The sequence below is a fragment of the Ornithorhynchus anatinus genome, chromosome 1 (genome assembly GCF_004115215.2).
Source record: "Ornithorhynchus anatinus isolate Pmale09 chromosome 1, mOrnAna1.pri.v4, whole genome shotgun sequence".
NCBI lineage: Eukaryota > Metazoa > Chordata > Mammalia > Monotremata > Ornithorhynchidae > Ornithorhynchus > Ornithorhynchus anatinus.
Window position 1 is genome coordinate 14,012,678 of NC_041728.1, and position 1,153,433 is coordinate 15,166,110.

The window sequence follows — 1,153,433 nt, forward strand, 5'->3', positions numbered from 1 at the left end:
CTGTGGGCAGATAGAAGGGTAGTCCTGATTGAGGTAGGACCTTCTGGGGTCAATTCCAGCTCTAAGATTAATATGCAAACACACCAGTGACCTGTGACCCAGCCCCATGACAAACATCAGCTTTGCGGCCTGCAAATTCGCTCCTCTAATACCAGCTTACTCACTCTGTCCTGATCTTGTCCTATCTCCCTTTCCCACATCCTCCCTCTAGCCTGGAACTCCCTTCCCTTCCGTGAAGACCAGACTACCACTCTTCCCACCTTCAAAGCATTTTTGAGGTCACATCTTCTCCAAGAGACCTTTCCCGATTAAGCCTTCTCTTGCCAGGCTCCCTTTCCCTTCTGTGTTGTCTATGCACTCGGATCTGTAACCTTTGGGCTTTTGATATTCACCCCACTCTCAACCCCACAGCACTTATGTGCACATCTTTAAATTAACATAAATTATTTATTTATCTTAATGTCTGCCTCACCCTCTAGACTCCCTGTTGGATGGGAATGCATCTGCCAACTCTGTTGTATTGTACTCTCCCAAGCACTTAGTACAGGGCTCTGCATATAGTAAGTGCCGGGAACATTGCGCTCCCCTTCTCGATCCTGGGGACATTGTGCTCCCCTTCTCGGCCCCAAGGACATTGTGTCCTCGGGGGACATTGTGTCCCCCTGCTCGGGCCCGGGGACATTGTGATCCCCAACCGCTCCCCCACTCCGCCCGAGGCGGCCATTTTAGGAAGCCCCCACTCTGCCTGAGGTGGCCATTTTGGGAAGGCCTCACTCCCTCTTCCCTCTTGAGGTGATTCATCCCTCCCGCCCCCGCCCCGGGCGACGACGTCCTTGTTCTCACCATGTTACCTTACCTTAGCCGCCGCCTACGGCCGCCACCCACCCCGGACAACCTCAGGGCCCCCCCGCCGCCACAGGGTTATTTGGTCATGAGCTCTGGGACTCTCTCGGCCGCTGGCCGCTTGACTTTGAGTCTGATCGGGTAGGGTCGGCTCGTCCCCCGACCCTGGTCATCGCCTGCTTATTAACACTATTGTAGTGTGCCTTACCGTAGCATGTTGCTATATTTGCGGTCTCGCTTTTTATTGTTTATTGTCGTCAGATTTTGAATTTGATCAGGTCGCCCCTTAATCGAGTCTACCCCCGACCCTGGTCATCACCCCTTTTATTAACACGACTATATTGTATCATACTGTATCATGTTGCTATATTAGCACCACTGTATTGTATCATATTGTATCATGTTGCTATATTACCGATTTCGTTTATTACTGTTTATTGTTGTCAGTGCTGCCACCCACCTCTCTGGCCTCGCCATGTCCCTCCTCTCCCCCTCCCCCCTCCCGCCCCTTCCTATCCTCCCCTTCCCTTTCCCCTTCCCCTCTCTCGCTCAGCTCTTTCCCGCTCTCTCCTCTGTCTCCTCCCCCCCTCCTCTCTCCCGCCCTAGAACCCCACTTTACCAGCGCTACCCCTCTTCCCCCTCCCCCTACTCTTCCCCCCACCAAACCCCCTCTTCACCCCCTCCCCCCTTCTCTCTTCCCCACCCATGCCCCATCCCAGTCCTCTTGTCCCACCGCCACCCCTCATCCCCCTCTCCTCGTCCAGGGCCCCGCCACCTCCTTCCCATCCAAACCCTCCCCTCCCCCCGCCCTTCCCCCCCTCCTCCCCTTGCACCCACAGCTACTTTCAAGTGTGGCCTCTGGAACCCCCGCTCTATTACAGGCAAGCTACCTTTCATCCATGACCTTTTCCTCTCCCGCTCTCTCCTCCTCCTCGCCCTTTCGGAAACGTGGCTCTCTCCCGAAGACACGGTCTCCGCCGCCGCTCTCTCCGGCGGAGGCCTCTCCTTCTCCCACTCCCCCAGACTCACCGGTAAGGGAGGAGGCGTCGGCTTCCTCCTCTCGCCCCGATGCCGCTTCCGCACTATCCCTCCTCCCCCCTCCCTCTCCTTCCCCTCCTTCGAAGCCCATATCATTCGCCTCTACCACCCACTCCAGTTACTTGTCGCCGTCATCTACCGCCCTCCCGGTCCCACCTCCGACTTCTTCAACCACCTTGACCCCTTTCTCACCTTCCTTCTCTCCTTCTCTCTGCCCACTCTGATCCTTGGAGACTTCAACATCCATACGGATGTACCCGACGACTCCTCTGCCGCCCGCCTGCTATCCCTCCTCGACTCTGCCGACCTCCTCCTCCACCATACCGCGCCCACTCACCGACTCGGTCACACCCTCGATCTCGTCATCTCCTACCGCTGCACTATCTCCTCACTCACCAACTCTGAAATCCCTCTCTCTGACCATAACCTTCTCACCTGCCTCATCTCTCACACTCCCTCCCCCTGCAGATCTTCGCTACTGCCCCACAGAGACCTCCGCTCTCTCGATCCCATCCGTCTTTCCAATAGCATCTCGCCTCACCTTGCCGCCCTGTCCTCTCTTCCCACTCTCGACGATCAGGTCTCCGCTCTCAACTCCACCCTCTCTACTCATCTCGACTCTCTCGCCCCCCTTTCCCTCCGCCGCTCTCGCTCCACTAACCCACAGCCCTGGATCACCTCCTCCGTCCGCCTCCTACGCTCCTATGCTCGAGCTGCTGAGCGCTGCTGGCGAAAGTCCAAGCACCAAGACGACCTCACACACTTCAAATTTATCCTTTCCTGCCTTAACTCTGCCCTCTCCTCCGCCAGGCAAAGCTTCTTCTCCTCCCTCATCGACACCCATGCCCGTCACCCCCGCCGATTGTTCCGGACCTTTAACTCTCTCCTTAGGCCCCCTGTTCCTCCCCCTCCCCCATCTCTCACCCCTAATGATCTGGCCACCTATTTCCTCACGAAAATCAACACGATCAGGTCTGAGCTCCCCAAAGTCACCCCTCCGCCTCTCCCCTCCCCCCCAACAACCCCCTCCCCTACTTTCCCATCCTTCCCTGCAGTATCCTCAGAGGAGATCTCCTCCCTCCTCGCAAGTGCCACCCCCTCCACCTGCGCCTCGGACCCCATTCCCTCTCACCTTCTTAAAACCATCGCCCCTGCCCTCCTCCCTTCCTTAACTTCTATTTTTAACCACTCAATCTCCAAGGGCTCCTTCCCCTCTGCCTTCAAACATGCCCACGTCTCCCCCATCCTAAAAAAACCCGCTCTTGACCCCACTTCCCCCTCCAGTTATCGTCCTATCTCCCTACTACCCTTCCTTTCCAAAATCCTAGAACGAGTCGTCTACAATCGATGCCTAGAATTCCTTAACTCCCATTCTCTCCTAGACCCCCTCCAATCTGGCTTCCGTCCCCTCCACTCTACCGAGACTGCTCTCTCTAAGGTCACCCATGACCTCCTTCTTGCCAAATCCAATGGCTCCTACTCCATTCTGATCCTCCTTGACCTCTCTGCTGCCTTTGACACTGTCGACCATCCCCTCCTCCTCCATACCTTATCTCACCTTGGCTTCACGGACTCTGTCCTCTCCTGGTTCTCCTCTTACCTCTCTGGCCGGTCATTCTCGGTCTCCTACGCTGGAGCCTCCTCCCCCTCCCATCCTTTAACTGTTGGAGTTCCTCAAGGGTCAGTTCTTGGCCCTCTTCTGTTCTCCATTTACACTCACTCCCTCGGTGAACTCATCCGCTCTCACGGCTTTGACTACCATCTCTACGCAGATGACACGCAGATCTACATCTCCGCCCCTGTCCTCTCCCCCTCCCTTCAGGCTCGCGTCTCCTCCTGCCTCCGGGACGTCTCCACCTGGATGTCGGCCCGCCACCTAAAACTCAACATGAGCAAGACTGAGCTCCTCATCTTCCCTCCCAAGCCCGGTCCGCTCCCAGACTTCTCCATCACCGTGGATGGCACGACCATCCTTCCCGTCCCGCAGGCCCGCAATCTCGGTGTCATCCTTGACTCGTCCCTCTCGTTCACCCCACACATCCTATCCGTTACCAAGACCTGCCGGTTTCACCTCTACAATATCGCCAAGATCCGCCCTTTCCTCTCCACCCAAACGGCTACCTTACTATTACGGGCTCTCGTTATATCCCGGCTAGACTACTGTGTCAGCCTTCTCTCTGACCTCCCTTCCTCCTCTCTCGCCCCGCTCCGGTCTATTCTTCACTCCGCTGCCCGGCTCATCTTCCTGCAGAAACGATCTGGGCATGTCACTCCCCTTCTTAAACAACTCCAGTGGTTGCCTATCGACCTCCGCTCCAAACAAAAACTCCTCACTCTAGGCTTCAAGGCTCTCCATCACCTTGCCCCTTCCTACCTCTCCTCCCTTCTCTCTTTCTACCGCCCACCCCGCACGCTCCGCTCCTCTGCCGCCCACCTCCTCGCCGTCCCTCGGTCTCGCCTATCCCGCCGTCGACCCCTGGGTCACGTCCTCCCGCGGTCCTGGAACGCCCTCCCTCCTCACCTCCGCCAAACTGATTCTCTTTCCCTCTTCAAAACCTTACTTAAAAATCACCTCCTCCAAGAGGCCTTCCCAGACTGAGCTCTTCTTCCCCCTCTACTCCCTCTGCCATCCCCCCTTTACCTCTCCGCAGCTAAAGCCTCATTTTCCCCTTTTCCCTCTGCTCCTCCACCTCTCCCTTCCCATCCCCACAGCACTGTACTCGTCCGCTCAACTGTATATATTTTCGTTACCCTATTTATTTTGTTAATGAATTGTACATCGCCTTGATTCTATTTAGTTGCCATTGTTTTTACGAGATGTTCTTCCCCTTGACGCTGTTTAGTGCCATTGTTCTTGTCTGTCCGTCTCCCCCGATTAGACTGTAAGCCCGTCAAACGGCAGAGACTGTCTCTATCCGTTGCCGACTTGTTCATCCCAAGCGCTTAGTACAGTGCTCTGCACATAGTAAGCGCTCAATAAATACTATTGAATGAATAAATACTATTGATGATGGTGGTGATGGTGTATCGGTGGTTGGAGATCAAGGCTGAATTGCTCCATAGGTCGCCATCCGTGAGGAATCAAACAAGAATAACTTCATCTGCTGTCTGAGTAGATCAAGATGTTCAGAGAATCCACCACGATAGCGATAGCATCCCATTCACACCTAGGATAATCATAATAATAGCGACTGTATTTGTTGAGCACTGTACTGTCAAGTACTGTACAAAGTGCTCAATAAATGTTATTGAATGAATGAATGAATGAATACAACGCCCTGTGGTAAATGCAAGGTAATCAAGTCAGACCCAGGCCCTGTCCCACATAGGACTCTCAGCCTAAGGGGAAGGGAGAACAGGTATTTAAACCCTGCTTTAAGGATGAAGAAATGGAGGCATAGAGAAGTTAAATGACTTGCCCCAGGTCACACAGCAGGAAAGTGGAAGAGCCAGGATTAGATCCAAGTCCTTTGACTCCCAGTCTGCTGCTTTTCCCCCAGGCCACACTATTCAAAAACATCCACTACAGAACTTGACTCCGGTCAAGGTTTGGAAATGGGTGGCTTGGCACCGAGGACCATAGTTGGCAAAGGGGCCTGAGTCATGACATCTTCGTGAACCACAGTCTCCCTGACACAAGAACACAAGAAAGAAGAGACAATCCAGGACAACACCCAACTCTGATCGAGGAAGTTTGGTTTCTTCCAAGGGTTTTTACCCTTGGGGAGAGAGGCTGCCTTTTGCTGGGAAGAGTTCAGCCTCTGCCACTTGTCTGCTGTGACCTGCTCACAGTAAACACCCACTAAATAACAACTGCTTCATTGATTGATCTTGGGCAGCTCACTTCTTAAACTCCTTTCTGTCTCAGTTTCCTCATCTGTAAAATGGGGATTAAAAATACGTATTCTCCCTCCTCGTTAGGCTGGGAGTCCAATGTGGGACAGAGGCTATCTGACCGGATTGTACTTAGTACACTTCTTGGAACATAGTAAGTGATTCACAAATACCAGTATTATTTTAATACTACTAACGGTATTAGTCTTATTAGTAATATCATTACTTGACACAAGAGAAAGCAACTATTCACCTTACAGCTGAGTCATCTTGCCCCGGTAGCTATAGGCAGTCCTTCACTTGAGGCGTTCTGAGTTAAGACAAATGGCATTAAAAACATTTCTAAATTTACTTTGCATTTCAGCTTTACAATGCATCAGTTTTAACTTTAAAACACTAGCATCCATTGCGGTACAAGATGTGCAGAGTTGGGGGGGAAAGTGGGCAAATGGGAGCCATGGGAAAACAGAATGTCCTAGTGGATAGATCCCGGGCCTGGGAGTCAGAAGGACGTGGGTTCTAATCCCAGCTGTGCCCCTCCTCCGCAGTGGGGCCTTGGGGGAATCACTTAACTTCTCTGCACCTCAGTTCCCTCATCTGAAAATTGGGGATTAAGACTGTAAGCCCTATGTGAGACAGGGACTGTGTCCACCCCGATTACCTTTTATCTAACCCAGTGCTGAGAACAGTGTCTCACACATAGTAAGTGCTTAACAAATACCATCATTATTATTATGCAAAAATCAATCTAACAAATGTATTTATCAAGCACCTATTATATCCCAGCACCGTACCATGAAACAACTTTGGCTGAGGCCAAATTCTGAAAGGGGTCAATATATAAACCTATTGAGAACTTATTCCATACAGATTACTGTACCTCTAGACTGTAAACTCTTTGTGGACGGGGATTGTGTTCAATTATTGTTGTACAGTACTTTGCATACAATAAACACTCAATAAATATGATTGAATTGAATTGAAGTGAACTGTAATAATAATGTTGGTATTTGTTAAGCGCTTACTATGTGCAAAGCACTGTTCTAAGCACTGGGGTAGATACAGGTTGTCCCACGTGAGGCTCACAGTTAATCCTCATTTTACAGATGAGGTAACTGAGGCACAGAGAAGTTAAGTGACTTGCCCACAGTCACACAGCTGACAAGTGGCAGAGCCGGGATTCGAAACCCATGACCTCTGACTCCCAAGCCCGGGCTCTTTCCACTGAGCCATGCTGCTTCTCTAAACTGTACTAAACGTTTGGGAGAATACACAATGTACAGAATAAAGAAGTAACACATTCCCTGCCCACAGGAGCTTATACTTTAATGGTGGTTGCGAAGATATTAGCAACACACTGCCCTATTACTTTGCCTTAAATCTGCTCGCTCTCTCTCTTAACTATACACCTAAACTGTGATCTCTTCTCTAGACTGTAAACTCCTTGTGCCTATCAGTTCTGTTATATTGTACTCTCCCAAGCGCTTAGTACAGCTTGCTCTAGATGCAATAAGTACTCAATAAATGAAATTGCTTGAGTGAATGGATGATTACCTGAACCCTTTTCATATCAAGATCATATTTAACAGGAAGCAGAGTGGTCTAGTGGATAAAGCATGGGCCTGGAGTCAGAGGACCTGGGTTCTAATCCCCGATCTGCCAGTTGTCTTCTATGTGTCCTTGGGAAAATTACTTAATTTCTTTGTGCTTCAGTTTCCTCGACTGCAAAATGGGGTTTCAATACCTGTTCTCCCTCCTACTTGGACTGCCATCCTCATATGCGACATTAACTGTATCAGTCTGATTAACTTGTAACTAACCCAGCACTTAGAACAATGTTTGAGACACAGTAAGTGCTTAACAAGTATGGTGAAAAACAAGTGTTTTCGCTGTCATTTTCCACACTTGTGGACTTCTCCCATTGAATTGTATGCTCCTAGGGGACAGAGATAATGCCTTCTACTTTTACTGTGGAACAGTGTAAAAAGCACAGAATTAGGAATCAGAGGCTCTAGGTTTTAATTCCAGTTCTGTGTCTCCTCTGCGACATCGAGTAAGTCACTTTGCTGTACCTCAGTTTCCTCAGCTGTAAAATGGGAATTAAATACTTGTTCTCCCTCCACTTTAGATGGTGAGCCCCATGTGGGACAAAGTCTGTGTCTGATTTGATTGTATTATATCTGCCCCAGCAATTAGTGCAATGCTTGGCATGTGTCAGTTAATCTCTCTAGACTGTAAACTCATCTCTTTAAATTGTAAATTCATAGTTTGCCAGGAGTCTGTCCGTTTATTCTTGTATTGTACTTTCCTAAGCTCTCAGTACATTGTTCTGCGCTCAATAAATTCAGTTGAATGAATGAATGAATGAATGAATGAACACTAAGAGCTTAAAGGATACAAATTAATCGATGGTATTAATTGAATGTCTCCTTTGTGTAAAATACTGTACTAAGAACTTGGGAGAGTACAGTGCAATAGAGTTGGGTAGACACAATTCCTGCCTACAAGGAGGGAGAGGGAGAGACAGATGGTAAAATAAATTACAGAAAGAGGAAATGGCAAAGTGTAAGAATATGAAAATGTGTGGTGGGACTGAGGTGAGGTGAATATCCTGTGGTTGGGGGTAGAGAGCTAAGTAAACGGGCAGTGTGAAAGAGAGTGCAAGTAGGGGAAATTTGGGTTTACTCATGGAAGACTTCTTGGAGGAGATGAGATTTTAGGAGGATTTTGAAGGTGGGGAGCGTGGTGGTCAGTCAGATATGAATGAAGACCACGTTCCAGGCCAGTGGGAGAAGGTGTGCAAGGGGTCTGTAGCAAGATGGGCAAGATCGAGGTTCGGAAAGTAGGTTGGCATTAAGGGAGCAAAGTATGCTCCCTGGGTTGTAATAGATCTGCAAGGTAAGGTAGGAGAGGGAGAGCTGATTGAGTGCCCTAAAGCCAGTGGTAAAGAGTTTCTGTTTGATGCAGAGATGGTGGGCAACCACTGGAGGTTTTTGAGGAGTGGGGAAACATGGACTGAATATTTTTAGAAAAATGATCTGGGCAGCAGAGTACAGTAGGGGTTGGAAAGGGGAGAGACAAAAGGCAGGGAGGTCAGAGAGGAGGTTGATGCAGAAGTCAAGGTGGTATATGGTAAGTGCTTGGATCAGCATGGGAGCAGTTTGGATTAATCAATCATTCAATGTAATTTTGAGCACTTTTTGTATGCAGAGCTCTATATTAAGCACTTGGGAAAGTACAATACAATGGAGTTGGTAGATATGATCACTGCCCACAAGGAAGAAGCAGCTTGGTGTAATGGCTGGAGCACAGGTCTGGTGGTCAGAAGGACCTGGGTTCTAATTCTAGTTCCAACGTTTCTCTGAGGCTTGAACTTGGACAAGTCATTTAACTCCTCTGTGTCTTAGTTACCTCATCTGTAGAATGGGAATTAAGACTTTGAGCCCCATGTAGGACACAGTCTGTGTCTAATCTGATTATCTTGGATCTCCTCTAGTGCTTAGTACAGTGCCTGGTGCATATTAAGTGCCTAACAATTACCATTTTTAAAAAGGCAGATTGTAGAGATATTGTGAAGGTACATCTGACAGGATTTGGGTAACATTAATATTTTCGTTCAATGAGAGAGATGAGTTGAGGATAATGTAAAGGTTAGGAGCTTGTGAGACAGAAGATGATGGTGTTTATAGTGATGGGAAAGTCACAGGGAAGACAGGATTTGGATGGGAAGATGAAGAGTGTTTGGACAGGTTAAGTTTGAAGTGTCAGTAGGACATCCAAGTTGAGATGTCCTGAAGGCAGCAGGAAATGTGGGACAGCCAAGAAGGAGAGAGGTAAAAGCTGAAAACATAGATTTGGAGAATCATCCATGTAGAGATGGTAGCTGAAGCTGTGGGAATGAATGATTTCTCCAAGGGAGAAGGTAGAGATAGAGAATAGAAAGAGACTCAGAACTGAGCTTGGAGGGACTCCCACATTTAATAATTAAGAATAATTAATAATTGTTGTATTTTGTAATTGCTTACTGTCTGCCAAGCACTGTTCAAAGCGCTGGGGTAGAAACAAGGTAATCAGGTTGTCCCACGTAATCCCCATTTTATAGATGTGCTAACTGAGGCACAAAGAAGTTAAGTGACTTGCCCAAGGTCACATAGCAGACAAGTGGAAGAGCTGGGATTAGAATCCACATCCTCTGACTCCCAAGCCTGTGCTCTTGCCAATAGGCCATGCTGTCTCTCATTCAGAAGATGGGAGGCAGGAGGAGACTGCGAAAGAGATGAGAAGATGCTATCAGAGAGATAGGAAGAGAACCAAGGGAAGAAAACGTCACTGAAGTGGATACTGTTTCCAGGAAAAAGAGGTGGTCCATAATGCCAAAGGCAGCTTGAGAGGCTCAGGAGGTTTAAGATGGGGTAGAGGCCATTTTTCAAATTTTGACTTTGGTGCAGGCAGTAAGGGGCAGGCAAAAGTCCAAATTGTCCAATTCTCATAAAGAAGAAGGCTTGAGCCAGGCTTGGTTGGGCCTTGAAAATCCAGCAAGGCAGAAATCTAACTTAACAGAAGTAATTGTGGTATTGTGTCTGTTGTGTGCTGAGCATTGTGCTAAGTACTGAATTCAAAAAAATACAATCAGATCAGACTCCATCCTTGTAGCACGGTGGATCACAGTGTGAGGAGCAGAGAGAATAGGTACTGGATTCCCATTTTACAGATGAGGAGACTGAGGCACAGAAGTGTGAAGTGACTTGCCATTGAGCACACAGCAGGCAAGCTTGCTTTGGGCAGGGAACGGGTCTACCAACTCTGTTACAGTGAACTTTCCCGAAGGCTTAGTAGAGTGCTTTGCACTCAATAAGCACTCAATAAATGCAACTGAACGAAGTGCTTTGCACTCAATAAGCACTCAATAAATGCAATTGATTGAAGTGGTGAAGCAGGGATTAGAAGTGAGATTCCCCTGAATTTATTTCAGTGAGTTTTTAAAATTGTGAATCAGCCTGGCCCATCAGTGCCTAACGTGAGCTCCTTGCAGGGGTAAGGGGACTGTTTTGGGATCTGCTGACGTCCTCTGTCACCCAGATCCAGCCCAGGGTGGAACTTCAACCAGCTCGTTTGACTGGCTGGGCTCCAGGACCTGAGTATAGATGATTCTGTTGTGTCTTGTGGTTTCAAGGTCAGTGTCAGTGGTGCGATGAAATGATTTCAGAAGCTGCTCAAGTCAGAGCTGTGGTTACATCCAACCTCTTGCCTCACAACCCCTTTTGGAGAAATCCTACCCAAAGAAACACTGAGAAATCCTACATAAAGAAAAGACACTGAAACCTACCTGATCTGAATCTAGTATTCCCTAAGGGAATCAATAGAGTATGCAGCGCCCCACCACCCCCAGACAGTAATTGTTCTGTGGGCCAGGAACACGCCTACCAACTCTGTTGTATTGAACTCTCCCAAATGCTTAGAACAGTGCTCCACACACAGTTAATTGTGCAATAAATACCGTTGATTAACTGATTCCATGAACCTACCCTCAATCTTTTCTGATTCTCACTGAAGGCAGCTAGCCTCCTCTGGGACACAATTTAAGAAGATCCTTTCACTCAGAGTTCATGAATCTTCATGCCAAGTCTAGTCAATGGAACCGTGTTACCTCTCTGATAAACGGATTGAATTGAAATGAGATATACCTGCATCACACAAAGGAAGAACACAGCACAACTTGCCAATCTCACTCCCAAAAGTCAATAGGGTTAAGTAGAGTTGAATCGCTTGAAGATTCAATATCAAAGATGAAGAAATGCACTAGAAAGTTACTTGAGATAGAACATAGCAATTTATAATATCTGTTGCTCTCTACGGGCCTTTTCTTAAAGCCTCAGAACACTTTACAGAGTCACCCATCGCATTCAGTACATTCAGAACAGGATCCCTTCAAGTGCCACTGAAACCATGCCATCTTGAGGTAGCACATAGGTGTTCCAGCACCCGTACTTGGGAGTAGCTGGGAGTGGAGAGGGGAGGAGGAGAAGGAGGAGAGGAAAAGAATGAGGAAGGGAAGGGGAAGAGAAGAGATGGAGAGGGAGACGGGGAATAGAGGAGAGGAGAGGAGACAGGGACAGTGGAGAAGAGAGGGAAAGGGAGGGGAAGGGAGGAGAAGGAATGGGGAGGGAAGGGAGAGGAGAAGAGACAGGGGAAAAAGGAGATGGAAAAGGACAGGAGAGGAGAAGGGAATGGAAGGAAGGGGAGGAGATGGGAGAGGAGAGGATGGGAGAGGAGTGGAAAGGAGGAAGTGAGGAGGGAATGAAGAAAGGAGGATACATGGATAACATATCTCTCTCTCAAAGATCTGACCTCCCCAGTGGCACAGCCACTCCCAGGCCAGAGTTAATTAGCTCATAGCTGCATACAACTGGACTATATAAACTGGAAAGGGGGAAAGCTGGGCTGTTTTCACACAAGGTCAAGGCCATATTGGGGTGAGCGGTCCTGTGCTACAGGAGATGGGAATAGGCCCTTTCCAAAGCTTCTATTTCTACCCATGATTCAATTCTGACTCAAAATGAAGTGTGCCACCTACTGAATCATCCAAACCACTTCCTGTGCAGCAAGGGAGTTTATTCTGGGTGGGCAGCTGTCCAAGTCTGCCCTGCCCTGACCCTGCCTGGCTTGTGGGAGGGAGCCAAGAGTTCGGCCTGAGGCATTTTAGCAGCCGATTCCTCAGACCGGAGATTATTATATTACATGTGTTTGGCTTCTTACTCAGGGGTCTGCTGCAATAGAAAAATGAACGTACGCATCCGCAAGCCAAGTGTCTCTGTTAGTCATCTTATATTTCTAATTCTTCAGTGCTATGGATTCTGGGTGGCCCATTTCCAGAATCGCAGTTTTTCAATCAAGGAATAGTATTTCCTGAATGGTTTCGGTGTGCAGAGCACTTCTACTAAGCACTTGGGAGAATACGTCAGAGTTAGTAGATACAATCCCTGACCTCAAGGAGTTTACAACCTAGCAGGAAACGACTGACCTAAAAATCAATTATAGCTAGTTAGCGAAGGAAATTTAAAGATAGGTATGTAAATGCTGTTGTGGTGGAGGAGAGCAGTTGGTAAGAATGGGATGCTTAGAGTGTGAGGACTTAAATACATAGGGTCACACTCCAGGTAGGGTGGGGGGAAATAGCTTGGGCAGATGAGAGATTAATCAAGGAAGGCTACCATTAATCAAGGAAGGCTACCCAGAGGAGATGTGATTTTTTTTTCAGAAGATGGGGAGAACAGTGATCTGATGGATGTAAAGAGGGAGAGGGTTTCAGGCAGAAGGGAGGGTGTAAGCAAGAGTCAGTGGTGAGAAAGATGAAAATGGGGCTCACTTTTGTCGGTTTCTACTCTCCCCGGTATTTCTGTGAGTCCTGGAGAGTCAAGGAAGACTTCTGACTCGGGACACCCAGAGGCGAAGAAAATTTGGCCTCACCATTTCCTATATGATTGTGTGGTTGAGGCTTCAGCTGAACCACATGTAGGGGGAACCAGAGTTTGCTGTGCTGTGTTGGTGTGGTTAGGCCTATGCCGTGGGTGTGTTGCTGCATCAAAGGATGACTTAAAGGACATTGGCCCTTTGAGCCCAGTGTCTTAAAAGGAAGTAGATAAAGCACATAGGAGAATAAATCATTGAGTCATTTTGTAGCCTATATTTAATAATGATGGCAAAATAACAGTGGTCATGAGATGATGGATATTTAGACACACAACTGGATACATGATTACCGTGTCATATTTTTTTTAATAGTATTTGTTAAGCACTTAATATGTGCCAGGCACTGAACTAAATGCTGAAGTAGATACAAGATAATCGGGTTAGACATAGTCCCTGCCCAACTCAGGGCTCACAGTCTTAATCTACATTTCACAGATGAGGTAGCTGAGGCAAAGAGAAATGAAGTGACTTACCCAAGGTCGCGCAGCAGACAAGTTGTAGAGCCATGATTGAAAGGTTAGGCCACTCTGCTTCTCGTATAAGAATTTTTCACTTAGTAGAAGTGAAGAGTCTTCACTGTAACAATTTAACTAGTCTAATGATTGTGATAGAACTAAACAAGCAAATAATTATATCAAACACTTCATTTCAGTAGCCTGAAATGTTTCGTACCTCTAAAATAAGGGAATTTGTTAAAAGCTCACTATGTGCTAAGCACTGTGAGTAAAAACAAAATAATCACATCGGCCCCAGTTCCTGACCCATCATGGCCTGACAATTTACAAATTTAAAATCCATCCTCTCTCACCCCCCGAACTTCTACACTTTGCCAGCTGTCCTATCCTTGGAAGGATAAAAGTTTTATCTAGCCTCTTTTAAAATGTCACTTAGAAAGTCAGATGTCACAGAAAAGTGCATTGAACTTTGAATCAAACTTTTTTTTTCCACCAGAGTTTTGGCCTCAGTTGAAATAACTTCAAGGAAAACTATTTCCTTGGCAGAAAAATATCCTCTCCCGATTCTTGTATGTTTTATTTTGATTTTCCTTGGTGACCAGAGGTCAGCCACATCCCTCCAAAGCCCAGACTCCAAAATTTGAATCTGTCTTTCCTGAGTTCTGAGTCCCTCAGTGTTCTTCGTGAGCCAAGGGTGAGGTAATGAATAGAACAAACATCTTGGGGACTCATTAGCGTGGTCCCACACCCACATCTCAAGCCGCTTTCTGTCCGAGTCCCATTCCTTTTCCACCACCCCAATGTCCCCAGAAGACTCTTTCTTAAGTTAGGGGTTGCAGAGAGACATTAAACTGATGCATGGGTTAGAGCAGAAGGGTCTTGTTTGTTTGGACCTAAAGAAAATCAGGCCTTCCCAGCCCTTTTTTGCGTGGAAATCCATAGGGGGAGCAGAAACTATGAGCAGATTTGCTGTAAGAAGAGGTTTGGTATTATTTAGTTGAGAGAGACTGGGGAGTAGGGAATGAGGTGGGAGCCATAAGGAAGGAGAGACAGGTAATAATAATAAAAATAGTAATTATGGTATTTGTTAAGTGCTAAGTACTGTTCTAATGGCTGGAGTAGATACAAAGTAATCAGGTTGTCCCAGGTGGGGCTCTTAGTCTTAATCCCCATTTTACAGTTGAGGTAACTGAGGCACAGAAAAATTAAGTGGCTTGCCCAAGGTCACAGAGCAGACAAGTGGCGGTCCGGGATTAGAACCCACATCCTCTGACTCCCGAACCTTTGCTCTTTCCACTAAGCCACGCTGAAGCAGTGTGGTGTAGTGGATATAGCACGGGCCTGGATGTCAGAAAGTCATGGGTTCTAATCCGGGCTCTGCCACTTGTCTGCCGTGTGATCTTGGGCAAGTCGCTTCACTTCTCTGTGCCTCAGTTACCTCATCTGTGAAAGGGGGATTGAGACTGTGAGCTCCACGTGGGTCAGGGCCTGTGTCCAACTCAATTTGCTTCTATCCACCGAACACTTAGTAAGTATTTAATAAATACCACAATTACTGTAATTATTACACTTGGTAAACGGAGACAGAACTAACGCGGCCTTTAGGGGCCAAGTAGAATTTTTGAAGGTCAAATAGTTTTGAAGAAACCAATTTTCCATATTGAGCTAGACCTCAGAATTAGGAGCTTGGTTCCAATCCTGGCTCCACTGCTTATCTGCTGTGTGAACTTGGGCAAGTCACTTCACTTCTCTGTGCCTCAGTTACTTCATCTGTAAAATGGGGATGAAAGCTATGAGTCCCACGTGGAACGTGGACTGTGTCCAACCTGATTAGCTTATATCTGCCTGGCACATCATAAGCACTTAAAAAATACCATAAATAAATTAGTACAACTGCTTCTTCCCTTCTTGGTTGTGACTGAGTTGCTTTCTCCCTGAGTTTTGCCTGAATGATGTGGTCAGCTTGAAGCAGCTCAAAGGTAGAATGTTGTGATTTACACCCACAAAATGGAATCAACCTTTGCCCTTGAAACAGGGACCTAAGGAGTTCAAGAGCAATCAGTGTTTTCCAGCCAAATCCATTGTACAATTGTAAAGGAAAACTCATCCTAAAGGGTTAGGCTTGGTGATAGAAAATTATGGTGGAGGGTGAGGAGAAGGACAGAAGGGCAGATAAGGACATCTGAAACAAACTCATCGCCTGTTATAGGAGGAAGAGAGGCTTGGATTCCCTTCTACAAGCTGAAGACCAACTGCCCACAATCTCGTAGTCGTGTGTCACAGCTGGGCTTGATACACCCCTAATCCTGTGCTTCTTTTGAACTGCCCTCCCTAGACAGAGCAGGTTGGTAACCTCCTCTTATTTTTGTTTTTTTGTGGCATTTGTTAAGCACTCACTATGTGCCAGGCACCATACTAAGCACTGATGTAGATACAAGGTATCAAGTTGGACATAGTCCCTGTCCCACATGGGATTTATAGTCTTAATCCTCATTTTACAGATAAGAGCATGGAGGCACAGAGAAGTCAAGTGACTTACCTAAGGTTATACAGTGAACAAGTGGTGGAAGCAGATTAGAAAACCCAAATCCTCTGACTCCCAGGCCACTAGGAAACGCTTATGGATAGGGAATGTGTCTACCGACTCTGTTGTACTGTACTCTTCCAAGTGTTTAGTACAGAACTCTACACACAGTAAGAGTTCAGTAAATAATTGATCATCTGAAGACTAAGAGAAGTTATTTCTTCCTAGAGCTTCTTAAAGGTGGGCAAAAGCTCCTAGAGTTTCAAGAGAGACCAGATGAGGTTTTGGGGGCCTGAGGCCTGGCCATCCAATTTAGCTCCTTCTCTGGTATAGTGAGTACTCTTTCCTTTCTTTGTTCTACTTGGGAGCTATTTGAGATAGAGTGGCTGCTTACTCTTCTGCCTGACTGAGATCCCGAAAATGAGATCTAGAAATGAGCTGTGTTGAAGAGAGCATATTCTTCAGACTGAAGAATCTCTCATTATCTCTGCTCATTGAAGGGTTCCAGTCAACCGGGAAAAGAACATTAGAAAATCGTTGGAAGTATTGTGCGTATTCAGGTGGTCACTGGATGATAATGAGCTCGATTTCACTTGAAGAAAAGCCTGAATGTCTGTGTATGTGTGCAAGGATGCAATTGCCGTCAAGTCTAGATAAAAGTTCGAATCTGCTTCAAATACTGACGAAACGCTTCGAAACTGAGTTTTATCCTTAAATGAACACAAATGTCTGACTCTCAAGCCTCTCTTTTTCTTTCTCTTCTTGGAACTTTCCTGAATTGGTTCCATTATTCAGGCAAAACGAAATGAGAGAAATGAATGTAAAGAGGCAAAATAAAACTCTAGCAAACTGAACAACAAAGCAGTCACTCTGTTCTTCCCTGTTGTGGATTTTAACTCCTTTGGGTGCCTCTTTATTGGGAAAAATAGTTCTGGGAAGTCAAGCATCAAACTAATCCCCAAACTAATATCCAATAATTAACCATCAATAAATCCACAGTATTTTTCTGAGCGCTTACTGTATGCAAAGCACTGAACTAAGCACTTGGGAGAATCAATAAATTCCTATCATTGCCATTTGACATTTTACAGAAGCAGCAGGGCTCAGTGGAAAGAGCCCGGGCTTGGGAGTCAGAGGTCATGGGTTCTAACCCCGGCTCCGCCACTTAGCTGTGTGACTTTGGGCAAGTCATTTAATTTCTCTGTGCCCTCAGTTACCTCATCTGTAAAATGGGGATTAAGACTGTGAGACCCACGTGAGACAACCTGCTAACTTTTTATCTACCCCAGCGCTTAGAACAGTGGTTGCCACATAGTAAGCGCTTAACAAATACCATAATTATTATTATTTGAGAACCTCGATTTTAGAAAAATCTACTCAGTAGTGCTGAGGTTGGGTTGAGAGCCAGGATAAGGACTTGGGTTAGGTTAAGAGTTAGGATCTTTAGCTGGTTACTCATCTTTCCCCACACTGGGAACCTCAGGAGTTAATGTGAACAACTTCTTTCCACTACCACTAAGAAAAGATAGCCTGGCTTGCTAAGATTATGTAATCAATCAATCAATCAGTCAATCAGTGGTATTTATTGAGCTCTTTACTGTGTGCAGAACACTGTACTTAGCGCTTGGGAGAGGACAATGAAATAGAGTTGGTGGACATGTTCCCTGCCCACAAGGAGCATATAGTCTGGAGACTGGATTGGACTGTAATAGATTAGAGATTGAGGAGAAGTAGAGTGGCTTGGTGGAGAGAGCCCGGGCTTGGGAGTCAGAGCTCGTGGGTTCTAATCCTGGCTCCGCCACTTGTCAGCTGTGTGACCTTGGGCAAGCCACTTAACTTCTCTGTGCCTCAGTTACCTCATCTGTAAAATGGAGATTAAGACTGTGAGCCTCACATGGGACAATGTGATTACTGTGTATCTACACCAGTGCTTCGAACAGTGCTTGGCGCATAGTAAGCTCTTAACAAAAACCATAGTTGTTATTATTATTATTATTGCCTTACCCTTTCCTCCACGTGGATGGTCCTCTTAGCTTTTCTGAGTCCTTCCGCCCAGGAAGCCAAATAAATTAATCATTCATTCATTCATCCAATCGTATTTATCGAGTGCTTACTGTGTGCAAAGCACTGTACTCAGAGCTTGGGAGAGTACAGTAATACAGTAAACAGATACATTCCCTGCTCACAACGAGCTTACAGTCTAGAGGAGGTATCTCTGTCATTCCGGTTCCACAGTCCCCCACCCCCATCCCAATTTTGATTTTGTCTGCAACATCTCCAACTTTGCAGGGTCCCACCAGAGACCTTGCTGCCGCTGCCGATTCCACTGCCGAAGGTTCTCTCTGTGGCTGTCTTGTGACTGTCAATCATACCTCACGGGGCTGCAAAGCTGGGAGGCTGCCGCCCAACTGGGGCAGGGTGGGCAGAGGGAAGCCAGTAGTGACAGTGAAAGATGATGAAGAGAAGGGGCAAGGGATTCAGACTTTCACTTTTGCATCCTGAAGGGACCAGGCTGACCAGGGTGGCGGGAGTTAGTTCCCCACTGGAAGGTTGTAGCTTTGGAGCTGCAGAAAAATAAATCAGTTTCAAGAAGTGATAAGGAATTTAGGGGAGAGTGTGAGGGGCCTGAGACAGCAGGAGGACAAGTTCTGAGTGAGAGAGGGGAAGCAGAAAAATCATGGGAACAGGGAATGGTTTGGGTTTGGAGAAGAAGGAAGGGGGCCACTACTGTAGTGAGCTCTCAAAAGTGGAGACCCAAGCTTTAATTATTTCGAGAGGAAATAATTTCCACCAGGCTGACATAAAATTCTTTAACTTTTTTTTCCCCACAGCTCTTCTGATAACCAAGTTTTACAATTTGTAATCAGTACCTTCTGATAGATAGCATCATATTTCTAGCAAACTTTTTACATCAACTGTCTAGGAGCCTATTAATTCTACAATCTTATTTTTCTCACTGAACTTTTTCCAGTACCTCTTCTTCTTTGGAAAACATGCCAAAGATAGGGAAAAAAAACCCACAAAGATTCACAAAACAAACAGAATATAATCAACTAAGGTGGAAAAAAAAACAATAAAAATGAACACCGCAGAGTCTAGGCCCTTCACAGTACCAAACAAAGTACCAAACAGAGTCTAGGCTAATGTTTACACATCAGGCAGAAGAATATTACTGTTTTTATTTTCCAGGTGGATAACCAGAGAGAAAGAGAAGACATGTCACCTTCTCAAAGTGGTAGGATTAAAGAGTTAACCAAGGTAATATCCCTTATCTCTTTCACATTATAGATCCATCAAACTCAATTAATAAGGAATTTTCTGGTTGCTAGGCATTGTAAAAGGGAAGCTATACTAATGAGAGCTCCAAAAGGTTATTGGAATCAGAAGGTAAACAAATGCATTTGAAACTGGACTTCTAACTGAATTTCTACCTGACAGAGACAGGGTGACACTGAAGACATAAACAGAGGATGGGGAACAGAAATTGACAACAGTAGGCAAACTATTACGAGAACAAAGGCACAATTTTAGTAGATGTAAAAATGGAAAGACATTCTGACAAGAATTCATTCAAACTGAAGTCTATTCCCTTGACAAAATGTATTTTCTCTCTGGGACTTCTGAATAAATTAATTCAATGCCCTTTGTCTCCTCTCATGGAGATAAAGTGGGGTGTTGGAGGTTTGGCTTAAGGACTAGAACTTTGGCAATGGTAGGAAATACTAGAGCCACGGACCAGAGTGGTGGTGGTGATGGTGGTCGTAATAGAAATAGTAGAGGTTTAGTCATAATAATAGTATTCATTTGAGCTCCCACTGCTTGTGTTATGCTACAGCTATACTAAGAGCTTGGGAAGAACCAAATAAGCACGTGACACATTCCCTGCCCACATGAAGCTTATGTTCTCATGGGAGAGACATAAAAGAATCTGAGCAAGTGGATGATGGAGGGTAGATATGAAAGGAGATGACCCAAAGATCTCTTCTTTCGGGAACTCATCAGAAAGGCCAGTCCCTTTGCTACGGTTCTCTCTGATGACCACTCACTTTATCTTTCCCTCTGACCACCTCTGGGTTCAAGACCGAAAAGGATCTGGCTTTCAAATGCTTTGTCATTTTGGTTCGTCCACTGCTACTTAGTATTGGCAGTTGTAGGCAAGCAATTCAATGGTATTGGTGCCCAAGATTGTGAAGGGGACATTTTTATGGAACTATTACAACTTGACCCTGCCTGTCAGTACAAACATAGATAGTAAGCTCTTTTGTGGGCAGGGATCATGTCTACCAACGCTATTGAATAGTACTCTCCCAAGAGCTCAGTACAGTGCTCTGCACACAGAAAGGGCCCAATAAATACCATTGATTTATGGATAGAAATATCTACTCTTAGTTCTCCCCAGTCAATCAACCAATCGATGGTATTCTTTGGTCGCTTACTTGGTGCCAAACACTGTACTAGGTGTTCAGGAGAGAGCAGTACAACAGAGTTGGGAGTTTCTTTATTCACAAGGGGCTTGCGTAGGCAGTGATATCAGGCAGTTTGAATGAGTCACTCTCAGAAATGTGCAGGCCTTTTTGCACTGGCCACTGAAATGCCAGTTGGACTCACCTTCTGGGCTGATTCTTTGTTTTATGTTCAAGCAGACATGCAAGGAAGCAAAATAAAGTGGAGTTTTACCTCAGTACTGTATTTTATTTATCAGAAGCTCAGCAAAGATCTAGCGCAATGAGGATTTTACAAAAACAGATTTCACTATTGTTACCGTTTTTTCCAACCACCTGTCCTTTAAGGGTTAATACTTTAGCATTACGGTTTTGGGTCTCTTTTTAATGTCAACTTTCTCACACTGATGATGTCTTGGGATGTTAAGAAATCCCTTGAGGCAGAGAGGAAAAATCAGTGACGCAATCTTTCTCTGTGAAGTGTGATTTCACAATTTGTTTTTCAATCTGTTGGTCTGCAAAAAAAGAAGGACCATGTATTTCAACATCCATATGAAGTGGTGCTTAAAGTACTGGGAACAAACTCATAATGTTAAAAAACATCTCTGCTGGGATGGGAGGATGAAGGAGTTTTCTGGTTTTGTTTTTTTGTTTCTTTTCCTGCCAGTTGTTCACCATTTCCTTCTGATGGCGGTAAATGTGGCTTTTGCAGATTTACTCACAGCTTGCTTTATTGGAGCATAGAAACCTTAAGCCACAAAGAAAAAGAATTTTTTTTCTTCTTCTCTCAAGGGATCACAGCCCCAACTTGTAAAAGGAAATTCAATGCACCATAGGCACTAAACCAAATAGAGAACTTACTTCATCCCAGTATGCTTACCTAGGAAATAGTTTTCCACAATTAACTTTCAGAAGTAAGTGAACCTCAGCTATGTGAAGATAGAGCTGAAAGATTAGCCACTAATTGCAGGGAGTGATATGAGGAAGCTGCCCGGTCCCTTTCAATACTAAATGGCTCATTTTCTGTCTTTTAGACATAAGAAATTATCATTTATTTAATCAGAGAAAACTTCTGTTCCTCATCCCTTCCTACTAGGTTTTAAGGTGATCCCTGAACCTCCTTCAAGGACTCCTAGAGACACTGTTAACCCTGGATTTATCATTTTACCTCCCAGAGACACTAGTCTTATTGCCCCTCGATAGACGACTAATTATACCATTTTAAAGCAACTGTTAAGCTGTAAAGGTAAATGGGGTCATCATAAACAAGGAGGAGAGACACACGATGAAGCAAAGCCTTCAACGATGTGGAGCAGCAATGGACAGTTGGAAGTCAGGTTAGCTTGTATAGAGAAACTAGAAATGAGGTGGTTATAGAGTCTAAGCTCATTGTGGGCAAGGAAAGTGTCTAGAAACTCTGTTATATTGTTTTATTGTACTCTCCCGAGAGCTCATGCTGAAAGCTCAATAAATACAACTGATTGATTGAGAAGAGCAGCTTCTGGAATATTGCAATATTAAGGGGGAGAAATAAAAATAGCTCCAGGCACATTGGGCTTAATCAATCAATCGGTGGTATTTATTTAACACTTACTGGGTGTGGAACACTGCACCAATCACTTGGGAGAGCACAGTGCAACCGAGTTGGTTGACACCAGCCTATATCTCAAAGAGCATTCGTCAGCAGAAGAAGGGGCAATCATTACTTGGAGAGAAGTGAGGAAGGTATTGTCAATCATGATTTAGTCTTATCCATCTCAACTGACCTCTGGCATTATTTTCCACACACACCCTCACATAGTACCTGGATCTGGGCTTGACTTCCTCTGATCCATGATTCTGTTGCAGAAAGCATATCTTGGTCCATGATGCCCAGATGAGAAAGCAAAAATAGGGGGAAAAATCCAGAAATAAAGTCAAGGATCGCATTCATAAAAACAAGTGAAAAATGACTGGCAATAGCTCATAAAAGGATAATTAAGTCATATGCCAATGGTAAGCAAAACTCTTTTTACCATTTCAATTAACCCTATGACCTATGTGTTTGAAAGCAGCTAGAAGTCTCTGTGGATAATAATAATACTACTTGCGTTATATATTATTAGTAGTAATAACAATAATGATAATTGTGGCATTTGTTTGGCCCTTGCTCTGTGCCAGGCACTGTGCTAAGAGCTGGGGTAGATACAAGAAAATCAGGTTGGACACAGTCCCTGTCCCTCTTGGGGCTCAGTCTTAATATTTCTTAAGTGTTTTCTATAAACCAATCAATCAATCCATGGCATTTATTGACCACTTACAGTGTGCCAAGCACTGTACAAAGTGCTGGGGCAAGTACAATGTAACAGAGTTGATGGATATGATCCCTGTCCACGAGGAGCTTACAGTCTACAAGATGAGACATAAATTAGAAAGATTATGGAGAGGGGAAAGAGTAGGGTCTATTACTATTTACACAGGTATTATGGGGCTGGGGTGAGTATCAAAGTACTTAAAATGTACTCAGGCAATTGCAGAGTTGAGAGAGAGAGGGAATGGCAGATGTGGGAATAAAGGGCTTAGTCTGGGAAGGCTTCTTGGAAGAGCTCTGATTAGAGAAGGGTTTTGAAGGTGGGGAGAGAGTGGACTGTCAGATATGAAGTGGGAGTTTGGAGGGAGAATGTGGGCAAAAGGTCAGTAGCAGCATAGACAAAGATCGAGGTGAAGAGAGCAGGTTGGTGTTAGAGGAGTAGAGTGGACAGGTTGGGTTTCTGTAGTAATAAGCGAGGTGAGATAGGAGAGGGAGAGGTGATTGAGTGCCATAAAGCCGATGGTAAGGAGTACGATGGAGAAGTGGATCTGCATATTTATTGAGCACTTACTGTGTGCAGAGAATTGTACTAAGTGCTTAGAATGTACAGTTCGGCAACAGATAGAGACAATCCCTGCCTGACAACAGGCTCACATAGTTCTTGATCATTATAGTAGCAGTTTGGATGGAGAGGAAAGGGTGGATTCTAGGGATGATGTGAATTGATAGGATTTCTTGACAGGATGAATGAGAAGGATGAGTCAAGGATAATGCAAAAGTTTCAGATTTGTGAGACAGGGAGGATGGTGGGAAAGTCAGGTGAAATTTGAGGTATTGGCGGGAAGAGGAAATGTGAGCCTTCAGAGAAGGAGGGTGATCAGGGATGAAGAGGTAGTTTTGGGAATCATTGGTATAGAGGTGGTAGAGAGGTGGTAGTTGAAGCCATGGGAATGAATGAGTTCTCCAAGGGAGTGGGTGTAGATGGAGAATAGAAGGGGAACGAGAGGATGGGGGGCAGAGGAAGAGGCTACGAAAGAGAGTGAGAAGGAGCGATCAGAATGAAGAGAAGAACTCAGAAAGAAGAGGAGAACGAGGAGAGGACCACATCAGTGAGTCAAGGTTAGATAATGCATCTAGGGGAAGGAGGTGGGGTAGCACAGAAGCACTGTGCTATGCGCTGGCAAAGGCATAAACTTAATCCAATCAGACACAGTCTAAAGAGAACATATGCTCATACTCTGTTGCTTTCCCTACCTGGAATTTAGTTTAATGTCTGTTTCCCAAGCTAGATTGTAAACTCCTTGAGGGTAGGAATCATGTCTACCATTCTAGAATAGACATGAATGGCAACCCAACCCCATCTCATTAAAGCCCCCCTTTCCTCTCCCCTGCCCTTCACTTTACTGGAGGATGGGGTGGGTGTCTGTTTTGTCAAATGGATAGGTAGGCTTCAGTCAAAACTAAAAGGTCACTGCCCTTCCACTACCTCAGTCAAGCATCATGGCCAAGTGAGCCACTCACACCAACCAGATCATGGGTTCTAATCTAAGTTCCGCCAGTTGTATGCTGTGTGACCTTGGACAAGTCACTTCACTTCTCTGTGCTTCATTTACCCCATCTGTAAAATAGGGATTGAGACTGTGAGCCCCACGTGGGACAGGGACTGTGTCCAACCCGATTTGCTTGTATCTACCCCAGCGGCTAATACAGTGCCAGTGCCTGGCACATTAGAAGAGCTTAACAAATATCATTATTATTATTATTATTATTCTTTGAGAAACCACCATGGACTAGTGGATAGAGTATGGGCCTGGGAGTCAGAGAACCTGGGTTCTGATCCTGGCTCCTCCGCTTGTAGTCTATGGTGCTTTCTCACCTAATAACAATAATAATAATTATGGTATTTGTTAAGCTCTTACTATGCTCCAGACAATGTACTAAGCATCTTGCCCAAATGGTCTGGTGGATAGAGCATGGGCCTAGAAATCAGAGTTCCTGGGTTCTGATCCCAGTTCCCCAACTTGTCTGCTGTGTGACTTTGGGCAAATCGCTTCACTTCTCTGAGCCTCAGTTACCTCATCTGTAAAATGCGGATTAAGATTATGAGCCCCATCTAGGACATGGACTGTGTCCAACCTGATTATCTTGTATCTATCCAAGTGCTTAGAATGGTGTAGCACATAGTAAGCACTCAAAAAATATAAAAACAAAACCACAACAACTAAAAAAAAGTGGACTGGAGGCACGACCCGTTTTGGCAATGGGAGATGGTCGGTTTTCCTGCTTCCCACCTTCTGTCCAGAAATCGGAAATACAAATATCCAGTGGACTACCACAAGCACGGGAGCCAGAAAGTCTGTGTTCTAATCCCAGATCACCACTGAATCACTGGGTGGCCTGGAGCAATTCACCTAATTTCTCTTTGTTCACTCTTACCTCAACTGCAGATGGGGAAAAAATAAATCAGCCTGGTCTATTTCTCAGAGATGTTGGGTTGGGTAAATGTAGTGACTGCAGAGCATTTTGAAAATGCAAAGCTCTATGTAAATGTGGAGTACTATAATTATTATTCATCTTGCCCGTCTTACTCATGACAGCCACTCACTGTGGGCTGGTGAATGGATTTTCTTGGATGCCAAATGCTGATATCAGCAGTTGGTCCAGAGAGTGAGACTGTAGTTCCTCACTAGGGAATCAGGAGTTTCACTCAAGGCCTCACCTCCGGTTGAATACTGAATCCACTTTCTCTAGTTTTTAAAGCCAAAGAATGTTTTATCGGCTATGTCAGGGAATGAAGAGCTCTATGATCAACCCACAGTCACTGACAAACTTTCTTAGCTAGTCCACAGAAGAGACTATATAGTATAGTACTCACGAATGTATTCCTTCCCAAAGTGACAGGGCACAATTACAATAATAAAAGTCAAAATCATGGACACAATGACAATAGCTGTACTTTGAATCTGCATGGCCCTTTAATCTTCAAAGCAGCTTCTCTTGAATTATTTCATTTTATTCTCACAGCATCCCCGGGAGGTAGAGAAAAACATTATTTACCATCATGTGAACAAGCGTGCATTTGATTTCTACCCTGTTGACTCTGATTTCCAGAAAATAACCTTGTTGACCTGTGGAATAATCCAGAAGCATAAAAGAACATATAAAGGTGATAAGAACATCTGTATAAGGCCTGCATCAGTGGCCAGGTTTTGTCTGTAACTAATTTATTTACAGGAATGTCAGTCTCCCCTTCTAGACTGTAAGCTCGTTGTAGTCAGGGAATGTGTCTGTTCATTGTTATATGGTACTCTCCCTAGCGCTTAGTACAGTGCTCTGCGCACAGTAAGCACTCAATTAATACAATTGACTGACTGACTCGTTCCCACAGTTATGAATGTCTTTACTGATGGGTTTCCACTTGTCCCTGCATGTCAAAAAAGAGGAATGGAAGTCCAACCAAGGACTTCACATAAATCCATATCTAACCAGGTGAAAAAAGGTAAATGATTTTTTCTAAAGGGGCCAGAATAGCAATTTTTCCATCCTGATATATGCCTGATTTCTCACATCCAAAATAGATTTCCCACCTCCATCACTGTCAAGCATGATTTGGCCTGGCAGTGGGGCTACAGAGTGAAGCCAGAAATATTGGCCAGAAAGTTTGTCCACATCCAAATGGTTGATCAGTGGGCGCAGCCAACGTCAGCAATTTTGTGTTTTTCTGAGAAGAGAGTTTGGAACCCAGACTCTTTTTCTGCCTCTGCAATGAGAAGCAGCTTGGCCTAATGGAAAGAGCACGGGCCTGGGAGACAGAGGACCTGAGTTCTAATCCTGTCCCTGCCACTTGTCTGCTGTGTGACCTGGGCCGAGTCATTTCACTGCTCTAGCCCTCAGTTTCCTCCTCTGTTCTCCCTCTCCTGTAGACTGCAATGCTCATGTAGGATAAGGACTGTGTTTAAACTGCTTATCTTGTATCTACTCCAGAGCTTAGTATAGGGCTTGGCACTTAGTAAGCACTTAAACATTATTTTATCGTTATTATTATTTAAATTTTTTTTTTAAACTACGGTATTTTTTATGCACTTACTATGTGCCAGACGCTGTACTAAGCACTGGGGTGGATACAAGCAAGTCAGGTTGGACACAGTCCCCGTCCCATGTACGGCTCACATTCTCAATTCCCATTTTATAGATGAGGTAACTGAGGCACAGAGAAGTGAAGTGACTTGCCCAAGGTCACACAGCAGGCAAGTGGCAGAGCTAGGATTTGAACCCAAGACTTTCTGACTTCCAGGCCCATGCCCTATCCACTATACCATGCTGATTCTCTAATTATTATTATTACTATATCCTCTCCCAGCGTGATGCCCCTTCTGTTCAGGACCCCCTTTTTGAATGAGGAGTTAGTTTCTCCCTGCTCCAATTCTGTCCCTTTGGCTATGTTAAAGACTGTGAGATTTTGACCCAGGGAAAAATACACTAGACTACTTTTACTTAAAATAAAATATGAATGAAGGGACACTAACCCAAATTTGCAAAACTTCCCCTTCCTTCTAATGACTGAGAGATGGAGGATTGAAGGAGGGAAGAGGAGAAGGGGAAAGGGAGAGGTTAAATTTGCCCAGCATTGTGGGGTAGGAGGAGTATTTTAGATCCCAAGGTGCTGTGAAGGTTTAACTGTGCACACTGCATCTTGGGTTTTCCAGTTTTTGGTTGTTGGTATATTTCTGGTATTTGTTAAGCAGGTATTATGGGCCAGGCACTGTTCTAAGCACTGGAGTAGATACAAGACAATCAGATTGGACACAGTCCATGTCCCACATAAGACTCACAGCCTTAATCCCCATTTTGTAGATGAGGTAACTGACAAACAGAGAAATTAAGTTACTTGCCTAAGGTCCCTCAGCAGACAAGAAGCTGAGCCGGAATTAGAACCCAGGTCCTTCTGATACCCAAGCCTGTGTTCTAGTCACTAGGCCACGCTGCTTCTCTGCTTCTTCAATGCTTTAGTTCAAGCACTGAAGATGAAAAAGGTATGCTGTGACACAGGGTGAGGAATAATAATAATAATAATAATAATGGCATTTGTTAAGCGCTTACTATGTGCCAAGCACTGTTCTAAGTGTTGGGGGGGTACAAGGTAATCAGGTTGTCCCATGAGGGGCTCACAGTCTTAATCCCCATTTTACAGAGGAGGTAATTGAGGCACAGAGAAGTTAAGTGACTTGCCCATGGTCACACAGCTGCTACATGACGGAGGTGGGATTAGAACCCATGACGTTTGACTTCCAAGCCTGAGCTCTTTCCACTGAGTCATGCTGCTTAGAGCAAATTCCATTGCATCTTTCTCTAAAATTGCCTGAGCAGTCTCCCAAAATCTGGACCTCTTCCAGCTAGTTCAAGATGTGGGATTAACCTACCTTAGGGACTAGAGTAGGTAGATTCATCACTGCTGTCTGCTGTGTGACCTGGGCCAAGTCATTTCACTGCTCTGGCCCTCAGTTTCCTCCTCTGTTCTCCCTCTCCTATAGACTGCAGGCCTCATGTGGGATAAGGACTGTGTTTAAACTGTTCCTCTCTCCTCTGAGATAAGGTAGCCCAAATTTCCAAGAGCCTTTCTGAAGTATGGGCTAGTGAAAAGAGCATGGGACTTGAAGTCAAGAGACCTGGCTTTTCATTCCAGGTCCTCTAGTTACTGGCTGTCACTAATCTTGGGGCAAGTCACTTATCTTTTCTGTGCCTAAGTTTCCTCATCTGTAAAATAGGGGGAAAAAACCTGTCTTCCCTTCCTCTTCAACTGTGAGCCCAGTGTGGGACAGGGACTGTGTCTATGATTTTTTTTTTAATCTACCCCAGCCAAAGCACAGTGCTTGTCACCTAGTAAGTGGGGCTAAACTTAAAGTCAAGTTTTGAGAACAACCTGGGGATGCTCCCTAAAAGAAGTACCCTTCCTCAGTGGGAGAGAAATAAAGGTTTGGCCACTTCAGGTGAAGTTGGGTACGTCTTGTCTACCAGTAGCTACTCTTACTGTAACTTAATACCTTCTCAGGGTCGCACCTGGAGAGTTTCCAGTACTCTACCAGTCTTGGCTACTGGAGGGAGAGTCAAGCAGAGGCCTACCTATTCCATTCCTTGCTTGGCCAGTGGCCAGTGAGTGGAAGGCAACCTGCTACAAGTCAAAACTCACCTGTCCTGGGCAGCAGCGGCATGGGAGAGAGTCGAGGGCAGAGACTCGTTTACTGCACAGAAGGAGGCTTTGGTAAACTGCTACTGTATTTTTCCCAAGAAAACTCTATGGATCCACTACCAGAATGATTGCAGATGGAAGTGGGGTGTTCTGGGAGAGATGGGTCCAAGGCGTCGCTATGGGTCAGATATGACTCAACAGCATAAGACAACAACAATAACCATAATTTAATAATAATTGTGGTATTAGTTAAACACTTACTAGTACCAAGCACTCTACTAAGTGCTGGGTTAGATCCAAGAAATCTGGTCAGGCACAGTCCCTTTCCCACATGGAGCTCAGAATCTAAGGGGGAAGGGAGAACAGGTATTTCACCAGAACTTTACAGATGAGGAAACTGAGGCACAGAGAAGTTAAGTGACTTGCCCAACGTCACACAGAAGGCAACTGGAAGAACAGGGATTAGAACCCAGGTAATCCGACACACAGTCTCGTGCTCTTTCCACTAAACTGCACTATTCCCCATTAGGCCACATTGGAACTGAAGCTTATTTTCCCCTGTTGACTTCATAAAGATGAGATCTTTATTCTCATTCTTAAATTTTAATGAACAGCCCTGTCCAGGAATCTTAGTCCATGGTAACAAGGTTGAAACTCTGGTCAAAATCCTTCTCTCTCATTGGAGTCATTTCTGAATCTGGGAGAAATGGAAAGACTGACTCAGTTCGTTTTAATTGAATGACTAGCAGATGATCTTTGAGACGTTCAAAGCTCTGTTTCATATGAATGGCTCGCTTGTGGTGTTCATGCCAGTTCTCTTATTGAAAAGTTTGTAGATTTGTGCATATACAATATATACAAACGTCTGCATCCAGTTCTTTCTTAAATCGGCCTGCCTGCATTTATAACACTCCATCCGGTTGGCCCTCTGAGACTTTGCTCATATTCTGGAAGTGTGGGACTTTTATGGCTCACTTTATGGCACAAGATCAGCATTTGTTCCTTGGCGTGGATTCTGTCCTTGCCTTTTCGGAAAATCTGGGATGGAATTCTATCCCTGAATTTTATTCCCTAAACCAAATATGGGAAACTTTTATGTCATACTGTAGTCTTAACGTGATTTTTAAAACAGTTTCAGGTTTCATTCCTAGATCTTTGTTTTTCTTATATTGATTTTCACAACAAAGATTGGGCTGGGTTATTTTTGTTGTGTTTTTTTCTTGTGGTAGTGTTGACCAGTTGAGAAAATGGTAGCATTGAGCGCTTTCTATGTGGAGTAGATACAAGATCATCAGGCAAGACACAGTCTCTGTCCTCCAGGGGTTCACAGTCTTGAGTAGGAGGGAGAACAGACATTTAATCCCATTTCACAAATGAGGAAACTGAGGCACAGAGAAATTAAGTGATTCACCCAGCAGGAAAGTGGTGGAACAGGGACTAGAACCCAGGTCCTCTGACTCCCAGACCCTCTGTCTCCGGGGCTCTTTCCATTAGGCCACATGACTTCATGCCACTCAACAAATGAACAGATCTGAAAATGTCAGAGTAAATCTGCACACTCTGAAGCATTCTTCAAGGCTAGTCAGTTGGAATTTTAGTCAAATTTCCTCTGGCTAATGCCATTCACAGAACATAAAATAGCCCGTTAAACTCCACACAATTTTCCTGTAAAATAAAACTGCAGTAATGTCAATTTTTACCCTAACAAAAACACTAAGCAAATAGGATCTCACAATCTTCCCTTTCCTCTGTTAGCCATAACTTCATAATGTAATCCCCTGAAAAAAGTTTCAATGCTAACAAATCTTTTTTAAGGTCAGATCCCCTGAGATGAGCACAGTGGGGATGTTTCGATAGATTCTTATACTCCAGTGGACCATGAATCAAAGTCTAAGACTTAGAGAGGCTAGTTCTCTCTCAAACTGATTTCCATACCAGCGTTCTGGTTTATTGGGTTTTTCTTTCCTGAGTCCCCGCTCTCTTCCCTAGCTTTCTCTCCTCTGACCCTTCTGTAAATCTAAGAGGCGGCCCATGCCAGCTGGGATTTTTCAGACCAGGGACTGGAGAGAGGTTTAAGGGCAAAAATTCCTGCCACTCCAGTGATTTCCCTCCTCAAACTGGCCCTCACTGGGTTGAGAAGCAGTGTGACCCCAGAGAAAAAAATACAGGACTGGGAGTCAGGAGGCCTGGGTTTTAATCTCAGCTCTACCACTTGCTTCTGTGTGACCTAGGCAGGTCTCTGTGCCTCAGTTTTATCGTCTAGGAAATAGGAATGAAAAATCTCTTCTCCTCCTCCCTTAGACGGTAAACCCCAACGTGAGACAGGGATGGGTCCGAGCTGATTGTATTTTATCTACCCCAGCATTTAGTGGAATGCATAGCATATAGTAAGCTCTTAACAAATACCACCATTATTATTAATTACTGAGCCCAGATTTATCCAAAGAGTATTTATTTAAGGAAGGTGGTTTCCTGGAGAGGCCAAATATTTCACTCTCTTAACTTCATTCATTCATTCATTCATTCATTAATTCATTCAATAGTATTTATTGAGCGCTTACTATGTGCAGAGCACTGTACTAAGCGCTTAGAATGTACGAATCGGTAACAGATAGAGACAGTCCCTGCCCTTTGACGGGTTTACAGTCTAATCGGGGGAGGCAGACAGACAAGAACAATGGCAATAAATAGAATCAAGGGGAAGAACATCTTATTAAAGCAATAGCAAATAAATAGAATCAGGGTGATGTACATCTCATTAACAAAATATGAAGATATATACAGTTGAGTGGACAAGTACAGTGCTGAGGGAATGGGATGGGAGAGGGAGAGGAGCAGAGGGAAAGGGGAGAGAAGAGGGTTTAGCTGTGGAGAGGTGAAGAGGGGGTAGAGGGAGCAGAGGGAAAAGGGGAGCTCAGTCAGGGAAGGCCTCTTGGAGGAGGTGTGCTCTAAGTAGGGTTTGGAAGAGGGGAAGAGAATTAGTTTGGCGGAGGTGAGGAGGGAGGGCATTCCAGGACCGCGGGAGGATGTGGCCCAGGGGTCGACGGTGGGATAGGTGAGAACAGGGGACGGTGAGGAGGTGGGTGGCAGAGGAGCGGAGCGTGCAGGGTGGGCAATAGAAAGAGAGAAGGGAGGAGAGGTAGGAAGGGGCAAGGTGATGGAGAGCCTTGAAGCCTAGAGTGAGAGTGAGGCCACAGAATGGATGTCTGTCCCTAATTGACTATGTGGTGAATGCAGCTGATTATCTGGCTCTGAGTTGGGCACTCTTCAAAGCAGGGTAAGATGATGCTGTCCCTGCCCACTAGAAGCTTCCCACTAAAACAGCTAACCTCAGATGAAATCATTCAGAAGCATGGTCCGCTCAACTGCAGAACCACTGGCCAAGACACCAGCTGGACCAGAGACAGAACAAGTGTTTTCTCAGCAATAGAGAAGGAAGCGAGTGAGTTGCAAGAGTAACCCCTATTGGAGCACTAGAGGACTCTGGGGGCTGTGGATTGGGGGGTGGGGGGAAGTCACGAGCATCCTGCAGGTACCAGATAGACCGTTCTAGTGATATTGAGAGACGTGTGAGGGCGGGGGACGAGAGAAAGTGAACTCAAGAAACTGGGACCCTCAAACTGACAAATTCAAGAATCAGTCGGTAGTAGAATAGCCCCCTCTCAGGATGGCACCTGGAAAATTTCCAGTACTCTACCAGTCTTGGCTTTGGGAGGTTTGGGAGGGAGAGAGGCATACCCATTCCATTTCTAGCTTGGGCAGTGGCTAGCGAGTGGAAGGCAATCTGCTATAAGTCAAAACTCACCTATGCTGGGCAGCAGTGGCATGGGAGAGAGTCAAGAGCTGAGACTCAAGTTTACTGTGTTGAAGAAGGCAGTGGTAAACCATTTCCGTATTTTTACCAAGAAAACTCTATAGATGCACTACTAGAATGATTGCAGATATAGGTGGGATGTTCTGGGAGAGATGATAATAATAATAATGATAATTATGGTATTTAAGTGCTTATTATGTGCCAAGCACTGTTCTAAGCACTGGGGTAGATACAAGGTAATTGGACTGTCCCATGTAGGTTTCACAGTTTTTATCCCCATTTTACAGATGAGGTAACTGAGACATAGAGAAGTTAAGTGGCTTGCCCAAGGTCACACAGCGGACAAGTGGCGGTATCCGTGGAGACGCTATGGGTCGGAGAAGACTTGACGGCATAAGACAAAACAAAACAATAAGTAATAGAATGTACTTAATGTGTGCAAAATACTGTACTGGGAATAAATACACGGATGAGAGTTAGACTTGGTCCCTGGATCTTCAAGGGCTCCCAGTCTAAAACCTGGGAAGCATTCTCCCTTCTAGACTGTAAGCTCATTGTGGGCAGGCAACATGTCTACCAGCTCTGTTGTATTGTGCTCTCCCAAGTGCTTAGTACAGTGCCCTGCACACAGTAAGCGTTTAATAAATACCATTGCTAATGAGGATGAGGATGAGCAGACATGAGAGGAAAGATGAAATAGAATAACTAAACAGTATTTAAAAGAAGTTCAGAATCTGTCAAGTTCAGGGTGAAGGGGACCTATAAGGGCCTCAGGGAGTGGTCACCCAGGTCTCTGAATGTCCAGTCAATCAATCAATCGTATTTACTGAGTGCTTACTGTGTGCAGAGCACTGTACTAAGTACTTGGGAAAGTACAATACAACAGAGTTGATAGACAGGTTTCCTGCCCAAGATGAGCATCCAAAAGCTTCTTGAGGTTATAAAATTTGTAGAAGACAAAAGCACTTAACAAAAGTTAAGAAAAAGAAAACAAAAACAGAAGAAATAACAAAAATTTCTTCTGCTGAAATACCTGGGCCCTGGTATCAATAGCAGTATTAGACACGATCCCTTCTCTTCAGGAGCTTGTAGTCTAAAGACAGAGATGGACATTAAGAGCTTACAGGAGGGGAGAAGAAACAATATTTCTACTAAACTTAGAGTAATGTGGAGAAGCTCCAATTTGGGTGTTTATAGGGAAGTAGTAAGTTCAGAATAATCACTTTAACATTAAGCACTGTTGCTGCAAAAAAAGGAAACCGTATATATTAGAGATACAGCCCCTAGCCTGGGACTGTATAAACACCCTGGTTTATATCAAATGCTTCTCGAGCCTCCAGAGCTGTGAAATTCACCAAATGGCACTAAGCCAAAGTTCTTCACAGATAAAACCAGAATTGGGATTTGCTTTTATTAGCAAACACAGTTCATTTCCAAGAGGGTGGTCAGGAATGCCTTTTCCAGATACTTGGCCTTGAGAGTGGAAACATCAGAACAAGCTTTAGCGTTTAAAGCTGGGTGACTAGTCCATGTGTCATTTTCGGCACACATTTTATGGATTCAGGATGCTTGGGTTTCATTTTTTAAATGAGAACTATAAACAGATCAGCAAAGAGCCCTCCTACCAGAAAAAAGAAAGGGATTGACAACGGTGAAAACCGATAGGGCCTCAGTTTGGAGGAAACACACGGGATTACAACATCCACCCAAACAGCTTCTACCATCTGTTAAAGCTCAATTCCCTTTAGTGGTAAATTACTGGTTTCTTCAGACTCTCGGTGTCACATGTGTGTGATGGGTTAAGAGCTATTACTTGGAGCATTTGACAATGCAGCCTTTTTTTTTTCTGCAGGGCACAGGGGTCTTGCCTGGAAGTTTCGGATCATTTCTTTAGATGCCTTCCGGTTCACTGAACTGCAGCTTTGTGTGCTTTCTCCAGTCACGTAGTACTGAAAGTGACTCAGTGCTGACTCACTGAATTCACTGCCAGTGGATTTCCCAGTTGGTCAGCTGTTCTGCCTCAGCCTATCCCAGAAAGTATGAAAAACACTTCTCAAATTGCTGTCTCTCTCAATTCTCTTTGGCACAACGTGCCAGCCAGCCTGGAACTGTTTTACACGTGGCCCCCCTCATTTCAGAGTTATCGAATCCTGCGGCCCAACAGTATTCTGAATTAGTTTCCTCTGTTTGTCTAGCAGGCCTCCCTTTCTCAGAAAAACCTAAAATGGCTTCGCCAGCCAAATACTTTAAGGAAAATCTTGCTTTTGGGTAGTATTTGCAGAATTTGCTTCCACAGCAAAGATTGTCCGTGCCCAAAAATGGCTCCAGTATTTTTTCTTAAAGATCCGTTCTCCTCTCCTTGACAATTCTATGTGTTTTAGGGTTATCTCTGCGATGCACCAGATAATTCATGTTGGCACCAACCTACATCTGTAGTGACGCACATCAGATTTGTACTTGGCACAGAGTACTGGCACAACCTGACTGACATACAGTAGGCCCGGAGAGCCCAGGATGCCAGGATTTGTTGAGCATTTCACCTTCAGATTAGATGTCATTTCATTCCTCATCTGTCATCACCCCCAATAAGTCTGGGGATAGGTTACAACAACTAGCTGATTCAATCCATTTCTATGCCCTGATTCCCCTTCCTCCAAATTGTTTCAGTTGGGAGAACAGCTGAGTGATTAGAGGGTAGGTGTCTCTGCTGGCAAGAACTATGGAGGCATGGTGGCCTGGGAGAGAGGGCACAAGATTGGAAGTTGGGAGGCCTGAATTCAAGTCTTAGCTATGTCCCTGGCCTGCTGTGTGACCTTGAGCGAGTTTCTTAACCTCTCTGGGGCTCAGTTTCCTCACCCGTAAAATTGATTGCGATCCCCATGTGGGACGGAGACTGCCTCCAATCTCATTACCCTGTATTTGCCCGAGTGCTTAGCCCATGGTAAGTTCATAATAAATATCCTAATTATTAATAAGGCTTTAAGACAAAATTCTGATTTCACACGAGCCACCCTCTAGAAATTATTTTGCCCTCTCCCCACATTTTTCATGTAAGGTGCTCATAATTCAAAATGTGCTCATGTATAGTACGCCTTTGGCTATTAAACCATACATTAACCTAGTCAAGTCTTTGAAAAAGTAGTTTAGAAGTCACACTAAGAGATAAACTCACTGGTAACTGCCCATCTTCCTCAGACCATTAATGACACTGAACTGATTAAAGCTTGTTGGATGTCGCTATGTCAAAGAGACTTACACATGTATTAACCATCTTTCTGGTGAACATTCTGAACGTTAAGATGACAACAAGAAATGAATCATTTTAAAAATGGGTGCTTCTAGATATTTAAAGAGACAGTAATGAGCAGAGGAACATTTATGGCATTTAAAAATGCAAGGACCATAATGTGTGAGTTTCAAAGTCTGACTTGTATCTTTTCTTCGACTTTCCTGCCCATTTAACTATTGAATGATTTTTCATTCTCTAGATACCATGGTCTTTAACTATTCCAAACCTCAGGGAAGGTGCACAGGACACATATGATCGGCACTGACCCTCTCTTGGATGTGGCAAAAGCTTAATCCTGGAGTTAAGAACACACCAGCTAGGCAGAACCTGATCATTTGTTTCATTAATAACAATAGTGATGAAGATGGTATTTATTCAGTGTTCACTATGTGGCAAGCATCACATTACTATTAGTAGATTGACATTAGCGGGTCAAAGTTTGCAAGCTGGATTGTAGTAGGAGAGTACTGAGGTGAGGTGGGAGGAGGCAAGGTGATGGAGTTCTTTAAAGGCAATGGTGAGGAGTTTTTGTTTGATGAGGAGGTGGATGGGCAACTGCTGAAGTTTTTTGATGAGCAGGGTGATATGTCCTAAACGATTCTGTAGAAAAATGATCTGGGCAATGGAAGAAGAATGGACTGGAGTGGGGAGAGACAGGAGTCTTGGAGGTTAGCAAGGAGGCTGATGCAGTAATCCAGATGGGATAGGATGAATGATTGTATTAACAGATATTACATTAACAAAGAAATATTATATCTTTTTGCTTAAACCACTGAAAACTAGAGTCTGAATTATATACCAGTTCTAAACTACTAGGTGTAATTTTCAACCTTTCTATCCTTTAAGTGTCAAACTCCCTTCTTCAGGCTGCTGTAAAAAAATCTTTTGAATGGATAGGCTGAAAAATCACATTTCTTATTCTGAACCATTATTTCTGGAAACAAGAGCTAGAAAACATATTGGGCTCCACTTCCCAAGAGTAATCTCCTTTCTAATATATTAGTCTCACACTGTTCAGGTCCTATTTATAGGATAGACTGATGACTCAGTTTGCACATTTAAAGAGACTGGTGGGAATTCTCAGATCTGCAGTAACTGTCGGGGCCATTAATAGCACCTTCATTGCTTCATGGTGCACCTCCCTGCCAATAGTTTCTGGCAGTATTGACATTTAACCATTAAATGAGGAGCTCTTTGCAAGAAGAAGATTGGTTTGATCATTTTAAGGGCTTATGCTGATTCAGTGAATTGAAAACTAACTTCCTCCCTTCCACGAATTTCTTTTGTTCTAGATTCATTGCCTATTGCTCAATTTTGGCCATCCAGTTGAGTGGGTAAATGGGGATGGAAAATCAGAAATAGCTCTTTGTCACGGAGAAGTTTTTAAGATATAAGAACCGGCCCAGGATGCGTGACTGAACAAAATTGGTCTGTACTCTGCTCTCAAGTGAAAGCAATGGATTAGTTTGAAAATACAATCAGTTTAATTGATTGTTATTATGTATTCAATTCCTTCCTTGTAGGATTTATCCTCAGGATTTCTCCTCTGACTCTTTCATCTATTTGGCAATTCGTGTCTGCCTGCCTCCCCTATGGGACCAGAGGTTCTTCGAGATCAGGGTGCTTTTTTTTTTCTTTTTTATGGTATTATTAATCACCTACTGCATTCCAGGCACTGTACTAAGTACTAGAGTAGACATAAGCTAGCCAGGTTGGACACAGTCCATGTACCAGATGGGGCTCACAGTAGTAATCCCCATTTTACAGATGAGGTAACTGAGGGCTGGGAAGATAAGTGTATTGTCCAAGGATGCACGGCAGAAAAGTGGCAGGGCCAGGATTAGAACTCAGGTACTTTTGATTCCCGGACTGATGCTCTATCTATTAGGCCACACTTCTCCTCGATGAACTTGCGAAGACCTGCAGTGGAGACTTCCATTGTATGTTTTCCGAGCACCTAATGGAATGGTCTGAATACTACCCATGTTCAATAGATAATGGTGATGATAATGACCGTAATGATGGTTCTTTATTTTCCCTAGGTCTTTATCCATTTGTTACTCCCGTAGTATTAAAGGTAATAGTAAGAGAAGAAGCAGAAATAGTCATAGTGATTTTCATTCAATCACATTTATTGAATGCTTACTGTGTGTGAAGCACTGTACTAAGCGCTTGGAAAATACAATTCAGCAACAAATAGAGACAATCCCTGCCCACAATGGGATCAGTCTAGAAGTAATAGCAGTAGTAACAACATTTTCTTGGTGTGGTGCTTGGGAACTAGAGAGCAACATAGTGACAGGTTCCCTGCTCACATGGAGCTTATGTTCTAATGGAGGTGTTAGACATGAATGTATCTACCATAGGATTGGACAAAATAAATAACTGAAGAGACGTGTGTGAATGAGTTGCTATTGGAGGGTGCAGATTAGTACAAAAGTGCAGTAGGTCTCCGTATGTAGTAAGCACTCAATAAATATGATTGATTGATTATTAACAATAACCCCACACATACGTTTGTGTTACTATTGCTGTGAGAAGAGTTACAGGAGGTTCTCCATCCTCTATTCTTCCACTGAGGTCTTTGGCATGGTCCAATAATCCATTCTGCCCTTTTGCTGCTTAGAAGACTTTAAGCAAACAACAGGTGGTTTAGAAAATAGCCAATCAAAAGACAATAATTCTTCTCCTTGAGGATCAGTGCCAATGGAAAACAGTGACCTGAAATGCAAATCTCAGCCCTGACATGAGGAGAATCTAATGCCACAGCTGTTTTCTTCAAGAACTGTCACTCATCGTGTTTTAATTTCACAGTTTTGAATTAATCTTTTTCTAAATTCAGCACTGGGGGGAACAGGATGAGAGCAGGTGCCCTGTAAAGGAACCAGATTGGCATTAGCGGGGGTATTTTCCTTTGGGGTGATGGTTTTAACACTTCAATACTTCTCTCTTAAAATATATGCAGGACAGAGATCTTAACTAGCTCCTAAACCTACCAGGGCTTCTAGAGAATTTCATCTCATAGACTCAGTCAAAAAGGCGATGTGATTCAGTCTCTTCCCATGCTAAAACCAGATGATTTTTCCAGCCTCTTTCTTAGTCTGTCGGTGCATCACTGGCATCGCATTGGAAAGAACACTTGACATTGGTCCGGGCGCTGCCAATGTGGTGGAATTTAGCACTGGTTTAAGGTTCCATGTGTCCAGTGAACACCTTTGTTCGTGTGAAGTTTCACCAGAACCAGCTACAGACTTTACTCACCGTCAAGTAACAGGACAAAATGATAAAGCAGTGGTGTCTGGGAACAGAGTCATCTGGCGGGCGTTGAAGCAATGCGTTCAGTTTCACAACTCCAACAGGGAGGACAAGTGACGAGATTGGATGACCTCAGGAAACTCAAGGAGCCGCTGTCTGGAGAACCGGAAGGTAGTACCTGCCAGACTAAATGTTTTAGAGGCAGAGAGAAGCAATATCCCAGAAATACCAGTTCTCCTATACCTTGGGGGCTGCGTCCTTGCAGAATGCCACACTAAGGAAAATTCAGACATTCAGTGTCCAATTCCATCTACACGGGCACAACATTTCCTTCCTGTTGGGCGGTATCTGCACCAGTCCTGGAAGTAAGGCACAATGTGACAGAGCTCAGCTCCAGTTCAAGAAAAGTCCTGGAATGTCCATCAGCAAGAAAAATGCTTTGTCACTATGGCTACTGAGGTCGTGGTGGCAAGTGGTGGTGGTGGCCCATTTGGCCACTTGAAGCAGAGAGAGGCGGTGAGTGGCCTAGTAGAAGTAACATAGGCTGGGATTTAGAGGACCTGGGTTCTAATGCTGGCTCTGCCACTTGTTTGACTCGCCATTATGGGCAAGTCACTTAACTTCTCAGTGCTTCGATTTCCTCATTTGAAAAATAGGAATTAAATACTGGTTCTCCCTCTCCTCTAGTTTTTGAGCTCCACTGTGGTCAGGGAATGTATCTGTTTGTTGTTGTACTCTCCCAAGCACTTAGTCCAGTGTTTTGCACACAGTAAGCGCTCAATAAATATGATTGAATGAATGAATGAATGAATGGGACAGGCATGGTGTCTGATTTGATTATATCTATCCCAGCACTTGGTATATAGTAAGTGATTAACACATACCACAATTATTTTAATCAGTACTATTAAATGTGAAAATACATAAACCAAGTTAATTTCTTCTAGTTGAGGTAGTTAAGATTTAATTAAAAAAACTTCAAATTATTTGCACATGGAGGTTCAAAACAAATCTCTAATTAATCTCTTTATTGAATGATTTATTGTAGGAGTATTAAAACCAAATAAATAACTATTTTTAATAGTTATATTTACATTTAATTGCAGCATGGCCTAAAGGATAGAGCATGGGCTTAGGAGCCAGAAGGATCTGGGTTCTAATCCCAGCTCCCCCACTTGTCTGCTGTGTGACTTTGGGCAAGCCACTATGCTTCTCTGTTCCTCAGTTTCCTCCTCTGTAAAATGGGGAATAACACTGTGAGCCCCATGTGGGACATGAGCTGTGCCTAAACTGACTATCTGGTATCTACCCCAGTGCTTAGTAGAGTGCTCACATAGAAGGCACTTAACAAGCACCATTAAAAAAAAACTTGATGATGACTGTAAGTTCATTGTGGTCAGGAAATGTGTCTACAACCTCTGTTATTTTATACTCTCCCAAGTGCTTAGTACAGTGTTCTACATGCAGCAAGTGCTTAATAAATATGATTCATTAATTGATTGAAATCACTGACAAATGAACTTCTGAAATTTTGAACTGTAACTATTAACTCAGTCCCCTCATAGGCAATCCAAAATGCCTAAATCTAGTGTCCTTTGAGTGAATTATTTTCCTAAGACCAGACACTCAAGTTTTATCGTAATTTATGTGCCTTAGCCACTCTGTCCTGTCCTTGAAGAATGTGAAGATATTCTGATGATGAAAGAGAATATGTCACCATTGTTAGAGCATGTCAACTGTAGGACAAAGGGGTCTTAAATTAAGAATCCAGGTTCTAGAATAGAGTCCTTACTATATGCAGAATCAGTCCATCAAGTAATCAAATTTACTGATTGTTTACTGTGTGCAGAGCACTGTCCTAAGCACTTAGGAGAATACAATATAACACTATAATAAGTGCTGGGAGAGAATACAAAGGTGAGAATTAGACATAGTCCCTCTCCCTACCCTTCATGGGGCTGACAATATAAAAGTTTGAGTAAGTCATTAAAAATGAATTATGAGAAACACATGTAGGACTACAGTACATTTATTCAACACCCACACCCCCAGCCCCATAACAATTATTTACATATCCATAATTTATTTGTATTGATGTCTGTCTCCCCTGTAGACTGTAAGCTCCTTTGGGGCAAGGAATGTGTCTGTAATATTCTTATAAGTCTATATCTAATAATAATAATAAAAAATAATGTTGGTATTTGTTAAGCGCTTACTATGTGCAGAGCACTGTTCTAAGCACTGGGGTAGATACAGGGTAATCAGGTTGTCCCACGTGAGACTCACAGTTGATCCCCATTTTACAGATGAGGGAACTGAGGCACAGAGAAGTTAAGGGACTTGCCCACAGTCACACAGCTGACAAGTGGCAGAGCCGGGATCTCTCTCTCTCTCTATAAACATATATATAGATATAGTTGTCTTGTTGTGTTGTATTCTCCCAAGCACTTAGTGCACACAGTAAATGCTCAGAGCATGGGCTTGGGAGTCAGAGATCCCGGGTTCTAATCCCACCTCAGCCACTTGTCTGCTGTGTGACCTTGGGCAAGTCACAACTTCTCTGTGCCTCAGTTACCTCATCTGTAGAATGGGGATTGAGACTGTGAGCCCCACGTGGGACAAACTGATCACCTTGTATCTACCCCAGTGCTTAGAAAAGTGCTTGGCACATAGTAAGTGCTTAAAAAATACAATAATAATTGTTATTATTATTATTACAGTATCGTGGCAAGGATAAACAAATACAAGTTCAACTGTCAAACACCAATAAACTCTAGAGTTCATAATTGTACTTTAAACATTTTCTATGTGAAAGAGTTTTTTCGACTCTCCTGGATGAGCTGCCTTGTGTGTTTTTCCCTTGCACAACTTTCACTGTCATATTTTCCAAATGATTGTTAAGATGACTCAGTTTTAATGAAAAGAAATCAAGACAACTTGGTGATTTCTTTGGCAAGACTAGTAGATATGATATATTTCCACTCTATAATTTAAACCTGAGTAGAAGCACATAAACATAAAAATAGCCACAGCTGTTGTAAAAACTTGCCCTCTGCTCAGTTTGCTTATGTCACCCGAAAAAAACAACCATTGGAGCTGTTAGAATTAGTCTTCTGAAATCACCCAAATGAGTATATGGTATTTGTTCCTTCATCTCTAAACTTCAGAAAGACAGTAACTAATACTGCACATATCTTCAATCCTCAGTATCAATCAATGATATTTACTATGTGGAGAGCACTGTAAAAAGTGGTTGGGAGAGTATACTGTGGCATACACTGCTTTATGAAGGAAATATTTTAAACATTTAAAACATCCTCACAGGGAGGTATTTTCTGAGTTATGAATTTGTGTTAATTTTTTTCCACCCTTCTCACAGTCTTTCCCATCCCGTCATTTTGTTAAGCTCCTTCCTCTCTTCTGTATTCCATCTTTGGACTGGGCCAAGAACGTTTGATGTAAATAGAGCAGAAGACATCTGCATTACCTTCTTTAGGAGAAGAGCACTAACATTCAAATTCTAGTGCCCTTCCACCAAACCCCCTGACGTACCAGTGACAAAATAGGATCACAAAACAACGGGGCCTCGGAACACAAGCATCAACACGATACTCGTCATTGGGCAGGGTTCATGAAGAGAATGGACAGGATACACAAACATCTGCATTCTTGTAAGCTGAAACGAGGTAACTGTAAACAGGAGGGCAGAATGAGCACATTAAAGATAAGCGAGAGCATGATAATATAGGGTTTAGAATGTAACTTGACTCTTAATCTACCGATGTGAGGTACCTGCAAGTCACAGCATCCTCTCGTCCTCCAGGGTGTGTAGTGGTTAAGAAAATACTCATTGTTTGGGTATGCTAGGGCATGAAACTCAACCATGGGCCTTACACACCCAGGGTGTGAATGTACTAGCTTGTGAACCCACAGCCCAGAGTCTATTATTTTCATTATGAAAGGACTTGTTGAAAAACCAATATAGAAAATGTCTGTGGACTTGAAACAAAGCAAAGTGAACTTTTCCAGGCCTAGCATTTATGTTTACAACCTCATTAGCATCCTAACTGGAAGTTATCATCAGCACCAGGGCTGGAAGGCATTTGCATATTTATTTAGCCACCTGCTTTTGGCTACACCCTTGCATATTACATCAGTCAGATCTCTATGCCCTCCTATACAGGAATTTCAAGTGAATAGTTGGAGAGATTAATGAAGACGGGGCTGGAGATTATAAGATTCTTGGGGGCAGGGATCATGTCTTTCAATTCTATTGCATTTTACTCTCCCGAGTGCTCAGTAGAGTGCTCTGCTCACAGTAAGTGCTCAAAAAACCTCATTGATGGATTAGCTGATGGTATAAAAGCTTTGAGAGCTTCACTATACACTGGAGATTTTTGAAGTAGGTGACTGAAGGACCAAAGGTCTCAGAATTAAATTTGAATTCAAAGAAAGATGACTTTAATGAAATCCCAATTGGAATATACTGAGTGCTTACTGTGTACAGAATACTGCATTAAGAGTTTGGGAGTGTATGATAGAGTTAACAGAGATGATCCCTGCCCTCTATGAGTTTATCATCTAGTAGAGGTGACAGACTCCCAAGTGCTTAATACAGTACTCTGCATATTATAAGTGCTTAATAAATTCCATTGATTGATAGATTGATTGACAGGGAAGTGGGAGAGTATAAGGATGTATACATTCGTGCTGTGGGGGTGGGGTGAGTATCAAACTACTTAAGGACAGACCCTAATAGAAAGGCGATGCAGAAAGGAAAGAAAATAGGGTGGGGAGATGGGAAGTTAATCAGGGAAGACTTTCAGAAAGAGATGTGATTATAGGAAGGCTTTGAAGATGAGGAGAGTAGCGGTTAGGGTATGATGGAGGAAGGAGTTCCAGACAGGAGGGAGGGACATGAGCCGAGGGCCAACAGTGAGAGCTGCCTCATTTCACACTCCCACTGCATGAATTTAGGTTTTAAGTATCAGTCTGCCGAGTCAACTACTTTCTAGCTCTTCTGAGGTCTTCTTCTCACGTCCCTGTAGCGGACTGACAGGAATATTTACCATTTGGGTGTCCAGTGGTGCCTAGATTTTTTTCCAGTTTAGAAAAAAGCAGCTGCGTTAAGCACCAATAAAGCCCAGGTACAGCTTTGAGGCCTGGCCTAGGCCTGTTAAACGTCAGATCTGGCACGGATCTGCCCTTTTAGATATCGACTTGGACTGAACTCAGGGTCTCAGTCATGACAGGGCTCTCTTTCTCAGGAGACTAAGTCAGTCCTGTGGAAGCCCGGGAGTGGAAAGCCAGCATAGTTAGGGTTGGAGTAGGTCTTTTGGTTCAACCTCAGAGAACTCCCAATAGGCAACAGGCCCTTGGTCTGCGAGATCATTTTAGGGGTAAGGGTTGGATAAAATATTTTGCAAGTGCCACCTCAGACTCCCCAGAATTGGAACTGTCAATCTAGCGCACCCACAGCCCAGAATACCACTGACCTCCCAGCCACGGGCGACGGTGGAGTGTACCTCAATGGATTGTAAATCCCATCTTCTGACTGCCAGCCTTCGCGGGACTGTCCTCTTCTCTATCCCTCCTGCTCCTGTTTGTTGGGGTAAGGGGCTGGACTGGTAGTATCAAAAACATGCATCTGCTCAACTGATCGATGGTCTTTATTGAGAGCTTACCGTATATGCAGAGCACTGTACTAAACGCTTGCGAGGGAACAATACAGTGGAGTTGGTAGCTACGATCCCTGCCTTCAAGGAGTTTATCTCTAGTGGGAGAACAGTCTCTTCCCAAATGACTCCAGCAGGAACCTGACAATGCCACCTTCCCAGGTCTCCTTATAGTGCCTTGTTTTAATTTCCCCTTCACCCACCTTCTGCCTCAGCTTTCATTCCTTCATTTCCCCCCTCCTGATTATTCAGCTTAATATTATCCTGGTGTAATTTAATTGGGTGGTGCAACCATCCTAATGTTTCTGCTTATTCATATTTATTTCTAATTGTCCTGCCCCTCCCAAGTATATCAGAAGCTTCTCCAAGGCAGGGGCCATGCCTTCTCCTTCCTCCGTAACTCCTCAAGTGTGCCACAGATACTCCAGACTGTTTTTTATCAGCCTTTCCGATGGCCCTCTAATCATTTCCTGGTGGGGCCCGTCCCCGTTTCTGTAGGTCCTATAACTTTACGCCATATTAGCTACATTTAGCACAGACACTGCATCCTCAGATGTAGGTTTTAAGGTACATTTTACGATACGCTGTATGGTACTCCTGGAGCAAGAGTGTGTTCGTGGTTAAAACATGGCCCTGGGACTCAGAGGACCTGGGTTCTAATTCCTGCTCTGCCACTCATCTGCTATTGGACCTTGTGCAAGTTACTTCACTTCTCTGGGCCTCAGTTACAGCATCTGTAAAATGGAGATTAAGACTGTGAACCCTGTGTGGGACAGGAATTGTGTCCAACTGCACTACCTTGTATCCACCCCAGATCTTAGAACAGTGCCTGGCACATAAGCCTGGTAAGCGCCTAACAAATGCCGTTTAAAAAAAATAAAAAGACAGAGACAAAAGTAGGGACTGATCCCAGGACTCCACTGCAGGCTGCGTGAAGGCAGCTTCATCTTCTGCTCTTTCCACGTCCCTGCCCCCGACCAAACTGGACATGCCACCCGTGCCACCTTTTAAATCATTTCATGGGCATGTGAGCTACGAGTCTTTCCAGACCTCGGACTTATCCGGGTTGCTTCGTATGAGTGTCAGGGCCGAGAAGTGGACTTGGGAGTGGGCACTAGGGGGGAGTCAGATTCTGTCATAGGTCTCTGGGGTTGGGAGGCGGCACCATGATGGATCATAGTTCAACCCTCTGCCTAGAGATTGATATAATTAACCGGCTGCCCAGACAACTCAGTAAGCCCACCTAATGCCTCTTGCACAAATTTGTACCGCCTTCCCGGACCTGCTGGGCAGATAGGGAGGAGTATTTATTCTAGTAACTTTCCCAAGGCTACCCAATCAGTCAGAAGGAGATTTAACCCTTGGATTTGGGCATCCTGGGATCTTTACAAGGCATTCAGACAATTGGCTCCTAAATTGAACAAACCCAGTGTGTAATGAGATGGTTTGCTCCTTTTTATTTCTTTTAACTTGGGGTTAAAAGATGCCACTACCTACTAAATGCAAATTACAATTCAATTAGAGGATGTGCAAAACATGGGATTAAAGTTGTATATTGCACATCCTTACCCTCCTGTTAAATTAGGGGTGGCTAAATGTACACAGGGCAAATATAATTCAACTTGCTCCATGACTACCAACAGCGTTACTTTCACCTGGCTGACTTCACAGCCATCCGCCCTTCCATACTTGCCTTACTCATCGTCTCTGGGCCTTGGATGAAACTTGTTTCCAGGTCAGCAAGACCTTGTCACAGAGGTTGGCTACGCCTACATACTTTGGGGCAAGAATGATTTCATTTAGGAAAAACTATATTCTTAAAGGCTGAGTCACATGGTGAGAGATCTTGCTCCAGAGCATGGATTCAAGCCCTTGAAGGGGCTGAAAATCTGGGGCCCAGGTTGATTTGACCTTGGCCAAGTTTAATCTTGGGAGTGTGAGGCTATTATTCAGATTAATGGTCTGGCCAGACAGCCCCTGACCTTACAGCCTGAGAGGCTGCATGGGCACAATTGCTCCTGAGGCTGCTGGGATCGCTAGGGTAGGGGATGTCCCAGCATTCCTGATTCTTAGAGCATGTGTACTCCTGGCACTGTCACACTGGTCAATGGCCCAGGCAACTCCTTCAACACTAGCTCCAACAGGTCTGAAATCGGGAGGGAGAAAGTAGGGCCAATCCTCTCTGGCCCAAGCTCTGACTATCTTTCCGAAACCCTTCCCTGGGGTTGGCCAGGAACCGCAGGAGGGCCGTGCTGACTCAATCCTAGGTCAGTCCAACTTTATCTCAGCTATATGTTGGCAAAACTGACCCTCCTGAGTTTAGGATCCAGAAAAATCTTGCTGTGGCAATTTAGACATACACACATAGGCATGTACACACACACACACACACACACACACACACATCAAATAGATCAGAATATTCATCTTTAATCAATCAGTGGCATACATTGAATGTTTACTGTGTGCAGAGGACTGTACTGGGAGAGTACAATTTAATAGTTGGTAGACATGTTCCCTGCCTCCGAGGAGCTTGTAGTCTAGAGGGAAGACAGAGAGTATAATACATTGTACATAACTGTTGTGGGGTGACTATCGAGTGTTTAAAGACCCAAGTGTGTAGGTGAAGCAGAAGGAAAAAGGAGTTGGGGAAATGAGGGCACAGTTGGGGAAAGCCTCTTGGAAGAGATGTAATTTTAATTACATTTTGAAGGTGGGAAAAAGATCATCTGTTGGATATGAAATAGCAGGGAGTTCCAGACTAGAGGCAGGGCATGGTCAAGGGATAGGCGGCAAGGTAAGATCTAGGTACAGTGAGGAAGTTGGCTATAGAGGAACAAAGTGAATGTGCTGGGTTGTAGTAGGAAATCAGCAAGGTAAGATTGGAGGAGCAGGGTGAGTGCTTTAAAGCCAAAGATAGGAGTTTCCGTTTGATGTGGAGGGGGATGGGACAACCACTGGAGTTTCTTGAGGAGTGTGGAGATGTGGATCGAACTTTTTCTAGAAAAATTATTTGAGCATCAGAGTGAAGGGAGGACTGGAGTGGGGAGTGACAGGAGGCAAGGAGGTCAGCACGGAGGCTGAAGAAGTAAATGTGGAATATGATAAATGTTTAGATCAGTCTGGTGGAGGGTTTGGTGAGGTTCTTGTTGGCCAGTAATTCCTGTAAATAAGTTGTAAATAACATCTGCTGCATCCAATTCAGCGTGGCTCAGTGGAAAGAGCCTGGGCTTGGGAGTCAGAGGTCATGAATTCGATTCCCAGCTCTGCCACTTGTCAGCTCTGTGACTGTGGGCAAATCACTTAACTTCTCTGTGCCTCAGTTACCTCGTCTGTAAAATGGGGATTAACTGTGAGCCTCACATGGGACAACCTGATTACCCCATTTCTACCTCAGTGCTTAGAACAGTGCTCTGCACATAGTAAGCACTTAACAAATACCAGCATTATTAATCTGCCTCCCCAGTTCAATAATGTCTCTGATTACCTGTTCTGGGTTCTTTTCAATGACCAAAAAATCTGCTACAAACCGTGGGCAGAGCTTCCTCGAAAATCCACTCACTGTTGATTACTTAACTGCAGCTCAGGTGGCATTACCAGTGCTTCTCACCTGTAGCACATCAGCCAAAATAACCAGACCAGGTAGAAGACACCCCAGAAAGGAGGTTATATCCCAGGCCGCTGCCTATTCTATGGAGACCATTTCTAGAGATCTCAGGGACTCAAAGTAAGGACTCTAAGCTACAAGAAATTCTCCTCCTGTAGCCATGGCACTCTACTGGCTTTTCCATAATTGTAAAGGTCTGAGGGAGGAATTTGAAAAAGAGTAAGGACTCTAGACTGTAAGCTTGTGAGCAGGGAACATATCTACCAATTCTGCTATATTGTACTCTGTCAAGTACTTAGCACAGTGTTCAGCACACAGTTAAGTGCTCAAAAAATACAACTGATTGTTTTTATTTGCCCTGGGCTTTCACACTGTTTTAGTCTTTGATTGCTCATTCACTCCTGATGTGTTTACCTCCAGCCCACTCTCCTCAATTTATATCTTTGATTGTGAGAACCTTGAGATCCAGGGACTGTCTAATGTAAACCAGTATATTCTTTCTCAGCACTGAGTAGTGGTCTGCACTCAGTGACCACTTAGTAAACATTATTATTACTACTATACTACTAATATCCTGGGGGTCCCCTGAACAGCCCTCCCAGGGCTGAGCCCCAGCTCCCAACCCCTGGCTGACTCCCCACTCTCTGCCCTGCTCAGGTTCCTAGGGTCCCCTCCCCCCCCACCCCGGGGGTGGGGGGAACGCAGGCCAGCAGGAGTCAGTTCTTGGGGAACAGCCCAGTTCCTTTTGGATGGCTCAGGGAGGGCGGAACCCAGACCTTGGCAACTTAAACAGTTAGTACTTTAGCCAGGATTGAGCAGCAAGCAAAGTGGAGTCTACTCGAGGAGGGGTTTGGGGGATTAGCCTACGACCGGGGGCAGATGTGACTCTTGGACACAGTGGCCCACCGTGGGGCCCATCCCTCCTCGGGCTCAGGCACCCCACGGAGGGTGTTAGGCCTGCACTGACGATAGGCTCGGATTTTCCTTTAGGACACTTTGGGAGGACAGTGCCCTTCTCATCCCACCCCTTTGGATCGGAAATGGCTGCCTCTCCCTTCCATCCATGCCCTTCTCACCCCACTCCTTTGGACCGGAGTTGGCTGCTCCTCCCTTCCCTCGTGGGACAGTGCCTGGGTCCAACCCAATTTGCTTGTATCCAGCCCAGCGCTTAGTAAAGTGCCCCACACATAGTAAGCGCTTAACAAACACCCTCATTATCATCACACCACACGGGCTTGGGAGTCAGGGGTCGTGGGTTCTAATCCCAGATCTGCCACTTGTCAGCTGTGTGGTTTTGGGTAAGTCACTTCTCTGTGCCTGTGACCTCATCTGGAAAATGGGGATTAAGACTGTGAGCACCACGTGGGGCAACGTGATTACCTTGTATCTCCCCCCAGCGCTTAGAACAGGGGTCAGGACATTGTAAGCGCTTAATAAATACTATCACTATTATTATTAGCCCCTCCCCACCCTTGTCGCCCCACCCCTTTGAATCGGAAGGGGCGGGGGAAAGCGGGCTGGGCTTATTTAGCCTTGATTGGGGGGAAGGGGCCTGTACACGCCCAGCGGGGCGAGCTGCAGCCCCGTGGGATCGCCTAACCCCGTGGCGAGGTCCCGGGAGCAGCCCCATCTCTGGCCTGGTGGAGTGGATTATTATTATTATTATAATGACGATGGTATTTAAGTGCTTACTATGTGCCCAGCACTGTTCTAAGCACTGGGGTAAATAGCAGGTAATCAAGTTATCCCACGAAGGGCTAACAGTCTTCATCCCCATTTTTCATATGAGGTAACTGAGGCCCAGTGAAGTGATTTGCCCAAAGTCACCCAGCTGGCAAGCGACAGAGTCTGGATTAGAACGCACAACCTCTGACTCCCAAACCCGTGCTCTTTCCACTAAGCCACGCTGCTTCTCAAAAGTACATGTTAAGTAGTATTGTTATAGTACTTGTTAAGCGCTTCCTATGTGCCACACACTCTTCTAAGCACTGGGGCAGATAGAAGGTAACCAGGTTGTACCACATGGGGCTCACAGTCATCGCCTTAATCCCCTTTTTCCGGAGGAGGTCACTGAGACCCAGAGAAGTGCTGTGACTTGCCGAAGGTCACCCAGCAGACAAGTGGAGCGGTGGGGATTAGAACTCAAGACCTGCACCTGTTCCCGAGCGGCCTCCAGGTGAGTGACAAACGCCATTGCCCACCCCCAACGGTGGGGGGCGCCGGAGAGCGCACGGGCAGCCCTGCCTCCATAGCAACCACTGCTGCCCCCCCATAGCAACCACCAGCCCCCCTCCTCGTGCTCCCCAAAAACCTGCCCCTCTTTGCTATGGATCCAAACCTGATTATTACAATAATAATAACAACGATGGTATTTAAGTGCTTCCTATGTGCCAAGTACTGTTTCAAGCGCTGGGGCAGATACAAGGTCATCAGGTAGGGCTCCCAGTCTTCATCCCCATTTTACAGATGAAGTAACTGAGGCCCAGAGAAGTCAAGCGACTTACCCGAAGTCACACAGCTGACAAGCGGCAGAGCTGAAATTAGAACCCACGACCTCAGACTCCCAAACCTGTGCTCGGTCCACTAAGCCATGCTACTTCTTTCCTTATTATCATTACAATAATATTTATTAAGCACTTACTATGTGCCAGGCACTACTGTAAGTGATGAGGTGGATACAAGCAAATCGGGCTGAACGCAGCCCCAGTCCCACATGGGGTTCTCAGTCTCCCCATTCTACAGATGAGGTCACTGAAGCCCAGAGGAAAAAAAAAAAATGTTGGTATTTGTTAAGTGCTTACTATGTGCCAAGCACTGTTCAAAGCGCTGGGGTAGATACAAGGTGATCAGGTGGTCACAGGTTGGGCTCACAGTCTTCATCCCCATTTTACAGATGAGGGAACTGAGGCACAGAGAAGTGAAGTGACTTGCCCAAGGTCACCCAGCAGACAAGGGGTAGAGCTGGGATTAGAACCCATGACCTTCTGACCCCCAGGCCCGGACGCCGTGCTGCTTGCTGTCCTAATCCTCCCAGAGACCTTTTGAGCTTGGGAGTCAGAGGTCATGGGTTCTAATCCCAGCTCCACTGCTTGTCAGCAGTGTGACCTTGGGCAAGTCACTTAACTGCTCTGTGCCTGTTACCTCATCTGTAAAATGGAGATGAAATCTGTGAGTCTTATGTGGGACAACCTGATTACCTTGTTTTTACCCCAGCGCTTAGAACAGTGCTTGGTACATTGTAAGTGCTTAACAAATACCAACATTATTATGTACCATGTGCAGAGCACTGGACTAGGCACTTGGAAGAGTACGTTACAGCAGAGTTGGAGGACACGGACCTCACATCAAGGATCTCGGAATCTAGACTGACGCCTAAAGCCCCCAGTGTCCGTGTTCGTGTACCAACACAATGCTTAGTACAGTGTTCTGCACACGGTAAACACTCAGTAAATACCATTGGCTGACTGACCACAGTGCTCCGCAAAAGTGGCGTCCTCACCGCTGCCCTCTCATGTGGAAAGAGGGAGGAAAAGGGAACTGCTTGTTTTTCTTTCCTTCCCACTCTCTTTTTCTCTTTGCCCCTCATTATTTCAGTATTACTCCTTCACAATTAACTATGCTATGTTCCTGCCCTCTGTGTATCAACTGCTTAAAAGTTTTGTTTTGTTTTGGTTGTTCTGCACAAAGGTGACCATCCTGGGTTTGTGTTTGTGATTTGTTCAGAAGGCAGTAGCAATCTTGGGAGTAGCTGTAGGATTTATTGAAAACCTTAAGTGTGAAGAGACTTGTACGAGGCAGTTGGGGAATAGTCAATAGAAGGATAAATTGCTATCAAAAATTTTACAATCTAATTGGGTAGCAAATAGCTAGAAATCAATGAGTAATAGAGAGCACGAAAATAGATGTGAATAAACATTATTCTGGCATTTTTTCAGTACTTAATATGTGATAAATAGATGGAAAGCTTGAGGGAATGATATGAGCAGCGGAACCTGGGCGTCTTAATTAGTGTTGCAATGTTGGTACCGCCTTAGGAAGCAAAACATGCAAAACTAATATAATTTGTTAAAGGCTTGCTATGTGCCACACTCTGTACTAAGCTCTGGGGTAGACACAAGCCAATCAGGTTGGACGCAGTCCATGTCCCACGTGGGGCACACAGTCCTAATCCCCATTCCACAGATGAGGTAATTGAGGCACAGAGAAGTCTAGTTTCCCGCCCAAGGTCACACAGCCAATAAGTGTCAGAGCCAGGATGAGACCCCAATTCCTTCAGACTCCACGGCCTGTGCTCTAGTCATTAGACCACACCGCTTTACCACCTGATTACTGCATGCAGAGCACTGTATTAAGCGCTTGGGCGAGTATATTTCAACAGAGATAGAAGACATGTTCCCTGCCCACACAAAGCTTATGGTCTAGAGCGGGAAACAGGCTGTAGTGTAAATAAATTACTGATATATACATAAATTGGGTGGGGTGAATATCAAATGCTTAAAGAGTACAGATTCAAGTGCCCAGGTGACACAGAAGGGAGAGAGAACAGGGGGACAGAGGACTAAAATGGGGAAAGCCTCTTGCCAATGTGTGCCAGTTTTTAGACTATTTAGAATTTGCTCTTTATGCAAATACCAAGAGATTCTCCAACTCCCCGGATTGGAAAGGTGCTAACATATTTAGGACGCCTGAATGGGAACCCTGGGTTGAGCCCCTAAGTTAGTGGATGCCAAAGCCTTAAATAACATGTCCTGAAGTGTTAGTGTCTGACTCATTTAAAACAATTATATAGGTGCATTATAGTTCTTCTAGCATGATTTTGAAATATCAAGGTCAACATTTAATACCTTGCTCAGTACAGCCTCTGTTGTCAAAAAATAGTGTCAAAAGCCAGAATTAGGACTGGCTTTTAGCAAAGCTGGTTTTTCTCTTCCAGAACTCTGCCAGTCTATGCCAACAGCTATACTATACTCACTGATTTTTTTTGGATGCTAGTGAGTACTGAACAGCACTGTTCTATGCCAAAAGTGACAAAATACGTTGCTGCAGGAGAGTCAGACTGTGACACGTGAGCGTACTATACAGGAATCAGTCTGGTGGCAGAGAAGGTGTTCAAAGGGTAATTTGGCCTTGAGTAAAGACATGTTGTACAGCTCAGCTCCAGTTGCCCTAGTCTGGACTGAATTCAGTTTAACAGATGTTAATATAAATAAATTACAGATACGTACGTAAGTGCTGTGGGGCTGGGAGTGGGGGATGAAAAATGGAAGCAAGTCAGGGTGAGGCGGAAGTGGTGGGAGAAGAGGAACGGGAGGGTTTAGTCAGGGAAGGCCTCTTGGAGGAGGTGTGTCTTCAATAAGGCTTTGAAGTGGGGGTGAGTAATCGTCTGTTGGATTTGAGGAGGGAGGGTGTTCCAGGCCAGAGGCAGGACGTGGGCTAGGGGCCCGCCATGAGATAGTTGATATCGAGGCACGGTGAGAAGGTTAGCACTAGAGGAGCGAAGTGTGCAAGCTGGGTGGCAGTAAGAGTAGTGAGGTCAGGTAGGAGGGGATAAGGTGTTGGAGTGCTTTGAAGCCAATGGCAAGGAGTTTTTGCTTGCTGTGGGGGCAGATGGGCAACCACTGCAGTTCTTTGAGGAGTGGGGAAACATATCCTGAATTTCTTTTGTAGAAAAATGATCTGGGCAGCAGAGGGAAGTATGGACTGGAGTGGGAAGAGACAGAAGGGGGAGTTAGAGGACCTGGTTCTAATCCTGGCTCAGTCATCTGTCTGCTGCATGATCTTGGGTGAGTCATTAACTATTTGGTCCCTCAGTTTGCCCATCTTCAAATTGGGATTGAAATAGTTGTTCTTCCTCCTCTGTAGACTGTGAGCACAATGTGGGACAGGGACCGCGTCTGATCTGATTATGTTGTATCTTTCCCAGGGCTCGATCCATAATTGTGGTATTTGTAAAGGGGTTACCTGGGGTCAAGTACTGTTCTTAGTGCTGAGGTGGTTACAAGATCATCAGATTGGACACGGTCCCTGTCCCATATAGGGCTCACAGTCTAAGAAGTACAGGTATTGAATCCTAATTTATAGATGAGGAAACTGAGGCCCAAGAAGTTGAGACTTGCCCAAGGCCAACGGGCAGGCAAGTGGCGGAGCCAAGATGAAAACCCAGATCCTCTGACTCCCAGGCCCATGCTCTTTCCACTAGATGAAATGTGAGGAAACCGAGTCACAGAGACATGAACGGCTTGCCCACAGTCACACAGCAGGCAAATGGTGGAGCTGGGATTAGACTTCATATCCTTTGATTCCCAGGCTGGTGCTCTTTTCCCTTGGCCCCACTGTCACCGGTTAATAATAATAATGTTGGTATTTGTTAAGTGCTTACTATGTACTATGCACTGTTCTAAGCCCTGGGGTAGATACAGGGTAATCAGATTGTCCCACATAGGGCTCACAGTCTTCATCCCCATTTTATGTATGAGGTAACTAAAGCACAGAAAAATGTTGGTATTTGTTAAGCGCTTACTACTTGCAGAGCACTGTTCTAAGCACTGGGGTAGATACAGGGGAATGAGGTTGTCCCACGTGAGGCTCACAGTCTTCATCCCCATTTTACAGATGAGGGAACTGAGGCACAGAGAAGTGAAGTGACTTGCCCACAGTCACACAGCTGACAAGTGGCAGAGCTGGGATTCGAACCCATAACCTCTGACTCCCAAGCCCGGGCTCTTTCCACAGAGCCACGCTGCTTCTCAGCTCATTCCCCATCCCACCAGACCCCTATTTTCCATTTTTTGTTATTTCCTGGGATTGACACAATATCAGTTGCTGGTCCTTGAGTGACTATTTCATGGAACCTTAAATATGGATGGTTCATTTCCAACGTACTTTAAATGAGGTTGGCACACTTAAGTCGTCATAGTTGCATTCATTGGTTCCCACTTGGTGCAGAGCACACTTCTAGGCACTTGAAATAGTGACATGTTTCCTGCCCACCCAGTGCTTAGACTCTATGGGGGAGTGTGTTCTTTTGATGGCCCCAGTTTCACGCACATTTCACACACATCTATTCAGTGAAGCTTGCATTTGCATTTTCTGAACAGCTGTGTTTCTTTAATTCTGTAGACGTTCAGTTATTTAATCTCTCCTTTGCATATATCTAGAGTTCATGTTTCTGCTAAATAATTGGAAAATCATGTGCCACAAATATTCCCAGAGGCTTTGTGATAAAATCTAAGTCAATTCTGCAAGCGTGGTTATTGCACATCATTTTGTGTGGGATTAACGGCGGTGGAGAGCCCAATACGTTACATGTGATTTTAAGGGATTGAAAATACTTTACTCTTGAACTTTGAGCCAGTTTTCTACTGATGCTCATCTTCACCGAGGCCCTTGTCTGAATTTTAGAAATGAGATCGTTTTTAGCTGTCAAGAAAAGAACTTGAAAAATGACCTAAAATATGAAAAGCTTGATCTCCCCTTCCATGGTTCAAAAATAATCAAATCAAATGTCAGGAATGGACTTTTCTAAATGAAGAAAAGTTATATTAACATTTTCCCTGATTCCCTAGTTTGTTTTTTCTATACCTGTCCAGACCAGCACAGTCTGCAAGCCATCACCAGCTGGAAGTCCGTTCCATGTCTGTCTCTCTCTCTCCCCCTGACCCCCCTACCTGTCACCCCCTCCCCCAACAGGGCGGCTCGGCCAGCCCTGGGCCTCGTTGTTGGGGTGGTGGTGTCGAAAGCCCAAGAACCCCTCAAATGTGGCACCCGTCCACCCATCAGTCAGAGGTACTTACTGAGCGCTTTCTGGGTACAGCACATCTTAATAAGCACCTGGAAGAATACAAGGCAACCGGGTGGTTGCTGGTGGTTTGACCATCTGGGCTTTAGGGGCCTCTGGGTTTCCTGCATCTTGGAAGTGAGATTGTGGGGTTCCCCACAAGTGCCTGGATGCTGCGCATCCCAGCTCCTGGGCCTTGAGGTACCCCCACCCCGCACACGTGCGCTTCAACCTTTCCCCCGCCCTCTCCATACTTGGGAGAGGCAGGCGCTGGTCTAGTTGGACCTGGTAGGTGGAGAAACTGAAGCCGCCAGAGGGCAAGTGGCATCGGTACTTAGAACAGTGCTTGGCACATAGTAAGCGCTTAAGAAATACCATTATTATTATTACCACGGTCACGTCATTGAGTCGGTATCAAGTTCATTTCAGGAAGCCCCATGGCTCTGCTGGCAAGGTGAAGTGCCAGGGATTCAGCCGTGGCTGGTCATCTTAGGTTGGACAACCAGCCAAGCCAATTTGGGTTTGTTAGTTTTTTAGTAGTATTTATTAAATGCTTACTGTGTGCCAGGTGCTATGCTAAGTGCTGGGTAGATACAAGTTAATCATATCTTCATTCATTCAATCGTATTTATTAAGTGCTTTCTGTGTGCAGAGCCCTGTACTAAGCACTTGGAAAAGTACAATACAGCAATAAAGAGTGACAATCCCTGTCCACAACAAGCTCACAGTTGGACACAGTCCATGTCCCTCATGGGGCTCACCGTCTTAATCCCCGTTTTACAGATGAGGTAACTGAGGTACTGAGAAACCAAGTGACTTGCCCAAGGTCATCCAGCAGACAAGAGGCAGAGTCAGGATTAGAACCTAGGTCCTTCTGAATCCCAGGCCTGTGCTAGGTCACACTGCCTCTCCCCCTCCTCCCAGAGGGATAATTGTCCCCCTTGGTTATATGAAAGAAAACCAAGGCAACATCTGTTCCAGGGATGCCATGCATGCAGCTAGAACTCTGTTTGGAAGATCTAGAGTCCAGTGCAGCTCCAATTATCCCATTTTAGGAAGGACAGTACTAAAACCCCCTCAACTCCCGAACGGACAGACCAGGAAGTCAGCTGAAAGGATTACGAAGGGTTCAACTCTCTCGCACCGTGCTTGACCTCGTCTGCCTTCAGCTCTGTTGACCATCCTCTCCTGGTTTTGCCAATGCAGAAGTCATCTGTGGTTTTTTTCCTCTTATAAGAATAATGGTGGTGCTTAAGTGCTTACTATGTGCCAGGCATTGTACTAATTGCTAGGGTAGATACAAGATAATCAGGTTGAATGCAGTCCCTGTCCCACATGGAATTCACAGTCTAAATTGAAGGCGGAGGATTTAATCCCCATTTTACAGATGAGGTAACTGAGGCACAGAGAAGTAATGTGACATGCCCAAGGTCACCCAGCAGCTTAGCGGCGGAACTGGGAATAGAGCTCAGGTCCTCTGACTTCCAAGATGGTGCTCCTTTCACTAGGCTTCACAATTTCATCCCATCTCTCTCTGGCTTCATTTCAGGCTCGTTAGTCGGTTCTTCTTCTACCTCTCCTCCCTTAGTTAAGGGGGGGGGGTCCCCCAAAGGTCCTGCTCCAGGTTTCCCGCTCTTCTGACCCCTCTGCATTCACTCTTTCACTTCCATGGCTTCAGCAACCCTATCTGGACAGATTCCTCCGAAGGCAAAGCTCCTTCCTGCTACACCGTATTGCATTTCTTCCTGTTCCCAGGACATCGTCACCTAGATGGCCTGCCAACATCTCAAACTGAACATGTCAAAAACAGAACTTTTCACCATCTCTTCTAAAAGCATTCCTCCTCCTAACTTTAGCACCTCTGTCCAAGAAATCTGGAGCCTTGGTGTCATCTTCAGCTGTCATATTCAGCTCCCATGACAAATCCTGAAGGTTTTTCCCCCAGAATTTCTGATATCCACGGCTTCCTCTCTAAACGACCATGTTTCAAACTCATGATTAGCTTACCGTATGAGTTTCCTCACCGGTCTCATAGCCTCCAGTCTCTCCCCATTTGTATTCCACCCTGCCCTGCTGTCTGAATTACCTTCCTAAAGTTATATGGGGGTGTGGTGTGTGTGCGTGCGTGCATGCGTGCGCATTACGCTCCCAATTACTCTCCACATGCCCACTCCTGTCCCTGTTTAGGAAGAAGGTTTTTGGAGAGTTGTAGAGCTGGAAAGTTGAGCCTCCTAAGGCTGCTGCCTGAAAAGTGTTAGGCCTGACTCTAGTAATAATAATAATGGTATTTATTAAGCACTTAGTTTGTGCCAGGCACTTTTCTAAGCACTGGAGTAGATACAAGATAATCCAGTTGAACACACTCCCTGTCCTACATGGGGCTCCCTGTCCTCTACCTGACTTTCCCATCACTGTGGACGGTACTACCATCCTTCCCGTCTCACAAGCCCTCAACCTTGGTGTCATCCTTGACTCTACTCTCTCATTCACCCCACACATCCAATCTGTCACCAAAACCTGCCACCTTCACAATATGGCCAAGATCTGCCCATTCCTCTCCATCCAAACTGCTTCCTTGTTGGTAGAATTTCTCATCATATCCTGACTGGATTACTGCATCAGCATCCTTTCTGATCTTCCAACCTCCCGTCTCTCCCCGCTTTAGTCTTTACTTCACTCCGCTGCCCGGATTATCTTTCTACAGAAACATTCTGGGCATCTCACCCCCTCCTCAAAAATCTTCAGTGGTTGCCTAGTAACCTTCATATGAAGCAAAAACTCCTCACTATTGGCTTCAAAGCTCTCTATCACCTTGCCCCCTCCTACCTCACCTCTCTTTTCTCCTTCTACAGCGCAGCCCACACACTCCGCTCCTCTGCCGCTAACCTCCTCACCGTACCTCGTTATCGCCTGTCCCACTGTCGAACCTTGGCATGTCCTACCTCTGGCCTGAAATGCCCTCCCCGTTCACAACCGCCAAACTAGCACACTTCCCCCCTTCAAAGCCTTACTGAGAGCTCACCTCCTCCAGGAGGCCTTCCCAGACAGAACCCCCCTTTCCTCTTCTCCTCCTCCCCATCTCCCCTACTCCTCCCCTCTGTTCTACCCCGCTCCCGGCTCCACAGCACTTGTGATTATTTGTACGTGTTTATTATTCTATTTATTTTATCAATGACGTGTATTTATCTACAATTCTATTTATCTATTTTGATGCTATTGTTGCCTGTCTACTTGTTTTGTTTTGTTGTCTGTCTCCCCTTTCTAGACTGTGGGCCCGTTGTTGGGTAGGGATTGTCTCTATCTATTGCCGAATTGTACTTTCCAAGCACTTACTACAGTGCTCTGCACAAAGTAAGCATTCAGTACATGCGATTGAATGAATGGGGCTCACAGTCTTAATCCCCATTTTACAGATGAAGGAACTGAAGCATGGAGAAGTGAAGTGACTTGCCCGAGGTCACACATCAGATAAGTTATGGAGTCAGGATTAGTACCCATGATGTTCTGACACCTAGGCCAGTGCTCTATCCACTAGACCGTACTGCTTCTCGCCTCTGATAGCATCACAACGTATCCAAAATTCAACATCAGATGATGCTTGATTCAGGTGGTTAACAGTACTGGTCATCACAGGAAGCATTGGTGCTCCTCTCTCCTCGCAACCAATCCATAATAATAGTTAATAAGTCAATCGTATTTACTGAGCACTTATTGGGTGCAGGGCACTGTACTAAGCACTTGAGAGAGTACAATATAACGGACTTGGTAGTTACATTCCCTGACTACAAAGAGCTTACAGCCTAGAAGGGCAGACAGACGTTAATGCAAACCCATAAATTACTGATATGTATATAAGTGCTGCGGGGCTGAGGGAGGGGTGAATAAAGGGAGCAAAGCCAAGGGCAAGGGAGTGAGAGAAGAAGAAATGAGGGCTTGGTCAGAGAAGGCTTCTTGGAAGAGTTGTGCCTTCAATAAGGCTTTGAAGGTGGGGAGAGTAATTGTCTGTTGGTTATGAAGAGGAAGGGCGTTCCAAACCAGAGGCAGGACTTGGACGAGGGGTCGATGGCAGGATGATAGTTGTTTGTTTAAGTGCCTACTGTGTACCAAACACTGTGCTAAACCCAGGGGTATGTGGACTCAGTAAAGGCAGGCCTAATAAATATTATTCATCATAATTATAATAATAATAATTGCTAGGTTAGAGAGTGTTCTTTATGTCTCTTCTATATCTATTTTTATCTTGTCTCTCCTTTTTTTCCTCTTTAGAAAAAGAAAAATAATCATCAGTTCCTCTTTTTGGGGGGAAGTGATTTTGTGGATGAACCACTTTCTGAAGGTCAGGAGAGTTCATAAAGCAGACGAGGCTGATTAGTGTGCCACTGGTTTTGCGAATGGCTTTGTCCTGCCACAGCTTCTGTTAACCACAGAAGCTGTTAACCTTCTTGGCTGATCCTCTGGTCACCAGGCAGCCACCGGGGTAAGCCGCGGTCTGGGGCGTGGAGTGCCATGAGGTAGATGATCCAATTTAATCACAGTCTGTTTTATTAGCTCTTGTTCAGGAGGTAATTTGTCCAAAACTTAGACTTTGTATTCCTCAAGTGTCTTAGGTACTCTTTCAAGTCTCCTAGATACTGGGTGAAAAGAACCTTTGGAATTTCCTCGTTTCTATTTGCCTGTAATCCATCCACTTAGCCATCCTCAGAACTTGATGTGCATATTGGTGTCTTGATTCCACCTAGTTATTCATTTTGGGTTAGGGAGTTACCAGTTGTATCCATAGTATCTCCCTTGTTCCCATTTTGCACATATATTTTGCAGTTGCCAATCTCACCCATTAAATTGTCAGGTTCTCGAAGTGAGGGAGCATATCTTCTTTTATTGCATGATCTCAAGAATCTGGTATAAGACTATGTACAAAGTAAGCACTCAGTATTGATAGGGCTATTGATTTGCCAAAATCCAAGACATGGTAGTAAGTGGGCAAGATGAAGTAGTGTGTGCAGGCAATTATCTGGATCATGCTGGAAAAAAGAATTTTCAAAAAACAGCTGAAGATTTTTGGCCCTGAATTACCCAGTGTGTTAATTGAACTAGCCATAAGACTCTTCAAATAGTCACTTCAATTTACTAGTGTTGGCTGGCATAATTGAAATAAACCTGAAACTGGTTTACTTTCTAAGAAAAACTTGGAGCACTTAGCCTCGTTACCCTTCTTGTCACCTCAATCCTCCTGTTCACCTGTCTGTTCTAATGATGATTTTCTGGAATATCTGGGCCAACTGTAGTCACTTTTCTATTATTCCAAGAAATGATTAGTTCAGCGCTTTAATGAATGTCAGAAACAAGTACTGTTGATGAATATGTAGAATCCAACCTCAAGTAGTGTAGGTGGAGTTCTCCAAAGGTTTTGGTGTCTTTATTACAATAATAGAGTTGTAATACTAATAATTATATTTATCAAGCACTTAACCATCCACTGAGGTAACTGCAAGATTATCATCCCTTTACCACTCAGGGTTTATTATTCATCTCACCCTCATTTTAGGCATGAGGAAACTGGGGGCCAGAGAGTTTATATGGCCTGCTTAAAGTGACTCATCAGGCCAGTGACAGGGCTGGGATTTGAACCTGGGTCTACTGACTCCTAGGTCTGGGCTCTTTCTCCAGAGGCTAAGTTGTTCCCATATCCAACTGAGCAGAAATTTCCAGAGTTCCTTTAAAGAACTTGCTGTGCCAGAACAAATGGCTTTTACTATTGAATTAAAAACACACTGCATAGTTGTTCAAGATATAATTTTCTGAATGTCATGTAACCAGAGCCTGAGAATGCTGAAGAAGACCAGGGCCTTAGCAATGCAACCAGTGAACTGAGGCAGAAGATAAACTCTAACTTTCCTTACTAAACTATTTCAGGCAAAAGAGAGTTTTCTCTGGATGAAAGAACTGGGGTCATTTGGCCAGTGTTATTTGGTTATCTGCCTAGTTTGCTTGGATAGACTTAACCAGTGTTTTTTCCTGAAGTAGGTCAGTGGCTCTGCCTTGTCTGCTGTGTGACCTTGGGCAAATCACTTAACATCTCTGTGCCTCAGTTACCTCATTCATTCAATCATATTTTTTGAGCACTTACCATGTTCAAAGTACTGTACTAAGTGCTTGGGAGTAAAATGGGGGGTTAAGACTGTGAGCCCCAGGTGGCACAGGGACTGTGTTCACCCTGATAAGCTTGCATCTACCCCGGTGCTTAGTACAGTTCCTGGCACATAATACAAGCTTAACAGATGCCATTAAAAAAAGATAATTTTACATATATCTTCCAAAGGCCATTTTCTCAAAATGTTTCTAAGAAGCACTGGTACAGTAGAAATAATATTTATTAAGCACTTACTGAGTGCAGAGCACTGTACTAAGAGCCGGGAGAGAATACACATTTTGGGATTAGACCTGGTCCCTGCCCCTCCGGGGGAGCTCACCATCCTTACTTTTCCCTGTTCTGTTTCTTATTCAGGGTATAGAAGACGGCCATTCATTTTTGCACATGATTCCCCTGAAAGTAAATCATTGTCTATCAATGCCCAAAAAACTCACGTACATTCCCACCGTACACAAGTCAGTGCTGTTCTCTACTGCGTCACTATAGCTGCCAGTTATAGGGCTTGATGCTGTTTTCAGTTTGGCCTCATTGACTTTTTTTTTAACTGTATTTGTTAAACACTTATTACGTGCCAGACTCCGTACTAAACACTGGGGTGGATAATCCCAGACTGAGCCCCCCTTTTCCTCTGCTCCTCCTCCCCTCCCCATCGCCTGACTCTTTCCATCTGCTCTACCCCACCCCTGCCCCAGAGCACTTGTGTATATACGTACATATTTATTGTTCTTTTTATTTTATTAATGATGTGTGTCTATAATTATGTTTATATTGATGCTGTTGATGTCTGTTTACTTGTTTTGATGTCTGTCTCCCCCCTTCCTGGCTGGGAGCCCATTGTTGGGTAGGTAGGGATTATCTCTATTTGTTGCTGAATTATATTTTCCAAGCTCTTAGTACAGTGCTCTGCCCACAGTAAGCGCTCAATAAATACAATTGAATGAATGAATGAATGAATGAATAATTGGGCTAGGCACAGTCCTAATCCCACATAAAGGTTCATAGTCTTAATGCCCATTTTACAGATGAGGTAACTGTACCTTGCCCAGGGTCATAGTGGAGTCAGGAGTAGAACTCTGGTCCTCTGACTCCTAGTCTTGTGCTTCGTCCACCAGGCCACACTGCTTCTCTATGCCACTGGCAAACAAAATAACAATCGTGGTACTTTTTAAGCACTTAATCTCTGCTGAGTATTATACTAAACACTAGGGTAGGTACACTATAAGCAGATGGGACCCAGTCCCTGACCAATCGATCAGTAGTATTTTCGAACACTTCCTGAGTGTAGAGCACCGTCCCAAGTTCTCGGAAGAGTAAAATACTGTTGGCAGTCACAATCCCTGCTTTTCAAAGAGCTCACAATCTCACTGGGGGAAACCGGCATTAAAGTAGATTACAGGTAAGCGAAGCAACCAACTATAAATACCCAGAGGGTGGGGTCAGTGGCTAAATGCTTACAGAGGTGGGACTAAGTACATGGGGTGAGGCAGCAGGGAGGAAAAATAGGGTGGGAGGGAGAGTTTAGTCGAAAAAGGTTTCCTGGAGGAGATATGATTTCAGTAGGGCTTTAAAGATGGGGAGAGTGCTGCCTTGTCAGATATGAAGGGGGAAGGCGTTTCATGCAGGAGGGAGGGCACGAACAAGGTGTCTGTGGCAGGAGAGGCTAGAGTGAGGGACAGTGGGTAGGTTAGTTTTAGAGGAGTGAAGGGAGCAGGCTGGTGTGTAGTGGAAGAGGAACGAGGTGAAGAAGGGAGACAGCTGATTGAGTTACTTTGAATTCAGTGGTGAGGAACTTCTCCTTGAATAATAATAATAATGGTATTTGTTAAACGCTTACTATGTGCCAAGCACTGTTTTAAGCACTGGGGTAGGTACAAGGTAATGAGGTTGTCCCACGTGGGGCTCACACTCTTCATCCCCATTGTACAGTTGAGGTAACTGAGGCTCAGAGAAGTGAAGCGACTTGCCAAAAGTCACATAGCTGACAAGTGACGGAGCCAGGATTAGAACCCATGACGTCTGACTCCCAAGCCTCTGCTCTTCATTCAGTAGTATTTACTGAGAGCTTACTATTCATTCAATAGTATTTATTGAGCGCTTACTATGTGCAGAGCACTGTACTAAGCACTTGGAATGTACAAATCGGTAACAGAGACAGTCCCTGCCCTTTGACGGGCTTACAGTTTACTGTGTGCAGAGCACTGTACTAAGCACTTGGAATATACAATTCAGCAACAGATAGAGATAATCCCTGCCCAGTGACGGGCTCCCTGCCCAATGAAGGGCTCTTTCCACTAAGCCATGCTGCTCCTCGAACGGAGATGGGTGAGCAACTATTGGGGGCACTTGAAGAGTAGGGAGTCCCACATGGGGCTCATAGTCTAAGGGAGTGGGGGAACAGGTACTTCATCCCCATTTTTACATAGAGAGAAACTGAGGTACAGAAAAGATAAGTAATAATAATAGTGGTACTGGTCCAAGGTCACACAGCAGGCAATTCGGGGAACCAGGATTAGAATCCAAGTCTCCTGATTCCCAGTCCTGGGCACTTTCCACTAGGTCCTGGCCACGGGTGGGTAAAACAAAAACCAAAGAGAGTTTCTAGGAGAGGTAAGGAGTTAGCCAGAATGGAGCTCATTAGATAAGTCAGAAGGAGGTCATCAGAGACATTAATAAGTGTAACCTCAGTAGAGAGAAAAGGGGGAGATCCAATTTGCAGGGGTTTGCGAAGAAGTCAGTAAAGAGGAAGTGGAAGTCCCATGTGTTTGAAGGCCATTCAATCAATCGATCAGCCAATCAGTAGTGTTTATCGAGTGCTTACTGCAAGAGGAGTATTGTTTCAAGAGCTTGGGAAAGTACAATACAACAAAGTTGGTAGATGTGATCCCCGCCTACAAGGAGCATATAGTCTACGGGGGAGAGAGACATTAAAGTACACTGGGGTTAGGAGAAATAGTAGAGCCTAAGAATATTTACCCCAAGTACTGTGGGGCTTCTCCTCTCAGGGTCACATCTGGAGAGTTACCAGTCTCGGCTATGGGAGGGAGAGTCAAGCGGAGGCCTCTCCATTCCATTCCTAGCTTGGCCAGTGGCTAGAGAGTGGAAGGCAGTTTGCTACAAGTCAAAACTCACCCGTGCTGAGCAGCAGCGGCACGGGAGAGAGTCGAGGGCAGAGACTCATTTATTGCACGGAAGGAGGCATTGGTAGAGTATTTTTACCAAGAAAACTCTATGGATCCACTACCAGAACAATTGCAGAGGGAGAGCAGGGCGTTCTGGGAGAGCTGTGTCCGTGGTGTAGCTATGGATTGGAAACGACTTGATGGCAGACAAGATGAGACAGGACTGTGGGGCTGGGTAAAGAGGAAAAGAGGCAAAACTCTTTGATACTCACATATCAAAGGGAGCGGGGGACAGGAGCAGTTGGAGAATACTGTGGGTTTGAAGGGTGGCCTTTTTCTCTGTTAGGACAGGCTGTAAGCTCCCCTCTAGACTAGAGAAGCAGTGTGGCTCAGTGGAAAAAGCACAGGCTGGGGAATCAGAGATCATGGGTTCAAATCCCAGCTCCACTGCTTGTCAACTGTGTGACTTTGGGCAAATCACTTCACTTCTCTGTGCCTCAGTTACCTCATCTGAAAAATGGGGATTAAGACTGTGAGCCCCACATGGGACAACCTGATAACCTTGTATCCTCCCCAGCGCTTAGAACAGTGCTTTGCACTTAATAAGCGCTTAACAAATGCCAAAGTTATCATTATTAGACTAAGCTCCTTTTGGGCAGGGAACAGGTCTGCCAAGTCCATTGTATGGTACTCTCCCAAGTGCTTAGTACAGTGCTCTGCACACAGTAAGTCCTCGATAAATGCCATTGATCATCTAGGAAGAACTATTGTTGGAAACCAAAGGGGGTTGGAGAGAGTTTGGGTTGGGGACAAGGGGGTGCTCAGAGGTGCTTGGGTGTCTTTGTGCGAAAGTCCAGCCTCGCAGAGGAGTATGCAGGTAAGTGGTAGCTTGTTCATTTGAACATCAACACTGACACAGGAAGCCATTAAAGTCCAGGGAAATTCATGAAGAGAGCAATCTGGGTCTTAGGTCCAAGGTCATAACAGTGAGCTTACCCCCACCATCTTTTTCATTTCCCTCTATAACTCATCTTTTGACCTATCAATAATAGTGATAATTACGGTACTTATTTAGTGCTTATACAGTGCCAAGCACTGACATATCTCCAAGATGAAGCAGCATGGCACAGTGGATAGAGCACAAACCTGGGAGCCAGAAGGTCTTGGGTTCTAGTCCCAGCTCTGCCACTTGTGTGCTGTTTGACCTTGGGCAAGTCACTTCACTTCTCTGGGCCTCAGTTACTTCATCTGGAAAATGGGGATTAAGACTCATTTTGCAGATTAGGAAACTGAGGCCCAGAAAGGTCTCAGAGCAATCTGGAGACAGAGCTGGAACTGGAACTCAGGTCTCCTGGTTCCCAATCCCACTCTCTTTGCTTCCCAACAGGTCCCTATACAACTCGAGGCACTGGCTGCTGATGTCTTCTTCCCGTTGATCCCTCTCTTTTAATCCCAGTTGAATTATGTTGTTTAGGGGTGAGGAAATTCCTGTCTTTGATTGTTGGTACCTTCTCCGGCAGAGAAATCCATTCACCCTGTTTCCCTGGATCTCATTGAACCCATAGTCTGCTTATTCCTGGGGGCCAGTTATCAGCCAGGTTCTATTTCCAGCAGGTGATCGCTGATGCTATATTTGGTGCGAGTTTGCTTGGGTTTAACACACTTGACTTTAATAAGATTATTAATGTCAGCTTTCTGAGCAGTGATAGTTTGAGGGAGCCTTCATGCACTCGTGTTTCCACGCAGAGACTGAGCACTTAGATCAGATTTCAGTCGGAGTCTCCTGCACCCAGCCCAGGGCAGCTGTCATTCTCCCCTCACCTTTTAGATCTGGCAGGGAATTTTTTTTGACACCAAAGATTCCCATCTGTGCCTTGCCTCCGCAGGGTTGTGCTGTTAGTCACATGCCATGAGTAAGCAGAGTGTGCTTTTGGGTCCGTGGCAAGAACCCTCTTCTCTCATGATCAGTGGCCCACACTCCAGCCTGGGTAGGTGGACCAGCAGTTTCCTCCCCACTCTCTGCTGTGCTCACTTTAAGTGCTGGGGGGGAGGCAGAATGAGGGGGAGGGGCACAGAGTGGAGGTGATACACCCCTTCCAGACGATATGTGCTTGTGAGGCAGGCTGTGCTCCTCAGCCTGCCTGCGGGCTTTATAGATTTGGGCTCCTTTATCCCTCCCAAAGTGTGTCTGCATAGGGCAGAAAGCTATTAGAGAGTGTCTGCCTTGGGTTCCCCTGCTACTGTGTCCACTGCTCTGGGACTGGAAGAAGAGGTTAAACGGGGCTGGCAAAAGAGGGTGCCCAGCTCAGAGTCTCCTGTGGACCAACAACCATGCCTCACCCAGGAGAAGCCTCACCTGCTTCCAGACTTCCTGCCTTGACACCCCTCCCCCTTCCTGCTGGAAATGATTGGCTTTTTCTTTTTTAAAGAAGAAAATTACTTCCTGGTTGAACCTGATGTGCTAGGTTGAAATAAAATGGTCATTTTTAGGACAAGGCATTTAAAATTGAAGACACTCTCAGTTCAATCATCTTAAAAAAAACCAACACCTTGAAACCAATTCGGAGTCACATGTTCTCTCCAGGAAACAAGGATGCTTTGTCTCCCCTAAAATCCCCTAAGAACAGCCCCAATTACTCTTCATTTGGGACAAAGCATGCTGGGTCCCTTTATTCCCAGAACCAGAGGCTCTCACTGGCCAAACTGCTCTTGGGGAGACTCTAGGCCCCCAAGGAACACTGTGATTGGCGGGGAACCACACAAACAACCGAAAAGACATTTTCTCTCATTTACTGCGGTGCCATTACTTGTCTTGGTCCAGTTGGTTCACTAATAGGAATGGGAATCCCAGTCTAATTCAGCGGGAAATGCACAGCCTTATGAGGCAGGGGCCCATTTTCCCCTAGGTCCCGTAAGCATTCCCGGGAGTTTTGAGTAACTGGGTACATGATAAAACAGTCTTTCCCGAGAACAGCCTAGAAATAGTTGCCCCTCTTCGTCCCCTTAGCCAGAGTGGAGCTCCCAGCCCCACAGCTGTGGTCATGAGGTCGGCATCCACCTTTCAGAGCTAGGTAGGCCCGGGACCTCACCTCCTCGCACTCTCAGAAAGGTTAGGCAAGAAGAACATGCGTCTTTCTAATCCTTTGGGGGCAAAAACCTAAGCGTCAAAATGGTCTCATGATATTGGCTTTTTGACAATTGCAGTAATTGCTCTGAAGCAGGAAACTACATGGTCAGATTTTTTTTTTCCATCCCCCACATAGTCTACCAGTGACTTGTCAGAGTTGGAACACACTGACCCAAGGACATTGGAATCATTGCAGTGAACACACTGTACCTATGTTGTCTCTTGGAGTCAAGGACCTCTGGTATGGTTCAGAAAGAAGGCTCTAGCTAGCCCGGAGGAGCTTTTAGAATTTCTCTTCCACAGTGTCCAAACATCTCTTGGGAAATGCAGACTGACCAACACTCAAGGAATTGCTGTTTGCTACTGGGTCACTATATACCAACTATTGAATCCCGAGGTATAAAAAAGTCCTCTGACCACAGGAATCTGGGAGTTCCAGGCCCATAAACGTTTTTGCTTAGAATTGAGACCAAAGTGAATTTTGGAGATGAACTTATCCTGTGCGAGTTTGTTTGGCTAGACTCAGGGTAAAGGTGTGTGTTCTCGCCTTAGATGAACATGGCTCTCCAGAGTCAGTGCTTTTTGCATCTCTCCCCTAGCCTCTCCTCCTTTTTCTGTTTTCTCATTCAACATCATCCTCTCCTGCCTCTGACCGAAAGAGATAGGAATGAAGAACAGTGCTTGTTCAAAGGTTCTCTGTAAAATGCCCCAGGCTCTCTGGAAGTTACATAGATCAACTAAATAAATCTTCTGTATTGTTTTGTGTCTTGGTGCAGCCAAGTGTACAGTTTGTGCCCTTCCTGGCATGACCCCTTCTGACCCATGTACTCTCTTGCCGATTGAGATCAGTTGGGCAAGCTCTGTCTGTGAGACAGGTTTCCTGAGAACTGGTTGGAGCCAGTCTTCGTGGTAAGAGCAACCAATTATGAAACCAAACTCCTCCCGGAGGGTATTTTCTTTGTGGTAGGTTTGCAGGTACACAGAAAGACTCCTCTGCTTGAAAAGTTGAAATGTTGTCTCTTCTTGCTCTGGTCTCGTCATCCAAGAGGCCCGGGCCTGGCCTGGATTGGTTGGTTGGGGGGTGGAGTGACAGGCTGGTTCTGACAGCTTTTCGGCCGACTGGCCTAATTTTGTGAAATCGGTACATTCATTGTTATAAAATCCCGGAGTGTTTTTCTACTGGATGAGGACTCAGCTCCACAGATACATTCTAGAACATGAAAGTCGTTTGAGTTGTTGTTCCCCCTTTTAACGCTGTGGCTTATTTGGGGGATATGCTTAATTGGAGCCATGCTGGGCTTTCCTAAAATATTCTTCAATCATATATTATCAAATTATCATAAGACTTTAATCATCAGTTAGTGACGTTTATTGAGTGCTTACTATTTGCCAAGCACTGTACTAAGCGCTCTGGAGAGTACAAGATAACGGACTTGGGTAGACCTGTTCCCTGCCCACAGTGAGCTTACAGTTTAAAGGGGGAGACAAGCATTAATATAAATAAATGAATTACAGATGTTATCCATAATTATTATTCACATTTATTAAGTGTTGCTGTATAAAGGAGGGCAACAGGATGAAACAGAATAATTGCTGCCTACCATTGGGTAGAATAATAATGTTGGTATTTAAGTGCTTACTATGTGCAAAACACTATTCTAAGTGCTGAGTAGATACAAGGTAATCAGGTTATCCCACTTGGGGCTCACAGTCTTCATCCCCATTTTCTTGATGAGGTAACTGAGGCACAGAGAAGTTAAGTGACTTGCCCAAAGTCACACAGCTGATAAGTGGCAGAGCCGGGATTAGAACCCATGGCCTCTGACTTCCAAGCCTGTGCTCTTTCCACTGAGCCATGCTGTGGAGGGATCAATGTGATTGATAAAAGTCAAGAGAGGTTGCAAGCATGAACAGTGAAAATAGCGGTGGGGGCTGGGAGTCAGGAGGTCTTGGGTTCTAATCCCAGCTCTGCCACTTGTCTGTGTGACCTTGGGAAAGTCACTTCACTTCTTTGTGTTTCAGTTCCCTCATCTGTACAGTGGGGATTAAGACTGTGAGCCCCAAGTGGTACAGGGACTTGTATCCACCCCAGCACTTAGTACAGTGTCTGGCACATAGTAAGCACTTAAAAATACTATTGTTATTTTATCATCGTTATAATTCAGACCTGGGAGTTGGCAAGCAACGCGTGACAGAAAGCTATTGGTCAGTCAATCAGTGGTATTTATTGAGCACCTATGCTGTACAGAGCACTATACTAAACACTTGGGGGAGTACAGTAGGATAAATAGACTTGATCCCTGCCCTCAAAGGGTTTATAATCTGGCGGGAGGCAGAGATTAACAAAAATTATGGTTAGAGGAAGCAACCGAGTAAGTACATGAGTACTGTGCTGGGATGAGTGCTTACGTACTTAGGAGATGCAAACTCAGTTGTATGGGTGGCGCAGGGAGAGAAAATGGGATGGGGAGAAGAGAGGAGAGCCAATTGAGTGCCTTAAACTGGCATTGAGGGTTTTCTGTTGGATGTGGAGAGGGCCGGGCAACCAATGGTGGTTTTTGAGGAGTGGGGAGACGTATGCAGAACGTCATTTAGAAAATGATCAGGGCAGCAGATTAAATAATGGACTGGAGTGGGGAAGTGATTGGAGGCAGGGAGATCAGTCAGGAGGTTGATGCAGCCTTCTCAATCATTTCACTCCCTTTGACCTCCTTTCCCTTCTTGCTTCTTGGATAAGTACTTGGGTATGTCTAGGCCTAAGTAAATGGGTGAGGGCATGGGTGTGCTTGAGCTCAGGAGAAGGATTGTGGATTCCCATCCCTAAAGGATCAGAAGTGGGACCTGTGATTGGCTTGGAGAAGGAAGTCATCATGGAGGGAGGTGAGAGTGAGAGAGATCTAGAGAGAACTGGGTAGAAGGGCTGGCCCCACTCCCATTACCAAGATTCTCTAGCCAGGCTGGACTAGCAGTTTGCCTGTGGATAGCCTCATTTGCCTGTGTCCAGTGTATGGCTGTTGGGAGAAAGGGCATCCATCATGAGAAGAAAAATAGGACATGAAATACATCCAGAGATGGGAGAGGGTGGTGAGCAAACAAACGTGTTGGGCTTCGGGGACAGAGCCGACAGATGTGCATTTGTCTCCTGCCAGGGCCCGGTTCTTGCTGCTGCTTTCAGAACGCATTCAGAATGATTTTTTCTTAGGCGGTGTTTCTATTTTCAGGACAGTAAAACCGGGAACAGGTGGAGTTTTTGACCTCCTACTTTCAGGACTATTTGTGTACAGTGAAGGGGCCGTGAATTATTCTAGTGTTTATGTTCTTTGAGCTGGGGGGAAATGGTTGTTCCAGTTGGCCTGTGGTGCTATTTAGATTCACTGAAGAGAAATGCTCAATAGTGTTTTTGAACCCAATATGATGTTTCCACTTGGTGGTTGCTCTCAGATGAAGTCAGTGTCTCCATGAGGGGATGGGTGGTAGCTGCGATAGCAGAGGTCAGCCTGGGCTTTAATTGAGAGGTCTGCTCTGGAGAACCCTGAGAGAAAACCAGAAAGCTCAAAACACAGTCTCGGGGTGTGGATTTGCTATTAACTTGTCTTACTTTCAAATAAGATGCTCTTTTTCCCCTTTATTCTTAAATTATGAGCTAGGAGTCACATCTGATTCTCACCCATGTGTTCTTTTCCAGTAGACACCTAATATCACCACTACTATCACCAAATCTTGTCAGTTCTACCTTTGCAACATTGCTAAAATCTACCCCTTCTTCTCCAGCCAAACTGCTACTATGCTGATATAATAATAATAATTTTGATGATATTTGTTAAGGGCTTACTCCTTGTTGAGCACTGTACTAAACACAGGGGTAGATTCATGACGATCAGGTCGAACTCAGTCTCTGTATCACATGGGGCTTACAGTCTAAGTAGGAGGAAAAACAGACACTGAATCCCATTTTACCGATGAGGATACTGAGGCATAGAAAAGAGAAGTGACTTGCCCAAGGTCACACAGCAAGAGCTGGAGCTGGGATTAGAACTCTGGTCCTCTGACTCCCAGGCCTGTGCTCTTTCCATTAGGCCACACTGCTTTATCCAACTCTTTACTGTATGCAGAAGGTCACATAAAACTATATAGAGCATTTTTTCCTTCGACAATGATCAACAAGCTACCTTAGGAAAAAGCTGTGTCTCTGAAGTCCTCTGGCAAAATGTAGCCCTCTAGTCCAGAAGTCAGAACCTCAGGATCTTGGAATAACTGATTTAACAGGAGAGCAGTTTTTATCATTTTCTTGCCAGTATCTTTTTAATTGTTGCAAAATGTCTATTATTTACCAATTGGTCTCTGTTTATGGCCCTCATTTAGAAAGAGTTTGTTGTTATTGGGTGGTTGGCAGAGATTAACACCCCTATGATAAGCAACAAGTTTCCCCCTCTTTGGTTGAAGCCTGTGGTTTACGAAGGCTCAAGTGCTGTATTCGTACCTAGGGGCCAACTTTGGTCCTCAGTGCCTGAGGAGTGGGAGATTAGTTCCATGGCAGCTTTCACTTTCTCAGGAACCCCGCGGGTAGTCCAGTCTGAGTCCGGGGTGAATGAATGGGTTTGGCATGCTGACGGGCATTCCCTGGGCGGCAGAAATCACCATACTGTCATGTGACCCTCTGGGGTTCACCATTCCAGAACTCCAGCGCACTGAATGGCTCTTTCCACATTCCAGCATTGTTGTGGGCAATCACCAATCTCATTGATTCCTTTTTAAATAGATGTAACTGCATGAAATGTAAATCAGTCACTAGATCAGTGGTATTTATCAAACACTGAAGTTGGCAGACACATCCCTCACCACAACAAGCTTTCAGTCTACAAGGAGAGAGAGCGACGCTAATATAAACAAATGAATTACAGATATTTTCGTGAGTACTTTCAGTCTAGCGAGGGAACAGATATTAATATAAATAAGTAATTTCAGTCTAGAGGGGAAACAGATATTAAAATAAATAACTGAAAGTATATAATTACATAAGGGCCTAACAGAGTCTAGCAGACAACATTCTCATTTTGCTCTGCGCATAAGTGCTCAATAAATACCAGGGATCAATTGGTTTAGGCAAAAATGTAGATGGTTCATTTACTTTCTTCTGAATTTTCTTCCAAATACTTATGCAAACCATGTTTTTTCCCCAATAATTCCAATATTGATTCTAAAAAAGAGTATTTTTCTCCTCATAGCTCTTCCCTAAGAAAAGTTTTGAGCATTCTGGGGAACTTTGAATGTTGTTTGTATTTTTATATGGTGACAAATTCAAATGGTATTAGTTTAGGGACTGTTTTATTTCTGATCATTCTGTGAACTCTATAAAAGCTGTATCGAAACACTGAACCATAAGATGTTGTGTAACATTATCTGAAACCCGTGAAAAGTGGACATATTAAGGTAAAAATGTCAATAAGGATTCTACTGGCATTGAGAATGTGAAATTGAGTTCATTACCAAAGTTCCAGTGCAAGGTTTGATTCCAGGTACTTTGCACTTTTCTCATAAGGGCTCAGCTCAGTTGTGAGTGGGAATTGCCTTTTTCCAAAGTGATAATTAAGCCCATTCGGAAGAACGATCTTGTTTCTGTTTAAGGGAGATGTGGCTTCCTTTAGAGTGGATTATCATTCATATTTAATGAGTGCTTACTGTGTGCAAAGCACTGTACTAAGAGCTGGGGAGAGTACAGTATGATAGAGGTGGTAGACATGTACCCTGCCCACAACAAGCAGTCTAGAGGGGAAGAAGGATCACTCAACACTCATGGAAAATTTAGGCTAATGAAGGGGGCTGGCTTCAATCTGCTTTCCCAAGTTTATGCTGATGGGCCTAAAGGGAGCTGAGTATGGATATGCCAGCTGGGTTAATTGGACAAGTTGCGATGTTTTGCTGGTCTTGTGACATTGTCTTCTGATCATCCTTCGGACTGCCAAGCTACAGTTCTCCCCTGCATGTCGAAGTCGTCCAAGTAGTTATCTTTCTCTGAATTGTCTCAAGTTCTCCACGTCTTTCTTTACATAGGAGGTAATAGGAACTCTAGGAAATGTCTGCAGTGCTGAGGACCCTGCGGAAATGGTTTCATGGATCCTCTGCACATTGTCCACCCTCCCCTCTTTCTTATATTGCTATTAATATGTAGTGGCATTTATTAAGCACTTATGTGCAGAGCACTGTCCTAAACGTTTGGGAAAGTACAACACAACAGAGGTGGGAGAGGCAATCCCTGTCTTAGAGCCTAAGTATACAGAGATAGTAGATGTGTCAAAAACTGGCCTCTGTATTTGAAGATGAGGCTACTGATGGTCTTATCCCTGTGGGAGAGACTATCTAGAGAGGTCTATGTGGGATGGAAATGAGCAAAGCTAGGTCCTTGTTGCACTGAGGAGTTTGTCCCATATCTGGTCTGTCTCTGTTTTCTAGCTTTTGCTTTAGAACTCCCTTTCTCCTGATTTTTGGCTTTCCACACTTGCTGTCTGCGAACTAGCCTGCTGTCACTTCTCAACACCTCAGTTTCCTCATCTGTTAAATGGGTATTCAAGCCTTGTTCGCTGTAGCGCTTGGATCCTGTGGGACAGAGACTGTGCCCAGTGTGATTATCTTATGTTGATCCCACACTTAGCATAGAGTAAAACCATAGTAAGCTGTTAACAAATACTAGTGTGATTATTGGTGATCTCTCAATGGGGCTGTAGCATATCTTTGAAATGATATTTTTTCCCTCTGGGGTTGGGTGGGCCCCTCCCCGACCCTATCCCCCTATAGCAACTGTTTGGGTATTGTGCTGTCATCCATTCTCTTCCCATATCCTGCCCAGCAGAGTTGTGTTGCCATGAGCCTTGTTTGTTGCCTTTCAGGACCCTGGTCATCTTATCCTGCCATGAGATGTTGAGAATGTTCTGTATATGATACTGATAAAATGCTCCAGGAACTGGGTGTGCCTTGTGTGATGGGTTCAGGTCTCACAGCCATTTAGAAGGTTGGACACCAGAGCAGCCTGATAGTTTCAGCTTGGTATGGAGCTGGGTGTCCTGTTGTCATCAAACTGGGTCTTCAAAGGCCAGGCTGGCCTTATGAGTTTTGTTTTTCATCTCTTTGTCTTTTTTATCGCTTTATATTGATTTATGGGTTCCATCTAGGCAGCAAAATTATGTGACTAATTTGAGTTCTCTGTCATGGAAACCTTTGGTTATTTGTTGGGTTTCCCAGGTGTCGACTGGTATTTGACTTCTGTTTTCATGAGATCCATCGTTAAGCCGTAGTGGTATGCTCCATTGGCAAATCTGTTGGTTACCATTTTATGCGATGTGCTTCAAGAGCAGATGTACACCCGGCTTGCTTTTGCAATCACGGTGCTATCCTGGTGACTCACTGCATGAGTCTTCCCAACTGGGAAAAGAAATCGGGAGGGGATACGTCAGTACATGAAGCTGGGTCAGTTTCTCAATAGCTACGTGGGTAACGAGGTTCCTGATGTCCATTGTTAGCTTTATATCCCCTTGAAGGGTGATCTTTAGACCGAGATTTCTGGTGCTGCTACTTAGACCAAAGTCTCTTCAGGCACTTTGGAGAGGCTGCCAGCATCTTGGGAGTCTTACCTCATCTCAATTTCAATCTCTCTCTCCCCCACCCCCCTCCAACACAAATACTCCCATTCTAGAGAGAGAAATCTCTCTGGAGACTGAATGTCCTCCGGCGAGGTCCTTGAGAGTCAAGATTGAACACGGGGCAGTCAAGGATAAGTTTGGGGTCAGTTTCCTGGCTTCCATTTCCACGGCCCAATGGCAAGGCTTGAGAGAATCCTGTCTAGTTTTCACAACTTCCACCCATCTTGTCCATGTAAGGCACGGCCTCAGTTTTTGAAGCCCGTTCTCTACTCAGTGGGGTTGAGAACTTAGCTACTCCTTAGTGATCTGTTCTGGAAAGAAAGAATTGATAAGACTACCTCAGTTCCAAAAGTTGTATGTACATTATGAACAGTTGCCAAATGATCTTTTGGCTGAAGCACACTATTTTAAGAGAAATTCTTTGTCCGTCCCTCAGATTAAAAAAATCTTAAATGAAGATTGTTTTCCATGAAGTAACTACAGTTGAGAGTCCTCTTAGAAACCAAATATCCCAGTGTCCTTCCTCTTAGCATACTTTAACTTAGTCGAATCCCCAAAGATATGTGACTGAGATGCAGGCCAAGTTTTTGCTTTTTTATTTTTTCACTTTGCTTGTTTTGTTAATTAATGGTAACAACTACAAGCCATTCCCCATGGAAACATCATGTGTACTTATCAACAGGGGTGGGGGTACCCTGTACTTCTTCAGGGTCCCATGACCTGACCCTGTTTTACAAAACCTGTTTACAACTCACGAAGGGTCTCAAGATTTCCTCTGTCCTCTTTTTCATGAGCCACCGAACCCACTGAGGGAAAGGGACTGAGTTTAATTCCCACCTGGTTATTGTTTCCCATTGTTGAGTACACTGATTGGTACAAAGTAGTCACTTAATAAATACTGTCATTACTTCCCTTTAGTTTTCCTTCATTTCTCCATCTTTAAAATGGGAATATCTGCTGTCGTCCTATGGGGAGAGACTGTCATCCACACACATGTAAATGAGTAGTGTTTATTGAATACCTGTTGTGTGCAGAGCACTTTACTAAGCACTTGGGAGAGTACCTTTAATGTGAGACTGGGGCCATCTTGCTAAAGGAAGAGTTCCCCCGAAAGATTCGATCCCTCTTCTCTGGTCTGTGAGCTTGTTATGGACAGGGAATGTGTCTGCTAATTTTATTGTACTGAAGTCTCCCAAGTGCTTCATACAGTGCTCCAAACATAGTCAATGCTCAATAAAAATGATTGATTAATAATAATGGCATTTGATAAGTGCTTACCATGTGCCCAGTTCTATTCTAAGCCCTGGGATAGATACAAGCTACTCGGGTTGGACACAATCCTTGTCCCATATGGGGCTCACAATAGTATTTATGAAGTGCTTACTATGTATCAAGTAGTATACTAAGCATTGGGGTAAATACAAAATAATCAAGCTGGACCCAGAACCTGGCACTTCACAAATACCAGAGTTACTATTCTTTTTTGTGAATGCTTTCTTTTTGGACTTCCTTTCAATCAGGGTTAAGATCTCTAAAACACGAATTGGTTCAATTGCTTGTTGGTAGGAAAGACCAGCTGGCATATGACAGTCAGAAAACCAGGTGGCTCTTCATGGTCACAGTCTAAGTGGGAGGTGAATCCCCATTTTACAGATGAGACAGTAAGACACAGAGAAGTTAAGTGATTTATCCAAGGTTACCCATCAGCCAAGTGGTGGAGCTGGGATTTAAGCCTAGCTCCTGACTCCTAGGCCCATGTTCTTTTTATTAGGTCCCATTGCCTTATTTGCTTTGAGAAGCTGGGCTGCCATTACTATACAGGTATTATATATTAGAACAATAGTTGAGGTGTCTAAGCCCTAACTATGTGCTAAAGCACTGGAGTAGATAAATGCAATACAGCCAAATCAGACACAGTGCCTCTCCCACATGGGGTTCACAGGCTAAGAGGGAGGGAGAGCAGGAAATTAATCACCATTTTACAGATGAGGAAGCCAAGGCATAAAGAAGTACTGTGGGCTTTGACAGTAAAGGAGAAAATGCCAAATGGCAAGAGGAAGCAAGTCCCAAGCAAGCGACTTGGCTAATTGCCCACCAGTATCCCCATGTGCCCTCTGTCTCTTGGCAGCACGAGGCTCAGGTCAAGAAAGGACAGAGGAAAACACAAAGACCTTTTCAACTTGAAACTTTAAAGTGCCCTCTGTGATGGATTATTTACATCTGTGCATTCCACAACTTTCTCACTTGAGGCATTTTCTTCCCCATTTGACTTTTGTGATTAGTAAGTTGTGGAGTGGGCCGTTTCCCGTGACCATCAATTAGCTTCTGGTTGTGGTTGTGTAATACAGTGTTAACTACGTCGGCCCGTCTAGCTGAGCATGCCCAGTGATTCTTTTCCTTCACGATAGTCCGCATCCATGCTGGATGGCTGTGAGATTGGGTTCAGGGTCTGCGGGGCTCTGAGTGGCTGTTTGGTGGAGCTAGAGACAAGGGGTCCTTTTAGACTCCACTCCCCCCTTTCTCTTTCCTAAGTATTTTTGTCTTCTTTCATTCATTCATTCAATAGTATTTATTGAGCGCTTACTATGTGCAGAGCACTGTACTAAGCGCTTGGGATGAACAAGTCGGCAACAGATAGAGACAGTCCCTGCCGTTTGACGGGCTTACAGTCTAATCGGGGGAGACGGACAGACAAGAATAATGGCACTAAACAGCGTCAAGGGGAAGAACATCTCGTAAAAACAATGGCAACTAAATAGAATCGAGGCGATGTACAATTCATTAACAAAATAAATAGGGTAACGAAAATATATACAGTTGAGCGGACGAGTACAGTGCTGTGGGGATGGGAAGGGAGAGGTGGAGGAGCAGAGGGAAAAGGGGAAAATGAGGCTTTAGCTGCGGAGAGGTAAAGGGGGGATGGCAGAGGGAGTAGAGGGGGAAGAGGAGCTCAGTCTGGGAACGCCTCTTGGAGGAGGTGATTTTTAAGTAAGGTTTTGAAGAGGGAAAGAGAATCAGTTTGGCGGAGTTGAGGAGGGAGGGCGTTCCAGGACCGCGGGAGGACGTGACCCAGGGGTCGACGGCGGGATAGGCGAGACCGAGGGACGGTGAGGAGGTGGGCGGCAGAGGAGCGGAGCGTGCGGGGTGGGCGGTAGAAAGAGAGAAGGGAGGAGAGGTAGGAAGGGGCAAGGTGATGGAGAGCCTTGAAGCCTAGAGTGAGGAGTTTTTGTTTGGAGTGGAGGTCGATAGGCAACCACTGGAGTTGTTTAAGAAGGGGAGTGACATGCCCAGATCGTTTCTGCAGGAAGATGAGCCGGGCAGCGGAGTGAAGAATAGACCGGAGCGGGGCGAGAGAGGAGGAAGGGAGGTCAGAGAGAAGGCTGACACAGTAGTCTAGCCGGGATATAACGAGAGCCCGTAATAGTAAGGTAGCCGTTTGGGTGGAGAGGAAAGGGCGGATCTTGGCGATATTGTAGAGGTGAAACCGGCAGGTCTTGGTAACGGATAGGATGTGTGGGGTGAACGAGAGGGACGAGTCAAGGATGACACCGAGATTGCGGGCCTGCGGGACGGGAAGGATGGTCGTGCCATCAACGGTGCTAGAGAAGTCTGGGAGCGGACCGGGTTTGGGAGGGAAGATGAGGAGCTCAGTCTTGCTCATGTTGAGTTTTAGGTGGCGGGCCGACATCCAGGTGGAGACGTCCCGGAGGCAGGAGGAGATGCGAGCCTGAAGGGAGGGGGAGAGGACAGGGGCGGAGATGTAGATCTGCATGTCATCTGCGTAGAGATGGTAGTCAAAGCCGTGAGAGTGGATGAGTTCACCGAGGGAGTGAGTGTAAATGGAGAACAGAAGAGGGCCAAGAACTGACCCTTGAGGAACTCCAACAGTTAAAGGATGGGAGGGGGAGGAGGCTCCAGCGTAGGAGACCGAGAATGATTGGCCAGAGAGGTAAGAGGAGAACCAGGAGAGGACAGAGTCCGTGAAGCCAAGGTGAGATAAGGTATGGAGGAGGAGGGGATGGTCGACAGTGTCAAAGGCAGCAGAGAGGTCAAGGAGGATCAGAATGGAGTAGGAGCCATTGGATTTGGCAAGAAGGAGGTCATGGGTGACCTTAGAGAGAGCAGTCTCGGTAGAGTGGAGGGGACGGAAGCCAGATTGGAGGGGGTCTAGGAGAGAATGGGAGTTAAGGAATTCTAGGCATCGATTGTAGACGACTCGTTCTAGGATTTTGGAAAGGAAGGGTAGTAGGGAGATAGGACGATAACTGGAGGGGGAAGTGGGGTCAAGAGCGGGTTTTTTTAGGATGGGGGAGATGTGGGCATGTTTGAAGGCAGAGGGGAAGGAGCCCTTGGAAATTGAGTGGTTAAAAATAGAAGTTAAGGAAGGGAGGAGGGCAGGGGCGATGGTTTTAAGAAGGTGAGAGGGAATGGGGTCCGAGGCGCAGGTGGAGGGGGTGGCACTTGCGAGGAGGGAGGAGATCTCCTCTGAGGATACTGCAGGGAAGGATGGGAAAGTAGGGGAGGGGGTTGTTGGGGGGGAGGGGAGAGGCGGAGGGGTGACTTTGGGGAGCTCAGACCTGATCGTGTTGATTTTCGTGAGGAAATAGGTGGCCAGATCATTGGGGGTGAGAGATGGGGGAGGGGGAGGAACAGGGGGCCTAAGGAGAGAGTTAAAGGTCCGGAACAATCGGCGGGGGTGACGGGCATGGGTGTCGATGAGGGAGGAGAAGAAGCTTTGCCTGGCGGAGGAGAGGGCAGAGTTAAGGCAGGAAAGGATAAATTTGAAGTGTGTGAGGTCGTCTTGGTGCTTGGACTTTCGCCAGCAGCGCTCAGCAGCTCGAGCATAGGAGCGTAGGAGGCGGACGGAGGAGGTGATCCAGGGCTGTGGGTTAGTGGAGCGAGAGCAGCGGAGGGAAAGGGGGGGCGAGAGAGTCGAGATGAGTAGAGAGGGTGGAGTTGAGAGCGGAGACCCGCTCGTCGAGAGTGGGAAGAGAGGACAGGGCGGCAAGGTGAGGCGAGATGCTATTGGAAAGACGGATGGGATCGAGAGAGCGGAGGTCTCTGTGGGGCAGTAGCGAAGATCTGCAGGGGGAGGGAGTGTGAGAGATGAGGCAGGTGAGAAGGTTATGGTCAGAGAGAGGGATTTCAGAGTCGGTGAGGGAGGAGATAGTGCAGCGGTAGGAGATGACGAGATCAAGGGTGTGACCGAGTCGGTGAGTGGGCGCGGTATGGTGGAGGAGGAGGTCGGCAGAGTCGAGGAGGGATAGCAGGCGGGCGGCAGAGGAGTCGTTGGGTACATCCGTATCCAACCTCTTGCCTCCCACCTTGGCTGCTGCCTGCTCACTGAACACCTGGTGTGTGTCGGCCCCTCCCCGGTTCACCAGGGGAGCAGAATTTTGCGTCCCGCCAGTTGCCCAGGAAAAACACCCCGCAGTTACAGATCTTTGCCCACACAGGGTGCCTCGCTTCCAGCCTTCCCAGGTGAGCTTGTTCTGAGGGTGGAGTGGCAGACCCATCTGATCTCACATACCCTTGTTCTTCTTCTTTTGGACCCTCCCCGGTGGTTTAATAGCCAGACATTCAGGGAGCACCATTAGATTGCCACCACTGAGGTCGGGGGCTGCCCCTCAGCCGGCTCTGCTGGTCCACTGCTCCAGACCGAGAGGCCCCTAGGACAGAGAAGACCACCTAGATGATTCCCACGCATTGCCTAATGGAAAGATCATGGGCCTGGGAGTCAGAGGACCTGGGTTCTAATCCTGACTGCCAGTTGCTTGTTGGGTGACCTTGGGTAAGTCACTTCTCTGTAAAATGGGAAAGTCCTACTCTCCCTCCTTTTTAGGTGGTGAGTCCCATGTGCGATAGGAATTCTGTCCATCCTGATAAACTTGAATCTAGCCCAGCACTTAGAACAGTGCATGACAATAAGTATCGTTTTTTTTAAAAAAAAAAGCCAATTGCTTCTGCAGCCCCCACTCAACTAGAGCTTTATCTGGCGGCCCAGGGAGCTCCCCATCCTGTGGAGTTCCAGCCAGGGCTGGGAATTCTCCTTTCCTGAGCAAGGAGGAGGGGGCTGGGCCTTGCCAGCCTCTCCCCACACACGGGAGCCAAGAGGTGAGGGCATGAGGAAGGCGAGTCTCCTTGGGGAATCCCCAGCCCATCTTACCCTTCAGAAGGCAGGGAGAGAGGGGTGACTTGTGGGATCTGGGCAGCTACTCTCGATCTCTGCTGTGGCTTCTCCCACCACAGGCTAGAGCTGAACTTCCTCCCGCAGCCTTGCCGATCCCTGGAACACTGAGTTCCCCCTGCAGATTTCTCCCTATTAGGGCTTGGATAGTGGACAGTGGGCTTCCCATAACCTTCAGAGAGTAGCGGGGGGCCGAGGGAGCAGGACCACTCAGCAGGCCAGACTTTTGGAACAAGTATATGGTTTGCTCCTTGGCGACAGGGATCGTGTCTACCACCTCTATTGTATTGTAGTTTCCCAAGCGCTTAGTACAGCGCTCTGCACACTATAAGCACTTAGTAAATACCATTGAAAGTATACATAGGAGATTAAGAAAAAGATGTTTACAGATTAATTTTCTCTCCCTTGCTGAGCTTAATGCATTCAATCAGTATGTACTCTACTTAGACATGCATCTGTGTGTGTGTGCGTGTCTGTGTATGCATGCTCTGAGTGTTCTCTGAGGAGTAGCTTTATCAAAGCATATCCCCTTACTTTTGGAGCAAGAGCGCCCAAAGAACTGCCAGAGCACAAGTCTGTGTGAGGAAGTTCATGTAGAACCGTAACTGACCGTGAGCGCTAGAGCAATTTCCAAAAGGCAGAACTGAGCGGGGACCCCCTGAGTAGACAGCTCTGACCAGATCCAACCTGCCACTGTATACCACTCATCTTCAAGGGTTCTTTAGAAGGCAGATTGACAGAACAAGCAGTAACTGGCACTGCTCAAAGGCACCTCAACAGCAGCCTTGGTTGAAGAAATACTCAGTGCTGAGGTTGGTGCCAGGTGCGTGGGAATATTCAATTGAAGTAGTCAATCTATTCAATCTCCCCTCCCAACCCCACAGCACTTGGGTACAGATCTGTAATGTACTTATTTATATTAATGTCTGTCTCCCCCACTAGACTATAAGGTCGTTGTGGGTAAGGAATGTGTCCGTTTATTGTTACATTGTACTCTCCCAAGTGCTAAGCATGGTGCTCTGTACACAGGATTGTGTCTCTTTATTGCTGAATTGTACTTTCCAAGTGCCTAGTACAGTGCTCTGCATGCAGTAAGTGCTCGATAAATATGAATGAATGTATATCATTGACTGACTGATTGGTGGTATTTATTGAAAACTTACTATGGGCAGAGGACTGTTCTAAGCGAGTAGGAGAGTACAACAAAATTAGCAGACACGTTCCCTGCCCATAACAAGCTTACAGTCTAGAGTAACAATTATAGTAGTAAGTGCTTATGGTGTGCAGAGCTCTGTACTAAGGGCTGAGAGAAAATACACAGGTGGGAATTAAACACGGTCGCTTCCCCTCATGGGGCTCACAATCTAAAAGGTAAAAGTCCAGATCCTTGCTTTTGAGGAGGTTACCCATTCAGCTAAATAGCAGCTGGTGAGGTTAAAGGTGGGGATCAGGTCTCCTGACTAGATGTCCTCCTAGGGGCCTAGTCTAGTGCTCTGCACGTAGTAAGCGCTCAATCAGTTATCGTCGATTGTTACAAATCTTGCCCTAAGTTGAGATCCAGGGTAGCAGCAAACAGAATAGATCAGTCCAAAGGGCTCCCAGCTTCAGCTCCTCCCCTATTAATCAATCAAACATATTTATAAAGCACTTTCTGTGGGCCGAACCCTGGACTGAGCACTCGGCAGGGTTCAGGACCACAGGGAGCCCCATCCTATAGCACGGAGATCCAGAAAGTCCCACCCCCGCCTCTCTCTGAGGGAGCCAGTGATTGACAGGAGCGGGGACAACAGGCTGCCCAGACTTGATGCGCGATGCATTTTTTGGTCCACGCACTAGCTGTGTCTGGTCCAAAGCCCCTGGGGTATTTTTCCCAGGCCAAAGCAATTGACCAGATGTTCCTCACGGTGAAAGACTGGCTCTTCTCCAGAGAGTGATCCCAGGCAGGGTAGGGGGTGGGATGGGGAGGTGCTTCCTTCCGACTCCCCCACCCACCCCCAAATGTCATTGGCCCCTTGGAAGTCATGTGACACCATAGGAGTGAAGTGGATATAATCGAGGCCCAAGGGATTGGCCCCATTGAAAGTCCTTGCCACGCATATAATTTGGCAGCTCAAGGAAGGGGATGCCACCCACGGGCCTGAAATGCATCCCCTGTCTCAGCATCCCATGAATATCACATATTCCTCTAGACTGTGAGCTCGTCTCTAGACTGTGAGCTTGTTGTGGGCAGGGAATATATCTGTTTGTATTGTATTGTACTGTCCCAAGCACTTAGTACAATGTTTTGCAAGCAGTAAGCGCTCAATAAATATGATTGAATGAATGAATGAATGAATATTCCTTTGCCTCCCAAGGTGAGAAGCTCCTCTTTATTTTGGCATTCTCCTAAGCAGATCTTTCCGATGCCGGCAGGCGGCAGTTGGCTCTCTGGATAAAGGCGTACACCTGGTAATTACACGTTAATGACATATTTGCAAGGGGCACATTCTGCCCTCTTTCTTGCTGTCTACGGTCTAGTTGTTGAGTGAAGCACTGCCCGTGTGAGAGGGAAGAAATCAAAGGAGGAGCCGTGTGATGACCGTGGACAAAAGAAGGAGGATCTGCAGGTCCCGCAGTCGTTACCTGTATCGAGAGATCTTGTTTCCTTGACGTTCATTGCCAGATAGAGTTTCCAATGGTGCTGGTCTCCATTTTACAGAAGTGGTCACCGAGACACAGAGAAGTGAAGTGACTTGCCCAGGGTAATGCAGCAGACAAGTGGCGGAGCCTGGATTAGAACCCAGGTCCTTCTGACTCCCAGGTCCGTGCTCTAGCCATTAGGCCTCCAGGGGAAATGGACCCCAGGCATTGGAGTTCACCCTGTGACAGCGAGGGGCAAGCGGAGATAGGGTGGATACCCAGCAGTCAGAAAGGAGTCAATCATTTGATGATATTTATTGAGCCCTTACTGTGTGCAGAGGACCATACTAGGCGCTTTGGAAAGTATGGTATAATGGAGTCGGCAGATGCGATTCCTACCCCCAAGTAACTTAGCGTTTATAGGGGGAAGCAGACATTCAAATCAATTACAGATAGGGGAAAGAATAGAGTATGAGAGTATTGATATTCATTCATTCAATCATATTTATTGAATGCTTATTGTGTGCAGAGCACTGTACTTAGTGCTGTGGGGCTGGGGTGAACATCAAAGTGCTTAAGGAGTACACAGACATATGCATAGTTGGTGCAGAGAGGAGCGTAGAACAGAGTAAGTAGGGAAGGGTCTTGGTGATTAATAAAACCTACTTTATTTTCCATTCATGCCCTGGCAGCCCCCATTCATTCCCAAATGGCTTTTCTTCCCAAGTCAACATAGTTACGGGTCAGTTTGGGCTGTATGTTCACAAAGACGGAGACAGCATCCTGTACTTCTATCGTATGTCTCCCAAGTATTGTCGGCTATCTGTTGAGTCTTTATGGGTGCAGAGCATGGTACTAAGCACTTGGGAGAGTACAGTACAACAGAGTTAGTAGATGTGTTCACTGCCCACAAAGACCTTACCATCTAGAGGGGGAGATGAACATTAAAATGAATTAAGGATAGGTACATAAGTAAGCCCCCGGAGGACAAAGCCTGCATGTTTCACTTTCACTGTGCTCTTCCCAGGACCTCGTACCATGCTCTACCCACATAGTAGAAGCTCAGCAAACACCTGTAAATGCCTCATGATGATGATGAGAATGATTCAGTGACCGCCATCCCTGTCTCTGGAATGGAAAGCTAAGACACGGGAGAGGTTGAGTCCTGGAGGCTCCTTTCTGTCCTCCTTCCTTCCCTTCCTTCCCAGACCTCAGGCTGGGCCCAGGCACATAGAATGAGTGTCTGGCCGGGCTCAGGTTGGACTTGGACCAGGCCAGACCTCAGAAATTGGCATGTAAAAGGTGGAGAACGGAAGGCACCAGCGACTGCTATAGTCTGAAGTTCCTCCCCCACCCCTCCGCAGGGCCATGTGGAAGTTACCGGACTGCTCAGTACTTAGATTCCTCCACTTTCCTTCCCTTTCCCTTCCTCCCACCCCACATGCACACCTCCACCGTCCCTTGCTTGGATTATAATAATGATTATAATAACTATAATAATATAATTTAATATCATTGTCATCATCATTATGGTATTTAAGTGTTTATCTTCTCCCCAGAAAGCCCAAGCTTCAATCTGTGGGTGCCTAGGGCCACCAGGACCAGCCCAGAAATCTGGCAGAGGCTCTGGTCCGGTGTGAGGCCCTATGGGTCACCCCAGTCTAGACCCAAACTCCTAGTCACTACCTAGGCAAGGGTCCAGATTAAATAATTTGGGAATTGCATTTTGAACCTAGACAGGTGATTGGTCAGGAGAAGTAGAAATCCTGAGTTTCCTCTCCCTTGGTCTTACACTGCAACGCTTCGGCCAGAAATCAGTTGATCCATTAGTGATAATTATTGAGCTGTCGCTGTGTGCAGAGCAGGGTACTGAGCAATGGGAAGGGGTACGATGCAACAGATAGTAGGCACGTTTTCTGCCCACACAGCATTGACTATGCTCTACCCGGATGAAGCCTTTTGCTTGGGGCTGCTGGGATTTTTCAGGCCTGGCCCTATGTGGATCCTGAGTGTGAAGATCTTTTGTGGACTCTGTGCGATGGCTCTCTCTGCCTTCCCCACCATCTCCCCCAAACTAGAGAAGCAGCGTGGCCTAATGGATAGAGTATGGGCTTGAGAGTCAGAAGGAGCTGAGTTCTAATCCCGGCTCCCCCACTTGTCTGCTTGCATGACCTTGAGCAAGTCACTTGACTTCTCTAGGTCTCAGTTATCTCATCGGTAAGATGGGGGTTAAGACTGTGAGCCCTATGTGACGTATGGAGTTTGTCCAACCAGATTAGTTTTTATTTACCCCAGCACTTAGAACAGTGCTTGACACATAGCGCTTAAAAAACACCATCACCATTATTAGTATTATTACTTGGGGAAGCGGCCCCACTTCAGTCACTAGCAACATGGTTAGTTCCTTCACACAGTTGCCATTTTGACTCCAGGGGAGAATGAAAGGAAATTGTGTGGAAGCCTGAGGGAGTCCAGACGTAACCATGGAGTGAAATATTGAAACTGGTGATGAGAAGAGGTGGCCAAATCTACTTTCCTAGATACTTTGTGAATTTTAAGCACATACACTTCTCCTGCCTCACAAACCACCTATTACCATGTACTGACTAAATTATAAATTGTAAGCTTCTGGTGGGCAGGAAAGGAGGACTTTCAATTGCCCTGTATCAAACCCAGTGCCCACGGCTATGTTCAGTGAACAGTCAGTGCTCAAGCAATGGTACTGCTGCGTTGGTCATGATGAGCAGGATGATGATTTTGTCACACAGTGGTACGGGTGACGCAAAAATGTTTTGGTGGCAGAATTACCGCTGCCATTTCCCGCAGTAGGAATATCAAGAAGCCATTTTAATTCAGCTTTTACTAGGTTGTTCCCTATTGTTGTTGGGGACTAAGGAGCAGTAGCTATCAGCATTAGCTGGAGGGTTTTACCTTATCCAGCTAGGACTATTTAGCTGGATGACTTGTCTGGTGAAAGACAGTGGGAAACTAATGATAAAAGGAAAGCAGCGTCAACAGCCCATTGCAACAGTTTCAACCCAAATGCTTTTTCCGCTTCAGTAATGCCTAGAAGGTATCTGAAGGCCAATAACAGCATTGAATTGCACCGTGCAAAGTTAATATCTTCAGTAAGACCCAAGGCTGAGTAAGCCAGTCGGGCTTCTCAGAAAATTTATGCAGCTTCTTCCTCCTCCATCAGAATTTCCTACTGAGTTTTCTCTTTTCATATTTTCCAGCAGTGTTTTGGCTGATTCACAGTCCCCAAAGAGCACACTGATTTTTTTTTTTTTTGTTTTATTTTGTTTGTCTCCTTGTATGCCGATCTTTGTGTGGCTGGAAAAAAAATATCTGCACAAGTGACGTCTGCAGAGGGAGATTGTTTTTCAGGATATTCAAATCCCTCTCTTGGGTCATCGGCCTCAAGTCTGAAAAATGACAAGATGTTGTTTCCTCATTCAGTCTCTCCTCTGGAGCATGCTGGTTTCATAACTGCATCTCTGGCCTCGGCTTCAAAGGGGAAAACAACTGTACAGCTTGACTGGTGATTAGTTTTTCCCTATCTCTGGGGGATTTGGAAGGGTTTTTTAGCATGCTGAGAAACCTCTTAAATACAGGTTTCCAGGAATTCTCATCTGCAAAAAAATGAATAGCGCCTCCGTTAGCACCCATCTCACTGGTATTTCTTTTTCTTATCCTAGCCCCGTTCAGTGATGAGTTCCCCACAGATGCATCAACTGTAGAGGGAAAGTCAAGATCCAGAAGGTGTCGATCCCTTCCCAGTAGGAAGGAGAAAGAAGGAAGAAGAAGGAAGAACCCATGTAAAGGGCGGTGGTATCAGGTCAAGAACAGATGGGCAGGAGTGGGGCAACAGCAGCAGTTGATGAGAAAGGAAAATGTCACACAACATAGATCTCAGTAAGTGCTTCCTCTTGTTTATCAAACAGATTGCAATCACTCAATCAGATGTATTTATTGAGTGTGTACGGAGTGCAGAGCACTGTACTAAGCACTTGGGAAAGTAAAATATAACTGAGTTTCCTTTCCCACAATCTAGAAGGGGAGATGGATGCTAAATAAATTAAGGATATGCACATAAGTGCTGTGGGGCTGAGGGAGGGGTGAATAAAGGGAGAAAATCCAAGTGTAAGGGCGACACAGAAGGGAGTGGGAGAAGAAGAAATGAGCTTAGTCAGGGAAGGCCTCTTGGAGTAGATGGGCCTTCAATCAGACTTTGAAGGTGAAGAGAGTAATTGTCTGTCGGATATGAAGAGGGAGGGAGTTCCAGGCCAGAGGCAGACATGGGTGAGGGGTCGAAGATGAGATAGATGAGATCGAGGTACAGTGAGAAGGTTAGAATGAGAGGAGCGAAGTGTGCGAAGTGGTTGTAGTAGGAGAGTAGCGAGTGAGGTAGGAGAGGGCAAGGTGATTGAGTGCTTTCAAGTGGATGGTAAGGAGTTTCTGTCTGGGGGAGGGTGGGAGGGGGGCAATCACTGAAGGTTATTGAGGGGTGAGGGAATGTGTACTGAACATTTTTGTAGAAAAATGATCCGGGCAATAGAGAGGAGTATGGACTGGAGTGGAGAGAGACAGGAGACAGGGAGGTCAGTGAAGAGGCTGATATAGTAATCAAGGCAAGATAAGTTCTTGGATCAATGTGGTAGCCGCTTGGATGGAGAGGAAAGGGCGGATTTTGGTGATGTTGTAAAGGTTGAACCGACGGTATTTAGTGATGGATTGACTATGTGGATTGAATGAGAGAGAAGAATCAAGGATAACAGCAAGGTTACAGGTTTGTGAGATAGGGAGGAGGATGGTGGTGCTGTCCATAGCCATGGGAAAATCAGGGAGGACAGGATGTGGGTGGAGAGATAAGGAATTCTGTATTGCACATGGTGTTTGTCGGCGGGACATCCAAGTTTCAGTTGTGTGTGTTTTCCTATCGTCCCTTACTGGATCAAAATGACAGCAGGACATTTAAGCATTCAAATGTAATTAAAAGATAGTGATTACAAAACATAAAAATCAAACATCAAAGTCACAGGCGTGAGAAAATCTGAGTAAGGGGAAGTACGCTGAAGTATTTTCTGGGTATTTCCTAGTTCCCGGTTTGAGAAATTGGAGATGACCTGAACCCGTGAACACGATGAGAACACGGAATGCTGGGACGGCCAGGCTGGCATTTGGGGCATGTCTGGATCGCAGGCCTGGGGCGTGGCCAGGAGGCATGGCAGAACTGTGCGGGCCTGGTCTTCTGAATTCACTCTGTCGTCCTCAGAAATTTCAGCTGAAACATTAAATCCCTCCCAGGAGAAAGTACATTTTAACTCGTAGTAGTAATAGTATTTACTCAGCATTTACTGCATGCAGAGCACTGTGCTAAATGCTGGGAGGGAATACACAGATGGGAATTACATATGGTTTAAATAACAGAAGTTTTAAAAAAACAACTTCAAGAATCAATTACCACAGAAACTGGCGGGTCCCTCTGACTGAGCAGAGTCTAGATCGGGGTGGGCAGTTACGTTGGCCTAGAGTTCATCTCTGTCTGTAGGAGGACAGTGAGAGCCCCATCCCACTGGGGAGGGGCAAAGAGGGAAGGGGAGAGAGGCTTTACATCAATCAATCAGTGGTATTTATTGAGGCTTACTATGTGCAGAGCACTATACTAAGCCAGTCTGTCAATCATATTTATTGAGTGCTCACTGTGTGCAGAGCAGTGTACTAAGCACTTGGGAGAGTACAGTAGAACACTATAAACAGGCAGAATCCCTGCCCACAATGAGCTTACAGTCTAGAGGGGGAGACAGACGTTAATATAAATAAATTACAGATAGGTACATATGTGCTGTGGGGATGAATAAAGGGAACAAGTCAGGGAGACACAGAAGGGAGTGGGCGAGGAAGAAAGGAGGGCTTAGTCAGGGAAGGCCTCTTGGAGGAGATGTGCCTTCAATAAGGCTTTGAAGGGGGAGAGGGTATTTGTCAGATATGAAGAGGATGGGCATTGGAGGCCAGAGGCAGGAGGTGGGCGAGGGCTCGGTGGTGAGATAGAGGAGATTGAGGCACAGTGAGAAGGTTGATATTAGAGGAGTAAAATGTGCGGGCTGGGTTGTAGTTGGAGAGTAGCGAGGTGAGGTAGGAGGAGGTGAGGCGATTAGGCTCTTGGGAGAGCACAGTACACCAGAATTAGCAGACACGTTCCCTGCCCATAACGAGCTTCCAGTCTAGAGGATGGTGGCTGCCGATGTGTCCGGGCCTCGTGGGAGCCGTTCATTGCATCTTGAGCGGATTTGGAAGCGGTTGGGAACTCCTGTGGCTGCTTGCCCACCCATTGAGTCATTGTAGAGGCCACCCTGCTCTAATCAGGGTAATAATTATAATCATAACAGTAATAATGAGAGAAGAATTGTGGTATTTGTTAGGCGCTTACTACATGCCAAGCACTGTACTAAGCACTGGGATAAATACAAGATAACTGGTCCGGCTAAGTCTCTGTCCCACATTGAGCTCACAGTTTCAAGGGAAAGGAGAGGGATTGAATCCCCCTTTTACAGATGAAAATACGAAGGCCCAGAGAAGTGAAGTGACTTGCCCTAAGTCCCACAGCAGGCAGATGGCAGAGCTGAGATTTGAACCCAGATTCTCTTCCTCTGGGCCCATACTCTTTCCACTAGGCCATGAGAGGGTTCCCTGTGTTATATCTGCCCTTCCTCTAAGTAGCTCCTCATGGTATGTGAAACAGCAACCCTTATGAACACCTTCCGATAACAGAAGTCACATTGCCCTGCACACAGTAAGTGTTCAATAAATAAAACTGATTGATTGGATGGGATCAGTGGCATCTGAGGAACATTCTGCCCCTTGCAGACTGCAGCCCGAACCCTATTCTCCAGGCCACCAAAGGGTTCGGGCTGCACTCTTCTTTTTCTCTGCCTTGCCCCGTGGCCAGCACCAGAATCAGATTTCTCCGTGACTAATCTATCTGCGTCTGAGGCCTTGGCCCGGTTGTTTGAGAAAGCAGAGAAACAGGTTTTCGCCCCTGCTGCTAGCGTGTTTGGGCTGCCGGCAGTGTTATTGATGTGCAGCCACTGAGTTAATGGAAAGGCAGCAAAGCAAATACATCATCACCCCAAGGTATCCACGGCTGCTCCAGCTAAAAAGGGGAGATGCTCCCGTTTTCGACAGTGCCAACGGCACCAGGTGACAGGCAGATCAGCTCGGCTTTCCTCCTGGGTTACAGAGCTTTTAAAGACACTGTCCATGTGATCTGTAAAGTCATCCCCACCGGGTCTCATTTGCTCCAAATTGTTCGGTTTTTATTTGAGTGTAATCGGGACCACCCCACCCTCTGCAACAAAGTTTTTGTAATAGCATAATAAGGGGTATTTTGAACAATCATAAAGAGCTGTATCACTTGACTTTAAGTGCCATGAGGTCATTTGGGGAATGGGGTCCTTTAGGGTCGCATAATGTTACCCGTCTCTCCGAGCATCATCTTGAGAAGATAAATTTCTCCTTTCTGATCCCCCGGCAAACCCGTAACCTTGCATCATCACCATTATCTTCATCATCGGTGGTATTTGTTGAACACTTACTGTGTGCGGAGTACTGTGCCAAGCACCCCGGAGAGTACAACACAACAGGGTTGGTAGACAAGTTCCCTGCCTGACCTCAGTGAAAGAAGCTACAGGAGCCTAAATGGATCAGTTCCCAGAGAAGGGGATTCTAGGGCTCATTTTCCTCATCCCAGGAATGGCAGACAGTAAACCCTTTTTAATGATAAATGGTTTCCTGTTTCATGAGAATCCTTGGCCCCCAGATTGAGAGTCTATTTATAAGCACGTTCAGATAATTCACTTGGAAGCATGTGATGCCACCGCAGACGCTTCATTTTCAATTTCTCTTTGAGCTGGCAGAATGAGAGCAATCTGCCCCTTCCCGGAGCCCCGGGCCTCTCGTTACGCTGCTTAGGGAGGAGACCGGGCATGGATGCTATCAGCAAAGCAAGGCCCAGGCCGACGGCCAATTCTTCTTTGCATTTATCGTGGACCAGGACTGAGATCCTGTGGCCCTGAGTCTGTGGGTGACCCTCCCTTCACCTACTGTCCTTGAGTCCTTTTCCTCTGAAGGGGGGAGGGCGGAGGTGCAATGGCGGCCGTGCCCGGGCTGTCTGAGGACGTTGACTCATCTGGGACTGTTGGGCTAAAGATGGGGCTTTTGCAAACCCTGAAAACCATATTTTATCCCCAATCTACAGCAGCTGTTCTGTCTTTATCATTGAGTTTTTTCTTCAGGCATTATTGCCGAATTTATCACTTTGTCCCTACGTGTCCACTGCCAGTTTTTCCCCATGTTAGAGTGGCTCAGAGCTCATTCTGAATTGTTATCCTTTCCCCAGAGCTTAATATATTTCTGTCCTTGGTGGATGAAGAGGGGGCTCCCGAGTAGAGCTGGCTGAAATGAACAGTCCATAGGAGAAGGGGAGCATGGCCATCCCCTTAGTCCAGTGCTTGGTATGGAATTAGCACTCGACCAGTGCAAGAATTTTCCTAGTTACTGGGGAGCTTCCCCCCACTTTTGAGGGTTTCACAAGGCACTGGAGTTGCAGTCAGATCCCACTGGGCACCACTCTGGCTCCATCTCATACCAGCCCCAGCTCTATGAAGGGGGAAGCTTCCATGTGAATTCAGACAGAAGTTTTGGTTCACTGGTCCAGGTCGCCTACGTAGAGTGGCTTGGCTCTACCAGCATTTCCCCCCAGGCCCGGTTCAAGGAGCCTGGTCCAGCTCAGGTCCTTCCCTGATGAAGAGTCTCCTTCCAGAGTGGGGGCTGGCCAGAAATAGTGACTCCTTAACCGAGGGAAGCGGAGTGACCTAGTGGAAAGAGCACAGGCCTGGGAGTCAGAAGGACCTGAGTTCTAGTCCCGGTTCTGCCACTTGCCTGCTTTGTGACCTGGGGTCTACACCTCAGTTACCTCACTTGTAAATGGGAGTAGAACTGTGGAGCCCTGTGTGGGACAGGGACTGTGTCCAACCTGATTAGCTTGTATTTACCCCAGAGGTTAGTACAGTGGCTGGCACAAATTGAGGGCTTAACAACTTCCTTAAAAAAACAAAAAGGGGTGAGGAATTGAGAAATAGCAGAAGACGGCAGGATGAGCCCAAGCCCCAAAGGCCTTACAGTGCTGGTTCTGAAATATGCCTGGGAATGAATACAAAGTTGTGTGAAGTTGATTTCCACCACATGCACACACCGACAGTGTTTTTCAGTCAATCTTATGTCATTTGTAAGATTTTCCAGACCTAGGGGTTTAGGCGCCGGCCTTCAATCTAGATTGCTATTGTCTGTTCTCTTCAGAGGGGTATTGGTCTCATTTATTTGGTTCACCACCATCTACAGTGCCAAGTTTTCACGGTTTCAATGCTCCAGTGCAGACTGTTATTTCAAAGCTGTTTAGCATAGACCTGATAAATCAGCCATGAAATGACAGATCCACACTCCCCTGGCTCCCTACTGTGGCACCAAACAAATATAAGGGATTGAGATTTGTAGATCATCACCCCTTGCTTACAAAATGCTCTTGCACATACAGCTGGTCTGACTGGCAGGATATAGTGAGATAACGAGATATGAAGATTAAATATGTTTGGTGCCATTATCACTCTTGGTTTGTCTTTTCAGCAATCCTTAAAAAATCTCCCCAGGCTGCAACGTGACAGAGAGGGTGTGCTCCAGACGCTACCAATCTTTTCAGACCTGTTGTGTGATTTTGGAGTCCTAAGGAACCGGGAAGGCAAATTTACGATTTAGACTAATTTAACCGATCAAAGCCGACACACTCAAAGACATACGTCTGACATATGCACAGCCAAGCATTTGCATTTCAAGAAAAGTAACCAGGTGTCATTTACCGAATGGCTTTTACATTCTGCTGGGAGAACGTCCCAAAATAAACACCGCCTATAAAATATCCAGGAACCTCCTGTTCAAAATGAGGCAGTGCCTACGAGTCTGATTCTTTAAAGGATCCTTAAAGGGATTTTGTTTTCTACCCATCGTGCAACCCAAATGACTGTCTGGATTTTCTTGGCAGGCTAGAACAACGCTGGAAAACTCAGTGAGGTAAGAACTTAAAAAAAAACTGCAGATCTATATTATGCATCAATATATCTCATATATATGTATTCTGTCTAAATATTTTCTCCTCTGTCGAACTAAGGTGTCATTTGCAGGGTCTTGGTCAATTGAAATGCCATTCAGAAAAGGCCAAACTCAGGCCAGCAGAGTCCTGAATTTAGTCCATTTTCAGTGAGTCCAGGCCTGTCAGTGCTGCACCTCTCAGCAGTGGGGCTTCTGGCTCTGGTGACGGAGTGCTCACAGCTGCAGGGCTGAAACCACAGTCTCAATTGTCCCATGGGTCTGTGAGGAGCAGCAATGTTAACTAAGTTCGGTGGCCGCTGCCCCCGTTGTGGGCTATTAGGAAAGGGGACTGCTGTCTGTCGGCATTTCCGCATCCAATCCCATGGATCCGATGGTAAATGATGTTTGCCTGCTGACCATAGAGGCAACAGATCTGTAAACACTGGTGCCATCCCAAGGGCTGGTTTTCGGTTTGATCCTTATTTATGGTGAAGAAAATGCTGAGACTCAGTGTCTGCGGTCAGTCTATCGCCTGGGCTACTACGCAGCTTGTTGACGTAACACAAAAATTTCGGGATCCAAACCAGACTGTTCTTTGGCATCCCTGGGTGCATAGGATTGGCTTTTTCTCAGCCTGAACCACCTGGGAAAATCCACTTTTCCTGAACTGGTGGGTGTCTAAGCCCACAGTTTGGAAATCCACCCCCAGAACTAGAAAACAGATCAAAGCTTGAGATAGCGACATGGAGGGTTGGGAGCAGATGCCCCATTAGCCGACCTACTGGGTATTCATGATGGAGAGAAATGGAGTCTTCCCCATGGCTAAGTGGATAGAGCACAGGCATGGGAGTCAAAAGGTCATGGGTTCTAATCCCAGACCCACCACTTATCTGCTATGTGACCTTGGGCAAGCCACTTCACTTCTCTGGCCCTCGGTTACCTCATCTGTAAAGTGGGAATTGAAACTGTGAGCCCCAAGTGAGAAAGGAGCTGTGTCCAACCTGATTCACTTGAATCCACTCCAGCACTCAGTACAGTGCCTGGCATATAGTACGTACTTAACAAATACCACTATTATTATTATTATAACTACTTGAGCCTATATCAGGCGGTGACACAAACAGCAGTTCCCTTTCCAGAACCACACTGCACTTTACTTGCCCAGAGCATGTGGGTCTACCAGGCAGTAGGAAGGACTCTGCCCTGTCATGTGTTTGCACCATCCCAGCCCTCCAAAGGGTATTGCCACCTTGGGTTCTTGACTCCAGCTTGGGTGGTCTCTCGCCTTTGCACTTATGACTCACAAGGGCACAGAGGAGCATCTGCATCACCCTCTTTGACAGGACATGACCAATAGCCCCAGGGCCAGGAGAACCTCGGACTAGCTGCGATGTTCCCCAGTAACTGTTTGCCAGAAACCTTGGCTCTTCCTCTAAGGTCCTGGGTGTTTGCCATTTTCACTTTCCCAGCAGAGGGCAAGAAGGAAAGCAGAAAAGCGAACAAGAGCAGTGTATGGAGAAATCGGGAACAAGAGTGCAAAAATTGGAGTTTGGAGGTGAAAATGTGTGAGTTGGGGGGAGAATCAGATGGAGGATATGATGACTCTAGTGTCTTCTCTCACTGGCTTTGCTGCTTGTGGTTGTTCATTCCCATGTTCTATTGCACTTCACGGGTAGGTCACCCATTGTGCTGAGCCTTGGAGGAAAAAGGATGGCAGAAATTGTTGTCCTGGAACTACTATGCTGATTTTCTATTTTGATTTTTTTCTTAAATTTTAGTAGGACTTTGAAGATGGGGAGAATGGTGGCCTGTCAGATATGAAAAGTGGAGGAGCAGGTGAGCTAGTGGGAGATGGTGAGAGATCAATCAGTGGTATTTATTGCAAATTTAATGTGGATGTCACAGTTCTAAGCAGTTGGGAGAATGCAGTAAGGTAGAATTGGTAACCCCCTCTCAGGTCTAGAGAGTTTCCAGTATCCTATCCGTCTTGACTATGGGACGGAGAGTCAAGCCAAGACATACCCATTCCATTCCTAGCTTGGGCAGTGGCTAACGTGTGGTAAGCAATCTGCTACAAGTCAAAACTCACGTGTGCTGGGCAGCGATGGCATAGGAGAGAGTCGAGGGCAGCGACTCAAGTTTACTGCGTGGAAGAAGGCAATGGTAAACCACATCTGTATCTTTACCAAGAAAACTCTATGTATACACTACCAGAATGTTTGCATATGGAGGTGGGGCATTCTGGGAGAGATGTGTCCGTGGAGTCACTATGGGACAGAGAAGACGCAACAGCATAATAAAAGACAAGAATTGGTAGACACAGTCCCTCCCCTCAAGGAGCTTACAGATTAGAAGGCTAGGCACAATGGCCTGATTGTTCCTGGAACCACTGGCTCCTGGGATTCATTCTTGGGGGGGGTGGGGGGTGGATTTAAGAGTGGAATTACTGCAGATAGTTCTCACTAACCCTTTTCCATTCCACTCCCTTGCCCCTGTATTGTCCCTGAATTGACCACTGGGTGAAGGCCCTCAGCTCCAACCACTGACTCATCTCGCAAAGTGGAGCCCATGATTGGCAATGACGAAGGTACACAGTGTTTAGAAATGTCAAGGTTTATGGTAGTAGGTCTGGATGGGAGCTAAAAATTCCTCTGAAATCCATCTCTTAGCACTCCTTTTCTAAATTTTCAGAATATGTTTAGAAGAACAGCAGCGAGCCTTGCTTACTGTAGTGTTCCTCAGGTAATCAGCTAAGTTTCCTCGCCTCAGAGCTGAATGAAGAATGGGATTTCAGTTGACACTGAACCCGAGGAACAATACTCAGAACCTAGAAAAAGCAGTTTCTTTTGCAATTGAGAGGTGAGTAAAACAAGCTCTGTTCCTCTTTGTCACACTAATTGTGTAGTTTCACCATTTGGTTTGCATTTTCTAGTCCAGGAAAAGGGAGATGGGAAGATGATTGGCTCCGTCAGGGTCAGAGGGGCAGGGCTCTGAGACTGGGCTGGAATGGCAGCTAGCACTTAGTACAGTACTCTGCACATAGTAAACGCTTGATAAATACTATTGATTGATAGTAGGAGCAGAAAGGCTGGAGCTCAAGGTGGCGCAAAAATCCAGGGCAAAGATGCAAGGAGTGAAGGGAGGTTTCCTCCACGCAGGTGAAGCTTCTGCCTGCCTTTGGAGCAGAAGGAGGGTTGGGGAGTGTGGCAGGGAGGGGAGGGTCTGTGCTCCTTGCCCCAGGCTACTTCCCCCAGAAGTGGCCTATCAGAGAAGTGGGTTCACATGGTCTGGATTTGAGCCCTTTCCTGTGTTACAACCCAGAACTAGTTGTGCCCACTCGCCCGCCCCCACCCTGGTCCTGCTTCCTCCCCAGCATTCCATTGCTGAGGGACTCCCTCCACCCCCTTCCCTTCCCTCATGAGCCTGGGCCGTGTGAAACAAGTGTTGTGGACGGAGGTGTGTTGAGGGTGTGTGTGTGTGTGTGAAGGGAAGGTGCAGGGAATTCCTCTGGTCTCCTAAAATACAGGACTGACTGGACCCTAAAACTGTGCCTCGAGCGTGGTGGTGAACCCCTCCACTGGTCCCCAGCCTGGCAGATTTGTGAGCTGTGTCCCCTTGCAGGGAACAGACCGACGGGCCGCTCCAAACCTACTACCTAGCCCCAAGATTGATGAGTAGCAGTTACCATTATCAGTAGGGAAGCAACCTGGCCTACTGGCTACACCACAGGCACGTGGCAGAGCCAAGATTAAAACTGAGGTGCTGTGTGATCTTGGCCAATTCACTTACCTTCTCTGGGCTTCAGTTTCCTCATCTGTATAATGATATGGAAATACCTGTTTTCCTCCTCATTAGTACCCATCCCACGTGGGGCCCATAGTCTAGTCTGACATGTTTATCTTGGATCTGCCCCTGTGCTTGGCACATTATTAGCACTTAACAAATTCCATGTATTTATTACTAGTAGTAGTATTATCAAAGCAAATGATTGATTGATTTAAGGTGGTGGTTCTGGTACCTGTACGAGGTCAAGCACTTGGTATGAGATAAGGATGGCTGTGATTGGTGAGGGTGGAAGGAACCAGATGTGGGGGTGAGGGATAAAGAGGGATTTTCTCCCTTAGAACAGTCCCTGTGGCCTGGTACTGGACCCAGTAGGCCCAGCCCCCAGCAGGCAGGTAGCAGAGTGAGTATTAGAACCCGGGTCTATTGACTCCCAGGCCCAAGCTCTTGCCATTAAGCCATGCTGCCTCCTCCACTGGAATGACAGTGCGAACGCTCACTCATTTCCTGGAAAGGTCCTCTGTTAAAGACAAAATGTCAAAGAATTCTATCGATATGAAGTCTTAGATGTATCACCCCCTGCAGTGGCCACTCACAAAATAATGAGCCTGGTGTACAGCAGCTGGATTCTATTATTTTTATTAAGATTGTTAGTCAAGTTAATTAAAAAAACAAAAACAAAAACACCAACCAACCAACAATCTACCCTTCACGGACTAGGGGCATCCTGTTGATCGGCACAGATGCGGGCCGATCTTCCACTGCAACAGCTGATGTGCCCGTTCCACAAAGACCACTTATTTTCCCACATCATTTCCGGGCTCACCATTCAGTACAGCTCACAGGGTTCTGTTACAAAGCCGGGTCACCTTGTGGTGTTTTGGGGCAAAAAGCCAAATGCAAGTATAAAAATATCGAGATTTTGATTATATTTTTTTTTTTAAGGGAGCTAGAGGTGAGTGTCGGCTATCGGTATTCTTCTAAGTTCTACGATCTGCGAGTCGGCCCCGGTCCTGCCTTCTTGACTCTCTTGGCCAGATTCATTATCGCTGACGCTGAGCCCGGCACCTGCAATACACGAGGGAGGTAAGTACATGCAGTGAGGGAAAACACCAGTGAGAAAATGACACTGACTACGTTCAATATTCGACCACTGTTCAAATCTGAGCTCAGCAGATGGGCACCCAGTTTTGCGTGATCGATCGGTGGACAGGTAGCGATGGGGTGTGTGGACCAACGGTCCAGAGAGGGGTTGGGAGAGATAGAGGGGATATGCCTTTCTGTACAGAACCCAGGCTAGTGTGGAAGGTGGCACTTCGGGAGGTGTCAGTCCTGAATATTTAATAGGCTTCCAAGGCCAACTCTGCCCCAGGCAGGGATCTTAGCCCTGTCCAGGAACTTTTCAAAGAAACTTTTAATTTCTGAGCAGCATCTGCACAGGAACACTTGGTACCAAAGTGGTGTTTAATAAAAGTAATGTTACTTAAGTGCTTATAATGTGCCAAGCACTGTACTAAGCGCTGGGATAGACATAAGACCTTCATGGCCAGACAGTCCCCGCCCCACAGTGAAGTGGGTATTGAATCCCCATTTTACAGATGAGGAAACTGAGGCACAGAGTAGTCCAGTGACTTGGCCCAGGTCCCAAAGCAGAGAAGTGGTGGAACCGGGATTAGAACCTGAGTCTTCTGACTCCCAGGCTTCTGCTCTTTCTGTTAGGCCAAGCGTTTACGGGCCGTGGTCAGGGGAACATTTGAAGAGTTAGGTGCCTCTGGGCTCGTGAAGTCTGAGGTCTGCAGGAATGACCGTGAGCTTCTGGGATCTCTTCATATTCTCTGCCGCATCTTCACCCCATCTACCACTCTCAGCTATTTCCGGTGGGCCAGCACGCACACAGCTACCAAACCTAGGTTATAGGGCTTTATAAAACCCACATCCTGACTTTATAGCACCAAATCACAACTCAGTGGATGCCCAGATCTTTCTGCATATGTGCCAATATTTACATATTATATTAGTGGCAGCAGTAGTCTGAATGCTCACTTGGTGCAGTACACTGTGCTAGTTGCTTGGGAAGCATAGTATAAAGTGACATGTTTGCTGCCCTCGACTTGAGAAGACAAGGACAAAATGATTTTCTTCCTCTCCTCCCTTAGGAGCTGGGATCTCCTTGTAGTTGGGGAAAGGCAGGTAGATAAAATGGGGCCAGAATGTGGAGGGCCTTGAAGCCGACTGTAAGTTTTTGATGATTTCTTTTTTGGTGGTATTTGTGAAATGCTCACGACGGGTCAAGCCCTGTTCTAAGTTCTGGGGTAGATACGAGTTAATCAGGCTAGGTGCAATCCCTGCCCAACATAGGGCTCACAGTCTAAGTAGGAGGGAGGACAGGTATTGAATTCCCATTTTGCAGTTGAGGAAACTGAGGCACAAAGTTAAGTGCTTGCCTGAGGTCACGCAGCAGGCAAGTGGTGGAGCTGGAATTAGAACCCAGACCTACGCTTTTTCCACTCAGCCACACTGCTTCCATCATAATAATAATAATGGTGGGAGCCAGTGGAGGGTTTTAAGGCAAGGAAAGACATGGGCTGAGGAAGGCTTCAAGTAGATGATCTGTGCAGCAGCCTGTCAGAAGAGATTGGCGGCTCAGAGACCAGCGAGGAGCTTGTACCAGACTGATAGCAGTTTGGGTAGAGAGGAAGAGGAAGGACCTGAGATTGTCATATTATCTTTACTTTTTCTAGGGTTATTTGTTCAGTGGTTACTCTGTACCAGCCACTATATTATGCACTGGAGTATATGCAAGCAAATCAGGTTGGATACAGTCCATGTCTTACATGGGGCTCATAATCTTAATCTCCTTTTTACACGAGGTAACTGAAGCACAGAGAAGTTGACTTGACCAAGGTCACACAACAGACAAGAGGTGGAGCCAGGATGAGAACCCAGATCCTTCTGAGTTCGGTGTGAGATTTTATGTATTCCAAAAGTTCAGTTTGCAAAGTAGAATATGCATTTTTCTCATTTATTTTGGAAAGGCAAATCTATTATTGCCATCCTTGGGCTTTGTTATTTTCTGGACTGCCCTCAGTGACTTTACCACAATTCAGGCAGAGTGAAATATAACTTCATGTGCTCATAAGCATGCTGCTCTGTTATTTATTTTTTTTAAATATCCTTGGTCCCAGGCACCAGAGGGTAAAGCAGTGTCAAAATCGGTTTGGAGGAAGTACTGCAAAAATTGCATTTCATTTCCGTCTTCTTCACTGTCTCCAACTTCTCTGGTAAAGTCTATTTCAATTCTATGCAAAACCTCTCTGCTTGTCCTTTATGGCAACAGATTTTCTCCTTGGTTCCTACTTACTTTGTCCATCAAAAAGGTTTTTCCAAGTTAAATCAAGCATTTTAGAGTTTGGGACTGTTGTTCAGATAGAGAAGTAGCGTGGCTCCGTGAAAAGAGCACGGGCTGGGGAGTCAGAGGTCATGGGTTCAAATCCTGGATCAGCCGCTTGTCAGCTGTGTGGCTTTGGGCAAGTCACAACTTCTCTTTGCCTCAGTTACCTAATCTGTAAAATGGGCATTAAGACTGTGAGCCCCACTTGGGACAACCTGGTCACCTTGTAGCCTCTCCAGTGCTTAAATCAGTGCTTTGCACATAGAGCTTAACAAATGTCTATTATTATTATTATTATTTAAAATGACCTCAGAGGGGCTAAACAATTGTGCCCATTACCACACTGAGGAAATTCAATCTGAATTTTTTTAAAATTTCATGTCCTAGGTTGTCTCCAACCATGGAAACATTGTAGGAAGGAAACAAAGGACCATTGCTTCGAAGATTTCATTACCCTCAAATGAAGGCTTGGGACTCTTCTCCAAGCAAGAACCAAGTCGACGACAGTGTGTTCCATCTTTATGGTGAAGGCAAGCTGCTCATTTTTTAATAGGTAGCATTGGAGGTCACTTCAAACAGAAGTGCAATTGGCCAAATCCAGACTTCTGGAATGGTCCCCTCCAAGACCATCCTCTGACTGTAGCCCTCGGCGTTTCCCTGGATCGTAAGTAGCTGGGAGGTGGGTATGATGCCACTGGGGCCTTGTCCTACGTCTGGCTCCACAGCTCCACAGGCTCCCAGTGTGCTCAGGCCTCACCACTCCTATCCCAGTTACTGCTGCCGGAACAGGAAGTCAGAGGGCCAAGGAGGAGAATCCCCCTGAGGTAGTGAGCCCATTGTTGGGAAGGGATTGTCTCTATTTGTTGCCAAATTGTACTTTCCAAGCACTTACTACAGTGCTCTGCCCACAGTAAGTGCTCAATAAATATGATTGAATGAATGACCTGGCTGCCATTTTAGAAACAGCACTGTAGGATGCCAGGAGGGAGAAGCATGGTCTAGTGGATAGAGCACGGGCCTGGGAGTCAGAAGCACCTGGGTTCTAATCCCAGCTCCACCACTTGTCTTCTGTTTGACCTTGGGCAAGTCACTTCACTTCCTCTGTGCCTTAGTTACCCCATCAGTAAAACGGGGATTAAGACTGAATCCCAGGTGGGACACGGACTGTGTTCATGCTGATTTGCTTGTAACCACCCCAGTGCTTAGTATAGAGCCTGGCACATAGTAAACTCTTAACAAATACCACAATTATTACAATTATTGTTAGGGAAGGGAAGTGGGCCTTTTTAAGATTCTTCAGGGTTGGTTGGAAGTCCTTGCTGGGGATAATCCCTGTCACCACAACTCACAGACGACCAAACCCCTTAGGTGGGCTGCCTGTCGCTAGGCACTTCACTAGGTTCCCCCCCTTTTTTTCAGGGTCAAAGAGATGTGAAAGTAATGATTTCCCCTATCCCCATCCCCTCTTGGTCGACTATGCACTTGGCTGTAGGCCCCTAAAGCATCCTTAAGCACTCTGATACTCTCCCTAACCTCACTGTACTTTCAATATTCTTATACTCTACTATTTATCTTATTCATAATCTATATCAATGTCTGTCTCCCCCATAGCTCCTTAACTGGCAGGGATCTCATGTCTACCAACTATGTTGTTCTCTCCCAAGTACTTAGTACAGACTGTAGCCTGCGAGCTCTCTGTGGGCAGGGATTGTCTCTCTTTATTGCTGTACTGTATGTTCCCAAGCACTTAGTATAGTGCTCTGTATACAGTAAGCATTCAATATATACCACTGACTGATTTTCAGCCACTCTAATGTCATGATATTAGCTAAATGGTCTTTCTAGCTCCCTGGAAGTCAGAATTCATTCAATAGTATTTATTGAGCGCTTACTATGTGCAGAGCACTGTACTAAGCGCTTGGGATGAACAAGTCGGCAACAGATAGAGACAGTCCCTGCCGTTTGACGGGCTTACAGTCTAATCGGGGGAGACGGACAGACAAGAACAATGGCACTAAACAGCGTCAAGGGGAAGAACATCTCGTAAAAACAATGGCAACTAAATAGAATCAAGGCGATGTACAATTCATTAACAAAATAAATAGGGTAACGAAAATATATACAGTTGAGCGGACGAGTACAGTGCTGTGGGGATGGGAAGGGAGAGGTGGAGGAGCAGAGGGAAAAGGGGAAAATGAGGCTTTAGCTGCGGAGAGGTAAAGGGGGGATGGCAGAGGGAGTAGAGGGGGAAGAGGAGCTCAGTCTGGGAAGGCCTCTTGGAGGAGGTGATTTTTAAGTAAGGTTTTGAAGAGGGAAAGAGAATCAGTTTGGCGGAGGTGAGGAGGGAGGGCGTTCCAGGACCGCGGGAGGACGTGACCCAGGGGTCGACGGCGGGATAGGCGAGACCGAGGGACGGCGAGGAGGTGGGCGGCAGAGGAGCGGAGCGTGCGGGGTGGGCGGTAGAAAGAGAGAAGGGAGGAGAGGTAGGAAGGGGCAAGGTGATGGAGAGCCTTGAAGCCTAGAGTGAGGAGTTTTTGTTTGGAGCGGAGGTCGATAGGCAACCACTGGAGTTGTTTAAGAAGGGGAGTGACATGCCCAGATCGTTTCTGCAGGAAGATGAGCCGGGCAGCGGAGTGAAGAATAGACCGGAGCGGGGCGAGAGAGGAGGAAGGGAGGTCAGAGAGAAGGCTGACACAGTAGTCTAGCCGGGATATAACGAGAGCCCGTAATAGTAAGGTAGCCGTTTGGGTGGAGAGGAAAGGGCGGATCTTGGCGATACTGTAGAGGTGAAACCGGCAGGTCTTGAGAATCTCTATAATAATAGTATTTAAATACTTACTAGGTGCCAGGCATTGTTCGAAGTGCTGGGGCAGATAAAAGATAATCAGGTTGGACACAGTCCATGTCCCATTTGAGGATCCCATTCTTAATCCTCATTTTACAGATGTAATGGAGGCACACAGAAATTAAGTGACTTGGCCAAGGTCACACAGCAGACAAGTGGCAGAGCTGTGATTAGAACTCAGTTTCTTCCAATTCCTATGACTCATCTGTAATTTATTTATAATGTCTGTCTATATATTTTATTTATATTAATGTCTGTGTCCCCCTCTGGACTGTAAGCTCATTGTGGACAGGGAATGCCTGTTTGTTGTCATACTGTACTCTCTCAAGTGCTTAGTCCACTGCTCTGTACACAGTAAGTGCTCTATAAATACGAATGAATGAATGAATGTGAGGCTACTGAGAAGGAGAGAGGATAGGGTTGAATAGAGAGAGATTTGGGAGTCATCCATGTAGAGGTGGTAGTTGAAGCTGTGAGAACAGATGAGCTAACCAGCTGAGCGGGTACAGATCGATAGTAGAACTGAGCCATGAGGACTCTCCATAGCTGAGGAGTGGGAGGCAGAAGAAAAGCCCCCAAAAGAGACCAAGGAGGAGTTGTCAAAAAAGCAGGAAAACCCAAAGAGGTGTGTGGTAGGGAAAGCAGTTAGTGTTTCCAGGAGAAGGGGGTGAAAGTCTTCCGTATGTGTAATTCATTTATATTAATGTCTATCTCCCCGTCTAAACTGTAATCTCATTGTGGGCAGGGAAACTTCGTTATATTGTTGTGTTGTACTCTCCTAAGAGCTTAGTAAAGTGCTCTGCACACAGTAAGTGTTCAAAAAGTGACTGGATTGGGATTAGGATTTGGGGAGGAGGAGGATGTCGTCGGTGATTTTGGAGATGGCAGTCTGAGTGGAGTTGGAGGAGAGGAAGTGGAGGCAGCAGGTAGAAGCAGGCGGGAGATGAGAGAGCTTGATGGTGTAGTGGGGTCAAGAGAGGATTTTTTTAGGCTAGGAAATGTGGATGCATCACCCACTTTCCTACCCTCCCCCTAACTTTCAGTTTAACACATCACTTTGGACTACTGGTCTATGAATTTAGTTCATCCACCCTAGGAATTGCAATAATCCTAGTCTAGTGCTTTTCCCAACTCACTAGCTTTCTACTCCCGCACTTGCTGGCCCTTAGATGCCCTGAAGCCTCAGTTCTCCCCAGGCTCATTAGCGTTCAGAGTGTTGGGCACCACATGGATCAGTGAAGAAATGTGGTTTTGTTACTTGAGCTTTTGGCTCATCAGTAACGTTTGTACCCCTGTAAAAACTGCAAACACAGAAGGTCAGTGTTCCATTTTGTTTTCAGGCGCTGTTTCTACCGGCTAGGCTTTGGGATGCACTTATCCAATTTTTAGTGAGCTCGGAGCAGGTTTGAAGCTGGGAAGTTTAAATGAAGGAAAAAAAATCAATAGGCCTAGAATTCAACCTTGGCACTAAACCTACATTCTTCAGGAGTCCAAGCTCTGAATAATTTGCTTATTTAGTTAATCCCTTCTTGGCTTCATCCTTTCCCTTTTGTATATCCTCCCCTCCAGCCCTGCTCTGAACTCAAGATATCCTTGCTAGTAAGTAGATTTAAAACAGTCCCTAAATCTAATGAATAATCATGGATTGTCGGCTAAAAGAATGGGCCTCCTGGTCTACCAAAACAGATCTTTCAAAAGTGTTCATAAATAAACTCAAATGATCCAAACAAAGGAAAAGAGCTGTACTAAGTAATTCAGGCCATTAACAACAACTAATTAGGAATTAATTAGCCCATTTCATCCTTCATCAAAACATCCTTTGATGGATCCTAAAATTCAAGCAGTTACAGTAACTACTCAAACAACATAATTTACATGAGCAAGAAACAAACAAGATTTTAGCATAAATCAATGGCCAATTTTTTGAAACCGTTTCTCTTGGAATAATCTTTTAATTAATCCTCTGGACTGAATTGAGGCTCAAATAATCTATGTGGTTCTGCTTCAGGGTGATTGAAGGACCACTTTATATTACAGATAATTAAACTTAGATTCAGATGGGGAATACAATGTTGGTAGCATAACATCTCCTCATCCAGCCATACCCACATTTTGAATATGTAGATATGTCTGTTATCTGTACACTTAAGAAATAAAATTGTTTTCCTATATGTTACTCTATGATGTATGAGGAGAAGATGTCCAGTTAGTGAGTATCTAGGAGGGCAGTGTGGATGGAAAAGGAGAAAGAAGTGCTTTGAGGAGGAGGGAGCTGGAGAGGCAGGTGGGGTGAGCATGATGAATCCAGGAGCCATAGGGATTTCTGGGGGAGTGGGGGCGGTGGGGGAAGGCAGTATAGGCCCTGAGGGAAGAGTCTGGCTGTGGACTGTACAAGGGCATTTGGTAGGGGCAGGGACACAGGTATTTTGGGCACCGTCTGTTACCCAGTCAGGTCCAGATGTCAGGATTTCAGATTTTGGGGCTGAGTGTGGATTGTACTTTATTGGCCCTCTTCTTCTACAAATACAAACCTTGGTTTCTTGGCTTCTCCTCTCACCTCTCGGACCATTCCTTCTCTGCATCTATCGCCAGCTCTTCTTCTGCCTCTTACACCCTAACTGTGGCTCGGTTCAGGGTCCTCTTCTATTTCAAGCTAAACCTGCTCCCTGGGTTTCAACTCCCACCTCAATGTGGATGACTCCCAAGTATGTCTAAGCAGCTCTGCCCTCTCAACTTCCCTGGAAACTCTCTCTTCAACTTTCCTATCCTGTTGACAACAGTACCACCACCCTCCTCCCTGTATGACAATCCTGCCACCCTGGCTTTGTCCATGACTCCTCTCTCTCTTTCAACCTGTATAATCAAACCCTATTGGTTCTCAATTCCAAGCATCTCCAGACTTCACCTCTTCCTCTCCATCTACATTGTCATTGGCCCACACACCTGTCACATCTGACCTTGACTACTGCATCAGCCTCCTCGTTGACCTCGCTGACTCTGGCCTCTCCTCTCTCTAGTCCATACTTCCCATTCTGCTGTAATTTTTCTAAAGAAATTCTAAGCATCTCTCCCTACTCATCAAAAACCCCTGACCAGAGGCTTTAAGCCACTTAATCAGCTCTCTACCCTCTCCCACTTATCCTTGCTCCTCTCTCGCTGCAACCCAACCTCCACGTTCACTCCTCTGCCAACCGCCTCACTTTCATCTCTGTGGACCTCTTGTTCACATCCTCCCTCATGCTGGAAACATTTTCCCCCCTTCACATCCACTAGTCTCACCCTCTTTAAAGCTACTATTCTAAAATCACATCTCCTCCAGGCAGTCTTCCCCTAACTGCTCATCTCCCTTCCCCTGCCCACCATGCACTTAGTCACTCCCTCAAAATTTGGCTGCTTTTCCTACCTGTAATTCATTCTAGTGTGTCTCTCCCCGACTTGGTTGCAATTTATTCTCACAAGCGCTTAGTACAGTGCTGTGCACCCAGTAAATACAATTGATTAACTGGAACATTAACATCTTACAAGCCATCTCTGCTGATGCGTGACCCACTCTATTACAAGGAAGTGGCACTCGTCTTGGTCAGGAACCCGTGAAGAAGGTGAGGGGGGGCAAGGGCGGGCAGAAGGATGCTCACCGGCCTTTAATGCGAAGATCAAGTCGTCAAACTCCTGGGCTTCCTCCTCCTCGGTGCCAGCGGAAGGAGGGGAGGCAGCGGTGGTCTTTGGGCTCGCCCGGCCCACTTGCCGCAGGGAGGCCCGATCCCAGTCAGCCGGGACCTGGGAGAGAAAGCAGATGAGCGAGAGCACAAGGGAGACCACGGCTCCCACCTGACCCCTTCTCAGTTTTCGGGCCAGCACCCCAAGTGTCCTGGATCCAACGGGCTCCTGAGAGTGCTGGGTTTCCCCTCTAGCCATCCCCTGGTTCACCTGTCAGCCCATCCTGGAAGAGGCCATGGGAAGAGGCCAGACGTTCCTCTGACTAGATGGGTCAGGCGTCCACCCTTCTCTCTCTCCCTCCTTTTTGGTTTCCCCTCAGACCGCTCAACCTTTTGTACGGGTCCATCTCCCTGATTCTTGAAGGATGAGAATTGTGCTGTTTGTTAAGCACTTACCATGTGCTAAGCAACATGGTAGAAACAGGATAAATTCCTTTCTCCTTTTACTTTCTCTGTGCATAGTTGCCTCATGTAGCTCTCCTGGTCCTCGTCTCTCCATTCTGTCTTCGGACTCCGTTTTGCAAGTCACGCTCCTATTCACACGCTCTTATGCTCACTTGCTTACTCACTGTCTCTCTTATCTCTTGTGTGCTTTCATTCTGTCACACTCTCGCTCCTGCTGGCTCTCACACTTTCTCTTCTGCTCACTCTAACGCTCACTTTCTCATTCGTGTTTGTTCACCCTTACTTGCCCTCACATGCCCGCCCGCTCACGTGCACACTTCTGCACTCACTCTCTCTCTTGCATACTCTCATTCTTCTTGACTCGCACATACTTGGTTTCACATGCTCTCACTCCCATATGTTTGCTCCTTTGCTGTCTCTGTGGTTCTCCCACTCACATGCATGCTGACATACTCATTCTCTCTTACTTCCTTCTCTCCTCTTCCAGAATGGCAACAGCAGGGTGAGCCCCTGACCGATGCCCTCACGCCAGACTGCCAGGCTCTCCTGACCTACCCCAGAGAAAAGCTGCCTCTCCTCACACGAATGGAAGTCTCATTCTCAACCCTGCTTCAGCCTGGAAAGGCTGCAACTGTGGCTGTGACTTTTGTGATCCTTGGACTGACCCAAGCGGGGCCTACTGCCTCACTCATAGCTTATCACCATCCTTCTCTCCTATATTTTTTGCCTTTGTCATTCCTTACATGTCTGTCGCTAACTCTTTCTCCCTTAACTTAGATTTTGAGTGCCCCTGGGGCCCAGGAACCATGTCTCTATCTCATCCTTGTACCTTTTTCCCAGCACTTACTTCTCAGGACTCTCTCTGCACATTGGCTTGTAAGAAATACTACCTTGCTCTCTGCCCCTCTTACAGCATTACTGTGGAGTGGGAGACAGGTAAGGGGTGAGGAAAGGGACTGGTGAAAATATTGGGAAGGATGAATTTTAAAGTCTTGGTAAGCTCATTGTGGGCAGGGAATGTCTGCTTATTACTGTATTGTCTTCTCCCAAGCACTCAGTACAGTGCTCTGCACATGGTAAGTGCTCAATGAATACAACTGAATGAATGAATATCCAAAGCTGATTTAACCGCCTGATAGTTTCTCAGGAATAGGCTTCACCAGGGCCCAGGGTTCCAGCTGGCACGTGCTCTCGCCTTCTGCCAGCCCGTGCCCTCGCCTTTTGCCGGCCCTCGGACAGCCTACCGCACCAGTGGCCAGCAAGGCAGGGGTGAGCCCTACGTGGAACACCGCCCACCAGCCGTGACCCTTTCTTGGCAAAAGTCTGTTTTCAGCATGCCCGACCCAGGCAGAGGGTACCTCCTCCATGGCGCTGATGAGGTTCTGAGTGGACTTGCTTATTTCGGCTCCAGCGGCGGGCAGGCCACTGCCCGGGGTGAAGAAGGCTGCCCCCGGCCCCGGGTGTCCATTCATCTCCACCGTGTAGCTGGCTTTCATGGGACAGCAGGTCTGGTTGTGCAGAATGAAATACACCCCAAACACGTACAGGCCCTGGAACAAAGGAAATTGAGGAGAGGAGAGATCTTGCATTTGTATTTCCAGAATGGTACAGTCTGCCTTCACTGTCCCTCACCATCTGATCATTTCCAGGCTCATGAGGAGGCCCACTGTGGGAATAACAAGCAAAGAAACCCCCTTACAATGAACTGAGCCAATGTCCTCCAGCAAAACAAGCGAGTCACTGAGAATTCTCGTTTCCTGGTTCAGCCCGCACAGTTGGGAAATCAAGCCAAGCTCACAGGGAAAACAAGTTTCCCAGCAGTCAGGAAAAAAAAAAAGATTAGCGTCCACTTGACAATCGACCTTAGGAGTCAGCCTTACTCATTTTTCTTCAGAAATAATCCACGCCCCAGCTAATAAAGGTTTGACTTTCCTCCCCTCCTTTCACTCCCTGGTTTACCTTTCCCTGTCCTTTAGGGAATATTAATGAGCTTAATCCTTTAAGGGTGCCATTTGGCAGAGATTGAGACTAGCACTGTTGCTGTGTTTACACCTGGAAATTTTCAGTGAACTCTGCATGGAAAATAACATGTGGTTTTCAATTACACAAATGCTTCAGGTAGATGTGTTTTCTTTTTTCTTTTACCTGAAATATCTGGACAAAGATATTGGACAAAACGTATTCTTGGGCATAGATAGGCCCATGTAGGAAGAGGGGATTCAGTCCCTAACGGATTTTGTTTTTCAATAGAGGTTACAAAGCAACAAAAGCGAGTCTGTGAATCTTTTCTGATCTGCAGGCCTTTACATTTTTCGCCCTAATGTCAGGCTCCCAAACATCATACTGCTTCCGTCAGAGAAGGCCAAGAAGGCTTTTCATTTATAATCTACCCATCGCCCACACGGGCTCTCCTTTTCTACAAGGATCTCACTGTATTCACTGTATGCCGCCAGTGGGGCTTCCTGAAAATTGACCAATTCTGACCTTACTATTCAGCCATTTTATTAAAAAAAAAAAACCCCAAAAAACTGTGTTTCTTGTTTAGTGTCTTCTCTGCCATTGACATTTTTGGAAAAAAAAAAAGACTTCCCCTGTTGAGAAGCAGCATAACGTAGTTGAAAGAATACAAGTCAGGACATGGGCTCTAAATCCCACTTACAACACTTACCTGCTGTGTGAGCCTGGGCAGGTTGTTTAAATTCTCTGTGCCTCAGTTATCTCATCTGTAAAATGGAGATTTAATACCTGTTCTCCCTTTGACCCTGAGCCCCATATTGGATAGAGACTGTGTCTGATCTGATTATGTTGTACTTTAATCCTTAGTTCAGTGCGTGGCATATAGGAGGGACTTAATGAATACCCCAAACTCTCCCACTCAACTCTCCCTGCAAAAACAAAATTATTATGTTGCTAAATGAACACTGAAAAATGAATCCAAAACACAGCATTCAATAAAGGGTCTCGGCAGCTTGGGCGAGGAAGGTTCCAATTAATGAAGTTGCATTCTTCCAAAGTACCCTCTCTTTCTAGGACTCTTAAAAGCAAATCCTCAACATATGTATTATTGAAAAATCTCTTAAATATGAAACAAAGCCGGTGTTATAAATAGCAAATGCCATATCAGTACCTCCTCCTGTTATAAAGGTTACTCGTGCAACTTATAGTATGATATGAAACAACACAACCAGATGTGTATATACTGACAGAGATGCACGTTTACAGCTTTAGTGATATTAAGGCATTATTCCACTTTCACTCAACCCAGATGAAACTTCCAAAATTTGTTCCAGTTAAAGAAAATTCATATGCAAAGGCTTTTAAAAAATAAATAAGATTTGGAAATGGCATGGTTCTTCATTTAAAGTGCTGGGAAGCAACATGCCCTGAACCTGAAAGAGCACAGGACTGCGAGTCGGAAGACTTGGGTCCTAATCAGTAAGGTCATTATGGGCAGGGAATGTGTCTGCTAATTCTGTTGTATCGTACTCTCCCAAACTCTTAGTACAGTACTCTAGACATAGTAAGTGCTTAATAAATACCACTGATTGACTGATATGTCACTCTGTTCTGTGTGACCCTGAGCAAATCACTTAACTTCTCTGGCTCTCAATTCTGTCATCTGTAAAATGGGAATTCAATCTCTGCTCGCCCTCCCACTTAACCCGTGAGCACCTGGAGGGACAGGGACGTCATCTGATCTGACTTTCTTGTATCTACCCCAGCGCCTAGCACACAGTAAACACTGAGCATATACCATCGTTACTATTACGAAAACAAGGATTTGGAACTGTTTCGTGACTTGCCGGATACGCCCACAGCGCAGGGGAGGCAGAAAGAAGATTCCCAAGCCCCGTCCTCATTCCCAATGGCTCCCTCCTTTCAGGGATATCAAAACACCCTCCATTCATCCAGGTTTCACCAATGCCCGGATAATCTAAAGAGAGTTACCACACTTCCCCGAATACCCAGTTTGTTCCTCTGAACCAATGGCCCCTACAGCAATGTGGATTAATCAGAACCCAAGAGTGGGTAGGGAGACCACAACCACAGTTGCCTTTCCATTGGCCTGCCTCGTTTGTCTTCTCCTATAGTTTGTCTTTGGTCGGCTTGATTTCCTCGTTCATCATCGATGGTATTTATTGAGCGCTTACTATGTGCAGAGCCCTGTACCATCCCTTTCGCTCTCACCTCTTCCACCCTAAGCCAGCCTCTTGGCCTGTCTGAGCATCCCCTAATGTTTGCTTCCTGTTGCATCCTAAGCCCCGTGGGCACTGCCTGCTTGGAGAGACTGAAGGGGCAGGAATTGTGTCTGTTATACTGTTGGGTTGTACCCTCCCTACACTTAGTAGAGTGCCCCGTTCACAGTAAGCTGACGACGAATTGCTTGATTGGATCTTTAAGGCCAGAGATCTCCCTGAGATATAGGGGAAGAAGATGCAGGCCTTCATTCCCCCACACGGGAAAACTACGATGTAGCACAATCAACCAGTGGTACTTATTGAATACTTTCTATGTGCAGTGCACTGTGCTAAGCACTTGGGCAAGTACACTACAACAGAGGTCATATCTGCTCCAAGAGATTTTCCCCAATGAAGCCCTCTTTTCCCCAGCACCCTCTCCCTTCTATGATTATCACTTACTATATGTCAAGCACTATTCAAAGCGCTGGGATAGATAAAAGTTTAGCAGGTTGGACACAGTCCCTGTCCCACGTGGGGCTCACGGTCTAAGATGGTGGTATTTAACAGGTACTCAATCCCCACTTGCTCAATCCCCACTTGAGAGATGAGGAAAGAGCCACAGAGAAGTGAAGTGACTTACCCAAAGTCATATGGAAGGCACACAGTTGGCAGAGCCAGGATCAAAACCCAGTCCTTCTGACTCCCAGGCCCAGGCTCTTTCCACAAAGCTGTGAAGGGAGGAGTTGCTCACTGTGGGCAGTTTTCTAGTCTATGTCTCCTTTCGCAGCACCCCTACCTTCCCTGTCTCTATTATTTATGTCTCGCTTCCTCCTTCTGTGCCTTCCCATGATTTAATCCTCCATTTTTCTCCTCCACCTGTCTCCCTCTATCCACTATCTCCAGCTCCCTTTCTTCTCTCCTATTTTTATTTTGATAAAATGGGATTCATTAAGCATTTCCTCTGTGCCAACCACCATGCTAGGCTCTTGGGTTAGATTCGCAGTCATCAGCTCAAGTCCCCATCTATTTGCTCTGGACCCCTTGGGGTGATGCAATGTGGAGAGGGAGCAGAGAGAGGCCTTGAGCAAGCAGGGAGATTGTTTTACTATGTACCAGGCACCGTACTAAGCGTTGGGTAGATACAAGCTAATCACGTTGGACAGAGCCCCTATCCCACATGGGGCTCACAGTCTTAATGCCCATTTTACAGAAGAGGTAACTGAGGCACAGAAAAGTAGTTTGTCCAAGGTCACAAGACAGAGAAGTGGTGGAGTCAGGATTAGAACACAGCACCTTCTGACTTCCGGGCCCAGGCTCTATTCACTAGGCTAAACTGCTTCCCCAATGTGTGGCCACATAATAATAATCATTATGGTATTTAAGCGCTTACTATGTGGCAAACACTGTATTACAGCACTGGGATGGATACAGGCAAATTGGGTTGGACACAGTCGCCCTGTCCCCTGTGGGGCTCACAGTCTTAATTCCAATTTTACAGATGAGGGAACTGAGGCACCGAGAAGTGAAGTGACTTGCCCAGGGCGACACACCAGACAAGTGGCAGAAAAGTGGCACATGGGAGAATTACTGCCTAAAAACTGCAGGGCTGAAAAAACCCAAAGATCTCAATATTTGTAAAACACCATCACCTAGAAATCTAGTCTTTCACATTCACCCAGATTACCAAAAGTCTCTGGGCATGTTCTGAATAAACAGAGAGGCTGGACAGCCCCATCGTAAAGAAGAGAGAGCCAAACCAAACAGACGGGAGCCTTGCCCCCTGCTCGGAAACCCAGCAGACTCAGACTCCAACACTCCAGCCGCAACTGTGAATCTCGGACGTGAGGACCTGGGGAGAAAACTGCCTGCTCCCGCTCAACTCCCTCAGTGCTGATCTTGACAGACCCCTCCAGCCCCCGGAAGCTGAGCCAGACCCTGCACCCCACAGGACTCTGCAGCTCAAATGGGTGAATTTCACGGAAATGGGATCGGCCTTGTAGAGTCATTCATTCATTCATTCATTCATTCAATCGTATTCATTGAGTGCTTACTGTGTGCAGAACACTGTACTAAGCACTTGGAAAGTACAATTCAGCAACAAAGCGAGGCAATCCCTCCCCACAATGGGCTTACAATCAATCACGCCGAGTCTCTTGGGGGAAGCCGCTACACCTTATGGAAAGAGCCCAAGAGTGGGAGTCGTGAGACCCGGCTTCCGCCACTCGCCTGCCAATCGACTGTGGCCAACTTATTTACTGTTTCTGGGCCTCAGTTTTTTCATCTATAAAATGGTTCGCTACAACTCTTAGACAGTGTGATCTCTGTTAAGGTAAAGGAATCCCATACGTAGTAAGTGCCTGGGTTGATACAAGGCAATACGATAAGTTGCTGTCCCTCCTGGGGTTCATAGTTTAAGAGGTTGGGAGAACAGGCACTTAAACCCCCATTTCACAGATGAGCAAACCCCCTCTAGTCAGTAAACTCCCTGTGGTCAGGGATCATCTATACCTACTCCGCTGTATTGCGTTCACATTAAATTCCATTGATTGATGGAAGCATGGAGAAATGAAGTGATCTGGGCAAGTTCACCCAGCAGGCAAGTGGGCAAGTCACTTAACTTGACTGTTAAACTTGTCTGTCCATCTGGTCAAATATACCACTACTGGTCTTTTTCCAGTGGAAATTCCAAATATTCATTGCACTTTAACCAGGTTGCAAATGAAGAAGAGGGGAGGATCCTGGAAACCCCAGATTTACACATACACATTGGGAAGCAGCGTGGCTCAGTGGAAAGAGCCCGGGCTTGGGAGTCAGAGGTCATGGGTTCGAATTCCGGCTCTGCCACTTGTCAGCTGTGTGACTGTGGGCAAGTCACTTCACTTCTCTGTGCCTCAGTTACCTCATCTGTAAAATGGGGATTAAGACTGTGAGCCTCATGTGGGACAATCTGATTACCCTGTATCTACCCCAGCACTTAGAACAGTGCTCTGCACATAGTAAGTGCTTAACAAATACCAACATTATTACATACACAATTTTTATACCAGTAAGACTGGAAAAGGAAAAGGAAATCTAGAAAAGGAAACCAACTGCCCAGAAAAGGAAAGAATACTATGTTAGATATACCCAACCTGTGTTGATAAAGCACAAGCTTCTCATAATACAGCAGTTTCTGGATTCACATTAGAATTTAGCTGTATCCTACAGACCCCAAGCTCTTTTATGGTGGCAACTGCGTAAACAGATGAGGATTATTTTGATCAGAAATTACTGCACCAAGCACTGTTGGGGAGATCTGAAAGATTTTTGCCTTGCCCTTCACGGAGGACTGGAATCATTGACCCTTGTTTAGAGAAGCAGTCTGGCCGAGTGGAAAGAGCACAGGATGGGGGTTTAGGCGTACTTAGTAGCCATTAGATTGGGAGCCCCATTCTGGGCCAGAGACTGTATCCAAACTGCTTATGTTCTATCTACCCCAGTTCAGGGCTTGGCACAAAGCTAGCGCTAAACAATGTCATGATTATTCTCATTATTACTGTTGTTCAACTGTCCAGTGCAATCCATCAAACATTGGCATTTAATGGGTGTTTAGTGCAGAGCACTGTACTAAGATCTTGGGAGAGCACTAAACAATAGGGTTGATAGTCACATTTCCTTTCCACAAGGAGCTTTCAGTCTAGAGAAAGAGTTTAAAGTCTAGAGTGCAGTTAGCAGCATATTTTCTTAACTAGCTTGAGGAACAGATATTCCCCAGTCCCGTCCCCAAAAGTGGCCTACCCCAGTGTTTAATGCCCCTGTAAAGTCATTATGGCTATTTTCTCCTGTTGCAATCTAAGATTCTATTCCCTTTCTCTGACCTCCGTGAACATGGAAAACAGCTGGTCGACAACCCCCTTACTCTTACTACATCACCTTTCCCACTTGTCCTTAGTCACAGCTCAATCATGCCTTCACTCTACCTTCCTGGTCTGAATTCTACCAGGGCAAGTGGTGTGTGCTGTCCCCGTCAGCTTTTCACCGAGGTGGAGACCATGCTATGTCTCTAGGGGAGCAAAGGGCTACGCTCTTGGACTCATTTCAATTCCTTTGGAGAACTTGCCTTCAAATTTCAGGCTTTATGAAGACCCTTCTCAGCAGCCTGTTTATGGCTTCTCTTTCCTTCTAGCACCCTTCTTGCTCCACCCAACTAAACAACGCATACATAATGGACTAATCTAAGTTCTTTCACAATCCACATTTTCCCCTGCAAAACATCTGTGAAACGGTTCAATGCAACAATCAGTCGGTCTGTTCAGCTGGATGACCACAGCTGAAGTACTGGAAAAGTTACTTGGGATAACACTGTTTCTCAGTTTATTTCCATACAAGAACAGAAAAATACATGCATATTTAGGGAAATGTTTCTCTCAATATGATGCCTCTCTAACCAAAACACTCACTTTCCAATGGCTTCTTACCCACTGCCTTCAAACATGCCCACGTCTTCCCCCATCCTAAAAAAAACCCTCCCTTGACCCCACAGCCCCCTCCAGTTATTGCCCCATCTCCCTCCTACCCTTCCTCTCCAAACTTCTTGAGTGGGTCATCTACACTCACTGATTTGAATTCCTCTCCTCCAACTCTCTCCTGGACTCCCTCCAATCTGGCTTCCGCCCCCTTCGCTCCACTGAAACCACCCTCTCAAAGGTCACCTATGACTTCCTTCTTGCCAAATCCAACGGCTCCTATTCCATCGTAATCCTCCTTGACCTCTCAGCTGCCTCTGACACTGTGGACCATTCCATTCTCCTCAATATGTTATCCAACTTTGGCTTCACTGACTTGGTCCTCTCCTGCTTCTCCTCATCTCTCTGGCTGCTCATTCTCGGATCCCTTCGTCGGTTCCTCCTCTCCCTCCCATCCCCTAACTGTAGAGGTCCCTCAAGGTTCAGTTCTTAGTCCCCTTCTATTCTTCATCTACCCTCACTCCCTTGGAGAACTCATTCGCTCCCAAGGCTTCAACTACCATCCCTATACAAACAGTCAGAGCTCAGTAACTACTGTTGATTGACTGATGATCCCTGCTCTCAAAGCCTTACAACTTGAGACAATACAGACTGTGAAATAAATTACAAATAGGAGTTATTAATAAAGTACATCGTACTTTCCCAAGTGCTTAGTAGAGTGCTCTGCACATAAGCCCTCAGTAAATACGACTCAATGAATAAGTAAACTGCCACAGTGCAGGAGAGTGAGTACCCAAGTGCTTAGGTCCTGATGATGCTGTCTCTACTCCAATGCTTAGTACAGTGTTTCGTATATACTAACCACTTAACAAATACCAATTAGGTGCTGAGGGAGACCTGAAGAGGGAGTTGGGGGATGTATGGGGGGAGATGAGCTATGAAGGACACTCGATGTCAGGATTTCAGTAGGGCTTTGTAATTGAGGAGAGCTGGGGTCTCTTGGATGTGAAGGGGGAAATAGTTCCTGGGCATGAGGGAAGGTATGAGCAAGAGGCCACAAGCAGAACAGATGAAAACAAGGTGCAGAGAATAGGCCGGCTTGAGAAGAGTGAAGTATGTGAGCCAGGATGTAGTGAGAGAAGGGAGTGGATAAAGGGGTCATGGGGAGGAGTGCTTACAGCCAACCATCAAGAGTTTCTTCACGGTGGGGAGATGGATGAATAACTATTGGGGAAATATAAGCAGAATGATGTTTTAGAAAAATGACCCACCTTTATGCTTTTAAAGACAACAATAAAGGTTCAAGATGAGAATGAATGATGAGAATGAAGATTACATTTGTTTTTACCATGGATGAAAATGGGTATAGCTTCTATACAGAACTCTAGAAGGCAACTGTGCAGAGATGCTGAGATATTTTCATTTCCCAGCTAACGAGTCCTTTATCGGGGACAACATACACTTGAAATCTTCCTAAAATCTTCAAAGGCATAATTCACTATGTGATGAATGAATGATCCTGAGTGCAGTCAGCCCTCTCATCAGTTGAAATCCCCGTCTCAGATATTGCCCTACACACCTGCAATAACGAACCTTGACCAAGAAGCACACCCATGCCTAAATTTTCTACCATGGCCTGGCCTGGTTTGATCTGGTGAGATCATGACCCAGTTTGCTCGTACCCCAAATCTGGGCTAGGACCTGGAAAATTAAGAATCCGTGTACCCAGCCCTTGGTTCCTTAAGGAGCTGGGAAGGTTCCAGGATTTAAGTAAAAGTTAACTGACACTGGGCAACTGTCGTGTCCTGAGGCTGTGCTTGGAGCTGTGCACATTCTGCTAACAGAAGGAACAGGAGGAATGAGAGCAGCAGGGGGAGTGGGAGCAGAGGGGGCAGGAGGACCAGGAGCGGAAGCAGGAGCAGTAGGAAAAGTAGGAACACGCATTCATGCATTCATTCATTCAATCGTATTTACTGAGCACTTACTGTGGGCAGCCCACTGGGAGAGTACAATATAACAATAAACAGACACATTCCCTGCCTGCAATGAGAAGCAGGTGTGGGAACAGCAACAGTAATGGTGGGAGTGGGAGGCAGAGGAGTGGGAGCAGGAGGAGCACGGAGACGAAACAGCAAGAGCAGCAATGGTGGTGAGAGGAAGAGGGGGAGGAAGGGGAGGAGAAGAAGTGGGAGTAGGATGTGTGGCCTGGTGCTCTCCCCCGGCCCCACCCCTGAGTGGTGCTAGCTCTCTGTGGGAACTGACATTGCTGCTGATGGCCTATTGGTTGGATGCCCAGCAGGCTGCAACCAGCCCCGTGCTATGGCCTCGGGGGGGGGGGGGGGGGGGGGGGTTGGTGGCACATCAAGGACAGGTCTGCTCTTTGGCCCCATGCACCAGTAAAGAACAGACTGGCACCACCCACTGCAACAGTTTCCGGTCCGGGCGGCTCAGTACCCAACCTCCCTCTTCCACTCTTCCCAGAAACCACCTGCTTTGAAATTGCCAAGAAAGTGATTAGGCCACCTTTTCTCTTACCACTGTTCCACCCCGGGCCGCTCTGCCCGACTCTTTGGAACGCCGGGAGTATTCTTGGAAATGGCTTCTGATTAAGATGGTCCCCTGCAAGGAATGCCATGTCCCAGAATGCAGCTCGTGACTGCCCCCACATAAATGTGCCTGGCTAACTTCAGCTAGCATGTGTAAAGCCATCGCATGGTACTGTGCTTCCTTGGTCCAACATTCTAGAGGGCTAAAGGGATACTGCCAAAGTTTGACACAAAATTTAGCTATGCAGCAGTCAAGTTAGGGGGAACCCTGAGCTGACCCAAGCTCAGGTGTGATTTCACTTCCACCTAGTTACCCAGTGGACCTTCCCCCGCTGCCCTATTTTCCTCACTAGTGGGTATGCCTGCTATTTTCTTCCCCGTCCTCCTGTCCCAATGTCAACTATCAGATAATGCTTTGGTGATTCCACAATAAACCTGGCATCTCTACAGCTTGAGAAGGGAGGAATAAATTGTTTTTTTGCTCCTTCTCATTTGTTGTTCTTTATTAATTGTGGTATTTGTTAGGCACTTACCATGTGACTAACTGTGTGCAAACAGTGGGGCAGATACAAGGTAATCAGTTCAGACGCAGTCCCTCTTCCATATGGGGCGTACGTTGTAATGGGGAGGGAGAACGGGGCAAGCAGCATGGCCTAGTGGATAAAGCATGGGCCTGGGAGTCAGAAGGACCTGGGGTCTAATCCTGGCTCCGCCACCTGTCTGCTGGGGTCCTTGGACAAGTCACTTCGCTTCACTTCATTTTACCTCATCTGTAAAATGGGGATTAAAACTGTGAGCCTCATGTGGGACAGGGACTGTGTCCAACCTGATTATCTTGTATCTTCTAAAGCATTTAGAATAGTGCCTGGTGCATAGTAAGCTTTTAACACATACCATAAAAATGAAATCAACTAATGGATTGTTCACCCTAGCTGCTGCTATATCCTTCCAATCACAGATTTCTCCAACTCTCTCTGCCACCCGCTGTTTCCCTCCACACCGGCCGGATCCTGCTGGGACACTCTGTCAGACAGAAATTTCAATTCTCACTATGTCTACCGAGGCCCGCCAAGATTACTCTACACTCTGACGAAAGGCGAGGAAAGCCCCTCCAACCGGGCCTTCAGAAAATAAAGAAAATATAAAGATCGGAATCATCCTTCCTTCCCTCTGCAATTGCTTTAAAATAAACCATCTCTCATTCTTAGACAAATACACCCTGGTGAAATGGTCAGTAATTGGGACTCGTAGGGTGCTTGAAAATGATTCATTTCATGGTGCCCTTTAAACGCAAGCAGTGATGGATGTTTTGTAATCAAGGATTCTAAAATACCACCTCGACAGAGGCGCCCCTTTTTCCCCCCACCCACCCCCGCCATGAAACTGTGCCATTCTGATGGCTGGCAGGCATTCCCTGGCCTTCCGCATCCTCTTAGTCACTCTCCTAACCCAGTTGATTTAATCCTTTGTACAGAAAATGCCTTCCAGCCCACAGGCCCGAGACACAGTGCTGCCTTCCAGGAAATAAAGCAGCCTTCTAAGGCTAAATGACAGTATAGGGGGTTGGACCCTTCCCCTGACTGAGAATGTGTCGTTCCCCCCTCTCCCACCCCCCGCCCCCACAGCCCAATTTCCCAGAACTGCCAAGGGAGGGGGAGTTCTCCTCAAGCCTCGGCTGCACAGTCTCGATCCCCACTCTCAGTTACAGATCCGGGGCTGGATGGGGGGATAGAGCCACAGGCTAGTTTCTGCCAGCAAGGACCTGTCCTCATCTAAGGTGGCGCTGACCAACAGTTCTGCCTCTTCTGGGGCTTTGTCAAAGTGGCTGCCCTCCCCAGGGCAGGGCCAAGAGATCCTGAAGTGGAGGTTGGAGTCCAGGCTCAAACCACCTGGCCAGTGCATCAGTGGAACTGATTGAGCACTTACTGTGTGGAGAACACTACACTAAGTGCTTGAGAAAATACAATACATCAGAGTTGGTAGGCACGTTCCCTACCTAAAAGGAGCTTACCTGTCCACCGACTCTGTTATAGTATACTCTCTGAAGTGCTTAGTTCTGTGCTCTGTGCACAGTAAGCACTCAATAAATATGACTGATTGATTTATAGGCTTCCCTTGGGAAATCTCCTGCGATTCTTTATGGTCCCTGTGATTTCCTGGAAAAGTGTCCCTTTACTAAAATTTCACTGCTTTTGATTTCACTCTTGAAATCCCTGACATAGCCTTACAGCCTCCCATGAAATATCAAAAAAAGCTTTTGGAAAAATGGCTTTAACCTTCAGTGAGTCACCTTATGACCTTTGGTTCCACCCTCCCTATGTCCCTACCTACCTACCTCCCCTCCCTACAGTCATGAAATTTCAATATCAATTTTTGTCATAAATATAAAGGTCTGCTTATACAGGAAGGGACGAGGGCACTGAAGGACAAGTGGGGTGGCGGACTAGGCCCCCAAAAGATACTGAGAGGTGAATTTTCTTTTAAACCACTGTAGGGTGGCATGTTGACACCCTTGGGCCACTGAGGTGAGGGAATTCCTGAAACCAGAGGCTTCTCCGGGACAACTTCACCCCTTTGGGGGCCCAGCCCAGGCCCACACTAACCCTCCAGGTCCCCTAGGCCCAGCTAGAAAGAAGCTTATGCAGAGAGAGACACTTGCTGTTTGGTGTTAACAAATACCACAATCATTATTGGGCAAGTGCTTACCAGGGGCCAAGCTCTGGGATAGAGGAAAGATAATCCGGTCAGACAAAGTCCCTGCTCCAGACAGCGCTCACGGTCTAAGAGGTAGGGAGAGCAGATATTTACAGATGAGGAAACTGAAGCTCAGAAAAAGTTAGGTAAGTTACCCTAAGTCATGCAGCAGGCAAGTTGCTCAGCCAGATTAGAGCCCAGGCGCTTGCACCATCCACTACGCCACTCCATTTTGCTGGTCTGAGTGAAGATCCTGGACCACCAGCCAACCAGGAAAACTACTGGAGGAAGCTTCTGGGGTCAAAAGGAGTTTGCCAAACAAGCCATTTCCTTGATTTAGCAAGACACATGATAAACTGCAAGGTCATTTTGCTCTGCCGACCAACATTACTTGTCCTGCCTATTTACTCACATAATAATAATAATAATAATAATGTTGGTATTTGTTAAGCGCTTACTATGGGCCGAGCACTGTTCTAAGCGCTGGGGTAGACACAGGGGAATCAGGTTGTCCCACGTGGGGCTCACAGTCTTAATCCCCATTTTACAGATGAGGTAACTGAGGCACAGAGAAGTTAAGTGACTTGCCCAAAGTCACACAGCTGACAAGTGGCCGAGCTGGGATGCCCACTACCTGCACCAATCTTCTGGATTTTACGCTCCTTGAGGGCAGGGCTTTTGTCTACTAACTATAATGTACCCTCCCAAGTCCTCAGAGCAATGCCCTGCAAAGAATTGGCACTCTACCCCCTTACCCCTCCACTCTTATCTCTGATGAGCTCGCCAATTGCTTTGCTGATAAAATTGTAGCATCAGGCACCATCTCCCCTCACTTCCTCGGTCTCTGCCCCTCCCTTACCCTCACCCACTCTCTCTTCCTCCCCAGCCATCTCTCAATCCCGCCCATCTGCTTTTACCCATTTCTATTCTAAAAAAAATCCTTCTATAGCATCTAATCATTGGCCCATATCCTTCCTTCCATTCCTGACCAAACTCCTGAATCAGGCTGTCTACACCTGCTGCTTCCATTTCCCCCCGGCGATCACTCTGCGACCCAATGCAATTTGGCTTCACCACCCCTTCCATGCCACTGCAATTACTCTATTGAGTTCTTCCTCGCCAATCTAACAGATTCTACTCTGATCAATTCCTCCATGACCTCTCCAAAGCCTTAAACATGGCACCACTGCCTTCTTCTGGAGACACTATCCATCCTTGGTTTATCTGATACTGTCCTCACCTGGTTCTCATATCTCTTTGGCCTCTCCTGTTCGGATTCTTTGGCTGGTTTCTCTTCTGTCTCCTCCCTCCTGCAACTGTTGTGGTCCCTCAGATCTGGGTCTCCTAATTCTCCAACTATACCCACTCCCCTCAGGGAGCTCATTCATTCTCAACTTCAATCTCTATTTAAATGATCCCCAATTTTACCTCACTAGCCTACCCTTTCTCCTCCTGGGCAATCTCGCATCTTCTGTGCCTCCAGGACATCTCTAAAAGGACATCCTGCTGACACCTCAAGCTCAACATGTTAAACTAGCCTGGTCATTTTCTTCCCTTCCATATTCTCTCCTCCACCTAACTATCCAATCACAGTTGACAACACCATCATCTTCCCTGTTTCTCAAGCTTGCAAACTTGACATTGGCCTTGACTCCTCTTCCTCTTTCAGCCCCAAATTCATTCAGTCACCAAAATCTTTCTTCACAACATCTCCAGAATCTGCCTCTTTCTTTTCATCCAAACTGCCTCCACTCTGGTCCATGCACTTGTCATAGCCCAATTTGAATACTACATCAGCCTCCTCCCTGGATCATTTTTCTAAATTTTTTTTTTGCATGAGTGTCCCCATTCTTCCAGTGGTTGCCCATCCGGGTCCCTGTTATTGACTTCTCTCCTCCTTCTCATCCACTCTCTTCTCCCATTACGCCCCAGAGCAAGTTTCATTTCTCTCAAGCCAACCTACTCACTGTGCCTCAAACTTGCCTCTCATGTTTTCAACCTCTTACTCGTTCCTTTTTTCCTTCCCGGCACTCCCTCCCACTTCACACCCGAGACAACTGCTTTTCCCATCTTCAAAGTCCATCTGAAATCACATGTCCTCCAGGAAACCTTCCCTGATTAATCTCTAATCTCCGCCATTGACTTTCCCACTGTCACAATTTCAGCACTTTGCAGCACTTATGCATTTGGGTATTCCCTCCCCAATGCCTCCCTCTCCCCCACCATCCTCCCTTGCCAGTAACACTTATCTTTTTTTTTAATGGCACTTATTAAGCACTTACTATGTGCCAGACATTGTACTGATCGCTGAGGTAGACATAAGACAATTAGGTTGGACAACAGTCCCTGTTTCACATGGGGCACCTAGTCTGAGAGGAAAATTTAATCTCCATTTTAAAGATGAGATAATTGAGGCGCAGACAAATTAAGGGGCTTACCCAAGATCACACACTAGACAAGTGGCAGAGCTGGGAATAGAACCCAAGTCCTCTGACTCCCTGTCCTGTATTCTTTCCATTAAGCCACACTGATTCTTTAAACTCTATTATGGCTCCTTAACTGTAATTTACTCTAGAGCATGTCTCCCTGACCTGACTGTAGAAAAGGGTTCATGTCTAGTTACTATACTGTACTGTACTCTTCTAAGCACTTTGCTCTGCACAGAATAATCGGTCAGTACTGGACATTGATTAATTGAAAGAGCCTCTGAAGGTTGAAGGTCAAAGAATGAGGTCAGCTTCATTCAGAAGACAGAATCTGAGGATGGTATGCTGCCTGCAGGGATAAGTAGATCTTTGGTGATATTTCCACCTCTTGGCTCTCAGAAGCATGGTTAGCTCTTTCGGGCTCCAGGGTATGTTTTCCAATTATTATTATGCTATTTATTAAATGCATTTCGTGTGCTAGGCTCTGGAGTAGATAGAATCAGAGCCAACTCAGTCTGCTTCCCATATGGGCTAAGGGTCTAAGGCAGAAGGAGTATGGGCATTTTATTCTGATTTATAAATGATGGAAGTGAGACTCCAAGGTTAAGTGATTTCCCAAGGTTATACAGCAGGCCAGGTGCTGATATGGGACCCCAACACATGTCCTCTGACCAACAAACGTCCTCTGACTCCCACCCCCCTGATCTGTCCACTAAGATACACCGCCTCCCAGCACAAATGGAATATCTTGCTGTCTAGGGCAAGTCCACGCTTGGAATTTGGGGACTATTTTCAACTCCAAAGTCTGTAACCAACATGTCTCTTTGCTCCTCACATCATTCTCCACTCGACTCAATCACATTTGATTAGTAACTATGATATAGAGGCAGAGGCACTCCAAGAAAGTTTAGAAAGGTCCCAACTCAGGTCAATCAATCAATCATATTTACTGAGCACTTAGTTTGTGCACTGTACCAAATGCTTGGCAGAGTACAATATAACAGAGTTGATAGGCACATGACCTCTTCACAATGAGCTTGGTCTAAATGGGGAGTCGTACGATAATAAACGTAAATTACGGATCCATACATAAGCTCTGTCGGAGGGGTGAATAAAGGGAGCAAAACCAAGTGCAAGGGTGCCGCAGAAGGGAGTGGTAGAAGAGGAAATGAGGGCTTAGTCAGAGAAGGCCTTTGCCTGATTCCCAGGTCTACGATAAGCAACCGACAGAAGAAAGTGGGAATGTCAGGCCCGGACGAGGCCTGCCATTGAGAAGCAGCGTGGCTCAGTGGAAAGAGCATGGGCTTTGGAGTCAGGGATCATGAGTTCGAATCCCAGCTCTGCCACTTGTCAGCTGTGTGACTGTGGGCAAGTCACTTCACTTCTCTGTGCCTCAGTTCCCTCATCTGTAAAATGGGGATTAAGACTGTGAGCCCCACGTGGGACAAGCTGATTCCCCTCTGTCTATCCCAGCGCTTAGAACAGTGCTCGGCACATAGTAAGCGCTTAACAAATACCAACATTATTATTATTATTAGGCCTGTGGCCAACACGTGAGGTGATGAAATGGGGCAGAAGACGGTCTCAGGTTGGACTGCAAACTGCCACTCTAGGGTGGCTGCATAGGGAGATGGACTGCAGGGGGACATGGGGAGTGTGGGTGTCCAGGCAGGCTGCCATTTGAGGAGAATGGGGGAATTCTTGCCAGAGTCCTAAGAAATACTTCTCCCTTTAGGCCTGTGAGCTCCATGTGGGGCAGGATCTTCGTCTGATCTGCTTATATTTTATCTTCCCCAAAGCTGGACACAAATTGCTTAAATACCATAATTATCATTATACTTAGCTGACACACTTCTACCCACACTGTGGCAGAGTAACCATCAAGGATCCAAGGAATATTCATCCATCTGAAGAACGTACTAACTTCTTACTCTTCACAGGCATTGAGCTAAGCGCTTGGGAGAGTACAGTACAGTGAGTGTTACCGTCTAGGAGGGGAGATGAGACACTAAGGTAAGTTACAGGATCAGGACAACTGAACTAATAATAATAATAATAATGGTGGTATTTGTTAAGCGCTTACTATGTGCAAAGCACTGTTCTAAGCGATGGGGGGATACAAGGTGATCAGGTTGTCCCATGTGGGGTTCACAGTTTTAATCCCCATTTTACAGATGAGGTAACTGAGGTACAGAGAAGTTAAGTGACTTGCCCAAAGACACACAGCTGGCAAGCAGCAGAGCCGGGATTAGAACCTATGACCTCTGACTCCCAAGCCCAGGCTCTTTCCACTGAGCCATGCTGCTTCGTAAGTGTACCTATTCAGGTGAATCTAATGCTTAGGACTAAGAGAACCTCATGATTTCCACCAGTCTAATTTGAATTGTTACCGAGGACTTGGAATTCATGGCATGTTTGTTCAACTGCACTGAAACTTTTTCCAAGATTAAAAAAAAAACCTCCTGTTCCTCTCTAATGGCTCAAGTCTCTGATAAGAGCTTCAAAGCCCCTTTTAAAATCACTAGGTAGAAAGCTCTGTCAGTTTAAAGAAAGAACAAGTAAATGTAATGGGAACCAAGCAAGATCATGCCACTACCTGGACTTTTTAGGTCTTACATAACCCACAAGAAAGCTGGTCCCTGGCCTCAGGGACTTATCAGACCAGACAGACAAGGGGAAGGGTTCTGTCAAACAGGTTGGTGGATGTGTGAGCGTAGAACGGGGCACTGGCTTGTTTCCGTGGTCCTGGAGGCCGGGGCGGAAGCCGGCAGACAAACGCCGTTTCCACTTGGAAGGGCTCCTTTCTGCTTTCGGTTAATAGGGAGTCTATAAATAAGGAGGTGCTAAGCTCGACGACTGCAAAACCCACACGGCCCATCCATTCAGCTACTGTGCCTTCAACTTTCCCCCCCGAGAAATGTGTCGGAGCTGGCGGAGCTGGGTCCCAGAACGACAACTGTTCAACTGTTCGATACTGTCGGCCCATCTCGCATAGCTCTGGGGCATCTTTTCACAGACAAAATCTACAAGGACCAAGGCAACTTGCTGTTTTGGAGGCTCAGCAAAGTGAACACTTGTTTCATCCCTGAACAGTAGCTTGCCTTTGAAGATAGGCACTTACAATCTACTCGGGGAACTTAGCGAGGCACAGCAAAACCTGCCCACCGACTCATTTTCCAAAAAGACACCGGCACAGATCTGGGAGGGAGACCTGACTTGCATCCTGAATCTACTGCTGACTTCTCTGACTCGACAGAGTAGATGGAGTCTCTGGGTGGTAATGTTGGTATTTGTTAAGCGCTTACTATGTGCAGAGCACTGTCCTAAGCGCTGGGGTAGATACAGGGTAATCAGGTTGTCCCATGTGAGGCTCACAGTCTTCATCCCCATTTTACAGATGAGGTAACTGAGGCACAGAGAAGTGAAGCGACTTGCCCATGGTCACACAGCTGACAAGTGGCAGAGCCAGAATTCGAACCCATGATCTCTGACTCCCAAGCCCGGGCTCTTTCCACTGAACCACGCTGGTGGTAGTGAAATCATTTACGAAGCACCCAGTTGATGTGATGTATTGTACTTTATTTACCTGCCTGGGAAATGGGAATGATGATTTTGCTATCGCCCCACCTCTACAGGATCGTTGCAAAGTGAAATATACTTTGTAGCACAAATGTGTGACCTTGGGCAAATCACTTAAATTCTCTGTGCTTCAGTTACCTCATCTATAAAATGGGGATTAAATCCACTTCTCTCCTCCTCAGACTGTGAGCCCCGTGTGGGACGGGACCTGTACCCAACCTCCTTATCTTGTATCTACCTCAGTGCTTAGGACAGTGCTTGGCACATAGTAAGCACTTAACAAATACTATTTAAAAAATTGCATATCATAAAACTGTACCAGTATGTCAGGATCATATGTGTGTTTGGGATTTTAATGGACAAAATATTTTTCTGATTCTGACAAATTTTCAGAATGATTTATCTCTTCAAAGGATGGATCTACCAGTCCCTAAAATGCCTACTTTTTTTTTTGCTACTGGAAGAATAAATCTATTTGAAGTCTCTAAAATTCATGAAAATAGCAAAAACCCAAATGCATTTCCAAAATGAATGACTAGCATTAATTCCGGGGGACCCACCCTCAGGTTTCCTCACCCCAAATGGTGTCCGGCCAGATTCCCTCCCCAAGACAGCTGCCCACGCCCTGGACCCTGCGTTCTGGCTGGGACAGAAGGCCATCGATGGCTCAGGCTGGAGGGTGGGGAAGGAGCAGCTAGTGGTTTCACATCCCCCGCCCCTCTACCGCCTCCTGGAAGCATCCCCCAAGTGACATCAGTGAGGGAGTGATGTACTGACTTGTCTAAGCCCAGAAGTGCTGAAAAAAAATTGTGGCCATTGGGCAGTTCATACATGGATTGCCACCTACGATAGAGATTGACTACACTGCCACTTCAGCCCTTCTCTGGCACCTAAACAATGAAATGCCCACAACCTCTGATGGCACTCATCTTCCTATCGACAATTTAACGTCTGTCCCCTTCACTGGACTGCAAGCTCTTCGAGGGCAGGTATCAACTTTGTCTACAAACACCCTCACACTTAGACAAGTGCCCTGAACAGTGTCAGCACCACTGATCGGTTATCATCAGCAAGAAGACCGGACGGGTCATGGATGCACGCTGCCGAACCGAACACTCGTTCATTCCTCACTGTTACATGGAACTCTCACCCTGCAACCCGCCCACTGATCATTTGTCCTAGGAAGAACTTCTGCTCTCCCACCTTCCGCTTCTTGACAAAGATGTGATAGCATTTTTTTAATGGTATTTGTTAAATGCTTATTATGTGTCAAGAACTGTTCCAAGCGCCGGGGTAGAGACAAGTTAATCATGTACATAGTCCCTGTTCCACTTGGGGCTCACAGTTTAAGTAGGTATAAGAATAGGTATTAAATCCTCATTTGACAGTTGAGAAAACTGAGGCACAGAGAAGTTGTGCCTTCCCAAGATCACACAGCAGGTAAATGGCAGAGACAGGGTTAGAACCCACATCCTCTGACTTCCAGGCCTGGGATCTTTTTCCTAAGCCAGGCTGCTTCCCACTGGGACTTCTCCCTTTGCTGTATTTGCCTAAGGTCTTAGTACATTGCTTTGCGCTTGGGATGCTGTTACAGTTCCTGGTGGACAGGGAGCATGGCTAACAACTCTGTTACATTATACTCTCCCAAGCCCTTAGTACAGTGCTTTGCGCACAGTAAGCACTCAATGAATTCTATTGTTGATTATGTGAGGAGTTAGGGGTTCTGTCAGGTTTAAATATGAGACCCTGGCAGAAAGAGAGAGGAAAGTAGGTAAGGTGGGCTTCTCTATTAGCTTGGCCCAGGAAGTGAGAGAAGGAAGAGCACAGTTCTGGGAGTCAACTGATCTGGCTTCTAGTCTTGGGTCTGCCACCTGTCTGCTGTGTGGCCTTGGGCAAGTCACTTGACTTCTCTGGGCCTTGGTATCCTCATCTATAAAATGGGGTTTTAATATCTGTTTTCTTAGACAAATGAGCCTTGTGTGGGTCAGAGTCTGGATCTAATCTGACTCTACTGTATCTACTCTAGTGCTTAGTATGGCGTTGGCCCATACAAAGGGATTAATAAAGTACCCCAATTATCATTTTTTGGAGGTTCCTGTTGAGAAACCTAAAGTTCTTAAATCCCTTTGTTAATACTGGATGACTTCTGTTTTCCTTTGATTCCTTCTCTTGGACTTACCAAAGCTTCTCTTTCACTCTTGTGCACGGAGTTATTTTTAACCACTGGGCTTTCAGTGAAGACACCAACAGGTTTTACATCAGATAAGAGTATAGTGTTCTGAAAATAGTAAGCACTCAATAAATACCATTGATTGACATTCATCCAACAAAGGCGTATAACCACAGCAGACTTCCACTAAAGACCTATTTTTCAATTAATCAGTGGGATTTTTTTAATCAATCAGTGGTATGTAGTGAGCACTCACTGCGTGCAGAGCACTGTACTAAGTGCTTCGGAGAGTACTATACCAGAGAGTCGGTAGACTTGTTCCCTGCCTTCAAGCAGTCTCATGGGCAACAGACTTGTTCTGGCAACCTAAATTTCATGCTACTTCATAATCATACCTCAGTGCTACCAAAAGCTTTCTGGGTAAGTGGTACCTACCAGCAAATATAACCAGCAAATTGAAGATTCATCCAGTAAAAAGGCGAGGGGACAACTCTTTGGCCTTTTCCTTTTTAAACCCAATTGACCTTTGTCAAGACGAAAGAGCAGCATCTGACATTTTGCAGAAAATGAAGAAACATAATTTAGCAATTTTCAACCAATTGTGGTCAGCTCCAGCTTTGCTGTTGCTCAACTCTTTCCAGACACAAATCATTTGCAGACTTTAGATTATTCAGGAAATGGTTTCCTGGGTTAAGGTTTATTTATTAGATCCGCCTGAAGCTCATATTTAACTGATGTCACCTTCTCTTTGAGGAAAAGAAAATCCACAATCTTTTTTTTTCCATTCTCAGAAAGAAAACAAAGCACAGATGAAACTGAGGAGAGAGGATTGTGCTCTCTCATACCTGGCTTTGTAGACTGCTCTCAGGTTTTCCATGCCACCTTAAAATCCAATACCTAAATTAGCACTCAATATCCCGGTGAAGTCGGGAGAATAAAAATGATAACGATAATAGTGGTATTGGTTAAATGCTTCCTATCAGCTAAGTGTGGGGAAAGTTATGAAATAAATCAGTTCAGACACATTTCCAGCCTCACATGGGGCCACAATCTAAGGGAGAGGGAGAACAGGTATTTTATCTTTATTTTACAGATGATGAAACAGGCATAAAGAAGGTAAGTGACTTGCCCAAAGTCACCTAGCAAGTAAATGGAGGAGCCAGGATAAAATACAGATCTCCTGATTCCCAGTGCTCTTTCCATTAGGCCATGCTGCTTCCCTTAGCTTGCCTGCAGGGTGACTGAGAGGAAGTCACTTATGTCCTCTGGGTCTTTGTTTCCTCATCTGTAAAAAGGGGATGAAATACACATTCTCCCTTCCCCCTTAGGCTGGGTGCAACCTAATTATCTTGCATGTACCCCAGTACCTAGTACAGAGCTTGGCACACAGTAAATGCTTAACAAATACCACAGTCATTATTATCACTAAGCAACTCTAGACACTGCCAGTCTTGATGCCTGGTTTTTAAACAATAAACCCACCCAGGGTCCTTGGGGCTGATGTGCCCAAAACTAACTTGTGGTTCCATCTTTCTGTTAGGCCCTTTCCTTGAGCAGAAATAAGTTGGATTTCTTCCTCATTCCAGCAACTGACCATGTTATAGCTTCTGCCTGGGTCACCTTTCATAGGCCTTTAAGGCAAATGAGACATCTTCAGGGCTTCATTCAGGAGGAATTTCTTAGAATTCCACATTCAGGGACCATATTAAGAGTCCAGACTTCCCTTTGCTGGATGTAAGGAGAAAAGGTTTAAAACATCTTTTCCCTCTCCAACCCCTCTCACACCACTGGGACCCTGAACCATTAGGGGATTGGATCCAAATTTTTGTTTTGCTGCATTTACTGGACAGTGGGAAATTCTATTTGCTGATTTGTACTCTGCCCATTGTGGTTTGTGTCACCCACCAACCTTTTGCAAAACTCTGTTCTCTGGCTAAGCCTGCCACATTTGTGGTCCCCGTGGGTTGGCTTAATATGCCCAGGGCTGCCAAGTTGAAGCTCAACTGAATGACTAGACCATAAGCTCCTCAGGGGCAGGGATCGTGTCTACGAACTCTGTTGAACTGAAGTCGCCCACTTGCTTAGCTCAATGAACACCACTGATTGATGAATGCCTCCTCCCATCTGGGGGCTAGGTCAGCTGATCTGGAGCAAGGTCAACTCCAAGTAGCCCATGCCAGGTATGCTGTCACCAAGGTTTGACCAAGTTCTGGGTTCTGACCAGCTCTGGAGCCCAGCATGGAGCAGGGCAATCCCAGGGCACCTTTAGGAGTGGGGGTCAGTTTTTGGCTAGAAGCCTAGGGCTTTGGGATCAAGGTCCCCCCTCCTCCCCAAAGCACATCACAAACCAGTTGCTAAACTTCAGCCTAGGCCTCAACTGATCTGTCCTTCTGGGGAACCACTGACGAGAGTGTATCCCATGTCCCCCCACCAATCCCAGGTCTGCAGAACCTGAGCGGATCTGAATGCAGCACTGATGGCCAGAGTGGAAATGTTTGTCACCTGACAATGCTCATGTCAAAGCTGCTGGCTTCATCCACGCCAAGCCGGAGGGAACTACTTCCACTAGCAGTGATCAGGGTTCGGGTCACATCTCTGCTTGGGTGAATCTGTGAAGGGAGTAGCTCAACACACGCCCTGCTTCCTGGCCTAAGCTTATCCTCTGATTCCATTCCTGGGACATTTTTGGCCCTTTCTATTCCCCTGTTGACAGGCACATCATACCCCTTTTCATCAAGATTTTATGTCTGCTAGAGGGTAAGCTCTTTGTGGACACAAAATATGACTTGTGCACCTCTGTACTTGCCTCATAGCTTGCATTTTACCCAATGAGTGTTTAGTAAATCCAGTTAGTCTTACTTTTGAGGTTCCCAAAGCAGTAGAATTCACTCCCCTGAAGGGTGGAAGGTGGGCACCCATCTTCCACCTTTGCTAACCTCTCTTCTTGGCCCCACTTCACCTCAGCATGTGCCCCAAGCCTGGGGTGTCCTTTGCCAGATGGGGCCCCTGAGATGAGCCTCCAAGGGTCGCCCCTCAACCTGACTTGTGGCACCTCTCCCCATGGCACCCACAGGATGAAGCATGACGTTAAACCATATGCTATGTGATGGTATCAAACCCGCTAGTTTACTACGTGACACACCATGTGATGTCATTAAACTGCACTGTCACTCAGTGGAAAAATGGTGATTTCTTCCAGTTTATCCAGCCAAGGCCCATGTGGCCTGGAGGCCTGTCCTGAGCACAGAAAGCCACTTCTCTACCCCTTGGGAAGCACCACATTCTCTCCTGTGCCTCAGTGTCCCCACCCCGAGCCAGGCAAGGCACCCCATCCCTCCAACCCCACTTTTTCCACCCCTCAGCACCAACAACTTGTCTGTTTCCAAATGAGGGCAAAGGAGACTGGACTTCCCTTCCCCATCAAATCCTCCAGATCCCAGCTTTCCCCATTTTCAAAGCCCCCTGTAAACTCCAGGAGGCCTTCCCTATTTAAACTCCAGTTCACATCCATCCATCTGCAGTCCTAGCACTTACGATCATTAACCTACTACTAGCAGCGAGCAAGCCGTGGGGATGGGGAAAGGCAATATATTTCAAGTTAGTGTTATACTTTCCCAAGTGCTTAATACAGTGTATTGCACACCCGCTGGGTACTACTCAATAATCAGTGGTATTTATTGAACCCTGACTGTGTGCCGAGCACTGTACAAAGTGCTTGAGAAAGTACAAATCAAAAGAGTTGATCCTTGCCCGCAAGGAGCCTACAGTCTACAAAGGAGACTGACATTAAAATAGATTAGTGGTAGGGAAAATTATAGTAATAACAATAATAGTGATAATGATTATGGTACTTTTTAAGCACTTACTATGTGCCAAGCACTGTTCTAAGTGCTGAAATAGATAGTAGTTAATTAGGTTGGACATAGTCCCTGTCCTACATGGGGCTCTCACATTCTTAATCCCCATTTCACAGATGAGGTAACAGGACGAGGTAACCAGAGACCTTAAGTGACTTGCCCAGGTCTCCCAGCAGACATGTGGCAGAGTTGGGATTAGAACCAAGGTCCTTCTGCCTCCATTTGGTGCAGTTCACTGTAATGGGTGCTACACCAAATGGAGTCAGAAGGACCTTGGTACTAAGGAATTCCCAAACAAAGAAGTGGCACATTCCCTGCCCACAGGAAGCTTCTGCTCTAAAGGGAGAGTCAATAAAACCAGCAGGAGACCTTCAAGAACTATGGTCTGTGGTGCCCGGAGGGTGGCCAATTCCCATGTGACAACTGAAAAGGAGCAATGATGGGAACATGAGCCCTGCAGAAACTGTCCAAGCGTGGGGAGCTGAAGGGCAGATCAGGGCCTGGAGGCCTGGGGGACTGGGGCCATTGTTGGGTAGGGATTGTCTCTATCTGTTGCCGAATTGCACTTTCCAACTGCTTAGTACAGTGCTCTATAAGTAAGCACTCAATAAATACAATTGAATGAATGAATGAATGGGGCCCAAGCCAAGGAGCAAACAGTCATGATTACTCAAAACATTCTGGAAACCGTTTTAAAGCTGGCCAGTCGTATTTGGGCTCCTCGATCCTTAAAAAGCAGCCCCACGGACACTAATGAGCCTTAATGAAACTTCCAGCTGGGCTCTGATGGACAAGACGCATTCCTCTGTTTCTCTATCTGTCTTCGGTTTCAGAGTCCTGGCAGGACTTGGGTATGTGGGAGGCAGAGGGGGAGACATTTGCAGAGCTTGAGAGAGGGGGAGACAGAAGGAGGGAGGATGAGAGAGAGAGACAGAGAGGGAGAAAGAGAAGGAAGGAGGAAAAGAGATAGGGAGGAGGAGAGAGAGAGAAAAGCGGCCCAGAGAGAAGGGCAAATTCCTCACCAGGAGGCTAGGCCAGTGGTTTGAGCTGTGGACTACACACTGGGAGATATGTGTTGGTTCTTGACTCCCACAGGGTAATGAGTGGCTAAATTTTGCCAGTTCAGAAATGGGAACATCAATATCCATTCCAGATGGTACTCTCTTTGCCCAAATGAGAGGAGAAATGAAGAAAAACCATTTATCGAGTTCTTTGACCTTAACGTGTTATGCCTGTGTATCAAGTACAGTAGTCGAACTCACAGAGACATCTGTTTCCAACAAAGTCCCCGACCAAAATCAAAGGTGGTTTTGTGATGATGTTCTATCAGTGTTGCGGAATGTAGCACGCGCATGCGCGCACACACACGCACACACACAGCCTCCTCCTCCCCCCCGCCCCCCAAGTAGTCAGTGCTTAGGAAAGAGCAGAGAGTTGAGGGTCGATCATAGCAAAAAGTATCATGGCACTTACTAAAAGTTTGCTAGGAGCTAAGCACTGGGGAGATGAGGTCAGACGTAGTCTGTTTCGGGCTCATAACCTCTTTTGCCCCATTTTTAGAGATGAGGAAGATGAGGCCCAGAGAGGTTAAGTGACTTACCCAAAGTCACACAGTAGCGAGTGGAAGAACTAGGACTCAATCCCGGATTGCTTGACTCTCAGCCCTGTGCCCTTTCCACTAGGCCACTGCCTCCAGATGGGCATACCAGTGGCTTTTCTGCTTTAGTGGAATTCATCCTTCAAGGTCCATTCAGGCTCTCTGATGCTATTATTCTACTTTTTCTAATAAAATGCTTGATTTATATTCCTAAGTAGCATAAAGAACCCTGCCACAGACTCTGCCAAAAAAAAAAAATGAAGTTGTAAATCATGGCATACAAACAGAAACTTACCAGTTACGGAACACTGCGGCTTCCACCATTTATTCTAAAATAGTGAAACCCTGAAGCAGGAAACCAAAGGAGTCAAAGCAGGCTTTAAAATGAATCTTACTAAAACTTAAAACAATCTTATGGGACACAAGCCCCAAACACAGAACGTGCAAGGAAATGAATGCAGGAGACTTTAGTTGCCACAAGATAAATGACAATTGACTTGCATCTTCCTGTGTCTAGAGCTTAGAACAGTGCTTGGCACAGAGTAAGCGCTTAACACCTATTGTAAGTATTACCTTCCCCACATAGGCATTTTTGCCTTTTTCCAAGATGCTCTCAGTGGGTGCACACACAAAGACCACAGAAGGAAGCAAAGTCTACAGAGCAATTATAGTGTAAGATTCACTTTATGGAAAGAACTGCAGTGAAAGTCTAGGAAGTGAAAAGAACTTCTGAAATGGTCCTCGCAGATTAAAAAAAAATGCTGTCACTTGCCTGCAGTGTGATTTTGGGCCAGTCACTTAACTTCTCTGTACATCAGATGTCTCCCTCCAACTTATACTGAAGGACAGGGAATGGGTAAACCCCTACTATCTTGTATCTCCCCACAGGGATTAGCATAATACCACAATTCCACAAGTATTATTATTATTTTTTCCTCACCAGGGAATAAAATACCTGTTCTCTCTTCTCCTTAGATGTGAGTCCCATATGGGACAGAGACAGTGTCCAATATGATCATACTCACCCAGCATTTACCATGGTGCTTGGCACATAATTAAGTGCTTAATAAATATCATTATTATTATTATTATCATCATTATGATGTCACCAAGCCTCTCAGTAATATTATTCTGTTTCTTTACTAAACTTACTTTCAAGTGTTTCATTGGCCAATGACCTGGGGGAAATATGCATTATAAAAATGTGTAAATACATTATTTGAATTCCCAACTGAAAAGACACAAAAATGATTCTCCTACCCGAGAAGACCATACAAGTAAACAAGTTAAACTGTCACTGGCAGTGGCTTGTGAGACCGACCGCGGAAGGAAGGTTTCTTCACAGAAGCACTTCAGGATATACCACGCCAAGCTTCCCAAAGGGCAACATGCATAGCACTTCCACTCCTTTTTGATTTTATACAGAGCTTACTGATAAAATGGACGACAGTGCAATAAATGGCACTTAGTTTTTAATTTTTTATGGAATTTAAGTGTTTACTATATGTCAAACACTGTTCTAAGCACTGAGGTAGATAAGTTAATTAGGTGGGACACAGTCCCCGTCCCATATGGGATTCACAGTCGAAGTAGGAGGTAGAACAGATATTTCACTCCCATTATGAGAGAACTGAAGGATAGGGAAGTGACTTGTTCCCATCCAGAAGGGGAGGTGGGGGAGATAAGGAAGTGTGAGGGTGAGGCAGAATGAGTGGAGGAAGAGCAGAATATCCAGGCTGCCATCCCAGGAGCTTTGGGGCAGAGGCAACCTGATTGTGGCTCTCTTTCTCTCTCCATTTAGTTGCTACTGCTACCCTGTTCAGAGCAGGGGTCAAGGTCTAGGAAGGACCTCTCTTTGTGCTTGGCTGCTAGGGAATATGAGTCCATCTCTGCCCAAGATCTTTCAATCTTGGCTTCTCTTGTTGTCCCTGCCTCATTAGCCTTATCTCCGTGTGTTTCTCGTTGTCTGTTTTTCCTGCCTTTCTCTTCCTGCCCCCACAATCTTGGACCACGGCCCTGCCTCTGCAGCTCTGAGGTACTCCATCAGCTCTCTCCTCCCTCTTCTACTACAATCCAGCCCACTCAATTGGCTTCCTCTAATGCCAACCTTCCGACTGGGCCTTCCTCACATTTCTCTCACCATCGACCCCTTGCTCACACCCTCCCTCCCGACCATAACTTCCTCCCCCTTCACATCCGGCTGGCCATTCCCCTCACCGTCATCAAAGCCCTTCTAAAGTCACGCCATCTCCAGGAAGCCCTTCCCGTTTAACCTCTCACCTCCCTCTCTACTGTGTCACCTCTACAGTTGAATGTTACAGTCTCACTAGACTATAAGCTTGATATGGGCAGGAAATGTATCTACCAACTCTTTTGTACTGTACTCTCCCAGATGCTTATTACAGTGCTCTTTGCGTAGTAAACGCTCGACAAATACTACTGATTGATCGATCGATCGAGTTCTTACCACCAAAGCACTCAGTGCTCACCACCACCTCCTCACCCTCACAAGGACTTAGGTGTAGATCTCTAAATTCAGTTGCTTCCCCTACCTGAAATTTATTTTCTTGTCTATCTCCTTGAGTAAGCACTTAAAGACAGGAATAGTGTCTACTAATTCTATTATACTTTCCCAGGTGTTTAGTACCATGCACTGCACACAGTGTGGCTCAGTGGAAAGAGCACGGGCTTTGGAGTCGGAGGTCATGGGTTCGAATCCCGGCTCGGCTACTTGTCAGCTGTGTGACTTTGGGCAAGTCACTTAACTTCTCGGTGCCTCAGTTACCTCATCTGTAAAATGGGGATTAAGACTGTGAGCCCCACGTGGGACAACCTGATTCCCTTGTGTCTACCCCAGCACTTAGAACAGTGCTCGGCACATAGTAAGCACTTAACAAATACCAACATTATTATTAAATACCACTGAAGAATTAATTGATTGCTGTCCAACACTGATAACACAGAAGGCAAAAGAAGACTCCCTATTCAGAGCCTCAAGTGAACAGGGAGGCCTGTGGGGTGACAGTCATTCATATTTACTGAGCACTTACTCTGTACAGAGCACTGTACTAAGTGCTTGGAAGAGTACAATGTAGCAATATAACAGATATTATAAATTAACAAATTACGTACCTGTAAATAGTACTTATGTCCTTGTGAATCTAGTCACTGCCTTGCTAATGCAATGCCCAACAGTTATTTCACTCGCTATCTCTTTAGCAGCACGGCGCAGTGGATAAAGCAGGCCTGGGAGTCAGAAGGACATGGGTTCTAATCCCGGTGCTGCCACTTGTATGCTGAGAGATCTTGGGCAAGTAACTTGACTTTTCTGTGCCTCAGTTACCTCATCTGTAAAATGGGGACTGAGACTGTGAACCCCACATGGGGCAGGGACTGTGTCCAATCCAATTTGCTTATATCTACCCCAGCGCTTAGTATAGTGCTTAGTACGCAGTAAGCACTTAAATACCATAACTATTATTATTATTTAGTTCAAATACACAATCAAGATATCGGAACTCAGGTGCTCTCTTTACATTCTATGATCTTGTCTTCGATTTGGCCTATCGGCAGCACCTAATGCCTCTTGTTGCCTGTGACATTCCCTGCAGTTGGCCTGCCAAGTGGCGGGGGGCACCAGATTTTGCCACAAAGTTTAAAGCAGAGAAAGTACCAGCAGCAGAGTTCCCATAGAGGAACCCAAGTGAAAACTTGTGGAGAGGACTCAGGTGCTGCTGAGCGAAGTGAAAGTAAATGAGATGATGCTGATGGGAAAGATGGAATCGATTAATTGATCAATTTATCCAGGGCTTACTCTACGCTCTACACTGTTAAAAGTGCTAGGAAGAGTACAACACAAGATCATTAGTAGACATGTTACCTGCTCACAACGAGCCTACAGCCTAGAGGGACAGAAGGGAAAGATGGGAGTTGGATATCCTGCTTCTGAAGGTGGGTCTGGTATTGCCATAGTGGAAACTGTTTGAAAATATATAGATCCTTTGTGCCCGTGCTGGTTGGCATATTGGGGCTTGGCGGTTTTATCTAGCAGTGTCATTATTAAAAACAAAACAAACCAACAAAACGACTTCCAGGACCCTAAGAAAAGACTTTTGAATTGCTCTCCTGGGCCAATCAATTGGAGTGGGAGGAGGCAAATCTTAGTCATTGTTTTGCACAGTCAAGCAAAGGCAGAAGTCAACACTGTTCACATGAGAACAATGAGGTATTTCAGAGGTTGAAGAAACAAAACTTAAGAACATACAGCAGAGGAGTTTGACTTCAGGAAAATCCCCCAAAACGAATTTCATGTGAACTTTCACTTTTTCTTCCTGTTTTATTGTTGGTGTTGTATATTCATTTACCTTGAAAATGTAAAAATAGGTATACAGAGAGATCTATCATAGGGTATCCGTTGCACAGTAAGTCATTAAGATACATCCCGATCCTGTGCTCCCCACATTTCCATCCTGCCAAGATTTGGCTTGTGGAGGAAAGAGTACAGTCCCCCCCTTGACTGACTGGCTGAACTGAAGGTACATGAAGCAGGACGGCTCGGGTACGGAAGTGTGAGAGACAGCATTGACTAGTGGAAAGAAGATGGGATTAATCAATCAATAGATTGATCAACCAATGGCTTTTATTGAGCACTTAATGTGTGCAGATCATTATATTAAGTGCTTGGGAGAATATGACAGAGTGGTAGGAATGTTCTCCCTGGATTCTAATTCTAAGTCTCCCATTGGTCCGTCGTGTGGCCTCGGGAAGTCATTTAACCACTGCTACTCGATTTCCTCACCTGTAAAACAGATAAAATATCCGCAAAGGGGGAATAAAATACCTGCTCTCCTACATTTTAGACTGTGAGAGCCCCCTGTGGGATTTGATCTTTTATCTCCTCCATTGTTTAACACAATGCTCGTCTCATAGAAACAAGATGAGCAAGACTCTTAGGGCCCAGAACAGGCCTAATTCTGGGCATTGTCCTTGAATTTCCCAGAACAGCATTCCCAATAAAATCTTCAACTATCCTAACTTTGACAGATGGTCAAATAATAACAATAGTAATACTAAAAACAGTACTCATTAAGTGTTTATTTCAGGTCCAAAACTATGCTTAAGCACTGTGGTATATAAAGAATAATCAGATCACACAGGGGCCCCATCCCACTCGGGGCTCACAGTCTAAGAGGGAGGGTGAACAGGTATCTTGATCCCCATTATTCAGATGAGGGAAGTGAGGTCCAGAGATGGTAAGTGACCTGCCCAAAGTCACAGAGCAGACAAATGGCAGACACTGGACATGAAGCTGGATCTCCAGACTCCACTCCAATGCTTTTTCCTTTAGGCCAAGAACACAAAGGCTAGGCCTCAATACTGTAACTGAAACTACTCACAATTCATTCACCTCTCTGCAATGCATTCTTCTGAGCCATTATGTTTCCCCTCTTTGTCCCCCTCCACCTTTAGGGGGCTGAGGCACACTCCTGGAGTGTGCTCCTTCCACTGGCCATTTCAGGCTTGTTTCATGAGCTCCTGGGAAAGAATTCTTTCCTTTCCACCCTTCAGGAATAGTTCATGCACTAGTGGAAACCAGTGACATTTCTTATTCCTGTTAGCTTTTGGAAAGCAACTGCAAAGGAAGTTCACAAGAAACAGCCTGTCCTCTGTAGCTGATTATTTGTACAATGTACATTTCCCAAGAGTTGTTTATCCTCAGAAGGAAGCAGCCAACTTGTAAAGCAGACGGTATCTACCCAAACACCTGCAAGGAGGCTCTTTTGGCTGCTAAATGAGAATTCTTGCAGGAGGACGTATTCGAATGGGTATTTGTAAATTTGCTGCTGGGCTCCAATCACTTCTGATCCCGGATGGTTTCATTACCCACGCTCCACTTCTCAGAAGCCCCCATGGACCCCGCTCACTGATGACAGCACACTAAACAGTGGCTTTTGGCTGGAAGCTGCCATTAAAATTTGTATCCAGCAAAAGTGCAATGGACCTGAGTGGTAAAAACAACATTTAATATCGGGGATGGGTGGGAACTCCGACTGGCTTCCATCAGCTTCCCGGAAATCCAGCTGTCAAGACCTAAGAAACCAGGAACGATGATGATTTTTAACTAACTAGGGCTGGCAAGAGGCTGGCTCCTCTCCGGGTACTTCGGAAAACAGGTTGCACATCTTTAGCGAGAGTTTCCATTTTGGGGATTCTGTGTCTTGAAGCTGTCTGGGATGATCTGGAGACCAGATGTTTGGGTCAAGTGTTGATGGGGTATAAGGCTGCTAGACCAGAATGTTCATCCAGGGCTCCAGAGACGCCATGTCCAATCCCCCTGTAAGGGTCCTGTTTCAAATTCTATGTGGAATACTTCGGCTCACTTGCCTTACTCACAAGAATCATTGAAGACTAATGCCATTTTCAGAAAGGCCAGGAAGGAAGACTAGATAATCACTGGCATTTATTGAGTGCTTACTCTGCAGAGAGTAATGTACAGAAGCTCTTGGGAGAATACAAAAGAATTGGTAAACATGTTTCTTACCCACAGCAAGTTTACAGTTGGGAGGACTGGTTGACGTACTCTCTTCCCACTTTGCAATCTGGGATTTCATCAACCTTTCAGTTTGTCCACCCACTGTCTCATCATTCCTCCAAGAGGGTATGAAGATCATCTTTTTGGGAAGGGTTTCTTGTCCCTTCTCTCCTCAGCACCCCTCTAACAGCTCCCAATTGCCCTTCCCATTGTATTTTTCCCCCACAATCCATCAATGGTATTTACTGAGAGAAGCAATATGACTCAGTGGAAAGAACATGGGCTTGGGAGTCAGAGGTCATGGGTTTGAATCCCGGCTCTGCCACTTGTCAGCTGTGTGACTGTGGGCAAGTCACTTAACTTCTCTGTGCCTCAGTTACCTCATCTGTAAAATGGGATGAAGACTGTGAGCCTCACGAGGGACAACTTGATTACCCTGTATCTACCCCAGCGCTTAGAACAGTGCTCTGCACATAGTAAGCACTTAACAAATACAACATTAGGGGAAGCAGCGTGGCTCAGTGGAAAGAGCCTGGGCTTTGGAGTCAGAAGTCATGGGTTTGAATCCCTGCTCTGCCACTTAGCTGTGTGACTGTGGGCAAGTCACTTAACTTCTCTGTGCCTCAGTTACCGCCTCTGTAAAATGGGGATTAACTGTGAGCCTCACGTGGGACAACCTGATTACCCTGTATCTACCCCAGCGCTTAGAACAGTGCTCTGCACATAGTAAGCGCTTAACAAATACCAACATTATTATTTACTGTGTGCAGAGCACTGGTACTAAGCGGTTGGGAGGGTACAACAGAGTTGGTAGAAACATCCCCTGTAAGCTTGTCCCCTAGACTATAAGCTTGTTGTGGGCATGGAACGTATCTATTGTTATCCTGTACTCTCCTGAGTGCTTAATACAGTGCTGTGCACAAAGTTGGTGCTCAGTAGATATGAGTGACAAGGAACTTACTGTTTACAGCTGAGCATTAAGTACAGTGCTCTGTCCAGGTAGATTCTGCCCAAATAGTAGAATTTACTTTTATACTTTTTATATATTTTTATAATGTACTTTTATATAATGAATATCTTATTTATTGAGCACCTACTGTGTGCAGAACACTGTACAGGTGCTTGGGAGAGTACAATATAAACAGACATTCCCCACCCACAACAAGCATACAGTCTAGAGGGTGAGCTTCCAATCTAAAAGGTGCTTAACTAGTGCTAACTACTTCCTCTCTTGACTCTCCCTTATGCTCTTAAGACCACTGTGACACGCACACAGTTATTGGGAGAGCAAGATCGGGTCCACTTGGGACTGACGAGGACAGAGATCTGTGCACGCTATAGCCATGTGGTTGATGGTAACTGCCCAATGGATCACGAAGTGACCATCAGACCTCCCAGAGGGCTTTGCGATTGAACTCCTAGTCACTTACAAGGGCTGCTGTGACTAAAGGTGCCCCATTGAAGCCAAGCTCTGCATCCACCCACTCCTCCCAGAACGGGAATGGTTCCCTCTATGAGATTACCAGCTGGCTGTGGGCCCAGGGGAGGCAAAACCCTGGGGACTGGTTTGAGGAGAATGGCTGTAGAATCAAAGAGCCACCCACAGCCAGATGAGCAGTCAGTTGCCCACCCCTGGCGACAATAATAACTGTAGTATTTGTTAAGTTCTTACTTTGTGCCAGGCACTGTTCTAAGCACTGCGGTAGCTACAAGCTAAGCAGGTTGGACGGACGTAGTCCCTGTCCCACGTAGGCTCACAGTCTTAATTACCATTTTACAGATGAGGTAACAGAGCCACGGGGAAGTTAAGTGTCTTGCCTGAGGCCAACATAGCCGACAAGTGAAGGAGCCAGGATTAGAACCCAAGTCCTGGGCCTGAGCTCTTTCCACTAGGCCACACTGCTTCTCCGGGCATCGTGCTGGGTATTTGTGCCCCCCGTTGGGGTCCTGCCTTTGCGAAGTACAGATCGATTCAGGACTATGCCCCACATGGTGGAATGACAAGCTGACCTGGAGGGAAGCTACGGACCTGCCACCAAAACCAGGACTGCTCTACGTCACCATACAGGCTATGTGGATTAACCACACCACCAAACCAGCCAATCATTAGTGGTCCCTGGGGGTACAGGAGTGTGCTAGGTAATTAGGGGAGAACGAGAGAATTAGTACACATGATCCCTGCCCCCAAGGGGCTTTCAATCTGGCAATATAAGTGGGGCAAAACGCTGAGGGCAGAGCACTGTGCCAGGCACTTGGGGGAGGACATCAGAAATAAGCACATACTGTGGGGCTTATCACATGGAAAGGACTCAGTAAATGCCCCTGATAGATAAACAGCCCAGTTCCTGCTTTCAGAAAACCTACACTGAAGCGTAGAGCCGCCCTCACCCTCATCACCAAAATAGAGAAAATCTTTTAGAGATGGCAGGATGACTTCAACCACCCTCTTCGCATCCCTTTCCCCCATCAGAGTCAGGGATGTAAGTGGATTGGGGAACTTGCAAACAAATGTCAGTAGGATCTTTGTATAAATGGTTAAATATAAGTCCCCACTGCTTTGAGAGCCAAGAAAATGGGGAAAACACCCGACTTTGATGCCATAACTGCCGGGAACTCCAAGCAGAGTGGGGAGGGACAGCTCAGCACATTACACATCGCTGGGCTTTCCTTCCGAGAACCAGGCTGGGTGCGACAGTGACAGACTCCGGAGGGACAGGTCCTATCAAAACCCATACACAGGCTGGCTTGAAGAAGAAGCATAATAAACAGGACTTTCCGATGAGCATCTGACATTCAATTTTTTTAAATAGAGATGAACGGAGGCAACATTTTACTAAACATTCACAGCAGTTCTTCATTTGGAAGACTTTTTTTAGAATGTTCCACTGTAGAAACTTGCAAGAACATTCTTGCCGGCAAAAGCACTTGAATAAACAACTGAAAAATGAAACACTTTAGTCAGTGTTTTCAACACTCTGGAAAGCCCAGTATGAAGCCAGACATTCTTTTTTTTTTCTTTTCTTTTTTATAATAATTGATAGCTTGAGACAAAGTCATTCTCATGGCCAAAGCAAATGAAAAACAATAAACTCCTACTGCTAGAAAATGACAGTGTCCCAAACTGAGGTATTAGAGGGTTTTAGGGAGACCCAACAAAGCTCAAAAAGTTGCTTCTGGCTTTGAATGAAGGAATCATCAATATTTCTGTCCAAATGAAGAAAATTGCTTTTCATTTTGGAGAAACTCAAGACCTGCATATTTCTACTGGATGTGTAAAACTGTGGAAACAACATATACTTTTTAACATCTTCTACCCAAAAGAAGAAAACTTTTTTTCATTTTGGAGAGTCGGAGCTTTGAGTTCCACAGTAAAGTCATTTGTGGCACAATTTCTTCAAAACGTCTTTCCATTGGCCCAAGTGGGAAGCCTCTGTATCCCCCATTCTGGCTCTACTCAAAAGCAGTATTCTCTTACTAGACTTTTCTGTCATTTGTAAGCTTGTTGTAGGCAAGGAACGTTCCACCAACTCTGTTGATTGGACTCTCCCCAAGTACCTACCTGAGTGTTCTGCACACAGTACGTATTCAATAAGTACAGTCGATTGATTTGGATGTTCTACAGATGCAAGAGACAGAGTGGTGGAACAACCCTTAGAGTGAAAAAGTAGAATTTGAATAGAAAGGAGCTGTACTAAGTGGTTTTATTGAATTAAGCTACACAACTGCTCGAAGTTAAACACCAGGATAGAAAAGCTTTGGAAGCAGTTAAGAGCAGAAGGGCAGAAGCAGTGTGACTCAGGAGAAGGAGCACGGGCTTGGGAGTCAGAGGTCATGAGTTCTAATCCCGGCTCCACCACTCGTCAGCTATGAGACTTTGGGCAAGTCATTTTACTTCTCTTTGCCTCAGTTACCTCATCTGTGAACTGGGGATTAAGACTGTGAGTCCCATGTGGGACAACCGGATCACCTTGTATCTCTCCCAGCGCTTAAAACAGTGCTTTGCATATAGTAAGTGCTTAACAAATGTCATCATTATTATTATTAAGAGGATTGGAAAACTCACCAATTCAATTATTCCTCAGAGGTTTAGGCCAACCAAATCTTTACTGAATATCTTCTCTGTGTTCTAGCCTTTAAGCCTGTTGTGAGCAGGAAACCTATCTACCAACTTTATCTATATTCTCCCAAGTTCTTAGAACAGTGCTCAGAGCATAGTAAATGCTCAGTAAATGACTGAGTCTATGTCAAGAAAAGGGGAATGCACTACAAGAAACATTCCCATTATCCACCGAAACCCCATTATATTTCAGCAGTTTCTCTGGCCGTGAACCTCATTAGGGCACTATATGCTGCCCATCATCTGAGCCTTCCCTCCCAACTTGCTTCTAATTGCTCTAAATAATAATAGTAACAATAATAATGATAGTAATAATAATAAATGTTATTTGTTAAGCACTTATTCTGTGTCAAGCGCTGTATTTAGAGCTGGGGTAGATACAAGAAAATCCAGTCGGGCACAGTCCCTATCCCACTCAGGGCTCACTGTCTAAGCTCTAGCAGGGACTACGTACCAGGCTTCTGTTCTATCTCCCCACATGTTTAACAAAGTACACTGCACCTAATGGAGCTCATTGAATAAGATTATTACTAGAAAATTCTGCCCTGTCATGACACCCATTTGTGGGACTGAGTGTTTCAGGTGGTTGGGTAAAATGAATGATGAGAGAGACCAGAAAATCCCAGTTTACAAGTTAAATGTATCCTCTGTAGCGATGAGAGAGAGACAGAAAGAAAGAGAGCGAGGGAGAGAGACAATAAGTGAGTGAGAGAGAGAGAGAATGGCTCTCTGGATTTTGTATTAATTTAGTTATCAAGTACAATCCTTCATCCAAATCCTGTTCTTCATATTAAGTCTAGCTGTCCACAAGTTCCCTAGATATTTTTCAAAAAACTTGGATTTACATACGTGCAGGCGTGCATGCTCAAACACACACACAAACACACAAACACTCGGTTTGCTACTTTTAAAAAAATTCTGGGCACTGCTTCCTGAAATAGTTCCAGAAACCCTGGTTAATCTTTCACTAACACATTTTAGCCTATGTAATCTGAAGTAGGCAAAAGAGAAATGTTTGGGCCACAAATGGCCTTTCCAACATTGCTTATGGAGGAACCAATACTACCCTCCGAAATCAACACAGTGATGGAGAGACGGAGAGCTTTTGCAGGTTTCTAGGACTACCCTGGCATAAATAATAATAATAATGATAATAATTATAATGGTAATAATAATAATGGTATTTGTTAAGCACTATGTTCTAAGCACTGAATTAAGTGCTGGGGTAGATACAAGATTATCAGGTCTCACTGGGGGCTCACAGTCTAAGTAGGCGGGAGAACAGGTATTAAATTTCCATTTGGCAGATGAGGAAACTGAGACCCAGAGGAAGTGAAGTGACTTACCCAAGGTCACACAGCAATAGAAAAGTCAGGATTAGAACCCAGGTCCTCTGACACCCAGGCCTGTGTTATTTCCATTAGGCCACTCTCTTCAGATCTCCTCCCTCCCTGCCTTTTTATGTTTGTTTCTGGCCCAAAGGCTTTATTTAATTTTTGCCACTTATATGAGTCTTTATACAAGTTCAAAATATCAGTAGATGAAAATAAATTCTCAAAAGCCTCCATACTGTACACCGGTCTTACTTGTGATTACCAAACCCAGCCTCTCCCCCTCCCAGAGATCTGGGCTCTTTAAACTAGGAAGGCTGAAAAGGAAGACGATTAACACTGATAAAATTGTGAAGGGGGTGGAGATCATTCTTCAGATCCCACCACACCAAGACCAGGGGCTGCCTGCTGAAGCTAAAGATGTGAGGTTGAAAACAAACAATATAACATACTTCTCCCTCCCAGATGGTGGTGGTAGGTGAAAGTTTGGGGCTTAATACACGAATTTGTGTTGGGCGAACTCAGCAGAAGATATAAAAGCGTTTGGATCCATTTGGGGACAGGAGAGCCAGAATTGTTCACTAGGGAAATTAAGGGACATAAGATGTTGCATCTTTGACCCTAATAGTCTGCCATTCCTTCGGACAGCCTACTGCCACTGTTAAAGGCAGAATACCAATCTGGGTGGGTTATGGAGGTGGTCCTAAACTACATTTCTTCTATTCATCTGTTTCTAACCATTTCCAGGTCTCTTTACTTATTCTTTCCACCTTCTCCGCCTTGCTATCACCCGAAACCACAAATATTTTTGACAACACAAATTCTCCCCAGCTTATTTTTTCGCCTTGAATTTTTCCACCATCCAAGTTTCCCTGGACCCAAGACGAAAAGGCAGAGTGAAAAGTGTTTACTTTAAACTTTATGAAATTTTCCAGGAGATCTTTCCCAAACTGACAGAAAGAAGTTGTAAATCCTAACCCTAAACTGTCATTGGCAGAACAATCTCATCTCTGCGTGTGCAGTCAGTGTTCGCTTGCTGATATTTAACGAGCTGTGTCCACTGTGTGCAAGCTTGCATGCTTTGCCTATGAAATAAGACAGATTCTAAGCATTTTGAGAAGGCAGCCCAGGTTATCATGTTATAATTCTGGACCAACAGCCGTATCCCCGGGCCAGCCCCGTCAATGGTAACTCAACAAAATGTATTCCAGCTGTCAGGTTTTCTTGGAATTCACCACCCTAAATTTCTTTCAGGGCTCAGGACCTTGTTCGGCTTCATTGCCGGTGTGCTGAACATAAATATACTGAAGAAAGGATGCACAGTGAATGCCAACCCCAAACTAGCTTTTGACATGGTTGAAAATGTACCTTTACTGGCCCAACCAAGACAGTGACAATGAGATTGATTTATCACATCCTACTGGGGAAATGTGTTTTTCCAGGGGCCAGAGCAGCAAAAAGCATTTCTATTCTGTCCTCCAATACCTGCATTTTTCCTTCATGTGGGAACAGCCCTGGGAGACCCTCTTGGATCTTTTGGGGTTTTTTTATGGTCCATAAAGCGCTTACTAAGTGTCAAGCACTGTCCTAACTGCTGGGGTAGATACAAGTTGATCAGGCTGAATCCGGTCACAGTCCTACATAGGGCTCGCTCACAAGGAGAACAGGTATTGAATCTTCATTTTGCAGCTGAGGGAACTGAGGAACAGAGAAGGGAAATGACTGGCTCAAGGTCACATAGCAGGCAATTTGCAGAGCTGGTATTAGAACCCAGGTCCTCTCGCTCCCAAGTCTGAGCTTTATCCACTAGGCCACGAAGCTCCTTGAGGGCAGGGATTGTGCCTATAAACATAACTGCTCTATAGTCCAGTGCTCTGACTCTGTGCAACAACTTTCCGCCTGGGGTCAGAGATGGAGGGGGTAGCAGGCCACTCTTTCTGACCATAAGTCAAAGAAGAGCTTTCCTGAACCCTACTACTATCCAATCCTCACACTTTGCTCCTCTGATGCTAATAGTGTCACTGAACCTTGATCTCATCAGTGCTTAGAACAGTGCCTGGCACATAGTAAGTACTTAACAAATACCATAATTATCATCATCATCTATCTCATCACTGACCTCTCTCCACATCCTGTCTGGCCTGGAACGCCCTCCCTCCTCAAATCTGAGAGACAATTACTCTCCCCCACTTCAAGGTCTAACTGAAGACACATCTCCTTCAAGAGACCTTCCCTGACTAAGCTCTCCATTCCTCTTCTCCCTTTCCCGTCTGCATTGCCCTGACCTGCTCCGTTTATCCGATCCCCGTTCCAGTCCCAAAGCACTTAAGTATATAACTATAATTTATTTATTTATAATTAACGTCTATCTCCCCTCTGGACTGTAAGTTCGTTGTGAGCAGGGAATATCTCTGTTATTCTACTGTACTCTCCTAAACACTTATTAGAGTGCTCCGCATAAAGTAGGCGCTCAATAAATATGATTGACTGACTGACAGAACTCGCCAGCTGCACCCATGTGCATACCAGGAATCACATTTGAGCTGGCAGGCTTACCCGGGATGGACGCTGTGCAGAAGGAGAGACACATGCTGATGCCAGAGAATACACTGGCTGTAGCTTGTCAGCTTGACCCTGGCCACCTCCACTAAGTCTCCCCTTCTTATATATCAGCTCCCTTCAGCCGTGACACTCTATTCTCATCCTTCGTTCCTCCATAGCCAATCTTCTGGCTGGACTTTACTCTCAACTCACCATTCCCCTGCCCTTTAGCCTCCCCACCCAAAGTGCCTCAGATCACAGCTTTCCCCATCTTCAAAGCCCACCTTAAATTCCACCTCCTCCAAAAAGCTTTTCCCAAGTAATTCCCAACACCCTGTGCCGGGTCAACCCAACTGGCAAACTTCTAGCACTCGCATATTCATTTCTAGCCATCTTCGGCCCTTGCCTTTATGAGGGGCTAAATCGACAATCAGTGATTTAATCTGCTTCCACTATTTGTGAACATTTATTTATTTCTGTTGCCCATTCTAGAGGGCAAGCTCCTTGTGGACAAGGAACATGCCCCAGACTCCTGTTATAATCAATTAATCAGTGGTATTTATTGGGTCCAGATTGTGTGCAGAGCTCTGTATGAATAGTTTGCGCAGTTGTGCTTTTCCAAGCACTTAATGTAACATATGGCACCCTGTGGGTGTTCAAAAAACACCAATTCTACAATTATTACTAATATAGGTGATTATTCCTATTGTATTAGTTGTATTAACTGTTGTATTATTAGTTGTAATGCCATATAGCCTCCATTTCCCCATCTCCTTCGCACTTAGGTAAATATACTCTACTATTCCCCCTATCTATAATCTGTTTTAATGTCCATCTCCCCTTGTAGACTGTCAGCTCCTTGTGGGCAGGGATCATACCTACTGACTCTATTGTACTGTACTCTTCAAGAGCTTAGTACAGTGTTCTAAACCCAGGAAGCACTCAATGCCATTGACTGATGGAAATAACTTCATTAAGTATACTATGCACTTATACACTTACACACAAACATATGTGTCAAGTGGATGGAGAGCAGACACATCTCCTTATGATTTCAAACACAGGATGATGCCTTCATAGTGGGGATTAGCTTCCCAAGCTTCTGCCTCTCAATTTGCATATCCAAACATTAAGCTTTAAAAACAGTAAGCTATGAAAAAAAAAAATTGGCAAAAGCCCAGGTAGTGAAAATAATACACAAATGTCCAGTGCCAAAATGTCCTGAATGAATAAAACCTGAGCCCCCAAATTCCTCATATGAGAAATAGGCCCTGGTGCCTCATAAACACTATTACTTCCACTAAATCAAGGAAGACTAGACTGAGAGTCTGTCTGTGGGCAGTCCATTTCCTTTCTCTTCTGCACTTGACAACCAGTGGTAGAGAGGTAGAGGACTTTAAATGTAAATCTGAAGCCAAAAACAATTTTTCCCTCTGAGAGTGTAATAACACTTTACTTGATGACTGCAGGGTCCCTGCAGGGTGGTTAAGAATTTAGGAAGAAAGGCTTAAGGCAAGCAAAGGGACCTAATCTAAGGTCACTGGAGGAATGGTGGAGCCGTGGACATCAGTCTATAAATCAATCAATCAATGCTATTTACTGAACCCTTTCTGCTTACAGAGCACTGAATTAAATGCTTGAGAGAGCACATACACCAGAGTTGGAAGACACGATCTCTTCTCTCAAGGGGCTGACAGTCTAGTAGGGGAGACAGATATTACAGGTAGGGGAAGACCAATCACCCATTCCTCCAACCGACAAGTTCCCATTACACAGAATTTCACTGCTTCATTTTGATATTCCCCCAAGGAAACACCTGAGTCATTAGCATGGGGATAAAATGCAGGAAAGCACAAGGAACAAGGAACAGTCTGCATGACTCCAGGTCCATACTAGAAAAAGCGATCAGGAATCCTTTGCTAATTCTCCAGTTAAAATTATGTTGGGATCACCTTTCCCCTAGCATTCCAACCTTGGCTCACAGGTTGGACTCAGCAGAACAATTACTGTGCCGTGCTATTCTGACCTCCAAAGGAACAGGTGATCTCTTCTGATTCTTACTACTCCTTGTCCTAGACTTTAACCATGCAGGTGCTCTGGCACCATAGATTAATTTTGTGATTTTCAACCCAAATCTAATAATAATGATGGTATTTGTTAAGCGCACTATGTGGCAAGTACTGTTCTAAGCGCTGGGGTAGATATAAGGTAATCAGATTGTCCCATATTGGGCTCACAGTCTTAATCCCCACTTTACAGATGAGGTAACTGAGGTAACAGAGAAGTTAAGTGACTTGCCCAAAGTCACACAGCTGACATGTGGACCTGAGATTAGAACCCATGACTTCCGACTCCCAAGCCCGTGCTTTTTCCACTAAGTCATGCTGCTTCCCAATAATTATGGTATTTGTTAAACGCTTACTATGTGCCAGGCACTAAATTCTGGGGTGAATACAAGCAAATTGCATTAGACACAGTCCCTGTCCCACGTGGGGCTCAAAGTCTCAATCCCATTTTACAGATGAGGTAACTGAGACACAGAGAAGTGATTTGCCCAAGGTCACAAAGCAGGCAAGTGGCAGTGCTGGGATTAGAACCCATGACCTCTGACTCCCAGGCCCTTGCTCTGCTATGCCATGTGCGTACCAAATAATCAACCAATTCTTCCCCTGAAAAATCAAACCTAAATCTACTTCTAACCACACTGTAGTTGGCTCATATGATCTTTCATGTGTAGTATTGCAATACATCACTTCCAGTCATTCCTACAAAACCTAACAAGCCCCTAAACAAATGCCTGAACCAAAGAATCATCAATTAATTCTTCCCCCTGAAAATCAAACCTGAACCTAGTTACAAATATACTGCTGTAGGTTCGCTTGATTTTCCATTTGCACTACTGCACTTTATCACCTCCAGTCACCCTACCAAACCTGCAGCATAGAAGATAAAATTCTGTCAAATATTTAGTCACTTTTGGGATAGTAAGTGGTTCAATCCTAGGACAGATTTTTCACCTAGCAAAATTAAGGAAAATCTATCAATTAATGGTATTTATTGGGTGCTATGTCCAGAGCACTCTACTAAGTGCCTAGGAGGGTTCAATACAACAGAGTTGGCAGACATCTGGTCACCCTTCCAACTGCATATGTTCACTTTTTGTGTGACTTCTATTTACGAACACTAGCCAAGCACTGGACTTAACTTTTGCTAAGAATGTTGATACTATGAAGCAAGCTTCATTTCCCTGATTTAATTATTAGGGTAATATTATTACAGTATTTGTTAAGTGCTTATTATGTGTCGAGCACTGTTTTAAGTGCTGGGGTAGAGATAAGTTAATCAGGTTGGACACAGTCCCTGTTCCATATGGGGCTCACAGTCTAAGCAGGAAGTAGTAAGATTGAATCCCCATTTTACAGTTGAGGAAACTTGAAGCACAGAGGCGTTAAGTTCCCATTACACAAAATTTCACTGCTTCATTTTGACATTCCACCAAGGAAACATAGGAATCACTGGTATGGAGATAAAATACAGGAAATCACCTGGAACTAGCAGTCTACATGGTTCCAGGTCCATCCTAGGAAAAGTGATCACGAATCCTTTGCTAATTCTTCGATGAAAATTCTCTTGGGATTCTGCTTTCCCCTATTCATGCATTCAGTCATGTTTACCGAGCACTTACTGTGTGCAGAGGACTGTACTAGGTGCTTGGGAGAGTACAGTATAACAATAAACAGACACATTCCCTGCCCACAACAAGCTTACAGTCCAGAAGGGGAAACACATTAAGAGGAAACAGATATTAATATAAACAAATTACAGATAAATTTTACAGATACACACATAAGTGCTGTTGGGCTGGAAGGAGGGATGAATAAAGGAAGCAAATCAGGGTGATGCAGAAGGGAGTGGGAGAAGAGGCAAGGGGGGCTTAGTGAGAGAAGGCCTCTTGGAGGAGATGTGCTTTCAATAAAGCTTTGAATGGGGGAAGAGTAACTGTCTTTCGGACTTGAGGAGGGAAGGCATCCCAGGCCAGAGGCAGGACGTGAAGTTCCCCAAAATCACACAGCAGACACATGGCAGAGGTCATATTAGAACCCAGGTCCTCTGGCTCCCAGGATCATGCAATTTCCACTAGACCATTCTGCTTTTCTTACATATCTTTATTGAATTATTAATATTACAGTTTAATATTACATGCTAGCATGCTAGCATGCTAGTTTAGAAATAAACTATGGAAAGCCAAGCATCTTGCAATCTCAACAAAGCGATCACATTTGCCTAAACTCTTGGGCTGCAGAAGAGTTTGTCTTAAACTGTATTGATATCAATTTTTTTTTCTTTCACTCTTCACCATGGTTCAATTCACAGGTCTCAGGGACTCAGTCCCAAACCTGTTTCAAAGCTATCTTCCCATCATATGGTTCTTGGGCCCCACTGGGTTCATAAATCTGATTCTCCATGAATAGAAATCAGTGCAAGCTTCAGGAAATGTCCTGGGGTTGGACGGAAAGCACCACGGCCTAGTGGAAAGAGCATTGGCCTAGGAATCAGAGGACCTGGCTTCCAATCCCACCTTTGCCAATTTCCTGCCATGTGACCTCGGGCAAATAACTTCACGGTGCTTGCCTCTGTTTCCTCGTCTGTAGAATGGGTATTAAACACCTGTTCTCCTTCCTACTTAAACTGTGAGCCTCAAGTGGGACAGGGATCGTGTCCAATCTGATTATCTTGTATCTATCCCACCACTTAGAACAGTACCTGACACACTGAAAGTACTTAACAAATACCAAGATAATTATGATGATGATGACGATTATGCAAGGAATGGCCATGGAGATTTAACCAGCCATGAACTTTAACCTTTTCTAACCCAATGTCGATCCCATCAGAAACAGACACGGTCACCTTTGACCACTTGATGGAACTGAGATTGCGACTCCAACTACCACTTTCACTCTTGGGTTCGCGGCCGGGAGAAAGAGACAGCAAGGGCAGGGCCTTACCTGCAAACTGTTGAAAATGACAAAGAGGACGAGCATCCAGAGGTGCCTGTACGCCAGGTGCAGCCCTCCCCACAGCCAGGTGACGGAAATCAGAGCAAAGAGGTATAAGATCAGCGGGACTTCTGCAAATCAAAGCACAGAGGTAGAAAGTAATCAGCGAGATGTAAATCCGAAAGACGGTATGGACACATTCCCTTTTGGGTGTCGATCTTCTAGTGCAAGTCCGATTCTCTTGCTTAAAAGAGTGTCCCTCTACTATAATTCCCCAACCCAGTGATGAGGTGACCTTAACATCCTAAGGGTGCGAGGGGGACGGGAGAGGCCTGGATTTGCTCCTCTCCTCGAGTTCCCCCTGCTGGGCACGTCACCTAACAGCAGCACAGCTAATGGCCACCTCAAAGCCAGTTGGTGCTTCTGTCATTCATTCAGTCGTATTTATTGAGCGCTTATTGTGTGCCAAGCACTGTATTAAACGCTTGGGAGGGTACAATATAACAATAAACAGTCACATTCCCTGCCCACAGAGAGCCATCCAAATGGACAGAGAGGGAGATCCACCGCCAAGACAGCGCCATCCACACCAACGCTTCCCTGTGGGAGCTTCCCAAGGGTCGGTGCCGGGGGCCTTTGCTCCGTCCTCGGGAACCAGTTGAAGAGCCTCCCAAGAGCTGGGGAGAAGTATGGGGAAGCAGCCATCACGCTACAACACTGAGGAGATAAGCACTTCCAGAAGGGAGAGGGAAATGCTGATCGACTTGGGGTATGTTAGGGACGCAGCTAGCATGCAGCTCCCAGCCAAAGTTGAAAACAAAGCTGATTCATTGCTATTCAGGCGGGATAGCTAAATCAAGCCTCTAAAGTCCTCTCCCCCCAAAGACAGGCATCCAAAGACTTTTAAGTACCCTTCGTTTCAACTGGTTTTTGTCCACATCCCTCAGGCCAGAGACATTATTCCTTTCTGGTTTTCAGGTGGCTGGGACGGGGTTGGGGTGGGGGGGTGAAACTTGGCTAGAAGGAGGATTAAAGGGGCCATGTGATTAGGTTATGTAAGACACAGAAAAGGAAGCAGACTTCGGCACTAAAAACAAAAAACAAGCTAAAAAAAGCCCAAAACACACAAAACCTTCTTCCATGCACTCAAGTGACTGCCCAGTGGACTCTGCTATTGACAGCTCAGATGGCCGAACCTCAAAGTCCATGTTTGCCGAGCTTCGACCGTTCCAAGCCGAACCTCAGCTGCCCCGAAGGAGTGCTGTCCCCCTCATTCGGGCCTCAACCCGACTCCGGCACAGCCGCCGAACAGGATCCAGTGGGATCCAAAGGAACCTAGCAGGGCGGGGAGGGTTTTGGGCTCGGTTCCGCAGAGGATGCTGGTTCTGGGGCTCCGTACATTGAGACCAAGCAAATGTCCCTCCACCTAGGTCCCCCCACCCGGGGGAAAACAAGACCAAAATCACCAAAGTAAAAAAATAGGCAAGGCTGAGGAGCCTTCAATCCCAATCACCTTGCGGAAAAGTAGGAGAAAAGGGTTTGAGTTTTTTGATCAGAACGCTTTTGTGCTGAGGTGATATGTTAATGTTACCTGATCATTTGGCTCATATGCCCCTTTTAACTCACAGCACAATGCCCAGAGGGGAGTTTAACTATTAAACCCATGCCTAGAGAAATTGGCCAAATTAGCCCACAGTTTGTGCACAGAAACTTGGAACCTGCAGGCTCTGGGTCCACTATGCAAGCACAAAATTCTATTTATGGAATCTGTACCAAGTACAGAGGCCAGGCCGATTTTGTGTGCACAACATAAGCAGCTATCTTGGAAAATTTGGCCGCTCCCTCAGTAGCCTAGAGCAAAGTACAATGCAGGCAGGTGTGTGTCTGCAGAACCAGAGTGGGGGAGGCCTTCCTCTTGGCTTAATGGGCTTTTTGCTGATGCCCTGGGGTACCTCTGGTCTCTACAGAGTGAGAGGGCAGCTCTGTCCTTGGGCCCAGAATCTATGAACTCACCTTCCCTTCCGTGTCTGGACCCCTGAAGCATTTGAATATGCACCCACCCGCAGTCCCGGAGCACCAATGTACAGCTACTTATACTCTGCCCCTCAGTCATTTATTTTAACTTCTGTCTCTCCTATTAGATGGTAAGCTCCTAAGGACAGGGACTGTGTTTACCAACTCTGCTGGACTTTCCAAAAGCCCTAGAACAGTGCTCTGCAGATAGGAAGTGCTCAACAAAGCACACCAGAGGCTCCATATATGAAGAGCCTAAGATCCTAAATCATAGTGACACTTCTAGTCCACCTGAAGGGGAAAGAATATTCCCAAGCAATCACTGACTTGGAAATATTTGGCACTTTTTTTGTACTCTGGACAAATATGATTCTTTTTGAATTTGAACAACGGCAACAAATGTCAACGCTGCGTGGTATATTTCCATTCAATCGTATTTGTTGAGCGCTTACTGTGTGCAGATCACTGAACTAAGCGCCTGGAAGTGTACAATAAAACAAGAAAAAAACACATTCCCATTTTGAAAAATGACAAATACTTAACTCCTTTCTGGTAGAAACGGCATCACATTTTTCAAAGCTGACGCTGTACATTTAATAAATAACCAATCTGTCAATTTTTGATTCAGTGAAAAATTAAATGTTTGGAATCTAGGTTATATGCTCACTTATTTCATGGTAAAACTGGTCATGCCATTTAAAATAAGACTGCATACAAACCAGGATTACCATGATTAAGTTGGCTTGAAAATACAATAGATATTTCCAGGTAAATAATGCATACTTGGCCTAAGAGAGCTGCCAATATACAAATAAGGTCATTTCTATCATTCACAATTAGTAACTGTTTTTCTCTTGTAGAGAGAAAAGAAAATGATGATGAAAGTAAGCAAAGCCAATGTAGTATTTTACTTTCCTGAGCACTTAGTACAGTGCTTTGCACACAGTAAGTTCTCAATAAATACCACTTACTAATTTATATAATATAAATTATAATTTATTATGATGCCAAGATTATCCAGAAAAAGATAAAAAATACTAGGTTAAAAGAGAATCAGAGAGAATAATGAATTGCCTTGAACCTCTTGAGAATAAAATGTGAGAAAAATCACATTAAAAGAGGAAAAAACTAATTGAATTGTTACTTAGCAGTTCTTAAATAACACCAATAGGGCCATCGTGGTTGGGAGATGGTAGTCGGAACCAGTGATGGCGTCTGTCCATTTTTAGGGGAAAATATAATCATAATGATGCTAATAGCAAGCCCCGTACTAAAGCCATAATTACCTGTAATACTAAAGGAGCCTAGTGCATACTGTGTATTTATTTTCTTTATAAGAGTAGGCTTGGTTCTATTTATATTTTTGTTCCCTTGTAAAGAGCTACAGTTCCACTGCTGAGATTGTAACCTGTTTCTCAGGTTCACATTTGGTCTTTCAGAGTTGTTTAATCATTACAACCAGTCAATCAATGTTAAAGGTTTTCCCTGCCCACAAGGAGCTTAAAGTCTAGAGAAATTAAAATGAATTACAGATAGGGAAATGGCAGAGTATTAATAATGCTAGGGTGAGTATTAACGTCCTTACGGGTTAATACAATCAAGTGCATAGGCGCCACAGTAGGCAACCAGGGGAAATGAGGGCTTAGTCTTTCACTCTGGTGTCGACTTGGGTTTCCGACAACTCACTGTGCAGCGTGAAACAAACGTTTTATAGCCCACCAAAGAAATACTGAAAAGATATTGTGGTCCTTAATTTTTGGCTCAACAGGACTGTTTCAGAGAGACTGCACTTCTCAGTTGTTTCTTTGTGGAAAATACCTATTGTGTTTCAAGCCTAGCAAGCTTTCTTTAGAGCAGGTTAAGTCTCTAATGAATTCATGAACAAACAAAACTCCACCTCCTCCCTTTCTATTCACTGAATAAACCTCAGATCATAGACGAAAACCAGCCCATGCATTTTATATAACCCCCAAATGGGCATCAGGGTATGGTGTGGGTGGAACCCAGAAGAAGAATCCAGCTTGTGGAACAGTTACGGAGGATAAGTGGGGCTTGGGCCTACTAACCATGAAACTGGATGTGAGTTTCATCTAGGAAGTATCACCTTTTTCCAAGTCATCTTTTTGTTTTTGAAACCCTTTTTGGACTCTTTAATCCTGTTCATGTTCTCAAATTACTCGGTTTCGCAGATGCATGTGGGATTGGGACTGGGTCCAACCTGATTACCTTTTCTCTATTCCAGTGCTTAGTACGTGGTAAGCATGAGGAGCACTGTGGCTTAGTGGAAAGGGCATGGGCTTGGGAGTCAGAAGTTATGGGTTCTAATCCCACCTCCGCCACTTGTCTGCTGTGTGACTTTGGGCAAGTCACTTAACTTCTCTGAGTCTCAGGTACCTCATCTGTAAAATGGGGATTAAGACTATGAGCCCCTCATGGGACAACCTGATTTCCTTGTATCCACCCCACCAATTAGAATAGTGCTTAGCACATAGTAAGTGCTTAACAAATACCATAATCATCATCATCATCATCATTTAACAAATACCACTATCATTATTACTATTATTATTATGAAGCTTTCCCCTTCATCACTTCATTCTCATGACCAAGGCACAGAGAACTCTCACAATATGAACACTATTGTCTTGTCTCTCTAGAGGGGAGTAGTAGGCAAGCCCTAGACACTTTGGAAGTCTTGTCAGTCAACAGAATGGAGCAAGGAAGTTTTGTCCAGGGTGCCAAAGATATCAAAGGTCTATGACCTGTGGACACTGGAAGGGAGAGGAAGGGGGAGGAGGGAACGGGAGAGGATGGGATGGAGGAGGGGCGGGGAGAGGAACAGAAGAGGGAGGAGGAGGAGGAAGAAGAGAAGGAGGAGGGGGAGAAGAAGGAGGAGGGGGAGAAGAAGGAGGAGGATGATTATAGTATTTGTTAGGTGTCTATTATGTGCCTAACACTGTACTAAGTTTTGGGGTAGATACAAGATAATCGGGTCCCAATTGGATGCTCACTTGCATCTAAAGGAGTAATAAGTGCATACAGGGGTGTATACAAGACAAAAAGAGCTAAAGGATGTGAAGGGCTTTGGGAGAAAGAACAGAACTATCAAAATAAAATACTGTTACAGTTTCAGTCTTTTAAAATGGGGAAGCTGGGACTGATCAAAGGCTAGAGGTGAAGCCTTGGCTTGGCCTTGAAATCAATCAATCAATAGATCAATGGTATTTGTTGAGTGCTAGGTGCAGGGCACTATATTAAGAGCTTGGAAAAGTATAATACAAAAGAATTAGCAGACACATTCCCTGCCCATAATGATCTTACAGTCTGGAGGCTGTACAAATCTAGAAACGACTCCACTTTTCAATTTACAAGCAATAGTGGCATGAGTATGGAGAATATTGAGCTCGGACAACCACATGAGCTCACACTAACTGCTATCCAGAGGAATTCCGACCACAGGTAAGGCCTTTGTCAGACATCATTAATGACGTTACTATGCGCTTGGAAGAGTACAATACAACAGAGTTGGTGGACATGTTCCCTGCCCACAATAAGCTCACAGTCTAGCCTGGGAAATAGACCTAATATAATTACAATTGATAACTTATGGATATGTACATAATAATATGCATATAAGTCTTTCCCAATATTAAGTGATTAATCGTTACCTGCAGGGACCAAATAAACCTCGTGCTTTTTTGGGAAAAGATCACATTATATCTTTTTCTGTCCCAGAACCATGGGAGAGTGCATTTCCAAACTATTTAAGACCAAGCCGGCCATTTTAGGGCTCTCAGAGGTATCTTAGCTCCTGAAACAGGTAGGAAGAAAGCTGTCCAAACGGCACTGTTTCTAGAACAAACATGACATCATCCAGCTAACAATGGGACGACAGCTTAATCTAGAGCCTTTAACTGCATTCCCAATAACTCGGCAGGTAAGAGGCTCAAGACAGTCATCTGCAGGCATGCACAGGCATCCAACTCCACCAGCTTTCAACACACCCACCGAGTGGCTTTTGCAACACAATGAAAATTCAGATGGACACCTTCCCACATAAGGCCTGAAGCCAGATTTAAGAAACCCTCTTGGATGTCCTAATCAGCAACGTTTGAAAAATCCAGCTCCTTGGGCATGTGCCTGGAGATAATCAGTTGTTTGGTTTAAAAGGCAACTTTCTTATAAGCACTGTGTGGCAACTCGGTATTTGAACATTCAGATAAAATGTCAAACTAATAAGACAGAATCTGGAATTAAGTGTCATCAAAGCTCTGGAAGAATAAACATGAAAAGGATGGACACTCGACAGCAGGAGACTTTCATCTCAAAGGCAAAACTAATAAAATAGATGCAACAGACAGCCAACAATGCAGGCCACATTTCCAGAGCAGAGAGTAATTCTGGCCCCAAAGAATGATGACAACATATGATTTTGAGCTTTTTTTTGTGTGTGCATATCCCAATTTGTAAAAAAAACAACCATCTAGTCATCCCACTGTAAAGATCCTTCAGAATAGAGAAAATGGGAGCATTCAACCACTCGGTCACTGGAATGGCCAGAGACTGAAAATCATGCTGAAACTACTGAAGTGAATGTAAGAAAACCAAAAAGGGAGAAATATAGGGAGGCAGAAAATATCTTTTTCACCTAGAAAGCATATGGGATCATATCACTTGAGACTCTTCTGGGTCCGCTCTGCTGGGAAAATTCAAGAGTGCTCAAGTCGGTTAGGTACTGAGTCTACTTCCTACTTGTGTATTCTCTCCCAGTGCTCAGAATAGGCCTTGCACATTGAAAGCAGTTATAAATATTATCACTATTACCTTAAAAATAGTAAGGCTTCAGTGAGGCAGTGCAGTTAAGTCCAGGGGCTACCACCAGGAGCTTCAGGCTGTGAGCTCTGATTTGAGGCCTGTTCATTCAATCATATTTATTGAGCGCTTATTGTGTGAAAAGCACTTTACTACGCACTTGTTGGAGGTTGCATCTGGTCAAGATTCACAACCACTAACTCAGGCCTCTAGGAACATGGGCAGAAACCTCGGGTCTGGAAGGTGGCAGCTCAGGTGCAGACATCTTTAATTAGGCCCGGCAGACACACTATTCAGATTTCCGGTCAGAATGTAAGTTCCTCTGGGGCAGGAATTGTGTCTTCCTATTTGGTTCAACTCAACTTTCTCAAGCGTTCGGTACAGTGCTTCGCACACAGCAAGCGCTCAAAAAAGTTCTATTGATGGATGGATTCACTGATGGATAGATAGGAGTTTACTAAGTGCCTAACACATAGTGAGTGCTTAGTAAGCCCCATTATTATTATATTAATCAATCAATGGTACTTACTAAGCACTTACTCTATGCAGTACAGTGCAACAGGGTTGGTCGACATATTCCCTGCTCACAAGGACTTTACAGCCAAGAGGTGCCAAAGAGGCCTGCCTTCCCATTTCCCAACTCTGCCTTCTCAGGGTTTCCCTTCTCAGGGTTTCCCTCTGGCTCTTGCAGTTGTGAGAATTACGGTCTTCTTCCAGGAGGTCATCCAATCTGTGATCCACATTACACTGTGAGACTTTTGGGCAAGCAATTAGGAGAAGCAGCATGGCTCAGTGGAAAGAGCCTGGGCTTGGGAGTCAGAGGTCGTGGGTTCTAATTCCGGTTCCACTGTTTGTCACCTGTGTGACTTTGGGCAAGTCACTTAACTTCTCTGGGCCTCAGTTACCTCATCTGTAAAATGGGGATTAAGACGGTGAGCCCCACATGGGACAACCTGATCATCTTGTATCCCCCCAGCGCTTAGAACAGTGCTTTGCACATAGTAAGCAATTAACAAATACCACCATTATTATTATTATGTCAAAAGCTGAAATTTCCTCATTTGTCTTAAGGAAACAATAACACCAAAACTACCCTTTGGAACCGTTTCCAGCAATGCCTAATGATAAACTTGGAACTGTTTACTGGAATGCCATAGAAACCCAAAAGTGCTCCTAAAATGCACGCTAATTGTTAGGATATCGAGCCCAACGCAAAGCCCCCAAAGTTTTGTAAGGAAATGTTCTGTGATTGTTCAATATGTACTACCTACATTGGTGACAATGTATATGGTTCTTAGAAATTCCATTCAACAAGTGCATTTCTAATTAAAAAAAAAACAGTCAGCAGTTTCTCGTATATGGGTTAAATTCACAATTGGTTCTATTTTTCAGGCATTCTAAATGCCATGAGTCTAAGATTCATTCATTCATTCAATCGCAATTACTGAGCACTTACTGTGTGCAAAGCACTGAACTAAGCACTTTGGAGAATAAGATAAAACCACAGACACATTCCTGCCCACAGTGAGCTCACCATCTAAGATCCGCATCCAGTTCTCCTTGCTGGTGGAGGATAATTTAGCTCAGGCTGCTTCACAGATGGTTGTTACTAAATGTCCAAGTCAGGCAAATTCTACTACTAATTTATGCCCAAGGTTCCATAACTTTAGGTTTTCATGTGCTTTTATTGTACATAGAGAGCATCTGGTTAAAAGGAGCTTCTACTCTTTTTGGAAAACATGTACTGTTTTCTCTAATGGGAAAACATCCTAAAATTTGCAGGAGCTGAATTTTCATATTAAAATATATTTGCAAAAAACAGCATCAGAAAGGGGGAAAAAATTAAAAGTCACTGACAGGCTACATAAAGAGGTGAATATTCGAGTCAAATAGGTCTTTTGTCAAGCAGTGTTGCCAAGTGGATAGAGCCTGGGACTGGGAGTTAGAAGGACCTGGGTTCTAATTCCAGTTCTGCCACTTGTCCTCTGGGTGACCCTGGGCTTCAAAACTTCTCTGTACCTCAGTTACCTCATCTGTAAAATGGGGATTAAGTCTGTGTGCTCCAGGTGGGACAGGAACTGTGCCCAAATTGATTAGCTTGTACCTATACTAGAGCAATGTCTGGCACATAATAAGCACTTAAAACCATTAAAAAAAACTATTACATGTTAATTTTTTTCTTACCATATTGATTCACCCTAACTCTTTATTCCTAAATATGACAGGGCTTTAAAAAACTACTAATCATCTCGTCTCTTTTATGAATGGATTTTCTATTTTGCTTGCGATACCTGTCATCATAATTATAAATCTCATCATTTATTCTCTTAAGAGTTATTTACTCTGCACTTTTGATTTGGCTTTAGTCAGAGCTTACTTTTTTTTTCTGTTTAAATATGATGCTCTCAGAGTCAATAAGAATGTATTTACATTGGGGTGGAGCAAACTGGTTTGGAAAAAAAAAATTAGAAGCAGCATAAGCTTTGTTCTCTTTGACCAAATGCAACTGCCCTTTCCTAAATTATACAGTGGTTACTAGAGGAGGTACCCTAGTGTGGAAATGCAGTTTCCATCCAGGTAGTTTTCCGTTTGTTATTTTTGTTTTGTTTTTCTGAATAGACTCAAGTGGATACTCCTGAGCTGGAGCAGGAGCTTGAAGGAAATCTCCATTCCCCTGCACATCCTCTCCTCCTATACACTTTCAGGCTCCTGGCTGACTCTCCACTTCTGGATTCCCCCTCAAACTCGCACCTGGGCCAACTGCATAATCTCATTAAAACATGACCAGATTAGACACTTTTTTTCAGGGTTTCTCCATGGCACTAAAAATAGCTTTTGCAGTGGCATTAAAAACACTCCTGTGTACACTTGCAACACCAAATTGAAAACTAGCTCTGAACCTCCAGGCCCTAAGAGTGGTAGGGGATATTAGAAGAGTACTCTGCAATATTTTTAATGGCATTTGTTATGCACTTACTATATGCCAGGCACTGTACTAAATGCTGGGGTAGATACAAAATAATTATGTTGGACACAGTCCCTGTCCTTCAAAGGAGTCACCATCTTATTCACCATTTTGCTGACGAGGTAACTGAGGCACAGAGAATTTAAGTGACTTCCCCAAGGTCACACAGCAGACAAATCGAGGAGCCAAGATTAGAACCCAGGTTCTCTGACTCCCAGGTCCACGCTCTTTCCACAAGGCCACGTTGCCTCTTTGGCATTAAAAACTGCATTACAATTTAGTTGTTTGGGGTTTGCCACCCTCAACGTTAAACTGGACTGATGCTCAACTGGAAGAATCAGTCTACTGGCCCAGAGGGAAAGATTGGCGAAGTCTACGGATGGATCGAAAAAAGTTTAAAATCTCAACAGTGACTTTGAAGGCAAGGAATGGGTGAATTGCTACACTTACATTCTCTCAAGTGCTAAGTACAGGGTAAAGGTAGACTCTGCTAAAGCACTTTGTAGACATTAAATACCACTGACTGATTGATTGCCTGATCGGCTCTCTATTACTTCTACTGCTGCTCTCCTTGTCACACTGAAGACTGAGTGCTTCGATTGCTCCAACTGATCCTCCGTGGATTCTGAATCTTGAGGTTATATTGGTGCCTCACTGCCATTCATCCATATTCATTCAATCATATTTATTGAGCCTTACTGTGCATAAGGTACTGTACTAAGCACTTGGGAGAGTACAATATAACAACAGATACACACAATCCTGCCCACTACGAGCTCAGAGTCAAGGGCAAAGAGCAGGCTAACCTTCTCGTTCGGGTTTTCTCCTTTCTTGTCTCTTTCTGCATCACTGGACGGAAGGCTGCCCAGGAACCAGAATTCATCGACAGACTTCAGGCTACACTGTGGGGAGTGTTGGCCAGGTGCCAACTGATGCATAAGCTCAGTGTTTATCAAAATCATTGTGTGGGTGTATATGTACACACTGGCATAAATATCCTGCTTTTGACCCTACCTGACCCCAGCTCCTGTCTCCCTCCTTGCCCCTCTTGCATGGAGTGCTCTTGCAGGGGTTCTGCTCTGTCTTTGTTTTCCCCACCCTCTGAAGGCTGCATGTTTGCCCCAGGAACAGACTCTGCTGTTCATCATGCACCCAGCTGTCCTAAGGATCCCAAGATCTCAGGCCCTGACTCTCCTGCCTTCCCAGCTCCTTCCTTCTCAGAGTCTTTTTTCTCCTCTTTCTCCTCCAAACCCCAATTCCCTTTTCTCCTCCTGTTTCTGCAGAGAAGCAGAATGGTGTAGTGGATAGAGCATGGGCCTGAGAGTCAGCAGGCCATGGGTTCTAGTCCTGGCTCCTCCACTTGTCTGCCATGTAATCTTAGTCAAGTCACGTCACTTCTCTGGGCCTCAATTATATCACCTGTACAATGGGGACTGAGACCCTGAGCCCCACATGGGACAGGGCCTTGCTTTGTATTCACTCCAGCGCTTAGTACTATGCCTGGTTCATAGTAAGCACTTAACAAATATCATTATTATTATTATTCTATGACTCAACCCTCCTATCAATCATACCTGGGAGCCATCTCCAAGCCAGAAGACTTAGAGGTGACCCAGAAAAAAGTGCATACTCATGTATGTGTATATACACAGTTATTTTTTCAAATTATTTATTTACATATCTGGCAGTGAAACCAGGTGTGAAAGGGTGACATTTCTCTAATAATGTGTGTGTGCGTGTGTATGTGTGAGGTACATATTATTCATGTGTATGAGCAAGTTGTGTATCCTTGGCTGTTTTTTGAGCAATCAGTCAATCAATAGTATTTAAAGAGTACCAACTGTGTGCCACGCACTCGAGAGAGTACAGTGGAGAGAGAAAACATGATCCTTGCCCATAAGGAACTTTCAGCCTATTTGATGCCATTCAAAGTGACTATATTTAGGGGTGTAAGAGAAAAAATAGTCAATCAATCATACTTACTGAACCCTTACTATGCAGAGCACTGTATTAAGAACCTACAATATAACAGCTGGAAGACACGTTACTCTGCCACAAAACTCCCTTACAGACTGCACCTTGTGGACAGAGAATGTGCCTTTTATATTATGTCGTACACTCCTAAATGCTTAGTGAAATGCACTGCACACAGTAAGTACTCAATTGTACTCTGCCAAGGGCTTAGTACAGTGCTTTGAACATAGTAATTAACCAATAAATACGACTGAATACAATTGGTTGGTTGATCTGCACATACCTCAACAGAATGCAATGATAATACTAGGTAATTCATTGTTAAAAAATGATTTACGGTTGCTTTCCCCACCCCCACTCCTGACCAGCGGCATATGTGATGCTTCAGGAACATGGGCTCACATTTTTCAGGGTAAGAAGAGGAGGTTGTTGTTTTTCACAGTGAGGCCTGATACTCACTTGCAAGCTGGAGGCATTATCTTTTTTTTCTCCAATGAACCCTGGGATCAGATGGCAAACAAGCCACTTTCTGTCAAGGACACCTGAAACCTGTTATGTTGGGCATTCTGAAGCTGAGTCAAGCACATCCTGCGACTAGCTAAGGTGGCAATCAATCTACACTTCCTGCTTTCATTTCTTCATTTCTTTAAAACTGCACCCGGCACGTAGCCTATCTTTTCTTTCTATTTTCACATTGAAAATGTGTAGAAAGGATGCATTTGAAATCAGGCTGACTGACTTATTCTTTGGCTGAAAAAATAAAATGAAATGCCGAGAATTCAAGTGAGATTTACTCATGGCAGTCTTTTCCTTTTCTTCATTTGTTTTTAAACTGGAAATCTAGAAATATGTGTTTATTCAAAGTCAGCTATATCCTTTTGAGGTAGGAAAGGCTTACTTATTCCCTTTGAGGGTGCTGAAACTCAGTCTCAGAGAAGAAAGACCTGAATTAGAACAACTTAACTCATCTTTCAGCCTTCATTCAAATTGGCTATGTGACACGAGGTATGTAGAAACCAATCCAAACCTCAGTTTCCTCATCTGAAAATGGAGATAATACATGCCTCGTCCTACCGAACAGGGATGTTGGGATGATAAAAAGAGATATTTAAGTGTTTTGTATTATCCAAAAACCAGGGTATTATAATTTCAGCAGACAACCAGACCTCATATTCAGTACCTCCATCTCACTCAAACTTTCCCAAATTCTAACAACCAAAGAGAAGCTCATGAGTGCAACTTCTATCGAAGGGATCTGCCATCATCTATTTCCCTTTTTAATTCTAATTATTTTTCTTCTGCAGCAAATAAATCATTTTTCATATAGAACCCTGGCCTAAGAATCAGATAGGTGCCAATTCATCCTGTTGAAAGATCTTTACCAGAGATCAAAATCAAGTGGTACATTGACAACCTTTGATTAAAACTCTGTAAAATGGTAAAATGACAAGCTTTGACTAAAAATCTGTTGAAGCACTGAAATTTGGTTTAGAGAATGTGTCTTCAACATGACTCGCTCTCAGACAATCTCCTCCTAAGACGCACCAAAATAATCTTCAGAAGCCCCATCTCCACCAACATTTGGAGCAAAACAAACAAGAGGCCACATTTCTTCTCATAGTGGGTGGTAAGATCTGGATTTCGCTACCACAGGAAGGGGTGTGGATTGAAATGATCGATGAATTGCCAGTGACTTCAGATAAATTAATGGGTGAGTGTCCATTACGTGCAATGACAATGGGAACATTATGAACACAGAGGGGAAAAATTGGTCCATCCATAATTATGAGAAGGACATCAAGGAGGGCAACCATCACTGGGTTCCTTCAAGCATCTTGTTGTCACTGTTGGCTCCCGAACACTGGCCGGGATAGGCCAGTTGATTGACCCAGTAATGGCATTTCTCATTATGCGATTCCAATAAACAGAACTACCCTTCACTACTTCTTCATAAGCCAAATTTAGCAGAAACTTCAGCCTTCTACTAAGTCTTCTTTGGAATCCCTTACATGAAGGATTTCTTTCCTCCTTGCTTCGACTTTGGCAAAATCTTGTATGAAGTCACACAAGAAGGTTCATCTAACTGCCGGGAGGCTTCCAATCCAGTGTCTGTACAGATGTCAGTTCTGGGTCATTTCATGGCCCTATTTATCCTGGTAGTTATTCCCTACAGTTCATCCAATTCAGTCAGCCTTGTGATCGCTGCAACCCTCCCTTTGGGGGCCATTTTAGGATGGGGAAGATGAGGGATGGCAACCGGGAAGCAACAGAACTCTGCCTCTATGGGCGGCTGCTGCATCAGACCACTGGAAATTTAAGTCTCCAGAACTTACTGGATTGGTTGTACATATAATGACAGAGCATCTGCAAGTGGGTGTGGAGTTGGGTGGGGTGTCTTCCTGTCCTGCTTGAGGCCACTTCTTGCTTGGTTTGGCCCTGGAGGAGCATTAGGCATCCCGGGGCCTCTCTCCCAAAAGCTGGGAATTCCCCTAAACCAGCTCCACCAGTTAAGTTTCCTCAGGGTCCATATTTTTAAAATGCATGGAAGAACAACATTTAATCCACATGGAAAATAGAATTTTTGCCAGGACAAGGACAAAGTCAAAGACAGAACTTTTCTTTCCTGTTGTGTCTTCAGAATATTTGTCTGAGCAATGAAATAATACCATGACATAGCCAATGAGAAATGAGGCATTATATTTTTAAAATCCAAGGCAATGAGGATGTCATTTCAGAACAGGTCTCTCACCCAACCAATTATTAGTCTTATCAATTGTTTCGAAAAACTTGAGATTTTGCTGGAGACCTTAAAACATGTTCCAAGACCAAGTTTACCTTGACCAAGAATATCCCTGAAGTTTCCCTTTGGGAAATTCCCTTGAGAAGCAGCATGGCCTAGTTGAAAAAGTAAAGATCAGGAAATCGGGGACCTGGGTTCTAAAGCCGGTTCCACTACTTGCCTGCTGTATGACGTCGGGCGAGTCACTTAACGTCTCTGGGCCTCAATTTCCCCATCTGTCAAATGAGATTCAATACCGGTTCATCCTCCTTCTTAGACTGTGAGAGGCAGCTCACAACCTGCTTCCAATCTGTTTGCACTTAGTACACAGCTTGGCACAGAGTGAGCACTTAACCACTTCAAGCGGCAGTGAATAGCTAGGCAGCTGCTCCCCCTCGACCTGTATGACTCTTCCCACTTGCCTAGCCCAACCCTTCTCCCCGTGATGGGGCCCAAGGCGAGGAGTTACTATTCCTTCCTGGTTGAGAGGATCCCCAAAAGAACCTTATGTGACCAAAAGTCAATCATCTTCGAAAAACCGGGACTCAGAATGATGATTCAGCAGGGAAAAAATGAGCTGGAATGAATGCCAACATAGGCGGGAAAATTTGTGTTCTTCAACGTCCAGACATGTGTAGTCACTTATGAAGCTGTCTGATTACATGTGTTCTTGCACGGCTGTCAGAAAAATCAATCTCCCGATGCAGAACGTGCCACTCAAGGCCATTCAATAGGCTTTTTGCTTTTTTTTTTTTAACTTTTAAGGGGATTTGGGAGACTCGAGGGCCTTGTAGAGACAGCACTATACAGTGCCTGGGCTCTGAGGAACTTCAGCTGAAGCAGAGGGATCTGAAAGCACTCGATGATAACACCGGCCCCAAGGATCTGGTCAGAACAGAAATGCTCCTGGCAGATAAATCAGTCAATAGGATTTATCGTATTTATTGAGCGCTTACTGTGCGCAGAGCACTGTACTAAACACAGAGAAGAGTATGCTATAACAATATGAGACACATTCCCTGCCCACAACAAACTTTCAGTCTAGAAGCAAAGAAAGAGATCCAGAAGGAAGGATGTTGGTGACGATGAAGGGAGATGAGAAATCAATAATACCTGTAATAAGTATGGCACTTGTGTGGCACTTGGCACCTACTGTGTGCCAAGCACTGTGCTAAGTGTTGGGGTAGATACAAGATAACCAGGTCTCACATGGGGTTCACAGTCTAAGTAGGAGGGAGAATGGGTAGTGAATCCACACTTTGCTGATGAGGAAACTGAGGCAGAGAGGCTAGGTGACTTTCCAAGATCACACAGAAGACAAGCGGAGGAGCCAGAATTAGAACCCAGCTCCCCTGAGTTCCAGGCCCATGCTCTTTCCCCTAGGTCACAGTGCTTCTCAAGTCACTCGAGAAATTCAAATCATCCTCAGCACTACAACCCAGCAAACCGTCAGTACCAACTTCGGTCTACACGGCATCCTTTGGCCTCTTTAGGAGAGTAAGTCCAGAAATAATTAGACAAGGTGACTTTTGCCCCTAGGTAGAGACCTCCCCATCCCACCCCACAGCGTTCTCTCAGTCCATACCTGCCGCATTTGTTCTTCCTCTAAAGACATCATCGTAGGCTTTCCACTGAGGCTTCACCTGATAGGCATGGATGAACACCACCAACACCACCACAAGACACACCAGGGGAATCAGAGCCGCAGCAAAGAGGGCCACATAGACGTTTGGGATAAAGCACCTGGAACAGAGAAGCGACACGGATCATAAGCCTTCCCCCTTCTTTGACAGGCCTGGAATGCAGGCATCATTAGCAGTGATCATACCACTGTGGCGTCCTTATCCAAGGGAAGCGCCTCAGTGATCTCAGTTGGAGGGTTATGCGATCGAGCGCTCTAGGCCAGTGGCACCCAGACTTGGCACTAAACGTCCCCACACCTTCTCAGGTAGCGATGATCCTGGGTTGTCCTATGCATGGCGGTAGGGCATGGAAGAAAGGAATTTGGACACCTTTGAGAAGCCGCTCACTGACCCCAGAGATAACCAGGCTGGGGCAGGTTCAGGTTCAGTGTTCCGAAGAGATGGATGCTTCTGAAATCCGGGAAGAGGGGACTGCTTCAGGCTCAGGGCACACACCACTAGCATCTTGGAGACCTGGACTTTACGATCAGCCCTAGCTCTCAAATATTTTATCATTTGGGCCTTCAACCCAATCAATTTAATTTGGGCTTTTGTTAAGCACTTACTGTGCTCCAAGTCTGTGGCAGATGCAAGATAATCAGGTCAGACCCAGTCCCTCTCCCCCATGGGGCTCAAAATCTGAGTAGGAGGGAGAATAAGTATTGAATCCCCATTTTTGCTGCTGAGGAAAATGAAGCACAGAGAGGTTAAGTGATTTGCCCCAGGTCACACAGCTGAGATTAAAACCTGGGTGCTCTGACTCCCAGTCCTATGCTTTTTCCATTAGGCTATGCTGCTTCTCAGTTACATTTTGAGAGATATGTGCTGGAAACAAGCTCACTGTGGGCAGAGAACCAGTCTTGCAACTCTGTTTTTTTGTACTCTCTCAAACACTTAGTTACAGTGCTTTGCACACAGTAAACACTTAGTAAACACCACTGATTGATTAGCTTCAGGAAATTATACATATTACTGCCAAATTAGCCAACAGCAGGCATGAGAAGCAGCCTAGTGGACAAGTTTACGGGCCTCCGAATCAGAAGGACCTGGGTTCTAGTCCCAGCTCCCTGCTTGTCTGCGGTGTGACCCTGGGCAAGTCACTTAACTTTTCTGTGCCTCAGTTACCTCATCTGCAAAATGGGGATTATGACTGTGAACCCCATGTGGGACACGGAATGTATCTGACCTGATTACCTTGTATCTACCCCGGCACTTAGAACAGTGCCTGGCACATGATAAGTGCTTAACAAATACCATAAAAAGAAAAAAAAGGAAAGAAAATAGTAAAAAAAACTCAAACCCAAATGATGTAAGTTTTGTATTTGCTTAGCTGGATTAGAATGTATGTCCCATGATCTGAATTACAACATGCTGAAAATTCAATCTACAGTTTCCCAGACTTTAGAAACATCTAAAGATAATGACTCTGTGGTGTCTCTGTCTGTAAATGTTCAAGGGGAATTGTTCCCCAGAGGGCAGTGGGACCCCTGGTCCTCGCTCCCTAGTTGGCCACTGTCACCTTCAAAGGGAAGGGTAAAGAGTCACAGCTCAAAATGTAAACTGTGCTTTTTACCTATCTACACAGTATTTCCCCTGAGGGTTAAAAAGAAAAAATGGGAAGGGAAAGAAGGGCTAATATGCCCTGGAAATCTGGCTGAAAGATTTCTGTGAAATGTTGTCATTTTTAGTGCGGCAATCACAGGTCGTCTCTTCTTCTTTAGCCAAGTGCTGTCTAATGCTACCCACTTGCACATATATTTCCCTCCTCTCCATTTGTCCCGTTACAGTCCTTGGCATCCCAAACCACAGCTGCAGAGACCCAGTTTGAGAAACTGCAGTTTGGCCACAGAAAAGGGCTCCTAAACTGGAGCAGTGGGAAAACTGAGGGGAATTCACTTGCCTAGGAGGAAGTGTTCAGAACTCTGAAATGAGGTAATCAGGGTAAATATACTGCCCGGTTGCTGAAGGAAGACTTTTCCCTATTGATACACGATTAAAATGAACACGGGATGATTGGAGACTCCGTGTCAAAGATGGAATGTAGATTACCTTCATGCACCAGATTATCAATGCCGGAGCTAAGTGAACCCGTACCAGCAATGTGATTCCCCTTATTCTGTGAGCCCCATGTGGGTGGGTTTAAGGTCTGACTGATCATCTTCAATTAATCATGGTGTTTAGCACAGTGCTTGGCACCCCCGTGCTTAACAGATGCTAAAATAATAATAATAATAATTGTCATACTGGTTAAACACTTACTATAATGCAAGCACTGTAATAAGCGCTGGCATAGATACACTACCTGGCACATAGTATGTGCTTAACAAATTCCATCATTATTATTATTATACAGGATAATCAGATCCCACACGGGGCTCATAGAGTAAATAGAAAGGAGAACAGCTACTAAATCCCCAATTTGTAAATGAGGGAACTGAGGCACAGAGCAGTGAAGTGACTTGCCCAAGGTCATACAGTGTAAGTGACGGAGCCAGGATTAGTACCGAGGCCCGCTGACTCCCTGGCCTGTAGTCTTTCTGCTAGGCCATGCTCCTATCCATCCTGAGAGATGTCAGGGAGCTCCACGTTCTGGCTCCTAGAACTGAATTTGTCTGGCCCAGGGCCAGAATCTGTACACTCAACAACGTGCCAAGGCTCTTGCAACTATTCCTCAGAACATGATTACTTCAAATACAACAGGCAAATATAAGTGGCCTTGATCCTGGATAACCAAAGTTCTATTTTTAGGCTAGTCCTAACAGAGATATCTCTGGCTATCTACCTAAATGGACACTGGCTTTAAGTGGATTATTCTTTTAATCTGTAGCCAGGGTCCATAAGGACCAAGGGTTGAACATAACAGAGACCAAGTCTCTGGCACTTACTACAAGCTAGTCCAAGATAGCTCCTGGCTGATTCAGACATCTGCACCAAGAATCAGAGAGAAAGAGAGAGACAGAGAGAGAGGGTTGTGTACATAAGCGAATGACAGGAGCATCAGCTGATGACAGGAGAATGCTGGTTCCATCCAGCAGGCTGGGACTTAAAAAACACTAGGCCTGGGACCTGTAGAAAAGGCAGTATGGTATTGGATCTGGTCATTCATTCCTTCATTCAATTGTATTTATTGAGCGCTTACTGTGTGCAAAGCACTGTATTATGCGCTTGGGAAATACAATTCAGCAACAAATAGAGACAATCCTTGCCCACAATGGGTTCACAGTCTAGAAGGGGGGAGACAGGCAACAGAACAAGTAAACAGACATCAGTAGCACCATGCCTCCTGTTAGGCACAACTGTCCCACCAATTGGTAGCTCCTGCTGCTGCTGCTGCTACTGGATGGGTGACAGAGAAAATGGAAAGAATCCAAGAAAAATGATCTCGGGCAGTGGGTCAGAAGTCTGCCAGATGAAAACCTTCTCTAATACATGAGAAAGACTGGCCAGTCAGTCATCATCAAGGCACTGAGCCAACCTGACTAGGTAAAGTTCTACCAAACCAAAAGACTCCTTCATCTCAAAGATCTCAGAGATACTTGGAGAGTTGGGACAAGATGCTCATCTTCCCAGAATCATTTTGGAGATAAAGCAGGGAACCAAATTCTTGGGGAAAGGGTGTGAAATACAGTGACTGAGCAGATCCAGATGCTGTGCATATAGGAGTGCTTGGGGACTAGTCGAGTTAATTCGCTGGTAGTTTTATTTCTTTTGTGTTGTTTTTTTTTTGTAAAGACTAAATTCCAGGTACCTCAGCAGAAAAAAGGCAATGTGCTATTAATTTCTAAAAGACTATAAACAGTGTGACCATAATCATTACCAGTTCATCTAGCTATAAAATTCAACACCAGCAATTCCAAAGTTTTCATGCAAGGCTGCTTTACCACATATGGTTAATGTGCTCTCAATCTTCACGTCAGATATTCCTCCTGTGGGATGAGCCAGAGGTCATTTTCTTTGCCAAAAGGGCTCCCGTCCCTCACTATTCCCTCCTTTCTTCTCTGCCTCAAGAATATCTTTCCCCATCTGCCCCAAACTAAAATCCTCAAGAGTCAGACACTGAGTTGTAAGGATTCTTTAGAATACTGTTCCTCAGTCCAGTGCTATACACTCAGGAGGTGTTGGGTAAATAACGGGCAAGGCCCGTTTATTGGTCCATCGATGGCATTTTCCTGAGCACTTCTGTGTGCGGATCACTGTACTAAGTGCTCAGCGCTGTATTTTTCTAGGTAAAGTGACAATGATGCAGTGCTTACACTTGGCCATGAGTCCACTAGCCAGCCAGCGGCTGGTGTGGGAGCAGCTGTGGTCTTTTGCCTTCCACGTTAGTCAGCCAGACAGCAAGATTTCAGGGCTCTCGCTGGGCGGGTCCCCCTCGCAGAACACCTTGAGTGCTTTTTAGATCAGAGAACTTCTCCCCCAAGGACCGTGCCCCAGCAGGACGAGAACCCTGGCCTCCCAGTTCCCAGCACTGGCCTCTTTCCCCTGGACCTCCAGCAGGTCATCTACACCCTGGGGATCCCTGAGACTACATAAACCTCTCCAGGACAAAGTGTCATCAACGTCTCCCCTGGCTGACCTGGGTCAGCACCCTTCACTGACTCCTTTCGAGGCTTTAAATGACCAAGCATTCCAAATGACTGCAAACATCAAAAGGGAGACCAAAGGACAGGGGATATTTTTCTGAAAAGAATCGAAAGATGCATCAGTATGCGGCCACTGTCCCAAGAGCTACATATCCAAATCTCAGTACTCCTGTTACCCTGCCACAAAATCACTGGCTCCAGTTGAATCAATATTTTATCGTGGGGAATTTATTTTTGTCAACAGGATGTTCCTGTTATTCTCAAGTCCTCTAATCTCAAAAACAGGATTTCAAGGCAACAAACTGAAATGGGAACAACGTAGCAATCTTGATTCCTTGGGGATACCCGTGATGTGTGAAAACAACTGAATAATCCAACAGTCACTGAAAAGCCAAGTTACAGCGAATTAAGGTGATCTCCTTTATGAATCTTTTCCTGAGGTTTTATAAGCAATATGGACAGCATGTCATACACACACGTGTAAACTATATACATATATATGTGTTATGTATATATATTTAGAGAGGGAGAGACAGAGATAAGTGTATGCTGAATGCCTCCAAGTATCTTATGCTAACAAAGTAGTTTGGTGAGGCCTGCCAGTTTCTTGCGAACTTCCCTTTATTGTGTGTGATTCTCACAATTTTTTTTTTAACTTGGGAAAAGGTGTTTGTGGCACAGAGTGGGATGTTTCCATTCTTAGGGGCCAAGGAAGTGCTAAGCTTGTAGCAGGCATGCAAGCAGACGGGGTTTGTGATGTGTTCTCTTTACAAGATGAATGGCTGGCTGTGCCAGGATACTCTTCATAATAACTGTGGTATTTCTGAGCGTTTACTATGTGCTAAGTGCTGGGGTATTCTCTTTCCCAAATAGGCCTCACAGTCTAAGTGGGGAGGGAGAGCAGGTTTTGAATTCCCTTTTAACCCATGAGGAAACTGAAGCACAGAGAAGCAGTGACTCACCCAAGACCATAAGCAAGAGAGTAGCAGACCTGTCTTTACAACACAGGATGGAGAAGCTGCCTGGCCTAGTGGAAAGAACACAGGCCTGGGAGTCAGAGACATGGGGTTTTTGTTTGTTTTTTTCTTCTAACGATATTCGTTAAGCGCTTACTGTGTGTCAGGCAATATCCTAAGCATTGAGGTAGTTACAAGGTCATCAGGTTGGAAACAGTCCATATCTCTCATGGGGCTCACAGTCTTAATCTCCATTTTACAGATGAGGTAACTGGGGCACAGAGAAGTTTAAGTGGCATACCTGAGGTCACCCAGTAGACAAGTGGCAGAGTTCTAATTCTGACTCCACCACGTGTTTGCTGTGTGACCTTGGGCAAGTCGCAATTTCTCTGGGTCTCGATTCGCTCATCTGTAAAATGGGAATTAAAGCCGTGACCCCATGTGAGACATAGATTATGTCCACTTTAATTATCTTGTATCTATTCCAGAACAGGGCCTGGCACATAGTGAGTGCATACAAAAAAAAAAACACCATTAAAAAACTAAACTAAACAAAAACACAGCTCTTCTAATTCCCAGTCCTGAGCTCTTTTCAGTAGGCCCCACTGCTTCCCAATTATGACACTGGTCAAGACCTTACTAATTGCTAAGCGCTGGGGTGGATATGAGGTTACTAAATAGTCTCCCATTGCACACGAGGCAACATGTTTCCTAAATGAAACCCAAGCCCCACCTCCAAAGACCAAGCCTAAAATGGATTCCTTCAAATTAACCTGTGGGACAAAAATGACTTTACAGACACTACTCATGTCACCCTTCCTAACGTGTCTCTCGCCAAACCCTTTCCTACTTATTTTAAGATTGAGAGCTTCTGGAGGGTCAGAGATCGTCTCTCATTCTCACCCTTGTATTTTTTTTTTTTAACCTCAGCTCTCTGTAGAGTGATCTGCACATGGTAAGTGCTTACTACATCCTACGGCTCTATTTTGGGTGTTCGGATCAGCTAAGTCCTCATCCCCACGCATGGAGGCGAAGCTCCAGAAATGGGCCAGCCAGCCCAGGCTCTTTCTTTCTTCACCGTGGCTCAGAGGATGCCCAATGTTCCCAAGGCCCACAGAAAAAGATGGCTCTCTCACTTGGCACTGCCACAGATCATCAATGCTCGAGGCAGCACCCAGTTTAAGGGAGGGCAGGCCGGCTCGAGCCCCCGGGGAGGAGAACTCCCCGGAGTTTTCTCTTTTCAATTCTCATCCAACTGTGCAGCCTCTTCCCCGCACACTGAGCCAGTCTCTGCTCAGGACTTGTAGTTGCCAGGGACGGATCCTTGCAGACCTAAAGTCAATGCAGAGGAGTGAACCCACCTATTTCCCTGGATTCGAAAACTCCTCTGCCACTACCAAAGGTCACCTCCAATTCTAGACTATAAGCTCACTGAGGGCAGGGAATGATAGGCTCAGTGGATAGAGCACGGTCCTGGAATTCAGAAAGACCTGTGTTCTAATCCTGGCTCCGCCACATGTCTTGTGTGACCTTGGGCAAATCACTTCACTTCTCTGGTCCTCAGTTACCTCATCTGTAAAAAGGGGATTAAGAGCGCGAGCCCCATGTGGGGCAGGGACTGTGTCTATCCTAATTAACTTGTATCTACCCCAGCGCTTAGAAAAGTAAATGCTTAACAGTTACCATAATTATTATTAATGTGTCTGCTACATTGTACTCTCCCAAACACTCAGTACAGTGCTCTGCACCCAGTAAGCACTCAAAAAATGCAATTGACTGACTGACTGGATTTAAAGTGAGAGCACCCACTCAACCTTTGATCGGGGCACTACAAACCACCACAGAGTGGAAAGTGCTGATTTCACAATGCCGGAGTTTTCTTTTCCTTCTCCCACATGGCAGAGCTGTTCAGATAATCATATCCCCCTGCACAGAGGGATTCGCTCAATCACATTTATTGAGCACTTACGGTGTGCAGAGCACTGTTCTACACACTTTGGAGAGCACAATACAACAAAGAGATGCATGCCCTGCCCACATGCCTGTACACATACCAAAAAGACATGTGCCGCTTCATTTTTATTCAGATTCCACCTCATGCTATTCTGGGGATTCTCTAGCACATGCCCTTGAGCATAAGCAAGCTTATCAGGAGCTTTAATCAACCAATTCATCACACCCTCTAAGCTGCCTAGCGCAGTTTCTTGGAAAAGCCAATGTTCTAGACACCCTGTACAAGAAGAAAGTACACACAGATGTGATTCACATTGGAAAGCTTCAGTGAGACTTTGCAGCTATTAAAAGAAAGAGTCTGCAGGCTCTCGAAACAGATGTTGCTGAGACTCTCAACAGGTTTGGTCAACTGATACAAAATAAGCCTTGAGAAGGGGAGCTAGTTATGAAACTTCCTGTTAGGTGGCAGAATACTTCAGTAATTGTTCGTGGGACCTATCCTTTTTAAAAATCAGAACGTTCACAAAACAGAAGTCGGGACCTTCCCACTAACCATTAGACATTCCAATTGCCCGCAAAGTTTAGCAATGTGGAACAGTAAAGACATTCTGATTTCCTGGAAAACATAAAGCAACTTTTGAATATTAGAGCACAAAGCTGAGGCTCCAGGAACAACTGGAAAATGATTATCAGCAGAATTTGTTTCATAATTCTGGGCGTGTACTGAAATGCTCCGTATGCATAAATAAAACACATGCCTTCACTCATGGTCCTTGATGTTTGGGGTGGATAAGGTAAAAAAAATAATAGCAATAATAATATAATAATTGCATGTGATTACTATATGTCAAGCATTGTACTAAATGCTAGTTTGGTCATGTCAGACACAGTCTCTGTTGCACATGGAGCTCACAGTCAAAGTACGAGGGAGAACATGTATTGAATCCCCATTTTAAAGATGAGAACACTGAGCCAGAGGGAAGTTCCATGACTTGCCTAAGGTCAGGCAGCAGGCAAGTGGCAGAGCCAGGATTAGAATGCAGGACCTCTCAATCCCAGATATGTGCTCTTTCCTTTGACCAGACTGCTTCCCCCAAATCACCCTGACTCCAAAACCACTGTTCTGAACCTACAAGCTCACCATTTACCTGCTTTGTGACCTAGGCCAGGCTTCTTCCCTAATGGATTTTTTCTCCCCCCTTTCCTGCCAAGAGATGACTGAATGTGATCTGTAATCTCTTCCCTAGACTGGAAGCTCCTTGTGCACAGGAATGTGTCTACCAACTCTATTATGTTGTACTCTCCCATGGGCTCCTAGGTTCAGTGCTCTGCACACAGTAGGTGCTCATAAATACCAATCAATAAAGGGACTGTGTCCAACCTAATTTGCCTGCATCCACCCCACTGCTTAGTAGAGGGCCAGGCATATAATAAGAGCTTAACAAATACCATAATTTTTATTAAATACCACTGACTAACCTGGCCTCACTCTTTCCTGCCCTGTGGTTTTCTAAAACTTCACACGATAAATCTAAAGTTATTATTTATATGTACGTTTAAAGTGTTCTACTGTGAAGAACCTTAAAATCCACTGCGGACCGAAGCCTTCTTAAGGCATCTTGGCTTCTTTTACCAGAACGGCCTGGTTAGCCCAGTGTTTAAGGAGAACTCATCATCGCCCCTCTGAACAGGCAAAAGTTGGCATTCTCAAGAGGCACTGGAATCTTGAGCGCAGCTGGTCACTACACACTGGGCAAGTGTTGACCCAGGAGGTGGACTCAAAGCCACTGACACCAATCTATCTATAGTTGAGTGCAGAGTACAGTACTAAACTCGGGAGAGTTCAAGATAACAGAGTCAGTAAACAGGGTCCCTTCCCACAAGGAGCTTATAGTCTAGCGAGGGAGACAGACATTAGAATTACAGATCCTGGCCATGGCAGAGTGTAAGGAAATGTAAATCAGGGCTGTGGGCTTAGACTTGAGGCAAATAAAGTACTTAAGGGATCCATACCCAAGGGCATAGGTGGTACAGACATGGTGGCAATCATTGCTCGCAGTTAATGGCTGCCCCCAGCCAACAATCCTGAACCAGAGGACCCACACAGGCTGAAACTACTGCTGGGTGGACCCAAGGAACTTAACTTTGGTTCAGAGCAGCCTGGAATCTGAGACCAAGTCTGAGTCTGGCCAACCCCCAACTAGTGAGGCTCTCCTGGGTTCCCAGTTGGCAGGGAGCTCCAAGAGCCTGGATCCTGCTGGGACCTATCTGGCGTGAGATCCTCAGAGCAGTCTGGATTCCGGATTCCCTCCAAGGCCCAGGGTCACCCTATGGTCACAAGGCAGCTGAAAGGCTAGCAACTGTGGGGTGGCTCCAGTCAGCCAGCAGTTCCCCTGTCCCTGGCATGGCCTCTACTAGCCCTCGAGGGGCCCCACAGCTGGCCCGGATGGCCAGAGAGAGGTCTGGCGGGCCCTCCGGGCCAGTGTAGCTGAGGAGTGATCACATCGAGCTATCGAGCTCTCTGAGCCGCCAACGTTCAGTCTCCACAAACACGGCCGTGAATACAGGGCAGAGGTGGCTGACTAACCCCCTCCTACCCCACGAAACCCCAGAGGTAGTTTGTCCAGTCACCATCCGGGAAATGGTCCTTGAACATATCACAATCATCTGCCTTCAAGGGAAGGCGCTTGGTAGCCAAATCTACTTTTATGCCAAGGAAATACTGCTTAATTAAAACTGTCATTTAGAGCTGTCAGAGCCTGTCCACCTCGACTTACTTGTACCGGTGGGTATTACGTGTCTGTATAAACAAAAGAATAGACTCCTTATTGTTTTGATCATTTCACACACCAATATTAATTGGAGGATTGAGGGGAGAATTTAAGAACACAGTACAGTTTATCCAGGTGGTTAGACATCGGCATAGAGATTGCCAGGAAAGGTTGTGGAAATTCTTCCAGACACTGCAGAAAAACATTGCCAGCTCCGTCTTGGATGACTGGAATGCACCTTGCTCCCAGGTAAGGGGGCGGTGAGCCAGATACCACTTCGAGGGTTCTTTCACCACGATATTGTGATCCTCTTCCGACAAGGCTGAAATTCAGCTGATACTAAGATGAGTGACACCAAGCTGTAGGGACACCTGATCTTAAAATAATTCAATTAAAAATTTAATTTAAAACTGAGCTGGACCAGCATGGGAGAGTCGCCCTTTCTTTCCTGTGCCATGGGGAAGAAAGGGCAATGCTCACAAGTTTCTCCGTTTTGTTTCCCGTTGGTCAAATGAAAAGGAATCATCCCGTGCTTTTCGGCGGGAAGCAGAGCCTGTGATTTCCACTGAGATAACAATCATGATTAATTTCTCCACCAATGGGATTATAGGGTCAAGGGCTTGGTGCTTGTACACTCTCACACAAAAATGAATCGGATGATACGGTAGTTAATCACATGTCAGGGAAGTGCCCATTTCATTGGTGCCAAGACTCAAACACAGTACCCTGCCCTATTCTCAAGAAAGGGGCTCACAATCCAAGAGTTACACACTGTTTAACTACAGCACACTACAGCGATGGCTCAGCACTGTCAATGGTGGTGCAGGGTGCACTAAAAATCAGACCCCCATAAAGAGTCTCAGGCCTGGGGAAGGTTTCAGAGCTCACAGAACCCATTCCTTCAGAAAAGAGCACACTGAGGGACAAAATGCACTTCCATTTTCCTTCACCAAAGGTAAAGGACCAATTCGTTAATTAAATCAAGTAGCATGGTCCAGTGGAAAGAGCATGGTCTGGGGAATCAGGAGTCGTGGCTATTGGCTACTAATCTGAACTTTGAAAATTGCTTGTGTGTGACACTGGGCAAGTCACTTAATTTCTCTGTGCCCCAGTGTCCTCATCTGGAAAATGAGAATTAAAATTCGCCTTTCTCCGACAGACTGGCAGCCCCGTGAGGGACAGGGATTATGTCTAGCCTGATCATCTTACTTCTACCCCAGCACTTAGTATAATGCCTGACACATGATAAACACTGAAGAAATAGCATCAATAATCACAAACACAACACTGAGAAATACACAGGTGCCTGCTTGAGAAACTGTGAGACTATATGTGTGTGTGTGTGCGCACGCGCGTATGTGTTAAGCAAGTGTGTGGAGTGCGAGTGTAAGAAACGTGTGGTGTGGTGTGGAGAGTGTGTGTACAGTGAGAGAATCTGAGTACCTGTGTAAAGGGTAGGAGAGTGTGTGTAGAGTGAGAGATTGCGAGAGTGAATTTGTATGTTGAGTGGGAGAGGGAGAACAAGAGTGATTAGGGTGATTATAGACGTTCAGAACGAGAGAGGAGAGAAAATGTGAGAGTGGGCGCACAAATATGTGTATAGAACAAGAAACAAGGAGAGCGAGAGTGAGAGTGTGAGTGTATGTGCGTGTTTGTGTGTGTATCGATGCATGTAGAGGGTAAGTTATGGAGGCAGGCTCAGGAGAGACAAGGCAACCACTAGAAGAAATACCATAGGGTGACTCAGAATGAATCTTGGTGATATGAGTGTACCCTCTTGCACTGAATTCCTTCCTGGGCATAGATGTCTCAAGTTAGCATCGAGTTATTGGATACAGCCAGAGACATGAGAAAGCAGGAACAATACTGTTTTATTATTTCATTTCGATTGATCCCAATGCTATCTGGGTGGCCCAGTAAAAGAAATTTAGGCCAGGGAATCTCCAAATGTGGCTGAACTTTCAATGTTTTACCATCTGCTGCTGAGCTTGGCTAATGCAACAATAATTACCTAATACCCCTGAACTGCTTCTTAAATTGTGGTCACGATGTATGTACCTGAAATATAAATCATGAGCTACCAAATGTGACTGGCAGCTGCAGCTGCCACTTGGAAGGAAAGAGCCAGCCGCTTTCTTATCGTTGGCACTTCAAATGAAACTGGAACACTAGAAACTGTCAATACAGTCTTAGTTTCCAAATAGGTAATGGGTTGTTAATAGCACCTCTTTCTGGAAGCTAAAGACAGACCTGACATGACAATTAAATGATTAACCCACCCTATGATTCTCTTAAAAAAAAAATCCTATTATTGTCCCCTCCCCTGCATCCCAACTCAGAATGCCGAACTCAGGAGGCAGTTATCGACACTGACCTCTACATTTTTGGAACTTCAGGTGGGACACTGCCTCTGACCCACACAGAGATTTACAACAAAGAAACCAGAAAGTTTCGTACCCTGGGTGTGTCTTTCGCCTAGTAAAATGATGCCAGGAGATAGGTCAAATGAGGCCAGGAGTGCCTTTGTGTCCTCGGTTAATTTAAAGGTTTTGTAATCTCCCATTCTACTTGTGAAAACAGCTTGCATATTATGAAAATAAAAAATGAGCATAAGGGTTTAGACCTGCATGGGTCATTATAATGTGCTCACCGCTGTACAAAAATAAGGCTCATCAAGGACCTGAGAAGTTACCTGATGACAATCTCTTAGGTGAAGAGTATTTGAAAAGGGGCATGTTGATTCAGATTCTTCTAGGCATAAACTCTTCCAGAAGGGTGCATGAGGAACTCTTTTAAGTCATCAGGGAACCATCACTAATTCTTCTTTCACTGGCAAATTATTTTGTGTCTGGCTCCCACAAAAACTGTAAGCTCCACGAAGGCAGGGACCATGCCTTCTAACTCCTTCATATCACCTCAGTCAAACAATCAATCATATTTACTGAGCACTTACTGTTGGCAGACCACTGTACTATGTGCTTAGAAGAGTACCAAATAGAGTTGGTAGACATATTCCCTACCAACAACGAGCTTACACTAGAGAAGGGGAGAGACATTAACATAAATAAATGTTATGGATATGTCTATAAGTACTGTGGGACTGAGGGAAGGGTGAATAATAATAATAATATTGGTAGTTGTTATGCACTTACTATGTGCAGAGCACTGTTCTAAGTGCTGGAGTAGATACAGGGTAATCAGGTTGTCCCACATGAGGCTCACAGTCTTCATCCCCATTTTACACATGAGGTAACTGAGGCCCAGAGAAGTTAAGTGACTTGCCCAAGGTCACACAGCTGACAGGTGGCGGAGCCGGGATTAGAACCCATGACCTCTGACTCCCAAGCCCGGGCTCTTTCCACTGAGCCATGCTGCTCCTCCAAAAAATTGTGGTATTTGTTAAGCGTTTACTATGTGCAAAGCACTGTTCGATACAAGGTGATCAGGTTGTCCCACATAGGGCTCACAGTTTTAATCCCCATTTTACAGATGAGGTAACTGAGGCCCAGAAAAGCTAAGTGACGTGCCCAAAGTCACACAGCTGGCAAGTGTTAAGAGCCGGGATTAGAACCCATGACCTCTGATTCCCAAGCCCGCACTCTTTCCACTGAGTCACGCTGCTTCTCTAAAGGGTGCAACTCCAAGTGTCAGGGTAACGCTGAAGGGAGTGGGAGAAGAGAAAATGAGGGCCTAGTCGGGGAAGGCCTCTTAGAGGAGATGAGTCTTCAGTAAGGTTCTGAAGGTGGGAAGAGTGATCGTCTGTCAGATATGAAGAGGGAGGGCAAACCAAGCCAGAGGCAGGATATGGGTGAGAGGTCGGCAGCTGATACAGACAAGATGGAGAAACGGTGAGTAGGTTGGCATTAGAGGACAAAGTGTGCAGGTGGGTTGTAGTAGGAAAGCAGCTAGGTAGGGTAGCAGGGGGCTAGGTGATTGAAAGCTTTAAAGCCAACGGTAAGGGGTTTCTGCTCGATGTGGAGGTTCGTGAGGAGTGGGGAAAATGTGGACTGAGTGTTTCTATAGAAAAGAACTTCCCAGATCTGCCCCTTCCTCTCCTCCCAAACTGCTACCACCTTGGTACGAGCTCTGGTCTTGGCTAGACTACTGCATGAGCCTCCTTACTGGTCTACCAGCCACCAGTCTCTCCAATCTCTACTCCGTGCTCCCGTGTCTTCCTGAAGCATCGCTCAGCTCATATATTTCCTCCTCTCTTAAAGACTCTCCACTGGCTTCCTGTGTCTTATCACATTCAACAAAAACTCCTCCCAGGCATCTTCGAGACTCTCCACCACCAGCGCCCACCTTACCTAACTGCCCCTTTTACTATTTTCCCTCTTCCTGAGATGGAGGCGGAAGAGTCAAGAGTGAGGCACAGCTAGAAGGTTAGCTTGGGAGGGACAATCCATTCAAACAATCGTATTGATTGAACACTTACTATTTGCAGAGCACTGTACTAAGTGCTTGAGAGGGTATAATGTAATAGAGTTGTTAGACACGTTCCCTGTTCATAACATGGATGGGATCTCCAGAGGTCATGAGGTCCTGACTCCGGGCAGAGGAGTAGCTAAAGAATCCAGAAGAAATAGCTCCCCTTTCCTTAAGTAGTTTCAAGGAAGGAGACAAGACGGCCTAAACTCAGTAGCCCATCAAAAAGTTCCTGACCAAATGACCTCTCTCCTGGTTTAAATCATCCTCTTGCCCATTTTTCTGTAGTATTTTCCTTACAAAAACACTTTTCAGACTAGGAGGGTCTTCATTTTCTTTGTCTTTTCCTCCTAGGATTTCTTTTCCTCTCTTCAATATGTTTTGTTACTCTTTTCTAGTCCCACTCCAGTTTTAGCATATTATTTTTAAAATGCACTGGCAATCTCCAATCAATCGATAAGTGGGATTTATTGAGCGCTTCCATGTACTCAATGTAATTCTTGGGGAGCACCTACACAACAGAGTTGGTAAACACATTACTTTCAATCATTCAATAGTATTTATTGAGCGCTTACTATGTGCAGAGCACTGTACTAAGCATTTGGAATGTACAATTTGGGAACAGATAGAGACAATCCCTGCCCAATGGCAGGCTTGCCCACCACGAGTTTACAGTCAGCATGGCTTAGTGTAAAGAGTACTGGCCTGGGAGTCAGAGGATGTGGGTTCTAATTCCTGCTCTGCCACATGTCTTCTGTGTGACCTTGGGCAAGTCACTTCACTTCTCTGGGCCTCAGTGATCTCATCTGTAAAATGGGGATCAAGACTGTGATCCCATGTGGGATGAGAACTGTGTCCAACCTGGTTACCTTGTATCTCTACCCCAGTGCTTAGAACAGAACTTGGCACACAGTAAGAGCTTAACAAATATCACAATTATTATTGTTAAATTAAAACAATTTACGGTAATATTTAAGCACTTTGGGGCTGAGCTTGGGGTGAGTATCATGTGCTTAAAGGGTACAGATCCAAGTGCAGAGATGATACAGAAGGGAGAGAGAGTAGGGTAAAAGAGAGTTTAGTGGGGGAAGACCTCTTGGAGGAGATATGATTTTAGTACGGCTTTGAAGGTTAGGAAAGTAGAGGTCCGTCACATAAAAAGGGGAGGGCATTTTAACCAGGTAATAGTGTATATTAAGAGCTGACTGTGTGCGGAGCGCTGAATTAAGTGCTTAAGAGAGTACTGTCCACCAAGATATTTATAGGCCAGAAGGAGGAAATAGGCAAGGGATCGGCAGTGCCACAGAGAAGATCAAGGTGCATTGAACAGTTTGGTGCTAGAGAAAAGAAGTGTGTGGATTGGGTTGAAGTAGGAAATCCATGGGGTAACACAAGAGAGGAGAGCTGGTTGTGTGTCTTAAAGCAGATTCTGTTTGATGTGGAGGTGAATGGGCATCCACTGGAGGTTCCTGAGGGGTGGGGAGATGTGTACTGAATTCTTCTTAGAAAAATGATCCTATCAGCAGAGGGAAGTAAGAACTAGAGTGGGGAGAGACGGGAGGCAGGGAGGTCTGTTAGAAAGCTAAGAGGGATGGGATAAGTGCTTGATTTCAGAGATGTGGAGGTAGATACAACAGAATTTGGTTATAGATTGAATATGTTGGTTGAAAGAGAGTGAGGAGTTGAGGAAAATGCTAAGGTTAAGGGTTTGTGAGACATGATGAATGATGGAGCTATCTACAGTGACAAGAAAGTCACAGGGGAGAACAGGGTTCAGATGGGAATACGAGGAGTTCCGTTATGGACACTTTAAGTTTGAGGTGTCCATGGACATCCAAGTAGAGATGTCCAGAAGGCAGGGAAAATATGCGACTGCAGAGGAGGTCAGGGATGGAGAGGTAGATTTGGGAATCATCAAAAACAGCCCACCAAATGCCAAATACAGAGTAGAATGGAAAGATACTTCACAGTGCTGGGCGCATAGTAAGCACTTAAATACTGTTAAAAAGAAGTTATTGCATCTCCATTTTGCAAATGGGACCCAGAGAAGCTCAGTGACTTGCCCAGGGTCACACAGCAGCAACGGAGATCAGAACTCAGATCCTCTGACTCCCGGGCCTGTGCTCTTTCCAGTAGGCCATGCTGCTTACCAAAGTAAGATGAACAGAGAAGATGTTTTGAGGTGGCAGTAAGCTGCAACCTAAGGCAACATGGCATGGTGGTTGAAATCTGGAAGAACTGCAGCAGACAGTTGATCTTGGCAAAATGATGATGAAGATGGTATCTGTTAAGTGTTTACTATGTGCCAAGCACTGTTTGAAGTGCTGGGGTAGATACAAGGTTATCAGGTTACCCCATGTGGGGCTCCCCGTCTTCATCCCCATTTTCCAGATGAGGCCACTGAGGCCCAGAGAAGTAAAGAGACTTGCCCAAAGTCACACAGCTGACAAGTGGCAGAGCTGGGATTAGAACCCTCACCCTCTGACTCCCAATCCCGGGCTCTTTCCACCAAGCCACTCTGCTTCGATTGCAAAATGCAATCAAAAGATGAGCGGCCCCCTTTAGGCAGAAGCTTCGAGGAGAATGTGAGACGGAGGGAAAAGGTGGCAGGCCCTGCCCACAACAAACGGAAGAGTCAAAGGAAGGGTAATCTGGAGTTACGCATCATGACCTCTCAGCCCCCACGGACCCTTTCGACCACTCTGCACCCGTAAGTAGACTTCAAACAGTCATTATGTCAGTGCTATTTACTATTGAGAAGCAGCGAGGCTCAGTGGAAAGAACCCAGACTGGGGAGTCAGAGGTCAAGGGTACGAATGCCGGTTCTGCCACTTGTCGGCTGTGTGACTGTGGGAAAGTCACTACACTTCTCGGTGCCTCAGTTACCTCATCTGTAAAATGGGGATTAAGACTGTGAGCCTCACGTGGGACAACCTGATTACCCTGTATCTACCCCGGCACTTAGAACAGTGGTCTGCACATAGAAAGCGCTTAACAAATACCAACACTATAGAGAAGCAGCGTGACTCAGTGGAAAGAGCCTGGGCTTGGAAGTCAGAGATCATGGGTTCGAATCCCAGCTCTGCCACTTGTCAGCTGTGTGACTGTGGGCAAGTCACTTAACTTCTCCTTGCTTCAGTTACCTCATCTGTAAAATGGGGATGAAGACTGTGAGACTCACGTGGGACAACCTGATGACGCTGTATCTACCCAAGCGCTTAGAACAGTGCTCTGCACATAGTAAGCACTTAACAAATACCAACATTATTATTACTGAGTGCTTGCTGAGCGCAGAGCACTGTACGAACTGGTAATCTCTTCAAATAGAAAGCTCGGCCTGGTATTTCTCTTGCAGATTTACAACTACTGATTCCTCCACTGTGACTGGACTCTAATGAGGATTAAAAGGAACTCAATTTAGAAGACTCTTAGACTGAACTACTCTTCCTCATCTACTGAGTATGAGAAACAGTGTGGAAAGAGCACAGGACTGAGAATCAGAGATTGAGGGTTCTAATCCCAGCTCCGCCACTTGACTGTATGACCTTGGGCCAGTCACGTAACTTCTCTGCGTCTCAGATATCTCATCTGTAAAGTGGGGATAAAGACCGTGAGCCCCATCTGGGACACAGACTGGGTCAAACCTGATTAGCTTGTGTCTATCCCAGCACTTAGTGTACAGTGCCTGGCATATAGTAAATGCTTAACAGATACCACTAAAAAAAGGACACCTGGGTTCTAATCCTGACTTTCCCACTTGCCTGCTGGGTGACATATGGGAAGTTACTTAACAACTTTGTGCCTCCGTTTCTCCACCTGTAAAAGGGGATGAAATACCTGGTCTCCCTCCCAGTTAGACAGTGAGCCCCATGACAGACAGGGTCTGTGTCTAATTGGACTTTCTTTCTACCCCAGTGTTTAACACAGTGCTTGGCCCATAGCAGTCAGTGAGGCACAATACCTTGCTACCAAAAATGCAATCCCACCATAGTGCTTTACGATCAGCATCACATTTGCATTCTGTACTTGGTGGTTTTTGACAGGAAGAGCAAGTTATTAAAAAATGGACGTGGGGCAACATCCTTGCATGCTATGAGATATTTTAGATTGCACAGCATTCAGCTAAAAGAATCCTATCCATGTTTTATATTGTAAATTTGGAAGCTTTTGTCTTTATGGAAAAGTCTACAGTCTAAAACAAGCTTGATCTTCAGCCGAATGAGCCATACCTAACCACGTGCATCTCTTAATTTGTTAAAAAATGCTCCAAAAAGGCTCTGGAGCCTGGCTGCAAAGATTCATTCAGATTCCTCTGCTGGTTATAAATGCAGTACCCGATATAGGCCATGCCAGTGTACAATAGATGCTTTGAGCTGACTCGGGAAGAAAAAGAAAACAGAGGAAAACCATGCACAGAACACTGTGTTTTGTAACTAACTGAAAGCTAGACCAAGCTAATAGCGAGGATGCAAAGATGGACTCAGTTACACCCCATCTGCATTTACATTTGAAATACCGATGCAGACGGACAGAATTTTAGTGCCTCTTATCACAAGAGCTGCATCTGGTTTTCCCAGATGGTGAACAGGAAATTACAGCCACGCACTGAACTATATGTAAAGTAGTCATACAGAGCTTTTCTATTGGCTTCTTGGGGCTCGTGTTGTTGCTGAGCAAACATTAATAGAAAAAGCTTGGGGTTACCACTGGCTCAAACTATAGCTTGTTTGTTCTCTGAGAAAGAAGAAAAAAAAAAAGACAGACAACTCGGGCGGTTTTAGGCTCCAAACAAAGAACTGTGGCAAACAGCAATCCCTTTCAGTCCTGTGAATCATATGTAAAACACTCATGAAAGTTGCCTTCTAGAACCCCTTGCGTTTTCCAAGAGAGCTTCAGTCAAAACTACAAACCCCACTTTGTTTAAGCCCTATTATCCTCTAATATTAAAGCTGCATAAAAGAAACAAGACTGACATTGTTTATTACACTGTAGTTTTTCAATAGAGCTGCACTGTATGCTCTAATCCTGAAATTCTCTGCAGAATAAATCACGCTGATTTGTTGAATATACTGACAGCCTTCTGAAATTTGATTGGCCGACAGCCAAAATTCATTGTCCTTAAGCATGTATCACAGGCATCTAGCAAGAAGTGGCAGGCATGACTTTGGTGTTAAAAACGAACAGGCTTGGACTCCCCAAATCCCCTTGTTGCTGCTAAATAGAGAAAAGTTAAAAGTTAAGACCTGGGAGTTGGGGGTGGGGATGGGAGAAGGAAGGGTGGGGCAGGATAAATTCATTTTAAATCAGCTAACTCTAATGGGATTTCGATTTAAACCACATTGTCCCTCCATCAACCTGACCTGTCTGGTTTTCAAAGAGCTTAAAATCCTTAAACAAATGTTTTCTGAGGCTTGGGACTGTGCATCTCTATCCCAAAGTTAACACTTTTCTTTCTCTTTGTCATACAGTGCTTAGCCACTTCTCCCTCAGGGTGGAGAATCCAGCCAGGAAACTCGATGGCATGGGAAGATTTCCTTGGCAAGGCACACGGTTGAATTTGACAATGGCATATCGGTCAGAGACCTCAGATCTCAGATAACCCACCAGAGTTGACCCTAAAACAAGGCAACTGCAAAACTCATAACATGCCTAACTCCACCACATTTCTAGACTTCAGTCACCTTAAACCATCATCTAAGAGTGAAGTTCATTACATTTGGATTACTTGGGTCAAAAGTCAAAAGGTCATCAAAGAACTTTCCTTCTTTGTGCCAAGAAATATTAGAGGTCAGATGTATTTTCATAAATATTTTTTTTCAGGCATTTATTGGCCGAGAGTTTTTTTAGGATCATGAAACAAGGGGCAAAAAACCAGGTAAGTGGCATATAGCCGGGCTCTGACACAGGGTAGGCCCATCATACTCTTCAACTGTTGCTTGCTAGAGGGGGAACCAAGGGGCAAGTGGGTTATGCATGGAATTATGGCTACTTTGTAGTCACTTTGACGGAGTGACTGATTATACTCACTTTGGTGGGGTATACCGAGACAGAAGAGAAAATACCAGGGCTGAAGAGATGAATCTATTAATGGTCAATCAATGGTATACTGAGCACTTCTTGTGTGCAGAGCACTGTACTAAGCACTTGGGAGAGCCCAATATAAAAGAGTTGGTAGACACATTCCCTGACTGCAATGAGCTTATGGTCTAGAGAAGAGATTTCAGGGTAGAGGACCAATTCATCAACTGATCAATGGTATTTATGAAGCACTTATTTTGTGCAGTCAGGGCGGCTTTCCCATTCAGTAGAATCAGGATGACACAGACCTAGAAGCCTCATGAGTTAGAATGACAGAACTGAGCTTTATGTATGGCACAGAATGTGTGTAATGTCACCTGAAAATGGCACCATCTAGAAAGCAGGCAGAGGCTGTGGAATGGGTAGTAATAAGAGCATTAGTATTCAGTTAGGCAACCCACAAGCGCAACCGGTGAAAGAAAGGTTTTACAGGACGAATTTCAGCCTACTATTTTCATTTACTGTGAATTCCTTGTGGGCAGGGAATGTTTCTACCAACGCTAGTTATATTGTACTCTCCCAAGTGCTTAGTACGGTGCTTAGTGCAGCGTTCTGCACAGAGGCTCAGTAGATACCATTGATTTACTCTAGAATGGTAAATGACTTGGATGAAACCTGAGGGCTCCCAGGATCGAAGAACTCTACTCCTGAAGAGCAGACATTCCCTCGAGACTGTAAGCTCCCTATGGTCAGGGAATGTGTCTACCGACTCTGTTGCACAGAATTCTTCCAAGCACCTAGTTCAATGCTCTATACACAGTATGTGCTCAGTTAATACCAATGATTAATTGACTGATTAAGAAGGTGAAGGTGGTGATGCCTACATCCTGCCTCTAGCCTGGAACACCCTCCCTTCTCATATCTGACAAATACTCTCCCCACCTTCAAAGCCTTACTTAAGGCACATCTTGAAGAGGCCTTCCTTTAATAAGCCCTCCTTTCTTCTTCTCCCACTCCCTTCCGTACCACTTTGACATGCTCCCTGTATTCATCCCCCGTCCTGGCCGCACAACACTTAGGTATATATTTGTAATTTTATTTATATCAAAGTCTGTTTCCCCCTCAAGGCTGTAACCTTGCTGAAGGCAGGGAATGTGTCTGTTATACCGTTCATTCTTTCATTCATTCAATCGAATTGAGTGCTTACTATGTTGTACTGCACGCTCCCAAGCACTTAGTACAGTACTCTGCGCTCAGTATGCATTCAATGAATATGACCGACATTAAAATGAGCCAACAACCCACTGGAGAGGGCTTGAGGCTTAGACTGGGCCCCACTCTATAATCTGCAGTCATTCTGTTCCATAGGCATTGCCATGTGGGCAGGTGTCAGGAAAACCACAGGTGCCTTTGGTTCCTAATAGCTCTCCTTGCCACCGTTAAGTCCTCTGCCCGCTGCCGGGTTGCAAATAGGGTGGGTTTTTGAAGAAGGGGAAGTAAGGGAATCGAGAAACTCTGAGCCTGGAGACTGGGGGGGGCTTCACTTTCAGAAACATGAATCCTGCTTTAACACACCCACTGGGAAGGGACCCATTTGTGTCGTCAATTAGGATGAAGAGGCATGGTTTCTAAGCCTGAGCTGCTTTGTGTTTTACAAATGGGGCAGCCAGGACCTTGATCTGTGAACCCGAACTGCATGGCTTACTGATGGTATTTATTAAACTCTTACTACGTGCCAAGCGCTGACAGTATCTTACAGATAAGTCTCGGGTGTTTCACATTTTCATCTTGCCTGGGTTCTAGCACGGGTGTAGAACCAAGCCTCCTATTGTTTTGTTCTCCAAATTTATCTCCTTTTTAAAATGAGAAAAAAGTAACAGAGGTTGAACTCCAACCAATCACTGGTATATCAAAAGGAGAAATAGATGGGCCCTTTGGAAGACAAAAGTTTGCTTTGAAGTAATTTTTTGTTAGAGAATAAGCTAACAGAATGAAAAATCAGTCAGTCAAATTTTCTGCCTGGGAAAGGAGAGGCAAGTAGCCGCTTTAAGATGTCCCCTGCTGCATTTAGTGTTCAGCAAAGTGGCAGAGCCACCCAAGTCCTCTGACTCCCAGGCCCGTGCTCTTTCTACTAGGCCATGCTGCTTCTGGTATGAGTAGCTGGTATGAATGCCATTCCATTAGGCCCCTCTAAATTAATGTCTAAGAGCAGAGACAGCTGCTGCCTCTTTGCCCCGCCCGCGTCGTCCCCGAGGGGCCTTGCGTTGGCCGGCTCCACCTTCTCGTTTGCCGGTTTCTTTACCCTTCCTCAGTCAGATTCTGGCTCAGCTGCCTTTCCTTGTTCAGGCCCTTGTCTGGCAACAGGATAAATGGTTTGGAGGCAGGAGAGTGGGCAGAAGAAATTGACTATAAACTACAGGTCTGGTCCACAGAGAGCAGGGAGGTGAGTGTTATTCAGTGCCTGCCTCAGGGTCTAAGAGAGTTTCTAACTCTACTAAACTCCCTGAGACTTAACCTCCCCCATGTTGGAGCCTTTGCCCAAAAGGTCACTCCAGGCCTGAAACTGTGGAACTCCAGTTTATACCCTTTGTAAAGCGATACTGGCTAATGGGAGCTTCCAGCCATTGACAGCAGCACCAGCCACAGTTGCCCAGAAGGCTGACTTGCTTAGTTTATTCATCCCTATCTCAGCCCCACAGAATTTACATACATATTTGTAATTTATATTAATGTCTGTCTCCTCAACTAGACTGTAAACTCAGTGTGGGCGGGGAATGATAGGCTATTATATTGTTATATTGTACTCTCCCGAGCAGTTCGCACAGTGCCGTGCAAATAGTAAGTGCTCAATAAATACGATTGATTGGAAACAAGAATCTGCCAGAAGCGGCTAATGGAAGGTCTGTCTCTAACTGGTAGGCAGTCAATGCCCCGGAATCACCTGGGATGACACTTCTTGGGTGTATTCCATCCTGAAGAGAAAGATATGGGATTGAGGGTTCTTTTCCACATGGGGAAAAGTTGTTTTCAAGTGTGCTGTCTGTGCTATCCCCCTCTAGACTCTGAGTTACTTGTGGGCAGAAACTGTGTCAATCACAATACTGTACTGCTCTCCCCCAAGTGCCCTAGTTCAGTGCTCAGCACACAGTAAGTGCTCAATAAATCACAGATTGACTGCAAAAAATGTTTAGAGGACTGGCATATAAAAGCTAAAACTTCCACCAATGAAACGAGTCCTTTATTAAATTCATCACTTTAGCCTTGAGAGAGTCCATAGCACCTAGGTTTACAGTAAAACTGTGCTAGCCCACTGTGCTAGTCACAACTGAGCAAGGGAAAAACTTTGGCATAAGAATGGGACTGTATAGAGGAAAGAGGTAATAATGATGATGGCATCTTCCAAGCACTTATTATGTGCCAGGCACTGTACTAAGTGCTGGGGTGGATATAGCAAATCAAGTTGGACACAGTCCCTGTCCCATGTGGGGCTCACAGTCTCAATTCCCATTTTACAGATGAGGTAACTGAGCCACAGAGAAGGGAAGTGACCTCCCCAAGGTCACACAGCAGAAAAGTGGCGGAGCCGGGATTAGAACCCATGAACTTTTGACGCCCAGGCCTGTGTTCTAGCCACCAGGCTATGTGAGGGGATGGGGACCCTAGGGAGAAAGAGTGGCATGTTTGGGTATGGGGAGGGGTATCAGAAAAGCCAAAAACTATGGGAGGTTTGGGTTAAGGGAAAGCAGTGGGGTTATCTGCCTGAGGAATTTCAAAAGAAGCAGAGTGGCTCAGTGGAAAGAGCCCAGGTTTGGAAGTCAGAGGTCATGGGTTCTAATCCTGGCTCGGCCACCTGTCGGCTGTGTGACTTTGGGCAAGTCACTTAACCGCTCTGTGCCTCAGTTACCTCATCTGTTAAATGGGGATTAAGACTGTGAACCCCATGTGGGACAACCTGATTACCTGTACACCCCCCAGCGCTTAGAACAGTCCTTGGCACATAGTAAGCATTTAACAAATGCCATCATTATTAAAAGAGAAGCCTCATGTGGTTTTCGTTTTGAGACCAAGCCATTTCCTCCAGATGTGGAACCTCCCACCCCAGAAGCCATATCAGCTAAATTGGCAGCTGAGGGTAAGGGGTTGTGTCTACCAACATCACTGTACTCTCCCAAGTACAGTACAGTGCAGTGCAATTAGTAAGGACTCAAAAAATACCAATAATTGATTGAGTTTACAAGGTTAGCATTTTCTACCATACCTCCATTCTCTTTAAGTATATTCCTCTATAGGTACTGACAGATGGGAAGGGTCTCACAAATGGGGGAACATTCCAAACTTCACTTCACTTTCACATGCTCTTTATGCACAGACTACATAAATAACTAAGGATTGGTGTCCCCTGGGATTTAGTTAGCAGAGAAAGATACTGGGCGTTAACAGACCATATCTCAGTTTCACGGCAATATCAATGCCATAAGAAGTCTAGGCTGTACTGGGCTCTGTGGCCTAATCCAAGAGCCTGACTAATCGGGAGCTCATTAAGGAAAAGCTGACCATTGTTTCAGTTCATTTTTCCCACAGTAGAACTAAAAGTAAACAGCAGCTAAAGATAAACAAGGAACATTGCTTCTTCCTGTATTGTACAATAGTAAGTCTAATTTATTGACAAGAGTGTTGAGGTAAATACTGTTCATGTTGAAAAGCAGCATCGCCTACTGGATAGAGCCTGGGCATCAGAGAACTTGACGGCTTATTCCACTCTGCCACTTGCCTGTTGTGAGAGTTTGGGCAAGCAACTTAACTTCTCCGTGATCAGGTTCCTCATCTGCAAAAAAGGGGATTAACTGCAGTCTGTGAGCCCATATGGGACAGCGACTGTGTCTGACTTATTTAACTTAGACCTTTCCCAGTGCTTAGAATAGTGTTTGACACATAAGAAGCAATTAACAGATACCATAAAAAAATATTTGCACAATCTCCCCCTTAGACTGTGAACCCAGTGTAGGACAAAGACCATATCCAACCTGATTATCTTGTAACAAAAATAATGATAATAATAATTGTGGTATTTGTTAAGCACATACTGTGTGCCAGGCACTGCACTGGGGTAGATAAGCAAATCGGTTTGGATACAGTCTCTGTCCCAAATGGTGCTCACAGTCTCAATCCCCATTTTACAGATGAGGTAACTGAGGCAGAAAGAAATGCAGTGACTTGTCCAAGGTCACAGAACAGACAAGTGGCCCAGCAGTTAGTACAGTGCTTACACTGTGATTATTAGTATTATTGACTGCTTCTGCTGGGTAGTCTGATGTCCAGGTGTTGCCATGTTCTACTTTGCAGTCTGTCAAAAGCCATGCTAGCTTTTCAAATTGTGTTTTTCATCTCCTTATCTCTCTGAACATCATAGGGCAGCACATTGACTAGCAGCTGGAAGCTCAAAATTTGATGGTGAGGTTGTTGATGGTACTAACAGCTTTTGGTTGCGGAAGGGCTTCCCAGTTATAACTCAGCTATAACCCGGTATAATCCCCAAAATTCTGGATGAAAACCTGGTCCCTGCATCGTAAGAAGGTTTTGACAGAGCTGGAGAATGATCATGGTATGGGGAGCTTTCTGTAGGTAGACTGAATAGTTTGTCAATCTGAGGGGCAGTGGCTGAGTGGACCTGACTCTCTATCAACTCTGCTTTTTTTTTTTCTAAATGGTATTTGTTAAGTGCTTACTGTGTGCCAAGTGTTGTACTAAGCACTGGGGAAGACAAAAGATAATAAGATTGGACTCAGTCCAAGTTCCATGAGGGGCTCACAGTCTTAACTCTCATGTTACAGATGAGGTAACTGAAGCACAGAGAATCAAAATGACTTGATAAGAGTCACACAACAGACAAGTGGTGGAGCCAGGATTAGAACCCAGGTTCTTTTGACTTCCAGGCCCCTATTCTATCCACTAGGCCATGCTGCTTCTTTATTAATTAAGTACTTCCACATGTGTCAAGTACTGTGCGAAGAGCTGGGGTAGATACAAGATAATCAGATCAGACACACTCCCGGTTCCACATGGGTTCACAGTCAAAGAGGAGGGGAAAACAAGCATTTTACCATGATTTTACAGATGAGGAAACTAAGACACAGAGAGGTTAAGGTCACACGGGTCACAGAGCAGGCACGTGAAGGAGCCAGGAACAGAACCCGGATCTCCTGACTCCAAGCTTTGTGTTCATTCCACTAGGCCCTCTAATTCCAATCAAAAACCTAAAGATGCAAAGTGTCTCAGCTTTACACAGGATAGGAGGGAGGTCTTTCTCGGGAAGTGCAATGGCCTGTAGGGCTGCTGGAGATGCCCTTGGGAGAGTGGGATTTGGAGGGTGATCCCTCCCGGCTATTTCCATTTAGACATTGTAACAACAACTTTAATGTCTCCTTCTAGCTCCTGCCGAGTCCCTCACATAAATGCATCACTAACTATGCCTGCATAGCAATCCCCTCTTGTACTAGGTCTGTAAAAAGAATCTGGGCAGGAAGGGGAAACAATATGTTCTCTAACCAAAAAGAAGTATGCTGTCCTCACAGATTGTAAAGGGAATCATTGGGCTTCCGATTTAGTCACTGGTCCTCCAACCTAAAATTTTTCAACCTTTCTAGCTTGTTTCCTAGGTGGGGACATCAGAGTTGAAATGATTTTGATGTGGTGTTTGGTAAGTGCTTACTTTGTGTCAAGCACACCAAGTGTCGGGGTTGATACACGATAATCAGGTCATACCCAGGCCCTGTCCCAAAAGAGGCTGACAGTCTAAGGATCCCTTATTTTTTGCAGAAGATCATTCTTTCACAATCATGTTCACAGACTGCACCAAGTCAAAAAAGGAGTTTCTCTTTCAACTATCACAAAGCTGAGGAAGGAAGTGGTGAGCACTGAGGTACAGTAGATCAGAGAAAACTGTGGAAAAAACAACACACCTCAGAGTTCTTCCTTGTTCTTTTCTCAGTTGGTGAATTTAGCTCTGACATTTGGGTATTTTCAAATGTCCAAAGTTTCCTCTTTAATTTAGGTAATAGATGGGCATTTACTACATAAAGCTGCAATGTAAATGCTAACCCACTTAGCATTATCCTGTGAGCCCCATGAGGACAGGGACTGTGTTCAACCTGATTATTAGATAAACCAGACTGTTCAACCTGATTATCTGGTCATCTGATCCATCCCAGGGTTTAGAACAGCACCTGGCATACAGTAAGCATGTACCGAGTGCTGAGGCAAGTACCGTGAAGTAGGTAGACAAAAATCTCTGCCTTAAAGATGCCTATGCCCGTCGAGAAGCCTCACAAGAAACAGAGCTCAAAAGGTCCAGTTCTGGATGGAATTGGATCAAATATCAAGCTATTCAAAATCCCAGTGGAGAGACAGAGATGGGGAAATTTCCACAGATCTACACCCCAGTTCTCTATGCAAAATCTGAGCTAATATGAGTGGGCGATATGGTTCAAGTGGAATTTTTAGGAATATGTACTGATTTCTGATGACTAAAGTTGGGCAAATATATGCAAATATAGCAACAGAACAGACATGTGGGAAACCGTCAAGTTGCTTTCGATTTAGCAGAGGGTGGCGGGGGGTGGTGTCCTATAATCTCAGTGTTCTGAATCCAGATCATCCAATTTGATCTCACTGTGATTTTACTAGTAGAAGTACTAGTGTTAGCAGTAGAAGGGGTTTTTTTTTTTGTTTTTTTTGTTTTGCTTTTTTTTGAGTGTCCTCTTGATGCAATGGACTGTACATACTGTGCACCCTGGGAGTTTCGAACAAAAAGTGACAAAGTCCTGCCTATAAGACACTCTCACTCTAAAGGGGGAGAGAGACAAAAAATATTTACCAATAGAGTAGGCCAGGATAAATAATCAAATGCACAGTCAAATGAACATGTATTCAAAATGTGCTGAAGTTGGGAAAAGGACCGAAGGGATAATGACTCACTCCTATACTTGCTGACCTCTTGTCTACACAATGATTTATTCTGAAGCCCAGTTATACATGCCTTTTAACTTTGTTCAAGTCTGTTGAGAGCTCTTTCTCTTTCTAATTCCTGACTACTGAGGTTTCAGGAGAGTTAGAAGAGACTCTGTGGTAGTCTTTCTTACCAATCTAGATAAACTACCTAGATTTTCTCTATGGCCAACTTATTCACTGGGCCTACTTCTTAACTCTCTCAACGTTGACCTCTTAATTGCATTTTTCTTCCTACCCAGAACTCCCTCCCTTTTCACATCTGGCAGACGGCTATGCTCCCCATCAATCAATCACTCAATTGTATTTATTGAGCACTTACTGTGCATAGAGCACTGTGCTGAACACCTTCAAGAGTACAACAGAGTTGGTAGACATCTTCCTCGCCCCTGATGAGCTTTTGAAACTTTCTGAAATTCCACCTCTTCCAGGATGCCTTCCTGATTAGTCTCTCATCCTATCCGCTCCCCTCCCACCCCAACCACTGCTGTTTCAACACTGTACACTTAGGCCCTCATCTCCTAAGCACTTCGATACTCTTCTCCACTGCCCCTGTTACGGACATACCTTTTCTGCTACTCTGCTACTCACTCCACGTTTATTTTATTTTAGTATCTGTCTCTACTGCTACACTGAAAGCTCCTTAGGAACAGCAATCATAGCTATGGACCGTTATTACAATGATGTGCCTAGAGTAAGCACTCAAAGAATAGTATCGATGGAATAATCTTCTATATTTGCATTCTAGAAGGACAGTCTGACCAGAGGGAGAGGGAGAAGGATAAGCGATAGCTGCAGAAAGATTCAGCAGGGGCCTTTCTGAAATGAAGTCATCCCTACATCACTTATGAATGTCGGCACTTCATCTTCGCTTCCTGCGCTGCCACATTTCAAAAACAGAGCTTCTGGCCATTTCGATGATTCTTTAACGGTGGAGGATTTGGATTAGTGAAAAATATTCTCATTTGCTTTTCTCTTCTACACTCCAACATTAAGGCACCAAAATACATCAACTGACTGTGTGAGAGTTTCAGGGTTCCAGAACCTTGGTTTTTGATCTATGACCTAGATGGACATATTTATTTAAAATTAACACTGAAATGTGAATATGTAACTCCAAAAGAGCTCAAGAGAAAAGCCTATTTCTCTTCTGTGAGTGATTAAGGGGTTAATATTGTATTTTAATGCCCTGTCTAGCCTTTTCTCTTAATTAGGGAGTGAAAGTATTTGAAAGCAAAATATGTTTTCAAGGCAGTACTGTACAATACTTGAAAGCTTCCTTGGAGATTAGGTTGCCAGTAGCATTATCCTCAGATTCCTTTACTATAACTCCTTCTGGTCTTCTCATACTTAGCATATTCCCTTCCTACTCTCCCAGCCTTATCCAAACCTTCCCCTCTCTCTCCCTCTGGTCCTTTTCTACCTTTTCATCCCACAGCTCTTCAGCGCTTCACGGCTGACGCCCTCCTATTGCAATACTCATTCATATTTGTATCCATGTTTTTCTCCCTCCTATCTGTAAATTTTTTTGTGTCTACCTTCCCTGGAGGCTATATGCTTACTTGGCCCTTGTCTGCTGTATGACCTTGGGCAAGTCACTTCACTTCTCTGCACCTCAGTTTCCTCATCTGTAAAATGGGGATTAAGACTGTGAGCCCCATTTGGACAGGGACTGTATACACCCTGATTATCCTGTACCTATCCCAGAACCTAGAACAGTGATTGGTACATAGTAAACACTTAACAATTATAATAATAATACTTATTATTAGTCCTGAGTGCAGGGATCATATCTTCTAATTATGCTCTCCCAAGTGCTTAGTAAAGGGCTCAGCATCCAGAAAATGCTCAGTAAGTACTCCTGACTGAACAATTCAGCTCTTCCACAATTACTACCTGGGCAGTGGTCCCAGGGCCCGGACTCTGAGCCCATGGACCGGAGTTGTGTGTTTTGCCTTGTGCTCAACTCTGTGCCACCTCCCCGACCAAGCCAGAGTAAGATCCCAGCACTCGATCCGGGTGGGCAAGGAGCCTGGAGCCTTCCCATGCACATGCCAGGAACTCCTCCAGCCCTGATGGGGGTCACGTGACACATTGGGGAGGAGCTGGCTCCGGGCAAGAGTGCCCGTTTTCATTCCTTGGAACAGTTCCAGGCTTAAAATCCCACTCACTGATGGCAATCCGACCGATGGAATTTCCAGGCCCAGCCCAATGTTCCTATATCCGATAGGAGTACAAGAATTGTAGTGTGAAATGTTTTCTAATCTAGGTAAAAAGAGTTGAACAAATATAACTTTATCTGTAATTCCCATGAATACCAGTCTATGGAACTGACCAGGTTCCCTCCGGGGCTCTTCTTAGAATAGACACAATAGACGAAGGGGGCTGGGCTATTGTCTGGCACTTCTAAATGGCACCCTAAAAAGGGCAGCAAAAGTTGGCAAAGGAAACAGGGATGTGGGAATGAGAGGAGAAATGAAGGGGTTTGGAACAGGGGCTGCCACAAGAGCCACCAGGAAAATGGGGGAATCAGAATTTCACTCACGACAACCCAAAAGGTGGGTATGGATTTCAGATATCTGGCTTTTTTCCAGGTTTGGCAAAGTCAGAGTGTCCTCTGGGTGCCATTTAAAATTCAGGGAGGCTTTGGGAAGCAGGGTTGCAGGGAGTCCTAACCCCCACCTTTAGAACAGAACCCAGGAATCCCTCCTTTCTCCACCAACCTGGAATGGGATGGGGGGGGAGGGGGAGGGATAGGAAGGGAAGAGGAGAAGCAGGCAACAAAACCAGGGAAGAGGCCCCCAGGGTCCTGATTCTGACACACGGATTCCCAAACACCACCTCTGGAGGAGAACCAGGACCATGGGCCTGGCTCAATCATATTTATTGAGTGCTTACTATGTGCAGAGCACTGGACTAAACAGTTGGGAGAGCACAATATTCCCTTGCTGCAGGGGGGTGCCATGTGCCAACCAAGCCTCTGCAACTGCAGCATGGTGGCCTTCAGGATGATATAGAGTGAACTCTAGTCTCAAAAGTTTTGGTGGGCAGGGAACATGTCTACCACATCTATTGTTTTGTACTCTTCCAAGTGCTTAGTCCAATGTTCTGCATACAGTTAGCGCTCAATCAGAACCAATGATTTGACTCCTGCATCTGCCTCCTTGTTGGTGACCTTCCCTCTTCCTATCTCTCCACACACAAATCCATGCTTCACTCTGCTGCCCGGAACATTTTCCTAAAAAAGGTTCATCTCCCCTCTCTTCAAGAACCTCCAATGTCTATCTATCCAACAGAAACTCTTTACCATCGGCTTTAAAGCACTCAATCAGCTTGTCGCTCCCACCCTACCTCAATTATCTACCACAGCCCAGCCTGCAAACTCTGCTCCTTTAGTGCCAATTTGCCGACACCTCGCCCATGTCCTCCCTCTGGCCTGAAATGTTCTCCCCTCCAAGGATGGTGGACCACCACTGTCCCCACCTCTAAGGTCACATTTTCTCCAAGAGGTCTTCCCCAATTAAACCCTCTGTACCCCAAATCCCTCTCCCTTCTGTGTTACCTAAACACTTGGGTAAGTACCATTTGGGCACTTGGGGCATTCACCCCACCCTCAGCCCCACAGCACTTATATACATATCTGTAAAATATTTATATTAATGTCTGTCTCCCCCTCTAGACTGTAAGCCCTTTGTGGGCAGGAACATGTCTGCCAACCCTGTTGTACTCTTCCAAGCATTTAATATAGTGCTCAGCACAGTGAGTGCTCAATAAATACCACGGATTGATTGATTGAACTCTCACAAGACATCAAAATATTTAAATATCTGAAAACATCTGCTATTATCCTATGTAAAACAAACATACCAACACCCTGAGCATAACAAACTAGGTGGCCCATTCTATTCAAACATATTTATTGAACGCTTACTTTGTGCAGAGCACTATACTAAGAACTTGGGAGAAGAAGCATGGTGTAGTGGATAGAGCACAGGTCTGTGAGTCAGAAGGTCACAGGTTCAAATCCCGGCTCCACCACTTGTCGGCCGTGTGATCCTGGGCAAGTCACTTCACCTCTCTGAGCCTCAAGTTCCCTCTTCTGTAAAATGGGGATTGAGACTGTGAGCCTGATGTGGGACAGGGACTGTGTCCAACTTGATTTGCTTGTATCCTCCCCAGCGCTTAATGAAGTGCCTGACACACAGTAAGTGCTTAACAAACACCAAATCATTACAGTATAACAATAAACAGACACATTCGCTGCCCACAACAAGCTTACTATACTGCCTGCAATCTAGCACCCATAAGGTCACTCACACCCGCCCCAACAATTATGTATATGTTTATGCAACTGTACATTCAATTACTCATTCTGATTTCACTAGTTTTGTGTCTGTCTTCCCTGTAACAGCATCTGTTCCTCGGCTGCAGGAGCGGGCCCTAGCTGCAAGAAAATGGGGTTTAGAGGTTCTAATCCAGCTTTTACCACTTTACCTGCTGTGTGAACTTTGCCAAATCTGTTAATATCTCTTTGCCAAAATTAGGGATTCAGTACTGTTCTCCTTGCTTTTTACACTGTGAGCTCCAGGTGTTTTTTTCTTTAATTTTATGGTATTGTTAAGTGTTTGCCAGGAGTCAAGCACTGTTCTAAGTGTTGGGGTGGCAAAAGGCTAATCAGTTCAGACAGAGTCCCTGTTTCACATGGGGCTCACAGTTCAAATGGTTCAGGGACTGTGTCTGATCTGATTACTTCAGTGCATGGCACATAGTAAGTGCTTAAATACCACCAATAAAATTATAATGCAGTGCATCTGGTGAGAGCTCGATAAATTACTACTCTTATTACTATCACCAGGAAATTACAAAAGGTGATGACAGAGAAGCAGCGTGGCTTAGTGGAAAGAGCATGGGCTTGGGAGTCAGAGGACATGGGTTCTAATCCCAGCTCCACCACTTATCAGCTGTGTGACTTTGGGCAAGTCACTTCACTTCTCTGCACCTCTGCTTGGAAAGTACAATTTGGCAACAGAGAGAGACAATCCCTACCCAACAGTCCAACATGGCATCCTCAGGAGTCCTCATCTGTAAAATGGGGATTAAGACTGTGAGCCCCACCTGGGACAACCTGTTTGCCTTGTATCTTCCCCAGTGCTTAGAACAGTGCTTGGCACATAGTAAGTGCTTAACAAATATCATCATCATCATTATTATTATTATTATTAAAAGGCAAGAAGTTCCAGTATTATCAACTTAAATATTTTTTCCTCAAGCTCAGTGATTGGAGATGAAGGCTATTTAAACAGAAGTTACTCCTAAGAGCCTAAAAATCTTTCTGGGTTATTTTCTCATTTGAATTCTAGTGCTGCTCATGCCAGTCCACTAAGACAGTGGGAATGAGAGGCTTTCGACCCACTTTCCCTATGGTACCCAGAGCTCAGAGGAGAACCCACATCTCCTGACTTTCCAGCAAGGGGGTGCAGGTCCCTTCTGACTTCCGAGGACTATTTTTGGCCCAGCTGTGCTAAAAATGGCAAACTCATCCAGGTCTCTGAGAGGACTTTTCTTACAAAGCTGTCACCAACCGTATCTGTAGACTCTGCGGGCAAATGTCCAAGGATTCCTCCAAGATCTCATCTCCCACCCAAAGTGTCTCCTGCCAAGCCTGGGGCACTTTGCTTCTCTTTCCCCCTCTCAACCCTCACTTCCCATCCACCCAAATGCCAGCACATTTTACAACCAGGCCCGGAAACAGTCATGGGATCTGGGCTTACACCCAGTTGTCCTCAGGAAGTTGGACCCATTTTCCTGTAGCTTCAGTCAGGACAGAGGTTGCTGTTAACCTAGGGGCTCAGGACACAAATTGTGCAAGACCAAGGCTCTGAGTGATGTAAATCTCAACTTCTCTTTCAACACCTCCCCTGGAGTGTCCTGCCAACAGGCCCCTCGAAGGTGCCCTGCCAACAACCTGTGCCTAGTAAACTGCTCTTCAGAGAGCACACATCCATTTTGCTGCTGGCATTTCTCGTGGCAACTCGGACCGGTTCCTGGGATGACGTTACAGGGGATTATTCCTCAGGCCAATGCCGCCACCGAGACAGTCTGTTTCTTCCATGAACTTTAAGCATTTAAGATCTGCGTGGGTGTCGGGGGCGAGGAGGGGGTGAGATGCGGGGGCTGAGCCAGGGATGAAATTCCACCCCAGGGAGACCACCTGGCTGGAGGGGCACATATTCCCACCTAGGAACCAAGGACAGAGAAGGAAAGGGGATATCGGCACCTCGGAAAAGATTTGGGATTTGGTTTCGGTATCAGATTCAAGGAACAAAGATTACTCCACCCATGCACCACTCTCCAGCCAAATATGTTGGACTAACTAAAGGTCTAACTGACGAGAAGCTGTTTTGTCAGGCCCACTGCATGCTTTCCTCTAAAGGCAATTATTTCTCCCTCCTTACATTCGATCATTGGCTTAAAATACACCACCAACATACTATCTTTTCTCATGTGTCAGTTACACTTCACTAACTTTTATTTGCTTTGGTTGTGTTTTTGTTACTGATAAAGGATCTTTTTCCTCCCCTAGAGCATGAATACGAATAGCATGCAGAAACACACACAGACCAGGCACCCAGTTTGCATTGTGAGATCATTAATGCAGTGCACAACTTGACTTTATTACTAGAAACTCCCATCTTTCAAGATCCCAGAACACTGGAGCTTTAGAGAATGTTCGGCATCTTTAAGACTTGTTTGATTGAGAATGATTCTTCACAACTCATACAAGGGTGCTGGGCTTTTACTGGGAAATGGATAGTTTTTTCTTTTTTCTTAGGAGTACTACAGAAACAACTCAAGCACACAAATTGGAAGAGGCTTTCCTTTAAAACAGTGACAGACTTTGAATAACGTCTAATTTTCCTGTGAAAGGAAGCTTTCGAAGATTAAGTGAGAAATAGTTTTATACAAAGCATCCCATTCATTCGATTTTATTTAATGAGAGCTTACTGTGTGCAGAGGACTGTACTAAGTGCTTGGAAAGTACAATTTGGCAACAGAGAGAGACAATCCCTACCCAACAGTCCAACATGGCATCCTCAGGAGTCCTCAAAAAAATCTCAAAGACAGTACTTTCCAAGCGCTCAATAAATACAATTGAATGAATGATCAGATCTCAGAGTTTGAGATCCTGACCAGGTTTTGCCAATTTCCACCCTGACAGTACAGAGCTAGCAAGTTTTCTTAACCATATTTCAGGTTTTCTCTGCAGCCTTTTACCAGACACCCCTTCCCTGCAATGCTTTGTGATCATCATACATAATTTAGGATGGGACAATACTCAGACTATGAGCCTCCAAGACCTGATTATCTTGCATCTACCCCAGCACTCAGTACAGAGCATGACCCATAAGTGCTTAGCAAATACCACCATTACCACTATGTACGACTTCTACAACACGGGCTAGAAACTTAGAAAGGAGTACGCCTTTCCAATTCTATTCTAGAACTGTAACTTCCTTTGCCTTTTTGACATTGTGACATTGTGGAGAAGATAGTGAAATAAAGGCAAGAAGAGTTGTGCCCTTGTGGTAAGGTCTTGCAGAAGATGATGAGGATGGAAACAACATGGCCTACTGAAAAGAGCCTGGGCCTGGGAGCCAGACTATCTGAGTCTTAATCCCAACTCCTCCATTTACAGTGCAGCAAGACTTCTCTGTGACCTCAGTTTCCTCATCTATAAAATAGGCTCAAAGTACCTGTTCTTCCCCCCTCTAAGACTGTGAATCCTATGTTGGATAGGGACTGTCTAATCTGTCTAATCTGCTCATATTGTTTAGTACAGTGCTTGGTACACAGAAAGTACTTCACAAATACAGCAATTACAAAGGGTTGCCTTGCCCCAGGGAGCTTGGGTGAAACAATGGTCTGGATGCCACTGGGTGAGAAACGGTTTTGACTGTTCAGAAAAATTGGGATCCCCTTAGCTGAAGCACTCTTGAGAAGCAGGAGGATACATTGGGAGTCAATGCCAAATTTTTATATCTGTATGCTAGAAATCAGATCAAATTTTTATAGGACACAGAGTGAATTTTATTTATGATCCCTTTATTACCCCCCCAAGTTGAAATAGGTTCTGGGCCTTTTCTGGCCTGCTCTGCTACGCAGCTCATTTGTGACTTATGCAAACTCTGACCTTCCCTTCCCCAAGCATTAGGACTTCAAAGGGCAATTTGTCTTTCATGAACAATCTCAGATAAGTCAGAACATGCCAAATAAAAGTCAATGAAAAGCTCCTCAGAAATCATTTGACCACTGAGAACAAGTCTTCAGTTTTAGCAGATCCTTTATGTGCACTTAAGCATTTCCCCATTTTTTTAGAAGATGGATGGAAATGTTCAACTCATATTTTTTAGGTGCTCCTTTTGATCCGCCCCTGGAATGGGCTTTGGCTTCTGAGAACCCCTGAATGTAGCCATTATTCATGATTTAGGAAGCTTGTGTGTCACGTTGTAATTGGCTTTTGTGCCTGTCCTTTCTGTTTGTTTCTCTCCACAAAGGCAATTCCCAGTGGGCACTCTTGTCAGAAGATCTGCATTAAAAGACGATGTTGTGGATGACTCAATGAAATCATTTTATTCGTATGAATAGGATGCTACAGAACGCTTTGAAATAATGGCAAGTGGGGATGAAATGCGCCTACTGTCACTGAAAATGTCTGGCTTGGGTCGAACCAAACAAACCTCTGGCACCAAACCCACATTTTCGGGGATTACGTTGGGCAGGAAAAGAAGTTTTACAGATACATACCAATGGTCCCAGCCAATGGCGCCCCCTTGGGGCTCTGACCTCTCCCTGACTGACAGAGAATGTCTTCACCTGCTGCCCAGGCATGGGGAGGGGGGAGAGAGTCCATCTGGCAGGCCAGTGATGGGAAGCTGCCAACCTGAGGGAACAACTGTTCATCACCCAGACTCCCAGGCCAACTGGAATACACACAGAGATTATTGTTGTGACCAAACACTCCTGTCTATCCAGCCTCAAACAACTTGCAGTTGTTTTAAAGGAGTTTTTTTTAGTTCCCTTCGCAGACGTGGCCAATGTCTTGAGCTTTATGCAAGCAAACGTAACTGGAGAATGGAGGTAATCATCTCAGTAGGTATTCATTACATACCTTTACAACAACTAAACATCAAAATCAGAACTCCTGCTGAAGGGAAATTTCTGGTCAAAACATTCATCTGTTACCCTATAGGCTTCTCAAATGTCTGCGAGCACAAAAACGGGAAGCAGCGTAGTCTAAGGTTAAGAGCACGGGATTGGGAGCTAAGAGATCTAGATTTGAGTCCCAGCTCCATCTCGAGAGCGCTGTGTGATTTTGGGCAAGTTCCTTTTCCTCTTTGTGTCTCTGTTTTCTCTCAGGGTAAACAGGGATATATCCTCAGGAGGGATGTTGTGAGGATAAAAAGAATGTAAGTGCTTGGGAAAGATAAAAAGCATTATATAAACATGAGTACTGTGTGACTTTTGAGAGCTCACTCAGTTTCTCTGGGCCACTGTTTCTTCATCGGTAGATTGGGAACAAGATATCTGCTTCCCTTTCTCTTAGACGGTGAATGCCGTGTGACACAGGGACTGTGTCCCTAGATCTAGATCCTACTGTAAGCTTATTGTGGGCAGGGAGTGTGTCTACCAACTCTGTTGCACTGTACTCTCCCCAGGTGCTTAATACAGTTCTCTGCAAATAGTAAGTGCTCAATAAATACCACTGATGACAATGATCTGATTGTCTTGCATTTCCTCTACCTTTTAGCAAGGAGCTTGGCCCCCACTAAAGGTTTAGTAATAGCTAACAAAATATTAGTTTTACACATATGCTCAGTTCACCCATTGTATGTAAGAGGTATCTGGGTGAACTGGTAATAATAATAATGTTGGTATTTGTTAAGCGCTTACTATGTGCCGAGCACTGTTCTAAGCGCTGGGGTAGACATAGGGGAATCAGGTTGTCCCACGTGGGGCTCACAGTCTTAATCCCCATTTTACAGATGAGGGAACTGAGGCACAGAGAAGTTAAGTGACTTGCCCACAGTCACACAGCCGACAAGTGGCAGAGCTGGGATTCGAACTCATGAGCCCTGACTCCAAAGCCCGTGCTCTTTCCACTGAGCCACGCTGCTTCTCCACACCTGCATCATGGTAGACACATCTATTTTAATCAAGCAGTTCTTCCTGTTTACCCATTTGGTTTTTGATTGCAAGTTTAAGTCTTCTCCAAGGACATAACTTTACAGTTTCACTCTCCTCTACCGTTTTACAGCCTCATCCCTGATATACTGCTGAGTCACTGTTTCACGAGGGAAAGCATGAAAATTTCATAAATGAGATATTGTTCTTCCCACTGTCTACCTGTTTGATACCTGTTGTTACAGTACTGTTGTACAGTAGCTCTTCTTCGTGAAACTGAAAACCCACTTTTTTATCCTCTAGACTGTGAGCCTGTTCATTCATTCCACCATATTTATTGAGCGCTTACTGTGTGCAGAGCACTACACTAAGCACTTGGAAAATACAGTATAGCAATAGTACAATACAGCTTGTTGTGGGTGAGACGTGTCTACCAACTCTTTTAACATGTGTCTACCAATTCTTTTATATTGTACTCTCCCAAGCACATAGTACAGTGATCTGCACACAGTAAGTGCTCAATAAATGTGACTGATTTTGGAAAGAGGCTGAGAGAGAGGATTGGTGTGATTATTTTCCATATTTTTTTCTTGCAATCACTATCTTTTTTCAGTTGATGGAAGACTAGCTCAACCCATCTTGAATCAGTTGACAAAGGCTATTTTTAGACACCTGTTTTTAAGCAGTGTTTCTAATTGATTTTATTATCATTTTAGCTTTAGGAAACAAAAATCCCCTACAAATCTCTACTGCAAATCCAGTAGAGTGAAGGAACCGGATCAAAAATTGATTTTTTCAGTAGAATGGGTGGGAAGAGGAGACATACTAGTAGTAATGTGGTGATGGTAGAACCAGTTATAGTAGCGTTGGTGATGGTCATAGTATTTATTGGGGACTCACTTGGTCAGGTAATTGTACTCTGTGCTTGGGAAGCACAGAATTAAATGACAAGACACCTACCCACAGGGAGCTCACACTCAAATGGAAGAGACAAACATAAAAATATCTGTAACCAGAGTGATCAAAAGAAATACTTTGTCCTGTCCCAAAAAGCCCTTCTCCCCAGATCATCTACCCAAGCTGTACTGTGGAACCCATCTGGAGAACTGCTTACCTTTCTGCACATTTCCTTCTGGCACTGAAGATGCCTCCTCTAACTTCCTCTACACAACAACCTTACGGTTTTTTAACTGTTGTGGTTGCAACCCGATGGTGGATGGCCCAAAGCTTAGTAATGTCAAGTCTTTACAAACAAATGTGGTGAAAACATGTGCCACTTTTAGGCAGAAAATAACTATGGACTTCAGCCTCACTCAGCATTCCTGCTTCCTGCATAGCTCCTTTCTTCTTCACATCTCTTCTAAAGGGCCTTCTTTGTCTATTTTCTCTCCTCCTCCAGGTTTGATTCTCCCCAACTGCCATTTCAGTACTTCTGCACCATCTACACCTATAATTACTCACAAGCCCCCGTAGTACTTGTGAAAATATCTTAAACACTCTCTTACTTTCCCTTCTCTGAATTTCTTAGTGTCTGTCTCCTGCAACAAGATTGTAAGCTCCTTGAAGCCAGGGATCATGTCTGCTAATTCTACTGTGATCCCAGTGGAGTGGGGAGAGACAGGAGGTAGATACAGTAGTCAAGGTGGGATAGGATAAATGCTTGGATTACCGTGGTAGCAGTTTGGATGGGCCACAGGGCCACACGGCAGGCAAGTGGTGTCACTGGGACGAGAATTTACATCTCCTGACTCCTACAGATCTATGCTCTTTCCACTAGGCCACACTCACTCCCCATAGGGTGTGACACTCAATGACTGCCATTATTCAACATAATCCAGCCCCATGGAATGGAACTATGTTCTTCAGAAGAGGAAAGAATGAAGTTAATTTTGCCTCAGAAAATGGTAGTCATGCCCACTGCTGGCCTCTACTAATCCTGTATTTTTTTGCCAAAGTAACATCCACAATTACATATTGACTACGCACTAACCTCTTGCATTCTCATTTAGGTTGGAAGATTCCTGGGGTAAAAGAACTGAACTTTCTATGTCCATGTCCTTCACAATTCTGAAGTGCCAAGAAGAATGCTATCTTCGCCATTATAAACGCAATTGTTTTATTCTGTTAATGGCTGGACTCTGAGAACAAGAAGCCATCCATTTCCAAGTTTCTCAAGGATAGGGCTTTTTTAGAGGAGAGGGTGACTTACGTGCCAAAGAGGGAACATGGTGATGTCTCTACCTCTGTAACATCTTAATAGGGACTGGAGACCAAATCATGATTGGACAATCTCAGGACCATGAAAAAGCATTAGTAATCACACATGGAGTTCTTCCTTCTCCTCAGTTCCTAAGAATTCCCACAAGCGTAATTCCCACAAGCGTGTCACCAATGGATTGAAACCCCATCTCCCAAGAGTGACTCTCCCATCCAGTATCCTGCCTTCACAAGAACTGGTTTCACTTATAGGGAAGAGGTGCTGTGATCTTGTACCTGGATCAAAATTCTAGATCTGCAATAACATATAAAATTATGCGAGGAGCAAGGACTGGGCTTTGTCTAAAAAGTACTCACAGGTCACCGTGGATCAAGCCATAGATCTGAGACATGCTGTGATGATAGATCCCTCGCAGAACGATCAACAGCAGGATCACAACAAAAGCTGGAAGTCCCCAACTCAGAAGTAAGAAGGGGAGATAACGTCGTTCTGTGTGCTCATCGTTCATCACCAGGACATACCAGAAATTCACGGCCTGAGAAATGTCACAGAACATGAAATCAACAGGCTTTAATGTAAATAATCACTTCCTAAAGGAAGGCTTTAGTTGGCTTTAATTTCTGAAAACTATACAGTACAAATAAACCTTTTCTTCATGTGCCCTATGATACAAAGTCTTATACATATTTATCAACATAAATCATATTTACTGAATGCCTTCTCTGAAGTAAACAACATAGGCCTTGCCCTCTATGGAGAAAACAGACAAATTATAAACAAAAAGTATGAGCAGGAGAAACAATAAGGATACACTAGAATAGCGTGGATATGTTCAGATGAGACAGCTGAATAGACCATGGAATATACAATTAAATATGCTTACAAAAGCTGGGATTGGCTACACATACAAAGTGTTTTGGGTGCCCATAGGGTTGGTGCAATTTAAGGTATAGGGAATTAATCAGGGAAGGCTTCTTTGAGGAGGTGGGGTTTTAAGGCTTTGAAGATGAGGAGAGTTATAACCTGGGGAATTTGAAACGGAGGGAATTCCGGAAAGAGAAAATAGCATGAGCTCCGGAATACTGTAATCTCCTTTTGTAGAAGATAAACTCCTTGTTGGCCGGGATCACATCTACATACTCTGTTGTACTGTACCTTCCTATGTGCTCAGTACTGAGCTCTGCACACAGTGAGTGCTCGACAAGTTTGAGCCATGGAATCAAATTTGGGAGAGTTGAGACTACGACTGAACTAGAAGGTGAGCATGGGAGAAAAGAAGAATGTGAAAATTCAGTTCTTTAGTGCTAAGCCAATGATTCCCTTCCAGGAAGATCATTTAAGCGAGGGTTTGGGGTGATGGGGGTGTGGCTGTGTGGGTGTGTGTGTACATGCAGGTGTGCACAGCACGGATGGGCATATATAGGTGTGAGGTATGTGAAGGGTGAGTTTCTTTGTCCCTGCCTCTTTCCTCACTTCATTTTCCACTCACCTTGCCCCAACAGAAGCACTAACTGCCAACACCGTAACTGCAATATTAGTCTCCAGCCTTTCATCTTTTTAATAATGATCAATTGGGTTACTACTTTAAAAATAGTGCATTAGCGATTTACAGCATTTATAAAGTGCGGCCTGGTACAAACTAATAACCCATAGGGAGTCCATCTATGGAAATGAGTTTGACCTGCCTGTGCAGGGTGAATACTGTACCACACCATTTTCTTGACCTCACCCTGCCTGTAGTCCCATGGTTTAGCCTGGTACCTTGGCTTTTATCCCTTAGGATGAGCTATCTCGTGATGTTGAACCACTCTGATAATTTCAGAAAACTTCCAGCCATCCCTGATCAATCACCCTCACTTAAGCCCCTAAGTGCTTAAATTTGCAACCTTCGTACAAAACAAAAACTCCTCACCCTTGGCTTCAAAGCTGTCCATCCCCTTGCCCCCTCCTATCTCATCTCCCTTCTCTCTTTCTACTGCCCAACCCGTACACTCCGCTCCTCTGCCGCTCACCTCCTCATGGTCCCCTGTTTGCGCCTGTCCTGCCCTCGACCCCTGGCCCACGTCCTACTGCTGTCCTGGAATGCCATCCCTCCTCACATCCGCCAAACTAACTCTCTTCCCCTCTTCAAAGCCCTACTGAGAGCTCACCTCCTCCAAGAGGCCTACCCAGACTGAGTCACCGTTTCCCTCGGCTCCTCCTTCCCTTCACCCACGCCCTCTGCTCTTCCTCCTTCCCCTCCCCTCAGCATTGTGCTCATCTGTATATTTTATTACCCTATTTTATTTTGCAAATGAGGTGTATATCTCCTTGATTCTATTTATCTTGATGATGTTGTCTTCTTTTGTTTTGTTCTGTGTTGCTTTGCCTCTCTGTCTGTATGATGTTTTCACTCAGATCACCTCTCTCAGTTGGTAGTTCCTCAGGGGTAAAGACCATCTTTTCTTCCCATTTTGGTCCAAATAGCCCAGCATCCCACCACATCAACAGTACTTATTGAGTGTAAACTGTGTACAATGTGCTTTGGAGAGTCAGAGTTAACAGACACAATGATGATAATATCTGTGGGTTTGTTAAACATGTACTATGTGCCAAGCACTGTACCTAATGCTGGGGTAATCAGCTCAGACACAGCTCACAGTCTAATAATAACTGATGATAATTATTACAGTATTTGTTTAGTTCTTACTATGTATCAATCATTGTTGTAAGTGCTGGGGTAGACACCAGTCAAACAGGTTGAACACACTCTATACCCCATATGGGACTCACAGTTTTAATCCTCATTTTATTTATGAGGGAACTGAGGCTCAGAGAAGTTAAGGGGCTTGCCGGATGTCACACAGCAGACAAGTGGCAGAGCTGGGATTAGAACCCAGGTTCTCTGACTCCCAGGCCCATGCTCTTTCCCCTAGACTATGCTACTTCTCATGGAGGAAAGAGAACAGGTATTGAATCATTGTACAGATGAGGAAACTAAGGCACAGACTTGCCCAAGGTCCCAAAACTGGCACGTGACACAAGTGGCATTAGAATACAGGTCCTCTGATTCCTGGGGCCATTCCTGTTCCACTTGGCCACCCTCCATGCCCTCAATGAGGTTACAATCTAGCAGGGTCGGTCTACAGGCATTTACATGCTAAGTCAAGTGAAAATGGGAGTGGGGGAGATGGCAGAGAGGCTGGGAATGGCTCCAGGCACACTGGGCTGCACTCCGAGTTCTACCTGTTTAGCTTCTTACACTAGTCCCTTCAAGGGGATCTGTAAAATAATAATAATAATGACAATGGTATTTTTTAAGCGCTTACTATATGTTCCAAGCACTGTTCTAAGTACTGGGTAAGATACAAGATAATCAGGTTGTCCTATGTGGGGCTCAGAGTCTTCATCTCCATTTTACAGATGAGGTAACTGAGGCACAGAGAAGTTAAGCAGCTTGCCCGAAGTCACATAGCTGACAGGTGGCAGAGACAGGATTAGAATCCACAACCTCTGACTCCCCAGCCCGTGTTCTTTCCATTAAGTCAGTGCAGGATAAGAGGTCAAGGAAGGAAATGATCAATGAACTAGCAATAATTAATGATGACAAAGGCCAGGGCTCCATTTTCACAGCCTGCAGGATGGACAAATTGGCTTTTTAGAGGGAGCTAAATTAATCCTCCACTGGCTCTGTACTTCCCACCCTGTAACAAGCGCCCTACCCTTTACCACAAGCTGAGATAAGGAAGAGAAAGGAACATTTATTTGGCAGATTTAAGGAGTAACTTTTCCCCAAAGAGCTCAAGACACTGGGCAGCAACTCAAACTCCAAATGCTTTGGCATGATGAGAAGTCATGAAATGTAAAGGAATGCGAGCACTGGGGAAGACATTTACTTGGTCGACTCTGCTAGATTCCTTGAACCATGAGAGAGGAAAACTACAAAGGACAATTAACACAAGGCTGAAGAGACCAACAGTCAGCCCACAGAGCTTGCGATATGAGACCTGTTGAGGCTGGGGACCCCCACCTTGTCAGAAGCCTGGCTTGCCCAGGCCAGTCGGAAGGATGCATTGAGCATTTACTGTGTGCCGAGGAGACTGAGAGCCTGTTGTTGGGTAGGGATTGTCTCTATCTGTTGCCAACCTGTACTTTCCAAGTGCTTAGTACAGTGCACTGCACACAGTAAGTGCTCAATAAATATGACTGAACGAATGAAGTTTACTATGTGCCAAGCACCGTTCTAAGTGCTGGGGTAGATACAATCTAATCAAGTTGGATACATTCTCTGTACCACATGGGGCTCACACTCTTAATTACCATTTTACAAATAAGGTAACTGAGGCCCAGAGAAGTTAAGTGACTTGCCCAAGATTACACAGCAGACATGTGGAAGAGCTAGGATTAGAACCCAGGTCCTCCCGATTCCCAAGCCAACGCTCTGTCCACTAAGCCACGCTGCTTCTTACAATTAGAATTAATACAAGAATAAATACTGGTAGTTCTGTGTCATCTCCACTAATGGACTGGAGGGGAAAACCCAATCACACGAAGAGGAGGACAAGGTGACCACTTTTTTTCTTCATCAGAGTCCAGCAGTGCAACCTTTTCAAATGATCGGTATGTGTTTAGCGAGAGGTGCATCTCAGCCTCTAGGCTGTATGTGCTGCTTAGAATGGAAGCTCCAGGCACAGGGTTGCTCAAACTCTGTCTCTCACACAACCCATGGAAGAAAAACAGCAATCACTGGGGCCATCTCAAAGAAAAAGAAAAAAAATTAGACCAAAAAAGGGGTCACAAGGAGATAGCAAGCTACCTACTTGTGTTTAATGTCACAGAACTTTTCTGTGATGAGGGACTGGGTTTGTAGTCCGTTTATCTCAATCAATTGTATTTATTGAGAGCTTACTGTGTTCAGGGCACTATATACCAAGTGCTTGAGAGAGTACAATATAACAATGCAACAGACGCATTCCCTGCCCACAACGAGCTTAGAACGGGAGACTGACATTAATATAAATAAATTAAGGACATGTACGTAAGTGCTGTGGGGCTGGGAGGGGGATGAATAAAGGGAGCAAGCCAGGGCAACGCAGATGGGCAGAAGGGAGTGGAAGAAAAGGAAAAGAGGGCTTAGTCAGGGAACCTAAACCTTCCTTCCCTTCCCTGCCCCTTCCTCCTTATTCCTTTCTGTTTTATTCCTCTTCTGTTTTCCCAGGAACCTTGCTCCCTCCTCTCCCTGCCACCCTTTTCACCTTCTCTCCCTCCTTCCCACCATTACACCAAAAGTCAAGTAACATGTTTACTCACCTTTAAAATATTCTTTGATTTTACTGCCTCAGAGGACTCACGCTATCCCAATTCAAACAAATACACACTGAGGCTAGTTAAGGCTACCACAGTTAATAATTTTTGGAAACAGCACAAATCTTAAAAGGTTGTTTGTGTATGAGGGGAGATTAATGCCATTACAGTCAGTTTTCAGGAACAGAGAAAGGAACACAGCGCAAAGCCTGTCCCAGCTTCATTAGCCTGTAAACTTTTCATAGGCTGAGACCTTATCTCGTCTTTGCTAACAGTACACCTCAGCTCCTAGGCCAAATCAGTGAAGGAAACAAATTCAACAACAGTGTCCATGCTCTTTATCGCATATCTAGAGGTCCCTGCCTCAGGTGTTTGCTTCTCACTCTGCCTCCCAAATCTCTCTGCCTCTGCTCTGAGCCACTAACTCCAGCCCCCGGCTCTCACCTGGAGCCCACCAGAAGAGGAGAGCCCAATTCTTTCCAGGGATTGCAGCTTCTGTCACCAGACGGGGGACTATGAGAAGGACCACAGTTTCCCCATGACTGTCACAAGCTGGTGTCCTCACAGTGTTTCCGCCTGTTTCCAGCCCGTTTGTTTCAGCATCTAATATCAGGTTTCGTTGGACTAGGGATAACTTCACGAGGGCTACTCCCAACAGGGCCACTGGGCCTCCCAGCAGAACCTCATTAGAGAAGGGGATCGCTACCACCTGCCACTCTGTTATTCCCGGCAGCTGTGGGCAGATTTGCCCGAAGAGGCTTCTGTCTGTGATCCCAAGCTTGAGAAAACCTGGTCTGAAAGGGAAGGCTTTGGAGTGCAAAGATTCTGAATGGCAATCAGCCCATTGAGGGACGTTGGCTCAGTGTTTAGCCAGTGGCACACCATCACCACCACCGTCCGGGGGACAGGCTTTCGAGCCAACTGACGCTGGAAGAGGTGGGGTGGTGGTTATAGATCGACAAGATGTGCTCCAGGGCCCTTTGAAGTCTCTGGCAACCCCCACGCTGGGTGGCGGAGGGTGGGGTATTTCTCCACTGACAAAACTGCCCGTCAGATGACATGAGCGTTCTGGGCCCGCCTGTGGTGATTGGGGTGGGGGGTGGGGGCGGTCCATCCCACTGAGAGTCCTGAAAAAGCACCCCAGTAGGCGGGCGGATCCCCACACAGAGGCCTGTTCTGACAGGCCGGGCACAGGCAGGTCAGCTCCCCAGGGGAACGGTGAACAATCAGGGTGTCGAGGTTCCCCAAGAGGAACCTACCCAAGGGAGTTTCCAAATCGGAATGGTGGAGAGTCTGACAAGATTTAAACCAGACCAACGGGAAGGTTCAGTCCTAGGGAGGGAGAATGAGATTAGCCTTCAAGTAAAGAAAAGGTGATGGAAGACTCTACGAGTAAACAGCCTCTTAAAGGGATTAAGGCATCGATTGACTTTGTCCTAACAGATCTCAGGGACCTAAAACTCAACACGGAAGGGTGGAGGCAGCTGACCTATTAATACGAGAAATCTTGATGAAAAATGGGTGAAGCTTTACATACAATCCCTTATATTGATTCTCCTCGATGGCGGTGATTGAATTTTACGTTCTTTAACTAAACCCCGGAGGAAGAGGAGCCAGGTATCTATTGCTGCCAACTCCTAGAATTAGAAATGCAGCTATTTAGTGAGCTTGGGCTCAAGGAGGGCCCTATGTGGCACAGTAATCAGATTCACCTGTATCTATCTACTCCAGTGCTTAATGCATCCTTGGCATGTAGAACGTGGTTAATAAATATCATCTAGGTAGGAAAATCTCCAAATCACAGGCTAAATCAGTGTGGAGATAAAAGCTGGCAAGATTTTTTAAAATGCTGCACAGAACTAAGCTGTTCCTTTAGAGGCGATGACCAAATCAGCCTCATTTGTCAGCTAATGCTAGGGGGGGCTGCTGATATCAGGCAGTCAATTGCAATTAATCAGTACTTACTGTGTGCAGGGCACTCTACTAAGCACTTGGGAGAGTATAATATAACTAACAGCTACATTCCTGCCTACAGTAAAGTTTACAGTCTAAAGGGGGAGGCAGACATTAATATAAAGAAATGAATTACAGATACATACCTAAGTGCTGTGGGGCTGGGATGGGGAATGAATAAAAGGAGAAAGTCAAAGCAGTGCAGAACAGAGCTTAAGAAAAGGAAAAGAGTGCTTAGTCAGGGAAGGCCTTTTGGAGGAGATGTGTCTTCAATAAGGCTTTGAAAGGGGGGGAGAGTAACTCTTCTAAGGGCTTAGTACAGTGCATTGCACTCAGTGGGAGCTCAATAAACACCATGGTTATTGCTTTGATTAGGGGCAGGGGGAAGGGAAGCTGAAGAGACGCACAGTATCCCTCAGAATGCCGTACATTCTTCTGACTGCTCTGAGGTCCTACACAGTGGCAACAGTGCAGGAAGCCTGGACTGGGAATCAACTAAATCAATCAATAGTAATTACTGGGTGCAAAGCACTGTGCTAAGCACTTGGGAGAGTACAAAAGAGTTAGCAGACACACTCCCTGACCTCATGGAGTTACAATCTAGCAGAGATCCAGAAATGTAATCTGATCATCAGAATGCTATACTGGGTTTTGGTGGGGGTTTAAAATAAGGCTGGGGTACTTTCCTTCTACTTAGACTGTGAGCCCCAGGAGGAACAGGGACTGAGTCCAACCTGATTATCCTTTATCTACCATAGCGCTTAGTAAAGTGCTCGGCACACAGTAAGTGCTTAACAAATATTATTATAATTATTACTATTACTATTACATAGAGAATTATATCTGACCAGGGCACTACTTGCTAACATGTGCTTACGACTTAATCAGGAGGAGTAAACCTTGCTCTAAGTTCAAAAAAATAGGCCTGACCCTATGGTGGAATTAAAAGATTAATAGATTAATTCAGCTGTGCACAAGGATGCCTCAAATATATTCAATATATTCATTGACCCTTACCCAGAGCCACACCTACACTTCATTATACCCATTAAGAATTACTTTCCAATTCGTGCACAGAGTGCTTCTAAGGCAAAGTCTCTGACATCATTCAATGAATTGATTTGCTTCTTAGAGCTCAAAGATGACAGCTGTTTCCCCATTGATTCTTCAAATTGCTCTCACTCTCTCAGCCTCTTTCTACTTTCCTCCCCAAACTGCAAGTGGCAATGGAATGGTCCAACTCTGTTGTACTGTAATCTCCCAAGCACTTAGTAGAGTGTTTTGCACATAAAGTGCTCAAATACCATTGATGAGGAATGGGCCCAGCTTCATGGAGTCACTCCCAGTGTGGAACCAGATGCCAGTGTCATATAATAATAATAATGATATTTGTTAAACACTTACTATGTGCCAAGCACTGATCTAAGCACTGGGGCAGATACAAGGTTACCAGGTTGTCCCATGTGGGGCTGACAATCTTCATTTCCCTTTTACAGATGAGGCCACTGAGGCACAGAGAAGTTAAGTGATTTGTTCAAAGTCACACAGCTGACAAGCAGCAGAGCTGGGATTAGAACCCACAACCTCCGAATCCCAAGCCCATGCTCTTTCCACTAAACCACCCTGTAGCTTTTCCCAACCACTTGAAAGTTAACTCTAACCCACGCGCACACACGCAATCTTCTCTCTATTCTGGAAATACCTCAGGCAGGGTCTTCACCCAGGAACTTGGGCAACTAAGATGGTAAAGTAGGCTAGAGACTACTCTAGGTTGGAAAACAGAAGTAGCTGGTCATCTTTCAATAAGAATATTCAGGGCTCAGGTCACGGTTCAGCCCACCCTTACCCCCAAACAGCCTCATCTGAACGTCTGAAGCCCTATTAACGTATGTGTCCTTTTTTAATGGTCATTTCCCCAAGAAGCCACGAGCAGGAGATCTGATGCCTGAATTAGAGTTATCTAGGATCAATTTGGCATGGAGACTGGGCCCAGGGGTATATCTGGGTCATTTGCAAGGGGTAGTTCGGGACCATGACTGTTCAGTTGAAGATGAGGAGCAACACTGGTCACTTTAGGCAGGACCAAAAGGGGATGAGGAAAAGGGGCAGAACCAGAGAGATCTGTGGGTGTGAAGAAAAAAAAGAGACGACACAGAGAGGGAAAAGGGAATGAAAGGGTGAGGAGAGAACGAGAAAGATGAAGATAGGGGGCAGAACTAGAGAGAACTAGGGGTGTGGGTGCAGAGAAAAGCGGACAAGAGGAAAAGGGGGTTGAGGGGACAGAAAGCAGCAGCAGACTCAATCTCTGCCTAGTGACCCTGGGAGAGATGCAGTCCATGATGGACCATTCCCCCAGGGCCAGCACTGTCTTTGGCCTGGGGCTGTGGCAGGGATTATTCTGGCCTAGTTGAACTATCCCATCTTGGACCATGTCTCCACCAGAGTTACTGCGATGGCTCCAGTGAGTGTAGTCTTCTGACAAACCTAGATGGCAGAGCCAAGAGCAGACCCATGCCCAGGCTATATGCTCGAACCATGACACCCTCATTGGACGGGACACGTAGGAAATGGCCAACAGCAGGTTACCCAAAAAGCTGCTAAGCCTGAGATCTTAGCAGTATGATGTAGAACATGGGCTTGGGAGTCAGAAGGTCATGGGTTCTAATTCCAGCTCCACCACATGTCTGCTGTATGACCTTGGGCAAGTTAGATCACTCCTCTGGGCCTCAGTTACCTCATCTGTAACTGAGACTGTGACTGTGATTGAGACTGTGCCCACTGTGGGACAGGGACTGTGTCCAAACTAATTTACTTGTAACCACCCCAGTGCTTAGTGTTCACTGATTCATTATTTCATTCATTCAATCATATTCATTGAGTGCTGTGTGCAGAGAACTGAATTAAGTGCTTGGGAAAGTACAATACAGCAATAAAGAGAGACAATACCTGCCCACAACCAGCTCATAGGCTAGAGCGGGGGGAGGCAGAGATCAGTACAAATGAACAGACATTAGTACAAATAAATAAAATTACAGATATATAAATATGTGCTGTGGGATGGGGAAATGGGGGAAGAGCAAAGGGAGCAAGTCAGGGAGACGCAGAAGGGAGTGGGAGATGAGGAAAAATGGGGCTTTGTCTGGGAAGGCCTCCTGGAGGAGATGTGCCATCAGTAAGGCTTTGAAGTGGGGAAGATTAATTGACAGATTTTGAGGAGGGAAGGCACTCCAGACCAGTGGTAGGATGTGGGCCAGGGGTCAGCGGTAAGACAGGCGAGATTGAGGGCTAGTGAGTAGGTCAGCACTAGAGGAGTGAAATGTGCGTGCGGGGTTGTACAGTACTTGACACATAAAAAGTACTTAAATACCACAGTTGTTATCTTAAATGGAGGAAGCACGAGCAAGAAGGAACCATAAACCAGGTAGAAACATTAAGGGACGATGAAGCAAAACCTTAAGTAATCTGCCATTTCACTGGACTGAGAGGCAGCGACAGTGTCCAACAGACTGGTGTGATTTAAACAGTTAGAAATGGGGTGGAGGTGGTGTTAGGACAGAGGCTTGGAGAAGATCACAACCAAGAATGGTAGAATTGAAAACAGCAGGTGGTAAATGCTGTTCTGCCCCACACCAATCCTAACTTTCCCATGCTGTGAGAGCGGCCACGTGCACGTATATGCGCTCTCTCTCCCATATGGATAGCTAGGAATAATAATAGCAGTAACAGTACTGAGGCTAGTAGGCCACGGGGCCACGAGGCCATGGGAAAGCAGGTGGCCTACTGGATAGAGCATGGGCCTCAGAGTCAGAGGATCTGGGTTCTAATCCCTGCTCTGCCACTTGTCTGACCTTGAGAGAGTCACTTCACTTCGCTGTCCCTCAGTTTCCCCACCCATAGAATAGGGACTCAACACTCCTACTTAGATTGCGAGCCCACACGGGTCAGGGACCGGGTCCCACCTGATTATCTTGTATCTACCCCACCACTTAGTGTGGTGTTTGGCACACAGTGAGAACTTCACAAATACCACAATTATAATTATTATTGTTAGTAGAGGCAGTAGTAGTTGTTATAGCATCTATGAAGCATCCACTGTGTGCTCTGCACTCTACTGATGGGGGAGTCTGAAATAAGTGACATATTCTCTGCTGACCAGGAGTTCACAGTTTCATTCATTCAATCGTATTTATTGAGCGCTTACTATGTGCAGACGACTGTACTAAGTGCTTAGAATGTACAATTCAGCAACAGATGGAGACAATCCCTACCCAACAACGGGCTCACAGTCTAACAATAGTACCAGTAGCAGTAGTAATATGATGAAGTAGCCATTGGGTGCACTGATTCACACTAAGCACTTGGAAAATCAACAACCAAAGAGTTATGCCTTCTCTACCCGTCAGTCAGTCAGTCAGTCAGTCATATTTATTGAGCTCTTACTGTGTGCAGAACACTGTACTAACCACTCAGGAGAGTATGACACCAGGCATTAACAGTCGAATAGGCTGATGGATACGTAGAGACAGGCGTGAAATGTACAAATGGAAAGGTGTAAAGAAACACTGCTTTGGATGCATGCATTTCCTCTTTTAGAAATCATAAATCATCTGAATAATTCTGCAGAGTTAAATGAAAAAGCTACTCTTTAAGCCTTCACGCTGCAAGGCCTTGTATCCGTATTTAGGCTGCATTTTGAGACTAGGCTACGCATTACGTCATTAGAACCCATGAACTGATTTATCTCCAACATTTAGTCAGAGTCTGCTAATCCTTTTAGTTCCATCCATTACCAAAGCCATTTAGACAAGAGACTAGGCGGGGTCACAGTCCGACCTTGCCCCGCCTAGCCTTCCTTAACCCATGGTCACCTGTCTCGTTTTATCTCGCTTGTCGTGGGACCAAGGCAGTTGCCGAGGCATTTCAAGGTTATTTTGCTTGGAGTTTGGACACTTCTGCTTTTCCTGTGAAGTGTCATTTTTATCCTGGTAATTACCGGTTTGTTGTCTCTAATTCCTTTGATGTCCCCAAATTAAATCTGGGGACTACGGATGGTCTAAGATAATTTTAGCTTGTCCTTCCTGTTGCTATGCTGCTATGCTGCAGGCATCTGACCAAAGAGTAGCACAATCCTCACTGAATGGCTAAGCGAAGAGATGGGGAGCCAAACTATCTTTTCCCAGGTTTGACACAGTTAAAAGTCTTCTTTGGATGGGTAAATGACACCACTTAGTGAGTTCATGTTTAATTTATGGAAGCTCGGGAAAACTCGGATTGGTGGTGGAAATTCCATCTGTAGATATAGAACTGAGGCTCTCAGCAGAAGCAGAGAAATGGCATGGCTTAGAGGAAAGAGTAAGGGCCTGGGATCAGAGGACCTGGGTTCTAATCCTGACTGCCATTTGTCTGTTGTGTGACATTGGGCAGGTCACTCAACTTCTCTGTGACTCAGTTTCCTTATCTGAAAAATGGGGATTAAACCCTACTCCCTCCTACCTAGACTGAGAGACACACGTGGGAGAGGGACTGTGTCCAACCTGATAACCTTGTACCTAACCCGGTGCTTAAAACAGTGCTTGGTCCATACTAAGTGCTTAATGAATACCATAAAAATAAAAATAACAATCCTAAAAAAAACTTTAAGCAAAGATGGCTGCCTGTTTCGGCTCTACATGATGAAATTTAGTCGAGGTAACATGTTAGAAACTGTTTTCTGATGCGAGGTAACAGATTTGGAAAATGTTTTGGCAGTAACCTATTCCTTTGGGTTTATCTCTCCTAAAGATTGTATCCATCCTACCAAGGAACTCAGGATTGGCACAGGATGGGTGTCAATAAGTAACAGCAAATTTCTTTGATTAGAGAAACTGTTTCAAAAGCACAGCTCCCAGGTGTTCTTATCTGTACTTTCCTGGGCAGCTATTTAGTTCTCATTCTTTTTGTTTGCTCCTAAATATAAATTTGCTTAAGGAGCCTTCCTGAGGGTACTCATTTAACACCTGTGGCTTCAAACTGGGGTGATGTCCCTGTTGGGAGATCCTGGACACGAAGCTGTGGTAATTGGGAAAAGGAGAACTTCACTTTAAGCCACCCCTCAGATGGGTGCCAGCTGCTACATCACCCCACATAGGTTTTAAGGAATCATATCAGGCACAACATATACGACATGGGCTCCGAATGCATCCCAAAGTGGAGCCAGGAGGGAAGGTATAGTGGGAAAGAGGCAGAAAGACTGCAGACTCTGAACTCCCCTTTAAACTCCCAAGTTCCTTGTGGGTAGGGACTGACTGACTGACTGAGAGCCAGGTCTGAAAGCCATGGTGAAAAGCCTACTGCCAGTCAATGCCAGTTCTTCCCACTCTCACAGCACTTATGTACCTACCTCTGCGCTTGACTGCTTCCCCTTACTTGTAATTTATTTTATTGTCTCTCCCCCCAAGCTAAATTGTGTAAGCTCCTTGAGGGAAAGAATTGAGTTTCCTTATTTTAATCTCCCAGTCACTCAGTACATAGCGCTCTGTGCAGAGTAAGTACTCGATAAATACACCTGACTGAATGACTGATTCGCCACTCCAAAGCTTCCTCCGGCCACTTTTCTCCTTGATGGGAGCAGTAAGGCAGCTACTAAGTGGTTAAAAATGTTTTTCCGTGTGCAAAGAAGTTTGTGGTATCCTAGCAACATTCCTGCCATATTAATGTGAAGAACATGAGAGCCTGATTGAGTTCCATTTTGCTTCAATTTAGTCTCATTTCGAAATGCTTGTCTAATTCAAAACCAGACATTCACATTGAGTGAATTACCTCAAAGGCGGTATTAAAGTCAAAATATTAAAGGATCTAAAATCCTTACACAGTTAAGCCCAACTGGTTTTAGATCACATAGGAAATGGAAGAGTGAACTTACCTCTTGTTCAGGAGGGAAGACCCCAGTTAGGTAACTCCAACCCAGATGACCTCTCTACTTGAGAAATGAGGTCATCACCCTGGGATTCAATCCATCAATAAATGCATAGCATTGTACTAAAGTGCTTGGGAGAGCACAGTGGAAGAGTGACACGATACCTGGCCACAGGAACTTATGATCTAGTGGGGGAGACAGAAAGATGGGTGGTTCTGTATTGCAAAGTAGGGGAGGTAATGATCGCAGCCCGACTGGGCTGGCAAAATGCTCGGGGCCATACGACTGAACCCCCAAGTTTTGAAAGATTTCCTGAGGTAGCAAAGCTAGCTTCGAGAAGGAGATCTGAAGCTTTTGCATGGCTGCACACAGGCCTATGCCCAAACCTGCTAATTTGATCACTGGAGCCGAGGACTAAAATTCCCAAGATTCCTCGATGCCACTGACCGAACCACTAAAACTTCTGTTTTGATGAGTGCAGCTCTGGGATGCACAGTGTGGAGCTATTTTGGAGCTCATCAAATTAAGATGGGGGACAGATAGTTTAGCTGCAGGATTTGGGAACTGAAAAGGAGACTCTCTCAGCCTCATGTGAATCCAACTGTGTTAAGCTTGGTGCTGGCCTGCTGCAGACTTGGAGAGCCTCACCGAGCAGATGCAATTCAATAAATATGATTGATTGATTGACTGATAATGGGCCTGGGTGGGGATGAGTTGTTCTGTTGCTATGATACCAAGGCACACTGCTCCCTACCTGTTTAGACCCACAATCCTTTGCCCCACAGTCTTGTTCTCTAAGTATGGGTGGGTTTAAAGAGGCTTTCCTCGATAAACTTGTAGTTGGGTCAGATGCTTGGCTGTCATGCCAGTTAAGTGGGTCCTCAGAGAGGCTCACTCATGTCTTTGCAACTAGTCTTCCCACACAGATTCACATGAAAATGAAAACGACTCTTGATCTGTTAACTCATTAACTCCTTCATCTATCCATCCATTCAGTCAGTCATCCATTCACTCCATAAAATTTACCGAGCACCTTCTGTGTACCCTCTAATAAAACTAATAATAATTGTGGTATTTGTTAAGAGTTTACTGTGTGCCTTGCACTGTACTAAGCGCTGGGGTAGATTCTAGGAAATGGAACTGGACACAGTCCATGTCCCACATGGGGCTGCCAGTCTCAATCCCCATTTTTACAGATGAGGTAACTGAGGCACCGAGGAAGTGATATGACTTGCCCAAGGTCACACAGCAGACACACGGTGGAGCCGGGATTAGAACCCACAACCATCTGGCTCCCAGACCCATGTTCTATCCACTATGCCACGCTGTTTCACAGGCTGTGAGCTCGTTGGAAGGGAACATGTCTAGTTGAATAATGTACTCTCCCAAGCGCTTAGTATTCAATCGTATTTATTTAGCACTTACTGTGTGCAGAGTACTGTACTAAGCATTTGGAATATACAATTCGGCAACATAGACAATCCCTGCCCAACAATGGGCTCACAGTCTAAAAGACTGCTTTGCACTTAGTAAGCGCTCAATAAACACAATTGAATAAAAAAGCCCTCCACAAGGCACTTGGGAGGGTGTGATAAAAGGAAAAGATGTGGTCTCTACCTTCAAGGAGTTTACGATCTAATGGTCGGCTGAAAGAGTTGAGGCATCCAGATGCCTCAAACCTAGTTACTCAACAAATGCCCAGAAGAAGCTCAATAAATCCCATGGTTGTGGAAAATGATAATGACTATGAGGATTGGTTCTCAGGCTTCATAAGCAGAATGAGAAAGTACAGTATATCAGAACCACCTAAAAAAATCCCTTTAATTAGCAGAAAAGGATTGTCTCAAGTGTCCTCTTAATGTTGGTATTTGTTAAGCGCTTACTATGTGCCGAGCACTGTTCTAAGCGCTGGGGTAGACACAGGGGAATCAGGTTGTCCCACGTGGGGCTCACAGTCTTAATCCCCATTTTACAGATGAGGGAACTGAGGCACCGAGAAGTTAAGTGACTTGCCCAAAGTCACACAGCTGACAAGAGGCCGATCCGGGATTCGAACCCATGACCTCTGACTCCAAAGCCCGGGCTCTTTCCACTGAGCTACGCTGCTCCTCTGCTCTTCAATCCTAGCATTTAAAGACATTTTCATTATCTCTATTTTATTAGCGAGAAATACACCAGGGCTAAGTGACTCTTTCGACAACACACTGGAAGTAAGAGACCACAGGGCAAACCTAGGTGATAGAATCTCAAGCCTCTGACTGGTTAGGATTTAATTCTCTTTCTTTCCAGCGTGCCCTGTTCCCTGCCGGCGAAAGTGGGTGACACTTTTCTTAAAAGACTGAACTGCTTCCTCCCCACTGAGCTGATCCACACTGAGCCGCTGCCCCATACTCTTTCTTTGGAAACCCGGCCTTGCCTCTTTTCTGCCCTGGTGATGGCACCACCTAAGAACTCACACCCTAACCCTAGGGCCAGATGTCTGCACACAAAACACATTCTCCTGCAGACTGTAAGCTCCTTCAGGGAAGGGGACAGTCCTGTTCATCTATTATACTCCCACAAGTTCTTAGCTCCATGTTCTGCAACCAAAAAGTGCTCAAAAAATACCACTCATTGATAGCAGTATGATCTAGGGGAAAGAGCATGATTTGGGAGTCAGAGGACCTGGGTTCTAATCCTAGCTCTGCCACTTATCTGCTGCGTGACCTTGGGCCAGTCACTTAACTTCTCCGTGCCTCAGTTACCTCATCTGTAAAATGGGGATTAAGAATGTGAGCCCTAAGTGGGACAGGGACTGTGACTGGACAGTGTAGAGCAATGGGAGAGCTGTGGTCCTGAAAGCCAGAGGTTCCGGGTTCAAGTGTTGGCTCTGACACCCATTCCCTGCGTGGCCTTGAACAAGCTACTTAACCTCCCCGTGCCTCAGTTTCCCCAGCTATAAATTGGGGACAATACCTGAGCCCTACTTCGTACACCTGTTGTGAGGAGTAAATAATTAATATAGCATGATTTGGTAATAAAAGCACCAAATAAAAACATAGGTTTGCAAAGCAGTATGGCATAGTGGATAGAGCATGGGCCTGGCAGTCAGAAGATCATAGTTCTAATCCTGGCATTGACACTTCTCTTCTGTGTGCCGACTGTGGGCAGGTCAATTCCCTTCTCTGTGACTCAGTTACTTCATCTGTAAAATGGGCATTGAGACTGTGAGCCCCACATGGTCCAACCCAATTTGCCTATATCCACCCCAGTCTTTAGTACAATGCCTGGCACATAGTAAGCAGTTACCACATACCATCATTATTAGTATCTTATCTACTCCTGTGTTTAGTACAGGGCCTGGCACATAGTAAGTGCTTAACATATACCACAATAAATTCAGATGCCATCAGAACAGAGAAACTTTTCAGATGCAGAGGGTGGGAGGTGTCTTTTTAGCATGAGCTATCTCACTCCCCACTCCGTCTCCCTGGGTCCCGGGAGAAGGTACTAGCTCTGTAAAGCTGCTGCAATAGGGGGCCTATCAGGCTGGCGTGCTGAAATGTCTCGGCTCTTGAGGAAGAGAGGAACTCACCTGAAGGAGCATCCAACTGAACTGGCAGAGGTAAAGGTAGTGGGTGATGGCGGCCAGGGCTGCGCAGCTCTCCTCTGACAGTTGGCGACTCGCATACGCGGAAGCCAGAAATGCCATCTGGAAGAAACAAACAAGTGCATCCATTTTACAAAATCTGCCCAAGGAGAGACTCGTAGCCCTTCGGCAGATAAACTCCAGCCCAAATCAGAAATTCGGCCAAAACTTAGAGCCCTAGAATTGTAAAGCCCGACCAAAGAGGTAGTGATAGAAGGGAGTCGATATTTTGAGAAATGGACCGATATCGCCAACTGATGATATGAAAACGGTGTTCTCAGAAGAAGAAAATCCTCAAAGTGAACATTTCTGTTGCTCATTTACAAAACCTTGGCCCACCAGAAATGGCAAAAAAATTATCATTTATAAAACAAGACTGGAGTCCAAATCATTTTTTGAGATCAAAACCAGAACTTTGGCTGGTTTCATGAATATTTTCACATCCTCCTCTCTCTTTTGGCAGCCTCTAACTTATCATCTAACTTATTTGCCTTGACAAATGTAAAACAAGGTAGACGTTCCCAAATCCTTCTGATTACACTTGACTCCAGAGTCCTTGGTATGCACTTTTATAATAACAAGAAATAATGATAAAAACACCACTTTTAGTTCTAAAATGCTTCTCTGGCTTTTGAGGACAACTTACAAATAAGTTCATATCTTCCTGACTTGCCCAACCAAACTTTTAAATCTCTGTTTTCATTCCAACCAATGGAAAAGAGGCCACCTTCTTTTATCCTTTCTCCTCTAGACCTATCTTCCCATTTCTTAAATTCCTTCGCCGTCTTGTTTTCCTTCAGACATTCTATTCAGACTGTTCTGTTCACTTTTCAGTCCCACGCAAAGCTGTTCCCAATTGTCTCAGCCCTGATTCCTTACTTCAAAACTAACCAACTACCAGTTTTTGTCTTATTTCCCAGGCCCTGAAGCCTCCTGGAACTAAAATCATTTCTTCTCCTTGACTTCCTCTTTGGAAATAAAATTACACCTTAAGAAATGCATTCATTTTTAACAGTAGCTATAAGGTGCTAATTGCATGCAGAAAAATATCGGTCCACTTGATAAAAAACTGCTCATGTTTCATGACCCATATACACTGCTGTCCTGCCTAAATCCACAGAATGGAAGAGCTCGAGGCATGGACCTTTCTTGGAACCTTCCAATTTTAAACCCTGGGCTTTATTTTCAATCTTTTTCTTCACCCCAGTGGAAGGTTCTCCCTACACCTCTCAAGCTGTCCATGACAGAGAAATATCAGTAACAGTGGAGCTGGGAAAGATGAGAAATATTGCCTATCCTGCTATTTATTTTTACATTTCATACCATGATGGTTTAACAAGGCAAAGAAGAGTTCCCTTTCTGTCTGTCAATGGGGAAGGAAACCAGTTATGCCCCCAGGAGGATTTCGTATCTTTGACTGGGGGGTTCTATGGATAAGTGATCTAGATTGCAAGCTTCTTGAGGGCAGGGATCATGTCTACTTACTCTACTGCACTGGCCCAAGTACTTGGTATAGTATGAGCTCAATCAACAATAATAAGAATAGTAATAATAAAACATAATTGTGTAATTTAAGTGCTTACTACGTGCCAGGCACCATACTAAGCACTGGGGTGGATATAAGCAAATTGGGTTGGACACAGTCCCTAGCCCTTATGAGGCTCACAGTCTTAATCCCATTTTACAGATGAGAGAATTAAGGCACAGAGAAATGAAGTGACTTGCTCAAGGTCGCACAGCAGACAAATGGCGGAGCCACGATTACAATCCAGAGAAGCAGCATGGTCTAGGGGATACAGCATGGGCCTGGGAGTCAAAAGGACCTGGGTTCTAATCCCAGCTCCACCACTTGTCTACTGTGTGGCCTTGGGTAAGTCACTTCACTTCTCGGTGCCTCAGTTACCTAGTTTGTAAAATGGGGATTAAGACTGTGAGCCCCATGTGGAAACTGTGAGCCCCACGTGGAACAGGGAGTGTGTCCAACCTGATTATCTTGTATCTGCCCCAGTGCTTAGAATAGTACTTGGCACATAAAAAGCGTTTAACAAATACCACAACTTTCATTATCACTATTATTAATAAAAATAAGCATTGAAAGAGAAGGGAAAAAGGATAGTATTTATTTTAGGTTGCGGGATTGGTAGCTGAATAACTCCAACATATGCCTTTGTAAATCTTCCATCTGCAGTCTAACCTACATCGACGTCTCACAGCAGGTGCTGGAAAATGTTCTGCACAATCGGCTGCCACAGAGATAGAATCAAAGAATGTGCTAAGACAGTACACTGGGGTTTCACTCATCATTAGAAGGGCAATCATCTCACACCTACCACTGCCATCCTGCTGCCCGAGGGAGACGGCATGTTGGTCAGGATGGGCCCAGTAATGACATTTTCTTGTAGTCTGATGCTTATTTACACATGAGTCATGCATTTTATGTCTGTAGCAACCCAACCCGAAATGCTCCAAAATCCAATCTCATATTCAAAAAAACAGATTTTTGAAAATCTCCGTTATTCTCCTAACAGTGCTGACTTCTAAAAAACATTGCCAGCTTTACCTTGCGATGTGAATTTCCTTCTTGACATATTAAGAGTGGCCTCTGTAGTTTTTGTTAACCAAACGAGAAGCTGCACCGAGTCTTTTTCTAAATCAGAATCACACTTTCCAATGCAGGATAGACAACCAAATAGGTTTCAGGTTGACTTTTACAGTAATGCATTCAGTGGAGTCCATTTCGACATGAACTAGCAACTGGTGATCTCTTTTGTGCATGAGGCTGGATAAGAGGAGAGGAGACTGGATGCCAGTGGCAGATTGGCACAGAGAACCCTGCCTGAGGTGCTGGAAGCCTGGGAGAGTGAAATGGGGAGAGTGGTTAGGCCACGAGTGGACAGGTTGAATGGTACTGAGATGGTTATGCCTCCTAGCAGTTATGCCATGCTGGGATAAGCGGTGTAGCGTAGTGGAAAAAGTATGGGCCTGAGAGTCAGAGGACCTGGGTTCTAAGCCCGGCTTCTAACCCCTTACTTGCCAGGTGACCTTGGGCAAATCACTTTACTTCTCTGTGCCTTAGTTTCCTCCTCTCTAAAATGGGGATTCACTACCTGTTCTCCTTCCCCCTCATACAGTTAGCCCCATGTCGGACAGGGATTTTGTCTGGCCTAGTTATCTTCTATCTCCCCAGAGTAAGTGCTTAAAGACTGGCAATATTAGTTATAGTAGTAGTCTCTGACCCTCGAGTTGGATCACAAATCCAGAGGGCAAAGACCATAAACTCTTTGTGGGCAGAGGACAAGTTTGTTGCTTCTGTTATGCTTTTGCAAGAGGGCATTGCCCCGAGTGGGCACTAACTAAAATCCATGACTACCAGTACCCAACACAGTTTTTTTTTTTCCTTCAAGTTCCAGAACATGAGCTATACACTCTTTTGAAATGGAGGAAAGGTGAGCCTTCCTCCCCACCTCCTACACAGTCCCATTCCACACCAGGCATTCTTTCTTCCACCCAAAGGACACCTGCATTTCCATTAGAAGCTGAAACCAGGGTAAAGACAGCACTTCTGTCTTACTGGGAATATAGCCAGTGTTACCAAAGTCCTGCTTCAGCTTGGCACCGCTGAGCTCCCAGCACTGTCCTGATGATACCGAGAAGCTGCCATGAGGAGGCTAAAAGCATCTCAGTGATACCTGAGTGTGATGCCAAACTGCCTGCCCTGATCAATCATCACTCAGAGCTTCTCTGATCCTCACATCGTCTGTGGGCAGCGCGAGTAGTGGTAACGCCGACCTACTCACTGACCCTCAATCTCATCTGTCTTGCCGCCAACCATTTACCCAGCTCCTGCCTCTAGCCTGGAATGCCCTCCCTCTACATATCTGACAATCACTCTGCCCACCTTCAAAGCCTTACTAGAGCCCCATCTCCTCCAAGAGGCCTTCCCTAAGTCCTCATTTCCTTTTCTCCCACTCCCTTCTGAGGTGCTCCCTTTATTCATCCCCCCATCCCAGCGACGCACCACTTGCATACATATCTGTAATGTATTTACTTATATTAATGTCTTTCTCCCCCCTCTGGACTGTAAATTTGTTGGGGGCAGGGAATGTGTCTATTATATTGCCATACTGTACTCACCCAGGAGTTTAGTACAGTGCTCTGCACACAGTAAACACTCAATAAATACCACTGATTGACTGACTGATTGATTGTAAGAGTTACAGTGGTTCCCCAACTTGTACAGTTTAAGGAAGAGATAGGGAAGATGAGGGACAGTGGTCGAAGAAGAAGGCTACTAGGGTGGTACTTTCACTGGAAGAAGTCGATGAAGTCAATACTTCATTGGGAAGCAGCATGGCCCAAGTGGAAAAAGCATGGGCCTGGTAGTCAGAGGACTTGGGTTCTAATCCCAGCCCCCCTGGGTAAGTCACTTAACTTCTCTGTGCCTCAGTTACTTCATCTGTAAAATGGGGTTTAACACTCTGAGCCCCATCTGGGACAGGGATGTGTCCAACTTGATCATCTTACCCCAGCACTTTATACAGTGCCTGGCACTTAAAAAATACCATACTAAAAATAAAATAAAAGCCAGGCCCTGATACCCTCTGGCCCACACATACTTTAGAATGTCTGCATTCTCTTTCCAATATTTCCCATTTTCCCTAGCAGCACTCTGTGGATTGCCTGGGGAAGAGGCAATGAAAGATCACCGGACCAGCAACCAATCAGTCCTCGCATATTAAGCACCTGGGCGCAGAAGAGCACTGTTTAAAGTGCTTTAGAGAGTATAGGAGAATTAGCTGACATGATTCTTACCCTCAAGGGGCTTACCATATGCTAACTGAGTGGGAGGGAGACACAGAAACAAGTCATTCAAAATTGTTGGAGTAGGAAAACAAAACAAGTCTACGGGCGGCGCTGATAACAACATAATGTACTATATCGTTATGTGATGCAATCCTTTATCCCCGTAAACGTATTGATCCTCGGTCCATGCTTGGAAGAGAGCCAAGTGGTCACCCATCCACGTATTCAACACCCAAAGCATCTCTACACTTGACCACCGGAGGAATCCATAAACCAACCAAATTACCTAATTTCTCACTGTTTTGGGTGATAACAATGCATAAATTCTTTAAATCCAGTATCCCTCTTTGTTTCACTGCCCACAGTCGGTGCATGCCACAAGGGGAAACAGCTTGTTTGCACATTTTACCAAATGCTGGACCATTTCATCCCTCTTGATAAATGTTTCAACAATTTGATGCATTTTGGTCCCTCCACAGGTTCTGGACTGACAGAGTGCTTTTCCAGCTTCACGGATTTTCACTTGAAAAGAGAACTGCTCTTATCTCTTATCTTAAGAAAACAAAATGCAAAGGCCACAGACATTGGAGATAAGAATAAATGATCTTCCCTGGGCAACCCAGGGCAAGCCTTGGAGCCAGACCTGAACTCACTCAGGTTTACGAATATAGCCCTTAGGAGACATTCTCAACCTGAACCACTTTCGTTTGATCAACTGTGTCCACTGGAGCTTCCCTTCGGCAACCAGGAGTACAAAATTTTGGCTAAGTGGTATATTTCCCTGTTTAATCTCTGTGGACTCTCCCTTCTGCTGCCTTCTTAAGGCTCTGCTAGTCTGGTGATAGTGTGGTTTAACAGTCACGTGGTTTAATGGTAGCACGGTTTAGAGTGGAAATGGGAGTCCGGAGATCTGAGTTCTAATCCCCGTTCTGTCATCAGCGTGCTGCATGACCTTGGGTAGTATTCCTAGTATTTATTAAGCATTTATGTCCAGAAGACTATACCAAACGCAGGGAAAGAATAAACAGATGGGAATTAGACACAATTTTGGGCAGGGCACTTCATCTCTCCGGGCCTCAGTTTCCACAGCCATAAAAAGGGGATAATAATGCCTGACCCTCCCTACCTCAAAGGGATGTTTTCAGGCTCAAATGAGATAACTGATGAACAGGATGTTTGGAAAAAATAAGGGCTATAGGGACATTGGATATTATTTTGTATTCTTCTAATTTTTAGCATCATCCAGGATATTGGAACTCTGAGAAGTCAGTACCTGAGCTATTAGACTTCCACCTAACAGAAAAAGCTGGCAGGTTCAAGAAAGAGAGGATGATTGAGAAGTATGGAAGGACCTTAGACTGTGAGCTCGTTGTGGGCAGGGAATGAGCCTACCAACTCTGTTGTACTATGCTCTCTCAAGCACTTACTACAGTGCTTTGCACACAGCAGGTGCTCAATAAATGCCACTGATTGAATGGGCCAGGCTCATCAGAGAAGTGGGTGAAACTCTCCGCTCCAGACTACTCCCGCTCGTACAAAGATTTCAGCCGAGCGGCTCTTCCTGTTTGCAGGGGAGTTGGTTGAAAGGCCAGACTTTCTCTCCTCAAGGGAGATTTCTGTTCTAAGCTTAGCTATGCGCCGAGCAGCCAGCCAAGAATCCAGACACTCCCCGGGCAGGGTCTACTGCTATTGCACAAGGGACGTGCCAGAAAGGCCACTCGGGCTGCTGCGCCAATTTGCCCTGGAAAGGGCCGAGCAGCTGAACAAGGAAAACAGCTCAGCCCAGGACGGTCACTGGGGAAACAGACTGCATCACTGGGGCCAATTTTGCATTGGCAACATGGGGGTGAAGGGTGGCATGGGTTTTATGGGGAATGGGAACAGGGGAGGATACGCTTCATTGAGCAAACAGCCCAGAAAAGTCACCACCATCTGGGGTCTTTTCAGCCCTGATGGGAAACTCATCTTCAAAGCCCTACTAAAATTTTATCTCTGCTAAGAAGCCTTCCTTGGCTAACCTTGTCACTTCCCTTCCCTATTCGCCCTCCCTCTGGGTAACCTGTGCCTTAGATCTGTACCCTGTAAACACTTCGATACTCACCCCACCCCCAGCCCCACAGATTTGATGCACATATCCTTATATTCTGCCATTTATATCTGTAATTTAATAATAATAATAATTGGGATTTTTTCAAGCACTGCTTATGTCAGGGACTATTCTAAGTACTGAGGTAGATACAAGAAAGTCGGGTTGGACACAGTCCCTGTCCCACTTAGGGCTCACAGGTTTAATCCCCATTTTACAGATGAGGGAACTGAGGCCCAGAGAATTGAAATGACTGTGAACCCCATGTGGGACAGGGACTGTGCTCAACCTGATTTGTTTATACTCATCCCAGCGCTTAGTACAGTGCCTGGCACAAAGTAAGTTCTTAACAAATAGTACAATTATTACTACTTACCAAGAGCACCCTGTAGACAACTGGCAGAGCCAGGATAAAAACCCAGGTCCTTCTGACTCCCAGGCTCATGCTTTACCCACTAGGCACACTACTCCTCATAAAGCTTTTTTTAATGTCTGTCTCCCCCGACTAAACTGTAAGCCCTAAACTCTTAGAATAGTGCTCTGCACACAGTGAGTGCTCAATAAATACCATGGATTGATTGACTGCTCACCCTGAGATGAGCAAGTCTGGGAGTCACTCATTCATTCAATCATATTTATTGAGCACTTACTGTGTGCAAAGCTCTGTACTTAGCATTTGGGAGAGTACAATATAACAACAAATAGATTCCTGCCCACAGTGAGCTCACAGTCCAGCTCCACCAGGCCTGGAAGTTGTCACCTTCCATATCCCACAGCACTTATCTATACAAACCTTTAAATTAAAAATAGCATATTTATTATATTAATGTCTGCCTCCCCCTCTAGACTGTAAGCTTTTTGAGGGCAGGGAACATATCTTCCAATTCTGTTATACTGTGCTCACCTGAGCATTTAGTATAGTGCTCTGCACATAGCAAGCACTTGATAAACACCACTTATTGACTGATTCCCTCCATGAATTGGGCACCTCTGACTGTGACCACTTAATCAACTTCACCCTACTGACAGACTCCCTGACTTCCTGTCATTAAATGGCTCTTGAGGACAGGGATCATGTCTACTAATTCCATCAGACTCTCCCGAGCGCTTAGTGATTCCTGTATTAGCCTCTTTGCTGACCTCCCTGCCTCCTGTCACTCATACTCCAGTCCATACTTCACTGTACTGCTCAGATCACTTTCCTACAAAAACATTCAGGACACGTTTCCCCACTCCTCAAGAAACTTCAGTGGTTGTCCATCCATCTCCACATCAAACAAAAACTCCTCACCATTGGCTGTAAAGCACTCCATCACCTTGGCCCCTCTCACCTCACTTCACTACTCTATTACAACCCAGTCCGCACAATTCACTCCTCTAATGCTAACCTTTCTCAATGAACCTCGATCTCATCTATCTTGCATCCGACCTCTCACCCACGTCCTGCCTCTGGCCTGGAACATCCTTCCTCCTCATATCCGACAGACAATTATTCTCCCCTCATTCAAAGCCTTATTTTAGACCCATCTCCTCCAAGAGGCCTTCCCTGTCTAAGCCCTCCTTTTCCCTTCTCCCACTCCCTTCTGCATCGCCCTGACTTGCTCCCTTTATTCATCATCCCTCCCAAGCCCCACAGCACTTATGTACACATCTGTAATTTATGTTTATTAATATCCGTCTCCCTCCAGCTAGACTGTAAGCTCGTAGTGGGCTAGGAGAATGTCTGTTTATTGCTGTAGTATACTCTTCCAAGCACTTAGTATGGTGCTCTGCACGCAGAAAGTGCTCAGTAAATATGACTGACTTAGTCCAGTGCTCGGCTCACAATAACCGCTCTAAAAATGCCATTGATTGGTTGTCCTGACTACAGAATTTTCTTCACAGATTTCTCGTTCTAGGTTCCTCTGTTAATCATGTGCCAAATTTTCTATTCATCATTTACCCTGGCCCTACCTAGCAATCTCTCTCCCTTCTTGGCTTTGAACTTTGCAGCCCTGCAGGAGACACATCATCTTGCTGCTCCACTTGGCCTGCCTACATTAAATTAACCAACTGAAAATGGTAAACATGCTCTGGTTGATTAAATCTCTTTATGTTTTTTTTTTTCCTTTCCTCAGATTTCTCCAGTCCCTCTTCACTTACAAGCAAGGCAATCCGGGGACCACAATGGCAGAATCACAAGAAAAGTGTCTTGGCCAGGGCTTGCTTTGGGAGTATGAGCATTTATTCGATGTTTCCAGTGCAGGGTGCAGAACACTGGCCTATTTGCTGGGAGAGAAATACACAGGTGGGAGGTAGATATGGCTGCTCTCTTATGGCAATAACAATTGAAGAGGTGGGCTTTGTTGGCTCTGTGTAATAATGCTAGTAATAGCAGTAATAGTATTTATTGAGTGCTTATTGTGCTCAGAGCACTGGACTGAACATTTGAGCAGGAGGCAGTTAAGCATTTGCTCTATACACTGGTCTGTACAGATCCCTGTAATTACTTTCTAAATTGTCATGGGAGGAAAAAAAATCAGTAGAAGCATCCATCAGCATACTTACTGAGCTCTCAAGTGACGTGTTTAAAATAAATCCTCTCTTCAGAGAACCATTGTTTCTGCTGCCTTGAAGATCCCATAGCCTAAGTCTCCTACTTGAACTAAGTAGAACTGTCAATTCAAGGGCCACAGGGCCTGTTTGCTTATTACGGCCAACAAATTCAAAGAAAAATTGGGCAATAATTTGTTTACTCTTACTGCAAGGCTGGAGTCCCTATTTTGGTTATCAATAATTTGTGACCGTAGTGACAATTCTCTTTCCCTCTTCTACTAATTCTCTTCCCCTCTTCAAAGTCCTACTTAGAGCTCACCTCTTCCAAGAGGCTTTCCCAGACTGAGCTTCCCCTTTTCCCTCTGCTACCTCTCTACCCCACCGCTTCACCTCCCCTCAGCTAAGCCCCCTTTCCCCCCCTTCCCCTCCCCTCAGTACTGTGCTCGTCTGCTCATTTGCATGTTTTTTATTACCCTATTTATTTTGTTAATGAGATGTACATCACCTTGATTCTATTTATTGCTATTGTTTTAATGAGATGTACATCGCCTTGATTCTATTTATTGCTATTGCTTTTGTCTGTCTTCCCCGATTAGACTGTAAGCCCATCAATGGGCAGGGACTGTCTCTATCTGTTGCCGATTTGTACACTCCAAGCACTTAGTACAGTGCTCTGCACATAGTAAGCACTCAATAAATACTATTGAATGAATAGTGTTTTGAGGGGCTCATTAAAAGTAAATTTTTAATCAAATGTTATCAAGTGCCAGGAGCGATGTGATTTTTTTTTTAAGGCTGGTAGGTGTGCTTTGTGTTTTTCTCCATGAGGATATTTCATATTCATTAATTCATTCATTCAATCTTATGTATTGAGTGTTTACTGTGTACAAAGCACTGTACTAAGCACTTAGGAGAGTACAGTATAACAGACACATTCTCTGCCCACAATGAGCTCATAGTCTAGAAGGGGAGGTGGACACTAATATATCTAAATAAATAAATTACAGATATATACACATGTGCTGTGGGGAAGGGAGGAGAGATAAACGACTGTGCAAGTCAGGGTGATGCAGAAGGGAGTGGGAAAAGAGGAGAGGAGGGCTTAGTCAGGGAAGGCTTCTTGGAGGAGATGTGCCTTTATTATGTCTTTGAAGTGGGGGAAAGCAATTATCTATCTGATATGAGGACAGCACAGAGACTAAGAGAGCAGCATAGAGGAGAGAGGCTAATTTGCTTTTCACTCACAGATCAACCTGAAGCCTGGTGTCCAGTAAGCATCCAGTACATAGGGATGGTAACTGGAAAAAAAGTTGAAATTAAACAGCAACAGTAAAAGATGCAGTGCCCCTAATAATAATAATTATGGCATTTGTTAAGCACCTACTGTGTGTCAGGGACTCTACTCTGGGGTGGATACAAGCAAATTGGGTTGGTCACAGTCCCTGTCCCACATGGGGCTCAGTCTCAATCCCCATTTTACAGATGAGGAAACTGAGGCACAGAGAAGGGAAGTGACTTGCCCAAAGTCACATAGCAGATAGGTGGCACAGCTGGGATTAGACCCTACAACCTTCTGACTCCCAGGCCCGTGCTTTATCCACTTTGCCAGGCTGCTTCCCACTATGCCAGGCTGCCCCTACAAGGTGACCTCAAGGTACCATGGGATACACACACACACACACGCACGCACATAACTCCTGAAGTCCAGAGACATTTATCTGTTACTGCATTCTTATCCAGAGTTTAGTACAATGCTCTGCACACAGTAGGTGCTCAATAAGTAGCAATGAAGGAAAGCTTTTGGTGGAGAGGAATACAACCCGGCTCTTGACCCTGGTTGGGCAAAGACTGGTACTGCGGGCTGGGAATACTGCAGAGAGAAAAGAACACTGGAGAAAGAGCAGCAAACGCTGACTTAGTGGAAAGCGCAGAGGACTGGGAGTCAGAGGCCCTGGGTTTTAATCCCAACTCTGCCACGTGCCTGCTCTGTAACATTGGATGAGTAACTCTGCTTCTTTCTCCATGCCTCAGTTACCTCACCTGTAAAACGGGGATTCAATATCTGTTCTCCCTCCTACAACACTGTGAGCCCCGTGTGGGACAAGGACTGTGTCTGATCTCATCATCCCATATCTTCCCTAATGCTTAGAACAGTGCTTGGTACATAATAAATGCTTAACAAATACTGCCATCATTATTACTAGCAATAATTATGATAATAATGTTTATAAGGAGAAGACACTAGCAGGGACAATGCTCAGGAACCAGGTTTGGAACCAGGATCTGGGAGTGTGCAAAGAGCTCAGAATGTTGGAGAAAGAAACAGGGAGAAAGAAATCAGCATTAAAGTCAATCATTTCTGATTTTTCCTGCCATCCTGCAAGATCACCAAGATACACCCAAATTGAAAAGTGGGCCAGAGAAAAAACACACCATTTACCCAAAGATGAAGACAGGAAATATAAACTCCTATGAACGTGTAGGAAAAAAACAAAACAAATAAAAAAAAAACTTTCCCAAGCAATCTTGTCACTTCCAAGTGTGGTCTTTAATACTCGAGATGACAGAGACTAGGAATCCCCTGAGAGTCTCTTCTGGGAGGGATAAAACGACATGAGATCGCAGTCTCAGGACTGGGAATTCAGAGCTCAAACTCATAGCCCCAGTGAAATGGAGGGAGAATTCAGGCAATTATCCCAGCCATTGAGAGGAAAGCAGATGTTTTGCTCAATCACCTCATTTTTGCTCAATTTCAGGAGTGGATACTTGACCCAAAAATGCTATTGGCGGGCTCTGAAGACTAATATGAGATCACCTGAGAACATGCCAGCCTACCACAAACACATAAACCACAAATTTGAAGTTCTGAAATGCAGCGACAGATGTATCTTTCATCAAACCTGACCTGGAAACCTGAACAATGAAGACCAAACCCCATTTACTTTGGTTTTGCGTACCATCAGCTTGAAATCAATCGCATGAGCAGTCACAAGTTTCTCTTGAGATGGATGGAGGTATTTAGTGACTTCTGCAGTGACTATCACGCGAAAATACACCAACTTCTAAAAGTACTTCTTTGGCTGAGAATCAGCCTGAACTCAAATGGAAAGGAATACGCCTTTCTAAGAAGGGAGTGAGTGGAATTTGGAATTTCTAACGGAGTTCCAAATGTCTGTTGAAATCCACTGGTCCTTGAAATGCAATCGAACGTGCGTCTCTTTTCCTTCTCGATGGTACACTGAGGTTGCCAAAGTGCTCACTCAAAATGAAGTGCTATTGGATTTTTCTCCTAAACCAATAAAGCCATCACCCTTTCTTCCTCCACTTCAAGGGCTTGAATTTTTTGGCTCAAAATCATGAAGGTGTTTTTCATTTCTCCCCCAGCCTTCCCAATGCAAACTCGCATTTCTTCCTAGAAAAACATAGCTCTAGTGCCAAGCATTGAGGCAGCATCAAAGCCTGGATTTATTATTGCCCAATTCTTTGTGTTGGACCGTTCTGCAGAGTTCACAAGTGTGATAGCTGATTTTTATAGAAATCAAAGGCGAGGGGAAAAAAGCCGCTCTCCCCTTTGAATTGCCGATTGATTGTTTAAAAGGGGGCACCTCTTAGGACACAGGCCTGAGCCCGGCTATGACCTAGGAAAATTCTACTTGCTTCTGTGATTCCAAGGGCTTAGAAAGCCTTTGGGCTGGCCAGATACTCACCGTCCAAACTAATGTTCAGTACGTGAAGACAGTGCATAGAAAAAAGATGTACTGAACAATTTCCTAAGAAAGAAAGAAATTCTACGCAACTCCTCTAGCTAAATAAAATACACTGAATTCTGATCGAAAAGCTACTTTGTCCACAACGTTCCCTTCATGCCCTGTGCCACTGGAAAGTCATTCATTCTCATGAATTCAAATTTAATACACCAGGGCTATCACTCCAGTCCAGATCTCTCTCCTGTTCTCGAGTCTCAGCTTCCTCTCTGTTGGCAGACACGTTGTCTTAGATATGTTGTATTTATGACAGTTGATAAACCACTATAAGGAATAATAATAAGCACGGTATGTGTTAAGTGCTTACTATTTGCCAAACACGTACTAAGAACTGAGGTAGGCACAAGATAACCAGGTAGGGCAGAGTCCCTGTCCCTCCCGGTGCTCACAATTTAAGAGGGAAGGAGAACAGACATCTAATCAAATGAGGAAACTGAGGCACACAGAAGTTGAGTGCTGTACTGATTGAAGGGATGATTTGGCTCAGGGTGTTGGTAAATTACCCAAGGTTCCCCAGCAAGTAGGTGGCAGAGCCAGGATTAGAACCCAGGTCCTCTGACTCCCTGGCCTGTACTTTTTCCATTAGGCTACATGATAAATGCTAATCCTGTAGTTATGCCTTACTCTTGGTGTCCACCACAGAGCTTCCTCCAAGAGATAGAGGGCAAGCAGGTCTTCTGGGTGTCACCACTCCAAATACCCTCTTCACTAGAACTGTGGAGTTTCACATCAGCCCACATACCTCTTCTCCTCAGAGCTCTCCACTGGATCCTGTGTCTCTTCACACCAAAGAAAAACTCCTCACAATCAGCTTCAAGGTTCTACAGCACCTTACCTGTCCACTTTCTTAACCCACTGTTTTCCAGCTCACTCTCTTCGTCCCTCACAAGCCAACTTTCCAGTTGGGCCTCCCTCTAGACTCTCCCATCTCAATTCCCTCACTCATGCCCTTCCCCCTGGCTTGGAACTCTTTCCCTCGCCACTTGAGACATTCAAATCCCTCCTAAAATCCCACCTTCTCCAACAAATTTTCTCTGATTCATTGCCCAGCAACTGAGCCATATTATCCCTTCATCCAACTCTAGCACTTGTAAACCGATTTATACTCTCCTTAGCACTCACGGAACTATGTCCACTCAACTGATTTACTTTGACCGTGGGGTGAATATTTTTGTGTTTGTCTCCCCACATTAGACGGTAAGCTCCTTGAAGGCAGGGGATATTGAACTTCATTAATCTGTACTTCTCAAGCACCTAGTACAGTGCCCCACACCAAGAAGCAGCGTGGCTTAATGGAGAGAGCCCGGGTTTAGGAGTCAGAAGTCATGAGTTCTACTCCCGGCTCCACCATTTGTCAGCTGTGTGACTTAGGGAAAGTCACTTCACTTCTCTGTACCTCAGTTACCTTATCTGGAAAATGGGGATTAAGACCGTGAGCCTCTCATGGGACAACCTGATTACCTTTAAATAATCACAATAACTGTGGTATTTGTTAAGTAAGCACTCTTTACCAAGCACTGATTTAGTGCTGGAGAAGATACAACATATTCAAGTCCTACATGTGGTTCACAGTCCAAGTAGGAGGGAGAACAGGTATTTTTTTTTAATGGTTCTTGTTAAGTGCTTAGCACATATCAGACCCTATGCTAAGTGCTGGGGTAGATGTAGGATAATCCCATTGGATACAGTCCCTGTCCCACGTAGGGCTCACAGTCTTAAACCCCATTTTATGGATGAGGTAACCAAGCCACAGAGAAGTGAAGTGATTTGCCCAAGATCACACAGCAGGTACTGGCAGAGCAGGGTTTTTAGAACCCAGTTTCTCTGAGTCCCAGACCTGTGTTCTTTCCACTCAGCCACGCTGTTTCTCCACTTCTTTAAATGCAAACTATTACACAGGGTATGTTGACCCCACATCTATCTTTTCTGCCACACCCATATGAGGGAAAAAATCTCAAATTACTTGAAAACGGAGGACATATAATAATAACATAAGTCCTCCGTTTTCAAGTGATTTGAGAATTTTTTCCTCATACAGGTGTGGCAGCAACTTGCTCTGCTAGTGAGTGGCAGAGGTATTTAATAGGGGCTTCCTATGTGCCAATATTTGAAACTCTGTGGTAGATTTATATCACCACACTGGGCTTAGTCCTAGTTCACCATGTGAATAACATTCTAACACTTGAGGAAGTGGAGAGAGCAGGTATTTTATCCCTATTTTACTGGGGAGGAAACTGAGGCTCAGAGAGGTTTAGTGATCTGCTCAAGTCCACACAGAAGGCCGGTGGTGGAGACAAGACTGGAATTTATTTTTTCCAACTCCCAATCCTGGGCTTTTTCCACCAGGCCAAGCTGTTTCTCCAATTGATCTGAAATGAATTTTTTTTGGTTTTTTTTTTTTGGACTTCCCAACTTTAACTTCCAACTTAACATGGAAAAATAAAGCCCAGTAAAAACGGCAGTCATAACTCTCTCTTTTCCACCTTTACTGGTCTTTTAGATGAAGGAATCTCAATCTGTACCTTTTTTATTTAAATACTAACTTCCTTCAATTGATAAACCAAGCGTTAAAACACAAGATCCACCCTTCCTCAAAATATATCACCTGGCTTTTTTCAGATCGACCCGAATAAATGTTTTGTAGTTTCATCTGCATTTCTGTTTTGGGTCTATCAGGCAATGAATTCTCACATATTTTGTGTTTAGTTCTTCTGGAAGACACTGGGTGGAAGAAGAAAGGAAACCATTAAAATAGCAGTCACCCCTCAACTTATTCCTCATGAATTTATTGGGTGCCTCGTTTTTTTTTTTAATTGTTAGCCCTGGGACATTTCAGCCACCATACATCTTCCTTAAAACCAGAAGCAGTAATGCACTGAATAAGTCGATTTCTGGAGGGAACAGGATTGACTGTCATTCAGCTCAGTGACTAATGTCCCAGAGTTCTGTGGAACTCCTTGCTCTGCTAGTGAATGGGCAGTGTTCTCCAGTGGAAGGAAGTGCCCAACTGGATCCTGCTGGAATCCCACTGATTACCAGCCCCAGGCCACCTCCCTAAACTGGAGGCAACAGTAAAAGTGGAAAAATTAACCATGTATTTGCTCTGTTCTTTGGAGGAGGCCAGATAGTGGTTATTTTTCAATCCAACCCCAGTGGAGGGTGTGTTTCAAACAATGATGCTGGTTATCTGGATAATCTTGGCCAAACTACTTCTTTTAATCTTCATGCTAGCATTCATTTTACATGAAATTGTGCCCTACAGGAAAGAGTGTGGGACTGAAAATCAGAAGACCTGGGTTCTCTCCCTGGTTCTGCCACTAGCTGGCTGTGTGATCTTGGGCAAGTCATTTAACTTTCTTCTGCTTCTCTTTCTGTAAATGGGGATAAGATGATAATAACGATAACATCGATACCTGCGGTATTTAAGCGCTTACTGTGTGCCAAGCACTGTACTAAATGCTGGGGTGGGTACAAGATCATCAGCATGGTTGCAGTCCCTACTCTATAGGGCTCAGAGTCTAAGACAAAAGGAGGCTAGGTAGTTTAATCTCCATTTTGCAGATGAAGAAACTGAGTGCAGAGAAGTTAAGTGACTTGCCCAAGATCACAGAGCAGGCTAGTTGAGGTAAGAACCCAGGGCTCCTATATCACAGGCTTTTGCTCTTTCCAGTAGACCTCCCTGCTCAGAGTCCAGAGTGGGACTGTGTCCAAGATGACGACCTTGTATCATGGCCTTATAGCAAGCACTTAACAGACACCATAACTGTGATGATGATGCAATGATCTTAAATTACATGCCCTCGGTGCCTATTTTAAGCAGAGTTTATGTCCGATTTGAATGCCATTTGGACAACAAATATTTATCCATATTTGGTGAAATGCATCTTGATGGACATGAATGAAGGCTGGATGGGCTAATATGGAATAGGGAGATTTAGGAACTGAAGGGTCAATGGCAAATTACTGGTAACTGGAGAAAACTAAAAGGTTGGAAATTTGACAAGGAACCATCAACACTGTTTAATTTCACTTGGTTGCCCATCCACCTCTGCATAAAACAGAAACTCCTTACCACTGATGTTAAAGCACTCAACCACCTTGCCCCCTCCTATTTTACCTCACTTATTTCTTTTTAGAACCCAGGCTATCACCAATCTGCTCGTCTTACTTTGATCTCATCTATTTCACCACCAACTCCTTGCTCATGTCCTACATCTGGCCTGTAACCCCCTGCCTCCCCTCTCCCCACCTTCAAAGCCTTATTAAAACCACATCTCCTCCAAGAGGCTTTTCCCTACTGAGCCCTCCATCTCCTTTCTGCATTAGCTTCGCACTTGGATTTGTATTATGTACTCACTCCATCCTCAGCACCACAGCACTTATATCTTTAAAGCAGTCTACCTTCTTGCTCTCTCCTACCTCACCTCGCTTCTCTCCTTCTACAACCCAGGCTGCCCACACTGCTCCTCCAATGCTAACCTTCTCACTGTGTCTCAATCTCTCCTGTCTCTCCACCGACCCTTTGCCCACATCCTGTCTCTGGCCTGGAACACCCTCCCTCCTCAAATGACCCAGGCAATTACTCTCCCCTTACTTGAAGCCTTACTGAAGGCATATCTCTTCCATGAGGCCTTCCCATACTAAATCCTCCTTTCCTCTGCTCCCGCTCCCTTCTGTGACACCCTGACTTGCTCCCTTTGCTCTTCCCGCCTTCCAGCCCCACAGCACTTATGTACATATCTGTAATTTTATTTATTTGTATTGACGTCTGTTTTTCCCCTCTCTAGCCTGTAAGCTCGTTGTGGGCAGGGAATGTGACTTTTTATTGTTGTGTTGTACTCTCCCAAGAGCTTAGTACCATTCTCTGCACACAGTAAAGCACTCAAAAAATATCACTGATTGATTGCTTCATGTCTGTCAGTTACCCTACGCATCTACGTGTACTAAACCTCTTAGAATAAGATTCAGAATAAGTCCATGACTACTTCCAGTTACAAACTCTCCAAACTGTCTCTTGGACAAAACTACTCCCCCACCACCATAATATTTTTCACTTGTACTTTTCTATTAGAAAATACAGAAAAAATATTTCTGATTTTTGAAAAAGTTTATTACCTGAGGACTTAAATGCACCTTCAGATTCACTTCACCAGTCCAGTAAAATTCTTCCTGGGTCATATTACTACGACATTATCATCACAGAGTTCAGCCAGATGATTTATATGTGCTGCCTATAGCATATCTGTTTGTCTCCTGTCTTTTCTCAGTACTGTTCAACCTCACCCTCTTGAATGTGTCTACCAACTCTGTTATAGTATACTCTCCCAAAAGCTCAGTACAGTGCTCTGCACACAGTGCTCGATAAATATGATTGAATGATTGTGTTTGTTAATATACTAGTGTAGCTACCATCAACCCATTTTTCACTCATCACTGTTAAGGCACATCTGTTCATCCCTGGCCATTACAATTTGACTGTCAGACTATCCTTGGTAAATGGGAAGTAGCATAGCCTAGTGGATAGGGCACAGGCCTAGGAATCAGTGGACCTGCACTCTAATCCCAGCTCTGCCACGTGCTTGCTGCGTGACCTTGGGCAAGTTACTTAACCACTCTGTGCCTCGGTTTCCTCAACTGTAAAATGAGGATTCACTATCTGTCCTCCCTCCTACTTAGACTGTGAGGTCATGCGGGACCTGATTATCTTGAATATGCCCTAGCATTTAGAACAGTGCTTGGCATATAGTAAGCATTTAATAAATTCCATTAAAAAATGAGTAGCAATGTTTTGCCCCAGTTCCGTTATTCAGAGCTTTGTATGATACCTTTAGGCACATCCACGGGAGGCTAGTGACAAGAACTCACAATGGGAGGTGTTGTGGAATTCCCGAGTGCTTTAGGGATTCTTCTATTGGGCTCAATGTCCTTTTGATGCTCATTCCAGTACTCAAATCTAAAAATACGATTAACTTCCCCATTTTGTGCAATGTGGGCAATGAAGTAACAGAATGAACGAATATGACCTGACCACCATCATTTCCAAAGAAGCGGTGTGGCTTAGAGGAAAGCGTATAGGCCTGGGAGTTTGAGGTCCTGAGTTCTAATCACAGCTTCACCACTTGTCTGCTGTGTGACCTTGGACAAGACACTTCACTTCTCTGTGCCTCAGTTCCCTCATCTGCAAAAGGGAGGGTAAGGCTGGTGAGTCCAAAGTGGGACAGACACTGTGTCCAATCTGATTATCTTGAATCTACCCCAGTGCTTATTACAGTACCTGGCATATGATAAGCACTTAAATACCATAAAAATAAAAAATTTAAAAAAGGGCTCCTCATGGCCCATGGCTAGATAGTGCCAGGAAACCTAAGTCTCTGAGAAATCAACCTCATCTAATATACCCTAGCTCCTGTTCCACATTCAAATTAATTTAACTTTTACAAAAAGAACCTGATTATCTGATTGTCAATTTTGCTTAAATCTCTTTGCCTTGCATCATACGTGAGATAAAGAGGCCTTGTCTAACGCAGAGCAATCTCAAACACCGTGGCCCAGCTGAGGACCTCCAAGAGGCGAGAGGGGGAGCACGGCTGGTAAAAATCAATCTGTCAGAGCACTGCCTGTGGGAAGATCATGATTCCTCCTGATAGAAAACCATACCAAGCTCAATAGAGAGCAATTGCTACAACAAAGCAAACAATTTGATTCTCTAGGTTGACAGAATGGGATGAAGGGGCTCCTGCCTAGGTCCTGAGCAGTTGGGGAGCCTCCAAGAACAGACTTCCCTCCTGAGGACATCCCTATGTCCCACTTTTGGTATGCTCTGACTGGCAATGCCATCCTTGCCCATCAGATTCTTGGAAAGATCCTGGACCCCAGGAGGGGAAGGTGGATGATCAATCCCTGGAGGCAGAAGTCGAGGGCCTCGTAGATTTACAGACCCTCTGTCCCTTCCCACACAGCCAGCTTCATCCACCAGGCTCCGGATAGATTGGTTCCCAGGTCGTTATGGAGAGGACAAGGTCCACAGTAAAGAAGCAGCAGGGCCTAGTGTAAAGGAGCACAGGACTGGCAAGTCAGGAGAACTGGGTTTTAATCTCTGCTGTGCCATCAGTCTAGTATATGATCTGGGGCAAGTCACTTGACTTTCCTGTGCCTTAGTTTCCTTATATATAACATGGGGATTAAGCATCTGTTTTCTCCCCTTTCCCTGCCCCCTTAGACATGAAATAGAGACTGTGTCTGATCTGACTGTACTGTATCTCAGTACTAGAATAGTACATGGCAAATAGTTAGTGTTTATCACATACCACAGTTATTATGGTTAAATATTTTGCCACATTCCCCACTGTGACCTGACACCAGTACTCTAGGGCCACATTTGGAAAGAACTGTGGGTTCCAGTGTGGTGTTTTCGGGTAAAACCTGAATAATAGATAAAATCTCACTAGCCAAAACATCATTTTTGAAAGATAAAAGACAGTTCCATTTATCAGCTTCCCTGCCTCCTTTAGTTTGAGAAACAACTAGCGTGTTTGAAGAGAAGAAATGAAGGACTCAAGATGAGAAGCAGCGTGGCCTAGTGGAGGCAGCAGCACGGGCCTGGGACTCAAAAGGATATGGGTTCTAATCCCTGCTCTGCCACTTCCCTGCTGTATGACCTTGGGCAAGTCACAACTTCTCTGTGCCTCAGCTACCTCACCTGTGAAATGAGGATTAAGACTGGGGGCCCCTTGTGGGACAGGGACTGTGTCCAAACTGAGTAGCTCATATCTACCCCAGCGCTTAGCACAGTACCTGGCACAAAGTAAGCACTTCACAAATTTCATAAAAACCAGTAAAAACAAAGAAAGGACCCTACTGGATCTACTGGACTGCAAAACTCAATTTACCCCCCTCCCGCCTCCCTCTCTACCCCAACACATATTCACCCAACCCCACTGGGACATGTCAAGTACTCACCCACAGTATTGGGAAGCTGTTTCATGGGTCAACCAAGACTCAGTGCTGCATTAGCCTGTACTGGGGAGCCAGGTACATCCATGGCCCCCAGCCTGTGGCCATCAAGACGGCAGGATAAACAGGCTATTCGACTGGTAACAAAGCCCAGCAGATCTCAGCACTTAACCAAAAACATTCTTGGAAGAATTTGTGAGTCCTGAAATGTTGACTGAAGATCAAAAACCCAAAAATATAGTGCCCCGCATCTATTACCAGCAGTGAAAACCTACACAGCATAATTCTGCTCAGACACAGGAGAAGCCACTTTTCCCCAAAATCTAAACCTGTTTCACCCTGCTTCTTGTAATTTCGTTTTAATCTGTGGTTGGAAATAAAACTCTGGCTCTACACATCTCTCTCTTTCTCCCACCTCCCACCCAATCAGTTGTATTTATTGAGTGCTTCCTGTGTGCAGAGCACTGTACTAAGCGCTTAGAAGAATACAACATAGCAGAGATATTCCCTGCCCACAACAAGCTTACAGTCTAGAGGAGGGGAGAACGAGAAAAGTGCTCTGCACATAGTATGCGCTTAACAAATACCATCATTATTGTAAATAAATAAATTACAGATACATACATAAGTGCTGTGGGTTTGAGGGCGGGGTGGGGGAGGACAAAGGGATCAAGTCAGGGCACCGCAGAGGCTTACCATGTCCAAAAGAGAACTACTTATCTTCCCACCCAAACTCTGTCCTCCCTGAGTTTCCCGTCACTGTAGACGGCATCATCATCCTTTCTGTCTCACAAGCCCGTAAACTTGGCGTTATCCTTGACTTCTCTCTCTCAGCCTACCACTAAATCCTGTCAGTCTCACTTTCACAACATCGCTAAAATTCACCTTTTCCTCTACATCCAAACTGCTACCATGTTAATACAATCACTCATCCGATCCTGTCTGGATTACTGCATCAGTCTCCTTGCTGACCTCCCAGCCTCCTGTCTCTCCCCACTCCAGGCCACTCTTCACTCTGCTACCCAGATCATTTTTCTACAAAAACATTCAGGACATGCCTCCCCTTTCCTTAAAAAAACTCCAGTGGTTGCCCATCCACCACCGCATCAAACAAAAAAATTCCTCACCATTAGCTTTAAAGCACTCAATCATCTTTCCCCCCTCCTATCTCACTTTGCTACTCTCCAACTACAACCCAGTCTGCACACTTCACTCCTCTAATGCTAACAATCTCATTGTGCCTTGATCTCATCTATCTCGATGCTGACCCCTCACCCTCGTCCTGCCTCTGGCCTGTAATGCCCTCCCTCCTCAAATCCCACAGCCAATTACTCTTCCCCCGCTTCAAATCTTATTGAAGGTGCATCACCTCCAAGAGGCCTACCCTAAGTCCCCCTTTCCTCTTCTCCCACTTCCCTCTTTATTGCTCTGACTTGTTCCCTTTGTTCTTCCCCCCTCCTAGACCCACAGCACTTATGTACATATCTGTAATTTATTTAATTATATTGATGTCTGTCTCCCTCCCTCTAGACTATAAGCTCATTGTGGGCAGGGAATGTGTCTGTATATTGTTTTACTGTACTCTCCCAAGCGCTTAATACAGTGCTCTGCACACAATAAGCACTCAATAAATATGATTGAATGAATGAATGAGTAAACAGTACAGCCAAGAATACATTATATGTCAAAAGTAGTTTTTGATTTGGGGGATTTCATTTTTAGGTTGCTTTTAAGCACTTTCCACAAAAAAGATTCATGTCAGGCTTCCACTCAAGAAACAAATCATCCACACAAACTAACAGCAAACTGCCCAAAACCTATATGGATTGTTTTTAGTTAAAATTATTATTTTATGAATAAAAAGTCCTGTCTGACAAAGCTGAAAGCAACAGGACTTTGAAACTACAGTCAGTACAACAAATAAATACTGGAGCCTAAAGTGTCCTTATAAATGTCTTCAGGTGTTAGGCTAAGTAAAAAATGTGGCAATTAATTATCATTGATTATCCAAAAATTATAGCTTCGTAGGTAGCTCTTGAAGCCAAGAGAAATACTGGATGCAATTTCAGAGTGATGGACCCACCTGCATCTCAAACCCCACTTGTGCAGTATCTGAAGTGAATTTCTCATTGGAATAATTTCCAAATGCTTATTTAACAGTAAGGGAAACACAGCTCCGGTGGGTGGAACTAGTGAATAGACTGCTTAACGGGACTTCCAAATATCTGCTTTATCGTGTGGAATTTTTTTGCCTAGGATGACAGCGAAAACACTTTCGGGAGGCAATAAAGAAAAGTCTCAAAAAGAGTAATAATGACGATAATGATCAAGTGTTTACTATATACCAAGCACTGTATTAAGCGCTGAGTTAGATACAGGGTAATGAGGTTCCATGTGGGGCTCACGGTCTAAGTAGTAGGGAGCACAGGTTTTGAATCCCCATTTTGTAGATGAGGACACGGAGAAATTAAGTGACTCATACAAGGTCACACTGCAGACAGATGGCAGTGCCAGGATTAGAACAGAGGTCCTCTCACTCCGAGGTCCGTGCTCTTTCCAATAGGCCGTGCTGCTTCCCTAAAGATGACACCACAGTTGACAACTGGGATTCATCTGTGGCTGACGGACAGCATGGTGCACTACAATGAGGGGAGGATTGGCTCCCTTACAGCGGAAGCAAGACGGATTCACGGGACAAAGAACCCAAAGCAAAAACCACCCAGGTGCAGCAACCAACATACTTAATAGCACAACGGAGAATGGAAGTTCTTTGAGAACTTCAAGAAGCAGCATGGCCTAGTGGATAGAGCATCCTGGAGTCAGAAAGACCTGGGTTCTGATCTCGGCTCCATCACTTGTCTGCTGTGTGACCTGGGGCAAATCACTTCACTGTGCCTCAGTTAACTCACCCGTAAAATGGGGATGAAGACTGTAAACCCTGTGTAGGATTGTGTCCAACCTGATTATCTTACCCCAGCGCTTAATACAGTGCCTGGCACATAGTAAATGCTTAACTAGTACCATGGGGAAAAAAGTTATTTGTGCACAAGTGCTGAGGCTATGGATCTCTCATTGGCCCTTTCAGCCACTAATGTACCTAGAACAGAACTTTGCCATCAGCAACTTCGTCTCTAGTATGAAGGACAAATATATATATATATAGAGAGAGAGAGAGAGAGAGAGAGAGAGAGAGAGAGAAATAATAAGTGTTATTCATGTGTCAAACACTGTGCTCAGGCCCTGAAGTAGATAAAAGATTATCAGGTCAGACACAGTCCCTGTCCCAAGTGGTGCTCACAATCAGAGGAGGGAGAACTGGTAATTAAACTTTATTTTACAGAAGAGGAAACTGAGACACAGAAGTTAAGTGACTTGCTCAAGGTCACACAACAGGCAAGTGGTAGAGCCATAATTAGAACCCAGGTCCGATTCCCAGCTCCATGCTCTTTTCAGTAGGCAACACTGCTTCTCAGAAATAATAAGGAAGACATTACAATACGTATAGTCACATTAATACGGCAAAATGGTAGGTAGGCCAGTTTTTCCTGATCTCATTTTTCTGCTCCACAGAAATAATTTTATATTAATTTTCCATTTCCATAGATTATCTACACCAGCCAGTAGTGGAAGAGTGTGTTATTCTTATTTTATAGGTTTGGTATAATTCAATCACTTGAATCTACATTGAGCTGCACACCCTTTCCCATCAAAAATTTTATAAATTTGATTTAAATAATTTTAAATAAATGAATCTCAACAAACTCAAATTTGATACTGAAACATGCATTTTTCCTGCCAAAAATACAACTGCTAGCCAAGTTTATTAAATTAAAATTCTACTTTTGAGACACGAAATTTTCAGAACATCCAAGGTAATAAATTTCAAAAGTTGTTACTCCCTTCTGGCATAAAACACTGTGAGTAAATGTTATCTACCTTCTCATTCGCATCAATGGGAAATCAGAGTATCCCCTTTTGTCATGAAGTTGCACGACTACTTCAGAAGGAGATCGCTATTAATCAAATTACTCTGATCTCATTTCTGGGGGCTCTGGAATGTGTGTTATATTGCTGAAAGTGTGTTATATTGCCAACTTCATTTTACGAATGAAGAAAGTGAGTCAGAGATAGTTTAGTGAGTTTTCTGTGATCACACAAGTTAGTAGCCGATTTAAGGTTAATAGTCTGTGGCTAAACCTCTTAGTCATTCAGGCTACTATCAGGAATGTAGCCCCCACCTCTGCTGCAGGGATGACGATTTCTAGTGGGATTGCCCATTATACCCATATTCTTAAATAACTGTGGTATTTATTAAGCGCTTAATCTGTGCCAAGCACTGTTCTAAGCACTGAGGTAGATGCTAGATAATCAGGTTGGACTCCATTCCTGTCCCACACTGAGGCCCAGAACACTGAAGTGACTTACCCAAGGTCACACAGCAGACACATAGGTTTGCCTATTACACTCATATTCTTAAATAATCACTGTGGTATTAATTAAGCGCTTACTCTGTGCCAAGCAATGTTCTAAGCGGGGTAGATGCCAGATAATCAGGTTGGACCCCGTTCCTGTCCCACACTAAGGTTTAGAAGTGATGTGATTTGCCCCAGGTCACACAAGTGGCGGAGCCAGGATTAGAACACAGGTCCTTCTTACTTCCAGGCCCATGCTCTATCCACTAAGCCATGCCGCTTCCATTATATTGCACTTTCCCAAATGCTTACTACAGTGCTCTGCCCACAGTAAACATTCAATAAATATCACTGATATTTATATCATTGAATATCATTGAAAGGGAGCTAATCAATGCACTGGATTCTTAAATTGCCCACTTTTCCTCAACCCCATTTGTATGGCTTCTTTTCAGCACTCAGTACAGTGCCTGGCATTTGGTAAGCGCCTAACAAATAGCATTATTATTATAGTTGTTCTTCCCCTGACCTGGAAAATTGCCTCCTTTTCCTATCTTTGGATGTAAAAGTGGTTCTCTGATGGCCTATTTTATTTGTGAGTAGTTTGGGAGGTAGAGGTGGCACCTGGTTTTTAATTGGTTGTTTTCACCCTACTCGGTCCCACCTAGCCTGATGACTGAAGAGTGAGCCGAGGTCTACAGAATCAGCCAGACCTTGGCACCTGGGTACCACACTGCCCCAGCTGCCCATCCTAGAGTGACAGGGCCACGGCTAACTGCTCGATGCTTCACCTCCATCTTCTCCTCCCTTCCCCCCGTGAACTCTGCTGCCACTGTAGATGGGCACCTCCCCCCGTACACACACACTGCTCGCCCCTCTCCCCAGCTCTTCTCAGTCTTTTCAGTCCTCTTCCTCCCCAGAGTAGTGGAGGTCTTGACTGTCAGGAGCTCTAGGAAAAGGGAAGTCAAAGCTGACTGTGAGCTAGATATCCTTCTGCTGCTGCTCTCAGGACATGGGTTGAAGCAGAGGGAGAAAAGTCAGAGGAAGTAAAGAATCCTGCCAAGTGTGTGGGGAGGCGGAGTGGTGGTGGAGGGAAGGCATGCGAGTGTGTTTCCTGAACAGGAAGAATTTATAATCTCAAGTTAGAGATAACACACAAACTCAACATTTTTTAACATGTTAGCCTGGAACAGGATAAGAAGGAGAAAAGGAAACAAGGAACAGGTCATGGGGGTGGGGTGGGGGGTGTGTGTGCATGTCAGGGACAGGGAGAGAGAATTTTTCTCAGATGGCAGTTGAAGCCCCACTCATAGAAATCCAGCCACTAATATGTCCCACCTTGGAATGTGGGTTCAGGAAAATTGCTGTCCACCTCTGAGGAAGAAATCGGACCCCAGCGAGCAAGTGGGACAACAGCTGGTAATAGAACTCTGACTGCCAAGACGGGGTAAAGAGAAGATTGATGATTTGTTTCCATTCAGATCCCTGACTCTTAAAGGGACATTCAGTCTTTTCAAACAATGACCTGCTTTCACATTGCTCATGGTCTTACTTGGTCATTTTATGAGTTCGGTAAGTATCGAACCATTTACATACATAATGAAGATGCCGATTTCTCCAGATTGAAAATGTTCTTTCAAATTTCAACAGAGGCCAGATACAACCACCTTGAATCTGTCTGATGATGGTAGCTACTTAATCCCTATTATTAAATAGTCAACTCATGAGAGGTTGTTCCCTAAGGTATAAAACAGCAACAGATTTTTTTCAGTTTATCTCACCAGTTAAGACAGTTCCTCATTTCAGAATTACACAACTGCCCGTTACAAATGTCTCTAACTGCTACAGTGTTAAGCCCAAACTGAGTTTTATGCATGCCACAGTTGATAATTTTTGTTTGAATTCAACAATAAGAAAATCAGATGTTAGAGGAAGAGCTGTTCCCTCAGTTATGAACATTCAAATGATTATTTCCCCCATGACTTGCAAAAGGGATTTACTATGAGAACTATAAGGTAACAGCTGGGAATGACTAACAAGACATTTACTAACCACAACATGAAGTGAAGAATAGGCAATTAGCCAAATAATTTGGGCAGTTGTAAACAGCCAATTCAACTAAATTGGGGCCAAAGTAGTCCTTTAGCATTATCCAGCATAGACTCAGCCTATCCGTACTGTGTTTCCTACTGAGAAGCAGACTCTTCCCACTGTAAACTGTTCCTGAAGAGGAAGAATTGCATTTTGGGAATTCTTTTATGTAAGCATATTTCTAAATAACTACTAATAAATTTCTGATAATCTGTTCCTCTGCCACTCATTACATAGGCTATTTCTGCAGCATCGGAGATCAGTGAGTGCCATATATGCACACCAATATCCAGTATGTACCTATCCTTCCGGTTTGAAGACAGCACTACTTAGGGTGAGATTTCATCACTGTTTGTAGATTGGCTAAGACCCATGTTTTCTACTGCATTGTTTCAGTTGTTATCCATAGGGCTAATCTGTTTTCATTTCTTCCTCTTGGTGTCAGGATCTTTCTCAAGTCTCTGGCCCAGAACACTATCCCTTTCTGCTGGCTATAGCCAAAAGCCTACCTTCTTTTCATCTCCTGACCCCTAACTCTTCACTGGTCTATCACAGCATTTGAAAGTTTGTTTTGTTATCTCTTTAAAGAGTTAATTCTGCCCACCCTTTCTCTGATTACCCCATTTCAGTTCACCTTAAAGCAGCTGGTTGGGTATCCAGCAGTCCTTCCTCTGTACACGTCCACCCAGCTAAGGTGGGACTGATGAGAGCGGCTTTGACAGTGGGGGTCCGGATGTATTTCCTGACCTCACCATGTCTATGTAGGTCCCAAGTTTACAGTGATAAGAGGGTTGGACATACAATTGGTCAATATACCTTTAGTTTGGCAGAAATCTTGATGTCTTTGGGCCATCTGCTTTCTTGATTCAGTTTTCCACCTTCTAGTCTAGCCTCAAATCTGAGGACCTCGCGCTACTCTGGTAATAGAATACAGTGATGGCATTCAACTGATGTTGATGCATGATTGTGTGTAGGCCTGTCAGATGCGGGCTGGTTCTTAGCCTTCGTCTTCGGACCGCTAGTCAACTCACTGCATTTTACTGATTGTGAAAACGATACATCATCATCTCCTTGCATTCTTTGATGGGTGTTTCTAGCGTCTTCGGTGAATAGGAGCTCCTATCTGAGAGACTCAGGGGTTTTTTCAATCCAACTCAGAGAATTAGAATCCTATTCTGAAATTGGCTTCCTAATTAGCTGTTCAATTATCAAAACCTGCTCTCCCTCCTACTTAGAAAACAAACCTCATTTGAACAGGGACTCTGGCTCATACCATCTTGTATCTAGTCCAGTGCTTAGTACGGTGCTCGGTACATAGTAAGCATTTAACAAACCCCACCATTTTTATTATTATTATTGAATTACTTGTTGAATTCTAGAACATGACTGCACAAAACAGATTGAACAGGACATAAGCAAGTGAAAAACAAGAAATTGATGAGGCCCTTTTAAGGCTGGCTCAGCCTTCTGCCTGAAGTAGTCAAGTAGTCCTTGGCATCTTGGTAAACTTTTCAGTGTATATATGTACGTACACACACATGCAAAATCCAGTCAGTGAGTATTAAACCCTAAGGGTAGCTGAAGACACAGAAGTCTTTGATCATCCCCACAATGGAGGTTAAGGAACCGAGCCCTGGAGCCCCTAGACATTCAGTCAGTCATATTTACTGAGCACTTACTATGTGCACAGCACTGAACTATGTGCTTGGGAGAATACAATATAACAATATCACAGACACATTCCCCATTGACTTTCTGGACAGTCTGTGCCCCTCTGAGGACAAGAAAATATCATTAGTGAACAGTTTTGGTCATGTTTATTCCTTCCATTAGTAAGCTCTTTGAGGGCAGGGATCGTATCTACCAGCTAACTCTGCTGTATTGTACTCTCCCAGGCACTTAGTAGTACAGTACTCCGCATTCAGCAAGTGATCGATAACATCCACTGATTGATCGGGACTTGCTACTCAAATAATAATAACAACAGTACTTGTTAAGCACTTACTATGTGCCAAGCACTGTTCCAGGTGCTGGGGTAGATACAAGTTAAGCAGGTTGGACACAGTCCCTCTCCCACATGGGGCTCACACTCTCAATCTCCATTTTACAGTTAGAGTAACTGAGGTCCAGAGAAGTGAAGTGACTTACCCAAGGTCACACAGCAAACAAGGGGTAGGGGCAGGATTAGAACCCGGGTCCTTCTGACTCCCAGGCCCATGTTCTATCCACTGAGCCAAGCTGCTTCTATTGAACTGCACCTTCCTAAATGCATACAACAGCACCTTGCCCAGAGTAAACATTCAAAAAATATCATCGATTGGTTGAAATAGTGATTAGATGATGATTAGAACCCAGCTCTGCCACTTGTCTGTCTGCTATGTGACCTTGGGCAAATCACTTAACTTCTCTGTGCCTCCCTTATCTCATTTGTATAATGGGGATTGAGACTGTGTACCCCATATGGGACAATCAAGTTATGTCCCGCCTGATTAGCTTTTATCTACCCCAGTGCTCAGTACTGTGCCTGGTACATAGCAAACACTTAAATGTCATTAAAAAAAAATGGTGCCCGTCAGGCCTAGATAATTTATGGACCTGTGGAAGCTGTACTTTGATAAGCTAGGGTACAACTTAGTAAAAACCGTGATGCTCTGCACACTAAATGTTATCCAGCAACCTGAAAGCTTCTAAAGTACCAGTCTTCATTGCTGTAAGGAGCGTACATGCTGGAGACTTGTGGCTTAAAGGCCATTTGCGCTGCATCATAGTCCTATCTGCCTGGCAGTGTTTTTTTAACTAAGAATTTGACACCTGGGCAGTCAATGGTTCTAATTAACTCATTTACCTCAAAGGATAATTTCCTGAGTTTTTAAGAACTGGGTCGGACTGGGACTCAACACAAAAGTTGGATTTCTCTTTCCAGCCTCATGGATGATTGTAGATTCAGACCATATTTTACTTAGGCATCCACAGGTGGCTAACAGTGGATACTATTCTGTTAGTAGCTTCCTGGTCTGACTAATTAAAATTTAAAAAAAGCATGAATGATTCAGTTATTTGATGACTTTAGGTTGGATTTCTATTCCTACCAGGCATGTTGGTGTTTAGTTTTTCTGAAATTTAATTTCTGCTTTCCAAATGACACCAGGCCCACATTATCCTGTGCTTTTGTTGTCTTTTAATTGTTCCAAGAAAACTCCTGAGGCTACGTCAGCAGGGTCAAGATTGATAAAGTACTTCAGTCTGATCACTTTAAAGGTTCAGAGACAAATTTTATGTTTGCGGTTCTCAGGATTATAAAAAGCAGCACAGCCTAGAGGAAACTGCACAGGCTTGGGAGTCAGAGGACCTGGGTTCTAATCCTGGTTCTGCCAAATGTTTGCTGTGTGGCCTTGGGCAAGTCACTTGAACTGCTCTAGGCCTCAGTTTCCTTGACTGTAAAATGGGATTAAATACCTGTTCTACTTCCTCCTTAGACTCTGAGTCCCATCTGTGACAGGGACTGTGTCCAACTTTAACTTCTATCTACTTCAGCACGTGGAAGAGTGTTTGGCACTTAGTAAATGCTTACCAACTCCCACCATCATCATTAAAGCCATTTTTATGCTGGGACCAGGCCTTAACCTATCCCCAGAGACTGGAGGAGTCAAGCAAGCAGCAACCCTGCAGTTTCTAGCTCATGCAATTCTTGCTCAAGAGAAGTCTAAGTCCTTTTAGGACAACAAACGTCTGGACTGTGGATCATTTTGCTCCTCTTCCCTCTGCCCTATCGGCAGGAGCTGAGGGTGTCAGTTGCATGAAGGAACTATGCCTTTATGGACAGCTATCCTGCTATCTGGTGGATCCCTTAAAGATTCGTGGCACAAGCCAACTCAATGCTTTCCCAAATCCTTTAAACATCACTTCCACCTAAATACTGTGGAAGGGGTGGTGCAAGGGAAATAAGCAGAGTCAGATCTTCCTCTGGTTCCCTCCCACCCTGTTTCCCCCGCCTCCTCTAGTCTCCCCCTTCTCTTATCCAGCAGTTGTGGCTGTACCCCCTCCGCCAGCCCCATCTCCCTGAAAACCCCGGCATCGAGCTTTGAATCCAAACTGTGCTAGTTAAATCCCTGTGTTTCCTGCCCAGAACCAATTGTACTACAAGATTTTCACTATGCACACTGTGAAATGAAACCCTGATCTTCTTTGCTTTAAGGATTCTAGGACATTTTCAATTTTGAAACATCAAATTCCCAGCAAAAGTTGCAGGAATTTCAGCCACAGGGATGGATCCTGTTTCCTTAGTGATGTAAGGTAGGTGCCACTGCTGCCATTTTATCTCCTGTTTCTCCTCAACAAACCCCTCTGATGAGATCCTACCTGGGGGAATCCAAGCAGAGGAAGTTTCAACAGGTAGAATGGCAGATGTGTCCACCAATCAAATCCTGTCAGGTGAGGAGGGGGAACGGGATGAATCAGAGGAAGTGACTCAAAGACACCCCATAAATCAATGGTTTTAACTGGTAGAAAATGCTCAAATAAAGTCCTCTGGAAGCTATCATTTCTTCTGGCGGATTGAACTTTAGCAAAGGTGCACACTTCTCGTATACTCCCAATGATCACTACATTCTGCAGGTTAAAAATAGCATCGGTTTATAAAATAAATGCAAGCTCACGCTCTGGACTCATCCTCACTGTGGGCAGGGAATATAGCAGCCAACTCTGTATTGTACTCTCCCAAGTGCTTAGTGCTCTGCACATAGTAAGCACTCAAAAAATACCATTGATGATGTGTATATGCATATATATGTTGTATGTATATAAGGTAACAAAATCAAATAAACCTGTGATTCATTTTGTTTTAATTATATTAATATAAAATATGTAAAGCATGCTATAATTCCAAATGTTATGTAAACCTATTGGACAGCTATATTAAAATATACCATCTATAATCCCTCAGCCACAAACCTGGATACCACAAGAAGCCCACTCCGTGGTTATTTATGACGGTATGCCTCCCATGTCCCATGCCTTAAGTCCGTGCAGCCTATTCATTTCCTGGCACCATTCCAATTTCTGCATCCGTCAGGAAAGGATGAGGTGCTTCTGGGTGCCATTTCCGAAACTGGAACAGCAGAGGAAATGGCTACCCGGGAGGAGTGGTCAGCCTCATTTCTGATCCCAGTTGTTGTGAATTATCTCCCTCATCCCATGTCTCTTCCCAGTCAAATAGTTTGAGCTAGCCTGATGTTATAGATGCATCCCTAATATCTATTTTAATGTCTATCTCCCCCTGTAGACTGTAAGCTCCTTTTTCCAATGGAATTTGTTAAATACTTAGCGCCTTTAGGGTTTAGATGTTTAAAAGTCTAGCGCTTTAGATGTTCAGTATTTAAAATAGTGCCTGGCACATAGTAACGACTTAAATACCATTAAAATTAAAAAAAAGCACTCTATTATGTGTGAAGGACTGTACTAAATGCTGGGGTAGATACGAAATAATCTGTTGGACCCAGTTCATTTCTCATATGAAGCTCACAATCTTAATCCCCATTTTACAGATGAGATAACTGAGGTACAGAGAAGTTAAGTGACTTGCTCAAAGTCACACAGAAGACAAGCGACAGAGCCAATATTAGAACCCAGGTCCTCTTACTCAGGCCACACTGCATCCCTCCTTGTGGGTAGGGATAGTGTCAACCAATTCTGTTGTACTGTACTTTTCCCAAATGCTTAGTATAATGCTCTGCACACAATAAGCACTCAAGAAATATCATTCATTGATAATATCAGATTTCCAATGTCACCTACCTAAAGAAAAAAATGAAATAAAGAATTTTTTTTTCTCAAAAGGCAAATCTTTAAAAAACTTAATACAGCCAAGAGAAAAAATTTTGCAAGTTCACTACTAATGATGACTAAAATAAATCCTGAAGATATTAAGTTGGACCACGGGATGGTTCTCCCCAACTCCATCCTCTCTCCCTCTATACAAGTACAATGGCATTTCTCTTCTCTGTAGCTTATTTTAATGTCTGTCTTTCCCTCTAGACTGTAAACTTCTTGTGGACAGGAATCGTGCCCAGCAATTCTATTAATTGCAATCTCGCAAGAGCTTAATTCCATGGTCCACATGAAGAAAGAGCTCAATAAATACCATTGATTGATTGCTATGTATCTTTTATGATTGAGTGACAACGGCCATTCTGACACAGGGGGATAAAGTCATTTAATACATGGAAAATGCTTCTGTTATCGACTGAGAATGTGGAACATAATTCATTTTTTTGCCTTCATGTCCAAAGCAACGTTATTTTGCTTGAATGAATTTCTCCACTCTGTGAATTATGCAAATACAGACAGCAAGAAGAAATGTTAAAACTGCCCTGTCTCAGGACATTGAGAAACATCCCTGCATGGTTCATGGAATTAATAGTGTGCGCTTGAGTTTTCTTCTGTTGGTGAAACGAGATATATTTCTGAACAACATCTTTCATTCAGTCTTTCCCAGTATGTTTCTCAGTTGATTACAGACTCTAAATTCAAATCTGTTCTGTGCAAAAACAGCACTTTGCAGTTAAAGAAAAAGTATGCAATCTTCATTTTACTGCCACTGATGTGTAATTACTGTCCCTGACTAGGATGCCTTTGTTTTGTGTGTATAGGTTTTCATTCTGTTAAGCAATCAGGCCCTTAGAGCATAAGCACTCCTCATCTAGTAATCTGAAAGTTCTATACCATCCTTAAATTACCATAAGAAGAAAACCAGGTACTCTAATTCTGTTTTTGAAGCTCTCCACCTCACTTCTCTAGTAACCTACTATAGAGATGAGTCCTGTAAGTAGAGTCAAATATAGCACAGTATAATTCCCACCTTAGAGCTGGGAGGTCCGGGTCCATGAAACAAGTCCCTGAGTGGTTCGGGAAAGCAAAATAATTTCTGGGTAGAATTTACCAAAATAAAAGCAATTGGACAGAAGGGAGGAACCTAATGGGAATGGATTCTGGGCCTAGCCCACATGCATTCTACGTCCACCACATCGTCCCTTATCTCATTTTTCCATTTACTCTATGAGAGTGGTGGGGAAGGGGGATGAAGAAGAAAGGCCTATGAGGAGGCAGAGAATTGCATTCTAACTCTCTCAGTAACTCTTTAAATTTCCTTCTGCTAAACCGCAAAAAAAACCCAAAGAGTTGGAAACAAGACTGACCACTGCAGGGCAAAGATATTCCTTGTTATGTATTAGGGGGCAGGGAGGGGAGGAGGGTTGGGTTTTGTTTTGGGTTTTTTTAGCCACATTCAGGCACAATGTATCAGGTTTACTCTCAGGAAGGAGCATTATCTTTGAACACAAAAGGTCTTGCAGAATCACTTGTGAAAATGTTTTGTTCCAGTTTGGAGTAGGGTTTTCTCCTTTTCCTAAAGTTGGAAGTTTCATCTTCAAAGCCTTATTAAAACCACATCTCCTCCAAGAGGCCTTCCCTAAGCCCGCATCTCCCCAACTCCCTCTCCCTTCCGTGTCACTCTTGCACTTAGATTTGAACCCTTTATTCACCCCACCCTCAGCTCCACAGCACATGTACGTATCCGTAATTTATTTCAATGTTAGTCTCCCCCTCTAGACTGTAAGCTCCTTGTGGGCAGGGAACATGTCTACCAACTCCCAAGTGCTTAGTACAGTGCTCTGAACACAGAAAGCACTCAGTAAATACCGTCATTGGATTGATTGATGCCCTCTGTTGTAGCAGAAAGCACAGAATTCAGAAGTATAATAATAACAATAATTATGGTATTTGTTAAGCTCTATGTGCCAAGCACTGTTCTAAGTATTGGGGTAAATACAAGGTAATCACATCCCATGTGGGGTTCACAGTCTCAAGCCCCATTTTACAGAGGGAACTGAGGCACAGAGAAGTTAAGTGGCTTGCCCAAGTTCACACAGCAGATAAGTGGCGAAACCGGGATTAGAACCCATGACCTCTGACTCCCAAGCCAGGGCTCTTGCCACTAGGCCATGCTGCTCCTCTATGAAGCTAGCTCTCTGTGTAGCTATTGAACTTAAATAAAAGCAACCAAGGAGGTAGCTGGAACATTGTGACTAATAAAAATAGGCTAACTGGAGTTTCCATAAAAAAGTATTTGGCCAAAAGCATAGTATGACTGCTTCAAGTGCTGGGTTTTGTTCTAGCGGAACAAAAAACCAATTAGCCCCATCTCTGACTCCAGCCTATAATTATGCAGTGAAAATTTCAATAGTGATACAGCTGACATATGAGGAAAGATACTAAACATACTCAGGAGATATTCTGAACCCAAAGAACTTTAGACTGCTTGGTGTGAATTATGGTTTTTGGATATTTTCCCTCCAAAACACTGGAGCAGCCCATAAGACTGCCAGTATCTTGTGAAAAGACAAGCCAAACCACAATTATGAGAGATTGGGGATTTAAAAAAATTCAACCAGTTTTCACAGCTGAATGCTAGGGGTTTTTCTCAGGCAGATTTCAAAAGCCATTGGTAAGCTTAAAATCGAACACTAACAGTACAGTATTAAAACTGACAATTATTACTAAAACCCATCATATTTTCCAACTTTGGCAAATAAAACAAATTAATTTCTATTAAAAATGGAATTTCTGTGAGAAATAATTGTGCCCAGGCTCCCTGCTCACATGAAAAGTAACCAGTTATTAGATTAGCCTTTAAATACCATATAAATTATGTTTTCAATTTGATGGGAGGAAAAAAAAGATCCCTTGAGTATCCAACATCCTGAGAAACAATGACAACAGAACACATTAAAAAGAAGCATCTGTAATTGCATTTAGTTTACTGGTCTGGTTTTCATAACTTTCAATATATTTACCGTAAAACCCATGACTAAGGTTCAGGAGTAGCCGACAGGAAAGCAGATTCACCTCAAGTCTCCCCTGGACCAACCCTGGCCCAAATGACTAAGTTCCAGCATTTGACATGGGGGCTGTTGGAGGTGAAAGGAGTAGGGAAAAACTTGAAGCAACTGTACTTCCTGACCTGCTCCAAACCTGCTGTGGATGTCTTCAGCAAAACAAATACACACAAAAGGACCCTGAGAACACAGTGAGACTGAGATGCTGGCTAAAAGTCAGGACCTGGGTTCTAACCCCGGCTCTAACCACTTGTCTACTCTGTGACTTTGGGTATGTCATTTAACGCTCTGTGCCTCAGTTTCCTCAACTGCCCAATGGGGATTAATGCTCTGAGCATTAATCAGATTATCTTGTATCTACCCCAGTGCTTAGAATAGTTTGACACACAGAAAGCGCTGACCATGATCATCAACTGACAGGCTGAATCTGGCCTGTGGGCCATATTTAGCCCACCTCTGATGAAACAAAACGTTATAGTGATGCCCAGCTATCTACATGCCACAGGGCGGCCTGGTAATGGGCTCAAAACCCAATCAGCTAAGAGAAATGTCAGGAGGGATAAACCAGACCTTTCTTCTGAAACTCTTGAAGCCGCTGGACATCTGGGGAGATCTGAGACTGCATAGTGACCTCAAAAGGTCTTCTGGACTCACCTGGGGGAGTCCCTTGGTGAACCCATTCAAACCCCGATATGAACCTGAAGTTCAAGATACTTCCCTTCCAAAAATTACAATGAGCCCACTCTTGGAAAGAACACAGGACTGGAAGTTACTTGGTAGACCTGGGTTCTAAGCAGAGTGGCCTAGGAGTCAGAGGATCTGAGTACTAATCCCAACTCTGCTACTTGTGACCTTGGGCAAGTCACTTTACTTTTGTCTCAGCTACCTCATCTGTAAAATGGGGATAAAGACTGTGAGTCCTATGGGATAAAGAATGGGTCCAACTTGATTATTTTGTATCCAGTGCTTAGTTTAGTGCCTGGTGTCTCTGTTCAGAGAGGAGAGAGCAGAGGGTGAAAGAGGTTCTCAGACTCTTGTTTTCCAGAGATAATTACAGATGCTGCCTTCCTGGGTTTTAGGAAGCACAGAGTATTATCAGTAATTCTAATACTAGTAGCAATTGTATTTAAGAGCTTACTCTGTTCCTACTATGTGCTAAGGCATGGGTTACATGCAGGATAATCTCAACCAAAACAGTTCCTGATGCAAATAGGGCTCACAGTCTAAGAGGAAGGGAGAACTGGTATTTCATCTCCATTTTTCAGATAAAAAAACTGAGGCACAGAAAAGTGAAGTGATTAGCGCAAGGTCACACAGGAAGCAAGTAGCGGAAGCTGGGATTTGTTTTTTTTCTAGAGGCATTTGTTAAGCGCTTACTGTGTGTCAGGACCTGTACTGAATGCCGGAGAAGATACAAGATAATGAAGTTAGACACAGTTCCTATCCCTGGAAGCCAGGTCTTCAGATTGCTAGAGCTGTGCTCCTCCACTGGAAAAACAAGCAAGGGTTTAAGAAAAAATCAGTAGAAGTTAGAAAAGACAAAGTCTTACGCAGTGGGAGGAAGGCAGTAACCAGAGAAATAGGGAATGAGCTGAGATTGCAGGGAGGAGAGGAAAGCTATGCAAGTCCGAGAGTCTGATCTGGGGTGGGAGGAGTAGGCAGTGACAGGGGCAGCTGCCTATAGCTCGACGGGAAAGAAGCCGGGGCCTAGCTTCGGTGGCTCCCAGTGCGGCAAAATCCATGGCCCTGACGGGGTGATTCTGTGGACATTCATCACTCAGTCCATTTTAGGCTGGTTTACTGAGGGTGTGGGTGGCAGTGTTCTAATGAACTATTTGTGCAAGGCCTTAGTGCTGAAATCTCAGACTGAGGCTTTGTTTTTGGGGGAGGGTTTTGTACGGTTTTTGTTAAGCGCTTACGACGTGCCCTGTACTGAGTACTAGGGTAGACACAAGCAAATCTGGTCAGATGTGGTCCCTGTCCCATATGGGGCTCACAGTCTTAATCCCCGTTTTACTGATGAGGTACTGTAGCACAGAGAAGCGACTTGCTCAAGGTCACACAGCAAACGGCAGAGCCGGAATTAGAACCCAAGTCCTTCTGACTCCCAGGCCCGTGCTCTAACTACTAAGCCACACTGGTTCCCTGTAGTTCCTGACAGGAGACTCCCATCATCACTGTCATCATCGCTGACAGAGTGAAGAAAGTGCAGTTTTCCCCTCTGCAGCTCTGCAGGACATTATCATCCATCAATAGTATTTATTTCATGCTTCCTGTGTACCGAGCACTGTACTAGATGCTTATTATTCTTATTATTACTCTCACTTATGCAAGAGCAGCAGGTTTTCACTATGCTCTGTGGCTAAAGCGTTGCTAGGGAATTAGGAAATGTTTGCCCAACAACACAGACCTGCTTGGATTCAGCACCCGCGGTGTTGGAAGAAACAATTTTTGCACATGTAGGAGACTTGGGAACGGTTAGATTTCTCAGCCTGCGCTTTCCTTAACGTGGAGGTTTGCAACCCTGATTTGCCAGAAAACCAGGAGTGTAAAATTTGCAGTCAGGAAAGGCAAGCAACATCAATTATAAGTGCAAGCCGAAACTCTCTTTTGAGAAAAGCCATCAGATGCTGATTATTCAGGTTGTGGATTATCTGGGCTTCCCTGTCTATCCAAAGCAGGTAAGGAATATGTCCCGTTTTCTTTTTGGTAGCTGCTCTGGCTTGTTTGGAGAGAGAGTCTCTTTGCTTCCTTTTTTTTTTTTTTAAATGGTGGTTGTTAAGCACTTACTATGTACCGGGCACTGTACTCGGTGCTAGGGTAGAGACAAGGTTGTCAGGTTAGACACAGTTCCTACCCTGCATGGGACTCACCGTCTTAATCCCTGTTTTACAGATGAGGTAACTGAAGCACAGAGAAATTAAGTTACTTACCCAAGGTCACACAGCAGACCAGGGCAGAGCTGGAATTAGAACCCAGGTCCTTCTGACTCCCAGGCCCTTGCTCTAACCACTAGGCTAAACTGGTTTGGTTAGGGAGGTTGAAATTTAGGATTAGAACCATTTTTGAATTACTGAATCTGCAGATCTTGGATACCCCACATGATCTCTGTCTCTGTGATCCAGAGTGAGGACAAGCGATAGTGCTAAATTTTGAGGGCCGAAATCCAACCTAAAGGGACGTTGTCATGAATAGCAGTCCTCAAGCAGACCTCAAAAGCTCACCTCACTCCTCCAAGGGTGCCAGCTTGCAGAACGGGCTACCCTCACCCTGCCGGCCGGCACGCCAAGGATCAGGCAATATTCTGAATTTGCCGTCCTCTAGGAAGGTCCCCTCTCTGCCTGCAGCCTCTTCCGTGGGCTGGCTCCACTGCCCAGGGAATCTGAACAGCAGCGACCTCTGACCTTATTACTGACCATCTCGAGTCACCGAAGCTGAGGTCACACAGACTGAATCTTTGGGGGGAGAACAGACATAATAATAATTGTGGCAATTGTTAAGCGCTTACCATGTGCCAGGCACTGTACTAAGCACTGGGGTAGATACAAGCAAATCACAGTCCCTGTCCCACAGGGGGCTCACAGCCTTACTCCCCATTTTACAGATAAGGCTACTGAAGAACAGAGAAGTTAAGTGATTTATCCAAGGTCACACAGCAGACAAGTGGTGGGGCTGGGATTAGAATCTGGGTCTGACTCCCAGAATTTAGCTCCTACTCAGCTATCCATTATAACCTTTCATTTAGGTAAACTAGTCCTTCTGCAGTTTCCAGTGACAGAGGTACTCTCAAACAGATTTCAGCATACAGCTCACGGCAAAGGGCTCTGACTATTCTTACTGAAGCAAAATGTCTGCAGAAAGAAATCGGGCTCTTTGTCATTTAGTTTCAAGACAGCCAGTGAAAACATCGGGACAGCCAAGCCCTCTGGAACCCCCTCCTGTAAGTCTGAGAGAACAGTGCTGAATAACTTAGGCAGTCCTTTGTCTATCAAGATTACCCTTAGATAGTAGGGGAATTGCTTGCAACCTTGCAAAAATTGTGCCTGTCATCCACCTGGGTTTTGCTTGGATTCTTCCTTCCGACTGCTGGGATTTTTCTTGTCTTTCAAGGCGAGGCTGACAAAGGAAGGAGCAGGAAGTTAAGTCTGCCAGGGCTGAGCCAAGGACTTTCAGAGGGCTGTACTCCAGCTCCCACTGTGTTATTTCTAACTTGCTTTTATGGAACAGTTAGCAGTTTGCAGATCTTTCTGCGAACAGCCACACGTAATCAGATGAGATTGTTTACGATGGCTCTAACTGGGAGTCTTTGAAGGGAGATATCCTGCCTCAAGGAGAAGCGGCTTTACCCTTCCCCCTACTCTGTATGTGCTCCTCCTCTCCCCCATCCCATCTCTACTCTTCCTGTCATTACTAACGGGTGCCGGTTCAAACTGGCTAGCTCCAGTCCAAACACCAGCCTCTCTCTGCCTCTCTCTCTGCGCTTTTGTTCCCAGTTAGAGCAGAGCACAAATTCTTGCTTCCAGGCAGCTTGTGCAATTAACCTGCAAGCTGCCAAACATTGCAGGAGATCATTTAATAACCCATTAATGACCTCAATATTTGAAAAGCAAACTTTTTCCCACCAAAGCATAAAATAACTACCTTTTAACTGTCTTGTTTCGGTGCAATGGCTTCTACAAGTATTTTCTTGATACTGGGGGGGGGGGGGGAGGGGGGGTGTGAAACGGCATTAACCCTTTATCTTGAGGTGTATAACTTACCATTATCATATTTATTATCTTTAATAAAGCAAGGCCCAGATATTGTACTGTAATGAATGCCAAGCTTACAAGAATTTCTTGCTGTTTGGTTTCCATAAGCAGCATCATTCTGGGAGATTAAAATCCCAATCAGGTCCTTGAAGGGCAGGGAAAATATTTCTAAACCAGTTGAAGATGGGCATGGGAATTGCCAAATAAGCAGATGCCTAGTGCCTTAGTCCTAAAAATCACATCATTTCAGGACCACGTGAAAAACAGCCTGCAGTGTGCTACTTAAGTGTTCTTCTTAAAAAATCCAATTCTTTGGGGCCACTCTTAGCTGCTTCCATTCCGGATCGAATACGTGCAGGGTAGAGAACCCTTACTATACCTGACTCAGTCAGGCAATCGTACTTATTGAGTGCTTACTGTGTGCAAAACACTATACTAAGCACTTGAAAGAGTACAATATAACAATATAGAGACCCATTCTCCTCCCTTAACAAGCTTACATCTAGAGGGGGAGATGGACATTAATATGAATAAATACATTATCTGTGAGGCAAAACATTGGTGTAGGCTGCTCTGCCTCCTCTCACTGTGGTACTTATTAAGCACTTACTATGTGTCAAACACTGTTCTAAGTACTCAGGTTCTCAGTACTCAAGTTAATCAGGTTGGACACAGTCCCTGGCCCACACGGGACTCACACACTTTATCCCCATTTTACAGATGACGTAACTGAGGCCCAGAGAAGTTAAGTGACTTCCCCAAGGGCACCCAGCAGACATGTGGCGAAGTCAGGATTAGAACCCAGGACGACCAGGCCTGTTTTGTCTTAGGTTCCCGAAGCTTTTTTTTGACGTAAGAGATGTTCGAGCACGGACTGAGGCTAGTCCACCTGGTCTGTCCACACTCACCTGTCTTGGCCATGGATGCCACGTCGGACATGGCGGCTGACATTCAGAGAGTAAAATTAGCTTGGGACAAGGCCTGTCGGTGGTGATAAATCCCCGGGCCCCACCAATCAGACCCAGACTGAACCCAAATATAATGAATCGAACAGCTGTTTGCCTTACCCCACGTCCAACACCAGGGAGACTCTGGCCAAATCCCTTGGGATTAGGAGAAGAATGGCCAGGATTAGCGGGGGCCAAGGCAGTTCAGTCCCAGGTCACTCCTTGCCCTTGGTAGAGCCATCCCAACCCCAACTCTTGGAAGGATCCCAGAAAGGGCCCAGTGTTCTGAGAGTAGCAGTATTCATATTTATTAAGCACTTCCTATATGCAGACCACTGTACTAAGCACTAGGAAAAGCTATACAGGGGTGAATCCGACCTGTTCGCTGGCCCTCCTGGGCTCACAATCCAGGAACGAGGAACCGGTTTAGTCCTGACTCTTGTCCAAGTTACTCTGACCCTGATCTCGAACCCACAGGGGTTTGACTGCACCAGGGCTAGTAGTAATAAGAGCAGTAGTCGTACACAGACTGTGAGCACTCTGAAGCACAGAGACTGAGAAAGAATATATGACTGAGAATTAAACACAATCCTTGGCCCCCCAGGGACTCACAATCTAAGAAAACATGGGGACTTAAAACAGACATATAAAGAAAAATCAAAGAAATAAAAAGCAGCATGGCCTATTCTGATAAGGAGCATTAGCTTGAGAGTCAGAGACCTGGGTTCTAAATCCGCTCTGCCACTCGTCGGCTGTGTGGTCTTGGACAAGTCACTTAACTGCTCTGCATCTCGGTTTCCTCAACTGTCACGTGGGAAATAAAGTCCTGTTCTCAACTTCTTCTCAGACTGTGAGCCCTGTGTGGGATAGGGACTGTATCTAATCACATTGAGGTGCATCCACCCCAAGGCTTAATGCAGTTTATGGCATACAGTAAGTACTTAACAAATACCACTACTATTATTTTTATTACTACTACTAATACTAATAAGAATGACAGAATAATCAATGTAAAATACAAAGACAGATACAAAGGTAAACCAAAATAAAAGTCATAGGTTACTGTGGCCAGAAAAGCAGAGTTTCGGGTCACGGGCCATTCAGTCTCAGAGTCACAGGTACATTAACCGAAGTCAAGCCTCAAACGGACAGGCAGAAAGCCAGTTAGCCACTTAGACAGCTCAACCAGCTTTCAGGTAGCCACTCAGCTAGCTTTAGCCAGCTTTCAATTGGATATCCTCCAAGGGCATCTCTGCAGTCCAGAGACAACTCTACCTTCTATCCCCATTCACAGACGGAACTGGATTGCAGCCCTCTGATGGGTCGGTCGGTTCCCCTGTCACCGGTCCAATTACTGAAGAAGGCAGAAGTATCATCTATGACGCTGAAACCTCACCCGAGCTCACAGCGAAGGCCAGCCGCTTCCCCACAAATACTCCAATGCAAGAAACGGCTGGCATTTGCTTCCTATTGCTCCAGGATCAAAGGTTTACAAAAAAAAAAAAAAATCAAAGGCCGATACACGTTTATCCTCTTCACAGAGCTAGTTACCGTAAGCACTCAACAAAACATCTGTCTGCCCTGAGGCGGAGCCCAATGCCTCTGCCTAGGGTCAGAAGCAAACAGCTTGAGAGCAAGATTCTTCAGAAAGGAGCGGTTGTGGACTGCCAGATGCCCGGCCAGTAATACGTCCCTTCCCTGGTGTGGGGCTGCCACTCCGCAGTCCTGGGACCTGTATACCTAAGTGCTTAGTACAGTGTTTTGCACAGAGTAAGAGCTCAATAAATACAATTAAATAGAAGACGAAAAGAAGGGCATTTCCAGGGAATCATCTGTTGAAGGCCTGAGGGAGAATCAGAACATGAGCCATCAATCCAGCAATCACACGCTCTTACTGATGGGTCTGGGGACTGAACTGAGAACATGCCCTCAGAAGGAGCGGCTAAGGGCATCTGATGCTATCTTCTTTCGGGCTTCCAGGAAAAGATGCTTGCCCTTCTAGCTTCTGAGATGCAACACAAATGAAAGGAAATAGGATGCCATGCTTTTATCACTCCATAACTGTACTTGTGCTTTGCAAAAACTAGTTATGAGCTCTGAGGATTGCTACCAAGCACTTAAGTAGGTTGGCTCTTTGAATCATGATCTTTCCTCATGCTCGTTTAGTATTTTTCTTCACAGAGCCAAAGCTGCTTTTTGGGCAATAACATGACTTCTTCCATTAGATTCGAAGAAGTTGAGGGCAGAGGCCATGCCTACTAATCTACTGCACTCACCTATGCACTTTGTATAATGCTCTGCACAAAATAATATTTATAGTAATAATGGCACTTAAGCTATTCCTATGTGCCAAGCAAGGCACTAAGTATTAAGAAAGATACAGTACAGGCTAGAAATGGTGCCTGTCCTATATGGAACTCAGTCTAAGAGGGACGGAGAACAGATAGGTCATCCTCATTCAACAAAGTACAGGAGTTGAGTGACTTGTCCAAGGTCACACAGCAGACAAGTAGCCGGGACAGGATTAGAGCCCAGATCTTCTGAATCCCGGGCCCACGCTCTTTCCACTAGGCCACACTCCTTCTCAATAGGTGTTTAATAAATGCTACTGACTGGCTGAAGCAAGAATCAGAGCCCAAAGGAAAAGAACACTCAGCCAGGAATAGAACCCAAGTCTCCCAACTAATTACACTGTTCTATCCAACCAGCTACCCTACCTAAATGTTATAGTCACGCAAGCCTGATTCTTATACCTCCCAAATTCATTAACTGCCCCAGTAGATCAAAATAATAGGAATAAATCAGTGAAAACTTCTGACAGTGCCATCCTTCCCTGTGCCCACCTAATTACAGAACAATCTAGATCTTGTACCTAATTAAAAGCAAGCCTCCTCTTTGAGTCACTGTGTTTTAAAATTTAATTCAGAAGCTTGATCCCCCAATGTGCTTTCATATCCAGTACTCTACCACACTCTTTTTCCAGACAGAGGAAGAGAATATATTTGTGAAATCTTGCTCGTGCTACTTTTAGTCCAACAAAAGAGACTATTAGCTCTTCCTAGATTTTTAAATTCTGCAATTACCAGAGGAAAACAATAACCATATTTGCATAAAATCTTTTCTACTCTGAAATGTAAGGGCACACATATCCAAAGGGGTCTAGATCTTTTGTTAGCCATATCTAGCCTCCAACAAACCAGAAACTCTTTCCTGGATATATGTCCACTCTATTTCTTCTAACCCTGTGCATCACGGGAATACAATCAGCAAAGAGCTGATTCCAACATCTCCCATCACCAAACCCAGAAACATCCTATGCGTCCTCAGATTCCCAGTCCCTTGCTCTTACCATTAGGCTAGGATGCTTCTCCTTAATCCATTGAGTCGGTGCCCATACCATGGGTGACCAAAGGTTGGGGAAACCAACTGTGAGTTCAGCGGAAGTAAAATAATCCTGTATAATCAATAGTAATAATTCATAATAATCAATAATAATCATTATCTCTGGCAACCCCAAATGGTGAGCCGGTGAATTTGCCCCTTCCGCGCCCCAGCTCTCCCGCTCCACCTCTCCGCTTCCCGATCTCTCCCACTGCAGCTTTTGAAATTGCTTTCCTGCAGCTTTCCCTGTACCCCCAGTGAATCAATCCCCCATCCCTGCAGTTCCCCCAGAGGGTCCTCCTGGTCCATGGTTACCCAAAAAAACACAGGGGAGTCCAAGGGATTACCTACTTAGATAAAAGTCAGCTCCATTATCTTCAAGCCTCAGATAAAACAAATCCTCCAATAGTCTTTGAATGTCCAAATTCTTGTCTATGGACTTCAATGCTTCACACACCCTTTTGAATCACACTTATGACCAGATACCCTTCAATGGACCCTCCAACTTTACATCTGGCAGATCACTGCTCTCCCCATCTTAAAAGCCCTGCTAAAATCACACCTCAACCAGGAAGCCTTCCCTGACTAATCTCACCCTATTTCCCTCCCTACTGTGTCACCTTTAAGTTTGTGTTCCCACCCTCCTAAGTAGTTAGGCTCTTATCCCACTCTGCACCATGTTTACATTCCTATGTTTATACTCAGTTGCTTCCCCTACATGTAATCTCCCCGACTATTCTTTGAAGGCAGGGATTGTGTCTACTAATTCTACTATGCTGTCCTTTATGCTCAATACAGTGCTCTGCCCAGATTAAATACTCGATAAATATTACTGATTGATTGACTGAAATGACTCCTTGTGGGCTGGGATTGTGTCTACCAACTCTATGCTGATACACTTTCCCGAGTGCTCTGTGCTCAATCAGCGTGGCCTGGTGTATACAGCATGGGCCTGGGAGTCAGGACGACATGGGTTCTAATCCTGCTTCCACAGGATTGTCTTGCTGCTGTCCAACCTTGGGCAAGTCGTTATATCCCGGCTAGACTACTGTGTCAGCCTTCTCTCTGACCTCCCTTCCTCCTCTCTCGCCCCGCTCCGGTCTATTCTTCACTCCGCTGCCCGGCTCATCTTCCTGCAGAAACGATCTGGGCATGTCACTCCCCTTCTTAAACAACTCCAGTGGTTGCCTATCGACCTCCGCTCCAAACAAAAACTCCTCACTCTAGGCTTCAAGGCTCTCCATCACCTTGCCCCTTCCTACCTCTCCTCCCTTCTCTCTTTCTACCGCCCACCCCACACGCTCCGCTCCTCTGCCGCCCACCTCCTCGCCGTCCCTCGGTCTCGCCTATCCCGCCGTCGACCCCCGGGTCACGTCCTCCCGCGGTCCTGGAACGCCCTCCCTCCTCACCTCCGCCAAATTGATTCTCTTTCCCTCTTCAAAACCTTACTTAAAAATCACCTCCTCCAAGAGGCCTTCCCAGACTGAGCTCCTCTTCCCCCTCTACTCCCTCTGCCATCCCCCCTTTACCTCTCCGCAGCTAAAGCCTCATTTTCCCCTTTTCCCTCTGCTCCTCCACCTCTCCCTTCCCATCCCCACAGCACTGTACCCGTCCGCTCAACTGTATATATTTTCGTTACCCTATTTATTTTGTTAATGAATTGTACATCGCCTTGATTCTATTTAGTTGCCATTGTTTTTACGAGATGTTCTTCCCCTTGACGCTGTTTAGTGCCATTGTTCTTGTCTGTCCGTCTCCCCCGATTAGACTGTAAGCCCGTCAAACGGCAGGGACTGTCTCTATCTGTTGCCGACTTGTTCATCCCAAGCGCTTAGTACAGTGCTCTGCACATAGTAAGCGCTCAATAAATACTATTGAATGAATGAATGAATGAAAGTCACTTCACTTCTCTGTGCCTCAGTTCCCTCATCTGTAAAATGGCAATTAATACTGTGATCCCCATGTGGGACAGGGATTGTGTCCAACCTGATTAGATTGCATCTACCCCAGCACTTAGAACAGTCCCTGGCATATAGTAAGCGCTTAACAAATACCACAAAATCACAAAATCAATACCACTGACTGACTGATTGATCCAGTGCAGTCAGAAGAACAACTTGCCATTACCTCACCTGCCCCGCTTCTGCCACCTCTGATCCTTTCCTCAAAATCTCCCCCGAGCACATCTTAAAGCAGCGTGGGTAAGAAACCACTACGCTTCGACTCCAAAAGAGAATTCTTCATTTGTACTTATCAATCGTCTGCACTTTGTTTGGCTTTCTACCATTTGTAGTGTGTTTGCACATATGCAGACTGGTTATGCCACCTAATCGTCCACTAGCTTATACCATTCTGTCAGCTGGAAATTAGTGTTTTCTTTGAAACAGATATCCTTGCGGAAATGAACGGTCTCCTGGGCAGCCGAAAATAAACCAGTGAGTGAGCAGGCGGGTCTCCTTGGTTTTAGAGGAGTAGTGTGGATAGAGTGCCTTCTAGTGGCCCTCTTCAGTCCCACTAAGGAGGAAAGTGACTCCTAGCCAGCTGGGAAAGTCCAAGTGGAAACCCGGGCCACCCCAAACCACCCCAAGTCTCTCTTTTTCCCTCTCTCTGAAGAACAGTAAATTAAGAGTGATTCCAAGGCCGAGCTGTGGGGAAAGTGGGAGAAACGACTCAGAATCCTCTCTCCTGACTCTCCTCCCCATCCAACAGATCAGCTGGCTGATTGTCTGAGACAGGGAGTGGGGGAAAAGCCATTAGGGGTGATGATGGGAGAAAACTCTCCCTCTGGATCAGCTCTCCCTCTAGACTGTAAACTTGCTGTGGGCAGGGAAAGTGACCACCGACTCTGTCGGACTATACTCTCCCAAGTGCTTAGTACAGGGCTCTGTGCATAATAATTACTCAATAAATACCATTCACTGATTGATTCATTGATTGGTTGATCTCTCTCCTGCCTCTGCTTTCCTGCTGCAGCCACGCAATTTGCCAGTTGCTCTTTGAAGCAGTATTCCAGGTGGCTACTGGCAATTCGGCACCTGCTCCCCTCCCCACTTCATCATCTGCCCAGGTAAAGTCCAGCCCCGGTGGATGCAGAGTGTAGCTAAGCCTCAGGGCTGACTGGGCCAGTGTCCTCCCAGGCCCAGAAACATACGGATGGGTATGAATTCCATCTCGTCCCACTCCCAACCCTACCCACTTTACTGATTCCCTCAAGTCAATCCAACCCTGACCAGGTCGATTTTACAGATTCATCTGGAGAAAATTAATCTAAGCGGTGTGGTAATTCCCAGAAAAGCTTTACCAGCAAATGACACCTTGAAACTGAAGCAGAAAAGCAGCATGGCCTAATCGATAGAAAGTGGTCCTGGAAGTCAGAAGGACATGGATTTTAATCCTGGTTCTGCCACTTGTCTATTGTGCGACCTTGGGGAAGTCGCCTCACTTCTCTGGGCCTCAGTTACCTCTTCTGTAAAATGGGAATGAAGATAGTGCACCCCATGTGGACAGGAACTGTGGCCAACCTGATAAACCTGTATGTACCCCAGTGCTCAAGTACAGTGCCTGGCACGTAATAAGTACTTAAATAAATACCATTTAAAGAACAACAACCCTAAAGCAAGGGTAGATTTTAAGCACTGAGATGACGGGATAAGAAGGGGGAATAAAAATAACAGCAGCAAGTTTTTCCAGCAGAATCATGTGAAATCCACTTGAATGGGTAGTCACCCCCTCTGGTGCAGACTTACACCTCTTGAGGGCCACGACCCTGCCATGCATTATAATTCTCCACTGTCTGATTCGTCAATAAATGCTGCTGAACAAGTGCTAAACTTTGGTAAACTTACCGTTTCGGAAGAAAGGGGGATTTTCAGATATATACCCAAGTAGCCACATTTTACACCCAAGTCCCACCATGTGTCCACTACACTGCTTTAAAAGGATAAGCACTTTATTATAGCATGGCCAAAGGAGGGGGGGGGAGAGGTGCCCCCAACCTTTGTACTGAAAGCAGAGCCCACTAACAGTGAAACTGAGACGCAGTATTGCCTAGTTGAGAGAGCACAGGCCTTGGACTCAGAAGGACCTGAGTTCTAATTCCAGCTCTGCCACTTGTCTGCTGTGTGACCTTGGGCAAATCACTTAACTTCTCTGTGCCTCAGTTTCCTCAACTGTAAAATGGGGATACCTGTTCTTCCCCCTCCCTAATAATAATAATAATGTTGGTATTTGTTAAGCGCTTACTATGTGCAGAGCACTGTTCTAAGCGCTGGGGTAGGTACAGGGTAATCAGGTTGTCCCATGTGAGGCTCAAAATTAATCCCCATTTCACAGATGAGGTAACTGAGGCACAGAGAAGTTAAGTGACTTGCCCATGGTCACACAGCTGACAAGTGTCAGAGCTGGGATTTGAACCCACAACCTCTAACTCCCAAGCCCATGCTCTTTCCACTGAGCCACGCTGTCTCCCTAGAAAGTGAGCCTCATGTATGTCAAGAACTGTCTGACCTAATTAACTTGTAACTCCCCCACTGCTTAGACAGTGTTAGATGCATAGTAAGCGCTTATCGAATACCATTAAAAATACACACACAAAATGCTTCCCTCATGGAAACATTTGGGTGGCTTGAAAAGTCCAATATGGCACCCACAGCTCCAACCAAACCTACCCTAAGGCTACCCTCAGGGCTTGCCCACTGACCTGGCTGGGTGGTAATAGTAATAATAATAGTATTTGTTACGCACCTATTGTGAACCAAGCACTGTGGCAGATGTAATATACGCAGAGAAGACCCAGCACACTCCCTGTCCCACATAAGGCTCCCAATCTTAGGGACCTGGGGCCAGGGTCCACCCGGATCCAGGAAGGAGAGCCTCAGCATGTGGGGAGATATTGGGAGCAGCAGAGAAGGACATGAAGCTGCCTTTTGTTAGCATCCAGTGACTCACTGGTCCTTATCCACTGCTACTTGAGACGGGTGACCAAAAGCTGGGGAATGGGGAAAATTTGAAGGACGCTGGAAAAGATTCTGTATTGAAGATGGCTGCTGTCTCCCATGTCCTGCCCCACCCCCATCAGGCTGGTATCTCCTCCAGGAATAGAGCCCGGGGTCCGGTGGAGGTCGGGGGATTCTGTCCAGATCCCTGCTTTCGAACACGGTGGTCTCCAAAATGGCCAAGGCCCAACTCATATCTGTGCACACTGCTTTGTATACAGAAGGTGCTGATCTTGAGACACTGCGTACCCCTCGGCTGCATAATCAATTGATGGTATTTCCTGCATGTGCATTATGTGCAGAGCACTGTACTAAGCATTTGGGAGAGTACAATATTATCGAGTTGCAAACATGCTCCCTGCCTACAACTGGCTTACAGTCTAGAGGACCTTTACACACTTTGATATTCATCCCAGCTCCACAGTACTTCTGTAAATATTCTTATATTCTACTATTTGCCCTATCCATAATTCATTTTAACATCTATCTCCCCCTGTAGACCGTAGCTCCTTTTGGGCAGGAATTGTGTCTACAAACTCATCATATTGTACTTTCCCAAGTACTTATGCCAGTGCTCTGCACATAGTAAGCGCTCAATAAATACCACTGATTAACTTATTGTAAAGCAGCATGGACTAGTGGAAAGAGCACTGGTCTGGGTGTCAGTGGACCTGGGTTCTACTCCGGCTCCTACATTTGCCTGCTGCAAGATGCTGGCCAAGTTATCTAGCTTCTCCATGCTTCAGTTTCCTCAACAGTTAAATAGGGATTCAATACCTCTTCTCCTGCCTGCTTAGACTGTGAATCCCATGAGGGACAGTCTCTGACCCGATTATCTTGTCCCTAACCCAGCACTTGGGACAGTGCTTGGCACATAGCAAGCGCTTAAATGCAATTATTATCATCATCTTAGTCCTACTTACTATGGCAAAGCACGAGGGGACAGAACCACAAGAGAAAATGCTCTAGCTCCCTGTCTGTCTCTCCTACCCTGTTTCTGTGTTGACTTTCTCCTCCCAGCCTCTCCTCTACATGACTACAGTGATGGAACGCAGCAGAGACTTCAAAGCAAGCAGCTCTTTTCTAAGTGAGAACTTCTAACCAAGGAAGGGGTGGTGTTGGCTAGGAGGCAGAGAGGGACATGAGGCTCAAGTGTTCCAGAAAACCTTGGCTGGAAGAGCTCTGGAATTTCTGAAAAAGTCAATGCTACTTATTTCCCCTACACCTCCTATAGTGGAGAAGCACCAATCACTGAAATAGCTACAAGTGGGGGAAGCCACACAAAGGAGGAGGAAGAAAAACAGAGGGGAATGGAAAAATCAACAACTTTTGAACCAGACTGTATTTTGGGTTACTAGTCTTCCGCTTTTCCCTCGTTGCAGTTTAAATTGACCCTGGGATACCTCAGTTTACTTTCTGACTTATTTGGGGTGGGGTGGGGGTGGAGTTCTGAATTCCTGTGGGGAGACAACATTATTCCTGCTTTTTAGTTTCTAGAAAAAAATGGGGTTTTTTTTCCATTAAGAATCCCTTATCATTAGGTAGTCCAGTCCAGTTGGAATCACACTAGAGAAAATGGACATTTTCATTTCCCATTTTGGGAGGATAACCCTGTTAGAACAGAAAAGCTGCAGGATTCTTCACTTCAGATTAGACAATGCCTTTTCTCAAATAGAGGCCACCTGACAGAGTCATTTATAAATCTACTGAAGGGTTTGAGATGTAAATTAACACACTAATTACCAGCTGGTAACCCTTTTCCTTCACCCAGCTGGGGACAAGGGGTTGCTGGGGATGGAGGAGGGAAATTTTTGCAGATAAAAGCCTGGCATAAAAAGCGACTGGCATAAAAAGCAAGATCACAGCCAAACATTTCAAATATAAAAGGCGATGGTGGTGTTTGCTTTTAAAGGCGTTTCTACAATCTATTTAGTCCAATTTAGGAAAATATGCTTTTAGGATTGTGCTCTGCTTCAATGAGATCTCCCAAAGTGTACTTAAAGACAAGTATGAGTCATCTCTGCTAGGATTTGGCTTATTTACAAGGAGGACTGACATGGAGTTCATTGACATGGAGGATCAGAAGTTCAAAAGCCACAGGGTCCCAGTAACCAGGATGTGGGCAGATGGGAGCAGTGGTGTGAGTGAGCGCCAACCCCTCCACGGGTGCCATCTTGTCTTCCCAACTATCCCTTCCAGACAGGTTTCTTGGTAACTCCAAACCTTAGAAAACCTCATAGTGGAGGAACAGAGCCAGGCTCAATTTCAGAGTTCAGCGGGGGAAGGGGCGAGCCAGGCCAAGGTGACCTGATGGATAGGAAGGAAAACCCCTTAAGCCTGGAGTGACCCTGTTTACCCTACTATTCAGGAGGGCCAGAAATCAGTCAATCTATCGTTAGTATTTACTGAGCGCTTACTGTGTGCAGTGCATTGTTCCAAGCATGACGACGGCTGGCAGAACACCAAGACTTCTCTCATTCGATTGGGAGTAAACGTGGTGGTGGGATTGCAACCTAATCCTACTATGGGCAGAGCACTGTAGTAGATGATTAATGCACCTGGATGTGCACCCCTTACTCACCCCTCCCTCAGCCCCACAGCACTTTGGTAAATACCTGTGATTATTTCTGTTAATGTCTGTCTCCCCCTCTAGACTGTAATTTCATTGTGGGCAGGAAGCGCTTCCACCAGCTCTATTATACTATACCCTCCCAAGTATCTAGTACAGTGCTCTGAACACATAAGCGCTTAGTACAGTGCTCTGCACACAGTAAGTGCTCAATAAATACAATTGAATGAATGAAGAGCACAATAAATAGGACTGATTGAAGGCTCTTTGCTGTTGGCTGACAGTGCAAAAAGTCTGGTCACTGTGGCTACCATCCTCCTGGTGAGAAACTCCAACTTGGTGAGTGTGTTTGTTACCTTACTCTCTGGATCACATCTCTCTTTCCCTCACTCTTGCTCTCTCTGTCCCCTTCTTCTTCTCTTTCTCCCCCATTCAATCAAGCTCTCTCCTTATGTTTCCTTCTCTCCCATCCTATTTCTTTTCCCTTATCTCCATGTGCACCGCACTGTGTCCTCTTTACCTGTTATTTTTGGAACCACCCAGCGGTCCTACCCTTTCTTTGTACCCCAAAAAATACATTCTCCTCAGTCTGGTAGAGGCATCCTCCATTAACCTAGAGTCACCAAGCGGGTGCTCTTTGGGATGCAACCTTTAGACTTTATAAAAGCCACAAATGAACCGAGAGGAAGCCTGCCCCCTTCCTATCACCCTCTCTCTATCACTGGCCACTCCTCTACCATACAGACTACCACTCCCACGGTTTTGAGATAGGCTCTACATAGTAAAATAATGAAAACAATTGCTACCATATAATCTGGCAACTGTATTTCCTCCCTTCCAAGTAATCTTGGGGTGGTCCCTACCTGGCCAGTTGAAAACCTCAGTCAGAAGTAAATTTTAGTGTGGGACAAAAGTTTTGAGGCTTCTCTCTGCGAAAATCGAGGGGGCTCAAGCCTTGAAACAAAGCACAGCTGTTAAAAGAAAGAAAGTTCTAGCAATGTGAGCTTTGGGATCCCGAGTCTGGAAATAATTAACAAGTGTTTAATTTGTAGTTTCTTTTGTTATTTGTGTTAAAAGTTAAACTCTAAACCACCGATGACATTTTTGACACTTGGCCAGTGTGAAGAAAAAACAAACCCTAAACTGTCAACCCTCCACGGACAACAAATCGCAGGTTAATGCCACTCTGGAGAGATGTGCAATAAAAGCAGTTATTACAGCAGCCCAAGACTCTGCAGAGAGAAGGCTCGACCGAGAGCTTCCTGCTCAGTTCGGCAGAGTGTGAAACCATTCCAGCACCAAAGAAATTCCCTGTGGGCCCTAAAAGCTAGTATGTTAAGTCTTCCTTTCTCAGTCTTGACAAAATGTACCCACTGGGTGCCCGAGCCAGAGACTGGCAACAGGAGTTAACTTCAGAGTCCGAGTGGAAAGACTCCCCCCCACCCTTCCACCAAGGAAAGGTTGTAAAGAAATACATATGGCATGCTTCACCCTTGAAGCAGCACCAATTAAAGCAATCATTCTATTGCCAATCCACTTTGTAGGCTAACAATGTAAATAAGATTTCCTTGAAAGGTGTGGACCCTGATCCATGTAACTGGGTACATAGAGAGATTAGATTAATGTAAAGAAGGAAGAAGCACCAAAGGAAAATAATAATTGTGGTATAGCACCAAGCACTGTACTTAGTGGTGGGGCAGATTCAGGATATAAAAAAAATCAGGACAGATACAGCCCATGACCAAGGGAGAGGGAGAAGAGGTCTCAACTTCCAATTTTACAGATGTGGAAAGTAGGCAAACAGGTCACACAGCAGGCAAGGGGCAGAGCTGGGAATAGAATCCAGGTTCTCTGATTCCCAGGCCCATGCTCTTGTCACTAGTACATTTTGGAACATGGTATCCCCTCTCAGAATGTACTCAATGGTCTGATTCTGCTGCTCTTCCAGAGTCATAAACCTATTTTCCATAACACAGCATAATACATAATCAGCCCATGTGCTATTTCAGTATTAAAAGACAAAGGTTACAAGCTGTCAAATTTCAGGTAAAGAATTACAGCTAGAAAATACATCCAAGTGGAAGGGAATCCAGGGAGAAAATCAGGAGACCTGAACCCTAATCTAGAGGTCTAACCAAGAGATTCTGCTGCCTTTCTCGATACACAGTGAATTTTTCCCTTTGCATAAGTAATTTCACTTTCTCTGACTGTGTCTCCAGGGAAGGAAATGCAATTTTGGAATGGAGTAAAAAATTATTTCACATGGTAGAGCCCTTTTTCTTTCATCAGTACTAACATGAATACACTCTGCATTCTTTCAGTTTCCCTTCAAGCAAATTCTGCTAGGGACCCACACATATTCCATCAGAATCCTACTGAAGCCTTCAGAAGCCTCCTTGGCTCATATTAGGAGATTTATGACAACATCCCATCATCCTCTGCACTCATGTCAAAGGAAAATAATGACTCCAATTCATTCCCTCCTCCATTAGTGGGCTTCCACAAGCCCACCCCCCTGAAACTGACATTTACTTGAGGAAGGGGGAGAATCTTCCACAACGGGGATTGTTGTTTTCTGCATTACATGACCAGGATTTTATAGCCTCTAGACGTCAGTCCCAAAAGACCATTCATCCAGGCCTTGCTATGGCTGGGGGTGGGTACCAATCAATCAAACAGTGGTATTTATTCATCATCACCCTTATCATCAGTGGTACTTATTGAGTGCTTACTATGTGCAGAGCTGTACTAAGCACTTGGGAGAATATAGTACATCAGAGTTGGCAGACATTTTCCCTGCCCAAAAGGAGTTTACAGTCTTGATGGGGAGACAGACATTAAAACAATTTAATTTCATTTACAGATGGGGAAAATGGGAGAATATAAGGATATGTACAGAAGTGCGATAGGGATGGGGAGGAATATTAAAGACCTTAAGGGGCAGAGTATTAAAGAGCTTAAGAGGTACAGACCCGGGTGTGTAGGTAATGCAGAAGGGTGGACAAACAGAGGTAAAGAGGGCCTAGTCAGGGAGGCCTCTTGGAGGAGATGTGATTGTAGGAGGGCTTTGAAGGTGGGGAGAGGTGGTCTGCCAGATACGAGCAGAGAGGTAGTTAGCCCAGTGCTCGGTGCACGGTATTCATTCAATCGCATTTACTGAGCACATACTGTGTGCAGAGCAGTGTACTAAGTGCTTAGGAAGTGCTTAGGCAGCACTGAACCTGTTCCTCCACACCGCTAACGTCATGTGGCCAGTGCTTTGGTAGCAGCCCGGGCAACCAGAGAGCCAGAGGCCACTGCCTCCAAGAGAAATCAGGGGAGCTGAGCAAGGATAAGGATCACTTGTGTTGGTTGATCTCCCCCGCACCCCGGACCAGTAGTGACCCCATGTGTGACCACGGAGGCGGAGCCTCTAGGTGGGCAAAATGGAAAACTGCCTGGACCACCGGTTTTAGGGGCTTGGCCAACTGGTGCCCACATTTACTCATAAGCCAGGCCCCAAATTGGCTTGGAAGTTGTCTTGTAACTGTGGGGTGTAAACAAGTCTTCATTTCACAGATTCTGGTTAGGGGCAAGAGGGGAACCCAGGTTTCAAGAAAAAGAGTGGTGGTATTTGTTAAGTGCTTACTATGTGCCAACCACCCTCCTAAACAGTGGGATAGATGAAAGATAATCAAGTCAGACACAGTCCCTGTCCCACAAGGGGTCACAGTCAAAGGGAGATCAATCAATCAATGGTATTTGAGTGCTTACTGTGTGATGAGCACTGTACTAAGCACTTTGGAGAGTACAATACATGTTCCTTGCCCAAATGAGCTTATCATCTAAAGGGAGAGACAGACATTAATATAGATAAATAAGTTACAGATGGGTACATAAGTGTCATGAGGCTGATGGTGGGGTGAATACTAAACATCCAAAGGGTGCATAGATGACCTAAGGAGGAGAACAGGTACATGTTCCTTGCCCAAATGAGCTTATCATCTAAAGGGAGAGACAGACATTAATAAAGATAAATAAGTTACAGATGGGTACATAAGTGTCATGAGGCTGATGGTGGGGTGAATACTAAACATCCAAAGGGTGCATAGATGACCTAAGGAGGAGAACAGGTCTTCAATCCCCGTTTTACAGATGAGGAAACCGAGGCTCAGAGAGCTGACTTCCCCAAGGTCACATGGCAGGCAAGTGGCAGAACTGGGATTAGACCCCAAGTCCTCTGACTCCCAGGCCAATGCTCTTTCCATTAGCTCAACACTGCTTCTCCAAAGTGTAACTACTTGCCCTTAAGTAGCTTTGCTCATTCCATTCCTCTTCGAGATCATGCCCAGAGCAGTGGAGTTTCAAAGAGTAGATTTGCACTTATGCTTATATCTGTCATTCATTTACTTATATTAATGTCTGTCTCACCCTCTAAACTCTAAGCTTGTTGTGGGCAGGGAAGGTGTCTGTTCTACTGTACTCTCCCAAGAGCTTAGTACAGTGCTCTGCTCAAAGGAAGCACTCAATAAATATGACTATGTAGAACTACTGCAATGACAGGAAGTCCTCTTCTTTAAAAACCCTCTGCTTCCCATAGACTGGGGCTGTTAAAGGCATTTTTGCCCTAGGCCTTTGCCCTGCCAGTGCCAGGCCAGCATGTGGGTCACTGACTTTACCTACAAAGGAGAGCAGGGATAATGGCAGCCAACTATTGTACCCTCCCCAATGCTTAGTACAGTGCTCCACACGCATGCCATCGACACAACTGATTGGCTGTGGTTCCTCTTTGGAACCCATAATACTAGCATGTCTGCTTGATTAATCAATTAATCAACTGTATTTATTCAGTGCGTGGGAAAGTACAACAGTAAACAGTGACAGTCCCTGCCCATAACAAGCTCACAGTCTACAGGGAGACAGATATCAATACAAATAAAGAAAATTACAGGTATATACATAAATGCTGTGGGGCTAGCAGGAGGGGGAAAAGCAAAGGGAGCAGGTCAGGGTGACGCAGAAGGGAGTGGGAGATGAGGAAAGTGGGGCTTCGTCTGGGAAGGCCTCTTGGAGGAGGTCTGCCTATAAGAAGGCATTGAAAGTGGGGAGAGTAATTATCTGTCGGATTTGAGAAGGAAGGATGTTCCAGGCCAGAGGCAGGACATGGGTCGGGGGTCGGCGGCAAGACAGGTGAGTCCGAGGCACAGTGAGAAAATTAGCACTAGAGGAGCGACATATGGGGATTGGGTTGTAGAAAGAGAGAAGCGATTAATAGATTATATCTCAGCCATTTCCTGGTACAATAATACACTCCCTTCCCTGCCACTGTCCCCCTGGTTGGTGTCTAGACGCTGCCTAAAGAGATCTAGTCCAGCTGGTGGCAGGAAAAGGGAAGTGTAGGCAGCATATCCAGTGAGCAGCTTCTTGGACCATCAGGAAGCCAGTCTCAGTGGATATAATCTGCACCGTTTTGGCCTGTCATTTTTCAGCCCTGTCAGGCTGGAGTAGTTTTGGAAAGTTGGGAGCCAGTCTCCCTCTCTGTCTCTCCCTAGCTAATAGCGTCATGCTTTTCTCTCAGTAAGCACTCAATAAATACCACTGATTGGTGGCACTTGCTGAGTCCCTACTAAATTGCCAGGCCCTGTAATAAGTGTTTGGGAAGGGCAGCAGAAGTATGAAACGTGATCTCTGCCCACAAGAAGCTTACAGTCTCTATATTATTTATAAATGGAGAAAACAAAATGAATAAATTGAATGTTCTATTAAAATCCACACACAGTTACCAGTGCTGAGGACAAAGAGGGGCATAAATAGACGAATAAGTGCAAGAGATGGTGGTTGTTGTTGATATGACTCAAGGTGTTAGGGAAGACGGGAATTTAAAGGGACTGTGAAGGTGGGAATGGTTGAGGTCTGGCAGATTTGCGTGGGAGAAAGGAGTTACAGGCCAAGGAGAGAGCTTGAGCATGGTACTGGAGGTGGGTGAAACCACAGCAGGGTATGATTCATCTCTCTCATTCAAGCCACATGTTCAGCTTGCCATCAAATCCTGTCAGTTCTACTTTCACAGCATCCTTAGAATCCACTCCTACCTCTCCACCCAAACTGCAACCATACTGCTTCAAGTAACTATCCTCTCCTGTCTTGACTACTGCATCAGCCTCATTACTGACTTTCCTGCTTCCTGGCTCTCTCCACTCCAGTCCACACTTCACTCTGTTGCCCAGATTATTTTCCTAAAAAATATATTCAGTCAATGTCTCTCATTCTTCAAGAACCTTCAGTGGTTGCCCATATCCCTCCAAATCAAACAGAAATTCCTTACCATTAGCTTTAAAGCACTCAGTTCGCCCTTAAAAAAAAATTAAGCGCTTATTATGTGCTTATTATTGTGTTCTTCCTATGAACTGCTTTGGGTTTTACCAATCCGGTTTCAGAGTTTGGACTGGCTTATGTAGATCCTGACAATGGACGGTCACCCATCTCACGGGCCGGGCCAGGGATAGAAACAGCTCCGACGCGCTCTCGGACTCCTCCATCACTGTTGAGGAAAGCGCGGTGAAACCACCGCTTTCCCTCCCGCTACCGAGGGCCCCCGTTCCCAGCATGCTCCAGGCACAGCGGGCGAGGGATAACAGCTGCTCCTGTGTACATTCAGGTCCCTCCTTTGCCACCTAGGATTTGAACCTATTTCGTGTATTTGTTTGTGCTCTGTTAAAATGCTTCCTAAATCCTGACACATCTGTCTCCGATTCCTTCTCACTTCAACTCTTAGCTTGTGAGCCCTACCAAGGGACAGGGGCCATGTCCAATTCCTACCTGTGTATTCTTTCCCAGCTCTTAGTAGAGTGCTCTGTACACAGTAAGGGCTTAGTAAATACTATTACTATTCATTCAATAGTATTTATTGAGCGCTTACTATGTGCAGAGCACTGTACTAAGCACTTGGAATGTACAAATTGACAACAGATAGAGACAGTCCCTGCCCTTTGACAGGCTTACACTACTAAGGCAGCTACTATTACCACCACCTCCTGGAAGTGAAATTGTTTAAGCGGGATGGATTGCCCATTTTCATCCTCCCCAGAATATCTCCCCATCATCTAAAAGCTCTCAGATCCCTGCAGGTGAGTTTGCACTTGCCTTTCCTCGATGCCCCCAGAGATGAAGAGAGGGTCCCCCTGTGAGAGGACTCAGAACCCCAGCAGCAGTTCCAGAAGGAAAGGAGCTAAGCATCCTCAGCCACTCGCAGGATGCCAAGCTCATTTGGTTGTCTGGTTTGCAAATGTTCTATTTTGTCCTTGTCCATTCCCGGTAAGCAGGATGCCAATAACAAGTTGGCAACGAGGGTAATTTGTTTTTGGTCCCCCTGGCTTCCGCAATGCAATTGATGTTTTTTTGCCCATTCTGGCAGATAGTGCTTTATCAAGCCAACCGTTCACTAACCTAAGCAACGAGCCATATTTGATCCCATCACAAACTCAGCAGCTGCCCCCGAATATGTTTAGCTGGGAGTAAGCTTTTTTTCTACAGTTTGCTTTGGAACTATTTATAAACGCAACCACTTGGAGCCTGATTTGCTTTTTTTCACGAAGACAAATTGGGTAAAGCTCAGAGGGTTACCAACATCAACAGCTAGCAAAGCACCGGTCAGTGAGGAGAAGAGACTTTAGCTGAGGTCAGCAGCAATCGAACAGCTTTTCATTTGGAAACTGTAGTTGTGTCTCAGTAAAAGTGATAATAAAAATTGTGGTATCTGTTAAGTACTTGCTAGGCGATGAACACTGTGCTAGACACTGTAGAATACACAATCAAATCACAGCAGACGGTCCCTGTCCGACATGTCCGACATGTGAAGAAGAGGGAGAATAGCTATTTAATTTCCATTTTACAGATGAGAAATCTGAGGTAAGGACCTGCCCTAAATCTCAAAGCAGGCAAATTCTGGAGCAGGGATTAGAACCCAATTCTCCCCTCCTCCTCAAACTGTGAGTACCATGTGGGTCACAGGCTGTACCTGACCTAATTATCTTGTATCTACCTCAGTGCTTAGTACATCGTTTGGCAAGCAGAAAGAACTTAAATACTACAATCATTATTATTATTGTTATTATTCGATTTCCTGAATCCCAGTCCTATGTTCTTTCCACTAGGCCACCCAGCTTCACAAACTAGTTGTCCTAAAATCACACAGAAAACTAACCTTGCAGAAATTCTGAGAAGGAGGGATGCTCATCTCAAATACAGATGTATTAGTTAAGCAAAATCTCAGTTGTGATTGTAGGGAGACCATCCCTTAATATTCATTATTATGTTAGAACAACACTAGGTAAAAATCAAAGCAAACACCCAAAAGTATCTCCTTCACCCCCTTCATTGTATTTGGAGATGAAAGATGATCAGTGAGAAGATTGTGAGCCCATTGTTGGGTAGGGGTTGTCTCTTTCTGTTGCCAAATTATACTTTCCAAGTGTTTAGTACAATGCTCTGCACACATTAAGCGCTCAATAAATACGATTGAATGAATGAAAAAACATGTATATTAAAATAGGAGTTGAAATGAGAGGTCATCTGAAGACAAATGAAAAAAAAACCAACAAAAAACCCCAAAACCCTGATAAGTTAAAACAGAATAGTAGCTGCATAGCAATCTGTGGAGATGGCTGAGTTACTTGAGAAAACAAAAGAACTGAACAATTACTATCTTGAAGCTATATTGAGCCTGTGGCTTGAGCGTTTTTGATGGAGACAAATACAGAGCTTTGTTACCTGACAGACACCCCTCAACACTGGTTCTGAAGCTCAGGGCCAGGCTGGACCAAAGGGAAGCAGTGTTGCTTAGTAGAAAAGAGCTCGGGCCTGGGGTCAGAGGATCTGGGTTCTAATCCCAGCCTTGCTGTATGTCTGCTGTGTGACCTTGGGCAAGTCACTTCACTCCTCTGTGCTTCAGTTACTTCACTTGTAAAATGGGAATTAAAACTGTGAGCCCCATGTGGGACAGGGACTGTGTTCAACTTATCTTTTATCTACCCCAGGGCTTATACAGTACCTGGTATACGGTAAGTGCTTAGCAAATACACTAGAAAAAAATATGGCCAGAGGCCTAGTTAACCCAACTCCCATCTCCTGAAAGAGGGATCATTTATAGGGCACTGGAATCCACTCTACCATCTTGGCCTTCTTTCCCAGCCTCACCTGGGCCAGCTGACTTCAAAATTCTTCCCAGAACTCACAGAAGCAAGAAGAGGCATGGATTGAGGAGTGGAAGAGCTTTTACTGATATCATCTTCACTGCTCTCCTCACAGACCCTCATGATCTCCTCGCTCTCTCACAGCCTGTTACGAAAGCAGTGCACGGGAACATCACAAACAGGGCCACACTAACTGTAGTCTGGGCCAGCGGCTGGTCATAACAATAATAATAATAATAATGTTGGTATTTGTTAAGCGCTTACTATGTGCAGAGGACTGTTCTAAGCGTTGGGGTAGACATAGGGGAATCAGGTTGTCCCACATAGGGGCTCACAGTCTTAATCCCCATTTTACAGATGAGGTAACTGAGGCCCAGAGAAGTTAAGTGACTTGCCCACAGTCACACAGCTGACAAGTGGCAGAGTTGGGATTCGAACTCATGACCTCTGACTCCAAAGCCCATGCTCTTTCCAATGAGCCACGCTGCTTATGGTCATCTGGTCATCTGCTCATCTGGTCATCTAATGGGCCCGTCACTTGACCCTCGGTGACATCATTAGAAAGCCACCAGCCAATCAATCAGTGGTATTTACTGAGCACTGTGTGGAAAAATACAGTTGAATATTAATCAATCATACTTATTGAGTGCTTACTGGGTACAAAGCACTGTACTAAATGCTTAGGAGAGTACAATATAGTATAACAGACAAATTTTCTGCCCACAAGCTTACAGTCTAGAGTGGTGGCAGAAATGAGGGGAGATGTGGGTAGGCTCAGCAGTCTGAGCTCAGAGGCCATTTTTGTGTCTGATGATAAGAAGGGTGAAAGGGAGCAGGAGTCCGAGCCAGGAGGCCCCTCAAGCTCTTTGTGGGCAGGGAACATTTCTACCAAATGTGTTATAACGCATTCTCCCAAGTGCTTAGTACTCTGCTGTGCACTCCAAACACATTCGAATAATATGACTGATCAACTGACTGACTGGACCAGGTGGCCTTTCCCAACAGGCCTCTCCTCCCACCTCCCTCTCAATGCTTTGCCCTGTGGCTTGCTCTTTTGAAACTGAAAGTGGTTGCATCCTGCAGCAGGGGAATGCCCCATGAGAAACCACACACATGCACAGACAGCTCCCCAAAGCTTCCTGTGTCTATTCACTACCTCCCCCAAACACAGAATCAACAAGATTACTTCTGGAGGCACTGAGATGATCAGATGAAGAGTCAAGGGCCAGGAGGAGATTAACAGTGACTTTGGTTCATCACTACCTCAGAGTGATGAACCTCAGTTGGCCCTCTGAGGAGAAGGCTGAGGCTGGGATGATTTCAAAGGAGTTTCAGGAGACATGCAGCTCCTCTTCCCTGCTGCCCCATTCTCTGAAATGGAAAGGGCAGCAACTCCTTTAAGAGCCATGTGGTGGTCGCCTAAATTTTAAGCTCCATGAAGACGGGGGATGTGTCCATTTACTCTGCCGTACTTTCCCAAGTTCTCAGTACAACACTCTGCATACAGGAAGTGCTCCACAATGGATTGATTGAAAATCATCACCATAATGCCCCAAGCAACAGCTACTGGAAAAGCCAGAAGGTAGAGCGAAGCCCTGGGCTTATGTCCTGTTGGCTCCTGTGGTTTCCAGTGCTGGGCACAAAATAACACCTCAAAAGGACACCAGTGAACCAGGATTTTCCTGATATCCCAATCTCTAGTCTGTCCTTGACTCCTCCCGCCCCCTCGGCTATTTTTAGTTCATCCGGATAATGTCACAATCCCCAGACCTTATCTAGCCTCCCCTTCTCTGGCTTAATTTTAACTCAAGCATTGTGGGTAACAAGAAGGATTTCTGAAAGACCAGTCTAACTCACAGAACCCTCCACCCCCAGAAAATCAGGCCCCAGAAGAACAGGGTTCAATCAGACCCTAAAGTCACCCCTGCTGGGGTTCCCAACTTGTCATTTCAAGTCCAAATGAGATTGTTCCAAAAACATGCCCAATAGAACACCCAGACAAGTGCAGTTCTTGAAGCCACATGGACGGAGCCATTGAAAACTGCAAGGCTATCAGAGGCCATGTCAGAGACCTAATTTCCCTCCACCCTCTGTCATATTCTATTAAATGGAGGCTGACTGATTTTAACAGACAGATTGGGAGTCTGAATCTAGATCTTCTTCATCCCACCTAAACCATTCCAAGGGCTGAGGAGCAGCTCCGATCTGCTGAATTACAGGAAGCTTTCAGGAACAAATCTTCATTCTGCAGTGGTGAACTATCCTCTGGGCTCCGTGCATGGTGGCAGAGTCAGAGAGGAGGGCGGTGGCCGTGGCTTTTCCTGTTACTCCTCGGGGAACAGAAGGATCCAACAGAAAACTAGCATTCCCTTCCCCACCCTCTTCCCCTCCCAGCTCCAAGTCCTGCCCCCTCCAGGGGTGATGAGGTGAGGTTGGCCCTCCCTGGGTGATTCCAGTCATTGGGGCAAGGGCAGAGACTCAACAGTCAAATGGGCCCACGACTGTGAGCTCTGGTCTTGCTAGTGGCTATCCTGCAACTTGGCTAGCACCGAGTCCACTCTGCCGAACACTTTCCGGAACTGCATCCTAGAGCAGAACACCATGAGTGCTTGCTGAGACAACTATCCAGGGGCTGGGCCTAGAGTTAACTCCTCCAACCGAAAGGCCTAGACACCTACTGGCCAATCACCTGGCAACAGACCTGTCTCAAAGTTGGAATTCAGAATTAAATCTGAATGGACTTTTCTCCATCCCCAACTCTCCCCCTCCATCCTTCCCTCTCCTCTTCTCGCACTGGGATCCGCCTGCCTCTTGGGGCAGCAGGAGGATTGGCTTCCTTTGGCAGTGGCTTTTTTGAGCCAAGACTACACCAACAAAAAAGGCCATGAAGTCTCCATGCCCAGTTCATGGTTGTTTGTTGTTGGTTTGTTTTATGGTATTTACTACGTGTCCAACGCTGTTCTGGGCACTGGGATAAGTACAAGTTAATTAGGTTGGACAGAGCTCCTGTCCTGGATGGGGCTCACAGTTTTAAGTAGGAGGGAGAACAGGTATTGAATCCCCATTCTACCACTGAGGAAAGTGAGGCACTGAGAAGTTAAGTGATTGTCCCAAGGTCACACAGCAAGCAATTGGTAGAGCACTTAGCAGAGCTGGGACTAGAACCCAGGTCTTCTGACTCTCAGGTCTGTGTTCTTTCCACTAGGCCAGGCTGCTTCATGTGGGTACGCTCCTTGTGGGCAGGGAACGTGTCTTCCAACTCTATTATGTACTCTCTCAAGTGCTTAGTACAGTGCTCTGCACACAGCAAGCACTCAATAAATACAATTGATCGACTGGTTCCCCAGACCAAAGGCCACCCAGCTTAATAAGTAATGATAATGTGACACGAGTGGGAGGGGGCAAGGGAATCACAGTTGTAACAACAATCCAACTCTCCAGCCAAATTATACACTACACTACATTCACAAACAGACCCCAAATTAAATGTCCTGGCTTCAAAGGTCCTCCAATCCACAACTGAACTTTTTGCCATTTTTTTCCCCAGTGGCTCTATTTGAAAAGTCTGTCCTTGATGTGCTAAAGTTCACTGGACTATATCCCACGTTCTCTAATCCAAATATTACCACTCATCCTCATGGAAAAACAACGGTCACCTGTTGGAGTCTGGTAAATCATGTGCTTGGCTCTGTTTACAGGTTCAGCTTTTCTGACAATCATTTGAAGGGCTTAGTCAATCTGCAACCCTGGAGGTTATTTTTAAATTTCTCCTCTTTCCACTCTCCCTTCTACATCCTTCACTGGATAATTTTGACCCGACAAACCAGGACTAATGTTACTACAGAATATTCCTGTTGTTGCCCAGTGAAGATCGATCTATTTTATTGCCTCCTGAACCATCCAGCCCAACGCAGATTCCTATGGAGCCCAACCTTGCCATCTTACACACCTATTGTTCTTTTGCCCCTGGGATTTAGCTTTCCCTTCCCTCTAGAAGCAGCCTACTCATCAAGCGAAAAGGTCTTTGCTGAAACCTAAGAGTTCATGCCCTAGTACTAGCATGATATGGCATGACACTTCCTTGCAAGCCTCACAAATGCTACGATAAAGTAGAGCTATGGCTCTACCAAAGAGAAACAAACTCATTTTCAGTTTCATGCATAAGACAGATCCTGCTGAAAAACAAAAAAACTTGGCATTTATGAGAGTGGCACACTTTTTTAGGGGTGGAGAGGCTACTCAAATGGAACTGCCAGAGGGTATTTATGCCAGTACTAAATAATAATCATAACAATCACTGAGTAATTTGCTAAGACGTTACCAGGTACCAAACGATGGGGTATATACAGTAAAATCAAAGCATCTACAATCCCTTTTCCCCTCTGGGTTCCTTGTCTAAGTTGGAGGGGAAGTGGGTACAGCATCCCCATTTTAGGGATGACAAAACTGAGGTCCAGAGAAGTGACTTACCCAAGGACTCACCACAGCCAAATGTCAGAGCCAGGATTAGAACCCAAGTCTCCTGACTCCCAGGCCTGTGCTCTTTCCACTTGACCACACTGCTTCCTAACTAGTTAAAACTAAAGTTTACAACTGTCAAGTTGAAAGTAAAAGTTGGTGCTTCTAGGATTGTGACAGATTCACTCATTCAATCGTAATTATTGAGTGCTTATTGGGGCAGAGCGCTTATAACAATTGGCTCAGTCAATATGAATCTTTGAGAAAAAAAGCTCTGATCAGCTATTTATTTTTAGCCAGCGCAAGAAGAATGTGCATTCCAGAAAGGAGAGATAAGAAACATTAATTAAAAAGGGCTCAAGAACGGCCATTTAATTTACTGATAGGAGCACTGAACCCAGGATTCTTCTTTTAACTTCTACGACACAGAAAACAAACTGAAGGCATTTCCAAGACTGATACACCCAAATTATTTTTGTAAAAATTAATTATGGTACCCAATAGTAATAATAATAATTGTGCTATTTGTTAAGCTCTTACTATGTGCCCAGAACTGTATTAAATGCTGGGGTGGATGCAAGTACATTCCCTACCCATAATGACTTACAGTCCAGAGGGGGAGAACAACATTAATATAAAGTAAATAAATTACGGCTATGTACATAAATCCTGTGGGTCTGGGAGGGGTGGGGGGTGAATAAAGCGAGCAAATCAGGGTGACACAGAAGGAAGTGGGAGATAAGAGAATGAGGGCTTAGTCAGTGAAGGCCTCTTGGAGTAGATGTGGCTGTGAAGGTGGGGAGAATAACGTCTGTCAAATTAAGCCCTTGGGAGAGAACAATAAAACAGTCGTGGTAGACACGTTTCCTGTCCACAATTATCTTACAATCTAGAGGACTGGATGTGGCTTTGTTAATACCATTATTATCAATACTAACAACAATAATGGCAACGATTATGGTATTTATTATGTGCTTATTATGGGCCAAGCACTCAGCCCAAAGGATAAAACAATCAGATCAAATACAGTCCCTGAACCTCACAGGGCTCACAAGCTTAGATGGAGGAAGAACAGGTATTTGAATCCCATTTCACAGTTGAGGATACTGAGGTCTGGAGAAGCCAAGTGACTTACCCAAGATGACAGAGCAGGTAAATGGCAGACCAGAGTTTAGCAATCAACACACCTGACTCCCAGTCTTGTGCTCTTTCCACTAGGTCCATGCCACCAGACCATTTAACAATAATAATAATAATAATAATAATAACAATTCTGGTATTTGTTAAGCACTTAGTATGTGCCAGGCACTGTCCCATGCTTTAGTACTAGTGCTAAGAGTGCCTTCTCTCCCCATCCATGTACTATCGGTCAATCAATCAATCTGTCTGAGGATTTCCTTGGGTGTATACAGGGAACATGTTTGCCAACTCTACAGTACTGCACTCACCCAAGCAATGAGTTCAGTGCTTTGCACAGAATAAACGCTCAATAAAAATGATTTATTGCCAATAGACCTCACTATTTCCTCTCAGGTTTGCACATGGAAAGTACTCTAATAATAATAATTAGTAGCAGTAGTAGTACTCTGATAATACTAATTGTATTAGTACTCTAATAATAGTAATAATAATGATAATAATTATGGTATCTGTTAAGCACTTACTATGTGCCAAACACTGTTGTAAGAGCTGGAGTAGATACAAGGTAATCAGGTTGCCCCGCGTGGGGCTCACAGTCTTAATCCCCATTTTACAGATGAGGTAACTGAGTCACAGAGAAGTTAAATGATTTGCCCAAAGACACACAGCTGATAAGTGGCAGAACTGGTATTGGAACCCATGACCTCTGACTCCCAAGCCCGTGCTCTTTCCATCAAGCCACGCTGCTTCTCCCAGTCTTGGCTAAGGAAAGGAGAGTCAAGCAGAGGCCTATCCATTCCATCCCTAGCTTGGGCAATGGCTAGCGAGTGGAAGACAATCTGCTGCAATCAAAACTCACCCGTGCTGGGCAGCAGTGGCATGGGAGAGAGTCGAGGGAGGAGACTCGAGTTTACTGTGTGGAAGGCGGCAATGGTAAACCACTTCCCTATTTTTACCAAAAAAATTCTACGGATCCACTACCAGAAGGATTGCAGATGGAGAGTGGGGCAATCTGGGAGAGATGTGTCCATGGTGTCGCTATGGGTCGGAAACGATTTGATGGCATAAGACCTCACTATCCAGGCACACCACACCCAGCAAGGATCATATACTCTCCGGACGGATACAGCACCGACCAGTGAATATTAGCCATGCGTTTCCCCCAAAAGTAATTGAACAGCACATTTAAACTGATATTTCACTATAAAAGAGTAACATGCAATATTTTGCATTAACACAATACAGACTGTCAGTCAGAAGAGTCAAGGATTTTGGCTTATGTCCGACCTGCTTATCTTGTGCAGCCCAGTGCCTAGCACAATGCTTGACATCTAGGAAGTGCTCAATAAAGATCATAATTATTATTATTCTAACTTGCAAACAATACTTTTATGGCAATTTTATTTCTTCCCAAATGCTTCTGCATGAAATGCCTCATTTATGATGTTTACATTTGTGGTATTTTACAGCAAACATATTCTTTCTTATAAGTGCTGAACATTGAAGAGACTGCCTTTTTACTCAGCAATGTCAATGGGCTCTTCTGCTTTTTTCTAAATTTAAATGATCCTTCCTTTTCTTGAAAAATATTAGCTACATCTTTCACTCAGAAGTCTTCCTCCTGCCCAACCCCTTCTCCTCATGTTACACAAGAAGATCCAGACTCTAGATAATATGAGTTTGAAAAAATGACACAAAAAACTTATGAGCCACCTAATTTACAAATTCAGACACTAGACTATTCACCTTCGGAGTGTTTCGTTCCCTACTTTAAGGATTGATATTTTTCATGTATTACCATTGTAAAAAAAAAACAAAAAAACTCCAACAAAACAAAACAAAATACCTGCAAATTCTAAGTATTGCTCTAGGCTCATTTTTTCTTCTTTGAAATTTGACCTCCATAGCAGGAGCAGCTCATTGGGATGTGTATGATTTTTAGAAGCGTGTGTTTTCTTTGAAAAGTATTCTAGTAAACAACTTCACATTTTTCTACTTTAACTTTCATTAAAAATTAATTATCTATCAGGTGAAACATAAATTGCACTTTTCATAATAAAATAATCTCACCTATTAAGTACAACTGTTATTAACCAACAATGCTTATGTTTCCTTGGAAACAGGACACTGAAGATAAATCAGACCTACACATGAACTTTGAAAGTATACAAATGGTAAGTGTTCACAGATTCAGCATCTGAGAAATGGATGGGAATGTTTGCAGTCATACTGGCAGTGGCCAGTGTTTATAGAAGATGAAAAAGTTCAAAAGGATACAATATGAATTTATATATATATATATATATATATATATATATACACATACATGTATATTTGGATTAATTTTATATGTGTATATATATCTAGCTATCTACTTTTAAAGGACAACCTCAAAGCTAGCGACTCTTGACAGATTCAACCTAAGTAAAACATAGAATTCTAATTACATACTTCTCCAACCAAAGAATACGTCTCCCAAGGTAGGCCAGAGAATTGTGACTACATAACTGTGTTCCCTAAAAACGCTTTTAAATCCACCCAAGGAGCTGCAAATCTATGTGACTGGAGTTACGTTTACACATGGGCTCTACATTCTTTTATGGAGTCCGTTTGCATAAGTCAGAGACAGAAATAAAGGTCTTGGATTCTGTTAAGTGAAATAGCTTGTCTCGGCAAGAGAATGGTGTAGTTGGAGACATAGAGTCAGCACAAAGTGTAATTGCATTAGTGTCAAATTTGCACATTCTGCTGCAAACACAATTTCAGGCTTCAGGCTTTGCGTGTGTCCCTTGGATCGCCCCGGTGTTTATTAAATTGGATTATTCTTCATGCTCTTATTAGTTAGCTCTCTCCTCTCTCACACAAGTTGCAGATATGCTCATTAATGTAAAAATAAAGGCAGGACTCAATAGCTAAATGGAACTCTACATTCTTTTTTTTTTCTTTTTTTTTTTTTTTTTTTTTTACAGAACAATGGTTATTAGTTAATACTCTACAAACGATCCCAAAGAGATAGAGCACTGAGATTATCTCCATTTTAAGGATGAGATATGTATACTGATTTGTTCAACTGACAGGGAATCAGCAGGAATGATCAATAGATCCCTAGTCTGTAAAATGGGGATTCAATACTTGTTCTCCCTCCTACTTTGTGAGACTCATGTGGAACAGGGACAGTATCCAACCTGATTATCTTAGTACAGCACTTGATACATAAACAGCACCCAACAAGTACCATAATTATTAGCTCTCTCCCTCCAGCCGTGCTTCCTTGGATCTACCCTTTCATACTTCTATCCCTTGCGAGCTTCTTCTCCTAATTCAGGTTCCTTCTCACCACCCTCTCTAGGCTACCAGTGTCAGCACCAGAAGTACCATACAACAGAGTTGGTAGACAAGTTAACTGCCCATGAGGAGCTTACAATGTTGACTTCATATTACAGAAGGTTTGGTCTCTCTTAAGGCAAGCAAAAGGCCATAATTACACAAAGTTGAGCATGTGCACTCATATGCAGTAGGTGGGCGGGATCTTCCACAAGGCTTTTAGGTGTGTTGCAAGAGGTATTTTACCTAGCCCAGGGTTTAGTTGAGTGCTTGGTATGTAGTAAGCACTTAAACACCATAATTACTATTAGTAGAAATAAGGAGAGTACAGTGTTCCCTCTCTTGAATTTAGAAGGCTCCATCTAGCTTGTTACTTTCTCATTCCCAGATAATTATTGGAAAATTAGACCTCTGGCTTCTAGGAAATTTTGTTTTGATTTTTTTTTCTTTTTTTAAAAATGGTATGTGGTAAGCATTTACTACGTGCCAGGCACTGAACTAATTACTGGGATAGATACGAGGTAATCAGGTTGGACACAGCCCGTGTCTCACATAGGGCTCACAGCTTTAATCCCTATTTTACAGATGAGGTAACTGAGGCACAGTGAAGTTAAGTGACTTGCCCAAGGTCACACAGCAAACAAGTGATGGAGTCAGGATTAGAATTTAGCTTCTCTGACTCCCAGATCCATGTTCTTTCCACTAAACCCCGTTGCTTCTCTCAACTGGTGCTGAGAGAATACTTTCCCTTTTTCCCTTTAAGTCCTCTGATTTCAGTTAAGTCTCCATGGGGAATTTAAACATTATCTACTTAGATGTCAAACTGACACCTCAGACTTAACACATCCCAAACAGAACTCCCCACCCAAACCCTGTCCCCATCACTCTGATTTTCCCGAAACTGTAGACAGCACCACCATCCGTCCTGTCTCATGAGCCCGTAAATTTGTATCATCCTTGACCCATCTCTCTCATTCAACCCACATAATCTGTCACTAAATTCTGTCAATCCAATCTGCCCGACATCGCTAAAATCCGCCCTTTCCACTCCATCCAAACTGCTACTATGTTAACTCACCACTTATCCTATCCCACCTCAATTACTGTAACTGTCTCTTCCCTCTCCAGTCCATATTTGACTCTGTCACCTGGTTACTTTTTCTACAAAACATTCACTCCATGTTTCCTCACTGCTCAAGAACCTTCAGTGGTTGCCCATCCACCTCTGCATCAAACAGAAACTCCTTACCACCGGCTTCAAAGCACTCAATACCTTGCCCCTCCTCCCTCACCTCCCTACCCTCCTACTAGAACCCAGCCTGCACACTTCACTTCCCTGGTGCTAACCTACTCTTTGTACCTCGATCTCAACTATCTCGCCATCGACCTCTCGCCATCGACCTCTCGCCCACGTCCTGCCTCTGGGCCTGTAATTGCTCTTCCTCCACATATCTGACAAACCATTATTCTCCCCACCTTCAAAGCCTTATTGAAGGCACTGAGCCCTCATTTCATCTTCTCCCACTCCCTTCTGTGTTGCCCTAACTTGCTCCCTTGATTCACTGCATCCTCGGTGCCGCAGGACTTTATGTACATATCCATAATTTATTTATATCTATGTCTGTCTCCCCCTCTAGACTGTGAGCTAGTTGTGGGCAAGGAGTTTGTCTACCAACTCTGTTATATTGTACTTTCCCAAGCACTTACTATTGTGCTTTACACACAGTAAGTGCTCAGTAAAGACGATTGATTGATTGATGACAGATTCTCAGCCAACACGAGCCCTGGCCAGGCTCAGAACACCCAGAGAGGTCCTGCAGTTTGCAAAAGGAGGGCTCCTGACTACCGACTCTGCTGCAACGTACTTATGAGAAGCAGCATGGTGCACTGGGTAGAGCACAGGCCTGGGAGTCAGAAGGCCGTGGGTTCTAAACCCGGCTCCACCACTTATCTGTCATGTGACCTTGGGCAAGTCACTTCACTGGGCCTCAGTTACCTCATCTGTAAAATGGGGATTGAGACTGAGCCCCACATGGGTCAGAGACTGTGTCCTACCCCAGAGCTCGGTACAGTGCCTAGGAGATAGCAAGTGCTTAACAGATACCACTATTACTATTGTCATTACTTCATGCAGTTCTCTGTCCACAGGAAGTGCTCAATAAATACCAGTGATTGACTCTCAAGGCCATTCCAAATCCCCAGCCCCAGGTGCTCAGGGATTCTGTCTGGAATAGAGAGGTCAATCTCCCATTACGGCCCAGCCTGCTCTGCTATGAACTGACAAAGTGCTCCCTAAGCCAGCAAATCAGGGGCTGAAGAAGTCTCAGGTCAACCTCGGTCCCTGAGTCAGGGAGGGTGGCAATGGAGGCTTAGCTTTCCTCTTTTGGCCTGGGGATGTTCAATGAACCAAAGGTGACTCCTATGGGAAAATAAGACTCCATCTGCCCTGCGAGAGGAATCCAGAGCAGCATAGTTTGAGGGAGAAACTCTTTCGTAAAGTAACAGCCTTCCAATGTATTTCAGATCATCCAAGAACCCTCTTCGGGGACCAAGTACAGGATGTTTTCAAAGCATGTGGTGATCCAAGTACTAGCGGTGGTATTTAGTGAGTGCCCACTAGGTGCCATTTACCACCCTGACTGGTTGGGAGGTATACAAGGCAAGTGATACTTTACCTGTCCACAAGAAGTTATCAGTCTAGTAGGTATAAACAAGGGTTACTATTAGAATTACAAGAGAACTATTTCCATATTTACTCACATAATTGAATCCGATTTTTGCAACACTGAAACAGGGGTGGGGCTTATTGTCTGAGTTAAGTCTACCGATAAGGGGAGGACACTAAGAAAACAACAAGAGAAGAAAAGAAGCAGGGGGAAAGGAGGGGAGGAAAGACGATGGTAAGAGGGCACTTGAAACTGCACCCCCTACATCTATTGCACTTTCCCAAATGCTGCATACAGTAGTCTCTCAATGAATTAACTCCTTCTTTCTTGCATTCTTACCCTTCTGCTCCTCCTCCCCTGGACAAGAATCTTAATGAATTAACTCCTCTCGCTGTGTTCATGCACTTTCCCTTTTTTGTTTGTCCTCCTCCCCCAACAGGCTATCACTCCTTTCAATTAAGTGGTACAAAAATAGTCTTTCATTTCCTCCTCAAACATCAGGTGAGGCAATTACATGGTGGAAACAATTATGCCAGTAACTATAGTATATCTTTTAACCACAGTCAGATTACATATTGCATTTACCTTGAGTCACAAGCCTGGCTCATTCTCTAAAGAGGCTTGGAGGTAACATAACTATCACAATCACAGGGGTGGGATATGCCAGTAGTACCAATCAATCAATCAAATTTACTGAGCGATTCCAATGTGCAGAACACTGTACTAAGTGCTTGAGAACAATAAACAGACACATTCCCTACTCCCTACAAGCTTATAGTCTAGATAGGGGAAAGCCATTAATATAAATAAAATTACAGATATGTACAAAAGTTCTATGGGGCTGGGATGAGAGATAAATAAAGGGAGCAAGTTAGGGTGATGCAGACGGGAATGGAAGAAGAGGAAAAGAGGGCTTAGTTAGGGAAGGCCTCTTAGAGGTGATGTGCCTTCAATAAGGCTGTGAAAGACGGGAGAGTAAATGTCTTTCGGATATAATAATACCGATAATTGTGGTGTTTGTTAAGCAGTTACTATGTGCCAGGCACTGTACTAAGCACTGGGGTAGATACAAGCAAATAGGGTTGGACACGGTCCCTGTCCCACATGGGACTCAATGGCTCAATCCCCATTTTATAAACGGGATAACAGGCACAGAGAAGTGAAGTGACTTGCCCAAGGTCACATAGCAGACAAGTGGCAGAACCAGAATTAGAACCCATGACCTTCTGACTTCTGGGCCCATGCTCTATCCACTATGGATATGGAGAGGGAGGACATTCCAGGCTAGAGGGATGACGTGGGTGAGACCCTCGCAGTGAGATAGATGAGATCGAGGTACAGTGAAAAGGTTAGCATTAGAGGAGTGAAGTGTGTGGGCTGGGTTGTAGTAGGAGAGATGTTAACTCTGAGGTGACGGCGGGGCATCCAAGCTGAGGTGCCTTGAAGGCAGGAGGAAATGTGAGACTGTAGAGAAAGAGAGAGATCAGAGCTGGGGAGGTAGATTTGGGAATCATCCACATAGAGGAGGTAGTTGAAGCTGTGTGAATAAATGAGTTCTCCAAGGGAGTGGGTGTAGATGGAGAATAGAAAGGGACCCAAAACTGAACCTTGAGGGACCGCCGCAGATAGGAGATGGAAGGCAGAGGAGGAGGTCATGAAAGAGACTGAGAATGAGTGAGAGAGATAAGAGGAGAACCAGGAGAGGACAGTATCAGTGAAGCAGATGTTGGATAATGTTTCCAGGAGAAGGAGATTGTCAACAGTGTCCAAGGCAGCAGAGAGGTCGAGAAGGAGTAGGATGCGTAGAGGTCATTGGATTTGGCAAGAAGCAGATCAGTTGTGATCTCCGAAAGGGCTTGGGAGAGTGCCCACAACAAGCTTACAGTCTAGAGGATAATGTTGATTTAACTTGTGATTCTCAAATTCAAATTAGTCCTATTCCATTTCGTTTTTCAGTTATTTCCTGAGCCATCTCAAAACCAAATCTGAAACATTAATCTTTCAGTCAATCAAAAATATTTAGTCAGCAGACTTTGTGAGCATGAGCACTAAGGAAACAAATAATTCAAACCAGGTTCAAAGTCCGTAGAGTTACCCATGCACAGAAATTCCATCAGTAGTAGGTATCATAAGGCCAAGGAAAAAACAGATGAAGAATGTGGAGGAGTGACTAATGAGAACAAATACTGAGCTCAGGATCTTTCCCGAGACTCTCTACCTGAGAATTCCAACGAGGGAGTCCTGGAATAGATTATTCTATTCAACTGAATGGTATCTCAATTCCCAGAATTTAATGATAAAATGAATACGTGGGTTGAACGAGAGGAGTCAAGGGTAATGCTAAGTTTGTTTGCTTGCTTGTAAGGAAGGAAGGATTTTGGTGCTGTCTACAATGATGTGAAAGTCAATGGATTCCTTTTTTTCCTTTAAAGTTCCTGGAAGAAAGCCCCTCAAATTTTTTTATTTTGTATTATTGTTCATTTGGTTGTCCATTATCAAAGAAGACACTTAGCAGTGAAGTTCACCTATGAAGGCTCAGTACAACCAGATTATTTTGTCTCTCCCCAGTGTTTAGTAAAGTACCTGGCACATAGCAAATTCTTAGCAAATACCATGATTATTATTATTATTATTATTATTGAGAAGTAGGAACCTTCTCACTGGGCCACAATCTCATCTATCTTGCTGCCGACCTCTCACCCACATCCTACCTCAGCCTGGAATGCCCTCCCTCCTCCTATGAGACAGATAATTGCTTTCCCCCACTGCAAAGTCTTATTGAAGGCACAACTCCTCCAAGAAGCCTTCCCTGCCTAAGCCCTCCTCTCCTCTTCTCCCACTCCCTTCTACACCACTCTATTTGCTCCTTCATTCATCCTCCCTCCCATCGCCACAGCACAAATGTATACATCTGTAATTTATCTATTTATATTAATGTCTGTCTCCCCTTCTAGACTTTGAGCTCATTGCTGGAAAGGATGTGTCTATTTGTTGTTATACTCCACTCTCACAAGCACATAGTAAAGTGCTTTGCACACAGTAAGCGCTCAATAAATGACTGAATGAATGAAAACGAAGCAGCATGGCCCACTGGAAAGATCATGGGCTTGGGAGTAAGAGGACATAGGTTCTAATCCCAGCTCCTTCACTTGTCTTCTGAGTGACCTTGGGCAAATCACTTCACTTCTCTTTGCCTCAGTTCCCTAATGTGCAAAATGGGGTTAAGGCTATGCGCTCTATGTGGGACAGGGACTCTGTTCTACCCGATGATCTTGTATCTTCCCCAGCACTTCGTACAGTGCCTGGTACATATTAAGCTCTTAACAAATACTACAATTACTATTATTAAGTACTTTGATTGGTTTCTGAAATTGCTGTTGTGTCCAAAACCAACTTCAATGAGACCAACAAAGTGATTCCTCTATTTTGACTGAGACCAAGCCATAAATAAAACTGTATTTGTTCTCAAAATTGCTTCCACTGGATACCTGAATCATTCTAATTTTTAAGGAAATACAATTATGCTTTACACTTCATAATTGTAAGCCTTATAAGCAGTGATAGTCACAGGCACCATAGGAGGAGGAGAAGGAGGAGGAGGAGGAGAATGCCACAGTGGAGGTGGGGGGGTGATGGGAGGGGCGGGGGAGAGAAGAGAAGTGTTCATTCATTGAGCACTTAATGCAGGCAACACTCAGGAGTGTGCAATAGAAGCCAGAGACCCCATCTCAAGTGCTCTCCCTTCTCCCCTCATTTCCTTTGTTCTGTTCTTTTGTTTTTCCCCCCTCCTTATTCCTAATTTTAAGCTTTATGAGACTCATACTAGCCCAAAATGTTAGAAAAATTCTGCAACAAGTGAGTCAATTATGTTAGTAAATACAGTGATCGTGGCATGGGTTCGACTCTTGAGAAGAAAAAAGAACGCATTATTGAAAAACAGAAAAACTCAATTTGGTGTCTACTCTACTTTTTTCTGATTCTAACTGAGGTGAGACAGAAAGCCTCACCTTAAATTCCTGTGGGACAACAGTAGGGGCCAGATTTCCCTTTGCACTTGACTGGCCATCTTACCTTCCCACCTAACTGGAAGGAAAACACAGAACTTGGGTCTTTTTCCATTTTGCACTGGGCGACCACGCCTTGAGGATGGAAATTCTGTCTTGCTGCTTGTCACAGAGCCCCTTGACACCAGCACGTTTGCTACTGTGGGATTAAAACAAGCTTCCAAAAGAGGAATTTACAAACAAGATGGAATGCACTTATATTTAAGAACTAGAACGGTATCCATATGTTGAATAATCAATGGTATTTATCAAGCACTTACTGTGTACAGAGCACTGTCCTAAGCCCTTGGGAGAGCACTACATAACAGAACTGGCAGTCATGTTCCTGGTCCACAAGAAGCTTATGGTCTACAAGAATTCTACTTCTCAAGCCAATTTAAAGCAAACTGGTTTCATAGGACACAGTTTGTGCTGAAGACATCACAGAATCGGACTCCACTTTCAACTGCAAATTGACATGAAGGAAGAAGACCCGTTGATCCATACACATTTTATGGGGTTCCAGGGTTGATTCACTGTTTCAAGTATGCAGCTGTTTGGAAACAAGATTCCACGAGCTAGTCTCTGTTCCCAGACAAATGCTAACATTCCAATGTGCTCTACATGAAGCCCACATAAGAGGAACCAGACCTATTCCACTGGGTGGAGGGTTTAGGTATCACTACAGATAACCTTAAATATAGGAGTTTTTCATACCAGTCAAAAGTTTTAATCAGATTGAAAAAAACAAACTAGAAAATAAGACAAAAGTCAGGGTTTATTCTAGATCCAAAATGAATTCCTATCTAATCTTGAACAAAAATGTCAACATATCCATTAATAATACAACAGAACTATTTCCAAGTGGTGAATTTGAGATGCATGCTGCAAAAGTATCATGAGGATCAGATGAAGCCCCTGGAAATATACTGTAGCAAATAATTCTACCACAGCAAGGGGCCAACCTGTAAAATCTAATAGGATTTTTTAGGATTTTTCCACTCTTTATGCCTATTTTTCTTTGGGCAGCTTTGTTTCCAGATATAAATGTAACAAATTGGCATGTTCAGCTGGGTTTCCAATAACCCATGGTGATATGCCACAAAAGTAGATTGCTTGCTTCATACTCTACCCTATTCATGGAAACTCCTGAGAACCAGAAAAAATATATAAATTGAAATAAATGAAAAGATCTACTGCTAGAAAGGTTATTGTCATGATGTGACTAGGTGCATTCATATATACCTTGGGAGATTCAACAACAGACCACCTAAATGTCAACCAGAGACCGCCTCTGCAGCCGAGCTTGAACCTTCTGGCTGCCCGGGGATTGATATCTGGCAACTGGAAATTTCGGATGGGCTAATGAAGGTGAATCTGGCCTAGGCACTTGGTCATATTTATTCCAGTGGCTTCTTACCCAGACCCTAGCCTGGATGGCATAAACAGCATTTACTGACTGGTTCCCTCTTTACAGAAATGAAGCTTGGTTTATGTATCACCCAAGGCTCTTAATCTAGGAGCAGGGGAATGTTACATCTGGATTCCTCCTGTAATACTGCTTTCCACCTGTCACTCTGCCAGACAATCATGGTTTTTCCCCACACTCCTCTCCGCCCCCACCTCCTAGTTCTACACCCTCCTTATTTCAAGAACGGCTCATGGAATCCAGAATGACCTGATGCCTTGATACCCAGAAATTGATGTTACCTATAAAGAGCGCAGAAGGTAGAGGACCACAGAGAGTTCTACAGGGTGTGGGACAATCAAAACAATAATGACAATAATAATAATAAAAATTTAAGTACTTATTCTCATTCAATCATATTTACTGAGCACTTACTCTGTGCAAAGCACTGTGCTAAGAGCTTGGGAGAGTACAATATAACAATAAAGTACAATACAACAATTTAGGTGCCAAGCTTTGTCCCAAGCACTGGGCTAGGTAGAAGGTAATCAGATAGGATACAGCCTCAGTTCCTCATCGGGCACACAGTCTAACTAGGAGGAAGAAGTGGTCTCGTCTCCATTTTACAGGTGAGGAAATCGAAGCACTGAGAAGTTAAGTGACTTGCTCAATGTCACACAGCTGGCAAGTGGCCGAGTCCAGATTCCAAGCCAGGTCTCTTTCCACACTTATGCTCTTTCCACTGTATCTCACTGCTTCTCTGTTCACAGAGAGTGTGGAGCTTGTTTACATGCAAGAATAAATGAGGGCACCACCTTCTCTGAGGGCTGGCTAGGAAGAAATCTGACTAGTACATCACTTCCTGATCCCTCAACATATCTGGAATTTCTCTCCTCATTCACAATGGTATTCCTCATGCTGCACACTTGTCTCCTAAATAAATTGCTAAAAACATAGCTGAGGATAAGGAGAACAGTTTTTGGGGGGAAATGTGTGATTGTTAGACTTTCAGGATAGTGGAGGGGGAAAAAACAAGGAAACAGCTTATTCTGTTTTAATCTTTAACTATAACTGCATTCCAAGTAACAGTAAAACCACTCTGATTCAGAGATGTTCAACCAATTACCAGTTTTATGGTTTCTCAAGCATGCTGGAAAACATCAGATAAGTATACTATTCTTTAGTACAGATAGAGTCATGGAAAGGGTGACACTTCTTGTGAGTTGCTTTGCTTAAAAGAAAGTCATGGTAGCTATATTGTGGATGATCCAAATTCACTTTTGGTGAATTTCACAGATGGCCCAAGCTCATAACAATAGTTGAGTCGGCAACAACATTGTGACCAGTGAATTTATGTGGTGAATTTGGAAAGTGTGGATAGAAAACATGGATAGATACAGTTGATTAGACTGTAAGCCCGTCAGAGGGCAGGGACTGTCTCTATCTGTTACCAATTTGTACATTCCAAGCGCTTAGTACAGTGCTCTGCACATAGTAAGAGCTCAATAAATACTATTGAATGAATGAATAACGCAAGCCCCTAGGTGCTTTAACAGCATGGGAATCAGTGTGGCCTCCTGGATAAAGCACAGCTCTGGGAACCAGAGGACCTGGGTTCTAATCTTAGTCCTAATCCTAGTTCCACATCTTGGCTGTTGTGTGACCTTACGTAAAGCTCAATTTTCTCTGTGTCTCAGTTTCCTCAACTGTTAAATGGGGATTCAATACCAGTTCTCCCTCCTACTTGACTATGAGCCTCATGTGGGTCAGGGACTGTGTCCCACCCAATTACCTTGTTAAGTGATTACACATTGCAAGTGCTTAACCAATACCATGAATAAATTTTTAAAAAATAGCATGTTGCTTTCCATAGATCAGCGACTCAGCCTCAACTCTCTCTTTCACTTAGTTTCATAAATGTAAACCAATAGAAAATTGGACCATAGCACATTTCTGAGTCAAATTCTAAATCTACATCACTGTGAACATTACTTGCTTGGATGATTAATAAAGGAACAGTTGTGCGCAAATCGATCTAGTTACAATCTGTTGTCCTGCAATGAACAGTGAAAACGAAACCAGCCTGTACATTTAAAAATACACTGGCTCTTGGATCCTGGGAATTTGGTTTTTTTCAAGGCCCGAAGCCTCCGGCGGTTGAGAACAATTGAGACTCCCATTTGGAGAAAAGTGGCATTAAGCTTCAGAAATGACAGTGGGGTCTGCATGGGACACGGCCAATACTCATATTAAAAGAGAAACCCCAAGGAACCAAGTATTCGATAACTGTGCAAATGTGTCAAGTTCCCTTTTCACTCAATTTCAAGGGTGGGGGACAGTGGCAAACAGTTTCCTTTAACGTCATATTGTGGTATTTATTGTGTGAGTCTGTCAGCCACAGACCTCTGGCCGCATGCTTGTGTGTGACTTTAGATTAGCCAGGAGTCATCCCTTGATTGACAGATGCTTTCTAGGATTTGGACCAGGGATTGGGAGGGGACATTGAGCTCTGAACAACAACTTAATTTTAACAGCACATTAAGGCGGGTCCAGGATTAACGGTGGTTTACTAGCCAATTGTCATTTTGTTTAAGAAACTGTCTTGGGGTCTGGAGTCCAGTCCGGACCACAGAATGCTGAGGAATGCCAGGTTTGCTAGGGGACTCTCAAGTTTGATCTGGGGTTGGCCCGGTGCACTGAAGGATGTGGCACTCTCTCCCTCCACGCCTGCATTCTTAGGAGCTATACCTGCCTGAGCAGATTATGGAAAAATAAAAGTAAATTTGTTCCTTTTCAATGACCAGGGACTTAAGGATCTTAACTTGGTAAGTCATGAGAGTTATTTCTCAGAATATACAGTAAACAAACGGCACTTCACGGGCAAACCAACTAGAGCTTGATTTGGAAGGTATTTTGGCTAGCCTCAGCATGTTCCCTCATCTAGTTTTTATATTGTTCTGTTAAATTCAACGAAGAGTTCAGTATAAGGTCAGACTGCTTTTAATCCCCCAACCCCAACCCCAGGAAATCAATGCCAGTGTTTCGATACTTCTTTTATCATCAATTTTACATCTATAACTTCAGTGAATTTTGCATTAAATAGACTTAACATTTGCCTTGGAAAACAAAGCCAACACTCAATTCACTTAGAGCTAGAGACTCTCTCCTTCCCCAATGCCCACAGCTCACTCCATACGCAAAAGCCTCCTAAAATTCCACTTCCTCACAGCTCACCCCATATTCAAAAGTCTCCTAAAATTCTACTTCCTCCAATCAGGCCTTGATGATTAATTACCAAAATCACAAGTCAGATCAATCCAACAATACAGCCATCCTTAGCTTTTATATATTTTTATATGCCCAGCCTCATTTTTCATGGTATTTGATAAGCACTTACTATATGCCAGGCACTGTACTAAATGCTGGGGGAGATGTAAAATAATTGGATTTGATCCAGTCCCTGTCCTACATTGGCTCATGTCTTTATCCCCATTTTACAGATGAGGTAACTGAGGCACAGAAAAGTTCAATGATTTGCCCAAGGTCAAAGAGCAGACGAGTAGTGGAGCTGGGATGAGAACCCATGTCTTCTGACTCCCAGGCTATTGTTCTTTCCACTAGGCCCTCTACCTCTCTAATCACACCTATATTTATACTACAAATATGTATTTATACTATGGTCCATTTAATAATTTACTTGATTCGTGAATATGTTCAGGGCTGTTTCACCAATTACTGTGTCAGCTCCTTGTGGCAAAAAATATGTCATTCGTTCAATCAAAGTATTCATCAAGCACTTTCTCTGTGCAGAATACTGTACTAAACACTTTGGAGAGTACAGTACTTAGTAAAAATGATCCCTGCTCTCAAGGAATCTACAATTTAGAGTGGGGAGACAGACACTAAAATATATTACATACATGATATGTATTTAAAATAAATAAAATATATACCTAGGTTCAGTGGGACTGAGGGTGGGGTGAATAAAGTGTACAAATTCAAGTGCGAGCAGAATGCAGAAGGGAGTGGGGGAAGAGGAAATGAGGGCTTAGCTGGGAAAGTCCTCTTGGAGGAGCTGAGCTTTTAGTAAGGCTTTGAAAGTGAGGAGCATGATTGACTGTCAGATATGAAGGGGGAGGAAGTTCCAGGCCAGAGGCAGGATATGGACTAAATGTCAGCAGTAAGACAGACAAGATCAAGATACAGTGAGTAGGTTGGTCCTAGAGGATCCAAGTCAACGTACTGGGTTTTAGTAGAAAACCAGTGAGGTAAGATTGGAGGGGGCAGGGTGATTGAGTGCTTTAAAGCTAATAGCAAGGAGTTTCTGTTGGTCACAGAGGTGGAGGGTCAACCACTGGATGTTCCTGACGAGTGGGGAAACATGGGCTGGACAGTTTGGATTAGCCTTGGTTTTACTGTCCAAGTGTATGTGTGGGTCTGGAAGGAGGGAAGAGTGAGGAATAGGTGGAATGATTGAACACTCCTCCTCTCTCAGGTCACCCACCCCCAAACTACACACATGCCTATCATCAGGAAAAAGGAGGAGCGGGGGACAAAAGAGGGAGAGAATGAAAAGAGAGAGAAGAGGATGGAGCAGAAAGGGGTAAAGAGGAGAGGAAGGGGGAGTGTGGGATGTGAATGAAGGAGAAAAAAGGAGATGAGAAAGGGGGAGAAAGGGAGAGAGATTGAGAAAGGGAAGCAGAGCAGCAAGAGGTCAAGGGAGAAGGGAAGCAAAGGGACAGGAAACACAAGGTCTAGCGGAAAGAGCATATGCTTGGGAGTCAGAGGAACTGACTTCTAATCCCAGTTCTATACTTGTCTGCTGTATGACCCTGGGCAAGTCACCTACCTTCTCTGTGGCTCAATTACCTCATCTGTAAAATGAGGATGAAGACTGTGAGCCCCATGAGGGATGTGAACCCTGTCCACTCGTGATTGACTAAGTACTCATTGAGCACTTTCTCTGTGCAGAGCACTGAACTAAGCACTTGGGAGAGTACGGTAGAGTTAGTAGATATAACCCCTGACCTCAAGGAACTAAAGGAGGGCGACACTAGAAGAAATGACAGGTAGGGGGAAGCAAGAGACTATAACTATATGTACATAAATGCTCTGATGGGGGCAAGGCTGGTGGACGAGAGATGGAGAGTGAGAACTCTGTGCTTAGGCAACTGACTTGTGCCTCTCTTGAATCTAGTACATCTTCCAAGTCAAAATGAGCATCCAGAGAGCGCTCTTAACAAATTCTATTAAAAGTGGTGCCTTATTGGCTTCATCAGGAATCACTGACAATTGTATTTGTACCCAATCTCCAGATTTGGCTTCCGCCACCATAAAAACTATGTTATTATGAATATTTTAGCCATTTAAGTGATAACAGCTTGGGCCAACTCGGCAAGGCTCAACTCAGCTCATCTAGTGCTTCCAACTCTACAGATAAACACTAGCACAAGACGATAAAAACCTGGCATGCTGCACGATTAGCAAATCCAATCGCCTAATTCCTTGACGAAGGGCAAGAGGAAGGGGAAATTTAGGCTTGTGTGTGTGGTGTGCGTCTGTGGTCAACATGGCTTGAAATGTTAGCTCACATGGCAGGAGACAGGGTCAAGATATGCCAGTCTGTTCTACGTTAATTACTATTGGCGGGTGAAAAATGCTTTAGGTCTGGGTGTGGCACCTCCCCATTGGCAACTCTGAGCTGGGCCTCATTAGGGTTTCTTTCCATCATCACACACACCTTATAAAAAGAGCCATGACTCACTGGAGGACACAACTGATACTTGGTTCTCAGTGTGAATTCAATTAAGGGATACAACTTTGCTGTCATCAGGGCCTGCTTGGAACACAGTAAGCGCTTAACCAATATTATCATTAATACTATGACTTCTGAATGTCAGCAATGTGGATTTTGAAAGAAAACCGAAGAGGTGAGTGAAAGAGTCAGGTAAGGTCAGGGGAAGAAATGCTGAGGACACAATGTGAAGAGTCGGTCAGTGTCAATACAGATTACTCAATACTTAGGAAAAAAAAACTAAGCACAAAAAAGTGAAAATCGGTAAAAAAAAAAAAAAAGGCAGAGTAAAGGCCTAGAGGGTAAACTAAGCATCTATAAACCACAATGATCAAATGCAGACATAATTTACAAATTTACATAGTGATGGAAAATAGCATATTCACCACTTACAGGCAAATGGCTAAGTCAAACAAATGCTCTAGAATGCTATCCTATGATGCCATATATTACTTCACATTTCAGCATATTTTTAAATGTTCTGTTTTTTTCCATGTACAATTTCTTATTGGAGGTATTCGAAAACCTAAAGCCCGAAGATTTAATTCAAAGTAGAAAAGGGTCGGGAACCATAGAGAGTATAAGGATTGCTTCCTCCAAGAATTGTGCTTAGCTGGTTTGTTTGGTATTGCTTTCTCGGATAGTTGATTTTGTGATTTTTGAGTTAGCCTGTATTTCAACGTGGTTTTCAAGCACGAATCTCTGGAATGGATCAAAATGATATGTTAAAATACCATCTAACTTGCCCTCCGATGAAAATACAGAGAAATCTAGCAAAAAGGGAACTCAACTGGAATACTGAGAGCATCTTTGGGTATTATGCAGGAATCAAACAAATAAAAAGGAGCTCAGAGTCCTTCAGGAATGACTAAGCCAGGTAAGAAGTGAGTTGGTTGAGTAGAAATGAAATTTATCTCATGTGACGTCTCGTCTATAAGATACTTGTGGGCAGGGATCTTGTCTATACAGTAAACCTCCTGAGGGATAGGGACTGTATGAAATTCCCACCTTTGTATTCTTTCCCAGAGCTTAGTATAATGTTCTGCTCAGAGTAAGTACTCGATGAATTCCATCAACTGACTGCAATCAAACTATGCAAGCCATGAAGTGCCCCGCTAGCTGGTAAACTCCTCCTACAAGACTGTATGATTCCCCGAGGGCAGGGATGGTATTGTGTCTACAAATTTCACTGTTCTCTCCCAAGTGATTAGTACTGAGCCTTGCACCCAATAAATGCTTAATAATAATGTCGGTATTTGTTAAACGCTTACTATGTGCCGAGTACTATTCTAAACGCTGAGGTAAACACAAGGGAATCAGGTTGTTCCACGTGGGGCTCACAGTCTTAATCCCCATTTTACAGATGAGGTAACTGAGGCACAGAGAAGTTAAATGACTTGCCCACAGTCACACAGCTGACAAGTGGCAGAGCTGGGATAAATACCACTGATTTGATTTAATTCCGATTATTGATCGCCACCCTCATGTCTCCTAATGCTGGCACCTGCCCTGACTTAGTGAGCTTCTGATTCACTACTACCTCAATAATAATGAAAGAAACCCCTAGAGGAGACACTTTTTAGATAGTCCCTGTCCAGTGTCAAAGTAATATAGTTCCATTTCTTAGCTACTTAGAATATTTCTCTTCATTTTGAAACACAGTCATCTTACCAGAAAATTGACTGGTTCCCTCTAGTTGGTCAGTTATATTTCACCAAACATATTTTTCTCTGATGACAATATGCTGCATTAATTTGGCTCATCATATAGCTCTTTTAAAGAGCTGTTTTGTTTGTTCTCTAGTAAGTTGCTTTTTTCTGAAGTTTCCTATTTTAGCAAAGCAGTTCAAATGTGTAATTATAATACTTCAAAATAGATCTGGATGTAACCTCTTAATAAAACTTTATTAGCCATCATCATCGTTGGCTCACATACTAAAAACCTTCTGTGAATTGTGCAATAACGAGAAACAAGCACTGGATATTTAATATTTGTGAAACTCTTGCCTATGACCTGCATCAATCCTGAGTGACGGAGAGCAGGAGGCAAGGGAGAGGAAATGTTGATGTTTAAGAATGATAGAAACTAAACAGCTGTTATGAATCTTACTCTTTCAAGCTTCAAATGAGCTGCTCTTCTTGCTAAAGATAACTAAGTCCCAATCATGTTCATCATTGCGATCGGATAACTGAATACAAAAATTCCAGATTGCCCATCATTTTCAAAATGAGATTTGGGGAATTTGGGGTATGCAAATTAGAAGAATAATCAGTTTGTTATTATTCTATCAATAATGTGCTTACCAACTCTGTTGTATTGTACTTCTCCAAGTTCTTAGTACACTGCTCTGAATACAGTAAATGCTCAATAAATACCATTGACTGATTGATTTCCATGGACAAAATACTCTGTTGAGCTGAGAATTCCCAAAGCAGCATTGCCTCATTCATTCATTCAATAGTATTTATTGAGCGCTTACTATGTGCAGAGCACTATACTAAGCCCTTGGAATGTACAAATCAGTAACAGAGACAGTCCCTGCCCTTTGATGGGCTTACAGTCTAATCGACAGGCTTACAGTCTAATTGGAAGGGGCACCAGATTAGAATCAGAAAACCTGGGTTCTCATCCTACCTCTTGTCACTTTCCTGCTGTGTTACTTTGGACAATTCCCTTACCCTTCTCTGAGTCTCAGGTATCTCATCTGTGAAATGGGGATGGAATGCCTCTGCTCCCTCCCTCTTAAACTGTGAGACATGGGACAGGGACTGTGTTTACCCACTCTGACTGTATTTTATCTACCCCAGAGCTTAGCACAGTGCTTGGCAAGAGTGAACATTTAAATACTACAAGTAATTTAAAAAAAAACCTTAATATGTGAATTCAGTGAAGGCCTATAGAGACTGAAGACCTACAGAGACTAATCCTCAACTAATCCCAAAAGAAGAATTTACTTTGAATTCATGGTGGCAGCTTCTGAGTAAAGTTTGCCTGGAAAATTAAGCTACACCTCCTCTTCACTAAAGATGTTGCTGCTGACAGAGACCTGGGGCAAAGAATGTCACTGGGCAACAGGCCCCTCTACTCCACTTGCTTAGAAATACAATAGGGCACATTTTCTCATCCCTCATCCCAGTGGGTGAACATTGGATTCCTTCATAGGGCTGGCTCAGACATCAAGGGTGCTCCAAACACCTAAGCCTCTTTTCTAAGAAAGTAAACCCAAAATGGATCACAAGAAGACAGTTATGAATGTGGAAGGAAAAATAAGGGAAGGTAGGTGGTCCACAGCTAACCCCTGGGGGGGGAGGGAGGAGGAGCACTCTGAAGCCCCGTAGGAGATGGAAGACTGCAAGAGAGTGGCCACTGATTTGACCAAATATGGTCTTCCTTAAATTCTTGTGAAAAACAGGTGCAAAAAGGAAAAGTGATAGGAGTTAGTACGGTTTAGCATCAAGAAGGCAAAAGAGTCTTCTAATATAACAAGGATTTCTTTTGTTGTTGAAACAGTTTGCCTTTCATGTCTACAGCAGCAGAACGCAAGGAAAAAGCTTAAATGAATGCAGGAGAGACTTGGCCAAAAGGATGAACTCCTTGAAGGAGAGACTGTGAGCTCCATGTGGGACAGGGGCTATGTCCAATTTAATCATCCTGGATCTCTCCCGGTGCTGCAAAGTATTTGACACTTAGTCAGTGCTTACGTAGAATAAGAAGAACAACAATAATCATAATGGTTTTTGTTAAGTGTTTACTATGTGTCAGGCACTGGTTTAAGTGCTGGGGTGGATATAAAAAATCAGGTTCATTCATTCATTTATTCAATCGTATTTATTGGAAGCGGCATGGCTCAGTGGAAAGAGCACGATCTTGGGAGTAAGAGGTCGTGGGTTCTAATCCCAGCTCCGCCAGTTGTCAACTGTGTGACTCATCTGTAAAATGGGGATTAAGACTGTGAGCCCCACGTGGGACAATCTGATTACCTTGTATCCACCCCCAGTGCTTAGAAGCTTAGTAAGTGCTTAACAAATACGATTATTATATTTATTGAGCACTTACCCACAGTACCTGTCCAACATGAGACTCACAGTCTTAATCCCCATTTTACAGATGAGGTAATTGAGGCACAGATAAGTTACATAACTTTGCCCAAGGTCACACAGCAAATAGCAAAGATGGGCTTAACTTCTGACACCCAGGCCCATGCTATAATAATATTAATAATAATAATAATAATCATCCCTTTTACTTAGACTTTGAACCCCATGTGAGACAGGTACTGTTTTCAACCTGATTAACTTGTATCTACTCCAGAGTTTAGAAATGTGCTTTACACATAGTAAATACTTAACTGTGTAGAGATGATAACATACTTGAAAAACTAACCAAGAGCGATTGTGAAGACATTACTCCAATTTCTCCTGAATGGGTTATACATTTGTCTGGAGGTGGGAGGCTGAATAATAAACATAATAATATTATTATTTGCTAAGCACTTACTATGTGCTAAACACCGTACTAAGTACTGGAATAGGTATAACTTACAGGTCAAAAAGAGTCCTTGTCCCACATGAGCATCTTGGGGCACAGAGAAGTTAAGGGACTTGCCCAAAGTCACATACCAGGAAAGTGGGAGAGCTGGGATTAGAACCCAGGTCCCCTGACTCCCAGGTCCATGCTCTTTCCAGTAGGCCACGCTGAGCCAACTGATCTCTCAAAGCCCCTTCCAACTGTAAGTCTATGACTCAACAAACAATACAAGTAGGAAAATGCAGAAAAGCCATAAAACCTCATGGGACTGGTAAACTAAACAATGATCTCTTCCTACTCCATGTGCCAAACATCCGTAAACATCAGCCCAACACACAACTAAATTCATCTACTGAACAAAGCCCTCATTGATTTTACACTTGTTTGTCCTGAGGATCCGAAGGGAATTTGGATTATTGGAGATCTGGGAGGTGCCGAGCGTCAGACTGACAACCAATGTTATGTCTTGAGCTCCTGAGAAAATACTATATATCCATGAATTATTCTTAAAATGAATATGAGGCAACAGATAAAGAAAACATCGTTACACATCTTTACCATTCCCTGCCTAAATTCCTCCTGAATGGATTGCTTGTTATATAAATACTAAACAAATGTGAACCAAGATCTAAATTTTGCTCCAGGCCTTATAGAGGTGAAAAGGCTTCTGTGCTAATAAATATCATCTCAACCACTGAAAAAAATCTTTATAGCTACAGATTCATCCCAGTAATAAAAGAGTGCAATAAACTCTGTTACACTTCAATAACAGCATTTGTGGTATTTGTTAAGCACTTACTATCTGCCAAGGACTATACTGAGCACTGGAATAGATAAAGTATATCAAGATTGGGTACAGTTCCTGACTCACATGGGGCTCACAATCTAAAGAGGAGGGAGAACTGCTAGTCTCCCTTTTACAGATGAAGAAACTGAGGTACAGAGAAGTTAAGGGACTTGCCCAAAGTCACACAGTCGACATGCGGTAGGGCCAGGATTAGAACCCAGGTCTTCTGATTCTCAGGCACAAAGAGTAGGTGAGCTTGAGAGGGTCAGAGAATGAGAGGTGGAGTGGGAGTAGAGAAGAGTACACAGGATTGAGAAAGTGGTAAATGAGTACCTGAAAGCCAAGGGTTCATCAAGTGAGAGGAAGGGGTAAACATTGGAGGATTTTGAGGAGTGGGGAGACTTGTGCAGAATGATCTTAATGATCTGGGCTGCAAAGTAAAGTAAGGACTGGAGAAGAGAGAGACAGGAGGCTGGGAGGTCAGCAAGGAACCTGATGCAGCACTCGAAGCAGGATATGACAAGTGCTGGATCAGTGTGGTGGCTATTTCGTTTGGAGGGGAAAGGGAAGATCCTTAGAAGCAGCATGGACTTGGGAGTCAGAGGACCTGGGTTCTAATCTCAGCTCTGCTAATTGCTTGCTGTGTTACCCTGGGCATGTCACTTCATTTCTCTATGCTTACTTGCTGTGTGACCTTGGACAAGTCGCTTAACTTTTCTGTGCCTCCATTTATCAACTGTAAAATGGGGATTCAATACCTGTTCTCCCTCCTAGACTGTGAGCCCCACATGGGATGTGAACTGTACCCAAACCAGTTGTATCTATTCCAGTGCTTAGAACAGTGCTTGTCACATAGTTGACACTTAAATACAATAACAACAACAATAATAATCCTGAAAATGTTATGGAGGAAATCCTGACAGGATCTGGACACAGGCCTGGGAATCAGAAGGCTGTGGGTTCTAATTCGGGCTCTGCCACTTGTCTACTTTGTGACCTTGGGTAAGTCACATAACTTCTCTGTGTCTCAGTTGACTCATCTGTAAAATGGGGATTGAGACTGTGAGCCCAATGTGCTTATATCTACCCCAACACTTAGTACAGTGCCTGGCACTTATTATTATTACAGAATGAATACCTAAAAGAGAGGGGAGGGTCAAGGATAATGGCAAGGTAGCAGGCTTCTGAGATGGGAAAGGTGGAAAGGGGGCAGAGATCAACTGTTATGGGAAAATTAGGTGGAGGAGAGGGAGGATGAAGTATACTCTTTTAGACATATTTAGCCTGATGTGTGACTGAGGCATCACTGGATGCTGGAGGAAACGTGAGATTGCCGAGAAAAAGAAAATTGGGGGCTAGTATGGTAGATTTGGGAGTCATCTGCATAGAGGATGGTAGGTGACATCACAGGAACAGGTGAGCTTCTGGAGCAAGTAGGTGTAAGATGAGAAGAGATGACAGACCCAGAACAGAGCCTTAAGAGATCATCCACAGTGAGGAGATGGGAAGCCGAAGAAGGGCTGGCAAAAGAGATTGGGAAGGATCATCCAGACAGGGAAGAGGAGAATCAGGAGAGAACTCTGACTGTAAAATCCAAGTTAGATCATGTTTCCACCATAAAGGGACAGCCCACACTCCTAGAGGTAGAGGAGAATTAAAATAGAGACCCTTAAATTTGGCAAGGAGAAAGTCCTGGTGACCTTAAAGGGAGTAGTCTTACTGGATAGAAGGTGGCAGAAAATGGACTATAGGGGGTCAAGAAGGGAGTTCGAGGAGAGGAAGTGGAACAGTAGGTGTATACAACCTTTCTGAAGCACTTGGATAGGAAAGGAGGGGAGAGGAGATGGGAATCCAAAGATGGGTGTTTGGGAAAAGGGGAGATGTGAGTATGTGCTTTCCCTGTGGGCCGGGAATGTGTCTACCAACACTGTTATACAGTACGCTCCCAAATACTTTTCAGAGAGATCCGCTCACAGTAACTATTCAGTAAATACAATTGATTGATGGTAAAGGGGAAGGAACCATAGGGGACTGAATGGTTGAAGGTGGCTACAGGGAGGGAAGAAGAGTGGGGATCAGTATTTTTAGTAGGTGGGAATAGATGGGATCAGGGGTGAAGGAGGTAAATTCTGAAAGCAGGCAGGACAGCTCCTCTCAAGTGACAGCCGAGAAGGAAGAGAGCATTGATACTATCGTGGAAGGAATTGGTAAACACAATAAGGAGACTGTGAGAGTTCACAAGTGAGAATTTTGATACAGTTGGTTGGGTCATTGGAGGCAAGCAGAGAAGGGAAGTGAGAGCACTGGGGGTTTCAGTAGGAAGTTTAACGACTGGAATAATTGGCAGGAGCAAGGGGAATGGGAGCTGATAAGGGGGGAGAACAGAGAGCCCTCTGCAAATGCAATGGACGATGAAAGAGGAGTAATGCTACTCTGCAGAAGAAACAACAGAATTATAACAGGTACCAATTATTTTGAAGGAGCCGAAATTTGCCTGGTGACTGGATTTCCATCTACAGCACTCCGTAGCACAAGCATAAGAGCCGAGGAAGGGTACTTTAGAGGGATCCAAGCCTGAGGGCTGGTGGTGTGATATTGGTGGAGGGGAATTGTTAGGGGTGAGCGAGATGAGTTTTGTACTATTCTGAGTGTGGATGCGTGCATCAAGATATGGGAGGTTGGGTAGAGAGTCAGAATGGGGCATGATGACCTGGGATAAGTGGAGGTAGGGGGTCAGGAGATTGGAAGTTTTTTTTGTGAGGAGAAAACTGTTTTTGGGGTGGCAAAGGGAGAGGAAGCAGTAAGGGGGTTGAGATCATAGGGCAGGATTTCAGAGTTGCTGAGGTTACAAATTTACAAGTGATAATGAGATCCAGGGGTTGTTCAAATTGGTGAGTGGGTGAGGTGGGATGGAGCGGGAGGTGTGCAGAGTGCAGGGTGAGAGGAAGCAGAAAGCTGAAGGATAAAAGGAAATGTTCACACAGATTTTGATGTTATAAATGACTGTGATAAATACTGCCTTATGTTGAATTATACTGTGATTAAAGCTTTGACCCTAAATTTTCAAAATTATACCTAGATTGTTTCCTGCTTTATTAGAGGAAAACCACCACAACTCTGCCCTCCCACTTTTAAAGACCATAAGAAGTACTTTTTTCCAAATGTCTCAAGGACTACATGGTATTTAGTAAAAGAAAATTTTAATTGGTAGAACACTAATACTTTGCTGATCATGGGGATTACATTTCCAGAAGAAAAAATCACTACTGCCTGGTAATTGGAGAAATGGAGAAATTTCCCTCACCGAAAAGAGGCTGTCCAATGATAAACTGTGTGGAACTAATTGTATGCATAAACAATCCTGTTTCGCACTAATGGCTGGGAATCCAAGATCCAGTGGGCAGAAGAATTTATTATTATAGAGGAACTAATGTTTTGTTAGAATGACTGCCATGAAGGGGAACTGCCATTGTTTAGGGAGTAAGGGGGAATATTAACGACACTCAAGAATCACAGTCTTCACTTTGCCAACTCCTACCAAGACCAGCTGAAAGCAAGACTGTGGTGGGACACCGGGCAAATGGTCACTCCATTTGTGAGGGACGACTACTGTGAAGGTGGACTAGCGGTGTACTATCCGTGCAGGTTTAAATTTTGATAAAGTGAGGCACTCCACTCTAGACTGCAAAAAAGAATTCAACAGACGTAGCCAGGTAAAAAGGAAATAATTCATAAAACCACAAGTGGCAACATTTTTACCCCACCATTTTTCTAGAGGTTTGGACAACATCGCTTCTTAAACTGATGCTATTTGCTATGGATTCATGTACGAATCATCAACCTGATTGTTCCGGAAATGTGAATGAGCCCAACCAACACCTGCTTCAAGGCCAGGATCACAGCAAGTGAACATGCTCTAAACACCCAATGAGTTTCTTACAAACACAACCGCTTAGTCAAAGGTCAGCCTCAGGGAGCCGCCCCTGTACAGAAAGTCCCCTGAGAACAGAGAAGATACCGAGACTAGTGAAACTCTCCCCTATTTCAGGGGTTCTACCTGGTTCTACCTGGTTCATCTTTCTTTGTGGGCAGGGAACGTGCCTACCAACTCAGTTTTATTGTACTCTCCCAAGTGCTTAGTAGAGTGCCCTGCACAGAGCAAGCACTCAAATACCATTGATTAACTGATTGTCTCTGCCTCAATTTCCTCATCATTAAAAATGGGGATAAGATACCTGTTTTGGCTCTCCCTTAGACTACAAGCCCTTTGTGAGGCAGGAACTATATACAATCTCCTTCTATTGTAGCTACTTCAGTGCTTAGCACACAGAAAGAACTTAAATCAATCAGTGTATTTATTGAGCGCTTGTGTGCAAAGCACTGTACTAAGCTCTTGGGAGAGCACAATGTAACTGAGTTGGTAGGCCTGGTACCTATTTATTATTTATTTACCTGTTTTTATATTTACCTATTTATTACATTTATATAATATTTATTATTAATTTATTATCATTATTATTATTAGGAGCAGGTCCCTAGAGGCACTCAGAATCCCAAACCCTGTGAAGGTCCGAGAAAACTCTGGGCCACTAAAAGGTGCTTCAAACCACTGCCAGAAGGGGCCCTGACTATCGCCACCACAAGCCCTGCTCCAAACCTGTGCCTGGCCCAAAACCCAAATTGCACCAGATGTGCTTTGTTCAGTACACCCATCCCTGCACACGGCTAACTGAAACCTCGTGGAACTCAATCCCTGCAGGTCTAAGCCTACTTTCATTTCACCAGGAGACTATCTGTTACATATTATGCAATGAGCCCAGCACTGTTGTTAATCCAACCAATGGTCTGGCACCATCTTTTAGTTTATGGACTATCATTTGCCAAGAGCTTAATCCTCCCCTCTAGTTCCTCTTTTAGAAAAACAAAAACAAGAAGCAATGAATGCTGCCTTTCATGATGTTACCAACCAAACAGGGAGAGGAGCCTTCTTGTCTAAGCAGGTAAGTCATAAATTCAGAGTTCCCTCTGGCCAATTTTGGAGCCATCTCATCCCACACAGTTTCTGTCTACAAAATTAAATGAAAAAGGAAGAGAAAGATAAAAGATAAAAGCCAATTGGCCACAGCCTAGATCCAGAGAATGCACCTAAGGAGGCAAAATGAACAAAGTCTTGAAAACCTTACCCCTGGGAAAGAGACAGCCCTTTTGTTGAAAAAAGTAATCAGATCGTCAAGCTAATATGAATGACACCCAGCGAACCGAAACACCGAGAAGCAGGATGGCCTAGCAGATAGAGAACGTAACTGGGAACCGGAGGACCTGGGTTCTAATGTCAGTTCTGCCACTCACCTGCTGTGTGACCCTGGGCAAGCCTTAGCTTCTCTGTGCCTTAGTTCCCTCATCTGCAAAGTTAGAATTCATTACTTCTTCTCCCTTCTACACTGCGAGCCCTTTGTGTGACCTGATCATCTTGTACCTACCCCAATACAGTGCTTCTCACAAAATGATAATTAATAATAATTATGGAACTTCTTAAGCACTTACAATATGCCAAAGCAGTATTCTAAGCACTGGGGTAGATACAAGTTAAGCAGGTTGGACACAGTCCCTGTCCCACTTGGGGCTCACAGTCTTAATCCCCATTTCGCAGGTGAGGTAACAGACACAGAGAAGTGAATTGACTTGCCTAAGGTGACACAGCAGACATGTGGCAGATCAGGATTAGAACCCAGCTCCTTCTGACCCTCAGACCCATGCTCTATCAACTATGCCACCCATACCACAGTTATTATCATCATGATTATTTGTGCAGCCACATATCAGGGGGAAGAAGTCCACCTCCTTGGCTCATGAAACCAAATCAGCACTTTCTCAAGATTCTAGAATATATTTTTCTCTTTCAAGCCTTTAATATTGACATTACAAAACCAAGAAAGAGTCCCATTTTTTCTTCCCAAGTTATTTTTCTTTCTCTCTCACATCAAGTCTTCCAAATGATTGACACTTGCTTTCACTGCAGTCCTCTGGAGTGTGTGCCCCACGCAAAATTTCAAATTTTCAGTCTACCTCCTGAATGAGTTACTCTACTTCTATCACCTGAAAGCTCTGACATTCAAAGTCCACTGCACATGAAAAGTTTCCTAATCGCTAGGAGAGTAGGCAAAGAATTAAGAAGGGCCTGCACGGAAAAGTACAAGATTGCAAAAAAAAATTACAGCTGATGTATTTTAACAAAGATTTAAAAAAAAGTCACATAAGCCCATTAAATGATGCCACCTTTAATGAGTGCTTACCAAAATCGTTAATAATGTCATAATCGGATATGTTTACAATGAAAAAGTTGATTTAACACGGTCATCATTTCCGCCCATATAGCTTACTGGAAGGTGTCTCACTCTTTGCTATTTTTCTTAGTTGAATAAGTCCAAAATAATGAGCAAGTGTAAAATCTTCCAGGAACTGCAACCCAGACATTTAATTTATTTTCTTATAAAATATTGGTGCCTGTGCTAATTAAACCATATGAAAATAGTGTTACTACTGTTAAGGGGGCTGGTAAGTACCTTGGGATGTTTTGCCTCTTCTCGACTAAGTTTGCCAAGGTAAAAATCCAACACTGTAATTTCTCAGCAATGCTCACCCTTAGGACAGTATCTACAATGAGCCTCTGTTATAATCACACTGATTCTCTCAGTTGATGAGGGGGTGGAAACTTGGGTGCCAAAATGCTACACGAGTACAGAATGTGAAATGGCATCACAAAGCATTCAGTGAGAAAATACATCTTTTGCTCTATCTCGGGCTCACTGGCCAGGTAGAGTGGGGTGAAACCCAACCATCAGGGTCTCATCTCTTTCCTGGGATCAATGTTGAAAGTAGCATATACGAATTTTAATCACACAAGATGGTTTCAGTGATCTAAACGGCACATTTCCAAGAGGCCTCCCCGGACTAAGGCCTTCCCACACTCCCTTCTGCATCGCCTTGACTCGTTTCCTTTATTCATCCCCCCTCCCAGCCCCACAGCGCTTATGTACATATCTGTAATTTGATTTATATTGTCTGTCTCCCCCTCTAGTCTATAAACTCGTTGTGGGTAGGGAATGTGTCTTTTACAGTGTATGTTCCAAAGTTCTCAGAAAAATGCTCTGCACACACTAAGTACTCAATAAATACGACTGACTGACTAAAAATATCCCTCAGACAATGCTGCAACTTGGGTACAAACGACAAACATATTTGCCGGGTTTCTCCAAATGATACTGATAGACCACAGTGGGTTTGCAGGGCTTTCGATTAACTCAGTTGAGACACCAACTGCCATTCAAGGATCACGGCATTGTTTAGGAATGAATGTCCTAAGAAGCTTCTGTCCCTTTTCCAAGAACCCACTCTACAATGCTGGCTGAAAATCCACACATGATTCCTTGATTGATCTGGGCTGATAATGTGACTGATAATGATGCCTCTCAAGATGACTGTCCATTGAACCAGGCCACTGTGTGCACAGCCCTATCTGCAGCCCTTAGGGAACAAACAGAAAGAATTTAAAGTACAATCCCTGACCTTGAGAAGCTTACAATCTAGTGAGTAAGGTACATATTTAGAAAGGAACAAATATAATCCAAGTGGGTAAATGAATTAATAAAAAAATAAGCTAGAGAAGTGCACAGGAGTGCTGAGAGGAAGAGATGACATATGACCACTCGGTGTAGGCAGGGAACATGTCTACCATTTCTGTTATACTGTATTCCCCCAAGCATTTAGTATAGTGCTCTGCAAGCAATAAGCACTCAAATATGATTAACTAATGACCAAGAAGGCATATTAAGAAATGTCTCGTGGAGAAGGTGACTTCTTAAAAGGGCTTTAAAAAAAAGACAGGCCATTTTTTAGTAAAATGGAGGAAAGGTAAGGAGAAAAGAGTAAGCACTGGATTAGAAATGGGGATGTTGAGAAGCAGAGTAGAGACAGTGACACACAGGAAGAGTGGGGGGTGGAGGAGGGAAAGAAAGACTGCTGGAGATTAGTTTGGGAAGAAGAAAAGCTTGGAAGTAGCTGGAAAGAAAGTAGAGAAGAGGCAGCCAGCTGTTAGTGAGCCCTAAAACCAATGGTGAAGAGCTCTTTTACACAGGAGAAGCAGCATGACGGAGTGGGTAAAGCACAGGTCTGGGAGTCAGAAGATCTTGGGTTCTAATCCTGGCTCTGCCACATGTGCTCTGTGACCCTGGGCAAGTCACTTAACTTCTCTGTGCCTCGGTTCCCTGTAAAATGGGGATTAAGACTGTGAGCCCTACATGGGACAGGGACTATGTCCAACCCGATTATCTTGTATCTACCTCAGAGCTTAAAACAGTGTCTGGCACATAATAAGTGCTTAACAAACACCATTATTTTTATCAGTATTAAAGGAACAATGGGGAGCCATTGATTACATTTCAGAAGAGAGATGAACTATCCCCTATTGGCCCTCAAGAAAGAGCATACACTTAGATGTCTGCAAGATAGACTGACGCAGGGAGAGCCCATGCTTGGGTAGATCTGGGATCAGCTATCCAGGCAGGAGGAAGACACCGGCTAGGATGGAGTCTACTCCATCCTAATCCCCTCAGCTGCCTTCAACTCTATAGACCAGCCCCTTCTCCTGGAAACATTATCTAACATTGGCTTTAGTGACGCTGTCCTTTCCCAGTCCTCCTCATCTCTGGTGGCTTCTTCTCAGTCTCTTTCACAGGCTCCTCCTCTGCCTCCCACCCTCTAATTCCCATAGTTCTGGGCTCAGTTCTGTGTCCCACTTCTACATCAACTCCCTTGATGAACTCATTCGCCCCATTACCATTTCTACACAGATGATTCCCAAATCTACATATCCAGCCTTGACCACTCTCCTTCTCTGTAATCTCACATTTCCTCCTGCCTTCAGGACATCTCTATCCAAATGTCCCACAGACTCCTCAAACTAAACATATCCAAAGTAGAACTCCTCATCTTCCCACTCAACCCTGTCCTCCCCCAGACTTTCCCATCACTGTAGACAGCCACTATTCTCCCTATCACATCAGTCCATAATCTTGGCATTATCCTCGACTCATCTCTCTCATTCAACCCACATATTCCATCTGTCACCAAATCCTGTCAGTTCTACCTTCGCAAAATCATTAAAATCTGCCCTTTTCTCTCTATCCAAACTGCTACTATGCTGATCCAACCACTTATCACATCCCATCTTGACTTCTGCATAAGCCTCTTCATTGACCTCCCTGCTTCCTCTCTCTCCCAACTCCTGTCCATACTTCACAATGCTGCATGGATCATTTTTTGAAAAAAAAAATTCAGTCCACATCTCTCCACTCCTCAAGAAACTCCAGCAGTTGCCCAACCACCTTACCAGCGGCTTTAAAGCTCTCAATCAGTTTGTCCCCCCTACCTTACCGCCCTGACTTCCTATTACCCTCAGCCCACACACTTAGCTCCTCTATTGCATATTACTCACCTTGTCTATCTCACCACCAACCCCTTGCTCATGTCCTTCCCTCCACACTAGAACTCCCTCTCCACTTTCATATACTATAGACTGCCATTCTCCCACCTTCTCCTGAAATCACATCTCCTCCAAGAGGCCTTCCCCAACTAAGCCCTCAATTCCTCTAAGCCCTCTCCCTTTTTCTTTGTTGCCTACGCAATTTGATCTATGCCCTTTAAGCAATTGATATTCATCCCACTCTCAGCCTCACAGTACTTTTTTATTGTATATCTTAAATGCTTACTATATTAAGTGCTGGGATAGTTACAAGTTTATCAGGGTGGACATAGTCCCTGTCCTACAAGGGGCTCACAGTCTTAATTCTCATTTTACAGGTGAGGTAAAGAGAGGCACTAAGAAATTAAGTGACTTCCAAAGATCACAGAGCAGACAAGTGGTGGAGCTGGGATGAGAATCCAGGTCCTTCTAACTCCCAGACCCATCCTCTAACCACTAGACCACACTGCTTCTCTTACGTATTTATACTAAAGTCTGCTTCCACCTCTAGACCGTAAGCTCCTTGTGGGAAGGAAACGTGCCCAACCCCTCCGTTGCACTGTTTTTTCCCAAGTTCTTAGTATACTGCTCTGCATATAGTAAGCACTCAGTAAATATGATTGACTGATTGTACCCAGAGAGTAGCTATAAGGGCTGGGGTGAAAAGAAGTGCATCTAGGACATATTACTGAGAAAGAAACAGCAGTGCTATATTAGCAACTTAGCTAGAATTTGGGTATTTTGCAGTGCCTACAAGTGGGAAATGCACTGGAGCTTAGGGAGGCGTTGCCATCAGCCTGCAGAGCAAACAACAGCAGAGAAAGAACTGCCTATGAACTCTGAGCCGGGACAGACCTGAATTTCCGCAACTGACCCTCAGCAGCCAAGCAGAGATGCCAGAGTTCATTTGGTTCCCAATTTCTCTTTGGAGCGCATGGCTTTTCTGAATGCTGCTGGCATAGAATGGCCTCAAGCCTGTCTTCAAAAAGGCTCCTGACTGAGCACACTAGATTGCTGCAAGATTAAGCCATAGGTTTTAAGCCACCCACTAAACCAGAGGTGGTCGGGACACATGTGACTCTCTCTCACTGGCTTTGTGCCCCGTGGTAAAAGGCTAGGTAACATAGAAAAGCAGCGTGGCTCAATGGAAAGAGCCCAGGCTTGGGAGTCAGATGTCATGGGTTCTAATCTCAGCTCCGCCACTTATCAGCTGTGTGACTCTGGGCAAGTCCCTTCACTTCTCTGTGCCTGAGTTACCTCATCTGTAAAATGGGGATTAAGATTGTGAGCCCCACGTGGGACAACTTCATTACCTTGTATCTATTCTGCGCTTAGAAGAGTGCTTGGCACAAAGTAAGTGCTTAACAAATACCATCATCATCATTATTATTATATGTGCCTTCCAAGTGCTTTGTACCAGCCTTAGAGAAGCAGCATGGTCTAGTGGCAAGAGCAGGGTCTAGAGAATCAGAGGACTTGGGTTCTAATCCCAGCTCTGTCACTTGTCTGCTATCTGACCTAGGACAAGTCACATCACTTCTCTGTGTCTCAGTTACCTCATCTGTAAAATGGGGATTAAGCCAGGGAGCTCCATGTGGGACAGGGACTGTGTCCAACCTAATTATTTTGCATCTACCCCAGCAATTAGAACACTGCTTGGTACATAGTAAGCACTTAAAAAATACCATAATTATTAGTGCAGCTCAGTACAGTGCTCTGTACAGTCAGTGCTCAATAAATACAATTAATGGACTGCTATACTTTGTAGGTTATTTCAGTGCTAATGGAGGACTGCAGTGGAATATTACACCACCCTTGGATGGCACCTTGGCAGCATCCCTACCCCTGGGATCCCCATCGGGGAGGGGCGCTGCACCCAGCTCACCACCACTTTGCCCACGGCATTTCACCACCCTCCACCTCCTCACTCCCCTCTGCCCGGCTGTTAGTCCTCCCTGTATAAGGAATTTTTTTGTCAGCGGGGGGTCTTGCCAATATTGTTTTCTGGCTCTCCTTCAGGGAACGAGAAGAGGAAGGGTTCTAAACATGGAGACGGTGGTGGGGACTGTTTCATCTTCTTTGCTGATATTCCTCTCATCTTCCCTGCTAAACCCTCGCCTCCTCCCAACTTCCCCGTCTCTGTCAGAGACACCATTACCTTCCGAGTCCCAAAAGCCAAGACCATCCCAGACCCTCCTTCCTGCTCTGCCTTGCAGTACCCGAGTAGGATAGGCAAAACCTTGAGAAGACTGTGGCAGCTGCCGCTAGAGTGGTCACCGAGGCTGCGGCTGCAGCTGTTCAACTCTGAGCTGCACAGAGACCCAAATTCTGCTCCGCTAGTCCTAGTACCCTACTGGTTTTTATCCGTGGTTGGTGTATCTGTCATCTCTTACGTTGTTTCAATATTATTGTTTCATCACTCCTACATATCTGTCACCAGTCCTTCTCACCGCTTTATATTCTAAGATTGTGAGTCCCCTTGAAGGCCGGGGAATGTGTCTAATTTCCATTTTTGTTTTACTCTCAGTGTTTAGTACAGCATCCTGAATGCAGAAATCAACAGTATTTCAGTCAGTCAATCATATTTATTAGGTACTGACCGGGGGCAGAGCACTGTATTAAGGTAAGCACTTGGGAGAATACAACAAAACAATACAGCAGAAACAATCCCTGTCCACAACAAGCTTACAGTCTAGGGAGACAGACATTATTGTAAATAAATGAAATTACAGATATGTACTTATGTGCTGTGGGGCTGGGAAGGGGATGAATAAAGGAAGCAAAGTGGTATTTGAGTCGGTGGTCCTGAGTGATATCTGAGAACTTACTGCATGCATGGCACTGTTCTAAGCATTTGGGAAAGTACAGTACATTAGAATTTCTAGACATGATTCCTACTCACAAAAAGCTTTACAGCCTAGAAGGAATTGCTTAATAAATACAGGAACCTCGGCATCATATCTTATTCTTCTTGCCAGTTTTTACTACTCAGCTTTTCCCTCATCCACTCATTCCTCTTTATGCAAACCACTACCATGTTGGTCCAAGCTTTCAACATACTATTGCTGGACTATTGCATCGACTTCTTCACTGGTCTCCCTGCCTCTTGGATATGAAAATGGATGGCATTCCAGGCCATAGGCATGATATAGTGAGAGGTCAGGGGAAAGATAGACAAGTTCAAGGTAGAGTGAATAGGCTGGGATTAGAGGGAGAAGATTCAGATATGAGGTGTAAATGCTATTTATCAATCAATCAGTGGTACTTATTGAGCATTTACTGTGTGTAAAACACTACACAGAGTGCTTGGGAGAGCACAATATAACAGAGACACAATCCCTGCCCACCACACGCTAACCCAGGCTCTAATAAATTTGGAGTTAATTTTGTATTTCATTTGTGTGCTATCCCTGTCCTTCAATCACACTGATCATTTAGTGGACTGATATATAAAATCTAATTTTAGAGACAGCTTCAAAAGTTTATCACATCAGCTTTTTTGCACATCCATCCTATCTGCAGATGTCCAAAGCCCTAAAATAAAACAAGGCCAGCAGCCACCATCATTACCAAATACTGCTTGTTTAAAATAAATGCCTCTATGTTGTAATGTGCAATGTCCAGGCCTCCCAACAGTTTATCCTTTGCTAACTAAAATGCCAAAATGTACAGACTGGATTTGCACCTGATCTATTTCTGAAAAGTGCAATATTCTTTTAACAAGATGTATTTTTGATATATGTCAATACTTTCTGCAAATCCTGATTTTCTATTTTCAGCAGTTTCAAGAATTAAAATCCAACTGTTGTTTTCAGTCAGAAAACCAAATGTGTTAACCCTCAACTAAAACTAAGAGCCAAAGCACTGTTTAGATTGTTTCCACAAACCAAAAGGAAAAAATATCATTGCTTTTTCTTGCTTTTCTGATCCCACATACTGATCAGAGATCCACATCACGTGATAATGCCCCATCTACTAAAGCAATGACGTAATAATCCCTTGGGTGATCATTCCTCAATATCAGGGATTCTGAAACGCTCTTATCAAAACAATCACATTTGCTGAGTGCTTACTTTGTGCAGAGCACTGTACTAAGTACTTGGGAGAGTACAATATAAAAGAGTTGGTAGACACAATGCCTGCTCACAAGGAGTTTAAAGTCTAGTTGTCTTGTTTCTCAATCTTAACAGGAAAAAGGCGGCATTTCTCTTCACCACATTTTCCTTCTTTCTTTTTCAGGTTTCTCCCTCACCACCTCTAATACCGCCCTCATCTTTGAGGTCAAGGAGCTTAAGGTAAACTGCTTTGTCACTGTTTGGATGAGAAAATAGGAAGACCAACCTTGTCAATTGTGTTGGCTTTACACTAAATAATGAACTTTTCAAGTGAATCAGAGAGTTCTCTCTTGGAATTTGTAAGCACAACTTTAACTCTCCAGGGTAACAAATTACCCTATCACAGGACAAACTCTCACACTGGAGAGATGAACGTTAATCCTATATTAATAATAATAATGTTGGTCTTTGTTAAGAGCTTACTATGTGCAGAGCACTGTTCTAAGCGCTGGGGTAGATACAGGATAATCAGGTTGTCCCACGTGAGGCTCACAGTTAATCCCCATTTTACAGTCGAGGAAACTGAGGCACAGAGAAGAGAAGTGACTTGCCCACAGTCACACAGCTGACAAGTGGCAGAGCCGGAATTAGAACCCATGACCTCGGACTCCTAAGTCCGGGCTCTTTTCCACTGAGCCACACTGCTTCAACTCTACAAGCAATAGTAATCAGGAGCTGGAGACCTGAATGTCCAGTTAGAACTACTCAAAACTTGACCAAATCCATGGTCAAAAATTGCAGGACAAAATCCACTGTTATTACCACTCACTCACTCACTTGAATTCCATATCAAGGAATACCCAAATTGCCATGGCACAAAACAAGGAGAACCGGTCCCTTACCAATACCCAGGTCATGGTGTGGTAGCCCTATTTGGAGATTTTACACCCACAGATGGAAGATATTAGCTCAAAAAAAGTTAGGCTTTTCACATGGTCAGTGAGTCTTGAGAGCCTGATCTCTATGATACTGCCACCTGCCCAGTGGAAATCACTGAAAGAATTCAATTTTTTTCATGATCTAGAAGATTTCCTACGACACATGTTTTTAGGTGCTTCCCCTAGAAAGCAATTTTAGTATGGCAATTTGGACCTCATCCTCCCTACCAAGTGGATCGATCGTGGGAGGGAAAATGTTCCACAAAGAAAAGTTTTGTCCTAAGATCCTCCAGTAGCAGTAAATTAGAGATCAACCAGTTGGGTAGGTTGGATGCAACTGAATTTTCAGGGCAACTCTTCTTAGGACAAAAGCAGAAAGTCTGCTATGCAACAGCCAAGATCAGAGAGATGAAAAATCACCGAGCCTTATCACTGATATTCCAAGAGAGTCCCCTTGGTGGCTTTTGTTCAAATTTTCTCTAAAGCTACAGCTCTCAAAAGCAACGCTGGAAAAGGTCAAGGAGTGAGCCTGCGAGATTAGAGGTTTAAAGAATCATTAGGGGAAAAGCGCCGTGACTTTTCCCCCTCTTAAGTAGAGGAGTAGTCACTGCTGTTTCAAACTGCTTACTTTTAAATTTTTTTTCAACCTAGATGGTAAACAATTTTTTTTTTCTTAAGCTGCTTCCTTTCTCTGGTCACTACTGACGCAGGATGGAGCTTGAATAGAAGCCTCCAAGGATTTCAAAGTGCGTTTCAGACGTAACTTGGCAGCCCCTTGTAAACTCCAAGGAGTATAAATCAAACAGCAGTCACTGATTTTGAACTTGAATTGCTTCCTTTTCTCCAGTTTCTCACAAAGCTGGTCCAGGTCAGCTTCCCTTCTCAACCGACAGGGCAGCCAATTCTAACGGAAATGTCTGTTCTCTCAGAAGCGCTTTTCTTTGAGAGAAATCATTTCGGTTGCTATTTGTGATCTAATAATAGTCCTAAAGCCTGTAACACGTGTGTTTTAAACGGAATGGAGCTTGGGCTGGACCATATTGTATTTTCTGGGTTCTTTCAAGCATCAGGGCTTTGGTTTTTTTTAGTGTTTTTCTTTGCCTTCAAAAATGTAATTCTATGGCCTACTGTCCTCAGGAGTTTAGTAAAACCAGAACTCTTTCCATCATCGTGAGCCTCATTCTGTGGGATGATACATTTGGGGGGTTGCTCTTCCTTTTGTAATTGGATTGACTTTTGGGGATGTCTGTCCTCACTGAGGAAATTTTCCAGAGCATATAAACACTTGAATTTGAATTGAGAGCTCACCACCTCCCAGAATGCTCCTACTCCCTCCCTCTGCTCTACCCCCTTCCCCTCCCCACAGCACTTGTATATATTTGTACATATGTATTGCTCTATTTATTTTATTAATGATGTGCATTTATCTATGGTTCTATTTATCTATTTTGATGGTAGTGATGCCTGTCTACTTGTTTTGTTGAATATTTGTTGAAGGTCTCCCCCTTCTAGACTGTGAGCTCGTTGCTGGGTAGGGATTGTCTCTATCTGTTGCTGAATTGTACTTTCCAAACTGTTAGTACAATACTCTGCACACGGTAAGCGCTCAATAAATACGACTGAATGAGTGAATGAACTGAACCACTAAGTGAATTATTCAGATAGAAATGTGAATTTAGCAATGTCCACAAGGCCATTACTGAGTTTATCCTGCTGAGTTTATCCAAAAGATAATTTTGAAAACTTTTATTCTCTCATCTGTCTCTCAGTTCTCACATCTGAAAATTCTTTAACTGTTCAGAAGATTCATTTCCTCAAAATCTGATGCATATCCGTGCTCCCCATTTTGAAAACCACCTACAAATTGAGGTGTTTAGACCCTTACTTATCCAAAGATGAGAATGGAACCTGACACTACAAGGAAGAACCTTTTTGCCTGGAGTGAATCTTGGTGGCCATTCCCTTTGCTCTGATCACACTTTCTCCCCCTTCCCATCCTCAATATGTTCCTGCAGTAGAACTGCCCCCGCCAGACTATGAGTTTGTTGTGGTCAGGGGATATGTCTATCAACTCTGCTATATTGTATTCTCCCAAATGCTTAGTACAGTGTTCTGCACACACTAAGCACTCAGTAAATATGATTGATAGTACTTATTTTGCATCCTGGTCAACTTCCCAAGGTTGCAGTGAGATCAAGAGCAAATGAAGGAGTCCAGAGTTAAAGATCAGTGCGCAAGCTCTCTCTCTTTTTCTCTATCTCTGAGTTGCTTTTATATGCAGGGTATGGTCTGGGGAGATATTGTTTCATGGCTTTGCTTACATATCTGCATGCCCCCTCTACACTCGTTCTGGGCAGGGATTGGGTCTAACAACTCTCTTATACTGTTCTTTCCCAAGTGTTTAGTACAATGGTCTGTACACAGTAAGTCCTCAGTAAATACAATAGATTGATTCAGTAATATTAACCCTCTCTTCATGCTCTCCTTCCTGCCTGGAACTCCCTCCCACTTCATATTTGACAGGCCACAACTCTCTCCATCTTCAAATCCCTAATAAAATCATATCTTCTTCAAGAAGCCTTCCGTGATTATCATCTCATTTGTCCATCCTCTTCTCCCTCTCTTCTTGTTACCTATGCACTTAGGTATTCGCCCCAACCCCACAACACATATGCTGCTGTAATTTATTTTAATGTCAGTCTACCTCACTACATTGTAAGCTCCTCAAGTGCAAGGATCTTATCTACCCACTCTATTGTATTATACTTTTCCAAGTGCTTAGTAAGGTGCTCTGCACAAAATAAGCACTCAATAAATACTACTGATTGATTGATTTCAGTGTTTGCAAACAATGCCAGGGAGTAAATGAACAATTGACAATACAATGCTTCTTGGCATACAAAGCAGTATTAAGCAGCCTTATTCACTTTGAGCTGTTGGACTCAGTGCCAATAAAGAACTTAATAATATGGGCTCTTTACAGAAGTGGGAAGAAGGATGACACCTAAATAAGAAGATAACTGGAAGTTATCCCAGGAAATCGCAGATACTTTATGAAGGAGAGTGGGATGAAGGGAAATCCTCCAGAAAGAAAAACAATGTGATTCATTTTAAAATACCCAACCATTTCAGAGTTCACATTTCAAAATACATATCGCCTCAAGTGACAATGAGAATATTGGTAATTCATCATTCAAACTGGACATAACAATTAACATAGACTAGGTCTGCTTTACTATGGATGAACTGAGTCTATTTTGGCAGTGAAATGTTGAGAATCATTATATAGGGTAGGAGGTAGCCCTAATTAAAAAAATTATTTAAGAGGTAGAAATCCAGTTAAATCCTAAAACTCCAGACTCGACTCATGGCGTCTGACCCTCCTTGAACTCTTCCAGGACCCAATGCAAACTGACCCTTCCTGAAACACTAATATCATTGCAACAAATCAACTCTCCTCTTTCCCTATATCCAGAAACATTACAAGTACATTATTAGCACACATTTGAAAGGAAAGCAGCTAGGCCTAGGGGAAAGAGAACATAGGCCTGAGAGTCAGAGGTCCTCGGTTCTAATCCCACTCTGCCAAATGCTTGCTGTGTGACCTTGGGCAAGTTACTTAACTTCTATGTGCCTCAGTTCTCTCTCCTAATTAGATTGCAAACTCTGTGCAGGATAGGGACTGGGTCCTAGCTACTCAATTTGTATCTACCTCAGTGTTTAGAACAGTGTTTGACACATAGTAAATGCTTAACCGATACCACAAAAAAGGACATGGGAAAAGATGATGAGACGGTAAGGATGGGTTAAAGATTAAAGGACTGCTAATATATATATTACATATACCCATCCCCCTAGGCTGTAAGCTTGTTGTGGGCAAGGAACATGTCTACCAACTCCAACTGGAGTACACTCCAATTCCATTGATGATACATACATACTCAAAGTCCACACTACTCATTAAGAGGCCCTCTCCATGTGAGCAAAGGTGGCTGAAAGTCCACTGTGTGACTAATATTCCTTTCCATGGCATTTGCCTGTAAAGGTATATCCTTGCATTCCAGCCTTCCTTTGCTCTAGTCTTTCCTCTCCCTGACTAGATCAAACTCTTTGTGGGCAGAGGTCATTTCTACCAACGCTACTGCATGTATTGTACTCTTCCCAGAGGTCATTATAGTGCTCTGCACACAGTAAGGGCTCAATAGATACCACTGGTTGATTGACTGGAGGCAAGCCCTACCCCAGTTGCTATCCATCTATGGCACCATCCACACATCAAGACAATCTATTCTCCCATTAGTCCAAATCTATTCGCTTCACATGACCGAAATCCAATTTTAAGTCAAATCTCCTTTGGGAATTGATAGAGCTTCCGATACTGAAAATTAAAATAAGATACCAGTGGATATTCTTCTGGCCGAAGAGAAACCGTAAATTGAATGCCACTTTTTTTCCACTTAGGAATCCCGTGGATTAAAACAACAAACAGCTTAATGAAACTTGAAGAACTCACAGATTTGTTTCCAAATTTAATTCCTGCTAAGATGAACCATAAGCTAGCTAAGACAAAATTTTGAATATTATTTGGCACTTGGCTTTTGGTACAGTGCTGCCAACGGAATGATGGCCATATTACACATCTAGCCCACTAAGAGCAGATTTGGTTTTTGAGACTAGGAGCAGTTAGACTGCAGAGTGAAAACTAACCATGACACACCCTTAAGGCACAGGATATAGCAAATTCTAGATAAACAAATAGAGCTAGCTGTGCGATCATTAAAGTGTAAATAAGTGAATGTAGTAATGTTCCCAAGTGCTGGATGGGTGTGTGTTTGGTGGGGGGAGGGGTTGTTGGGTGTAAGGGGAGGCGGGGGAAGAGTCACTTACGATGACTTTACAAAAAGGCCATACATAGGCAAAACATTCACCGAGTTCAGAGTTAAGGGGAGGGACTAAGGGACTTGATCTGTCCTCCAAATTGTTTCTAAGAATTTTGGAATGAGAATCCCCTTAAATGATGGAGTATCATTAAATCTAAAACACCCTTTCCTCCATGTGTCCTGCCTTTCAGTTTTTCTAAAGCTCAGCTGACTGCCCAATGCATACAATAGTTGGCAAGCTTATAATAATTTAATAAGAATTAAATGATGAAAAAAAGGATCATCAGTTAGCTACAGTATTTACTACACTAATTCCCTGACTCTCGAGGACTTCAACCCCTTCACTGGGGTTCCCTCTGACCCACCTGTAGCAGTTCTATACATATCCCACCCCTCAAGAGCAGCAGCGTCCCACTGGAAAGAGCACGGGCCTGGGAGTCAGAGGTCCTGGATTCCATTCCTCACTCTGACACTTGCCAGCTATATGACCTTGGGCAAGTCACTTCACCGTGCCTCAGGTTCCTCACCTTTAAAATGGGGATTCGGTAGCTGTTTCTCCTCCTACTTAGATCGGGAGTCGCATGTGGGACAGGGGCTGTGTCCAACCTGATTATCTTCTATCTGTCCCAGGCCTTAGTACAGTGTTCGGCACATAAATACCACTATCTTTATTAATATTCAGACATTCACTCAGTTAACCATTTCCCCCCCTCCTATTTCTAAGCTATTGTAATAGTTGTCTCCCCACTAGATTATAAGATCCTTGTGGGTAGGGATCGGATCCACCAACTCTACTGTACTCTCCCAAGTACTTAGTATGGTACCTGCTCAAGCAATTGCTCAATAAATACCACTGAGCATTAAAAAAAATTGGGCCTCTCTCTCTTAGGAGTTACACTACAGGGTAACAGAGAGTTCTTTTGAGATATTTAAATTTTCTTATTTACATTTTCTGCATCAATATACACCAATGGTAAGAGATAAGAAGTTACTGGTTAGCTCTGAAGCATAGGATGGGTTCTTTTGCAAAACATTTAAGGCATGGGCCCAACCAGTATTTTCACAGTGTTTGGCTTACTAATAATCATTCTGGTAAAAACAACAAGATAATGTCACTGTATTTTTATTCAGAATACTACTCACTTTGGAGATGTCTGTGGTCTAGCTTTTGGGAAAGTTCAAGGATTAACTGTGATGTTATTTTTGACTTCTAAGCTTCCATTTATTCCTGACTTCATGAGAAAAGTTCCAGTAGCGCAAACTGTGAGCTACAATTAGGCACTTCTTGGAAATTATTGCCAAACCTGATTCATCATAAAAAGTGTTCACTGCAGTTCATTTTAGTATCTTAAAAGAAAGAGAAAGTCAAAAGTACACAGTTGAAATCATTATTGGGCTACTTTATCAATGCATTCTTTCATCCTAAGACTGCGTCGTTTGACAAGGATTCAAGGATTCAAAGTTGTTCCATTTCTACACCAAGGGCACCCAAGCCATATAGTTGAGACTAGCACAAGGTTGTATTTTTTTGGTTGGAGAAGTGATTACAGAATCCTCTGATAACCCTTAGTTATACAATGTTCCTTTCCAAATTCAGCTGCAGTTCAGTATTACTAAATATTTAAGGCCCTTGAATTATTGAATTGGAAGAATATTTGTGGCTGACTGTACTTCACAGCACTAAAATGATTAGATCTGTCCCACTTATGATCATACATTCTTTCGACGAAGGTCTCAAAAGAATCATACTCCACCTAAAAAGGAAATCTGGGAATAGCTCTAAAAGAAATGTGATAAGCTCTGCTCCCTTTGCTGTTTGGTCTCCATGGGAATGTGCTTGTGATGGAGCTCAGTCTAGGACAATATCCCTTAGTAATCTAAGAACATCAGGGAAGTTCAGAGTGTCACTGCCATCTGGCAGGCATTGTTGATAATTTATGGAATGGTGGCAAAAATCTATCATTCTGAATGTAACTGATTCTTCTCTGCAAAGTTATATCTGTGAAAAGGATGTATCAACATCTTGAGCAGACTTTAAGCCCGCCGTGCACAGGGGCTGTCTCTATTGCTGAATTGTACTTTCCAAGCGCTTAGTACAGTGCTCTGCACACAGTAAGCACTCAATAAATACGATTGAATGAATGAACTTTTCACAATGTTTACAAATCTCCTTCCATAGCCCTGACTTCTCCCTCACTATTCAAACTGGCATCTCCACTTGCCCCCAGGACATCTTCCTCGCCATGGTCCACCAGCGCTTCAAACCCATCATGCCTCAAAACCAAACCTTCCATTTTCCTTTCTAAACTGTACCTTCCTCCCAACTTCCCCTTTTTGGCTGATAACATCTTCATTCCTGAAGCCTGAAGCCTTGGTGTCATCCTCTCTTTCATTCAGCTTTTGCATCCAATCAAGACTAAATCCTCATGACTCTTCCCCCAAAACACTTTCCAAAACTGCCCCATCCTCTTCACCCAAAGGGCCATTACCCAAGCTCAAACAGCCCTCAAATCATGGTTAGACTACTCTATCAGCCTCCTCTTTGGCCTTCCTACCTGCAGTCTCCCCTTGTCATTCCATCTTCCATACCGCCAGAGTCTTCAATGACTGCCCATCTCAGTCTACCTCAACAAAAATTCCTTACTACTGTCTTTTTAAGGCTCTCTACCAATGCTCTCTACTTTAATTATAGGCTCTACATCCACTACTCTACCCACTACAAGAAGCAGCATGGCATAGTGGATAGAACATAAATCTGGGAGTCAGAATGTCATGGGTTCTAATCCTGGCTCTGCCACCTGTCTTGTCTGACCTTGGGCAAATCACCTTACTTATTTGGGCCTCAGCTACCTCACCTGTAAAATGGAGATTGAGTCTGAGAGTCCCATAAGGGACAGGGACCGTGTCCAACCCTATTTGCTTGTATTCACCCCAGAGCTTAGTACAATGCCAGGCACATAGTAAGCTCTTAAATGCCACAATTATCATTACTGTTATCATTACTTCCCAGCTCACATTCTACACTTCTCCCAAGATCACCTAACTGCCCCTAGATCTCCTCTGAGACCGGAACCCCTCCCCTTTCCCTGAATTTTCCAGACCTCTTCCCACCCCACCAAAGTCTTCCTAAAATCCTCCTCTTTCAATAAGGGTTGTCTCCAAGTTGAAGGGTCCAGTGCTCCATCCAGAGTTTCTTGCATTTCGTCTTGCATTTGTCCTTCTCCTCCAGATCCTTCAACTCAGTCTCAGCTGCTCCGGTCCACGCTTTATCCCATCACTATATTCCCTTATATGCTCCATGCATGCCAGACAAGAATCATATCTTTTCATAAAATAGACTAAATTATTTCTGGATAAAGAGCTCCTAAACAAACTCAGATATGATTGAGCACCCCTTTCCAATATTGGAATAAATTCCTAAACATAACCACAAACTTGCTTCAACATAGTTGGTATTTATGTCCTCAAATACGATCTAGCCATTCCATACATTTTCTTGTTGAGATGAAAATTGAGTTTTGAGGAATAAATACTGGACTGGTTTCAATTCTTAACTCACCATAATTACATCTTCAGTTTTTGAATGGTATTCAGAGAAAAAGTATTACTACTAGTGTCACTCTTTTTTAAGTCTGTTCTTCCTGACAGAACACACAGAACAGATTGAGTGAAATGCAAACTTGTCCTTTGTCCTACTTATTGACCAGCTTTATCAAAGCACACATGGACTGGGAAAGTGATTCCTCTATAAAAATCCCTTAAAACCCATAGGAGCTTCAGTCAGAGAACATCTCCCAATAACCACTAAGTATTTTCAGGTGTACCCTGTCAGAGCATGATCCAGTATGGGTTGGCATTACAAATCTCTATCTTTGTTGAGAAAAATTATGATAATCCCAACATAAAGTTCACATGACCCTAAAGAAAACATGCTTGATCCAAAAATCAGTCAAAAAATCAATGCTATTTAGTTAGTGCTTATTGTGTGTGGAGAGTACAACACAAAAGAGTTGGTAGAAATATTCCCACCCCACAAGGAACTTACAGTCTAGATGAAAGATAGATACTACAGTTAATCATTTTCAGATATGTACATAAGTCTGGAAAAGCAGCGTGCCTAGTATATAGAGCACAGGCCTGTGAGTCAGAAGATCCTGGATTCTAATCCCAGTTCTACCACTTGTCTGCTGTGTGACCTTGGGCACGTTATTTCACTCCTTTACATCTCAGTTACCTCATCTGGATAATGGGGATTAAGACTGTGAGCCCCATGTGGGACAGGGACTGTGTCCAACCCAATGTGCTTGTATTCACCCCAGCACTTAGTATAGTGCCTTGCACATATCATTTTTAAGTCCTGTGGGGCTGAGGGTGTGGTGAATATCAAGGGCTTAAAATATATAGATCCAAGTGCATAGGTGATGACGAAGTGAAAGGAAGTAGGTGAAGAGAGAGCTTAAATCGGAGAAGACATCTTGGAGGAGATATGATTTTAATAAGACTTTGAAAGTGGGGAGAGTGGAGGTCCCCCAGATATACAATGGGGGAGGGAGTTCCAGGGAAGAGGGAGGACATGAGCAAAGGGTCTCCCTCTCTGAACTCTAGCATTTCCTCCTGCCTTCAAGACATCTCTACTTGGATGTCCTCCTGTCACCTCAAACTTGACATGGCTAAAGCTTTTTACCTTCCCACCCAAACCCTGTCCTCCTGCTAACTTTCCCATCACTGTTGCCAGCACCTCTGTCCTTCCTGTCTCCCAAGCCCTTAATCTTGGAATTATCCTTGGTCCTCATTCCATCCACATATTCAAGCCATAACTAAATCCCTGTCAGTTCTACCTTCACCACATCACCAAAATCTGTCCCTTCTTCTCTGTCCAAACTGCTACCACCTTAATGCAACCACTTATTCTATCCCACCTTGATTATAATAATCAGCCTCCTTGCTGACCTCCTTGCCTCCTGTCTCTCACCACTCCAGTCCATACTCCATTCTACTGCCCAGATCATTTTCCTTCAAAAATATTCAGACCATGTTTCCCCACTCCTAAAAAAAACTCCAGTGGCTGCCCATCTACCTCCACATCAAACAAAACTCCTCATCATTGGCTTTAAACCACTTAATCATCTTGGCCTCTCCTACCTCACCTCTCTACTCTCCTACTACAACCCAGCCCCCGCACTTTGTTCCTCTAATGCTAATCTTCTCTTTGTACCTTGATCTCACCTATCTTGCCTCTGACCTCTCGCCCACATGCTGCCTCTGGCCTGGAATGCCCTCACTCCTGGTATCAGACAGATAATTGCTCCCCCCCACTTCAAAGCCTTATTGAAGGCACATCTCTTCCAAGAATCCTTCCCTAAGCCCTCCTCTCCTCTTCTCCCACTCCCTTCTGTGTCACCGTGACTTGCTCCCTTCATTCATCCTCCCTCCCATCCCCACAGTACAAATATGTTATAGATAGATACATCTATATATACATATGTATACATCTATACATATATATATATGTACCTGTAGATAGATGTATCTGTAATTTATCTATTTGTATTAATATCTGTCTCCCCTTCTAGACTATGAGCTTGTTGTGAGCAGGGAATGTGCCTGATTGTTGTTCTGTTGTACTCTCCCAAGCACTTAGAACAGTGCTTTGCACACAGTAAGTGCTCAATAAATACGATTGAATGAAAGGTGAGACAGGTGTGATCAAGGTATGATGAGTAATTTGGCATTAGAGGAGCGGAGGGTGAGAATTAGGTTGTAGCAGGAAATCAGTGAGGTAAGATAGGAGGGGGCATACTGATTGAGTACTTTAGGGTCAGTGGTAAGGAATATCTGAAGTGGGGGTGGATGGGCAACCACCAGAGGATCTTGGGGAGTGGGGAGATGCAAACTGAAATTTTTTTTGTTAGAAGAAGGAAAGAAAATTTATTCCAAAAGCCTCTTAAAAAATGTAACTTCCTTAAAAAGAATGTGAATAATAGCTCTCTCTAAATCTTCTTCCAATAAGGGTGATCATTTTCTTAAGTAAGTCATAATTGAATTCTTCCATTATTGGTTTTATACTAATATTGGCTTTTATACCATTACTGGCTTTACAGAAACAGTGTGGCTCAATGGTAAGAGCCCGGGCTTGGGAGTCAGAGGTCATGGGTTCTAATCCTGTCAGCTGTGTGACTTTGGGCAAGTCACTTAGCTTCTCTGTGCCTCAGTTACCTTATCTGTAAAATGGGGATTAAGACTGTGAGCCCCACATAGGACAACCTGATTATCTTGTACCTATCCCAGTGCTTAGAAGAGTGCTTGGCACATAGTAAGCACTTAAAAAATGCCATCATCATTATCATTACTCTGGCTGCATTTATTTGCCCTTCTAGGGAAAATGTGAATACATTTACACTTGCTAGGAAATGATCATTCCACTGATAACATTTTGCCATTTTGCCTATATATTATACTTTCACACTGACCATCTAGACTATATCTACACATTTCATAGCACTTGTCTGTACATCAAGCAAAGAAATGGAGAGGAAATGCTTGGGGCTTCAGAATACAAAGGGATGTCCCACTAATAATAGTGATGGTATTTGTTATGTGCTTACTATGTGCCAGGCACTGTACTAAGCACCAAGGTGGATACAAGCAAATCGAGTTGGACATGGTCCCTGTCCCATGTGGGGCTCACAGACTCAATCCCCAATTTACATATGAGGGAACTGAGGCACAGAGAAGTGAAGTGATTTGCCCAAGACCACACAGCAGACAGAGGTGGAGCTGGGATTAGAACCCATGACCGTCTGACTCCCATGACCACCTGATTCCCAGGCTTGTGCTCTATCCAAGTTTGAAAATCATGTTGGCCAATCCAGGAATGCCCCTGCCCTACTTCCCCTTCTTGAGCATCCATGAGGTGAGTGAGGGATTCTCTGGTTCTCATGGGTGCAAGGAATAGAGAAGGGTTCCCTCCAATCTCCCCATATCCCTTTCGTTGTGCAGTCAGAGGAGAGCCTGAGAATGGAAGGCCGGGCCTGCCTCAAGACTCCTCAAAGTAAGGGCAAACTTTCCCAGGATGAAGACAGCCTCTTTCCCTGGAATCCAGGAGCAGCTAAATTGTCAGAACCACCTCTCAGGACTACAAGAGATTAGCCTCCAAGTCTATTCAGAATGTCTCTCATGTTTTCATCCCAGGGGGAATTCCTGATGCACTTCAACCCTGGAGGCCATTTAAGCAAATTAATCTGACTGGAAACCTTCTCTCCACAAGACAGAATACAATATTTGAGATCCAATGGGAAAGGAAGAAACATTCCTACAACACTATGCACCAGTTCGCTCCCTGCCAAAACCCAAATTCTCCACCAGGTGTGCGTGGTCCTATTTTTCTGAAATGAAGTACCAGTGTCTTCTCAATGACAATGAAAAATACAATCCAGAAAAACAGATTGGCCATGGAGAAGGCGACATCACCTGGCTGGTTCACTTTGGAGTCTCAGCTCAATGCTAAGGTCCTAGTCCATGATTACCTTTCCAGGGACAAAGTTGTCAAGTTTCATCAAGATTTTCTACCAGGATCCCTCTAAATTTAGGAAAAGTGCCAGGTCCTACAAAAGAATCCTGAATGACACTCAAATAAGATAAAGGGTTGAGTCAGACATGAGAAGTGATCACATAGTAAGTGCTCAGTAAATACTACTGAGTGAATAGTTTGAACAGAGAATTTAAGAATTTCAGCCACAAATCCTGGATGCTGGATTTACTCTCCCAAGCTGACATCTCTCTAATACTAACCAGAAATTAGTCACGCTTGGTTTAACCCTTCTTTTGAACATCTATCAGGTAGGTTATTGTTGATCACTCAACTATAAAGCAGGGTGGCCCAGTGGAAAGAGCACTCATTCATTCATTCATTCAATTATACTTATTGAGCCCTTAATGTGTGCAAAGCACTTGGAAGAGTACACCCTAACAACAGACACATTCCCTCCCCACATCGAGCTCACGGTCTAGAGGGGGAGAGAGACATTTATATACATAAATAAATAAATTGCAGGTATATGTACATATCTGAGAGTCAGGTTACCTGGGTTCTAATCCCAAATCTTCCATTTGCCTGCTGGGTGAACTTGGGCAAATCACTGAACTCCTCTGTGTCCCAGTTTCCTCATCTGTAAAATGGGGCTTAAACATCTGTTCTCCCTCTTAGACTTTGAGCCTCTGTGTGTGGCAGGAACTATGTCTGACCTGATTTCTTATATTTACCCCAGGGCTTAGTACTGTGCTTGGTACACAGTATTTAATAAACACCGCAACCATTATCATTATTCTTCTTCTTATTACTACTATCAGTAATAACCTGCTTGAAGTGGCAAACACAATATGCCCCAAATAAAACCAATAGAAAAGTCCTTTCTAGGTCTCCATTTTCTTCTGTGGGTAGAAATCCTAATCTGCCTCCACTGGCTCACGTGGAGGACACGGGACTGGCAGAGAGTTTCTTCAATGAAAATATGCATCAGGTCTCCGGGAACAGATTTTCTAACGTTCCCTGCAAAACCTGCAAACGGTTGTATTAAAAATGTAAAGCCTGCATGAACTTCCTACTCAGTAATCAGTCTCTAAAAAGGTTCATTTAAGTGCATTTTACTTCTGAGCAGTTAAGAACATATTATGGCCCAAAATCAACAGACAAACTGACTCTTATTTAGGACACACAAACAACTCCGGCCAAAAAGGTTCTACTGCCACCTGCAGGTCTCTGGTGCCACCGATTCTCGGAAGTACTCGCGCTGCTAAGGGCCTGAAAAACCCAAAACCGAGCTGACCTCGGGTCAGTGAAAGACCTAGAAAATAGAACCTCCCTTCTCATTTGCAGAGTGTATTCCTAAACTTTCACCGTGAGGCAGACACAGCCCCACTCTAGTCTCAAGCTGTCTGAGGATTCACATCAATCGCAGTCAAGAGGATGACCAGAGATGAGTTATTCTGCACTGAGTCATAGGCCAGGATCTTCTCTTGAGGGCGGTAAAAAAAAAAAAAAAAAGGTAGTGTAGGGTATCCAAGTCTAAACCAGAAGCACTCATCTAAACCAGACGGTCTCTTGCAGAACTCAAGACTGGTCTCCAAATGGATTCAGGCTCCCTTGGGTCTTCTAGATCAGAGCAAGGCCTGACCTTGTGGGATCCTGGGGAAGTAGGTTAACCCCTAATTCCTGAGCTGGCATAAAACCGGGTCGGTTGCTCATGGCATAGAGGAACTATCATGGGCCTGGGAATCAGACGACCTGAGTTCTAATCCTGGCTCTGCTTCTCGCCTGCTGTGTGACCTGGGGCAAGTCACTTAATGTCAGTGTCTCAGTTTCCTCATCTGTTCTCTCTCCCCCTTAGACTATTATGATCCCTGAGACCAGACTGTCTTGTATCTACTCCAACATTTAGTCCAGTTCTTAGCACATAGTAAATGCTTAAAAATACCAAAATTGTTATTATTATCATCATCATTATTATTGGAACATTGTTCTGGCCCTCCCACCATCCTCAAGTTAAGAACAATGAAAGACACTCCAGTGGTGGGAGCTGAATCAATCATAAATCAAATATAATGGAAAGCAACAGCATACCTGGAGCCAATATCAACTTCATCATCATCATCAATGGCCTTTCTCAATTAATTAATGTTGGTAATTTTTAAGCTCTTACTATGTGCAGAGCACTGTTCTAAGTGCTGGGGTAGATATAGGATAATCAGGTTGTCCTGTGTGAGGCTCAAAGTCTTCATCCCCATTTTACAGATGAGGTAACTGAGGCACAGAGAAGTTAAGTGACTTGCCCACAGTCACAGAGCTGACAAGTGGCAGAGCTGGTATTCGAACCCATGACCTCTGACTCCCAAGCCCGGGCTCTTTCCACTGAGCCACGCTGCTTTATTCAGCACTTACTATGTGCAGAGCACTATTCTATGTGCTTGGGAGAGTATAATACAAGAGAGTTGGTAGACATGTTTCCTGCTCACAACGAGCTTAGAGTCTACAAGGGGAGACAGACATTCATCTAAATAAATGATTTATAATGTCTTTCACCAGACTGGGGCACACCCATAGTGCTGTAAATGTTTCTGAACTATTTTGTTCCTTCACTGGATTTTTGTGAATTTCATTTGAAAAGATGGGCATTTCAACCTCATTTTTTTTTAAAAAAATAGAATATAAAAATCACATCCTTTTCTATTAACCTGTGCTGAGTCAATTCATGAACTTAATTGACTCTGTGAAAGTGAATCTTAGGGTAATATAAGGGACTATGCCCTAACTCTTATATGTCTATTTTTTCCCAGCATATAGTACAACGCTTTGCACACCATAATTGTTTAATACTAGTATCACTCATATATATATATATATACTTTGGAAACTTTTGCCCCCAAAGTAATGACCTCAACACAAGGACAGCCATCCAAGATGAGGATTCTATCCACAGTGTCAAACATGCACACCATTTTCCTTTTGACCAGGTTCTTTGGAGTGTGCTGTCTCCCTAACTAAAATGTATCCCAGTGGTACAGTGTAAACGGCATTAATACCCTTCAATACTTCCCTTTGTAACTAAACAATCACAGAGGAACATTTGGTAAAACACCTCTAAGGCAGTAAAGATACAAGTCCCCCCAGAAATGCAAAAATACTGATACCATCAATTGTCAAGCAAAGGGGAATTGTTAAGCATAGCATATTGATCATAGTATCTATTTCGTACCTACAGTGAGTAGAGTATTATCCTAAGTACTAGGCAAAAATTACACAGGTGAGAGTGAGATATGGTGGACCTCTAGGGGATCAATCTAAAAATAAGGTGGGACAGCATTTGGCAACAGACACAAGAGGAAAGATGAATTAAAGACAAAGTGACATAAGATGCATAGCTGCCCTTCAGTCCCACATATGAAAACCTTCAAGAGTAGGCTGACAGACTGTTCTATTGCCTCACATAAAATAATAAGAAGAATGGTATTTGTTATGTGCTTATTATGTGCCAAGCACTCTTCTAAGAGCTGGGGTAGATACAAGGTAATCAGTTTGTCCCACGTGGGGCTCATAGTCTAAATCCCCATTTTGCAGATAAGGTAGCTGAGGCACAGAGAAATTAAGTGGTTTGTCCAAGGTCACAGAGCAGACAAGTGGCGGAGCCGGGAACCGAACCACATCCTATGACTCCCAAGCCCGTGCTCTTTCCACTGAGCCTCGCTGCTTCTCCTACCCTCCCCCTTAGTTTCTGTTTCACAAACCTAGGTTCGATGCTCCACCTCAATTCCTCTTCTACTTACCTCAAAACATGACAGTCTTTGAAAAAAGGACTGCGTTTCTAATATAAGAATTGGTGCTATTTTGATCTCAGTTCAAGGAAGACCTCTCCTGAGATGTGTAACTTGGGTCAGTGCTTTTGTGTTCATTGAGTCAAGTTAGTTATCAATTTATGGTTTATGCTCATTCATAAAGATTCAGAGACCGCTGGTAAGGCCACAAAGGCCTTGGATTGGACTGTGTCCACTACCCCAACTATAGATGTTAGCCCTTCCTTTTAGATAATTAGATCATCCCGAGCTGGTTAGATTCCCTGAACTCCCATAGAAGGATTTTGATGAAAATTCCAAAGGCTCAAGAATCCCTAATTAGATGGGGAAGATTCACACACTGAAATTAAATCCGATTATCAAGTAGGAGAGATAAGGCACCAACTACTTCATAACTTTTTTCCCTGGCATTGTTTTCAATCTAGTAATAACTTCTTATGAAAGACTTTGGGATTGAGATAGATTTGTAATGGAAATGTTCTATATCTAAAATAGTGTAATGAATCAATCAATGGTATTTATTCAGCGCTTACTGTGTACTCAATACTTAGTGTTTGGGAAAGTAAAAAAAACCAAACCCCCACACGTACTTTATATTCACTCATTCATTCATTCAATAAAATTTATTGAGCACTTACTATGTGCAAAGCACTGTACTAAGCGCTTGGAATGTACAAATCGGCAACAGATACAGTGCCTGCCCACTGATGGGCTTACAGTCTAAGTGGGGGAGACCCACAGCACTTATGTACATATCAATGAAATGCATATCATAAATTATTCATTTATATTAATGTCTGTCTTCTCTCTCCTGTAATCTCGATGTGGGCAGGGAACATGCCTGCCAACTCTGTTGTATTGTACCCTCCCAAGAGATCAGTCCAAAGCTCTGCACACCATAAGCACTCAAAATACTACTGACAGTGAGGACGATTTTTTAGTTAACATCAGCCTATCATATATGGGGCATTAGTATATCAGTTGGAATATTAACTTATTTTCAGAACTTCTTAGTATCGCTTATTCCTACCACTTGTAAAAAGTATTTTAGAAATTTAACTAGGCTTAATTGGGTTCTGCTTGGGACAAGTCCTACTCCCTCCTACTTAGACTGTGAGTCCCATGTGAGACAGGGCCTGTGTCCAACCTGATTATCTTGTATCTACCCCAGTACTCGTGCTTGGCACATAGTAAGTGCTTAGCAAGTAAGTGATAATGATGATAATAATAATAATGTAAGTAATTGTGAGTGCACCCATGAAAGAGGACAAATGACTTTCTCGGAAACTACCGATAAAAATAGCTTTGCTTGGAAGATAGTGGAACAGTAGTCTCATGTTCCTTTGTAAGTTACAGTTCCCTGTGGTATCTTCTACAGGTGATTATTTTTAAAAAAGGTATTGAAGGGTCCAGAATGCCAAGCACAAATATTAGTCTAAGTAATATAAATCATGTGCTTTCCTTGCACATCTCTAACAAGAGCAAATTTGTCTGCAAGGACAACTGAATAGTTGTTTGTAATCCTATGGTGCTATAATTAAGTCTTGTTCAGCTATTCCTGCCAAATCACCAGAGTGGGTGGTGAATGCAGCCAAGTAAACGTTAATTATGGAAGGCGGGTTTCTAAGATGTTCCGTGCACAAAGCAAAGGCAAGATGAGACAGTTACGACAGGTTACCGAGTTCATATAAATAGCCTTGTCAAATTTAAGGCAAGCCCCTGTTAAGGCCACAGCTGCCTTCTCACTTCACTCACAGAAACTTCTAAATTGAATCTGGGATTCTCTGCTGGGAATCTAGCCTTGCATCTTACTCACTCAAACCTGCTGCTCTCAAAGTTGCCCTCTGCCATTCTCACCTCTTACCCCGTGTGCATGCCCTTTGGAGGTGGGGTGGGGGTGGTATCCCTGCTCTCTCACCATTATATCTCTGAACAGCTCCTCTCAGTGTTAAGGGAAATGGTGAAGTTCAATCCTACATCGGTGAGACTTGGATCATAGATAGAGGCTACTTTGGAAATCACCAGTAACCTATATGCAGGGTTTCACAAACAGAACTAAGTCGGATCACCCAACACCAAAGCAACGCTAACCATAGCACGCCTCTGTTGGATGGAACACCTGGTGGAACACATACGGAGAATCGACAACTGCAGGATGCCCAAAAACTACTCCAGGCTGAGATGAAATTGTGGGGGGGGAGAGATCATAAAAAGGGTGGACAGAACAAAAAGCGGGCTTTAAATCCAGCTCAAATAATATGGCACAGCCAGGATGGTTGGGAGACCATCCCAGAGGTTGGGTCAACTGCCCTGAATGAAAGGTTTGGGAGGATCCAGACACTAAATGGACAGGAATCAATGAAAACAGACTCAGGCCCTGGAGGAACAAACATAGCAATGCAGTATGGGGCAAATCTCTACATACAAATTGCAGAAAGGACTGCAAGTCACATACTGATCTTCATCAGACTCACCCATTCACACTGGTAAAATATCACTATTTTGAGTGTCATCTTCAAATCTGAAGGACAGCTATACTCTCTGATGAACCCACAGCCTGTCAATGGGCAGGGACTGTCTCTGTTTCTGAATTGTACATTCCAAGAGCATATTACAGTGCTCTGCACATAGTAAGCGCTCAATAAATACTACTGAATGAATGAACAATATTTATACAGGAAGTGGATCATTTTGCCATTATAAAATTATTCGGATTCATAAATTCTGCTTGCCCCAGAAATGTGGATCTAGGGTTATTCTTAGGATATTCCCGACTAAGCATCACTGAAGTAAAAGTGGTCTTGATCATACCTCATCATATAATACCAAATGCCAAAAAAGTCTATCATTTTAAATCAATCGATGGTATTTATTAAGTGCATACTAAGCCCTTCGGAGAGTAAAATACAACAGAATTAGCATGTGCATTCCCTGCCCATAATGAGCTAGGAAATACTAAACAAAATTCCATTCTTGTGACCAAAGACAAACATGTATTTTCCCAATCATTATGTCTTGGAATTATAAGATCTCTATTTCTTCAATGTAGCCTCACAATCAACTAGGTTTTTATCATAACACCTAGTGCTTCCCTCCTTTGGAAACCACACTAATGATATCTTCATTTCCTCTATAAATGGGGCACGTGAAAAGGAACAGCAGTTGCTACAAAAATGTCAGTCAAGGGCAGGAAAGCCAACACGTGGATTACCCAAAAATCAGTGGAAAGAGAAGGCCCCTCTAAAGAAGGCCTCACACCATTCTTCACAGTCTTCCAGCTCCAGAATCCAGGACAAGAATTATTGAGAACTCTTATCACAATCCAGGTCAGGCTCCGCCTCTAACCCAGACTGCTTTTTGGTTGAAAAAAACGTTCCCCGATATCATCTATCTTCACATTTTCTCTGCAGTTCATAAAAGAAAGCTGTTGCTCCCAGCCAAGTTTGTCAACCCTATTAATAATAATGATGGTATTTGTCAGGCACTTACTGTGCCAAGCACTGTTCTAAGCCTTGGATTAATAAGGCTGGAGGTCAATTAGGCAGATACTTCGTTACCTGGAAGGTCCAGAATAGTCTTTGCTGGAAAGAGGTCTCTTCACCCATTTTTAATAGGTTCCATCCCCCATCTTCATCCAAGTCAGTATCATCAATCAAGACTCAAACCATTAAACAACATATTCAAACTTCAAACGTCTGTATATGTCCTACCTGAGTGCCCAAGCAGGCAGCCATCATATGAGTCAACAGTTTCGCAGCAAACATGGAATACCTGGCGCAGAGGACATGAGAGAGAACAGCCAGTCCAAAACCTGAAGGAGGAGGAAATACAGGGTCAATTCCAGGTGCCTACTCCACAGGCGAGAGGAGGTCGTCGCCCCCACAGCTGTTCGAGCTGGACTCGAGCTTTGCTCATTCCAGGCCCCAGGAAAGACCTGAGAGTTTCCCTTCAGTCAATCAATAGCATTTACTGTACTCTTACTGTGTGCAGAGCACTGGAGTAAGAACTGGAAGAGTACTACAGTACAACAGTTAGTAGACACGTCCCTGCCTACAATGACTTAACAGTCTAGAGGGCTTTTCTTCAGGGCTGGAAAGCACTGACATGATGATGTCCTACCCCTCTAATAATAGTAACAATATTTGTTTAGTGCTTACTGGAACTGTACTAAGAACTGGGTTGGATACAAGCAAATTGGGTTGGACAGAGGCCTTGTCCCATATGGGGGCCCACAATCTTAATCCCCAATTTAAAGATAACTGAGGTACAGATAATTTAAGTGACTTGCCCAAGGTCACCCAGCAGACATTGGCGGAGCAGGGATGAGAACCCAGATCCTTCTGACTCCCAGGCCTGTGCTCTATTCACTGGGCCACACTAGAGTTCCCTGAAGTCTGTCCCCTTCCTTAAATCCCTGGCCCCAATTAGTCCCCAAACTCAAAATGAAAATCTGGCACATTCCGATATAAATACAAAGCCAGACTTCAAAGTTTGGATGGTCTCAGGTAACTAAGGCAGGAATGTGAATATTTTACACACATATCTCTGTAACCATATCACTTTCTCTTTGCATTCAGCAACCTCCTATCTATCTGTCCAGCAGTGTGGGAAGCAGCACGGACTATTGGAAGAGCACAGAAATGTGTTTAAGAACCGGTTCTAGCCCTTGCCTATGTGACCTTTGGCAAGTCACTTAACATCTCTGTGTTTCAGTTTTCTCACCTGTCTCCGGATAGGACAGAGACTGCCTCTGATCTGACTACCTTATATCTACCCCAGTGCATAGCATGTTGTATGCATTTAGTACAGTGTTCTGCATCCTGTAAGCACTCAAACACCACTGATTAATTGCTTAACAGATACCAGTATTATTAGCAGTCTTTGATGAAGTAAAAATGCAATGCACGCCCTCTAATCTATCAATTAATTTCCAGCTCTGCCATTCATGAGATGAAAGGGGCATTTTAATTTGTGGTTTCTTTCAATCCTGTGCACTAGCTGATCAATGGTCTAGAAGAAGTCAATCACATCGCAATTCAAGTTTTGGCAACCTATGGCATTTATGCCAAACGAAGCATAAGGGGTCAGGCCAGCTTTGGGTGTGAGAGGTTGCTGCTTTTGGCTCTGGGGTCTCAAGGGGTCTTAGCATCTTTGCCTCTTGGGTCCTTTGCTCCTCCCAAAACTCACTCAGTGAAGAGAAAACTTGGTTGATCCCTGTCCTGATCCTATAGGCTAAAGAAAGAAGCAGCATGATCTAGTGGAAAGAGCACAGGCAGGCAAGTCAGAGGATGTGGGTTCTAAGCCTAGCTCTGACACATCATCATAATAATAATAATAATAACGGCATGTGTTAAGCACTTACTATGTGCCAGGCACTGTACTAAGCGCTGGGGTGGATTCAAGCAAATTGGGTCGGACACGGTCCCTGTCTACGTGAAACTCACGGTCTCCATCCTCATTTTCCAGATGAGGTAACAGAGGCCCAGAGAAGTGAAGTGAGTTGCCCAAGGTCACAGAACAGACACGTGGCAGAGCCAGAATTAGAACCTATGACCTTCTGACTACCAGGCCTGTGCTCTATCCACCACGCCACGCTGCTTCTCTGCGTGACCTTGGGCAAGTCACTTAACTTCTCTGTACCTCAGTTACCTCAAATGTAAAATGGGGATTAAGACTGTGAGCCCCATGCAGGACAGGGACTCAGTCCAAACTGATTACCCTGTATCTACCCCCAGGCTTAGAACAGTGCTTGGCACATAGTAAGCGCTTAAATACACAATTATCATTACTATTATTATTAGAAATGTGTTGTTTAACAAATCTTAACACAGATATTTATGTAAAACCAGAGCATCTAGCAAGCATAAAAGAATGAACTGTGCCACAAAAACTTACCAATAATAATGACACTTTTTAATCTACTGTTAACAGTGATGATGGAATTACAAGGGCTGCAATTCTGAATTTAAAAGATAGCTTTTTATAGCACTGGGTGACAAAAAACAGAGAAATTTATATTACTTTGATTTGTTCCTTCTGGGTTTAAAACCAACTCATTTAGAGGAAATTAAACTTTTCATAGGTACCCTATAGCACCCAGAAGCAGAAGGATTTTGAGTTCTTCCCATCATCTTTATACTACAACAACTAGCTTAAGTACAGACTTTATAATGGTAGGCATTGACTGCCTTGAGTTAAGAACTAAACCAAAAGACACTCCAGTATAAAATTTAAGTTTCCATTCACAATAATGAGACTCACTGCTATGAACACAAACGTTACACTGTGGGCTTTTTCTTCAGCAGTGATATTTTGACCTAGATTTGAAAAGCATAAGGCGGCTTCTGAGCGAAAAAATGTGGAGGAGAAACAGTGAAAAACAATTCTGAAAATGTGGAACAACGTTTTGTGGCTCCTAAATGCTAGCATAATTGAAATGCTCTGGGAACTCATGACTCGTTTTGCTGGTAAAAAATGCCTAGTGTGCCACCGGCAAAATTTGCTGAGTTTCCGTTGTCACCCCTAACTTTAATAAGGCCCATAGGTTACTATCGAGAGAAACGGGCTCTGCATCAGCCAAGTTTTCAAGCTGGAAATGTGGCCAAGAAATCTGGAACAAGTCTCCCTTTCCAGGAAGCCGACCAGGCCATTTCCAGAGCTACCACAGGGAAGACAGGTGGGTCGCTCTCCAGCCTCAGCCCAAGGGCCTTCCTCCACCCCCACCAGGTATCCAGTGTTTCCACAGAAGGCTCTGCATTGCGTCCATTTTGCCAAGATTTGCATTTTGGAGTCTGAGAAATTCCAATGTTCCGGATAAACCTTCAAGGGCAACCCCTGGGATGTTAACAAAACATTCAAAGTGGTTATTTAAGGGGGCCATTTTGAGGATGTGCTGGTGCATTTCCCAAACTAAGCTGGCCTCAGAAATGAACTGAACTCGGTTCAGTTGTAGATTGCCTGTTAATTGTTTATTACATGCAATGAACATGTAGTAGTTCATTTTCTTCACTCCAGTCTATCCTGCAAACTTGGGCAGGGACAAAAACATCATCACTGCAAAAATGTGAAAAAGGAGAAGAGGCTCCCAGAGTCCCTGCTGCTCCCCTTCCTTCTCCTCCTCCTCCTCACTCAGAGGCAGCCCGAGAATGACTCAGCTGACAACTAGATTGCATGCCTTCTGGCTCAGCACCAAGAGGGAGCAGCCAGAGCTTAGACCCTCGCAATTTCCCAGAGACCAAAAAGGCACCTCGAAAATGCAGTGGGAGGGAGCTCATTGACTCCTTCCCCAAATCACCTCTGCTTATAGCCAAACCTGGACTGAGAGTCCAGGATTTAGTTTGGGCACAAGCAATGATCTACGATAGCTCCTTTGTCCTCCTCCTCCCCACCTCCATTTTTTTCCTTGGAGCCTTCGAAGAGGGCACTCAGTGAGACTCTGCTCAATTCGAGTCCTGTGTTGGGTGACTAGCAGCATGGCCTTAGTGTAAAGAATACTGGACTGAGGGTCAGGAAGACCAGAACAATAGCCCTGGTTATGCCATTTGCATGCTGTGTGATCTCGGACAAGTAAGTTATTAACCACTCTGTGCCTTCGTTTTCCTATCTGAAAAATGGGGTTAAAAAAATAACTTTTCTCCTTCCCCTTTGGACCGTGAATCTCATGTGGGACAGGGTCTGTGCTTGATCTGATTCTCTTGCATCTACTCCAGGGCTTCATACAGTGCTCACCACAATTATCATTCTTGTTGGTAGAAAAAAAAGTGTGTGAAATTATATTTTATAGTGTAAGATCTCTGCCACAAAATGAGTCGCAGCTGTTTGGGTCCTCTGTTGTTATTAGTCCAAAGGGAACGTATCAACTGACCTGAGATACAAATAAATCCAGAAGAGAAAAAGGCTTCATTGTAGGAAGACAAGCTGTCCGTCTGGGCAGAGACTGCATAGGTCGACATGTGGGAACAGGCACATTCCACGTAGTCGGAATTGTCATCGACCACTTTGCAGAACTGACTGTCAGACAACCAGCTAGAACGAAAAACAAAACAACAGTCACCATGGCAGATTCATGACAAGTTATAGTGGAAGGCTGGGCATCATTATAAAATAACTCCTTGAACTTTTACTCCATCCTCCAAGTAAACCTCAACATTACCACAAACGAGGGCATCTTGTCTGGGATGTTGTGTAATAGGTTTCTGGGAAGCACGTCACAGTGTTAAATTAATCTTAAAAAAAAAAAACTGCCTCAGATATTAACCAACCTGAAAATGGCACGCCACGAGTCAGCCAAAAAATTTCCATACTAACTTTGCTTTGCCAACACTTTTTAAGCCTGATTAACTGAAATGTCTTCACAGTGAATTCAAAAGCAACATTCAGAGAAAGTGCAGGAGCCCTCCCACTTTGAAAGATCCATAATCATCACTTTCAGTTCTTTGAATGGAAGTGATTCTGCTACATAACCCTTGGGATGCAGTTGAAGCCTCGTAGATAAGAATCCCACCCAGGACCCTCTCTAGATTCTCTTTCTAAAGGTAAGGGTCCCAGGGGGAATGAGCTCTTTCCTACTCCATATGACTTCAGGCAGTCTGGCCTGGGCTCCTGGGGAGCATCAGGAAAGATCATTCATTCTTCTGACCCATTTCTGGAAACGGGGGAGACTCCTCCTTGTGTATTCATCACTCCCTACATTATGAGGACAAAGGCAGACAGAGGCTTGAAACGTTTCTGCTCCTGTCTAGATTCTGTGATCATGCTCTTAATAGTATCTCATCAGACTATAAATCCAAGTTTAGGAATCAGGATTAGAAAAGCAGTTTGGCCTAGTGGAAAGAAAGAGGGCCTGGGAATCAGAAGGATCTGGGTTCTAATCCCAGCTCTGCCACTTGTCTGCTGTGTGACCTTGGGCATTTCACTTTTCTGTGCCTCAGTTACCTCACCTATAACATGGGGATTAAGACTGTGAATCCCATGTGGCAAATCCAACCCGATTTGCTTGTGTCTACCCCAGGGTTTAGTACAGTGCTTGACACACAATAAGCATTTAACGAATACCATTAAATAAAAAAGGAATTGCAGGTCCAGGGGACAGGAAGGAGGAGGTTGTGGGGTGGGGTCTCTGATCCCAAACCAGGACAAATGGACTCTTTTGGTTTTTCTTTTCCATCCCCTCTCCTTTAGGAACCAGTCAGCAATTGAATAGACCAGATCTCTTGCCTGGGCCAGAGGTCCCCAACTGCTCCCTTCCATCAGTAAATATTATTGATTGATTGAGTCTACCCCCTTCCAAAGTAACTAATCGGAGCCTCATTTTCTGACATATTGGGGGCTGTCAGGTTTCATTAAACCTTCTGAAAGATTCACCCTGGTGTTGGAAGTTGTTGGAGCTGAAGTAGGACTTGACAACATTTATTTGAAGAACTTCTCTTCTGGGAATCAAGGAGAGGCACCACTTGAAACAGGCAAAATAACCAGAAGGAACTTTCTAGTATCAAAGGCATCAGGATTGAAGAGATAACTAATCCCTTGGCCCAATGCAGATAGCGATTATTAATCTAAGCAGTTGGAGGGATCAGACCATGACTAAAAACAGTACCTCGATGCAGCCTGATTCCAGAGGAGACAAGAGGACTTTTGGGGAATGATTCGCTGTCCGGCAGCATAGATCCGGTAGAGAACTTCATTGCCATTGGTTAGTGGATATGAACTCTGACCCTTCACACTCAGAGACAAAATCTGGGGAGAGGGAGAGAGGGAGAGAAAGACAGAGTCACAGTAGAACTTGGAAACTTGGCAGAAATGAAATCAACTCCCCTTTCTCCTCATCTTGGTAAATTACACCCTTTATAGTTAGGAGTTCTTTTGTGAATTTGATGCCTAGCTCAGACCATGGCTAGAAGGGTTCTCTACACTAAAAGCCTCACTTTATAGGCTGTTGATGATACCCTTAATTTATTATCCCTTCTGCTTTTCATTTTATCCCTGAGTATCACAACTAATATTGATCATGGACTTTAATTTGGTTTCCAATTGTGCCAGATATTTCCTAACTTCTGTAAAGCCTTGATTTCAGGGTGCATGTGTGTGCGGGAGCACCCATGCTTATTTTGTGACCAAATTCCATCAATTTTCAACTTTCCAGTATGTGACCTCCCATCTCTCGCCCCCTTCCCCAAAACACACACATATATCCTCCACTACACAAGTACAGATCTGAAGGACAGACAAAAATGGTTTACTTATAAGAGATACAATATTTGGTCTGAAATTGAGCCAAAAGGATCACATTGTTCCTAGAAACTATTTCATGTACACACATAACTCATGCTATTTATTTCTACTTTCCCCAACTTGGACATAGATTTTTGCTTTGCAAAACCCACAAGAAATAACATTTTGCCTTTATACTTACAATTTTCAATTCAGTGAAACCTTTTTCTTCATTCATCCCCCACACTCACATATCTTCCCAGTCTGTCTTAAACAGACTGCATTTACCTTCTACCAAAAAAATTAGATATGCTGTCCAGAGCATTCTCAATCTGAAGTAAAGGAATTCCTTGAGTAGTTTTTAAAAAATCTTTTCCACATGCAGACTTTTAGTAGCTAGCAAGCAATGGGTAACTCTGTGTATGTGTGGGTATACACACAAGTACACATATGAATATATACATAATATGTATGTACATATATATATATATATATATATATATAAAATCTATTGAGTATTAGAAACAGAACTTAACTTCTCTGTTCCTCAGTAAAAAATGGAGATTCAGTATCTGTTCTCGCTCCTAGATTGTGAGCCCCATGTGGGACAGGGACTCTGTCCAGCTTGATTATGATGTTAGAATATCAGATAGATGTTCTAACAACAGTTAGAACAGTGGTGGACATATAAGTCCCTAATGCCCTAATTATCAATTATTAACATATTTCATAGTCATAAAAGAATCCAATTGTGTGAAAAGGAGAAAAACCCTCTTTTTTTTTTTTTTTAGACCAAGAACACTTTCTGAAATTCAGAGTTACCTTGTTCTTCAGGGCAGGCCCTGTGGAATCCGTAATGAACCACTGCTGGCTGCTGTACTCCGTGAACTGGACAAATTTACAGTTCCCGCCCCCTACCCCCATAAAGGGGGAAACGGGAACTGGCAATAAGCGCTCAGGGACGTGGACAGAGTCCCCTTGTTTCCCTTCAAATCTGTGGCCATTGATCTGCTGGGGGTACCAGTGAAGGGCTGTTATAGACAGATATGGGCAGGTGTCCAAGATGGTTCTGCCTCTGTGGAAATAAAAAGAAGAGTCATTCTGGATCCAGGGTGCTGTTCATCTCACTATGCACCTCCCCTGGGTTTATTCTCACAAAGAAAATACATGGAAAGCTGCCCTTTCGTTCTTTTTTCTAGTCTCATCTGACATTGAGGGAACTTAAAGCTTGATCACTTTCCAATTAATTCCGCAAATGTTCATAGAAAAAGGGAAATGGCTGACAAAGAATACTGTTGTTTGGTATTTCATTCTCAGATAACCCCTAAGAGCTTACCTAGGTGGTACATCTAAGCTTTTCCTGCCAAGCTACTCAGTCGCAATTGTCCAAGTCAGGCAGAAGAAATTTTTCACTAAGAAGTTTTTATCTGTTGCCCCCTTGGAAATATATCTACAACTTTTTATGGATATGTGGGAGGCTTAAAAATCAAACTGAGGCACTTTTCCCAATGGATTATAGCTAAACATTATAACTTCCAAGAAAGTGTGAGCCATATTAATCATATTCTATACTACCTGACCTGATCTTTTAATCTGCATACAAAAAATAATGTAAGCAAACAATTAGTTTTCCAATCTTTAATATGAAAAACCAACTTTTTAAAATACAGATAATAATAATAATTATGATATTTGTTAAGCACTTACTGTGTGCCAGGCACCGTATTCCACCAAGAAATCATAATGTCACTTTTGAGATCTGTTCAGGGCTTACTGGGTGTCAAGTGTGTACTAAGGGCTGAGATAGATACAACATAATCAGGTTGGACACAGTTCCTATCCAAGGGGAAGGGAGGACAGATATTTTTATCCCCATTTTACAGATGGTGAAACTGAGGTTAAGTGTATTAAGAGAAGTGAGAAGCAGTGTGGTCTAGGGGATAGAGCATGGGCCTGGTAGTCAGAAGGAGCTGGGTTCTAATACCAGCTCTGCCACTTGTCTATGTGGCCTTGGGAGAGTCACTTAACTTCTCTGTGCCTTAGTTCCCTCATCTATAAAACAGGGAGTACAACTGTGATCCCCATGTAGGAAGTAGACTGCATCTAACCTGATTAGCTTGTATCTACCCAAGTGCTTAGTACAGTGCCTGGCATATAAGTGATTAACAAACATCATGAAAACAGAAAACACAAAAAAGTGACTTTCCAAGGTCATAATGCAGGCAAGTGATGTAGCCAAAACTAGAACTCAGGACCTCTGACTCCAAGATCCTTGGACTTTCCACTGGCTCACTCTGTTTCCCATATATTAAATACATCCCAAAAAATCCTTCTCCATTCATTAACTGAGAACTTGTTCCAAATTGTTCTCATTCTGGCCAAAAAAGAATGCAAAACCCAGAGTAGAACCAGATCCATAAATTATAAAAGATAGGGAAGAAGCATACGCAATGGAAGCCAAGTTGAGAACTAGCAGTTGCATGTGCTCTCTCTCTCTCCCCCTACTCTCTGCTTTTGAAGAGGATTCATTCATTCAATAGCATTTATTGAGCGCTTACTATGGCAGAGCACTGTACTAAGCGCTTGGGATGAACAAGTCGGCAACAGATAGAGACAGTCCCTGCCGTTTGACGGGCTTACAGTCTAATCGGGGGAGATGGACAGACGAGAACAATGGCAATAGAGTCAAGGGGAAGAACATTTCGTAAAAACAATGGCAACTAAATAGAATCAAGGCGATGTACAATTCATTAACAAAATAAATAGGGTAATGAAAATATATACAGTTGAGCGGACGAGTACAGTGCTGTGGGGATGGGAAGGGAGAGGTGGAGGAGCAGAGGGAAAAGGGGAAAAAGAGGGTTTAACTGCGGAGAGGTAAAGGGGGGGTGGCAGAGGGAGTAGAGGGAGAAGAGGAGCTCAGTCTGGGAAGGCCTCTTGGAGGAGGTGAGATTTAAGTAGGGTTTTGAAGAGGGAAAGAGAATCAGTTTGTCGGAGGTGAGGAGGGAGGGCGTTCCAGGACTGTGGGAGGACGTGACCCAGGGGTCGACGGTGGGATAGGCGAGACCGAGGGACGGTGAGGAGGTGGGCGGCGGAGGAGCGGAGCGTGCGGGGTGGGCGGTAGAAAGAGAGAAGGGAGGAGAGGTAGGAAGGGGCAAGGTGATGGAGAGCCTTGAAGCCTAGAGTGAGGAGTTTTTGTTTGGAGCGGAGGTCGATAGGCAACCACTGGAGTTGTTTAAGAAGGGGAGTGACATGCCCAGATCGTTTCTGCAGGAAGATGAGCCGGGCAGCGGAGTGAAGAATAGACTGGAGCGGGGCGAGAGAGGAGGAAGGGAGGTCAGAGAGAAGGCTGACACAGTAGTCTAGCCGGGATATAACGAGAGCCCGTAATAGTAAGGTAGCCGTTTGGGTGGAGAGGAAAGGGCGGATCTTGGTGATATTGTAGAGGTGAAACCGGCAGGTCTTGGTAACGGATAGGATGTGTGGGGTGAACGAGAGAGACGAGTCAAGAATGACACCGAGATTGCGGGCCTGAGAGACGGGAAGGATGGTCGTGCCATCGACGGTGATAGAGAAGTCTGGGAGAGGACCGGGTTTGGGAGGGAAGATGAGGAGCTCAGTCTCGCTCATGTTGAGTTTTAGGTGGCGGGCCGACAGCCAGGTGGAGACGTCCCGGAGGCAGGAGGAGATGCGAGCCTGAAGGGAGGGGGAGAGGACAGGGGCGGAGATGTAGATCTGCGTGTCATCTGCGTAGAGATGGTAGTTAAAGCCGTGAGAGCGAATGAGTTCACCGAGGACACTACTGATGGTGAGATCATATTCACTAATCGTGCCCTTTCAGTATTTGCAAAATTGTATAGTTTACAGAAATTGATGAGTAGCAGTCCTCCCCATTTCACCGAAGGATGATCCAAGAAAATCACTGCCGCCCTCCCTTAGCAAGCTGATAGGGACTGTGATCAGAAGCCCTGACAGAGTTGCTATACCATAAGGCCATCCAAGCAAATTTAAACCATGTCGATGAATGAGACGGGTGATACAGGCTAAACTGAAAGAAAACTGAGGTGCTGAATCAACCTGCACCAGAAAGGCCAATCCCACACCAAAATAGTATTAATAATAATTTGTCAACGCAGAGATAATTCTGTTACCTAGAAAACACACTAACGCCACAGTGACAGGCAAGAAGGTAGAAGCACTCAATCAGCTTTCACCCTCAGCTTCCTTGCTGATTTCCTCTTACAACCCAGCCTGCAAACTCTGCTCCCCTAATGCCGACTTAACTTGCTGTACTGTGATCTTGTTTTTCTCACTGCTGACCCCATATCTATGTCTTTCCTGTGGCCTAGAATTCCTTCCCCCTTCATGTATGACAGGCTACTGCTCTCCCCTGCTTAAAAGCCTTACTAAAATCACATTTCCCCCTAGAGGCCTTCCCTGATTAAGACCCCATTCCCTTGACTCTCTCTCCCTTCTATGCCCCCTACACACTTGGATCTGTACCCTTTAAGCACTTAACAATAATAAAAATAAGAATGGTATTTGTTAAGCACTTATTACGTGCCAAGCACTGTTCGAAGCACTTAGGTAGATATAAGTTAATCAAGTTGGACAGAGTTCCTCTCCCACCTGGGATTCACACTCGATCACCATTTTACAGATGAGGAGCTGAGGCACAGAGAAGTTTAATGACTTGCCCAAGGTCATACAGCAGACATGTGACAGAGCCAGGATTAGAATTCAGATTCTCCCTCTAGATTGGAAGCTCCTTGTGGGCAGGGTACCTGCCAACCAACTCTGTTGAATTCTCCCAAGCGCTTAGTACGGTATTCTGCATACGGTAAACCCTCAAAAGATATTACTGATGGACAAAAGTAGAAACCAAAGCAAGAAGGGTAGCACATCCTTTAAGAGGTGTAGTGGAAACATATCTAGCTCTAAACCAAAATACAGGCTGAGAGAGCTGAAGTGTTTTTCAACCATCTTTATGGCTGAGAGACCTGGGTGCCACACAGACAACCTCTCTGGTTCCCTGAGCAGTTCTCTCAGCATCCCTTATCGGCTAGACTCAGTATCAAAAGGCAAACCAAGACAGTGGGGCAAGGAACATGTCGCTGAGTTATTCCGTACTTTCCAAAAGTCTACTTCGGTGCATTAAATAATGCGGGTGCTCAATAAATTCTACTCCTACTATAATGGAGTTCTGGAACATAGTCTCCTAGAAGTGAAGCTTCATTCACCTTAATGCTGGGTGGGACCCCCCGAGGAGAATGACCACCAGCAGGATACCCATACAATTCCTGTAGGGAAAGCTGCAAGTGGGAAATAGAAGGTGGGGGGAGGGGGGGGCAAGGGAGGCAGTTAAAAAAAAAAAGCCTCAGGCAATTCTTCATCCCAGCTGAAGACAGATTCAGGTGCTGAGGTCAGATCAGGAAGGAGCATGGCTATCGAGGAAGGAGCAGCGCTTCTCGAGGAAAAGCTTGGGAACAAGAAAGGAGGAGGCAAAAGAGAAAAAGGTTCCAGCTGCTGCAAACATCAAACATGACAACATAATAAGAGACAAGCTCTTTGTGGGCACCATGTGACTGGGATCATGAGGCCTGCACTCGTCTTTTCAGCTTCACATCAATGGTATTTGAGCGCTTACTATGTGCAGGACACTGAACGAAGTGCAAGTGCGTGGGAGAGAACAATACAACAGAATTAAGCAGACACATTCCCTGCCCATAATGAACTTACAGCCTAGTCACAAGCACTCATAGGTGAATTTCATCACCAATTGTGTCTTCTTCAAATTCGAAGGACAGCTAAACATAACACTGACCACACTGCCAGCTAATCTGATGATAATGAAGGTATTTATTGAAGGTATTTATTAAGTACTTACTATGTGCCAAACACCATTTTAAGGGCTGAGATAGATACAATATAATGAGATCAGAAACAGTCCTTGTCCTCACAGGGATCAATGTCTCAGAGGGAGGGAAAACAGATGCTTTATCCCCATTTTACTGATGAGGAAACAGATTTGGAAGTGTGTCTACATGTGAGAAATCTAAGAGGTTCATTTTTATATGCCTCAACAACCATAAGAAGCAACATGACTTAGTGGAAAGAGCTGGGCCTGGGAGTAAGAGGACCCTGATTCTAAATCCAGCTCTGCCATGTACCTGTGTGACTTTGGACAAGTCACTTCAGTTCTCTTTGCCTCACTTCCCTCATCTGCAAAATGGGGATTCAATACCTGTTCTCCCTCCTACTTGTACATATCTGGAATTTATTTATATTAATGTCTGTCTCCCCCTCTAGACTTTAAACTCGTGTGCAGGGAATGTGTCTGTTATATTGTATTCTTTCAAGTGCTTAGTATAGTGCTTGGCACATAGTAAGCACTAAACAAATACCACAATTATGATGTTTTGATATCTGAAGCTTGGACATTTTACTAAACTGGGACAGTAATTTGTGAGCAGTGATCAACAAGTAATTGGGTAAAAACCTTTGATTCCCTGAAACTGCTTCCAACCAGAATGTCTTTAGTAGCAATCCCAAGGAAGTTATTCTCAGGGTGCAAGTAAACTCATCAGAAATTATAACTGGGAATGACACGTGAGTTCACTGGACACAAGAACATTTGTTTTTCAAAGACTTTTCACTGCACAAAATGTTTTAATATCTTTCAACTGGTGCCAACAAGTTAAGCTGCCTGAACTTGCCCTTTTTAAACGACATATAATTCTAAACTTTCAGAAAACAAACTGCCTCAGCACAGCCAAGTTTAGGACATTCTCTAGCTGCCCAGTAAGGAACCGATCAGGCTTGTATTTATTTGTGTGAGTCTGAAATATGCCGGGGCAGCACAAACCAAGAATGCTTTGAGTCATAGCCTGCTTCACCCCAAGCCACAAAACAATGATCCCTTCCTACACCCTCCCAAAATAAATGTGTACATGAGAACCAACCCTCCTCTGCCCTCTCATCTCTCCTCAGTCTTAGTAAGAGTCTCCTAGTAAGAGACTCTGAAGTTTCCATCTCCAATTTCTATCCCCAAATTTCCTAATGGAAAGAACACAAGGCTCAGAATCAAGAGATCTGGGTTCTAATCATGCCCTTCTGTGTGACCAATAGATCAATTAATCAATCAATGGTATATATATATATATATATATAAGTGCTGTAGGGCTGAGATTGGGGTGAGTGTTTAGTGATTAAAGGGTACAGATCCAAGTGCATAGTTGACATGGGTGGAAAAAGGAGTAGGAAAATGAGACAGGCTTAGTCAAAGAAGGCCTCTCGGGTGAGATGAGATTTTAATAAGGCTTTGCAAGTGGAGAGAGTAGTGGTCGGTTACATATAAAGGAGAAGGGAGGATATAGGCAAGAGGTTAGCAGTGAGATGGATGAGATTAGTACACTGAGGTAAAACTTTGGGTAAGTCTCAACTTGTCTGTGGCTCAGTTTCCTCATCTGTAAAATGAGGAAAATCTATTCTCCCTGTTCCTCAGATTGTGAGCTCTGTATGTGGAACAGGAACTGGGTCTGATCCAATTGTATCTTATCTGCCTTAGTATTTAGCAAAGTGCTTGGCACGTTGTAAGAACGTAACACATCACAATTGTTAATATTATTAGTAGTATTAGCATTTCTCGGCCTACAACAACAAGCTTCTCTGCCAGAGATCATTTCCGAGAGATTCAGGTGGTTGAAGTTTGGACAATGTTTCGTCTTTTGTGGGAGGATAGAGGAACTCATCCTCTAGACTGTAAACTCGTTGTGGGCATGGAATATGTCTACTAACTCTCTTCTATGGTCACATTGTACTCTCCTGAGCACTTAGTACAGCACTCTCTGCAGGCAGTAAACTCTCGATAAAGACAACTGATTGACTGATTCTGTCAACTCCTACAGACAAATCACTTCAGTTCTCTTTGCCCCACCTCTCTCATCTGCAAAATGGAGATTCAATACCTGTTCTCTCTCCTACTTGTATATACCTGGAATTTATTTATTTATATTAATGTCTGTCTCCCCTCTAGACTTCCTTTAAGCTCGTTGTGTGCAGGGAATATGTCTGTTATATTGCTACCTATATATATATATATATAGCTAAACTGTACAGTAGTACAATATGTCTATATTGTAGAGACATACTTATGTTTTTTGAACATAAGTAGCACAACAATCTGGAAATATTTCAAAAAATGACCCGCAGGTTGAGCGGAACATAATGCTGCCAACACTCCTGGGGCATTGAAGTCTAATGAAAAGAGTGTCAGCCAGGGGACCAGATGACCTGGGTTCTAATGCTGGCTCTGCCACTTAATAATAATAATTACGGTATTTATTAAGCACTTACTATGTGCCATGCATGTACTAAGTGCGAGGGTGGAGACAAGGAAATTGGGTTGGACACAGCCCCTTGTCCCACATTCATTCGATCATATTTATTGAGCACTTACTGTGTGCAGAGCACTGTACTAAGCGCCCACATGGGACTCAAGGTCTCAATTCCCATTTTACAGATGAGGTAACAGGCAGAGAAATTAAGTGACTTGCCCAAGGTCACACAACAGACAAATGGCAGAGCCAGGATTAGAACCCTTGACCTTCGGACTCCCAGGCCCATGCTCTATTCGCTAAGGATTTACTGCTGCGTGACCTTGGGATTATCTGTGTTTCAATTTCCACATCTATAGAATGGGTATTTAATACCTCTTCTCCCTTGCCCTTAGACTGTGAGTCATATGTGATGGGAATCATGTCCAATCTGATTGAAGTTTATCCACCCCCACTTAGCACAGTACTTGTCAGTTAGTACTGTTATTATTATTAGTGTAACAGCTAAGACTGGAAAAAGTGGGACTCAGGATGAAAAAACTGATGTGGGGGTAAACGAGGAGTCACAGCTGGCTCACAAGGACTGGAAATCTTTTTGGCATTTTGGTTTTGTAGGTGAGATTCCTAGTGGATTTGCAGTTGTGACATGTTATACTATGACCCATCTCTGCTTCTCCTGAAATAGAGGTTCCATGGACAATGGTAAAAGCAATTCTCTCATCTCTCTTTCTAACTCCCACCCAAATGAACTGAGTTTTAGCCAGTATGTGGACAGATGAAATAGAGTTGGGGTAGGGGAAGTATCAGTTACCCCATCTTGAATCATGAATCTTGAATCACTGAAATTATGCACGCACACACACACATGCATTTTCACTCTAATTCTCTATTCTAATTCTCTATTCATCTATACTGACTTGTATATTATATATTGTATATACTGACTTGTATACTGCATGTATATCCGGACTATTAACGTGACCACCATTATACATGCGGTCACAATACCTATATTGTGCCTTTCCTCAGAGAAGCTTAAAGTATTCCTAAATACAGTGTGGTTTTTCAACACTGCCAACAAACTGCTTTGTATTTCCCTATGTAGGCTTAGCCTCGCTGGACCTCTTTGTGACAGTCAGAGAAGATGGCAGCTGCACATTTGATGTGATTCCTGCTCTGGATAACACTAATTGTCTTCACAACTATTCATGATTCATTCCTAACAAGGACTGATTAAAGGAAAGCTTTGAAAAATCATTCTGTCAACAGCTATGAAACTGAACTAATCAATTGTTAATTATCTCCCTAAACCCCTAAACCTCACTTAACTATGTTATCAAGTGTTGTCTGAGAACCAAAAGACATTTATTAGCCCAACAGCCAAAAGTCCTAAGAAATGTATGGATGGAGACTGCTGTTGTAAGCTTCTGTAGACTGTTAGTTCGCTATGGGCAGGGAACATGCCTACCAACTCTGTTATACTGTACTCTCCCCCAAATGCTTAGTACGGTGCTCTGTGTACAGTAAGCACTCAACAAATATGATTGATGGAACAAGGGAAGATCTTTAGTCCAGTCCTGAAGAATTCAGCCCCAAGAACCTATGTGAATTCAGCCCCAAGAACCTATGTGGAGTAACTGATGAACCAGTGTGACCTAATGAAAAGAGCACAGACCTGGGAGTCAAAGGATCTTGGTTCTAATCCCAACTCTGGCTCTTGCCTCCTATGTGACCTTGGACAAGTCACTTAACTTATCTACGCCTCCGTTTCATCATCTGTAAAATTGGGATTAAATACCTGTTCTCCCCTATTCTTGGGTTCTGGAGCCCTTATGGGCCAGGGGCTGTGCGCCACCTGATTATCTTATATTTAGCTCAGCGTTCATCATCATGGTATGTGCTGAATAAAATACCCAAATTATTCTTATTACGATGATAATGCTAGCAGCTTGTGTAGGACCACTTGTACTCTCTCATCCCTGCCTGTCATGTTCCCTCTGGCAGAGCTGGGGCAAAATGCCACAGAGATAGAAAGCTAGAGATGATGACCTACTTAGAAGAGGCTTTGCAAAAAGCCACTTAAAGTCTAGTTTGTTTTGGGGGGGTTCCTTTTTACCCCTTGAATACCCGGAAGAGTATACCCCAGCTTGCTCTTTCTTGACACTTTTGTGGCAGTCAAGTTTCCTTTTCCTTTGGCCTCCTGCCTCGAAACTGACAGGATTCAATGGAGCAGTTCAATTCAGAGCACCAGCAGGGGACTGGAGTTGGTGAAAGTGATATCCCTTACTTGTGTCATTCACCAAAGACACGAGACTATAAAGAATATCAAAGAGCCCCATTAGTAGTTGCTAAGCAGCAATGCTAATCACTTGGGGATTAGCTACATTTTTGTCCGTCACCACATTCATTAAGCAGATAAACAAGGCAGCAAGGCCTCTAAAATAACTATGGAAAACAGAAGAGACAGAGTTGACCTGCTGGCATTCTAGATTGATACACTCCATCTTTTAGAGATTTTTGCCTAATCTTTGCACACCTTTGCCAAATATTATGCGGGCATATTTGAACATAGAAATATCTAATTATAACGATCAAAGTTGACCCAAGCACAGTTATATATATGTTTTTATTAAACTCTACTCACTTTTCCCCAGGAGAGCCACATGCTATCCCTGTTGAAAGAGAAAATGCAAACTTCTCAGTCACGTCGGCAAAATGACTGAACCTCCTGGTGTCTTCACGCTTCGGATTAAGAAGAGCACAGAGGATCTCGTAGAAACTATTTCGGCTCTCGACACTGAAAGCTTGATTTTCGCCTTCGACTGCCACCTGGGCAAGGTCCAAAGATGAAACGAAGTATTAGTCTTGCAATTATAAAACATGATCTACCACCTTCCTAAGCCATTTTATTTAGGTGTCAGAGGTATTAATTCATGATTATTATCAAGTGCTGAATACTAGAAATAATTGCCTTCATTAGAAATGCTATCCAAGAAGAATGTGGCTGATTAGCACTTGGCATCTGAATTGATTCCAAACTCACCTGCATTCAATTTACAAAAAAGGGGAAATATTGTATCATCAATACTATCAAGACACAAGTGCTCTTAATGAATATTTTCATTATTTGCCACATATTAAGTATTTACAAAGTCCTAAACAAGCAGCATAACTGTTAGCATACAACATGGACATGACACACCTCAGATCATGTTCCATAACTGTTTGTAGCTTAATAATGACCAGTGGGCATTCTTCTTCCATGGTTTTTTTCTTCTCTTTTTAGGAGGGCAGGAGAGAGGCTACATTTTATCACTTTAATAGGGTTGGTCATTTTCAGAGTAATAGAAAATTGAACACATTTTTAGTTCACTAACTTTAGTGCAGGGAATGCTATGAACACTGCTTTCACTTATTCACTTATTTATGAGAAATGAATAGTATCATACTCATAAATACACCACATATAGCAGACCCACCATAAATGCATAACTACCTTATTTGTAAGGTGCATATATATGCATACCTAATTGACAAAATCCTATTCTTCCCAATGGACTTCAAGAAATGAGCCTTCATTCTTGTACTTCCAATGTGAATATTAATTTATATTCTGACCAATTTTGTATAATTCATAAGGAAATTAATGAAACATAGTAATAACTAAGTAAATTATTTTAATAGCGTGTTCTAAAAGCCATCACATATTGAGATGGAAACATAGCTTGATACAAAAGATTTCATTCAGGAAGTCTTCAGAAATTCCAGTTAACAAAATTTAAAGAATCCTATGAAGAAATGTTGTTGAGGTAATCTAGCATCATTCAAAGTCAACAGTCTTTACCTGCCTTGCTGTCTTTTTCCTTTTATGATGATGAGCCACTTACAGTGGGGTTTTTTTGGCTATTTATAACATACTATTGCTTCCCCCTGCTATTCTCCATTTTTCATTACATATACAGTGCTCTAACATATTAAAAGACAAATTGCACTTCCTGGTAGGAGTTATAAAGAAACATAGATGATTAGTTCTTGTCATTTGAAACTCCTTTTTAAATTCACTTTGTGATTCTGGTCTTCAAATTTGGTTTATCAATCTACTTGTTATTGTTTCTTGCTCCTTGTACCAACAAAATCAATAAACAATGATCTAGCCATAACTCTTAGCCAACTTAAAAACGTTTCCACCTTCTGCTACTACCATGGTCTTCGGCTATGTAACTGAAAAAGGGAACAAAACAGGATTTCTACCTTAAAAAAAAAAACAAACTGGTTGGAAAATTTTTTTTTCAATTATTGCTCTCCAAAAACCACATCATACTTCTTTCTACAACTGTTTCAAAAGGTTATCATTTTACTTTCTAGACGGGGAACAGGAGGCCAAACATTTCCATAAAGGGTATTCATTTTCAGCCTTCCTTCTTTAGCACCATCTGAGCACGCAAGACACACCCTCCATCGTCTGCCAGGTTTTTTGACAGTTTATTGTTCCCTTTTCCAGGAAATTTAATTTTTAGCCTACTGACAAAAACTTGTCAGCAGTGAAAAATATGTAATTTAGAACAATTTTTTAAAATATATATATGTAATACCCTGCATTTGCTTAAAATGTGTGCATTGACCTCTATGACCAAACTCTTGAAGCACAGGAGACTGTGGAAAGTCAATGCAGAAAAAGAGAATTAAATTGAAATTGGACCTAAAAGCCTGCAAGAGCTTGCTCATAATCCAGAACGTGGAGGAGGAGGGCTAAAGAGAAGGAAGAGGAAGATGAAGGAGGAGGAAGATGGAAGAGAAGGAAGAGGAGGAAGAAGAGAAGCAACATGGCATAATGGAAAAAGCTTGAGCCTGGGAATCATAAAACCGGGGTCAGAATCCTGGATTTGCCAATTGCTTGTGGTGTGACTTGGGCATGCCACTTAACTTCTTTGTGTCTTGGTTATCTCAACTGCAAAATGGGGATTAAATACCTGTTGTGCCACTTCACACTGTGGGCTCCGTGTGGGACTGTGTCTGACCTAATTAACCTGTACCTACCCCAGTGCTTGGAACAGTGTTTGACCCACAGTAAGTGCTTAAATACCATAAAAAATAAAAAAGAGGAGAAAAGAGGAAGGAGCATCAAGACGGACAGAAGGAGGAAGAAGAGAGGAAAACGAAGAAAAAAAGATGAGGAGGAAGAAGGAAGAGGAGGAGAAAGGAGGAGAGAAAGAGAGAAGGGGAGGAGAAGCAGGAGACAACTGTAGCAGGGATGGTAAATTATTTCACATCACACCACCTAGATGGAGAACACTGTATTAGGCACTTGGGAGCATAACTGACAAGACACAGTCTTCTGTGCCTGTTTTCCTTCTTTTTCCTTTACATTTCCCTTTCCTCTTCCTTCTCCTGCCTTTTCCCCTCTTTTCTTCCCTCTCCCCAATTTCTTTCCTCTCTGCTCTACCCCATCTTCAGCCCTATGCCCAGTGTGAAAATTTGGCACCCAGGTGACAAATTTAAATGGCACCTCAGTGTTACTGCAGTGAATTTCTACCTTTTCCTTTCCATTGGACGACTATCTTTTTGAAAGCCCCAGGAGGCTCACGGAAGCCATTCCTTCATTCATAAAGGACACTCAAATGCTTACCTTATCTGTTATGTGCACTACGGCACTGAGCTGTTCTTCAGTCATCTCAGTGACCACTCTGGTGTTCAAGGTCTGGAGCACCCGGTCCAGAATGGTGTGGTCGAGGGGCTGGTGCAGCTGGTCAGCCAGCCCCCACACGGCCTGACTATCGGCATCTGAAACGAGGGTGACGTTGGCGGTGCCATAGGCCAAGTCGACCCTAGCTCCGCCCGTGGGGTCGGAGAGCACAATCTGGAAGCGCTTAGGAAATGGATTGAGAGAGCCCATCTCTGGGGTTAGGGTGACCTCTAACGCCGCATTTCTCTGCCCGGGTACAAACACCAGGGTGCCTTCGGCTCCGGCAAAATCCTTCCCGGCAATAGCCGGGGATACAATGGTACGGCCAACCTCTTCTGCTCTTCTCAGCTCCTGGAGGTCAACAGAGAAACCATTTTAATGCATTTAAGCCTTAAAATGTGGTTAATCTTAAATGGAGGAATTGTAAACGTCCAACCTAAGTTTCCCTTTAAGATGAGATTGGGACTGGAGGAATGATAACCTGTTCTCCTGTACCCAGGCAGGGTGCAGGGAGGAGACTTAAAAACAAAGGGAAAGAAGAGGAGCAGTGGGATTTACTGAATAGGAAAGCGTAGGTCTTATTGGTATAGTTAAAATTAATTCATGGCACTTTCTCCCACGAAGATTCCCAGAGGCAGTAGCACAGATGCAAAAATCCCAAGAGTTAATTTTATCAAAAGAAATAATAATCTCTTAGTGGCCCTTGATAAATTATCTGAACTTTACATTTCACTTTTATCCACCATGAGCTACATTTTCATCCACGCAAACTGGATCTGTACTCTGTTACAGTAGATTGAATCTTAACAGAAGCCCTTCTACTATTCCTCATATTATAGGCAGAGTCGTTGGGTGGCATATGACATTTTCAGCTAATACCAGTTGGGCAACACATTGTTGGGAGGCAGAGCTGTGAAAGGAATGCCTTGCAGAGATGGAAGAATGCAATGTCTTTTGCCAAGTCTCCATGGGTCTCAAGGTCCCTAGAAAACCTCAGCCTGGCCCTGGGATTGAGAATCGGTGTAGTTTCTATTAAACCATCATCAATCAATCATATTGATTGAGTGCTTACTGTGAACAGGGCACTGTATTAAGCATTTGGGAGAGTACAATATAACCGAATTCGCAGACATGTTTCCTGCCATCATCCCACTAAGAAGCATTTTCTGACCCCAGACAGTTGATGAAGGGATAATTGTCTTAAGCAGCATGTCCTCATCTCTTTCATTCAGCCTACATATTCAATCTGTCACTAGAACTTGTCGCTTCAGCCTTCACAATATCGCTAAAATCTGCCCTTTCCTCTCCATCCAATCTGCTACTTCGTTCATCCAAGCACCTAGCCTATCCTGCCTTGATCTGCATCTTCCTCCTTGTTGACCTCCCTGCCTCCTGTCTCTCCCCACTCCAGTCCATACATCTCTCTTTTGTCTGGGTCATTTTTCTACAGAACTGTTCAATCCATTGTTTCCCCTCTCCTCAAGAGCCTGCAGTGGTTGCCCATCTGCCACTATATCAAATGGAAACTCCTGGCCATCGGCTTTAAAGCAATCAATCACCTTGCCCTCTCCTACCCCACCTCGCTGCTCTATTACAACCCAGCTGGCACACTTTGCGCCTCTAATGCTTACATGCTCACTGTACCTCCATCTCACCTATCTCACCTCTCACCCACATTCTGCCTTTGGTCTGGAATGCCCTCCCTTTTCATATCCAACAGACAACCCCTCTTCCCCGCTTCAGAGCTTTATTGAAGACATATCTTTTCCCTGACTAAGCCCTCATTTCCTCTTCTCCCCTTGTCTTCTGGGTAACCCTTGCACTTTGATTTGCTCCCTTTATTCTCCTCTCTCTCAGCCCCATAGTGTGTAGGTACACATCCACAATCGGGTCATTTGTATTAAGACTGGTCTCCCCGACTAAACTGTAAGCTCTTTGTGGGCAGGGAATACTTATAACAACTCTGTTATATTGTACACTCTCAAGCACTTAGGACCGTGGTCTGCACACAGTAAGGTCTCAAGAAATATGACTGATAGATGTCTTAGTAGAAAGAGCACGGGTCTGGGAGTCAAAAGACCAGGATTCTAATTTCAACTCTGCCACGTACCTGCTGTGTGATCTTGGGCGAATCACTTAACTTTTCTGTGCCTCAGTTCCCTCATCAGCAAAATGGGCATTCAATATGTATTCTCCCTCCTACTGTGAACCTCATGCGGGACCTGATTATCTTGTATCTACCCCAGTGCCCAGTACAGTGCTCGGCACATAGTAAACACTTAAACATCACTATCATTATCATTATCGTTACACCCAATAGTACCCACTCACCTATGAGAATTGGCCCATTTGTGGCCTTGGATAAGAGGCAGGGGAAATCGAGATTTCTTGTAGTACTCGGTTAATATTCTATATGCTTGTGGACCGGTGAAAGGTGAAGGAGGAAACCATTCTTACCCGGCTGCTGAAGTTAACCGACACGGTCAGGGTGGCACCAGCTTCTCGAACCACCTGCAGACTGAGAACGGTGGACTTTTTATGAGCTGTGGCTAACCGAGAGCCCACAGCAAAGTAGATGAGGCCTCGAGGAGAGTCGCTTTCCAGGACTGTCAGGTGGGCGAATCTGGCACTGCTGTCCACCGCTGCTCCGACCCCCACTTCATAGAGCTCCACAAAAAAATCAACTTCAAATTCAGGTATCTGCTCATGAGTAACAAGAGGGAAGGAGTAACAGGAGGTCTTACTCTGTGCAGGGCACTATACTAAACACTTCTAAAAGTAAGATACAACAGAGTGGATAGACATGTTCCCTGCCCACAATGAGTTCACAGTCTAGAAGAGGAGACAGACATTAATACAAATAAATTGCAGATGTGAATATAAGTGCTGTGGGGCTGAGGGAGGAGTGAATAAAGGGAGCAAATCCAAATACAAAGGTATATTTGTTTGTACATCACATAGTGATATGTAGGGAAGAAATCTGCCAACTCTGTTATACTGTACTCTCCCAAGAGCAGTATAACAGTTAAGCACATATTCAAGGATGAACATGGAAGCTCTGAGGTCCTGCAATTAACTACTAGATCTTGGGCCACTCAAACTTTCTGTGCCTCAGTTTCTTCATCTGTGAAATAGAAATAGAATAGCTGCCCCCTCCCTGCCTCAGACATAGGATGAGGATAAATGAGATCATGTGAAAGTGATTTGGAAATAAAGTGACGTTTCAATGCAGAGGATTAGTAACAGCAGCAATAATGTGGGCTTGAATTCTCCTATCCAAAGCTCCTCAAGATTCAGTAAACTCACAAGAAGACAAGAGGACAAGAGCCACTGACTCACCAGAAGTATACGGTAATCATCCCACTGCCACCACATTCCCAAATGGAGACAAGCAGCATGGTCTAGTGGAAAGCACAGGGCTCTGGGAGTCAGAGGAACTGGGTTCTAATGCCAGCTCCACCACTTGTGAGACCTCGGGCAAGTCATTTCACTTCTCTGTGCCTCAGGTTCCTCATCTGCAAAATGGGTATTTAATACCTGTTCTTCCTCTTACTAAGCCCCTGAGTGCCAAGTGGGAGTGTGCCTTACCTTAACTGTCAGGGTCAAAAGCCAAATATGGAATTGTATTATCATCACAATATTTACTTGTAGCTAACAATCCCAGAATTGAATTACTGCTCTGCTTGTAGTCTACTCTCCCAAGTGCTTAGCACAGTGCTCTGCACATTCTCAATAAATACCACTGACAAAAAGTATCTCGTATTTAGTCCAGCATTTAGCACAGCACTTGCACAGTAAGGGTTTAAGAAATCCTACTATTATTATTATTAGGGTGCCCACCAGTGCATACCCTCTCAAGGAAGCACTGTAACACCTTCTACACTGTAAGGTCGTAATGGGTAAGGAACATGCCAACTTAATCTCTTGTATTGTACTCTCAACAGTGCTTTGCCCATAGTAAGCACTCAATAAATTCCATTGATGGACTGTGCTGTGAGCAAGACAGGACACACACACACACACAAAATATCCACCAAGGCACAGCCAGGAACAGTGATCAGTTATTGTGATCCTAATCAAAATGTTAGTTCTCTGTGAAATTTTGCTTTCTACCAATCCAGTCCTCCTTTCCTTCCTTTCAAGTCTTTGTACAGACTCTGGCCCAGACAATTCATTTGGTGGTCACAGCAACAAGGTGAAGGAAGCTAGAAATCCTGCTCTTTAATGAACAAAGCACATCCGCTTGGAGATGTAGCTACCCCAATGCTTAGCACAAAGTAAGTGTTTAATAAATAACAAGATTAACTACAGTCTCTTTCACACCTATTCTTTCTAAGCCCAGGCAGTTAACAACAGGCCTATTCTTCTTCTGACTTTCACTTGCCTTATCGGGTTTGAGCTCAATATATAACAGGCATTCTGTTTCTCCCGCAGCACAGGTTACGGTCCCTGACACAGACACCAGTTCATTAGCCAAGTTTATTCCGTCTCTCTGGAGCACAACTGCTGTTTTGTTCAACGTGACCCTCCAAAAAATCTGGACGTCTTCAAAAACCCTATGGCAAAGAAAACCAGTTATAAAAATTAACAAAGGTAATCACGAAAAAGTGGCTTTCGTTCTTCATTATGCAGGCCAACCATTCAAAACCAGAGAAAAACAGGGATGTTTTTCCCATGGATATTTTCGCTTCATATGCACTTTTGACAGTGGAGAGAGTTACTGTGTGTGGTTTGTTTGGTTTTTTTGCCTGAATAGCTGAAGTCCTCTGAAGGGATCTGAAGGGCTGTGGACCCTTCTAGGAACCCGAGTGAAAACTGTCTAATGATGACAATTCAATTCTGAAACAGTGCATATTGCTTAGTAGAACCTTCCATTCAAACTAAAAATTGAGACTCAAATTGAAAATCTCTTCCCCCAAAAGAACAAGAACAGAAACACCCAACTGATTCCTGTTAGGAACACCTGTTAGTTTGCATCCCCTTGAAAACTAAAGCATCCCTTAAACAGCCATTTCCAAGATGACAGTGTTAGTGGGGAAACATGGCTGTCTAAATCCTACCATTAAGGTGGTGCAAACAGTCACTTTTGAAAAGGTAGCCTCTTAGTTCATATTACGCTTTGGCTCAGGCTGGTGCAGAGGCGGATGTGTGTAACCAGCCTGTTCACGGCAGGGAAGAGGGATGAGAATGTTATTTTCAGTTGCAAGTACATCTTTTGCAATGGGGGAGGAAGGGAAAGAGAAGGAGAGAGAGACAGAGACAGAGAAAATGTATGTGTGTGTGTGGGTCTGGAGGAGTTGTGCTAACTATTGGCTGCTTAACATTCTCTAAAACACAACACTCCTACTATTTCAGTGCTCTTCCCCAAGATACAAAACAACAGCGCCTGGGAAAAATCTGCTTACTTTTGAATCTGGAATGTGAGTTGGAGTGGGTTTAAGCAAACAAAGGCTCACTTTGAAAACAGGGTTTTCATCCAAGATGATTGATTTTAGTCTTTCAAAAATACCCTGTTCCTAAATGGCACCTCAGAAATATGGACTGCTGAAGGATAGACATATTTGTTTGACTTCCCTGGATCTCTAAATAACATGCTGTTTTACTAAGCGGAAGAGGAGAAGAATGGTCAAAGGAGGGATGAAATTACCAGTAAATGTTACTTCTGAGAGAGTCAGAAACCCAGACAGTGGGAAGACCAAAACAGAAGGGGAAAAACTCTCTCCCTCTCTCTCTCTAAGCTCTCATTTCCTTTTCACTTGGATCTGTACCATTTAAGCACATGATAGTCATCCCACCGTCAGCCCCACGGCACTTATGTACATATCCATAATTTATTTTGTCCGTCTGCCCCTCATGACTTTTAGCTCTTTGAGGGCAGAGAAGGTGTCTGTCAACTCTGTCGAAGTGTACTCTCCCAACAGCTTAGCTCAGGATTCTGTACACAAGTTAAGTGCTTAATAAACACCACTGATTGATCCATTGCTTAACACGCTGGATGAGAAATAATGCCAGTTAGGAGAGCAGCTTCCTCAACCAGAGTTCCTCCTTTATTTGGAAGAATGGACCAAAACCATTTCTGCAAACTACAATGGCAAGTGAATTCTTTTCTTTTTCATTCATTCATTCAATCATTTTTATTGCGCACTTACTGTGTGCAGACCTCTGTACTAAGTGCTTGGAAAGTACAATTCGGCAACAAATAGAGGCAATCCCTACCCAACAACAGGCTCACAGTCTAGAAGTGGGGAGACAGACAACAAAACAGACAGGCACCAATATAAATAGAATTATAGATGCATACGCATTAATAAAATAAATAGAATAATAAATATGTACAGATATACACAAGTGCTGTGGGGAGGGGAGGGGGATAGAGCAGAGGGAGGGAGTCAGGGCGATGGGGAGGGGAGGAAGAGCAGAGGAAAAGGGGGGCTCAGAATGGGAAGGCCTCCTGGAGAAGGTAAGCTTTCAGTAGGGCTTTGAAAGGGAGAAGTGTGTTAGTTTGGTGGATGTGAGGAGAGAGGGCATTCCAGGCCAGAGGTAGGACGAGGGGCAGGGCTCAACGGCGGGACAGGCGAGAACAAGGCACAGTGAGGATGTTAGCGGCAGAGGAGTGGAGTGTGTGGGCTAGGCTGTTGGCTTTTTCCTTTTTCATCCTTGTGTTAACGTCTCAAATTCAAATATCAAGAAAATACATTTTGTTAAGTAAAAAAAGAAACTTTCAGTGAAAGGGGTACTTTCACCCCTTAAGATTAAATGTGCCTTCTAACCCTGGACTTTGCTAGAAGATCTTGTACCATTTAAGTGATGTGGCTGGAGTTTTTCTTTATAGTGAAAAAGTAACAAGGGGGTCAATTGAGGTAGGGTTTTGGTGGGGGTGGGGGGAGAGGGGTTGTAGTTTTTGATTTGGGTTTTTGGCTTACTTCTCCAATCTCAGTCGATAATTGATTGCACAAATGTTTCTGCCTTGGGTAGTGCCACCCTGGGGTTTCAGGGTTAGATCATGTATCCTGTATCACTTTTCTCTTTTTTTCCTCATCTTGAAAGCTGAGTACAGTGCTCTGCATACAGTCAGCATTTAATAAATACTATTGACTAATCACTATCCCTGGAATATTCAGTTCCTCTGTTTCCCTCATCTTGGTCTTCTTTCATTTCCTCACAGCCTTCCTCCCTCTCCGGTCATTCTCTCCTTTTTTATTTTTTTTTGTTTGTTTTCCTCTACCGCATTTCTCTGTTGCCACTTAGATCAATAACTGCTCCTCTTCTATGACTACCTGGAGTAAACTGTCTCTGCCCAGCTCATTCACCTCCTCTCCCCTCCCCAGAGGCTCCTCCAGCCATGTATTCCCTGGGCCGCTCTCTCAGTGTCCCATGGTTCCATTTCCTCATGGCTCCCTTCCTTGTCCCTTAGCTCATCTCTCACTCTCAGCCCAACCTGGGCATCACTTTCCCCTGCTGAGCCACCCTTTTCCCCATGCCACTCCCCTTCCCAGACTCCTCCCTCCCTTGCTCCTGCACTTCCAAACATATTTCACAAGGCTTACCAATAAAGTCCTAACTCAAGCACATATCTCCCTTTCCTTCATTCTCCTTTTAGTGGTAGTAGCAGGTCTTGAGCACCAATCTCATTTATTTTAACATCTGTATCCTACACTAGATTGTAAGCACCTGGGGGGGCAGGGATCATGTCTACTGACTACTGTACTCTCCCAACCACTTAGTATCTTTTGTACATAGTGGGTACCCAATAAAATGAATGATTGATTGCCTCTTCTCTCCCCAGAACCACCAAGGCCATATCTTTTCCCTTAAGCCCTCTTTTCCTTTTTTTCACTCCCTTCTGCATCACCCTGATTTGCTCCCTTTATTCATCCCCCTTCCCCATCCCACAGTGCTTAGGTATATACCTGTAATTTTATTTAAATTGTCTGTCCCCCCTCTAGACCCTAAGCTCATTGTGGGCAGGGAATGTATCTGTTATACTGTCTTCTAGGGCTTATACAGTGCTCTGCACACACTAACCGCTCAATAAATGTGACTGACAGTCATCCAAGCTAAGTGTTCTTCCAATCTACCCCTCTTCTCACGAGCAAAGAACTTCCGTCAGTGGATCCCCCAGTTCCCTTTGAAAAGAGAATTACAAACCTCACCTAGAGAATGCTTCTATACATATTTCCCTTCTGTCCCCATTTGTGCACATTTCTACCTATGATATCCTTCGATGCGCATGTGCAGAAATAGTAAGGAGAGTAGCAGTAGATTAATTAAGTGCCCGCTCTGTGCTTAGCACTGTACTAAGCACTGGGAGAGAATTCACATCTCGCAATCAGACATGCTCCCTTTCCCTCACGGAGCTCACGACGTAACAGTATAAGTGGGGAGAAGGGACTGGAGAAAGGCACATCAGGAATGATGCAACCTTAAAACACAATGCAAGACAAATCCACAGAATAAAGGGGTGACCCTTTGGTAGAGGTTAGACTCACATATGTAGGTGATTCCACACGGACAGTAAGTGCTTAGCAGTACAGAGGAAAGGAAATTTCAAAGACAACTGTAAAGGGTAATTAATCTGAAGTGTGTTTAAGTAGCAAGGAAATTAATTTCACATCTCATCTATTATGGGTACAAGTGAAGAAGACACTTAGGGTCCTTGTTTTCTGTTTAGTATCGGTGCACTGACCAACTTAATCACATTTCGGTTTTATGAAGCAAGGTGGTTAAATTACAAATTAAGAGCTAGAGCATCTGAACACTGAAGATTTATTACTAATTCCACAGTAACCTCTTCTGTGAAAACTAACCACCCCGCCCCCCCATCATTTCTCCAAAGTACATTAGCTCCCGAATGGAAGAAGATGATTCATATCCTCTAGATATGCCTGCACCTGTTAGGTTGCCTTGTGATGGTGAGAAGCACTCTTCTTTGATCAGAGTCTTCATCTAATATGAGCCCACTCTGAGACTCCTCACTGAATCCTAGGATGCCATTCTGAAGGTCATTCCCTGCACAAGAAACAAAATTTGAGACATACTTGGAATTTCAGGAGTCCTGCAATCCTGAGGACTATGACTGAATCCAACCTGCTTCTTGGAATTCTCCCCAGAGGCAATGGAAGTGACCTGCATCCCAAGGAATTTAGGTTTGATACGAGGAAGAACTTCCCCTCAGTGAGATCTGTTGAAAACTGGATCGGATGAACAAAAGCAAGGGTGGTCTAGTGGACAGAGTATGGAATCACGAGGCAGGAGACTGGGTTCCACTCCCAGCTCTGTCACTTACCTGCTTTGTGACCTTTGACAAATCACAACTTCTGTGTGCCTCGGTTTCCTCATCTGTGCAATGGGGTCAAGACACCGGTTCTCCCTCCCTCTTAAAATGTGAGCCCCATGTGGGACACGGATTGGACCTAATCTGCTAATCTTGCATCCCCCCAGAGTTTAGCAGAGGATTCAGCACAAAATAAACACTTCGACACTAATATTATTATGGAAAGATACTTTGGAGGGAGACTTAGTAGCAAACTGACAAAGAAAATCAAGGAAAGCCTAGCCAATCCTCTGTTTCTAGGGTTGGGATGACTGCAAGAATGGTTTTAGAATCTCCCCCATTTAGACTGTGAGCCCATCTTTGGGCAGGGATTGTCTCTATCTGTTGCCGAATTGTACATTCCAAGCGCTTAGTACAGTGCTCTGCACATAGTAAGCCCTCAATAAATACTATTGAATGAATGAATTTTAGGCTGTCACGATATTAAAAGTCCATTCAATCTATACATACTCACCATAGTAATGGGAGTGTGTCCATCACCTGAACACGTGAGCGGAAGCCTGAGTGTCCCAACCAGATGGGAAGACAACCAGTCTAAGAATGTTTTGTGGGCGTCAACTCATCCTATTTACATTTCCTAGGCAACCATGTCACCAACACCTGGCCAACACAAACGTACCTGCGATGATGATGGCCGCAAAAGCAGCAAATCCTGCTTCATCTTTTCCTTGTACAACCTGAGCTCCACCCTGAGGGCTGCTGAGGAAAACATAAAAGAATTCCTGTCCTTCGGGCTCATCATCATCCAAGATCTGCACAGATACTTTCTTTTCTTTTTCTCCATCCATAAAGGTAAGGAGGAAAGACAACTCTTCAAAATCCTCTCCTTCGGTGGCCCAGGTAAGGTTAGAAATTCCATGGGTGTCCCTGAAGGGAACTTCTCCTAGCCCACGTTGGGCACTAATTCCCCCAAAAGTCTTCACCGTTAGGCTAACGTTACCAGTCCACCCTTGGGTCCTTCGGATCAGAATTTCCACTACGCTGGGGAAGCTGTTATTCATGTCTTCTTCAGTGTAAATGAACGTTGGCCCAAGACTAAATATTCCATTCTTAGCAGCCTCAGCCACTGCTGCATCCATTTCCTCATCCGAAACCGTTTCAGTTGCTTCAGGGAGGATGGACAGCCCGGTTCCCCCAGGGAAAATGGCTTCGTCAGGGCCCTCTAAGATACTGCTGTCAGGGACTTCAGGGATGAGCATCATGTCTGTTGTCCTGGAGACGGTGGCAATGACAGTCGCCATGGTAAAAGGGCCTACATCAGGAACAGTGACTTCATCAATTGGTTTAGAGATGACAGGAGTCACTGTCGCCTTGGGGATGGTGGCAGCGACTGTGGTTGCCAAATGGGCCACAATGGTCCCACCTGTCTCGGTCACCTTAAGGACGGGAGCAGCCTCCGTGGTCCCGGGGCTGGCCACAGTTTCAGTGACTACGACGGAGGGGGCCTCAAGAACTACAACCACCTCCGTTTCAGGGGCCACGGCAGTCTTGGCTTCCTCTGGAATGTCCACAATGGGAGTCGCCAGGGAGACAGCATCTGCATCGGTCACCCTGAAGCCAGCGGCAATGTCCGTCTTCTGAGCCACTTCGGTACCCATCTCCCCAAAGACAGCTGCGACGGTTAGGTCGGGGAACCCCGTGGGGGCTCCCTCTGAGACGGTTCTGCCCGCAGTGGCTGGGACGGTCCCTTCAACAACAGCTAATTCATGTTCAGAAGCATCAACCTCACTTCTGGCATCATTGTCCAATATGGATATGACCGCAACCCTGAAATCTGCATTCAAACGCGGCCTCCAACTGAAATCAAATTGTTGGAGTCCAATGGGTTCGACGGACGTCAGATTGACATAAAAAACTTCTTCCGTCTCAGGAAGTCTATCGTCGATGATGGTGATTTCAAAGTCAATATCAGTCTGGAAATTTTTAAATAACAGTTCACCATTTTGAATAGGTTTGTAATCTTCCAGCGGCTTGGCACTTCCCTCAGAGGTCTGATAGATCAGTTTTATAAGATCACCACGGAAACCAAACAATCTCTGGACATGTAATCTGGCTTTTGGTGCCTCTTCTGTCACTACCACAGATCTCGAGTTTGGGGCAAATTGAAAGATTCCCATTGGCTCGATTTCAGCCATCGTGAATTCCGATCTGTAGAAAAATTATGAAAGTAAATGGAATATACGAATGGTGAAAAAGGGCTTCCTTTGTGAAGAACGACCTTACGTGCACATAAGGACCTGCACCCCAGAATTTTTACATACCCAAGGGCAAAACCTACTTGAACCACACCAGGAACTAGGGCTTCTATAGTGCAGGGAGCACATGAAGCTGCCAGAAAAAGCCAAAACAGTGGCACACAGCTTCCTCTTCTTGGGCAACTAACTCCCTGATCGGACATTTTGAAGGGCTCGAAACCTACCTGAGTCACTGATAATATATAACGTTGGTCAGACCACCTATCTGTGAAAGTGACAGTTGGATCCTTCAAGAAATGACATGACAGTGGCCCCTGCTGACAACTCCTCTAACAGCTAGGACTGCATCCTCCACAATTTTTTCTCCAGCAACCCATCATGGACCTCGCAACCATCAATTAATCTAAACCCTTCAGGGCCTAATGATTTTCTAGCCTGAACACACCCTGGGATACCATATTCGATATGTTTACCATTTGCTGGGGAAAGGTTGTTTCCTTTTGAACCTACCACCCTGTGTGTTCAACAGGAACCCATTCAACCAGAGGTTCAGAGACCCACAATGGAGCCACACTGGGCAGGATGGGAAAGTTTTTTCACTAGTGTTTTACTGCTTCCATCCCTTTCCTCATCAGTAAAATGGGGATTCACTGCCTGTTTTCCATCCTAAACTGTGAGCCCCTTGTGCGACAGGGGCTGTGTCCGAACTGATTGTCTAGTATCCATTCCAGCATTCAGTTCGGTGCTCGGCACATAGACAGCACTTAACCGATAGAGAAGCCGAGTTGCCCGGTGGATAGAGCCTGGGACCGGGATGTCCAAGGGACCTGGGTTCTAATCCTGACTGTCACTTGTCTGCTGTGTGACCTTGGGCAAGTCATTTCACTTCTCTGTATCTCAGTTAACTCATCTGCAAAATGAGGATTAGGACTGTGAGTCCTATGGGGGTCATGGACTCTGTCCAACTTCATTAGGTTATATCTACTCCAGAGCTTAGTACAGTGGCTGGCACATAGTAAGTACTTACTGATTAGACTGTAAGCCCGTTAAAGGGCAGGGACTCTATTACCGATTTATACATTCCAAGTGCTTAGTACAGTGCTCTGCACATAGTAAGCGCTCAATAAATACTATTGAATGAATAACAAATGCCATTTAAAAAAATACCACAATTACTATGATTATCACTGCCCAAGTGGGGAAGAGAGGAAGACTGCCACCATGTGGCAACAGTAGGAGCAATAAACCCTGGGTTGGCTGGGACAGTCCTGACAGCGCAGGCCGGGTGGACTGAGATCAAAACCTGAGGCAGAATCTTCCTCTCTTAGAAGCATTTCTTCTCTCCCAGTTGCTCGGACATTTTAGAAGGCTCCACCTGCCAAGCCCTGCTATCGGTTTGTCTTACCTCAGCCGGGCCCCACCGGATACGTTAGTCTGCACTGCTGAGACATGAAGGGCAAATACCTCCGGTCTACCTGGGCTCGGAGTGACACGCAGAGAAATGTCTTTACTTTGTTCTCCATGAGAAAACGTAAGAACACCTTAAAAGAGAATGTGAAAATGAGGTGGGATGCATCCTTGCTCTGCCCCTCCTCCCTTCCCCATTTCCCCTACTCCCTCCCTCTGCTCTTCCTCTCCCTACAGCACTTGTGCATATTTGTAGATATTATTTATTACCCTATTTATTTTATTAATATGCATATATCTACAATTCTATTTATCTTGATGGTATTGACACCTGACTACTTATTTTGTTGTCTGTCTCCCCCGTTTAGACTGTGAGCCTGTTGCCGAATTGTACGTTCCAAGCGTTTAGGACAGTGCTTTGCACATAGTAAGCACTCAATAAATATGATTGAATAAATGAATGGATATTCTTACTTGTATTTGCAAACAATGGTGATTTTTAACCTTTCCCTCATTATGAGCACTATTCCACTGAGGGCTTTACGACCTTAAATACAGCTCACCAGGTTGAACAGTGTGGACAGACACAAACCTGACTGTGGCAGGGAGAGAGAGAGCAGCTGAGAAAGGTGAGTGTGTCTTCCCGTCCCTTTGACATCACCCTGACTTGCTCCCTTTGCTCTTCTCCCCTTCTCCCTGCCCCACAGCACTTATGTATATATCTGTAATTTTATTTATTTATATTGATATCTATTTATTTGCATTGATGTCTGTCTCCCCCCCGCTCCTAGACTGTGAGCTCACTGTGGGCAGGGATTGTCTCTCCTTATTGCTGTTCTATACTTTCCCAAGTGCTTAGTACAGTGCTCTGCACATAGTCAGTGCTTAATATAGATGACTGAATGAATGAAAGGCTGAAGGCAATCAGAAATGGTGTGACTCGCTTAAAGTAGGTGTTTAGAAAGGATTAGGGCACCAAAATGGTGCCATGCCCTGTAGGTATTACATGCAACATAGTGGTAGGCTGCAGTCTTGAAGTGTGGGAAGGACAGCCAATTACATGTCCTTACCAATCACATTCAAATAAACTGATAAAATCCCACATCATCCACATCACTTTTTCCACCTTTTGAGTTCAGTGACTAATGTGACACCTGCCTTATTTTCCAGGAGTAATTGTATTCATTTAAATTTTATTTTATTTCTATTTTGAGTTCTTAATTTCACTGGTTGCAATTATGAAGGTTTTAATCTGCTTTTTTCAGATAAGCACAAGGCTTTTATGTTTGCAAATATATATGTATACACACACATTCCCCCCCTCAGGGTCACACCTGGAGAGGTTCCAGTACTCTACCAGTCTCATCTACGAGAGGGAGAGTCAAGCAGAGGCATACCCATTCTGTTCCTAGTTTGGACAGTGGCTAGCGAGTGGAAGGCAATCTGCTACAAGTCAAAACTCACCTGTGCTGGTACTGTGCACTTACTGTGTGCAGAGCACTGCGCTGAGTGCTTGGAAAGTACAATTCGGCAACAGATAGAGCCAATACCTACCCTACAATGGTCTCATTTTGAACACTGAATTGGATTCATTCATTTGTAAGATGATTTCAGAGAGGGGTTGTGTTTGAAGAGTTGACCCATCTTTGAGCAGCTGAATCTAGCATTTTTAGGAAAAAAGTACCTTTCCCATTATTGAAGCTAAAAAGAGGGATAATCGCAGTATCTAACACTCTTTTCTTGGCACATAGTATGCACCTAAATATTATGTAAGCTTGCTGTGGGCAAGAAACGAATCTGCCAACTCTGTTGTATTGTACTCCCCCAAGCACTTAGTACAGTCCTCTGTACATAGTAAGCACTTAATAAATACCATTGATGGACTAATCATTATCATCATTCTCTTACTGAGAAATAATTTTTCACACTCCTCACTAAGCTGTGTACATTCCCAAATTTACACATGTATTAGATTGAATTCTTCCAAGAACTTAATACAGTGCTCCGCACTCAATTAGCACTCAATAAATACCTTTGACTGGTTCTGGGTCTTAGAGACTACCAAATCTCATGCCACAGATCAAGATTCTAATAAGTCTGAGCAATGTGCAATAATAAAATACTAAAATACTTACCAAATTCTGGGGCAATGCTGCCTATATGAACAAACTCAGGAATAAAACCAGGCAGGTACCCAGAGCTCCAAGTAACAGAAACATAGCCAAATGAGCCTTTTCTGGATATGACAGCAAGGCTTGTGCCCGCATCAATGCTTGTGAGTCGAAAAGCAGTGGCTGTGAAGCCCACCTAAGGAGAGGAGATGAATGCGCTGCTCAGTATATATATACACATACCTGTGAATTTGTAGTTCTGCATGCTAGCAACATCTCAAAGTATTTCTCTTCAACACATCCTACTGAGATGAGAATTATGTAACCCGGCCTTCCCCCGAATAAGGACTAAGGACTACATACATCCCTCCTGGACCAGCTTGGGCAAGACTCAGAAAGCGAGAGATCACTTCTTCGGTCAACCCAGGAGCAACAAACACCGACTCCTCACAATTACTTCCCTACTTCTCCCATGATGCCTCAGGCCCACACCCCCAAATGGTAGCCACTCTGCTGTGAGGTTCCAGGCCTTCTTTCATGCCCTTTGAAGTTCTTCTCCACTAGACCTTCCATTCTGGTGGCATCAGGAACCCATGAAGAGGGGCCCCCCCAAGTAACCATAAACCCATTACATCAAAGAGGAAGCTTTACCGGAGACCTCTACACTGTGGGAGGTGAGAGAGGGAGGGGAGGAAACATGCAGAGGAGCAAGCTAGAAACTCCAAGAGGTTAGGCTTGTTAATAAAAGTCACTGAGCTTCGACATCTACTTATTGGCTTTGTGATCACTATTATTACTTTCCATCTCACCTTTCAATACTTAATGCTCCTACCTCATGAAGAAAGAATTTATTAAATGGAATCCTGAATCTAATATTCAATCTAAGAAGTAATATCTCTCCTAGGGCAATTCCCCCAAAAGATCTCCGGAGAGTGATCCATTTAGTGATGGTTAATCCTGAAAAATGGAACCAATCACATATATTTCATATGCTTGATCTATGGAGAGGGCTATCCTGATATGAGAGCTGAATGTCTACTGAGCAATAAATGGAAAGTACCTAAAAATAGAAACATTTCACCATCATTTCTCAACTACCAAGTGCCTACCCACTAGGGAGGTTGAGGAAAGAAAAAAAAAAGAAATCTGAACCGCCCTCTAGTGGTTCTTCACTTTCACCATACCTCGGAATTAGCAGCGTCCTCGGGGACAGGAAGAACAGCTAACTTGGATTCTTCTTGTATCTTCGGCCTGCCATAGGCCTTTCCACCAACGAGGACTACATTCAACAGTTCGAGGGTGAAGTTAAAACCCACTGACAGAAACACCTGTAAAAGAACCAAAATTCATCCCCTTCAATAGCCAAAAAAGGAAACTTTTTCAGTTGACCACCTGAAAGCTACTGTCGAGTGTTCTCAGAGTAACATGCTTTGGGAGATTGGCAGGTTCATTATTAAATTCCTCCCTCCATCCTTTTTTTTTTTTTTAAGATGTATGACCCCTGAAAGTAATTGAGGATTTTAATGTCCAAAGAAAAAATGGAAAAAAATATAGAACTGAGATAAGCAGGGCACCTCAAAATGACCTCTGCTAGTCACATCTGATGAGTAACCTACAATTCATAGTCCTTAGGAAAAAAACATAGAAGGATAAGGAAGGAAAATTTAAGATGATCAAACCCTTTTATTTACACCATCAATTACTTTTCAAAAGTACACCTGTTAATGGTTGCCCAAGGCAAAGGCACAGGCAACCTGACTTTTCTTTTATCCTGGGAGACAGCAGATTGCCAGAGAGCTAGAGGGAATTCTCCAGGTAAAGAGAGAGTGTATATTTCCCCTGCTGTCTTGGGACAAATGATAAACTGTCCCCATGTACGCAGTACAGCCCCAGCAGTGTTCGTGAGCCCCCTGGGGGAAGGGCAGTGTCAAGGAGTTGGGGAGTGGAGCAAATGGGACTTCCATCTGAACAATTATGGCCCTTGGAGGTACATCAGGAGGGAGGGTACAAGAACCAGAAATTAAATTACAAATAGGGAGAGCAGAAAAGTATATGGCTATGTACATAAATTCTGAGGATGGGATGAGTACCAAAGCATTTATGAGTTCACACCCAACTGCACAGGAGAAAGGAGAATGGACATTTGGAGATGGACTGGCAAAGGATTTAAGAGTCAGGCTCAGTAACTATATAACTGGGTGACATACATCTCATAGCTTCAGGGATCATGCCGTTTCAGAAACTGCCATGTCACGTGGCTAATGCCAGTTTTTCAGTGGTACTGTGGTTATACAATGATGAGATAGAAAAAGGATGTTGGAGGCATCGGAAGGAGAGGTAGAAATATATTAATATGTTTTTTATCTGGGGAAACTTTCAGTCACAGGTAAAGGGAAATGAACTTGGGTGCTATCTCAGGAGGACAAGGGGTTGTAACTATTTAGAGGATTCAGTTAACAAAAAGAGAATAAAATACGCACAGTCTGGAAGAGAGCTCTTTAAGCAGCTAACGCAATGCCCTTATGCCATAGTTCAACCTCTGAAAGGCTGGAATCCTCAGCTGATATTTATTGGCTGGTCCATTTAAAGACAGACTGCAGTAAGCTCGTTGTGGGCAGGGAATGTGTCAGTTATACAGCTGTACTATATTGTCCCAAGAGCTTAGTACAGCACTCTGCACACAGTAAGTGTTCAATAAATATGACTGACTGATTGATTAGGCAGAGCTTTCCCACTGACTCCCTGTTACTGGGCAACTCTTTGTGGGCTGCAGATGGACTGCTTTATCATCATACCTTCACTGGAAGCAAGAGTCAAACCTGCTAGTCCCATTTTGCAGAGGAGGTAAATGATGATGAAGTCATCATTCTAAATCTGTAAATATAGTACAGCTAAATCCCAGGTCCAGGCCCGGCCACTTTCCGATTGAAATAGCCTCTCCTTCCAGAAGGTGCTGGCAGACCTTCTCACTTCAATCCCTCTTCAATTCCACCTCTGCTACGTTATCTTTTCCTCTTCCGAAGCGATCATGTCACTCCTGAAAATCTTCCCGAGGTTTGCCAAGCTGGCCATGGCCTTCAAGGCCCTCTATTACTCTGTCCCCTGGCAGCTACTGGAGCCGCTAACACATACTGTCACCACTGTAAATTTGTGAGCTCTCAAAGGGCTGAAACTCAATCTGTTCTTTAGCACGAGTAACATGAATCCCTTGAGATGCCACATAGGCTAGTGGAAAGAGCATGGGCCTGAGACTCAGAAAACTTGGCTTCTAATGCCAGCTCCCACTACTTGCCTGCGGTGTGACCTTGAGGAGGTCACTTTGCTTCTCTGGCCCTTATTTCCTCATCTATCTCCCTCTCGGGCTGAGAGCCGAGAGTAAGCACTTACCAAGTATGTCAATCAGTATTATTATTGGTTTCTGGAAACACCAAGGGCATGAGGCCCACACGAGCCCTCTCAATATTCCCCCATATTTCCAAGACATCAATTCACAACAAACCTAAAAATGCTGATTGTAAAGCACTCTGAAAAATTAAATGATTGATTGGATTAAGAATTCCCTTATTTTTCTGGAGTTCAGGAGGATCACAGGGAGGACAGGATGAAATTCCATAGGGAATCATACTTAACTTCATTTTCAAAACTTGACACTTCCATTCTCCTTGCTGTAAGACAAGGCTATAAGTAAAAGTTGACTAATCGAAGTCATTTTAAGTGAGGTAAAGTGAGTGGCCAGATACTTGAGCAAAATTGGGCTTGTTAGAGGAAAGAGCCAGAGGCATAGGACCTAGGTTCTAATCCTGGCTGCACCACTTGCCTGATGTGTGACCTTGCACAACTCACTAAACTTCTTTGGGCCTCAGGTTCCCCAGCTGTAAAACCTGTTTTCACTCTCCCTTCAAATGTGAGATAAATATGGGACAGGGACTATACTAGGCGCTTGAGAGAGTATAACAGAGTTGGTAGACATGTTCCCTGTTCACAAGGACCCTACAGTCATAAAGGGGAATCTAATCTGTTTCCTTTCTCTCAAATCTGAGGAATGTCAGAGAAGCAGCATGGACTAGTGGATAGAGCACAGGCCTGGGAGTCAGAAGGACTTGGATTCTAATCCCAGCTCCTCCATTTATTTACCTGCTATGTGATCTCGGGAAAAATATTTCCCTTCTCTGTGCCTCAGTTATCTCATCTGACAGCCCCATATGGGACAGGGACTGGGTACAACACAATTTGTATCCACCCCCAGTGCCTGGCACAAAGTAGGTGCTTAACAGAGCATGGGTCTGGGAGTCAGAGGGACCTGGGTTCTAATCCCGGCTCCGCTGCTTGCACGCTGTGTGACCTTGGGCAAGTAACTTCACTTCTCTCTGCCTCAGTACTTCCTCTGTAAAATGGGGATTAAAACTGTAAACCCCTGTGGGACAGGGACCGTGACTAACCCAATTACCTTGTATCTACCCTATAGCTTATCACAGTGTCTGGCACATAGTAATCTCATCAAATATCATAATTATGAATAAATACCACAATTATTACCACAATTATGATTTTGTACTAGTCTCCTACAATTCTGAGGCCAAAATGAGATTTCAAGGAGATTTTAGCGACTGAAGACCAAAACAGTGGGAATCCCCGCACGGTTCCAGCATGTACTGAGGCTCCTTCTTAGGTGCCAGAAGAAACCTCCCTGACCCATGTCAGGGCTGAGAGAACCTCCCTCACTGGGGGTTAGGGGAAGGTGTGGGAGGGGTGGGGAGCAGGAGGGAAAACTCCGACAAACCTGGTTAATTATCGGCACCGTGGCTACTCCATAACTTTGGCCGTCTCCGACCACCAGGCGCCCCTCTGTGTACTCTGTCATCGGCTGCCCCCGGTGCTCAGACGAGACTCGATACTCCACGGCCGCTCTGCCAAAAGTCCCCGCCAGGCGTGTCACGTGGACCCGGATGTGGCGACTCAGGTCCCTCTCCGCCAAGACCTTCTGCTGCTCTGGGTATAAGGCAAACACTCCGTGCGGGTCGTCGTTGGCCAACACAGAGAACCTCGTGAGGCTTCTCTCCTGGTCCAGATCTGCTCCTCCTTCCACCGAGACCAGCTGGAGCACGTACTCCTCCTCCACCTCAGGCACGTCGTCGGGCAGCAGCTGTAAAACCAAGCGGGCCGAGCTCTCCCCATCGGCCATGACGAGGAACCCTCTTGTGGCGAGGAAGTCGGTGGCGGTATCAGAGTCGCTGCTCAGTTCCCAATATATCTGAAAGAATAAGCCAAGAACAAGGAAATCTATAAATAGTGCAAACTAAGTGGAGACATCTCCATTCTCTACAACATCTGAAGACAATCCATAGAATACATTGATGGAAAGGCCTTCTACACCCCTTCCCCGACTAAGATCTCATTTCCCTTTCTCCCTCTCCCTTTATCAGCCATGGACTTGGATCTGGACCCTTTAAGCACCTGATATTCACCTCATTCATTCATTAGTATTTATTGAATGCTTACTATGTGCAGAGCACTGTACTAAGCACTTGGAATGTACAAATCAGTAACAGATAGAGACAGCCCTTTGATGGGCTTACAATCTAATCGGGGGAGATTAGCCTCAATCCCACAGCATTTCCGTATATATCCATTATTTATTTTAACATCCATCTCCCCTCTGGCCCGTACATTCCTTTTGGGCGAGGAATGTGTCTATCAGCTCTTTTTTGGTGTACTTTCCCAAGCACTTAGTAAAGTGCCCTGCACATAGTAAGTGCTCGTTAAACATGACCGATTGATGGGAAAGGTGGGAATGAAAAAACATCACCACAAAGACAGAAACACCACCAGAGAAGGACAGGCATTTCTGAAACTTTAGTTTTTGGCTTAGTCAGTGGTATCATATAGCAAACCCAAAATAAGAGCAACTCTACCATCAGATCCCCCAAAACACCCTGGGTTCGTTTGACAAGAAATGTAATGTTCTGTGGCCCTTCCACCATGGATGGCTCCGTATAGTTCTCCTTGATTAAAGACTGAGGAGCGAACTGGATCACTCCATTTGGATCAGCAAACTTTTCAATCTGGAAAATATCAAAACACAGAAAAAGCGCATTTAAAGTCGGATAATGGCAAAACGGTTGAAATCATACGAGCCAGTGGTAGTCAACACCGAATTCTTTCACAAAATTCTTTTGTGATAACGGAAGCAACCTTGCTCATCTCCTACTTCAACCCAATCCACACACTTCACTTACCAATCTACTTCAATCCACTTACCGAGCCTCCATCTTGTCTCTCCTACCATTAACCCCTTGCTCATTTCCTCCCTCCTGCCTGGAACTCCCTCCCACTTCATCATTTCTGACTGACAATCACGCTCCCCATCTTCAAAGCCCTACAAAATCCTATCTCCTCTAAGACGTCTTCTGTGACTAACTTCTCATTTCCCCACCCTATTGGCTTCTCTCTCTTCTACATCATTCATGCGCTTGGGTCTGGACCCCTTAAGTACTTTGATACCCCTCCTGAGCCCCACAGAATTTATGTACACATTCTTATACTCTGCCACTTCCCCTACCCATAATTTACTTTATTATCTGTGTCCCCTCCACCTTAGACTGTAAGTTTTTTGTGGCAGGGATTATTTCTACCAACTCTATTGCATTGTACTCTTTCAACCGGTCATTCTCGGTCTCCTTCGCTGGAGCCTCCTTCCCCTCCCATCCTTTAACTGTTGGAGTTCCTCAAGGGTCAGTTCTTGGCCCTCTTCTGTTCTCCATTTACACTCACTCCCTCGGTGAACTCATTCGCTCTCACGGCTTTGACTACCATCTCTACGCAGACGACACGCAGATCTACATCTCCGCCCCTGTCCTCTCCCCCTCCCTTCAGGTTCGCATCTCCTTCTGCCTCCAGGACGTCTCCACCTGGATGGCGGCCCGCCACCTAAAACTCAACATGAACGAGACTGAGCTCCTCATCTTCCCTCCCAAACCCGGTCCTCTCCCAGACTTCTCGATCACCGTCGATGGCACGACCATCCTTCCCGTCTCTCGGGCCCGCAATCTCGGTGTCATCCTTGACTCGTCCCTCTCGTTCACCCCACACATCCTATCCGTTACCAAGACCTGCCGGTTTCACCTCTACAATATCGCCAAGATCCGCCCTTTCCTCTCCACCCAAACGGCTACCTTACTATTACGGGCTCCCGTTATATCCCGGCTAGACTACTGTGTCAGCCTTCTCTCTGACCTCCCTTCCTCCTCTCTCGCCCCGCTCCAGTCTATTCTTCACTCCGCTGCCCGGCTCATCTTCCTGCAGAAACGATCTGGGCATGTCACTCCCCTTCTTAAACAACTCCAGTGGTTGCCTATCGACCTCCGCTCCAAACAAAAACTCCTCACTCTAGGCTTCAAGGCTCTCCATCACCTTGCCCCTTCCTACCTCTCCTCCCTTCTCTCTTTCTACCACCCACCCCGCACGCTCCGCTCCTCCGCCGCCCACCTCCTCACCGTCCCTCGGTCTCGCCTATCCCGCCGTCGACCCCTGGGTCACGTCCTCCCACGGTCCTGGAACGCCCTCCCTCCTCACCTCCGCCAAACTGATTCTCTTTCCCTCTTCAAAACCCTACTTAAAACTCACCTCCTCCAAGAGGCCTTCCCAGACTGAGCTCCTCTTCTCCCTCTACTCCCTCTGCCATCCCCCCTTTACCTCTCCGCAGCTAAACCCTCTTTTTCCCCTTTTCCCTCTGCTCCTCCACCTCTCCCTTCCCATCCCCACAGCACTGTACTCATCCGCTCAACTGTATATATTTTCGTTACCCTATTTATTTTGTTAATGAATTGTACATCGCCTTGATTCTATTTAGTTGCCATTGTTTTTACGAAATGTTCTTCCCCTCGACTCTATTTATTGCCATTGTTCTCGTCTGTCCGTCTCCCCCGATTAGACTGTAAGCCCGTCAAATGGCAGGGACTGTCTCTATCTGTTGCCGACTTGTTCATCCCAAGCTCTTAGTACAGTGCTCTGCACATAGTAAGCGCTCAATAAATACTATTGAATGAATTCAAGCACTTGGTACAGAGCTCTGTAACCCAGTAAACATTCAATAAATACTACTGATTGATTAAGCACACGATGTCACCTGACGTGAACCTTCCATTTCAGTTAAGCTCATATCTAAGATGCAAAATTTACCTGATGTACCACACCAATGTTTACCGCATGTATTTGTTTTAAAATCCAAAATACAGAGCTTCACTTGCATGCCACACTAATGCAAAAAGTAACTGATGCAGTCACTGTGCTCTGGAGAATTATGTTCAAATAACCATATCCTGAAAAGCTTTCTTATCCATTTACCAGTAGTTTCCAGCTCATTTACATGCCAAGTCTCTGCTTTTAGACTGTGAGCTCGTCAATGGGCAGGGATTGTCTCTATTTGTTGCCGAATTGTACACTCCAAGCGCTTAGTACATAGTAAGCACTCAATAAATACTACTGAATGAATGATGTAACAAATCTCGGTTCATTTCCAATTGTGTCCCTGGTCTACTGACCCTGATTATTGGAATGCATCTTGAATCAGTAAAGTGGCATAAAAAATAGTATCTCAGAATCTGTACTGCACACAATAAGCACTCCATTAACACCACTGATTAACTGGTAAATTTTACTTCTGATTTGCAACTTTCATGGAAACAGATTGTGAGCCCCAAGGGAGAACAAGATTTCTTCCAGTCTACTCCTTACTGTTTAACACTTGGCTAGTAACCAATCAATCGTGTTTATTGAGTGTTTACTAGGTGCAAAGCACTATATTAAATGCTTGGGAGAATAAAATACAAGGGTTGGAAGACGAGCTCCCAGCCCATGTAGGGAGATAGACGTTAATATAAATAAATTATGGACTTGTATATAAGTGCTCTGGGGATGAGGGTGGCATCAATTTAAGTGCAAGGGGAGATGCAGGAGAGAGAGGGAGCAGAGGAAATGAGGAGATAGTGGAGGAAGGCCTCTTTTTTTCTTTTAATGGTATTTGTTAAGCACTTACTATGTGCCAGGCACCATACTAAGCGCTGGGCACTGTACAAAGCTCTTAGAGATGTAATTTTAATAAGACAGAATAATTATATTATTATTAATGATAATAATAATAATGTAAGATAGGAGGGGGGCAGAGGAATTGAGTGCTTTAAGGAGCAAGGAGTTTCTGTTTGATGTGGAAGTGGTTGAGCAACCACTGGAGGTTCATAAAGAGTGGGGAGATGTGGATTGCACTTTATTTTTTTTAGAAAAATGATCTGGGTAGATTAAGTTTGGACTGGAGAGCGAGGAGAAAGGAGGCAGGGAGTTCAGCAAGGAGGCTGATGAAGTAATCAAGGCAGGATAGGCTAAGTACTTGGATCAACGTGATAACAGTTTGGATGGTGAGGAAAGGGTGGATTATAGCAATGTTGTAAAGGTAGAACTGACAAAATTTGGAGGGATTGAATATATGGGTTGAATGAGAGATCTGAATCGACGACAAAGCCAAGGTTGCGGGCTTGTGAGACAGTGAGAATGTTGGTGCTGTCTACAGTAATGTGAAAGTCATGGAGAGGATAGGGCTTGGGTGGAAAGGTGAGGAATTCTCTTTAGGACATGTTAAGTTTGATGCGTCAGCCGGGCAGTAAGAGATGTCCTGAAGCAGAAGAAAATACAGGGCTGCAGAGAAGGAAAGTGATCAAGGCTGGAGATGTACATTTGGGAGTCATCAGTATAAAGATGGTAGTTGAAGCCATGAGAGAGAATGAGTTCTCCAAGGGAGTAGGTGTAAATGGAGAATATAAGGGGACCCAGAAATGAGACCTGAGAGACTCCCACAATTGGAGAGTGGCAGGCAGAGGAGGGGCCTGTGAAAGAGACTGAGAATGAGAGGCCAAAGAGGTGGGAGAAGAACCAGGAGAGGACAGTGTCAGTGAAACCAAGGTTTGATAACGTTTCCAGGAGAAGGGGGTGGTCCACAGTGTCAAAGGCAGCTGAGAGGTCAAGGAGGATTAGGATGGAGTGGAGACCACTTAATATGGCAAGAAGGAGATCACTGGCGACTTTGAGAGGACAGTTTTGGTGGAGTGAAGGATATGAAAGACACCAACATAAACAGCAAAACCCTTAATAAAGAAGATCCTTCCTGAATGTTTTCTCTATTGAGGCCTATAATCCATTTGACATCCCATGATTCCATTCTGCTCTTATCTTGAAATTCCTCTCCAACACCTTAAAGTTCACATTTTGGTCATTTCTATTCATCATTCTGAATTTACCAATGGTCAACTTAATGTTATTTGCTGAGATGCCACAAGTTTTCTGATAAATATTGGAGTCCCTTGCAAAATAAAAGGTAGACTTACTATTAATGTGACATCTTTTGCCAGGGGATCTAGCTCAGTTTCCCCTTGAACCAGGTACAGTTTAACAATGAAGACTTCTTGGACTTCAATTTCTTCATGGGGATAAATGGTCAGAATTAGGGTCCTCGAGCCAGCTTCTCCCTCGCCAAAATAAAAGGATCCACTCACTGGCTCTCCAAAATCACTGTTCAAGGCAGGTAGGACTTTCTGCGAATTCGGTCCGAGAATGTTCCAGTCGATCTGTGGAATTCACCAGTTGAGAAGTCAGTTTAAAGGTATAGTTTTGACCACACTGAGGGATTTTAAAAGAGGAAAAAAGAGAGGAAACTGAGGCACCGAGAAGTTAAGTGACTGGCCCAAAGTCACACATCTGACAGGTGGCAGAGCCGAGATTAGAACCCATGACCTCTGACTCCTAAGCCCGTGCTCCTTCCATTGAGCCACGCTGCTTCTCTAAAATAATCAAGTTGGACACAGTCCCTGGCCACATGGGGCTCCCAGTCTAAGAAGCTGGGGGAGCAGGTATTTGATTGCTATTTTACAGAGAAGTTAAGTGGCTTATCCAAAGCAGTTAGTGCCTAACAAATACAATTATTATCACTATAAATTCACCATGCCTCGTCCGCTACTGCCAACCTGATTACCTTTCTAAATCGTTAGTGAAAATTGTGTTTGCACCTCACCCCGTCAAAAGACTCTCATTTCTCTCCCAAGTCACAAACTGAACCCCTCGCATATATCATCCCAAACTCTGGAAAATAACTAGAAATGAAGACCTCTACCTGAATCTCTCCCAAGAGCCCTCCTGTCCTCTCCAGCACCAGAGGCAAAGGTAGCGTTGAGTTGGGGTTAGGGAGAGTAATTCTGCTCCTGTTGAGAAAGCGCACAATCCCGTAGGGAGAGTCGTTCTCGACAATGGTGATGCGACTCACTAGGTGGTGCCCAAGCACCGCTCCGCCAGAAGCTCCAACCAGCTGGATTTCAAACTGCTCTGCAAATTCGCTGTAGCAAGAAGGAGCAATCCTGTGAGTCTAAACACATTCAAATGCTGCTAAAATCCAAATAACTACTCATTTTCCAAATGGGCCATACATAGTTCATCACACGCCTCACAATCATCAAGCGGTGGGGACCGAGTTCCCAGCTTAACGCAAGAAGGATCAACCCCAGAGCCCTCGAAGACTCATCACAGCTCCTTCCTCCTTTTTTTTAATTATTGATTTATTAAGACAGTGAATTGGAAGGGGTTACTTCATTTAAATGAGGGACATTCTAATCCTATTGCTCAGAGTGTGAGCCCGTCGCTGGATAGGGATTGTTGTCGAATTGTACATTCCGAGCGCTTAGTACAGTGCTCTGCATACAGTAAGTGCTCAATAAATACTACTGAATGAATGAAGAAGATAAACATGAGTATTTTTGTCCCCTAGACTGTCAACTCCAGCTGCACAGGGAATTGTGTATTAACTTTTGCACTGCATTCTCCCAAGTGCTAAGTACAGTGCTTTGTATACAGTAAGCATGCAAAAACCATTGATTTATTGGCACCAATCACCTGATGAGCCCCACATGGGATAGATACTGTGCCCAACCTGAATTATCTTGTATCTAACCCAGCGATTATTACAGTGCTCTTCTATTTATTTTTTTTAATGGTATTTGTTAAGCATTACTATGTGCCAGGCACTATACTAAGCACTGGGGTAGATATAATATAATCAGGATGGACACAGTCCCTGTTCCACAAGGGACTCAGTCTTAATCCCCATTTTACAAAGGTCACACAGCAGACAGAGTGATGGAGCTGGGATTAGAACCCAGGCCTCTGACTCCCAGACCCATGCTCTTTCCGCAATAAGCCATGCTTCTTATGCTGCTTAGCACGTAGTAAGTGGTTAACAAATACTGTTATTAGTAGTAATAATAATAACAATAATAATACAGCTTTATTTGGGTCTTTTTCACTCAGTAAGAAACTATTTTGTCCCAAAGGGCAGTTATAGACTACAGTGCTCACACCTGAGAGGTAGCACCTAAAATGTTAATATAATTTTCTAATATAAATTTGAATTCACTCATGGTTACCAAGGTACTGTCCACTCAAATTACCTTTCACTGTCATCGACGATGGTGACAAGGATAAAACTCTGGTTCTGTCCATGGAGAAAAATGACTGAATGGCCTTCGACACTGTAATCCACTCCCTCTGGAAGGGCAGATATACTTCGGGAGATAAACTCCACTGACACGTTGCCATGAATTCCATGTAATCTCATCACTGGAATCATGATCTTTCCAATATCTTCTTCCACTGGAACAAATATTCCAAGTTTGCCAATGATGAAACCGAATAAAAAGAAGCAATCAAAATGTATCCTAGATCTCTTCTTCAAGATGGAAATAAGAGCCAAACCTGTTGGTGTACAAACACTCTTCAACTCCAAGGGCCTCTCTGCCTTTATGGGGGATCTTTTGGTGTGCATTATCTGATACATTTCTTTGTAGGGATCAATTCTGTATATGTAGACACAGAGTTTTGATTTTGATTCTATTTGTTTGCTTTCCCATTGAGGTATGGCCATTAATACTTGGATGCAAATTAGCACTTCTGGAAAGAGACTGATGATTTGTAGGGGAAGATTTTTAAATGTCTTTCTTTGAAACTTTTTCATATGCTTAAAGTAAAATGCCAAGTTTGGCAAGACTTGGGAACTACAGACAAGCTTAACACTTGAATATAATTTAAATATTCAATTTCTCTAAGAACTCATCCCTAATTTGAAAATAACACAAATGATCAAGCAAAACTCCTTATTTCACTTTTTATTCAAGTGTATGGTCCCATCGCCCACGATTTGATGAACACTGCAGTGTCGGCAAGAGGTTTTAATTACACTCTTCTGGAGGATCACTGCAAACCCTGAAAGGACTTGTTTCTTCTACATGTAGCATGTCAATAGGTGTGTTTAGACCTCAGAGATCAGCAGTCTTCAGGAAACCCAGATGTACCCATATCCTCTGCCATCGAACAAAACCATTCTTTGTTCTTTTTATGGGGTCTCAGGCAATTGTACATGTGGAACTTCTATCAGATTTGATTCACAAGCAGAAAAGGCCCATGTGAACTAAGCTCCACTGCATTCTCAGCCCATGTGAAGTCCAATATTCAATTTGGGAACCAATTTGGAATCATAAAAATCATAGATTCCTAGACCCGAGAGGGCACGGAGAGAGTGTCTGACTTGCCCAGGCAATGGACCCAGCTTTGACGGTTGTCCCGGCTAATCCAAACAGGGATGAATGAAATCAAGGACAAAGGACCTCTCCATGGCCTCTCCTTTCATTAGTCCTATCCCTGCTGAAACCAACAGAGAGTTGATGGAGATTTAATGTAGATTCATTTTCCTCCTGGTGGTCCCCTGGGGCAATCCTGGTCTTACTGTAGTTGGGCTTCCCCTTGATGGGGTAGCTGGGAATAAGACACTGGGGAACCAGTAGGGAGGAAGATAGGCGGAGAAGAGTGGATAGGGGAGAACAGGTGGGAGATGATGGAAATGAGGAAAAGCCAGTGATGCGAATACAACCAACTAGAAGTAGGACAGGGAACTTGTGTATTAAAGGGAGATGTTATCAGCAATGTAAGGCTATTAGTATTGGCCTTCAGGTTGCCCAAAAGAGATTAAAGGATACCAAAGAGATAATTTTATTAGCATACTCTTAATTCCTTTATCAAGATAATTGACATTTTTTGTTTTTTTCCCCCTCTGTTTGCACCCACTAATCCAAAAACTCAGGCCCATTTCTTCTTTCAATACAGGAAAACAGGATTTAGAGAAATGTTTTATTAACTAAATGAAATATGCAAAACCTATCATTCAAGCACCGGAAAAGAATATCAACTATTGTCTATCCTAACCAAAAACACTTGAACAATGGTAATAATGATAATAATGGTACTTGTTAAGCACTTACTATGTGCCAAGCAATGCTCTAAGCTCTGGGGTAGAAAAAGATTGTCCCATATAGGGCTCACAGTTTTTAATCCCCATTTTACAAAAGAGGTACCTGAGGCACAGAGAAGTTAAGTTACTTGACCCAAGACACACAGCAGACAAAACGGAGCCGGGATTAGAATCCACGTCCTCTGACTCCCAAACCCGTACTCTTGATACTACACTGATTATTCAAACTTAATTCTTTAATTTAAAAAAAGCTATGCCACGTATGCACTACAAACCAAAGAAAAAACAAAAAGCTAAAAGTACAGTAATTCAATAGTAAAATACTGTAATCTACTTTTGCACCTTGAACAACTTCTATGGACTCTGTTAAATTTTAGTAGTTGGTAGAGCCGCCTACCTTCAATAGAGGAATACTTTGTATCAAATTCAATGATACCCTCTGCATTGTCATTTTTCATTATTATGATCCGAATGGTGGAAATGTTTCCTATCTCAGGAGGTTGATCCACTTGAAGTCCATTTTCTCTAATAGCAAAATCGTACCCACTGGCAAAGCCATAAAGAAACAATATTAAAATATTACACACATCTCAGAATGAGTTAATGAACTTTCTAATTCATTGCTACCTATTGGGCATTTTAATCCTCTCAACCACTCCCATGAATATTTGGGATTCAAAGATAATTCAGAGATGAACATTTCAATAAAAATTTTGCAGCCCCATATTGACAGCGCTGCCTCTGTTGAATCAATTTTTCTGTTACTGAGACTCATTCTTTCTGGACAAGAGAACATTTGCCATTTAGTCTACCAGCAAACTGAGTTAAAAAAACAACAGGAAATTCTGAAAATTTATGAATTGACAAATAAAAACCATAATACTCTAGTTCATGAGCAAATTTTTCCCAATTATTAGTTATTCATTATGGTCATCCCTGGATTAGCAATTTGTGATCCACTTAACACTCCATGCTTTTAGTCTCCACATACTAATTTTCAGGCTTTTAAAAAAATTGCTTATTGAGGGAATGACCCACGGTCATTTCATTTCGAGATTATTATTCCTTATTCACATCATAAAAACATTGGTTATAGCACTTCCAGCACACACTGGGGCCCCCATTTTATCTTGTTTTTCCAAAAATTGTATATTGTATTGTGATTCATTCATTCAATCATATTTTTGATTCCTGTGCAACCATTCTGATCCCAGGTGACCTGTGAACTTGTATTAATTATCTTGGTCAATCACTGGTCCTCTCCCTTTCCATAAAATTTCACCTGATGTCTGGGCTAACACAGGCTTTCCAGTGGCTTTTACTACAGGCGCCATCCCTGGAACTTTTATGATCAAGTTCTGTGCCAGATCCTCCTGGCATCTTATTCGCATACCTCTTACCCGAAACAACTGTCAGTTTGTGTACAGAGCAGAAAGAAAACACTGAGCAATTCAGCTATCCCTAACATTTTTTCTGAAAAAGAGTTACCAACATAAATTCTAATCCTAGCCCCCTTATGCTAAGGCTCTGAGACCTCACTCCAAACCAGGAGGGCATGAGAGAAGTCTCAGTTCAGTTAGAAGACATTCACCTCTCTGCACCATTTCTGTGGATGTCTCAACATCCCCTCACCTTCCCTGGAGTTCCACTTTTGTAATTGCTAGAGAGAATTCTTCGGGGCCCTCGGGAAGCTCATCATCAAGGATTTCGATGTGTATTATTTTTGTTTCCTCCTTTGGCTCAAACAGAAGTTCCCCAAATGCAGGAGTAAAATCCAACCCTGCCTCTGCCGTCCCACTTGTGGTTTGATACCAGAGTTTCACTTGGCCAAAATATCCACCAGATCGGACTACAGTGACGTTAACCTGTGGGAGAAACATATTTCTGATCTTTTATGTTGACGTTTCCTCTGCAGAACAATTTTTCACTATGACGCTGTCATTAGTTACTTGAGCTAAATTAAAACAACTGGCTGAAATAAAAGTGAATTTTAAGATGAAACCAAATACTGCAGCTGAAAATTGGATACACTATCTTGAAACAAACACACCAACTGAAAAATTCACCAAACACACCAACTGAAAAATTCAGCATAAATGCAGTTTTTATTATTATTAATAAGAATAATAGTTTTGGTATTTGTTAAGCGCTTACTATGTGCCAAGCACTGTTCTAAGCGCTTGGAAGCTCCCACCACACATACTACTCTGAGAAAATCCTTAATCAATTACACATCATAACTAGCTTAGGGTAAATACGCTGGAACACATTTAGGAAGGAAAAACAGCAACTTAGTTTCCAAACTGTTTCTTATATTGTCTTCATCCACAAGGTTACTATTTAATACTCTACCATTTGTTCTACTTCTGAGGTCTGGAGCAGATCGTATGAAAAGCCAAACTGGCCATAGGGGAAATCGCTAGCGGCCATTGTGATCCAGGCTGTTTTGCTAGATTCATTCAGGACTCCTCCCTCACTGATCCCAGTGAGCTGAAATTGATACAAGTGCCTTTCCTCAGGTAAGTCATCATCCAAGGCCTATGGAAGAACACCAGAACACAGGAAAAAAAGGAAGCTGAATCAATTAATCAAAAATATTTATTGAGTGCTTACTGTGGACTGTACTAAGGGCTTACGAGAGTACAGTAAAACGATCATACACAAACCCTGCCCTCAAGGAGCTTGCAATTGAGCAGGATTATAATTTACAGGACTCTGCCCAAATTGCATATCACCAACACCACTCATCTCAGGGCAAGGAAAGCACTTTAGTACCTGAATTGTTACAGTAGCTGTAGCCTCTCCATCTCGCATTATCAACATTCCTGACGTCTTCGCAAACTCTGCCTCGTGAGGGGGTGTTATTTTCCAATACACTGTGACTTCACCAAGACTCCTGAGCCCACGCTCCAAACTGTAGGGAAAATGTATACGTTAAAACAACATTCTTGTTGGAGGTTTTCTGAAGCTTTTAATCTTTCCTTTTATATACTGTGCACCAGCCACCTTCACGCTCCGGTGGGTGCTCCGTAGTTGTGGAACTGGGGAACAATTAAGAGTTTCTGAGCCCGCCATTCATGATTTTGGAGAGCATTTGAGAATAGAAACATTAATTAGTAGCCAGAATCTCTAGGTTTTTGCCTAACCAAACCCTTCCCGCTATTTTTTTATGGTAGCTGTTGAGCACTTACTATGAGCCAGGCACTCTACTAAATTCTGGGGTAGATTACAAGTTAATCAAGTTGCACACAGTCCCAGGCCCACATGAGATTCATAGTCTTAATACCTATTTTACAGATGAGGGAACTGAGGCCCAGAGAAGTGAAGTGACATTCCCAAGGTCACAAAGAAGAAGTGGCAGAGCCAGAATTAGCAGTCAGGTCCTTCTGACTCCCAGGCCCATGCTCTATCCACTAGGTCATGTGGCTTCATTTTCTATCATGCAATCACTGTATTTACAGAGTTCTTTCTGTGCTCAGGGAACCATACTAAGTTCTTGGGAGAATATAAAATATAGTAGGTGGACTGTGTGCAGGGAAAAATACCAAGTGTTTAGGAGAATATAACAATAGTGTAGGTGGACGTGATTGCCGCTCTCAAAGAGTTTACCATCTAGCGATTGTCATCGTGTTAGCAAAGACGACTGGGAAGTGCTTACCTGATTAGGGCAGTTCCATTATATTTAGCTGAAGGTTCCCCGATGAGAACATGGCTGGATGATGGTGCTATCCAAACTTCTCCTGCTGCACCTCTCTCTCCCAGGATGGTAATTGTTGCTTTTCCTAGGAACAGAATCAAAAAGAACCTTGACATTACTGCATGAGCCAAAAGGAACTGAACGGTGTCCTGCAAGAAGACCTTAAAGTTTTAAAAAAAACTATTTGAATATCTAGTTGCAGGATAATGCTTTTTCAGTGAATTTTTCACTGGAAATTTACTTTTTGAACACAAATCTTCCTGGAATAAACCAAATATTCAGTATTGCCCTACATTTCAATCAATCAGTCAAGACCAATACTTTTAGAACCATGAACTATGAATCCCACTTCAGAACCCATGATCCAAAATCTGAAACTGATCTTCATGGTGTGTCAGTGCTCAGTTTTAACTCCAACCCTGCTGGTCCCTCTCAGGGAACAGGAAGAGCCTTCCATGCTCCAGAAGTCTAGGACCCAACTCCAAGCACGTGTCCAACCTGCTTAGCTTAGATCTACCCCAGTGCTTAGTACAGTGCTGGGCACTTGAACACAATAATTATTATTGTCATTATTATTATTGCCCTAACATGCATTTTATGGCATGACTTCTCTACATACAATTTTATGGAAGAACAAGTGCTTCCCAGAGCCTAAATTATGACTGCTTCTTGGTAGTGCATTAAGTCTTTCACATGGCATCAAACTGCATGGTAAATTCCTGCATGAGTCACCTACAAAAAAGGGTCTGAAATAACAACTGCGGCTCTCCATTCATTCAGTTGTATTTATCGAGCTTTTACTGTGTGCAGAGCACTGTACAAAAAGTGCTTGATTTACTCTGGGAGAGGCAGGCACTGGAACGATAAAGCTCAGTATGGTAAAAGAAGCTAAAAAAACAGCTTTTAGTTTAGCCAAACAAGAAATGTTGACACTTTTTTTAATACGTTCAAAGAACAAGACTCTCTACCATCTTACTTCCTAACTCCCCAACCATTCATTCATTCATATTTACTGAGCACTTACTGTGTGCAGAACACTGTACTAAAAGCTTGGAAAATACAATTCAGCAACAGAGAGAGACAATTCCTGACCACAATGGGTTCACAGTCTAGAAGAGGAGAGACAGACATATATCCATTTATATATCCACTGGTCCAGAGTTTAATGCCAAAGTCTGTGTTGCTTTGGCTTTTGTTTTTACCATATACTGGAGATATTTCAGCCCCGAGAGACGCCAACTGAATGATGAAGCTCTCATCCCTCTCCACCACAGCATCCGCAAGGGCATAAAGCACAATGGTCTTCTGGGATTCAGTCTGCATAGAGATTTAAAAAAATTGTACTGGAAAAGATTTTTCCGTTCTCAGAAGAAGTATCAATTATTGATACTATTGATATTTATTGATATTTACTTATCTAATTTATATATTAAATAGCATTTACTGAGCACCCACTTAGTGCAGTACAGTATATACTCAGGGCCTGGGAAGTACAGAATGAGGAAGTGCACACAAGGAGTTTACAATAACGGCCACGGCAAAATACTTGTAACACTCTCCAAATAAATAAAATGAGCAGACATAAATCCACGAGTCCTGAGGAGGGTGTAAATATGTTCACTGGTGTTAGAGATTTCTGAAGGGATGATATGGCTCAGAGTACTGGGAGATTAATCGGGGAAGACTTGCTAGAGGAGGCGGGATTTGAACGTGGAGAGAGCTGCGGTCTGTCTGATAAATTTTCTCATCTGATAATATTGCGGTCTCACTGATGAGAATAAGGTTATTTTTTTTGCTTGAATCCTGCATGGATCTAAAGCAAAAATGATCTCTACGTATAAATCCCTCCAATGGGAAAAATGCACATGGTAGGGGAGGCTAATATAACCAAGAAAGCTTAGCCATACTCTTTGAGGGCTTCAGTCCTCATGTTTCACCCTTTTGAAAGCATTCCACCTCTTTAAGGCTTGGTAAACTCTCTGGTCACTCAGAACACTCAAGGAATTGGGAGTGTCTGAAGGAACCCACATTTTTTGGCTACTGAGTCATTAATCAATCAATCATGCTTCTTGAGGACTTCTCTGTGCTGAGCACCATGCCAAGCACATGGGAGAATATACTGCAGTTAGTAAAGTATGATTCCTGCCCTGGGAGCTAAGAGTTTCAATAAACAGAAGAAACTTCAATTCATTCCATGGCAAAATCTTAAGGGATAAGCAGTGGCTGGCTTCAGACTTCCAAAAACTGATCGATTAAACACTTACTATATGTAGAGCACCATTTAAACTATAAAGTCTATGGGATGATCTGGCAAAGTTATGTAAAGAGAATCCAACAATAACTTAACTGCTCAATAGCCTTAACTGCTGAGTAATACTACTGCTCCTGAAACTTCCTCTAAAGACATTTTTACTTAAAAATAGCCCTCTACATCTTGTAGATTGTAAGTCCCTTGTGGGCAGGGATTGTGTCTGCCAACTCTATCATATTGTATTTTCCCAAGTGTTCAGTACAGTGCTCTACACACGAAGCTACAGGTGGTTCCAGTCTACCAGGATGAACCCTCATGTATGTCCAACCATTCTCTCTATATCAAGTGTACAGGTGTCTGAAAACATTTCCCCAACATGCAAGGTTGCCTGTACCAGCCATAGTGTCTGGCACCATTCTCATTTCAATCTTTGGGTGGGGTAGTTTTCTTTAAACATCTATTACTAAGAGAAGTTCTACAGTCAGTCAATCAATTGTATTTATTGAGTGCTTACTGTGTGCAGAGCACTGTATTAAGTGCTGGGGAGAATACAATATAACAGTAAACAGCCATATTCCCTGCCCACCACGAGTTTACAGTCTAGAAGGGGATTTCATTCCATCTTGCTGCCAACTGTCTCTTACTGCCCACAGCTCTGCCATACCATGTGAGATTTCACCTTTCGGGGCCTTAAACCATTTCATTTATGTTCTGTTCATGGCCTCCTGATTTTAGTTCACTATATACCATCTGTTTGAGACATCCATTCTCCTCATACATCCTGTCCAGTGATGGTATGATGCAGTGATCAGTGTTTCAAAGGTGACTGTGAACTGTGCCCCAGGACCATATGTTTGTGATTTCATCTTGATGTGCTATTATGGGTAAGTAGTTAGCCTCGTAGAAAGAATATGTGCTTGGAAATCAAGAGATCTGGGTTCTGGTCCTGACTTCCTCACTCACCTGTTGTGTGACTCTGGGAAGTCATTTACATTTTCTGTGCCAAAGTTTTCTCATCTGTAAAAAATGGGATTAAATACCTGTTCTCCCTCCCTTTTGGTCTGAACCCCACGTGGGACAGGAACTATGACTGACTTTATCTTGTATCTACCCCAGGGCTTGGCATGTAGTCAGTGTTTAATAAACACCATCATTATCAATATTGTTATAATTAACTTTCCCCCTTTGAATGTCGAGACTGTGTCCTACAGAATCCTGGCATGCTACTTTCTATTCTGGTCACTACTCCTGAAGAAAGTGAAATATCCCAAAATTAACGAGGGGAAGGCCCGATTCTTTCTGCCTGTACCTCATCAAAGTGAAGGGTTCCAGTCAGAGGACTGAGGTCATCTTTGGCGCCCTCCTCCAGAGTCCATTCGAGCTGGACTACTCCAGTTCCTCCAGGACTTCGAATGACTGTTAATGTCACAAGTGCAGCTGGGTCACCTGGGAACTGGGCCTCATGGACCGTCACCTAGTGCAGGAGAACAAGCAGTGAGAGAAACAAGGCACAAAAGCAAAATGTCTTTTTTTGCTAATTACACTGACCTCTGCATTCCCTAACTATGGATGTGTTCAATTTTAGGAGACGATTTAGGTTTTTATTGCCTAAGGGGCTAAGATAGAGGTTATTGACAGTCATTCAATTGCATTTAACTGAGCGTTTACTGTGTGCAGAGCTCTGTACTAAATGCTTGGGAGAGTACAATATAACAATAAACAGACATTCCCTGAGCTCTAATACCAACAGCATGTATCCTTTTGGAAGATATACCATTTTAAACTAATTCTATATCAGAATGTTTGAAAAATATTTGTCATTTTCCTTCAGGGCTGTTTCACTGCACTGCAACAGGCTTTAGGGTTGACTGAGTGTTTTATCTGGACTTGACCTTTGGGATAAAACAAAAAATTCCTGCTGAGCCTGTGGATCACTTCATCACAATTCAACTTCTGTATATCAGTCTGACTGCAAGATCCCACACAAAAGAGCCGACCTTGCTTCCCGGCCTGGCCCCAGACCGACAAGCTACAGATATTTTTCTCACCAAACATCAGCCAGCAGTCAGGGAGGGAGAAACCTGGCTATTTTTTCTTTTATGGTATTTGTTAAGTTCTTCCTACATGTTCAACACTGTTCTAAGAGCTGGGGTAGGTGCATATTAATTAGGTCAGACAGAGTTCCTGTCCCGCATGGGACTCACAGTCCAAGTAGGAGGGAGGACAGGTATTTAATCTCTATTTTACAGTTGAGAAAACTGAGGAACAGAGACATTAAGTGACTTGCTCAAGGTCACACAGCAAGCAATTAGCAGAGGTGGAATTACAACCCAGATCATTCAGATTCCCAATCCCATGCTCACTCCGCTAGGCCACAATGCTTCTCTCTGGACTTCCTTCTCTGGATCTTTCAAATGGGACACAGTGTCACCTGCCCTTTCCTGCTCCCATGAAAGGGGCACAGATGAAAGTCTAAAATCACGATGGGTATGGACAAGACAAACCCAGAATTGTTGGTCACCAAAACTCCACGGCAGCATGACAAGGGGACACCCACTGAAGCTAGAGGGTGAAAGATTTAAAACAAAAGTTGAACAATTCTTCAGCAAGTGGGTGGAAGCTTATAGAATTGGCTGACTCAAAAAACTCGGCAGCAAAATCCACCGACCGCTTCTAGAGAGGTTTGTATTTTAGACCAGCGGCTCATAATAGGGGTTACCAGGGAAAAATTAGTAGGTAGAGGAGGAAAGTTGACATTTTACTGAGAGGTGGTCCATGCCTATTGAAGAAAATGGAAGTCCAGGAGGGCAGTTAGCTCTGCTTCTCCAAGCATCCCATTGCCACTTTCAGAGAGAGAACACTGGGTTGGAGACGCCACTGGTCTGACCCAAAGTGACCTTGTTTACTCTCATAAAACCCCTCAGGGCAATCAGGGAAGGCCACTTGAGAAAAACTGGGATTGCCACTGGTCCCCTCTAGACTGTAAGCTCATTGTAGGCAGGGAGCGTGTCTACCAACTCTGTTCTATTATACTCTCCCAAACACAATCAATCAAAATGGTCTTTTTGAGTGCTTACTATGTGCACAGTACTAAGTGTCTGAGAGATTACAATTGAACAGAGTTGGTAGACACATACCCTGCTCACAAGCAGCTTACAGTCTAGTTCTGGAGGCTTGGGTGAAGAGAGGACCCTAAAAGGAGCACTGAGCTGATGGGCCAGGTTCCTGGGCATTGGGCCTCCGGATCTAAGAGCGGATCTCTCTGCTTCAGCACCTGTTCATGGCCAAAAAATAGGTGGTGCTAGTAGTAGTGGCATTGATTGAGCATCCACTATGGAGGCCCATTGCATTAATTACTGTGGGGGCAGATGTGAGTTTGGGGGAGCTGACTGCCCTTTTTCAAGCCCATGAATGTCAAGGAATATCTCAAAACAATGTTCCCATCCCATCTACTGCCAACACTTTGGGAAACACGGTAGAGAAGAGTGCCTAAGGCCATGAGAAGCAGGATCTAATGGGTGTGGGGTGCCACACGAGAGCTGATGATCCAAGCATTCCCCAGAGAGGATTTCCCAGCAAGACCCAACCCCTCAGGAGAGAGGCCCGGGATGCCAGCCCTGGGTACCAATGCTAGATCCTGAATGGGTACCTAGTCAGACAGCAGGGCACGCCCCTGGGTCAAAGGGACACTGGGCATGACAACATGACAACGGGTAGACTCTGCATGTGTGTGTGTGTGTGTGTGAGCGTGCACATATATATGTGCCTATGTGCTGGCATTGATTGGGGCCCTGGCTATTGCGTGGCACTGTTTCAGGGACGCCTGGCCAGGGGATGCTCTCTGATAAGCCAGACAGGGTCAGGGGCATAGAGAGGGGTGAGTTACTGATAATGCAGGAGGAAGAGTTCCTCTTGGGAGATAGCTGGGAAACAGGAGAAAATTTAGGTAGCAAAAGTAGAGCGTTGAAGGAGTGAGTGGAGTGATCTTTCTTTCCCCAGAAAAGACACCAACACTGTCTTGAGTGGGGTGAGGAAGGAAGGGAAAAAGGGAGGAAGGAAGAGCGGGAGAGGGTCCATTATATAGGTTCTGAAGGCTGGAACTGGGAGATTCAGGGAGGGAAGCTCTTGGATAGTGGTTTAGCAGTACTTGAAACTATTCTGCCTCCACTAATGTCAAGGGAAGTTAATGGGAAGTCATTTAGAGAGAAAAGAAATGAAGGTATCACAAGAAAGCACTGTGGCCTAGTGGATACGGAGTCAGAAAGACTTAGATTCTTATCCTGACTCTGCTTGCTTATCTGCTGTGTGATCTTGGGCAAGTTATTTAACTTCTCTGTGCCTCACTTACCTCAACTGTAAAAATGGGGATTAAGACTTGAGCCCCACATGGGACAGGGACTGATTATCTGATAACTACCCCAGCACTTAGGACTGTACCTGGCACACAGTAAGCTTTAAGTATATAACAGAGCTGGAAAGGAGGAAGGAAAGGAAGAAATAGAGTGGCAGAGGGAAAAAACACCATTAGATTGCCAAAGAGAACTGAAACCAAAAAGGTCACTTGAGAAGCAGCACGGTGTAGTGGATAGAGCACGGGCCTGGGAGTCAAGTCATGGGTTCTAATTCCGGCTTCACCACTTGTCTGCTGTGTGACTTTAGGTAAATCACTGTACTTCTCCATGCCCCAGTGAACTCATCTAGAAAATAGGGATTGAGGCTGTGAGCACCACGTGGGACAAGGACTGTGTCCAACCAGTTTGCTTCTATCCACTCTAACGCTTAGTAAAGTGCCTAGCACATAGTAAGTGCTTATATCCGGTCATTATTATTATTATTTCTTGAGGAGAAAGTTCCTAATTACGGCAAACTTACGGTCTGTTCTTTAAATCCAAATACTCCACCTGGGGAGTCATTAGATGGGATAATCACAGTCACCACAATGTCATCTCCGAGTCGAGCACCTCCAGTCACTCCCATTAAGGTAACGTTAAACGTCTCCAAATATTCAACCTCTTCATCATCGATTATTGTGATTTCTATCATTGCAGTGGCCTAGATCAATTAAAACATAAAGAGACACACAACAGTAAGCTCAATCTACCGTATGCTTTTCACCAAGTTCCAGGAAACTTACACATACCAAGCTCTTAAAGGCACCCTGAGCCATGGGAATAAACTGAAGTAATTTATTGACTTAACCACCCCAAATTTCCCATGTTTCATCAACAGCATACTTGTCCATCCTCGAAGACAAGGGTCCCATGAGATGGGAGGAAGTCTTCCAGGCCTGCACTAGCGGGCGTCGCTTCCCAGAAGACCGTCACGGTACCGAACGCTCCGGCCTCCCGAACCACCGGCAGCCTTAGTAGATTCAGTGGCGGAGGGACCTCAAGGCCAGCAACTGCTCCATTTAGATCCTGCAAGCAGAGAGGAGAGGCTAAAGATCAACACAAATTCCTTTCAAACTCTCAAGCATTCGACATGTTTTACTGTGGTTCATTTTTTTTCTTCCCCCAAGTTTCTTATTTTACAGCCTTCAGTTGGTGTTCAATATTTTTAGCCACAATCTAGCTCTGGGGATACTGTATTAAGATCTTGGTAAAATATAATACCCTAGAGTATGTAGTCATGATTCCTGCCCTCAAGGAATTTATAGACAATTCAATCAATAGTATTTATTGAGCACTTACTATGTGCAGAGCACTGTACTAAGCGCTTGGGATGAACAAGTCGGCAACAGATAAGACAAGAGGGGAAGTTTACAGACCAGAGAGAAGAGCTTACAGATGAGCAGGGCGAACTTACAGACCAGAGGGAAAGCTTAAAAACTCCAGACTTCGGGAACCACATATGGCTTTTGTGCACTAGAAGCCACAACTACCCTTCCCCAGCGATACCCGCTTAAAGGATGTGGGGGGAGGAATATTCAATTCATAGCAGTTGCCTCCTTCCTGTGCACATGAATAAGGGCAGTGATTTAGATCCGCTTATCATCTGCAGGTTATTTCTCTCCCCTACTAATAATAATTGCTATATTAGTCAAGTGCTATGTGCCAGCTACTGTCAGACACTCCCTGTTCCACATGGGGCTCTCAGTCTAAACAGGATGAAGGAATTGAATCCCCATTTTACAGATGAGGAAACAAGCACAGAGAAGTTAAGTGATGTGTTCAAGGACACTCAGCAGGCAAGTGGTAGGATGGGGTTTAGAATCCCCAGGTCCTTTAACTCCCAGGCCTGTGCTCTTTTCACTGAGCTATCCCATTCCCTCCAAGCCCCAGGTCTCCTCCCCTAACCCCTAGGCAGTTTTGGGACCTTGCTCCAAACAGGCCTTTCCCCTCCAGCTAAATATCTGGAGGACCGGAAGCAAAGTTTTGATTAGGAATGCAAAGGTTATACCTAAAGAAAGCTTGTAGTAAGTCTGTTTAAGGTGCAAACACACAGCTTTGCAACTCCGGCACTCACCCTCACTTCCAAAACAACCAGGAAGCAGGGAATGTATCTGTAGTTATATTGCGCTCTCCCAAGTGCTTAGAAAAGTGCTATGCACACATTAAGAGCTCAATAAATACGATTGAATGGATGAGGTTTGTTCCCTCTAGGTCCTCTCCCCATTTTTCCTTTCTTCCTCTTTCTTCTCCTTCATTTCCTCTTCTTCCCCTTTTCTCTGTCTTTTTCTTTATAGTGTTATGACAGCTTAAAAATATACTTCCATAGTGAAGCTATATTTCTGTGTGTTTAATTGGATTTTTTCCCTCCAACTGCTCAAAAATTTCCTTTTGTGTGTCCCTCTGAAAATAAGGCCCCAGGACCCAGACCTAGTCGGAGCATCAGTTTGCCATTATCACCACTGGTCTGCCCTGTGATCTTGGACTTTCTAGGTGCTTCAGCTTCTTTGTGTGTCAATCGGGACAAAATGCCGGTCATCCCTCTCTCTTAAATGTTAGCTCCATGGTGGGCTCTGATTGCTCCCCATCTGATTATCTCGCATAATAATAATAATAATGTTGGTATTTGTTAAGCGCTTACTATGTGCAGAGCACTGTTTTAAGCACTGGGGTACATACAGGGTAATCAGGTTGACGAATGTGAGGCTCACAGTCTTAATCCCCATTTCAGATGAGGTAACTGAGGCACAGAGAAGTTAAGTGACTTGCCCACAGTCACACAACTGACAAGTGGCAGAGCTGGGATTAGAACCCATGACCTCTCTGAAGCCCGGACTCTTTCCACTGAGCCACGGTGCATCTTCCCCAGTGTTCAGCACAGTACTTTGCACCATCATTACTGTTGTACCTTTTGGGTATTTGGTATTTGGCACACCTTCAGCCACACAGCACTCGTGTACATCTCTATAAATGATTTATTTAGAGTAATGTCTGTGTCCCCCTCTAGACAGCGGGCTCCCTGTGGACAGGGAACGTATCTACCAACTCTGTACTATACTCTCTCAAGTGCTTAGTATAGAGCTCCACACACAGTAAGCACTCAATAAATACCAATGATTGGTTGATTCTCATTGTTATTAATGTTCTTCAATAAATAAGTTGACTAAAATGTCCATTGCTCCAGATGTGTAAAAGCCCAAATTAAATCTGAATGCCCAACACTCACCCAGTTGAACCCTGGGCTAAGAATATTGAGGATTAACCAATTCAGCATATATCACTTTTGATGGCACACATTTTTTATAAGAAATACAAATTATTTTATTGAAGATATGACAAAACCATAACTACACACACCTATACACGCCCTTACAGTCATTGGAAAGACAGTTTTTACCTTAAAGTCTTACCCTAGTGATATTGAAATGAAATACACCTCCAGGATCATCATTTTCGCTGATCACTACTTCAGCTATTTCTAGCCCAGGCCTCTTCACTCGTGGGTGTCCTCCAGACTGAGAAGACTCTACTAGCTGCACATCAGTAATATTAATAACAAATCCTTCTTCTAATTCTGGAATATCATCCTGAAAAACATTTAACTTATTTGACTAATTGAATGGAGAAATATGAGCATCTCTTCATTCTCTGTCACACACTATCTTTTGTCTAGCTGGGGACATCTTAAGGGTAACTGGAATGTAAGTGAAAGAAGCCAATTTCCTCCTTTAAAATCCCATTATCTATGAATGAGAAGTGGAAACTCTACAGCTTTCATGACTTCACTCTCTCATTGATTGTACTGGTAATAGTCTAAATTACACTGGCACCAGAACCTCACACAGAATTTTATCGTATTCTATTGTACACACCTTGCTTTTTGTCAACTCTCCTAGAAGAAAAGCACACCTACTGAATCACCCTTATTTTTCAATGACAAGAAAATGCTAATATACAGGCTGAGGAAAATGAGACTGACCTGCGCTTAACAAATACCATAAAAAAATAATAGTAAGAGTGAAACTTTACCATCACCCTGCTTGCCAAAGATGGGGTTGGGAGTGGGGGAGGACACACTGGCCAATTTGCTCACATTGTGCCCTCCAAAGCAAGCCAGCCAGACTCCCATTTGGTTTCTTAGGGTATTGTCATCCACGCATTTTATGAAAAAGCTGGACCACTGGTCAGATTGACCCTGATGCTACTGGAAATGAGAAGCAGGGCTTCAGAGAGATGCTGGCAAGATGGAGAATCAAGGAAGACACAGAAAGACCAGATTCTACCCTGGGTGACCAGGTGATCATGGTCTGAGGACCTTCCCAGACCCAAGGAGAAGAAAACACAGTTAAAGAAATCTAGGGACAAACCTTTGAAGGCACACTGAGTACAATCTGCAGTATGCTAAGGCATCCAAAGTTAGTCAAACCATAGGTTAAAAATATTCAAAATTAGAAGCAAGTTATTAAAGCACTTGCTAAAGTCACAAGATCCAATTCCTTTGGAAAAATGGATTCATCTCTAGTCATAACCCCCCAAAAAATCCAAAAACCTGCTTTCCCTTCGTCTGCCCTTCCTGGAAAACATCTCCCTTTGATTACTCACCGGCAGGATGATTACTTTCACATGAGTCACATTTGCATTTTCTGCCGCGATTAGTAATTTCTCACGGACCAGGTAATCTTGATGTTCAATGGCTCGATTAGTGGGAGGAAGTGAGAAATTGGGTTTCGAAGACAACTGGATCACAATGTCTCCAGCAAACCCTTGTTCTCGAACAATTTTTAAATTAAGCACGGTGGCATTTCCTGGGAGAGAAAGCATCCGAATGAATGAGCTTTGATATGTTACAGTTTCTTCCTTTGGGTTCATACACACCCCATTCTGAGGTACATCCATCCTAACCATTAAATTAAAATCTTTGATGTCTTAAAGAACTTCTCAAATCCAGAAGCAGCACAGGTACTTCTCGCTGTGGGCTTAGAGTATCTTTCTGGAGTGAAAATTTAAGCACTCACATAGATCATTCACTCCAAACACATTGGAATTCCTCAAGATATACCAGAGTGAGATGCTGTGATATCTGGCTTACTCTTTCTGCTTTTCCAAGCGGTGCGATGCAGTGCATGTAGTTAAATCAATATTTAAACAAATATCAACAATGGACGAAGGTATGAGTTGGGAAGGTGTGTGCAGTCAAATGTGTTTCCACAAAATGTCTTTTTATTAAAACTCCTCGAGAAAAGCGGCTGGTCTCTGTAGCAACAGACTTGGGCAGAAGAGTTTCCCGCCCCTCTCCGCCCCACCCCATCACTGTCCACCCACAACCACCATTATTTGACCAACAGCAGTAGCATCTCTGACTCAGATGGTCCCAGTTGGACCAGCTCTGGAGTCACTCCCACTTCCTGCTGGGGGTGGCAGGAGGCTGGCAGCAGGGCCTTGAAGCGGGTCTGGAGACTATTCAAACTTAAACAGCCTCTGCAGACGGCTCTACTGGCTAACCTTTATCAATGCCATAGCCAGGTGTCTACCAGGACACACTGCTTCACCTTCGAATGTGAGCCTTGTGTGGGACAGGAACTGTACCCCATCTGATTACCTTCTCTCTACCTTTGCTCTTAGTTCAGTGCTCGGCCCCTAAGCCATATTTATTTTTTATTATTATTATTATTATAACACTGTTGGAGAACACAACAGAAGCAAGAGGCATGATTCTTAGCACCATCTACCTTCCTCGCCTTTTCAAAGTCTCCCCTCTATTTCTTTTCCCTTTCTTCTCCAAAAACTCCCCGTACAATGTTCGACTCCAAGTCCATCCCCTCACACCAACTCGAAAGTTGCCCCTCCACCCCCAACAGCACAACAATTTTGCGAGAGCTACTGTGTCTCAAAATCTCCAATGTGAGTTTGTGAATGGAAACGTGTCAAATCATAAGTTTGAAACCAATACTGTGGGAAAGTATTGCAAAAAACTTTGATGACAGAGTTATCTCAATACCTTGCATTTCATAGACCCTTTCATCCAATCAGCTCATAGCTCTTTCACCTATATTACCATCAAATCGCCATTCTATAACCAGGTAAACGTGGTTATAGTCCTAGAAAATAGTTCAGTTCCAAGGTAGTCTGCCAAGTGAGGTGCCCCAGACTGCAAATTGATAAATGACCATCAGGTTAACGCTTCTTTAGAAAAAGTCAGAACCATTCTGGTGCCCTGGTGCCCTTGAATATCACCAGTATATGTAGTATTAGAGATAGAGGCCAGGGTGGGGGAGGGCATTTGTCCCTAAAAAAAGGAATGAAAGGAAATAAAAGAAACGGGGGAACACCACCAGAGGGGACAAGAAGGAGAAGAAATAAGAAAAAAATATATCTGCTATAATGGTTCATCTTTAGGGTTCTCTTGTGACTGGGTCACTGTAGCTCAATCCTCTCTCTCTCTCTTTCCCAGTATGACTAAAATGCAGCTCAAGACTACAGAACAACGGGAAGGTTACATTTAATATTATAGAGTCAACATGAGTTCCTGTATTCTACCAAACTGGGAAGTACATGCTAAAATGGCACAACTTTGTCGCTTTCGTGAAGTTCTTTAAGTTTAAAGAGAGGGCTTTTGTTAGCACTGGCATTTTCTAGAGCTTACCTTCAGGCTCTGCTACTCTTACAAAGAGAGATTCAGGGTGCCAGCCAATAACACCATGAGGCGAGCCGCTTGGCAGAACGGTGATCACAGCCCTCTTCCGTTTTGGATCAATGGTAGCGCCTCTTGAAGGGTCCTTAATACCCACTGTGGTAACTCGGACGAGAGTGACAGTAGCTGTTCCTGAAGATTCTGGGATGTCGTCGGCGAGAATGGTCAGGGTGATCGTGGCCAGAGACTGACCTTCGGAAAACGTAATCTAAGAATTTTCAGGGAAAAGAAGCCTAAATTGTATTTTCAGCAATGATCACGAACTAGTTTTGTGTGTGTGTTTTGTTTTAAATGATAAAGGTCTTTCTGGAATGTATTTCTTGGCCACATTTCCAAGACTCTGTTCACTGTGACAATAGAAAGAAATATATCGCCAGCAGAAATTAAATTCATGCTAGATTAAAAGTTGGTGAAGTTTAGGGTTCAATTAAAACAAGGTATATTGAAACGGTTTTCTCAGTAAAATAGAACTAATTTATTAAGTTAACAGGCCTTAGGGCAACGTGGATATATAAAATCCACAGATAATCCAAAAATTTCCTTATAGCCAACAGCTACAAAAGCTGCAAACCTACATCATGATAAACCAATTTGCATTTCATCTTCTTTAATTCAGCTCTTGCACCACCATTCCAACATTCTCCGGAAATACACAGGCTTCACATTTTCTTATCTACAGCTGCATCACTGACCACTGTGCTGCTTAAGTAACCTAACAGCTGAAGTTTAGCTCTGTTGATCATGAAGATTTTCGATTGGGTGTCAAGCTTCTGCAGTGCAGGGCTCTGATGTCTTTGGGCATGTCTTTCTAGCCTCTTGCTGTCAAAGTGGTTTAAAATTCCTTGCAAGTTTCCTTGATCGTGTGCATAAGGGGCACAATCGACTCGAGCCATTGTCTCTAGTGCTTTGGATGACATCTGCAACCTGTTGAATTGGAAATTGTCCTGAGGGCTGGAATCCTAGCCTAATGTCGACATCCACTTCTCTTGTTCCATCCTCCAGCTTGGCTACATAGAAAAACATTCAACAAGAAGGGACCTATTGTGTAGCCCTGCTTTAATCACTGGACATGGGGAATGGTCTGATGAAGAGGCCCTTCACTCCAACACAGGGAGTCATATGCCCCTTGAGGGCTAAGGACCCTGTCTAATTCTCACCTGAGTAGTCCTCTTTCCCAGTGCCCAGAACACTGCTTTGCACACAATAAGTACTTAATATATACTATTTTACTACAGCTAACACAAAGCAGCCTCAGACTCTTTGATACTGAGCACTTCCTGTGTGCAGAGCACTGTTGTATCGCTCTGCACCCAGTAAATACCATTAAGTGACTGTACTGAATACTTGAGAACAAGCAATGCAAGAGAAATCGGTAGGGCCTACAGTCTATTAAAATAAATTACAGATGGGGAAATGGCAGAATATAGGATATGTAAATAATAATGATAATAATAATAACTGGCATTTGTTAAGCACTTACTCTCTGTCAAGCACTGTTCTAAGAGATGGGGAAGATACTAAATAATCAGGTCATAGTCCCTGTCCCATACAGGGCTTGTAATCTAAGTGGGAAGGAGACTAGGCATTGAATTCCCCACTTTACAGATGGCACAACTGAGGCACAAAGAATTTAAATGATTTGCCTAAGATCACCCAGGATGCACGTCAGGTCCAGGATCAGAACCCAGGTCCACTGTCTCCCAAACCCGTGCTATTTCCACTATGCCACACTGCTTCTAAGTACTTCTAAATAAGTACCCAAAACGTTATGGGACTGGGGTGAGCATCAAAGCGCTTAAGGAGACAAACCCAAGTGCATTGTTGACCCAGAGGGGAAAGAAAACAGAGTGGAGAAATGAGAGGTCTGTCAGGGCATGTCTCTTGGAGGAGATATAATTTTGAACTTTGAAGAAGGGGACAGTTACTATCCAACTTCCAGAATCGGCATCTACTGATGGGGTCAAATGCCTTTTGTGAGGCCTGTGGAAACTGGAGCTAGGTCTCGATGTTATTCCCTGAATTTCTCTTGTATCCTGGCCTAGTGGAAAGAGCACGGGCCTGGAAGTCAGAGGACCTCGGTTATATTCCCAGCTCTGCCACTTGTCTGCTGTGTGATGTTGGGTGAGTCACTTCACTTTTCTGTGCCTCAGTTCCCTAACTGGCAAAATGGGGATTCGATACCCATTCTCCCTCCTACTTAGACTGTGAACTGTTATCTTGTACCTACCCCAGCACATAGTACAGTGCTTGACACACAGTAACACTTAAATGCCACAATTACTATTATTACAACTCTGCATGCTACAACGATAAAGTTTGCTGGGCTATTCCGAGGCCTGAAGTCTGACTCACTGTAATTCTAGAAGCCCGTGGTCAAAGGTATTTTTCATTGACGGGCCCAGAGAAGGTCTCTGACCTAAGCTCTTGCCAGAAATGGAGAGAAGGGAGATACCACATTATGTTCTGCAGTCTAATCTTTCACTTTTATTCTCGAAGATGTTGACGGGCGCAGCGAAGAGACTGTCAATGCGGTCCTGTGGTACTTCCTAGGCATTCTACGTGTTGAACATGCATGGGTTTGAGCAGCATGTCCCTTTTTCAATTGAAGATCTCAGGAAGCAGGTTATCACCTTTAGGTGCTCTTTTTCTTGACTGTTTGCCATGGTGACTTCTTCAGTAGTTAGGGCAGAGCTTCGTCTTTGTATGTCACTAGTTTTTCAATGTTTATTATTATTAACAATAATAATGGTATTTGTTAAGAGCTTACTATGTGCCAAGCACTGTTCTAAGTGCTGGGGTAGATACAAGGTAATCAGGTTGTCCCACTTGGAGCTCACAGTCTTAATCCCCGTTTTACAGATGAGGTAACTGAGGCACAGAGAAATTAAGTGATTTGTCACACAGCTGATAAGTGGTGGAGCCGAGATTAGAACCCACGACTTCTGACTCCCAAGCCTGTGCTCTTGCCACTAAGCCACGCTGCTTCTGTAATAACAACAGTGTTATTTGTTCAACGCTTTCTATGTACCAACAGGATCAGACACAGACCCTCTCTCACATAGAGAACACAGCATAAGAGGGAAAACAGACTCTGAACCCCCATTTTACATATGCGGTAACTGAGGCAAAATGAAGTCATTTGCCCAAGGTCACAAAGGAGATACATGGGGTTGTTGAGATGACAACACCTATCCTCTTGTAGATCCTTATTTTCAAGGGTAAAATGTATTTAGTGGCGCATAATGAAATGTTATTGCCATCTCTTCAGGAATCCCTCCTTGTCTGGGAGGAGTGTGGAATCATGTTTACTCTTCAGAGGTGCTGCAGTGAAGTAGTAACCCCTTGGCTGTGGCACAGCTTGAAACTGTATTAAAGAGGTGGGCGGGAGATGCGGGGAGAAAAAGCCAAGGGCTTTCTCTTTTCTCCAAGTGAGATACAAATAATTTAGTGGAAACTATACAAGCGCGAGAGGCAGCGGGGCCCAGAGAAACAGGATGGTATGGTAAACTGGAGATCTGGATTCTTGTTCTAGCTTTCCCCCTGCTTGCTGCTTCAGTTCTCTTTGCCTCGAGTTTCCTCATCTGGCAAACGGCAACATCTCACTATTTCCCTCATCCTAGTCTTATGGGACTGTTGCATATACTGAGTATGGATACCGATGAAAACAAAACACTTTGAAAGAATCAAAAAGCCTATACACAGTCAAGCTATTTTTATAATTCATGATTTAGAAAAATTTGGCAGAATCAAAATTTAAAAATTAACTGAAGCTTCTTGTATATACTCACAAATATAAATAGGAGAGAATAAGGCTACTATTGGTATTTTGTAAAATGTGAATGTTTGAATAACTTCACATCACATACCACTCCTGATGTGGGAAATACATCACTAGGGCTTCCATCAGCTTCCCACTCCACAGTTAACCGGCCTTGAGTTCCTTTCAATCGTTCGACACTCAAGGTAATTAAGCTATCTTGGTGCATTTCCTCCACTTGCTTATGCAAAGAAGTCTGTAAATGTAGGGGCAGAAAAATCATGAATTTACTGGAAATTCTAAACATCACATACAAAAGTTATCTTTAATATGTATTAAGCAAACATAGAAAGCTAAGATCAAACATTGAAAACAAACAGTCCTTTCATAAGGTAGAAAGGACATGGATGCCCAAAAGTACTACAATACTCACCCCAGTCACACAGCACTGATGGACATATCCTTATAAGCTATTTCCCTTCTTTGTAATTTTTTTAATAGTATTTGTTAAGCAACTAATTATTTGCCAAACACTGTTCTAAGTGCTGAGTTCGATACAAGGTCATCAGATTGGACACAGTCCCTGTTCCACATGGTGGGACTCACAGTCTAAGCAGGAGGTAGTAGGATTTAATCCCCATTTTACAGTTGAGGAAACTGAGGCAAGGTGCAGTTACATGAGTTGCCCAGGATCACACAACAAGCAATTGGAAGAGCCAGGATTAGAACCAAGTCCTCTAACTCCCAGATCCATTTTCTTTCCACTAGACTATGCTGCTTTTAACATTTGTCTCCCACTGTAGACTGCAAATTCATGGTGAGCAGGGATCAGGTCTATCAATTCTACTGCATTATATTGTACCATGCACTTAGTATTGTTTGATTGAAAGGATGAATAAGGATGATAATGGTGAATATATTCATTATGATTTTATGATTTTAGTCTGTGCCACTTAAGATAGAAAATAATCACATAGACCTCATGGTTGAAGAGGGAGAGAAAGATTGTAAATCCCTTGAGGTCAAAGATTAATGTCTACCATCTCTACTGGATTGTTCTCTCCCGAGCACTTAGTATAGTGATCTACAATAGTACCGCCCCAGTAAATACCACTGGTTGACTAACTGATTGGTCTGGCATCTTATCCTCATTTTACAGATGAAGGAAATTGAAGACTGGTTAAGTGACTTGGCACAAGCACTCAGTATAGTGCTCTGCACACAGTAAGCACTCAATAAATACCACTGATTGATTGATTTCCTCAGATCACACTATAGGCAAATGGCAGAGCCAAGACTAGAAACTAGATTTCTGATTTCCAGTCCTCATTCTTTCCCTCTCAACTATGTTAATCTCCTTGTTAGTCTCTATCGCTTTAAAAAAACGTATTTGTTAAGTGCTTACTATGTGCCAGGCAATGTACTTACTAAACACTGGTGAAAATGCAAGTTATTCAGGTTGGACACAGTCCATGTTCCATGTGGGGCTCACGGTCAACTCCCATTTTACAGATGAGGAAACAGGCACAGAAAAGTGAAATGACTTGCCCAAGTTACCCAGCAGACATGAAGCAGAGTCAGGATTAGAACCCAGGTGCTTCTGACTCCCAGGCCCAAGCTCTATCCAGTAGGCCATGCTGCTTTTCTTTTTCAGTGTTTGGAAGAGATGGGGAATAAAGACCTCAAACCCAGTTCTTTATCAAAGTTAATCAGAGGTTGGCAGTAAACCACTCTTATTATCCTTATTATTAGCATTTGTTAAGGCCTTACAGTTTGCTTTGCAAAGTACAGAACTAAATTGTGAGCTGATTACATGAAACTCCTGGCCCATGGGGGCTCATATAAAAAAAACAAAACAAAACCCACTAGTTAAGTATGCTTCCTGGCTGGCCTGTGTATCTCACCTTTTGCTTATCTGCATACTTACCTGAGTACCTGACTATGCCTGCTGCTTCATTGGCTCATTATACCTAGGATAACCAGGGTCAATCTTGATTATAGGGTTTGGTACGGATAGCTTGATTGTAGCCACTGGCAAACAATTATAAACCCTCCTTCCTAAACCTTTCCACAGGCTTAACACTTCTCTTTTCTCCAATAAGCCTCACCTGGTTTGCTCTTATAAACAGATTTTTCCTCCCTTTCTTTTCTTCTTCACAACCTGTTCTGATTTTCTTACATAATAATAATGATATTTGTTAAGCGCTTACTATGTGCTAAGCACTGTTCTAAGCACTGGGATAGACACAAGGTTATCAGGTTGTCCCACGTGGGGCTCACAGTCTTAATCCCCATTTTCCAGATGAGGTAACTGAGGCTCAGAGAAGTTAAGTGACTTGCCCTAAGTCACACAGGTGACAAGTGGTGGAGGCAGAATTAGAAGCCGTGACCTCTGATTGCCAAGCCCGTGCTCTTTCCACTAAGCTACGCTGCTTCTTCAAAGCTGGTTCTTGTGAGAAGCTCTCCTCAAACAACTCCGTCAATAGAATTTATTCAGTGCTTGCTGGGTGGGTATACAGGATCCCTGCTCTCAAAGATTTACAATCTAGCTACAAGGAGTTTACAAATCGGCCACTATAGAGACTTAACCTGAAGACAGAGTAGTAGTGTTGATAGTACTATTTGAGTGCCCACTTGGTGTAATGAACTGCACTGAACCCTTGGAAAGTACAGAATAAAGTACTGTTCCGACCTGTTCCTTGGCTCTGGGGGAAGCAAAGTCAATTAAGCGCTTGGGAGAGTACAATATAACACAGATAAGAGACACATTCCCTGCCCGCAACGAGTTTACAGTCTAGAGACTGTCCAGGTCGCTACAGGCAAAGTCCTTCTCTAAGAACCTGCCTCAACATTTGGGAAATAAAATGCTTCAGAAAGGAGAAAGCAAATGGGTTGGCTTTCTAACAGTTGAATATAGGCAAATGGTACCTGAGCAAAAGCAATCAATCCATAAGCATCATCATTGGCTGGAATAATTATTCTCACAGAACCATTGATACCGATCTCTGCTCCCCCTCGAGGATTTTTAAGCCACACACGGAAAGATTCTTCTTCCTCGGGGATTACATCATCAAGGATGTTGATTGCTATTACGGCTTCCCTGTCCCCAGGTCCAAAAATCAATTCACCTGAACTGCCATGAGAAGTATGGAAGAAATCAGTATACTGGTTTCCTTAGTGCAAAAGAGGAAGAAAAAAATAAGATGCCTCACAAATCCATTATCCCCCACCACTCCAAAAACAAAACCATTTAAACAAGGACAGTGATCCAACCCGAGCCCACTGATATACGATTTGAAGGAAAAATATAAAGCGAGTGTTTATCCCCGCCACCTCCCAAAATGTCAGTAGAACACAAGAACAGTAAATTGCTGTTGCTGGGTATAAAATGAGATACTTACCTAGGAATAAAGTCTGATTGATTACAAATGTAGGTCAGCTCATAAATTTGAGAATGAACTTCTCCTGCTAGAGCAATCAGACTTTTGCTTGAATTACTGGACTTCAAAGAAACTGAAGCAAAGCTGTTAGCAGGGGGTGCTCTTAACATGAAAGAGAACTGATTCAACTTTGAATTCCAGTAGTACAGTGCTGATTCTTCTTTGCCAGCAAGGAGTATATGAACTGCACAAATGGTGAGAAAGATTTGAAAAAGTACGAAAATTAATGGAATGGCTATCAGCCCACATATCCTCTATGTTCCATCCCATTTTAACCCCTGATGAAGTTCACAGGTCAAATTCTCTTTAAAGAACCGAGTGAACTAAATGATAAAGCCCTCTTTATAATTTGGGGAAGAATATAAGATCATTATTCAACATAGATATAAACCATCAGTGGCAAAGAAATCTAGGATAATCCCAAGATAATTGCTGCACACTTCTTGAAATAAACATATTGAGCATTTAATAATAATAATAATAATGTTGGTTTTTGTTAAGTGCTTACTATGTGCCAAGCACTGTTCTAAGCGCTGGGGTAGACATAGGGGAATTAGGCTGTCCCACGTGGGGCTCACAGTCTTAATCCCCATTTTACAGATGAGGGAACTGAGGCACAGAGAAGTTAAGTGACTTGCCCACAGTCACACAGCGGACAAGTGGCAGAGCTGGGATTCAAACTCATGAGCCCTGACTCCAAAGCCCATGCTCTTTCCACTGAGCCACGCTGCTTCTCTAGAAAATCTAGGCATTTAGAAACCACTGATATGGAAATCGACAGTATTTTATTTTTTATTTATATATTTTCCTTTGGCAGCATAGCCTGGTCTGAACACACTATATAGCTACCATATCAGGCTCCGCCTTGGTCTACCTTTATCTTCTCAACCAGTATCATCTTCCATTAATACAATTACTTTCATTAATATTATCACCATTACATTAAGCCCAATTATCTCCCCATATAACTGCCCTGCCTTTGCATAATTTTTGCCATCCAAAAACAGGGAGAAGCTATTACATGGGGAATTAAGTTTAGGAACAAAGGAAGTAGGAGAAAAAAGAGCAGTAAGGAAAATAAAGTTAAGTGAGGGAACTAAATTATGTTAACCTCTCTTCCCTTTTCGCATTTCTACTATATCTGCAACAACCTGGCCCTATTACTTTTCCTAGCCCATGGCACATCTCTATCATTGCGATAAAAATAATCTTTTATATCCTCAAAAATCAGGGGTGAATAAAATGTGCAGAAGAAATGATTTTAAGTGTGGATACTATACAGCAACAAATTTGTCTATAGGGACCTTGATAACCTATCTCAATGTGACTAAAACAATTCTAGAATGTCAGGATTTCCTCCCAGCCTCTCTTACCAAAAGATCAGGGTGGGTCTGGGCAGAGAGAGCAGTAAGCACCCCAGGGCATCTGGTACACATAGAGAGAAAGTAATCAATAATAAGATAATAGTAAAAATAGTATTTAAGTGCTTACTATGTGCCAGGCACTGTACTCAGCCCTGGAGAAGATATAAGCAAATCAGTTTGGACACAGTGTCTGCCCCGCATGACCCTCACAGTCTTAATCAATCAGCCAATGGCATTTAATGAGCACTTACTGTAGAGTTCTATACTAAGCACTTGGTTGAGTTCAGTAGAGTATTAGAGACCTCAGTGCAGTGACCATTCATGGCCTAACCTACCTAAACAATCCCAGGCTTCTGGTCCAACTTGAAACTGCTAACTGCTTTAGAGTCAGAGAAGTCTTTGTTCTGTCCAACTCATGAGCTGCAATCTAACTCCCATTTTATTCCCTTCTGGGCTTGGCAGACTGGCAACCTGTAGCCCCCATAACTCCATTACATTGTACTCTCCCAAGCACTTAGTATACACTGCTCTGCACACGGTAAGCACTCAATAAATACCACTGATTGATTGATATTCCTTTCAGAAACTTTTCATATACTACATGACTATTCAAAGCTATCCCTCGGGTTTCCAAACGGATTATCTTGTATCTACAAAACTTGCCACAGAGCAAGCACTTAATCTCACTATTTATTATTGATAAATAACGCTAACATCTTGAGCCCTAAGGAACCTTTATATCATTTGAGGAGTCTCTTCCTCCAATCCCTCCTCCTTCTTGAAATGAGAGGTCCAACCTGGACCTTACACTCAGTAGCTGGCAATCCAGTGTAAGAACGACTTTATTTATCCCTTACACTCCTGGCCAAACATTCCATATTGTGCTATTTGATGGCTATGCTCAATCCCATCGAGTCTTCTCTCTAATGTCTTCTGTGAAATTGAGAGCCTGTCAGAGTAGTCTACCAGCAAAACGAAAACACAAATGAGCAAGGTTTTCTCATTGTGTTACGGTCTGATGTTGGCTCTTAGGAAATATCACTAGGAAGAATTCACTCATACCTCTCCCTGAAGTAGGCATGAAGGAGTGGATCCTGTGTGCTGTCCCAAAGTCCAGGGTTTGAAGAGAGGTGAAAAAAGAACGCCCTGTCTCCCACACATGAATATCTATGGCATTCCTGGCTCCTTCTGAAAAAGAAGAAACGAAGAATCAAATTGCTGCCTAAAGTTTACAGAGATAAATCACAATAGGACAACCCAAAATACTCTGTGATACACTCTACCAGAACTATACCTAATTGTGGCCCTGAATGGAGTTAAATTATATCCCTAGTGGGCAAGCTTTTATTTTGGCTAGCATTTCCTCTTCTTCAGAATAAGAGTTCAGCAATGAAGATATCACCTATGCTGTATTTTCAACCAGTGATTGACGCAGGGCAGAGAATCAAAGGCTTGAGATTTTTTTTTTTTCCGATGGGATTATCTTGCAGTGATACTTTTTATGCCATAGTCTACTGATAAACTTGCATAATCAGTTGGATTTACGTAGTCAGTTATTTTCAATTTCTTTTTTGGTAAGGTTCAAAATACCAGGGCAATGTTCAACGGCTACAATAAGTGCAATCATACAATATGTGCAATCAGTCCTATTACCTTTAGCAAAAATTAAATAAACATCATCTCCTGATGTCAATGCCTCCATTGCTGTTGTCCCTGTGGCTGATATTTCCTGAAATTTCCTAAACTCACTCCCCGACCATCTGAACAAAAGGGAGCTCGGCCTGTCGTCAGATGGGGAAATTGCTAGGAACACACTTCCTCCTCTGGAAAACAGGGCCATGCTCAGCACTCGGTGGACGGGGAGTTTTTGATGCCACACAAAGATTTCACCATTCCAACGGAAGATCTGGAAAAATACAAAAAACAAAATTCACACCAAGGACATGGAGCCCATGACAAGTTAAACATGAAACTGCATTCATTCTTCAAGCTCCTTTTTTCCAGCTAAAATAGAGATTAATTTCTCACAAAAAGTGTTTATGTTTCTTTGGATAACGGGAAGACGTGGAAGTAAGCTGGCAAAATACGAATGCGGCCCCCTCCTTCCCACTCAGCAACTGTTAGAGGGTGGACAAGGGCAAGGCTTGGGGTTAAAGCTCTTCAGCTCTGGAATGAATGCCTTGTCAACATGACCCAGAATACTGTAAGACCTAAAAATAATGAAAAACTGAATATACCCCAGTCCAGATGTGGAAATCCAAAAAATGAAAGAGTAAAATCATCTGGAGCAGGGGAGAAGAGGAGGATTAGGTGTGAGGTCAATTGATAAGTTCATTAATTAATTCATTCATTCAATAGCGTTTATTGAATGCTTACTGTGTGCAGAGCACTGTACTAAGTGCTTGGAATGTACAATTCAGCAACAGATAAAGACAATCCCTGCCTAATAACAGGCTCACAGTATAAATGGGGGAGACAGACAGCAAAGCAAAACAGAACAAAACAAAACATCATCAAGATAAATAGAATCATGGTGATATATATCTCATTTACAAAATAAATAGGGTAATAAGTAATATATACAAATAGCACAGTGCTGAGGGGAGGAGAAGGGGAAGAAGCAGAGGGTGGGGGGGGGGGAAGGAGAGGGGAGGAGGAGCGGGGGGTGGTTCAGTCTGGGAAAGCCTCCTGGAGGAGGTGAGCTCTAAGTAGGGCTTTGAAGAGGGGAAGAGAGTTAATCAGTTAATACTGTTCAGTGAGCTCTTACTGTACGCAGAACATAGAACAAAGGACTCGGGAGACTATGACAGAGAGTCTCAAGGAGTTTACAATATCCAGGGGAAGGCTGACAGACCCTAACTATTCACAAAATGCTATTGCTGATATCTATTTGTGATGACTTTCCTTCATCAAGTCAGTAAGCCTAAATTCCTTTATTTTGAGAGACTCTGCTTAAGTGCTAAGGATTAAAAGAAGTCAAGGAGAATCATCACAGAGCTTCTTCAAATATCTTCAAATGTTTAATCCTGCCTGAGGCAAAATTCTGGAAGAAACGATACGACAGAATTAGCAGACACGTTTCCTGATGTGTCTACAGATGCACTTCATTAGGATATGAAGAGAGGAGAGTGATGGACGGGTATGGAACCAAAACTGTTTTCTCTTGCTTGTTCAGTGGAGTACAGATCTTGGACCAGTTACTGAGAAAACGGGACCCTTTAAAGTTAAGCCCTCATTTCCTCTTCTCCCGCTCCCTTCTGCGTCACCCTTGCACTTGGGTTTGCACCCTTTATTCACCATCCCTCAGCCCCACAACACTTGTGTACGTAGTCATAATTTATATTAATGTCTGTCTCCCCCTCTGGACTGTTAGCTGGTTGTGAGCAAGGAATGCGTCTACCAACTCTGCTATACTGTAGTAATAATAACGATGGTCTTTGTTAAGCATTTACTATGTGCCATGCACTGTTCTAAATGCTGGGATAGATACAAGGTTATCAGGTTGTGTCCCACGTGGGGCTCACAGTCTTCATCCCCATTTTATAGATGAGGTAACTGAGGCACAGAGAAGTGAAGTGACTTGCCCAAAGTCACACAGCTGACAAACAGCGAAGCCAGGATTAGAACCCATGACCTCTGACTCCCAAGCCTAAGCCTTTCCACTAAGCCATGCTGCTTCTCGGGTACTGTATTCTCCCAAGCGCTTAGAACAGTGTTCTGCACACAGTAAGCATTTAAGAAATATGATTATTGATTAATGGAAATATACTCACTACTGCTGCTGCTATCACTGGCCTATATCAACAAAGGTCTAAAGTGAAATGGAAGAAGTGCCCCATAGCCTCCCAGAAAGTGAGCAGGACGCTTGGTGCTTGCTTTCACTGGTGAGGCAGCAATGCAGTGTTTGCACTGCTTTCTATGTGCCACCCCTCCCTTTTCTCTGAGCTCAACAATGCTTACACTAGATTCCTGGATCATTATTAATAATAATGTTGGCATTTCTTAAGCGCTTACTATGTGCCAACCACTGTTCTAAGTGCTGGGGTAGATACAAGTTAATCAGGTTGTCCCACGTAGGGCTCACCATCTCCATCCCATTTTACAGATGAGGTAACTGAGGGACCGAGAAGTGAAGTGACTTCCCCAAAGTCACACAGTTGACAGGTGGCAGGGCAGGGATTAGAACCCATGACCTATGACTTCTAAGCCCGGGCTCAGTCCACTGAACCACGCTGCTTCTCTACTTGAGAATTAGTATGCCCTAACGGAAAGATTGCAGTGCTGAGAATCAGAGGACCTTTCATTCATTCATCCAATCGTATTTAATGAATGCTTATTGTGTGCAAAGCACTGAACTAAGCACTTGGGAGAGGACAATAATAAACAGACACATTCTAAATCCCAGCTCCACCACCTGCCTGCTGTATGACCAATCATGGGCAAGTCACAACTTCTCTGTGCCTCAGTTTGATCTGTAAAATGGCTGGTTCTCCCTCCTCCCTCCCTACTCCTTCAGCATGCCCAGGACTGAATCTGATTTGCTTATCATCCAAGGACTCTGGCATTTAGTAGAGTACTTGGTACTAATAAAGCATTTGAATATCTCAATTATAATCTTTATAACATGTTTAGAAAGGACTAAATTCATTCATTATATGAAAAGAGATTTTTTAGCACTGAAACATGAATTCTTTATTATTCATGGCTCTAGATAAGCAAGGTATTGTTCACTTTGGTGTTACAGATTTATCAATAGGTGAAGTCAATGTCCAAAGTACTAGCTCCCTTAACATTTTGTTGGTCTTATGTGGCTTTTGTTTTGTAAACATCCAAACCGAGAGGGAAAGATAAATCACTCTGACCTGAGTTGACTCCGAATCATCTCCTTGGCTGGCAACAATCAAATAATCCTGGTTGTCTGATGTAAAATGTTTTACTGCATTACTTTCTGTAATTCTGATGGTCTGCACCTGCAAAGAAGGCAGATCAGTAAGGTGAAAATTGAAAAAAAAATAGTGAGAACTTGGTTAAACAGAACAATCCTAAACCAAGTGCAGTTTCCCTAATATAGGCAGCCTATCAACTGTTCAACCCTGAACTAATGTTTGGGCAAATAGGAGAAATGCAAATTGGACTGTCCCTTTCTGTCATTCAATGGTATTTATTGATAACTTACTGTGTGCACAGCACTGTACTAAGCACTTGGGAGACTGTAATATAACAATAAACAGACACATTCCTTGCCCACAAAGAGCTTACAGTTCTCAGTGAGTTTGTAATCTACAGGTTTTACGTATAATTCAGAACAAAGCCATCATTAATCAGTTCCTTGGTACAGGTAGATTCTCCATCCTAGAGTCTCAGGACTGGGTTTCTGCCACGGTTCTTAATGGGTTTTTTCCGAACCACAAATGGCACCCAATTAGCCCAGCCTGGAGAGATCAAAGGCCTGTAGAAAGTTATTTCTCCCTCAATAGGCAACAAGGATAAAAAGGAAGGTTAGCACGGTTTGGTTTAAACTGAGGTGCTCAGGCCCATGTCCTATAACTCACCAATTGTGGGCAGGGAATGTATCTGTTTATTGTTGTATTTTACTCTCTCAAAATACAACTGAATGAATTAATTAATTAGGAAGGGGTTTTAGCAGAATGAACCGTTAATTGGTCCTAAAAAACCTTCAAGAGCTATAGATTGTTACCTGGCATGCCTCTCTCAATATTCTGCGTTGGCTTTTCCTCTATTTTCCAGATTAAATCCTGTTTGTTTCTCTTGACTGTTTGTGGGAGTAGCCCAATTATGGCCCTTGGAGTTTACAGTGCCTTTTTTAGGAGAAGCTGATGGGACTCCTTTAAGTTCATACCTTTGGGGTTTCAACAGTTTGATGGTAGACAATGAAGCAGCCCCAAATTCAGTCTAGATGAATCCTAACTATCCTTAGAATTCTAATAATGGGAGACGCCATCATCCATCAGTTGGAGACATATAAATCCCAGAACCTCCTACTGAGACTGTGAGCCCCACATGGAACAGAGACTGTGTCCAACCTAATTAACTGGTATCTACCCCAGCACTCAGAACAGTGTTTGTTACATAGCAAGCCCTTGACAAATATCATAAAAAAGTCTACTGCAGGGAATGGCATATTATTGAAAGCCACTGTGTAGAATGTGTACTGTCCAATATTTCAAACACATCCAGAAAATCACGGTCTCTGTAATCAGCTAGAAATAATTTTGTTTTTACCAAGAGTAATCTTAGCTCTGGTGTGAAGGTGTATATGGCATTTAGAGAAGGCTTTTCTTGATGTGTTTCTTGGTGTGTAATCACAAGGTAAGGAGAGCCACTGACATTAAACACCACACAGCTGTGTGGACTCTGGATGCTAAAATCCTAGAAGACAAATCATAAGAAAAAGTGTGGTAATTTCCATTTACAAAGAAAGATTATTCTATGAACTTCAAACTTAAACAATGCGACATTTACCTCAACTGGAACAAAAATGCCTTGCCATCGGTAGAGAGAGGAAATTCCTGCTGAAGATGTTCTTAACATTACACCATATAAAGACTGGCCTAATGTAAAGAAACACCAGCTAGAAGCTGGTTCATCCAAAAAACTTTGAAGGACGGACAACACACCATCCACTCCCTCTGTAATACACAAAATATACATATAGCAACAGTAATAATAGTTGAGGTATTCATTAAGCATTTACTAAACGCCAAGCACTTTACTAAGCACTGGGGTAGTTCTGAGATAATCAATTTGGACACATTCCCTGCCCTACAAGGGGATTGCCATCTAAGTAGGTGAGAGAACAGAATCATCATTTTGCAGATGAGGAAACAGAAGCACAGAGAAGTGACTTGCCCACAGCCACAGAGCACGCAAGTGGAAGATCTGGGATTAGAACCTGGGTCCTCTGACTCCCAGGGTCCACACTGTTTTCCACCAAGCCACACTGCTTCTCTTATCATATAATTTGTCATTATAATTACAACATTTCTTCCAGGCTGGCATCTGATTTCATCTGATGATCACCCTGGACTCACAGCCATAATTCTGTACTGCTATTTCTGAATCGCACTGGTCTTTGACCTAACTCTGGTGGCAGTCATAACAAAAACCTTTCATAAGAAATGCAACTGGTGAAAACATTACTTATTTGCAGCTGGCCTTTGGGGAAACTAAGTCCCTGCTTTGCTATAAGATAGAAGACTGAAGGAGGTTATCTAAGTGCTCTTATGTGTGAGGGTTCAAAAGAAAACCTCAGATCTCAAATTGTGTAATAGGACAGCTAGTCTAAAAAAGCAAAACAAAAAAAAAAGAGCACACTAATGGCAATTAAAACATTGGGAAATAAGTCCCTTTACAATGACAACCACATCAACGCCCCCCCCAAAATAAAGAGAATTCCATAGAATTTATACAAATATTTCTAGACTTCAGAAATAATACCCATAGAATGATAAATGAATCTTGACCTCTAGAAAAGTCTAGCCCTCTTTAAAATCAAATACTGTAAAAGGGGTAACAAATTATACATTTTAAATAAGGGCCGTAGTGCCATAGTCTCTCAATCAAGCTCATTTTAAAGTACAGAATCTTTAAGGAATTCTACCAATAGGATTTAGCCCTTTCTAGATTTTTTTATCTAGGTGCTCTAAAATGGATTTACATATGACAAAAGACAGCTTTCTAGTCATAAGCCTGATACTGGATTTTTTCAGAATGTAATAGTCAAGGAATACCTAGGTGATGGATACCAACAGTTCAGGTTTCTCAGATCCCTCAACCGTGACTCAGTCACCTTTGAGGTCGGTCCCAACCAACCTCTGCTTTCTTGACTGAAAATAACTACAGGATTCTAACAGAGGCTTAGATGTGTGACCTGCCCGCTGAGGAATCCAAGCTTGCACACCGATCACATCAGCATTGGAGCAGAGAGACAGATGGTAATTAGGATGTCTAGGTTCCACTTAAGTAAACAGCTATGATCAGTATCCTATTCCCTCTCTTCAATACATCTACCCAGGTAATGGGGCCTAGTGGAGACAGCATGGGACTGGGAGTCAGAGAACCTGGATTCTAATCAGAATTCTGCCACTGGCCTTGTGTGACCTTGAACAAGTCCCTTAACCCTTCTGGCCCTCAGTCTGCCCAGATGTCAAATGGGGATGAGATCCTTGCTCTCCCTATTTTGTAGTCTGGGGGGCACGGATTGTGGCTGATCCGACTGTCTTGTATCCCCCTCAGCTCTTTCCATAATGATGATAATGATGATGATTTCAGACCTGTCATGAGCAAAACTACATCATTAATTCCCTAACGTTGCCATACCTGACTAGGTGTTATGAAACCAGCTGTGAAACAATCACTACTTTTTCTGTAGAATCTCTGAATCCTAGGCAGCCTAAGTCATTCCCTCTCACAAAATGGCAAGAGGATAAGTGTGATTAGGGACAACTGGTGAGACTACTGGCGTTGAAAATTTTCAGACCGGCAGTCCCCCAACAGAGCTGGAGGCTCTAAGAAGGCACCCTCACTTTTCTGAAGAGAAAAGAAAGCATTTCCAGGTAGAAACTGTAATCTAAATAATAAGTTCCCCTGAGTTAAATTTCACTTTAAAAGTTGCCAACTTTAGTCCCTTCCTTTAAAACATATCTGTTTTCCCAACAAATCAAGGAGCTTTATTATGAAAGTAAAAACCGACATGACCAACTTCTTTGTGGCTTGCTTCTTTCAAGAAACAACTTACTCATGCCAAAAGCTGTTTCAGAGAGTGTCTCCCATTCCACACTCACAGTAGAATCCAACCCGTTACTTCGGGACACATGCAAATAAACTGTCCTGTTAGCTTCTTCCACGGTTATGGAGGTGGCTCTGGAGGTCACCGGTGGAGTTGTGGAAAACAAGAAGAATAATACTCATATTCACAGCCCATAATTCATTCAAATTACTGCTCTTCTGTCAATGCAGCTTCAAATTGAAAACAAATGTCCAGAGAAAAGAAAGAGGATCATGCTTATATTGCATTTGATACTCTACGTCTGGACTTGCACACCATAAAACTCAATAAATATGTATCGATGAAGATGATTTGGAATCTAACAATCCAAACAGCATCAGCATGCAACAGTGAGGAAAAGAAAATATCAGTAGCTACTCATTTCTTGCTACAAATTTTACAGCTATTTCCAGAGCAAATATAATCACGGCTAAACAGAAATTGCATTAGACAGTAAAGAACCATTTCAATACAGAAATGAAACTGGTTCTTATCCTCATGTTAATGAACAGTGAAGACAACAAAGGCTCCAAGAGTAGGAAAACTTGTTGGCAACCAGAAGAAAATGAAAAATTAAACTCATTAAATTTCTGATTGAAGACTAACTTGGTTTGGGTTTTTTTTTTCCTTCTCAATAGCTCTAGTTCTGAATACACTCCCCCTGTAGCCTATAAGCTCTTCGTGGGAAGGGAATGTGTCTATCAGCTCTCCCAAGTACTTAATTTAGTGCTCTGTAAGGAGTAGGGCTTTCAAAAATCTGATTCATTCAAGAGTATTTACTGAGCGCTTACTATGTGCAGAGCACTGTACGAAGCACTTGATTGATACACTCACACACTGATAAAAAGATGATGCTCTGAGAAAGTATATATTATATATTTAATGTATTGGAAACAGTGGCCTTCATCATAAGTATGATCTTTCTTCTGGTTCCAGAATGTTCATTATTCCTATTAGTATATCAATGAGCTATACCTATTTTCTACAGCACAGATACTGAACAGTCCAAGGGGGGCTTGGTTCTGTAAGACTGTTATCCTTGTTTGCACAGGCGCTCCCAGTCTAGCTCCTCCGGTAGGGTTAAACAAAGTGCAAATAAAATGTTCATCCATTTCTGGTTCTGAATCCAATATAGCAGAAATGTGCAAATCCTTTGAGGAAAAGAGAAAGTAAAAATCACTAAAACCATATGTTCATTACAAATGCTATGAGATTCGTAATTTGATAAAAAAAATTATTCCATTCTATTCCAATCAATCACTGGCATATTTTGAGCACCTACTAGGTGAAGAAGACTCTACCTAGCACTAGGGAGAATACTGTAGAATAAATAGACATGATCTCTGCCCTAAAAGTGACTTAGTTCCTTTTCCCGGGGTCCCCAAACTTGATAGGCTTTTAGGAAGCTTAATATTAGAGAAGCAGCGTAGGCTTGGTGGAAAGAGCGCGGGCTTGGGAGTCAGAGGTCGTGGGTTCTAATCCCAGCACTGCCACTTATCAGCTGTGTGACTTTGGGCATGTCACAACTTCTCTGTGCTTCAGTTATCTCATCGGTAAAATGGGAATTAAGACTGTGAGTTCCACATGAGACAACCTGATTATCCTGAATCTACTCCAGCACTTAGAATAGTGCTTGGCACACAGGAAGCACTTAAATATCATCATTATTATTATTATTACCATCAGAAAAGGGAATAAGTTCAAATGACTTTCCTTTTTACAAGGCTTGAAAAGCAGCCACCCCATCACATTTTTCACGTGGGCATCCAGTTATGACTAGTTAGAGTCCTGAAGTACTTTCCCTCTGGGCTTTGCTCTGTCCCGTACATTTAGCCTGACTGACTAGCAAGAAGGCAGGAAACTAGCTTTTTAAAAATGACTTTTCAAGCCCTGATTAAGCTGCAATTAGTTTAGAAATTAGATCCCTGACAATTTCTATCAAGTTCTGAAGGCAATTCATTCCTGCATTAATTACATTTCCCTCTAAACTTGGCATACATGAATACTTCAAACAAAGATAACCGGTTTAGGATTTTTAGGGTATACCAGTTCCCAATATAGTTTATAAACATACTTCCCAGAATATGAAAATTCCCAATAGTTGTATATAGTACTAGAGGTTCCCCCCACTAAAATCAACCCTCATTAAACTCTTCATTACTATCCACGTTACCTTAAATCGAACCCCTTCTTCCATCACGATGAATCCTTCTGAAGGAGTCAGATCTTTGGACACCTCTGAAGAGTTGATCTCGGTCACAACAAACTGGATGGTCACAGTTCCAAATAGTCCTTGGGCAGGTTCCCGGACAACGTGCAACACTGCAACGCTTTCTTGTACATAGCGAGCTGTTGGTTCTCTCAAGAAAAAGTGCTCACTGTTGTTAAAAGATAAAACTCCAGGCCCATCATCGTTGGCGAGGATGGTAATCAAGGCTGTGGACATGAACATATGAAAGGGTACCAAATCAGAGACTCGAACCACAGGGCCACTTCATTTTCCATGTCCAATGTGGACAGAAAAGGAGGAAATCAATCAAAATGACAACATGAAAAGATTTATGGAAGATCAATCACTGAAGTAGCATGAAGAATTGGGGTTCGATATAAGGAAAAATCTCCCGCGAGTGAGGAAAACTGAGCCCAAGACAAAGTAACCAAGACCAGTTGTGCAATCTGCTTTTCTATAGTTTCTTTTTTCCTTTTGTTTTAAATATAAATTGGTACATATACCAATCCAGTGGTACGATGGATTTGCCAGCTGATAGAGGATAAGAGGATATCTGCCAAGGTCCATTTCTAGACATAACTATACTACCACTGTGTAAATAATCAGTACAAATCTAACATGTTCAGTAAATATTATGATGATCTCAAAACCTAAAGAATCTTCTGCAAATGTATGTGCCATTCCTATGTAGAATTAAAACCCCAAGCCCCTTTTCTTGAATGCCCCTCCTTCAGTGAAATTTCCAAGGATAAGAAAACTTTCTCATTAACATGATTTCTTCAAGTCTGGTTTATGCAGGTAAAGTTTTCTAACACTAAACAGATCAGAAGGCAGCAAAAGATATTTATGAGAAACATACTCACCTGAAACCCTGGAAACAAAGGTCAGGCATTAGCACTCCTTGGCAGTGGCACGGGTACTTTTTCTAGAACCCAGAGTGCTTTTGTCACCACTTCCAAGATTTGTGCTGCTGTGGTGACCACTCAGTGTTACCCTGGCCCTCCCTGGTTCCCCTTTCTGCTCTTCTCTGCCCACCCTCTCTTCTACAAACGGCCAAAGCAGCCGAAAAGCAATAATGTCAGCTGCATTTCAACTGCAACTCGCCCAAAGAACCTGGTACACGAGTCCTTCTAGACCGTAAGTTCGTCATGGGCAGGGAATGTGTCTGTTTATTGTTATACGGTACTCTCCCAGCACTTAGTACAGTGGAATGTGCCTGTTTATTGTTATGCTGTACTTTCCCAAAGCGCTCAGTACAGTGCTCTGCACATAGTAAACGCTTAGTAAATACGATTGAATGAATATCAGTATGGCAAAGGAAATAGCACTGTTTACACCTGCAATGCCCAATCATCTATAAACTCAAGGCCCCCATGTTTGGTATCTAGCTTCCTACTCCTTGCACTGCACACAGTAAGTGCTCAGTAAATAGGCCTGAATGAATGAATTCCTTCCACTCCCTCTTTAAGCAAGTCATTTATTATTAAGTACAGTCGAGTCGTTTCCAATTTATAGCGACTCCAAGAATATACTTTCTCCAGAATGTCCTGTCCTCTGCCATAATCCACAACCTTTCTAACGGGGTCTCCCATTATCGTTGTTATGGTCTCTATCCATCTAGCTGCTGGTCTGCCTCTTCCATGTTTTCCCTGGACTTTTCCTAGCATTAGTGTCTTCTCCAGAGAATTAGTCCTCCTGATTTATGTGTCCAAAATATGCTAATCTAAATTGAGTTATTTGGCCTTGCCCTTTGGCTTAATTTGCTCTAAAATCCATTTGTTTGCTTTTCAGGCAGTTCATGGTATTTGCAAAAGCCTTCTCCAGCATCACAGTCCAAAAGAATACATGCTCTTTCTATCCTGTTTTTTCACTGTCCAGCTTTCGGATCCATACACCATCACTGAAAGCACCACAGAATTGACAACACTTCCTATATGACTTATTGGAGCAATTGCGTTCTTCACTAAAACAATCAACACATCATTAACTTTACTGTTTTACCACATTTAAAAATGCCCAGTTTTTAAATATACAAAGAAAGAATATAAGGAAATGAAGTTTGGGGAGTCGTGTTACCTGTCGTCTTCTCTCCCAGTTCCAGTCCAGGGGAGGGATTAGTTAAAATAACTTGAAACGTCTCATCTCCTTCAGGAATCTCATCATCAAGAATCATGACATCAACAGTTTTATACCTTTCCCCATCAGCAAAATGAAGAACCTATAAATGACGGCAAATAAAAAAGTTTGGAAAGAAAGCTAGAGAAAAGTTTTTGTCTTTTGAGGCAGAAATTGAAATGTGAGTTTCATTTTAGAATTTCCTGATTGTGGTCACAACCTCCCTATGGGGGACCATCTTCTTGGAAAATAAAATTGGAGGGAGGTCATCATGGTAAAACGAGAAATAAGAGATAACAGAAAAATGGAGAAGAAAGAATGGAGAGATGTATCATCAAGGAAAAGTTGGGAAAGGAGAATGCAAAAGAGGGGGTGGTAAGTGATAAAAAGGAATGAAATGAACCCAAAAACAGGATGCTATTGTGGTACAGAATACAAATCAACAAGACTACATAAAACATGACAAAAAAAAAACAAATAAGAGATGGAAGGGTCAGACGAGAAGAGCTTAAGAAAGAAAACGGTGAAAAAGTTGGAAAAGGGAAATCTAAGGTGCAATGAGAGAGATATTATGGGAACTATAATCTTTAGAAAAACTGGGGATTTTTATGAAATTATACTACAGAGTATTTCACTACTATTCTGAATTTTACCAAGTAACCATAGTTTCAATTAGCCAAACTCTTTTGTCCCATGGTAAATAGCTGTAGCATTTAGAGAAGTGGAGTGGCTTAGTGAAAAAAGCATTGGAGGCAGATAACCTGACGGGAGAGAGGGAGGGAGAGAGAGAGAAGGAGGGAGAGAGAGAGAAAGGAAGACAGAAAGAGGGGAGGGATAAAGAGAGAATGGGACGGAGAGAGGAAGGGAGAGAAAGAGAGAGGGAGAGAAGGAGGGAGGGAGGGACGGAGAGGGACACAGGGGAGGAGAGGTGGGGAAGGCTGCAAGTGAAGTGATATTTCACTTTTGTCATGCCATGACACTTAATTATAGCGCAGAGATGATTTCTGAATACAGCTCTGTCTCAAAAATATAAATCAGAACATAAAAGATCCTCCCCAATAATAATTCAGTCCAAGTTGCCTCCCACAACACTGCAAATGTAATAGGTGGGGCTTATGGGTATTATGATTCCTACCGTTGGGGAAATATTATAATCCCTTCCCAGCTGTGCCTCCAAATTCTGACCATACAGGAATAAGGACCCACTGCCATAGGCCCCTCTGTCCCTGTACGCGACTAAGGTTACACTTCCTTGAGTTTCATTTACTTCAAACCTAAAAAAGAAAACAAAAAGTTGATTTGATCCCCCTTCCATAACTGCATCACTTAGAGTTCATAAATAAATAAAGGAGGAGGAGAGTCAAAGGACTTTCATTTCTTTTCAAAATGCAATGTATCCACAAGGAAACCTCAGTCTGATGTCCCAGACCTGGTACTCTGCCACCCGATGACTCCTCTGGCTCCATCATTGGCATCAATAATAATCTGAGCAGTCAGGCCTTCTGCATCTAGAGTTTTTTTTGAAAAAAAAAAGCAAATGGCTTTCAAACTGACATTAGTTACACTAGTACAGCTGAAAAATATACTTATAGATGTTAACTTTGAAGTGGCCTAGAGAAAGAGCAGAGGCCTGGGAGTCAGAGCGCCTGGGTTCTAACCCCAGCTCTGCCACTTGCCTACTTGGGAGAACTTGGACAAGTCACTCAACTTCTCTAGGCCAGTTTCCTCTTCGGTAAAATGGGGATTAAATACCTGTTCTGCCCTCTGTTTAGACTCTGAGCCCCATGTGGGACAGGGACTGTGGGCAATATAATTATTTTGTATCTACCCCAGTGATTAGTACACTGCTTGACACGAACTAAGCACTTAAATATCACAATTATTATTAACAAGCACACTCATAAAACAGAGAAGAACAGTGAGGAACTTAATTACACAATCATCAGCAAGCATAAAATGAAAGAGAAGAAAACTTAGAAGGATATTAGAGAGAACATAACTGCCCAAGGCAAAACCTGATTATACAAATTGGTTAGGGGAATCTTTGCAGTACGATTATTCAGAGCTGAAAATAATCAATACAGTTTTTATAATTCCCTCACCACTGGGAAACTGTTCCTGTGACTTTATAGTTCAAGTGGAGATCTAGATGTTTTGTAATAAAAAGAGAATATCACCAGCAAATGGATCTCCTGCACTATAAATTCCAAATTTCCAGTTTTCCTAATATGAACAAGGCAGAGGTTCAAACTACTGAATTACACATCTCTTATATTAAAGCTTAATCTGCAAAAATGACAATGAGGTTTGTTGTTTACCTTTCAAATGGTAATGAGTAAACTGTGACTTTTTTAAAAAACAAGCAAAGGAAAGAGAAAAAAGTCAGAGAAGCAGAAGACTGCAGCAAATCAATCCATAGCCGGAATTTTTAGAAAGCATTAAGGACTTGTCCAAAGAGAATTTAAATAGCAATTGAAAGAAATTAAGAACTTTGACCAGACTGCATCAAATCAGCAATCAGGTACTGTTATGCTCTGAGAAATATATATTTTGTTCGATATTGCTACAATATAATTACCAGTTCAGAATAAACACAAAGAATCAAGATAGGTCTATTATACCTACTATAAGGTATAAGGATTCCATTCAACAAAATTAGGAAATCTCCGATACCTTAGGGGGGCAAAGGGAGATGTTTAAAAGGAATATGGGAACAAAAAGTGGACAAAGAAGGAATGGATTAAAAAAAAAAAGACAAAAAAAGATGTTGAATATTTGGAAGAATAAAAAAGGTCAAATTTGTGATCATAGGTCTTTATTATTTTTTAAATCTATACTCCATCCTATGTTTTAGGAAGGATGGAATTGGATTAAGAATCTAAACAATGCCTACTTCTAAACTGAGCTATGTGCTATGGGAAAAAGATTAGTTTTAAGGGTGGGGATCATATTTTATTGGCTGCATCTGTGGTGTGATCATTTGCCCAAATTAGACTCTCACTAAATACGGTTAAAAGGGCTCTGATATGTAATCATCATTTGAATCACGATGTAAACCAAATATTAGTTCCAATTTTTATTTAGAGGTAAAAAAAAAAGGGGGGGGGTCAAAAAGACCCTAATGCTCCCCAAGACCAAAGTTACTCCTTGGGGATAAATTAGACATTTGGGGAGTGACAATAATTCTTTCAGGCCTCTGGTTAGTGCATTTGTTTATATTCTGCATACACTGCTAGAATTCACTAAACTGCCTTCCTAAAATGCCTATCTTACTACCAAAGTGGAAATTTTGCACAGGAGACTCTGGCTTAAGATATCTACGGTGCCTTGTTCTTTACAGATTTCAAATCAACTACACTTTGAATATCAAATGCTTAAGCACTTAATCAATAAACAGTAGTTAGTGACACTTTCTTCGTACAGAACACTCATTTATTCAGTAGTATTTATTGAGTCCCTACTGTGTGTAGACCACTGTACTAAGTGCTTGGGAGAGTACACTATAACAATAAACAGACACATTCCTTGTCCACAATGAGTTTACTACAGTACTTGGAAAAGTACGGTATAATAATAATAATAACAATTATAGTATTGGTTAAGTGCTTACAATGTATCTGGCACAGTATTAAGCTCTGAGGTGGGGTGGATATGGGCAAATCGGGTTGGATACAGTCTCTGTCCCACATGGGGCTCACAGTGTCAATCCCCATCCTACAGAAGAGGTAACTGAGGCCCAGGGAAGTGAAGTGACTTGCCCAAGGTCACACAGAACACAAGCGGCAGAGCTGGGATTAGAAGGATGGGATTACCCATGACTTTCTGACTCCCAGGCCCATTCTCTATCCATTATGCCATGCTGCTTCTCATATATAGTTGGTAGACATGAACCCTCCCTTGAGGAGAGGAAGATGAAAATCAAGTATTGAATAATTTAATGCCTCAAAAATCATTAGAATACAATGCTATAGTCCCAAATAAAATCATGCAATTATCAAGTGGCAAATGTAGTTATGGGTAATGGACAATATGGGGCAAGGAGTCAACCCGAAAATCCTGCATTAACAAAAAAAACCCAAATCTCTTAATAACAAAAAGTCTAATGAGTTAACACATACTATTAATCATATAGGAAGAATGATTGATTATACCAAGTCTCGGAGGAAATGAAGTCAAAGGAGCCATGATAAGTTCTACTGAAGTTAAATTAACCAGGAAATATTCTTGCAGTTCCGGTATGTCGTCCTGAAAGACAAATACAGACAGTAATCATCTTATCTGATTAAAAGAGTTACAATCAATCAACTTTATTGGGCGCCTACTGTGTCTACAGCACTTAACTGCTCTAGTAAATAAAACAGAATCAGAAGATACAGGGGCCTTCAAGGAGTTTACAACCTGATGGGAGACACAAAACAATTCAATGAAGGGAGAGAAATAAACTGTAAAGATGGAGATAAGTGGAAGTCTAAGGCTTAAATAGGAGAGCATGTAAATTGATTTCCCCAGCCCAATTTTGAGGGGATACAAAATTAATAGATTTTTTAAACCACATAATAATAAACATAGCAAGTCACACAGGAGGAAAAGAAGGAAGGTAAGACTGCAACAAACAGTTTAACTGGGACTTCATTCACTGAGTACATATTGTACACAGTCTTTTGGTGAGTGCAGTGGAGAAGATGCAGTCTCAAGTGCTCAATAAGGATCACTGTATTTGTTAAGCACTTACTATGTAACAGCACTGTACACTAAGCACTGGAGTAGATACAAGCCACAGGCCACAGAGAACCTAAGTGAATTGTCCAAGGTCACACAGCGGACAAGTCCTCCTCCGACCTTGTTTCCTTCTCCTCTTCTACTACAGATTAAATTCTTCTATGACCCACCCTAACTGCTCCAGCCATGTTTTAATGCAACAAAAATTGTGTGAAAAGTGAGGCAATTGTCCAAGAATATACAGTATGTACAGAAATGCTACAAATGATTGTGAGTGCACAGGGAGGGGTAAGAGTTCTGAGGGGGTAGTTGGGATGATATAAGCAGACATCAGAAAAAATAATAATTTACGTTAGGCCTCCTGGAGAAGGTGTGATTTCAGAAGGCCTTTGAAGATGGGGAGAGCAGTGATCTGGCAGATTTGAAGTGAGAGGGAGTGCCAGACAAGAGCGAGGGAGAGATGAGGAGGCGGCACAAGGTGTAGGTTGGCTTGACAAACAAAATGTGTGTGCCCAGAAGCAGTGGGAAAGGGAAATAGAGCTCATGGAGTTTCTTGAAATCAGTGACCAGGAGTTTCTGCTTGATGTGAAGAGATAACTACTGAAATGGTTGAAAGAAAAGGGAAAGAAACTGGAGGCAGGGTGATCAGTGAGGCAGTTATAGTCATCTAGTCAGAATAATATGGGCATGTGAACCAGGGTGATGGAGAAGAAAGGTCAGATTCAGGAAATGTTGTGGAGGAAGAAAAGACAGCATTTGGTGACAGACTGGATTTGGGGGTTGAAAGAGAGGGAGGAGTCAAGGATAATGCCAAGGTTTGGGACTTCAGAGCTTCAGAGAATGATGGTTGGTGGTGTCAACTGTGATGGGAAAGTGAAGTGGGTGGGTCAGGGGAGGATTTAGTAGGTAAGAGAGGGAGCTTGGCTTTTGACATCTTATCCTCAAGATGTCAGTGGGAGATGCATGTTTGTGACCTCCTGGAGACAGGAGCAAATGTGAGATTGCAATGGAGGTGAGAGACCAGGCAAGGTAGATTTGTTAGTTATCATCCACATAGAGGTGGCAGTTGATGCCACGGGAGTGGATGAGTTCTGCAAGGGAGTGAGTATACAGCGAGAAGAGAAAGGAACCAAGAGCAGAGCTTTAAAGGGAAACAGAAGAAGATGGGGAATACAGGAGCCACCAAATACAGTAGGGAGTGGCTAGAGAGGTAAAAGGACATCCTGGAAAGGACTAAGTCAGAAAAATGAAGGTTATTCAATGTTCCCAGGAGATGGGATTCTACAAAATCGGTAAAGGATGGGTTTACATACAATTTTTGACTGCACACAACTTCTAAAAGGCAAATTTTGCTACACTACTTAAATTTGCAATTTAAAGATGGTACAGCCACAAGGATGCTCCATCACTTCCATTTTCCTTAGTTCAGTTGCAGTGAGGAAGGAAATTTACCTCTAGGATAGTAATGTTTATGGCAGCTGATGTTTCCCTTTCCCACAAAAGCAAGGAGCCAACCACTGGCACAAAATCAACCCCAGCTTCAGCCAGGTGACCTTCTGTCTGATTGTGTACACTGAGCATTCCAGGAACTGTAGCATACGTAACGTTGATAACCCCTGGTAGCAGAATGAAAATAATTAAAATGAATATCTCACAGTGCTTGTTACACCAATCATTTTGCTTTTTCCCATAACTAGCTACTATATTCACTGACTTAAAAATATATTTTGTCTATTTTAAAAGATGTGAAGTTTGATTTTCAAACAGTCCAGAGGATGTTATTTTTTCCATGTAGAAATCCTGAGGATTTTCTCAGTTTTGAAACTGTATTCTCTCCTCTGAAACGCATAATCAAATTAGTTTTCCCCACCCTAAATTTATTCTCTATGACATGGTTAGTAGTTTCATCTACAAAAAACAAATTACCAGCTGAATGATATTTGAACAAGAAGGAATCTATAGGTTTATACACACAAATCCAGAGAGATCATCTTTGTTAAGTGAATGCAGACCTAGTGACCCAAACTCTCTGTTGATGAAAAGCTGAACAGTTCTGTTGGCCTCTTGCACAAAAACCATTCTGGATGAAGGAGCAAAATTCAGAACTCCATGTGGTTCATCACTGGCCTCCACTGTTAAGACAGCTTCATAGCCTTGGCTGTCGAGGATAGCCATTCCTGCTGAAGAGGTTCCTGAAAAGAGCCACAGTGAATCAAAAAAAAAACAACCTAAAAATCCTGGCACTCTTAATTCTCTTCTGAGTCCCTGAAATGGATTTCCACCTTCTTTACGGATATAAAAATCAGGCATCACTTCATGAAATTAGATTTGAAATCCTTTCCTCCTTGTTACCCCAATTCTGAGAATATAAATGCCTGAGATTCCCCTATTCATTCAATATTCATTCAATAGTATTTATTGAGCGCTTACTATGTGCAGAGCACTGTACTAAGCGCTTGGGATGAACAAGTCGGCAACAGATAGAGACAGTCCCTGCCGTTTGACGGGCTTACAGTCTAATCGGGGGAGACGGACAGACAAGAACAATGGCACTAAACAGCGTCAAGGGGAAGAACATCTCGTAAAAACAATGGCAACTAAATAGAATCAAGGCGATGTACAATTCATTAACAAAATAAATAGGGTAACGAAAATATATACAGTTGAGCGGACGGGTACAGTGCTGTGGGGATGGGAAGGGAGAGGTGGAGGAGCAGAGGGAAAAGGGGAAAATGAGGCTTTAGCTGCGGAGAGGTAAAGGGGGGATGGCAGAGGGAGTAGAGGGGGAAGAGGAGCTCAGTCTGGGAACGCCTCTTGGAGGAGGTGATTTTTAAGTAAGGTTTTGAAGAGGGAAAGAGAATCAGTTTGGCGGAGGTGAGGAGGGAGGGCGTTCCAGGACCGCGGGAGGACGTGACCCAGGGGTCGACAGCGGGATAGGCGAGAACGAGGGACGGCGAGGAGGTGGGCGGCAGAGGAGCGGAGCGTGCGGGGTGGGCGGTAGAAAGAGAGAAGGGAGGAGAGGTAGGAAGGGGCAAGGTGATGGAGAGCCTTGAAGCCTAGAGTGAGGAGTTTTTGTTTGGAGCGGAGGTCGATAGGCAACCACTGGAGTTGTTTAAGAAGGGGAGTGACATGCCCAGATCGTTTCTGCAGGAAGATGAGCCGGGCAGCGGAGTGAAGAATAGACCGGAGCGGGGCGAGAGAGGAGGAAGGGAGGTCAGAGAGAAGGCTGACACAGTAGTCTAGCCGGGATATAACGAGAGCCCGTAATAGTAAGGTAGCCGTTTGGGTGGAGAGGAAAGGGCGGATCTTGGCGATATTGTAGAGGTGAAACCGGCAGGTCTTGGTAACGGATAGGATGTGTGGGGTGAACGAGAGGGACGAGTCAAGGATGACACCGAGATTGCGGGCCTGCGGGACGGGAAGGATGGTCGTGCCATCCACGGTGATGGAGAAGTCTGGGAGCGGACCGGGCTTGGGAGGGAAGATGAGGAGCTCAGTCTTGCTCATGTTGAGTTTTAGGTGGCGGGCAGACATCCAGGTGGAGACGTCCCGGAGGCAGGAGGAGATGCGAGCCTGAAGGGAGGGGGAGAGGACAGGGGCGGAGATGTAGATCTGCGTGTCATCTGCGTAGAGATGGTAGTCAAAGCCGTGAGAGCGAATGAGTTCACCGAGGGAGTGAGTGTAAATGGAGAACAGAAGAGGGCCAAGAACTGACCCTTGAGGAACTCCAACAGTTAAAGGATGGGAGGGGGAGGAGGCTCCAGCGTAGGAGACCGAGAATGATCGGCCAGAGAGGTAAGAGGAGAACCAGGAGAGGACAGAGTCCGTGAAGCCAAGGTGAGATAAGGTACGGAGGAGGAGGGGATGGTCGACAGTGTCAAAGGCAGCAGAGAGGTCAAGGAGGATCAGAATGGAGTAGGAGCCATTGGATTTGGCAAGAAGGAGGTCATGGGTGACCTTAGAGAGAGCAGTCTCGGTAGAGTGGAGGGGACGGAAGCCAGATTGGAGGGGGTCTAGGAGAGAATGGGAGTTAAGGAATTCTAGGCATCGATTGTAGACGACTCGTTCTAAGATTTTGGAAAGGAAGGGTAGTAGGGAGATAGGACGATAACTGGAGGGGGAAGTGGGGTCAAGAGCGGGTTTTTTTAGGATGGGGGAGACGTGGGCGTGTTTGAAGGCAGAGGGGAAGGAGCCCTTGGAGATTAAGTGGTTAAAAATAGAAGTTAAGGAAGGGAGGAGGGCAGGGGCGATGGTTTTAAGAAGGTGAGAGGGAATGGGGTCCGAGGCGCAGGTGGAGGGGGTGGCACTTGCGAGGAGGGAGGAGATCTCCTCTGAGGATACTGCAGGGAAGGATGGGAAAGTAGGGGAGGGGGTTGGTGGGGGGGGAGGGGAGAGGCGGAGGGGTGACTTTGGGGAGCTCAGACCTGATCGTGTTGATTTTCGTGAGGAAATAGGTGGCCAGATCATTAGGGGTGAGAGATGGGGGAGGGGGAGGAACAGGGGGCCTAAGGAGAGAGTTAAAGGTCCGGAACAATCGGCGGGGGTGACGGGCATGGGTGTCGATGAGGGAGGAGAAGAAGCTTTGCCTGGCGGAGGAGAGGGCAGAGTTAAGGCAGGAAAGGATAAATTTGAAGTGTGTGAGGTCGGCTTGGTGCTTGGACTTTCGCCAGCGGCGCTCAGCAGCTCGAGCATAGGAGCGTAGGAGGCGGATGGAGGAGGTGATCCAGGGCTGTGGGTTAGTGGCGCGAGAGCGGCGGAGGGAAAGGGGGGCGAGAGAGTCGAGATGAGTAGTGAGGGTGGAGTTGAGAGCGGAGACCTGATCGTCGAGAGTGGGAAGAGAGGACAGGGCGGCAAGGTGAGGCGAGATGCTATTGGAAAGACGGATGGGATCGAGAGAGCGGAGGTCTCTGTGGGGCAGTAGCGAAGATTTGCAGGGGGAGGGAGTGTGAGAGATGAGGCAGGTGAGAAGGTTATGGTCAGAGAGAGGGATTTCAGAGTTGGTGAGTGAGGAGATAGTGCAGCGGTAGGAGATGACAAGATCGAGGGTGTGACTGAGTCGGTGAGTGGGCGCGGTATGGTGGAGGAGGAGGTCGGCAGAGTCGAGGAGGGATAGCAGGCAGGCGGCAGAGGAGTCGTCGGGTACATCCGTATGGATGTTGAAGTCTCCAAGGATCAGAGTGGGCAGAGAGAAGGAGAGAAGGAAGGTGAGAAAGGGGTCAAGGTGGTTGAAGAAGTCGGAGGTGGGACCGGGAGGGCGGTAGATGACGGCGACAAGTAACTGGAGTGGGTGGTAGAGGTGAACGATATGGGCTTCGAAGGAGGGGAAGGAGAGGGAGGGGGGAGGAGGGATAGTGCGGAAGCAGCATCGGGGCGAGAGGAGGAAGCCGACGCCTCCTCCCTTACCGGTGAGTCTGGGGGAGTGGGAGAAGGAGAGGCCTCCGCTGGAGAGAGCGGCGGCGGAGACCGTGTCTTCGGGAGAGAGCCACGTTTCCGAAAGGGCGAGGAGGAGGAGAGAGCGGGAGAGGAAAAGGTCATGGATGAAAGGTAGCTTGCCTGTAACAGAGCGGGGGTTCCAGAGGCCACACTTGAAAGTAGCTGTGGGTGCAAGGGGAGGAGGGGGGGAGGGGCGGGGGGAGGGGAGGGTTTGGATGGGAAGGAGGTGGCGGGGCCCTGGACGAGGAGAGGGGGCTGAGGGGTGGCGGTGGGACAAGAGGACTGGGACCACCCCTTCTCCTAATGACTTCCACCCTTAGTTTGCTAGAAAGCAATCAGCAAAATTATATTTAAGATGGGGATATTTCAAATGCAGATTCATCAGATTTAATTATTCTGACAATTCTGACAGGTCTGACCTAAAAGAAAACTCTCAGGAAATTCAGCCTTAAGAGTATTGGTTAAGTGCTTACTATGTTCCAAGCACTCTCCTAGGTGCTAGGGTAGATACAAGATAATTAGGTTGGACACTATGTCCTACATGGGTCTCATAGTCTTAATTCCCATTTTACAGATGAGCTATGCCACATTTAGAATAATGCCAAATAAACAATATATTTCCTCAAAATGTCTTAATGGCTTCTGTGTGAGATCTTCCTCTAGAGTGTAAGAATATTTTTCAGTGACAACGTAGATCGACGCTGCATTACCCTGTGTGTTGATATTGTACAGAATTACTTGATATTCCTCCTTTTCCTCAGGAATATGGTCATCCAACAAATGCACAAAAAATGTTTGGTTCAAGGACTCCTGCTCCAAACAAAGGAAAAAACATGATTACAGTCATCACTCATAACCATAAGTGGCCACAATATATTTTCTGTGTGGATTTTATAACCTTGATATGTTTCTCTTTTAACAACCCAGCCCCCATTCAGACTGTCACCCAAGTCTGTCAGTTTTACCTCCGTATTTCCTTGCTCCTCCTCATCCATTCCAGTCACTATGTTAGTCCCATACTCTTGCCATATCCTGGGTTGACTATAGTATCACCCTCTTTGCTTTTCTCCCTGTCTCTAGTCTTTTCCCTTTCCAGTCCATGCTTCTCTCTGCTACTCAGATCATTTTTCTAAACTGTCATTCCTTCCCATGTCTTCCCACTCCTCATAAACACTCATTCCCCTTAGGGCCAATGATCAGGAGTTTCTGCTTGTTGGTAAGGCACTCCATATGCTTTTTCCTCTCTCACCTGTCTACTCTCTTCTCCCTCTGCAATCCACCTCACCCTCAGTATTCCTCTCAAGTTCATCTACTCATTGAGCCTCCGTCCTGTCTCTCCAGCTGCTGATCTCTTGGTCACACCCTCTGATGCCTGGAACTTCCTTCTCCTTCATAGCCAACAAGCCACAGCTCCATAGCTCTTCTGAAATCACATCTCTGCTAGGAGGCCATTCCCAATCAATTTTTAAACGCCACACTTTTTATCTCCTGAAATATTGCTTCAGTTCTTCTGTTCCACTTTTGAGTACTCACAACCCCACTTAGCATTTCTGTACGTATCTCATACACTATTATTTCCTTCTATCTGGAATTTATTTAATGTCTCTCTCTTTCCCCTGCTAGATTATATGCTCATTAAGAGCATGGATCATACCTACTAATTCTATTGCACTCTCCCATATGCTTCGCACAGGCCTCTGCACACGGTAAGCACTCAAATACTACCACTGATTGCTCCATTGACTCTTCCTTGGAATTCAAAGATTCCTAATTCTTGAAAAGCAGGGCTGAGCTCTTTTGTTCTTAGTTCACACATTTCATCTGGTTTTCTCATTTATCTTTAAAGCATAGCTTTCTCTGAAGTTCTGTAGTCAACAGTTTCTAAATGGAGTTACCTCAGGAAAAAAGATCTCTCCTGTAGAATTAAGGAAATTCTCTTCTACTCGCTCCCCAATAATTTTCCAGTTCACTGAAACGTTTCCTCGCCCAGGGGGAGTCCTCAGAACATGGAATGGCAATGTTTCTCCTAAGAGAGAAGAGCACAGAATAACATTTGTTTGATAATCATGTCAACTGCATAATTATGATCAGCAGAACCAGAAACCTGACGCATGCAATCAAAGGTTACAACACTTTAGCCCAAAACATACACAAATGACTTGGCCATAGTTTCTAACATGTTTTCTCCATGCTTGTTTTACTCACTAGGCTCCAGGCTCTTTTCCCCCTCTAGACTGGAAGCTCATGGTGGGCAGGGAATGTTTTTGTTTATTGTTATATTTTACTCTCTCAAGCTCTTAGGACAGGACTCTGCAGCCAGTACGTGATCGATAAATATGATTGACTGGCTGATTGATTCACGAGTCAATGTAAATAGACCAATTTTGAAAGCTTCCACTGAGTTAATTTCAAGAAAAGCTGAAAAATGCATGCTAAACTGAGGAAACCAAGAACCACACAAAGGCATGCACATACACCAGAACATCAGCATTCTTAGTCTGGAAAACATAAGAAATGCTCTAAGTTCTAGCCATAAGTAAATTCCTATTTTAGTTTGCCTAGAACTTCAGGACAATGTGATTTTGCATGGTATGCATAGAAATACTTGCAATTACCTGAAAATCACATTTATTTGCAACTTAACTTACATAGCACATCAATGATTCAGTTTTAAAGAAATATAAAGGAAATCTGTCAAAACTATTAAGAACATCTCATAATGTCATTAAAAAATAAAATCAAGGGTCCCATTTCTTTGGACAGAAACAAAACTGTCAAATGTCTTTCCTATTTCTGACTTCAGTCCCCCAACATAATTTGATGAAAACTAAATTGTGTAAAGAAAAAACAAGTTTTAAAAATTAACCTCAACTGAAACATAACTTACTAGAGGGCAAGTACCCAACTAACTTGCTTGGTAGAGCACCTAGCAGGGCATTGTGTGAACATGAGAATTAAAAAAACAATTTTGAAGGTGGCATCAACTATTTCTGTTTAAAATGTTAAGCTCTTCCTTTAAATGAAAAGTGAATCTGAACATCTGCATTAAATAAACATATAGACATCTTCATTCAACTTTAATTCTGTGTGCATATGGAGAAATTTAGTAAATACACTCAATGCAGATCAATGCAACACACCACCAAATACACTTATTTAAAAGAAAGAATATTAAAAAATGAATGTTAAATGCATGGAGAAGCAGCGTGGCTCAGTGGAAAGAGCACGGGCTTTGGAGTCAGGGCTCATGAGTTCGAATCCCAGCTCTGCCACTTGTCGGCTGTGTGACTGTGGGCAAGTCACTTAACTTCTCTGTGCCTCAGTTCCCTCATCTGTAAAATGGGGATGAAAACTGTGAGCCCCACGTGGGACAACCTGATTCCCCTATGTCTACCCCAGTGCTTAGAACAGTGCTCGGCACATAGTAAGCGCTTAACAAATACCAACATTATTATTATTATTATTATGTTTCAGCAGTATCTGAAACTCCCCCACTAGACTGTGAGCTCATTGTGGTTAAGGAACATGTCTGTTTTTTGTTGTACTGTACTCTCCCAAGCATTTAGTACAGTGTTTTACACACAGTAAATGCTCAAAAAATTCAATTGAATGAGTGAAGGAAAAGCATTTTTTAGTGCAAAATACTTCAGACTTGCCATATGTTCAGATTTGCAATGACTTTTTAGAGATAAGAAAATGGAATGGGAAATCTTTTCGAAGATATTTTTTATCAATGCTATGAATGCATAATGTAGGGGTTGTATGCATACACATTTTCAATAAAATAAAAGTAAAGGGTGCTTATTCCATAATTACACATTTGCATAAATATTGTGTGGATGATTTATGAACTGCTGAAAGTAAAACAAGGAAATAAATAATATCCAGACTGTTACATGTATTATATTTAGATACTCAAATATAGGCATACATTTTAAGGCTCTGATTTTAATTTAAAAATTATCAATGGCAACTAAGCAGAAAGCAGTATATTTTATCTTGAAAATCAATACATAGTTTATCATGAGCCAGATAGTCTAATCAAACATGAGGCTACAATCCTACATGTGAAACTGTAGTGGCCTAGAGGCATGTTTACAAATAAGATATATTCAAGCTCTAATATTCATAGGATTTTCTTTGATGGTATTCATGTCTTTTCACGCATATGAACTGTAACTCCTTTAGTCTTCTGGTATACCTAGCAAGAGTGGTTTGGATCAAAAATTAACTTTTTCCGTTGCACTGCTTAATAGTGTAGCCAGAGGAAGACCTTGAAATGACCATATTCTTGTTCCTTTAAGAAAAGACATTTCAAGAACTTGTCCAATTAAGTTGGAAGTGATGCATAGTTTTGGTAGTAACCAAATCAAACAGATTTCACTCCAAAGCCAACTTAGAATCACCGACTTCATTGTGGACAATCCACGTGGCTCAATTCTGCAACGAGGCTCAATTTCCTCACTGACATTATGCCCACTGAGTCACCGTAAACTCAATTATTTTTGCTTGTAAGTCACGGCCACCAATCAATTCCTTAGTTGAGCCTAGCAATCCTAAGATGATTTGAAAATTGGCTGTTGCTTTCAAAGAGGCAGGGTTGATATGCCCATCCTAGAGTGATGTAACCACTGCATTTCCAACTCCACTCAGCAACTGCAAGAAGACATGGAAACACAGGTGGTGTGTGGGAAAATCAGGGGCACAAATTGTATATACTTTTTCAGAAACTCTCCATCACCTCTGGGGTGGGCTGGGAAAAAGTGGGAGGTGGATTCAAATCATCATTCCCACCAGCAGAGAATCCTGGTTGCCGTCTCTGCCCCACTGAAGAGCAGGAGAAAGGAAAATGGGTATTTACAATGGAATGAAGAAAGCTGGGGAGGCAATATGATGGGAGAATATGCCTCAAGAACTTAAAGGTCTCATCACGACCTTGTTCTTAGAGGTGTTCTTACAATTTTGCAAGTATAAAGGGGCAGCTTTGTACATTGAAATGTGATGCCGCAATTTGGCAAGATATGGATACAAAATTACATCAAAAAATAGAAGTTATTCAATATTTAGGACAAAGTAATAAATAAAACCCAGTAAAACAAAAAGCATGATGTTAATGCCACTAAAACATTTCTCAATATAATAGAATTAAGTTGCTAAAAAGGCAATTTTCTAAAATAATAAAAAAAATCCCACGAAAAGATTCACTCTCTTTTTCTATTTCTAATTAATTTCATTCTTGCTGGAAACCATTCTTACTAGCCATAAAACTCAAACGAGACTCTGTCTTGTTTTCAAATGTACCATTTTAGAGAACTCCCATGATCTTGGATCTAAGATAACTGAATAAATTCTTGTGTCTACTGATGGCCCTTCTTGATCAGTCAAATAATTTAAAAATAGACCTGGTAATAAAAGCCATTAACAGAAGTGAAATAGGGATGGTGTTGAGTATACAATCAACTTAGATGTTTTTAAGCACTACAAATACCCTACACAATGAGTAATTAATGACCTCACACAATAGAATATGAAATTCCTCCTAACCGAATAAATCACCATTTTCTAAAATGAATTTTAGAAAAATCACACCATCACAGATCTCAAAGACAAAAAGGAACACTCTAACTTTGTGACCAAACAAGAAGTGCTCTGCAAAGAAAGCATATTCACCAAAATTAGAGCTATCCTTAAATAAGAAGATAACATCATTAGATTATAACCCTCCATCACACTGCAATCGTTCTTGTTTGCTCCAGAATGCAGTGATTACCTTTACCAGACTCGTCAGGTTCAAGGGAAATAAGAAGTTTGCTGATCTGCCAAAATGACCTCTCAAGAGAGCAAGAAAATCAAGAGATCGGAAAAAAACAACAAAAAGAGGATCAAAAAAAGAGGAACCCACCTTCAATCCCAATGATAGATCTGGAAGTTGTATGAAAGCTAATGATTCCTGCAACATTGTCATTTGCCAAAATGATCACAGTGACAGAGTCAGAGCTGGGCAGGATCCTACTTCCCCCTTCTGTGTAGACCAAGCCGACTACAATGGTTTCATCATCCTCTGGCTCCAAATCATCTAAAATGGTCAAAGTAATGGTCTTTTTGGTCTCCCCTGTACAGAGAAAAATTGGCGGCATCAACATCACCAACGCCACACACACGCAAAAGCAACTCCATGGTAAGAAAAATTTGAGTGAAAAACAGAGCATTTTAATATATTTCTCTCAGAATTATGAATCCATCAGCAATGACATCTTTGGATTTAAAGAACAGCAAACAGTAAAAGTAGACAGTGAAAGATGGTGAGTATTCCAATTTTAATCAACAGTGGTACTTGTCAAGTCCTTTCCAAGTGTCAAGCACTATCTTAAGCATTTGGGAGAATACAGTACAGAGTTGGTAGACACATTCCCTGCTTACAGTCTACAGGGGGAGATAGACATTAAAATCAATTATGGATATGTATGTAAGTGCTGTGGGACTTATGAAGGGGTGAATATCAATTGCTTAAATTGCACAGATCCAAATTAACATGTATCTATAAATTATATAATATAAATTACTTATTTCTATTAGTGTCTGTCTTCCCTTCTAGAGTGTAATGGCCAGTGATTGCCCTTGGCCATAGATCAGGCAAGTGGTGATGCCAGGATTATTATCATTAGTAGTAGTAATAATAATGAAAACAATAATATGGTATTTGTTTGAGAAGCAGCGTGGCTCAGAGGAAAGAGCCTGGGCTTAGGAGTCAGGGGTCATGGGTTCTAATCCCTGCTCCGCCTCCTGTCAGCTGTGTGACTTTGGGCAAGTCACTTAACTTCTCGGTTCCTCAGTTACCTCATCTGTAAAACAGGGATTAAGACTGTGAGCCTCACGTGGAACAACCTGATGACCCTGTATCTACCCTAGCGTTTAGAACAGAGATCGGCACAAAGTAAGCGCTTAACAAATACCAACATTATTATCAAGTGCTATGTATCAAGTACTGTTCTAAGCACTGGATATAATAATTATAATAAGAATTATGGTATTTTTTTAAGTACTTACTATGTGCCAAGCACTGTTCTAAGTGCTTGGGTAGATACAAGGTGATCAAGTTGGACACAGTCCCTGTCCCACATGGGGCTCACAGTCTTACCCTCCATTTTGCAGATGAGGTAACTGAGGCACAGAGAAGTTAAATGACTTGCCCCAGGTCACACAGCTGACAAGTGGCAGAGGAGGAAACTGAGGCCCAAAAGAAATGACTTGCCCAAAGTCACCCGGGAGACAAACGGTGGAGCCGGGATTAGAATCCAGGACTGCTGATTCCCAGGCCTATGCTCCTTCCACTAGACCACACTACTTGTCTAGACTGATTACCACCCAGGTCCTCTAACTCCGAGGCCTGAACTCTTTTCCTGGACCAGTCCTCAAACCACAGTCCTACCAATGGCCAATGTGAGGGCCATAGTCGATGAGTAGTAGAGCCCAGCAGTGTCGGCTTATTGAACAGGTTTCATAACAGCAAACAAGAACAAGGCAAATCAAAAATATTAATTTGGAATAACATTAAAATATTAGGCAAGAATGTTAAGTGCTGAGGTAAGCCTTATATAATAGGTGACATCTTCAAATATGAAGTGATGTGACACAATTCGCCTAATATTTACCAAGTATCCATAAGGCACAGTGCAACTGCTCTTGCCTAACCTTTCAGCTGTGAATCCCTGAGGGACAGGTTCCATGTCTAATTTCCACCTGTGTATTCTTTCCCAACGTTTGACCCAGTGCTCTGCACACAGTAAGCACTTACAATTATTACAAATGTGGTATTTAACAAGCACTTGCTGGGTGCCAGACACACAGGTAGATACAAGATAATCCCATCCCCCATGGGCCTCAATTTAAGAAGTTTCATTTTGAAGGCTTGAGAAAGGGCAAAATAACACCCTGACACAAGGGAGAGGGAAAGGGCTGGAAATGGTGAATAAAGTCTGAATTTTTACAATTATTAAAGTCTAGCTCTCAGAGACAAAGCAGATTCAGAAAGTCTTTGACTGACCTTCTGCAAAAGTCAGAATATCACCTTCCCCTATAAAATCCACCGAACTGGTAGCTGTTCCACCCACGACACGCCACTCGAGAAGCACCTGACCAAGGCTACCCCCAGTCCTGTGGATCAACAGCTGGACCGAGCTTTGGGGCTCTTCTTGAACTCGCACAAAGAGGCCATCCTCGGATGTATTGGGGCTGATGCTGTAGATCACAAACACTCCAAAGGCATCTCCATTGAGTGCTATGACCACCGTAGAGATATTTGGCTGTCCGACAGACGGCTGGTTTTCCAAGCTGGCTGAGCCATTCATGAGCTCAACCTTTAGAAGGGAGATGAGGAAACTCTCGTCAAACTCGGGGATGTCATCGGGAAGGATCGAAACGGTGAGGTTTCCAAACTCGTCCCCTTCTCTCATGATGGCCCACTGACCGGTCACGGGCTCGTAGTCGCTACCAGACACGGCCTGCCTACTGAACAGGGAAGATATGCTGGTAGTGTTCTTTCGATAGGTCCGAAATCCCGAGTTGTTGTGGGTTAGACCGATCTCCGATGTCAACCAGAAACACAGGGGGGTTGCAGAGGCATCAGAAAAGGAAAAAGCTGAACATGCTTGTTCTTTAAGGCAGAGAATGGCACAGGTGTGCTGAGGATCCACAGCTGCAGAAACATTCACCCAAGTCCTCCAATTTCCATCAGGAACACTTTGGGTTGGAGGCTCATAATAGGAGAGTACATCCTGGCCTTCCTCAATCGCAAGAGCCACGGCATCAATTTCCGAGGTACTATAGAATAGCAGAAGCTGTCCAAATCGTCCTCCACTAAAAAGTAGAGCGATAATAAAGGTGTGGGTTAGTCAGAACAACTTCTCTTTTGTTCATACGCTTCAAAAAACTTCCAACTCTCTCATATGATGGCAGTTCTGTTTCTCAAGTATTCTTGGCAATGCGTCTGGGTCGGGCAAAAATTACTAGTGAGATAATTTTGTCCCTATAAAAAGCAGAGTTAATATTTGTCAACTGAGACAAGAAATATTACATACAATGTATCAAAACGTGCTTCTCAGAATAATAAAATGGAGTAAAAAGACTTATGACAACTGCTTTAAACTGATTTTCCTAAAAATAGAACTGTTAATCAATCAACAGCGTTTATGGATCTCCTATGTGCAGAGCACTGTACTAAGTGCTTGGGAGAGCATTAGCAGATATGTTGCCTGCCTATAAGCAAACAGTTTTCAGGAGTATAAATGACACAAATACACCAGTTTATCAAAAATTGAAAATTGGGGTATGATCAACTTTGCAAGGAGAACTAAACCTAGAAAGTCACTATTTTCTAATGCAAAAGAGTTTCTTTGGCGTTTTTTGTTTTTCTCTACAGGTTTTTGTTTTTTTAATATCATCGCAGTTTGAAATAGTGTGACAATATTTTCCCCGAAAAAATGTTAGTGTTGAATGTTTTCTTCTACTTCCCTACAAAATTAAACTAGTAAAGGGGATGGTATCTTTATATTAAGGAAGGGAAAACTGAATCAATTAAGATAGTCTTAAAACAGCTTAGAAACCAGATGAAAGCTTAAAACAGATTTCATAAGATCCAAAGATGCAACAGATGAAGATGATCAAATCCAAAGAAACACTTCTTCACCCAGCCGACGTAAGCATTTGGAATTCATTCATTCATTCAAAAATATTTATTGAGCGCTTACTATGTGCAGAGCACTGTACTAAGCACTTGGAATGTACAATTCCGCAACAGATTTGTTGCCACAGGAAGTTGTGCAGGTGGAAAACAACAGTTGTAGAATTTGGATAAATTCATGGAGGAGCAGAATTTTGGGAAAAGTTGGAGATGGAACGAGGGAAAAGTTAGGAAAATTGGGAAGTCCACTCCACAGCCCAAGATAGATTGTGAGCCCTATGTAGGACAGGGACTAGGTCTGAACTGATAGCCTTGTATTTATCCTAGCGCTAAGCACATGATAAATGCTTAATAAAACCCATTTAAAAGCTACTTCAAGATGAGCAACCAGCACATGGGTCCTCTAGAATCCTAAATTCCATTCAGTGACAGACTACTGGGTTGCGGGGGAAGGAACTACTGGTCTGACCCAATAGTAGCATTTTACAAAGGCCTGTGAAGAGTCAATAAAACAAAGAAAACAGACAAAAAACACTAATATTTAATGGACTAGAAAAACCCTTTTGCATCAGAATAGAATACGCAAATAACATAAAGAAGGAAAAGCAACATGGTTGAGTGAAAAAAGCACAGACCTGGAAGTCAGAGGATATGGGTTCTAATCCAACTTCTGCCACTTGCCTGCTGTGTGACCTTGGACATGTCACTTAACTTTACTGGGCCAAAGTTCCCTCATCTATATAATGGGTATTCAATATCTGTTCCCCTCCTACTTACAGTGGGAGTTCCACATGGGCACCTGATGATCTTGTCTCTATCCCAACACTTAGTACAGTGCATGGCACATAGTGCCTAACAAATACCGCAATTATTATATCAGCATATTCCGCAAACGAACCTCCTCTTGACGCTTATGTTAACACAGGAACTTCTTTCGAGAGGCTCTTGAACACGATACACAGATTGATGAAAAGCAACAGTGCCATAAGGATTATTGTTGGCAGGGATGGTTATATTTGCCACTCGATCTGTTCCAATAGAACCTCCACCAGAGGCCTGAGTAAGCTTCACTTGAATAACCTAAAAATAGAGTGAAAGCTTCCTTAACAGCATTCCAGTTCTGAATTTAAAATGATTATGACACAGAGATAAATATAGCCTAGAGGACTAGCACGGGAAGCCATATGGGTTTCATTACCAGAGGGCTCAAGGAAGAATTCTTCCTGGAACACATGGCAAACCCAATATGACCACAAAGAAAAATTCCCCCCTCCCCGCTCTGCTCTTCCCCTACTCCTGCTACTAAGCACAATCCTCAACAAGAATCACTCCCACCTAAATTCCCTTTAATATGCATTCACACAATTCAGAGCTTTTAAGCTTCAATGTTAGCCGTACAGCCTAGTGGAAAGGGCACGGACTTGGGAGTCAAGTACTTGGGATCTTTTCCTGGCTCTGCCACTTGCCTGCTGTGTGACCTTGGCAAGCTGCTTGATTTCTCTGTGCCCCAGTTCCCTCATCTGCAGAATGGAGCTTCAATACCTGCTCTCCTTCCTACTTAGACTGTGAGCCCCACATGGGACAAGATGATCTTATATCTTCCCCAACGATTACAACAGTACTTGGCATATAGTAAGCACTTAACAAAAACCACAGTTATCACTGATTAAGCCCCTCTGTCATTTCTTCCATTGGACAATTTTATTTTGAGCCGCCCACTCCTGTTGATAAACCTGTATACATTCTATAATGTCAACTAAAATCTAATAAAATATATTTTGCACATTTTACAAAATCCACATTTCCTTAGAAAGTGAAAAAAGTTTCATAAACACTCTGCAACACAAAAGAGGGGGGCAAATCTGTTTAACTAGGGGCCAACAATAAAACTGCATGTTTTTGTCACGTGACAATTCAGAGACATAACTTAGGTAGATCATCCCTTTCATCTTCCTAAGACAAATCTTACCCATAATTCATCAGAAAAGAGGCAACCTAGAACCTCTCTTAAATGCATAAGTAAATATCACTATGAATATGAGTTTTATAAAAGGTTGCTTGTTTTAATATTTTAATGATACATTACAAGGTATGTACATAGGACTCATTCCCATTCTAAAAAGCAGCAGCAGCAGCATGGCCTAGTGGATAGAGCACAGGTCTGGGAGGCAGAAGTACATAGGGTCTAATCCTGGCTCCAACACGTTCCTGCTGTGGGACCTTGGGAAAGTCACTTTACTTCTCTGTGCCTCCATTACCTCATTTGTAAAATGGGGATTAAGACTGTGAGCCCCAGCTGGGACATGGACCGTGTCCAACCTGATTACCTTGTATCTACCCCACCACTGAGAACAGTGCCTGGCACGTTGTAAGCGCTCAACATTGTAAAAAAGTTGAAATAATATCCCTTCTTTGTAATGAAACTTGATAAGGGCAGATTTATCTGCATATTCTGCCCTAGAAGAGAACAGCTCCTCTTAAGCATATTTAATTAATAATATGTATTGAGTACTTACTGTCTTCAGAGGGCAGTGCATGTGGAAGAGTACCACAGCCTACATTCCAATTTCTTAACTGGAATGCTCATCGAGGTATATCTTGCGCAAGCTCTTGACATCTACCAAGCAACGGTATTTACTGAGCGCTTACTGTCTGCAAAGCACTGCACTAAAGCACTAGGGAAAATTCAGTACAACAGAGTTGGTAGAAGCGATTCTTGCCCACAGGGTGCAGTCTACAGCAGGTGCTGTATCTCAGCCACTTTCGTAGCAGCACACACCAAGAGGGGAGGGAAAAACAGTTGGCCTAAGCAACTGTAATCCAAAAGACAAAAGTCAGGGAAAGAGGGAAGAAATGGGCTCAGGAGGCATCTATTACTTTCTGGGAGCTGGTTACCCAGGGGAATCGTTTAATTGCTCCACCGAAAGGAGGAAAAAATGTTTGCTTCTGCAGTGGGTGGCACTTATGCATGCTGCCTTTAAAAACCATTGCTTTGGAAATTAGCTAAAACACTAAGTGCTAAGTTTAACAAACATTTAAATCCACTGTCCTCAAATGATCTACCACTAAACCATGGCTTTCCCTTTTCAAAGAATAAAGGGTTACGTTTCCATAAGACACATTACGTGATTCCCCCCTCTCAATTACATCCTTTCATTCAACGAAAAACATTGATTCACCACACTCAAGGTACTACTCCTACTAGGTTTCTCACGAAACCGCTCTAGTAACTATTAAAACAGGATAAGAAAAGTCACTTTACAGTGTCATTCTATACTAGCTGCTCCTCTCACCTCTTGAATTTCCGGAACGTCGTCAGCCAGGACCTCTAACAACAAGGTTTGAATGGTTTCCCCGGGGGCAAAGGTCACATTACCTGAGACAACTCGCAGGTCGCCAGTAGCAAGCTGTCCATTAATGGTGGCAACCCATTGAACAGTAACATTGCCGAGTGTCCCAGAATTGCGGATTATCGGCAGGATTACCTTCACTGAACTGAACTCGGGTTCATCGACAGTGATTTTAGTAATCTGAAAAACTGAAATGAAGGGCATCAGTTAGTTCCAATCCACCCAGAGGGTCGTGACGATTTCTGTACACTTCTGAATTCATTCAATCCTCTTTACTGAGAGCTCACTGTGTGCAGAGCACTGTATTAAGTGCTCGGGAGAGTACAATAGAACAATAAACAGACACATTCCCTGCCCACGATGAGCTTACAATCTAAAGCAGTATCCTCTAGTCATCCCTCCCAGCGGTATATATGCCTGAATGCAGGTTTGTCTATCTGACACTTTTCAAGACACTTGTAACTCTTCTTAAAGATGACGATGGAGTCTCCTTTTGAGAATGATTGATGTCCCTCAGCCCTGAGATCGTAGCAAAGGAAAGTGATTATTTTGATAGTGGTTTGCAGTGTCTTTTAACTACTCCCAATTGGTCATGCTGTCATTGGGGCACCTAGTTCAATGAGCAAAGAGGCAGGAGTGATGATAATAATTACAATAATCATATTCGTATTTGTTAGGTTTTTACATATGCTAAGCACAGAGGTAATTACAAGTTAGATCAGAAATAAGCACTGCTCCATATGGGGTTCACAGTCTAAGGGAAAGGGAGAACAGGTATTTAATCCCGTTTTTACAGATGAGGAATTGAGGCACCAAGAAGTTAAATGACTCGCCTAAGGTCACATGGCAGGCAAATGGCAGAGAACCTAGGTCTCCTGACTTCTAGTCCTCATGCTCTTTCCACTAAGTCACACTGCTTCCTGGCTGCAACACACCGGGAGGTGTACGTGAAGTGTTTTCGTGAGACAGGACTCACCTACGGCCGTAGCGTACGTTACAATATTATAAAAATAGGCAGGTTAGAGATCTAGGAAAACATGGTACATCAACGAAGTATGTCTGGTCGACAAAATGGGCTTTACCAAATAATCCAAAAGGGTCATCAGAGGCCTCGATAGTTATGATTGCCTGAGTTAAAGTCCCAAGTTTGGCTCCACCTGTTGTTTGATTCAATAGTTGTATTTGAAAAGATTCTTCCAGTTCAGGGTAGATGTCATTGATAATGTATATTGGCACAGCTTTGCTCGTTTCACCTTCTAGCAAGACGACATCGGATGAGGCTACGCTGTAGTCTTCACCTGTGCAGTCAGACAACAACACATTCACCATGAAAGTGTTAGAAAAAGAACTCCTCCCTGAGGTGTTTTCCCTCGTTTCATTCTCAGGGTAGACTAGCAGCAGCTTCTCCCCATCAACATGACCGGAATTCTCCTTTGACTTGAACATTGGTGATTTAACTCATTCTTCAGTTTTCTCTTTCCCATCCTCATAGTAGTTTATCACCCTCACAGGACCTGTTTTATACCTCTTCTGGTCCCTTATTGGACTTCCATCATTCCTAAATTTTGGAGCCCAGAGAGGACAACAAACTGTCCATTCCTCAAGAGAGTGAAGAGATCACTGCAACCTACACTGGGACATTTCAGAACCATAATCACATTTTATTTTTTAAAGAAAACAACTCAATGCTCCTTCATATTTGCTTTTATATAAGTTAAGACTTTGTAGTAAGCACGTATGCTAGAGAGTCTTTATAATGTAAGAGAGCTTTTATAATGATCTGACTACATCCAGTGTCCAGTTACATCACTGCAGGCAACTGCTATAGGCAATTCCCTTTACATGTTTACGGTGTGTTACAGAAGCTGCCGGCCTGGTCATGAAACTCTGGTGCAAGCAAACTGAATGGCTAAGTCTCCCTATTTCTGCACATGAATTACAACTCCCAAGGTTAAGCAACGGAGTCAGAGTCCTAATGCCGGTGTAACGTTTACTTTTCATTTTACTAGCTTTCTGCCAGTGTGGTTAGTCCTGTAAGAATCTCTCTTCATAAATGATCTCTCCAGCATTTCCCACTAGTCCTACAGACCTTTATCTACACGAGATCCAGATTTCCCGTTGCTAAACCCAGATAATCCAGTTCTTATTTGAGTTGACTTTTCCGGCCAACCTGTATGTATCGCCACAGCTCTAATCACGAGGTCTGATGGACTTCATCTCGTTTCCTATAGATTTTTAAATTATTTTCTTACCTGCTATTGCAGTGATTGGCACGGCTTTAAACTTCACCGAAACATCGGCAAAGACTCCACCTGTTCTTGTCACATTGATAATAGGCCCAACGTGATTTTCAGCAACTCGCACGCTTGATGCTGAGAGCTGAAGTGTCCCAAAAGCATCATCATTGGCATTTATAATTAAATGGGCTATGGTGTGCATCTCTGGTCCAAGACGTGGGGAATTTGGAACTGAACAAAGAAAATGGAATAACAAGACAATCCAGTATGTCTTTCTGAAGATAAGTATACAGATTATTAGACTATCATTAGTATTTATTGAGCACTTTGTAGAGAACACTGTACTGAGTGTGGGTGCAGAACACCATACTAAGCACTTAGGAGACTACAATCCAATAGAGTTGGGTAGTGATGCCTGCCTTCGAGGAGCTAGCTTACAATATAAGTACTTTCTATGTCCCAAAACACTGTGTGCCAAGCACTACAGTTTAGATAGATCATCAGAATCTTACCCCCACAAAAAAAAAATCTACAGAGTGCGAGAGGAGGTAAGATCCCCATGTACAGATGATGAAACTGAGGCACCCAACTACACACACACACACACACACACATACACACGTACACTCACTAAGAGAACAACAATTGGGTCTCCAGAATCTCAGCCCCATGTTATTTCCAGGTCACGCTGCCTCCCACAGTATGAAATCTTTCAATCAATCAAATTCATTGAGCGCTTACTGTTTGTACAGTACAAAGCACTTGAGAGAGTACAATATAACTGAGTTGCTAGAAAAACTCCCCTACTGCAATAAGCTTGCGGTCCAGAGGGAGAGACATAAATTACAGATATGTACATAAGCACCTTGGCGCTGAGGGAGGGTTGAATACAGGTTGCAAATCCCAATGCAAGGGCAACACAGAAGGGAGGGGGATTAGAGGAAATGAGGGCTTAGTCGGGGAAGGTCTCTTGGAGGATATTTGCCTTAAAAAAGGCATTGAAGGTGGGGAGAGTGATCATCTGAAGGATATGAAGAAGCAGGATGTAAGCTAGGAGGCGGTGGAAAGATAGAGGAGCTTGAGGTACAGCGAGTAGGTTGGTATGAGAGGAGGCAATTATGAAGAGTGGGTTGTAGTAAGGAAATCAGGGAGGCAAGGTGAGGGGGTTAAGGTGATTGAGTTCTTAAGGCCTGTGGTAAGGAGTTTCTGTTTGATGTGGAGGTGGACTGACAACCATTGGAGGTTCTTGAGGATTGGGGAAAAAATGAACTGAATGGATTTATAAGAAAATGATCCAGGCAGCAGAGTGGAGTATAAATTGAAGTGGAGAGAGACAAGGGGCAGGCAGGTCAGCAAGAAGGCTGACGCAGTAATCAAGGCAGGATAGGATAAATGCTGGGATTAATTTGGTAGCAGTCTGGATGAAGAGGAAAGGGCAGATTTATTTTTTTTTTACCAATGTTGTGAAAGTTAAATGGACAGAATTTGGTAACAGGTTGCATATGTGGTTTGAATGAGAGTGATGAGTATGGGCAAGCAACCAAGGTAATGGATTCCTAAAACAGGGAGGATGGTGGTGCTGCTCCAGCGATGGGAAAATCAGGGGGAGGACAGGGTTTAGATGGGAATGAAAGGAATTCTGCTTTGGACATGTTAAGTTTGAAGTGTTAGTGGGACATTCAAGTAGATACGTCCTGAAGGCAGGAGGAAATAGGAGACTGCAGGGAAGGAGAGAGATCAGGGCTGGAGTTGTAGATTTAGTAATCAATGCATAGAGATGGTAACTGAAGCCAAGGGAGCAATCAGAACTGTTATTGATTAATTGACTCAGAATAAGAACCAAAGCAAATATCAGTAGTTTGGCATTTCTCACTGCTAAAATGTCTTGATGTAAGACATTCATTCATTCATTCAATAGTATTTATTGAGCGCTTACTATGTGCACAGCACTGTACTAAGCGCTTGGAATGAACAAGTCGGTAACAGATAGCGACAGTCCCTGCCATTTGACGGGCTTACAGTCTAATCGGGGGAGACGGACGGACAGGACATCATAAGAGGCACTCTAAAATGGGAAAAGGAAATCAATTTCCAATGACTACAAGAGCATAGGGTCAAAGTGGTCTAGTTTCATATAATAATGTTGGTATTTGTTAAGCGCTTACTATGTGCAGAGCACTGTTCTAAGCGCTGGGGTAGATACAGGGGAATCAGATTGTCCCACATGGGACTCACAGTCTTAATCCCCATTTTACAGATGAGGTAACTGAGGCACAGAGAAGTTAAGTGACTTGCCCACAGTCACACAGCTGACAAGTGGCAGAGCCGGGATTCGAACTCATGACCTCTAACTTCAAAGCCCGTGCTCTTTCCACTGAGCCACGCTGCTTCTCTGCTAATCCCATATGCTGCTTCATATGCTAATCCCAGCTCTACCATTTGTCTGTTGTGTGGTCTTGGGCACGTCACTTCACTGTGCCTCAGTTACCTCATCTGTAAAATGGGGATTAAGACTGTAAAGCTCCATGTGGGACAGGGACTGTGTCCAACCCAACTTGTGTGTATTGACCCCAGTGTCTGGCACATAATAAACACTTCACAAATACCACAATTGTTATTATATGCTAGAAAATACCAAGATATTCAGCTTCTTGATGTTCTCTGTGATGCTAGTCCACTTCTGGCAAAGAGTCTCTCAGACTGAGCCCTCCCTTTCTCTCTGCTCCTCCTCCCCTCCCCATCACCCCTACTCCCTCCTTCTGCTCTACCCCCTTCCCCTCCCCACAGCACTTGTATATATTTGTAAATATTTATTGCTCTATTTTATTAATGATGTGCATTTATCTATGGTTCTATTTATCTATTCTGATGGTAGTGATGCCTACTTGTTTTGCTTTGTTGTCTGTCTACGCCTCTAGACTGTGAGTCCATTGTTGGTTAGGGATTGTCTCTATCTGTTGCCGAATTGTACTTCCCAAGCACTTAGTACTGTGATCTGCACACAGTAAGTGCTCAATAAATACGAATGAATGAATGAATGAATGAATGAATGAATGAAACAGTGCTTCCGGCTGAAGCAGCTAAGAGTGGGCCAAAATGCTTGCTTTTCATTATTTTTTCCTAAGTAGCAGCTTCAATATCACCACATTCTCCTTGAAATTACTAATGCACTGACTGCTACAGCAAAATATGAAAAGACAGTTCTTTTCACCCTGAGAAGAGCTTAAAGACAAGTCCAGAGATTTGATTGTTTTAAAAGCCTCTGGGGGAAAAATGCAGGAGAGATGCATCTTTTCACCTTCCCACATTATGAGCAGCATTTTGAATGGGAAAAAAAGTCTACCAATTTATCAAGATATACAGATATATCAACTGTCCCCCCACTCTACACTGGAAGCTCCTTGTGGGTAGGAAATGTGTCTACCAACTCTGTTATAGTGTACTCTTCCAAGCACTTAGTACCATGCTTTGCATAAAGTAAGCACTCAATGAATACAATTGATTAATTGGTTAATATACTTATAATAATGTTGGTATTTGTTAAGCGCTTAGTATGTGCAGAGCACTGTTCTAAGCGCTGGGGGAGATACAGGGTAATCAGGTTGTCCCATGTGAGGCTCACAGTTAATCCCCATTTTACAGATGAGGTAACTGAGGCACAGAGGAGTTAAGTGACTTGCCCACAGTCACACAGCTGACAAGTGGCAGAGCCTGGATTCGAACCCATGACCTCTGACTCCCAAACCCGTGCTCCTTCCACTGAGCTACACTGCTTCTCTGCTTCTTATTTATATAGGTTGGCAATGCCTGCTTGAAATATACCAAGACCCCTTTTGGATGCAGAAGTACATTTTGTTAACCTGTAAAAGATAGCAAGCCTTCATATTTTCCTGTGTGTGACACTTTTAGGTCTCTCCCTTATTTCTGACAACATTTTTCCAGGTTTACTGGGTATTCAACTTTGACCAGACCATCATCCTGAAACTGACCAGTAAAATCTGGAAAGAGGAATGAACACACTGAAGCAAACCAAGCCCAAAATGTGCTGACTTTATACACACATTGATATCCTCACACCCTTGAAAACTCTAGCTGAACTAACAAGTCACAAAGGTGGATCAGAACAGAAGCATCATTCAACCTTGAACACAGAGTCATTTACAACATTCAAGGTTTGCTGACAGGAAACTCATTAACTATTCCTGTGTGGCCAATCTCAGCCCCACTGGTCAGACAATCCAGTATGTAGAATTAGCAAGAGGCACAAGTACAGAATGGTCAGGCAACTGGCCACATTGAGACAAGTGGACATTTTGACATCACGCTCCCCTCTCCCAGAGCAGTTTCTACAGTTCCAATTCATTCAATCATATTTATTGAGCACTTACTATGTGCAGAGCACTGTACTAAGCGCTTGGAATCTGAGTTCTAAAACCGACTCTGCCACTTGCCTGCTATGTGACCTTGGGCAAGTCACGTCACTTCTCTGTGCCTCAGTGACCTCATCTGTAAAATGCGGATCAAGACTACGAGCCCCACAGAGGACAGGGATTGTCCCTGCCCAACAACGGGCTCACAGGCTAAACAGCATTTTGGAACTGCTCCCCAGAAGTTTACTCAAGGCCTGGGTCGGGACCAGCTCTCTTGAAATCTAAAGGACGAAATCTCAAGATAAACTACAAGAGGCTTGGACCAACCAGAAGTCTCCATGTACTAATAATAAAAGTATGGTATTTGTTAAGCTCTTACTACGAGTCAGGCACTGTACTAAGCGCTGGGGTGGATACAAGCAAATCGAGTTGGACACAGTTCTTTGTCCCACATGTGGCTCACAATCTCAATCCCCATTTGAAAGATGAGTAACTGAGGCACAGAGAAGTAAAGTGACTTGCCCAAGGTTACACAACAGAAGAGTGGAGGAGCAGAAGTTAGAACCCATGACCTTCTGACTCCAAGGCCCGTGCTCGTTCTACTACGTCGTAGTCATGCTGAGAGAAATCTTTGTTGCCATGGTGAAAGAAACCAAGAATATTTTGAGATTGACCAAAATGAAATCTCCCAACATCAAACATTTCAGCAAAACTCAACAGTGATAGATAAGTACAGAGAAGCTGCATGACCTAGTGGATAGATCACGGGCCTGGGAGTCAGAAGGATCTGAGATCTAAAACCGGCTCTGCCACTTGCTTGTTGTGTGATCTTGGGTCACGTCACTTCTCTGTGCCTCAGTGACCTCATCTGTAATATGCGGATCGAGACTGTGAGCCCCAAATAGGACACGGATTGTGTCCAACCCAATTTGCTTGTATCCACCTCAGCACTTAGTACGGTGACTGGCACATAGTAAGTGCTTTTCAAGTACCATTTGAAAAACATGGTTACTGAATAAAGTGAGTCAATGAAATAGCAGGCAATACTATGAGCAATATGGGGCCCACTTACACACACCCCCGCGAGAGTGGAAGCTGGGAGAAATTCCTTGCAAAACCTTTAAAAGGTTGTAATGGTTACAGCGGATTCTCTCCATGGATTGTCTACCTGGAGTAGAAAGTACCAGAAACCAAACCCTACAAGTAGGGTATAATTTCAATCTTTTTCGGCTGATACTTTTCCACTGCTGGCTTTTAGTTTTCGTTGTTGTTTGGATGATAGCCTTCTTGTTCCATGTGTTCATCCTGTCCCCCTACTTAAAACTGTAAACTGTTTGTGGGAGAGGGTTGTGATTACCAGTGTTTAATACTATGATTTACACATTATAGGGATACAGATGCTAGTACTAATAATAATGATGACAGTGGTGACAATAAATGGCACCCCAAAATTATGTCAATACTGGCTTGGCAGAAAGAAATATGTGGCTGAAAAATTGATGATAAATTCAACAAGCGAAAGCTATTCAAGACTAAACTGTCATAACCCATTACTGCAAGAACATTGTTGGGAGAGGCTTCAGGTAGAATTCTCTTACGTTGAACTAAGTTCCTTAGTTCCTGCCCAATACATCATTCATTGTCACTCCTAAGAAACTCAAAATTCCAAATCATAATCAGATATGCTAAGGAAACGTATTGAATCCATTAAACTGGGAAAAAAATATTATAAAGTAGGAAGAATACCTAAAATTAGACGCTAACAACCGAAAAAAGCAATAAACTACTCAAAAATTGTTTCCTATCTAAACCCCCAAAAAAGAAAGAATGTTTCAACTAAAAATATTTTTATTCACAACACCCCTCTTGGCTGAAGCTCCTCCAAATACTCTACCTCAAAAATGTTATTAAGCTTTCATTTTGATATGATGCTCAAAACTACCCCCTCAAAGAATATGCTCAGCCTACTGCAGACTTGTCTTCTTTGTCTTCTTGATCTTTTTTTCACAACAGCAGAATTTTTCCTGTTCCTACACAAACTCTCACCTCCAGTTTTTGAGAACTTTTTTACTCTGCAATACACAACTCGTAACACTGCACATACACATTCAGCTTTGCCACTTATTTCAAACCAAGTTGAATCAGTACTCATTTTTTCTTCCCCTTTAAGTTTTTCAGTTAGCTTTTGATTTAATCATATATCTATAAATATATAGATTTTCATATATATGCATGCATCTATATATACATAGATGTAGCACTAGAGAGAGAGATTAAAAAGCATATTTTGAGAATATCTTCAATTGAAAACTTCAAGATTCATCTAAAATACAGACCACGAGGGTATGTACTTACTTGGTCGATGCTGTATTTTTTCTATTAAAGTAACGTTGAGTAGCTCAATAAAGACAGATTCTGGTTTTTCTGGTTCATCGTCATCCAGAATTGAAATAGTTATTGTTGCCTCACTCCTGTTAGCGTTGAAAACTACAAATCCAGAAATAGGTATATAGTCTATTCCTTGAGTTGCTCTGGCAATATTAGATGCAAAATAAGGTGGCTTTACCCAATCATCCACGGTTCTGTATGTGACCATGACTGTTCCCATAAGACCACGTAACCTGACTATTAATAGAGTGATGTTCTGGGTTACTTCCTCAACTTCAATTGGTCTGTTTTTCTCTGAAAAGATGAAAAGTCCAAATGGATCATCACTTGCCAGGACTGTCAGTGTTGCATTTGTATGAAGACCCAGCCGACCATTGGAAACATTCATGATTAGGACAGAAAATACTTTATCCAGTTCAGGAACTTCATCATTCAAGATTTCAACTGTTAAATTTGCACACATCTGTCCTGTTGCAAAAGTGATATGTCCATAGGTGAAGACCAGATCTCCAAAAGGATCACTGGGAATGTTCCAGTGTAAAATTACTTGAGACAAAGCCCCGTGTCTTCTCATAACCTATCAGAGGTAAAGTTCACAAATAAATACATACTACATATCACTGATTAGAACTCAATATATGATCCACAAAATATACCACTCATCCTCCTTGAAAGGTTTAAATTCAATAATTCAGTAATAATTATTAATTCAATAATGAGACCATTAAAAGTTAGCCGCTAAACTCTAAATCATATAAAAATTTGTATGAATATGGAATCAACAATTGTTTTTGTGAAAAAACAACTGAGTTTTAAAATTTGAAGGGATTTTATAAGGTGACAGCTGAAATGTACTAACCTGCAATATAACTGTGCTGTAACCATCTTCAGGTTCCGTTCCATTGACATAGAGAGACTCAGTGCTGAACTCAAACACACCATGAGCATCATCGGAGGCTTCAATAGTCACCATCATTTGGGATGCTACTCCAAGACTGGCTGCATGGTCAATTAAAGAACACCAGAAAAATGATCATTTGCATTTCGCAAACCAAGGGGAAAAATAAGGAGTGGCACTATGAAAAAGGGTGCTTCAATTACTTATGATTCTCTCATTCTTTATAGACAGATTCTCATCATTGTGCAATAATGTGACCTTTACTGATCAATCCTGGCTCATCTGCACTGCTCAAGTGATTTGTGAAATGTAGAATTGAATAGTAAATTTTATTTCATTTTCTATTTTTAAATCACAGAATAATCTCCTGCCTGGAAAAGATCCCCCCGTTTTCTTGATCTTACAAGAGCATCCAAAATAGAGTATTACCTTTTTAAAATTATAGCATCCCTTTAATTATAACACAGAGAGATATGGGATTCAAACTTCATGTCATTTGTAAGCCAAGCTACTTGCATTGGCTTCTGACGCCTACGTTACCACAGTCCAATACCATGGAATGAAACAGATGCTAGGAAATGATAAAAGAAAAGGTTTGTATTTATCTCAAAGAATACGTTCAGTTTCAAAGCGGCAGTGACATATATAAGCAGGAGAGCAGCATAAAAATGGGGAGGAAAGAGAGTGAAGAGACTGAATGACAGTTATGCATACAAAGTGTTTCCTGAGGAAGAATGAACAGATGAAAAAATGAAGGCACCAAGGACTTGCAGAATCCTGATGATCTGGTCACTCTGCTTAGTGGAAAGGGCATGGCCCTGGGGAGTCAGAAGACCCGGGATATAATCCCAGCTCCATCGCTTGCCTGCTGAGTGAGCTCAGACAGGTCACTTAACTTCTTTGTAGCTCAGCTTTGTATCTACCCTCAGCGCTTATTACAGCACTTGACACATAGTAAGTGCTTCAATGTCACAGTTATTAATTAACATTAGCTATTAGACTTGATTAGCTCTCCACTGATGGTCAAAATTTTAAGATTTATCTTTTACTTAAATTTGTACTCATAAGATATCTGCCTTGTCTAACGGCTTTATTGCTTCCTTTAACAAATACTGATTTTTTAAAAATATGCTTCAAATGCCAAATATTTAATATCACAAAAGTTATGTGCTTGCCTTAGTAATTGAAAAATATTATTGTGCTGTTCATCAAAGAACAAGGGCACTTTTACATACAAACATACACCTTTTTCCAAGTTTTATATGAATCCCTTTTGTAAAGGCCTCTTCAGTGTTAAAATACCAGGGAGCATTTTAAGGAACACACATCAGTACACTCTGCTCCTCTGCGACTAACATCCTCACCCTGCCGTGTTCTCACCTGTCCCGCCACTGACCCCCGGCCCACGTCCTACCACTTACCTGGAATGACCTCCCTCCTCACATCCACCAAACATGTCCAGGAGGCCTTCCCAGACTGAGCCTTCCCTTTCTCTCTGCCCCTCTTCCATTCCCCATTACTCCTACTCCTTTCCTCTGCTCTATCCGCTTCCCCTCCCACAGCACTCGTGTATATTTGTATATATTATTACTCCACTTTATTAATGATGTGTATACATCTATGATTCCATTTAACTAGTTTGATGGTATTGATTCCCGTCTACTTGTTTTGTTTTGCTGTCTGTCTCCCCGTTTTAGATGTGAGCCCATTGTCGGGCAGTGATTGTCTCTGTTGCTGAATTGTACATTCCAGGGACTTAATACAGTGCTCTGCCCACAGTAAGTGCTCAATAAATACGACTGAATGAATGAACTCAAGCGTACATCACAAATGAGCCAATACGGTGGACATAAATAGTCAAAAACTCCCATCAGGGGAACCTAAAAACAAACAGATTAAATGGCAGTAAGGGAGAAATAAAAATCTAAGAATGGATATTCTGAGGTAAAGCTCTGTTAGACACCTGGAAGAAAATTTAACCACAGAAGGAAACTGGAGACTTAAAGAAGGAAGGAGACCTCTTTGATACTGAAAACTATGCAACCCGAGATAGGGTCGTGTCAAGAGATGTGAGCTGCAGCAGCAGGAACTGGGACAATGAAGTCAGAGTCAGAATGATGAGGTCACCTGACTTGGAAGAATAGTGATACGGCATGCTGGCCATCAGTTAGGAGACAGTGGGTGAAAAGCAGAAGGACCACTCCAGTAGACAGTAGGGTAGGAACAGAAATAATTTGGTTTCTCTGATCATAAATAAGAATGGCTTGGACAAACATACTAGGGCTTTGTTCATGCTTTCTCTTGAAGAATCATACCTTAACCATCATTCCATGTAGACTGTAAGCTCCTTATAGGCAGGGATTTTGTCTAGCAACTCTACACTACTTTCCTATGCACATAACAGAGTGCTTTACCATTGACTGCCTGACAAATCTCTCTCTTATTTTCACAAAAAGTGAAGTCAGCCTTGGTGATTTGTTTACAACATGATTGGTTCTCACCACGTGGCTACCTCTTAGTGGAACTCTCTCCTTAATTTTGGCTACTCATTTCAAAAGCAGGTCCTGCTTTCTTCTATTAAAATACATCTGGCCACTTCCTCATGGAAATGTCCCTCAGAAGGCATTCTTAGTTTGTTTTATTTTATGGGATTCTTGTTTTTATGAATCAAATTTAGCAGCAAATCCAAAATATCAACAAGTGGCCGTAACAATTAATGCCAGTTTTACTCTGGTAATTTACAATCAATTCCTCCTGTTTGGAGTACACTGTGTAGATGTTGCAATGAGAAAGTCATCTCAGTTACAAGAAGCTCTGATGAGACAACTACAAAAAGCACTGGAAAAGTGAAACATGGGATGTAGAAAAAAATACCTGGAAAACCACAGTAATAGTTAAGAGGGAAAGAAAAGTTCAAGGTGCTTACCATGCCTGTGCACAGACGGAAGGAAGAATTGCAGGTCCCCATTACCACTCCCACTGCCATCAAATTGAAACAACTCAGCAGCTTCAAGAAGAGACGGACAGACACACACAATCCACACAGATACATTTATATAATTGAGAGAAGATAGAAATTACAGTGTTTTAAACATTTCAAGTCAATAAGAAAGGCAGTAAGGTGTAACCCCCAAGTAGTCTGCAATTTATGTACATATCTGTAATTTTATCTGTCTCCCTCTCTAGACTCCAAGCTTATTGTCGCAGGGAATGTGTCTGCTAAATTGTACTCTCCCAAGCACTTAGCGCAGTGCTCTGCAAACAGTAAGTACTCAATAAATATGACTAACTGGTCAACTCATTACTTAGAAGTCAGAGAGATTACATAGCAACTGGCCAAAAAAGAACCTGTGCAATTGTACACATGTATTTCCTGCCTCTAACACATTAGCCATCTGATTCAGAAAGGCTTGGATCAGATCTGTAAGTTCAGTGGGGGCAGGGAATATGCCTATTTATTGTTCTTTCGTACTCTCCCTAGCACTCAGCACACGGCAAGTGCTCAATAAATACAACTGACCAACTGACCGGGGAGAGAGGAAGCTGAGGGCCACGGTGGCCAAGGAAGAGTGAAATGAGCACTGGTGGAGTGGGAGATGTCTAGAGCTCCCTGCCCTCTGCCTCTGGTCCTTCAGGACTTGGCTGGGAGTTAGTAGTAATGGCATTTATTTAAACACACTGTGCACAGAGCTTTGTACTAAGTGTTGGGAAGGAATGAATACATAGGTAGGAAGTAGACATAGGTATTCCGACCGCTCCTTCTGGGTGAAACCCAGGCTGGGGTTGTGGAATCAGGGTCAGGGATGAGCTCTGCCTGGATCATCTCCACATTAGGGGCTGGGGTGGGGTCAGGGCCCATACTGGGCACCGTTGCCCATCCCTGGCCTGGGCCCACGTGGATGGGAGCAGGTCCTTCTACTGGCCAAAAGGGTCTTTGATGCCATGACAAAATCATCTGCATACTAGTTCAGCCATTTGGGAAATTCTGCTTTACAGAAAATTAGTCCCAGCCTGTTCTGGTATACATCCACCCCTGCCTAAAACAGAGTCTTGAGGGATACTTAAAGTTAAGAAGGGGGGACAGGGGAAGAGCCGGGGAAAGACACTGAGAAAGAGCAGCTAGAGAGATAGAAGGAGAACCAGGAAAGGAGAGATGGAGAAACCAAGTTTGGAAAGTGTTTACTGGAGAAGAGGGTTGTTCACTATGTCAAAGGATGCAGAGAGATGGAGGAAGTTTAGGATAGAAAAGAGTCCATTGGTTTCAACAAGGAGGAATTCACTGGTGACCCTGTAGCCTAGACTTGTGCTTCATCACTTTTGCCTTCCACTAAAAATCATGAAAATAAGGCTCAACGGAGAAATGTAAACCGGCAGAGAAGCCTCTAGATAGGTATAGGAAGATTTTCAACTCAAACCATATTTTTTCTCAGAAAAAGATGGAATACAGTAAATCTTGGGACCATTAACTGATTTCTTCTTTAGTTCAATAACGGCCACGAAAATATGATTTGCTTAAGGTCTGCTTTAGATGGTCGAAACTAAGGAGATGTTCTAAAATTAAAAGAGTGGCCTGGGAATTTTTTATTGAGTTTATTTTGAAATAAAGTTTTAAACACTCAAAATCATTTTCAGATCCTTTTACTAGTTTACATGTTTTCCCTTTGTAAACAGTAATTGGTCATAGATTCCCCCGAAGTAGGCTTTTCTGCATAATAAATGGACTGCAATTTTATAGAATAAAAGGAAAAATGTTTTTTCCCCTAAGAAAAATATTAAACCACCTTATCAGGCTGTATACACGGCAATGGAAGTAGGCCTACAGAGAAAAACTCCGGTATACTCTTCTCACCTCCTCCTTCTGAGTTCAGCAACTCAACCTTAAAAGATTTTTCCAGTTCTGGAATAGAATTGTCCATGATGTTGACAGCAATGTACTTATATCTTTCTCCCGGCTGAAATTCCAGTGTGCCTGCAATGTCCTGAAATAAAATGTGAAATGAAAAGAGTTTGTTTCCACTTTACCCCTGCGGACTAGATTTAGCCTGTCACCTCCTTTTTCTGCAGAACCCTAAACTCTCAATGTTTTTAGGGCCATTTTAAGGCAACAGATCTCAGATCTCTTTGAGAACTAAGACCTCCTGGAATGAGAGGCTTCAATTCATTCATTCAATCATATTTATTGAGTGGTTACTGTGTGCAGAGCACTGTACTAATCCAAGACCCTGAGGGAAATGCTTAAAGAGCTGACTAAGGTCCTTTCTCTATATTTACACTTTCTGTGCTACTAACTGGCATGCTAATTTGGTGGTTTTTTCCTTGAAATAATCTTTTAAGAGCAATATCAAGTAACTGCGCAGAAAAATCAAGTAACTGAATGACTGACCTTAATATTATTCTCAATTAACAGAAAAACATTTTATTTATGGCACACTGCTTCCTTAGTCCACATAATGACACACTATCTTATCCTCAAAGTACCAGAACCCTATGCTATCAAATGGCTACAAACAACTCAAATCATTTAATTAAGCATACTATGTCCATTAAACCATTATAGAGTTGGGCACCAAAATGAAAACCTTGCTTTGCTTTTTGAACTAGCCATAGATGAAATTCTGTCTAAGGAAGAAGAGTAGTAACTCAAAGCTTACCTGATTTTTAGCATTAGTGTGTAGCAAGGCTTTCTTGGCCCATAAAAAAGAGGATTTGGACGCCTGTACCTGTTTTCCTGAGCACCATTCTTACCTGATAATCCTTAGGGCTGTAAGCTGTCAAAGAAACTGTTCTGTATTTTACCAGAACTTTTCCCAGAAGCCCTTGAGCTCGGACCACAAGTAACTTGACCTCTCCAATTTCCTCTTTCACAAAAATGTGTGGGATGCTGGATGCAGGTCGAATCATTTTATCACCAGCTCTAGGAGGCATTCCCACTGAGAACTGCAGCAAACCTGTTGCAAAAAAACACCAATTCAGGAACAGCCTGATGGGCAAGTTTCATTAACCATTTAAAAAGTTTTTGTGGGATTTCTGAATGAAAATGCATTTGAAATATCATGCAAATGTTCCTTACTCTTTTTTGGAGAAAATAAAATTTAGTCACTAGTGGCCTGATTGGCATGTTTTGAAAGATATAAACATCAAAATAATTTGTTTAAATTGAAAGCAATATTGCTCACATTAATTTTCAAGTTTCACAAGATTCCATAAAATTTTAATTCCATTTTTCTTCTTTAGACACTTGAAACAAAAAAAATTTCAAAATGGGATTTTACTTTTTACTGAGAGCCATGAGCCAAATTTGAAGGTTTACCCTAAAACAGGGCTTCTGTCACTTTCTGGTCACTGTTTATAAAAAGGTTCCACATAATGGTATTTTCAAAGACAAAATGCCACCTGAGCATCCAATTAAAAATTTCAAAGGCTTGAACTGCGAAGGAATTTTAACGTTTATGCCCATTTTCCCTTCCATTAATTATAAAGCAAATCCTACAGGCCTAAAGTTTGACCGGAGGTTTGACTGTTTCCACTAAGATTCTTACCATATGGGTGATCGCTAGCTTTGATGGTGATATCTGTAGTTTCCTTTTCTATGTCAATGCTTGCTCCGCTTGTTGGGGTTGAACCAAATTTGCCATCTCCAGAGATTGCAGACACCAGTGTTACACGGAAATATTCATTCAGTTCTGGGAGATCATCATCGACAACATACAAATTCAACACCTAGAGTTCGAAATAGTGACATTAAATTACTAAAAAGGATAGTGACATTAAATTACTAAAAAGGATATTTTGTTGCCAATGGAGATTATGCACTAATAATAATTAGGGAAGCAGAGAAGCAGGGAAGCAGCGTGGCTCAGTGGCAAGAGCCTGGGCTTTGGAGTCAGAGGTTATGGGTTCGACTCCCAGCTCTGCCACTTGTCAGCTGTGTGACTGTGGGCAAGTGACTCTGTGCTTCAGTTACCTCACCTGTAAAATGGGGATTAACTGTGAGCCTCACGTGGGATGACCTGATTACCCTGTATCTCCCCCAGCGTTTAGAACAGTGCTCTGCACATTGTAAGCGCTTAACAAATACGAATATTATTAATACTTACGATGGTATTTGTTAAGGACTTACTATGTGCCAAGCGCTGTTCTAAGTGCTGAAGTAGATACAAGGTAATCACGTTGTCCCACGTGGGGCTCACAGTCTTAATCCCCATTTGCAAAAGTAAAGTAACTTGCCCAAAGTCACACAGCTGACAAGTGGCAGAGCCAGAATTAGAACCCACGATCTCTGACTCCCAAGCCCGTGCTCTTTCTACTAAGCCATGCCGCTTCTCAAAGGAATACAAAGTGCCCGGATGAGAAATAATAACAATTATTATTACTATCACAATTATGTTAAGCACTTACTAACTGCCAAGGTATCATGTAAGCAATGGGGTAGAAGCAAGATAATCAGATTGGTCATAGCCCCATAAGGGGCTCACTGTCTAGGAGGCAAGCAAGTATTTTATCCCCATTTTTCAGATAATAGAACTAGAGCCCAGACAGTTTAATAATGTTGGTATTTGTTAAGCGCTTACTATGTGCCGAGCACTGTTCTAAGGGCTGGGCACTGTTCTATGCCCTTGGTCCAGGGGCAGAGCTGGGACTAGAACCCTAGTCTTCTGACCCCTAGTCCTGTGGTCTTTCCACTAGACCGCTCCGCCTGACTTGTTCAGGGCCACTCATCAGGTAAAGCCCATAAGGGCTATTGTCCTGTGCCTTAAGGATCTCCCACTTCCATCAATCTGAGAGCGGTCACATGCCCACATGTGCCCAGGCTACTCCACCTTTCCTCTCATGGGGACTTGGCCATCCCTACTTCACTCCCTTTGGGACTCCATTGCCAGGGATAAAATCCCTTAGGAATCAGGCAACAGCCTGTTTCACATCCCCAAAGACTACACCGGAAGAACTGGATTAACCAGCAAAGGGAAAGATGGACAAGAATTGCCACTTTCATTTCTGCAACAACTGCAGTTAGGAGTAAACTAAGGAATTTAGACAAATAGTGGGGGGAAGGGGTGGAGACGGGTGGGTGTGTGTATGTGTGAGAAAGGGAAGGGGAGGAGAAGGGAAGGAGAGAGAGAGATTGATCAATTGTAAGGCAAATCAGTACCAAACAGGGGCAAGCCCACTTAAACCCAACTGTTGCATAAAAAATCCCAGCAGAGATGTATCTAGCCTGAACCTGCTTCTCCTCTTCCTTGGGCCACCCCTGGCCCAGCTCTGGCTTCCAAACATAGCCTCACTGAAATCCCCAAGGCCAGGAGCTGTGGTCACTTTGGAGAAAACAGTGTCAGCAGCAATTGGTGTCAGCAAGACTAAAGACAATAACTGTGGTATTTGTTAAATGCTATGTGCCAAGTTCTGTGCTAAACGTTGGGGTAGATACAAGATCTGTTCAGACACTCTATAAAAAAAGATCAGCTAAGAGGGAGAAGGGTGTGAAAGGGTAAAGAGTTGATGAGAAGCCCATACCACCTCTTCTGCATTCTTCCTTAAAGTCCCCAGAACCTCAGCTGGCCAAGAGGAAAATGTGCTCAGCCTGCACTGGAGAGCTTAGTCCATTCTTCTATTTCTTCCAGGCAGAAATGGGCAAGAAGGCAGATGAGCCACCTTAAAATGGCATTCTTTCCACCAAGAGAGGATGAGGATCGCAGCTCTGGAAGGACTGGCCTGTTCTGCTTCACCGGAGAGGAATCAGGGGGGATGCCGGAATTCAACCAAGGCAGATGCTAACAATCATCCTGAATGATTACAAAGTACTTTACATTTGGCCTCCTCTTTTAAAAATAATTCTACCCCCAAGACCTATAGGAGAGGGCAGGTTATAAGGCCAAGCGAGTTGTAGAGCAATAAACCGCACTGAAATAAGATGCTAGAATTATGCCCACTGCTTAAGGATAAGAGAAAGATATTTCACAGACGGCTCTCAAAGAAGCAAATACTTCGCTTTAAGCAGAAGATAGGGTTTACCTCTGATCTTTGCCAAGGGAGGAAAGTGATAGTTCCACTTGCATTTGCAAAATCGTCCACAGGGTAATGAATGTTGGCTGTGTCGATCTGAGAGATGGTGTAAGACACGTACACATAATCCAGGGCCCCCCTTGTCCGCTCCACAACACATGAAATTGTGGATCCCTCCTCTGCAGTCTGAAAGGAAATAATATCAATCAATGCTGACTCCACTCAATAAAGAAAATTAACAGCAAGAAATTTTTCTGAAAAATGTTCCCCATGACTTGAATTTCATCAATGTCCAGCTATTTAACTGAATGTGAAACCATAAATATGGAAAAATACAAGGTGGAAATCCATCAGTGGTATTTACTGAGCACTGAGCAAGCAGAGTAAAATATTAAGTGCTTGGGAGAGTACAATGCATCAGGGGAATACAGGAAACACCAATTTCATTATATGTGATACTATCTACATACCCCTTGGTTTAATCATTGTATGGGATCTCTTTAAAACCTTTGAGGTTTGGGACCACATCTCTTCTTTTGATTCCTCCTTTAGTGCTTAGTATAGTTATTCACACATAATAGGTCTTTAAAAAAATCTACTGACACCAATACTGTCTTAGACATTGTGTGCCTACGGTGGGTTCTCTGAAAGGGTGGTGGGCTACAACAGTTGTATTTCTTTTGTCCAGTGGTGAAAACAACTCTGGGGATGAACGAGAACAGGACCCAAATTTGTGGCCATTGCAAGAGGTAGAATAATGACTCACAAATCTTCCAGAGTTACCTACCCAGAGCATCTAAGGGTAATGGTTGCTACAGCTAATAAGGTGGAATTTGAGTCATTGGGGAATGATATTTGTGCTCATTTAACCAGAGGATCATCATTTTTCTAAAGCATCTTCTAGTGGAGTAAAACGACCCTTTATCAATGGCTTCTTTAAAGCAAAATGGAGAATTTTTCTTTAAGTTACTCAACTTCACCATTTCAGAAGCCCATCTTTCAGACTGCTACATCTTTAAAGCCTAAACCTTAACCGTACAAGACAGCAATTTAAGCGTGAAAGTTTAGACAATAAAGGGCACTATTTCAGTGGGGAAAAGTCACAAGTCTAGATATTAGTGTACTTCTAGAGGGACCAGGAAGAATTCCAACCCCAAAAAATAAAAGCAAATGGCTGCATCCTTGAAACTTTCATTTAAAAAAAAACTGCATCTCCAAGCTTTTCCCTAATCCTTTGTATTGACTTAGCATCGTTCCCTTGAGAATTCAGTAGGTTTGCATTAGTCATTGCTGTCATTTTGGATTGGGGAAATTGAGGTTCAAAAAGGGCAACTCTCCTAATTTGACTTTACACATCAGCCAGGGCAGAGTCTCCATCAAAACCTGAAGGCCTAGACATGTTTTCTGCTTTGAAGAGGCCAACCACAAAATGATCTGAATGAGCTGACAAGAACCAGATGGGATTTCATAGGCCCTAAAATACAGGATCTTGAATGATCATAAATTGAGGGGAGTGGAAAATATTACATCAGATAATTTCATACAAGACGGAGATCTTAGTACCACTCTTTTCTACTAAACTCAGGTGAAAAATCTTGACACAAACTATTTAGCTCAACACCATGTCATTCAGTAGAATCATGATGAGTCAATGCTATTTACTGCACACTTTCTACGTACCAAGCACTGTACTGAGTGCTTGGGAGAGTTCAACATCACGATGATCTTTGAACAAGCCTTCCTTGCTGAAATAGAAGGTGAATGCTGAACAAGTAGTGTAGTCCATTAATTTTTAATTTCGTCTCAAGCTTGGGTGATGGACTGGGATATCAGAACGTATCAGTAGCACTTGTATCTAAAGGAATCTATTAACCCAACATATGGCAGGCACTTAAAAGCAGACATGGTCCAAACTGAAATGAAGCTCTCAGGAACACAAGTACATTCCCCCAAAGCTCTCAATCATAATATTAAAAACACAATAGCATGGAGGCTAATTAAAGGGATGGTGGGTTTATCTGCAACTCACAAAAACAAGCTAAATGAAATATTTAGTTTGTGAAATTAGATAGCAGAAGTAGCAGAAAAGAAGCATCCCTATTAGCTATGCATCCAAAAGTGACCCGTGGCAGTCAGGCAAACTCCAGACACAGTCATTTGGAGTCAGTGCCTTCCCAACAATGCAGGGGGGGAAAGAGAGATACAAGGGGGATCTCCAATCCATTCCTGAATCCTATGATCTGTAACTGCTGCTCAGATGGTATAGGAAGGGAGACCGAGGGACACTGTACATAAGGAGAAAGAGACAGACAGATCCTCCCTCCATCCCCTCCTAAAACTTGAGGGAGCTGTGCTGCACATGATCGACATCTCCCTACCAACCCTAATGGCATACACCTGCCCTGTGTGGTTTTCAGTATAAATGAGACCTCTAACAAACAGACCCATCGACATTACAGCATCCATACAACCCTCCCCACCCCCAGGAAAGTCCTGCCCATTCACACTGAATCAACAAAAAGTAAGATCCAGCTCTATCTCACTTCTTTCTGTTCTTATTACAAATAATATTGCTTGTTTTGTTGTTCATATCCCCGACAACATATTAGCAATTTGCAGTTAAATCTCAATCAATGTACAGATGTAAAACTGCATATGCCAGCCTATCTACAGGTCTGAATTTGAGTCTAAGTCTTGCAGGTGGGTAAAGAATGTCATCTGCCAACTCCGGAGCCCTGTTAATGATGATATTCAACAAGTATTAACTTCACGCCAAGCACTGCAGCACAAAACCCTGGTGTAGATATAGAAGCAGAAGCAGCGTGGCTTAATGGAAAGAGCATGGGCTTGGAAGTCAGAGGTCATGGGTTCAAATCTCAACTCCACCACTTTTCAGCTGAGTGACTTTGGGCAAGTCACTTAACTTTTCTGTGCCTCAGTTACTTCATCTGGGGATTAAGACTGTGAGCCCCATGTGGGACAACCTGATTACCTTGGATCAACCCCAGCACTTAGAACAGTGCTTTGCACACAGCACTTAACAAATACCATAATTATTATTATTATAACAGGACACAGTCCCATGACCAAAGGATACTTTGATAATGACAGATCTGAAAATCCTTAAAAATACAAAAACATTCCTACACAATTTCAACAGAATGTAAATTAACCATTTTATATGATAACACTTTTGAAAACAAGGAATTTTTTTGGCCTTCCTTCAAATGTGCAGAAGTATTTCCCAGTGTTCTCTACTCTTACTGTCTTTTTGGCAGAGCAGCACTCACTCTGAGTGAGAAGCAGCAAGATAGATAGCACCCAGGCCTGGTAGTCAGAAGAACCTGGGTTCTAATCCCGGCTCTGCCACTTGTCAGCTGTGTGACCTTGGGAAAATCACTTTACTTCTCTGTGCCTGAGTTACCTCATCTGTAAAATGGGGATCGAGACTGTGACTTCTATGTGGGACAGGGACTGTGTCCAACCCAATTTGCTTGTATTCACCCTAGCACTTAAGTACAGTAACTGGCACATAGTAACTGCTTAACAAATACCATAATTACTATTATCCAGAGGGTCATCCTTGAAGGAAAATTGTACCCTTGGTGAAGTGTGTTAAAGCTTTCGGAGCTGCTAGGGTACGATTTACTACCATTTGATGATACACTTTGAATTTGAAAATTCTGCATGTGTTGTACACAAATCCTTATTACAGTTACCATTCTTGTTAAGTGCAGGTTTCCTTACCCAAAACATGAGTGTGCCAAGGATGAAAACGGTTATCCCCGTTACTGATAGTGAGCAGAAGACACTGTACTCCAGAATATCCCAGCCACATGTTCGCTGTGGCTAAAGGCCTTACCTCAGGTATACAAGCACCTGTAAAGCCAAACAACCCATTGGCATTGTCACTCTTTTGTATTCTCAATCTTGCAGTGCTGTTCTCCCGGGAAACACGAGCTCCGCCACGGGCTGACACTAGTTTTAGAATGAATAATTCTTCTCCTTCCTCTTCCTTATCATCTCTTGCGGAAACAATGAATGACTTATTGGTTTCTCCCTCCCGGAACTCCAGATAGCCAGAAATGGGGTGCAAATCGGTCTTTGCTGGGGTAGCGTGAAGTTCAGAGATTTCTTCTCTGCTTAATTTGCGCTCATACAATCTCACATCCTGCATGAGTCCAGTAAACCTCTCTGTACCACGCACCCCTGCGCCAACTCTCAATATCCCAGCACCTGAAATTACAAAATGACCAGATAAAGCTTCGGCAGTAACGTACTATGAACAAATCTGATCAAAGCCGAAAACAAAGAGAATACTGCTGATGGAAGACATAGAAGCCACAGTAAAAATAAGTCATATTTAAGTCCTTACTAGGTGTCAATTATTGCATTAAATGCTAGGGTAGATATAATCACATCAGAAGGTCCCTGCCCGATATGGGGCTCACAGTCTAAAGGAGAAGGAGAGCAGGTATTTTATATCCATTTTCACCGATTAGGAAATTGAGGAACACAGAAGCTAAGTGACTTGCCAATGTCACATAGCAGGCAAGTAGCAGAACACTTCAAATTCTCTTGACGATAAAACATCCATGATGCTAAAATAACTTAATCCAGCAAAAACTTTAGGGTGATGCCACATCACAAAAGAAACTTATTATTTCTGTGTTATTTGGTTTATGCAAACCTTGGCTTCCATTCTCTTTCCCAAAAAAGAAAAAATGATGGAATCCAAGAATCATCTTTTCCATTTTAATTTATAGCAAGGTTTAGAGGCATGTGCAAGGAATGGAAAATAGCTAAAAGGTACTGTTCATGGGCTAAGCATTTCTAAAGTTTTAACACTTCATTATATTCAGGAGTTTGACAAGATTTTATTTAGCCAAGTTTTCAATATATTAACACCCTGAGAAATTTCAAAGTGAAGTTAGCTGGGAATGTTTTTTCCAGCCAATACAGCACATCAGCAAAAAATACTCCATGAATTATGTCTTCACTACCACCACCTGGGTATCTATAATCCATCCTATATTTGTCCTTTATATTCAAAGATGTACACTTTTCTCCTCAGTGCCAACGGTGTTTATTGATGCAGGGACTATTTTTAGTACTACCATTTTGACCTGGTGACATCACAAACACAAATAAAGGATCTTTATTTTCCTCGTTGAAGGGTACAATCACTCCTTAAATCTTGGGTAATATAGTTTTAGGAAACAATTGTACTGTAAACTATTGTTCCATTTTAGGATTAAATAAAATGGAAAAATACAAAATGACAAGGACCAAAAATGAGGGCCATGGTGAAGAAGAAGAACACAGGACAGAAAGGAATAACTGGAGTTTCATTCAAGGGAACACAATGGGACTCATATTGATGCACTCTATGCCACTAACATTAACATTCATTCATACATTCATTCAATTGTACTTACTGAGTGTTTACTGTGTGCAGAGCATATACTAGGCACTTGGGAGAGTACAATTTAATAATGAACATTCACATTTCCTGCCTACAATGAACTTAGAATGTTGAGCTCTCTCTCCCTCCACTTGTTTACATGATTATTTCCTTTCATAATTGTCTCATTCAAAAGCTCCCCCCAAATAGCTTGCCAAGCTTATTTTATGAATTAGTCAATCAACCAATGTTTGGTTGAATGATTTCCCCTTCTAGACTGCAAGCTCATTATGGGCAGGGAACGTGTCTGCTAATTCTTTTGTATTGTACTCTCCTAAGCGCTTAGAACAGTGTTCTTTACATAGTACATACTAAATACATACCACTGATTGACTGATTGGTATTTACTGAGCATTTACAGTGTGCGGAGAACTATTCAGTGCTGGGGAAAGTACAATATAACAAAGTTGGTAAATACACTCCCTTCCCACAAGGGTCTTACAGTCTACGGGACAGACATTAAATTATATTAGGGATAGGGAAATAGTAGAGCATGATCACTGTGGAACATTAGCAAGTGCAATGGGGGCGAGTTCAAAAATCAACACTGGGAATTTTCTTGCTTACCCACAGTGGTTTAAAACCCACTTCTTAACTGTCTGTTTCTGGCCGGGGAGAGAAAACTGACAAGCCACCCAAGCTCAAAAATATCACTGGCTGGTTTGCCCAGGAGGAGAATCTCAATCTGAGGGTTGATCCAATCGTCCCAGATTTGTCAAATTAACCCTGTAAAATAAGGATCCGGCCTGCTTGGCCACAAACTCTTTTTTACATTTTTCCTGTGTTATACTCAGTCTTTCCTCAGCTGAAATTTTCAAGAAGCTGGTGATCAAGTGTTCTTTAAAATACGAAGCCCTTAAAATTGTTCCACTTCCTCTTTGTTGTCTGGTGCTGGGAAAGAAAACGTGTCTCAGAATCACTGCAGCAGCACCATCTTTATAAGTTAAAATGAAGCCATGGTAGGTCTGGTGGTTTTAGGGGAACAGAATGATCAGATTGGGGTGCTGCCGGAACCCAGCAGAACTTTGATCTGTCCTGCAGTCTGGTTAGCTTCAAGACCCATTTTCCCAGGAGTACCTCAGCGATGTTAATCTTATAATACTTCATGAATTCATTCTTTCAATCATATTTATTGAGCGCTTGTGTGCAAAGCACTGTACTAAGCACTTGGGAGAGTACAATACAACAGACACACATTCCCTGCCCACAACAAGCTCACAGTCTAGAGTTTCTTACCCAATTGTTTCTTCTGGCCCCCAAAGTGACCTTCAATTCTTACCGTATGTTTCGAGGAAAAGGCAAGTGCTACTGGATTAAAAAAAGCTCCACTGTCACCACAGAACCATTTAGGAGGGAATAGCACAAAAAAGCATGATTTAGTCTACACTACTCTCTGAATATATGAATATAGTGATACTGAATATCACTCTCACCAAACCCATGTCTATTCTCTGCTAAATTCCTCTCCCACTGGAATATGACAATTCAAAGATTTCCTTCATTTCCTTAGTGACCTAATGGAGAAGGCATAGACCTAGGAGTCTGAAAACTAGGGTTCTAATCCTGACTCTGCCACTTAAATGCCGTGAGACCTTGGGTCTGTTAACTTCTCTATATCTCAGCTTCCTCATCTGTGAAATGGAAATGAAATACCTGTTCACCCCCTTACTTAGACTGTGAATCCCATGTGGCAGAGGACTGGTGCCCAACCTGACTTGGCACACAGTACGCTCTTAAAAAATACCACTTTTTTATTATAAAAACATACCTATTTTAAACTGAGATGTCTGGATCCAGGCCCAAACTCCATATAGTGTGAGCTCCTTGAGGGCAAGGTCCATGTCTATCAAATGCACCATAATGTACTAGATGCTTAATATGGTGCCCGGACCACAATAAGCCCAGTAACTAAATACAATTGATTGACTGTTTTATACTTGGACAATGGTTTAAATGCCAAATGCCTGCTTCATCCTTAAACTATTTACGAGGTCAGGCTACATGAAAAAGTAACTGATATGGCTTGCTTCATTTCTTTAAGTTCCATGCACTCTCCCACCTTGAAAGCCCAGAGACAACAATGTGACTTTTGAGTTCAAGTGGCGTGGGATTCCTCATCTTGACAACTGAATTCACAAGTGCTTTTTTCCTCCCAAGAGTATCCATATTTTAATCACAAATATTAACTGGGAAGGCTCCACTCACCATCAGCAATTGCTTCTCCTTTCAAGCTCTTGATTCCTCTGGGCATTGGATTTCCATCAAGGTAAAACTCAATTATGCTATCATCCAGGATAATCAGAAGATGGAGCCAAACATTTTCTTCCAAGTATTTCATGACCGTTGTCTTGGCAACAAAGGTCACATTGGAGCCCAGAGTGGTGTAATGAAGCATGAGGGTCACATGAGACTCATTGGTTTGAATTTTCACACCGTAGTAGATGGCATCGCTGCTACTTTCCTTTGCAATAACAAATCCATTGGTATCGGCATCAGGCACCACCCAAGCTGAAAATGTGAAGTTGGTAATTGAATTATTCCTAGGAGCATGGTATTCTGGACTAACGGTGCCGAATGCATCTTCCATTCCACTAAAGTACAAGGCGTCTGTTCCGCTGTGAGGACGCCTCCTGTGAGGCTGGGCCTGCACAGAGTTGGCAAAATAGCCAAGTAACAAAAAATCTTTCATTGGCGGTAACCCGGCACTGAACTCACAGGACAGTATTTCCCAGCCCAGTCGGACATCTCCAAAGGTGCCCTGTTGCCTCCAGATAGTGAAGCTGGCAACATATGACATATCATCTTCTGAGAGGACATCTTCGGCTATTTCCAGGTCTTGGCTCTTGGGATCTATCACGAAGACTCCAAAGGGATCGTCATTAAATGGAATCATTACCATCACCTGGAGATTGCTTTCTGCAAGCTGGCCACCGGGGCCTGGGAACCCACCTGTTTAATGAAAATACGAAACATGAAGTCAGAAACCATAATCCTACTGTGGTGTATTGTGGTGGGTAAAGTAATGATAATATTACCACATGTCAAGTATTGTGCTAATCATACAGGTGGAAACAATATAATCAAATCAGATACAGTACCTACCCCACAAGGGGCTCAGAGTCTAAGGGGCTCAGAGGGAGAACAGCTATTTAATCCCCATTTTACAGATGAGGAAACTGTGGCACAGAGAAGTGATTTGCCCAAAGTCACAGAGCAGACAAGTGGCAGAGTCAGGGTTAGAACCCAGTTTGTTCTGACTCCTAGTCCCATGCTCTTTCCACTAGACCATGCCGCCCCGACTCCACAAAAAAATTAGACGGCTTCATTTAATTTCCCACAGGTATAATCTCTCAATCAATAGCACACCCCAATTCTTCACAAATATTTGACCAGTAGAAATGAATATAGCTATATTATTAACCAGTCAATGATATTTATTGAGCATTTACGGCACGCAGAGCACTGAACTAAGCACTTGGGAAAGTACAATTATTGATAAGGATAGGTATATCTATCTCAGTAAGTTATATTTGTCCTAATACTTTTTTTTGCTGGTATAAAACATATCCATACCCATCTGTTCCATTTTAAGAATATGACAAGTCATGGATTTGTCTGTGGGGCGATTTTCTAAAGGAAAAAAGAAAGTTCCACTAGGGAGTCACAGAGGGTAAGAGAGTGAGCACAGGACAAGTCAAGCACTTCGGACAAGTCAAGCACTTCAAAGCCACAACTCGAAAAGATTCCAGGCCAAAAACCCAGTATATGTGGCAGGGAATTCATTCATTTAATCATATTTATGAGCACTTACTGTATGAAGAGTACTTTACTAAGTGCTTGGAAGAATACAACAATGAATAGTTACATTTCCTGCCCACAAGGAGCTTAAAGTCCAGAGGGAACTGTAGGAAATGACTCCTGCTTAACATAAATATGTTAGCTTAAATTGCACTAAAGTAGGCGTAAAACTAATGGGACCTGGAACTGCTCCTCACCTTCAAAACCCTCTTTCACATTTCCTTCAGGAGGCCTTCCCTAGCCCCTTAATTTCCCCTATCCACCCAAACCTCTGCGTCATCTATGAACTTGGCTGTGTACCCCTTAAGCACATTAGTACTCATCTCAGCCCCACAGCACATATGTAAATATTCCTACAATTTACTATTACCCCTAATCATTAATCTATTTTGACATTTATCTCCCCCAGTAGAGTGTAAACTCCTTGTGGTCAGGGAATCATATCTACCAACTCTGATGCACTGTTCTGTCCCAAGACCTTAGTGATAATAATAATAATAATGGTATTTGTTAAGCACTTACTATGTGCCAGGCACAGTACTAAGCTTTGGGGTGGATACAAGTAAATTGGGCTGGACACAGTCCCTGTCCCACAAGGGGGATCATAGTCTTAAACCCCATTTTACAGATGAGAACTGAGGCCCAGAGAAGTGAAGTGACTTGCCCAAGATCACACAGCAGACAAGTGGCGGAGCAGGATTAGCACCCAAGTCCTTCTGACTCCCAGACTGTGCTCTATCCATTAGGTCATGATGCTTCCCTGCACTCTGTACACAATAAGTGCTCAATAAATGTCACTGATTATAGTCATTCTAATAATCAAAACGTGATTAGCAGTGTCTAAGCACCAATGTACTTTTTTGGAGAGGGAAATGGCAGGTAGAAGGGAGAGAGCAGGGTGGGAGAAAACGGTACCTGAGACATTGGTGAGTTTTAGAATAAAATGTTCATTGAATTCGGGAATTTTGTCTGGAAAAGCCTGCAGAGTTAGTGTTTTCGATCCTTCACCATCCAAGAACCAGACAGTCCCAGATGTTTCATAGAACTCTTGACCAGGTTCCAAAGCAGTATCATTCCTGAACAACTGCCAGGTCAAAGAGATGTCTCCAAAGTGTCCTCTGTTCCTCAAAATCCTATGCAATCCAGAATACATAAATGAGTTTTCCAGAAAATGTAATGACTTTGAACTTTAATATTCACATATACTTTAGATAAACTTCCTAGGCACCATCTTTAACAGTCTGCCAAACAACAACTCCAAGACCACGGCCATCAACTCAGTTCATTAAAGGCAGGTCTACAAGAAAGAGCCAGATTTCAAACACAGATCCTGTACAATGTGTAACAGGACAAAGAAAAAAAATCAGACTTTCATGTCATAATCTTCAAAAGCCTGAATAAGTGGAATTCCTGAAGCCGGAGGAAACAAACATACTAGATGTGATGATCAAAAATTCCTGAAAATCAAAGTAAAGTTTTCCTTCCCAACAGACAGAAGTTAGGTTCTCAGAAGTATCAGCAGGTGGCTTATGGGTTAGAGGTGTGGGCGGTGGCTTCAGCGACACTGGGTAAATTCAAGGTTTATGACTCCCTCCAAAAAAAGGCATTTTACAGTCTGTTAAAATAGTTCTGTTCAAGTAACATGAAAAAAGATCAAGTCACAGGAACTGTTTTGATTTCATGGTTTAAATGCCGACATAACAGGAACATTGGGCGTCATGCTATGACTTACTAATAGTTCATTAGCAACCCCCAAAACACAAATTCTAACAGTGAACGTACTGTAAACAGTGACCTTAAAGCAGATATGATAAATTCCCTGGGTATTACTACAGACTTACTGATACACTAATAGAGAGAAGTGCAATGCTACCCAAGTGCCCACTTGAAAGGACAATGCATTTGGGTAACTGGGGTTACTCCAAGCTCTATACAGCACATTACCAGTGGACACTCAAAACCTCAGTTGGAAAATCCCTGTTTGGCAAAGGCAAGTTGAATAGAATTTGAATGCTTACTTACAAGAAATCACTGGTTTCTCCTTCTTCTACTGTCTTATCTACAGGCTCCAGGGAAAAAATGCCATTTGGGTCATCATTAGCTTCAATAATAACGGTAGCTATCCCATGTTTATATACCACTGTGTCACCTATTGAATTTTCAAGAAAAGTTAACACTAAGACAATATGAGGTGAGTTAATAATTGCTTTAAGCTCTGCTTGTCTATCACATTTAAGCATTATTTTCTTGCATACTAAAATATCAACCAGGTGTTGAAGCATTCTGAAGGATTCTGTTGTCAAATACCATTCAGGAAAAAACAGCTTATCCAATACATTCTTTCTGAACTGAGAAAGGAGTAAATACCCAAATATGTTTTTTATTTGAACAAGTTCATTTTATCATTTCAAGAGAAAAGTCTGAACTTATGCAGACATTTATTACAACTAAGATACAGTTTGTACTCCCAAAAAGGGGCATTGTGTTCTTGAGGAACCTGGCATTAAGGCAAACTTGTGCTATAGTTCCAGACATATTTTAACCAGGGCCATATACATGCACAGTTCTTCCAACACTGCTTTGCACTCTTTCCCAAAAGTATTCTCTCAGAGCAAAAATACACATTATGGTAGAACTGGCCAGAGTTTTCTAAATACATAAACAAAAATTTCCAACAACAGCCATCCCATAAAACTAAAGGTGAAAGGGAGAGCTGGGGTTTTTTTTCCCCAAAAAATTATATGCTAATCCATTCCGTAATCAAATCCACTCATATCAAAAGAACTCATATTTATTTCAACATTCACTAGAACACAATATGTACTTTTTGCTTTTGAAAATTTCAGATTTAAAATGTTTCTTGCTGTACTCTCTTGACTAATGTTCTCAATTTATCTATAAATTAAGTTATATAAATGCACAATTTAATAACTTTAAAGCTAAGAAAAAGTTACTGTGGAGGCATGCTAAGCTAACATGGTATATATATATATATATATAATATAGCCACACGACCATTTTGTTGAACACAATCTAAACATTTCTATAAGAAAAATCGTGTTTTTGAAGCAAATATGTATTTCCTTAGACTTAACTTGGTAAAAACATATGCATTACTCTGGTAGAGTGTTATAAAGATTCCATCATAATTCAGTAAGAAAAGTGGCATTTCTTATATAACCGCAGTTATTCTAACCTGTTGAGTTACAGAGGATGATGTAAAATGGCTCATCTGTTTCAGGGATATCATCTTCATTAACAAATATAGATATGCTCCGTTCTCTTCTCCCAATATCAAAAACAAGCCTTTCACCCTTTTCCACAGGAATAAAGTCTCCTTCCTCAGCAGAAGCTCTCCCATTCACGGTGGCATATTGAACCGTGCACACAGTGTCAACAGATCCATTCCTTCGAACTGTAAAGTTAGCAATGCCACCTTCCTGAACCCGCACTACGAGTGGCTCTGAAACAGAGAACAGATCATATTATCCGGGTCTAGGAGCATAATCATCAGACACACAAGCCAAATTACAGGAAACAAGCCATATTACAGGAAACAAGCCATACGAAGAAAGCTTGCTAAGGAGGGGTAACTGATTCAGAGGAGAGGATTCGAGAAAAGATTCCATTTGCGTTTCCCCTTAAGATGATGATGACTGATGGAGTCTCCCCCATGGAGAATGACATGTGAGGCTCAGACCTGAGACTCAAGGGCTGAAAACTTGTGGGAAGGAACTGAGTGTAGTACCGGTGGTTTGCGTCTCTGCCAGTCCTGCTGGGCACAGGATGCAAGGAGGGAGAAAGTGGGCAGGTGCAAAGTGGCACCAAGATTTTTTTTATAGTCCACACCGATTTATGGCCAAAGTAACCACAGGACCATGGGTGGTTGCCTAAGTAACACCCGTGGTCTTTGCCACCCATGTTATCCACCTATTTTCCAGGATTACTGCAGGACCTGTCCACTTCACCCAACTCCCTAACTGGTTCTTCACCACTGAGGACATGGTTCCTTGGGATTATAAAATTTTCACTCTAATGGAATCATTATCTCAAAGTTTCACCTGTACAGAGAAAATAGTCAAACACACTCAAAGTATTCATTTTAGTACATCAACTTTCAATTACTCACATGTAATTGAGGGCCCAGAAAGATAAAGCCAGTAAAATTCACATATGACCCCCTTCCTAAACCTCTACTGCCAAAGTCCTGCCCATTCTTCGTATACAAAAACCTAAATTCACCTTCGTCTCCCCCCAAACTGCTAGCACCCACTACAAACTCTGGTCATGCCATGACTAGACTATTGCATTAGCTTCGTAGCCAGTCTCCCAACTTCTCCTCTCCTCCAATCTTATATTACCTGCTGTTGCACAGATCATCTTTCTGAAGCTTCCATCTGCCCACGTCTCTCCTCTCTTCAAAACCTCCTATCTCTCCGTATCAAACGCCTCACAACTGGCTTCAAGGCTCTCCACCATCTGGCCCCACCTTACCTATCTGCTCTTTTTACCGGCTATTCTCCAAGTCACCAAGCCAACCTCTTAGGTTTCGACTCTCAGCCTCATTCCTTCTCTTGAAACTCCTTCCCTCTCTGCATCACAGAGACCTTTGCTCAAAGGCCAACTAAAATCCCATCTCCTCCAACAAGCTTTCCCCGAATGATTTCCCAGCAACTTGAGCCACATTATCCCTTCAGCCAACTTCGGCATTTAGTTCAGTGTTCTGCATATAAAACATATTTAAAACATATGACTACTACCAGTACTTGTATACTTTTTTATACCCCACCTCAACACTAAAGGTGTTCTCTATTTTTGACACTTGAGTTGTAAGTAGTTTTATGTTTGTTTGTCTCCCCCATTTATCTGTAAACTCCTTGAAGGCCAAGGAAGTGCCATTTCTTTATTTTCTATTTCCCAAGTACCTAGTACAGTGCACCACAACAAATGGGAGCTCAATAAAGGCTATTACTGTAATGCTGCCAGTTTTTCCAACCTATGAGACAAATACACCTACCAAATGGTGATAAATAAACTGCATTATACTCATCGAGCTTCCTAACATATAATATTCTATTTGGAAAAATAACTATTTTGACAGAAAACGTTCACGAAATCTAAAAAGAGGAAAGTGGTGTAACCTGCAAAATAAATCGGATCATCATTTTTACGAATCCGCAGTATTGCTGTGGTTATATTTCCCATTCGGGCTCCACCGGTAGCATTGAAAAGGTTAACAGTGAATTCTTCCATTTCCTCAGGTATCTGTTCAAAAACAAGAGGAAAAAGACGAAAGAATAGGATGCAATAAGCCATTCTAAAAAGAGTCTTTAAAACTGATATAAAGATCAATTTTGGATGAAGATGTCATGAAGAGTACAAGGATAAGAACCAGGAGTCCCAACTCCACCACTTATCTGTTAAGTGAGTGAAAGGTCACTGAACTGCTCTGTGCCCCAGTTTCCTGAGAAACAGGACTAAATAACAGTTGCTCTTCCCCCCCATTCCAAAGTACTTATGTATATATGTATATATCTATAATTCTATGTATTTATATTGATGCCTATTTACTTGTACTGATGTCTCCCTCCCTTCCTTCTAGACTGTGAGCCCACTGAGGGCAGGGATTGTCTCTCTTTATTGCTGTATTGTACTTTCCAAGTGCTTAGTACAGTGCTCTGCACACCATAAGCACTCAAGAAACATGATTGAATGAATTAACTGTTCTGCATCTCTCAGACTGTGAGCCCTGGGTTGGACAGGGACTTGTGTCTGATCCTATTATGCTGTATGTGCTCCAGCTCTTAGCACTAGGCTAGCCACAGAACAAGTATTTAATAAATTCCACCACTACTATCATCATCATGTTTGGATTTGCTTTGTGGAGAGAGGCACAGAATAACAGGTTTGGACACAGTTTTCAAGAGTCAACCTTTTCCAGCCTCTTATTTCCAGGAAGGACAACTCTGACTAAACCTGTAAGCAGAATTCTGCTTCCAGAACTTCTCAAAATGAAGCGCTTTAATACTCAACTCCAAGCAGAATTTCTGCTGATAGTGTAAGTTAATTATGATATAGAAATATAGGCTCCATGTCTTTTGTAATTTTCAAGTGGAATCAAATGCCTTTTATAATGGTCTTATAAATAACCAGCATTCATGTTAGTTAATGTAGGAATTTTAAAGCACCATAAATTCTGAACAATGAAAAGCAGCCGGGAAGACTCAATGGAAGGAGAACTCATACCACTGACAGATATTCTCTAGCACCTTACATACTCTCCGTAACAATAATAATAATAATATTTTTGGTATTTGTTAAGCGCTTACTATGTGCCGAGCACTGTTCTAAGCGCTGGGGTAGACAGAGGGGAATCAGGATGTCCCACGTGGGGCTCACAGTTAATCCCCATTTTCCAGATGAGGTAACTGAGGCACAGAGAAGTGAAGTGACTTGCCCACAGTCACACAGCTGACAAGTGGCAGAGCTGGGATTCGAACTCATGACCTCTGACTCCAAAGCCCGTGCTCTTTCCACTGAGCCACGCTGCTTCTCCGTACCGTATTCTGCTTCCTCTGCATGTCGAAGCAAATCAATCTAATTTTAGTTTACTTCGATTCTTAATGGTTTATCAAATGCTGACACTGCACTCAATGCTGAATAAAACAATCAACAGCATTTACTGGATGCTTACTCCGTGATAAGAACTATACTAAGCACTTGAGAGAGCACAATAGAGATAGTATTCATTCATTCATTCATTCAATAGTATTTATTGAGCACTTACTATGTGCAGAGCACTGTACTAAGCGCTTGGAATGAACAAGTCGGCAACAGATAGAGAGTCCCTGCCGTTTGATGGGCTTACAGTCTAATAAGGGGAGACAGACAGACAAGAAAAATGGCAATAAATAGAGGCAAGGGGAAGAACTTCTCGTAAAAACAATGGCAACTAAAAAGAATCGAGGCGATGTACATTTCATTAATGAAATAAATAGGGTAATGATAATATATACAGTTGAGCAGACAAGTACAGTGCTGAGGGGATGGGAAGGGAGAGGGGGAGAAGCAGAGGGAAATGGGGGGAAAAGAGGGTTAAGCTGCAGAGAGGTGAAGGGGGGGCGGTAGAGGGAGTAGAGGGAGAAGGGGAGCTCAGTCTGGGAAGGCCTCTTGGAGGAGGTGAGTTTTAAGTAGGGTTTTGAAGAGGGGAAGAGAATTAGTTTGGCGGAGGTGAGGAGGGAGGGCGTTCCGGGACCGCGGGAGGACGTGGCCCAGGGGTCGACGGAAGGATAGGTGAGACCGAGGGACGGTGAGGAGGTGGGCGGCAGAGGAGCGGAGCGTGCGGGGTGGGTGGTAGAAAGAGAGAGGGAGGAGAGGTAGGAAGGGGCAAGGTGATGTAGAGCCTCGAAGCCTAGAGTGAGGTGTTTTTGTTTGGAGCGGAGGTTGGTAGGCAACCACTGGAGGTGTTTAAGAAGGGGAGTGACACGCCCAGATCGTTTCTGCAGGAAGATGAGCCGGGCAGCGGAGTGAAGAATAGACTGGAGCGGGGCAAGAGAGGAGGAAGGGAGGTCAGAGAGAAGGCTGACACAGTAGTCTAGCCGGGATATAACGAGAGCCCGTAGCAGTAAGGTAGCCGTTTGGGTGGAGAGGAAAGGGTGGATCTTGGTGATACTGTAAAGGTGAAACCGGCAGGTCTCGGTAACGGATAGGATGTGTGGGGTGATCGAGAGAGACGAGTCAAAGATGACACCGAGATTGCAGGCCCGAGAGACAGAAAGGATGGTCGTGCCATCCACGGTGATAGGGAAGTCTGGGAGAGGACCGGGCTTGGGAGGGAAGATGAGGAGCTCAGTCTTGCTCATGTTGAGTTTTAGGTGGCGGGCCGACATCCAGGTGGAGACATCCTGGAGGCAGGAGGAGATACGAGCCTGAAGGGAGGGGGAGAGGACAGGGGCAGAGATGTAGATCTGTGTGTCATCTGCGTAGAGATGGTAGTCAAAGCCGTGAGAGCGAATGAGTTCACCCCTCAAGGCTCTTACAATCTAGTAGGGGAGAGAGACACTAAAATAAATTGCTAGCAGGAGGAAAAAACCAAGTTTTAAGTTATATGCACAATGCTCCCTGGGTGAGGAGAGCAATGAACATCCAAGTGCTCAGGTGACATGATAGGAAGGACTGAAGCTTTACTGAAGACACCAATCATGACCTTAATTCCCATTTCAATTTGAGTGAGCAGTCCAATCTCATAAAAATATACATTCTTTAAGCAATTGCTCTTTTTCAAACAATTAGACAGGCGAACATATTTACCTCTAGACTGTAAGCTCATTGTAGGCAGGGAAAGTGTCTGTTTACTGTTTTACTGTACTCTTCCAAGTACTTGGTACCATGATGTGCAGACAGCGCTCAATAAATATGATTGCATGAATGGATGAATTACCTCATCTGGCAGGGAATAGATGGTTATATTCTTTGAAAACTCTTGATCTCCAAAGAAGAGAGTGTCTTGAGCAGGATAAACATCGTAAGTAGAGTCCGGCAGGATGACCCAAGATATGGTAGCATTCCCAAAGTTGCCTTGGTTCCTTATTACTTCATACACAGCTGTGAAAGAACATTTAAAAAGATATATAATTATAAACAATGAACATCAAAATAACAGTTCAATTTAAAGAGAAATCCTATGCTTTTAGCACAGAATCAAGTAATTCCACCTCACTGGTTACTGCCCCCCTCTACAGTATTAATAAAAATTAAAAAATAAAATGGCATTTTACTTACTATGTGCAAAGCACTTACTATGTGCAAAGCACTTTTCTAAGCGCTGGGGGCGAATACAAGGTGATCAGGTTGTCCCACGTGGGGCTCACAGTCTTCATCCCCATTTTCCAGATGAGGGAACTGAGGCCCAGAGAAGTTAAGTGACTTGCCCAAGGTCACACAGCTGACAAGTGAGCGAGCTGGGATTAGAACCCACAACCTGACTCCCAAGCCCGGGCTCTTTCCACTAAGCCACACCACTTAAAAAGAATCCCTTTGTATCTCACAACCCATTAGAGCTGCCACACAGTGTTTAGTTTCTCCCTCAGAATGGAAACCCTTCAGGGACAAAGATGGCAGATTTTACTCATCAAACCTTAAACATCTGATAGTCACGCTACCCTCAGCCCTAAAGCATGTATGCATATATGCTTAAACTCTGCCATTTCCCCAACCTGTAATTTAATGTCTGTCTCACCCCCCAAGACCGTAAGATCTTTTTGGGCAGGGGTCGGTGTCTACCAACTCTATTGTATTTGCACTTTCCAGAGTGCTTAGTACAATGCTCTACACACAGTTAAATGCTCAATAAACGGCACCGAAAGCTGGGGATTCTCTCACCACATTTTGCCAAACAGAGGAGAACATCCCTGAGTTTCCTACCCATCCCCCAGGCTCACAGAAGCTTGAGCCTTTGGGAATTCTTCCTTGCATCAGGGAAGAATCTGTCCTCCTTGACACCTCAGTCACCGGTGTCTCTTATTTTGAGCAGAATGCAATCACGCTCACCGAAAACAACTGCAGTCACTGAGATCAGCAACAAATTCACCAATACCAAGGGGCAAAATAGCCTTAAATGAATATCATAATAGGAATTAATTTCCATGGCTCCTTTTTTTTCCCTAAATCAACACTCAGCAGCACAGTGCTGAGTTTCCACACTCTTTCCACCCATCACTATAAAAAGTCCCAAATCCACTCTCTCTGAGTCCCAGTAGCTCCTTGATCATAAAGAAAGGTGTGGCATTCTCTCCAAGGCTGCCTGTATAAACTTTAATGTAGTAGGCACAAATGAAGGAAATTACCTGCAAACACCTCCTCTCCTTTGCTCTCATTTATGGTTACTGACATTCCATCGGAAACAAACTCTATCACTCCATGAGGATCATCATTTTCCAGGATAGTTATGTTGACTACAGTGGCACTACCCAGCTTGCTAACCCTGTCGCCATGGCTGCTGAGGATCACGGAATAGTGTTCATCCAGCTAGAAAGAAAGCACACACAAACCTTGAAACGTTCATAACGTTGAAAAAATACATTGCATCAAATTAGGGAAAAAACTGATTTTTATCTATACCTTTGCTTTCACCAAGGAAGTCAAAGGATCTATTTGTTCACTTTTAAACATCTCTCATTTCTTGCAGTAATTCCCCAGTGCCTATGATCACTAGTTCTTGGGGCCCAGAACACCAGAAGGCCTAATCAGTTGGAGTCAGGGTCCTCATCATAAGGGAAATTTTGGATGATGGTTTCGCGCTTAACTACTAAGAGGCTGGAGAGGATTTCAGTCACTGCCTATTCCATCCCTTCTAACCCTGTCATTGTACTTATTGGGAAGCAGTGTGGCTCAGTGGAAAGAGCCCGGGCTTGGGAGTCAGAGGTCATGGGTTCTAATCCCAGCTCGCTCACTTGTCAGCTGTGTGACCTTGGGCAAGTCACTTAACTCCTCGGTGCCTTAGTTACCTCATCTGTAAAATGGGGATTAAGACTGTGAGCCTCACGTGGGACAACCTGATTACCCTGTATCTAACCCAGCGCTTAGTACACTGCTCTGCACATAGTAAGCGCTTAACAAATAACATTTTTTCTCCCTACAACATCTTTGCAATGGAAATACTCAATGAAAAGAAAAATCTGCCACCCATTTGGCAGGGCGGTGGGCAGTATCTGGGTCCACTTGAATTATTTTCCATGGCAGTTTTCTATTGTAGGAGGTTTTGAAATCGGGTGGGCAATTCAGTGCCCTGGTAGTACTTTCTAGAAGGTTCTATGGACCAGGGTCCCTTCGAGGATTTGCCTTGTGACTCAAGAGGGATTTGGCCACTGGGGGAAAACAGAGCCTGTGGCCAAATTAAATATCAGAATAATATTTTCTCTCTACAATGTCATATGAAAGTTTTTTCTTCATTAAATTTTAGGTCAACCTACTCATGAAAAACTAAATTTGCCATAGTTATCAGCTGTACTGATAAGTCAATTGTATTTATTAAGTGCTTACTGTGTGCAGAGCACTGTACTAAGCACTAGGGAGAGTACAATATAACAATAAACAGACATTCCCTGCCCACATGAACTTACAGTCTAGAGAAAGAGACAGACATTAATATAAATACATTACAAATATGTATATAAGTGCTGTGGGACTGGGAGTGGAGATTAATAAAGGGAGTAAGTCAGGGCAACACAGAAAGGAGTGGGACTTAGTAGGGCCTAGATTGGGAAGGCCTCTTGGAGGAGACAAGCCTTCAATAAGGCTTTGAAGGGGGTGGATACATTCTATTAATGATAATTGAAGAATTTATTAAGCACTTACTAACAAGCACCGTGTTAGGCAAATGATAATCAAGTTGAACACAGCCTCTACCCCATATATTGTTCACAGTCTACATAGGAGGATAAACGGGTATAATCCCCATTTTAATGAGTAAGAAACCTAGGCAAAGTAAAACTAAGTAACTTGCTCAAGGTCACATACAGCAGGCAAGAGACAGAGTTGGGATTAAAACCCAGGTCCTCTAACTCACAGGCCTGAACTCTTTCCACTAGGCCACAGTGGTTCCCTGGGATGACAATAGCCCTTTAGCAAGTGTGGGGGTGTGGGGAACAGCACAGAGGAAGACAGTGATCTGTGGCATAAAAATTCTATTGCTAAATCATTACAGACTATAACCTTCCCTCCTTCAAAGCCCCAATAAAAGCACATCTCCTCCAAGAGGCCTTCCCTAAACCCTCATCTCCTCTACTCCCATGCCTTTCCGAGTCGAGTCGTCCTTGCACTAGGATTTGCACCCTTTATTTGCCCCTTCCTCAGTTCCACAGCCCTTATGTACATATTAGGAATTTATTCATATTAATTCCTGCCTCCCTCTGTAGACTATAAGCTCGTTGTGAACAGGGAAAGTGTCTACCAGCTGTGTTACGAGGTACTCTCCCAAGTGCTCAGTGCAATGTTCTGCATATAGTAAATGCAATTGATTGAGTGTAACCCAATGATAGTCACAGAGCACTCTTCCAAGAGTTAGGTATAAGTAAAACATCCCTGAAGGGTCACGCAATAGCCAACGTGAAAAATGATTCTCACGGTTGAATGATGGATATCCTGAATAAAAGACCACCCCTCAACACACACACCCTCTCGAATTCAGATAAGAGGAGAAGATAGAGGGAGCAGGGGGTAAGAGGAACTTCTGTAGAGAAGTAAGGTAGGTGGTGGGAGGAAACCTGCTCAGCGCTGCCAAAAATAAACAAGGGTCATGTGGCAGTCAGGACCTTCATGTAGTAAACTTCTGGGAAACAGCAAAACACCTGTTTTCTTCCACTCTGATAACTAAACAGCTAAGTGAGAGAGAACTGGTCCTTCAGCAACAGCAGCCAACTTGTTTGGATGGGGAGTAAGTTGAAACAGGATTCATGTACCTATCCATAATTTATTTTCATATCCATCTCCCCCGGTAGATTCAGGGCTCCTGGTGGTCAGGAAATACGTCCACCAACCCTATAATACTGTACTCTCTCAAGCACTCACTACAGTATTCTGCACAGAGTAAGCACTTAGATACCAAGGATTGGTTGATTTAGAATTATCCCAGGAGAACAGAAATCCATGTTTCGACTCCCATCACTCAACTTCCCCGGCCAGAGTGAATTTTAGAAGTTCAGTCTGCATACAGCTGACCCAACACAGAAAGAGCTCTCTAAAATAAAGTGCTTTCTATAAATATTCTAACGGCTATCTTGGATGGGCTCAAATTTTGGTCCATTTCATAATCTACACTGTCTGTTTAAAACCAAGACTATGTTGATCAGTTGCCTCACCCCTAAACTACCAGATTTATTTTAATCTTGAGTGACTGGAAGAAAGACCTGAAATGATTTTGCAACATCACGGAGTTCAATAAACTAATTTGAGGAAACAAAGGCACCAATTTGTGATTTCCCCCAAAAAAGGTTATGACCCTTCCCTGAATTCATAGTTTTCCTTCCAGTTTTTACAATGATTAAATTTTTACATCATCCCTTAATGCAAGAACTATAGTAAATGTATACCTCTGGGATCCCATCCATTCTCGTGAGCAGCGTAATCACTATCTCCGTTTCACCTGGTTTAAACTCCAGGACACCTGTGTTTCCATAGAATTCGTTGCTGTCTTTTGGCTCCACCCTGTAGTGTAGGAATTGCCTGACAAGTGAACCTCTGGTGCGGATAATCTTGAGTTCAACAGATTCCCCTTCCTTAAATGGAAAACACATTTCGTTTAAAAGTCCATTTAAGACATTGGTCTCATTTAATAATTATTGTTCAAAGGCTGTTACCCAGCAGCTCTCCTCACTTTTATAACATGGGGTCCCCTGGAAGCAGGAGAAAACTCAAAAACTCCCCCGGGGTCATCGTTTTCCAAAATGGTTATATCTCGGCTAGTAAATCCAGATTTAAGGATCTGATTTTCCACACTTATCCTGTGAAAGGAAGTACAGAAATGTGAGGCTGCATAGTGTTTCTTTTAATGATTCACCAAGTCTGAAGAAATACTTACAAATGACAGATCAGAATCACTGTACAGGGCTTAAGGTTTGAGTCTATACTGGGATCTAGTACTGAATTTCTCAGTAATGGGCGACCTTAAATGTGGTTCAGATGCCACACTGATTATGAAATGAAAAATGACACTTAGAAAGTAAATAAATGGTTTCAGCAATTTCAGGGTCTGCTTTCACAGCCATTGCTTTGTCTTAAGCCGCATATGGAGGTACACACATATGCAACGTGCAGCGTGTGAAGGAAAAATGATGGATCCATTTTATGATACTTTATGTTACTTAGTTCTAATTCTATGTGGCATGTCCATTATGTTGTTTTCATGAAATCCATTGATCACTTGCACAATCTTAAACATAAGGCAGTCAGAAAAAAAATTACTCTCCAGTGATTAATTAGAAATAAAATATATTTTGCATAGCTGTAATTTTGATATGAAAGTATTTTCATGGGGCTTTTTAAGAAAGACTGCATTGCAGAATTAGTGTTAGATTTCAAAATTTTCTCTCAAGAGGTGAGCGTCAACTAGAGTCAACCAGCTCTGAACATGATGGATTTGTAGGAACAGATATTACTCTATTATGAAGTTCTTATCAAGTTGTTTCAGTTTCTTCATTATTCAAACTAAAAGGAGGATTTGATAAAGTGCCTAGTATTTAATAGTAATAAAATTAGACCCCTAGAAGTTTCCTAAAATAAAATTTTAAATGAAGGCTTTGTGAAAAACAAAAGTGATCAAAAACAGAAAGTGAAAATACATGAGGCTTTGGGGGCTTCAAAAGTTGGTCCACTTTTCCAGAAAATATTCACTTTCCTTTTTCATTTGCACTTACATTTTACACAGTCCTTATTGTTTGGGGTTTACCCTAAACAATAAGATTTCATTCTCATGGCTATAAATTAGGAAACCAGAATGAGAATTAGTGGTAAAGGTACAAATTCTTAATGTCGTAACAATTGACATTGTCTCTTTAAACACGACCTCTGGAAAAGTGGTATTGGAATGCCAAAGAGTTCCAAAAGAAGTAATAGAATACCAATATTTTGGAGGCTTGACCATTTCTTCCTAAATACAGTTTCCCAAATCTCTAAAATTTCTTTCTGGTAGTGTTGGGTGTTTGGTAGATGCATAATCTCTTTCAGGCCACTAAATAGCACTTGTATGCCTGAATGCTGAGCTTTTTTTTTTTTTAGCATCAAGCATTGGTCAATCTGTATTCAGCATCTCACATTCTTGCATGGATCCAAACATGCCTCAGATTTTCCGGCCAAAATGTAACCGACTCAGTAAATTGCCATTACTTAGTCTTCGGGAATTCCATATGCATTTTCCAGTCTGCAAGCAAATGGCAGTGCTGGTGATCCCAACCTGAGAATTGTACTACTATTACTACTACTAATAATAATAATTGTAGTATTTGTTAAGCGTTTATTATGTGCCAGGCACTGTACCAAGCACTGGGTTGGATACAAGCAAATGGGGTTGGACACAGTCCCTGTCTCACATGGAGCTCATAGTCTTACTCCCCAATTTATAGATGGTGATTGTACTCTCCCAGGCTTTTAGTATAATGCTCTACAAACAATAAGTGCTCAATAATTGCCACTGACGAACTGGCTTTGGCATACTCACTGGGCAAGCCATACCACAGCTGTTTGACTCTAATCTGTGTGGCCCAATGACTTTCTTCCATCATTTGCCACCTCGCCCAACATGCACTGACCAGCTCCTTTTACAGCACTGTAACTGCATTGCATTGGAGAAGCAGTGTGGCTCAGTGGAAAGAGTCTGGGCTTGGGAGTCAGAGTTCATGGGTTTGAATCCCGGCTCTGTCACTTGTCAGCTGTGTGAATGTGGGTAAGACACTTAACTTCTCTGTGCCTCAGTTCCCTCATCTGTAAAATGGGGATTAACTGTGAGCCTCACGTGGGACAACCTGATTATCCTGTATCTACCCCAGCGCTTTAGAACAGTGCTCTGCACATAGTAAGCACTTAACAAATACCAACATTATTATCTGTCTGGGACTTTTAGAATTACCCTTTCTCTTCAACAACATGAAAAGGCCACAAACACTGATGATGGTGACCAGGCACTTGGGTTTCAGAGGTAGCCGAGGGATCATTAGTTGGTCGCTATCTCTCTGGGTCATCTTTGGAGCACTGAGAAAGGCAATGGCAATGCAAAACACACTCCTAAAAATCATTACTCTCAAGTGGGGAGACTTCTTTAAAAGAAAGAGTATTAAGCATTAATGTCCGAGAGTCGCCCATTGATGGGGTCTAATTCAGGATCACAATGTGGACATATATTATCTAAACTTCTAGATTGTAAGATCCTTGAGGGCAAGGATTGTGTCTACTAACTCATATTTATTGAGCACTTACTTTGTTCACGGCACTGTATTACGTGCGTGGGAAAGTACAATACAGAGTGTGAAGACATGTTCCCTGTCCAAAACAAGCTCCAGAAGCAGCGTGGCCTAGAAGCAGCAACGTAGGCCATGGAGTCGGTTTCTAACTTAAGTCTGCCACTTGCTTGCTGTTTGACCTTGGACAAGTCACTTCACTTCTCTGTATCTGTTCCCTCATCTGTAAAATGGGGATTCAATGCCTGATGTACCTCCTAATTAGACTGTAAGGCGGGGACTGTGTCCAACTTCATGATCTCACATCTGCCTCAGGATTTACAGGGCTTGGCACAAGGTAAGAGCTTAATTTTTTTCTTCTTACTACCATTATCATTACTATTAGCATTAACTCTATTGTACTCTCCCCAGTTCTTAGTAAAGTGCTCCTCACGATAAATACTTCTGATTGATTGGCCTGTTCAAAGGCATGCAGTGTTACTTTTTAGAAGACTGTGGCTCTTGCATGCCCAATGCAAGCAGAATGGCCTAGTGGCAAGAGCATGGGCGTTGACGTCAGAGGTCATGGGTTCTAATGCCAACTCGGTCACGTGTCTGCTGAGTGACCTTGGGCAAGTCATTTAACTTCTCTGTGCCTCAATTACCTCATCAGTAAAATGGGGATTAAGATTTTGAGCCCCACATGGGACAACCTGATTACCTTGTATCTTCCCCAGTGCTTAAAACAGTCCTTGGCACATAGTAAGCACTTAGCAAATGCCATAATTATAATTATTATTTAATATTACTATTACAGTGCAGCTACTGGTCCATGCTGCAATGCTTAATTTCTATACATAAACTCATTAGGGCATGCAACACAGTTATGAGGCCAACCAGACATGCTTACTAACGAGCAGGCAGTTTTAAAAGGCACCTTTCCAAGACTCCTTCCCCATGTAAGGGAAAGAGAGGGCTCCCAGACTGGGCTGCTCTGACAAAGCTTTAACAAGGCACTAATGTCACTCTGAGGATGAATGACCAATATTGCATGCCCCCTCCCACTCCAGGAATTTTAGGAGGCCAAAGTCAGTCTGTCACACAGCAATCGGGAATACGAAGGCTCTTTTGGATCGGCAGCACTTCAGGAAGATTGTGAGATTATGAGGCGGAAATGAAAACCACCTTGGAACAACACGGCAAAATGCAGCCTGAGAAACAGTGCGGAAGGAATGACTGACTCTGTCTCAGTTCCAAAGCCCCAAAGTTCATGATCCATGGCATCGTCTTGAAACATAAAATAGAAGTATAATTGATATTTGGGGCAGATTCCTCTTGTAATTATACAATAGTATCTTGGTGACCTGAAAGAATTAATGGCATTTTCCTAGACACATTAAATTAGTACCAGAAAGCATTATACAGACTGGGTTTCCAAGAAGAAATTATCCTGGAACACTTGTACTGGAAATATTTACCCAACAGAAGCCAAAGAATATTTTTAAACCTGAATCATTAGTGGAGAGAGGGTTCCACCTATGAAGTAAAGAATACTTTGCTCAATATAGTCCATTTTAAATGCCAAGTTCCTGTCTTACAGACTGCCTCAAATCATATTGTAAAGAAAAACTCTCACAACAAATACCCCATGTGCATTCATACCATAACAATCGTTAACTCCATGAATGCACAAAGGGGCTCCCATCAGCAGCCCACGCCATTAACAAGTGAAACAGCCCACGAAGCATGCATGGGCTGACAGGCAAGACAAAATGATTCTGGAGTTGTGAATCTCCTGCAAGACAGGGCCGTGTCCAAAACAAAATGTTGATTCACCTAAGACAAAAAGATATGCCTCTGTGCACTTACCCAAAATATACGACAAACCTTTCAGTTTCTACCCTGTCAATGCAGAGAGGGAGAGGGAGAAATTAAAGTAATATTCACCAGATTCTTAATAATGCCAGCCTCAGAACAGAAGTGTAAAAGTAAAGAAAGTTTTTTTTTTTCTTTCCCCCATAGCTAATAGCGTCCACCTTATGGGAACCCAGCTTTCTGGGAGCTTTCCCACTGACAATTGCTAGCAAGAGGTTGGGCAGTTCCCACTTAGGAAGGATGACCCCATGACCAATCGGCATGTCAAGATCCATTCAAGACGGTCCTCCCTGGCCCGTCTGCAAGAGCTCCGTTGCTGCCAAGCACTGTACGGGCTCACAGACCGCAGCAGCTGAGCAAATGTTATTCAGACCCCTTTATAATTACTTAGTGCTTTAAAATGGGCGGGGGGGGGGGGTAACTACTGGAAGCTATTCACAGCTTTAAATGAATCTCTAGGCCTATTGTTCCCTGAACCTGCCAACGAAACTGCAAAAGCAGGATTTTTTTTGTTGTTGGTCACTTAGTGAGAATGGAAAAGACAATCTGAAATTCATGATTATAGGTATAAAGGATGGATAATAAACAATATTTTAATAACCTTACGCACTTGTGAATCCTTTTTTAATATTAAAAGTATTACAAAAAGGAGTGGATCATTAAATTTTTTGCAGTGAAAATGAGTCATCACAGCACAATTCTAGGAATAATCAGTATTGGGAAATTTCAGAAAACAAAAATGGATTAACAACTAGAATTTGGGAATTTTCCTTTTAAACCCCAAATTATACATTTGCTTATACATATTGAAATTTAGGTATTAATGGTTTGGGATTTACTCCACTGGGAATTTTTTTATTTCATTCAAAATTAATTTTTCAGGACCATTACTGAAACTTAAGGAGCTGAAATTACATGGTCTCTAAGTGCAAAAAAAAAATTCTGAGTAATTCAAGAAATGAATTTAAGTTAAATGTTATCTTCTAGTCCTTTTAGACCGGGCCTTCTTTATTAAGGTATCTTTGCTTAAGTTTGAATTTGCAACAACACTTTAATGATTCCTAATCTAAAATGAACAGGGAAGATGACATGATTATGCTTAAGCCAATGCTTAACTTCATTTCCTCTAAGCCAAAATTGGTGGTCAAATTTCAAAATTCCTCACCCCATATATTGCTTAGTGCATTCTACTTTCAATCCATATATTTTCAGATACTGTGTGGGTTTACACACCTAGTGAAAAGGTAAAAGAAATTAAAAAGTGTTTATGGAATCAAATCGCAATACCTTGTTCCAGACAGTTTAATCATATACTTTTACACTGCCTTATGTAATTATAAGTGTCAACTTAGCTAAGGTTCCAAGTTGAGTTCTGTGCATTGGAAAATAGAGAAGGTAAATGTGCATTATTACTAAAATTCTGACTTATTAAACACATTTTGTTCTGCTCAGTGGGCCTCACGACTGAGCCAAAATCGAAGTGCTATTGCAAGATCTTTGATCACTACTGCCAATATATGAATTCACTAGTCATCTTCCCCACTTTTTTCAGAATTGCTCACTGATTTTAATTAGTGCCAAAACCTAATTTGGGGGGCATGGTTAGGGGGAGGAGGAGGGAAAAAAGAAGAGAGAATTCCATGAAGTCAGATATGTCAGTAAGACTTTACTTAGCTTCTCACCAAAAAATACTAAAAATTGAAAACCAAATTGCCCCCTAAAAATAACAACAACAACAAAAAAACACCAAAACAAGCAACACTTCTGTTCGTGGTTTAATCCGAAATGAATTTTCAGCCAGTTTCATTTTTTTAAAAAAAACATATTTTTGAACACAGGGAAAGATTAAATACAATGTCATACTGGAAGGTAATTAAAATTAACAGTAGGCGTTTAACAGAATTTGTTCCAATATTCTGTTCCTTCTTTCGCATCCACCAACTTCAAAGAAAAAATCCTCATCAAATCTCCAGTGACTTGCTTATTTCTAGTTTTAAAATGTTAGAGAATGCTTCAACTCAAAGGTTTCTAAACCACAAAACCTTTCAGTGAAATTGGAAAAAAAAAATCAAATGACTAGTAATGAAATAAAAAGTTCAGATCAGGTACTGCAAAGGAGGATTATACCTATTAAAGCAGCCACACAATCACTGCCCTTTTACTCACTTTAATCTTGAGTAGCAGGGTACAACACGGCACTATTTGGGTTCTTACTTTTAATTGCTACATGAAGAATAAAGTCTGAGGCTCTCAATGCCTCCAGGGGCAGAATAAAAAAAACCCAGCAACTTTATCACTTCAATGCCTCAATCCCAATGTAGAGAGCTAACAAGCAAAGCAGGGGCATGGGACTGACTCATTTTTCGACCGAAATAAAAAAGGACCTTGATTGCTGTCAACTACAGGGGACAAAGCTGAATACTTTAAAATCAGAAGAGTTTGGTTTTTTTTCCCCCCCTTGATTTGTATTTGAAACAATTAAGCTAATTGGACAACACACACCCCTTTCAGGGATTGAATATTTTCTATACAAAACTGTTACAAATGGAAGAACACCCTCCCAATCATCTTCTTTATTATTATCTTTTGGGACTAAATAACAATATTTAGGAAAATAAAGGAATATTTAGACATTAACTTCTCTTGCCTTTTTTTTTTTTTTTAAACAAATGGCACTAGATGCCTGGAGATTGGAGCCTTCCACTTATCACTCAACAGGCGACAAACTGGCAAAGGAGGCTCTCGTCTACTTGTCCCTGGCAACTGACAGGGCTTAGAACAGTGCTTCGCACATAGTGAGCGCTTAACCAATACCATCATTAAGTAACTTTTGGGTTGTCCACTTCTCCCTAGCCATTCCAAAGGGATGGTGGAAGAGGATACCCAAATCCCAGAGGGAGCACTGAGCATTGGGAATGGGTAATTTAAAATTCAGGTCATATTTGGGGAGCTTTTTTTTTATGGTATTTGTTAAGTACTTACTATGCACCAGACATTGTGCTAAGCTCTGGGGTAAGTAGATACAAGCTAATCAGGTTAGACACACGGGGTAGATACAAGCTAATCTGTGGCCCACATGGAGCTCACAAGTCTTAATCCCCTTTTACAGATGAGGTAACTAAGGCACAGAGAAGTGAAGTGACTTGCCCAAAGTCACACAGCAGACAAGTGGTGGAGACACACTTGTGGAGTTCAAAGCATCTGAAGGAACCTGGCCTGTGGCAAATTTAGGGGCTACAAAATCAAATATGGGTCCCAGTGGTGCCAACCTTTTGGTCACTGGGCACCACTAGGAGGATGGCCAATGTTGGACCTCATGGATACCAGACAAGGAGACGCATGTGATGGAACGTGTTACAACAGACAAGCAGAAATGAAGTCCAATGCACCATTTTACCAAAGTATGCCCAAGGCCATCCAACCGAGAGTTTCTCCAGGGTAATCCTTACCCCCTCCTACCTTTAGTGCCCCTCCCAGATCCCGCTGAATGCGGGAATCACTTCCAAGCCGCAGAACTCAGCAGCAGGAGCCTGGGTACTGACGTAAAAGTCACCAGGGCCATGCCCGTACCAGGCAGGGGACGGACCAGCCAAAGACTGGACTGACAAACATACATCTGGTCACCTGACTACCCTACCACAATGCCTCACCTCTTAGCAGAAACTCTCAAGAGCAAAGAAGTCAGTAAAGATAAAAATGGTAAATCATTACCTGTCCAAAGAAAGAGTGACTGTTTCATTCATTTCTGGTACATCATCAGCTTTGATGGTGATGTTGACTGTTAAGTCACTTTGTCCAGATAGAAACACAACAGAGCCATTGAAAGGATCTATGTCACCAACTGTCACTGCTTTTGCATTGAAGCCAGAGGGCTTCAAACTCCAAAACACAATGGCTTGACCATCAGTTCCATCTCGATGTAAGGCAACATATACCTAACAAAAAAAAGGAGGGGGGTGGGAGGAACATACTGTAGCAGAAATATTACTGTGTATTTGAAAATTCAGCAACTCCCCCTGGATTCATCCCAATAAATTGTTAGCGGGGGACTGTGAAGTTTGATGCACATTCTTTCTAAATAGATTATATGTATGCACCTATGTATAAATGTAAAAGCATCATTGGATGTACTATTTAAAGTATTTTGGGAAACACGGTCCCAGATTAGATTTATTACATCCCCTCAGCCCCGTGTCTACGATGGAAGCTTGAACATTACAATGACAACCAGGTCCTGCCAATACTTGAAAGGTTGCCCTGGATTTCTGAAAGGAAATCCTTTGGTGCCCCAAAAATGATGAGAACTTCTGGATTCTCACAGAGAATCACATAAACCAGTAACTAAACATTTGAGCCTGTTATTACCAATAGCAGTAGTTGAGCACTACACTATGCACTTAGGACCATACAAAGAAGATACATTCCCCACACACACCTCTTTTTTTTTTTTTTAAGATATTTGTTAGCACCCTCTGTGTGTCTTGGAGCAAATTAAGCCAATCTGGTCTTTGGAAGGCCAAATGACTCGACTTGGTTAAAGTATTTTGGATACATCACCAGGAGGACTAATTCTCTGGAGTAGACACTAATGCTAGGAAAAGTCCAGGGAAAACATGAAAGAGGCAGACCAGCAGCTAGATGGAAAGAGACCATAACAATAATAATGGAAGAACCGTTTGCAAGGTTACCGATTACGGCAGAAAATAGGACATTCTGGAGAAAGTATACCTATAGTCACTCATGAAATGGAAATGATTCAATGACATATGATAATAATAATAAATTTGTCTATCACTATTATAACCACTGGGGTAGATACAAGATAGGCCGGAATCAATCCTTGTCCCATCTGGGGCTTACAGTCTAAGTAGGAGGGAGAAGAGGTACTGAATTTCCATTTTGCAATTGAGGAAACTGAGGCACAGAAATGTTAAGTGACTTGCCCAAGTTCACAGAGCAAGCTAGTGACCCAGGACCCAGGTCCTCTGGCTCCCAGGCCTGTGCTTTATCCATTAGGCCAAGTTGCTTCACTTCCTTCAAGGTGTTATAAAATCTTTCTTTTTTTTAATCTCTAAGGTATTTGAGTGCTTATTACGTGCCAGACACTGTACAAAGTGCTGGGTAGATAGAAGATAATCAGGATGGACACAGTCCACGTCCCTTATGGGGTTCACAGTCTTAATCCTCATTTTACAGGTGAGGTACCAGGCATAAAGTAATTTATCCAAGGTCATGCAACATACAAGTGGCAGTGCTAGGATTAAAAACTAGGTTCTTCTGACTCTGAAACCCATGCTCTATACACAAGGCGACACTGCTTTTTCTTTTCCTGAAATCTTAATCAGCCTGGGACATCATTTTTGGCTTTTTCCCCCCCCTACTGCCAAAGGTGGATAAAGGGAGGCAAGGCACTCTGTAGGATCTCAGAGGTTTCTGTTCTTTCACTCTATTCTGGCTGCAGATACTAAAGGTATCCTCTTCTGGTGGAAAGGGTATTTAGAGCTACAGTGAGCTGGGGTGCTTCCTCCTCTATGCTTTCTCTTTTGAGTTCTGCAAAAAACAAACCCAATTAAGAAATATCCTACTTACCATCTCAGCTGAAGACTCTTCTGGCTCATGAAGGATGATGGGGAGGTTGCTGGTAAAGCCAATTTCTCCATTTGCAATATCTGGAGTAACATGCAAGGAGATGTTGCAGATTTCACCCAATCTGGGACTTATGGGTGTGATTGGAGGAATGATATTCACCAATTCCACAGCTTCCAGCTATAATGTGGGCAAACCAAAATTTTTAAATATTATCTATCAGCTAGATGAAATAATGGTATTTTCTCTATGCTTAATAATAATGTTGGTATTTGTTAAGTGCTTACTACATGCAGAGCACTGTTCTAAGCACTGGGGTAGATACAGGGGAATGAGGTTGTTCCACGTGAGGCTCACAGACTTCATCCCCATTTTACAGATGAGGGAACTGAGGCACAGAGAAGTGACTTGCCCACAGTCACACAGCTGACAAGGGGCACCAAGTAGCTGTACTAAGTGCAGAGGAAGATAAAATACAACCAGGTCAGGACCAGACCTTGTCACACATGAGGCTCAGTTGAAGCAGCAGGAGAATAGCTATCTCTTGCTAACTCCTAATTACAGTTGAGGATACTGAGACACAGAGAAGTTAAATGACTTGCCCAAGATCACACAGCAAGCAAGTGGTGTTGCCAGCATTAGAACCCAGATCTCCTGACTCCCAGGCCCAAGATCGTTCCACTAGGGAAAGCTGCTTCTCTCAAGAAGCTAAATAAGAAATACTTCGTTTAAGAAATTAATACTTTAATTTCAAATAATTTGAAAATGCAACATCTTTTGGATCAGCCTAGCACCCATTATTAGGCTAGAGAGCCAGAATTGGCACTATGGAAAATTTAATTTGTTCTTTCTACTAGAAAAGGAAATAGACTGAAAGCCTGAAGTAGCTGAGGAAGGCAAAATGAAAGAAGGAGAATATCATTCACAGCAATATCTAATTTTACTTCACCTAAGCTAGTGGTGGCAGTCCTGGTTCTGCATTTTGTAAAAAAAAAAACAAAAAACAAAACAAAACAGAAAACCTAGCAACAACAAATGATTCGGGGGTTTGTTAGGCCTGAACATATTTGACTGGCACATTTCCTACTTTGTACAATTTTTCCCACCTGTGTTCTTTATGGAGCTGTTAAAAAGCTCCAACTGACTCAGAAAGAACAATTACTTGCTTTTAGAGACTTTGCAGTTGGGGACTCCACATCAGTAATCACATGGGTACCAAAAGTTGTATCTCAGGCCAAAGTATTTAACTGGAAAGGGGGCTGAAGAATGTGTAGCTCATGTCTCTGATTCTCCACTCTTTTGTTTCATTCAAGTTTCCTCACTAAGGCTGCCACCTCCTCCCATTCCTGCCTTGCTCGTCTATTATGTTCCACCCAAGTTATAAACGCTTCTAATTCTAACCATGTTTCCTGATTTACAGACTGCTGGAAGTTTCAAGGAATTATGTTAATGACTAATAGTTCTGGTTCCCAAATGAGGCCTTAAATTGATTGCCCATGACTTGAGACCCCTCTGTTGTTTTAACTAAGCACAGAGATCCCCACATTCATAGTGAAAGTGAGGATTTTGTCTAAGAGGAGCAGAGACTTCAAAGCCTTCGGAGCACATTTCAGATCCCAGAAAATCATGAATTTTATTTATGTTCCTTCTGAGGTTCCACTATTTTTCATGTCATTTTCAAGTCCTCTAATAATTGTAATCATAGAAAGGAATACCCCTTTTGTGATGAAAGTCCTGTATGATAACGAGTCCCTATCTAGAATGATAGATCAGACTTCAAAGACAGAAAAAAAAAACAGGCTAGAGAATAATTTGCAATTATGACAAGACCCTAAATAAATAGCTACTGAACCTTAAACGTTGTCATCTGACCACTTGCAAAATTAGAGAAATTCTTCTAAAGAGTTCTAGATCAACTCTTGAACAAAAGAGTTGGGAATTGATGCAGGCATCAAGCAGAAAAAGAACTGTAGTTCATGGTCTACCAGAGGCTAAATATAAGTCAACTATGTAATGCTGGTATTTAAAAATTCAAAATTCTACTGCAGTTACAGAAGTCATGCAGGAGTTGTGTAAAATACCAAAATAAATATAAAATAATCAAATTGTGAACATGAGGAAACTGTTTCGAGTTACGACTCTGAATCACTTCGGGAGGCAATTTAATTCAGCTCTCTTTTAGAGTCTACGAAGAGAGCTATAGTATGACGCGCTCCCCCACCCGCCCCAAAAAAATGTACTCTATTTATAAAGAACACTTACACAACTTTTTCCCTGACCTCTTTTCGAGATACTCACTCCATCTCCTTCAATACTACAATGCCAGTAAAGGTACATGGAAAAGAAAGAGTGTAATTCATACAGATTTCACTTGCAAGAGAGAACAAAGGATCTGGGAATAGAGCCTATTTGAAAACATTCTTCCTCAAAAACAATGTCAGCCAGCAGGGAATACTGCACTTTACGGCGAAGGTAAAAGTATTTTGTAAAACTGTAAGTAAAGTACAAACAATTTCTGCTAATGTTGATCCAAGGCCTCAAAGCAGTTTTAAGTTCATTCTTTACAAAGGCTGACATAGGTACAGTTTATATATAGCTCTTAAAAGAACTGCTTCCACAGACACCATTTCCATAGTTAGAGCACATAAATGTCATGTCACTATCATGAACAAACTACACGTTTTCTAATCAGGGTGTAATATCTTTCACTTTCTAACAGAATAAATACCTGTACTAAGAAATGGGCCCCATTTTGAAGGAATGCATCATTTCTTATTGGTAATTTGGTTTTAACTTGGATTTTCTGCTCTGGGAAGATGAGGCTGTTTCTCTCAGATACATTCAAGATGCCATCTTTTGCTCGTGAAGGGTCCACAATTCCAGCAGGGATGTAAAGTGCAGAATAAATCATCTTCACAATTCCTTTCGTTCCTCCTTGTCTTGAAAAACTCAAGGATAAAAACCGTCCACTTGGGCTACTTTCAATCCTCTGGTTTTCCAAAGGGTAAAATGTTATTAAACCATAAACATCATCACTGTCTTGAATGTAGAACAAAAGCTACGAGAGAAAGGAGAATCTTAATGCCTAGTATTCACACTTGTTATAAAGAACACAAATATCCCTCTCTACTTTATTAACATATATTGGTGAAATGCACTGAATTTTAGATATGATCAGTCCTTAATCATGTGCTTACTCAAATATCCTAAAAACCTAATTTTAAAAACATGTCATTCTGTAGGAACATTAAAAAAAAAACCAGAGTATATTTCTCCAAAAGAAATGATCTTGAAGAGTAGGGAGACTGTGATTTCCAAAATTACTTTTTCTCTCGAGAAGAAACTTGGTGGTCACACATTACAATAGGCTTACTTCAATGGGCTCCATTACTTCGGCACCTCCTCGTACTGTCTGGGGCAAAATCTGAAGGCGATAAGCTTCTGCTTCTTCAGGGAAATCATCCTCAATGACAGTCAGAGGCAGAATGGCCAGCATCTGCCCTTGTGCGAAATGTAAAATGCCTGAACCAGGTGTGATGTCTGTGGTTACTGGGGATGGATCACTGCTGTTGCGAGTTAAAACCCAGTTCACCGAAACATTTCCATGTGTTCCACCATTTCTTACCACTGTGATTTCGTCAAACCTGCTGGAGTGAACAGAAATGGATCAAACAACTACTCTTCCCTAACCCTTCTATCTTTTGTTTTGATCTTGCTGTTGTTCCAGTAGAAAGAGCACTGCCCCTGGGAAACAGGAGACCTGGGTTCTAACGCTGGTTCTGCTTGGGGCTGACTACTGTAATTGAAGATGGACCAAGCGTGCACTTCTGTTGGCCAGTCAGATCATAGGCCATGCAGGACAAACTTCCCCCTGAAGGCAGAGCAAAGGAAGGAAGTCAGACAGATGAAACTTCCTTTTGGCTATGACTTGAGTTCTGCCTGAGCTGACAATCAGTGGAATTTATTGAGTGCTTACTGTGTGAGAGCACTAAACTATGAGCTTAGGCGAGTACAATATAACAGACATATATATTCCCTGCCCACAACAAGCTTACAGTCTAGAGGGGGAGGCACACAGTAATATAAATAAATTACAGATATGTACCAAAGTGCTATGGGGCTGGGGGGAGGAGGAGGGGGTGATTAAGGGAGCCAGTCAGGGTGACACAGAAGGGAACGGAAGAAAATGAAAAGAGGGCTTAGTCAAAATCCACCAGAGGATGATTTTCACATGGTAATATATTTCTCTAGACGTAAAACTACAGCTGGGGTAGAAAGAAAACTAGGATAAGCTCATTTGTTCATTATCCTAACTTAGGGATTGCTTTAGACTAAAACCTAGCCTCTTCACCAAGCAAAGCTTTCAGACATCCATGTAGGAATAACAGTGACATTTTGTTAAACCCTTAGTGCTGAAGTAGATATCATTCATTCTGATCTGATACTGTCCCTGTCCCACAAGAGTCTCACAGTCTAAGGGGAAGTGACAGAAGCAGATATGTAATCCCCATCTTGCCAGTGAGGGAAATTGAGGCACAGAGAAGTTTAGTGGCTAGCCCCAGGTCACTCAGCAGGCAGGAGGCAAAGCCAGGACTAAAACCCAAGTTCCCTTACTCCTTACCTCTGCCCATTTATGGATATATAGCCAAGAAGTTCTGATTTCAATATCCTGAGGTAAAAGCCTCATCAGCGTCTAATAATTCTGTAATATGCAACATCCTTTCCTGCCTAGTTGCATCACATATAGTGCTCTGTCCCCGAATCACATAAATGGCCCTGCCCAAGGCACTATCACTATAATTCCTCTTCACAGATTCTCAGATCTCCAGAATGAGATTCATCCATTCCTGAAGGGATGCTCCAATATTGTCTTCTATTTCATTTGATTTCATATTGGGTTTATATAATTTAGGAGACCACAAATCCAGCACAACAATCCACATGTCATAACTTGGTGTGAGTGGTTGATTTTATTTATTTTATTGTTTTAAATCCTTTGGGGAGCCTGAAAAAAGGACTGATTGATTTTAGAAAGTCTAAACAGAAAAACAAACTTCTAACTTGTGAAAAAGGAAATGTAGTTTCTCCGCCAGAACTAGTTCTTTCCCAGTAAAATCTCTACATGTGTACTGAATTAACACTTGATTTAAAACCAACTTTACCTTGTTATTTGGTCTTCATTAATGATCACTGTCCGCTCAAACAGGACACTGTTGAATGACAGCACTCCATAGGGCTTATCATTAGGCTTAATGGTGACCTGAACAGTAGAAGGACTCAGTACTACAGCATCTCCTCGTAAGGTGTCCTTGAGCAGTACAATGTGAAAAGACTCGGCAATTTCTGGTATGATATCATCGACAATTTGAAACTTTAAATACACTTCATGAACAGAGGGTAGGAAAATAATTGTGGTGTTTGGCTGAAGATCAAGGAAATCTAAATTTTGCTGGGCATGAGCTGTAGAGTTCCCAGTCACAATGGTGTAACGGAGAGAGATTTCATTTTCTTCAGATCCAATAATGTTTCCGCCCTCATCTTTGCCACGAACCACTGGAATTATGAGTACCTCATCTTCCTCCAACACCATATACACACTCTGGGTGAAGCGTACTGGACTATCATTTTTCCTAATAGTAATTTGAATAGAGTTCTGTGTAGTGTTGATCTCTGCTCCTCCCTCTACACTTTTTAGTTCAACAAAAAAGGTTTCATCATTTTCTGGTATCTGGCAAAGAAACATAAACATTAGTGAAAAATGGACAATTAAAATGCCCGCACAGCATCCTGAATATCAAAATGAGAATTTTGACAAACTAAAAATCTCTCCCTACAGGTAAAGGATGTGACAGGTTCATTAGCGTCTCTCAATTTCAAAATATTTTCCCAAAGTACACTTCTTTCTGATTGAACAACTATTGGGTTCCACAAGTCAGAATGAGAAGCATCATGGCCTAGTGGATAGAGAACGGGCCTAGGATCAGAAGAACTTGGGTTCTAAACCAAGCTCTGCTACTTGTCTGCTTTGTGACCTTGGGCAAGTCATTTCTCTGTGCCTCAATTACCTCATCAGTAAAATGGGAATGAAGACTGTGTCCCATATCCTGTATGTGGGATAGGGACTTTGTCCAACCTGATTAGCTTGTATTTATCCTAGCGCTTAGTACAGTGCCTGACACACAGTAAGCACTTAAATACCATAATTTTTTTTTTTTTAATGGCAACATGCATGCAGTCCCTGGCCCTCAGGTGGAGGGACGAGTCCTAGATCTACCACTGAAGGGTGGCTCACTGATGGCTTAGTTAATCCCCAGTGACTAATTTCCACTTGTGCATTCTTTTCCAGAGCTTAGTACAGTTGCTCTGTACACAACAAATATTGAATACTATTATTACTACTAGTGCAATTCAGTAGTTGCCTCCTACGGTAGGTTACAATCTGAGTAAAATCAGTTCTTCCAGGATGTATATTTGCCCTTAGCAGTTTGGCCAGCACAGGAAGGAAAAAGCAGGGAACGTTCCTCCGACAGTACAAGCCTGACTGGATACAACTTGAAGTGGTGTTGAGTAAACAGCCGGGAGCATGAGCACGTGCATATTGTCAGCAAGTGAGACCTAGCTTGGGAGACATCTCCCAAGCAAGAATGCATCACCCGCAGGAAAAGAAAGCTAGGTGTATTTGCAAAATTGAGGATTTTGCATTAACTGATAAAGTATTTGTCGTCATTATGATACTGGACTATATTTATAAAAGAAGAGAGACCTACAGTGTCATTTGAAACAAGAGCTTTTGTCCTTACCTTACAATAAAATGATAAATTATTGTAATCTTAAGAAATAAGACTATAAATTTTCTTAAATTTGCAGTTAATTAGCATCATAAATCACTGTCGAGATACCAAATTTTCTGGTATTGACTTAGAAATTATACTTTTACAGATGTTGGCTTGTAATAGCCCAGAAAAAAATTAATTACAGTACCTAGTGATTGCAAATATTTGACAGTAAAGTGGATTACTCTTTTCTAAGCATTTCTTTTCTAGGGATTAAGAGAAATAAATCCTATAGGTCCTGTATTTTATTGCACTTAAAACATTTTTACTAATTGGCCACATTGGGCTCCTTTAGCTTCTAAAGGACTATGGGAATAAGGGTGCAGTTGTTTCCTGAGCCAAGACTTTTTTTTCTCCTCAAAATTAGTTTACAGAAGCTCATCCTAACATTATATTGTTCAATTCCACTTCTCTTGAATCTTAAAAGATATGCCACAGCTCTTTTCCTATCCGTTAGCATCAACTTTGAACTCTGCAGTTACTATTTTATGTTTTGCCATGACTCAAATGTTTCTACTAAAACAGGACATATCCTTAAAATAATCAAAAGCAAACTGAACATAAGTGGTTTCCAAATGACCTAAACTTCAGGAGTATACAATTATCAGGATAATGCCAAAAGGCATGAGATCACTGGCAAAAATAAATCACAAGGTTTGGTCTGGGCCTCATATCAGTTTATTATGTCAAAAAGGTAGTTCTTTAATCAATCACTGTTAATGGGCATTTGCTGTGTGCAGAGCACTACTAAAGTGCTTGGGAGAGTACAATAAAATAGATTGGGTAGACATGATCCATGCCTGCAAGTAGCTCACAGACTAGAATTCTTTACTGCAGCAAGTAAAGAACTTCATCTGTCCCCACACCACTAGGAATATTCAATCAATGGTATTTACTGAGTTCTTCCTGAGTACAAGCACTGTACTAAGCACTTGGGCGAGTACAACAGAGTTGGTAGATCCATTCCCTGCCCAGGAGCTTACGGCCTAGATGGGGAGACAGACATGAAAATAAATTATAGTTATCTATACAAATGCGGTGGGGCTAAAGGTGGGCTGAATACCAAGAGCTTAAAGGGTACAGATCCAAGAGCAAAGGAAATGCAGAAGGAAGAGGAAGTAGTGGAAAATGAGGGCTTAGTCAGAGAATGCCTCTTGGAGGTCATGATTTTAATAAGCACTTGAAGGTGGGGAGAGCGATGGTCTGTCATATTTAAAAGGGAAGGGAATTTCAAGCTGGAGGCAGGACATGGGCAAGGGGTCGGTGGCTACGCAGACGAGATTGGGGTCAAGGTAGGAGACATTTAGCTTTGGTTTCAGTCATTCCTACATCTAGGCAGATTCCTGCAACCGTCTGTTACAAAATCCGACTGTACCGCTCCAACGAGAAAAGCCCTCTCTCCAAAATGTGGTGCGCCTAGAACCAGCACCAACTGTCAAATAATCCTGGCCAATCAGCCACCAGATCCTGGCCTACCACTGATTTTGGAAGTACTGCTTTCTTAGAGCACTTAAGATTTCAATCAAACTCTTTCAAGTCATACCAGTGTCCAGAGACAGACAAAATCCCTTTCACCTAATATAGGTCTTATGGGTAATTTTTTTCCCCTTACCTGATCGTCAAGTACTGTCAGGTTATAAACGACGATGGCTTTACCAGGAGGGAAGGTGATATTTCCTTTCACTGGGCTTAAGTCCTCTTCAGGTGGGTTTGGACCGCCTTCTACCTGCAAAGAATGGCTTGGTGTTAGCAATCAATGTGACACACTTGATAGATGTAAAAAGATCGGTAGTGCTATACGAGAGGTACCAGCAGGGTTTGGAAGGTTATTTAAGGACTGGTTGTGTAGCACTGAATTTGAGTTCTCTAGCTCTCCATCAAGAATTCAAGACAACTGTCTAATTATTCCAGTGAACAACTTCAACACTCAGATGACCCTAATTTATCAATTATACTTATTGAGCACTTACTGTGTGCAGAGCCCTGTATTCATTCATTCAACCAATAGTATTTATTGAGCGCTTACTATGTGCAAAGCACTGTACTAAGCGCTTGGAATGAACAAGTGGGCAACAGATAGAGACAGTCCCTGCCGTTTAACGGGCTTACAGTCTAATCGGGGGGAGACGGACAGACGAGAACAATGGCAATAAATAGAGTCAAGGGGAAGAACATCTCGTAAAAACAATGGCAACTAAATAGAATCGAGGCGATGTACATTTCATTAACAAAATAAATACAGTGATGAAAATATATACAGTTGAGCAGACAAGTACAATGCTGAGGGGATGGGAAGGGAGAGGGGGAGGAGCAGAGGGAAATGGGGGGAAAAGAGGGTTAAGCTGCGGAGAGGTGAAGGGGGGGCGGTAGAGGGAGTAGAGGGAGAAGGAGAGCTCGGTCTGGGAAGGCCTCTTGGAGGAGGTGAGTTTTAAGTAGGGTTTGGAAGAGGGGAAGAGAATTAGTTTGGCGGAGGTGAGGAGGGAGGGCGTTCCGGGACCGCGGGAGGACGCGGCCCAGGGGTCGACGGCGGGATAGGCGAGACCGAGGGACGGTGAGGAGGTGGGCGGCGGAGAAGCAGAGCGTGTGGGGTGGGCGGTAGAAAGAGAGAAGGGAGGAGAGGTAGGAAGGGGCAAGGTGATGGACAGCCTTGAAGCCTAGAGTGAGGAGTTTTTGTTTGGAGCGGAGGTTGATAGGCAACCACTGGAGTTGTTTAAGAAGGGGAGTGACATGCCCAGATCGTTTCTGCAGGAAGATGAGCCGGGCAGCGGAGTGAAGAATAGACTGGAGCGGGGCAAGAGAGGAAGAAGGGAGATCAGAGAGAAGGCTGACACAGTAGTCTAGCCGGGATATAACGAGAGCCCGTAGCAGTAAGGTAGCCGTCTGGGTGGAGAGGAAAGGGCGGATCTTGGCGATATTGTAAAGGTGAAACCGGCAGGTCTCGGTAACGGATAGGATGTGTGGGGTGAACGAGAGAGACGAGTCAAGGGTGACACCGAGATTGAGGGCTTGAGAGAAGGGAAGGATGGTCGTGCCATCCACGGTGATAGGGAAGTCTGTACTAAGCACCTGGGAGAGTACAATATGATGCAGTTGGTAGACATGAAGCTTCCAATCAAGAAGCTTACAGTCTGGGGGGGGAAGATCAACACTAAAATAAATTACCGATGGGGAAGCAGAAGAATATAAAGAAAGGGATATAAGTGCTGTGGGGATGGGATGAATATCAAAGTATTTAAAGGTGATGTGGACCTGAGATGGGGAGAGAATCAAGCTGCTTATGAAGTTTTAAGTTCCAAATAATACTAAAATCCCTGTTTTTCAGGTAATGAGAAACGACATTCACAAACGTTCCTCTAAAACTGAACAGAACATGCATCATCTCAAAACACTATGAATAAAACTGTACACATTACTAGGTGCTCTAACAAATCAATGAGAACTTACAAGGATACAAAACTATAACATTCCAAGTAAATTCTGAGGTTTGGTCCTTTCAAAAGCTCTCTCTCCACCAACCATCACAAAGCAGAAAATCCCACATTCTACTACAGTGATCAATCAATGGTATTTATTGAACATTTACTGTGTGCAGAGCACTGTACTAAGAACTTGGGAAAGTACAATACAAAAGAGTAGATAGATCTAAGCACTGCCCACAAGGAGCTTACAGTCTAGATGGGGAGAATGACTATCATTCTCACTTATTATTGGGGAGGATGGGAATAAGGCAAGAAAGTGTTTTCATGCAAACTGAAAGTTTGGACTTTCACAACCTATGCTGTGAAATTATACAGTTGAAAAATACCTCTCTCTGCATGAGACTACAGAATGTTCCTTTCCCTGAAATTATCTGAGTAAAGTTTGCAAAATTCAAGTTTTGGGGCTGTTACATTAACATAAACATTGACAAAAATTTGCATATTATCTTTGCGAAATGAAGTGGAGCGCCAGCATTTTTCCACTTAAGCAACTCCTATCTGGGTAATCCCAACTGGAATATGGTCTTATCCATGAAGGATAAAATTAGTTTGCTGTTCCAGTTTAAACATTCCTATGGTAGGTTGCACTTAAGAAAACATTTACATACTAATATCAAGGGGAACCATTCAGCAAAGTATTTCTACAGGGTCTTTGTTTTGGAAGAAAAGATCAGTTCGGCTTCATGTTTGATGTGATGGAGTCCACCCAAAGCAATCAAGTTGTCCTCCTGATTTCCATTTCGTTTCTTTAGGTGATCTGCCACCCAAAAACTTACAATAAAACATACTGCCAATGAACATGTAACCCAACCATGCGACTCTACCCTGTCAAAAGAGAAGACTGTTCCTTTCATTGCAATATGTTCAAACATGAATATATCTTCATGTCTTGTCTTCATACACATCTTCAATAGGAGACGTAGCAAGAATTTCCCCTTCTCGTGTGTTGTGTCTAGAGCATGTAGTTTTGTACTCAAGACATTGAGGTTTAAAGTGATCTTAGATTAAACTTACCTCGAAAGTCACGGTGACGGTTCCATAAGTTCCTTTTTCTCTAATTAGGGTGAGAGGCACTGATTCGTTTCTGCCCCTGGGCTCATTCACTACGATTAAGGAAGACTAATGGGAAAGAGGAATGACAATCAGGTACTGATCAAACATCAGAGAAGAGGAGGAGAAGGCTGTTCCCATAGAAATCTTACACTCCCACAGACAAGTTAATCCATTCTGTAAACCGTACACTAATTGTTTTAGATTTCCTAGCAACAAATTAATTCAGCTAGTAAAGAGCTTGCAGGACAAGCAAAATAGATCATCTAGTTACTCATGCATATTGCCCAGTAAATATGTGTAGTACATGGAAGCTATAATGTTTCTGAATTATAGCAAAATCATTACAAGCAATTTTCCTTTCTGCAGAGAGCAAAGCTATGATTCAAGGACAATTTTGGCTTCTAGTGTGAAACAAATCTGAGTGGAAAGCACAAGAAGTAAAAAAAATAGAATGGCATTTTCTTAGGATTCCTGTTTGTGTTCCTCAAACTCTCCAATATTAAAATGATATAAATGAATAAACATATGATAAATAAGTGAGGAAACAACTTACATAAATAAACCCCTCAAATTTATCCTTTAGCCCACGGATACAATATACTACAGTTTGATTGGGAGGGGAAAAAAAAAAACACCGCTGCAGCTATCACTGTGGCTTTGCATACTAGACTGCAGATGGGATATAAAATGCAATCCTGCAGGGCAGTGGCAATATATGTGTTTAAAGAGCTAGAGTATTCACAATTCGCAAGATTTCTTACAAGACTCATATTGACTTTGCAATCCTTTTATGGACACTTCAATTGATGAGCAAATTGGAGGATGAAAACTTGTTTAGCAACATTTCTCATCACATGATTCAAGGCCAGGGCAGTTGTGGCCTCTCCACGCTGTCATCAGATGAGTGAATTGGGGTTTCCGGGAGTAGAGGATGGGGAAGAGGAAGGCCACACCTTCTGTGGCCTCACAAAAGCCAGGTTGGGAAAAGTACCTAGGATCCTGACCCCGCAAGTAGAGAAAAAGAGAGGACTGGGGGAACCACATATGCTGCTCCTGTTCTTCCAACCTGCATGGGACTGGTAGCTCTTTCTAAAATCCCCTGAAGTTCCTCCAAAATGGCAGAAGACCAAGCTCTGCCTCTCTTCATCCCCAAAGATTCCTCTGCAGGATCATTCTGCAAATTCCCCTGAGGAAGCCACAATCCCAGGAGCTAAAACGGGGCGGAGATCCCACTGCAATCTCTTTCTGAACAAGTTCACAACTGGAGTCTCTTCAGCCCACTCAGGATCCTGATTCTATGTCGAAGCACTATATACCCTTGACCTCAGCGCCCCTTCAATGTCCAATCCAGACAAGGAAGCTCAAACCAGAGTTAATCCCAAATTCTTGTGAGTGAATTAAACCCTTCACTCCGGTTCCCTAGTCTGGCCAGCAATTCTGACTCCTTCCTCCTAAAAGCACATTAACTATTTATTTCGGCCTTACAGTCAGGTAGAATTTAGGGAGATTATTCAAATAAAATGAAAAATTATCTGACCTTAGGTAGAGAGTCAAATAAATTGATTTAGGGACCCAGGAATACAGAGCAGCACTAGACACTGAACAAGAAATGCTCACCCGCTCTGACAAGACAGTTATAGACTTTGCACTAACATCTGCTCAACAAAAAAGTTTTCTTCTCAAAACGATGAAAGGACAATTAAGCTAAATGACTATTTCTACAAAATTATTTAGTCTATTTCTTGATTACCTAATAATGTGGGCTGTTGTTGAAACGATAAAAATTTAATTTATGTCAGATAACATGCCCGTACCTGAGGAATTCCAATTTATCCAGAGGAGTTTGGTAGTTTTTTTCCACCCATTTGCTCCAACTTTTTAATGTATAGGTAACATGCCCGTACCTGAGGAATTCCAATTTATCCAGAGGAGTTTGGTAGTTTTTTTTCCACCCATTTGCTCCAACTTTTTAATGTATATTTGAATTCATTTATTTCAATGAATCGGAGGGGAGGGGTTTCCCTCACACAATTATTAATGCCAATTAGTCACAGTTAATGGAAAAAAACAGTTTCCTGGCATGAGAAGTCTGTCTAAAATATGTGCTAATACAATCAGATAAACTGATGAATTACAGTTTAAACTTATCAAGAAAAAAATACTACAACCATACCATGTTGAATGAAATTATTCCAAAAGCGTTGTCATTCGATAATATTGTCACAGTAACAGACCTGGGCCATCCAAGCTGTACTTTCGCTGATGGTTTCTAAAAGTAATATCACAATGTTAAACATGAAAAAGTTAATAATTAAAATTTTTATTAGGAATCCTTTCTAGATAACTAATCAATTTTAAATGGAAGAAAGGTTGCTCAGTTGAGAGTAGATTTAAATCAACTAGAATACTGTAAAAATCATCCTTCCCCATTATAGACTATCCAGACTTTGAAACACATTAATCATAGTTTGACAACCTATTAATGCTTCTAAAGCAATAAGGAATCGGTTATAAAGAATCCAGTTTGTTTAGAAAACTATTTTTTTCACCATTGTAGAAAGTGGTAGATCTAGGGAACTACTTTTCTATACATCAGAAGGCCATGGGTCAAAGCAAACAGTATAACAGTGGGAAAATCAGTTTATAAGATTTCTATAAATATTCATCAAGTAAATCCAATGACCTCAGGAAAATAAAGAAGAACGCCGCGACTAAAATATAAAGTAGTTAATTGTTCCTTGTATTTACTGCATCCCTATTTATTACCAACATGTTGTGATAAATACAGATTCATTCCAAAAGAAGCGATTTCAATGCTCTCTGAAAAGATTAACTGGGAAAAAGCTTTCTTAGACCTGACTGTATTGTCCTAATGGGATCAAGCAAGAGAGGCGATTAACCTTTACTCTCTCCGAGTCCTTTTCCCAGGGTTGTTGGGCACTGGGCTTGAAGACCTCCCTTTTCCACACCCCTTCACCCCGGGGCCTTTTCATTCCCTTCTCCTTTGAAGTCTGGAGTCAAGGTCATTGTTCTGGGTCTTGAAGGGAAAGACAATTCTTCCTTGAGGGCCTGAGTACACTGGGTGGGTCAAATGACCACTGGACTAGAGAACGAGAATTGAGTCTCCATCTCCCAAGGGCAGAATGGTAAATCCGTTCAAGGGAAGCAGGGAAGACAGATCAGGAGACACAATGGCTTTCTGGCTGCACCTTTTTAAAACTAGATTTTTGATGAGGCATTGTTTTAAGATGAAGGAATTTTAGGCAAATAAGCGGCATGGCATAGTGGACAGAGCACGGGCCTGGGAGAAGGTCTGCCACTTGTCTGCTGTCTGCCACTTGTCTGCTGTGTGACCTTGGGTAGGTCACCTCACTTCTCTGTGCCTCAGTTACCTCACTGGTAAAATGGGGATTGAGACTGGGAGCCCCATGTGGGACAGGGACTGTGTCCAGCCTGATAAACTTGTATCTACCCCTGCACTGAGCACAGCACCTGGCACATAGTAAATGCTTAAAAAATACCAGTTACTAACCGTTTGGTAAAAAAAATAATGAGAGTTCGGTGAGCACGTCTGTCACTTTAAACCTGGGTGGACTCCAGTCATACAGCTGGGGGATCCCATAGGACCCAGTGCTCTGGGATCAGACTGGAATGGCCCAAAAGTAAACATGGCGGGCTCAGGCATGGCTCAGACTTCATTTCTCCTACAGAATCCCCAGTCTCCTGCAGCCCAAGACAGCCCATGGTCTACACAGCCAAGGGCCCCAGCCACTCAATTCATCAACCAATCAGTTGTATTTATTGAGTGCTTGCTGTGTGCAGACCCTGTAAAGCACCAGGTGGAGTACGATCAAATAATATAACAGGGTTGGTTAAGTTGGCAGAGAAGCTCCCTGCCCACAAAGAGCCCAAAGTCCCTAGAAGCAAGCTTCTGCTCTGGTGGTGCAAAACCCTGTGTTTGGGGAAGCAATGTGGCCTATCAGAAAGAGCCTGAGATTGGGAGTTAGGAGACTTGGGTTGTTGTCCCTGCTCCACAAACCTTACTTGCTGTGTGACCTTGGCCAAGTCACTTCACTTCTCTGTTTTTCAGTTTCCTCGACAGTAAAATGGAGATTAATTACCTGTTCAGTCAACCAACCAATGGTATTTACTGAGCACTTGCAGAGTTCAGAGCTCTGTGCACTGGGAGAGTAAAATACAACAGAGTTGGTAGACATGATCCCTGCCCAGAAGGAGCTGATAGCCTAGAGATTGTTGTCTCTCCCTCTTGGACTGTTAGTCCTGTATAGGACAGGGACTTAGTCCAATCTGGTTAGTTTATAACTTCCTAATCCTTGGTGCGTAATAGGTGTATAACAAATAGCAGTAGTATCTGTTAAACATTGACTATATACCACACCCTGTGCTAAGAGCTACGGCAACAATATAAACAGGTCAGATACAGTCGCTGTCCCATACAAAGCTCAAAATTTAAGAGGGAGGGAGACAGAAATAGTATTTAACCCCATTTGGAAAATGAGGAAACTGAGGCACAAATATGTTAAGTGACTTACCCAAGGTCACCCAGCAGACAGGTGGCTGAGACAGGATTAGAGCTCAGGCCTAAATTCCAGCCCCGTGTTCTTTACCGTCCTATATTCTGCCAGGCCTAAGTAATAACTACGGCAGATCAGGTCTGGTGGGGTTCAAATTACAAGCCCACACAAAGTCTGACCATACAAGCCCCACTTGGGCACTCTCAAGAATCACTGCTCTAGACTTCTAGTCTAACCTTTTGCTCGAGAATCTAAGTTTCCAGCAGTCTGCTGAGTTTGGGTAAATACATGCTGAAAAATATAGCACTTACTTGTAACGTCAAATGGAAAATGAATGTTTCATCAGCCTCTGGAAAGTCATCATCACAAACAGATATATAGACAGTCCTATTTGCTTCCGTAGCAGGTATGAAGGTAGCGGCATATGTGTCAAAAAAGTCCCCGGTGTCTTCTCCAAACAGCTACAATAAATACATAAGAGACTCTTGAGTAAACTTTCGTGTTGGCACTAGGAGAAAATCTTCAATCTAAGATCTTCAGCAGTACTTAAAAAAAAAAAAAACAACAAAGGAATTTAACAGGGGTTGACACTACTAGAATGAAACCTCCAAGAATGATGAAACCTGAGATACAATCCATATTCGGAAGATAGTTTGAACATTGGAGTTGAAAAAAAATGGAACTGGACATTTCTTACCGATACAATTGCCGTGATATTCGCTGGCTCTCCTATCCTTTCAATAACAAGACGAATAACTGTTGTAGTGGTTTCATTAACGATAAATTCTGTTTGCCCAGCAAATCTTACTTCTGTTTCTCCAGATGCAAAACTGATGAATAATGCTGAAAGAAGATTGACTAAAAAAGAAACAGAGGACATCCCTACCAAAAAAGAAAAAAAAGAAGAGAAACTTTGATGTGTGAAACAAACGTAATATTTTGCCAAAGGCCATACTGTTTAAGGGTATTATTCCAGATGTATCTGACAGAGTACCAATAATAAATTTGACCTGAACATAGGGAACGGTTAAATCACAAATGTTCTTTCAGAAGTCCATAAACAAATTTAACCATACCCCATGAAGAAATTGTGTATACATTTATATTTTACTTGATCCTAGAGAAAAGCAATTAGGTAAAGGGGAAGGGAAACAGAGCTCAATCTCAAGAAGAAAAAAAACTCCATTCTTGGCAGTAATGGAAAATGTGATAAGATGGACAAAATCAGGTGCAATGGGCTTTTTAGGGAATATAGAAGCTTTAGACGAGTTGTGACTATTTCACAACTTTAGGTATAATATGCTAGACTATGCTATTCATTCATTTATTGAGTGCTTACTGTGTGCAGAGCTCTGTACTAAGCGCTTGGAAAGTACAATTCGACAATAGAGACAATCCCTCTCCAACAACGGGCTCCCAGTCTAGAAGGAGGAGTCAGACAACAAGAAAAACAAAACAAGTAGACAGGCAACACCCATGCTAGTCTACACCCATGTCACTAAATCCGTGACTTCAGATCTTGAGAGCTGGGAGCGGCTAATGGGACCCCAGACACTGAGTTCTGATACTCAAGAAAAGGACGGTGGGGAAATCTCAGCCCCTGACACTTGGACATATTGTGGGAAGCCTGAGGAAGCTCCAGGCCTTTAACTTGCATCAGAGATCTAATCCCCAGGCAGCAGCTCAAAGCCTGAACAAGACAATAGTATTTACTGAGCACTTACTGTGTGCAGCACTGTACTAAGCACATGAAAGAGTTGGTATATATGTTCCCTGCCCCCAACGAGTGTGGAGTCTAGAGTGGGAGGCAGACATTAATATAAATTATGGACATGTGCTTAAGTGGTGTGGGGTTGAAGGAGAGGGGAATAAAGGGAGCAAATCCAAGTTGCAAGTGTGATGCAGAAGGGAGTGGGACAAGAGGAAACAAGGGCTTAGTAAGGGAAGGCCTCTTGGAGGAAGTTGTGCCTTCAATAAGGCTTTGAAGGTGGGGAGAATAGGAATAGGCAGTGAAACAGTAAACTCCTTGTAGGTAGGAATTGCATCTACCAATTCTGGTGTAATATATTTTCCCAAGCAGTTACTACAGGGTTCTGCAGTGTGGCCGAGGGGAAAGGGAATGGGCCTGGAGATCAGAGAACCTGTATTCTAATCCCAACTCCACCATTTGCCTGCTGCGTGACTTGGGCAAGTCACAACTGCTCTGTGCCTTAGTTTCCTCGACTGTAAAATGGGGATTTGATACCTGTTCCCACTTCTACTTAGACTGTGAAGCCGAAGTGGGGCAGGAACTGTGTCTGACCTGATTTGTATCTACCCCATGCTTAGAAAAGTGCTTGACACGTAGTGACCACGTAAATACCAATAAAAACTTCCTGCTTCTACTTGGCATCCAAGTCTGATTCTACTGCCTCGAAGCTATTAAAATAACCCCAGTTTTTCAATTTTATGTTCTGAAGCAGCTATTTGCACATGAATAATCGGAGCAAACTCCATTTATAAAAATGAAGAACGGTTGAATATCACGACTGCCGTCGACAATATTAAATTATCTAATATTCATATCAGATCTGTTTCTAAGAGTAGAAAGGGATTGAGAGAAGGAAGGTTTGCCCAAGTTTACACAACTAGGCATGATCTTTTCTCTGCTTGCTTCTGATTCTCAATTCCCCTATTCCTTTACATCATGGAGCTTATCCATCTATGTTTTCCCCTCCTTCTCCTATTCGGGAACATATGCTGTGAGCCCCACAAGGGACAGGGTCTAATGTCTAATTACCCCTTGTATACTCTTTCTCCTCACTTACTACAGTGTTGTGGGCTCAATACTATTACTATTACATGGCCTCAGCAAATGAACAAAGATGTTCAGTCCACGTCTTCCCACTCCTCAAGAACCTCCAATGGCTGCCCATCTACCTTGGCATCAAATAGAAACTTCTTACCAACAGCTTTAAGCACACAATCAGCTTTCCCCATCCTACCTCACCTCACTGATCCCTTACTACAGCCCAGCCCACACTCTCTGTACCCATCTCATCTATGTCACTAAACACCCCTTTCCCATGTCCTCTCCCTAGTCTGGGACTTCCTCCGCCTCCATAAACACCAGACCACCATTTTCCCCACTTACAAAGCATTATTAAGGCCACATCTCCTCCAGGAGGCCTGATGAGCTTTAGAGATCTTAAGTTCAGAAATAATATGATCAAGAATATACATGCTATCTTGTGCATGTAGCAAGATAGAAACTAAAGCTTCAGATGGAGAATTTCTTTTTTCAGGTGGAAATTCCTATAATCCATATGCTATAATTATGGTACACAACAGACAATTGGGCACTTTCCAAACCTTTTTTTTTTTTTTTTTAAGCCACACAGCCCACAAAGCTACCCAAGTAACAAGCTGCTATGTTTGGATCTAAATCTCAGCCTCTACATCAAATTTAAATTTTGTCATCTCTTTTAAAGTTTAGTTTCCCAGGCTATTAAAGTATCCTAGGTTTTCTGTTTAAAGTGCAGAGTCCAATTTAAATTGCATGTACTTTACAACCAATGAGTTCCATCACTGTGGCAAATGAACAAACAAGATTGGAAATGGCTCAAATACTGTGACATCATCTGATACTTGAGTCTCCTTTGCTTTCATCTTTTCACTATGGGAGAAAAGTTGCTAGAGCAAAGTGAATGATAAAGAGCGGCTAAAAGAAGAAAAGCATCTTACATATGAAGTCCATGGAAAATGTTAGCTCCAATTAGAATTCAAAGCAAAGAAATAATAGCTATTCACAATCCAACAACAGAGGAACTGTTTCTTTAACTGAAATAATCCAGGTTCTACGAACAGGCCAAACACTAATTTTTAAACTTGAAAACTTGGAACACTGTACTCAAGAAAATGGTCACTGGCGATGCATTTCATTTTACAGTTTTCGTTCTCTGGTTTCAACTCTGATTTCCCAGCACATCATCTGTATGTTGAGATTGAGTTTGCCAGACACACTATATTTGAACTGCAGAAAAATTCCTTTTCTATTGCCCGGAACATGATGTGACAATCCTAGAAGTTATAAAATGCTATTACAGAGTATTAAACAAATCAAATCTGTGGTATTTACTGAGCCCTTACCATGCATAGAGTGGGAGAGTACCATACAATAGAGTTGGGAGACCCATTCCCTGGGCAAAACAAACTTACTTTCTAACAGGGGTGACAGACAACAATTTATAGATATTTATATAAGTGCTGTGGGGCAGAGGGTGGGTGCATGCCAAATATCCAAATGGTACAGATCCTGGGCACATATGCCATAAAAGGGAGAGGGAGTCAGGGGAAAAGAGGGCTTCTTTGAGTAAGACCATTAATATTCTCTTCCCTGAAAATGAAGAGGTAATCCCAACACTAGCTTCTAGTTGAACATAACATTTTCTTGTTAGGCTTTCATAAAAAATGTGGTCTAGTGGATAATAATAATAATGGTGGCATTTGTTAAGCGCTTACTATGTGCAAAGCACTGTTCTAAGCGCTGGGGGGATACAAGGTGATCAGATTGTCCCATGTGGGGCTCACAGTCTTAATCCCCATTTTACAGATGAAGTAACTGAGGCACAGAGTGGTTAGAGAACAGGTCTGAGAGTTAGAGGAGCTGGGTCCTAATCCTGGCTTTGTCACTTCCCTGATGTGTGACCTCAGGCAAATCACTTAACTTCTCCGTGCCTCAGTTATTGTATATGTAAAACGGGGATAAAATACCTGTTCTGCCTCCCTCAGACTGTGAGCCTCATGTAGGACAGATACTGTGTCTGACCTGCTTCCATTGTATCTAAGCAGTGCTTTACACATGATAAGTGCTTATCAAATACCACAAGCGTTATTATTATTGGACTACCTTCCTGGGTTGCACAGGACCTTCAGGAAGATCCTGTTCAGGGCTGGATTTAGGCAGCTGGCTGCCCTGAGGTGGAGAAAAATTTGCCATTGCCTGCTATTCTGTAAAGGATCATTCCAAACATTGCACACCCATAAGGCACCTGACATCCCTGGGGCTTGAATCCCAAGGTCAGACTGTCTCCCCTGGGGACACTGTGAGCAGCCCCTCACTCCAGAGTCAGTCCGCTGCCCACACGTCCTGGTGACACAGGCGCTGTGCCATGTCACACCAGGGAGGGGCACTTGTAAACTTGAAACTCCGTGAGCCTGGGCCACGCTGAAGCTGCCCACGATCTGCCATTTTCCCCATGCTGCTGCCCACTCTGATGTTTCTGCCATGCCCCTGCCCCGTTGAAAGGGGCATGCCAACATCACACCCATCCCTAAGCCATGCCAGGCTGCCGCCTCCGTGACATTAAGCACTGAGGAGGCTGCCTCAGTTGGGCTCCACCTGGACAATAATAATAATTGTAGTATTTGTTAAGCACTTACTATGTGCCAGGCACTGTACTAAGCGCTGAGGTAGATATAAGCAAATCGGGTTGGACCCGGTCCCTATCCCACATGGGGCTCACAGTCTCAATCCCCACTTGACAGATGAGGTAAATGAGGCACAGAGAAGTGAAGTGACTTGCCCAAGGTCACACAGACAGTTGGCAGAGCCGGTATTAGAACCACGACCTTTCGTCTCCTCGACCGTGATCTCTCCACTACTTCATGCCGCCGGCCCTGATCGGGATAACATGAAGTAGCATGGCTTAGAAGGGAAAGAGCACAAGACTGGGAAGCAGGAGACCCGGGTTCTAAGTCTGGCTCCGCCACTCACCTGCTGTGTGACTGCGGGCATGCCACTTCTCTGGGCTTCAATCTCCTCATCTGGAAAACGGGGATTAAAACACTTGTTCTCTCTCCCTCTTAGAGGCTGAGAGTCCCATGTGGGAGCAGGGATTGTGCCTGACTTGATTATCCTGACTCAAATTCAGTGTTTAGCACGGTGCTTGGCACACAGCAAGTGCTCAGTGAATACCATCATGGTCATCATTATTACTATTCGGTGGGGGCGGGGGATGGAAATTTACCTCCAGGCATTTTAGATAACAATGCAAGAGGCCAGCAAGAGTCATCTTAAAGACACATGATGAAGACATTCTCTTTGTGGGCAGAGAACATGTCTACAACTCTGTTGCAGTGTACTCACCTGAGCGTCTAGTAAAATGCTCTGCCCACAGTAAGTGCTCGATAAATACCACTGATGATTACCCATCATATGTTGATCAGCCAAATTTATGCACACCAATAAAAATCTCTATCAAAAGTATCACCTCTGACCTTTAAGGATAGTTATATATTTTTATTAAACATTCATGCATTTTCTCCTACAGTGAAAAGATGCAAGTGAAAGAGGGTTAAGGATCAGTACTATTATTATTGTATTTATTGAAGGGTTCCTCGGCCACAATCTGCACTATAAACTGATAAATACAGAATAAATGATTAAGAGAAACAGTGATGCTGGCTAACTGGTCAAATAAACCCATCTACTGTCTGCCTCAGCTGATCAATTATTGGTACTTATTGAGCACCTGTTGAGCGCAGAACACTGTTCTAAGGGCTGGAAGAGTACAACAGCAGTAAATCAGGGTCCCTGTCCTCAAGGAACTTCCAATTTAATGACTGGTTCCTCAAAACCCTGAACAGTAGAGCTGTGTGAATGGTGCTTTAATAATAATAATAATAATGTTGGTATTTGTTAAGCGCTTACTATGTGCCGAGCACTGTTCTAAGCGCTGGGGTAGACACAGGGGAAGCAGGTTGTCCCACGTGGGGCTCACAGTCTTAATCCCCATTTTACAGATGAGGGAACTGAGGCACAGAGAAGTTAAGTGACTTGCCCACAGTCACACAGCTGACAGGTGGCAGAGCTGGGATTCGAACTCATGAGCCCTGACTCCAAAGCCCGTGCTCTTTCCACTGCGCCACGCTGCTTCTCTTCTCTTTGCTTTGAGCTTGTACCACCCCACAAAGGACATAAGAGTGAATACTGATGCAAAGAGCAATAGAAGGAGCTTGGCCTAGTAGAAAGAGTACAAGCCTTGGACTTAGCAGACCTGGGTTCTAATCCTGGGTCTGCCACCTGCCTTGGGCAATTCACTTCACTTCTCTGTGCCTCAGTTACCTCATGGGGATTGACTGTGAGCCCCAAGTGGGACAGGGACTTTATGTCCCCCAATTTCCTTGTATCCAACCTAGCACTTAGTACAGTGCTTGGCACATAGTAAGCATGTAACAAATACCATAATCTATTATTATTATTACCATAATTATCAGAGGAAAAAAGACTAGAACTGGCCAAGCTAAGACCAATGGGACCTTGGGGCTGGGCAATGGAGCCTGACAGGTGCAGAGAGGAGACAGACAGAACGCAGACCCATGAGAGACATAAAAAAGGAAAGAAAGAGGAGGGGAATGGGAATTACTTTAAAAAAACAAAAGAAAAATAGGAGAAGAATAAGGGTAGAGGAAAGAAATGGGGGGATCCATAAGAGAGTTTTACTTGCAGCTTTGAGATTTAATGCCAACTTTTTGTTTGAGAATGGTCAGAGAGAGGCAGGTCTCCAATCAATTGCATTTATTAAGTGCTTACTAAATGCAGAGCACACTGTTAAACATTTGGGAGAGTAGGATAAGGTTGGTAGGCACAATCCCTGCCCTTAGGGATCTTACATTCTAGTGGCTCTAGTCTGGCCAAGAAATGAGTGGGAAGCCAAAGGGCAGAATAAATCCAGACCCCTTCTCTCCCTACCTCTTAGGCTTTGAGCATGAAGTGGACCAAGGATGGGGGCCAATCCCTTCACCTACTTATCCAACACTGCTCACAGCCACTCATTTTTCCTCTCTGTTTCACAAGGAATTATGATGGAAGCTAATCTGGGGGGAAAGAAGCAGAGAGAAAAAGGTGAAAAAATGCAATTAACTTCATCGCTCCTCCTTCGCAAGCCCCCAGATTCCATTCAGAAATCTTTTCTGGATTCCCAAAGCTCCCAATTCCCCATGTTTCAAAATAAACATCAATCTAACCTTTGAGTGCTCTGAGACATGGATCTACAAAATAAGAGCATCCTCTGAGCAGACTGACCTTTTAGCTTCAACTGCTGCCTGGTCAATAGCTTAGCAAGTATCCTCCCACGGTGTGAACACTAGGTAAATGATACTGAAATGATGATCCTTATGGAGCAAGGTTCCTAGTTTAGAATTACTTGAATTCTATTACATCTAAGGGACATTCTCAAACTACAGAATTACTGCCGTGGAACAAGAGAAGTTTCATAATCACGTCATCAATTATTCAACTGGTGAGAATTCTTACTCCTTATGTCGTCTTTACTACCATTTACTTAGTGAAACCTAAAAAAAAAAATTGGTTTTTCCTTACTTCATTGAAAGAATTTTCAACGTGTGCCACTTTTCAAGCAGAACCAAACGGCTGGTAAAATAAGTTTTGTGCAGCAAAGAATTTGGAAATTTATCCACAAGGTAAAAAAAAAAATCCAATTTTTCTCACCAGCCTTGATGGAACTTTCTAAAAGTCCAGTGGTTGGCAAACCCCTGAACCAAGATAAAAGGCTTTACTCCCCTGAAGGTACTTGGTCCTATTTAGACAGTCAGATAAACATACGCAGAAGCCTTTACTGTTTGCCCAGAAAAACCTATTATCTGCCGTGGGAAAGGAGACCGCTTGATATTTGCCAAGCCACATTAAAGTTATAAAACTCAAAGCAGAAAAAAATCCAATTAACAGCAATAAAATACAAAAAAGAGGCAGCATGGCTTTATGAAAAGACCAAAAGAGACAGAGTCTGAAGATCTGAGTTCTAGTTCCGTCACCTAAGTGACTTTGGGCAAGTCACAACCTCTCTGGGCCTCAGTTTCCTCACTTGTAGAATGGAGATAAAATGCCCAACCTCTAGGCTGTAAGGTCACTGTAGACAGGGAATCTGTCTTTATTGTTATATTGTACTCTCCCAAGAGCTTAATACAGTGCTCTACAAACAGTAAGTTCTCAATAAATATGACTGAATGAATGAACCGAACCTGACCTCCCTCTTGGATCAGAAGACAAATATGGATCAGGAACTGTCAGCCTGATAATCTTCAATTAATCGATCAATGGTATTTATTGGGCATCGACTGCACCTACTTATCTTGTAACTAGCCCAGTGTATAGCCCAGCTCTTGGCATATAGTTAGCACATCATATGATTACCATTACTATATTACCTCCACTTCTGGATTCTAGGCTCGTTGAAGACAAGAAAAATGTCTGCCAACTGTGTTGCACTCTCCCTTAATACAGTGTTCTGCACAGAGTAAGCACTCAATAAATATTACTGATAACAGTTGATTATTAAATTGTTAATCATCCAGCCACCTAATTCTGAGGACTCTCCATGTCCTGCGGGCTACAAGGAAGGAGAGAAGTGATGGCTTCCGAACCAAAAGGTTTCTGACCTTTGCCAAGAGTTATAGGGCTGAACTGTCTTCGGAGGTGAGCAGGCCTGGAGAAACCCTTCCTAGAGGGTAATTATCAATCAAGAGTATTTCAGCACCGATTGTGCACAGAGCACTCTACTAAGGGCTTGGGAGCATACAATAGAATCAGCAGACCGGGGATCCTGGCTTCAAGGAATTCATAATCCAGCAGGAGAGATAGACACAAAAAATATTGGTGGATGTGGACCCATTTGCTCTGCAGGGACCTTGAGGAAGGGACGGAGGGTGGTTTTTGTTGTCATTTTTATCTGGAAGTGGGCTTGGAGCCCTCTGACTCTCCTGGTGAAGGTCGGAGGTTTTCTGGCTCAGCCCCAGTCTGACCCCAGCAGCGCGGAGGGAGGGAAAGCCATCTCCTGATGGGCTGAAGGTACCCCGCTTCCCCTCACCAAGTGGAGTGCTACGTAGCCAACCTGAAACAAGGGCCTCCTCAACCCAATAGGCGGATGAGGTGGTCCAACTGAACTGGAAATTCCTTCCAACTTTGCCATAAGAGCTAATTTTCTTTTACCCACCTTTTTGCCCCTTACCCTGGTCAGGTGAGCCAGATATTAAGCACCTGTATTCCCTCAGCATGTGAAATTTAATTTTGAACTCATCGGGGATCTAGACCAAATCTTAAAGACTACAAGAAAAGATCAAAACTCCTCAGGAAAATCACAGCAGAGAAAGGAAGCCGCTATGTGGTACAGCGGCAGATGGGCCATCTAGGCCTCAAGCCTAAAATTATTAGTAATAATAATAATGACAGTGGTATTTGCTTAAGAGCTTAGCCCTAGTCACTTGGGAAAAGTACACATAGTCAGCCAGACACAGTTCCTCTCCCACTTGGGGCTCTTAGACTGAGGAGGGAGAACAGGTATTGAATCTCCCTTTAACAGATGATGAAACTGAGGCACAGAGAAGTGACTTGCCCAAGGTCACACAGCAGACAATGGATGGAGCCAGTATTAGAACACAGGTCATCTGGCTTCCAGGCCAGTGCACTTTCCAACTGATCTTGCTATTTCCCAGATGCTTCCTCTTCCTCTTCCACTTTCTACCACCAAGGAAACCTAAGAGTAGACGGGTAATAATAATAAAAACTGTGGCATTGGTTAAGCACTTATGTGCCAGGTATTGTACTAAGCTCTGTGGTGGATATAAGCAAATCGGGTTGGACAAGTATATATCTATGTTTCTATTTATCCATTTTGATGTTATTGATGCCTGTCTACTTGTTTTGTCTCCCCCTTCTAGACTTTGAGCCCACTGTTGGGTAGGGATTGTCTCTATCTGTTGCCGAACTGTACTTTCCAAGCGCTTAGTACAGTGCTCTGCACACACAGTAAGTGCTCAATAAATACAATTGAATGAATGAACAAACCCTATCACATGTGGGGCTCATAGTCTCAATCCCCATTTTACAGATGAGGTAACTGAGGCCCAGAGAAGTGAAGTGATTTGCCCAAGATTACATAGCAGGGATGTGGTGGAGCTGGGATTGGAACCCATGACCTCTGACTCACAGGCTCATGGTCCAGCAGACTCCTGGTCACCATGAAAAACCAAGACTGGGGAGCAGGTAACTGCACGACTAATATGCAATAATAGCAGTAGGAGGCAGAGGAATTGAGACTGTTAGAGTTACTTAGTCAAGATGGTAAACCAATTAAAACAAACCAACAAAAAGATAAGATATCACACGTGGTTTATGTAAAGGAAGAGAGCATCTGAGGAGTGGTAAGTGTCTTTGGTGAACTAAGTTCATATTTGTCTGCTCCGGTCTGGTGCTAATTGGACACGGCGGTAATAGAGGGTAGGGAAGCAGCATGGACAAGCGGAAAGAGCACAGGCCTGGGAGTCGGAGGGTTTGGGCTCCATCCCCAGCTCTGCCACTTGCCTGCTATTTGATCTCGGGCAAGTCATTTAACTTCTCAGTGTCTCAGCTACCTCATCTGTAAAATGGAGATCAAATCCTCTTCCCTCCGACAGATTGTGAACCCTGTGTGGGATAGGGACTGTGTCCAACTTAATTATCGTGTAGCTGCCCCAGTGCTTAGAACAGTACTTAACACAGAGTAAACACTTAAATACCATTAAAAAAAAAAATCCTTCATCTCTAAACTGGGAAGTCTTCGAGCTATATTTTAGACCACCTCTACACTTGCTTCATGAGCAGAGCACTGGAGTCCCAATTCTGCCTGTATGATGATGATGGCATTTGTTAAGCGCTTACTATGTGCAAAGCACTATTCTAAGTGCTAGGAAGGATACAGGGTGATCAGGTTGCCCCACGTGGGGCTCACAGTCTTCATCCCCATTTTCCAGATGAGGTAACTGAAGCACAGAGAAGTGAAGTGACTTGCCCAAAGTCACACAGCTGACAAGTGGCGGAGCAGGGATTTGAACCCATGACCTCTGACTCCCAAGCCCGTGCTCTTTCCACTGAGCCATGCTGCTTCCTGTATCAGTAGTGATGATATTTATTAAGTGCTTACTGTATGCTAAGCATCAGACAAAGCGCTTGTTGGAAGAGAATACACAGGTGGGTGTCAGACATGGGCCCTGTCCCTCAGGGGGCTCACATTCTAGCCTGTAGCCCTCTAGACTGTAAGCTTGTTGTTGGCAGGGAATGTGTGTTGTACTGTACTTTCCCAAGCACTTACTAGAGTTCTCCACACACACAGAAAGTGCTCAAGAAATACAATGGACTGATTGTCTAGTGTGGGCGAAGCTTTCACAGAAACTTCACAGTGTTCGGCAACCTGCTTTCCGGCTCGCTCGTTGTGCTTTGGGGCCTAAGGGTGCAGGAATATTGGTGCTTCTCTGGGCAGAGGCCAGAGAAGTGCAAGTGGTCGAGCGGTGCATCTCGACCGCTGGCACCCTAATCAACTCCTCTGCACACGTCCTCGGTCCTGAAGTCTCCAGACCGAAGCTCCATCCATCGCTCCTGATGAGAGGCGCTATCTGTTATCATCAAACTGCCCCTTCCCTTGGCTGAGTTTGGGAAGATGCCGATCCAGGAATCAACCAATGGCTCCCTGGTTCAAACTGGGAAAGATGGCTCAGTGGTGGACTTTTGTCCATGCCCTATCACTCACCTAAGTATCCACTTTCCTTCCTATCTGTAAAGTATTTCTATTTCTCCCTAACACAGAGACCCCTAGAAGGTCAGGATCATGTCTACCAACTTTCTTGTATTGTCCACACATAGTGAGTACTCAATAAATACCGCTGACTGATGAGAGTAGCGAGAACTGGAGGTAACTCCCTCTGCCAGAAAAATATGAAACTAAAAAAACAGCTGCTGTAATGTCCCCCCTGGCCCTGATGGTATAAGTAGGCAGTGGTGGGTCCTTTTCCCATTTGTGTTTTCACAACTTATCAATAAGTGGTATTAACTGAGCAGCTATTACAGTATACTGAACTGAGCAATTGGAAGTGTCCAATACAACAGAATTGGCAGACACATGCCCTCCCCATAACGAACTTCCAATCTATCAGATCACTAATCTTCGGCTCTGTGGAGGCACCACATTAGTGATACCGCCCGGTTTTGGGGAAAGAAAACGGCTAACTCTTTTTTGTTTGTTTGATCCAGAAATGAGAGTGTCATTGCCCTAGGTTCCAAGATATGACTAAAAAATACTTAAAATGTGAGCACTCTCAGGGGATGGGTACATTTCACACTCCAGTTTTCAGGCTTTTTCTCCATTATTTACAAATCAGGCAGCAAAACTGAAGTACCTCATTCAGTAATATGACTACATTTGCGACTGTCCAAACAAAACGAAGATACATATCTGCTATCTCCCCCATTAGACTGTGAGCCCGTCATTGGGCAGGGATGGTCTCTGTTGCCGAATTGTACGTTCCAAGCGCTTAGTACAGTGCTCTGCACATAGTAAGCGCTCAGTAAATGCTATTGAATGAATAAACATACCAAGTTCTCCCAAATTGATGTTTATTTATCTTTTGGGGCAACTCATGTAAAGTCGGGCTGCATTCCCCAAACCCATCCTCCCCCCACACACCCTCCCCCCGTTACTTTCCATCCTCTCCCGTGGATTAAACATGCACTGAAAAATCATATGATCCTTTTTTCAAATATTCATGTAAAAGGAACTTTTCAAAAGAGCACTGATTTACAAAGTGAACAGAAGGGAATTAGACACCCATGACACGGATTAAAAGGCATTATCAGTTCAATTATACTGACAAAGAGATTATTATGACACAGCATGGTTCCTCAAAGAACTGCAAATGCCTTGGAAAATATTAATGCTAGCTAATTAGTGAGGTACACTCCTTTAGTAGCCCACATAAATTACACCTAAAAAATCACTGCCCACAGTAAATGTTAACCTTTTTGTCGCCCATACGCATCGACACTTGGAATGAGACGGGCCTATAAAAAACATCCAAGTATAGAATTTGCCTCTTGACTCATTTACAAATTTTCCCAAAGGATCTTTCTGCAAAGAAAAAAGAGCTAGAATTGCATAACCGAATCACTGCTTTTTTTATTATCTGGGGCACATCTCTGTCCGGCCCTTATAATTAATTCCCATACTTGGGCTCTCACTTTCTTCACTGACTTTCAAAGCTGCCCACCTTGCAGAAGGCGCTAAACCACCCCAGTGTTCAACAACTTCTCTCATTCTTTCTTCACGGTGGCATTTCTCTTGAAGTTACTCTAAACCTTTCAAACTCTGCCCCATTTCAAAAATGACGATTTAATAATTACAATCATTCCCTTATTAGTTGGGCATTTCATTTTTCTCGGCCCATGGCTCCCTATAGTTCAAGACCAGGAATTCTCTTTTGTGGATTAGGTATTTAAGTCCGGCAACAATAACCACGCTGGAAAGAAAGGTACTTTGCGGGGATTACACAAGGGCTGGTTCTCGACATCCCCAAAAGGGAGAGCAGCAAATTACAAGCCGAAAGTACTTCACTGCATGTAATCAAACTGCCTAGTTGAAATGCTAATTGTCTTTCAGCCAAACTGCGGAGAGCCAAGGAACCTTGTGCTTCAGAGAAGGACGCGCATTTTTCTACTCCACTTCGGCACCATTGTCTGGCTGAGAATTATCTGCGATCTATTCACAGAGGTACCTCATTCCCTAACCTTTAAAGATGTGGGAAATTCTGTCGCCCAGAGCTGCCGATGTGCCTGAAACCCGAACAGATGGCAGGATTAAGGCCATGTTAAATCCCCAATAAAGTGAAGCATGAAACGAGACCGGGCTGCAAATATCTCAAGGCGCAATTTAGAAGTGTCACAGAGGAAGAGAGCGTTGCAGACACTAGACGAGGTCCTCGATTCAAACACAGTCACCTTAACCTGAAAACAACTATCATTAATTCAACCAATCGACCTGGTCTGGCTACGAAAGGAGGAGCTATTCGGTGCAGATTCTTCCCCCTTCTGCCCCAGTCATCAGCAGCTAGGGAAACGACAACTGGAGAATTTCCTCGGAGCCTAATTTCATGGAGCCTGTATTCCAAGTTGGCTTCCTTTGCAACTAGGAGTCCACACCTTCCACTGTCTAGGAGCTGATAAAGGAGATTAGCTTTTTCATCATCAACAATACTTATCAAGGACCCATTATGTGGCAGACACTGTTCTAGTCTAAAAAAACCCACCCAAAAAACAAACAGGAAAACTAATATAAATTGCTATATCTGGCCACATTTTAGTGGACCTCAACTGTGTAGGACACCACACATTCCCTCTGAAAACCCAGCTTCAATGCCATCATTCATTCAGTAGTATTTACTGAGCGCTTACTGGGTGCAGAACACTGTACTAAGCCCTGGGAGAGTACAATACAGCAATAAACATCATGCACTTCCCTACCCTTCCTCTTTTGGGAGCTCCCTATCCAGGACTGAGCATGTTTTGCTGCAGATAAGGCTCCAGAGCCACAGCCACGCACGGTGAGAGGAGTCACTCTACCTACTAATCCCAAACATTAACTGGGAATCCCAAAAAGTCTACTCTCCTACAGGCTTAGCGAAAGAGGATGAAGAAAAAGGGGCGGTGAAAATTCAGTATTCTTTCCCTGTTATCAATCATCACGCTTACTGTGTGCAAAGCACTGAATAACGAAGTTGGCAGGTACATTCCCTGCCCGCAACAAGCAAATAAAGGTATTTTCTGTTTAAAGGCAAAAACTCGTTTTAGTCCAAACTTCTTACTGACTTCAACTGGTTTCTTCATTTGAGCGAGCAAGGTATGTGGCATGAAAACCCGGGCACCCGGGGAAAATGCATGTCCCTCAACAACCCAATTCAGTTCGAGAAAATGTGACCGTCAAAATCAAGCTACATCCTACAGCACCCGCTGCGAAGCAGAACTTTCCCTTTTGCTTCTCTTTGAGGTCCTTAAAAGCTACGGAAAACACGTGCACTTATTTTTAATTCCGCTAATTCAAGACGTTCGTTGAACTCACGACGTTTTCTGATTGATTGTCGGCCGATGGCTCGCTCGTTTGATGTTGATGCTCGTTATTCTTCTTCCACTCCAGAGGGGCACAAGGCACTTTTGAGATCTGGGGTCTGGAATTCAGTAAGGCTGCGGAGCTGGCCTTCATTCCCTAAGAAAACCAGCTACAGGTGCTCAAATCTACTTTAAAACGGTGTCGGGTCAAAATGGACCCAGCTGGAAAGCATCCTTTAAATGGCCAGAAAACGGTGCGTGGGGATCAGTCGTTTTTGCCTGAGCTGCAGTCTGTCTCACGTGCCTCCTAAACTCGGAAATTTAATGTTGGTATTTGTTAAGCCCTTACTATGTGCCGAGCACTGTTCTAAACGCTGAGATAGATACAGGGTCATCAGGCTGTTCCACGTGAGGCTCACAGTCAATCCCCATTTTAATGATAACGATGGTATTTGTTAAGCGCTTGCTATGTGCAAAAGACTGTTCTAAGCACTGGGGGGATACAAGGTGATCAGGCTGTCCCACGTGGGTCTCACAGTCAATTCCCATTTTAATGATAACGATGGTATTTGTTAAGCGCTTGCTATGTGCAAAAGACTGTTCTAAGCACTGGGGGGATACAAGGTGATCAGGCTGTCCCACGTGGGGCTCACAGTCAATTCCCATTTTAATGATAACGATGGTATTTGTTAAGCGCTTGCTATGTGCAAAAGACTGTTCTAAGCACTGGGGGGATACAAGGTGATCAGGCTGTCCCACGTGGGGCTCACAGTCAGATCCCCATTTTAATGATAACGATGGTATTTGTTAAGCGCTTACTATGTGCAAAACACTGTTCTAAGCACTGGGATACAAGGTGATCAGGTTGTCCCAAGTGAGGCTCACAGTCTTCATCCCCATTTCAATAATAATGACGGTATTTGTTAAGCGCTTACTATGTGCAAAACACTGTTCTAAGCACTGGGGGGATACAAAGTGCTCAGGTTGTCCCACGTGGAGCTCACAGTCAATCCCCATTTTAATAATAACGATGGTATTTAAGCGCTTACTATGTGCAAAACACTGTTCTAAGCCCTGAGGTTGTCCCACGTGGGGCTCACAGTCAATCCCCATTTTAATAATAATGATGGTATTTGTTAAGCGCTTACTATGTGCAAAGCACTGTTCTAAGCGCTGGAGGGGAGATACAAGGTGATCAAGTTGTCCCACGTGGGGTTCACGGTCTTCATTCCCATTTTCCAGATGAGGGAACTGAGGCCCAGACGAGTGAAGTCACCGGCCCACAGTCACCCAGCTGACAAGGGACACAGCCGGGATTCGAACCCATGACCTCTGACTTCTCAGCCCGTGCTCTTTCCACTGAACCACCCTGCTTCTCTTAAGACGGAAAAGTGAGGACAGGTGGTTTTTGGGGGAGGGGGCGCTCGGTCCGGGCCCCAAATTCGGCCCCGATCCGTCCGTCGATAGTATTTAGGGAGCGTCCGCGATGCCGGGGGGGGGGGGGGGAGGGTCCCAGGCAGAAAAGCACCGCGCCGTTTTGCGGGACAAAAAGGGGAGGGAAAAGAGGGGTCCCCGCGTAGATTCCCACCCTGGAAGGGGTCCGGGCGCGGGTGGAGGGGCTGTGGGCGACTCCCCCGGCTGCTCGCCCCATCGATGCCCCCTTGGTCCTGGTGAGCCCCGCGCGGGCCCTCCGACCCGGGCATCCCCCGCTGCACCCTCCGGGCATCCCCCGCTGCACCCTCCGGGCACCCTCCAGACATCCCCCGTGCACCCTCCGTGAATCGCCCGGGCACCCCCCCACGCACCCTCCGAGCATCCCCCATGCACCCTCCGGGCATCCTCCGGACATCCCCCGTGCACCCTCCAGACATCCCCCGTGCACCCCCGGGCTCGGGCTGTAACAGGTGCAATCAGCCTCCGCTCCCTCTCCCCGCGGCCGCGGTGCCTACCGACACCGGAGACGGGGCACGGTGATCCGCGCTCGCCCGCTGCAGCCGCTCCGAAGGACACCGGGCCGGCTTGGGCCGGGCTGCGCTCCCCTCGGCTGTTCCGGGCCGGTCCTGGCGCCGGGCGCTGTGGCCCTCCCGGACGAGAGGCGGTGGGGGGAAGGGGCGGTGGGGGGAGGGGGCGGGGGTGGCCCCGGGACGCCGAGCCCCGCCCCCGGCCCCGCGCACCTGGCCCGCACAGCGGGGGGGGGGGGAGGAGGTGGGACTCGCGGGCTCCCCCTAGGCCGCGGGCACCGCCGCCCGCGCCCTCCCCCCCCCCGCCAAATGGTCTCTTCCGACGAGGCCCCGAGCGGGCGGCCGCGGGGGGGCGCTGTCCGGCGGGGCGGCCCCCACCCCTTACCCAGCAGCTACAATAATAATAATAATTGTGGTATTTGTTCAGCGCTTACTATGTGCAGAGCGCTGTTCTAAGCGCTGGGGGAGATACAAGGTGATGAGGTTGTCCCACGGTCTTGATCCCCCTTTGACAGACCCAGAGAAGTTAAGTGATTGGCCCAAGATCCCCCAGCTGACAAGCGGCAGAGCTGGGATTAGCCCGGGCTCTTTGCACTGGAGCCACGCTGCTTCTCTGAAAGGCCTCCCGCCCCAATAATGATGATAATAGTATTTGTTAAGCGCTTACTATGTGCCAACACTGCTGTAAGCGCTGGGGGGGGTACAAGGTGATCAGGTTGTCCCACCTGGGGCTCACAGTCTTCATCCCCATTTGACAGATGAGGGGACTGAGGCCCAGAAAAGTGAAGTGACTTGACCAAAATCACACAGCTGACAATCGGCAGAGCCGGGATTAGAACCCATGACCTCTGACTCCTAAGCCCGGGCTCTTTCCACTGGAGCCACGCTGCTTCTCTGAAAGGCCTCCCGCCCCAATAATGATGATAACAGTAATTGTTAAGCACTTACTATGTGCCAAGCACTGTTGTAAGCACTGGGGGAGGTACAAGGTGATCAGGTTGTCCCACGTGGGGCTCACAGTCTTCATCCCCATTTGACAGATGAGGGGACTGAGGCCCAGAGAAGTGAAGTGACTTGCCCAAAGTCACACAGCTGACAATCGGCGGAGTCGGAATTAGAACTCATGACCGCCGACTCCTGAGCCCGGCCTCTTTCCACTGAGTCATGCTGCTTCCCCAGTGATGGTATCTTTTAAGGGCTTACTATGTGCCAAGCACTCTTCTAAGCGCTGGAGGAATAGAAGGTGATCAGGTTGTCCCACGTGGGGCTCACAGCCTTCATCCCCATTTTCCAGATGAGGTAACTGAGGCACAGAGAAGTGAAGTGACTTGCCCAAAGTCACACAGCTGACAAGGGGCAGAGACGGGATTAGAACCCTGACCTCTGACTCCCAAGCCCGCGCTCTTTCTACTGAGCCACGCTGCTTCTCATCCCACCAGAGGGCCGAGAGCCCCCCAAGACTCCACTCCCTAAAGATCCCACCGCAGATGCAAAGTCGATCCCTGACGGTCCCTTCTCCCTGCAATTCACCTGTCCCTCCCATGGCTTGCCACTCATCCTCTTGTCACTCAGAAGGATGGAGACCTGCAGATCCCACGGTTGCCACTCACCCTCTTGACACTCAAAAGGATGGAGACCTGCAGCTCCCACGGTTGCCACTCATCCTCTTGTCACTCAAAAGGATGGAGACCTGCAGCTCCCACGGTTGCCACTCATCCTCTTGTCACTCAAAAGGATGGAGAACTTCCTCAGGAATCACTGACGACTCTTGCCGGAGTGGTTCCAGAAAGGAGAGTCCTAAGACAGCCCCCCAAATTTTTCCAGGAACACCCCTGATTAAGTCTACAGGCAATACTACCCACACTGCAGATAAGGCAGATGAATGTATTCCGCAGAAGAACATCAGCCGCTTTCACAGCATCAAAATAGCACACTTTCGAAGGACGGAATAGGCAGCCTATGCAAAATTCATTTCAGGGAAACTTGGATCACATCAGCGTACGCTTCCACTAGAATAAACTCTTCAGCTCATCGACTTGAGATTTGTTCAGGTGGTCATATTTTCTTAATGTTCCTGCATTTTTCTTCCAGTTTCACTTCAATATGCTTTTGTTCTAAAGAGAAAGCCCTCTCAGACCATCTCCCACAGCCAGGTTACAAAAAGGAGATTTCAGGAATTAATTGCCAAACCTTTTCCTCTTCTTTCCCATTGCCGTTGACATTATCATTCCCCCATAAGTTTAATCACAATAACCATAACTGTGGTATTTGTTAAACGCTTACCACGTGTCCAAGCAATGTACTGCTTGGGTAGATATGAGATAATCGGGTTAGACACAGTTCCTGTCCGGTATAAGACTCACAGTCTAAGTAGAAGGAAAAACGTTTGTGACAGAGGAAAGAGCCCAGGGCCTGGGAGTCAAAGGACCTGGGTTCCGTTCTTAACTCTGCCACTCGGCTGCTATGACCTTTGTTGTTATATTGTACTTTCCCAAGCGCTTAGTACAGTGCTTTGCACACAGTAAATAATAAATACAACTGAATGAATGAACTTCTCTGTGCCTCCATCACCTCATCTGTAAAATGGGAATTAAATCCTACTCCCTCTGTCTTAAATGGGGAGCCCCCTGAGGGACAGGAACTCTGTCCAAACCGTCTCATGACTATCCCAGCACTTTTAGTATAGTGCCTGCCACATAGTAAGTGCTTAACAAGTACTAAAAAAAAAACCCCAAAATGTATTTAATTCCCACTTTACAGATGAGGAAATTGAGGCACAGAGGCATTAAGTGACTTGCCCAAAGTCACACAGCAGGCCAGTAGCAGAAGCTTGCACCCTTGGGGTCATCTTTGACTCCTCTGCTTTCACCACCTTCATTCAGTCCATTTCCAAATCTACCAGTTCATCCTCTTTGATATCACATGGATCCACCCCTTCTTCTTTCCCTTCTTCTTTCCTACCACCGCCCTAGTTCAAGTCCTCATCACCTCCCGCCTGGATTACTGTAACAACCTCTTAACTAGTCTCCTGACTTCAAGCCCTGCCTTCATCAGTACACAGATCAACTTTTGAAAACACCGACATTCCCCTCCCTAAAAACTCCGAAGGCTAGCCTTCTCTTCTCTCTTCCCTCTTACCTTACACTGAGCACTAAATGTAATCCTACTGAGCACTTGGCAGAGAACAGCCGAAACACGTGGCATGTTCTTTTCTCAAAAGCAGCTTGCACTTGAACATGGAGAACCAGACACTCATTACCCTTGCACTATATGTACCTCCCCAGCTAATCTAACCCACCGCTTAGAACAGTGCTTGGCACATAGTAAGCACTTAACAAATAACAAATACCATAATTATTATTCAATAAAAACTCCCCCATCTCTGATCCAGTGCTCAAGGCCTTCCCCCTGCATGACACTCCTTCCCTACTCAAACCAACCAAACTGTACCCCTCCCTACCTTCAAAGCCCTCCTAAAAAGTCACCTCCTCCAAGAGGGCGTCCCCTGACAAATTCCCCCTCCCTGAAAGTGTTTACTTTTTAGTTTTTATCATTTGTATTTATGTACTTACACTTTTACCTAGTGCATATTAGGCTGCAAACCTCTTGAGGGCAGGAATTTATTAAACATCTTATTTCGGTAAAAGCATCATACTTGGAGCCTGAGCAACCTGCAGAAGAAGTGAAAGTTATGATTGATCCAGCCTATCTGAAACTTACAATATAACAGGAGTAAAGTGTAGGAGTAAAGTGTAGATACCAAATTGATGAAACATTCTTTCATTATCTTAGATTTTTAAATTGCAAATTTTAAAAAAAGATTCTTGATTATGTACTGATATTTTATGTCTCATTCTCAAGAGATTATCTCATTAAGAGTAACTTTGAAAAAGAACATTATCTAATCAGTTATGCCATTACATTTTTCTGGCAACATAATTCCTATAACCTATATTTTGAGGAACACAGAACCTAATATGTATCCTTTTATAGTTGATTATCCCTGATTTTTCATTTGTTGGAGAAAATTCAATCAGATATCAGAAAGTTGCACATTAACCTTTTCAACACAGTCATGTGACTTCTATTTTTTGCAAGTTTCAAGTTTGCTTTTTTTAATTTCTAACTAGCATGTGATTCTAAATTCTAAATGAGTGACCCAAGAGCCTGAAGATTGTCATTTTCTTCACATCTTCATGGGGCAAGACAATGTAATTGAAACTGAATCTCTCCACTCCCCACCTTTATGTTCTCTTCTACTGTGTCTCTTAGGTTCTTGAGAACTTCTCACCCTCTCCCTGCAGCCACACCTATGCTCTTGTATCTTTAAATTTGGTTCCATCCCCCATCCCACCTGTGCATTATTTCCCAGTGCTTAGTACAGCACTTAAGTAATAGTATTATCTCTGCTACTCCCTGTAACTTATTTTACTGTCAGTCTCTCCGGATCCTTGAGGTCAGGGATTGTGTCTATATTGTACTTACCCAAGTGCTAGATTCAGTGCTCTGCACAGAGTAAAAACTCAATAGATTGCAAACTCCTTGAAGGTAGGAATTGTGTCTACCCATTCTATTGAACTCTATTCTCCCAAGAGTTTAGCACATTGCTCTATACACAGTCAGCACTCAGTAGACTCAGCCCCCCTTTTCTTCAGCTTCCCCTCCCCTCCCCATCTCCCTGACTCGCTCCCTTTGCTCTATCCCCTCTCCCCAACCTACAGCACTTGTGTATATATGTACATATCTATAATTCTATTTATTTATATTAATGCCTGTTTTCTTGTTTTGATGTGCATATATCTACAACTCTATTTATACCAATGCTATTGATGCCTCTTTACTTGTTTTGATGTCTGCCTCCTCACTTCTAGACTCTAAGCCCGTTGTGGGCAGGGATTGTCTCTCTTTTTTGCTGAATTGTACTTTCCAAGCGCTTAGTACAGTGCTCTGCACACAGTAAGCGGTCAATAAATATGATTGAATGAATGAATGAATTGACACTATTTTCTGTTTGACTGATGTCCCCTGTGTATTTCTGGGGTTTGTAGACCCTCTCTGAATATACATATATGCTCAAAATGCTCAGAGCCTGTGATAATGTTAGTTAATAATTGTATTTATGAAGTGCTTACAATGTGGCCATTATTGTGCTAAGCTCTGGGATAAATTAGATGAGACATAATTCTTGGCCCCTTTAGGGCTAACAAGACCTGGAGGAGGAGGGTGGACTGGGAGAGTGCCAGCTGGGGGAGGGCAGCAGGAAGACAGGGGGCTGGGGAAGGCAGGATGGGCGAGAGCATGCTGGAAGAGGGTAGGGTGAAAAGAAAATAAGATGAGCTGTTGACAGATGCTGGACCGGCCTGTGAGGAGGAAGGGAGTGTTGGAGGACCTTGGGCTGAGTCAGGTAGTTGGGGAGGGAGGAGGAGGGGACAGGGAGGGACAGAAAAGCCTCTGGGGAGCAGGAATCTGAGGTCCTGGGAGAGACAGGGAAAAGGATGGGGAAGGGGCACACGGAGCAGGACTGGGGAGGGACAAGGGGGCGGGAGTTGGGAAGGATCACACACCCCCATGCAGGTACAGGCGAATCTAAACATACAGAAGGTTGAGCACATGCCACTTCCTCGGGTAGTGAATTTCTCCAGGCCTGTGAGGAAGCAGGCATCGATTCTCAGATATTTAGCCTCGGGACCTGGTAGAGGCGAGGTATGGTTTAGGGCCAAGGAACTGCCGTACCTACCACCGGGACTTTTGGAGGAGGGGATGCTCAAGGCTAGATGGGTTCTGAAATTTTGAAGAACACTTGGGCAGGAGTGCTATCCGGCCCACAATCCGCAGATCTGCAAAACAAGAGCCTCATTCTTGGCTATCCGTGTCTTTCCATTACCAGCAGCATGCTTCCCCGGTGGTTTTTCAGAAGCTTCATTCTGCTTATGTCTCTACCACTCCTCACAAACCTCCGACAGTTAGCGATTCCCCTCCCCATCCTCAGGGCCCTTCCCAAACCACATCAACTCCTGGAGGTCTTCCCTGATTCTAGACTGGGAGCCCATTGTTGGGTAGGGATTTTCTCTGTTGCCGAATTGTACTTTCCAAGCGCTTAGTACAGTGCTCTGCACACAGTAAACGCTCAGTAAATACGATTGGATGAATTAATGAATCACTCATCTCCTTAACCTCCAACTCAGCTCCCTAACCTATATATCCCCCACTGCCACTTCAGCATTTGTCATCCAGGCACTAAAGCTACTCTTCCCTCCCCTCACTGAGAAGCGGCATGGCCTAGTGGTTAAAGCACAGGCCTGGGAGTCAGAAGGATGTGGGTTCTAATCCTGCCTCTGCCAACTGTCTGCCATGCGTGGGCAAGTCACTTCACTCTCTGGGCCTCAGTTACCTCATCTGTAAAATGGGGATGAAAATCATGAGCTCCATGTAGGACAGGAATTGTGTCCAATCTGATAATCTCATATCTACCACAGCATTTAGAACGGTGCTTGACACATACATAGTAAGAGCTTAACCAATACCATCATTATTATTACCAACGAGACCGTCATATGGAAGGGGAAGGAAATAATAGAACGTAAAGTATGTCCGTAAGTGCTTGCTTCCCCTTACCTGAAATTTATTTTGGTGTTTGTCTCCCCCACAAAATTGTAATAATAATAATGGTATTTGTTAAGCGCTTACAATGTGCAGAGCATTATTCTAAGCGCTGGGGTAGATACAGGGTAATCAGGTTGTCCCACGTGAGGCTCACGATCTTAATCCCCATTTTACAGATGAGGGAACTGAGGCACAAAGAAGTGAAGTGACTTGCCCACGGTCACCCAGCTGAAAAGTGGTAGAGCCGGAATTCGAACCCATGACCTCTGACTCCCAAGCCCGGGCTCTTTTCACTGAGCCACGCTGCTTTTCTATACTCTTTGAGGGCAGGGAGCATATATAATGAATTCTCCAAAGGCTTAGTACAGTGTTCTGCATACAATAAATGCTTAATAAATACTATTGATTGGCTAGTTTTACAGGATGATGACCTCTGTGGTGACAGTTTGGATTGAGAAGCTATCCGCTTGATCTTCCCTTTTTGCTCTCCGTTGGGTCTGACCAGTCATCATATCTGGTGTTTCATCTGCCACGTGGCTTCGAAGTTTGTGGAACATGAATGGTCACGATGTTTTTCTTCTAAACTACTGTAAAACAAGAGGGGAGTCAACATGATTTGTATTTCAACTGCAAATACAAACACAACTGTGAAGTAAAGAAAGCAAATTTTATTTAAATATTTTCAAAAAGCCCCAAGAAAATATTTCAGTTCCGCATAGATGATTTCCAACAGCTTACTTATAATCAGTGTATTTCAGATGCAATTTTTTAATCAGAAAATGAGCACAACCTGTTTATGCAAACACCCTTGAATTTCCTTGGCTTTCAATTTTCTCTAAAAATGTCATACTAATTAAGAAAAAAGATGTACATATTCGTTGCAACGAATTCATTAATTTAACACCCCAAATTAAAGATAAACATATTCTAGGGTTTCTACCAAGCTCTGTTTCAGTCTTTTGCAAATGTAATGAACACCAGTTAATCCACAATAGTAGCTCTGGACATTTAATTTTAAAGGGACTTTTTAAACAACAGCAAGCTGCATTTTGCAGTATAACTGAAATAATCTTTTTTTATTTTTTATGAAAAAAATGAGAATCTTTTTAACTTTCTTAGTTTCCAAGAGTTCTGAAAAATCTCTTTTCCATGAGATTCACCCCCTGCCCAAGATTGTGCTCACATGAGAATCGTCAAAGTTTCTTTTCCTCAACAAATAGCATGTCTCCGTATTCTTGCCTTTGTATGTTTAAAGGGATTGCTGCATAAATCAGGAACAAATATGTACGGTTTTAAAACTCCCATGCAAGACCAACTAGCTTGATCTTTGTAAATCTGCTCCTACTTTATGCACACCATGTGTGGGGGCTTCCCTGTGGTTTGTTATTTTACTTCAATAGCAGGGGGAGGAAACCAACGAAGTTCAGTCACCACACTGCATGTCCAAATGTAACCATGGAAGCATCGGTCTTTCACTTGTCAGAGCCCCTTGGGAATGATTCAGCCATTCAATTCATTGAATCAATATTGAAGCGTTTAAGATTTATTACTGGGGATGGAGCATTAATTCCTTTACGGGAAGAAATCACATTATTTTTCAACCGCCACATCCATACGGGTGGAACGAAGAAGACTCATCTTTTTGCCCAGGCTTTCTGGGAGGGTAGGTATCAAGGACGATACCGTCCTTGCAGATGGACAGTTCCATGATATATTTGCATTAACGTGCTTGAAACCCAGTGAGAAAGACTTAAAGCTTCCTGGCTCATTCTATTCTCCAGGAGTAAAAGCCATTCTATTTGAAAGGCAAAAAATGGAATGGTGGCTAAGGGAAAAAGATCTTCTACCATAGTCCATTTGAATAGTTTCTGGGTGTGATGTCTGGTTCTACGTGGGAAACTTTTATAATTAAAAATCTCTACAATGTATATTTTTAAATACTCTTTTATAAGGGCTCATTGTTTTGAAGCCCCAGGAAATTAAACCATGGTTTGCCGACCTCCTCCAGGGTAGGGGCCACATCTTTTATCCCTATTGTGCCTCTATAACCACCTAGTCCAGTGCTTGGCCCAAAGTAGGCACTCCTCCCTACATGTTGCCTATGATGATTATGTAAAACTCCAATAATTAATAGTGACTTTTCACTGCCAACAAAGTGGACACAAATAGAACGAAGCTTTTCTGAAGTAAAACACAAGGGTGCATTTGTACTTAAATAATATTTCCCGTCGGATGAATCGCTGACTGAACCAAGACAAGATGACACAATCCCAGTCACCTATGATTCTGACAGCAGGGCTCCTTGAATAATAGTAATAATAACGGTATTTGTTAAGCACTTACGAGGTGCCACACACTGTACTAAAAGCTGAAGTGGATACAAGCAAATGGAGTTGAACATAGTCCCTGTCCCATGAGGGGCTCACAGTCTCAATCCCCATTTTATAGAGGAGGTAACTGAGGCCCAGAGAAATGAAGTGACTGGCCCAAGATCACAAAGCAGACAAAGTCTACTATGCCATATGATCATGACTTGGGCTTGTCACTTGCTGGCCTTGGATAGTCGGTCAATTGTATTTGTTGAGCACCTACCATGTGAAGAGCACTGTACTAAGCTCTTGGGAGAGCATAGTATAACAATCTAACAGACACATTCCCTGCCCACAAGGATCTTAGAGATGGTGATGGGGTAGAGCCCATCGACCATCTCTGGGGAGGCAACAGGACTCCCTCAGTTGGCTCTAACTGGGGGGTCAAGGATGAAGGAACTCTTAATAATAATAATGATGATGGTATTTGTTAAGCGCTTGGTACGTGCCAAGCACTATTCTAAGCCTGGAGTAGATACAAGGTAATCAGATTGGCCCACACGGGGCTTACAGTCTTTATCCCCATTTTACAGATGAGGGTACTTAGGCACAGAGAAGTTAAGTGACTTGCCCAAGGTCACACAGCTGACAAGTGGTGGAGCCAGGATTAGAACCCACAACCTCTGACTCCCAAGCCCAGGCTCTTTCCACTAAGCCACGCTGCTTCGGGAGTCTTGGTATCATAGGAAAGGCAGGCTGGCCAGTTGTCCAATTATAAACCAGTTTTCAGCTGATCTGGCCCCTTCCAGTTACCAATTAATCAATCACTCAGTGCTATTTTTAAGCACTTAACTGTGTGCTGAGCTCTGAACTAAGTGCTTGGAAGTATACGATAGAGTTAGTTGCCAGACATGATCTCACCCACATATGTTACTGGCTGCCTCCAGTCTTTTTTAAAAATGACCAGTCAGTCGAGGCTATTTAATGTTGGTATTTGTTAAGTGTTTACTATGTGCAGAGCACTGTTCTAAGTGCTGGGGTAGACACAAGAGAATCAGGTTGTCCCACATGGGGCTCACAGTCTTAATCCCCATTTTATAGATGAGGTACTGGCACAGAGAAGTTAAGTGACTTGCCCAAAGTCACACAGCTGACAAGTGGCAGAGCAGGGATTCGAACCCATGATCTCTGACTCCAAAGCCCGGGCTCTTTCCGCTGAGCCACGCTGCTTCTCATAATAATAACGCTGGTATTTGTTAAGCGCGTACTATGTGCAGAGCACCGCGCTAAGTGCTAGGGTAGATACAGGGTAATCAGGTTGTCCCCCGTGAGGCTCACAGTTAATCCCCATTTGACAGATGAGGTCACTGAGGCACAGAGAAGTTAAGCGACTTGCCCGCAGTCACACAGCTGACAAGTGACTGAGCCAGGATTTGAACCCATGACCTCGGACTCCCAGGCCCGGGCTCTTTCCACTGAGCCACGCTTATTGAGTACTTACTGTGTTCCGAGAACATACTAAGCACTTGGGAGAGCACAGTAGAGCTGGTAGGTGTGATCGCTACCCAAAATTCAGCACCAAGCCTCCCTCTGCTGCAGTTCTTCCTGTCGAGTTCCACAGCTTGGACGTGGGGCCCGGTGGACACGGGAAACTGTGTTGGGGGGCAAACAGGAGTTCAGGGGACAGGTGGGTCTCGGTGGAAGAACAATGATCATGGTACTTGTCAGGTGCTTACTATGCTCCAAGCACTGTTCTAAGCCCTAGGGTGGATAGAAGTTAATCAGATCGGACACAGTCCCTGTCCCACACGGGACTCACAGTCTCAATCCCCATTTTACAGATGAGGGAACTGAGGCCCAGAGAAATGAAGTGATTTGCCCATGGTCACACAGCAGACAAGTGGTGGAACCAGGAACGTTCCAGGCTGGTGCAAAATCAGTGAGCAAATCCTCCGCAAAATGGTGCGTGCAACGTCATCGTGATGCGCTGCGGGCCTGGCACAGCGTGGATGATGTCACGTAGATCTGGGATTTGCAAGGGCCCGCAGTGGCCACTCTAGCTGGAGCAAGACATTTGTATGGAAATAAGCAGTTGCATTTAACTGATGGGGATTCAGTTTAGACACTTGGTGACAGCAGCTTCCCCCTCCAAGAACCGTATTTCACAGAGAATGCACTTTCCTGCTTTCCTACATACAATACGTGCAATCAGTCAACAACAGCAACAATCAGTCGTGTTTACTGAGCCCCTACTATGTGCAGTATAACACTGTTACCCTCACTCTCTCTGGTTGCTGAGCAGTCTCCTAGTGCCGTGACTTATTACAAAGGAAGAGCAAGCAACTGGAGGAGTTTGCGGTCGTTGGAGAAGTGGTGCTAACTCAAGGATCAGTCAATCAGTGTGGTGTATTGAATGCTTACTGGGTGCAGAGTACGGTACTAAGCTTTTGGGAAGGTACAATACTACATAATATGCTGAACTGTACATTCCAAGCACTTAGTATGGTGCTCTCAGTAAGTGCTCAATAAATACGATTGAATGAATGAATAAATACCCACCAAGAATGATGGCTGAACCTAGTGGTTTGCACAGCACCACTTGCAGGCCTCCCTGCCGATCACATTCCCACTGGGACCTGGACTGCGACAGGAAGGAAACGAGACATCGAATAATAATAATAATAGTGATAATGATAGTGGTATTTGTTGAGCGCTTACTGTGTGCCGGGTACTCTACTAAGTGCTGGTGTGGATATAAGCAAATCAGGTGGAACACAGTCCCTGTCCCACATGGGGCTCACAGACTCAATCCCCATTTTACTGATGAGATAACTGAGGCTCAGAGAAGTGAAGTGACTTGCCCTAAGTAACACAGCAGACAAGTGGCAGAGCCGGGATTAGAATCCATGCTCTTCTGACTCCCGGGCCCGTGCTCTATCGGCGACGCCATTCTGCTTCTAGCAGATAAATGCATATCATATTTGCTCATATAATTGCCCCACGCTCCTTGGGGGCAGGGAACATGACTACCAACTCACTTATATCGCACTCTTCCAAGCACTTAGTACAGTGCTACGCACACAGTAAGCACTCAATAAATGCAACTGATTGATTGATTTCTATGGGGAAGCAGCGTGGCTCAGTGGAAAGAGCCCGAGCTTGGGAGTCAGAGATCATGGGTTCGAATCCCGCCTCTGCCCCTCTGTCAGCTGTGTGACTGTGGGCACGTCACTTCACTTCTCTATGCCTCAGTTACCTCATCTGTAAAATGGGAATTGAGACTGTGAACCTCACGTGGGACAACCTGATTATCCTGCATCTACCCCAGCGCTTAGAACAGTGCACTGCACATAGTAAGCGCTTAACAAATACCAACATTATTATTTTGTGGGATATTGAGTCCAGTAATAAGTAGAGCCAGAGAAAAAGGAAGAGGAGAGGAAGAAACGGGAGGGAAGAAAGGCGAGAAAGGTAAGAAGGCACTTGAAACTCTTTCTCTCACTTTTATAGCACTTTCCCAAATGCTGTCCATAATAAACACTCAGTGAATTACAGCATCCCCTTTCTCTTCCTAAACCACTGTATGCCATTATTATTGCTTACAAAGTGAATTTTTAATTTCCTCCTCAAAAATTGGGGAAGTCAGGAGGAATTATGAGGTGGAGACGATTAGGTGAGTAAATATGGGCATCCTCAGGGAAATAGTATATGTAAAGCAGAGATGGAATGATTGGAAAGATCGGAGTCAGATGAGTTAACCTAAGAAGGCTTCAAGAATGGGTGGGGAGGGGATTCAGTAGAGTTTTAAATACAAAGAATTTGGATTGACAGAAGAGACAAGGAAGAACAATCCAGATGGCAAATAAGACTTTTGCAGTGCCTCAGAGATGGGTGAGCAATGTGCAAGTCAACTGATAAATGACTTAGAGAGGCAGCATGGCTCAGTGGAAAGAGGCCAGGCTTGGGAGTCAGAGGTCATGGGCTCAAATCCCGGCTCTGCCACTTGCCACTTGCCACTTGACTGTGGGCAAGTCACTTAACTTCTCTGTGCCTCAGTTACCTCATCTGTGAGCCTCAACTGTGGGACAACCTGATGACCCTGTATCTACCCCAGCGTTTAGAACAGTGCTCTGCACATAGTAAGCGCTTAACAAATACCAACATTATAAATAATGAACTTCATAAATTTAGAAAAATTTCACTCATATTAATTTCATTTGACTTTTCCCAAATTTCCTTAAGCAAAAAGTCTTAAGGTCAATTTGAATGTGTAATTAGACATACTAACATTCTATTTTTCAACCTAACACAGGCTAAAATGAAAGTATTCCAAATCTCGTGTTTCCTACCAATGCAAACAAGAGGAAGATCATTTTAAGACCACGAAAAGGAAATTTACTCTTTGTTCATTTTTAAAAAATATTTTTCCACATTGGCTGAAAGATATTTGTTTTAACCTACTCAGGCATTTATTTTTGACCAGGGGTTCATGCATGTTTCATGATTGGCTCATTATAGTGCCTGATTAATATCAATCCATGTCATTTATTGATTGCTTATTGTATGCAGAAGCAGTATGCCTAGTGGATAGAGCACGGGCCTGGGAGTCAAAAGGATCTGCGTTCTAATTTTAATTTTGCCACTCTGCTGCGTGACCTTGGGCAAGTCAGTTCACTTCTCTGGGCCTCAGTTCCCTCATCTGTAAAATGGGGATTGAGTCCATGAGCCCCACGTGGGACAGGGACTGTGTTCAATCTAATTAACTTGTATCTACCCAAGTGCTTAGTATTTACCCCAGTGCTTAGAACAGTGCTTGGCACATAGTAAACTCTCAACAAATATTATTATTATTATTATTACTATAATAATAATGATAAAATGAGGATTCAATGTCTCTTCTCCCTCCCTCTTAGGACATTGGAACAGGGACATTGTTCTATCTGTTCGTATCTATCCCAGGGCTTAGTACAGTGCTTGGCATATAATAAGCACTTAAAAATACTATTATTATTATTACAATAGAGTTGAAAAACATGGTCCTGCCCTCGAGGCACTTAGAATCTAGTGGGGAGACAGGGAATAAAATCAATTACAGGTATGCTGAAGATCAATCAGTCAACTGATCGATGGTATTTATTGAGCGCTTACTGTGTTTAGAGCACTGTACTAAGCATTTGGGACAGTCTAATATAACAGAGGAGTTGATAGACATATTCCCTGCCCACTATTAGCTTACAACCTAGAAGGGGAGGAGAGACATTAATAGGAATAAACTATGGATGTCGACATAAGTGCTGTGGGGCTGAGGGAGGGTTGAATAAATGGGTGCAAATTCATTCAATCGTATTTACTGAGCACTTACTGTGTGCAGAGCACTGGACTAAGCACTTGGAGAGTACAATAAGGCAGTAAGGAGAGACAACCCCTGGCCACAACGGGATCACAGTCCAGAGGAGCAAATCCAAGCAGAAGGGCGGCTCAGAAGGGAGTGAGAGAAGACAGCCCTGGATTGACACTACCCGGAATCCTTAGGTGCCTGAGCTGTTCCCTTCAGGTCAAGACCAGTGTGCCCAAATTTTGAGGACTGCCATGAGACTCTACAGTTTAGCCAGCGGCTCAGAGGGCACTAGCCAGCAGCTCGGAGGGCACTAGCCAGCGGCTCAGAGGGCAAGATGGTGATCTGCAAATCCAGATGGCCATCAAGCAGATGGGATGATGACATCATAGTTACCAGGGCGGATCCAGAGCTAAGCTCTGTGGCCCACAGCAACATAATCATTACATGCCACTGCTTCAGAACTGACTGTCCTAATTGAATGTTACCAAGCCAACATGAGATCAACTCTTATTACGTATCTTCGGGAGACATTCTCCTCCAGCAGAATTTCAATCAAATACAAGAGGTTGAGGTGAAAATACCTGGACAAGAAAATCCGGGAAAGAATTTCTGATTATGAAGACAACACGGAAGCCTGCATTTCAAAGAAAACCTCCCATAAATAAAACTAATTATGAGCATAAGCTTTGAACATGCCCTTTGATCATGTGCCAAACGTGCTCTCAATAGAAATTCTGGGCTAGCAGCAGGCTTGAAAGTATTGAAAGTGTTAAGAATTTGGTTTTTATTTGTTCTATTGCATAGAATTAAAGTCCAAGAAAGAAAGGGATTTTCCTTTGTTTACTACTTAAAACCCGCACGATTGGGCACACTTTATTCACTTGCCTCTGTGCCAGCTTTTCTTTAGAAGAGTTGATTCAATAGCATCAGACATTCAGTACACTCTATTGGTTGTATGAAGTAGGTAAAATGAAATAATTCAGAAGACATAACCTTTTTGACATATAGTCTCATTTGCTCGTCCCCTCTCCCAGCCCCACAGCACTTATGTAAATATCTGTAATTTCATTTATTTATTCATATTGATGTCTGTTTCCTCCCCTCTAGACTCTAAGATCTGTTGTGGGCAGGGAATGTGACCATTTTATTGTATTCTCCCAAGCTCTTAGTTAAGTGCTCTGCACACAGTAGGAGGCTCAATAAATATGACTGAATGAATGAACGAATGAATTGAAGAAAAAAAATAACACATTTTAGTCCTCTAGACTGTAAGCTCTAGAATTTTCCATTTGACTTTAAATGCCATGATAGCAGGCACTTTTTTACACTAGATATTAGTTTTACTAATTAATAGTTCTACAGTGGACTGTAAGCTCATTGTGGGCAGGGCATGTGTCTACCACCTCTGTTATACTGTATTCTCCTAAGCGCTTAGTACAGTGCTCTGCACACAGTAAACACAATAAATATGATTGAATGAATGGATTATGACCTGGTTGCTGGGGCAGTTTCTGTTCTCCCAACCAGGGATGTGAAAGGGGATCCCTGCTCCCACAAGATGGGAAGGAAGCCTAGATGGGGTTTCTGTGGCCAGAATCTAACCCGGCCATACGAGTCAGAAGGACCTGGATTCTAATTCTGGCTCTGCCCCTTGTTTGCTCTGTGACCTTGGAAAGTCACTTAACTTTTCTGTGTCTCAGTCCCCTCACCCGTAAAATGGAGATTCACACTGTGAGCCTCATGTGGGACAGGGATCGTATTTGACCCGATTATCTTGTATCTAACCCAGCACTCAGTACAGTACTTGGCTTGTAGAAAGCACTTAATAAATACCATCAAGGCTCGGGGGTCACAGAGAGCCCATAGGTGGCCCCAACTACTCATTTGAAATTGTGGGGGTATAGATCTACCCCCTGTAGGAGTAGAGGGTGAACAGGTGTTCATCTCAGTGTTTGAAATTTTAGGGAGCAGTGAGCAGGCTATGAAGAACTGGAGTGGTGAGAAACTGTGGAAACCCAGGCTTGTCCCCTCAAAAAAATCAAAAAATCAAAAACCTAAACTGTTATTTTTGCTATAATAGGACTTTATTTCTTTACTTGGTAAAAATGGGAGCCCCCCGCAACCCTCATCCCCATCCTCCATGAGTCAGAGATATATCTAAATCAATGATGTTGGTATTCTCTCTCTAGTGTTTACAACTCCCATTTAAAAATTATTAAAATTACTATTATTTTGGCATCCATTAAGCACTTAAGTGCTGAGGTTCTAAGATTATCATGTCCCACAATCCCCATTCCACACAGGGCTCCCAATCTATCATCCCCATTTTACAGATGAAGAAATTGGGACCCAGAGAGGCTAAGTGATTTACCCAAGGTCTTGCAATAGGCCAGTAGCAGACTAAGCTAAACTAAACCAAGGTTTTCTGACTCCTAGTCCTAGGGAATTTCCACTAAACTAGGAAACCAGGGAGGCAAGAGAGGAGGGGGAAAGGTGATTGAATGCTTTAAAGCCTATGGTAAAGAGTTTCTCTTCCAAACATAAGGTACTTCAAAACCACAACCTATGCATTATAGACCTCCCGTATATTTTCTACTTTGTAAGTGCTTCAATATTATTCAAAACATACTCTTGTTTGGAACATTTTGAGTAACACCTATTCTGCATAATGGTACCTCACATTCATTTTAATTTTAAACTAGAAAACATAAAGTTGGTTTTCAAGGTGTATCTAATAATAATTTATATTTTTCCAAGTTTTAAAATGAGTGTCTTTTTTCAAAACCATATTTGTTAAGTTGGCCTACAGCGGCGTGGCTCAGTGGAAAGAGCACGGGCTTTGGAGTCAGAGGTCATGGGTTCGAACCCCGGCTCGGCCACTTGTCAGCTGTGTGACTTTGGGCAAGTCACTTAGCTTCTCGGTGCCTCAGTTACCTCATCTGTAAAATGAGGATTAAGACTGTGAGCCCCACGTGGGGCAACCTGATTCCCCTGTGTCTACCCCAGCGCTTAGAACAGTGCTCGGCACATAGTAAGCGCTTAACAAATACCAACATTATTATTATTAAGTACTTACTATGTGTCATGTACTGTTATAAGCTCTGGAATAGATTCAAGTCAATCAGCGGGGAGACAATCCCTGTCCCATGTGGGGCTCAAGATCAAGTAGGAGGGAGAACACGTATCGAATCCCCATTTTACAGCTGAGAAAACTGAGGCACAGAGCCTCACAGGTCACACAGCAGGCAAGTGACTGAACCGGGATTAGAACCCAGGTCCTGTGGCTCCCAGGCTCGTGCTAATTTAGCCAGTACACCACTCTGTTTCCCTGTCTTAAAATGAGTAGACTAAATCGACTGGATAAAGTAGACCGGAAAAAGTAGAACGGAAAAACTTTCGAGCAATGTAAAGTCCCTAGACTATTTTGGATACAATATCAGTACATTTGCAATCTTAGAGGCCTGATCCTGAGATGTTGGTTGAGATCGCCGGATAGGGTTCCTGAGGCAGGGGAATGAAGACACCAGCAACTGCCTTCTCTGCCGTTGTCATTGCCCTGCCAGGATTTGACCTTGGGTAGTAAAAGATCTCAAATCCTATTTCCCATTTTGCTGGGACTAATACTAATAGCAATAATAATGGCACTTGTTGAATGTTTTCTACTGGCCAAGCCCTGGGCTAAGCGCTGAGGTAGATACAAGATAATAATAATACTACTGGTATTTGTTCATTCATTCATTCCTTCAATAGTATTTATTGAGCACTTATGTGCAGACCACTGTACTAAGTGCTTGGAATGTACAATTCGGCAACAGATAGAGACAATCCCTGCCCAGTGATGGGTTTACAGCCTAATCCTTGATTCTATTTATTGCTATCTTTCTTGTCTGTCTCCCCCGATTAGACTGTAAGCCCGTCAAAGGGCAGGGGCTGTCTCTATCTGTTACCGATCTGTACATTCCAAGTGCTTAGTACAGTGCTCTGCACATAATAAACTCTCAATAAATACTATTGAATGAATGAATGAATGAATAATCAGGGGAGACAGACGGACAAAAACAAGACAACAAAATCACGATAGTTTTTTGTTAATTTGTTAAGCGCTTACTATGTGCGGAGCACTGTTCTAAGCGCTGGGGAAGATACAGGGTAATCAGGTTGCCCTACGTGAGGCTCACAGTCTTAATCCCCATTTTACAGATGAGGGAACTGAGGCACCGAGAAGTCAAGTGACTTGCCCAAAGTCACACAGCTGATAAGTGGCGGAGCCGGGATTAGAACCCACGACCTCTGACTCCAAAGCCGGGGCTCTTTCCACTGAACCACCCTGCTACTCGTGATGATAATGAGATTGAGCCCAGGCCCTGTCCCACACAGAGCTCAGAATCTAAGAAAGAGTGAAGAGCAGGTTTTTAATCCATTTTAAAGATGAGGAACGTGAGGCAAAGAGAGTTTATGCGACTTTGAGTTCCCATAGCAGGCAAGTGGCAAAATTGCCGTCTCCCGACCCCCGGTTCCTTGCTCTTTCCACTAGGCCTACTGCCTCCCTCACCTAAAAAGAAGGAAGCCAGGTGTATACCAGTGGATGAGCAGAGGAAGTGGGGAAGCAGAAAAATGGGGAAGTAGGGGAAGTTGAGGAGAGGGAGTTGTGACTCAGGAGAAAAGGAATGGGAAAGATTTTCATGTGTTGATCACACCCTCTCATTTAGCCCCATTATCGAAAAGGAGAACAATTCAAAGCACATTCAAGTTATTCATTCATTCATTCATTCAATCATTTATTGAGTAATTACTGTGCAGAATACTGTACTAAGTGCTTGGGAGAGTCCAATATAATAATAAGCAACCACATTCCCTGCCCACAACGAGCTTGCAGTCTAGAGGTCCTTTTCACAACATGGTAATGCCACATCGTTGAGAATTTGGTTAGTTTTTAGCAGGATTTTTCATGGCTCTTTCTCCCATGTGGATGAATAAACTTTCCTCCATGTGAGTAGTGGTAAGAAAGCCTATGCGAAGGAGGCTATTTCTCATTCCCAAGCCAGCAGCACAATAGAGTCTTATTGAGATTTCTAGTATGAGCAAATGATTTGATCTTAAGATCTGAATGACACCTACCACCAGATCCATTAACCCAGATCTGAAAATAAGGCATCAAAAATGTCAAACTTCAGGTTTTTAAACAAAAAAACTAGTTTGAAGCACTAGGAAAATGACAAGTGAGCTGGGTTTCCAGATCCATCACAAATGTAACATTTTTGACCTATAAGGGCAAGGCACTCAGGAAGAGGAGAAAGTCTTTCTTTCATTTCAAAGCATCAAAGAAAATCCAAGAATTTGCTTCAGTATGATCCGCTTAATAGACTACCCGGTGATTGGCCCACACCGGAGCCAAACTTGTAGGAACTAGCTTTTGGAGAGGAAAAGTCCACTTTTCTGCGTACGTATCCCACAGAGTTGAGCTGAATGTGGCATGCCCTTTGAAGTTTGTGGGAGTTCTCGGCTTTAAACGCCTCTGGAAGGAGGTAGGGAGGATTTAGGTTTTTTGAGCAGGAAACAAAAGAATTCCATTTCCTTTTGTTACGTTTCCGCGCACGTATATGTGCGTGTATGTGGTTGTATGCGTACATTTAACTGATGTAAAGAAAAGTAAAGCTTACTCAAGAGTTGGCAATTATTACATTATAGTGCTAAGTCTGTCTCCCTTGTAAGATAGGCCTCTGTCCTTGTCCTGAGTCTTATCCCTAGGGGCAGAGAGGGCATTCCCTCAGACTCATATGGCTCCACGCCAAGCATAGGTCTTGTAAGATCCCTGGAAAAATCTCAGGCATTTCTGAATTCGACCTGGTTAAGTAGCAACCAGAGGAGCACTCACTGCTGGCCTTTGTGGTCTGCAACAGCCTCCTAGCAACGCCTTTGTGGGTACAATCTGTGGGCCTGGTTTTAAAATCAAGTAATTCCATGGGATGCTGGCACCTTAGAGGTAAGCTCTTAGGATAGTGCTCTGCATACAGTAGGCGTTTAATAAATACTACCGAACGAGAGAATGCGTGGGTCCAGGAAAAGGGGATACACAGGAAGTCATACATGTTCTGCCTGACACCTGTCATGATGCCATGTCAATGGTTCCATCTGGTGGAAGGACGCAGATTCTGCACTATCCTACAGAGCTTTGCTGGGGAGATGCAGCGGGCCCCGAGTTCTCCACTTGCTCAGAATCCTAGCCTCTCCTCCCAGCTCCATGTGCAGTCTGCCGCAGCATCCGAGCTGCAGAATTTGGCGGGAGCACCTGCAGTGGAGGGAGGCTGGCCCCTGAAAAGTAAAGCAGCGTAGCTCAGTAGAAAGAGCCCGGGCTTAGGAGTCGGAGGTCATGGGTCCTCATCCCTGCCCCGCCACCTGTCAGCTGCGTGACTTTGGGCAAGTCACTACACTTCTCGGTGCCTCAGTTCCCTCATCTGTAAAATGGGGATGAAGACTGTGAGTTCCACGTGGGACAACCTGTTTACCCTGTATCTACCCCAGAGCTTAGAACAGTGCACATAGTAAGCGCTTAACAGATGCCAACATTATTCATTCATTCATTCAATAGTATTTATTGAGCGCTTACTATGTGCAGAGCACTGTACTAAGCGCTTGGGATGAACAAGATAGAGACAGTCCCTGCCGTTTGACAGGCTTACAGTCTTATTGGCTCAGTGGAAAGAGCACGGGCTTTGGAGTCAGAGGTCATGGGTTCGAACCCTGGCTCTGCCACTTGTCAGCTGTGTGATTGTGGGCAAGTCACTTCACTTCTCTGTGCCTCAGTTCCCTCATCTGTAAAATGGGGATTAAGACTGTGAGCCCCACGTGGGACAACCTGATTCCCCTGTGTCTACCCCAGCGCTTAGAACAGTGCTCTGCACATAGTAAGCGCTTAACAAATACCAACATTATTAAAACATCTGCTCTCGTAGTTATAGTGTCCTCTAGACTGTAAGCTCGTTGTGGGGAGGAAACGTATCTGTTTATTGTTATATTGTACTTTCCCAAGTGCTTAATACAGTGCCCTGCACACGGTAAACCGTCAATAAATTCGATTGACTAACTCTGTTGTCTTGTACTCTCCCAAGCGCTCAGTACAGTGCTCCGCACATAGAAAGTCCTCAATAAACACCATTGATTGCTTGATTGAAGGAACAGTGGACACCCCAACTGAGAGCCAGACTGTCTGGCATAAAACTGCCTTCGGTACCTTGATGATCCACTTGGAGACCGTTGAAAAACTTCTGATGTGTAACATTCTTTTTAACGATAATAATAATAACGGTCGCAGTATTTGTTAAGAGCTACGTGCCAGGCTCTGTACTAAACGCCAGGGTAGATGCGAGCTATTCAGGTTGGACACGGTCCCCGTCTCCCATGGGGCTCATGGTCTTAATCCTCATTTTACAGATGAGGGAACTGAGGCATGGAGGAGTTGAGTGACTTGCCCAAGGTCACACAGGAGACACGTAGTGGAGTCAGGACTAAAACCCAGATCCTTCTGATTCCCGGGTATCCATTAGACCACACTACTTCTCTTTATGTGCCACCGTTACTGAAACCTGCTTCTCCTGTCCTCCTTCTGCAGTGCAGAAATCATCAAGGCCAACCGGATGGTATTTACAGGGTCCTCTGCTTCCACCAGCTTAAGTGGCCCCTCCTCAACCTCCGCTAGCCACCACCCTTCCCTTGCGGCTTCCCCGGCCCCTGGGGGAGCTTTAGCTAAGCATTCAGTGACCCCCCCCCCCCAACTCATTGCTGGCCCTTCTCTGCTTTGCTCAGACGGGAAATGGAGGGAGGGTCTGGAAGGGGACTGAAGGTAAAGATGCTTCAGAGACTTTAGATACCCCACATCGGTGACGACTGTGGCATTACGTGCTTACCATGTACCAAGCACTGTTTTAAGCATTCATTCATTCATTCAATTGCATTTATTGAGCGCTTATTGTGTGCAGAGCACTGGACTAAGCACTTGGAATGGACAATTGGGCAACAGATAGAGACAATCCCTGCCCAACAACGAGCTCACAGGCTAAAAGGGGGAGAGAGACAGCAAAACAAGTAGACAGGAATCAATGCCATCAAACTAGTTAAATAGAATCATAGATATATACACATCATTAATAAAATAGAGTAATAAATAATATATACAAATATATACAAGTGCCGTGGAGAGGGGAAGGGGGTGGAGCAGAGGGAAGGAGTAGGGGCAATGGGGAGGGGAGGAGGGGCGGAGGGAAAGGGAGGGCTCAGTCTGGGAAGGCCTCCTGGAGGAGGTGAGCTTGCAGTAGGGCTTTGAAGTACAATCTAATCAGGTAGGACACAGTCTCTGGCCCACGCAAGGCTCAGAGTCTAAGGAGGAGGGTGAATAGATGAGGGGACTGATGCACCGAGGAGTGAAATGACTTGATTTAAAGCACTCAATTGGTCTGCCCCACCCTACCTCACCTCACTAATCTACTACAACCCAGCCCACGCACTCTGCTCCTCTAGCACCAGTTTACTCACTGTGCCCCAATCTCGTCTATCTCATCGTCGACCCTTTCCCAGTTCTCCCTCTATCCTGGAACTCCCTCCTTCTCCAAATATACCACACTACTACGCTCTCCACTTTCAAAGCATTACTGAGGTCACATCTCCTCCAAGAGGCCTTCCCCGATTAAGCCCTCTTTTCCCAGGCTTGCTCTCACTCATTCATTCATTCAACCGTATTATACTCCCTTCTGCGTCATCTATGCACTTCAATCTGTGACCTTTGGACACTTGATATTCTCCTCACCCCAACCCTACAGCACTTAGGTACATATCTTTAAGTTATATAGTATATATTACTTATTTATTCATATTAATGTCTGTCTTCCCCTCTAGACCATAAACTCACTATGGGCAGAGGATGTGTCTGCTAATTAATAATAATACTAATAATTTCGGTATTTAAGTGCTTACTATGTGCCAAGCACTGTTCTAAGCGCTGGGATAAATACAAGGTAATCGGGTTGTCCCATGTGAGGCTCACAGTCTTAATTCCCATTTTACAGGTGAGGTAACTGAGGCCCAGAGAAGTTAAGTGTCGTGCCCCAGGTCACACAGCAGACAAGTGGTGGAGCCAGGATTAGAACCCATGTCTCAGACTCCCAAGCCCATGCTCTTTCCACTGTTACATTTCTTCTCTAATTTTGTTGTATTGTACTTTCCCAAATGCTTAGTCCAGTGCTCTGCACATAGTAAGGACTCAATAAATACCACTGATTGGTTGATTTATTGACTTGACCATGGTCACAGAGTAATAATAATGTTGGTATTTGTTAAGCGCTTACTATGTGCCGAGCACTGTTCTAAGCGCTGGGGGAGATACAGGGTCATCAGGTTGTCCCACGTGAGGCTCACAGTTAATCCCCCTTTTACAGATGAGGTAACTGAGGCCCAGAGAAGTGAAGTGACTTGCCCAAAGTCACACAGCTGGCAAGTGGCAGAGCCAGGATTCGAACCCATGACCTCTGACTCCCAAGCCCAGGATTTTTCCACTGAGCCACGCTGCTTCGAGTAGACAAGTGGCAGAGCCAGATTTAGAACCCAAGTCTTTTGACTGCCAAGAGATTTTTCACTAGGTTACGATAGAGTTCTCTCCTATGCATTCTTTCCCTTCTAGTTCTCACCTTGCCCCTCCACTGGTGTGGGTCTTCCCAGTTGACAATTTCTCTGGTCGAGTGTGGCGCATCCCCTCAGAGAGCCTCCAGTCCACCCGAGGAACAGGAACCGATCGTCCGATAGCCCTACATAAAATGGAATTACCTTACCATCATCATCAGTGTTGTTAGAATTATGGAATCGAATAGAATGAAAGTTCTTAAAATTACTAAGCCTCTCTCCTCCCCCTCCCCCCAACCAACACAAACACCTATAAATTACTCCAAACAACTGTGGGACAGGGACTGGGTCCAACCTGGTTATCTTGTACGTATCCTGGTGCTTAGTACAGTTCCTGGCACATAGCAAGCACTTAACAAGTGCAGCGTAGCTCAGTGGAAAGAGCCTGGGCTTGGGAGTCAGAGGTCATGGGTTTGAATCTCAGCTCTACCACTTGTCAGCTGTGTGACCGTGGGCAAGTCCCTTAACTTCTCTGTAAAATGGGGATTAACTGTAAGCCTCCCGTGGGACAACCTGATTACCCTGTATCTTCTCCAGCGCTTAGAACAGTGCTCTGCACATAGTAAGCACTTACAAATACCAACATTATTATTATTATTATTCTTATTGTTTAAAAAAACAAAAAACAAAAACCACAAACAATGTCTCCAACATCTTCTGATTTGTGTGTCAATCAATCACAGTATTTACTGAGCTCTTGCTCTGTGTAGAGCACTGTACTAAACACTGGGAGAGTACAGTAGAGAAGTAGACACAACCCCTGCCGGCAAGAAGGTTTAGTGGAAAGAGCACAGGCCTGACAGAGTCAGAGGTTGTGGGTTCTAATCTCTGCTTTGTTACTTGTCAGCTGTGTGACTTTGGGCAAGTCACTGAACTTCTCTGTGGCTCAGTTACCTCATCTGTAAATGGGAATTAAGGCTGGGAGCCCCATGTGGGACAGCCAGATTACCTTCTATCTACCCCCAGCGCTTAGAACAGTGCTTGGCACATAGTAAGCAGTTAGCAAATATAATTACTGCTATTATTATTATTTTTATTAAATCCAGTAGGGGAGGTAGACATTAAATTACTGGTCGGGGGAAGTGACAGAGTTTAAAATATATATTCATAAGCGATCCAAGATTCAGGGTGCTGAGAACCCAGGCGCTCAGGTGATGTGGAAGTGCTGAACTAGTAGTACGGTAGGAAATAAAGGGCAGAAATGAAAGATTAATCAAGGAAGACCTCTTGGAAGAGAGGGGATTTCAGAAGGGTGAGGAAGCTGGGAAGAGCAGTAGTCTGAGAAGAGGCAGAGAGTTCCAGACATGAGCTAAAGGTCAACAGCAAAAGAGATGAGAATGAGGTACAGTAAGTAAATTGGTTTGAGGAGTAAATAGTTCAATTTAACTGTCTTAACTCTCTTCAAAATGTAACAATTCAAATCACATATATAGTGAGAAAAGCTTTCTCCAGAATAGCCTCTTGGCTATTCTTTAACACTATACAAAAAACTATTATTTTAGACAATGTATACATATTAATTTTTTGAGGAGTTGGGCAGTTAGATTCCACCACATCAAGTTGGGAATTCAGCCTTTGTGGATGAAAAAATATATCTCGTGATTAAAGAGTTACAGACAGGGTCGTCAAAGGCAAGAGGGGAGGGGGGAGAGAAGAGAGAGTTAGAGAGGAGTGGGGAGAACATGGTGGGAGAGAAACACGGGAGGGAGAGAGATAGAGAAGATGAGGGGAGAAAAGGGATAATGATAGGGAAGATGAAGGAAAGGGAGGATATTTAGACTCCTGATTTTGCAGGGTTTTTCTTTTTTGCAATAACAGAGACAAGTTTATTCCTCATTTAATAAAAAAATATTGTATTGTCAAACTGACTGCCCAGCCCATCCCCTGAAAATTAAAAAAATAAAATAACCTAAAAAGTGAATTTTGAATGTTTAGATTGGAGAGGAAACCATTTTTACTCATAGAGCACTTATTTTCAAGCATCAAATAACCCCAAAGCATTGTACCCATATTACCTTGTAAGGCTCTCTCATTACACACAAGCCAAAGAGCAGAAGCCAAGGAGTAGAAAAGTGTTGGTAACAGACCTAAAAACAGACACAGACCCCGTTATACCTGGCCACAGCATGTTCTCCATTGTATTGCTTCACACGTTTATTGTTGTGTCTCTCACAGTTTCTTGCTGAATAAAATGCAGCAGGGTCTGGTCTCAATCCTAACACAAGTTGAGAATCTTGATCCGCGGGGGCAGGCGAACAGCCCTGCGACTGGGCTTTCTCCACACTTCTGGGGTACATTTTCAGGTTTCACTTTCTTCAGGGTTTGTCACTGTTGCTCCGAATTTTGGGAGAGTAAAATGAATGGGGTCAGTCACACATATCCAGTCACACCCCTTCCCCTGCCTCCCTTCCACTTCTTTCCCTCGGTTAGATTGGGAATTGCCTATAGGCAGGGAAGAAGAAGCAGCGTGGCCTGCCGGGAAAAGCCCCGACCTGGAAATTAGGAGTCCTGGATCCTCATGCCAGCAATTCCACTTGCTTTATTCATTCAATCATATTTATTGACACTTATTATGGGCAGAGCACTGTACTGAGCCCTTGGAACCTATAATTCGGCAACAGATAGAGACAATCCCTGCTCAACAACGGGCTCACATGTGACCCTGAGCAAGTCACTTAATTTCTGTGCCCCTCAACTTCGTAGTCCGTGAGCCCCATGTGGGACAAGGACTATGTCTGATCTCTGATTGTTTTAATAATAATAATAATGATAATAATGATTGTGATATTTGTTAAGCGCTTACTATGGGCAGGGCACCCTGAGGTAAAAAACAAGCTAATCCAGTTAGACACAGTCCCTGTCTCACATGGAGCTCACAGTTTTAATCCCCATTTAACAGATGAAATAACTGAGGCACAGAGGAAGTGAAGTGACTTGCCCAAGGTCACCCAGCAAATGGCAGAGCCAGAATTAGAACCCAGGTCCTTCTGACTCCCAGGCCCCGTGCTCTATCCCCTAGTTCACGCTGCTTTTCAGCCGCAGTATTGACCCCAGAATTTAGTGTGGACTTTAGCACTGAGCAAGTGATTAATAAATATGAGGTATTAGGCCTTTGGCTTGTTATTCTTTCCTAAGTGTTTAGCCCAGTGCATCATATTCTGTAAACATCCAATTAAAACCGGTACTGTTTCTTCCCCTCCCCAAAGCTCTAGGGAAGCCTGCCGGAGCTTCAAGGTGCCCTACAGAATTGCACAGGCGTTGCTACAGTGACCGATTTCAAACCCTCCCAGATCCGTGGTGGCTGGGAATTGATTCTGTTCCTCCTCCCCGGCTTTTTTCTTTCCAGATAAACAATGAATGGACTTAGTCTTTCCCAAGCGTTGGGGTTCCTCTGGAGGGGACCTATCTGTCTCCCCCTTTAGACTGTAAGCTCGTTGCGGGCGGGGAACCTGTCTCTTCAGCCTGACTTCCTTCATTCAATAGTATTTACTGAGTGTTTACTGTGTGCAGAGCACCATACTAAGTCCTTGGAAAGTTCAGAGAAGCAGAATTGCCTAATGGCAAGAGCACCGGCTTGGGAGCCAGAAGACATGGGTTCTAACCCTGGCTCTGCCTCTTGCTGATGTGTGGCCTTGGGCAAGTCACTTCACTTTTCTGTGCCTCAGTTATCTCATCTGTAAAATGGGGATTAGGACTGTGGGACAAGCTGATTATATGGTATCTACCCCAGCGCTTAGAACAGTGCCTGGCACGTAGTAAGTGCTTAACAAATACTATAATTATTATTATAATAAAGTAATAGAGACAATCCCCGCCTTACTGTCTATTGTTATAATGTACTCTCCCAAGCGCTTAGTACAGTGCTCAGCCCACAGCAACCGGGCTGACAGTCTATGGTTATAGGGTACTCTCCCAAGCGTTTAGTACAGTGCTCAGCCCACAGCAACTGGGCTGACAGTCTCTAGTCATAAGATACTCTTCCAAGTGCTTAGTACAGTGCTGCACCCACAGTAACTGAGCTGACAGTCTATGGTTACAACGTACTTTCCCCAGCGCTTAGCACAGTTTTCAGCACAAAGTAACTGGGCTGACATTTTCTGGTTATAAGGTACTCTCCCAAGCGTTTAGTACGGTGCTCAGCCCACAGTAACCTGGCTGACAGTGTCTGGTTATAAGGTACTCTCCCAAGCGTTTAGTACAGTGCTCAGCCCACAGTAACCTGGCTGACAGTGTCTGGTTATAAGGTACTCTCCCAAGCGTTTAGTACAGTGCTCAGCCCACAGTAACCACCCTCCCAAGCGTTTAGCACAGTGCTCAGCCCACAGTAACCAGGCTGACAGTCTATGGTTACTACGCACTCTCCCAAGCGCTTAGTACAGTTTTCAGCACAAAGTAACCGGGCTGGCATTCTCTGGTTATAAGGTACTCTCCCAAGCGTTTAGTCCAGTGCTCAGACCACAGCCACTGGGCTGACAGTCTCTGGTCATAATGCACTCGTCCAAGCGCTTAGTCCAGTGCTCAGCCCACAGCCCCCGGGCTGACAGTCTCTGGTTATAATGTACTCTCCCAAGCGCTTAGTCCAGTGCTCAGCCCACAGTAACCAGGCTGACAGTCTCTGCCTATAATGCACTCTTCCAAGCGTTTAGTCCAGTGCTCAGCCCGCAGCCCCCGGGCTGCCAGCCTCTGGTTATAATGCACCCTCCTAAGCGCTTAGTACAGCGCCCCTCTCCAGCAAGCGCTCAATAAATAGGTGCGAATGAAGGCGCGTCGGGCGCAGAGGGGAGGGAGGAGGGGAGGGAGGAAGGGGGAGGGAGGGGAGGGGAGGGGAGGGAGGGGAGGGAGGGGAGGGAGGGGAGGGAGGGAGGCCGGGCTGCCGCACATGCGCAGTGGCGCCGGGAGCCCCGCCGCGCGCGCTCCCGCCTCGGCCGGCGCGTCACGACGTGATGACGTAGGCGGGTGTGCGGACGTGGCGGCGGAGGGCGGCGAGAGGGCGGCCGGGTCGCTCGTCGTGTCCCTGAGGTGAAGGCAGCCTCGGCCTCCCGGCCATGAGCGCGTCCGCGCCGTCGGCGGCCCCAGCCTTGCGCGAAGCGCTGTGCGCCCCCAGCTAGCCGGCAGGTAAGATGGGGCCGGGCCGGGCCGGGCCGGGCGGGGAGGGGAGGGGAGGGGAGGGGCCGGGCGGGGCCCCGGGCCTGCGCGCCCCTTTCCTGCCCTCGGCCTTCTGCCCCCTTCAGGACAGCGCTGGGATTTGCAGGGGGTCTCTGCTGAAGCCGCGCGGCCCAGCGGGAAGGAAGAGCCCGGCCTGGGGAGGCGGAGGCCGTGGGTTCGAATCCCACTCTGACCCTTGTCAGCTGGGGGGGTCACTGTGGGCTTCGGAGTCAGAAGGCCGACTGACTGACTGACAGCTGGCGCAGTGGAAAGAGCACGGGCTTTGGAGTCAGAAGTCGTGAGTTCGACTCCCAGCTCTGCCCCTTGTCAGCTGGGTGACTGTGGGCAAGTCACTTCACATCTCTGGGCCTCAGTTCCCTCATCTGGAAAATGGGGATTAAGACTGTGAGCCCCACGTGGGACAACCTGATTCCCCTGTGTCTACCCCAGCGCTTAGAACAGTGCTCTGCACACAGTAAGCGCTTAACAAATACCAACATTATTAGAGGTCATGAGTTCGACTCCCGGCTCTGCCCCTTGTCAGCTGGGTGACTGTGGGCAAGTCACTTCACTTCTCTGGGCCTCAGTGACCTCATCTGGAAAATGGGGATTAAAAGTGTGTGAGTCCCACGTGGGACAACCTGATAACCCTGTATCTCCCCCAGCGCTTAGAACAGTGCTCGGCACCTAGTAAGCGCTTAACAAATACCAACAAATACCAACATTATTAATCATTACTCATTCAGTCAATAGCATTTTTTGAGCGCTTACCGGACTAAGCGCTTGCACTGGACAAATCGGTAACACATTCATTCAAGAGTATTTATTGAGCGCTTACTCTGTGCGGAGCACTGGACTGAGCGCTTGGAATGGACAAATCGGTGACAGATTCATTCATTCAATAGTATTTATTGAGCTCTTACTCTCTGCAGAGCACTGGACTGAGCGCTTGGAATGGACAAATCAGTGACTGATTCATTCATTCAATAGTATTTATTAAGCGCTTACTATGTGCAGAGCACTGGACTGAGTGCTTGGAATGGACGAATCGGTAACGGATTCATTTATTCACTTGTATTTATTGAGCACTGACTCTGTGCAGAGCACTGGACTGAGCGCTTGGAATGGACAGATCGGTGACAGATTCATTCATTCATTCAATAGTATTTATTAAGTGCTTACTCTGTGCAGAGCACTGGACTGAGCACTTGGAATGGACGAATCGATAACAGATTCATTTATTCACTTGTATTTATCGAGCGCTTACTAGGTGCAAAGCACTGGACTGAGCACTTGGAATGGACGGATCGGTAACAGATTCACTCATTCATTCACTTGTATTTATTGAGCGCTTACTCTGTGCAGAGCACTGGACTAAGCGCTTGGAATGGACAAATCGGTGACAGATTCATTCATTCATTCAATAGTATTTATTGAGCGCTTACTCTGTGCAGAGCACTGGACTGAGCGCTTGGAATGGACAAATCGGTAACAGATTCATTCAATAGTATTTATTGAGCGCTTACTCTGTGCAGAGCACTGGACTAAGCACTTGGAATGGACAAATCGATGACAGATTCATTCATTCAATAGTATTTATTGAGCTCTTACTCTGTGCAGAGCACTGGACTAAGCGCTTGGAATAGACAAATCGGTAACAGAGACAGTCCCTGCCCTTTGACGGGTTTACAGTCTAATCCGGGGAGACGGACAGACAAGAACAGTAGCAATAAATAGACTCAAGGGGATGAACATCTCATTAAGACAATAGCAAATAAATAGAATCGAGATAATGTTGATATTTGTTAAGCGCTTACTCTGTGCAGAGTGCTGTTCTAAGCGCTGGGGGAGATACAGGGTTATCAGGTTGTCCCACGTGAGGCTCACAGTCTTCATCCCCGTTTTACCCATGAGGTCACTGAGGCCCAGAGAAGTGAAGCGACTGGCCCACAGTCACACAGCTGACAAGTGGCGGAGCCAGGATTCGAACCCATGACCTCTGACTCCCATGCCCGGGCTCTTTCCACTGAGCCACGCTGCTTCTCTGGGCCTCAGTGACCTCATCTGTAAAATGGGGATGAAGGACAGTGAGCCTCACATGGGACAACCTGATGACCCTGTATCTACCCCAGCGCTTAGAACAGTGCTCTGCACATAGTAAGCGCTTAACAAATACCAACATTATTATTATTATTATGATTATTAGTGGCCCCTCCTCAACCTCTGCTAGCCACCATCCTTCTCTTATGGCTTCCCTGGCCCTTGGGGGAACTTTAATACTTAACAAATGCCATTATTATTATTATTATTCTCTGTGCCTCAGTTACCTTATCTGTAAAATGGGCATGAAGTTTGTGAGCCCCATGGGGGACAACCTGATTACCTTGTATCCCCTTCCTCCCCCCCCCCCCCCCCAGCACTTAGAACAGTGCCTCACACATAGTAAGTGCTTAACAAATGCCATCATTATTATTATTATTATTATTATTATTATTATTCTTCTCTGTGCCTCAGTTACCTTATCTGTAAAATGGGCATGAAGTCTGTGAACCCCACAGGAGACAACCTGATTACTTTGTATTCCCCCCGCCCCCAGCGCTTAGAACAGTGCCTCGCACATAGTAAGAGCTTAACAAATACCATCATTCATTTATCTTGATAATGTTGTCTTGTTTTGTTTTGCTCTGCCGTCTGTCTCCCCCATTTAGACTGTGAGCCCATCATTGGGCAGGGATTGTCTCTGTTGCCGAATTGAACATTCCCAGCGCTTAGTACTGTGCCCTGTACATAGTAAGCGTTCAATAAATACTATTAAATGAATGCATGAACATTCCAAGCGCTTAGTACAGTGCTCTACGCATAGCAAGCGCTCAATAAACACCACTGAATGAATGGGGTCCACACCCCGTTTAGCCCCCTCCCCATCCCTGCTGTGTGACCTTGGATCAATCACTTCCTTCTGCTGCGTTCCTCGTCTGTATAATGGGGATTCGATCGATCGTATTTATCTAGCCCTCCTTATTCGTTCATTCATTCGGTCTTGTATACTGAGCACTTACTGGGTGCGGAGCGCTGTACTAAGCTCTTGGAAAGTACAAGTCGGCAACGCATAGAGAGTCTTCATTCAGTCGCAAGTATTGAGCACTTACTGGGTGCAGAGCGCTGTACTAAGCGCTTGGAAAGTACAAGTCGGCAACACAGAGAGAGTCTTCAATGGTATTGAGCGCCTACTGGGTGCAGAGCGCTGTCCTAAGCACTTAGAAAGTACAAACCAAGCACTTAGTACAGTGCTCTGCACCCAGTAAGCGCTCAATAAATACGATTGAATGAACTCAGCAACACATAGAGACTTTTCATTCAGTAGCATTTATTGAGCACTTAGTGCAGAGTGCTGTACTGAGATCTTGGAAAGAACAAGTTGGCAACACATAGAGACTCTTCAGTTGCATTTATTGAGCGCTTACTGGGTGCAGAGTGCTATACTAAGCGCTTGGAAAGTACATGTCGGCAACACATAGAGACTCTTCAGTCATATTTATTGAGCGCTTACTGGGTGCAGAGCGCTGTACTAAGCACTTGGAATGTACAATTCGGCAACAGAGACTATCCCTGCCCTCATCATGCTCACAGGCTAGAAGGAGGGAGGCAGACATCAAAACATCTAAACAGGCATTGTTGAAAATAAATAGGATTATAGATATATACACATCGTTAATAAGAAATAAATGGAATTGTAATTATAGATACGCACATATATACACAAGTGCTGTGGGGCCGGGGGGGAGAGCAAAGGGAGCGAGTCAGGGCGATGGGGAGGGAAGCGAAAGAAAAGGGGGGCTTAGTCTGGGAAGGCTTCCTGGAGGAGGTGAGCTGTCACTATACTGTACTAAGCAGTTGGGAGAACACAGTATTGTCGCCCGGTGGATAGAGCACGGACCTGGGAGTCAGAAGGAACCGAGTTCTAATCCCTAATCCACCACCTGTCTGCTGTGTCACCTTGGGTGAGTCACTTAATTTTACCTGTGCGTCAGCTACGTCATCCGTGAAATGGGGACTATTGGACTATTGGACAGCATAAGCTGTGTTTGACCGGATTAGCGTGTATCTACCCCAACTAGTAGTACAGTGCCAGGCACGGAGTAAGCGCTCAGTAAATATCATAAAATCAAAGCAAAAAATAGAGTAGGTAGACACGGTCCCTGCCCACGACATGCTTACAGTCTGGTCTGGACTGTGAGCTGGTTGTGGGCAGGCGTTTATCTGTTTGTTGTTATATAGTTCTCTCTCAAGCGCCCAGTACAGTGCTTGGCACACAGTAAGTACTCAATAAATGTGATTGAATGAATGAATGGTCTCCTTCCCCCTTAGCCTTTGGGCCCCTGTGGGACTGAGATTGTGTCTAATTAGCTTATATGGTACCTGCCCCCAGTGTTTAGCACCGTGCTTACCATCTAGTAACATTATTATCATTAATGGTGCTTATTGGGAGCTTACTGTGTGCAGAGCATTTATTCATTCAATGTATTTATTGAGCACTACTGTGTGCAGAGTACTCTACTAAGTACTTGACAAAGTGCAATAGAGACAGTCCCTTCCCGCAACAAGCTCACAAGCGCTTGGGAAGAGGACAAGACAGCAGAATTCCCTGCCCATAAGGAGTTAACAATGTGTTGTTCCCGTCGGGTAGGACCTGGTCTTTGACTGGTCACCTTGCCCCAAGAGTCACCGAGCAGGAATGTTAATCATCGAGGCAGGGGATTCGTGAAGGCCAAGGCTGGGCTCCAACACTGTCAACCAGTCCCAGATGATCTCATCCAAGCACATTATCCCTTTTGTGAGTTATTCGGGCCCTGAAGTCTCCCTCCTGCTGCCTCCTCCTCCCACCCCGGACCAATAATTTGGGGGCGCCCCTGCCAGAGGGTGAGAAAGACAGGAGAAAGAAGCATTCAGTGTTTCTCTTGGTTGTAGCAGGATCTGAATCTGGCTGAAAAGAAAGTTTGGAGTATTGTGGGTGACTATCAATCTCCTCCCGTATTCCCGTCTCTCATTAGTATAGTAATATAGAATTGGCTGGGGGGGGTGTATGTGTGTGTGAATGTATCTATTTGTAGAAGACATTGTGTCCTTCAGGGGCTGCCCGGTAACAGCTGGTTTGGTTTTGTCATTGATGAATAATGCACTCCAGTTTAAAGGGACGTAGTTACCAGATGGAACACGGTGGCACAGACATAATTGAGACTGGAATACTACTTCTGAGCTGTTTAAGCAATGAGACTGAAATACAATATGTAAACTTTCTAAAGACCTAAAGTCTCGTTATGGAGAGGAGAATCCTGGAAGGTGGTGTTTGAGGCATTTTTTTTTTTTAGTCACATCCTTCTTTCCAGCTAGATTTCCTGTCTGTCTCCTTTAGATAATCTCCAAATATGCAGATGTCAGTCCTTTACCTCTTGCACTCTCCCACATGCTTGATACAGTGTTCCACACAGTAAGCCCTCTGTAAATAATGATTACTGCAAGGAGGAAATGAATCCCCCAGGTCCTCAGGACTCCAGGAAGAGCCACCGCTGGTCCAAACTGTCAAGCCCAGCTCTATAATTTGAATGTTGCTAGGGTGTGCCTCTTTCTGCCTGATCTGCCCCAGCAACCTGGGGGTCAGCCTTTTAATCACTGCCTTTGAACCACTTTTTGGAAGACTAAATATCTCTAGAAAACTATCAAGAGCCTAGAGGTGGGTTCTCCACCCTCTTCTAATTTTTGTTGTTTGTTGCCTTTGGCTTTCTAGATCCTGACCTACATTTCATTTAATTCCTTGTTTCGAGATGAAACTATTATGAGTTGTTGCACAAAACTGTGAAAAGGACCCTGCAAAGAAGTCCCATATTATCTCAAGCCTCAATATTTAGTGAAACTATATTATTAGAGTTTCATCTTGGGAGAGTTAAGCGTTGGATAGATACTATTGAGTATGAGTTTGCCGTTAAGAGAGCAGTGATCCTTGGATAGCTCAGTCACTGGTATTTGTTGTGTGCTGACTTTGTGCAGACTGTAAGCTCCTTGTGGGCAGGGAATGTGTCTACCAGCTCAGTTGTAGCTTAGAACAGTACAGTTTAGAGGGGGAGACAGACATTAAAGTAAATTACAGATGTGGGGAAAATGCAAATTGTTGAAACAGAACTTAAGTTGTTTCAATCTGGAAGGGTCTACCACTCTGAAGTTGGTTCTCCGTCTTATATTAAGATGTCTTAATTGTTTCAAGTGGCCTAGTGGAACAGAGCAGAAGACCCAGCTGGATTCTAGCTCCTAATCTGCCACTGGCCTGCTGTGTGCTGGGCATGTCACTTGACCTCTCTGGGCCTGTTTTCTTATCTATAAAATAGGTATTTGATCTCCCAGCCTCTTCCATTGTAAACCCCATTTGAGATACAGTGTCTAATCTGATTATCCTATCTATCCCAGTAGTTAACAGAACGCTTGGCAGGTACGTGATTAATAAATACTCTATTATTACTTTGGTAGCTCTATAACTTGGATTGTTTTTAAGAATTGAAATAAGGACTCGAATATACCTTGAAGACGATGACCCCTCCCTTTTTTCTTCCCCAACCATATTGCACTCTTTTACTCATTTATGGGGAGTGTCACTGGGACTCTCCCCTTCCTCCCTTCCTCTCTCCCTCCCTCCCTCCCTCCCCCCCACACACTTTAGCCACAGCATAGTGCTGGAAGTCAAGCAAGGGGATCCAGGGGTGTTTCTGTAAGGAAATTGTGTTTTTTGTTTTCACCTCTACCACCCTTACCATCTTATTATGTAGTAGAGCCAAGTATCTTCCCCAGATAACCTCTGGAAGCAGGGGGAGCCCTCGCTGGAGAATGAGGTCCTGGGGTCCAAACCAGTATAATGGGATGGAAACCGATCCTCCGTCTGGCTCACCTCCCGGGGTGAACATTTGTGTCTTCCGGGTCCCGCTCGCCTAATGAGTTGTGTAGATGTCGTGTTGGAACGTCAGAGCATACCTACCCCCTCTGAGTTAGCTGCTAGAGAGCTGACAGTGAGAGCCGGGATGGCACGCGCTCCCAGAGCCAATTTGAAACTAGAACTGGGAGCCAGAAGCCAGTGTGAGAGATGAAGGGGAGGCGCACCACTTGTTGTCTGAGATCTGGGGCTCTGCACCATAGTCAGTGCTCCATAAATACCATCGATTGATGGAGTTTAAACCAGACTGCACCGAGGAAACCGGGGTTAGCTCTGCATGCCCACCACCTCCCTTCCTCCTCCCCGCTGGTGCAGAATCAGTCATGTGCAAAACTAACGTTATTTTGAGCAGATATGGGAGGGAACTATTTTTGTGTGAACCAGATGCCCAGGAGAACTAGTTTTGTATTCTGCTAATGCTCTTCTGAGCTACTCTGCAGAGGAACTAGTTTTGTGGAGAACTAATGTGGGGTACCAAGAGGTGGGCTATTTTAGAGAAGCAGTATGACCCAGTGGAAAGAGTGAAGACCGAGGAGTCTGAGGACCTGAGTTCTGAATTCCAGCTCTGCCACCTGTCTGCTGGGTGATCTTGGACAAGCCACCTAACTTCTCTGTGCTTAGTTTCCTCACCCTAAAACACAGGGATAAAGTGTCATTTTCCCTCCATCCTTAGGCTGAGCCCCATGTAGGACAGGGAGTGTGTCTGATTGACTCTACCACAGTAATCGGCACATAGTAAACACTTAACAAATACCATCATTTAAGTGCAGAAAAATGAAGCTTGTTGGGTATGTCTGGGAGGAGAGTAAACCCATTGGTTTGTGGTGTAAAACACTATGTCAGGCAAAGTTTTATTGTTTAACTCGTATTTTCTGTTTTTCCCCCTAAACACACTATGGTGGGTGAATCATTTTGTTGCCAACTTGATTATCCAAATATTGGCAAATGGCCCTCACTTCCCCAAATGTGAGTGTGGATGAAAACAGTTAACGATTGTTCTTCAAACTGAATACAAGTTGTGCCAAACCACAGCTTTTAAGTTGTGACCTTTGTGAACGCGTCAGACCCCGCTTTTCTGCCTTTTGTAGAGTTTAAGATGATGGCTGGGAGGAGTCAGAACCGAAGTTTTCATGGCGCAGCAGTCCAGCCTGTGGTGAACAGCCACATGTATCCGTTCGGGAATAACACGGACCCAGATATCTCGGAAGAAGATGGCGAGGTGTACGAGCTGCGACCGAGGGGAAGAGAGAAAAACCGGAGGAGTTCATCAAGAGATAGATGTGATGATATTGTATTATTAACAAAGGATATTCAGGAGGGAGACACTTTAATTGCAATAGCCCTTCAATATTGCTGCTCAGTAAGTTTGCTTTTTTTTTCTTTCTAGCTAATGCATTTTAAAAAAAATCTGGATTTAACCACGCTCCATTAATCTCAGTCTCTTAAATTTTAAATGATTTATGTGCAGCATTGACACCTGCCAAATTATGCTTGCAATCCAGGTCAGTGTGTCCATTGTAAATCCATAGGAGCAGGAAATGCAACTCTGAACTCCAGTATCCTTTCCTAAGAGTTAGTACTTAATTTTAAAAATGTACTTATCAGTGATGGTGAAGTAGTTTTTCTTGTGCCCAGGAGGTACATACTGGCCTGCCTCGAGGCAGTGTACTTATCAGTGATGGTGAAGTAGTTTTTCTTGTGCCCAGGAGGTACATACTGGCCTGCCTCGAGGCACAATTTTGGGGCTATAGTAAGGACTCCACTCAAATAGGGAATTTAAGCCCAAAATATTTCTTGGAAAATCCCAATAAATTCTACTCTTTAGTTTTCTACAATTGGATGCGTAGACTGAGAAGGAAAATGTCCATGTTTGTGGTCGGAAAAAAAGCTTACTGTGAAGCGGTGGAAACAGAACAGTATTAAGGGGAAAATCGTTCAAAGATAAGGGGTACATTTCTTTTTCAACTTTTCAGAAAGATTGCTTTAGAGTATTTTTGGTTAAGTGTCGTGTAGTGTGTTTCTTTAGATCTGGCATGTAGTTGGTCATGTCGCTGGGTTTTATTGTTTTACAGGTAGCAGATATCAAAAGGGTGAACAATCTTATAAGCGATCAAGACTTTTTTGCTTTGCGATCCGTCAAAATCCCAGTGAAGAAGTTCAGCGTGTTGACTGAAACGCACTACTCTCCCAAAGGACGACCGCCTTTACACCCTGCCGCTGCTGCAGACGCCCCAGGGCCCCAGGACGCCGCGCCAGCTTCCGATCCTTCCTCTCCTAACGAGACTGCCGGTGGCTTTCTCAAAGAAGTCGACCGGGACATCGAACAGATAGTCAGGTGTACAGACACCAAGAAGGAGAATCTCAACGAAGTGGTGTCCGCCTTGGCGACCCAACAGGTGTGTTTTGAACCCGAAGGCAAAAGCGTCCGGCGAAAAGACCCCTATTATGGTGCAGACTGGGGGATAGGTTGGTGGACGGCTGTGGTGATTATGTTGATAGTGGGCATCATCACGCCGGTGTTCTACTTGCTCTACTATGAAGTCTTAGTGAAAGTGGATGTCAGTCACCATTCGACGGTTGAATCTTCACAGTCGCATTCGGGAGTCACCCCCCCGTCGCCACAGAGAGAAGTGGGAAACGGACCCGCACTGACCCGAGGGCCGCACGGTGGCCTGCCGGACCATAAGCCCCCTGCTCAAAATTCTCAAGCCCCTGCTGCACGCCAGCATCTGACATAGCATTTGGTTGCAAACTATTTGACCACAAGTGCATCTGGAATGCAGCAAATTGGCCTGGCACGTGCAACCATTTTATCACTCTAAGGACAGTATTTCCATTTGTTAGGGGTGCCGAAGTTGATTTTTAGCCTTTTTGTTTGTTTGTTTGAGCCATTTACCCATGGATCATATGTGAGACTGGCTAGGTTTTCTGTTAATTCTATTTCGTGGACAGATTGCCTAGCCAGAGTTTTGGCTACAGCACTGTTTTGCCCCCAAAAGGATTTAAATAGACATAGAAAGTTCTAAATTTGCATCCTTATTCTTATTTAATGATAGCTGGCTTCTGTGAATTTTTATTTTCCTAAGTAGTTTTTTTAAAAATTTTATTTAGGGCATTGATGTTCAGGTTATTAAATGGTAGTATTAGATATACACACCGAGAACAGCTCACTGATTACTGTGGAAAATACTGAAATTCATTATCTGAAATTTATTATTTGTGATGATTGATTAAAATTGAGCAAATTTAGTTCTAGTCTAGAAGCATTTGGTGATACTACACTCTGACTAGGATGTTTGACATTTGAAAATATCCAATTTTTTTTTTATCACCGTCGGCACATGTAACCTAACGGATTGGGCAGAAAACCGAAATGTTTGGTAAGAGACCAGTGAACGTCCTATTTCGTGCAAAAGGAGTTTTTACTAAAAAAAAGTTGCTGTGATTTAGAGGTTCCTACCCTGGGTTGAGTTGGGAGGTGTGAAATCTCTGCAGCCCAGACAAGAAGTCTCAACTTTTATGCTTCAGTGTCTCCATCTGTAAGGCAATTCTTCTTGCCTCGGATCTGTAAGCCCTGTGAGGTTTTGAACAGACAGGTGCTTCGTCTATATAAAGTGTGATTGCAGAGGAAATATTTTGCACTAGGCCATGATAAATCGTTGCTGCACCACATGTTAGTAGTGACTTGTTGATTTTATTTTAATTTTTTGAATTGGAAATATCCCTTCAGAGGGTCCCAAGTGTTAAAAACTGACCCCAGATTTCAGTTGTTCAGCATGAATCCATTGGTCTCGGCCAGAGTTGGTTTTATTGCCCTCCTATCTGTGTAGGTTCGTGTGTTGCCCAAAATTGTCAACTAAGCAGAATCAGGTTAAACAGGGTGATTTGTGCTTGTATCAGCAGGCCAAAAGGGTGCAGAGATCCGAAGGGTGGGGATCTCGTTGGTCTTTATTGATCCCTTATCCTCTTGATCTCTTGATCATTTTTTTTTTTAAACCAAGGGACTCTTACCCCCCTTGGGTGAGTAAGCTTGAGGAGTGAGTAGTCGTAGGAAGTAATCTGCTTTAGTAGGAGCGTGTCAGGGGGAGTTGGCGAGCAGAGAGCTGTGGAAGACCTTCTTGGGTCGATATGCTTCCTGTGATCAGGTCTGGGGAGCTTGGCTTGCCTACAATGTTTTTAGACCAGCTGCAATCTGCCTCTTGGTCGTAGGTGGATGAAACGAAACGCCTTGATCTCTCCTCTCGGTGAGAACCCGAAACAGAAGGGGTGCTGCAATAGGAGGCAGGTGGTGTGGAGTTTGGGGTTTGTTTTTTTAACTTATCATTACAGTTGGTGTATTTTAACATGAGGTGTAAACCATCGACTCAGCCTGCACTTGTTGCCCACACAGTGATAAAGCTAGTGTAGGATTTCAGCTCCACTCAATTTGTAATGTGACAGGTGAGTAAACTTGGTAAATAGAGATTATATGATGTATTTTTAGGAACAAAACAAGCCCTTTCTAAGACAGAAGGGAGGGGAGGAAACTCCTATCCCCTGATGATCTTTGCAGCTTACCAGAAAGTGTTAATAGTTAATGTTTTGACTGATAAAAATCTGAGAAACGAGCAACTGTCCATTTTTAGCCTAGCCGAATGCCTGTGTAATTATAAAAGGGCACTTTCTTAGTTTCTGAATCCTGACTGATGTTTGTGCTAAAGAGATCTTGAAGAGAAACCAATCTATTATTGAACCTACTTCTAATGCCTAGATTTCCTCTGTAGCTCTGCTTTTTAGATCTGTAAGGGATCTTTGGCAGAAACACTAAGGGGACTGTTGAACGTATTGCTGCTGCAAACGCCCCAGGCGGAATCTGAAAGACTTCATTCACTTCAGTCCCCAAATGGCCGCCCGGACAGACCCCAGGTAGCAATTTTAGGCACTGGGAGAATCGAGCACAGTATTAAACTAGTCCTAAGTTACATTGTACCGAGTATTAACCAGCTGCAGAAGTTAGAGTTGTAAACTAGGAGGGGGAAATCATTTGATGAAGAAGGCTTTTATCCGGTTCATCCTAAATTTGGTTGTTGGCATGGACATTTGTGGGATTCTACAAAAAGCGATCATTGCTTTTTGCCAGTGGTAGTGGAACCAGGAAATTAGAATCTGTGCAATCTCTGATAGGAAAGCTTTTTGACTTCCTCTTCATATGGCTGTTTGAAACATACTCTGCTTACAAGGAAAGTCAATTTAGTCCTTTTTTGCAAAATTTGTTAGTTTCTGAGGAAGGTAAATTGAGCACAAAATAAATACTTTTCAAAGTGCTAGACATTTTTCATGTAAATATTATATATCAGAGGGACCAAGCATTCTAATCGGGAAATGAAGCTTCTTTAACATAATAGTTTAGCGTATTGATGAATTGATAATTAATAACGGGTCCAAAATACTAAGAGAATTGGAGGTGATGAGGGGACTTCTATATCTTTCTAATATAAGCATACAGCCTGAACATTTTAGGTTCGACAAATGCTGGTTTGGAGACTGTTTTCTTAGATCAATTGTAAATTTAACACAGCAATGAAAATATTTTTGGTTAAGAGCAAAGGAAAAAAATTTATTTTCTTACAGTAAGATTATTTTCATTGAATTTTAGTCAGTGACCTCAAAGATGATATGTGTGTGTTGGTGATCAACATTCTGATCCAAATAATCAGAAGTGTAATTATGAGGATTTTTTTTTTTCCATGTGAAAAGCAGTGCTACCTTTTGAGTCTTCATTTGTCACAGTGCAATAGCGTGAAACAAAGTTCCCTTGGGGACCATTCTGTTCTTTCTGGTGTCTTTTTTTTTTTAAGTATTGCCTGACAGCGTCAGCACTTGCATGGACTGAACCACTATTTCGATGTTTGCTAAATTATTTTCACAGGTGGATCTTCGTCGAATGAACTGAATTGGGGGGAAAAAACATTGAAGCAAGGGTAGATTGAAAATATTTTGCAGGATTCAACTGCACATAGAAAAGCAAATGTATAAATGGTGCACTATGGTGGGAATCGTGCTTAATGTTTGGAATTTCAACATAATGTTGCTCAGGAATCAGTATTTCTCTTCCAAGTATGTGCATATTGCACCTTTAGATGATAAGTAGAAATAATTGAATGCTTTATTTAAACGTATATTTTTATGCACACTAATGCTGTAAATGTTATTGTATAATGTATTTTCTATAAATTCAAAATGTATCTATTACAGAAAAGTTTGTCAGCGTGTACATCTTTAAAAAGAGGAGCTTTAAAGTTTTTGCTGCTTCAACTTTTCACATTTTAAGAGGTCTGAATGCAAAACATAATAAAGTTTCTATTTTATTATGTTGTCCAAAAAATTGGTCCATTCGATTGAATACTTCCCAAATTGGTTTTGCTTCTTTTTGGAACACGGTATTTTTGGTAAACGCCATTGTTTTAAGATCTATTGAAGAAAACTTAAATTCTAGATATATTGCTTGTTGTAAAACACATAAAGCCATCTCTTGCTTCATAAAAGGACTATCCTTCCCACCCAAACCCTGTCCTCTCCTTGACTTTCCCGTCACTGTAGACGGCACCACCATCCTTCCCGTTTCACAAGCCTTTAACCTTGGCATCATCCTTGACTCCTCTCTCCTTCAACCCACATATTCAATCCATCACCAAATTCTGTCGGTCCCACTGGCACGACATCGCTAAAACCCGCCCTCTCTGCCCCATCCATACAGTCATCTTATCCCGCCTCAGATTCCTGCATCAGCCTCCCTGCTGACCTTCCAACCTCCTGTCTCTCCACACTCCAGTCCAAATTTCACTCCGCTGCCCGGATCATCTTTCTACAAAATCATTCGTGTCACCACCCCCCCCCCCCCCGAAATCTCCAGGGATTGCCTATCCACCTCTGTATCAAACAGTTTCATCACCCTGCCCCCTCTTACTTCTCTCCTTCTACAACCCAGCACGCATACTCCGCTCCCCTAGTGCTAAACCCGATCTCACTGTATCTCGATCTCACCTCTCTTGCCCCCCACCCCTGGCCTGGAATGCCCTCCTTCCTCTAATCCGACAATGACTCCCTCCGCCTTCAAAGCCTTAATGAAGGCATATCTCCTCTAAGAGGCCTTCCCAAACTAAGCCCCACTCTTCCTCATCTCCCACTTCCTTCTATATCACCCTGACTTGGTACTTTTGCTCTTCACCCTGGCTCCCAGCCCCATGGCACTTATGTACCTATCTGTAATTTATTTATTTGAATTGCCATCTGTCTGATCAGGGAATGTCATTGTTTATTGTTGTATTGTACTTTCCCAAGTGCTTAGTACAGTGCTCTGCACACAGTAAGCGCCTAATAAATGCAATTGAATGACTTGCCAGGAGCCAAGACACGAATCACAAATGGAAGCGTGGTCACGGTATACGTATAGGAAGTCATATAGGCCTCATGTTCCCCCCTGCAATACTGAAAGTGACAGCTTTGGGCTCCAAACTGCACCAGCGACAGGAAGGGAATGAGACATAGAATAATAATTATAATTATGGTATTTAAGCACTTTCTCTTTGCCAGGCACTGTTCTAAATGCTGGGGGAGTTAGAAGATAATCGGGTTGGACGTAATCCCTATAATAATAATGATGGTATTTGTTAAGCGCTTACTATGCCAAGCACTGTTCTAAGCGCGAGGGGTTATTCAAGGTAATCAGGTTGCCCCATGTGGGGCTCACATTCTTAATCCCTATTTTACAGATGAGCCAACTGAGGCACAGAGAAGTTAAGTCACTTGCCCAAAGTCACACTGTTGACAAGGAGCTGGGATTAGAACCCACAACCTTTGACTCCCAGGCCTCAAGTGCTGTTTCCACTGAGCCATCCTGGAGCTCACAGTCTCAATCCCCATTTTACCGATGAAGGAACTGAGGCCCAGAGAAGTGAAGTGACTGAGGCAGGAAACTTGAAGATAGCAAGCAGTTGGGAGTTCAGCCTCTTTCTGTTTTAAAAGCTTTCTCTGGCTCTTCCCTCCCAAGGAAGCAGCAGTGGTATGGATGCTAATGATCGGTAACAACTGTAAACATAGTTTAGAGAAAAATCACCCTGACCCTGTGATTAAGCCCTAATGTCACCTGGATGCATCTTCTAGTCAGTTTTCTTCCACTGCCTTTGATCTCATTCAGTCGTATTTGAGTGCTTACTATATGCAGAGCTCTGTACTAAGTGCTTGTTCTATGGGTGCCCTTCCCTCTGGGCACTGGTTCGATTAGGTTTTGCTTGGTTTTTCTCCTGCATCTCTTCCTCCTCCCATCTTTGAGGAGTGTACCAGGGGGCCCTGCAGCAGCTTTGAGCTTTACCCCTCAAGGGGTTCAGGGTGAGGGAGGATGGAGAAGGTCCTCAGGGAGGAGGGGCTTCCAGCATGAAGCCCCACAGGAAAGAGAAGTGGTTCCCAGAGAAAGAAAGCAAGGCAGCAGGACCAGGCTTCTTAAAATAGCATTAGTTAAGTGCTGGTTACTATGTTTCAGGTGCTGTACTAAGAGCTAGAATAGATGTAAGCTAATCAAGTTGTCCCACACAGGGCTCACTGTCTCACTCCCCATTTTACAGATGAAGTAATTGAGGCACAGAGAAGTTAAGTGACTTATCCAACGTCACACCGCAGGTAGGTGGCAGATCTGTGAGTAGAACCCCAGGCCCTTCTGACCCCCAGGCTCCTGTTCTATCCACTAAGCCACACAGCTTCTCTTCTGGTGTGTTCTCTAAAATATGTACAAGAAATGAGCTCACTTTTCAAATTCAAACAGATGTATGGGTGTTCCCTTCCCTTAAATTATAGCCTTGTCATGGGTGCTGATAGATGTTTTCAGTTGAGAGTATTTCATTGTCTGAAGTAGGAAAGTCAGCAGCTAAATCAAGAGTTCCCCAGAGGATAGTTTCATAGAAAACCCCCTACTTGCTAATTTGTTTTCACAGCTAGAGCAACTGTCCTTGAATTCTGCATCTGTGGTGGTAAACTTGAGGTGGAAAATGTTTCAAACAGGTTTTTTTTTTGTTTTGTTTTTGCTCTGGATAGACATAGCGATCTCCCTCTCAGAGTCGCACATGGAGTTTCCAGTACTCTACAAGTTTCGACTTCAGTCAAGCAGAGGCACATCCATTCCACTGCTAGCTTGGGCAATGGCTAGCGAGTGGCCGGAAATATCTGCTACAAGTCAAAACTCACCAGTGCTGGGCAGCAGCGGCATGGGAGAGAGTCGAGGGCAGAGACTCGAGTTTACTATGTGGAAGAAGGCAATGGTAAACCACTTCCATATTTTTATTAAGAAGACTCTGTGGATACACTCCCGGAACAATTGCAGGTGGAGGTGGGGTGTCCTGGGAGAGATGTGTCCACGGCATCGCTATGGGTCGGAGATGACGGCAAAACCCAAGACACAGCCACTGGCAACAATTAATGAAGTTTTGGCCTAGATAAAGTTTCTCATTGCAGCAGGACATGCCACTTGATGAACTTTTGTATAGAACAGTAAATAGTCCTGCCTTCAGATGCACCAGATGACAGCTTCAAAACCCTTCTGAACTCACCACCCCTCTAGAATTCTTCCTATTAATTTTTCTTCTCCCCAGCTCATTTTCTCTGTTGGCCCCTCCCGATAGAGCATAAACTCTTTGAGGGCAGGGAATGTATCTTGCTACTCTGCTGTACTCAAGCACTTCTTACAGTGGTCTGCACACAGTATACATTCAGAACTATCGATTGACCCCTTAAGCAATTGTGCCAACTCTTCTCTCCCCGCATCTGTAGCACTTCCGAACATATCGACATACACCCCCTACTCTTTAAGCACTTATCTAGATTTTTTTTATGGTACTTGTTAAGTACTTACCAAGTGACAGACACTGTTCTAAGCGCTGGAGTAGATACAAGCTAATCAGGTTGGTCACAGTCCCTCTCCAACATGGAGCTCAGAGTCTTAATCCCCATTTTACAGAGGGGGTAACTGAGGCACAGAGAAGTTCATTGACTTGCCCAAGGTTAGTAAAGCAGACAAGCCAAGCTTTGAACTCAGGTCCTTCTGACTCCCAGATCTGTGCTCTGTCCACTAGGCCTTGCTGCTTCTCTACATATCCATTTTCTTCCCCCTAAGTTATTCTGTGGGGCGTTAGCTATGGGTTGGAGATGACTCGGCATAAAACAAGTTATTCTGCGTTGGTCTTCCTTGCTAGATTGTAAATTTCTTGAAGGCAGGAATCTTTTCTTCTAATTACTGGATTCTTCCAAGTGCTCAGTACACAGTACTATGTGCTATGCACAGTGTAGGTGCTCAATAGATACTACTAATTGAGAAGATGCTGCAAAGTGACTCCTTTTCAAGTTATTTTCTCGGGATCAGGTATTACGGGAGGCTGTGGAGTGTCCATCCCTAGAGGTCTTGTGAAAACCCAGTCTGCATACTTTGCTCCTCTAGTGCTAACCGTCTCACTGTGCCCCGATCTCATCTATCTCGCCACTGACCCCTGGCCCACATCCTGCCTCTGGCCTGGAATGCCCTCCCTCCTCAAATCCCACAATTACTCTTCCCCACTTCAAAGTCTTATTGAAGGCCCAGCACCTCCAAGAGGCCTTCCCAGACTAAGCCCCACTTTTCCTCATCTCCCACTCCCTTCTGCGTCACCCTGACTTTTGCTCCCTTTGCTCTCCGCCTCCACCCCAGCCCCGCAGCACTTACGTATATTGTCTGGTCTTATGCTGTCAAGTCGTCTGTGACCCACAGCGACGTCATGGACCCGTCTCTCCCAGAACGCCTCATCTTCATCTGCAATCGTTCTGGTTGTGGATCCAAAGAGTTTTCTTGGTAAAAATATGGAAGTGGTTTACCATTTCCTCTTTCCACGCAGTAAACTTCAGTCTCTGCCTTCGAATCTCTCCTGTGCCGCTGCTGCCCAGCAAAGCTAGGGATACTAAGTGGTCCGCTGGCATCCTCAAAGGTGGGGGGGGGTTCAGAAAACAGCCATCCACAGGATTCCCAAAGTATCCCGATGCCACCGCAGAGTCCCGCACAAAGCAAGCACTTAATAAGTACGATTGAATGAACGAGTGAAATAGACTCTTGTGTTCTGTTCTGGATGATCAAGTCATTTTCCTGCCTGGAAGCAGGGCTTTTTCAGAGTTTCTTTCAGCACAGTGATTCTGTAAATCTGATTTTCTGCTGGGTGGAGATACAAAGTTTTTCCTGAGCTGAAGGCCTTCCTTCTGTGACCCCTATCCTCCCAGTCTCCTATCAGATTCCCAGGTTGCATTTATGAAAATCTTTTTTCTGCTTCTTATACATTCAGCATTATATCTTGAAAATAAAGACAGACATTTTGCTTATCAGAAAATTTAATTTGACAGAAAAAATAGCAAATACTTCTTTGAAATACACAAAAATACAGCCAACTCAAGGTATTCAATTTAGTCTCCAATACATGATAGCAATTAAGACTTAGACACTCCAAAGAGTTTGCATTCCAAGCACGCTCCTCACTGTGACTATCCTGCAGCATTTCATAATCATTCTCTCATAATTTCATACTTTTTCTTGAATCCACAAAACTTACAGCCATGCCAAGAAGTAGCAATACAGCTCAAAGCAAAATAGACTCTCTTGCTTCATCGGCCTGGCACTATCCAAAACCAAGACAGAAAAGGTTTTAAAGCCAGAGAACAGTGAAAGCACTGCATAACTGGCATACTGGCAGAGCAGCCACCAGAGAAAAATAACCCGAGGGAAAAGCACAGATCAGGTACTGCTTTGCTCGGCCCAAGTTCAAGCCGAACCTGTAGGATCCAATGAGTGGTCCATGGATTGAAGATTATTTTGATCACACAATATGTGAGTTAAGATAGCAAAGAGATGTTTGGCATATGTGTATTCCAGAAATATGAAAAACAAATTTGAAGAGCTAATCCCATAGAATTCCCTCCCTTACCGAATTACCCCAAATATTCTTCCCAATTTTCATGCATTACAAACAACTCAACATATTTTGTGCTCAGCCACATTCACCATGCCACATTTGGCTTCCAATCACTCCACCATGAGAAAAGAGACTCTTCCCGTACGAATGATCCCTGATGAGAGCATCTCCATTTGCCTTTATAGTTCACTCCCAGATAAGGTGTTTCTTAAAATAACTATATTGATTTTCCAAACCTCCCTGTGCAAGGCTGAATGTTTTCTGAGTCACAACAGAATAGTGGGATAAGGCAATTTTCCCAGGGTTCCTTTGCATTCACAGATTAGTCTCAGTAAGTTTCTTCGGTAGAACATAAAATAATTCTCAGGCATTTTTAAGTCACCGAATGGTTCCTTCATCCACACTCAAATATGCCTGCTATTGATTGGAGGTCCAGAAGTGATCACAGTTCCATGTAGGTTGAATTCTTATTCACCATTCAATAAATCTTCCTTAACATATAAAGTTTTTACTGAATTCAACAACTTTCTAATTGGAAGATTTACAAGAAGCAACCTGGTACACATTCACACACATAAAATTATACATCTGTAACAGAATCCGTACACCATTCAACAGAACAAACGCAAGAGAATCAATACATTTCTCCCTGATCTGAGAATTTACTCAAGTAATAATTCTTTTCAAGTTCCTTGGTTTTTAAAGTGCTACATGTGCTGTGAAATACCAGTTTCCAGGTTATAGAAACCTTCCACAGCAAATGAAAAAGAGCAACTTGTGTTCAAGTAATAATGCATAGGCTGAGAGAGAAGTGCAAATCTTGCTTAGGCACATTTTAATCAATGTGGACTTATAAAATCTCTTTGAATGGAGCAGAGGACAGGAGGGGAGATTTCCGTGGAGTAATTTAGAAACTGAATTGTAAACTGTTACTGTAACCTATGCTCAAAGTGACTGTGGTGTCCTCCGCATCCAAAGTCAGTTTTTCAAGACGGTATAGAGAAAGTGGAAGAACCCAGATTCAGAGAAAACCTGTGTTAAGTTTCCCATGCCTTGAATGTCACCATCCACATGCTAACAACCACGTCTTCCAACACTGCACTGCGTTCTACCCAATGAGCCGAGTGCGGTTGAAAGAACGTGCCTTAATTCCTTACGACTGTTCTATCCAAAATGCCTAGTGAAAACTTGTTACTGAAGGACTGAGAGTACCTACTCATTCTTCTTTAGAAAGAAAACAGAAGGGATTGGCTTAAATAGGAGTCATGTAATAAATAAAATAATGTAAACACATAGAACTAGTAGGTGGCTTCATCCATGTTATCATCACTCTCTGCCCCAAAATCGTCTCCATCTTCGAAATAGGATGCAATGTAGTCATTTTCCTAAATGAAAGCAAAATTGACGGATCTCGGTAAGAACTCAATTACTATATACATAGCAGCAAAACAGCCCAGGAATATATTGAATCATTTCTTCCTACTTTGGAAATCTGCCTAGGCCTTGCCTACTTCTGCCAACACCTTCTCCCCCCCAGGCTCTGCAAAGACCACCTTATCCTACTACTTCTCCTGCTCCTAAAAGAGGCAGAGAAAGACCAATATCTATAAATAAAAACCCCAAACTCCAGAGAACTACTAATCAAAAACAAATAGAAGGAGCCAGATTGATGAAATTTATCATAGGTTTCTTTCTAATTTTTGTCAACACCTGCTGTTGACAGACCTGGAAGAGACTTAGATATTTACAGAAATGGAAGAAGCTCCCAGAAGGCATGGATCATGTCTGCTTACTTTGTTATACTCTCCTGCTATGACTGCTGTCTCCCCGCTTTTTAAAATTTTTTTAAATGGTATTAAGGACTTACTATATGACATACACTGAACTAAGTGCTGGGGTAGGTACACCATAATCAGGCTGGACACAGTCTATATCCCACATGGGGCTCACAGCTTTATAGATGAGGAAGCAGGCATAGAGAAGTTGAGTGACTTTCCCAAGGCTACACAGCAGACAAGTGGTAGAGCTGGGATTAGAACCCACACCCTCAGACTCCCAGTTCCACACTCTTTCCACTAGACCAAGCTGTCTGTCCTTTCCTTATATTCTTAGATTGCAAGCACCTGGAGAGTTCATTAGACCACGTCTAATTTCCCAGAATTTAGTTCAGGGCTCTGCACACAATAAGCACTCAAATACCACTGCCTGACTGATTGGAATCCCAATGAGACTAGATTCCCAGCTCCAGCTCACAATGCCAGGAGCCACCCAGAACTTCCATTTTTATTATTAATGCATTTATTATGCAGTTACTACATACTAAGCACTGGAGTTTACTCCAGGTTTTGAGATGGCACAGCCCCTATCCCCCATGGGGCCCACAAACTAACTCCATTTTACAGATAATGAAACCTCAGTGACTTTAGGGAACTCTTAGATAGAGGCTAGGACTCCCCTGAAGCTCTTTTCCCTGACATGGGACTCACACGGATTACATGATTAGAGACCTTCTGATGGACTGGGACCCGCAACTCGAACCACTAACGTCTTGCTCATCATCAAGTCCCAGGATCTGCCACAATAAGTCTTGCTATCTGGCAGACCTCATCGCTGAAGGTCTTAACCCACTACTCTTCAATCACCCCCTGGTACGGATGAGTCCAAAAAACCAACCCAGTCCAATCTCTTTACTCCTGCACTTGCAGATCCCCTCAGACCTGGTGCTGTGTGTGATTCAAAGGATCCAGCCTACCTCTTCATATTCTTCCTCATCATACTCTTCTGGTTCAGCACCGTCTTCATCATCATCATCTTCTTTCCTTTTCTCTTTGACTCCTCTCTCTTCGGTTTCTTCATCAGATTTTTCCCCATCACCTTTCTTTTCCAGCTCCTAAAACCAAAGAGTTGTATGAACTCACCACAAACTTTGGCCCTGAATACCCCATCCCAACTTTAAGGACATAGAAGAGCCAGTATTTTCCAAGCACTTAGTAGGGTGTTCTGCACACAGTAAGTGCTCAATAAATACGAGTGAAAGAATGAATGAGTGAACAAGCCAGCCCAAACCATTAAATGTGCTGTGAGGAGCAGCATGGCATAATGGCTAGAGCACAGGCCTGGGAATCAGAAGGTCACGGGTTCTAATTCCGGCTCCACCACTTGTCTGCTGTGTGACTGTGTGTCTCAGTTACCTAATCTGAAAAATAGGGATTGAGATTTTTAGCCCCACATGGACTGTGTCCAACTAGATTTCCTTGTATCCACCCCAGCACTTAGTACATGGCTGACACATAGTGAGTGCTTAACAAATACCACCATCAACACAAACCACTCTAAGACTTCCTCACAAGGAGGGCAATACCTTGGATTTTCTTTCCACAAGAAATTTTTCAAACCAAAGAGAGGAGCAGATTAGCGGCAGGCATATTCAAATTCTTAGGCAAGCAGGCCACACATTAATGCTAGGGATTTCTAGGGGAAAAGTTAGGGATATTAGAATCATTTCAAGGTGAATAGTACCAGAGTGAGTAATTAGAAAGAAAATTTAAGAACTGTAGAAAGTAATGGGCGTAATGTAGAGATGGGCGTCACCTAGAGCCTCTGGTGTGATGGACAGGTTCAGCAGACTTCTGATTACAGCCGGCTAATGGGTGCAGGCATAGACCACGGTGGCTACCCAAGGGGATGATACTACCTACCTCCTGGGGACTATGGTGCTAAGACACAGCATAGCCAATAGGCTGGGGCTACTCTGACCACAAACGTGTGTATGTAAAATTCTTGTGTACACTTGGCAACGTGTTGCATCTTGGCTGACTTAGTCGTTTGTGGCACCCACCACTCTAGCTAGAACACCAGCAGGGATGAGAGAGTGTGGGTTCTATTCTGCAAACGACAAATGCTATAAAAACCCCTTTGCATGGGTTATAAAAGAAAACCTCCAACAATGAGACTGAGAATCCACAGGGATCGTCAGAGAAGTACAAACTCACCTCAATTTTTTTCAACACATCCGTAGTACCAGTGAGCGCAGTGACTTCTCTTGAAGGTTTTGCCTTTTTGGATTTTGGCCCTGCTAACGTTAAAATAGTTTGACTACCTTCATATAGCTTCCAAAATACAAACAATCATGGTTTTAATAGACTGTATACAAGGTGCTAATAAAATATATCCTCAAAACCCACTTGAACAGATCGGTGAATACAGAGCCACTGCCTCCTACAAAATTAAATGGGTTGAATCATACGCAATTACCAAAAAAGGGAAAGAACCTTAAACAGCATTAGCTTTACTTCAGTATACTGCATCCCCTTACTGCTTAGGCCAATCCACTCCACAAAACTAGCAGATATTAAAATAACTTTGAAATCAGAGGATTTTAAGCTTTTCTGTGCTACAACTATGACCTAAATGACTTCACAAAAGGCACGTTTAGGGGGTGGGACTTAAAGCTGTCAGAAGCGTCACTGTTCCCCACATCAAGTGAATATAATCAATGGTAATTTGTTGCAGACCTCAAATTCTTCAGAGTATCCGAACATCACCAAAATATCCCAAATCACTTATGCATTATATTCATCTAGGGCCCAGAGGTCAATCAATAGCCAACATAGCTTAATTCTTGCCAGGGTACCTCAATCAAAAAGCAGAACTTTGCCAGGGACAGAATCTGAACAGGAAGGGGAGACAGGTTGCAGTTTTGCCCTTTACTTTATTCAAAAAATATTTCCAGAAACATAGTTAAAATACGATGAAACTGAACAAGCCCATCATTAACCCTTTATTGATAAAATCATTTCAATCTCCACTTCCTCATGAACTAAAGTAAATTCACTAATTTGGTTCATTCTTTTCTTCAGCTTGGGTTCTTGGTCAGCAGCTACTCATCTTGGAATTGGAATGTAACGTTTTTCAATTCCAAACCTTGGCTGAATCATTCATGGAAATGCAGGGCCAATTCATGGAGAAAACAAAGTGATCTGGAAGTTAAGTCCTTAGACCAGGACACAAGAGCATTGAGCTCTATTATCTACTCGGCCACTGAACTGTGGAATGAATCTAACAAGATTTATGAAACTTATTTCCTCACCTGCACCACAGGGGCAGATAGAGGGAGATTTTGTGAGTTATGAAATGAGGTGCCGTTGTTAGAGGCTCCTTGGAGAAAAATGAAATAAAACCAGTTATTACTACCACCGTTAGCCTGATCATTAAACAGAATCAAGCATCTGCCCATACACAGAGATGTATGCAAATTCAAACTACTTATCCTTCCTTACAAAGCCAGCCCTGATTCTGATCTTGCTTTAGTATCATTTTCCACTTGTTTCATAATTTTTTTTGTATTTCTCTCAATCCTTTTTCCTGATACTTTCAAGGGCACCTCCACCCCTTATTTTCCCTTTGTGACTGACAGCCAATCAATTGTATTTACTGAGAACTTACGTCAGTCAGTCAGTTGCATTTATTAAGCGCTTACTGTGTGCAGAGCACTGTACTAAGCACTTGGGAGAGTACAACAGAATGACAGACACACTGTACACAGAACCATACTAAGAGCTTGGGAGAGTACAACACAACAGTATAACAGACACATTCCCTGTCCACAAGTGGAGATCGACTCATGTTCCATATCGATTCAATTTTTATTTATTTGAGTGGTTGATCTTCTCTTCTACAGTGAAAGGTGGATAACCTGGCAATTTAAAGAAAACATTTAACTATATTTTATCTATACTTTCTTTTTCTCACTGGGTTGGGCAGCAAGAGAGGTTCATTCACTGTTAGCAAAAAGCCATCTCCAGAAGCTTTGGGAGCATCATCTAATTAGAGACATTTTAATAATATACATCCTATTCTCTATCTGCCTGGGTTTCATGCCTGTCACCTTTTTGTCTCAAGGATAAAAGCAATTGAGAAAATTGAGTGCTGAAGCAGTAGCCATGGAGAATGGTTCAGTTTAATCTGTTCCCTTCAAGATGCTTGTTGGAGAGCAGGATATTAAAAGTGAAAATTAAAATTTCATTTTCTGAGCCTCAAAACCAGAAACAGGAACAGAGTTTTTAAATGTTATTAGTGCTGTACTTTGAAAACCCTAAACGATTCAGAGCTACAGATTCCTAGGGTAATTGTTAGAGCAATTGCTATTCTATTTTTAAAGCAACCGGTCAATAGAATTTATTGGGTGCAGAGAACTCTATAAAGATGTGGGAATGTACAGTAGAATTAGCAGACAAGAGCCATGCCCTCATGAAACTTAAAATCTAACAGGAGAGACAAAAACTGCGACAATTTACAGAGAGGAGGAAGTAATCAAATACATACACATACACACACACGCACAAATGTGCTACAGGAAGGTGTAGGTACCCATGGTGACATGGAAGTGCTGAGGTGGCAGCTGGGGAGGAGGGATAAGGGTAACCAAGGAAGGCCCCTGGGAGGAGGTGTGATTTCGGAAGCATTTTGAAAATGGGGAGAACAGAGGTCTGCCAGATATGAGAGAAGGAGTCCAGGTAGAAGAGAGGGTGTAATAGTAATAATATTTAGTAGGTGGCTTGATGTGTTGCAGAGCACTGTACGAAGTGCAGGTGGGAATCAGACACAGATCAGTGTGAGCAAAGGTCAATGGAAGGAGAGAGGACAATGAGGCACAGTAGCAGGGTAGCTTGACAGGAATGAAGGCAAGCTAGAGCATAATAGAAGAAAGAGGATAAGTAGGGGTGGGTGGGGAGAACTGATGGAATGCCTTGAAGCTAAAGGTTAAAAGTTTCTGCTTGATGTGGAGAGGAATAAGCAACCTGGAAGTTTTTGAGGAGTGGGGTGGTGTGCGCTAAACTCTTTTTAGAAAATAATAATAATAATAACAATGTTGGTATTTATTAAGCGCTTACTATATGCCAAGCACTGTTCTAATCGCTGGGGCAGAGACAAGTTAATCAGGTTGGACACAGTCCCTGTCCCATGTGGGGCTCACAATCATAGTCCGCATTTTACAGATGAGATAACTGAGGCACAGAGAAGTGAAGCGACTGGCCCAAGGTCACACAGCAGACAAGTGGCGGAGCCGGGATTAGAACACTTGATCTTCTGACTCCCAGGCTCGTGCTCTATCCACTACACCATGCTGCTTCTCGATGATCTGGGCAGTAGATCAAAGTATGTTCTGGGGAGGGGTGGGAGAGGGAAGCAGATATGGAGCAGATTCTGGAAATGTACGGGAAAAAACCGCAGAATTTAGTAACAGATGGTATATGAGCACTGAAAGAGAGGAAAGACCCTAAAATAATGCCAAGGTTATGGACTCTATAGACCCAAGAAGGATGGTAATATTTCCAACTGGATGGGAAAGATAGGTGGAGGTATGCATTTAAGAGGTAGGATGAGAAATTCAGTTTTGAACATGTTGATCTTGAGGTGTCTGCCAGTGGGACATCCATGTAGAGATTTCCTGGAGGGAGGAGTAAATGCAAGAGTGCAGAAGAGGAACGATGTCAAGTCTAGCAAAGGAGGTTTGAGAGTCACGTGCGGAGAGATGGTAGTTGAAACACTCCTCACTAATGTCTTTAACTTAATTCTATTTAATATTCCAATCTTGCTCATCCATTTGCACGTTGCTTTAATTCTGTTTGGATTATAAATTTAGATCTTGCTCCTTAAACATCTGAGAATTAAAAGTAACTTAATACTGCTGATAGAACAATAGCCTGATCAGATTAGAAAGGAACTCTTTTGGGCCACTTGGTAATCTGCTGAAATCTGAAAGAATTACTCCGTTTTCAAAGAGAAAGCCATTTTCTCTTTTCATTTGCAGGATTAGCCTCGTCATTATTGTAAAATCAATTTACTAAGAAAAAAATCCATCACCAGTACTTTGTATGGCAGAACATAAATTTCTTTGTTCTCCAACTGACAGAACGGCTTTCTTAAAGGCCTGCAAAAGCAACTAAGCAACCAAAAGAATCCTAGTAAGACACCTAGCGGTAGAATTTCCCAAATAAGAAAAAGATGTTATAGAACTTCAAAATGATTGCATTTCATGATAAACAAAAAGACAAATTCTGAAATTTTGCCAGGCTTATGTTTTCTTCTCCATATTTATACAGTACGCTATCATACTCATTACCTTTTTGGGGTCTTCTCCTTGGCATCATCTCTTTTGGCAGTCTTCTCCAATCTGCACAGGAAAAATAAGAACAAAAAATGGAAAGGCTGGAATGTCCTCTAGAGAGGAATCGAGGCAGGGATAGAATCTTCATTCCTGCTTTTGGTCAGGTCTACCCATCCAGCAAGGACCTGAGTAAATTCAGGCTAAATATCTGAATAATTATAACTAGGTAGACATTGCTTGTGACTTCAAACTTAGATGAGAACAAGAGTAGATCCCTGCAGAAATATTAGTCAATTCTCCACTAAAATAGACTAAAGGATGGAAATTAAAATGCCCTAAACAAAGTCTGTGGGATTGACTGTAAACTCACTGTAGGCAGGGAATGTGTCTACCAACTCTTGTTATACAATACTTTCCCGAGCGCTTAGTACAGTACTCTGCACACAGAAAGCCCTCAATAAATACGACTGATTGATGACAAGCTTTCAAGAACCCCACACAAGGGTGACAAAACAAAGATGTATTGAAGATTATAGAAACTTCCAAACCATACTTGAATGTGGAACCCAATTAAGATCACTGTGGGGTGTATTTACGTCTCACCTTCGTATCGTGTTACCTTAATGTTTCTTCACTGAATGTATTTACATTTTACAAATAGATAGGCTTCACAAAAGATGAATGGGAGAAAAAAAGATGAGATGATGATGATAAGGGGAGATGGTAGCGTTAAGCAATGGTAGAAAAAGGAAATAGGTGTTAGGATCGAAATCTGTCTCCAGGGGAGAGTAGACACATTCCCTATCACACACTGCCTTTGCCTGACTCTACAAAACACAAAAGAAACAATCTACAATCTTACAAACAAGAACATAGGAAAGACCCTTGCTTTTAAAGCAATTTCAATATGCTATATATTTACCTGGTATCCATTCTATACCCTCTTGCTTGAAATCCTTCTGATACCTTCTACTGTATCTTTCAATTTCTAAAGAACAGGGAAAGACAGAGTTACCAAAAGATTAAGTCGTACTAAACCCGGAACTGTAGGTCTTACGCAGTTTTTTTAACCAAATGTAGGCAAAGGACAAGACTTCATTTATTAAATCATCTTTATGATTGGGATGAATAGAATATAAATCAATGTTATTTTTAGAAAAACAAAAAGGTTTTAACTGAGGAAAATCAAGTCAAAATTCATCTTTTTGAATTTCAGTGATCTGGGAGGCCAACCGGTTGGGAATCGGAAAGATTACTGAATTTGACCATATTTCCAGAGCCAAAGTGAAGCCAGAATTGAGACAAATTATGTAGATATTCAAGGTTTAGGGGGAAAAACACATATGGAACCACTTTACCCACTTTATTTTAGCAGTTGGTGTGGTAAGTAGTCAGGTTGGAAATCTTGGCACGGTGCCTTTCCCTGATTAAGCCACCAAAAGTCCAGTAGGGCAAGCAAAACAATGTATCCAGCATTTCCCTTCCAATCACTGTTCTACCAGAACCAGGTTCTTGGCCCCCCGCTTTGCCCCTTTAAAATTTAGAAGAACTAAATCAACCCTCAAGGATTCAAACAGTATTCAATACAATAGATGCAGCCATTCCAAAAACCTCAACTGAATGAGTCCATTTCAGATGCTTTTTCTTTTGTTTGAAAAGAATTCATATCATAACATGGAGAGCTTTAAGAATATCTTTCAACCTTCTAATAATCATTTAAAAATTATTTTCCCCTAAAGAACTAAGCTACATAGAATCTGTTGTTAATAATCATTTTTAAAGTTAGACCTCTATCTGTAGCTCACACAGATCCAAATTCTTGTGATAAATACATTTTCACATGGAGAAGCATTTGAAAAAAAATGCATTATTATAATACCTGCAAAACACTTTGTTTTTAATAATTTAATGGAACTGGTCCCAACATTTCCCATGTATGTTAAGCACATGTAACTTTAAACTTTATTGTTTCCTCTTTTGATGCTTGGTATTTTCTAAGCATTTTTCCTTTAGGGCTTGGAAGGGAAAGTGAATGCATTTTTAATGCTAATGGAATTAAATGGTACTACATCCATTTATCACTGGCTTTAATGATATTAGGTTTGATAATGTACTAAAGAGATTGATTTCAAACAGAAACTCCTTGCCATTGGCTTTATGACACTCAATCAACTCTCTCCCTCCTATCTAACTTGGCTGAACTCCTAGTACAACCCACCCAACTCACTCCACTTCTGCCCCAGTAATTTTTCTACTAAAAAGCTCAAGACATGTCAATGAATAACACCAACCTACTTGCCGTGTCTTGACCTTGTCTCTCCGGTCTCTGACCCTTTGCCCATATCCTAGACTCTAGACTGTAAACTCGTTGGGGGCAGGGAATGTGACCGTTCATTGCTGTATTGCACTCTCCCAAGAGTTTACTACAATGCTCTGCACATAGTAAGCGCTCAATAAATATGACTGACAATGAATGAACAAATGACTATCCTTCCTCAGGCCTGGAACTCCCTCCCTCTTCATATCCAATATACCACCACTCTCCCCACCATCAAAGCCTTCCTAAAATCACACCTCCTCCAAGAGACCTTCCCAGACTGAGCTCCTTATTTCTCCTATCCGCCTTCCCCTCTGCATCGACGATGCACTCGGCTGTGCACTCCTTAGGCACTTTGATCCTCACTCCAGCCCCACAGCACAGATATAAATATTCTTATATTCTACTATTTTCCTTAACCTTAATCTATTTTAATGTCTGACTCACCCTGTAGACTGTAAACTCCTTGTGGGCAGGGATCACCGCTACCAATTCTGTTGTACTGCACGTTCCCAGGCACACATTACAGTGCTGTTCTGCACACAGTAAGTGCCCAATAAATACCATTGATTGATTGGTTGATGGACTCGGATGAATTATGGGTCCATTATATAATACTTTCAAGGCTACCAAAAGCAAGGATGCATTTCTATTTCATACAGGGTATCAAAGAAATCCTGGTAGACACAAGTTAGAATTTTGCCTTAACTGCATGAAATAATTCTTCTTCTAAGAATGACTTGAATTTTTAAAGCACTAGTTTTTCACCACTTTTTACAAAACTACAAATCATCTTGAATTTTAAATTACAAAGGGAATTGGGACACATATTTAGCCCCATTTCATTTTAGGGAAAATCTGGTTTTGACATAAACAGGATCGTATCATTTCCTTTAGCTCGATTTTCCTCTTTGCTGAGCACTTTTGAGTAGGTGAGAGAAACCTTCTACACAAAAGGCTTGAGGCCTTGAGGCACAGTGTTATTCACTCATTCATCAGTATTTATTGAGCGGTTACTATGTGCAGAGCACTGTACTAAGCACTTGGAGTGTACAATTCGGATTTCAGAAGCTGATCAGTGTTATTATTTCTAACGTCTTCAGGGCCTACTCAGCCATCATACGTGGTCCCGGGTGCCTGTTCCTATTTTCTTTAAGGTTAGCTGGTTTCTTGGGAGTGATGGTAGCCAGGCCCTCTTCAGTGCAAAGAGGGTTCCTGCAGAAACTAATGAGTGGCTGCGGTGCAACAGAAAGGAAATGGAATTTTCCAACTTGGAAACCAAGACTATGAACTATGTGAGAAAGGGAGAGACCTGAGAAATAAGTACATTTGTATTCCCAAAGCGATGAAGTAATCAAAACAGATGGGAAGCAGTGATCATTGATTCATTCCCATTAATACACCACTGAAAATTTACTCATCGGAAGACCAAGATCACAGCAATAATGAAAAATATACAATATGCTCAAAAAAAGGAGTCACACTATTGTTTTGCAAATGCACGATAAACTTTGCTGTTCCTAAATATATGTCATACCTTGATTTTTTTCTTTGTCAATAAAATAAGGCATTCTTCTCATAGTTTCCCTAAACTCCTGCTTTAAGGCCAACATGTAGTCTTCATCGTCTCCTGTTTTTAGTGGCGCTGGCTTGTAATCGGTGTCCTGCGTAATCATACAAGGGAAAAAAATGATTTTTCCTTCCAAAAAATTAGCATAAGAAGGTTAAAACTTTTGCTGATCTGGCACCCACAAAAATCATTTCAGTTAAAGAAATTCCATAGTTCTGTTAGGGTTGTACACCTCATGCATTTTAAAGATTTTGAGCTTATACTTTGTCTCCCTATTCATTCTTTTGTCACTGGGTGGGGGGGTAAAGGCAAAGGCCTGGAGGTTCATCATGACAAGAAGAGGACAGGACAAATACAATGGCACTCTGCTGGCTTTGTTTCTAATAATAATAATAATGATGGCATTTGTTAAGTGCTTACTATGTGCAAAGCACTATTGTGAGCACTGGAGTTGATACAAGGTAATCAGGGTGTCCCACGTAGGGCTCAGAGGCTTCAGCTCCATTTTACAGATGAGGGAACTGAGGCCTAGAGATGTTAAGTGACTTGCCCAAAGTCACATAGCTGAAAAGTGGCTGAATCGGGATTAGAACCCATGACTTCTGACTCCCAAACCCAGGATCTTTCCATTAGGCCATGCTGCTTCTGTGCCTAGAGAGGTTAATTGGGCATCGGCGGCCTGAAGAGATGCTTAGTATAGTGCTCGGCTTACATAGTAAGCCATCAATAAATACCACTGATTGATTAAGCAAGCTTATTCATTAATTCAATCGTATTTATTGAGCACGTACGTGTGCAGAGCACTCTACTAAACGCTTGGCCAGAAGGCGAACAAGAAGCACGTGAGAATCCAAAACGGCATCACCTCCACAGCCAGCAGAACAAGTTTCTATGGCTGTCACTTCTGGCAAATACTCATAATAAAGATTACAATTCATTTTTTTATGGTATCTAACTGCTTACTATGTCAAACACTGTTCTAAGTGCGGTGGTAGATATGAGTTAATTGAGTTGGACAGAGTTATTTGTTTAAAATTGTGATATACTTTGAATTATTTTAATAAATGTTAAGCAATAGTTTAAAAACATTTATCAATACAATAAATAGTACTGTGACACAATGGAAAGAGCACAGGCTTGGGAGTCTGGAGACTGGGGTCTTGTTTTCTGCCACTTGCCTGCTACGTAACCTTGGGCAAGTCACAACTTTCCTGACTCTTAGTGTTCTTAGCTGTAAAATGGAGATTCAATACAACTTTCCTGACTCTTAGAATTCTTAGCTGTAAAATGGAGATTCAATACCTGCTCTCTCAGAGGGTGAGCCCCATGTCAGACAGGCACTGTGTTCAATATGATTATCCTGTATCTACCCCATATTTGGTATAATGCTTGGCATATATCAGTCATATTTATTGAGTGCCTACTGTGTGCAGAACACTGTACTAAGAGCTTGGGAGAGTACGAAACAACAATCAAACAGACACATTCCCCGCTCACCACGAGCTGAACGTCATATAATAAAAGTTTAACAGATACCACAATCCTTAAAGAACTTTCCTATAACTTCTCCAAGATGCTGGAGTGGATCCAAATTCATAACACATTAGTCTGTAGGACCCTCTCAGGGTCACACCTGGAGAGTTTCCAGTCCTCTACCAGTCTCTGCTACGGGAGGGAGAGTCAAGCAGAGGCCTATCCATTCCATTCCTAGCTTGGCCAGTGGCTAACGAGTGGAAGGCAATTCGTTACGAGTCAAAACTCACCTATGCTGGGCAGAAGCGGCATGAGAGAGAGTCGAGGGCGGAGACTCAAGTTTACCGTGTGGAAGGAGGCGATGGTAAACCACTTCCGCATTTTTACCAAGAAACCTCTATTGATACACTACCAGAACAACTGCAGATGGAAATGGGGCGGTACGGGAGATAATGTGTCCGTAGCGTCACTATGGGTTGGAGACGACTCAACAGCATAAGACAATAAGTCGACAGGAAAACCTTCCCACAATACAACCATTTACAATACAAAACATTTTCAAAGAACATATCCTAGTTGTATTATAAAGGTATGATGGTAATTCATGACCTGTTCTGTTCTGTTCTGTTGGGGTACAAATGCACTTGGAATCTGAAAAAATAGTCAGGCAACTTCAAAGATGAAATCTCTTCCATCCTGGATTCAGGGTTTATGTTCTATTTTATCATTAAAATGCTGTACCAGGAGATTCTCTGTGTCTGTAATAGTCTACTCTCCCAAGCACTTAGTACAATGCTCTGCACAGAGTAAGCGCTGAATAAATACCACCGACCGAGTGAAGTACGAACCAATCTAAAGCATAAAATTGCCATTGCACTTACAGGAAATGGCGGTGGTGGTTTCAAGACAACATCAGGCAACCTTTCACCTTTTGAGAAACCAATAGCCTCGATGTTAAAGGTCAAAGCAGCGCGTCCTCTCCCTTTATTCTTAGACATGGCGGTGGATCTCACTATAAAAACAGACACATAAAACTACTGGAATACAAACATTATACTCTTGCTTCTGAGCCAAACCAACGGTCTATCCATTCTCTGTCAGTGGTACCAAATGATGATGCCTGGGGAAAAAGTCAAATGGTTGCCTTCTTTCACATCCATTTTCATAATTAGGAATATATTAACATTCATAACCCTCTTTCAATAACTTACCACAGACTGGTTGTGTTAAACCTCTTAATAGCCCTCCATTGTTTAGCTATGCCTATGCGCACCTCTTTGCCCATGAAGTTATATAAGTTCCCTTTGAAATTACGCACTTGGATCTGTACCCAGCCCCATATCAGTTACATACATATACGTCACTTATTTATATTACTTAGACAGTGAGTCCCTTATGGAACGGGGCCGGTGTCCAACCTGATTCCGATGTATCTTCTTCAGAGCGCAGTACAGTACTTCTTAGATTGTGAGCCTCTTGAGGGCTAGGGATGGTGTCTAATTTTCACCTGTGCATTTTTCCCCCGGGCTTAGTACAGTGCCCTACATAAAGTTTATGCTTAATAAATACCATTACATATTATTAACGTCTGTCTCCCCCTCTAGACTGGAGGTTCATTGTGGGTAGGGAGTGTAGCTACCAACTCTGTTGTAGTGACCTCTCCCAAGTGCTGAGTTCAGTGCTCTGCACTCAGTAAGCGCTCAATAAATCCCATCGATGAACTGACTGATAAGTTAGGGATAATTTTGGCCACACAATATCCGGTGGTAAGAAATTTCACGTGTTTACCTGGGTGAAAATGATTTTCCTCTCTTCTTTGTTTTGAACCGCTTTCACGTTCCAAAGGTTGCCCTGATATTGTGGGATTCGGTGAAGAGTAATTTTGGGTTTGCTCCATCTACATTCTTTATGATTTTATAAAATTAAATCTTCTCACCCATTGTCTTTCAACCAATCAATCCCCCTGAGGAATTCCCATCTTTCTAGTCCATCCTCTGGGGGTCAGAACAAGTGGTCCAAGTGGACTGGAACAAGGGACCTAAACTGGTTAAGGGTGAACAGGAAGACCAAGCTGATGGTTTACATGTCTAAAACTGAGCTCATCTTCCCTCCCAAACCCTGTCCTCTCCCTGACTTCCCCGTCACTGTGGACGGCACAACCATCCTTCCCGTCTCACAGGCCCGCAACCTTGGTATCATCCTCGACTCAGCTCTCTCATTCACCCCACACCTCCAATCCGTCACCAATGCCTGCCGGTCTCACCTTTACAATATCGCCAAGATCCGCCCTTTCGTCTCCACCCAACGGCTATCGTGCTGGTACAAGCTCTCATCATATCCCGCTGGATTATCGCATCAGCCTTCTCTCTGTTCTCCCTTCCTCCTGTCTCTCCCCACTCCAATTTATTCTTCATTCTGCTGCCCGGATCATCTTTCTACAGAAATGCTCTGGGCATGTCACTCCCCTCCTCAAAAACCTCCAGTGGTGGCCTATCGACCTTCTCACGAAACAAAAACTCCTTCCTCTTGGCTTCAGAGCTCTCTATCCCCTTGCCCCCTCCTACCTCACCTCCCTTCTCTCTTTCTACCGCCCACCCCCTACACTCTCCTCTGCCACTGCTCACCTCCTTACGGTCCCCCGTTGGCACCTAACCTGCCGTCGACCTCTGGCCCACATCCTACCACTGTTCTGGAATGCCCTCCCTCCTCACCTCTGCCAAACTAACTCTCTTCCCCTCTTCAAAGCCCTACTGAGAGCTCACCTCCTCCAAGAGCTCACCTCTAACTCTAACCCATACTGAGCACCCCCTTTTCCCTCTGCTCCTCCTTCTTGCCCCCCCACCCAGCTGAGTCCCCTTTCCCTCTACTCCTCCCCCTCTCCCCCCCACCCTCTGCTCCTCCCCCTTCCCTCAGCACTGTGCCCATTTGTATATATTATTACCCTATTCATTTTGTTAATGAGATGTACATCCCCTTGATTCTATTTATCTTGATAATGTTGTCTTGTTTTTTGTTTTGTTGTCTTTTGCTCTGCTGTCTGTCTCCCCCGATTAGATTGTGAGCCCATCACTGAGCAGGGATGGTCTCTATCTGTTGCCGAATTGTACATTCCAAGCGCTTGTACAGTGCTCTGCACATAGTAAGTGCTCAATAAATACTGTTGAATGCATGAATGAATGAATGGTGCATGCGTGGCTTCTTACCACTAGTGTTCTAGAGCCATAAGGAGATAAGTGCTGGAAGAACCTGATCCGTTGAAGTGTTTAGGGCCCTAACGGCGATGTAACTGAGGTCAACCGGGTCTGGAGGGAAGTTGGAACCGTCTCGTTATATGCTCCCTCCTGCCTGGGAAATATAGTTCCCTTGATATTCCTACATTTCCCAGAATTCTCAGAAAACATCATCGGACAGTCTTTAAATTTAGGAGAAGAGGCGCTCAGGCTCACTCTTCCTATCCCTGTCTCCCAGCTGACTCATCCTCTGCCAGTGTCAGTCGTGCTGAAAGACCTGATGCCTGGAGTGAACAAATAACTTGTACTTGGGCCTGAGAGAGCTTGTCTATTCAATAGTCAGACCTAGGAAAGAGTTGCAAGATCGTCCCCTTCTTTGAAACCGCACGCCAATGGCACTTGCGGTGAAACTCTGCACTTTTGGCACCTTCACAGAGATTGGACACTAAAGGAAAGACAAGAAAAAGGACTGTACAGTTGTAAAATGTCCTGCAAGTTATTTTCCTCTATTCAGTATTTCTTGTCATTGCTCTTGGGACGAGCAGCTGAAGCCCTGCGCCATTAAGGATTTATTGATCCTACAGCCATTTTAACTACACATCTATTTCTTTGAGGGCTTTGCACCATCCAGACTCAAGATAATCCAGACATAATTTTTCTATCCTGAAACAACTGGTCTACCGGCAGTATCTCGGTGTCGAATCAGAGTGGTTTTTGTTTTCATCTGTCCAGCATATGAACAGAATAGGTGATACCCACTGCAATATCATGGTTAAGAGAATGAGTCATGGTTAAGAAAGTGAGTCAGTTCTTTGCTATTGCTTTACACTAAGGGAGCCTGGGGCTTAATTCTCTTTTGTCTAAATTCAGCAATATTGAAGCCTCATTTTGCTGACACCATTTGAGACTTACAAACGCATTTTATCTTGTTAAAATGCTCCTTTCACCCTAACTTTATAAATTACTGAATTTTCTACTGGAACCATTTCTACACGACCCCCTCTAAGCCACACTGCTTCTCTTTAAATATTTCAACATAACAGACTTGAGTATCTGGATCATTATTGGCGCCTAGTTGAGGTACACCCTCTCAGGGTTGCCCCTCGAGAGTTTCCAGGACTCTGCCAGTCTTGACTATGGGAGGGAGCGTCAAGCAGAGGCCTACCCGTTCCATTCCTAGCTTGGGCAGTGGAAGTCAATCTGCTACGAGTCAAAGCTCATCTCTGCTGGGCAGGAGCGGCACGGGAGAGAGTCGAGGGCAAAGACTCAGGTTTACCGCCCGGAAGGGGGCTAAGGTAAACCACGTCCATATTTTTACCAAGAAAACTCTCTGGATCCACTACGAGAACAATTGCAGACGGAGGTGGGGGCATTCTGGGAGAGATGCGTCCATGGCACCGCTATGGGTCGGAGACGACTTGACAGCATAAGACCAAGACCCTTTCTGAACATCCCAAGCGAGGGAGCACATCTTTAAGAAACCCTGTTTCAATTGCCTTTACTGGGCCTAACAGTTCCTAAATAGAAGGGCAACAATGTAAAACATTATTTAGCAGGGAAAACACAGTACTCAGGTTGAGAACTTAATCTACTCATTTGGTGACATCTAGAAATGCCCAATCATTGTTCCTGGGGTTTCTCTCTCAAAAGCTTTCTCTACCTCTCTCTTTTCTCTTCTCCTTCCTGCGCTGGTCTGTCCCTCTGCAAGCTAGGTTTTTAGTTTGAACCCACCCCTTTTCATATTGCCTCAACTGAGTGGACGCAGTGATCCTTCACGGTCTGTGAGGAGACTTGAGCCTGTTCAGATTTAGGCCCCCAAGCTCCAGAGCCTGCAGCTCCTCGTTTGGGATATGAACCATTGCACCCGTTCCTACAAATCACAGGTCACTGATGAACTGGCTCAAGTTTCTGGCCCCAGTTTTCTTGGCAGTATTTTACCAAGCACTTTGTAGGGACTCGACTAAACCCAAGAACAGTGTTCCCAGTAAAGAAGGAAGAGGGGCAAAATTTAATAATTCCTGACGTAAGGCCAGGCATCTTTGGACAAAGATTAGTAAAATGCTCAGAAACTTGGCCACGCTCAGAGATTCAGCTGTGCAGCCCAACAGCACCCTTGGGCAGAAAAGGGCATGTTAGTAGTTGCCTCCATAAAAAAGCAAACAAACCAAAGCATGGCTCTGTGATGAGCTTTTATGACATTCTAAAGTAGTCTCGTAGAAAAACTCTGACACCACCAGGACGCTGAAGATTCTGACTCCGGTAAATGCCTGGGGGAGGTGAGCAGGATTGCTCGGTCTTGGCAGAGCAGGGTAAACCAGACCTGGTTCCTTCCCTCACTGACATTTATATGATTTATACGGCTTCCCCCACTCCTTTCCCACCTTTCTTCAGCCTGTGGTTCACCTGCCATCCCACTTTTCTCATCCACCTCTTTCTCTAACATTTTCCTTCCCTCTCTTCTTCACCCCCAAAATATACATATATATATATAAAATTGGTTCCTTCCCCCACTGACATTTATATGATTTATACAGCTTCCCCCACTCCTTTCCCACCTTTCTTCAGCCTTTGGTTCACCTGACATCCCACTTTTCTCATCCACCTCTAACACTTTTTCCATCCCTCTCTTGTTCCCCCCCCCCCAAATTTATATATAAAAAAGTGGGGAAACAAGTAATAAAAATCGAAAAGGTCACCTGTCCCACCCTTCCAAACCCCTGAGCTCGGTCTAGAAGATGGAGAAACTTGAAATGTTTGGGCCTCTTAGGTGCAGGGCTGCAGTTGCAAGGACGGAGGTGGGTGTGTCTAGATTTGTAGAACCCTTTGAAGACTAGTGAAATGACTGGGAAGGGACTCCGATTCCCGAGGAGTGGTGGTGGAGGAGTGGGGGAAATTTGGGGAAAGCCCGTTGGAGCCCGTCAGCCTCTTACAGCGTGGCTCAGTCAAAAGAGCCCGGGTTTGGGAGTCAGAGGTCATGGGTTCTAACCCCAGCTCTGCCATCTTTGGGCAAGTCACTTCACTTCTTGGGGGCCTCAGTGACCTCAAATGTAAAATGGGGATGAAAATGGTGAAAACAACCTCATTACCCTGTATCTACCCTAGCGCTTAAAACAAACAGTGCATGGCACATAGCCCTTAACAAACACCAACACATATATGTACATAGATGCACAAACACACACATACACACAAATATATACATGCACACACACAAAGACACATATACATATATTCACACACACACACACACATCAGGTTGTCCCACGTCCCGGCTCCGCCACCTGTTAGCTGTGCGACTTTGGTCAGGTCACTTCACTTCTCGGGGGCCTCAGTGACCTCCTCTGGAAAATGGGGATGACGGCGGTGAGCCTCACGTGGGACAACCTCATTCCCCTGTATCTGCCCCAGCGCTTAGAACAGCGCTCGGCCCCTAGTAAGCGCTTAACAAATACCAACATTATTAGACTGTGCGCCCGTCAAAGGGCAGGGACTGTCCCTGTTACCGATCTGTCCATTCCAAGCGCTTAGTCCAGTGCTCTGCACAGAGTAAGCGCTCAGTAAATACTATTGAATGAATTAGCGTTAATAAACTTTATCCCTCCCGGGCCGAGCTCCGCCCTTCCCCGGGGGGCCCGTTCTGCTAGGATCCCCCCGCCTTCCTACCTGTCCTCCCCGGGGGCGGCGGCGGCGGCGGCGGCTATTGCTGCTGGAGCTGCAGCCTGCAAGGAGGCGCCTGGCGGGGACGCCCCCGCCGCCCTGGGGGGGGGGGGTCCGGTGCGGGGGAGCTCCGGTGCGGGGGAGGACCGGTGCAGGAAGTCCGGTGCAGGGAGGTCCGGTGCAGGGGAGGACCGGTGTAGGGGAGGATCGGTGCGGGGGAGGACCGGGGCAGGAGGTCCGGTGCGGGGGAGGACCGGTGCAGGGGGTCCGGTGCGGGGGAGGACCGGTGCAGGGGGTCCGGTGCGGGGGAGGACCGGTGCAGGGAGGTCCGGTGCAGGAGAGGTCCGGTGCAGGAGAGGACCGGTGCAGGAGGTCCGGTGCGGGGGAGGACCGGTGCAGGGGAGGAGCGGTGCAGGAGGTCCGGAGCGTGGGGCATCCCCCGGCCAGCCGGCGGCCGCCACGGAGATTTGCGGTCCCTCGCCGGCCACCGTAACGGCAGGCCGGCCCCGCCCCTCCCCGCCTCCGCCCTCCCAGCCGGTTGCGGGAGCCCGTTGCGGGCAGGCGGAGGGCGGCCGGCCTCGTCCCTCTCTCCGTCCGTCCGTCCGTCCTTCCGTCCTTCCGTCCCTCCGTCCCTGCAGCCCCGGGCCTCCGCCTGCCAGCCAGCCCCGTCCCCCCTCCCGGGAGCAGCAGGAGGGACGCGTCCGAGCCCCGCAGCCCCTCCCGCTTCGCCCTCCGCCCCCAACGGCGCCGCCCGGGCCTGGCCCTCGGGCCGCATCTCTTAGCTCCGCGCCCCTGGGCTCCGAGCTCCCCGGCTGGTCGGCTCCGCGCTCTTTAGCTCCCCGCCTGCAGCCCCGCATCCCGCAGCTCCGCGCCCCTGGGCTCCGAGCTCTCCGCACCCCGCCGCGGCTCGGCTCCGCCCTCCCTCCCTCTTTAGCTCCGCGCCCCGCTGCTCTTCAGCTCCTCGCCCGCAGCTCCGTGCTCCCCGCCTCCTCGCCTGCAGCTCCGCGCCCCTCGGCTCTGAGCTCCCCCCAGTTCCGCGCTCCCCGGGTCCTGAGCTCCGCGTCCCTGAGCTCGGCGCCCCGCAGCCTCCCCTTCTTCAGCTCTCTGCAGCTCCGCCCTCCTCGCCTCCGCTCCCCGCAGCTCCGCGCTCTTTAGCTCCGCGCTCTTCAGCTCCTCGCCTGCAGCTCGGTGCTCTCCGGCTCCTCGCCCCGCATCCCGCAGCTCCGCTCCCCCCTCTTTAGCTCCGCATCCCGCAGCTCCAGGCTCTTCAGCTCCTCGCCTGCAGCTCCGTGCTCTCCGTGCTCCCCTGCTCCTCGCCCCGCATCCCGCAGCTCCGCGCTCCCCAGCTCCTGAGCTCGGCGCCCTTGAGCTCGACGCCCCGCATCCTCACCTCTTCAGCTCCACGCCCTTGAGCTCGACGCCCCGCATCCTCACCTCTTCAGCTCCACGCCCTTGAGCTCGACGCCCCGCATCCTCACCTCTTCAGCTCCACGCCCTTGAGCTCGACGCCCCGCATCCTCACCTCTTCAGCTCCGCGCCCCTCAGCTCGGCTCTCTGCAGCCCCTCGCCTCCGCGCCCCCCTCTTTAGCTCCGCATCCCGCAGCTCCGCGCTCTTCAGCTCCTGAGCTCCGCGCCCTTGAGCTCGGCGCCCCGCAGCCTCCCCTTCTTCAGCTCCGCGCTCCCCTCAGCTGGGCTCTCTGCAGCTCCTGGCCTCCGCTCCCCGCAGCTCTTCAGCTCCGCGGGCCTGGTCGCCCCGCGGGGGTGGGTGCGGGTGCGGGTGCGGGCGGGGATGTCGGCGCTGGAGTGGTACGCGCACAAGTCCCTGGGCGACGGCATCTTCTGGATCCAGGAGCGCTTCTACGAGTCGGCCAACCGTGCCAACATCTGGCTGGTGCGCGGTTCCCGCCAGGACCTGGTCATCGACACCGGGCTGGGCCTAAGGAGCCTCCCGGAATACCTGCGGGGCGCCGGCCTCCTAAGGGGACCCGACGGGGACCGGGACGACGAGGACCAGGACGAGGAGCAGCCCCCCGGGAGGGACGAGGAGGGCGGAGGCCGCCGGGCACCGTTGGCCGTGGCCACCCACGTGCATTTCGACCACGCCGGCGGGCTGCACCAGTTCCAGCGTGTGGGCGTGCACCGCGCCGAGGCCGAGGCCCTGGCCCGCGGAGACAACTTCGAGACGGTGACCTGGCTGGCCCAGCGAGAGGTGGTGCGGGCGCCCAGCCCGGGCTGGAGGGCCGCCCACTACCGCGTCCGGCCCGTGCAGCCCACCCACGTCCTCCACGACGGTAAGGACGCCCACCCGGGCCAGGCCGGGCCGGGAGACCACCCACAGGACGGACGGACGGGCCCGGACCCTGCCCGCCGACCATCGCCCCGGCCGGTCCACCCGCACCTCCCCGGCCATCATCCCGGCTGGCACGGGCCCGGACCCTGCCCGCTGATCACCGCCACCCCGACCCGTCCTCCCGCACCCCCTTGGCCACCGCCCCGGGTGCGATAGGGCCCAGACCCTGTCCACCCGCACCCCCTTGGCCGCCACCCCGGCTGGGATGGGCCCGGACCCTGCCCACTGACCACCACCGCCCCAGCCCATCCACCCGCACCCCCTTGGCCGCCGCCCCGGCTGGGATGGGCCCGGACCCTGCCCGCTGATCACTACCACTCTGACCTGTCCACCCGCATCCCCTTGGCCACCGCCCCGGGCGGGACAGGCCCGGACCCTGCCCGCTGACCACCACCCCAGCTGGAATGGACCCGGACCCTACCCGCTGACCCCTGCCCCGACCCATCCACCTACACCCCCCTTGGCCCCCAGACGGGACGGGCCCAGATCCTGCCCGCTGACCACCACCCCGACCCGTCCACCCACACCCCCTTGGCCGCCGCCCCGGCTGGGACGAGCCCGGACCCTGCCCGCTGACCACCACCCCGACCCATCCATCCACACCCCCTTGGCCATCACCCCAGGTGGGATAGGTCCCAGACCCTGTCCACCCATACCCCCTTGGCCACCACCCCGGGCCGGACAGACCCGGACCCTGCCTGCTGACCACCACCCCGGCTGGGACACCCCCGGACCCTGTCCGCTGACCCCCGCCCCGTCCATCCACACCCCCTTGCCCACCACCCCGGGTGGGACGGGCCCGGACTCTGCCCGCTGACCACCACCCCGACCCGTCCACCCACACCCCCTTGGCCACCGCCCCAGGCGGCAAAAATGCCCCAGGAAAGTTTCCTCCCCTAGGCAAGATATTAAAGTGCCAGCAGAAGAATAATAATGATGATGGTATTTGTTAAGCGCTTAGTGTGTGCCAAGCACCGGGGAGATACGAGGGCATTAGGTTGTTCCATTTGGGGCTCACAGTCTTCATCCCCATTTTCCAAGTGAGGTAAGTGAGGTCCAGGAAAGTGACTTGCCCAAAGTCATACAGCTGACAAGTGGCAGCGCCGGGATTAGAACCCACGATCTCTGACTCCCAAACCTGTGCTCTTTCCTCTAAACCATGCTGCTTAAGCGGCCCTGGAACATAATAATAGTAATAATGTTGGTATTTGTTAAGCGCTTACTATGGGCAGAGCGCTGTTCTAAGCGCTGGGGTAGACACAGGGGAATCAAGTTGTCCCACCTGGGGCTCACAGTCTTCATCCACATTTTACAGATGAGGGAACTGAGGCACAGAGAAGTTAAGTGACTTGCCCACAGTCACATAGCTGACAAGTGGCAGAGCTGGGATTCGAACTCATGAGCCCTGACTCCAAAGCCTAGGCTCTTTCCACTGAGCCACGCTGCTTCTTTGCCTTAGCGGAAAGAGCCCAGGCTAGGGACTCAGACCTCGTGGGTTTTAATCCCCCCTCCGCCGCTTGTCAGCTGGGTGACTTTGGGCAAGTCACTTCACTCCTCTGGGCCACAGTCGCCTCCTCTGTAAAATGGCGATGGAGACTGTGAGCCCCCCGAGGGACAACCTGATCACCTTTTATCTATCCCAGTGCTGAGAACAGTGCTCGGCACACAATAAGCACTAACAGATACCATTATTATTGTTATTATTATAGACCACGGGCCTGGGAGTCAGAAGGCCATGGCTTCTAATCCCGGCACCCCCACTTTAGTAACGATAATAGTGATAGTGGTATTAGTTAAGCGCTTACTAGGTGTCAAGCACATCAAGAGCTTAATACAGTGCTCCGCACAGAGTAAGCACTCAATAAGTACGATTGAATGAATAAGCACTGGGGTAGATACCACCCCATAAGCACCAAGCGCTGGGATAGAAGCAGTACGGTTCAGTAGAAGGAGCCTGGGCTGGGAAGTCAGAGGTCATGGGTTCTAATCCCATATCCACCACATGTCAGAGTCAGTGGTGGGTTCTAATGCTGGATCTGCCACCTGTCAGCTGTGTGACTCTGGGCAAGTCACTTGCATGGCTCAGTGGAAAGAGCACAGGCTTGGGAGACAGAGGTCATAGATTGGAATGCCAGCTCTGCCACTTGTCAGCTGTGTGACTGTGGGCAAGTCACTTAACTTCTCTGGGCCTCAGTTCCCTCATCTGTAAAATGGGGATGAAGACTGTGAGCCTCACGTGGGACAACCTGATTACCCTGTATCTACCCCAGCGACTAGAACAGTCCTCTGCACATAGTAAGTGCTTAACAAATGCCATCATTATTATTATTATAGATACAAGACAATTGCATTGGACACAGTCTCTGTCCCACGTGGGGCTCACAGTCTCAATCCCCACTTCACAGATGAGGGACCTGAGGCCCGGAGAAGAGAAGTGACTTGGCCGAGGTCACACTGCAAACAAGTGGCGGATCCGGGATTAGAACCCACGACCATCTGACTCCCAGGCCCGTGCTCTATCCATTACGCCGTGCTGCCTCTCACTTGTCTGGAGGATGCCCTTGGGCAAGTCACTTCACTTCTCTGGGCCTCGCTATCTCATTTGGAAAATGGGGATTGAGATTGTGAGCCCCACTTAGGATGGGACTGTGTGCAACCTTGTTTGCTTCTATCCCCTCCAGCGCTTAGTACGGTGCCTGGCACATAGTAAGCCTTTAACGGATGCCATAATTATTATCACCAACCCCATCCCCCTAGAGTTGCCCTCTCCTCTGTAGATCGAGCAGGAGATTCAAGTGTGCAGCGATTCAGATTTGATCGTGCATTTATTTTGCTAGTAGAGGTCATTTTTTAAATTTTGTTTTATTTCACCTACGGTGAATCCTGTGAATTGTAAGAAGGATGCTGAATCATTTGCTAGTTAGGAGAGGAGGAAGCATTGATAAGGGCTCTACTCTGTAATAATGCTAATCACGGTATTTGTCAAGTGCTTACTATGTGCCAGGCACTGTAATAAGCCCTGGGGTGGATACCAGCAGATCACGTTAGATTCCCCCGTCCCGCCTAGGGCCCACAGTCTTCATTCCAGCGCTTAGAACAGTGTTCAGCCCATATTAAGTGCTTAACAAATGCCATCATTACTATCCTCACTTTATAGATGAGGGAGCTAGGCACAGAGAAGTGAAGCGACTTCCCCAAGGCCACACAGCAGACAGGTGGCAGAGCCAGGATCAGAACTCAGATCCTTCTGACTCCCAAGCCCATGCTCCATCCTCTGTATCATACTACTTTCCCAAACTTAAGCACCTGGGCAACCCCCAATATCCCGAGCTTCTCGATGTGCCAGCTTCCGGAGTTTCTTGCAGGGCGTTTGCCGGGCAAGCCGGCATCCTTATTGGAGGCCAGGGGAGGAGGAGGAGGCCTTTTATCATGCCACCAGAGTGGGCACAGCTCAGTAGCTAAAAGCTTGACCTGTGAGTGTGGATGCTTTTCCCTGCTGATGTTCATTTCCCTTTCCCTTTCCCCTTCCTTTTCCCTCCTTTCCCTTCGCCCTCATCGAGGCCCAACCCGACTGACCCGCCTGCTCAGGACCTTGGGCTGCTGCCTCCGGCCCAGCCCGGTGGAAGGGAAGGGGTGCCAGAAGTGTTCACTGAAGGCTTCTTGACCAAAGAAGCCCCTCTGCCCTTCCTGGTGTGCAGGGAGCTATGGAGGACACAGCAGTCCCGCAAGCATCGGGAGGGGTTGCGGCAGAGAAGCTGCGGCGTGAAACTCCCAACCGCGGGCCTAGCCTTGGGAGGGAGTGGGCCTGACGGCTCAAAACAGCGCGGGAAAAAAAAGGGGAAGATTTCTGGCCTGTGAAGCAGGGAGCAGGATGGCAGAATTATTTAAGCAGAGGTCTTGTGTTTCTGTCCGGGATCGCCTGTCTGCGACTCTGCCTCCGGTTTAGTCTTTTGCTGACTTGCAGTGGTTTTTGCCTGCATTTCCCTGTTGCTATGACAACCAGACAACCCTGCATGCCCACAGGAACAGTGGAGAGGCAAGGGGGGGGGGGGAGTATAGGGGTGGAGAGCTATCTTTGGTCGCAGACAGAACCGGTGCAGAGCAGAGGGTTTACTACAAATGTGGATCTGTCCAAGTCACAGAAAAAGAAGGATTTGTGAGTGGCGTTGATATCCCGAAATGTAATTCGACCACTTGATTCATTCACGGTACTAGATCTTTTATCATTTTACCTCCCCTCGTGAGACAAGAAGGGTCTGTCTTGCGATGAGAGTAAAATATATGACACAACTCAATTTCACCTAAATGGAAACAGCAAATTTTGAAACATTTTCTAAACCTCGTGTCCATTTGGGACATATTTTTTTTTTCCTTGACTTGAGACAGGATTTTTCTCAGTGGAATAGTGCTGTCAGCTAATATGTTGAGAAGGACCACCTAGATGGGGTCTCTTATTTTCCCCTTTATAAATACTAAAGAAAATAACATTTGAATATGATTGAAGTGCAGGTTTTTCCACCGGGTATTCCTCTGTATTTTCAATTATTTTGTAAAGAATAAAATTAGAATATCCCCTCTGACTCGGCCATGTCCGATTTTAAATAATTGACAGTTTTCATAATTAACAATAAACTAGAATGGAACCTTAAGAAGGAAGTTCACTTTAAAAGCAGGAAAAGGGAATTTAGTGTTTACTAAGTACCTAAAAGATGTACCACTAAGAGTTGGTAGAAGGCATTTGTCAGTATGATCTGAAAGCTTTAATCCCCAGAGTAGCAGCTAATTTCCTTTTGCCGGAGCTTAGAAAGTGACGTCTGCTGTCTGATCCTGCAAGATGGTCCTGTAGACCCACACTTTACACACTAGGAGGGATCGGGTGCACCAAAAATGATAAAATAGTAGGAGCTGTACAGTGTTTCCATATAATCTTACTTATTCTCACTCCCTAGGATGTAAGGGCAGGGGAGATATAGGTAGTACTTTCAGTTTATTTGCAGCCCAAATTGGAGCGTAATCTTTTAAGGAAAAATAGAAGCAAATTTACCTTTCCTTCTTGATGCCATGATAGCAGAGTTGACTTTAATTTAAGGGACCTGTGAGATTAATTTGCCTGTGTTAGTCCACTCCCTATTCATTTTGGGGAGGTGAAATGAAGCCCTCCCCCAAAAAGAGACAATTTATAGGATTTTGACGGGACACCTTTCTTTTGGAAGGGAGTCGTTCCATTTGAAATGCAAGTTGTTGCTGGGTACTTACCTTCCTTTTCAACAGAAACTTCCCGGCCTAAAAGGTTGAATGAATTGAAAATGAACCCATGCGTATTTCTCAGAATTTAAAGGCAAGGTGGGAATTGTAGCTGTTCATTTAGTACCATTTTTCGAGGGTTCAAATTCCAGGATCACCAGCAGTTCTCTTTAACTCAAAACTGTTGAGAAAGTAGCATGGCCTAGTGCAAAGAGCACAGGCCTGGGAGTCAGAGGACCTGGCTTCTAATCCAGGATTCTCCACTGTCTGATCTTTGACCTTGGGCAAGTCACTTTACCTTTCTGTGCCTCTGTTACTTCATTGGGGAATTAAGACTGAGCCCTATGTGGGGCAGGGACTGTGTCCAATCCGTGTAGCTTGGATCTATCCCAGCGCTTAGTACAGTGCCCGGCACATAGCCTTTATCAAATACCGTTAAAACAAACAATAACTTCTCTTTTAAGCTGCAGCTCCTTAACACAAACCCTGTGCTCCCCCGGACTTTCCCATCACCACCGTCACGGTAGTCGGCATCACCATCCTTCCTGTCTCATAAGCCCATAACCTTGGCATTATTCTTGATTTAGCTCTCTCGTTCAACCCGCACATTCAACCTCACAATCCTTGTCAGTTCAGCCTTCAGAGCATCACTAAAATCTGCCCTTTCCTCTCCCTCCAGACCACTACCACAAGAATACAATCACTCATCCTTTCCCCGTGAATACTCTATCAGGGTCCTTGCTGACCTCCCTGCCTCCTTTCTCTCTGCACTCCAGTTTCATACTTCACTCTGCTGCCCGGATCATTTTTCTGTGGAAACGTTCAGTCTCTGTTTCCCCACTCCTCAAGAACCTCCAGTAGTTTCCCATCCACCTCCGCATCAAACAGAAACTCCTTACCATCGGCTTTAAATCGCCTTACCCCCTCCTACCTCACCTCGCTTCCCTCCTCCTGCAACCCAGCCTGCACATATTGCTCCTATAACACCAACTTACTGCACCTCGATCTCATCTTTCCACCAACCTCTTGCCCGCGTCCTACCTCTGACCTGGAACGTCCTCCCTCTTCATATGCAACAGACAGTTACTCTCTTCACCTTCAAAGCTTTATTGAAATCCCATCTCCAAGAAACCTTCCCCAACTAAGCCCTCATCCTCTAGTCTGTAAACCTGGTATGGTTAGGGATTGTCTCTCTCTGTTGCTGAATTGAACTTTCCAAGTGCTTAGTACAGTGCTCTGCACACAGTATGCGTGCTCAATAAATACAATGGAATTTCTTTTTCTCCCACTCCTTTCTGCGTCACCCTGATTTGCTCCTTTTATGCCCCCCATCTCAGCCCCATAGCACTTAAGTGTATATCTATATTTATATTAATCTCCATCTCCCCCTCTGGACTGTAAACTCACTGTGGTCAGGGAGTTTGTTGTTGTATCATACTCTCCCAAGCGCTTAGTACAGCGGTCTGCCCACAGTAAGTGCTCAATAAATACAATCGATTGAGTCTCTCTTGCAGGCAATCAATCAGTGGTATTTATTGAAGGCATACTGTGTGCAGAGCGCTGTACCAAGTCCTTGGGAGAGCTATTCTGTTCTATTCTATTCTATTCAATAGTATTTACTGAGCGCTTACTATGTGCAGAGCACTGTACTAAGCGCTTGGGATGAACAAGTCGGCAACAGATAGAGACAGTCCCTGCCGTTTGACGGGCTTACAGTCTAATCGGGGGAGACGGACAGACAAGAACAATGGCAATAAACAGAGTCAAGGGGAAGAACATCTCGTAAAAACAATGGCAACTAAATAGAATCGAGGCGATGTACAATTCATTAACAAAATAAATAGGGTACAGTAAAGAGTAAAGTACAGTATAGGAGAGTATAAAGTATAAAGGAGTATAGGAGTATACGGTATAGGAGAGTATAAAATATAAAGAGTACAGTATAGGAGAGTTGGTCGACTTGATCCCTGCCCTTAAGCAGTTTACAGGCTAGTGGGAGAGACAGACATTAAATTACAGATGGGAAAGTGGGAGCATATAAGGATGTGCGCCTAAGTGCGCCTAGTGCTCTGTTGAGGGTTTGGGGAGGGGAGTGTCAAGGTGCTTAGAGGGGACAGACCCAAGCGTGTAGGCCACGTAGAAGGGAGGGTGAGTAGGGTGGGGAAAAAAGGTTAGTCAGGGAAGACTTCTTGGCAGAGATGTCAAAAATAGTGAATGCTTTGCCTTTCCTACAAAGCTCAAGAGTAATGTTCATTATCTTAGGGCAGACTAATTACTCAATCACTGGGAGAGTGTTGTTTTCCATTCTGTCGGAAAGAAATGCGGTCAACTGAAGTATTTGGGAGTAGGTTATTCAGAACAGACATGTAAGGTTAAATGGCAGCCTGGCTTCTCTCTGCCCCTGTACGTGGGGGCAGTCAGTGATGCTGGCTGTCTTCAAGCTCTCTTAACCCAGGATTGATCCTAGAGCCCTACAGTGAACCACCTCCAGATGAGACCAGGCGGGGGGGAACCACAGCATCTGGCAAACAGGGCACTAATAAGCACTAATAATAATAATTTTGGCATTTGTGAAGCCCTATGTGCCAGGCACTGTACTAAACACTGGGGTAGTTAGAAGGGAATTGGATTGGACACAGTCCTTAACCCACATGGGGCTCACAGTCTTAATAACTTAATAATAATTTTACAGATGAGGAAATAAACCAAGATCCCTCTATGCCCGCCAGGTCCATGAACCCCAACAGCAAGTAGGGACAACCAAATGTGTCACCACTATGTGTGGCCTCCAGCCCTGTGAAGGTCAGGTGCAGCCTAGCCAGGTTGGGAAACTTGGCTCGCACAGGAATTCCAGTTTCTTCCTTGGGTAGATGGACTCTTCCACCTCTCTCCATTGCCCTGAGGCCCCAGAGGTCTGTTTCTCGTTTTCTCCCCCAATCAGCTACTCAATCAGTTGATGGTACTCATGGAGTCCTTACTGTGAGAATGCTGTACTGAACCCTGGGGAGAGTTAACACAGCAGGCAGTCAGTGGCCCTACCGAAGTGCACAGAAATTGTCTCCAAAAGGGAGGAAAAGAATTAAAATGAGACTCCAAGGGCTTTCCCGGATGAGGAGAGCTGAAAGAAGCCTCCGAGGTCACGGGGTTGAAATGGAGCATCCCAGCTGGAGCTGACCCTTTTCGGTGGGTCTTGGCTTTTGAGGATGTTTCCTTAATGACTGCTTTAATTTACTGATCAAATGATGGGGGACGGTGGAGAGTGGGTAATGTGGCAACTGCGGCCAGGGAAAGCAGGCCCAGAGGAGCTGGTCGGGGGGGAAGCCGTAGAACGGTGAGCCACCGGCCGGTGAGACCTGATTGTATTGTTCTACCCATTGTCAGGTCTCTGCCTTGGGCCGGCTGGACTTTGAAGGGTTCAACACTTAAGGTACACCCGCATGGGAGTGTCTGATAACTAACCAACAACCTTGCCATATTAGTAAAGATGATTTTTCAGAACAATACATCTTTTCTCTCTCTCCCCATGGGCTGGGATCATATCTACCAGCTCTATTATATTCTCCCAAATGCTTGGGACAGTGCTTTATACAGAGTCAGGGTTCAATAAATGCCACTGATTGATTGATATATCGAAGTTTCGCTGGGCTCTTGTAAAACTGCGTCCAGAGCGGGGAGATCACAGTGAAATGTACGCCTTTTACATTGTCCAACTTCTCAAAAACCTGTAACTACAGCTTCAGTTCTTGAGGAGTTGGTAGTTGACACCGACGACTTTGTCAGGCGTGTTGTTGACCCAAGTTTGATACAGGGGATTTGCAGCTGAGGGGAAGCACTTTCTGAGGGCGAAGCAACGTTCCTTTGGGACATCTTGTAGTGTAGTCTAGGATGGCCTTTTGGCCTGGGTCACATGCACGGCTGGGACACTGGAAAGTGAAGTCAGGGCCACTGTGCCGTCTAGAAACAATAGAGTTGATCAGTCATATTTATTTGAGCGCTTATTGTGTGCAGAGCACTGTACCAGGCATTCAAAAGAGAGTTGGTAGGCACATTCCCTGCCCACAATGACAGTCTAGAGCTAGTGGTTATTTAACACCACGTGGTGCCATGTGCTGTCCCGGGTGCTTGGGAAGTACAGAATATCAGAGTGACACATATCCAGCTTATACCCCTTGAGAAAATATAAAAATATTTGCAACTGGAGTGGCCAAAATAAAACAAGAATACACTTGTGTACATGAGTGCTGAAGTGGATGTATGTCAGTTCCTTCGGTGCCTTTAGGATTGCACAGGCGCATGGTCAAACGAGTCAGCTTTCTGGGCCCGTGCCCAGAAACACTAGACGAGCACTTGCTTAGAGGTTATGGTTCCAGTTCTAATTAGCCTCCAGGACCAGACCAGGAAGCCATCTCCCAGCAGCATTGACCTGCACCTTCTTCCAGACCATTTTTATAGTATTTAAACTCTCCCTTCCCCAGCCCCTGCTTCCAACACAGCTGAGAGAGGTAGCTCAGAGACTGTATCATAATTGCATGTATTAAATGCCTACCATGTGTCAAGCACTCTAGATTAAATTTCAGATCAGATTCGGTGCCTGGCTCACACGGAATTCAAAGTCTAAGGGGGAGATGAGGAAACCGAGGCACAGGGAAGTTAAGTGATGCCAGGGTCACCCACAACAGGCAAGTTGGAGAGCTGGGATTAGAGCCCAGGTTTGGATCCAGTTTGTGCCCTTTCCACTAGTCCACACTCCTAAAGGAGATTGTTTTAACCTGCTTTAGAGATGTACAAATTAGAGGATAGGGCACGTTGGTCAGGCTCAGGGGAATGAAATTTCACAGTGGCCCAGAAAATTGTTAAAAAAAAAAAAGTTGGACATTTTTCACCAGTTCAGATTTTGTAATAGAGAAGCAATTAAACATTTCATCTCTTTCCACATGTGGTCGTGAGTCATCATCAGTGTTATTTATTGGGTGCTTACTGTGTGCAGAACACTGTACTGAAGCAGCGTGGCGCAGTGGAAAGAGCACGGGCTTTGGAGTCAGGGCTCATGAGTTCGAATCCCAGCTCTGCGACTTGTCAGCTGTGTGACTGTGGGCAAGTCACTTAACTTCTCTGTGCCTCAGTTCCCTCATCTGTAAAATGGGGATTAAGACTGTGAGCCCCACGTGGGACAACCTGATTTCCCTATGTCTACCCCAGCGCTTAGAACAGTGCTCGGCACATAGTAAGCGCTTAACAAATACCAACATTATTATTATTATTAAATGCTTGGGAAAGGATAATACGACAGAGTTGGTAGACACGTTCCTTGCCCCAAGTGGGCCCGGGAGTCAGAAGGACCTGGGTTCTACTCCTGGTTCCGCCACTTGTCTGCTGTATGACCTTGGGTTAGTCACTTTACTTCTCTGCGCCTCAGTTTCCTTATCTGTAAAATGGGAATTAAGACCGAGCCCACCTATGACATGGGACTGCGTCCAAACCGATTACCTTGTATCTACTCAGCCCTTAGAACAGTGCCTGGCATGTAGTAAACATGTAACAAATATTCTAGGGTGGGCGGGGAGCCTGCCGTCACACATTTAATAAGTTTTCTTTGGCGAACTCTGCCTTTCCCATTTGGCAGTAATTGTCGATGTTGTGACAGCTTCCTGATTTTTATCTTCAAATGCGTCTTTCCGCATAGGTGATGTCATCAGCCTCGGTGACAGACAGCTCACGGTTATGCACATGCCTGGTCACTCCAGGGGCAGTATTTGCTTGCACGACAAAGACCGGAAGATACTGTTCAGCGGAGACGTGGTGTACGACGGCTCGATGATCGACTGGCTCCCCTATAGCAAAATCAATGACTATGTCCGAACCTGCGAGCGCCTTATAGAGTTAGTGGACCGGGGTCTTGTAGAGAAAGTTCTTCCCGGACACTTCAACACTTTTGGGGCCGAGAGGCTTTTTCTATTAGCCTCCAACTACATTTCCAAAGCTGGAGTGTGTCACAGAGTCTCTACTTGTGCTATGAGGTCTCTTGCAAGTTTAGCTCTCCGTGTGACAAACTCCCGACACACTCCTTAAGTGGAGTGAGTACCCCTCCTTCACTAAATGGTCAGTGGTTGATTCTCTTAATGGCTTCTGATCAGCAAGTTGGAAAACTTGCTTTTACGGTGTTAAAAAAGTCCGAGACTCAACAAGCCCCCCCAAAAGTATTTTTTTTCCCATGAGACAAGAAACCACTAAAATAAGCTAGTAGCTTGCCAGAGCTCCTACCTTTCAATATTTTTTTTTGTTGGGAGCAGGAGAAAGTTGGAAAGGGAAGTTAAGAATTGTACCACGTTTACTGGTCGAAGATTCACTTATTTCCCCTAGGATTCAAGATACCTCCGTTGAAACACAAGGTTTATGTTTGAACTCCAAACTTAACATCCTTACTGTGTCAAGAAGCTAAATTTGCTTTCTTAAATCTCTAATATTTTCACTATCTAGAAATACCATCTAATTCTCAGTGTTCAGTTTAAAGCAACAGCAGTAACATTCCATGGCTATTCCTAGTATTGGATTCATGTATGCTGCACTTTATTCTTCCTGTAATTCTGTGAAGTAGATGTGCATTTTATTTGTGAAAAATAAAGCACATTGATGTTTAATGCAAAGCTTTAAAAACAGCAGAAGTGCTTGAGTCAAATGGTAGAATGTAGTGTTCAATACAGCTATAGTATTTTTCAAACAGAGTAAGATTTCAAGTGTGTAATTAACATGCAAGCTAGGTTCTTTGAAAGGATACTGTCAGGTAAACTTCAAAAATATATGCAGTATTTGGTTTGAGTAATTATTTTCAAAGCTACAATCAAGATTACTCTTGATCAATAACATCTTCACTGGTTATGTAACATTTCATACTGCCAAAGGAACTCTTGGAGATGCCCCCAAAGAAAATAGCATCCAGTCTTCTTGGCCTCCTAGAGCATCCTACAAAGAAAGAAACCCAAGACTCTTAGTGCCTGTCTTCTTCTCTCAAGGCCAAAACAACAGAAACTCCACTTTGAAGTGGAAGCTGGATACTGCCTAGGAGTCCAATATCTCTCTTCCATTCCTTCCTTGTTCTGGGTAGTCAGTTCTGTCATTACATGGGCTTTTACTACCTGTGTAGGTTAGAACACGATGGGGGAAATTAAGGAATAATGTGTGTGTGTGTGGAAAGAATGGGACGTGGTGTCAGAAGAAACTGTCATGCACGTGTTCCTGATTGAACACGGGGTGAGGGCTGAAACATGAGTTTCCTTTAACGGGAATTCTTCAAGAATGCATATCCTTGAGATGTAGAACTGACTTACTTGGAAAATTGTATATGGGGAAAAGGGAGCCATTTTGGATCCTTCAGAACTATTACCTAGAAGACCGTTTTCCTTGGAACCCAGAATACTCGTCAACTACAGAATGGAAATGTATCTTTCATAAGGTGGCTTTTCCTTTGGGTGAGCCTTAAGTTTTTAATCTATGTCAGTGAGAATGTAGCGTTGTGGAAGCGGCATTCCAATTTATTTTCACTGGGTCTTAAACATAGACAATTTTATACTATCAGAAAATTAATCTCCTCGATATTTAAGTACTTTTCAGATTAGAGGTTTCATTCTGAGAAACACTTGAGTTTGCCTCTAGCCCTAAGTAGGAGCTGCACTAAATTTCAGTGCCTTGGGAGAGAGGGAGAATGCTTTTGAAAATTACCAGAAATATTTTTATGATTAAATAAAAGAGTCAAGAAGCTAGCTTGTCTGCATTTGCACCGATAAACAATGGTATCCCACGCTTAAATTTATGGTTTGTAGCATTTTGCTCTTGGTTTAACCTAAACTATGAAAACGTTAATTCATCATGAACTTGATGTAAACTGACCTAGATGTGTTTACAATTCAAGCGGAGTTGTGCCTAAAGTAAATTATGTTGATTATAAAACTGAAGTGTTTTTAAAGTAGAGATGAGATAATTAAAATATACATATTTTTACCCTGACAGCAACCCTTTAACTCTGATGATGATTTTCTGTCAATGCGAAATGTAGGTTGAGTTCTAAGTTGCCTAACTTGAAGCTATCTAGAATGTGTTTTTAGTGTGTATATGGCCAGTGTTTCATCTTTGGTAAATTTAAGTTTCTTGATTGCTGCTTTTCATTAAGAGGTAAAAAGAATACCTAAGTTTTTATCTGTTTTATCTATTAACTGTGAACAAAACATCCCTGATGTGTAAATAAAACTGTACATTATCTTTGTTCTTACTTGGATGGTAATAAATGTGTAATACACCCTGGCGGTCTACATGTAATGTTTTATAATGTGTGATAAATACTGAACAGAATCTTTTCTTTTGTTGAAATGGAAAGAGCAATTCTATACTTTGCATCTTTATAAAATTTCCCCCCATGCTGTTAGAATTTTAATTTTTTAGAAACATAGAAATTACAGTAGATTTAATTTTATATTGTATGACGAATGTGATTTTAGGTTTTGTAGCATACTTAAGATTAAGTATGAATGTACTTCTATTCCAAGCAGGTATTTTCTATTTTCAAATTCCAAGTAATTCTTTTTTTACACCTGTATCTTGGGGCACAACCATCCCTAATTACCTGTCTTTGGAAACTATATCTCTGGACTCATATCTGCTTAAATAGGATTGTCAGTATCTCCCTCGGGTCCACACTTAACAATTAATCCTATTCTCTGGGCTGGTTTAAAAAAAAAAATTCACAAGCCTCTGTTGGGTAAATCGCAATCTGGGTTTCATGGAATTGCAAAATTTAATATGCCAAGAGAAATAATAGAGCAGGCGATGAGGGTAACAATTTGAGCAGGTAAAAAGAAATGAACCTAAACAAATTGCCAAACTTTAAAAATTGCATTTGATGATGATACTCTTTATATATATTTACATTTATATAGACATTTCAGCGATACTATATTATGGTATTTCAGCCCTTACTAAGTGCCAAGGACTGTTGCCATATACTCTCTCTCACATACTTTCACATACTCTCTCACATGCTCACATACTCTCTCTTTACACATACTATATATATGTATATATACACTACATATGTCCACATCTTGGTTGACTTAACACTGAAAGCTTCTTAAAGGCTGTGGTTTTCAGTGCCGAGAGCTAGAAGCGTACTCTTCCTGCTCAGGGGAAATACGTGCGTTGAACATTATCATTTCAAGCTGTGGGATCCCGAAGTGAATCAGGGTGGGGTTAGCCCCTGAAACACCAGGAGAGAGTCCCGGTGCCGAGGGAGAGGTGGCAGAGGCCAAGACCTGTGCAGTTAGCCAGACATTGGCTGAGGGAGCTCGCCGCTTCCCGAATTGACCCTCGACCTCTGGAGATGTCGGTTGCCTCTCAGAGGGGCAGAACTGTGACCTGCAAGCAAAGCCTAGCTTTCTCTACTGCTGACAGCGGTAGCTTTCGAGGAAATTTATCTGGACCCGTGCATTTCAGAAAAGCTGATCCTGAGGAAAAGTTTCCGAATTTTGCTGAGGTTGTGTTAGTAAATGCTCTTTGACTAATACTCCTGGAACAAACGATTAGAATGGTTAATGAGAAGTGAGAAGCTAATTAACGGTGGAGGGCGGACGGTGGAACAGGAAATGTATCGCTTTCCAGATTAATAAGAACAAAGAAGCTTTTTTAAAAAGTAAGCACTTGGGTATTCACAGCTCCTGTTGCATTTATATATATATCTTTACACTCTATTGCTTCCTCCCTACCCCCCCCCCCCCATAGTTTATTTTAGCCTCCCTTGCTAGATTTGAGGACAGGGATCATGTCTACTAACTCAATTGTACCCTCCCAAGGGTTTAGCACAGTTCCCTGCACAGAATACTAAAAAATTCTGTTGATTGAGAATTTTAACAAAAGGAGAGATGAAGGACTAGAAAACAGGGAAGGCAGTCAAACAGGAGTTGAGAAAAGGAAGAATATAAATAGAAAGGGAAGGGAAGAGAAAGACAGAAGGATAGATTAGAGGAAACAAGTTCAGGGAACCAAGCATTTTACAGGGGATTGATTTTCTTCTACTTTGATCTCAACTCCCTGTGACTTGAGCTGGGAAAGCGGTTACAGTTTGGGTTAGATTTCTGGGGGCGTTTTAAGGGCGAGCTTGGTTTCTTGAAAAATATTAGGGATAGCTAAGGTGACAGCCAAGTGTCTCTGAAGCTGTTGAATGGAGGGCAAGTTTTGAGATGGAGAGGCTGTGGGAAAACATCTAGGCTTTAGTTCAAAAATTTCAAAAGTAGAGAAAGCTTTAGTGGATAGTACACAGAACTGGGCGTTAGAAGACCCAGATTCTAGTCCCAGCTCTGTCCCTTACCTGTTGTGATGTGGGCAAACCACTTAACTCTACTGTGCCTCAGTTTCCTCATGTAAATTGAAGTTTAAATACCTGTTTTCTCTCCCTCTTAGACCATGATCCCTGTATAGGACAGGAACTGTAAGCTCCCTGTGGGCAGGGAACATGACTACCCACCTCTGTTTTACTGTATTCTCCCACGCGCTTAGCACAGTGCTCGGCATACAGTAAGTCCTCAATAAATATGATTGACTGATTACCTTTTATCCTTCACGGTGTTTGGCCCAGTACTTGGCTGGGATTAGAACCCAGGTCCTATTGAATCCCAGGCCTGTGGTCTATCTACTTGGCCATGCTGCTTTCTGTATTAGCAGCAGCATAATGTAAAACTCACTTGGGGCAAATCATACCATAAGGTCATGGGGTTGAGATGTCCTCCAATTACTAGAGTTTTTGACTTTTGGCAAAAATAATAAAGATGGCATTAAGCATTTACTATATGCCAAGCATTTTTGTAAACCCTAGGGCAGATATAACAATATCAGGGTGCATGCAGTCCCAGTTCCACCTGGAATTCACAGCCTAAGAGGGAGGGAGAAGATGTATGCCCATTTTTCAGATGAGGGAACAGAGACCTAGAGAAGCTAAATGACTTGTCCAAGGTCACACAAGAAGCATGGTGGAGCCGGTACTAGAAACTGGGTCTTCTGGCTCCCATGTCTTTGTAGATGGGATCAAAGCTTATTGTATCTGAGGGATTTTGAAGAACATTCATCAGGGAAACAACTATTATTCTTATGATTATTAATACTAATAATCATAGTAATTAAGCACTTACTGTATGCAAAGCACTGTACTAAATGCTTGGGAGAGTACAATATAACATCACATTCCCTGCCCACAGGGAGCTCACAGTCTAGAGGGGGTGACATACATTAATATAACTAAATAGATAACTTATAGATATATACAGATATATACATAGATGCCGTGGGGAAGGGAGAGAGGATGAATGAAGGAGCAAGTATGGTGCAGAAGGGAGTGGGAGAAGAGGAGAGGAGGGCTCAGGGAAGGCTTCCTGGAAGAGATGTGCTTTCAATAAGCCTTTGAAGTGCAGGGGAGAGGAATTATCTGTCCAATATGAGGAGGGAGGGCGGCCCAGGCCAGAGGTAGCATATGGGCGAGAGGTCGGCGCCGAGATAGACGAGGTCGAGGTAGAGTGAGGTTAGCATCAGAGGAACGAAGTGTGTGGGCTGGGTTGGAGGAGAGCAGAGAGGTGAGGTAGGAGGTGGCAAGGTGTTGAAGTGCTTTAAAGCCAATGTTGGGGAGTTTTTGCTTGATATGGAGGTGGATGGGCAACCCCTGGAGTTCCTTGAATGGGGAAACATGGTCTGAACATTTTTGAACGAAAATGGTTCAGGCAGTGGAAGTAGTGTGTCCTGAACAGCTCTAATAGGTTTGATTGGGCTCTCACCTTATTCAGAAAGTGCTGCTTCACTCTTCAGGGACAACAAGATTATAAGTAATAGCTCATTGAGTCCAGCAGTCTGATGGTAACAATAATAATAATAATAATGGTGGTATTTGCTAAGCGTTTACTATGTGCCGAGCACTGTTCTAAGCGCTGGAGTAGATACAAGGTAATCAGGGTGTCCCACGTGGGGCTCACAGACATAATCCCCATTTTACAGATGAGGTAACTGAGGCACAGAGAAGTTAAGTGACTTGCCCAAAGTCACACAGCTAAGTGTCAGAGCCGATATTAGAACTCACAACCTCTGACTCCCAAGCCCGTGCTCTTTCCACTAAGCCACGCTCCTTCTCTGGTAGCAACAGAGTGCTTGAAGGATCCGTGCAATCGATGGCTGTTCTCCTTCAACCATCCCAATGTTTAGGGGATGCAAAAGGGGTTTCAGAAATCTAATCCAGAAGCTTCGACGACACAGACAACGTTTGGCAATAAGAATCTCAGATTTGCTTTGAACAGATGTAAGGAATGTAATTAGAATTCTAAAGAACGCATATTAATAAGGGACCAGCAGTACACATGCAATGAATTAATAACCTAAGCTTTGTGGTCTCCTGGAGTTGAATAAACCAAATTTTATAATGGTTCAATAATGGAAGGTCTCCTCTTATGTTCAATGACATTTTACAAAGTGAAGATCATCACTGATATTCAATTGAAGCTTTGTAAAAAAATAAAAAAAGCAATTGCTGGACAAGAACAGGGAAGCCACTTAGGTAAAAGAACAGATTGGAATGAAGAAAAAGGTCACCTCTGAATAGTTTTGTTTCTCAGTCTTTAGTTATTCCTACATAGTAAAACCATCAATCAGTAAAGTCTACAGTATATTGTTTCGGTTTTCCACATTACTCTCCTTGAGAATCTCTGGTTTTAGATTTAAATTTTTTTCAAAATATTGAAAGCCTTTGTTTCCTTCATCCATGTTTCTGACTTGATGTTTAGTTTTCAGTACCTTAATTTGAGCTGATCAGTTACTTCTATTTTCTAGGACCTAGATCAAATATCTTGGATAGTATTCTTTTAATCGTTCTTCATCTGTGACAGTGAGACTACTTTCCATCTACATGCAATTTAAAAGGTGGATGGTGAATAATTTTCTTACCATTTTGGTTCTTTGAATATGAATGAGTTCTGGGAAATATTAAAAGCTACTACTGTTTTCAACAACAGTAGAAAATAGTATTTCAGTGATTTCCCTTGCATCTAACTGCAAGGAAACTTAAAGCTTGTTTATATCATTTTTTTAAAACACAAAGAAGTAGCCCATTTTTTCCTCTGGATTTATCTCCTTTTGTCTAACTTAGAACACCTTATCTTTTCTAAATTGCAGTATTTAATGTATTAAATCAGTATATCAATTAAATGCATTACTGTATTTAATCACAAAACCTGATGACGCGGGGCCGAAGGATTCGGTAATGCTTGGCAGAGAACACCCAGCACCCATTTCTGCCCTAGTTTTAATTTCAACCTTAGAATTTGGTCGATCCTGAAATACCTTAAGAAAAGCAAACTCTTCTCATAATCTTCCTGTATTTGTTTCTGCAAATAGCCTGATTTGAGGCAGAGAAAACCTGAATTTGAACATCATGGTTATGAAAATGTATTGCCTAATGGCATGAAGGCAACCGGAACCCATTAGCTGAAGGTGAGGGAATCATTGGTTAATAATAACAGAGACTCAGCAGAGTCTTCCCTGAGTTAGAAGAATGGTATTGGAAGAAAAAATCAATACCCTTAGTATAATTGCTCACATTGTAGGTGGTGGTTGATGCAGAGATCTAGCAATGAATCAAGAGAGGCTTGCCAAGTAATACATTTATTTCCATCCCCACCCCCACCACAAGTAATTGATACAAAACGCTGTGGCTGCGAAATAGCAGTTTACCAATGCAAATCCTACTCCTTTGAAATTCACTGTCCTAGAGTACTTATTCAGTAGGTAGCTCCAAAGGAGAGTAAGGAGAAGGGGGGGAAGAGATGAGGGGTGGCAGATGCGAAAGCAAAGCAGACTGGAGGAAGGGAAGCAGGAGAGGAAGGGAGGAGACAGGACAGGGTGTCTGGTGTGTTCAAACTTGGCCGTCCTGAACTTTGCTGGGGTGGGGGTGGTCAGAGGGAGGGATGAGCCAAAAAGGAAGGAAACGAAAAGAGGGAGAAGGTTGGTATAGGAAGAAGAACGAATGAGAGAATACACTCGCTGTCTCTCATCTGCTCATCTGGCCTGGGTTTGCTGCCACTCAGTTTCCCCGTACTTTGCTAGGGAGGATGTCGGTTTTTCTGTTGTAAAGCAGTTTGGCCTTGTGGAGCATCATCATCAGCATCATTCGTTCAATCATAATTATTGAGCCCTTACTATGTGCAGAGCACTGTACTAAGCACTTGGGAGAATACAACAATGAACAGACACAATCCCTGCCCACAGCAAGTTTACAGTATAGAGGGGGTGAGACAGACATCAATACAAATAAATTACATATATGTACATAAGTGTCATCTTGATCATCAGTATTAGGGAAACAGGAGACCGGGATTCTAATTTGGGGTCTGCCAGTTGCTTGCTGTGTGGTCATGGGCAAGTCACTTCACTTCTCTGTGCCTCAGTTACCTCATCTGTAAAATGAGGATTCACAACCTGTTCTCCCTCATGTGAGCCCCATGTGGGACAGGGACTGTGTCCAACCTTTCATTCGTTCGTATTTATTGACCCCTTACTGTGTTCAGAGCACTGTACTAAGCCCTTGGGAGAGCACAATATAATAACAGACACATTCCCTTCCCACAAGGAGTTTACAGTCTAGAGGGGGAGATACATATTAATATAAGTAAATTACAGATTTATGTGGAAAACTGTCTAGAGACTATTTTTACTCAGTCTCCTTTTTCTGCTCATCAGAATTTAAGCACAGAAATTGGTTCCCGCAAAGGGCGACAGCTGACCTTCCTAGGGGAGAGCCCTGGAATTGAGGAGTGAAAAGCAGAGATGATAATAATAGTAATAAAGATTATGCTACTTGTGAAGTGGCTATTGTATGCTAAGTGCTGGGGTAGATACAAGAGAATCAGTTCAGATACAGTCCCTGTCCACACTGGGCTCACAGTTTAAATGTGAAGGAATAATAATGTTGGTATTTATTAAGCGCTTACTATGTGCCGAGCACTGTTCTAAGCGCTGGGGTAGACACAGGGGAATCAGGTTGTCCCACGTGGGGCTTACAGTCTTAATCCCCATTTTACAGATGAGGGAACTGAGGCACAGAGAAGTTAAGTGACTTGCCCACAGTCACACAGCCGACAAGTGGCAGAGCTGGGATTCGAACTCATGAGCCCTGACTCCAAAGCCCGTGCTCTTTCCACTGAGCCACGCCACAAGTATTCATTCAATCCTATTTATTGAGCACTTACTGTGTGCAGAGCAGTGTACTAAGCACTTGGGAAAGTACAGCATAACAATAAACAGTGACATTCCCTGACCACAAAGTGTTTACAATCTGGGGGTGGAGAGGCACAGCAAATACATGGCAGAGCCAGGCTTAGAACCCAGGTTGTCTGACTCCCAGGCCTATGTTCTTGGCACTGAGGGCTGGCGGCAGATATTTTGTGAGGCTGAAGCCCGGGAAGGATTGCTAGAAAAGCAGCGTGGCTCAGTGGAAAGAGCACAGGCTTGAGAGTCAGAGGTCATGGGTTCTAATTCTGGCTCTGCCACTTGTCAGCTGTGTGACTGTGGGCAAGTCACTGTGCCTCAGTTACCTCATCTGTAAAATGGGGATGAAGACTGTGATTACCTGATTACCCTGTATCTACCCCAGCGCTTAGAACAGTGCTGTGCACATAGTAAGCACTTAACAAATACCAACATTATTATTATTACTCCCTCCCATTGTCGCATCGGGCTTCCACATGACATCATTACCTCTGCTGCAGGCCCACACTAGTAATGATGTCATATGGAAGCCCACGTGGAAGCCCCAAACCAAATCACTTTTCTGGGGGCCCCTCCTACCTAACCTGCCCCTCTCTCACACCCAATCCATCAGTTATTTATTGAGTGCTCACTGAGGTCAGAGCACTGTACTCAGTGCTGGGGAGACCACAACCCAATAAAATGGTCACAGTCCCTGCCCTCAAGGAGGTTACAGTCTAGTGGAGACCCTGCCGTTCCTCCCGATGGTGCATCTGGAGAAAGTGTGGCCCAGTGGAAAGAACGTGGGCCTGAGAGTCAGAGGACGTGGGTTCTAATCCCGACTCCGCCACTTGTCTGCTGGGTGTCCTTGGGCAAACCACTTAACTTCTCTATGCTTCAGCTACCTCATCTGGAAAACGGGGATGAAGACTGTGGGCTCCACGTGGAACAACCTGATTACCCTGTATCTACCCCAGTGCTTAGAAAAGTGCTTGGCACATAGTAAGCGCTTAATAAATACCATTATTACTACTATTTTTTATTATTTATATATTATTATAATATATATATTTTTTCTTTATAATCGGGCTTGTCGTTCTTGGTGTAACAACAGGGCTTTTGCTGCTATCTAGTGGGAGGATCTGAGAAGGACAGTCGCCGATGGGCCCGACTTGGTCCTAGGCTTTCATTCATTCATTCCATAGTATTTATTGAGCGCTTACTCTGTTTAGAGTACTGTACTAAGCGCTCGGGAGAGTACAATCTAAAAATGAACAGACACATTCCCTGCCCACACGAGCTTACAGTCTAGAGGGCAATAAAGCACCTTTTTAAAAAATGGTATTCGTTAAGTGCTTACTATTTAATAACAATCATAGTTATGGTATTTGTTAAGCGCTTACTACGTGCCAAGCACTATTCTTAGCGCTGGGGTAATAATAATAATGTTGGAATTTGTTAAGCGCTTACCACATGCCGAGGACTGTTCTAAGCGCTGGGGTAGATGCAGGGTAATCAGGTTGTCCCCCGTGAGGTTTACAGTCTCCAGCCCCATTTTCCAGATGAGGGAACTGAGGCACAGAGAAGTGAAATGACTTGCCCAAGGTCACACAGCAGACAAGTGGCAGCACTGAGATCCTGACTCTGCCCCTTGTCAGCTGTGTGACTCTGGGCAAGTCACTTCACTTCTCTGGGCCTCAATTCCCTCACCTGTAAAATGGGGATGAAGACTGTGAGCCTCACGTGGAACAACCTCATTCCCCAGCGCTTAGAACAGTGCTCTGCACGTAGTAAGCGCTTAACAAATACTGACATTATTATTATTATTAGAACCCATGACCTCTGACTCCCAAGCCGGTGCTCTTGCCACTAGGCCAGACAGCTCCTACTTGCCAGGGACTGTACTAGGAAGTTGTGTAAAGGCGCTGTACGAAGTTCACACCTGACGGGCTCTCCCCATTGTGTTTTGGAAAGGGGAAATGACCAACCTGTGTTTACCTCTGGACTGCACGGTCCCAATCAATCAATCAATCAACCAAGCCCCCCAAAATCAATCAGACCAATCTGCTCCCCTACCACAGTACCTTCGCCTCTTTCTCACATGTCTTTACCCCAGAGTTTTATATTGTCTTTTACATTGTGTTTTGTCATTTCATCTTTCCTTATGCGTCACTCACCGCTCTCCTGTCCCCACTTTGATGCTCGGATTGTGCGTCGAGCACCTAGTACTGTGCTTTGCACACAGCAAGCGCTCAGTAGACACGATTGAATGAATGAATGAATTGTGTGCCATCTGAGGGCCAGAGACCATGTCTAATTCCCACCTTGCCCTCCGTCTTAGTAATAATAATAATAATGTTGGTATTTGTTAAGCGCTTACTATGTGCAGAGCACTGTTCTAAGCGCTGGGGGAGATACAGGGGAATCAGCTTGTCCCACGTGAGGCTCACAGTTAATCCCCATTTGACAGATGAGGTAACTGAGGCACGGAGAAGTGAAGTGACTTGCCCACAGTCACACAGCTGACAACTACTGCAGTGCTTTGCACACAATGGGTTCTTACTACTACTGCCATTTTGAGACAGCTGGTCAGAATCAAGAAGAGAAACAGACATTTAAAATGGTGATCTGACATTTTTGAAGCTTTCAGGAATATCCAGTTTGCCTTTCAAACCATTTCAGTGATTTCATCCAAACGCTGATGAAACCCAATTAACTACCCTTTCTTCTTCCTGGGCTTTGTTTATAGGCACTCACAGGAAGGAAGCAATAATAGCTATTGCAAATGCAACAAAGCATTGGTAGGATTTTAATTTCAGTCCATTTACAAAGAACCGAGAGAGTGCCACCTGGTGGTGGAACTGTTGCTGTGCACCATCGCTGTGCTACTCTCCCCCAAACCGTTTCATTGAATCGAAGTCAGCGAAATTTAAGGTAGGATTTATCTATTTTTTAAAATGCGCCACATTTTCAACCTTCAAATGAAAAGTGCTCTATCACTGCATTCCATTCCTCTTCTTTCAGGAACCGTTTGACCCGATCACGAAAATAAATTACTTTGAAATTTGTTTTATAATAAATGACAGCAAAATTACACTGAATAATTTAATGCCTGCCACTTTTCCACGAAGAGATGAGATCATCTATTTCTTGATTATACATAGGCATACCTCATAGGCATACCTCAGGTTCTGAGCACCCTTCAAACACATTATCCAGGGACCCGCGATACTCCCTTTGTTGAGGTATCACGGAATACATTAAGCTCCACCCCATTATGGCCTTGTGCCCAAACACTGTGGTAGGAAAATAATCTTCCTCCCTACGCTCTCCTATTCTCGTCTCACTCTCCAGCTCTCCACTCTGGCACCCTGAACTCGTCCCATCATATCTAAATCCTTTATTTTGCCAGTTCCAGTTGCCTCTTTTCTTCTTCATGCGACTCCCTCTATTTCTGGTATTCCTTGTAACACACTCTTTGCACTTTAACTTTTTTCCATTTTGGGTCTTTCTTAATTCTTTTGTTTTCATGCTCCCCTGAACTCCTGGAATCATTTATCATAAAGTACTCAAGGTTTATTAAGGTTATTGATTATTGAGGTTATTCAGGAATCACTATTTCTAAGATAAGCTGGATGTTAACTATACGTTTGGAAACTAAAACTACCCCTGTTTAAAATAGTTTTTGTTAAGCACTTACTATGTGCCAGACACTGAACTGAGCACTAGGGGAGATACAGGATAACCAGGTTGGACACAGTCCATCTCCCACATGGGGGTCACAGTCTTAATCCCCGTTTTGCAGATGAGGTTTCTGAGGCACAGAGAAGTTAAGTGATTTACCCAAAGTCGCATAGCAGACAAGTGGCAGAGCTGGAATTAGAACCCATGTCCTCTGACTCCCAGCCCATGTTCTTTCCACTAGTCCACAGCCCACTGTGGGCAGGGATTGTCTCTATTGCTGAATTGTAATAATAATAATATCAGTATTTGTTAAGCGCTTACTATGTGCAGAGCACTGTTCTAAGCGCTGGGGTAGATATAGGGTAATCAGGTTGTCCCACATGAGGCTCACAGTTAATCCCCATTTTACAGATGAGGGAACTGAGGCCCAGAGAAGTTAAGTGACTTGCCCACAGCCACACAGCTGACAAGTGGCAGAGTCTGAATTCGAACCCATGACCTCTGACTCTGAAGCCCAAGCTCTTTCCACTGAGCCACGTTGCTTCTCTAATTGTACTTTCCAAGTGCTTAGTACAGTGCTCTATACCCAGTAAGTGCTCAGTAAATGCAATTGATTGAATGAATGAATATAACCCTACTGTATTCATACAGCATAGTCAATGTCTTATTACCAGTGAGTATTCAGCACAAAAAAATTATTTAAACACTTCTCTGATTAAGTTAGCTAAACTGGATTACCAAAGGAGGTTATCGAAAATAATAAGACTGAATGAATGACTATCTACTCTATAAGTGATTACAGATCTAATGCAGATTAGGGCTTCACCAGGTCATCATTTAAGAGTAAATAATTGCACCTGGCCATGGGTGCAAGAAGTAAATTCGGTTGTGCTCTTTACTAAGGTAAAGGGAGAAATGTTGCAGTGCTGCCTCCTGACTATTAGGAGCCACAAACAACCAATTTTGACCAGAGGCTGCCTGGCAGACCCATCCCCCGCTGTCTAAATCCAATCTGGGTCAATCAGTGGTATTTATTGAGCACCTACTATGTGTATAGCACTGTACTAAGTGTTTAGGAGAGGATGATACAAACAGGGTATGTAGAAATGATCCTTACCCATAAGGAGCTTATAGACATTACAGACATTAGGGAAGCAGCATTGGTCGGTGGAAAGAACCTGGGTTTGGGAGGCAGAGGTCATGGGTTTGAATCCCGGCCCTGCCACTTGTCAGCTGTGTGACTGTGGGCAAGTCACTTCACTTCTCTCTGCCTCAGTTACCTCATCTGGAAAATTGGGATAAAGACTGCGAGCCTCACGTGGGACAACCTGATTACCCTGTATCTACCCCAGTGCTTAGAACAGTGCTCGGCACAGAGTAAGTGCTTAACAAATACCAACATTATTATTATTATTACACTCAAATAAGTAACAGGTGGATATAGGCATAAATGCTGTGGGGCTGGAGAAGGGGTGAGAATCTATGTGCTTAAAGGGTACTACAGCTGGAAACCCCTCTGAGTTGTTTTCCAGGAAAGTACGCCTTCCATGTCCCTCCTGCTTCCAAAAAGCCCTCTCCCAACACAGCTGCTCAGTTCATAGACACACACGGAGCCAGGCCCGCCCTGGCCGGATCCTTCCTCTGGTCTTCAATTTTTTCAGCTGCCGCAAGAGGATAGAATAAGGATTTTCTAACAACCGGGAGCCATGCCGGCTTCTTTGGTCGTAGGACGGGCCATTAGTGTGCAACGCCTCCAATAAATAACGGTCTCCCGTGCGTAATGGTCTCCGGTGCCGGCCACTCTCTCAACCTCAGCCCATCCGCTCTTCTTACGGCACTCGGTTCCACACTGTGCCTGAAATCCCCAGTTGATAGGAGTTAATTTCTAGACCCATAACCTAATTCTTTCCCTGGATGGGGCAGCCGTCCAGCAATGTTACAACGGTCTCTCCAGGCCTGAGAAACCCTCACAATAGAATGGTATATTGGTTAGAATTTTGTTTTTTATTCTCTTTTGTTTCTGAATTCCCAGTTTTATTCTCACTTCTCTGATTTACATATTTATTGGAAATGTGGGTTTCAAAGCATTGCTTAGCCCACTTGAAGCCTCCTTGAGGTTCAGTGCCACCCAAATGCTAGGGAAGCACCTTGGAATGTGTGCTGCTGCTGTGATTGCTACTACTAGTCAGTCAATCATATTTATTGTGTGTGCAGAGCACTGTACTAAGTGCTTGGGAGAGTACAATACAACAGACACATTCCCTACTACCACTAACTTAAGTGTTACTATATGCTCAGCACTGGGGTAAGCTACAGTATCATTCATTCAATAGTATTTATTGAGGGCTTACTCTGTGCAGAGCACTGTACTAAGCGCTTGGAATGTACAATCGGCAACAGATAGACAATCTCTGCCCATCGACGGGCTTCCAGTTTAATCGGGGGAGACAGACGGACAAAAATAAGACAGCTTAATCACGATAAATAGAATCAAGACAAGATCAGGTGTCATCTCTGTCTCTCACGGGGCTCGTCGTCTAAGGGAGAGATAACTGATATCGTCTCCCCATTTAACAGGTAAGAAAACTGGAGTACAGAGAAGTTAAGTGACTCAGCCAAGTTCACGCTGCAGGCAAATGGCAAGAGTCAGAACGGGAAGGCGGTTCTTCTGATTCCCAGGGCTGTACTCTTTCCACCATCATCATCACCAATGGTATTTATTGAAGGCTTACTCCGGGCAGTGCGAGGACAATACAACAGAATAGGTAGACACATTCCCTGCCCACCACGAGCTCAGGTGTTCAGTCGGGGGGCAGTAGGAGATTCATTAATTCAGTCATATTTATTGAATGCTTACTATGTGCAGAGCACTGTGCTGAGCTATTGAGAGAGTACAATACAACAATAAGCATTGACGTGCCCTGCCCACAATGAGCTCACAGTCCCTGGGGGTGGGGGAAGATGGACATCAATACAAATAATTGTTGTGGACAAAAAAGGATGATCCCTTGCTGGCATCCCTGCTCATCTGTCACAGGGGGATCATGAGGGTCCACCTGTGGAGACATGTGGGGTGGGAGGGAGAGGGTTGGGCGAAGGATGACCTCTGAACTTGGCTACTGTGGACTGATTGGTGAAAGGACTGGTCAATAGTAAGGATAATAATGATGGTATTAAGTGCTTACTATGTGCAAAGCACTGTTCTAAGCACTGGGGGGGATACAAGGTGATCACACTGTCCCATGTGGGGCACACAGTCTTCATCCCCATTTTCCAGATGAGGCCCAGAGAAGTTAAGTGACTTGCCCATGGTGATCCAGCTGACAATTGGCAGAGCTGGGATTAGAACCCATGACCTCTGACTCCTAAGCCCGAGTTCTTTCCACTGAGCTACGCTGCTTCTCTAATGATGGTATCTGTTAAGGGCTTACTATGTGCCAAGCTCTGTTCTAAGCGCTAAGGTGGATACAAGGTAATCAGGTTGTTCCACGTAGGGCTCACAGTCTTCATCCCCATTTTCCAGATGAGGTAACAGGCACAGACATTAATAATAATAATAACGATGGTATCTGATAATAATAGTGTTGGTATTTGTTAAGCACTTACTATGTACAGAGCACTGTTCTAAGCACTGGGGTAGATACAGGTTAACAGTTAACCCCCATTTTCCAGATGAGGTAAGTGAGGCCCGGAGAAGTTCATCCATTCATTCAATAGTATTTATTGAGCGCTTACTATGTGCAGAGCACTGGACTAAGCGCTTGCAATGGACAAATCGTCAACAGAGAGAGACAGTCCCTGCCCAAGGACGGGCTCCCAGTCTAATCGGGGGAGACAGACGGACAAAAACAATAGCAATAAATAGAATCAGGGGGATGAAGTGCCTGGCCCCCAGTCACACGGCTGACACGTGGCAGAGGCGGGATTCGAACCCATGACCTTGGACTCCCCTCGTGCCTCCGCAAAGAGCTCTGGGAAATAACGGTCGGCTGGCGCGCGGGGGGGGGTCGCGCACGGAGGGGGGCGCGCGCGGGAGGGGGCGCGCGCGGGGGCGGGGGGGGCGCGCGCGGGCTCGGCTCCGAGGCCGTTGCCTAGCGAGGCGGCCGGAAGGGCGGGGCCGGGGCTGGCTGATCGACGGGGAGCCCCGCCAATCAGAGGCCGCCCCTCCGGCCGCCGCCCGCCCCCCCAGCGCCCGCCCACTCCCGGCCGGGCCAGGCTGGGCCGCGCAGCGTAGCGGGCGGGCGGTGGCTGCGGAAGGGCCGCGGGGAGCGGCGGCGGCGGCGGCGCTGGGGGCGCTCGCCCGTGGAAAGCCTCGCTCCGAGGGGACCATGAGTTTAGCTCTGAGGTCGGTAATGAGGAGGAGGAAGAGGACGAGGCGGCGGCGACGACTCCCCCAGCCCGGAGCGGGGGAGGGAGGGAGAGAGGGAGGGGGCGGCCGCCTGCCCGTCCGTCCGTCCGTCCGTCCGTCCGCAGCGCTTCCTTCCCGGAGGAGGCGTCTAGCTCCATGATGGGGGCGGGGGTGAGGAGAGGAGCGGGGGGCGCCCTTGAAGCGGAGCGCAGCGGGACCCGCCGGCCCGGACTCGTCTGGACCGGTGGGAAGAGCCAAGTCTCGCGAGAGCTCCGCGCCCCGCCCCCCCGCTGTTCCCCTGACAACCCCCCCCCCGGCCAGCTGCCCCAGCTTCTCCTCCCCCCCTCCTTCCTCCCTCCCCCCTCCTCCTTCCTCCCTCCCCCCTCCTCCTTCCTCCCTCCCCCCTCCTCCTTCCTCCCTCCCCCCTCCTCCTTCCTCCCTCCCCCCTCCTCCTTCCTCCCTTCTTCTCTGCCTCCTCCCCCTCCCCTCCCCCTCCCCCCTCCCCCTCCCCCTCCCCCTCCCCCTCCCTCCTCCTCCCCTCCTCCTCCCCCTCCCTCCTCCTCCTCCCCCTCCCTCCTCCTCCTCCCCCTCCCCCCTCCCCCCCCACCCCCACCCTCCTCCCCTTCCTCCTCTCCCTCCCCCTGCCTCTCCTCCTCCCTCCCCCTCCCTCCTCCTCTCTCCTCCTCCTCCCTCCCCCCTCCTCCCTTCTTCTCTGCCTCCTCCTGCCTCTCCTCCTCCCTCCCCCTCCCTCCTCCTCTCTCCTCCTTCCTCCCCCCTCCTCCCTTCTTCTCTCCCTCCCCCTCCCTCCTCCTCCCTCCGCCCTCCTCCCGTCTTCTCTGCCTCCTCCTGCCTCTCCTCCTCCCCCTTCCTCCTCCCCCTTCCTCCTCTCCCTCCCCCTCCCTCCTCCCCTCCCTCCTCCCCCTCCCTCCTCCCCCTCCCTCCTCCCCCTCCTCCTCCCCCTCCTCCCTCTCCTCCTTCCTTTCCTTCTCCCTCCTCCTCCCCCCTCCTGCCCCTCCTCCTCTTCTCCAAGAAGCCCCACAGACCCTTTGCAGGGCAGACACACGTTACGCCCAGAGACTCCTCTCCAGTGTCCAGCTGGTTGTTTTTTTAAAAAAAATCCAATCGTATTTATTGAGTGCTTACTATGTGCGGAGCACTGTACTAAGCGCTTGGAGTGTTCAGTTCGGCAACAGAGACGATCCCTGCGCAATAACGGGCTATAGATGTATATAATGATGGTATTTGTAAGCGCTTACTATGTGCCAAGCACTGTTGTATGCGCTGGGAGTATACAAGGTCATCCGGTTGTCCCACGTGGGGCTCACAGTCCTAATCCCCATTTTACAGAGGAGGGAACTGAGGCACAGAGAAGTGCAAGCGACTTGCCCAGAGTCACACAGCTGACAAGTGTCGGAGCTGGGATTAGAACCCGTGACCTCTGACTCCCAAGCCCACGCTCTTTCCACTGAGCCACGCTGCTTCTTGTTGTATATACAGTTGTGTTTACTATGTACTAAGCGCTGGGGTAGATACAGGCACTTAGAATGGTGCTTGGCACATAGTAAGTGCTTCGAAAATACCATCGTTATTATCCAAGTGCATCAGGTTGGACAGTGTCTGCCCCACATGGGGATCATAGAGAAGCAGCGCGGCTTAGTGGAAAGAGCCTGGCTTTGGGAGTCAGAGGTCATGGGTTCTAATCCCGGCTCTGCCGCTTGTCAGCTGGGTGACCATGGGCAAGTCACTTAACTTCTCTGGGCCTCAGTTACCTCATCTGTAAAATGGGGATAAAGACTTTGAGCCCGACTTGGGACAATCTGATTACCTTCTGTCTACTTTAGATACAGTGCTTGGCACATAGTAAGCGCTTAACAAATACCAACATTATTATTATTATTATCCCCATCTTGCAGATGAAGTAACTGAGGCCCAGTGAAGTGACTTGCCCAAGGTCATACAGCAGACAAGTGGCAGATCTGGAATTAGAACCCAGGCCCTCTGACTCTCAGGCCTGTGTTTGGCGCCTGGGTTCTCCCCCTGCCCCAGGTTTAGTCTGAAAGACAGAAAGATGGCCAGGGTTGGGCCAAGCAGTTGCTATAGGCCACCGACATCTTTATTCCCATCTTGGCCTAGTGCAGTGGAACCAGCACAGGCCTGGGTCTTAATCCTGGCTTTGCCATTACCTGCGGGGTGACCTTGGGAGAGTAATTTTAAGCCTCCCCGTGCCTCAGTTTCTTCATGTAAAATGGGGATTCGAGCCCCACTCTCCCTCCCTCTTAATCTGTGAACCCCACATGGGTCAGAGGTGGAGTGCAATTTGTGTTCTCTCTACCCCAAAGTTCAGTACAGGTTCTTGGCACTTAAGCGCTTAACAAATACCCCTATTATTACTCAACTCAATCAGTGCATACAACTAGATAATACGGGCTATTCTGTGACTTATTCCTAAAATTAAAATTTGTTTTGGGTAGCCTGTGCTGCTCTTCTATTATTATTAGAGGCCTACTCATTGGGTAGGTTTTTTTTAATGGTATTTTAGTTCTATGTGCCAGGCACTGGGGTAGATGCAAGGTAATCAGATTGGACACAGTCCATCTCCCCTAGCGAGGTTCGCAGTCGTAATCCCGTTTTACATATGAGGTAACCGAGACACAGAGAAGTTGTGACTTGTCCAAGGTCACAGAGCAGACAAGGGCGGTGCTGGGACTAGAACCCAGGTTCTGACGTTCAGGCCTGTGCTCTACCACTGGGCTGTGGGGCTTCTCTCCCAGTGATTTTGAAGATGTGCTCCTCTCTGGAAGAAGCTTCATTTTATTTGGGGTTGTCTATAATTACCTTATTAACAGTGAGAAAAAAATATCCGTGTCTTTTCCGGGAGATTCTTAGAGGAAGGGGTGAAGTAAAATTAGCCCTTTTGGAATCGTATTATATAAATAATGGATACTGAACTTTCAGGAAATTTGGATTCAAGATGCATAAAAGATTTATTAGTAGCTTTAGGTGAATGGAGGGGGAATATTAATGGAATAGTGATTCCGCTGCTTTTGAATATTGCTCTATCTCCCTCATTAGAGTGCAGGATCCATTCTCCAATGAGTTACTGCAGTAAACTGAATGAATTCCATTATTACTACTACTAGCTTAGAAAATGATATTTAGTAACTTCGTGGGGAGTGCTAGGATGTTTATTTTAGAAAGATTTCATTACTCAATTCCTTGTTTTCTAAAAAGTAATCATCCAGAAGTAACTGAGTATATAATGAGTCACTATGCTCAAAATAAGCAAAAAGTGAAAATTGTGATTAAGATAGTAACATGAACTTTTCCTGCTGATTTGAAAGTTGTGAGAATATATTTTTCCCATGCAGTTTTACCTTGTAATATGCAAAAGTGTGCTTTAATGGGAAGTTCTAAGGGCTGCTTTTTGTTATTGATTCACTCCTGTAAGCATTTTACTTACTCCTGATTTTCTAGTTTGTTAAAATTTGGGAATTAGTTTTACAACAGATGGGTTATTGGTTTGGTTCTCTAAATAGAAAAGTTTGTACCTCACAAATGTATATTTGAGAAATTTCAAGTCGTTGATTTTGCTGAAACTTATTTCGTTGTGCTGGATAGTCCATCTGGATAATATAAAATCACAAAGGAACAACATTAATAGGTACTTGAATAAAATATTGAGCATGTTCTATTCTCTCCATTCCTAGAAATGAACTTGTATTAGACAAAACAAAACGGAAAAAAAGAAGAGAGCTGTCTGAGGAACAGAAGCAAGAAATTAAAGATGCTTTTGAACTATTTGATACAGACAAAGATGAAGCAATAGACTACCATGAGTTAAAGGTAATGCTTTTTTTAATCCAATATTTGTTCTTGTTAAAATTTATTGGGATTTTGGCAAAGTATTTCTAGTTTAAATTTGAATGGTAGTGTTTAACATATGGCAAGCTTCTCAATCTTTGCCCCTTTAAGGCCTGAAACATTTTCTGACGTCTTTAATGAATTGACTTCACACATGTACCCAATTCTCTTGTATCTCAGGGGTTGCAGTCTTGTAAAACCCCTGGCTGGAGCAAAATAGGTCAGGAACTCTCACTGCGGCACTCAGTCATTCTGGGACATGAGCATGCAGTGTCACAAAGCCTTTCTTTCAGCACCTTAGTGCATACTTCCAAACAGGCTCGTGTTACTTCCTTAGCACTGTGCTAGCCCAAAATTCATAGTGAAAACCATATTTCCCTATTTTGGGCATGAAGATGATAAATATTGCAGATTTTTTCAAAGTGATATATTCATTTATGAAAGAAACTGGCATCCTGGGTAACTCAAGCCTATAAAATGATCATTTTAAAAAACATGGGTAGGGAAAATAGTGCTGTGTGTAATGACCTGGACCCATAAGAAGGAAAACAGCTATTCCTTTGGGATTTAGGTTTTAGTAGGTAAGTAATGATGCAGATTTAAGACTGCCCATAAAAGGAGATTATAGGGGTGGTTGTAAGTTTGGTACTTTTGAAAGACCTTTTTTAGAAATTTTTTGAATGTGCCGTAGAGTAAGTCAATTTTCAGCTACTACATGAGACTTGAAAAATGTGTGGAATCAGAATTAAGCCAACAAACCACAGTACGTCAAGAAGCGGGAAGGAATATAGTTGGAAACGTCTGGACAGCGTATGATGTGAATGGAAAAACCAGTAGACAGTTTGCTGAAGTGTGGAATTTGTTCAGAATTATAGTGATAATTTTGGTAAATAAGAGAGATGAGAGAGGGGCTGGAGAATAAGGAATGGTAAACAGATTGTTTTGATGTTAGCTAGTAATTTTTGCAATCTGGATCTGACTTGGACTGAAAAGACTGTAAAAAAGCTAGTTTTGAGGCTGAATTTGGGGTTTTTAGAAGATAAATCAACCTGTCATTGCTTTACCTGGCTGTTTTTGTCCTTGTGCCACTCTTCATAAAAATCCCTCTTTTATCAAAGATATGTTTCCTTCCAGGGGTAAAAAGAGAGCAAAATTTGCATTTGCCTCTAGTGATTTAGGGAACTGTGTGGCATCTGGGCCACCTTTAGCCCCATTGGGCATGGCATCTGGCCTGGGCCGGAAGTAGGGAAAGGCATACTTAAGCCCCTAGATGGTAAGTGACTTGAAAAATGTGAGCTGTGGAGGGGGGAGGTAAGATCCCAAATGATGGGGATGCGATCTCCCTAAAAGGTTATTGAGGGGAGGGATCCTAGAAGTTCCCTAGGCATGAAGGAACAGGAGAAGAGATGGGCTCTGTTTCAGCAGGGAGCAGCCTTATTTGGGGGAGCATTTCAGTTATTTCCTTGTTGCATTAGCAGAACTGTTTTTCACATTCAGTGTACACCACCTGCACTCTGACACTCTAAAAGGAACCTGCTTTTCCTCCAGAGTCTCATCAGTGTAAGAGAAGGCAGTTCATATGATCCAGAAGTGGGGTCAGGAGTCTCCCTGGATCTGATCTGGGCCTTGATCTCCACCGCCACTCTGCTGGGCTTGGAGCTGGACTTGGTTTTTTTTTTTTTTACACCTATCCCTTCTAGGACTGTTGGGCTGACCTCCCGCTTCCAATCTGGGATGGGCCCGGCGTAATCCCCTGTCAGACACTTGAAAAATTCAGTCAGGCATCTGAAATAGGGTGGCCACCAACCACTCCACAAAAATACCTGGATTGAATGGTCCTTAACACATATTCAGAAAGAATTTCCTGATTCAACGCTGATGAAATAGGAAACAGAATGTGTTGCGATATGATTCTGTGTTCTTTCTTGGAGTATTTGAAGGATAAAATGCACCCATTGGGCTGTTTCAACAAGCTAGTACACAAAGCTATTTAGAAACATAGAAGCGTCTGAGCAAAACTGAAAGAATAGATCTCTATTATGAATTTTCAGTGAAAACATTCTCTTTGGATCTTCAAACTTTGGTAGAAAAAGAACAGTTTGGAGAGTCAGGTTGTCTTCTTTTTGCAAGTAGCTTTGTAAGAGATTTTTCCAAGGTGTTTAAGAAGTTCATTTAATTTCCTAGCTTTTTAAAAATTCACATAATATGTGTTTGTGATGGTGGGGTAGACTTTTCTTGTACGCAAACTTGTGAAGGTAATTATTTCCATATTTTGTAATGGGCCATTAAACTATTGTGTAAACTAAGGCACGACAAATCTTAATTTATAATATATAAACCTTTTAATTCATCATTGAAATGCTATTCCATCTTAGTAGTAGCTATCTTCTCAGGCATTGCTGTAATAATGCTGATTTACCCAGTGAACTTTAAATTTATTCTTAAGGGTCCAGTCTCTTCGACTAAAATTCCAAAATAGTATTTGGTCAGTGTAATAGGGAGAATAATCTAGTAAGGGATTTCACCCTTTGTGCTAGGGGGTTCCCATATTTTCAGTGAATCATTGTTATTTATAGAGTAGCTACTGTGTGCTGAGCACTTGACTAAGGACTTGGGAGAGTAGACAGGAGAGTACAGTAGATAGAAATGATCTCTGCCCTCAAGGAGCTTTCAGTCTAGCAGGGGAGGCAGGCAATAAACTGCAGGTAGGGGAAGCAACATAAGTGCTGAGATGGTAGAGGTGGAGTGGGTACCAAAGTGCTTAGGAGGTGAGTCTTCAGTGATACAAGTGGGAAGAAAATAGGGTTAGGGAGATGAGAGTAGCCCAGGAAGACTTCCTGAAGGAGATATGATTTTAGTAGGACTTTGAAGATCGGAAGAGCGGTGGGGTGTTGGATACAAAGAGAAGCAGAATGGCCTAGTGGATAGAGCACGGGTCTGTAAATCAAAAGGACTTGGTTTCTAATCCTCGCCCTGCCACTTGTCTGCTCTGTGACCTTGGGGAAGTCACTTTACCTCTCTGCCTCAGTTCCCTCATTTATGCAATGGGGGTTAAGTCCATGAACCCCATCCTGATTAGCTTGTATCTGCTCCAGCACTTAGTACATTGCCCCACACATAGGAAACGCTTAAATACTTTTAACAGTAACCACAGCAACATATGCGGCGGGAGGGAGTTCAGTCAATCAGTGGTATTTATTGAGTGCTTGCTGGATGCTGAGCTTAGCACTTAGCACTTGTGGGAGTACGATATTTTTGGTAGACATTATACCTGACCTCCAGGAGCGTACACAGTAGTGGAGTTCTAGGCAGGAGGGAGGGCACAAGCAGAGTCAAAGACAAGAAAGATGAGATGGGAGCAGAGAAAGAAGGTTGGTGGTAGGGGAGCCAAGTATATAGGCTGGGATATAATAGGAGAGAACCAGGAAAGTAAAGGGGAAAAGACCTGACCGAACACATGAAGGCTGATGTTGAGCAGCTTTTGCTTAATGTGGAGGTAGCTGGGCAGCCATCGAAGATGTTTGCAGAGTGGGGAGACATGCACAGTACAATTTATGTAAGAAAAACAATCCAGGCAGCAGAGTGAAGTAAGGACTGGAAAGGGGAGAGGCTGCAGGAAGCAGAGAGGTCAGCGAAGAAGCTGATGCAGGAGTCGAGACGAGGTCTGACAAGTGTTTGGACTTGCATGGTAGCAGTTTGGTTGGAGAAGAAGAGGTAGAACTGGATTCATAATCGAGGACCTGTTAGTTGTGACCTTGGGGACAGAGCCAAAGAATTGTTTTCGTGCTAGTTTTGCTTCGTTGCCTTTCCGGTAAGATGTGATATGGTGTTATAATCCTTATTTAATAAGGAAGCCATTTATTTTTCAGGAGTGGGAGACATCTCTTTTAATTTTGTAGCTGATGATTGCACTTCTGATTCATTCCAAAAGGTGGCAATGAGAGCTTTGGGGTTTGATGTGAAAAAAGCTGATGTGCTAAAGATTCTTAAAGATTACGACCGGGAAGCCACAGGCAAAATCACCTTTGAAGATTTTAATGAAGTCGGTATGTATCTTAATTTATTCTGGGTATTCAGTTGGCTGGGAAATTGTCCTGGTCAGCATTAGTTATTACAAAGAGACGGCTTTGTTATCCCTCAGGTTCCTAAAGCGTTTCTTTTTAACAGAACAATACTGTACAATGTAACTTTGTTTAGAGATGAAAAGAGATGCTCTCTTAGCATTTTATTTTGAGAAGAGAATCTGCAGTTTTGTAAGGTATTTAATTTTTCCCTTGTTCAGATCCTATATGGGAGCAGTACGTTTTAATTGAATATTTATGAGCTTTATTTTGCATATTTATCGTAGCATATTTCAGTAAACGACTCCTCGAATAAAAGATTCCCAGTTGACGGATAAAAGGAAATTATTGAAAATAGATGTTTTAATACGTAATGTAATATGAATAGCTGGTTATTTTGAAGATTTTTTTAACGAAAAAAGGGAACGAAATAAAGTAAACTTGTGGGAAACATGGAATGTAACTCTTCCAGTTGCCATCCACTAGACAATAGGAGTTAAGGGTTTTACAAGCCCCCGTGAGAGGGAGTTGTATCTGATGGATGCGACTTGCTTAGTTTGGAGGCTTCGAATTGGAGGCCCTGCTAGGGGCTAGTGTGATTCGCATTCTCCCATCTCTGCAGGTTGTGTTCCCTCTGAGGCGTTGAGTGTGACGAGCCAGTAAGCAGGCAGGGATGTGGCACAGTGTGAAGGGCATGTCATTCATTCCTTCATTTAATGTTATTTAGTGAGCGCTCGCTGTGTGCAGAGCACTGTACTAAGCGCTTGGAAAGTACAATTCGGCAACAGATAGAGACAATCCCTACCCAACAACGGGCTCACAGTCTAGAAGACATTGTCAATCAGGAATCAGTCAATGGTATTTATAGAGCACTTACTGTGGGCAGAGCACTGTATTAAGCGCTTAGGCAAATACAGCGCAATTGAGTTGGTTGACACGATCCCTGCCCACAAGGAGTTAACAATCTTCGGTCTTCTCCCAAATTAAGAAACTACAGAATCCAAGTCCCCTGACTACCAGAACTGCTCTTTCCAGTGGACCACAGCAGGGTCAAATTATATTTAATGTCCTGAAGAGCCAAATACTTTGTAATGTAAGATAGGAGAAGGAGCCCTGCCCCTCAAAGTTCTATCCCCATCTACCCCAAGGATTCACCTTCACGCTTAAAATGAGAAGTTGGCACCACTGATCTACAGTATCAGTCCAGTTGTTTTGAGTAGAAAGAGCTCGTGGCATGTCGATGCCAATTAGACATTACTCCACCCTTGTAAAAATTTTCAGAAAAAGATGAATTTCCAGAATTTCTTGAGGGCTTCTGAGATTTTATGTGGCTTAAATACCCAGCAAAGTTATTGACAGATTTCTTCTCCCAGTTCCTCCATATTTTTATTTTCCCTTAACTTGGTTGCTGCTCACTCTTTCCCCCTTTCTTCATGCCTGTGGGAATGGTTGTTAGGAGCTGCATAACAGGCGGGTAACTGTGATGAGTTTCCGTGTTACCCAGGAGAGCCCCCAACTAGCCCAACCTCATGCTTGATTGTCTTCACCCATGTGGATCTGGCCTGTGCCACCCTGTGGGGGGAAGTGAGGCGGGAGAGGGGAGGAACAAGGGGCAACAGTACTGCTGGGATGCTGCTTCTCCTTCAGCCCCCTGTGCCACCCCTTAGTCCCCACCAGGCCTTGCGGCCAGGTGTGAGCATGGCATGGCAAAAACAGCCCCTCCTGACCCTCCAGAAGGAGCTGCCCGCCCACCTCTCACGCACCTTTTGAACGGGCCCATCTGGACATCCTGTTTGGCCGGCAGGGCGATGAGCTGTTGCGGAGCCTGCGTCCCCGCCCGTGGTTCTCTACCCTCCACGAGGTCCACGAGGAAGTGGGAGAGGCAGTCACTTTGGAGCCCAGAACGTACCTGCTTCTCAATTTTGATTTGGCCCTGGCAGTATTCTCAGAGATCCATTTAACCTTGAGATGAGTTTAAATGAGTGAGCACTCTAATTTCATGATGGAACTGACTGACCAATTTTGGTAGTCAGGCATCGATCCATTCAAACTGCTCCCAAGACAGTATAAGCACTGTTCCATTTAAAGGGTTTCAAGTTAGGGCAGAGCCGTAGATGCTTCTCTGTTTACATGACTTGGTCTCTACAATGTTCATGGCTCTAGCTCCGTGGCATGGGAGGTGGTGATGGGGTGGCAGGGGAAATGCAAAGAAGCTACAGAGAATTGAGGAAACAATTTGAAAGCCATGATGTCAGAAAGAAAAGGAAAGAAAGTTTAATTCAAGCAGTCATTGTTATATGTTGAGCACAAACCATTGTGCTAAGTGCTTCGGGAATATACAACAGAAGTAAAACTAATAGTAATTGTGGTCTTTTTTACACACTGTGTATCTAAGCACTGGGGTAGCTACAAAATAATCTGTAAACGCTAGACTGTCAGCTCGTTGTGGGCAGGAGATGCATCCGTTTATTATATCGTACTCTCGCAAGTGCTTTGCACACATTAAGCGCTGAGTAAATACGATTGAATGAGTGAATAATCGGGTTGGACGCAGTCCCTATCCCACATGGGCCTTACAGTCTTAATCCCTATTTTACAGATGAGAAACTGAGCCACAGGGAATTGAAGTGGTTTTTCCAAGGTCACACAGCAGACAAGTAGTGGAGCAGAAATTAGAACCCAGGTCCTCTGATTCTCAGGCCTGTGCTCTTTCAACTAGGCCACTCTGTTTCTCACAAGGAGCTTAGCAGTCTCATGAGGGCGGCAGACATAAACTACTTTTAAGTAGTGAAAGGACAAGGGTCAAATATATAGTGGAGAAAATATGCCAGTCTGGAATACCCAAATCAATAATTGAATATACGATTGGATAGGCAGTAGATGGCCAGGTTCTGAGTTGGGTGTATGTATATATCCATAGGTGCTAAGGGTGACTGATGAAGTGGTGCAGTTTGGGGTGTTGGGAATTTATCAGGGAAGGCTTCCTGCATGGGGTGGATTTTTAGGAGGACTCTGAAGTTCAAGAGGGCTGAGGGCTTGTGGATTTGGGGTAAGGGAGAGGAAAGCTTTTAAGCAGGAGGAACAGAGTGTGGAGATAGGTCAGAGAATCAAGAGTGAACCACAGAGAGGGGTGGAAGATTCAATCAATGATATTTATTAAGTGCCTACCGCTCCTCACTGAGCCCTTAGGTTAATATAGTAACACAGAGTTGATAACGTGTTCCAGCCCACAAGGAGCTTACAGTGCTAGAGGAGGAGTGAAAAGAGCCAGTGTGAAAAATGGAGGAAGCTGGTGACCCACTAGCTTTGAAGGAGTTTTAGTCTGTTGTGGAGGGAGATGGGCAGCCACTCCAATGTCATGTGAGTGACAGTGTCAGGATGACCATCTGGGGAGCAGTGGAAGTCTGCACTGAAGGAAGGAGAAGCAGAAGGCTGGGAGATGTTCACTCCCTGTCACCCTCCTCTCATTTTCTTAGCAGAAGCCTCAATAGAGCCTAATCTGCTCATGAGTTACTGAAAACAATTGTTGTCCTGATGGGCTAATTAGAAATGTCAGATGATGAACTTTTTATAGTATTTGTCTCAGTAAAAGCTATATTATCCAATTTTGAAACACCAACCAAAGGTAACATTTGGGAACTACTATTATCCATATTAATCACTCCGTGGCATTTATTAGTCATCTTTGGTACTTATTGAGCTCTTAGTATCCTCTAGTCTGTAAACTCCCTCTAAACTGTAAGCTTGTTCTTTGCAGGGAACTTATCTACCAACTTTATTATATTGTACTCTCCCAAGCGCTTAGGACAGTGCTCTGCAACACAGTGTGCGCTCAATAAACACGATCGATCACAGAGCACTGTCCTAAGTGCTTGGGAGAGTATAATGCAACGGAGTTGGTAGACACAGTCCTTGCCCACAAGTTTACAGTCTCGAGTATTTATTGAGTACTTTGTGTGTGTAGACTAAGCACTCGGGAGAGTACCAAAGAGTACAGAGACACGATCTCTGCCCTCAAGGAGCTTACAGTCTAGCAGGGGCTATTTATAAATAAGGAGTTCATTAAATAATAGTGAATTCGTGTCCAGCCATAGGCTGTCTGTGTAATTTACTCTACATTTCCCCCCTCCCCCCCCCCTTTTAGTAACTGACTGGATACTGGAAAGAGATCCCCAAGAAGAAATACTGAAGGCATTTAAACTATTTGATGATGACGATTCAGGGAAAATAAGTTTGAGAAATCTGCGGCGAGTTGCCAGAGAGCTGGGTGAAAACATGAGTGATGAAGAACTGCGTGCTATGATAGAAGAGTTTGATAAAGATGGTGATGGAGAAAGTAAGTTGAAAAAAATAAGGATGTTACCCTGTCAGTTGACTGCCTGCTGACTGCCTAGTGGATCCTTCCAAAATTTGAGGCTTTTAAGAGGGTTCAGTTAAATAGATACATATCCGTCAGTCTCTCATTTGGCGGTTGTCGATGATCATCTTACTCTATCGCCTTTCTTCCCTTTGAACCAAAACTGGCCCGTAAACCTTAGATACAGGGGAAGAGAGGACTGTAGAAATATTTCTTCGTCCAATATTTTATCCATATGCAATTTGTTTAAAAATTTGAATTCTACAGCATTTTATATTTACAGATTGTTTTTATCACCTGTCTTCTTCCCCACCGCCCCAGCCTGGTATGTTTTTCTGGCTGTGTATTTTTTACTCTCAAGTCTGGAGTTATTGAAAATTGGCATGCCTCACTCATCAACCTGATTAGCATTGCCTGTGGTTTACAAACCCCACCCTGTCACCTCATTCTTTGAAAAGTCTACTAATGAGAGGTGAAACTAAACTATTCTGTAAGAATATGGTTCTTCAGAACAAAGAGACCCTACAGTCTACTGAAGATTTCCTCCCTTTTGCATACCCGTATAATCCATTTTAAGTTCTTCTGATGCAGAACTACCACTGAACTTTCCTCTTCTGCCAAACTTCTTTTCATTGATGTGAATACAAAATGGCTCCCAAAGGGTATGGGGAAGTTGAGCATGTCACTCTAACCTTGAAATGTATCCATCTGAGTATGTACTGCTTTGTTTATTTTCTCATTTTCCATTGGGAAATCTTAGGTCTTATGCTCATTAGCAGAACTTGAAAATTAACACGCATCTTTTATTCATTTTTTTGCTTTTCAAAGAATGTAATTAGTGATTTGGGGCTCAAATCTGGGAATGTTATCTGTTGAAGGGTATATTATCAATTTCTAAAGCATATCAGATCTAAATATTAATTATTATTTAATGAACCCAACTTTCTCCTCCCTTTACCATCTATCCTCCATCCCTAAATCATTCAAACCGTTCTTTAGCTGTAGACTTGACTTTCCTGCCTTTTACATTACACTACTATGGCCTAGGGGAAAGCACAGATGTGAGAGTCAGGAGATCTGGGTTCTAATCTCATCTCTTGCTTGCTCTTTGATCTTGGGCAAGTCATTTAACTTCTCTGCCTCAGGTTCCTCTTCTGAAAATGGGGACTCAATGCCTCTTCTCCCTTTCCCTAAGATTGGGGGCCCCCATGTGGGACAGGAGCTGAGTCCAACCTGGTAGTCTTGTGTCTGTGCCGTACTTAATACAGTGCTTGGCACATTAGAAGCACTGAGCAAATATTCCAGTAATTGTTATTGATTGCAGCACACTTTTGGAAACAGCAGTAGAAATTGGTTTATCACTCACAGGCCTGGTTTTCACTTAAAATCCTCTAAACTTTCTCTTAAATGTAAAGAGCTAGTTCTACTTTCTCTTTTACTTATTACCTATGAGAAAACAATTAAAAGGGCTATTTTTTAAGTTGTAATTTAACACCTAGAATGAAAGCTTCGATGAAGTCATAGGTTGTAGTGGATTAGTACTAGACTGGACTTAGAACTACATGAACAATCCAACTGTAGAGACATTGGTCCTATTCTTAAAGATACCAGTGGAAGGATATTTGGTGATTTCTTCAGGAACCAGCTTGCCTTCTGTCATTCCTAACGAAATCCCTTCAGCTGCAACATCGCTACATTTACTCTGTAAATTGGAACACATTAGATCACTCTTTCTAATTTTGTATGGTGAAGTTTGCAAAGTCCTCCCAAGGCATTCTTTTTGCCGTCATTTCGGATGCCCTGTGGGGGCCTTTTCTCAAGTTTTCCTCATTTCCTCCAAAAAGTTTGCCAAATGTACATACAGCGAATGGCCAAGGAATTTCAAAATAGCGAAATGACTCATTTGGTGAATGAGGAGTTAAAAAAAAACTGAAGTAAAGTGAACACTCTTCACATCAGCTTAGCAACAAGATAGAATAATGAAGATACGATAATGATGTAGAAAGAGTCCAAAAAAAGAACATTATGTAAAATAGAAGGTGGTAAATCTTGTTAGAAAGTAGAGCAAGATAGGGAAAAAAAGGAAGAGTAGAAATCTGGAATTAATTGGTTGCCTCGAAGTGTAAAATGAGAAACACTTACTGCATTTAAGCTACTGTTTTATGCTTGTTTAATAAACAATTAAAATGTGTCCATCCCCGCTTTTGTTATAAATAGAAAAAGAGTTTCAAAACAAAAAGCTTGGCTTTAGAGTGTTCTGTAAGAAAATTGGATGAAAGATAGGGATTTTAGAGGGAGAGGAAGATGGGCTGTCTAGGTAGAATTTGAAAACCCAAGATATTTTTGAGTGGAAACAGAATTCTAACAAGGAATGCAAGTGGCCAGGTACCCACTTTTCCTTTAGGACCTAGCTCACTCCTCCCTCCCTAGTAGAAAGTGTTAAAAGAAGCATCCTTTATCGGAATAAAAGAGTATCTCTCAGGAGGATGGAGAAGGCTAATATAGCATAAAGAGAAATGCGTGAACAGGAGAAGATTGTTTTACATTAACCCAGTACAGTTCTAAAGTTCCTTTTAATTTAGAATTGTATCCACGATAAAAATTGGTGGTACTTGCTTTTTGGAAGTGTCTGATGTCAGAAGAAATAGAATGTTTTATAAACACTACTGAACTAAATAGGTACTCAATTCCTTTAAATTTTGACTAACTTTCAATGGAAAAAATACTGAAGATTATATCATTTGCCTAAAGGTGGCCTAATATTTTCTAACTAAATATTTAAAATAGTTGTATGTATACACATAAGTGGGCATCTATCTCATATTTATTCATTCAGTTGTATTTATTGAGTGCTTTACTGTATGCAAGGCAGAGTACAATATAACAGACACATTCCCTGCCCACAACAAGCAAAATAAAGAGTAATAATCAAGATCACTAATTATTATAATAATGTTCTAAATGCAGTGAATTATAGAAGTTAATGCTCAGGCAGAGCCAGTATTTGCATCCACTTTAACAAGTCTTGTAAGTAAAAACCCAAAAAACAAACACACAAAGGCACACACCCGGCTTGTCCTCTTCTCCCTTCTACCATGGAGGTTTATTGGCAGAATGAATAAAATTACCGTTCTATCCATTTTCCTACTGTTGTTATTCCCTTCAGACAAGTCGCCAATTATCATACAATCTTTCATATAACTTCAAAGAGAGAAATTTGTACATTAAAAAAAAAATGAAGAATGGAGTTAAGCAGCCGTATTAATAAAGTCACTTTAACAAGGTATTTTTGTTTTTCACTCTATGTCCTTTGAAAGTAGGGACTGTGTCTTCCATTTCTTTGTATGTTTCTCCAAGCACCTAGTATACAGTAAGATAAGCAGTATGGGCTTGATATATATGTTGTAGATGGTAATGATGATGATGTACTTTCTTTTGCGTGGCTCAGTGGAAAGAGCACGGGCTTTGGAGTCAGGGCTCATGAGTTCGAATCCCAGCTCTGCCACTTGTCGGCTGTGTGACTGTGGGCAAGTCACTTAACTTCTCTGTGCCTCAGTTCCCTCATCTGTAAAATGGGGATTAAGATTGTGAGCCCCCCGTGGGACAACCTGATTCCCCTATGTCTACCCCAGCGCTTAGAACAGTGCTCGGCACATAGTAAGCGCTTAACAAATACCAACATTATTTTGAAGTATCATCGTTAACAGTTGGCATACTGTATTCTTCATTTGAACCTCTAAATTTTCTGGTAAACTGTCCGTGTTGGAATGGCCATTCTCTGTCACCTCCCCCCCGAAAAGCAGTTCTTAAGGCATTCGTGACTGAAAACTGGGGGCAGTCTGTTGCTCTCTTTCATCTACTGTCTAAAGGTATAGTTCTGTTTGTTGTGTACTGTAGATACTAAGAAAAGGATAACCCTCCTCAAACGATAGTAATAGACTCCATCAACATTGTAAAATGTAACTAATTGCAAGTAGGAGGAAAGGGGAGGAAACAGGATGGAAAGGGCAGTGTTTTTCTAAAAGACAAGGCCACCTTCAATCCTCCTATTAAACTCACTTGACTTATGAGATTGGCTTCTAAATTATTTAGAATGAGAAGCAAAAGGAGCCTTACACCAGTCCAGGCACTCAGAAGGATAAAGGAAATCTGAAACCTAGCCGGAATCTGAATGGAAACTCCCAAGTCCTTTGGAAAGTACTGAGTTACTCTCTACTATGTCTAAAAAAAGTACACCCACACTCCATAATTACCAGCAAATAATATTTTAATCGGAGACAACTGAAAATAATTCAAGAGATATAAATGGAGATTCACCAAATGAAATTTAAAACTATAATCAGTCAATCCAGTGATATTTATTGAGCACTTACTGTGTGCAGAGCACTGTACTAAGGGCTTGGGAGAGTACAACAGAATTGGTAGACCCATTCCTTGAGCACAGTGAGTTTACAGCAGTCTATAAATACTAAGGTCGCTCGCAATGAAGATTGATTTGGGGTTACAGAGGCACCTTACACGTATTAGGGCTCCAACCCTGGCCCCCAGAGCAAACGGACATATTTTTCTTTGAGGCTTGTACTTGGAAAGGGGATTGGAAAAAGCTTAAAATGGAAGTAACCCCAATTTAGATTGCCCTAGCCTGTTTTCCCTCGAGGGCTGATTCAAAAGAGAGAAAGTTCTCCAAAAGAAGCAGCCTGGCGTAGTGGAAAGAGCACGGGCCTGGGAGTCCAAGGACCTGGATTCTAGTCTCAGCTCTACCACTTGCCAGCCTTGTGACTTCAGGCAAATCATTTACTTTTCCTGGGCCTCAGTTTCCTCAACTGTAAAATGGGAGCTTAATTCCCACTCTCCCTTAGAGGGAGCCCCTCTTGTGGGAGAGGGGCTGTGTCGGACCCGATTATCTTATATCTATCCCAGGCTAAGTGCAGTACTTGGCACATAGCGTATAACAGAAACCACTGTTATTATTGCCTCCTATTACCTCTAGACTATGAGTTCTCTGTGAGCGAGAATCTGTTTACCAACTCTGTTTTATCGTACTTTCCAAGCGCTTAATACTCTGCACACAGTAATACTTAATACTCTGCACACAGTACGCCCTCAGTAAAGGTGATTGATAATTATTATTACCACATGCCCTTAGGTCAGACTGGGGCAAAAGAGTGGCAGAATCAGAGGGCCGCAAGAATGGAAAGGAGTTTGGAGTTTAAACTGTTCCTCTTAAAGATTGATTTCCACCCCAGCGGTGGTTTTCCCTAACATTGAAGGCACACTCCTCCCATAGACTCCATTGGCTGCTGGGGATTGTAGGCAGTCATCCCCTTTGCTTCGTCCCCTTTGCTTCCCGGCACAAGGTTTTTGCTTTCCTTCCAGCAATTTTTGTGCCAGTTTGCGACCAGACCCCTGATGGAGCCTTTAAAAATCACACCGCATCACACCGCATCACACCGCATTTAGCCAGGCTGACTAACCCGGCCCACAAAAAACCTCCATTCTTCTGTTGAATGACAGCATTAGTGGTTTTTGTCCACTGGCTAGCTCAGGCATGAAAGTGATAAAGTCATTGCATTAGGTATTACATTTTTGTTATATTCATAGTCAAGAAGGAGATGAAGCCAATTGAAAAAATGCCTTGTAAAATATATTTTTGTAGTTTTAATGCTTCTCCAAGAACACTTGATTTTTTTTCATTTCAAATACTGGCATATATTTAAGATATGGGGGGGGTGACACAATTTTCAGTTCCTAGTTATTGGTAAGCCTCATTTGGGATATTTTGCATAGGTATCTCCCTAACTTGGAAGATGATGCAATGCATGTTTATTTTTTTGGGGGGTGGGGTGGAGGGGAATAAAAGGTGTTGTACAGCATTCATACAGAGCTGTATCTTTTTTTTTTTTTAACTGAACAGAAAATATAGTGCTGGAAAATCCCCGTTTAGCTTAATCCTCATAGCCTTACTGATTTTTCTGTTTAAAGTGAACTCAGGCTCATCTTTTATAGAAATTAAATGTATTGTTTGGAAATAATATAACAACCAATATTTTAATTATATTTTATAAGTTTGAATAACCATGTTTATTGATATTTTGTAGATCATTCCATCCATTTTTTGAGCTCTCGTTCATGAGCTAATTTTCATTTATAAATAGGGTTATTTGTAGTCAGCATCATTCAGTGGTTTAAATAGGTCCATATTTTGTGTATCTTTATATTTTCCATATTGCCTTTCTAATTGTGTGTAATACTGTTCAGGGTATTAGAGTGATAATATTTTCTGTGCATTCAGTTCTGTGCTTCAGGGTCTAATTTAAGATTTTTTTTACCAATTTATGCAATTTTAATGTTCATCCCAAGATTTTTCTACCTGTTTATGTTTAAACATAAAATGTTTGTCTACATAAATTTACTTTTTTTAATGCCCATTTGACTCTCTAGGAAGGAAGTGTAAGGAAGCCATATTACTAATGGCAGGAAATGTGTAAATTCTGTCTTTCAAGGCACAATTACTGCAGACAGAAAATAGCATTCTGGGCTATTTGTCTAACTGTTGACTTGTTTTTCTCACTATAGTAAATCAGGAGGAGTTCATTGCTATTATGACTGGAGACATTTAAAGGATTGAGAAGGAAAAAAAAGAACAGAAGAAAGGATTGAATTGTAAACACTGCAGTTGCCACCTTGCATTCTGTTTCATATCTGGAGCCATGGGGATTGGGTGGGAGGAAAAATTTTGTTCTTTCCCCCAAGGACCAAAATAAATAGATTTTATGTACTGGTATTTCAGTATTTTGTATCATTAAGTTTCTTAGACAATGTTAAGTTCTTGAACTGTTTTGAGTACTAGGTCATTTGTAATATCTCTTTGTATACAGTTTTAAAATAAATCATGTTATATAAATTCTTCGAAGTTTATTTTAGCATTAGTTGTGGCCTTAGTTTTGATATACAGAGGTTTTTCAGACTTTGTTTTAATAAAAAGATTATTTTATTAGCATTTGAAAAGCTTCTTTTGTGTTTGTGTGTTTTTAAAGACTAATTACAACTTCCTTATGTCTATATATCACAAAGATTCATTGTTCCCAGCAGTCATCCGTATTTATAAGTCAGTCAATAGTATTTGCGTGCTTACTTTATGTAGAAGTACTTAGTGCTTGGGAGACGACAAGAAAGTTAATAGACCTGATCCCCTCTCTCAAGGATTTTACAGTGGCTGAAAGGGGAACGTATCCACCAGCTCTGTTTTCTTGTATTCTCCCAAGAGCTTACTTAGCACACTGTTCTGCACACAGTATGTGTTCAAATATGATTGAGTACTTCAGATGACCACTTTCAAGTGATCTCATGAGTTCAACCACAGGGCTAGCTTTCCTTCTGTTTAACAACTAATATTTGTATGTTAAGAGAATACTTTTAAAATGCTAAGTATGATAGCTACCCTTAGTAAATTCCTATTATCTAAGCTTAAGTGTGGCCTTATCTAATAATAATAATAACTGTGGTATTAAGTGCTTACTGTGTTTCAAGCACTATCTAAGTGATGGGGTAGATACAAGATAATTAGGGTGGACACAGTCCCTGTCCCATCTGGGGCTCACAGGCTAAATAGGAGGGAGAACAAGTACTGAATCTCCATTTTACAGGATAAATTAAGGCACAGGATAAATTAAGTAAACCTGCCCAGTTCACACAGTAGGCAAGTGGTGGACCTGGAAGTAGAACCCAAGCCGACTCCATTAGGCCATGCTGCTTTCTGTAACAGGAATGACTATATTATCCTGGGTTGGTTGTGGATGTCACCTATTCTTTTCTTACCCGCACTGAAAAGGTCCACTGCTTGTGTTTTTGTGCAAAGCACTGAACTATCTGCTGGGAAAGAATATACTGAGAATTAGACACATTTCCTGACCCTCAAGGGACTGTCCTTCCCCGACCAGACTTAATGATTGGTCACTATTTTTTGTTAATGTGGGGGGTTTTCAAGGACAAAACTGTCATCTATGTGTGTGTATGTGTGATTGTGATTGTATTTAAGTGCTCTGTGCCAAGCACTATTCTAAGTCCAGAGATGGATATAAAATAATCAGCTAGGACATAGTCCCTGTCCCAAATGGGACACTAAGCAGCGTGGCTCAGTGGAAAGAGCACGGGCTTTGGAGTCAGGGTTCAGGAGTTCGAATCCCAGCTCTGCCACTTGTCGGCTGTGTGACTGTGGGCAAGTCACTTCACTTCTCTGTGCCTCAGTTCCCTCATCTGTAAAATGGGGATTAAGACTGTAAGCCCCACGTGGGACAACCTGATTCCCCTATGTCTACCCCAGCGCTTAGAACAGTGCTTGGCACATAGTAAGCGCTTAACAAATACCAACATTATTATTATTAGTTTTAGGGGGAGGGAGAACAGGTAATCATTCCCATTTTACAGATGAAGAAACTGACACTCAGAGAAGTTGTGACTTGCCCAAGGTCACACAGCAGGCAAGTGGTGGAATGAGGATTAGAATCCAGGCTCTATGATTCCCAGTTCCATGCTCTCTCACTAGACCACACTGTTTACCATATAGTGGGTTTAGAAATTGCTGGGCAAAATCCACAACTGTGAACTTCTAGAGGGCAGGTAATGTGTCCACCAACTCTGTTATTGTGCTGCTAAATGCTTAGTATAATGTTCTGCACCCAAGGGCTCAATAAATGAGTGTCTGTAGCAGGTAATACCATAGCTTGTTACCCATCCTAGAATTGCATACAAAGATTGATTCGTTCATTCAATCAATCACATTTATTGAGTGGTTAATTTATTAAAGCAGTTTATTGAAGATGCTCTTGATACTTTTTTGAGCAGTTTTATCACTACCTGCCTTGTAATAATTGTGATATTTGTGAAGTGCCTGTTCCAGAAGGAGCTTAGTGCCTAAGATAGAGCAGGAATGTGGTTCCCATTTTACAGATGAGGAATCTGAGTCGCAAATAAATTAGGTGACTCGCCAAGGGGAGATAGGCAAATGGCAGAACTGGGATTAGAATCTGTGTCTCTTGCCTCGTGGATTTGGACTCTTTCCATTAAAAGCCATGCCTATCCAAGGTGGGGCTTCTGATTTGCCAGGAACTCCCTTTTTTTCTTAACAGAATGGCCATATTGCAGAGAGTGGCGGTTTCCATGGAAGTTGAAAAGCCCTCAGGTATTCCTGGCTATTGAGGGGTGGAATACTGTGGCCTTGAGGAAGTGAGTAGGAACTGCCATCATATCTTGCCTCTGATGAGCTATTTAAAGCAATTATACACAGGAAAGACTGCTTCCCCATTTTACCTTGTGGGCCGAATCCCACTGAATGCTAGTGGATTTAGATGGGGTTGAGAGCTGTTTGTTTAACTATGAGCTCTCAAAACTGTTTCTAACTCAGCTAGTTAGTGATCCTGTCTGAGTCTCTCAGCTCAAATGTCTGTCTTGCAGTATTCTGAGACCTTTTGAAAAAAGTTTTCTTAAGGCCAAGAATTAATGATCCGCCCCTCCACTTCTCTTCCCTCTCGTAAGAGATAATAGTGCAGATTTAAATGACAAACTTTTGATAGCCTGTCACAAAACTAAACTCTTCTATCCATTATTTACCAAAAAGATTGCTTTGCATAATTAACTTTCATGTTTGCATTTTAGAGATTTAGTTATGTTAATTATGTAAATGAGAAATAATTAATATCTACAGATAACCTTTAATTCTTCTTCTTCATTTTCCTGCTGTTTGTTTAAGCATTTGCCTTCTCAGGAAAAAAACAGACGGGCTTATAGAATTACCTTTACAGTTAAGCACTTTTTGTTTTCCTTCCATTTGGTATGGTGGAAACATGATAAAGTTATATAGCCTTTTGAAGAAGTAAATGCTCAAAGGATTTTCCAGAAGATCTTCTCTTGGTTAGCAATTTCACTTTTAAGCCAGCTTCATTTCTAATGTGTTTGCTCTTATGTTAATTATAATGGATATGTAGTTAATTTTCCCCAGAAAAACATCTTAGTTTTGCTTTCACAATTCTGTTCTTCATGATCAAGGTGTTTAAAGAGGAACTTTAGTGTTACTATAAAATGGCCTAATATGAGCTGTTTGAGCAAAATGTGCTTAAAATTCTCCCTGTCAGAAACTTCCCTAATCTATCTATCTTTGCGATCATTCATGTACTCATGGTTACTCTTACCATCAGTGGGCTCTTCTTCGAACCCGAAGTGAATTTCCAAAATGAAATGTTTGTTTCAGATTTATATTTCCTCTACCGGCAGGGCAGGCCAGGCCAGGCCAGTTTACTGCCCAGATGAACCCTCAGCAGTGGCAACTAGAGGCTCCTTTAGGTCAGGGCTCTGCACACAGACTCCTGTCTTCATTAAGACAGTTAAACAAATGGAATTGCTACAAATCTCTGTTTCTCTGTTTAAGATGGAACTTGTAAATCCTGGAAGTGATTCTGCCAGCTAAAAATCTGGGACCTAAACTAAGCCCAGGGTGGTGGAGCAGCAAGGCCTAGTGGAAAGAGTACAGGCTGGCAAGTCAGAGGACACGGGTTCTAATCCCAGCTCTTCCAGGTGCCGGCTGTGTGACGTTGGGCAAGTCATTTAACTTTTCTGGTTCTCAGATTCCTCATCTCTAAAATGGGGATTCAGTGCCTCTCCTCCCTCATACTATGAGTCCCATGTGGTACAAGGACTATGTCTGACTTGATTAACTATATCTATCTCAGCACCTAAGATAACATTTGACCCTTAGGAAGCACTTAACAAATACAATAATAATAATAAAATAATAATTACATCCATCCACCGTGCACGATTATTCCGGTGAGCTATTTGTTTAGTATCTGTGGACTTTCTGACACTGTGTGGTAGAGATTTTAGCTACTGGGCTGGCCCAGTGCTGAATCTCTCCTCAGCCCCAAAGTGGACTTGGAGAGGAATTTGTGGCTATCCTGGCAGCCTGACCTGAGGGGTACTAGGCCTTGGCAGGACAATATAAGATAATTTGTACTAGTAACAATAATATGTATTAAGCACCCACTGAGCAGAGCACTGAACTAGGCATTGGGAAAGTATACATGAGTGAGAATTAGACATTGTCTCTGACCTCCAGTGGGCTTACACTCTCTCAGAAGCAGGACCTGAGTTCTAATCATTTATCTGTCATTTGTCTGCTGTGTGACCTTGGTCAAGACACTTAACTTCTCTGGGCCTCAGTTACTTTATCTGTTAAATGGGGATTAAGACTGTGAGCCCCATGGTGATATGTGGTAGTCGTTAAGCACTTACTATGTGCCAGGTATTTTAATGTTGGTATTTGTTAAGCGCTTACTATGTGCCGAGCACTGTTCTAAGCGCTGGGGTAGACACAGGGGAATCAGGGTGTCCCACGTGGGGCTCACAGTCTGCACCCCCATTTTACAGATGAGGTAGCTGAGGCACCAAGAAGTTAAGTGACTTGCCCAAAGTCACACAGCTGACAAGTGACTGAGCCGGGATTCGAACCCATGACCTCCCACTCCAAAGCCCGGGCTCTTTCCACTGAGCCACGCTGCTTCAAGATAATTGTGTCAGGTACAGTTCCTGTCTCACAGGGGACTCAAAGTCTTCATCCCGATTTTACAGATGAGGTAACTGAAGCACAGAGAAGTTAAATGACCTGCTCAGTGTCACAGAGCAATCAAGTGCCGGAGCTGGGATTAGAACCCAGGTCCTTCTGCTTCCCAGGCCCATGCTCTTTCCACTAGGCCACACTGTTTCTCATGGTGGGACATGGACTGTTCTGACCTGATTAACTTGCCTGGCTCAAAGTAAGCGCTTAACAAATGCCATTAGGAAAAAAAAATCTAAGGAAACGTACAACATTTGTTCAAACACAACACTCACAATACACTGCTGCCTTTGTACTCAATAAATTCTATTGCTATTTTGATTGATCTCAAGGTCAACAGGAAGAATTACAAGCTCAGTACCAACCCATTGACCCAGTCCCTCTCAAGTAAGGGGAGAGGAACAAGGAACTCATCTTTAAAAATGTCATAACAGGAGAGAGAAAATATGAAAGAGCAAGGGGGCTTAGAAACAGCAAAATACTTCAGTGAGCACCTCAAGCCCACTTAGAGTATGTGCCTAAAGTTTGCTAGAATAAAATCAGACCAAATCAATCTTATCTGTAATGGAGAAGAGAAGACATTCATGAAACACCTCGTTCTCATGCCCTGTAAAATCAGTCAATCAATCAGTATTGAGCATTTACTATGTGCAGAGCACTGTACTAAGCAATTAGGAGAGTACAGTTGAGTTCACAGATACTATCCCTGTCCTCAAACAACTCACCATCTGTGGAATTTCCAGTAGAAATTATAGATATCCATTCTGTGTTCTCCTCTCTGGGTTTCCTTGATCCAGATAGAGAAGCAAGTGAGAGGTCTCTGAAGCCTCTGAGAGAATGTTAATATTAATAATCTATGTTATTAATGCATAATCCCCTCATCTTTTTTTCAAATTTTACCTATGGCAGTACCATAAATATTAAGTATAATTGTGATCGACGTTATCCAATCATTTGTCTACAAAATGTCAAGGGATTTTTTAGTGGGGCTTTAAAAGCCTATAAATCTTCAGCTGTTCTGAATGTGAATTTCTATATTATAGAGTAATAATAAGACCTAGGATTTGCAAAGCACTTTTTTATTTTCCAAAGCACTTTCTCATCAACTGTCTCTTCTTATCCTCAAAAGCCCCTGAAGGGGAGGGTGAGGCAAGGATTTTGTGCCCCATTTTACAGATGGAAAAATGACCATGGTAAGATGATTAGACTTGTGCCAAGTCCCAGAGGAGATTTAGGGCAAGAATTCAGCTCCCTTCTGAATTCAGACCTCCAATCCTACATTCTCTACTCCAGACCCTACCTCCTTTCCTGGCAGGTATATTATAGAATCCAAGATTATTAGGATGACTTCCATTCTAGAGTTCAATTGACTCAGATTTTTTGCAGTACTGCATTTAACAAAGTGTTTCTTTGTTCCCTAGTACATGAAGGCAGTTAGGGAGATTTACAAGGTTCCCTGGAGTTCAAGTTTTCTCATTTTAATATGCTTTCCTGCTAACATATGCCCCTCACACTACATCATCTTTGTACTCTCTGAACTGGGCCATCATTTTCACTGTGTCCCCAGGCTCTTCAGAAAGGTCCATGTAAAATTGACAGCAATGAAATGAGTAGAAGGTATTTCTGGCATATATATTCATATCCAGGTGACTAGCTGATAAAAGCCTGGTACAGACAAATGTCTCTTTAGAGCTAGACTCATTCAGCATGTGGCAGATGACACTTGGGTTATAAATATGGTCTAATACAAATCACTGGCCTACATTTTGGGGTCTACTTAAATTCGGTTGCAGGTGAAAGGTTTGGGGCATTAAGGTATGAGCCTTTCATTAGAAAAATGCATATGATGTGACTCAATGCTCACATACGTGATATCTTCATCCCGAGACAGACCTAACCGTAGCTTAAAAAAATAGGCATTTTCATTTTGTATTTTCTTATTAGCTTTAAAGTTCAGTCAGCTGTGATTTTGACTTTCTCGAGCCAAAATTTCCAGAGACTCTTTTCTGTTTCAGCAGGTAATTGCTACTATTCAAAACCAAAAAGATTGTGGGAAGCAAGCATCGTTGCCTAGTGGATAGAACACGGGCCTCGGAGTCAGAAGGTCATGAGTTCTAATTTTGCCTCTGCCACTTTGCTGTGTGACCTTGGGCAAGTAACTTTATTTCTCTGGGCATCAGTTTCCTCATCTGTAAAATAGGTATTCATTAATTCATTCAATCATATTTATTGAGCACTTACTGTGTGCAGAGCACTGTATTAAGAGCTTAAAAAGTAAAATTCGGCAACAGATAGAGACTATCCCTGCCCACACCAGACTTGCAGTCTAGAAGAGGGGAGACAGACATCAAAACAAGTAAACAGGCATCAATATAAATAAATAGAATTATAGATATATACACATCAAAACAAGTAAACAGGGGGCATCAATTTTAAATAAATAGAATTATAGGTATATACGTAAATGCTGTGGGGTGGGGAGAGGAAGGCAGAGCAAAGAGAATGAGTCGAGGTGACGAGGAGGGGAGGGCGAGCTGAGGAAAAGGGGGGCTTATTTTGGGAAGGCCTCTTGGAGGAGGTGAGCCTTCAGTAGGGCTTTGAAGGGATCAAGAGTGATTGTTTGGTAGATTTGAGGAAGGAGGGCGTTCCAGGCCAGAGGTAGGATGTGGGCCAGAGATCGACGGTGGACAGGCGAGAATGAGGCACAGTGAGAAGGTTAGCACCAGGGGAGCGGAGTGTGAGGGCTGGGATGTAGAAGGAGGGAAGGGAGGTGAGGTAAGAAGGGGCAAGGTGATGGAGACCTTTGAAGCCAAAAGTGAGGAGTTTGCTTTGGAGGTTGATAGGCAACCACTGGAGATTTTTGAGGACGGGCAGTATATGCCCAGAACATTTCTGCAGAAAGATAATCTGGGCAGCAGAGTGAAGTATGGACTGAAGTTGGGAGAGACAGGAGGTTGGGAGGTTGATGCAGTAATACAGTTGGGATAGGATGATTGAAACTGTGAGCCCCATGTGGGAGAGGGACTGTGTCCAACACGATCTGCTTATATCCACCCCATCACTTGGTACAATACCTGGCACATAGTAAGCGCTTAACAAATGCCAGAATTGTCTTTATTATTGTTACTATTATCCATCCACCCAACTGTCCATCCATCCATTATCATTATTATTATTATTAGGGCATTTGTTAAGAATTTACCACATGTTTGAGCACTGCTCTATGTGATCGGCAAAGTACAAGTTAACCAGGTTGGACACAGTTTCTGTCCCAGTTGGGACTCGCAGTGACCCTCATGTGGGACCTGATTATCTTATATCTACCCCAGCACTTAGTACAGTACTTGGCACATAGTAAGCACTTAACAAATACCATTATTATTATTATTGACAAAATATCAGTAATTAACTTTCTAAACTCATATAACTAAATGGTTAACTTTTTTCAATAAACTTATTTAAAGAAAAATCATTTTCAAAAGAAAATAATGATCACTGGACCAGATTTATTACAATAAAAAATCTACTTGATCTTATAATATCTTACAGTTATTTAAGCAATAAGTATTTATTACATGTTCCACTCTATAAAGACAGAACCTTGATTATAAATCAAAAAGCAGAAATCCATTGCTCTTTGCCCATTGAATGGTATAGCATATTTTATGACGCTGTTTTAAATAGAAAATAGTGGTACCCATTTTGGGGTTACCTTTTGTAGCAAGAGAGGACAGGACCTGCTCACACTACTATATAATAATTACGGTGTTTTTTAAGTGCTTCCTATGTGCCAGGCACTATACTAAGCCTGGGTTAGATACAGGATTATCTGGTCAGATAGAGTTCCGATCCCATAAGGGGCTAACAGTCTAAGAGGGAGAACTGGTATTGAATCCCCATTTGACAGATGAGGACACTGAGGCTTCGAGATGTTAAGTAATTGCCCAAAGTTGCACAGCAAGAAAGGAGCAGCATGGCCTAGTAGAAAGAGCATGGGTGTGGGAGTCCGAGGATGTGCGTTCTAATCTCTGCTCTGCCATATGCCTGCTGTATGACCTTGGGCAAGTCCTTAACTTCTCTGCGCCTCAGGTACCTCATCTGCAAAATGGGGATTTGATACCTCTTAGTCCTATTTATTGAGCACTTACTGTGTGCAGAGAACTGTACTAAGAGCTTGGGGAGTACAATATTACAATAAACAGACACCTGACTCCACAAGCTTAAAGTCTAGAGGGGGAGGCAGACATTAAAAGAAATAAATAAATTACAGATCTGTACATAAGTGCTTTAGGGCTGGGAGTGAGGATGAACAAAGGGAGCAGTCAGGGTGACATTGAAGGGAGTGGGAGAAGAGGAAAGGAGCGTTTAGTTAGAGAAGGCCTCTTGGAGGAGATGTGCCTTTAATAAGGCTTTAAAGTGGGGGAGAGCAATTGTCTGTTGGATATGAAGAGAGAGGGCATTCAGGCCAGAGACAGGACGTTGATGAGAGGTAGGCAGCAAGATAGATGAGATGGAGGTACAGTGAGAAAGTTAATATTAGAGATGTGAAGTGTGCGGGCAGGGTTGTAGTAGGAGAGTAGTGAGGTGAGGTAGGAGAGGGCGAGATGACTGACTGCTTTTTCCCCTCTTGTACCCCAGTTCCCTCTCCTACTTAGATTGTGTTCCCTGGGTGGGATGGGGACTGTTCTGACCTGATTGTCTTGTATCTTCCCCAGTGCTTAGAACAATGTTTGGCACCTTGTAAGTCCTTAACAAATATCACAGCACGGTGATAGTACAGTGCCTGGCACAGAGTCAGCGCTTAATAAATGCCATAATTATTATCACAAATATTATTATTATTCTTATGTTCCAGAAAGCTCCCGATCCTTGTTTTGTTTGAAGGTAGAGCAGCATTTCCAGCTTGGCTATTCCATTGCATTCCTTTCTCAGAGGGACTCAGTGTCACGCAACAGGGAAGGCTTGAGTCTGTTGCTGCCTCAGCCTGTAGAGATTTTTAAGCTCCTCAGGAGGCCAACGTGATTGAACAAAGGATATTATTATGGAGATGAACGCCACCACTCACAGGAATAAAATCCCTGGCGTACCATAGAGACAGTCAACCCAACCAGGATAAGATGCAAAAACCCAGTTTGGATCTGTCCTAGGTTTTGCTTTGTAAATGTGTCTCCCGCAACCACCCTAAATCCACACACGCTGAGAGACTACTATTCTTTTCATATTTTTACAATCATAATGCCAATGCCTTTGTTACTGTACTTGTTGAGATTAGCAATTCTATTGTATTGTTACGAGGGCAGATCTTTGAGGACAAGTCTTTGTTCATTAAAGATGCAAGTTATCTCATACCTTATACCCACCCAGTGCTTACATTTTTTTCAAGATTAAATGTCTTTTTTAGGAAACCACATTCTCTTCTCCAGTTCTGATTTCTGACCGCAAAAGTAAACTCCATTATGAGAACTGAAAAGTATCAATTCACCAGCCTCTTATGCTAAGTAACCTTTTTTAAAAAAAAAAAAATTGGGGAGGGCTCTTTTTGATTCCCATAGTCTTATCTTTATTATATATGAATTCACTTAGGGGAAGTCAAGTGCCATAGTCACACTGTTCAGTGAACCCCTTCACCCTTTAAATACCCAGCTCTATTCCTCTGAATGTGGAGCATGTGTTTCATCTGACAGTCCAAATTAGTGTAACGGGCTAAAAGGAGGATGCAGAAAAAAAATAAAATTAAATATCTAACAGCTATCCACCAGGGGGAACTATTGCCGTGACTTAAAATCTGTATTGAGGGCCCAAACCGAGACATTTTCCGACTACTAGGGTAGTGAAGTTTAACGATGGCATCGTTAAACAGTGTGCACATCTTTTTAAAACTTCGGCTTCTTTCTCCCCCATAATAGTAATTCCCAAGCTATAATTTGACTTTTGTATATCATAAATAGAAACTAAATATTTTTAATGCAGTAACAAGAGAGCCTTGCGTCTACTCTCTATGTGAAAGCTTTGAAGCGCTTCTTAGTAGGAGGATTGTGGAACAGAGATATAAAGAGATGAGAAATGCACTTTTTTTGGTGAATGGCTTATTTTTAACAATATGGTTTCATTCTTTAAGAGATCGTAAGCCTGGGCTTATTCAGCGTTTTACTCTTCTCTGTCATCTCCTGTTACCTAGTTTCTCTCTCAGCTCTCACCCTCCCAGGACGCAGAGATTCAAGTTTGAAATACAGAGATTATTCCAAAGTAAAAACTTGCACTGTAGCAAAATGTACATTCCCAACCTACTTGTGCTGTACTACAGACTCATCCTCCAGATTTCATTCTTTGGGCTTCGCTTTTCGATTATTTGATTCTTTGATCGCTATGGATCACTTTCATCTTTAGTCCTTGGATCCTCCTTGGATTTCCCAGCCTCTTTTGATTCCCATTCTGACTCTCCTAGTCTCATTCTAAAACCTCTGAAGTCTTGCAAACTAGTAACTCTAGAAACTTTCTTGGGGCCTTTTGGCCTATTTCTTTCCTCACCTCAGAATTGAGGTCCTTCCCAACTACAGCTGCATTCTCTATTCAGACTCATCTACTTAAGGCTAATAGGGCAGAGGCCTACTACAATTTCCTGTGAAAAATTCTAGTTGCTACCTATCCTTCCTTTGATTGTCTGGTCATAAATCCTCGAATGAATTTATGTTCATCTATCACACTGCTGTCCTACTGTTTGTGTTTCCTGTGTTTTGGCTAGAATGTTGTTAGGGCAATAGGAAAAGCTCTTCTGACAATACTTGTTGTATCCAAAACACATAGTGGAAACACATGCTATGCAAGAATCAATCAATCAATCAATCATATTTATTGAACGCTTACTCTGTGTGGTGCTCTTGGACCAAGCTCTTGGAAAAAAACAAGTGTCCTTAAACACTAATCACTAAGTAGCATGGCTTATTGGATAGAGCATGGACCTTGGAGTCAGAAGGACCTGGGTTCTAATTCTGACTCTGCCACATGTTTGCTGTGTGACCCCAGGCAAGGCACTTCACTTCTCTGGGCCTCAGCTATCTCATCTGTAAAATGGGGATTAAAGGTGTGAGCTCCATGTGATATCTACCCCAGCACTTAGAACAGTTCTTGGTACATAGTAAGTGCTTAACAAGTACCATTATTATTTTTATTATTATTATTCAGTGAAGGTGAGGATCAAGTGCAGGGCACACTTTGGGTCTAAGTTGTCTCTGAAATCCAAGGTCCCGAGTCCTGCAAAGCTTTAAACCCTTCTTTTAACAAAAGTATAAATCACAAGGAATTCTCCATGACAACGACTGCAGATGGAAGTGGGGACTTCTGGAAGATATGTGGCCATGGTGTCTCTATGGGTCGGACATGGCGCGACAGCATAAGACAAGACAAGAACATCCTATGTGACTTCTATCAGAAGTCCCTTTCCTCTGCAGAGCAGCACTGGGGGAATATGGAATAACCATATCAATCATTGGTATTTATTGAGGGCTTACCATATGCAGAGCCCCGAACTAAGCACTTGGGAGAGTTTAATTCAACAGAATTTGTAGACACATTCCCTGCCCACACTGAGTTTATAGTCTAGTTGGGAAGACACAGAAACCAGATTCAAATGGGATCTTCCTTGGTAATTGCTAATTTAGACTGATTGGGGTTCTATTAAAACATTTTAAGTGTGTTCCAATTAACTTCTTCCAATTAGTAAAATACTTTCAGAAAGAAGGTGAGAATGAGTCATGAATTCCATTCACCAAGATAGTTTTACACAAAAATAATAGTTAATGACATCTAACATTTTAAAAAGTAGCAGGTTTTTTATGGTATTTGTTAAGCTCTATTTGCTAGGCACTATACTAAATTTCCAGATTATTTATGTTCCGTTGGTATATGTTTGTATTTTTCTGCATGTGGTTAGCCAAGTGAAAAACAGGAGTACACTCTCAAATTTTAAACAAACATAACTTGGTCAGGAAGGGAATTTACATTCTAATTGCATTATAATCAATCAGGAATGTTTACAATTGCTTCTTGCCCACAGTTAAGAAAGCAACATGCTTAGAACGAAAATAACAAAAAATTTGTTGGCTGAAACAATGTAAGGGCAACTCGAAATTCATGAATGAATTTTAATATCAGGGTCTGAAACACCAGGTATGTAATGTGCGTTTGAGACATTTGGAAACAGGCACCAAAATTATGGAGCTAAAGATTAAAGGGTGGCTTTAGAGATATAGTCTGCACTGTATGCATGTGCTTTGCTTCCATTAGTATTAATAGAATTTACATGCACACAGTCAGAGAGGAGAACTGAAATTTGTTGAGAAGAAAACGAGGAATGACTTTAAACTTTGCCTATAATTCCATGAGCGTGGAACTGTATTATTAAATGCTTTGTGAAAGGCCTTAATTTGGGAACTTAGATATAGGAGTTTTGACTCACACTTCTGAATCTATCCTTCCTCTAGGTTTGTATTATGAGGAAAATATAACCAAGTAAACCAACTCTTTGTTTTTTTTAAAGTCTGAGTTGAGCTGGAGATCAGTTCTGGGCAGGAATAAGGGGTGCCAAAGCTGTGCTACTGACCAATCAGTCAATCAATCGATTGTATCTGTTGAGTACTTATGATGTGCAGAGCACTGTCCTAAGCACTTGGAAGAGTACAGTATAATAGATTTGGTAGACATATTCCCTGCCCACAAGGAACTCAGAGTCTAGAGGAACAGATTAGGAGTCAATCTGAAAGGGTTTGGTTTGTCTTGAACCTGTTGTTATCCTTTAAGGGTTAAACATCAAATTGTACCTACCCTTTTCCTTTCATTCCCATTGCACATAGACTCCCTGTGCCTGAATAACTTCTTCGCTTCACTGGAAGGTCATGGAGGGTACTAGCATAGTGCTCTGCACATGGTAGACATTCAATAAATACTGATAGTAATGCTTTTGATGAAGTTTTCAAGTTAGCAGGACCCACAAGTGAAAAGTGAATACTATAGCCCAATCAAACAGTAAGATGTTCTATCCTGTAATGATCTTAGGTAGAGCTTTCTTAGTTTATCCTTTTATTATTCCTCCCTGAGAGGTTAGAATCAATCAACCAACTTATTGTGTGCAGCACATTATACTAAGCAATTGGGAGAGTACTGTATAACAGAGTTGGTAGACACATTCCCTGCCCTCAATGAGCTTACGTTCTTAGAACTAAAATGATTAAAATCTTTTAATTTAAAATTTTCTTGGGAGAATACAGAGGTCTCGAACTTCTCATCTTCTTTTCCAAATCCACTCTTTTGCCCTGACTTTTCTTTCACTGTTGACAATAATGCCATCTATCCCTCTTGTCCACCCCAAGACATTGGTGTTATCCTTGACTTCTCCCTCCCTTTCAACCCAGATATTCAGTCTGTCAGTAAATCCTGCCCTCCCTTTCTCTGCAACATTTCCAGGATCCACATGTTTCTCTTCTTCCAAACACCACCACACTGGTCCCAGCACTTGCCATATCCATGCTTAGTTACTGCATTAACCTTTTCACAGACCTCCCTGCCTCCAGTCTCTCCCTCTCCAGTGCACCCCTCGCTTTGTTGCCCGTATCATTTACCTAAAATAGCATTATGCACATGTCACCCATTTCTAAAAAAGTTCCAAGAGTTGTAAATTCCTCTCCACATTAAGCAGAAACTCCTGACCGTTGACTTCAAGGCACTCCGAGTCAGCTCTCCCTCCCTTAGATACCCACTTTCTTCTCACACTACACCTCAGCGTGCACTCTTCTTTCCTCTCAAGCCAATCGACTCACTGTGCCTCCTTCTCATCTCTTCCACTGTTGCAGTTATTCACAAAAACAGGGTAACAAATGAAGCAGTCCAGATTTCCCAAGCAGAAGGGGCTGTCAGTCACCTCTGGGCTCTACAGCTTTGGCTCCATACCCTGATAAAACCCCACTTCGAGTGGCATCAACTTTGAATCCAAAGTTTTAAAAATCAATCTGTAACTTACCCTTAAATGTGTCATGTGCTGAAGGAGCCATGACTTGAATAAAGACAGCATGTTAACACTCTATTTCAGTTATGTGGTTGGGGCTCAAGCCCTCTGTGGTTTAACGTTGACCATTTCCCCTTGATTCCGGGGAGAATAATTGCAATTGTCTAATACTTATTGATTAGTATTCATATTTATAAGTAACTGATGACCCCAAAATCTATTCCCCTTTTTTTATAGGCCTGTACTGCAATTAGTTATGCTGGTGTTAAAGTAGAAAGACCAGCCAAAATATCATGTTCATTTCAAGCCCCATTTGGAAAGTTCAATTAAAATACTTTTCATTTGCCAACCATAAAATTGACAATAATAGAAAGCCGCATCTCCACGTTAGAATAATAAACATGGAGGGATCTGGTGTTTAGATCCTCAGAGAGGTGCTTGACAATATTTAAATTTCATATTTAGCCTGTGAAATCTTTATCGCATGTCAAATTTCATTTATTAAATTAAGCCTGGAATGAAAAATATGCATTTCATGCACTGAAGTTTGAAGTTCATAATTAATAACAAAAGAAAATCTCTTTCACTTTGGAAGTGCAGATTTGAATAAGTGAAGCTTGTGATCCATTTAAGTAGGAAAATCCTGGACAGTGTAATTAGGAATGAGATTCTCAAATATTCTCAAGTGGTTTTTTTTTTTTAGGGATAAACCTAATAAATACTTCTAACATACCAAAGACCACTTATCTTCCTGAATTATGCAGGGGAACATTTTGAAGGAAAAAGTACACGAGGCACTGCTCTTAAAGTTTTCCTAGACTCTAAACTCATTATGGGCAGGGAACTTGTCTGTTAATTCTGTTGTATCGTACTCTCTGCAGCACTCATTACAGTGCTCTGCACATAGTGACCACTCAATAAATACCACCGATACACTCATACACATTGGTACACTCATACACACATATACACTCATTCATACATATACAGCTGTCCTTCACTGTCAGAGCTGATGCTCTGCCCACTTTTAACCTTCAGTAAATATCACTGGCTGATTGAGTACGGAGAATGATTTGAAGGTTGAATGATTAATTTGAAGAATCCATTTTTTTCCCCACTTTCCCTCCCTCCAAATATTTATTCCATCTCTTTTCCAGGTAATACTCTCTTCCACCTTAAACCAGAAGCCTCTCTGTCTACTGAGGGAGAGTTGAAAATGTTTTCTTTAATCAAGCCTCCAATGTTTTAGGGTTTCATACTGATCGAATCAATTGATCAATTAACAGTTTTTGAGAGTGACTACTGTGTGCACAGCACTGTACTAAGAGTGTAGGAGAGTACAATAGAATTAGTAAACACAAAGTTTACAATCTAAGGGAGGAGATTGGGAAGCAGCATGGCCTAGTAGAAAGGGGCTGGGAGTCAGAGGATTTGGGTTCGAAGGCAGGCTCTGCCACTTGCCTTTTGTAGCCCCTTGGTTAAGTCACTTCCCTTCCCTGACCCTCAGTTTTCCGATCTGTAAAATGGGGATTCAGTGCCTGCTGTTGTTTATCAGCAGTATTTATTAAGCCCTTACTATGTGTCAAACACTGTTTTAAGTTCTGGGGTTCAACAATGAATGAGGTCAGACACAGTCCCTGTCCCGCATGGGGCTCACAGTCTGAGTAGGAGGGGCAGGGACTTTGTCCAACCTGATTTTCTTGATTCTATCCCAGCACTCACTTAAAACTGGCACAAATACCATTATTATTAGGAGACAGAAACCAGAATACTTTACAGAAAAGGGGAGTTTGAGTAAAAATATCTGCACAGAACTGCTCTAGGAGAAGCAGCATGGTGTAGTAGATAGAGCATGGGCCTGGGAGTCAGGAGGTCATGTGGTCTAATCTCAACTCTGCCACTTGTCTGCTGTATGACCTTGGGCAAGTCACTTCACTTCTCTGTGCCTCAATTAGCTCATCTGTAAAATGGGGATTGAGACTGTGAGCCCATTTGGGTCAAGGACTGTGTCCAATCTGATTTGCTTGGATCTACCCAGAGCTTAGTACAGTGCCTGGCACACAGTAAGCGCTTAACAAATACCAGAATTAATTCCCATTTTACAGATGAGATAATTTAAGCCCAGAGAATAATAATAATAATGTTATTTGTTAAGTGCTTACAATGTACCAAGCACTGTTCTAAGCATTGGAGTAGATACAAGGTAATCAGGTTGGACACAGTCCCTGTCCCATATGGGGTTCACAGTCTCAAACCCCATTTTACAGATGCAGTAACTGAGATACAGAGAAGGGAAGGCCCAAGACCACACAGCGTGGCAGAGTTGGGATTAGAACCCATGCCCTTCTGACTCCCAGAGCCGTGTGCCATCCACTTCACCATGCTGCTTCAACTTTAGAAGGTAAGATAGAGCTCTGACAGTACCTTTAGCAAATGTAGGAGTAGACTGGAGGAAGAATAGAATAGGGCCACTCTTTTGAGGCAAAGATCAATTTAAATAGATGGCCAAACCTTCCACTCTGTTCTTACTGCAGTTAAATCAGTTAGACCATGGCTAATGAGAGCTTGGAAGAAAGTACTGTGTGCTAACTACAAATGACAGTATGTATAGAACTCCACTATACCACAATTCACACTGTGTGCAAAACAACTCTGCTAAACCAAAGTTCAAATAGGGTATTAAACAACTCCCCCTCAGCACCTGGTGGGTCTTCAAATTCTGACCCTTGCTTGACTGAATGACTGAATCTGCAAATTAACCTTAGTAATCAGTGAAGGATTCATTTGCTCCAAACTAATTAACTGAAAATACTTCTACTGCTGTGTCTCATGATATTCATTACATCAAGGCACCTGGTGCGTGTTGTCTGCCTTATATCAGGCAGGGGCAGAGCAACTTACTCGCTACTCTTCCCAGTACCTTTCCAGGGTGGTGATTGCAGCTGGTTCATGCCTAAGGTGATAACAACAATAATAATGGTATTTATTAAGCACTTATTATGTGTTGGGCACTTTTCTAAGCACTGAGATATATAATAATCATTGCATTTGTTAAGTTCTTACTATGCAGTGAGCACTGTTGTAAGCACTGAGGTATATAATAATTATGGTATTTGTAAACACTATGTGTGAGCACTGTTCTAAGAACTGGGGTATATAACAATAATTATGCTCTTTGCTAAGTGCTTGCTATGCACCAAGAACTGTTCTAAGTGCTGGGGTAGATGCAAGGTAATCAGGTTGTCCCACGTGGGGCTCACACGGCTCTGCCACTTTGTCAGCTGTGTGACTGTGGGCAAGTCACTGCTCTGTGCCTCAGTTACCTCATCTGTAAAATGGGGATGAAGACTGTGAGCCTCATGTGGGACAATCTGATTAACCTGTATCTACCCCAGCGCTTAGCACAGTGCTCTGCACATAGTAAGCGCTTAACAAATACCAACATTTTTTTTAATCCCCATTTTGCCGATGAGGGAACGGAAGCACAGAGAAGTGAAATGACTTACCCAAGGTCACACAGAGCTGGGATTAGAGCCCAGGTCCTTTTGACTCCTAAGCCTGCGCTATATTCACTAGGCCATGCTGCTTCTGATTCAGTGTGATGCTACCAGTCTGATATCATAATTGTGGTATTTGTAAAGTGTTTACTCTGTGCTAAGCACTCAACTAAGTGCTGGAGGAGATACAAGGTAATAAGGTCCCACATGGGGTTCAGAATCTAAGTATGAAGGAGAACAGGTATCAAATCCCCATTTTGCAGATGAGGGAACTGAGGCACAGAGAAGTGAATTTATTTGCCTAAGGTCACATGGAGAGGGTGTGATGGCTGGCATTCCAACCCAGGTCCTCTGACTTCCAGGTCCACGATCTTTCCACTAGGCTATGCTGCTTCCCAGATATAGCTGAGGTCACCATGTACTCTCTCTCTTCCCCCACTGTTCTGCACAGGTTAAACAAAAGCCATTGATTGCTAAGTACCCACTGTGTGCCAAGTACTGCGTTAGCACTGGGGTAGATACAAGATAATTGGGCTGATACAAGATTATCCCCATTTTATTAATAATAATGATAAATGGTATTTGATAAGTGTTTACTCTATGCCAGGCACTGTGCTAAGCGCTTGGGTACAAGGTAATCTGGTTGGTCACAGTCCCTATCCCACACAGTGCTCAGTCTTAATGCTCATTTTACAGATGAGGGAAGTGAGGCTCAGAGAAGTGAAGTGACTTGCCCAGGGTCACAGCAGACAAGTGACGGAGTTGGGATTAGAACCCAGGTCCTCCTAACTCCCAGGGCCCCGTTCTATCCACTCGGCCACACTGCTTTTACAGATTTAGAAAGCGAGGTAAAGAGAAGTTAAGTGACCTGCCAAAGGACACCCAACAGAAAGTGAAGGAGCCGGGATCAGAACCTAGATCTTCTGACTCCCAAGTTGGGGTGCTCTCCACTAGGCCATACTGCTTCTCACAATACTATTCCCCTTCCAGCTCCAGCTCCAGGGCATGGGATAGGGCAGGTTGTCTGCAGTTATCTGCATTGCTCTGAAATCCTTCGTCTGCACAGGCCAGATTCCATTAACCTCCCAGTGGAGGGGCAGCCCTGGCTCCAAGCAGTTTTTTTAGCAATTCCCATTGAAGGCCATAGGCATCCAGCCTCTGACCCTATACTGAGGGATATACTACAGTGTTCTGCATCCAGTAAGTGCTCAGTAAGTACCACTGATTGATTGAGGTGAATTTGGAAGACCTGGCATTTGAGAAAGAAGCCTTCGCAAAACACGTCTTCCTCATCATTGATTAGCCCAACCCTATATTTTTCTTTGGGAGAAAAAACTTTGGCCTCCTTCTTTAATTAGTAAAAACTCTTCAGCCAAAGCCCCACGAAACACCCGCATTCCAATTCTCTAGCTAGCAGCCACCCTCCCCAAATTGCTAGAGATAGAGACTTTGTGGAATGAATGTAATTAGGCAGCCAGTCAAAATCATAATTGTGTTGTAGGAGGATGTACTGTTTAGTAAAAATAGCCGAGGGACAATCCCAAATCATAACATCTTTGAGGAATGTCATGGTGGATTTCAAGGATCCTTAAGTGAACAATATATTTCATCCGGCCACTGTGCATAAACTATGAAATGTGTTTGAAAATGCTCTATAGGCTTTATGTAAATTTGATATTTATGAGCACAAAACTTTTAGCTGACATCTGCCTTCAAGGCATCTTCACTTAAGGCAGCGGCAGAACTGAAGTTTTAGTGTGAACTAGTTTGGGAGACCATCTGCTTTAACAGGCTGAAAGGAAAAAAAAAATGCTCAAAACACATTCCAATTGCTCTCACCAGGGATGATGTGGCATGACAACATGGTGACATCATCACCTACGATATTTTATCTCGATGTTGCACCAATAGAACACGTGTGAACATAACAGCACCTAGGACTTTCCGTGTCTAGCTTACACAGAACTCCAAGCGTTTTCCAGACATTATTTTACTAACCTTTGCCGCATCTCCCTGAGGTATTGCCAAGCGGTGACACATTTCACAGTTGAATCCCGTGGAACACATTGGTAAATATAGACATGCCTTTTAGAAACGTTATTTCGACATGCATTTTCCAATTTGCAAGACATTTCTCAGGGTGTAAGCCAGTGGTGTTCCATAGCACTTGGCCTTTCCCCAGCCCCTCAGGGAGTAAAGTCATTTTTGGCACTTGGCTGGTGGTGTTGGTGAGGAGGAGGAAGGCCAGAACTCTAGAGGAGAGTGAAGACTTGTCTCACAGTTTGCTTTGCAAACTCTCTTTTCTGCTCCCCGTTTCCCCAGACAGTTCTCAGGGATGATCACTTTCTCAGAACCCCAGTCTCCCTCCCTAAATTAGTGTGTGTCTCAATCACACCTCTGCCTCCGTGACTAGAGAAACCAGGGGAAAATTCCAGTTTTATCCCTAAGTGTCCCAGCTTCGCCTGGCTGGTTCAGGAAGCATTGCAATCCTGGAAGTTATCTTGATGAGGCCCACACTGGTAATGTGTTTTCATCATCATGAGACAATGACACTCCCCCCCTTCAAAGCATTAGTGAAGGCACGTGTCCCCCAAGAGACCTTCCCTGTCTAAGCCCTCCTTTCCTCTTCTCAAATTGCCCTGACTTACTCACTTTATTCATCCCCAGTCCCAGCCCCACGGCACTTGTGTACATATCTGTCATTTATTTATTTCTATTAATGTCTGTCTCCCCCTCTAGACTGTAAACTCGTTGTGGGCAGGAAATGTGTCTGTTTATTGTTATATTGTACTCTCCCAAGTGCTTTGTAGAGTGCTTTGCACATGGTAAGTGTTCAATAAATACTATCATCATCAGCAATGGTATTTATTTAGCACTTACTATGGGCAGAGCACTGTGCTAAGCGCTTGGGAGAGTACAATATAACAGAGTTGGTCGACATGTTCCCTGTCCACAACAAGCTTATGTGCCTGGGAGAAAAATCAATCTATCAATCAATGGTATTAACTGAGCACTTCCTGTGTACAGACTCCTGTACTAAACCCTTGGGAGAGTTCAGTACCATAGAATTGGTAGACATCATTCCCATCCTCAAGGAACCTACAGTCTAGTCGGGAGGCAGACAATGAAAAAGAAGATAGGAAAAAACAATATAGTTGCCCTGACAAACTTGAAGGTGACACAGACAACAGTGAGATTCAGTCAGAAAGTGATGAATGAAATCGATGTTTAAACCCACATAACCCACATCTCTTCCCATTGGGTGCAGACCAAAGGATGCTTTGGGTTGTGATTGCATTTGTTACCCCAGGTCCTGGTCCTATTGGAATAATCTGCTTTTTTGGGTCCTGCTCTTCTCAAAGCCTCTACCCTCAGAGGGGCACCCTGTTTTGAATTGCTGCACCCCCCACTAGACGGTCTTTTGTTGCTTTCTCCCAGAATTCCATAACCTTGCCTCAACATCTGAAGTTGCACTTCACTGTAACCTTTGCTGTTATTCATTCTTCTCACATGTCCTGCCCAGCAAAGTGATGAATCTGGTCTTAATCCCATCTCTGCTACGTGCCTGCTGATCTCAGCGAAGTCACTTCACTTCTCTGGGCCTCGGTTTCCTCATCTGTGAGCCCCATATGGGGTAGGGATTGTGTCCGACTTCATTGTCCTGCATCTATCCATGTGGTTGGCACATATGTAGCACCATTTATTATTATGAATAATATTTTCCATCTCGGGTGAGATGAGAAGCAGTGTGGCTAGGTGGAAAGAGCCCTTGCTTCGGAGTCAGAGGTCATGGGTTCTAATCCCCACTCCACCACTTGTCAGCTGTGTGACTTTGGGCCAGTCACTTCACTTCTCTATGCCTCAGTTGCCTCATCTGTAAAATGGGGATTAAGACTGTGAGCCCCCCGCGGGACAGCCTGATCACCTTGTATCCCCCAATGCTTAGAACACTGCTTCGCACATAGTAAGCGCTTAACAAATGCCATCATCATCATCATTATTATTATTATTATTTAAAATGGCATGGGATAGTGACAGAACTTCTCTAAAAGTTAGGGGGTTCACCAGTGACACCTTAGTAATAGCAATGACAGTGACTAAGTACTTACTAGGTACTCAACACTGGGATAGATATGAGGTAATTCAGTTGGATACAATCCCTCTCTCCCCTGAGGCTCACATTCTCAGAGATAAGGAAGGAAACTATCATCCTCATTTTACAGATAGGGAAATGGAGACCCAGAGTGGCTAACAAACTGACCCAAAGTCACACAGCAGGCCAATGGCAGACCTGGGACTAGAACACAGGTTTTCTGATTTTCATTCACCATGTCCTTTCCACTAGGCCGTGCTGCCCAATTACCCTGGCCAACCTCTCAATCAGTGGTATTTACTGAGAATTTACCTTGTACAGAGCACTCTACTAGCTTTTGGGAGAGTACAGTACAACAGAGTTGGTAGGCATGTTCCCTATTCACAACGAGCTTGCAGTCTAGAGGACTATAACCATTCTAATCTTGAAGGAAGCCTTAATTCAAATCCTTCTTTCTGTTGCCAATTTGTGTCAATATAAATATTGTTTGAAGCTTTTTCTCTCCCTTTATGTTGACACAGAGCAATTTTAGAGAGGCAACTGGGATCTTTGGGCAAGAAATATCATGCAGAAGCTTTCAGTAATTATGCCACATAAAATGCATCTGCGTTCTTGAGTATAAGTCTTGTTCAGAAGACTATGGAAGTCTTCTTGATATATACTTGAGTTCAAGGTCTGTATAGATTTTCTCAAAGTATTTATATAAGTTCTTTTTTTTTCCACAGCTTTTTGTGGAACTCTGGAAAATGAAGAGGATTAAGTCGTTTCTATAAAGCCAAAGCAGCCTGCCATCTCCTTCTCTTCTGGGCTCTAGTCCAATTTGCACAGCAGTTGCAAAGGAAAGCAAACGCATCACTAGATTCAGCGAGAAATATTGTAACAGTATGTAATCTCTGTCAAGATAAAATTGCTTTGTGATTTACATTACAATAAATCCTGACCTTTAAGTGCTGCCGACTAAGCTAATCTGCGAAGTGCTTTATTCCACCACTGAATCAGAGTGAAGCTCAAGCAATGTGACCGTTTCGATCCCACCATGTATGTTGAAGAGTATGTAGATATTTCAAGGCAGAGCACCGTTCTGTATGTACTCTATCTAATAAGTGGAGGGACTGAAATATGTGGTCTATCTCACCATTGTGGAATCATGGGATTATTTTAACTGTTCTTTCATTGGTTTGTTACAGGAATTACAAATAAATATGTTTAAATATCAGTTGGGAGGCTTCAGATAGAAATCAGTACATTCAGAATTAAGGCTAAAAATCTGGCTTCGTAGTCCCACTTGATTCTCTCCATTGGGTTCCTTTCTCATTTTCTTTTCTTTTTTGGCCAAAATGATGTGGTGGATTTTCCAGCATTAGCTTTGATTCCCTGTTTTTGTGGGGTGGGGTTTTTTTTTTGCCTCTTTAGCTTTGATTACCCATTTTTTTGGCTTCTTCTTTGAAAGCGACATTAATAGCAGCATTCCCTTGGAGACTTTATGATCACTCCACTAAAAAATACCTGGCATGGACGTTCAAATTCCCCTAATTACCTATTTGCTCAACAGTTCTTAACTGCAAATGTATTTTATTGATGGGAGAAGTATGTAATTAAGGGATTATTAAAACCGATTCTCGACCCACTGGACGGTAACCTTTTTTAATGTTTATTGCTTGGAGGGCTATTTGGAGCCCATTTGCTTGGAAGTTTATGTTAGAATGTCAGGCGTTAGTTCTAAGGCACTCGGCACTCCTCAGCCACGTGGCCGTTCTGAATTCTGCATCCTCCATTCTGTTAGCACTTTGTGTTTTTTCTGCTTGCTTCCCCAGAACTGTCCCACTGCTCCATTTTTAAAGTTAGAACATGAGCCAGGATCAGCCTGTTTTAAAAGGATGAAACTTTATTGTGATTTCTTCATTTTTTTCCATAATAAATTTATAGGGTGCCTGGCAAGGTGGCGGGGAGGGGTGGCTCAGCTCACATACAATCACCAATCACTCAGCTCTGCCACAGAGCCCTGCAGTCTGGAATCAGAATTGCTCACGAGACACATGCGAAGTATAAATAGAGACCGCTCGGGGCATCCTGCCCATGGACACCAAGACCCTCAACTCATGCATTTTTAGGGTAGAGTTCCGCTGTTCCAATTTCCTAGCGATGAGCGAGAAGTCACTCTTTAGAACTTTACATCAGCCCTATTGTTTTAAATAAAGAAGATCTCTCATGTTCATAACTATTTCCCGGTAAACTAGATGGCTTCTCCAATTTCGACCCAGGATCGGACAATAGTGTGCACAGAGTGCCTACTGTGGACGGACCTAAAAGCTTAAGAGAGGACGAGCAATCAGTCGTAGTTATTGAGCACTTAATATGTGCAGAGCACTGTACTAAGCATTTGACAAGAGAGATAGATGGCTCCATTCCAACTTTACAGGAGTTTATCCTCTAGTGAGGGAGACAAGGGAAGAGTGTCACACTTTTTTTTTTTTTTAATAGAATGCATCCAGTTTTCTTTTTTTCCCAGGATGAGCAGGGTTAGGCGATTGCAAGTTAGCTTACGTTATACTGTAAGCTCCTTGAGGCCAGGGATTGTGTCTACCAACTCTATTGTTCTCTCCCAAGGGCTTCGTGTGGTGCTGTGCCCAGTGTAAGTGGTCAGTGAATAGCATGGATTGATTACTTGGTTAGTCATTGTGGGCGGAGGGAGTTGTTTGCTCCCCTGGATGGCCGGAGGCATATAATAATGTTGGTATTTGTTAAGCGCTTACTATGTGCAGAGCACTGTTCTAAGCACTGGGGTAGATACAGAGTAATCAGGTTGTCCCACGTGAGGCTCACAGTTAATCCCTATTTTACAGATAATAATATTGTTGGTATTTGTTAAGCGCTTACTATGTGCAGAGCACTGTTCTAAGCGCTGGGGTAGACACAAGGGAATCAGGTTGTCCCACGTGGGGCTCACAGTCTTCATCCCCATTTTACAGATGAGGTAACTGAGGCACAGAGAAGTGAAGTGACTTGCCCACAGTCACACAGCTGACAAGTGGCAGAGCCGGGATTCGAACCCATTACCTATGACTCCCAAGCCCGTGCTCTTTCCACTGAGCCATGCTGCTGTGATCACTCCACGGGGACAGTGGGGACAAAGTCCCTCGCAGATGTTTGAGGCGGATTCCAAAACCTGCTCATCCCAGGGTTTTGATGAGACACGAGAATTTCTAATCAGGGTTTAAATGAAGAGGATTAAAAAACCTGCTCTCCCTCCCCCATAGCCTGTAAGCCCCATGAGAGACAAGGACCTGATTATCTTATGGGTACCTCGGCATTTAGTACCGTGCTTGGCACAATCATTCAGGATGAAAGCCAAAATGGTGGTAAAATAGTCTGTTCCCTCACTGTACTCAGCTCATCTAAAATCCCTACCCCCTTTCAACTCCACCTCAAAATAAAGAAATGGTCCCTCTGACCGGGAAGGTCCCTGCCTGTATGTCAGAGGGAGAATACAGCAGAGAAGCAGCTTGGCCTAATGGAGAGCGCACAGGCCCAAAAGTCAGAGGACCTGGGTTCTAACCCTGGCTCCCCTACTTGTCCCCTGTGTGACCTTGGGCAAGTCACTTAATTTCTCTGGGCCTCAGTTCCTTCATCTATAAATTGGGGATTAAGACTGTGAACCTTATGTGGGACAGGGACTGTCCCCAACCTGATTAGCTTGTATCTATCCCAGCACTTATTAGAATGCTTGGCAAATAGTAAGCGCTTAACAGATGCCATTAAAAAAAAAAGGCAACTGTGTCTCAGTGCCATTTGGGTCTCTGTTAGTAGCTGGAACTGTTGCATCAATAAACAGTTAGGCAGTCTTAGAAGAAAGGGGGAAAAGGGGTAGAAGAAACCTTTGAACAGTTTAGTGAAGCAAGGTCCCTGCACAGCAGCAGACCGAAGAAGGCTGGAGGCTTGGCGAATCCTGAGTTACTCTGAAACATCCATAGCCCTGCAAGTGACATTTATACCAGAACAGCAAAGAACTGCCTAACGTCCATGCAAAGTGAAATCAGTTGCCGGCCTCCCAGCAGCCTTTGCAGCCACAACCACAAGCAAGGATGAGATTTTTCTGTCAATGTGCTCTTTTTAAAAAATGGTATTTATTGAGCACACAGTCAAATGAAAATGCAAGCCATGTAAGGTGACAAGATTTCCTAGTTGAGAATTTCAATCACCTAGTGCCTACTAGGTACAGAACTCAGTATGGGGAGAGTACAGAGAGTTAGTGGACATGATTCCTACCCCCGAGGAGCTTACAGTCCAGCTGGGGAGACAGTCGCTAAAGTAAGTTTCAAGTAGGGGAAGAGAACTTTACATGCTTAGAGGAGCAGCGTGCTCAGTGGAAAGAACATGGGCTTGGGAGTCAGAGGTCATGGCTTCTAATTCCAGCTCCACCACTTGTCAGATGTGTGACTTTGAACAAGTCACTTAACTTCTCTGAGCCGCAGTTACCTTATCTGTAAATTGGGAATTAAGACTGTGAGCCCCATGTGGGACAACCTGATCACCTTGTATCCACCCCAGCGCTTAGAACAGTGCTTCAAGTATAGTAAATGCTTAACAAATGCCATCATTATTATTACTATTATATACTTAAATGCCATTGGTGGGGAAAGGGAGAGGTGAATGCCTGAGTGCCTTCTCGGGGGCAAGGATTCAAATTCACAGATGACATTGAAGTGCTGAAGTGGCAATAGGGGAGGAAATGATAAAATAGGGAAAGGAAATGAGAGAGATCATGGAAGCCCTCTTAGAAAGGGTGTGCTTTTAGAAAGGCTTTAAAGATAGGAAGAGCATTGTAACTATCTTCATTGTGATTTTATTACTGTTTTAAAATATTTTATCCATTTCTTCTTAAAACTTGGGAACACATAAACATACTTTAAATTAGCTCCTATTAGAAATTGTTCCATTTAGCACTCTTTTCCTTAGCATTCTACTTTCACAGAACTAATGAAGATTGCTTTCTGAGAAGAACGGAGTGTTTTTGACTTAAAGACCCCTACTGCTTCCACTGAACCCCATCCTCCTTGGCTAAATCTGGGAGAATGGGCCAGACTGGAGAGGATTTGTGGAGGTGGGGAGGAGGATATTGGAGACCTGGGAGAGTTGGGAGGGGGAGGATGGTGGACACATAGTAAGCGCTTAACAAATGTTTGAGAAGCAGCATGGCCTAGTGGATAGAGCACAGGTCTGAGTCAGAAGGACCTGGGTTCTAACTCCAGCTCCACCATCTGTCTGCTATGTGACCACTTAACTTCCCTGGGCCTCAGTTACCTCACCTGTGAAATGGGGATTAAGACTGGGAACCCCATGAGGAACAGGGACCGTGTCCAACCTGACAACCTTGTATCAGCTCTTAGCCTGGCACATAGGGACTTTTCAAATACCATTAAAAAACAAAGCAAAAAGGAGGCATTGAACCTCCATTTTACAGATGATGGCTAATGATGTAGCCATGATTAGAAACTAGGCCCTCGGCCAGGCCCGTGCTATTTCCACTAGGCCATGCTACTTCTCTATTCTCATTCCCATATGGTTCCCCTAATAATTTGTAAAGTAAAAATTTCAATTTGAAAACAATAGATCCAGGTACCGTGTATTATTACTATAAGTAATAATTGGACAGGTCATTTAACTACTCTGTATCAGTTTCCTCATCTGTAAAATAGGGATTTAAATACCTGTTCTTCCTCCCTCTTAGACTGTGAGCCTGTTGTGGGAAAGAGACTGTGTCCAATCTGACTACCTTGAAAATATCCCAGAGCATAATACAGTGCTTAGGTAACAAAAACTATAACAGTGATTATTTATTAGTTTAAAAGTTTTTATTTTTCTTAAAAATTGCCTCCCTTTCCTCTCCCCAAATTTATACTTTTAGGTCTGAAGGATCTATTTGGAAACCTGCTACTGACTAGGAGATAAGCTTGCGGAAAAGGGCAAAGGTAAGAAAAATTCCCAACTGGATTTTATTTAGGGAAAATACAGACCCCATGGAAACACATTACGCAGAAATGTTATAAATCACCGTGGCCCCTGGTGACCTTTTCTGGGAGCAAGGGCAGCTTCAAGCAAGGAATCCCTGGGAAGAATTAGAAAATTGCAGGGAAAGTCATACTGAGGCAAAAGAAAGAGTAATCAAGAATAGCCACTAAGCTGCTAGCTTCAAGGCCTTCCTAATGATCATTAAAGAAGTAACCGGAATGAATAATCCCAGGGGAATGGACATGTGGGTCATTAGAAATGTCAGAATAAAAGGGCCTCCGACACTAAAGGACCATGTTTCCAAAGTCCAAAGAGCCCCAAGAATACTTTGAGAAGGTGTACTAACTCTTGGATTACCGGGATCAGCTAGTGAGTCAGAGGTGGTGGATTCGAATGCTGGCTCTGCCGCTTGTCAGCTTGTCAGCTGCGTGACCTTGGGCAAGTCACTTGTCTGTGCCTCAGTTACCCAATCTGTCAAATGGGGATGAAGACTGTGAGCCTCACCTGGGACAACCTGATTACCCTTTATCTACCCCAGCACTTAGAACAGTGCTCTGCACAGAGTAAGCGCTTAACAAATACCAACATTATTATTATTATTATTAGTGAATTTGAAAGAAGGGGGCTTTAAAACGTGAAGTATTATTGCTACCAGCACCAATTGCTTGAAACAGCAGATATTTCTTCCTTAAAGTCTGGAATACTAGTATGATGGTGGAGACACAAACATCCTTAGTGTGTATAACGAGCAAAGTAATTTTGGTATTTGTTAAATGCGAGCTGTGTGCCAAGCACTATACTGAACACTGGACTAGATACAAGATAATCAGGTCAGACCCAGTTCCTGTCCCACGTGGGGCTCGCAGTCAAATGCAGATGTGGAAACTGAGGCCCAGAGAAGATAAGTGATTTACCCCAGGCCACACAGCAGGTGAGTGCTCTGCACACAGTAAGCCATTAACAAATATGATTGAATGAATTGAATGAAAATGCAGAGTAAGAATTAAAAGCCAGGTCTTCTGACTTCCAAAGGCCACGCTGCCTCTTAATGAGCCCTTATGGGGTGCCAAGATGATGATCATGGTTATGATCGTGAGACTTCAGGACAGAGCCTGGGCAGGGGACTCGACTGCAGTGCTAGTGGCAGGCGGGTGTCAGCTACCACAGCCTCTTGTCCCCGCTGGTCACATTCCCACAGGGGTTGAAGTGTAAGAGTTGCGTTGGGCAAGCAAGAGTTCAGCAGAGGATGGAATGTCAGTACACTCTTCACCCGGGTCAGCCTGCTACTGACAGGATCAGATATATGAATGTCAGATGTGTTGCAGCCTAGTGGAAATAGCACAGGTCTGGGATGACCCGTGTTCTAATCTTGGCTCCGCTACCTGTCTGCTGGATGACCTTGGGCAAGTCACTCAAGTTCTCTGTGCCTCAGTTACCTCATCTGTAAAATGGGGGTTAAAGCTGTGAGCTCCATGTGGGACATGGACCGTGTCCAACCTAACTTGTATCTACCCCAGACAGTGCCTGGAACACTGTAAGTGCTTAACAAATACCATAAGCAAACAAACAAATAATTCGGTCTTATTTTGCTCCCCCAAGTGCTCAGTACAGTGCTCTGCACAAAGTAAGCACTCAATAAATTTGAATGATTGACTGATATTAGTAATAGGAATAGTAGTGGTAGTAATACTAGTAATAGTAAAAGCAGTGGCCTAGTTGAGAGAGCATGGACCTGGGCGTCAGAGGACCTGGGTTCTAAACCCCACTCCACCACTTCCCTGCTGTGTGACCTTGAGCAAGTCATTTTACTTCTCCAAGCCTCAAGCCCCTCTTCTGTAAATCTGTAAAAAATTCAACACCTGTTCTCCCTTATTCTTAGACTGTGGGACCTGATTATTTTATATCTCTCCCAGCTCTTAGTACTGAGTGTCATACATAGTAAGCACTTAACAAATACCCCAATTATCATTATTAGCAGTAATAGCAGTAGGAAGAGGAGGAGGAGGAATGATATTTATTAAGTGCTTACCAAGTACTGAACTAAGCACAGGGAGACAGCACAGGGGAAAATGAGAAAACGTTTCCTGGCCCTCCAGGCTCTCACAAATCTGAAAATAATAGAGGGGAGGGTGGGGTGGTGGGGATGGGCATGTGAAGGATAAAACAATAAAAACACAAGGTCAACTTTAAAGACAAGAACAGCACTCTGGACAAGAGGGATATTGCAGTGAGTCTAGAGGAGCAGAATGTAGGACTCCTAATGGCTCAGAGTCCAAGATTCACACCTTAGTTTCACAGTCTAAAGGTGAGGGAGAGCAGGTATTTAACCCCCCATTTTCCACTTGAAAGAGATGCCGAGGTAGTCCCTTGCCCAAGATCCCAGAGCAGCCAAGTGGAGAAGCCAGAATTAGAACCCAAGTCTCCTGAATACTAGTCCTGTGCTCTTTCCACTAGGTACACTGCTCCTTTACCGAAAAAGAATCCGCCTGGCTCACTACTATTTTTAGTAACTTCTCACGGGATCTAGGGATGAAACTACTCTGAAAATGTGCAGTATTATTACTACAACAGAGAGTAACGAACTACTGAATATAGGTATAATCAAAAGGAAAAGACTTATAACTGCGTTCATTTCCCCCGGTCTGGTGACATGAGCCAACTCCCGTGAGGGTATTATTTTCATACCTAAAGGGTTGACATTATATAATTATGCCCTGCTGGATACTGAAATATCAGAAATGAAATAAAAAAAAATCCCTCAGTAGTGTTCACGGCAAACTACTATGAGAATTCATATTCATCTTTGGATTCTTGGAGAATTAGCTCTAGATACATATAATAGACTGTTGTAAAAGGATAAGTAATTTATTTAATATCAATATTGGCTTTTGACATTACTACCTTGGCAGGCACATCCCCAAGACTCCCCTCTCCTCTACATGTATAGAGTTGTCCTTTGTACTCAAAGAGAAAGCCAGTAAAGATGGAAGTCTGTGTATTTGTGTATATGTGTAGTGTGTGTTAGAAAAAGGCAACGAGGGAGACCCGGTGTCCACCATACTGTGCCCAAGCAAGGACTGTCCTCTGCCGAGATGTTGTATTTACCATTCACAACACCTCGGGCTCATTTGGCTCTAAATAGGAGGCCTAAATTGGACCCTGCTCTTTCAGATTCATATTGTTACATCAATAGACTCTGTTTTCTGGACAGAAGCACCTTTTATTTTTATGACACTTGTTCCGTGCTGGGTTGGGGATAAAAGCTCCTGCAAGCTCTCAGACTTTTCAATCACCACCGAGAAAAGCACGTGTAACTATTGCCTTCCCTCTTGACACTGAGGGTCGCTGCTCCCAGCATGCTCCAGGCACACCAGACTGGGGAGAAAAACTGGCTTACTTTTGTGTGCACTCTGCCTCCTCCATTGCCACTGAGATTTGCGGCCTATTTTGTCTATTTGTGTTGCATTTTAATGTTCCATCACTCCTATTGTGTCAGTCTCCAACCCCTTCTCCCTATTTAAACTTTTAGATTGTGAACCCCATGAGGGACAGGGACCATGTTTAATTCCCACCTGTTTTTTCTCCCAGGCCCCAAAACAATGCTCTGCACACAGGAAGTCCTTAATCAATACTATTACTAATACTATAAGACCATTTGTTTACCTGAAAGTTTTCTGCATCTGCAACTCTCCAAATAGGGCTACTACCAATTAGAACCATAGTCACACAAACCACTTAACTTTTTTTCTTTCTTGTCTAGCCTGTAAACCAGTGAATTCTATTTATAGGGTCAATTTTCTCTCTGCCCAACTTATTGTCTGTCTCTAGCTTCAACTTCCAACTGAGTTCAATTACAGGTCAGTTCTGTTGTGATTCCAGACAAATGGCAAAAACCTTTCTGAATTTCTGATCTAGTAGCAGTAATCAATCAACTGATGCTGTTTATCGAGTACTTACTATGGGCAGAGCAGTGTCCTGAGCTTGTGGGAGAGTACAGTAAAGTATACACTCAATAAATACTACAAGTATAGTAGTATAGCATTTGGGAAAGTACAATGTAACAATAAACAGACACATACCTTGCCCACAGTGAGTTTACAGTCTAGCGGGGGAGACAGACATTAATATTAATAAATAAATTACAGATATGTACTTAAGTGCTGTGGGACTGCGGGGTGGGGCTGAACGAAGGGAGCAAGTTGGGGCGACAAAGAAGGGAGTGGGAAAAGAGGAAAGGAGGGCTTAGTTAGGGAAGGCTTCTTGGAGGAGATGTTCCTTCAATAAGCCTGTGAAGGGGAAGAGAGAAACTGCCTTTTGGATTTGAGGAGGGAGGACATTGCAGTGCAGGACACTGGACTAAGCACTTGGCAAGTACAGTATAACAAAGTGACACATTCTCTGTCCACAAGGGGAGTATGCTCTAACAATGGAAATAAATATAAACGTTTTTACAACTGAGGGCTCTCTTAAAGTTAGTATGAGCATGCATCCTGGTTCGGCTGGAATCGGTTTTGATTTTTCTAAGCTGCCCCAGGAAACAGTAGAAAAATAATCACATATTCCTGGTGACATTGGTCAGCCTGCCTGGCACCAGCCACCAACCGTTCTTTCAACGGTTACCATTACATGTCTAGTTTGGGTATTCTCAGTTTAGGGCCCTTGGCATTCCAGGGTTCCGATGGAGCTTAGGGATTTAACCCACCCTTATCCCACAACTCACACTGATGTAACAGTCATTGAGGATTCCTGGAAAATGAACTCAATCTAAGTGCTAGGAAGAGAAGCAGCATGGTCTAGCGGATAGAACACAGGCCTGGGACTCGGATGGAACTGAGTTCTAATCCCAGCTCCGCCACTTGTTCACTGTGTGACTTTGGACAAGTAATAATAATAATAATAATAATAATAATATCTGTGGGGTGTGTTAAGTGCTTACTACGTGCCAGACACTGTACTAAGTACTCTGCACATAGTAAGCACTCAATAAATACTATTGAATGAATGCTGTGGTGGTTACAAGCCCATCGGGTTGAACACAGTCCCTGTTCCACATGAGGCTCACAGTCTCAATTCCCATTTTACAGAGGGGTAACTGAGGCTCTGAGAAGTGAAGTGACTTTCCCAAGGTCACACAGCAGACCAGTGGTGAGCTGAGAATAGAACCCATGAGCTTCTGACTCCTAAGCTTTGTCCATTACACCATGCTGCTTCTCTGTACCTCAGTTTCTTCATCTGAAACACGGCTATTGAGACTGTGAGCCCCATGGACTCACATGGACTGTGTCCAACTTGATTAGTTTTTACCTACCCCACTCGCACGTAGTACAGTGCCTCATACATAGTAGGTGCTTAAAAAATACCATTAAAAAAGAGTTCACTGGAATAGAGTTGGTAGACACGATCCCTGGCCTTAAGGAGCTTGCAGACCTGTAGAGCTTAAACTAAGTCAGGATGGTGTCACAGTCTCCCTGGTTCCAACACAACATTCACAAAGTTAACGTTCATAAAGACTTTTCTCCAAATATCCCTCATCTGATCCGATCCACTGCTTGCAGATATCTTCAGGATTCCAGTCTTCCCACCCTCAGTCACAGGGTATGGTCAGGCTGTATGAGCCAGGCAGACTTTGGGAGACACTTTTCCTTGGGAAGCTACTGTTTGGATGTAAGCCTGCTCAGGTAAGTCCTAATATTGTTTATCATCAGCCTAATATTCATTCATTCAATCATATTTATTGAGCGCTTTCTGCGTGCAGAACACTGTACTAAACACTTGGAAAGAACAATTCAGCAAAAAAGAGAGACAATCCCTGCTCACACCGGGCCTAATATCAGAGGGGGCTGTCCCTTCTCCAGGAATGGGATGTCCAGCTCATTTCACCTTCCAGTCTTTACCTGGGACTTTCTGGACAGAAGAGGATCCTTGGGTAGCCTTTGATTCAGTAATACGGGGAGGGATGGGAAATTCAGAGGCAACAGTTTACCTAAGAAGCAGTTGGGAACCAAACAGAGTCCTGAGTCAGCAGGAGACTTGTGCAAGGCTTAGTCCCATGGAAAATATACCTTGCCACCATGTCAATCTAGTGTTTTTCTGCTCTTTCCTCCTGAATTGAGTGCAAAAAACAACTCTTCTCTGAAGCACTTAGTACAGTTCTAAGGCCTCAATGGATATCACCGATTGATCATCTGATCCCTCTTACATGGCTAACGGGTTGACTAAGGTTAGCATCTTTAAGTTATAGGTGGAATTCATTATTTTTTTTTTCTACCTCCTATTGGTTTTACCTGATTCAGACCCAGCCCGTGGCATCTTGAGTTAATATTGACATTTAGACATTTTATCCTTCTAAATAACATCTGGACCCTCTTCACCTCATCCTTACTCTCCCAAGAATCTCATCAGGTAATGGCATCTAACACATGGCTACAGTTTGTACAACCTACTTCACTTATTTTCCTCTGGCTGATGTCTCTTTCTTCTATCTGCAGCTCAGCAAGTAGCTTGGAAGTTTTGTGTTTTTGGAAACAGGACAAAATTCCCTAGTCTCTACAGTTCATTTAGTCTTATGTCTGGACTTCCTTTGAGCAGGACAGGTGATGTTCTTTTTACATTTCTTTTTGTGTTTTCCTGAAGATAAAAGATTCCAGAATCGGTGGGGGAGTTCTCTGATTTTCTTGACAAAATGTGCCAGGCATTTTTTCCACAGTGTATCCTCTTGGGTCTCCTCCTCCCCAAATTCTTTGTTCTCAAGAATGATCTGAATTTTAACTGGATTTAGTTTTTCACGTTTCAAAGTCTCCATCAAAAATCCTGTTTTGAAATGATTTTATTGCCCGTGAATACTTTCCCTGCCTATTGTTTGTGCTGTCATCGCTTTATTTGGATGAGGAGAGAATAACGAATTTCCTCTGAAGAGTTCATGGTATGGTAAAACGGAAACTACATATGTACATATGTGTGATGATTTTAAGGACTAGCTCCTTTGAAAAACAACACAGGTAAAATTTTTTGCAGCACTTTTTCTGCTTTGAAATGATTTGAAATTATATGTGTATGTATATATACACACACATATATATTTATATGTTTAGAAGTTTTTTTTAACTAAGATCCATCTGTCCCAGCCAAAAAAAACTTTTCATTTCAAGATAAATTATATAATCAATGCTCTTCTTATCTTAAATGCAATTTCCCTTGCATTAGTTTATTTAGTGGGATGTTCTGATCTATTCTACATCATGGTCTCTTGTCTGTGTTTTTCAGAAGGGTCTGAGTGCTAGATTTATAGGAATACAAGCCCCACAAACAAGTAGAAAATGGGAGCAAATATCCTCTCCTCCCCCTCCTCCCTTTTCCACTTTCTCCTCTAGTTCCCTCCTGCCCCAGAATCCACTCTTTCATCCTTCTTAATTGACTCTCAAGGATGGGTCTTCCTCCTGATTTCAAAATCTACCCCTTCCACCGTGCCTCTCACACCTTCCCTCCTCATCTTATGAAAATACCTGTTCCCATGCTTCTTCCTTTCCTGACTGCCATCTTCAATCTTGTTCTCTCTGGTGGCTTCTTCTCTGCTGCTTTCAAGCATGCCAATGTCTCCCCATCTCTAAAAAAAAACCCTCCTCTGGACTCCGCTGCCACATCTAGTTATTACCCCACAAGCTTCCTTTACATTCCTGCCCAAACTCCTAAAACAGGTTGTCTACACTTGCTATCTCTCCTCCAACTCTCTTCTTGACCTACAATCCAATTTCTGTCCCTCTGCCACTCCATGGTCACTAATGGCCATCTTCTCACCAAATCTGGGGAAGCAGTTTAGTCTAGGATAGAGCACAGGCCGGGGAGTCAGAGGACCTGGGTTTTAATCCATCCTCTGCCACTCGCCTGCTGCATGACCTTGGGAAAATCACTTAACTTCTCTGTGACTCAGTTCCCTCATCTGCAAAATGGAGATCCAATACCTGTGGTCCCTCCTACTTAGAATGTGAGCCCCATGTGGGACCTGTTAATCTTTTATCTACTCCAGTGCTTAGTATAGTGCTTGGCATCTAGTAAACGCTTAACAAATACCAGTTATTATTAATATAATAATAAAAGTAACAAAAAAAACTAACAGATTATACTCGGATCTAATCCTCCTTGACCTCTTGGCTGTCTGTAACCCTGTGGACTACTCTCTTCTCCTGAAAACAAGAGCTAGCTTTGTTTTTTTGGCTATACTTCTCTCCTCTTACTTCTTTGGCCAATCCTTTTCAGGTTCTTTGGCTCTTCCACTGCCTCCAGCTTCCTCACTGTGGGAGTCTCTCCAGGCTCGGTTTTGGGTCTCCTTCCTCAATTTTAGATTCACTCTTTTAGGGAGTCCAATCCACTCCCACAGTTTCAAATCCCACCTCTGTGGGATGTAGAGAAGCAGAGTGGCTCAGTGGAAAGAGCACGGGCTTTGGAGTCAGAGATCATGGGTTCGAATCCTGGCTCTGCCACTTAGCTGTGTGGCTGTGGGCAAGTCACTTAACTTCTCTGTGCCTCAGTTACCTCATCTGTAAAATGGGGATGAAGACTGTGAGCCCCACGTGGGACAACCTGATTCCCCTGTGTCTACCGCAGCGCTTAGAACAGTGCTTGGCACATAGTAAGCGCTTAACAAATACCAACATTATTATTATTATTATGTCTTCCATATCTACCTCACTATCCTACAAATTAACATTTCTTCCTGCCTCCCGGTTGGTTGCCCCACTGGGATCTCAAGTTCAACATGTCCAATATTGAATTCCTTATCTTCCCTCCCAAATGGACTCCTCAGCCTAACTTTCTCATCACCGTTGAGGGCACCATCAGCTTCTCTGTTTCTCCAGCTTCTTTCCTCTCTCTGAACCTCCATAATCAGTCCATCACCAAATCCTGTCTTGTTCTATCTCCACAATATCTCCAGAATCCATATCTTCTTCACTCTGTTGCCCAAATAAGTTTTCTACAAGGTTGTTTGGAACCAGTCTCCCCACTCTTCAAAAACATCCAATAGTTGCCCATTCCTTTTCGTATTATGCAAAACTCCCAACCATTGGGTCCCTATGAGCTGTCTCCTGTGGTATTTATCCACTCTTTTCTCCCATTACACTCCAACACATACTTTTTCATCTTCGGCTAACCCACTGTACATGGTGAGCTCTCGTCACTTCCAGGCCACATATTCCCTCCTGCCTGGCATTTCTTCCCTTTACATTTGGCAGACAGACCACTACTCTCCCATCTGCAGTCACATCTCCATTATGTCTTCCTCAACTGATGGATTTTGATTGATTCCCTCCCATTTTCACTTCTCTTTTCTCCCTCTTTACCTCTCCTCTTCTCTCATTTTTTGCCCAATTCTGCCCCTTTCCCTCCCTCTTCATCAAGTTAAACCGTACTTCTTATACTTGACTGAATAAAGAAACAATAAAAAAAGACCAGTAACAAGTCTAAAGTGAACTGCAACATCACCTTTCAATTAGCCATAGGCTAATTGGGTTTTACAATTTATTGGATTAAGATGGAAAATAACACTGTAACAGACAAAAAATCTCCCCATAAAAAAAAAAAAGTTTTTTTTTTTGTTGTGTCAATTCCTTCAAACCGTGTGTGGGTTGGCACCTGAGGGAAAATAACACAATTGCTAGTGTTGGGGAAAGTGTCTTCCTATCCTTCCTGCCCAAGACTTCCTGAATGATACCATAGATGGATTGTCATATTGGTTTCTGTGGCTGCACTCACTGAGGAGTAGAAAGAAATTGCAGGCATTTCTTCTACTCGAAGAATATTTTTAGATGTTTTGTGGGTTGTGTATCAATTACTCTATAATAAAGTGTTAGGGAGGAATGTACAAAATATATTTAGCATTCTTTGATAATATTTTAAGAGCATTTGGTTTTGACACATGCTGTATAATTCATACTTATGCAAATTATATCATTTTACAGCTACATATTGGGACAAGCTTCAAAACCTTCTATAAACTATGGCTGAGGTATTCTCCCTTGAGGACAACGTGCACAGTGATTATGGTTCCACCTAAGATACTTTGCTTTCTATCCAACTTGAGCACTGAGAACCTCATAGAATAACAAATAGACGATCCTGTACCAAAAGAAGCAAATGTCAATTGAATGTCTGACCCTCATTTGCTATTTAAAGTTTGAACACTCAGAAACACAAATAAACATTCCTTCAGCCCACTTACTCAAGTGACCCCAACCTGCTAGGTTTCCAACAACAGAATGCAGAACAAACATGTAGAAAAGCAGGAAGGACAATCCGGATACAACTAACTCTTGGTTATCTGTGTTAACAGGAGGGAGGAGGAGCCCCGTCAATATAAAATGGTGGCTTGGGCCCTGCTGGGTAGAGTCACAGGTGGATTTCAGTCAGGGGGAACAGTTCAAAAGTTCAACAACCCTTTTGTGCAGAAGAGCCAAACAAAATGAAACTTTTGAGCACTTGGTGCACAAAAAATCGAGTCATACAATCAATCAGTCCATCAGTGGTATTTATTCATTCATTTGTTCAATTGTGCTTATTGAGTGCTTACTGTGAAGAGCACTCAACTCTTCTAACTAAGAACTTGGATTTATTGAACACTCACTGGGTGCAGAACACTGTACTAAACACTTGGGAGAGTTCAATATTACAGAGACAGGAGTCATGATCCCTGCCCATGAGGCGGCTACAAATGAAACACACCTTAACTTACCTTTCTTTATGGTGAATCTAATGGTTTTAAATGCCTCAGCCCTGCTCCCCCGTCCCCCTTACTCACAGTAGTTTTAAATGCTCAGCTTCCAGCTGGAGAGCCATATTTAGTTTCAAGAGCATCCAGATATGTCCCCCAGCCATGTGTAGTAGGCATCTGCCTGCATCTGAGTGAATGGGGAACTGGGGGAGTGGTAAAAGTTAGAAGAAAAGGCTGATTGGAAGTGGGTGAGAATTACAAAAAAAGCTCCCCTTTAGAAACCCTCCTGGAGTTAATTGACTGTTATTAGATAACACAGGCCAAAGTGTATAGTCTCCTCGTAAACTTACCCCTTCCATGAAAACGGTAGTCCTGAAATGTATTCACATTTCTGGGAAGACCAAGCCAGAAGTTCTTTAGAGAAGCCTGAAAATACATTTAGGTTATTTCTCAGTCAGGAGGTATCTTGAAAGTCACCAGAGATTTGTGTTTGGGGCTGGTAAACCATGTAGTGCAAGGCCAACCCCAAATCCAAGCACTAACACTACGTAATCAAGACTAGATTTCATTATCGTATGATTTGTTAGGCTTACTTTGATTTAGGTTGAGGAAACCCACATAAGTCCTTTAATCCTCTCTCTAACCCTGGGAGTCCCTCAAGGCTCAGCACCCGGGCCCCTTCTATTCTCCGTTTACACCCTCTTCTTCAGCAAACTCATTCGCTTTCTTGGCTTCAACTACCATCTCTATGCAGATATATATCTACATATCCAGCCCTGATCTCTCTCCCTCACTGCAGTCTCTTATTTCCTCCTGCCTTCAAGATATCTCTACTTCGATGTCTTGCAGTCACCTCAAGCTTAACATGTCCAAAATGGAACTTCTTATCTTCCCACCCAACTCTTGTTTTCCCCCGACTTTTGTATCATTCTAGGTAATACCACCATCCTTCCTGCCTCTCAAGTCCGTAACCTTGGCATCAACCTTGATTCCTCCCTCTCATTAGACCCACAGATTCAATCTATCACTAAATCTCGTCGGTTTTTCCTTCACAACATCACTAAAATCTGCTCTTCCCTCTCCATCCAAACTGCTCCATTTAATTCCAAGCATTTGCCCTTATCCGTCCTTGATTACTGATTCAGCCTTCTTGCTGGCCTCCCTGCCTCTTGTTACTCCCCACTTCAGTCCATACTTCACTCTGCTGCCCGGACCATTTTTCTATAGAAACATTCAATCCATGTTTCCCCACTCCTCAAAAACCTCCAATGGTGGGGAGCATCAAACAGAAGCTTGTTACCATTGACTTTAAAGCACTAAATCACCTTGTCCCCTCCTACTTCACCTTGTTACTTTCCTACTACAACTGAGCCCGCACACTTCATTCCTCTGATGCCGACCTGCTCACTATACCTCAAATTTGTCCATTTCACCACTGACCTTTAGCCCACATCCTGCCTGGAATGTTCTCCCTCCTCATATGTGACAGGCAATTACTCTCCCCTGCTTCAAAGCCTTATTGAAGGCACATCTCCTACAAGAAGTCTTCCCTGACAAAGCCCTCATCTCCTCTTTTCCCACTCCCTTCTAGGTTGCCCTGATGTGCTCCCTTTATTTACTCCCCCCCAGCTCCACAGCACATATGTACATAGTCATAATTTTTTAAGTTATATTAATATCTGTCTCACCCTCTAGACTTTGAGCTAGTTGTGGCAGGGAATGTGTCTACCAACTTTGTTATACTGCACTCTCCCAAGTGCTTAGTACAGTGTGCTACACACTGTAAGCACTCAATAAATATGATTGATTGAGTGATTAACAGAAACCTCATACTGTGCTATGTAAAATCAACAAGCCTTTCCAGTGCTCCCAACACTCCCTTATTTTCTTGTTTAACATCAAAAATCACACCTTAGAAAGTTAAGAAGGTCCTTCACAGAAAATTAAAGTTGGGCCCTGGCTGGAACAGGTATCATCCTTAAATCAGCACCTAACTGTTGTTACTTGTGTCCTAATTTCATTCCCTACTGATGGGACTACCCTCTAAGACTGTAAGCTTCTTCTGGGCAGGGAACCTGTCTACCAACTTCTTTGCACTGTACTCTCCAATGTTCAGTACAGTACAGTTGAATCCCAGCTCTGCCACTTGTCAGCTGTGTGACCTTGGGCAAGTCACTTTGCTTCTCTGTACCTCAGTTTCTTCATCTGTAAAATGGGGATCAAGACTGTGAGCCCCAAGTGGGACAACCTAATAACCTTGTATCTATCCCAGCGCTTAGAACAGTGCTTGGCACATAGTAAGCGCTCAACAAATACCAACATTATTATTACAGTGCTCTTCACCCAGTAGGGTCTCAATAAATGCAACTGATTGATTGATGACTACCAAGAAATTGAGAAAACTTCTTGAGTGTGATAGATACACATATGCAATGTCTCTCTCACATAAATACACAAATACAAGCACACATATATATACATAAGCACACAAACATATGTTATATACATGTATACACACACATATACACACACACATATATATATATTTGTAAGCTCTAGACTGAAAGCTCATTGTGGGAAGGGAATATGTCTGTTTATTATTGTATTATACTCTCTCAAGTGCTTAGGATAGTGCTCTGCACACAATAAGGGCTCAATAAATATGACCAACTGAATGAACATGTATATATATATATATATGTATTTATATATCTATATGTACATATATATACAATGTGGTTTGCACTATTCATATTGCATGACACTTGAAAACCTACTGCAAGCCACTGAAATCCATGCTCAATTCTTTTTTTCACATGACATAAAGTGCTTTATTTCATTAAGTCTCCATGTATGTTACTTATTGAATAGGAATCAATCAATCATTTCGAGATTGCAATTTTGATATGTGGGAATAGTAATTTCATCTATTAGATTTAGCTCACAAAGGACCTGGCTATATTTCTTTGTAGTCTATGCTAAACCAAGCATTTTTCAATATACACTTGAGGATGAATTGTAATGCTATTTCAAATGATGGAGTTTTAGCCCCAGTATACTTCCTAAATAATTCATATTTTGGCCTGAATGGAGGTTTTCATGAATGGAGTTTTAAAATGTTAGCTATCATCTATCAAGCCATCTATCTGCCAAGTTATCATTTATTTGGAATATTAACTTGGTAGAATGATTATATAAATAAACTTTCCTACAGTTTGTCTGCCGTGGTAGTAAGCACCATGTGCAGAGACCCAGGGTAAGTATAATAGAATCAGATCAGTCATAGTTCCTATCCCAACTGAGATGCAGATGAAGAAAGGGCGGGAGAGCAAGTTTCTTACCCTTATCGTGAGGCACAGAGAGATTCAGTGACTTGCCCAAGGTCACCCATCAGGCCAGGCCAGGCAGAGCTAGGACCATAATCTGGATGTCATAACTCCCGGTTCCACACATTTCCTATTAGGCCGCATTGCCTCCATTATCAAAAATGAGACTGTGAGCTCCTCGAGAGCAGGGTTCATATCTGTAAACTCTATTGGACTCTGCCAAGGGCATAGTGCAGTGCTCTGCAGAGAGTAAGCGCTCAATAAATACTGTTGAGGGATTAATGCTACTCTTTGGGAAGTTCTAGCCAGGGACGCCGCTGGGAGCCTTTCTGCAGTCTCCTAGCTTAGGCCAGCTTTCCCAGGGTACATTTGCCACTAAGTGCAGGCCCACTACACTACTACAATTAGTCTTGGGTCTCAGTTAAGGATAATTTGTGATTTTAGACCCCAGAATGTGCCTTCACTTGGCAAGTGGGTTTGGGGACTTCTTTAAAAACATTATTCTGGCCCTGTTTCACTTTGGGCCAAGCACCAGCCAATTATAGAATTCCAGAACTGTGCAAAACATATCAGGAAGGCACATATCACCCAGCTTTTCTGTGAGTCTTCTCCAAGAAACCTGAATGTCTGCCACCCTCTCTCTTCAGAACCAACTCCTCTCTCCTCCTTCAAAGCCTTATTGATGCCATGGACACATCTCTCCCCAAACGCCCCACCTCCATCTGCAATTGTTCTGGTAGTGTATCCATAGAGTTTTCTTGGTAAAAATGTGGAAGTGGTTTACCACTGCCTCCTTCGGCACAGCAAACCTAACTCTTTGCCCTCGACTCTCTCCCAGTCTGCTGCTGCACTGCACAGGTGAGTTTTGACTTGTAGCAGATTGCCTTCCACTCGCTAGCCACTGGCCATGCTAGGAATAGAATGGCTATGCCTCTGATTGACTGTCCCTCCCATAATCGAGACTGGTCCAGGTGTGACCCTGAGAGGAGTCTGTAATTTTATTTATTTATATTAATGTCTGTCTCCCCCTCTAGAATAAAAGCTTGTTGTGGGCAAGGAATGTGTCTGTTATATTGCTATATTGTTCTCTTCCAAGCACTTAGTACAGTGCTCTGCACATAGTAAGCGCTCAGTAAATACAATTGACTGACATAGAAAATTTCAAGCACCACATTGCACCCATTCCCTTCCCAACACATAATCCTCCTGGGGAGGAACCTAAAAACAATCATCCGAGTCCAGACTAGCAAGTGGCAAAGTAAAATGGATACACCCATGGGCCAGCATCCCTGGCAGCTGTTTTCAATCACGCAGACTCCCATGCCAATGAGGAGGAGCCAAGGAAGCCATTGGGCAATCAAACTGCCAGCTTGTTGTAACATTTTCCAGTTCTAGCAGCTGAATTTATGACAAAAGTTTCCAAGTACTCTTTAATTAATTTCAAATTGAAACCTCTAATGTTGGTGCCATTGAAGACATGTCAACCAATCAATCATATCTATTGAGCACTTACTATGTGCAGTGCTCTGTAGTAAGTGCATGGGAGAGTACAATAAACAGAATTAACAGACATGTTCCACCCATAACAAGCTTACAGTCTAGAGGACGAGCTTACATATGGGGCCAATTAGTTTCCTTTCCATATGGTCATGCAGTTTGCCTTGTATAGACATGTTCACTGTTTTTTCAGACCTCCCCAGGAGGTCTTTCAGCATATATCTGGCCTTTTGTTTTTTCCAGATGGAGGAATAGATGACTCCAAATACGTGGCACTTAAATGGGTAGGCAGATGAATTAGCGTCTCATCAATAAAAGTGTAAGAGAATTCGGCAACCTTCATATATCTAGGCAATTTTATTTGTTGATTTTTTAGAGATGACATGAAGCCAACCACATAAACTGTAGGATTTTTATTCTAATAAAAGAAGCAAAGAGCTTCAAAAATTAACACACTGTCAGATGCACTCTAAAATGGGTCACTTGAATTTCTCATGTCAACAAAAGTGAGAGCAAGCTGTTGGCTCAGTCAGCCGTTCTGGAAAATGTAGAAAATCCACATAAAATGTTAGGATTTGAGGGGGATGAGAACAAGGGTTGGCAGGCATCAAAGCTTTCTTCCACCATTTTGCGAAGATCCTTTACATTAAACAAAGTAATCATACTTTGAGGTTCTTCAGACCAAAGGTTTCTAAGATGTTTCAGGAGGCCCTGCAGGATCAGCTTTCCTGGCGATGTCAATTTTTCAGCAAGATTGGCAGGGAGCTAGTTGGGTTTTAAGGACATGAACTCCCTAAATGATTTCTCTGCCATCCAGTGACATTATTACATGGATTACGGCATAGTGAATGCTAAATAAATGGATTCTCATTCTCTGACAAAAAGACAGTTTTACAGCAAGCACAGCTAGATGCTTTATGTTTAACTAGAGCTAGAAAAAGAACAGATTAGCAACAGAGAAGCACTATGGGGAGTCATTAATCAAACCATGGTATTTCTGGAGCTCCACTGCGCGCAAAGCACTGGACACAACATTTGGGAGAGTACAGCAGAACCACAATAATCATTTGCTGCGGATATTAAATATGAGCACAAGGGTTTTCTTATTAAAACATGGATCACATTATCAATCATTTGTATTTATTGAGTGCCTACTGTGTGTAGAGCATGATATTAAGCGCTTGGGTGAATACAATATAATACTGCTAGTGGACATGTTCTTTGCCTGCAGTGAGCTTATGGTCTAGAGACAAGACGATTTAAGCCTAATTATTTTGTCAATTTGAGAACTCCGAACTCTTCTCCCTTTAAATTTTATTTAATAAAACACTAGCAAAACAGTATCTGCTCCTTGTAATTATATAATACTTTCATTATAAGATATAAAAAGGTTTCAATGGGGAAAAGCCTCCATGGCATTTAATGGTATTTGTTAAGTGCTTACTCAGTGTCAAGCACTGTTCTAAGCACTGGGGAAGATACAAGTGAATTAGGTAGGACACAGTCCCTGTCATGCATGGGGTTCACAGTCTAAGAAGGAGGGAGATCGGGAGATCTGAATCCCAGAGAAGTTAAGTGACACACGAGGTCCCACAGCAGGCAACTGACAGAGTCAAGTTAAGAACTCATGTCTGCTGACACCCAGACCCATGCTCTTTCCTCTAGGCCATGTTGCTTGTCAATTGACACATCATCAACATAAAGAAGGTTGGGCAAGGGTCTCATTTTATAAATGGAAAAAGAACAGCAATGGTTAAACATTGTCTGAGGTGGTCTTTCTAAAATGTCTGAAAAATGACACCATTTGTTAGATTCTCCCAGTTTACCTCTGACATCCCAGGCTTCAGAGATCCCAGCTTTCCCAGCCTAGGTGAGAGAGTGTGGGCCCAAGTCAGCAGACATGGGTTCTAATCCTGACTCTGCCAGTTGCCTGTTGCATGACCTTGGGCAAGTCACTTAACTTCTCTGGGCTTTCTTCTGTAAAATGGGGATTTAATTAGCTTATTCTTTGTCCTAATTAGACTGTGGTTTTCCCTTGTGGGACATGGACTGTGTCTGACCTGATTAACTTGTATCTACCCCAGAGTTTAGAACAGTGCTTTAAACACATTAAGCACTTAACAAATATAATGGTACTAATAGTAATAATGATGCAGTCTTGAAAGTATGATTGCACTGTAGTGATCCAAAAAACTTAAATATTATCAAACAGAATCAGGTTCAGAACCTCTAGAAAAGTAATATAAAATCCCTGTATGTACCACTACTTTAATGATAAATGTCATTAAACTATTTTTAATATTTATTAAAGTAATTCAAAATATGAAATCACAGTATTAAATGGCAGAGAAGTTGTAAAACAATTATGTGTCTCTGTAGAAGTTTGTTCTGCTGACTATGGTAATGATTTTTTGGCTTTATGAAGAATTTATCCAATGTAAGTTGAACTACGACATCCTTTTCTGTAAGACCCCGTAAGACTAATTCCTTCTGAACACCTCTGTGCAACTTGAAACTCTCTTTCTCTTAGGGTTTTCTTCAATTATATTTCTAAGCTCATCTATTTTCTTGAAAATTGATATGAGACTCTTTAATCCCAAGATTTTAGTTGGTGGTAGAGGAACCAAAATTTCTTCTTCATATTTTTCAGCATTTTCTAGTGATGGATTGTTGAAGTTTGTTGAAGTGCACATTGGACAGTGATTTTGATTTCTCTGAATGAGATACAGTTAACACATTGACCTCTGCATCATCCATTCCCAGTTCAAGAACACATTTGGTTGTCTGCTCAGGGGTCCAGCCAAACTTTTGAAAATCTAACACAGATGATAGACAGAGATCCATTCATTGCTGATTGGTCAATCTCTGTCCAAATGGGGAGGGGAAAGGGAAAGCGTGGGCTCTTTTACCTGTAACACTTGGGTCGCAATGTTAGGAGTGGGGCTAAGTCTGCCTAAGGATAATGCGTGGTATTAAATGATTCAGATTGTATCAAGGGGTAATTGTAAGAAGGGATAAGGTATCAGGTAATGTTCTGAGTGTCTTAATCTGGTTTATATTTGTACCTTTAAGCAGGAGAGTTTGTATCCTGATATAGAAGAGAATGGGGAGCATGAGGGAGTGTAAGCTAGCTCTAGGCAGGGAATGTGTCTGTTTATTGTTATATTGTACTCTCCCAAGCACTTAGTACAGTGCTCTGCACACAGTAAGCACTCAATAAATATGATCTAAAGAATGAAATTCACTTGAGCATAGTTAGTTAAATCTGAACAATTAGTAAACCATCTAATAATAATTATTATGGCATTTATTAAGCACTTACTATATGCCCAACAGTTTACTAAGCACTGGGGTAGATACAAGATAATCAGGTTGGGCACAATTCCTCTCCCACACAGGGCTTACAATCTAAGCAGGAGAGAGTAGCATTTAATCCTCATTTTACCCATGAGGAAGCTGAGACACAGAGCAGTTAAGTGAGTTGCCCAAGGTCACACAACAGACAAGTGGTGGAATGGGATTAGAATTCAGGTCCTCTGACTCCCAGGCCTGTGGTCTTTAATAAAGCAGATAGTTCAGTGCTGAATCCTGAAAATTATTTCTCTTTATCGATAATCTAAAAATCATTTTAGTAACTTTGGATGTGTAAGCTCCTCTGCTAAATTGTAAATTCCTTGAGGGCAGGGATAATGTCTATTTACTCTCTTGTTCTTTCTCAAGTGCTTAATGCAGTACTGTGCACATAGTAAGTGTGCATTATATACCACTGATAGGTTGATTGGAACCTTAACTTGTCAAATTCTCTGAAATTCTAGATTTAAAGATGATCTGAGAAATATCTAAATTTGACTGAATCTGAATGTTGGAGATTTACTTGCCTCTCTGAAAAAGTTTCTTGTGTCCTTTTTCATTTTTCTGGAGTTGGTTAATCTCAAGAATCACGGCAAAGGGAACAGGCATGATTTAGCAGTACTTTTTGAAACAGAAATGAATTCCTCAGAAAGAGCTTTGTTTCTGCCCCGTGGGAGATTCTGCCCTACGTCTCACTCATTTTTTTTCTCTAAAAGGCGCTTAGCAGGAATAGAAGAAATTATCCACATCATTCCTGTGATAGAAATTTTCTTTAAGCCTGTTGGATGGGTAACTGCCCTAAGCCAGTAAAAATTTATGGTGACCAATAGGTTGTTTTACTTATTTAACTGACTTTGTAGTTTAGGCAGAATTCAGGAGCCAGTGTGCTCAGGGTGCCTGCACAAAACTAGGCTTTGAGAGATAATAGGAAAGAATGAAGGTAAAGTCACATGACTCAGTGTGGGATTTCCTTTCAAGCTACTACTGGGATTTGGGAAATTCAAATTTTAGTCCCTGCTGTGCCGCTTGCCTGCTGGAAGATCTTGGGCAAACAACTTAATCTCTCTTTGCCCCCACTTTCTAATCTGTAAAATGGGGATAAACTACTTGTTGATATTAACGGTGGTATTCGGTAAATCCTAATTATGTGCCAAGGACTGTAGTAGATACCTGGGACTCTCAGGCTATGGGGGAGGGAGACCAGGTATTTAATCCCCATTTTACCGATGAGGCTCAGAGAAGTTGTTACTTTCCCAAGATCACACAGAGAGCATATAGAATTAGAATGTAGGTCCTCTAACTACCAGGCACACCTGGCCTCACCTGCTCTCTCTCTCTCTGTCTTTGACTGTGAGTCCATTGTGGTACAGGGACTCAATCTAAGCTTAGTACAGAGATTGACACATAGTGAATGCTTGATAAATAGCAGAAACTTTATAATTACTATTTTAGGAAATGCCGTGTGTTTGAGGATTAGCCCAAATTTTAATGTTTAAATTCATTTATACAATGATTTTAGTTTTGTTTTACTGTCATCACTCAATCTATAAATACCATGGTATTCATTGCATCCCCTCTCAAGGTCACACCTGGAGAATTTCTCAGTCTCAACTATGGCAGAGAGAGTCAAGCAGAGAATAGAATAGAATAGAATCCATTCTATTCCTAGCTTGCGCAGTGGCTACCGAGTGGAAGGCAATCTACTACAAGTCAAAGCTCTCCTGTGCTGGGCAGCTGCAACATGGGAGAGAGTCGAGGGCGGGGACTCACATTTACTGCGTGGAAGGAGGCAGTGGTAAACTACTTCGGTAATTTTACCAAGAAGACTCTATGTATCCACTATCGGAACGATTGCAGATGAAGGTGAGGCGTTTCTGGGAGAGATGTGTCCATGGTGTCGTTATGGGTCGGAGACGACTCGACAGCATAAAACAAGACATTCGCTGCCCGATTACCGTGTTTAGTGTACTCTACTATGCACTCGGGAGAATACCGTACAATGGAGTAGGTAGACATGATCTCTGCCCAGAGGGAGCTTACAGACTAGTTGGGGAGAGACTACATGTAACAAACTCATATGTTACGTAAGTGCTGTGGGGCTGGGTGGGGTGAAAACTAAAGTGCTTATGGGTTACAGACCCAAGCATCTATGTGACACAGAAGGGAAGACAAAAAGGTAAAGTGACACGAGAGAAAGCAAATAGGGGAAGTGCGGTAAGTCAGGGAAGGTCTTTTGGAAGAGATGTGATTTGAGGAGGGCTTTAAAGATAGGGTGAGTGGTGGTCCCTTGAATATGAGGAGGACATGAGTTCCAGGAAGATGTGGGCAGGGGCTTGGTGGTAAGAATTTAGAGATCGTAGTAGAGTGAGAAGTTGGCAGTAGAGGAGTTAAGTATGTGCATGCTACTTTATAATAGGAGACCACAGAGGTAAGGAGCTGATTGGGTGGCTTACAGCTGATGGTAAGGAGTTTCTCTTTGATGTGGAGATGGATGGGTAACCATTGGAGGTTTTTGAGGAGTTGGGAGATGTGGATTGAATGCCTTTTTAGAAAACCTATCCAGGCAGCCGTGTCAAGTATGGACAGGAGAGGGGAGAGGCAGGGAGATCAATGAGGAGGCTGAATTAGTAGTCAAGGTGGGATAAGATAAGACCTTGGATCATCAGTTTAAGAGCTTGGATGGAGAGGGTTCTAGAGGTGCTGGGAAGGTAGCACTGACAGGATTTGGTAATAGACTAAATATGCTGGTTCAATGAAAGTGACGAGTCAAGGATAAAGCCAAATTTATGAGCTTGTGAGACAGGGAGGATAATGCAAGCCTTCTAAGCTTACAGGGGGTCTAGAGAAGGACAGGGTTTGGGTGGGGAGTTGAGAAGTTCTGTTTTGGTTGTGTTAAACTTGAGAAGAAGGTAAGTTTAAGAAGAGAAGTCCTGAAGGCAGGAAGAATATGAGACTTCAAAGAAGAAGCGAGATCAGGGCTGGAGTGGTAGTGGTAGACTTGGGAATCATCTGCGGAGATATAGTAGTTGAAGCAAAGGGAGTAAAAGGATCTACACTGGACTGGGTATAGATGGAAGTAGAAGGATCCAGAACTGAGCCTTGAGGAACTCCCACAGTTAGAGGGTGGAAGACAAAGCAGGGGTTGGATAAAGACACTGAGAAGGAGTGGCATGCAACTTATTTTAGATTCTTATAAATGGTCTCTGAAATTGGGAATATTCTTCCTTCCATTTTACCTTATCTGCCATCATTCTGATACTGTTGAGAGTTTCTGGCATGGAGAGCCATGGAGGTTGGAATAAAACAAGGCCACTGCCCCAGGCGTTCTCCACATTTTAAACTCAAATCTCATGGCAAGAATTCAACTACAAATCTTTCTCTCGGAAGTTTGATATCTTCCTCACCTGAAGCTCAAATGATATCCCGATTATCAATCCACCTCTGTAGGACATTTGTGTAGTTTCATATCTTCTAAAATATTTGCTCTTTAAAATGGGCTTAAACAAAGAAAACATTGTAAATAAGTGTTGTTTAGTAAGGAATGTAATATACAAGGAATGTAATGTACAATTGCTCTTCACCGGAAGGAAAATGTTTCCTGCCTTACCTTGAGTCCTTTCATAATTAAAATGATTTATCTAATGTAAGGACCCACAAATGAATATGAAATAATTGACCATTTATTTCAATTGCATTAAGGCACTCATTCAGCTAGTCCCCTCCTACCTTTCCCATAAGATCATGAGCCCTATGAGAGATGGGGACTGTGTTCAAACTGATGATCTTGTGTCTATCTCTGTGCTCTATACAGTGCTTGGTACATAGTCAGTGCTTAACAAATACCATCATCGTCATCATCATTATCGTTGGCTATTTGAAATTCTTTTTTAAAGTTGGAGACTTTATTTATTGACTACATTAAAAATACCTCTAATGAGAGAACAAGAAATAAATAACAAAGTAGAACTCAAGTTTCAACATATTCTGAGTTTAGCTTCTTTCGTTTCTTCATTGTCTCATTTTAGCTTTCTTTTCTATCTTCAATTCCAGTGTGGAATTCTAGAGCATAGAGAACCAGGGCAGGGCTTGGAAGATATGTTAACCTCAGAACAGTGGCCAACGAATGTAAGTTGGTAGGGAATGCAACTTCCCTTATCCCTCATTTTTATTTTAAGGGGTAATACTACCTCTGAATAAGGCCAAAGTTGTATTCCATAAATAAAGTTTAACCAATATTGAAATACCTGGTAAGATAGCATTCAATACTGATGATCTTATGATCTTTGTCACAATCCAAGTCTCCTCAGCTTCATTCTTGATGAACACGGTTGAAAGATTTTTAACATCTGGTATATGTATAGGTCACAACTTCTTCTAGTCTCCCCTATTTTGGAGACGTTCGCTCGTTCATCTCTAAGGTTACATTGTTCTATTTTATGTTAACCTCTCAACCATCTCAATATTTATATATACTCATGACCATAAGGGAAATCCTAAATGAATCCTGTACTTACAAGTTCTTTCCTTGTTCAATCCTTCCTGGGGATCTGGACAGGTGCCATTTTGTGCTTGCTCCCTTGCTTGGAAGAATAACCATCTGAAAAACACACTTCAACAATGACTTTTTGAACTGCTTAATTTAACTCTCACGGGTTTTTGACCGCAGTTTCAAAAAGGATTTTTATTGGAGATTTGGAGACACAGAGTACTACTTAGCAAATTAAATATCCCCACAGATAGCCCTGGACTGACCTCCCTTGACCTGTGAATGTAGGCTAAGACATATGTCTGTCCCACCGGATCAATCAGACAACATGCGTCATCCCATTAAGATTTTTTATTTAACTTTTTCAAATTGTCTTGCCTAATTTGGTATTTCTTTTCTCCCACTGAGACAATAGTTCCACTGATTTCAATGGATTCTAGTTACCAGAGAGCTAGAACTGTGCAACTTTTCTCCTTTCAAGAGAAGGTATTAACTGAAATAAAAAATTGACCATTGCTTCCTTCTGCTTCAGATGGTGCAAGGAATTTAACTCCTTCCAATCCCCCATTAAGTCTGGGACCCATACAGCTCTTTGAGTCAATCAATCAATCAATCAATCATATTTATTTAGCATTTACTATGTGCAGAGCACTGAACTAAGCATTCATTCATCCAGTTACATTTATTGAGCGCTTACTCTGTGCAGAGCACAGTACTAAGCACTTAGAAAGTAAAGTTCAGCAACAAAGAGAGTCAATCTCTCCCCACAACTGGCTCACAGTCTAGAAGCAGGGAACAAACATTAAAACAAGCAAACAGGCATCAATAGCAGCAATGTAAATAAATAGAATTATAGATATGTACATATATACACAGGACAAGGAGGAGGAGTAGAGCAAAGAGAACGAGTCAGGATGATGGGGAGAGGAGGGGTAGCTGAGGAAAACGGGGGGCTTAATCTGGGAAAACCTCCTGGAGGAGGTGAGCCTTCAGTAGAATTTTGAAAGGGGGAAATGTGATTGTTTGGTGGACTTGAGGAGGGTGGGCATTCCAGGCCAGAGGTAGGACGTGGGCCAGGGGTCGACGGGGGGACAGGCGAGAACGAGGCACAATGAGAAAGTTAGCACTAGAGAAGCAGAGTGAGTGGTCTGGGATGTAGAAGGAGAGAAGGGAGGTGAGGTAGGAGGGAGCAAGGTGACGGAGAACTTTGAAGCACTGCACTAACAACAGACACATTCCCTACCCACAGTGAGCTTACAGTCTAGAAGAGGAGACAGACAGTAATATAAATAAGTAAATCATAGTATAATATGATAGTATTAATATAAATAAGTAAATGTTGTGGGGCTCGGGGGGTGGGGGGAGGGGATGGGGCAAATAAAAGGAGCAAGTCAGGGCAAAACAGAAGGGAGTGGAAGAAAAAGAAAAGGTGGCTTAGTCAGGAAAGACCTGTTGGAGATGTGCCTTATTGAAGTCTGCCGCCCACCTCCTCACCATCCCTCGGTCTCGCTTATCCTGCCGTCAACTCCTGAGCCATGTCCTCCCGCGGTTCTGGAATGCTCTCCCTCTTCACCTCCGCCAAACTAATTCTCTTCCCCTCTTCAAAACCCTAGTTAAAACTCACCTCCTCCAAGAGGCCTTCCCAGACTGAGCTCCCCTTCTCCCTCTACTCCCTCTACCGCCCCCTTCACCTCTCCGCAGCTAAACCCTCTTTTCCCCCCATTTCCCTCTGCTCCTCCCCCTCTCCTTTCCCATCCCCTCAGCACTGTACTCGTCTGCTCAACTGTATATATTTTCATTGCCATTTATTTTGTTAATGAACTGTACCTCACCTTGATTCTATTTAGTTGCCATTGTTTTTAACGAGATGTTCTTCCCCTTGACTCTATTTATTGCCATTGTTCTTGTCTGCCTGTCTCCCCCGATTAGACTGTAAGCCTGTCAAATGGCAGGGACTGTCTCTATCTGTTGCCGACTTGTTCATTCCAAGCGCTTCGTACAGTGCTCTGCACATAGTAAGCGCTCAATAAATACTAATGTTGGTATTTGTTAAGCGCTTACTATGTGCCGAGCACTGTTCTAAGCGCTGGGGTAGACATAGGGGAATCAGGTTGTCCCACGTGGGACTCACAGTCTTAATCCCCATTTTACAGATGAGGGAACTGAGGCACAGAGAAGTTAAGTGACTTGCCCACAGTCACACAGCTGACAAGTGGCAGAGCTGGGATTCGAACTCATGAGCCCTGACTCCAAAGCCCGTGCTCTTTCCACTGAGCCACGCTGCTTCTCCAATGAATGAATGAATGAAGAAAGAAATACCAAAGAAATACCTCTGCCTTTTGGAGGAGATGTGCCTTCCATAAGGCTTTGAAGGTTGAGAGTAACTGTCTGATACGAAGAGGGAGGTGGTTCCAGGCCAGAGGGAGGATGTGGACAAGAGTTTGGCAGCAAGACAGATGAGACTGAGGTACAGTGAGTAGGTTAGCATTAGAGGAGCCAAATGTGTGGGCTGGGGTGTAGTAGGAAAGTAGCAAGGTGACATGATTCATGCCTTTAAGTAGTTTACAATCTAGTGGTGGAGAGTGACCCTAAAGTTACACAGGAGTAAGAAACAGAGTATAAAATGCATACATTAGTGTAAAAGAGGGGTGTAAGTACTTAAATGCTTAGGTAGCATGGAATGGTTGAAATGGAGGTTGGGGGAAATATAAGATGGGGAGCAGCATGGCCTAGTGAAAAGACCATGAGCCTGGGAGTCAGAGATCCAAGGTTCTAATCCTGACTCTGCCAGCTGTCTGTGTGACCTTGGACAAGTCACTTCACTTCTCTGTGCCTCAGTTTCCTCATAAGTAAAATGGGGATTCAATTCCTGTTCTTCCTCCTTCCTAGCCTGGGAACCCCCTGTGGGACAGAAATGTTTCTCACATCATTGACTTGTGTCTACCCCAGTGGCTTAGAATAGTGCTTGACACAGATACATCTAACAAATGAAAATGATAATAATAAATACTAAATCAACTGGAGAAGGCTCCTAATAGAGATATTCTGGAGTCTTAGCTATTGCATCATTGAACATAAGCTATGGAGGCAAATTATTAGTTCTGTAACTCCTGTTTTTCCCCCTTTATGTTGTAAACTCGTTGTGGCCAGGAAATGTGTCTGTTGTATTTTACTCTCTGAAGTGCTTAGTACTATGCTCAGCACATAGTAAGCACTCAATAAATATGATTGACTGACAGATTGACTGACTGTCTGCTGGCCAGGGCTGTGAAGTGTCTAGGACTCTTTCGGACTTTAGTAATCTAGTGAGGTTGGAGTATATTATTTGTTAATAATATACCAAAATGCCTCAGTAATATGCAGCAGATCATAGGACTCTTTAAGTAAGATATTGCCCCACCACTACAGTCACTGGACAGGTGGAAATGTTTTCCTTTTTTTCTGAGTGTGTCATTCAGAGGGTATATCTTGGGAAAACAATCCTATCACTCCAAAGTAAAAACTAAGGAGGCTTTAAGGGTTGGAAAGTTTTAAGAGAGATAGTAGTGTATACTGCTGCTTCGTTTCATGTTTGGTAACGTGATTACAATGGGCTGAGATGAAAGATATAGCATTGGATCTGGGTGTTGGTTGTTCTTTGTTGTGCGGGTCTGACAGAGAACCTATCTGTAGCAAGTTGTGAAATGAAAATCCATTTTCAAAGTGGCTGCTTTTTTCCTAAGTCTGTATATTCCAGGTATTTACGTACCATCACAACAGCTCCATCAGCCATAACTAATAAATCCTTTACACTGAGGCAAGCTTTACTAAGTACTAGCCTGGGTTGCGGAGTGGTCCTGGAGTGAAGACATTTGAAAGACATTTTAATACAGTGGCACCATGCAGAGGGCATTAATCTTTCTTGTGATTTCCTCTTATTGTAACAATGAAAAAGACTTTTAATGTGCAAACCTCGTTAAATCAATCATCCTTGGGAATTTAGATGCACAGTGTGATAAAGGCAACAACTTTCAGTACCTCGAGGCAATTTTTCCATATGTTCTTGATATTGGGACTTGGGGAAAATACAGCTTTGGATAGAATTATGATACTGCTAAAATTATGTTTGAGAGGCACTTCGTGAGCCAAAAACACACAACTCCTCTAAATAGTTAATACAAATGAGTTTCATTGGTAATTAATAGTTATTCTTTAGACTGCTACTTGTACTTTGTCTTCATTCTTTTTCAGTTGCAATTGCAGAGCTGAAAATGGTCAAAAAATCTATGAATATTAGGTGTTATTGGACTAGTGCTTATCATTCGTCCTAGATTTGTAATCTCCTGCTATTTTGGTCTCTGCTTCCCCTGTCACCATCCCAACAGAGCAGTAGTATCAAGGAGATAAAAAGCGCAAAGACCACTCAGCCTTGTGATAAGATAGCTGTAGAGAGCCTTTCCAAGAATAAGACAAGTCTCTACAACAGATGAACTATACCACAGTTAGCAGTTCATATCTACCATGCATTCCCAGCATTGTTTTCAGGGAATCCACTAGATGGTAAATTCCTTGAGGGCAGGGGATCATGTTTACCAACTCTATTGTACTCTTTCAAGTGCTTAGTACGGTGCTCTACCCAGTAATTGCTCAATAACTACTACTGATCAATTGATTGCTACATAGTGAAGCAGAAGCAGGGTAGCCTAGTGGAAAGAGCATGGGCCTGGAAATCAGAGGGCCTGGGTTCATTCATTCATTCAATAGTATTTATTGAGCGCTTACTATGTGCAGAGCACTGTACTAAGCGCTTGGGATGAACAAGTCAGCAACAGATAGAGACAGTCCCTGCCGTTTGACGGGCTTACAGTCTAATCGGGGGAGACGGACAGACGAGAACAATGGCAATAAACAGCGTCAAGGGGAAGAACATCTCGTAAAAACCGATGGCAACTAAATAGAATCAAGGCGATGTACAATTCATTAACAAAATAAATAGGGTAACGAAAATATATACAGTTGAGCGGACGAGTACAGTGCTGTGGGGATGGGAAGGGAGAGGTGGAGGAGCAGAGGGAAAAGGGGAAAATGAGGCTTTAGCTGCGGAGAGGTAAAGGGGGGATGGCAGAGGGAGTAGAGGGGGAAGAGGAGCTCAGTCTGGGAACGCCTCTTGGAGGAGGTGATTTTTAAGTAGGGTTTTGAAGAGGGAAAGAGAATCAGTTTGTCGGAGGTGAGGAGGGAGGGCGTTCCAGGACCGCGGGAGGACGTGACCCAGGGGTCGACGGCAGGATAGGCGAGACCGAGGGATGGTGAGGAGGTGGGCGGCAGAGGAGCGGAGCGTGCGGGGTGGGCGGTAGAAAGAGAGAAGGGAGGAGAGGTAGGAAGGGGCAAGGTGATGGAGAGCCTTGAAGCCTAGAGTGAGGAGTTTTTGTTTGGAGCGGAGGTCGATAGGCAACCACTGGAGTTGTTTAAGAAGGGGAGTGACATGCCCAGATCGTTTCTGCAGGAAGATGAGCCGGGCAGCGGAGTGAAGAATAGACCGGAGCGGGGCGAGAGAGGAGGAAGGGAGGTCAGAGAGAAGGCTGACACAGTAGTCTAGCCGGGATATAACGAGAGCCCGTAACAGTAAGGTAGCCGTTTGGGTGGAGAGGAAAGGGCGGATCTTGGTGATATTGTAGAGGTGAAACCGGCAGGTCTTGGTAACGGATAGGATGTGTGGGGTGAACGAGAAGGACGAGTCAAGGATGACACTGAGATTGCGGGCCTGAGAGACGGGAAGGATGGTCGTGCCATCCATGGTGATAGAGAAGTCTGGGAGAGGACCGGGTTTGGGAGGGAAGATGAGGAGCTCAGTCTCGCTCATGTTGAGTTTTAGGTGGCGGGCCGACATCCAGGTGGAGACGTCCCGGAGGCAGGAGGAGATGCGAGCCTGAAGGGAGGGGGAGAGGACAGGGGCGGAGATGTAGATCTGCGTGTCATCTGCGTAGAGATGCTAGTCAAAGCCGTGAGAGCGAATGAGTTCACCGAGGGAGTGAGTGTAAATGGAGAACAGAAGAGGGCCAAGAACTGACCCTTGAGGAACTCCGACAGTTAAAGGATGGGAGGGGGAGGAGGCTCCAGCGAAGGAGACCGAGAATGATCGGCCAGAGAGGTAAGAGGAGAACCGGGAGAGGACAGAGTCCGTGAAGCCAAGGTGAGATAAGGTATGGAGGAGGAGGGGATGGTCGACAGTGTCAAAGGCAGCAGAGAGGTCAAGGAGGATCAGAATGGAGTAGGAGCCATTGGATTTGGCAAGAAGGAGGTCATGGGTGACCTTAGAGAGAGCAGTCTCGGTAGAGTGGAGGGGACGGAAGCCAGATTGGAGGGGGTCTAGGAGAGAATGGGAGTTAAGGAATTCTAGGCATCGATTGTAGACGACTCGTTCTAGGATTTTGGAAAGGAAGGGTAGTAGGGAGATAGGACGATAACTGGAGGGGGAAGTGGGGTCAAGAGCGGGTTTTTTTAGGATGGGGAAGACGTGGGCATGTTTGAAGGCAGAGGGGAAGGAGCCCTTGGAGATTGAGTGGTTAAAAATAGAAGTTAAGGAAGGTAGGAGGGCAGGGGCGATGGTTTTAAGAAGGTGAGAGGGAATGGGGTCCGAGGCGCAGGTGGAGGGGGTGGCACTTGCGAGGAGGGAGGAGATCTCCTCTGAGGATACTGCAGGGAAGGATGGGAAAGTAGGGGAGGGGGTTGGTGGGGGGGAGGGGAGAGGCGGAGGGGTGACTTTGGGGAGCTCAGACCTGATCGTGTTGATTTTCGTGAGGAAATAGGTGGCCAGATCATTGAGGGTGAGAGATGGGGGGGGGGGAGGAACAGGGGGCCTAAGGAGAGAGTTAAAGGTCCGGAACAATCGGCGGGGGTGACGGGCATGGGTGTCGATGAGGGAGGAGAAGAAGCTTTGCCTGGCGGAGGAGAGGGCAGAGTTAAGGCAGGAAAGGATAAATTTGAAGTGTGTGAGGTCGGCTTGGTGCTTGGACTTTCGCCAGCAGCGCTCGGCAGCTCGAGCATAGGAGCGTAGGAGGCGGACAGAGGAGGTGATCCAGGGCTGTGGGTTAGTGGAGCGAGAGCGGCGGAGGGAAAGGGGGGCGAGAGAGTCGAGATGAGTAGAGAGGGTGGAGTTGAGAGCGGAGACCCGATCGTCGAGAGTGGGAAGAGAGGACAGGGCGGCAAGGTGAGGAGAGATGCTATTGGAAAGACGGATGGGATCGAGAGAGCGGAGGTCTCTGTGGGGCAGTAGCAAAGATCTGCAGGGGGAGGGAGTGTGAGAGATGAGGCAGGTGAGAAGGTTATGGTCAGAGAGAGGGATTTCAGAGTCGGTGAGGGAGGAGATAGTGCAGCGGTAGGAGATGACGAGATCGAGGGTGTGACCGAGTCGGTGAGTGGGCGCGGTATGGTGGAGGAGGAGGTCGGCAGAGTCGAGGAGGGATAGCAGGCGGGCGGCAGAGGAGTCGTCGGGTACATCCGTATGGATGTTGAAGTCTCCAAGGATCAGAGTGGGCAGAGAGAAGGAGAGAAGGAAGGTGAGAAAGGGATCAAGGTGGTTGAAGAAGTCGGAGGTGGGACCGGGAGGGCGGTAGATGACGGTGACAAGTAACCGGAGTGGGTGGTAGAGGCGAATGATATGGGCTTCGAAGGAGGGGAAGGAGAGGGAGGGGGGAGGAGGGATAGTGCGGAAGCGGCAACGGGGCGAGAGGAGGAAGCCGACGCCTCCTCCCTTACCGGTGAGTCTGGGGGAGTGGGAGAAGGAGAGGCCTCCGCCGGAGAGAGCGGCGGCGGAGACCGTGTCTTCGGGAGAGAGCCACGTTTCCGAAAGGGCGAGGAGGAGGAGAGAGGGGGAGAGGAAAAGGTCATGGATGAAAGGTAGCTTGCCTGTAATAGAGCGGGGGTTCCAGAGGCCACACTTGAAAGTAGCTGTGGGTGCAAGGGGAGGAGGGGAGGAAGGGCGGGGAGGGGAGGGTTTGGATGGGAAGGAGGTGGCGGGGCCCTGGACGGGGAGAGGGGGATGAGGGGTGGCGGTGGGACAAGAGGACTGGGATGGGGCATGGGTGGGGAAGAGAGAAGGGGGGAGGGGGTGAAGAGGGGGTTTGGTGGGGGGAAGAGTAGGGGGAGGGGGAAGAGGGGTAGCGCTGGTAAAGTGGGGTTCTAGGGTGGGAGAGGGGAGGGAGGGAGGAGACAGAGGAGAGAGCGGGAAAGAGCTGAGCGAGAGAGGGGAAGGGGAAGGGGAAGGGGAAGGGGAAGGGGAAGGGGAAGGGGAAGGGGAAGGGGAGGATAGGAAGGGGCAGGAGGGGGGAGGGGGGGAGGAGGGACATGGCGAGGCCAGAGAGGTGGGTGGCAGCACTGACAACAATAAACAGTAATAAACGAAATCGGTAATATAGCAAAATGATACAGTATGATACAATACAGTAGTGCTAATACAGCAACATGATACAGTATGATACAATATAGTCGTGTTAATAAAAGGGGTGATGATCAGGGTCGGGGGTAGACTCGATTAAGGGGCGACCTGATCAAATTCAAAGTCTGATGACAATAAACAATGACAAGCGAGATCGCAAATATAGCAACATGCTACAGTAAGGCACACTACAATAGTGTTAATAAGCAGGCGATGACCAGGGTCGGGGGACGAGCCGACCCTACCCGATCAGACTCAAAGTCAAGCGGCCAGCGGCCGAGAGAGTCCCAGAGCTCATGACCAAATAACCCTGTGGCGGCGGGGGGGGGGGGGGGCCCTGAGGTTGTCCGGGGTGGGTGGCGGCCGTGGGCTGCGGCTAAGGTAAGGTAACATGGTGAGAACAAGGACGTCGTCGCCCGGGGCGGGGGCGGGAGAGATGAATCACCTCAAGAGGGAAGAGGGAGTGAGGCCTTCCCAAAATGGCCGCCTCAGGCAGAGTGGGGGCTTCCCAAAATGGCCACCTCGGGCGGAGTGGGGGAGCGGTTGGGGAGCACAATGTCCCCGGGCCCGAGCAGGGGGACACAATGTCCCCCGAGGACATAATGTCTTTGGGGCCGAGAAGGGGAGCACAATGTCCCCAGGATCGAGAAGGGGAGCACAATGTCCCCGGGCCCGAGCGGCGGGGGGTGGACTGGAAGCTGGTGGCTGGGGGTCTGTGGGGGCGAAGATCCTTAGTGTCGGAGTTCCCGAGCGGGGGTGCGGAGGTCCAGGTTGCGAAAGGCTGAGGCGGGCGCGGGTCCGGACGGTCCGAGGCTCAGCTCCCCGGTGGAGGGGGAGGAAGCGCAGATGAGTTGGCGAGCAGGAGGCGAAGGGGGGCTTGTCGGGAATCGGGGCCGGGTGGGCCGAGGCTGCGCCTCAGGGGAGCAGAGATCCCGAGCCCACGAGGTAATGGCTCCAAGGGTCCGGGCGATGACAAGGCTCAGCTTCCCGGGAGAGGGGGGTGGTCTCGGCGTGGATGTGTCGGCGGTTGGCGGCCAATAAGCCGCTAAAGTTGGTGGTCGGTGGCCAAAAGGCTGCTAGAGAGCTAGGCTGGAAACGGGGGCAGGCAGCCCAAGGAACCACCGCCTGGGAGGAGAGCTCCAGAGGCCATGTGGTGGTCGATTCGGCTGGGAAGAGGGGGCCCGGCGGTCTGAGACTTACTTACCCCCAGGGGAGCAGAGATCCCGAGCCCACGAGGTAATGGCTCCAAGGGTCCGGGCGATGACAAGGCTCAGCTTCCCGGGAGAGGGGGGTGGTCTCGGCGTGGATGTGTCGGCGGTTGGCGGCCAATAAGCCGCTAAAGTTGGTGGTCGGTGGCCAAAAGGCTGCTAGAGAGCTAGGCTGGAAACGGGGGCAGGCAGCCCAAGGAACCACCGCCTGGGAGGAGAGCTCCAGAGGCCATGTGGTGGTCGATTCGGCTGGGAAGAGGGGGCCCGGCGGTCTGAGACTTACTTACCCCCAGGGGAGCAGAGATCCCGAGCCCACGAGGTAATGGCTCCAAGGGTCCGGGCGATGACAAGGCTCAGCTTCCCGGGAGAGGGGGGTGGTCTCGGCGTGGATGTGTCGGCGGTTGGCGGCCAATAAGCCGCTAAAGTTGGTGGTCGGTGGCCAAAAGGCTGGTAGAGAGCTAGGCTGGAAACGGGGGCAGGCAGCCCAAGGAACCACCGCCTGGGAGGAGAGCTCCAGAGGCCATGTGGTGGTCGATTCGGCTGGGAAGAGGGGGCCCGGCGGTCTGAGACTTACTTACCCCCAGGGGAGCAGAGATCCCGGGCCCACGTGGTAATGGCTCCAAGGGTCCGGGCGATGACAAGGCTCAGCTTCCCGGGAGGGGGGGGTGGTCTCGGTGTGGATGAGTCGGCGGTCGGCGGCCAAAAAGCCGCTAAAGTCGGCGGTCGGTGGCCAAAAGGCTGCTAGAGAGCTAGGCTGGAAACGGAGGGCAGGCAGCCCAAGGAACCACCGCCTGGGAGGAGAGCTCCAGAGTCTAATCCAGGCTCTGCCAACTGCCTGCTGTGTGACCTTGGGCAAGTCACTTAACCTCTCTGTGCCTCAGTTTCCTCAACTACAAAATGGGGATTAAATACCTGTTCTCTCTCCTACTTAAACTGTGAGCCACATACATGACAGGGACTGTCTGACCTAAATAAGGTGTAGCTACCCCAGAGCTTAGGACAGTGTTTGACACATAATAAGCACTTAACAAATACCAAAAAAAAAAAGTTGAAGTCTGACACCTTGGAAGAGGTAGGTTGGGCTCAAAAAGACAAGATGGGGAGGTAGAGCTTTCTATACAAACCTTCTTTTGGCTCAGGTGTAATCAAAATCAATCGATCAATCATTTATTGAGTACTTACTGTGTGCAGAACACTGTACTAAGTGGTTGGGAGAGTATGATATTACATTATAACAGTCACATCCCCTACCCACAATGACCTTACACTCTAGATGGCGAGCTTACAGCCTAGAGGTCTAGGGGTTCAGTCTACAATCTAAAGCTTACAGCCTACAGTAAGAGAGTTTACAGTAATAACGATAATAATTGGGGCATTTGTTAAGTGGAGAAGCTCTTAAGTCTTGTCAGAAGTCCTGACAAGACTCTGTGTCATTCATTCATTCATTCAGCTGTATTTATTGAGCGCTTACTGTGTGCGGAGCACTGTACCAAATGCTAGAGAAAGTACAATACAACAATAAACAGATGTTCCCTGCCCTCAAGGAGGCTCGGTGCGCTAACCCCATAGGGGTTTGCCAAACATCTGGTGGGCAAATTCACTGGGTGCAACTCCATAGCTAAGAACTATGAAGGTCTAGGTTCCCACTGCCCTTCTGAAGGCGCACTACAGATCCCAAACTGTCTTTGAAAACCCTCCTACTCCATACAACCAGCAAAGCAGAGGTAATAATAATAATAAAAATGGTGATTATAATAAAAAAGGAATTTGTTAAGCACTTACTATGGGCTAAGGATTGTGCTAAGTGCTGGGGTAGATCCAAAACGATCAGATGGGACAGAGCTCCTGTCTCATGTGGAGCTTATGGTCAAAGAGGGATCCCAGAGGGCACTATGGCACCACTCCCCCTCACCACCCCACACTCCCAGGCTCTTTCCAGTAGCCAAATTGGTCTCTAGAGACTGGACTGAAGCCAGGCAGGTTGGCGGTGGGCACGGAGGGCAGATGAGAAGCTGTCCCATTAATCGGGATGTGGCACTGATGTCAGAGCTTCTGGAGGGTGCAGGGGCCTCAGGGGAGGAAGGAGGGAGGAGGCAGGTTTGGGCGGGACTACTGAAACTGGCAAGTAGGTGTTGTTGCTAAATAAAATAATTTAGTCCATCCTCAGAAATCGGGGTGGAGCAAAGATGAGCTGGAGGGAATAGGGGAGTGAGTATAGTATTTGAGGTTTAATGGTATTTATTATTTATTTATAGATTAGGAACATTTTTCAAAGCCAAAACTACATTATCTCATCAAAAAAAATAAAAGACAGCCATCTAAAAAAAGTTAGTGATTGGGTTATTTTGCCTCACAAGAGGATCGCTGACTCAGAAATCCTCAAGCACTTGTATATCTCAGAGTTCCCAGCGGAAAAGTTTGACAAAGCACCAATGCCTTGAGAAAGAGGTAGGACAGCTGAGAGATTTTCACATGGATAACAACATTGCATGATATCCGAGTAAGCTCACATTATCTATTTTTTGACTGCTTGGCTCTGCCTGATTTAGGGAAAGGGGTGACTGTCTTTAGAGGCTGAAGTAAAGGTTAGAGGACAAACTTTCACTCATCAGTGCCCTTAAGGAAATATATGACCTGGCAATTTAGTTCTGTTGGGTTTTATCAACTTTTCCCTTTATACATATTTGTGTGGTAAAGATGGGCTTTAGGTAACCAAGACCATGGGCATTTAATAAAGACTTCCATTTACCTTGTTTATATCAGCATCAAATCAAAATGACAAATTAGAAAGAATTCAAACAATCTGATGAAATGCTAGGATTGTATATCTCTTGAAAGACTTTGGAAACTTTTGTAATGTGTTCCTATTCCAAAATGAAGCATGGCTTAGCAGGAAGAGTGTGGATTTGTGTTCTAGCTTCAGTTATGCCCCTGGTCTCTTGTGTGACTTTGGGCAAGTCATTTAACCTTTCTGGCCCTCAGCTTACTCAGATAAGATACATGCTTGCCCTACTTTTTTAATGTGAGCTCTGTGTAGAACAGGGACTGCGGCCATTCTTTTTTCTTTTTTTAAAAATAGTATTTGTTAAGCACTTACTATATACTAAGCATTGGGGAAGATAAGAGATAGGTTGGACACAGTCCATGTCCCACATGAAGGTCACAGTCTTAATCCCCATTTTACAGATAAGGTAACTGAGGCCCAGAGAAGTTAGTCACTTGCCCAAGGTCACACAGAAGACAAGTGGTGGAACCGGGATTAATACCCTGGTTGTGATAATCATCATCATCAGCAGCACATTTATTTGATGCTTACTACGTGCAGAGCACTGTATACTAAGCACTTGAGAGAGTCCAAGACTACAGAGTTGGCAGCCACATTCCCTGTTCAGAGTGAGTTTACAATCTACAGTGGGAGACAGACATTAATATAAATGAATAATTCATAATATATAATACAATGACATGTACATAAATGCTGTGAGGTTGAGAGTGGGGCACACATCAAATGTCTAAAGGTCCAAGATCCAAGTGACACAGAAGGAAGGAGGGAGCCGTGGAATAATAATGATGGTATTTGTTAAGCGCTTACTATGTGCCAAGCACTGTTCTAAACTCTGGGAAAGAGATCTTAATTGGGGAAGGCCTCTGACACCCAGGCTCCTGTTTCTTTCCACTGGGCCTCACTGCTTCTAATGATCTGTCTTTTCCACCTCTTAATGTAGTGTTTTGCTAAATTATAGGTGCTATATATATATGATCATTCTTATTATAAAAATAAATTAAATTTCCTGTTGCTCTTGATCGGGTGTCAAATTCCATGCATTCAATCTTCCTAGGATTAAATAAGTGAGTCACTAGGCAAGATCTGGCCAATCCTCACATGCAAAGATAGGGATTTAACATTAAGGTAGTTAGCGTTATTTACTGAGCCCACTGTAAAAGTACCTGTAGTCACTGATCACCCATTTCTTTCAGTGCTCTAAGCATAAGGGGACTACAGACTAAAGAAGTGAGCCACTCCCTACCCATAAAGAGATTGTATTCTAATGAATGATAAAACATCAACATTTTCACACCATGTAGAATATGGTCTCTGCCCTCAAGGAGTTTGTAATCATTTGTCACCCTTAAACCACTTCCTTTGAGACAAGGACCTCCTCTCTGAGCAGAAGGAAGAGATTTTGAAGAGTTAGTTTACAAGTTTAGTTTAGTTTACTTAGTTTACAAGGAGAAACCGTGTTTTGTGAAGGACAAAACAGCTTGACCTAGTGGAAAAGTGGACAGAGCTGGAAGTCAGGAGACCATGGTTCTAATACTGCCTATGCAACGTTGCCTGTTGTGTGACCTATGGCAAGTCACTTGCTTCTCTGCGTCACAGTTCCCTCTGCTGTAAAATAGGGATTGAATGCCTGGTTCTCCCATCAACCTGGACTGTGAAGCCCATGTGGAACAGATACTGTGCCTGATCTGATTGCGCTCTATCTACCATGGACTTGACTCGTAATATGTGTTTAACAAATGCCGCAATTATTATTATCGTTACTATTATTATCATTATGTTATAGCTGCCTTCCCTCCTTCCCCATGGAAGGGCAGCAGTCAGTCACCGTGACGTTGATGTTTCCTGCAACATTCCTGTGATTCCCAGTTAAAACGAACAGAACCCAGAACGAACTGTGAGAGGGAGTACATGGAACTCTGTGAGAACAGAATTCCTTCAGTGAGAGGAAGAAAGTGGGAGCACAGTGTATGATTAGTGTAGCCCCATTTTCTCTTCTCTGCTCTCCTGGCCAGCTGAGTGACCCTGTGTTAGCAAGAGCGGCTCCTTCAATTTGGCTTCTTCTTCTTGTCAGAATCAGTCACCACTCATCCTACCCGTGTCAGCTCACTGCTCCTTTAGCTAGCTCTTGCATCTCATCTCCATATAAGGGAAGGAATTCACAAGTTCCCATTGTAGTCCTTTTGCCATCTCACCCACAGTCTACATGCTTCGCTCACTGCTGCGGATTCATCCAGATACTGACTGACGTTGGCTCTTCACCCCCTCTGTGGTTTCTGTTTATGTTTCCAGGGATTGTGAAGTACTCATTGCTACACATATTTTTTTTTCACATGTCTTTGAGTTGTGCCCCCTGGGCCTGAATTGAATGTTTTCTCAGACATTTTCCTTGAGCACTAAAATACAGGTACTAAACCTGTAAAAGTCATCTTTCTCAAACCAAATTGGTTGCGTTAATCTGAGGCTTGTACCATTAGACATTTAATCTGTGTGCCTCAAAAGTATTCAGGTTTAGCATCCTGCTTCTGCTCCTCATGTCAGTAGTTATCATATTTCAAGGTCTTTTTTGAGGTTTCCCTGCAGTTTCCCTTCACCTTAACTGAGGTCCCAGCCTCATAGTGGACTGTACATCCAGGGCTAGGCTTAGTTGGAATTAAAAAGGCTAAAGTCCACTGCAAAATAGGGATTAAATAAAATGTCTTTTCTCCCTTTTCCTTAGGTGATGAGCCCCATATGGGGTAGTGCCTGTGTCCAACTTGATCATCTTACATCAACTCTAGCATTTAGAACAGTCCTTGACCCATAGTGGGTGCTTAGTAAATATAATAATAATAATAATGATAATAATATCACTACTTTGCTCATGTGGCAGCAGCCTGGTGGCTTCATGCAGGGAGCAGTGGTCTCTTTGAAGCACATCCATCATTCAATGGTATTTATTTAGTGCTTACTGTATGCAGAGCACTGTACTAAGTGCCAATCTAACAGGGGTATTTACTGAGCACTTACCACGTGCAAAGCACTGTAGTCATCTCTTGGGAGAGCACAAGATATCAGAGTTGGTAGACATGTGCCCTGCCCACACAGAGATTAGATTCTAGAAGGGGAATTTACAGTCTAGACACACTTCCTCACAATAATAATCATAATTATGGTATTTGTTAAATGTGCCAGGCACTATACTAAGCGCTGGGGTGGATAAAAACAAATTGGGTTGGACACAGTCCCTGTCCCACATGGGGCTCACAGTTTCAACCCCCACTTTACAGATGAGGAAACTGAGGGCCAGAGAAGTGAAGTGACTTGCCTAAGGTCACACAGCAGACAAGTGGCAGAGCTAGGATTAGAACCCATGACCTTCTGACTCACAGGCCCGTGCTTTATCCACTAGGCCATGCTGCTTCTCTGTATCTTTAAGGTAAATCATTAGCCGAAAAGCTTATCCATGCTTTACAGAAACATCCTTATCTCTGCTCTCCAGCATCAAAATCCAGCATATGCTACAAGCTTTTGACATCATCCAATTTCTCCTCCTCATTTTGATATGACTTTCTTTTCTAGAGCTTCTGAAACTCCCCCATCCCATCTGTTATCTCCTTCCACTGACCTCTGGAATCTCACCATCTATTCTCTTGTCCCTTTTCCATTCCAAAGGACTGGTACCTGGATCCTTGCCTTGGTTCTCCTTCTCTCTCTCCTGGTTACACACTGCAGGGAATGGGGATGGGAAAAAGAAGGGTGAAGAATCAGTTCTCAATTAATTCACCCCACCCTACCTCACCTCACTTATCTCCTACTACAACCCAACCCTCTCACTTCTCTAATGCCATCTCACTCACTGTGCCCTGATCTCATCTATCTCACTGCCAACACCCTTCCCAATCATCCCCCTAGCCTGGAACTCCCTTCCCCTCCACATATGCCCAGCACCACTCCCTCCACCTTCAAAGCATTACTAAAGTCACATCTTCTCCAAGAGGCCTTCCCCAAGTAAGCCTTCTTTGCCCTGGCTCACTCTCCCTTCTGCATCGTCTCTAAGCACTTCAATCTGTGACTTTAGGACCCTTGATATCCAACCCACCCTCAACATCATAGCAATTATGTACATATCTTTAAATTATATACTATAAATTACTTATTTCTGCATATTAATGTCTTGTCTCTCCCTCTAGGCTGTAAACTCATAGGCAGGGAACATGTTGCTAATTCTGTTGTATTGTACTCTCCCAAGTACTTAGTACAGTGCTCTGCACATAGTAAGGGCTCAATAAATAGGATTGATTGTTTGATGATTAATTGAAGATGATTGGCCCAAGAGAGGGAAGAGTTTCACTCAGTAAATTGCAGAAGTGCTGAGGAATCACAAAGCTTTTATTAAAGAAGCAATGTCTAAGACATTTCTGCAGAGACAATTTGCATCTCTTCAGGGGACTTCCCTCATGGCTCAGTTTTTGGTTGCTAACATTCATTCATTCATTCATTCATTCATTCATTCATTCATTCATTCACTCACTCACTCAATCGTATTTACTGTGTGCAGAGCACTGTACTAAGAGCTTGGAAAGTACAATTCGGCAACAGATAGAGACAATCCCTACCCAACAATAGGCTCACAGTCTACAAAACAAAGCAAGTAGACAGGCATCAGTAACATCAAAATAGATAAATAGAATTATAGACATATAGACATCATTAATAAAATGAATAGAATAATAGAGATGAACAAATATACACAAGTGCTGTGGGGCTGGGAAGGGGGTAGAGCATAAGAAGGGAGTAGCGGCGATGGGGAGGGGAGAAGGCAGGAAAAGGGGGGCTCAGTCTGGGGAGACCTCCTGAAGGAGGTGAGCTCTCAGTAGGGCTTTGAAGGGGGGAAGTGAGCTTCTCAGTGAGCCAGGGATCGATGGCAGGACGGGCGAGAACGAAGCACAGCAAGCAGGTTAGCAGCAAAGGAGCAGAATGTGCGGGCTGGGCTGCAGAAGAAGAGAAGGGAGATGAGGTAAAAAGGGGCAAGGTGATGGAGAGTTTTGAAGCCAATAGTGAGGAGTTTTTGCTTGAAGAGAAGGTTGATAGGAAACCACTGGAGATTTTTAAGGAGTGGGGTGACATACCCAGAGCAATTCTGTAGAAAGATAATGCGGGCAGTGGAGTGAAGTATAGACTGAAGCGGGGAGAGACAGGAGGTTGGGAGATCAGAAAGGAGACTGATGCAGCAATCCAGTCAGGATATGATGAGAGATTGTAATTGTTGGTATTTGTTTGTTAAGCGCTTACTATATGCCGAGCACTGTTCTAAGCGCTGGGGTAGACACAGGTTGTCCCACATGAGGCTCACAGTCTTCATCCCCATTTTACAGATGAGGGAACTGAGGCACCGAGAAGTTAAGTGACTTGCCCAATGTCACACAGTTGATAAGTGGCTGAGCCGGGATTCGAACCCATGACCTCTGACTCCAAAGCCCGTGCTCTTTCCACTGATCCACGCTGTACCAACAAGGTAGCGGTTTGGGTGGAGAGGAAAGGGCGGATTTTGGCCATATTATGAAGGTAAGACTGGCAGGTTTTGGTGACAGATTGGATGTGTGGGGTGAATGAGAGAGTGGAGTCAAGGATGACACCGAGTTTGCGGGCTTGTGAGAAGGAAAGGATGGTAGCGCTGTCCGCAGTGATGGGAAAGTGAGGGAGAGGACAGGGTTTGGGAGAGAAGATAAAGAGCTCAGTCTTGGACATGTTGAGTTTTAGGTGGTGGGCAAACATCCAGGTGGAGTTGTCCTCAAGGCAGGATCCTGGAGGGAGGGAGAGAGAAGAGGAGAAGAGATGTAGATTTTGTTGTCATCTGCGTAGAGATGATAGTTGAAGCCGTGGGAGCGAAACATGGTGGGAGTGAAACACCTAACACCTGAACTCTCCCCACTTGACGTAAAATCCCCAAGTCAGTTCTTCTAGAGGAAGCAGCATCATTCTGTGCTTGGGAGACAATCCATCCTTTCAAACAAGACTTCAACAAATTTGACCTTTGTCTCTCATTTTGTAAAGTGATATTTGTTAAGTGTTTACTATGTGCCAGGGCTTTACTAAGTGCTGGGGTAGATACAAGTTAATCTCGATGGACACAGTCCACATCCTACATGGGGCTCACAGTCTTAATCCCCATTTTGCAGATGAGGTAAATGAGTCCCAGAGAAGTTAACTGACTTGCCCCAAATCACACAACAGACACGAGGCGGGGTCAGGATTAGAACCCAGGTCCTCTGACTCCCTGTCCCATGGTCTTCAAGTTAGGTCACGCTGCTTTTTTCTCTTTGGACTCTTTTCATCTCTTCCCTCATGAAATTTTAGTTTTCATTTAGGATATTGGTATCATCTGTAAGAGGTGTTTCTCACCGCCAACCTTTCGCCCTCATGCCGCCCCTGGCCTGGAATTCCCTCCCTTTTCATATCTGACAGATCATTCCTCTTCCCATCGTCAAAGCTTACTGAAGGCACATCTCCTCCAAGAGGCCCACCCTGACTAAGCTCTCATTTTCTCTACTTCCACTCCCTTCCGTATTGCCCTGATTTGCTCCCTTTATTCACCCCCCCCCCAGCCCCACAGCACTTATTTACATATCTGTAATTTATTTATTTAGGTCTCTCTCCCTCTCTAGACTGCAAACTCTTCAAGGGCAGGGGATGTGTCTATTATATTGCTTTGTTGTACTCTCCCAAGTTTTTAGGACAGTGCCCTGCAAATAGTAAGCACCCAATAAATATGATTGATTGACAGAGAAGTAGGTTTTTACAGGGAGTGTGTCCCTACAGCAAAGAATAGTTTCTGAACAGCAGAAAGAGATGTGGCATACCCCTTCTGAGAAATTTAAACCAAGTTACTGCTCCAGATGGAAATTTCCCACCAGAGTGGTGATTATATGCCTACTCAACTCTCAAAATACTTTGTCTGCGAGTGTGCCATTGCTGCTATAGAGCCCACCTTTTCTGCCTTAAATTCCCGAAGCAGAGGAGGCAGAAGGATCGAAAGAGTCTGAGGCTGGCAATTAGGAGACTCGGGTTCTAATCTCAGCTCTACGCTGACCTGCTGAGTGACCTCAGGCAAATCCCTTAACCTCTCTGGGCCTCATTTTCCTCATCTGTAAAATGGGGATAAGATAGACTGTGAATCCTAGTGTAGGGCAGGGACTGTTCAATCTGTTTCACCTTGTATTTACTCCAGCAAGTAGTAAGCAGTTAAATGACATAATTATAATTGTTATCAGCCCAGAGCGCATACCTGTAGAATCAGCCAATCAATTAATGATATCTGTTGAGTGTTCTGCGGGACTTCAAGAGGGTGTTTTTCCTTCATCCTTACTAATGTCAAAGAGGGCTTTGCATAAATATTTTTAAGTGGTGGAATTCCCCTCTCTTCAACTTCCCTTATTTTCCTTGGTTCCTGATCTTGTACTTTCTACTTCAAGCAGATAACTCTCCTCAGGGCACTCTTCATACTCGTTATCCTCAGTGGCCACCTGGTTTATCTTCCTTTTGTTTGGCTCAAGTTCCCTTCCCACTGGGTTATATGTGGTTTTACACAGATCAGCACATTGCATTTCTTGCTGAATGCTTTCCTATTTTGACTTATTCTGTTGTTCTGTTGATCTCATTTATCTCTTTTTCATTCCTCTATTCCAGTTAATTCCACCACTGTCCCTTCTGCTCTGCCCCTCTTTATGAGGCTACCGAGGGACACCCTCATTTGGATTTCTAATCATCAAAATCTTGGTTGGATTGGTTTTCCTAAGGCAGTCACAGCTACTATAGTTGCTTGCTCTGCAGAATCCTGGAATTTTCCCCTTTTCCCAGGTCTCCTGGGTGCAGAGTGTGGGGTCTCTCTCAACCCCACCTCCAGTCCACCAGGGCTGCTGGGTAAGTAAGGGAAGTGATGATTTCCCTCCAGAGAGGGTGCTGGTGCTGGTGCACTGGCATTGTGGCATTCGGTGGTGGTGTCAGTATGGTAGGGCCACCATTACAAATCCAACTGTTCCTGAGTGCATTTACAAATGTCGCCCGTGTAATCAGGGGCTGGGGAAGGGACAGAAATGATTCTGGAATGTAAGGATGTTCTGCATCTTGGGCTCAATCAATTGTCTGAAATAACAGTGAAAATAATGGCTGTGTTTGTTAAGCAATACTCTGTGTCAAGTGCACTAAGCACTGGATCAGAAACAGGATAATCAGGGTGGACACAGTCCCTGTCTCAGCTGGGACTCTCATTCTAAGAGCGCAGAAGTTCCCCCCTTCAGGATGGCCATTTGCAAAAACAGCCCTGCTCCGGCTCTTCTGCCCCGCCCCCTCCACGGTCAAGCCCCATCTGGAGGGCTTTGGAGGGCAATAGCCCTAGTAGCCACTTTGAAAATATTGGTTTCCACTCCTCCAGGAGTGACTGACTGCTGCTTTTGGAGTAGTCCTTGTTCTTGATTGATCGAGCAATCAACTGATCATATTGCTTGAGCACTTACTTTGTACAGAGCACTGTATTAAGCTCTTGGGCAACTACAATTTAACTAAGTTGGTAAGCATGTTCCCTGCCCATGAGGAGCTTACAGTCTACAGGGGGAGACAGATCTTGGGCAAGTCACTTAACTTTTCAGTACTTCAGTTACCTCGTATGTGAAATCGGGATTGAATCCTCCCCCCTCTGATTTAGTCTCTGAGCCCTGTGTGGTATGGGCACTCTGTCCAACCTGATTCTCTTGTATCTTCCCCAGTGCTTAGTAAAGTGCCTAATGCAGTAAGCACTGAACAAGTGCCAGTTAAAAAGAAATATTTCGACAGTCCGGATTTTATTACTGAAATGCACTTTTTTGGAAGAACCTCTGTGGGGATTCAGACACTTTTTTATGAGGAACCTTTTCTCCAACTATATTACAAAGGGGACACAAACACGAAACATTTTCCCCTTACTGGCTGCCATCTACTTCTCCGAGGAAAGATTTTCAAATGCTTATATATATGGCTGAGTTTTTTGAAAAAGCTTTCAAAGTCATGCTTTCATTTCAGGAGAAATTGTGTGCTTTGAAACAGTATTTTGTCAGTATAAACAGAGAGCAAAAACTGCCTGTTGGATATTGGGCTGTATAGAATAGAGGTAGGAAAGTACATTTTTACTCCCTTTTCTTTTTATTGACAGTCTAATATTCTGTCAAGCACCTTCATCAGAAGGGATTAGGTGTTACCAGAATGAAGAGGCGTAAAATCAATCACTGTTACGTCCTTGGGGAACATATGTCGTACTACCTGTACTTAAAGAGAGTTGTCCTCCTTGATCAGGGAATGTTTGCGAATGCATGGGGGTTGGTTTCTGAAATGTTTATGTCCTGGGAGATGTTTAGGAGAGGTCTGTATGTCCTGAAGGATGGTATCTTCACTTTTTAAAAAGAAGTTTGAAACTGGAAGATGATTCAGCCCAGTTTCTACATATTCTGAACTCTTTGATGGATGGAATGAAATGCAAAGAGGAAAATCCTGAAATATTAAAGAATGATCAAATGAAGAGAATCTCCGCCACTGCCATCGCTATCCTTATCAACAGAAACATTTATCAGGCCCAGACCAAATTTCTCTTTTGATTCCGGAGATTCAACACAATTCTCTCCTCCACATCTGGAAGGGGCTATTTTGTGACACCAAATTGGTATTTTAAAAGGAAGCATCTGGAAAGCCTTAGGCAACAATACGAAAAAGTAATCTTAGTATTTTACAAATACTATTACTCTTCTACTGAGAAAGGATTTGGTAACTTCATGGAATCATTTCTCTATTTTTCTTTACTTAGACATGAATGAACGCAAAAACACAGGAGTTGAATGACTTTGGAAAAGCAACCGATATGACTCTGTGCTTCGGATTTTTTCCTGTATTTTTCCCGAGAAGTTTAAAAAGAGGGCTGAATGGAGTCCAAAATTAAATTAGGAATACTGTAATTTGCTTTGGTCTTTCTTTGGCAGAGGGAAGGAGACATGAGATGTGTTTGGCGCTTAGCTGCTCTTATACTAATGAAAGGGGACATAATACATAGGGAGTCGCCCATATAATTCATGTGGATCATGATGTGATGGTGGTTTGAAAATGCTGACCGTTTTCATGAAAGATCTAAACTCAGTCTGGACATTTTTTCAACCACTTATTAACAGAAAAAGCAATATCCTTGAATGACTTTGAACCCAAACGTGACCATTTCTCAGGTCCATTTTATTCTCCTTGAATGTGTTTTGAATTAGCACCATTTTAGTAAGGGAATTTTTTTAAGCCATCTGATAGTGTGTTTCGTTGGAGCTGATTGACTGTATTTCCAGAATTTACAGTCCATAAATGGTATTTGTTGAGTGCTTATTGCATGCAGAGGACTCTATTAAACACTTCATTGTTATTGTTAACTGTTAATTGTTAACTTATTTGTAAATAACGATGGTATTTGTTACGCACCTACTATGTGCCAGGCACTGTACTAAGTGCTGGGGTGGATACAAGCAAATCGAGTTGGACACAATCCCTGCCCCATGTGGGGCTCACAGTCTCAATTCCCATTTTACAGAAGAGGTAACTGAGGCCCAGAGAAGTGAAGTGATTTGCCCAAGACCACACAGCAGACAAGTGGTGGAGCTGGAATTAGAACTCATGACTTTCTGATTCCCAGGCCCATGCTCTATCCACTACGCCATGTTGCTTCACAGGGGAGAATACAATATAAGCGTGGCTTAGTGGAAAGAGCACGGGCTTCGGAGTCAGAGATCATGGGTTCTAATCCCTGCTCCACCGCTTGTCAGCTGTGACCTTGGGCAAGTCACTTAACTTCTCTGTGCCTCAGTTATCTCATCTGTAAAATGGGAATTAAGATTGTGAGCCCCAAGTGGGACAACCTGACCACCTTGTATCCCCCAGCACTTAGAACAGTGCTTTGCACATAGTAAGCGCTTAACAAATACCACCATTTTAAAAATAATATCCAAGTTGGCCTTAGATGATGTCAGACTTCTGATCATTACCAGAAACACTTTCAATCATGTCTATTCTTTTCACTTCTAAAGCACTTAATATTCACCCCAACCTCACCCCCGCAGCACTTATGTAGATATCCGTAATTGATCTATTTATTTATACTAATGTCTGTCTCCCCCATTAGATTGTCAACTCCTTGTGACCAGGGAATATGTCTACCAATTCTGTTGCACTGTACTTTCCTGAGCACTTAGGACATTGCTCTATACACAGTAAGCACTGGGAAAATGCCACTGAATATTTGATTAACTGTGAGAGAATTACTGTTTTGTTTTCTCAAATGATATTTTGTTTTCTCAAATGATACACTTTTACTGATTAATACAAGACAATTATTTTATTTATTTCATCTCAAGTGCTTCTGGACATATGTCCACTGCCCTCTACCCTTTACCCTAATACTTGTCTCTCTGCCTCTATACACATATATGAAATTTCTGTGTTGCCTCCCCAGTTAGAGTGCAAGTTCTTGGGAACATGCTTTGTGTTTTTTGTTATTTCTCCCACAGGTGTATATAGTGCTTAAACTCAGTCTAAGTTCAAAAAGTAACATTAGAAATACTACTACTGAAAAATACATCCATCTATGAACAATAACAAGAAGGTAGATAACAAAGAACAGAAGTAACATAATTGATATGGAGATTAAACAGAATGAACACAAAATAAATCAGCTTTGGACATAAAGTATTAATAATAATAATGATTATGGTATTTGTTAAGTGCTTACTATGTGCCAGGGATTGTACTAAGCAATGGGGTGGATACAAGCAAATTGGGTTGGACATAGTCCCTGTCTCATGTGGGGCTCACAGTTTCAATCCCCATTTTGCAGATGAGGCCCAGAGAAATGAAGCAACTTGCCTAAGGTGACACAGCAGACAAGTGGTGGAGCCTGGATTAGAACCCATGACCTTCTGACTCCCAGGCCTGTGCTCTATCTACTAAGCCAGAATAGAAATGCTCTGTAGGAATGGAAAAATGAAACTATAAACACAAAAATGACTCAAGGAAATTGTTGGTTAGCCCTTTCATCAGACCATTCATTCATTCAGTAGTATTTATTGAGCGCTTACTATGTGCAGAGCACTGTACTAAGCACTTGGAATGTACAGTTCGGCAACAGATAGAGACAATCCCTGCCCAGTAACGGGCTCACAGTCTAAACCTTTGATTTAGTCTAAACCATTGATTTTGATCATTTTCAAGATGAAGGATTGGTAGGACTGTTTGCATTTGGGTATAAATTAAGTTTTTTGGGGTCTTACTACCAATATTCAGCAGTAGAACATAATTTGTTCATTAAGTAAAATTCTCTTCTCATCCCCCACACCAGGAATATTATTGTTGGCCACCTTGCAAGGGGATGAAGTACTTTGAATTACAAAGTTGGGAAGAGGGTGGTTAGAGCCAAGGAAAAACATCTTAGTGGAATCAGATTCAGGTCCCCCTTTTGACTCGGAAAGACATAAAAATAGTCAGTAAGCAGGCACAGCAACAGAGACAGATTATGTGTTTTTTTCTTTTTTAGGAACTGTATTTCATGGATCCATTCATTATATTCCCAAGTGTCTAAACTGTTCAAGTGTGGGATTGAATTTTAACCCCTGTAAGGTTGCAAAGTCTCATCATACATCGCCTCCTGTCTTTCCCTACTCCAGTCCACACTTCATTGCTTCCTACTCTGTGATGCCTGGATTACTGTATGCTGAACACTGTTCTAAGCACTAGGGAGAGTATAATAGAACAGACTGTGAGCTCACTGTGAGCAGGGACTGTCACTGTTTATTGTTGTATTGTAACAATAATAATAATAATAATAATGATGGCATTTATTAAGTGCTTAACGTGTGCCGAGCACAGTTCTGAGCACTGGATAATAATGGTATTTGTTAAGCATTTACTATGTGCCAAGCACTGTTCCAAACACTGGGATAGATACAAGGTAAACAGTTTGTCCCATGTGGAGCTCACAGTCTTCATCCCCATTTTCCAGATGAGGTAATTGAGGCATAGAGAAGTGAAGTGACTGGCCCAAAGTCACACAGCTGACAAGTGGCGGAGCCAGGGTTAGAACCCACGCCTCTGACTCCCAAACCTGGGCTCTTTCCGCTAAGCCACTCCCCTTCTCAAGCACTTAGTACAGTGCTCTGTGCATAGTAAGCACTCAATAAATACAACTGAATGAATGAATGAATGAATGAACAGAGTTGATAGGCGTGTTCCCTGACCACAGTGAGCTTTTGGTCTAGAGTGGGAGGCAGATGTATAAATAAAATAACTTATGGAACCAGGTTAAAGGTAACTGGAATAGCCAGGCCTGCTGTGTAGACTCTCCTCCACTTCTCCTGTCAGCTGTCCAGAGAACTGTACGATGGCAACGGGCTTGACAGTCTCTAGATGGTAAGCTTGTTTGGGGAAGGAAAAGTGTCTACCAACTCTGTTATATTGTACTTAGTCCAGTGTACTAATGCAAATGGTAAGCTCTCAATAAATATGATTGACTGATTGAAAGAGCTACCACAACTGATCAGGTCTGGGAAGCAATGTGATAGTGGTAAGAGCAGAGGACTGGGAATCAGGTGACTTGGGTTCTAACTTCAGCTCTGCCACTTGCCTGCCTTCTGGATGGATTTGGGCAAGTCACTTAACTTTTCTGAGACTCAGTTTCCCCATTTGTAAAATGGGGATTCAATATCTGTTCATTTTCCCCCTTAGATTGTGATCCCCATGTAGGACAGGGACTGAGACTGATCTGATTGTATCATAAATACTGCAATTATTATCAGTTCAATGACCATCCTGCCCAGTATTCTATGTCTGATAGTGATACCAAGAACAGAGTTAACACTAAATGCATCCTATTTCTACTACTTGGAAGGAACAGTGTGACTAGGACCCTCCTTCCCACTCATTCAAGATGAAACATTTAACTTCCCTCCCATTTCCTTGATTCTCTCATTCTAGTTCATCTCAAATCTATCTAAACCTATTTTGAGTCTTGTGTTCCTCAGGACCATTGTAGATCTCTTCTCCAATTAATTTATCCAAAACTGTTTTCAACACACATTTAAGATATTTTCTGTCACCCAATTTTCTTCGGTAATGGACTCCACAGGACCAATAGTAATAGTAGTTTTAGAACTGAGTTCAGTGTGCTTGGGATAGTGCAGCAGAAGCTCAAGACAAGACAAGTAGGGACAGATACCAACTGGGCATAGCAGGTGAGGAGAGCCGATATGGGAAATGGGGAACACTGGTGGAGTGCCTTGAATAACAATAATAATAATGTTGGTATTTGTTAAGTGCTTACTATGTGCAGAGCACTGTTCTAAGTGCTGGGATAGATACAGGGTAATCAGATTGTCCCATGAGAGGCTCACAGTCTTAAACCCCATTTTACAAATGAGATAACTGAGGCACTGAGAAGTGAAGTGAATTGCTCAAAGTCACACAGCTGACAGGCGATTGGGTCGGGATTCGAACCCATGACCTCTGACTCCCAAGCCTATGCTCTTTCCACTGAGCCACGCTGCTTCTTCTTGAAGCCAATGGAGAGGAGTTTAGTTTTGTTGCCAAAGGAGATAGGCAGCCATTGGAGGTTCTGTGGAGAAGGGAAGAAGTGCCAAGTGACATTTTAGGGAGACGATCCAGGCAGCAGTGTGGAATACAGAGAGAAGCAGGGAGAAGTTGGAGGCAAGGAGGCCTCCCCTGACTAAGCCCTCTTTTTCCCTACTCTCTCTTCCTACTGCATCACCTATGCATTTGGATCCGTACCCTCTGAGCGCTTGATATTCACCCTGCCCTAAGGCCCACAGCATCATGGCGTGGTGGTTAGAGCATGGGCCTGGGAGTCAGAATGACCTGGGTTCTAACCCCAGCTCTGCCACATGTCTGCTGTGTTACCTTGGGTGAGTCACTTAATTTCTCTGGGTGTCAGTTATCTCATCTGTACAATGGGGATTAAGACTGCGAGACAGGGACTGTGTCTAACCTGATTAACTGGTATCTATTCCAGTGTTTAGAACAGTGCTTGACGCATAGTGAGCATTTAACAAGTATCATTATTATTATTATTTTTATGTACATTGATTGAATAATCATAATTTCTTTATTTTATTGTCTGTCTTCCCTCTAGACTGTAAGCTCACTGTGAGCAGGGAATGAGTCTACCAACCCTATTGTATTGTATTCTTAATAATAGTAATGTTGGTATTTGTTAAGCGCTTACTATGTGCCGAGCACTGTTCTAAGCGCTGGGGTAGACACAGGGGAATCAGGTTGTCCCACGTGGGGCTCACAGTCTTAATCCCCATTTTACAGATGAGGGAACTGAGGCACCGAGAAGTGAAGTGACTTGCCCAAAGTCACACAGCTGACAAGTGGCCGAGCTGGGATTTGAACCCATGACCTCTGACTCCAAAGCCCGTGCTCTTTCCACTGAGCCACGATTCTTCCAAGCACTTAGTACAGTGTTTTGCACACAGTAAACACTCAATAAATACCATTGATTGACTGATTAATTGAAGGAGACCCATGAGGAGGCAGGTACAGTATTCCAATTGTGATGAACCCATTGTTGGATAGGGGATGCCTCTATTTGTTGTCAAATTGTACTTTCCAAGTGCTTAGCACAGTGCTCTGCACACAGTAAGTGCTCAATAAACATGATTGAATGAATGAATGAAGGAAGGAATATGTTTTGTTTGGATAGAGAAGAGGAGGCACATTTAAAATGTTTTTGAGGAATAATTGGCAGAAATTTAATAATAATAAATAATAACTATTGTATTTGATAAGCATTTACTATGTACCAGGAACTGTACTAAGTGCTGGGGTGGATACAAGCAAATCGGGTTGGACACAATCCCGGTCCCATGTGGGGCTCACAGTCTCAATCCCCATTTTACAGATGAAGTAACTGAGGCCCAGAGAAGTGAAGTGATTTCCCCAAGTTCACACAGCAGGCAAGTGGTGGAGCCAGGATTAGAACCCAAGACTTTCTGACTCCCAGGTCCGTGCTCTATCCACTACACCATACTGCTTCTCAGATGTGAGACTTAAATGACAGAGAGGAGTTGAGGTTGGTGGGCTTCAAGTACCAGGAGGGTGGTGGTATTGTCAACGGAGATGGGCAAATTGGGAGGAGGGGAGGGCCAGAAAGCCTGAGGAGATGCAGAGTTTGGAGAGGTAGCGTGGCCTGGCGGAGAGAGCATGGGCTTGGAAGTCAGGAGATCTGGGTCCCAATCCTGGCTCTGTTGCTTGCCTGCCATGTGAACTTGGGAAAATCACTTTACTTCTCATTGCCTCAGTTTTCTCATCTGTAAAAATGGGAATAAGACAGCTGCTCTCTCTCCCCCTTAGCCTGCAAGCCCCATGGGAGCCCAGATTATCTTGTAGCTACCCCGGTGCTTAGTAGAGTGTTTAGCCCATAGGAAACGCTTAACAAATGTCACAATTATTGTCATTACCATTAGATTGATTTGTATTGGTGGTATTGTGCTCTTCACCGTGTGAAGAGAGCACCGATCTAATTACTTGAGACAGTTCAACAGAATTGCCCACAAAAAGCTTACAGTCTACAGGAGGAGACAGCCATTTAAGGAGAATAGAGCTGGAGGAGCTAGTAGAGGATAAGACTATTTACATCACTGTTGTGGGAATGGGGTGTGTAGCAAACTGCGTAAGGCATAATCAGCCAAGTTCACAGTTGACACAGTTGGGAGGGTGAATAAGGGAAATAAAGGGCCTAATCTGTGAAGGCCTCTTAGAGGAGATGTGATTTTCAAGGGTTTTCAAGATGGGGAGAGTGGTAGACTGTCAGATATGAAGAGGGAAGGAGTGCCAGGCCAGAAGGAGAATGTGGGCAAGGGGTCAGTGCCAGGATAGTTGAGCTTGAGGTACGGAGAGTAGGTTGGCCTTAGTGGAGCCCTTATAGCCTAACAGCTTAGCCTTGTCTGCATGCCAATTGGCGAGCTTATAGGTGGCTCTCTTTATTACATTTTTGCCCATTCCCTCAGCTTTTCCTGTAGATTCTCCCAACAGCTCAGGACTTTACCATCTGGAGGAGCTTAGTGTTATCTGAAAACTTGGAGATTTCACAGTGTTAAATAAACACATTCTGGTAATAATCCCTTGGGGACCTTCGCCATTTTGTTTATACATCTTCACCAAGGGAACTGATAAACTGCCAGTTCCCTTCGTTTCCCACCTTTCAGCCATTCCATGATAATGAATTATTTAGCCAGACCCTGGGGGTAGAACAAAGTTAGTGATCTTTTGAAAATCTAAATATTTGGCATCTCCCATCCCCCTCTATGCACATGATTATCGATGTCTTTAGGAGCTGAGCGAGGCGTGATTTCCCCTTACGGAAAAGGTTTTCTTTCTCCTAACAGGTTATATTTGTCTCAGTGCTCAATGATGCTAAACTTGATTATAGTTTTTGTTGTGTTTTCCAGGTATAAGAGTGAGAGTGCAGTTGGTGCTTTCCTGGCACCAGCCCTTAGATAGAACTACACTGGCAATCCACCCGACCTTTGACTCAGAGCAGTTTGTCCACATTCTTGCCTCTGAGTTCTCTCAGAGCCCTTGGGCGAATGCCATCCGGGCTTGGTAATTTGTTTATCTCTTGTTTATAAATTGTTTCTAGAACATCTTGTATGTTTACTGCACTATGATCCAGTTCCTCTGACCAATCTATTACAGAAAAAGTCAATTTGCTGCGTGGGTGTGAGAACTTTTTAACATCTTCAGGAAACTTAGGCTGAAGAATTGGCCCTCTTGGCTATCCATTTTCCATCTTCTGTACTGTGAACACCAAATGGCTCCTCTGCTATCCATGCCTCTGTCCTGCTTTTGATATATTTGAAACTTCTTTTATTATTACCTTTAGAATCCTGTGGCAGATGCTCTTCTTTCTGTTTATGGCTTAATTTTTTGTTTGGCCACTTCTTCGGACTTTTCAATCAATCAGCGGGAATTATTGAGTTCCTACTGCATGAGAGAACTAAACACTTAGGAGACTGCAATAGAGCTAGTAGATGTAATCCCTGCCTTAAAAACCTTCCTCCAAGAGACCTTCCTCGATTTAGGCTGTCATTACCTCTTCTCCCACTCCTTCTGCATCACTCTTGCACATGGATTTGTATCCTTTATTCTCCCCTCCCTCAGCCCACAGCATGTATTACATACCCATAATTAATTTTCTTATATTAGTGTCCATCCCCTGCTCTAGACTGTAAGCTCACTGTGGGCAGGGAACATATCTGCCAACTCCGTTTATAATGTAGTCTCTCAAGCACCTACTGCAGTGCTGTGCACAAAGTAAGCGCTCAATAAATGTGATTGATTGATTGATTGATTGATTGAGGAATTCTGGATCTAACAGGGGAGAGACAGACATGAATATAATTTACAGATAGGAGGAAAAAGTAAAGGGCACATGAGCTTTGCTTAGATACTTTTTAATAACAGTGGTATTTGTTAAGTGCTTACTATGTCCCAAGCACTGTGCTAAACCCTGGAGTAGATACAGGATCAGATCAAACACTCAAGTCTGTCATACTTGAGGCTTTGTTCTCTTCACTTGATTGAGCTTTCTCATTTCAAACAATGACATTTTCAGTATCTGTATCAACATAATCTATCAAATGCCTACTGGGTTCAGAGCACTGAATTTGGAGAGAAAGGAGCAGAGATGTGATTTTGGATCTTGAGGAGAGAGTAAAGTCAGCAGACAAGAATTGATAAATTTGCTTCATGGCCTGTTTTCTTTTTTTGTTCTGCGGTATATAACTAATACGATATTTTTAAATAGTCTCCAGGCTTCTGATAAGATGCTTTGCAACTCCTCCTGTGTTTGTTTCCTAGCCAAGAAATGATTCCTATCTTCATTTCTATTTAAGTTGTTGAACTCATTGGCATAGGCGGGATACAAATTGTTGCCAGCCTGTTCGATTCCAAATCAGAAGTATCAAGCCTCACAAGCTGAGCTATTAATTTAACCATATCATACTATCAGCGGGCACCTCTCTCTCTCCCTTGGATTAAAAATACAATTAAAAATCATATTACCACAGCATTTTCATGAAAAACAAAAGGCCACACTTTTGTTTTACCTACTCGAACGAACAATTTAACACTGAATTATTCATACCAATTTTGAAATGCCAACTTGATATACCTCAATTAATTGACCTTGGCAGCAGAGAGGTCTGTAGTCATTGTAAATAATTTCCCACTGGAAACACAAATAAATTCTTCACTGGGAGCTTTTTTAACATTAACTTGGACTCAATAGGTTTTTTAGCCCTTCCCTTTGGCTCTACTCAGCTGTCTGTAGTTTGTGGTAATTGATGGTGTCATCTCACAAACCTGATAAAGGTGCCTCCTCCCCTTTACTGTAGTTTCTGGACTAGACTTTTCCCCCTAGGAAGAAATCCTCTTCTAAGGCTTAAAAATCAATCTAGTCCTTCTCTTTTCAATACTAGCTCATCACTTTTCACTCTTAAACCCATATTCTTTGTTCCTTTAGCAGATACAGCTAGGTTCTTGCTGAAAAACACTGAAGACAGAAGAAATGGATACTGGTAGGTGTTGAGAGATTTTCTTCTGATTTCTGTGAGTTGGGTTTGTAGGTGGATCTATGATATCCAACAGCAGACAAGTTTTCACATCTCCTGTTTAATTATTACTCATTGTTTCATAATGAAATGCATCTGACCTCTGGCCTCTAGAAAATTATATTTTCAAGGAACTCCCATGGCTCACTGCAAGTGTTTTGTTTTGATAATGAACTAAAAGTGGTGTTGGAGTTGAAGGAGAATATTGAAAATAGTTTTTTTTGTGTGTGAGTTCATTGCAGAGTAAAATACTTTATAAAAAAAAATCTGTCATTTTTGGAGATGACAATACAGTACTCATTTTTAGGTCTATCTCTCCCTCCTGACTGTAAGCTCCTTGTATTGTATTCTCTCAAGCGCTTAATACAGTGGACTGCACACACTGATTTGTGCAAGCAGGTACAGATGCAGAAACCTATGCACACTATGTGATTCATTCCAAATTATGTGCATGTAATATTTGTTTTCTGCTTTCAACACTTGCTGCTATATTCATTTTTTATGATATTTGTTAAACATCTATGTATCAAGCACTGTTTTAAGTGCTGGGGCAAATACAAGTTTATCAGGTTGGACACAGTCCCTACCCCACAAGAGGGGCTCACAGTTTAAGTTGAAGGGAATATGACTTAATTCCCATTTTATAGATGAGGTAACTGAGGCAAAGAAAAGTGAAGTGGCTTGTTCAAAGTTACACAGCAAGCAGTTAGCAAAGCTGGGGTTAGAACATAGATCTGCTGACTCCCTCGCTTGTGGTCTTTCCACTAGTTCATGCTGCTTCTCATTTCAACATCAATTTGATAATAATAATGATGATGACATTTGTTAAGCACCCACTAAGCACTGTTAAGCACTGTTCTAAGTGCTGGGGTAGATACAAGGTAATGAGGTTGTCCCATGGTGGGCTCACAGTCTTAATCTCCATTTTACAGGTGAGGTAACTGAGGCACAGGGAAATTAAGCGAGTTGCCCAAAGTCACACAGCTGACATGTGGAGGAGCTGGAATTAGAACCTGTGACCTCTGACTCCTAAACCCATGCTCATTTCACTAAACCACACTGCTTCTGTTTGATCCTATTGGTCCCATGCTGCCCTAAGCCACTTCATATCCTGATCCTCTCTAAGCTTCTGCTCCAGGAGAACAATGTCTCTCTTGACTGTTGAACACCTTGTCCGTCTATTTGTTTCGGCTACATCCCTACAGTCTCCTGCTGCACTATAGTATTGTTTGAAACTGCTCACCTGGACCTTGAAAATGTTTGATCTTCCAGCTCCTGCGTATCCCATTTTCACTCACCACACAGAAATGTATAGTATCCTGTTGCTATTTATTCTCCTCACCTAGTCCGCCCTGCAAAGCTCTGCTGTGAAGAGCACTGATCTTGATGGAGTGGTGTCATGAATTGTCTGGATTTGTGTCATTAAGTCATAGGGGCTTCTCAAATAATATTGTAGACATTTAGTTTATTATAAAACTTAATACTTCATTGCTGTCTTATGCAGTCGAGTCGTTTCCGACTGATAGCGACACCACCGACATCTCTCTCCCAGAACGCCCCACCTCCATCTGCAATCATTCTGGTAGTGGATCCAGAGGGTTTTCTTGGTCAAAATATAGAAGTGGTTTACCATTGTCTCCTTCCAGGCAGTAAGCTTGAGTCTCCACCCTCGACTGTCTCCCTTGCCACTGCTGCCCTGCACAGGGGAGTCTTGAATTGTTGCTGTCACACCATGTAAATCTAACAAAAGGGCCAACTTCTCCTTTGATTTGGTTTTCTGTTTCTCTATCTACCTGTGTGTTGTGTTAATTATCCTGCCTGGAAATTCAAATTTGTTGGCAGTGCTATGCTTGGTGCCGCTGCTGTGAACCTTTGGTCATACATGGAGATTCCCATAATGGAGAGCACCAACTGGATTTATTTCAAATTTTAGAAACATCTGTGTGGAATGTTTTGCTAATTGGATTTAAAGCCACTTGGCATCAATCAATTTATTGCATTCCTCTTCTATTTTACTTTGGAATAATACTCTATAAGTGATTTAGATAGCTGACCTGATGATTTTTTTTAAGACTAGATGTTAGAAAGTTTGAGAATTATTTTGCTATGTGTACAAATAAATGAACACTAAAAACCTCCCCCATACCTCCTAATGACTAATGTACTTCTATATCTAAAAACACAGGACAGTGGACTAATATTCTAAACTGAGCCAATATTGCAAGGAGTAATTGTGGCATTAAAAGAATTCTTCCAATGTAGAATATTCTTTGTTTAATCAGAGAATGGATAGTGAGTTGGGTCACAGATTAAATCTGTTGGGATAGTGTGCATATTAGACCATTCATATCTAGATTTAATAATGGTAATGGGACATTAATCCTACTGAGATGCTTTTAAAAATGCATTTGTAAAATAATTTGTAAAAATAATTAACCCTATTGATAATTTAAAAAAAAGTTCTGTAAAATAAGAGCATCCAAACACTCACGCAGTCTTCCCCAGGCACACTCATTATCCAATGAGATACAAAATCATGTTATCATTAATGGGGAATTCTCTAACCATTTTCCCTGCAATCTCCCCCTACCAAAACAACAAAAAAAATCCTCATTTATCACTGATATCCAAATTGCAGATTAATAAGCACAAAAACTGTATATGCTACATATTATATTTCAGTGGACCACACAACATGTTCAGAAATCATTCCTATGCAATGTTGACTTACATTCTGCTGCAAGAGGTAGTGTAGCTATTTTTTCCCTCTTTTTTTTTTTCACCTCTCTGGAGTCTCCCCTCTTGTAGGCAGGCAAGATAACTACCTTAAGAATATCAGAGATAAGCTATTTTTTAAAAAAGACTTTCTTGTTGTCCCTGAAAAATCTAGTTGGTTTTCCCACATGGTAAAAATAGTAAGTGCATAGATTCTGAAATGAATAGATAGAAATAAAATGAAAGTCTAGAGAGGGTAACTCGAATTAATCTCAAGTCACCGCATTATTAATAATAATGGTATTTAAGTGCTTACTCTGTGCAAATACTATACTAAGTGCTGGGGTGGCTACAAGCAAATCAGGATGGACACAGTCCCATTCCCACATGGGGCTCACACTTTCCATCCCCATTTTTCAGATGAGGTAACTGAAGCCCAGAGAAGTGAAGTGATCTACCCAAGGTCACACAGCAGACAAGTGGAAGAGCCAGAATCAGAACTCGTGACCTTCTGACTCCCAGGCCCGTGCTCTATCCACTAGGCTATGAAACTGATCTATTCATCATATACTAACTTTGCTGTGCTATTTCTATCTTTTTTCAAACTAACCTTGTCTAAGTTTCAAGTCTCGATTGTACTTTGGTAGTCACATGTTAATTAAAAAAAAGTAGAACAATTTATGCCTTTGGAAGTAATAGACATCCTCTGGGCCTCTGCCCTTCAGAATCAAGTGTGGAGTGCCTGAGGCTTGTACCTCTTGCATTTGGCTCTGAAGAACTCCCTCAAACTGTGCTGTTTTACCCCGATGTCACATTTTGGTGGTGAAGATTGAAGCAACAAATGATTCAATAAAGCACTAAGAGCTTAGATTATTAGCTAGATCTTTTCAGACCAGGTTCCCTTAGCTTTTGGCAGAAATAGGTCATCTTTCTCCTGTACTGGTGAACCAATAGGAAGAAGGCAGAAAGTAATTAGGATTGAGGGATTTTGGGATTCTTGTTCTACTGCTCAAATGGTGAGGTGAAATGAAGGCTCAAAGGTGTAAGATTATACCTTGAAGTAGAAAAGTTTCAGCAGGCTGGAAATGCAGAGCATCAGAGAAAGTAGCAAAGAACTAAACAAGAAAGAGGCTTTGTTGTCCATAGTTAAATCTTATGAACAAGTTGCTAATGTAATAAAACATGGTTGTGGCTGGGTTGGTCATGAGTGAAGGTACCCAAAATATTGCTAGGAATGAATTCAAATCAGAATACAAGTTGACAGATGAGAAGAGATGTCTGTTTTTAAAATCATCTTTCAGTGCACTCCCATGACTAGAAACATTGTAGATAAGTGTTTAACTTATTTTTGCCAGGAAAGGGACTCAGTCAATAATAATAATAATGAAGGTATTTGTTAAGCACTTAACTATGTGCTAGGCATAGTACTAAGTGCTGGGGTTGATACAAGCAAATCAGGTTGGACACAGTCCCCGTCCCATGTGGGGCTCACAGTCTCAATCCCCATTGTACAGATGAGGTAACTGAAGCCCAGAGAAGTGAAGTGATTGGCCCAAGGTCACGCAGCAGACAAGTGGCCAAGCCAGGATTAGAGACCATGACCTTGTGACTCCCAGGCCCGTGCTCTATCCACTACCCCAGGCTGCTTCTCAGCAGATATAAGGGTGTTGGGTTGTCCCCTGTGGGGCTCAGTTTTCATCCCCATTTTCCAGATGAGGGAACTGAGGGCCAGAGGAGTGAAATGATTTGCCCAAGGTCACACAGTAGACAAGTGGAGGAGCCGGTGATAGATAGAACACGTTCCCGGGAGCTCAGAGACCCCGACCTTCCGCGTCGCCCCCTCCAGCTCACTAAAGAGGATTCTTAAAAACAACAGGGTCAGGCACTTTTTTATTATTTAGTAGCTTTAATCTATCAACTGTCCCTTAGGTTCACTGTAATCTGGTAACCAGAGATCTGAGCTATAATTTGACTTATGAGGCCAATTTCCTGCAAATAATGATAATGGCATTTATTAAGTACTTACTGTGAGCCAGGCACTGTACTAGGCACTGGAGTAGATAAAAGATAATCAGGTAGGACAATGTCTATCACATGGGGCTCACGGAGAAGTTTTAAGTGATTTTTTTTTTTTTTTTGCCCAAGGTCACACAGCAGACAAGTAGAGGAGCTGGGATTACGACCCCCCAAACCTGTACTCTTGCCATGCCGCTTCTATTCAGGAGTAGAAGCAGCAACTATTCAGGGGAAGGGAACATTTTACAACCCACTGAACAGGACTAAAGCATTTAGGCCAGAGTTGTAACTTCATTAGAGGCCAAAAAGGGATTGGAATGAGAAATGTGGTCATAACAAAGGAACTACTAGAAGTGACTGAACTAGAATTAAGTGAAAACCATTAAAATGTCAAGCCGTTGAAACGAACGCATCATGAAGGCAATTGATGGGAAACAGCAATAGCCTGAAGTTAAATGGGAGAGTATAACAAGAATTTGGTTGAGATGGACCAAATAAGGAAAACCAAACTATTGAAAATACAAAAAATGTTGATGAATTTTTGCAGAGGGTGCAAGCCCATCAAAATAATATATAAAAAAGGAGATGAGTACAGGTTGGGAGTATGTCTCAAAAGGTATTCTGTTACCTAATCCTAGGATTTGTTCTGAATCAAGTTTAATAGATAAGCTGACCTTCAGAGGGTAGACTGAAAAAGATGGCATACTTTAGTTTGAAAAGACTCCTCATAGGCTGAGTGGGCATGAAGTTGACAATCATGAAGAGCGAAGATGGAATTATTTACTAAATAATTGGGATATTTGTTATGCACTTGGTGCCAAGTTCTGGGGTTAATAAAATATCGATTAATCAGTGGTATTTTTTGAGCACTTATTGTGCTCAATGCACTGTGGTAAGCACTTGTGAAAGTATACTACAATAGAGATGGTAGACACCACCCCTGCCTACAAGGAGCTTACAGGATCAGGTTGGATATAGTCCCTGTCCCACAAGGGGCTCCCAAAAAAACAGAGAGGGAGATTGGGTACTGAATCTCCATTTTACAGATGAGGAAACGGAGGTACAGAGAAGCCGAGTGACTTGTTCAAGTCCATATAGTGAGTGGCTAAGCCAAGATTAGAACCTATGTCCTCTGATTTCTGGAGCTGTGCTCTTCCCACTAGGCCATTAGACTTCTTTTCTGGAAGTGCATAATTAACACTCTTGAGGATCCATCCAGGAAGATTTTGGCTAATAACTTGCCAGCAGTGGAGAGCAGGGCAATGCCATGATAACTTCTGCTTTTTGTTTTTCCTCTTTCTGCTTGAGAATGATGATACTTGTGGTGTTTTGGAAATACTAGGGCATCTGCTACCACTGAATGGATACAATCTGTGTCTACTTCTCCTCAAAGCAGAGACTTTTTTTCTACTTCAGTTGTATCTCCCAAGAGTTAGTGATTGCCTCTTCCCCCTCCTATCCCCTAGCTGTAGGGGTTCCTCAGTTCAGTTCTTGGTTCCCTGCAATTCTCTATCTATACTCACTACCTTGGTGAACTCATTCACTCCCAAGGCTGCAACTATCATCTCTACAAAGATGATACCCAAATTTTTATCTCCTCTCCTGTTCTCTGTCCCTCCCTCCAGGTTCACATCTCCTCCTGCCTTCAGGACATCTCTACTTGGATGTCCTCCCGCCACCTAAAATTCAACATGTCCAAGACAGAGCCCCTTATCTTCCTTCCCAAACCCTGACTTTCCAGTCACTGTGGATGGCACTACCATCCTTCCCATTTCACAAGCCAGCAACCTTGGTGTCATCCTTGACTCCACTCTCTCATTCACCCCACATATCCAATCTGTCACCAAAACCTTTCAGTCTCACCCTTGCAGCATCGCCAAGATCCACCCTTTCCTCTCCATCCAAACTGCTACCACATTAATACAATTGCTCATCCTATCCCAAATGGATTACTGCATCATCATCCTTTTTGACCTCCCAACCTCCTGACTCTCCCCACTTCAATCTATACTTCACTCTGCTTCCCAGATTATCTTTCTACAGAAACGTACTGGGCATGTCACCCTCCTCCTCAAAACTCTCCATATCAATCAACCTCCATATCAAGCAAAAACTCCTCACTATTGACTTCAAAGGTCTCTATCACCTTGCCCCCTCTTACCTCACTTTCCTTCTCTCCTTCTACATCCCAGCCCTCACTTTCCACTCCCCTCGTGTTAACCTTCTCACTGTGCCTCATTCTCGCCTGTCCCGCAGTCGACCCCTGGCTCACGTCTTACCTTTGGCCTGGAATGCCCTCCCTCCTCAAATCCACCAAACAATCACTCTTTCCCCCTTCAAAGCCCTACTGAAGGCTCACCTCCTCCAAGAGGCCTTCCCAGACTAAGCCCCCCTTTTTCTTAGCTCCCCCCACCCCACCTCCCTGACTTGCTCCCTTTGCTCTACCCACCCACCGCACAACATTTATGTATATATGTAGATATCTATAATTCAATTTATTTACATTAATGCCCATTTACTTGTTTTGATGTGTGTATATATCTGTAATTATATTTATATTGATGCTATTGTTGCCTATTTACTTGTTTTGATGTCTGTCGCCCCTCTTCTAGACTGTAAACCCATTGTGGGCAGGGATAGTCTGTCTTTACTGCTGAATTGTACTTTGCCAGTGCTTAATACTCTGCACACAGTAAGTGCTCAATAAATACAATTGAATGAATGAATATTATTGAAATAATGCTATAATGCTGAGCCTGAGCAGGTGGCTGAACTGATCGTTCCCTTCTGACTGTAGATTTTTGAGGGTGGAATATTTGATCCTGGCAGAGCATTACTATTCTTCTTGGCTCTAAGTGACATTTGCATTACATGCAGTGGAAATTCATGCTTTTTCTATGTTTTGACAGGTAGCTATTTTTCAGTGAGCAATATGCTTGTTGGTCAAAGGTGTGATGGGGATTATCAAAGTAATATTGGGCACTCTTTGGCAGTGAAGCAGTGTGGCCTAATGGAAAGAACACGGCCCTGGGAGCCAGAGAATCTGACTTCTAATCCTAGTTTTTCCACTTGCCTGCTGTGTAACCTTGGGTAAGTTACTTCTCTGGGCCTCAGTTCTTGCATTTGTAAAATGGAGATTCAATAGCTGTCTTTCCTTCCACTTAGACTGGGAGCTACATGTGGGATATGGATTGTGTCCAACCTAATCTTGTAATTTAGTGCAGCATCTGATCACGTAGTAGGCTCTTAAATGCCATCATTATTAGGAGGTGGTGTCATCTCTAATCTTCAGGTGGTGTTGAAATGATGCCATCTCACCACTGACAAAGCAGTGAGGCTATGTATGGATGGGCTTACTTATATAAAAGTAGGTTTATTGTCCACTCTCTGAGGAAAGAGTGGTATAGAATATTTGCCTGATATCGCATTTAGAGATCACACAAACCGTGATCATTCAATCATAATGAGCGCTTGCTTTGTGCAAAGAACTGTGCTAAGCATTTGGAAGAGTACAAAATAACAGACACATTTCCCTGCCCACAACGAACTCACAGTCTAGAGGGGGAGACAGACATCAATATGCATAAATTACAGGTATACACAGATGTATACGCGTGTGTGTGTGTGTGTGTGTGCTGTGTGTGCTGTGTGGATGGGAGGGAGGATGAATGAAGAGAGCAAGTTAGGATGATGCAGAAGGGAGTGGGAAGAGAGAAGGGCTTAATCAGGGAAGGCTTCTGTTTGTTGTTTCCTTTAAACCTGTAGTATTAACCTGGAAGTGATTGGTTGTAGAATGTGAACGTCTGATTCCAATTTTTTCTCTTGGCTTGAGGGAGAATGGACTTTGTTTAGGAACTTCAAAGTTAGTGGGGAGGGGAACTGAGCATTAGACTGCTGGTCTGTGCTGTTCACAGCAAAGGGATGTTGCTAACTAGATGTTTGGGTCACAGTGTTGAATGAGTGCATGTTAAATGATGGAAAATTTAAAGTAGGCATCATCATGTTGGCTAGTGTATCCCTCCCATCTTTTGGAAACTTCCTAAAGTTCATTCATTCAATCTTGAGCACTTACTGTGTGCAGAGCACTGTATTAAGCCCTTGGAAAGTATAATTCAGCCATAAAGAGAGACAATCTCTGCCCACATTGGGCTTTGGCAGTAACAGTCATTCTAGTTGGAATGATTCCAACCTAATAATAGCTGTGGTATCTGTTTAAATCTTTCCGATATGCCAAGTGAGTGGGGAGTCAAAGAGAAACAGTGTGGCCTAGTGAATGGAGAATGGTCCTGGGAGTCAGAAGGACATGGGTTCTAATACCAACTCTGCCATGTGTCTGCTGTGTGACCTTGGCAAGTCACTTCTGTGGGCCTCAGTTACCTCATCTATAAAATGGGTATTAAGAGTGTGAGCCCCATTTGGGACAAGGGCCGTGTCTAACCTGATTAGCCGAGAACTTAGAACTGTGTATAATAGAAAGCCCTTAAGTACAATAATAATTATTATTATTATTATTAAGGTATACTGTAAGTATGGCAGCAGCAGCAGAACAAAGTGTCTAGACTTGTGAACTCCTTGTGGGCAGGAATGTTTCTTCCAACTCTATTGTAGTGAACTCTTCCTTGTGCTTATCGTAGTGATCTGCACACAGTAAGCACTCAAATGTCAATGATGATGGGACTTAGCTACATTTGAGTGATCTTTTAAATAAAATGTTTCTGTTGTGAAAAAACCTGTCTTTATCATCTTCTGTGTGAAGGCAAGTAATCCAGAGCACCATCTAGGATTGCATGGGCTGGGTGGCAGTTATTCAGATGCCAGAGAGGTTGCCACTGGACAGCTCTCCCTCTGACACTCCCTTACCTGTCCTCGGAGCAGCTGTTTGGGAAGAAGTGGAGCGAGAGATAGTGGAGCATAAGTCAGAAGATGGCTTTCTCTTCCATAACTCTTGAGAGCGGGTCCCAGGCCAGGGAGAGGACTGGACAAGCATGGGCTCACTATTTGATTATCTGCTTGATCGTGTTTTTAAAGACCTCACTGTTGCCTCTGCACTGAAGAGTAAATATAAAGGGAGCAGAAGACAAATGACAGGCACAGGAGCAAACTTAGACAGATAAATGTAGATTAAATCCTGGATAGACATGCTGGAAGGGCAATGAGGAAAAGTCACCATCTACCCCTGAGCCTTGAAACATAGGTAAATCAGACACCTGAAACCTGAGGTGCTTGGCATGGCAGGCTTTTTCTCACTTTCTCTGGAGGTGTGTTTTTGGTGCTTTTTCCTCCTCAGTGGTAACCAAATCTATGTGCTAATTGTAGAATGTAATTATACGATTGTTAGTTTTATCAGAAATTATTAACCTCACAGTTTTAATGGCAAAATAAAGTCTTATTTTCTTTCACCTTAATATTAATCCCCAACATGTATCTAAAGTCAGCTGTCATTTCCTGAAGAGATCTGGGTCTCAGAGCATCAGCAAGGTCAGAGAGAGAGAGTGAGTGAGTATCTGCAGCCTCATAGAGACATTGGTTTATGTGCTGAGGATTTATGTAGAAAATCAGTGTGGCCTAAGGGGAAGAGTAGCGGCCTGCGAGTCAGAGCACCTGGATTCTAATCCGGGCTCTGTCTCTAGCTTGCAGTGTGAGGGTGGGAAGTCACTTGATTTCCCTGTCCCTCAATTTCCTCACCTGTAAAATAGGTATTAAAATCCTACTCTCTCCTACTTAAACTGTGAACTCCATATGGGACAGGGACTGTGTACTCCCTGATTATCTCGTATCTATCCCAGCACTTAGAAAAGTACTTGGCACAATGTAAACGCATAACAAGTACCATAAACATAATAAAAAAAGAGAATTAAGGCCCAAATTATGCTCAGTATGAAAAATTCAAATCTCTATTTTTGCATGTAAGAAAGCAGTTGGTTAAAACATGATGTATACCATTTTAATTCTGCACTCATGAGTTGCTCAAGCTTTCTTCATTTAGGGATGACTTTTTTCCCTTTCAAAGGAAACTCCCAGGCTCATCTCTAATATTATAAATCTTTCCAATTTTGGTCTATTGAACACTAAACATGGGTGAACCAAAAAGCAAAACAGATGAAAAATGGCCTACATTTATCTAAATTCGAGTGGCAATATGATTTGTCCAGAAGAGGGAACTCTTAGCCTGCATGCAGCAGAGCCGCGAGTCTGGTCTCTTAGCTGGCACTTGAAAATTGTCTGACAGGAAAATATCAACACAAACCATGCGATTTGCTGCTGGAACACGCTGGCCCTCATCTGCTTCATAAGATGCACAGATATAGTCATCACAGTTCATAATTTAATAAACTGCTAAAACACCACACACATTTTCATTTTAGCGACTTTGGTCTCACAAGCGAACTCCCATTGCTAGAGAGACATTTGAAACTTGCACTAATATGTCATGAGCACTGCACCCATTGCAAATTAATGAGTCTCTGAATAGCACTGTGCATTTGTCATTTGAATTTATGCTAATGCGACGAGGTCTCCTGGTGATGTTGATAGTCCATAGCAGATGCTCAAACCACAGAATATTCAGACATTTTCCTCCACTTTTCACTGCTCTTCTTTCTTTGCAATTCTGGCCTGTCATTTAGGCCGAGACCCTCCGGCTGGTTATTGATAGGGATGCTAATTATCTTTGACTCTACACTACAGCCCTGACCCCCACACTGAGCCGAAGTAATGGATCAGCGTTGAGAGAATTAGGGACATCGCACAGTGACAACCCAGGACCTGAAGGTCGGGAGGAGTTCACTGAGAACCAGTGGTCTTTTCAAATGACGTCGACCTGGTGACACTTATTAAGCACATTATGGGTAAAATTCCTGTCGATAAGTCAGTCGAAGGGAGCGAATGTGAATTTTATACCTCGACTGGCATAAACTGCATTCAGAAATAATGGGTCGCTTGCCAGTTTCTCCTCCTATGCCCAGGCTCTGGGGGTGGTTCAGAAAGCCATGGGGTGATTAGGGCATTAGGGGGCAGTCTTTTCATGGCCAGAGCTAGGAGTTTCTGCTGGTAATAAGGAGCAAAGACCCTGACAGAGACTGGTAATGGGGCTGTTGGGGATGTAAAGAACCAAACTTCTTGAGAGACCTGGGTCAAGAGTCAAAAGGGCTCAAAGTATCAGATTATTTTAAGAAGCCCATTGACACCCAAGTTGTCTGGGGAACTAAAGATAAAGCTGTAGAGGACTTAGGACCCGAATGTAAGAAGTTTATAGACTAGGGCTTTCATTCAGCCTGTTTCCAAAGTCTTAGTAACCAGCACTGTTCTCCCTGTTTTAACCTTTAAATCCCAAATGTTCCAAAGCCACTACTTCCTTTTGAGCTGTCTTTAGGACCTTGAATGAAAAATAGAGAACTACTAATATACCCAGGAAACAATTATTTGAGCTGATTAAACATTTAAAAATGACTCAGAAAATTTGAACGGAGAGCTAAAAGAGGGAGCTTGGAGGTGGGAGATGCAGCTTGGGTAAAGATCGGTTTTGATTGTGCAGTTTCTCTTCTAGTGAGTGGGAAGAGTAAAGAAGCTGGGGGTTGGGGGAGTGGGAGGAACCTGGAAATTTCAGAAAGAATTTCAACAAAATATCATTTTATTTCCCTTTAGGTTTTTCCAGTGAGAAATGGAGTTCCATCAGTGCTTAGAACAGTGCTTGGCACATAATAAGCACTTAACAAATACCGTAATAATTATCAGGGGACAAAACATTTGCAGGATCATCTAAAATGTGTTAAGCCAAAGTGCTCATCTGTCCATTTAATATTTTCAAATATAAATATATGTAATTTGGATGTGAAAGTAACCTCTTGGTGTTGGGCAGGACCAAGGATCAAGAAATTCTGGAAACAAACAATAACTTATACAAAAGATAAGCAATTTCAAATGGATTCAACGGCATAGTAGTGTCTCAGAGCAAAGCCCTAAAGAGATCTAGTGAATCTAACGGTCTATCGCTGTATTCTGGCACCAATCTAAGGGTTAAAGGCTACTTCAGAGAAAGAGACTTTATCGAGAAACAGCAAATAACTCCTTCACTGTAGCTCTGCAGCTTTCTATCAGGAAGGGGAGAAGTTCTCACTATTCTTAGAAAAACTTTGCAATGTAAACTCTTTCGATTGATGGCTCCTTCTGGTCCTGGCAAGTCTTTGTGGTAGCTGGTGCTCTTTCTGTAATACTTGTTAAAAATGTCTCTGAAGCAAAGATGTTGTTTTATTTTTTTTAATGTGGCTCTTTTTTTTCTTTTCTTTTTTTTTTTCATTCCGTGCATGTGTGAGTAGAGACAGGCTCTCATCTTGCATGAACCAGACTGGCAGGTGAACAACATACTTCTGTTGCCCTTGTTGGGATGTGATGCCTTACAGGATTAAAGCCTCTGAAAGCTGTCTTTCAAGGTGAACCTTCAATCCTCTTTGACTTTAGCCCCTCCTATATGACTCGTCTTCAGACATCCTGGGTGGTGGAGAGCAAAAGCCCTTTGCTGAGCCTATGACTCAAGGTCAGAGGAAACCCACCCATTTGCTTAGAATTCTCCGTGAGCTAATGCAGCCCTAAGCCGTCTACGTGGGAAATGGAGGAAGAAATGCACTTACAGTGTAGAAGGCTTGGTATCTTTGTCTAAGAAGTTCTGCATTAGCGCTTTCTTCCAGCCAGTATTGACAGTTTAGTAACCTTGATAGAGTGGCAGGATTGTTTTTCTATTTGAGAGATTATAGTCTCCCTTAAAAGTGGACCTACCTCCAATCATTCCATCAATAATACTTGTTGAGCGCTTACTCCTTGCGGAGCGGTGAACTAAGGATTTAGGAATACATTAGTTACGAGGCATGATTCCTGCCCCAGACAGCTTACACTCTAGAGGGGGAAACAGATTCTAAAATAAATTGCAGATAAGGGACACAGCTGAGTATAAAAATGTGTGCCCAAGGCTTAGAGGGTAAGGACTCAAATGCACAGATGATTAAAAATAGGGGAAGATGTGAGAAGTTACGGAAGGCTTCCTAGAAGAGGTGTGATTCTAGCAATGCACTCCTGGAATTGAAGAGTAGTGGTCTGCCAGATGTGAAGTGAGGGAGTGATGGTGGAAAGAAGAGATCGATAGTGAAAGAAATGAGAGCAGGGCACAGTGATTAGATTGGCATTAGTAGACTGAAGAACATGGGGTGGGTTGTAATGGGACAGAAGTGAGGATCAATGAGAAAGATATTTGATTGAGTGCCTTAAAGGGCTGCATCTATCTGTTTGACCAGTTGTTTATTTTAAATATTTTTACTATAATCTATTTATTGGTTTCATATCATTATTCTGATTACCTAGCAAATTCCTTCAATTGATTCCCTCCTCCACCCTGGCCAAAAAAACCCCAAAACAGCCCAATCAGAAGAGCGAGGTCATATGGCATTCATCTTCAAGTGTTTTCTCACCATGAACCCTCAGTTTGCCAAACGCTTCTTGTATGCAACCCATTTTTTACAATTTGAGTTCGGCAGCTGAAAGTCAACAGGGATTTTGAAGGCGCAAAGCCTGCCAGGTCAGGCTCTGATTAAGTGTATAATGTTAAGATCAGAAAGTAGTGCAGATAAAGTGGCTCCTCAGCGGGTGAAAATCTGCTTTCACACTTATAATGGTTAGCTTAGAATTTCTACTGGGCTCTGTTATTGATGTTGGTTGTAAAATAGTAGGTGAGCAAGATGCATTTACATAGTTTTTTTTTTTTAAAGTAAGCCGATACAGTGGAGCTTACTGGAACATGGGTCAGTTTTAATCCTCTGAAGTCAGTTTGTCACAGCCAATTTCCTTCTCATTGCACTTGACATTTACTTAATTAGCTATTGATCTTTATTAAAGATTGTTCTTCTGTGTTGCAATAGATTATCATGCTATATTTACCTCCACACAATCACAATAATTTCACACCTATATTTTGTCTGTAAAAAAAAATCCAAATGGGAGCAGCTGAGTGTTATTTTATCTCCTAATAAAGTTTTTTTTTCTTTTTTTTTCTTTCCTCACTCTGAGCATCCCTTTCACAACCCATTTCTGTGGAGCCATCAGGAGACACTAGGGACAGATGATATCATTATAGCTGCCCTTTGTAGTCAAAGATGCTGTCGGTGAGATTTTTGTCTGAGTGAGAGTATCACTGAAAGACACTCTCTTTGATATAGTACATCCACCTTCAAGCGTCTTATGGAATTGAGGTTGTCTCTTCAGCATCTTAGAGCTGCTCTACCTGTGTAGGACTTTTGAGAGGAGTAGTGGGGAGAGAAAGAAAGACTGTTTTCCCGTTACAAGGACAAGCAGCTAGTTTGCTCTTGCAAAAGTAGTGTGAGGGGCTGAAAAAGCACAGCCCATGGAGTCAGAGGATCTGATTTCTAATCCCGGCTCTGCCACTTTCCTGCTGTGTGACTTTGGGCAAGTCCATTATGGGCAGGGAATGTGTCTGTTTATTATACTGTAATCTCCCAAACTCTTGGTACAGTGCTTTGCACATTAGTAAGTGCTCAATAAATATGAATGTATGAGGTCACTTAGTTTCTCTGGGCACCAGTTCCCTTACCTGCAAAATGGGGATAAAATACATATTCTACTTCTCTCTCACTGCCTTAGATTGTGAGCCCCAAATCGGACAAGGACTATGTCCAGTCTTATTGTGTGTATAGTGGCCTTTAGTGCCGTGCTCATTACAGAGCACTTAACGAGTACCACTATTATTAGTATCATCATGATGGGTTGTACTTTCGTTCTCCAAATACTCCTTCCTGGTCCCCTGTAATGACTACCGTTTGTCACTGTGGACAGAAACTCCTGCTTGCCTTCCTCAGTTGCCTTAGGCACTGCTGTGTCTGTTCCTCAGCAATGGCGAATTAAATGGGTGAATTCACATTGTTAGCACAAGGCTCATTTACTTCCTATTACTTATCCTTTCTCCTCTCCCACTATGGCCAAACTCACATGCTTAGCGCCTTTCAAGCCAACCTACTTTCTGTGTCTGGTTCTTGAATCTTGCTCCATTTACCTCTTGCTTATGCCCTCCCTTTTACCTGGAACTGGGCTCCCCTTTCAACATCTGGCAGATCCCTAACCACCTTCAAGCCCCATCTGAGGTCACATCTCCTCCAGGAGGTTTTCCCTGGTTAATATCATCTCCCACCTTATTTCCCTTCCTACTGCCACTTCAGCCCTTTAATGTCTCCTAAATGTGAGTACTCAGCCTCCCTTCCCTGCAGAACTTATGTGTGCCTTTTAAGTTTGGTTACTTCTCCTATCTGTAATTTATCAATCAGTGGTATTTGAGCACTTAGCTGGGTGCAGAGCCCTGTACTAAGTGCTTGGGAGAGGACAATACAAAACAGTTGGCAGACATGCTCCCTGTCCACAAGGAGATTACAGTCTAGAGGGGGAGGCAGACATTAAAATAAATTAAAATAGATAAAAGTGCTGTAGGCCTGAGGGTGGGATGAAGATCAAGGTCGTGGGCAAGAAAGGTGTCTACCAACTCTCCCAAGCGCTTAGCTCTCCCAACAGAGCTCAATGAATATCACTGAAGATGATGATGAGAAAGTGGTTAAGGCTTACAGATCCAAGTGAATAGGTGATGCAGAAGGGAGAGGGAGTAGGGGAAATGAGGGCTAAGTTAGGTAAGGCCTCTTGGAGGAAATTTAGTGAGAAGCAGTGAGGCTTAATGGATAAAGCAAGGGCCTGCAAACCAGAGAACCTAGCTTCTAATTCTGCTCTGCCATTTACCTGCCATGTTATCCAGGACAAGTCACTTAACTTCTCTTTGCCTCTGTTACTTCAACTGCAAAATGAGGATTCAATACCAGTCCTTCCTCCAACTTGGCTGTGAACCCCTTGTGGGATGGGGATTGTATCCAGCCTGATTCATTTATATCTACCTCAGGGCATAGGACAGTGCTTGACACATACTAAGCATTTAAATATAAAAATGTAATTTTAATACGGCTTAGAAGGTGGAGAGCCAGCACAGAATAAGTGCTTAAATACAAATACATTTTTCTTAAGAACATACCACCAAGGCTATGCTTCTTTCAGTATGCAAACAGAGCAAATAGGAAAGAATCAAAGATGGAGGGAAAAACTTTTCTTTCTGCTATTTCTATTGCCACATTTATTCAAACCTTTGTCTCTTTCCAGCCTCTGTGTTGGCCTTTCTCCCCTTGCCTTCCCCTCCTTTTTTTCCTTGCCCCAAGCGCTCACACTGGAAAGTCTTCTGAAGTCCAAGGCACACCCTTTATATTCGCCTTTTAGACTGTAAGCTCGTTGTGGGTAGGAAATGTGACTATCAACTCTGTTGTGTTGTGCTTAGTCCAGTGTTCTGTGCACAGTAAGCATTAAATAAATACCACTAATGGACTGATACTGGTCACCCATTAGTATACAGCATAGACTATTAGCGTCTCTCCATTGTTTTATAGGTTGTGTGTTATACGCAAATGCCCATCAAGCATAGGATCATTATGTAAGAAGTGTGATTTTTTATCATCCGTGTTTTCTTTAAAGCAGCTCAGAGAGGTGTAAAGACCAGTTCCCCAAAAGCCAACTCTTCTAAAATAAGACCCCACAGAAGCAATGACAACTGGCAGCATGAGTCAGGGGATACATGCTGTGCTGTGGGACTCAGTTCTGCCCAAGTCAGGCTGTTGCAGAAGAAATGGCAAGTGAATAGTTCCTACTGGCTACTTGAGAGGCCAGAGGCCTCCTCCCCTCTGAGCTATATGTCCAGATACCCCTATCTTTTTTTCCAGACAACTACAGATCCAAGACTGAACCTTGCCTTTTCTCATTTATCCCAAAAATGTGCCATTTTCAAATAGGATGTTGGTAACAAATCAAATCCTTGCAAGGAAGAGTGGCGAATGCCACCGACTGCTCTCACTCACCTCTGGGTCAAGTGTTCAATCCTAACAAATGCAACGTCACAATCTACTAGAAGAACTTTCAGCTCAAATGTATACTTTTGATGTTTCAGCTACTGTAAGGAAGTCAGCACTGGAACATATGCATAATGAGGTTTCTAAGACCTTATTTGGCACAATAAACGGGCCCTATAGTTTATTTCCCCCCACTCTTTAAAAACAGCAAATTATGATCTATTCAAGCGGGGGATGTTGAACTCCTCCATCCAATCATATCCCTCCTTCTCTAAGTGTGAATTTACTCCAGAGTAGAAATATATTAAAGGATTGGATTGTATGGCAACAATAGTTTGGATTTAATATAGCTTTAGAACTATATATTAGTCCTACTCTATTTTTACTCAAGTGCTTAGTACAGTGCTCTGCACTCAACAAATACAATTGATTGAGTGGGCCATCCCAGGGTATGGCATTCAAACTGCCCTCAGTCTCCAATCAGAGGTATTTATTGAGTGCTTTCTGAGTACAGAACACTGTTCTAAGCTCTTGGGAGAGTAAAAAGAATCTTGGTGTAGGATCCTGAGAAGTAAAATCTTTTGAAAAAACACCCATCTTCTTCTAGACTTCAAATGTACTTCAGTTTGGGGTTGAAACTTCCTCCCTGCCCCCACCCACCCCCAGCATCTGACTGACTACAGTTCTCCCCACTCTCAAAAACTCTCCTAAAATTCCACCACCTCTAGCAAGCCTCCCTCTGATTTAATCTCCTAACACATTGAGCCATATATACATACATATATATATATATATATAATTCACTCAGCCAACTCTAGCACTTAGGAACTTATTTTAACCTATCCTTAGCACTGATGCATATGCATGAAGGCAATTTAATTTTCTGACCACTCCAGCTGTAAATCTTTCTTTATCTTTCCTATTAGAGTGTGAGTTCCTTGTAGGCAGGGAATGTGACACTACTTTCTTTGGTTCTTCCCTAGGGCCTAGCACAGTGCCTTGCACCAAATGGCCACTCAATACTACTATTTTTTAGTTCTTCAAGAATTTTACTTGTCAGGCACAAAGATATAGAATACCTTTTAAAATTGAACACCGTCTTCTTCAAATGCTGTTGAGTCATTTCCGATCCAGAGTGACTCCATGGGCACACCCTATTCAGAACATCCCATCTCCTGTCATAAAGTCTTTCTGGTATGTATATCCACAAAGTTCTCTTGGTACAGATACGGAAGTGAATTTATCATTGCTTTCTTCCTTGCAGGAAAAACTTGTCTCTGCCATTGTCTTTGATCAATGTTTTGATCACTTGATCCTCCGCCTCTGACTCTTTCCCATGCCACTGCTGCCCAGCACAGGTGAATTGATTTTGACGCTTTAGCTTAGCTCTTTCCATTATGGGTAACCTTTATAGGGCATACCTCTAAGCTTCTATACAAACTCTCCTGCCACAATAAGACTTCATTCATAGGAGAGAAAATTGAAAATAGATGCCCCGATTTCTAAAGTCAGATTGGCATCTGAAAGGGAGGGCATCCTTAATTACAGTTAACACATTTTTCTATAAAGCAGAACTAACACTTAACAGCTCAGTTAATTGTGGGCTTGTGGAAATCAATGTGTTGTATTTATTGAGTTATTACTATGTGCAGAACATGATACTAAGCACTTGGGAGAGTACAATATGGCAAAGTGGGTAGACTTATTCCCTGCTCACTGTGATCTTGCAGTCTAGAGGGAGAAGGAGCACAGGTCAAGAAATCAGAGGACCTGTGTTCTAATTCCATCTCCACATGTTTGCTCTGTGACCTTGGGCAAGTCACTTCAATGTAATGTGCCTCAGTTTCCTTATCTGTAAAATTTAGATTAAATCCTACTCTCTCCTACTTAGACTTGTGAGCTCTGTGTGGGACAGGGACCATTTCCAATCTCATTGTCTTGTACCTACTCTAGTGCTTAGTATAGGGCTTGGTGCATAATAATGGCTTAAATACCATAATAATATTTACTAAGCACTTTCTGTGTACAGAGAAGCAGGAGGAAAGAAAACCCATTAATTAGATTAATTATCTGGTTAGGTGGAGACTCCCCAAACAGTGTTCCTTCAGGTTCAAATGTGACCTTTAAGGTTAATGAAGGGGAGGTGCGGCCAATGAGACTCGGTGAATGACCGGTAATACAATGGACTCTACTATCTTGGGTGATCGCTGGATCCAATGGGAGCAGAGGAAGATGGTGGGGAGGCCCCCATTTCCTTTTCTCAGTGCATGGTGGCATTCTGCTGCTCCCAACTAATGTTAGGTGCTCGGTCACAGCATTTGAGGGTCTGCTTCATCGCCTTTGATATTTCTTTGGTCCTACCTGTTACTGAGATTATGCACAAAATATCGCATCTATATACATTTTTGATGTCTCCATTTGACTGCTAGTCTTTGATAGCATCTTATACTTCTGTTTGTCCCCCATACCACCTAAAACTGTGTTTTGCCAAATTAGGAACTCAGAACTGCTGCTGATGGCAGTATGCAGCTTAATACAATGACTGGCACAAAGTAAGCACTTAACAAATGTCATCATTAAAGGGGCATGAATTTAGCTAAAGCTGAATTTGGAGAGTAGGCTGGTTAGTCACCACTCTTTTTAAGCACTAAATATTCACCCCACCCAAGCCCCATGACACTTGTGTACTTATCTTCACATTCTCCTGTTTCTCCCTAGCTGGAATTTCTCACGACACTTTTCATGTATATCTCCCTGATTAGACTGTTAAGCTGACTGTGCATTGAGTTTATATCTACCAACTCTACTGTGTCATACTCTCCCATGTGCTTACTGAAGTACTCTGAACACAGTAAATGTTCAAGAAATACCATTGATTAAGTGCTTGGGAGAATATGCAATACAATAGAGTAGGTAAACACAGTCCGAGCAAGTTTGACTCTCACAAACCAGAGACTTCACACTCCATGATGAGAGCCCATTAGTAGGCTTATAAATATGTATTATATACAATCCCTTCATTGGAAAATGGGTCAATCAGTGGTATTTGAGTGCTTACTGTGTGCAGAACATTGAACTAAGCATTTGGGAAAGTACCATAAAAGAGAGTTGAAAGACATGATCCCTATCAACAAAGAACTTATCAATCAATTGTGTTTATTGCATATTAAGTGCTTAGAGTACAAAATGTAACAGACACTTTCCATGCCCACAGTGAGCTTCTATCCTAGAGGGGGAGACAGATTAATATAAATTAATTACAGAAATATAATAATATTGGGATTTGTTAAGCACTTACTATATGCCAAGCACTGTTCTAAGCACTGGGGTAGATAGAAGGTAATCAGGTTGTACCACGTAAGGCTCACAGCTTTCATCCCCATTTTCCAGATGAAGTAAATGAGGCACAGATAAATTAAGTGACATGCCCAAGGTCACACAACTGACAAGTGGAGGAGCCGGGATTAGAATCCATGCCCTCTGACTCCCAAGCCCAGGCTCTTCCCACTAAGCCATGCTGATGGAAAACACAATCTATGCCCATCCTCCAACAGACCTTCCTGACTAAGCCTTCATTTCCTCTGTTCCCACTCCCTTCTCTGTCACCCTGCCTTGCTCCCTTTATTTACTACCCACAGCATATTCTCAGGTCCGCTACTTGCCTATTGTGTAACCTTGGACAAGTAAGTCACTTAACTTCTCTGGGCCTCAGTTTTCTCAACTGTAAAATGGGGATTCAGTTCTTGTTCTCCCTTCTACTTGACTGTGAGCTCTGTGTGAGACGGGGACTGTGTCCGACCTGTTGAACTTGTATCTAGCCTAAATGCTTAGAACAGTGATTGACACATAGTAAGCCCTTAACAAGTACCATTAAAAAGCACAACCCTGTGGTTTTTTATGCACTTGTGGTTAATGATTGTATTTAATAAGCACTTACTACATGCCGAGTGCTGATGCAGTGAGAAGGTAATCTGATCTACTCATACCGATGATGTTGTGAATCGAGATGGTCGATCTTTCTGGACCCAACAGATCCACTCAGGAGAAAAGATGCTTGAACACACGTTACAGCATAAGGATAAGTAGCTCTTGTCATTCCACTTGGCATGCCTAAGGATCCCCTCAACATTGCCCCTTGGACCATGAGTGCTCTCAGGAGTCCTGTTACTGTAGTGTCTCCGTTTCTTTGCCTGAGAGGGAAGGCCATCTTTTCCTTCTTTCCCCTCCAAGACTGAGCAAAACCCATTTTTAAAAATATATCTGTTAAGTACTTACTTTGTGCTGGGCACTTTACCAAGTGCTGCGGTAGATACGAGCTAATCAGTTTGGACACAGTTCCCATGTCACACAGAGCTCACAGTCTTAATCATTTTGCAGATGAGGTAGCTGAGGCACAGCGAAGCCAGGTGACCTGCCCAAATTCACACAACAGACAAGTGGCAGAGCAGGAATTAGAACCCAAGTCCTCCTGACTCCCAGGCCTGTGTTCTATTTATGCCAGACTGCTTTTCAATATCTGTTCTCTCTCCTACTAGACCATGAGCTCCACGTGAGACTTGATTTATATTTTGTCTACCCCAGTGCCTAGTATACTGCTTGGCATATAGTAAGCACTTAACATATACCACAGTTATCACTTTCACATGTCATAACTGGCTTGTATCCTCAATAAGCAGCATAAGTTGTGGTATGTATTTGAGCTATTTTCAGATATCAGAAACATTGCTCCTCTTTGAAAATTGGCCACATTGTTTTTGAGTTGATGCCCATGTTACAGACGAGACAGGTGCCCCAGTGGTACTCGGCACCGTGCTTGGAGAAGTTTTGCCCTGTTTTCAGATTGCTTCATATAGTTCACTTTATCTGAATCATCAGTGTTGATTCAAAGACATTAAAGTGCCTGGAAGTGACTTGAAGCCAAGTTAGTCAAGATTTGGCCAGCACTAACCAGGGTTTGCTTTCTCTGTGGGAGGAACTTGCAAAAGGCAATATTGATTATGTCTGGATTATGCCAATTATAATTTGACATTCTGAGTTTTGCTTTTTGTTTAACTGAAAACCAGATTCTGCTTTGCTTTGTTTGTGAAAGACAACTGGGTGGATGAAGACTACCAGTCCTAATGAGACTAAATTACAAAATTTGGCAGTTGTGAGAAAGCAAAATCAACTGTAACATTCATCCCCATCTTTTAAAATATTAAATTCAACAGATAGAAAATCTATTACATGATCTAATATTTTAAAGTAGCTTTGTACGAGGAAACCAGTCCTAGGGCCATTAGCTAAATCTTATACTGGGTGTTTTTTTAAGGGGTTCTTCCTTATAGTGAACACTCCTTGGTTGTATCCTTCCATGTTCCACACAACACTCACTAACCCACCTCTTTCTTCCTTTTTCACCTCTTCCTCCTGTTCTCTTCTTTCACCTTCTCCAGGATGTTTGAGGAAATGACTGATTTATGTTTCTTTCCAATCATACAGGGCATCCTGCTTCCTCTCCCCTAATCCTGTAGATTCTTCTTGATGCTAAAGAGGAAAAAAAATCCATGTTTGGGAATGCTCCAGGATCATGCAGTGAATTATGCTATAACCAAATCAAAGTCTCGTAGTGTTGGCTGAGCAATCCATGCAATAATTTGAAAGTAAAGAAGAAACTTAGAATCACTGGATCAGAGGCTATGGAACTCAATGGCCATTATATTTCTCTTATAGACCTGACCACTGGCTGAAACTTAATCATCAGAATCCCATTTAACAGAGCCATGCCTTGTGGACCCACAAAACGTTTGGGGACAGTAAATTGTTTACTCCGATCAGATGAGGGATCAAAAAAGGGTTTAGGATTTGATCCAGTGAGCCTAACCCAGGTGAATTTTTTTCCTGATATAGTGGATAGAGCATGGGCCAGGGAGTCAGAAGTCATGGGTACTAATTCCGGCTCGGTCACTCGTCTGCTGTGTGATCTTGGACGAGTCACTTCCCTTTTCTGGGCCTCAGTTACCTTATCTGTAAAATAGGGATTAAGACTGTGACCCCCATATGGGACAGGGACTGTGTCCAACTAGATTTGCTTGTATCCACCCTGGGGCTTAGTATCGTGCCCAGCGCACAGTATGCGCTTAACAAATGCCATCATTATTATTGTCATTATTATTCCTGGATGCCCAGTTCAGTTGGCAGAACCAGGGCAGCCCATTGGAGGAAGACAGGACATGAAATCTATGCATTCCATTCCCAAAATCTGGCAGCCACAGGAATAGGTGGTGTCCTGTTGGGTACAATATCCCATTTTTAGTATCTTCACCCACTCCCACCCCCAGGGTCTTGGGAATTACTGCAGGATTGGCAGAATGTCTCCTTTTTCCATTTTTCAATCTGTGATCTGAATCTAACTCCAGAGGGGCCCAGTTTCCTTTAAAATAAACCTGTCTAGTTATCAATCAATGATATTTAGTAAGCACCTGCTCGTGTAGAGCATAGCACTGTACTAAATGCTTGGGAGATTACAAGCAAGTTGGGAGACTTGATAGTTTGACCACTTGAAGAGTCAATTACTTTGTGATTCGACTGACAGCCCCTTGGAGGCAGGAATAGTCTACCACCTACTGTGCTCTCCCAAGGACTTAATACAGTGCTTTGCACACACAGAATAAGGACTCTATGGCCATTGATTAACTGTTATGTTTTTTCTAGATGTGCATTCATCTGCAGAGTATTCTTCTAGCTTTTACATATATGAGAAATTTTTGATCCGATAGCACCTCCTGCATAAACTACTGTTTTTGTTCAGGACATCAGTGTTACAAGCTGTAAAGCTGATAAACAGTCAGACGTGCCTTGTTTCCCTCCAAATAGAAAAAGAACCTATTGAGACATCAACACATCTGGGGAAAATATGCTTTTAATATTTGGGTTATTATTATTCACTTTTGAATAAAGAGCTATCAAACTTGACATCTGCATCTTAAAAAATGAAAAATGATGTCTTGTTGGCAATAATGAATCTGACTCTTGGTAGAAGAAAGCAAGCAACCTTAAAGCCTTACAGAGCTTTTCTCTTTTCCCTCTTATCTCCTGAAAAGACCTGTGAGGATATTAAAACTTGACTCTTCTCAGTTGGCCTATTGAAAGATAAGGTTCTTGTTAAACTCACATTTCTTTGTTTTCTCTACTGGTTTACACTGCAATTTCTCCCCGTCCACCCGTTCGACCCCTCCCAGAAAAAACTTTAGGACACAAGATAAAAACAAATGCCATGCTCTGGTGGCTGGCATATACCAACTAGTAGCATATTCACATGAGAAAATTGCTTGACAAATATTTCATCTAAGATATTTTCCAGCTGAGTTTCCTTCTCATTCCGTTCCCACCACATTCTCTGAATTGCACTGTGGAAAAGCAGAGACATTTAACTTATGCTCTGCTCAGGACTGGGAACTGGGTTTTTTTTTTTTTTAAAAAAAAAATCAGGTCATATTATTTTCAGCTAAAGCTCCAGCTTCATTTCACTATGTTTATATAAGGGCACAACTAATTCAGGAAGAGTTTACTATGCTTCAGGAGCCATTGACTACAATAGTGATACAGTCGCTTGCTGTATGACAATGTGCCTTGTTATTATTGACAAATTATATAGGACAACAATAATAGCTCTTGTAGCTCTAATTTAGGCTTTACAAGTTAAAAATGTAACACGATGGAATGCACAATGTTGAAAAGAGGAAATGTTTATTAATAGCTTTTGTGCTAAATTAACAAACACATGAATTTTATGGAGCACACATCGTTTAAACTTTTGCTATTCTTAATATTTATTGTTCAATATCAACACTATATTCAGTACTCCACAGTTTCTCTCCCAAAAGTTTAAAATCTAAATTGTAGGGAAAAAATGAAATTATACTGGGCACTTTAGGCAAACAATGGATCTGTTCCTGGACTTTTTTCTGGGTTTATGTTCTGGCTTTGTAATTTTTCTCATTTAGATTTTAAGTCTATGACAGGAGCCATATCTGATTTACTGAGCAGCCTTAGAATACCTTTGATGCTCAATACCTGTTAATAATAAAAGAGAAAGTAAATCTCTGTGATGGAAAGTTCCCGGACTTACTATATGTCCTTCAGCAGTGCATTCACAGTAAAAGGGCTAGTGGAAAGGGTATATTTCAGGGAAGGGTGAAATGCATCGGGATGGCATAAATCATCAGTCATAGCATTTATTCAACACCTTCTGTGTGCAGAACATTTTACTAAGCTCTTGGAGAGTACAGTAGTTTAAAAAGGCAGGATTCCTGCCCTCAAAATACTTACCATGTAGAAGGTGAAGACAGGCCATTAAATAACAGCTTTACATATGGGACTGAGTGTGGAAGGATTCTGGGACTAGGCATCAGGTCCCAATTCCTAATCCCAGCTCTGCTGAGCAGCCTTTGACATGTCACTTAGCCTCTCTTGGCCTTAGTTTCGTCATCTGTGAAATGGAGATATGAAATCTGTTCTTCCTCCTTTTAGATTGTGAGTCCCCTATGAGCCAGGATTCTCTCTCTCTCTTTAATCTTTCCCAGTGCTTATCAAGATGCCAGGCACTAGAAAGTGCTCCAATATATATCATAAATAGGAAAAGTCCTATTTCATTAATAGGTAGCAAGAAAAGCCTGCAGTTTGTCTCTCAATGTCCATTTTCAGTTTTGAAAGGGAGTCTTTTCTCGTTGGGTTGAGCCATCCCCACTCTGTTTACTTATTTATTTTTTTGGAGGTAGGGAATCACACTATTTAGAGTTTCCTAAGGAAAAAGGGCCAGGCCAATTAACCTTTCAAGAGCTCTCTCTGCCAAAGTTTGTAGATCACTTTTCCTTCAGGTTTGATTGTAGGGATGGGAATAAGCCCCCAAGAATGTGGAACCTTTGTCTGAATGTCTGCATTCTGGATATCTGCTGGAAATCTTAGGAGAGTTTGGCCTTTCTCAGGAGATTTGTGGTATTTCCTAGCTTGGCTGGACCCAAAATAAGCACGGGAACAGCCTTTCGTTCATGGCTTGATACTTCCAGTCCCAGTCTCCTGGAAAACCTGGAAACGAAGAGATGCATGGTTTATTTTTTCAAATTTGAATTTCCTTTTTAAATTTGACACTGTATTTGGGGCCAAAGTTTGGATTTGTTTTTGAGTAATCCAAAATAACATGCCCGTCTTGAGGAATTTCACAGTGATGTTAATTTTGTTTTGCATCATGAATCACCGTTAAGTTCAGGGAGCCAAGCTGTCATCTGCCCAAGACTATGGGAACAGTGATATAGGGTGAGAATGTAAGGAGCGTTTCCCATGAAATTATGAAGGATGAGAATTGGGACTAGGTATTGCCCTCTGGAATAAATGGGACCCGCATTGCCTGCCAGAGAAAATGAAGTTCTTGTCTTCAGAAGCCCAAGTTGTATGAAGTTGGTTTAGGATTTAATCATCCCACACAGAGTAGGAACAGTCTCTCTTAGGACTTAGCTACAACTGACATTCTTTTAAACACTTATTCAATTCATAGTCTTAGACTTGGTGTTTATATTTTTACTGAGCATGTGTAAGTGTTTTGACTTTCTTCTCATTACCTTGGATATCAGGCAAAGATTGATAAATCCTCTGGTCCCAGGTTAGATGTGGGTTGAGGGTAATTCTCTAAGGCATGGAGGTGTTTGACCTTTGCAACCAGTACATCTACTTGCTTCAAGTGAGGCAACACCTCCAGAGAAAATGCGTACCTGGTCTTTGTTCAGAACATCCTAATGTGGAGAGGTCAACGTGATCTAAGAACTTTCCATAATCTGTGAAGTCTTGGAGGGCAGGAATTAAGCCTACTCTTTCAAGTGTGTGGTACAGTGCTCTGCAAACCATAATAGTAATAATGGGTACTTATTAAACAATGTATGCCTCCTGTCTCTCCCTACTCTAGTCTATACTTCACACTGCTGCCTGGATCATTTTTCTACCAAAAATGTTCAAGACATGTCACTCCCCCTCCTCAAAAATCTCCAGGCATTGCCTATCCACCTCTGTATCAAACAAAAACTTACCACTGGCTTTAGAGCGCTCCATCATCTTGCTCCCTCCTACCCCTACTTCTCTCCCTCTACAACCCAGCTCACATACTTCGTTCTGCTGCTGCTAACCTTCTCACTGTGCCTGGGAATCGCTTGTCTTGCTACAGACCCCTGGCCCACATCTTGCCTCTGGCCTGGAACGTCCTCTCTCCTTGAATCCGACAGACAATTATTCTCCCCCTGGCCCCCTTTAAAGTCTTAGGAAAGGCCCATCTCCTCCAAGAGACTTTCCCAGACTAAACTCCACTTTTCCTCATCTCCCACTCCATTCTGTGTCACCCTAACTTGCTCCCCTTGTTCTTCCCCCTGCCCTGCCCCACAGCACTTACGTGTGTGTGTGTGTATATATAAAATTTCATTTATTTATATTGGTGTCGTCTTCTCCCGCAACCCCCACCCAGCTCCCGAACTGTGAGTTCATTGTGGGCGGGGATTGTCACTGTTTATCTTTGTATTGTTCTTTCCCAAATGCCTAGTACAGTACTCTGCATACAGTAGGCGCTTAATAAATATGATTGAATGAATGAAGTGCCAGGATAAAGTCAAGATAATCAAATTAGGCACAGTCACTGTCCCAACCTGGGCTCAAAGTCTAAGAGGGTGGAAGAGCAAGTATATTATTCCTATTTTGCAGATTAGGAAAGGGAGGCCCAGAGATGTTAAATGCTTTGCCCAAGGTCACACAGCAGGCAAGTGGCGGAGCTGGGACTAGAACCCAGGTCTCCTGACTCTGAGTCCTGCACTATTTCCATTGACTCATTGGCTTGACCGGTTGAGATTGGTGCCCTTTGCAGCCTTGACCCAACATTATTTGGCAGAAGGGGACATTGATGGGGCTAAGGCTGTTGGCCTTTTTTTCAATCGTTGGCTTTTTCTTCAACACGAGAAGTGTTGGAGACCCGCGGTTTCCATAGCTGTCAGCCCCCTCATATCCTCGAGCCCAAAGAACCCCTACAAAAAATGTAAGTACATCCTTCTTTTCTGTCAAAGTTGGGTCTCATTTCTTGTCTTTTAACTTCCCTTTTCCTCAAAGACCTAATGCACTCCTAATTAAATCAGTAGTATTTGGGTCAAGGCAATGACTGAATTAAACAGCTGTGTTCATTTTACTTCAGAAGACTCAAGGCTGAGTTGCAAGTGAATTCACAACTGGAATCTGTAGAGAATATTTAGACTACTTGAAAAGTCTCACGATGATGAATACTTTCTCTTTTGGAACTTGGAGAGTAGACATCATTTGGCCAAAAGATGAAATAAAAATGAAATTTTCTGTGGTGGCCAACAGCAGAATGAGAAATTGAGCCTGAGTGGAACTTGGGTTATCAGAGCTATGTTTGGCCTGGGGTAGGCAAACCTGAAATCACTTTTTGAGTCAGGAGGATCTGAGTAGCAGATTGAGTTCCAAATTCTCCTCCACCAATATGTTTTGCCCTGGAGTTCATCTTATCCTTCTCCTCCTCTTCCTCCTTGCCCCCAGCTCCTCACACCCTAACCTCTCCCTCAGAAAGAAAAAATGTGCCTGGGGGAACCTGTTCCAGGGACACATCCATTCCTCTGAGAGAAACAGCAATCTTTCCAAATGTTCAATACTGTAAGAGGTCAAAGAAACCATTTTGATTTATTATGCATATTAAATGTGTATATACATATATTTAATATAAATATATATATAAATAAATATAATATATTAAATATAAATATATATATATATTTAGCAACTCTATCAAGTTGGACTAGAAGAAAAATTTTGTCTGCTTTTTTCACAAAAGACCAAATAATGTATTATGTATATCATAGACAAGACTACTAAGAGAAAGTATATTATTAACAGTATTTAGTAGCTTGCAAGTTCCCTGAAGGCAGGGATCATGGCTACTAATTTTCTTACACTCCCAGAAACTTAATATAGTGCTCCATACACATTAAATACTGGTGACTGGGGAAGAACCTCTGCTAGGTGAACAGCCCGCCCCCAACCCTCAAAGCCACTTAAGCCAAGTAGCTAACTCCAGCAGTCTGGTTAGTGAGGTGGGGGTACCATTCTAGCCTGTAATAATCAAGAAAGTGAGTATTAATCATTTTTCTGGCTCTAAATCATGACCCTTATTTGTCTTCTTTTCCTACTCATCACTATTTCCAGCTCATCTTCCCTGCTAGACTGTAAACTCCTGGAGGACATGGATTGTGTTTTCCATGCAGCATGGACTGTGGAAAGAGCACGGGCTTGGGAGTCAGAGGACATGGATTCTAATCCCGGCTCTCGCCATTTGCCTGCTGTGTGACCTTGGACAAGCCACTTACTTTCTCTGTGGCTCAGTTACCTCATCTGTAAAATGGGGATTAAGACTGTGAACCCCACATGGGACAAGGTGATTACTTCGTATCTACCCCAACACTTACTACCGTGCTTGGCACATAGTAAGTGCTTAACACTTAGCATGATTATTATTATTACTCTGTAATACTTTCCCGGGTTCTTAAAGTGTTCTGCACAAAGTAGGTGCTCAATAAATACCTCTGATCAATTGAACCAGGGTATGATTTAGTGCAGAAGTCTTCCTTCTGCAATGAAAGAAAGGTCTTCACCTATGGGGCCTAACTTCTTAGACATCTGACTGTCCAGTCTACCAATTTAGTGACCAGGCCCTCCTGCAACCAAGTGGTCTGGTAGTGGCAGCTGTGAGCTTGTGGGTGGCTTGGCCGGAGCAAGCTATCCCCTCAATTCCTGGAACCACTCACACTCCAGCAGCATTGCCTGGTGCTTAGAGCATGGGCTTGGGAGTCAGAAGATGTGGGTTCTAATCCTGGCTCTGCCAGGTGTCTGCTGTGTGACCCTAAGCAAGTCACTTAACTTCTCTGTGCCCATTACCTCATCTGTAAATTGGGAATTCAGAATGTGAGCCCCTTGTGAGAGAGGGACTGTGTCTAATCTGATTTGCCTGTAACCACCTCATGTGCTTAGAGCAGTGCTTAGTACATAGTATGCACTTAAATAATTATGGGAGAAGCAGCATGGTGTAATGGATTTAGAATGGGCCTGGGAGTCAAAAGGTCATGGGTTCTAATCCCAGCTCCTCCACTTGTCTGTTCTGTGACCTTGGGCAAGTCACCTCACTTCTCTGGGCCTCAGTTATATCATCTGTAAAATGGGGATTGAGACTGTGAGCCCCATGTGGGACAGAGACTGTTTCCAACCGGATTTGCTTATATCTACCCCAGCAGTTAGTATAGTGCCTGTCACATAGTAAGTGCTAAACAAATACCAAAATTATTATGATTGTTATTACTCCCCAGCCAAAGAGCTGATGAGAGTTCAAAGGATGGACGCTGTTTAGGTCGAAGGATTAAAGATTCTGAAACCTCAGAATCTCAGCTCTCAGCTGTCTAATAGAGGGCATTGCTAATGTCCCTGGGAGTACAGACTGAGAAAGCAGTGAGCTAAGCACCAGGGATTGGAGTCTGGAGGGAAAAGGATCTCGAGGAACCACTCAACCTCCACTGTGCTGGGACCCCTGCTTTGTGACGCAGTCATTTGGACTTCCTTTTCCTTTTCTTACCCATTTGGTTCTTTGGAGTGGTGACCCAGCCCTTAACATGTACCTCTCATTTGCATAAGGGAGATGCATTCTTTGCTGAAATGCATTACTATTGAAGATTCTGAGAGGGAGAGGGTTTGTAATGGAATCTCATGAAGGCAAAAACTCTAATACCGATTCACTAAAAGGCCCAAACATTTGTTGATTGAGTTTGCCATGGGCTCCCTTTTTCCTTTTACTGAGTCTGATCTGATTGTATCTACCCTAGTGCTTAATATGGTCCATGACATATAGTAGAGGCTGAACAAATGAAACTACTATCACTGCTTATTCTACAGAATTACCTTACGTAAAGCTTCAAATCACAGAATTAAGCAGTTCCTTTCCTTTGATACTGAGTCCTGCCCATCTCTCTCTCTCTCAACCCTGACAGTGCTAAGAATTTTCATTGACCTGCAAGTGAGTCAGATCTTCATAGGCAAAACATGGAGTGAGCCCAGGATGAATTTAACCCCAAACTCTCAAAACCAGACAAAAAAATCCAAAAAAACGAAATCTGCAACCGACACTCTCCAGTGGGCAAAAATCTCAAATCTCTGTAAGGATAATGCATATGGGAATTGCAGGCAAGGATTGTTTGCTGAGAAACTCAGATGCTTGAGTTCACTGTTTGGCCTGAGGCCAAGGACTGCAACTAACAGGAAAGTGTCAGCATCTCAGTATAATTGCATGTCCTGGAGCCTATTATTGCACTAATAACAATGGTTTTCTATAAATCTAAGAAAGGAGGGGAAAAAAACCCACAAGGAAGCGAGAAATTGTCTAAAATACTTTATTGTATTTAATAAATTCTCATTTATGGAAAGGGTAGCTTCCTTCTAAATAAATGTACTTTAATTTTATTTTCTGATTAATTTGATTTTATGTAAATGCAATTATGATCTCTCCCAATGTATTTTTTTTAGGTGAAGAATAAAAACCAAACAAGCTTGGCTGTGGGTGTGTGCTTCCTCGAGGAGAGTTGAGGGACAGGGAATCTTAGGATTGCATTTCTAGTTCTGTTACTTCTGCATTGTGACCTTTTGACTCTCCGAGACACAATCCTTTAGCCTCTCAAGATGTTTACATTATTGTATGTTTCACAAAAATAATGCTTCTTGCTGGCAAACTGTTTTGAGAGAATGTTGACTCCAGTTCTATTCCTGGGCTGAGAGAAAAAATGCGTGTCTTAATTCCTGTTCACACGGCTGTGCTCTTCTGTTTTCTACCTCCCTGTTTCTTTCCTCCCTCTCCCTTCCCATCTCCTGCTTCATACCAAATCCTTCCTTGGAAGGAGAGAGAGGGTGGAGATTGGAACACTGTCTTGTCTGAATATCCGTGGTAGGACTGTGAAACAGCATGGCCTAGTGGAAAGAGAATGATTCTGGGAATCAAGAGACCTGAGTTCTAATTCTACCTCTGCCACTTACATATGTGACCTCGAACAAGTTATTTTACTTCTGTCTGCCTCAGTTCTCTCATCTGTAAAATGGGGATGGAATATCTGTTCTCCCTCTCTTTTACACTGTGTGGTCCATGTGGAACAGTGACTGTGACAGATCTGATTAGCTTGAATCTACCCCAGTACTTAGCACATAGTAAGTGCTTAACAAATACCATAATTATTAGGTCTCAGTCAAACACACTCGTCACATTCTGTGTTTTGAGCACGATGATAAAGTCGAGTTTGAAATGTAGACTCTCACAAGATTTCAGTTCTCTTTGCTTTTTGGGGAATGCACAAGAAGAAGAAATAAAATGTATTCTTAGTTGAGATGTAAGCAAAAGGTTTTGGGACTTTAAAAAAAAAAAAAAGCAAAGAAACAAAAATCCTAGGCTCTGGCATCCTTAAAATGAGTTGGTTGATTGTCATGATAAATTGTCTAACACGTTTAGATCAGACTAGGAAAATACAGGTCAGATAAAAGGTCTGGGGAAATGTAATATATTGAATAAGAAAATGAGTTCTACTGCTAAATTGAGAGGAATCAGGGTAGCTGTGTGGGAAGATTCAATCTGTTACGCTGGGTCAAGATCTAATTGGGAAGCCTATCCCCTAAACCTCATAAACTAATCATGGAAAGATAGCAGCAATATGTAGCTGCTATACCACTTTGACCTTTAACTGGGTGCTAACAGGGAAGTGGCCATTACCTAGTGGGTAAAGCATGGGGCTGGGAGCTTGAGGACCTAGGTTCTTCTGCCAGTTCTGCCACTTGCCTGCTGTATGACCTTGGACAAGTCATTTAACTTCTTTGTGTCTCAATTTTCTCAACTACAAAATGGGGATCTAAAACCCGTTCCCCTTTCTACTTAGATTCTGAGCCTCATTTGGGAGCCTGATAGTTAATCAGGACTATATCCAGCCTGATTAACTTGTATCTAACCCCAGGACATAGAGTAGTGCTTGCACATAGTAAGCGCCAAACAGATACAGAAAAAAAAATGCAGACGAGCTAGCCTTTAACCAGCAAAAACAAGGATAGATAAGACACACATTCCATGGAAAAAGGTCTGTCACCCTTTCACCTCTTTTTAGTTCCTATTCCAGGAGCAACTTCAACCTACCTATAGGACTACTCTTTGCGGCCTCTTCCGGCATTCCAATTGCTAGCTCAGTCGGCTCCTCAGCTGAGTGCAAAACTAACCCGATGGAGCTAATGTCTGCCTGTCTTTCTTAGGAGAAGCAGCATGAAGTATTGGATAGAGCACAGGCCTGGGAGTTAGAAGGTCTTGGGTTCTAATCCTGGCTCCGCAACATATACTGTGACCTTGGGCATGTGTCTGTTTATTGTTATAGTGTACTCTTCCAAGCACTCAATATAGCGTTCTGCACCCAGTAAGTGCTCAGTAAATATGATTGAATGAATGAATGGAGGTTGGACATGGGGCTCACAGAGTAGGTAGGAGGGAGAACAAGTATTGATTCCCATTTTACAGTTGAGGAAAGGGAGGAACAGAGATGTAAAGTGACTTGCCCCAAATCACACAGCAAGCAATTGACAGAGCAAGGATTAGAACCCAGGTCCTCAGACTCCCAGGCCTATGTTCTTTCCACTAAACCATGCTACTTCTTACCTCTTTTTACTTTCCCATCTCTTTGGTTTTAAGCAGGAGAATGAAGAAACACAAGCGATTGACAGGAGGCCTAATCTTTTCTCACAGAGCTCCGGGATGGAGACTTCATAATTTCCCTTGGCACCCTATTCCATCTGGACAATCAAAAAGTTCTACCTTGTGCTATTTCCACTCTACTAGGCAGGCAGTGTGGCCTAGTGGAAGCAGCACAGAACTGGGAGTTGGGTCAACTGGGTTTTATGCCCAATACTGCTGCCTGACCTTGGCCAAGTCACAAACTTCTGTGTGCCTGTTTCCTGATCTGCTAAATGGAGATGAAATACCTGTTCCAACTCTGTTATACTGTACTCTCCCAGGGCCTTGTACAGTGCTCTGCACCCAGTAAGCACTCAATAAATCCGATTGATTAATTGTTCTCCCTCTCCCTTAGGCTCGGAGCCCCTTGTGGTATTGTATCTACCCCAGCACATAGCATGATATTTAGCAAATAGCCCTTAAGAAATACCAGTATTATTAGCACAGATCTGGAAGCCAAAAGACTTGGGTTCTAGTCTTAGCTCTGATACTGATCTGTCACCTTGGGGAAAATCACTTAAACTCTCTGTGCTTCTGTTTCCTCATCTGTAAAATAGGTCAATCAGTCAATGGTATGTATTGAACATTTACTTTATGCAGAGCACTGTACTAAGAGCTTGGGAGAGTACACTGTACTATGATGGAAAAGAGTTCAGAGGTGGGAATTAGATATAGTCTCTGTCCCTTAAGATACTCCCAGTCTAAGACTGTAAGTGGGGTGAAGGGACGTGGATGGAGTGATCAAACGTTTCCTTGAAACTTGGTTACTATTATTCTTTAACCTTGATTCACTGATTAAGCACTCTTGGTCTCTTTACCTTTTCTCATAGGACCGATTTTCCATCTCTTTATTTTTTTTAATTAACTTTTATGGTATTTAGGCATGAACTATGTACCAGGTACTGTATTCATTCATACAATCATATTCAGAGCTTATGTGTGCAGGGAAAGTGAAAAGAGATAAGAAGTAGCATGGTTTAGTGGTAAGAACACAGGCCTGGGAGTCTGAGGACCTGGATTCTAAGAGCTTGGGAGAATATAATACAGCAATGAACAGATACATTCCCTGCCTACAGTGAACTTACAGTCTTGGGGAAGGGGGGAGCGGTGGCGAAACAGACATCAATACAAATAAAATTACAGTATGTACATGAAAATCATGGTATTTGCTAAAACACTTACTGTGTGTCAGGCACTGTACTGGGTGGAAAAAAACAAATCAGGTTGAATACAGTCCCTGTCCCACATTGGGCTCACAGTCACAGTCCCCATTTTATAGTCAAAGTTACTGAGATACAAGAAGTGAAGTGATTTGCCCGAGGTCACACGACGGACACAAGTGGCAGAGCTGCCATTAGAGCCCAGGACCATCTAACTCCCAGGCCCCTGCTCTACCCACTTCACATGCTGCTTCATGTAAGTCCTGTGGGGCTGGCAGGGGTAAAGAGCAAGAGGCAGGGTAGATGCTTGCTAGTCAGGTTAGACACAGTCCATGTCCCACATTCATTCAATTGTATATATTGAGTACTTACTATGTGCAGAGCACTGTACTAACCACTTGGAATGTACAATTCGGCAACAGATAGAAGCAATCCCTGCCCAACAGCGGGCTCACAGTCTAAATGGGGGAGACAGACAACAAAACCAAACAAGTAGTCAGCCATTAATACCATCCAGATAAATAGAATCATAGATATATACACATCATTAATAAAATAGAGTAATAAATATATACAAATATGCCCAAGTGTTGTGAGGAGGGGAAGGGGGAAGAGCAAAGGGAGGGAGTAGGGGGAATGGGCGGGGAGCAGGGGCAGAGGGAAAGGGAGCTCACATGGGTTTTATAGATGAGGAAACTGAGGCACTGAGTAGTGAAGTGACTTGCCCAAGATCACACAGCAGATAAGCAGAGTTGGGTTTAGAACCCAGGTCCTTCTGACTCCCAGGCCTATGCTCTACCCACAATGTTTCACATTCAGACACTGCTGTATCCCTTCACTGGAACCTCTCATTTTTCCATAGGCGCTCATGTGAGAATCCTAGCCTTTTCACATCCAACTGATTTTTATGCAAGGGTGTGAATTCAGTGTATGGGTCAGTTTATGTACAAGTATGATAGAGGCGGATCTGAATATGAAGTGATCAATAATATGAACAGGAAATTATAAGCTGTTGTTCCTACTCACAATCTAATAAAATAATTTACTGTTTATTGGCAAAACATCAGGAACTCTAAACTCATTTGGCAACACTTAGCAGTAAGTGGCAAATCATCATTCTGTCTTCCAGCCCTGAGTGTGCCCTGTCTACATCCTGAGAGGGCATTCAAATGGGCCTGTGGCTAGTAGGTACTTGAGTTCTGCCAGCCTGTTGGTTTGGAATCTGTACTTTGTTAAAAAAAAAAAAAAAAAAAAAATGATGCCCAGTCTTCACATGAGTGTGTGGAAGCACAGTGGTCTCTTCTCTAGACTATGGACAAGGAATGTGTCTATTTTGGGTTATATTGTGCTTAATAGAGTTCTCTGCACACAGTGAGTGCTTAATAAATGCAATTGAATGAATGACTCTCTAGACTATGAGCTCTTTATGGGAATGGATTTAGGCCTTATGGGCAGGGAATTAGTGTCTGCTAATTCGGTGGTATTGTACTCTCCCAAGCGCTTATACAGAGCTCTGCGCATAGCAAACACTCAATAAATATGATTGGCTGATTGACTGACTTAAGGTTGGAGTTTCCCAAAACAGGAGAGGGACATTCTTTCTCAGCATAAACTTCATGAAGCATCACCCTGTAAGCTCCTAGTGGGTACACAGTGAACACTTAAAAACCATTGATTAGTAATGGACCAAAATCAATCAGTTGTATTAATTGAGCACTTACTGTGTACAGAGACAGAATCCTCACACTCCTAGATTTATTAGTAATAGCCTTTATTGAGCTCCCACTTAATGTGGTGCACTGTGCTAGATGCTTAGAAAGTAGAGAATGAAGAAATAACACACATTGCCTGACCACAAGGAGCTTACATAGTGGAGGAGACAAACACAAAAATAATTACAAGTAGAATTTTATGAATCATTTATGTGTGCATGCACAAAGAGTAGCTTTTTCCTCTAGCCTGTAAGCTCACTGTGGGTAGGGAATGTCTGTTTATTGTTGTACTGTACTCTCCCAAGTGTTTAGTTCAGTGGTCCACACACAGTAAGTGCTCAATAAATACAATTCAATGAATGACTTTTCTAAGGAGTATTGAGTCATCCCTTCTCGACTCAGTCACTTGTCTGCTATGTGACCTTAGGCTAGTATGTTCTTTGTGCCTCAGGTTCCTCATCTGAAAAATGAGGGTTCCTCCTACCGTTTTTCCTCCGACTTAAACTGTGGGCCTCATGCGGCAAGGCGGTGTTATCCATCAGTCGGTGGTATTTACTGAGCACTTACTGTGTACTACTAAGCAATTGAGAGAGTACAGTTCAACAGAGTCGATAGACACGATTCCTGCCCACGGGGAGCTTACAGTCCAGAGGGGGAGGCAGACAATATAAATACATGAATTATGGCTATGTAAATAAGTGCTGGGAGGATGAGGATGGGGTGACTCTCAAGTGCTTAAAAGGTGCAGATCCAAAGTACAATACAGTAGCATTGGTAGAAACTATTCTTGCCCACAAGGAGCTCATAGTCAAATCTGTTTATCCTGTATCTACTCCAGCATTTAGTAAAGTGTTTGACACATAAGTGTTCAACACATGCCACACATCATTAATTATTATTAAGGAGGGTATAAATTAAATCCTAGCTGTCTATGGAGGCTCAGAAGATGTCATGTTGTTACATCTGGATTGATATGCTTGCTGTGGTGAGGGAATGTGTCTGTTTATTGTTATAATGTACTCTCCCAAGTGCTTTGCTCATAGAAAGCGCTCACTAAATAAGATTGAATGACAATGAATGAATATTTGTTTTTATTCTTTAAGTAGAACTATTTTGTTTTCCTCTATTTGCACTGTTGTCAGTGATGGAGAATCATTATCAAAGCATCATTTTTAAATTTTCAAATTTAGCTCCTCCAGAAATCTAGACAGACATTTTCCTCATTTAATGTCTGGGCCAAACTCTGACTCACTTTGTGGGGCAGAAGGAGACTGACATAATGTAATAGCTTCATCCGCTGCAACCTTTTGGAGCAGAATTGGGAACCACAAGGGCAGAGGGGGCTTTCTTTACAACGGGGCCTTTCACTGGTGCAGACGGTCAAATGGAGGGCATTGCACAAGGTTTCAGGCTGGATGTATGTTCCCAATGTTACAGCTATTTGGCAGGAAGGGATCATAGGCAGAAAACAGACTTTGAGAGACTTGCGGAGAGCAAAAAAAAAGAAGAGATCCATATTTTCCTCAAGATTCTGACTCTCTTTCAGGACATAAGTTTTTCAGGTTGGGCAAAAACTAAGGAAACCAAACACGGACTGTAAATAGAAAGAATGGGGGGGGGATGTTAAAAACAATTTGACCTCTTCTAAGACTTTCAGCAATTTTCTCCATGTGCTCTTTCCCTCCCCCATCTACTGGCATCTACTGGCAACAGTCACAGGCCTTCATAGAAGAGCTGAATGTGTCTTCTCCTTTCAGAACAGCCTTTTTGCTGTTAATCTAATACCTCCAAGCAACTCCCTCAAAGAACTTGGCAAAAGAGTCTGGCCCCACTCTTGCTGGGAAGAAAGGAATTCACTCATGATTGTTTAGAGTTGCATTCAACTAATACTACTAATACTTTTAGTATTTAAGAGCTTAATATGTGTTAAACACTCTACTCAATGCTGGGTAGAAAATCAGGCCGAAGTCCCTTTCCCACATGGGGCTCATGATCTAAATGTGGGGGCAGGAGGTGGTGGTGGTATTTAATCCCCAGTTTACAGATGAGGAAACTGAGGCCCAGATAAGGTAACTGACTTGCCCAAGGTTACATGGCAAATGGCAGAGCTGGGATTGGAACCCATATCTCCTGATTCCTAGTCCTGAGCTTTTTCCAGTAGATCATGTTGCTATTATTTAAGTACTTAACTCATATAAGCATCAACTCTTTTTTTTTCTCTTATCTGTAAATTATTTCAATGTCTTCCTCTGACCAGATGGTGAGTTCCTACAGGGCAAGAATCCTGACTGTACTCTAGCAGGTCCTTAATACAGAACTGTGCTAACACTAAGTACTCAATATATATGCAGGCCTGAGACAAATAGCTTTCTGTGAGGATGATCGGGCAGTGGACCTCAACAAATCAATGGAATTTGTTGAGCATTTACTTTGTTCTGAGAATTGTACTCATTTTTTTCTGTTTATTTTCTTGTATTTAACTGATTACTTTGTGCCAGGCAGTGCACTAAGTGCTGGGAAAGATACAAACTAATTGGGACTGCTCACAGTCTATGTCCAAAGTGGGATTCAGTCTTAATCCCCAGTTTTCAGATGAGGTAACTGAGGCCCAGAAGTGAAGTGACTTTCCCAAGACCACACAGCAGACACGTTTAGGAGATGGGACTAGAAGCCAGGTCCTTCTGACTTCCAGGCCTGTGCTTTATCCACTAGGCCAAGCTGCCTCTCAAAATACTTGAGAAAGTACTATAGTATTGGTAGACATGATTCCTGCCCTCAAGAAATTTACAGGTGAAAGGGGGAGACAGACATTAAAATATGTTACAGGTAAGGGAAGCCACCAAGTTTAAGAAAATATGTACAAAATACCATGTAGGTGAGGTGAATGTCTAAGCATAATGGATGAGCTTAGTACACAGTAAGAGCTCAATAAATATCACTGATTGATTGTTGTCAGAGGTAACAGGGAAGAAAATTATGGTGGGGGGATGAAAGATTAATCAGGAAGGGATTCCTGGAAGATAAATGATTTCAGAAGGGTTTCTGTCTGCCATGAAGGTTGGGTGTGAGCAAGATGTTGGCAGTGGATGGGGTGAGTGCGAGGGAAGTAGCATGGCCTAGTGGAGAAAGCATGGGCCTGGGAATCAGAAGGACCCAAGTTCTAATCCTGACTCTGCCAGTTGTTTATTGTGTAACACTGGGCAAATCACTTAACTTCTCAATGCCTCAGTTTCCTTAACTGTAAAATGGGCATACCTATTCTCCCTCTTATTCAGACTTTGAGTCCCACGCAGGACAGGGACTGTGTTCAACCTAATTAACGTGTACCTACCTCATCGCTTAGAACAGTGTTTGATACATTGTAAGCACTTAAATACCATTTAAAAAAAAAGTAGGTGGGTTTTGCTCAGTGTGTTTTCCTTCAGAAGATTATGGAAAACAGCAGCCTGCACCATGAATACCTCATTTCTGGTCTCATTCCTGGGCAAAGTTTGAGCAACATCTGGCATAATGGAAATATCTAGGAACGTTTTCAAAAAGCCAGCCAAGCATGTTTAATATGGTGTTCTTTGGTTTATCATTAATATTTGTGTGTTGGCTTCAATTTAGGTATAGTCCAATCTGGATAATACAGCAATTTAATCTCATGAGGAAGGTTCAGAATAATAAATGACTCAACCATCAGCATGAAGTATTTTGGAAAGCCAGTAGCGTCCACTATATTATGAATTTAAACAAAGCTTGATGCCTACGCCAAATCATAAATTGGCCAACTCATTGGCATTTTCAAAACATCTTAATTTGAAGAAATAAAGAGGCCTGGATTTACTCAAAGGCTAAATAGGCTTGGAGGCAGTAAACTGGTGAGGGAGGATACAACCCCAGATTAAACTATGTGAGACCCTGCAACTCTTATTCTCCTTCTTTGCAGTCTCTCATTTTCCAACTCCCCTTCTCTGCAGTCTCTAATTTACTCAGCCTTCAGGATACCTCTACCTGGATGTCTCAAACACATTCAAGACAGAATCCTCATCTTCCCACCCAAACCTCATCCTTCCCCCGTCTTTTCAATCACTTTAGATATCACCACTATCCTCCCCTGTTGCACAAGACTGTAACCTTGGCATTATCCTCGACTCATCCCTCTCATTCAACTCACATATTCAACCTATCACAAAATCCTGTTGGTTCTACCTTCACAGCATCGCTGAAATCCACCCTTTCCTCTCCATCTAAACCATTACTATGATGATCCAAGGGCTCATCATATTCCATCTTGACTACTGCATCAGCCTCCTCACTGACCTCCCTGCCCACCTCCTCTAGTCCATACTTCATTCTTCTGCACAGGTCATTTTTCTTAAAAAAAAAAAAAAAGTTTAGTCCATGCCTCCCCATTCCTTAAAACCCTTCAGTGGTTGCCCATCTACCTCCTCATCAAACAGAAGCACTCTGCCATAGCTTGTCCCCTCCTACCTCACCTTGTTACTCTCCTACTACAATCCAGTTTGCACACTTGGCTCCTTTAACACCAACCCACTCACTGTACCTCGATCTCATCTATCTCACCACTGACCCTTTGCCCACATCCTCTCTCTGGTTTGGAACTCAGTCATTCGTATTTATTGAGCACTTTGTGCAGAATGCTGTACTAAGTGCTTGGGAGAATACAATAGAGCAATCAACAGACATATTGTTCACACACAACAATTTTTCAATCTAGAGACTCCCTCCCCATTCGTATATCACAGACCATCACTCTCCCCACTTCCAAAGTATTATTTTTTTATTTTTTTTAAATGGTATTTTGTTAAGCACTTACTATGTGCAGGGACTGTACTAAGTGCTGGGGTAGAAACAAAATAATCAGATTGGATACAATGTCCCACATGGGGCTCACAGTTCAGACTCCATCATATAACTACTGGGTGATCTTAAGCAAGTCTACAACTTCTCTGTCCTTCAGCTTCCTCATCATTGAAAAGGGAATTCAGTACATGTTCTCGCTCACACTTAGGAACTGTCTGACCTGATTATCTTGTGTGTATCTCAGTGCTTTGCTCAGTGCTTGACACATAGTAAGTGCTTAACAAATACCTCAATCACTTAGTATTTTATTTTTCTTCCATTAGGGTGTTTAGCCTCAGAGTAGCAGCCATGAGATTTCATCAGAAAGGTAAAAGGGCTGCTGCTTTCACTACTTCCTAGCTTCTAAGCAACTGTTTTAAGGGTTCACCATTCATGGCCTAGTGGAAAGAGCACAGCCCCAGTAGTCAGTGGACATGGGTTCTAACCCTAGCTCCGCCACTTGACTGCTGCATGACCTTGGGCAATTCGCTTAACTTCTCTGGGCCTCAGTTACCTCATCTGTAAGATGGGAACTAAGACTGTATGGTCCATGTGGGACTGGCCCTATCTCCATTCTGTTTACCTTGTATCTACCCCAGTATTCAGAACAGAACTTGACACATAGTTAGTCCTTAACAAATATTCTTATTTTTTTCTGAGGTCTGTGGCTTAAAATTTTCCTTCGGCCCCTGGGCCTGCACATTGCCTACTGACCCTCTGTTGGAGCTCTCTATCACAGCAGAGGACAGAGGCCTCTTTTCCTAGGAAATATTGGAATAACCCTTCCACGACCTCGGCTTCATCTAAGAATTTTCTGATCCTCTCCCATTGCTCTTCACTAAGTCGTTACCTGGCAACCAGGAACCAGACAAAACGGGGAGAGGGGGAAGGGAGAGGAAAGAGAGAACCTTGGGAACGAGACTTACAATAATTGTGGGATTTATGAAGCTTTTACTATGTGCCGAGCACTGTGCTAAATGCTAAAGTAGATAATAATTACTGTAGTTTTTATTCAGCATTTACTATGTATCAGACACTGTTCTAAACACTGGCATAGATATAAGATAATTAGATCAAGCACAATTCCTGGCCCACATGGGATTCACAATCTAAGGGGGCCGGGGGAGAACACACTTTTTATGCTCACTTTTACAAGGGAGGAAATTGAGACACAGAGAGATTAAATGACAGGCAGGGACTCAAACTCTGATTTCCTGATCCCTCCATCCTTTGTCTTTTCCACTTGACTGTGATGAATCCCGCCCAGACCCTTCTGTAGCCAAACACTTACAACAGTAGAACTAGATAACTGGGATTCAGTAAACTCTTTCTTTGTCCACGGTAGATGCTTAATAAATACTAATACTATTACAACTAGCCCCCTCTTGCCTTCTTTGGACAGAGTGAAACCAAGTCCCTACCACCTAGGTCAAGGACAGGGACAGACATATGTATATTCATCTGCATATGTTATGCATATATGTGCATACATATTCAATGGCACATTCAATTATTTAATCAGTGATTTCTTTCTGACATACTTGTGCTATTACCCTCTCCAACTCCCACTTATTTGTAAATATTTCATGTCTGCCTTGTCTCCCCCATTCGAATGTAAGCCCCTGAGGACAGATACCAAATCCTTTGTTACTGGTGCTCAGTGTTCCGCATACAGGTGTTTAATAAATACTATTGAGTGCCAGTCATCATTTCTCCTCCTATTGAGGCTTCCACCAGGAAATTCTAATCATCTCATCTCAAACTGTCCTTCCCAGGGCCCAGATTCCAATCCTCTACTGCAGTGGATGAGTGATCAGTCTGTAATTATGTCCCAGGAGGAGGTTAGAGATATTGAATGAATGGTAAAAGTTTTCTTTGTAAGACTAGTCCAGTCAGGACAAAAATTGGCCAGGTGAGCTGTTTATAGGTTTAGCAAACTACTGTGGGATGTGAAACAGAATCCTCTGATCTCACCCCTGTGTGGGGTTGGCTTTATGGGAAAGGTTATATGGTACACTGAAACCTCTTTAAAAAGAGAGCAGTCAGGTGAAGCTTTTTATTTTCCTGAATTCTAGTGAAGATACTTCTCTTTTTCACAAATATGGATCATTTCCAAACACTACAGAGGATGCCCTTGCTTGGCAAATCATTCAGTATACCAATGGAGAGGATGGCATAATCGTCTGGAATTTATGAAAATATATCTACCAAATCTGTTATGTACTCTCCCAAGTGCATAGTACAGTGCTTTGCACACAGTAAATGCTCAATAAATACCACTGACTGATGTTTTTCCTTGTGCCAGTTCATAGCTGCTAGGGAGTATTTATGTAGTGGCTTAAGGCCCTGAATTACTTATATATTGCTATAGTGCTATTCAGGGCATTATTAAAGAACCTAGCTGTATCATCAGACTTAAAGCTAATCAAATAGTTGAAGTTTGAGAAAATGCAATCAATCTGACAATTGCATGAGAAAAACAATTCCAATTTAATCTAAATCATTTAATCTAAACTATTTTAAAGGGTTTTTTTAAATGGTATTTGTTTAGTGCTTACTATGTGCCAGTCATTGTACTATGCGCTGAGGTAGATACAAGATTATCAGGTTGGACATAGTCCCTGGCCCACATGGGGTTCCCAGTCTTAACCCCCATTTTACAGATGAGGAAACAGACACAGAAAAGTTAAGTGGCTCACCCAAGGTCACACAGCAGACAAGTGGCAGAGCTGGGATTAGAACCCAGGTCCTTCGGACTCCCAGGCCTGTGTTCTCTCCACCAGGCCACTCTCCTTCTCATTATTCTTGGAAATTAGGACATTATATTTTCATTGAAAATCGGGTCTTTGGGACATCATTACCTTCCTCTTCTCTCTCTCAAACATGAAGCTGATTAAGAGAGGAGGGTAAAAGTGTGGATTAACACTTCCTAGTATTCTGGTGTTGGGCAGCAGTGCTCTCCCAGCAGTTCACTGGTATTTAATAATAGTAATAGTTGCTGTGATTATTGTGGTATTTAAGTGCTTACTATGTGCCAGGCACTGTACTACATCCTAGGGTAGATATGATTAATCAGGGAGGACCAAGTCCCTCTCCCACATGGAGATCACAGTTATAGTGGGAGGAAGAACAGGCATTTCACCCCCATTTTACAGACAAGGAAAGAAGAAATTGAAGTGACTTGCCCAAGGTCACAGAGCAGGCAACTGCCAGAGCCGAGATTAGAACCCAGGTTCTCTGAATTTAAGCCAGTGTTCTTTTCACAAGGTCACAGTATTTCCCATTGCTTGGATGCAGAGAGATGCACTGTTGGAAGAAATGGTTTGTGTTCATGCCCTTATCACTGGACTAAAGTGGTATTTTTTGCATGAATGCAACCCCTGTGTTCTAGGAGAATTGGGTTAAATGTTTAGAGGTTCTCCTAAGAAAACCCCACCTGTGTTTCTGGGTTAAGTGTAAACAGGATATGAATAGGCAAGTGGCAATTTGGTGATTCCAGCTTAGAATTAGGATTCTTAATGCACACAAAGAGGCTGAAATCCCTCTTGCCTCTGATGATTTATAGTCATCAGCTCTCTTCTCAGTGGTTATGTACACCTCTCCACCCTTCACCCCCAACAGAGTGAGGGGAAATCAATGTGGCCTAGTGGAATGAGCACAGGACTGGGAGTCTGAAGACTTGGGTTCTAATCTTGGCTTGGCTGTTTGCTTCCTTGCCTCAGTTTCCTTATCTGTAAAAGATGAAGAGAAGCAGATGAGCAGAGAAACAGCATGTCTTAGTGCAAAGAGCCCGGGCTTGAGAGCCAGAGGTTGTGGGTTCTAATCCTAGCTCAGCCACTTGTCTGCTGGGTGACCTCGGGCAAGTCACTTAACTTCTCTGGGCCTCAGTTACCTCATCTGCAAAAATGGGGATTAAAAAATGTGAGCCCCACATGGGACAATCTGATTATCCTGTATCTACCCCAGCACTTAGAACAGTGCTCTGCACATAGTAAGCACTTAACAAATACCATAATTATTATTAAAATGGGCATCAAATACCTTCTCTCTCTGGGACTGCAGGCCCCAAGTGGGACAGGGGGTGTGCCTGATCTGATTGAACTGCATCAGGATGGTGCTTGGGACTTACCATCATTATGAATCAATAAATCAGTGGTATTTATTGAGTGCTTACTGTGTGCAGAGCACTATACTTAGCACCTGGGAGAGTACAGTACAAAAAGTCTGTAGAAAGATTCCCTGCCCTTACAGTCTAGAGGGAATAAGATTTTAAAATTAAAACTTTATTATTAATATGTCTTGCCATCTCTATGCTTCTGATAGATTCTACTGTGATTCCCATTCAGTGATACTGGGGAAAGAAGCCAACATGCATATATACATATATGTACATGTATGGCCCTTTCTCATACTTAGCCCTAACTCTTTTCTTTTACCAGTGCCTAGAGAATGAAAGGCAGGGGTTCCTGTAGGATTATTAAGAAAGCCTACTGCCATATACCTGCTCATTTTGAACACCCTACATAGGTACTGTGATTTTTGAGGGAAGGAAATGGCCAGATCTCCCCTCTCAGTCCATGTAAAAATGACAGAACCCTTTAACAGCATCTCTTTTATTAGTGCCTGAAAATAAATTCAAAGGAATATACTTTCAGAATAAAAGAAGTAATGTAAGACAGGGTTCATCTTTCCAAAAATGCTATTGTTAAGTAATACCTTAGACATTAACAGATTTCAGACTCATCATCATATTTTATTGAGGTGGGTAGTAATTTACTTATTATCCGCAATGGGTTTCTGAAAAAATATTTCTCTTTCCATTAAGGGTTTTATTTCAAGCATTTGCTTGTCAGTTAAATCCTCACATCATTAATGTAACTTCTCATCATAGACATAACTGAATATTCATGTCTAGATCAAATCACTTGCTTTGGCCTGTTGCTGTGGGTTGTTAACCCATCACTGTCAGCACTTATGGAAACTTTTTGACCCTTACCATTATTTTCTTCTTCCTAGCCTGACCTTGTTGGGTCATAAGGTTGTCATTGCCAAATTTGATTTCCAAATTTTTAATTTCAGAAGGTGCCTTATTGTATGAAGGAGAAAGGAACCCAATAGGTATTCAAAAATAATTCTACTTTTTGTGAATTTTTGTAAGGTGGTGTAGTAATATGCAGTTACTAGGGGGTTAGTAAATTAATTTGTTCTCCTGTGTCTTTAATCGGAAACATTAAGCTACATGTCATCTAGCTGCTTTTGTAAGCGTTTCTAACAGAGTAAAACTTCAGTCATTTTCGCTCTCAAATCTTCAGGCCTACTAATTTGCACACTGAAGTAAGCAGTCTCACTCTACTTCTCAGTAAGGATTATTAATAGCAGAAGGCTGTCAGGAGATCCCATATTACAAAGACTTCATTAGTTTTCTAAAAGATACTAGAGTACATTTACTGGTCTATTACTAAATAATCCCATGAATAATTAACACTAAAGTCCATTTATCAGGAAGAAAGAACAAAGTACATTGTAGGATGTGACATCATGACTGTTCATTCTGGTTTTCAATTTTGTAGTCACCATCCTTGATCATCTGCAAGATTTTTTCATCACGTACATTCGCATTGTAAATAAGTCAGTTCTCCTACGGCATTGAAGTTTTATTCTTGCCGCACCCTACGGGAAGGAAAATTCACACTGTAGCCCTCGCTCTGTTTTTGCCATCACTTGCATGTTACAAAAACCGTTTCTTTCACCATTGCATCGCATTGTATTCGGACAGACATGTGCTGTGGGAAGAATGTTCCCTAATCCTGTCTTTGTGTTCTGCCCTAAACATGTAGTAAAAATATGCTTTATAGAAGACCCTACTATCTTTTGTTAAAAAGGGACTTTTTTCTCCCTCATCCTATTTTTCTCATCTACTTGGACCTATTCTATTTGTACTGTTGCAGTCACCAGCTTTAAAGGTGTCAGGAATGTGTAAAAAGATATGAGAAGACTATTAGATGAGGCATTTTGCTAAGATACCTAGAATGAGAGGCCCTATCCTTGAAAAACTATAAAGCCTTGACTCATGTCTGCTACAAATACTATTTTAATCATTGTGGTATTCAGGATCTTACTGTGTGCCAAGCTCTGAGGTGGATACAAGATGATCGTGTCATATACTCTCCCTGTCCCACATGGGGTTTACAGTCTAAGTAGGTATTGAATCTCAATTTTATAGATGAGGAAAAACCCAGGCACAGAGGAAGTTAAATGACTCATCCAAGGTCACACAGCAGGCAACAGGCTGAATCAGTTATAGAATTTCCAAAGAACTCTCACCAGTGACTGGCTACAGTTCAACACAACCAAAAAAGAAATAACTTGGTGGCAAAAGTGGAACGACGGAGGTGGGGTGTTCTGGGAAAGATGTGTCCAGGGCGTCACTATGGATCAGAGACGACTGGACGGCATTAGACAGGACAAAAAACTGAGAACTTGACCTTGGCCTCTTGTCCAAAGTTACCTCAGGAGCAGCTAGGCTGACTGGTTTGGGTCCCCTGAAGTTTAAGGGGTATTCATTGGAAATTCTACGGGTCTTGGACCAGGGCTGGATTATCCCACAGGATGTTGGGAAAGCCCTGCTGAACTGGCCAATGTGTGGTTCAGTCTGGCCTGCTCTGAATCATGTTTGACCCCTTCTGTCTCTTTCTTTGGTGTGCAGAATTGACAATTTAGCTGCTCAGAGCTAGCAAAGAAACTGACAGAGGGAAATAGTAATAATTAATGATCATGGCATTGTTAAGCATGTACTATATGCCAAGGACTATTCTAAATGCTGGGAAAGATACAAGATATTCAGGTTGCATACAGTACCTGGCATGGGCCTGAAAGTCAGAGGACCTGGGTTCTCATCCTGGCTCTGCTGCTTGTCTGCTGTGTGACCTTGGGCAAGTCACTTCACTTTTCTGTGCCTCAGTTTCTTCATATGTAAAATGGGGATTAAGACTATGTGCTTTATATGGGGCAGGGACTGTGTTCACACTGATTATCTTGTATCTACCCTGGGGCTTAGGACAGTGCCTGGCACATAATAAGTGCTTAACGGATACCGCAATTATTATTATTAATAATAAGAGGGAGTAGGATTTAATCCCCACTTTTCAGATGAGGAAACTGAGGCACAGAGAAGTTTAGTGATTTGCTCAAGGTCACACAGGAGACAAGAGGCAGAATCAGGATTAGAACTCATATCCTCTGATTCCTTGGCCCATGCTCCTTCCCTTCACCTACACCCACTTGATGACAGACTAGACTACAGTCTGTGAGTCTACCTGAATGCAGCTTTGTCTGTACCTGTGTGTATATCTATTTGTGTGTTTCTATATGTGTGTCTGTGTTCAGAAATGAGTGCACAACTCTCTGAATATCAGCAAGCTTGCACGTGCCCACGTATACCCAGTTGCAGCCAAGGAGCATCTATCCTGCCCACTGTCTGCTTCCTGGGGATGTTTGGCCCTAGCTAATAGAGCAGCTTTCCTGCTGCAAACTTTCTCCTTCCTCCTGCTCGTCATTCATTCAATCATATTTATTGAGTGCTCACTGTGTGCAAAGCACTGTACTAAGCGCCTGGGAGAGTACAGTATGACAAGTAGACATTCTGGGATTTCCCATGAATGAATTGGGAGTAGGCCCAGTCCCTACCTCTGCTTCTGTCCTCGGAAGTCAGGGCTTTCCAGGTCCAAGAATGACCAGACCTCTGGTCCATCTGGGATTTGGTACATGTTCAGAGGAAGGTCAGGAGCATCCTAGTGGCATGGGATAGCCCTGGAATTAGTCCAGAAACCCCTAAAAGTTGACACTCCCTCTCCCCACCTCTTCCCTACCCACTGGCCACTGCCCATGTTCCAAAATGTTGGGTGTGAGCGGGGAGACTCCCTCCCTCAAACCTTGTTCTAACCCCTCAAATGTCCCATATTTTAAAAATGGTACTTGCCTGGCACACAGTAAGCACCTAACACTGTTCTAAGCACTGGGGTAGATGCATGGTAATGTGTTTGGACACAATCCATGTCTCACATGGGGCTCATAATCTTAATTCCCATGTTTCAGGTGAGGTAACTGAGGAAAGGAGTAGTTAAGCGACTTGAAGAAGGTCAAACAGCAGACAAGTGGCAAAGCTGGGATTAGAACCCAGGTCCTTGTGACTCCCAGGCCCTTGCTCTACCCATTAGGCAAAACTCCTTCTCATTTGTGGGTATTAGTGGGGTTCTAAATGATGAAAATAGATACTATCTTTGCAATGTACTTGCTCATCATACATGTACAATTCAAAGACTAGAACAGGCTGACCTATAAATGCATCCATGAATATAAGGGTACCAATCAAATGATGGGTTAACTCTCTAACTGGAATTAAGCAAAAAAGGAGCAGGGCAAAATAACAGTGATTTGATCCAGGCATGAATATTCAATTCTGCCTGTGATGAGATGTTACGTTAATGATGTGAGGATTTAACTGACAAGCAAATGCTAGGAATGAAGCCCTGAGTGGAAAGAGAAATATTTTTCAGTAACCTATTGCGGATAATAAGTAAATTATTACTGATTCCAGTAAGGTGGGGGAAGTAGCATTGTCTAGTAGAAAGAGTATATGCTTGGAAATCAGAGGACCTGAGTTTTAATCCTGGCTCTGCCACTCACCTGCTGTGTGACCTGGAAGAAGGCACTTAACTTTTCTATGCCTCACTTATTTCACCTGTAAAAAGGAGATTAGAATGTGAGCCCCTTGTGGAACAGGGAGTGTGTCAAACCTGATTGTTGTATATCTACTTCAGTGCTTAGAACAGTGCTTAGCGTATAATAAATGCTTCATGAGTAAACATTTAAAAAAAATAGGGTGGTTTAAAAACAGGCTAGATGTGGCGTGACAGACCTTAAGCCGGGATTGCACAGTGGATTTTCTAATCATGGTTGTTACATGCAGCTTGCAGTGGGTCTTGTGGAGAACTGAGAAGATGCTACATGTTACCTTGATATAATGACTCTTTCAGAGATATGCAGTTATATTTTTCCCTCTGGAGTGAGTTGGTTGATAGAAATGTCAGTTTTTCAGGATATTTTCTGGGCCTGAAATCCTCCTGTGGCTGTCCAGTGGAGGGAGTTGACAAAGGAAGGACTCTTCTTTTGGTTTCTCTAAGTCAGAGAAAAAATGAAGCAAGCCACAGAGGAGAAATAGCCCATTTTAGTCAGAATATGTTAGAAACAACTTCCAAAACAAAATGAGACAAAGTGATTGATAGGGAGAAGCTGTCAGTGACATTCCTATGGAAGAGAGCAGACGTCGGGGCTTTACAGGAACAGTTGAAGTGCTATTCTGAAATACAAGTGGGTATGGAAATATTCCCTTTACCCCAAACTGTTGTCCCTGTTTCTTCTTGTTTCTACTGCTTTCTTCCTCTCCTAGTGGCTTGGGTGACAGAGCGAGAACTGTAAAAATGAGATGTGCCTAAAATACTGTTAATTTTTTTAAAATTAGATTTTTAGTCATCAAAAAAGGCTAAATTATTCAAAATGTAATAAGATTTAAGCATAAAAAACCACATAAAGTAATAGCCTCGTCTGTTTCTCTCAACCACGGTCAAATCGCAGTCTCACTTCTTGAAACTCGTTTTCTTTTACCTCTGATTTCTAGAAACCCTTCTTGTGTTCAGTGCGACTGATTTGAATGTACATTTTTTTCCTTCAAATTATAACAGAATATAAATCCTGGCCTTTTTATGGGACAAGGTACTGCACATTAGTAACCACAGAAAACAAAGGTTTTCTAGACGAGTTCCTCTTACAGATCTTTCTTCAGCAACTCCTAAGAGACTTAAGAATCAATTCTTTATAATCAGGGGCAAGCTTTGTATTTAAAATTGCTCTTTTCTTCAAGAAACTCACAGTAATTTAAATTTACCTCAAAAATTGGGGACTGTTAAGGGATACCAATACTTATCTTTTATCAGCATGTCATTCAGAGACTATAGACCTAAAGGTCTATAAATAGAACCCATCTTGCTGATTCCCAGATTTTTCTTTTCTCTGGAGCACCACCAGCAGTTCCTCGGAGAGAAAACGGGACAAGGAGAAGACCTTATTGCTTACAACTTTGTGAAATTGGGGCTTGGCACTGTGATCAAACTAAGAGAAAGATTACTGAAAATCAAGTCAATATATTTCATCGCATTGAAGTCAGGATTAGGGTTGTGGTTAAAGGCTAGCATTAAGTTTTAGCATGTGGTTTAGGAATTAAAGTTAGGGATCAGAGTGTATGATTTTTTTTTTATTGGGTCATTGGACTGTTGATCACTGGACTTTAGACAGCTGATTTGGAGGATCTCTTGTGAAAGATGGCTTTACAGTGTTGTATGAGATTGTTTTCACTGAACAGAGTTGAAAGTTTTCTCCCTTTTCAGTGCCTAGTAATATACTGGAAGGACTCAGATATTAAATAATGAAAGCACAAAACCCCAAAAGGGATCTGGGCAATTTATTCAGATTGCAAAGAGCCTTAGGAAGAATCCGGGTTGGATCTCCATTTATAACATGACAAAGAGCCAATTCAGAGGCTCTGTGAGGACCTCCCTTTCAGGCCTTTCAGAAAGCCATTGCTCATATTCCAAAGGAAATTTGCTCCTCCCCCTCCCAAGTTTAGCTTCCCTTGGGAGCTGGGGTTTTCCCCCTCCTATTTCCTTTTTGGTGAGCCTTTTAGACTCAGCAGAATGTTACCTCTGGCTAAGAGATCCACAGTTTAGGAGTCTAAAGCAATGCGATAGACTCAAATCTAAATCAGTATTCCTAGGACAAATAAACCAAGAAGGGATTTAGGTAAGAAGGACGTAGTGTAGGGGATATTTGGAACTCAATTCCCTAGAAGATGGCTTAATGGGGTCGACCCAAGGCTTTTCCCAAAATCCAAAAAAAAAAGATAATGCTTCTGTCCTCTTTCTTAGTTGAACTATGAGCCCATGTGGGACAGGGACTGTGTCTGCCCTGATTATCTTGTATTTACCCCAGCATTCAGTACAGTGATTGGCACATGGTAAATGCTTAACAAATATAATTATGTGCTGGGGATGGTTTGAGGATGAAAACAATAGAAAGTCATTATAAAGTAGTCTTGCGAAGGGGTTGGAGAACAAAATCATACAGTTAAATAAGCAGACAATTTATTCCCTCAACCGTCATTTATTGTAATAAATATTTGTAAGAATGTATTTATTTTGTCTTGGGGTATATTTCTTATTGGACATAAAGACTTATTCATTGGAAACTATCCAATCTGACTTGTAGTTTTTTCTTCCAACCCAAGCTACAGTTTTGCAGATAACATTTAAAAGGGAGAACAGCTTGTATGTGGGTCTATAGGATTCAGCAGATTACTCATTAGCCTTTGACCTTTGAGAACAGTGAACAATTCTCACTCCAAGCCGATGACTAGGAGGCATTAAATTCAAAAAGAAAAAAAAAACTACATCAAGATCTAGTTTACTACATTTCCAAACCATCAAAATGCTAAGAAATGATCTTTCAGATCGCTATAATTGCATTTTTAGAAAGCATGATGCCAACACATATGAATACTGCTACAAACTCTGGAGAATCAGAAAGAGCATATCCAAAGAGGATGAAGAAAAACAGAATTATATCAAGGATTTAATTCTTCCAAATCAACCTGCAGAAAGGGATGAGTGAGGATCTTTGGATCTCTGACTCCAGTTTTCCCCTGTAGTCTCTTCTTTTTTTTGTGGTATCGAACAGCTCTCCCTGAAAACTGGCTTCCAGGTCACCAGTTTTTTCCTTCTTCCATAGCTTTTACATCCTGATATGTACTTTTTACTCCTCATATGTTAACTAGTCTTACTATACCTCTTTCTTTGTTCTCTTTCTAATCCACTGCTCCTACCTTGTTCAATTGATCAGTCAATTATTTTTACTGTGTGCAGAGCACCATACTAAGCTCTTGGGAGAATAGAATATGACAGAGTTGGTAGACACTTTCACTGCCTAAAATGAGCTTACAGTCTAGAGGGGGAGACTGACATTAATATAAATTAATGAATTACAGATATGTACATAAGTTCAATTCATTTCACTTGCCCACATTTTACTGTTAGTAGTATAGCTATCTTTTTCTTTCTTGCTCCCGCTTATGAGTACAATTTATGTCCACCTGGTTCTACTATTAGGTTGTAAGCTTCTTGAGGGCAGGACCATACCTCTACTTTGATTATCATTTCTTAAGTGCCTAGTACAGTGTCCTGCACCCTGTAGGGGCTCAACAAATATTAATGATTCAGCTTCAAATGGGTTCTGCATGTTAAAAAAAATAATCAATTTTTGCATATACTTTGCAATGTATGGCACTCCTTCCTGCCTGTCCCCTTGCTTGTTGTATTTTTGTGCCTCTGGGAACATGATTGGCAGGAATGAAAAAGGGCATGTGAACTAGTTTCCAGCTGAGATTGATGGATGAAGCCCCGGAACTGAAGTTCCTTCATTATTTTTCAGGGGAGAGACTTTCAGTGTTGACTGGATGAATGAATGGAATCCCCAAGAAACTTGACAGAGTATCCCTGGACTCTACTCATCATCATCCTCAATTGCATTTATTGAGTTTTCACTGTGTGCAGAGCACTGTATTAAGTACTTGGGAGAATACAATATAATAGTCAGTAAACACATTCCCTACCTGCCATAAATTTACAGTCTAGAGACAAGTTTACAATGTAATCTTAATCCAAGACCTTAATCCTATCTTCTGTGTGCACTTTTGGTCTATTTGTTCCCCAAGACAATTCTGTAGATTTTTTTTCTCCTTGAAGTTGTTTGGAAACTTGAGTTTTGCTTCTAACTCCTCACCTTATGCTCTCTCCAGTTAATTGCCAACTTCATCTAACAAACTATGTTTTTGCTAGTGCTGAACACCTCATTTCTTTGGGTGGTCCATCCATCTCAATGTTGTCAAAAATGTTTATAGGGTCATTCATATGTTTCCTCAATCTCTTTGAACTATCACTAGGTCCTGCCAATATCCTGACTCTTCCTTCAGTTTCATCCAAAAGTCCACTACCCTGCTCTAGACACTTGTCATACCGTGGCTAGATTACTGTGTCAACCTCCTCACTACCCTCCCTTCATCCATCCTCTTCCCCTCTTTGACAATATTTGTCTCAAAAATGTCATTCTGCACACATGTCTCCACTCTGTTGAAACCCCAGAGGTTTAGCTATTTCCTTTAAGGGCCATTGGCTTTAAGGCAGTCGATCAATTCTTTTTTGTTTCTCAACTCTCATCTCTGACTAGCCCCACCACCCAGCTAACACTCTTTCCCCCTCTTAAGACAACCTTCTCACTGTGCCTGGTTCTCAATTCCTGCCTCTAGAACTCTTTTAACCATAATAATGATGGTATTTGTTAAGCACTTACTATGTACCGGGCACTGGACTAAGCTCTGGAGTAATATGAGGTAATCAGGTTGGACACAGTCTCTGCCCTATATGGGCTCATAGTGTTCATTCCCATTTTACAGATAAGGGAACTGAGGCCCAGAGAAGTGAAGTGAGTTGCCCAGAGAAGTGAAGTGAGTTGCTCAAGGCCAAGCAGCAGGCAGGTGGTGGAGCTGGAATTAGAACACAGGTCCTCTGACTCCTAGGACTGTGCTCTTTTCACTAGGCCACACTAAAAATCTACCATATTGTAACTTCCCGACTTTCAAAGTCATGCAGGAAAACAATTTGCATGCGTCCTTGTGCTCCCACTTTAGGTCGTAATTCCCTTGAGGGTGGAGTCCAGTTGTACACACCTAAAGGGGCTGTGTACAGTGCTATACACCCTGTAGATAGTGTGGAAGCAGTGCGGCCTAATGGAGAAAACCTGGGCCTGGGAGTTAGGGGGACATGGGTTTTAATTTCTCTTCTGCCACTTGCCTGCTGTGTGACCTTGGATAAGTTACTTAATTCCCTGGGCCTCATTTTCCTCATGTAAAAATGGGGATTCAGTACTTGTTCTCGTTTCTTTTGGGCTGTAAGTTACATGTGGGACAGTATCTGTGTCGATCTGATTGTCTTGTATCTTCCCCAATCCTTAGTAGTGTGGTTGGCACATGGTAAGCACTTAGCAAATACCATGATTATTTCAGTAGGCATCCAATAAAAACACTGGATTGATCTTTTTAGCTATATATTTGTATACAAATATGTCTATATGTATAGATAATTTTAATGATAATTTTAAATGTACAATCTACAGGTAATTTTAAAAAGGAGGTTGTTCTAAGCTCAGGAGAGACTATGAAGCGAAGGAAACTTTTTTCCATAATTCCTTTAAAACTCCAAGACAAAATTAGAGTTGTGACTATACATCGATGGTATTATGGGTATTAATCGAATCATGTATGCAAGGTGAGGACACTGAATCACTTATTTCCTTCAGCCACTGGAAGCAAGACAATCCTAATTTTGATGCTTGGAAATGAACCAGATTTCTACTCTTCAAAATCTTCTAATTTCTCAGTGTCTTTGCCAAACCCAAGAAATTGCTTGCCTTTCTTATTTAGATTTCTCTTGAATTGAGAATGAGGTTATGTTGTTTGAAATGAGCTTTCCAAGGAATCAGGTGAGGAGAATTAATCAGTGCCCTTAGTTCACCTCTTCGTAGGTGAAAATCCACAACTCTTGCTTACGTGTCTAGGGCTGAAGCTTGGGAAATGATTGTCTTAGGTAGATATTATTTAAGAGGGCTCTCTGATTCTGCTAAACGATAAAGAACAAGTAGCTAACAAACTTTGCTTTTATGATTTCTTTACCCGGTTTTCTTTCTTTCACATTTATACCTGCCTCTTCATGCCAAATTGCTTTTGTAAGGCTCAGTAGGGCTGGCAGAGGGTAACAGTGCTGATCCTGATAGTACTATTCGTTGTTTGGTGACTGGTTTAAATATCCATGGTGAAACAAACGTGAACCTTCTCAGTTCTTTTCAGATCACTCATTATTTTTCTTTGAATGGCTTCCTAAAAACACGAGATCCTCTCTTTTTACAGAACACTGCGGCCGAGAGGCCCGAATCAGATGCAACTAAGGATTGTATAAGAAGATTTCTGGAGACACTTTATAGCTTTGGTTCATTGAAGAGCTCCCCAAATATTCTTAGTTCACACCACTCCAGACACGTAGCAGTTTTGTTTGCAACTTGGTAGCTCTCCTATCCATCATTTTATTTGGAAACACAGTCTGACACTTTTATCATTAATCTTTGAAAATGATGGCCAATCAGGGTTTTCACTGCTTGCGTTTGTAGCAGGAGTTAATAGTCTCTTTTCCCACTAAGATGGAGCAGATGTCTGGGGATGCTGCCTCCTGATGCCAGTAGGTGTCGCTGTGCTAGCACTAATGCTGGCTCCTCCCCGACCAAACAGGCCAGTCATTTTCTTCTTATTTTTATACGAGGAGGGTGGTTTCAAGAAAGATTTATTTCAACGTGGACATTCCTTATCAGAGCACACAGAAACCCACTTTATTTGCCTCTCCCCAAATTGTTGCAACAGTGAGTGCCGTCCCACCCCTTTGGACAACTTGCAACATCCCAAGGATGGAGAAGGAATCCAACACAGTATTTGACTTTCAGAGGGTTTAGCCATCTTGACCTTTAAGGCAACGAGCAATTCACAACTTGTTCAAATGGGTAATAGCCTTTTTTTTCTTCTTCCCCTTCCCCTTCTGGGGTTTTTGCACCACAGTGATTATATGCATCTTATCTCCTTGAAACCTCAAACCCACATTTTCCAAAACAGGAATGAGGCTGTGCTAAGGCTGAGATTTCAAGGGCAGATAATCTCTAAAGCACTCTTTGGTAGGTTGGGCACCCAGGGACTCATAGTTTAACTCTGTGTGACAAAAACTCAGTATCTGAGGCATGTGTATGTTGAAAACTGTTTTTATGTTCTGGTGTCTGGGCAGAAACAAATGATTTCCTTGTGTTAACCTCCTTCACCCTGCCTCCTGATCTCATTATTAGCCAGAAACAACAGACACTGTTACCTCTGGGTTTGGCTGGAATTTCTTAATCATGGACTAAAAATTACAATAGTAATATGCCCATTGATTCTTTTTATATTAACTGAAGCTTCTGCAAAAGAGAAGGATATTTTAAATTTGACACTAGGCCAATAAACCAACTACTTCAACATTATGTGCCCTTTATTTTCCTTACTGGATAGTTTGTTCGTGTTCTGTTTCTTTTTCTTCTCACGTTGCCTAGGTTGTACTGTGCTGTTAGCTTGTGAAACGTGAATACTCAAAGCCCAAACCTGTGAGAAATGTTTTCTATTGCCAAACAAAGCAGAAACTTTTCCACTTTGGACTGTGCCATCAATTAAATTCCGGCTTTGAAGAAAATAAATGTAGATTTTGGATCGTGGTAAGGAGGGAAATATATGGTGAAAGAAAATGAGAAAATGGTGAGGGGGAAAAGGACAGTGGATCTAGGGAGAATTGAGAAAACCCGACAAGAAGCAGGTATAATACTAACAAGTTTTACATAGTTGTTGGCTGCTAATTTTAATTTGAAATAATAATAATGGTATTCAAGCACTTGCTACGTGTCAACACTGTTCTAAATGCTGGGGTAGATACAAGCTAATTGTGTTGGACAGAGTCCCTGTTCTAAATGGAGCTCACAGTCTTAATCTCTATTTTACAAATGAGGTAACTGAGGCCCAGGGAAGTGAAGTGACTTGCTCAAGGTCATACAGCATACAAAGTGGCCGAGCTGGGATTAGAGCCCAGATCCTTCTGACTCCCAGGCCCATGCTCTATTACTTTTAACCTTCTAGGCTGTAAGCTCCTTAAGGGTAGTGAACATGTCTACTAACTCTGTTGTATCGAACCCTCCAAAGTGCTTAGTACAGTGCTCTGCATCCAGTAAGCATTCAGTAAATGCAATTGATTGATTGAATAAATAAATATGGTTGATTGATTACTTAGAAGATAAAGCTGCCCAGGATTCTTCACCCTCAGAAAAGTCCTCTTCTCTCTTGCTCTTCATTCAGATCATTTTTATAAAACATTGTCCTGCATGTAATAGGTACCTCCAATGGGCACCCTTTCCACCAAGAAGAAATTCTAGACCTCTATCACCTCTCTTCCCTCAGAATGATGACCTCTCCTCCCACAACAACTCGACTCACACTCTTCTTCACTCCTCCAAAATTCACCTTCTCACCTTCCCCCTTTCTCAATTCTGGCATTTCTTTCTCACAGTTGGTCAATCAAAGGTATTTCCTCTGTGCAGAGCACAGAGGTAAACCCTTGAAAGAATATGATAAAACAGGATTGGTAGGTGAGATCCCTGCCCACAGTGAGCTTACAGTCTAGATGGGGAGATAGATATTAAATTGCATCATGGATATGTATGTAAGGCTGTGAGGCTGAACTGGAAACTCCCTTTTTCAAATTCATAAGACCACAGTTCTCCGCACCTCCAAAGAACATCTGAAACCTTCCTCCTTGAGGAGAACTTCCTCCGATTTCAGCTGCACCTTCCTTGGTTGCATATGTTCTTTGCCCTTACAGCTATATATGTGTATTTAATACTTACCTATATTTTCCACTCAGACATTTAGTGGAAATGCTATAAACAACTGTAATGTCTGCTGTTATTATCTGTGAATGGCTTGCATCTTTCAGTCTCCCTGGCTAGAGTCCAACCTACCTCTAGACTGTAAGCTCGTTATGGGCAGGGAACGTGGCGGCTAATTCTGTTGTATTGTACTCATCCAAACACTTAGTCCTCTGCACATAGTGTTTAAGGAATATTATTAAGTGAAACGTGGCTGGTGCCAACTATAGTGCCAAAGTATTGTACTTCCCCAAGCACTTACTCCAGTGTCTTACACAAAGTAAGCACTCAATAAATACGTTTGAGTACTCTCCCATGCGCTTAGGGACATGCTTCACATATAACAGATGCTCAAAAAATATTGCTGGTAAAGAGACATGGCAGTTTAGGAAAGGGAGATTTATAATAATAATAGTAATAATAATAATGGTGTTTGTTAAACGCTTACTATGTGCCAGGCACTGTACTAAGTACTGGAGAGGAGTACAAGCAAACTGGGTTGGACACAGTCCCTGTTTCACATGGGACTCACAGTCTTAATCTCCATTTTACCGATGAAGTAACTAAGGCACAGAGAAGTCAAGTGATTTGCCCAGCAGACAAGTGGCAGAGCCAGGATTAGAACTCGTGACCTTCTGACTCCCTGGCCCGCTGCTTCTTGCCCGCCCTGAAGTTGGAGTGTGTGTGGTCTAGTGACTAAACTGATGGGGCAACTGGGGTCCTCTGGTTCCTCCGCCTCAGGGCCTTAATTTGTCCTGCATGGAAGGTTTCCAGGAATGTTCAACACCATACAGCATATGAGCCATATGGAGAACGGATTTGTCTGCAAATGTCCTAGCTGACATTTTAAAATATATTTAAATGTTTCCTTAATGGTAGACAATGAAAATCTCAAAGAATGGAGGATTACATAGAGTACACCCATCTAAAACACTTCTGCTGGTCTACGACAGTAACTTTTCACTGATTTTTTCCAGTCACATAATTTACAATTTCTGCAATCTCGCACTCTTTTGCCCAAGTGCTACGCCATTTTGGAGAATGATTCAGTTCACATGCTGACAATCAATCGATCATATTCATTGAGTGTTTACTGTGTGCAGAGCACTGTACTAAGCACTTGGGGGAGCACAATATATAGCAGTCGGTGGACATATTCCCTGCCTGTAATGAACTTACAGTCTAGAGGGGGATGCAGGGGTTAATATAAAGTACGGGTATGTACCTAAGTGCCGTGGGACTGAGGGAGGGGTTAATAAAGAGAGCAAATTAGGGTAATGCAGTAGGGATTGGGAAAAGAGGAAATGAAGGCTCAGTCAAGTTAGCTCCACGTGGATTTTTAGTGCAGTAACTTCGTTTCTGCTACATGTGAATGATGGGCGTCTAAGCAGGGACTCAGGGAGCCGGGTTAGTGGAGTAACCAAGAGTAAGAACTGTAACACTACTCTGTAATTGTCCAGGGAAGTGGTATTTAATTAAATTATACAATGCTGGTAGCATTTTTCCAGTTCTGTGTTTTTTCCCCCAGCTAATTCTTAAGCAAGTCCTCCCAATTTCTGGCCTCTAAATTTACTTTGGAAATAGTCAAGTGCCCACAATGAATGATCAGCCTATGGTCACGGTCCCTTGCTCATACACTGTCCCAGCATGTTTCTCTCAGTGATAGAGAAGAAACCAGTCATAGGGAGTGATTACCTCATCCCTGGGCAGGGCTGACTTCACCTTCATCCGAAGCAAAATGGATAAATTGGCCGTTTTATCGTGTAATTTGTATGGCTCAATAGAAATGCACAATTGTGACTATATTGTGACTACATTGCTCATCTGTGGCCTATTGACTGCATAATTCTGGGTAATTTGGATAAGGTTAGGGTCCCTAACTTCAGCATGGCCTAATGGATAGACTGTGGGTCTGGGAGTCAGAAGGATCTGCGTTCTAATCCTGACTGAGCCACTTGTCTGCTGTGTGACCTTGGACAAATCATTTAACTTGTCTGGGCTTCAGTTACCTCATCTGGAAAATGTGGATTAAGACTGGGAGCCCCATGTGGGACAGGGACTATGTCCAACCTGACAACCTTTTAATAATGAAAATAATAATAATAATGGTTATTGTTAACTGCTTACTATTCTCCAAGCACAGTTCTAAGTGCCGGGGTAGATACAAAGTAGTCAGGTTGTCTCATGTAGGGCTCATAGTCTTAATCCCCATTTTACAGATGAGGGAACTGAGGCACAGAGAAGTTAAGTGACTTCCCAAAGTCACAGAGCTGATAAGTGGCTGAGCCAGGATTAGAATCCACAACCTCTGACTCCCAAGCCCATGCTCTTGTCACTAGGTCGGGCTACTTTTATCAATCACATTGCTTAGTACAGTGCCTGGCTCATAGTAAGTGCTTAACAAAGTAAGTGCTAACCTTCTCACTGTACCTCAGTCTCATTTATCTCACTGACCTCTCACCCACATCCTACCTCTGGCCTGGATTGCCCTCCCTCCTCATTATCAGACAGATAATTGCTCTCCCCCTCTTCAAAGCTTTATTGAAAGCACATTTCCTCCAGAAAGCCTTCCCTGACTGAGCCCTCCTCTCCTATTCTCTCATTCCCTTCTGTGCCGCTCATAAATGCTTCTTCATTCAATCTTTCTCCCTTTCCCAAGGCACGTATATATGTGTATATATATCTGTAATTTATTTATCTATTCATTTATATTCTTTTCCCCCTCTAGACTGTGAGCTTTTTGTGGTCAGGGAATGTGTCTGATGTTATATTGTACTCTCCCAAGTGCTTCGTACAGTGCTTTGCACGTAAGTGCTCAACAAATATGATTAATAACAAATTCATTAACAAATGCCATAAAAAGTTCATAAACTAATTTCCCTGTTCATCATGTTGTTCCTTTGAGAAGATTTATTTCACCTTACATCCCAATTCACCTTACAATAATAATGATGTTACTTCATTTGTATTTACTGAGCACTTAGTAAACACTATAAACCAAGCCCTGGGGTAGATACAGTAAAATCAAATTAGACACAGTCCTTGTTTCACATGAGTGTTACAGGGAGAGAAAACAGATATTTCATCCCCATTTCTACAGATGAGGAAACTGAGGCATAGAGAAATTAAGTGGTCTTCCCAAAGTCACTCAGCAGACAAACGGCTAAACTGGGATTAGAACCCAGATCTCCTGACTCCAATTTCTGGGTTTTTTCCTCTTGGATTGTTGGCTGGTTGGATTGTAAGTGTGAAAATTGCCTGTAGCCTGGGGTCTCTCTTTCTGATGAAGAGTTTGAGAAAGGAAGGTGGGTTCTTTAAAAGGAAACTGAACTAGAACAATTTTCCAAAGGCACTTTGAAGAGTGACCTTTTCTTAGAGCTACTGGACCAGTAGTGATTCTCATTATTCTGAGGTGGTTTAAGGTAGGAATGCCTAATGGCAGGAAGGTGAACTAGATGATTTCCAAGTTTGGACCTTTGCTTGCCTAATGTGGGCAAAGCACCGCGCTAAGTAAGCGCTTGGGAGAGTACATAGGAGTACAGTCTTCCCCTCAAGGTGAGTGCAGTCTAGCAGGGACTCCTTGTGCCTTTTGGGAATACTCACTGGTCCCTTGTTCTTCCCTGTAGATTCTGAAGAAGTTCTCTGCATAATCCTGAAATGATTAATGTACTTAAAAGAAGTATACTTGTGGTATTCCTCAGCCTGGGTATTCTAACCCATTTTAAGATGAGCACTTAAATGACCACAGTTAGTCTGACATTTGAATGAATGAGATAGTGGACAAATCATAGGCTTGGGTTAATCCCTGCTCTGCCACCTGCATGCTGGGTGGCCTTGGGCAAATCACTTAACTTCTCTGTGCCTCAGTGTAAAAATGGGGCTTCAGTACTTGTTCTCTCTTTTAAACTGTGAGCTCCATTTAGGACAGGTTTCTGAGTTGGCCTGATTGTCTTGTATCTTCCCCAATGCTTAGTACAGTCCTTGGCACATATTTAGTGTTTAACAAATACCACTCATTATTATTGGGCCACCATGAACCCTCTTTTTCTCTCCACATTTGCCCTGTGGCTTGCTTTTTCTAAAAGTGGAAACATCTGCTGCGTGGGAAGAAGAGGTGTGGGTAGGAATTCCGCATCTCCCCCAAGTTAGTAGGGTGCAATGGATGGGGTGGCCACCCAGTGAGTAAAAACACACACAGAGTCATCTCTGCTTTGTTAAGAGTTCTGTCTTTATTCACCCCCTTCCCCAATCTTGCATTCAACGAGATGGTCTTATGAGTCTTTTGGTCTTATGAGTGTTTTGGTTGTTTAATTAGTTGATTGGTCTTCTCCAAACTTTTTCTTTGCAGCATTCCATTTCTGCTTTGGTGGCTTGGACAGTTTTGCTGAAGAACACCACAGTCACTTCTGATCCTGTCTTCTGCTTCTGAATGTGTGGTTTGAAGAGGCCAAATTCTGCTCACTTACACCTAGGAGACTTTCTGGTAATGATATTAGCCATTGTTGTTTTAAGGGTAAAAGTATTTCCCTGCTCTCCTTTAGAACTGAGGCATCTACTGGTCTGTAAAATTATTGCCTTTCAAGCTTTTGAAATAACGCAACATCTCAGTGACCTGCCTCTCCCCAATGAAGAGACAGCCCTATGCAGGTGGCCATGTTTTAATGGGCTCTGATTTCACCTAGGTGACATTTAGCACCGTGAGGCTGGGGGAAAGGACTTCTATAATGCGGGCAATGCTGTGCATGATAGATTGCACTTATAAGTCTTGTTACTGTTAATATGCATTTGAGTGTTACAGCTCACCTACCCTGAGGTCTAAAATCATCCTCTCACCATGCACATCGCATTAACATAAGCCACTATGGGGCCCTAGGGTCGTACTGGCTATTATTAAGGGCTATCTTCTGGTCAGTTACCTTCCACGACTATATATAATTCTAATTCTAGTGTTGGAAGTCATGACAAGGGGTCAGTAAAGTCCAACCCCCTGCCATCCAGGACTGACTGACTCGGATAATTAAAGTTTTACAGGGACGGCCCTTTCCAAATCCCACCCTGTTGAAAATGTCGTTCTTTGTAGCTAACCTTTGATCTTTGTTTCAATTTAAGATCATGTTGGATCACTATCCAGTGTTTGCTGCTGCTCTATAAAAAAACACTGGAGAGGGAGGGAGTCAATGGTATTTACTGAGTACTACCTATAGGCAGAGCACTGTACTAAACTGGTCAAGAAAAGAGGGGAAAAAAATAAATCAAAAGGTGGGAAAAGCACCTGAGGAAAGGTTAGAGGAATAAATTTAGAAATTACCTGAAGTAAACCAAGGCTATGAACCAGTTTATAACAGGTAAGTCCTATACACAACCCCAAGCATCTCAATCCAGAATTGAACTGAATGCTGACACCGACTTCTGTTGTGTAAGGAGCATATTATCTGACAGTGCAAGAACAGTCAGAGGCAGAAAACTAATTCAGGAAAACTTGATAATTTTGAAATGATAAAACTTGGCATGCATTTGATATTCCCCCCCACCCTCAGCCCCACAGCTCTTACGCACATACCTATGAATTATATAGTGTAAAATTACATTAATGTCTGTCTCCCCTGCTTGCCTGTAAGCTTGCTGTGAACAAGGATCGTGTCTGCCAACTCTACTGTACTGTACTCTCCCAATTAGTACAGTGCTCAGCACTCAGTAAGTGCTCAATAAATAACATTGATAATGATGAATCAGGGTTGTTTAGTATATAGAAGGGAAAGAAGTGACTTAATAGTTCTCTTCCAGAGGGGTTTTATGGGAAGGATACTGATCACTTGTTCTCCATATCCACTTGGGGCAGAACAAGAGGAAATAGGAATGCCTTAAAGCAGGAGGGATTTCAGCCAGACATGAGATATACTGATTTTCAGGGTGATGAGACACTGGAATACTGAGGGAAGTTGGGGAATCTACATCTCTGGAGACAAGGAAAGAACAGACAACCCCTGTACTAGTGGTTTCACTTGCCTAGGGGGAGGGGCTGGCACCGGGATGAGTCAAACGTATTTACTGAGCTCTATGTGAAGAGCACTGTACTAAGCAGTAGGGAGAGTACACTGTAACAGATCTGGTAGATGTGTTCCCTGCCTCAAAGGAGCTTACAGTACAGATGGGGAGACAGACATTAAATAACAGCCTGAAGATGGGGTGAATAAAGGGTACAAATCTTTGTGCAAGGGGGAAGCAGAAAGGAGAGGGAGTAGGGGAAATGATAGCTTAGCTGGGGAAGTCCTCTTGGAGGAGATGGGATTTTAATAAGGCTTTGAAGATGGGGAGAGAGGGAGCTTTGTAAGAAATAATGGAGGAGGGAGTTCCAGGCCAGAGGCAAGACATGGACAAAGGGTTGGCAGTGAGACAGATGAGACTGAGGTACTGTGAGCAAGTTGGTGATAGAAGAGTGAAGCGAATGTGGTGTGTTGTGGTCGGAAATCAGTGAAGTAAGATAAAAGGGGGCAAGGCGATTGAGTACTTTATTGACGAACGTAAGGAGATTTTGTTTGATGTGGAGGTGGATGGTCAACCACTGATAGTTACTGAGGAGTGGAGAGGCATAGACATAATTTTTTTCTTTCAGAAATGATCCGGGCAGCAAGGTGAAGTATGCACTGGAGTAGGGAAAGGCAGGAGGCTGATACTCTTCCATTTCAGGGATTCTAAGTAGCAGCATCTGCCAACTGTTTTCTCTCTGAAGATGCAGAACAAATCTACTATGCCCTTTTTGACAAGGACTCGTCAGAGAGTTGAAAATGGTAATTTAAAGTGTCTACCAGCCTTCTGCCCAATCCTTTCATCTTTTCCCCCAATCCTCTAATTATTTTTACTGAATTTTTAAACGCAGATTGAAAATGACTATTATGTAGCTAGTAAGTCACTGCCTTCATTCCTCCCAAGCCGACCTTCTAGCTGACCCAGCTATAGTGTCTCCAAACTCCAACCCTTCTCACATTCCATTCCTGCATCTTGGAACTCCACATCAGAAAGATCACAGCTCTCTCCACCTTTAAATCCATCTAAAATCCCACCTTTTCCAACAAACTTTCCCTGATGAATTTTCCAGCACCGTGAGTCCTATCATTCCTTCAGCCACCTCAAGAAACTCTTTTCACCTTCCTTAGCACTCATGTTTAGTGTCTGCTCAATTTATTTATCTTGACAGTGTTGTGGATATTTTTAAATTTATCTCCCCCCATTAGGGTCTAATCTCCTTGTGAGCCCAGAGAGTTAAGATAAAAATCAAATTCAGAAAATATAGGGTACTTATGATCTTTACTCCATTCTTTTGAAGTATCTTCTCCCATTCATGAATGACTTTTTCAAAAACTTCAGTGCTGGTGAAATAGCATCTGGGATGATCAGAAACACATGGTAATGTCTCCTATCAGATTCCCTTATCTCCTTGTGAAAAGTGACTAGTTTTAGTAAATGGAATAAAACCACACACATTTTGCAGTTTGATTTTAGTCAGCGAACAATAGGAATTGAAGCAGATGAAACAATATGACAGTTGATATGATCAGAATCTGAGGACAGGCAGTGAGTCCTCTACATAGAAGCCCATTGTGGGTGTGGAATATGTCTTTTCTTGTATTCTCTCAAATGCTCAGTACAGTGGTCTGCACACAGTAAGCACTCAATACTTATGATTGATGAGTGACTGAGTGCCAGGGCATAGCCAAAGTCGTGGCTATTCTGCCACCTGGACAAGCCCAAACTGGACATCGTGGCTCACTGGAAAGAGCACGGGCTTTGGAGTCAGAGGTCATGGGTTCGAACCCCGGCTCTACCACTTGTCAGCTGTGTGACTTTGGGCAAGTCACTTAACTTCTCGGTGCCTCAGTTACCTCATCTGTAAAATGAAGCCCCACGTGGGACAACCTGATTCCCCTGTGTCTACCCCAGCGCTTAGAACAGTGCTCGGCACATAGTAAGCGCTTAACAAATACCAACATTATTATTATTATTATTACATTCTGGGCCTGGACTAGCTTTTGAAGTATTGTAACTTAAGTGAGTCTTTCCTGTGAGACTGTAGGCTCTGTGAAGGCAGGGATCCTCTCTCATTCTTTTATTATCTCTTAAGAGTGCTCTGCATACAGCTGCACTTAATAAATGCTACTGTTTACCTTATTGGTTGATCTCATTTTCAGTTCCTCTGGAAACTTCTATCCAAAGCTACAGTCATGATGATGATGGCAGTGCATTGTGGCCTAGTGAAAGGAGCATGGGCCTGGAAGTCAGAAGACCTAGGTTCTAATCCTGCCTCCAACACCTGTCTGTGTGACCTTGGGTAAGTCACTTAATTTCTCTGTGCATCAGTGTTCTCATCTGTAAAATGGGGATTAAATTCTGATTCCTCCTACTTAGTCTCTATCCCACCAGGGGCTCAAAGTCTATGTCCAGTCTGATCATTTCGTATCTATTTCAAGGCTTAGTACAGTGTTTGGCACGCAGTAAGGGCTCGATAAATACCAGTGATCGATTTATCTATCAAAAACCCCCATAAAAAGTGATGGATGCTGTGACTCTACTATGAAAAACAGCATGGCATAGAGGATAGAGTGCAGGCCTGGGAGTCAGAAGGTCAGGGGTTCTTATCCCGGCTCCTTCCCTTGTCTGCTGTGTGACTTCGGGTAAGTTGCTTCACTTCTCTGTGCCTCAGTTACCTCATCTGTAAAATGGAGATCAAGATTTTGAGATATATGTGGGACAGGGACTGTGTCCAACCTGATTTGCGTGTATCCACCCCAGCACTTAGTACAGTCCCTGGCACATAGTAAGCACTTAACATACCATAATAATAATTATTATTATTACTAAAGAGGATAAAGAGGTGGTTGAAGAGTTCTTTTTAGGGGCTGGGAATTCTTCTGTCCCATCTCCTGGCTTAAGGCAGAACTTTTATCTTCCCTTGGGCTTTATTGCGGGGGGGGGGGGGGGGGAGGCAGAACCCTAAAAAGCCTGCCCATCCTGTCCACTGTGGGAGGTCCATTCATCTTAATTACTACTCTACATATGGAAGACGTCCAATATTCTATCGCAGTCGCTAGCCGGAGCCCCACCGGATCACCATCTGTACACTTCATACTCTGTGTCCTCCTTTACTCCCGGGCTTGGGTTTCTAATGGTGGAGATCAGCATGGGAATGCTTCATCACGCAAGAGGCAGAAGTCTGCCCATAGGTTGGCTCAACTGGTGGGAGTTCTCAAATATGCATGGCTCCAGGCTATCAAAAGGCAATTAATCAATGAGTGGTATTCATTGAGCACTTACTGTGTGCAGAGCACTGTACTAATTAATCAATGGTATTCATTGAGCACTGACCGTTTGCAGAGCACTATATTAATTGCTTGGGGGAATTCAGTACTACAGAACTGGTAGACGCGTTCCCTGCCCATGAGGAATTTATAGTCTAGAGGGAGAGATGGACATGAAAATAAATTCCGTGGCTCAGTGGAAAGAGCATGGGCTTTGGAGTCAGAGGTCATGAGTTTGAATCCCAGCTCTGCCACTTGTCAGCTGTGTGACTGTGGGCAAGTCACTTAACTTCTCTGGGCCTCAGTTACCCCATCTGTAAAATGGGGATTAAGACTGTGAGCCCCATGTGGGACAACCTGATTCCCCCGTGTCTCCCCCAGCGCTTAGAACAGTGCTCGGCACATAGTAAGCGCTTAACAAATACCAACATTATTATTATTAACATAAGTGCTGTGGGGCTGAAGATGGGGTGAAGAGCAAGTGCTTAAAGGGTACAGATCCAAGTGCATAGGTAATATAGAGGGGAGAGGGAGTAAACAAGGACAATAATCTTTATTGAGTATTAGGTGATGGATTACTGATGGTCCATTCATATTTTAAAAGTACTGTATTTAAAATACCATTCTTCCAAAAATTCAAAGCACTCTTCAGAGGTACAGCCGTAGTGCAGAGCACTGTAAGGCATTCACACAAAAGCCATAAACCTATGTTTATGACTTCAGCTCAGCATTACAGCTATTTATTTAAATGGTGAAAACAATTGCTAACTCCCACTCTTCTTTTCTCCTTTTCACTGTCAGTGAGCCTCCTGCCATTTAGTAATCACTGTGTTATCTTTTAAGTGCTTATGTGCCAACCAAGTGCAGGGGTAGATGCACTTGATGGGTATTGAATCCCTCTTTTACAGATGAGGAAACCGAGGCACAGAGGAGTTCAGGGATCACACAGGAGCCCAAGATCACACAGCAGGCAAGTGAAACAGTCAAGGTTTGAATCCAGTTGCTCTGACTCCCAGGACAGGGCTTTTTCCAATAGACCACACTGTTTTGCAATAAAGAACAAGGTTTCCGGTTTGATTTTCAAATGGGCCTTGGTTTTGACCAGGGAGAATTTGGCAGCACTTTAGATGATGATGATGTCCTGCCTGCATGATTTGCTTTCACCTAAATTAACTCCTACTTTTCTTCCTTCACTCGGTTTTGTATTTGAAATTCCTGTTGCTAGCCAAAGTGAAGCTTGAACCCTGTAGAGGTATATGAATGTGGAGAAGCGTGAGATAGTGCCAATAATTCCATTATTCAATAAGGGATTACTGACTGCCAATCAATCAGTCCTTTATTGAGTGCTTACTGTGTGCAGAACACTGTACAGTTCGTAGACAAGTTCCATGCCTACAGTCTACTGTGTATAGTCTACCGTCTAGTGCCATACACTGGGCTACGTATTGTGGTAGGTACAAGATTCAAATCAGACCTAGTCCCTATTCCATAGGGGGTTGAGAATCTCAACAGTAGAGCGAACATTTTTACACTTGAGCAAACTGAGGCATAGAAAGGTTTTGTGACTTACCTTAGGTGATACAACAGGCTGGTGACAGAGGTGTGAATAGAACTCAGGTCTCTTGACTCCCACTACCAAGCTCTTTCCTCTAGGCCACACTGCCTCAGCCTCTAGACAATCTACGTAGCCACCCACACCACTACCTCAAAAACGACTTCCATCTTCAGGATGTTTGATAGCCCTAATCCTCACTCTGTCTTATGTGTTTACTGATGGGAGCACTGAGGCAGTGAGGTGAGTATTTAATGAAATAGTTGATTGAACTGAGTAAATTTGAGAGACATCAAATGTAAATTTGGACCAACACCCGATGTACTTGCTCCTTATTTGGGGGTAGCTCCAGGTTTCTTCTGAGCTTCCTTAGCTGCTAGGGATCTGTCCTTCCCAAGCAGTTAAAGTGATTCAGCATTCAACGGCTTATTTTGAAACCAGGAAAAGAAACCAAAAAGTCACTGATCATACAGTTCAGAAGAACAGCTTTTCCCTTCTGAACTATTCATACATATTTCAATTGATATTAAAGTAAAGTACCGCACAGTCTCTCTCTTTAACATGAAATCATTGTTCTAAACTTGGCAGTAATTCTAGCACTGGGTTCTTAATGGTCATCCTGGGATATTAAATCAGCTCCGCTCAGTTGATAGGGCTAACGTGCAAGAGATTGCTCGAGGCAGGTGTTCTGAGGAGGCCCGAATCTGTTGGCATTAAGTGACAATTCATATTTGCTGCAGGGGCACTAAATTGTGCTGTTTTAAAACAGGAAATCTGAGTTAAAAGCTGTGTAAAACCATTATATTCTAGCCAACACTCCAGGCATTTCTAATTAGGTCATTTGGAAAAAGATGACCTTTCAGTTTCTGGGCTTCTTTGCTGGGGACACATGTTTCTAATTATCATTTTTATTTTACTTTGCTGAAGCTGTTGACAAGCTTGGACTTTGTGTGTGAGTTTGGGTGCTCTGCAGAGTTAAAAAAAACCCATCCTTCCTCCTTCATACTTTAAACCAGATGGAAGACGACGTATGCAAGGTACCCGGTGATTTTAATGTATGAGAAGCTGAGATCTCCCGATGGAAGTCACAGTCTCAAAGAAGAGTTGAATCTAGTTTGGGTGGATTCACCACACTGTATTTTTTCTGTATCATGCTGAGAAAAGAAATGGATTCTGGTCTACCTAGTCACTAGAAAAATAATGTCCAGGTAGGCTTGGTGTTTCTTCACAGTTAAAATAAGCACAAAAAAAAATAGAACTTTCAAAATTCTTACAGGTTAGCACAATGTTTTAAGAATAATCCTAGTAGCCTATTTTACCCTTAAGGTCTTTCATGCTCAGTTATTCTAATGAACTATGGGGATCGTTGTTATTTGGTTACACCTAAACAGCTAAAAACTTAGAAGAAGGGATGGGGTAGAGATCTGAAATTCCTCCTTCTCAAACTGGGCTCCCATCCTGATATTCTTTTTTGGCCATGGGGGAATCACGTGGCCTTATTTGGCTCCCATTTCTGTACTCCTTAACATCCTCCAGTGGCTGCCCATTCCTTTCCACATCAAGCAGAAATTCCTGACCACTGGCTTTAAGGTACTCAGTTAGCTCTCTTCCCTCCTACATATTCTCCTCCTCTCCCACTCTAGCTAGCTCACATACTTCACACCTCCCAAACAAACTTACTCACTGTGCCTCACTCTCATCTTTCTCACCACCAACCTCTTGCTCACACCCTCTCTCCTGACTGAAACTCCCTCGCACTACTCTTCCCATCTTCGAAGCCCTTCTGAAATTCCAACTCCTCCATGAGGCCTTCACTGATGACTCTCTCATCTCCCCCTCCCTATTTTCCCCATATGCCCCCCTTCAACACTTGGAAACTCACCCTGAAGAGGAACCACACTCTGAAGCAGGGAGAGTTTCGGCAGTTTGAGGGTAAGGAAGAGGTCTTGGCCTTCTGTTATGTTTCCCAAGCATGGACTACAGTGAATTGCATTCAGAAGATACTCAATAAATTATGCTACTACTGAGTACGGATAATCTAGAATAGAGGCCTGGAGGAAACTAAGAGTTGCCCTGGAGTGTGGACCTGATTGAATGCCTGACAACTCACTTAGCTCTCTGATTATCCTCCAGATTATATATTAGTCTGGTCAGGAAGCAGCATGGCCTAATAGAGCATGGGCCTTTAAGTCAGAGGACCTTGTTCTAATCCCAGCTCTGCCACTGGTCTGCTACACCATCTCAGACAAATCACTTAACCTCTATGTGCCTCAGTTACCTCATCTGGAAAGTGGGGAATAAGACAGTGAACCCCATATGGGACATGAACTCTGTCCAGTCTGATTATCTTATATCTATCATAGCGCTTAGTACAGTGCCTGACACATATAAGAGCATAACAAATACCATAAAAAAGTATGATGCTCTCGGAGCTGCACATACAAGATTGCAGCCTGAGAGTTAAAAGTCTGGAGGCCTGTGTCCTAGGCCTATTTTCTTTTCTCAGCCTCACCGTAGGCCTGCTAAGTGACTCTGGGTATGTCACTGAACTCTCTGGGCCTCAGTTTGCAATCTGTAAAATAAGGATAATAATACCTGATCTGTCCTCCCTTCAAAGTATTTTGTGAGTAAGTGATTGTGTGTTTTGGAAAAAGAGGGCTCTATAAATTCTATTGTTTAAGAAGCAGTGGACCTAGTGGAAAAAGCCTGGGCCTGGAAGTCAGAGGAACTGGGTTCTAAACCTGGATTTGCCACTTGCCTGATGTGTGGTCTTGGGCAAGTCACTTCACTTCTCTGTGCCTCAGTTTCCTAAACTGTAAAATATTGGTATTTGTTAAGTGCTTACTATGTGCAGAGCATTGTTCTCAGCAGTGGCGTAGATACAGGGTAATCAGGTTGTCCCACTTGAGACTCACAATCTTAATCCCCCTTTTACAGATGAGGTAACTGAAGCCTAGAGAAGTGAAGTGACTTGCCCACAGTCACACAGCTGACAAGTGACAGAGCTGGGATTCAAACCCATGACCTCTGACTCCCAAGCCCGGGCTCTTTCCACTGAGCCACGCGGCTTCTCCAATGGGGATTCAATACCTGTTTGCCTCCTACTTAGACTGTGAACTCCATCTGGGACAGGAACTCTCCCCAGCCTGATTAACTTGTATCTATTTCAATGCTTAGAACAGTCCTTGCTGCTAAGTAAGAGCTTTAACAAGTATTGTTATCATCGTCATCATCTTCATCACTCAAAAACAGCACCAGCTTCTCAGAATGTAAGACTATTCTCCTGACTTTACTGAGCAATCAAATTACACTTTATCAAAAAGATTATTAGATTTTATGGATGAGTCGTAGAGGAAATGCTGCTGTAGCAGCCTGGACAAAGACTTTCCTGTTTTTTTTTTATTATTTTTTTAAACCACCGAAGTCCTTTACAGGGCATTTTGTATCTGTGCATTTGAACACTGTAGATGGCTTCTGGCTCTTTTATTTTTCCCCATACCAAAAAAAAAACACAAAACCAGAATCTTTGAAATATGACACGGGATAGTTCATTCTGTTCTGAAAACAAGCTTCTTCGTCAAGCAGAGTTGCCTGAGAAATATGTTTACAAAGATGACACCAGAAAAACAAGAGTTCACTTATGAGAGCTGTACCCTAAGAAAATGATCTCAGAGATTCACGTGAAAAAGACCCACTTCCTCTTTCCAGAAGAGCTTGTGCCAGACAAACAAGTTAGCTAATATATGCTGTATAGTGCTTCATCGTGTATGAATGAGGCTTTGAAAGCTCTCACTCGATCTCAGAGCACTGCAAAGAGCAGCAAATCGTGACTGAAATCATGGTTACTCAACTTGGTTTCCCCCATTACATTTGGGGGTTTTAGAGATGCGTAGGTATTAACCAGCTCTTGTTAACCCAGAAACCATTGACAAGAACACTGTAGAGTTTCAGATTCAGTTCTCTGAAATATATACAATTAGCACTGAAGGAAGGAGGATTTTTTTTTTTCAGATCTGGTGAAGAAGGGTATTTGTTCCCCCCATTTCTTTCATTATGCAAATGAATGGAAAAATCTAAGGACCTATCTTTTAAATTTTTTTTAAAGCTCTCTCCCCAAACTCTATTATAAAATGTAGTTTGTAATGGTGTACACAGTGCTGATGTACCTCCTTTGTAAGTACTAAGAGACCTGCAAGGAGTTGTTACTTATGAATCCTACTAAATTGGGTGGTGTTTATCGGGTTTGAAGGGGAACGGCAAATGTCTAACCTAAATTATGTTGTCTTCTGTAGGCCTTGCATTCAGTGATTTTAAACATAGAAATGCAGTGGATTCTATTCCGTTTCATTCTAACTTCATGCTTGGTTCTGCAATACCAAATTGACCAACTGTGTCTAATATCCCAAGGATGGGAGAACAAACTAAACTGGGAATTATAGTCGGCTGGAGCTCTGGATTGAGAACGAGAGAACATGTCTACCAACTCTGTTGTATTGTAATAAATATGAATGATTGATTGAACACCTGTATCAGCTCGGTTCTCCTCTGTGAACTTGGGAGGGCGATAATAACCTAGGAGAGAAAATCTTCCCTTACTCTTCTCCTGCCAAGAGGTTGTAAATCTTAAAAGAAGCGGGAGTCTTCAGCATGGCTCAGGCATGGTTTAGCTCAGTGGAGTGAAATCTGAATAGAATGGCCAATCAATGAGTCAATCGTATTTATTAAATACTTACCGTATGCAGTGCTTTGGGGAGAACAATATAACAGAGGTAGACACGTTCCCTGCCCACAATGAGTTTACAGTCTAAGAGGGGGAATAATTGTGATATTTAAGTGCTCACTATCTGCCAAGTACTGCACTAACCTCTGGGAGAAATACAGGATTATCAGGACCCACATGGGGTTCACAGTCTAATGAGGAGAGAGAACAAGTTTTTGAATCACCATTTTGCAGATGAAGGAACCGATCTGCAAGTTAAGCGACTTGCTCAAGATCACACAGGAGGTACGTGACAAAAGCTAAATTAGCACCCAGATTATCAATGAAAAATTCCACTCCCACCATTCCTCCTTCACACAGCCAATATCGTTTTCTTGTAGCCTATTTCCCAATGTGAGAAGCAATGAATCGGAGAGTGAGGATGGGGATGCTGTGGCCCATGTGAGTAGATTGGAGTCAGGATTCTTTTTCTTCGGTGTGTGGGTGAAAAATTGTTCAAAAGAAATCCTAGCCTCTGGAGGTACAAATTTCCATCCTGGAATAATAAAACTATAGAACATTCCTAAATCTAAAACTGCATTTCTGATGAAGTCTCTTGAAAATAACAGGAAGAGTGACCCAAACATCTGTTATTTTCATTATTTTTTCAGACAAACATGGAAATTGTGATATGACTTGGAATGTAGGCACTAGCCATGATCAGTATTTTCAGGAAAGGATAGATAATCTTATAGTTTAGAATATATAATGTGTTGCACATGTTGTATTGGTGTTTATGAGAGACTTTTAAAGCGCCAGAGTAGACAAAATAGTTTGAACCTCCATTCCTCTTCATTCAGTGAGGGTTTTTAATTTAATGCTGGAAAAGAACATAAGACTCAGAAAGTTAATGATTCTTGTCTCTTATTCTGATGTCAACATGGTCTGCATCACATTACTTAGAGAAGCAGCATGGCTCAGTGGAAAGAGCCCGAGTTTGGGAGTTGAGGTTGTGGAGTCTAATCCTGGCTCTGCCGCTTGCCAGCTGTGTGACTTTGGGCAAGTCACTTAACTTGTCTGTGCCTCAGTTACCTCATCTGTAAAATGGGGATTAAAACTGTGAGCCCCATGTGGGACAACCTGATTCCCTTGTGTCTAGCCCAGCGCTTAGAACAGTGCTCTGCACATAGTAAGCGCTTAACAAATACCAACATTATTGTTATTGTCTCTTCTCTATTTCTTGTCTGCCAGGCATGCCCCGCTGGGGTTACACCATCTCTGATGGAGATTTCTGGCAGAACCATCCTCTTGGGTAGCTGGCTAGGTGGAGAAATCTAGGAGGAGTCTGGAAAATGTCTGGCTGAGGTGGGCAATGAAGACCACAGAGGCGAGAGAGGTCACTTCCATGGCAACTGCCTACTGTTCCTCAGAGCTTTAGCACCTGATTGGCATTATGCTCCAGTCGCTTTAACCCCCAAATGGATTTGGTGTATAAAATTCCTGTGGTCCCATTGCCTACTTACTTGCTTGTGCCCACTCCCCCAGCAAGAACTTGACCAGCAAGAATGAGAAAATGCAAGAACTGCACGAACCATACAACCTTTCATCATTTGACATGCACATGTTCTCCAACTCGAAGATCAAATGAAGCTCATCCATTGTTTATAATGGAAGGCTCTGGTCCACTCAGTGTTGTCTTCCCTCTCATTCTTAATCTGATGTTTCACTAGCGCTTTCCTAAACTTGATGTAGATTAACAGCGGGAAATCAGGGAAATAATTTTGAACCAGAGTACAGAAGTAACTCCTTGCTAGATCCAATTTTTGCATTTTCAGTTTATTCCAAGGATCCAGCCTCTCATATCCTTCCTATCTTTTCTAACTGAATCACTTAAATAGCTTCTAACCTACTTTTCCTTTGTCTTCACCACCTGAAATAGTTAGCATATATAATTTGTTTGTCCATGGCTCATCAAAATCCATTTAAAGGGTTCTTGTCCATCTAACATTATCTCATTTCTAGAAAACTGCTTTCTGGATTTTATAGCTCAGGAAAGATGACAAAAGAAACCAATAGCCACTTCGCTGCCATTTTTTTTCTAGAGAAAGGCTGTCAAAGGAATTATGTATGCATGAACAACTCCCATCTTGTTGAAATTGTACAGTATGGTTCATGAGCACAAAAATCAGCAGGGATAGAAGTGGAGAAAAGTCCACTGCATCTCTACTTGGTTTCTTCCTCATAAAGAGTAAATTGAGGTATTAAACGCTAACTACATTAAAAAGTAGTACATGCTGCTAAACTAATGAAGGTAGGAATTTATCTTTTGAGGGCTGGAACCCTCCTATTAAGGCATACTAAAATTTTAAATGACATGACAGAGTGTACATTCAGGGTTTGTTCCATCATAACCCTGTCCTGCTTCCTTACTTTCTGTAGAGTTAAAGTAATCCTTTGGGGCTGGGATTACCAGGAACTTCAGCCCAAATTTTTCTCTCAGGTGAATTGTTTTCTCAGTTAGAAGAAAATCCATGCCACACTACTGGCTTGCTCTGAGCTAGAAAAATAAAATCATCTTTACAAATTAAAGCAAGTAAAGAAATTTACCACACTTGGATAATTCTATGAGCTTTCAAATTGGAAGCCTATTTTTTCTATTCTTCATGATAGAAAATTTTATGTGATTTATAGAAAATATTTGAGTCAAAATTATTTTACTGTCCCTATAATGAATTTTTCCACAATGTGTTGGACATATATTCATTCACGATATGGAGTTAAACAATTAGTGGGACAAAGTATTATTGAATTGATGTTTTCATAATTAATGTTCTTAATAATTTGAAGGTAATCTCTTATATCTCCAAATTCCAAATGCTCCATGGGACAAAATATAGATACACAAACACATACATACATTTTGCAATTGTTTCACTGATTTTTAAAAATTTAATTTAATTTTTTTTTTACTTTTTGTATTATGCTTCATTGTTCCTTATAGGCTCGGACAATGGAAAAATTATGTTTCTCATTTCAATAATAAGCATACATATTTACCTGATTTAGATGGGAAACCCTCATATATTTTTATTTCTTATACATAAGAAAGGTCCACTTTCCTATCATATGGTTAGGATTAGAGAAATAACATGGCCTCGTGAATAGAACACAGGCCTAAGCATCCAAAGGTTCTGGGTTCTAATCCCAGTTCCACAACTTTTCTGTGTGACCTTGGGCAAGTTACTTTATTTCTCTGTGTCTCAGTTTCCTCACCTATGAGCCCATGTGGGACATGCAGTGTGTACAAACTGATTATCTTGTGCCCACCCCAGTGCTTAATACAGTGCCTGGCACATAGTAAACGCTTAACAAATAAGATTAAAAAGATTATTCGGAACATTAGTAAACTGAGTGTGTACAACATGAGTTGGCCATAATTGCAAACTGAAATTTTATTCCTATCATTGGTGATTTTAAGTTTGTAACCATAGTGCTGCATTTATAGAATTTGTAAGTTCACTATTCTGAACTGTAATAGTTACTATGTAATTAATGAATCGATGATATTTACTGAGCACTTACTGTGTGCAGAGCACTGCACTAAGCTCTTGGGAAGTACGATTCAACAGAGATGGTAGACACTTTCCCTGCCCACACTGAATTTACAGTCTCAAGGGGGAGGCAGACATGAATATAAATAATTAATTCCACTATTAAGAGGAAGGCATCTAAACTGATGGCATAATAAGGACCACAGGAACATTACTTTTTATTTTCTGCCGGAGGAGTATAACGTGAAATTTTAAAAGTCTGTGATGAATTACAGGGCATGCCTTTTGTGCATACTTACTGCTTAACCCATAATTCCAACTTTGTATTATATGGACAAGGCTCAGAGAAAGCAGTTAATTTTATTATTCTTGAATTTTCTTCAGTATGCTCTCTCTCTATTGTCTCCAGAGAGGAAACATTTATTCACTGAACAATGAGGAGAAAACAAGAAATGACAATTATTTGCTGAAACATATTTATTCAAAATTAGAAAAGACTGCAGAGGTCAAGTCCACCTACATATTGGCCAGCACAGTTAAGAGGCTCGAGGGGCTTCCTTAGATCTGACTAGCTTCTAAGCCATGTGGACACTTGGAGACAATTTTCTTCAAAATAAGGAAGAAGTTGGCAGAAGTTGGAACCCAATTTAATGGGAATTCTTGGGGTTAGAGGAGAAAAAGTAGAAGCAAATTTAAAGGTATGCTCTGATCATTAACCCCTTAAGAAGCAGACATCTCTAAGAATAAAGGTGAGTTTGTATCATTATACGCTTCAATAATTCTTTGAAGATCACAGACCATGCCACTTCAATGGGAGGGATTTTTTTTGCTTTCAGGTCCTTGGAGAAAATGGGTGATCCTTTAATTTTTACAATCATATTGGACATTACAAAGATTCATTGCTGAAGAAGTCAGGGCTGAAAGATAAATGAGGTACAGCTGCCCATAATGCAAAATACAGTTGGTTAGAATCTGACTGCTCAGGAACTCGGTGATGACTTGGTCCTGAAATTTCTTGTTAAAATATAGGTTCCTTGAGGAGAGGGATCTTGTCTTCTATCTCTATTGTCTTCTATTGTAATTCCAAATTATTTATGGCAATCCTCAACTTCCCCCCATTAGTCTTGATAAAATTGTTCAATCTGGTCAGATACTTAGATTTTGGGGAGGTATTTTCATTCATTCATTCATTTATTCATTCATTCAATCATATTTATTGAGCACTTAATGTGTGCAAAGCACTGTACTAAGCACTTGGGAGAGTACAATACAATAATAGACACACTCCCTGCCCTAATAAGCATTTCTTACAAATTTTTCCCTGAGTAGTATTCTGGGATTTATTATTAAAATTTAATTTGATATTAAAATGATTAGGAGCAACTGCCAAAATATGTGAGGAAAAAGCAACTTAATGTTGGAGGCTGAAAGTCTTGATCCTTGTCAGACAGTGAATATTATTGCTGGAAATAACAGTGAAATGGGTAGAGATAATTCAACTGGACTCACCTGAGTGATATAAGCTTAAATTTTTAAGCCATCAAACTAGAAGGTTAAGACTAACATTTACTTATTAAGATAATTTCCTAATCATTCTTTTAAGAACTTAATGAGTGACAAACTGATGCTAGATATAAATTTATGATTTCCCAAAATAACATTTGATTGGTTTGAGTGATGTCTTACATCAAGTAATCATAGTTAATTTTTGCTTCTGGGGAAATTTGACTTTACCAGTCTATCATGTCGTCAGATGCACTTCAAGAATGATTTCTTTGTCTGTTGATACAGAGTTAAAGAGTTCTTATGGAGACACTTGAAACTGTAACTTGTATTTTTATCTATGCAAGTGGACCAAGTTCAGTCTTGGGATGGGGTGGTGGGAGGGAGGGTGTAGAAGATGAGCTCTTCAGAAGAAAAGCTTTGCAAAATTACAAATCCTAAATTTTAAATTTCATGATTTTCCTCGTCTACTTATTGTACATTCGTCTTCATTTCATACTTAGTTTCCTAAACTGTTTTTACTTGGGCTTGTTTTGTTTTGAAGAAGAGAGAACTTAAAACACATGGAAAGAATTCTCCTTTGGCATCCCCAAACACTGAAGTCACATAGACCCTTTGAAGTCATGTTAAAGCTAATCTTGACCTCTCAGGAACCATTTTTCATAATATATTTTGTCAGTTGCTGCCAAGACTCCAAAGTACGGTGTGTATGTCCTTGGCAGGAAGAGCACCCTTTAGATTCTTTGTGTAGCCTCTGAGGACAGGAGAAGTGGAAGGAACAAGCAATCTTGTAGGGAAAATAACCATCTGAAGCGTTTTATGACTTGTTGATATTATGATCATAATTTGGCTGATCAAAGTCTCTCTTTCCTTTAGACAAACCTGGTAAAATGAGTCCCAAAGATTTGAATACATCACATGCCCTTATTCAAGTGGAACCTGTTTTCCCCATTTGAATGTAAGCTTCTTGAGGCCAGGGAATTTGTCACTTTTTCATTTTGTACTTCCCAAGCATCTAGTACAGTGCACTATGCCAAGTGGTCTGGGTGCTTGACAAACACACCATTATTTCCTTTGCACTCTTAAATCAACTTCAATTCCCTTTGATATACCTAATTAATGAATATTACCTATGCCCCCAACTCCTCTTTTTCTTTCTTCTCCTTGATCATTTATAGGATTCGATTACATGAGAACCTAAAGCTTACTTTAGTTTTGAGTTACATGGGTCTTCTTTTTCCAGACTTTCTGCACCTCTTGGTAACTTTTCCTCATATCTGTTTTAGGGAAGAGGTAGGGAAGTGGAAGAAGGTGGGGGTATTATGTACAGAATCTAAAGAATAACGAACTGTTTTGTCCCAAAACATGAAAATTGATATTTGTTATTGGTCTGAGAAGTACTTCCATTATTCATTCATTCATTCAATCTGATTTATTGAGTGCTTACTATGTGCAGAGCACTGTATTAAGTGCTTAGAATGTACAATTTGGCAAATTATTCATTCATTCAATAGTATTTATTCAATAATATTTATTGAGCACTTACTATATGCAGAGCACTGTACTAAGCGCTTGGAATGTACAAATCGGTAACAGATAGAGACAGTCCCTGCCCTTTGATGGGCTTACAGTCTAAACGGGGGAGACAGACAAAAACAATAACAATCAATAGAATCAAGGGGATGAACATCTCATTAAAACAATAGCAAATAAATAGAATCAAGGTGATGTACTTCTCATTAACAAAATAAATAAGGTAATGAAAATATATAGAGTTGAGTGGATGAGTACAGTGCTGAGGGGAGGGGAAGGGAGAGCGGGAGGAGCAGAGGGAAAGGGGGGAGAAGAGGGCTTAGCTGAGGAGAGGTGAAGGGGGGAGTAAAGGGGGACCAGAGGGAGCAGAGGGAAAAGGGGAGCTCAGTCTGGGAAGGTCTCTTGGAGGAGGTGAGCTTTAAGTAGGGTTTTGAAGAGGGGAAAAGAAGAAGTTTGGCGGAGGTGAGGAGGGTTCCAGGACCACGGGAGGACGTGGCCCAGGGGTCGACGGCGGGATAGGCGAGAACAGGGGACGGTGAGGAGGTGGGCAACAGAGGAGCGGAGCGTGCGGGGTGGGCAGTGGAAAGAGAGAAGGGAGGAGAGGTAGAAAGGGGCAAGGTGATGGAGACCCTTGAAGCCTAGAGTGAGAAGTTTTTTGTTTTGTGTGGAGGTTGATAGGCAGCCACTGGAGGTTTTTAAGAAGGCGAGTGACAAGCCCAGAGTGTTTCTGCAGGATGGTGAGCCGGGCAGCAGAGTGAAGAACAGACTGGAGTGGGGAGAGAGAGAGGAGGAAGGGAAATCAGAGAGAAGGCTGACACAATAATCCAGCCAGGATATTATGAGAGCCTGTAAGATAAGATAAGTAAGATAGCCGTTTGGGTGGAGAGGAAAGGGCGGATCTTGGCGATATTATAAAGGTGAGACTGGCAGGTTTTGGTGATGGATTGGATGTGTGGGTTGAATGAGAGACCCGAGTCAAAGATGACACCGAGGTTGCGGGGCTGAGAGATGGGAAGAATGGTCGTACCATCCACAGTGATAGGGAAGTCAGGGAGAGGACCGGGCTTGGGAGGGAAGATGAGGAGCTTAGTTTTGGGCATGTTGAGTTTTAGGTGGCAGGCAGACATCCAGGTAGAGACGTCTTGGAGGCAGGAGGAGATATGAGCCTGAAGGGAGGGGGAGAGGACAGAGGCAGAGATGTAGATCTGTGTGTCATCTGCATAGAGATGATAGTTGAAGCTGTGAGAGCGAATGAGTTCACCGAGGGAGTGTGTATATGGAGAACGGAAGAGGGCCAAGAACTGACCCTTAAGGAACCCCAACAGTTAGAAGATGGGAGGCGGAGGAGGAGCCTGCGAAGGAGACCGAGAATGAATGGCCAGAGAGATAAGAGGAGAACCAGTAGAGGACAGAGTCCGTGAAGCCAAGGTGAGATAAGGTGTGGAGGAGAGGGGGATGGTCGACAGTGTCAAAGGTGGCTGAGAGGTCAAGGAGGATTAGGATAGAGTAGGAGCCATTGGATTTGGCAAGAAAGGAGGTCGTGGGTGACCTTAGAGAGAGCAGTCTCGGTAGAGTGGAGGGGATGGAAGCCAAATTATGCTGTTTCCGTGTATTTTTCCTCACTGCATGGTCTTGGCGGAGATCCACAGAGCATCGTGGCACACCCTCATGGCTTCTGCGTTAGACCTGGAAATCTTGGAGTCCCAAGGATGTTTTGAGGCAGTTTGACTGGAGCAGATTTCCTCAGCCCAACTCAGAGCTCTGGGGAACCTGGGCAACCTAAACCTGGGTGAGACTCATGGAACCATTCTCAGCCTGCTTGAATGGTGCTAATTAGTTCCTATGATGGGGCCAGGGACTTGACAAGTGTCTCAGAAGGTGACAGAATAAAGTGCCTCAAAGGAACTCTCATTTTGTTAGCTTGTATGTGCCTGTTTGCACACACACAGATACACACACGCACACAGAAAAACCAAAACAAGATTAACCCATCACATTTATCTTCCTTGAGGAAAGGCTATTTCAGATAAGCAGCCCTTTCTCTTTGTATTAAGGACTAAGCAGAGAACATGCTAAAAACCCAGGCTTTCGTCTCTTTAAGGGCAAAAAAATTTTTTATTGAAAGAGAATCAATCAAGCTAATTTAATGAGTACTTCCAGTGTGCAGAGCATTATACTGAGCGCTTGAGTTGGTAGACATGTTCCCTATCCACAAGGAGCTTAAAGTTTAGAGGATAGAGTACACTTTCCATAATGAAAGTCATCATATAAAGTTAAAAAAAATCCCAATTTTATTTATTCTTGATAGTATTTGTTAAGTGCTTATGTGTTTGGCACTCTAATAAGCACTGGAGTAGATATAAGCTAGTCAGGTTAGACACAGTCCATGTCCCATGTGAGGCTCACAGTGTTAATCCCCATTTTACAGATAGCGTAACTAAGGCACAGAGACATTAATTGACTTGCCCAAAGTCACACAGCAGACAAGTGGTAGAGCCGGGATTAGAACCCCAGGCCTTTGGACTCCCAGTCCTGTGATATACCCACTAGGCAATACTGCTTCTCTAATCATTGTCCCCCTAAAAATGGTAGTAACCATAGTAATACCAGCAGAAGGATTTATTGAGTGTCCACTTGGTGTGATGCACAGTACTGGGCACTTGGAAAGTTCAGAATAACAAAGGGACACATTCTTTGAACACAAGGATCTTAGACTATAGCGGTGAGATGTACATAAATATATGGAACTGGACAGAGTAGAAACAGATGCAAAGCACACTTTCTTCTTTGAATGAACATGAATCAAGTATTTCAGACCTGTGATTGATAAAGAGTCTTGAAAAGGTTGATGGAAAACACTGAAAAGAGATGAGGGAATATTGTAATCTCTTTGGGGGCAATAGTTGGGGCTCAGTGGAAAGAGCACGGGCTTTGGAGTCAGGGCTCATGAGTTCGAATCCCAGCTCTGCCACTTGTCGGCTGTGTGACTGTGGGCAAGTCACTTAACTTCTCCGTGCCTCAGTTCCCTCATCTGTAAAATGGGGATTAAGACTGTGAGCCCCACGTGGGACAACCTGATTCCCCTATGTCTACCCCAGCGCTTAGAACAGTGCTCGGCACATAGTAAGCGCTTAACAAATACCAACATTATTATTTATTTTGTTGTGCTCCTACAAGGGTTTAGTACAGTACTTCAAGGGAAAACCACCAGAACTGCAGTGAGAATGTTTCTTTGCTACTTGATTTACTTTTTATGTCTTAGGGCTGATGGAGATGGAAATTACTTTGATTAGTGCCTGGGATGAGTTTATTGACCATGTGCTTTGTAGTTCTTCAGGGATGAATGTTCTTATTGCTTATTTAAGCCATCCAACTGGACTGGAGGCAAAGACATAAATAATTGGAACTGGAGAAGAAGATGGAGTGTAATTTCAAATAAATAACAGCTGGACTTAGGTAACTAGACCAGTGTAATTCGTATTTTCCAACCGGCTCATGCTACTGGATCGGAGTTTTTATTCATCTCCTTGAAAGACTCTCTAAAATGTAATAAAACTACATGGAATGGGATCCGACATCAGTGAATTAAAACCAATAGGAGGTCAATGAATAATATGTTATTGAGTAGAGTTGATTAAGCGTCCTCCATTAGGTGATGAGCAATGAGTAGACTGTCAAATGTGTATTGTGTATTGCTGGTTCTTAGGCATGAGGGTCGCTAAACATAAGAAGGTTAAAATTTGTAGAAATTCATGTCCATTTGTAATACAGCAACATTTCTTGTAAGGATTCCATTTCTGAAGTGTTAACTTCTGGCACTGGCTCTTGGAAGATAGTTCTGTATCAATCAATTAAAGGTATTTGTTGAGCACTTACCGTATGCAGAGGACTCTCCTAAGCATTAGAGAGGGCATAATGCAGTAGAGTGGTAGACATAATTCAGTCCCTCAAGGAACTTACAGTATCTGTCCCTCCTCTAGACTGTAAGCACGTTATAGGCAGTTAATGTGTCTGTTTATTGTTATATTATACTCTCCCAAGTGCTTAGTATAGTGCTTTGCACATAGTAAGTGCTCAATAAAGACGACTGAATGAATGAGTTTGCACCATTGGTTCATTATTGGGTGGAGAAGAAGGAAAGTGGAACAAAGATACTCCTGGCAGAACCTAGTTTCCAAGTGGTAATTATGGTTATGGATCCTATAAAAAACCCAGAAAAGGTATGTCACATGGGAAGTGGAAAACAAATCATGGTCAGAGGTTAGTGAGCCAGTCAACGTGGTGAGCTTGCCAGGGGTTATAGATGCTTGGTATATCAGGACCAATGGGCAGTAATCCAAGAAACTACATGTAACATGGCTCAGTGGAGAGAACCTAGCCTGGAAGTCTACTGACCTGAGTTCTAATGTGGACTCTGCCACTTGCCTGCTGTGTGAATTTAGGACCTTGAGCAAACCCATAACTTCTCTGTGCCCCAGGTTTCTCATCAATAAAGATCTCTTTCTGCTAGGTTGTAAGTTCCATGAGAGATGGGACTCTGTCCAATCTGTTGTTCTTGCATCTACCATAGTGATTAGTGCAGTTTTTGGCCCATTCACTCATTAAATCATATTTTTTGAGCACTTACTGTGTGCAGAGCACTGTACTAAGTGCTTGGGAGCACCCAATACAACAATAAACGACACATTCCCTGCCCAAAGCCAGTTTACAGTCTAGAAGAGGAGCTTAAGTTCTCAACAAATGCCACAAGAATTATTACCCCTGACCACTAGGAGTTTATAGAGTAATCAGGGAGTTCAAGCTGTCGTGCCTTTGAAAGCATCTCACAGTATGGACACAACTTGGTATGAAGATTCAGAATCCAGGTTCCAGTTGGGTCTCATCCATTGGTTTTTTTAATCACTTAATTTCCCTTATTAGATGATTCGACAGGTAGGTAATCGGTCCCTTCCTTGCCTCATTCTGCCATTCATTGCTGCTGGTGTGATTTTTTTTTTTAAGGGTATTTGTTAAGCAGTCACTATGTGTCAAGTATATGTTCTAAGTGCTGGGGTAATAATAATAATGATGGTTTTTGTTAAGCTCTTCCTATGTGCCAAACACTGTTCTAAGCACCAGAGGAGAGACAAGGTAATCAGGTTGTCCCAAATGGTACTCACAGTCTTAATCCCCATTTTACAGATGAGTAACTGAGGCACAGAGAAGTGAAGTTACTTGCCCACAGTCACACAGCTGACAAGTGACAGAGCCAGGATTAGATACAAGTTGATCAGCTAAGGCACAGTCCCTGTACCACACAGGGCTCACAGTTTAAGTAGGAGGAAGAACAGGTGTTGAAACCCCATTTTAGAGTTGAGGAAACCTAGGCATAGAGAAGTGAAGTGACTTACCCAAGGTTCCAAAGCAGACATGTGGTGGATCCGGGATTAGAACCCAGGACTTCTGACTCTCAGGCCCGTACTCTTTCACCTAGGCCATGCTGCTTCCCATCTCAGCCTCCACATACCCAAACTTCCCCACCCCAATTCCTGTGCCAGATTTCACCACACACCTAACTAACTCTGTCCCTGAAACCAACCCTTTCTCTTCTATCTTTAAACTTTAAAAATTTTAAATTTAGAAACACTGAAATTGAGAGACAAATATGAAATATTAAGATTTAACACTTTCTTCTGGCTTTTCATGATGAGTCTAACATTGTGACAGTTGCAGCATTCTGTAATGGACACATAGGCAGCAACACTAAAGTTCTTTTTTATTTTTTGAGACTAACTGGCATGTCATCTGTATCACTGCTTGCTTATTTATTAAAATATTTTTAATTTTACAAAAGAGTTCTTCGAGCTACTTGCTTTGTAGAACTGTTGTGAAAACTTTTCCTTAGAGAAAAAAGTTTCACTCAAATGGTTCTTGAACTTAGCCAAGTAATACTGTTTTGTTGAGGTGCAGTTTTCCAAAGTGATATTTACATCTAGTATTTCTAGTACTTGCATCCTATTATTAGGGAGATATTCATACTGGTAGTTGGACAGGTTGCTTGTCTTAATTACTTTCTAGTATGTGTTTCCACATTTTTAATAAATTTGTTTTATAAGGGGTGAGACAGATCAGATTGTGTCAATCACTTCTTTTTAAAGTCAACAAATCAATTGCATTTATTGAGTATTTACTATGTACAGAGCACTGTATTAAGCCCTTAGGAGAGTACACTATAACACAGTTACTAAACATATTCCCAGCCAAAAATGAGCTTACAGTCCAGAAGGGGAGACAAACATTAATAGAAATAATTTATAGATATATATACATATGTAAGTGCCCCAAGTGCTTAGAGGAGTAGCATGGTGTAGTGGATAGAGCACGGGTCTGGGAGTCAGAAGGTATGGGTTCTAATCCTGGCTCTGCCACTTATCTGTTATCTGTCCCACAGTCTAAGAGAAAAGAATAGCAGATATCTAATCCTCATTTTATAGATGTTGGAAATTTAGGGCCACATAGATAAGCGACTTGCCCAAAGTCGCTCAGCAGGTCAGTATCAGTACTTGATCAGGTCTTTTGACTTTCAGTCTGGCGCTCTTTCCATCAGTGCTTGCTGCCTCTGATCCAAGATGCCACAAGAGCTCAACCCTCTCGTGCTACAATATCAGAAGTAGAACCCATCACTCAGGCTCATTTATTGAGCGTGTACTTTTTGCGGAGCACTGTACTAACAGCTTGGAAGAGTACAATATAACAAAATTTGCAGACATGTTCCCTGCCCAAGAAGGAAAGAAAGACTAAGCCACAGGGTCATGAAAGGAGAGGAGACAGAATTTTGATGCTCTTGACATAGTATCCAGCTCAGCTGAAAGAATAAAAATAAATCCAGGGGTCAAAAGTGCTGATGTTTAATAATGCTGTAAGTCTTTGGGATGTGTCTGTGTCTGACAGAAAGGGGGAAAAAATTATTCTTTTCTTTGCCAACCTGTAAAAACCTCTCCAGGCCCACAGGAGAAACTTAACAACACTCTGGCCTCTAAGCACTGGCACATCATCTATACTAGGTCTATGGGGTGGCTATTTTTGGTAAGCATGAGGGGAAAATAGCAGCAGCCTAGGAGAAAGCTTGGCTAGCTGCCAAGGGTGTGATGTAAAGCTTTCCAAGTAAATGCTATGGCTGAATCAGAAAAAGCATGTCTGAGTCAGGCTCCGTGGTAAGGTCTCGTCTTCTGAAATTCAATCTTTCAGTCAGATGGAGAAGAGGTAATATTTCACATTAACCCTTCTGCTCAGAGAGTCCAGCTTCACTTCAGACAAACTCTGCAGAACCTGAGAGGAAATTCTGGTGGAGATGTTCTCCATTTAGCTTTTGCCTTTTGGCTCAAGGCAGCTAGAATAACCTGACTAATGAAGCCAATGATTCCCAATGGTGTTATAATTAAAACCACCAGTGTTTTCCTAGCAGCTCTTTCATTTTTTTAAATGACGCCATTGAGAGGTTGCACAGAAGTTTTACTCTCACTACTGGTAGCAGAGAACACATAGATTTCTTTGAAAATGAGTATGTTTAGTGGGAATTAAAATTCTCCTCTCCTTCTTTGACCCAGATATCTGAGCAGCTGACTTGATTTTCTTTAAGCAGATGAGGTTGGACTGAGTAGAATGCTCACCTCGTTGAATGAGAGAATTGCAAAGAAAAAATCCATTTATTCCATTTAGAATCTGAATATGAAATATTTCAAAATTATGTTTCCTTCCATCTTTGCTTTTAGGAGACTTGGAGGGGTGGAGGAGAGTTTAACACATTGTCTGATTAGCTTCAAAATTTTCAGTTATTCTTAGTAGCAAAATGGACCAGTCAGAAATGTAAAATATTACTGGAAAATACATCCAAAAGTTCAATTGTGCCTTTATGTTTTAAGAAAAAAATCATTAGACCTTATTTTAGTTCTCTGGGAAATGTTATTGGTTGCCTTACGGTCTACAAAAAAGCGTTTGGGATTTGCAGGGATGTTTTGCTATACCTACACCTTTATACTTTCAGAGTATTTAGGAATTTGAGCAATTGTACTGCTTTTTTTGTTGTTGAAAACTATACTTTTTGAATTAAATTATTATTACTTTTTCCTCCATGCTCATCTCCTTCTTGGATCGTAAGCTCTTTGAAACCAGGTATTGCTCTTCTTATTCCTTCCTTGAAATTTCTGCAGCAGTGACTCCAGGGCTAGTTTAAAAGTGGCTATTTATTAAATTGATGTATTGATGATTATGACAATGACTGTGGGCATTTGTATAGAATATCCTAGATTCCATACGAGGCCAAAAACATGGTGTTGAATAAAAACCCTTCCAACTGGATTGTGAATACAACTGAGTGTCCATACCCACAGCTAATGACTCTTCATGTTGTTTTTTGAATTGCAACCTAGTTTTCAAGCCAACCAATTGATTTGAGAATGAACCCTGACAATTCTTTCAGCCCATTGGGTTCATTTGCTGGCATCCAGGACTGGACCCCTGTGATACCTTAAGTGATCAAGCCCTGCTACTCACCCCAGGAAAAAAACTACCATTCTCAGTAGTTTTGGGGGAACCACCTTCCTTTTGGATTTTACTGTTGGCTCCAAGTGACTTCAGCTTGTCCATTTCTGGGCTCCATCCTTCTGATCAATGATGTTTATTGACCTTGTGTGTTGAGCACTGTACCAAGTCCTTGGGTGAATGCAGTAGAGTTGGTAGACATCATTTCTGCCCTCAGGAATCCTACCGTCTATTGGGAGAGATAGGCATTAGAATAAATTTGATAAAGAAGATGGTTCCAAAACCAGAGCTCTGTGTATCCTAGATTTAGTTGTATTTATTGAGTGCTTATTGTTTGCAGAGCACTGTCTAAGTACTTGGGAGAGTACAACATAATAATAAACAAACACATTCCCTGCCCACAGTGAGCTTACAATCTAGAAGATCAGTCTTCTGGGGTCCTAGGCTAGCTTGGGGCCTCTGAAACCTCCACGAAATCTCTTGGGCAGATATAATAATAATAATAATGATGGTATTTGTTAAGTGCTTACTAGGTGCCAAGCAAGAGACATGGGACCAGGGATTGCGGGCGAAGGGATGGTGAGGGGCTGTATGCTGATCAGGTGCACATCTCAATGGTAGAGCCCTGGGGAGGAATGCATGAGCGCTTGTGGTTTTTTCACTGAGCTGATCATTTACACAATAAAGGTTCAAGGACAAAAATAGGCTTGTAACTTATCTATTCAGGATGGGAAAATAAGCTAGTGCCGGGTAGGTACCAATCAATCTATTAATGATCATTATTGAGCACTTATCGATTTTGAAAATTATAGTATTTTGTTAAGTGCTTACTATGTACCAAACTCTGAACTAAGCACTGGAGTACAAGCCAATCAGGTTGGACACAGTCCCTCTCCCATATGGGGCTCACAGTCTAAGTAGGAAGGAGAACAGGTATTGAATCTCCATTTTGCAGATGAAGAAACTGAGGCCCAGAAACATTAAGGGATTTGCCCAAGAGCACACCTCTCAAGAAGCTTGCAGTCTAGTTGGGGAGACAGACATTATAATAAATTACAGCTAGGAGGAGCAACATATAAGGATAAGAACATAAATGCTGTGGGGGTAAGGGTGGGGTGAAAATCAAGGTGCTTCAGGACTGAGAACCTGTGTGGAAGAATTAATTATAATAATAATAACTGGAGTTTTTGTTAAGAGCTTTCTATGTGCCAGGCACTGTTCTTAGTGCTGGGGTGGTTATGAGCAAATCGTGACGGATATAGTCCCTGTTCCACAAGGAGCTCATAGTCAATCCCCATTTTACAGATGAGGTAACTGAGGCCCAGAGAAGTGAAGTGTGTTGCCCAAGGTCGCACAGCAGACAAGTGGCAGAGCTGGGACTAGAACCCAGGTCCTTCTGACTCCCGGGCCCATGCTCTCTCCACTAGGCCATGCTGCTTGTACATTTATATTGTTAGTGATTTACATTGCACCACTCACACCCTCTGGTCCCCACCAGTCATATTCCAACATTTAGTGCAGCATTACAGTGCCTACCACAGTGCTGGACACATAGTAAGTGATTAACAAGTACCATTATTATTATGTTCACACTGGATCATGGAGTGCAATGAACAAGTAGGACAAGGTGGCGGCAGACCATTGCAAAGTGCACAAGTGGCCCTCATCAGTGTCAGCCAGATAAGGACAGTACTGGGTCTAGAACTTAGACCTCTTCATTTCATGGAGCCAGCAGCCGAGATATCCTGATACTTGGTTCCTCTCTTCATTAGAATTGTGAGACTCTAGGATAGACAAGGACTCTCGGAACTGCAAATGCTGCTTGTGGCGTTGCATTTGTTCAGAAGTTTTAGTGCTGATTTCCTAGGAAGAGTTGCTCTTTTGGAATACCTTTTTCTGACCATGAGCAGGTAGCAGCAGAAATCTCTTCAAACAGCTTATGTTTGGGAGATTTGAAGCTCTATTTTGTACAGCATACTGCATAAGGGTCAGTTAACCCAGACTTCAGAGAATTTCCTTTCGCTGTTCATGGTGTCCCCGATGCCTCCGTCATGATTAATGCTGCTCTATAAATTTTCGAGAATCCATGAAAAATACATGGGTGACTGGAACTGTGACAATAGCAGAATAGTTCTTTTGTTCTCTTTCTCCTCTCTCTCCATTTCCTTCACCTCCTCCTCTTCACTCTTATTGCCACCTTATAAATAAGAAAGCATGTTACATCAACCCAGAGAAAGGACTTTGCCACTACAGTGAGGGAAGAGGATGGGTGCCAGCGAATGCGGTGACAGGAGGCGGCAATTACGGGGTACACTGCATAATAAGCCAGCGGCTTTCTGACGGTACTCTGACCTGCTAAGGATTCTTTGGGTTTCTCCTTGGAAATCTGATCTTTAAATGACATCTCTTTCTCTCCTGCCTCTGCCTTTTGATTTATCTGTCCTCTCCTACCGGCCCTATTTCAGAGTGGATATTCGTATTACTATTACCTCTCAGCTCAAACCGGCGTTCTGCTCTTCTCGGAAAATGGAGGCTGTTCAGCCGTAGGTTATCGGGTCTGGTCTGTGCAAATTGTTTTGGGATGCTGCCATCTGTATTCAGGATTATAAATGAGCACAGGGTTTGAAATACAGTTGTCTGCTTGGTAAAAGTGCAATATCCCAGGACAGGCATCTGTTCACAGTGGCGCCGTTGGTGTTCTTTGCAAAGGGACCATTTTTAACTTTCCTTCATTCTCATTTCTTTTGCCACAGTTCACTTCTCCCTGGGCTGCCTGTTCTTCTGACTCCCTGATTTTGAGGTTTCGGTTTTGGCACAAGGTGCTCTCTTTGTCTAGCTCTTCAATGAACTGGCTGGGCGCACGGGGGACGGGTTGACCCAAATTTTTTCCCATAAGCCTTCAGTTCAATTAGCGTTGAGAGTGCTAGGTTCTGGTATCGACCGGAGCCCGGCTAGGGACTGAAAGCATAAGCTTGCATTTTGTCTGGAGACCCTTTGGGGACTTCTCCATTAGGCTTGAGTCCCCTCTGCACAACTCTCTTGCATCTCATTCTCTTCTAATTTGCATCTTAAGCGTAGCATCTTACTTTCAAGTCATCCATATTTATGACATATCATTGTACATGGGTGACTCCATTCAATGCAATTTTCTAACTGCCATTCGTCTATGTTTCAAATTAGGGCCAATCTGATAAACAGGAAAATAGGTTAGCAGGATTCAAGAAAGGATTACATTTACAAGGATGAACAGAACTTATAGCGAAACCACCTCAAAGGAAAAATACAATGGGTATCGACTGGGGATCTGTTTAAATCAAGTGGGCATTAAGGTGCTCAAATGTCAATGGATACTCCCGTTTTACTAGGTCCATGCTGTTTTCTGCCACTGTTTTTCATAATAATAATGAATAACAATAAAAACTGTGATATTTTGTTAAATACTTACCAGGTTTGAAGCACTGTATTAAGCACTGGCCTATATACAAGATAGTCAAGTCAGACACAACCCCTGTCCTACATGGGGCTCACAGTCTAAGAGGGCTGGAGAACAGGTATGGTGGCATTTAATCCCCAATTCATAGATGAGAAAATTGAAACACAGAGAAGTTAGGGTATTTGCCCAAGGTCACAAAAGAGGTAAGTGTCGGAGATGGGATAAGAACCCAGGGCCCCTGACTCCGAGGGCCATGTTCTTTCCATCAGGAGGCTTTCTTTATTGAAGGCAGGGAAAATGTCTACGAACTCTGTGGTATCTCACTCTTCCAAGGATTTAGTACACTGCTCTGAACACAGTAAATGTTCACCATGTAAGCATCATTGAAGATGATGATGATTCACCCTAACCTCAGTCCAGATGGGTCTTTTGAGGAAGGTAATGCCCAGAGGGAAGTTCATATTTTGGAATGAAGAGAAGCTTTATATCTTCCCTAATGTGACATGTCCTCACCTGGCTTTGTCAAATACATATAGCTATTGTGCCAACCTCTTCTGGGTGAAGAGGAAGCCGAGAAACAGCAGCGGAAGATGGGTCAGTCTGGCTAAAGCGATTAGAAATCAGGTGGTTTTCTTAGAACTCAGGCTTTGAGAAGATCACAACATAAACAGGTAGGAATGAAAATGGCTTTAAACAATAGCGTAGTGAGGGCAGTTTTTAGGCCTGCAGGATTTGAAAGATAGTATCAGCCATCAAAGATATTATTATCAGCCATCAATTTGATCAGCCATTCTCCAAACATACCGATAAAAATCTCACTATGTGAAATATCGTCTTTGAACCAGAATACAGTGAAGCATAAATTTAAATTTATGGAATGTGTTGGGATAACAAGCAAGCCTATTTGGCCTAATTTGAAATAGAAGTGATGATTATTGAATGTAGCTTGGTCTTTAGTATCTTGTTTCATCTCCCAGAGACCAAGGTATTAGAGATACCAGAGATAGTTAGTTTATCTTGGCCACTCCACTACCACTGAAACAATTGAAATGCATTGAAATGATGCCAATTACTGGCTTCATGTCCGGGGGAGAAAACTTTCTTCTCTGACAACTCTCAATTGCACTTCTCTGGAGTACAATGGCCCAGAAAGTAATGTCTTGCAGATAAGATTAGTCATTAATGATCTTCTAGTATATTTCACAAAGGGGAAGGCGTTCAACCCAGAATCCTGGCCACAGCAAGATGTGTGTCATCCCATTTTGCCATGCAAAATTCCCCTCAGAGCTTCTCTGTTTTTGAAATAATGGGATCAGCAGGCTTACCGTCATGACCAATCCTAATTATCCCTGGCATGTGGCAGTTTCCCTTGATTCCAGTGCTGTGACCTGCTTCCCAGATGGCAAGCAGAGTCCTCACGGAGCATTCAGCCTAGAAAGGGGAAACGGGATTTCTTTGCATGAGAAGTATTGTCTTTTAATATTGAGGCGGCAAGGTACAGCCTCTTCTCATTTTCTAAGTTTCTAACCTACTCAGATTTTCTTAAACCTCAGGGCGTGATTGGTAAATCCTGGATGTGGGAATTGGAGAAGCATTATGGCCTATTGGATAGGGCTCAGGCCTGGGAGTCAGAGGACCTGGGTACTAATCCCGGCTCTGCTCATGCATGCTGTTACCTTGGGCAGGTCATTTCACGTCTCTGAGCCTCAGGTTTCTCAATTGTCAAATGGGCATTCAAAACCTGTTCTTCATTCCTCTTAGACTGCGAGCTCCATGGAACTGTGACCCATCTGATTAACTTGAATTTACCCCAGCGTTTAGAACATTGCTTAATCCCGGCTCTGCTGCTTGTCAGCTGTGTGACCCTGGGCAAGTCACTTAACTTCTCTGCCTCAGTTATCTCATCTGCAAAATTCATTCAATAGTATTTATTGAGCTCTTACTGTGTGCAGAGCACTGTACTAAGCGCTTGGAATGTACAATTCAGCAACAGATAGAGACAATCCCTGCCCAGTGATGGTTTCACAGTCTGTAAAATGGGGATGAAGACTGTGGGCCCTACATGGGATGACCTGATTACCTTGTATCTACCCCAGTGCTTAGAACAGTGCTTGGTACGTAGTAAGCACTTCACAAATACCAACATTATTATTATTAGCATATCGTAAATGCTGAACAAATACAATTATTATGATTATGATTATTGTTATTCAATGTCTGGGAATAGTCAGGTGTGCTAACTCTTGTCTTGTTAAGTCAATTTCATTGAAACAAAACTTGTGGGTGAGGGGAGGGTGCAGAGAAACTCTGAACTAGAAGTAGCAAATGATAACTTCCATTGAAAACGATGAATAAGACCTGGATCCATCATGAAGACTTTGGGATTAGAACTAGCATAAAAGTAAGGATATAATTGCATTCATAATATGAATAAGAATAACAGTAACGGTATTTCCTCAGTGCTTACAATATGCCAAGCACTAGGGTAGATACAAGATAATCAGATCAGACACAGTTCCTGTCCCTCAAGGGGCACACAGTTAAAGGGGAAGAGAGAACGGGTATCTCATCCCCATTATACAGATGAGGATACTAAGGTACAGAACAGTTCAGGTGTCACGGCGGGCAGGTGGCAGGGCTGGGACTAGAAGCCCGGTCTCTGGACTCCCAGTCCCATCCGCCATCCATTAGGCCTCACTGCCTTTCCATTCATCTCTGGCAGATAAACTAGTTTGTACAGTTAGCTGGAGTTTCTTTGAGAAATGTAATTTACTGCTGCAATGTCCCAAGAGGGAAGCTGGCAGTTTAGTCTTGCCTGTTGATTTTGCCAGTCACCTGGGGTTCAATCCTTAAACAATCTGTGATTATTCACGCAAAAGAAATAGTTGCATGGAATAATTAGAAACAATTAAACACCCTGCTTATTGGCAGGATAATGCTGCTGGTTATTTTGTCTGAACTGCAAATTCCTGCTGTACTCTACTGGGAAGAGTTGACTGCAACACAAAGCAAAGCGTGTATCAGAAACCTGAGGGAGCATTGACACTGATCCTTATAAAAGAACATTTAATGAGGGTGATGGGGAGAGGAAATGGGATAGCCTTCCTGAGTCCATTTTGAAGTTATTAATTTTAATTTTAATTTTGGTATTTGTTAAGCGCTTACTATGTGCAGAGCACTGTTCTAAGCGCTGGGGGAGACACAGGGGAATCAGGTTGTCCCACGTGGGGCTCACAGTCTTAATCCCCATTTTACAGATGAGGGAACTGAGGCACCGAGATGTTAAGTGACTCGCCCACAGTCACACAGCTGACAAGTGGCAGAGCTGGGATTCGAACTCATGAGCCCTGATTCCAAAGCCCGTGCTCTTTCCACTGCGCCACGCTGATGTTAAGGGTGAAGTCAAATGAGACAGCCCAAAAAGGAGGGAAAAGAAGACAATAAGACAGGCCCAGAGATAAGGAGATAGGAAAAAAAAGCACAATTTTATCCCTCTTCATGTCCCAATTTCTGTCAGTAATTCCACAGATGTCCTGGCTCCTGCTTATTAATCAAGCGATGGTATATACAACTCCTTCTCCCTCCATAGCTTTATTCTCCAACCTGAAATCATCTTTTTAATCTCTCCTCCAACTGCCTAGGTAGTTAAGTACTCAAGGCCTGTCATCGGCCACAATCCCACCCAACCCCCTCTCTTCTGGCTTCCTTGTGCTCTTCCTCCTCCTTTCTTCTTCCCGGTGCCCCTTTCTCCAACTGAGGAAGCTTTTGCCCCATCTTTCTTAGTCTCTGTTTTCCTGAGATCCATCCCCAATCCAATCTGAGGAGTTTAACGGTGGTACCCCAGGAGGGAGAAATGGCTTCTGCTTGGAGAGAGAGGGGAAGAGGGGGGAGAGAGAGAGAAAAGGTCAGAGACTCTGGAAGCAGCAAGGCCTTCTGGAAAAAACATGGACTGAGGAGTCAGAAGACCTGAGTTCTAATCCTGTTTTTGCCACAGGCCTGCTGTGTGACCTTGGGCAAGTCACTTTACTTCTCTGGGCCTCCATTTTCTTATCTGTAAAATGGGGATTAAGTATCTGTTCTCCCTTCCCCTTAGATTATAAGCCCAGTGAGGGACAGGGACTGCAACTGATGGAATTGCATTGTACCTACCCCTAGCACTTAGTATAGTGTTTGACACATACTGAATTCTTAACAGATACCACAGTTATTATTATAGAGTGCTATATCTACAGATGAAGTATGACAAATCTGACTTTGACTTTTAAATCTATGTGCTGCATATTCCTTATTCCCTACCTTGATTATTTAGATGGTGAATTCTTTAGAGGTGCCATCCGCTGAACTCTCCATGGTTTGGAAAGTGGTAGCTTGTGGTGGCTCCGAACATAATTGTTGAGGGAGATGATGTTTAAGCAGTTAAAACAAATTCAAAACTGGGTGTGCCAGTTCAGCCCAGGAAGAGTTAATTTTTAGATTCTGTCTCACTCTGGAGACATAGTAAAAGATGATTAGGTTGAGAATCACAACCCTGATAATTAGCTTAGAGATTCTGAATCAGGATGTGTGCTGTGAAAAAAGGGATTTTTTTTTTTGAGCAGTTAGCCCTAAGGGGTTGGATAACCAGCTGTCTCAGATTTTATACCTGCCAATGTCTGATTTGGCAAAAAATAGGTTCTGGGGTTGGGGTGAGGATCTTGATCTCTGACCTCTTGAGAGGAGTGGGGGTAAGAGCTTGATGATCTGTTGGTTGCAGTTGGAAAAATAAAATAATTAATGAGAAGACGGATGTATTTAGCATCATGTTTTAATATTTTTATTATGTTGTGAAGTGTTTCGATTTTACTGTCTCTATTACACTGAGAATAAGACAAAATGGAGAAATTGGTAACTTCACATTTCACAGACTGCTTGTACTGGTCAGGCTGCGATGCATCCTCTCTTCCCCCCATCTTTCATAGAGAAAGGGGCCTGAAGATTAGAGTCAGCAAAGTGGGAAATAAAAGGGAAAACAAACACAGAGAGGAATGGGAAGAATCCTAAGGAGACATTAGTGAAATCTTCAGAAGACCTTTATGGCACCTATGATGGCTCTGGAGCTCTGTCTGGCTCTTCTTCTTGGAACTAATGTGGTTCTCAAATATGGTGGCTGTGGATGGGGGAGCAGGATACAGGGTCTTGGGCTTAGAGGAGGTCCCTCCTGGACACCCCACAACGCTTGGTTCTACTACCATGACCAGCACTATGAAAGGAGTCAGAAACAGGCAGCCCACTTGGAGACCCTGGCCTTGGGGCAACCGGGGAGCCAGGCCAGCCCTGAGGGACTCTGGTGCCCAGAAGGTGACCCCAGGTAGGTCTGTAGCCTAAGTGCTCTGTCTGCCCTGTGCTGTTTGAACCTAGGGAACCTCATCTTGTTCTGCCCAGGAAGGGCTTTCCCACCCATTGAGGTGAATCCCCACCTAGCATTGAAGGATTTCAGGAGCTCAACAGCTCATCAGTGCCTGGAGGAGAGGAAATGGTGCACACACAGGGATAAGAGTAGGTTGTAGACATCACCTTGCAGCCCAGGGGAACACCTCCCCCTGCACACAAACCCCAACTCCCACCTGCAACAGTTCAACCAGAATCTGTCACTGGCTGCTGGGCTGCTCCAAGCAGCATCCAAGAGAGAGTGGGATTCACCTAATAATAATAATGATGGTATGTGTTAAGTGCTTACGATGTGTCAAGCACTGTTCTAAGTGCTGAGGTGGATACAAGCAAATCAGGTTGAACACAGTCCCTGTCCCACCTGGGGCTCCCAGTCTTATTCCCCATTTTACAGATGAGATAACTGAGGCGCAGAGAAGTTAAGTGACTTGCCCAAGGTCACAGAGTAGATAGGTGGCAGAGCAAGGGCTAAATCCCAGGTCCTCCTGATGCCCACGCCCGTGCTCTGTCCATTAGGCCATGCTGTTTCCCAACTGTTCCTGGATATTGCATGTATTCCCTGTGAGAGAGGTGGCACAGCTCCTTACCTTCCCTGGTGGATCCAGCCATTGTTGCTGTCCTTGCTTAGCTCTGAGGACACTGGCCTCTTGCCTCCCTGGAGGGAAGGGGAGGAGAAGGAAGTAGAAAGTGATAGACACTAATTTCTGTCAGTTTCAGCCCATTGTACCACCTCTCCCCTTTCCTGTATCTCCCTTCGCTTGACCTCCCTTCCAGTCTCCTCTTGTCCTCCCTGTCTCTTCCTACTCTTGTCCGCCCTGTCTCTTCCTCCTCTTCTTCTCTCCTCGCTGCCTCTCCCTTCCCGTCTAGATTGAAATCTCCTTTTGAGCAGGAAATATGTCTATTGGCTCTGCTGTATCCTATTCGCCCAAGCATTGCTCTACACACAGTAAGTGCTCAATGCCATTAATTGATTGAGAAGCGGTTAAAGGATTGATGAGAATTCAGATACTGATAATTAGTAGGGAAAGCTTGTTGGAGGAGGTGGGATTTTAGGAGGGATTTCAAGGCAGAGGTCTGGTGGGTACTGGAGGGAAAAGAAGTCCCAGGACCTGGGGGCATCTTGAGCTAGTGTTTAGAGGTGGCCAAGAAGAAAGATGATGAAGTCTACAACCCACCAGTAGAAAAACAAGATTTCCAGAAATGAAGTCCCTGAGTCACTGAAGAGGCAGCAGTGGCATTTGAGGAATGCATTGCTCGCCTCAGATGGGGAAAAAGCTAGAAATGCCCTGAAAATTAGCCATCTCATATCAGAGCTCACAAGAGCCACAGCTGGCAGAAAATAACCACTGTGGAACAGAATGCTTCAAGATGTTAACAGCATAGAGATAAGAATGACAATTGTTGTTCAGGAAAGAGTCACATATGAAGTTAACCAGTGACATGGAGAGAAGTCAAACCTCCCAATGAAGGACTTGAAATGAAGGTAAGAATTAGGCATATCTTTACCTGTTGTGGGTCTCAACTATCAACTTGGCAACTTCAAGTCCACCTCGGTAAAGAAAGGCACACAGGAAGCACCCTCTCTCTTCTCTCTCTCTTTCTCTCTCTCTCCTTCCCCCCCCCCCCCCATTCACACGTGGGAGGAGATATTTGGAATTCAGAATTCATGCAGCAAATAATTTTAAATGACATTGCACTTGTGAGTTTGTTAATTCATTAGGAAAGGAACTACAAAGCCTTGGTTATGGGTCTGAGGAAAGCAGCAAAGAGAAGATGCAGTTCAGAGCCTATTTCCTGATAGTGGAGGGGAGGTGGGGAAAGAGCACTTTCGGTGGCAGTGAGAGCCCCCTCTGTTCTCCATTCCAGCAAGAGGACCCTGCTTTGGAAACTTGCCAAGATAACCTCCATTATCCACAAAGGAAGTCTGTATTTCACTGATCCAAGTAGTACTAGTTCCTGGACCTCTCGGCAACCCGAATATTACCCGCTATCTTACATGATCTTTCAGACCAAGATGCTGATTTAATGTGAAGGAGAAGGGAAGGTTGTAAGCAGGGACTACTGTTCCTTGTAGAGACACTGATTCCCTAATGTACCTTCTTGAAGTGTATTTGTTCATGTTGACCTGAAGTCTCTGAAGTCAGGCACGCTGGTATCATGGCAGATTCTTTCTGATTGGATTTATGTTTTCAGTCCTCAGGATAAATGTCCATTCAGAATGACAATGTCACCTTTCATGTCATGACAGTCTCCATAAAGGAGTCTCCCTAGCACACAAAGTTGATTATTTCTGATTGGCTCCAAAGTTTCATTCTATACAAATCCTTCTGGTGGTACACAACTAATGAAATGTGCCTTCATCATCATTTCCTTGTTATTTAACAGTCATGGTTCCACTGAAGAATTTGTTATCATAGAAACAATTTTGCCTCAGAGGCCAAAAGATTGTTGTGAGAAAATAAGTAATAAAAATGATGAGAAGCTCTTGAGATTTTTCAAAATGCAATGTGGATGACAAATCATGATAAGTAATGTGAGCTGCTGAAGAAAAGAGGTCACCATCAAAGTCTTCCATGACAGGAGCCTTGCTAATAATGCTTCCAAATCTAAATCACTTAGGCAAATGATAGGTCATGATGTATATGATCATTCTGGCATTAGTTCCACTCTGATGTAACTGGCAGTGGATGGTCAACTCTACGGGTTGGACTTCCACAAATGTGTGTTTTTGACCTTCTGTAGGAGAAACCTGCTCCTTCTCCATATGCTTGGAGGCAGGGGACTGGCCCAAGTGACTCCTCAAGGCCCTTTCCAGTTTAGACGTCTCTGAACACTTGGTCAAACAACCAGGCTGATGCCTTAGACTGTGAAGCCCATTAGACTGTGAGGCTCCTGGGCTGTGTCCTATCTGATTAACTTCTACCTACCCCAGTGCTTGGGACAGTGTTTGACACATGGTAAGTGCCTAACAAATGTCATAATAGTAATATAAGAATAATAATAAAATACCTCAAAAGATGAGGCCCACAGAATCACTTCTGTTCTTGCTTTTCACAGCTTTCATTCAGTATGGAATCCAAGCGATCCCATGCTGACCATCAGTTTTCTTCACAATTCCTCATGAAGGACAAAGGCAAACTTAAATAAACACAGTGGCACATTTTGTTCTTACTGCAATTAACCAAAAAATAAAGACTTATTGAGTGTTGGTATTGAGTAAAACTCAGAAACCTAATGTTTCTCATTCAGTTAAGGGGAACATTTTTTCACCAAAGTATCTCTTACCTAATCCCCGTTCCTACATAGTAAATGAGCTTCGTAGGAGCCTCTTGAGCTTAACTGGGAAAGATGCCAGCTATAGACATCTTTAGAGTAACTTTAAGGACATCACATACATTTTTGATAGCACTCTTGGTCCCTCTTGGCTAGATCAGTTTCCTTTACAAATACCATCTTTTCCATTAACTCATGGATTTTTTATTTTGTTTCTGATCCTTCTTCCTCTTCCTCTTCCTATCCACATATACTTTATAGTCTCCTCTGATATTTGGAATTAACTTTGAAGATGTGTGAATAACTGAAGGAAGGAGATGAAAGGAGAATCATTTAACATTGTGGGAGTTTCTTTAGACAAAAAGGAAAAATTCCTTTCCCCCCACCCTTTGAATCCACCATTTCAATTCTTTTCCTAGGGTCCGTTTTTATGTTGAAGAAGAGAGAACTGAGATTTCATCCTTTAGAACTTCTTGGGCTCCACAATTCAAAATTCATCAGATTTTTTTGTAGGATTTTCCTCCATCTGTGAAAGAATTGCCCAGTGTAACCCATTGTGTGGATCTGGTTTCAATTTATTTGTCAAATTTGAATTTTGTAGAGGTGCCTGGGGCTAGTGACCTTTGAAAGCAGGTAGCCAAATCTGACATGCCATGAACCTGCAAAGGTTTACTCACAGCAGGTTTCAAAGATCATTAACTTGATGGGTTCCAGAGGAATTTATCCTGAGAAAATATGAACAATTAAAAAAATTTGAAATAGATTCATGCCATTCAAGTTAATCATTTTATAGGTTCAAGTATATTTGACCCACACTTTCAAAACAGGTCAATGATTGAAGGAAAACCCCCTCAATCTACAATTAATGCATATTTATTTTCACTTATGAGCTAATTATTGCCTTATTTGCCTTTGAAATCTGATAATTTGATATCACCCTTTGATTGATAATTTTTCTCCCTTCTTCCCTTCACTTTTGCTTTTCCTGAATTTTTCTCTTTATGCTTTTTTCAGCACTTTCCCTTATTTTTAACTGAAATCCAACCTAGTTTGACCTTGTCATTAAATATTTTTTCCTTTTATTTGCATGACTAAACTACCTTACCCTTACCATTGATTGAGAGGATACAGACCCAGAGAAAATTCTACTCTTTAATCTTTGCAAAATCCCACCATCTGCTCTTCTTCTGTCACTATTTATTAATAATAATGATTTGCTCTTATTCCTTTTTATCCAAGAGACTCACAGGAATTTACATCCCATTGCATCATCATCATCATCTCCATTTGTGGATGAATGAGAAACTAAGGGACTATTCAATTATTTCTGAACATGACCAGCAACCTACCAAAAGACTCTAAGGTCCAGATTTTTAGGTTGTACATGCTGCAGTTTTTTTTCTCTCATCTGTCTCCCTATTTTATTTCACTCTCCCTCTCTTTCTTTTGTTTTCTTTGTTAAATATTTCTCTCATTTTTCATTCTTTCTACACATCTTTCTTTTGGAAAGTAGCAGTTAGTTCAGACCAGTCCTGAAATTACTGTAGAACCATAGAGCAGACTTTGGTTACAAGTAGTGACAGGGAGGCAGCAAGGCCTAGTGGGTAGAACATAGGTCCGGGAGCTCAGAAACATGGGTTCTAGTCTTGTACTCCTTTGTAAAGTCCTGAACTAATCAATCAACCAGCGTATTGGATGCTTACTGTGTGCAGAACACCGTGCTGAGCACTTAGGAGAATACAACAGAGTTGTTAGACACGTTCCCTTCCCTCCCCTCAAGGAGGATTATGAAGAACAGAGCTCAGTGTCATGCTCATGAGAATTTAATTTCATGAGGAATATGATAGCATTTGGTTGTCTTACTGAATCTAGTTGGATAACAGAACAGCGAGGAAGCTTTATAGATACTCACTTTGTGGAAGTAGATTGGACTTCAGGGCTTCTTTCTGTGAACCTGTTTGGTTTCTGGGAAGATGCAGTATTCTTAAATGAACAACTAGTAATGTTATAAAATATATTCCCTCAAAAGCATGTTTTCATTTATTTATTAAACACCTACTATGTGCAAAACACTGTACTAAGTGCTGTGAAAATAACCAACCTTATTAACTGTGCATATGAAATACCCTAACGGTATGTTAATGGTGGAATAGTGCATGAATATTAATTGTATTTCTAAGTAAGCTGATATAGTCTTGTTATAAGCCACCCCATTTAATTCACCCTTCCCCTTGAGAGGCCAGGATGGGAGGAGTATAGGGTCATATTCCCTAATCATTGTGGTTGTCTCATCTACCAGTCCCAAAATGCTCGGAGACATAAACCTAGCATGCTCCTATCCAGATATTTTCAGTGAGAAGAAGTGAGAAAGAGCAGCTGAGATTTGGTATGAGGCAGGCTGAACAATATAGCCAGGCTAGTGCCAATTCTGATCATGTGCCTTATTTTGTGAAAATATAGGACAATGATAAAAATCCTTGTCTGTTCCAGCTACATGGGGGTGTGTAGTCTACCCACTTCTAAATATTGTCTTACGCCAAATTTTGAATCTGGCACATATACTTATTTTAGAGAATCTAATTTATTAGCCAGGTAATGGCACCAACTCTGAAACAGGTAAATACCTTAGAAGGAAAATTCATTTTTTCTGTGTCAGGAAAATAGTGTGGCTTAGTGGAAAGACCCTGGGCTTGGGAGTCAGAGGTTGTGGGTTCTAATCCCAGCTCTGCCACTTGTCAGCTGTGTGACTCTGGGTGAGTCACTTAACTTCTCTGTGCCTCAGTTACCTCTTCTGTAAAATGGGGATTAAGACTGTGAGCCCCACTTGGGACAGCCTGATAACCTTGTATCTATCCCAGTGCTTAGAACATTGCTTGGCACATAGTAAGTGCTTAACAAATACCATTATTATCAGCTAGCTCTTAGAACAGTGCTTGGTACGTAGTAAGTGCTTAACAAATACCATCATTATTATTATTTGGTGACTATTTCTGTTGGAAGGACCTTGAAATCAGCTTTTCGGCCCCATTCTGTGCAGATTATGACATCAGTAGCAAGGTCTGGAATTCTTGCAGGATACATATAAAAAAGAGACCAGCTTGGTCGAACGAGTCCCACATTTATCCATTAGGAAGATTTTTGATTTGTACTGCAATGATTTTAGGTTTCTTACCTCCTGTTTCACTTTGCTGCCCTCCCCCCTAGTCTCAGTAACATGGTAGAGATACTTTCTGACAGACAAAAGATAATCTTACACTTGACTTCCAATATCAAGGCATTTTAACTGGCACACTTTATACTGAATAATTCATGGGTATTCAAGCTTTACTTCACTCCACAAAGAAAGTGCTTTCTCTTAGCAGCGACAGTAGATATGAGCAGCTAATTCATTATTTAAAGAGATTAAGTATTAGTAACGGGTATGGGCTCTTCAGAGCTCCTTTTATTCCCTTTGCTCATGTTATCCCCTGCCTCTCTGCTGCCTAGAACAGTTTTCAGATTGATTTTACCATATTTCATTCTTTTTTAAAACAGAGCTGCCCAAATCCACACTATTTTCAGGACTGTTTTGTCCTATTTTTTTTTTTTAAATACAAAAATGTAAAGGAGTGTGTTGTTAAAACTCCTCGAGTCTCTATGGTCCTAATGGGAATTCAAACCATTGCATTACTTTCTGCTTTCAGTTAAGAAATGTGGCAAGTGGGAGGAATGTAGGAATATGGTTTTGCCAGAGATTTTTAGAACCACATTCCGTGCCAGGCTAAGTAGATAACTAACTATGTGACAGTGCTCTGAAAGAAAAAAAAAATAACTTCAGAGGATAGGAAGGAGAAAATTTTTTCTAGGAGCTTGTTCACTCTTTAAGGCAGAATTTCATCAAAATTTACCAGGTACAAACTTTCATTATTATGTCTATTTGTTATTCATTAACATAGGTCTATTAGTTCTTTCTGTTCTCTCACTTCTGATCTTGTGTATCCTTTAGACTGTAAGCTTCTTGTGGGCAGGTACTACATATACGAATACCTAGAGAAGCAACATGGCTTAGTGGATAGAGCATGGGCCTGGGAGTCAGAAGGAACTGGTTTCTAAACCAGCTCCGCCACTTGTCTGCTGTGGGACCTTGGGCAAGTCACTTCACTTCTCTGTGCCTCAATTGTCTTGTCTGTAAAATGAGATGGGGGGTGTTGAGAAATACATGGGGCAGTGATTATGCCCAATTCGACTTTCTTGTATCCACCCCAGCGCTTAGCACAGTGCCTGGCACATAATAAGCACTTAAATGCAATTTTTATTATTATGATTATTTAATAGTATTTGTTAACCTTTCCTATGTGCCAGGCACTGTACTAAGCACTGGGGTAGATATAAGCTGATCAGTTTGTCTCACATGGGGCTCACAATCTTAACCCCCAATGTTACAGATGAGATAACTGAAGGAAAGAGAAGTGGAGTGACTTGCCCAAGGTCACACAGCAGACAAGTGGCAGAGATGGGATTAGAAGCCAGGTCCATCTGACTCCCAGGGTCTTGCTCTATCCAATAAACCATGCTATTTCTCTATGAACTCAGTTGTATTGTACTTTCCCAACAGCTCAGCACAGTGCTCTGCAGACAAAAAGAAATCTATAAAAACCATTGGTTGAATGGGTAAGAGGCTATATATCAATTGTAAGTTCTTCAAGGGAAGGGATCATGACTTTTATTTTTGTTCTGTTTTACCCATGAATATTACTAAAATAATTAGAAAACTAATTTAGTTCCCACATTTGTATGATTTCACTCTGTGTTGAATTCATTCAATAGTATTTATTGAGCGCTTACTATGTGCAGAGCACTGTACTAAGCGCTTGGGATGAACAAGTCGGCAACAGATAGAGACAGTCCCTGCCGTTTGATGGGCTTACAGTCTAATCGGGGGAGACGGACAGACAAGAACAATGGCAATAAACAGCGTCAAGGGGTAGAACATCTCGTAAAAACAATGGCAACTACATAGAATCAAGGCGATGTACAATTCATTAACAAAATAAATAGGGTAACGAAAATATATACAGTTGAGTGGACGAGTACAGTGCTGTGGGGATGGGAAGGGAGAGGTGGAGGAGCAGAGGGAAAAGGGGAAAATGAGGCTTTAGCTGCGGAGAGGTAAAGGGGGGATGGCAGAGGGAGTAGAGGGGGAAGAAGAGCTCAGTCTGGGAAGGCCTCTTGGAGGAGGTGATTTTTAAGTAGGGTTTTGAAGAGGGAAAGAGAATCAGTTTGGCGGAGGTGAGGAGGGAGGGCGTTCCAGGACCGTGGGAGGACGTGACCCAGGGGTCGACGGCGGGATAGGCGAGACCGAGGGACGGTGAGGAGGTGGGCGGCGGAGGAGCGGAGAGTGCGGGGTGGGCGGTAGAAAGAGAGAAGGGAGGAGAGGTAGGAAGGGGCAAGGTGATGGAGAGCCTTGAAGCCTAGAGTGAGGAGTTTTTGTTTGGAGCGGAGGTCGATAGGCAACCACTGGAGTTGTTTAAGAAGGGGAGTGACATGCCCAGATCGTTTCTGCAGGAAGATGAGCCGGGCAGCGGAGTGAAGAATAGCTTGGAGCGGGGCGAGAGAGGAGGAAGGGAGGTCAGAGAGAAGGCTGACACAGTAGTCTAGCCGGGATATAACGAGAGCCCGTAACAGTAAGGTAGCCGTTTGGGTGGAGAGGAAAGGGCGGATCTTGGCGATATTGTAGAGGTGAAACCGGCAGGTCTTGGTAACGGATAGGATGTGTGGGGTGAACGAGAGAGACGAGTCAAGGATGACACCGAGATCGCGGGCCCGAGAGACGGGAAGGATGGTCGTGCCATCCACGGTGATAGAGAAGTCTGGGAGAGGACCGGGTTTGGAAGGGAAGATGAGGAGCTCAGTCTTGCTCATGTTGAATTTTAGGTGGCGGGCCGCCATCCAGGTGGAGACGTCCTGGAGGCAGGAGGAGATGCGAGCCTGAAGGGAGGGGGAGAGGACAGGGGCGGAGATGTAGATCTGCGTGTCATCTGCGTAGAGATGGTAGTCAAAGCCGTGAGAGCGAATGAGTTCACCGAGGGAGTGAGTGTAAATGGAGAACAGAAGAGGGCCAAGAACTGACCCTTGAGGAACTCCAACAGTTAAAGGATGGGAGGGGGAGGAGGCTCCAGCGAAGGAGACCGAGAATGACCGGCCAGAGAGGTAAGAGGAGAACCAGGAGAGGACAGAGTCCATGAAGCCAAGGTGAGATAAGGTATGGAGGAGGAGGGGATGGTCGACAGTGTCAAAGGCAGCAGAGAGGTCAAGGAGGATTAGAATGGAGTAGGAGCCATTGGATTTGGCAAGAAGGAGGTCATGCCTCCTTCTTGAATTAGACTCTCCCACATTATTCATCAATATGGGGATATGTAATGAAGTAAAAATCCAAAAAATGAAACAAATTGAAAGGCTAAGTGGTCTAGAACAGTGGAATAAGGAGAAAAATAAGAAACTCTCCTATGAAACTTTCATGGATATCAGGAATAGAAGAAGAAAGAAAATGTTTATAAGGCTCTTAGTTGGCTTTAGAGGACTTTCATATTCACCCCTTTCTTAGCCCTACAGTACTTATCTATGGTTTACGAGAAGAAGCGTGGCTCAGTGGAAAGACCCTGGGCTTGGGAGTCAAAGGTCATGGGTTCTAATCCTGGCTCTGCCAGTTGTCAGCTGTGTGACTTTGGGCAAGTCACTCAACTTCTCTGTGCCTCAGTTACCTCATCTGTAAAATGGGGATTGAAACTGTGAGCTGCACGTGGGATAACCTGATCACCTTGTATCCCCCCCAGTGCTTAGAACAGTGCTTTGCACATAGTAAGCACTTAACAAATGCCATTATTATTACTATTAGGTATGTTATTTTCGTGCCTGTCTCCTCCTCTCAGTTGCTTGTAGTCAAGGGCTGCATCTACCTACTCTGTTGTACTGTATTCTTGTAAGCACTTACCACAGAGCTCTGCAGATAGTAGCACTCAATAAATACCACTGATTGATTAGTTCAGTAGTGTCCAAAGGAGTACTTGTTGAAAAAAAGTGAATCGTGTTGCCCTTTTAGATTCCAGGCTCAAAAGTTACCTTCATCAGAGGAGAGAACATCAAAATGTTTGTTTTTATTCTCTGAAAACACTGAACAATAAAGTGGATATCAGAGTCCAATGTTCTCACTACTCCTGAAAGTGACTTCTTGAAAATTGAGGGTAATAGACATTAATTAGCTGGATTGTTGTCTGTGGAATTAGGATTTGTGTAACTTGTTTTTTTAATCATGCTTATTACTAAAATTTCATTTCACACAAAATGATATGTCTTGTAAAGTGGAAGCAAGCAGTTTAAGATAATAAAGCTTACATAAAATTAGCAGATCTGCTGTAGACCCAGCTTAATTCTCAGTTATCACTGATTTGATATATTAGGCAAACCTTGAATTTCCTATTTTACTAAGCATCAAAGGAAGAAAATGCAATGCAGTGTACAGTCAGAAGAGTCCTGAAAAATAGACGTTTAGGATAGGGTTTCTATGATGCTGCTGATGAAAATGAGGGCAACTAAGTGGGACAAGTTACCTTTGGCAACTGCTGATCTTTTTCAAAAATCTTGTCCAGGCAATGAAGTGAGAAGTCACTTCTAAAATTGAAGGAAACAGCATATTTAAGGGCAAAAAATTTTTGTTCCTAACATTTTTTCATAAAGGTCTTTTTGTCCAAATTAAGCATCTAGGAAGCTATTTGCATGTTTGAGGAGGAATCCACAATATCTCTTGAAACCGAGGCTGTCTTAAATGTGTAAGAAACTGAAGTTCTGTCTATAGAAGGCCAAATATTGGGATGAAAGTCAAAGTGAGTAGCAAGTCAACTTTGATGCCGAGGTCTTTTGTGTTTTTTAAAGAGTGAAAAAAATGCAAGAAAATGCATGAAAAGCAATTTGAAAGAGATCAGTGGGGAAAATAAAACAGATTAAAAATTCCTTGAGATATTTTTCTTTAGTAATGATAATAATGGTATTTAAGTGCTTACTATGTGCCAAGCACTGTTCTAAGCATTGGGTAGATACAAGGTAATCATGTTGTCCCACGTGGGGCTCACAGACTTAATCCCATTTTACAGATGACATAACTGAGGCAGAGAGGAGTTAAGTGATTTGCCCAAAGTCACAAAGCTGACATTTGGCGGAGCCGGGATTAGAACCCATGACCTCTGACCTCAAGTCTGTGCTCTTTCTACTAAGCCATGCTGCTTCTCGTGCTATGCTTCTGCTTTCTCAATAGTCTTAAATTAATTAATAAAATAAAGCTTTGTATAGTTGAGGTTTATTTATTTCGTTAGTAGTCATTTCTTTTGTTTATGTTGAATTCTAGAATTCTTCTGCTACAAGAATGGATCCAAGTTGGTGAGGCTGGGTGGAGCAGAAGGTCAGCAGAGTTGAGGAGTAAGGGAAGCAGGCAAATGGCACTTCATCGGAAATAACCATGTTGACATTGAAGTCCCCAAGGGTAAGTTTAGTAGCAGAGAAGGAAGATGAAGAAGGTAACAAAGTCACTAGGAAAATTGGGGGCAGAGCCAGGGCAGGAACAGTAGATGATGGCAGAAAAGTGGCACCACTGCAGGACAAGAAGACAACCATCTTCTCCACTTTTTCCAGTGTGTCAGGGGAGAGGGAGAAGATGAGACCCCCCTCAGAAGAGAGGAGCAGGGAGACTGTGTCATCTGGAGTTCACCTCTACAATATCGCCAAGATCCGCCCTTTCCTCTCCACCCAGACGGCTACCTTACTGCTACGGGCTCTCGCTATATCCCGGCTAGACTACTGTCTCAGCCTTCTCTCTGACCTCCCTTCCTCCTCTCTCGCCCCGCTCCAGTCTATTCTTCACTCCGCTGCCCGGCTCATCTTCCTGCAGAAACGATCTGGGCATGTCACTCCCCTTCTTAAACAACTCCAGTGGTTGCCTATCAACCTCCGCTCCAAACAAAAACTCCTCACTCTAGGCTTCAAGGCTCTCCATCACCTTGCCCCTTCCTACCTCTCCTCCCTTCTCTCTTTCTACCACCCACCCCGCACTCTCCGCTCCTCCGCCGCCCACCTCCTCACTGTCCCTCGGACTCGCCTATCCCGCCGTTGACCCCTGGGCCACGTCCTCCCGCGGTCCTGGAACGCCCTCCCTCCTCACCTCCGCCAAACTGATTCTCTTCCCCTCTTCAAAACCCTACTTAAAACTCACCTTCTCCAAGAGGCCTTCCCAGACTGAGCTCCCTTCTCCCTCTACTCCCTCTACCACCCCCCCCTTCACCTCTCCGCAGCTAAACCCTCTTTTCCCCCTTTCCCTCTGCTCCTCCACCTCTCCCTTCCCCTCCCCATGGCACTGTACTCGTCCGCTCAACTGTATATATTTCCATTACCCTATTTATTTTGTTAATGAATTGTACATCGCCTTGATTCTATTTAGTTGCCATTGTTTTTACGAGATGTTCTTCCCCTCGACTCTATTTATTGCCATTGTTCTTGTCTGTCCATCTCCCCCGATTAGACTGTAAGCCCATCAAACGGCAGGGACTGTCTCTATCTGTTGCCGACCTGTTCATCCCAAGTGCTTAGTACAGTGCTCTGCACATAGTAAGCGCTCAATAAATACTATTGAATGAATGAATGAATGAATGAGTGAGTCAGGTTGTGGTGATGGCAAGAAGGAAGAGAAGTGACTGGTTCAAAATCAGGTTGAAGATGAAAGAGGATTTGCCCACGAGACAGCAGGGGCTTCACAGAATGTATTTAATTGGGGGTGTGGGGTAAGAATGGGAGAAGAGGAGGAGGGAAGAAGTTTGATGGGAGTGACTAGCTAGTAGCTCTATGCTAGGGATGGGGGTTTGAGGTGATGGTGGGATAGGACAGAGATGAGGTGATTAGGGGATGGATTTGGGTGGGGTCATGGCAAAGCTGGGAAGTACGATCTATGATTGGAGATCCATGGCTGCAGTGATGGAGTCTATCATCTGCTGTGCTTTAGTTATTTTTGTATCCTATTTGGTTTGTACAGTAACTGCCTTGGTTCTTAAATTTGGCCTTAGCCAGGTGACATTTCCAAAACCACTGTTCAGAAAAAAACCACGCCATTCTCTGAAAGCCCCCCTCCAGCATGATATGACTGCTATTTTTATCTCCCAGTGGCCTTCTTTTCTACCCTACTAATTGAGGTTGTGCTTCACTGTTTTCTTAAAATTCTGTTGCAACCTTCCCATCCTGGCTTTTCAGGTACTTCTTTTTCTGTTCTCTACCAAGAAGCTCAGCAAAATTGTGATGCCAAGCATGTTTTCTCTATGCTGGTAGACTCACTTGGTCCTGTGGCCTTGATAGTTAAAGCTAGAATATGGATGAGAAGCTTACTTTGCACTACAGTCTAGACCTACAGGCAGGTAGAAGGTTGGATGCCTCTGTCAGCCAAACCTCCTGAAACCCAGTGCTCCAAAGATGGATATATTGGCCTTACTGATATATATTTATTTTAACTTTGTCAGTGCAACACTAGGTAAAGTGGTTCCTAGTAGCTGCATTCATTGATTCCCTTCAGCCTTGATGATAAAATTCGATTGTTGAAAAGGGTTTTTGTCTCTGGTGTGAGCTGGCAAACAACCTTGGGCTTTTTTCAGGTGTATCATCGGTCTGTAGTGCTTTGCTGAGCTTGGAAAGTGGCTCATAAGCATTTGATGTCTTCTCGTGTGAGTGCTTCTAGAGCACATTAGTGTATAAGCAGATCTTGGATGACTGATTTAGGGCTTTGGGCCATACTCGTAGCCTACTGAAATGGAAGTTTCCCAGAAGATGGGATGAATATTCCAACATCAACTTCCAGGTCTCAAATGTGACTGCACAGATTATTTGAATGGGGATGGGCCTATTACACATCGTGTTTACTTACTGATGGACAGATGGTATTCGTTAAGCACTTACAAGCACTTACACTTATAAGAACATCAAGCACTGTTCTAAGCGCTACAAGATAAAGAGAAGCAGCGTGGCTCAGTGGAAAGAGCCCGGGCTTGGGAGTCAGAGGGCATGGGTTCGAATCCTGGCTCTGCCACTTGGCAGCTGTGTGACCTTGGGCAAGTCACTTAACTTCTCTGTGCCTCAGTTACCTCATCTGTAAAATGGGGATTAACTGTGAGCCTCACGTGGGGCAACCAGATTACCCTGTATCTCCCCCAGCCCTTAGAACATTGCTCTGCACATAGTAAGCGCTTAACAAATACCAACATTATTATTATTATTATCAGGTTGGACCCGTTCTCTGTTCCAAATGGGGCTCAGTTGTAGGGAGAAGGATTTAATTTCCATTTTGTGTGAAGTAACTGAGGCCCAGAGAGGTTAAATGACTTGCCCAAGGTCACACAGCAGTTGAAAGGTGGAGCTGGTATTAGAACTCAGTTTCTCTGGCACCCAAGCCCATGCTCTTTGCACTAGACCACACTGTTTCTTTGAGACCACTCTGACTCAGCAGGGCATGTCTTATGTGAAGATGTTCCCTGTTGAGTCACACTTGCTGCCAGAGTCCAGGTCTACTAATGGTGTTAAAATGCTTTCAAAGGTCTATGACTACAGTATATTGATTTTATTTATTAGCGCATTTGTAAAACACTTAAAATGTGCAAAGCTCTGTACGAAGGAGCGTAGTCTAGTGAAAAAATCTTGGACCAGAGAGTCAGGGGACCTGGGTTCTAATCCCAGCTCTGCCTCTTGCCTGTTGTGTGAATTTGGACAAGTCACTTAACCTTTTTGTGTCTCAGTTTCTTAATCTGTTAAATGGGAATCAAATATCTGTTCTTCTTCTTAGATTGTGAATCTCATGTTATTATCTTCTATTAACTCCAGCACTCAATACAGTTCTTGACAAAGAGTAAATGCTTATAATCATTATTAAATACTTGGCAAAGGTACAAGGATATTGATTCTGATACAATCCTTGGCCCACATGACAATCACATTCTAAAAGGACAGAGATCCAGGCAAATGAATGATGGGAGAAATTCAGCAAACCTCAGGAGAGGCAATAGTTTGTGGGGAAAGAGAGAATAGTTTTCAGATTCCTTACTATTCCAACCAGGGCCATTCTAGACCTAAACTGACATAAACCTTTCTTGTTCAGTCAATCAGAATGATAATAATAATGTTGGCATTAGTTAAGTGCTTACTATGTGCCGAGCACTGTTCTAAGCGCTGGGGTAGATACAGGGCAATCAGGTTGTCTCACGTGAGGCTCACAGTCTTAATCCCCATTTTACAGATGAGGTAACTGAAGCACTGAGGAGTTAAGTGACTTGCCCAAAGTCACACAGCTGACAGGTGGCAGAGCTGGAATTAGAATGCATGGCCTCTGACTCCTAAGCCCATGCTCTTTCCACTGAGCCAAGCTATTGAGCACTTACTGAGAACAGAGCAGTATATAAGCACTTGAGAGTGTATAGCAGAATCAGTAGCCGTGATTCCTGCCTGCATAAAAACTTACAATTTATAATGTGCAGAACTCTGTGCCAAGTGTTCGGGAGAGTAATACGATGAGTGGACACGATCCCTGCCTTCAAGAAGTTTATAATCTACGGTGTGAAGAGCACTCTACTAAGTGTTTGGGAGGATAGAATGATTTAGTAGATATGATCCCTGCCCTCAGTGAGCTCACAGTCTATTGTGTCCAGAACCCTTAACTGTTTGGGAGAGTAGTAAACTTATTAGCCACGAGCCCTGCTCTCAAGGAGTTTATAATCTACTGAATGAGGAACATCCCACTAAGTGCTTAGGAGAATAGTAGAGTAGTAGACTTTGTAGCCTGATCCCACTCCTCAAGGAACTTCATCCTATGGAGATTTGAAGGGGAAGATTATCTCAAAGTTCTTCCCACCCTTTTCTGTACCATTCATTCAGTCATTCAATCATATTTATTGAGTGCTTACTGTGTGCAGAGCACTCTACTAAGTGCTTGGGAAAGTACAACACAACAATAAACAGTGACACTCCCTGCCCACAATGAGCTTATAGTCTAGGGGTTGGGAGAAAGACATCAATACAAATAAATAAAATTACCGATATGTACTAAAGTGCTATGGGGGCTGGGAGGGGGGAAGAGCAAAGGGAACAAGTCAGGGAGATGCAGAAAGGAGTTGGAGTTGAAGAAAACTGGGGCTTAGTCTGGGAAGGCCTCTCGGAGGAGATGTGCTTTCCATAAGGCTTTGAATGGGGGGAGAGTAATTGTCGGATTTGAGGAGGGAAGGCATTTCAGGCCAGAGACAGGAAATGGGCTAGGGGTTTGCTGCACAGACCCGAATTTAGCAAATCTTGGGATAACTGCCCTATGCAGTCAATCTAAAAGCCAGAGGAACAATTAGGGGGACAATTTCAATCAATCAACTGTATTTATTGAGTGCTTGCTGTGGGTAGAGCAGCATACTAAATGCTTGGGATAGTAAAATATAATGGAGTTGGTAGACATAGCCCTGCCCACAATGACAACTGGAACTAGAACCCCGATTAGAGAGAATTCTGTAACTTACCTCTGTTCATGTGTCCTCAGGGTAGTGCAGAAGAGAGTGGGAGAAGAGGAAATGAAGGCTTTAGTCAGGGAAGTCTTCTTGGTTGAGATGTGCCTTGATAAAGCTTCGAAGGTGGGGAGAGTAACTGTCTGTTGGATATGAAGAGGGAAGACATTCCAGGCCAAGAGGCAGGATGTAACTACTTCATTTTGTACTTTCCAAGGGTTTAGTTCAGTGTATTACATCAAGTGGGTGCTCAATAAATGCTGTGACTATTGCTACTTAAATTAGTATTAATAATAATAATAATAATGGATGGGTTTTTGTTAAATGCTTACTATGTGTCAAGCACTGTTCCAAGTGCTGGATACAAATTAATCAGGTTGGACACAGTCCCTGTCCCACATGGGCTCACTGTCTAAGTTGGAGGGAGAACAAGTTTGGAATCCTCATTTTATAGTTGTTAATAATGATGGCACTTGTTAAGTGCTTACTATGTGCCAAACACTGTTCTAAGCACTGGGGGCGGGGGAGAATACAAGGTAATCAGGTTGTCCCACGTGGGGCTCACAGTCTTAATCCTCACTTAAGAGATGAGGTAACTGAGGCCCAGAGAAGTTGTCACTTGCCCAAAGTCACAAAGATGGCAAATGGTGGAATTGGGATTAGAACCCATGGCCTCTGACTCCCAAACCTGGGCTCTTTCCACGGAGCCACACTGCTTCGCATAAATTAAGGAACCTGAGGCACAGAGAAGTTCAGTCACTTGCCCGGTCACTCAGCAGGTACCTGGCAGAACCCAAGTCTTCTGACTCCCAGGCCCATGCTCTTTTAGCTAGGCCACACTGCTCTTCCCTTGCATCAGAGATTATGGTAGTGATGAGAGTTCATTAATCCTGCCTCACACACTTTCAAAATAGAAGTTAAATTTGTCTACATGCATATGTGCCCAAACAAACAAAAACTGAGTGGTGGAGATAAGTGGATGCTGCTGGGATTTTTTGGGGGGTATTATTTCAGATCAGACTCTGCTTAATCAAGAAAAAGTTCTTGGAGTGAGGTTTAAATGGATTTTGCTTTACCAGAGACCCATAAGTATTCTCACCCCCAGAAAACGGTGGAGTTAGTCTGCTTTAGACTTTTCCAGGAAGCCAGGACCAAATTATTTTCAATGAAGTTTCAGCCAAAAAAATCTTTTAATTTCTTGGATTCTTTATAAAAGGAGAAATACCCGAGGTCACAACCAAAGCCTAATTCAGATCACTTGTTTTAAGATCAATTTAAAAGGCTCATAATTTTTTTCATTTTAAAGAAAAAGCTGTATTTTTCCAGCCCATTCTGCAAAAGGCACTCTTCATTATGGAGATTTGGCCAGTTTGCATAGATGGAGCAATTGAATTGCCATTTTTGAGCCAAACTTGTGACTGAATTGAACCATTAATACTGGAAAGCTTACAGAGTGCCTAGTTCCAACCTTAAAGGTGTGTGAAGACAGATTGTCTGGAAGCGAAAAAAGGAAAACTATTTTGGTGTGTAGGACAAGTCAGTTATCTATGAAAATACCTGTGAGTTATAAAAAAGAAATAAGCACAGCATACACAACTGCTCATTCTTTCTTACAATGAAACAGGCACATATTTCTCCCTCTTCATCAATGTGGCTAAGAAGGTATTAGTCTGAGTGAAGCCGAACTGGAATTTAGTTGCTGAAACTACTGAAATCTTTCACTAACATCCTATTGTCAGAGAAACCAAGGTTTCCTTCAAAATTGCGTCCATTATTACATTTTGAATGAATTATAGTCTGATATCCCAGGGTTTACATTTTAGTGGTTACTAAACCATTTATAGAATTTCCTTCTTGAACTAGCAGTACTCTATCCTGAAAAGATTTGGAATAAGATGCAATCGATGAAGTTAAAAACATAAAAATTGCATTGCCCTCCTGACTTGCAGGAAGGATTGACATCCCCCTTCATAAAGGTATCTACAATTGTAATCTGGAGAACTTTTTTTTTCTTTCCAAACACATATTTTGAATACAATATCAGGAAGTAAGAAGTTATGTTGCAATAAAAATAAGCAACACTTTTAAACTCCAACAGAAGTAGCATGGCCTAGTGAGAAGCAGCATGGCATAAATGGAAAGAACGGGGGACTGGGAGTCAGAGTACCTGGGGCCTAATTTTGACTCTATCAGTTGTCTGCTGGGTGACCTTGGGCAAGTCACTTAACTTCTCTGTGCCTCAGGTTCCTCATCTATTAAATAGGGATTGTATTCTACTCTCTCCTATGGAGACTGTGAACCCCATGTGGGAGAGGGACTGCTTCCAACCTGATCTATCCAGTGCTTAATATAGTGCTTGCTTTAGATTGTAAATCCATTTTAGCCACATAAATGGCCCAAACCTTCTGCATGGCTTACTACTCGTTCTTACAGCTCTTGTTGGACAATGAAAGAAGTGTAAAAAAGCAATTACACAGCACTACTCAGTGATTTCTCCTCCCCCCACCCCCCCATCCTCCCCTCCCAATTCATCTTGACTTCAGATTATTGGCCCATATAGCCCAGCTGAGTGGGTGGCAGGAAACACTAACTGTCAAAAGATATTTCTCCTGCTTGAGGACTTATTATTCTCTTTCAGCTTTTCAGATGACAATTAAAACTGACAAGTAGCGGTAATTGAGACTAGTGTTTTAGGGAGACAAGATAGAACCCATTAAAATCTGTATAGAAGCAGTATGTCCTAGTGGGAAAAGCATGGCCTGGGAATCAGAGGATCTTGGGGTCTAATCCCAGCTCCTCTACCTGTCTGCTCTGTGACCTTGGGCAAGTCATTTAACTACTCTGTGCCTCAGTTCCCTCATCTGCAAAATGGGGATTAAGTCCCTATGTGGTACAGAGACTGTGTCCAACCCGATTATCTTGTATCTACCCCCAGTGCTTAGTAGAGTGCCTGGTGTACAGTAAGTGCTTAACAAATAACATAAAAAACAACAACAAAACTCTAGCCCAAATTAAAGAAGAATGTGATGGAGTTTTAGAGCTGAAAAGGACTAAAAAAGGCCAGGAAACCATTGTGTCTCCAGATACAAGTTTCTTTCAACCATCCCAGACAGATCACACTTCACCCTGTTTCTTAGGATCTACATGACAGGAATATCCATCATACTTCCACTGGAATACATTCTCACTTTTTCAGCTCTTACAATCAGGAAATTAAATTTTGACCTGATGGAAAGCCAACAATCAACCAAACAGTGTTTTCCCAAACTCAAGAGGAGCTAGATAAGATCAGCTAAAAATAGATATTTTTATATATATGTACATATATATATAATCATCAAACATATTGAGAGTTCTACATTTGAAAGAGCTGATGTGATTCTTTTTTCAGGTATCCAAACTTTTACTTAACTGCCTTCTGCCTTGAGTAGTAGAATCACTGACTTTCTATTGGGTTCAGTTTTTTGTCTTTCCTGTTGCAATTTCAGCCCCTTCCCTCTTGCCCTTAATAGAATAGCGAAAAGCTGCTCCCAGGCGTTTATACACTATCCTCTCATAGGCTGTTGGCTCGGGGCTGATCTGTTATGACAGAAGCAACGTGTGAGTCATTATGTGTCTGCTCATGAGTCAGGGAGTGATAAGACAATTTGCTATAGCTTTAAAAGATTCCTCAAGTCTGGCTCTTGTGTTCATGGTAACCAACTTGGACTGAGAGGACTTCGAATGAACAACTGAAGATTATTTTGGAATGTGTTTTTCTGCATATTTAAATCATTCTGATCCAAGGCATAATGAGAGGCCGAAACTTCCATACTTTCTGTAAAAACTAACTTCCAGAGGCTAAATTTGGAGCCAGTGGGACTGTTAAAACTTTAATCATCCACTAAAAGAAAGTTTTGGTTTTTTTGACTAAGTAATAAATAGTATTTATTGCTCACTGTGGGCAGGGAATATGTCTACCAACTCTGTTGTGCTGTATTCGCCCAAGTGCTTAGTACAGTGCTCTAAACAGTAAATGCTCAATAAGCATCACTGATTGAGGATATACTGTGTGTACTAGTGGTACTAATATTTATTAAGTGCTTCTTATGTGCACATCACTGTACTAAACAATGGAAAAGAATATAAAGGTGAAGATTAGACACCAGCTCTGTCTCTCAGGGGACTCACATTCCATACTTGGAGCACCGTACTAAGCTTTTGGGAGAGTTCTTCTTCAAATACTGTTGTTCTTTTCTGACCCATAGCAACTCCATGGTCACACCCTCTTCAGAATTTCCCATCTTCTGTCAGTCATTCTGATATATATCCACAGTTTTCTTGATAAAGGTACGGAAGTGGTTTACCATTGCCTTCTTCCAAGCAGTAAAAACCCGAATCTCTGCCATTGTCTTTGATAAAAGTTTTGACCGCTTGATCGTCTGCCTTTGACTCTTTCCCATGGTGCTACTGCCCAGCACAGGTGCATCGACTTTGTCACTTCGGCTTCGGCTTTTCCGTTACAGGTAACCCTATCTGACATATCAACGGTTGCAAACTCTCCTGCTGTGATAAGGTGTGGATTCATAGGAGAGTTTGGCAGAGTACTGATTATGATTTCTGGAATCTCTAAGGATTCTAGTTTATCAGTGAATTGGCTTTAATTCTTTTGATCTAGGATGGTTTCTAATGAAGGATGACACATTCAACATCAGTGGCCCTAGACTCATGACACTTCCACCACTTTTGAATCTTAGATGGACTTTTGGAGATGGTCTAGTCTCTAAGTTCCTCTGCTGACCTCCCTGCCCCTTGTCTCTCCTCACTCAAGTCCATACTTCACTCTGTTGCCCAGATCATTTTTCTCCCAATCTGTTCAGTCCGGGCTTTTCTTGACTAAGCCCTCATTTCCTCTTCTCCCACTCCCTTCTACGTCACTTGCACCTCTTCCCTCAGCCTCACAGCACTTACGCACGTATCCGTAATTTATTTATATAAGTTTCTGTCTCCCCCTCTTGACTGTAAGCTCCTTGTGCGCAGGGAATGTGTGTATCACCTCTGTTATATTGTACTCTTCCAAGCGCTTGTGAAGCAGCGTAGTCTAGTGGATAGAGCATGGATGGGCCTGGGAGTCAGAAGGACCCGGGTTCTAATCCAAGCTCCACCACTTGTCTCCTGTGTGACCTTGGTCAAGTCACTTAACTTCTCTGGGCCTCAGTTACTTCATCTGTAAAATGGGGATTAAGATTGTGAGCTCCATGTGGGACATGGACTGTCTCCAACCTGATTATCATGAATCTACCCCAGCATTTTGAACAATACCTGATACATGGAGCTTAACAAATACCAAAAAAAAGTGCTTAGTACAGTGCTCTTCACTCAGTAAATGCTCAATGAATATGATTGGTTGTTTGCTGCCTTCGAACATGCTCAAATATCCCCTATGCTGAAAAAACCTATTCCTCTGTCAGTTCTAGTCACCTTCAGTTATTGCTCCATCTCCTTCCTCTTATTCCCACCTAAACTTGAATATACCGTATCAGTTGCTGCCTTCCCCCGCTACCCTTCTTGACCCTCTCCAACAGGGTTTCAGGCCTTTTGGTCGTCTTCATCTGCACTCTCCAAAATCACAGATGATCTTTTTATCCAAGTACAGTGGACTCAACCATGTCCCGATCCTCCTTGACATTTGTCTACCTTCCACTCTGCAGACCACTACCTCTTCCTTGAACTGCTATCGGATCCTGATTTTGATTAATTCATTATTCAGCTGGTTTTCATCCTCCCTCTCTCTGTCCTCCTTCTCAGTGTCACTGACAATCTTCTTTTCCACCTCACCCCCTAACTGTGGCTGTCCCAGAAGGCAAATAAGTACACATTAAGAGGTGCCATTCAAATATCACCTTCATCATCATCACTGCCCATTATCTTGTAGAATGCAGATTACTTTTGATTTTTGGAAGAGCTTGAAATGGGCTCCATGGTTTAAGTGCTGCAGAGCTTTTGTGTACAAAGTTTGAGCATCACCAATGAGGTTGAGAGAGGAATATAAATTGCAAATACATCCAAATTGCAAATACATCCAAACAGTACCTTTTGTGCCCTCTTGTGATGTGCTGAGTCAGTATCCCCTTTATGCCGGTTTTCATGGGACTGATATTTTAGATGGTGTATAGGAATGTTGGTCTAGACGATAGAGCATGGTCCTGGGAGTCAGGAGGTCAAGGGGTCTAACCCCAGCTCCACCACTTGTCTGCTGTGTGACCTTGTGCAAGTCACTTGACTTCTCTGGGCCTGTTACCTCATCTATAAAATAAGCATTGAGACTGTGAACCCCACATGGGAAAGGGATTGGGTTCAACCTGGTTTGGTTTTATCCACCCCAAGACTTAGTACAGTGCCTGGCACATAGTAAATGCTCAACAAATACCATAATTGTTATTATCATTATGCTATATACTTAACACCTATCTACCTATCAGCACATATGTATATCTATGTTCTTATGTACTTATTCAGCATCCATGTACATATCCATAATCTATATTAATGTCTGTATCCTCCTTTAGATTGTAAAAGCTCTTTGTGGGCAGGGAATGTGACTGTCATATTGTTGTGTTGTACTCTCCCAAGTGATTAGTATCGTGACCTGCACAAAGTAAGCATTCATAAATACAGCTGATTGATTGAGAGATGTATATGGAAGAGTATCAAATGGGAAGACGGTACCTGTGTGTGGGACTTTAGAGAATTTAAGCTGTGGTGGGAAATAAAATGGGGACTATCACTCAAACAATGACAGCAACTAGGTGTTAAAGTAATAGAAGGGTTGTAGATCTGATTTTGTTTTTCATCTATTACAAAAAGTTTAGGGCTAAGGAAAAGTGGCGGATCCAAATTTGTCATAGTTGAAGACCTTTGAATGCTGGGGCATCTGCATGAGGGCAGAGAGCATGGAATAACAAACTGTAGGGCAGGTCTGTATATTCACTAGACTTCTAATTCCTTCTCTACACCCTCCCCCTTGTACTTATCAACTTTTTTTCCCGTTATACCCCAACTCTCACACTTCATTCCCTTCAAATTAATCTACTTACTTTGTTTCATTTTTATCTCACCTGATGCTGATTTCTTGATAACACCCTCCATCCCTTCTAGAATTCTCTCTCCATATCTGTCTGATCTCTGTTCTGTCTATCTTCAAAGTTTTGAAATCACATCTTCTCCAAGAATCCTTCCATGATTTACCTCTCATCCCCACATCCTACTTTCCCCTCTGCTGCCACAAAGTACTTCCACATCACCTCAGCACTTGGGCATTCACACTCCTTCATTGCACCTATATACTTATTTTACGCTCTTATTATTTCCCCCATTTGTAATTTGTTTTACTGTCCACCTCCCCACTAGATTCTAAACTCCTTGCCACCAGGGATTATGTCTTCCAAATCTCTAGTACTCTCCCAGGCACTCTCAAAACAGTGTTCTGCACACAGGTGGTGCTCAATAAATTCTATTTGATGGATTGGCTGAGGAGAGGGGCCACTGGGTGGGAGGGAGTGGTCTATGGGGAACTGGAGATTAGAGAACAAGAGCAAAGGTTGTTTTTTCGATCTGAAGTATTCAGTCCTTTGAAATTTACTGCTGTGAATACAGATTTATTTTGTAGACAGTGTTGCTCTGTGAACTTTGAGAAACTATCCTTAACTCTCTTTGCTCTTGGAGTTAATTAAAATGAGGGAACTTGCTATCACTCAAAATGTAAGGGACTCCTCCCCACCCCACCCCCGCCACCCAAGTGGTCCTTTAATTAACAGACTTCAGATTGTTTGCTATTTTCTGCTAACGAATGTTGGGGCATCCAGTCAGTCAGGGAACAAGCGCTTTTTCAAACTGGGTGCTATTTTGAACAAACCCATATTGGCGTTGCAAAGTTTTAAGCTAGTTGCCGCTTGTTAATTGCATGATCAGTTGGGCAAATGTGACATTCTCGTTTCCCATCTGGTTGTGAGATGGAGTTCTGGAAAGGATGATGAATTCACTCCTACAGTATGACCTGGTGGGGACCAGCTTAGATCATCCCTTTGGAGGAAACAAAAACAAAGCAATCTCAGTTTTCCTCTCCTCTCTGCCTTCTCTTGTGACACTGTGGTTGTTTTCATTTTTCTGCCTACTTTGAGCTCATATTTATCTCTCTTATTTCCACTGATATCTTATCTGGCTAACCTCAAACAGCTCTTGAAAAATAGGATGATTGAACCAGAAATGTGTTCACGTTGGCTGTTCCTCTAATGAAACCCACCCTTAGGTAGCTGTGCCACCCATGAAAGCAAGAAAAAGAGAAATAAAAGGTTTCTCTTGAGTGAAACAGTGGTCCAAAACCCAGGAAACAGTCAAAGTATGGTACATTCTGGAGAACTGTCAATATTGCTGCAGGGAAGGAAAAAACAACAAAGCTAATAATAAAAGTCGCAAACAGACAACACCATTTATTTAATTACTGAATTCCACATCAAATTTCAACTGCATTGCTCTGAGAAGCTATCTGTGATTATTTTGTCATGGGGGCCAGAATCACATTCTTATAGCATTTTCATAGCAGCGCAAGTTTACAAGCTGCTTTTCAGTAGCTAGGATGATCATAATAAAATAGAGGAATTCCTTCCTCTATGAGTTGAGAATCTCAGTGGAATAACAGCATATACAAGGCAAGAAGGATAGAAGAGGGAGCAGAGGCAAAATCTGAATAGTAGGTTGTAACATGTAGGGCTTGAAATTTTTCAGGGAGCAGTTGCTGGGACCTGAGGGTGGTTGCCTCTTGCATTGCATAGTTTCTTTGACAGGATAGCTTGATGCTCAGGTGATGGGTGGCTGATGGGATGACACTGCTCTGCCACCAGCTGTCCCCGGGTGCCCCATCTTGGAGCCTTCAGCCCAGTTATAGGGATTGATTGTTGTCCTCCTAATGAGCCATATCCTTTGATTAGTTCCTGAAGACAAAATATAGCTTGGGCCTGGGAGTCAGAAGATCATGGGTTCTAATCCCAGCTCTGTCCCATGTCTGCTGTGTGACCATGAGAAAGTCACTTAACATCTCTGTGCCTCAGTTACCTCATCTGTAAAATGGGGATTGAGACTGTGAGCCCCACATGGGACAGGGACTATGTCCAACCTGATTTGCTTATATCCACCCAAGTGCTTACTACAGTGCTTGGCACAAAGTAAGTGCTTAACAAATACCGTTGTTATGATTATTACTACAGAATCTGATTGATGGGAAGAGCCATCAATCTTCTGATGCATTGAAAAGAAAGCGGAACACAGAGATCAAGAGAGAGCCAAAGCGAATGTTTCTGAAAAATTAAAATCAGTATCCATCCCCATCCCTCCCGCCATCCCTCCAGAGGACTTGTATCTACCCAAGCAGCGTGGCTCAGTGGAAAGAGCCCAGGCTTGGGAGTCAGCGGTTGTGGGTTCGAATACCGGTTCTGACACTTGTCAGCTGTGTGACTGTGGACAAGTCACTTCATTTCTCTGTGCCTCAGTTACCTCATCTGTAAAATGGAGTTTAACTGTGAGCCTCAAGTGGTACAACCTGATTACTCTCTATCTACCCCAGTTCTTAGAACAGTGCTCTGCACATAGTAAGCCCTTAACAAATACCTAGCACTTGGCTCAGTGCTTGTCACATTGTAAGTGCTGAACACACTCCCAGTGAGCTCTCTAACTTCTCTGACCCCACTTCATGTTGATGGCATCTCTTGTTGAAAAGTCTGTTAAATGTCTGGCTCTCTTATCAAATTTTTTTGAGAAGCAGCGTGGCTCAGTGGAAAGAGCATGGGCTTTGGAGTCAGGGCTCATGAGTTCGAATCCCAGCTCTGCCACTTGTTGGCTGTGTGACTGTGGGCAAGTCACTTAACTTCTCTGTGCCTCAGGTCCCTCATCTGTAAAATGGGGATTAAGACTGTGAGCCCCACGTGGGACAACCTGATTCCCCTATGTCTACCCCAGCGCTTAGAACAGTGCTTGGCACATAGTAAGCGCTTAACAAATATCAACATTATTATTAAATTTTTTTCATCTGCAAGCTCTCTGTAGGCAGGACTCAATGCTATCTACACTTTTGCATTGTACTCTTCCAAGCCCTAAATACACTGTTCTGCATAAAGCAGGTGTTCAATAAACACCATTAATTGAATGAGGTGTGTGTGTGTGTGTGTGTGTGTGTGTGGACAAGGTGTTAATGGAGGGAGAGGGGACTGGCAAAAGAGACATAAGGAGCGATGAAACAAGAAAACACAAATGCAAATGCACACAAAGTAAGAAAACAGAACTAAACAATAAAAAATCATAAGGTAATGTGGCTAGAGGAAAAGAAGAGCAGAGTTTAGGATTCTTCATGGCCCAAAGTCATGACCACACTCACAGCTGATTAATTTCATTAACAGATCGAATTTGAATTTCTGAGTACTGAATTTTAAAATTTAGCTGGTGGGTTTTAGTTGTATTGCCTCCATTATCCATAATATTCAATTTTATCAGGTTAGTCAGTAAGATCAGAGGAAACTTCAACTCTCTTAGCTGACCGAAATTTGAAAAGCAGTGATAAGGGAGGGGTTTCAAACCTATAAAAAGCTGACTAAAAGAAATGATAATAGAAAAATGAATTTTTGACCTTAAAACTACCAACTTAACTGGTTCCCAACCATAGCCTTCATTTTTTTTCCTGTTTTTGGTGTTTGCATAATCTTTCAGACTTGTTCACGCTATTTGATTTAACAGTTCCCTTGTTCAATGCATTTCACATTTACTACCCCCACTCTCCTTGAGAAATTTGTCTTTTCCAACCCTCATCTCTGGTTCTTGGATTGGCATTTGCTGCTTGATTTTGAGACTTTTCAGTAAGAAAAAAATTAGCAGGTGGGGGCAGAGGTTGACATGAACAAGCACTCTAGTCCCATTTATCATTTTGAGGATTTATTTCCTTCTTTCTAGTGGCAGAGATTTGTTTTCTCCTGGTAAAATACAGTAGTGCAAACTCCTCTTTTTGGATAAAAGTGATGATTGCTTTCAATTCTTACCCCCAGAAAAGGCCTTCTCCAAGTGGGAGAGGGGAACTTGTTCTTGTAAAGCTTTTGCAGATCCAGTTTCTCGGCAAGTGGAATTCTCCATTTACCCATAGAACAAAAGCAGGTCTTTCACAAGATCATTCCACTCTGCACACCAAATGAAAACTAAAGGAGAGAGTCAGTTATGGAAATGGTAAAAACCCATCTTTCTAAGTTGATGAAAACTTCCCCAGCACAGAAAACAAATACATGGGCGTTTAATGAGTTGATTTTTGCCTAGTATCTAAATTCCTTCTTGGTTCAGTGGTGAGGTAGAGGATTAGGAAGTCAGTTTATCTCCAACAGGCTACTGAACTGCATTTTGTGCTCTGTGGTTTTGATGGTTGTATTTTTCCATTCAGTTCATTTTTCTGAATTTCCATTACCTAATGTTTCAAGCAAGTAAACATGGCCAAATAATGGTCAAAATCTGGCAAAGTCCCAGCTGTACCATTAGTCTCCCAGCTTCCAGTGCAGTATTTTGTGTAATGGGAATGAGTGAATCCCTGCCTTTGTGCTCTTGTCATTTTCCCTTTACCCTGATATCTCTGTGTATCAGCAGGTGGAATGAATGTTCATTGGTGCTGAGCTCTATATAAGTTGTTCTGGGCCATTTTGGAAGGAAAAGAAGGAAGGGTCGCTTGAAGAGTTTACCACTGAACCAATGAGACAGGACCGAACGAAATAAGGAACGTTGGACAGAGGAATAGGATAAAAAGAATTTATGGAATTCACCTAAACCAGAGGGTCTCATGAGGTAGAATCATGGAAGGGCAGAAGGTAGGTGGGTTAACTAAAGTATAAGATTCTGGGGACCTTAACCTCCCAGATGCATGGAGGCCAGGCAACTGGCAAATCCCTTGAGGGCTCTTTCATTACAAACTTGGTGTTCTTGAAAGAGGGCTGGGACAGTTTGTGTTGAACAGTCCCTCAGATCAGATTGTCTGCTTCATTCCTCCCCAAGGAATGCTGAGAAATTCCCAAGAACTTCCTTGTGGTCAGAGGAGCCAGCTACTCCATCTGACCAGGCCCCAAAGAATTAAGTTTTTGAAATAGGGAAAGGCAGTAGATGGAGGCTACTGTGCTCCCCAGGCCGGACTGAAGTGGGAAACCAAAAGTCCTTGGGGAAGAGGCTGAAGTGATGGGGAGGGCAAGAGAGGAGCATTTTGTCTAGGTGGGTACCATCTGGCTCTATATTTGGTCACTAGTCTGGGAAAAGCAGCTGCTTCCTTTATTAAGACAGCTCAAGGACTGTAGTGACTGTAGTTCTGCTCAAGATGGTTTGGACAACCGTTGCTGAGAAGGCCTGCTAGGGAGGCTGAATGTTAGGGAGCTTTGGTTTCCTAACATTTCTCTTTGGTTCCTTGCCATTATGGCGGTAACCCCCACAGAGATGCATTGTCTCAGGAAAAGGAAGATAGCAGATGAGGAAGACAAGTGTCTTAGTGGTTAGAACACGGGCCTGGGATTCAGAAGGACCTAGGTTCTAATCCTGACTCTGCCACATTTCTGTTTTGTGACCTTCTCTGTGCCTCAGTTACCTCATCTGTAAAAAATGGGGATCAAGAGTGTGAGCCCGATGTGGGATGGGACTGGGTCCAACCTGATTAACTTGTTTCTACCCCAGTCTTAGAACAGTGCTTGGCACGTAGTAAATGCTTAATAGTTACCATGATTATTATTATTATTTTTAGAAGAGGAAGAGACGTGTGAGAGTTTCAGCCCTGGGTGATGAGGCACGGCTGCAACAGAGCAACTTTTTAGGTAGCCTGTTGTTGTCCATTCAACTTTTTAGGTAGCCTCTTGTTGTCCATTCCCCTTGTTTTCCTCATCTCTCCCACCTTTGTTGGGGTGAGCATGTCTTCAGTGCATGGAGATCAATTTCGTTGCAGAATCTTGATATGCCTATGCCATATGATGTTGAGCACAACCTGAAAGTGGCATTGTTCAACCTACTGGCTGGAGTGTCCCTGGAAATTCTAGCTCTCCTACCTGGTGATAAAGTTAGCACATACTACATCTATATAGACCGTTAGTTTAATCTGACAATACCACGCTGATGCCTCACTCTGATGGTCACCCAAAGGCTGTGCTGACTGGTTAAAGTATTCGCTTAAGTAAGTGAGCCAGTGACTTCAGCAAAGACTGTCCCACCTTGAGTAGGTTATTAATAATAACAGTATTTATTGAGTGTCCACAGGGAACATTTTACAATACTAAGTGCTTGAAAAGTATACCGCAAGCACAAGATGCAATGTGGCCTCGTGGATAAAGCATGGGCCTGGGAGTTAGAAGGACCTGAGTTCTAGTCCCGGTTCTGCCACTCATCTGCTGTGTGACCTTGGGCAAGTCACGTAACCTTTGAGATAAGTTACAGTTATCTCATCTGTAAAATGAGGATTAAGACTGTGAGCCCCTTGTGGGACATTAACTGTGTCCAAACTGATTACCATGTATCTATCGTAGTGCTTAGAATAGTTCCTGGCACAGAGTAGGTTACCAAATACTATGAAAAAGGCACAGTTGACCTTCAGTGATATACTCTAACAGGGGAGACAAACCTAAAAACTTTGTACAAATAATGGAATCAGAGTAAATATTTGAATATACAATTGAATTTGCATCCATACACAAGTGCTAAAGATGGATATAAATGAATACGCAAATGCTAGATGTACACTCGTAAATGCTACTATTGTAAGGTAGATGTGACAGAGGGTGTCAGGAATTAAGGGAAGTTTTGTTGCAGGAGATGGATTTTTAGAAGGGTTTTGAAGATGGAGATAGCTGTGTTCTGGTGGAATGGGTCAGGGAGGGTGTCCCAGATTGGGGAATAGCCTGAGTGAAGGCCTGGGTTCTAATCCCAGTTCTACTTCTTACCTGTTCTGTGACCTTGGGTAAATCCATTTAACATTTCTGGGCCTTAATGTCATCATCTTTTGGAATTAAATTCCTGTTGTGTCTCCTCCTCAGACTATGAGCTCAATGTGGGATAGGAACATTGTCTGATTTGATTATATTGCCTCTACCCCAGCACTTAGCAATCAATCAGTCACAATTATTTTAACTTTTAAAAGACAATATGGGGTGTGGGATAGATTTCTACAAATGCAGAATACTAGAAATTTAGCAAACAGCTGAAAAGTAATTGATTATTAATTAATCCCCTTCAGTAATAAAAGGTATAAGGAAGTAATAATTTCCTTCCTTGTGGAAGATTATACATTTTCTGTTTGAACAAGGAAGTAAATAGGTCAAGCTTCATTCATATGGGGAAATAATCAGGCTGGGAACTTCTGCTGTTGAACGCTGGCCTTTTCTTGTCAGCATTTTTAATTAACAGATGGAAGACAGAACTTCATGTCATGATGATAATAATAATAATCATAACAATTGTATTATTTGTTAAGTGCTTACCATGTGCCAAGCACTGCATAAAATGCTGGGGTAGATACAAGATAATCTGGTCGGACACAGTCCCAGGTCCCATATGAGTCTCACAGTCTAAATAGGAGGGGGAACAAATATTGAACCCCCATTTTACAAATGAGGAAACTAAGGCATAGACCAGTTAAATGACTTACCCAAGGTAACACAGCAGCAAAGGACAGAGCTGAAATCAGAACCCAGGTTCTCTGACTCCCAGGCCTGTGCTCTTTCCACTAGGCAACACTGCTTCTCCCTTTGTTTCGGAGGACAGATGGCTTCAGTCCCTGTTTCTAGACACTTCCTGGTCATTACCCTCCCTCCTGTAAACATCAGTGGGTCCCAGGAGACAAGGCTGTTTAACAGATTTGCTGACTCCAAAAGCAACTTTCAGTGTTTAAAATTAAAAATTCCTGCCTAGCTGGAAAGCAAAATAGAAGGATTCAGAGAAATATAGGATCTATTTTCCCTGGTGAAAGGAAGAGAATCAAAGTGACTATGGATGATCCAGATACTCAAGATCATGAGTCAGCTGGCTGTGAAGCAGAAGCAGGAAAAGGAAGAAGTAGCCCCGATTTCACTTTTTTCCATTTTTAAGTTTTGCTTTATGGTAGTAGTATTCAGGGTTTGTATTAAGTGCTTAAGATGTACCAAGCACAGTGCTAAGTGTTGGTGGTAAATACAAGCAATCTGATTTGTCTCATGGATGTCCCTCAAGACACTCACAATTTGAATTGGGGTAAATGCAGGATAATAGCCATGGGAAACCAAATGACAGTTAATTGCACATCAACAATCCAAGATAACTGTAAAACAAGTAGCAGAACACACTCTTGAAGAAAGGATGAGACCTCAGCCCTCTAGATTGTAAACTCATTGTGGGTGGGGAACAAGTCCACCCATTCTGTTCTATTGTACTCTCCCAAGCACGTAGTACAGTACTCTCTGTCAAATATCTAATGAAACAGCAATTTAATGAAATAGCTTGTGTCCCAGTTAGCCTGGGTTGAATGTCAGAAGCAGGGGAGAGGAAAAATATCGTCTAAAGAAATGTATTGCAGTTTATCCATTCATAAACATATTTTTCCTCAAAGGGCACCCTCCATTTCTCTCCCCCAACTCGTCCATCTCTCCATCCCTAAGGCTGCCCAATTAAGGTTCTGTGTTGCACTGACTTTGTAGCGGCAGGAAATTAAAAACCTATATGAAGCCTTGGTCCATTATTTTTGGTTTCATAATCTTATTGAAAAGTTATAAATATCTTCAGAAAATGGATGCACTCATGCTCCCAAACCTGACGGCAGGAGATCCTCCACTAATCCTCTCTCCTTAGTTGGAATGTGAGCAAGGAATTAGACATATGTTAAGCAGCTTTTAAAGTGCCCCAGCAGGTGTCATATCTTGAAAGAGATTTGATGACTTCAGTACACCTTAGAGTCTGTGATGCTGACAAATTTATTTATATTCATTATTTATAGTGAATCACGTGGACATTTGGCTGTGATTGATAGATGAAATAAATCATTCTTAATGTCGGTCTTGAGAACGGTCTTATATTTGGATAAAGTAGCGCATCCAAGTTGATTTTGAGTTTATTTTATTTGCCTTTCCCTAGAGTATGCTACTCTGAGGAACAACATTGACTAGAACAAAGTGTCGCTCAAGGTGGTGTGGGCTTTCTTCAAAGTCTGGAGGAAAGTGAAGGGGATGGGATAGGGCAGAATCAGGGAACAGCACTCACAATGCAATTACTATGGTCTCATCTGGGTCAGGGGCACTGAATTTGCTCCTCTTCGCTGCTCTTTCTTCCTTCCTTCCTTCTCATGGTGCCCTTCACCACTGTGGGAGGTGGTGTGGGCAGGAGAGAGAGATAGGGGGAATTAAGGAGGGAGTCCCAGATAGGCAGAGTGGCTTCTCCATGTCCCAAGTGACCCTATAGGTTTGAAAGTGCACGCCTCCACTCGGGACACGGACACTGATGCTTTCAGAAGGTCCAGTGGTCAGTTCCCCAGCCAAAATTCTGGGGACACTGTGGCTAATTGATACCTTTTCTATTGTACTTTCCTACTCATTTTTAATTTTTTAATTTTTCCTACTATGTAACAGATGTTTTCTTTTAATATATCCTTTCACATCTTTCATTGTTCTCACCTTCTTGCTCCAAAATTGTCTTGCTTTTATTAAACCTATAACCAACTCAGGTTTTAACAAACACCATAATAACAGAATTTCTATTTTTAAAACATCTTAAAATGTGTATGTGTGTGTGTATGTTTGCCTGAGATTCAGGATAACTACTTTTCAGATTAAGAAACCAAATCTCAGATTCCCTGCGGATTCTTACATGCAGATTTGAATCCTCCTATCAGCTTAACTATTGGGAAGGGAGTTAAATCATGGATCAAATTGTAGATTGCTTCTCCTACATCCCAGAAGCCAGAAGAGAATGATGGGATGATCTGTTTTTCCTACAGTGTTGTTTGGGAAATGACCCCAAGTTTCACTTCCCCAAAACCACAGTTTGTAAGTGGTGTGGGATGTGGGATGCTTCTGACACTTATACATGTCTCTAAAGAAAATGTTATTATCTTGGGACCTAGAAATGAATATGTATCAGGATGGGGACAAACCAATTTTGATGAGAGCCTAGGAGAGCATAATGATGCCAAAGGCTTGGGATCTGTCTAAGGGTTTGTGTTGTGCTGTCATCAGGAATACGTGGGGCAGGGGCTGTGTCTAACATGCTTACTGTACCTACCTCAGTGCTTGGCATGTAGTAAGTGGTTAACAAAGATCACAATTATTATTATTATCATCATTTAGTGATATCAGATCCAAAGACATTGGAACAATCTTATATATGTTTCATTTTACCCAGAAAACTGTTTACGTTGTATTAGTTTACATTACTGAGTACTGTCTTGAAAAACTACTACTATTGTTACTACTACTACTAATAATAAAAACTGTGATATTTGTTAAGCACTTACTATGGGCCAAGCACTGTACTATAATCAAGTCAACCCCAGTCTGTGTTCCTCATGGAGCTCATAGCCTTAGGGGCAGTGAAACCAAGTATTTGATCCCCATTTTGAGATGAGGAAACCAAGGCACAGAGAAGTCAAGTGACTTGTCCAAGTTACACAGAAGATAATTGACAGAGCCGGGATGAGAAACCAGCATTAGATCAGAGGCCAATGTTCTTTTCACTAGGCCACAGTGTTAATTTAATTAACAACTTGAAGAAATACTCAGAGTTTTTACTGGATGCCTTTAGATTTTTTCTAATTTTATCTTTCCTTCCTCTCTTTATTTTTATCCAAATGCTCTCTCTCTCTCTCTTCCTTTGGCCCTATAGCCCTGAGCTATCCTCTCTCTCCCTTATGGTTGTGTGCATGTATATGCTTGTATCCTATGCATTTCTGTGTACCTGTGTGTCTATGAGGTCTTAATCTCTGTAGGTTTCCTTTAGTATGTTTATGTGTGTTCTCTGTGTGTTGTGTGTGTGTGTTCCTCCCTGTGCATTCCTACATTTGTGTTACCTGCATACATTTGTAGGGATCCTGCTAATGAATGTGTGCACTTACATATTTATGCACATGTATGTCTGTAGTGAGAATGGAATAGTAGGTGGAAAAGGGGATACATATTTACCACCTGTAAGTATTCGAATGTGTATGCAAAGGTGTCATGTAGGCGTAAGTATGCATGACAGAAGCAGCGTGTACTAGTGGATAGAGCATGGGCCTGTGAATCAAAATGGTCTGGACTCTAATCCCAGCTCTCCTTGTCTGCTGGGTGATCTTGGGCAAATCACTTAACTTCTCTGTGCCTCAGTTCCCTCACCTATAAAATGGGGATTAAGACTTCGAGCCCTATGTGGGACAGGGACTGTGTACAACCTGATTATCTTGTGTCTAGCCCAGCACTTAGAAGAGAATCTGGCACATAGTAAACACTTAACAAATGCCATAAAAAAGTGTGAGGTTAATGTGTGGAAGAGAATCCATGTCTGGGTTTGCATGTTTGTAAAAAGGTTTGTGTACGATGAAAGTAGATTGTATCAAACTTGTATCTACCCCAGAACTTGGAACAGCACTTGACACAGAAAGTGTTTAGCAAGTACAATAAAAAAAAAAGATTATGCATAAGTATGTGTGTTCGTGTTTGTTGATTGGGTAGTGGTAGCTATAGGTCTCTGTCCTTGGATTGTAAACAATTTCTGGAAAAGAATTTCTAGTCAGATGACAATTTTATTTTTACTTAACTTTTATGCTAAACAGGTAGTGTGAAGTAATAGAATTTAGAACCAACAATGAACCTGGAGAAAACGAATCCATTTAGAGCATCTAAGCTGTGAAAAACAAAAGACCTATGTTGTTTATGAAATTATAGAAGTCACATTTATAATGAAATATTTTTGTCAGTGGCCCGGGGTGAGATGCAGGTACTAAAAACAAGCTGAAAACTGACAACAAACAAGAGCAGGAAACTCGTGTTCCAAGTATAAGGAATACGAGCCAAAAACCATGCCAATTCTGGCTCCGCAGAAGGTGCATACTGTTATGTTCGGTATCATAAGACTTTCTAGGGGTATGCTTTGTCTCCTGGAGTGGTGCCAATGTGATTTTTAAACTTTCTAAGTTTTGCCTTTCCATTCCTTTGCTGTGTACGGCATGTAACTTCTGGCTGCTGAATCATGTGACCTTTCTCTTCTCCCACACAAAGCATTCCAGCCCACCCTTTCAGCAGCGTCAAGCAGGCATCTACAGAACATTGTTCTTTTTCAGATATAAACCAACTCAAATCGAGGAAGAGTCCCTAAAATCGGAAAGACTGGAGTGCCAAACACCAATTTACTTCCTGGAAATTGGTCTTGGGTGTTCAGAAACCCTTTTACCTCCTCTCACTTTTGGTACCCGTAGACTGTTACACTCCTGGGAGTAGAGAAGGAAAAGGTCTGGTTGATTCGAAACGAATGGGGCATTAGGGTCCTTTGTTATTAACCTGTTTTGTTGTTGTTTGCACCTGGAAACCCCTTTAGATCCTCATTTAGAAAAGTAATGTATCAAAATGATTAATGTTTATGGTTTTAAGGCTGCAAGCATTGAATTATAAAGTGCTGCTCCTACCTCCCATTTTCCCTGCTTAGTATTTATGTGTATTTCAAAGAGGGGTGACTTCACAGTGCAACCCCCCAAAAAATAAACAACAACAAAATGAATATCACAAAGGGAACTGAGACTGCACATGTCTGAACCGCGAAAGACTAGTATTTTTCTTTCTCTCTAACCATAATGGACAGTTAACTTGTAATCAGTATTGACTTTTTTCTTTATTAAATAGGCTCCAGTTTGCAGGTTGTACTTCAAGGAATTGTGGTTTGACTCCCACATGAATAAAACAATGAATGGCAAGTTCCAGGAGTGAAATTAACTAGCAAATTTAGGTGTTAGCTAGGTCCCACACACTGAAAGAACACGCATTCCAAATGCAAAGTGTAGTTGAAAATTAGAAACAAAGGAACGAAATAATGCCTGATTTGGAAGGTTGGCACAGTTTCACTGAAAGGGAAAGTCAGGCAGAAAAAATCTTATTGGCAAAGCAATTTAAATGAGGGTTTCCTCAGAAATGAAGGAAAACTGAATTTTTAGAAATTTAATATTGAGGAGAAACAGCCTAAATTCCAGTCCCAAGAGAGGTTCTGGGTGAGACTGACAGTAGTATTGAGGTCAGAGTTCACTATATCTTATTCTTAGTAAGAATAATAACATTAATAAGCATAGTTCTTGTTAAGCACTTACGCTTTGCCAAGCACTGTATTAGGCGCTGGGGTAGATACATGTTAATCAGGTTGGCCACAGTCCCTGTCAACATGGGGCTCAGAACACTGCTGTGTTCAGGACTAAGGCTAAATGTTTCTAGGGAATGGGAAATCAAGGGACTGAAAGTGGGATGTGGTGTGATGACTTTCAGGAGGTGGTTTCTTCGGCCTTGCATTGTACCAGAGGGTACAACATGTCCAACATGAGGAGTGGAACTCTACTGAGGCCTGTGAGTTTAAGGGGCCCATCAGAGGGGACCAGTTACCCCTGCTTAGTTTAAAGGTCATGCTCCCTTCTCCATGTAGGTGAGTCCTGGAGGACCTTGGTTAAGGTTGGAGCATGAGGACATACAGCACGTGTGAACTGGATTTGGGGCACATGCTAACTGTAGTCCCCAACATGTTACACTTTTTCGCAGGTTCTGATACTGAGCATTGTGGGGATAGTATTCTCCCAGAGCTTCTTGCTGAGTTTCTCCTCACTTAATACTACTAATTATGGTATTTGTGCTTACTATGTGCCAAACACAGTTCTAAGTGCTGGGGTAGAGACAAGGTTGGACACGGTCCCTGTCCCACATGGGGCTCACAGTCTTAATCCTCATTTTACAGATGAGGTAACTGAGACACAGAGAAGCAAAATGACTTGCCCAGGGTCACACAGCAGACAAGTGGTGAAGCCAGGATTAGAACCCAGGTCCTTCTGACTCCAGGCCCGTGCTCTATTCACTGCACCATGCTGATTCTTGCTTCTTTCCAGAGTCTTTCCGGTGTCTAGCAGAACCTCTTTGTGGACAGAGGACGTGGTCTCTGAGGAGACTCCCTGAAGCAGGATCCATCTTGTCCTGGAGATGTTGCCATGGCACGGATCTGGGCCTTTGAGATTTTCTGGTACTCCCTATTCACATTAGGCATTAGTGGATGTTGCATTGGAAAGGTGAAGCTTGAGGATGACAAAAGAGCAGGTACCATCGATTTGGTTCTTGGGAACATTTCAATGGGATTTGATATTCTTGTGCATCTCCCCATTTTTACTACAGTCCTACTGCCTTTCACTCACCCAATCAGTCATTCACAATCATTGATTAAGTGCCTGTTGTATACAAGGTACAAATTGGGCTAAGCCCCCAAACCCCAGCCCCCGGGGCCCTGGCCCAAAGAGGAAGGCAGGGGTTAATCATGGCAACTAGTGACAATATCTCTGTGTCTGCCACCACCTCCTGCAAGTGGCATAACTTCTAACTGCTCATGTCTTCATTCTGATCCTGCCTATGTTTTCTACCCTGAGATGAGAGTTCTTTTCCACCTTTTCAGGGTTGGTCTTTCCCATCATTACATTCTATTTGAGATCAAAACCAGAACTAGAACTGAGGTAATAATAATTATGGAATTTGTTAAGCACTTACTATGTGCCAGGCCCTCTATTAAGCTCTGGCGATGCTTCCATTCTCTAGAGGACCCATCAAAAGAGGAGATGCTTTTTTTTTTTTCAGTGGCATTTGTTAAGCACTTTCTCTGTCCCAGGCTGGGCTGAGCATGGACTCTACTTTTCCTCCACTGGAGTAACTGGAAGTAGTGGAAAAGTGAGTTCTGCTGTGGCAGAGAGTGGAAGCAATCTTTTTCTCCTGCCTTTCTTACACAACTATTTCCACAGAGGGCCTCTATAGTTAAGGGGTAGTCTTCTGTGGGAGAGATCCCTGGGTGTCTAGAGTCTTGTCACCTTGCTCCTCTGTTTTTATTTTTATTTCTAGGATATTTTTATTTATTTATATAGCATTTCTATAGACTAGTGTGTACTTGGCAGAGACCAGATATATTTTACTTATAATTCAGATTTTAAACTCATAACTAGAGACATAAAAACTATTTCCCTCATGGTATTACACATTTTCCCACAATTTTCCTAAGTAATTAAGAAAATTAGAGCTTTCTTATATCCAATTATTTGTGAGCAGAATGCTTCATTCACATCAATTGGTGTCCAAGCTATGGGAAGGAATATAATTCTGGGTCCTTTAATTAGCAGAGAACATAGGTAGACCCAAATTCCAGCAGGAAATCCAGCTAAATCCATTTTATTTGATAAAGAAACCAACATATTTTGCTTTAATCAAAATATTTGTATTTTTTCCCTTTGTGGGACTTCATATTTCTTCAAAGGTAGCAAAGGAAGAAGATATAGAACCCCAATAATTTCAAATAGGAATGTAATCTTTTTACAGGAAGCATTGATTTATAAAGCCAACCCCCAGAGGTAGAGACAGGTTTATCATCCAGCTATAAATGTCTGAATGCATAATGGAATGCAAGGTCTAATTTCTAAAATGTGTTTGGATGATGCATTGCCCATTGAGAAATGCCGCGGAAGCCATAGAAAAGAACTCAAACGTATTCTTTTGAAACTTTGGTCATCATCTGTATTATTAAAACTTCTAGATAACGGGCAAGAATACCATGTAATCTAACATCATAGACCGAGAAAGCTTAGGCATCTGACTGCATTTTTATCTATAATCATCCTACTTCAGCATCTGAGCAGTTATTTAGTCAAAAGAACTTAGAGGTCCATTGGCTTATAATAAAATCTGGCTATTTATGGAGAATAAGCTTGACAAGTATGATAATATTGTATTTTCTTAATGATTTATATAGACACAAGTCATCGTTAACCTACTTATAATGAGAGTTGGGCATGCCTCTTAATTACCTGCATAATCTCACTAAAATTATTTGTTCAATTAAGTCCTGATGATGATCGATCGTTTGCATGCACATTTACAAACTGGACTGATATCTAGTGTGTGTATTTTTGGTCAAATGGATAGGGAACAACGCTGGGAATTTGGAGGTCTGGATCCTAATCCCACTTCTAAGGTAAGGGAATGATATCTGGGGTTAGTCAATCAGGGGTGAAGTTTGTGTTTCAAGCAAAACTCTCTAGACTGTAAACTCACAGCAGGCAGGGAATGTGCCTATCAACTCTGTTGTATTGTACTCTCCCAAGCACTTAGTACAGTGGTCTGCACACAGTAAACACTCAATAAATACCACTGATTGATATCCCACAGACAGTTACAGGCACATCTCCTCCAGAAGGCCTTCCCAGACTAAGCCCCATTTTTCCTCATCTCCCACTCCCTTCTGCATGAACCTGACTTGTTCCCTTTGCTCTTGCCCCACCCCAGCCCTATAGCACTTATGTACATATCTCAGCGTGGCTCAGTGGGAAGAGTGTGGGCTTGGAAGTCAGAGGTCATGGGTTCAAATCCCAGCTCTGCCACTTGTCAGCTGAGTGACTGTGGGCAAGTCACTTCACTTCTCTGTGCCTCAGTTACCTCATCTGTAAAATGGGGATTAAGACTGTGACCCTCACGTGGGACAACCTGATTACCCTGTAACTCCCCCAGCACTTAGAACAGTGTTCTGCACATAATAAGTGCTTAACAAATACCAACATTATTATTATTTTTATTATTATATCTGTAATTTTGTTTGTATTGATATTTCTATTCCCACTCTAGACTGTAAGCTTATTGTGGACAGGTAATGTCACTGTTTATTGTTGTACAAGTGCTTAGTACAGTGCTCTGCACACAGTAAGTGTTCAATAAATATGATTGAATGAATGATTTGATTGAAAGAACCACCAAGGGTGTGGGCAGGGAAAGTGTTTGTTAGATTGTTATACTGTACTCTCCCAGCATCTTAGTACAGTGCTTTGCACACCCTATGTGCTCAATCAATTCAACTGACTTCTGGGATAGCCTAGGAAAGCAAGGATCCTGAAAAGTGGCTGGCTAATGTGGGCAGCAGAGACCGATAAGGTCATTGCACCATTGTCCAGCATTGACACTATGCTGAGGACACTCTGACCATAAACAAAAGGAAACCAAAAAACACTTTGTGTGCACTTTGCAAGATGATGCATCCCTGCTTGTTGACTTGCTTGTTGCACACTGGGTCTTAGCAGACTGGCAAGGGTGAGAGACATGAGGAGCATTGAGTAAATCACTAGCACTATAAACAGTTACTTCATGCAGATTCTTGGTCCTGTGATTTCAGCACAAAACTTTGGCCATTGTTCTCGGCTAGGATACTCTAGGATGGGTATTGAATCAATTCATTGATTGTTTTCAAGTTATAGCACCTCAAGAGAAACTGTAAAAGATGTCTGGTTTTAATGAAACTTCAGCTAGGATACGAAATGTCACTCGATTGATGAAAAAATAACAGAAAAGGTGAACATGTTGGTACCGCAATTACCTTTCACTTTATAAAATTATACATTTATAGCTTTGACATTAATACTTTTGCCCATGTAGTTTAGAAGGAAGCCTTCAGGAGAAGAAAGGCAGATGAAGATCCTAGATTCAGAACTGAGATTCATAGGGGAGATTGGCTTTGTCCTCTCAGAGATCCAGAAGGACCCCCAAATCTGCTTTTATCCTATAGTGTTATCTAGCAATCAATCACATTTATTGAGGGCTTACTGTTTATTCTGTCTATCCATTTATTTATCTACCTATTTTTAATCTATCTACTTACCTCTCTCTCCATTATACATTATATTTTCTATACATTATAGATAGAAAGATATACAGATACACACTCACTATATATAATATTTATCCAGGCACAAAGAAAATGCAAAATGATCTTTACTGTATTTCCCAAGGGTTCCAGCTCAAAGGCCCCTGGCAATGAACTTGGGCACCATAGGACCAGCAACTTCTAAATCTGCCATAAAAATCCTTCCTCCTCCTTTTCCCCTCTGGGGAGCTGTTTTTCTTAACACTCTTGACAGCCCTGGAAGGATGAGTGACAACTTGATTGACAGCTTTTCTTCGATAGTTAAACCAACTCAAATTTGAAATACGTTTAATGTCCAGGAGCACATGAGGTCTCAACTCGAATCTGTCAGAGACAATCTGTTCTGTTTGCAAGGAAAGTCTACTTATTGCAGTCATTTTTGCCCCACTAAATAGTTCTGTTTATCAAGTGCATTGTATTCCATAGTAATGACTTGACAGGGCAACTTTGAACGACTGGACACTTTATAAATGGTCTGACTGTGGCCAACGATCGATCAGTGGTATTTATTAAGTGCTTACTGTGCACAGAGCGCTGTTCTAAGTATTTGGGAGAATAAAATACGCAGAGATGGTAGATATGTTGCCTCCCCATAGTGAGCTTACCGACAAGCAAATCCTTCTAACAATCTTATTATTTTTGCAAATATAAAGAAGCATAATTGTGAAGGTTGGGTTGTTGGTACTACTCTCTAAAATGAATCAAGAAATAAGAAACTGTATGTTTTGGGCAGTCATTTAAACTTGACTTTTAAGGATCTCTTGGTTCTTCAAAGTAGAGACCCTATTCTCCATTCTGTAACTATGGTATGCAAATCAATTTGGGGTCAATTAATCAATCATATTGAGTGCTTACTTTGTCCAGAACATTGTTCTAAGGGCTTGGGAGTGTACAGTGTACCAGAAATACAATATAACAGAATCAAAGTAATTAGAACTTTACTTTAGATATATCAAAGTAAATATAACAGGGTCAACAGAGAACATGCTCTATGTCTCCAGGAAGTAAACAGTTGTTTATAAAATTGTGTTTTCCCCATTCAGGTCACCTCAGAGCAGAATCACTTTTACAATTCTCCTAGATGTGTGACACTGGAATCCAACAAGACCAATTCCAAACCTCTAGAACACATATATCCCCTGACTCAATCAATATCATTCATTGAATGCTTACTGAGTGAAGAGCACAATACAAAAGGCTTGAAAAAGTAGAATCAAAATAAGACACAGCTCCTGCCCTCAGTGAGCATACAAATCTAATGTAAAAGAGACAGGGACAAATTATTTATAAATAGAGAGCAGGAGAAAGATCAATGCTAATAGAAGGAAAATGGCAGAAAAATAGATAAATGCAAATTCATATTAATTAATATCAATTGTTAAATGGCATTTGAATGCTTACTGTGTGAAGAACACTATACTAATCTCTTGAAAGAGTAAATGCAACAGAGTTGGTAGACAATTTCCCTGCCCACAATGACCTTACAGTCTGGGGTTGGGGAGGGGCAGACAGATTTAATATAAATAAATTCAAATTCCAGTACCTATCTTTCCTGCTGGAGTATAGCATCATTCATTCATTCAATAGTATTTATTGAGCACTTACTATGTGCAGAGCACTGTACTAAGCACTTGGAATGTACAAATCGGCAACAGATAGAGACAGTCCCTGCCCATTGACGGGCTTACAGTCTACACGAGAAGCAGCGTGGCTCAGTGGAAAGAGCCTGGGCTTTGGAGTCTGAGGTCATGGGTTCGAATCCCGGCTCGGCCACTTGTCAGCTGTGTGACTTTGGGCAAGTCACTTAACTTCTCAGTGCCTCAGTTACCTCATCTGTAAAATGGGGATTAGGACTGTGAGCCCCGCGTGGGACAACCTGATTCCCCTGTGTCTACCCCAGCACTTAGAACAGTGCTCGGCACATAGTAAGCGCTTAACAAATACCAACATTATTATTATTATTATTATTAATCAGGGGAGACAGACAAAAACAATAGCAATAAATAGAATCAAGGGGATGTACATCTCATTAAAACAATAGCAATCTGGGTTGGGGATTCTAAATATGAATTGGTTATTATTATAGTACCTTTCTACATTTTTTAAAAATACAAATTGGTTTCATATTTGAAACTCTGCTTCCCCTGGCTTGGAACTCTCTCCCTCTCCATATCAGACAGTTGAGTTCTCTTGAACAGACAAGTTCTCCTGACATTCAAATGACTCTTGAAATACCACCTTCTCCAGCATGCTTTCCCCAGTTAATTATCATCAACCTGAGCCTTATCATGCCTTCTTTCAATTCTGGTACTTTTGAACTTATACCTCCTTAGTACTCCCACATTTGTGTCAATTAGACCTTTTTACTTGTCAGTGTTTTTAATGGTTGACTCCTCCATTAGGGTGTAAAATGCTTATGGACAGGGAATATGTAATTTGGTTATCTGGGACTTTCCAAGATTCTAGTATGTTCAGTGAGTTGCATCCAGTGGGAGTTCAATAACTACTGCTTCTACTAAATTGCAGTATGATTTCCTCTTACCTCTCCTTATCTAATTTTTACCTAGGGCCTGTCTTCCCCACTAGAGTATAAAATCCTTGAGGGCAGGAATTTTTTTTTTTTACTAACTCCATTGTACACTTCCAAGTGTTGAGAACAGTGCTCTGACCACAAGTGCTCAATAAATACTAATGATTGACATAAAGCACTGGGCTGGCAATGAGAAGACGGAGGTCTAGCTACCTGATCTTATATTCACTTATCTTGTGACCTGAGGTAACAAACTTAATTTCCTTCCTTTGTAGCACTCTCGGTTCATCCATAAAGTGTGTTTTCAATATCCATCTTCCCCTAGAACATAAGTGGGGAATAGGGTCGTTTTCTTCCAACTAACATGAGTCTGTTTGGATTGAGGACATTACTAAAGTAAACAGATGTACGCAGGCAAGCATACACATAATGTTGGAACAGGTGAGAGCTCGTGTCTGAGACAGCTAATGAGAAATTATCTCTTAACCTTGCTATAGCATTCAGCCCTTCAACTGAGTGAAAGAAGGTCGGATAAGTGTGCCAGGGGTGGTCATAATCCAATCACGTGTAGTTTAGGCAATATGCACCCTAGTCGTATACCCCTCCCAGGTAGGTTTTCCTAATTGCTCGAGAACACTTCCCTGACATGAAAGGAGAGTTGGTTGTGCCTATAATCTACCTCATTTAGATCTGCTATAGGTGAATGGAACACTGTATTATCTAAAATTGAATGGAATTCCACATTGTCTAGGATCTGGTACAGATGAATGCAATACTGTATTGTCTAAGATCGGGTATAGGTGAATGGAATACCATATTATCTAGGATCTGGTACAGGTGAATGGAATACTGTATTGTTTAGGATCCGGTACAGGTGAATGGAATACCTTAAGGTCCAGGCTATCCTTGCCTGCAGCTAAAGCAAGAAAATTCAAGAATGTAAATACAAGACTTGTAATTTCATAGCAAGGTCTGTGGTAAGATTTCTTCCATTTTAGGAGAAAAATTATTTATTTCAATATCTGAACTCTTGGAAACTCAACTGAACCTCTGCACGTATGATATTTACGCATCACTAATTAAAACTTGGGCGGCAGATGTGCTATGCATGGTTTTAGAGATGAATAATGAGACGAATTATTGGCAGACTGGAATAGGACAGAATGGGGAAATGACTAGATAGTCGAATCCCAGCCTTTATCATTTGATGCTCTTGACAAGGGTGTCAAACATCTCATTTCACATGGTGAGTGGGGAACACTATCTCAACTAATATGCTTATGTGTTTGCTTTGAATGAATAGCTTTTAAGGGAAATTTTGGAGAAATGTTAGTTCCTTGAAAAAAGAAATCTCTGAGTTTGATGAGGTGCTTTAAATCTGTGAGCTTGAATTTGAGTAGAAGTAGCATGACCTAATAGAAAGAGCACTGTGCTAGGAGTTTGGATACCTGATTTCTATTCCCAGTTCTGCCTTTTGCCTGCTGTGTGACCTTGAGCTAGTCACTTAACACTATTCGGCCCTCTAGGGATATGGAGGTGGCCTGAGTCTTCCAGGAGTCAGTCTGTCCATGACCTCCAGAGAAAATCTCACCCACAGGCAGGAGCTTGAAGAAGGGAGAACTTCCACTCACTATGGGCAGGGAGTTAATGGTTGTTGTTTGCTAATTGTCAGTCAGTTGTATTTATTGAGAGCTTATTGTGTACAGAGCAGTGAATTTTTCTGAAACCTATACCACAGTGTCTTGTACAAAGAACTAGGCTTATATTAAGCACTTAACCTAATTATAATTATTTTTATTATTATTGTCATTATTGCTATTGATATAGAGGTGGAAGGGAAAAGACAGCCACTCGAAGCAGGATGGCTGTGATACCACTATCTTGATCTGCCTTTTCCATTCCATTACCTGTATGTTTGTGGCCTCACAAACCAGACTAGCTTCTGGATTTTCTGAGAAATCAGGATTCAGTGTCAGATCTACATAGATAACCTGAAGCACTCTTTTTTTTTTTTTTAAAAAAAAAGGATGACAATACTTCCTGGTGATACAATAATACCAACAATATAATTTAATAAGGACTTATTATGTGCCAAGTACTGTATTTAGTTTTTGAGGCAGATACATTAAAATCAGAATGTTCAGACCCTGTCTCACGTAGAGCTCAGTATAAGGGAGAGAGAGATATATTCCACACCTTTTGTAACTTTTGCATTTTAGATGGGAAAACTCTGTGTGCCAATTGTTGATACTGGCTTTTATCATTGTTGGCTAAAGAGTTTGTTTCTTTTCATTTATCTCTGGAGATGACAGTGGAGTAAGAATGGGGTTAGTCCTAACATGGTATAACTGACCAACCGAGATTCAAGTGGCCCAAGAGCGCAAACAGAGCCAAAGCACACTTACACAAAAATGAAAAGTAGCGCCCACCATTCTACGTAGCTTGTTTATATAGTCCCAGAGATTGAGATGAAGAAAACAAACATAACCTTTTTCAGCTTCTTTTTTCAGAAGAAAAAAGAAAATGAAATGGTTGATTGTAATTGTTTTAATGAGCTGTGATTCAAAATGAAAAAGTTTCAGTGGTCTGGCTAAGAAGTATTCTGTTAATCAGCTTTTATTTCTCTGAAAATATGCCTGATGCAAAATGTTCTGAGAAGAAGTTTCATAGCAGTACAATGCTTCCTTCTTGAAAATTAAAATTCAAGTTCCCAAATAACATTTTTTAATTGAACAAACACTTTTTTTAATTAATTATTGATCCTGTAAAATTTAAAAATATATTAAAGACAAATTCATGAGCATTGTCCCAACCAACTTTTAATAATCTATGTTACAATTTTCCTATTAGGCTTGATCTACGAAAGATACATCTTATCTATTTTCTAGGTTTTTTTTTAAAAATGCCTGTATCTCTATTTCTATCAATTATCTTCACATTTATTCCCTTCTCTATACTCAGAGAAGTCTATTGAAAAACTGTCCCAGAAATGCTTGAGAGACCTCAGTAGAGATAGAAAGTATAAGCCCTAGCCTCAAGGAGCCTACAGTCTAATGGGGAAGACAGACACAGAATACTTTAAGGCAAGAAAGAGGAAGAAGAGACTAGAAAATCAAATGTAACGATTAGTTTGCAAATTGATGTGGATTGAAAAGTTCTGAAGTGGTAGATGCAAGGATTCTTCCCGGACAATATAAAAAATAATTGGGAAAAGCCTCCTGGAAGAAGCAGGTTTCAGAAGAGCTTTGAAAATGGGGAGAATTGTGGTCCAGCAAATTTGAAAAGGTAGAAAATTCCAGGCAGCACACAGGGTATGAGCCAGGGGGTGGAAGCAGAAGGGGGGAAGAGGTGTGGTGATATCCAAAGAGTGCAAGCTGAGATGTGGTGGAAGAAGAGGGTACATTAGGGCAGACAAAGCTGATGGAGTGTCTTAAAACCAGTGGTCAGGTCTTCTTGATGTGGAGAAGTTTTGGTAATCGGTGGAGGGTTTTGAGGCAAGAAGAGATCTGTGAAGAATAATATTGTAGAAAAAGATTCAGTTGGCAGAATGAAGCATAAGCTAGAAAGGGGAAGGGAGGGAAAGGCTCTGGAGCAGGGAGACATATGAGGTTATGTCTGACAGCCTAGGCAAAAGGATCAGCCCCAAACATCTAGGCAGAGAAAAATTCACCTCAATATATCATTGGTATTTATTTACAATTTAAGCCTAAATCAATCAATGTATGGGGTATTTATTGAATGCTTACTGTAGGCAGAGCACTATACTAAGTACTTGGGAGAGTGTAAATGGGGGAGAAGGGATGGGCAACAGAAACTGAAGGAATGATAGGATGATGAAAATACGAAAACAATATAAAAGACATGGACAGTGAAAAAAGCAAAAAGGAAAAACCAACAACAAAAAAAGCAGTAGGTACTGTGACTAGAAGAGCAGAATTTGGGGCTTCCTGGAACTCATTCATTCATTCATTCATTCAGTAGTATTGAGTGCTTACTATGTGCAGAGCACTGTACTAAGCACTTGGAATGTACAAATCAGTAACAGATACAGTCCCTGCCCTTTGATGGGCTTACAGTCTAATTGGGGGAGACAGACAAAAACAATAGCAATAAAACAAAAACAATAGCAATAAAGAGTCTTTATTTTATTTTATATTATATATATTTTATTTTATTTAAAAAATAAAGTTTTAATAAACTCAGAGTCCACAGCCTAAAACTTAGTTTGGTATCCTCAGAGTAGTGACCAGTTGGATGGAGAGCAAAGATCACAAATCCTAGCCCAATTCATTTTTGCCTGTTTACAGATTTAAAGTTTCCAAGTTAATGGCCATTCATTCTCTTAGAAAGAAAGTAGAAAACAGTTTTTGACATCATTTTAGAATTGGAAGGCTTTTGTAGTGCCTCCAAGATTTTCTGTATCCTTGGGGCAGCTGCCAACCAGTAATAGTCAACAACATATATGTAGGCCTGGAATGATTTAAGTGATAGTTTCAATAAACAGAAGCAACAGTGACCTCTCTTTTGCCCGGAAAAGTATGCATTTTCAGATACAACAGCCACAAGAACAGTAAGTCATTTAAACACAGTAAGGTTGAACGCTGTAAGTTTGCTATGGTTTATGCTGTTAGATGACAGGAATTTGTTCAGCCTGGGCACCCTGGGTGGAAGCAGCAGGCATCTTCTTCTCAAACACTAAGCACTGTGAAGAGCTAATGAGAGGGTTTGTACTGAGGAAAGATTCTGGAGCTTGGGAAAATGAGGTGCAAATTTCAGTTGAGGGTCACTGATTTATTAAAGTGTCATTCGAACAGTGCAAACACATGCTAACGTTTGTTCTGCTCAACTGGGAAACCTTTTTGAATTTCATGCCACTACATAGGCATTTTAACCTCTAGCATTTGGGTTTTGTAGATGGTGATAGCAGAAATGTCTTGTGCCCATGTTGATATTTCTTTCTGGGTAGATCTTATAAGGTGGGGGATTTGAGGAACTTTAAAAAGCAAGAATGAGGCCAATGTTTCCAAACTTCTCCCTTCTCCCACACTTTTGAAGTTTCTTCATTTTACTTCAATTTACCAGTTCTAGTCTAATTATTCATCTTGCTATTATAAATATTTGGATATGGAAACACCCACCCAGTTTTCCAATCTAATCTCTCTTTGCTTATGGATTCTTATGGAATGGTTATGGATTCTTCGCTATTTCCAAGAGAACAGTGCCATGTGAGATGATTCTTTTTGTATGCAAAGATATTTAAGGGCTTCACCTTTAAACTATGCCTTGTATCTACTGAGTCTACTTTAAGGAACTTTCAAAGTCATTTTCATCCAAGAGGAGCAGCGTGGCTCAGTGGAAAGAGCACGGGCTTTGGAGTCAGAGGTCATGAGTTTGAATCCCAGCTCTGCCACTTGTCAGCTGTGTGACTGTGGGCAAGTCACTTAACTTCTCTATGCCTCAGTTACCTCATCTGTAAAATGGGGATTAAGACTGTGAGCCCCACGTGGGACATCCTGATTCCCCTGTGTCTACCCCAGCGCTTAGAACAGTGTCCGGCACATAGTAAGCGCTTAACAAATACCAACATTATTATTATTATTAGATAACCACATAAACTGGAACGAGCTTATTGGATTGGCTTAATTCACAAAAGAAACATGATTACCCATGTTTTGGAGAGATGATGTGTCTGTGAGTCAACATGCTGCCTCTGTTGAAATATTTGTGTTTTATTTTAATGGGTTTTTCTCAAAAACCTCTCTGCCTTCCACTGAAGGTGGGTAGAACAATGTGGTCTAGTAGTGGGACTAATAAGAGGCAACCTGATGTGCTCAACTGGGAAGGACATGGCTTTCCTTGAGCTCAAACTTCAGGAAGTTCAGTAGACCAAGAAAATAGTAATACATTTAGGTATAAATGCTTTACCATGACAAAAGCCATCCTTTTTATATGCCTAAAGAATGTTGGTCCCTCATAGATTGCTTGAGGCACCCTGCCACTCATGAACTGAATTGTACTTTCCAAGCGCTTAGTACAGTGCTCTGCACACAGTAAGCACTCAATAAATACAATTGAATGAATGAAGTATAGTGTGCTGCACACAAGTGCTTAATAAATACCACTGATTGACTGATAAGACCGACTTCCAAGTTCTTCATCCTTTGAATATGAAGAGCTTCAGTTTCTCTGTCAGTTTCTCTCCCTCCCCGCCCCTCCACACATTACACTCAGGACTAATGGGATATCACACTCGTTAATTATAATTTTTCACTTATCCCATATGAATGTAGGACATCTGTTGAATTCTGCCAACAGTCACGTGCTTTCAGAATGTTTGGAGAGGATGGGATGGAAAATATCCCCTATCTGAATGGCTCACACCACTCAGTGGCCTTTTGGCATCCTTATGGAGATAACAACGTTCTTGAGGGCAGGACTTGGATCTTCTCTGGGTTCTCTTCGGTATCTAATGTTCCAAGTAGGCATTCCGTAAATACCAGTCAAGTACGATCAGCATGCAATTTTTTCCCAACTATTGACATTGATGAATGAAACAGTTCCTTGAAGCATCTTTTCTTCCTATTTATAGGCAGCATGCTGATTCTAAAGTGCACTTAGGAATTGGTTCTAAAAGGGTAGCTTTCATTTATGCGGTGTTGAGAGAGACGGTCACCCTGGTGACTAGGAATACTTGGGCAAAAACAGCAGTTACCAATAAACTCTCTTGAAACCTTCCTTCAAATTTCTTTCCAACTTCAGTGTAACTCAGTCACTTGGAATTTGGATGTCAAAAGGAAGGACATGTTTGCTTCAGTTGTGTTTGAGGAACTTCAACTGTATGATTTCAATGGGGAGAGGTGTGGTCACAGGAGAAATGCGTCTCCCTGATAGTCTAGTCAGAGAGAGGTGATTTGAGGGAAGCAATTGGTCACCAAATTTACCATCAGAGAGAAACACTTAAGGGATTTTGAATGAGTACTCTAAGTGAGACAAAAACCATCATCATTAAGGACTTGAATAAATGATTGAAAATGTCATTTGACTTTGCAGTAACACTTTTACTTAAATATATCCCTTTAGAAGAAATTTTATCCTATTTTCTTGATGTGGCTATTCAACAGAAGGGCCCACTCTTGGAAATTTTCAGCTGGATCTGGATGGATCTTTGATCTGGACAAGTTTATGCAAGCTTAAATATGTCTACTTTTTGAACTTTGTCCTCCAAGATTTGCACATCAGGAAGGTAGAATAATCAGTGGTCTTTACTGAGCATTTACTGTATGCAGAGCACTGTATTAAGCTCTTTGCACTGTACTAATAATGTAGAATAATGTATCAATTTAAGTTTGAATAAGGGATGTTAGCAATTAACTTTTCAGTGTCCATTTGCTGATTGACCAGATTCATACATTCATTCATTCATCCCAGGACGCTCCCTGTCAGAAACTAATTAACTACTTTAGGGGACTTGGCACCCCAATTTAAGTATCCCCAGTCCTTGCATACGTGTAGAGGGTTCTTTTGAGATGCTCACTGAAATGGCTGTCTGTTGGAGGAGTCAGGATATGCAGGGGCTCTACAGTCTCTTTCTTTCTAATCAATTGAACAAAAGTATTCATTCACTGGGCTATGGATTTAGGCATCTACAATAAAATTAGTAGACATAATCCTTGACCCAAAGAGATTGACAATTTAACCCAGGAGACAGGCACTAAAGTTAATCACATTTAGGAGGAATACTAGAGTATAAAGATATGTGCGTAGGTGTTACAGGGTGGGGTGTGAGTACTGGAGGATTTAGAACACTGATCCTTTCACAGTAAGCACCCAAAAAATGTACGTCCACGTGGATTTAAAATGCCGTTGATCAGCGACTCCTCCCAGACACCTCCCCCAGTGTCCTCATGGTGCCCTGCTACCTTCCATCACAGCTCTCGGGGCTCTGCTCCCGACATGCCCTGAGCACCATGGGCTGACCGCTTGGAGTTAACCCACCACTGATTGTGCTCCAATCACTCCACCAGCATCCTTCTGGCACCTGCAGCCCCAGATCATAGCTCACAGTGTCCTCCTCTACTGGTCTGCCTCGCTGCCTTTCCAATATCTCACGCTAGCTCTTTTCCATGTCCCTGAGGAATAAACTCCCATCCCAACATGTCTTGCACCACTCCAAGATGGGGCAGAGAAAAGAAGCCGCAGTCTGGCACTGACCTCACAAAACCTCAGGAAAGATGTAGCAGCTGCGACTGTATGGCCACTGTGGCCCAGGTTGAGACCGTGGACTCTGAGCCATAAGGAGCCGGAAATTCTGCTCTTTTAGCCACAGTAACCTACTGATCTTTGTTTTCTCCTCATGTTGCCTTAGTGTTTCATTTCAGCTCTCACTATATGTCTATTCCTTGTACCCGCTCCCCCTTTTTATTTTGATTATGAGCCCTGGAAGAACAGGAACCATGTCTAACTGGAAATATGGCTTTTATTGTTATATTGTACTCTCCCAAGCACTTAGTACAGTGCTTTGTACACAGTAAATGCTCAATAAATATGACTGAATGAATGAACCATGTATTCTTCCCAGGGCTTAGTATAGTGCTCTGTACAGAGTAAGCACTTAATCCTATTACTACTACTACTAATATTATTGATTTATGTCCTAATAAATAACGATAATTGTGACATTTGTTAAATGATTACTATGTGACAAGCACTGTTCTAAATACTGGAGTACATACAAGATAATCAGGCTGGGCCCAGTCCCTGTCCCACACAGGGCTCACTACCTAAGTAGGAGGGAGAATAGGTATCAAATTCCCATTCTACAGATGAGGAAACTGAGACTAGAGAAGTTAAGTGATTTGCCCAAGTTCACAAAGCAGGCAGGTGGCAGAGTTTAGTATTAGAACTCAGGTTCTCCAATTCCCAGGCCCATGATGGGACCATTACTGTGTTGTTGTTGTTGTTGTCTTACACTGTTGAGTCATGTTCAACCCATAGCGATGCCATGAACACATCTCTCCCAGAACGCCCCACCTCCATCTGCAATTGCTCTGGTAATGGATCCATAGAGTCTTCTTGGTAAAAATCCAGAAGAGGTTTAGCGTTGCCTCCTTCTGCGCAATAAACCTGAGTCTCTGCCCTCGACTCTCTCCCGTGCTGCTGCTGCCCAGCACAGGTGAGTTTATCTCATGCTAAATTTATCTCTCTAAATCTGGGTTGGAATAGCTCCTATCAGATGCCTTTCAATTCAACAGAACTGAACCTGAAAGCTGAAATCTGCTTTCTAGAGAAAAGAAAACTGTGTAGGATCATTGCAGGATATGGTACATAAATTGAACACTGTATATCCAAATTAAGGCACACTGATTAGGTTTAAACACTTCCTAAAATGGCTTTCCATTGTCTGGATGAAAATTGATTCCAGGAAAAAGAGAGAAGTTTAAAGTGCTAGAGCTCTTTTGATTTCAAGAAGACAGTCTTGATAGCTAGATGTACCAGACTTGTATTTCAGACTCATTGCATTCTTTATGTGAAATAACCTGGGATGGAGTGAAAGGGCATGCTTACCTATAGGACCCCAGGTTCCTGCTTTCTCTCTGTACAAGCATTTTTTGATACTCATCCCAGCCCTACAGCGATTATGTAAACATTCTTATAGTCTACTATGTTCTCTACACATAATTCATTTCAAATATCTATCTTCTCCTCTAGGCTGTAAACTCCTAGTGGTCATGAATTATATCTACCAACTCTTTGATATTATACTTCCCCTAGTGCTTTATAATGGTATGCATTAGTTAAGTGCTCAGTAAATCCTATCTGCTTATTTTTATGTTTTCCCGAGGTGCACTGAACCTGGTAAAATAAAGAGAAGAAAATCCCTTCCCATCCAACCTCAGTTGCCCTGTTGTTCTCTTGGACTACCACACAGATAACTCTCAAAGACTGCTTTCCAAGAGTGGGTGGTAAAAAGATCCTGATTTGAAGTTCTCTGTCTCTGGTCTTCCCCTCCAACCCAAATATTCTGGGAATAATGGGAGAGGTGGGAAATAAATGATAAAGGCTGATGGGGTGGCATGGCTGCAAAGGCTAAAAGAAGAGGAGTGGAAGGACAGCAGGAAAAAGACGCTGAGAAGAGATTGCCAGGGATTACTTGATGATCATAAATTTTGAGTCAAAGTCAAATGGCCCAGTCCAATAAGAGAATGACACAACTACTTGAGGAGATTACAGGTATAGCTCTATGGACAGAAACTTCAGCCCCTCAGTCAGTCAGTGGTATTTATTGAGCTCATATGGTGGGTGGAACACTGTATTAAGTGCTTTGGAGAGTACAGTTAAGCAATGTAACAGACACATTACCTGTCCACAGGGAGCTTACAGTCTAGAGGGACATTTCTAACTCTTTGTTCCACCCTTGAGTGTTTTCTTTAGTCTTCCAATAGAATGAAAAGATAATTGCTAGCAAGCTAAAGATCTTTTTATTATGGACTTAATCTGATTCCTCTCTGCTCCTGCTGTCCTCAGTTTGAGAGGGTGCTTCTCATTAGAGTTCTTCCTTTTTATGCCTTTTCTAGCAGTCACTCTTATTTAGTGAGCCTAGAGATCATCATATTATCACTAGAAGAGTGATTTCAAACAGAATCTAGTCAGAACCTACAAGGGGTCTCATGGTTAAAGGAGATAAGGATTCCCTCCACAGGCAGTATTTTTCCAATCCCTTTGCTGTAGCCTCACCAAATAAAGTTCTGGATTTATGAATAAAGAAAGAAAAAAAGCTACTGAAACTTAGGTCTTGTGAGATCTTGGTCATTGAAAGACCTAGATTCTACTGATAAAAATTGATCTACAGTTTAGAAAAAGGTCCGTGTTCTCAGTTCCTCACTATCTTCTCCCTGGTTTCGTCTTATCTCTGTGGCGGCTCCTTTTTCATTCATTCAATCCAATTTATTGTGTGCAGACCACTGTGTGCAGACCACTGTACAAAGCGTTTGGGAGAGTACCATACAATGATAAACAGAAATGTTACCTGCCCACTTCCCCAATTCCTCCTCTGCTTCCCACACTTTTACTGTGTGTGTCTCTTAAAGCTAAGTTCCAGGTCCCCTTCTATTCTCCATCTACAATCACTCATTCATTCCCATGGGTTCAACTACTACCTCTATTTGAATGTCCTGCTTAAACCTCCAACTTAACATGTCCAAACCAACACGACCATCTCCCTGATTCACAAGCCAACAACTTTGGCATGGTCAATCAAGCAGTCAGTTGTATTTATTGAGAGCTTACTGTGCGTGTAGAACACTATGTACTAAGCACTTGGGGGAGTACAATATAGCTGAATTGGTAGAAATGTTCCCTGCCCACAGTGAGTTTACAGTCTCCACAATTTAGCTCTAAAATTCAACCCACATACTTAATCTGTAATCTTGACAAACTCTCTAGAATTGGTCATTTTCTCTAATAATAATAATAATGATGGTATTTGTTAAGTGCTTACTATGTGCCAAGAATTGTTCTAAGCACTGGGGTAGATATAAGGTAATCTGGTTGTCCCATCAGGGGCTCACGGTCTTAATCCCCATTTTACAGATGAGGGAACTGAGGCACAGAGAAGTTAAGTGACTTGCCCAAGGTCACACAGTAGGCAAGTAGTGGAGCTGGGATTAGAACCCTCGTCATCTGACTTCCAAACCTGTGCTCTTACCACTAAGCCACGTTGCTTCTCACGCTGCTTCTCTCCATCCAAACTCGCACACATATCATAGACCACCTTGACTACTGCTTCAGCTTTCTCACTGACCTCCCTGCTTCCTGCCTCTTCCTGTTCCAGTCCTTACTTCACTTCGCTGCCTAGATCATTTTTATAAAAAAAAAGTTCAGTCCATGTCTCCCATGCACGTCCATATCAAACAGGAACTGCTTTAACCACCAACACTAAGACATTAAATGAGCTCTTTCCTGCCTATCTTACCTCAGTAATCTACTACAATCCAGCACACACACTCTGCTCCTCTAATGCCAATCTACTCACTCACTGTACCTTGTACCTTGATTTCATCTGTCTTGCCGACGACCCCTTGTCCACGTCTTCCTTCTGACCTGGAACTCCCTACTGATTCACATCTGACAGACCACCACTTTCCCCACTTTCAAAAGCCTTCTAAAATCACATCTTTTCCAAAAGGCCTACCCTGAGTATGTCTTTACTTCCCCTATTCCCCCTCCCTTCCATATCTTCTATGACCTAGGATATGTAACCCATAAGCACTTGATACTCACCTGACCTCCAGCCCTATGATATTTATATGCGTATCCTTATAATCTGCCATTTCCCGTGTCTGTAATTTGTTTTAATGTCTGTATCCTCCTCTAGACTGTAAATTCCCTGTGAGCAGGAATCCTGCCTACCAACTCTATTGTATTCTCCTAAGCATTTAGTACAGTGATCTGCACACAGTAAACATTCAAAAAATACCATTGATTGAATGAAAGATTATATCAGTGAAAGGAACAGTTCTCCCAGGCATTAACTGCACCAACTGCTTACAAAGACCAAACTCTATAAAATGGACATTAGGTCTACGGTGTGACTTCTCTTGAAGGCAAACTCAGTGGGAAAATGGGCTTGTGTTACCTACTGTGCTGGAGAAATTTTTTTACTTATTTTATTTTGGCAGCCCCATTCGGGTTCATTTTCTGGCCTGGAAAACTCATGGTTGGTAATTTTGGACCTACATTTGCACATCAACGGAACCTTTTTTTTTTTCACCTGAACACCTTTTGGAGGACTATTTAAGGACCAACCTCACTCCTCCTTTAAAATAAAGAACAAAATGTTCCCAGCACGATAATTCTACTTAGAAATGGATAGATTCTCACATACTTAAATTCTGAAAGGTACACGAGATGGTCTGCTCTAAACTACAGGTTGCCATGGTTACATTCTTCCGTGGCTCAGATGGGGATAGGGGCCAATTATCAAGTTTTGTTTGGTTGATTTTAAGTAGTTTGTTACCTGGATACTCAACAAATAAGAAAACTGAAAAAAGACTTGTTTTCTTCTTCCCTAACTGAAGAAGAGAGGAAACAGTCATACTTGAAAGAAAAAAAAAAATCCTCAGATGCTAAGCTACATGGTGAACTATTTAGTTCAGATAAAGAGTTTCTAAAGTGTTGGTTTTATTTAGGGCACAGGACTGGCCCTGTGAACAGAGATAGCTTTAGTGCTATGAATTGAATTCCCAGCTAAATCTGCTGATCCTATAATACCAGCCCTAACGACCCTCTCTCTCCCTTTTCAAATTTGTCAGGTGTTTTTCTAATTTTTTTTTTAATCTCATGCCTTTTGTCAGTTTTGCAGCTCTGCTTTTTTGGGGGAGTGTTAATTAATGATATTCCAAAAACAATTTCTGGAAAGACCACTGAAATACTCTCCTCAATTAACAAAAGGAGAAAAGCTCTCGGCAACAGTGCTACAGTGAGGTTCACGGTGTCATTTCAAATCTTTGATCTTTTTTTTTCCAACATCTTCAGAGCATGTATGCGTATGGCTGTGTGGCACTTAAGTCTGGATCCTTTATCAGAGATTCAGTAACAAGCTGAAAATGGAAAATGAATAGTGAAAGGAGGAGGAAGAGTTGGACAAAATTAAAATACTATTCTGTCAGTGTAATAGTTCATATTTCAAGTGACAGACTAATATTTTAATTTTTTCAGGGTGCTTCTTACTCATTCCTTCCAGCTCCTGCTTGTTATCAAAATTTCAAATGAAATGCAAAGATATGGCTATATTGCTATAATAATTTTATAAGGGGATATTTAAAGAGCAAGGATTTGAATGACACAAATGAACTGCAGTGAAGCAGGATTGGGGACAGGATTTGCAGAGATGCTATGGAAGGTAGAGATGACAACTGGATCACCTTAATTAAAAAAAAAAATGGAACTGCAAGAGCCATAGAAGGTATCTATTATCGATTTAGACTTAGCTTTAAATTATTGATCAAACTTTTAAAATCATCTAATAGAAGGTTTAGAAAAGTGGTTTAAACTAGATTATTGAAACATAAGCCAAATATTTAGGCAATGAAAAACTAGGCTGTAAAAGACTGGTAAAGCAAAGCATGAACAAATGATGATCTTGCTTTCTGTGTAAGCAGTCTATGGAGTTGGGGTCATTAATTGGGCACTGTATAGCAAGGAAAATGATGCCTAAATTGGGCTGGTGTATTAACATGAATAGTCAGATCCATCCATTCCAATTTGAACCAAATATGTAAACTCCATTCTGCAAGGTAACTATTTTCTCTAGAGACTCTCCAGCCAGATTCGTGTGGGGCAAAACAAACATCTATTTGAAAAAAAAAGTCCCAAATCCAGAGGTCACTGAATGGTGGAAATATTTCCTGCTACATTTTCTATGCAATCAATAGGGACTTGGCAACAGTAGCTTTTGGATCCAATTGGTTGAAGTTATATAGGGGATTTGCATTCTCTTGTGAACCTCCTGATTGGCCCTCAGTGGCTTATGACAGTTGCTGCCTGTTGACAGGAGGCTGATTCCCCAGGGCACAGGTCTCCATTTTTTTGACAGTCCAGGGTCAAGCCTAATTCAGTATGAGGGGTACCATAATAATGATAATAATAATAATAACTGTGGCATTCATTAAATGCTTACTATCTGCCAAGTCCTGTGATAATTGCTAGTATAGACACAAGATATTTGGAGTGGACACCATTCCTGTCCCACATGGGACTCAGAGTCTAAAAAGTAAGGGGAAAACTGGTCCTTACCACCTATTTTACAGATGAGGAAACCAAGGCACCAAGAAATTAAGAGACCTGTCCAAGGTTGCACTGCAGGCTAATGGTGGAGCTAGGACTAAAACTCAGGCCCTCTGGATCTCAGTCCTGTGTTCTCTGTCATAGGCCCTATTTCCTTGCTTATTATAATTGGACTGAGCAATATGGTGGTGACTCACCCGCAAAAGACGAGAGCAAGGAAATCGCTTACCCTACAAGATGGTGATATAAGGTGTTTTCTGCACCAATTTCCAAGGCTTTCATTGAGCACGCTGTTACTCCTCTAGTTTTTGTCATTCATGAGTGTAGGTTTCTGACCTAAAAATATGTTGGGCTCAAACACTGCCTTCAGATGGGTGGCCTTCCCATTCCTGCCCTGTAATTTTCATTTAATACATCTAAATTCCTTGAAGTTCCAGGCCTTAAATTTGTCTCGACAACTTCTAAAGAGTGTACTTCGAATAGGTTCCCTTGGAGAAGGAGTACTTGCCGATAAATGTAATTTGGGGTTACCTGTTTCATATAAGGCCTATTTGAGCCTAGACTCAGTGAAGGTGAACAATAGTAATGTTGGTATTTGTTAAGTGCTTACTATGTGCAGAGCACTGTTCTAAGTGCTGGGGTGGATACAGAGTAATCAGGTTGTCCCATGTGAGGCTCACAGTTAATCCCCATTTTACAGATGAGGTAACTGAGGCACAAAGAAGTTAACTGATTTGCCCACAGTCACACAGCTGACAAGTGGCCGAGTGGGGATTCGAACCCGTGACCTCTGACTCCCAAGCCCGTGCTCTTTCCACTGAGCCACGCTGCTTCTCCGATGAAAACTGACTGAAATGTGTGTGTTTGTGCTTGTGAGTGTGTTTAAATCCATATTCCAGATGTTAGAAAGTATTGACATATTTTGGCATGGCATAATGTCTGGTAGCTTTATTTCTGTCTTTGAAATGTTCCACCCTCTATCATTGCCATGGCAAAATGATCAGCACTCAGTTGGCCGTGGTTTTATAAGGCAAAGTAGATGCATGAATGCCAGAGCCTGCATCCTTAAGGAGAAAGGAGAACACTTGGCATTTACCAGTCTTATCCAGCTAATGAATTTCTCAAGTTACCAGAATAAAGGGCATTTCAGTCTAAAGTAAGAGTAATTAAACAGACATTAATGATGTTGTTAGTGGCAGGAGATATTGAATTCTCACTAGAGATGTTATATTGTTTAGTGGTAGTTTGGGGGATTTTATAGTACGATGATTAGATGGTAACTTTAAAAATGTACACTATCTTGACCAGAAATTTAGAGTAATAATCTTTCAGTGTGGAAAAAAAATTGGTTTTCATTTAAGTTTGGCCTCTGGAAAGCCCAAAAGCTAAAGGAGAAGACTCAGCCGTTGAGGGCCACCTTGATGCTAGTGTGTGTGTGATTTTTTTTTTAATGATATTTGTTAAGTGCTTATTATATGTCAATAAGCCCTAGGGTAGGTACAAGTTAATTAGGTCGGACACAGTCCCTGTTCTGCATGGGATTCACAGTCTAGGTGAGAAAACAGGTTTAATCCCCATTTTACAGCTTCTAATCTTTGTTTAATAGGGAGGGTTTAGCACAAGCCCCAGAAAGTTGATTTATAGGATTTGATTTCCTTTCTCCATCTCTTAATTTGAAATTTTAATTTTTATTCAAAAATCTTATGCTTCTCTGAATGAATGATGTCATTAAATTCTGCCAACTAGGCAGTACCTTATCTGGTAATTTTTGGATAGGCAAAGAAGTAGAAAATGAAGAAGGTCAGTATAATTAATCAATGGTGTTATTTAGTGAACATATACTGTGTGCAGGGCAGAATGCAGTGCAATTGAGCTGGTAGACACAGCTCCTTTCCTACAAGGAGTTTACAGTCTAGAGAGGGACACAGATATTACTATGCATAAATAAATTACAGATGTATACATAAGTGCTGTGGGGCTGAAGGGTGGTGAATATCAAGTGCTTAAAAGGTACAGATACAACTGAATAAATGATGTAGAAGAGAGAGGGAGTGAGGCAAAAGAGGTCTTAAGTGAGGAAGGCTTCTTGGAAGAGATATGACCGTAATAAAGCTCTCAATGTGTCCTTTGAGAGATGACCACTTGTCATTAAGTTGAATTGAGTGGAGTTAGGTAATTAAAAAATGGGGTAAACAAGAATGAGTCTATGCCTGCTACTTCAGAATATTTTGAATCATGCTGTTTTCTAACATGACAATGGAAACACCTTCTTCACAGTTAGTAATAATAATGATGGTATTTGTTAAGCGCTTACTATGTGTCAAGCCCTTTTCTAAGTACTGGGGGAGATGCAAGGTAATCAGGTTGTCCCACGTGAGGCTCCCAGTCTTAATCCCCATTTTACAGATGAGGTAACTGAGGCACAGGGAAGTTCAGTGACTTGTCCAAAGTCACACAGGAGTCAGGATTAGAACCCAAGACCTCTGGCTCCCAAACCCCTGCTCTTTCCACTGAGCCACATGGTAGTTAGTTGTAACCGTAGCAGCAGCATTTATTAAGTCCTGTTTTGTAAAATACAGAAGCATTTGAGAAACGGCATGGCCTAGTGGATAAAGCACAGTCATGGCAGTCCGAAGGACCTGGGTTCCAGTGCCGCTCTGCCACTTGCCTGCTGTTGGACCCTGGGCAAGTCACTTTAGTTCTCTGTTCCTCAATTACCTCACCTGTAAAATAGGGATTAAGACTAGGAGCCCCATGTGAGATATGGACTGTGTCCAACCTGATTAGCTAGTATCTACCCCAGAGCTTAGTACAGTCCTTGGCAAGTAGTAGGTGCTTAACAAATATCATAAAAAATACATTGTACTAGGTACTTGGGAAACACAGAATAATGAAGTGACATATTTCCTGTTGATAAGGAGTTTATGCTCTAACAGGAGAGAAAAACATAAAACTAAAAATAGCACACTGTCAAAAAAATCAAACTCATTTGCCTAAGTGTGAAGGAAGGAGCAAATAAGTTCATAGGTGCAGAGTGGGCCAAAGTGTTCTTGAAGTAAGCCCAGAGTTCTGGGAAATTAATCAGGGCAAGCTTTTTGGCAGAGGTGGGATTTTAGGAGGAATTTGAATGTGGGAAGAGCTATGGTCTCTCTGATGTGTCGAAGGGATGAATACCAAGCTGGGGGAACAGTGTGAGGAAGAGATTTGAGAGCAAGGAACAACTAGAAGACCACAGTTTGGGGAAGGGTGGGAAAAGAGAGCAACAGGTGAGGTAGGGCCAGATTCTGTAGCACTCTGAAGCTGATTTTGAGGAGTTTTTGTTTGACGTAATGACACACATGGAGTCAGTGTAAGGTTTTGGGGAGAGGAGAGAAGTGGGACAAGCAATGCTCAGGCCCCCTATTCCTCCCCCTCCTTCATCCCTTACCCCCAATGATCTGGCCACCTACTTCATTAGGAAAATTAGCACCATCAGGTCTGAGCTCCCCAAAGTCATCCCTTCCCCTTATCTATCACCTCCCTCCCACCCCCAACCCCTCTCCTCTACTTTCCCATACTTCCCAGCAGTATCTTCAGAGGAGATCTCCTCCCTCTTCTCAAGTGCCACCCCCTCCACTTGTGCTTTGGACCTCATTCCCTCTCACCTTATAAAAACTCTCACCCCTTCCCTCCTCCCCTCTTTAACTTCCTTCTTCAACCACTCACTCTCCAATGGCTTCTTCCCCTTTGCCTTCAAACATGCCCATACTCCCTCATCCTAAAAAAACCCTCTCTTGACCTCACTTCCCTCTCCAGTTATTGCCTCATCTCCCTCATATCCTTCTTTTCCAAACTCCTACAGCGAGTCATCTAATAATAATAATAATAATAATGTTGGTATTTGTTAAGCGCTTACTATGTGCCGAGCACTGTTCTAAGCGCTGGGGTAGACACAAGGGAATCAGGTTGTCCCACGTGGGGCTCACAGTCTTAATCCCCATTTTACAGATGAGGGAAATGAGGCACAGAGAAGTTAAGTGACTTGCCCACAGTCACACAGCTGACAAGTGGCAGAGCTGGGATTCGAACTCATGAGCCCTGACTCCAAAGCCCATGCTCTTTCCACTGCGCCACGCTGCTTATCTACATTCAGTGCCTCAAATTCCTCAACTCCAACTCTCTCCTGGACCCCCTCCAATCTGGCTTCTGTCCCCTTCACTCCACCGAAACTGCCCTCTCAAAGGTCATCAGTGAACTTCTTCTTGCCAAATCCAATGGGTCCTACTCTATCCTAATCCTCCTCTACCTCTCAGCTGCCTTTGACACTGTCAACCATCCCCTTCTCCTCAACACATTATCCAACCTTGGCTTCACGGAGTCCGTCCTCTTCTGGTTCTCCTCTTATCTCTCTGACCACTCATTCTCGGCCTCCTTCGTGGGCTCCTCCTCCCCCTCCCATCCCCTAACTGTAGGGGTTCCTCAAGGGTCAGTTCTTGGTCCCTTTCTGTTCTCCAATTATACTCACTCCCTTGACAAATACATTCACTCCCTTGGCTTCAGTTATCATCTCTATGCAGATGACATCCAAATCTCCATCTCCTCCCCTGTTCTGTGTCCCTCCCTCCAGGCTCATATCTCCTCCTGCCTTCAGGATATTTCCCCCAGATGTCCACCCACCGTGTAAAACTCAGCATGTCCAAGACTGAGCTCCATATCTTCCCTTCCAAACCCTGTCCTCTCCCTGACTTTCCCATCACTATGGATGACACTACCATCCTTCCCATCTCACAAGCCCACAATCTCGGTGTCATCCTTGACTCTGCTCTCTCATTCACCCTACATATCCAATCCGTAAACAAAACCTGCCGATTTCACCTTCACAACATCACCAGGATCTGCCCTTTCCTCTCCAACCAAACTGCTACCTTGTTGGTACAATCTCTCATCCTATCCCAACTGGATTATTGTATCAGCCTCCTTTCTGATCTCCTATTCTCCTGTCTCTCCCTCTCTACTTTACTCTGCTGCCCAGATTATCTTTCTACAAAAGCACTCTGGGTATGTCATCTCCCTCCTCAAAAATCTCCAGTAGTTGCCTATCAACCTTTGCATGAAGCAAAAACTTCTCATTATTGGCTTCAGAGCTCTCCATCACCTTGCCATCTCCTACCTCACCTACCTTCTCTCCTTCTGCAGCCCAGCCCGCACACTCTGCTCCTCTGCTGCTAACCTCCTCACTGTGCCTCACTCTTGCTTGTCCCGCCATCGACCCCTAGCCCACATCCTACCTCTGGCTTGGAATGCTCTCCCTCCTCACATCCACCAAACTAGCTCTCTTTCTCACTTTGGAGCCCTACTGAGAGCTCACCTCCTCCAGAAGGCCTTCACAGACTGAGCCCCCCTTTTCCTCTGCTCCTCCTCTCCTCCCCATCGCCCCTATTCCCTCCCTCTGTTCTATCCCCTTCTCCGTCCCACAGCACTTGTGTGCATTTGTACACATTTATTATTCTATTTATTTTATTAATGACGTGTATATGTCTATAATTCCATTGATCTATTTTGATGCAATTGATGCCTGTCTACTTGTTTAGTTGTGTTGTCTGTCTCCCCCTTCTAGGCTGTGAGCCTGTAGTTGAGTAGGGATTGTCTCTATCTGTTGCTGAATTGTACTTTCCAAGTGCTTAGTACAGTGCTCTACACACAGTAAGTGCTCAATAAACACAATTGAATGAAAGAATGAATGAGGATGATCTGTGTGGGAGCTTATAGCATAGTTCAGAGTTGGCAAAGGCTGGTGGGTGGGAGATCCTTGGACAGGCTATTGACAAGATTTTCATATTCTGAGATTTTCCCATTCACATCTTTTGAACATTATTTTTCACAGACATATTTACATCCATGACGCCAACCATTCGTTCTATTCATTTAAGGTCATGGGGGCGAGACAGATAAACATTACAAGCAGTGATTATGTTCATGTCCAAAGATATTTTATAGCTGGAGTTCTCAAGCACTGAGACTGGTTGGAACTTTTAATGGGCAAATTCTCCCCTAAGCAATTCCCAATCTCTGGAAATGCCTTATACTAGACTTTCTCATCTTTGAATGCTGATTTTCTGAGCCTTGGTTATTTGATTAGTTCATTTCCAAATGGAAGCAAGTTCAGAAAACTGAAAAATAATGTGGACAGCCCAACCAAACTATATTTGTGTATTCTCCAGATAACCAAACCAATCATGTATACCCGATTTAGGCCTGATATCAAAAAAGCACAGGTGTAGGACTCACAGAACCTGACTCTTCAAACCAGATCTGCCAGTTGTATACTGTGAGATCTTGGACAAGTACATTAACTTATCTCTGACTCTCTCCTCCTATGTAAAATGGGGATTCGATGCCTGTTCTCCCTCCTACTTAGACTGTGAGCCTCATGTGGGGTATAAACTGTCTGAGCTGATTAACTTGAATCTCCCCCAGCACTCAGAACTGTGTTTAACCCATATAGTAATAACGATACTACTAATAATAAAGGGAATAGTGGCATTTATTGAGTTCCAACTTGGTGTATTACATGGTACTAGGCACTTGGCATTGAGTGGGGGTAGTGAAAAGCAGGGGTAAATACATGTAGTACATGCTAGTACCCACAGCTACTTTCAAGTGTGGCCTCTGGAACCCCCGCTCTATTACAGGCAAGCTACCTTTCATCCATGACCTTTTCCTCTCCCGCTCTCTCCTCCTCCTCACCCTTTCGGAAACGTGGCTCTCTCCCGAAGACACGGTCTCCGCCGCCGCTCTCTCCGGCGGAGGACTTTCCTTCTCCCACTCCCCCAGACTCACCGGTAAGGGAGGAGGCGTGGGCTTCCTCCTCTCGCCCCGATGCCGCTTCCGCACTATCCCTCCTCCCCCCTCCCTCTCCTTCCCCTCCTTCGAAGCCCATATCATTCGCCTCTACCACCCACTCCAGTTACTTGTCGCCGTCATCTACCGCCCTCCCGGTCCCACCTCCGACTTCTTCAACCACCTTGACCCCTTTCTCACCTTCCTCCTCTCCTTCTCTCTGCCCACTCTGATCCTTGGAGACTTCAACATCCATACGGATGTACCCGACGACTCCTCTGCCGCCCGCCTGCTATCCCTCCTCGACTCTGCCGACCTCCTCCTCCACCATACCGTGTCCACTCACCGACTCGGTCACACCCTCGATCTCGTCATCTCCTACCGCTGCACTATCTCCTCACTCACCAACTCTCAAATCCCTCTCTCTGACCATAACCTTCTCACCTGCCTCATCTCTCACACTCCCTCCCCCTGCAGATCTTCGCTACTGCCCCACAGAGACCTCCGCTCTCTCGATCCCATCCGTCTTTCCAATAGCATCTCGCCTCACCTTGCCGCCCTGTCCTCTCTTCCCACTCTCGACGAGCGGGTCTCCACTCTCAACTCCACCCTCTCTACTCATCTCGACTCTCTCGCCCCCCTTTCCCTCCGCCGCTCTCGCTCCACTAACCCACAGCCCTGGATCACCTCCTCCGTCCGCCTCCTACGCTCCTATGCTCGAGCTGCTGAGCGCTGCTGGCGAAAGTCCAAGCACCAAGCCGACCTCACACACTTCAAATTTATCCTTTCCTGCCTTAACTCTGCCCTCTCCTCCGCCAGGCAAAGCTTCTTCTCCTCCCTCATCGACACCCATGCCCGTCACCCCCGCCGATTGTTCCGGACCTTTAACTCTCTCCTTAGGCCCCCTGTTCCTCCCCCTCCCCCATCTCTCACCCCTAATGATCTGGCCACCTATTTCCTCACGAAAATCAACACGATCAGGTCTGAGCTCCCCAAAGTCACCCCTCCGCCTCTCCCCTCCCCCCCAACAACCCCCTCCCCTACTTTCCCATCCTTCCCTGCAGTATCCTCAGAGGAGATCTCCTCCCTCCTCGCAAGTGCCACCCCCTCCACCTGCGCCTCGGACCCCATTCCCTCTCACCTTCTTAAAACCATCACCCCTGCCCTCCTCCCTTCCTTAACTTCTATTTTTAACCACTCAATCTCCAAGGGCTCCTTCCCCTCTGCCTTCAAACATGCCCACGTCTCCCCCATCCTAAAAAAACCCGCTCTTGACCCCACTTCCCCCTCCAGTTATCGTCCTATCTCCCTACTACCCTTCCTTTCCAAAATCTTAGAACGAGTCGTCTACAATCGATGCCTAGAATTCCTTAACTCCCATTCTCTCCTAGACCCCCTCCAATCTGGCTTCCGTCCCCTCCACTCTACCGAGACTGCTCTCTCTAAGGTCACCCATGACCTCCTTCTTGCCAAATCCAATGGCTCCTACTCCATTCTGATCCTCCTTGACCTCTCTGCTGCCTTTGACACTGTCGACCATCCCCTCCTCCTCCATACCTTATCTCACCTTGGCTTCACGGACTCTGTCCTCTCCTGGTTCTCCTCTTACCTCTCTGGCTGATCATTCTCGGTCTCCTACGCTGGAGCCTCCTCCCCCTCCCATCCTTTAACTGTTGGAGTTCCTCAAGGGTCAGTTCTTGGCCCTCTTCTGTTCTCCATTTACACTCACTCCCTCGGTGAACTCATCCGCTCTCACAGCTTTGACTACCATCTCTACGCAGATGACACGCAGATCTACATCTCCGCCCCTGTCCTCTCCCCCTCCCTTCAGGCTCGCATCTCCTCCTGCCTCCGGGACGTCTCCACCTGGATGTCGGCCCGCCACCTAAAACTCAACATGAGCAAGACTGAGCTCCTCATCTTCCCTCCCAAGCCCGGTCCGCTCCCAGACTTCTCCGTCACCGTGGATGGCACGACCATCCTTCCCGTCCCGCAGGCCTGCAATCTCGGTGTCATCCTTGACTCGTCCCTCTCGTTCACCCCACACATCCTATCCGTTACCAAGACCTGCCGGTTTCACCTCTACAATATTGCCAAGATCCGCCCTTTCCTCTCCACCCAAACGGCTACCTTACTATTACGGGCTCTCGTTATATCCCAGCTAGACTACTGTGTCAGCCTTCTCTCTGACCTCCCTTCCTCCTCTCTCGCCCCGCTCCGGTCTATTCTTCACTCCGCTGCCCGGCTCATCTTCCTGCAGAAACAATCTGGGCATGTCACTCCCCTTCTTAAACAACTCCAGTGGTTGCCTATCGACCTCCGCTCCAAACAAAAACTCCTCACTCTAGGCTTCAAGGCTCTCCATCACCTTGCCCCTTCCTACCTCTCCTCCCTTCTCTCTTTCTACCGCCCACCCCGCACGCTCCGCTCCTCCGCCGCCCACCTCCTCGCCGTCCCTCGGTCTCGCCTATCCCGCCGTCGACCCCCGGGTCACGTCCTCCCGCGGTCCCGGAACGCCCTCCCTCCTCACCTCCGCCAAACTGATTCTCTTTCCCTCTTCAAAACCTTACTTAAAAATCACCTCCTCCAAGAGGCGTTCCCAGACTGAGCTCCTCTTCCCCCTCTACTCCCTCTGCCATCCCCCCTTTACCTCTCCGCAGCTAAAGCCTCATTTTCCCCTTTTCCCTCTGCTCCTCCACCTCTCCCTTCCCATCCCCACAGCACCGTACTCGTCCGCTCAACTGTATATATTTTCGTTACCCTATTTATTTTGTTAATGAATTGTACATCGCCTTGATTCTATTTAGTTGCCATTGTTTTTACGAGATGTTCTTCCCCTTGACGCTGTTTAGTGCCATTGTTCTTGTCTGTCCGTCTCCCCCGATTAGACTGTAAGCCCGTCAAACGGCAGGGACTGTCTCTATCTGTTGCCGACTTGTTCATCCCAAGCGCTTAGTACAGTGCTCTGCACATAGTAAGCGCTCAATAAATACTATTGAATGAATGAATCCTACATCATGCCCTGGAGAATTAGCCAAAGGATGTTTTTGGTGGGCTGCTCTCACTCAGCCTTTAACAAAATATGATTATTGAATCCTCAATTCTTTGACCCTGGGCATGCTATTATAGAATATTTCTTTTGCTTGCAAAGACTTTGAGCTCATTGTGTCAGGAATGTGTCTGTCACAGCATACTCTCCCACAGTGGAAAGAGCATGGGATTAGGAGTTAGAGGACGAGGGTTCTAATCCTGGCTCCACCACTTGTCAACTGTGTGACTTTGGGCAAGCTACTTAACTTCTCTGGCCCTCAGTTACCTCATCTGTAAAATGGGGATTAAAGACTCTGAGCCCCACGTGGGACAACCTGATGACCTTGTATCTCCCCCAGTGCTTAAAACAGTGCTTGGTACATAGTAAGTGCTAAACAAATACCAGCATTATTATTATTATTTGCACCCAATAAACGCTCAGTAAATGCAATTGAATGAATGAAGGATAGGTGCATGATATAGATCATTGAGCTGATGATCTTTCCCTGTAAAAGTACTTTTTTTGGCTTTAGTATTTTACTTGCAATTTCTCTCTAGCACACCTGGAGAGAATTGGGGAATGTTCCATCACTGTGAGAGCTATTTTGCATTCAGTGCAGTGGACAGAAAGAGTTGTGAGCAGGTTTGCAGCACTGAATACAGTAAGCCCTGCAAGACAAGTTTCCTTTAATGTAGCATTTAGCAAGAATGAAATGCCTGTGTTATGGTTCAGCTATTTAGCCTTTACGGTGATCTTGAAGTTTTGTATTGTTAAGTGATTTATGCCATCAAAATTTGCAATTGCGAGGATTTACATAACATCCTTCTTTTCTTTTTAGTTTTCATTAAAAATAAGACAGTAGAATACTTCTATGGATTTTTAACAATCACATTTCTTTCCAAATAATGGTTCAGTGGGAAATCATTTTTCCTCTGAAAGGAAGATCCTTACTAGTCAGGTTTGGAAGCTTCTCTCACAGTGGCTTGCAATTATGTATGTTTCCTCTAGCTTTTTCAAACTTATTTCTCCTGAGAAAAATGCTTGAACTCAAGTTCAAAAGAAAAAAAATCCCCACACTCTTGAGAATATGGTTTGTAGACATTTGTACTGAGCCTGTCAGTAAGTGTGTAGTTTCCAAACTCTCCCTTGTCTGTTGAATTCCATCTGACACCTTCTGAAATCACTCATCCTGACTCAGCATTTTCTCATCAAGAACTCCGTTTCCTGGTATCAACTTCAGGGTTATTTGAATCACATGGCTAATTTGGCTTTTTTCTTCTCCCAAATATCACAGGCAGTCCTTTAAAGAGGAGGGAAAAAAAATCTGGCTTCAGTCACTAATTTCCTCTACTCTGTCAAGATTAGGCTAGCTGTTCTGAGTAATTCCGTCTCATTTTCTCAAGGGACAAGGCCTGAAATAATCCAGTGTTTATTTTTATACAAATTCTCACAGTACTATAACATTTCAGTGACTTCCTGGGATGTTTCTAGTTTTTCACAGGCCAAAAGGCCATTCTCAGAGGTAGCTCCTTCATGTAAACCTAAAAATGGCACTTTCCCACATTATAGTTTATCAGGAAGTTTAAAGTTCAATAGTCCTTCTCTCTCTCTTTCTTTCGCATCATAGAGGGAGGAAAACAAGGGGTAGTTCCAGCTTTCCCGAGAGTTCCAGAAGAGGCATTCCATTTTAGAATTTGGGGACTTGGGAAAGAAGCATAGAGAGAGTTGTTGCGTGCCCAAGCAGACAGATTCCAGGACTGGGAATCACTGCATTATGATATTCTCTAAGGCAGACTCTTGTGACCTTATCCTCTCTCTCTTCCTCTACATCCCCACCTCCAGTGCTGTTCCTCTCACTCTCATTTTTGCCTAGCATGCAATGAGATAATCCTTAATAAAGTACTTGGGCCTCCATTGAAGAGAGGCATTATAATAGCAAGAGCTGTTATTGTCATTAGGTTTTCTGAAACTCCCTAGTTTGAGTGGTGGTGCCTGACTCCATTCCAAAGTCCCCCAATCCCTCCTCCCGATACCTGCACCTAGTTTCAAAGTCGCGGGCCCAAGTTTCCCAGCTGAATATGTAGCCATGCACTTAAACAGGGGAAGGGCAACTATTTTGGAACATTTAGCCTTGGATCTTATAATCCCATCCTCGAAGGTAAATGAATTTAGCCTTGTCAGGTCTGTAGCTATATATAAGTTTATTGTTTCATAACAAATCTGCTCCGTTTCGGTTTATTGTTCTATGGGCAAAGTTTCCATGGAATTAAGATATTATAATAGACTGTTGCCTGAGTTCTCAAAGTTTCAGAGATGGTTGCTTGATTGCTTGCTTCCTGCCCCAGGGACCCTTGCTGTTAGGATTGTTGTTAAACAAAGCACTCTGGCTGGCATTGTGTTCTGACAAACAATTTGCACCTTTATAAAACTGATTAGTGGAATTAGTTTGTTTTGATAATTGATCCTTGACTTCTATTTTAAAGGGACAAAAAATCTTGGGGACCTTCTATATCTGTTTTACCAGTTGTTCCTCCAAGTCCTTATAATTCTGAATCTTCATTAAAAATACTTGAGAACTCGATGGGCGTTTGATTCACCACAGCCCGCTGATTAGACTTCATCCCAGGAATCCATTTAAAGATTGGTCAGCCAACTAAGCCCCCTAGGCTGTAACATGTCTACCAAATCTGTTATATTGTCCTGTCTCAAGTGCTTCATACAGTGTTCTGCACATAATATATGCTCACAAAACATGAGTGAATGATTGATAAATAATGAGTCCAAGGAAATTGACTATGGAAGATGGATTTCTTTTTTTTGTGGTATTTTTTATAAATTTACTATGTACCAGGCACTGTACCTAGTACGGTTGAGTATAGTCCCTGTACCACAGAGGGTGCACAGTCTTAATCCCCATTTTACAGGTATGGTAACTGAGGCACAGAAAGTGATTTGCCCAAGGCCACACAGCAGACAAGTGGCAGACCCAGGATTAGAACCCAGACCCTCTGACTCTTAAGCCTAGGCTTTATTCACTAGGCCATGCTGCTTCTCGGGCCACAGGCTCTTGGTACTGCAGGGTAGGATAACTATATGCAAGAATATTGCTTCAGAGGACAACTCCCAAATCTCCATTTTATAATCCTTCCTGAGCATAGGCCATTCCGAAGATGGTATGCTCCTAGGTGAAAGGAACTACAGTGTCTGTTAATCATTGCTATGTCAGGAAACCAGGTTCTTGTGTAAGCTCTGCTCCTGACCTGAGGCATGGTCTTGGGCAAATCACTTAAGGTCTATGGGCCTTAATTTCCTCATCCATAAAATGGGAATTAATTATATGTTCTCCCTCTCTCTGTCCTCCCTTGTGAATCCCCATCAGAAATTAAATGTCTCATCTGATGATCTTAACAATTCTAGTATTTGTTATGCACATTCTTTGTGTCAAGCACTGCACTAACCAGTGGGTTAGGTACAAGGAAATCAGGTTGAACACCATCCTTGTCCTTCTCATAGTATGAGGGAAAACAAGAATTGAATTCTCATTTTTATAGATGAGGAAATCGAGGCACAGAGAAGTTAAGTGACTTGCCCAAGGTCATAGAGTAGCCAGGTTGGTAGAGCTGGGATAAGAACCCAGGTCCTCTGACTCCCACTAGGCTGCACCGCTTCATCTTGTATTTACCCCAACACTGGCACTGTTTGGCACATAATACGTGCTTGATTGATTTCAGCATTATTATTATTATTCTCATTATTATTATCAAAATTGAAGGTAGGAAATATGTCTATCAACTCTGTTTTACTGTACCCTCCAAAGCACTTACTACAGTGCTCTGCCCAAAGTAAGTGATTAATAAATCTAATTGATTGATCTAAGGCAGAAATTCTTTATAGTATCCTTTATATCATCCATGGAGGAAAATACTCATCAAGTAAACTTGAGAGAGGCTGAACAAAACAAGAAAACCCTGCCCAGATAAACTAAAAAGGGAGAAAGTTTTTAGTAGAACCCTGTGCATGCAGTAAGTGCTCAGTAAATACCCTTGATTGATCGTTTGAAAGTGCAAGGATGACTGACTGGATAGATCATGGGGTCAGGAGCTAGGAGATCCAGGATTTAAGCTCAGATCTGCCACTGCCCTGCTAAATGGCCTAGAGAAACCCATTTAACTATACCTCAGTTTCCTTATCTTTTTATGGTATTTGTTAAGCCTCTTCAATGTGTCAAAGGCTGTTTTAAGCACTGTGGTAGGTAAAGGTTAATTAGGGAGGACACAGTCCCTGTCTCTCATGGGGCTCATCGTCTAAGTAGGAGGGAGAACAATATTTAATCCCCATTTTATAGTTGAAGAAACTGAGACCGTGAGAAGTTAAATGACTTGCCAAGGGTCCCACGTCAAGCACTTGACAGAACCAGGATTAGAACCCTGGTTCTCTGACTCCCATGCCAGAGCTCTTTCCACTAGGCCATGTAGCTTCTCACCTGTTTTCTTATCTGTAAAATGGGGATAATATTTCTCCTCTCCCTATCTATTATAGATTATGAGGCATTTGTGGGACAGGGAATATATCCAATCTGATTATCTGGCATCTACCCAGGATGAAGCACAGTGTTGGTGCCCATAGTAAATGTTTAATAAATACCAAAGCTATTTATCACTCTGCTTCTGCATCTCCTCTAAGTTTAGGTGACTTCTCTGCCTCATCGAGTGAATACCCCAAACTGCAATAGGGGTATTTTGGAGAAAGAAAGGGTGGTTTTCATGGGGCACTGATATTAGGGCAAAAGGAAATGAGGAAACAGGATTAAGTCAGGCTGGGAGCAGGCTTGCAGGTTTTGTGAGTCTGGATACCAAGATGTCTCATCTGAAAATCTCCAAGACCATCTCCTGTAGATGGATTCCGTGTTACTTTGCTCCTGAGTCATAGAACATGTAACCAACCTTATCACTTTTAGGCTAATGGTAGAAGTTGGATTGTTTGGAAGAAAGTGCTGGGGAAAAAGGCTTCAATTGCCAAAGAACCGAAGAGATGAACAACTCCCCCCAAGAGGACTTTGTTTGCCATTTTCCTTATGGGGGAAAAAAGTAGACTTTCACACAATTTAAACGTATAACATTTTTATAAGGGCTGGAAAATACATGGTGCTGACATCTTGAACTCTAAAAATCCCTCAGGGGAATAGTCTGAGATGGATTTTGATAGGAACAAATTCCCATTCTAGTCCGTTTATAGGCAGTTTTCATGATATTAATATGGCAGCCCCTTGGGCATTCCTGGGGACAGTGAAAAGATAGATTTCATGGTGACAGTGTGGAACCTAAAAATCCAAAATGGTATATGTTGAAGTTATTGAAAGTCATTGTTTGGATTTGTACATATTCTTTAATTTCACATAAATGATTGTTTTAAAGAGTCACATTCATTATTTAGCTCTTTGTGATAATTATCAAGTGCTTACTATAGGGAAGCAGCAAGGCTTAGTGGATAGAGCACGGAGCTGGGAGTCAGAAGGTCATGGGTTCCAATTCCGGCTCCTCCCCTTGTCTGCTGTGTTACCTTGGGCTAGTCATTTTACTTCTCTGTGCCTAAATTACCTCATCTGTAAAATGGAGATTGAGACTGTGAACACTGCTTAGGACAGGGAGTGTGTCCAACCTGATTTGCATGTACCCACCCCAGAAATTAGTATAGTGCCAGGCACAAAGTAAGCAATTAACAAATGCCATAATTATTATAATTATGTGCAAAGCAATGGGGTAGATTCTAGAGAATCAAATCAGGCATAGTTCCTGTCTCACCCAGTGCTCACGATTAAAGAGGTAGGGAGAACAGGCATTTCATCCCCATTTTATAGACAAGGATACTTAGTTCCAGAGAGATAAGGCTTTCCTAAGATTAAAAAACAGGGCAGTGACAGGCTCTGGGATTGAACTCAAGTCTCCTGTGTCGCAGAGCTGCGCTCTGTCCACTGAACCTCCCTGCCTTTTTTTGTACTTTATGTATTGATTGGGATTATTTATTCTTGAAGGAAATATCATTTATAATAATAGCATTGAATGACTATCCTGAAAATTGGTATAACCAGTTCTGCTCTAACAAAGGGGTGGATTTCTAGCAAGACTCCATGTCAAGGAAATCTCTTATTGTAGTATTTACTCCAAACTGTTGCTATGTCCATGGATCTGACTCCTCATGGCTCTGTTTCCTGAAAGACACAGGGAACTTCTCTCTTTCTCTCTTTCTGTCACCATAGTCTATCCCAAACACAAAGTGAAAACATACACTTTGGTAGAACAGAGTATATTGTGCTGTCAGTCTCCTGGTCAATCAATCAATCAATCATATTTATTAAGTGCTTACTGTGGGCAGGCTACTGTACTAAGTTCTTGGAAGAGTACAACACAATAAGAGAAGCAGTGTGGCCTTGTGAAAAGAGCATGGGTCTTGGAGTTAGAGGACCCGGGTTCTGATCCTGACTCTGCCACTTGTCTGCTGTGTGACCTTGGGCAAGTCACTTAATTGCTCTGTGCCTCAGTTACCTCATGTAAAATAGGGATTAGGACTCTGGGCCCTATGTATTCGGGGATGGTGTCCAACCCGATTATCTTGTATCTAGCCCAGTACTTAGAACATAGTAAGCACTAAGTAAATACCACTAAAAAACCCCGAAAAAACCCCCACCAACAATATAAGAGAATATAAGGGAATATAATGTAAGGGAAGCAGTGTGGCTCAGTGGAAAGAGTCCAGGCTTGGGAGTCAGAGGTCATGGGTTCAAATCCCGGATCAGCCACTTGTCAGCTGTGTGACTGTGGGCAAATCACTTAACTTCTCTGTGCCTCAGTTGCCTCATCTGTAAAATGGGGATGAAGACTGACCCTCATGTGGGACAATCTGATTACCCTGTATATACCCCAGCGCTTAGAACAGTGCTTCTGCACATAGTAAGCGCTTAACAAATACCAACATTACTATAAGAGAAACCTTCCCTGCCCACATTGAGTTTGCAGTCTAGAGGGAGAGACTGCCATTAATATAAATAAATGTTACAGATATGTACATAAATTCTGTGGGGTTGGGGGCGGGGATGGTGAATAAAGGGAGTGAGTCAGGGCAATGCAGAAGGGAGTGGGAAAAGAGGAAAGGAGGCCTTAGTCAGGAAAGCCTTCTTGGAGAAAATGTGCCTTCAGTAAGGCTTTAAAGGTAAGGAGAGTAATTGTCAGAAATGAAAATGGAGAGTATTCCAGGCCGGAGGCAGGAAATGGGTGAGAGGTTAACAGTGAGGTAGATGAGATCAAGGTACAGTGAAGTAGGTTGACATTAGAGAAAAGTGTGTGCTCTGGGTGGTAGTAGGAGAGTAGCAAGGTGAGGTAGGAGGGGACAAGGCAACTGAGTGCTTTAAAGCTAATGGTAAGGAGTTTTCCTTTGATGCAGAGTTGGATGAGGAACCAGTTCTTAAGGAGTGGGGAAATGTGAACTGAATGTTTTTGTAGAAAAATATAATCTGGGCAGCAGAGTGCAGTAAGGACTAGAGTGAAGAGACAGGAGGCAGGGAGGTCAGCAAGGAAGCCGAAACAGTAAGGTAAGATAATAATAATGATGATGGTATTTGTTAAGCACTTACTATATGCGAAGCACTGTTCTAAGTGCTAGGATAAAGTGCTTGGATTAACATGCTAGCAGTTTGGATGGAGAGGAATGGATGGATTTTAACAGTGTTGTGAAGGTTCAACCAACAGGAGTTAGTGATGTGTTGGTTGAATGAGAGATAGAAGTCCAGAATAAGGCCAGTATTACAGGCTTGTGAGACAGGAGGGATGTGGTGCTTTCTACAGTGAAAGGAAAGTCTGGGGGAGGGCAGGGTTTGGGTGGGAAGATAAGGAGTTCTATTTTGAACATGTTAAGCTTAAGGTGATGGCAGGACATCTAAGTAGAGTTATATAGAAGGCAGGGTGAAATGAGAGACTGCAGAGAGGGAGAGAGACAAGGGTTGTAGATGGAGATTTGGAAATCATCATGCTCATCCCCTCAATCCTGGGGTCTGGCTGCCTCCTTCTAAAATCAGCCAAAGTGGAGAGCCAGCCAGACCCCTGTCTGCGGCGCGGGGGCAGATTTCAGAGCCAGTTAAAACGTGATCACTTTGGCATGTGAGCTTCCCAGGACTTTTCTCTGGGCAGGCAGGCTTGCTCTGGGGTTAATCCAGAGCTCTGGCATACCCCATAATAGGTTTTCTGTCCTAGGAAAGAGTCCAGGTCATTGAAACTGCCCTAGAATGGTATGAATGATTAAGAGCTGTTCTCTGGGCACACCATCCATCAGTCAATAATATTTATTGAGTGTTTGCAGTGTGCAAAGCACTGTACTAAGTGCTTGGGACAGCACAGTGCCACAGTGATGGTAGACACGTTCTCGGCCTACAAGACCCTCAGGAAAGATAGGGTAAAACATTTAGACATCATTTACCACTTATCTACAATGATGATAGTTATTAAGCATGTACTAGTCAAAAGCATTGTGCTAACAGCTGGGGTAGAAGACAATAACATGGCTCCTGTTCCACCCAGGGCCCACTTTCTAAAAGTTAAGGAGAGCAGAGAGCAGTCCCATAGTACGTAAGCACATATCTATAAATTATATATTATTAATTATTTATTCATATTAATGTCTGCCTCCCCTTCCAAACTCGTTGTTGGCAGAGAATATATCTACCAACTCCATAGTATTGTTCTCTCCCAAGTTCTTAGTACAGTGTTACAGTACAGAGTAAGCTCTAAATAAATACAATGAATCAATTGTATTTATTGAGCACTTACTGTGTGCAGAGCACTGTATTAAGTTCTTGGAAGAGCACAATATTAGAGTTGGTAGACCCATTCTCTGCCCACAACGAACTCACCATTGATTGATTGATTGAGTGGATAAAGAAATTGAGACTCAGGTTAAATGACTTGCTCAAGGTATTACAGCAAGCCAGTGGCAGGGCTGGGATTAGAGTCCTGATCTCCTGAATCTCAATCCTAAAGCCTTTACACTAGGCGATGCTGCCTCTCACTCTTGCTCCCTCATCATGCTCACACCACTTTTCCTATATTACTAACTATGGGAAATATTCTTTTTTTCCCCCACAGATATTCCTGCCATTGTCTCTGTCCCTGACTCCACCCTGCCCCTCTTCCTGTCACTGTCAATTCTGTTCTTGTAACAGCTCCTGGCCCTGTTCCCTCTTCTGTCAGACTCTTTCGCCTTTCTCTTCTCTAGCCAGCCTGAGAATTTCAGGGCCCTGAAACCTACTTGTTTCCCCAGTAATCCTGTATCTTCCCTACTACTATTTCTCTTGAATTTCACATCGTCCTTTTTCTCTGGCCCTCTTGTATCTCAGCCTATCTAGTCATTTGCTGTGTTGGAGCCATCTCTTAGCCAATTGGAATGCTTGACAAAGCCCCAAATGGAGCCAGCTTCTAAATCACATGAACATATTCCCTTTCTCTTTTCATCAATACCTACCAAATACCACACCCTAGTGAGACAAATGCACATTTGAAGGCTGGAGATTAACATAAACTTTCAAATAGCTTCTTCCCAATTAGACAAAGTAATACTAACAACAATATTGTTATTATATATTATTAATATAATTAATATATAATCAATATATATTAATATATAATATTTGATAAGTGCACACTAAGTGCCAAACACTGAACTAAGCCCTGGGGTAAATAAAATAATCAGATTGAATGCAGTCCTTGTTCCACAAGGGGCTCACAGCCTAAGGGGGAAGGGGAATTCCAATTTTGCAGATGAGGAAAGTGAAGCACAGAAAAGCAAAGTGATTTACCCAAGGTCACACAGTAAGCAAGCGTTAGAGCCAGGATTAGAGCCTAGACCACCTGACTCCCAGGCCCATGCTCTTATAGCATGTAGAAAAAAAAGAAAATGGATTTCATTTGTTTAACCACCTAAGCAATTCTTGGGATTCTCATCTCTTCTGCCACCAACTTCTTACTCTAATTCTTCCTCTTGCCTGTTACTCCCTGTCTTTTCCTATCTGACAGACTGTACCTTTCCCCATCTTCAAAATCTTTCTGAATAGTAATTATAATTATAATAGTATTTATTGAGTACTTACCCTGTACTTAGAAAGATGCAGGATAATCGGATTCGACTCGGTCCCTGTCTCACATGGGGGTCACAGTATAAGAGGAAAGAAGATATAGCATAGCTCCATTTTGAGGATGAGGTAACTGAAACACCTCCTCCTGGAAGCTTTCCTGATTAATTTCTAATCATCCAATTCATAGTCCTCGCCCTTCAGCACTTCTATATCTCCTAACCACTTAAGTACTCACAGCATCCTGCAAAACCTCCCATATTTTACATATTCTATCACTTCCTCCTATCCATAATTCATTTTAGTGTCTCTCTTCCTTGCTATCCTTTGAGCTCTGAGGGCAGGGATCATGTCTTCTCACTTTATTGTTCTCTCCCAAGTGCTTAATAAATGCCCTGCATACTGTAGGCACTCCATAAATACTACTGATTGAAAGAGACGCTCTTGCGTTATTCTTGCGTTCATTTTTGTCAAGAGATTAGCATTCACTGTCAAAACACACAACCCTGCCTCTGTGCTGCTTCCCTCTGTCTCCTTGGATTTATTGCTTTTTGTCCAAGTAATTTCAGCCCTTGCTCTGAAAGGAGTAGCCAAGGGAATCTAGTCTCATGTGCCTTCTGCACACAAGATGCACTGACTAATCTAATGGCATTTTGGCATCCATTAAGGGAAACTAAAGTCTTATCACCCACAAAGGGAGTCAGGCTGACGTTTCCTTCTACAAGATATCCTAGGTTTCCACTTGAGTAATAGATGGCCATTCATCTGGTGGGAGCTCTCCCAAGGACTTAATGCAGTGCTCTGCACATAGTAAGTTCTCAATAAATGCCAATGATTGATTGGAAGCCATATCACTAAATGCTGGTTTGAGTTATTTGAATGCTTCGTCCTAGTTGTCATTCATATAACTGGCTAAATATATAGATGTAAGAGTGTGTGTGTGTGTGTATACCATTCTCAATTGTATATATGAATCTACCTTAGGAGTCATTTCTGCTTCCAAGAAATATAAGCAGGGAGCCAGTTTCAGTTTGACAGAAGTTATCTTCTCTCAGAGAATTATGGTCAAATTCGAAAGTAATTACAAAGTGAAGTGTTCTTTGCTCTCAATGGATGCAGTTGTATTTACAGCACTATGGTAGCATGATTTTACTCTGGTCCCTCAGGAAAATGACATCTGCACTTGATTTAGCAAATGGCTCTATTTTTTTTTTAAGGCCTTCTGTAAGAGAAAAAAAAAAGAGCCCCAAAGTGACCTCACTGAAAGTGTGAGCATGCCCAGACCTTTGGATTCGTCTGTTCCCAGAACTCAGAAAGCAGGCCTGGGAACGAACTCAAAGGTATGGGTGTTGTTAAATTCTCTGAACCCTTTTCCCTATAAGGGCTTTCTTGCTAAGTCACGATCTGGGGCCACTTTCCCACCGCTTATCGATAGTAAGTCTGGGTTGAAGAAAAGGTGGATTTGCCTTCCAGAGTTTAGGTATTAATTTATTCTAGCCATTTGAACATGCAAAGCTCTGAAATTTTGACTTGCTATTCTCTTACGGAGTGAGCAAAGCTGTGAACAGCAGGAAGTAGAGAAGATTCTGGAAACTAGAACTTGATGAAACAAGATCAATAAACAGCATTTTTCAATGATTTGTAGCAAAAATTGCACCCCTACTTGAAGGAGAGCCCTTATGCTAACACACAATTAAAACATTTTAGAAAGAACCTCAAAATACATTCTGTGCTGATTCTAAAATTTAAGAAGCAGGGCATCTTTCCACAATTTTTTCCTAAAGCCTGACAATAATGGTTCAGTAATTACTGAACTAATGTTATCAATTCCAACAGATATCACATTTATTAAACAGAAAATGCTATGTTGCTGTTCATCAGTTAGAAATGCGTATAATTGAAACATGAAAATGAAGTCTGTTAGAGTATGTGATTCATCATGAATCCTGCAAGCCCTACACTAACTCTCTTTTTCCTAATTAAACTGTCAAATTGAAATCTTATAATTAATACGACAGCATCTTTTACTCTAGGTTTCCAACACTCACACGTAAAGCTCAATTCAGCAGAAACTTTCCGAGGGGCTTCTGTGGGAGAGATGAATTTCTTTGCTCTTCTGACCTATTGAGCAGAAAATCTGCTGTCCCCCAGAACAGCACTTAATATTTTATTCTGTCTTTCTTCTGAGAGCCTCTTTGAGGAGTTTAATATGAGGCCTGGATTTTCCCATCTAAGATACCCTCTTCCTTCCTCCCTTGGCCTGAAGGAATGTAAGGCGTAATTCCCTCAGGCCCAAATTTCATGTCAAAATCAAGAAACTTTTATCACCCAGGAAGCAAATGAGGAGGTGAGATGAATTGGGATTAAAACGTTCTGGTAATAGATGCGGTAAAAAGAAATGTTGATGGGCTGACCTTGGACTCACTGTAAATTTGCCTATTATCTGCCATTCATTTATCTTTACCCGTTTCTATTATTTTGCATGATATTAAGCCAGGCATAGGGAAAGACAAGCCCATTCTCAGTGTCAGACAGAAAGGGAATGATAGGTGTGATTAAAGGTCTGGATTCAATTTCCTGGGCCATATCTCCTCTTGGGACTGCTTGTTGGGAGGAAAAATGTTGGTATTTGTTAAGCGCTTACTATGTGCAGAGCACTGTTCTAAGCGCTGGGGTAAACACAGGGGAATCAGGTTGTCCCACGTGGGGCTCACAGTCTTAATCCCCATTTTACAGATGAGGGAACTGAGGCACAGAGAAGTTAAGTGACTTGCCCACAGTCACACAGCTGACAAGTGGCAGAGCTGGGATTCGAACTCATAAGCCCTGACTCCAAAGCCCGTGCTCTTTCGGTTCAAGCCTGGTCAACTTGTTTGCGATGAGTTTGCTGGGTCATTACCCAAACCCTAAGGTGATCCAGGAGACTTACCACCTAAAGAAAGACAACCTGTTTTCCATTATCCCTAGGGGTTATAAACTAGCATGGGATGGAGGAATGCCTTTCATGGTTTTCTAAGGATATCGGAATTGCTTCGCAGCGATTTTCTTTGAAGAATCGTCCCCCTGAGGGAAGTGTGAAGATAAAAAAATCTCCAAAAGTCACTTTTCATTTTCCCCTAAATCTACTGAAAGTCATGGCCCTACAAATCTCCAAATTCACCCCTGCCCGGTAATAGAGGTGATGGTCTCTCAGAGAGCCACTCTATATCCAGTAGCATCCCAGATCCCTACTTTGTGCCGTGGAGTTGCTCTCTGGGGAGAAAGTAACCCTTCAGATGATTTCAGAATCATTCTTCTTCCTTTTCCACTGGTGGAAGAAAAGGGCAAATGATGCAATCAGGAGGGGAAAAAATTGATTATCTGCTCTCTTACTCCCTTTAACTCCTTCTCCCTTTTCTATCACCTATGTACATTGATCTCTTTCCTTTAAGCCCTTGCTATTCACTCTACCCTCAGCACCTGTATACGAGTCTCTAATTTATTGTAATATCTGTTTCCCCCTGTAAGCTCCTTACAGGGGAAGAACATGCCTTCCGCTGTGTTTTAATGTAATCTCCCAAGAATTTAGTACATTTCTCTACTTAAAGTAAGTGCTCAGTGAATATCATTGATTGAGTGATTGTCATGAATATTTGGTTTAGTCACATATCGGAGGTGGGGGCCGGGCACTGGACTAGATGGCACCTGAGATGCAGCATGGCCTAATGGCTAGAGTATGGGACTGGGAGTCAGAGGACCTGGGTTATAATCCTGGCCCTGCCACTTGTCTGCTGTGTGACCTTGGGCTAGTCGCTTAACTTCTCTCTGGCTCAGTTCCCTCATCTGTAAAATGGGGATTAAGACTGTGAGTCCCATGTGGGATAGAGACTATGTCCAACCTGATTTGTTTGTGTCCACCCCTGCACTTAGTACAGTGCCTGGCATATAGTAAGTGCTTAACAAATACCAATTATTAATTATTATTATCTCTTTCAGCCTGTTGATTTATTATGAAGCTCCCTCCAACATACTCTATTGTTTCCATCTACTTTTTTAAGGTTTCATTACGATTATTTTAACTTTGATACCTAAATAGTAAAAGAGAGGAAGGCTGTTTTTGTGCCTCCTTGATATGCCAAAGAGAGCAGCTGGATTCCAGCATGGGCCAGAGAAAATGATTAGAAACACATGGGGGAGGTAATGAACCTGAAGCACAGAGTATCAAGCCTTTCTAGTCATTCTGGGTGAAGGCAGGAGCCTGTGGCAGAGTTTGGGAGCAGGCGAAGGAGGCCAGTGAATTTTGAATGAGAGTTCACCTTGAGAAGACTTCCCTTTCTGCTGGATTTTGCCTCAGTCTCTGCTTGGGTTTGTGTGGATTTCAAGAACTCAGGGTAAAATAGTTCTGTCTGGAATTAGGTTGGAGCCTTCGAACCGCAGTTTCATGGGTTAAAAATAAGCCCCAAACCATGGATTCAATTAATCAACTCATCAGTGGTACTTACTGAGTGCTTACTGTGTGCACAGCACTATATTAAGCAATTGGAAGATTACAGTACAACAGAGTTGGTAGATATGTTCCTTGCCCACAAAGAGCTTACAGTCTAGATTAGAGAGAGCAAGAATTGGAAAATGAAATTTGTATCAAGATATCATGACTGAGCAAATTTTTTTGGCCTCACTCCTGTCCCATGTGTGGTCACCATGTGGCCTCACCAGGGAAAACTTGCTTCTGTATGAAAAAGAGATAGCAGGTGCTTAGGAGGCTGTGACAAGTTCTGTGTTGGCCTCTGCCTTTTTTCCTGGAGAAAACAGTGGGGTTACAGTAAGAGCTGTTTCACTTAACTCTCTTTTCTTCAAGTTCTGCCAGCGCTGCTGTGGAGACCATAAAATTAAATTGCACCCTTTCAAATCAAAAATCCTTAGCAGCCTAAGACCATGAGTCTTACTAAATTCAGGGTACCTAAATCCCAATAAATTTGTGCACTTGTGTATTTCTCAACCTAACATGCTGGTTAACTTCCTCCACTGACCCTGCAAGCCTGTTCACACACCCAGGGCCTATCAGAGGATGAGGGGTAGAGTGTGATTTTCTTGACTCCATACACTAATGACTGAAATGGGCAGATAAAAGCAACAAATTACCTTCTCTGAAACAACAAAATCTGTGGTCTTTAAAAAGCTTTCCCTCCATGGCAACTGAATGTCTAAAGTCAACAAAGCTTTTATGACCTCAATAGAATATTGAAGGATTTTTGCTGACTGGATCTAAATGTCCACACTGCTCCAATTACACTGGATTAAGTGGCAGTGTAATCTTGTAATAAGTTTGTTTGGCTGAGAAGCCGAAATGCAAGTTGCACAAAATAGTGATTTCCCGAAGGAAGAACAAGGGCCAGGGCAGCATGTGAGAGGAAGCCAAGATGACAGATATTTTATTCCTCCAGTCCCTATGATAGTTGCAACTTGCCAATAAGTAAGATCAATTTGATTTATATTTTTTCATCAGGGTGATGATAACTATATTAAAGTTTTGAGAGGTTTATGTGTTTGCTTTTCAGTGAACTGTGCTTGAACATTTTCTTTTTCTTCCTGTACCTCAGAAAAAATCCCCTCACACGCCTCACATTGTTTTCTCTTTCATTGAGATCATAACATGAGCGCATACGTTGAACACTTTGCAGAAAACAATGTCAATTATAAGAAAGGTCACATACTAATTATAGTTTTTGTTCCATTTGGTGATTATTATTTAGCAAGTCAACTGTGCGCAATCAGTTCCTCTTTCCCCGCCTCTGCAGTGCCCACACAGTGTGTCCCCAGAGAACAGCCAGGTATGCCAATTTATGTTTTAGCACCAGAAAACACTGCGCTTTAGTAGCAGTAGTAGTTACTGTACTATTTATTGCACGCCCAATGGACGGGGTGTGCTCAATTAATCACTGCTACCTTACTGATCAAGTATTTATATCCCACCGTGACTACTACCGAATCAGCCTCCACGCTGACCTCCCTGTCTCCTGTCTCTCCCCTCTCCAGTCCTTACTTTATTCAACTGACTAGATCATTCTTCTAAAAAAACTTCAGTCATCTCCCCAGTCCTCATAAGCCTCCAATAGTTGTCTAGTCACCTCCTCATCGAACAGAATCTCATTATTATCAGCTTTAAGACATTCAATCAGCTCTTCACTCCTACCTTACTTCACCAATTTCCTACTTACAATAAAGTATGCGCACCTCATTACTCTATCCTTTCGCTAATCCCTGTACCTCAAAATCATCTGTTTGTTTGCCTCCGACCCCTTGGTCATGTTCTATCTCAGGCCTCCAGAACCCTCTGCATTTGTATCTGTTGGACCACGATTCTCCCCACCTTCAAAGCCCTCCTAAAATCACTTCTCCTCCAAGGGGTCTTCCCTGATTAAGCCTTTATTCCCCATACCCACTCATTCTCCATCACCTTTGAACTTGGATCTGTACTCCTTCAGCACTTGCTCCTCACCCAGCCTCTGCCCTGCAGGACTTGTGTAACAGTGTGGGCAGGGAAAAATAATAATTTAATTTGTTAAGGGTTTACTAAGCACTGGGGTGGACACAAGCAAATCGGGTTGGACACAATCGCTATTCAGACCCGTGCTCTATTTTGTACTCTCCCCAGCATAGTACATGCTTTGCACACAGTAAGCGCTCAATAAATATGATTGAATCAATGAATGAATATCCTTACATTCTGATAATTCCCCTAACTGTAATTCATTTTATGTCTTATGACTATAAGCTTACTGTGGTCAGGGATCGTGTCTTCCAACCCTATTGTTCTGTACTGTCCCAAATGCGTAGTACATTGTTCTGCACACAGTAATCTCACAATAAAGACAATTGATTGACAGTACAAGATAATGAAGTAACACTTTCCTTGCGCACAAGGGACTTATACTCATTACATTGCAAACCATAACTCACCTAATATATGAGCAATATGGAATAACTTGGTTTCTTGTCTGTTCTGAGGAAATTTCAGCACTGTGTAAGCCATTTAGAATAGACAGTTCTGCGTTTTTCTTGAGATTAAGGAATGAAAGGGAGACTCCATGAGGAGCAGCGATTTGGGCTCCTGATAAGAAAATAGGAAGAAGGCTCACTGAGGTACAGTATTTCTCATCCAAAGCACCCTAATGCTGATTTATAGGTAAAGGTTGGAAAAAAGCTTTCTTGAAGAAAATTTTCTTTGTTTTTTTATTGGTGATGCCGGTTAATTTATCATGAAACATTTCCATGTCTGTAGTCTGTACTACTTTTATAATGGCATATGTTAAATGCTCACTATGTGCTAAGCATTGTACTAACTGCTGAGGTACATACAAGATAATCAGGTCAGGGGAAGACCCTGTCCCACATGGGGATCACAGTCTGAGTAAGAGAGTTAACAGTTATTTAATCCCTATTTGACAAATCAGAAAACTAAGGTCCAGAGCACTTAAGTGACTCAACCAAGGTCACACAGCGGGCACATGGCAGAACCAGGATTAAAACCCAGGTCCTCTGACTCCCAGGCCCGTGCTCTTTCTTTTAGACTATGCTGCTTCTCATAAGTTTTCTATATGCTCTTGACCTGTAAGACATATCTGATTTTCTTTATCTGTATATTTATGTTTCAAGTACCCATTGCCCAGATATAACATCAACACCTATGCCTTTTATCCCTACTTTTTTTAATGGCATTTAAACTTGTTAAACACTTACTATGTGCCAGGAACTGTACCATGCACTAGGGTAGATACAAGCTAATCAGCTTGGATACAGTCCAGGTCCCTATTTTGAAAGGAGATGTGTTTCCATCAGCCCAGATTTAATCAGTGTTTGAAAATACAACCCACAGAACTTTGAAATATTTGTTTAACATTGTTGACGTCTTGACTGACTGACTTGGAGGAATCTACTCCTCTGGTATCCTCTTTATTTGGAGGCAGGGTTCTAAGAAACAATGCCAATTGTTTGTCCCCAATAGATCTTTTTTTTCTATACTAATCAAATATTTGGCCTTTCTTTGTTAAGCCTTGATTTTCAGAATTAGCAGATTTTGGATTTAGATTTTCCCTTTTTTCCCGAAGTCAAAATTGCACCAGATGAGGTGTGCTCTTCCAGAAAAAGAAGAAAAAGACAGCACAAAAATTTGCTTCTACTGCATGCTAGCTCTTTACTTAAACATTTATGGAAGTGAGAATGTGCTTGGGCGTTTCGATTACCGGGCTTCAGACATGATGTCTTGGCACTATTGAACCTGTTTGGAAACTTGCTCTCTGGTTAACAGCTCAGATGGGAAGACCCAGAGAATGTGACTTCTGGCAGAGTTGCAGGACAGACAGTACTGTGCTTAGCTCTCGATTGCTGCCCAGTGTTTAGAACAATAAGATTTGGAGTGAAAATGAAATATTCAGGATTTGTGGGAGGGGGTTTCAAAGATTACTACTGTGGCTCCCTCTTGATTTTAAGGATTAATTCTCAGACCTGCCCATGGAATTCTTTGGGCTATTTTTTTTTCCCTCAAACAAAAAGATTTTACTTTCCTTCTTGTAACATCTCAATTAGTTTCATTGAAGTGAAAATAATGTACCTATGAATTACAGTATAAAATTTAGAGAAGGGACCCACCTAATCCCGGTCAAAATTCAGGAGGTATTCAAATTAAGGTAAAAAGGGAAAAAATGAAATCACAGGATATTACAATCCAACTCTCAGTTAAATACTCTGGGGATTATCCAGACCCCCATGGTTCCCCCTTCCTCCTGCCACTTAATTCTTGTCCATTTCTCTGATTATCAGGAGTTCTGCCATTTTTTTTTTTTTGCAAAGGATTGTTGGGAAGGATGCTGAAACAGTGATGAAAATTAAGATTCTGTAAGATGATTTTGTAAACTTGTTATGGGCAGGGAATGTTGTTTGCAAATTCTATTGTGTTGAGAGGCAGCACAGCTTAGTGGGTAGATCACGGGCCTGGGAGTCAGAAGGATCTGGGTTCGTATCCCAGCTCTGCCATATGTCTGCTGTGTGACCTTGGGCAAGTCATTTAACTTCTCTGTGCCTCAGTTAGCTCATCTGCAAAATGGAGGGTAAGACTGTGAGCCCCATGTGGGACAGGGACTGTGTCCAACCTGATCAACTTGTATCTACCCCAGTACTTAGGACAGTGCTTGGCACATAGTAAGTGCCTAACAAGTACTATACTTATTATTATTATATTGCAGTTTATCAAGCATGCAGTGTAGTGTTCTGCATATGTGTGCTCAATAAATGCCATTTACTGATTGATTTCCATTTTATCTATTAACATGGTTTGTTGTAGGGGGTGATTATTTCCTTTTATTACGTGGTAGGTTTGGTCTGGCATGAAACTTCTCTTTTCTCTTGTAATTTTACTCCCTGCAAAAGCACCTATTATATCATAAGGTAATAGGGGAGGGGAAAAAGTGCTACCATATTTAACCAGTTGTTTTGCATTTGAAACCATCTGTATAGGAAGCTCAGCCTACTTTTCACCTGGTTCCAAAGATGCCATTACTAGGAATTTTTCTTTTGTTTTTCACTGGAGCTGAAAGGCACTCAAAATGCTTTGCAGAATGAAAATCAGTCCGTCGATATGTCAAAACATTTTCAGCATATTTGGGTGTGAGAGTCTTTCAGATAAAAACAATTCTCTCACAGTTCTCATGCCCGGCACAATGCCATGATTACTGGGGTTGCCTTTAATGGGAGAATTGGTTAGGGTAGCGTAGCATACCAGATCAGCATTCGATACATCGGTGCTTGGCATTTGTTTCTGCCACCTAAGGAGTCTGAGGGATGACCGTCATCATCGGCGATAGAGAAAACTTATGTCTTTCAGTGATGGGCTGGACTGATAAATGTCCAAGTCCAGCATGGGATCCTGTGGAGGAAGTGTCATAAATTCAGTGCTGACTCAGCTTTAAGGAAGCAAGCGGAGGCTAAAGAATCACAGCTGTCATTTCGCTGTGGGAACCAGCTCAGGGATCGTTAATGTTGGTCATTCCCATGAACTTAAGGTTCTCAGTGGGGCACTCTGGGAGGTGACACCAAAGTTTCTAGAGTTTGTGATCCTTATGATGACAGACTGTCGGTAGTTAATCAACAGGTTTCAATAAAAGTCCCAAATAACAAATATATTTCCTGGACTCCATTTATTTTGCTTCATTTTTTTCCAAGGCTGAATACAATTGATTCCAGAAAGTATGTAGAAATGTAAACTTTATTGTGGATTATTTTAAATTAAAAATTGGAAGTGCCTCTGCCTATAGAGGCTTTGGGTTTCAATATTTTTTTGTGTGTAAAATATTTGGCGGGGCTTTGCGTAGTTTGAATACATTTTCCCTTTCTGCACAAGGTCAGGAGACAGAGAATATTGTGGAAGAAAATAATTTACTATCTGGATGTGGTAATACAAGACAGACATTGAAATTGCCCCATCCAAATGCATTTTTTTCCTCCAGTTCCAAAAAACGTTGGCTATTTTGTTTAATTTTGTGACCAGCGATCCATGATATACTTTATCCTAGGTAATTGTCAAATTTGATCATCATGCCTTTATCCATTTGATCATAATCTCACTTCAAAACAAAGCCTGCAGGGATGATTATTAAGTGAGATTGGGTCAGCCGGTACAGGGGTTAAAGTGATGTTTCCAAAAGTATAAATGGTATTTTCTGGTGACAGTTAATGATGAGTTTTGTGGTGATAATTATGATAGGGAGATAATTCCTTCTAGGTGATGGATTTTGTCATTATCCCAGCAGAGCAAGAACCTGTGGGAGGGCACTGGTCCCTAGGGAAGGAAGTTAGGGGATGCTGGGTTTGCCATCAGGTGAGCTGTGTGGATAGGTTACAATTAATTTGGGAGAGAGTGTGAGAGGAAAGAAAAGGGGGAGGAGAGGGAGAGGATGAGAGCTCAGTCTACTTTGCTCTTACACCATAGTGCTTCTCATTTTCATTCTTATCCTAGCCAGTATTTCCCCAGTAACGTTCCATTTGTGACAGATACAAGGAAAAAGGACATCTGGGGGTCACCGAGGTGTTTTTGCTCTTTTAGAAATCAGGGTACCTGCTTAATGCTATTGTTCACAGTAGGAGAGGGCTAAGGATCTCAAATTCTTTAGGATCACAATAGCCGAATTATCTTCACTCCAGCAGGTTTCCCTGCTCCTGAGCTGTTTTGTGCCAGGACAGAAAGAAAGCACAGTGAATAGTGGAAAAAAGTTGACTATGTGCTCTTCCTCGCCATCTTTATCAAAGGAAAACTGAATATGACAAAACAGCGGTGATTAGAATTGGATTTCTTGCTAATAGTTTGAAAATCTAATAAAGTGTCAACTGAAAACAAGCTAGCTGGTCTCAAAAATAAAACAATAGTGAGAGAATCAAAAACAGCTGTGGCATTTAAAGAAGAAGAAAAACCACATTCAACTCGGGAGTGTAAGGCTGATGCTAAACTATAAAAACAAATTTGTCATTGGGTTTTATTCCATCCTAGCTAATTAATGATAATGAATCTTATTTTGTAGGTTTTGAACATTTGGAACATTTTTCAAGATTATTATTATTTTTTTTGCTTAGACTCTGTGTGTGTGCTTGAAATTTCCTTGGCATCTGAAAGTGCCTCTTAAAAAAAATGCAGAAAAACAGAACATAACAAAAAACCCCCCCAAATTCAGCTGGGATAAGAGGGGGACCCCTCTTATCCCTGCACAAACACTAACTGGAATAATAATCAGTAACACTTTTGCCAGATTCGTTTTATTTTCTACATTTCTTCTACCCTTTCAGCATCACCCATCCACCCATCCATAGTCCTTACATTAACTTAATCCAAAGGGGCCACCAACCTTTAGGGGAAAACAGGTTAGCAGTCACAGAGTCTGACAAAATTATGAAGAAGTTTGAAACTTCATTGCTCAACATCCTTCCCAAGCCATGAAATAAGAATGCTTTTAGCTATCTCCCTCACTTTCTCTCTCTCTCTGACTTTCTTTCCGCTGCATTTTCTCCCCTCTTTTCCCCATTACACTGGACTTGGAAATCAAACACACATGCTGATATTTTGGGAAAATGTTCATTAAGAATGTAGTGGGTGGTTGTAAACAAATTGTGTGTGAAAGTTGTGTACAAAATTCCAGCCATGTTTGGTTTCCCCAGTTCACAGTGAAAACAGTACCAACTGTGAGGTTGCTTCAGGGGAGCTTGTGGTGAGGGGTGAGAGGAGTCTATATACATAGAGAATTGAGTAAGTCTCTAAAAGATGGGACTCCTTTTATACCATTGCTGAATTTCAGTACACATGTTTATGGTGAGATTATACGGTATTTATGGACGCACAGAGAGCTTTTATTTTACCAGTCGCCCGCAGAAAAACCACAGGCAGCCTAACCTGAGGAGTGAGGTGTCATGGCCCTAACCCACAGGCTTTCTGTCTCCTTCCTTGCAGGTTTAGAGCTGGTCTGGGTTAGACTGGCATCAACAAGCTGCTGAGTTGGGTTCTCTCCCTGAAGCACAGGAGCAGCATGGCCTAGGGGAAAGAGCATAGGCCCAGGAGTCAGAGACCTGGTTTCTAAACCTGGCTTGATGACTCATCTGCTGTATGACCTTGAGCAAGACACTTAGTGACTCTGTGCCTCAGTTCCCTCATCTGCAAAGTGAGAATTCAATACTTGTTCTCCTCGCTTCTTAGGCAGTATGTCCTATATGAGAACTGATTACGTTTTATCTACCCTAGAACATAGCCCAGTGTTTGACAGATTGTAAGCACTTAATGAATACCACAAATTACTATTAGATTAGCCCAGCAAGTTCCATGAACCAAGGTCCTCAGAGAGACTGGTTCTCTGTTGGCCTCCCCTGTGAGGCTCAGGTCCTCGTGGGAAGGAAACCAGACTCTCCCAAACTCCTCTGGGACCTGACGACTCAGCCAGCCATTGCCAACTGCTGAGGATGATCTTTACAGTATGAATGAAAATTTCTAACTTTGAACCTTTTCTTGACTGATATAAAGTGGGAGGAAACAGGCGTTTCTGGGGAGGTGATGGAGGTGGCGGCTGTTTCCATGGGAGCTTCCGGCAGACTCTCGACAACCTCCACATCCAGGAACCCGACACTTTAAATGAGAAAGCTGTGGTGACAGTGATGTGGCTGTGACAAGAACGGTGGCTGTGATGGCGGCGGTGGCCATGGAGGTGATGGAGATGGCTGGTGGCCCCCTGAATTTCTCCAGTCACTATGGCATTGTGGTTCTCTCTCATGTATTTACAGACATCAAAAGCTTATTTTAAAGTTCATTTTCTTGGGACTGTCAGTGTATTTGTGGACAGTTGGCAACTCTGGAACCAACCTTTATCCTCAACCCTGGGGAATTCTGGGAAGGACTGGTCCAATTCAAAATCACTCCTTTGGGCAGAGCTGGACAATCTTTTTGTCTTCATTTTTTGCTCTCCCTTCACACTGGAATGGGACTTGCTGTGAAACGTTGCTTATTGTTTGTTTTTGACTTTTGGATGGGCAAAAACCCCACAAATAATAAGAATGAAAGTAATTGTATTTGTTAAGGATTTTCTATGTGCCAAGCATTGTTTCAAACCCTGGAGAGAATACAGTATAAGCAGGTCAGACATAGTCACAGTCTAAGTATAAGAGAGAACAGGAATTTAATCCCCACTTTAGAGATGAGGGAATTGAGGAATAGAGAAGTTAAGTGACTTGCCCATAGTCACACAGCCAAGTGGTGGAGTCAGGATTTGAACTTAGGTCTTCTGACTTCCATGTCCAGGCTCTTTCCACTAGGCAACACTGCTTAAATAAAATATCCTCTCACAATCACTACTCTTGCCCTCTTATGGGAAAACTGATTCCTTTCTCTCTGTAAGAAAAAAACAAACCCAATGTTACTTGCATATCATTTATTAAAAAAGAGCTCTTCTCTCAAAAAAAACAAGCCACTAGAGAGGAAAATCCCATAAAAAAGCATGAAGTTGCTTTGTGTGACCAAAGCTTGTATTCTAGAGAGCTTTTTGTATAACAGTCTCTATTTTTGGCTTCCCTGAGCCCAGTGTTCTTGGGCTAGTAAAAAAAAATAACATCTAGCAAACAATATTAGGTTTGCTGGGTAATGGTGGGGTGAGAGGAGAAGGAAAAGGGTCAGCAAAGCCAGACAGAGGTCAGAGTAAAGTAGAAGAGACAGCCCCAGGCAGCTTTGTTCCACCGCCCTGCTTATTTCATGCTTGTTGTTTCCATGAGGCCACCTTAACACTTTTTGTTCGACTGTCTGTTCAACTAGACACTGCTGATGTCCAAACCCTTTTTAAATCAGTATTGTATCTATTCTCGTTTTCCCCAGTATATTGATACTTAGCCAAATGATTTTGAAATGAATCAAAACAACCCGAATTGGTTCAGCAGAGCCCGGTGAGGGGGTGTTTCCCAGGCATTTTTTGCACTAGCTAAAGAAAACTTGCTTGGATTAAGAGCAATAAGAGATATCAGGATCCTAGAATTAAGTTACTGTTTGAGAAGTGAGCATGCTTTCTGACTAAGGGGGTGGGGAGTGGAATGTGGTGTGTGTTTGTGTGTGCATGTGCATGCACAAGCACCCTTCATTGAGGTAGCCAGTGGTCTGGTATTGGGGAGAGAGGAGAAAGTGTAAGAGGGAGAGGGAGTCGGAGGGAAAGAGGAAATGAGGGAGAGGGGAAGAGGGAAAAGGCAAGGGAGAGTTGGGGTGAAAGAGTGAGAAAGGAGTTAGAGAGAGAGGAATAGAGCATATTAAATGGGCAGAGAGAGACCGAGGTAGAGGAGAGGGGGAGAAAGATGGGCAAAAGAGGGCAGCAGCAGCCTCAGCAGGAACAGGAGCATGGCCGGGGACAGAGTTGCCAGGGTATGCTCTTTGAGGCAAGGTCAGGGTGCCAGAATAGTCGCCTGGCCCTCACCCCATTCTGTATGATGACATTATGTTTTGCTACACGAGCCCGCGACATAACTTGACGACATCATACTCAATGTTTTCCTGAACAGAGTTTCTCTACCACTGCTCCTCCCTAACAATCCGCCTCTCAGCTGAACTCTCAGGACTGCTGCTAGCTCCCAGACACCAACTTTACCTCCTACCCGATCACTTCCTGCCATTTTGGGAAGTGGGTGGCACCATCACCTTAGAGAGGAGCTGCACAGTACCTGCCTACAGAAGGGAACATGCCTATGGGCACCCAGGAGTATAACACTTTTCCTTGAAATCAGCCCTGCCTTGAAGGCAGGCACTGTGAGCTTTACTTTTATTGTTTATTTCCAAGCATAGAGGAGATGCTCAGTAAAGGGTGATGATGATGATGATTACTGCTACTTTTTGCCCTACTACGTTCTTTTATTATTATCATTAGTGCTATTATTTACTTTTCTATTTGTTAAGCACTTACTATGTGTCTAACATACTCTAAGCACCAGGGTAGATTAAAAGTTAATCAGATTGGGCATGGTCCCTGTCCTTCGTGGGATTCACAGTCTAAGTAGGTGGGAGAACAGGCATTGAATCCCCATTTTGCAGATGAGGGAACTGAGGCACAGAGAAGTGAAGTGACTAGCCCAAGGTCATACAGCAGACAAGTGGCGGAGCCAGGATTAGAATAAAAATAATAATTCTAATAATAATAATGACAATTTGTTAAGTGCTTACTCTATGCCAGGCACTGTACTAAGTGCTTTTTTGTTTTGCTTTTTTGTCTGTCTTCCCCCTCTAAACTGTGAGCCCATTGTTAGGTAGGGATTGTCTCTATCTGTTGACGAATTGTATTTCCTAAGTGCTTAGTACAGTGCTCTGCACACAGTAAGCGCTCACTAAATACAATTGAATGAATGAATGAATGAATAAATGTACTAAGCTTTGGAGCACCACATTAAGCACTGGACCCAGGTCCTCTAACTCCCAGGCCCATGCGCTTTCCACTAAGTCATACTACGCCTCAATTAGCCATAATTACTCAACTTGTAGCCAAGCAGCAACAGTAAGGAGCTATGGCCATGGTGGAGCCTTCCCTGCCACTAGGGTATGCCTTAGTGGATAGTCTTTGCTTCCAAACTCAATTCCTCTACGGTCTTGGATGACACCCACTGTGGCTTCCCTGGATGCTATGGCTCCTGCCATCTCTCTGGGAAGCTTGTAGGTATCTTAAGCAGGCTCAGAACACCCCTACCTCCCTGCCCCCCGCCCCTGCCCCCGATCCCAGCCCTACATCTCCTGCTCCCAAGCTGAATGGGAATGTATTGCCACACCGACCAGTGAGAGGCCGGATAATGGTCTCTCCCCATTCCGTATCCCCACTATTTTTCCATTATCACTAAATCCACACTATTCACTCCTCCAATGCCAACCTGCTCACTGGGCCTTGCTGGAGAAGCAGCTCGGCCTAGTGGTCAGAGCATGGGCCTAAGACTCAGAAGGTCATGGGTCCTAATCCCCGCTCTGCCACTTGTCAGCTCTGTGACCTTGGGCAAGTCACTTAACTTCTCTGTTTCTCAGTTACCTCATCTGTAAAATGGGGATTGAGACTGTGAGCCCAATGTGGGCCGGGGACTGTGTCCAACCCTATTAGTTTGTATCCACCCCAGAGCTTAGTACAGTGCCTGGCACATAGTAAGCACTTAACAAAGAGAAGCAGCGTGGCTCAGTGGAAAGAGTCTGGGCTTTGGAGTCAGAGGTCATGGGTTCGAATCCCCGCTCTGCCACTTGTCAGCTGTGTGACTGTGGGCAAGTCACTTAACTTCTCTGTGCCTCAGTTACCTCATCTGTAAAATGGGGATTAAGACTGTGAGCCCCACGTGGGACAACCTGATTCCCCTGTGTCTACCCCAGCGCTTAGAACAGTGCTCGGCACATAGTAAGCGCTTAACAAATACCAACATTATTAAATACCCTAATTATCATTATTATTATTATTATTATTAGTCACTCTTGCCATGTTGCTCACAGGCTTTCTCCTGCCAGAAACTCCCCTCACTCTTCAATCTGCTGTCCACTACTTTCTTCAAAAGCCCTACTAAATTAGCAACACCACCAGGAAGGCTTCTCATTCTGATCTCTCATCTCATCCTTCTGCATCATCTGTGCACTTAATTCCTGACTCCCTAAACACTTAAGAACATCCCACTATATCCTCCCTCCAATAGCACTTACAAACATATCTTTAAATTCTGTTGCTCCCCCCTACCTCTAATTTAGTTTAGTGTCTGCGTCATCTAGATCGAAAGCTTCTTAAGGGCAGGGCTAACGTATTAACTCTATTGTGCGCTTCCGAATGCTCAGTGTACTGCTCTGCACAGAGGAAGCAGTAAATACTTTAATTAATTGATTAGAGTATTGTGATTCTCCTGCATAATAAGGGACAGATGGTCACTATAGCCTTGTGTAGATTGAAGATAGGAAATATCTTTGAAAGCATTTTTTTTCTCTGGAGGCCTGATGGACATGATAGCTTTGTTTTAGATTTTCACTTTTTATGTCTCTATGGAAAAGCCATTTGGGTGATTATTACTGTTTCCATCATTATCATCATCAGCGGCACTATCAAGGAGCCCAGACTCTGCAGGGAGGAAGAAACCTGCTTAGCCCAGCATTAGACAGCCACTGAAAACCGGCTGATAATGATTCCCACAATCCTCTCAGCTCCCTTCTGAGATTTTTTTTTTGACATTCTTTCATCTTTTTGGCTGTATCCCAGGCTCCTATCCACCATCTTCCCTTTGTGTCTCTACTTTCCATGTCAGAAAAGTTCCATCTTGTGTTAGTTACAAGCTTCCTATGCGAAGCTGTCCTCGCTCCACATTGTGGATTCCTGCCTCCAGCCGCCAAAGCCTGTCCATTCCTGATGCCCTGAGCTTGCAGATCTTCAGTGTTTGAATCCTCAAAGGGCCTTTATGCTTGGTTCAGCTCACACTTCCTGGCTGTTCTCTGCTTTTTCTCCAGCTGGTCCACTGAGGATCTGGGGCATGTCTTCTCACTCCACAGTGGCTTTGAGCAAACTGTGGCGGACTGATCGTTCCTCACCATCTGAGCCAGCTCCGTTCCTTTGCCCAACTGCTCATCTGCCCTTGGTGCCATTACATCACCACTGAAGTGCCAGAAGGCTCACTTTTTGTTATACTGCCCTGAAAACTGAATGCCCAGGGGGAGATTCAATGAATTGCTCCTTCTTTTTGTCCTCTTTTTCTACCCCCCTTTCTCTTCTACCTGTCTTTCCTTTTCTATCTCTCTTCCTCTGTTCAGACTTGTGACCTCCTTCTCTTTCCTATTCTCCCTTTCTCATCTTTTTCTCTGAATCTCCTCTTTCTTTGTCTCCTCCTTCTCCTTTCACTCTTTCCCTTCATTTTGATTTCTCACCCTTTCTTTGCACCCTTTCACTTTTTCTTTCTCTCTCCACCCTCAGTTTTTCTCTCTGCTTCTGTCTTTCTCCACTCCCCCCACTCTTTCCTCATTTGGTCTGTCTCTCTTTTTCCTCCCCACATCTCTCCTTTTGCATAAGCACCATGCAGACCTATATTTGGATTCAGGGAGTCTGTGAGCTCACAGAGTGTCCTCATCCTCCTTACTTAGGCTTTGGAGGGCGCCCCTGCCAATTCCATGCCAGACCCTGACCTGAGTCAAATGGGAATCTTCTATCTGGTGCTTGTACTTTTAAGTTTGTGGAGGTCTTTCAGCAGTTTAACTGAGCTGTAAAGTAAATTGAAGATCACACTTTCCTCAGATGCCCATCCTACAAAGTGACCTGTTAAGAGCAAGCTACTCTCGGGCCAAGATGGGCTAAACTTATCTCTACTGGTAGCTGCTGTTTGCCAGTCATGCACTGAAGTAGTTCTACAGGGTTAGCAAAGGAGAATAAATGGGTTGCTCTGTGCCACCTAGGGTAAAGATTCTGGAACACTTGGACCTTAGACTTTCTTACCTGGAAATCATAGATACTATACACCTTGATCCACCCCTAAGTTGCTGAATGATTTTCAATCCCTATGGAAATATATTTGGTAATCCTATGGGCTAATAATAGGCCCCCAAATCAAATTGCTACTAACCCCTCAACACTGACTGGGTCAATAACTCTCTATGGTGTAAAATACCTGAACGTGGATTTTCATAAGAGAATATAATTAGTGCATTACTTTTTTTTCTAAACACCTCTTTACACGCCAACTCTAGTGATAATTACCAATGTCTATATCAAGAGAAACAGGCACTTCAGAAATATCAAATTGTGCTATTATTTATTATACGCATGGACTAGTTTTCACTAAATATAGAAGTCTGATCATTATCCCTGGAACTATTTGTTTCATCTTAAAAGTAGATACCAATGAAATAGAAATATGATTTATCTCTTAAAGTATGAAAGCTGAAACAGGCTCATTATCCGTTTGGAGTCTACAGTTCTTACTTTCCTATTCATACTTCAAGAAATAATTTTGGATGAGCCATCTGCTTTGTTGAGGGTTGAAAATCTGTTTAACACCAACGCAGAATTTTTGTTGAAAAAAAATAAAAGAAATCACAAAGCAACCACCAGCATTTTTCAGGTATTTCACAATTTTGGTGATGAATAAGTTCTACAGAGAAGAGAAAGAATTTATCCTCTTCCTTTTCACACCTTTATTTAGATGCCACAGTCACTAGCAGAGGTTGAGCCAAGAGCTGGTTTGCCATTCTACTGGGTAGACACTAATGGTTAGATAAATCTGGATAATTGTTTTTAGCATCATTAAACTCATAAAAATCCTATTTGTTCTGCAAAATTTACCACAGGCTAAATGCACCTGGTGTACTTCTTCCCCCTTCTATCCATCCCCATGTTTTCTTGACCTAGTCTCTTCCCTAAACCTTTTGCTTTTCGTTGGAAAATGGAAAGTTGTGCTTGGTTCCTCAGAGGGCACAAGCTTAATCAGGCCTTTCTACTTCTTGGGAATGGGAGCAAGACCTAACTCCTTGTTCTCTCTCCTGCTCCCACTATCTGAGAATATTTCGTGTGTGTCTGCCTCCCTCATTAGATCCAGGTCACCGAGGGGAGGGGAATATGCGCTTTGCTTCTATTTTACTCACCCAAATGTTTAGTACGGTGCTCTGCATTTGGATCCCATCACTGTGGCAGACAATGTAGGAATTTGATATCTTCCTTAATGGCTGCTGAAATCGGAGAGTCAGAGCTATGGGTGTCATTTTCCATTTGATCAATAAATGATATTTAGTGAGTGCTTACTGTGTGCCCAGCACTGTACTAGGAGCTTGGGAGAGTACGATAGGAGACATGACCCCTGCCCACAAGGAGCTTACAGGCTAGAAGGGGAGACAGACATTAAAATATATCACAAATGGTTAGTACCAAAGTGCTCTGTGGCTGGGGAAGGGGTGAATATCAAAGTGCTCAAAGGGTACAGACTCAAATGCATAGGTGTTGAAGAAAGGAAGCTTAATCAGGGAAGGCCTCTTGGAGGAGATACGATTTTAGAAGGGCTTGGAAGTTGGGGAGAGTGGTAGTCTGTCATATATCTAGACTGTGACTTTGTTGTGGGCAGGGAGTGTGTCTGTTGTATTGTACTCTCTTAAGCACTTAGTACAGTGCTTTGCACACAGTAAGTGCTCAGTGAGGTGGGAAGGAGATTCATGCAAGAGGGAGGATTTAGGCATAGGATGGGAAATGAGAAATCAGACCACAAGAAACAAGGCACTTCACTGAGTCCTTGGAAAAGAATCGAAAGGATCCTTGAATGAGCAGCGGTTGGATTTTACACTTTTAAATGGTGCCTTGATTCCCTTTGAATCTTAGAAACCAAAAATCAACTTGTCTTCTCAGATGGCACTGTTTTATCTAACCTTTGAGAAGGATGGTGTTTGGAAAACCATTTCCGGGTCTGGGCTAAAAGAGTGTGAGACTTGTGGATGTTAGAATTTTGGGGAAAGATTTCAAAGTAAACCTCAGAAAATGGGAACTACACTGTAGAAATCATTAAAATTCTCAATTTAGAAATCCTGCTCTTGCCCCCATATACTGAATTTGCAATAACTCATTTTCCCCAGGATGGGTAATTGGTTTGGGTGCAAAGAAACAGGGGTAAGGGACCTATGGGAAAAGAGATTGGAGGCCACCCTGAATGAGGAGTGCAAATCCAGATTTGGACTTCTGGTATAGTATGCAAAGGTATCCAGGAAAAAGCCCTGCATTGGACACTTTGCCCAGTAGAAATGATTTGGGACAGAAAGCTGTAATCTAAGGCTGCTTCTTGCAGGTTGCTATATAGTAGTAGTAATAATAATAATAATAATGAAAACTGTGGTATTCATTGACCATTTATTTTTGCTGAAGACTGTATGGAGCGCTGGGGTAGATGCAAGATAATTAGGTTGGACATAGTCCCTGTCCCTCATGGGGTTCAAGGTTTAAATAGGAAGGAGAACCGGTATTGAATCCCCATTTTGAAAATGAGGAAACTGAGGCACTGGGAAGTGAAGAGACTTGGCCAAGGTCACATAGCAGGAAAGTGGTGGAGTCAAGATAAGAACCCAAGTCCTCTGACTTCCAGCCCTGTGCTCTTTCCACTAGGCCACGCTGCTTGGAGTTCCAGCAGAAGCTGAAGGCCAAAAATGAAGGGTTTGACTTCCAAAATTTCGGGGACCTGCTGGTCTCTCATGAGTTTCACCCTACTGACCAGACTCATTAGCATGCTTGTGCCTGAGGCATGCAGATTCATTAGTTATGAGTGTTCAGTACTGCAAATTTCAAGGAGATAACTGAGGGGAATCCTAAACTTCAAGCATTTCTAACCCTCTGCCCTCTCAGTCTCCTTTACTGCCTTCCACTGGGGAGGACGCATGAAACATGTAGTGGAGTCTAACTGACTTCAGTAACGTGATGTTAGGAGACTGGACATCCTACCCAGCCACTGACCCCTTGCTCATGACCTGCCCTGGCCTGGAACACCCTCCCGCTTCATGTCTGATAGACAATCACTCTCTCCACTTTTAAAGACTTATTAAAATCACATCTCCTCCAAGAGGCCTTCCCCAACCAAACTCTCATTCACCCTAATTGATCTCCCTTCTGCATTGGCCTTGCACTTGCATTCTGTAACCTTTATTCACCCAACCTCAGCTCCACGGGCACGTACGTACACATCTTTAATTCATTTTATTGTCTGTCTCCGCTTTCAGACCCTAAACTCTTTTGTGGGCAGGGAATGGGTCTATCATCTCTGTTATATTGTACTGTTCTCTGCACACAGTAAGTGTTCAATAAATACAACTGATGGATTGACATATCCCTAGCAGGGTGAGTCTGCTGTTTTCACTCCTTCTATGGGACATACTTTATTGGACACCAGGTACCTTGATATTTGAAATCCAGAACGGAAGAATGCATCCTCCTTCACTGTATATGTACATCACTACTGGCATATCGGCTTATTTTCACCTGTCTCATGCTACTTTTTGGTACTACTAGGCAATATGGAACAGGAATGTAGAATGTTAATTAAAAAGTAAATAAGTATGTTCACTTGCAGACTAAGCATTCTCACACAGTGCTAAGCATAGGTAGTGAGTTGTTTCAGACAACAATGGATGTTTGGTGACAACACTGAGCAATTAGCATTGAATTAGAATCTGACTACTGTTAGAGGCATGCCTAGTACACCAACAGGTAGGTTCTGGGAGAAATCATGTGGATTTAAAGCAAGGCTATAACCAAAATCCACTTTCTAACTGGAGCACAGAAGGCCCTCTTCCTCGGGAAGAGCCCTGATTGGTTCTGACTATCTTTGACTGAGCTGCTTCCATTTGACTGAGTCTAAGAGGAAGCACCCCCTTCATGTGGAAGGTGTCTGTCTATTGTTGCACTGTACTATCCCAAGCACTTAGTACAGTCCTCGGCACACAGTAAGAGCTCAATAAATATGATTGAATGAATGAACCGAACAGACCACCATTTTCTCCATCTTCAAAATTCTATTATAATCACACCTCCTTCAGAAAGCATTCCCTGACTAACCTGTCACCTCACCACAACATTCTCCTTCTCTTTTGCATCACCTATGTATTTGGGTCTCAAACCACTAATCACCTTGATACTCACTCTATGCCCACCTGTTCGGTACTTATATTCATACCTCTATATTTCATTCTTCCCTTTTCTGTCTGTTTCCCCCTACGCGACTGTAAGCTCTGCATAAGCAGGAGTCATATCTATCAACTCTGTTCTAGAAAATAAACATCATATAGCCAAAGACTACATGAAGACCACTGATTGAGCCAAGGTTCCTCAACCTGGCATTTGAAGAGTCTTTGGCTCTCTGATATTTATTTTATCTGAACAACTGAGCTCAGTATTAGTTGAATGCTTTTCCATTATCATCATCACTTTATTCATTCATTCGATCACATCTATTGAGTGTTTACTGTGTGCCGGGCACGGTACTAAGAAGTAGCATGGCCTAGTGGAAGCAGCATGAGCCTGGGAGTCAGAGGGCTTGGGTTCCAATCCCAGCTCTGTTACTTGTCTGCTTTTTGACCTTGGGCAAGTTGCTTAATGTTCCTTATACCTCAGTTACCTCATCTGTAAAATGGAGATTAAGACCATGAGCCTATGCAGGACAGGGACTGTGTCTAAAGTGATTATCTTGCATCTTACCCCCGTGCTTAGTGTAATGCCTGGCACCTAGTAAGCAATTAACACATATTATTTAAAAAAGCTGAAATGAAATCAGAAAGCTTAAAGCATTTGGAAAAAGAAATACGGTCAAAGGATCCTTATGAGGTAGTCATCTTTGCTCAGTTTTATAGCTAGGGAAGCTGAGGCATAGAAAAATTGAGGAAAGCAATCCAATTTATGTCTCTAAATTCTGCATTTGTGACTTCCTGGTATAGAACCTCCCTTCTAACAACTCTACCCCTAAGGTCCCTTCCCTCCTCTTTCTCTAGCCTTCCCTAAGTCTAATGATTCCTCAGTTCTCTCTTTAGTGGATAAATCCTTTCCTGAACTGGGAGATGATATTCCCGTTCGATCTCCTGCCCAAAGGTACCCACAGTCACAGCAATAACCTGGGAATCAAATATTAAAGATTCTCATGCAATATCATGTAATAGCCTCTGTGATCCAGCTAAACCAGAACACACTACATGATTAATACTGAGGGATTGTTTTAATCAGAAATAAATTCTTTTTAATTTTCTCCTCAGACCTCCTGTTCTCAGGATAAAGTTACATCCATTTTAAACCGAAATGATCAATTCTTGGAGCTAGCCATATTAGTTATAGTACTGTTTATAGCAGCCACAGAGGGCTGGCTGTGTTGAGGAGACAAAATTATCTATTGCATCTTTAAACTGAGTGCCATTAATGCCCAGAATTAGTAACCTCAAGAGGCAGCAAACGAGATGGGGCTTTTGCTCCCAAGGTACTGCATGATTATGTTGTGAGATATTTCAGAGAGGTTTATTTTGGGCTGGGTTAAATTAGCATCTTTGTTTACAAGAATACCATCTCACTGATCAAGTTAAAGTACAAGCCTAATAACAAGCAGTTCTTAGGCTTTTATGTTGCCCTTAATTAGACTCTTCAAAGTTAATTAGAGGAACAAATGGTACTTTTTGTTCTTTTAAGTCCCCTTTAACAGCTTTCTCACACATAAAATGTTCCCACATTTATAGGTATCTTGGCTCCTGCTTTAAAGGAGCTGGCCAACTGTTCATTGGCTAACTTCTCACTCATTCACACACATAGAAAACAGCTCTACCTATTTCTTTTGGGCCTCTTTGATCTTCTTTTCCAGGTCCTTAACTTAACACAGTTTATTTTTAGATTTCAATTCTTAATTAAAACAAAACAAAACCCCACAAGTTTTAACAATAAGTTCTACAGTGCTCTTTAGAGAGCAGGGAAAGGTTAGATTAAAAAGTCCCCAGGACACTTGTGTATTTAGTGTCAACAAGAAGCAGCTTCAACCCCAGATAGGAAGATAAAGCAACAGGCTGCAGAAATCAAAAGTGTTGCAGTTCACTAATTTGATTCATAATAAAAGCGGGGCAGCTGATGTATTTATTTCAACATTTTCTCTCGTGGATTCTTCTTTCTCTTTGCTTGATTCAGTCTACTGGAAGCCAGAGAACTAATACCTAGCAGAGAGGGCCGATCCTAATCCAAGTGAGATTTTCAACCATGATGCACTGGTCCCTTTTAGGCTGCTAAGAGAAATAGCAGACTATTAGAACTGAACTGAATGGAGGAGGAATTGTCTCTGCATTAAAGCAGGAGTTTGCCACTCTCCTGGCAACCCCGTGGAGAGCCACACATCAAAGCCACCACACTGGGCTAATAGTGTCACTTTTCTCCCAGCCATCCCAGTGTCCCATATGCAGTAACTATGTAAGGGGGGGCTTGTGTGTGCATGAGTGAGAGAGGAGTTGACAAAGTGCTAGAAGAAACCATAGGAGATAAACTGAAAGAGATTTATCACCTCAAATCCCTGCAATAGAAAACATGTAAGAATAGCTGATAATTGAGAACTTTCAAGAAATATGTTTTTATTGAAAAGTCACCAGCTAATTGGAAATCTAAAAATGGAGGTGGAAAGAAATTAACTTTTTTTTAAGCCTCAAGTGAAACTCAGTTTGTTTACACGATCTAGAATGGGACCGCCTGCACCAAACAGTCCTTAAAACTATTTCATTTTTGATTATGTGGCTGAAAGAATGTAAAAAAAATGCATTCATTATTTTTTGTACACAGCAATCACAATCACTGATATGTACATAACTCCAGTTACTGTTACAAAAATATTTCTATTAAACGGAAAGCAATCAGTGATAATGTACCCATATTTCACTCAACGCTGTCTTCCTCCAGGAGATTATCTTGTTTTTGTCATCTTTAAATTCTTTGTTTGTGTATTTAGTAATCATGAAAGGTGCCAGATTGACAGGTTGGAAGATGGAGATAAACTGTATTGACAGTGTCTTTCCCCACTACCTGTAACCCAAGTTACTTCTGCGAAATGGCTCACTCACTTAAACCATTAATGATATTTACTGAGTGCTTACTGTGAGCAGAGAGCACCGTATTGAGTACTTGGGAGAGTACAATAGAGTGAGTAGATGTGATCTTTGCTCTCAAGAAGTTAACAATTATAGCCTGGACAGTATGCTTAGTGATTTCTGATTGCTTCTAGTGAAATAATGGTGATGTATTTAATGATATTTAATGAATGCCAATTGAGTGCATGCCATTATACTGAAGACCTGTAGAATGATCGGAATCAATCTATCACTGTTTTTTATTGAGCACATTTTGGGTGCAGGGAGTGTACTAAACTCTTGGGGGAGCATAAAAGGCAAATTACCTGCTCTTGAGCATCTACACAAATGGACAGTCAGGGTTATCGACTGATTAGATGTTTGAAGTGCCACGTCCCAGAGATCTGAGTCATAGATTGACTAGTGGGTCGATCAGTCAATCAATCATATTTATTGAGCTCTTTCGGTGTGCAGAACACTGTGCTAAGCACTTGGGAGAGTACAATATAACAATATAGGAGACATATTCCCACCCCTCAGTGAGTTTACAGTCTAGGTGGGGATGATAGGAGCAATAAAACCCACAGCTTTTTGAGTTGAACTTTAAACTTTCTCATCTTTGGCCTCTGACAAAAATGGTCTTCAGCCAAACTGGAGGGACAGTGGGATTGATGTTCCCAGGAGAGAAACCCCTGGGCCAAGAATAAAGCTGCACACCCCTTGGGGATCCGGCATGGATTTGGTGTTGGTGGGTTTTCTGAACCATCCTTGGTCTTCTTGCTCTAATCCGCTGCCCCCCATGTTGAAGATAGAAGTCAGTCTTGGTCAGCTTTCCACTAAGGAGTCTCCAGCCTCACTGTGCATGTTTCCAGCCATAGGAAATGAGAGGGAAGGCATGGCAGAACCCCTGGGTGAATTCTGGGGAAGTCACTTAGCTTTTCTGTGCCTCAGTTTCCTTAATGGGTAAATGGGGATTCACTACCTGTTCTTTCTTCCCTTTAGTGAACCCCTTGAGGGGTAGGGACTATGTCTGAACCGACTGTACCTTATCTACCCCAGTTCTCGGCACATAGTAAGTACTTAACGAATGCCACAATAATAATTATTATTACCATTATCGTCATTAACAAAGGCTGAGAATTTACCTCATGGGAACTACATAACTAAGGAGATTAAAAACCAACCACCTGCCTCACTCACAAAATACCAACCCAAACCTTTCCAAAGAGGTCAGAAATCAATTTTAGGAAGCAGGGACTATGGAAGCTCAAGAGGAAATTTTTCTTTGGAAATAAACCCAGTGTGACATGCAGATCAGCCTCGGAGATTGGAATATTTTGAAGTGGTTAAAGAGGGCCTGAATGGAAGTGTGGGACTAAAGCAATTATCCACATTTATAATTTTAAGGTTGAAGGTAGAGAGGCCAGATCTTGGGGGGCTTTCAAGGTCGCACCCATTTCCATGACCATTAAGTAGTTTGCACTAGAATGAGACACTGCAAACTTGTGAGATGACTATGTTTGGACCTGAATCACCTAGATTCCCATCTCTTTACATATTGTTTGCCATCTTTAGTGAGTTCAGTAAATTGGGATTGTTGTTTTTTTCATTTCTGTTAGGAAAGGAACTAGAGGGCTATCTACTACAATCAACAGTTCTTCAATCTGCAAGTGGAAGATAAGGAAGATGACCAGGTACTGAGTATGTACTTTAGGTGGGGATAATGGCTACTTGTGTATAAAATTCTATTTCAACACTTGAACCTCTTTAAATTTTTTAAAGAAAAAAATAACTGTAGAAGAAGACAATTTCAGACACTTGGGATACACAGTGGTGCCTCTTAAAGAAATTGATTAAGAATGTGTCTGTGGTCAGAAAGAATGTCTTCCTCTCTGTATTCTCCCAGGAGAACCAGGTCTTGAAATGAGAGAAAAGAAGATAGAGGGTAGAGAAGAGAAAAAGAATAAGGGGCAGGAAGTTAGGTTAAAAAAAAAAAGAAATAATGTCTAACCACCAAGGCTAATTTGAAAGAAACAAAATTAGAAACAGCTCAGCAGCATGCCCAGGAGGGTGCTTAATAAATGTTATTCTGAAATAAAATGATTATTATCTGATCTACATATGTGTCAATTGTACAAGACAAATAAAGCTGATAAACAAGTAGGCCCAAGGGACAGCATAACCGCAAACCTCATCCTCTGATGGTTATATTTTCTAGGAGAAAATATTTATAACTTCCTATTTTCCCCCCATTTTTCATCCATATACTTTCCAGTCTACCTGGATTCAATGGCATAGTCAAAACCCATTTCAAGAATGGCCCCAGCATCATCTATGTCACTGCAGACCCCTCTCCCACATTCTCCCCTTAGCCTGGAATTCCCTCCTCCTCCATATACATCAGACCACCACTCTCTCCATCTTCAAAGGATTATTAAGGTCACATCTCCTCCAAGAGGCCTTCCCCGATTAAGCCTTCTTTTCCCTGGTTTGCTCTCCCTTCTGCGTAATGTATGTGTATGGATCTGTGACCTTTGGAAGTTTGGTATTCACCCCACCACTGACCACTCATTGGCATATTTTAAAATTATATGAAAATTACTTATTAACTCATATTAATGTCTGTCTCCCCCTCTAGATCGTAAATTTGTTACGGGCAGTGATTGTATCTGTTTATTCTGTTGCACTGTATTCTCCCAAGAGCTTGGTACAGTGTTTTGTTTGTTTGGTACTTGATAAGCACTTACTATGTGCCAAGCACTGTTCTATGTGCTGGGGTACATACAATGTAAGCAAGTAGTCCCACGTGAGTCTCACACTTTTAATCCCCATTTTCCAGATGAGGTAACTGAGACACAGAGAAGTTAAGTGACTTGCCCAAGGTCAGACAGCAGACAAGTGGTGGAGGCGGGATTAGAACCCTCGTCCTCTGATTCCCAAACCCGTGCTCTTTCCACTAAGCCACATGCTCTGCACAGAGTTAGCACTCAATCAATGCCATTATTTGGTTGATGACTCATAATTCAGGAAATATATTCACCATTATTATTACTAACAAAAATAATACTAATTATGGTATTTGTTCAGCACTTACTATGTGCCAGGCACTGTTCTAAGTGCTGGGGTAGATACAAAATAATTGGGTTAGACACAGTCCCTGTCCCACACAGGGCTCACAGTCTTAATTCCCATTTTACAGATGAGGGAACTGAGGCACAGACATGTTAAGTGACTTGCCCAAGGTTACACAGCAGACAAGTGGCAGAGGTGAGATTAGAACCCATGTCCTTCTGACTCCCAGGTCCATGCTCTATCCACTAGGCCAAGCCACCTCTTTGTTCTGGCTCACTTCACACAAGAAAATGTGTCGTTCTTTATTGATATTACAAGAAGAGATCTCCCCACAACTCATATCACTAGGCAAGGAGAGTGGACTCATAAAAAAGGCACAGTCTTTGGAATCAAGAGATATTCTATTCCCTGCTCTATCACTCATCTGCTATGTGACTTTCATGCCTCAATTTCCTCATCTGCAAAATGGGGAATACATACCTGGTCTCCCTCTTCTGTAGACTGTAAGCCCCATGTGGGATAGAGACTATGTCCATTCTGGTCATATTGTTTCTACCCTATCACTTAGTATAGTGCTTAGCTTCCAGTAAGTACTTAAAAAGATGTTGCAATTATCATTACTAGTACTTGGGGCCTAAATTGGATGAGGGTCTCAGGTCTGAGGCCTGTTTCTTGGGGTCATGTTGTAGGAATCTGTTGTTATAAGAATCCTAGGGTAAAAATGTAATTTTTTAAATTTTGCTTATGCATGTATATGCATGGGAAGCAGGAAGACCTACTAGAAAAAGCCCGGGCTTGGGAGTCAGAGGTCCTGGATTCTAATTCTGACTCCTCCACTTGACTGCTCTGTGATCTTGGGCAAGTCACTAACTCCTCTGTGTCTCAGTTTCCTCAACTGTAAAATGAGGATTTAGTACCTGGTCTCCCTCCTACTCAGACTGTTAGCTTCTTGTGGGACAGGACCTGTGTCTGACCTGATAAACTTGCATCTATCCTGTGCTTAGAACAGTTCTTTTCAAAGTAAGCCCATGACAAATACCATAAATAAATAACAAATACATTTCTTAAATTGACAATATGAAAAATATACGATTTGGTTCCTGAAAAGGTCTACTTGCACATTTTTGTAAGTAGACAATTTAGAGGAACTTCTGGCTGCCTGACCTTTCATTCATTCAATAGTATTTATTGAGCGCTTACTATGTGCAGAGCACTGTACTAAGCACTTGGAATGAACAAGTTGGCAACAGATAGAAACAGTTCCTGCCGTCTGACGGGCTTACAGTCTAATCAGGGGAGACAGACAGACAAGAACAATGGCAATAAATAGAGTCAAGGGGAAGAACATCTCATAAAAACAGTGGCAACTAAATAGAATCAAGGCGATGTACAATCATTAACAAAATAAATAGGGTAATGATAAAATAAATAGGGTAATGTGAGCTCCGTGTGGGACAGGGACTGTGACTGACACGGTTATCTTGTATCTGCCCCAGCACTTAGTAGAGTGCTTAGCACATAGTAAGTGTTTTACAAATAGATAAGTAGTGTGGTCTAATGGAAAGAGCTTGAGGCTAGGAGTCAGAGGGACTTGGGTTCTAATGTCTGCTCCGCCACTTGTCTGCTGTGTGACCTTGGGCAAATCACAGTTTCTCTGTGCCTCAGTTACCTCATCTGTAAAATGGGGATTAAGATGCTGAGCCCCATGTGGGACAAGGACGTGTCAACCTGCTTAGCTGGTATCTACCCTAGCGCTTAGAACAGTGCCTGACACACAGTAAGTGCTTAACAAACATCATAAAAAACACAATTATTGTTGTTATTGATATTATTATTATTATATGTGCTTCATTTGAAGCCTGCATAGATTTCTCTTAGACCCCATGTCAAAAAGAGTGGATCCAAAAATTGTTAGAATGCTGTTCACCAAATGCCCCAACACCGTAATAAGGAGATATCGATTTAGGCTTGAAAGCCATAAATTCAAAGCAAAAGGAAACATTTCTTCACAGGATAAGAATAGGGAATTTGTTACCTCAGAAGTTGTGCAGGGCAAAAAATATCAGTGGGTTCATGGGGGATTTGGTTAATTCATGGATGAGCGTTTCTTAAATGGGTTACTTGAGGTAAAGCTAGAAATGTGGAGGTGAAGATTTTGGCAGATTAGATGGTTCTGCCCTAAACGTTTGGAGTGGTGTCCAGAAGAGCATCAATTGGAGGCTACTCCAAGCATCTTGTTCCAAGGGTCAGAGGGAGAACTGTGGGCTGGATAGATGTTAGTCAGGCTCAGGAATGACCTTTTTAATATTCTTCACTCTGCTTGGCTGTGATCATCCTGCATTTTGTAAGATGCCCTAGGATCCTGGCTAGTGGATAAAATTTCTCCAGGTGTCCCAGAATTATAGGAGATTCATACTGGACTGCAGTCTAAATAATTTATTATTATTCAGTTATCACTACTCTCCTACTATAACCCACCTGCACACTTTGCTCCTAGAATGCTAGCCTTCTCACTGTCACTCACCTCTTTCTCATCTATCTCACCGTTGACCCGCATCCTGCCTCTGGCCTGAGAAGGCCTCTCTCTTTGTATCCTACAGACATTTAATCTCCCCCCATTCAAAGCCTTATGAAGGCCCACCTCCTGTGAGAGGCCTTCCCTGACTAAGCCCTCCTTTCCTCTTCTCCCACTCCCTTCTGCTTCGTCTTGACTTGCTCCCTTTATTTATCCTCTCTCTCAGCCCCACAGCACTCATTTACATACCTGTAATCTATTTATTTATATTCATGTCTGTCTTTCCCTCTAGCCTTTAAGCTCACTGTGGGCAGGGACTGTGGCTGTTATATTGTACTGTCCCAAGTGCTGAATACAGGGCTCTGCACACAGTAAGAGCTCAGTAAATACGACTGACTGACTGACTGACTGACAGAGATGTGGAAGAATGGGAGGTCAAAAGGGCCTCCAGGGAGTCTTTGAATGATTTTGCAAGCAATTTACAAAGCAAGTCTAAATGTCTTTAAAGCTCCTTTTTAAGGACAAGGAGATGAAAACTCCAAAGTAACAAAATAATTTGGTGCAAACTTTGCAATTGAGCCTACCAACAAGAAGAAAGGGACTCAGGAAATTACTATTTTGAGGGGCCAGGCCACTTCTAAACAAAGAGCCCAGATGATGGAGAAAGAGAAAATGGTACCTTAAGGGTAGGTGGTTTTCTGATGGGGTAGGGACTGGTGTAAAACTTCTGAACTACTGCTGAAACTTGTTCTCATTCTTTTGGAAAATAAGTTGAATCCTAAGATTTTATAACTTCAGATTCAGATTTTTTTTATGAGCAAATTAAAGCTAAAAATCCTGCCAGGAAGTAGGGAAAGCCAGATTGGAGGGGGAGGAGGCGAGAGGTAGGAGAAGGGGGAGCTGGCGGTTGGGGGAGGAGGAGGCTGAAGGATCCAGGAAACCTGAAGAGAGGCAACAAAGACCAATTAAAGTTAACGAACTGAAAAGCTCAGCTTTTATTTTAGGTTTTAATTTTTTTTTAATTTCCTCACAGTACATCAGCTTTAATTTGGAACTCTTTTTTTCTTGGAGAGACGCTTTCAAAAAGTAAATTCTTCCGTCATTTCTTCTCACCCTCCACCTAGATTCCAAAGAGACGGTTCTGTTTGCAAGAGGGGTCATGAGAGGGTCTGTGTTGTGTTGAAATATCAACTGGACCTTGCCCGGAGGCCTTCCATTTTTTAACCATATAGCCCTAATAGGACTGGCAACCTCCCAGGATGCCACAAACCTTATCATGTTCTGTTCTTGTTGAAGCAGAGAGAAATTCAATCCTACTGAGTGGATTTCAGGAGACAGGAGGTAGAGGTCCAGTTGTAGTGTCTAATATTAGAAATAGAGAAGCTTCCTAATGATTTTTGGCAGGCATGCTTAGAAAGAGTGATTCTGGCTCTCCCACTCAAACATTTTAAATTGTTTATATATCTCTTTGATTAATTTGACTGGTAAAGTGACCAGAGTTGATGTATTAAGTATAAAATTTCAGGGGGGAGAGTCTTATCTCAATCACCCATACTCTCGAGAGTAACTTGTTCTGTGAAAATAGGCTGTGTTTAAATGTCTAAGATAATATTGCAATAATATCTTATATTTATTTAGTCCCTTTCATTGCTCTGGATCCCAAAGAAGTTTACATACACACTGAAACATCACAAAAAAGTTTCCAAACCCATTCAAATGTTTCCTCTGTATCACCATTTTGATCTCAGGTGTCAGTCTTCGGCCTGGAGTTCCATTTTGCGGTCCCTGAAGTATTATTATTACATTCATTATTTTCCTGAATTTAAGTAATCCACTCTACTATAAACCTGCACTACTGTAGATCCTCTTCACTATAGGATACCTCCTTTGGCAGTAGTGGATAGGGAATGGGCCTTGGAGTCAGAGGTCATGGGTTCTAATACTGGCTCTGTACCTTGTCTGCTATGTGACTCTGCATGAGTCACTTAACTTCTCTGTGCCTCAGTTAACTCATCTGTAAAATGAGGATTGAGACTGTGAGCCCCATGGGGGACAGGGACTGTGTCCAACCTGATTTGCTTGTATTCATCCCAGTGCTTAGTACAGCTTCTGGGACATAGTAAGGGCTCAACAAATACCACAGTTATTATTATTATTCTAGGTTCTTTTCATTGTAGGTCTTCTCCACTGTAGCACTCTTTTCCAAATATCCTAACTAGTGGTCTTTTGTATCAATTCACTAAATGTAGATGTCTTCCATTCCCTTTCAATAGAATAGCTATTTCCTCTAGATCGTAAGCTTGTTGTGGGCAGGGAATGAGTCTGCCAACTCCAGTGTATTGAACTCTTCCAAGTGCTTAGTATAGTGCTCTGCACCTAGTAAGCTCTCGATAAATACCACTGATTGATGCTTTCCTCTGTGCTTTCACATATTCTGCATTGGAATCTGGAAGTCTTCACCTATTTTCTAGTAAACTACACTTCTTCAGGCCCTTTCAGTCCTCTTGAAAGCAAAGCAGAAGGAGTGTGGTCTAGTGGATAGAGCATGCGCCAGGAGTCAGAAGGATAGGGCTTCTAATCCCGGCTCCCTTACTTTTCCACTGTGTAACCTTGGGCAAGTTGCTTAACTTCACTGTGCCTCAGTTCCCTCAGCTGTAAAATAGAGATTAAGATTGTGAGCATGTGGGACAGTGACTATGCCCAGCCCAATTACCTTGTATCTACTCAGTGCACCGAACAGTGCCTGGACTATGATAAGCACTTTACAAATACCAACATTACTGTTGTTGTTATAGTTATTAATATTATTATTAGCAGAATCCAGATTCCTGGGCATCCATAAGCAATCTCTTCTTCAATAAAAGATAAGGGGCATTTGTGGTTGGTACCTCAGTAATAATAATAATTATGGTATTTGTTAAGCTCACCTCCTGGACGTGACAGGTTATTAACAAATAAGCTCACCTCCTCCAGGAGGCCTTCCCAGACTGAGCCCCCCTTTCCTTCTGTTCCCCCTCCTTCCCCCCCGCCCTCTGCTCTTTCCCCTTCCCCTCTCCTCAGCACTGTGCTCATATGTATATATTATTTATTACCCTATTTATTTTGTTAATGAGATGTATATCTCCTTGATTCTGTTTATCTTGATGATGTTGTCTTGTTTTGTTTTGTTCTGTTTGCTTTGCTGTGTGTCCCCCCCCCCCCTTTAGACTGTGAGCCCATCATTGGGCAGGGATGGTCTCTATCTGTTGCCGGATTGTACATTCCAAGCCCTTAGGACAATGCTCTGCACATAGTAAGTGCTCAATAAATACTATTGAATGAATGAATTATGGGTTAAGCTGTTCTAAGTACTGGAGTAGATGCAAGTTAATTAGCTTGGAGAAAGTCCCTGTCCCCCTTGGATCAGAGTTTAAGTTAAAGAGGAGGTTTGAAAGGCACTAGCCTGAACTACAGTGGTATCATAAGAGGGAGAAGGAGGACTGGTAGAGGAAAAAAAGACTGATTGACTCAGGATGTCAATCCTGATTGTATGCCATGCAGGGGTTTCATTTTTATCAGTCCCCAATTAGTTGGGGCATTTATAATAGCAGTACTGGCTGGACCTGTCGTTGTAGCCCTGGCAGCAAATAGGAAGTAGGAAGGAGGAGTCTCAGGGAGAAACCAGAAGACCTTTGGTTGCTTGTCTCATTTTAGCTCCTACTGAGTTATTTGTTTCATTCCTTTTCTCTAACCTGTGACAAAGCTTCAGTTAATCATTCACATTTACTGAGAGCTCCCTGTGTTCAGGGTGCCCACTTGGGAAAGTATAACAGAGGTAAAAGGCATAATCCCTACCCTCAAGGAGCTTACAATCTAATGGAAGAAACAGACCCAAAATGCTTTATGGAGAAGAGGAATAAGAGAACGGAAAGATGGCAAAGTGAAGAAATGAGTGCTTAAATAGTAAAGTATGTAAATCAACAGGGCTGGGAACGCATAAACGATAATGTAGAGAGGTAATAGTGTTCGTTAAGAATTTCCAGGGTACACAGCCATCAATAAATCGATCAATGGTATTTATCGAGTGCTTACAGTACCATGGAGTTGATGGACACATTCCCTGCCCACCAGGAGCTTACAATCTCAAGCATGGTGATAAGTACTGAGAGAGGAATACATGGATGACAGTCTTAAAAATAAGCAGGGGAGGGAGTTGGTGGGAGACAGAAGGAAAGATGTAATAAAAATATAAAAGGCAAAGGTGATAATAATATGGCAGGAGCTGCAGAATTCCAGGCTCCTCACAGATCAGACCAACAGTCTTAGAAGTCATAGCCATGGTCAAAGCTGTGGTCTTCCCACGGTTCTAAGAGTTGGATTGGAAGAAAAGTTGAGAAGGCCTCAGTGCTGCTCTCTGAATCATTCCCACACTGGATCAGTGGCCATAGAGAGCCCCAATGTCATGGGAGGCAGGGCAGATTATCTCCTGGATGGGGACCCCAAGGCCCCAAAACTGGGGAGCAGTGAAGGGCTCATAAGTCCCTTCAAAGGCAGTTTTCAGCAGAACCTAGCAGGCAGCCTCTGCTTCCCAATTTCAGTCCTCAGTAAATGTCATTACGAATTGATAGATTGATCAAACATTCACTCCTAGGATTTGAAACAAGTTTGCCTGTGGGATAAAATAGTAGTTTGTGTGAATAAATGCAGATTATCAGGCAGAACATACTATCAGGAGAAATGTCTTTTTATTTTGGGTAGAAGTTAATGGTCTATTCATCCCAGTACATTATTCAGTGATGTACTTATAGGCAAAGATGCAGACAACTAAATCAAGAAGGATTGTTTGGATTTAGGGGAAATTGACAGAGACTCATAATAATGGGACATCAAAATTCATTGTAAATTAAAGGTCTATAAAGAATAGTATGAACAGCCCTCTCTTTGGCTCTGAGCTCTGGATCTTCCAGAGATAAGAAACACATCCAAGGCAGCTCCTTGTGAGGCTTTCCCAATGAAACCATAAACTATTTCCAGCTTTGAGTGGCCAGACAAGAGGACCAAAAACAGGATCCCAGAGCACATTTGTCTCCCCAGAATTAAGGCAGGATACCAAAGAGACTGCTTTTTGGTGAACTGAAAGGGGAAACACATAAAAAGGGAAAGCAAAATCAGAGGTGTAGTAACTGTAAACTTCTTGAGGGCCAAGATCACATCTACTGTCTTGGTGATATTTTACTTTCTCAGTGCAGAATACAGTGCTCTGCACACAGTAAGCACTCAGTATATACCTTTGACTGATTAGGGAAGCACAGTCTCAAGCAGTGTAATTTAGCCATGTATAACAGGTGACCATCACAGAAGGTGGAAAAACCAGGCAGGTGGTGATTGGACAAGAGTTACATTCCCTAATCAAAGGCTTCTCAACCACTAAAACTCCAAAAGACAGACAGTGAAACAAAGACAGGTCCCGTCTGCAGGGATTAGTGAAGGAAAGGATTACCTATGTGAGGAAACAATGTCAAAATGATCATTATCTTTTTCAGCCACATTCTGGTATTAGGGCAGGATTCTTCCTCTAGTTGGGGCATCGTCAAGAATAAAAGAAGTAATGTGTGTCTTTCAAATTATGCCTGCCTACAGCAGGAGGCTCTGAGTTATCAGTCTCAATTCCGGAAAAGAGATCTTGGAGTTAATTTCGATCATTCTAAAAGCTACATTGTCGATCTAAAATTCCACCTAATGCAAAATAGGAGATGAGAAAGCTAAACAAATATTGAGTGTCCTTGGAAGGATAGAGAAAACAGAATATAGAGTGCAATTTTTGCCAGGCTATCTGCAGTGTATTCTGTGTTTGTTTCCCCCACTCGATTCTAAGGTCCTTGAAGGCAGGGATCGCGTGCTGTCCTAAGTGCTTAGCACAACACTTTGTGCTGAGAAATCCTAGCAATCAGGTGATTGGTACATGTCAATTTGGAATTGGTGTGTAGTTCTGGTTGCTGTGTCTAAGGAATGACACGAATCTGAGCTAGTGAGAGAAAAAGATGAGGATAACCAAAATGATAATATATTTGGATTAACATCTTTACAGGGCTAGATTTGCATATAGAAAGAAAGTGAAGGCTGAGAGGCAACGTAATTGAGTTCTGAGTTCTATAGATTCATGGGTGAGGTTGACAAGATGTAAAGAACTCACTAAGAAGTCCCACAATCACCGGATGGCTTCCTCCTACCTTACCTTTCTGATTTCCCACTACCACCCAGCCACACAATTCGCTCCTCTACTGCCAGTCTACTCAGTGTCCCTTGGAATAGTCTATCTCGCTGCTGAATCCTAGCCCACATCTTGCCTCTGGCCTGGAACTCCCTCCCTTTTCATACCTGACAGACGATCAGTCTTCCCACCTTCAAAGCTTTATTAAAATCACATCTCCTCCAAGAGGCCTTCCCCAACTAAGTCCTCATTTCCTCTTCTCCCACTTCCTCTGCATCGCCCCTGTACTTGGATTTTCACCCTTAATTCACCTCACCCTCAGCCCCACAGCACTTATGCCCATATCTGGAATTTACTTATTTATAAAAATGTCTGTCTCTGCCTCTCAACAGTAAAATCATTGTGGACAGGAAACATGTCTACCAACTCTGCTATAATGTACTCTCCAAAGCACTTAGTACAGTGTTCTGCACAGAGTAAACCCTCATAAATGTGATTGACTGATTGTTTATAAGGAACGTTGGTTGAAGTTTGAAGGGGACTGAAAAAGAACATAGGATTCCCAGCAAGTTACCCAGGCAGGAAAAACTTGTGGATGAGAGTTTCAAAATTAGGTGGCGGCGTGAGGGGTGTGAGAATATATATTTTGAGCAATGACGATGGATACATTTAGGGCACGGTTCATCCTCTTGGGTGAGATTTGAGGGAACTTGGTTAGTTCTTGGGACTCCTGGAAATGTGTGACTGTAAACCAGAGAGTGACATCTTGGAGTGGTAAATTCATCATGATTCATTATATTATTTATTAGAGCATAGCAATTGTTAGCTGACAGAATTGCCCCACGATGCTCACATCAGTACTGACCGGAATGATGATGATTTGTGGATAGAAGTTGGTAAATATGTAAAAACTTTGGAGAAACAGTCATATTCAGACTGCCAAAAACAGCATTAAGTGAAAGGTAGAAATAGAAGAACCCCCCACAGTGATACAAAAGATGAGAATCTGGCCTGCGACTTGTGATAGAAAGTGAAAAACAGAACCAAAAAGCAAATATCATCTGCTGTGCAAAAGAAGACAAAAGCCATCATGAGAAAATAGCTTCCCCCCAAATTTTATTCTTCTATCCCGTCTCTCATCTCTGGGAATCTCTACTGTGTGTTTTTAGTAAATGGTACTTTTATTCTTCTGTCTTGAACCTTTCCTCACCACCTACAATACTTGTGCAATTGGTCCTAATCTTTCATGAGACTAGATGCTCGTCCAGGGTGGTAAAGCCCCACAGTGTCTAGGCTGCTATTCTGCATGCAGTAGGAACTCAAATACAGTTAATGATGACGATAATAATGATTATTTAGAAAGGCTGTCAAATGGCTCCATCTGTTCTGGAACGTTTGGCAGTTTTTGCAAAAGAGCTTTTGTTACCTTGAAACAAAGCTTTGGGCCCAACTATGAATCAGTGCCTCTCTTCTATGGGCACTTTAGAACAAATAGAAAAATGAAATTCCAAACTGATGGAGTAAATATTTTACTTGGGGTCACTTTATTTTTTTTTCACATATTCCATACAGCCATCTAATACACCTGCATTGGGTGTGCATAGAAGAAAAAGCCCCAACCCGAATGCCAAAGATAGCAGTGATATTTTGGAATACTGGATTGTATTCTTCCAAATGCTTAGTACAGTGCTCTGCACACAGTAACAGCTCAATAAACCATGGACTTATTGTGGGAGAATCTCTTTCTGAAGCCATGTCTACTCTCCCAAGCTCTTGGTAGAATGCTCTGCACAAAGTAAGCGCTCAATAAATACGATTGAGTGAATGAATAAATGATGACCGGGGTGGACTGGATCTAGAGTACTGGAATGCTCAGGTTTTTATGAACAGTATCAAGGAGCCTCTGTAAGGATATAAGATCTTAGATGGTGAGCCCGTTGTTGGGCAGGGATTGTCTCTATCTGTTGCCGAATTGTACGTTCCAAGCACTTAGTACAGTGCTCTGCACACGGTAAGCGCTCAATAAATGCGATTGAATGAATAAATGAATGCTTGAGAGCGGGAATGATAACTACTAATTTTATTGTACTCCCCCAAGAAGCGTTTACTGCAAGACTCATAGCATTCACTACAGGACACAGAACTTTTAGTAAATATCACTGATTGATTGATTGATCAGCAAGGAGTTCATGCCGTCCTACTCCTCACTCCATGGACAAGTGAGTCAGGCTAATAATATCAATCTTATTGTATCACTGATACTCACTTCCAACTGAAGCCAAAAGGAAACATGAGAAGTTGAGAAGTTGGTATTTTAATGACCCAACTGTCAGTAGAGTCAAATTTTGCCACGTGGGCCATTAATATTCTAAACACCTATTTCCTCAAATGGAAATGTGCTTCATTATGTCTCGTCTGAACTGACTCCCTAATTTCCATTTACGTCTATTTTTCTGACTGCACTAAATTGGGTTGATATATACACCTCTGTTCTCCTGCACATTTAAATTAAATCCCCTAATTACAAATTTTTAAATTAGGCTTGTCCTATTTGTGATTTTAAATGTCAGGTACTCAGGGAGACATTGGCCCATCAGGGCAATTAGTAATCATTAGCAATCATTCAATCAATCAATACCATTTAAATATTTTTATTTTTTCAGGATTTATTCAGAAAATTTGGACTCATCGTTCTCCGACTGTGCTTTAATGCTTTGAGGGAGATCGGCATTGATTTATGCCTTGTTCGAGTTCTCAGTGTGGCATTTCGAAGAGACCCCAAAGTAGCAATTAGAATACAATCCCCTGGTGGCTGTGAAAGTGGATTCCACCAGTCACTATGCTAGAGGTGATAATTGTCAGGAGGAAGGAGAGTTACTTCAACTCCTGCCAATCACTGTGTTGAGTAGGAGAGAAACTTTTTTAACACTCCTAGACTGCTGGGAAGAGTTGTATCCTTTTCTTCTCTATGTAACTCTGTAGCTTTCTTCCTTGCTAATGGGAACAGCTGTTAGGGATAAATGACTGTTTCAGAGACTCTTTGGAGGCTGACTGAGGCCTGATAATGATGATGGTGATGATGATAATAGTAATAATACTAACAACGGTCGTATTTGTTTACTGATTACTATGCGCCAAGTATTGTACTAAACACTGGGCAGTTATAAGATAATCAGGTTGGACACAGTCCTGCTTCTTCAATCTTTTTTCACTCTGTGAATGAATTGGAATAGTTGCTGCTGTTGACCACCAGGGGAGAGTGACTTTCCTAAACAGTTCTCTTTGTGGGCCTTTAAAATTGATTCTTCAGGGGTTTTCTATCGTGATTTCTTTTTGCTTTCTGATGCTTATTACATTGCGCTAGACTGACATTTTAGAAAATAGTTGGCAAGAAACAGTAACTGAGATCCTAACATACCCAATATCATAGGCATAGTTTGGAGGTTTCCGATGTATGTTCGTTGTCTGCTAATTCTGTTGCATTCTTCAAGCACTTAGGACAGTACTCTGCACATGGTAAGGCTCAATAAATACCCTTGATTGATTTGGTTGAAATTTTCTGAGTACCAGTTGCAAAGGGATTTAGGAAACTCTTAGTGCTAATCTCAATTCTTCTTTCATTCTGCCTTGAAGTAGCTTGTGCTTTCAGGCATATAGTGTTCCATTCAGATCACTAAGTTAACACACATATGTAAGCTGGTCATTTAGAAGCATTGCCAATCTATTCAGTTTTATGTGGGATTCCTTTTGAATGGTTTATCACACACTCACAATGCATGCAAAATAATAACTGTGGCATTTGTTGAGCGCTTACTGTGTGCAAAGGACTCTACTAAGCACTGGGGCAGATACAAGAAAAGTAGGTTGGACACAGTCCCTGTCCCATATGGGGCTCACAGTCTAAGTAGGAGGGACAGATATTGAATCCCCATTTTACAGATGAGGAAACTGAGGGAAAGAGAAGTTAAGTGACTTGCCCAGGGTAATGGAGCTGGTTTTCCTTTTTCTTTAGACTTATGGTCAGACTGTAGCTAGGTGCTGCAATGCAAAATGGTTAGTAATTCTTTGCTTGTCCGTGTCCATGTGTGTGTCCTTCTGTGTGTGTGTGTGTGTGTCTGCCTTCTTCTAGAACTCAATCATCTGCTTAAAGCAATCTCTGAACCTGTTGCCTCTAGACCACAAGCTCCCTGTAGACTGTAAGCTCCTTGTGGACAGAGAACATGTTTACCAACTCCATTGTAGTTTACGCTCCCAAACACTTAGTTCAGTGCCTGCATATAATGAGCACTCAGTAAATCTGATTGATTGATTGCCTCAAAGTCTTTTGAAGGTGCTTATGATCTGTGGAGCAAGGAGAGTTTCCCAGTAGTTGAGAGTGGACCCCAGATCGCGGATCCCCTTTTACATCATGATCAATCAAATCTAGATTGTACAGGAACACACAACACTTCTTCACTTACAGGTGAAGTTTCAGTCAGTGCCTCCACTGACTCTTCCAACTATTTGGTTGTGCAGTAGTCTGAGGGTGAATTTCCAAAGCACATCACACAATACTCTTCTGCCTATGGTTACGAATATAGTATAGATATCTTGATATTGGTCTCTGCACCTTTTGTAACACTACAAAGATCGTGGTGCCTGGGTTGCACTTATGTCTGAAGCCACATGGAGATTTGGGGGAGAGGATAGTTGATTGCGTTCTTTAGTAATTTATTCGAAGGATTCCACCTAGAAACCCTCAGTAATGGTTAGCAGGAAGATTCCCCTTTAGTTTGCAGATTCAGAGGTCACGTGGCATCATCTTCAAAGTCATGTGGCATTTCTTCAGTGTTCTGCGTGTTTAGGGAAGGCTTGTTTAGACACTGAAAATTAGATCCCCTGGGAGTTAATAAGAATTAGGGGATGAATACAGACAATAGAGAATAGGTCAGTATTTATGCCAGGGAATATTTATATTTGGGATGAGAACATGTACTGTTGTCCTTTTTTGTTGGAAGAGGAAAACATTAATGGTGAACTTAGAGAGAGAATGTGTGTGTGTGTCTGCAAAAGCCACTGCTGGAGCAAGTACCACCAAGTCTGCTGCTTTGCTGTTGTTTTTGTATTTGTCCCTTTGTCTCATGTTCCTCATAAAGTTCTGCCTGAGAAGACCCACTGTTTTCTTAATTTCTGGAAACCACACTGCTCTGCATCCTTTGCTAAATGTTTCAGTCTTTGCTATATTTGTTCACCTTTCTGCAGTTGCTTGAGTGCTTGAGTTGCTTGAGTATCCTATGGTGCTGCATGTTCTCACAAGAGAGACCAACTGCCCCAAGCTTTACTGAGCCTGGCTTTGGGGTTTGCATCAGAAGAAAGAAATCAGGGAAGCAGCATGGCTCAGTGGAAAGAGCCTGGGCTTGGGAGTCAGAGGTCATGGTTTGAATTCCAGCTCTGCCACTTGTCAGCTGTGTGACTGTGGGCAAGTCACTTAACTTCTCTGTGCCTCAGTTGCCTCATCTGTAAAATGGGGATTAAGACTGAGCCTCACGTGGGACAACCTGATTACTCTGTAACTACCCCAGCGCTTAGAACATTGCTCTGCACATAGTAAGAGCTTAACAAATACCAACATTATTATTATTATTATTAGTAATAAGAAAAATAATCATAGTAATCATAGACAACATTATAATAATGTTAGGCGCTTACTCTGGGCCAACCCTGGAATAGATACAATGCAACCAGATTGTACCCAGAGCCAGTCCCAAATAGGGCTTAGAATCTGAGATGGGACATTTAATCCCCATATTACAGATGAAGAAACTGAGACATGGTGAAGTTGACTCATCTGTGGTCACATTCACGGTGAGGTGGTGCATAAACTTACTAGAATGCAGTTCTGGTGATAATAGAGACCTTGTGCAATAGCTCAGAGAAGATTGTCTCAGTCATATTCCCGCCGCCTCTTTTTCTTCTTAGTTGCTCCCGTTTCCTGATTTAGAGCCACGCCATTGGTTTGCCATCTGAGCACAGGTTTATTTAATTCATTTTACTGGGCCTCCCATGAATTCTAACACAGATTGTGGTATATTTGAACAACAACAAAAATACACCCTATTTCTTCCAATTCAACAACTTCCTCTGCATGTGACTCGTTTTATTTTGTTCTCTCTTGCCCCTCGAGTGCAACGTCAAAATTAATATTTATGCATTAGCTACAGTATGTGTACTTATGGAGAAATAGCAAAGAGGGTAGATGATAATAAAGTCTAAAATTTAATGTTTTAGAGCATTCGAATAAACCAAAAATATTTCCACAAAAATGTGTTGAAAAGGATGTAACAATCCAGCATGTGATTTTAATTAATGTCCAAGTAACTAAAAATGTATTTAGTTCATAAAGAAAACATATTGACATCTAATTATGGATCCTAGAATTGGTGGCCGTGAAACTGTAGTGCATCTGTTCAGTGAAAACGTAATCATGGAGAATACTGAGTGGAACAATGTATAATGAAATTGTGAACCAACGTGTAAATGAGAACATTCAAACATTGATGTATAAAACAGAAGTTTTAGAATTTAGTGGGAAAGGTGTAATGGGATTAGGGATTGGGTTATGAAATATTGAACCCTGTTCAATTTATTCATTCATTCATTCAATCATTTATTAAGTTCTCACTGTGTGTGGAGCACTGTTCTAAGTACAGTACAAGAATAAACAGTGACTTTCCCTTCCCACAGTGAGCTCACAGTCTAGAGTTGGGGAGACAGACATCAATACAAATAGATAAAATTACAGATATGGAGAATAAGTGCTGTGGGATTTTATCCCCTTTATGCCCTGACATTGAAATTAGAGGTGTTCAGAAAATGTTCTTTCATGAAATCATCTGAGATTAAGAATAAGAAAAGAGATTTTATTTGTACTTGCTAATTAATTTTCAAGTTTTCTAGCCAGAGTGAGGCAGAAGGGGTCTGTCTTACTAATAACTTAGTTCTCTGATTAGTGATGGTGATGGTCTATTTGAAACCATTAAGGGTAATTTTATCTATTGTTATTATCTTGATGCTTCTGGAATTAGACCAATCTGGGCACAGTAAAAAAGGAGGGCACAGTAAAAAAAGGAGGACACAGAGATAAAGAAAAGACCTAGTCATCTTTACCTGAGGAGAGGTAAATGTTCAGTCATAGAAATGGGGTTAATGTGGTCCCAACAGAGATTTATATTAGTGATTAATATGACCTGTATTCCAATCAATCAATTGATAATAATAATAATGGTATTTGTTAAGTGCTTACTATGTGCTGAGTACTGTTCTAAGCCCTGGGACAGATAAAGGGTAATCAGATTGTCCCACATGGGGCTCACATTTTTTAATCCCCATTTTTACAGAGGAGGTAACTGAGGCACAGAGAAGTTAAGTGACTTGCCCAAGGTCACACAGCAGAAAAGTGGCGGAGTCAGGATTAGAGCCCATGACCTCTGACTTCCAAGCCCGTGCTATTTCCACTAAGCCACGAGATTTATAATTGCTTAGACTCAACTGTTGGCCTCCTTTGATCATTTAGTTAGTCTCTATTTGGTTATGTTGGGACAAGCTTCAGAGAACTGTAGGGCTTGAAGGTCCTTGAGTGGTCACCTTAGTGGTCTTAGGCAGGTGGGAACTGAAACATCTTGGCTTAGTGGAAAGAGCCCAGGCTTGGGAGTCAGAAGTCATGGGTTCTAATCCCAGCCCCTCTACTTGTCTGCTGTGTGACCTTGGGTAAGTCATTAATTTCTATGTGCTTCAGTTACCTCATCTGGGAAAATGGGGATTAAGACTGTGAACCCCACATGGGGCAACCTCGAATCTACCCCGGCGCTTAGAACAGTGCTTGGCAATTAGTAAGTGCTTAAATTCCATCATTATTATTATTATTTTAATGAAGGCTGCCAAAGAGTGAGGTTCTAGCTCCAGTTGCGTAACCTTGGGCAAGTCACTTCACCTCTCTGAGCCTCAGTTTCCTCATCTGTAAAATGGGGATTCAATACCTGTTCTCCCTTCTCATTAGACTCTGAGCCCTATGTGGGACAGGGACTCTGTTCAGCCTGATTATTTTGCATGTACTCCAGTGCTTGGCACATAGTAAGTACTTAAAAAAAGCCAGCATTATTATCATCACCAACATTATTATTATGTTCCTTTGAAAATCAACTCACTGTTTAACCCCTCTGAAATTCTTCCCTGAACCTAATTCTTATGATCCAAGGCAGACCTGGGCTTGGGAGAAGATGAGATGAAAGACTGCATTGAGTGCAGGCCTTCAAGGATTGGCAGAAACTGGTCAGTTCCTCCTGGAAGGGGACCCGGACGATCCCATCCAAGGATAGAACCATCCAGGATAAACCCTGGGGGCTTGGGAAGTCCAAAGGGATCATTCCAGCCCTTCCCTCTCAAGACCTCCAGAATTGGAGCTTTTGTTCTGATGTGGACCGAATCCCTAACCTTCTAATGCTGCCTCAAGCTGAGAGGACTTCCAGAACCTGGCTGTCCCTGTCAAGAAGCCCCAAGATGGAGTATCATCAGTGGGGCCCAAAGAGGCAGGTTCATGCTTTAGCCTGAGTGATAGGACTGCTGCCAGACCACAGGAATATCCTCACCCTGACTCCGCCACTCAATGAGGAGAAACAGTAGGCTCGATGAGGCCTGCTCAATAGAGAATGGCCCTGGGAGTCAGAAGGACTTGGATTCTAATCCCTGCTCTGCCACTTAGCTGCTATTTGACCTTGGGCAGGTCACTTAACTTCTCTATCCCTTAGTTTCCTCATCTGTAAAATGGTAATTAAGACTGTGAGCCCTATCTGGGACAGGGACTGTGTCCATCCCAATTGCAGTGTTGTAAAATGTCTGGCACATATTAAGCGCTTAACAAATATAATGATAGTAATAGTGATATTTGTCACGCATCAGAATGGTGCTTAACACTATATACATGTTGTGGATTACCAGGAGGGCACCTGTGTCAAAATAAATTCTCCTTTGTTTTTTCATTACTCTATCCTTCCCTGTGAGCAGGGGGACATTGGGGATTCATAAGAGGATTATTTCTTGGGTCCCTGTGTCACATTCATTTTCATTGCAGTGTGGCACAGTGGAAAGATCAGGGGCCTGGGAGTCAGAGGACCTGTGTTCTAATCCTGACTCCAGTACTTGACTGCTGTGTAATCTTGGGCTTAGCTTCTCTGTGCCTCAGGTTCCTCATCTGTAAAATGCGGATTCAATATCTGCTCTTCCTCCTCCTTTGATTGTGAGCCCCGTGCCGGACAGGAACTGTGTCCAACCTGATCGTGTTCTATCCACCTGAGGGCTTAGTACAGTGGTTGGCATATAGTAAGTGCTTAACAAATGTTATTATTACCAATATCATTATTCTCATACATTGTGGAGAAATATTTAATTTGTAATCTGTTATGACTCAAAGAGATTTTTCAGCGTGGCTCAGTGGAAAGAGCCTGGGCTTCAGAGTCAGAGGTCATGGGTTCGATTCCCAGCTCTGCCACTTGTCAGCTGTGTGACTGTGGGCAAGTCACTTAACTTCTCTGTGCCTCAGTTACCTCATCTGTAAAATGGGGATTAACTGTGAGCCTCACGTGGGACAACCTGATTACCCTGTATCTACCCCAGCGCTTAGAACAGTGCTCTGCACATAGTAAGCGCTTAACAAATACCAACATTATAATTATTACCATACCAAACTTCAAACAACCTTGAACCTGTGCCGTTTGTCATTCCTTCCCAAGTGTGCCAATCTATACTTCTCCCTAGTGATCTGTACTTGTGTTCTTCCCTCACCACTTCTCTAATTTAGAAAGGCAGTAGTAAATCTTATTGCATCCTCCAAAGAGCAATGAGCACTCTGATGGAAATGCTAAATAGAACAAGGTCTAGACTGTAAGCTCAATGTAGACAGGGAACGTGTCTGCCAACTCTGTTGTATTATTTTATGCCAAGTGCTTAGTACAGTGTTCTGCACATAGTAAGTACTTAAAAAATACCATTGTTTGATCAACTGACTGTCATGCTTACTGAATTCCAGTCAGTCGTTTTATACTTAGTCCAAGAAGGGATCAGCATGGCCTAGAGGAAGGAATATAGGCCAGGAAGTCAGAAGACTTAATTTCTAATTCCAGCACTGCCAGTTTACTGGCTGTGTGACCTCGGACAAGTCACTCAAGTTCCCTATGTCTCAGTTTCTTCATCTGCAAAATGGGGCTTCAATATCTGTTCTCCCTTCCACATAGACTGTGAACCCCCATATGGGACAGGGACTGTAACCAACCTGATTAACTTGTATCGACCCCAGACCTTAGTACTTGGCATATAGTAAGGACTTCACAAATAGAAGACAAACAAGAAGAAGAAGAAATAGGAAGAAGAAGGAAGAGGAGGAAGAAGAGAAGAAGGGGGGAGGAGGAAGAAGAAGATGATCTTGACAATTAGAAGGAAAAACTGCTGGCATTAAAAAAGCATTCCCCTATGACATCTGAGAATTTCAGTGAGAAACTGAAATATCTTCCTAACTCCTCATTTTAACAGCAAAGCAGAACAGTGCCTTGTATCCTAGGGATTCTTAACAGATCAAGCATTTAGTACACACTCTGCTCACAGTAAGCATTCAATGAATATGATTGATTGATTTTATTAACTGACTGAGGGGATGACTGACCCTTCACCACGGAGAATTGTTTGCTTCTGCTAGGAGTGTCTATGGATTTTGGAATGTGGACCAATAAAGTAGAGTCCTGTATCCTTCAAAGCCACTGTATTTTTCTCTGTTGACCAGTGGTTTTTGAAACATCTATTTAGTTTTAATGGATATATGCCTTGCCATTCTGCCATCAGTAATTTGAGCATCTTGAAATACTGCGTGTCATCTTACATTGCTCTACTTTAGAAACAAACACAATCACTAGGCTGTTTTTCATCGATTTTAAAACCTTGACTTGTTGAAGTATGAGCTTGTCTTTATTCCCCAGCAAAGGCTGCGATAATTCTTTGCACTCCAATAGCATGTCATGCGCCCCGTCTGAGCCCTTAATAAATGTGTTGGAAGGATTCCTTTCCTTAAGGCCTTTGTATTTACTCTATTCTCATTTATCTTGTGCAGTATTTTGAAATGTGTTCTGAAGATGCAGGTAAACAACAGGTGAGCAATTCCCATTGGCACTGAGAGTTAGAAAACTGGAGGTTCACCCTGACAGATGATGTCCAATAGTTTGCACATTTTTGGCAAAATAGAAAACAGCACCAGGCACTGCAGACAGTAAAAGGCCTGCCCTCGGTGCCCATGGGACAACACCTGCAGGTGACTGAATGTATAAAGGTAGAGGTGCATGATGAAGAAGATGGAGTCTTGCGCACAAAGCAAAGGACAGGCCTCAGTCCAGTCATGTTGACTTCAGACAAAATAGGCGTGCGAAGGAATTGATTTTAGATTTAACATTTGTCCACCACTGCCAGACTTTTCCCTACTGGAGTTCTTGGGTGCAACAAGCACTGAAAAGAGGGGCAACATATTAAAAAAGCACCCCCAATAATTTATATACAAATGCATTTACAGTCAAAGGGACCATGGTATAGTGCTGAAGCAGAGAGTGCTGTAGTAGGTATGTATATGGGTATGGAAAACCATACAGTCTTATATCCTCCCCTTGTCCTGTCTTATGCTGTAGCTCCAACCCATAGAGATGCCATGGACACGTCTCTACCAGAACGCCCCACCTCCATCTGCAATCGATCTAATAGTGTATCCATAGAGTTTTCCTGGTAAAAACCCAGAAGTGCTTTACCATTTCCTCCTTCTGCGCAGTAAACCTGAGTTTCTGCCTTCGATTATCTCCCATGCTGCTGCTGCCCAGCACAGGTGAGTTTTGACTGGTAACAGATTGCCTTCCACTGGGTAGCCACTGCCTAAGCTAGGAAGAGAATGGATATACCTCTGCTTGACTCTTCCTCACGTAGTTGAGACTGGCAGAGTACTGGAAACTCTCCAGGTGAGGTCCTGAGAAGGGAACATCTTCCCCTAGACATATCTAAATAGCTTTCCAGATAAGTTGTGTTTTTTAAAGAAGAAAACAAACTGGAATGGAGTGAGCTGACTGCTCAACCAAAGAAGCCACACGGATGGGCAAAGGAGCTTAGACAAATTACTTTGGGTTGTACTTTCTTTTCTAACAGCAGATATTTTTGGTCTCTTTGCCCTTATGTGTGCACAAATTTCTGTCTCCTTTAAAAATATGCACTAAACAATTCCATAAGTGTCTGGGCGGTGCTCTAGTCCTTGGTTCACTGACATTTAATTTGCCCCTTTGTACATCAGTGAAATCTGAAAATATCACTGAAAAGTCCATTTTTTCTGCCACAGGTGATAGGCAGGTTGATGGAATTTTCTATCCTGGCAACTGATCTAATTAGTAGAAAACTATAACTGATACATACGAACTCACAAGAGGAAAATGTTTTCTGCTGGTACCTGGAAAATCCAAACCAGATTTGTTGAAGCAGATATTTCCTTAATAGATCTGAATGAGTGTCACTAAGTAGCGTGAAGTAACATACCTAACCATGCTAAAACTGTGAAGGCCCAGTGAGATATGAGATATTATTATTGCTATCGTTATATTTGTTAAGGACTTACTATGTGCCTGTCAAGCACTGTACTAAGTGCTGGTGCAGATGCAATTTTTTATTAGTATTTGTTAAGCATTTACTATGTGCCAGGCACTGAACTAAGTGCTGGGACAGATACAAGTGAATTAAATTGGATCTAGTCCCTGTCAAACGTGGAGCCTACAGTCTTAATCCCCATTTTACAGATGAGGTAAGTGACCCTCAAAGAAGTTAAGTGTTTTGCCCAAGGTCACACAGCAGGCCTGTGGCGGAGCTGGGATTAGAACCCAGGTCCTTCTGACTCCCAAGCCCATAATTTATCTGGTAGGCCATGTTGCTTCTCATAAAGCAGAATGGCCACAGACCCTGTTTCACATGGCTCAGATTTCTCTCGTAAAATTTCCTTTCTTTAATGACCTTAGACTTCACTCAATTCACTTATGTATTAATTTTGTCCATACTCATACTATGGCCAGTTATATCCCTGTTTTTCCTCCTGCTGTCAATATTTATAAACTATTAATATCTGCTTGTCTTCCCCATAAGATTTTAAGGACCATTCATTCAGTCAGTCATAGTTATTGAGCACTTACTGGGTGCTGAGCTCTTTACTAAGTGCTTGGAAAGTACCACAAAGGCAGGACCAGTCTTTCATTTCTATTGTACTCTATTATCTTTGAGAGCCAGGGGGTGAAATTTTCTCTATAGGGGCCAGTAGTCTCAAAACTGCCCTGAATCTAGCTCACAGCTTTTCTACACTCTGACTGGGAAGGTTCATTCATTCATTTATTCAATCCTATTTTTTGAGTGCTTACTGCTGCCTCCTGCTGCGCTTACTGTGTGCAGAGAACTGTAGTAAATACTGGGGGAGTACAATAGCCCAATAAATAGACACACTCCCTGACCACAGCAAGCTTACAGTCTAGAGGAAGGTCAGACAGAACCCCTTCCATTCAGGACTCCATGATTTTCTGCATAGATTTGGCAGTTGGTTCATTCCCCAGATGACCAACTAGTACTCTGGAGCAGTAAATACTTTTAATAGAACCTTAAATGCCTCTGTAAGTTCCTGAGCATTCTGAAAGTGCCTGACTCCCAGAGCAGAGCCTGTGCCTTGGGAGATTCTGACTTTATGTAACATGAAAAATGATATTACAAAAATTTAATAGCAATAGTTAGCACAATAAACATGTCTTTCCTTGAATAATTACCCATACTTAAGTTTTCTCACCACTAATTGCAATATTATATCATTCACTTTTTAATTTGTTCCATCACATATGTATTTATTCTAGCCTGAATAGTGATACGTGAAGTTTTGCTCTTCCCCTGATAGCTTAGCACCATGGACATAAAACTGCTGGGTAGTGTAATTATTCATATTTCTATTATTTCTGGAGGGTTTAATGTTCTTACTCTAGATGAAGCAAATGCTGAAACCTCTTCCCAGAGAGGTGAGTTACAGGGATCTCATACATCTGCAAAACGCTTAGTGCCTAAAGGAGGCACCTCTATTCCTCCCTGCTGCCTCCTGCTGCGGAGAATGTAGTGGGTCAGGGAGAGAGGATGACATCTTGACCGCTAACATCTTGGATGCCTCTGGTGGCTACTGCTACCATAAAGGGGGCTCCAGGATATCCCTGTAAGAAGAAACATTTAGCAGAAGCTTCCCTTGCCCCACCCACCTCTCAACCCAGTGGGGGTTGAATATGTCAAGGTGTCCTACTTCAGGGGAAAATCTCCTCTATATACAGGTGCCTTCCACAACTGGTGGCTGGTCCTTAAACTTCCATTTGCTCCTAGAGACTATTAGAAGTTGCTAAAATCAGTTTCATGAGTTAAAGAGGCTTTGCATAGTGCATATCTGGGAGAGCTTATGACAACTGTAAATTTAATTGGAATTTGAGTCATTTCCTTGATCTGGCAACTAAACCAGTAACCAGAACAATTGTATCTCAGGGCAACACACTGTCTATGTGAAAAATCGCCCTTTTCCTTAACCTTTCTTCAGTGGTTCTTTGTATCTTTTCTTCTCCATTTGAGCAAATATCTTTGTGCAACCTCCCTACTCCCAACCCCTGAATAAGATATTAAAGACACAGATGGTTGCAGAAAGAAAAAAAGATGAATCCAAGATCACTTTTTTGAATAATCCTTAGAAGAAGATAAAAAAAATTCAAAAGTATGGAAAATATATGTTTTTAAAGCAAACAATGATTCAGTTATTTTTAGTTGAGAAACACATTCTATGATGTCTTGTTTCCATTGCAGGAAAATCCATAATTTATTTCAAACATGTCTCCCCCTGCAGAATGTTAACTTCTTGAAGACAGGGATCATGTTTACTGGTTGTTCTGTATTGGACTTTCCCACATACTCAGTGCAGTCTCTGCACAGTAAGCGCTTAATAAATACCACTGATTGGTTGACTGACTGGGATACAATACTGACTTTGTGGTAGGAACCAGTCCTTGGAGTGTGATGATTCATCAATGGCAGATTTGTGGTACCTTAGTGTGATTCTTGATGCAAACTTCCTGCTTTCATAGCCCCTAGCCTACCGCACAGTGTAAGAGTATATCAAGGAGCAAAAGCCACTACCCTAGTAGGTCACAGCTTGGAGATCTGATTAAGGGAGTTTTGAGAGGCATGAGGGTTTGAAGGTTAAGTTTGAAAGGGTTCTGGGAGAACGGCCTCTAGACCGTAAACTCATTATGGGCAGTAAACTCTACTCTAATCTACACACCCAGGCACTTAGGACAGTAGTCTGTACACAGTAAATTCCTAATAAATACCATTGTTTGGGTGATTAATAGAGAAGAAAATAAGGAGGAAAATAGAAAGGACTTCTGAAAGCCCAGTGGAAGCAGAGCACTTAATTTAGAAGCAGGGAAGAAACTATCATAGTAATTTTATTCATCAGTTGTCCACTTTGTGCAAAGTGCTGACCGGGCTCAGCTCTGGTCTGTCAGGCAGACTAGTCAAATTCCCATGGATTGTGAGCTTCTTCAGGGCAGGCACTAGATTTTACTTTTAAGGATAGGTTTTCAAGTTCCCAATATAGTGATTTGTTCAGAAAAGGTTCTCAATAAATGATGCTGTAGTTGGTGAGGTGATAATATAATAATAATAATAAATAGAAGGCAAAATAGGAATTGAATTCCTATCTTACAAATAAGGAGCTGAGGAACAAAGATCTTACATGACTTGGCCAAGGTCCCATAGCAGGCAAGTGATGGAGCCGGGAGATGAGGAACAAAGATCTTACATGACTTGGCCAAGGTCCCATAGCAGGCAAATGGTGGAGCTGGGATTAGAACCCTGGTTCTCTGACTCCTGGGGCTGTGCTATTCCCATTTAGGTTAGCTTGTTCCTCAATTCCAAATCCCTGGGTGAGGCTGCCAGGGATTGAGGCTTTTGGAGATTTCTAACATACCATGTGATGTCACCTACATGTTGGATAAGAGTCCCCTTGCTAAAATACCTAAAATTGAATATATTATTAACGGCCCTTTGCCAGGCCAGCCAGAAATAAAAGTGATGTGGCGTATGTCCAGAATCCTCAAAGGGACTTTGCCTGAGTAGTATGAAGAAGCTTCTAGTGGTCAGGAAACATGTATACCAACTCTGTTGTATTGAACATTTTCTTAGCACTCAAGTACAGTGTTCTGCACACAGAAAACACTCAATGAATACCATTCATCCCCCCTCCCAGACCCAAAGCAGTTATGTGCATATTTGCAATTTATTTTTATTAATATCTGTTTCTTTCTCTAAACGGTGAGCTCCTTGAGGGTAGAGAATGTGTCTATTATATTGTTTTATTGTACTCTCCCAAGTGCTTAGTACAGTACTCTGCAACACAGTAACTGCTCAATAATATTAGAATTCCTTAACTCCCATTCTCTCCTAGACCCCCTCCAATCTGGCTTCCGTCCCCTCCACTCTACCGAGACTGCTCTCTCTAAGGTCACCCATGACCTCCTTCTTGCCAAATCCAATGGCTCCTACTCCATTCTGATCCTCCTTGACCTCTCTGCTGCCTTTGACACTGTCGACCATCCCCTCCTCCTCCATACCTTATCTCACCTTGGCTTCACGGACTCTGTCCTCTCCTGGTTCTCCTCTTACCTCTCTGGCCGGTCATTCTCGGTCTCCTTCGCTGGAGCCTCCTCCCCCTCCCATCCTTTAACTGTCGGAGTTCCTCAAGGGTCAGTTCTTGGCCCTCTTCTGTTCTCCATTTACACTCACTCCCTCGGTGAACTCATTCGCTCTCACGGCTTTGACTAGCATCTCTACGCAGATGACACGCAGATCTACATCTCCGCCCCTGTCCTCTCCCCCTCCCTTCAGGCTTGCATCTCCTCCTGCCTCCGGGACGTCTCCACCTGGATGGCGGCCCGCCACCTAAAACTCAACATGAGCAAGACTGAGCTCCTCATCTTCCCTCCCAAACCCGGTCCTCTCCCAGACTTCTCTATCACAGTGGATGGCACGACCATCCTTCCCGTCTCTCAGGCCCGCAATCTCGGTGTCATCCTTGACTCGTCTCTCTTGTTCACCCCACACATCCTATCCGTTACCAAGACCTGCCGGTTTCACCTCTACAATATCGCCAAGATCCGCCCTTTCCTCTCCACCCAAACGGCTACCTTACCGTTACGGGCTCTCGTTATATCCCGGCTAGACTACTGTGTCAGCCTTCTCTCTGACCTCCCTTCCTCCTCTCTCGCCCTGCTCCAGTCTATTCTTCACTCCGCTGCCCGGCTCATCTTCCTGCAGAAACGATCTGGGCATGTCACTCCCCTTCTTAAACACCTCCAGTGGTTGCCTATCAACCTCCGCTCCAAACAAAAACTCCTCACTCTAGGCTTCAAGGCTCTCCATCACCTTGCCCCTTCCTACCTCTCCTCCCTTCTCTCTTTCTACCACCCACCCCGCACGCTCCGCTCCTCTGCCGCCCACCTCCTCACCGTCCCTCGGTCTTGCCTATCCCACCATCGACCCCTGGGTCACGTCCTCCCACGGTCCTGGAACGTCCTCCCTCCTCACCTCCGCCAAACTGATTCTCTTTCCCTCTTCAAAACCCTACTTAAAACTCACCTCCTCCAAGAGGCGTTCCCAGACTGAGCTTCTCTTCTCCCTCTACTCCCTCTGCCACCCCCCCTTTACCTCCCCGCAGCATAACCCTCTTTTTCCCCTTTTCCCTCTGCTCCTCCACCTCTCCCTTCCCATCCCCACAGCACTGTACTCGTCCGCTCAACTGTATATATTTTCGTTACCCTATTTATTTTGTTAATGAATTGTACATCGCCTTGATTCTATTTAGTTGCCATTGTTTTTATGAGATGTTCTTCCCCTTGACTCTATTTATTGCCATTGTTCTTGTCTGTCCGTCTCCCCCGATTAGACTGTAAGCCCGTCAAACGGCAGGGACTGTCTCTATCTGTTGCCAGCTTGTTCATCCCAAGCGCTTAGTACAGTGCTCTGCACATAGTAAGGGCTCAATAAATACTACTGAATGAATGAAATAAGATTGACTGGCTGACTGACATTGATTTATTGACTGATTATTTGAACTATAAAACTCTGATTACCCAGGTCTGCAACAAATCATATTTTTAAAAGAGATCAATTGAAAACAATGCAAGAAAGTAAATTGAAGTACAGATTTAAAGCCACAAGCTAATATTTACCTCCAAACCCTCTAAAATAGGTCATCAACCTCTACTTCCCTGGCCTATGTTTTAGTGTACCCATAAGAAGGCATCTCTTATGGGAGTCCTCACTGATAAGCATCTAAAAGCAAAGCTAGAAACAGAAGTGGATCTTCATCCTTATCTGTTCAAAGAAGCACTTAATTCTGCTCAAGACCACCTCCTACTGTGTGCAAAGTACTTATGAGTCACGCCCAGTACTTTCCTCCAAAATGTGGTTTCTTCTTCCCTTCACTATAATTGGTTTGCTAACTTTCAACAAGATCTTTCAGATGACATTTTGCATGACCAAAGTCTGACCATTTACAGCCCTTTCAATATAAGGGGTGAGGCTGGGTCATGGTTTTTATTTCCATTATTTAGTCTCCTTTTCCTTCTTTCTAATCCTTTCCCTTAGAAAGGGGTAGATTGCTCAATTGACAATGAAAAAAGTGGCCCAAAGTCCTCTGATATAGTTTCTGCCTTCACAGGTGTGGGCCGATTGCCCCCACCTTCTGAGTTTCCTAGAGATTCCATGCTACAATTTAAATTTATTTATTGTCTGCCTCCAGAACACCTTCCCTTGTAAATCCTGCTATGTGCTATGTACCAGGCACTGTACTGAGCTCTGGGGTAGATACAAGATAATTAGGTTGGGTACAGTCCAAATAGGGCTCACAGTCTCGATCTTCGTTTTATAGATGAGGTACCTGAGGCACAGAGAAGTTAAGTGACTTGCCCCACATCACAGAGCAAGCACCTGGAGGAACTAGGATTAGAACCCAGGTCCTCTGACTCCCAGCTCTTCCTCCTAGACTGTGCTGCTTCTCACCTTAAACTCAAGCTGCATGGAAACAGAGCACGTCCTCATCTTTGTCCTGAAACCAGCTCTCCCTCTGCCTTTCCCATCTACCTCATTACTGTCCGCCCAGGCCCAGAAGCTTTGATGCCATCCTTGACTCTTTACAATTGTTCCAGCCTCCCATTCAGTCTGCTGCCAAGTCTTGCCATTTTCTTCATGCACAACATCTCCTGGGTCAGATCCTTTCTGTCCACCCAAGCCGCTCCTACCCTAGTACAAGCTCCACTCTTCCCACCGCTAGACTAATGCATCAGCATCCTCTTTGGCCTACCAGCCTCTCCCCCCATCTCATGTGTTCAACACCCTGCAGCCTGGATCACCTTAGCATATGGGAAGTCTGAGCATACGTTGGTCTATTAAAAAGTAATCAAATAAAATGGTGACATGCAATTAAAAAAAGCCATAGCCATTGTACCCATTCATCCTGGGTTGTGATCTCAATCAAACAATCCATGGTATTATTGTGTACAGAGCACTAGGGAAAATAGAGTACAACAGAGATGGTAGACAGGATCACTGTCCACCAGATGCTTACAGTCTACAGAGTGTCCATAAAAGGGTATTTCTTTTATTTCTAGCTCTCAACCCTTCGTTTTCATCTCTTTTGGAAACCAAGCCCATTTAATGAGAAAGGAATGATTAGGATAGGCCATCTAAATGCAGTGAAAGTAGTATATTCAGAATTGTGTGTCTCTCAGCACTAATAACCCTATCATACATGATTTGTTAAAATATTCCAAAAAGCAGAGAGAAGATGCAAATTTTAGTTGCTGTGGGAACTCTAAATCACAATTTCCTAATTTTTCAGTATTTGCATTATTAGCCACAATATTGTCTTATCCTACATTCATGTGTTGACTTGCCAACTTTGTTTTCAAGGTAGTTATATGTAAACACCCACAGAAGTAACTCAGCTACTAAATAATAACTAAAGAAATAGCTTGATAAAAACTTTAAAACAGTCTGGCTAGCATTTCCCTTCTTAGAAGTGATGCTGTCGTAAATGTGAGGTTAACACATCAGGTGTTACTATTTGTTGTGAAGAGATTAATAAATGTTTAAACAAGTCCTTGCCGCTCTGACAACATCTTCTATCATGCAGTTGTGATTTTGATGTTGATTGTCATGAATGTTATACCCCGTCTTTCTGGTGTAAGTGAAATCTCAAGGGTACTGACAGATGGCAGTGAGGTACATTATTGTTCTTGGATGTTTAGTAATTATTGCCTTGTGTTTCGACAGAAAAAAACAAAGGGGTAGAAAAGATATGACTGAATTTTTTCTTGAGGTGGGAGTGAAAATGATAGAATCTCTTATGAGGAACAATAGATCAGTCTTAGTCCAGAGACTTCAGGACCAAGAACCTGTCTGCAACCTTTAATTATAATGCTAGGTGTTTGCTCAAATCAGTCAATCAGTTAATCAATCAATCCTATTTCTTGAGGATTTACTGAGTGCAGGGCACTGTACTAAGTACTTGGCAGAGTGTAATATAATAGAGTTAATAGACACGTTCCCTGTCCACAAGGAGCTTTCAGTCTAGAGAACAAAAATATCACTGATTTAGTACTTTCAGTCTGCAAAGCACTGTAAAAACACGTAGTACAGTAGATGGGGGAGACATGATGCTACCCCACAAAAACCTTTGCCATCTAGTTGGTAAAGGTGAGGTGCCATTCAGTCAATCATATTTTTTGAGCACTTACTGTATAAAGAGCACTGCACTAACATTTGGGAGAGTACAGAATAACAGACCCATTCCCTTCTCACAACAAGCTTACAGTCTAGAGGGGAAGACAGACATTAATATAAATAAATTACAGATTTGCATGTAAGTGCTGTGGGGCTGACAGGGGGATGAATAAAGGACAAGTCAAAGTGACAGAGAAGGGAGTGGGAGAAGAGGGAAGGAGGGCTTAGTCAGGGAAGTCCTCTTGGAGGAGATGTGACTTCAATAAGGCTTTGAAACAGGGCAGAGTAATTGTCTGTTGAATATGAGGAGGGAGGGTGTTCCAGGCCAGTGGCAGGACATGGGTGAGAGGTCAGCAGTGAGATAGATGAGATGATAGTGAGATAGCCTCAGTCCAGTGAAGGCTAGCTTTTGCAGAACAAAGTGTAATAGTAGAGAGGTGAAGTAGGTGGGGGCAATACTATCGAGTGCTTTAAAGCCAATAATAAGTAGTTTCTGTTTGATGTGGAGGTGGATGGGCAACCACTGGACGATCTTGAGGAGAGGGGAAACATGGCATGAATTCTTTTTTAGAAAAATGACCCAGGTAGCAGAGTGACTTCTGGACTGGAGTGGGGAGAAATGGAGTCAGGGAGATCAGCAAGGAGGTTGATAGAGTAATCAAGGAGGATTAGGATGAGTGATTGGATTATAGTCTCCACTTATAACTCTCTTCCAATCTCCCCTTCAGCCTTTGGCATGGCCTTATACTCACCAGTTCTCCCCACAAGGCAGTGAAGTAGGCGGGAACTAAACATTATCAATTAGACCCTCTGTCATTGAAGTTTCTCTCAGAGTTAGTGGCTCACTGCACAAAATGCATGCTGCATTTTGTAGTTGTAATAATAGAATGTACCAAATGTTTATGGTGTGCAAAACACAACTTTAAGTGCTGTTAAAGTCCTCAGGACTCACAATCTAACAGACAACTTGAAATTTTTGTACTCATTTTCATCCACCTGAAAAATGGGAAGAAGAATAATGTTGTGAGAACTAGCTAATGACACAGAACAAAATGCTAGATTACCAATTCACTTTGAATTAGAATATAAAACACTCGGGATCTATGTTGACATTATCATCTGTCACTATTTAGTCTAGCAGCCTAGGGGAAGGAGCAAAGGTGTTGAGAGTCAGAGGACCTGAGTTCTAATCCCAGCTCTGCATGACTTGCTATATCACCATGGGCAAGTCACAACTTCTCTGTGCCTCAGTTCTCCTGTTCTCCCTCCTACTTGGACTGTGAGCTCTATGTGGTACAGGGATTGTGTCCAACCTAATTAACTTGTATCTACCCCAGCACTCAATAATAATAGTAATAATAATAATACATAATTATGGTCTTTGTTAAGCACTCAGTGCTCAGTGCTGGGATGGATACAAACAAATCCAGTTGAACACAGTCCCTCCCCTACACAGGGCTCACAGTCTCAATCCCCATTTTACAGATGAGGTAAATAATTATGTTGGTATTTGTTAAGCGCTTACTATGTGCAGAGCACTGTTCTAAGCGCCAGGGTAGACACAGGGGAATCAGGTTGTCCCATGTGGGGCTCACAGTCTTAATCCCCATTTTACAGATGAGGTAACTGAGGCACAGAGAAGTTAAATGACTTGCCCACAGTCATAGAGCTGACAAGTGGCAGAACTGGGATTCAAACCCATGACCTCTGACTCCAAAGCCAGTGCTCTTTTCCACTGAGCCACGCTGCTTCTCATAAATGACATCCAGGGAAGTGAAGTGACTTGCCCAGTGACATCCAGGGAAGTGAAGTGACTTGCCCAATGTCACACAGCAGACAAGTGGCAGAGGCAGGATTAGAACCCATGACCTACTGATTCCCAGGCTCCTGATCTAACCACTACGTCATAGCACTAACCACTTATAACACTTTTGTACACATAGTAAGTGCTTAACAAATACCATAAAAAATATTTGTAAGATGGGACTCTATGTTTCCAAAGAATTGTTTATAGATTTATCACACTAGATTTAAGTTCCCTGAGGGCAGGAATCATGTCTACCAACTCCAGTGTACTGTACTCTCCCAAGCACTTAACACAGTGTTGTGCACACAATAAGCACCCCAATAAATACCACTGATTGATGATTGATTAAAGAAGAAAGGGTCTAATTTGAGACTTGTTTCCTTTTAATGAATCTTTAATTTCTGAACAAGTCCACAAATTGAATAGAGCCAATACTTTCATTTCTGTTTCAACTGTTTCTGGAGTTCTTCTCATTTCTAGTCTATGAAATAACATGTATATTTGCAGTTATATTTAATGTTCTGTAGTGTACTGTGGTCCTGCCAGGGGTGAGAGGACTCTGCAAGGAATTTAGACACAATTACACAGTTTTTAGCCCCAAATTCTTCTCAATAAAGCTTTCCTCCTTGGATCCACTCTGTTTTAATGCCAGATATCACCAAGATACACAGAGGGTCATTCAAGAAATATTTATGAGCTTGTTAAATTGAAATGCCTTTGTTATTGCTGGAACAAGTGTTGTAAAAATTCCAATAAAGCTCCACAGAATCTCACTAACTACTTCACTACTGAGGACCAGAACCCTTTTTAGCTGACAGCATTCATTTCTGTTCCCTCGAATTGGGGTTTCTTCATAAACACGACCTTCTTCCTCCCCCCATGGAGTTTTAAAGATTCCTCCATTTTAACAAGTGATGGATGAACCTATCTGCCTGGTAGGATATTTTTGATGTTGGAGTTTTGTAATGTGGATACCTGCCTGAAAGAAACTAGATGGATACCACCAATCCATTTTGTCCAGACCTTTGAGGCATACTTATAAAGGTTTCTTATCTTCCTTCACAGTGAAGGTATAGGGTGTTCATCTTACTGAATGCATGTCAGCTCTATCCATTGTGATAAAAACCTCTCGAAAGAACTCCTTTAGAAACCCCGATTAAAAAAAAAATTAAATCCACGGTTGTTTATTCAGCCCTCCTCCTTGAAATGAGGATGCATTCTAGGTCTTCTTTCCCTATATTTTCAAGGGAGACTCTTCTCTATCCCTCCATTTCTTTGCCCATAAAGTGCTGATTGAAATATTTGCCAACTATTGATCTATTTTCCAAGGGTGATTCCAGACAACTCTTTTCCTATAAGGAAATTTCATTTCTTCTCTTATTTTTCACAGAAAAACTTCTTCACCCTTGTTGAAGCTCTCAGATTTTTTGCTTCAACCCTGAAAATGCCACTTCTTTCCCTTTCAATCTCCAAAGTTTCCCTCTGGCAGTATTTTTTTGCTATGAGGATGATTGAGGCAGAAGAAGTAAAAGCACTGGCCTTTTCCCCAAGAATGTCTGGAGGACCCAGCAGACAAGTGTCTCTCCAGCCTGGTATTTGTTCTGCGAAATGCCTCTCTAAGAATGCTTTCAGAGTCCATTCTTGAACCTATTTTTTTAATGATATTTGTTAAGTACTTACTATGTGCCAGGCACTGTACTAAATGCTGGGATAGATACAAGCTAATCAGGTTAGACACAGTCCTTGTTCCCCAAGGGGCTCACGGTCTTAATCCTCATTTTACAGATGAGGTAACTGAGGCCCAGAGAAGTAAAGTGACATGCCCAAGGTCACACAGCTGATAAAAGGCAGAGATGGGATTAAAAGCCAGGTCCTTCTGACTCCCAGGCCTGGGGTCTGTCCACTAGGCCATGCTGCTTCTCTGCTTTTCTATATTATTTTCGAAGGAAAAAATTCCACAGACTCCAACAATACCCCATTTACCTGATTAATACCACTCAGGTATTACTTTCTGTACTCAAACTATGTCCCCTCTTAATTTTCTCTCATTCATCTCTCCATGTAGACTATGGGCTTCTTTTGGGCAGGGAATGCATCTATCATCAATACACAGAAGCATTGTAGCTTAGTGGAAAGAGCACGGGCTTGGGAGTCAGAGGCCGTGGGTTCTAATCCCAGCTCTGCCACTTGTCAGTTCTTTGACATTTGGCAAGTCACTTAATGTCTCTGTGCCTCAGTTACCTCCTCTGTAAAATGGGGATTAAGACTGTGAGCACAATGTGGGACAACCTGATTGCCTTGTATCTACCCCAGCAGTTAGAAAAGTGCTTGGCACATAGTAAGTGCTTAACAAATACCAACATTATTATTATTAATAAGCACTCAATAAATACAATTGATACCCACAAATCAATCATTCAAATTTATTGAACACTTACTGTAATAAGTGCTTTGGAGAGTACAATATAATATTCTAACAGGCACATCCCTGCCCACAATGAAATTTCAGACCAGAGCGGGAGACAGACATTAATATAAATATATAAATGAAGTATGGATATTTAGATAAGTTCTGCGGGCTTGGATGGGGGATGAATAAAGGGAACAAGTCAGGGACACACAGAAAGGAGTGGAAGAAGAGGAAAAGAGGGCTTAGTGATGGAAGGCTTCTTGGAGGAGATGTGTCTTCAATAAGACTTTGAAGGTGGGGGAGAATAATTGTCTGTTGGCTATGATGAGGCAGGACATGGGCAAGAGATCGTTGGTGAGATAGATAACATGGAGCTACAGTGAGGAAGTTAGCATTAGAGGAACCAAGTTTGTGGGTTGCATTGCAGTAGGAGAATAGTGATGTGAGGTAGGAAGGGACGAGGTGATTGAGGGCTTTAAAGTAGAGGGAAAGGAGTTGCTGTTTGATTTTGAGGTGGATGGGCAACCAAAGAAGGTTCTTCAGCAGTGGGGAAACATGGACTGAACATTTTTGTAGAAAAATGATCTGGGCAGCAGAGTGAAGAATGGCCTGGAGTAGGGAGAGACAGGAGGCAGGGTGGTCAGCGAGGAGGTTGGTATGGTAATCGAGGTGGAATAGGGTAAGTGCTAGGATTAACGTGGTGACAGTTTGGATGGAGAGGAAGGGAAAGATTTTAGCTCTGCTACATGTGACCTAAGAGGGAGAGAGGCTGCTCCATTCTCATGCCACCGGGACTCCAATCGGCCCCTGCTCCAGCCTGGAAATTGTTCCTGCATTGTCAGTATGTAGCTTTCAAACCTTTTTAAACATTGAGGAGGTCACCACTGTGGCTCCACTTATAACTTTGGTGACTTGGTCTGGGCCCTGAGAAGCCTGACAACCTGACTCTCCTTTCACTCTTATTGTTGTTCTGGTCTTTTATATCTTTAACATTCCTTAAGTGCTTGTCTCCAATCCCTCTTCCCCTTATATTATAGTATCCATCTATGCTCTTCTTTCCCGACATTTAGTACAGTGCTTTGTCTATAATAAGTACTTAGTGGAATGAGCATGGGCTTGGGAGTCAGAAGAAGTGGGTTCTAATTCCAGATCTACTGTGTGACCTTGACAAGTCACTTAACTTTTCTGCACCTCAGTTACCTCATCCATAAATCGGGATTAACTCCTACTCCCTCCTACTTAGAACGTGAGACTTGCGAGGCAAGAATTATGTCCAACCTGATTAACCTGTATTTACCCCAGTGCTTAGAACAGTTCTTGGCACAAAGTAAGCACTTCATTCATTCATTCAGTTGTATTTATTCAACATCTGCTTTGTGCAGAGCACTGTACTAAATGCTTGGAAAGTACAATTTGATGACTTCACAACTATTATAATTACTGCTGCTGCTACTATTATTACTGGTACCATTACTCCTTCACTTTTACAGACAAAAAGGTCTTAATCTTTTGAGTTTCTCAGTTTCAGTTTCTATTCAGAAGCAGGTTGGCCCAGTGGAAAAAGCAGGACATGAAGGTCAGATGACTTGAGTTCTAATCCTGGCTTCACTACTTGCTTGCTACGTGACCTCAGGCAAGGCATTAGCTTCTCTATTCCTCAGTTCCCTCTGCAAAATGTGGATTGAAAACCTGTTCTTCCTATTTAGACTGTGAACCCCATGCAGGACCTGATTATTTTGTACCTTCCCCAGTTTTTAGTAGTAAGGGCTTAACCAATACAACTATTATTATTAGTAATAGTGAGCAACTAGAAGAGAAAATTTGAAGATGTTAGATGGTGCTTCCCAAAACAAAGCTGGATAATAAAGAAGACGATCATGATTCTTCCTACTATCCCGTTACCTTTGTCAGAGAGTGAACAGTGGGCCAGAAAGACCATTACTGAACTCCATCCTCCTAAGTAACCTGCTTTTTAAAAAAATTGGTATTTTTTTAAGCACTTACTGTGTGCCTGGCACTGTACTATGTGCTGGGGCAGATTCAACCTAATCAGGTTGGACACAATTCATGTCCCACGTTGGACTCATAGTTTTAATATCCCTCTAACAGATGAGGTATCTTGAGACACATAAAAGTTAAGAGTCCAAGGCCAGACAGCAGGCATGGGATAAGATGGCAGAACCTGGATAGAACCCAGGGCCACTGACTCCCAGGCCAGTTCTCTGTCCACTAGACCACACTGCTTCCCACATTGGTCACTCTTTTCTGTTTCAGCTCCATTTTGTCTTATGCAGTGGGGACCAGAACTTCATATGGCATTTCAAGAATAAATTTTACTTTGTTTTAATGATAATAATAATAATAGTATGAAGGGCTTACTATGTGAAAAACATTGTAGGGGATGCAGTATAATAAGTTGATTGTACACACTGCCCATCCCACATAGGATTCATAGTCCTCTATGAAGTGAGAGTGAGAATGGGTATTTTTCTTTTTTTTATGCATGATGAACTGAATCGAGGAGAAATTAAGTGACTTGCCTAAGGTCATGGAGCAGACAAGTGGAAGAGCAAGGATTAGAACACAGGTCTCTTGAGACCTAGGCTCAAGTTCTCTCCACTGGTCTACATTGCTCTCTATACCTTTCCTGTGTAAAACAAATAATTTCATCTGGTATTGATTAGCCTCCATTCATTGAACCAATGATCCGAGAAAAGGATGCCAGAGACTTCATTCATTCACTGAGTTTTATTTATTGAGCACTCACTGTGTGCAGAGCACTGTACTAAGCACTTGAAAGTACAATTCAGCAACAGATACAGACAATCCCTACCCAACAATGGGCTCACAGTGTAGAAGGAGGAGACAGACAACAAAGCAAAACAAGTAGACAGGCACTTCGCCATCCATTTCCTGACATTTGGATTGTTAGACCAGATGCACTGCTTTGCATTGTTTCATTTAGAAGTTCAGCTATCACTTTTCTTCCTGATTAGCTTTATGAGGTCTTCCTGAAGTATATTCCCATCTGCAGAACACTTCAACTCTCAGAAAAGCTTAGTGTCATCTGCAAACTCCCTAAAATCTTGCCTAGTAAAGACTGAGTTGCAGAATTCACTGAGCCTCTAGTCAGTCAATTGTATTTATTGAATACTTACTGTGTGCAGAGCACTGTACTAAGCCCTTGGGAGAGTACAATATAACAATAAGCAGACACATTCCCTGTCCATAACAAGCTGAACCATCTCCTGTTCATCTCTGAACGTATCCTTTACATCAGAACCATACAGGGATTTTTTAGCCAGCTTCCTGCTTTTTTTGTGGTTTTTTTTAAAGATTACCCTTGGTGAACACCGTAAAGTGTCCTTCCACCTCCTTCTCAAGTTGCTTAATTTTCCCTGGGTGCTCATCTGCCACCCTTTAATGACTTCCTTGTTTTGCTCATTTGGTAGAAGTGTCCATGTTCCACGGGATGGTTTCTTTTTCTTTTTTGACATCCTGTTTTACCTAGCCATTTAACCATGCAGGGTTTCTGATTGGTCATTGAATTTTGGCTTCTGTGATCCCTATTTTGTTGGACTCCTATTACAAACTATTATTAAAGTATTTTTTAAAAAATCTCCCCTCAAAATAGAATGCAGTTGCTAAAATAACAATGATGAAAAACATGATTGTTTCTGCCCTCAGTTTTTAAATAGGTACTGAATACTACAAAAGGAGGTTTACTGAAACCCTGAAATGATCTGATGTGATATTGATTCAAGATAAATGTCAAAGGGCTTATTACTTCTTATTGCATCAGAGCTAGTTTTCCCTTTCCTGATGAAAATATCTTCTACTGAAATACTTTAAAAACATTCATCTTATTCTGGACACTGGATTTAGCCTCAGTAATTGTATTTCAACCCAACTCAACTTTGTGAGAAATATCATGAATGCTTTTGTCCAATTTATCAAAATATTGGAGCCAAGTGTTTGAATATTGAGAATCAGCATGGCCTAGTGATAAAATCATCAGTCTGGGAGTCAGAAGATTATCAGTTCTAATCTGTACTTTGCCATTTGTCTGCCGAGGGACCTTGGGCAAGTCACTTAACTTCTGTGTGCTTCATTTCCTCATCTTTAAAAATGACGGTAAAATACCTGTTCTCCCTCTTAGACTGTGAGCCCCAGGTGGGAGAGGAAATGTGTCCGACCAGATTAATTTGGGGACTATACCGGACTTGATTATCATTTATCTATTCCATTGCTTAGTACGGTGCTTGGCATATAGAAAGAGTTTAGCAAATACTACAGTTATCATTGTAAAATTAAGACTTAACAGTTTATAACTCCTTGCATTTATCATTTGGGTGGATTTGTAACCACCTCTAAGCAGTCAGTCAAATGTATTTATTGAGAGCTTACTTGGCAGTGGCATGGCATAGTGGACAGAGTCCGGGTCTGGGAGACAGTCAATCAATCATACTTATTGAGCGCTTGTGCAGACCACTGTACTAAGCTCTTGGAAAGTACAATACGGCAACCAATAGAGACAATCCCTATCCAATAATGGGCTGGGATTCTAATCTCAGGACCACCACTTATCTGCTGTGGCCTTGGGCAAGTCAGTTAACTTCTCTGTGCCTCAGTTACCTCATCTGTAAAATGGGGATTAAGACTGTGAGCCCCATACGGGACAGGGACTTTGTCCAACCCACTTTTCTTGTATCCACCCCAGTGCTTAGTACAGTGCATGGCACATAGTAAGCGTTCAACAAATACCATCATTATTATTGTCATTATTATTATTGTGTGCAGAGCTCTGTAGTCAATGCTTGGGTGAGGACAATATGACAATAAACAGACACATTCCCTGCCCATAAATAGTATTTCATCTTAGAGAAGCAGCGTAGTTATGTAACACTCTGATTTAGCAGAATGATCCCTTTCATAATGCATTCACAGAGTTTTGTTGACATAAAGATGCAGAACTCTTAGCATGCAGTAGTAGAGCAGGAAGACTAAAAAGGTCTGAATAGAAGCTGGGAGAAAAATACATTGGTGATTCAACTCAGAAAGCCAAACAATACATAAATCTATTGCTTCCAGCTTCACTTATCATACTGACTCTCTTGTTAACAAACAACGTTAATGTTAAACAATGCTAGTTCCTGGCAATATGCCAATAAGGAATTCAGAACTTGAATACAAATTGATTATTAAAACTGATAAAGATTTACTGACTTAATTTGGAAATGAACAAAGTGATTAAGAAAGAACCCGAACATTCCTAATCCTTGAGATTTTTAGAGCAATGACCTAAACCAGATTTGCAGATCATATGGTTTGCTTCAATGTGTGTGCTCTGGTGAAAGTATAATGCACCAAAATTATCCTTTGTTCCAGGGATGAGAATGTTATGTTTTTTCAGAGTTGACATTTCTGTCACACTCCACTTCCTGAAGTAAACACCCTTTTCTTTATTAACAATGAAGAGAATCAGCATACAAACTCAGCTATTTAAAAACTGCCACAGACATCACTTATACAGGTCAATTATAACTTCTAATAATTAAAATGAGAAAGAAAAAAATGTTCCTCATCTCACATGCCACTTTGTCTAATTTGGTGATTTTCACGCATTTCAAAACTGAGACTCAAGGCAGAGTGCAAATGGCACATAGACCTGGATGATACACTGAACATTCCTGAGTATGCTACAGAAAATGTCACATAACCTTCATCGCCAAGTTGACACCCCGATCCCTGGGATCAAATTTTCCTTCTACCCGTACCTCAGGAAACTCTCCTGTCTTTATTATATCTTTGCCATTCAGTGCTTCATTCCTTTCAGATTCCAGAAAATCAAAATAATATTTGATGATAATTGTGAGAGAGTATTTGCATTCAGTTTTTAGTTCTTTCCTTTCATTTTGCAAGCTGGAGTTTGCTTTCAGTAGTCCCTCGCTAATTAGACAGGTCAAAAGATACTTTAACTAGGCAGGAAGTGACAGGTTTGTTCATTCTGTGTGGTGGATAGATTTAGATGACTCTTCAAAAACTGTTCTCCAGTACATATATTTTCAGGAGCTTGGCTTTCTGTTTTGCTTCCTTTGAGTAGTTAGGCTTAGAGCAAATTTTTCCTCTTTGAACTCAGCTCATGGAAGTTCTCATTCCATTCCATATCCATTAAGAACATAAGGACTCCTCAGTGGGTCAAACCAAAGGTCTCCACTAGTGGTGACAAAAGATTTCTGGAGGAATAGCATGTTGGTCACAGTTCTGGTCATCTAGTAAGGGCAAATCTTCTAGAATTTCTAGCTAGTCCCCCTAACAGCGCTACAATGACTTATTGCCATAAATCCATCTTACTCTTCTTGCACACTGTAACATTTCTATCCCTTCCCTCTATTATCCTTTAGTTTTTCCTCTAATCTCCCACCTTGGACCTGTCTCAAGTCCTCTAACACCTCTATAGGTATTTTATCATTTTTTTTCCTTTCTAGTGACCTATTAGGAACCCCTGGCTCAGGAATTTAGTCCAACCCTCTATGAATCTATTGATATTTTGTATATGAATTTCTGTGATTTTTGTTATAAAATGTTTGCAGCTTTCTGAAATAATCCAATTTTAGTGAACCCAAGTGAGTATTACCACCACTCTTCTGTGAGATTATTCCACAATGAACTGGATCTGATTCCCCAAACTTGATGAACAGGAACTTCTCCAACTTGGTTTTGTGTTTCTACTTCTTCCAATTTTTATGCAGGTACCTAATTTCCAATCCCCTGTCATGCTTAGACATCCTTTGGATTATTTTATTTGCATGAAATCAATCAGTAGTATTTATTGAGCACTTACTGTATACAGAGCACTGTCCTAAGAACTGGGGATAATACAATAGAATTACCAGACATGATTTCTGGCCTTAAGCTATCTCTAGATCCTAACCTTCTTGTGGGCAGGGATCATGTCAACAATTCAGTTTCATTATACTTTCCCAAGCACTAAGTACCGTTGATCTGTACAGGGTAAGCGCTCAGTAAATAACATTGACCAATTTAATAACTTATTGATTTGCAATCCAGTATGTGCTAATAAGAAGAAATACCAATAACAAATCCTAATTTACTAATGGTTTTGTATTTCAGTCATAAAAATAAAAACTAAACTCAATCTCCCAAAATTTTGAAGTTCTAGAAATTCAAATTTATTCCAATGTATTTATTGAGCACTTACTGTATGCAGAGCACTGTACTAAGCACTTGGGAGAGTTTGAACAATTTAAGTGGAGAATCCATCAGATTCATCCATAGGTGCCTCTGGTGAGGGAACAGAAAAAACATCTAGGACTGCTGAGATCAAATGTGAACTTGAATTAGAAAATAATACTATCCAATCATCACCCCTCAATATATGTATATATGAGAAGCAGCCTGGTGTAGTGGATAAAGCATAGGTCTGGGAGTTAAAAGGCCATGGGTTCTAATCCTGGTTCTGTCACTTGTCTGCTGTGTGACCTTGGGCAAGTCACTTCACTTCTCTGTGCCTCACTTACCTCATCTGTGAAATGGTGCTTGAGACTGTGAGCCCCACGTGGGACAGGGACTGAGTCCAACTTGATTTGCTTGTATCCACCCCAGCGCTTAGTACAGTACCTTGCCCATAGTAAACACTTAAATACCATTATTATTATTATTATTATTATTGTTATTACATAGCACAGTACAGTATCTGGCACATAGTAAGGTATGAGCAAATATCACAATTACTATAGATTTTTCAAACCCAAAGCCATGCCTTACCTAGTAAAAGAAGCACTTTGGAAGAGCACGAATGTCATTCACCTACCTTTCCTCCATTTTTTTCATTAAATGTGAAAATAGATATCCATTTTCATTATTTAAGCTTGTTAGAAAACAATTTTGAACATCTTTGTATATTTTAACAACACAAGTGATTTTGTTATTGATGTGAACCTCTCAAACTGTAAATTTTGTCACTTTTGCCACAAAGTCACAAGTCTGTCACATTTCTCTGATTGACGGAGGGCTTTCCATCCAGGCCAGCTGTTGAGGTGCCAGGCACTTACTGAAAAAGCGTTCTGGAAGGCCTAGACTTTCACATTTTCCTGTGATGTGAACTCCTTCCAGTACATGTGCATATTGTACTGAGAACAGAAAAGCACACAGCAGCCCCCCAAATGGCATCTGTTCTTTATAGTGAGATGGAGAAGCTGCAGAAGGTTTGTGGAAACTTGCTGAGGCTTGTTGTCACTTAGCAGGAAGTGTTTAGAAGTTTGCGAAGAACAGAATTACAATTTGTCAAACGCTGCAAACTTCACAGTCAGCACACCATTTTGACTTTCGCCATTGCTCTAAACAGGATTGAATTGTATGTATTTTCAAAAGTGACCGACTTTCTTTTTTTGCAGAATTCTCAAAATATCACATCCTCCTTCCTTCCTAACAGGAATTCACAGACACTCAGGTGAAGCTGAGATTGTTGTTTGCATTTTTGTCCATACACAGATCCATCCTGATTCTGGATCTTGCTATTGAGGTCAGGATGTTTTGCTTTCCAATTGCATGGTTTTATTTCCAGGTTTGAGCTGTGGCCCAGGCTCCTTCCAATCTTGAGTTGCATTGGTGATTCAGTGGTGGCCGATGGAGAATTTTTCTTATGGACAATTTTGGTACAAATCATGGGCTTTAGTCTAATGTGCTCTTCCTAACCGTCTCCAAGAACCTGCCATCACTTTAACCAAATGGTGGACAGCATAACTTGATACCACATCCAAGTAGAGAAGAAGCACGGCCTGGGGGGTCAGAGGACCTGGGTTCTAATCCTACTTCTGCCACATGCCTGCTGTGTGACCATGGGCAAGTCGTATTACTTCTCTGGGCCTCAGTTTCCCCAACTGTAACGTGGGGATTCAATTCGCCCTCCAGAGACTGTGAGCTCTATGGAGGCAGGGACTGTGTCTGATCTGATTAACTTGTATTCATTCAATAATATTTATTGAGTGCTTACTATGTGCAGAGCACTGTACAAAGCGCTTGGAATGTACAGTACGGCAACAGATCTACCCCAGTGCTTAGCACAGTTTTGGACACATAATGAATGCTTAACAATTACCTTAACAAATAATTATAAGTAGACTTTGGAAGGAAGTGTTACCTTCCCCAGCAACTGGCATGAGCTCTTCAACCTCAGTACAGAGGCATGAGCTTCTTCCATGTCTCACTCCTGGCATGTGGTTTAGAAATGTCCACCATTTCTCTTTGCTATTATTTTTCTTTTTTTCTCTTGACTTGGAAGCAGCAGGGGTTGTATTATGTTGGCTTGACTACTTCAGGTTATGTTGTGGTCTTTTAAAAAATAATTTATCTCTGGCATTTCCAAAGCACTTCAAGTTTTCATCTGCAAATCAACCAAATAATTGAACTGTATGAGTTGTAAGAGACATCCTTTTCCGTGAGAACAACAGTCTTCTATCTTCTGGATAGGAAGCCTCACCAAGCGAAATAAACCAGGTTAAATTGAAAAGGCTTAAGAGTGAGCACAGCTGTAGTGGGAAAACAATACAGTTGTATTTATCACTTGTGCTACCTGGCCCTTCCTTCTAGGATTCTAGCGATGAGCAACAGAGAGCAGATGGCTGAAAGTAAAGGAGTTGTAATTTCAACTCTTGGAGGAAGCTGTAGAGCTTTCTTTAGTTAGGAGACTTAGTTTTGAGTGTTTTGCCCGTTTTTATTGTTTTTTTCCTGCATCCTAACTTGGGTTCTCACCTGGGACTCTGGATTTTTGAAAATAAATCTTAACGGTCTCCCAAATTCTCAAACCTACAAAGGATCAAGGTTTTTCCATGTCTTGCCATTCACCCTGATTCAAGGGATGGTCTCAAGAATATCAGCACTAACACAAGAAGTCAGGACCCCTCTCTGACTTCTGTCCTACTGCCTTCATTCTTGTTCCTCAGAAGATTTGACAATTCATAGCTCAGAAGTGAAAAGTTGAGACAACTGAATTTGTGCTGGGCTCCTCCTAGTCAACCTCCATTGGTTAAAGCCTTGTGATTCAACTTCTAAAAGGGAGAGTGCACAAAATTAAATGTTACAGTAGAAGAACAATGGATTGATAATAATAATAATAGTAATAATAATAACAATAATGTTCTTTATTGAGCAGCCACTTGGAGCAATGGGAAATTACAGCAATAGCAAGAAACACATTCCCTGCCCTCAAATAAATTGATCAGTCAATCGATCATATTGATTGAGCTCTTACTATGTGCAGAGAACTGTTCTTAGGGCTTGGGAGAATATAATGCAACAGAGTTGGTAGAAATGTTCCTCACGTTAATGGGAGGAGACCAATCCCAAAATATTTACAAAGAGGCTAATGATAATTTTTATATGTACAACTGAATATACATCCTATATGCCCAAATGCTGAAAATAGATCAGTCAATCAATCCTATTTATTGATCACTTAATTTGTGCAGAGCACTGAATGAAATGCTTGGAAGAGTACAGTTCAACAGTACAGCAGATGAAAATGTATATACAAGGGCTAGAGTTAATCGTGAGGTTGTTGTAAAAAGAATAGTTAACCTTTAACATGTCTTTCACACTTGAAAATCTGAGGGGGTTCAGAAGTCTTTGGGTGGAGGCCACCCACTTTGCCAGCCTAGTTACCCCTTCCTCCAAGAAAAGCTGTACCTAAATTCACTTCTGGCTGCTGCATTGCTTCTGACATGTTGGGATGTGGAGCTTCTTTATATCTTTTACAATTAGTCTCCTCAATGACCTCCCTGCCTCCAGTCTCTCTCTGCTTCACTTTGTAATAATAATGATGGTATTTTTTAAAGCTCTTACTATGTGTCAAGCACTGTTCTAAGCACTGGGGTAGATACTAGGTAATCAAGTTGTCCCACGTGGGGCTCACAGTCTTAATCCCCATTTTATGGATGAGGTAATTGAGGCTCAGAGAAATTAAGTGGTTTGCCAAAGTCACACAGCTGACAAGTGGCAGAGACGGGATTAGAACCCAAGACCTCTGACTGCCAAGCCTGTGCTCTTTCCACTAAGCCATGCTACTTCTGCTTGTACCATTGGATGCTGCCCAAATCATCTTTTTTAAATATTGCTTGACACCCATATTTCTCCATTTCTCAAAAATATCTAATGACTATCCATTTTCCTCCACATCAAGGAAAAAACTAATCAAAACTGGCTTCCTTGCTCATCCTTAATTCTGCTTATGTTCTTATCATCACTCCACTTCCTGCTTGCCTTTGCTCCAAATTCACCTTCCAACTCTACCTTGCTCTGACTCTCCCACTCCCATCCCCTGCTCACAATGTTCCTTTAGCCCAGAATCCCCAAATCTTCTAGACCTCAGCTCTTCCCATTTTCAAAGTCCTTCTAAAACTCCATCCCTTCAAAGATGCCTTCACAGATACATTTGCACCACCTCAGCAGCATCAATCCAAGACCCAACCTTAGCATTTGAGTATTTTATTCCTAGTCTCAACACCTATATTCATGGGCGTTGTTGTATTTCTCAACAAAATCTTAGTGTTTCTTCCTGTTAATAACCTTTGTTCTACCTTGGGCCCTCAATACTGTCTAAGTCATTTTATTCTGCTTGCCTCCCTTATTAGATGGTAAGCTCCTTGAAAGGAGCAAATTGCTGTCTTGCTTTTGTTATACTCTTCCAAGAACTTAATACATTGTTTAGTGTTCTGGAAGGGCTCAATAAAAGCACTGATCCAGTGATTCTCCCATCTCTCACTTTAATAATAATAAAATAATAATGATCCTAATGATAATAATTAATCAGTGGTATTTATTGAGTGTTTACTTTGTGCAGACCACTGTATAAAGCACTTGGGAAAGTACAATACAATAGAGTTGGTAGAAACATTCAATAATAATGATGGTGATGGTACTCTTTAAGTGGTTACTATAAACCCAGCACTGTATTGGGGTGGCTGCGAAATAGTCAGGTAAGACGTAGTCCGTATCCCATGTAGAGCTCACACTCTAAGTAGGAGGAAGGATTTCATCCCCATTTTACCGATGTGGAAACTGAGACACAGAGAAGTTAAGAGATCTGTCCAGGTGATTACAACACAGATCCTCTGATTCCCGGCTCTGTTTCCATGTCTCGGCAGAATTTTAGTCCAATTACAAAACACTCAAAGCATTCTGGACCTAGGAGTCAGAAGAAACTGGGTTCTAATCCCAGCTCCTCCACTTTTCCACTCCGTGACCTTGGGCAAATCACTTAGGTCCCCTGTGCCTCAGTTCCCTCATCTGAAAAAGAGGATTAAGACTGTGAGTCCTATGTGGGACATGGACTATGTCCAACTCTATTAGCTTGTATCTACCCCAGTGCTTAGTACAGTGCCTGGAACATAGTAAGTGCTTAACAAAAGCACTTACTCATTTAGACTGTGAGCCCGTTATTGGGCAGGAACTGTCTCTGTTGCCGAATTGTACATTCCAAGCGCTTAGTACGGTGCTCTGCAGATAGTAAGCACTCAATAAATACTATTGAATGAATGAATGAACAAAATAAAATTAAAAAATACCATTGACTGACCGATTGATTCAGTAACACAAATCTCTTTTATGGAAGAAAACAATGAATTAGCTCTTTTAAGTATGTTAACCAATTAGATAACATTTGATTTGTGTTGTAAGCTTCTTTCCCCTCTCCCATTCCTTTAAAATATTTCCCCTTAATGCTGCAATTTAGCACAACTGGATGGCACCAAATGTCTGAAGGCTAGAGAAACACCTGTTGAGGTATCCTGGTGTAGGAAGAAAATTATTTCCTTTTATGACAATATATATATAAATATCAAACAATTCCACATTTGCAAATGTCAAACTTATGTTCCATGATTCTGTCTCCCCAACCCATCTACTCTCCAAAGATTCTAAGATCTTCTGTTCTATATTTCCATCTTCTAATTCAACTGCAGACCAATATTTCCTAAAAGCTCCATTATTCAGTTCTAGGCATCCTTGTCATAAACCTTGAGACTGTCCATATGCCCACAATTGCTCTGGGATTCTCAAGTCAGTGGTTGCTTATCACACTTGGCTCTCATTCCTCAAAGAAATGCAGGTAGTAGTCTGGAAAAGGCTCCCAAATTACTGTGGAAAATGTCTCAGACCTCCAATTAGGAATATGTCATCATTTTTGAAAAGTAAATAAAAGCAAGTGTGTGCTTGGCCTGAGTCATATCAATATAAACCATTTCTGACTAAATCTTGACTGAACAACTATCCCAGAAACCTATGTAAAATCATTTAGAGAAGCAGCATGGCTCAGTGGAAAGAGTCTGGACTTGGGATTTAGAGGTCATGGGTTCTAGTCCCGGCTCTGCCGCTTGCCAGCTGTGTGACCTTGGGCAAGTCACTTAACTTCTCTGTGCCTCAGTTACCTCATCTGTAAAATGGGGATTAAAACTGTGAGTCCCACGTGGGCCAACCTGATCACCTTGTAGCTCCCCAGCACTTAGAACAGTGCTTTGCACATAGTAAATGCTTAACAAACACCACCATTATTATTATTTGAAAGTTGTAGTAAACCTTTCCTTTGGCAAAAGTCTTAACTAGAACAAGACATGGTAAGTCAAGTAAGCAAAGGAGCGGCGGAGGAAATTCTCAGCCAAGATTGAGCAAGACTTCATGATAGTGGAGAGCTTTGTTATCTGTGACTCATTTTCTGTAGAGTGTGTGTGTGGTCATATTGTTTTATAACTTTAGGTAAAAGCTATTTCTTGGATTGCAGTGAAAGTTATATAAAGTGGGGTGCACACAAAAAAGGTCTTAAGATGATCCAGGCACAAGATGCACAGTGTCTTGAAAATCCCAAAATAGCTTATGCACTTTTTTTTCTTCACAGTAGAGTAAGTCTGGAAGTTCTGAATCAGGAGTGTAAATGCATTGCAGTGTAAAAAAATTTGAGAATTAGTAGAGGAATATAAATTAATTACCTAGGATTCTATTATCACATCTCACACAGGTTACCATTGACTAAAACACTAGGGGGTTGTTGTTTGGGTGTGAAACTACCTGTCAGTTTAGGAATCAGAACTTTGTAAACCTAGCTTATTATCCAAGTCACTATGGGACCTGTAATTGTTCGTTATCCCAGAACGTTATTATTTAAGTTATCCTGTACATTGCTGTACTCTACACTGCTAATAGACAAATAAATCCAGCCCTTCTTCACTACGGATAACACATTTTAGACTACAAAATAAGTGACATTCACATTTAAGATGATATTTGATATGCATTTCCAAAGAAAATGTTATTTTGTCGTTAAATAAGGAATTATATATGCAGGATCTGTACTTTCCTAAATAGGTTGAACCGCTTGTAAATTTGGGTTGTAATTTGGGAAATAATTTTCATTTCTACTCAACACATTTTGGCATGAGGTTGAGCCAGCCCAGATTTCCCCCGGAGAGTTGTATGCAGTGGGGGAAGGGTGTCCCCAATTTGTACTGTGTGTGAAATAATAATTATGGCATTCATTAAGCGCTTACTAATTGTGCCAAGTACTGAGGGTGCATGCAAGAGAATTAAACTGAACATAGTCCCTGCCCCATACAGGTCTCAAAGTCTAAGAGGGAAAGAGCAGATATCTTCTAAACATTCTACAGATGAGGGAAATGAGGCAGAGATGGCTTAAGTGACTTGCCCATGATCACAAAACAGGTGAGTTGCAGTGGCAAAGAGGGAACTAGACCCTGGGTCTTCGGATTTCTTTCCATTAGTCCAAACTGTCTCCCGTGAATGCCTTTTGTACATGGGTCTGGGAGTCAGAAGGAGCTGGGTTCTGATCCTGGCTCTGCCATTTGTCTATGTGACCTTGAGAAGCCACTCGACTTCTCTGTGCCTCAGTTTCCTCATCTGTAAAACGGTGATTAAGACTCGGAGGCCCATGTGGGACATGGACTGTGTCCAATCTGATTAGCTTGTATCTACCCCAGTACTTACTACAGTGCCTAGCACATAGAAGCACTTAACACTTAAATACCATTAAAAAATGCCTGTTAAGTAGCATGGCCTAGTGGAAAGAGCTCAGGCCTGGGAGTCAGAGGATCAGGGTTCTAAACCTAGCTCTGTCAATTGCTTGCTGTTTGACCTTGGGCAAGCTACTTCTCTGTGTCTTAAGTTTCTCTGCTGTAAATTGGGAATTCAATACCTGTTCTCCCTCCTACTTAGATTGAGAGCCCCATATGAGACAGGGACTGTGTCCAACATGATTAATTTGTATCTACTCAATGCTTAGAACAACATTTCACACATAGTAAGTACTGAACAAATACCATTGAAAAGTCTCTTGAACATTCTTGCATTTGCACTTGTGCTAGGTATTCACCCCATTCTCAGCCCCACAGCACTTATATACAGATCCATAATTAATTTATTCATAATAATGTCTGTCTCCCTCTCTAGACTGTAAACTCCTTATGGACAGGTAACGCATAAACCAGCTCTGTTGTATTACACTTTCCAAAGAGTTTAGTACAGTGCTGTCTACGCAGTAAGTGTTAGATAAATACCATTAATAGATTGAATGATTGAACTATAAAACTCTGATTACCTAGCACCAATTTTAATGTGTGAAGTGCCAGAGGGTGACAAAATAATACCAGATAAATGATCTGTCTTGTCCCTGAGATTACAAATTGCCATAATTAGAGTTCATCCCAGTGCATGGCAGTATGAGTTCCCGCTTGTTGAAATGGCATGGTAAGAAGATGCCAGTGATGGAATTCCACACTTCTCCTGCCATGGTACTACTGGTTTGGGGAATCAGGGAAAATCTTCAATGTGGTCATCCACTCTCAGAGAAGATTCTTCCTTGATAAGATTTTCTTGATCTGAACCTCCCAATTAGAAGCCTAAGATGGTGAGTCACCTGGCTTTATGCTGGGCAGTTCTCTTCTTAATAATAATGCTGGTATTTGTTAAGCGCTTACTATGTGCAGAGCACTGTTCTAAGCGCTGGGGTAAATGCAGGGTAATCAGGTTGTCTCACAGGAGGCTCACAGTCTTAATCCCCATTTTATTCATTTATTCAATAGTATTTATTGCGCGCTTACTATGTGCAGAGCACTGTACTAAGCACTTGGAATGTACAAATCGGTAACAATGTAAACCTCATCGGTTTACAGATGAGGTAACTGAGACACAGAGAAGTGAAGTGACTTGCCCACAGTCACACAGCTGACAAGTGGCAGAGCCGGGATACGAACCCATGACCTCGGACTCCCAAGCCCGTGCTCTTTCCACTGAGCCACACTGCTTCTGAGGTGGTATAGATACAGTCAAAAGCCTCTTCCTGAAATAATAATAATAATTGTGGTACTTGTTTTTTATGGTATTCGTTAAGTGCTTACTGCAGTTAAGTGCTGCACAGAGAAGTAAAGGAAGTTTCCCAAGGCCACACAGCAGACAAGTGGTGAAGCCAGAATTAGAACCCAGTCCTTCTGACTCCTAAGCCCCCTTTTCTATCCACTAGGCCATATGGCTTCCTATTTGCTAACGACTACACTGAGTTTGAGAGCAGGTCGGAAACAGTTCAGACTGGTCCCTAACCCACATTGGCGCTCAGAATCTAAATGGAAGCAGAAAGATATTGAATCCCCATTTTACAGATGAGGAAATTGAGACACAGAGAAGTTAAGTGATTTACCCAAGTTTACAGAGCTGGTAGCAAAGTCAGAATTAGAACCCAGCTCTTCTGTATCCCAGGCTAATGCTCTGTCACTTGATCTTGCTGCTTCTTGGCGCCTGTTGCTTCAGGGATGGTTCAGAAGTGATTCAGAAATGGTACCCACGTCTGGAGCGAGTTGGGAGGTTAAAACAAAAGTTCTGGAGGAAGTCACAGGTGAGTTAGGGATGTCTCATATTAAATGGATGTGGTGGGCTTCCACAAAATTCTATGTAGGACTTCTTCAGGTAATGCTGCACGACAGTCCTGAGTTCATATGTCTTCAGCCATTGAGGAGCAGGACCCCTCTCTCTTCTTTTCCTACTTGAATCTCAACTTCTTGGATAGATGTACACTCTCTGCATTATTTCCTGCCAGGGTAAGAATGAAGAGCTTCAGACTTGCACATTCGATCAATAGCCCCCACGTATGGTCTTGAAAGCCAGATGCAGCGAAGAGCCATATGTTTGTTGCCTATCACTCGTCTATAAAGTGTCAAATCATTGAAGCAATTGAATTAGAGTTGTTAGGGAAAACCAAGAGCTGTAGGTAATGTTTTAATTAGGTCTGTAATGCCAATATTAATAGGATTTATTTATAGCCATATCATCCTATTTACATAAATTTAATCCTCACTGCTGGTAATCGTAATTGTATGAATTGTGTGGTCTATTGGATAAAGAAAGAGTTAAGCGTTGAGCTATTTTTCAGAGGCTGAGGAACTGCCCGATTTACCAACTTTATATGACTGTACCTCATTTGATGCCTATTCTTTTCTAAATCAGAGTTTCTTTTTAGGAATTCTTTTTTTCTTTTTTTTAATGGTATTTGTTAAGTGTATTCTATATGCCAGGCACTTAGTGCTGGAGTAGATACAAAATAATCAGGTTGGACACAATCCATGCCCCACATAGGGCTCACGGTGTTAATCCCCATTTACAGATGAGGTAACTGGGGCATAGAGAAGTTGAGTGACCTGCCCAAGGTCACACAGCAGGCAAGTTGGCAGACCCAAGTTTAGAACCTAGGTCCTCTGACTCCTAGGCCCGTGCTTTTTCCACTAGGGCAAGGTGATCCCTATTCTGTTCCCGATTCTTTCCCCAGTCAATCCTCTTTTTAGGCACTCATTTTTGGAGTCAGAGCTAGGGAAAAATCTCTGCTACTTCACCATCTTTGTTTCTTCCATTACTGCCCGTCGTCATCCTTGGAGATTATTTGTCTAGCTGGAAAAGAGAGCAGCATAATGAGGATGAAATCGCCCAGCAGGAACGATGGATGAGCCCCTGTCTGGAGACCCAAGGATCGAAAAGATGCCTGGAGAAATTGATTATAGTGTTAATGGCTTAAACAGGACCATTTCCATTCTCTTGTTCTCACTAAGTTTTTTTTTTTTCCTGCTGGGGAATGGAATGCAACGAGCAAGTGGGTAGTGTAGCCTAGGTTGAAAGAGCACGGGACTGGGAGTCATGAGACCTGGGTTTTAATCCTGGCTTTGTCACTTGACTGCTGCGTAACCTAGGGCAAATCAATCAATCGGTGCTATTTATTGAGTGCTTACTGTGTGCAGACCACTGTGCTAAGTACTTCTCTGTACCTCAGTATCTAAATGGCAAAATGAGGATTAAATGTTTGTTCTCCCCCTTAGACTATGAGTTCTTCATGGGATAAGCACTGTGACTCAACTGATCATCCATCTCAGTGCTTTTTTTTAATGGTATTTGTTAAGTTTTTACTGTGTACCAGGACCTGTACAAAACACTAGGGTAGGTACAAGCTATTTAGGTTGCACACAGTATATGACCCACATGGGGCTCACAGTCTTAATCCCTATTTTACAGATGATGTAACTGAAGCCCAGAGAATTTAAGTGACTTGCCCAAGGTCGCAGACAGGGTGAGTGGCAGAATCAGAATTAGAACCCAGGTCCTTTTAGATCCCAGGCCCATGCTCTATGTACTAGGTCATGTGGCTCCTCAGTGCTTGGCACATAGTAGTGGCTTAAAAAATAGCACAAATATTATTGTAAGTATTATTAATTTTAAACAGTCATAGGGACAGCATATTGTGAAGAACACGTGCAGCCTCTGCCCACCTTAGCAGCTACAGGCAGAAACAAAACTAAAACCCAGTTTTTTTGATTCCCAGAGCAATGCTGTTTCCAACAGACCAACAGCAGACCTGGAGGTCAATATAATATCTGCCCATTTTCAAACTTAGTTCATAAGCTCCTTGATAGGAGGAACAAATCTTTTGCTTCTATCATACTCTCCCAAGTGCTTACTAGCAGGGTATCCTTAAATGTCATCCAAAGAATTCACATTGTTCATCTGAACCTCTCAGAGAAAGGCTAGGTTCGCACCACCAAAATTACCTAGTCAGTTAAAAAAAAACAACCATCCAAAGACCTTTTGCTTTTGCCTGAGTTACCACAAAGTATTACTAATTTTCTTCCCCCTTGGAGTTATCGAGGCCCTTACCTAAGCTTCCACTTCTCTTTTGCCTGTGTAGACCCAACCTTATGGCGACTTAATTCACTGGATAAGCAGCATGGCCTGGTGGAATGAGCACAGAGCTGGGAGTCAGAGGGACCTGGGTTCTAACACCGGCTCTGCCACTTGTGGGCCGTGTGACCTTGGGAAGTCACTTACATTCTCTGTGCCTCAGTTACCTCACTGTAAAAGGGGGATTAAATCTGCCTCCTTCCAATTTAGACTGTGAGCCCCATGTGGGACACGGATTGCTTTCAACCTAATTATCCTGTATTCAACCCAGTGCTTAGTCACAGTGTCTGGCACATAGTAAGTGCTTTACAAGTACCATTAAAAATACAAAAGAGCAAGATCTTACACCCTAGAGAAGCAGCATGGCCTAGTGGAAAGAACATTGTCCTGGGAATCAGAGGATCTGGGTTCTAATCCTATTCATTCATTCATTCAATAGTATTTATTGAGCACTTACTATGTGCAGAGCACTGTACTAAACACTTGGAATGTACAAATCGGCAACACATAGAGACAGTCCCTGCCCTTTGATGGGCTTACAGTCTAATCGCAGGAGACAGACAGACAAGAACAATGGCAATAAATACAGTCAAGGGGAAGAACATCTCATTAAAACAATAGCAAATAAGTAGAATCAGGGTGATGTACATCTCATTAAACAAAATAAATACGGTGAAGGAGATATATACAGTTGAGCGGAAGAGTACAGTGCTGAGGGGATGGGACGGGAGAGGGGGAGGAGCAGAGGGAAAGGGGGGAGAAGAGGTTTTAGTTGTGGAGAGCTGAAGTGGGGGGTAGAGGGAGCAGAGGGAAAAGGGGAGCTCAGTCTGGGAAGGCCTCTTGGAGGAGGTGAGCTTTAAGTAAGGTTTTGAAGAGGGGAAGAGAATTAGTTTGGCGGAGGTGAGGAGGGAGGGCATTCCAGGACCGTGGGAGGATGTGGCCCAGGGGTCGACGGCAGGATAGGCAAGACCGAGAGACGGTGAGGAGGTGGGCGGCAGAGGAGCAGAGCTTGCGGGGTGGGCAGTAAAAAGAGAGAAGGGAGGAGAGGTAGGAAGGGGCAAGGTGATGGAGAGCCTTGAAGCTTAGAGTGAGAAGTTTTTGTTTTGTGCGGAGGTTGATAGGCAACCACTGGAGGTTTTTAAGAAGGGGAGTGACATGCCCAGAGAGTTTCTGCAGGAAGATGAGCCGGGCAGCGGAGTGAAGAATAGCGGGGATAGAGAGAAGGAAGGGAGATCAGAGAGAAGGCTGACACAGTAGTCTAGCCAGGATATTACGAGAGCCTGTAGCAGTAAGGTAGCCATTTGGGTGGAGAGGAAGGGCGGATCTTGGTGATATTATAAAGGCGAGCCCGGCAGGTCTTGGTAACGGATTGGATGCGTGGGGTGAATGAGAGAGCCGAGTCAAAGATGACACCGAGGTTGCAGGCCTGAGAGACGGGAAGGGTGGTTGTACCATCCACGGTGATAGGGAGGTCAGGGAGAGGACTGGGCTTGGGAGGGAAGATGAGGAGCTCAGTTCTGCCACATGGCTGCTGTGTGACCTGGGACAAGTCACTTAACTTCTCTGGGCCTCAGTTCCCTCATCTGCACAATGGGGATTCAATAGTTGTTCTCCCTCTCATCTAGACTGTGAGCCCCACGTCAGACCTGATGACCCTGTATCTACCCCAGCACTTAGGTCAGTGCTTGGCATATAGTGAATGCTGAACAAATATGACAATTATTACTTCTTTGGGCACTCTTCTTGGGATGCACATTTTCCCTCCAGGCTGACTGCTGACACATCCTCTGCCTCAGAAGTAACCATTCCCATCTGTCATGTTACTGATCTGAGGATAATAAGGATTACTCGGACATGTGGGTTGGAAAGAAACCACTTGATATAAATGAAAACAAATCTAAAATGTACAAATTCAGGGGGAGTGATGATAACTTTTCCCAGAGATTCTCGGGCCCCTTTGGAAAGATATTCAACATTTCTGGAATGTTTTTCATTTCTTTTTCTCCCTGCTATGCCATGGGGTTGCTATTTCAATTGAAACTCTACTTCTACAGGTGTTTGCCTGCAGGTAGGTCACTGAGAGGCAATGCAAATGAGCTCTGTGTGAGTAGCAACAGACAACCTACAGGGCCCTCGTGGCATAGGTATATTTTAGCACAGCAGCCCTGTGGAAAATTAAACACTAAAACTATGTTAAGTAATGCTCAGGGTCTGGCATACAAGAAAATCAAGACTTTTCTCTCAGCCTTTACTTCATTATCATTGTCCTGCAAACACTATATTTGAATTCAAACATTTAATACAGTGCCCTGCAAACAAGAAGTGCTCAATAAATACCATGGATTGATTCTGCTCCTGCTTTGACGCTTCCATCCTAGCTAGGTCAAACAGATTGTCAAAGATAAAAAGCTTACAATCTGCCAGAACCTTAATGTTATTTTAACATCCCTTTTGTTTAATAATCGTATGGCCAATACACATAAATAAAGGATAAATATACGTCTGACTGCAATGAATTAGGATCCTAACAGGTGAGAGAGTCTTTTGCCAAGATTCTGCAGCGGTCTGGTCAGTATATATAATGTGGTACATTAGAGAAGACCCTGGCTGTTCTTTGTTCTATGAATAGATATAGATTTAGCATTTATGGGAGGCTTTGAATAGGATGAAACACAGCAGTGGGGAGCAGAGTTCTTCCCTGGGTTTGATTTTAGTTAACACTTTCACATCAGATTGTGAAAGTGTCTACTGTTAGTTGAAGCTGCACCAAAAAAAAAAAGATGAAAAAAAAAGATTCTGGGATTTCAAAGGATACTGTCACTCATTTGACAACTGGTTTCTGCCACCCAGGAGTTCAACATAAATCCCCTTGATTGCAAGCTCTTTGAGGACAAGGATCATGTCTACCGACTCTCTTGTACTCTCCCAAGAACTCAGTGCAGTACTCTGCACACAGAAAGTACTCAATAAGTACCACCGATTTATTGATTGATGGAAATGAAAATCTCACCCTCATTTCTGGATACTCCAGACACTTCAGTATGGTTGAAACTCATTTGGACTCATTCTTCGGAGGAGTTATTCATGAAAAGCCACTGGAAAGATGGGAGAAGCAGTATGGTCTAGTGGATAGAGCATAGGCCTGGGAATCAGAAGGACTTTGGTTCTAATCTTAGCTCTGCCACTCACCTGTGTGACCTTGGACAAGTCATTTCTCTGTGCCTCAGTTACCTCATCTTTGAAATGGGGAGCCCCATATGGGACATGGACTGTGTCCAACCTGATTAGTATCCCAACCTTTAGTACAGGATCTGGAACATAGCAAGTACTTGACAAATACCGTTAAAAGAGACTAAAGCTGTCCTTTGTGATCTCAATTTTGGTTACCCAGGAATACTATTCCTGTTATCTCAGAATAACATCCTGTGTGTTGACATTTATCATCTTTCAATTTTAAGGGGTATATATGTCCATCCTGACTAAGATTGTGTCTGATCTGTTTAGATTGAGTCTCCTTCAGTTTTCTACCACAGTAAATGCTTAGTGAATACCATTATTATGATAATTAGGAAAGGAGAAATGGGGTAGCTTTGAATCCTCAAGCTTTTCTGCCGTTCGTAGTCCTGTAAACCTGATCCAGTGATCAGGCATCATTACTCTGACTCCGTGTCCCAGAAGCCCTTGAGGCAGTGCCAGAAGTGACAGAGGCAGGACTCCGCATCTCTGTTGCTAGCGCCTCAAGGTTCTTTGCTTCACTGTGGTTTCCGCTGCTTTTAGTAACTGCAGCAGTGGAACTGCCAGGTCTATTGCAAGCTCAGGATCTCTTTTCAATGAGCCAGCTCAAACACCACTTGTGACAATGACAGCACTGAGGCAGAACATGCCAGACCCTGGGAAGGTCTCACCACCCAGCCCTTGCCCTAGATCATCTTTCATTTGGAGACAGACTCATTTGCTTAGAAGTTTGCCTCCCCTCACTCTCCTTGCTTCTCTCTCAGGGTGAGGGGAATCCAGTATAATAAGAACAGACCATTTCTCCAAACCGAGTTGCTTGATTTCTCTTTAGATTGAACTATTTCCATCCAGTTAAATCAAAGAGAAGTGGGTTGGGCAAGTCAGTTTGGCTCTCTATGGCTCACTTTTCTCATCTGTATAATAGGGTAAGGTTGCTGCTCTCGTCCCTCAGGCTGTGAACCCCTGATTATCTTCTAAGGCCCCAGCTTTTAGCACAGCACTTTGACACAAAATAACTGCATGCTCAAAGTCATTATTACTATTATTATTATTATTGTTTTTTTAATGGTATTTGCTAAGCGTTTACTATGATGCAGACACTGTACTAAATGCTGGGTAGCTACAAGCTAATTGGGTTAATCACAGACCATTTCTCACACAGGGCTCACAGTCTTAATCCCCATTTTACAGATGACAGAATCGAGGCACAGTGAAGTGACTTGTCCAAGGTCACACAGCAGATTAGTGGCAGAGTGGGGATTAGAACTCAGGTCCTCTGACTCCCAGGCATGGGATCTTTCTACTGGGCAAATGGTACCAATAGTAAAGTGGTTTTGGAAGTGGGTGGGCATGGGCTCATGATACATCATTAACTCACTTACTTAGATTTTATGTAGTTTGCTCATTCTGCCGAGCCTCTCTGAATAGCCGTAGCTTTTATTGGTTACTTACCTGCAGCCAAATTTAATTTGGTGACTTTAAAGTCAAATGATCTGTATTCCATCACAGATCCACTATTATATCCAGTTTCCTATAAGCTAAAGATTACTAGCAGATACAAATTTCGACAGAATGAAATGATTTTTCTTGTAGCTTGGAAGACCATTTTTATACCTTCCAACTATTAATGCATTCTATAGATACTTCATGTCATTTAGACCCAGATGGATTTTCTAAGTTACTAATACCTTCAAGGGGAGAAGCACCTATATATATATGTATATATATATATATGTAGGTATATAGTTGTAACTTCCCATATCAGATGATCAATCAGTTGTATTCACTGAGCGCTTAATGTGTTCAGGGCACTGTATTAAGCACTTGGGAGAGTACAGCACAGCAAGGTAACAGACACATTCCCTGTCCACAAATAGCTTACAGTCTAGAAGGATGGGACTAGTTTGCATGTATCAGTTATATACTAGTTTATATATATAAATCAGTACCTTCTAGACTGTGATCCCATTGTTGGGTAGAGGTTGTCTCTATTTGTTGCCGAATTGTACTTTCCAAGTGCTTAGGACAGTGCTCTGCACACAGTAAGTGCTCAATAAATATGATTGTATGAATGAAGCAGTACCGATCATTGACCTAATAATAAATTGTGCATACGAGTCAGCTTTGTAGAGGGTTTGGCCTGATTAGAGATTCTCAATCTTTTTGACAAGTTCATGTTAGGTATTTATGCACAAGGAATAAGGAATAAGGAAAACTGGAGCAGGTTTTTAAAACATTTCCTGAAGAAAGCTGTGTGGTTTCCTGGCTATGATCCATGACGAGGACTCTGGAACTCAGTTCTGTTCCTGGAACAGAAGTACCACAGTTGGTGAGAGGGTTCATAACACTCTGTGGGAGCAGTTAGGGTATCTGCTGTAAGAGGCAGGTGGAGCCCTTGGGGAAGAAGGATGGAGCGAACCCATCTCACTGTCTAATCTGTAAGCTCACTGTGGGCAGGTATACCAGCTCTGTTATACCGTACTCTCCCAACACTCAGTACAGTGCTCTACACACAGTAAGTGTTCAATAAATATGACTGATTGATTGATTGATTGATATGTGTTGTAATCCTCTCTCCACTGAGTAGTCTTGTTTCTGACCTCTGGCATCACCACTGTTCAGTAGAGCTTTGACCGGAAGGATGTGGAAAATCAGTCCATCAATCAGAGGTATTTTTTGATCACTTGTGTGCAGAGTACTGTACTAAGCAATTGAGATGGTACAGGAGAGTTCAGCTAACCCCAGCCCTGAATTCTTGATTTCTGTGACCATTGTTCACTTGGTCCATAACTTGATGTTAAACACTGAAGTTCTCTGTGCCTGGTGGCCTATATCATTGAAATACAGATAATAGTAGTTGTCGTTCTCTTCTTCTCTGGGGTCATGGGAGGATTAAAGCGTTCATGAGCTCTACCCCTCAGGGTTCAACTAATTCTCTCAGTAGAGAGTTAGGGTGGAAGGCAAATCAAATATTTCAGTCCACTAGAGGACTGGACAACCCATTCCCTAGGCAATTCACTATTAATATCATCCTAATGGTAATAATAATAATAATAATACTGATGGTTTGTAAGCTGCTAGAGGATTAAGACCATGTCTACCAACTCCATTGTATTTTACTTTATCAAGCACTTAGTACTGTACTTTGCACAGAGTAGGTACTCAGTGAATACTATTGATTGTATTAATCTCATACTATGTTCCCAGCACTGTGCTAAGTAGAAATGTCTACCAACTGTGTTAGTGTTTTGTACAGTGCTCAGCACACAGTAAGCATTCGATGAATATGAGTCATTGATTGATTAGAAGTAAGAGGAGGTGGAATAATCATGGCAAGATAATTTATTGAGTGCAACGGGGCAAAATGCACTGTATCAAGTCCTTGACCTATCCCAACAATTCACGGGCCATCACAACTGCTTTAGCCAATGGATGATTAAGGTAGTCGTCTAAGTCCCACGGATCTCAGAGTGTCTGGTGTAGTGGATAGAGCACAGGTCTGGGAATCAGAAGATCATGGGTTCTAATTCTGGATCCACCACTTGTCTTCTATGTAACTTGGGCAAGTAATTTCACTTCTCTGTGCCTCAGTTACCTCATCTGTAAAGTGGTATGGAGACTGTGAGCCCCATGAGGGAAAGGGACTGTAACGAACACAATTTGCTTGTATTCATCTCAGCACTTAGTACAGTGTCTGGTACACAGTAAGCGCTTAATAAATACCATAATAATAATTATTATTATTCATAGAGTCCCCCAAAAGCCACCCTTATTAGCTGTGTGACATTGGGCAAGTCACTTAAGTTCTCTGGGCCTCAGTTACCTCATCTGTAAAATGGGGCTTAAGACTGTGAGCCCCACGTGGGACAACTTGAAACTTGTATCTATCCCAACACTTAGAATAATGATTGGCACTTAGTAAGCACTTAACAAATACCATCATCATCATCATCACCCTACACGCTCATTGGCAGTTAGGGGGAGGTGGCAGACTCTGTGGGAAGAATGGTAGGGAATCAACTTTGGTTTGTTTTGGGGGGCAGGAGGAAAGGAGGGGACCTGGATTTCCACTGCTTTAGGTCCAGCAGATAGCTTAAACTGGCCTTGACAGCAGGAAGTAATGTAAGCACTTAAGAATGGAATCTATTGTTTGTAATGTGTTTCATGCTTCAGTGTTGAAAAGAATATCAAACATAGGGAACACAGGCTTCCGTTTCTCCAATACTTTAATTTATTCATTCACTCATTCATTCATTTGTATTTACTCAGCTCTTACTGTGTGCAGAAAACTGTACTAAGCACTTGGCAAGTACAATTCAGCAACAAATAGAGACAATCCCTGCCCACAGTGGGCTCACAGTCTAGAAGGGGGGAGATAGACATCAAAACAAATGAACAGACATCAGTAGCATCATTATAAATAAATAGAATTATGGATATATACATATCATTGGTCTTCCCTAGTGCTCAGAAGTATATTTTCTCCTTGGAAATGCACTAAATGCTACTATATTGGCCTTAGAGGAGTTACTTACTCTTTTATCTCTCCTGAAGACTCAGTCTTTACCTATTTTAGTGCATTTTGCTGTATTTACAAATAATCTCATTTCAGTTACAATATTCCTCGGAAGAATCTTAGGAAGCAGTGTATTATTACTGGTTTAAAAATAAAAAAAGTGAGATGTAGAGAGGTTAAGAGGTTTAGTTGTTCAACCTTTTCACACCAATTAGCTCCAGGTCAGAATGAGAATTTCAAGTGGTTTGAGTCTAGTCAGTTTCTTAGCTACTGAGCTCATTGGTTTTAGGGCTATATGACCCTGGAAATGTGTGAAAGTAGTTGTGGTAAAGTCTGCTTCCACTTGGGCAAGAGCCAGATAGACTGTTATTATTACTAATGTGTATCAGCATTTATATTTTGTTATATGTACTTGGGGAAATGTAGGAAAATCAATCAGGACACAATCCATGTTACACAGGAGCTTGCTATTTGAATAGGGGAAGACAAAAACTAAGAATTAGAATATAATACAAACAACTGCTAGAGCAAGTTAAACAGTAGTAGAAGCAGCAGCACTTATTGAATTCCATTTGGGGCAGTGCAATGTACTAGACACTCTTGGAGTTCAGAATAACAAAGCCACACATTTCCTGCTCTTAGGAAAGTTACACTGTAATCAGGGGGAGCAAAATATATATAGTTTTACAACTAGAGAGGTGAAAATAAAGAAACTGGAGCTGATATTTGAGTGCTAAGAAGCGCATAAGTAAATTCATAAGGGAAGCTACCTCTGAGGATGGAGGGAAATGAGTCAGGAAAAGCTAGTTGAAGGAGATGGGATTTTAGGAGGGCTTTGAATGAGGTGAGAGCTGTGGTCTGCCTGATGTGGGAGGGAGGGAATTCCAGCCCTGGGGGGCAGTGTGAGGGAGGGGTTGAGGTGGGAGAGTTAAGAGTGATATAGAGTTAGAAAGTTGGGTTGGGAGGAACCACGATGGAGATTGGAGAATAGTGAAGAGAGCAGATAGGTAAGGTGGGGCCAGATTATTATCATTATTATTATTAATAATTATAATTGTGGTATTTTTAAAGTGATTATCATGTGTCAAACACCGTTCTAAGCTCTTGGATAGATACAAGTTAATCAGATTGGATTGGTACATTGGACTCACAAAGTAGGAGAGAGAATAGGCATTGATGGAGAGCCTTGAAGCTGGTCGAGAGGAGCTTTGTTTGAAATGAAGAGACACAGGGAGTCAGAGGAGGGTTTTGAGAAGAAATATGGGCCTAGCGATGTTTCAGAAAGATGATGTAAGCAGCAGCAGATAATATAGATTGAAGAGAGAAGAAACTAGAGATTGGGAGACCAGAATGGAAGCTAATGCAGTAGTTTAGTCATGGCAAGATCATAATTTGTATCAGATTGGTACTATTTTGGGTGAAGAGGAAGAAGCAGATCTGGGAAATGTTGTGCAGAAAGAACCAGTAGAGCACTTTATCAAGGAATCAATCCATCAGTGGTAATTATTGAGCACTTACTGTGTATGGAAAACCTTACTAAACACTTGTGACAGTACAACAGAATTGGTAGGCATGTTTCCTGCCCACAAGGAGTTTACAGTCTAGAGGGAGAGACAGACATTAGTATAAGTTAGACCAGTAATTATGCACTTTAATGAAGTGCTCTCCATGCAACTGATTAATTGTGGGATTGACTATGTCTTGCTTCTGATATTCTCCCAAGCATTTAGTGTAGTACTGCCCAGTCACTAGATGCTCAACAAATACCAGCAATGAAATGAATAAAATTGTCTTTTTTCAGGCTGCAGAACAATTCTCTCACAGTTTGGTTGGAGAGAAAAGGGTAAAGCCAGCCAGTACTGTCTTGGTAAAAACAGCAGGATTTAACTGTAGACCAAACAATTATAATAAAAATAATAATAATAATCAACAATGGCATTTGTTAATGGTATTTATTAATGCAGGGGTAGATACAAATTAATAAGATCAGACGTCAACCTATCCCTCGTGGACCTCAGAGTCTAAGTTGGAAGGAGGATGGGTATTGAATACTCATTTTGCAGATAAGAAAATTGAGGCATAGAGAATTTAAATGACGTGCCCAATGCTTACAATTGATCAATCATGTTTATTGAGAGCTTACTTTGTACAAAGCACTGTATGAAGAGCTTGGGAAGGTACAATACAACAATAAAGAGAAACATTCACTGCCCACAGGGAGGAGGAGACATTAAAATAAATGAATTAAATTAAGACTATGTACCTAAGGGGTGAATAAAGGGTGCAAATCCAAGTGCAAGGGCAATGCAGAAGGGAATAGGGGAGGAGAAAATGAGGGCCTAGTCAGGGAGGCCTCTTGGAGGAGTTGTGCACTTAATAAGACTTTAAAAATGGGGCGAGGAATTGACTATTGGATATGGAGAGAGAGCATTCTAGATTAGAGGCAGGACATGGGCGGGGGGAGAGATAGACGAGATCAAAGTATAGCATGTATAGGTTGGTGTTAGTGGACTGAAGTATGTGGGCAGATTTATAGTAGGAAATCAGAGAAGTAAGGTAAGAGGGAACAAGGTTATTGAGTGCTCTAAAGCCTGTGGAAAGGAGTGTCTATTTGAAGCGGAGGTTCTCAAGGATGGGGAAACATGGACTGAACAGTTTTTTTAGAAAAATTATCTGGGCAGCAGAGTGAATTTTGCACTGAAGGGGAGAGATGGGAGGCTAAGAGGTCAACAAGGAGACTGATATAGAAATCAAGATGGGATAAGATAAGTGCTTGGATTAACATGGTAGCAATTGGGATGGAGAAGAGAGGGCAGATTTGAATGACGTTGTGAAGGTTAAACCTACAGGACTTGTTGACAGACTTTGTGGATTGAATGAGAGAGATGAGTCGAGGATAACCCCAAAGTTGCAGGCTCGTGAGACAGAGGATGGTGGTGCTATCTATCGTGATGGGAACGTCAGGGGAAGACAGGTTCTGGGTGGGAAGATGAGTAGTTCTGTTTTGGACATGTTAAGTTTGAGGTGTCAGTGAGACATCCAAGTGGGTGGGCAAGTGTTGGAGCTGGGATTAGAACCCAGGGCCTCTGACTCCCAGGCCTATGCACTTTCCATTAGGCAATGATGCTTCCTAATATGGCAGTTGGGGGGCAACTGTGTATGACTGTTGAATGACAGTTAAATGATACAACTGCATGGGCTTCTGTGAAGGGAAACAAAAATACCTACAGGAAAATATGAAAGTGGATCACTAGTTGAAAAGGGCAGTCTCAGGTCCCTAATTATTCCCAAATAATCAAACAGTGGGCATTTGTTGAGTTCAGAGCACTGTACTAAGCGCTTGGGAGAGTACAATATACCAGAATTAGCAGACACATTTCCCGCCCATAACGACTTTACAGTCTAGAGGACAGTACCACAATCTTCCCAGTGTTCTAAAGGCTGGAAATACCCTGTTGGATTTTACTAAGTTCCACAGGTGGATGGGAGAGGCTCTGAGAAACAAGCAGATCCTTGTGGATATTAGGGATCCCCCAAAGGTAGAGAGGAGGTACAGGAGGTTGGGCTGCAATGTTTGGATGGAAAAGGGAGATTGCCACAGGCATGGGACAGGTTTCTGAAGGAAGGGCCCAGAGCTCCAATGGGAATGAAGGCTTCGGGTTGACGATATAGTTGTCCACTTTATGCCAGACTATCCGGGGTAAGAAGCAGGTGAAAAGTGTTACAGTTTATAATGCTTTATGGGGGATGGAAGGTGAAATTTATGATTTTTTGAAAATGGATTGGCCAAATATACCAGTGACATTTTGTCACCCTCAGAAAAACTCGTTCTTTAAAAAGGTGAAAGGACAGGCAGTCTAAAGAGGGCATATATCTTCAGTATCTAAATATACAAATTTTCTGTAGCTATGGACCGATAGAAAAAAGTAATGAGGGTACATAACATTGCCATTCCATTTCTGAGACATCTTTAAAGGTGGAAAATCACTTTACCTTGCACAGGAAGGGATGGAAGCCCTACAGAGACAGTTCCACTCTCAGGTAATTGCTTTTTCTTTGGAATGACACTAATGGAATTTAAAAAGAGACCACAAGTGGTAGGTCAGTGAGTGGTTCCTGAGCTGCGTGAACTGTGCAACGCAGAGTAAATATGAATAAGTTGTAAAAGCCTGTTCCTCAAAAAAATAATAGGATATACTGGTTCAGAGAAGGGCAGTCAGGATGATCAAGAAGATGGAGAAACTTCTACCTGGAGATTGACTGAAAAGTTTAATCTGCAGGCTGGAGAGACGAAGACTGAGAAAGAGGGAGTGCCTGATTGAAATTTTCAGAATTGAGGGAGGCCTTGATGGTCGAGGAATTGTTGATTCTCAGATTCCTAGATAAGACTTTGCCCACTGAAGTACAGGTTCTAAGGAGGCAAAGGAAATGTTCTTTCATTACCACAGGATGTTGTGAAGGCAGACATTACTAATATGTCTAAGAAAGGGCGGGATAATCATGGATGATATACCAATGTTGAGTGACTAGAGTGACTGGCTGGGAGTTTTATTCATTCATTCAATTATTCATTCATTAATTCAATTGTATTTATTGAGCACTTACTTTGTGCAGATCACTCTACTAAGCACTTGGGAAAGTACAATACAACAATAAACAGTGACATTCCTCACTCACAATGAGCTTGCATTCTAGGAGGGAGGTGATAGACATCAACACATATAAATGAAATTACAGATAGGTACATAAGTGCTGTGGGGCTGAGCCGGGAGAAGAGCACAGGGAGCAAGTCAGGGTGACGCAGAAAGGAGTAGGAGATGAGGAAAAGTGGGGCTTAGTCTGGGAAGACCTCTTGGAGGAGATGGGCCTTCAATAATGCTTTGAAGAGAGGAGAAAAATTTTCTGTCAGATTTGATGAAAGACCGTTCCAGGTCAGAGGCAGGAGGTGGCCAGAGATCAGTGGAGAGACAGGCAAGATTGAGGCACAGAGAGAAGGTTAGCAATAGAGGAGTGAAATATGAGGACTGGGCTGTAGGAGAGAAGTGAGGTGAGGTAGGAGGGGGCAAGGTAATAGACTGCTTTAAAGCCAATGGTGAGGAGTTTTTAGAAAGTCTTATCCCCAACCATGTAATTGGATACCAAATGTGAGCCACCATCCCACTTTTCCTCCAGTATCTTCTGCTTCATTTGTTAGAGACAGAATTCTGGGATTGATGGATCCACAGTTTAAGGGGTTGTGTTCTGGTCCAACAAGTCAGGTTATATCACAATTGTTTACTTGGCTTAGAATGAGCATGTTTATGAATGACCAGCTAGATGGGGGAAAATACTGAAATGATAAGGAAATTAGGACAATTTTCATTTAATTGAAATTTTTGAACGAACTCTGGGGAAGTCTTTGATCAAACAGAACATCATCATCGCCTAATGGATAGAGCATGGGCCTGGAAGTCAGAAGGATTTGGATACTAATCCCGGATCTGACAATCGTATAGTGAGTGGCTTTGGGAAAGTCACTTAACTTCTCTGTCTTAATTACCTCATCTGTAAAATGGGGATTAAGCCAGTGAGCTCCATGTGGGTCAGGAACCGTGTGCAACCCGATTAACTTGTATCTACCCCAGCACTTAGTACAGTGCCTGGAACACAGTACACACGTAAGTAATACCATAAAAAATTATGTTTCATTTTCAATACAACAGAGATCTACAATACAACTCTGTTGTATTCTCACAAAGGGTTTGTAAAGTGTTTTGTACTCAGAAAAGACTCAACAAATACCATTGATATGTTTCTGAGATTTTTTCACATCTTGAATGATATTAATGAATCTATTGGTTCACCACAGAGATTTTTTTCACTCATTTTCACCTAATTGAAAGTCAAGTAACCCATTTTCTTTGCATTTCTAATTAATCGTCTTTTTGAGACCAGAAAAATCAAGGGTTAAACATTAGAATCCATCTTGAAATTAGACCAAAGACAGCATCATTAAAATCATTTTTAAAACTGAAAGCTGAACATATTGTAATCTTCAAAGCTGTCCCCAGACAGACAATATTGCTGAAGTTTTCCCCTATGCATCTTTGTTTTCCCAATGAATATGCAACATTACGTTAGTTCAACAACAACAAAAAAATCAATCTTGGAAATCAAGAACCTAACAAATGTTGATGTTCAAAACAAAATAGTCAGCCCTATCAAGAAAAAGAAAGAGAACGTGAGTACGAGTCAATTCCACAAAATTTGGTGTTTCTGACTTGGGGGACAAAGACTGTTAAATTTCACTTTCCCAAATCGATGGCCTTTGGAGTTGCTATAAATGTTTTAAATAGAAGTGAAACTGCTCAAGAATCACTTGTCATTTTAAGGAAACAGGAGAAAATCAGTGGATGGTATTTTAGGAAAGAGTAGCGTAATAATCTGGTGGTAGTGACTGCAATGGAAATTAGTGCGGTTAGAATCTGGGCAAAAAGATTGACAAATGAGAAATATTTTTTCATATATTTATCTTAATGAACACTTTAAAGATGCTTTTCGCAACACCATCTTCTGTGTGACAAATAGCAAGCAAACATCCTCGAGGTTACTGCTCTCTAAAGAGACGGATAGAGCGATAGCAGTTTTTTTGTGGGGCAGGATGCAAGATAGCCTGTCATCAGAATGGCTCCAAGTTCATACTGAACTATACAGCCATTGCCCCAGTGGTATATAATTAATGTGATGCTACTGTTTAGAGACTTCATTTTGCTCCTCTAATTCTAACTTTCTCACTGTCCCTGGATCTCGTCTATCTCACCATCGACCTCTCGCTTCATATCCAACAGATATCAAAGCATTATCAAAGGCACATCTCTTCCAAGAGGCCTTCCCTAAGGTCTCCTTTCCTCTTCTCCCATTTTCTAACGTGTCACCCTGACTTGCTCCCTTTATTCATTCATTCCCCCTGCTAGTCCACAGCACTTATGTACATATCTGTAATTTTATTTATCTATATTAATGTCTGTCTCCCCACTATACTATTAGCTCACTGTTGGCAGGGAATGCGTCTGTTATGTTGTTATGTCATACTCCCCCAAGCATTTAGTACAGTGCTCTGCACACAGTAAGCACTCAATACATAAGATTTACTGACTGATACAGTCCCCTACTCCTTTTTTGTCTTAATTTTGTATCCTTGTCCTTGTCTTTTATCTTTAGTGTTTTTGGAGTAGCTGTGTGGTCTATTGGATAGAGCACAGTCCTGTAAAACAGAAGGACCTGGGTTCTAATCCTGGCTCTGTCATTTTTATGCTGTGACCTTGGTCAAGTCACTTAACTTCTCTGTGCCACAGTTCCTCACCTGTAAAATGTGGATTAAGAATGTGAACACCATGTAAGACATGGACTGTGTCTGACCTGATTAGCTTATATCTATCACAGCGCTTAGCATAGTGCCTTGCACATAGTAAAAGTGCTTAGCAAATGCCACAATTATAATTATTTTTCTAGTATCATCGATCCTTATGGAACTGTCTCCGGTCCTCCCTCCACAGGATGTAAGCTCCCTGAGGGCCAGGGACTGTGTCTAATTGCCCCCTTTGCAGTTATTTTCCCCCTTATTACTACTCTGTGGCAACTAGGTATGTCAAACACATTCACCAATATGAACAGTGAATTGGCTTTTTTCCATGATACTGTCTTCCAGCTGTTGTCAAGATATGGACAATGGTCATATGAAGACATGAAGATGGGTTCAATGAAAATGGGTCCACAAAAAACCTCCTGGCAGGACAACGAACAACCACCAACAACCCCTTGTAGTGCCTAATGACTCAGACAAAAGAGACCAACAGAAACCTAGATTGTGTCATGTCAATCAAGCTGGGGAACACGTGGGTTCAGTGGTGGGACACCAAAGAGGTTGAGGTCAAAGACTGTGCCGACAACCCCAAACCAAGAACTTGACATTACTGAAGAAGGTACAAGACACATGCTCAAGGCACTTCTGAGGATAACAATAATAATAGTAATAATAATGAATAGTACTTGTTAAACACCTACTATGTGTCAAACACTCTTCTAGGCACTGTGGTAGATACAGGATAATCAGGTTGGACACAGTCCCTGTCCAACATGGGGCTCACAGTCTAAATATGAGGGATGAGGAAACAAAGGCATAGAGAAGTTAAGTGCTTTGCCCAAGGTTTACACAGAAAACTTGTTCCACATGAGGGTCACCATCTGTCGGTAGGAAAACTAGCTACTTGATACCCTCCCCCAACCCCCAGATTGTAAGCTCATTACAGGCAAGGAACATATCTGCTAATTGTGTTGTACTCTCCCAAGCACTTGTTGTGCATATAGTAACCACTCAGTAAATGCTATTGATTGACCGATCTTACAGATGAAAGAACTGAGGCACCCAGTAGTTTTTTCAGTGGGCAAGTGGCAGAGCCGGGATCCAAATCCAGGTCACTTGATTCTCAGCCCTAGACTCATTCAACTAGGCCACACTGCTTACAAGACAAGGAAAATGAGCTTGGTTGCGCCCATCCTCCAGCCAGCTTCCTCTACCCTGCCCTCTTCCTTAATGGTGAGAACCTTCCTGATTGGCATCAATATGGGGAATAACTGCCAAGCCTGGGAGCAAGCAAGGGCGAGAAAATCAGATCTGATTCCTTCTTGGCTAGCTCTGAGGGATGGGGCTGAGAGCAGCAGTAAGCAACAGAGGCTGGGGAACAGATCGTAGCAAAGGCTGGAGGCAGAGAAAATACAGCCCAGCTGGACCGAAGAGGAAATTAGTTACTAAGGGCTGCTGATGCTGTGGCAGCTGCTGTTTCTGTTGCTGAGGCTCTGGTGACTCCTGCTTCTTGATCACTGCCGCTTTGGTTGATTCTGTCTCTCTGCTGTTGCTGCTTGAGGAAGTCTGGATGAATAAAGAGATGAAGTGAAGATCTTAAGGAACAAATCAGGGTTAGTACTTGAGAATTATAAGAGTCCTGTGCTCCCTGCCTGGATCCACCATGCCATTTCTATATTAAAAAATAATTTTCTTTTGAAGTCAATCTATCAGTAATATTTATTGAGTGCGTATTGTGGGCAGAACATTATACAAAATGCTTCGGAGAGAATTATAAAACAAAGTTCACAGACACATTCCCTGTCCACAAGTTTATGGTGAAGAGTGGGAGACTGACTAAAATAAACAACAGATAGATATATAAGCACTGTGGGACTGAAGGTGGGGTGAATATCAAATGGTTATAGGGTACAAATCCAAGTGGATGCATGCCACAGAAGGGAAAGGGAGTAGAGGAAATAAGGGCTTTGTTGGGAAAGGTCTCTTGGAGGATATGCAATTTTAGTAAAGCTGTGAAAGTGGGGACAATAGTGATCTGATGTATATGGAGGGGGAGGGAATTTCAGGACAGAGAGAGGACTTGGGCAAGGGGTTGGTGGCAAGATAGAAGAGATTGAAGTACAGTGAGTAGGTTGGTGTTAGAGGAGTGAAATGTGCAGGCTGTGTGGTAGTAGGAAATCAATGAGGTAAGGTAGAAGTAGGAGAGCTGATTGAATGAATGCTTTTGAAGTGCCCCCTTTAAAAGACCTAAACTCTTTGTTTCCCTTTACTATGCCAGGAAATAATTGTTTTAAATAGCCACGGACAGGCGTACCTTGTTCTGAGAATTAAACTCACATTTTCTGGTGGAAGCTTTATCCCTCCCCCTGGGGAATTGTTTACCACAATCTATCAATCAGTTGTATTTATTGATTCCGTCCTCTACAGAACACCACACTAAATGCTTAAGAAAGTACAATAGAAATAGTAGACATGATCCCATAATCCCTGCCCTCAAGAATCCTACAGCCTATTGTGGAGACAGACTCTAAGTAGGGGAGGCAAAAGAGGTGAGAGATATGAGCCTAAGTGGGTGGGAATGAGATGAATACCAAAGTGCTCAGAGGCTGAAGCCTCAAGTACATAAGCATTGCAGTGGTGAGGGGAACTAGGGTGGAGAGATGGGAAATTAGTCAGGGAGGGTTTCCAGAAGAAAATGGGGAGAGAAGCAGTCTGCCAGATGTGTAGAGGAAGGGAGTTCCAGGCAGGAGGGAGGGTGTAAGCAGGAGATTGATGGCAAGAAAAATGAGAGTGAGTAATAGAAAGCACGTTGGCATTAGAGGAATGAAGTGTGTGGGCTAGGATGTAGAGGGAGAGGAATAGGCAGGGAGGGAGCTAGCTGAGTGCCTTAAAGCTGCTAGTCCAATCCTGTTCCAGTAAGAAATTTCCCCAGTGTAGGGGTTGGAAAGAAATATGTTATCTGCCAGTCACTCAATTGTATTTACTGAGTGCTTACTGTGTGCAGAGCTCTGTACTGTGCCCTTGGGAGAGTACAATATAACAATAAACAGATACATTAATAATAATAATGATGGCATTTAAGTGCTTACTATGTGCAGAGCACTGTTCTAAGCACTGGGGGGGTTACAAGTTCATCAGGTTGTCCCACATGGGGCTCACAGTTTTAATGCCCATTTTACAGTTGAGGTAACTGAGAAAAAGAGAAGTGAAGTGATTTGCCCAAAGTTACACAGCTGACAAGCAGTCGAACCGGGATTAGAACCCATGATCTCTGACTCCCAAGCCCAGGCTCTTTCCACTGAGCCATGCTGCTTCTCTGCCCAAAATGCTCTACATTCCCTGCCCAAAGTGAGCTTACAGTCTAGAGGTGGGAGGAGAATATTATGTTTCTGTTTATTTAAAAATCATTTTTCTGCTAAAAAAGTTATTAGTTTCATTTTCCAGTTGGGATCCCAAATCCCATTGAATATACCTCAAAATGATGGACTCGATCTTCAGAAAACTTTAATTTAAAAAATTCCACCCACTTTAAAAATTTGGTCTACCTTTGAAAGTGCTCTTGGGTCCAATTGATTTGGATTTTGAGCAAGATCCAGAGACATGAATTTGAGTTTAATGGATCAAGTTCACAATTGGAATTGGCCTCCCTTAAATTCCAATGCTAAGGACCCCAGTCAGGGACCTCACACAGAGAGAGAATCTGGCAGAGTTAAATCTTTAACATCCTGTGTTCCATATTGGTAATCAATCGGTACTATTTTCCTGGCTGGTTTCTCTGTTTCTCTTTCCAAGTCTTCAGAACAGCTTTTAGGTTTTAAATCTGAAAGAGTGGATTGTAAGCCAAATTCTTTCAAAGTTGTTGTCCTACTTTCCTTGGGGTTTTTCGGACTGGAAAAATAACACACAAGCTTTTAGAGGAAATTTCTTATAATTACTACACTACAGTAATCTGGAGATTTCAGGCAAAAAAAAACCCCAATCCTTTGCCTGAATTAACCACTTAATTTAGGAAAAAGTGGTTTTTTGAGGGTTTGGATTTTCAAGATTCATTGTTTATCCAGCCCTTAATGCCCCATTTATTTAATTCCTATGCTGATTATCAGCATTCTCTTGAAACTGGGGAATTTAGTTTTTCCTCAACATATAAAATGCCAAAGAAATTCTACAGAATTTCAAGGTTGTGATCACTGTGATTAGCTTATTATGATTGTTATTTTATGGGATTTGTTAAGTGCTGGCTGACTGTGTGTTAACCACTGTTATAAGCATTGGGGTAGATACAGGCTAAAATCAGGTCAGACACAGCCCCTGTCCCAAATGGGGTTCACAGTCCAAGTCACAGTCCATTTCTAAGAGTATGTGTGAGAAAATTGATTATGGCATCTCTCAGGAGATCTCCCTATTTTCTCTCTCGGTCAAGAGGTTCACAATGTTTGATTCAGCATTTTTAAGATGATTCAATTTTCTGCTTTTGCTACTATCAAGATAACCAGCATATCCTTTAAGGGACTTGCAGGTAGAATGTGGAGGCAGTGTGACATTGGGCTTTAGACCAATATTCTCTACTTTTTTAGGACCTGAACTTTTTAGGGATTAGTCATCTGGCTCCTTGCTCAGTCCCATCGACATCACTTATGGCCCTACTCAACATCAAGTGGTTAGACAAGATCACAAGTCCTGATATACAGCCAGTCTCTTAATATTGACGGTATGCTCACCTCAAAATAACTGACCTGGGTGGGCCAAGGGACAAGAATACAGCAGCATACCCAAGCAGCTTCTAGATGGTGTGCTGAAATTGGACAACAGGAGGCAAGAAGGGCAGAGGAAATGTTTAAAGATAAAGCTGAACGAAGTTTCAGACCATGTTGAATCTCACCTGAAAACTGGAAATCTCTTGTCTGATTAGCATGGTACACTGCAATCTAGGAAGGAGTACCTGTCCTCGAACAGAAACTTCATATAAATCATGAGAAAAAGTGGCAAAATTGAAAACAGTACCAGCCACTGAAGTCACTGAACATAAGACAGTTCTTATGTGTCCACGTTATGGTCAGAACTTTAGGTCCTGTATTGGCCTTCCCAGCCACTCTTCAACACACAGATATTTTCATTGTCAGCAGCATCTTCTTCCAGTTCAAAGGACAAATATGCACAATCCCTGCTTCCTGCCTTTAAAAAATCTCTCCTTGGATGTCCTGCCATCAACTCAAACTTAACTTGTTCAAAACGGAACTCCTTATCTTTCCACCCCAAACCCTGTCCTCCCCATGATTTTCCCATCACTATAGATGGTACCACCATCCTTTCTGTCTCCCAAGCCCATAACTATGGGGTAATTCTTGACTCATCTCCCTCAGTCAACACACAGATTCAATCTATCAGTAAATCCTGTCATTTAAACCTTCACAACATCACTGAAATTTGCCTTCTCTCTGTTCAAACTGCTACCATGTTAATGTAACCACTTTTCCTATCCTGCTTTGATTACTGTATCAGCCTCTTTGCTGACCTTCCAGCCTTCTGTCTCTCTGACTCCAGTCCATACTTCACTCTGCTGTACAGATCACTTTTCTACAAAACTGCTCTGTCCATGTTTCCCCACTCTTCAGTAGCCTGCAGTGGTTTCCCAACCATCACTGCATCAAATAGAGTTTTGTATAGTTCTCATTGATGATGATGATGATAATGATGAAGTACAATAGATAGAGTTAGAAAATCTGATTCTTGCCCACAAGGAACTTATGGTCTAAAGGGGGAGACTGAAAGAGGCTGTTTCCTTCAGCCATTTCAGTGATGAAGAAGATGTATTCCTTTGCTCTTCTAGTGGCCATGTTGGGAGAGGGACAATCAACATGTAACAGCCCGATCTAATGTCTTCAGAGAAAGTCCTGGGCATTACAGAATAAGGGCGATATCTGTCTCATTCAATCATATTTATTGATTCAATTCAATTATATTTTTTGAGTGCTTACTGTGTTCGGAATCTCTCCCTCTAGTCTTCACACTTGGCTCCTCTAATGCCAACCTGTACCTCAGGGAACCTCAGTATCATCTATACTGCCACTGACCTCTTGCCTATGTCCTGCCTCTGTCCTGGAATGCCCCCCACTTCCTTTTCTGAAAATTCAGCTCCCCACCTTCAAAGCTTCATTGATGGCACATCTCCAAAAGGCCTTCCCTAAGCCCTCACTTCCTCTTATCCCTTTCCTTTCTGTGTCACCCAGATTTGCTGCATGATTTGCATTTATTTCCCATTCTAGATGGTAAGCTCATTGTAGGCAGGGAATGTGTTTACCAACTATGTTATATTGTACTCTCCCAAGTGGTTAGTACAATGCTCTGCCCACAGGAAGTGCTCAATAAATATGATTGATTGAAATCCCATGGGCACCTGCCTTGGAATCTGGATAAAAACATCTGGGCTGGAATGAAGGTGATGGGTCAAGAAGGTGAATGAAAGAGTCTGTAAGGCATGGCTGACCAGACCCCCATGAATTGCTGTAACAAAATGGGTTTAGTCTGGACTCTGATATGACTGCTCTGCCAAAGAAGTAAACAAAAGCAGCATTAGGAAAGAAGGTGAGAAGTGCTGGTAGTCCATTTTTGGCAGTAGTTAGTCATATCAAGCAATGAATCTGCTGTCTGCAGAGCACTGTAGTAAACATTTGGGAGAATATTCCAGAAGAAAAAGATATGATTCCTTCCCTCAAGAAGCTTCTAATTTAATGGACAAGGTAGGCTGACATCATTTCTGGGATTTTCTTTTAGTATGTTACTCATAACCAATTAGCGAATGGTATTTATTGAGTGCTTACTGTGTGCAAAGCACTCTACTGAATGCTTGGGAAAGTACAATACAACAGACTTGGTAGACCCATTCCCTACCCACAATGACTTAAATAATAGTAATTATGGCATTTATTAAGCCCTTACTATGTGCCAAGCACTGTTCTAAGTGCTGGGGTAGATACAGGGTAATCAGATTGTTCCATGTGGGGCTCACAGTCTTAATCCCCATTTTACAGATGAGGTAATTTAGGCACAGAGAAGTTAAGTGATTTGCCCAAAGTCACACAGCTGATAAGTGGCAGAGCCAGTATTGCAACCCAAGATCTCTGACTCCCAAGCCTCTGTTCTTTCTACTAAGCCACACTGCTTCTCTCTGGAGGCACTCATCATAATATAACATTGTCTTCTTGTAGACTAACAACATTCGGCCCCTATTTCCAGGAAATTTAGAGAGAGTAAATTGTATTTTGAGAAAAAAGGATTATCATTTCATTTTAATTAGAACCCAGTTATATCCATGAAATGTACATAATCTCTGATAAACATTTATATGTCTTAAATATATAGCAATTTTGATGGGTATTCTATTGATACTGCAGTGGCTTGACAATTAAGCTCTGTCAGAAATAGACAACTCCTGTTATTTCTTGTAGAATATTGAAATGACTTGTAATACACTGCTTCCATATTTTAGAGGTTCAAATAAGTAGCTACTATCATCCAATCTCCCCCCAAAAAAAACACCAACAACAATTAAGGTACAACAAAATTCACTGTTTAATTTTGCGGTGACAATTATTTAAAGATTCCTTAATTCTATCTCAATACATAAGATGAAACGGATAACCTTATCGAGATTTACAGAGATGGATTTGTCAAACTTTTCATACCTACAGTGATTGGATTTGGAAATAAATCAAATTAGGGAATCTCTATCCAAGAATAAGTATGTGGTAGGGGATGAAAGAGCTTTGTAACTTTGTTTCTGCTGTTAGATTTACACTATATTTTATTTGGTTTTAAAATGACTTTTATTTTTGGTAACTTAATTTTGCTTATTTTTTGCTATTAGGGATGTGAGTTTGGGGGTTGTTCTTGTTTCATTCTAAAGCATTTATATACAAAAGAAATGATATTAAAACAATGAAAACATTTTCTCTAACAGATTTTGTAACTAGTATTCCCTGGTAATTTTATTGACATAAATTTCCCTGTAAGCAGGAGAGCCTAAATCATTTTTTATTCTTAAAGGTTTAAATTTGTTAGTTACATTTAGAAGCTCAGTTTACCCTGAATCCTGTTGAAAATCTATGTGCTAAATAATACATAGACCCTAGATAGACCTAGATACATAGACCCTTAGATATGCTATTTGTCTTTCTCAGTTGTGTAATGATCAATTTGGGGTTTGCCAAGTATTGCCTCTAGTAATAAATTAGGAATGTACTTAAAGAATAAAATCAGTCATTTCCCTCTTGCACTTATTTTGCTTTCTCTGAATTCCACGTAAAAGTAAATGAGGTGTGAGACAGCATGTCTCCATGGTGAATTATCTGGGTATGCTAATCAAATAATGGCCACAGACAAACATTCTATGTCGTATTGTGATTAGAAATTATATTGGGAAGGCGTTCACATTTGCCACAAGCAGCATGACAGCAGAATGGGAGGATTCCGGATCATGAACAAAAGCTGGGATTTCACAACATAACTCTGGAAGACGATCACACAACCCATTTATCATCAACCTCACACAACTACTAAGCTTTTATGTCGTGAAAGGGAATACACTAAGGTCTTGGGAGAAGCATGTCATGGAAAGTGAACATAGAGATCTATGTCCCTTAAGGAAGAACACAGGACTGGAAGTAAGAAAACCTGAATTCATTCATTCATTCAATCGTATTTATTGAGCACTTACTGTTGGCAGAGTACTCTACTAAGTGCTTGGAAAGTACAATTCAGCAGTAAAGGGAGACAATCCCTAGTCCCAACTTTACTGCTTTCCTCCTGAAAGACCTTAGATAAGTCACTTAAATGGACAGATCCTCAGTTTTCTCATCTAGAGAAATCAATCAATTATATTTATTGAGGGCTTACTCTGTGTACTGTACTAAGCACTTGGGAGTGTACATTATAAGAGTTGGTAGGCATTTTCCCTGCCCACAAGGAGCTTACAGTCTAGCGGGGATGGAATACCTGATCTCTCTCCTGCAGAGACTGTGAGCCCCATGAAGGGCAATAACAGCGTCTGATTTGATTATCTGGTGTTTGCCCAGCGCTCACCAGTGTTTAGTACATAGTCCGTGTTTTACGAACACCGCGATTATTCCTATTGCATTAAGAACACAGAGAGCTATGCAATTTTCCAAAATCCAGTCCTTCAAAAGAACCAGTCAAAATTCAACTGTTCAAAAATTCAGAGTTTAACAGTTCATTGCTGTTCAGATGGTGGCAGATGGGACAGGGGAAATCCAGTTCTCAGGCTTCTTACAGCTCCAGGCAGAATCATTCATGGTGAAAACTGCCAATTCCCTCTCAGCCTTCTGAATGTAGAGAAAGGCAAACTTCTGGCTTCCTCCTCGCTGCGGGTCAGGGAGCTGGGAGGTTTAAGCTGGTTCTGAGTCCTCAGTCTCCTGATGGGCAGGGAGACTCAGGGCTTCTGCCTGGCTCACTGCTCAGAGAGGGAATTGGAAGCAAATTGGGATCAGATGGGACTCAGTTCTAGTAAAAGATAACACCTGGGAAGGGCCATTCTTGTTGCTACGGCAGCGGCAGCCCTTTTTGGGGATGTGCCCCCCTGTCCATGGGGGCCCTGGAGGATGTTGGGCCCTGGAGGTTGTTGAGGCCTTCAGCCCCATCCTGGTCCCTGTTGTGGGGGCAACTCAGAGATTTCCAAGCCCACCTTCTTTCACTCAATTCATTCAATCGTATTTATTGAGCTTCTGCCTGACTCTCCCTCCTGTAGTCGAGACTGGTAGAGTACTGGTAGAGTTCTGCAGGTGTGACCCTGAGAGGGGGCTCAAACCTTACCTGCTTAATTATTTCTCATATTTTGAACATCTTTAAAATAAATCAACAGAGCAGGCTCACATAGGGACCTTTGTATGATTCCAACTGAAGTAACTTCTCTGGACCTCAGCTGCTTCATCTACAAAATAGGGATTTAGACTGTGAGCCGTACATGAGACAGGGGCTGTTTCCAACCCAATTATTTCATATCTATCCCAGTGTTGAGCACAGTGCGTGGCATATAGTAAGTAGGTAACAGATACAGCATGGGCAGTGTCACATAATGGCTAGAGCATGGATCTGAGAGTCAGAAAAACCCAGATTCTAATCCTGGCTCTGCCACTGGTCTGCCACCTGACCTTGGGCAAGTCACTTAACTTCTCTGTGCTTCAAATACCTCATCTGTAAAATAGGAATTAAAACTATGAGCCCCATATGGGACCTGATTAGCTTGTATCTACCCCAGTGATTAGAACAGTTCCTGGCCCAGAGTAAGCACTTAACAAATACCATTAAAAAAGATCATTAAAAAGTAAATGGAGCAGTGTGACTGTACACTACTCAAAACATTTTATATGTCTGTGTCAACCTGTTTTTTTCTATTACAAACTTACTTTATATTGGTAGACCGCCCCACCCGCAACAAACATCCTGAACAGAAACAACAAATCAATCACCAAAAAAACCCAGTATCATCTGAACTCCTCTCCACTTCTTTTTAACTATGTAGCTTGCTGCTATTGTGATATGATAAAAGTACATATTTAGAAGTTCACTAAAAGAGGGATAGATATGGATTTCTTTGCCACCATCTTCCACAGTTAGACAGTGAAGTCAACCTTGAAGCCTAATGACCCCACTAAAAAGTGGAGGAGTAACCATTTCACAAATAGTACATTTTATGTCACTCAGCTGTTGTTACTTTTCATAGGATTTTCAAAATGTTCAAAATGCAATTTTCCTCATTTTCTTTCAATTCTCCCTTCAGGGAACTGCTGGATCTAGGAAGGGGCAATCATCATCGATGGTATTTATTGAGGGCTTACTGTGTGCAGAACACTTTATTAAGTACTTGGGAGAGTGCAATATGACAGAGTTGGTAGACATGTTCCATGCCCACAGAGAGCTTACAGTCTAGTCAAAGTGGTGGTCTGTAATAAATGGAGGGGGTCAGAGATCCAGGTCAGAGGGTAATAATTGCCATTTATTACCTTGCTGTTGTCTGTCCGTCTCCCCCGATTAGACTGTAAGCCCGTCAAAGGGCAGGGACTGTCTTTATCTGTTACCGATTTGTACATTCCAAGCGCTTAGTACAGTGCTCTGCACATAGTAAGTGCTCAATAAATACTATTGAATGAATGAATGAATTTATGCTTATTGGCTTTCATGTGAAGGAACCTTCAAGGTATACTTTATATTCACTGAAAGATAGGTTAGCTAGTACCTTACCTGACAGAGGACATGTTTGCTAATTCAGTTTTATTGTACTCTCCGAAATGCTTAGTACAATGTTCTGCACATAGTTAATGCTCAATAAATGTCATCAATTGAGTGATTACCAACTTGGCTGCAAACTTGGCCAGTTGATTCTCTGTGGAGTACTTTAGAATTGAGTAATTCAACTTCTGCCTCTCCATTATCATATAGTAATCGGAATCAGAATGGTGTCTGTTAAGCACTTATTATTTGTCAAGAGCTATACTAAGAGCTGGCATGGATACAATACAGATCAGGCAAAACCCCTGCCCCACATGAAGCTCTCAGAATAAGAGAAGGGGGAAAGGAGAAAATGGATATTATCAGGTAAGAAAATGGAGGAAAAGAGAAGGGATGTGACTTGCCCTAGGTCACACAGCAGGCAAATGATTTGAACCCAAGTCCCCCTACTCCCACTATTCCACCTTGTACACCCTCAGGTTTGCTTTTAGCAATTAGCAAAAAGTGCTTTCTTATAGCAGCATCCATTAGCCGGGTTGCCCACTGTCTATAAATTCTCAAAGAGTCCGTAAAAGCGAGCTAAAATTGATTATATTCACAGAGGCCTTAAAATATTCAGGGTCCAGAAATATTAGGCAGACTTGAGATTGGGGTAGTGGCAGGAGGAGTCAATTCAGGCAAAATATCTTAAAGGGAAAGGAAAGGTAGTAGTTAAATTCAGGGAATTTGCTCCTAAAATTCAGGGACCAAAATTCACACAGTAATCCTTGGTGCTTCTCGACTAGGGTTTTATGAACAAGATTCCCATACTCGTCTCAGAAAAGTTCATTTCTGGTTCAAGAGCCATAATCCTTGGCATGCATGAAGTGTCTGGATCAGAAACCTTCACTACCGCCCCCCGCAAAACCCAGAGCACATCCTAAAATTCATTCCATGAAGTCCTTCCCATTGAAAAAAGCAAACATTTTCCCACATCAATTAAAGCTGCAAGAGATGGTTGTAACCTGTGGTTAGCCCTTAGGTCAAAGGCTACGTTTACTTCCTCCTTTTATTTCAAATCAGCTACTTCCCTCTGGACTGAAAGGTCATGTAAGGTCAAAATCTTTTAATTCAGTGGGAGCTGGGTGTGCTTAGCAAGTTATATGGTAGGAGAAATGGGTACCTAATGAATTAAATACAACCTAATGACAGGCATGTCATTATTTTAAAAAAATTAAAATGGACACTTGAAATTGAAATACTGGGCAGGAATAAATCATCAAACATGGAGAAGGAATGATGATGAATTTGTGACAGATATTTGGCTGATTTCATTAGTAATGAGATGAAAATTTTTTGGTTCTTAAACTTGTTGTAACAGTTCCCAGAGAAAGGAAGTGTTGTCTAGTTGTCTGTTTTCAATGACAAAGTCTGAAACTCTAACCCTTCTTATGATTTCAACATTACACAGTGAGAAATAGTCAGCTTGCACCAGGAGAATTTTTAACATCCTTAATGATATTTTATTCATTTTGTGAGGGTGGGAAAACTTTCGAGCATTGCAAGTGTTTCTTTGCAATTAGACCTATGAGGCCTTCTTTATTGCCTATTTTTGCTGAGGTTGGCTGAGGGAGTAATTGTTTGAAACACAGTGTTTGGGGCTTAAGAGATACTCCCAATAGTCAATCAGATTGACAGCTGCATTTGGATCTAATAAATAAAAAACCCTCCTCAGTAAGAAAGTTCCAACATGTGTGGGTATAGGTTTCCATAACTGGAATAATTTGCTCTACTCCAATTTCTTCCCCAGGGCCTATAGATATTACTGCAACAGGGACTGAAAAGCATAGAAATGAAATAAAATAATAACCTAAAGTGCCATCCAGATGCCACATCCAAATATTGGAAAATTAGATCATGCCAACAACAGATACATGAAGCAAGTCACACTGGAGACAATGATTATGCTGCTCTTGTCGAGGGATGCTATATTGTACTTGGCTCTGATAGCAATTATTTAGAATTTACTCTACACAGAAGCAGTGTGGTCTAGTGGTTAGAGCATGGACCTGGGAGTCAGAAGGTCATGGGTTCTAATCCTGCCCCAGCCAATTGTCTGCTGTGTGAACTTCATTTTTCTGGGCCACAGTTTCCTCATCTGTAACATGGGGATTAAGGCTGTGAGCTCTATGTGATATCCAACCCAATTATCTTGCTTCTACCCCAGTGCTAAAGCAGTGCCTGGCACATAGTAAGCATTCACCAAATACCATAATTATAGAGAAGTAGTGTAGCTTAGTGGAAAGAGCACGGGCTTGGGAGTCAGAGGAAGTGGGTTCTAATCCTAGCTCCACCACTTGCCTGCTGGGTTACCAAGCCACTTAACTTCTCTGTGCCTCAGTTCCCTCTTCTGTAAAATGGGGATTAAGACTGTGAGCCCTATGTGATATCCTACCCAATTATCTTGTATCTGCCCCAGTGCTTAGAACAGTGCTTGGCACATAGTAAGTGCATAACAATACCATTATTATCATTATTATTATCATTATTATGGTTAGGGTTTGGACCTGAATGTATGTGTATGCGTGGGTGGAGTGGGGGCAGGGCTAGTTAGAGTGGAAGTGTAGAGGAAGAGCTGGGAGGGAAGCGTGTCAGAGTTTAGGTTACAGAGGTGAATAATACCAATGAGAAATCCGCATGTCACTATAATCTACAGAAGAGGGTCAGAATTGCTTTCCCTTCAACCTCCATCATGTCTAAGGACAAGACAGTAGCAAGCCTTAAGCGTATGAGGACTTGGAATACCACACGTCCTGGCTGGACTTTCAATTTCTCACTTTTGTTTATTCGAAAATCTTTCTATCTAGAAAAATGTGGTTTGTCTCCATTGCACCCTCCCAAGCACTTAGCCCATTGATCTGCATATAATATGTGCCCAGTATATGCCATTGATTGATTGACTGATTGAAAATTCTAGGCAAAAACAAGTTCCTCAGAAATCACAAACATTAAGTGCTTAGTATTCATTCATTCATTCATTCAATAGTATTTATTGAGCGCTTACTATGTGCAGAGCACTGTACTAAGCGCTTGGGATGAACAAGTCGGCAACAGATAGAGACAGTCCCTGCCGTTTGATGGGCTTACAGTCTAATTGGGGGAGAACAGTCTAATCGGGGGAGAGTACTTAGTACACAGTAAGCCAATAAATAAATAAATGAGTAATAAATTAATAAATAAATGAGAAGCAGCGTGGCTCATTGGAAAGAGCATGGGCTTTGGAGTCAGAGCTCATGGGTTCGAATCCCGACTCGACCACTTGTCAGCTGTGTGACTTTGGGCAAGTCACTTAACTTCTTGGTGCCTCAGTTACCTCATCTGTAAAATGGGGATTAAGACTGTGAGCCCCACGTGGGACAACCTGATTCCCCTGTGTCTACCCCAGCGCTTAGAACAGTGCTTGGCACATAGTAAGCGCTTAACAAATACCAACATTATTACTGTTGATTGATTGACTGATTACAGAAAGAAAGCACCACCTCCCAAGGAGTTGATGCTATCCAGCACTGGGTAGAGATATGACTGCTTTGAGGGAAGGGATTATGTCAACTCTATAGTATTCCCAAGTGCTTAGTACAGTGTTCTGCACAGGGTGTTTCATAAATTTCATAAATACATTGCTTGCTTGCTTGCTTGATTGATTGGCCAAGGGCAAGGTAACTGACACAAATGGGCAGCGATCACCTTCAATGTACTTTTTGCTGCTCTCTCTCCTCATTCAATTCTCAACTTGGTTTTTAGCAAACACACATCCTCCAGGCCTTTCAGTGTGGAAAAATCGGACCCTTTCAGGGTTAAACTGCATTTAAAAATAATTACCTCTAGAGGAAACTGGGGGGTAAATGAAAGACCTGGGTTGTTAAGTAGTTGTTGTCAAGCTCTGGTGACTGCAAGACAATAATGATAATGTTATTTGTAAAGTGTTTACTATGTGACAGGCACTGTTCTAAGCGCTGCTGTCTGGATGATAAAGTCCGTAATTCAGGCTCACATTTGATATCACTTCCCTTTTACCATGAGATGAAATTTATTTCGGGGTTGCCTCTCAGGGATTAATGCCCTTACATTTATGCACTGAGAAGACTGAGCTCGGCTACAGTAGGATTTATGTTTGTTTCTGAAACGGTCTTAGGCCAGAATCCTCCTGGACACTGCCACCTGGGCAGTAGGTTGCCCTCCTCTGCCCAGATCCAACTCACATATCTTAACTGTGCCTGTCCAGTCAGGAGCAATACAGGGTCAAAAGCTGCTCTTTAGCCCAGTGTTTTGCACATAGTAAGTGCTCAATAAATATGTTTGAATAAATGAATGAATGAATGCTCTCCTGGAAAAGGCAATTTCTTGAAGGCTGTCCTTTAGGGGCTTGACAGTTCCTTCAGAGAGGTCCTGGGAAATACATTTTCTGCTAGTTACTTCTGGTACTTAAATATTAAAATCCTCTGCATTTGAGGGTGAAGTTTAAGGATACGCTGTTTATTCGCAAGCGTTATTAGATGTTATTAGAGATTATGGGACCTCATATAGAAGAGTGTTTGGGTGTAGTAAAATGCAGTTTGGAGGAGACGGAGCATCTTTACTTACTTAGTAATGCCTCTGTCCTTGCTTATCACATCTAGGCATTTTAGCTTACTAAATGATTAGAGGGTATCTTGCCTTGAAACTTTCCATTCAGTTTTTGTCTTGTGACTTAATGTCACATTTCCTCTTATTCCACCCTGTCAGCTGATGATGGACTTTCGAGCTTTTTTGTCAACTGGTACCTTGAAGAACCGGTCCTGGGAAAATCCCTTCAAAGCGGCTGTAGCCTTTGACTTAATTTGTGATTCTCAAAATCAAGTCACCGAAACACTTGGCTTGTAGCACACACAAGTTTTCAAAACCAATTCGCTACTACACCAAAGGAGAAATCTTTCTTTTCTCTCTCTGCTCCACTGCTGGTTTGTTCTTCCTGAAAACAGAAAGAGACCTTCAATCAATTTGCGGTCTTTATTAATAATGATAATGATGATGGCATTTGTTAAGTGCTTGCTATATTCTTTATGAATATTTTTTCATTAACTATCATTGTTTATCCTTGTTCCTCCAAGAGCATTCAGTAAATTCTCAAGGTAAGTCAATATTTTCCCATTGTTTTCTCCTGAGCACTTAGTACAGTGATTTTTCTGCACACAACAAGATTTCAATAAATATGATTTAATGAATGAGTGAATGATCTCATTGTCAGTTGGGTAAGGAAAAGATCAGTGGACAGAAGAGGATTTTAGAGATACCTTAGCATGCCCCAACCCTAACAGCAACTCTAGTTCTAGTCTAATTAAGCACTGTCAAATTTAGAAGCAGCGTGGTCTAGTGGGTAGAGCAGGGCCTGGAGTCATGAGAACCTGGGTTCTAATCCCAACTCTACCACTTTTCTGTTGTGTGACCTTAGACAAGTCACCAAGTTCTCTGTTCCTCAGTTACCTCATCTGTAAAATGGGGATTAACACTGTGAGCCCCATATGGTACAAGGACAGTATCCATCATGATTAGCGTATGTCTACCCCAGAACTTAGTATAGTGCATGGGGCAGGGTAAGCACTTAACAGATACCATTTTTTAAAAAAGCACTTAATACAGTGATCTGCACACAGTAAATGTTTGCTAAATCCCATTAATTGGTTAGTCTCTGGATTTACCTATCAACAAGATTGAGGAATCTCCCATTCCTTCCTCTTCTCTGATTTCAGTACAAGACTGAAACTTACTGAACACTCTTATGGTCATTTTTAGAAGGAAGAAAGCAGGATGGAAGCAGTACAAACTCCAGTCCAAGGGCAGAGGGAAGAAGACCTGCACTTTGTCCTGATTCTGTTTGTACAAGAGACCTCTGCAGCCATCAGCTGCAACCTCCACTCAATTGTTCAGTGGTGGCATGTTCCCAGACACGTAAATCATCAGCTTACGTCTCCCACCCTACCCCTGGTTGCTAAATCATTTTACTTTCTAAATTGTCAGTTAGTCCCTATTTATGCTTTCAAATGGGAAATCTCCGTATGGTGGTTTGATCTTTCTAATTCCCAGCTATTTCAAAGGTGGAAAGAATATTCTTTCCCAAATCATCTTCAGCAGCCAGGCAGTACCAAGGCCAGTGTGATTTTAGGGGTCTAATTTCGGGGAAGATCCATTAATCTTTTTTCCATTTCTTTGCCTTTCTTGTTCAGTAATTGAACTGTTCAGGTGTCATAGATTAATGTAGCTTTATTAGATGACAGCTTGGTATAGCAGAAGATGGCTTTCTGCTCTCTCTTGTCCATCTCTTCCTAAAAGAATAGCTGAAGGGATAAGGAAAGTGTGGAGATTTTTAAGAACGGATAAATTTGGGCATCTCAAAAAAGTGAAACTGAATATCCATAGGCGGTAGATTCCTGAGGACTGAAGCCCATCGGTATCTCTCATGTCCAAGGAAACATATTCTAAACATGTCAGGGGTCCAATTGAAGTGAAAGAACGTGAGCCGAGGAAATGATTCGATTAGTTTCCCTCCATAAATCCATTGCAGAATTGACTCCAGACATCGTTTGCAAAAGATGGCACCTTCTGCTCGAGGGCCTTCTGCAAGAGCGCTGTACTTTTAACAATCCTGATCTTGGCAAGAATGCAAAGCTCGCCTTTTGTGTACTATAGAAAAACAAATTCAGTAGAGAGAAAGTATTCTCAGAAGTTCAGCCCCAGAGGATTATGGCATGGCCCAAAATTGCCAATATCGTTTATTCTGTGGGATAAACATCTGTGCTTTGTAGGATAATTGGGGGTACAAGTGCGTTGTGAGTTCTGTTTAGTTTGCAACTATGATTCTTGCTTCCCTGATACTGTTTGGGTTAATTGCCCCTTTGTGAACATGGTCCATATTATCTAATCCTTGCAGTGAGTAACTGAATTTGTGCTGCACACCTGCAAGAGGCTTTAATAGCTTTAAAACCAAGGAGATGGCTCTCAAACTCCCTGTTGCACATCCTGCATGACTACCTGAGGTATCACAACAAAAGATAATTTAATAATAACTATGATGAGGCAGGCACCTGAAATTCCACCTGGCAGTTTGGTACACTATGGGGTGATATACAGTATGTATATGCATATATGTGTGTGTGTGTGTGTGTATGAGTTTGTGTGTGGATGTGCATGTTCACAGAAAAAAAGAAAGAAAGCAAAAAAAGAGAGAAGAGAGTATTTTTTTCTACTCTCAGCTAATGTGCTTTCACTATTATATGTGCATAGTGTGTGCTCCTGCATGGACATGCCAAAGAACATTACAGTGATAGATGTAGCACTGAATTCAGATTGGATTACAGCTTGGTGAATGCTTTGACAAATTACGACCTGCTTCCCACCACCCCCTGGATCTTTTCCTTGAAGTTTAAATTTAGGTTACATTAAAAGGCAATACGAATAGGGAGTGAGAGAAGACAAGATGCTTCACTAGATACTGCCCAGATAAAACTATAGAATTCAGTGAGAAGGCAAAAAAGTAGTGCTATTTGTACGAACTGTCAAAGGGAGTTAAAAGGACCCTCATCTTTTCCAATTCTATCTGTTGACTCCACAAAAAAGTTTGATGACATGAGACGGTTTCATTGATAGGGAAAAAAGCAAAATAGCTTACTTGTTTGAAGGACTCAGAAATTCTACCCAATTCTTTCACCTTTTAGACTTTGACTTGGATCTAGTCAATCAGTGGTATTTCCTGAGTAATTACTGTGGGCAGAGCACGGTACTAAGTGCTTGGTAGAGTACGATAGAATGGAGTTCATAGATGTGTTCCCTGCCCATAAGGTGCTTAAAGTCTAGCAGGGGAGACAGACATTAAAATAAATTCTGGATACGTACATAAATCCTGTGGGCTGAGGGTGAGGTGTGGATCAAGGGCTTAAAAGGTGCAGACGCAAGTGTGTAGGCAGTGCAGAAGGGAGATAGAGTAGGGAAAGTGAGAGTTTAGTCAAGGAAGGTCTGTTGACTCTGAGGGTGGAGAGAGTGTGGTCTATTGTATATGAAGTGGGAGAGAGTTCCAGGCCAGAGGAGAGTTGTGGGAAAAGGTTCTAGCCTGAGGTAGATGAGATGTGGTTAAGGAACATGTGTACCAACTCTGTTATACTGTATGCTCACAAGCACTTAATACAGTGCTCTGCATACAGTAAACACTCAATAAATGCCACTGACTTTATAGGAGAAAAGTGTACAGACTGGGTTATAGGAGGAAGTCAGCAAAGTAAGGAAGGATGGGACAAGCTGATTGGTCCAGAAGTGACAGTAAGGAGTTTGTGTTTGATGTGGAGGTGGATGGGCAACCACTGGAGGTTCCTGAGGAGTGAGGAGGCATGGAATGAACAGTTTTTTAGAAAAATGATCAGAGTGAACTATGGTTTGGAGAGGGGAGAAACAAACCAGGGAAGTCAGTAAGGGGGCAGTCTATACTTCAGTCTATACTTTACTCTGCTGCTCAGATTATCTATCTATCTAAGGGAGTCTGGACATTTGACCCCCTTCCTCAAAAATGTCCAGTGGTTGCCTATCTAGCTTCATATGAAGCAAAATCTCACTATTGGCTTCAAAGCTCTCCATCATCTTGCCCCCGCCCATCTCACCTCACCTCCCTTCTCTCCTGCTGCAGCACACTCTGCTCCTCTGCTGCCAACCTTCTCACTGTCTCTTGTTCCTGCCTATCCCACTGTCGACCCCTGGCCCACATCCTACCTCTGGCCTGGAATTCCCTCCCTCCTCATATCCGCCAAACTAGCTTTCTTCTGTCCTTCAAAGCCCTACTGGGAGCTCACCTCCTCCAGGAGACCTTTCCAGACTGAGCCCCACTTTTCCTCTGCTCCTCCTCGCCTCCTCATCGCCTCTACTCCCTCCCTCCTCTGTACCCCCTTCCCCATCCCACAGAACTTATGTATATTTGTATATATTATTGTATTTATTTTATTAATGATGTGTATCTATCTATAATTCTATTTATCTATTTTGATGCTATTGACACCTGTCTACTTGTTTAGTTGTGTTGTCTGTCTCCCCCTTCTAGAATGTGAGCCCCGTTGTTAGGTACTGTACTAAATACTGGGTTAGTTACAAGATGATTAGAGTGGATACAGTCCCTAGTCCCTGTGAGTAGGGCTCACAGAATATCAATGTATTCAGTATAAGCTTACAGTATAACCTGGACTCATAGTATAAGGCTCCACTAGACTATAAGTTCCTTGAAAGCAGGGATCTTGTCTATCAACTCTATTATATTGTAGTCATCCAAGCACTTAGTACAGGGTTCTGCATACAGTAAATGCTCAATGAATATGACTGATTAATTGATTACAAGTAGGGAGAGCAGGTATTATCATTATCCACATTTTACAGTTGAAGAATCTGAGTGGTTAAATGGCTCATCCAAGCTACACAGCTGGCCAGTGGCAGAGTTAGAACTGGAAGTTTGATCTCCTGCCTTTCTATGTTTGCTCCATTAAATAATGTCATTAGGTTTACCTTGTAAGTAATTAAGTCCACTGTAAATTCCTGAATTAGGAAGCCTTTGGGAGAAGAGAAATAAGGACACTCATGATGCAAAAATTCCTATTTTGCTTCCTTAACAAATGGTCTGATTTTATGGGTAGTTGATTTTTTTCTATCCATTCATTAAGGCACATTACAAAAGAGGCAAAATTTTGCCTGCATCTGAGTAACTGATCACCTTTGCTATTACTCCACTGCATTCATTTTTTCCAAAAGCAAAAAAAAAAAAAAAGAATCAGTATAACCAAGAACAGAATGGGTTTACGACATCACTGAAGTATCATCATTCTTCGGTTGACACAACTGGCTGGGAAACCGACAACTTTTAGAAGCAAACAGTGAAAGAGAAGGTGACAGGGAAAAACAGCAAAAAAGGAAAAGGATACAAGATAACAACCTATCCTTATACTTTACTGCTTTCCCTATCTGTAATTTATTTGAATCCTTCTTTTCCCTACTATGTTAAAGCTCTTTGAGGGCAGGGATCTTGTGACCCATTTTATTGAACTGTACTCTCCCAAATGCTTAGTACAGTATTTTGCATTCATTAACTCAATATATATCATTGATTGATTGAATAATTGATATGCAGGAAAAAGAATACACAAGGAAAAGCTGGATTGGATGCAAGAGAGAAGTAAAAGATTATTCATTCAATACTTCAACAGGTAGTATTTACTTAGGACACGCTGTGTGAAGATCACTGTACTAAGTACTTGGGAGAGCACAGTAGAATTGGTAGGCAAGACTTCTGCCTCAAGGAGTTTATAATGAAATGGAGGGGAGGCAGTCACTAAAGTAAAAATAGAAAGAAGTAATAACATATAAAGATATGGATGTAAGCACTGTGAGAGGTTTGGGTTTAATCATATGTTTGGGTAGAGGAAAAAAACTGAAGAGACAGTTGGAGTGGGTAGATGAGAAATTAATCAGGGAAGGCTTGCTGGAAGAGCTGTGATTTCAGAAGGGCTTTACAGATCAAAGATGGCAGGGATTTGCCAGATGAGAATGGGGAGAGAGTTCTGGGCAGGAAGGAGGACATGTAAAAAAAAGTGGGTGGTGACAGAGACCAAAAGAAGCCCTAGTGCTTAAGCTGGTTAGAGAGAAACAAAGCATAGGACTGCATTGTAGAGGGGGGGAAAATGGATAAGAAGGGGGAAGAGAACTGTTTGAGTGCTTTAAAGCCCATTGTCAGAGTTTCTGTTTGATGTATAAAGGAAAGGACAACTTTTGTAGGTTTTTGAGAAGTTGGGAGATATGCACAATGATTTTTTTTTTTTTTTGAAAAATGATCTGGGCAGCAGAGGGAAGAATTCAAAAAGGGAGAAACTGGAGGCAGGGGGCTCAGAGAGGAGGCTGATGTAGTGAATGTCTGGATATGACAAGTGCCTGGAACAGTGTGATGGCTGTTTTGAATAGAGTAGAAAGGGCAGATTTTAGAAATGTTATGGAAGAACCAACAGATTGAATATGGAAGTTGTAAAAGAGAGAAGAGTCCAGATTAATAGCAAGGTTATTGTTTTGAGAGACAGAGAGGATGATGGTGGTGTCAACTGTGATGAGAAAGCTTGGTTAAGGAGAGGATTTGGGAGAGAAGATGAGGAATGTATCTCAAACATACCAAAAACTTCTAAAGGCACATACCAAGACAATGGATGTACAGAGAAAATATCAGAGGAGCAAAGACCAGAAAGGAGCGGAAGGAATTAGAAATAGGTGACTGCACCACAGTAGGTTTGGAGAAAATTAGTAGATAATTATGATCTAGGGAGCAGAGATGAGTAGATAGGAATTAGTGAATATTGGTTGGAATGACAGAGTGAAGGAAATGGGAGGACTTGGAAGTGAGTGAAAAAGATCACACAGAAGCCATCTCATCCTTCAGCAAAGCATATCTACTGGTCTAGCTGGTTAACATTTTGCCTGATCTGTACTGAGGAGGATCAGCATGACTTAGTCGATAGAGCACAGACCTGGGAATCAGAAGGATTTCGGTTCTAATCCTGGCGCCACCACATATGTTATGTGACCTTGGGAAAGTCACGTCACTTCTCTGGGCCTCAGTTACCTCATCTGTAAAATGGTGATCAAGACAGTGAGCCTCATATGGGACAGGGACTGTGTGCAACCTGGTTAACTTGTATCTACCCCAGGACTTAGAACAGTGCTTGGCATGTAGTAAGCGCTTAACAAATACCATAATAATAATTATTATTATGTTTGACTTTGCCTGAGCCCAACACCTAACTGGAATGTGGTTTCAGTTACATTTGCCTGGTCCTGTGTGAGGGTGAAGATTGAAATTCAGGGAGGAGAAAGAGGAAAATCTTCTGTGTCCAGTAAGGTGACAATGTGCTGCAGCTGTTCACATGCCCATGGGAGATGCCGAAATCTATTGTGTTTTGCGGCCATGTTGCACTTTGCTTTTTATAGTGTTTGTTAAGTGCTTACTATGTGCCTGGAACTGTATTAAATGCTGGGGCAAATTCAAGATAGTCAATGGTTTGGACACAATCCCTGCCCCACCTAGGGACTTAATCCCCATTTTGCTGATGAAGGAACTGAGGCACGGAGAAGTTAAGTGATTTGCCCACGGTCACACATCAGGCCAGTGGCAGAGCCAAGATTAGAACGCAGGTCCTCTAAACTCCCAGGCTCTTTTCATTAGTCCTCACTACTTCTAACAGCCTGACACTTCCCAACCCAGGATAAACTGAACTCCAACAATAAAGGGGAAAGTCGAGCTGATCACTGAAAGACCTATATTTTCCAAATGTGTTATTTCTTAGGGGTGAGAATTGACAGCAAAATATAATAAAAAGTTAGATAGCTACACGGCCTATTGTTCCAGGTCAACCCAACTCAATACAACACTGGTCATGTAGGTTTCAGCAATCTAGTTGTGTTAAACCCTTTCTAAGAAAATGAATGATTATGCACACTGAGCTTTTCTGAAAAATATTATGCTCAATGTTCAGTCATGTGGTTAATGTGGATTTTGTGTGAGGTTTTAATCAAATGAGCACTAGTATCACTACTCAAATGAGTATTCATACCACTACTTGCTTTTATTCTAGAGCAGCAACAAAATGGCAGAGACGACAGCTGCCACATCATATACATACACACACTTCTTCCTACACAAACTATGCTTTGTACCTCAGAAGCAGCATAAATACCATGGCATGTGGCAGTTGTCATGGCAACACGTTTTTTTAATGAATAGCAGATGGAACAGGCATGTAAAACTTGCATAAGTTGTTAGTAATTTGTGAGTTGCTGCAGACAAGCTACTGCAGGAAACTTTGAGGTTTTCATTTTTTTATTCCTTCCATTTCATGGATCCGGAGCTCCTTATGAGTTCATTTTACCCCATTTTGAAGTATTATGGTGGGGAAACTGCTAGAGATCATGCTTTGGACATATATTTCCTTTGTATAAAGGAATTTTGTTTGAAAATCCCATTTATGCATTTTTTTTTCCTTTTTTAAAGGCGATTGTTAAATGCTCACTATATGCCAGGCACTGTACTTTCACAGTCTTAAAGCCCATTTTATGGTTGAGGTAACTGAGGCACAAAGTTAAGTGACTTGCCCAAAGTCACATAGCAGATAACTGTCAGAACCGGATTAGAATCCAGATCCTCAGACTCCCAGGCCCGGACTCTTTCCACTAGGCCACGCTGAATCTCTGCTCCCTTGCCCACCCACTCACCCACACCATTCCCTACCCACTTTTGATTCATTCAATTGTTCAATTGTATTTATTGAGCACTTACTGTGTACAGAGCACTATACTAAGCACTTGGCAATAAGATAGATTCCCTGCCCACAACTGTGTCTCTTTGAGAATCAAATCTCCCTTTTGGCCTCAAGTTATTATAGTTCACTACTTATCTCACACTTCTACTGCCCATGGATTTTTACTGCGTTGGGAATTCTAGAAGCAAGGTAGATGTAGAATATATAGAATGGAACTGGATGGGTGATAGATACAAGCTGAGTATTCAAAATTATGAGGAATACTTAAAAGTGGGAGAAGTTATGGTTTTTTTTAAACTCTAAATGCCACAGTTTTTGGCAAAATTAAGGCAAAACAGAAGTGCAACAATTTACAAATAATTTGGAGTATGTTACTGATGACTCAATCAGTGGTATTTATTGAGTGTTTATTTTGTACAGAGGACTTCATTAACCTCTTGTGAGAATACAGGACAGTTGGTAGACATGAGCTCCACCTTTAAGGAGTTTATAGCCTATTGAAAGGGCTTACAGTCTAACGGAGGAGTTACAGTCTAATGGAATCAATCAATCCAGATATCTACTTGATTCATTTCTTCACTTAATTGGGTGTTTTGTTTTGGAAAATTTTATGCCAAATCACCCTGGCATATTTGTGACTGCTGTATTATTGGTCTTCAATTGCAAAGATGCTGCTGCTGAAATTTACACCAATTTACTGTTGTTTCCTGGGAGACAGTTTGAGACATTTTGCACTTAGATTGGCCCCTAGTGAACTGTAGAGGATTTCTTGAGCTGACTGAGGGAGTGCTTAGCCATAAAATACCCTTTCTCTTTCCTCTTCCCCCTGACCAGCAGCAGAAACATAGATACACACTCTCTCTCTCTCCCCCCCACCCTTCTCTCTGTCTCTCTCTTTCTACTGCTGCAACTGGATCCATCTGACCTTCCATTTTCTATCTGTGCAATGCTGGATTGGAAGTGTCTTGCCTGGAGAGATTTTTAGCATTATTATTATTATGGTATTTGTTAAGCGCTATGTGCCAAGTACTGTTCTAAGTGCTGGGGTAGATACAAGGTAATCAGGTTGACCCCTGTGGGGCTCACAGTCCTAATTCACATTTTACAGATGAGTAACTGAGGCACAGAGAAGTTAAGTGACTTTCCCAAGGTCACACAGCAGACATGTGGGGGAGCCGGGATTAGAACCTTCTGATTTTCAGCAGATAATAATAGTGAACACTGTGGTATTTGTTGGGTCTTTACTATTTGCCAAGGGTTGATAAGCATTGAGGTAGATACATTGCAATCAGGTTAGATGCAGTTCCAGTACCCTGAGAGGCTCTCTCTCTAAAGGGGAGGGAGAACAGGTGATCCCTCTGAGGAACAGGGATTATATAAAATTCTCATCTGTATATTCTCACCCAGGGCCTAGTACAGTGGTCTGCACACAGTTAGAGCCTAATAATTACTATTACTTACCTCCATTTTACAGATAAGGAAACTGAGGCACAGAGAAGTTAAGTGACTTGCCCAAGGTCACACAGCAGGATTCGATTCCTGGTCTCCTGACTCCCAGCTTGTGCTCTTTGTCCCCTTGTCAGTATGAATAGAGCACAGAACCCCTTTATGTCCCTCATTTTTATTTTCAGCTTCCAAGCACTCAGCTTGCTTCCACCTCACCTTCTCATGTCAAATTATGCACCTCAAAAGTGGCATCTATATTCACACAGATTTCTGAAGGGAAATTAGACTGCTTGCTTCTTAAGGGCAGAAAATGTGTTTCTCTTTATTATGGACAGGAAATATTTCTACCAGCTCAGCTGTACTACACTCTCCCAAGTGCTCAGTATACTGCTCTGCACACAGTACATGCTTACTAAATACCATTGTTTGATTATTTCAATAAATGTGGCCACTGATATTTCTCCTCATACTACAAAAGCTCCGTAACAAGAGTTGGGTGTCTGCCCCCTAAAAAAGCACTCAAGTTTGGATGAGCTCAGAGTGCTTCCCCCAAATGGCCTACATGATGCTTTATCTTGTGCCCAGCTCATTTTTGCATTTAATATTTGGGTTTCTTGAGGGTCACCAGTGAACACCAGACCCATGGTCCCTTTTAGAGCTGGATCACTTGCCCAAAATGGTCTATTTTGGAGTGAGAAAAGGGAAGAAAAGAGGGAGATGGCAAAGGGGATATATAGGGCGATAAAGGATTTTGGATCTTACTAACTTCTGCTCAACCTCTCTCCAAATCCTAACTGGCTCAAATTCAAACTTTAAAGTTTAAACCATTTATATGCAATAGTTCCTGTAATTTTACTTACTTAATAATTAACCCTTCACTTCATAAGACTCTAAATGAAAATTAAGTTTGTGTCCATATCTTTCAGAACTATTAGGGTTCAGTTATTTGTTTATCTTCAGTTGGGGCCTAAAATATTCTGTGAGGTTTCCACAGTTTTACCTAGTTTCTGTGACTTGTCTCCTATAAGAAACAATTTGGGAGTGGGAATCTGTCTAACATCTTCCAAAGTAATGACTCTATCCTTTCCTTAGTTGGCTTTCCCTCTGACCCACAATGCCTTTATTTTTTTTTGCCCCATTCCCCAACCTACCTAAAATGACCAAATTTCTAACCCACATTTGTGGCCCCTTCACTGATGAAGTGCCAGATATGTCAGTGCCCAGAGAGCCCCAACTCTGAAGGAGGAATCAGATGCAATAGCATGGCCCAGGGCCTAGCTTCTAATGTTGACTCTGCCACTTGCTTCTTATGGGATCTGGAACAAGTCACTTAACATCTCTGTGCCTGTTTCCTCACCTACAAAATGGAGATTCAATACCAGTTCTCTCTCCTACTTAGATTGTGAGCCCAATGAAGTTCCAGGATTGTTTCCAATTTGATTATCTTGTAGCTACCCCAGTGCTTAGTGCAGTGTTTAACAAATACTCTTATTATTATTAATTATGATGATAATAAATACTATTATTAATAGTAGGATGAGTAAAATGAAATCTCTGGGGAACTGATGCTATTTGGTCAGCAAGACCTCCAAGTACAAAGTTTTCTTCTACTTCTGAATGGTTTTAAGGCCAGACTAGAAATCATAACCATGCAGGTTTCAGGTTTAGATGAAGATAGCCCTTATGGAGAATGGCTTTTCCCAGTTTATTTGAAAAAAAACCTCTCCTTTAGAGTCAATGTGACAATTTCCACTGGTTTTAAAGTTTGACAGTAGATTTTCTAGACACCCCCCCCCCCCCCCCCCCCCCCCCCCACATTGACATCACTGGGGAACTTCCAGTAGTGTGAAGTTTTTGAGCTGTCAGGGTAGATGCAAACAGGCTGGAAAGAACAAACAGTTTAAAGACCTAGTGAAGCATGGTCTCAAACAAAGTGGAATAGCAGTGAACTGTTGGGAGATTAGCCAGCAGACAGACCATCCTGGAGTGTCACAGTCAGAAGAGGGGTTGCTTTTCTGAAACAGGACTCAAGAAACACTGGGATATTGAGAAGCATATTAGAAAACAGTGATTAGTGTTGCAATTGCATCAGAGTGGCAAAACAAAATGCTTTTACCAACCCTGGGGGAAAGAATTGTCAATAATGCAAAGATCTTTTTGTCTGTCTCCCATGTTTAGGGGTAGACTCATCATCAATAGGCTCAGAAAAAGGATAGCTTTTGAAACAGCAGGTTATCGAAGCCAATGTAGACATCAACAAAGAACAGTGTTATTGCATAACAGAGAAAGAAAAGAAATATTTTCCCTCAGAACTGAGGATCCATTTGTTTTAACTTAGTGATGTATTCAGGGCATGAAAATTAGCTGCATGATTTTCATTTGCTGAAGGTAAGTACATCCAATGTAAATTAGCACAGACGGTACAAAAAATGTGCCTTCTAATGTCCTAAGAGAATTGTGTTTACGTAGAAACGAACGAGATTAAATCTCTGAATTCAAAACCTCCAAATGTAACAGTTATTCTCTGCTATCAAGAAACCTACAAGCGGTAATTGCTGTAACCTCCTTATGTACCTTAGTAAATTAACCCTTTAGTCTATTGGAGACTAAGTCAAGATTGTGTGAACCCATTTCCAGATAGTTACATGTATTTTTATACTTCCATTTAATTACAAAATAATTGTGGACGCTAATTTTGTTTTAAGTAATATGCTGCTTATAATTGCAAAATAGCTATTAAACAATTGCAGAAAACCTATGCTTTGTGAGGCATTAATAACTGTTCAACCTCTAGCAAGACACTTCAAGGGAAAGGACGTGAGAGGTTTATAATTAAAACAATTTTCTCAATGAACTGTTTGCACCGAAAACAAACTGCTCTCCTTTACCTTGGCAATAGTAATTGACAATTAACTGACAGTATTGTTGATAGTGTATTTTGTTGGGATTGAACATTTATATAGATTAAGTTCTGAGCACTTATATTATCATGGGACATATTTTCTTATAGATAATTCAAAATCGAACCGTGCTTCATTATTGAATACCAATTTTCTTGCAAGTATTATTTGAAGATGTTAGTACTCTGTAGTATAAAAGGCTGTCAGAATTTTAGATGTTCTCTTTCTTTAGATTTAGCAAAACTGAACGAGCTTGAGTCTGGCTCATCTTGAGAAGTTTGAAAGTTTGAGTTGGTAGAGATATCTTAAACCAGGGAGGGGGGAGACCTGAGTTGTTTTTTTTAAAAAACTATACCGTTATTTTGTTCTGTATTGATGAGATCATCCTTTGGCTAAATCTTTGTTTCCACGCTGACCTGGCAAAGTGTATTGTTTCGCAAGAGCATCGCAAAGTCCAAGAATTGCTTCACACAAATGCAAAATTCCATGACACGGAATTTGTAGAAAGAACTGTGTTCTACAGTATCTTGGCAATGAATATCTTTGGTGTGCCAGTGTAAAGGCACCTGGAAAATGCAAGGGATAACCTTTCAAGGATCTTTGAGGCTACAAGATGTGTTCAGGGTCTTAGTCTATTCACTTTTCTTGTTAAACTAATACACTGATCACTGAACATACCTCTTCATGTGTTGGATTGTCCTCAGAAGGGGAAAGTTTAATAATTGATTGCATTGTTTGAGACAGTGCTTCACTTGAACTTGAAATCACGTATTCTGCCTTTCTCAGTTGCCACTGTTTAGGTATTTTGCTATCAATTGTTCCTCTCACATGTCCCACCCTGTGAAACTGTGACTGTGGACAATGCATCGGCACTAGCGAGCTGACTGCATTACAGGATCTCACTGTTGCTGATCTTGTCTTGTCCTGTCCTGTCTGAAACAGCATGGCTTAGCGGCAGGAGCACGGACTTGGGAGTCAGAAGACTTGGGTTCTAACCCCGGCTCCGCCACTTGTCCACTGTGTGACCTTGGGCAAGCCTCTTAACCTCTCTGTGCCTCAGTTATCTCATCTGTATAATGGGGATTAAAACCGTGAGCCCCTTGTGGGACAACCTGATTACCCTGTATCTACTTCAGGGCTTAGAACACTGCTTGGCACATAGTAAACTCTTAACAAATATCATTATTATTATTATTTGATTTTGAGCAGGTTCAGAAGTGACACTGATGAAACTGCTCAAGAAGCCCGGGAATTACATCTACACAGGAGGTTGAACAATACAACAAATGTATAGATCTTCAACTTTGTACGGAGGCTGATGCTTTGATATTGACAATTTCTAATGTGTAGAATGCCAGAAGTCCTCTTGGCTTTTTCTATTCTGATTTTTGCCTCTGTATCTATAGCTGGTTAGTGTGCTGTCCAGGTAGCAGAATCTGGTGATAGTTAAATTCTGTGTTGCCAATAAAATATGTTTATTATTTGTAAGGTTTACAGGTGTAACTAGTTCATTTTTCATATTTACTGTCAGTCCACAATGCTGAACCATATTTGTAAAGCAACACGTAATCATTTGAAAGTTGCATTATATTTACATATACATCCAGTGTCCCTCTAGTCTTCCGGTTCCATTGTAAAGAAGCCTCTCTCTCTAGGAACCATTCATCTGTACATTGTAATTCCTGCACTGCTGTCTCAAAGAATGTTCTAGATGCTCAAAGCCTGTTAAACTGGAAGAGTTTCCCTGAGGATCAAAAACAAATTTGGACTCCAGCTTACAGCTCTCTGGTTCCATCCTCAAACAATGTTGCAGTTTGGGAAAAGTAAAACAGGACCATACATATCCTACAGCCCTCCTTTGCCTTTACATTAGTGGAGAGGTGGTCAGACAGAGAGCCTTCAAGAGGAGCAGTGTGGCTCAGTGGAAAGAGCCCGGGCTTTGGAGTCAGAGGTCATGAGTTAGAATTCCAGCTCTACCACTTGTCAGCTGTGTGACTGTGGGCAAGTCACTTCACTTCTCGGTGCCTCAGTGACCTCATCTGTAAAATGGGGATTAAGACTGTGAGCCCCACGTGGGACATCCTGATTCCCCTGTGTCTACCCCAGCGCTTAGAACAGTGCTCGGCACGTAGTAAGCGCTTAACAAATACCAACATTATTATTATTATTATTAACTGTGACTCTACTGATCATTGCATTATGAAATCTCCTTAGGATCTTGGTGAATTTCTAAAGACAGTGATTTTGAGAGATCTACTGAATGGAGTCAAATGGTTTTTGAAAGGATAATGAATACATTAAAGATGTCCTCATGTTGCCCTCTGCATTTTCTTGTATTTGTAATACTGCAAAGATCACATCTGCTGTGCTGCATTTTGGTCTGAAAGCCGATTTCTGAAGATACTGAAGCAGCGTGGCTCAGTGGAAAGAGCACAGGCTTGGGAGTCAGAGGTCATGGGTTCCAATCCCCCCTCCGCCACTTGTCAGCTATGTGGCCTCGGGCAAGTCACTTAACTTCTCTGTGCCTCAGTTCCCTCATCTGTAAAATGGGGATGAAGTCTGTGAGCCCTACGTGGGACAACCTGTTTACCTTGTATCTACCCCAGCGCTTAGAACAGTGCTCGGCACATAGTAAGTGCTTAACAGATACCAACATCATTATTATTATTATTAAGATACTTGAGGATTAACTCAACTCCTAGCTTTTTGATTCCACCAAGGAATATCATAACCAAGAGCCTTCATTTTTCTTGGCTTTAACTGTGGAGATTGCTTCCACAAAGGTTGGAGATAAAGTCATCATCATTATCAATATCATCAGTATTTATTGAATAATTACCATGTGGAGAGCACTGAAGCAGCATGGCCTAACTAATGGACCGTGAGCCTGTGAGTCAAAAGGACCTGTGTTCTAATCCCAGCTTGGCCACTTGTCTTCTGTGCGACACCTTGGGCAAGTGACTTGACTTCTTTGCGCCTCAGCTACTTCATCTGTAAAATGGGGATTAGGACTGTGAGGCTCATGTGGGACATGGACTATGTCCAACTTGATTTGCTTGACTCTACCCCAGCACTTAGTACAATTTCTGGCACGTAATAAGCACTGAACAAACACCATAAAAACAAACAAATAACAACCAAAAACAACCCAACTAAGTGCTTGGGAGAGTAGAATACAACAAAGTTAGCAGACATGTTCCCCGCCCACAAAGCGTTTCCAGTTTAGAGGATATTCCAATTTCCCTGTTCACCCTTCCCCAACAAGTTCAGCAATTCGACTACATGTTCTTAAGCCCACTGCTGGTGGCCTCTGATTAAGAAGAGATGTATTATTTGGCCGTATGTGCTTTGTTTTATGTTATCCAAGATAAACATGAGTGTCTCGAGAATTCTCTACCCTTCCAGGTTGATAGATTAGTTTTCTGTTCTTCAAAGGGTGCCCTGTTCCTTTGCAGTGGAAAGCAGGTTCAGGTGCTCCTTCTTGTGTACTTGTCATCTGTGTAGGTTTCACTCTTCGTCTGGGGCTCCATTGGGTGCTCTTCAGTGGTGTTACTCTGGGGGGCTGTTGATGAATGTTGCTATTGCATTGAGAGTCTAAACATCTCTATACGGGACTGCACTGATCAATCCCAATTGAGGGTGCTAGAAAAGGGACCTTAAATGCAGTAATAATAATAATAATGAAAAACAATACTACTTGCTAAATACTATGTGCCAAGAATGGTACTAAGCACTGGGACAGATAAAGGATAATCAGGTTGGAATAGTCCCTCTCCCAAATGTGTTTTATCATCTAATGGATATTGCATCTGCATTTTTCAGATGAGAAAACTGAGGCACAGAGAAGTTAAGTTACTTGCCACAGCAAGTCCCAAAGCATGCAAGAGGTGGAGCCAGAACAAGAACCCAACTCCTCTGACTCCTAGACCACATGGCTTCACCACATTCAAACCTTTATCATCAGAGGATCATGCATGGTGATCTTTTGTCTTGCCATATGGATAGGATCTTATTTCTTTTAGCATTATCTTCAAAAATGGACATTCTGTGTCTAGTAAACATCATTTATATAAATAATATATATATAATAAAAATGTGGTATTTGTTGTGCTATGTAGCAAGCATTTACTATGTGTCTCAGAGCTGGTGTAGATTCAAGATGACCAGGCCAGACAATCTTTGGCCAACCTATTCCCTGTACTTCAATCTCATCTACCTTTTTGCCGACTTGCTGCCTACATCCTTCCTCTGACCTGGATTGTCCTCCCTCTTCATATCTGACAGATGGTCGTTTTCCCCACCTTCAAAACCTTATTGAAAGCACAACTCCTCCAAGAGGCTTTCCCTGACTAAGCCCTCATTTCCTCTTCTCCCATTTCCTTCTGTGTCATCCTTGTACTTAGATTTGTACCTTTATTCACCCCTCCCTCAGCCCCACACCCCCACTTATGTACCTATTCATAATTTAGTGATTTATATTGATGTCTGTCTCCACCTCAAAAATGTAAGCTCATTTTGGGTGGGGATTTTGTCTACCGGCTGTGTTGTACTGTGCTCTCTCAAGTACTTAATACAGTGCTCTGCACACAGTAAGCCCTCAGTAAATAGGATTTATTGATTGGACACAGCCCCACCTAGGGCTCAAAGTGAAAGAAGGAGGGAGGACAGTTATTGGATCACCATTCTACAAATGAGGAAACTGAGGCACAGAGAGGTTGAGTGAGTAGCCTAAGATCACACAGCAGGCAAGTAGCAGGGCCAGGATTATAACTTAGGTCCTCTGACTCCTAGGCTTGTACACTTTTCACTGGGCCATGCTTCATAATGCAGCTGAGCAATTGTTGTGTGTACAGGAACCCTTGTTCAGTTTTCTTCCTTCTCTCCCTCACCAGTAGCCCTGGGTGGCAAATATTGGGATCGAAAAGGGAAGGTTTGCTATATGTATAAAATCATTGGCATTCATGTGTTAAAAATAATTATATCTAATAATTCCTTATATATATACGCCCAGATGAAATGGATCAAAAAATGACTGTTCATGAATGTCATATTGACTCCCCTGTCCAGGCAGAAATTCAGGGACTCTTCTTTAAACATAGACATCACACCCAACTGGTATCATCTTGGACTGCAAAGAGGAAGACTTTGAACAATATTTTTATCTCTAAATCTGTCACCTTCAAACTGAAGAAACAAAACTCTTGGAAGAAAAATGAACTTGCCATAAGGTCCTTCATTTGTTTCCTTTGCTAATTACTATATCGCTTTTAGAAATCTAGGTTTCTTCTCTGTTTAGCTCTCTTCAAATTTGAACCTTAAGAATCTAGAGTTTTTTTGGTGTTTTTTTGCTCCAGTGTCAAACTGACTCCTCAGAGCACAATCCCTTTGTCCATTCTCAGGAGGCTGTGCACCTGGAGAAATGCTTCTTATAGAGTTAAACAATTAGATTGAGCTCATTCTTTTTTTTTTATTAAGGCTCTGTGGGGGTTATTCTGTCACTTCCAAGCATCCCATTTTAGCTAAGTGAATTGCTCTCCTCTTCAGGAAAATGAATGAAAAATGCTTCCCCAGCTCAGGTCAGGCTCAGTTGAAACCAATTGCTGGTTGTACAAAAGCCAACTGAAATTAGAGCACTGAATTTCTAGCAGTCTCCCAAGCCTACGTGTAGGCACACAGGCACTGCATTATAATGAGCAGAGAGTAAAGAGACTGGGCTTCTGGCTTGCTCAATCAAACCAAGTCTGGCCTCCAGAGTCCTGCTCACATCGAACTCTCAGAAGACGGAGGTTCTACCTTCTGTGACCTTGTCAGTCACCACCAGTCTATACTGAGGAGAGCCAGCAAATCAGCACAAAACTCGCTCACCAAAATCTTATCTGAGTGAAAATCCATACAACAAGGATATTATTCAAGAAAGGAGCAGCAGCTTCCTATGTTCCTGACTCTGTTATACTGTACTCTTCCAAGAGATTAGTACAGTGCTCTGCATTTAGTAAGCACTCAATGAATAGGATTTTTGGAATGGTATTTGCTAAGCACTCTTTATATGCCAAGCACTATATTAAATGCTGGGGTAGATACAAGCTAATCAGGTTGGACACAGTTCATGTCCCACATGGGGATCACAGTCCTAATCCCCATTTTATGGATGAGGTAACTGAGACACAGAGAAGTCAAGTGATTTGCTCAAGGTCACATAGCGGGACAAGTGGCAGAGCTGGGATTAGAATCTAGTTCCTCTGACTCCTAGGCCCTTGCTCTTTCCACTTAGGCCTTGCTGCTTCCCTAATTGGTTGATGAGGGTTAACCTACAAAGGAATTGATTATATTTACTTTCCAAGTGCTTAGTAGGGCTTTGCACACAGTAATAATATAATATAATATAATATAAATATAATTGGTTGATTGATTGATTCAGGATTTGTGTATTTGAAAACCCCTGGATTACAACCCAGGTCAACAAGGTCGACATCCTACCGCTGACCTGGAATGCCCTCCCTCCTCACATTTGCCAAGCTCTCTTCACCTCTTCAAAGCCCTCCTGAGAGCCACCTCCACCAGGAGGCCTTCCCAGACTGAGCCCTCCCTTTCCCTCCTCCCCTCCTCCCCTCCCCATTACCCTTACTCCCTCCCTCTGCTCTACCCCCTCCCCTCCTCACAGCCCTTTTGTATATTTGTATATATTATTTATTACTCTATTTTTTATTAATGATGTGTATATATCTATGATTCTATTTATCTATGTTGATGGTATTGATGCCTGTCTGCTTGTTTTGTTTTGCTGTTTGTTTCCCCCTCTTAGACTGTGAGCCCTCTGTTGGGCAGTGATTCTCTATCTGTTGCTGAATTGTACATTCCAAGTGCTTAGTACAGTGCTCTGCACACAGTAAGCACTCAATAAATATGATTGATTTTCATCATCATCATTTATAGAGAATAAATGAACTGCATTAAGAGATTGGAGAATGCTTCCCTCATGTTCAGTGCAGCAGCAGTTACAATGAATAGCTCTCCTCACAGGATTTCACCTCAAATACTAAACAAACCCTTCACAAACTGCAATTCTGGAAAGAAATGGAAATTTCAAGTTAGCCCTTTATGTTGAATGGGTTTGAGTACTTAGTTGTCACAGGGTGATCAACTCACAGCTTCGTAATCTGGACTGTCAGACTTCTTCATCTCAGGTCTTTGACAAGACCTGTGAGTCTCCAATCGAGGCGGAAGAGAACCAAAATGGTGGATTTCCAGCCTATCAGTTTTTTGAAATTGGTGTCTTCTCAAACTAAAAAATCCTATGCTGAAAATATAAAGTTGTCGCCTATCTATGAGTGCAGTAGAAAAATTGGAATTTTCTGATCAGTACCTAAAATTCAGATTAATAAGCCTGCTTTGACAGTAGGGATCCTGATTTGTGTCTTTAAATTTAAGGAGCCAAATATCCTCCGCAAAGTATAAAATATAAATCTCCAAAGAGATTTTTACACAACTTTTAAATGTGGACATTTGCCTTTTTGGGCTTCTAAGTTAGCATATTTTAGTCAATTGAGAACACGCCCAAATAACAGATGAATATAGGTTTCCCTGTGACTCGTAACTGAAGTGTAAAGACAGAATTGCATAAACGGAAAGGACTGAAGACATTCTGAATTCTCTCATTTTGCCACCAGGTTGCACTGTACCAATCATTCTTTACTCCACCATCTATTAACCTGAAGAGATGAGTGCCTGCCCTCTTTTTCAGGACCTGCCTTAAGAGCTGTTTACCTCAATTCAGATTGGTGAATCTAAAGACAGCCACCTGGAAGAACTACTCATTCATTTGTATTAATATTATTGTCTTAGTTTTTTGTTCTGTTGCTTGTTGTTTCTGCAGTCTATTGCATCATTTTTTAAAATTTGGTTTTGATTTGATTATGAGCCCCATGTGGGACAGTGATTCTTGTATTATATCTACCTTATTGGTTAGTTCAGGGCTTTGTTCAAAGTAAGTGCTTAATAAGTACCATAACTAATTAACTAATCCTCAGGCAAGGGATAGTCACATCCTTCAGACAGCCAGGAAATTCTGGTTTTAATCAATAGTATCTATTGATAACTTACTCTGTATAAAGTACTGCACTAAGCTTTGGGAAGAATATAATAGAATTAATTGATGTGATCACTGCCTCGATGGAACTTATAATATGGTGAAGAACGTACAAAATAAATTAAGCAAGTAGGAAGAAACGGTAGATTATAAAAATATCTTACTTCTTTATTTATATAAAGATGTATATATGTACATATAGATTTGTATAGATATGCATATTTATGTCTCTATAGATATATAGAAACATATGTAATATATAATGTGGTAGAGTATCTTTGTATATGTATAAATCAGTGGCGGGGGGAGAATGAATATCCATGTTCTTAGTTGTGAAGGAAATGCTGATGGGGGCATTATAGGGTGGGGAGATGAGATCTTAAATCCCTCTTTCAGTGGTTCAAACCCAATTTCTTCATTGTTTTGTTCTCAATTAATCAATGATATTATCAAGGTCAGCATCCTCTCAGAGCTATTCATAGATATGTTGGCCATTATAAGGTCACTTATCAACCTCCTTTTCTCCAGGATCAAATAACTCAATTCCTTAATCTTCTAGATATGTCCTTTTTTCAATGCATTAATCATTCATTGGAATTTATTAAGCACCTATCAAGTGCAGAGCACTATTGTTATTATTACAAGGGCAGGGAGAGAACACACAGGTAAGAATTAGACATGGCCCCTGTCCCTTGGGGGTCTCTCAATCTAAGAAATCCTTGATTTTTAACCACAGTATTAGCTATTGAATGAAATGTTTCAGGTAATGATTTGTTTTTGCTGGGGATCCCTTTTTGATGAGAAATAAGTGAGCTGTGTGGAAAAATCTTCCTAATTGTTCACTGAGGCTAAACCACCCTGTGAAATGTTCTTTGAGGCCCAGTGTTTATGCCAAAGCATATCTGCATGGAGTTAATTTATGACTTTCAATGCTTAAAGCTAAATATATTTTTTAAATAATTTGAAAATCCCAGAAACTGTTCATTTTGAATATTCCATACTCTGAGAAATACTGATCCGGTATTCAGTGAAGCAGAATGGAGTATTTTTATTCTTAGGTGATTGAAAGTTAGCTCCTTGTAAGCAGAGATTGTGTCTAACAATGTTATTGCATTGTACTCTCAACCACTTAGTACAGCGAGTACGGTGCTCTGCGCACAGTAAAAGTTCATACAGTTCCTTTGATTTATTGATTGCTCTTCCTTCATTGAGTTCTTCACTGACCCGACTTTGAGTTATTAATATTTGCAAGAAAGAATGAGCGAAGCTGTGTTTCCAGCAACGGCCTCTTTAAAAACCGAGAGGCACGGTTGGACGTGCCTTGTACTAAAAAGAAATTAAAGTGGCGTATGTGAGAAGGATGGTGCTTTAAAATCAGGGTGAAAGGCAATCTAAAAATAGGGATAAAAACATGGTTTGGTTTTTCCTACTTCTTGTGGCAAACAGAGGCAGGCCTTGTAGATAATTCCTGCTTCCTACCCAAATGACAGACTGTACAGGCAATGAGAGGAAGGCTGTCATTGGTATGCATGGAAAAGAATTCTGCAATGTTATCTTCAAATACAAAGGCACTGACAATAAAGCATTGAAACCTATACGATAATGGCAGCCCCTAGATGCCAGCTCCCATCCACCCATAAATGGTGACTTTGCTTGGCCCAAAGCCTTTGGAGCAGCAGATGGCCATAAATTTCATTCTTCATCTTTTGTGCCAAATCCATTACACTGTTAAACAAAACAGTAGGCTAAGGAAGTAACCTATTTAGTCTGAAAGACTGGCAAAACCCCCAAATTCCAACAGGACTGAATGTTGGATGAGAACATTATAGGGTATGGTAAGATCAACTTTCCCATAATAGTGTAAAAGGATCTCTTAACGATTCTTGAAGTATTAATGTATTTTTTTGAAGAGGCCCATATGTCTTCAATGTTTTGAAGACATATGGACTTCATAATCACTGACTACTGTGGCATTAAATGCCTACTGGTGTCAAGCACTGTGCTAAGCACTTATGTTAATAGCCTGATACTCTGTTGCTTCCCCTACCTGTAATTTATTTTCATGTCTGTTTTCCATGCTAGATTATAAATTCCTAGAAGGCAAGGATCATGTCTACTAGCTCTGTGGTAACCTACCGAGTGCTTAATACAGTGGTCTACATACTGTAAGTACTCAGTCAATAACATTGCTTGACTGACTGATTTTTTTCTTTTAATGGTACTTACTAAGTGCTACTGTGTGCAAGACAATGTAATAAGTGTTGGGATGTTTACAGTATATACAGATTTTTCACAGTCCCTGTCCCACATGGGGCTTGCAGTTTAAGTAAGACAGAGAACAGGTATATTGATAGTATGAATAATGATGGCATTTGTTAAGGGTTTACTATGTGCAAAGAACTGTTCTAAGTGCTGGGGAGATTACAGGGTGATCAGGTTGTCCCAAGTAGGACTCACAGTCTTAATGCCTATTTTACAGATGAGGGAACTGAGGCACAGAGAAGTTAAGTGACTTGCTCAAAGTCACACAGCTGACAAATGGCAGAGGCGGGATTTGAACCCATGACCTTTGACTCCCCAGCCTGTGCTCTTTCCATTGAACCATGCTGCTTCTTGTATCGAACCCCCATTTTGCAGATGAGGTAACTGAGGTACAGAACAATGAAATGACTTGCCCAAAGTCACACACCATTCAGCATGGCCTAGTGGAAAGAGCATGGTCCTACGAACAGAGGACCTGGTTTCTAATCGTAGTTCTGCCACCTGTCTGCTGTGTGACCTTAGGCAATTAGCTTAACTTCTCTGTGCCTCAGTTACCTCATCTGTTAAATGGAGATTAAGACACTTAGCCCTAAGTGAGACAGAGACTGTGTCCAACCTGATTATCTTGTATCTATCTCAGTGCTTATTATGATGCCGGGCACATGGTAAGTGCTTAAAAATACCATTTAAAAAAAAAAGTGGCAGGGCCAGAATTAAGGCCCAGGACCTCTGACTTCTAGTTCTCTGCTCTTCCACTAAGCCGTGTTTCTTACCATAATTCAGTGGGGAAGAATGAAGATTATAAGATGGCAACCCAGTCCCTGTTACATATAGAGCTCCCAGTAAAAGAAGAGGGAGGGCAGATGCCTAATCTCTATTTTGTAGGTGAAGAAACAGAAGCACAGATCAGTGAAGGGCGTCATCCAGTGCCACATAGCAGGTCAGAGGCAGAGCCGAGATTAGAATTTATATCTTCTAATTGCCAATCTAATACCTCCTAGGATTATATTCCCATTTTATATATGCTGAAGATATGTTAAGGACTTTAAAATATCACAGAGTTAATAGATCGCTTGGCCAGGCTAGAAAAATTGATTCCTAATGCAGGGTTATTTCATTAGACTTTATAATCAAGGAGTACTTCTGTCTGAAAAATGAAGAATGAAATTCTCTTTTAAACAAAATACCACCCAGAAGAAAGTCTTCTAGAGAAAATCTTCCCAGTTATTGCTCTGGGAATGTTCAAAATATAGTATTTTGAGTTTATGTGCTAGGACTATACTGTATTTTTTAGGCTTCTTTTTTGTGGTTCCCTATGGCTATAATACTTGGATCCAAACAAAAAAACATTACATTTATAGAAAGATCCTATTGGGACTATCTGTTGCTGTGTGTAAGTGATTTTAGCTGCCTTCAGCAGGGTGAACTATCTAGATGTTTGGAAGTTTAAATTTCCTTCTTAAAAGGGAAAATAGGCTGAGAAAATCCTTCAGTCTATGTGAGGTTGTTGCAGAGAGGTTCTCAAACAATTCAAGTAAGAATTGGAAGTGCGAGCGTGTGTGTGTGTGTGTGTGTGTGTGGTTTCTAGTCATTGAGATTAGTTCTCAGGAGAGGGCAGTTTTTTATCTGGTGGTGGTGGTGTTCCTGGGGTCTGCCAATGAAGACCCTGGTTCATGTTGGTCTGGGATATAAATGAAAGAGGAGTTAGGACACATATCCCTGGAAGTGGCCCTTGATAAGCCAAGCTTCAGGAAGCTGTGGGCAGTGCTAAGTGTTTAGTACAGTGCTCTACACATAGTAAGCACACAATAAATACTATTCAATGAGAAGGCTTAGGGGAATGGAAAAACATGACAAGGATCTCTAGCAATAGAGACCTGGAGTTGAAGGCCTTGTTCACCTACCTCATGGGCTCCTTTAGATGCTGGAATTATTTCAGTTGCATTTTCTCCCGGGATAATAATAATAATAATGGTGGTATTTGTTAAGCGCTTACTATGTACCAACCACTGTTCTAAGCGCTGGGGGAGTACAAGGTGATCAGGTTGCCCCATGTGGGGCTCACAGTTTTAATCCCCATTTTACAGATGAGGGACTGAGGCCCAGAGAAGTGAAGTGACTTGCCCAAAGTCACACAGCTGACAAGTGGCAGAGGCGGGATTAGAACTCATGACCTCTGACTCCCAAGCCTGGGCTCTTTCCACTGAGCCACACTGCTTCTCTAAGGGATATTCAGGGATATTTTGGGGAGAAGATGTAAGTTGAACCCAGATGTCCCATAATCAGGGAAGTCTTTGGGAGTGTCAAGCTGCTTTAGAGCATCCCTATTCTTGCTCATAAACCCTTGGTGATCTCCCCGAGTAATGGGTATTAGACAGATTCTGGGCTGAGAAGCAGGGAAGGTTATCTTTCAGCCCAATCAACTGATTGATTGAGGGGTATTTACTAAGCACCTACTGAATAGAGCACTGAACAGAGAACTTGGAACAGTATGGTAGATGGAGGAAACACAATCCCCGCCATCAAGGAGCTGTCTAGGGAAGACAGACACAATAATGTACAGCTACAGAGTGCTTAAATGGAGTATGCAAATCAATATGTATAAAAGTTCAATGGAGGTTGTGCATGCAAAAATACTAAACATGATGATTTGATAGTTATTGGGGTGTAACCTAAAAAAATAAAAATTAGCTGGGATACTTCCTGGAGGCGGTGGGATTTCAAAAAGCACTTTGAAGATCCAGGAGGAATGAAAAATGGAATATTTGAAGGGGGAATGGTATTTCAGTTTGGCAGGAGGGAATGCACAAGAGATTGGAAGCAAGGCAAAACAGAATGTTATAAGGGAAGGTTAGCTTGAGAGGAATGAAGAGTCCGGGCTGTGGTAAGAGAAGAAAGTGGATAGCTGATGGAGTACTTAAAGCCAATGCTCAAAGTTTCTGTTTGATGCAGAGAGAAATGTGTAATAAAAATAATAATAAAGATGGTATTTGTTAAGCACTTACCATGTGCCAGGCACTGTCCTAAGTTCTGGGGTGGATATAAGCAAATCAGGTTGGAGACAGTCACTGTCCCATGTGGGGTTCACGTCTTCAATCCTCATTTTACAGCTGAGGTAAATGAGGCAAGAGTAGTGAAGTGACTTACCCAAGGTCACAAAGCAAAGTGGCAGAACCAGAATTAGAACTCACGACCTTCTGACTCCCAGGCCTGTGCTCTATCTACTATGCCATAGTAACCACTGAAGATGTTTGTGGGGAGGAGAAAGGTGGACAGAGTGAGGTTTTAGTAAGTTGATCTGATCAGCAGAGTCTAGTGTAGGCTGGAGTCAAGGTAACCAGTTTCAGCATCTTTGCCCAGCCATAGTATTGGAGTTTTCCGTTTTCAGCTCATCTCTCCCCTGCCCAGTATGGATACCAAACCGAAAGCCTTTGTGTCCAGTCGTTTTCATTTTCAGAGCTCAGCCTTTCTTAACCTCCCTCTTCCTCCCAAGAAGTTCTGTGACCTTGGACTGACTCAGTTTTCACAATTTCAGATGTGGTAAACTTTTATGAATATCTGTGAATGTTTGTGTTCCCAAACTATGAGTCTTCTAATTGTCATATCCTTGCTAGCACGAGGCTGGCACTTAATGTAGATTGCAGTTGTAGGCAAAACCACACTGTTCTACTAAAATTGTCCTTCCCAAAACAGGGTGCCCCCCCTTCAAACCCAATGATGGAATTAAAAAAGGAGTGAGTCTAAGGATTCACAGAAATAGATTGGGAGTCAAAGTGTGACAAACTGGTGGAATTCACATTTGCTGAACCTCCTGGAGATATAGCAAGTTCTGGGGAAGGATGAGACATTTATAAAAACAGTGGGCAAACCCAGCTGTATTTTGGAATATTGAGCCCCTCCGAATCAAACTATTTTTCAAACATTTTTGATGAGCTCAAAACCCAAACTGCATCATGCCAAGAACATTTTGCCTTAATTGTTAATATCATATGTCATTTGATGAAAATGAATCCATATGTTTCTGATTCATTTACAGTTAAATCATCAAAATATTGATTTTAAGAGCCATTTGATGTCCAAGGAGTCTTTTGAGCCTCTTCCATGGAAATTTTAAAGTCTTTCTTCTTAAGAATGGGACATCTTACTGTGTAAGTATTTTGGAACTTCAAGAAAGATTTGGGATAAGACAGTAACTCTATACTCAAACATTCAGTTGGATTTTGAATGGAAAAGATGAAGTCTCCCATACCTTATTTACATGAAGAAAATACCTCGACTGTGGGTTTTCTGGCTAGTATAAAATTGTAGAGATTATCAATCCTTAAGCATCGAAAGCTGGAGAAGCCACCAAAGAATAACAGTTCCAATGATTACATTTGTTAAGCACTTACTATGTTCCAAGCACTGTCCTAAGCACTGTGGTAGATACAATAAGCACATCATACACAGTCCCTGTCCCACTTGGGGCTCACCGCCCCAAGTATCTTGTCCTCATTTTTACAGGTGATAAAACTGAGGCATGGGAAAGTCAAGTGACTGGCCCAAGGTCACACAGCAGGTAAGTGGTGGAACTGGTAATAGAATCCAAGATCTCTTGATTCCCAGTCTCATCCTCTTTCCACTAGGCCAGGCTCCTTCTCAAAAAAGAAAAATATATATGTGTCCCTGATCTTGCATAAGTCACTTAATTTCTCTCAGTTTTTCCTCTGTAAAATGGGGGCTAAATACCTCCCCTCTCTCTTATCTGGACTGGGTACCCTGTGCATAGCTGTGTCTGACCTGATTATCTTGTACTCACCTCAGTACTTAGTGCTGTGCTTGCCACATAGTAAGCACTAACAAATATCATTATTTATTAGTATCAACAGTTCTGTACCCAGGCAGTCAGTGTACATGATCTGGTTGTGGGAAACTGGCTGGTCTAGTTTGTAAATTGGCCTACCAAAAGTTTGCATTATTTTAAGCCAAGCAGTTCTCCCAGACTTATTCATTGTCAGAAAATCCCCTAAAAAAGCTGTCAACAAGCAGCTTATTTCAACTCTTCAAACTCGATTATCCAAAGACAACTTTCATTTCCTGCTGCTAGAGGTTTCACTACTTTTCACATTCTGTAGTTTTAACAATCTGCATTATGGAGAAAAATGTGGTTTGCTGGAAATGGGCCATCTTTCAAAAATAAGAGTATCTAAGGAAGGAAAAATCACCTCATATTTCAAGAAATTAGGCCGGTGTGTACAACTGCATTCATCAAGGGTTTGAAAATATATGAATCAGGTAGGAGGAATATTTTTTCCAACAATTCCAAACTGGGCACACCTTCACATATAGAACAAGCAATGGAGAGGAATGGAATCCCACCCAGTGTAGTCAGGCCAGCACATCACTGAGGGACTATTAGAGTGTGGTAGACCATACCTAAGGTTCACATTACTGTGCCGTTACTCAACCTGAGAAGCAGTGTGGCTTATTGGATAGAGCCTGGGGCTTGGGAGTCAGAGGGCCTAGGCTCTAATTCCATCTCTGCCACTTGGCTGCCCTGTGACCTTGGACAAGTCAGTTGACTTCTTTGTGCCTCAGTTTCTTCATCTGTAAAATGGGGAATAAGATTATGAGACCAATGTGGGATATGGACTGTATCCAAATTGATTAGCTTGTATCTACCCCAGTGCTTAGAACAGTACCTGGCACCTAGCAAGTGCTTAACAAATACCATAAAAAAAAAACCTTCTCTATGACTCTGTGTCCTTGACCCCCTTCAGGTCTCACCTAACTCTTTGAGTGATTTAACATTTGATGTTAAGTCATTTATGCATGTACTCAATATCAAATGACAAAGCAGGGACAAAAGCAATGAAGTCCTGGGATGAAGCTCTGTCTTCTAGCACTGAAGCTATGCTCTCCCCAGAAAACAACTGCACTAGTTGGGATGGATAAATAATAATAATATTAATATTAATAAAATTGTTAAGGGCTAACTATGTGTCAGATGTTGTGGAACATACAAGATAATCAGGTTGGACACCATCCCTTTCCCACATGAGGCTCACAGTCTAAATAGGAGGGAGAATAGATATTTAGTCTCCAGTTCACAAAGGAGGAAATTAAGGCCCAGAGAAGTTATGTGACTTGCCCGATGTTTCACAGCAGGTAATAAGTGAAACCGGAAGTAGAACCCAGGTCCCAGTCCCAGGGTCTTTCCTCTACGTTATGTTGACAGGATACTCAAACAGTCATTTTATGGTGAACTGAATTTGGGCAACTATTAGCGAAAGAAAAATATAAGACTACACTAAAGTGAAACTTCATATAAGGCTGCATTTCAGTTAAAAACTCAGAATCAACTGTGGCAGGTAGACCAGCAAGGTTCAGTGCACTCAAGAAAGAAGTTCTTTTCCAGTAGAAACCTCATAGAGATCATGAGATAAGGAAGTGAAGGCAAAACCAGCATATGACATTGCAAACAACAGGCATGACAACATTACAGAGCAGTCTTTGTGTGTGTACTCCACTGTCTGCTTTGTAGATTTCATTTAGACCTTTTCAACCACACAAATACTCATAGATGAATCTCACTGTAAGTAGCATCTTCATTCATTCATTCAATCGTATTTATCGAGCACTGACTGTGTGCAGACCACTGAACTAGGCGCTTGGAAAATACAATTTGTCAACAGATAGAGACAATCCCTACCCAACAACAGACTCACAGTCTAGAAGGGGGTAGACAGATAGTAGAACAAAACAAGTAGACAGGCATCTTCTTGTAGCACAAAAGGTAGAATCAGAGGTTTGATTAGGGACTTCTTTCTTTTCCTATGTCACTAGGTCCTAGAGAATTCAACTGCTGCTTGAATTGCCTGAACCTTTCATAAACACTTTCTGCTTCAGGTCCAGGTTGACAAAGGCCCAGAGATTTATTTTTACAATCAGTAAATGGTATCTGTTGAACTGCATTACGCCCGTGGGAGAGCACAGTACAACAGAGCTGATAAACACGGTCCCAGACAACAGGAGCTTATGGTCTAGAAGGAGAGACAGACATTATTACCAATATGTACATAGTGTGGTGTGGGGCTGTGGGTGGGGTGAATATCAAGGGCTTAAATGGAACAGATCAAACTGCAAAGGCAAAAAAGAAGGGAAAGGGAGTCAGGGAAAGAGAGCTTAATCTGGGAAGGCCTCCTGAAGGAGAAGCCTTTAAAGATGGGGAGAGGCCAGAGGGATGATGTGGGTGAGGGATAAGCGGTAATCTAGGTGACATCAAGGCTCAATGAATAGGTTGTAGTTTTTTCTCGTTTCTTTGGACAGGGTTATGCAAACATAGCTTGTCTTTGTCGGAGGCTCCTTTTAAAATGACACAAATAATAATTCCTTAGCGTGGCCTAGTGGAAAGAGCACTCAGTTCAGAGTCAGGAGCAGAAGGGGTTATTAGTGGCTAATTTCCAACCTGAAAAACTGCTTCCTGACCCCAGAATCCCATGATCAGGCAAGCTCAGTTATATGCCACCTCTTGCTCAGAGTCCAATTCACCTCCAAATGCAAGCAGTACTGTTTTATTCAGAAATGAAGTGAACTGAGCAGGATCCCAACAGTTCTATCATGTACCTCTCATTAACCCAGTTTGGACTAGAAATGAGCTGTTGGGAGACTCATTGGCTAGATGGTCATATGTCTCAGGAGAGAAAAACAAAGGTTTTTAGAATTCTCTCATCCAAAGATTTCTCATTCCCAAAGATGTTTTTCTTTTAAAAGATTTTTATATTTTGTTAAATTAGTTTTCAAATTTTGAAAATGAAAATCCAACTGAGGGTCTGATGGCTGGCAGTATTCACAATGAAAAAACAACAATTTATCTTCTTAAACTCTTACTCTTAATTTGCTCCTCCTGATATTGGATTGGAATATATGCACTATTGTTTAGTCCATTGATAAAACTATTTTATACAGTGAATCAACAAAGAAAAACCTCTGTTCTACCCAGAACAGCGTTGAGGCCAAGGAGAGGAATCAGATGAACCAACCCGAGTCATCTAATTTTGTTCTTTATTCCAGAAATACATTTTGCAGTTTGTATGCTGAAAAGCATATCCCAGCCCTTTTATATCATACTCTCCTGGGGGCAAGAATTCTCTGAATACTGCTGAAACAGGTGGAAATGACTTCATCAACTCAATTGTTAAGGAGATTCATGTAATGGGAAAGAAACAGCTACTTCAAAAACACAAGGTAACACCTGTATTTATAAATTATTGCTCTAAGTCCTGGGCACTTAGCAAAGGGATTAAAGTGAAAGAAGATTGCGAGGAGAGCTAAAATATAAGCCAGAAGGTTATAAAAAGAATTCCATCTCATGAGCTCAAAATATCTCTGTAATTTGAAACATAGCACCCCTAATACACAGATAAACCAAACCTCAACAGATGTCTCAAATCCACGTATTTAGAACTTCCTTCATGTCTCCACCCCAATCTCTACGCAAATAAGTGATATTGGCCGGAGGTGTGGAACTCTAAAAGCATGATGGCAAGGGTTAGACTAGTGCATTCTGTGAATGAAAAGTGTCAATCTAAGGTAAGGAACAACAGTTAAATATCTATTTCGTCAAATCCAGTATGGAAATTGCAGGAGAGAAACAGAAACACAGTTCTGCTAATGGAATAAAGACTCCAATAATCATTCCACCAACCAATCAATCCATCAATCAGTCATGATTATTGAGTGCTTACTGTGTTCTAAGCACTTGGGAAAGCACAATATAACAGTGTAACAATAATGTATACTCATAAGTACTTGTTTTTCATGCCTCTTTCAGCCCCACAGCACTTACATACATACTGATAATTTATTTTAATGCCTGCCTCCGCTTCTAGACTGTAAGCCACTTGTGGGCAGGGAATGTGTCTACCAACTCTGCTGTATTTTACTCTCTCAAGTGCTTAATACAGTGCTCTATGCAATGTGCTCAATATATGCCATTGGCTGATTGATCAGCTTTATTGGAGTAATCAAATTAGGACCTACAAGAATTTGTCCTCAGAAGGGTGACCCTCAAAGACCCTGGTGTCCCAAGTCTTCCCACAGTGTAAGATGCTGTGAGCTATAAAGCCTTGAGATATCAACTGAACCATCAATACTTTCCCAAACTCCTATCTTGATAAGCCATTTTGATCTCGAGACTCAAGTTGACTCACCACAGTGCCTGCCAGCACAGATAAGCACTGTAGGTGGAAAATTATGGGTCTTTGTCCCCTCCCAGCTTGCAAATTAAAGGAATCTGCAAAGAGATAAGCACATTCTAAGTTGATTGTGCTATTCTTGGACTCAAACTGCATAACAGAAGGCAACTATTGCTCAAGGTACAATGTTTTCAACTGTGCAGTTTTCCACTGCTTCAAAGACACAACAAGTTGGAATTTTTGTTACCGTTCTAGATTTTTCCAAGCTTTCACATTCTTGAACATTTCAGAAAAGTGGAAGAAAAGAGCAAGAGGAATAAATATGATTGAATTCTCATCCATGCTGTTTGTTTCTTGTCAATTCTGATAAGTAAAGTATGTAGTAGTGTAGAAACTCTGATGACCGGACTCTCAGAAGTAATTAGGACCCCCAAAGAATAGATGTGGCTTTTAGCCACTGTATTTTCTTTTCTTACTTGAAAGGTAGCATCTGTTCTTTCTCATACAAATCTTTCATCTGTTTTCACATCATTTTCCCACTTTAGGTATGCCATCCAGTAAATCCTTTCCAGAAATTGCTATTCCATTTAACATGTTTGCAAACGTAAAGATTTGACAATTCTGAAAAGTCGTTCCTTTTTAATCGTTTAATTTAGCTTCATTTTTCTTAACGAGATATCTTGAATAGGATCTCATCAGTATGACTCTATTCTCAAACCCGTGAAAATTAATTTTTACATATTAATCTGGGAAGAAGCATTCTCCAGGAACTTTTCTCCAAAACACCCACCTGACTCAATCTGTTCTTGAGACTAAAGTTCATTCATTTGAAATATAAAAGAATACAGCATCTGCAGCAAATTTGGAAAAGACGTTAACATGATCATGTATGAAGCTGCACTGTTTCACAGATTACATTACAGTGAGTTACAGAAGTACAGTTATCTAAATCCAGAATTTTCATCACGATATTGATAATCTTGTGCTGGCTATGATCTACAAATATCCAGGCACTTTTGTGCTCTTAGAATTTTATAACTGAGAGCTTGTTGAGAATGATTTCTTTGGCTTTAATCAGATTAGTATCAGTCTGCCAAGTTGAGTCTGGTATATACAATTTTAACCTATTGAATGACTGATTATAATCTATGATTTGATTCTTATCCTTAAATGTAACAATCCTAATTCTCTAGTCATGACTCCAGGAGAGTCCCCACACCCAGATCCTACCCTGGAATTCTGCAAGTTAGGCAACACCTGCCTAAATGATGTAATTTCCAGGCCCAAGACAGAACTTCTCATACTAGCCAGTTCGGTGGATGTGTCTAAATCCCATGGTGGCTTGGGCTTCTCTTCCTATCCCAACATACATATCCTTCTTCAAACTTTATCACTTTATTTAAATACATAGCAGGAGTTAAAGACAGGGAAGCAGTTTGACCTTGTGGAAAGAGCATGGACCTGGGAGTCAGTGGACCTGGGTTCTAATCCCTGCTCTGGCATTTGTCTGCTGTATGACCTTGGCCAAGTCACTTACTTCTCTTAACCTCAGTTTCCTTATCTGTAAATTGGGGATTAAAATCCTACTCCCTCCTATTTAGACTGCAAGCCTCATTTGGGACAAGGGCTGTGTCTAACCTGATTATCTTGTATCTTCCCCAATGTTTAGTACAGTGCTTGGCACATTAACTATTTTCATTATTGTTATTATTAGTAATAATAATATTAAAAGCAGTAAGTAAAGGGGGTTTGCTTTATGTAGAGAGCCTAATTGGGTAATTCAACCTGGGTTTTAATTGTCCTTGTATGTTGTATCTATGGAGGAAATTAGCGATCCCACTACTTAACATACAGTTTGCCTTGGACTGGGCAAATCCATCTGGCGATATTTCCATGAAACCTGGTTTACCAGTAGTTTATCACTCTGTCCATTAGCTTAAATCCATGGCTGTTGTACCACGTCCAATTTATGAAAATAGCCAGTCCAAAATGGATTCCTTTGTGGGTATTTTTGAAACTCCAGAAATCTAGATCAAGTATTAAGAGAAACAGCATGGCCTAGTGGAAAGGCCTGAGAGTCAGAGGACCTGGGTTCTAATCCCAGCTCCACCACTTGTGTAACCTCGGGCAAGTCACACTTACTCTAAACAGCTACTTAAAGGGTAATTAAGACTATGAGCCTCCTGTGGGACATGGACTGTGTGCAACATGATTTTCTTGTATCTACCCCAGTGTTTAATGCAGTGCCTGGCACACAGTAAGTGCTGAACAAATGCCTTTTTTTTAATTCAAGAGGCAGAAGCAATCTGAAGAGACTATCACTGGTTTCTAGGTGTCATTAGTTCCATTCAAGGATAGAGATGTTTATGCATCCTGGAACTTGTGATGTAGCTGCAGCTGAAGAAGCCAGAGTGCGGTGCGGTGAGATAATTGGGTGAACTTGGCAAGGTTGGTACATGATCCTTTTGCTTATGAGAGGAACATTACAGAGGTGTAGAGAAACAATAAAGAGCATGGGCTTGGGAGTCAGAAGAGGTGGGTTCTAATCCTGGCTCCACCACTGGTCGCTGTGTGACCCTGGACAAGCAGCTTTACTTCACTGTGCCTCTGTTACCTCACCCGTAAAATGGAGATTAATACTGGGAGCCCACGTGGGACAACCAGATTACCTTATATCTACCCCAGTGCTTAGAATAGTGCTTGGCACATAGCAAACGCTTAACAAATACCCTTATTATTATTATTATTATTTTCTTCACTCTCCTATTTGCCCAACTGTTTTCTCATCCAAGCTTTCATAAAGGATTGAAGGTCTCTGTGGCCTGGACTTAAGTACATGTCTTTATGCTCTGCCATTTTCCCTATTTGTAATTTATTTTAATGTCCATCTCCCCTTCTAAGTAAGGTCCTGAGGGATTGTGTCTACCAACTTTATATACTGTAGTCTCCCAAGCGCTTAGTTCAGTGCTCTGCACACAGGAAACCCTTGATAAATGTCATTGATTGATTGGACAATTTCCAGGAATGGTCTGACCCTGCCAGGAAATGAAGACCTCAAGAATCAGTATCCCACAGCTATTGACTGAGCCAAGAGAACATACATCTGCACCCACCAGGGAAAAAGGCCAGGGGAAAGGTTTCTAACCCTCGGAAGAATGTGAAGTCCTGGGAAACCCTCTCATTTTAGTTAACACAAATCTTGTCTGCCTGGTGACATCATATAACTTGCTTATAATTTCCAGATTCATTCTAGGGCAACTTCATGTTCATGTCTGTAAGGGACAATCTTGCGTTTTGAAGATAATTCTTTTTTGGTGGGAAAAAAGTGGTTCAGAACCAAATCATAAGACAAGGCTGAAGCCAAATATATGCATCTTATGTACCATATTGGCAAGATCGATATTTGTGAAGTTGTATATCACTCTTTGAGTTTACCTAAGAACACTGTTGTTAGGATGTCTGGCCTTTACCAAGGGGTCATTTCAAACTTAACCACCACCTATTATTCCTGCTTTCCCCATCTTTGAAGATTTTCTTCCCTGATTTCTAAATTTTAATCCCCCAATTTTATAACATTCCTCCAACTGCCATTTCCACACTTCTGCAACACCAAAGCAGTACAATCTCTCATCCTATCTTGCCTAGATTACTGCATCAGCCTCCTCTCTGACCTCTCAATCTCCTGTCTCTCTCCACTTCAATCTATACTTCACTCTGCTGCCTGGATTATCTTTCTATGGAAACGTTCAAGGCATGTCACCCCCCTCCTCAGAAATCTTCAGTGGTTGCCTGTCTACCTCCCTATCAAACAAAAACACCTCACTATTGACTTTAAGCTCTCCATCATCTTGCCGCCTCTTACTTCACCTCCCTTATCTCCTTCTACTATCCAGCCCACACACTTCGCTCCTCTGGTGCAAATTCTTACTGTCCCTAGATCTCACCTGTCTCACCTCTGACCCCTGGCCCATGTCCTACCTCTGGTCTGAAACACCCTCCATCTGCAAATCCACCAGACAACTAATCTGCCCCCCTCCCCCCCCCGATTCAAAGCCTTACTGAAGACACACTGGGGGAAGAGCAAAGGGAGTGAACCAGGGTGACATGGAAGGGAGTGGGAGATGAGGAAAAGTGGGGCTTAGTCTGGGAAGGCCTCTTGGAGGAGATGTGCCTTCAGCATTTTCATATTTATTATATTATATGTATTTATGTAATTTTATTTATTTATATTGATGTCTGTTTACTTGTATTGATGTTTGGCTCCCTCCCTCTAGACTCTAAGCTCATTGTGGGCAGAGATTCTCTCTTTATTGCTGTTTTGTACTTTCCTAAGTGGTTGGTACAGTGTCTGCACACAAGCTCTCAATCAATATGATTGAATGAATGAATGAAAACACTTGAATTGTAGGAGCAGTAGCAGTAGAATTGTAACAGTAGCATTTAATAAGTGTACTCTTGATATGGCGCATTGTATTAAATGCTTGGGATGCACAGAATAAAAGAGTTTGCACTCTGATGGAGGAGATAAACATAAAATACAACTTGAATGGTCAAAATGAATAATTGAGTGCATGTATTTATATGAGTTCTAAAGTGGGTGTAAGCAAGTTCATAAGTATTAGAAATGGTCATTTTGGAGTTATGAGATTTAATGAATCAACAAAGTTATGCTTGTCTTGAATATCCCCTTTATCAGTTTGTAATTTTCACTCGTGCTCCTCTCAGCCTTTTGGTGTCCTTGACATGCTCATCTTTTCTTATTATCCTCACCCTGAAGCTCTTTCATCCTCTCCATTTGCCCTCCTCTGCTCCTTCTCCAGTTATTTCATCCTTCCTTAGATGTGGCAATCAGAACTGCATCAGGTACTCCAAGTGTAAATGAACCACACTTTTACAGAGCACAGAAACCAAATCCTTTGTTTTGTTTTCGATTCTTTTCCTGATAATGCCCAGCATTTTCTTTGACCTTTTAGATGCAGCCACATATAAAGCAGAGTAGGTTGGAACCACAGGCCGCACCTCTGATATTCTGAACTATAATGGCTTGCTCAAAATTTCCCCAAAACTACATAAGAAGCAGGACTCGGGGGCTGAGACGCACTATGGGAGGGCTGTCGGTGCTGAGGCTGTATATCATTTGCTAAATGGACAGTTTTGTAATGGGCCACACGAACATTCCTTGTAGAATTTGGCTCAAACCTGAGCCGTGCGAGACCCTACTTATGTTCCTCAGTGATTGTATTCATCGGACCAAAAACCCAACAGACAGGTGGGGGCAAATAAAAGAGATGGCAGCCAATTGAACCAGCCCATTACAGAAATTCCATTCCTGGCTAGGTATTTATGTGTCTTGATCTGGTTTACGATTCTTTTTGATGCAGTGAAATGAGGGATGGAGTCACAGCTAAGATCAAACTCACATTTGGAAGCAGAGTTGGATTGAGCAGAGAGATACCTCATCCAGAAGAAAGAGACCTCCAGCCAAGAATCATGATAATAATAATAATGTTGGTATTTGTTAAGCGCTTACTATGTGCCGAGCACTGTTCTAAGCGCTGGGGTAGACATAGGGGAATCAGGTTGACCCACGTGGGGCTCACAGTCTTAATCCCCATTTTACAGATGAGGGAACTGAGGCACAGAGAAGTTAAGTGACTTGCCCACAGTCACACAGCCGACAAGTGGCAGAGCTGGGATTCGAACTCATGAGCCCTGACTGCAAAGCCCATGCTCTTTCCACTGAGCCACGCTGCTTCTCGAAGGCAGTCTCGACACAGAGGGTCCAGATAATTCACATCTTTTGCCTTGTAGACTATTTCAGTCCTGCATTTGATTTCAACGTGTCATTTTGTAATCATGGTGAATTTTATCCTTTAACACCTTAAGGAGATATCATGAACATGAATCGTGGGAGTAAATAGTTGATTAATCAATGCTATTTATTAAGCAGTGATTATTCATTCATTCAGTAGTATTTATTGAGCACTTACTATGTGCAGAGCACTGTACTAAGCACTTGGAATGTACAATTTGGCAACAGATAGAGACAATCCCTGCCCATTGACGGGCTTACAGTCTAACTGGGGGAGACAGACAGACAAAAACAATAGCAATAAATAGAATCAAGGGGATGTACATCTTATTAACAAAATAAATAGGGTAATAAAGATGTATACAAATGAGCAGATGAGCACAGTGCTGAGGGGAGGGGAAAGGAGGGGGAGGAACAGAGGGAAAGGTGGGGAAAGGGGGCTTAGCTGAGGGGAGGTGAAGTGGGGGGGGGCAGAGAGGCAGCAGAGGGAGCAGAGGGAAAAGGGGAAGCTCAGTCTGGGAAGGCATCTTGGAGGAGGTGAGCTCTCAGTAGGGCTTTGAAGAGGGGAAGAGAGTTAGTTTGGCAGAGGTGAGGAGGGAGGGCATTCCAGGACAGCAGGAGGACATGGGCCAGGGGTTGACGGCAGGATAGGCGAGAATGGGGGACGGTGAGGAGTTGGGCGGCAGAGGAGCGGAGTCTACAGGGTGGGCAGTAGAAAGAGAGAAAGGAGGAGAGGTAGAGGGGGCAAGGTGATGGAGAGTCTTGAAGCCTAGAGTGAGAAGTTTATGTACAGAGCACGGTACTCAGGACAGGGGAAAGGACGATAGAGGTGGTAAGGATGATCCCTGCCCACGAGGGAGCTTAAAATTTGTTTAAAGAGGAAGTCTTTTCTTTCTTTATAAATTATCAACTATCTTAATGCCATCTACTATTTTCATTAAAGGCATTTTTCTTAAAGTCTTATTCATCCTTTCTCTACTCAATGATATTTTGTTCCCAAATGTAAGACTGTAGTGATCATACTGATTAAATACCCTTCTCCTATCTTCTTAGACATGAGTGCTGTCTAGGACAGGGGCTGCACCAGATCTGATTATTGTGTACCTTCTATAGCACTTTGTACAGCACTTAATACAGAACACAGAGTAAGTTCTTAATAAATACCATCAATTTTATATTGGGTTAGGACAATGGCTTGCCTAGAGGACAGGTCTAGCCTACTGCTCTGACTTGAGTCTTTGCGAATTTGGTGTCTTCATAATAAAGAATTCAGATACTAAAATGACTAGATTATAATATTTACATCTGACAGCCACTTCATATTTCCACCTAAGCATGATTAATATTTTGGATCCCTCAATATAGATTGTTAATTACTTGATATTGTATCTCCCATGGCGTGCCCAAAGAGGAAGTTCTAGAGATGCAGGAAGAGAGATTATAAAGAGTATAACTTGGTACATTCTAAATTAGCATTATCTGGGAATCAGTCAAGCAATCAATCAGTGGTACTTATTGAGTACTATGTGCAGAGTACTGTACTAAGTACTTGGGAGAGGTTGGTAGGCTTGTTCCATGCCTGCAGTGAGTTTACAGTCCAGAGGGGGAGACAGACATTAATATAAATAGATTACAGATATGTACTTAAGTGCCATAAGGCAGAGGTTGGGTGAATCCTAAGTGAATCCTTAGAGAAGCAGCGTGACTCAGTGGAAAGAGCACAGGCTTGGAAGTCAGAGGTCATGAGTTCTAATCCCTGTCCACCACTTGTCAGCTGTGAGACTATGGGCAACTCACTTAACTTCTCTGTGACTCAGTTCTCTCATCTGTAAAATGAGGATTAAGACTGTGAGCCCCACGTGGGCCAACCTGATCACCTTCTATCCCTCCCAGCACTTAGAACAGTGCTTTGCACATAGTAAGCACTTAAGAAATACCATCATTATTATTATTATTGTGTCCAAAGGGTTCAGATCCAAGTGCATAGGTGATGTAGAAGGGAGAGGGAGTTGGGGAAAGAGGGCTTAATCAGGGAAGGTTTTCTAGAAGAGGAAACAGCTAGAAAAACTATAGAGAAGGACAGTGAGGGTAGACATTGCTTTATTTAGGCTGCCAAGCATCTAGTACAGGGCTCTGAATTCAGTAGATGTTCAATAATGAAGTTGATAGTAAAAATATTTGGACTCCAGTCTGTAAAGGCAAAATTGAGAGGGGATTTGAACAAAGTGTACACAATCACAAAGCCTGTGAAGCAATGTTGCCCAGTGGATAGAGCAGAGGCCTGGGAGTCAGAAGGACCTGGCTTCTAATTCTGGCTCCGACACTTTTCTCCTGTGTGAACTTTTCATTCAAGTCAATCATATTTATTGAGTGCTTACTGTGTGCAGAGCATTGAACTAAGCTCTTGGAAAGTATAATTCAGCAATAAAGAGAAACAATCCCTGCTCAGCCTGGAAGTCTAGAAACACTAGGCTTACAGTCGAGAAACCAGGGCAAGTCACTTAACTTCCCTGTGCCTCATTCCTTTGTCTGCAAAATGGGGATTCAATACCTATGCTCCCTCTGACTTAGAAAGTGAGCCCATGTCAGACCTGATTATCTTGTTTCTACCCCATCGCTTAGTACAATGTTTGGCACATATTGAGTGCTTAAAAAGTGCAACAATTATTATTAGTAGTAGAATTGGGGTGGGTCTTTCAATACTCCCCTTCCTGCTTCATTTATAAAATGTAATAAGGAACAGATTTTTTCTTCCTTTTAATAGGGAATAACTAATAACTACTGGTGTCAGCTAGTACATATTCCATGAAACATATAACTCTGAGAGCAGTTCCCGATTGTATTTGTCTGATGCAATATTAATAATAATGATGGTATTTGTTAAAGCTGTTCTAAGCCCTGGGAGGTATACAAGCTAATCAGGTTGTCCCATGTGGGGCTCATAGTCTTAATCCCCATTTTGCAAATGAGGTAACTGAGGCACAGAGTCACACAGCTTGCCCAAAGTCACACAGCTAATAAGTGGCGGAGCTGGGATTCGAACCCATGACCTCTGACTACCAAGCCTGGACTCTTTCCACTGAGCCGTGCTGCTTCTCTATATTATTTGCTAAAGTTGTATATTAGGATTTTAAAAAGCTCCTTTTGGCTGGGAATGTGTCTACCAACTCTGTTATATTGCACTCTCCCAAGTGCTTAGTACACTGCTCTGCACACAATAAGCACATAAGAAATATGATTGATTGATTGATCATTATTACATTTGGTAACTATAGATCAAGATCATAATGTACTAAACAGGCAGATCAGGAGAGCTGGGCTTTAACCCTATCATGACTACTACCGATTCTGCAAATCTGGAACTCTTCATTATTTCAATTTCTTCTGATATTCAGGAGGATAATCATCAGTCTTCTGCCATTTTCGAAAGACATGTTCCGAGATTAAGCAGATAATACCAGCACAGAGCATTGAGTTCCTTAGAGAAAGGCTCTGTGAAACTACTGATATGATTATTCTTAATGTTCTCATTAAAAGTAATGCCTTCTTCTTAAAGCACCACAAGGTATTCATAATTCCCCTTTGCATACGAGCAGTGAAAGTTGCTTTTACACTGATCACTAGTGAGCTTTTTAACCTTCTGTAGAATCCGTTGGGCTTTAAGCACCATACGTGTGGTTTTACTATCAGACATTTACACGCCCATCTCTGAGCCACCTTTTAGTATAAAATCATTAAAAAAAATCATTATGCAGTAGGCTCTTATGGACTGTGGCAGCTTCTAGCCATCCCTGCTTCATTTCCTATTCCAGAGAACAACTTTGTGGCTTCACTAGGAGAAAGTGAAATCTTTTGTTTCTCCCTGAGGTTGTCATACCAACAACAATTATTTAGCTCTAATTGGTCTGTGGGAGGTCAGAAGCAGTAGCTAAAAAATGCACTTTAAGGATTTCTGATTTCACCTCAGTGGTTGAATAATAGCTCTCTCTCTCTCTCTCTCTTTTATAACATTCTGGAAATGTCTGAGTTAGACCTTCTTGCATTCCCCCCGCCCTCTCCCCAGCTTTTCCTTAAGAGTTCCAGTTCATTAATAAGGAGAAAACTGCAGTGCTCGAGTGTACTGGTTTTAAATGCATTTTTTTTTCCCTACATCTCTACCTTGCATTGCTTCAGCTCCAGCTCCAGCTCCAGCTCTTTGTTTCTGGTCCTGAAACAATGCTTCTTTTATGTTTTCCAAAGTGTGTTATTGGTTTGAGGAACACTTTATCATGCCTCTCAGCCTTGGAAAATGAAAATTCCACAGGAATTGAAGCCAACCAAAATCCCTGAGTCTGGTAACTTGTCAGCTTAGTTTTTACAAAAGGATTACAGTTTATCTCTTTAGATGCTTCTCTGTCTCTCTCTCTCTCCCTCTCCTTCTCTGCTTCTCTTCCTCCTTTCCTTTTTTTTAACCATCCCCCTAGTCTCAGAGCCTATGATTCCCACCCCCTGCCATACCTTATGCCTCTGGGAACTATGGTTGTCTTAGAGCATGGGCCTGGTAATCAGAGGACCTGGGTTTTAATCCTTACTCTGCTTCTTACTTCCTGTGTGACCTTGCATATGTTATTTAACTTCACTGTGCTTCAGTTGCCTCATCTATAAAATGGACCCTAAATACCTTTTCTTTCTCCCACTTAGGTTATGAGACCCTGTGGTAAAGGGACTGTCTGACCTGAACATCTTGAATCTACCCTGGTGCTTAGTACAGTTCTTGGCACAAAGTAGACCCTTAACAAATGCTGCAATTATTATATTCATATCACACATGTGTCTTCTAGACTGTAAACCTCTTGTAGGCAGAGATCATGACTACCAACTCAGTTGTACTGAATTCTCCCAAGAGCTTAGTAGAGGCCTCTGAGCAAGGTAAATGCTCAATGAATATCACTGATCGATTGATATTGATTAATTGAAAGAATTGGCACTTCAATCTGGACAGGTTCTGTTTATTTGAAGTGGGACAGGGCCTGTGTCAAATCTGCTTTTATTGTATCTACCCCTGTACTTAATTCAATGCTTGCACATAGTAAGTGCTTAACAAGTACCACAATTATTATTATTTTATTCTTGCTTCTTCTTTGTGTTCCCAGGCATTAAACGCAGCTGTGTAGCCAGGTTATCCCACTAGGTACTCAATCAATGCTACTGTTAATAAACATAAATTTTTTTTAAAAAAAGACAAATCTAATAAGAGGTATAGAAAGATAACTTTGAGGGCTGAGGAATCTGTGGATCAAGGCATGACCAGGTTTAAGAAGGAGGTAGTTGGGAAAGACTTTTGGGAAGAGTTGAGTTGTAGTAATAATAATAATGATAATGGCATTTGTTGAGTGCTTAATGTGTACCAGACACTGTTGCAAGTGCTGGGGTAAACACAAGTAATGAGGTTGGACACAGTCCCTGTCCCACATGATCATGATGATGATGATGGCATTTGTTAAGTGCTTACTATGTGCCAAGCACAGTTCTATGCACTGAGTACTGTTCTAAGCACTGGACTCATAGTCTTAATCTCCATTTTGCAGATCAGGCAGCTGAAGCCCAGAGAAGTGAAGTGATTTGCCCAAGGTCACACAGAGACAAATGGCAGAGCCGGGATCAGAACCCAGGTCATTCTGACTCTCAGGTCTGTGCTGTATCCATTAGGCCATGCTGCTTAGGAATGGGTATTCCATCTGGGAGGAATTGTTTATTTATATTAATGTCTGTTTACCTCTCTAGACTGTAATCTCTTTGTGGGCAGGGAATATATCTGATACTTCTGTTGTATTGTACGCTCCCAGGTGCTTAGTACAGTGGTTTGAACATAATAAGTGCTCAATAAATACCAATAAATACCATTGATTAGAATCGCTCAGATGCTTAGGGACAAGAGAGGAAGTTGAAGGAATACTCCAGATTTATTTTGCAGGGAGGCTTTAGGTAACTGGGGAATGCAAAGGTGTGATCTGACCGACTGATCTGATCTGATCTGATCTGACTCCCACTATCTTGAAATTTGACAGTGAATGCAAGTGGTGATCACCCTCTGGGCCAATAACCCTCCAAGTCCAAGCTCTCTGATGTCTTTCACATGGTAAAGTAAGTAAAACAAGCGTACCATGAATGATAAACTTTCATTAAATGATACACTTTCATTAAATGAGGTATTTGCTGATCATTCAAACATGCTTCCACATGAACTGTAACAAGCCATAGCTAAATTGGAAGGATCTCCAGTGGGCAATTTCTATTTAAGATACTTAAATGAACAGATGCTATTGCTGTTAGAAAAGAGATAATGGGGTAAAGTGAAAGGAACTGGATCCAGATTCCCACTTGCTAGCCAGAGGCATTATTCACACCCCTCCTTCCCAGGCCCACCTACAAAAGTTCCAGCCCTGAGGTCCTGCAAGAACTCAGCTAATTTAACTTGTGAAGGAAGCCCATATTGCAGAATAATGAACCCACTTTTCCCTCGTGGCTGAATATCTTCCTCTGTGCCATATTTCTACCCAGCCATGGGTACTACTTTAAACCCTAGGGTAGCATTGGTATTACATTGTTACTGCACTCCTCTGCTCTTGATGTTTAGCCCTGGCTTACCAGTCCATACACTTATAGGTTCTGAAATGAATGAGATCTCTGCAGCTAGAATATCTTTCATTGTCTGGTACCTTAATAACAGTCAAACATGCATTTGAATTTTAATGAGATCATCAAAGAAATCTGAAAAAGCAAACTAATGACCTTTTAGTTATAAAGGTATAGCATTTAACTTCCCACCTAACAGAGCCTCCCTATTATACAGAGGTTGAAATTTAGTTCATCTTGTCCAGGTTCTGAACTTGTCCTGCCTCTAGATGAGATGTGAAAAGGTTCCAATGAAAATGAGATGTAAAGCTCAACCTCACAATCTATTTGAGTCATATGTGTTCTACCCATTGTTAGCATGTATGTGAAAATAAACCACTTCCACCACTCCTGAATTGTCAGCCTTCCTGAGCAGAAATGAAAGTGCCTCTGAACAGCCTTTAAATAATTAGGAGAGAAATGTAGAGAGAAATTGAGGTAGGTCAGAGCACAGAGACTGGAAAGTGAAACCCAGCCAAAACACTGGGGTAGCACCCTGCTCTTGCTAAGAAAATGCCAAGGGATCTTTTCACAAGAGCAATTCACAGATTGGAACACAGTTACCTTAGCTGGCACACCACATTTAAATTTCCATCTGTGGTGTCTGAACCTCCCGTTCTTACTGTCAGAGCCTCTATGCAGGAGTGGGTATCTAAGCTATCAGAGACCATCCGATGTACATTTCGAGTGAGCCAGACAGGTAGATTCCAGAATTGGTACAGGAGATTTCAGCATTTCCATAAAGGCATAGAATCATTTCACGTTTGATAAAAGGGTCAAATAGATTGTGAAAAAAAACACAAGAGAATGAAAAACTTTCAAGGGTCTGAGAGCTCTTGTTCTGACCAGAGTAACTTTACCTTATGTCATTTCCTATCTTAGTGGGTAGGAAAATCAGGAGATAATGGTTACCTTATTTCTTTGGAACTTGAAGCTATAGAACATCTCTCTAGGCTTCAAGATGACTGAAACTGAAATGCTTAGCAGGAGTTTCTCTAAAATGCTACCTGGACAGTTTATGCAATTCAGTATATTTTCACATCTACAAATGTTTGCTTATAGACTGGTACCATTTTTCTTGATGCTATAAACTCTCTCAGCTGTTTCCACTGCTTAACCCTGTTCTCTCTCTGATTTTTCCATCACTGTAGACAGTACCATAGTCCTTAATGTCTCATAAGCCCGTAACCTTGGTGTTATCCTTGATTCCTCTCTCTCATTTAACCACATATTCAATCCATCATCAAATCCTGTAGCTCCCATTTTCACAACATTGCTAAAATCCACCTTTTCCTCTCCATCCAAACCACTACCAAGTTAATACAATCACTCATCCTACCCGCCCTAGATTACTGCATCATCCTCCTTGCTGATTTCCCAAGCTCCCATCTCTCCCCACTCCAGTCTATACTTCTTTCTGAAAAAGTTCAGGATGTGTCACTCCAAGTCCTCAAAAATCTCCAGTGGTTGCCTATCCACTTCCCTATCAAATAAAAATCCTCACCATTGGATTTAAAGCACTCCCTCACCTTAACCCCTCCTACCTCACCTCGCTTCTCCTCTTCTACAACCCAGCCCGCATACGTTGCTCCTCTAGTGCTAAGCTTCTCACTGTGTCTCCATCTGGCCAGTCTCGCCACCAACCCCTGGCTCACATTCTGCCACTGGCCTGGAATCCTCTCCCTCCTCAAATCCAGAAAATAACTCTCCCCACCTTCAAAGCCTTATTGAAGACCCATCTCCTCCAAAAGGCCTTCCCAGACTAAACCTCATTTTTCCTCATCTCCCACTCCCTTCTGTATCACCCGACTTGCTCCCTTTGTTCTTCTCCCCTGCCTCCGCAGTCCCAAAGCACAAATGTATATATGTGTAATTTTATTTGGTTGTATAGATGCCTGTCACCCCTCGTCCAGACTGTGAGCTTGATGTGGGTAGGGAATGTCACTGTTTATTAATAATGTTGGTATTTGTTAAGCGCTTATTATGTGCCGAGCACTGTTCTAAGCGCTGGGGTAGATACAGGGTAATCAGGTTGTCCCACATGAGGCTCACAGTTAATCCCCATTTTACAGGTGAGGTAACTGAGGCACAGAGAAGTTAAGTGACTTGCCCACAGTCACACAGCTGACAGGTGTGGCAGAGCCAGGATTTGAACTCATGACCTCTGACTCCCAAGCCCATGCTCTTTCCACTGAGCCACGCTGCTTCTCTATTGTATTTTCTCAAAGGCTTATTACAGTGCCTGTGTACACAGTAAGTGCTTAATAAATATGATTAAATGAATGAATAACTTACAGCCAATAAAGGACAAAGAAAATTAGGAGAGCTATGCCCTGGGAGTGATAGAAACAGTCCTGTGTGGGCTGTGACCTGAGTGAATGTGAATTGATTGAACTGTTCACTCTGTGAACATTGTGTGAACTGGATAAGTCATCTAACTTCTTTATACTTCAGTTTTTCTATCTATAGAAGAAACAAAATAATGATTGATCATTCCCTAACTCACAGGAAGTATGGGACTAGAAATGACATAATCGTGGGCAAGTACTAAGAGTGCAATAGCACCAGATCAATTCAAGATGTCTGCATTAGGAAGAGAGTTGGTGATTGAAGAATACTGCTTTATACAGTGCCAAAATAGCTGGCAGACTCCTAAAATCATTAGCCCCAAAAGCAAGCAATCAGGTTTCATTTATTTTTCCCATAGTTCTGATATTAGCTTGAACTACGAGCCCCCTGTGGGACAGGGACTGAGTCCAGTCCTATAAACTTGTATCTACCCTAGGACTTAAAACAGTGCTTGACATGTAGTAAGTGTTTAACAAATACCATTAAAAAAGGTAAGAAAAACTCATTTGCCTATGTCTTCCTTGGGGAAACAGGACCTAATTCCCTGGACAAGATAGTTTGTCCTTCATAGACAATCTCTATACAGTAAACTGAGGGGGCCTTCATTCTAAATCCACCCTGTCACTCACATGCTCTTTGATGACGGACACATTGCTATCCCCTTTGTGACTCAATTTCCTTATCTTTTAAAGCAAGAATGTTGTAACTGAACCCTTACCAAGGAAGCTTGATTATACGATAGAGATTCAGCATGATGAGCCAATCTCAAGTCTGCCATTTAGGAAGTTGGTGAAAAAGGAAAGTTACTTTTCCTCGTCACAGAATTTGGAACTTTAATTTTGCTGATCTATCTTTCATTTCTTTCAAGAAATGAATGGCAAAAATGATTGACAATGGATTATATACATTTCCAAAGCCAATACTTATAGTTATGACATACTGTATTGCTACAAATAAAAATGTCTAGAAAGATGCCCAAGTTATTTCTGTAGGGATTGAAAGGATAGATTTCATGCCATGCCATTTTGATGAACTTGAATCTAGTTTCTAATCAACAAGATTGCCCTATACAATAAACGACTGATTGTGACTGCTGGCATTAACAGTAATAGGACAAGACGATGTGTAGTATAATTTTCTCCATTCAGCTGTTCATTTTCCTACTGCTTCCAAGGAGTCTTTATACTCTTGTGCTGTTTCTCAAAGTTATCAATCGTACCAAATGTACCCCAGTGGCACATGAGAATGCATGGACAACTTCAGTTGATTGCTAAGGAGTGTCACTCTGTTCTCAGTTACTTGATTCCCTAATATGTTCTAGAAATATGAGTTTGCAATTTGTCTTGTTTCGGTACCAATGAGAAACTGTGCTCTCCACTGAAATTCCCCTAACTTTTGCGTCCATTGCCCAGTTATTAATGACCCCAAATCAACCCCCTTCCCCCCCACACCCCCACCTCTCCCTTCTTTCCTCCTCATCAAGTCACTTTTATTTTCCTACAGATTCCCATTAGAAACAATCTGCTGTGTGGTGCTCATTTGGAATGAAAATCTTTTGAAGGATAAGTAACACAATGGAAGGACAGCAACCAAACCCTTTCCCTTTTTTTTAGTGCTTTTTCATATTCTGATGTTTCACTAGTCCTGGCATTTGAATTTAAAGCTCAGACAGAAACTCTATTAAGCTATGGTGAGAAATGTTTATAAACTCTAAAAGATTTTCTTGGAAAAATCAGAGTCCCCATATTATAGCAAGTTTATAACTCAACACACATATATACAGCAAGGATACCAGAAAGTCTGAATACGGTAGCATCTATGAATATTGGTCTAAAAACACAAAGGCACTTAAACAGTGTGCTAAATGCTGAAGCAGGTACTATGTTATCAGATTGGACCCAATCTAGACCCACAATCCAAGAGAAAGGATTGAGCAGGTATTTTATCCCCATTTTACAGGTGAAAAAACTGAAGCCCAGGGAAGGGATGAAATGACTTGCCCAAGGTGACTCAGGAGGCCAATGGCAGCGCTAGGACTAAAATCTGCATCTCCTGAGTCCGAATCCATGCTCTTTTCACTAGGTCACACACAGAACACATAAGCAGTCCAAATTACTATTTAAGTCAAGTAAAAATTCTTGACTTTCTTTTGTTTCCTATATATTATGAGCAAAGCACTTTTGTGGTCATTGCCAACAACCTTATCATTCTAGAGTCGTAAGAGGTTCTACATAGAAACAATCTCATGATCGTGGGGAAATGGCGAGGAATTTCTCTTATTCTTTTTTTTTTGGAAACTGAATGTCTTGTTGCATCATGCTACACAAGCTAGAGATAGAATATTTTCTCCACTTTATCCGCTAGGAACTGCCAAATGGTCCTGTTAAGAGATATCACCTGCAACTGCAGCATTCCAGTACAAGCTCCCAGCTAGCTGGGGCAAAATTATCACCAGAGGATTTCTATCAATGGTATTTATTGTCCTTTTCAGTCACACACCCACTGTCATAGATCAATTAACAATAATAATAATAATGGTATTTGTTAAGCGCTTACTATGTGCAAAGCACTATTCTAAGTGCTGGAGGGGATACAAGATGATCAGGTTATCCTATGAGGGGCTCACAGTCTTTATCCCCATTTGACAGATGAGGTAACTGAGGCACAGAGAAGTTAAGTGACTTGCCCAAAGTCACACAGCTGACAAGCGACAGAGCGGGATTAGAAACCATGGCCTCTGACTCCCAAGCTTTGCTCTTTCCACTGAGCCACGCTGCTATTGCTGCGTTAAACAACTAGATACTGTAAGAACTTCAGTATCCATCTTCTCCCCTCTCCTTCAAGCCAAAGGGTGAATGTGCTGACCAAGAAACAAAAAGGAGATTAATATTGAGAACTTAAACCTTTATGCCCAAGTTTCTGATGCTTCCTTTTTTATTGCAAGCCTTGATAACAAACTTTTTTCATTTCTTTTCTTTTAACAAATTGAATGTAAGAACATGAAAATGCTATCAATTTGGAAGTTCTCTGGATTTGAAGGCAAATCTGAGTGGACAATGTCAAGCAGGTACTGCAGTGGAATGGATTCAGCCAAACTAAGGTAATCGACTCTCGGCCCATATTTCTATCAGTCTCTGTGCCATTGTTGAACAGAGTTAGAGTCTCCACAGGAAATTAGTGCATCTGCCCATTACCACTAGTAGAGTTTTCTAGAAGGGGCTTGGAAATAAGGAGGGAATTTCACATAGGACCTAACCTCTTCTCTGAGCCCACCTCTGAAGTCCCCTCTGAGTTTAAATTTGGGAATTTTCCTGACCTGCTTGGTGGAGGAAATGCAAATCCCTGTCTCACTCTCACAGCATGACTGTTTAGTTTATGAAAGATGCCCAGGAAGATAGATTGTAATCTTCTCAAGGGCAGGAATCGTGACTTCTAACTCATATTGTACTCTCCCAAGCACTTACTACAGTGTTCTGCACACTGTAAGCTCTCCTTAAATGCCACTGGTTGAGATTGGTAGAGTTCGAGTGAATGGACATGTATTACTCTACCCAATTCACGTTTATCCTATTATTTATTCATATGTTTATTGATTTATTCATAATTTATTCAATCACCTTGCCCCCAATTACCTTACCTTGCTGCTTTCTTATTACAACCAGACTGCACATTTTTACTCTAATGTCAACTTGTCACTATAACTCAGTCTTGTATATCCTGCTTCCAACCTCTAGCCCACTTCCTGCCTCTGGCCTGGAACAGCCTCCATCTTAATATCCGAGAGACGATCACTCTCCCTACCTTCAAAACCTTATTAAAAGTACATCTCCTCCAAGAGGCCTTCCCTGATTAAGCTTTCATTTTCTCTGCTCCTTCCTTCTGCATCCCCCTTGCACTTGGGGACACTTAATTCACCTCTCCATCAGCCGCACAATACTTATGTGCATATCCATAATTTACTTATATTAATGTCTGTCTTCCCCTCTAGATTGTAAGCCTGTTGTTGGCAGGGAGTGTGTCTATCAGCTCTGTTATACTGTACTCTCTCTAGCGCTTAGTACAGCAGTGCTCTGTACAGAGTAAGTGTTCAGTAAATACAGTTTATCGATTGGTTGTTCAATGCTAACACACGATTCATGATCTCTATTTGGCTGGAAGCTCTAGAAGTCCTGTTTAACGTTTTTGGAATGCCTAGGAAAAATTGCAAAGGATTTTGAAGATGATGATGATGATGGTGATGATGGTGTAACTGCTGCCACTGATGAGACCCTCCCTTGTCCCCCAGATCACATGACATGAGATTAGCAGAGGTGTCCCTGTCAGTGGTCTGCAAGGTTTGAATTCTGGAAATCAGATGAAAAGAATTTTCTCTGAAAGGTGAACAGCTCTGGGAACTTGCTCCCACTCTAAAATTGAATAGAGTTACAAATTGGCTAAATTTCAGAATATCGTATAAAGCACATCCAGCCAGTGAGGAAAAGGTTTGATTGTGAGAAACTCGGCCGAGGCATGCCAGGTTACTGATAGTGCCTGTCACAGAGCTTTCATTCTTGAGCTTGCATTAATCACCTTTTGTTAGAATTTTTGAGCTCTATTCCTCTAGCGGAAAATAGGTCTGCTTAAGAGAGCTTAATCTAACTTCTTGATGGGGAGAGCTGAGGAACTCTCCTGCCATGCCCCCCAACAACTGCAAAGATATCCTGGGACCTGGGATGCCCACCCTCGCCCTCGTCCTCAATGACTTCCAGAAAAGTGTCCAAATGTGTACACTAGGGGGTGGTACTAAGTCTTGACTGTGTCTCCCTGTGGTCGGTAATCTGGTTCAGGAAAAGGCAGGTTTTCATATCACTGGCAAAATCTCCTGTTTAATGTTTCAGAATCCTCAGCACAAGCACCCCATTAACCAAGATGATAATCTCCAGGGACAGGAAGCCTAGATTTAGATATCGCTTGGTGGTCTCATCGTGTGCTTTCTTCCCCCTTTAGACTAGAAGCTTTTTTTGGTCACGGTACCGACATATCTACCCAACTCTGTTATAGTGTATTCTCCCAAGTGCTTAGTACACTGCTTTGCAAACAGTGAGCATGCAAAAAATATCATTGATTGATTAAAGATGATGTTAGAGTCCTCACAACTGTAGATGCCATGTTCCTTGTAAACTCATAATGATCAAGGAGTGAGAAGTCACTGTACCTTTCTAAAGTAGGAAACTGAGAAGTTAGAAAGTGGAAAATGAGTGATAATACAGCTGGGAGACTCATTCACACAGGCACTAGAATGGACAACATCTTTATTCCATGTTCATAGGTATGTGTATTATGCACACACACACACACACACACACACACACACGTTATACCAAATTAAAGATTGATAGTACTTGAAGGCTTCATAGGTATTTTCATTCAAACGAATCCTCCATTGATCATTTCAGACGACGCTCTAAAAATGCAGCTTTAAAAATAATCAAATATCATCTTGAGTATTTTGAAGAACTCATACAGGAAGACTGCCAAAAGACTCCTCTGACTGTATTTTCTATAGCTACCTGTCCTTGATTTTTTAAGTCAGTGCTAACGGCAGTGATACCCTGCCCATTCACATACGTGTGACTGAAAAGATTAATGCACCTCAGACAATCTTTTCCAGTCTTTATGCTTTGTCTTTCCTCAGGCTGATGCAGTTGGTGCTTGCAGCACCTGTTGCTCTTTTTGAATAGACTGTAGGCCTCTTCATCGTCTCTCCTCTGCTCATGGAGCTTGGTGTCTCATTGATTGACTGGCTGCTCTGCCAATTACAGATATCAACAGTCTACCGCTATCGTCTGCAACTGTATTTCACTCTGTCAAGCATTTGTTCCAACCCGCCCCCACCTTATCCAATTTGAACGTGCCTTCTGAAAGCCACTTGGTTGTCCTGTTATCATCTGCTCCTCTCATCGTGTCCTCCTCAGGAAGGCTGGGATGAAAGTAACTTCACCTCAGTTCTGACAGTGTTAAGCTGTGGAATATTAGTGTCAGACTTTGGTGAAAGCTGTCATTTCAAAGCATCCAATCAGAGGTCCTAATGGAAGTTGGCCAGGGAAAGGCAGAGACAAAAAGGAGAAACTTCTCAGGAAGTTAAGGGGCTGATTACGACAGTCTGTGAGAGTAAGGCCTAGTACCATTTAGAGTCAAACTCCCAGAGTTCTCCTGTCTCTGGTTGCCTGAGGCTGTCTTCCACCAGCAGTTGGAAAGAGGATCAATTAAATGACGAGCCAGTAGGCCACAGTAGTGGAGGTTGGTAATCTATTTGGGGATTTTCTAATTTGAAGCTTGATTTTGTGGTCTTAAATTGTCATTTGAATTTCATTTATGCTTATTTTCCATTGTGAGAACTCAATATCTGAATATTTATCACCTAGTCCCCACATGGATCCAGTTATGTAGTACCATGGAGGCCAGGTTGGACGTGCCAACTGCCAAAACACACAGCCTCGCAAAAACTAAGTACAGTGATCAGCTGTCTCCAGTACAAATCCAATTGTTATAAAATTTGAATGAATAAAGAAAATTATTACCGTTGAAATCAATTTTCCTAGAGCGGTATTGAAGAAAAAGAGTTTGGCAATCATAAGCAAATTAAAATCTCATTATTGGAATCAGGAGCTCAGATGGCAACAATCAATCAATCAATAGTATTTATTGAACATCTACTGTGTGTTGGGAAGCAGCATGGCCTAACTGAAAGAGCATGGGCCTGGGAGGCAGAGGACATGGTTTCTATTCCTAGCTCTGCTGCCTGTCTGCTTTCTGACCTTGGACAAGTTACTACACTTTTCGGTGTCTCGATTTCCTCATCTGTATAATGGAGATTCAGTGCCTATTCTTCCACCCACTTAGACTGAGCCCCGTCTGGGACAGGGATTGTGTCCGACCTGATTATATTGCATCTACCCCAGCATTCATTCAATCATATTTATTGAGTGCTTACCATGTGCAGAGCACTGTACTAAGCACTTGGACTATACAATTCGGCAACAGAGACAATCCCTGCCTAACCATGGGCTCATACTTAGTAGAATACTTGGCATATAGTAAACATTATCATTACTGTGTGCAAAGTGTTGGAACATACAATGGAATTATGGGATATGATCCTTGCCCTCAATCTAGTGGCTCGGACGGGGAGGAGGAGAGAGCAGATACAAAAGAAATTATGGAAAGGAGAAAAACAGAATGGAAAAATAGGTACGTGGACGAGTTAGTGTTAGAGTCAGAGGTGGGACCAAAGTGCAAGAGCTCTTGTGTACAAGTTTTCGTGATGGACGGATATTATTACTTGTGGTGTAATAGAAGAACCATAATCCTACATTTGATAAATTTCACCAATTCAGTTAATTATAGCTTTCCCAAGTAATTGTAACCTGTTTCCTCCATTTTTTTTTGTTTTTTCTACACTAGACACATTTTCTAAGTTTTTCCTACTCTAAATAGAAGCCTCATTTATCTGCAACCTAAACCAGAGAAAGGTCTCCTCTAACTATTTTTTTTTGGTTGGGTGGGATTTGGTAATGAAACTATTCTTCTGTACAATGGCACATCTTTCAGTTTAGAAGGAAAATCCAAGTCTTGCATTTCAGAACAAATCAGTCCAGGGAAAAGTGGAACTTTTCAACTCTTCCTGAAGATCAAATTCCTATTAATGGAAGCAGATCTTCCAAGGAGCTACAGTTATTCATGCTCAAGTTCCGAATTATTCTTTACAGTTTACATATGTAAGAAGACACTCAGAACCCAGATCTCATGGAATAAATTAAGGAAAAAAATCCTACGACAGAATGATGCTTCAACTGCTGGTTTGTTTTAAAACTAAGTTGTGTCCTGGAAAGCTGACTTGGGTAAATCCCTGCACAAAGACTGAAGGTCAGGATAGAGAGAGTGCGAGTGGCACTGTGGTTTTATCAATTAGACTGTAAGCTCCATGAGGGCAGGGATCCTGTCTACTACCAACTCAATTTACTGTACTCTCATAAGCGCTTAACACAGTGTTACACATAGAGTAAGTGCTCAGTAAATACCGCCTTTTACTCAGTCAGCCAGTCGATATTTATCTAGGGTTTATTCGATAAAGCAAGAGTACCTGGGCCGTCCTTTTATGTTCAACCTTCCTTGGTGATTGCTTTCTTTCTTCTGTGTTCCCCTCTTTCCTGGGATGCATGTACGTTGCCATGATACTTAAATGCTGACACACCAGAAAACGGTGCCAGATTGGCTCTCAACCTTGGCATGCTATTTGTTATCATTACAACCCAGCACACTCTCTGAGCTTCCCGGCAACTTGCACAGCTCCACTCGGAGTGCCTTGCAAAAGGGGCTAAAGAAGAAAAAGGAAAGATCTGCTAATTTTAGGGCTGCGGAAGAGTAAATAGGACAACAAGTGAAAACTAAGCTTGGCACACCAGAAACTTTTTCTTTCCTTTTCAAAGTGCGATTTCTTTTTCCGAGTGCTTCACTAGATTTATTTTTAAATGTGCCATCTATTTCCATTCCAATGCACTGTCATTTATAATTTAAATGTATGAGCAAAATCTTGAGGTTCACAAGTGGAGCAGCTGGAAGACTCTAGCCACTTTGCCACTGAAAATGCAGATTTGCTGAAAGTATTGTGTCTGACAAGCCTCACTGAAAGTACCTCGCTCCCTTTTCTGACAAGCATCCATCAGCATGTAATATTCATTCCTCTGTTTTAGTTTTGCTACAAATAATTGGCGGCCCCACTGTAGGAAGAAGGTTTCCTGCTGAGGCAGCAGCACCTGAACGGCTTTACTGGGTCCAGAACAAGTGCTCTGAAATGGAAGCTTTCATGGAACTGATGGATAAAATGAACGAGGGAGACTCATTAGAATGAAGGGACACCAAACGTTCTACTCTAGCTATATCATTATTGTCAGACTTCCATTGTCCTCCTTATCATCGTCAGATGGACCAAGAGGCATACCTGTGTAGACAGAACCAAAGTAACCCAATTCTTTGGTGACTTTTTGACCCTGCTTTGATTTTTGGTCTCCACTGGGGAATAGCATTTCTCTCCTAAGTTAAGCATCCCTTCACTATCTGCTCCTTTTTTTCCTGTAAAACTTGAAAACTTGAGTCAGGCTACTTACAGACAAAGTCTATGAGATGTTGCCAGGAAGAGAGCCTACTCCCATAGGCCTTGCTGAGCCAGTATCGCTGCATAAATGCAGACTCGCATGCTGTGGTTAATGCGTTGTCTGTAGACTTGCCTGGCTATCTATTGATCAATCGTGTTCATTGGAGAGCTTACTGTGTGCAGAGCATTGTACTAAATTCTTGAAAAAGTACAGAATGAAAGTGTTGGTAGATATGTTCCCTGTCCACAATCAACTTAGTATCTAGACGGGTTTACAGTGAGTTTACAATGATCCTACAGTCTAGTCTAATTGAAAGAATAAAAAATAATCTTCCAGCAGGGAAATGGCGGAGCAAAGCAATGGCTCTGGAGCAAAAGGGTGGAGTCAAGGGTTCCTCTGAAGAAATGCTACACGTTTGAATTCATGGTTTGACTTCCAAATGATATCATAGCATTAGCCTGTCTGAAGTAATTTAGACATGGCAGCACGTAAATCAAGCAAAATCCTTTAAGATGATCTGATAAATGAGCAGTTTATAGCTGCTCCTCATCAGTTGTCTTCATAGTTTAAATTGTGAAGTCTCCCAATCTTCCAACCAGGGAATGGTGTTGGGGAAGAGGAAGATTGAACTGTTAGTGAAGCTTGGGATGAAGGAAAGCAGAACTACCATGGGAGTGTGGACTGGGGGGATATGAATGGTACACTGGGGAATGCATGAACTTGGCTTCCACTGCTGAACTGAGACGTTGGCGTAAACTGAAGCAGCTCCATTCTGTTTCCTCAGGATGGATCATGACGCCCCACCGGGAGAAAGAGAGGCTATCCAGGCAGGGCAAGGGAGATCGAGTCTGTCTCCTGACTCAGCCCAGGCTCTGGAGTGGCAGCTGGAGTTGGGAAGCCCTTCCTGTCTCTCACCTCAAAGCAGGAAAGCACCGGTGGTTCCTCATCAGTCCCCGACTGTCTGGCCTAGGTCCTAAGGTAGACACCGGGTTTGTCTGCACCTTTGCAGTGGGGTGGGGATGACGACCCAGAAAAGGACTTAACTAGAAGCCTTGTTTTTTCTTTTCACTGGTGGGTGACTTTGCTCTAAAACCCAACTACTCTGGGCCTCAAATTCTTCAGTGACAAAATAAGAAAAAGAAAAATGAGATGATTAAGTAGGGATGTTTCAGACATTTGGCTGCCCCGTTGGAGGGACAGTTAACCATCTCCCCCCATTCCATGTGACATTATTATGTAGAGGCTGTGATAAGGGCGTATTTTGCTTAAGAGGCATTTGCTTGGCTTATGATTGTGACTGTAAGCTCATTGTGCACATGCAATGTGTCTGTTTATTGTTGTATTGTACTCTCCCAAGTGCTTAGTACAATTTTCTGCACATAGTAAGCACTCAATAAATACGATTGATTGAGTGAAAGAATGAATGACTGTGTCCGAACATCCTAACAAATCTACCAATCCCTACTAGAAATGGTTGAACTAAGGCCAAAAATAAATCCCAATTTGACCTTTCATTTTCCTTTCCTGAACAGGGCTGCTCTGGCCACAGAAAGGATCATCCCCACCCAAGTTGTACAGTCTCTGGGTAGAGGCACCTTCTGGGACAGAGCTGACCGTGCCTAGGCCTCCATCACAGCCACACAGATGTACATGGCAGTTGAGCATCAGACTATGACTGGCGGATTGCAAAATAGCGGTACCATGATTACCATGGTACCATGTACCGGTACCATGTTGGCTCATAGTTTAATCCCTTCTAATAGGGATTGGTAGTTTTGTTTTGGTTGCTTGGATGCAGTCGTAATCCAAGCAAATGCCTCTTATGCAAATCACACTCTCATCACAGCTCCATGTGATGATGTCACACAGAATGGGAAGGGATGGTTAACTTTTTCTCCCTCAGGACAGCTAAATGACTGAAACAGCCCTACCTAGCCATCTTGTTGTTTTTTTTTCTAATTTGTCAATCAAGAATGTGAGCCCCAGAGAAGTTGGGATTTAGAGCAAAGTCACTCAACAAATCAGTGGAAAAATTGGGATTAGTATTCTGAGCTTGTCCAGTTCCATGGTGTCCCCTGTGTGGAGCCTTCTGTAAGTGCTTTTTAGCTCTGTCGACTTACTTTAGTTCCACCAGTAGTTTCTCCCATGCTGATGTCAGTCTGTCAATCCTATTTACTGAGTGCTTACTGGGTGCAGAGCACTGTACTGAGCATGTGAGATAGTACAATATGACCAAAAAACCAGCACATTCTCTGCCCACGATGAGCTTACCATCGAGCAGAAGTTACCTATTAATGATATTCATTGCCTTGTGCCAAAATCAAACTCCTACTGGAGGTAAATTATTGTCGGGGTAAATCCACCCAAACCTTTGAACTCATCATCCAAATCTCAAATTCATATCCCCCTGATGTCTTCGAGAGGTCTGTTTTGTGTCATAAAGTAGCCATTCATTTCTGGGACCAGAACCCTTTAAACCTCTCCTTGTCAGTGGATGGATGCAATCTCTGAATTTCAAAAGAATCAAATGATCCCAGGCATCATTTTCTTGACTGACGAATAGAAGATAATTAAAAATCACTCAATTTATCTCACAGGGGTCTACTGAAGATTAATTAGTTAGTGTTAGCAGACTGAAAGTGCCAGATATGTGCTGAGCATTATTATTAGTATTATTAGTATTATTACTACAGTACCACTTATCTTTAAAGTATGTTGCTTCTTAAGCCAACGTGCCTATGTACCATCTGCTCACAGCAGCCTTTACCATCTTCCGACTCAGCAACTGAATTCGGGATATGAATAAATAGACATGCTCAAAAAATCTATCACACCTCCATCTGTGCCTATGGATTATGAATTCAGACATAGGCAGGGATGCAAATCAATCACAAGTGGAGAAGCCTTTCCAACGCTCAGACTCAGAGTAACATTTTGCGATTCTGCTCTCACGTTTTTGCCTTTTCATTTTAGAATCCGCTAACTCACGGCACAATCCTTCTGTGCCATTCTGTCTTCCCTGCATCAGAAATGGGATGTCACATTTGAGCCCTGAGCTGCCATCACTTTTGTTCCAAAGAAGTTAAAAGACAAAAACTTCCCCAGAACACGTTTGCAGGCTGATCTTTTGCAGAAATTAACTCCATGGTTCTAGTGCTTTAGATATTAGTATAATTATCAGAAGCTAATGAGTTTTTAAAGGTTTCTAGATGAACTCATGATTTTAGAACTTTTCTCCTGCCAGAATTATAACTAGGTTACCGACAACACGACATGATCTATGACCCATTTTTCCTAATGACTAAAGAATGAAGAGACCGTTCCTTATGAATAAGCACTCTTGTCTGAACATGACAGGACAGTGAGGCTGGGAATGCTCTGAAATTTGAAAGGCTCTGCTTAAATCTTCCAGCAAAATGATCCTAATGCTTCTGGAATAGGCACAATAGTAATATGAGTGTCTTTGCTTGCTAGGGAAAGAGTTACTGTCACCATACTTATCATCAAATTTGACCTCTGTACATAACAGAAGGGTCAATCTTTTTTTTAATTTATCCTTATTTTTCTCTTCATTTGTTTTAGTCTCTCCTGGTCATCCCTACCACCAGGCACCAGTTCCTCTTCCAACCACGCACTGTGCTTTGGCATGCCCTTTTCCATTTCCCGTTGAGGTTTTTGTCCCTTCGTTTTGATTGGACGAGAGGCTTCATTTTGAATTCCCATTTATGCCAGGGCATTTCTTTTCAAGCTCCACTGACCCATTTAAGGGAAGAGTCTTCAGAAAGGTGTCAGCTTGTGTTCTTGACCAGAAGGCCAAGGAGGAGAAAGTGAGTTTTAAAGACTTTCCATTCTCTAAGGCAATAGAACACTCCTGGGTTAGATGAAAAAATCCTGTGGCCACTGTAATCTTTTGGGCTGCAGGGATCATATCTGCCTACTGTATTATATTCTCCCAAACATTTAGTACAGAACTCTGAATATAGAAAGTGGTCTCTTTATAAAAATGACTGATAGCTAGGGGACTTGTACCTCAATCTGATGTGACCATCTAGGCTTTGTATGCATCCTCATTCTCTGCCCCATCCTCTCAAATACTAATTTTAGAGGGTGGACACAGACAGTCTCCATGCCTACTTTCCTCTGACAGCATGGCATAGTGGATAGATCAGGGGCCTGGGAGTCAGAAGGTCATGAGTTCTAATCCCAACTCTGGCACATGTCTGCTGAGTGGCCTTGGGCAAGTCACTTAACTTCCCTGTGTCTTAGGGACCTCATCTGTAAAACGGGGATTAAGATTGTGAGTCCCATGCGGGACAGGGACTGTGTCCAACCCGATCTGCTTGTATCCACCACGGCACTTTTTACAGTGTCTGACACATAGTAAGTGCTTAACAAATACCATCATCATTATTATTATTATTATTACCAACCCTCCTGGGAACAACCACCTTATCTAAGATCCTCTGGCATCCAGTCTGAGAAAGAGCTTCCTGGAGGCACAGGTGTGGCATTATTAAATAAGACGGTGAGCTAAGGTTCTCCAGGAAGTATAGTAAGGTGGAAAGTAGCAAGTCATATTCAGCAATCAGGTTGATTTCATGTTGGGAGTATACATTTTGATGGGAGAATGTGCTCTTTTTACTTTACTGTAATCATTTCTTTACCATCTACCCAGTTCAATCAATCAATCAAATCATCAATGGTATTGATTGAGCAATTTTACTCTGTGCAGTGTACTGTACCACACATATAGGAGAGTTCAATCGGTAAGGAGACATGATCCCTGTCTTGAAGGAGTTTATAATCCAGCAGTCATCTTGGGTGCTATCTATTCAAATCAATTTTGCTTTCCTTCCACTCCTCTTCTGGCTTGGTGGAAGAAATTCCATGGGGCAGATTTGCAACTCTTAAGGATGATAGGATGTAGGGAGTTCTGTCCATCCCTGATAAAATGATTATGATGGACTAGGTCAGTCTGGGTCATCCAGTTCCTAGGTTCAGAGGAGGCCCTGTGTTTACCCAGCCAATATTGAGTGGGTGGAGTCAATCTTGGGGGCAAACCTTGTAAGCACAACTACTCATTCATTCAATCATACTTACTGAGTGCTTACTGTGTGCACAGCATTGTACTAAGTGCTTGGAAAGTACAATTCAGCAACAAAGAGAGACGATCCCTGCCCACAATGGGCTCACAGTCTGGAGGGGGAGAAAAACATCAAAACCAGTAAACAGGCATCAATAGTGTCAATATAAATGAATGGAATTATAGATACATACACATCAAAAAAGTAAACAGGTATAATATAAGTAAATAGAATTATAGTTATGTACATATATACACAAGTGCTATGGGACGGGGAAGAGGGTAGAGCAAAGGGAGTGAGTCAGGGCGATGGGGAGGGAAGGGTTGTTGAGGAAAAAGGGGGCTTAGTCTGGAAAGGCCTCCTGGAGCAGGTGAGCCTTCAGTAGGACCTTGAAGGGGGGAAGTATGATTGGCGGATTTGACGCGTTCCAGGCCAGAAGTAGGATGTAAGCCAGAGGTCTACGATGGGGCAGGCAAGAACGAGGCACAGTGAGAAGGTTAGCACCAAAGAAGCAGAGTGTGTGGTCTGGGATGGAGAAAGAGAGAAGGGAGGTGAGGTAGGAGGGGGCAAGGTGATGGATAACTTTGAAGCCAATAGTGAGGAGTTTTTGCTTGATACGGAGGTTGATAGGCAAGCACGGGAGATTTTTGAGTGGGTGTGGGTGACATGCCCAGAGGGTTTCTGTAGAAAGATAATCCAGGCAATGGAGTGAAGTATGAACTGAAGTGGGGAGAGACAGGAGGTTGGGATATCAGAAAAGATGCTGATGCAGTAATCCAGACAGGATAGGATGAGTGATTATATTAATGTGGTAGTGGTTTGGGTGGAGAGGAAAAAACGGAGCTTTGCAATGTTGTGAAAGTGAGACCAGCAGGTTTTGGTGATGGATTGGATATGTGGGGTGAATGAGAAAGCGGGGTCAAGAATGATGCCAAGGTTGTGGGCTTGTGAGATGGAAGGATGGTAGAGCCATCCACAGTGATGGAAAAGTCAGGGAGAGGGTAGGCTTTGGCAATACCTTCTCTATGGATTCAAAAATGGAGCCTGGACTCCAGGCTGTAACTTTGGCACCAGACATGAGTTTTAAATTGACTTTAAAAAAGAATGAGGTAATGGAATGTTCAGACAGGAAATGCATCCATTATTGAAATATACCTCACATCATGCCTTCTTTTGGTAAAGACTTGGGGAGTGCTTCTAGTTAAAACTTGGCAAGCTGTCTGCCTACTGGGGCATGCCGGTGTGATGTTTCCTCAGAAATTGAATGATGAAGGGGAAAGACAACTGCAGCAAAAACTACAGGGAACTCCAGTAGTTTGCAGCTCCTCCAGGTGCGATCTCGTCAGCACCCCTATTTCTATTGTTCTATTTGGTTCAGAACAGATGTGTGGATTTCTTCAGAGAGCAAAAGAGTAGGCCATGTGCAGAGCCATTGTATAGTGGAGTAGGATTTGTCATCTGGGAGGAGGGAGAGAGCATGCAAGGGAGAGGGGGAGAGAGGGCAAGAGAGAAACAGTTGTTCGGCACCATTAGGCAACACAAAAGAATCTTCTTGACATTTGGTTTCAAAACCAACAAAAAGAGCGGTAAAGAAAAACAGTGCTCCAAACCCATCCTAGTTGAACATAAACCATATACATGTAGGAAATCTATCTACATAGTACAGGAGTTGCTCCACACATTGAGGCTTCATTCTTTTCCATGTGGTTTCCATTCTGTTGTTTTTACAGCTCTCTGGAATTTGTTTGAGCTCTTTTGGGACTTCTAACCAACTCCTGGCCTGAAAGCTGGAGTTGCAGCCTGTTACATTCAGAGGTCTACATTGGGGTAGTATCTCCTGCCTCAACACACTGTAGACTTTAGAATCCTCCGATTCCAAAAATGACATCACTAGTCAATCATGGATGAATATCCCCATAGGCATTAATCAATCTTCCAGTAATGGAGTCCATATTGCTTGGGAAGAGACAACCTGAGAGAGGAGACATCCTTTTTTCTTCAGTTTTGGATTGTTTCTTCACAGAGGAGAGACAGCTAAAGCAGAGTATAAAGTATTTTATTGCATTTGTACGATTACAGAATTGAGGGATGATGAGCTTTTGCCAAGACATAGAAAGCGTGCTTACATAAATGCACTGCTTTTGAGCTTTCTGCAGCACCATATGTGAGCATAGGGATGTGATGATCAATGGGCCATGTGGTGAGGTACTTTTGTGATAGAAGGTAAAGTCTGACACAAATTCATTTCACTTCGTAGCCTAAGTTAGATTTGAACAGATGCTGCACATCATCCTCTACTCTTCTGGGGGTCCTTTAGACATCTTGCTCTACATTCAGTCCCTTGGGGAGGTTATCCACTTGCTTAGTTCCAGATGCCATTTCTATAGGGATGGCTTTCAAATCTAGTCTTCTGCTCTGAACTCTCACTGCCCATCATTTCAGATCACTGTAAGCTCACTGTAGGTGGGGAATGTGACTGCCAACTCTGTTATATCATACCCTCCCAAACACTTAGTAGAGTGGTCTGCATCCACAAAGTTAACACTCATTAAATACCATCACTGATGATGACGATGACGATGTTCACCTCCTGCCCCAAGATACTGCCACCTGGATGCACTGCTTGCACCATAAATTAAATGCTAAAAATGGAAGTCCTCATTTTCCTTCCTAAACTTTCTCCTCCCCCTAATTCCCGTACCACTGTCATCACCACCGTCTTCCTCTATCCAGAAGCTCACGACCTTGCTGCCATCTTTGATTTCTCTCTGCCATTTACCTTCTGTCATTCTCGATTAATCTATTAATGGTATTATTTATTAAGTTCTTACTGTTTGCTGATCACTGTACGAAGCACTTTGAAGAGTGCAATATAACAGAGTCGGTAGATGTGTTCCCTGCTTACAATGAGCTCACAGTCTAGAGGGACTTCCTCACATCTTGATGATTCTACCTCTATAACAATTCTCCCATCTGCCCCTTCTTTCGATCAGCCTCTGCTCCAACATGGGAAAGGTGGGGTTACTGTCGGACTGCCTATTTCGGATATCCAATAAATACGATTGATTGATTTGATTGATCATACTTCCAGTAGACATGCAGTTGAGTTCTTTTCCCAATAGGGGTGATGGATTACTCTGAGCTTGTTCCCTCTGTGACCAGCGGAAAATATATGCAAGCGAGCTGTAGGCTGAGGTTACACAGGAACTGCCTCTGGTTAAGAAACAGAATATTACTGGGCACCTTCCTTAGCAACAGGTATTTCTGAACCTTAATTGCGTAAGACATTGTAGCCTTCAATAAATAAAAAAATAAATGACATTAAGGTATCAGACATATTGTTTCTTGAGCCTGGTAGTCTGTCTCTGATAGTGCATCAATGGTGTAGAGAGGAACAGAGCAGTGACATCCATCCTCATTAATATTAATAGATCATCTAACAGTCGTACTGAGCTCCAGGGTTCACGCTACAGATGAAATGTGGAAATGGAGAACTTATAGCCTATGAACCCCAGCTTATGACAGCTTTCACAGGCTAATTATGCAGATGATTCAGACATAAACCAGCACTGCACTGAGGAAGCTATCCTGAGTAGCAATCAATCAGTGGTATTTACTGAGCACTTGTTATGTGCAGAAAACTGTATCAAGCACTTCGTAGAGTATGATACAGTTGACAGACATGATCCCTCTCCCCAAAGAGCTTACAATCTAGTGAGAGGTTAGTGAATAGAGCCAATGAAATGTGGGTGAAATGTCTTACTGAAGTACAACCCACATAATAGTCAATGCCAATCCATTATATTTATTGAGCACCTCCTCAGTGGAAAGCAATGTAATATGCATTTGGAAAATTAGAACAGAAGCATAACACAGATATGCTGCTTTCAAGGAGTTTACAAATGGGGAGATTTGAACAAAAAAATTATTTACACATAGAGGAAGCAGTAGAAAAGCAAGAATAAATCAGAAAAATATTTGAGTGAAAAATTAAATGTACAGTTGCACATATATATGCATAGATATTTATGTGTGTATATGTGTGTGTGTATATAGATATACATAGTGCTATGGATGGCTGGTGGGAACATATCATCTACATGGCCCTTCTACATGGCCATATTGCCTCTACATGGAAGGTGATGAATTTGAATTTATTGTCATGCCTGAAATATCCAGCTAAAAACAAAAATCTTTTGTCTGGAACAAATTGTTTGAAAGAAAAGTTAATACTTTTGGGCAGCACTGTTTTGCTTGGAGTTCACACACGTGGTGGATATTTTTCTCCACTGATCATTTATAGAACATTAACCGTTCTGTTCTATTTCACAGTAAAAATTGGGTTAGCTCATTCACTGGGCGTTCTGCTATCAGTTTGACATGGGGATGCTTATGAGGGTGATATCATCTTACATTTATTTTCTCCAGAGAAATGTGGCACAAATGACTACTAAAGCTTGAGCAAGATCCCAAAGTGAAGGGCATAAAGAACTATGGTTTAGAACAAAATGTCCAGCCCCTAAGCACTTGGGTACTCCCCTAGAGCACTTATATGTATATAAGCACTTGTATATCCTCCTTATGCTAGATTGCTTCACTTACTCATGATTTATTTTGATGTCTATCTCCTTCAATAGACCGTAAGATTCTGGAGGGCAGAAGTCATTTCTACCAACTGTATTGTGGTCACACAAGTGCTTATTAAAATGCTCAGCACAAAGTAAGAGTTCAGTAAATGCCATTGATTGTTGAAAGGCAATGCAGTACAGCATTTAAAGCATCTGGTAAATGTGAGGATGTTTTGGGGTGCCTCTACTTGTTCAGATGACTTGCTTACACTACTAAAATTGCACCTCCTCCAGGAAGTCTTTCCTGACTAATCTCTCATACCCCATCACCATATTTTCCCTCCCTATTACCTCATCTATAGTCCCACCCTCTAAGCATTTAATTCTAACCCCATTCCCACTCCCACAGCACTTTTGTATATATCCCTATACTCTGATGCTTCCCTTATTCTTAATTTATTTTACTGCCTGTCTCTCATGCTAGACTGAAGCTTCTTAAGAGAAGGGGTTTTGTCAACTAGCCCAATTGTACTGTCTCAAGTGTTTAGTACAGTGCCCTGTACAGAGTAAATCAGGGAATGTGTCTACCAAATCTCTTATATTGTACTCTCCTAAATGCTTAGAAGAGTACCTTACATACAGTAACTGCTCAATAAATGATTGATAAATATTCAATAAATATTTATCAATGGATTGATTGGAGACCATAAGTAATCGATCTTCATTGCCTCAGATACTTTGGTTTTTCTCTTGATAAGAGGAAAAGTAGTGCATTTCACCTTGAGATGCAATGATAATTAATGAAATTTTTAAGCACTTGGAGATCCTGTGTTATGAATAATACAAACCCAAATAACAAAGAACCTCAAAATTCATCTTTACTATCATTAAAGCCTTCTTCAGTTACTGCCTATCTAAGTAGGTTAAATGGCTCACACTGTTATTTAAAGCATCGGCTCGAGGTGGAGAACTTTCAGTTTCAAATTTTCCACTTAATTTATCGTGACTCATCTTTGTTTGTTTTCAGCCACTGGAGTATTCTTGGCTTAATAGAAAACTGCATCTCCATTTCCAAATAGAAAATTCATGCTTCATTTCCCCAGCTGTAATATAACGGTCAACCTATGTGTGTAATTCTTTGTTTAACTTGTGTACTGTAGTTATTATCTTTATTATTGTTGCCATTATTATTCACTGAATGCCGACAGCCTGTTCAACACTTGAGAAAGCAAAATTGGAATGCCTTTCCTGTCCAGTCAGCTCAGAGTGGGATTGTTAGGCTAGATCCTACAGCAAAACACGGGAAAACCAAAATCAGGCAGCAGATCCATGTGAAGTCCAGGCTCTCAGCTTCGCCCCCGGTGCAATGATCACTTAGCTGATTAGGAGTGCAACAGAGTCCAAAGTTAATTGAGTGGAAGCCTTGGTGAATCCCTTTTCCATTGGCTGAGTTCTTACACTACGGTTTCTTTTTCACCAGCTTAACCCATTTCCATCAGGGACACATAAGAAAATTGGCATGCTCGGAGATACTTATCACTGATTCGTTAAGTGGTTTTTATGAACTACACAGGACACTCTGGTTAAATACAAAATGGTGCATGAAGAAACCAGTCCAGCCTCCAGGGTTCAGACACTCACAGTTTCTTCGGTACCTTTCTGTTGTTTATTCTTTTCATGGGAGCTGAGTTACTGTGAGCTTTGATGCCCCTCAGCTATCTGCAGTCCAGGACCACGTGGTTGGTAATCTTGTTGGATGTTGAGTAGGTTCATAAGTAGGGCAGGTGAAACTGCTCTTAAAGCTGGATGTCCATTCTACAATAGGTTACGGTTTCATAGTCTTTTAAGAGGTTGGATACCGCGGTGATGTTAATTGATTACTTACTGTGTGCAGAGTAAAAAAAGAAAGGTATTTGTTAAGCACTTATGTACCAGGCACTGTACTAAACACTGGAGTGGATACCAACAAATCAGGTTGGACACAGTCCCTTGTCCCACGTGGGGCTCAAGGTCTCAATCCCTATCTTACAGATGAGGTAACTGTTATAGAGAGGTTAGGTGACTTGTCCAAGGTCACACAGATGGAATTAGAGCCATGACCTTCTGCCCCCCAGACCCGTGCTCTATCCACTATACCATGATGCTGTACTAAGTACTTGGTGGAGTACAACGCAAAAGAGTTGGGAGATACTTGATAAGGGAGTTTGAAGTCATGCTGGCCTTTTTTTACTCTAATCTCTATCGCTGCTTTGGTGCAAAGCTGGACAGCAGAATTTAGTGATGGTTTTGTTTTCTGTGCTGCTGATGAAAACCCTGGAGTTTGGGCCAATGGTGAACTCCTGTTTTCTTCATCTTACTGTCAGGGCATAGTGCTACAAATTGGTGTGTCTGTTTACACAACAGAAACAATCTTAATACATAGTGGGGTTGAGACTGTCAGCCTCTCATCTGCTTTTTCAAACACTCTTGCCCCCTGAGTAAATTTACCCTTCAGTGACTCCATCTTGTACTACAAAGACAACCATACAAGATAACACTTCTGATGATGAGAACACTGACAATCATTCCTCATCATATGCCCTTAAAATTTGTTCTTGCTGCTCTCATGACAGTGTTGATACTTTTTCTTTGTGCTCCAATCTCCTAAATCTTCTTCTTGAGAAAGTCATCCCATTTCTAGTGTCTGTTCACTGATCTGTCTACTGCCCACGCTCTGCCATGTTGTTTGAGGATTTGCTTCCTTGTGTCTTTTATTGTTTCCTTTGTCCACCCTGTTTGAAGTTAGCCCTCTCCTCTTAAATTCACCATACAGAGGCTAGACTGCTTTTGGCTCTTCTCCTCTCATGTCCAGCCCTGTGAAGAGTTGATATGAGGAGCATTACTCTGATATTGAACAACTGACTGTGATTAGGATCTCATTATTTGTGATCCTGTCTTGCCATCTGATATTAAGAATGGAATACAGATGACTTTTTCTGGCTTCTGGGGGAAAGTAACAGAGCAGAATGGAGGAAAAGGGGAAGGAATAATTAATGATCAGGGAAGGACATGGAATCAACATTGGGAGAAGGTCAAGCACAAATGATGAAACTGAAGGAGACAGTTGTGAGACTAGGATGAGGCATTAGCATTTTATGGCACCTTGCTGATTTTAAAAATGCTCAGGTATTGATTCAAATTGAACTCTAAAAATCACCATTTTTAGCCATATCGAATTTACAGATGGTATATTGTATCTCTCTCTCTTCATTCCACATATTTATTTCCTACTTCTTGATGGTTGGAGGTTGGTGGGGGGCATCCCAGAGGACAGAAAAGAAAGACAAGCCTACGTGGAAATGAGGAAGAAAAAAATCTATAAACAGAGGAAACAGTAGGGCATCTATCCCTTTCTTCTCTCATATTCTCCCACGGGCTTAATACAAATCTTAGCACTCAGTAGATGCTCAATAAATGCCACTCGTTGATTGAAACAGCAGAGATTTAAAGGTGGCTACAAAATAGCACTATCATATCTCACCTGAGGAAAGAAGGATATCCTAGGCTTCCTTTAACAATATTAATGATATTAAGTATCATTAATACATATCAGTCAACAGCAAAATATTGACAACAAGCTGATTGGAGACACTAGGTACCTAATTGGTACAAATGTTTCATGTGCCAAAGTGCAGAAAGAATCTAAAGCCCTAATCATTAATATTTTTGTGAAAGAGAAAATTGATGCTGAACAAAGATGTAATCAGAAAAACAGGGGCTTTTAAGGTTTAAGAAGAAAATCTATGTATTGGTGTGGGAGTGTTTTCTATTCTGAGGAAAACTTTGTTATGAAGACTTACACAAAAGTGCCAGAAATTCCATATGTACACTAATTACACCAATGTCAATGGAATTTAGTAGTATAAAAGAAGAGCCTGTGAACTCTCTGAAAAAATGTAACGTTTTTTAAAGATTGCAAATGACACTTCGTGCCTTTTTAAGTGGATTTTATCATAAAATTATCTGTTGCAAATCACTTTTAAGGGTTTGTTCCTAACTCCCATCTATCCAGTACTCCTGGTGTGAAATAAAGAGATTAGAAAGATATAAATTCTATATGTTGAAGGGAAGCCAAAAGATGGATAAGAAAAGGACAGACAAGGTAGAACACAGATACTTTGGTCTCCCAAGCCCATGCTCTATGCACTAGACCATGCTGTAAACTCTCAATAAATGCCATTGATGATGATAAGGAGAGGAAGATATTAGTTCCACGGTGATGAATAGCAGCAAGCCACCCATAATCTATACAGATTCTTCTATGACCAAGTTCCTCACCTTTAAACGGCAAGCTCCCCTCTAAACTAATAATGTTGGTATTTGTTAAGCACCTTACTATGTGCCGAGCACTGTTCTAAGCGCAGGGGTAGACACAGGGGAATCAGATTGTCCCACGTTGGGCTCACAGTCTTAATCCCCATTTTACAGATGAGGTGAGGCACAGAGAAGTTAAGTGACTTGCCCACAGTCACACAGCTGACAAGTGGCAGAGCTGGGATTCAAACTCATGACCTCTGACTCCAAAGCCCATGCTCTTTCCACTGAGCCACGCTGCTTCTCACTGTAAACTCACTGTGGGTGTGAAACGTGTCTACCAACCCTGTGGTATTGAACTCTCCCAAGTGCTTAGTACAGTGCTGTGCACACTGAAAGTGCTCAATAAAAACCACTGATTGATTGATTGTTTGATTGACCAACATTATGCATTCTGAGAGATGCCACCTGAGGTCATAATCTGGACAATCTCTAATCACCCCCATTTCACCCTAGATGACTTCTGTATCCTCACCTGTTTTACACTCCATTGCTGAATCATTCACATTCAAGCAGAAACTCATTAGCTGGGAATTGGTACGTTTACCCAGAATGGAATGAGGAAAGTAAGATTTGGAATCAGGGCAAGAGTCCATGGAGAAACGGTAAATTCAGCAGGACAGAACACGCCCTAGTAAGGAGAGGCAGGATAGAATGAGGAGAAGGAGAGGGAAACATCTGATAAGGCATGTTCTCGGTAATGGTCGAGTTCAGATGAAAGTCATGTCCTGTCAGACTTTGTATAATCCTCTCAATACCATGTGAAAATTCCAGAAGTCCAAAGCATTGTGGAACCTGTTATTTCTTTTCTTACTGATCTATAAGGATACTGACTATTAACAACTGCCCTCTTGCAAATTGATGTCCAGACAATCAGGCTACTTGTCATTCCCAGAATTCATTTTCCATCTATGCCCATTCTTAATATTGGTTTCTGGAGGGAACAGTTTAAAGGAAGTACTTTGGAACTTCTATTTCACATCTAGTTATAGGGTTTTTTTAAATTAATTTTTAAATAGAGAGGATACTCAGAATCTGGAAAAGTAGGCAAGACACATTTTCCACTGGAGTGTTCTAGTCAGTGCTTTCCACCATTCGTCTATGGTCTGACCCAAGTTTTAGCAGGAAACGTTATTCAGGAAGCTCATGTTTTTTCTTCTTGCTTGCAAAGCATCTCTTGGGTCTGCAAGCCATAGAGGGGCGGGTTCATTGTGCATATATTTAGCACCCTAATCTCTGCCACCAGTTTTAGCTGCTTGTTATACTTTTCCTGACATTTTCTTGTACGCTTTTTGACATCTGCTTGCAAACTCCTGCAGCCTTTTCAATTCTGATATTCTCTTGTTTTATCTGATGTTAACAGGCTCCTTGGATATGCAGATGTGCTGCTTCCCTTCATTTTTTTTGTCCCTCATTTTTATCTCTGGTGTTTTGTTTTTTAGTAGGATTTAGTGGGTTCGCCTCAGTGCTCACAACCCTATTTCAAGTGACATCCCTCTTTTGAACAATGATCATCTTCTTTAGACATTTTAAGCAAAACTCCTTTCACATTTTCAACTGAAGCAGATATGTTTTTTTAAAAAAAGATACTGCTTATTTTGTATGGATTCTCTTTATTTTAGTTATTTGCAAATCCCATTTTGCAACCCTGTTTCAGAACCATTTCTGCATCAACAGTGGTGACAGTATCATGAAAGGAATACCTTTCAAAATTCATCTAATTAACTTAAGTAATTTGGCATCATGGAGAAAGTGTCAACCAACAGCTTTTCAGGATATCAAAACTAAGTCAATCTGCCATTAGGTGTCTGAACTAATCAATAAATATCAGGCAGATTTTGGGAGATATTGTGAGGGACATCTTGTGGGGTGTATTAGCTCAGATCCATAGAGAGAGAAGACTACTTTATTTCATCATCACCTCTAAAATACATTACACTTACCTTTTCGTTTACAGCCAAGTTATCCATGATTGCAGGTAATCTAAAACAGGACTATGAAATCATCCCTTCTAAATTGCCCAGTGAAGCAGAGAATCTCCATTCAATAACCTACCACAACTCTGTGAAACAGGGATTCTGTTTGCCTAACCTTCCAGCCATTGGAAGATATTGAGATTGTAGTCAATTGGAATTGGAATAAATTTGTCAGTCAATGCTGATGGTAAGGTACGGCAGTGAGTAGTTCAGTTTTCATCCTTCCAGAGCTGAGTGATGGCTCAAACTTAAAACTTAAATCAGTACCTTAAAAATCCCTACCTCAAGCAAATGAAAAATAAACAATGCAGTGTGTTTTCTGATCTTTAGATGACTTTCATTGTCAGAGCAAATTTGACAATGGAAAGAACATGTTTCAAAGCCTTACTGAATGAAAGAAAATGGGGGAGATAGGCCTCAGAGAAGTGATCAAAACTGGCAGAGCATTTCATTTTTCGTCTCGATAGCTAGACTTTAAGTTTTCAAGTATGTCAGAGACTCAGCAATGATTCAATGAGTCAGTGAAGTTCTTAGGATTAATAGCCATTGTCTGGTAACCAGGCTTGTCAAATATTTCTTGACCATGGGTTGAGTAAATATATAACTGACTTATGAAAATGGTTTAGCATTTTACTTCCTATGTCTCATGGCAAAAAGTAACAGGACTTACTGAGGTGAAATAAGTTGCTTTCAACAGTTGTTAAGATATCATTAATAATCATACATGCAATAAATAACAACACATGAATTAGTTCCTAAGAGATATATGACTGCAAATTGCAGCAACAAATCACAGCATGTGTAAAGAATGCTCATTACTCTAGTGTGTACAAAAGCTGTTTTAACAACTGTATTCTTTATGGTGAAGCTCACCCTAATTAGCCTTGCAGATTCCCTGGGGACTTCTGGGGATCGTTTGACATTGTGATGCTTGAGCTATTGGGAAGGGGAGGGGAAAGAGCTGAAAGAGAAGAATATTATTTCTAACCCTGGAAAGCACCAGGCCACAAGATTGGCTTTCAATTAGGTCACTTGCCTTAGAGTGTGTCTGTGTGTGCATGTGCGTTTGTGTGTGCCTTTTGGAGGTAAGTAGCCCTTTCAAGCAAATAGATAATAAGAGGGTTTGGAATCAAAAGGCTAATTAAATCAGTGTGCTATGAGTTGGTTGGATGCCATCGGGTCTTGAATTTTCATCCCCAACTGTGGACCTTTCAAGACAAAAGAAAAAAATAAATCAATCATTTATGTCCACATCCACTCAAAAAAGAGGGTCTCTGCCTCTGGACCAGTGAGGAAAACTCACTTGTAATTCTCTATGGTAGCTGATGGAAAATGGCAATATACATTTAAGAATCAAAGAGAAGCATGAAGCACACACAAAAAATCAGTGTTTTTTTCCTTTCAATGAAACATTCTATACAGATTCCACTGCTCCGCCAGTTTATAGCTTGTTACTAAATCAGACCTTTCCTGCAGTGAAAAAAATTGCATCTTTTTGTTGTAATCTTTGACAGCTTAAAGTTTAATGGAAGCAGTCTTTTTTTTTTTTTTAAAAAAAAGGCATATAATGGGTTGATGCCATGGAAAGCTGCTGAGAGTTCGCAAACTCAGAAATAGCATGAAATACAGCAAGTGTTTGCTCTGGTTGAATTTTTTCATCATAATTTTCTATCTTTGATAAAGGAAACAAGACAAGGAAATGGGTAACTCTATTTTAAGGTTACATAGTAATCTACCCACCAAATGATTTGTTAATGGCCAAACTACATCTCTCCAAAGGAAAACAAAGCTAAGATGGTAAAAGTCAAGCTATCAAGTGTACCAACAACTTTACTAAGCACTGAGGTAGATACAAGATCATCAGGTTGGATGTAGTCCGTGTCCCATATGGGGCTCACAGTCTTAATCCCCATTTTACAGATGAGGGAACTGAGGCATAGAGAAGTTAAGTGACTTGCCCAAGGTTCCCCATCAGATAAGTAGCAGAGCCAGGATCAGAGCACAGATCCTTCTGACTCACAGGCCCATTTTATTTACACTAGGCCACACTGCTTCTCGGCATCAACATAACAAGAACAGAAGAAAGGCCCAGTTACATCTGGGGTAGATGTAAGATAAGTAGGAGTGAAACCAGGCATTGAATCCCCATTTTTCAGATGAGGAAACTGAGGCACAGAGAAGTTAAGTGATTTGCCCAAGATCACATTGCAAGTAAAAGGTGGAGCTGGTATCTGGACATAGGTCCTCTGTCTCCCAGGCGCACGTCCCTTCTAGTAGGCCACTGTTGCTTCTCAGAAAACCTGGCTTTGCTAAGCAACTTGGGTCTCTCCAACTTTCCTCCTCTCATCCTCTTTTATAACACTTCTGGTAAGAGAGGAAGCAACTGCAAGAGTAACCTCAGGGTCCTGGCTTCAATCAATCATATTTATTAAATGTTTATTGTGTGCAAAGCATTGTACTAAGCATTTGGGAGAGTACAATATAACAAAGTTGATAGACATGTTCCTTGCCCACAGAGAGCCTGCAGTCTAGAAAATGAGCTTTAATTCTATAGTCTGGTTCCTCCCAGGGTTCCTCCCCGGTTGGCTAAAAGCAAGATTACCTCCTCTCCATCATCCAATTGCACTCAAAGAGCTGTCCAGAAGCCATCTGGAGTGACAGCAAAGTAAGGAGGAAAAACCAAATAACCATCAGGATTTATTGAGTGTTTACCATGTGCAGAGCATTGTAATAAGCCCTTAGGAGAGTATAATACAATAGAGTTGTAAGCATGTTTCTTGCCCACAAGGAGTTTAGCATCTAGAGAGGGAAACAAAGATTAAAATAATTTACTGATACGTACATATGTACTGTGGGGTTTAGGATGAGGTGAATATTAAGTGATTAAAGGGTACATATCCAAGTGCACAGGTGACATAGATGGGAGAAGAATAGGGAGAGGAGTAAGGAAAATGAGGGGTTAATAGAGGAAGGCCTCTTGAAGGACATGTGAAGAGGAGAGTGGTGAACTATCAGATACGAAGTAGGAGAGAGTTCCAGAAAAGAGGAGGGTTGTGGGCAAAGGGTCAATGATGAGAGAGTTGAAATTAAGGTACAGGGAGTAGGTTGACAATAGAGGATCAGAGTGTGAGGGCTGGATGGTAGTAGGAAATCAGAGAGGTAAAGATAGGAGACACCATACTACTTAAGGCAATTTCTGTGGAATGAAAGGGGTGGATTCCAGATTGGAAGGGGTCAGTGACAGAATAGGGGAGGAAGAAGAGGAAGAGGCAAGACAACTCCTTAAGGACCTGATCGATTTGTATCTACCCCACCACTTAGAACAGTACTTGACACATAGAAAGCACTTAAAAAATGTCATGAAAAGAAACCTTTAACTTCTATTTTCAAAAACTTATTTAATGCTACAATTATTAATACTGAGTTGACAAAGAGAAAGTATTGATCTTAAAGAAAAACATGAGCAAAGGAGTCCTGAAGAAGAGGTTTAATGGAATTTGCAACTATCTCCACTGGGGTGTGGTCCTGGCAAAACAAATATTATTTTAGTTTATTTGCTTAGTAGGACAGTGCAAAGGCTCATGAATGCAAAACTATAAAATCCAGTGGAGTAATAGTCTCTTTTAGAACTATTTTTAAACAGTGATTTTATTGCTGGAAGAAAGACTCTTATACTATACATCCAACCTGAGATTTCTACTATTTCTTCTGAGGAATACATCACAATCCTATAAAGATGATGAGAAGCCATGTGGCCTTGTGGTTAAGGCGTGGCCCTGGGAGTCAGAGGACCTGAGACCTAATCCCAGCTCTGCCACTTGTCAACTGTGTGATCTTGGGTAAATCACTTAATTTCTTTGTGCCTCAGTTACCGTAAAATGAGGAATGAGACCTTGAGTCCCTTGTGGGTCATGTAGCTTCTATCTACACCAGTGTGTAGTACAGTGCCTGGTACTTAGTAAGTGCTTAAAAATTACCATAAAAATAAAACAAAAAAGGTGCTGCTCCCAAAGAGGTAATAGGATTTATATACGTGTTGATGTCAATCATAAGAGCAAATCTAATATCAGTACTGAGAATCAGTCTGAACAATGATTCTCATATTAGCTGATCTCTCCTGTTGGTGTGAAGGAGTTCAAAAGAAGTCTTTAAAAGTAAGTAGATGTCCCTAAAATTCAGAAGCTTGAGACAAAAAGCTCATCCCATGCATCCCATCTCATCCCATGCAGGTGTAGCCAGTGATGAGAAAATGTTCCAGGAAGTAAATATTAGGCAAAGTGACATCATTTACAGTCCGGAAGCACTCATGAGACATTGTCACAACATGTTCTACTTGAAAAAGAAAAAATGACAACAAAGCTATTGACACCCACTAAAAAAGGCAATCAATCAATACCATTTATTGAGTACTTACTGTGTGTAGAGCGTTGTACTAAGCACTTGGGAGAGTATAACATAACAGAATTGGTAGAAAAAAAAGCAAAAAAGGTTAGGCATTATATCCCCAAATTATTTCAGGGTGTTTTATATACCTGTAAGGTTGGTTGAAACCTGATTAACTTCCACTCCATTTAGAAAATGATTTTAACCCTGCTAATCCAGGTTATGAGCTCTTAGGTGAACAATTGCAGGTGTCTGGGGTTTTTTTTGGAAAAAATTTCCATTCAACAATTCTTATTTGTATCTTCATTGGCAAATTGCAATGCAGTTGTAACACCATAGCCTTTGAAATGCACGAGGTAGAAAATGTAGAAAAAAATGGCGAATCTATAAAATCTAAGCTTTGTTTGAATTCCTATTATTATTTTTATTAGAACTATCAACCTATATTAAAACGATGTAACTAATAAAATGGATTCCTAACTCATTTTCCTCTAGTGTGAATAAAGCATCTTCATATTTTGACCAGCTTAGTTTTTAGTGTGAAATCCTTCACAAAGCTCTAGTGTCTCTCCTCATTAAAATAGCATTAAATAGACTGAACAGGAGCAGTATTTTCTTGTTTCCTGATTTGGGTTTTATTTGCTGCTTGGTTTATGTATGTCAGGGTCTACTGACCTCAGGCATATTTCTGATAAGTTATAGATGTGAAAAAAGGAGAAGAAAAATAAATATACATTGGATTCTTGGTTGGGCTAAAATAGTGTCTCCTTTTATTGTAGTCCCAATAAAAGTGACTCACTTTTGTAGTTCCCAGGCATTTTCACATCTGAGGAATAATTGTGGCATTTGTTAAGCATTTACTATGTATCAAGCAGTGTTCTAATTGCTGGGGAAAATACAAGATAATCAGGTCACACGTAGTCCCTGTCCCACGTAGGGCTCACAGTCCAAGTAGGCAGGATAACAGGTATTAAATCCCTATTTTACAGTTTAAGTACCTGAGGCACAGAGGAGTCAAGTGACTTGCCCAAGGTCACAAAGCAGGCACATGGCAGGGCCAGGATTAGAATTCAGGTCCTCTGACTCCCAGGCCCATGGTTTTTCCACTACACCGTGCTGCTGCTCAAATTTGGGAAATGCTTCAATTAAAATGAAAAAGAAAATGGCTTGCAGGCACCATTGTTTCATTAGGAGCTGTTATCAGGATGTTGTGGTGCCCTTCTAGTTGAAGGTGCTTGCATTATGAGAATTTGCTACCAGGTTGTTTGTAGATAAAGATTGCTGTCTTGTGAACCAGAAGTGCCTTACAGTGATCCTTTCCTTCAAGGAAGATCAATTTTGATAAGAAAATTTAAGTAATTGCCTGAAGGTAGGGAAGGAAACCCAGGATTCAGTTTTGACATTTGGCAAAAAGTTGGATGTTTCTTTGAATGAGATAGCATTGGGTGGAGAGGGGTACTAACCCACCCTTTCCAAAATAAAACTATGATTTACTGTAGAGTGATCTATGTGTTATGGAGTCCCTCATGTCTCTGGGCTTAGCAGGTGACTACTCTCATCTCTTTGAAGAATGCAGACACTGTCTAGTAAACTGATTCAAAGATTCAGGACAGCTGCCATGCGCTTTCTTTCTGAGCCTTGGCTTCCACTGACTCAAAAGGGAAGGGATGGAGAGAGAAATATTACACATAAATCTGTTACAGTAGTAGGAATCTGTCTTCACAAAACTCTACTGTTTTCATGTAGCTGTAAGAGCTCCCCTGAGGTCTGGATAAAGGCAAACATTCCTCTTTTATACTTGCTTCACTTTGAAGATATTCAAGGGCTAGCTTATTCTTGAAATCTCAAGCTGACCCTTTAGAAAAACACAGTTTGAGGCCTAATTCTCTACAAAGGATTACAAGCATGTAACTTGATTTTCCTGTGGAATTCCCCTTTGGTAATCAAGCTGCTATTGCACTCTGTTCCTTGTGTCTGGGTGTCGGAGAAAAGATCAATCAGAAATGATGCTGGACCGGAACTTGCATGTGTTAAAATCCAAATTAAAGAGTTTCAAGGACTTGGGTAATTCTTCACAATTTTGTGCATTGACTGAGACAATACAGGGTCAACTGAATGGTAGTTTCAAAAATTCTTTGCAAAATCTACCTGCTTCTTAATGTCTCTTAAAAAAACTGTCTGGTTTCGGGGATAAAATAAGGGAAGTTTTGCCACTGAGTTGTAACAATTCATGAGAAAAGGACCAAAGACATGAAGAGAGATTGTGTTTACAGTTTTTGTTCTCTGTCAATCAATGATATTTATTATCAATCAATCAATGGTGTTTACTGAGAACTTACTGTGTGCAGAGCACCATACTAAGTGCTTAAGATAGAACAAAATAACAGAATTGGTAGACACATTCTCTGCCACAATAGAATTGTGGAGAAGCAGCATGGTCTAGTGGCAAGAGCATGGCTTGAGAGTCAGAGGACTTGGGTTCTGCTCCCAGCTCTGCCACGTGTCTGCTGTGTGACCTTGGGCGAGTCACTTAATTTCTCTATGCCTCAGTTACCTGATCTGTGGAATGGGGATCAAGACTGTAAGCCCCATGTGGGATAGGAACTATGTCCAACCTGATTACCTTGCACGTACAAGGTATTAATTAATAATTGTGGTACTTGTTCATTCTATCATATTTATTTAGCACTTAACAGGGTGCAGAGCACTCTACTAAACCCTTGGGAGAGTATTGTATACTTATTATGGGTCAGGCACTGTTCTAGGTGCTGGGGTGGTTACAAGGTAATAAGGTCCCACATAGTGCTCACAATCTAAATAAGAGGAAGATTAGGTATTGATTCCCCAATTTTGTAGATGTGGGAATTGAGGCACAGAGAAGTGAGGTTCATGCATTCATTCGATTGTGTTTATTGAGATGTTACTGTGTGCAAAGCACTGTAGTAAGCACTTGGGAGAGTACAATGTAACAATAAACAGACAAGAACATATAGCAGGTAAGTGGTGGAATTCAAACTCAGTTCCTCTGCATCCCAAGCCTGTGCACTCTTTCCACTAGGCCATGTTGACTGAGAGGAAATTCCAGAAAGATCAGTTACAGGTTCCATTCACAACCCCATTAGACTACATTGGTGTTTACTATAAGTCCTCTTTGTCCATTAGGCTACAAGAAAGTAAATTTGGTTGGGTTGCAACAGGCCAGTGAATTTTCTCACCCATGTTTAAAATTTACTATGGATTTTGCTATATCTTGTAAAGTTGAATAAGTAACAATTTGTTGGTAAAATGTTGTTTGTGTTTCATGAGCTATTTCCTTGTTTGAAAAGTGCATTTTCCAATGTACAAATGATAATCTGTGATATTTGTTAAGTGCTCACCAAATGCAAAACACTGTGCTAAGAGTGGTGGTAGATACAATGAAATTAGTTTGGGCCTTGTCCCATATTGGGCTCTCGGTTTAGGAAGAAGAATGGATATTTAATCTGCATTTAAAGTTGAGGAAATTGAGGCACAGTTACATTAACTGACTTGTTCAAGGTTACACAACAGGCAAATGGTGGAGTCAGAATTAGAACCTGGGTCTCCTGACTCTTGGACCTGTGGTCTTTCCAATACTAGGCTACACTGCTTTTGTAACATACGACTCTATTGTCTTGTACTTTCCCAAACACGTGAACAAAAAGCATTCAATAAATGGATTGGTGGGCTGTTGCATATTATTAAATTATCAGTATAGTAATGCAGTTAGCTCTGACAACACATGTGCTTTCTCTGTAGGTTTTGAGTAGAAAAACGGCAGAATCAGAGAACGTTCTGACAACAAAGTTTGTCTGGCTGGATACATTGAGGCACAATATGTCTCAGAAAGATTGGTAGGGCCCATAAGTGCACCGCTGGACACCACAGCGGGATTTTTCCTTTAATGTGGGTTCTGCAAGTATGTAACCTTCTTGCTGTAAGAGAAATGGGGGTACTTTATTCCTGGATTTCCTGGAAGGAATAATGTTTTGAAAAAATCTGGATTTTTTTTAAGTGGAAGATAATGAATGTAAATAATTTCTCAAAACATTGCAATCTTATGTTCACATTTGTTTGAGATTAAACTGCATCACGCACTGCTTCCCATATATGCTAATTAGTTCTGCAGCAAAACCAGCTAACTATTTTGTGAATTGAAGACAAAAGCTGTATAAAATCATTCTTCTACCTGTAGAATTGATGCCCCCAGTTCAGGTCAAAAGGACTCCATTATAAGAAAAATTTATTGCTGTGGAATCGGTTGGTTGGGAAACATCGGTCCTTTATATACTGTCTTTTGCCTATGGATAAATAATTTTAATATAAACTGAGCAAGTATTGACTAATAAGTAGATATTATCTGATAGTTGTCAGAGGCAGACAGAAAATGAGGTGGTAACGTCTTCACAAGCAAGTGCTCACATCACTAAAATCATGTCACATTTGGCATTAATTAGCATCGTGGTTGGCATTCTCTTAAGAGGACAGGAATTGAGTGGCCCAAAGAGACTCAACTCTCACCCCTTCAACTGGATTGTTGAATTGGAGGGAGTCCTATTACTCTGCGAGAATCTGGGTCTCTGCTATTGTGTATATTTCTTGGCCGAATTCTATGAGATTCAGATTCTGATCTGAGTTGATTGGCTGCATGGTTAACAGTTCAGGAAAATAAATAAGCAAAAATATGCACACATTTCAAAATTAAGTATATCTTCACTTTGGATTGTCTTAAAGGTGGATTTGTGTATGCACTGTTTTCAAGTTTTCTTTTTCTGCTGGTTAGCAGCTTTATTTGAACTACTATTTTGGTTTGTAATTTTGACCTAAATGACTCTTTCAGAGTTTTCAAGCAGAGTTTTTGTCCATTTCTGAGTTGGTGCAAAATATCCATCACAAGAAAAAACCAAACAAATTGTCGACTAATGTTCATTAGCTTCTCCCATGCTTTCTTGTTGAACGATCATTGACTGAGAACCAGAAAAATGGATTTTAACTTTGGTTCTGGAACTCATATGTTTTCAAGAGGAATTTTAGTAACATTCACCTAGTATCGTATGTATTTTATGGGACTAAATAAACATCGGGCACTAACTCAAATCTTGTGGGAAAAGCCCCATGCAGGTAGTTTTAAAGAATTAAATATGTGACAAGTCGATCCCTGGCCCTCCCTTAAGACCTGGTAGTGATGGCATTTATAAAGCACAGAGAGCATGCAGACCACTGTTCTAAGTGCTGGGGAAAGAATATCATCTGCTCCAAGGACCCCAGGTAGTATGCGGCCTAAATCAACCAATCATATTTATTGAGTGCTTACTGTGTGTAGAGCACTGTATTAAGTGCTTGGGAGAGTACAATATAACGGATTTGGTAGACATTCCCTGCCCATATCGAGTTTATAGTTTAGAGGACCGTAGTCTCCTTGTGGATAGGGAATGTGTTTCCGTTGTACTTTCTTAGTACAGTACTGTATACTCAGTAAATACCATTACTAATACTTACTCAACTGATTGACAAACCTCTTTTATTTTTATCGTCGATCTCGCATTTTGTGTCCAGTCTCGCTGTTCATTGTGGGCAGGGAATGTGTCTACCACCTCTATTACATTTACTTTCCCAAGTACTTTAGTACAGTGCTCTGCACACAGTAAATGCTCAATAAATTTGATTAACTGATTGATTGATTAATTGATTTTGGTGGTGGTGATGGGAGGTTGTAGTCTTAAACTGTTTTGTCTTTTTTAAAACTCAAGACCATAGCGAAGAGCAAAAAGGAGGGGGAAGATGAATGAGGAGGAACACAAAACTGTAGGAGTTAATCCTTTCAGGACAGGAAAATACAAACACAAATAATATAACAGAAGGGTTGATAGTTCTGTAAGTATGATAGGCTTTTAATATCCACAGGTTTCTAAGAGGAACCAGAAGTCACCTCTAGAGCTAACCTTCTCACTGTGCCTCTATCTCACCTGTCTCACCTCTGTCTGACCCCTAGCCTAAATCCTGTCTCTGACCTGAAATGCCCTCCCTCCTCAAATCTGACAATTACCCTCCCCACCTTCAAAGCCTTACTGAAGGCACATCTCCTTCAAGAGGTCTTTCCAGACTAAGCCCCACTTTTCCTCATTTCCCATTGCCTTCTGCATGGCCCTGACTTATTCCCTTTGCTCTTCCCTCCCCTCCTCCCAGCCCAACAGCACTTATGTATATATCTGTAATTTTATTTATTTGTATTGATGTGTGTCTCCACCCCCACCCCCCCAGACTGTGAGCTTGTTGTGAGCAGGGAATATTTCTCTTTATTGTTGTATTGTACTTTTCCAAGTGCTTAGTACAGTGCTCTGCACACAGTAAGCGCTTAAAAAATATGATTGAATGACTGAATGAGTGAAGGCTTCACATGCTCTTATAACATTGTTTGGGTATCTGTGATAGATCTATTTGTTGTCAGCAGTTTGAAAAATGGTACCTTTTGAATAGAGCAGGTATCAAAATTGCTTCAGTCCATATGAAGAAAAAACCGAAAAAATGTAAAGTTGTGTTTCGTATTATTTTCTTCGGAAAGAGGGGAGACTTGAACAGTCAATCCATTTCCCATGTCCAATGAGTAGCCTTGAAGAACCCAATCACACCATTAAAAATTCATAACTGCAATGCTAAACCCACCCAAGTCCCAACTCAAACCAATGGCCTTAGGTTTTGCTTTAAATAAGAATAGAAAAGGAATTATTTGCATTATTAAGGAATATCTATATTTAGAATTCACTTGGAAAGTCTGCATAGGTTTTAGCCCAGAAGACTTAATATTACCTCTTTGGGCCTCAATTTCACCAGCTTCACTGATATTTGTAAGCAGGTGGAGCCTGAAATTACCTAACACTGATACAAGGGGGCATGTGTTTATTACAGTTAGGTTGTGCAATACAATTTCTTTAGGCCTGACCTAATCTCTTTGTTTTGGCTGTTGTTTCATGCAATTCTGAAGAGCTATGTGATTAATGACCAGGGTGATAAAGATGAAACTGAGCTTCTGATGCTTTTTATTTATTTACAGGCTCTTCACTTTCTTTACTTAACCCTTACTTTTGTCTCATTGCTTTCTAGATTTCTAAAATCAGGTTCACAGAGCTGGACATTAAATCGAACATAATATGCCTTAAAAAATCAATTTATAAATTAATTGAGTACCTCCTGTAGACAGATCACTATAGTTAAAATACTTAGGAGAGTGCAATATGGTTAGAATGCATAATAGTTCTCTTTTGCTAATCTGGCTAACTTTGATATTTTTCTACTGACTATAAATTCTGGTGAAGAGTGTGGGACAAAAAATGAATTCCAGAGAATTGACACTGTTAGAGCCACTCCTTATCAAGTTGTTTTTAAAGCACTGAATCATCTTGCCCCGCCCCCCCCACCAATCCCTCCCCTTGCTATTCTCCTACTGCAACCCAGACCACACTCTTCACTCCTCTAATGCTGACTTCCACACTGTACATCGATTTTGTTTATCTCGCCACCAACCACTAGCCCATATCCTGCCTCTTGCCTGAAACATCCTCCCTCCTCATATCCAACAATTACCCTCCCCAACTTCATAGCCTCATTTAAGGCACATCTCCTCCAAGAGGCCTTCCCTGAGTAGGTACTCTTTTCCTTTTCTTCAACTACCTTCTGCATCCCTTGCTTACTCCCTTTATTCATCTCCCCTCCCAGCCCCATTGCATTTAGGTTCATATCTGTAATTTCTAATTTCGGCTGTGTGACTGTGGGCAAGTCACTTAACTTCTCTGTGCCTCAGTTCCCTCATCTGTAAAATGGGGATTAAGACTGTGAGCCCCACGTGGGACAACCTAATTCCCCTATGTCTACCCCAGCGCTTAGAACAGTGCTCGGCACATAGTAAGCGCTTAACAAATACCAACATTATTATTATTATTAATTTATATCTATGTATGTCACTCCCTCTAAACTGTAAACTTGTTATGGGCGGGGAATATGTCTGTTATATTGTACACTCCCAAGTGCTTAGTACAGAGCTCTGCACACAGTAAGTGCTCAATAAATATGACTGACCGATTGACTAATTGACTGGATATCAGGTAGATTGGAAATTACACCTGGAACATCAATGACCATAGGTGTTCTATTAAAGTTTGGATTGATTCCATAAACATATCACCACAAGAACTGAATTCTGATGTAGAAGAGGAGAAGCCTGTTGCCTTGTTGTTAGTGTTGCCTTGAAATAAGTTGTGAAAAATCTTTTGATATGGAGATATTCTTAAGAGTGGGATGGAACTCTTCAGAGAAGGCAAGCCCATCAAGCTTCTGCAATTGGAAGATAATTTGGGCCAGAGATTGAACAAACACCTTAGCAACTTTCTGAGTTAGCGAATTTTCTTGACTTCAAAGAAATCTACATACCTCAAGTCTGAGACCTGACATACTAATGGGAAAATTCTTGACAATAATTTCTATCTCTTGCTGCCTCAATATAAGTTGCTTATCTTATCAGACCACAAGGAACCACTGAAAAAGGTCTGAAAAGGTCTGAAGCGGCTGACAAAACCATAACACTGTGCCCAATTAACAATCCCCATTTTTAATTACTAGTCACTGACTCTTGCCATTGAAATATTCACGCTCTAGGTGTGAAATGGCAACCCCCATTTTTCATCTCTGTCAAAATTAATTTTGAATTCACACGGTCCTCTTTCCAGAGGATACAAAGAAAGGTAAAATCTTTAGCACATTCCAACCTGCCTAAGTCCCATTACAGGAAAAAGGCTGAGAATATGAAAACCAGGGAAATGATATGAACATATTGAAATGGGGAAAGATCCATTTATTAGGCACACCTCATATCATATCATTCCCAATGATTAAAAAAAACCACAAGCAACAGAAAAAGCCATATAGAGTTAAATGAGCTGGATAAATTATAATTGAAACCTAACTCCAACACACACACACACACACACACACACACACACACACACACAGCATGGCCTAGTAAAAAGAGCACTGGCCTGGGAATTAGACAACTTGCCTTCTAATTACAGCTCTGCCACTTACCTGCTGTGTGGCCCTGGGCAAATTTCTTAACTTTTCTATGTCTCAATTTCCTCATCTGCAAAATGGGGACTAAATACTTGTCCTCTCTCTCCCCTACATTATAAGCCCCATTTGTGACAGGTACTGTGTCCATCCTGATTATTTTTAATCTACCCTAATGCTTAGTACAGTACTTGGCATGTAGTTTATTACAATTCTGATTGCCAAACAAATTCCACAGTTATTATGTAAGTGTCTACACATATAGATATATGGACATTTGAAAGTTTTGGTTTACTGAAGACTCAAAAAGTACTTATTTCTTCTTAAGAATAATTGGGTTTTAAAAAAATCAGGTTGTAGTGATGCAAATATTGTCTGAGATAGTGTGTAAAGGAAGGGGTAAGCCCTTGTGTGTCTCACTAATAATGGAATAACACAGTGATTTTGAAGGCAATATTTAATGTGACCTTTTGAACACTGAATGAGAAATCGATTGGAAGTCAAAGGAAATTATGATTAATGCCTTTTAATTCATTTCTAAGGCCTCAATAAAACATAGTTGTTGTACATTTACTTGATGAGACCACTGTACTAAGTACTTGAGACAGAACAATAGGCCCGATCCCTCCCCTCTAGGAGTTTACAGTCTAGTAGAAAAATATCTGGGCTTTGACTTGTAATCAATCTATACGCTAGTATCCTTCTAGCACTGAGCCAACGAAGTCTATTATTTTAAGCCCTCTAGCAATATTTGACATAGCAGTCTGAATTTCCAAATCTCTGTTGAATACTACCTAACATTCCCTAAATGGATGCAAAGATCTTTCTGGAAACTTGTTTCAGTTCTTTTTGATGGTTTTACAAGATGTTCAAGATAGCGTTGGCCCAAAAAACTTGTGTTCCTGGGAAGAAGTGTGCCAGCCTCCTTGATTAAAATTTTTAAAATATCTTTATTTCTCTAATTCTTATGATAAAAGGTCCCAAACAGAAATCTCAACAGAAAAGAAACTCTGAAACAGCCAAACTTGTATGTGGAACATATTGCATAATTAATATTGCACCAAATTTATCTGATATTTTCCTCATTGAACCTTGTATTTTTGATTCTCCTTTTGCAAAGTGGAGTATTATTTTATTATTTTAAAATCCCAGATGATGTATTACTTTGGGTTTTTTTTTTACAAAGTTCTAAATAATGTATTTGTTCTCCCTACTTAGCAGTTGGCTGGAGATATAAAATTAAGTGGTTGGTTTTATATACAGAACCCAAGGATGAACAGCATCTGTCTGCTGGACCTTGAAGTTGCCACTTGGCAATTAGTTTTTTTATGTCTTTCAGATACTGAAACAATTAAGGAAGCAATGAAGAAGTCACTGATGAGAGTAATCATTTCATTGCCATTCACCCTAGCAGGGGTTGACTTCCATTTGTGTGTTCTGATGTGAAAGCATATTCAGCCAAGTGAGGTGCTTAAATATTTGGAATCAGAATGGGCCTCAGATGGCATGAATGAAACAGCCACGTTTTTCTAAGATGCCCCTGTTTCCATTTCCATAAAGATCCATCCAACAGTATGTGATTTGGGGGTCATATTCTTTTGAAGTATCTGGATTGTTGTGATGGATAACATCGTGTGAAACCTGTGCCACATATTTCCATCAGAGTGTGGAACTTTCCCTCTCTGCCCTCCTCTACCGCCTTTTCTTCCCCACCCCCTCTTAAACAGCAGTATAGCAACTTTTGGCTGCCTTATCTGTCAAGAAATGTTTTTGCCAAAATGATGGGAGAGTAGTTTCCATTTTGAAAACAAGTGATTTTCATCTGCCAGGCTTTTCTTTGAAGAACAAGTTTTTGGCTGTTAAGACAGTAGCGAGTGAAATATGTTCCAGAACTGTAAAAGTATGTAATTTGAAAATCCTATCTTGAATCCAGTCTGGTCATTCATTCAGTCATATTTATTGAACATTTACTGTGTGCAGAGCACTGTACTAAACACCTGGAAAGTACAATTCGGCAACAGAGACAATCCCTACCCAACAACAGGCTCACAGTGATCAAGATATATATTTTTGGTCATTGTTTTACTTTATTTTCCTGAAATATCCATCACCCAATTTGTGTGTTGGGTATCTATGTTCTCAAGAAGACATTTTATTAGAAAAAAAAATCTGATCAGCAAATGTTAAGGAGCACTGATTGCAATTCTATGATAATGTGCTGTTAGAAGTGATTCTCAGTCCAAATCTGTATGTGAGGAGGCTGACCCCCTTTGTCCCTACTAGGCTGTGTCAGGTTCTAAGAGACCAAGACAAGAGAGCTGTCTAAAAGACTATCGTTGTTATGCAATTGATCAATCAGTCAAACAATGGCATTTTAAATGCTCACTGTGCGTAGAGCACTGTACTAAGGTCATGGGTTCTAATTATGGCTATGCTACTTTTCTGCTGTGTGAACTTGAGCAAGTAATTTCATTTCTCTTTACCTCAATTACCTCATCTGTAAAATGTGGATTGAGACTGTGAGCCTCACATTGGGACAGGGACTGTGTCCAACTTGATTTGCTCAAATTCACCCCAATGCTTAGCATAGTGCTTGGCACATAGTAAGTGCTTAACACTTGCCATTATCATTATTATTATTATTACTATTACCAAACGCTTGGGAAAGTACAATAAAATCAAATTGGTAGATGTGACCCCTGCCCACAAGTAGCTTCCTGTCTACACAGGACCGACTGGTGGTCTATTGAATCAAGGTCTGTTTTCCTACTACAAGTGGAATCCTTACCATTTAATGATGATGGTGGCCTCCTTATTGGAGGCATCGAGTAAATTGGCCTCATGAATAACCCAGGACCCATCCAGATCTTCCTGGGTGATCCCATCCTGGAGTATCTTGCACGTGTTGGCATGTGTTGGTGTCTGAATTGGGGTGGCTATTTTGGAATCAGATTTTATATCACATTCATGTATGAGAGGGGTAAATTCATTTCCACTGGATCATCCTTTATCTATTGGTTTCTCTTTTCCCCCATAGACTACACAAAATTCCCCTTTTGTGAATAAGGGAAGGAATAATCTTAAAAAACAGTTAACCATAAAAGGGTGGGGCAGGAGAGCCAACACCCAAGCTAGTCAAAGAGGAAGCTTCTTAATACGCCACTCTGTCTCATCTAGCTAAGAATAGCTGGTCTGAGTCCTTCATTCCTGTCTCCCAAAAGAGTTTTATTGAGGAATTTCAGTCTCTCCTCCTTCACCTCCCATTCACAATGCAGGGATACACTCACAGCTCTGGGGCTTTCTTGTCACTGCATCTTTTCTTTAACAAAATCAATCCAAAGTTTCAACAGATAAGAGCCCGTCCACTGGCCAAGCAATTTATAGATTTACACAAAGTTGGCTTTTCTTTTTTTAAACGTTTGTTGATTGTATGATACTTTCTTTAAAATGAAATAGTAGCTCCAGTGGCTGGGGATGATATGACTTCACAGTGGGAAAACAGAATTTCACAAGCACCAGAGGATTTATTCAGTGGCTTACAACTGGTTTTTATCTTCCATGAAATATTGAAAACAGCTGGTTCAGGACAACCAGAATTCCGGGTGCTATCAGACGGTTGAGATCATGAGCATTCTTCAAAGCTGTGGACAATGCCTTAGCCATGCGACACCCATTAATACCAATCACTACATCATTGTGCGTGACTTTAAGAAATGTTACCCCAGCGGTCTCTTTTCAAGTGAATTTGACAAAGAGAGATCTGTAAACTTCTTTCACTTCCACACAAACAGTAATTCAATTTAAGCATTGTTAAAAATCTCATTTTCATTACCATTTTTGTATTCATTTAAAATCTTCTAAAGTAAATTATGCATTACCCTGCCTTTATTACTAAAAATCAATCTCATGACAGAAGATTCTTTTTTTCCTTCTGTTCTTGAAATTGAATCCTAACAAGAATTTAAGACGTTTACATACCCTTAAGTACTGTTGTGTTTATCTTATCCTAAAATGCATAGTGGCATGTCTCAAAATGAATGTCTAGAGCTGTCTCATGGGTGCTTTGAGATCCTTTTGACTAGTGCTAAGAGTAGATGGGAAATACAGTTATTTAAAGTTTTACAACCATTAGCTCTCATTTTTTTTTGTCTGTGTTTAATAGTTCAAAAACAAAACCAAAATCTTCTCTTTCAAAGTAAACCACTATTCACTTTTAACTAATAATACCTTTATCTGTGTGACACTTCATCTGGAATGATTAAATTATGTAGCTGTAGAAAGATCTCAGGAAGCAGTGACAGGTGGTACAAACCTACTGTACTATCAAGAACTTAAAAAAATTCAAATTTCAAGAATTTGGTTTCATCCTCAATGTTTCTCTTTTATAAATGACACTCTTCCTTTCAGGTTGATGCACCTATTTCCTTTAAATTTTCAGTTTCTTAGAGAAGTATCGAGGCTTAGTGAAAAGAGCATAGCCCTGGGCGTCAGAGGACCTGGGTTCTAATCCTGCCTCTGTCAACTGGGCAAGACTCTGAATGTCTCTGTGCCTCTGTTTTCTCATACGCAAATTGGAGAGTAAATCCTACTCCTTCCTACTTAGACTCTGTGCCCCATGTGGAACAGGGACTGTGTCCAGCCTGATAAATCTTGTATCTACCCCAGTGCTTAGAACAGTGCTTAACAAATACCCTATAAAGACAAAAATTCCTACCTTCACTATATTTTTCGGGGATCTTATTGCATTAACTTCCTGTTTTTCTGGATTGCTGGGAATGTGGCAACGAATCGCGAGTTGAAGCTAGTCCTCTAGTACAAATTTAAGTAGTTTATTTCGGTAACAATAGTAGTACTACTACTAATAATAATAATGATGGCATTTATTAAGTGCTTACTAAGTGCAAAGCACTGTTCTAAGCTCTGGGGAGGATACAAGGTGATCAAGTTGTCCCATGTGGGGCTTTTATTATTAAATGCCATTATTACTAGTAGTAGTAGTTTTTGTTGAATGCCAATTGGGTGTCATGTAATGTATTAAGTGACAACCAGCAAGGGACATTTTTCCTGCACCCACAGAGCTTACATTCTAATGGAGGACAATAATTACAATTACAGTACTTGTTGAATGCTTAATATGTTCCCACGTACTTCTCTGAGTGATGTGGTGGATATAAGGTCCAATCCAATTACCTTATATCCACCATAGCACTCAGAGCAGTACTTGGGAAATATTTAACAGGCATCACACTGTTAGAACAATATCACGAAGGACATTGCTCCCACTCTTGGATAGAGGGTCTCTTTGCTTTCTTGATTCTGTCACCATATTTTGCTCCATTGAATTTAACTCCAAAACCAAAGGAAAGAGAGTCTGGTTAAGCCGCACAACAAACTTGTCATTTAGCTCTTTCGAACTTGCTTATGCTTGCAAATCTACTTTGCTTTTCTTTGTTGTTGTCGTTGTGTTATTACTATATAATGTAGAGAGCACCCACCCCATGAAAAGTGCTGAGGGTGTTGGTCCAAAGGAAAGAAACACAAGAGTCAAATTCTAAAACAAATCATTGCCTATATAATTGGTGGTTTGCGGGAAGGCTTATGTACCTACAGTTTAAAGTCCTTTTCCGCCATCCAATTCCTTCAAGACTTGGTCAGCTTTTGTTTGCCATCTGCAGAAAAGCTGTAGACCAAAAATATTACCATCCTATCAGACCTAACTCCAAGCAGTAGAGGGAGAAAGGGTAAATGATGGAGCAAAGTCATTTCCTTGGATGAGGCCATCCAGTTTGGTGTTTTGAACTACTGTATCTCAAGCAATGCAGTAGTTTCCTTTCACAGAAGAGGATGTTTTGGCCTAGCTCAGCAACTAGATCCCCCTACTTGAAAGGATAGAGGGCCTCGGTGGAATTGAGCTCTGTGAGTGATTCCTTTCTCTGATGGAACAGGAAAAGACATGTCTGGTGATTCATTTCCCACAGCCTTCAGTGGCTTTTCCTCTTCACAGACAAGAACAGCATCCCTTCAGGAAGAACCCCTCCTTCCTCCATCCCCCTCACACACACCATGGTGATAAACATTCCTCCTCAACAATCAACTCTTGGTGCCAAGTCACAATGGACTTCCCTCCTTGCTTTTACTCTTATTCCCAAGATACAAGACAGGTCAAAGACCTTGTTCCTCAGTATCTGTGTCTTCCAAATTCTTCTTAGGCTGGTGACTAAATCTCTCTTGGTTCTCTAGGTAGACATAATTTGACATACTCCTAGAAGACTTGTCAAGCAAAAGTACCAAGGCAAAACTAAACTTATTGGTCTGATCCAGGCCTGAAGTTTACCGGTTTAAGAACTGTGTTTCTTTCACCAGAACACTTATTTATATTTTAAGAGAGAAGTTCAGAAAACTTTGTACCAAGAATTGGGAATTATGAAAATTTCACTAAGCACATTTGACTGGTCCCGGGAATCCAGCAATACAAAGAAAATTAGAATTATGGCATTTTTACTGCAGTTGGAAGCTTCAAATGTTTGGAGAATTGACTTCCCTGTCCTCCCTGTGGTCTTTACTATCACTGTAGACAGCACCACTACTCTCCCTATGTCACAAGCATTATTTTTGAGTCATCTCTCTCATTCAACCCATGTATTCAATCTGTCACCAAATCCAGTCAGTTTAACCTTTCAGCATTGCTAAAATCCACCCTTTCCTCTCCATCCAAACAGCTACTGCCCTGATCCAAACATCTGTCATATTCTGCCTTGACTATTGCATTAACCTCCTTGCTGACCTCTCTGCCTTCTGTTTCTCCCCATTCTTTTCCATACTCCACTCTGCTGACTGCATCAACAATTCAGTCTTCAACTCCCCTCTCCTCAAGAACCTCTAGTGGTTGCCTATCCACTGCTGCATGAAACAAAAACTCCTTACCATCTGCTTTAAAGCACTCAATCAGCTTGCCTTCTATGACCTCACTACAGACCAGCACACTTCACTCCTTTATCACCAGTTTGCTCAATGTGTCCCAATCTTGTCTAGAGGCTAACTCTTTCCCCCATTCTCCTCCTAGTCTGGGAATCCCTCCCCCTCCATTTACACCAGACCACCAATCTCCCCAGCTTCAAATCCTTCTTAAAGTCACATATCCTCCAAGAGGCCTTCCCTGATTAAGCTCTCTTTTCTCCAATTCCCTCTCCCTTCTGTGTCGCATAGCACTTGGAACTAGTGTGGCTTGGTGGAAAGAGCCCGGGCTTGGGAGTCAGAGGTTATGGGTTCGAATCCCGGCTCTGCCACTTGTCAGCTGTGTGACTGTGGGCAAATCTTAACTTCTCTGTGCCTCAGTTACCTCATCTGTAAATGGGGATTAACTGTGAGCCCCACGTGGGACAACCTGATTTCCCTGTATCTACCCCAGCACTTAAAACAGTGCTCTGCACATAGTGAGCACTTAACAAATACCAACATTATTATTATTATCTGTGACCATTGGGCATTAACTATTCACCCCAGCCTCAGTCCCATGGGATAATTTATTTATTTATATTAAAATCTGTCTTCCCCTCTAGATGGTAAGTTTCTTGTGGAAAGGAAATTTGTCTACCAAGACTGTTGTATTGTACTCTCCCAAGCACTTAGTACATTGTTCTCCAAACAGTAAGTGCTGAATAGTTGCCATTGATTAATTGATTCCCTAGGTACTTAAAAGTTGAGATGCTTGATCAAAAACAAATAATTTATAAACCTCAGACAAAGTTACCTTGCTATTTGCATCATTTATAGACCTTCAAGATGTCTTCTCTCTCTCTCTCTCTCTCTCTCTCTCTCTATCTATCTATCATCTATCTATCTATCTATCTATCTATCTATCTATCTATCTATCTATCTAATCTCCTTGTCTTTCCTCCTTTCTCTCTCTCCTTCCCTCTATCCCATCATTTCCAATTCCTCAGGTTCAATCTCAGTGTCATTACAGGGTTTTGGTTTTCTGCCTTTCTAACATTTCTTTTGCAAGAACACAATCTTTCTAAATCTCACATCTCCTAGGTCTAGGATAACTACAACTGGATTATCTCTCCCTGAAAGGAGACCCGAAAATAATGCCTGAATAATTCAGACATGCTCATTTGTGAACCCTTCCAAACCAAAATAAACCATATGGGTCCAGTTTAGAAAACTACATAAAGCTCAAACAAGTTTTTACTATATAAAGACCAGTCTATCCCTCATTTTTTACTTCAGTGTCTCCTTAGAGCTGCTCAATAATTCATCTTTTCCTCCAGCTTTCAGATTTTAGTCCTGGTTATGTGCTATACTTAATATAGGAGCACAAGAAATTCTCTGTGGGTGGAGAGGAGGTAGGAAGAGATTAGAAGTTGGGAAAGGGCTTTCAGGATTCCACAATCATTGTCTGAAAGTGACTGTCTTCAGCGACTGCATAGTGTTACTATTACTGTTGTTTGGCAGGCTGCGGCCTCGGCCACACACATCATATGCCTAAAAATAAACCTTCAGTCTGTCTGGGTGTTATTATAGTCTTTGTTTCATAACACTGGAACGAAATCTCTATTAAAAACAAAGAAGGTCAGTGCTGAGCTGCAGCAAGAGAGGTCCCTCGCAGATTGAATAAAACAAACACAGGCAATGTAAAAAAGGGGTCTGGGAGGGAGCAGAGGCTAGGTATGCAAGAGAATCCTGGCTCAGGAGAGTACTAAAGAGCTAGTGTCCGAGACTGCGGGGACTCCCAAGGGATGTGTTTTAGCCCATGGTAAATGTGTGGTTGAATTTAATCCACTGCCCCAAATATACTTTCCTAGATATCAAGCATTAGTTGGCTCAATCTTCAACCCGTGGAGATGAACGTGGAAAGAAGGGCCACAGGCTAGTGTTTGGGATAGAGAAAGTTACTGTTTTGTAGTGAAATATGGCTGGTTTGACCACTTTGGTTTCACTGGGTACTACCTTTATGGGTTCTGATGCCATGCTATGTTGGTGGTTCCAGGGGGCCTTCAAAGGGCCTTAATAAAATACACAGAGATGACATACAAGAAAGACTACAAGAAAGGACTACAACTCAGTGAACCAGATTTCCTGGAACCAATCCATCAACTTTGTGTTTTCTTATATAAGCTCTGGGTTTTCATTTTGAGTTTTCTTTCTTTTCCCTGGCCAATAATTTAAGTTTTCTCCCATGCCACACAGCTGTAGGGTGGAGCTGTAATTTGAATAGGGAGGGATCTCCCTTTGTAGCAGGGAGAGCTTCTTTCTGCTAGTCACACTGCAGGCAGGATTCTTTGCAAGTGTTTTTTTTAAATTGTATTTGTTAAGTGCTTACTAGAGGCCAGGCACTGTACTAAACGCTGAGCTAGATACACGCTAATAAGGTAGGGCACAGTCCATGTTCCACATGGGGCTTACACTATTAATCCCCATTTTACAGATGAGGTAACTGAGGTGCAGAGAAGTTAAGTGACTTGCCTAAGGATACATAGAAGACAAGTGACAAGCTGGGATTAGAATTTAGGTACCTCTGACTCCCAGGCCCGTTCTGTATCTACTAATAATAATAATAATGTTGGTATTTCTTAAGTGCTTACTATGTGCAGAGCACTGTTCTAAGCGCTGGGGTAGACACAGGAGAATCAGGTTGTCCCACGTGGGGCTCACAGTCTTCATCCCCATTTTACAGATGAGGTAACTGAGGCAAGAGAAGTTAAGTGACTTGCCCAGAGTCACACAGCTGACAAGTGGCAGAGCTGGGATTTGAACTCATGACCTCTGACTCCAAAGCCTGTGCTCTTTCCACTGAGCCACACTGCTTCTAGGCAACGCTAGGCATCTACTAGGCAACGCTGCTTTGCACAAGTAATGGTGATGATTTCCATGCTACATGGTCTATGTGTGTATACCCAGTATAGTGCTCTGGTCTTCTCATTATTAACTAGCTATAAACCTGAAGGATTAGGAGGTGGAGGTTGTGGGTGTGGGGGAGGGGAAATCTTGGATTCTGGTCCATCCTTGTTCCTTTCTTTAAAATTGCCAAAAATGTATCATAAAAGAAAATCTTCCTCTATCTAAGAATATATTATGTCTAATTGCCTAGGCATGCTGAAACAACTATTCTTTAGTTCCTCAAAATAATTTTTCTGTTGTTAAAGTAGAACCATCAATGTTGAACAGTAATTCAGGAAGAACAAAAAGGAGAGAGGTGGCTTCAGGAAACATAAGCAATTCAAGAATAATGACCACTGATTCAAAACCACACACCTCCAAGTGTGCATGGTTATGTGCAAACCCTCCTCACTCTATACACAAACACACAGACACACACACACATACACATGCCAGAATATATTAGATTTCTGAGAATAAGATACTTGGAGGGGCACAAAAATGAAGGGACCTCAGCCAACATATTTTGAATAATTGCTGCAAAGGAGAAATTAAATGAAATGACCTTTGGCTGTTCCACAATGGTGGGGCAACTAGAAGTAATCTTATTTTGGTTCTTTACCCTTGTGTCCAGGTGCCTACCATGTAAGTTCACCCTCACCCTATCCCTCCCTGCTCCCCATCATCTTCTATCTCACTTACCCTGACCTCCCTATATCCACTTAAAACCTTTCCCTCCCCACAATGGAGTGACTTTGAAAATGTATTTCCCCATTACCCCAGTGCTTCCTTATACTACTGAATCTCTCTCACCCACTTGCAACTACCTCACTCAGGGTGGGCTGGCGACACTTTTAGTGCCATCATTTTTCCTCCTGAAGTTGGGCTCTTCCCAGGTTGCTACCCCCTTATACAGGACCTCCCAAACCATAGAGACCTGACCCAAGAGAGGCAGGAGGCCCAGGAAGGTGCTGCCACCAGCTCCCTCTATTTATTCAATCATATTTATTGAGTGCTTACTGTGTGCAGAGCACTGTAGTAAGCACTTGGAAAGTACCCACTCCTGTCTATTCTTGTCCTGTCTGTTCTGTCCTGTCTGTTCTTGTTCTTGTTCTTGTCTGTCCGTCTCTCCCGATTAGACTGTAAGCCCGTCAAACGGCAGGGACTGTCGCTATCTGTTGCCGACTTGTTCATCCCAAGCGCTTAGTACAGTGCTCTGCACATAGTAAGCACTCAATAAATACCATTCTCTCTCTCTCTCTCTCTCTCTGTCTAAGTCCCCTACCTCTGTACTGGCTTGCATGCAGGTCACTGGTGCTGAAAGATTATCAGACAGACTGGTTTCAATCCTTTCTACAAAGCATGGTGACTAGACTTTTCTACTTGGTAAAGAACCAGTTGACCATATTTTTACTCTGCTATATTGTAAGCTCCTTGAGGGCATGGATTATGTCTACTAACTTTTATTTTATGGCATTTGTTCAGCACTTACTATGTACCAGGAACTGTACTAAGTGCTGTGGTAGATACAAGTTAGTCAGGATGGACACAGTCCCTGTCCCACATGGAGCTCATAGCTTTAATACCATTTTACAGTTCAAGTAACTGAAGCAGAGAAAAGTTGAGTGACTTGCCCAAGGTCACACAGTAAACAAGTAGAGGATCCAGGATTAGAATCTAAGTCCTTCTGACTCCTAGGCCATGCTCTAATCACTAGGCCAGGACAAGTTGCTTCTCTACTGTAGCCTCTCAAGCTCTTAGTTCAGGACTGCACAGAGTAAGTGCTGAATAAATACAACTCTTTGACTGATTTGCTATATTTGCATGTTATTTTGACTTTGATTTGGGGTTGGAATAGAAATGAATATTAGAAAACAATCAGAGTGAAGATAAAACTTAAAAATCTGAACCTTTTTCCCCAACACTGCAGGAATCACAATGTTCTTTTTTGGAAGAAAGCACAAGAATGAAGTATTCTTCTCTGAGGACTAGATTCACTATCACTTCTACTTGCTAAGAAAACTATGTATGGTGCTTTATGCATTAGCTAACTGTTATTTTGCTCAAATAAATGTTTACTTGAAGCTCAATACCTATTCCTATGTGGAAAGTAACATTTTCAAAGGTCCTATACTTTTAGAAAGGAAAGAGTAATTTCAGTTACCTAGGATGCTTTAGAATATTGCATAAAGCCTTGGCTATTGGTAAATTTCACCCTGAGAAAAAAGAAATAGCATGATCTACTGGAAAGAGCCCAGGACTAGAAGTCAGAAGACCTGAGTTCTAATCCTGGCTCTGTCTCTTCCCTGCTGTATGATCTTGGATCTCACTTAGCTTCTTTGTGCCTCAGTTTACTATTCTATAAAATGGGATAAGAAACCTGTCCTAACGATCAGGGATGGTGTCTGATCTGTGTATCCTGTATCTACCCTCTCACAATGCTTGTCACATTGCAAGCATTTAATGAATACCACTGTTGTGATTGTAATTAGTTTTTAAGAAATAGAAATGAAGAGCTCCACTACCAATGATGACTTGTTATGTAAATCCGAGAAAGACATACATGAAAATAAACCTTTAGAACATCATGAATGTGCATGGGGAGGAGACATTCCTAATTAAGACATATTCTCTTGAAGTTGGAAAGTCATAAATTTGATTGCAGACTGACAGCAGTTTCTGAGTTACCTGGAAAATCTGAATGGGTTTTGTCATTGAGGTGAGATGAACACATCTCTGACCATGGGAGTTGGGGTGGGGGAGAAAAGGGGCTGTTTCTAGTGGAGGAGGCAGTGGGAGAGGATCTTCTATTTTACCACAAGGATTGACTTCAGACAGTAAGCGAGGTAAGCGATTACCTCAGCAAGCCTGAGTTGCCAAGTGGGACTTTACAGAGATTCTGGCCACCCTGAACTTCCAGTGGTGGTGGCTCCTCGGGACATTCCAAAAGTGGGGGTCACCCAGCCCTTTGCAAATATAGCCTTGACATGGCTTCTCTCAAAGAAGATGCAATTGTAAAATCCAATCCGTCAGTAGCATCTGGTGAGCACCGACCATGTTTGGAGCACTGTGTTAAGAGAATTCAAAATAATTAGAAGGCACAATCTCTGGCCTAGAGGAATTTAGTCTATCAGGAGAGACAGCCACATAAAAATTACATATAGAGCACATGAAATGTGTATGAGAAGACATTGACTCTAAATGCTTAAGTAGAACTGATGGGCTGAAATTACCATGGGGGTTTACAAAACTGAGGGATTGGAGATTATTTTGAGACTAATAATAAAGATAATAATAGTAATAATGAAAAAGCTCTTACTATATGCCAAGCACTATCCTAAGTGCTGGACCAGATATACAATAATCAGATCCCACATGGGGCTCACAGAATAAGTAGGCAAGAGAACAAGTATTGAATCCCTATTTCAAAGATGAGAGAACTGAGGCACAGAGAAGTTAAGTGACTTGTCCAAGATACACAGCAGATAAGTGAGCATGTCAGGGAAATGTGGTTACAAAAGAGTTTTGAAGATGGGGAGAAGTATGGCCTAGTGGATATGAAGGAGGAGGGAGTTTCAGGCACTAGGAAAGATGTTAGGGAACAGCAGAAGAAGAGAAGAGAATGAGGAAGAGCAAATAGGTTATTTGTAGAGGAACGAAAGTTGCAAGCTGGAATATAATCGAAGAAGGGAGTGGATAAGTAGGAAGGAGAGAATTGACTGAGTACATAACTGTAAAACTGTTGTTTTATTGTACTATTTAGGAATCTATTTACAGTTTCAAATGGATGCCAGAATCCATATGCCCACTTTTAACCGATCTTTATATCCTAGGAAACTTCATACAACCAAGGAAGGAAAGACATCTCTGTTCATTGGTTCATCTGTGAATACTTATTTATTTAGCACCTATTGTGCGCAGAGCTCTACACTCTGCCCTGTACTTGCAGCATGGCTCAGTGGAAAAAGCATGGACTTGGGAGCCAGAGGTCATGGGTTCGAATCCCAGCTCTGCCACTTGTCAGCTGTGTGACTGTGGGCAAGTCACTTCACTTCTCTGGGCCTCAGTTACCTCATCTGTAAAATGGGGATGAAGATTGTGAGCCTCATGTGGGACAACCTGATTACCTTGTATACCCCAGCGCTTAGAACAGTGCTCTGCACATAGTAAGCGCTTAACAAATACCAACATTATTACCCAAACTATGCTCCAGTTGGGGGTGGAGCTCTTCTAGCCCTAGACATTCTGGTAACTGACAGATGACCTTGGGTTCTGAGTGAGGTAACAGAAGATGAACAGAATATCGAGATTGAGGAAATTTGCTAGGAGAGCAGAAAAAAGCTTCATTTCCAGATCTAAGGCAGAATAAACTCAATGAACAAATTAATAGATGTGCCAGTTCGAGCATATGGAATGTGATGAATTGCAACATTTAGATTGTCTCGTGATTCATTCATTCATTCATTCATTCATTCATTCATTCATTCATTCATTCAGTGCATTCAATCGTATTTCATTCATTCATTCAATAATATTTATTGACCGCTTACTATGTGCAGAGCACTGTATTAAGTGCTTGGAATGTACAATTCAGCAACAGATAGAGACAATCCCTGCCCAGTAACGGGCTCATGGTGTAAATGGGGGAGACAGCAGAGCAAAACAGAACAAAACAGAACAAGACAACATCATCAAGATAAATAGAATCAAGGAGATATACACCTCATTAACAAAATATATAGGGAAATAAATAATAGATACAAATGAGCACAGTGCTGAGGGGAGGGGAAGGGGGAAGAGCAGAGGGCAGGAGAAGAGGGAATAGCTTCCATCTGCAATTGTTCCGGGAGTGGATCCATAGAGTTTTCTTGGTAAAAATCCAGAAGTGGTTTACCACCGCCTCCTTCTGCGCAGTAAACTCAAGTCTCTGCCCTCGACTCTTTCCCGTGCCACCGTTGCCCAGCTCGGGTGTTTATTGAGCACTTACTGTGCAGGGCACTGTACTAAGCACTTGGAAGAGTACACTACAGCAATAAAGAAAGACGATCCCTGCCTGCAACGAGCTCACAGTCTAGAGGGATAAAGCTGATCCATGTCTTGATCAAGCTATATTAAAAATGACCTCAATAAAAGTTGACAAATCAGAAATGCAAATTAGCTATTTTGTTAAAATAAGGACAAAGCTCTGAAGGTCTTCCCCAACAAGGAGCTAGAAATAGTTGGTCTATGATAGCCAGTTACTCTATCCTACCCAAAGGATCAGAAAATAATTTGATTTTACCTGAGCCTTTGCAACTGAGTAGAATGGACCCAGAAATCCAAGTTTGTCTCCTAGGCTAGGAGATTCCAGTCAGATCATGGAACTGGCCTGAGAGGGAGACTGTGACCAGTCTGATTATTCTTGTATCTATTTCATTGCTTAGCATAATGTTGGCATATACTATGTTTTAATAAATAGCAACATTAATAGTAAGTAGTAATAGTATTTACTGAGCACTTACTGTGCATAGAGCATGGTATTAAGCACTAAAAAAAAATATACAGGTGGGAATTTGACACAGATTCTGTCCCTTGGGGAGCTTCCAATCTATATATCCTGGATGAGTCTTGGAATAGATCTGTTACCAATGGGGAAATAGTGAATGGGGCCTACTTTTGATAAACCTCCTGATGAGATTTTGGGTATCATCTACTGTTGAATGCTGTAGGCACTCTTCTTGAAAGTTCAGCAGGACATAGATTTCCCCTTAGATCCTCTAAGGATCTAAAGGTGGAAGAAAACCTTAATGTTCATGCTCAAATATAACAATCTAGTAATTAATAACTCTGGTATTTTTAAGTGCTATGTGACAAATATTATACTAAGCACCAGTCTAGATGCAAGATAATAGGATTGGGCACAGTCACTATCCCACATGGGGTTCACAGTCGAAGGGAAAATGAGGACAGGAATTTAAACCCCATTTTACAGATGAGGTAACTGAGTCACAGAGATGTTAAGTTATTTGCCCCAGGTCATACAGCGAGAGAGGGGCTATACTAGGATTTGGGGCTATATCCTCTAACACCCAGGCTAGTGCTCTTTCCACTAGACCATGCTGCTTTAATAATAATAATTATGATAATAGTATTTGCTAAGCACTTACTATGTGCCAGGCACTATACTAAACACTGGGGTGGACACAAGGTAGATCGAGTTGGACACCATCCCTGTTCCACATTGAGCTCACAGTCTTAATCCCCATTTTACAGATGAGGGAACTGAGGCCCAGAGAAGTGAAGTGACTGGCCTAAGGTCACACAGCAGACAAAAAGGCATAGTGGGATTAGAACTCCGGTCCTTTTGACACCCAGGCCTACACTTTACAACTCTAATGGGAGAGAAGGAGAGAATTTAGCAGCTGAAAGAAATGAACACTGAGAAATTAAAGGTTAATACACTTAAGGCACTAGTAGAAGTGCTAGTCTAGCTATTCTATCTTAGGTATTCTTCAAACAAATGGTTCTGTAGGTATTGATACATACTATGGTGTTGCCAAGAAGGACAGGAACGGAAGCAAGATGTCAAATTGACTAAATCTACAAATCTAGAGACCAGAAATACAAGTGGAAATTTAATAAAAGGAAATCCAATCACATTTCTAAAAGAGAGGTTAAAGAAATAGCACGAAGTTGGAAAAAGGATTCAAAGCATGAAAGGTAGCATAAAATAATTCCTGTTTTTCAAGAGACAAAGGAAAATACTGTCTGCTGAAAGGCAGGGAGGGAAAGCAGCTAACCAGTGACTAGGAAAGGCTGAGTCTTTTAATGGTCTTTAAAGTCCTTATTTATGAAAAATTTCATAGAGGATCAGTTAATCAGAGCGATTGTCGCATGCGAAGGGAGGCTTTGTAGTTGAACTAGAATAGGAAAGGAGGTGGTTGAAGAATACTTAAAAAGCTCAGTGTATTCCAATCAGTCAGTTCTGATAATATTTAGCTCCTACATTTAAGGCATCACTGACTATTTCTTCAGAATTCTGAGGCCAGGCTACAATTTACTGCTGAAATTTAGGGTTACAGCCACTTTAGGAGCTTGCAACTGAAAATCGTACTTAAATGTTTCAGAAATAATAATAAAAAGAACTAGAAGTGGGTTTCAAAGCTTCTGAAACTGGGCTCTTTGTTTACTTTTCTGAAAGATGGAACTATTGGCTGGAGTCTTATAATTGAGTTCTATTTAAAAAGTTTGCTTTGAGAAAAATCTCATTGCCATGCAGATTTCTTTTCATATATGGCCTAAACTCAGATTTGCATAGAAAATGGGCTGTAATAATAACTTAGTAAAGTTGTATATTTTTCTTTTCTTCAAGGCAGATTGCTACTGGCATAAAAGATAAAAGCGAGGTGCTTCACGAAGACATTTTCCCCCATACCTTTTTAAAAAATGAGCCTGAAATTCTGGAGAGTTAAAAATAAAATCTTTTCCAAATAGCTTAAAAATTTTGCCCCAGAAATATTCAGAAAGAAAGCTGTCTTTATTGGATTCCAAGTTGCTAAATAATTTTGCTATTGGAGAAACAATTTTTTATCACAACAAAATAATCTAAGTAATGCCATGCTTGGTCAGATCAATTCTCCATCCAGCCTGGTATTCTGTTTCTAATAGGCACCAAAGACACTCGAAGAACGGTTCTATGATTAACTGATTTAATATCCAACCACTTAGCATCTTAACTTCTCCATCTACTAAGTCATCCTTTTGCCCATAATTTCATCTATTGCTTCTTGAACTTGTCCAGACTGCACAGTTTTCAACTCTACAAATTCCATTTGCTTACCATTAGTATAAAAGAAGGACTTCATTTTGTTCCTCTTGAACCTCTCATTTTTAAGTTTTGGCACATGAACCCCATCCTGCTGTTGTGCGATTTGATGAACCACAATTCCCTGGTTATCTTATCCTCAGTCTTTATAATCTGGTAAATCAGGTTCCCTCTCAAACAAATAAATCAACCATATTTATTGAGTAATTACTGTTTGCAGAGCACTTGAAAGAGTACAATATAATAGAGTTGGTAGAGAAAGAGTACAATATAATAGAGTTGGTAGACACATTCCCTTCCCAAAAGCTTACAGTCTAGAGACTCTCAACCTTTCTTTTTCTAGACTGAAGAGTCCTATTGAATCTTGAATGTTGAAGTTACAAAATACAGAAAGAAAGAGGACACTCCCCTACAGTGAGTGGGAAGCATGTGTAATTTAGGACTCCAGTAAGTTATTCAGGACAAATATATCATAAGGTTCAAGGAGGGGTAAAATAAATGCTTGGCCTTGAAGTTCATATGAGACTATTAGTAACCAAATTAGATGTGTAGACTTATAAGTTTGAAATGTTAGATGGGATCTCCATAAATATTAGTTAGATAGCAACACCAACCTCCTGGAGACACTGCCTAAGGCAGCATACCAATCTGGATGGACCATTGGTTGCCATTGACGATATTTCCCATGACTTATAGTCTTATAAAACTTCCAAGTAATATAAAAACTATTAATTTGTCCCACTGTTCCCGAGTAATAAATGCTGTTCAAGGATTTTACCCAGGATGGTGGCATCAGGTGAAAAAATCCTCAAGATGCAAATTTCATTAGACAGAAATTCATGGAAAGCCATGCCCCTTTCCCAGTTCCCTCCCACCTGGTAACAAAAACGAACAGGTCGTTTATCCAAAGGCAAACTCACTTCCTATCTCTTTCCTTTGCCTGCCTGTGACACCATTTGTGTGACTCTTGAAGAAGGTATAATATAGCATAAGTAATAGCAACAGTATTTACTGAGCACCCACCAAGTGTAATACACACTCCACTAAGCGCTTGGGTAGTACAAAACAAAGAAGTGACAATCTCCCTGCTCACAAGGAGTGTACCCTAGAAAATGCTTTCAAATGCAGCATCCTGCCTTTAATCCTCCAGTGACAGCAACATAAACATCCCATACTCTGATTCAACAAAGACAACCTGCACTGTTTCACAGCCTGTGTTTGCTCAGATCCTGTGACTGGAGCAATGTTGTTAATGTGATTAAAATGTTCAGAAGTGTCCCTTTGTCCCTTTTGGTCTCTTATTTTCTTTTTCACTGTGCAACAACCTGAAGAATATTCCAGCCAGGTTTCATATTAATTCTTTTTGCCTTCCCTTTGTAGCTTTTGACTGACATCTATTCACTTCAAGGGTGATTTTCCTGTTGGCAAGAGGAGGAAGAGACATACCAAGCATCACCTTCAGGAACAAGCAATTTAAATTCTATAATGAGATGGGTCTTTTCAGAGTCTATAATTGGTGACAAGGTATGGCAACTCCATATCAGACAGAGATGTACAACACAGAGCTTATTAATGAGGATGAAGCATCATATTCAAGAAAGCTTTCTGTGACTATGAGACAGGAGAATATAACAGTTACTTTAGGTGGTTACTAAGTCGAATATCTCCAATTTGCATCATAAAAACTTTATGTAAGCCAATTCAAACTAATCCAGGGTGGAATCTTTCCTCCCTCTAGAATTTCAGCTGTATAGCTCGTAATCCATCACTTCTGATCCCAGACCTCTCAGAAAGCAGCAATAATCATCTAAACTTGCAGATCTGCTAAATTTAATTGGGTTAGTTTAGTAACCTTCCCTGTATTAAAGCCAACTTGCAAAGAGATGTAATATTTTCACAGTTATGAAGACATAGCAGCTGGCCATAGAAAGATTTGATTGTGGATCAAGAAATTGGATTTTCATCAAGTTAAGAACTCTTCATGGAAATATATATGGAGCAAATAATAAAGCAAAATTATTAACAAGGAGACCTAAAAAGATATTGGCAAAGCAATAAGGAATCTGCCTTTACTGACAATGCTGAAATCTGTTACCTGGTTTCTTCTAGTGTTTTTTAATAATTCTGGACAGAGAAAAAGACAGAAACTTAGAGGAGTCCTTTAGGGAGTGGACTTTCAAAGGGGAGCTGAACATTAATATTTTATATCTCCATAGCAAATGCATCCAGACAGCTCAAATTATTTTCTAAGAATTAGTTCATTAAATTTTCCACCACCCTCTGAGATGGGTATTAGTATACTCCTTCAATAGAGGCTTGAACAGAAATGCAGAGAAGTTAAATTACTTTCCTGCAGTC

At 43.0% G+C, this 1,153,433-nt stretch overlaps 5 protein-coding genes, 5 long non-coding RNA genes, 1 other non-coding gene and 1 pseudogene across 13 annotated transcripts; 8 read left to right on the top strand and 4 right to left on the bottom strand.

Annotated features, from left to right (window-relative positions):
* Window positions 1-28,935: 28,935 nt before the first annotated feature.
* Window positions 28,936-29,073, top strand: LOC114817270. Its single transcript, XR_003765124.1, has one exon. It is a non-coding gene; the product is annotated as a small nucleolar RNA SNORA7 (small nucleolar RNA).
* A 65,357-nt stretch (window positions 29,074-94,430) lies between these two features.
* LOC114811820 lies at window positions 94,431-103,554 on the top strand. The gene is made up of 6 exons (XR_003759520.1): window positions 94,431-95,459; window positions 97,256-97,313; window positions 98,003-98,064; window positions 98,169-98,336; window positions 100,206-100,346; window positions 103,039-103,554. It is a non-coding gene; the product is annotated as an uncharacterized LOC114811820 (long non-coding RNA).
* On the bottom strand, window positions 99,884-553,847 carry ADGRV1 (adhesion G protein-coupled receptor V1). Its single transcript, XM_039911197.1, has 90 exons — window positions 553,768-553,847; window positions 536,612-536,796; window positions 536,226-536,375; window positions 533,553-533,648; window positions 531,341-531,445; window positions 528,460-528,573; window positions 525,177-525,742; window positions 523,388-523,658; window positions 522,743-523,072; window positions 520,018-520,194; window positions 518,140-518,363; window positions 510,000-510,126; window positions 509,716-509,901; window positions 506,473-506,653; window positions 505,068-505,231; window positions 501,769-501,892; window positions 499,824-500,090; window positions 498,650-498,776; window positions 497,543-497,760; window positions 495,035-495,778; window positions 491,228-491,601; window positions 487,375-487,551; window positions 484,905-485,085; window positions 484,111-484,313; window positions 483,215-483,344; window positions 481,292-481,372; window positions 478,327-478,466; window positions 477,435-478,044; window positions 470,725-470,940; window positions 469,555-469,770; window positions 468,416-468,660; window positions 466,021-466,202; window positions 463,488-464,299; window positions 461,346-461,555; window positions 457,339-457,469; window positions 456,154-456,253; window positions 452,023-452,202; window positions 451,463-451,626; window positions 449,443-449,536; window positions 446,721-446,799; window positions 446,427-446,565; window positions 445,253-445,394; window positions 443,120-443,382; window positions 441,922-442,097; window positions 440,917-441,041; window positions 438,642-438,808; window positions 438,402-438,548; window positions 437,021-437,128; window positions 433,812-434,064; window positions 433,221-433,346; window positions 430,756-430,978; window positions 430,283-430,487; window positions 427,464-427,610; window positions 423,550-423,805; window positions 421,509-421,711; window positions 420,317-420,493; window positions 417,753-417,935; window positions 417,391-417,570; window positions 413,828-413,992; window positions 411,470-411,584; window positions 410,229-410,352; window positions 409,346-409,484; window positions 408,923-409,108; window positions 408,203-408,435; window positions 406,968-407,116; window positions 404,718-404,919; window positions 403,391-403,610; window positions 402,609-402,848; window positions 398,148-398,297; window positions 397,016-397,486; window positions 393,420-393,563; window positions 392,260-392,431; window positions 390,123-390,258; window positions 387,142-388,670; window positions 386,080-386,197; window positions 381,573-381,744; window positions 379,646-379,888; window positions 377,132-377,539; window positions 374,150-374,334; window positions 363,992-364,244; window positions 362,556-362,695; window positions 360,825-360,985; window positions 356,671-356,771; window positions 231,674-231,790; window positions 214,325-214,503; window positions 172,762-172,919; window positions 156,643-156,764; window positions 110,976-111,167; window positions 109,132-109,273; window positions 99,884-100,328 (listed from the first exon to the last, which is right to left on the bottom strand). Exons 2-90 carry the CDS (start codon window positions 536,792-536,794, stop codon window positions 100,210-100,212), a joined length of 19,284 nt encoding a protein of 6,427 aa, XP_039767131.1. The 5' UTR covers window positions 536,795-536,796; window positions 553,768-553,847; the 3' UTR covers window positions 99,884-100,209.
* Window positions 266,076-266,204, bottom strand: LOC114817068 (annotated as a pseudogene).
* Window positions 553,848-582,646: 28,799 nt separating the features above from the next.
* LYSMD3 (LysM domain containing 3) lies at window positions 582,647-596,183 on the top strand. Of its 2 annotated transcripts, none has more exons than XM_029069092.2 (3): window positions 582,647-582,813; window positions 590,908-591,179; window positions 591,892-596,183. In XM_029069092.2, the coding sequence occupies exons 2-3, from the start codon at window positions 590,916-590,918 to the stop codon at window positions 592,555-592,557; spliced, it is 930 nt and encodes a 309-aa protein (XP_028924925.1). In that variant the 5' UTR covers window positions 582,647-582,813; window positions 590,908-590,915; the 3' UTR covers window positions 592,558-596,183. The 2 variants fall into 2 exon arrangements, with proteins under 2 accessions (XP_028924925.1, XP_001510165.3); XM_001510115.5 differs by lacking the exon at window positions 582,647-582,813 and adding an exon at window positions 587,489-587,677.
* A 4,994-nt stretch (window positions 596,184-601,177) lies between these two features.
* On the bottom strand, window positions 601,178-616,253 carry POLR3G (RNA polymerase III subunit G). 2 transcript variants are annotated; one of them, XM_029069944.2, is made up of 7 exons: window positions 616,125-616,253; window positions 613,738-613,864; window positions 610,806-610,871; window positions 609,899-609,949; window positions 605,766-605,845; window positions 604,526-604,663; window positions 601,178-603,158 (listed from the first exon to the last, which is right to left on the bottom strand). In XM_029069944.2, exons 1-7 carry the CDS (start codon window positions 616,239-616,241, stop codon window positions 603,072-603,074), a joined length of 666 nt encoding a protein of 221 aa, XP_028925777.1. In that variant the 5' UTR covers window positions 616,242-616,253; the 3' UTR covers window positions 601,178-603,071. The 2 variants fall into 2 exon arrangements, with proteins under 2 accessions (XP_028925777.1, XP_028925721.1); XM_029069888.2 differs by having other exon boundaries at window positions 605,766-605,848.
* Window positions 616,254-622,677: 6,424 nt separating this feature from the next.
* Window positions 622,678-638,019, top strand: MBLAC2 (metallo-beta-lactamase domain containing 2). Its single transcript, XM_029068771.2, has 2 exons — window positions 622,678-624,421; window positions 635,408-638,019. The coding sequence occupies exons 1-2, from the start codon at window positions 623,920-623,922 to the stop codon at window positions 635,791-635,793; spliced, it is 888 nt and encodes a 295-aa protein (XP_028924604.1). The 5' UTR covers window positions 622,678-623,919; the 3' UTR covers window positions 635,794-638,019.
* A 14,884-nt stretch (window positions 638,020-652,903) lies between these two features.
* On the top strand, window positions 652,904-672,082 carry CETN3 (centrin 3). The gene is made up of 5 exons (XM_029068603.2): window positions 652,904-653,011; window positions 656,722-656,857; window positions 660,807-660,921; window positions 665,081-665,272; window positions 671,870-672,082. Exons 1-5 carry the CDS (start codon window positions 652,995-652,997, stop codon window positions 671,911-671,913), a joined length of 504 nt encoding a protein of 167 aa, XP_028924436.1. The 5' UTR covers window positions 652,904-652,994; the 3' UTR covers window positions 671,914-672,082.
* Window positions 672,083-689,805: 17,723 nt separating this feature from the next.
* LOC114814969 lies at window positions 689,806-695,449 on the top strand. Its single transcript, XR_003762757.1, has 2 exons — window positions 689,806-689,877; window positions 695,214-695,449. It is a non-coding gene; the product is annotated as an uncharacterized LOC114814969 (long non-coding RNA).
* Window positions 695,450-755,739: 60,290 nt separating this feature from the next.
* Window positions 755,740-824,021, top strand: LOC114809156. Its single transcript, XR_003756917.1, has 3 exons — window positions 755,740-755,887; window positions 820,105-820,239; window positions 823,943-824,021. It is a non-coding gene; the product is annotated as an uncharacterized LOC114809156 (long non-coding RNA).
* Window positions 824,022-937,386: 113,365 nt separating this feature from the next.
* LOC120638290 lies at window positions 937,387-939,468 on the bottom strand. Its single transcript, XR_005659878.1, has 2 exons — window positions 939,405-939,468; window positions 937,387-937,590 (listed from the first exon to the last, which is right to left on the bottom strand). It is a non-coding gene; the product is annotated as an uncharacterized LOC120638290 (long non-coding RNA).
* Window positions 939,469-1,091,857: 152,389 nt separating this feature from the next.
* On the top strand, window positions 1,091,858-1,097,268 carry LOC114814515. Its single transcript, XR_003762305.2, has 3 exons — window positions 1,091,858-1,091,936; window positions 1,096,320-1,096,506; window positions 1,097,181-1,097,268. It is a non-coding gene; the product is annotated as an uncharacterized LOC114814515 (long non-coding RNA).
* The last annotated feature ends 56,165 nt before the right edge of the window (window positions 1,097,269-1,153,433 follow it).

Excerpts from the sequence above, each read along its gene's own strand:
- ADGRV1 (XM_039911197.1), bottom strand. The coding sequence starts at position 536,794 with ATGTCCTCTGTTTCTTTTTTAGTCAATCTTCTTTCAGCATTATTCATC. Across the intron at positions 407,117-408,202 it reads AAAGTGGAACTCCAGGGAAG|TGGGTACGATTTTGCTATTA; the intron begins GTGAGGGGATGT and ends TGGCTTTGCCAG. Across the intron at positions 377,540-379,645 it reads CGGTTAACTTCAGCAGCCGG|GAGCTGAGAAGAGCAGAAGA; the intron begins GTAAGAATGGTT and ends GTTGACCTCCAG.
- CETN3 (XM_029068603.2), top strand. Across the intron at positions 656,858-660,806 it reads TAGACTACCATGAGTTAAAG|GTGGCAATGAGAGCTTTGGG; the intron begins GTAATGCTTTTT and ends TCATTCCAAAAG. Across the intron at positions 660,922-665,080 it reads TGAAGATTTTAATGAAGTCG|TAACTGACTGGATACTGGAA; the intron begins GTATGTATCTTA and ends CCCCCCTTTTAG.
- LYSMD3 (XM_029069092.2), top strand. The coding sequence starts at position 590,916 with ATGATGGCTGGGAGGAGTCAGAACCGAAGTTTTCATGGCGCAGCAGTC. Across the intron at positions 591,180-591,891 it reads CCCTTCAATATTGCTGCTCA|GTAGCAGATATCAAAAGGGT; the intron begins GTAAGTTTGCTT and ends ATTGTTTTACAG.
- POLR3G (XM_029069888.2), bottom strand. The coding sequence starts at position 616,241 with ATGTCTAAGAATAAAGGGAGAGGACGCGCTGCTTTGACCTTTAACATC. Across the intron at positions 610,872-613,737 it reads TGACAAAGAAAAAAATCAAG|AAATTGAAAGATACAGTAGA; the intron begins GTATGACATATA and ends CCTGTTCTTTAG. Across the intron at positions 604,664-605,765 it reads ATGTGTTGAAAAAAATTGAG|GAGCTGGAAAAGAAAGGTGA; the intron begins GTGAGTTTGTAC and ends CTTTGGTTTTAG.
- MBLAC2 (XM_029068771.2), top strand. The coding sequence starts at position 623,920 with ATGTCGGCGCTGGAGTGGTACGCGCACAAGTCCCTGGGCGACGGCATC. Across the intron at positions 624,422-635,407 it reads CACCCACGTCCTCCACGACG|GTGATGTCATCAGCCTCGGT; the intron begins GTAAGGACGCCC and ends CTTTCCGCATAG.